The sequence below is a fragment of the Lontra canadensis genome, unplaced genomic scaffold, assembly GCF_010015895.1.
Source record: "Lontra canadensis isolate GAN:19392208 unplaced genomic scaffold, GSC_riverotter_1.0 scaffold1, whole genome shotgun sequence".
In the NCBI taxonomy this organism is placed as follows: domain Eukaryota; kingdom Metazoa; phylum Chordata; class Mammalia; order Carnivora; family Mustelidae; genus Lontra; species Lontra canadensis.
The window spans coordinates 17,637,526-18,509,669 of NW_022630995.1; the positions used below are offsets into that span (position 1 = coordinate 17,637,526).

An 872,144-nucleotide genomic window follows, 5' to 3' on the forward strand; every position below is an offset into this window, starting at 1 on the left:
AAAGAAAGAAAGAAAGAAAGAAAGAAAGAAAGAAAGAAAGAAAGAAATGCTATGTTAGAGGGGCCCCTAGGTCATTCAATTGGTTAAGCGTTCAACTCTTGATTCTGTCTCAGGTCATGATCTCATTGTCATGAGACTGAGCCCCATGTCCAGCTCTGCTTGAGATTCTCTCTCCCTCTGCCTCCACACATGCTCTCTCTCTCTTAAGATAAATAAACAAAATCTTTAAAAAAAAGAAAAGAAATGCTATGTTAGAAGAAGAGTTAATAATCAGAAATAATATTTTTCCCTAAGTCTATCTTAGTTCAGTATGCATTAGTTTTCTGAGCAGCAAATGAGCATAGTAATATATGCCATGTTATAGGTATTGAATGGGACATTTCTTATCAACTTGAAAAATTTGGCTAAATCACCAAAATGCAGATTGTAGGTGATATATTACTCCCACATTCAAAGAGATCTACAGAGATATTTCCATAGAACTTACTAATATGTGATTAAATTGGTCCTTGACTATTAACTACTATCATCCATTTCCTGTCTCTGTTAAAAATGAAGGTTCATAGAGGAAATTACTCAAAGGAAATACGTAAGAGGAAACAGTGCTGAGGCTTCTCTCTTTCTTTTCTATGTGGGGGAGAGGAAGTGTGTATCCCACTGTCCCACCACCATCATGTGAAGAAAGGTGACTGAAAGAATCATTCATAGAGATAAGAGTTATCTGTAAGAAAGACTACCACTCTCTCACTATCTGGCTCTTAGGCTTGCTGAGCTATGAATCTCCTAATGATATAGGACATCAGAGAATTCTGAGGAAAAACTGACAGAGGTCCCCAGGATTTGGGAGCATATGTGATAAGACTGATACAACTTTCTCTTGAGAAATTCAGAGGATAGGATGCAAGCCTTGGAAATCCTTAATGACAAAGTTAAGGGAGTGGACAGTACAGAAAGAAAACAGCCCTGCACCTTAGTTTGCCTGGGCAGCAAATGAACATAATAAGATATGTCATGTTTTAGGATGTTGAATGGAATAATTCCTATCCATTAGAAAAATTTGGATACAGGAAGCAGGAGTTTTCTTAGGCCACTTGATTTGGAGCTGTGGAGTAGAGGACAGAACCATGGAGGGACAGAACCAAGAAAAGAGTGAAATGAGGTCAGCCTAAAAGTATTTTGTGCTGTGTACAAGTTCACATAAACTCATGGATACCTAACATGTCAAACTATATTGATAATCAGATTACAGGTGCTCAACCAATAAAATATTTCCTCTATTTCTCTGTTGCATTCAAATCCTACCTTGGTAGTACCAGAAGGACTGGAGCAAGAGAGAGAGAGGAAAAAAAACAAGAGACTAGACCTCAACCCTACTGTAGGTACTAGGCACAGATCTGGAGTGAAGAGAGGGAGAGAAAAAGCTTTAAAATTTATTTAAGATCAAATAAGACCATTTTTTATTTTATTTTTTTAAGATTTTACTTTTATTTATTTGACAGAGAGAGAGAGAGAGAGAAATGACATGTAGGCAGAGAAGCAGGCAGAGAGAGGGGGAAGCAGATTCCCCACTGAGCAGAGATGTGGGGCTCCATCCCAGGACCCTGAAATCATGACCTGAGCCGAAGGTAGAGGCTTAACCCACTGAGCCACCCAGGGGCCCCAAATAAGACCATTTTTTAAAAAACATTTTATTTATTTGTCAGGGAGAGAGAGAGCACAAGCAGAGGGAGCAGCAGGCAGAGGGAGAAGCAGGCGCCCCACTGAGCAAGGAGTCTCACATGGGACTCAATCTCAGGACCTCAGGATGCTAACCCTAACTGATTGAGCCACCCAGGCATACCCATAATGAGACAATTTTTATAATTAGACAGTGACTGTATATAGCTATAGGATTTGCCAGAGATATTTTCCTCAGGTGAGAGAAAAGATACCTATATCAGAAGACAGTAATAGGTAAAGAATAAAGAATAAAGCTTTTCTTTTATTGAACTTTACTAATTTAAACCCATTAAAAAAAAAAAAAACTAGTCTCCTGGGCCTCTGGAAAGTAATCTATGGCTTTGTTTAGGATTGGGGGCTGGCCATACTGGGTCTCACTGTGGGAATGAGCATCCTAGAAAGACCAACCATGAAGTTTCTTCCTTGGGCTGTTTTTTTTTTTTTTTTTAATGTATTATTCCCTTGCAATTATTCATAAGCCTGAGTATATTAGCTTTCTGTGAATATTTCTACCAAATTATTGAAATTGATAGTTTGGTTACTCCCAAAACTTGCTTTGATGTCAAAAGTCTTGGCCAGAGTTAGCCTTCTAGAGGCCTGTGTTCTCAAAACTTACAGTTTGGCTAACTCTGATAGCATCTTATTTCATCTGTAAGAATTAGTATTTTTTAAGCCTAATGGAATTCACATAAATTAAGCCACGTGGTCTATACAAGTGACCAAATTAACACATTAATAATGTATATTTTTCTGATATACAAAACAAAAAGTAATACATGTAATTGTAGAAAATTTTAGGTAATGGAATGTAAGAAGGAAAATGAAAATCATGAGTAATCATATCATCCAAAATATGCAATGTGAGTATGCTAACAAATTAGTGTATTCATGTATATATTTTAGGTCACAGGAATTAATAAATATTTTTCTGCAGAAAGGTTGCAATTTTTCCTAGACACAGCTGGATTTCTAGGCTCAAATAAGGTCATCTTCTAGTCTATTTGTTTACTAGCTATGCTTTCCTGTAGGTAAGCTTTATTCTTAAGCTTCACACAGTGACAAGACGGCTGCAGGAGCTCTAACTTCATATATTCTCAGGTTCAAGTTCAGGAGGAAAGCCTCTTTACTAGTAAACACCAGAAATATCCTAAGATCCGAATGCATCCTCACAGGACACATGCCCAGCCATGCAGTACTGATTAACTTGAGCCTAGATGACATGTTTCACCACTGGGGTGTGGGTGGAGTCTCTAAATACATTTCAGGCCTGTCGTCAGAAGAAGGGGCAATAATTGCTAGAAAGTTCAAGCAAAAACAAATGCTCATCACATTATACCTTTAAGCTGTTGGTATTTCCCTATGAGCTATTACCTGAATTCACCAAAAATTTTTAGTTTCCTTTGTGAATTTGTTTTTTAAAAGACAAGACATTAAGGTAATAATTTTTATCTGTTTTCTATTTCCTAAACATAATTACTTCCCGATTTTTCACATATATTCAATTTGAATAATTTTTTTGTGTATAGAAATTTTTCTAAGGAACCAAAACTGTCCATCCTTTGTGACTTCTTTCATTTGTGTGTGCTCTTCTTTTGTTTTGTTTTTTTCTTAAAGTCCTCCCTGTAATAAAAATTCACCTATTGGAGCACCTGGCTGGTTCCATCCATACAGCATGCATATCTCAGGGTTGTGAGTTCACACCCCACAATGGGCATGGAGGCAAATTAAAAAATAATAATAATAATAATTCCCATATGATTTATTGTCTTGTTTTTGCATTGCATTTCATGTTACATTTATTTTTTAAAGCTTTATTTATTTATTTATTTGAGAGAGATGAGCACAAGCGAGGAGAGGGGCAAGAGGAGAGGTAAAATCAGACTCCCTGCTGACATGGGGCTTGATTCCAGGACTCTGGGATCATGACCCAAGCCAAAGGCAGCCACTCAACTGACTGAGCCACCCAGGCACCACTGTGTTTTATATTTTTGAATAGTAATTTCATACTTGTTTATCATCCTCTGTATAACATACATCCTCTATATAACATACAAAGAATATCACATCCTCTGTATAACATACAAAGAATATCACATTGACATGCTGAAAGTATACTTAGTATCTTCCTGAAATTTGACCTGCTTGGTTTTCTCTAACTGTTTGAAAATGCAGACAACTGTGTAAACTGTTCAGATCCTTTAATAAAAAATTAAAGAATTCTGTCACACTCCAGAAACCTAAGAACTGTGCTGCTTCTATGCTGTTTGCAAAGATCAGCTGTCTACAGAGCCTTGCAACCACAGATCTTACCAATTCCTGTCATAACAGGGAATGAATTCCTAATGATAGTGTAGTGTGGGTTTTGGTTATGTTTGCTATGATTTGACAGTCTAAGGTCAAATCAGAAGAGAGAGGAAGGAATCCATTGAATAAAGATTTTGTTTTATACCCTAGTTATGAAAGCTTTTATTCTGCCTTTTTCTTGTTTGGATATACTCATAATTCAGCAGCTTGCAACATTCCAGAATCACACCAGGAAAGAACCCTGAAAATAGTTGAAGACAGGAGCAGAGTAGGAAAACCTCGCTTCATTGTCTGTAACAAGACCATTGCCTCCGATGCCTCCTGAATAGCAGGAGGAAACTGTCAAGAGCCTCTCAGCTAAAAGATTCCCAGGGGCTTTACCAAAATGCTTTAGTTTTCTAAATAACATGACTTTCTGACTAATTGTAGCCATATGTTTCCTATCTTTTTCTTGATTTGTGGGGCCTTGAGAATTAGTACCATCTAATTCTATGAGAGGGCTGGAGAAACAAATTGCAGTGCAATGGTTAAAGAATGATTATAATGGGGCACCTCGGTGGCTCAGTCATCTAAAACGTCTGCCTTCAGCTCAGTTCATGATCCCAACGTCCTGGGTTCGAGCCCCACATCAGGCTCTCTGCTTGGCAGGGAGCCTGCGTCTTCCTCTCCCTCTGCCTGCCTCTCTGCCTACTTGTTCTCTCTCTCTCTCTCTGTCAAATAAAAACAAAATCTAAAAAATATATATATTATAATAAAAATACATGTGCATTAAGGACTTCATTGAGGGGCCAAATCTGTTAGTCTACTGAATTTTCTCGTTCTTTTCTTTTTTATTTATTTTTTTTAAGATTTTATGTATTCATTTTGAGAGAGAGAGAGCATGCACACACACAAGTGGGAAGGGGCAGGATGGTAGGGAGTGGGAGCAAGACTCTGAAGCAGACTCTGCACTGAGTTCGGAGCCCCACACCAGACAATCCCATAACCACAAGATAACCTGATCCGAAACCAAGAATCAGAGGCTCAACCGACTGAGCCACCCAGGCGCCCCTCTATCAGTTATTTTAATGCAAAAGTGAAAAGTCTTCTTAGAAAAAAGTGGTAAAGGACCTAAATTCTGACAGTTAACCTCAGAACCACCCAAAAATCTATACAGGAAAGGCACCAGGAAGCTCCTTCCCGCATTTCACCCCAATGTCTACATTCAAACAAGCTTCAAACACCATGAGAATTACTTCTTAGCTCTTGAACTTGCTCACTTTGTCATAATTGCCATTTTAGAAAGAAGCCACCGTCATGCCCCAGATGCATCACGAACGAGGAGCCACGCTGCGTCACCCAATCTGTCTTAGATCCTGTCGTTGTCCTTTCCATCGCAACATGAGTGAAGGAGGGATCGTCTCCAACTCCAATCTTAAAATAGCTTTGCCCTTCCGGGACTCCTCTTTGCTCCTTCTATGAAATCTAACCTTCTTAAAATGACCCTCAAGGTCTTCAGGATCTGGCTAACCTCTCCAGTTTTCTCTCTTTTCATTCTCCTGACATACTCAACGCTCCCACCATACTGAAGTTCACTCACGACAGTACACTTGCTCTTACTCTCCAAGTCTTGCTTCAGGCTTTTCTAGTATCTTTGAAAGTCATATTTTTCTTGCAGCCATACGTCTTATCTTACATTTTGTTAGTTTAAGGAGAGGTGATTCTTTAAGTCTCATCCTACAGAACATTTTCTTCAGGAATCCTCCTCAGACGCTCCAAATCGGGCTTCGTTGCCTCTCCGATGTGTGCCTCTATGACCCTGAATATCTAATATTCTTGAGCCCACTCTGTATTATAATTACCTGTTTTCACTGTTGTTTTTTTATGTTGGGGGTCATACTTACCATAAACTTCTTAGGCAGAGAACAGGGCTTTTGTGTTCATCAATGCAGTCCTGACATAAGCTCAGTTTTTAATCATTATTCACATTCTGACTCAACAGACACCTCACCCTGTGTTTGGCAAAAGGAAAGGTATCTTCTTGAATATCTTCCACCAAGAAGGCAGCTGATGGTCAGGTCCTCCATTTACCCTAGGAAAATCTGCCTGAAGTGCCTTCTGTGAGAAGACTATAAGAGACATATAGATGCCAATTAATAAAGGAGTGTGCAATACTGAAGTTGGTACAAAGAAAAAAAATAGAAACCTAGGGGAGAAGAAACCAAAAATGGGGTCAAATTATCAGAGGAATGAAGAGGTGGAAAAGAAATTGTTTTAGAAGTGCCGTAGAGTGCAAAGGGGACTACTTAAGATAGTGTAAGGAAAAGGAAGAGATTTCAGGTGTGCTTGGAAGTCCAGTAATTCCACCAGGTGATGTTCAGAGACAAAATAATTTTTACCTTTATTGCTCTTGGCATCCACATTCTTTGAATAACATGTCACACAGTGGTGTGACTTTGAGCAAAGCAAGTAAAATCTATCTGCAGAATTAAAAACTGGCCATGTTTCATAATAATAACATAATTGCTGGCATTCATTAAGCATTCACTTAGAGCCAGACGAGGTGTAAAATGTTTCGTATGCATCATTGCAATTATGGTAGGCTCCTAAATTTATCTACATCCTAGTCCCCAGAACCTGTGAATATTTCATTATCTAGTAAAAGGGACTTTGAAGATGTGATTAAATTGAGTATCTTGAAATGGGAAAATGATCCTGGATTATCCATGTGGGTCTTAAATGTAGTCACAAGGAATGCAGGTAGCCACTAGATATTGAAAAAAGCAGGAAACAAATCTCCCTTCAGAGACTCCAGAAGGAACCCACCTCGCCCATACCTGGATTTTAACCCAGTGAAACTAATTGAGGACTTCTGAGTCTAGAATTGTAAGAGAAAAATCTTGTGTGTTTACATCACTAAGTTTGTGGTAAATTGTTACAGCAGCAACAGGAAACTAATATACCTTTGTTCTCAAAACGAAACTATTATTGAAAGCCCAAGGAAGGTAAATAAATTGACAGAAGCAGGATTCAACTCAAGTAGTCTGATTCCAAATCTGCTGTCCTCAACTACTACACTCCTTCCACTGCGGGAAAAGTATCTGAGTATGTATTTGTGGTAGATCCAATCACATGTGGTGTTTTTGATTAACCAATGTAATAAGAATACAAAAATGGAAATGTACTTTTTGGGGAAATTTGTTTGGAAATGGTTTTAGCTATTTTTAACTTTCAGTTTCTGGACTGTTTCCCACAATAAAATAAGGGCTCCTTCTATTGTATTAAAGTTTTTTTTAAAAAACTATCCTAAGACCTAATACATATTAATTCATTAGTGATTATAATCACATTGTTGTTAGATTCTCATAAATAACATGTCCAATTATAACTATTGAATGATTCTGTTTCAAAGAAGAAAAGTATAAAAATGTTCTGGATGTGCATAGTTGAGTAATAGAGACTTGAACTTAGAAGTTAGCAGACATGAATTTCAGCTGCAGATTTGCTCCTTAGAGTTTAACCTTGAACAAGCAATTTAACCTCTCTTGATTCTCTTATCTATAAAATGTGGAGTTTGCCCTATCAGCCACCTTTCTTTTCTAAGATTCTATGAGTCTGTGATTCAATTTGTTCCTCAAGCTTGTCGGTGACACTGGATTTTTTCCCTATAAAAAGTTGTATTTTGCCCTGTCCTGAACATACTGCTTATAGTTTGATTCTAAACAGAAATCCATCCTTTGTCCTATTAACAACTGCTTTGGTCTGCTGGGAACTCTGATTTAGTAACAGGCAGAGACATTTTTAGTGACCCTGTAGAGCCAAAATTTGGTAGAGGCAGTGGTGAAGCATTTATTGGGTCCTTAGCATCTATTAGGTTCTTTTGCATATTATCTATTTAATGCTTGCAATAACCCTCCCAAAAAGGTATATCCTCCTAATTTAATAGATGAAGAATCTTTAAATAATTTGTCAGGATTTTTAAGTTAATAAGTGGCAAATATCGTTATCCCGAATCTTTGCCTTTTCCACAATTCCATATTATACGATATAAAAGTAATAATAGCTTCTGTATGCCAAACACTGTAGAAGCTTTTATTTTCTAAAGATGGTTACTCAATATACCTACCCCCACCCATATGTTCTTGAAATGTGACTCAAGATCTTCCTACCAAAATGTGGGGTTCCATTGTATCTGGGCAGTGGATTGTGGGTGCTTTAAATCTTTAAATAACAAAGTATGGTGGGATGATTTTATGTTACTTCTGAGGCTAGGTTTCCTAAGAGATGCAGCTGACCCTGGACACCCTCTCAGGACACTTGTTCTCGCAACCCACTCACCACACTGTGAGGAAGCTCAAACTCGTCCACACACACAAGGAGGCTCATGTCAGGAGGTATTGCGGGCCCCTGAGAGCAGTTAGCATCAAATCTAGATGTATAAATTGATGATTTCCTCGATAATTTCAGTTTCCATCTTCATCAGAGACTAAGAATATTGCAGAAGAGATACACACCATCCCTAATGTACTTCTAGACCCACAGAACCCACAAACATGACGGTTTTGCCCCAATAAGTTTTGGAATAATTTATTTGGAAGCCCCAGCAACTGGAGTAAGTATGTATCATGTACAGAAGAGCTTAAAACTTTTCCACTTTACACAAGTGAAAACAGAGCCGGAGATTATACGACTCACTGTGAATCACATGGTTAGTATATAAAGATAGTGAAATTAAAAATCAGGCTGACCCCCCACCCCAACACTCATGCCCTAGTTGTTATATTGTATTATCTCCTGACAGAATCCCAATTTAGAAGTTGTTGAACTTTATGCATATTCACCAGCCTAGAGTATAAGCCAGATTTTAATATGACTTTACGTTTGTGATATTTGAAAAATTCAAGGCCATTCTGTATATGTAATCTGGTACATCAAGAAACAAACAAAAGCAAATAATAAGATTTTAGGAAACCACATTATTTCTAGGTCATTTATATTCTGTATCCATTGTATCAGTTTCATTGACTTTAAGGTATATTTTTACTTTGGGAAGCATAGAATTTTGTTTTGGTTTGGTTTTTGAGAGCTTTAACTCTCACAAGCAATACAGCAATTAATACATTAAGGTAGCAATGCAATGTTATACTTCAAGTATGCAGAATAATTTGACTACATCAAAATTGATTTCAAGTAAGACCTTGGAAGCGGTTGTGGTTGGTTTCCTATCCAAAAACCATTTTATCTTCAATTTGTTCTCAGAAATCTGATTTTATTTGGCATTCACAGCCCCCTTCTTGCTGTTTTTAAAAGTAAGTATAATGAACTTTGCTAAAGGTTTCTGTTTTCAGGAAAAAGATTCTTTAAAAGAAGTAATATGACAGGAAGAGGAATGTCTCAAGTAATACTCTAAAGTAAAACTTAAAATTCCATGAAAAAATGTATAATGTATAAATGTATAATGTCCTGTATTTATTTCATTCTAACCCAAAGAACTATTACAAAAAAGTCCTTAATCTTTTTTTATTGCTGTCACTTGTTACTATCTTCCCTGTACTTTAACGGTGGTTTATCATGAGCAGTTTTCCTTTTTAAAATAGTCTTTGAAAAACTAAAAATAGTACTTTGTTTTGATTATTTCTTTTTAAATATTCACCCATAATATGTCTTTTGCATTTCCTCTCTGAAATCAGACAGTTTTTCAGTTGTTGTTTTTTTTTTTTAACCATCAGTGGAAATAGGTCAACAATTTCAATGTGAGATTAAATGTTGACCTTCCTGTCTTTAAATGTAAAAAAATATAAATTCTGTAGACTCTCTAAATCCTCTCTGTGTCTTTACGAGTATAATACACAGTTCTATTTTTTTAAGAGGAGAATATTTTCAGAGCAAATTAAGTATTTTGATTGGTGCAAGATATTCGAGACAAGTTTTAAGATGCTATGCCTTTTAGTAGTAATTTAATAAATTCAAGTGCCAGCTAACTTCCCGAGAAATTTTTGTCACTGATAGAATCTGGCTCACAATGAATGAAATGGCAGGCGTTTTTAAACCAAACATATGTTTCTAATAACACTCTCATGTATACAGTGCAGTATTTTCAATGTAGATGAGGTACTCTGGTGACATCATCCTTTAAATTCTCTTTAGGTAAACCAGATGGTTGAATGTGTATGCAGTAAGAATGCTGTTAAACTGTCCAGAGAGAATAGTTTAATAATCTCAAAGAATGTCACTAATACCCAACATGTGTATTTTTAAATGGGTATTTATATTGAAAAAAACTGATGTCCCAAATCTGTTTCAGACAATTCTCCGTTAAACTAAATGATAAACCTTGCAGGATTTTTTAAAGAGAAGAAACAAACAAAAAAATCTTAAAATCCTTAAGATATAAGATTTCTGTATAGCGGCTAGCAATTTTGTTACCATACTATAAAACTAATAACGTTAAAATTTGTGCCATACTACAAATGAATAGCTGTAATTTTTTCATGTCTAAAAGTGGAAAGAGGGTTCCATGGGTGGCTTAGTGGGTTAAGCCTCTGCCTTCTGCTCAGGTCATGATCTCAGGGTCCTGGGATCAAGCGCCGCATCGGGTTCTCTGCTCAGCAGGGGACCTGCTTCCCCCCCCCCACTTTCTGCATGCCTCTCTGCCTACTTGTGATCTCTCTCTCTCTGTGTCAAATAAATAAAATCTTTAAAAAAAAATGAAAATGAAAAGAAAAGAGAATCCTGAAGAAGTTTGGAATTGAAACAAACAAGAAAAGAGAAAATAGGGAAGGAGAAGCAGAACTCAATATTCTCTTTCCACAAGAAAGTTAGAGCCTAGATATTTGACAAATAAATCTTGTCTCCATGGTTTTTTTTTATCCATTTCACATACAATATGTCGTGGGATGAGATTTGAGTCTTATGATGATAGAATAAGTCTACTTGAGGTTGGAACTCAAGGAATCAACATAAATTGAGTTGATCCAATGAGAAAGAAAAGTAAAAGTAAATTCTGAATTTGATACTTGAGATTTTTGTCAATGCAATTACATTGTACTTAATCGTTTACCCTTAATACCCTACCCAATGAGCTTCCTCCTACCCTGAAAGTTGAAATACTGAAAGGAATTTAAGCAGAGGGAAATAGATGAAGTTAGAAGAATTTTAGTAAAGAAAGCGCATCCTTTCATTGTAAATGGTAAGAGGAAATTAACAGCATTTTAATTACACAGTCAAAGTTAAAATAAGTTTGAATTCTTAATTCCAAAATTTGGGCTACACTTTACTTCCATGAGGATGTCATAAATCACTACTTAATCTTACATAAAATATATAATGTGACAATTAAAATTTCACGTGAACAGTATATGCTTAGATTCTGAAAACTACCCAGTATATTAGAATGCCATTATTTACCAGTCATTAATTGTCTTCAATTCCATAATAACATAAAATTTTGTGGAATCTCACTGCATTACCTTGAGGGAAGAAAAAAAAAATACAGTGAAGCTCGAATTACCTTGATCTTAGAAGGAGAAATGACTTTCCTGACGGCGATTCTGGAAGAAAAAAACTGAACATGTCTCTTGACAACTTCTGTGCTTTTATCTTTGCTGTAGGAGGCACATATTCTGGTCTGTTTGCTGTCTTATTCATAAGGGCTGGGGAGGAGCTCTACTTTGTCCACTCTGTGATAGTGCAATTCTCCCAATAATGGGTGAGTTAGTCTAATATAGAGATTAAATATTGACAGGACAGCTTATGCTTATATCTAAATTCACCTTCTCCAATTAGTCATGAGAGAAATGAGTGTGACCTTTTGCCCCTTGTCTGACATCTATCTCCCAGTTGGTTCCAAACGTGAGAATAGAATAAAACTTGAGAAAAGAATAAAGAATTCAATGTGTTTTATGCAAGCTACACTCTACCTCAGTTTTTCATCTTATGAAATATATGAGAAAAAAGAATCAAAATATTGAATCAGAGTAATATTCCACCTAACCCCATGTCTTACAGAGATATTAAAGGATATTTGCAAAGTTCTTTAAAATCAATTTTTATGAGATCAAGAATTGCCTTTATGATTATAGGAAGGCATAAATTTACCACAAAACTTCTAACCTGGATGTTCTGACATCTAAAATGTTACATGAATTATCTGTGGCAAATCTAATATTGAATCAGGAAATCAGGAAGCTACAGTTCTATTTATGGAAGGAAGTGTTGCAAAAAATATATAAACATCATCAAACAATGCCTTCCATGTTTTTCTCTTTTCTCTGCTTACCTGTTTCTGACTAGTACATATACAAGGGTATATGATTACATGAAGTCAAACTAAACAAAGGTTCAAGTTAAAACTCCAAGTGGAATTTATAATCAAATAGAAACAATATGCACTATTCTGATGTTCCCATTCAAGAAAGAGACCTAATGGCAATAAATATCTAACCTAAACCAGCCATACTTGGCTCAGTAAAAACAGACTTACTAAAGAAGAAAACTTCTTTTTGTAAGATGATAGACACAGTAAAACTATTTCCAAAACTGACATGAGAAAACTTGCTGTCATGAACCAAATAAAATTAAGTAAGGGTGAGCATATAATATGGGAAATAATTTTGATAATAATTAATCCTTACTGATGTTAACCTCATGCCAGGATATTTACATTTTCTCTTTTAATCCGCAAAGCTCAATAAAGGTATTGTAATTATTATGTCCACTTTACAGACAGAGAGGTGAGGCTTAGGGAGTTGATGTAAGTAGTCCAAACATATGCACCTAGTAAAACGTTGAATCCAAATTCAAATCCAAGGCAGTCCAACTTCATATCCCAACTCAAGTTAAAATGTATACCATGGTGACAAAAATAAAGAAGAAAGAAAAAGGGGAAGGAAGGAAGGAAGGAAAGAAGTAAGGCAGGCAAGCAAGCCTAACTAAAAACAATTATATTTACAAAAGCTCCATTATGGTAGGCCATAATTTTAGCATAGCCAAATACAAACCAGAAAATCTGTGTAAATTATTTAGAAGAGTTCCTGGCATGTAAAAAGCCTGGCTACTAATGTTTTACTCTGTAAAATATGCTTACATAAAAATTTAGGTGTATTTTACCTAAAAGCTGAGGATTTCCATTATCCTAGTTTCATCAGGATTACCTGGATTACTTGTTTCCATTTGAGTTGTCCAATCAGCTATTATTTTTTGTTAGTTAATATAAATGTGTCATATTAATAAAATTTAGAAATACATTGTCAATGAATATATTATGCTATTGTTCATACATAAAATTGGAAATATTGACCCAAATTATTAAGATCTGAACTTTAAATTGTTTGATTTTTCCACTAGTAGGAATGAATTTATAGTGATCTACAATTCTCAAGATTCCCTTTATATCATAATTAAATAATATATAAAAATTATATACAAAAACAGTTCGTAGGGATTCTGCTTGGATATGAAGGGTTAACTCAAGAAACTAAAAGATTATTTCTGGTTAGGAGTAAAATGTAGCTTGAAATGAAACCAATTTTCATGTACCTGGTCCTGACTTTTTAACAGACTAGAATCATGTTTTTAATTTTTAATGTGCAGACAAATCACCTGAGAATCTATTAAATGCAAATCCTGATTCATAAGGGATAGGACAGGTGTGAGATCCTAATTTCTAACAATTTCCCTGGTCATACCAGGGTTGTTGTTCTATTGACCCCATTTTGAATGGCAAGGAATTAGAGAATGTAGCCATTGAACACATACGAGAGCCCCTTAATAAATTGTCTTCCAGTATGTCTTTTCCGGGAACATTTCCCTTCCATTCCCTCAATACTGGTACACTGGCAGTCATCAAGATCATACTCCGATTGTCATTCACACCTGGGGGGTATGCCCGGAACTTGATCAGTCAAGTCAAGTCAAGTCAGTTGCTTTCAGATGGTGAAACCTGACACCTGGAGAAAGTCAATTTAGTAATTCTCAATGACCTCGTGACTTGACATACATTTTAGACCAAGCGCTTGTGGTCATTTTCTACCTAGGGGACAAGGAAAGAGAAAAACAGTTTTGTAATGAAGGAGAAAAATAAAACACAATATACAGAGAGAAAAAGACATGAGAGGCACGAGGGGGGTAATTTAATGGATTTTTTAGTGTGTTCACATTCAAATTCTATTCCCGAGGCCCAAGTATATTGCTGCCCTAATAAATTACCTTTTTGCTCAACCTGAGTGGGTTTCTATTTCATACAACCTAAGGAGTGCTAACTTTACACTCTAAAGTGTAATGTACTTTATCTTTCTACATCTAAAAGCACATGAGCTTGGGATCCATAATCACAGTCTCATTGATGTGAAGTGCTAGGCATCGGCACTAAGCAGGCACAAGTACGTATATAATAATATATATTATACACTTGGACATTATTGCAATGAATTTTTGCATCAAATATTTTATTTCACTACATCTGTTACTTTAGAATTTGGTTCGAAATAAATAAACATAGCACTCATTAAACTTACAGATGTGCAGTGATAGAAAAATCTATTAAATGATATATATGGGTGACTATTATATTCCGTAAGCTAAACAAACTGCCTTTTAAAAATGTATGCAATTCTCCTTTCAAAAGCTCAGTAGTTAATTACAAGGATGAAAAATTGTACATTAAATACATATGTTGATTGCTAACAAAGGCACCAGAATGGTAGTTTCCTTTAGATAAAGGTATTTTAAATTACTCTAGTGCTTACATATTATTCACAGTATCTATTCATATTTAACTGCTTAGAAGTTTGGCCTGATTAAGCAAAATGTTTACAAATAAGCAATGACATAAAAATATCTCCAGTTCGGGGCTTTGACCAAATCAACTTCCTGTAAGCTTTTAATGATGAATTCTGTTACTGAATAGCCAATAAACCCATCTAACCTTAGATCATACACTGAATCCACACATTTGTAGCAATCAGATCATTTCAGTAACACAGGTGTTATAAAGCTATCACAGAAACTAGGATCAAAAGGAAATATAAGACTTGTTTTTCCCCAAATATTTATATTCAATGCTACGTAAGCTCAAACTATGGTTGTTAATCCTAAGCATGACCAATTACATTGTTTGAATAAATCACCAACATTAAATTCCAGGAGCAAATCTATAGAATTATCTTTGTGAAACAGTAGCTCAGACTGGTCCTCTGGTCAATTTACAGCCAAAATTCACACTGTACAGTTAACACATAAAAACTTGTCATAAATTTACAGTAAAGTTTTTGGAGATTGCTAGGACTTCCAGGGATCTGGAAGAGGCAAAGAAAATCTTCTCTAGAAGAGCAAAGCTTTATCCTGGACTCAAATAACCCCCACGAATAAATTCCCTTCAAAATATGAGCAGCACTAATAAAAATAAATCAAAAAGTACTCAAAAAATTATGTGTAAGAACAATATACAAATATATATACCTACATATATATGTATATAGTGCAGATATCAGACAGTGGATTTATATAACAGGTAGCAGAAATAGATCATAAATTCATCATATAGTCACATTATTAGAATAACAAGTAATTATGCTGGCTATAATTAAGGAAACAAAACACTAGTTTGAATCCATCTTCAAGGAACTGGAAATAATAAAAACCAAGCAGTTATGAAAGAAAACATACTTAAAATTCATACTTTAATTTTCAAAAGTATATGAAAATTGAAATTAAAAACTCAGTGAACGGTTATAACATCAGATTAGACACAACAAAGAGAGTTAGTAGAGTGAAAGATAGAAGAAGCTATACATAGTGCAGCAGAGAGAAGAAACGTAGAGTCTATGAAGAAGCTGGAGATGAAATTAACTGAGAAAGTCTAATATAGTTCTATTTGGTGATCTAGCTAGACAGAAGGACATTAATTGGTAAAAATTTTCACAGCTAAAAATATTCTATAACTAGTGTACAATGTCAAAAAAAGATTCAAGAAATATTAGGTCACGTTTGTAGAACAAATTTTAAAAATCCATACACGGAAACAACTTAATGAAACCATAAAACATCAAATAAAAAGAATATTAAAATGAGATAGAGAAAAGGACAGGTTATTTTCTAAGGAATAAAAGATAGTTAACTTTTTTAAAAAGATTTTTATTTATAAATTTGACAGAGAGAAACACAGCAAGAGAGGGAACACAAGCAGTGGGAGTGGGAGAGGGAGAAGCAGGCTCTTTGCTAAGCAGGGAGCCCAATGTGGGCCTTGATCCCAGGACTCTGGGATCATGACCTGAGCCAAAGGCAGGTGCTTAACAACTGATCCAACCAGGGACCTGATAGTTAACTTTTTAACATTAAAAATTGAATCCAGAAGATAGGAGAATTGTCTCAAATTTTCAAAGAAAAAATCATGCCAAATATTACAATCGAAAAGAGGAAATCCTCTAAACTCATCCTAATACTCCTGGATATATCTGACATTAAAATCAGAAAAAATTGCTGTAAGGAAGTAAAATTACAGAAGCTCTTCACTTAATGTAGAAGCAATATCCTAAACAAAATAGCACATTGAATCCAAGCGTATTTTTCAAAATAATGTATCTTGGCCAAAATAGTATCCCGGTTATAGAAGAATAGGTGAATATCTTTCAATTCATACATGTAATTTAACCCATTAACAAATTAAGAAGGGGGAAAAAGTAATCATCTATGTAAGGTTAAAAAAAATGTTTAATAAAATCCAATACCCATATTAGGAAATAGGAATAGAATAGAATGTCTTTAATCTTATGAAGAGGTTAAACCTAAAGTAAATATCATCCTGAAAAGGGAAACATAGGAATTCTCTTATAATCTAGTACTTTTATGCAACATTGTATTAGTAATCTTTGCAAATATAAAACAAGACAAAATTGAATATAAAGATGCAAAGTAGAAATTATATCATGATTTATATAGAAAATCAAAAAATTGACAACATGTAAAATTAATATTTAATTAAATAGTAATATGAAATTTATATCAGTTGGATTTCTAACTACTAGTAAGAAACAACCTTAAAAGGTAATTAAACAGTTTATCACAATTTACAATATTATCAAAGACTATCAAGAATCTTTAAAAATATTCAAGACTGCTTAGGGGAAATTTTTAAGGTTTTATTAAAAGACAATCTAAATATATGGAGTGGTGTACCATGCTCTTGGCTGGAAAAACTGATATTTAGAAATAGTGTATTTCCTGATCATGACCATGTCTATTACAATTTCAATATGTAACAAGGTAAGATGACTCTAAAATTTTATATGGAAGAGTAAAGGGCCAATAGTAGCCAGAGAATGGAAGAAATGAATTGCCCACCAGGTCACCAGTAATTATTACAGTGTAAACTGGCACAAGGAAAAGAAAATGACAACCGAAATAGAAAACTCAAAAACTTACTCACACGTGTTGATATATGACAGAGGTGACATTTCAGATCGGTTGGGAAAGGAAGAATGTTTGGGGGAAAAAATGGCTATCCATATGGAAAAAAGATTAAATTGAAGCCACTTCACCCCATATAGAAAGTGCAAAGAAATAAAGATGTAAATGTCAGAAATGCAATGTTTTAAATGTCTAGTAGAAAAACCTATCTGAAATTTTTTTTTTGATTTAGGGATATGGAAAAGTTTCTTAAAAGTACATTAAAAAAAAAAAAACTTGACCATAAATAAGAAGATGCAAAATTTGACTAGATCACAATTGAGAACTTGTTATTAAAGCAAAAGATGTATTAAAGTAAGTGAGAAATATAAGATGGAAAAATATTTATGACATACATAAACAACACAATACTGAGATGCCTAAAAAACATTCCACAAATCAATACGAAACCTTTTAAATGATAAAAGAAATGATCAAAGGGGGATAAAGAGACTTTTCCAAGAAAAATTCATGTGGCTAAATAAGAACATGAGTAGTGACCAGGGAAACGCAAAATAAGACCACAGTGAAATACCATTTTACACACACTTAATAACAAAGATTGAAATAAATGACTCTTTCAAGAGGCAGAGATAGAAACAAATCCAGGTTTGGTAAAAGGCCAGATGTTTATTTAATTTCTCTAAGAAAAAGAAATAAAGAATGATATCAAAGTAGGTGCAAAATTTAATATTTATTTAGAATGAGAAAAGAAATCATAACAAATTACAAGTTTTAAAAAGCTGATAAATACCATAAACACCAGAAACCAAAACAAATCTTTTTAAAAATTTCCTTTTGGACACACCCACATAATAGTATTTCCCTAAATCTTGAAGCTGCATACTTTTTTAGGGCTCTCCATAATAATAATTTTGGAAACTTTTCAGTAAAGAGAAAAGAAAGATATTTCCAATATTTTAAGTGTGATTGAGATTTGTTTTTAATATCTGGAGTGTAGGAAATGTTTCAGCTTTACGAGTTATTGTTAGTAATATGTCAATTTATTGAGGATTTCTATCAAAATCAGGAAAACTTCTAAGTTTGGTTCATATGTGAGCTATAAAATTTCAGGGAATTTAAAATTTTCTTGTGCAGAGAAATATATTAAAGACTTATGTATTCATTAGCCAAATTATTATTGATAGACTCACTGTATGGTATATTTATCAGTGTTAGTATTGTGGGTGACATTAGCAGGGAAATTTTTTTTTTTTTTTTTTAATAAACCATGCCATTTGGAACTTACAGGACAAGATAGATCAGATATTCTAAGATGTGTTCCCTTATGTTGAGAAACATACAGCAGGAGACTGAACACAATGATGGGCTTCTTTGTAGCATGCCTGCAGGTTTGTGCCCTACAAAACTTGGGAGGTCTCATCAATTCTACTGTGTAAGACAATATTTTTTGAAGTGCATATTTATAATTGTACATGTGCATTACAGAGTCTACACCTGACAATAGAGAGCTTCTATTCTGACTGAGCATCAAGAAGAACAACAACAAAGACAAAAGAGTGGGAGAACCAAATTCTTGGCTGACAATTTTAAACCCCTTTGATTAGAAGAATTTTCCACAGACAAGTTCTTGCATTCATACTTTTCAAAATTTCTTTCTCGTCCATGTCCCACACGTCTGCGGTGCCAGATGCCGTAGGAAAAGTTCGTATGACAGCTTAGGTTCAGGGGCTGAAGTTGTGTCCCCTGATGCCAGGCGAGTCAGCGCTCCTCATGCTCGGAGGGCTTCTGGGAGGCATCCCTACACCGATATGGCAAACAAGAATTAAATATTGAGGAAAGTGACTCCATAAATCCTGTAAACATATCTCTCTACACCTGAAGTAGTTATCCTCTCCTCCAAACCCCCAGTGTTCCATGGTCATTCTATTGCCATCCATCAGGGGAGCAAACACAATCCGTAGTCAAAAGAGGGAACGCGGTGATACATAACCTCCTTTCAATAGATGTTCACTTAATAAAGTAACTTGAATGACTAATTGAAGATTCACAGTCACAGCACAGAAAACAGACTGGCTTGGTGGTCAGGAAGTTCCCTTGGACAGGCAAAGAAGCCTGAGTACTGGGTTAAACTGTTTAGGTTATTTATTTTTTTAAGATTTTAATTTTTTGATACCTTTGAGAGAGAGAGTGAAAGAGAGAATATGAGAGCAGGGTGAGGGGCAGAGGGAGAAGCAGACCCCCCATGGAGCAGGGAGTCTGACGTGGGGCTTGGTTCTGGGACTCGGAATCAGGAGCTGAGCCAAAGGCAGATGCTTTACCAATGGAGAAACCCAAGTACCCTGAACTCTTTAGTTTTATTAGGTAAATTTGTTTCCAATAAAACAGTTTAAAGTTTTGGTTTTTTTTTTTTTTCATCTCATTACTCAATGAATGCAAAAGTAACCTGCAGCAACAGATCTGCTTGTGGCACGTTTTATTCCTCCTCAGAGTTAAAAGACTGGGTTATCTAGGAGATGCCTGACAGAAACAGGAATTAGCACCAAAGTTGCACAGAGAGCTTCATTATGGAGCTACTTTCCACCATCTAATCTCTTTTACCTGTCGCTAGGCTGCGTGCAAGAGATCATCTGAAACCATTTTAAAAAAATTATTTTATTTTAATTAAGGCTGGTCCCTTAGCGAAGTGGGTATGTCCTTCCTGCTGCAAAGTGACCTCCTGCCAAAAGCACTTCATTCAACCGAGAATAAGGACATCTGACAAGTCTTCCTCCTGAAGGTAGAGCTCATGTAGCCTGGCATGAGCACCACAAATTCAGTTCTATTAAAAGTAATGAAGTAGGAATGTCAGTACAATTATTTGCAAATGGCTTGTGTCTGTTCGGGTTTTTTCACAGTTCAGGGTAATAGCTGCTGCAGGCTTATAAAATTCTTGTGCAGCAAAGCCTCACTGCATCATGCTTTGGCTTTTTTTCTTTTCTTTTCTTTCCTTTTTTTAAGACACTGAAAAGTCTTACCTGGAAGATAATTTTATCTCAAATTAGTCATTAGTAATGAAATAGAGAACATCCTGTTCACAAGATTGAAAAAGAGACTAAAAAAAAAAAAAATCAGAATGTTTTGTTTACAACCTAGTGGTGACAGTCATGGAGTTGGAGTTAGGCCAGCTGGTTTTTACTAGTTGTATGACTTGGGGCAAGTTACTGAGATTCTCAAATACAACACAAGGAAAAAAGAATCACGTAACTCTTAAGATTCTGCTAGTACCCTTATGTGAATACTGAGCTAAAACATGGACCGCATTTAGTCTGGCATCAGCCCTATTGGAGTTTAGTAAATGTTAACTATTATCAGTAATCATAACAATATTACTAAAAATAGTAAAAAGAAAATAGTAAAAAATATTACTAAAAATAGTTGGCAGAATTGTATTCCATGCATATCTAGATTTAATTTTATTGATAATGATTTACAAATGTTTCTTTTCATCTATGACTCTGTGTTATCTAGATGAGCCAAGGTTGCAGAATCAGTACAGAGAGTTGTGGTAAGACTTCTCAGATGATCTATAATGATTCCTCCCTCCTGTTATTCATGTCCTTTTATGATCCCCTCTACCTGTGTGTGGGATGAACCAAGTGATCTGTTTCTAATTGAGTGTAGCAAAGGGGACGGTACTACCATGACTAGATTAAAATCTGACTGCCATTGCTAGCACACCTTCTACTTTTCTTCTTCCTTGTTTGCTCTCATGAAGCAAGCGACCCGTGTTGTGAATTGTACTAGAGAGAGTCCCAAGTGGCAAGGAATTGAGGACAGCCTCTGATCAACAGCCAGTGAAAAACTGAGCAACAACTTGGTGAGCAAACTTGGAAGTGAAACCTTACTCAGTTGAACCTTGCGATGACTATGGTCTTGGCTGACATCTTGATTGATTGCAACTTGAAACGGAACACCTAGCCTAGCCTCACTTGGAGAGCTGACCGACTGAAACAGCAAGATAATAAATATTGTTATTTTAAGCCACTGAATTTCAGAGTAGTATTTTATGTAGCTATAAATAACATAAGGAGGAAGGACTTAAAAACTGAGCGATGTTTTCCAATAATTCAAATAATCTTTAAAAGAGAATTGGGGAACACGAGTTAAGAGTTTTAACGTATAAACTCCAAAAACAACTGTTTTGTAAAAGAGATTACACCTACACTGTTTTTTTTTTTAATATATAAACTTTGTTTCTATTCCTTGTTAAGTATTTTTCTTCCAAAAAAATGAATCCAAACAAAAATTATTTCCGAAGCTGTCTCTGTGCTCAACTGATGTATTTATGATATTAAAAATGACTACTTCTATGGGTTTAAAAGGCTTTATAAAGATTTATATATGATATTCTGGAGGAAAATTGGCAATAAAAAGGGATAACCATAGGATATTAGGCTATAAGCTCTCAAGTCCAGAAACAAAGTAATTTATCCTTGTAGCCATAGCAGTTAGCACAGAATCTGGCACACAGAACATAGTGCACATTTGTTTTTCTTGCTGAATGAAAACAACTGGATTTTTTTAAAAGAACTATGTAAATAGAACATAAATTTTGGAGCCAGCAGATTTTATTCCAAATGCTGCCTCTGTTCACCCCATTATTTGACCTCAGGCAAGTCAGTTTTTTCCTTAGAAAGTGGTAATTACACCTAAATTTCATCTGAGAGAAGGAAAAAATTAAGAAAATGTGTCAAGGGAGACATAGTTCTTATAGATATTAAAATATATTATAAAGATAATCATTATAAATGGATGTTAACAGAAAAAAGTAATCTCTTTTCTTAACAGGTTAAAATAATAAATGAATACAAACAACCTGTTATAAAGATGTTCAAAGGATAGAAAACATTATTTCATAGGAAAACATAGATGATTTGCCTAATACAACCATGAAAAGAGTTTAAATTACCTCTTCCTTCTCAAATTCATCCGTGAAAAGCAACATAAAACAGTGTTGTACAGCTGTTCATTCTTGGACTGCCAAAGATCAAAGCTAATGATGATATCTAATGTTAGCCATGTTGTCAGAAAGTGAACTCTCATAAACTGTATGTAAGAAAATGATGAAGTAGACTTTATTAAGGGAAATTTGCCATTGTCTATTGAAATTAAAAATCAACACACCCACTATTCTAGAAAATACTGAAAAGATGGTTGTGGTGCCATAATGTTAGATCTTAAAAAGTAAGATGGCAAAACCTAGACCTCCCAAGATCTTTTACTATAGGCAACTAGAGTAAAACTGATGACAAAGTATCTCCATGGGCTCCAAAATACAAGAAGATGGAGATAAACCACCAACAACCATAAAATTGCATTGTATAGCATTTATAGGAGAAATAGGAATGAAGGAAATGGGCATCTGAATCTAAAAGAAATCTAAAAGAAATCTAAAAGAAAAACCCCAAAATTCCAACACAGTCTCACCAGAAGGCACAGCAGTGGAACGTAGAAAAGCTTTTTGTACAACCTAATCCTGGTACATGAGTTTCATGGCAAGGTCTCATAGGATGACCAGTCTGGTTCTGTGAGCACTCAAAACCCATCAGTAAAAACTTCCATCCTGGACAAAGTTCCGTGAGAGAAAGTTATTGGGAATAGGATCCAAGGTGAGCAAGACAGAGATAATTTAGGTAGAAAAAGAAGGTCCAGATAAGGATGTGACCAGGAGAGTTAAGAAAGTATAAAATCATATATTTTAGGACTTCAGTAAAACAAGAAGGAGCCCCAGAGCTATGAAGCTAGAAAAGATGTGCGGGTGCCTGGGTGGCTCAATTGGTTAAGCTGTCAACTCTCGATTTCAGCTCAGGTTGTGACCTCGGAGTTCTAGGATCAAGACCCACCTGTGACTCTGCACTCAGCAGGGAGTCTGCTTGAAGATTCTCTCTCTCCCTCTCCCTCTGCCCCTCCCCCTGCTTTCTCTGTCTTTAAGATAAATAAATAAATATTTTTTTAAAAATGCTAGGAAAAGAGAAAAGAAAAGATGTTCTGACCTACCTCTCCTTTCTAACAGTTCAGGAAAACTAAAATTTCACATAGGAAACAGACTACAGAAGGTCACTGGTTTGAAACCCATGCAAAGTTTTTGGAAGTAACAAAAGAATGTGGAGCAGAAACTCTCTTACAGATAGGAAACCAGGCCAGAAATGGTCAAAAGAGATGAGAATTATTAACTAAAAGTTTCAAATGAATTAAGGAAATAATAAATTTAAAAAGTTACAAAATAACAATATAGATGAGAATTTTAAAAGTTCAAACAAGATGAGTGAACTCAGAAAAAATTATAAATAAAAGAAAAAAAAATTCTGTAATAAAAAATAACTATAAAAAACAGGTAAGCTAATAAACTCGGACAATCTTAAAAGAAATACAAAGAAAAGGACAATTGTAAAAACAGAAAAAGCGAGGAAAGCAATAAGAAATTTTGAGGGGAAGATAGATTTAAAAAATGCAAAAATAAGCTCCAGTATAATATATCTTTAACAGTAATCTCTGAAGGAAAAAAACCACTAAAATGAAATAGAGGGAAAATTAACTCCAATATATATATTTATGTCCCCAAACAAGAATACCAATGCCAAGAAACAGAAAAAGCATTAAAAATTATAGTTCAGGAAAACCATCACTAAATGCAAACAATATTGAGAAGGTATGGATACTGGAAAACATGACCCAGAATTGCCAACATTGAGGGCATATTTTAATAATTCTATAGATATTTGAAGAAAAAGAGGGAAAAAATTAAGTCAAAAAATACGAAGTTATTTATGAGGAAAAGAAAATCAGAATGTCATCAGATTTTCAATAACTGTATTTTATACCGAAACACACAGGGATAGTGTATTTATCATATTTTACACATTCAAAAAGCCTATGTGAGTCAATGATTTCTTTTAGCCAAACTCTTTCAAGAATTTCTGACTTTGGTCATAAACTTTTTTTTTTCAGTGTTCCAAAATTCATTGTTTATGCACCATACCCAGTGCTCCATGCAATACGTGCCCTCCATAATACTCACCACCAGGCTCACCCAACCCCCCACCACTCCTCCAAAACCCTCAGTTTTTTTCTCAGAGTCCGCAGTCTATTATGGTTCATCTTCCCCTCCAATTTTGCCCAATTCACTTTTTCTTTCCTTCTCCTAATTCCTCCATGTTATTCCTTATGCTCCATAAGTATTTTAATTTTAAGGAGTGCAAATGGTATCCCAGTTATGTTTAAGTTAAAATAGTCATGATCTCCTAGAAATACATACTGAAATTTGTATGGACAAAATGACATGATTTGTTTCGTAAAAAGGAATGTAAATCATAAAGATGATTTCCTCCAAAATGAAATTGGAAGGGAGGAGATGGATAATTATATAAATGAAACAACACCAACAGTTTTCCATAATGTTTGCTTCAAGCATTATGTGGATGGTAAGTATACGGCAGGGTTATATTTATCCACTTCGGTATATGTTAAAAATGTTCCATAGTAACTTAAAAATGCATGTAATTTTAACTTGGTAATTATACTTCTAGAAGTTTATCTACAGATATGCTAACATAAGTGTAAAGAACATATGTAGCAAGGACATCAGAAAGCTAGAATTAACTTAAATTGGAGGTTGAACCTGGTTGAAAAGCCTACTGGTATTAAAAAAAAAAAAATATATATATATATATATACACACATATGTATATATATGTATGTATGTATGTGTATATATATATATATATGCACATATGTATATATATGTATGTATGTATGTGTATATATATATATATATATATATAGCATTAAAAGCTGTCTATGGACTACTTATGTTAAAAAAAGTTATTTGCAGAAAATTATTCCTCATAAGTAACATATTCAATCTGTATATATAAATGTGAGTCAGTGAAAATATATAATTATATAAAATGTGTATGTATGTGTTTATATATATATATACATATACACACACATATATATATATGCATGAAAACATATGAGTACATGTCTGTGAATATACACAGGTTGGCATATCCCCAGAAAGTTTTTAGAATAGTAAGTATCAAATTGACACCAGTGACAAATTTTATAAAGTGCTAGTTTTTTTTAAAGATTTTATTTATTTGACAGAGATCACAAGTAGGCAGAGAGGCAGGCAGAGAGAGAGGGGAAGCAGGCTCCCTGCAGAGCAGAGAACCAGACGTGGGGCTCCATCCCAGGACCCTGAGATCACGACCTGAGCCGAGGGCAGAGGCATAACCCACTGAGCCACCCAGGCGCCCCAGCTCTTTTTAAATTTTTGATTATTGCTTCTCCACTCATCCACGCATTCATTCAACATGTATCTATTTTGTGCTTGCTTTGTGGCATGTGCTATTCCAGATACTGGGAATAATGAATAACACAGACATCAACCACTATCCTCTTGAAAATAGAACCCAGAGAGACAGAGAAGATGCCAGATAAATAAGAGAAAATGTTATGTGATAAGGAAAGTTAAACAAAGAGAGTGTGTGGGGGGATTGCTGGATCTGTGGACTGGCTAGCACCAAGCCTCACCCAGGTAGAGTGTGAAGAGGCCCCAGGGCTTTGCAGGGAAGGAGCATTGCAACAGAGGCAGCAGCCGTCGCAAGGTCCATTGGCAGGAGCACAGAGAAGTGGGGCTGAAAGGACAGGGTGAGGGGAAAGTAGCAGTCGCTGAACACAAAGGGAACCGCATGCAGTTCAGTATGTGTGGCCTCGTGGGTCTTAGCAGAGACTTACTTTTGGATGCTGAGTGAGAGGGAAGAGGCCATCAGATGTCTTTCATGTTTTTGCAACACTAGCTTTGGGGATTTTTCTTATGTAGTCATGTGGTGATGATTTAAGCTTGTATTGTTTCCACATGAAAATATTTATAACAAAGACATCTGCAGTTGTCTTTACATAATTTGGAAGTCTAACCATTTTCTACTAAAGGAAAGCATTAGCCTGCCTGCCAATTGGCAGTCATCTCTTTAAGAACCGATCAAATCAAACCTTAAGTCATTTTTAAATATTATGTGTTTACCTTTAACAATTGTCACCATTTTTTCCTTGGAACCACTTGCTAAAACTAGTTTCACCTGCCACAACATCTAATTATACTCTCCCTGTTTGCTCCTTTAAATCTAAGTAACAGAGGTGTGTGCATGTGACAAAAAAAAATGGAGAATGTGGAGACATCAAAAATGTCTCTCTAAGCAATGTGATTTTGCCAATTTTACCACGTGATTTTACCAATAAATATTTATCACCTATTAGTGATATGTCGTGTGTCCTGTGTTACTTGAAGAGAGAGCTATGCTTTACTAAAGTCTTACAGCAAATGACATGGCCTTATCAAGAGAGAAGTTAAGTAACAGATGTAGCCATCCACCCCCTCATAGGGTACTACAGCATTTTTAAATGCCTCCTCATGGTGTGTCACCATTATGGCTTTTGCTAAGCCTTGTCTAGAACTGGTTTCTAGCTGACTTTGCTTAAGTGTGTGGTACGGACAGATTTTCTACGCGAGTCAAGAAAGAAAAGAAAGATTTGTGTTGCTATCAGGTTTTAATTGAAGCACACTTTAGTATCTTTTGACTAACTACTTCATTGCCATTTTCCTAATGATTACAACCTTGAGAGGAAACTCTTCTGATAACTGTGGGCTAGTAATGAAAAATCATGCTGTGCTCCCAAAATGATAGCTGAGACTTCCCCACAATAATACATAATCCATGAGGGGTTTAAAATTAAATGAAATTGTCTATCTATGGTAGTCTACGATGAGACCTTGGTGCAAAGCTGCAGTTTAATGTTGAAATGTAAAGCCCTGTTGCTTTTATGTTTAAAAAATATATATGGATGACTGGCTTGTACCTGGGGTGTCTGCCATCCTCTCTATCATCATCTTCGGAAGTACCCCACGTTATTTTCAAACATTTCTTGAATGGGCAAGCACCAAAATGCCAAAACAAAAACCAAAAACCAAAACCAAAAACAAAAACAAAACAACAACAACAAAAAACAACCAACCTCAGCTAATTTTATTAATCTGCCTGCTTTTGCCTTTTAAAAAATGGCATTACTATTACCTCTTCCCACTTGGGTCAAAATTTCAATGGACTTACTGCCCTATCAGTTAGGAATTATGGCTAGCTACAAGTACAGAGGAGTCGAAATAAGAATGACTAAAACAAGATTGTGATTTATTTTTGCTCAGGTTAAAAACATGGGTCTGAAGATAGGCAATTCAGGGTTGTACAGAAGCCCATAGAAGCAGGGACTTATCCTCTGGCAGCCTCTCTGCTTTTCCATTTGTAGCATGTTGCTTTCTTTTTCAAGGTGACCCAGTGGTCCAAGGTGCCTGCTAGAGGTCTAACCATTATAGTTAAATTCCAACAAGAATGAAGAGGTAAGGCAAGAAGGGTAAAATACACACTGAACAGGTAAGGCAACCCCTTTAAAGAAACTTCCTAGAAGCAGTATCACTGATTTCTGCCTGTCTCTCACTGATGATGTCTAGTTATTAGAATGGGTGGGTAATAGAGACTTTTAGCTGGGCACATTGCAACTTTACTAGACTATCAAGGTTTTATGAGTAATAGTTATAGTACTTTAATTATAAACATTGCATGCATGTCAGGCACAAACTTGTATCATGAGTCCTAAGTGCTTTTCATAGATTAACTTGTTTAGTTTTCATGACAACCCCACGAAGTAGATAAAGTTATTGCTCAATGTTGCAGATGTGGAAACTGAGGCACTGAGGGATTAAGTAACTTGCTTACAGTCAGATGTGAGCTAAGATTTGAAGCTTGGCTTTCTGGTTCTGAAGTGTGTCCTCTTAACCACAAAGGCAGAGGATGCTAACCCCTTTTTTTTTTTTTTAAAGGGCTAGATGCTAAATATGTTAGGCTTGTCAGCCCTAAGGTCTTTCTGCAGCTAGTCAACTCCCCCCCCCCCCTTGTAATTTAAAAACAGCCACGGATGCCACAAAAGGAGTGGTTGTGTCTGTGTTCCAGTAAGAGCTGCTGGCCATACTGTGTGCATCCCCGGTAAATATCCATCCTGCCTCTCCAAGAAGGACGATGACGGAGTAGGTACCACGCAATTGTTTGTTCACCAAAAAGCGAGTGTACTCTGTCTCCAACATCTGACATATAAAATAGAGCATGATTTAAATCCTGCTGATCGAGAACGAAGTTTAGAAATCACTGGTTCATGGACTTGGTGATGGATGTCTAATATACATTCTAACTTGATTTCCTTCTTTATAGCCTATCATTTATCCTCCTAATAAATATTCAGTTTATGCTTTCTTTGAGGAGATCACAATGAAGGTTAGTATATTAAAGCGTTTGTGAATTTTGTGGTTAAGAAACATGTTCAAATTTGTTGAATCTAGTCTTCCTGAATTTACCGGCCTGCAGAGAGCCCCCTACCCACCCCTACTTCCCCCTCCTGACACACACACACACACATACACACAAATATAAAAATATGTCTCAAAAGGGAAGTTTATCAGAGTACCGTGGGAAACATTGACCTAAATCTTGGTAACTTCCTTATTTTTCGTTGCTGTGGAAATGTCATCATGATAGAGATCATTTTTTGAAGGCTCGATAACTTCTTCTAAACTCTTTAAATAAGAGGTATAATATAAACATCAATTTACTGGGGAACCACTAACCTTTGACAACAGTAGATTATTTTTTTTCCTTTTCTTTTGAAGAACTACAAAATGGAAGTAGTTATCCGAATGCTTTATCTCTAGTCCTTTGTGTCTCAGTTTTCAACACAGTAAACACTCTTGCCAAGCTATGGTAGATTTGGGGAGAGAAAATAACCTTAGCAGGATGTGTTAAAAACAAAACAAAACAAAAAACACACCTATTATTTGCTAGCAACCTTCCATATTCTTCTATTTTTCTATGTTACTTTTCTTCCCCAAACCTGCTTATTGTAGCTTGGGGTTCAAGTTAAAGTACTAAGTGGATCACTAACAGGTGTATTACAAAGGAGATCGGATAATAGCAGCTGAATTAAATGCAGGTCAGATCATCTATCCTGTCCTTTGAAAATACAAAAAAACAAACACGTACTGGATGCCTACTATTGGCAAGACATTGTTCGGGGCATAAGGTTAAATGTTCATAAAATAATTGGAAATAATTGTTTGGCTAAGCTGTTTCCATCTAGCAGCAGTTATGTATTTATTAGTCCACTGACTCTAATGGTAGACTGTAACTTAATATGGAGTAGTAAATAAATATCTAATGGGATTATTAAATCTCAATAGGGGCATAATTGCTGAATAGCATACGAAAACTCTGGAGCTATCAGAGTTTCAGCTCACTGAATCAAAAAGGTTTTATTATGTGGATAGACAGCTTATATTCTCTCTCTAAAGAATGGTCTTTGGAGCACCTATTTTCTGGAACAGTCACATCAGGATTTATTTGTAGCACAACATGTTTAGTTACAATAGTCTTTTGAGAGTTATAATCCTTTTAAGTGCTCCCTTCTTTTAAAAGCATTTTCAGACACTTTGGGCATGAGACTATGTATATAAGCCCCAAATGTGATTGAATCCTCTGTATTTTGGGTTATTCTTGAAGTTGATATATCTCTAAGAAGAGTGAAAGTATATGTTGTATTTTGTATGTTGTTAGCATTTATGTAGGATGATGAGAAAGGGTTGATCATCCAATTGCCTTAAAAACTTTAGTGTCCTTAAATTATGCAACTGTTCCAACAAAAACCCTCTACACACAGACAAAAGAATAGCCCTTTTTTAGCAACCGAGTTTCACAATTCCAAAATCCAGGCTTTTAAATCTAGCAAACCTTCAACAAAGCATTACCATTCAACTGAATTTTGTTTTTAAGCTTGGCAAAATTTAATTGTATCTGTAATTAAATCACCATTAGTCTTTAATTATTCTAATTAAAGATTTGTATCATTTCCTTATGATGGTCTCCCCTGTAGCTTGTTTTAAGTTAAATCTACTGGAAATAATAAGTAATTTCTTCTGATGTATGTCCAAGTCTCTGCATCTCAGATTTGGAACACTTCAAGCTACATTTTGAATGAGACCACTCAATTAGTTTTCATTTTTGTCTACGGAAATGCTGGAAATGCTTCAAAAGAAAATTCAAAATTTAGTGCACTTCTACTTTGTTTATTCACAAAAATCTTAACCATTTCCACTTAGAATAAAACTGAGGATATTAATAAATAAAACACAACTCTACATACATATGGCTTATTGAGCAAAAGAGGTAGAACTGTAATTAGTTTTCACTTCTGACATTCTTTGGGTAGAGCTGAAAACTCTATGGCATTACGTGAAAGGTTGGAGATTATCCTTGACTCAAGAAGGTGGAGGACCCCAGAATACATTGCACAAATATTCCTCCTCAAATTTTTGTGAAATTGGGGAGATGAAATGCTTAGACTTGTTTCTGTTTGCTAGAAATACACACACACACATACATATATATATGTATATATAATAATATATATAATTATCTATTTTTAAAAATTTTTTATTAACATATAATGTATTGTTTGCCCCAGGGGTATGTGTGTGTATGTGTGTGTGTGTATTTTGGAAAATAAGACTAGCAATCCATATTAAAAAAAAATGCTTGGGTACAAAGTGTACCTTTGGAAAAAATCCCCACAATGTTATCTGAAAGATAACTGGTGGCAGCACTATTTTAAAGGAACTGTTCTTTTATTTAGATGTATGTATTGTGGTGGGGTGTATCCCTCAGCTCTAAGCCTTCCGGCTTGGTGAGAATAACAGCTTTTCTGGCTATCTCTTGCTAATCCTGGATTAAACCTAATAACATTTTCATTTCTACCCTTTTTTCAGGAAGGTTTTTCATCAAAACGAATTTAATTAGCTTTTCAAGGACACATAAGTATTTATGTGTAAAAGTAGTATTTCTCTACTTGAAATTTTCAAACTTACAGAGTAAAATTCAGGACGCTGGTAAAAGAGAAGAGTCCACAGAAAAACTAAACATTCAGTTCTGCTTTTCAGATGTTTATAATTAAATCTTACTAAGGAGAAGATAGAACTTAATTGTAAATGATAGAAATGTGCAGCTTTGTAAATATGACTGAATTGTGAGATTAATAGTTGATTTTGATTAACAAGACACCGATGAGATAGAAATGGAATTAGGTAAAGATAGATGGAGGTCATTTGGATATGTAGCATGAAAGAGAGATGTTTACAAGGCTCACGTCTCAGATGGACCCAGCAAGCTACAGCATTGTAAGGACTGATACTAACACGGGTGTGTTTGCCCAGCTTCCCCCTCACATCCATTTCTGGTTGGACTTTGCTGCCCTCGTTAGAGATGTAAACAGCAATTTAGGCTGTGCAAATCATAGGTACTTAATCCCCCAGGCCAAAAGAGGCCCAGAGTAAGAAACAAGAATCAGTCTTGGTGAATCTGAATCCTTCCTTGGATAATTCTAATCAGAGCCGTTTTATATTTCCAAGGCGCTATTTGACTGAAAATCTGAAGCTGCAACCAAACATGACTCTGTCCACAAGAGACTGGGCTGTTATTACAATAAGAACAGGGAATGATTCTTAAGCATTTACTATATGTCAAGCACTGTTCTAAGCACTCTAGTAACTTATGATTTCAACTCCATTATTCCAATAGCCCTATTCAGTAGACTTTATTATTATCTGTATTTTATAGAGAAGGGAATTGAGATACAGACCGGAACTTGCTCCAGATCACAAAACTAGAAAATGGCGGAAGGAAGCTTTCAGCTCAGGCAGTCTACGTTCAAAGTCTGGGCACTCAACCACCATAAGATACTAACTTTCCCTGGGGTGGGGTGGGGGGAAATCAAGCTGGCACATAAGGAAAACAAGGAAAAACAGAAAAATAAGAAATAGAAAGTCTTTGTTTTGTTTTGTTTAAAGATTTTATTTATTTGGCAAAGAGAGAGAGAGAAAGAGCACACAAGCAAGGGGAGCTGCAGAGGGAGAGGGAGAAGTAGCCTCTCCATTACACAGGGAGCTGGATGTGGGGCTCGATCCCCCTCATCCCAGGATGCTGGGATCACCACCTGGGCGGAAGGCAACTGATTAACTGACTGAGCCACCCAGATGCCCCAGGGAAAGTCTTTGTGTTCATTGTCCTGTCCAGTTGTGTTTAGTGTCACTGTCCAGTCAGCGCTTGCCTCACCTTTTCCCTCTCTGATTGGGTGAATCAGTAAATAGCATTAAAGGTAGTCTGTATTTTTGTTTGTTTAGCTTAAGTAAATGTGAATTATATTTCTTTACTTAAAACCAAAGGATCTTTAAAAATACTCTAGTAAGGACATCTGAGTGGCTCAATTGCTTGAGTGTCCAACTCTTAGGTTCAGCTCCGGTCATGATCTCAGGGTCCTGAGATCCAGTGGAGTCAGGCCCCGCACTCAGTGGATTCTCACTCTCTATCCCTCTGTCACTCCTCCTTCTTGAGCTGTGTCTTTCTCTCTCTCTCTCTCTCTCTCTCTCTCAAATAAATAAGTAAATAAAGCTTTAAAAAAATACTCGTAGCAGAAGAGAAATTATATCACATGTGAGGCAGATATATTGCAACAGGAGGACTCAGCCAGTACAATATGAAAAAAAAAAATGTAGTAAAATGAGCTCTTTGGGATATTCTGATCTAAGAATTAGCTCATAGTGTGAATGATCTATGATACTGAACAATTGAATCACATGTTCCCTTTTGTCCTCAGTTTACTTACCTGTGAAGTAAAGGGATTGAACTAAATGATTTCAAAGGAAGTTTCAGATCCGTAATTCTGTGCATGTACACTGCACAGAAAGAAACAAATGAAAAAAAAAATAAAAAAAAACAAAAGAAAGAAATGGCTTAGAAAGAAGGGAAACCGAAGAGAGGACTGACTGATGAATAAATCTCAAGGCTGAATAGGAGAAGATGGTGATTGATGGAGCAGAGAAATATCGGTTAATATGTAAACGACCTTTGCAAAACACAGAAGCAAGAGGGGTTAGGAAAGGTTAAGATTCAGTATACGAGGAAGGCTAAGACTGACGTTGCTATGTAAGAAAGATTATAAAAGAGAAAAGAGATTCCATATTTCAATGAGATTGGATGGAATTTAGCCTGAATCTGAGGGAGACCAGTCAGGGATTGGTTGGCTGGAGGCGATGATTGGCCAGAGCTGAGGAGAGTTTAGGTATAGCTTTGTGAAAAATAACGGGAAGGAAAATCATTCTAAACTTGGCCCAGTAGGTTATACAAAGCAAACGTGTGAAAGGAGTGGAATGAATGATATAAATAATTTTTCTGCTTCCCTTGTAAACTATTTTTATCATTGCATAACTGAAACAGCTGTCTTTAAAAAGGAGGTGGGGTGGGAGATGGGCAAAATAGGCAAAAGGGTTTAAGAAGTACAAATTTTCAGGGGCACCTGGGTGGCTCAGTGTGTTAGGCCTCTGCCTTCAGCGTAGGTCATGATAGCAGGGTCCTGGGATCGAGTCCCGAATCAGGCTCTCTGCTCAGTGGGGAGCCTGCTTCCCCCTCTCTCTCTGCCTGCCTCTCTGCTTGCTTGTGATCTCTCTCTGTCAAATAAATAAATAAAGTCTTAAAAAAAAAAAAAGAAGTACAAAGTTCGAGTTATAAAACAAATATATCATAGCGATGAAAAGTACACCATAGGGAATATAGTCAATAATATTGTACTAGTGTTGTGTGCTGACAACATTTACCCTGGTGAGCAATGAGAAATGTATTGAATTGTCAAATCACTATGTTGCACACCTGAAACCAATATAACATTGTATGCCAGCTATACTTCAATAATAACATTTTTTAAAAGATTTTATTTAATTTATTTGACAGAGAGAGATCACAAGTAGGCAGAGAGGCAGGCGGGGGTGGGGGGAGAAAAACAGGCTCCCTGCTGAGCGGAGAGCCCTATGTGGGGTTCAATCCCAGGCCTCTGAGATCTCGACCTGAGCCGAAGGCAGAAGCTTAACCCACTGAGCCACCCAGGTGCCCCAATAATAACCTTTTTTTTTTTTTTTAAGTAGTTAGGGCTCTAGATTCTTCTAAAATATGAGTCTTAGATATTTAAATTTAAAACTTCTGAAGCAGGGGTGAAATATAAATTGCACATGAATTGATCATTCATTTCCTTCTGTGGTCTTTTTCTGTGATTGTAACAGACTTACATGATCCATCATGGAATTTTTTTTTTACTAATTTTCGGTAAAGCCTACTGAAGACAGCGCTCCAAACCTATTACCATTTGATCCGTTGTCACTAGAGTAACTTATATGGCACTCCATCACTCTTCCCATGAAAGTTATGTGTTAAGTGGCTAGGTAATTAAGATGTATTAATTCTGTGTATGACTGCTAACCATTGAAGAAGACTAGAGGGTATGACAGCCAACAAGGGTGGTTATTCTCTCTAATGAATTGTTTCAAGTTTCTCTTTTACCTTTCATGGAGTCCTCCATGTTCTTCCTATTTAGAGAAACTTTTTAGGTATTGAGGTTAATTTTTTATTAAAATTTGAAAAGAACAATGTGAATTGGGTAGCCTATACAAGTTAAAGTTAAGCTGGGAATCATATTGAAGTAACTCGAGTTATTATTTATTATTCATTTTGAATAATAATTAAAAAAAATCTTTCATCAACTTATAACTGTGCTCTCTGGAATTATAGGCAGTTCACTTTAACAAGAAGTAGACTTCCAGATAGCTGTGACATTGCCAAAAACCATGTACATATATGGCCTGATGATAGTCAAATGCCCAGAGAAAACTTGAAGAAGATTTGTTCCTATAAATAATTCCTAATACATGTCTGTGAATTTTGCCTGATGTAAAATTAATAAGTGACTTTTTAATACGATGATAACATTTATGGACTCTGAAATTGATGATAGGAACCACAAATTTTGAATAATATTTTTCCATGAGTTAAGTAATGAAACATATTGTTAATCTAGTTGAATTTTACATGAACAGTACACTATCCATCTTTATAAATTGGGAGGAAAACCATAATTAGGTGATTAACTAGACTCAACCAAGGTAAAGAAGTTTTTCTATTTTGGTCTCTCCCATACATCTCCTGCTGAAAAACAAAGTTGTATAATATTTAAACATGATTAATGCAAATACTTTTCCAATATTTTTTAAATGGTTAACTCTGCAATTTTTTGCTCAAACTACACATTAAACCTCCTGTGGGCTTTTTGGGTTTTTTTTTTTAAAGATTTTATTCATTTATTTGACAGAGATCACAAGTAGGCAGAGAGGCAGGCAGAGAGAGAGGGGGAAGCAGGATCCCTGCGGAACAGAGAGCCCGATGTGGGGCTCGATTCAAGGACCCTGGGATCATGACCTGAGCCGAAGGCAGTGGCTTAACCCACTGAGCCACCCAGGCGCCCCTCCTCCTGTGGGTTTTTAAAATTAACTTATACTTGGGCCTCATCCCCCAAGAGATTTTGATTTAACTGGTGTAGAGTGAGGCATGGGCTATTTTTTTTTTTTTTTTAATATGCTCTAGGTGCTTCTAATTGAAGCCAAGCCCCAAACGCTGAACTGTTTTGTTGACTTTCATAGTAACACATAAAAACAGCAGGATAAGTTAATATTCTCTCTTTAAAATAAGTGGCTGGGCATCGGGGTGGCTCAGCCGGTTGAGCATCTGCCTCGGCTCAGGTCGTGATCCCAGGGTCCTGGTCAGTGATGGGGGCCTGCTTCTCTCTCTCTCTCTGCCATTCTCCCGGCTTGTGCACATGTGAGCGTGTGTGCACACACGTACACACACTCATGCACACACACATGCACGGTTTCTCTGTCAAATAAATAAAATCTTTTAGAAATAAAAAGTGACTAAAATGTTACATTGAATTAGTGTGTAATTCAAATCACAGGGATTTGAATTAGTTTTGACTCCTCAATGTTAGCTACTACTGCAATTTGAAATTTTCTTTTTGCAACTTGAATTTTTAAAACCAAACATTATTAGCTATTATTTTTAACCTTTTAAGCAATTTATAAACTACATAAACTATGTGTTTAGGTTATAACTGTAAAACAATTACATTAGAAATTTTAGATTATAGAAAAATAGCATGAAACACTTAAAATTTAAAACAAAGAGCTTAAAAGGAAGGTTCATATTCTTTATTCAGTTTCTCTTTCTTTTTTTTTTTTAAGATTGTATTTGTTATTTGACAGAGAGACACAGTGAGAGGGAACACAAGCAGGGGGAGTAGGAGAGGGAGAAGCAGGCTTCCCGTTGAACGGGAAGCCCGATGTGGGGCTAGATCCTAGGACCCTGGGATCATGACCTGAGCTGAAAGCAGATGCTTAATAACTGAGCCACCCAAGTACCCCTAGTTAGTGTATCTTCTTAGTGTCTTTTTCAGCATTAACAGAATCAATGGAACTCTGTTTTCCTCAGTTACAATGAAATGGTGGCAATTACCACGATGCTAGAAAGTTTCTAAGAATGTGAGAAATTATTAGCTTTAAGACATATCAAGTGCAAGACAAGAGGCTTATAATTTAATTCACTTTAACTTTCTTCCCCCCAATTTAAAAACAACTGTTAATTTCTGGAATATGACTTCACTGGTAGGATTAACAGTATATATACAAAATATAAAATGCTTATTTTCATATCTTATATAAGCAAAGCATGAAAATCAAAATAAAAGTAATAGGTTTAGTGAGATGATTTTACCATTTGGATATACAAAGAAAATTATCTCAGAGATTCAGACATAAGTCTTGTTTTTAGAGAATTGTGATTATGCAAAAGATCATGTTCATTGTAAGGATTTATCTAATAAAAGTATGCAGGCATTTGTGCTTAATACCATGGTGTGTTTTTACTTTAACACACTTAACACACAATCACCAGTATAGACAAGATCTTTTATTTCTATTTTATATAAAATCTTCGGAGCCTGTTAACATTCTTGATACTTTTGGATCAGATGTTAATATTTTCTGATGCCATGACTGGGAATAAATCCTGGATGAATCATTTTAGGTTTTAGTAGAGAAAAGTGAGCTGACTTCCGTCTCATTAAATAGTATACTGAGACAAGATTCTTCACTGTCAACAAACTTTTTAGTATTGCAATGAAACAAATAATTATAACAGTTATATTTAGAAATAGATTTATCTATAAAATTCAAAATAATATAACTTTCTGGGCATTCTTTAATTTTTCACTTTTTGTCATATCTACCTATGTGATTATATCCCATTTTACATACAAATAGAAGACTGGCAAGTATCTCTAATTGCAATAATTAGATTTTTTACATACTCAAAAATTATTTTAAATTTCTCTAATAAATATTTCTAATGTGTTACATATAAATATTAGTGAGGCAAACTCCACTTTCTTAAAATCTTTCATATAGGCAATTACTACATACATATATGTTTTTTACATACACATGCAATTACACATAGACACCAACACAGAAACACATAGTCTCCCCCTTTCCCATGTTGTTTTAGACTTAAAATGATGGAGTAAAACGGTCACGCATCAGCTTCAGATCTACCCTATTCATCCCAAACTTGAGAATAGACTCTGTATATATTTTCCAAAATGTTAATAGATTTATTTTTTGTAAAATCGAGGACTTTCTGGGTTGTCCTGAGGCAAAGAGAACCTCTGTTAATGCTTTCCTATAATATAGTCCCGCTGTGCCCCAAAATAACCAGCTAGAGGCAAAAGACCCTAAGTAAGGCATAATGTGTTTCTGAGGAAGAGACAGAGGCAGTGTAAAAGGCTTGGTACTGGGAGCGGCCATGCAGACAGGTGTGAACTTGTTTGAAATTGAGACCCCAGACCTACTTCCAGGCTAACACAAATCAAAATTTGCCTCTTAACAAAATTCTCGTGTTATTCATAGCCACTTTATAAATGAGAAACGCAGTTGTTGAGAATAGATTCTTTGTCTCCGGTTGCTGTAGCCAAATAGACAGTTGAGATTAGAACATAGAAAGCTATACTAACATGAAGGGATTCAATAGTTAGGGCAGAATTCTTAAAGCAGTATTCATTTCATTAATTGTTCTTCTTCCACCTACGGATTGGAAACAGACATTTAGCAGAAATACTGTTACAGTCATTATTACTTTATCATGAGCTATACAGTTATAAATTAATATTGGAGGAGTCACACCTCCACCATTTCACAGACATAAAATACTCGGGAAAAAAGCCCAAACTCAATTGTGAGAAAAATGTTTTGGGTAGTGTTTCACAAACTGAGTTCCATGGGTTGGTAGTGTTCAATGTTTTCTCCTTATGTTCCTTGAGAATTTCAGGACCAGATAAATTTTTTAAAAGATTTATCTATTTATTTTAGAGAGAGAGAAAGAGCACATGTGTGCACGACTAGGGTAGTGGGTAGGGAGATGGAGAGATAGACAGAGAGAGAGATTGAGAATCAAACTCCCCACTGAGGAGCCCAACACAGGGCTCGATTCCACAACCAGGAAATTATGATCTGATCCAAAACCAAGAATTAGCCGCTCAACCAAATGAGGCACCCAAGCACCCCAGAGCCAGATAATTTTAAGAAACGGTACAATATATACTACTCTTGGAGTTTTGCAGTGTATTCTCTGAAATTCCACAATAAAAAAAAACAAAAACGAAACAAAAACCCATGTGACTTTGTTTAATCTGGCATCTCTCAGATATAATTAAACTTAGAGCCATTTTTTTCCATCAAATGAGACCTGTTCAAGGCAGGTTATAAAATGCTGTACTTAATTGCTAGACGTTCAGTTGGTAAAACTGTTGTGTAAAGATTAAATATTGAGAAATTGCATACATAAACACCAAGAAACTTGCGGTTATTATGCTGCTTTGATAATGGGATGAAATAGTCCTATAGATCGGAGAGGAACTTTAACTGGAATTTGATTTAGAAGTATACTACTATCCTCTGTCCATTATGTGTTTTGGTGGGGGTGGAGGAGTAATAATACAAACAAGACACACACACACACACACACACACACACACACCATCTATTTAATACTAAGTCAGAATCTGTTTCCAAATTTTCTAAATAAGGGTTTCATGTGTGCCAAGTATATCATATATATATATATAATACATTATATATATAATATACTTTTATATATATTTCACATACAAAATAGATATTATATTTACTTTAGAGTTGAGGAACCTATTCTTAGAAAAATAATTTGTTCAAAGATGTAAATTGGTGAAACCTCAATCTCTCAACTGCCTTGTTAAATGGATTTTAAATACTTTGAGTGTCTTAAAAGTGGGTGCCATATTTTTTCAACATTCACTTGGCTGTCTGTTAACCAACCCTCTTCTTATTTAAATGAAAAGGGGTGGGTTAATTGTTTTTTTTTACTAGTCATTTGGTTGATGCAATATAACATTGTTAATAATAAGAATGGACTCTAGACTGTGAGATTTTAGTTCAAAATTCACCAGCTCTATTACGTAAAATCTGAATTTAAATTTCCTCAGTGAAGTGAGCATGAAAAAAATCCATTTCACCATATTATTAGAAAGACTAAATGAGGCTATTCAAAGTGCCAGGTAAATCCTGAGCAGTCAGAATGTACGATTCTTCTTGATGTCCTTTGCAAATAATTCCTATGAAAATGTGTTTTCAATATTACAAAGGAGAAGTATCTGAATTGGATTATTCCAGCTGATATATGTGTTCGTTTTTGTGATGCTAAGAGTTAGTAAATAAAATAATTGGAGTCCTTGACACTACAAAATGGTGATTCTATAATGTCTATCATTGTGATCCCCACTGTATACTAATATTGATTGTGTCCTTTATTCAAAAGAAGAAAGACATGTCCCAGCACAAAACTCCATAATCTCCTTCGCACCAGAAGTTCACCAGTGACCGACCGTCCTTACCTCTAATCCACCAGTCCCCCATTTTGAGATGGGGGAGAAATAAGATTAGGTGACAGCTAAGGCTACATTTGATTATATCTCAGTATTAGCAAACTTTAAGAGAAAATGGTAAGTTCTTATTTTAACTTCTTATCCTTCTGGAAAGAGCAAATCACCTTCTGGTTACCTTGGATGGCAGCAGTTCTCTGAAGACATTAAAAAAATAAAAAGCCCTTGCATTTTACTTATAATGTGTGAAGAAAAGGTGGGTAGAGTATGGGGATAACAAGGAAATCTATTAGCAGTGTATGTGTCATTTATCCTGTAGTACGAAAAACTGTCCCCAAACCAAAGTTCTAGCACTCCCATATAAGAAAAGTGACTACATCACTTATTGTTTACTGACATTTTTTATTGAGGTTTGTAGCTCATGATTTTACATGTGATTGTACAGAGCATTTAAGAAAAAAAAAAAGGTTGGAAAGGTTTTACAAGGGAAAAAAATCCAATAGATAGAAATCTGGAAGGTGTATATGAGAAGATTAATTCCACGTGTAAATATATGAGAATGGTAAGAGACCAGAGCCTGCAATAGCTATATTCTTGTTCCTAAAAAGAGAAATTGTTCCTATCGATGAGAAATAACTTAATTAGTTATTTTTTAAAATAAACTATCATTTTTAAAAAAGGTTTATCTTGAATGAGATTTAATGCTTGGCAAGTGGGAAAACAGTATGGAAAAACTTCCCAGATTATCCTTCTACTTCCAATACATCCACAGAAGCCAAATGAAAGGAAATCAAGCTGACTCTACTGCTATTGATTTTGTAGTTCATAGGCAAAGATTATTGTGAGAATATACAAAGAAGACTTGTTTATAAATGAACACATTCTGATTGTCTACAGCTGTTTCAAGACATATCATCTTTTATTACTTAGGATGGTAAAGGAAATCTTTATTCTGAAATGAGGCATGGAAACAAACTTTAAGTGTTTTTCCTCATCTCTCTTGATTCATGATGTTATCCAAAACATAAGACATTGTGACGGCTTGAAATTCAGGGCATTAAAAATGCTCTAGAAGACTAGGCAGTGATCAGCCTAAGAAGACACTGGGTTCTAGTCACTGTATCCTGAGTTCCATCCCCAAAAACCTCTGCCTACTGTTTAAGAGTTGATGACGTTCATGAGTTTTGCCAAAGGTTTTTCGAAGTCAACCAAGCCATTTCATTTTGAAGCCAGGATCATTTTGCCAGTTTTGCCTTCAGAAGAATCAGGGAATTTTTAACCTTTAAAAAGCTACTTTAGGTAGGGAACTTAAACACATTTCCTTGCCAATGTAGTGTGAAATTCTGCATTCTTGGGCCATTGAGAAAAACTTAACTCTTTTAAAATTCAAAATCCTCCAATATTGGACCAACTGTAAATCTTTAATAACCTTAGATAACAGAGTGGAACATTCTCATTTCAAAATTATTCATTCTGAATGGCAATGTTAATCTAAATTAGATCCTTAGAAGTCGGCTTTCCTTTCCTCTTCTTTCAAGTTCTTTCCTTTAGCATTCTAGAATGAAAGAAGCAGTGGGAATACTTTTAGACACATTTGGATTATGGAGTACTTTGATAACATGTCATACAACTGTCGGCAGAATTTTACGAATTGACTATAATAATTGAAGAGAGAGAGGACTTGAGTGTAATATTTTCAGCTGTGTAATTATTTGTTCAGTCTCAATGTAATATTCATAGATATAATAAATTATCCTGTAATATGAATATTGCTTGGTTATGAATTATCTTGCACAATGTACATAATTCCAATTTAATATTAATTTTATGTTTATTAGAAAGATTCATAATAAAGCTCCAAAAGGTACAAAGCTACTAGTAGCATTAACTGTGTTGGCATACAAGAGTAAGCAGATTGGAGAGTGAAAGTGAATTGAGGCAAAAATACTTATATTTAAGAAACATTTATAAAATATTGATGTTTCCTTGAGACAAGGTGTGGCTAGACAAGGAATACCTAAAGAGTGTGAAAAGTATTTAGAGTTTCCTGTGGAATCAGCAGGATAAAATTATAATATGGTACTTCAATTTTTGCTTTAATACATCAATTGCATTTGGTACACTGTTTAAGATTTTTACCACTCTGAATGACTTCATGATTTTTTCCTGGAATTTTTTTCTCTGTAACTCTAATTTAGGTCCTGCTACCTCACCGTAAGTCTACCAACTTGGTTCTCCCCTTTTTCTAGTCATACTGTGATTAAAAAGACCTGGTTATCCCAATAGAGGTTTTTTTCCCCATGCATAGTCTTCCTTGACTTCTTCATATAAGTTAAAGTTCTTCTTTCACATGCCTTCTTAAAAAATCATAGTTTGCATTTACCTTTGAAATGCTCTAATGGGACATAAATGAGAAAAATTTGTGTGACATACTACTAAAGGAAAGGAAGAAAAATCAAAACATAGCTGAAATGAAGACATTAGAATAATAACTTAAGGGTCCTGGATGTTAAAGACATGTTGACTTCTAAGTTTTTTGAAAGAGGGTATAGCAATAACTTTATTGAAAATGAAATAGGCAAAACCATAATAACTACCTGTTTCATTGCAAAAATCACAAAGTTATTTCCTCTGCAAGCTGTAAATAAAAGGAGTCAAAATATGTAAGTGTGTGTATAGGTGAAAGTTAGATTGATTTCACTTTTGAAGCAAAGGGTAAGTAGAAGTAATGAGGTTAATTAGCAAATCGGAGAGATTCTTCTGATGGCCTAAGCAGGAAAGAAGCAGCTACCATCACTTTTTAATTAGAAATGAAAATTTAGATTATTTATCAATATTTTTCAGATGGTTTAAAAAGGATGTATTTGCTAATTCCAAAACTGAATTTATGGTAGGGATTCACATCAAATCTATTTTATGATCTCCAGGAAGGTTTCCACGTAGAATTCTTTTGCACCAAAATGCTTCCATAAGCTAATTTGTAATGTTGCTGCTTCATTCTTGTGCTTCCATGTTCCTAATTTATTAATGTGCAGAAATATAACATAAGATACACTTAAAGTATTTTTAGAAATGCATAGTAATTATTTATGCAGTAAGTTATAATCATGAATTACTAAACATGAGCTATTAAATCTTAATATGTTGGTACTACAGTATACTAGGAAGATCATACATACTGTTATTTTATCTCATGTACTTCTGTTAGAGAAGAAAAGACATTAATGTCACCATTTTTAGAATTGCTCAAAATTAAATTAGGGTTTGAGTTTGTATAGCTCTTTCTCTCTAATCTGAATTGACACAGTAGTCCTATAGTGTTTTGTTTTGTTTATTTTTTTCCAAAAATATCTCAAGCAGTAGCACCTTGGTACAGTACCAATGAACAGCTTCTAAAAACAAATTATTCTTTCACTAATAGGAGATGATTACTGATTAGTTTGGAGTTGACCTTTAGACAATGCAGAAATTATTTTTCCATTCCCTTTTTTGGTCTCTATAATGCAGAAAGTAAATTTTTAAGTTTTTAATGTCATTTTTTTTGAAGTGAGCAAACCAGTCACTCGATTTGAACATGTGTGGGGGAAAAAGCTGAAGATAGTGCCTAAAATTACGTCTATGGGTTCTATATGAATATTACTAATTCTCTTATATGTTTATCTCCATTACCATGAAAAGTTTCATCATACCAACTAAGTTAAAACAAATTAAAAAAAAACACTTAATTTTAAAATCCTTTATCAATATGTTGACATTTTTAGGTTAATGGGGATTTTAAAAATATAGATCATAAACTACACTTTTAATTTAGAGTCTTTTGTAAATTTGTTTGACAGGAAGTTAAGGGTATTTCCATTATCTGCACTTGATCAATACAGTTTCCTGATTATTTTCATTTCAACGTAATTGTTATCACACAAATTTATTTTTGTCATTGTAATTATTTTAGCATAGCAATTTATTAGTTTTAGTATTTTTGACTTTAGTAGAGTGGAACCAAAGGGACACTCAAAAAAAACTAAGGGAAATCAAATCTATTTCTCCTTCACAAAATTTAGATTTCTCCATAAATATCATCAGTTAAGAACATGGGCTGTGCAACAATCCAACAGTCTGTGAATCAGCTAAACATGAGGTCTATTAGCTAGTGTCCTGATAAAGTAACAAGAAATAGACCTCAAAAAGAAAAGAAAAAAAAAGTTCAAGAGTAAAATATTATGAAAACATTATTTTACTAGGAAATAATTATTGTTTTGTTTCATTGGCATAACTTTTACTTGCAGCTACCGAAATAATGTGCTATGTATGTACAGGATGTCTGTTTGGTGAAAATTTACTTTACAGAAAATCAGATAAACATCAGAAATATTCGGATAAGGAGGTCATGGATGGCACAGGTTGTTAAAATAGAGTCAACCAAAGGTGCTAAAAAAAACAAGAAAAACTTTAAAATTATTAATTTATCAATAGCTACACAAGGGAATACATGGGGGGAAAAGTCAAGTTCAGGAATTCAACCCTTGCTAGTGTAAGATGGACTAAATGAATACATGTTAGATTATACACACATTTCTTTTGAAATGTATACATAATTAGTTCCTTTACCATTTTGTTTTATTATAGTCACATAAAACTTGGGGAACAATCTCTTTCTGTAAAAGTCTTTGGGATCTTAAGTTTTTCTGAAAGCACATCAATTATGATGTATTCAAATTCGAGAATCTCATCCTTTCATCTTGATGCAAGAGTGTGGTAGTAACTGACAGTACGTAATGGCCTTCTGCACCAGTTTGTGTATTCAAGTGATTTTCTTCAGCTTGGTCTATGTAAAGCTGGGGAGGCTACCTGTTTCAAATTTCCCTGTAATGAAACATAAAAGATAATGGGCAGGGAGGTAGCGATATCTGAAAATCAGAACTGGCAGCATCAGCAAGCTGAGTTGAGGTAGTTTCCCCATTGTTCTGTGAAACTAGTTTCTTACTGACAGAGCTGCCTTCGCATAGATTTCTGTCAAACTGGCAAAACAAGCATAAATGTTCATAATCCACAGACCGACCTCTGTGTTTCTGAAATTACCTTAAACTTGTGTAAAAACGGTTCTTTCATTACCAAACATATTCTATGCAACAGATAGGCTAACCACCTGTCAGGTGCTAATATTGCCAATAGTGTGGTCTGAAAAAACCTAATTACCATTAAAGCTTGAGGTTCTCCTGCAACTTAGGAAAAATCTGGAGACTTAAAAAATACTTATGTTAAGTGACCAAAAAAGTATGATGAATAAGATATTCTGAGGTGATATCAAGGTTATAATGTACTCTGGCCCAGCCCAGAATTTTGTTTTTTTGTCATTTATTTTTAAACTGGATATAGATTACTGGCTACTTTGTAAACTACTTCTTCTCATCTTAATTTAAAAAATTAATTTATACATGGGTGTTGCTTAGATTTGGAGGAAAAAAAGAAAAAAAAAAAAGAAATCACCAAAATATACTCCAGGAAATTATGATTTGGCAAATTCATTCTGGCTTTGCTCTAGAAGGGACTCCATGCTTAGACACTGCTGGAAAATGTTCTTCAGTTACTGAAGATCTAGAAAGTTTCTTTGAAAGGACTTTTTTCCATATATGGAACAAAAAATTAGCATAAAAATATCTTATCTTTATAAAATGGATAATCATTTTGCCGTTATTCTGGCATTTTTAAGCCAATTGAGTGGCTTTGAATTTCAAACATTGAAGTGGGACTTACAAGGAAGGAAAATACATGATGCACCCTCTCCTCTAATTCAGTACTTAAATCTCTGATTGAAGCTGGTTTTTATAGTAGGCATGGTGACTCCAGCTGACATAGTAACATATATTAACCTGCTTTAAAGTAATTTATACATCTTATTTCATCCAACATAAACATGCCTATCCCATTTTTCTGGTTTACTTTGTCTGAAAAAATGGTATAATTTTGTGCTTAGGTTATCCGTCTAGGCAGATTTGATTTCTTTTCATGGCTCATTTGGGCCGTAGAGGATTAGCAAAGTATATATAATGAAAACAGAAGGAAAGACGAGAAAAATGAAAAGAGTAGTTAATCATATAGTACATACAGCAAAACAGTATCTTCTAAATCTCAATCAGTTGTTTATTGGTTGGCAAACAAGTTTCACTTTTACAACAAATATTAGTAATGAGGTCATCCAACTTTGAGACCATACAAAATGGATCATAAATTTAAAAAAAAATTATATGTGCTGCTAATTTACCTCTTGTATTCCTACATTACTTAAAATCCTGTCAAATAAATAAATCTTCCTGTTAATAAACAGAAGAGCTTTAAAAAAATCACTTCAAAATAACTTGACCTTTTGATTCTTACTACAAGGGAGTGAATTTCCTTTAAAAATTGATAGTGCAGGTGCCCACTTGGGGATCGGACTGAGCATTCAGCATTTAAACGCCTATGGGATACTGTTTTAGTTTTTTTTTTTTTTTTTTTTTTCACATGCAGAAGCCCCACTAGTTCTATTGACACCTCTTGACTTCTAGAATCATAGCTACTGTCTTGGTGATGAACTGCTTGCCAAATATGCTTTGCATTACAACAAATGTGCACTGTAAACAGAAAAGTTCGTCCTGCTCTAATTTGCAAAAATGCTCTTGGAAATACTCTGACTGAATAAAGATATATAGTGAGGGAAGGAAGTCTAATTTTATTTATTTTATTTTTTTTGTAAAAAATAATTTGTTTGTATTACTAGAAAATGATTCTTATAAAGTGATAGTTTCATTTATTTATTTATTTATTTTTTTGCCAGGTGAAATTTTAAAGGAAAAAATAAAGCAAAAAGCAATAAAAAAGGAAAGAGAAATAAAGAAAGAAAGAAAAAGAAGCAAGAAAAGAAGAAGAGAGAACAAAAGGAAAAGAAAATGAAGGAAGGAAGAAAAGAAAGAAGAAAGGAAGGAAACTTTGCTCTCTTACTGGTAGACAAACTTGCAAGACCAGCACAAAAGAAAAAGAAAATATCTTTTTTTTCCACTACATTAACAGGACTCAAATTCTGGAGGAACAGAAAGCTGACTATATGTGCAATGCTAGTATCTGTACATTACATAGAAATTGTTCATTTTTTTTTCTGCCATTAGTTTTATCATCAGTTAATACAGCAAATCATAAAATATGCATTTAGCATATAATTCTAGAATTCCCCTCCATTTCATTATTTTGTTGTTTTATTTTGTATTCCACAGCTATTCCTGCTGTGGTGAATTCAGGTTGTGAGTGACTAAAAACCACTACGTGATACAGTTTTCCTTTGTTTTTATGTTTGTGCAGCACTCCAATCTAGATGCAGCATTGTTACTAATTTCAAACAACCATTCTGGCCTTTTAAAAATCAGGTCCTTGTTATTATCGTAACAGAGCATCAGAGATGCTAGAACAAACACAACAGAATTCAACAAGGCCACAATGAGCGCCATCTTCTTCATATCTCGTTCATTAACATAATGAAGTCTCCATCTGAGGGGGAAAGACAGGAAAGGAGAGGGCACAGGGGAATTTCAGCAGTTATCTTTCTCCCCTGGGCTGACCTATAAATCCCAGTTTAAAAAAAAAAAAAAAAGTCTGAAAGTCTGTGTTTGTCTTTCAAGAACAGCATAAAGATTTAGGAGTACACACATTATTACCACTGCTTATATCAACTCGGAACAGTCCACCAGGTGTTAGCAGTTTTGTTGGTTTCGATTTCTGTGTCATCTTCTATAGACTAGTGACCAAATGAGCTGGTCCTTTTGAACTGCCCTCTGGAGGGGTCCCATCTTTGTTTGGAGGAACTATAAATCCATCACTGCTACCACGCCCTAGCTGGTAGTAGGTGTGCAGCTGATGGACGTGGTTTCTGGAGCCTAGGTTTGGCATGCTTTTGTAGTAAACATCTTCGGCATCACCACATTTGGCCGGAGGGGGTTCGGTCTGGGTGCTGGTGGTAACACTCTCCGCGGCAGGCACACCAGCCAGTGCCGGCATGCTGGTGTACAGAGAGTCCCTATGGGGTGACTGGAGATCTTCTGTGTGCTCGTTGGTTAGCAAAGGGAAAAAGCTCTCACTGTGGTCTTGGGGGAGCCGCCTTCTGGTGTAATGGTGTGGCTGGTGGTTCTCTGCAGAGTAAACTCTTGGGGGAAGCAAAGGAGCATCGGATTCCTCATGAATGAGTTCCAGGCCCAAACTCTCCTCATGGTTAAAGGAGGTGGCGTCATCCAGGACAATGGCATCATCTTCACTCCCGCTGCGAAGGTTATTCACCAGCTTGTTCATCAGATTCCTGTTTTGTTCACTGGAGCGCTCGTGGTTGTTCAGGTAAGACGGGATATAGTTGGAAGTGAGTTCCTTCAGAATCTTTTTCTCTAGGGCGGTCTCGTTGTGGTTATAGCCACGGTCTATGATTTGCACACAGTTGCTCAGGTACTCACCACTGGCAATGCTGTAACTATTGCCATGGTTACCATTCAGTGGTAGAGTATCCATGACACTTGTATCCCTGGCATTGTTCAGAAGCCCCTCTGAAAAAGATTACAGAACACTATGACATTTACATCCAACTGGCCGTAGAACACACACACACAAACACAAAAGAAAAACATTCGACTATGAAGTATGTATAAATTGCTAGCATGTTTAAATAAGTAATAAAATGTTTGGAAGTAAACAAGAAATACTATTAAGTCTATATGTACATATTATATATACACTTGGACAATCGATAGAAACCTTAGAAATGGATAGTTATCTAAAATAAATCTTTAAAATAATATTTAAAAACCTATCAATTTGCAATTTCCACACAAACATTGCCTGATATTATCTGAAGCATATCTGGTTATAACTTAGGAAAAAAAAAAAACCCACAAAATTTTGGTGTAATCACTCGTTGCTTTCAATTTATACACATCAAAGTCAATTCAATAATTCATTACCTTTAATTTTACATGTCTTAACATTAAAAATAGGTATAATATTAACATAATTCATGTGTGGTGCTTTGAATATACTGTCAAAAGTAAAAGAATCAAGCACTTTCTAACAATTTGATATATAATTTTGTGATATTCAAATTAATTCCTACACACAAAACCACAAAAGGATTATGTTAAATTTGTCAGTATGATGTAGTCATGAAATAATACTTAGTCAGGTAAGTGGCACATCAAAATAATTTGCACATAGAAACTTTCAAAACAAAACTAGTTGGATTTACTTTCTAAATTTTTTTCTACCTATAAACCCATTAGTGATTGTTTAGGGTCAGTAGGTAAGACTACAAGAAAATGTGTAAAGACACAGGGATATGATTCCTAAAAACATAGTGTTGGTATTAAAGATCCCATGCCATAATGAATGATGACTTTGTGTGCATATACTAAACTTTGAATTTAAAGGAGATTAAACATTTTATTCTGGGAAGAAATAGTTGCAGTGAAATAAAATTTAACCACATGCTTCTTCAAGGTTTTTGCATTCTCTTGAATAAACAGAAATCCAAGAATCTATAATAGTTCCAAAGTCAGTTCAAATGCAACCACGAAAGAAAATAAAACACAAACATTTAACCAATACTCGTAAATAAGAAAGGATATTTCTTTACAGAACAATTAATAGAAGAATTCTATTAAACTTCTCAATACACTACTAACTTGTGAAAATATAGCATTCATTCTATATCTGTGATGCAGTTATGTTTATCAAAACTGAACTCGTTCATGGCTGGTTTAAATAAAGTGTGGACTCTATTTTATATGAACTTCTGATGCATACTCCGTACTCAAGTAACAGTTCCCCAAAACAGGAATGCATAAAATATTCATTAAAAAGCAGCCATCACAGACATAGGGTGAAGCGATTTATTTTCATGTTATAAGATATCTTGTAGACAAATCCACAATGTTAAGAAAAATAAAAGTAAATGCTCTTTAAAGGGCCATATGTGATGGGTGATTGCTGCTGTGGAGGGCGCTATGGTATGCTGGATGGTTATGGTTGAGTGACCGATGCATTGAAACGTGCGTATTATTTCTGTTGTCAATGCATTTGGTACAGGTTGGAAACAGCCATAGTAAAATAAAGTGGGTATGCTGCATGGGACATACAATTGTATGATGGAATGTACTAATAAAAATTAAAAGTTTATGCATTACTTAGCAAAAATAAATGCTTAATTTAAAAACAATTTAACTCACACAAACATTACATGAGACTTAAAAACTATGTTGATCATGTGACACAGTAAAAGAATCAGACAACAAAAGCGTCTAATCTCTATTAACATAAATTTATTTAAGTCGATTCATAGGCTCTTTAGTTTTTAAATTGTGAGATGAACTGTTTTTAATAACTACATCATCTATATGTGATGCAATAAAAGTGAACTAAAAAAAATTACATTTGATATGCAATGTTTAGCTTTACTCCCATACTTGTCTCTCTGTAGGGCTCTAAACGACAGCATGAAGAAAAGGAAAGAAAAAACAACAAGTAAGCTTACAGCGACAGTAGAAGAAACATGAGTAAAAAGCAAATTGATGATATGCAGAAAAAAGAGTCAAAGGAAATAATTTCCACTGCCCCAAAATTTATGAGTCTGTGTTACATGGTTTATCATAATTAAAAATACTGAAATGTTAGTCAGAAAATAAGAAACCCCTCTTAACACATGCTAATAAAATGAGACTTTAATAATCGTTCGTACAGTTTATAAATGTCAAACAAAAACACATTTATTTTAAAGTTAAGATTATTACACCAACCGAGGAGAGTAAAGATTTGAGTGCAAGCCATGACAATTCCCACAACTGTATTTCAATAATCCGTATATTATGTGTATGTTTATCTGAACATACCTGATTCTAAGGAATGTTATTTAACTTTAAAATTTTTCAGTGAAATTATATCAAATCTTTAGCTTGTATACAGAGAAAAAAAAACAGTTGTAGGTTTCCATAATTGTGTATTTTTCCTTTATGTATCTTTTCTCTTCATGTAAGGTATCTTTCCCCCACTGTACCTATACAAATGCTTCTTATCATTTGTGAATAATACTGATCAGAACTGTCATTTCTGGAACTCTTATTCAAAAGTTGTGTAACTATGGAGAAAGAAAAAGGTTAAATCCAACCATTATTCGGTATCAAGACAACGTGAGGGGAAGAAAAATACCACCATCAATACCAGATTTTCTTCTGGATTGTTGCATAATCATTTGCAATCAAACAATTTTAGAGTTAATCCTTTAAAAAACAATCCTAGCAAAATTATTTTGAAAAAAAAAAAAAAAACACTCATATTTTAATCAGGTCCTAAAGGACAGCTCTTGCTGAATTTGTTTACAGGAAGGTTAAATCATCACAAACATAAAAACCAGGAAGCTCATTGGGCTAGCTCATCTCAGGAGATCCCGGCTGATCATACATTAACCATTGCTTTAGAGATATGGTTTTTGGACTTAGAAGTTGATTTGTTTCTCAGAAAAGACCAACAATATTTCAAAATGGAGAGGAAAGTTCTTTTAAAGTTTCCAAATAACTTTAGAAACATAATTTGAATTGAAGAGCCAAACCAGTATATTAACAGATGGAAATCATTTGTAAGCTCATCATGGCTCCTTCCCTAAATGACAGAATTTTAGAACTGGAAAGCCCATGAGAGATGACTGAAGTTCAGCTCCTGCTTTTCAGGGATGAAGAAACTGCAGCCAAGACAGGCTGAGCCCCATCTAACCCCAACCTGCTAATAGTGGCAGAACTGAGATCGGAAAGGAAATCTCAAAGATTTCCTCTGTGCACCGCCATCTATGTCCTCTTCGTATCCGCCGTAGGCTTTGAAGCCATAACAGAATATTTATTTATATATTTTATAATATAATCTTGTAATCTTACCGACTATAACATATTCTTCATTATATCCTGTCCTAAGGGTATGTCTTTCTTTAAGTTGGAGGATAGAATTAAATTACTTTAAAATGTAAATTATTTTGTAAAATCATGGCTTCCTCTCTATTTTATGTCTTGTTGACAGGTTAATCTATAGCAAGATTTATCTTACAAAAATTGAATTCTCTAGCACTGACAAGATGATAATGGTCCAGAAATACTATGCATGAAGTTTTAAATATTTCCACAGACAGACTCTGAATCCAATATAATAAAAGTATATTAGTCATCTTTATTCCTAACTCCATATGCTTCAGTAACTCTATAAACACATCTCTACATATTTTAAGTAAAGGTATTACAAACAAATATGGATACTTTAAATCTGAATGCTTCTTTGCTTGGATGGCACTGGTGCAACTGAATTAAGAGAACCCACAAAACAGAACCAAGTGGTAATTCAACATAAACCACTCCAGTACATACCGAGCCACCTATATTTCATGTAAGATTTCCCCTTGCCAGTAAGAATATTAAGTGCATTCATCTGAAAGCATAAGATTAGTAGCAACATGACAATCACTAAGATATATTTTTGGTCAGTGGTAAAAAGAATTACGTTAAGCACTACTATAGTTTAACATCTTAACAAATTTTACACATAAAACAATTAAACAATTTCACTTCTGACTGAAAAACATGAATAAAATTATTTACTTTCGTTTTTAAGAAAAGTCAGTAGACTTAATTTACTGACAAACACAATAAATCCATTCAGAAGAATCCTTTGTGTATTTATTGATAATCTTAAGAGCAGTATTCAGTAATAAATTTCACAGGAATAAAACTCTATACCTATATGGTATTATTTTAAATGTTGTGTTGAGAAAACTTCACTTTCATAGTGTTTATAGTAGTGTTCCATCCTTAGAAAAATCCCCTAATTTATGATACCAGTAAAAATAAAATACGAAGGCAGATATTGAATTAGGGAAAACATAGATTAATAATTATTAGTTGTTCATTACACAAGGCATTAGAAATTATATCTGATTAAAAAGCTGAAGAAAAGGTTATTTAAATTTTTTTTTGTTTTATAACAATATTAAATAAATTAAACAATTTTTATGGTTTTTTAACAACTCTTTGCATAAAGTGAATGTAGAATAGATTTAATTTGCAGATACGATGCAAATCTTCACCTAACATTACTGAAAACTTACTGATATGTCAGTACATTGTAAAATGTTTATAATGACACAATTATCTGTCACTTAGCCTAATTTAAAAAAAAAAACACAAGCGTTCAAAGGTCTGCAAAATTGTTCCGTCCAGCCACATTTATTGTGTTGTGAAATGTACAGTTCATTGAGTGCCACAGTGAAACAGGGACATCGACAAAGGAGAGACGACTCCGAAGGGGAACCATGAAGAAGGACCCAGAAGCTATCTCATACTGATGGCACTAGGGAAATGGAGGACCGGAAGAAGCCAGATGAGCTGCTTTCAAAGTATTTAAAAGGACTGACACTGAGAGCAGAAGAATATTTTGCTCTTCTTTGCTCTAGAGGGCAAATCAAAGCGTCCTGCCCAGAGGCAAATTTCAGCTCACTGGAAGGAAAAAATATATGTAACAAATGCAGCATTTCAACCATTGCAAGTCTGAAATCCTGAGGTCAGAAAGGTCCCATCAGAGAGGCACACAGGCTCACAGAACGTCAGCACCATGGTGAAGAGGATCCACGAGCTCTGTTCCTTCTTTTGATTCTAAGACAGGCAGGCCTTATGGAATTGATAAATCAAAAGTTCCCTTAATTACTTCATCTTAGTGAGAAACAGTTTGACCATATTTCTGAAGTCACTTCTGTGTTACTGACTTCAGTATTTTTGAGATAATTTAACATCATCCTACGTATCTGACAAGGTGTCACGTAGGAAACTCAGGTTTTAGACACCCAATGGCAGTGCTGTAACACACACACTTGTATGGAACAGCCATCCACACCGAGTTTTACTCACTCGCGACACTCATATTTCACCTCTGACTGAGAAGGAAAAGAAAGCACAAAGATGCCCACTGAGAATAACAGGAATTTTATTCAAAATTGCCTTGGAAAGCTAAATTCGGCTAATCTATCACATCCAACTTCAAAGAACCACTTAAGCCTCTTTGTTACAGTGAATTTTCTTTCAAATATAATATTACATAATTGGATCCCTAACTAGGGCTTTTCCTTTAGGAAACGTTTATTTGAATAGTTCCTTCCTGTGGTCTCTTCCATAGGATATGGATATTTTAAATTTCTTGCGCTTCAATACATTTTTTTATTCTTAGAAAAGGTAGAGTCATGTCCAAACACTTAGAACAGAAGTGGTTTTAAAGAGATTTATGGTTATTTATTTGACATGCGATTAAATTTCTTTATCCTTTAAAGCTGGAGGATATTCAGAAGAACTATATCCCAAAGCCTTGTTTTTCACACATAGCCACAGTAGGGGGGGAAAAAAAATCATGACCTTCCTAAGCCAGCTCACCTTGGTAATGGCAAGCTAGTGTGGAACCTGACTTGCTATTGTTCAGTTCAGTAGCAAACTGAATGGCTCCTTTCTCCATGGCTTAGTTCCATGTAATTTTCCATGGAGTTGGCCTAAGTGCTTTCACCAATACTGATGCCTCACGCCTAGAGTGTGCGTCATGGCTTAATAACGTAAGCTCATTTTCTTGGTCTTATAACACTGAGACTCTTGAATCAAGTCCTCCTTTATCTTACTTACCTTAAGCAAATGTCTCATTTCTCAAAATAAATACATAGGTATTTAATATAGAAATTAATCAACAACAAGAAAAGCACTGACACATCACAATACATTTTATAACGTTACAAACACAGATTGATGAATCAAGCATTTGTTTATCAGAAGGAAGGGATCCAGCTGTTACTAAGGAAAACCTAAGGAAAATGGAAAATAAAAGCACCAAGAGGGGTGGAAGACGAAAGGAGTCTGTGTGTCTGCTTCCAAAAGAAAGAAAGGCAGGTGGAAGGAAAGAAAAATAGAATGTGGCCATAAAAGCTACATAAAATGGGACTCTCACTTGAAAAAATTAAGATAAACTCCAGCACACCTTGTGCGTTGTACATGCTGACAGAAGGGTTGTTACAGACCGCCGGTTCCCCAAGCAATGTATTATAGGGATTGTTAGTACCATGCGGACGAAGCAGAGCATTGCTTATAAGATGATTAGCCATGGCTCCTGGAGCAGCCCCATAGAAAGACAGAGAAAAAAAAAAAGGTCAATCAGGCAAATGTGTTTGAAAAAAAGAAAGGAAACATTTAGAATGACAACAGTTGATACAGTCCTGATTACAGGCAGGCAGCTAATTAGACTCAAAAATATATGCCACTAAAGCACACATGTTTCCAATAATGCACATATCCGAGAGTCAGTGGGAAAGAAAATGGTTTACAATGTTGATTAAGCCACATTTAGGGTGTTCTCTTTCCCAAAGTGTAAGCAAGAATTTATTCCCATGCTTGCTAAAAATTAAAAAGAAAAATTAAAATTAAAAAAAAAGCAAAATACAGTCTTCCATACAAACAAAACAAAACAAAACAAAACAAAAGCTGGAAAAAAAATTAAAGCACAGAAAGAAAAGCCGAAATAAACAAAACATTCCCTCATTCACAGAAACCACTGGGTTGTTCTCAATGAAAATTAAAAAAAGAATAAAAGGCAACATTTACGATAAAACACTTATTTGGAGAGCAGTTGTTGACACAACAGAAGAATTTGACATTTCTTAAAATTCTACGGAAAGGATTTCCTTAAGGTGAAATAAAATAATACATAATCACTCTTATTAGTACACTGTAGTAAGCATACTAATTAGGTGAATTTACAAATCTGATAAAATAATCATATGGATGTTATTTTAAAATATTTTTAAAAATATGCACTCTGTAACATCCAGCACATATATAATTCCATTTTCCATTTTCCAACTGGTTGTTTGATCTTTGGCACAGCAAAGTCGCAGAGTAAAATTATTTCATCTCTTTGTGAATAGAGGTACTTAGTTCCAAACATATCATCGGTATGAGTTGCAACCTCCCACTTTCCAAAACTGTTTAACCAAAAAAACCCAAAAGATCACAGTAACAGTTTTATTAAATATAATTAGGTCATGTATAAAATGAAGGCAGAATGCATCTTTATGTTAACTGATAAAGAAAATGTGACTGAGGACAGGAAAAGGTAAATTGTATGGGGATAGTCGGGTTGAACACAAATAAATGGTTACTTTAATATATACATTAGAGAATGAAAATATGATCTATAGACCAGAAGAAAATATTTGCTAACAAATGCACACATATTTGCAATTCAACAGAAGATGAGTATCTGGAATATTGAAAGAACTCTCAAAAGTCAACAGTAAAACAACAACAACAAAAAACCCCAAAACAGAAAACAAACAAACAAACAAAAAAACCCAATCCAATTAGAGAATGGGCCAAAGACATAAACAGACATTTCACAGCAGAGGATATACAGGTGACAAACAAGCCCATGAAAAGAATTGCTATTATCTATAGGGGAAATACAGTTTAAAACAGCAATATGATGTCACTAGACACTGGAAATTTCAGTGGTGACAAAATTAAATGCTGGCGAGGATGAAAAGAAAGTGATCATTCACACTTCGCTGGGGGAATGTAAGAGAGTACAGCTACTCTGGAAAATAGTTTGGCAGTTACTTATAGAACTAACCATGCAGTTACGGTACCACCCGGCGATTGTACTCTTGGACACTCATCCCAGATGAAATGGAAACTTATGTCCCCATAAAAACCTATTCGTGGATGTTCACGCAGCTCTATTTATAATAGTCTATAACAGGAAACAGCCCATAATTTCAGCTGGTGAATGGTTTAACAATCTGTGGCACGTCCTTACAATGGAATACTACTCAGCAATAAAAAGGAACGGGTACTGATACACATAACAAACTGGATGAATTGCTGGATAAGGAAAGAGAGTAAAAAGACAATCCAAAAGGTTATGTACTAAATGATTCCATATATATGGAGATTATTTATTTATAGTATATATTTATGATTTATTAATATATACAAATTTTATTAAATATTAAGTATTTTTAATATAGATACCATTCTTGAAATGACAAAATTATAGAAACGGGGAAGAGATTAGTGGTTGACAGAGTTAAAGATGCAAGGGGGAGGGAAGCGGATGTGGTCATATGGTTATAAACAGGCAACTTGAGGCTTCCTTGTGGTTATGGAGCTACTCTGTGTCTGGACTACGGTGCTGTAACCACCACCTACTCTTGTGATAGAATTGCATTGAACTAAACACACACACACGCACACACAAATACAACTAAGTATAAGTAATATTGAAGACATCTGAACAAGATTGCTAGATATTGGTCAATATCTTCGCCATGATTTTGTAGTACAGTTTTACAAAGATAGTATTGAGGAACACTGGGCACAAGGTACACAATTGCTTCATTATTTCATATAACAGCAAACGGATCCAGGATTATCTCAAAATAATAAGTAATCTATATTGAATGAAGGAAACAAAAACGTTTAGTAACTTGTAGAAAATGTAAAGGGCGCCTGGGTGGCTCAGTTCCTGCCTTTGGCTCAGGTCACGATCCCAGAGCCCTGGAAAGGAGTCCCGCATCGGGCTCTCTGCTCAGCGGGGAGCCTGCTTCCTCCTCTCTCTCTGCCTGCCTCTCTGCCTACTTGTGATCTCTTTCTCTCTCTCTCTCTCACTGTGTCAAATAAATAAATAAAATCTTTTAAAAAATGTAAAAAAAAAAAAAAGGAGAAAAAGCTTGGCTATGATAGTTTTTTATTTTTATTTTTTTCAAAAATCAAAGCTCTTTGTGATACAGTAAATTATCAGTCAAATAATGCATACTTTATCTCATTTTTAAATTTTTTAAAACTAGGTTCTATGCCCAACACAGTGCTTGAAATGATGACCCCGAGATCAAGAGCTGCGTGCTCTACTGGGCCAGCCACGTGGCCCAAATAACACATACTGTAACCTCTAGATTTACAGGACAATATAGCTTCTCAGATCTCTAGAGCCGTATTGATTCCTTTAGGAAATAAGCCATGTGCCTGTATTCTATATAACCTGCAAAGAATTAGCACAGAATTTTTCACTTATTAAATGAGAATTTGCTGAAATTGTACAACATATACATTCAAATGGTTTTAACACAGTTGAGATGGCAGAACTTTAATTTATCATACAGTGGGTCATTCAGGCTATTACTTTCCACAGATAAATACATAGAATACTAGCAGAAAAACTACCAAGAGTTGGCTACAGTGCCTTTCAGGTAAGAAATGGAATACTGTAAATCTTAAGCATGTGTATCATTGATGTTACACAAATTTAAAATTGTTAGAGACTACGCTGGGTCTGTACAACATTTTTAAAAAGCAAATTACCTGTAAATTGTACCTGCTACCTAAATATTTATTATTATAGCTTCTTTCAAGTAAAAAGGAAAGTGAGTCTTCCAAAACAAATAATTACTCTCTAAAATTATTCTAAGAATTTCAATAGAAAGTGAAAGGTGCAAACAACTTAAAATGAACTAGGGTAAAAACCTTAGAGATAAAAAATTGCTCAAAATTATTACATTCCTTCATAGATCAAATAAGGGTTAGACCTTTGTGGCTGGGGCTTATATCTGTATTTCTCTACATTTTCTTTCATGACTACATATGACTTAATTTGAACTAAATAAAAAACAAGTAAGCTACAAAGATTGCCTGCTACTCCCCTCCTTGCTTCATATAGATTACAAAAGAAAATATTCTTTTGTCATATCTGTCTATATATGTATTCTTTTCTATACCAGTGTAAAAGAATATACTCTGTAGTGCTTTAGGATAAGGAAATAGGGGAGTTGGGAAGAACCAATCACAAGCAAAAAGCAGGTGAATCAATATTCTGTGTTCTCTTTATCACTATTTATTAAAAAATTAAAAATATAAGGACATAAAATTTAATCATACAAAAATGGAGTTCTGTAATTGAATTCTAACGAAGCTATCAAAATTGTGATAGAAAATCCATCTGGTTCTAGCTTTCCTACCATAAAGTTCTCTTTTGTTTTTTTAATAGTATTTTCTCGTTTTCGATTGTACTTGAAGAAACCTTTATTAATCAAACTACTAACGTAGGAAGACTGAGTTTTTTAATCAATTCCTGCTAATCTGGAAAGGCCGGCAACCATCACAGAAATGCGATTGGTACACAGCCACGCTGTGACACAATCTTGATTAAACGGAACAACGTTCAGTCCCAGCCACATGGCTTTGGTAGGTGGCTTCCTCAAATCGGGGCACAATCCAGATCAGACAGTGATCTTACAGCCAAATGTGTGACATGCAGTCATAATTAGAGATCCACCTGCCTTTAAATTTACAACCACACAAATGCTTATAAAAACAGTCTAAAACTTTCCAACAAAATACACCTGTTTATCATTGGTATTAAGGGCCTTTTTCCTGATAGAAAGGGAATCAGTTATGCATCAGGTTTATGGATTTGCTACTTTGAAAGAAGAAGGGATATGTCTGAGTAACCAATCAGTTATCTATCATTTGATTCCCCTAGTGTAAGAAGGCGATCCTTTTTCCATGGACATTCAAAGCTTCTTGCAAGAGCTCATTTTTCCTGTTGCCATTCCAAACAAGAGCAACAAGGCATTATCACATGGTTCCTACAGTCCCCACTCACAGTTAGTCACATCAATGGTATCACCTTTGAAAGGTGGCCCTTACTGTGTCAGAAACACGAGCTTTTTGCCAATGTCTAGAACTCTGAAGTGAAAACTTGTATAGACCTGTCTTCTTGGGTCTTTAGTGTGCCAAGTTACTTTTGTCCTTTCCTATAGCCGCACTGTGTTTCACTTGTCTGTGCTGAAGCCTATGCTGTTTGCTTCTGGCTGTTTCCCCGATTTACTCAGGTCACTTTGAATTCTGATACTATTTTCCAAGGTTCTGTCCATCCTGTCTCTTCCTCTTCCCTCCGACTAACTCCTGATTTGTAAACTTCCTTTCTAATAGCTGTGAAATTGCGGCAGACTTCCAAGAAGATAAGTGTTTACAGACCATCTGTCACTGTTTCTCAGCTGAAAGTTAAGCTTACTGGTTAGTCAGGCTGAAGACACAAATAGGCTGATGTTGCGGGGTTGAGGAAAAGATAGTTACAACACTGCATATGGGAAAAGAACGTTTATGTGCAAATTTCACTGGAATGTAAGCCCCAGGAAAGCAAGCAACACATGGGGTTTAATTACTACCCTTATACCAAGTGTCTAGAATAGTTCCTGGGGCTCAGCAATATTTGTTATTTAATGAAAAAAAAAATGTGAACTTGGGGCACCTGGGTGGATCAGTGGGTTAAAGCCTCTGCCTTCGGCTCAGGTCATGATCCCAGAGTCCTGGGATCGAGCCCCACATCGGGCTCTCTGCTCAGCAGGGACCCTGCTTCCTCCTTTCTCTCTGCCTACTTGTGATCTCTGTCTGTCAAATAAATAAATAAAATCTTTAAAAAAAATGTGAACTCTATGGCAACCTTCATGTATCAAACTAAAGCAAGTAATTTTATCAATTATGAGCAGTCTTATAATTTGAACAAATTTCTTAGGAGCATCAATCGTCCAATCCCCATGTAATTTCTTCCTTTCCTTCTAACACTGTACCAGGTACTATACTATTGAAATTTTAAAGCAGAAATAGACACTCATATAATTATTTGGAAATTCAAAATGTTACCTGAATGCTAACTGCAGATAATATGATAAGAGGGGGAAAATAGCTTGGCACAGTGTGCTGAAAAGAGCTCAAAGTAAAAAATCTCCAAGTGACTATGTAAGAATAACTACTCCTTCATTATCTGATTCACTAAATCCTGGCTACATTCTAGTCAAAACTGCTCCTTTACCATCACAAACAAGGGTTAGCTCTTTAAGAAAACCATGGAAAAGGAATTAAGTTAAATTTCAATATGCGCGAATCATCAATAAAGCTGTCCACAGAGAGCCTAACACGAGATCTTTTCTGGCAAAAATGGGACACAAAGCATAAAGGGCTTTCATATTCCATCCTGAAAAACTCTGGGAAGTTTTTCTGATGATTATTTGAAAGTCGGATCCTAAAGCCACTAAAAAACACTAAATGTAAAATCACAGATCTTTTAAGAAGAGTCTTTCTTCTTTTTTACTTAGTTTCTATCTGAAGATGGAAAAGTTTTTGAACGAGTGCAATTTGAATGGAATAATAACGAGTACACTCTTTTCAAATCCATAGTTTTACCACGAAACTGTTGTATTTCTTTCCTTATGAAAATAAAATAGGTGTTTTGACACGGGGAGGCCTTGAACAACAGGATTGTCTAGGTTGGTTCAGTGTGATACGTGTAATTGAGGCCTGGAAATTGAACGTAGAGCGGCAGGCTCTGAAACTGTGAAGTAAAAAAATAGATCTGAAAAAGAGATGACAGTTGAATCCCACTTGAATCCATATTATATCATTCAGAAACCTAATTCAAACAACGTTTCTTCTTGACAGCAGGCTAACAAAAGTACACTGAAAAGCTCTTAAAATAACTTGAGTTGTCACCCTGCTCTGCCCCTCACACTTTTTTTTTTTTTTAAATGTGCTTTCATTCTTATTTCTTCTTATGGGGGAAAGCCAAGTTGTCTAGTTCTAGACCTTGGTGTTTTAATGAACCAGCTGAATACACCATTCTTGAGAGTTGCACACCAACATTACTAATTTTTAAATTCTTGTTATTTATGAATATCTAGGATGGTAAATATTCGTTTCATTCCAATAGAACAGTTTTACCTGGATAGGTCTTTCTTCTTTAATAGACCTTGTCCTCCATTCTGTTCCCTCATGGTTCTCTCTCCCTTGACATGACATATTTTGCTTTTATGAAGTCGTTTCCAAAACATATATTGACTAATGCATATAAATCAGAGCTCTGTGGAAAGCAGAGTTACTACTGGATGACACCGCTCTGCTTCGGTCTTCAGAACTTGACTTTGGCCCATAATGGAGACTTTTCATACAAGTAAAGACTAGTTTCACTGAAGATGGCATTTTTCATGGAATTATAATACTAACTTTGGTATTAAGCAAGGGATCTTTTACCAAAAGATGGTATATATTGAGCGTGAGACTCTTAAAATTGAACGTAAAACTGTATGTTTGTGTCGTTAGTTATATGTGCACACATGACTGCATTTCTTTCTTGTGAAAGTGTCCCATGACTCTGATTTCCTTTACAAACAGCTAAGAACACTGGTATAGAGAAAAAAAAGAAAGAAAAAGAAAAAGATAAGTCTTTTTCTTTAGCGCGTGAACTATATTATAAACAAGAAAACTGGAAAAAGTGAATCAAAAGTACCCCCCAATACATCTTATGACTATAAGAATCATCTGATGAGCTGCTGTATAATGTAATAGAGAAAGGTTATAACTTAGAATTTAGAAGTGAGTAAGATTTTAGTATTGTTTAATCTATTATCATCATTTACTACATAAAGAAACATTTATAAGCCCAGAGACATTGATAATTTATTCAAGGTCACACCTGACTCTGGTAATTTTATTCAAACACATTTCAATCAGTGATTTTCAAACGTTTTTTAGCATCCTCTCCCAAAAATATGTTTCAGTGAAATTTTATCAGGAGCCTTATAGGAGTGCATTACTTGTCTCTCATCTGCTTTTCTGTAATGCTCAATTATTTAATTTCCATATTCATGTATTCACTAATATTACATAAACAAACAAAAATGAAAGCTAATCAACAAAGAGACTTCCAGAACTCTGGAGAACAGATTCAATAGATATTATCTATTGTAAGCATTTTTTCCTATTTTTTCTTTGTCTGCATAACAATACAATATCAACATCACACACAATCTATAGAAAGAGTGCAAAAATGACCACGTTCAATTTTAAAGGGCTACTTTATAAACTAGCAACAGCCATTTGAATCAAGACTAAGTTGTTTATAATAATGAACAAAACTAAAAGAATCTACGTGCTATCCTTAAAAATATAAAAATTGCAGAAAATATAATTTTATAATTTGTACTATTTTTATTCAAATAATTAATGAAGTTATGAAGTGTCAAAGAAGAAATACTTCATTGAAAGCCAAGAACCCTTTCAGCATTTTTTTCTAAAGTCATAAATTGAAGAGCTGACATCTTGATTTATCACACTGTGCACTTTTAATAGCCAACAAGTTTGCTATTAAATTTTAATCAACCTGCCCTATTAAATTTCTTTCAAATGGTTCAGAGATTCTTCAGCTTTTTTAATAGCAAATTCATTCACTGGGAATCTATTAATATGGACTTCAACGACATGTTTTCTTCAAAGTACAGATTGGGTTATTGTTCAAAATGAAATTAAATGTTTTGAATGCAGAGGTGTTGTCTCTGTTTCAATAGATAAGCTCAGAGTTTTAGATACGGGAACCCTATAAATTATCTCTATTCCCCTTTATTTTGCACTAATTGGCTTAATATTGTCTTCTTGTTCAGACACATGAGTTTTTCTTCAATAAATACTTAGAAGTCAAATTACTGGGCCATACATTCTACATTTCAATTCAGAATATATTGCCAAAATTCTGTCAAATGTATTTGCACAAATTCACACTTCTACGAGCAGTATAAATCTCTCAGATTCTTACCAGGACTTAGTATTGTAAGCTTCACATTTTTGTCAATCTGATCAGAGTATACAATGATATCTCATATTACTGTCAAACTTTGTATTTCCCTGGTTATCAAAAAGATGCGGTAATTTTTCATGTCTATTATCCATAAGGGCTTCCTATTTTGTGAATTGCCTGTTCTTATCTTTTGCTGATATATATATTGATTTGTAGACATTCTTTATACAACATGGCATAACATTTTGTTTGTGCTATGTTGTTTACACCTTCCCCCAATATCTTACTGTTATGAGTACTGTTTACATTTTGAGGCAAGAAATTTACCTTTTTCTTATAATTTATAATCTGTGTTTTGTTTTTAAGAACTCCTCCTTTAACCTAAAGTCTAAAGTTTATCTATATCTATATATATATATATATGCTCTAAAGTTTTATTTTTTGTATTATATATTTTATGTACTTTATATTATATCATATATTACATTATATAGTATAATTATATCTAATAATTTTACATAATTAACTGAAAGCAAAACTGCTTGGAGATCTTTGGCTTTCTGACTGCTCAAGCCAACAGCGGCAAAATTAAAACTCAGAATTCTTGGTGAATTTTCACTGCACAATGGTGTAAGTGGTTAATCGGCAGTTGACATGATGAACATATACCATTTAGACATTCATCTCTAAAACTCATGCTTTGTGGCCAAAGGCATGTATTTCTGTGTGCTATTAACTTGGGACTTGTTGAATGCATCTGGACACTTTTGAATACATTTCGTAGTACTACAAACAAAAAATACTAGGCCTAAAGATTACGAGCCAAGTTTGCTCAACCACAGGCAAAACAGCAGTGAATTACAGTTCTTTTTAGTAAATCAAAGGCATTTCGCAAAAGAATATTTGTCTTTGCCATTCACACTATAGCTACTTAATTAATTTTCTCTACGTTGGATTATCTCTTGATATGTTAATGGTACGTAGTCAGTCCCACAGCTACATGTATTTGTAAATCACACATTCCGTGTGCATTTTCACTTAATAAAACACAACTCAGAAAAAAGGAAGGGAAGGAAAGCATAATATAATTACTTAACAATATGAAATGCTTTCCCATCGTGAAGGAAACACGACTTTTTGTATAACGCTCTGCCCTACATTGGCATATTTCCTATATTGAGCAAATTACACAGCTTACATGCAGGCCTATCCTGGCTAAAACTTGAATATTAAATTTGGAACTGATATTTAAAAAGATATGTCTGAGAAAAATAAAGTAAAACCAAGTGTCTATGAATAAAGAGATTCTTGATAACATTCAGAGAAGGCCTGTTTTATCATATAATCATGATCACTTCTGTTCTGTTTAGCCTGAGTCTCTTTCAGGAAACTTAAATTGTTTCTACTTTTCTACAATAAGATTAACCGTCTTCCTTCAATCTGTGTGTCCTCTCCAATCTTTCTTAATTCTCCAGTGGTTTTTCTGGGGCTGTAAATTATGTTCTATGAAGGTGATGAGTTACTTGTCTTAGTTTTTGAAGCACCCGCATTCCTTATAATGATAAATTATGAAGAAAGTCTATTATGAAAATCATAGGAGAACCTATCACATAAACACTTTTAAATGGCATGCAGTATATAAGGTTGAGCTATATAAAGTGCATGCTTCTGTATGCAATGTAATTCAATAAACTAGGAGCTATTTTAATTGGATACTGCACAATTATTGGTAATGACAATTCAAGTATCTTTTTTATAATGAGGACTCTTTTGCCTAACCATATATCCCTCTTCTGTGATTTAATTTTTCATGTAATTAATTCCTATTTATTTTCAAAGTAGCAGATACAAATTAATACAATTTATTTCTTAGAAAAAAATAATTTGAACAAGTAATGACTTTGTTAACTTTGGATGCTGTGTACTACATTTATATCATCACAAGCTTTATGTTTACAGTATAGTAGGAACATTTTTCCAGATGAGAGATATAGTCAGGCTTGTTTTTAAATTTTAATTATAAGACATTTCGTACTTTTTGTTAAAACTGGAATTAGCACATAAAAATAGTAAATTTAATTTATAGCATTATCAGTGTTTATTTGAAGTTAATGCAAACAGATTTTCTACTTGTTCTAGGCACTTTTATGTTGTTCTGACAGAGGACAATATCAAATTCAAAAGTACAACTATCTGGGCAAAGTTTTACCTTTGGTTGGTGCTATGCTGAATTATTATAGGCAGAAGCTATTTACCTGATTTTTAAACACAATCTTTGCTCTGACCAAAATGTTCATCCTTTCACTGAAACATAAGAAATTAAAGATAAAAGATTCTAACAATAAAATACCTTGAGAACTTCCAGCAAAGAAAAGAAGAATGATTATAAATATCTTACAACCTAAGTCCTAAAATCGGGCAATAATGTATAGCAAATCAGCATATTCTGTATCAAATCGTTCTGAAAAATATTACCAATCCATCTTTCTCTATATTCACAGTGTTTTAAAGCTTTTCTTTCCCTAAATGAGTAGGATGAATCCACACTAAAGAAAAAAGCACAAAATAAAGTAGAAGGAAATGAATAGTATGTGAAGGAAATTAAGAAATAAAGATGTTAATGCTTGTGGGGTTAAGTATATCATATTTCCCTGGGAAGGGAGAAAAATACCTTTATTCTAATCTTAGCCAGGTTCATGAAAAACTGTCCTCATAAGAAAAGAATGAACATTTTTGTTTTCCTGAGTAGGGCTGTGCAGTCAGAAAGATCTTGTTTGGAATCTAGACTTCATCCTTTATTAGCCATTCCACTTGGACAAGTAACCAAAAAACCTAGCTTCTTCATGGATATAAGATAATGGATGAATAATGAATAGTGTACAATAGATAAAATCATAAGTATACCCACTAAAGGAGAAATCCCAAAGCATTCAAAAACTATAAAGAGCCACATTGTGTTCTAGTAGAGAAAAGAATACCAGGGATTTCTGAAGAGAAGTTGAGTATGTATATTTAATTCTTAAAAATAGATTTTTTTTTTAAATTACATCCTCAGCAACTTATATGAATATTTCAAAAATAAGTGGGAATGTTTTATAGCACTATATTTAGAAATTAGTAAGGTAACACACTTCAGCTTGTTTGATTTATAATAAGGAGATAAGAGATACCGCTAACTATATATAAAGCAGTAAGATCATAAACTATAATAATAAGGAATCTACATAGAGAATTCTCTTTGTGAAGGTATCTATAAAAGCTATAATAATAGTAATAGTAATAATAGTAAAGTACAAACCATTTTTACTATTGTGTAGTTGGCTGTGAGAGGTTGGATGATTTAAAGGAGTCATATCAAAAAGACAAAGTTAAAAGCAAAGCATAAGAAGGACTCACTGGGCAAGCATTTTGGAAGTTTTATTTTTCAATTCCTGCCAGCAATTTATAGCAAGAACATTTGCCCCTGATTGCCTAGAAATCAATATTTAATATATTTCATTTTGTAATAGAGAATTCATTCTGAAAATTATTTGATCTCCTTGAGTTAGGAATCAAGATATTAATAGCATTGTTTAATTATCTATTTGGCATAGCATTTTGCTTTTAAAATCTGTACCTATTTTGCTTTTGTGTTATTAAACTGATTTTCCTAACACAGAAGATATCCTTATTTCATTGTACATGCAAATTTCACAAATAGATGTCAGATTATAGTAGGATTTGGTTAATATTTATAAACAACTTTATAACCCTTCAGAACAGCAAGATTCTTCAGAAATATGACATATTTTATGCATATAAAGCCATATTTAATGAGATTAATAAAGTACAGCGAATGAGTATGAAGGTTTCACCCTTTTAAGCTTTAATTTAGGGGCGCCTGGGTGGCTCAGTGGGTTAAAGCCTCTGCCTTCGGCTCAGGTCATGGTCCCAGGGACCTGGGATCGAGCCCCACATCGGGCTCTCTGCTCAGCAGGGAGCCTGCTTCCTCCTCTCTCTCTCTCTGCCTGCATCTCTGCCTACTTGTGATCTCTATCTGTCAAATAAATAAATAAAATCTTAAAAAAAAAATTTAAGCTTTAATTTATAGAAGTCATTACTTGCAGCAAAACATCACTTACAATTTTTCATTTGCATTTTTCTTTAAAAACACAAAAGCAAAATATGTTGAGAAGCCTGAATATTAATGAGATCACAGGTGATTTATTGCAAAGTTTCTTCTGCCTTGGTGACCAACCTTCTGGGAAAGACAACCTTCTGAGAAGACATGAGTTTAAAATGGGTATGAGTCACATCCTTGCTCTGCTATGTAACTGGTTATTTAGCAGGGCTGTCTGAATTGCACTAGTGTTCTCTGAGCTTCTAAAGGGCAGGATAGGGCTTGGAGGGAAGAGAAGGCAGTGTTTGCTTATGTCATTATCTAAGGTAAGGAGAAGAAATATTTTACCTGTATTTCTTCAATGCTAAAATACGGTTACAAATCAAAGGTGGAATGTACAACTAGGCAGATATAATGCGCATTTAGTTTCTAATTTAGAAGAGACAATTCAGTTTTATTAGTTTATCTCTTTTTGTTAGCCTCAAGGGTAGCAGCATTTTAGGTAAATTATTTTTTCTTTTACTTGGCATTCAGGTAACTACTTTATTCCTCCCACCTATTACTAGAAAATAAAAAAGAAAGAAAACCTTCAGTAGTAAATGATGAATTTTAATATCTAATTATCTGAGAGCACTGGCAAGGATCAGTTTTCATTTGTTAGAAGATGTAAGGTAACTTTTGAGCAAAATAATGATAAGAGGACGTATCATTTGCAGGCACTGTAGTAAGGAATTAACATATATAAACTCAATCAGTCCTCTCAAGGTCCCTGTGAAGTGCTCTCTGTATCCCCATTGCATATACACTGAGCATATAGAAAACTTACCAAAAGTCACAGAGTTAAAATTCCATTCTCAAAACTACTATGAGTAAATCACCAATTTGCAAAGTTTATTTGGTGATGCCTTTCCCCTTTTTATCAACAATGTTCCTAATGGGGGAGGCCATCTTTTGGTACATTATTGTGCCAGTGAGAACCAAGATTTACCCTTAAAATTATGAAAAGATTGCCATAAGTCATCATAATTGTACTGATTACATAAATTTACGGAGAATGCATGTGCAGACTAATACGAATGTGAACCTTGAAAGGAGAACCCATCCACTTTAATGAATATGACTGCACATCTACAGAAGATACAGTCTTCATGCACACAACACTTAGATTTGGCTTAAATAAATATAGCTTTACTGGTCAGATCCCCTTGTATAAAAATGTAAATCTCATTAACTTCTGTGGGAGGTTGATGAGACGGAGAATGGGAGATAGATAAAAATCCATTACGCTAGCCAAGCTATTGTTTTAGAAGAAGAAATGCCTTTTTGCTAATTCTGCTGCTAAGATGGGTCACATTTTTGTAATGACGCTACAGTTGGGGAGGGGTTGGGTGGAACAATTTTCATAATTCATACATCGTATTGGCAGTAGCTACCTAGCAAAACTTGATTTTAAACTGAAATTTCTGGTGTCAATTCAGCTAATTAAATAAAAAGAAAATGAGCAATGCATTTACATTAGTCACGATGAGATAAAGCCTAATAAAATCCAATTTCAGAAAATATCCCGATTTCTATATAGATCTATAAAAGGAACAGAAATGTTTAACCATTAACTGAACTACCAGAAAAATTTCTCAGCAAATGCTTCACTTCGGGATCAAATGCAAGTTTTAGAGCCATCGTCAATCTAAATTGTTCAGGATGAGGTTTGGGCAGTAGAGGTTGTGAGCTGGAGATAAGAGCGGTAAAGATTATGTTAGTTGCAAATTGTTCCTACCACTACTGGGAAGTTAGAGCTACTAGAAATTTGGGTAAAGTTTCTAAAAGTCTGGGAGAAGCTTGGGGGAATTGAGGACTGACTTCAAGTTATGAGCAAATAGTAAATATTTAAATGAGCCAATGAATAAACCCTACTGTGGGGTTTGTAAAAACTTGAGTTTGGATAAGAGTTAATCCTTCTTATAACTTCCTATAATTGACTATCACATTAATGCTCTTGAAAATCTCCTTCTGGTTATGAAAGTGGCATCAGGGAAGTTAACGTGATCATAGTCCTCGGGTACTGGCCTCAAAGAATTCTTAATTTACTTGAGTGAGTAGAGTTGTAGTAAATAAGTCAGAAGGGGAAAAATTATCTTACAATGTATAGGGAACATTTGGAAAACATCTTCATGAATATAGATATTCAAAGGACAAATGGAATGGAATGTGTAATGGAACATTTTAAAGAGATGAGGTGACCAAATAACAAAATCCCAAAGAGAATATATAAGAATGATTACACGAATTAATAATTATCCATAAATCTTCCAAGGTTTTGCGTGATTCCAAGGAATAAAATCCCAACAGTAATCAAGTTTGCCACAGCGGGAAATCTAGATAGGTAATCTGATACGTAGGTTGTAACAAGTTGGTTCTAGGATAGAATATTAAAGATGGTTTGAAAAAATAAAAACCATTGAGAAGGAGTTCTGTACTGTATGGTAGATGCTTTCTTCTTAATGGATCCCAAAGATGAGAATGATGAATTTTTGTTTGGAAGAATAGATGTTAAGACATACAAAATTGTAAAATAATTATTCTTTTGATGAACTAAGCAGTGGTATGAGTAGGAAAGAAAACCTAAAGTAGACTTAAGACTAATTTTTAGACAACTTCTTATAGTTTTTGAAGGCCAAAACTAAAGACAAAAATAAGAGATTTAATAGATCTTAGAGAGAAAGGAAAATGGGGTTTAAATGAACAAAAAAATTGCTAGCTGTGAGAAACTGAGAATGAATGGGAAGTTAGAATATATGAAGATGAAAAGATGTAGTGCCTAGAATTTTTAGTTTAATAATAGGGAATATAGTCTTTCGACTAAACAGAGGTGAATAATTATGTTGCCAAGGTGACTGAAGTGTTTATCCGGAAAGGTGAATCTTGGATTTCACCTACCTAAATATGATACACACGCCTGAATGCAGGGAAGATAGGACCCTGGGAAATAAGACAAGATTAAAGAAGGAGGTTAAAGACTATCTTCAGAGATATAATATGAAGAAATAAATTTTTAAAGTACTCCACACATCTGAGATAAAAAATAATGAGATGAGAATAAAATGAGGAGTTTCTGACTTGGGGAACAGGGAATTAATATGGGAAATCAAGAAGATCACTGTGATGTCTACCACCATTAAAGTCACTGAGAGAAAGGAAGAATCCCTATCCTAAAGGAAAAGATCACTGCTGGACACACTTCAAATCACAAATTTAATTTAACCCCCTCCCCAAAGTCGACATTAGAGTAACTTATTGGATGTCAAGAAATTTTATACCCTTCTTCAAGAGTAACTTTAAGAAATACTTTCAAAACTAAAGGCTTGAAAACCAGATTTAAACAGATGATCAGTCAATATAAATATTATTATTTTCTTTAAATATATTTCAAATTGACCAGTCATCCACATATCACATATTCTAAGTTGATGAAATTCTTGAGAAGGAACTAAAAAGGGCACTGAGATGTTACATGTGATTGACCTCAAAATCAAGGTCACAAAAATGTGTCCATTTAAAACAATTTTTAGTAAAATCACATACCTTACAATCTTCACATAAATTTACATCATAATGCTAGACAACATAATAATTTTACATGTTTTAAGGAATAATAATTTTACATATTTTAACTATCTTCACAGTAGGCTAATAAACAGTGCATCATTAAAATCACATGATCTCATCTTTTCTTTAAGCAACAATTGTTCTATGGTTGCTGTGTTTATTAGGTACGATATACTCCTAATAATAAATCTTATTCATAAGGGTAGTTTTCTATCTAGGAACATACTGTAAACTTTCCATCTGTGGGATTAGACAATAAACAAAATCTGTCACTATGAAAGCAAACAAGTTCCTGAACTTTGGAGGCATTTTTAAGTAATTCGTTCTCAATGACTAGGAAAGTATGTCCAAAGTTAGAGTATTCATATTTAAAAAAATTTTCACAGACTAACCATTCAAACTAAACTTGAAAAAGAGAAGGATATTTCAATGGCCATATGTAAATAAAAATCTAGAAAATAATAAGACTGATACTGAAACAAAATATAAAAATGTGGGTGTTTTGAAGTATTTTCTTCATATTTGGAGGAATATTTGCACTCACTGTTCCTATATTGGGCAAAAGTGATATAGGAAATTTAATATTATCACTAGGTTATAGTTATTATATCACTGTCCCAAATAACATGAAAATCAATTAAGATTATATATAACATGGGTCCCTATATCAAATTCAGCTTGGACACTATCTGTCCTAATTTGTTTTATGTAAATAAGATGCAAATCACTTGAGTAAAAGTAATTAACAGCACCAGCACCTGAATTTTTCTGAATCATAAGCTGTGATTGTTAAATTATTTGTTTTAAGTAGTATTTAATGTAACAAAAAGCTGACAGAAACAGGTTTAAGTGGAACTAATAATCTTAGTTTGGGGATAGGAAAAAAAACAATGTTGATCATAAAAATCACTACTGAATATATGCATCAAAAATATTTTTTTTAGGACAGTGTGATTGGAATAAGCTCATGCAAACATCATCTTCACAGATAAAATGGTATCGTAAGTATTCCTCAGCAACATCTCTAGGGTACCCTAACTCTATACAAATATAGCATCTACCCATTTTTACTGTAATCAACCTAATTCTAATTTCCCCACTCCCCCCTCAACACCCCACACACATACACTAAAAAAGAGGGAGGGAAGTGGAGGGTAGGAAGGAGAAAGAGAAACAGAAGAATTAAAAAAACAAAAAAATTAACCACAAACAAAACAGTAGATTAAAGGAACTTCATTTTAAAAATTGAAACGATGCCCTGGGAACATGATAACCAGAAACATAATCACACAAAAATCATGATATATATGTATATATATCCTTTTTCCTCCTAGATCTTTAAATATGCTGGATAAGTTTTGTAGATACTAAGATTAGATGTGATTTTTACCCCAAATATACAGGGTGCCTCAAGTACGTATTAGACAGTATATTTTTACTTTCACAAAGACTACGAAATTGCTCTATGCCTGGGACAATGTGCAACTCTATGATACTTAGCAGACTATATAACCACGTAATTGCCCATTTTCACTGCTTCCAATGAGGCCTGACAGCTCACCAGTTTATTACAGTGGCAGATGACTAGAAAAAGAAAGTTCTCGTTTTCTAACTTTTTTCAGAAAAGATTTCCTGAAAACTCGGAATTGGAAAAAAAAAAAAGGCTTATGAATAATGGAACACATTGCTACAGTCAACCAAGTTTTATAACCTTATGATATTCCTATCACATGGAACAAGGTCCAGAAGTTGCAAAAAAAGCAATGCATTTAAGAAGTTCTTAATCACCAAAGTAATAAATATGAAAAATCATTTCTAATTACCTCTGTTGAGTGACGCTGAACTGTTTATATCTCCAGTAATGAAGGAAGACTCTGACTGCTTTCGGACCGTGTCATTCCACATTCTACGAATTCGGCTCTGGATGGGGAAAAGGGAAAAAGGGAAATGAACTCACCAGGCAGTAAATTTTCACACAAATCATTCTTTCTCTTTCTGTCATAGTTATATGAAACCTTTGTTTCTGGCATCTGGCAACTATATAACTTCTACATGCCTGCAGTACAGTAGCACGAGAACATCTAAAACTAAATTAGTGATAATAATTGGTTCTCATTAAGTGTATTCCTAAATGCTTATACCAAAAATAACTGTAACTATGAAAAAGCAATAAATGTAATGTACTATACCAATTTAAACATGTTGAAGATATATAGACGTGTACTCTAGATGGTTAGAGTTTAATAATTTTAGTTGCCAAAGTGAAACAAATTGTTTTCATTGTAACTTTTATGAGAATGGGGTATTTAAATATGTATTAAATTGTCAGTTTTATTAACAAAAGATTTACTTTAAGAATTCAAAAACTTGCCAAAAAGAAAAAGTTTGGTAAGAAAAGAACAGAGTATTATTAAAATGCTACTAAACTTAACATCTTCCATATATTTTGTGAGACCAGTGTAATTTTACAGGTTACGTAAGATTTTGACTTTTCTTTCTTTTGAAGGAAATAAAGGAAGACCATTCACCCTTATTCATTTCTTCACAGTAGGTAGTTTTATCAAGAACCAAAAATTCTTACATCATTATTTATATTCTCACAGTTTCCTAAGAGATAACTGAAGAAAGTGGTATATAATATTTTTCCATTTGGGAGAAGGAGATTTTTTTTTTTTTCTGGCTTATAGTTCTGCCATTTTATTGTGTTAGGGAACAAAAAAGTATTAAGAATCCTGTGAGGAGGAAAACAACCTATCTTCAGCTTTTCCAAGGATGAGATAATTTTAAGAACTATTACTACTAGTAATGGTACTGGCAAAACCAAGCTCACAAATGGATTATGTTCCAAATATATTTGAACTCCCTCAATAATAGGAGTATTTAATATTAAAATACTAGGCAATTTGTTTTCTAAATCTTGGGGCATGTTTATTCTTCAGAAATATTGTCTATATTGTTTTTTTAGGTTAGCAACTATTCACAGAGACACACTCCCTCACACACACAGAATAAAACTAATAAAAGAATTAGAGGAGCTCCTGGCTGGGCGCCTTCTCAGTGAGGAGAACATGTGACTCCTGATCTCCTGGTCATGAATTCAAGCCCCACGGTGGGTGTGGAGCCTATTTAAAATACAGAAATAAAATAAAAGAGATTAAAATTTTTAAAAAAATTAAAACAATAAGAAATTATAAATTCTGAGCACTTGAGAAATGTTTCTATCAAAAAATACTTCAAAGCTTCAAACTGAAATACTGGAAACAATTCTCTCACATTTGTTTAATTAATTAATCAATCAACTAGTGAATTAATTAAAAATATTAAATGCTCTCTACTGCATGTCAGAAGCTACTCTAGGAGATACAAAAAGAAAAGACAAAAAAATATCTTTGTCTTCATGGAGTTATTAGATTAGTTAAGTGATAGATGCAACAAATTATCACAAAAACAAATGCCAAAGTAAACGATATGCGTACAAAGCTCCATAGAACCATTAATTATTATAACCGAAAACTATGAACGCAAGTGATGTCAACGGTAGGATGGATATATAGAACAATATATAACAATAATAATAAAAAAGCAAATAGCCCCCTGCAGCAACACAGATGTCTGAGGAAAGAAAGAAAATCGAAGAGAATAGGTACTGGGTGATTTCATGTGAATTAGTATCAAACACAAGCCAAACAAAATGTACTGTTAAAACTTAAGATGGCGGTTACTTTAGAGGTGGATGATGGAGAAAGGTTCAAAGGGTTTCTAAGGTCCTCCCAACATTCTAATATTTGACCCAGGGAGGGGTAATGAATCAATGTGCATGCACCTGTATTTTGTGTACTTTGGTTAATGTTTGTTATATTACATAATTTAAAAAAAGTTTAAGTGCACATAATGAGGGGAAATATCCTTGACTAGGAATTCTGTGAGACTACTCTGAAGAAGTGACATCTTAACAGATTTGATGGAATTATGATTGTTGTTAGGTGACATTTACATGAGCTTCCCCCTACCTCCTCTTCTATTAGTCTCCCCAACTTGAGCTAGACACACTGGTTCTCTTGCCACTCCTTTCCAAGTCAACCATATTTCTGCCTCAGGCTTGGTACAATTGTTTCTTCTGCCTGAAGTGTTCTTCCCCCTAGATACATGTATGAATAACTCCATCTCTTTAAATTTTTACTGAAATATTTTCTCCTTAAAGAGACCTAACTCAGGGCACCTGGGTGGCTCAGAGTAAGCTGCTGCCTTCGGCTCAGGTCACGATCTCAGGGTCCTGGGATCGAGTCCCACATCGGGCTCTCTGCTCAGCAGGGAGCCTGCTTCCTTCTCCCTCTCTCTCTGCCTGCCTCTCTGCCTACTTGTGATCTCTGTCAAATAAATAAATAAAACCTTTAAAAAAAAAAAGAGAGACCTAACTCATTCTGCTGTTCCACCCACCTAACCCTGCTGTTTTCCTCCCGTAGTCATTATTATCTTATACAACCAGACTTAAAATTATAATGCATTTATTTCTTATATTTATATATAATATCCAGTATTTAATATCTAATGTCTGTATTAAATTTGAGGCTCCAGAAAAAAAGAAATTTTGTCTCTTTTGTTTATTGATGTATCACACACTGAAATAATACCTGGTATAAGATAAATATGTATGTATACATAAAATATATATTTTATGTGTAAAACATGCATGTTACATGTAAAATTTTAATACTTCAATTAATTCTTTCTATGTTCTAGGCTCTATACTATGTAATTTTTCATGTATTCACTCACTGAAATCTCACAAGAACTCCTTGAGGCAAGTAATCTTATTCATTAGAAAACTGATGTTCAGAAGTTAATTAGCATATTCAATGTCACAGACTTAATAAGTGACAAAACCAACATTTGAATCCACTCAGCTGGCTCCTGATCTAGGAGCTTAACAATTCACTAAACTATATCAAATAATAGTTGAATAGAAAAAGGAGAAAAAGAAAAAATATTGCAGCAGAGAAAAAGTATACATTATGCAGCTCAGAGTCAATCCTTAAATGTTCATGGGATGAACTGGGATGATGTGGGGGTAAAAAAAGGAAGTCATAGAAGACTAAATACAATAATATAACACTTCAAAAAATATTTTAAAAAGTGATAGTAAAAAACAAAGTGATAGTAAACATCTTTTTTGGAGGTGGGAAACTATTAGAATGTGTCAAAGAAATGAAAAGCAGAAGTTTTCTGGTTGCAGGCACAGGAATTGATTAGGGAGAGGTTTCAGGAAGGAAAAATATATGGAAAATGTCCAATTCGTGAGTTCGATGTTCACTTCACAGGTGTTCGTTTTACTACCCTACTTCATAACTTAATGGATGTTACATGTATTGTTTTATGTTTCAAATATCATATGACAAATGTAAATACATCTACAGAGTCAATAAAACAAGTAAAAAATAGGTTAAAGAAAGGTTGAAGTGGAAATACTTTAGTTCATAGTTTTTATAAACACACATAAACACAAACCAATCCTACACATGTCTGTGAATATCTCTTTGTGTGATTATGATTATGACCAAGTTTAATAAGTGATTATTAGCACCAGGAAGTAGGTATGGGGGAGCCACTGGTGGAGAGGATTTTCACGTGTCAGTCTTCCCAATCACGCTCCTCCACTGTCTACATGGAAGCCGCATGATCTTTATTGAACATGGATGATCTGAGGCCACTTCCTTTTCTAAATCATCCCATTGGCTTTCTAAAGTAATCAAAGTAAACTCTGAATTTGCGTGCTCTTACAAACCATTATTGATCCATCTCTAGCCTTCTCCTTCGACTTCCTCTTCAATTCACTATCACCTAATTTAACCAATGACACTCTTTCCACTCCTGAGTTTGCAAGTCCTCCTTTATCTTAAGGGCTTTGCATTACAGTTCTCTCACCTGGAATTCTCTTCTCCTGAATATCCTTCCTGTCATTCATTCCCAAAAGAGTCTTTTTCTAGCACTTAATCCAGGTAACCAGCTACCTTGGCCTTCTGTATCAAATCACTACGTTTAGATTTCTACCAACTTTCATAATTTGATATTTTCTGTTGGCTTGCTGATAAATTTTCTGTCTTCTACCTTTAGAATGAAAGCTCCAGATCACAGGGGAAGTTGTCTTTTAAGAACTGTACCTCCAGAGTTTAGAAGCCTGCTGTTCTTATATAAAGGATATTCAATATTTCTTAGTAAAAAATAAAGAATATAGAGATTGTTATTTTACAAGTTCTCTGATTGGAAAAGGCATTCACAATCCCAAAATTTTACCTTAATATCAGTGAGTATTTTGGACTATGTAAGGTCATAGTTAATATGAAACACATTGATTATTTTGACCTAAATAGACCGGATTTAAGTAACTGTTAACTTTACATAGGATTGGATTTTCATAGTTAATCAGAATTGGTACTATATTAACCATAAGAAAACAATGTAAGGGTTTTTCTTTGGAAGTCTAGAATTGTAATATGAGAACTATAAAAGTGAAGAAAAAATATGATACAGCTTTAAGATATATATCTGAAATTATATTCGGTAATAATGACACTATTAAGTGATGGCTGCTTCAATTTACTGAGTACTTATAATTTGTCTTCAGTGTAAGTATATTATCTCAATCTTCCTAACAACATAAGAAATAAGTATCATTACCATCACTTTACAGGTGAAAAAACTGAGGGTCAACAATATAGGTAAATTGTTTTGTTTCCCGGCTGGTACATGCCGAGGCTAGAATTCAAACCAAGAGCTATCCACACAGCAGGCTTGTGATTATTCTATTAACTTGCATTGCCCTATCTTTTAGCTTAGCAGTATTGCTAAATATTACACAAGTTTGTTGTAACATAATCCATAAACTTCCAAATAGTATAGTTTCACTAATGGCATTTGTCAAATGACTATGGGATGGTGGTTGATGAGCTCAGCTATGTGAAAAGCATATAGAAACTAATCAAGCTGGAGGACATACAAGATCTCAGAAATTTCAATTTAAAAGCTGTGGAAAAGATTATAGGGGCGCCTTGGTGGCTCAGTCGGTTAAGCGTCTGCCTTCGGCTCAGGTCATGATCCCAGGGTCCTGGGATCGAGCCCCGCATCGGTCTCCCTGACCCATGGGAAGCCTGCTTCTCCTTCTCCCACTGCCCCTGCTTGTGCTCCCTGTCTCACTCTGGCTTGAGCGCTCTCTCTCTCTCTGTGTCACATAAATAAATAAATATAGTCATAAAAAAAAAAAAAAGTTGTGGAAAAGATTATTACAAAAAAGAAGTAAGGATTATCAGTCTGAAAATAAAGGTGTGGAATCTAAAGGCCTCACACTAGAAATGTCATCTGGGCATACCCTACAATTACGTGAGACTTCAAATTTCTAATTGGCCAATTTAGGAGTCCTACACTCAGAAAACTCAACCCACCTAAACTGGTACATCTGTTCCCCCTCATTTGCAACTCTGTAACTCAGTCAGTTATAGAAATAATAAATAAAATTCAACTATTAATAATTGTCCATTATATGTAGGTATAAGTTTCATTTTCAGTATGTGATAGAGAGTTACTACATCGGGTATAAGAGGTAATTCCCTTAAAAATCATATATATGAAATACTACTTTCTTCGAATTTTTGGGTAAAATGCCCAATTCCTTTTGTCACTTTCTGTATTCATTCAACTAGGAATAATCTGAAATCATTAATTATTATGCAAACCAAGACCTCAAATTTCATAATTTTGTTGCAATGTAGTTTTTGGACTATTTGTCATAATCATTCCTATTTGAGACACTGAGAGAACAACAACAAATGTGATGGGTTAAACACTTGGGATACAAACTATTTCTGATCAAGGAAGGACAGCAACTCATGACAGAATACAAGTAAGAGATATTTCATTTTAACGAACAAATATTTACCTGTGAGCCTGTGGAGTAGCGTCCAGGAGTTCGAGAACCAGATGTTTTCCCTGAGCCAATGGAACTCTCTGTACTTTTGCCACTACAACAATGCGTTCGCAGGCATTTCCCATACTCTTTTCGTACCTAGCCAATTAAATATTAACTTCTGTTAGCACGTAATTCATTTCCCCTGGGAACTATGGTATAAAAATGTATGTGAGTTTCATTTTTAGATCATTAATATAATTATTTCCTTGCCCTACAGATATAAGAAAGTCTGTTCAGCATATATTTTACAATATAAAAGGATATCCAAGCCACCATCTTAAATTTCACATAAATGGAACCTTTTAAAATAGGCACACATGCACACACACATGCAATTATGCTATAACACTACTACCTCTTAGTTCAAAAAACAAAAAGTTAAGACTCTTTAAGACACTATTATTAGCCTTATAAATTTGGTCTGAAGTGGCCCCTTGGTCCAATTATTCTTTGAATTGAGGTATAGTGAGAAACCACAGAGAGAAGAGGGGATGGAGAAAGGGAGAGGACAGGGGGAGAGAGAGGAAGAGAAAAGAGAAAAAGAATGTTTAAACACAGAAAAAAGGAATGTGTTGGGTTAAATTTCCTTTAAATCTATATTTCTCTGAAGTTTATTTCCTCTAAAAGAGATCAAATTTATAACTTCAGAATATAAAATCCAAAATATTTTTAAATTTATTCCATCATAATAATTCTATTCAATAATCACAGATTGCTTTTCTTTATTAAATTCTTAATCCTGCTGGGAGTATAAAATCATGGGAAAAAAGGAGATAAACATTTTTTTTTTTTAGTTGATGTTTCCAAGCAGGGTAACATATCAACAATGTCTGGGAAAACTTTTATCATGTTTAAAATTTTTATTACTATCTCTTTAACCAAACAAGACATACAAAAATAAACAGTAACTGCCCTAAATCATACTTCCACTATGTACAACAACAAAAATAATCTCCAACTATGTCTTCCTCAATATATAAACACATTTTGGGACATTTTATTGGTTATTCATTCCAAATTTATGTTCATTATGAAATAACACTGTATATATTATTATATATAAATATCATATATAATGCATATTATATGCAAATATTATACATAAATATTATAATATAATATAAATATATAATATATAATATAAATATTATATATATTATTATATAAATAAAACTGTATATATTATTCTTGGGGCGCCTGGGTGGCTCATTGGGTTAAAGCCTCTGTCTTCCGCTCAGGTCACAGTCTCAGGGTCCTGGGATCAAGCCCCTCATTGGGCTCTCTGCTCAGCAGGAAGCCTGCTTTCCCCCCTCTCTCTCTCCCTGCCTCTCTGCCTACTTGTGATCTCTCTCTCTGTCAAATATATAAATAAAATCTTAAAAAAAAAAAAACTTTATAATCATTCTTAGCTCTTTACGTATTGAATTCACATGAGTTCATCCTTTCCACAATTTGGGACAATGTAATATCCCAATGTAATTTTATTTAAAGCATAGTTATAGATGCATGCTTTTTTGGGAGACATATTTAGAATCAAAAGCAAAAAAGTTAGTGTGAATGATACATTAATATTAGCATTCAGAACTAAACTACCATATCTTAATATTAGAGAGTTCGTTCTACCAAAGGTATAGCAGAATTGGAGACAGAATACATTCAAGTTTGCTTGAAGAATTCACATATACGAAATACAGAATACATTCACGTTTGCTTGAAGAATTCACATATATGAAATGCTTATTCTGTGATCAGAACAGCAATCTACCAAAGTATGAAGGAGGCATGCCTGCTGGCAATAAGGAGGGGGGCCCGGGAAGGCTTCTCAGAGAAGAGGATTTCTGAGAGAATCTTCAAAAGATAGGTTAGAATCTGTCAGGTTAGAATATGAAGTTGAAAGTAAGGCTAGATGAGAGAGACAAAGGCATTCTAGGTATTGCGCACAGGGTGAGCAGCTTTTGAGGACTTCCTCTGATCTGGAACACTACATTACAATCATTAATATATTTTAAATTAGAGTGCTATGTTTTCCAACCAATCTCTTCTATGGGCACATTTATGAATAATTAGAAATACTAGTTTTATTCAGTGTTTAAAAGCCAATTCACATTTTGTTTATATTTTAAAAGAAATAAGTTGATACCCACTTGTGTGTGTGTCTAATAGATATGTGAGATTGGGAGTATGGAGTGAAAAAGCTTCTAATTTTTAATTGCTATTTCCTAGGAATTATGCTAGGTCCCTCCCTCAAAATGACTTTAGGAAATAATCGTTACCTCCATTTTACAGATAAGAACACTGAAAAGCTTAAGCAATGAAAATAAACTGAAAGATTGAAAAGATTAGGCAATATGCCCTATGTGAAAAAAATCCACATCTTATAGGTGCTCTATGGTCAGAAAGCTCTTTATAAGAGGTCGCATTTCTAAAATTAATATGTTAACATTATTGTTAAAGTAATCTATTAAGTTATCCCTTTCTCTGTATCTAGAAAAAATAGGGACAAATGCTTTAATTAGAGTTTGAGAAAGCTAAAAATTATCTCTACCCAAAGGTAAGCACTATCAATTACAGTTTATTAGTTCTGAATTAATGAAGTATTTCCAAGAACCAAAATGCTGATTATAACTTATGTCCCACTTTGTTTTCCCTAATGTACTCAAGAGCATATTTTCTTCTAAAAAAGAAAGTGTTTTTTAATGAAGTGATTTAAACTTAAACAAATATTTTAAGAGGGGGAGATAGAGAAAGAGAAAAAGAGAACCACTCTCATTCCTGTCACAAAGGCAGCTGTACTATATAAGCCACAGGAATTCATCATGGATTATTTTCATTTTCCAACAAAGGTTAAATGTTCTGAACTGGTTATATATAAGACCAGCAAACCAAGACAAATATGCCAAATTCCATATTTAGGTGTATTACTTTCTGAATCTTAACTGAGTTGATTTTCCTGTGATTAGTTTTGAAATGCTAAGCATGTGTCTTAAAAAGAAAAAAGGTAAATAACATGGACTGTATCTCTGAATATATTAAATAAAAGTTATTTGATCAATCAGTCATTTACATATTCTAATCCACTTTTTCGCACGATAATCCATCCTACCACAACCAGATATGGTATCTTATTGTTTTAGTATTGTTCTAGAATATAGAAGATGGGAAAGAAACTCTACCTTATCAATGGAATATTTCTTTTATACTCTCAGATCAGAAATAATTATGATATCCTGTGAGGTTTATAATTGAGTGCATAACAAAAGAAAAGGTGATAAAATTGAATGTCACCAGTAGAAATACTGGTATTGGTCATATCATGCAATCGACACTCAGAATAGGACTGATAACACAGAGTTGGATTTTTATTAATGAGCTGAATCAATCAACAAATACCCCCATAAGGCAACATATCTCAAAATGGAGTATTTCATATTTCTCTAATCAAAACATATGAGCAACTACGTCAGCATGGGCACATTACGGAAATTCAATCAGATGGCTTAAGAAAAACTTGTTAAGAGAATTAAGATTGTTAAAATGTGCATACTACCCAAAATCATCTGTAGATTCAATGCAGTTTCTCAAAATTTCAATGGTATTTTTCACATATACAGAAAAAAGAACATTTGTACAGAACTACACACACACACACACACACACACACACACCAAAGGCCAAAGTAATCCTGAGAAAACAAAGCTGTAGGCATTACACTTCTTGCTTTCAAACTATACTACAAAGCTGCAGTAATTAAAACGGTATGGTGCTGTTATACAAATAGACACACAGACCAAGAGAACAGAATCAGCCCCAAAATAAATGCTTACATTTACTGTCAACTAATATTTGACGAGGGAGCCAAGAATACTTGATAGGAAAAGGACAATCTCTCCAATAAATAGTTTTAGGAAAACCAGATAACTACATGCAAAAGGATGAAATTGAACCCTGTCTTACACTACTCACAAAACTTGACTCAAAATGAATTAAGGACAGAAACATTTGATCAGAAAGGATAAAACTCCTAAAAGAAAATATAAGGGAAAAGTTCCTAGACACTGGTCTTAGCAATGATTTTTGAACATAACATCAAAAACAAAAGCAACAGAAGCAAAAATTAATAAGTCAGATTACATCAAAATAAAAAGCTTGTGCATAGCAAAATAAATAACGGAATGAAAAGGCAATCTACAGAAAGGAAGAAAACATTTGCAAATCATATTTCTGTAAGGGGTTCACATCCAAAATATATAAAGAACTCATATAACTCAATAGCAAAAAACAAAACAATGTAATTACGAAAGGACAGAGAAAATGAATAGATCTGTTTCTTAAGAAAACATAAAAATGACCATTATAAAAAGACGCTCAACAGCACAGAGCAGGGAAATACAAACCAGTACCACGATGAGATACCACTTCACATCTGACAGAATGGCTATCATCAAGAAGACGAGAAAAAATTAAAGAAAACAAGAGATAACAAGTATTGGTAAGGATGTGGAGAGAAGGGAGCCCTTGTGCACTGTTGAGGGGAATGGAAATTGGTAGAGCTATTATGTGAAACAGTATGGAATTTCCTCATAAAATTAAAAACAGAACTGCCATATGATCCAGAAATCTCCCTTCTGGGTATACATCCCCAGGAAATGAAATCAGAATCTCAAAGATCTATCTGCACTCCCATGTTGACTGCAGCATTATTCACAATAGCCAAGACATGGAAACAACCCATGTGTCCATCAACGGGTGAATAGAATAAGAAGATGTGGTACATACATACAATGGAATATTGTTCAGCCATGAAAGGAGGAAATCCAGCCCTTTTCGACAACATGGATGAAATGAGGGCATTATGCTAAGTGAAATAAGTCAGATAGAAAAAGACAAATACTGTATGATACCACTCATTCGGCAAAGAGCTGAACTCATAGAACCAGAATTGAATGGTGGTTACCCAAGACTGGGAGTAAAGGAATTGGGAGGATACTGGCTAAAGGGTACAAACTTCCAGCTATAAGAAGAGTAAGTTCTAAGGCACTAATGTACAGGAGGATAATTATAGTAAACAAACCTGTATTACATACTTGAAAGTTGCTAAGAGAGATCTTAAATGTTCTCACCACAAAAAAAGAAATGGTAACCATGTGTTGATGGAAGTATTAGCTAATATTATGGTAGTAATCATTTTATAATAAATGTGTACCAAATTAACACACTGTAGGCCTTAAACTTATACAATATTATATGTCACTTATATCTCAATTTAAATAAAGGAATAAAAGAAAAATCTCCTAAGACATTTCTGCAATTTAAAAAAAAAATCATCTGTTTGTTTTGTAAGGATAAAGGTAAACAATTCCATGTTTTCTATATTTCCTAACGTTGGCCATGTTCTTGACACCCAATAAAAATGCCACCAAAATTAGAAAATTCAAAACATAAGATGAATGAAAGAATAATATGCTTATTATTCATTATTATAAATCATAAAAGTAAGCTTCTAAAGCAGGGATTGGTAAATTTTTTCATGAAGGGGCAGATAGTCAATATTCAGGCTCTGTCAACCAAGAGGCAACTAAGGATGTTATTTATGTACTTAATTTTATATTTTAAATGTAACCACTTAAAAATATAAAAACCATTCTTGGCTGCATGACTGTAAAAATCAAAGGCAGCTAGATATATTTGACCCATGACCTGTTGTTTGCTGACGTCTGTTCTAATGAATCACAAAATTGAGCTTGATGACATGTATTTAAAAAAAATTTTTCACGTATGTTAAATATACTAAAAACTCAAGACTTGGTTTTAGATCCTGAGGTTTAATATCTTTTCCTGTATATCAAAAGGAATCCCTAGTTATACTAGCCATGTATGTTTGTAAGATAAGAAAAATAAAAATAATTATTGGGAAAACCTAAAAGATATTGGCTAATAGAAATACTCAAAATCAAAATAATTAACACATAAAATACAAAAAGTATTTTCTGCTTTAAAGAAAATTTCTATATAACATTAAAATTTAAAATTTTGTTAGCCCAAATTTCTAGTTAATGATTAAAATAAAAATAATAGGTAAATCTGGTTCACTATACTTGAAGTCGTTAAAATTGCTTAATGGCCCAATAGTCCCTTATTTATACAGACAAATGCTACTTTTTCCCTTAATCTTCAATTTCGCTCTCATCTTTTTATATATATTTCTTTTGACAACGAGTTATGTCTTTCTTCTATCAAAATACGGAAGATTTTTTTCCCCAAAGGCGTAGTCTCCCTCACTTCTCTGAAAAGTTTTACGATATTGGCTGCTCACTACTTTTGGACATTTTCTCCTATCTTTAATTCAGTATATCATCTTGATCCTGATTTTGTTCCTTGGACACTTCTTTTTCCATCTCTATTCCTAGTCATTATTCACATGTCCTACTCTTTACATCCCTCAAGTGTGGTAGACTGCTAGCTGTTTATAACACCTAATTCCTCATCTTCCCAAGGTAAAAAAGCTAGACTATGTTTTCTAGTCTTCCTTGCAGTTTAGGTGGTACCATTGATAGTGTCCTATCTGATGGAAGGTGAGTAGAAGTGATGGAAGCCTCTTTCAGACCTTGTACACAAGATCCCCTCTTTCTCAGACTGCCTGCTCGGTGTCAATACTCAAGATGACTATGGAAATCATATACCAAGGTTGGCTAAGACTTCATCAGTCTGTGTCCTTCCATGAGATACCACCATCAGTTGGGACATAAGTAAAAAAATAATAATAATAAGTATTTTGTGGTTAAGCAACTGCAATTTTAGGGGAGGTGTGCACTAAATATTTGGGAAGATTCATCCATTGTAAATATAACCTCTTTTCTAAATTAATTCTCATTCAATAGGTTAGAATACATCCATTCCCTTACAACCTCTTTACTTTTCTGTAACCTACATTTATAGGCCTCAGTCATCGTTACTATTCTAGCCTTATTTATGATTATGTCAACACATTTTTTATATCTACCACCACATACAACTGAAACGGAACATGACTGACTCATCTGGACAAGTGGATACCCGTCTCAAGTATTGTTTTAGATCCTATGAGTCTCTCAAATCAAAAATCACAGACACAGATATTTTACTCTTTTTTTTTTTTTTTTTTGGTTTCCCAAAGAAAACTTTTAAGTGTTGTTTCTCTCTTAGAAGAAATTTTCACATTTTGACATTTCACTTTCAGAGCCACCTCTCAATATCTCATAATTATTTTTATTACCTCCATGTTACACATGAAGAAACTGGGGCATGAGCAGGTTAATTAACTTGCCCAAAGTCATATAAGCTTTTAAACAGAGAAGCTAGGATTTAGACCCAGACAGTCTTGGCTCAGGAGTCTATGTGATTGGAACTCTAATGGCCACATTTTTAATAGAGTTAAAAATTATAAGATGAGAAAATCAATCTTGAAATTTCTAAAAAATGCAATGAAAGTATTTAGTGGCTAAGATTAACTTTGAAAATGAATATTTTAGGTCCTTGTAAATGTGAAAAATCACAAAAATAGACCAGCATGAAAAATTAAATATTGCATCCTAGTCATCGAACTCATAGATTTTATAAAAGATGCTTTTAAAGATAAGTACAGAGACCCTTACTAAGTATGTCATCATTCATTTAAAAACCATAAATGTTATCATTAAATGATAAACATTCATATTTTCCAGTACATATGAACTTTTTTTAAAGAAAAAGAGAAAAAATATATATTTTCTATGCATATATATATATACATATATATATATCCACCCCACAGCTCCATAACATCTTAGAAATGCTATTTCTAATACATAAATTCCATGTGTCTGTCAATAAAATTTTAAAGACTATAAGGTCAAGCCGATAAGATTATAATTTTTGTTTATTATCCAAATCAGAAAATACTCTGATTTTTTTTTTTTGCTGCTAAACACATTCACCAACTATTATGCTTCTGTTTTGTGTGTTTTGTCTTGCTATTGTAAAGATAAAATTAATGAAGTGATATATTTATTTCTTAGAGACAAAAACATCAGGAATGATTTATGTTATGGTTGCTTTCCTATTTTGAATAGAGAATTTTTGCTTACCTTCTTTTGTAGGACACAATGGAAAATGAATATAAACATTCCCTGTAGAGAATTGAATATAGTGAAGAGATACGCCATGATGACTGTGCTTTCATTAATATACATGAGTCCGAAGGCCCAGGTCAATCCTAATAGGCAGAGAAGAGCTATTGCACCTATAACCCATGACCTGTAGAGAGAAAAGAAAATTAAGGGTTATCAAATGATTGGTCTTTAATTAGCACAATCATATCATATCAACAATACTGACACTGAAAAAAATGTTACGGTAAGTTTTATTGACAGAAAATGTAGGACAGGTGGTATAAGTAACTTTAAGATTTTAATGGGGACTACAAGTTTTCAAACTTGAGGAGATATACATGAATGAGAATGTTATGAACACAGAAATTCATTTAAGCAAAAGCAGATTTGTACTATTAAATTATTCATGTATTTGCAGCACATATGCAAATGATATGGAGATGTAATTATGGTGAATGGCAAGGGGGAAAAGTCTATAAAACTATGTTAGTTTCCACTGGCTTCATTGTTATGATAACATTTGTTTGATTGGACTCTCTCCATTAGTACTTCATCTGATACACTTTTACCCCATTTTTCCAAATTTCCTCTTTTTCCATACAAATTTTAGTGCTTACTGACAAAAAAAGAGCTTGGATTCGAAGGAACAAGTATATGGAATATATGTATGAATTTTTAAAAGTTCTATTTGTCTGATTCTATAGTTATGTAAAACAAGTGTGATACAGTGGATGGAAAAAAATGTTCCACTCTAGATCACAATCTGTGTTGTTTTGGCCTTCGGATTGTTGTCTTCTAGGTTAAGTTGGACTAGACTTTGAAAATCAGGCAACTGGCAGCTTTGCTGAAAAGAGGCTTAAAAGCTCAGGGCACCTTCATCACTTGGAAGGGTCTGTAAACTTGAGGGAGAGAATGAAGCTGAGGATGGGATGGAGTGGTATGAACAAAGTAGGCTAGAATGGAAGACAATTCTCACTCTCCATTCCCTTCATTTCCTCCAGCTGCCATTCGCAATAGTAATCAACGGGTGACAAAAGTCCATATATTTGTGGCTGTGTGTTCTGTATTGACTATCAACATAAAGTGAATCTTTCCAATAAATGGGAATCCAGTAAGTGAAAATGGAATCCTTCTAAGTATATAGGAGAATAGGACCAAACCAGGCTAGATCTCTATATAGTCATGAACCCACCCTTTCCTTTCCCAGCACACCTTCCTTGAAAGAGTAAATATTTCTTTTCAGCAGACCATACTCCGCCACTTGCATTGTCTAAGGAAGAAATATTTATGGGGATTGAAACTTCGCAAAATGAAGGGGTTAGAAGAAACCACACACGTATTCACCAAATCCAAAGCTGGGTCGTGTAAAGTTTTCAGAGAGCACTATGTCTTAAGAAAGATATGGTCCCAAAGTAGTCAATTAGTATTAAATTCTTATTAAAATTCATCATGACTATTTACTGTTTTTCTTCTATAACCATCAGCTATTATGTTGCCTATTCGAATATCCCCTAAATTTAACATGTTCAATTTAAAAACGTTAATGTTGTTGAACAAAGAATCCCTAAAGGAAGCTTGCCATTGTATGTGGCATGTTTGCTTATATGAATCAGAAAATATCTTAGATATTAATATTTTTTCTATAACTTAACTGAAAAATATGGGAACTCTCAAGATAAAGCTCTCAGATTCTTACAGGCATCGGAAAAAGGAAAAATGGAAAGAATACCATTAAATCAAGGCAAAATTGCTATTTGAATTTAGAAATAAAATGATAGAATAAAATACTCAAGTCAGCTAGTATCCACTGGAAAGCACGTGATGGGCCAAAGAGTTAATGATATAAAAACTACAATGAGCCCAATTTCTAAAGAAAAAATATATAAGCAAGAGCATGAAGAAGTAAGTGAAATGTCATTGGAGAAAATGAAAACAAAGGACTCTTCACCAGAAGAACAAACTGAAAGTCTAGAGTAAGGTCACCTATAGGTTGCCCCAATCTTAAGTTTATTGTGGCAGGACACATAATTTTAAAACGTATAAAAGAAAAAAGCTCAAATATCAACATTTGAGTGTATTCTTATTAGATTAGTACAGACTTGTAGCTTTGTTTTAGAAATTTAAAAGATGTATTCATAAACAGGTCATTAATCAAGTGATGTGTCAAAATTGAAAGGTAATTTTCCATACGTCGAATTGAATTTGTGAAGGAGACTTTTTTTTTCCCTTTTTGAATATTTAAAATAGAAATTCATTAATATCCACTGCAATTGGGTAGCTTCGTACTCCTAGGATCATTCAGAAGATACACGGCTAAGTCACAAAATAATTTTGGATGAGCGATGTCCAAACAAACAACAGAAATGACGACATATGAGGCACAGAGGAACGCATCACAATGAAAGGAGAAGGCTATTCAAAGCGAAGCAAGTCTGTACCACATGAGGTTGCTACGAGTGTGGCACTGATTTCAGGTGATACCCAATTAAAAGAGGTGAAGCACAATTTGTTTTTGGCAATACACCTGCAGCATATTTATTCTGCATACGAGTTGTATGCCTGATTATTTTCCTGCACAGTTTGCTCTTCTGCCTCAATGTGAATGACAGAAGCTCTAATGATTTTTCAGTACTGATCTGACAGCTGGTTCGTGGGACCACACTGATAAATGGAATTTATCAGCCATTCAGGTCATTCTTACTTGATGAAGGGTCTGTTATCCTCATAGCTAAAGAATGCATAGACATAAAGACAAGAACACCAACATTAGCATTTTATGACAAAGATTTCATATGAAAAATATTCTCCTGGTCCCCAAAGGCCTCTGTACCCCACCTCCCTAAAAGGCATCATAACCTTCCCTTTTTATTCAGAAGGTAAATCCTAAAATGACCATGAGAACTCACATAACAAGAAATAAAATCAATTTTACAATACTGCAATATCCCTTATGAGACTAAAAAATTCCATTTTTTCATCATGAGCTCATATTACTTGCGACATGACAGAGACATTTATTTCTTAGAGATCGCATTTCTCCAGAGAATGAGAAATCTTATGAGCAATCTGGAAAAGGCTTGGGGGCATACTTAAAATGACAGATTTCATGTCACCTAAAGGTATCCTTATTCTGTAATATTAGTGGGTAAGATTACTTAATTATGGACAGTTCGTTTCTAAGTAATTTTAACTTGCAGATGATTGACCTGCGTTAAATCTGAACACTATAGCCCTTTGAAAATAATCGATCCTGACTACTTTAAAATTCCTTCTGTTAGTGTACTATGAACAAAATCTGAATAATATTTTGTAGTAATAGAAGCAAACATACAGCATCTGTTCATTATCCCTTACATTAACTAATTTATTTTGTAGAACAGAAAGGAAGGGAAACTGTTCTTTTCTCTTCCTTCTTGCTAGGGGCAATAGTTTCTAATATTACACATACACAAATAGAGCTCTTCGACCCCAAATATGATGTATTTTTGAATAAAGAGAACTACTGAAGAGAAACCTCACTCTACAAAATGACGAAAGAGTAAAGAATGGAGGGAGAGCCTGGGATTTAAAACAGTTGGCCTGGAATTCACATCCTCGATCAGTCACTTAACTAGCTAAAGGCAACAAATTAGTTAACCCATGGATGCGTCAGTTCGCACAACTATGAAGTGGTGATAATTATACATAGGTTCCTTGTCATAATGAAATTATATATTATGTATAAAGTGCTTAGAACAGTGCCTGACATGTTTTATGTCCAGTAAAGATTATATTGTTATTGTTAGACTATTTAAAGCACGAGTAAAGTTGAGCTGAAAAGATAGAATCTGTCACCCAAAGAATAAACCACTAAATAATAGATGTTGAGTAGTTAAATTCATTTGAGGACACTTCAGGAGCCATATTATGCAGCAAAATAAATGTGGCAGACATGGGCTTGTAAAGGGAGCAGGGAATGACTAACTGTGCCGTCTAATATGGTGGCTACTGGCCCGTGGGCTTATTTCAATTTAAATTCTTTAAAATGCAATAAAGTTTAAAATTCAGTTCCTTAGTCACACCAGTCACATTACAAGCACTCAAAAGCTTCAGTAGCTGTCATATTGGACAGTGTAGTTCTAGAACATTTCTGTGTTCACAGAAAGTTCTACTGGACGTCGCTAGACTAGGACATTCAAAGAGGGTTTTGAGCCAGAAAATGGAATTTCAAGTGATATTTAAATAATGCCATGGATGTGTGAAAGGTAAACAGAGGAGAATTTCTAAGAATTGCTCATATATAACAGTTGTGAAGTGTTCCTAGAAAGAAAATCTTTTTTTTTTTTTAAATTTTATTTATTTATTTGACAGACAGAGATCACAAGTAGGCAGAGAGGCAGGCAGAGAGAGAGGGGGAAGCAGGCTCCCCACTGAGCACAGAGCCCGATGCGGGGCTTGATCCCAGGACCCTGAGATCATGACCTGAGCCGAAGGCAGAGGCTTAACCCACTGAGCCACCCAGGTGCCCCCCTAGAAAGAAAATCTTGTACTTACATCAATATTGAAAAGTTATAGAACGTCATAGAATGATATTGATTTCAGCATCTGCATTCCCATGGCATCAGTCTACTCCATCTGTTACTCCAAGTTCATGACTGAATAACTATTTCTACCTTAATTTGTATATAGTAGGATATTGAGTAAAGAAAGTTCCAAAGGTTAGCCTATAGGAACATGTCCAAACATGCTGTACAAAATTGTACTGAGCTATCTAAATGTTTCAAAAAAAAAAAAAATACAAAACTTGTACTGTAATTGCTGGAGTGAGATGTTTTGCCATTAATGTGAAATAGCAAAAAAAGGGTACAATTCAGCAGTTTTTGTGAGCAGTTGTGGGAAAACGCCAGTTGTTCCACTCAAGAACAAAGACTGTAATTCCTGCCTCACTTACAGTTAACTATAGTCATGCGTTTAAGTAGTGTCCACTGGGATGTGAACAGAAGTGAATTGTGACATTTTCTGGGTCTTGCCAATTAAAGGACTGGAATAGGGCTCCTCTTGACCATTTTTTTCCTTCCCCTTTGTTAGGAGAAAATGACAACAGAGCCTCAGACCCAGAAATGCAAGCTGCTTTTGATGTGGAGCCATGGTATTAGATTAAAACCAAGTTTATATAACCAATTTAAGCTACTATATTTTAGAGTATTTTCTTTTACAGCTGCTTAGCCCATGCAATAATTAGGAAAGCATGTAATACGTCTCTTTTAGCTATAAGAATCACCAGTTCATGTTTAATATAGAAATCCATGACAAAGAACCACTCATTAATTTTGTTCCCAGAATATCATAAATAATATATAATAATTCAGAATCTAAGGATCACTGAAGATTACCTATAATATGGCAGTGACTTCCATCATTTTGTCAGATCTTCTGTTGGCTTAGAGAATCTAGTTTTATAAAGTCTCTCCACTAAATTCAAGTTAAATTGATAGTAATGTTGCCAGCAGTTATGGTGGCAAAGTTATTTGTTATTGATTCACTTAAAAAATATATCTATAGAACTAGTCTCAAAGCTGAATAATTTTCATTCTGATTTACTGAAGAAAATCTATTGAAACAAAATCTCATCCTAGGTTGTATGACTAAAATGATTTCACTGCAGTTATTTTAAGATTTTATAAAAATTTGGACACAAAGGTCTAAGATGCTCTGGGCAGATGTTAATGGGAAGTTTCAGGTTATCTTGTAAGTGGTGATGCTCTGAAAATGAAGTAAAATACCCTATAAGTACAATTTTTTTAAGGAACAAATTAAAAAAAGGAACCTTATTTCTTTAGCAAATATTTTCCTTTGGTCAAACATTTTATCTTATTTTATTCAACTAACATAAAATTGAAAGCTTTAAATATTAATGTCAAAATTATCTTAAAAAGTGATCTTTAGAATCAAGATAAGAATTTTAGGGGTCTCTGCTTAGATTGAAAATAATTATGCATATATTTATATATTCTATAACAGTTTCAAAGCACACAAAAGGACTATTAAAATCCCGCTCCATGGAAACTTAGCTCAAAATACATCTTCAAGAGGATAGGTTTGTTAGCCAAACCATTAACTTATACATACTAATAATACTGTGATATAAAGATTCATAATTCATAATAAGTACATCAGTATAGACAGATGATGAATGGATAGAAACAACATGAATGAATCAAGTTAGCTATAGGATATTCTTTCTCTGTTTCAAGAGTTCAAAATAGAATTGTTTTGGGGCATAATTTTTGATGGAAATATCTAAAATTCAAGATATAAAGAAGATAAGTTGAATAATGTAAAACTTTCCCTTCTATTATATTTACATATAGAATTTTTTTAAAGCAGGGGGATAGGTAAGGTTTGGTGTGAAGGAAGATGGGGCAATGCAAGGCATATATATTTAATATCTAAGCCAAAAGATACAGTCATTATGTCGCAGCATGTTCAGGAAAATGAATGGCTTAGGCAGAATTGAAGATCCCATCAACATTTATCCCATTCATCCTACCAATATGAATGTATTCTATGATCCTCTGGAATTGTTGGGTAGTTAATTAATTGTTGGTAATTGAACCATATGTCTAACAGTGAGAAAGAGCTATCACGGTGTACGTGGATATACTGATTAGTACCCCAATATTTCCAGGTTCAGTATGTAGCTGAATTTACTTTCCCTGGTATAAAACTAATTCTAACAAAGGAATAAAGACATTTCCCCTTGAATTTGGTATAAAACTAATTCTAACAAAGGAATAAAGACATTTCCCCTTGAATTTGGTTTGGGCTACCATAGGAATGATAAGGTTAATGTCAGTGAATTTCTGAAGTTAAAATGTATTCTTCATTCTTCATAGAAGAAAAAAAAACAGTAATAATAAATACTTCAGCATCTGTAGTGAGGCTTTCCTTATTGTCGCTTAATCAGTTCTCAACTGAGGATGGACAGGTTGTAGTTCCTCATGTTCTACAAGAAGCTGACGGCAACGCAAACTAACGGACTTCACCTAGAAGTGATCTTTGAGATGATACTTTGCCAAACTCCCAATCCAGGGAGCCCAGTCTTTAAAAGCAGAATTGGAAGGACAAGGCCTTTTAAGACTACAATGTTCACAGAATAAATGAAATAGTGGAGAGAGAAAGAAAAGTAACACCTCTACTTGCACTAATTCCCCAGCAGCAAATGTTAGCAGGCAATGGGGGAAGAATGTTTTAAATGTCATATGTTATTCACGTTTTTAAATGGATCAGACACTTAAAAACCACAATAACCTGGCCAAGTAGCAACACCTAAGACAACATTAAAAGATCTGCTACCCAATGGTTAAAGAATATTTAAGACAGCATAACTCAGAGTAGTGATCAGAGAAAGATCTAAGTATTTCCTATTTATACCTTACTGTGTTAAAAATGCTTAATCGATTTGTAACACTCAGGATAAAAATCATGACTGTTTTATATTTCATTCAAATGTATTTTATATTAGTGGGACTATACTATCCAAGAATTACATTCAATTCTCTCTCTTAACTCCTTTAGGAAAATTAAAGAAAAGTCATCTAGAATATAATGCAACATTTCTGAGTAAAATATGAATAATGTTTCATTATGGTCATACGTTTAAGTCACTAAGTATTAAAGATATAAAAATTCTTACAAAAATATGAACATCATATAACATAAATGTAGAAATTATCAACAGTAGAGAAGATGATTATATTTCAACTGTGGATTTTATTGCTATTAAAGTATTACTACTAAAAGCTATATTGGTGCATTTTGTTCATATAATATTTATTAGGAAAAGAATGAAATGAACCAAATAAATAAAATAAGTAGCTCCGAATATGTCATGAACATTTTCATTCCCATGCCTCAATGTCCCTATAATAATATTGCAGATTTGAGAGCATCCACCAATATTAAATTTTTAACCACAGATTTCACACTGCTGATGAATTGGGTAAGTCTGAAATTAAATAGAATTGAGTATAATAAATCAGGATCAATAAATATGATATCAATGACTGATAAAACTTTAATTATATTATCTTCACAACTCAATGTTATGCAAATTTTTATAACTCAATATAATATGGTCAAAAATTAATTTATATATGAAAGAAATTAAGGATATCAATTATGAGAATGAAAAATGAACTATTATATTATACATAGACAGCTACAGTCTTATTACAACTTAGTATCTCCATCTACCAGATTTGTAAAAATGACTTGGTAGGTTACTTGCAAATAAGATCTCAAATTTTGGAATCCTACAGTGAAAGCAATTAATATCACCCTATGATAATTTATTAATTTTAATGTCTGAAAGATAGTATAGGTTTTCCCCACAATCCAAGAGTAGAGTGCTCCTATGAATAGGTGTTATGCAATAAAGCAGTTACATTAATTAATATGTAAAATTTTTTTAGCATTTCTAGATCCCTAAAATAATCTCTCTTGGGCTATTTTTTTTTTAGGTTTACTTATATTTTTTTTGCAATCTCTGCACCCATTGTGGGATCTGAACTCACAATCCTGAGATCAAGAGTTGCATTCTTTTCTAACTGAGCCAGCCAGGAACCCCTCTTTTAGGCTATTCTAATATCTTAAGACACATCTTGCTAACAGATGCACAAAATAAATTGAGATAAAGCACAGATGCTCACAGACACAAGGCAAACTTATGGTGACTTGATGCTGAGATGCTGAGTATAGTTCCCAAGGAAAGAGCCTGACAGCACTACTCCTGTTGCTCAGGATGTGCACTGCTTCCATAACAGCTCCCTGCAAAACAAATGCTGAATGCTACTTTCGCTTTTTGCCTTTTTTTTTTCCCCCATAAAGGCAAAAATCCTCTTCAGGTTTTTTTTTTTTTTTTTTCAGTTAACGAAAACAGTTACCAGCATAGGCCTTTTGTAAAAGTGAAGTGGCTTAGTGAAAACTTCTGAAAAGTGAGGTATATCTATATATCATAGTAACTGAAAGCCTGGACTTGTGAATCAGCTTACCTGAGTTTGAAAGCCAGCTGAGTCTTTTACTAACTCAGCAACCTTCAGCTAATTATTTAACCTCACTTATCCTCACATTCCTTATCTGTGAAATGGGGATACACACAGAACTTTTTTTCATAGGGCTGCTGTGTATATTAAATAAAAGGGTTTGGCACTAGTTAACACAAACAAAAATGCAAATATACAAATTTTTAATATACAAACCTATTACAAATACCTGCTGCTATAATTACTATTGTATACTGACCTTCTGCCCTCAAAAAATGGGCCAAAGAGAAAAAATTACAAATACAGTGCTACGTTAGGGCTCCTTTTAAGTATTTTGGAAATTCATATTTGAGTAGAAATCCAAAGGGGATGAGGGAGTCACTGACTCTCTTGAACTGACCCTTAATTTTACCTTTAAAAAAGCCTCAGTTTTTACAACATTTTATTTAAATATTTCTTTGGGCTTAGTAAATACTATGAATTTTTACATTTTCAATTGAAATGGAATGTATCTGGATTCCCAATGAACATTAATGTAGAAACCCAGAGTTCTCTGAATTACATGAGAAAGTTAAATTTAGTTTGTAAGTATGTTGTATCCTCAGTATCAAAAAGTGCACTAAGGAATGGCAGCCTCACTAAATGAAATCATTTGTATTAAAAGACATAAAATCATATGTGAGGTGTTCATGAAAAGTCATAAGAGATATATGTTCTAAAATTGGACTTCATTAATACTTATGATTTTTTGAAAAATTTTAAACCTTGAATAGGAAAGAGGAAATAAATGGTATCTATATAAAAAGAAATTTTTCTTTCATTTCTTTTTTCATTTTTTTTTAATATGGAATGTTTCATGAATTTGTATGTCATACTTGTGCAGGAATCCTGTTAATCTTCTCTGTATCTTTCCAATTTTAGTATATGTGCTGCTGAAGTGAGCACTGTATTTCTTTTCAAAAATTTTTTTCTTAAAAAAATAATTTTTTTCTTGTAATCAATGAAAACTGTGACTCTCATAAGTAATATCTCAAGATCCGTAAAATATGAGCAACAAGTTAAAATCTGTTCTTTATTGATACTTATAATGAAAGCCACAATGTTTCCTGCTTTACTATCCGAGGGCCAGTGTTTTTTAGATTCACACAGAATCTTAGAATTTATTGATTCTTTAGAACATGTGACTACTGGGCTGACCAAATTTGGTCACTGCAGTGCAAGGAGATGAAATTCTTTAAAGAGTATATTACATACTTTCAGGATTTCTTTTTTTAACTTAGAAGATGCACAAATATTTAAGTAAAATAACTTGGGGAATTAATAACTTTTCTGTATTCTTCCCAAATGTGTTTTGACAGGTTGAATTGCTGTTATACTCTTTCTCATGCCATATGGTATCATCACCTCTTGTTTCAACAACTTGTAATAGAAACATTCATCATACCCCTTCTGTGAATAAACACCTTATTATAAACTGCTTGTAAGAACAACTAAAACATAAAAAAAAAAAAGCACAACCGAGTATTTAAAACATGTCTGTACTTACTAAAGATTCCAATAAATGGAACCAAGGGAGGGACTGAAATACAATAAAGAGCAGACCAGTTGCATTTAATTGTGGACAAGTAAGGTAACCTTCATAAGCTTTGGTTTACTCACCACCACAATGAGTAAAATAACCCTACTAGGATCTTTACAGAGTTAAAAGGAACCAAGTATAGAATAGTCTATAGTTCTTATGTTATCGGTTAGAAAGAATTGCTATTGAAAAGCACTCTGAATTCTTGAATTTTTCATTCATACGGAACAGTGAAAGCCCACTGGTAAAGAATTTGAAGAAGCTGGCCCAAAGTGCACAAGAGCTAGTTACTTCCACAGTGAGCAAGGCTAATTAATGATCCAAGATCTCTACCACATTCTACTTTTAATCAGATGTTATTGTTTCCAATTAAATTTGTTACTAGGAATCTAATCTTCTTAAAATTATGTGAATGAGAAAAAAATTAAGCAATAAAACAAATAAATCTAATTTTGCAGATTTATAAAAAGCTGCAAATAGCAAAGTAAGAAATCTTAACTTGATCACATTTTAGGCCAAAGGGCAGCCTCAGTAAAGTACTAAGAATCAACATCAATCAGAATGTATTCTCTGATGATAATGAAATTAAGTTAGAAATCAATAACTAATACAAAACCCATACATACAATTATCCATCTGTTGCTACATCCAAAATAGCTTTAAGGCCCCCAAAACATTTTACAAACAAGTTCTATCTAATAGTCAAATAACAAATAATTCTTTTCTCGTCCAGGTTAGGCCTGAACAGAGAAGAAGGAAAACTTTGAGACTACTATAACTTAGCAGGTAAGGAGAGTTTAAGTGAGTAAAAAATTATAAGACATTTTACTCAAGAACTTACATAAAAATCCTAAAGAAGCTATTAAATAGAAACATCTGATTTGTGCATCAACATCATGATCTACTAAGACTTACTTCAGGATTATAAGGAATGTATTAAAAGAATTTTAAAACACAATTCTGAAAAAAATATGTGAAAGTACTAAAAGCCTATGAGTCGCTAAGGCAATTTTGAAAGATACAATCAAAATGGGAAGACTCACTCTACCAGATATTACACAAGTTCTGGTAATGACATGGTATGGTAGAGTAACAAAGTATATGTCCACAGAATAGAAGAGAGAGTACAGAAACAGCATTTGATACAGTTTAGTGTGGCAGCACAAATCTGGTGGAAAAATGGAATATTTAGCAACTGATGTTGGAAATCTGACTCATTAGATAAAGAATTCAAAATGTCCTCCAAAAACCTCAAACGTACACACTATAGAGTAAAAAGTTAATGGTTTAAATATATGTATTTCTTTGTAACAAAGGCAAAATTAATAGAAAAATGACAGATTGAGTGGAGACATATACAATGGTGGAAGAATACAAATTGTGTATCACCAAGTAAAGGATAAAGTGTACAGGAAAACTAATTGGAAAAATAGGAAAACATTAAACTTTTTGTGAAAAATAGAAAATCTAGTAGGAACAAATGGGCATAAGTAATTTACTAATAGGGTTCCTCTGAATATTATTGAAGAGGTTGACTATGTGCTATTTCATTATATTGCACTAATGAAAGTTACTGGATGGAAGGTCTGGCAATTTTAGACACCTTTATATAGTTAATTGAACAGAATGTGGTAAATTCAAAGAAGGCAGAAAAATCAGGACTAGAAAGACAATGATTGTTACAAAGAAAATATGCCATTTTTAACTTACATTTTGGTATAAGTAATATATTATGATCCAATAATGTCAATATTTTGCTGATAAATCATTACTTTCTATGCTCATGGCTTGTTTTGTCAATCTCATAATTAAGCAGTTTTAAATTATAACCTTAGACTACCCATCTCAGTTCTGGAATAGAGAGGACTTTTCTATTAGTACATTGAAAGATCTGATTGAAAATACCAACTTCCACAGAAAACATTGCATAGTATTCTAAAATGCATACTCAGTGCATAAAAAGCACATTTATAAACATTTCAAGGACTCTGATGACAGACCTTATTTAAAATATCTAATTGTATGTAGTGGAAAAATCCAACAACAATTGGGACTCAGCCAAGAGAAAATTAGATTAGGAAATTTTCATGTGTGGACTGAGCAGCTCAAGACACAGCATTCTACTATACTGTCTGCACATTTTAATTACAAATTCAATGATTTAATGCATAATCCTTTATTTAAAGTAACTATGACTTATAAGCTTTCACCACTTTTTAAAATGAGCTAAAGGGGGAAAAAAAGGTTTAAAATACGGTAACACTCCTGTAAGAAAGCACTCCTGGAAAATAAGAAAATGAAAAAAGTTGAAGTCTGAAAGAGTGTTGTTATCTTCTTCCCTCACTGTTGTTTTTACTTGAATGAGAGGTTTACCCCTGGAATGAGGGGATACTGAAATGCATCCAGAGTACACTGATAAGATTTTCAGTCAAACTTTGTTGTGTATAACCTCTGTGGTGAGTAATTTGCCAATCAGTGGCCACCTATTTATTACCTTTAATCATAGAGCATTTTAGTCTCCTTTTATTAATTGGAATATATTTCAGTATATGTATCTCAGTATTTTCTAGAATTTGTCTCAGTATTTTCTAGAATTTGGGGAGAATATGAGTTTATCTAGGGCGAGTGTAAGTAGTATTGTCACCCATCAAGGGGACAATATTGTTTAAGATGGTAAGTGATGGCAAAAAGATTAAGTAGTGAATTTGTATAACAAAAAATTGGTTACAGGCTTATTCTTTCTGTTCATTTTGACTTTTTTTGGGGGGGGGTTAAATCTCTTAATTTAATCCAACTTTCCACCATTTCCCTTCCTCTCGCAAAATTCCATATCCTGTCCCTTGAAGGTCACAGTCAAATAACCACAAATTCTCCTTTACAGTAAACTTCATCTCTGGGTGTTTCTTGTCATCTTCATGCTTTAAAAGAAATTCTCCCCATTAGCAGTACTTTCCACGCAAACTTAAATATTGGTTCTCTCACAACCCACAGGCAGTAGAAGTGCTATGGCCAGACCATGATTTCTCCTGTCAAAATCCCCAGCTTCTTTGAGGTTCTTGCCATCAGCTGTTTACTATCACTCCAGACCTCCAATTTTTCTGTCTTTACAGTTTTACTATACATCTCTCTATTCATGATCATTCTTCTCTGCAACCAACCAGGATCTTATGACTTCTTATTTTCTTATATCCCCGTTTACCTTTAATGATTCTAACAAAACAAAACAAACAAATAAACAAACAAAAACCAACGCTTGATAGGTGGGCATTGCTAGAAAAAACAAAATGGAAAACAGAACACCAAACAAAAATCAATACACAACCATGATTACTTAAGATATGCTAAATTTGTGACAAATTTCTTTCTTTTCCTTTCTTTCTTCCCCCCTCCCTCCCTCCCTTCAGTCCTTCCTTCTTCTTTCTTTCTTTTTTTTTTTCCTATCTTTCTTGCCTTCTTTCATTCTTTTTTAGAAATAGAGAGCAAGCGTGGGATGGGGGTGGGGTGGGATGGGAGGGGTTTGGGGCAGAGGTAGAGAATCTCAAGCCGGCTCAATGCCCAGAGCCAAGGCCTACTTGGAGCTTGATCTCAAGACCCTGAAATCATGACATAAGCCAAAAGCAAGAGCCAGATGCTTAACCGACTGAGTCACCCAGGTGCCTTGACAACAAATTTCTAATGGCACTTAACAATGTCTGACAAGCCAATGATACTTCCCTAGCACATGTGCTTTTTTATTCACCAAAAGGAATAGTTCACATATTCCTTCAACCTCAACGTTGCCTCTCATCCTAACCTCTTAGCTGCACGATGTCACCTATTTCCTTGAAAAAACAGAAGCAATCTGACAGTTGCAAATACATGGGGCGCTGTCCAGACCTCGCAATCTCTTGCACAGCTCCTGAATTCATCCTTCAGCTGCTGCATGCTTAGCTGCTAAAGGCTTACCCCCTGTGACCTACAGATGACTGTCCTTGGGCACCAGAGATATTATACCCACACAGCCAGCAGTGCCTGGGAGCTTGCATTCCATTCTCACCCCACAGCAAGCCTGTAGTCAGTTACTAACAGGTGTGAAGTTATGCAATCCCAGCTCCTTTGCCTCAAGGTTGGAAAGTTCGAAAGTGTAACTTACACTCCAGAGCTCCCTTTGGGATCAGGGTCAGTCAGACTTCACCCAAAATGACAACCTTGCATGCTTCTTCCTCTTACCTACTCCGCTTCTGCTTACTTTCTTACTGATCTCTTCTGAAAGCACTTCCTTAATAAATTGCTTGGGCTGAATCCTTGCCTTAGAATCCACCCCTGGGAGAACTCTACCAAGAATACCAACAGAAATGTTCTCATCTTTCCCAAACCAAATCTATCAGCTATCTTCAACAGTCTACACACATTTCTTCCCTCCTATTATAATGAAAGAATTGCCTTTGTTCGTACAGAGCCAACATATCTGCTCATCCTGATACTTCTCAAAAACTGTGTTCCTGTTCATTATTGTTCTCTCTGGTGCTTCATCAATGTCTCCTTCTCTATTTGCTTATTCCCATCAGGAAACACCCTTTAGTATTCCTTACTTTTAAGAAACAAAAAAACCTTCTTCCTAGATCTCAGAGATTCTCCAAGAATCTTGTGTTAACATTTACTGAAAAATTCATCAAGAATTTTCTATACTAGTAATCCATACTTTCTCACTTCTCATTTTCTTTTCTTTCTTTTTTTTTTAATTAAGATTTTATTTACTTATTTGACAGACAGAGAGATCACAAGTAGGCAGAGAGGCAGGCAGAGAGGGAGGGGGAAGCAGGCTCTCCGCTGAGCAGAGAGCCCCAGAGGGGCTCGATCCCAGGACCCTGAGATCATGACCTGAGCTGACGGCAGAGGCTTAACCCATTGAACCACCCAGGTGCCCCTCACTTCTCATTTTCTTAAAAGCTACTCTACTTAGGCATTCTTTCCCCGTAACTCCACAGTGCCCCTGTCATTGACAAATCCATTGTTAACTTTTTTCCCTCTTATCATACTTGACCACTCAGAAATATTCTGTGATTGACTACTCCCTTCTAGTCTTGGTTTCTATGACATAATGTTATTACATTTATTTACCTGGTTGACTAAACTTTCTGAGTCACCTTTACCAGAACAACATTCTTCTTGGGTGGTTTTATTCAGAAATTCACCTTAAATTCCAGTAACTCTGAAAACTCTATCCCGGATCCTGACAAGACTGTGGTGCCATTAAAACTTCTGACAAGTACATTTTGCTAGCATGATTTTATAGTTCATAGCTTATAATATGAAAATCACAGGTTTTTAAAGATGGTGCCCTTGGTGATAATGTAATCCAATCAATATCTAGATTTAAAGTTTCAAGAGTACATCCTCAACCAAAAAAATGTTTACTGCAAAGAAAATAATCTCTTTTGAAATTAAACACCGTTTATTTATAAATGTATAATGTGATATGACAAAGGCTGTATGGTTAAGGAAATGGACCCTCAAGTCAGAGAGTCTGCTGAAATCCTGGTTTTGGCACTAACTAGCTGTGAGGTCTTGAGCTGAATTAATTGCCTTCTTAGAAACTTAGAAGGTTTAATGCAAAGATTTAATGGATGCATGAAAAGGATTTAGAATTGTGTTTACCACATAGTAAAATGTCAACAAATTAACTATTTTTCTTATTATTTTGCACATAATTTCAAATAGACTCAACACATAAAATCTCAAAATGCTATTTAACCACGTGTAACAATTACAGTGGACTTAGGAGCAGAACCAGGGAGTACTGGTTTTTATTTCAGAATCCATGACTAAATTTTTAGAGTATGTGACTCAAAATACAATACAGTATTTAACTTAATATCACCCACAACATTTTAGTATAAACATTTCCAGGAAGCCTTTGAAACTTGGGTTGATTCAGATTTGGAGGCTAAAAGTCTTTCAGCCCAATATTATTTATTCAGTTTCCCACAACAGATTTTCAAAATCAGTAAGTTTTGGTCAAGTTTCATACAAATTTATATCCATATATATAATCACTATATAAATAAAATTATAATTTAAAATAATTTGTGTCATTTTAAAGAAATCTCTATTAGAAAAAAATGTATTTCCAGTTGGTTCTGATAACAGTAACCAGGCAAACTCTTAAAAGCCCAAAGATTATGATACCAGTGAGATTTCTTGTGTGCTTTGTTCAGCCTTTGGAAGTATTTGTATCTTCCATGTAATACCTCAAAGAATTATGACTTAAATAATCACTGGGTAAAAATTGGCTTATGTATTGAAAAAAAAAAAAGATCTACTTGGAAGTGATCAAAAAGTGATTCAAATGCTTTTATTTACATTTGGAATGTACAATTCCTTGTATACTTTTTATTATCTGAAACTACATTAAAATAAATATATTAAGAGTGAATGAACTCATGTTTGTGAGTTTTACCCATAATATATGAGTTAATTTTGCAACATAAAATTCAACAAGATATTGCTGAATGTATGTACTGGTTTTTAAACCTTTATTCAGATGTTTAAAATTCAAGGAAAAGAAATAGCAATTACATTTTTAAATTAACAAAAAATAAAAAACAGAATAGGTTTAAAATTTTTTATCCCCAAATTTTAACTAGAGTCTCACATTAATTTTTAAATGATATATGTAAAACAATTTACAACACTAGAATGAGCTCTTCCTCACAATTTGGAGACAAATGAATTACAGTAATTAAAGGTTCTCATTTTCATAAGATTTGATTAAATTTTCATTTTGTATCTATATACACAGTAGCATATTAATAATAGAAAATTAGACTTGATTTTTTGAAACTTTTCCAGAGGTTAGAAATATAGGATGACTCTCAAAGATGACATTCTTAGACTGTTCTGTCACTAATATGTCTATGGACATAATGTAGGGCAAGCCACTTTCAAGTAAAATTTTTTATAAGGTACTATAATATTCATCATACTAACTCCAAAAACTCAGAGATTGCTGTGGCATAACAAAAAGCAAATATTTTTTCTTTGTTCCTGTGGCCGAGTTTCAAAAACCCTTCAAATCTCTTGAGTGATATCAGCGTCTTTGGGATGCTAATGAATGATGCTGGCAGGTAGAGGGTATAGGGAAGGGAGATGGTGAGCAAAATGGAGAAGTCTGGAGAAAAGGCCATGATTACAGCGTTGGGACCCTCATCCCTTCTCCCACCTACAAGTCCACCCCCACTAAGGGGCAGGGCCCACAGATCGAGTTCTATCACTATTGGCCAATGATTTAATCAATCACACTTTTGAAATGAAACCTCCCCTAAGACCCTCACGGATGCTGCCCTTCAAGGAGCTTCTGGGCTGGTGAACCCTTTGAAGGGCAGAGGGTAGAACTCAGAGAGGCCATGGAAGCTCTGCACTACTGCCACCTCAGCCCCTCACCTTTCCCCATCTCTTCCATTTGGTTTTTCCCGAGTTGTATCCTTTACAGTAAAGCTACAACTTTAAGTAGAGCACTTCCCTGAGTTCTGTGAGTTCTTCTGGTGAATCACGGAATCTGAGGGGCGATTGTAGGAACCCCTGAATTTGCAGTCGATTGGACAAAATTGTGGGTAGCCTGGGCAACCCACTTGCAGCTGGCATCTGAGTGGGAAGCAGGGTCATGAAACTGAGCCCTTAACCTGTAGAGTTTATTCCAACTGGAGGACTTAGTGTCAGAATTGAATTTAATTGCTAGACACTTAGTTGGTGTTGGAGAATGGGTTGGGGCGTGGAAAAAAACATGTAACTAGTGTCAGAAGTGCTGTCTGAAAATAACATACGAGTGCACAAAAAAGAACATTTTCAATGTTCTTTAATTTTGCCACTAAAAGGTGACCATTATTCATTTTTTAGTATATTTCCATTTAGCCTTTTTTCCTGCATACATAACCAGTTATTTCTGAGAAATAAGAATGTTCATCTTATATCCCAGGAGGTATATTAGCACTCAGCTCTCCTATAAAGTATGCTTAATAAATTTTATGATATATAGCTTTGTATTTTATTTCCAGGAAGAAATAGCTAAAGAGAGGATTGTTTCTAAGGTATCAAAATGCCCACCTTGCTATTACTTAGAGGAAAAAGAATTTTGTTGCTTAGGTAATTTGTATTGATGATTAATTCTTCTCTAAACTATATAACCTATTTATTTTGCTTCTTAGATCCATGAAATTACACATAAAATTTACTAAATATGTATAAAATGTGAAATATTGTAACTTATTAATAAAGTATTTGAACATTTACATTTTATAGAAAGTATATATACTGTAAATCTTATACATACATGTAGGTATGGAAAGATTTTATAATTAGAATATTAAGTTTATAACTAGTATATATTAATACTTATATTAATTATATATTAATACATCAATGCATAAAGTATATATTTATAAATATAAATTAATAAAATATATAATCATATATTAATCTTCATATTAATATATAAAGGGGCAAGTGGAGGATTAAAATAATCTTATAATAATGTTATATTTTTCAGGGCGCCTGGGTGGCTCAGTGGGTTAAGCCTCTGCCTTTGGCTCAGGTCATGATCTCACGGTCCTGGGATCGAGCCCAGGCTCTCTGCTCAGCAGGGAGCCTGCTTCCCCATCTCTCTCTGCCTGCTTCTCTGCCTGCTTGTGATCTCTCTCTCTCTGTCGAATAAATAAATAAAGTTAAAAAAAATAATGTTCTATTTTTCGAAGTTATATAACTTTCTTTCCAGGTAGATGAATGCTTCTAAGCACAATGAATACTCGCTACTTATGAGTCATGATAATTTATCCCACTACTTTAAAAGAAAACATCTGCTGGTCAATAAATTGACAGACTCAGTCATAATTTCATCATATAAAGGAAAAAATTTTTTCTATACTCCTTTTTTTTTTTTAAAGATTTTGTTTATTTATTTGATAGAGACACAGCAAGAGAGGGAACACAAGCAGGGGGACTGGGAGAGGGAGAAGCAGGCTTCCTGCTGAGCAGGGAGCCCCATGCGGGGCTCAATGCAGGGCTTGACTCCAGGACCCTGGGATCATGACCTGAGTGAAAGGCAGATGCTTAACGGCTGAGCCACCCAGGCGCCTCTGTATACATCTTCTTACATAAAACCAACCTTCACTTGTATACTAGATCCCATCCTCCCTTGCCTACTCAAATGTAGAAACCACCCAATTTTCCCCACTTGCCAGCATCAACTACTTTTCCATTCTTACCAGATTAAAAAAAAGAGGTTATAATTTCTGTCATCCTTAAATTAACCAATCAATAAAACAAAATCCAGTGGTCAAGTTTAAGTTCCCATCTAAACTGAAAGGCTTGATTCACCTCGTTTCCAGGATCTCTAGCCTTCTTCCTATCTCACTGTCTGCTCTTTCTAAATCTATTTTGTAGGTTCTGCATTTCTAATACGTCTAAAAGTTCAAGTGACCCAGGGTTACAGCCACTGGTCTTCTTATTGTATGTTTTTACTCTCGATCTTTTTATTTTACCCAGCATCATGGATTTAAACTATAATCCCTCTTTCATTGACTTTCCTATGATTACAGCTGGTACCACACTCCTAGGTTCAAGGAGTGGCCAAGGAGCAGCTGTTTCTGAAAGGCACAAATGGAACTTAAGTCTTTAGGGATATCATGGAGCTACTGAAACAACTCTGGAACCACATACCTCTGGATTTTTTGTCTCTTGGGTCATGATTTAGGCCACCATATTGGTCAGTATTTGATAGTCACACCAGGAGCTATCCTAACAAACATATATTCTGGTGACGAGTAAGGGAAACCAGTCTGTCTGAAATATCACTATCTCGTTTTTTTTGTCCTATCTACATACTACTTTCACTATTTTACTATTGTTATTTTTCCTAATCATCTCACTCTGCTTAATATTTAAAGGAAATGTATCACTGTGACAAAAAACGGGATTATTTGACATTATGGAAAGTAATACATATATATATAATGAAATCAATACAAAGAGAAAATAAAATATAGGGATGCCTGGGCGGCTCAGTTAGTTAAGTAAGTGTCTGCCTTTGGCTCAGGTCATGATCTTGGGATCCTGGGATCGAGGCCCCCTGCTCAGTGGGGAGTCTGCTTTTCTCTCTTCCTCTGCCCCTTCCTGCCGCTTATGCTTTCTCTCTCAAGTGAATAAGTAAAATCTCTAAAAATACACATTAAAAATAAAATATAAAAACATTGCATGCAAAAATAAAATAAAACAAACGTATACACTGATGACTCCACTATTCATCGTTCTGCCTACTCAATATCTACATTAAGGTATTTACTAAGTCTCTCAAAGTTATGTTGTCAAAAAAGTGTTTTTTATACAGTTTTCTACATCTTAGTAATAACAACTCACATTTCCAGTAACTTAAGCCAAAAAATTTGAAATCACAATCCACTCCTTCTTCTGGTACTCTATATAAAATAAATTCGCAAATTCTACATAAGTTCTATCTTCAAAATAAATCCAAAATTTTAGTACTTCTCACTTATCAAATACATTAATGAATAATTAAAGAATAAAAATCAAATCAAAGTTCACATATTAAAAATTAAATATGTGAATAATATGGAACATAAATATTATTTGCTTATAATTATTCTCAGATTTCTACCACTCTTTTGAAAACCTGCACCTAAGCATTTTTAGGGAAGAATGATTCTAGTGACCAGAAATGTTGGTTTCATAAAATAAATCCCACTTACCAAGCTTTCTTGAAGTCTGACTGCACATTACACATTGCATATAACGGAAATGTGAGTCCGAGTCATACATTAAAAAACAAAGGAGCTGTTAATTTTTATGTTTTTATTATAAAGAAGAATTATTTTTCCCTTAGATAGTCTTTCAAGGCTTTCTCATCCTTAGACTGTACTGCAATGGACTCTCCTAAATTTGATATAAAACTAATTATAGCAGGGAAAAATGAAACTATTATTTAATCTCAAGTTATAATGCAGAACAGTTCCAGTGCGCCTATAACAGTCATGCTTCAAACTGTTTTTCTCAAATGTCAGTTCCCAGTGTATAAACTATGCTAAATACAGTGATGCATAAAACTCCTGGCTCCTGGAAAATCATACGGGGATTTAAATGCATTTTAATGAAAAACCTATGAAAAAAAAGGGCCAACACTTTTACATTTCAGAAAACTTCAGAGTATAGCCTAAAATGCATGATACAATGAGACTGGCAACAACATTTGCAGAATGCACATCTTTATGAATCCGTGGCTGAGATTAATTTTCCAAATAAGTAACTGTTAAATGCTTTTACTGTTGAAATTAAGTCAATCAGTAAGGAACTACCTACTACCTGCTTCCTTAAATTGTCTGAAGCAAATCTTGTGATCTTATAGCATCACACAGAACTCCAAACAGCATTGTTTAGTCTTCAAATACACCTGGATGATTTATGATAATGTCACTGTACATTTCCAGTGATCTTTAACTATAGACCAAGGAAACAGAGGAAGACAGAAAACTGAAATAACAGACAGATGACATTCCTTTCAAAAATTTCTCGAACATGGGGTGCCTGGGTGTCTCAGTGGGTTAAGCCTCTGCCTTCAGCTCAGGTCATGGTCTCAGGGTCCTGGGATCGAGCCCCACATCAGGCACTCTGCTCAGCTGGGAGCCACCTTTCCCCTCTCTCTCTCTGCCTGCCTCTGCCTACTTGTGATCTCTCTCTCTCTCTCTGTCAAATAAATAAACAAAATCTTTAAACATTTTTTTTTCTCGAACATTACTTTTATTTTAGTGAATAAATAAATCAGTTACTAGCTCTACTCTTTCTACTGCTAGAGTGTTTCTGGTATATATGAGCATTAAGAAGTTTATATGATAAAGAAAGATTTAGTAAAACACATCTTTAGTATAATATGTTGACCCAGTAATCTTTTTACAAGAGAGGTGACAGTTTTTAAATACAACATCACTAAATATTTAATATAATTAGAAATGTGTAAAATTTAAATTTGAACTTAGTAGTTTTGGTGGTGAAAGGTAAACTATGAGTGAAATCAATTGCTTGGAGATATAAGCTATTCTTTTTTAAGTCTGCATGGACTATTGTACTATATTGACCTTCCATTTAAACCACTTAAATCAATATTTCAAAATTTTTATAGTGCCAGCTAATATTTTGAGAAAAATGAGAAAGTATATTTTCCTAAAAACTCATCCAGAAACTTTGAAGTGGATCAATATTTTTACTATGTACAACTCAGAACTAGATTAACTATTCTCATAAAGGTTCAAACTCTTTTTAGGATACGGCTCTGACTACAGAATAAAGACGATACCATTTGAAAAGGAGGTTCTCTCCTGCTTGTGCCCTTTCTTCCTAGCTACAGATATATAGATATATATACACAGATATATATCCATCTTAATATACTAATATAAAGGACAAAAATTAAAGGTTAAAATATTCTTGTGATATTGCTGCATTTTTCCAAGATTATTTCAATTTGGTCTTCTGCTTTCAATCTTTAGAACCTTACCACCTTTAATCCATAAATAATGTAATAATAGTAATAATGTAATAAGCTAACATCAAACTGATCGTAATTTTGACTTATTTGTTTCTACCAATATCTAGAAACATAGTTCTCAAAGTAAAAGTTACCTTTAAGAACAGAGTAAGTTATTGTGGATGTTGGTAAAGTACAGCATTTTTCTATTCATCCCTAAACTTTTTTAGATTTCTTTATGTACGGCAGGTGCCCAAACTCACTAAGCATACTTCTTTTTCTTTTCTTCAGAACTAACTACAGAATTTGTTACTTATTAATTAAATGAGCCTTTCCCTCCTAGAGCCAATTCTTTCATAACAGAATAAGCTTGGCTTAAAGATATATATATACATATATATATGTATATATAAAATTTGTATACTTATAAATATACATATATATATTCTTAACAACACCCCATGGTAAACAAAGCCAGTCAAATTCTAATGGGATTTTGATATGAGATTGAGCAAATTTCACCATAGGAAGCACAAAGAACTAAAGGCAGCAGTGTATTTTCACATAGTAGCTGAAAATAATCAAACCATCCTGTATGGGCACAAATTTTGTGATGTATGTATTACACATATATTTAATTATTTCAAACCTCTACAAAGTAGATACAATTATCCCCAATTCCATGGAGACAGACTGAGAGCCATTATGAAACTTGCAAGGTAATATAACAATTATTAGATGGAATAGAAATTCAAACCCAAGTTTCTGGCACTGAAATCATTACTCCTCTCTACTGCTATGCCTTCTCTTAGCAATTAGAGCACTGGGAAGAATGAAGCAAAGTGAAACTCTTTCTTTAAACCACCTGACAATACGTTTGCCATCCCATCACTCATGCCAAACCGAAGTTAAAAGGAGAGACCAGAAGTCAGAAAACATGTCTAAGCCAAAATCAGAAGTCCAGATGCAGAATTCTGTACATGGGAAAGGAGCTAAAGGAGAGACACAGGGAAGGGAAGCCTAAGCAGATTTCCTGTCTCTCCATATAGACATCAATTTTCTTTCTTAGCCCTAAAAGTCTATACCATTACTTTTCACTCTTTTAAGTACCTGTGATGCTATTAAACCAGTAATAGAAGAAATAGTTGATAACTATGCAAGCAGTAGTACACTTTTATTGTGAAAGTAAGTCAAGAGTGTTCTAAATGCACCTCAAGAATTAAAGTTTTACATGTCATAATACCTCAGCAATAATATACATTGATTTAATAACTGCTTTATTCCTATTAATCCATATATGTATATATTTAAAATTAGTTTCGATTTTTGTTATGATTACTGTAAGCTCTAATTTCAACTCGTCAGAAACTCAACCAGAAAATTCAAATGAGTGGAATTACTTTTTTTTCCACATAAAATTACGTATTTTGATGAAAAAGAGACAAAGACAAGTAAGGAAAGAGCAAACAGAATTGTACTTTTAAAATTTAATTACGTTTTTGGGAATCTGAGAATGGCATACCTCATTTCCTTGGTAATCATGTTACCTATACTAATTCACTCTATTATTATTTGTTCTGAAATATATCATTAATATAGTAATGAGCCAGAAAAATGAAAGTTCTAAACTAAAACACACACACACACAATGTTTATTTTAATGATCATGAAGCAAATTTTAAATTAAAACATAATTAAATTATCTTTAAAATAATAATTAAATTGATTAGGGTAAATTGGGAGCCAGCCAGGCATAGTGTTTGAGAAAACAAAGTCAGTAGAGAAACAGGAGAGAGAAAAACTGAAGCAAGTGAACCCATCTAGAATGGCCAGAGGGGCAAATGGCTTGACAAGAGGCCAAGGAAAGAAACAGCAACTAGGCCTGAAAGGGTTAGTAGGGTGGGGTAGAAGGTCTGGACTTCCTGTGTGAGTGTAGCAGGAAACCACTGAAGAGTTTTACCCAAGGGAGTTGCACGATGGGATTTACATGGTTTAAGAGCTCACTCTAGCTGATGGAGGTAAGGGCAAGAATCAATAATGAGGAAAGACGTTACAAGACCACTGCAGTCTTTCTGCAGAAGTTGATGGTGGCTTAAAAAAATGGTGGCAATGAATATGGGGAGAAGGAAACACATTTTAGAAAAAGGAGAGATCTTTGTGTGAAAGAACCTGTATAATAGAGGCAGTAAATATTTGATAAATGAGAGAATGAATTGTTTTAGAAAGACATTGACTTCCAAAAGTCCTTGTATGCTGGACTTTTTCCTCAATAAACTGAACAAGGTGGCCCATTTTATTCAGCATTTTACAAAAATGGAAAAAACAAAAACAGGAAAACATTAACTTTTATGCCCTTTCCCATGCTAAAAAAAGATTTTCCAGATAAATGATGCTTACGTCTTCAAATAAATATCCTCACACCACCCGTAACATTTAAAAATACATATAAAAAGATCCTTGTTTTTTTAGATAAAAAGGATGCCGGATTTTGTGTGTTTTCCCTTATATTCAAAATCATTATTATCTTTCTTAAATTCTTCTTTCCTCACCAATTAAGCCCTGCTGATTTCTTTACAAGTACTTCCTAAATAGTTAATATGTTTTCCATAAAATGAAATGTCCTTCAGCTTCTAGGAACTTTTAAGGAATATTTTCTTGAGATTTCTTTCTTATTTTCACTCTTCAACATGTCCCTATATCCCGCAGATGACCACCTTTCCTACTGCACAGAGGATAGCAGGCAGAAATTCCTCAGTTTACTGCCCTGCCCCGGTTCCTCCAACATAATCTACATCACACCTACTATTTATTTCACCTAGTCTCAGTGGAAAAGAGTCCTCCTACCCAGTTTCTCTTACCTTGGTAGAAAAGTGTCCTTCATGTACTTTAATAGAGTGGAATGGTTGACCACAGTTCTGGATCTCTACAATCTCCACCCTACAATTCCTCAGTTCACAGTTACAACAACCATTCCCTTTCCTGTGCTTCTAATCTCTCTATAACCGGTTCTTCCTCACCAGCATGTCCATATTCATGTTTCTTTCATTTCAAAACCACCCTTTCCAACAACTACTTAATTTCTCTTAAAAAAAATCATCAAAGGCTGTATATATTCTTTTACTTATTTGATGGTTGGGTATTTCATTATTATACCCATTTTATTTCATTGTTATTTTTAAAGAACAGTTAATACTTTTATTTATTTTTAAGTAAGCTCTGCACCCAGTGTGGGGCCTGAACTCACAACTCTGAGGTCAAGAGTCACATTCTACTGACTGAGCCAGCCAGGTGCCCCATTATTGTACCCATTTTAAAGAGGACAGAAAGGCTCAGCAAGTTTAAATAAACGTCCCAAAAGCTATATAAACTATAAAGCAGTTTGGACAGAATTTAAATTAAGATATTCTCAAAGGCTTTACTTTACTTTGTAATGTAAAGCTTAATGCCATCAATGTCATTACCTCTAGTTACAGTAACTATTGCTTTTTATGTGTTTGTTTTTTTAAACAATAACAATAAAGATTCGAACCATACCACTTAAAGAAATATATATGAATAAATACAGAACGAGCTGATCTTTTAAGATGTGTGACTGTACTAGTACAAGAACTTTCCCCCCTGATTTTTAACATTATAAAAGCTGTTATTAAATATCAAAGTGTTTACTTCTGATAGTACTTTAAAAACAGTATAAATGGTAATAAAGTATTACTTGCATTTTGCTTTATACTATAAAACAATAGATACAAAGATGTAATTTACATCAAAAGGGAGTACATTTTAGGCAAAATGTATTTTATATGCCTATTTATTTATTTATTTATTTATCCAAATTCAGTTTCATCAGGAAAAGATAGTCCAAGGAACTAATATTAGAAGGACAGTCTAATTATACATAATTCAACAAAATAATGACTATCACCTCAACTAATAACATCGAGAACTACAGAAGTCTACTACTACTCATAGTAGATAATTCTTAGTTTGCTCCATTACATTTTTTTTTCTAATTTCTTAGCTATCCTTTTCAATTAAGTTAGACAGATGATTCCTTCAACAAAATTAACTACTTCGTGTCAGTACACTTTCGTCACTAAAGTCTTTAATTGTATTGCTTTATTTTATAAACATTCATTAAGGGCCTGCTATCGGCAAGGAACTTTGTCAGGAGCTAAATGTAGAAAGATGGAAAATGGGTGACATAGCTGTTATCTGACGTAGTTCAGGAAGAATGTTCAAAAGTCACAGGTGACCTCATGAAACTTCTGAAAGTACATTCATTTAAATAAAAACATTTAACCAAATTAATACATAGCATAGGCAAATTATATACAAATTACAATTTAATATATATTAATAACTGATGTACATCTCCACAGGACTATCTTTCTCAAATGTCACAGCCTCTGAAGGAACACGATAAAATCTTTGGTTATACTGAGGAACTATTTTTCTTTTCAGAAAATGTAAATTAGCTTCTTTTTTGTGTATGTACAGAAGTGCCACTAGTGTGGAAAGGAATGTGAATATTTTCATATCTGTGCATGGCCAGGGCTTTCTGAGCATAGAAAAACAGAATTTGGGTTAAAGGACAAACCTTGGAAATTGAAAGATGGCTGAATAGATAGTGAGAGACTTCTGGAGTGATTTGCCTCCCAGGAGGGAAACGTTAACATTTCAAAGGGGACTAAAGCCTGGAGCCACATATTTATATACCGTAGGATTTTTCAACAGGGAGTTGTGTTTTCTCTTCCTCTCTCAGAAGGAGAGGAGGGAAGCTGTATATGAGCTTCTCTACAAATGCCTAGATCAATAATCTCGGGGTTCCTCTCCTGTGGTGGAAAATCTCCCTTTTAGTACTTGCAGGTGCCACGGTCTCTCTTCACAGTGCTCCTGGTGTGGAGGGGGATGGAGCGTTGGGAACAGATATGGTTATTGCTCCAAGAAACAACAGTCTGCCCAGATACAGAAACCATGTATTTGCTTTCAGGACAAAATACGTGAAGTGTACATATTAAGAATTTATCGTGTTGCACATCAGAGTTTAGGGGAAAAAAAGTTTTTTTGGAAGATACAGCTTCATTATACTGATTTTCAGGCAGATCAAGTCATCTCAACAGTCAATAAATGATCTTATTCAGCAAAGACAACACATTGATCCTCTTCATTTTGTCACAAGATTTCAGTGGAATTAAAAGTCAGGATGATTTAGAGCACCAAAGTTAGGCTGGCTAAAGGAAACAAAAAGAAAAATCACTTACTTGATATTATCAAGGCAGCCCGATTCAGGTTTCAGAATGGCAGTATGATGGAACATTTTATATAGAGCAATCCCAAGGAAGATGACATTAAGCTGGAATGTAAAAAGTACGATCATGTAGCATAACCGGAACATAAGAAAAAAAGGAAGTCTATTCTCCATACGGATGAGTTGTTCTGGGAAATTAGCTCTCACTATACTTAAAAAGGAACTTGATCATAGATGATTGCCTGGTATTTTAGTGAAGGCAAAAAGCCACTGTAGGGAATTGGGATACCAATGAGTTACAAAGCACTATTATGCCAAAATACATACAAATACAAAATCAGCAGCAGTTGGAATGATGCTGTGGAAATCATAAAGCAACTCAAAGCCAAGTGTATGTTTAAAAAAATATACACAGGTGTGTTACTATTTCTACCATCTGAACATGGCCCCCAATTTGTTGTTCAGGGATATGTTTTGAAATGCTATGTTACAAATTATAAATACTAAATCAATATAGTTTTGAATAGCTACATCAAAAGGATTACAAAATGCTGGTTAATTATAATGCTATAACAAACTAGGATTAAAACACTGTTTTTGATGTATGTCCCACAGCCAGTGATACTGTTTTGTCAGTGATACTGTTTTGTCACTGGAAGCAGAGAGGGCACAGGACTTAAAACAAAAAGGTCCAGTGTGAATTCCATATATCACGTATATGTAAACTGTATAGAAAACCGCATATTCAATTGCACTTGTGACCTGGTTTGTTTATACGTTCCAAAATTTATGATTGGTGGAGACTAGGAAAATCCAATTATAAGCCCTCCTCAATAATAAAGTTCTACAATCCTTTAATTCCAAAAGTCTGAAAAGTCAAAGTTTTAAAAAATTCATTGAGTGGCCAAAAAGCCTAACCTTAACTAAACCCATTTGATGGGAAAACCTGATTTGTACTGACATAAGACTCTTCTGTCTTTATTCTGCTTGCTCCTACTTTTCCAATTTTTTTTCTGTTGAATTACTACTGTGTTTGGTTTCAGAGTCCTGCCTAGTCCCTACTCTGAGTATTGGTATATGTGTTTGATTTTGGGCAACTGCTTATTCTCTACAAGGAATATTATATAATATGCAATACATGTACCATATTACTTTTCTAAAGTCTGAAAACTTTCTGAATTCTAAAATATACCTGCTTCAAGGGATTTCAGATAGTGAATTGAAAATCTATATTTTATTCAAAATCAAGAGGCCATTTAATTTTATAAAAAATGGAGAACAATTTTATATTGTAAAATCATGAGTACATAAATAATAATACTAAACATAGAATCTAAATTAGGATAAGTAATTCATATGTGAAATCAAGACATTACGCATCTAAAAATTCAAAAGAAAGTATGATTCCAGAATGCTTGCTTAACCATTTTTGCCATTCTCAAGTGAAATTCTTTTGGATTTCAAAGTTTTTGAGATGTTTATAAAAAACAAAACTGGAAGGAATAGTAAGGTAGAGGACCGCATTTCCAATTTCCAATTCCATTCATAACTCAAAAATTATCCAAATGAAAAAGAAAGGAAATATATCGTTGTGAAACTTGAAGTCACTGCTGTTCAAAAACCTACAAAACCACGTAGCTTATGTGAGGTCGGGCTCTTTTCCTCTCCAACATTTTTGAGTAAGTATTTTATAATATAAAAGTAGACTATATTGAGTGTCTAACTGCTTGAGTTATAGAAGGTCAGAGAAGTAGACGATTTCCCCCAAAATAATCTATGTAAATCAAGCATAGTCAGTGCAAGCATCGTGGAATTTTTAGTTCTTGACCTGGGAAACACATAGTTAATGAGGAGTTCTTACCATTATTATCAAGGTCGCTGGTCCTATAAAGCTCCAAATGAAGTAGGTGTCAAGTCGGAGCCAACATCTGCAATGAAACACAAGGGAGAGGAGGCATTCAAAGACTGGCTGTGGGACATACATCAAGAGTGAGCGAGTGACAGAGAAGAATGTGAACTACAAAGCATTCCACTGGGAGACAGGAAATATTACATTGCTTGTTCATTTAAATGCTGAATTATGTGCCCAATTTCTGACAGCACTATTGATGGAGTAAGATAATTACCCCGGGAGGAAGCAGGGGAAAAATGGCACTAGGCCTATTTGCTAAGGCCTTTTGTGTCTGTCATAGAAACCTTAGGAAAAAAAAAAAGGAAAAGAAAGAGAAAAAGCCATACACATAGCCATTAAATCGAGTAGCTTTAAGCTATCCTTTTCTCTCCAATTATGGTGCTACATAACCTGTCTATCAGCTGTCAGGCAAAGTGACATTTTCCTGTCAAGATCTTTGGAAATTCAGTCCAAAGAAGAAATAAATTTGGTATCAGAAGACTTGGGTTTAATTAGGTTGGGCAGCCAACCTTTGAGAGCTCTTGTCTTAAAAAAGTGCATTGTTACTGCCAGTGCTCCCGGGGTTGCAAATGGTCCTTAGCATCCCGCGAAGTTGATTCATGACCCAAAAGTAAATTATTAATCACTTAATTTCGGTTACATTTAATACTCCCCCAATTCTTAAAGCCTCTGGGAAATTACATTTTCATTCTTCAGGATGACAGGAAGACAAAATGGAAGTGACTAGTTATGAGAAAGATTAATGTAAATTTTGAACAAATTACATTTGATGTTAAAAATCGTGTCTTGAATTGTTTGCCATTTTGCTAGATTTGAGGGATAATTAAAAAAAAAAGAAAAAGAAAAAGAAAACATCTCCAATGGACAATATTCAAGAGTGGTTTGCTAAGTGCTACTGCTTGATTATTATGAAAATGTTATTCAAACCTCAGGATTAATGGAATACCAGAGAAACCATGAAGAAAAACACTTATCAATGTCCATCAGTAGAGGAACGGGTCAATAAAGTGTTTTCTCTTCATATGATAAAATGTTGTAAAACAGTTAAAAGGAAAGAGGTGGATCTTTATGTGTCAATGAGTAGACCATGATAACGAATTTTAGCGAAAAAATAACATGAAGAAGCTATGCCATATACCATGTGCAATATACCTTTGAACACATAGTTGACCCTTGAACCACATGGGTTTGAATGGTGTGGGCCCACTTGTATGTGGATTTTTTTCCCAATAAATACAGTCCAGTACTGTAAGTATATTTTCTCTTCATTAGGATTTTCTTTTCTTTTCTTTCTTTCTTTTTTTTTTTTTTTTTTTAAGATTTGGGGCACCTGGGTGGCTCAGTCAGTTACGCACAGGACTCTTGATTTCAACTCAGGTCATGATCCCAGGGTTTTGAATCGAGCCCTGCATCAGGCTCCCTACTCAGTGGGAAGTCTTCTCCCACTCCCACTCCTCCAGCTCTGTTCCCTCTCTCGCTGTCTCTCTCTCTGTCAAATAAATAAAATCTTAAAAGAAAAAGAAAGATTTGATTTTCTTATTTGAGAGAGAGAGCAGAGAGAGAGAGAGAGCACAAGGATGTGGGCAGAGGGAGAGGGAGAAGCAGGGCTCCATCTCAAAACCCTGGGATTACTACTTAAGCCAAAGGCAAATGCTTAACGGACTGAGCCACTTAGGTGCCCCAGGTTTCCTTAATAATATTTTGTCCTCTCTAGCTTACTTTATTGTAAGGACATGGTATATATTACATATAATGTACAAAATATATGTTAATCGACTGCTGATATTACTGATGAGGCTTCTGTCTGATCAGTTGTAAGCTATTAGTAGTCAAGTTTTGGGGGGCATCAAAAGTTAAATGCAGATGGTGGATGGCATGGGGTTCAGGATTCACAGCTGTTCAAGCTGTATATTTAAAATAATACTCATATTTTTAACAGATATACATATGTAATTTTTTTAATTGAAAGGGAAAACAAAATCAAACTCATGTTAATGGTTGCCTCTCTCATGAGAGTAGGACAATAAGTGGACCAAAGGGCTTAACCATATGTTTTATTTTAATAATTACTGAAAGCAACATGCCAAAATGACAATAGCCTAACATCTGAGCGATAGAGGCAGTGATGTTTATTACGTTTTTCTTTTTATTTTCCCAAGACTTATTTTTTTTTTAAAGTTAAAACCTGGATTCCTAGGCAAAACAAAAATAACCATATACCAAAGAAAACAATTTTAAAACAACAAAATCTGACTTTCTTCTACTAAGGTAAGTACATGTAAACTAATTTCAATAGAAATATAGTATTTGTACTCCAAAAAGTAACTGATTACTAGTTCACATTTTTTACATAGATAATTTCTCTTTATTCAAGATACACATAATAATCCTATTTGAAAAAATCCATACTTGAAGAAATCCATACTTAAACTATTAGCTATTAGTTTAAGGACTTATCTTCTTATTGGTCAGTTTTTCTAAAAATGTGGTCATGGAAAATGGAAGTGTGGTACTGTCAATAAGTAGAAACAAATTAGAAAATTCAAGTTTGAAATATGAACATTAAGTTCATGCTGACATAGGCTAGTTTGTTATCACCCTAATAAAGGTGTGTGCATGTGTGGAGGGGGAAGACCAGAGCCGGGGAAATATTCTTAAGTCTCTCTTATTAAACAAAGATGATATTTTCCCTCAAGATAAGAACAATAAAAGACAAAGCCTGAACATTTTACCAGATTAAACACACATGCACACATGTTCCAGCACACACACATACACATTCACACACATTCCAAGAATGTTGCTGAAATTATAACATGATACAATAATAATAATAAATTTTAAAATGACTGTTACCAGTATAGCTCCTGTTCCTTGTAGGTCAAACAAGTTTTTGAGAGCTAATCTGAGACGTAAAACACATTTTCAGCAAATTCTTTTAAAAAAAAAATGTGCCTCAAGAATTTCTGACAAATGTTATTCTACAGGTTAAGGGGTTCTTATACAACTAATTTAAATTATATTATTACAGAGTGCCTTAGACTAGGTAGGGGATTTTAAAATGTTAAAAAATCTCACCAAATGTGTTGTTAAAATAAAATAACGTTATTAAATTTTATCCTTACAAAGCTTTACTTTTTTGAAAACAGTTTCAGCAAATGCTTAGTTGGAAATAAACATGCTTTTGGCACTGTGATCTTTAAATGTGAAACTGAAATTACTTTAGAAGTTATTATTTTTTTATTTTTAAGAAAACACTTCAATATCTATTTGGTATAATAGATTTAAGTTCCCTTTGGGACTGAATGGTGTAAGAGGCAATATGAAACACTTAAAATGTACTGAGTAAATCATCCCTTCATGAGAGCTGCCTGGGCTTGACTACCTTCTGGAAGGCAGTGTGGCAAAAATCCCTTTTCTAATTCGATTGCCATATGGCCATACCTGCTGTTGTTTTTGGCCACATGCTGGCTTTCTCAGAGCTTTCTATAGTTTCTCTCTTTCCCAGTAACTACCTTAAAAGTTTGTGTGATTCCTGCCCTGGGTTCCCTGTGCCAGTAAAACAGAGAGTTATGTGGGGTATTTATCACATGCACAGGCCTATGTATCCCACGACATGGTATTCTAGAAGTCTAGGCCGTTCAATGTCACTTGGATATAGTGAAAATGTGCTGGTTAAGAGGAGACAAATGTTAGAGGAACAACTTATCACACTAAGTTCAATAAAGTCCAGCTTGCAAATGGCCAAGTAGAGTTGCTATTGAGAATATAATTTATCTGAAAATTGCCTTTATCCACTAAGCAACATTTAATTCGTGAAATCATTAATTTTAATAGACCATTCATGTTAATTTTTAAGATATGTCAATTTCTTTTTTTTAATGAAATTCAGTCATATGAATATAATTTATGAAGTATGTTTATAGCTGTACTGTAACAAAAGAGATGACTTGCTACTGAAAAACAAGTATATCCTAGGGTTACTACATGCTTATTTGAAATAATACTGAAAAATCTTAAAAGACCAGATGTATTTTGGAATCTAAAGGAGTACTTGTCACATATCATACACCTTGACCTTTTTTTTCTCACTTGCCTAAACACAAAGATGTCACAAAAATTATTTCTGTAGCATTTTCTTTTTCAGATTGTAAAAGCAGCATATATTGTTACATAGTTGATGAAGCCTTACGACATTAATATAAGCTTATTGATTTAATATGCAAAAGAAATGGTGCTACTCCATAAGGATTCCAAAGTTATTGTCTTCCAAAATCTAGGAAACATTATTGCAAATTAAATAATAACATGCTGATATCTGGATCAGTCTTTCTCAAAAATGTCTGTTACCAATCCTGTAAGGACCACTTTCATGTTTACTCAGAAAAGAAAAAATAAAATAATGAAACAACTTAATTTCTCAAAACAGGACAACCGAAAACCATACTTCCAAATCTTATTCTCTCCTACTCTTAAACTACTCACCACTTTATTTTCATCATTCATTTTAAAAATGTATGATTCTGTATTTAGAAAAATGGTAAAGCCAGTTACCCAACATATATAAATGTCACCTAAAACCTGTGTTTTACAATGATTTTAGATAACAGTAACATTACCAGAGTGTAGTTTCTTATTCCAATTAGCATGTTAAATATAGTGCAATTAAAATGCTTTGGGACATTGTGTTTTTGTCGCCTGTTTAATTCACTCTTATCAAAGTAGACATCTGACTACTCACCAGTTTTGTGAAATAACATAAACTAACAATGGTGTTTGCTTATTTTCTACAGGACCCTACATTGCAGGCTGAACCATCCTTGGTGACTATTAAATGTAGTCAGTAAACAATCTTTGGCTACTATTAGACCATAAAATTTACAAGGCTTAATTATATCAGGTTGTTTATGAGAGTTTGTATAATACATAATCTTTTTTTCTCTGTAACATATGCTGATCTCTTTATATTTCTACTACATATATCTGGGAAGATGGAGAGAGAAAAGAAGGAATAAAGAATTGGGGCAAAAAAAAAAAAAAAGGAGTGGGGCACCTGGGTGGCTCAGGGGGTTAAAGCCCCTGCCTTTGGCTCAGGTCATGATCCCAGGGTCCTGGGATTGAGCCCCGCATCAGGCTCTCTTCTCAGCAGGGAGCCTGGTTCCCTTCCCCTCTCTCTGCCTGCCTCTCCGCCTATTTGTAATCTCTGTATGTCAAATAAATAAATAAAATCTTAAAAAAAAAAAGGGGGAGAGAAGAGGAAAGGGGACAAGTATATACTTCAAGCCTAGTAATCCAGTTCTAAGCTTACTGCGCAATATGTCTGTTAGGTCCTTTTAGTTCCATATTCATCACAGCACACTCATGCATCTAATCTTGAAATACTTTGCGAGCAAGTACATGAACTGGAAAAATATTGGCAGAGCGATGCAAGAATGGAGTGTGACCAGTGGTAGTTAAGACTAGCATTTGTGGTTCAGCTACAGTTTGGATCTTAGAATTCAAAACAAGATCTCATACATAAAATGCAGGTTATGTTGTCTTCATGTCCCTAATATGTTATTTTTTAAAAGTTTTTCCTTATTTCTTTAGCAAAATACACCTTACATTTTTATAATGAACTACAAAGGTTAGAAAAGCACTATCTCTTTTAATTTATTAGTACTATTTGGAGTAACTCCCACATTGCTTAAAATTAATAGGGGCAGCAGCATAAGAATTGTAATCACTACTCTATAAATGGATGCTTTTAATACAATTTATTTTACAACTAATGTTGCTAATCATAAAGTTTGTATTCCCTCATTTGGATCAGCCAAATAAGATTAACCAGTAATAATAATAGTTCTAATTTAATATATGCATATATATACCAGATACTTTACATATATGCTTTCTTAAATATATACACATATATATGCACACACAGGTACATGTGAGTATGTATTTACTCATATATACAAAAACACATATTCTCAAACTTTGTAATAGTTTTGTTAGGTGTTTACATAATAACTGCCACATTATAGATTGGAAAATGAAACTCAGGAATACTAAGTAACTTGCCCATAGCCATATGACTAATAATTAGTTGAGCCAAATTTTATCCTAGTTTACCTGACTCCAAAGTCCCTGGCGCTATTATGTGTCTCTCAAAGAAAACAAAGATATGAGCTATAGAATAAATAAAAGTTCTATTTTTGTTGACACTCATAAATTCTCAATGAGTAGATGAGAAATTTATATGCTGTACAGAAAGCACACATTGTTGAAACATGTCTCAAGTAAAAATATTTGATCTTTTAAAATATAAAGTCATCTCTTCCTGTTAGTAAAAATTTTAGTATTTTTAAGCAGCTTTATTGCAATATAATTTATGTATTATAAATCATCCATTTAAATATACAATTCCATGTTTTTTAGTCTATTTAAACATTGTAAAATTATCACTCTAACCTAATTTTAGAATATTTTCATGGTGCCGAAACAAAACCTTGTATCCACCAAAAGTCACTCCTCACTGTGTCTATCAAATTCACTCCCAATGGCTTCCCTAACCCCTTCCCAGTCCTAACAACAGCTATAATTTTCTCTCTAAAGGTTTGCCTGTTCTGGATGTTTTATATAAATGGGATCATATAATGCACAGTCTTTTATGACTGGATTCTTTCATTTAACAGGATGTTTTTATGATGTGATCATCTTGTAGCATGCACCAATACTTCATTTTCATTTCTAAATATTCTATCATATAGACTGCATTTTGTTTATATCTTTTCATCAAATGTTGGACATAATAACATGCATATACAAGTTTTTGAACAAACCTAGATTTTCATTTTTCTTGGGTAAATACCTAGAAGTGGAATTACTGGGTCATGTAATAACTATGGTTAGCATCTTGAAGATCTGTCAAACTGTTTCCCAAAGTAGCTAGCTACAAAATTTTACATTGCCAGTAGCAATATGTGCATATTCTAATTCATACACATCTTCATCAACATATGTTAGTATCTGTCTTTTTTTATTACAATCTTCTAGTGGGTGGAGTTATGATACAACTTGATACAACTCTATATGTGGAAGTTATCATATTTCTAAGAACTTAAGACCAACATCCAACTTCAGGGCCAAAATTTAATCACATTCTGTACATAACAGGACAGCAATCCAGATGTTCTCTTCAACAGTTCTTGTATAGCCAACTCCTCAAAAGAAAAGATTATGCTCAACCCCCAATTCTTATGTATTATGATAATTTTACACGAATCATAGGGTTCCCAGGTGATGAAATGAAGACACAGCAAGCCATCAATCTCTAATACACATGCACATAAATCATGCTCTTGGCCTTCAATAAAATAACATATAGACACACAGCATTCACCCCACACATGGTGAATAATCTTCTTGATATATGTTAATGAAAAATACTTCTTCATTATCTATTCTATTTCCCGCTGGCCAATCCAAAATCAAGTTAATAATATGTTCAGTAAGGTGGATGCTTCATGTCAATGAAATGTTACAAGTGGGAATATTTTACAACATATAATAATATGCTTGGAGAACTACTCCAAATTAATATATAATCTCCTGTGAGTGGGTTGAAGTGCTCTGAAATTGTGAAACATATTAAGTAGACATGCTGTGCATATAACTTGCAGATATTACTAAGTTCAATGTGTTTGTTTAGTAAACTCTACCCACCCATGTGGGGCTTGAACTCATGGCCCCCAAATCAAGAATCCCATGCTCTACTGACTGAGCCAGCCAGGTGCCCCCATCAAGTTCAATGTTCTTTGGCTAGGTTCCTTCTTGAATAATACTATAAGCTGACATTTAAAAAAAAACCAATAATCACTTTTCTACTCAAATAATTATACTGGTTGAATAATGAAATGAAAGTAAGAAATGGGGGGGTTGCTTTTAACTAGCACAGGAGACACTACCTCTTTTAGAGTTGTTCTTAAACTAGTGAGCTAGGGAGATAAATATAAGATTTAATAGATGATTTATAATTATTTTCAGATCATAAAATTTTATTTCAATTATTTTTAAGACCTCGGTTATGCTTCTAGTACTCAAGGATGTTCTGATTCATTATAAATGTTTATGACCTAATTGACATCTTTTGGAAACCTCTTACAAAGTTTCAAGCCTGTATTTTAAGTCTTGGGCTATCCCTGGGCTTCATTCCTTTCCAGAGCCCTCCCTTCTCCTGGAACTGGCTCCTAATCTTTTTAATTTACCCATCACATTAACCACTCTTTTTTCCATTGTATACTTGGATTGTAAGGGAAGTGGTATAAACTATAAATGTGATTTTCTCTTTAAATAAAAATTAACTGTTAAAATGGTTTGCATTTTTTTTTGGAATAGTAAGGTAATTAAAGTTTACATGAACTAATTAGTTTCAGGTCATAAAATAAAAGTACCTAGCATAGAATTTGTAAATCAGCCATGTTTAAATTTTGTTAAGCCAATGCCAGCTTTTATCTTCTGACAGTATCATTTACTGAATGGCTTCACTGAATGTGCATGTGAATAAGAGTATAAGAGAGACTAAGGGTATATACAAAAACAGAGGTAAAATTGAATAAATGCCCATTGTTAACAGTGCAATTTAGAACTGTGGTCCACTAGCTGAAAGCTTTTTCTTTTTCTTTTTCTTTTATTAAATGATTGAACTGGTCTTCTAATCTAATTTTTTAAATGTCCAATTATTGTGACTAAATGTAATTCTAAATACATTCTCGAGATAATGTCAGTACAGATAAAAAGATTTGATTAAACAACATCAGAAAATAATAATAAATTCTCTTACAAGCATTGCAAATTGATGGCAAACTAAGCAACTTCTCAAAATCAAATTATGTGTGCTTTGTGTGTATGTGTTTTCTACATAATAATCAGTTCAACAACCCTAAAACTTCATAGAAAAACACATCATAATCCATCAGCCAGATGGAATATGATAGTTACCACTATCTGTATCAAAATAAGTTATTTAACCTATAAAACTAATTTTATCTCATACTACCACTGATATGATTCTCTACTTTTTAGAATTGTAAGCTACTATTATCACTATTGTTAAAGGTTTCAGCAATAAGACCTCATTGTCGGTAAAATAAAATAAAATTAAATACATTAAGAGGAGAGAAAAGGGAAGAATGTTTATTATTATTTGGAGTACTATAATATATATTCAATGGCTTTATTCTAGATGTACTCTTAAGTGGTTGAAACTGAAGTAAAAATTGAATAATGATAAAGTTCCAAATATAAGTGAAATAGATTTCTAAGACATAAAAATTCATTGTGTTGAGATTAATAATTTACAGAAAAGAGCTGAAAATATGTGTCTGCATTCTGGTTAGTTCCAGTTTATTTAAGATTGTGGACTTTATATATTTGTATTTAAAAAGATGAATGTAGGGGTGCCTCTGCCTTTGGCTCAGGTCATGATCCCAGGGTCCTGGGATCGAGCCCCACATGGGGCTCCCCGCTCGGCAGGGAGCCTGCTTCCTCCTCTCTCTCTGCTTTCCTCTCTGCCTACTTGCGATCTCTGTCAAATAAATAAATAAAATCTTAAAAAAAAAAAAAAGACTTACATATCTGTTTAAAAAAAAAGAAGAAGAAGGTAACACTGGCAAACAAAAAACAATTTGAGATAGATTTACATGAGAAAAAGTCATGAGATGAACAGGGAGTCAGGAATGTCATCTGAAGGTCAAATAAAAGCAGTCGACAATACTAATAGAAACTGGACCAACAAAGATTTGATAATAAGGAACAAGATATATAATTCTATATGCAGAGATCCTTCGAGTTGTGGAAAAATTCACTGTTTATATTTTTCTTTGAGAAGCTATCTTGATTAAACTCCTGATAGAAAACATGATCTGTTCATTTCAGCTTCTCAAGTAAATGCAAATGCCTGAGTAATGTTTCTTTTTCCACACCTGCTTCTTCAATGGGCAAAATAGACCCTGGATTGGATGCATTCCCAACTGGTAGAAGTTAAACATTTTTTCCATGTATTCTGGAAGGTTTCTCTGCAGACGATTTATTTAAAATGTACAAATGAGACACTAAACACTTTGTGCCTGCCTGAGATGGAATTTTAAAGCAATTTTCCATATTCTTTTCTCTCCCTCTTTCATCTATCCTCCCTTTTCTTTATATCGGCTTTGCTGTTCTTTGTGTTGGGAAAAATCATAATTGTGGAACTGAACTATTATGAAGGCTTATTTTAAATCAGTGCTTGGGAAGTAAATTAGCCTCTATTCCCACACAGTAATAATGTCAGTAAATGAGAGTTTCCAGTTATGGTGCAGGAAATTAAAGCAAGGATGGCCAAAGCTTGAACAGTCACAAGAGACTTACATATTATTGATTCTAAGGCAAGATAGATTCGTACTACCAAGGAAATGACATCTGTTTCAAAATAAAGGATTAAAACACAAAGCAAACAAATTTGAGTCAGTTTAGTGACAGGAAAATTTGCAAATATCTAAAAAGAAATGAAACACATAAAAGTAGATGCAATTCAGGGGCTTCAAGAGAGCAAAATGAAATTACTTAAGAACAGTATTTGAATACTAGTAGGTCACAAATAACTGTACCACTCAATTTTAATATCTTAGAGGGGATATACTAATTAAAACGTAAAATCCTATGACCTAAGGAGAATGATGGCTAGTGGGTTTCTGTTTAAGGGATAAAAATGTTTTAAAATGAGATGGTGGTGATGTGTGCAGAACACTGTGTACTAAAAACTACAGCAGCATATACTTTAAAAGAGTGAATTTTATGGTACGTGAATTGTATTAATACAGGTGTTATTTAAAAAAAAAAATCTGATCTACCTAATTTCCCTTCACCTAAGAGATCTTTGGAGGCAAGCTCTTTTAATGCTTTTATCTAATCCTAATTTGTTCCATAGTTGTCACTGGGATCCACAAAATGAACTCCGATTTGACCACATTTCATAAAGGTTGGATTAAAAAACAATTACTATTAGTTACGTTTAGACAAATAGCCTTTTACAGCCTTTCTTGCACTCAAGAGAGAAAAATTCAACAGAAGTGAGATGGTCTTCTTTCAACTGTATTGTCGGTGCCTTTGAACCGACACGTATTCTACTTTATGCTCCCAATAATGCTTCTGCTTGTCTTCCTTCCTCATGAATCCTCTCTCAGGGGAAGTGAGCTGCTTGACTGCCAGCATATTCAGGCTGCTGATGGCTGGTGGAAAGTCATGAAATTTGGCTTATTAACTTCTGTACAAATTGATGTTATCTAACCTCATCTGAGACTTCAGTGCTGCTTGGAAATCTTTTTATTAATGTCTAATTGGCTCCTTAGCCCATTTTCCATAGACTCATTTCAAGACTTTTCAAATGTCCTGTCCTCTCAACGTGACCTCACCTGTTCACTCAGCAAGTCCGCTTCTTCGACTTGATGGGAAAGTCGTTCCACGTTGAAATTCATCTTATCTGTTCTTCACACTCATCTTAGAAGAAAGGGGTCATTGTACTTTTCCAAAAACATTCCTATCTAGTGGAAATGAATCTGATCTTTTTTATCACACATCTGCCACTATTTAGCTCTATAACCATGGGCAAGGCAATTAATTTACCTGGTCCTTGATTATTTTCATTTGTAAAATTAATGTCTTGGACGAGGTGTATTGCAAAGCCAACTCCTGTATTAAATCAAGGTTTTCTTAATCTTATGTATAATCTTGTGCTTTTCTATCCCTCTAGGACCTTCCCTTTCATTCAGCCTCTCTATATATTAAATACAAATAAGGCATACACATGTTCCCTCTATTAATCTCCTCCTATGAAATGCATTCTTCCCACCCCTAGACATTCTTTGGACTTCATTTTGAAAAATTCTTCTTCATTTCTGTAACCACAAGTTAATCTTTTCACTATTTCTCAAACATTTTCAGGCTACAGGTAATACTCTAAGACTCTACTTTCTTGCTATTGACATATCTCTTCAAACCTTGCAGTCTGGCTTCTGCTTCCAGCATTGTCAAAATAATTGTTGCAAAGGACAAATAATTTTTCCTCAGTGCTTATTCTCTTGAATTATCTTTGCTATAGAACACCCCAGGTGGTGTTCTGAAACACCATCCTGAAATGATCTTCTCATTCTCTTTTAAGGCTTTTCACTCTCTTTTAAGGTTCTTTTAAAGGCTCTCATTCTCGTTTAAGGCTTTTGTCTTTATTTTTATTTTCCCACTTCAAACTATGTCCTAAATGAGGGTATTCATTGGAGCTCTCTCTTGGTCTTCTTTCTGATCTTTTTCTTTTGAAACTTTCATTCATTCTCAGGATGCCAACTGTTACACTGATGTCGATTACAAACATATTTTTCACTGAATTCCTTTCCAGGACATGTATGTCTCACCAATTTGAGTGTCTACTGAAAATAACATTCATCACTACAACCCAATACCCACCTAGGGAAAAAAAAGGGGGGCGGATAACAAGCTGCCCCTGTTCCTTTTGTTTCTCTTTCTGTTAATGACCTAAATTTCTATCCAGTGACTAGAACTGACAGGTCAGGAAGAAGAGAAGCCATTAATATCAGGGACTATGCTGTCCTCTGAATACACATCTTCTGACATAGGTAGTTCTTCATTTGACAAATGTCCCAGTGCTCTGAAAGACATTAAAGCGTTCATCTTTGTATAATTACTCAAGGCTCTGATGTAGCTGTGGGAAAATTAAGCTGTTTTAAACAGCATCCTACTGAATCTCAGGATTTTTTTTTTCTCTTTCTGTATCATAACAAAAGTACAACCTTGAATTGAATTACCCCCATTTGCTTCTCCAGTTCTATCATTTATTGCTGTGAGGTGATATAGAGACGTTAGCTTTCAAGAAAATCCAAAGCATGTATTTCAACTAGATTTCCAAAGAGAGGGGGGGAAAAAGGAAAGAAATGATAAACTCACACTTTATCTGTTCCGTAACTCCTATAGTCCACCGCTGCTGACACAGCCACGATGAGCGCCGGCATCCCGTAGCCGACCAGGTAGAAATATTTCCTCCGCGAGTGCTCACTCTCGAAAACCTCCACCAGCATGATGTAGAGCTGCACTCCCTCCAGGAACATCCAGGTGAAGGCGGCCAGGAAGAAGAAATGTAAGAGGGCAGCGAAAACGGCACAGGCAATCTAGGGAAGGGAACAAAGCACTCGAGTAAGGACGGAAAGGAATCTACCATAACATCAAAATAAACATTTAGCAACACTGCGGTAACACAAGAGGTCTGCAAAAGAATAATCTAGACAAGATTCTGAAAATTCCGCTGTTAAAACCTAAATATACTCGCCTGCGTCTCTACTTGTGATCTCTCTCAAATAAATAAATAAAATCTTTAAAAAAAAAAAAACCTAAATATAACTGATCCTTCATAACCACATTTAACATTTTTTGTAATAATGGCTTACGGATGACAGCACAGGATGATATTAAGGAAACAGTATTAAATAATTTAGGAAAAACATCTAATAAGAGCCTATTATTGATAATTATTACTGAGATTAGTCTAAAGTTTTAAAAACAACATCTCATGCATTATTTTTCTTGGCCATGATCATGTGTGTTCTATCACTAAGTTCTCCAACTGTAAATGAAAAAGAAACATTAAAACCAAGGAGAATAAAATCTCTTAAAGTTAAAAATTATAATAATTACAGTATTTTGTGATGGGATCATTACTTTGCTATTATTATTTGCTGGTTTATTTCTTCTCTGCGTGGTTTCAGGAAGGATTTAAAGTGACATTGGGAAGTTGATGCTGCAAAGTGTAAAAGCAGGTCTGGCTAAAATAAAATAAAATAAAATGTTCCAGAGTGCTTGCTTTCTCTCATTTTCCTCTATTGTAAGAAATGTTGGGCTAGACAAGCTTGGTCAAAAAAGACAGCTAGTCCTTATTTTGGCATATTCTCTAAGGCACTACAAGTTTCATCTGAACATGTACTGATTTTCTTATGTCAGTTCTGAAATTTTCACTCCTTGGGGAAGTGGAGGTCTTTATATTTTATTTAAGAAATCCTAAGGGTGCATGGGTGGAGCAGTCAGTTAGGCCTCTAGCTCTTGGTTTCGGCTCAGGTCGTGGTCTTGGGGGTCATGGGATCAATCTGGTGGGGCTCCACGCTAACCATGGAGTCTACTTGGGATTTTCTTTCCCTCTCCCTCTTCCTCAACCTGCCCCCCTCTTTCTCTTTCTCTCTCTCAAATAAATAAATACATCTTAAGAAAGAAAGAAATCCTAACTAAAATATATATCTCCTACTAGAAAAGGGCAAAAAATTTATAGACATTATCAGATTATAATGGATTCAATGATGAGTATACGATCTTTGAGAAAGAGACAAAGGGCAGGTCAGTTTCATTGAGTCAGAGAGATGACATTGAAGGGAGATGAGGACATCCCATATCAGCAGGCTAGAGAGAAAGCACAACCTAATCACCACCTAAGAGTCAGGAAGAGGACACCTATTCAGGAACAAGAAGACAAACTGAGCTAAGACCCGCTCTACTCCAACTTTTCATATCAATCTTTGCTTTCTATGCTACTTGTCGTAAGTTAGTTCTGTACAGTATACAACATGTGGTGAAGTTTATCATACCATATGTATATCAGGAAACAAAAGAATAAGGTTTCTAAATGAAAAGAAATCACACAACATTTGAATTTCAGGTTAACAAGAGAATGAAATGATTTCTTCTTGGAAAATAACACCGTTTCCATTCCTTGCTTTTTAGAGTTAGAACCTCAACTATTAATTTTTGTTATCAGAAGACTTTACTTTTTTGGGAAAAGAAATGTACTCTTTGATTGCTTATTCATATGTATGCATTTATGGGAAAAGCTGTCACATTTGTACATGATAACCAATTAAAAGTATAATCACCATAATTGTACCCTTTATAGCCATTAATCATGAATGTGTAATCACCAACATGAATCTAACTGCATTTTTATTGTAAAGTACTCCATACTTATGGACACATAACAGAGAACAGCATTAACTGAATGAATTATTTATTATGCCTACACATCTTCTAAAAAACGTAAGTTTTCTTTTCAATTACAGTTTTGATCATGAGACCAAACATGTACTGTGAATCGTAAGTAAATAGAATGGGCCTCACAAAAAGTGTAAGTAGGCATAGTCTGTTGAGTAATTAGATACTGTTATTTGTATTTTCTGTTTGGTTTTACCAAAAGTTGGCTAGTGCTACTCCTTTTCCCCCCTTTCTTTCCCTACTTCCTTCCTTTCCTCCTCTTCCTTATTTTCTCACATGACTAAATATAGTTTGTAATAAATTACAAAGCTGACATTAAAGATGTCAATAGAACTTGTGCAAATACAATGTGTCAAACAAAATTTGGGAAGAGTTCATAAATTCTGAAATGTCTTATAGTCTGAACTATTTTCCAAATATGTCCATTAGAAAAACTCATTTTAGGCATGAAGTTTTAAATATGATATAAACCTTTTTTGTTTTGTTTTGTTTTGTTTTAAAGTATATGATAGGGCTGCCTACCTTGCTAAGTCAGAAAAGCCTGCAACTCTTGATCTTGGGGCCGTGGGTTTGAGCCCCACTTTGGGTATAGAGATTACTAAAAAATATATAAACTTTAAAAAAAGTTTATGATAAAGTTTGAAAAGTAACAATTATATCTATTAGGAAAGATACTCTTCTATTCCCCAAATGATTTTACTGAAATTTCCCCCATATTCTACTCTGATAAGAACAAAGCAAAACATGGGACACCTGGGTGGCTCAGTTGGTTAAGTATCTGCCTTTGGCTCAGTCATGATCACAGGCTTCTGCGATAGAGCCCTGAATTAGGTTCTCAGCTTAGTGGGGAGCCTGCTTCTCCCGTTCCCTATGCCGTGTGCTCTCTCTCTCTCTCTCTCTCAAATAAATAAGTAAAATCTTAAAAAATAAAGAAGCAAAACAAAACAAAAACACACACACACAAGCTAGTGAGGAGACATAATTCTTGAGAAAGGCAAGGTTATAAACAGAATTTCTCAAGATATGTACAGCCATATGTCCTAACATTTGTTGCTTCTTTACAACAATGGAGTAAAAAAAAGCGGGGGGAGGGGGAGTGGGGAACTGAACCAGATCTGAAAATTTATAACTATCGCAGACAACTGGAAGAGAGGTTCCATTCAAACAAGAATATTTTGAGTACTGGAAAGCTGGAAAAATGGAGACATTCTTTCCTAATATCAGTGTAGGTTGCTTACGGGTTGGTCAGTTCGGTTGATCCCGATCAGGAAGAGAAGTTCAGCTACAAAAAGGCTGATGCAGAGGTTCTTGTGGATGGTATTGCGGTCACTCTGGAGCCCGCGGAAAAAGCAAAATGTGAAGATGCAAATCAGGAGACAAACAAGGGACAGCAAAATTCCAACCCACGTGATCACATCCAGAAGAAGGTCATGGACCGCATCACTGTGCTGGAAAGACAACAGAAAAGCCGTAAGTTGCAATTATGCATAAAAGATCATTAAGTCGTACGAGGACCTGGATTCATGATGCACGGTTTCATAATGTACTAGGCACATGCAGTGAATAAGATAACTTCATTATTTGGGTTTTCTAGTCCACAGGTAAAGCATTTAATATTCTCTGTGAGGTGTCAGTCAGTGTGATACTCAGAGATGACAATGGTGTTTGCACTCCTCTTGGTTATATGTATTTTGAGGATACAAATAGTTGAAGCAAGTCAACATAATTCTGGCCTATGATTTCAGGGAAAAGCTGTATTTTTTCAACTCGTATCACTTCTATAGTTTTTGTTTGTTTATTTGTTTGTTTTTAACACCCCCACTACGGAATACTATTTAAAAAACTAAGTTATACACTTAGGGAAGTGGTGTTTCAACTGAAATGCTTTCTAAATCACCAAGGGACTTTTTTAAAAAAAAAAAAAAAAAAAAAAAAAAAAACCCACCAATTCTTCTGTCATTTAAGCTCTTTATCAAGATTTCCAAGTTTGAGTTCATAAAAGTATGCATTTTTGTAAAGATTCTCAGTTAATTCTGGTGAACAGCCACATGCACATATCATTTATTTAGTGGAAGATCTAAAAGAATGAGGATATTCACTGGATTTATATTCATATTGAATGGCTTAAGGAGATCAAGAAGTTTGATCCTTAAAGGGTTTTGCATGAAAAGAGCCTGTTATATATAGATGGAAAATAAGCATTCAGTATTACTATCTCCAGTAGCAGCATAAAACAGGGCTAAGAAAAAGAAGTTCATAAAAAGCTTCTGTACTAAAACTACATTTTTTGGGGGGGGGGGGGCTCTATTAAAATAGTCCTGTGGGATCCATTCCTTTCATTTTCCTTGTTCTGTGTACTATCTCATTTCTGTCCTTCTTCTAAGATTCCAAACTCTATTCCCTCTCCGTGGTAGTTTGCCTCCACCCAAACCCACTTCTGTGAAGCATTAGAATTTAGGGTGGCCCAACATATCAGTATGCCAAGATATTGGAGCAGAGTGGAGAAATTGTCTATGACCATCAGCGCTTCTTTTCTTTGTAGTTGCTTAAAAAGCCCTGAAGACCTAATTTCCATAAGTAGGGGAACAAATAAATAATAGTTGATTTATAGAAATGATATTTTGAAGAGTAATAGAAAATCAGTTTTCTAAATTTATAGTCACAAACATGGATACTTCTCAAAACCTAAGGCCCGCATTGGGCTCTCTGCCTGCCTCTCTGCCTGCCTCTCTGCCTACTTGTGATCTCCCTCTCTCTGTCAAATAAATTAAAAAAATAAAATTTAAAAAAAATAAAAAAATAAAAATAAAATAAAAATTTAAGTGACAAAAGAATCTATACGGTATAATGCCACTTATACAAAATTTTTAAAAAACAAAAAAATGACATTGATATTTATGGATATATACTGAAGTAGTTAAAGTGTGGTATCAGCATGGGGAATTTTTTGTTGAAAACAAAGCAATACATTTCTAATTGACATCTTTTTCAACTGTGTAGATCATACACACCAATTTTTATTTTAAGATGGAAGTCACTACATTTAATTGTCTTCCACACTGCTAGCTCACTTCAAAAATACTAAATAACCAGATTTTCTGGTGTTGTTTGTTTTTATTCAAACTTCATACTTTTCTGTTATTTACAAACCTCATACAAAGATTATTTTGAATATGGAAATTCTCCCAAGCCAGTCACTATGCTATAACCTAAATCACAGCTCTTCTCGGGTCACCAGATAAGACTTCACAGTTATTTGATAAAGAACTCTGCTAGAACACTGTCAGTGAAACAGTTCTGAAATATTCCTGCATAACTCTAGATATATTTCCCGGAAGGAGCTCAAATCATGAAAGAAAACTACATGAAATTTTGCTGTAACTGCTTTGTTCTCCAGGGGACACTACTAAGTAGTGTTGGGTCTCAGATAGCTTAAATTACTTTTACTGTTTGAGAGTGGAGAGTGGTTAGTGCTACCTAGCTCCCTGAACAGAGGGTTATTTGCTCTCTTCTTTGACTCAAAGGAAAGATGCTGTGATTGAGTAACAAGCACCAATGTTCAGCACAGCAGTCTTCCGTAATGGGAAAAATGGCAGGTATAATACATTCTCAAATGTATCCTAAAGACCTAAAACACTAACAAAAAAAAAAAAAAGAGAGAGAGAGAGAGAGAGAATGAGAAAAGAAAAGAAGGAAGAAACCAAAAAACTCCTGCCTTTGTCTGGGTAGTTACATTATTAGGAATGTATTTACTTTTACTCAGTGCCTTCCTAAGTCCTTCAAAAACCCCATGCAGAGTCATTAAGAGAAGAATGCCAGATGTCAAAACATCAATACAAAAAGTACATTACACTCAAAGACAGAATAAAAAAGTCTAGTGATTAATTCACTTTTCAGGTATCATTGTCTAGCTCAGAAAACATCAACACCAACCACCTTGTGTATACTATACTGAGATAGCGGCACCCTTCAAATACAACTCACCACTTGAATTTCAGAAATAAGATGAAAGAAAAAGAACAATGGATATTAAATCTCAATAAGAGCTTTGAGAATAGCCCTCTTTATAACAGTGTGCCATAACAGAACTTCCAGGAGGCCAAGCCATGAAAAAAAACAAACCAAACCAAACCAACAAACAAATGCCTTCAAGAGGATGGTCAGTTGAATCAAACTCTTAGGTACTATTGTAACAATGTGATAAATATTTTTATTTCCAAAGTTCTACATTTCTAAGTACTATATTACTCAATCACCTATAATATGTACTATATACCATTATGTGCCTTATTAATTTGATATATTATTACTGTTATATCCCAGCACCTAGTACTGGGCTTGACACACAAAAATGCTTAAGAAATACTTGCTTTTGAGTGATGGTACTAATCCCCTCTGCCTAGAACTTAGCCTTAGAGCTGAATCCTCTACGTCAATAGAGCTCTGCATCCATTTAATCTCCACTGGATGTTTAAAAAGTTCTCAAATATTACATATCCAAAACTGAGCCCCTTATCATATCCTATTTCTCTCTCCACCATCCAAAAAAAACTTCTCTTCCCTCTGTTTTCCCATTTCGGTAAACAACAACTTCATTCTTTGAAGTGTTCTTGCCCCAAACTTAGGAGTCATATTGATTCTTCTGTCTCACCAAAATCCATCAGGAAATCTTGGAGGCCCTGTCTTCTAAATCTGGCAGTTGCTCATTACCTCAACTACACCAAATTGGTTGGAGCCGGCCCTTTTTAAAATACCCTCCTAACTGATCTTCCCATTTTGATCCTCGTCCCCTGTCCCTCTATATTCAACAAGCTAGAGAAATTCTTTTTAAATATAATTCAGATTATATGACTCATTGATGAAAGACGTCCAATGTTTTCCACTTCAATGAAAGTAAAAAAACACTCTTCCCCTATGATCCTCTGCCTTGTTTTTTAAATTCTACACATCAGTGAGATAATATGGTAATTGTCTTTCTCTGATTGACTTAGGATCATAGGGGAAGAGAGGAAAAAAGAAACAAGAGGAAACCGAAGAGGGAGACAAACCCTAAGAGACTGTTAATATTGGGAAACAAACTGAGGGTTGATTGAGGTTGATTGAGGATGGGGGAGGGTGGATAGGGTTGCTGGATGATGGACATTGAGGAGGGTATGTGTTTTAACTAGCACTGGGTATTACATAAGACTGATGAATCACAGATCTGTATCCCTGAAACAAATAATACATTATATGTTAATAAAAAAAGAAAAAGAAAGTAAAAACCAAAATCTTTCAAGGGTCTACAAGGCATTATAGCTTCTGCATATCTGTGACAACATTTCCTATTCTCCCCTTCATTCAGTTCTTCCCACCTAGTTGGCCTGCTCCATTCTTTGAATATGCCAAAGATGTTCCAGTCTCAAAGGATTTGTCTTTGATGTTCCTTTGGCCTAGAATACTCTTCCAAAAGATAGCTGCATGGCTTACCTGCTACCTTCCTTCAGTCCCTCAATCAAATGTCACCTTTTCACAGAGGGTCCTTCTGAGTCACCAGATTTAAAATTTCATACACCTTTTCCCTATTCTTTTTTTTTTTCCCTATTATTTTCCCTGCATTATTTTTCTCATCAGTACTTGTCTACTCTATATATTTTGTTAATATTGCTTTTTGATTGTCTGTATCCCCAACTAGAAAATACATTCCAAGAGAATGAGTTGTTTTATCTCTTCTGATCACCAATGTATCTGCAGGTCCTACAAAACTGTCTACCACAGACTGGATGCACAATCAATGTGTTGACTAAATAAAGGAATCTCTCTTAAATTATCTCTACATTCTCGAATGGATTTAAATTATAAGCTAAAAGTTACAGCATGCTGTCCATTACACAATTTTGGGGACTCTTGGGTTCTTAAACTACCTGCTCTAAAATCTTATGTAAAAGATAAAATTAGAGTTGGAGAATAAGAAGGTTGTAACACCATAATATCTTAAGATATGTTGAAATGTCAAGGTATTAAGCAACTATGACAATGGAGACCAAACTGTGCATGGAAGAAGACTGTAGGAGTCAATTACAGAGTCTGAAGGTAAGGATTTAACCTTATCAGACCAACTTCACAATTGTTATCTTGCATAAACTACTTAACCTTTTGAATATCAAAAGCATCATACACATAGAGATAAAATAAGGCTTCAGATCTTGTGATAATTAAAATAATATATATGAAAGCAAAAAAAAAAGATAACATATATGAAAGTGAGAAAGTTTATGTTCTTTTTTGTTTGTTTGTTTTGAGAAATGTGGGATCTTTTACATAATTCTTACACAAGGTCAACATTTCTTATTTCTGTTTGTAATCTGAAAACAGGGGTGCCTGGATGGCTCAGTTGGTTAAACGTCTGCCTTTGGTCAGGTCATGATCTCAGGGTCCTGGGATGGAGCCCCATGTTAGATTCCTTGCTCAGCAGGGAGTCTGTTTCTACCTCTCCTTCCGCCCCTCCCCATTGTGCTCTCTCTCTCTCTCTCTCTCTCTGTGTCAAATAAATAAAATCTTAAGGAAAAATCTGAAAACAGTCTTGATTATTTTCTTGTTTGGCAGCAACTTTCATATAAATAATCAAAAGTCTGTATGAATGATATAGATCAGAAAAATAAGAACTGTAACAAAAATAAATGTTAATGTTATGTTAACTAAAGACACAAAACATTATTCCAACCAACTAATGAATTACCTAAATTCACTTTGTAACATTGCCAATTTAGTTTATGTTATTAATAAGATGTGTGTTACTGATGAATTAAGGTCACAAAATTCCTACATCATTCAAAGGGAGAAGATTTTTAACTTTAGAATTTGAATTCTACATTCATTACTGTACAAATATGTTTATGACTTCTGAATAATAAAAGACAAAGGGGATCAATTTCACCTTTATATTCTTCTTCAAGTTATAATGAAAAGATAACGTAGCAACATAAGATACATACCTAATATTTTCCCCCATAGTCTGTACCAGTCATAGACTAGTATAATTTGTTGGAAAGAATGTTTACAAACTCATAATTTTTTTTTTAATACAAAAAATCAAAACCTTCAAGGAGATTAACTTCTAAAGAAAAGATGGTGAGGCAGGAGAGAAAATTTTCAGGCAGAAAGACAGAGTGATTCCCAGAATGATATTCCAGAAATGAGACATTTTTGGGAAATGGAATGATTCTATCCTCTCTACAAAGACATTTTTATTAAAACAATACTTGTTTTTCAGGCTTTCTATGAGGTTTCTATTCATACTGGAAATGCCATATATTTTGTAAAACCTGTGGAAAATTTCTGATTTTCCCTTTTACATTTGTCTTTGTGAATTTGCTTTGTCCTACTACTATGGAGAGCTTGCTAAGTAACTCAAATACCACAACAGGGTGCGTGTCACATTTGGGAAAGAAAAATGCCTTAGACAATGATGTTTTGTGAAAGCTACTCTGTCAATGTAAAATAACCAAATATACAAGTAGGTACATTTAATACCCAAATTTACAGAAAAGGGAAATGTGATTTTTGTCTTATGATTTTAAAATAATTCAATCTGAATACACTAAGACCTTCTGTGGAAATCCTGATGTTTCTAACATTATTGTCCAAAAGATATGTCAACAAACAAGATGGAGAAGTAGATTTTGAAATGGTTTTCACTTTAACTGCTAAGTGTTTCCAGATAGGATGCAAACTATATGAATTAATTTTGAAACTTTCTGGATGATTTATCTTTTTTCAGAATTTTAGAAAGTTGCGTTTTCCAAACATTATTTGAAAATCACCCTACAGTACTTATTAACTGAGGGCTAGTAATTATCAATAACCTGTTTTACTTTCTGCATAATAATGTGTACATTTAAATGTTCAGATTTGTTAAAGCATAATAACATGATTTTTAAATTGCCTCTTAAACAGATCTCGTTCCAAAATATTTGTAACATAGCTAAAATAAGTTTTCTTTCTTTCTTTTTTTGCAAACATATGAGCACTTGTCTTCCTACTTATGTATCACATAATTCGGTAGGATTACAAAAGACTATTTTCTGATAAAAGTTGTATAAACTCTGTAAATCAGTTCCTAGCACAGCTCTAACTCTTGGACACAAAGTTCACTCTGCAAATGCTTGAGAAAATAAATGGCTCAATGGATTCAGGAAATCAGGATTTTCTTTATAGAACAGGATGAAGGTCAAAGTTGAGTAACCCAGTGAGAAGAGCAATATAACTGCGTTTCATAGAATTTTTACAGTAAATTAACCAAAAAACTCAACAACAATTTTCAAGTTTGTATTACATTGAACAAAATCAATCTAAACATTCTCAGGCTCTTAATCGCTAAGAGAGAAGCACTAGCAAGTAGGAGGACACAAAAATCCATAACGAACTGTCCTTTGGATTTAATAGAACTTATTCAGCACATCTTGGTTTCAAAAACATAGTATAGCACACTCTAAGTTATTTGAAAGTTTCTTGCTTTGAGTTAAAAAAACAAAATATGGGGTGCCTGAGTGGCTCAGTCAGTTAAGTGCCTGACTCTTTTTTTTTTTTTTAAGATTTTATTTATTTATTTGACAGAGAGAGATCACAAGTAGGCAGAGAGGCAAGCAGAGAGAGAGGAGGAAGCAGGCTCCCTGCTGAGCACAGAGCCGGATGCGGGGCTCCATCCCAGGACTCTGGGATCATGACCTGAGCTGAAGGCAGAGGCCTAACCCACTGAGCACCCAGGAGCCCCAAGTGCCTGACTCTTGATTTTGGCTCAGGTCATAATCTCAGGACTATGGGATCAAGCCCCCCAACCCCTTCCCTGTAGGACTGTGTGCTGGGCATGGAGCCTGATTAAGATTCTCTCTCCCACTGTCCCTCTCCCTTTCTCTCTCCCTTTTATAAAAATAAAAATTAATAATGATAATAAATAAAATCTCACCATATTTAGTGAGCCAAACTTACAGCTATCATAAAGAAGGAAACAGAAGAGTAAATAGTAGAGAATGTAGGAACTCAGTAACTTACTGGAGCTGAGTGTTAAGCAGAGAAACAGGTTAAAAAGGGTAGATTAAAGCTGATAAACCAAAAATTGATTAGTGGTCAGTTAGAACGTTTTAAAGGGAATTAAATGATTGAGCAGTAAATAAGAAGATTTTAGAAGCATCTGGGGTGAGGGTACAGAACAAGGCCAAGCAGAGAGAAAATTCCATCCTTAGTGTTTCTGTGTTAAGTAAGGTGATGATGATGATAATAGCTAAAATATCACTTAAAGGTTTCGTATTCTGTTGGAAGTGCTTATTTACTTTATTAGGACACCTCATCATACAAAACATTATGATGTGACGCTATTATTATCTCTAGTTTATAGACGAAGAAACTGAAACACAGAAAGTAAGTAATCGACCCCCACATGATTCAACTAGTATGCAGTATGGATAAGCTTGGTGGGAGGGTGACTGTCTAGGTTTGCTCAGGACGACCCTAATTTTAGTACTACATTTTTGAATCCTTGGAAAGCCCTCCCCAAGACATAAAAGGGTCCCAGCCATCAGACACGTTTCAGAAGTTTGGAAGAAAAGCACAAATCTGTATGACAGCCTAAAAATCAGAGGTCAGAAGCTGTACTATCTGCAGTGTTGACTGGACGCAGTACTGATCACCTACTTTCTTTAGTGACTCTTGCTGTTTTCACCCTGACTCTTGACGTTGGCATCCATGATTTGCACTTCCCACTGTTGGGTCATCCATTGCTGCGTCCCCCGGAGTGATACAGTGTTAGTGCTTGTGATTGTGTCTTCCTCTATGACTTTAGGTTAACTTTTTGCTTTGTATCAAGATAGCACTACTTCAATTTTGAACATTGTAAATATTGTGACCATGTTTCTAACAATTCATTGGTGAAACTGAGAACGACCGTAATATAATAGTATGACAATACCAAAAAAGATAGCATAATAAAGACACATGGAAGAATACATAAACCCAGATTAGAGAGGTAACCAAGGCAAGGCATATGCAGCAATGGATTTGGGACCACACAGACACAGGAAAGAGAACGTTTATGAATGTGCATAAGGAGTTTGAATCTCACAAATTCAGGAAGAGACAGGCAAGTTTTTATAAAATCCAAAGGTTTTTTAAAAATCTCCCCCTCCCATTACACCTGCCTCAGAAAAGACACCATTACTCAGTTGAAATTAACAGTCATTGAAGGCTCTGGCATATACCATAAGAATAAGCATTCATTGTTGTTTTGTTCCCTTAATAACTTTATGTACCTAAGGAAAGTTACTCTCCTATACGCATATTCAACAAACGGTGCAAATGTAAATTTTGGGAAATTCCATTCAGCCTATAAACTTTTTAGAAAAGAAAATAAACAATTTTTACGTACTAAATGTCCTGTATACCTTGTACACAAGGCAGCTAAAAGGAGACATAGTTTGCTCGCCTGTGATAATGAAGTTTTATAATGAAACTTTTTGGTCACTTTTCAGTTTCCACAAAATGGGCATTTTTAAAATAAGTTTCTAAAGGTAAGGAGACAGTCTCCTGAGACATATCTTACAAGATAGATAGCACTGCTCCTGGTCATAGAGATGTTAGAATACTGGTCTTATATGAAATTCTATTTTCAAAGTGTGGGATAAAAAGAATGTCTTTCCCTAATTTTGAAATATGTGACAGGTGAGAATGAAGAAAAAATTTATAGCAAAACAAATTTTTATGATGTTTCTCCAAAACTGATGAACTCTGAAAAACTATAAGGAACCTAGAAAAGGTAAACTGATTTCATCTGAGTTGCATGAAGTTCTGTGTGGATTAGGACAAAATCTCATACAGAAAAAAACCATGACTTATTCTGGGGGGGATTTAAGACTATTTTCAGAGAAAATGTCACCACTGAAGGGCAATCAAGTTAAATAGGACTTTCTCACTCCTTGATTAAAAAGGTAACTTATTTGGAATCCAATCTCGAAATCATAAAGTGAAATTACCTCAGTGCTTTAAAACCATTATCTTTGATAGTGTTTTACCTTATGTTAACAACCAGTGTGCTTGGAAATGTTTAAAAATGATGAATATCTTGGACACGGACAGCCTGTATGATGAATTCACAGAGCGAAGGAGCTGACTAATGAACAGTTAGTCCACCAGTGAAGCTTCTAGATACCAAGTGGAGGGAAATAGCTGGAGAAATGGAAACTAATTCCTACAAGTCTAAGAACCTAGTAGGTGATGCCATTAAGTAAAATCCTTTGTATTCTATGCTCAACATTATTTTAAGGTTTTATTTTTATGTAATCTCCACACCCAGTGTGGGGCTTGAACTCACAACCATGAGATCACAAGAGTTTCATGCTCTACTGATTCAGCCAGCGAGGCAGCCCTCTGCTCAACATTTTTGTTGAGAAGATATTTCTTTTGAGTTGGATTGACGCTAGAAATCTATGTAATGTAGGCTTTGTAAGAGCGGAACGATAGGGCAAAGAGAATTTTACTTTTGACTACTTTTAATTCTCTATAAAAGATTAGAAAAAGACAGAAAGAAACATGTCATAGCTATTTCTATTAAATATGAATCATATGTTTAATTATTGTACTTTTTGAAGTCTCACATTTATATATCTTAAAACTATGCAATGATATAGCTCCTAAATTAAATATCTAGTAAAAAATTTGTGGTATCAGAGGACAGAAAGACACATTTAGAAAATATTTTTATAGTTTTTCACACTATAGCCCTACTACTAATTAGTACTAAACACTACTAATTGTCACAGTTAAGTAGTAATATACATATGCATATAATTAATTATTAAACATTAAGTATATTTTTGATCTGGTAGTGCTGTATCTCAGTAAGCTCTCTAAAAAGTTGATCACTTTAACTTGTGGCCAAATATTCTGTGTTCTTCACAACCTCACCAACAGTAGAGAGAACCACAGATTCTTTCCTGTGTCTCCTTTTATGAACCAATTACACTAAGCTCTTTAGAAATGGACAGAACCAGGCTTGCCTGGGTAAAAATTTCTTAAAAATATCCTTTGACTCTAATGATTAAATCCAGCAGTTTTGTTAAAAGAAAGTTTGCTGGCAATTATTCAGAAAACTTCCTAAATCTCATACAAAAGGGGTAACTTCTCCTAAGATTATTTCCGTTAAAACACACACACATACACACACACACATATACGCATATGCACACACTTTTTGAAAGTACTTCTTAAAGGGGTTAGGTGATTTGGAAAGGCGTAGCAAAGCTGAAGTTTAGTGAAATGAAATATTGGAATTGCCAGGCTTGAATCACCCAGATATGTTTATATCTATCGATATATATATATATCGATAGATATCATAAATCATATACATATATATATATACACACACAGACACACATAAGGAAATTACTTTATGAGAATAATATATATATTATTCTCTCCCTATGTATATATCTATATATCATATAGAGATATATGCCCAAATATTTAATATGTATAATATATTATATATATACACACACATATATATAATGAAAATTACTCTATGAGAATAATATATATATTATATAATTATTATATTACATATGTATTATTCTCATAGAGTAATTTCCTTTGTCATGTAAGCAAAGATAAATTCTCCACAATAAGGAAAGTTTTAAAATAGAAACAAATGAAGATTTAAAAGAGAAAATAATTTTGTATAGCTAGGTCATCAAAACCATAAAACTAGCAATTGCATCTAGCCCAAAGTATTTAGCAAATGTCTGGTAGATTCATTCTAAGAATTTTCACTTGATGTCTATTCTGCTTCAGGTACTAAATAAAACAATGTAAATATAAACAGACACACACACACACACACACACACATATCTCATTTTTATTTCATTATTCCATTTCCTTTGATTTTCTTAACTAAAGCAATTTCAAGAAAAAGAAAAAGGGGATGGTTAGTGGGCTCTCTTTTTTCCATTTTCATGAATAAATTTATTGCATTTTAAACAGAATAGGGGTCTTCCAGATAATAACCGTGGGGACAATTACCTCACATGTCTAGAGAAAATAACTTGAGCTAACATTAAATTTTATAAAATTAACATCATATAAGTTCTATGAATTGGTTATTTAAATCAGCAAACAACCAACCAGAGAAAACCTTTAAATAGTGATGCTGACACCGTAAGGATACACACAGTAAATTGGCAATCCTTTGAATTGCAGAGACAGGAAGATGGTTTAGTTCAGCCATATTTTTGTTCAAATGCTTTTAAAATCTTATTTATACAAGTAGGCTTTGCGGGCTACCTTAGAAAGTTATATAAATAACTATTCTGAAAATCTAGCCTAATTCCTCAAGAGTGCAGTAGCTCTTCAGGCGTATCAATTTACTAGACACCATGGAATGAAACAGTCTAGGAAAAAAAGAATCACTAAATAGCCTTGTTGTTAAAACAAAAACAAAAACAAAAAACCCAAAACACCACACACACAAATTTTGTGATCTGGAGCAAGTAGAGTACACTTAGTAAACGTATCAACTAGTTCTTACTAAGAACAGTATGAGCAATTAAGGATATTTTTTGAACATTAAAATGGAAAATGCCTGTTTTCTTTTGTTTGGTTGGTTGATAACACTTTCTGAAGCATGGGTAAATTGGGTAAGTAGAGCTATTATACTTAAATTAATGGAAAAAAATCATTCCTTCAGTTAGTCAAGGCTAAAAATTACTCTCACTAATGAAGAAGAAATGCAGTCAATAAAAAAGTTATGTATTGATTGTATTTGTGTTGATATATGATTGTACTTAAAATTGAATTGGGTAGTGCTGATACTGTAGGAATTTAATGTCCTTATAACCAACATTTTGAAGGGCTGGAAAATTACATGTAGGTATGATAATATCTTGCAGCAAAACTATTACTTTGGCAATTTCATTGTGGGAAAAATCTCTGTCACTTCAAAAAGTAAGACAAAGCTCTAACCTAAACTCTCCTCCTTTTTAGGGAAAACTTAGCTGCATAGAAGTAGATAAAAATCATTACAATTTATTAGAAACAAAATTAAATATTTGGGTCTTAATAGTTAACTACCTCCAGAACTAAGAGCTCGAGGGCTTTAAGGACAGGTAAGCATATTCTGAATTTAAAGAATATATTTTCAGAAAACTTTATAATTCTCAAAATGATTTTAATACATTTTGTTATTCAATCCCAGAAGTGAGTCTGCGATGATGTTAGAAAAAAATTATTAGTCTTATTTTACTGATGTAATAATAAGAACTGGGAAATCTGATGATTTGCCTGAGAACAAGAAGTAATTTTCCCAAGAATTGGAATCAGGACCCTAAGTGTCCTGATTTTTAGTTCTTATTGCAACCTCTCTTCAGATTAGCAATGGGCAAATAAATTATGATAATAATATGTATTGTGGTGTTGTGGATTAAATGAGATACTGTATGTACACATTAAAGACATGACATTCATTCTTACTATTATGGGACAAGCCAGGCCCTTCTGGGAGGTGAAGTTCTCACTTAATCTCCACTCCTTGGAATCTCCATATAAACTTGATTACTTATTCCTTACAAAATATTTCAAACTAGAATTGTAGATGAAACTCTAGCTGCTATTTTTAGCCAAGCTTATTTACTGAAGATGATAATGAACCTAAAAATTCTAAGTGTAAGGATCCAAGCTGTGTATGAGAAGATCGCAGGTTTCTTTTTGCTTGAAAATTTCACTACAACCCAGAAATAAAAACAATCAGAGGGTATTATTAATACTCTTCAAAACATAAAATTTACTGAAAAAGTGTATTGTAAAACCATAAAAACCCAGCCTTATTTCATGCTACTTTAACCCTGTCACTCTCATTTTGCTTAAACTGTTATGTGCCTTCATCTAGAGCATATTCCTTGACCCTGCAAGGTTAAGACTCGTTCCTGTGTGTTTCCACAGCATCCCCTACCACAATGGTAAGACATTTCTCACAAAGTACTGGTTTTGCTGACTACCTATCTGTGCTATTAATTAAACCATGAGCTTTACTTATTACAAAGACAACAGTCAACTATTTGAGAAACAAAGGGTAGACTAATAAATTTCAATTTTTAAAATGAGATGAATAAAACTAAGTTTCCAGATATGTTTCCACAGATTCCTTTTAATTACAAAAAGTTCAATGTCCTGTCCAATATTCCAATAAGGGGCCTCTTGATCCAATGGGAAGGATACAGTATCTCCTACATAGATTTCTTGCCAAAAGTGTTTAATTTGAATCTAAATATGAGAAAACAATCAGAAAGGTTGAAATTGTGGAATATTCTAACAAGACAAATGGCCTGGACTATAACAAATGTCATTTTCATGAAAGACAGAAATGAGTAAGAAAACTTCCACATTAAAGAAGGCTAAAGAGATGCAGCAACTAAAGGCAATGTGTGGTTCTTGACTGGGTACTGCATGGAAAATCAAAGACTATAAAGGACATTATTTGAATTATTGGAAAAATTTGTGTATGGATTCTGTACTAGAGGATAGTACTTAATCAATGTTAAATTTCCTGTGTGTGCTAATAGTAGGGAGAGAATGTCTGTGTTCTTAAAACATGTTTGCTGAAAGATTTAGGAATTAAATATTATAAAGTTAGCAAGTTATTTTTGGAAAATCAAACAATACAGCTAAATATATATGCACATACACAGAAAAGTGACAGTCAAATGTGTCAAAAATTCAAATGTAAATTCAGAAAAATGGACATATGAGTGTTTACTGTACTGTTCTTTCAATTTTTTAATAAAAGTTCTGTAAAAAGAGTAGAGGAAATAAGTGCTAAAAGAATTTTTAATGGCTTATTTTTTTCTTCAGATCCCTAATTTCAGCTGTTCTCTCTCTATAAATAGCTAATTTTGGATATATCTTCCCCTTTCACAAACTTAAGAGTTCTGACCAGAACTAGCTGCCAATTCCTCTCAAATGCATATGCAAAAAGTATCCTCTTTGCTATCCCTAGGTAAGCTACCTTTCCCCTCTTCCTCCCTGTCCTGTACAGAGATAGAGGGAAGATAGATAGAACTTTCTCTTTCTTCTTCTATAATAATTTCCCCATATTACAGCAACTTGATCAGAAGTCAAACAAAAAACACTGTAGGTAATTGGTGATTCAGTATAGTTTAGGAGGAAGTGATATGGAGTCAGCATTCTTCATTTCTTGTTATTTATTCAAAAGAGCATTAGAGTTGAGGTCATGTGCTGTTCCAAGAACCATGGTGTTGGGAAGAAAATTCTCCTTTCACACTCACTCATATTTTCAAATATCTCCTCAGCTTACTTCTCACAAGCAACATGAAATAGGAAATATTCTCCCTGACTTAGGAAATTAAAAGTTGTGTGTTTGCAACCTTTTAATACAGGGGGAGGGGTGTGGATCAGTGAGGAAGGTAGTGTTATCATTCTTTTATTAACCAAAAGAGTTATGTTGCTTCTTGGTAGCCTGGACAAAAATGTAACCAACTCTAGAAAATCACAACATGTTATAGGCTTAGATCTAGGTATGCTGGACTCCAGAATAAATACAGTAACTGATTTCAAAGAATTTAAAATTCAAAGGAACTAAAAGAGACATAGAGATAAGCTATCTTGAAAAATATATATTTCTCAGTATAAAAACGAATCCACACTTAAAGACATATACATATCATTTAGGGTCTAGGCATGGCTGAAATTTCCCTCTTAATAAATATATTTCGAACTGGTAGATGTAAAACACTTAATATAGTACATATGTAACACATGCTCAAAGCTCTGCTGTGGTTTTCCACTGTACTTTGAGTAAAACCCACACCCAAAGTCATTCTGATGGCCTACAGTCCCTCTACTCTAGACCCTTCGACTTTTTCCACTAATGCACTTTCTCTCTAATGCTTTCCACTCCAACTATACTGTCCTTGAAGTTCCTCAGACACATCAGAATCTCCCTGGTTTTAACAAAATCTGACATGTTTGACCATTTTTGGAACCATTTTCTTTTTGTGGAATATTCCATATTTGGAGGGTATTCAATTTGCCAGTTTCTATTATCTTTCCCTAAATAAGTACTTAAAGTACTATACACTAGTTACAGTTTTTAATCTCTAGCTCTCCCTCAATCCCAACACGCTATATATGGTAAAATTAAAAAAAATAATAAGCATAAAAATTTGACAATGGAAGTGTATAACCTTAAGCATCATACACTAAACATATTATTTTTTACTAATAAAATCACTGCTTAAACTCAAAATGACTTTTTGGAATTTAAAGAATAAAAATATTATTTTTTTAAAAATAAGTACTTTCCTTCACGAGCAACTACAGAATCTTGCAACATGAAACTACTTATTTTCGTCCAGCCTAGAAAAAGTTTAGCTATAAAATATTTGACACACAGAATCTATGGTATGACATTAAAATTTTCTAAATTGTCACTGTCTGGAATCAATACTAAATAAAGAAATAAACACAATGATTTCAAACAGCAAAATCAATGTTTATACCTGGACTGGAGTGAATTTGGGGTGGGGACAATAAGATAAATTAAATTAAAAAAAAAAAACTCAGAAAGAGAGAGATGCAAGCATCAAACTAAGGAAGTGAAGCCTTTTAAATATAATAAAGGGGCACCTGGGTGAGTCAGTCAGAAAGGATAAGCCCTCAGCCTTCCCCAGCTCGTGGTGCTCTCTCAAATAAACAAATAAATCTTAAAAAAAAAAAAAAAAAAGGCACCTGGGTGGCTCAGTGGGCTAAAGCCTCTGCCTTCAGCTCAGGTCATGATCCCAGGGTCCTGGGATCCAGCCCTGCATCTGGCTCTCTGCTCAGCAGGGAGCCTACTTCCCTTCCTCTCTCTGCCTGCCTCTCTGCCTGCTTGTGATCTGTCTGCCAAACAAATAAATACAATCTTAAAAAAAAAAAAAAATCAACGTCAAGTTGAACTAACAGGAGAAAGTTATTATTTTTTAATTATCTCTCAAAGAATTACAATTTGAGTAGAGGAAAGAGATAGAAACTGTCAACTCTTTTCTAAAGCATTTGTTATAATGCTTTACAAAATCACAGTAGAAATGTTAATCAGTTGGTTTGAAACTTACACTCCTGTAAACTAAAATACTCCTCCCACAAAGGATGTTCACAAAAACAATCACTAGTAAGAGAAGAGATAGATGATTGAATTTGATGTATTTAATATTCTGCTGAACAACAGACAAATCAACCTGTAGCTGATTCACAAAGGAAAGGTTTTAAAATACCATAGATACTATATCAGTTTAGTATAAATTACCTAAATTTCTATAATGATTACTTTAAAAATATATGTTTTATTTGTTTATTTGTGAGAGAGAGAGTACAGGGTCCTGAGCAGGGGGAGGGGCAGAGGGAGATGGGGAGAGAGAAATCCCAAGTAGACTCCCTGCTTGGTGTGGAGTCCAAGGTGGGGCTCAATCTCAGGACTCTAGATCATGACCTGAGTGGAAATCAAGAGTCCGATGTTTGAGCTACCCAGATACCTCTGGAATGATTACTTTTGTGTCTAAAAGAGAAGACAATCAGATTTTTCTTTAGACAACATAAGTACAGCAAAGTCAGAAATAGTTAACCAGCAAAATTGCCACTTTAGGTAGAAGCAATCCCTTTCTTCTTTAACCTCCCTAAGAGGACTTAGTTATTGTTGGAAAGTAAACCATAGGCCCAAAATGGCATTACTCAGGCCAAGTCACCAAAGGTATCAAGCCCCTATATTGGGCTTAATACCTAACCTAATTGCAGTTTCAACCTCCCTTAGAAATGTAAGTCTTACCTAACCAGTCAGGAATTTTCTGATAAACACCAATGAGGTAATCTGTCACATGGGTCCTCTCCATTACCCCAAAGATGAGGTAATTCCACCTAACAAGACCTCCTATATTTCCCACAAGGGAAGATGACCTTAACTGAAACAATCCTTTCCTTAATTTTGCTAATAGATTACTTCCTTGTCCTACCCTCTCCTATAAAAACCTTCCATATTGTACAAATCGGTGGAGTTCCCCTCTACTTGTTAGATGGGACACTGCCTGATTCATGAATCCCTTAATAAAGCTAATCAGATCTTCAAACTTACTCAGTTCAATTTTTCTTCTTTAAAATTATGAAATCTCTCTTACCATCCCATTCAAAAATCAGTCTTCACCCTTCTCTCCCTTGATAAATTATGAATTCCCCAAGGTCAGGAAACGGTCTTGCCTTATTTATTCCTCACAGTATGTTGTGGGGGTGCGGTAATCTGAAATTTTAAATAAAGTGGGCAGGGTGAAATTTTAAATAAAGTGGGCACCTTCTCTTTGAGAAGGTGACAGTGAAGCAGAGACTTAAAGGGGATGAAGACGTTGGCTGTGGTGGCTGTTTGGCGGGGGTAGGAGGAAGGGCACTCTCAGGTCTAATACCTGATGTGTTTGTGGAAAGGCAAGGTGGCCTGTCACGGCTGAAGCCAGGTGTGCTAGAGGAAGAGTACTAGGGAAGGACGTGGAAAGATGTGAAGAGGCCAAGATCTGGTCCCTTTCTTGTCTCTTATTGAGACAAGGAGTCAGTTCAAACTGGATCAAACTGGTGAGAAGGTCTGACTCACAGTTGAAGAGCAGCCCTCTGGCAACTCTACTCAGTATAAATTTAGGAGGGACATGGAGAGAAGCAGAGAGACCAACTAAGGGGCTGTAACTCGAAAGTGAAGACCAGATGACAGGGGCCGGAACCTAGATGGTAGTGATGAAGATGCTGAGAATTTGTCAGATCCTGGATCTTGCAGTATATGCTCCTGGGACTGGGTGAGCAGTATGAGCAAAAAGAAACAAATAAAAAATGGTGCGGGGCTTGGGGCCTGCTGGAAGGGCAGAGCAGCCCTTTAGTGAGAAGTTTCAGATGGGAGAAGACCAGAAGTGTAGTTCTAGAATTGAGGCTTTTATTAGAAGTCTATGAGGATATGACCACTCAGCAGTTGACTCTGTGATTCTGGAGTTTAAAAATGGAGACAGGGGCGCCTGGGTGGCTCAGCGGGTTAAAGCCTCTGCCTTCGGCTCAGGTCATGATCCCAGGGTCCTGGGATCGAGCCCCGCATCAGGCTCTCTGTTCCGGGGGGAGCCTGCCTCCTCCTCTCTCTCTGCTTCCCTCTCTGCCTACTTGTGATCTCTGTCTGTCAAATAAAAAAATAAAATAAAATAAAATAAAATAAAATAAAATAAAATGGAGACAGAAAATCTGGGAATCATGAGATGCTAAGAGCCACATGGCCATAGGAGATCACGTAGGGGCAAAGAACAGATAATGCCTATCGTAGATCTAATTACACTTGGGTCCAGAGCAACAATGAGAGGTCATGGCGATGAGGAGGAAGAGGAAGCTAAGAGGGATCGGAGCCCAGGAAGGAAAGAAACAGGAGGGAGGGGTACACCCAAGGCAAAGTGAAGAAAGTGTTGCAAGAATGCGGTCAGTGCAAATTCTGCACACGTTGCCTTCCTAAGTACATTCTGCCTGTCCTTCAGAATGAGACATTCTTTTGATAAGCCCTTTCTGACCAACCCTGCCTTCTTAGATGATCCTTCCCTGTATTGCAGAATCACTGTGTAGGTCTCAATGTCAACACACAAAAATGCTGATGAAAGAACGAAGGAAGTACTCAATGAACGGCAGAGAAGCACAGATGACCAGTGAGGACGGCGCATACAGGGCACAGACAGAGCCTGGAACGAAGACCGACACATCAGGGTACCACATCTTAATGGCAACAGCCGTGAGGTTATTCAGCTAACTCCTCTCGCTCTCCTTCCAGGCTTATCAAGCCCAACTATCCAATATAATCTCGTTTCCTTCATACATCTTCCTGCGCAGTTAGAAAGCGACAACAAGCAAACAATAAATATCTATTCCAACCAGTGGCTGGATTTCTCACTGTGCACAAATAGATTGGTGTTCTGTTTTAGGAATTAGTCTCATGCAAGTTTGGTTAGTGTGTTTCTCTCTGGACTGGTGGTGGTGTTCAGTCTGTTTGTTTTCTGTTTCTCAAGTGCCAAAACCATGCTGTGAAATCTAAATGCGGCTGATTGGCACCTGCAGATGTCTACGGTACAGAAAACCAGGACATCCATGCTGTGTGACTGACCGCTACAGGGAAATACTGATTTGCATTTGTTTTGTCTCTTGTCGACATGTAATAATGGTCATAGCCAGAATTCTTATATAATGGATCGAGGAGAGGGTGCTATACCATGCCTTCATCAAAAAAGGATATTTTGTTGTTTCAAATATGGCCCATTTTTCTGACTTTGAATTTATTCCCTAAATGGAAAAATAGAATCCTAGAAGCCACACTAATACATTCCAGGTTGAAACCCAACATTTGTTAGTATAGCTAGTCTTGCTAAACTACATCAATTTGTAATGCTCTGACAAAATAGGGTATGTAGTCCTTCAAAAACCAAAACGTAAACTATGCTGACACAGCTAAGGTAATTTACTTGTAAGGTGCTACCAGGGTTTGGATTGGGTATCCCTCTGGGATACGCATACCATATCCAAATTCATGTGTCAAGGAAAATTTTGGATGAAATTATTTGGAAAAATAACACCAAGTAGATAAAACCTGTGCCACAGTTTTCACTTTTGAAAACATGTTGGAGAGTAATCCTTCCTCTCTTTTTACTGACATCAGGGAGATGAGAACAGAATTTACAAGTGTATAATTTCTTGTTACTAATCCATCAGTCTCTATAAACAAGCTAATAAGCTCTTTGTATTTTTTTATACCTTTTGTATTTTGTTTTTTATTTTTAAGATTTTTTTTTTTTTAATTTATTTGACAGAGAGATCACAGGTAGGCAGAGAGACAGGCAGAGAGAGAGGAGGAAGCAGGCTCCCCACTGAGCAGAGAGCCCGATGCGGGGCTTGATAGAAGGACACTGGGATCATGACCTGAGCCGTAAGGCAGAGGCTTTAACCCACTGAGCCACCCAGGCGCCCCTACCTTTTGTATTTTTATGTCCTAAATATATCTGAAATCTAAATCCCCTTCATGCCCTCCCCTACCCTTGGCAGCCAGAGAGTCATGCCAGGAGGACACTGATGAAGCCAAATGAGCTGTGTGTCTGACTTTGGAAACCCTATCACCTGGATTTTTCCTTAGAATGGGTTTTCGTGAATGGAGAAAACCCATTACATTATATTAGAATTTGCTACACCCTTTGCATTACAGGCATTGTTAATCGTGTTAATTAATAGCTGCTTTTCCAAGAGTCAGTTTGACAGTATTTAATGTCAGACCTGGTTCTTGACCCCACTGCACTGGCCTCTAGTCCTGGTGTCCTACTTTGATTTGTTCACATAGTCTCCTTTAGTCATATGAACTAAAAACAATGGAGACTAAGGGAAATTTTTATAAGTACACTTTTATTTTATAAGTGAACTGCAATTTTATAAACTATGTTGATAATAGAACAAAAATAAAAACAAAAACAAAAAACAAACAAAAAAACTTTCTTTGAATCATCCAGGAAGATATGGGTTGAACTCCAGAGAATTTTTGAACAAAATTAATAAGAAAGTGGAAAACCTTTGAAATAAGACTGGCCTGTGGGTTTAGGACTTCTTACAGTGATATCCTGACCATATGCTTAGATATCTTTACTTTATGGCATATATCTTACCTTAACTTCCACGTGTGCCATCAGTACTGCAAAATTGGTTAGGTGATTACAAGAGCATGTAGTATGTGTCTTATTTGTTGTTAGAAGCCGGCAGCCTTGTGTTGACCAATAACCTGTCATTGTGCGCTTGGAATAGCTCCAAAATGAACAGTTAGGGTTGAAATTCTCCTCGGACTGCTACAGAGGGGGAAAAAAAAACCCATAAAGCCAATAACTACTTTACGATCACGTACATCAGATAGGCATTTTCTTTACATCTAACACACCTCATACTCTGTTCCAACTTCTGTGGAGACGTACACCACTCTTTTCAGATTAAGTAGGCTTCATTAAGCCTAGGCAAATATGAATATATATTGTTCCTTATTTCCTCTAATTAGAGGTAAGTTTGGCTTTTAAAAAATTAATATTATTGGAATACTATATCAATGTCTCAGAATGACTTTAACTAATTTCAAAGTAACATACATTATAAAGAATTTAATTACTCTAAACAATTTCTGAAAAGATGGTCTTTAGAAATCTTTGTTCACTTTATAATACAATCTTTGTACATACCTAAAAATATATTCAAGCACAAAGACATAATTACTTGTGACATCATATGTGAAGCCATGTCCAATTCCACTAAACATGTTGTTAACTCTTTTTAATTATGGAGATACATTTAGAAATCCATCTACAAATATTTTTATCAGAAGCACTTATATATTCAAGAGTTATTCTCCTCCCTCATCTTAGAAAAGAAAAATCACCACTATCATTTTATAGATAATGAATTGTTATCTGTCAAATAATGGGAAAATTTAAAGGAAAATTAAATTAGTTCATGTTCATGCTGTAACAGATACAGACAATGTGGAAACTAAACTTACCATGGCATGTTCTTACCTTAATATGTTTAACAGTGAACACCACAGGATCAGCTAAATAAACCTTATTGCTGAACTCTTTGTTTATTGCTGCTGTAATAACAGGGGAATTGACAATAACAGAATGATTGGTGGACATAGCCTCTGTTCCCAACTTCATACTGGCATTCTCCGTGGACAAATAAGGACCCAAGTTGTTGTATAGGACAAAGGCCACTCTGATCTCTCCTGAAAAAAATGTAAATGTGAATTATAAGTTGGGAAGAAACTCTGATTACTTTGTACATTCCACCAAATTTAGATACTTCTAATTAAATTATAATCAAATCCATACAGTATACATTCACAACAAAATTAAGCATTCATTTTAACCAAAGTGTCAAGGTATTCATGAGAAAAGGAATGTCAAATGATGCTGAAAAACAATCTATCAGTATTTTAAAAAGTGAATGAATCGCTCTGTACTCAAAACTTAAAGACTTAGGGGCACCTGGGTGGCTCAGTGGGTTAGAGCCTATCTTCAGCTCAGGTCATGATCCCAGGGTCCTGGGATCCTATCCTGCTTCTGGCTCTCTGCTCAGCAGGGAGCCTGCCCCCGCCCCCACCATCTGCCTCTCTAGCTACTTATAATCTCTGTCTGTCAAATAAATAAAATCTTAAAAACAAACAAACAAACAAACTTAAAGACTTAAAGGCAGATTATAGACCTAAACATAAAAACCAGAACCATAAAATTTCTAGAACAAAATAGAGGATTTTTGTGATCTTGGAGTAGGCAAGGATGACTTGGATAGGATCCAAAAGACATTAACCATAAAAGAAAGAAAGAAAAGTAAACTATACTTTATCAAAATTTAAAATGTGTCTATCAAAATATTATATCAACGATATTATTTGTTAATAATATATCATACTTTATATATTATGTATATTTTATGATATAAAATTATAATATAAATATTATATTAACAATAATATATATTAGACTCCTGCCTATATATAGGGTTTCTGCTATTCAACAAAAAAATGAATAAATAAGACATGAAAATCGCAAAAGACATAAACATATACTTCAGAAAAAAAGATACATGAAAGGCTAATAAAAACATGAAAAATTATCACCATCATTAGTATTTCTGGAAAAAAAAATGAAAAATCACACCAAGATACCATCTCATAACCACTAGAATTTCTAAAATCAAAAGGACTGGTCACGCTAATATTATAGAGATGGGGAACAGCTATAGCTCCTGCGCACTGCAGGTGGAAATGAGAAGTAGTTCAACTATGTGGAGAAATGGTGATTTTTTTTCTGTGAAGTCGAACATATCTACCCTTCCTAGATAAGCAAAAATATAAATCTATAAAGAAAAAAAAACTTGTATAAGATGAACAGCAACCTTATAATATCTGCCAAAGGGAAACAAGTAAAAAAATCTATCAACAGACAAGTGAATTATGGCATACGATATAATGGAATAGACCGTGCATCAATGAAGAACAACTGATAGAACAAAGAAGAAACTACCATTAGAGCATGATGACAGAATCCCCAAAATACTGTGTTTGGTTAAAGAACACAGACAGAAAAGAGCTCATACTATATGATTCCACTTGTGTGAAGTCTAAGAACAGGTGATATTTGTCTATAGGGATCGTAATGAGAGTAGTTGCATCAGATGAGGAGAGGTGGTAAGAAGACTGGAAACCGGTAACAATTTCCGAGTAATAGAAGAGATTTATATCTTATTTTAGGTAATATTACAGAGGAATGTACAACTGTCAGGTTCATCAAGCTACATTCTTAAGCGATATGCATTTTATTTTATGTGAATTATATTTCAATTGCAGTGAAAACAACCATAAGAAGGACTCAAAATCCTTATCTGTTTTTGAACACAATTACCATGTTCTTTGAAAGTCACTTTCTCCATATATCCTTCCACCTTATTTTTTTCTCTTATGACTATCTCCCACCAGCAATCTTCTGTAGAATCAACCTTCTTTTAACAAGGGGAGGAAGGGCAGAGGGAGAGGGAGGAGCAGAACCCTGCTGAGCAGGGAGTCCAATGCGGGGCTCCATCCCTGGTCCTGGGATCATGACCTGAGCTGAAGGCGGATGCTTAAGTGACTGAGCCACGCAGGTGACATGTTTCTGATCATATCATTTTCTTTCTTAAAATACATCAAGCCCGGGGCGCCTGGGTGGCTCAGTGGGTTAAAGCCTCTGCCTTCGGCTCAGGTCATGATCCCAGGGTCCTGGGATTGAGACCCACATCGGGCTCTCTGCTCAGCAGGGAGCCTGCTTCCTCCTCTCTCTCTGCCTGCCTCTCTGCCTACTTGTGACCTCTGTCTGTCAAATAAATAAATAAAATCTTTAAAAAAATAAAAAAAAAAATACATCAAGCCCTATGTCTTACTTCCAGTATGAATTTATATTGGCTCAGTCCTGATAGCTGCTGTCCAGATAGGCACTGTCCTGACTATCACAGAAGTCTCAATCCTTATCCCTGAATCTTAGAGTCAAGTGGGAATAAGAACAAGGAAATTTTAATAGACTTCTTTTGAGGAGGGAGGGGACTGTCCAACATCTAAACTGTGCTCCCATGTTTGGAAAATTCCCAATTATTGGGGATTTATAGACACAAAATGGATGCACATTGGCTTTCCCAGCCTGTTTTGCAAAGAGGTTGCTCTGGACACCAGAGCTCGATGCCTCCCATCATCTGCACTTGTCTCTGACTTCAGATGAGGAGCTGGTGACACAAGGAAGCGGGAGGTGATGCAGCAGCAGCCGCCTTCACTTACGCCTCATTTGTGGCAGCCGTGACATTGCAAGCAATAACTCCGTGTGATGCTATGGGCTGCTGTCAGCCTCCTAGCTCTTGCTGGTTTTCTGGACCCAGTTCTCCAGCCTTCTCATTGATCCTATGAGATACCCATAGCCCTTCAGTAATTTAGCAACGAGATTATAAGAGCTACACAAAGGAAAGAGCCGTTTTTAAATTTCCAATCCACATCTGTTAACATGTACTCAGGAAAGAGCAGTAATTCACTAAATATTTCTTGTCTGTTATAACACAGCATTTAATTTTAGTGCTTTTCTCTAGATTTAATATGAAAATACTAAGTTTTGGAAGGTTACACTTCAGAAGAACATCTTTCTCCCCCCATCCCCCTTGTTGACAGTAACAACTTTTATTTTAAGTGGTTGATAGCCAGTTGATAATTCCTACCAATTTCCACCTACAGGACATTGTCATGTTGATACCCCCCCTTGTTTTATCAATGCATTTAGTTATGTATAATTGTTACAGATTCTGCACTCCAAAATTAATGCTTAAATGTGACCTAACACACACACTCACACACACTACTTTAGAAAATAAAATAAATGAGTATAAAACAAAATATGACTAATATAACCATATTTTGATTGCCAATAGCTTTATATCTGCAAGTTCATACACTTATTTGAGAAATTCTTAGAGAGTTTATCCATGTGCCAGGCACAAGGGTTACATATAACAGATGACAAGTAAGAAGAGATCCCTGTTCTCATGAGCTTACCACTTAGAAGGAAAGTCAGATAATAAGCAGGCAACTTAAAAATAATAATAATAATATTTCATATGATGTTAAGTGAATAATCACCATGAGGAAGCAATAATATAAAGTGGCTAATGGGAAAAGAGCAATTAGGAAAGAATGGTGTACCTTCAGGGAGACAGAGAAAAACTTCCCTTCCTAAAGAGGTAAGATTTATACTGAACAGTAAATGATAGAAAAGCTTCTATGTAAAGAAATGTAAAAACTACATTCCAGGAAGAAAACAAAATGCAAAAATCTGACACAGAAACACTCTTGGTGTATTCAAGACTAGATCAGAGAGAATCCTTGTGCACTGTTGGTGGGAATGTAAACTGGTACACCACTGTGGAAAACACTGTGGAGGTGCCCCCAAAAATTAAAAATAAAACTACCATATGATCCAGTAATTCCACTTCTGGGTTTTTATCTGAAGTAAACAAACACACTAACACAAAAAGATCTCTGTACCCCATGTTCATTGTAGCATTATTCAAAAGAGTTAAGATATGTAAACACACTTAGTGTCCACTGATAAGGGAATGGATGAAAAAAATGGAATATTACTCAGCCATTAACAAAGAATGATATCTTATTATTTATGATAACATGAATCGACCTTGAGGGCATTATGCTAAGTGAAATATGTCAAACAGGGAAAGATAAGTATTATATATTCTCACTTATATATGGAATCCTAAAAAAATAAATAAAATAAACTAAATTCATAGATACAGAGAACAGACTGGTTGGTGGCTGCCACTGCAGGGGGCGGTGGATAGGCAAAATGGGTGAAAAAGGTCAATAAGTACAAACTTCCAGTTATAAATAAATGTCATGGGGATGTAACATGTGGCATAGTGACTGTAAGTTAATAATACTGTATTATATATTTTGAAAGTTGCTGAGGAGTTCAATCTTAAAAGGTCTCATCACAAGAAAAAAAATAAAACTATGTGGTGATAAGTGTGAACTAAACTTACTGTGGTGATGATTTTACAATATATACAAATATCGAATCATTATATTGTACTCCTGAAACGAATATAAAGTCCCATGTCACTTCTAGCTCAATAAAAAAGAAAAAGGATCAAGACTAGACTGTCTGAGTCATAGATAGCAGGTTAAAGACAGACAGGAAGTAGGGCAGATGAGGCAGGAAAGAAGCGGACAAGCACTTGGTGGCCTAGTGAAATCCTCTGATTTTGTTCTGAACGCAATTGGAAGCAAACTGGTCAGATTTACATTTCCAGAAGATCCTTGTCAACAGGATAGTCTGTCGGGAGGCAGGAAAAGTAGAGAGAGGGAAGCCAGCTGGAAAGCTAATACAGAAATCTGATTTTGCTTCGTAGAAAATCTTACTGTAGCCTCAAAATTCATATAGTCAAATTAGCAATATAATGACTTAGAAGGTCACTTATACGATTTCCAACCTTAAAAGAATTCTGTTCTGTTGACAACAGCCATAATTTGTTTTGTCTTGGTATTATTCAACAGGCTTTTCTTTCTTTAAAACTATGCACCCTGCACCATGAAATGCCACCTCTGAGTTGGTTGCTACAGCCTGAGGTCATCTTCCCATCATCTAACAGGTCAAAGGTCTCATTTAGTTGGCAAAAAGTATGTTTTTAAAAATTTAATACTAGGGACACCTGGGTGGCTCAGTCGGTTAAGTGTTTGCCTTTAGTTCAGGTCATGATCCTAGGGTCCTGGGATGGAGTCCCACATGGGGCTCCTTACTCGATAGAGAACCTGGTTCTCCCTCTGCCTACTGCCCCCCTGCTTGTGCTCTCTCTCTCTCTCTCTCTCTGACAAATAAATAAATAAAATCTTTAAAGAAAATTAACACAGTGACAACTTGAGACATATTTTCTCTATGATTTTAATTCTCATTATATTCAGTGAATTTAATCTAGTATCAAACTGACCTATATTGACCAGTACCTTTCCCCCAACTCATCTTCTCACATTTTAAATTTTCTGCATGCTTTTCAAAAGAAACTACAGAAACACTTTCAAAACTAGTGAATAAGGAAAACAATACAACTTTAAAATTAGAAGTAAAATTTCCATTAAAAATTTTAGAAACAAAATCTGTCAACTCAGTAAGAGTTACTCCTTTCAAGAATAAAAGTCAGATATCTGGATTTTGTCGTTCATTAATTCCTCTCAGATTCAAGTTTCTGACATTGTACTGCAACTGAAAATGCACAGAACAATTTCCAAATCTGAGAATTTTATAGAGCAAATACATTGCAATGTTGTTGGTGCATAAGATAGGAAAGAGGAGGGAGAGGAAAGAGAGAATAGTGGAGTGAGAGTAAGAGAGCTTTTGGATAGCAGATCTAAACCCCCAAGCCAAGAAACAAAGCATTGATGATGAGTTCAATCTCACCATGCTTAACAAATAAACTCTAACCTACCGTTTCGACCATTTTGTTTTAAAGTATTTGCGGAGAGCTGGATAGTGCTTCCGTGACCCATGTTTTCTGGAAATTTTAGGTCTTCTAAATTTCCTTCCGTGCTCAGCCTTGCAACTTCCAACTCTGTTAATGGCAAAGAGTTATCAGTGCTCATTGAGAAATACACCAAAGCTAAGATGACTTCCTAAATTACTGAAGTATTTCTGAAATCAAAATACCAGAATTAATGTTCTACTAATTTATAGTAGTCAAAATGAATAGTGGTTCAATGTTTCATTTCAAAAGTATTTCTTTAGTACTTTATTTTTAAAATAAGACAAAAACTATTAAATAGGTAAATAGAACACAAATATATCAATTATAAAGCCTAAAATCAAGCTCAAATCCTTATGCTTTGTCAACTTTGTTACTATATCTTCAAAATATTGTTACTATATCTTCAAAATATTATCTTTCTTTTGTGAATTAAGTAAAAGTCTCTTTATAATCTAGAGCTGCACTATTATATCAATATTGATCGATCTTTAAATCTAATAAGTTTGAAATAGCTTTATCAAATCTTCTGAAATAAAACTGTTAGCTACATCCTTATGCACAATAAAAATAGATTTATACTCCTTATGAGCCAATAACACAATTACAAAAAAGCACTGCTTTATCACCTTCACTTAAATGAGTGATTTTTTATAATACATAATTCAGAGATATTCTTACCATAACTGACATGACCCATAGGCACTGTTAGGAGGATAAATTTTAAATAGTACAATGCAGACATTGATACACACGGACATAAAAGACTAATTAGCTAACTAAAGGACCTAACTGTGAGTGATCTCAGGCTAATATATCCAATATTGGGATACCCTAAGGAGGGTAACACACATGCTTATGAGGAATGACTCTTTTAAGCCAATGGCAGGTGATATCCTTCTAATTATAGAAAAAAAAAATCACTTATCTCCACTGAAATAAAAGTCATTCATAATACCTGCACTACCACAGAAATTTTTTTCTTTCTCTCTTCTGCTGTCCAAGGGTCTCTGGTCCTTCTGTATAACAAAGGCCACTTACGAATATTGTCTGTGTTCTCCCTGACAATGTCAGTCTTCAAAAGGTTATCGGCCAGGACAAAAGCACTTTCCTCCACAGTGTCAAGCAACATGGTCGCTGCCCGTAGCTGATCGCTTGTAGTCAGGTCTCTCCACGCATTTGAGGCTTGTGGCTGGAGAAGGTTGTTAACTGTCTCGACCATCGCCTACAAGAGGATGAACAAAATGACAGAGGTCTCTAGTGAACTCACAGAGCTGTCAGAAATCCAGGTGTACATGTTGCTCAGCAAGCAAGGATCAGCAGTGTGCATGAGTTCAGTATTGTCCTAGCCTCCCCTGTGACTTGCTGCAGCAGAAGCATTCATTATTGTGCTCTGTTAAAGCCCTAGCTGAGACTGCAAGGCAAGAGAAAAACCAGCTTTTGTTTTGAAGGACAACAAATAGATCCATGCTTGCTTCTTAGAATCAATAGCAAAGGCTTCAATAAGACTATAATCACATAATTAAATTATTTGGCTGTGGAACTGCTGGCAAGTAATTTAAGCCAACACTTTTATCATATCACCCACAAAAAATCATTTTTCCCCCTACATATCACCATAAAACTAAATGCTGAATGCAGCAGAGGTTAAAGGGATGACAACAGACAGGACAATACAAGAATTTGTTGCCTAAGGGAAGCAAGGGCAAAAATGAACTATTGGGACTTCATCAAGATCAAAAGCTTTTGCACAGCAAAGGAAACAGTTAACAAAACCAAAAGACAACTGACAGAATGGGAGAAGATATTTGCAAACGACATATCAGATAAAGGGCTAGTGTCCAGAATCTATAAAGAACTTAGCAAACTCCACACCCAAAGAACAAATAATCCAATCAAGAAATGGGCAGAAGACATGAACAGACATTTCTGCAAAGAAGACATCCAGATGGCCAACAGACACATGAAAAAGTGCTCCATATCACTCAGCATCAGGGAAATACAAATCAAAACCACAATGAGATACCACCTCACACCAGTCAGAATGGCTAAAATGAACAAGTCAGGAAATGACAGATGCTGGCGAGGATGCAGAGAAAGGGGAACCCTCCTACACTGTTGGTGGGAATGCAAGCTGGTGCAACCACTCTGGAAAACAGCATGGAGGTTCCTCAAAATGTTGAAAATAGAGCTACCCTAGACCCAGCAATTGCACTGCTGGGTATTTACCCTAAAGATACAAACGTAGTGATCCGAAGGGGCACATGCACCCGAATGTTTATAGCAGCAATGTCTACAATAGCCAAACTATGGAAAGAACCTAGATGTCCATCAACAGACGAATGGATAAAGAAGATGTGGTATATATACACAATGGAATACTATGCAGCCATTAAAAGAAATGAAATCTTGCCATTTGCGACGACGTGGATGGAACTAGAGGGTATCATGCTTAGCGAAATAAGTCAATCGGAGAAAGACAACTATCATATGATCTCCCTGATATGAGGAAGTGGAGATGCAACATGGGGGGTTAAGGGGGTAGGAGAAGAGTAAATGAAGCAAGATGGGATTGGGAGGGAGATAAACCATAAGTGACTCTTAATCTCACAAAACAACCTGAAGGTTGCAGGGGGGGGGGGGGTTGGGAGAGGGGGGGTGGGGTTATGGACATTGGGGAGGGTATGTGCTATGGTGAGTGCTGTGAAGTGTGTAAACCTGGTGATTCACAGACCTGTACCCCTGGGGAAAAAGATATATGTTTATAAAAAATAAAATTAAAAAAAAACAAAAAACAAAAAAACAAAAACGAAAAAAAAAGAATTTGTTGCCTATAAGTTGAGGACTCACTGAACAAACCAACTTTTTTTCTTAGCCAGCTGGGAAAATGTCAGAATGGGAAAAATATCAAAGCATACATACTTCCAGGGGCTTGGGATATGTTATGTGTGAAGAAAAACCTTCTTCATGCTGTCTAGTATTAGGGAAGGGAATAAACAGTTGGAACTTGCTACCTGTGGCCCTCAGGTGTTTTCCTTTAAAAAAAAAAATCAGCAGTAGGTACACATAGAGATAAAAAGCCACAGTTCTCATTGCTTCCTCCAAAAGAATCATCTCCCTAGTTACAATTTATATATTTCCTGTGGTTAGGTTTATGCTCTAGGTTACAAAGGAAAACAAAACAAAACAAAACAAAAAAACGGTTCTCCCAATAAGGTCTTCTTAAGGTTTCATTCAAACACAGAATTGCAAAATAGAAAAAATATAACACCTGCAGTTTGAAAGTGATCATCCCTGAATCCATTGATTATGAAATATACATCCAATCAAGAAAAAATTTGAATAAAACAGCCAACACAGGCAATTTCTAGGCAGTGCATGGGTGTTTTAAAACAAGCCTTGTCTTATTGACACATTGGCAGAAGGATTAGGAGAGTTTGAAGAAATACCCATCGCACTGCCGTGTTTTCTTCTGGCTGGTGTTTTCATAGTAACCGACTCACAACTGTTAAAAATTCAGCTTCATAATGAAACACCTTGGCTGCCAATTAACACCAGCTTCAAAAACTAATTTGCCTTTTGATAAGAGTTGTTTTTTCTTGATATTTTTCCCAGCTACTCCAAGTTCTGGCCAAAAATCAACATCACTGGACTTTCATGTAAACTAGTCCTACTTGCAACTTGAGTACTTTGCATCATTTAAAAACAAGCAACAAACAAAAAAACACCAAAAAAAAAAAATTCTCATGAGTTTAATAACTGGGCGTTCTCACATAGTCTGCTTAGTTCTGCCATGTGTTCTGAGTTTAAAGCATGACCTGGAAGCCAGACAAAAGCATTTCCATTCACAACAAAATGATTTGCTTTCCAGGAAGTTCTCTATAGGGATAATGCCAAGAGGATATGCCAAAATGGAGGTGCCACATAAGAAACAAATGAACAAAAACAAGTTTAGGTATTTTTAGAAGCCAGAGAACATCGACCTCCAGGGTGCGAAGAAGTATTCTTTCCGTGATTAGATGATGCTCTGAATTCATTAGAAATGCTCTGAAAATCCCACACACAACAGAAATTATGCCGGTTCTTTAAGGAGCAGCCATTGTAAGATTAGTGAAGAATCTTACACCGAGTAAGTCTTATCCCAGGGAAAGTTTTATTGGGGATAATGCAATATTTCTGCTCTGCCTTTTATGGTTTTCAATTTTTTTTTTAATTTAAGAAATGCAAAAGGAGGAAAAAAGGGGAAAAAAAACACAAGAAAAATAAACAACTGGGGTGCCTGGGTGGCTCAGTTGGTTAAGCAACTGCCTTGGGCTCAGGTCATGATCCTGGAGTTCCGGGATAGAGTTCCGCATCAGGCTTCCTGCTTGGCAGGGAGTCTGCTTCTCCCTCTGACCCTCCCCCTTCTCATGCTCCTTCTTTCTCTCATTTTCTCTCTCTCTCTTTCAAATAAATAAAATCTAAAAAAAAGAAAAAAAAAAGAAAAAGAAATAACTATGGTCAACTCTGAGAATGTTCTAAACAGCCACCTGTTTACAATAGATTGCATTAGGTAAAATACCATGTTTGAATTGGTAACTAACGAATCAAAGGCACCTCTAATTAAATTATCTTAGTTTTGTCTACGAAAATGTATGTAGTACAATATTTTCATAGTTACAAATTTTAAGTACATTTATGACAATTCCATCTTCCCAAATAAATCAGGATCTTTAAAGAAGCTTTCTATTAAAGCCCAAATGATTTCAAAGTTTATTATAGAAATGACAGACATAATATATGGTCCTAAAACCTTGGATAGGTTAGGCACAAATCTTATATTTACTTACTCTTCTTTAAAAAGCACGTGTTGTGGGGTGCCTGGATGGCTCAGTCATTGAGCGTCTGCCTTCAGCTCAGGTCATAATCTCAGGATCTCAGGATCAAGCCCCGCAACAGGCTCCCTGCTCATCGGGGAAGGCTACTTCTCCCTCCCCCTCTGCCTGCTGTTCTCCCTACTTGTGTGCTCTCTCTGTGTCAAATAACTAAATAAAATCTTAAAAAAAAAAAAAAAAAGCATGTGGTGTGATTGCTTAAGTATCAACATAAGGAAATTTCAACACATGGAATTCTGTAGTGCGAAAACCAGAATATGGAATTGGGAATCCCATCTGCTGAGCTTGTACCTGGACTGTGCCACTTACTAGCTGTATGATGTTGTGCAAGTCACTTAACTTGTCTGCAGTTGATCCACAAATCAGAGACGATAGGATAACCATTTTGTACTGCATGGCGATACAAATGCATTTATGTTGGCTGGTTCATAACACATGTTCAAGGTGTAACCTTACATAGACTTTCATTGGATATCTAAGTCCACCTTAGGAGGACGAGAGGTCTTCACTGATGGAAGCATAGGTTATACCTGATAATTACAAAATATCTGTTCTGAAGTGAGATCCCAAAGGATTAACTTCTACAATGTAACCTTCATGAATCAACCTGTTTCACAACTTAACTACTAAAGACTATATCACCTGAAGCTTTGAGGAATAGGACAGGACAGGAACATGTGTATTAAATAATTCATAATGTGTATTTTAGAAGTTTGAACAACATGGTTAAGTCAGTCTAATAGCTTTATCATTAATGCAGTTTGTTTAAACTTTCCAGTGTTTGTTGACATGTCCCTGTTACCAGCTTAATGAAGGCCAATTACTCACACCCTTCAATGACAAAAGACTGTATTTTGTTTTCCTTGTACATTTTTGCATTTGTAAGTTTACCCACAAATGATAACACTGTATCATCGTATGTATGATATGTGTGGTTTTGTTTTTGTTTTGTCAAACTAGTTATTTGCATTGCTCTCATTAGTTCAACATCTCTTTAAAACAGGGTCATGGGGGAGAGGAAAAAATAAAACAAGATGAAACTAGAGAGGGAAACAAACCATAAGAGACTCAATCATAGGAAACAAACTTAGGGTTTGCTGGAGGGATGGGATGTGGGGGGCTGGAGTAACTGGGTGATAGACATTAAGGAAGGAATGCGATGTAATGAGCACTGGGTGTTATATAAAACTGATAAGTCACTCACCTCTACCTCTGAAACCAACAGTGCATTATATGTGAATTAATTGAATTTAAATTAAAAAAAAAGAAAGAAATCCAAGGACAGAAGTTTGAGAAGTACCTAACTTTAAGGAATTTAAGGAATGTACTGAGGAGGAAAATATCTAAAGCCAGAGTAAGTGATCTAAGACAAAGCAGAAAATCTGGGAGAGTATAGGGTCTAAGGCAAGGATTGATTGATTGATTGATTTTAAGCCAAGGATTTATTATGAGATTTGTATCCATACAGATTTTTAAAAACCACTGTAATTGTCCAAAGAAATAGAAATGAATGAGTAACAGGGATCGGTGCTATAGCAAGGAAAAACATAAATGGGACTTAAAAAAGCTTAATGGCTATTTAATTTACAGATTAATCCCCAAGGCAACTTCTTCAAGTAGTTAGTGGTTTCCTATGTTGTGTTCCCATAGCTTTTGGTGCATATTCCTTTATTATGGCACTTACATGCCATATTCTAATTTGTCTGTTTTATACACTAAAATGTAAGTACTCTAAGAATAAAAAAAAAAAACCTGGTTGATTTTCATTTTATTTGGTTACAAGGGCATTAGCTTAACTATGCTTAGAACCAAAGCTGAACAGGGAATGTACAACGAATTTGATTAAAGTGAGGCATGGAGACATCATTTAGTGTCCAACAGGTCTCACTGACTTCTCTTTTTCTGCTATAAATAATTTTCTGATTTAAAATTTACATGATAAAGTTGAAAAAAAAAATACACTTGACCCAGCATTTATCATAAAGACAAGACTTGATCTACGAGAACAAAAAAAGAAAAGAAAAAAAAAATCATCTAATGGTTTTGATGTATACAGACTGAAATAATCTAAAATTCTGAAAATAAATTTAATCAACAATGTCCTTGTCAGAAACTAAATGTTAACTCACTTTATTTTCTTTTCCAAATCACTAGAAACTGAATAGGAGATGGCACTGGAAATTTGCATTCTAGTTGTCACTATATTTCAGTGTGTCTTTGGACATATTTATGTTTTTTAACCAATCAACAAAGTGGGAGCTACATGAGAAAATAAGGTTCATTATGTTTCAAATTAAGAGAGTTAGGGGTTTTCTGCTATTACATATCACTCTTCTCATTATATAGTTTATGGCTAGACTTTAAAGTGACTTTTGACTTTCTAAAAATCAAATATAAGTTAGAAAGTGTAAAATTCACTTAGATTCCTACCATGATCATGAGCATACTATATCATTCTGGACATATATTTGCAGGACACAATATTATTGGATCTTCTCATAAAACTCAGATCTTAGGCAAATTCATTTGACTAGTTTTACTTGTAGCATTTAATTATAGTATGTTTGTTAAAGGATGTTACGAAGTGTATTCTCATACTATTTCAAAAGGGAGGATTTACTTATTTGTTATGACTACTGTGAAAATCTGTGGGGGGGCAGCTATATATCTCTCTAGGATCAACTTTTGTTGTATTTCACATATTTCACAAAGCACATATCCAGGATCAGCAATGACAGTCCTATCAATGGCACTTCTTACCCAGGTGAGCAGTAAATCTTAAACTAAGTAGGCAAAGTCATCTGGAGAACTTAGTTACCCCTCTTTCCTCACTTGAAAACCTCCAAACTAAAGACTCAAATAGAATGAATGCTTGTGAAAAGATATGTAACGTTAAGGGGTACAGGGGTGGCTCAGTTGGTTAAGTGTGTCTTGGGCTCAGGTCATGATATCAAGGTTTTGAGATCGAGTCCCATATGACAATGGGCTCCTTGCTCAGCAGGGAGCCTGCTTCTCCCATTCCCTCTGTCTGTTCCCTCTGCTTGTGCTCTCTGTCAAATAAATAAATTGATTAAAAATAAAGATACATAACTTTACCGCCATTGCATTTTTCTGAAAATAGGCTAATCATAAGCTCATTCAGGTTTTAGCTCAGGTACAAAGAAGTCCTCAATTATCAGTAAAGCTAGGGAGAATCCCCCCACCCTTAAATCTGTTAACTGTTCTGTTTTCTTTGTAAACAAAACAATCCAAAAAACAAACAAACAAAAACCTAGTAACTGGTCAATATTATCTGAATCTTTATCATTTAGAGATTCAGTGCCATAATGGGTTCCCATTTTAGTACTTAGTCACCTTGAAAAGAACTATCCATACTCGTGGTCTGGCTTTCTAATGAGATTATGATGTTCTTAGGGGAAAGACCATGTTCACTGGTGTTTTCTGAGGATAAATTTTAGTGTCTTTGAGACATTTTAGACACTCAAAAAACGCTCAGTAAGCAAAGATAACCTACTTTTACTAACAAATCATTAATGATCTTATATGTAATAAGAAAATGAAAACAACTTTTAGTTTTACAGCTTTTTGCCATGTCTCCCAAGAGGGCCTCTAAGAGAATGAAGTGCTCAGATATCACAGGGTTTGGAGGGAAGACAGGCTGAATGAGAGGGAATTAAGAAGACAATCAGAGTTCAAAAGGAGAAAAGCAGAACCACAGGCTATTGTAGTAAATGCAAACCACAAGGCATAACAACAATATATTCTACAAAAAGCTTTCCAAAATGTTTTTAAGTGTACCAAAGCTCACTTTCTCACTTTCAGTGTAATTCAATGAGGTCCTATTAAGAATGTATGATATGCAAAAAAGTAGGGAAGTCACTGTTGGAGGAGGTTAGGAAAGAGAGGAAAACATAGAGTCAGCTTTCAATTTGTCTACACTCCAAGGCAGAAGGTAAGCACAGAATAGAGCTAAGGACTCACAGCATATGGGACAAAAAGTAATGAGGAAGGAAGATCAAGAAAAGATCCCAGAAGGTGCGTGATTTTGAGTTAGACACTAAAAAGATGAATAAACTTGCCTCGACTATGATGAGGAGACTTGAGGCTAAAGGGCATAGTAAGCAAGTTAAGGACTAAAACAAAACAAAGCCGGTACTAAGGCGAGGAATGTTCTGGGTTTGGGATGAGAGGAGTGTGTGGTGCATGGAAAAAGAATGTTAAAAGATGGTATAGTGGGAGAAATGGTAAGGAGCAGTTAGATCTTTAGGATGAGAGAAGTTTGGGCTTTACTGCATAGAAAATATTCAGCCAGTAAATATTTTTAAACAAAGGAGTTATGTATTTAGATATGTTTAGAGTAGGAGTGTGAAGATGCCCCCCTAAACAAAACACATTGGAAAGTGAATCCTATATTAAGCTCATTCAGTATTTTTTAAAAGTTCTTTTGTGTTACAATAAAGCAGATATTTATAAATTCGCAAATTATCATTAGGCAGCCCATTAGAAAGTCAAGAGCAATTATTTCCTCTTAGTGGATGAATTCATGGTAATAAATTGCTGACATTCTTTTGGAAAACTCTCCAGTGATATAAAATTTTATTTTACTCTTTACTTCTACATTATTTTTTCTTTTGATGTGTTCTCCCGAATGCAATATTTCTTCATCAATACATACTGTAATCATTATGCTGAACATGGCTATTTAATACTTACTATATATGCAATTATGTTTAAATATTTTTTCTTCATGTGTAAACCTCAAGATATGCAAAGAGAAGTAAGTCTTCTGTTCTCTGCTCCCATCCCCTGCTTTCTGATTATATACATATGTTGTGTGTGTGTGTGTGAGTGTGTGTGTGTGTGTGCGCGTGCGTGCACAATATTATAACACATAATTACATATATAGTATAGTTGCTATTAATTTATAATTTGAAAAATAAAGCTTAAATTCTTCATTTTTGACTTCTTGATATGAAGATTATCATTTGAGAATAAAAGAAAATGGAGTGAAAGTTTAAAATCATTTCTAAATAGGGCACATTGTACTCTAATCTACGCTTATATATTGATTCAAATGAAAATTTTATAGGTCAAATGTTAGAGGAGTCTTCAAAATAGTTTTGAACTTGCAGGTTTTTTATTAGAAGTCAAGTTGAGTGACTGATATTTACACATCTGATCAATAACCTAAGGTTCTTTCTATAATCACTGTCATTTAATATTACTAAAAATATAAAAACTACTAATCTCTGAACTCCCTTTTCTATTAGAGTGAAGTGTTGGCATTTTCAAATCTTAATTAAAATTAGATTATATAACACAACTGACCTTCATATAGTGATAAGAGCCTTTAACAGTAGAACAAGATGAACCTTAAATTTCACAGAAAAGATTCTTTCTGCCTCTTTAAGAGATCCCTTGTTGCTTAAAAATGTACTGCTTTTAGCAAACTGTAATTTATTGTACTATTTTAAAAATCTCATTTAGGATTAAATGATTGAATGCTGTCAAATAAATCTATATTGTGTTACAGGAATTAAACAGAGCTATAAACTTGACTCAAACTTCTGGCTAACTCAATATTTATTCAACAAATATTAACGAAGTACTTTCAACTGGGATGCTGCGAGAAAGACAGATGTTCCCCGTCCTTGAGAGTAATGACAATATAGCGACGCCAGACTATTAAACAAGTAGAAACATGGCAAGTGTTCTAATAGTGGAAACACAGGGTTCAAGCACCGTATCGAAGAGGCTCCATGAAGTAGAATTCCAAGCTTAAATTCGACTTTGGCCAAAGAGGCAAAAGGTAGAGCATGTGCATGTAGATGTGGACGGGAAACAGAACAAACACCCCCCAGAAACTGAAAAGGATTCCTACGGCAAAGCAGAGTACAATGGGTTCAGTGGCAAGATAGTGAGTGAAGACTAGCTTCCAAAGAAGTTCGCAAACCATGTTTGATATGTACGATTCTTCTTAAGAACCATAAGAAGTCACTGAAAAACTTAAAGAAGAGGAGTGATATACATTGCAATGGTTAATATGCATGGAATACTGGAGCCCAATAACTGGGTGGTGCAGTCAGGTAAGCATCCGATTCTTGGTTCTGGCTCAGGTCATGACCTCAGGGTTGTGAGATCGAGCCCCACAGCAGGCTCTGCCCTGAAATGGAGTCTGCTTAAGATTCTCTCTTCCTTTACCTCTGCCCCTCCTGCTCGTACTCTCTCTCTCTCAAATAAATAAATAAACATTTAAAAATATATGTATTGACTATGTTCTCAATTCTCATCTGAATGCTTTATTCGTCAACTCCTTTAATTTTGACAGTAACTAAATGAGGTGGAAATGAGTATCTTCATCTTGCAGGGGGAAAACTAAGAAAAAGTGAAGCAACGTGCTCAAGGTTAATTAACTAACTTAGGGCAGAACCAGGGTTCAAATCTGTACAGACTTTGGGGATGAAGAAAAGTTGGGATTCCACAGGCAATTTTAAAAATTTGTTGATTAATTAAGGTCAGTTGGTAGGGAAAATAAATGCAGTGCACAGAATTTGAGTGCTGGCAACGAGGTGGCACTCATTTAAAGTGGAAATAAAGAGAAGCAAATTTTTGTTCATTAAAAGATAGAGGATGCCTATTTTGAGTGCAAGGTACTTGAATGGAATCAATTTAAAAGGTCTACAGAAGCCTGGTAAGGAACCTTCCCTCTACTCTACCCTCTTAGGGAATATACTGATTTAATGCCCGGACCTGAGAATTAAACCATCAGATAAACATAAAAAAAGCATTACACTTTTATTTAATATTTTTATGTGCATATAGGAACTTACAGAGGAAAAACAAAGGCTTAAAGAAGCAGTTAGGGCTGCACGCTTATATAATTTTTTTTTAAAGATTTCATTTATTTATTTGACAGACAGAGATCACAAGTAGGCAGAGAGGCAGGCAGAGAGAGAGAGGAGGAAGCAGGCTCCCCGCTGAGCAGAGAGCCCGAGGCTCTGTCCCAGGACCCTGAGATCACGACCCGAGCTGAAGGCAGAGGCTTTAACCCACTGAGCCATCCAGGCGCCCCTATGTAATTTTTTAAACAAAAGAACAACACATTTGGGAAGAAATGACAAGATAAAGGAAAAGGATTTAAGCTTTCAGGAACGGTAAACTGTAGGAAAGTAACTGGGAGATCTATAGGGGAAACTAATGGAAGATAAGGGTTAATTTCATATGTCCGTTGCTTTTAGCTTAAAATAATGAATATGGCCAAGTGGCATAATTGGAGCATGTTCTTACCCCCTCAGCTTCAGCTTACTCAAACATCTGTTCTTGACATAGGTTTAGGCACAATGAGGGTAAGTAAGAAGCAAGCTATTGGTATGTCTGAAATTACCCAGATAAACTTGTAGAAGAACCCAGAAACACTAATGATAGGGGAGGAAATGTAGAAAGAATAGTCAACAACTGAGATGAAGAAAACAGACCCAGAAGAGTGTGGTATCACACAGGGTTAGGGACGAGAGGTACCACTGGTTTCAAAATAAACTCGAACTTAAAAATATCCAAAATGCCCTTCTTCTTGAAATAATAATGACTCTAGATAATTTTTTTCTGAGAATTGGCAGAATGGTTGTGAAACAAAGAGAAAACAAAACAAAACACAGAGAAGCTGTTCTTGAGGGACCATTGGTTCAGCTTTATGAATTTTTACTTTGAAGTAGGATATATAAATATATAAAATTATGTATATTAGTAAAAAAAAACCCTAAAAAAGTATATGCTTGTAAACAGTATTGTTTAGAAGTATATAAATTAAAACCTGAGAGTCTGTTTATGGGACAACAGCAGCAACCTCACCCAAAGAAGAAATCACTTCAAGAGTTTGTTGTGGATCCCTCTAGACTTGGAAATATTCATACATACATGCCAACAAATGTGACCATATATATAATCATATCATATAAGATCATATAAGATTATATATAATATATAATCTTATCATGATATATGTAATCATGCTGTTATCTGTTGGTTTTTGCTTGCCTGTTTGTTTTCTCCTCTAACCCAGCACACCAGCCTTTCTAAACCAACACAACATCTACCTCATTGCTTCTGCGACTGAGGGAGTACTCCATTATTTCGTATGGCAGTTGATTCAGCCCATGTCCTACTAAAAGAGTTAAGTTGTTTTGTTGATGTAAACCATGATACAAGGCTACCTTGTGATTCTTGCATATTTATTTATTTATTCCTTTCTGAGGAGGAATGCTGCCCCACTGTGTGGGTCTACCACAAGCTACTCCCAAAGTCCTCATTGGAAGCAAAGAGAACCATACAGAGAACAATACCGTTCTATGGTTTATAATAAGATCCATGAAAAAAATATTGTAAAACCATGGATAAGGATAAACATAGTCTTCTCTGGTAGGATATTTAAGAGGCTGATAATAGTGTTTGCTTTGAAGGAGAGCTGAACGCCTGGGGAGAAAGAGGGGCGGCAAGATTGCGCTCTACAACTCTAGGAGGCATCTTCAACTAGATCTCACTGTGAGGGGCACGCCCCCGTTGCAAGGCACGGCCATGGCAAGTGGCCAAGACATTTTTATTATTCTTACGTTTTGAATTTTAAACGATGTGTCTATATTAGCTATTAAAAAGCAACAACAACTACTACTACTTAAAAAGAAGAAAAACGCTATCTAAAAATGGTTTGAAATAACCTTTTTTTAAAAAAAGATTTTATTTATTTATTTGACAGACAGAGATCACAAGTAGGCAGAGAGGCAGGCAGAGAGAGAGGAGGAAGCAGACTCCCTGCTGAGCAGAGAGCCTGATACAGGGATCGATCCCAGGACCCTGAGATCATGACCTGAGCGGAAGGCAGGGGCTTTAACCCACTGAGCACCCCTTGAAATAACCTTTTTAACAAAACAATTGCCCAAGACCATAACTAACAGAATCATCAAAAGAGAATTTTATTTGGTAGTTAGGGTTCAAAAGTAACCCTATATGGTTTTAAATCTATGGTAGGTTATTATATCAAAACTGGATGAAGATATCAATATGTACCATCACATAAGAAAAAGAAGTATTTTTGGTTGCCTCTAAAAATGCTAGCTGCCCAACAACACTCCCTGACTTGGACACAGAATCACTGGACACTGCCCACCTATGCATCTTCTGGAACATTCTAAAAAGAGATGAATCTTTTAGTTACTTGTCCTTCTCCTTCTTCAGTGTAGAGATTAGCATGAAGAGATGACTGGAGCCTAAGCCATCATCTCATGTTGAGGATGGAAGTCCATGTGTTAAAGATAACAGAATAGAAAAACAGAGGAAGCCTTGGTTTCTGAAGTGGAATTTTCATGCTAATCCTGAACTAACTACATTGTCTGCATTTCTTTTTCATGCATGTGAATAAAGCCCTGGTTTGTTTAAGCTACCAATTAAGTTTTTGTTACTACTAGCTGTATAAAATTCGTACATTAGATAAAGGAAAATATGAAAATTATAACTCTGTTGGGAGCAGTACTAAAAAAATCATTTGTTTGGTTCCAAGTCATCAGGCAACTGCTTTGCTGTAAATTACACCTTAAAACTTTCATTTCTTTTCTGACCTGCACCAGAAAAGATAATGATAACTTCAGAAAGTAGGATTTTAAATCTGCAATGCTATTTTTAATATCCTTTTCCTTCTGGTTTGCTTATGTGATCATAAAGATACTAAAGAAATAAAGTAAATTGATGTGTATTCTTTTTGTGTTTGCACAGATATCATATCCATTTATATTCCATGTACTCAAAAACCTTTCTGTAGGTAAACCCTTCAGAAAGCAGGGATGCATTAGAAATGATTTTAAATTAACAATTTTAAAGTTAGGTAATGACCCAGGCTCTGATTAAAAAATAACAAGCGAGAATGCAGCTTGGTGAAGAGAAGTGGGAAAATATTTTTGTTTTAGATGAAAATATTTTATTTAAAAACAGAAGGGTTTTTTTTTTTAACCCTCATAAGAATTACTTCCTGAAGCAGTCATAAACCATGTATATACAAAGAACGGCTAGAACATGTTGTTTATTTATAGGAAACGTGCAAAATGGAAGAGTTGGAAATGACTCTGGAAAGCAGCCCTCACCGCTTGACCTGACACATTCACCACAGGAATTCTGAGATTCCCAGAATGATGTTCTTTGCACGTCAGAGTAGGATCTCCATCATCAACATCTGCCATCGTCCTGTAGAGGTTTTTTAATTATTAGGGTTCTAATAGAGAACTGACCTGTCCAAGTTAAATAATGACCTGTATAAGTTACCCTGCATACGTGACCTTCGGTTTTACTGTCTTTTGATTCAATGATGGCTTTATAACAGCATTTCAGGACTACAACTCACCGGACAGAATTCTTAGGACTTCTTTATGTAAAGAAAACTACTCTGGTTTGGTAGATGGAAGTCACTCTCTTTGATCTCAATGTCTTTTAGCAACAGGTTCAGGGCACCCGAAACACACAGGGTGCAGATTTATATTTTCTCTCTTACTGACACAAATCAAGTGCAGATTTATCAAGCTGTGAAATATATTAAGTTCACAGGGTCTTAACAAAGGGTTACCAAACCTCAAGAACCTGCTGTGATTCAAACTACTTTCAGATGTCCTTTTAATTATATTAAATGAAAGTTTGGGTTGGCTTTGATGCTTATGGGCAAACATCGAAATCTCTTGAAAGAGCTGCTAAAAGTACTCCCTGTTGCTGTAGTTAATATACTACATTGTATGCACACCACTACCCAATTTATTCTAGCCACTTTAACAAGGATATCCAGCCTGACAGGCCACACAGAATAGTATCACAAGTCAGGCAAAGCACAAATCATTAGAGGACTCCGAAAGTTGTTAGACAAGCACCACGGAGCTCTTTGTCACACAGCCAATTAAGTGACCAAACAAGGAACTTGAAAATACTCATTAATTTCTTCCTAGCAGTATAAATGGAGGTTAGAATCCTTCTTGTCTTATGCACCAAAGGCAGACAAGTAAAACGGGCATAATTCAATTTGCGCTTTGTCAAAGGTGCAAGTAGGAACTTGGGTTCACAGAAAGTCTGCATTAAAGGCCCAAAAATGAAAGGAAGAGGTAAAATGTTTTGACAGTCCATACCATAACATAGCTATGTGGGCTCTGGGATTTTTTTTTCTTTTTTTTTTTTTTAATTAAGCAAAAGTTGACATTCCTTCTCATCATCGAAAAGCTGCGTCAGCATTTTTGAGCAGAGCCAGCAGCCCCCCGCACGACTTCCTCGTCTGTGAAACACGACCCTCGGCGGACCCTCGAAGGCCACGCTCGGCAGGTCTTCCTTGCTCCTTGAGGCTGCTCTTTGGCTTTTCCTTGCTTTCTCGTCTCCCTGACCCCTTCGAGTCGGATTGTGTCCTGGGGCTCAGGCCTAGATTCTTCTCTCTCCTTTCCCTACAAGCATTCCCCTGTCATCAAGCACGTCGGCTGCCAATGCCACTGGGAGTCCACGGTTGCCAAACAGCTCTTTCTAGCCTGACCTCTGAGCTGAACTTGATGCTTGTTACATGACTGCAGACGTAACATCCGCGTTGCCCAGGGATAGGGATCTCAAAGCGGACAAGCCCTGGAGTTGAAGCCCTTGGTGTGCGTGTCCCAACTTGGTCGGAGACGGACCACCCCAATGGTGACTTCATCCTTCCGGCTGCTCCTGTAAAACACTTTCTGTCATGTTTGACTCCCCTTCCTCTGACATTTCACATCCATCCCCTAGCAAGTCCTGTTTGTTACACTTACAAGAAAAGAAAAAAAAAAAAAATTCTGAACCTGAGTAATTATGTCAGCATCTCACACTCCTATTCTGTTTGTCCATTATTGTCCTTGGTCACCCTGGGTTTCAGCCCTTAGTTTTCCTGCAATCACCTACGCTTCACTTTTTAAAACAGATTAGTTCATGTCATCACTCTGCTCAGAAACCTGGAGTGGCTTACGGTGTCTCTGGGAATAAACGCCAGTGTCCTTGCAACGCTCTCTCAGATCTGGGCCCTTGCCATCCCACAGATGCATGCCCTGTGACCCTCTTCTCTTTTATACCACACCAGCTGCACTGGGCTTCTGGAACACCACCATGGGCTTATTTCTACCTCAGGAACTGTCTCTCTGCTAGAGTGTTTTTTCCTGCCTAGGGGCATACTTCACTCCTTCCTCCTTCAGGGTTTTGCTCAAATATCACCTCAGTGATGCATATCTTGCTTTCTTTTTCTCAGTATTTATGGGAATCTCATAGGCGATATTTTTTGGATACTGACGGTCTTCTTTATATTCTGTCCCTAGAGCATTTACCCTAGGAGGGAGAGCAGGGTTTGCCTATTATGTGCATTATTGTATTCCCAGTGCCCATAAGGCTATTGGGCCCCTGTGCTCAACTATTAATTCCTGAATGTTTCTGTTGTTAACTACTACGTGGTGTTCTTTCATAGTTGAAGAGAGATACTGTTTTTTCAGGCTGATGCCTAGGATAGAGATCTCTAGTGGATAATTAAGGTAAAACAAACAAACTAAATTAGTAAAGAAGCCGTGCAGAAATCACAGTTCCAAACTGAAATAAACAGATGGCTTGTTTCAACTACTTTGTAAGCTTTTAAAAAAAAAATTTTTTTTAAGATTTTTAAAATATATTTGAGAACGAGAGAGGGGAGGGGCAGAGGGAGAAACACACTCCCTGTTGAGCCTGGAGCTAGACCCAGGGCTTAATCCCAGGACCCTGAGATTTCGACCTGAGCTGAAAGCAGACGCTTAACTGGCTGAGCCACCCAGGTGCCTCCAGATACTTTGTAAGCTTTGGAGAACACAGACCATGTGCCTCTGAAGAAGAAGGAGAAGAAGAAGGCAGAGGAGGAGAAGGTGAAGGAGGAGGAGAGGAAGGAAGAAGGAGACCAGGGATGTGTGTGTGTGTGTGTGTGTGTGTGTGTTCATTCATTTGCATCTATTTACCATTTTTTTCTGATCAGTTCTCCACCTGATGGTGTAGGTAATAGCAGATTCCAAAGAATGACTCAAAAGATTCATATGGGTAACTCTACGTACTTACAGCTTTCATTAAGAAAGTCTGACTACAGACTCTCCGGTGAGCATATACTGCCTCTGAGATCTGGAGAACAAAAGGAATGGCTGATAAAAATTTAAAAACATATATTTCTTTAATAGGAAAACATCCTGCTTTTAAAGCCATGAAGAGTGAATGCCAGTAATTCTTAATATTTCTTGATAACGAGGAGAACTACTTAAAAAATGAGGGAAAAAGTGTAAATCTAAGTTCTGGTAACATTTATAGAACATGAAAGCAGTTGTTCTTAAGCGGTTTGAGGTCGTACTGTCCTCCCAGAGTCTCATGAAAACCATACATCTCTTTTTGGAGCCATAGGACTTTGCACTGGTTCCTGGACTCTGCTCCCTGCCCCCTGCCCCCACTCCATGACTGGGGCTAAGGACTTGACAATTCACCTGTACTAGAATGGCTATTATCAAAAAAGACAGAGCATAACAAGTGTTACCGAGGATGGGAAGGAACTTAAACCCTTCACGCACTGTTGGTTGGAAATGCAAAATGATGCAGTCACTCTGGAAAATATTTTGATAGATCTCCTTTAACAGAGAGTTACAGTATTTTCTAATTGCTTTTTTCCCCACTCTGTTAATAAGATAATTTTTTGATCACAGAGTTCTCTGAAAGGCCCTCAAAGCAAATTATGTGTGTATTTGCGCTTAATCAACAGTACAAAAATGATTACTCTACAGTCATTTGAACTCAGTCTCAAACAAAAAGGAAAGGAAAAAACTAGTTTATACTATCCCTGATATATAATAAAATAAATCAATAAACGTAAACCAGAAGATATATCCCAACTCCTAACTCTAAATAATGAATCGGTTCTGTAACGGTGGTATCCTAGGAATTTGCAGCATGAGATTCTGAGTCAGGAAGTCCTAGCTTTGAATTCAGGACCCCCTCAATTTCTGTTGTATGATCTTGTGAAAGTCATTTAATTCCCCCAGGCTCCATTTTCTCTATTTTAAGTTAAAAATAGCAATAATTATATCATAGGACTGTTGTGGGTATTAAATAATAATTTATGCAAACTGCCTCCTACAGTGATGGCTACATTATTACTGCCTAATAACTGCATTTATTCTTAATAATAAATCATTGTGGAGGTTGGGAAAGCACTGGAGGCACATTAGAATAGCAGTATTAGTGCCATGGGTGCTCATGTGTGACCTTGGGCCAGTCATCTCATCTCTCCAGCTAACTCATGTTCATCTTTAAAGTATCTTCTATTTATACGTGACATCACGGTAGTTATTTAATATACCTATGTAACACAAACCTTACGTGTCTTCTCTGGCATAAAACCTAACACTCTCTTCTTAAATGAAGGTATTTGTTTTGCTTGACATGGTAATGATTTTTTTTTTTTACTATGACTCTTATCAGTTTCTATCTTTTGATAGTAAACTAAGATTTTAGTGTAACCTAAATTAAAACTAAATGAAAAAAAAATATTGGACCCAATTGTTTGTTTTTTTGTTACAATTTTGGAGGTGCAGGCATAATGGGTAATGAGTATTAGGGCATTCACATATTATTTAAAAAATCAAAGCAACCACCTCTTGTTCACCTATATAGATCAGTTAACAATTACCATGGCTGGTAGATGCTGGTCCAGATTTTACTATGCTTCTTTGGTGAAAGAAACAAATGTAGGAAGTAAGAAATAAACAAATGTAGGAAAGATGGATCTAGACAATTCATAGAATAGACAGTGTACCTCTATATCATTAAAAGCTAAGTGAATTTGATGGTCAAAAATCAAACCTCTAAGAATCATTATGTGTACCAATGGAAAGGCCACATTTTTTTTTTTTTAGAATCTCATGATTCCTACATAATTATATTTTTTTTAATTTAATACATAAAGCACTTCCAGTATATCTTAGACCTATTTCATAAATAGCTGAGAATGTGCTCCAAACATAGAAAACACTAGGGACATTAGGCAAGTCTTTAAAATTCTAATAGACTAAAGTTTAAAGTATTATTCACCTTAGAATTTCATAGAGTAATAATCTACATTACAACAAATAGAAGTAATGCCATGTCTTAGTGAGCAGATATTTCTACTTCACAAATATTCTGTTTGTATCTGGTCTTTTTTTTTTTTTTTAAAGATTTTATTTATTTATTTGACAGACAGAAATCACAAGCAGCCAGAGAGGCAGGCAGAGAGAGAGAAGGGGAAGCAGGCTCCCCACCGAGCAGAGAGCCCGATGCGGGACTCGATCCCAGGACCCTGAGATCACGACCTGAGCCGAAAGCAGAGGCTTAACCCACTGAGCCACCCAGGTGTCCCTGTTTGTATCTGGTCTTATCAGATGTTTAGTCAATAAAACATTTATTCACAGACAATCACTTATAACACCAGGAAATCAGCCATTGAATAAACTGTGCTATTAATTTTCCATCAGAGATTCATGTTTGAATGACCATGCATTTCATAGATTTAAATACCGAAAGGCTAATTATCTCCAAGGCCCCATTAAGGGGATAGCATAGATTGTAATAAAAAAAAACCCACATATTGCTCAAAAATGATCTTTAGTCTTCATTGTTGAAGAATACTTCAACTTCTGTACCTACTGCACATACCGAGAGGATAGGTTTTCATATATATATATATATATATATATATATTTATGTATATATATACATAAATATGTAATTCCCAAAGACTTAGGAGAAAACAAAACAAAAACAATGGAATGTTTCTTACACACAAAGATCCATTAATTTATAAAGTAAAATGTATATTAGCTAATATCTGATGTAAATTATTCTCCCTCTTCTTTTTTGAAACCCCAGGCCCCTCTCTCATTTCTTAGCTCAGGATGATATTTAAGCCTCAACTGCCTGGCTGCCCTTGAGTCTCGTATCTTTTGGGGATTCCTGTACATATGGAATTAAATTTGTTTTCCTCCTGTTAATCTGTCTTATGTCAATTTAATCACTAGACCAGCCAAAGAACCGAGTGGGGAAAAAGGAAAATTTTTTCCACCTCTACAGTGCCTTCCTGCATTTCTGCCTTATAAAAAAACTATAAAGGTTGTTTCTGGAATTCTTTTCACACAGAACCCATAAACATAGGAATGATTTCTACCCTGCTTAGAAACAAATTGCAACATGTTAACTGGAGAAAAATTACATTTGTATCAGGACTAAAATGTTTACAGTGAGTGGGAAAGTAAGAGAGTCCCAGCATGGGTTGAACATTTTGGTACAGAAGCATGATATTCCAAGTATCCTGGACTATTCTTTGACTTACAGGATTTTCATTCAATGTCATTTCTGAATGGTTTGCTATTCACTATTAACTGACCCAATGTATTAACAAAATGTTTTCCTACACACCTCTATGAAGAAATGAGAGATTTACATATTACACCCAACTCACCTTTTAGTTGTGATCAAAACTGTCACATGCCAAGTTGCCCCTCCTTGTTGGTCTGTGTTCGGTTTGCATGACAGAGCGTGCGCGCTGCCAAATTTATTTTCAGCACATACCCTTGCAACATGTCTCTCTCTTCCCACCCTCCATGCCCTCCCTGAAATCCCTTTAGCTCAACAGGGTACATTATCATTGATCTATCTGATGCCCATACATGGTACCACCAACAGAGACAATTCAACAACTTAACACATTTATAAAAACGCAGAAAGTACCTGGACATAGGCTCTGCAAGAGCGCTCTCTTTTCTGAAGCTGAATCCATTAAGACAGCAGATTAAACACAGAATAGAAAAAACAAGTTAGTGACAGAAGAAAACAAGAAAAATAAAAGAACACATCTACACAAAACACCTTATTTTGTTGTGCACTACTTTCTAAAAGAGAATGAAAGCTAAAGCAGCAGCAAAATGTGAGCAACGGCTTGAAAACTAGTTGCCAGCACCCTTTCGGAGCAACCCAAGTGAAAACTGGATGGTATAAAGTTGTTAATGATGGGAGGAAATCGTGGAATAAATTTGGTAGAAATTAGTAAATACCATTATCCTTCAGTCGTTTGAAATGATTCATTGCACATCAGGTTAGTTGTTAATTCATGAGCCACAAATGAAGACATAAGAAGTTAAGTAAACTATATCAAAAATTTGGAACCCACATTGTTTGTGGTTTCAAGATTATATAGATGGTTAATATGCACCACAAACCATATGTTCAAACACGAGAAATTTTGTTTATCGGAAAAATAGAAGTGCCCATTGATTATGATTATTTGGTTCCAAGGGAAAAATACCAACAGATAAGTAACTTCTGATTAGAAGAATGTGATTAATCTTTTGAATTATCACTGCTTTTATGTCTTGAATAATTCCTTTTCACAGTTTTGACCAAAAAAACACAAAAACAACAACAACAAAACCCCTTGTACATTTTAGAAACTTCTTTGGGATAAGAAGCCTGTTTTTGTTTATTTGTTTGCAAACAGCATGATGTTTTTGTGGGCAAAACAACTCATATTCCATCCCAAACATTTTTTTTTTCTGGCGATAAAATAAATAAGTAATAAGTTTAATTGCCCTGTTTGAATAAATGACACAAAATTTCATGGGTTGTGATTTTCTTCCTCTTCCCTATTTTTTTTTCCTTCAGTAGCCTTGATTGTTGAAGGAGAAAATTACCCAGGTTTAAGAAGCAGTTACTCTGATGCCTTTTGTGTGGCTAATACTCTCCCAACTTTAATTCATGCAGTCTTCAAAGAGCATAGAGCAGTTACTCCTCTAAAGAATTAAGTGAGGAATGAGTGCAAGTAAATTGGCAACTCTGTCATTTGGATCACTGACTCGCATCTTGGTTTTGCAGGACTCTAAACCCTTCAGAATTTCAATGTGGAGTTCAATTGATTTGTACCAAGTTGACTTCTGCAAATCTGATGGGTTATAACTGCTTTAGGAAACAGTGGGAACCGCAGGAAATGAGAGCAAGCCAGCGAGCATGTGAATAACCTTTGACCTCCCATCTCCTTACCCCATCATGCAAATTAACATATGACAAACCACATTATATAAACAATTGAAAAGAGCCAAATGGAAAACAAAAGAAAGCATTAAAAAGCTTCACAAATGGAAAATTTGCCCATTATGTAGTTATTTGATATTCAGAGTAGGCAAGCTGATTAGCTGTAGCCAGTTAGAATGTGACATTAATCGCCAGCTTTACCTGATATTGTCAGACATCAACACCATTTTTAAATAAAGATACAAAGTATTGCTATAACAAGTTATGCTATGGATATGTAACATTAATAGAAATTATTACTTCCAGTACATTAGGATAACAGTAGCTGGTGGTAATATTCGTTAATAGCATCCAGTCAGCCTGGGTAATAACACATTAAAATCACAGCATGTCCAGATTACATAGGCAGCTGTGGATTATATTTTATCAGGGACTTGGTTGTGATTCTATCAGGGGCATAAGTGACAAAAATAACTCCCTTTACACTCAGCATGAAAAAAAAAACTTTAGTAATAATTTAGATCTACTAGATAAAACTGAATCTGTTTTCTGAGGATGAAATTGCAGGAAAAGCTGTATTTGGCAGATAAAATGTCAGGCTTTCCTGCATCAAACCATCATTATTTGAAAAATTTCTTCCGTCTTGCTCAGTGAGACTCTTAGTCTAATGAGACACAAAGAAAACCTTAACATCCTAAAAGACCACTCTCAAAAGTTATTTTTCATTCTAAAGGGGAACGTTCATTTAGTGAATTCCTTAGAGGACTTGTCTGTTACTGCCAAATTCTTGCTTTTTAAAGTAGGAGGACTATTATGACATTCAAGGCCTTAAAATTCAGTTTCAGAAACTGGTCACTTCTGCTACACAAATACCTTTCAAGGAACACATGCCATTTGATGTAGCAACCCTAGTATCGTTTCATCGTGGAGTCAATTTGCCATGTGATCTTATAAGGAATAAATTATATTCCTTAAAAATATGAAAAATATACTTTACATATTTATGTAAATAAATTGCTTTTATAGTGGATAGGTTATATACAGTAAACATAAAATGGTTATGTATGTTTATGTCATATATAAGTATGTATTGTATACTTGTAAGTATAAATAAGAATATAAAAATGTATCTTCTCTGAAATTGAAAAAATGAATTATTTTCATTATTTACAATTCAAATTTGCTGCCATACAATTAAACCTATGTTAACATAGTGAAGTAAAATCTAAGTAACTTAAATATCAAAAGGAAATATAAATTAAAACCTAATTACTTGTCCTATGAGTTTTTAAGGGTAATATAATTAGATTAAATTATTTCACTTTTAAACATCTTTAATGAATTGCTAATATTCTTTCTCGTTGTTGCCATTTTATAAACTTCTACTTATTGATTAGACATTTATTTTATTATAATTATTTTGATATAAAAGTTCAAAAGGAAAAAAAAGAAACAAAATAAATCTAATTTACTCATATTGACCTTGCCAGAATTGAGCATTCAAAACAGTAAACACCAAAGAAAATAGAATTGTAAATTCAAAAAATATAAGGACAGAGATTATCCCTTATTGTGTCTTTAGATTAGAAGCCAAATACGGTCACCATTATAATAAAAGAATGAAGCAGATTGAATATAATTAGTGATGCTCTTTAGACTGATCTGATTTTATAGAAGGAGAAAAATTAACCAGCGCAGTTCCCTTGATTTTACTACAACTTTGAAGATTTATATATGCAAAGTCCTTACCTTGTTCAAACTCCGTGCCGCACTGTCTTTTCCACCTGGGGTCAAGTTCCGGAGTTGGACATCTAGGAGGCCTACCAGCTGGTCCATGGCACGGACTGAGTAGGTGATGTCTCCAGCATTCAAATGATTTCTTATTTGTTCAGCCAGCTCTCTAGCAATGTTGGCAGCTGTCTCTCCAGATTTCAACTGCAGATTTGAAAATGGAATAAAAAGGAAAGAGATCTTCATTAAGTGACTTCATTGGTCTCTGTGAACAATTGATTTTGCATATGAATTACAATCACCAAGCCAAGAAATAGTTATTAAACTCTATCTTCACCTGGAGTATGTTCCCTGAGTTTTCCTATTAATCCATTTTTTTCCTACAATACCTAACTTGAAACTTACAGCTTTAAGAAGCCCCTCCCTGAGGAATCTTACTTCTGAAAATTGTTCTCACTTTAATTATCCATGTGAGTGGTCAAATCTAAGGTTTGGCGTATGATTTCTCTGTTTTTTTTTTTTTTAAGATTATTCATTTATTTATTTGACAGAGATCACAAGTAGGCAGAGAGGCAGGCAGAGAAGGCGGGGGGCGGGGGGGGGCAGGCTCCCTGCTGAGCAGGGAGCCCAATGCAGGGCTCCATCCCAGGACCCTGGAATCACGTCCTGAGCAAAAGGCAGAGGCTTTAACCCACTGGGCCACCCAGGTGCCCCTCTTTGTGAGTTTTTAAATCCAATACTGGTGAATTTGTGTTGTGACTCTGTAGCTATATTCTAAGTTCTCAGAGGCAAGCACAGATTTTCCATTGTGTTTAAATGAGTATTTAGTACGCAAAGGACACTGACTGCTAAGCTCTGTGAAAATTTTACCCTAAATACAATCCCTGGTTTTCAAAGGGTCTTCATTTCCTTATTAAGCAAGTAAGAGAGTTTGATCCCATTGAACTAGGTAGCAAATAATTGCTGTTTCTAGCATCTTCCTTTTTAGAAGCTACATGCTGATTTTTCAAGTATGCTCTATAAGAACATATCAAATTGGGGTGCCTGGGTGCCTCAGTCGTTAGGCGTCTGCCTTCTGCTCAGGCCACGATCCCAGGGTCCTGAGATGGAGCCCTGCATTGGGCTGCCTCCTCTGAGGGAAGCCTGCTTCTCCCTCTCTCACTTCCCCTGCTTGTGTTCCCTTCTCTGGCTGTGTTTCTCTCTGTCAAATAAATAAATAAAATCTTAAAAAAAAAAAAAAAGATATCAAATTGTCAACACTCCAAAGATATTAAAAAAGACAAAGACTAATAATAGCCCATGCTCATGTGAATAAATTTGACAGCTTTGGGTAATGAGAGGATAGGGATATTTTACCCTATAATAACATAAATATATAACAGTGTTATCTTTAGGAAACTTTTTTTTTCCTTCCTTTTTTTTTTTTTCTTTTTTTAAAGCATAGTCCAGTATAAAATTTAGGGTCACACAGAGAAAAGTCCGCTATCTTCCTAACGTGTTTGAGCATGACTAAGACTCTTAGTCACAAAGGTTATCAGTATCTTCTAACGGATACTTAATAAATGTTTTTAGTGGAATTGAATGCTAAAGAAACAAATAAATTAGGGCTAGCAGAAAGCTAAATCATTAATAATCTCATCCTCAAGTATACAGAAAATCCAAAATAAGAGCAAAAAAAAAATTGTAGTAAGAAAATGTTGGCAAGGATTTGTGGAAATGTCTCTCACCGTCAGAAACTACTATCGGGCATATACCTGTATAACCCTCTGGAACAAATTACGAGTGTCCATTAAATTTTGAAATGTGAAGACTATAAAATTGAGTGATTTTTGTTATCAATTTCAACCATAAAAAATAAAATAATCCCACAGATGTAAAAAAGAAATGTTCAAACATGTTCATTCTAGCTTGGCTATAATAGAAAACAAAATGGATTATGAATTAAAGAAAACTGCTCATATATATACATACCATGTATTGTACAACAGCTTAAATGTATAAAGGAGATCAATTGTTAACATCAATTTTCAACATGCTCTGTTGAGTTAAAATAAATGCAAGTATAAAAATTATTTATATATGCTAATATATATTGGCATGGTATTCATGAAATAAAAATGCAAAGCAATAGTAGCATATGAAAAAGAAGTACAATACATAAAGCATGATATTTTATGTGTTTATTTTATATATATTTAAGCACACAGAACGAAGTTTGAAAGATGGGAATTAAAGGAAAAATCTTTTCTATAATGTTTAGATATTACAAGAAGAATATGGTAAAGTATTTACTATACAATCAGTACTTTTTAGAAATCCTTAGAATAGAAAACATCCGCACTAACTTTAATAAATTTGTAAAATATGGTCAGGGATTACATACCTAAGATACCTACAAACCAAATGGAATACATTATAGGGCTCAAGGATAAGTACGTAACAAAGTCAATGTAGATCAAAGGAGCATTCATGGTCCACTGACAGGTCAGGAGTACTTTTTTTTTTTTTAAAGAGGTGCTATGGAAAAGCACACTTTTTTTTTTTTTTAAGATTTTATTTATTTATTTGAGAGAGAGAGAGAATGATAGAGAGAGAAAGAGCATGAGAAGGGGGAGGGTCAGAGGGGGAAGCAGACTCCCAGCCAAGCAGGGAGCCTGTTGTGGGACTCAATCCTGGGACTCCAGGATCACGACCTGAACTGAAGGCATTTGCTTAACCAACTGAGCCATCTAGGCGCCCTCATGAAAGTACTTTTAAGTGGTCACCAAGTGAGCGACACAAATATGATTATAACCCATACATTTTAATTTTACATACAGTTTAAGGCTGCTTACTGGCCATCTAATAACCAGTGAATGATTTATAAAATTTGGTATTCATTAATTAAATTAGTGAGATGCTAGTATTCACTAAGTATTTAAATTCAGTACTCCATTCAGTAAGTCTAAACACATGATAGAAGTGCTTGGTAAGTTCGAAAAACTCTTCCCTGTGTGTATGAATATCCATTAGCTGGAATGCCTATAATTTTCCAAGGGGATATTCTTTTAATCAATTCATGATTTTAGTGTGCTGACATTTGTTGTAGTTTCCATCTATGCTATTTTTTTTTTAAGATTATTTATTTATTTATTTATTTGATAGAGAGAGAGACAGCAAGAGAGGGGACACAAGCAGGGTAAGTGGGAGAGGGAGAAGCAGGCTTCCTGAGGAGCAGGGAGCCCGAATGTGGGGCTTGTACCGGGGACTCCAGGATCATGACCTGAGCCGAAGGCAGACGCTTAATGACTGAGCCACCCAGGAGCCCTCCCTCTATGTTATTCTTATAATAATGAATATATTTATAGAATTTTATGGTTTTACTCTGTCAATAATTGTTCTATAACCTTCATTTTTTTTGTTATATTGTTTTCTTCTATGTCTTTATTACCATGTATTTTTTCTTTACTTTTTTAGAATTTTTTTAAAAGATTTTATTTATTTATTTATTATTTTAAAGATTTTATTTATTTATTTGACAGAGATCACAAGTAGGCAGAGAGGCAGGCAGAGAGAGAGGGGGAAGCAAGCTCCCTGCTGAGCAGAGAGCCTGATGTGGGGCTCGATCCCAGGAACCTGGGATCATGACCTGAGCCAAAGGCAGAAGCTTAACAAACTGAGCCACCCAGGCACCCTTAACACGTGAATTTCTAATAGCACTGGGCTAAAGTCTGAGACTCCAATACTGAATAAAAAGGTTCCCCCTCCAAAGGAGCTTACATACTAGCAATAGAAAGGGTTTTTAATAAATTAACTAAAGAATTATTTAATTTTAATTTTGTTGAGTGCAATACAGAACCCAAGCTTAAGGGCATTTTACCCTAGTGTCTGAAGTTAGGGAATAATTTAGGAAGGGCTTTTCCAGGGAATAATGTTGAATATGAAATGGAATGGAAAGGGAATTGGGTTGGGAGGTAGGGGAAGGCCCCTAGGCAGAGAGGACACTTTTAGGAGGGAAGGGCACAGGTCCTAGGGGAACTGCACAAAGGGGGCTTTAAGTGGGGTTTAGGCTGCTGGAGAAGTGAGTAAGGGGCAGATTAAGCAGTCCCCTTCAGAAGTCATGATGAAGATTTTGGGGACGTGCTAAGAGCAAGGGAAGGTGCTAAGAGCCCAAACAGGAGTGGTCTAATCAGAGTTGTATTTGAAATCAACTCAGGAGAATGGACTGGAAAGTTCCAGAGTGGATGAAAGGGACCTTGCTAAGAGACTCCAGCAGCAGAAGCTGCGTTGGATTAGGGTAGCAGCGGTGAAAAGTGGCCCGATTTGGGAGAGGTTTATAAGTACAGCGACAGGCCTACTGTCTGATTGGCTGTGGGAGGGGAAGGAGAGAGAGGGACTCGAAGGTGTTGGGTACCATTAACTATTTCTCCAATAGCCATTGTGACCTCAACATCCTAGCTCAAAGTTTGCCTTTCCAGACCAGGCTTTCTCTGACCGTATTTTTTCCAGTGGCATCCAGAGGCTGCTCTATTGCCTTTCTAATTGCTCTTTTTCTCTCACCACAGCAGTCGGACCACAGTTATCTTACTTCTATACAACAGATACACTTGAATCTGTGTTGAAATAATGTTACTCTGCATATCCTTGCTTATAGACCTAATGAACATGTCTGTTCTTTAACATTTCTTGCACTAAATTCTACTAACCTTCTTTCTTAGAAATAAGCACATGCACACTGAGAAATCTTACGAGTTCTATGAGGATTAGTAAATTAATGCCTGTATTGAAATAGCAGGATTATTTCCAGGACTTGAAGGGGGGCAGGGGAACCCTGCAGCTTTAAAGATAATAATTATGACAGAGATGGATACTATTTACATTTCAAATTTTGACACATGTGAAAACAATTTTCTCTGAAATGTTTTGACATTATATGAGATTATTGCATCAAACATTAATTGGATGCCAAAACAATTCATGAAGGAGTTTTTCATAGTGTTTAAGTATATAGCTATCATTTCTTTGAAAGATCTACTTACGTTATTTTGCTATAAATCAGAGTCAAGAAGGAATATAAACAATTAAATGGTTCTATCTCGCAATTGAAAGTCAGTTAAATAAGCCTGGAGTCCTAGAAAGCCTACCAATCTCTGAAAAATTAAGAAGCAATTTGCTTTCATTCCATATTAGCTCTGCGGAGATTAAAAGAAGGGAGAAATTAAAATCTGGGTGATAGGATTCAACCTAGTCTTCCCTAGCAGAAAATGGACTTATTTTATACTGTAAAACCCCAACAATTCTGGATCTTCACGTCTTTAGAAAATGCAGGAAGACCTCTACTTATCTCAAACTCTGTCAGTAGCTTGTGAACAAACAAAAGACAAGACTCTTCAGTTTGCTAGAAATAGAAACTGTTTTCCAGTGACAGTTCACGCATTTCTTTTCCATATAACAGTTGAACCAGGTAATGAAGTAGGAAGCATAACTCACTTCATATGCAAAGAAATATGGAAGCTATTCAAAACTGTAATTTCAAAGATTTTTAAATTGCAAAAGACTGGAGGGATTTTAAAGTGCAATAAGCTCTTTAAAAGTATGCAACATAGAAAATATAAACTCCTTTTTGAAAATCTGGCGTAATCTAGAGATCAAGCGAAAGCTGGAGACTATATTTTAGTAAGCAGTAATTAAGGTGAGAAAATAGGATATTTTGCTGTATATGATTGAGGGGCCCAAGCTCTAAACTAAATTCGCTGGCTTTTTCAAGAAGACCAATCTGTCTTTCTACCCATCCATTTATCTTTGAACCTGCCTTTCCTTCTAACCATCCACCCATCCATCCACCCATCCATCCATCCACCCATCCATCCATGCAACTACCTACCAATTTTTCTCTCTACCTCCTCCCTCTCTATTGTTACTGGGACAAAGTTCCCTTTGTGTATAACTTTTGCCTTTTTCTTTTCTGTTCAAATTATGCTTTTTATTAAATCTCATCCTTATCAAACTATTCTGGCTAGTTTGTAATAAAATTTCTTCGTGAAATTCTGACTTTAGAGGCTTACATTTTCTCTAATAAAATGTAACCCGCTCTTCATCACCACACAAAATTTAATCTATAATCTCACCAGTATGTAAGTGGCCTGAATTCATTTGTGAATCAGAAGCCATCAAGATTCTGTGCCTGTTTTCTTCTTCCCTCCTGGCCTGATGGCAGGGATGGGAGTAGGAAAGCATTACTCGTTTCTTATTAACAAACATGAAAATGTAATTTGCTTCTTCAAACTAAAGTAAGCATCCCGATCCATTTATATGTGTATACTTGCTGTCTACTGGTGCCAAACACGCAGTGGGTGGACAGTATTATTGATAATGAAAAGAATGACCCTCCCCATGGTAGATCGATGCAGAGACTATGATCAGGGATATTCTTTATCCTCGAAAGATAATCAAAAGCCCTCAGCAATTCCCCAGGAAAACTATGAAGTCATAAAGGAGGCACCTCCCATCCCAGGATGCATTCACTCATTGAACTCTTGAGGAGGGGAAACTGAATACACTGTTTACAGAAAATCACTCCCTCTTTTCTTTTCTCGCCTATGCTTTCAGAGGGCGTAAAAAGTGTTCTTTCATTTTAAAATTTTAAGTTCACAGGACAATGGAAGGGGAAAGACAGAAGGAATGAATTGTGAAAGATAGCCATTTTATTTTAATTTTTCAACATGACCATAAACAATCTATCAGAAAAAGAGGGGAAGTTCAGAGCAGAGCAGAGGGGATGGGGCATGGAAAAGGAAGAAGGGGGCGTGGCAGTGCAAGGAGAAAGAATAGGATGGGAAAAGGAGGAGGAATGAGAGAAGGGGAGTGCAAAGCTGAGAATTATACTTTCCAGTTCTTGGTTCAAGGCCACTTTCCATCCTCCTCCATCCTGCTCTCTGCTCTACATGGTGAACTCGGGATGTTATCATGAGCACCCCCTCTTCTCTGGCTTCCACTGGGTTTGTTCAATGGAGAGGGTGGGCAAGTGAACGGAAGGAGGAGGGAGAGTGAGGTCAGGGTATTTAATCCTTTACATCTCTGCGAAAAGTTGCCTGGGGCTAGGCTGAATCTCTCCTCTGTAGGTCAACTTTCTTCTCAAAGACATTCCCTTCCAATTTTAAGTCACTCCTTTGATCCAGCAACCACAGACTTGGGCTTGGGAACAGTTTCACCGGTTACTGGCACTGGGTTGCTGCTCCATCCTTCCCAGTTCAGCTTTGCTCCCCCAAGAACACTGTAAACAAACCCTTTTCTTCGAATGTTCCATCCGTTTATCGTTGGGACTCTGGTACTGACAGAGGAAATGAGCAAAGGTATGGATTCTATGAAAGATGCTTTGGAGAGAAGGGAGATGGCTTGGAAAAATTGTTCTGTGAATACTGCATACAAATTATCTCTTGGAGATTTACAATGTTACTATTTCAAGGTTTTGGAGTTTTGTAGTAAAGAAACCTATTCAACTACCATTTCTATTCAATGAATAGCATTTGGAGGTATGAAGGACACACCAGGTGAAAGGGTGAACAAAAGTAAAGAGAGACTAAGGAAGTAAGTAAAAAGTCAGTCAGTCAAAATCTGGGCACAGTTTAACCAGTCTTGTGGCCACGCATGATGTCTTGATAAAGGTAGACCCAGCCAAAACCCCAGCTCCAACCCTGACCTTGGTGTAGTTAAATAATCTGATTGAGGGTGCTCTAAAGCCTCCTGTTATAATTTTGAAGATTTTCTTAACTTATAAGAAATGAAACTAAGGCATTATTATACATTCCAATTGCCTAAATGCTATAATCTTAAAATAATTATAATATTACAGACACTATAGGATTAAACAAAAATGCTCTGGAATAATGGAACGTATTTGTTATATTAAAAAAAAAAAAACCCATCCATCAATCAAATGGGCAACAGCTGTCTGGTCTTTGCAAAGAATTATCCCTTTTGTCATAAGATTAGGAGGTCTGCAGAGGAAAGAAAAAGAATTAAGCATCATTATCAGTTAAAGTCACCCAGTAATTCCTGCAATAAAATAGCCTAACTATATTCAGGAATTATCATGAAAACACTCAGCTTTCTAGGTGAATTATTACTGAATTAATATTACCCCCCTGGGCTAAGTATGCAGGGAGTATTTTTTAAAAGTTGCTAATGTAAGAAGATACACTACTGATCTCTTAATCTGATCACATCCAGTAAGAGTTATTTGCCCTGGGGTCTGAGCTACATTGTAATAAAATCAAAGGACATAAAAACTGTGGCAGGAACAGGGCTGAAATTGGAGAAGCATCATTATGAATAGCAACAAGTATGGAGATGCATATGTAAGAGGGTAACTTGAGTCAATATAACCACTGTTCTTCCATGATTTAGGGTAAATAGATAGTTATGGCTCATCTGCTAAATGATCTACTGGGTAGATATTTATGGATTATTATACAGTATATTATTGAGGATCAGCCCAGTTAAAAACAAATAGAGAAAAGAGCAAATGGCACAGACAGGCTTTTAGTAAGGCCATCATTTGTAATATTTCTCAGGAAAAATCTCTTTCAGAAATTCCTCAGTCTAGCTAATGTGCCTTAGAAGGACTCTTCATTTTAGGAGTACATAAATCCACACAAATTGCTATAATAAGGATTCATCCCATAGCCCTTTTGGCATAAATGCACATCTGGTCTCTGTCTGTAATGAAATCAATTCAAAGCCCCACAGTGCATTAATAATAAAAATGCTCAACATATTGCAACAGAATAAGCCCTGAAAATTTGAGTCTGCAAGATTCTGTCACACATATGTATACTTTTAACACTGATAAACGATTAGGTTACAGAACATTTATCAAATAGCCTAAGATTCCAAAGGTAGACTTTTTCTGCTAATTATTATTTCTAAAGGAAAATCCGTGTGCATGTATGCTAGAAGCTCTTGCTAGCTTGATTTATAATGGCTCTTGGACTTTTATATCTGGAGTTCACAATATCATAAAAATTTTATTAATAATAAAATTATTATAAGGAATACTGCTTAGCTTGAGGAAGTTCACAGATTTGCCCTTTAAGAACAACAAAATTCTAAATTAGCATATAGCATATCAAAGGTTGTCACTAAATCTTAAAGAGAATTAAAAAGGGAGAGTATTAAATAAATAAAATCTTTAAAAAAAAAAGGGAGAGTATTTCTACATTAATTAAAAAAAAACTTAACTGTTTTATTTGCCAACAGCTATAATCCATAACAGAAGATCTAGGTTTGGGAAAACCTTCCTGGTCAGTCACTTGATTTACCTTTTGTGTTATATGGTTGACCCAAGGAGAAGAACAGTTGCTAAGATCTGGTCCTTGGGGATCCCAGATTCCATCAGGAGCCAGACAGAGATAAGTTGATACTCCTAAAATAATGAGAAAAATAGGTCTGCTTTAAAAATTCAAACCATCTTGCTTACAAAGACTTTATATCCTTGTTATGTTTAAATATGAACAAAGACAAAATTGAAATCATTAAACTACGATGATGTTTATTAAAACACCACACACAGCGTCTGGCAAACAACAGACATCAGAGAAATGCAACAGAACAAACAAAATCATTCAGTATTTTTAAAGCACTTGCTGGCAACTACACCAGATACAGAAAACAGTTGCATAAATTCCCGAGATGTGGTATCTGGCTCTGTGGGGCCGATTGTGTGAGTTTTCAGAGGCAAGGTAGCAGCTGGTTCTTAAAGGAATCAAGTTTGCAGGTTTTCTGGGAAAACAAGGTAGGAAAGGGCATTCTAGGTGCAGAAAAAAAATATGTTGTCCTTGGGAAACTTCGAATGTTTTAAATTGAGGTCTACTGTATAGGGGAGTTGTGTTTAATGGACTTGGAAAGGCAGGCAAAGTCAGATCATAAACTCCCTTGTCTGCCACCTGTGGGTTCTGGAAAAAATCAATGAACATTAAGCAGAGGAGAGAAATGAGCTGATTAAGGTTTTAGAAAGATAACTGTGGCAGCAGCATGGAGGGTGAATCTGAGGGGAGATGGGAAGCTTTGGGGGAAGCTATTACAATAATTCAAGTGACAGCCTGTGTGTGTCTGAACAGGACTGCCTCGAGGAGACAGAGAAAAGGTGAAAAAGGAGGTTGTAGCATAGGGACGTTCACCTGGGAGGGCTCCAGAAGGTTTGGTTTCCTTTAAAGCTCTCTCCCAACGATAATGACATATTTCTGTAGTGCTGCTCTGTAGCTTTCAAACTGCTTTCAAATAAAGTGTTTCATTCACCTACACAACAAACATCTGAAGTGGGGGTGGGGGTGTTATCATTTCTCTCTTAGAAATGAAGGAACTGAGACCCAGAATGAAGGGGACAGTGCTAAGAGACAAGGTTTCAAACTGTTGGAATCAAACTGATTTCAGCACCAAGGAAAACTTTAGAACTAAGCATTGCACCCTTTCATAAAGGGAAGAAAGATTTCAGAATATTTTTAAACACGTTGCTGAAAAAAGAAATTAAATGTGCACTTTTATAAAAGCCAATATTCTTTTGGGTCTTTCTACCACTTCACATACTACCGGATTCAGAATAGGTCCACATTGGAACTGTTCTAAGACAAACCTATTTAAAGTAACCAGATCAATAACACCCAAAGACATAATGCCGATTGCCTGTATAGTGACATCTCTCGTACATTTGATTTACATATTTTACGGAATAAGGCAAATTTTATTTAGTGTACCAAATACTAGTTTTATGAAGGTAAGTATAGTAACAATAAGAAAACTAGGTTATTTCTGGCATAAAAATTGTAAATAATAATGTGGTTAACACTTGGGGATATCATGAATCATCACATCAGTAAAAAAAAAAAGGGTGGGGGAGAAGGAAGAACTATTTAGTTCTGAGCCATCTCCTAGAGAAAACAATGGATCTTGCTCTCTCCAGGGGATGTTGAGTAATGGGAGATCAGCTCCTTCCTATGTGAAGAGTCCTTGACTATTAAAGGACAGCTACACTGGTTTATCAAAAGTATAGTCAAACTTTCTCTTTTGTGACGTTTGAGGTAGTTTTGATGATCATCTTCTAATGGAGACGTCCTCCACCTCCTTTTCTGCTCTCAGCATTTGCCAGTTGGTAACAAGCATGAGAATTGGCTCCCAACAATCCAGTGATTTGCTTGGAGCTGCTGCAGAGACGGGCTGGCCTGTTGGAGCAGCTGGGACATCCACAGCCTAATTGTAACTTCCCCCATGGCCCTCACACCAAGGGCAAAAACTATTGGCCTCATGTGTATCTACACCAGATCCTCACTGGTGACTTCTCCAGAATGTATTTTCAAACTCTGAAAATATACTGCTTTAACTTGTAACTCGACTGAGTTCAGAATTCAATCAAGTGAAGTTGCAAAAATATGCAGTAACAAGCAAACAAAAAAATAAAGGAAAAAAACTGCAAGAAAAGCAAGCTAACCTAACAGGAGACCTTCAGCTTAGCTCTGCAAAACAGACTTACCAATCGTTCCTGCAGGGCAAGGCTGCTTGGCCATCTGTCCTTGACGGGTCTTAAACCACATGATTTCTCGAGCTTCCACAGCTTCACAGCTCTCTTCCAGAGCTGGGATTTGGGACGAGGCTGATGGCAGATGTGTGGTCATGTCATCAAGCACCTCCACAGCTGGAGATGGGGTGCTGGTACTCCGGTTTCGTCTTCCGGACACGGATGGGGTGGTACTCCTGCCTGGGCTCCAAGTTGTGGTCCGCAGGGTGGTGCTGGTGGTGGTGCTTCCCATGCCAAGAGGTCCTGTGGTAGACATTTCTGAAATAAAATTCAAAAGAAAACACCTACATTGCTTGTCATCACCTCAGGGTGTCCTAATACTTTAGAAACCATTTTTATTTGACAGTTCAAAGAGCCTTCAACTTGGAAAAAAATAAGCAGGTACCAAGATATACGAATGCCACCTCAGTGTCATGACAGCCAACTGACCAAGGCCAAATATTGGCTTGTTCATGGTTCTGTTCAACTCAAATCACAGAAAACAAAATTATAGCACAGCCCAACTCTTCAGTAAGCTTCCTCATGCTTCAGGCCTTCTTAACAGTAAAAGGACTGATACCTGGAGCCCTCACTTTGAATATTCAAACTTATGTAGACTGGGAGAGCGCTAATGTAACAGTATTTTCACATTAAGTATCACAAGAATTTCTAAAGATGAAGCAGTTAGGGGAGAGGGATCAGAAAAAAAAAAGGGGGGGCATCAAGATTTAAAGTGCCCTCAAGCTAAAAAGTAAAGAACAATTCTGAGTATGGACTCTTTAACATAAAGTAAAGTAGATTGATGATCTACCTGACGCTCTTAGAATTGATTCATTTTAACAACTTTCAAACGTGACATTTAGTAGTATAAAGTATAAGTGGTTGTCAATTTAGTTGTCTCTTAAATTATTTTCTAACTAGATTTCTTAAAATGGGGAAATGTATTCCAAATTCCATATAAAACTGATAAGGTGACTTGGCCAGATATTAATAGGTTATTAAGCCTAGAACGTATCAAAAGGAATGTTCTAACAATACCATGGAAAGTACCACCGCAGAGAAGCATCTTCCTGGGGAAAATATATTTATATTTCCATCATAGGAAGGCAAGAGTATGCCAGTCCTCCACATACATACGTTCATTCCTAACTGTAAGTTTAGAAACTCCTCTTAACCTCATTTATTGGCCAGTAACCCCAGGGACACTGGCTCTAGCCAGATTCGAAGTAGCTTGGTTTTATGGAGCTCAGGGAGTCCTGTACTGAGCCTCCAGCTGTCTGTCATACATTGTAGATTTTCTTTAACATGTCATCAACTTGATTCTGCTGCCCCAGAAGGAGTGCCGCATCCATCTTCTGTGGTGCGCATGTATAAAGCTTTCAAAAACAAGAGAGATGGCAGTAGGAAAGAGGTATATATTTTCTGAACATTCAATCACTGAACTTGTAGCATTTTCTGAAATGCTATTTTTCTAGCTGTGTTTTTACTTGTTCTCTTTCCTCTTCCTTTCTCCTAAGCTTTCCTCCTTCCTCTTCCATTCTCTATGTGAATGTGATGTTCATAACCTCATTGATGCCAAGTTCATGAAGGAAGAAACAATATATATTTTTTTGCCCTTCTTCCATTAATACCACATCTCCCCAAATCTCATTGATTCTGCCTCATTTCTCTATTTTTCTCTCTTCCCAATCTTCACTAGATGCACTCCCTCCCCCCACCACCCCCAGCATCAATGGATGAGTACGGCAGCCTTCTAACATTTTTGCCAGGAGAAACAATACCCGAACAAAATGGTACTGGGATTTCAATATCGAAGTTTGCAAAAATCAAAATTCAGAATTCATAAAAATTGACACTAACATTTAACACAACTCAGATATAAAATTTAGCAACAAGTGTAAAGTTGAATTTCTAAAATTATAAACAGTAGAAATGCTTCTAATATCGTCATTTTTGCATTTGAATTTGCTGAATTCTCTCAAAAAGAAAAAACACAATGAAGAAATACTAATAACTTGAAATTAAATATTATTTAATATTAAATTAATTAAAAATAAGGTAATATCAAAATTAAACACTCTTGTTCTTATTAATATTAAGTATCAGCCTTAAAAACATGTGTCAGTGGTGTCATTGCTGGGATTCAAGCACATTTTTTGTGTGAAGTTTTCTGGCTGATGGAAAAATTCTTCTCCACTTTATACCGCTTGATAGACTAGTAAGGCAATAGTTAAAAGCTGACTCCAAGCATTTTCTCTGGCTCCTTCAATTTAAATAATGCCATCTCTCATTTGTAGTTTCTTCAGAATTATATAGATACTGAAGAATGCTTTCTAAATGAATGCACTTTTCTTCATTTAGATATTTTAATTAGCATACAATGCTCTGGGAGGGAAGAGACTTGTTTTGCAAACATTTTTGCTCTGATAAACTGCGTAATCCCACATGCAGTGAGAAGACTGACTGGCCTATTGTCTCAATCACACAAATCATACACAAGAAGCAAAGACACACTGTCACAAGAGGCTTGTTTGCTGTGACTCTGGCCTTGCCAACTTTGAATAAATTTGTCTTTTAGCATAGATTTAATGTATTTATTTTTGTGCTCTATAATGATCCAGATTTCAGATTTTTAAAGACTACAGTATCACACCAAAATGTATTTAACAATACTACCACATAATGGAAATCAATTTTCATTATTTTTCTCTAAAATTACCCTATTGAAACAATTCTCTACCTTTTGCCAGAAGCATCTTGTAGGATATAAATTGGAATGTGTTACTCTACAGATTAAAATCCCTTAAATCACTTCTGTCTGCCTTCCAAACAAAGACTGGACTCCTTTTCTTTGTGCCTAAAGCCCTTCACAAGTTTATTTCTCTAGCTCATTTGTAATGCTTCTTCATCTTTCAGCTCTACTATTAAACCATACAAAATTACCAGTAATTTCCCAACAGTACCCTGTTCTTTCTGCCCCAGGGCTTTTGCACATGCTTCAGTGTTCCTGATCCTATTTCCACCTGGCTAATTTCTGTTTAGCCTTTGGGGATTGCTTGGATGCCCTCTCCACCAAGGAACCTTTTCAAATTTACCAAGATGAGGTTACATACTAATGTGTTTTGTTTATGATTATTTCCTCAGCTTTTAGCCTTGTATCTGACTTACAGTCAAAATAGATGAACACCAGGGGTAGGTCAAGGGAGCAAGGGAGGGTCCAGTTGTGAAGTATCACAAAAAAAGGGAAAAGAGAAATAGAGGGAAATAGCAAATGACATAGTTAAGGCTCCTTATAGTTGACAGGCTAACAAAGTTATTTTATAAATTCATTCTCCATTTTTACAAGACCAGTGCTCTAACCCCTGAGCTATGGAGCCTCATTCTCCATTTTTTTTTTAAAGATTTTATTTATCCATCTGACAGAGAGAGACACAGTGAGAGAGGGGAACACAAGCGGGGGAGTGGGAGAGGGAGAAGCAGGCCTCCGGCAGAACAGGGAGCTCAATACAGGACTCTCGATCCCAGGACCCTGGATCATGACCTGAGCCGAAGGCAGATCTTTAACCAACTGAGCCACCCAGGCATTCCCATTTTACACTACTGTTAAGAAAACTACCAGATAACTCAACACAAAAAGAAGCAGGGAGAACACAAAGTCTCCTCTTCCCCAAAATAATCCTATGGCAGAACATTCATGTTTAAACTGAATATGCTCTTGTGAGCAATGATACTGATAAAAGAGATTTTTTTTTTAAAGATTTTATTTATTTATTTGACAGACAGAGATCACAAGGAGGCAGAGAGGCAGGCGGAGAGAGAGGGGGAAGCAGGCTCTCCATTGAGCAGAGAGCCCGATGCGGGGCTCGATCCCAGGACCCTGAGATCATGACCTGAGCCGAAGGCAGAGACTTAACCCACTGAGCCACCCAGGCGTCCGATAAAAGAGACTTTTTTTTGAAGTTTGCATTGTTACGTATTACACTGCAAGGACTTAGTTTAATACAGACATACTAATGTTAAGGATCAGAACTTATTTCTTTAGAATTGTGCTGTGGAGAGGTGTCTACAAGCAGGGCAATTTCATTCCATTTGACCTTTAGCAAAATAAAAGTCAAATTTATCCTCCATCCCTTCTATGCCATACACCGACCGCTATGTAAGACTCCCAAGAGTTCTGCTCAATGCCAGCTTTTGGCAGAATAAGTACTAGTGATATATACATGTTGTTGCCAGTGCCCAGGAAAGAACTTGCCTTATTGATAGATACTGGTAAAGAAGATGTAGATTCACTGAAGAGTCATAGCAACACACTTTGGCTAAGTTCCAGCCCATATCACACACCATAGGAGTTGGCTTTCTCTATCTTTCAGGAAGGGAGAAATGATATGACACTTTTTTCAGTGTATTCTCTTATTGAGTCTAACCATGATACAGCTAGTTTAATAAAACTTATGTTATTAAGGGCCTCATGTGGTTGTGGTTGTGTATCAGGGAAAGGTTAAAAGAATGTTAAAGAAAATACATTTGAGTGACTTTACATAACACTTTATCAAAATTGTGTAATTTTCCTTACTATTCTGTCATTGTTACTAGCTCACTGTGCTTAGTATTTTCATAAAAGCAACTAAACAAAACTCCATATTAATATTTTCCCTCATAATTAACTTATTTCTAGAGGAAAATTTCAATTCTTCTGTCCCCTGGCTTATTTCATTCTTGTATTTTGGTTTATTTTGTTGAATCTATTTTTCCTTCAATCTGCCTTAAGAAGAATAAATATTATTTTGAATATTACTACAAGTTATAGTTTGTGAACTATACTAATGGAAAAGAATAAATATTTTTATATTAATGGAAACTAATGGAAAAGAATAAATATTATTTTGAATATTACTACAAGTTATAGTTTGTGGACTATACTAATGGGAAACAGTGAAAATAACCAATATTTGTATAATGCTTTCCTTTTTTCAATGTCTTTATCTTTATTATTGAACTGAATTCACTGTCGAGTAATTGTAACTACGAATTTCTAATTTCACAAATGAGAAAACATAGGCTCAAATGGTAAGTGAATCCTAATCATACATACAGAAAGTAAATCAGTGTCCCCCAATTCCATATTCCAGTTTCTATAATAAGCTATCAAAAATGACATTCTGAATTACCTCATGCATTCTACAACTGAGTCTTCCACATGCTTTAAGAAGGGACTGAAGAATACAATTCTAAGAAAACATTACTAGGTTTGATCACAAAACATATGTATTTTGGGGGCAGGACATTGTTAATCCTCCCCCCCCCCCCCAAGGTCATATGTTGAAGCCCTAACCCACCTATAACTCTCTTTGGAGTTGGAACCTTTATAAAGATAATTAAGGTTCAATGAGGTCCTAAGGTAGGGCCCTGATCCAATAGCACTGTTGTCCATAAATGTAGAGGGAGAGTTGGCAGGGACGCATGCTCAGACAGTAAAGGCCATGTGAGGACATAGCGAGAAGGCGGCCATCTCTACGCCAAGGAGTGAGACCTCAGGAGAAACCAACCTTACCAGCACCTTGGTCTTGGATTTTTAGTTGCCCAAACGGAGGAAATGATTTTCTGTTGTTTAAGTCACCTCGTCTATGGTATTTTATTGTGGCAGCCCTAGCAGACTAATACAGGCATCTTCTAAAAAACTGTGAAATTTAAAACAGAATATAAAACTTCACAACAGAACAACTGTTTACCTTCTACTCATAAACTGCATGAACTTTCTTCTTGATTCTCCTTCATTTTTTTTTTCCCCTTTCTTCTCTAAAGTATGTATCTCCCCTCATGGTTTTCCCTTTACTAAACTTCTGTGTTATCTTCATTCCAACATATGGTATTTGGGCTAACTACAGAAACATTTCCTTCTCCCCACTTGCTAAGTATTTATTTAAATCCAAGGTCAGTTACTGAAGAAATCTTCCCAAGGGCTTGATAGAGGAAATAAGAAACCTACAACTGTACCAATTCTGCAAGTGGCTTTTGGTATTTGTGCAGTGCTCTGGGTAGAAGAGAAAAATTCTGCCTGATCCCCATGGATATCAGCTGGTCAGAGCAGATTCGATTTCACCTACTTTTTAAAAGGAAACATTAATTTTACCTGTCAGGAAATTATCCAGTTCTTTCAGAATTCATTCATAATATTTGGCTTTATGGCTTCTTAAGATAGTCAGATTGTGGAATCTGACTATCTTAAGAAGCCATGTGAAGGCATATTTATTTTTGTAACTTAATCCATTTATACTTTCTGATCTTCTCATAGCATATCATGCTTATTGCAAGTAGAGAAAAACATCTGTTCTAATTAAACATGAATTTGTAATGACCTTATTATATAAAATAATGAGCTAAAATAGAGAATTTGGGGACATCTTATTAAAATTACCTGCTACATATTTAGTCCTACCATGCCAGGAACTGTGCTGCATGTTTCATATTTGCTCTAATTTAGTGCTCCTAACAATATTTAAGCAGATATATTTACCTTCACTTCAGAGATGAAAAAAGTCAAATCAAATAATTCTCCAAAGCTTACATAACTGCTGAGTGATAGAAGCAGGATTTCCAACCAAGTTCATTAAAATCCCTCCCGTTCCATTAGGACTATGGGTGGTGGTAAAACTTCAGACAAAACTGAAGGATGGAAACACATACGTAAAAAGTCTTCATGCATTTGGAAATTAATTTGTCCCAAACACAGCTCACATGTACCTTTACTGGTATTGCTGTGGTTTACTGAACACTTTTATGGGTCCGGCACTATTCTGACCACTTACAGGTGCTCAGGAATCGGCCTATTTAATTCTGACAAAAAATCTGTTAGGAGGTACTATTAATTACTTTCATCTTATGGATGGTGAAGCTGAAGCAACAAGGGATTCAGTAATTTTACAAAGGTTAAATGTTTACAGGTAGAAGAACAGAAAAATAACCGAGGCACGGTTACAGAGACCTCACTCTTAAGCATACTAACTGGAAGGGGACTCTGAGAACCTCATCTTGATCCACAAGAAAGCAGCCTGCCCACTGCTGTTAAGAATGGAAGAAGTAATTGTCTTTGAGCTAATTTTGCTTATGACATTTCTAATTCTCCTAAAATAAAAACTTTAGAATCCACAAAACTTAATACATTGTTCAGCATCTAAGTGGATAATAAACAAGCAGCAAACAATAATGTGAGATATTAGTTGGCTTTCTTTGAGCATATATCATATACCAGGCAGTGTGGTAATGCTTTACATGCATAATTGAGGTACAGAGAAGTTACATAAATTTCCTAGCTTCACACAGTCCATAAGTGGTAAAGTCAGCATTTATATATAGATAGTCTGGGGCGCCTGGGTGGTTTAATCAGTTAAGCGTCTGCCTTCGGCTCAGGTCATGATCCCAGGGCCCTGGGATCTTGCCCCATATCAGGGTCCTTGCTCAGTGGGGCATCTACTTCTCCCTCTCCCTCTGCCTGCTGCTCCCCCTACTTGTGTGCTCTGTCAAATAAGTAAATAAAATCTTTTAAAAAAATAAATAAAAATACAGAGAGTTTGACTCTAAAACCCATGTGTACCCATATTATCGCACAGAGGTTTGAAATCTTTTTTTTTTTTTTTTTTTTAGCTGTAAAGTACGGCATATATTTTGTGCCTATAAGAGAGTTCGGTTCTAGGAATTACAAGATTAATTTATTCTACCCATATTTATTAATCAACTATCATGTAACAGGAGTTGTATTGGGAATAAAATGTTGGGTATAGTTATCATGTTCCTTGCTGTCATGAAGCCCTCTCTAACAAGCTTTATAGAAAAACCTAATGAAGAAGATAGGAAATAGAAAGAAGAAAATACACTAACTATATTTTTCATTCATTATACATTTATTGGTGTTTGTCTTACACATTGTACTGGGTATCAAGGATTCAGAAGTGAAGCAGAGTACCGACCTCAACAAGGTTTTAATAACACTGCTTTGTTGAATGTACAATATCATCGATTATCCTTTGTGCCGCTAACAAAGAAAAATGAAATACCTGCTAACTAAACTCTGCCATGTCTTTAATTATTAGGTGCATTCTAACTTCTGAAATGTTAAAAGGTGAGACAATAAGAATCTTAGAGTTGGTAAAACACTATAACAGCAGAAAAGTCTTCTTCTAACACAATGAGGTAAATAATCACTTAAAAGGGATCTGACTTTGGGACACTTTGGTGGCTCAGTGGGGTAAACATCTGACTCTCGATTTTTGGCTTAGGCCATGATCTCAGGGTCATGAGATCGAACCCCATGTCTGGCTCCCTGCTGTGTAGAGCCTGCTTACGATTCTCTCTCACCCTCTCCCTTTGCCCCTCCCCCATTTATAAACAAACGAACAAACAAATTAATGAATTAAATAAGATGTAAGAGATGTGACTTTGAACAAATTATGATACCTCTCTGTGCCTTAGTTTTGTTTTTTTTTTTAAACTATATGGGGATAATAACATATATACTTATTTGAGGAAAAAAAAAAGGCCGTATGGATTTAAAGTACTTAGCAAAGCAAGTGACAGAAAGTAATACATTAATAAGTGTTTATTATCAGTGACAATATTGTTATTTATTTCTTGCTTTAACCAAAAATTACTGATTGCTTACTATGTGCCAATGGCTATTCTAAATGCTGGGGATGCAGAAGTGAACAATAAAAACGACAAAAATTAAAAATCTCTGCCCTCATAAAGTTTACATTTTAGCAAGAGAGATAATAAATAGGACAAAAATTAAAATATACAGAATATTAGGTACTAAGAAGTGCTAAGGATAAAAAGAACAAGGAAAGCAGGAGAAAGTAACAGAAAGTGCTGGGTGAGGGCCATTGAAGGGGTGTCAGGCATGGCCTTGCTGTCAGAGTGAGAAGTGGCAGAGGGAGTGATGGGGATAACTGGGAGCCTCTCAGATAGAGGAGCCAGCGTCCACAAAGGCCCTGGCACAGTGAGGTGGCCAGGGTAGCTGGAGCAATGTGTGTGAGGGAAAACCACTGTGAAATGAGATTAGAAAGACGGCAGAGACTGTAGCACACGGGACTTTACAGCTACAGTGAGACTTCGGTATTTATCTGGTGTGGGAAGTCACTGGAAGGCTCTGAGCAGAGCAGTGACATTATCTAATTCAGGTTTCCTTGGGTTGTGGTTAACAGTGGCTGAATGGGGGCGCCTGGGTGGCCCAGTCAGCTGAGCGTCTGCCTTTGGGTCAGATCACGATCCCGGACTTCCAAGATCCAGTCCCGTGTCAGGCTCCCTGCTCAGTGGGGCATCTGCTTCTCCCTCTGACCCTTTTCCCCTCTCGTGCTCTCTCTCTCTCAAATAAATAAATAAAAACTTGAAAAAAACAAAAAACAAAAAAACAAAAAGTGTGGCTGAGTGGGCGAGGAGCAGAAGGAGGAAGAACAAATGCCTAATTGGCCAGATATCAGAGGTGTTGGCGGTGATGAGAACAACTAGGATGCTGTGGGATATACATAGAACCACAAGAGCGTGGGTTTTGAGAGAGGAGGTGATGACTTTTCTCGCTGACACAGAGTAGGCCTTCGATAATCTTCGACTGAATTGAAGTGTTTGTCCCTCCACTTAAACAAAGGGAGACTTGGTCCTTCTCACATAAATTCTCGTCCAACTCCATTCAATTATTATTATTTATTTAGATTTGAAACAACCACAGAAATATATTGATTTAAAACTGTATGAAAATATTCCTGAGGACTTCTATAATCAACAGAAGCATGTTGGTCTGCTTATTACTGTAAAATTTCTAGACGTTTTAATTTATGAGAATATTAAGTAAACTCTGGTCATGAGGAAACCATGCAAACCAACAAAGTAGGAAGGTAGGTTCAAGTGGATTTGAGTTTTCTGATTTCTCAAGAACCAGTAATACATTCAAGGAGGGGAAGGAGTTGAATTGGTGTTAGGAATCAGAATAATTCCTTACTTCTGGTCTCAATATTGTGTTTTATCCCCTTAGATTTGACATCATTGTTATCCAGTTACTGGAGTTATTGCCTAAGATTTGCTGTGACATATGTTTTATTATTAACTTGTGAATTGTAGTTTACCTATGAAGATAAAGTGATACTGAAATATAAGGGTTATACAAGATTTATTTCTAAGTAGAAAGTTAAAATAAATTCAAGAAAAATAAAATTATCCTCCATTTGGAAATGAAACACTCAAGTGAAGAGTGAAGAATGAAGAAGAGTTCATCATTTAAGCTTCAAGTTCTTTTTTAAAGAAACACAATTTTAGTAACTTTGATCTATTGCAGGTGCTTGAAAAATATATATGTGCTTGTCCTTGTTACATTTGCACAAGTTTCTAAGAATCTGATAAAATGTAAGGCTTTATTTTAGGACAGCTACTGGTATTGGTTATTTGCTTTGTTGTTTATGTTCAGAGTCTGGAAAAAAAGGGTATTATATGACTTTTTAAGTACTTCAAAATATTTCTTTCAAACCAGCCCCCTACCCCCCAAAAAATCTTTAGCATTGATTTTTCATCTAATAAATCTAAGAGTGACATGAACTGGAGCTCCAATTAGCTGCTAGAATGGGACTACTGGGTTGTATAAAACATGGTCCCTTTCTCCAGAAAGGAGTTTATAGGATGGGCAGTCTAATTTTACCCAAGGTTGTAGAAAGTTAAAGAGTGTCTCTTCATGGCATCTGGGTGGCTCAGTGGGTTAAGCCTCTGCCTTCGGCTCAGGTCATGATCCCAGGCTCCTGGGATCGAGCCCCAAATGGGGCTCCCTGCTCTGCAGGGAGCATGCTTCCCCCTCTCTGCCTGCCTCTTTGCTTACTTGTGATCTCTCTCTCTCTGTCAAAGAAAGAAAGAAAGAAAGAAATCTTAAAAAAAAAAAAAAAAAAAAAAAAGAGTGGCTCTTTACTGTGCCCATCAACTCTCATACTGGTGAGTCACTAAACATTTCATTTATTCAGGTAATTTAAATAATAAAAAGGAAAACAGCTGTAAAATTGGCATATAAGTGATTCTTAATTTCAAACCCATCCACAACAATATTGTATGGTCTTCTAAAGGACTTAACGATAAAGATTATAGACTTGAAACATAAATTAAGTCTGTCTGCCAAAATCACACTTAAACTCTACAACTGTTTCCAAGTACAGGGAAATTTGACATTCCACTTTGTTTCCCTATAAATATACTTCTTGGGCTACATTAAGTACTTAACCTTGCATGTTGGGTGAGTGAGAATAAATATGCTTTATTTTGAAAAGTATTTTCAGAAGATCTATGTATACTACTGTATCTCAATTAACATTGACATTTTGGATTAAATAATTTAATCACCTACTCCAGATGACATTTTGTAAGATTTGACACACAACATTTTCAAATTTTTACTTACACAATATTCAAAAGTCAAAATACAAGTATCAGAAATTATAGACCTAGACTCTCAAGACATTTAAATATTTAAATAGAGGCAATTAATATATGATTACTTCCCTTTAAAATAATTTAAAAAAAAGGAAATAGACCCACAATAAAGTCACTTGGGGTTAAGCTCCCCCATCAGCAAACCAACACGTAATACTTAACTCAACTGTAGTTTCAGCCTCTTCCAGGAATGTAACCTTTAACCAGTTACCTGGTCAACATTAGCGAGTAATCTGCCTGATGGATCCTTCTTTTCCCCATAGGAAGGTGACCTTGCCAAAAATAATCCACTTTTTGCTAGAAATTTCCTTTTCTTGCCCCCTTCTAGCTACAAAAATTTTCCATTTTCTATAGCTCCTAGCAGTCCCTTTCAACTTGCTAATAGGATGCTGCCTGACTTATGAACCGTTGAATAAAACCAGTTAGGTCTTCAAATTAACTCAGTAGAATTTTGGTTTTTTACAAAGGAAAGGGTAGAAATAGTTTCTGTTGAACTGAGGATTAGGTGATTGAGTGATTAGGCCAAGGTATTTTCCATTACAGACTCAGGAATAGAATTCAAGGCATCTAAGGCAAATGTTTTCAGCTAGTCCTTATGCTGAGAATTTGGTAGCTTCTTCTCACTCATTTATGCACAAAACAACTTGTTTTCTCTGACCTATCGTGCCAACCATGCCTACCCATCACATTCCAAATTACTGGAGTAATATATAAAAACCTCACCCATTTTGTTTTCTCCTGGCTACTATTACGATCATTTTTAAAAAACTTTTTTTTTTAAGATTTTATTTATTTATTTGTCAGAGAGAGAGAGAGAGCACAGCCAGGGGAACAGCAGGCAGAGGGAGAAGCAGGGTCCTCACTGAACAAGGAGCCCCATGTGGGGCTCCATCCCATGATCTCCAACCCTGGGATCATGACCTGAGCTGAAGGCAGCTGTTTAACTGACTGAGCCACCCAGGCTTCCCTTATTATTATTTTTTAGAGGATGAAGTCATGTACTCCATAGGTAGTGATAAGTACATCAGAGAAGCAAATTTCTTGGGGACAATCTTCCCAGAGGATAATGATTTCCAGGTTTCTCTACTATAAACAAAAAGAAAACACACACATATACACATCTATATGTACAAATACACGCACATCACACATACATTCCAAACTGGGGAAAATAAGTAAATAAAATGGATACTGATATCTGTTGTGCTCCTCTACTTCAAAAGAATTATGTTCATTTTCAGAGACTTATAAAGAAACCTCAAAAGCTTCATAGAAGTACATTTACTGTATTATTAATAAAATAAAAGGCAGTGAGGTATCCTGGGGAAAGTATTGATTTTAGTTTCAAATATTAGATTATCATCTACTAGCTATTTGGCTTTGGGCAAATTAATCTTCCAGAAATTCAAAATTTTCTTATCTTTAATAATGTGGATTCCTATTATTTACTTCAGTAATACTGACATACAATAGACATTCAGTAATAATATAACATTATTATAATCAAATTCAGGTTATTCCAAGATGCCCTCAACTTTCTTTCAGGAGAATTATAAACAGCCATCTAACTTACAAAGGTGAAGTAGTTTTTGCATTTCTATAACAAGAACAGAAGGTAGGCCGGCCTGAAATAAAATTATAAAGTGTATCTTTTTCACCTCAATCTCTGAAGGACATTTAAAACTCCAGTAGTACTTTACCACCCACTTTATCCAAACCAGTTTTGGAAAAGAAAGTGATATTGTTAGTTGCAGTCTCATGGGAAATAATATTTTTAAGGAAAAATAATGTGAATAAGGAAAAAAAAATATTTTTTCAAAATCATTTGCCTGCTCTGTGGTATTTCAAATTTTGAGATGATAGGATTAAGAGCATACAGGATATTTCAAAACTTTTTTCAAAAAAGTATTCCATATTTATTTATTTATTTATTTATTTTTAAAGATTTTATTCATTTACTTGACAGGCAGAGATCACAAGTAGGCAGAGAGGCAGGCAGAGAGAGGGGGGAAGCAGGCTCCCTGCTGAGCAGAAACCCCGATGCGGGGCTCGATCCCAGGACCCTGGGACCACGACCCGAGCCCAAGGCAGAGGCTTTAACCCACTGAGCCATCCAGGCGCCTAGTATTCCATATTTAGCTTTGAAATTAAAATGGGGGGCAGATAGGAAAGATAAGGGCCATTTTAAATCAGTATTGAAATATATAATATGAATAAAATCAAGCTATTATGGATTCAAAATTGTAGATGGTCCACATAATTTAGGAGTCCATAAGTGATTCTGCCTGTAGCCTGATCTCTTGGAAGCACAACCTGATCTTCACGTAGAAAAGTGTCAAAACTTTGTATAACACTTGTAGGCCAAGCTTTAGACTCATTTTGGTAGCCCAAAGGTCCCATGAAGACAAATTATTGCTGTTTTGCTCAGCAATAATCCTCAGTGACTTGAGCAGCATGTGACACAGAGGAGGGGCTCAATTAATAGTTATTCAGTAAATGAACTCACATCAACTGCCTCGATTCACTGCAAAAATATTCATAAAGGACTTGCAAATTTGATCACTGATGCACTGAGAATATTGCTTTCCTTATTCTTCACCACTGTTCCCATTCTTTAAAAAGCCTGTTCTATTATCATAGCCTTAAAAAATAAACTTTTCATGTTAAAATAAGTATAGACTCACAGGAAGTTGCAAAAATAGTAGAAAGAGCCCCTCCCTCAGCTTCCCTCAATGGAGAGATCTTATATAACTCCAGTAGACTATTGAGCCAGGAAATGGGCATTGGTACATGACTGCATCAGTTTGACGACAGACTTTATTTCCTTTCCGCTCATATTCATTTACAGGTGCGTGCTTATGTTCTATGAGATTTTATCTCAGGTATAGATTTGTATAACCACTGCCACATTCAAGATGCAGAACTGTTCCATCACACAACAGAACTGCCTTGTGCCTCCTCTTGTGTTCATGCCTTCCCACCCCCCTATAGCTGTCTCCGGCAACCGCTTATCTATTATCCGTCTCTAGAGTTTCATCCTTTCAAGAATGTTATATAAATAGAATCACAGGCATGACATCCTTTGAGATGGACTTTTTTCACTAAGCATAATGCTCTTGTGGACCACCCAGGTAGTTGTAGCCATCAGTAGTTAAGTCATCTCCCTGCATCACCAAATGAGTATCTATAATCTATCTTTCACTTTGTACCTTCGGGGATCGTTGAGAACTGCAAATCTGATGTTGTTGCTCTGTAAAAGCTCCCAACTGATTTACTATAAAGTCAAAATCCTTAAACACGGCATAAAAAAGCCCACTAACCTTCATCCTGCTTACCCCTCCAGTCACCACTTAAGCCTCCCTGCCTTTGCTTTCTATCTTCTCACCATCCTGGATTCTTTCCTGCATGCCCAGAAAGGCCCCTTCTCATCTTCGAGGATGTGAGTGTGTCTTTCTGGAACGTTCTTCTCAATCTCAACTATTCTTCCCCCTTGTGTCCCATTCCCTGTACTTGGCTAAATCCCTAATCCCTTTGATACCTGGTATTTATAGAGATTGTAAGCAGAGATGGGAACCAATTAATGAAATTGTTATTTTGGATTACTCGTACTTGTGCTCAATATATGTTTATTATTTTTAGGATATAAGTTCAGAAAAAGAATTTAGGAATCCATTCTTTCTGGGACCGGCCATTTATTACATCCCTAGTTAGACAGAGCCACATGAAGGGACATCTGCCTATGAGTACTAGCTCCTGCACATTCTAGTTGTGAAACTTTGGACAAATCTCTAAACCAGATGAACATTAGGTCTCTTTGAAAAAATTGGGTAAAGTAGACTTATGAATGATAATGCAGTATTTCACACCAGTAAAGCTCCTGGCACATAATAGGTGCTTAATAAATATTTTGTGTATTTGTGAATATCCATATAAGATATGCAAATGGTGAAAACATACAAGGAAATTATATGAAGAAAACAAAAAATCTGTTTGACTGTATATTTTCCATGTCCTCTAAAGTCACACATTACAAATACAAATGACATAAAATAGAAATTCTGAATTCTATGAAAGTGAAAAATTCACTTGGTATCTACCATAACGCAACTTTAACAGTCATCACATATGTATTAAAAATCACAGACTATGTCTTACAGTATATCTAATAGATCAAACGGTATCTGAAAAGAATTATAGTTATTTGTACTTTTTAAGAGGACACAAATGGAAAAAAAGATACAATGTGATCATAAAACCTTAATTCATTAATATTCTGCTTTACTGCTTAATAATGAATCTCTTTAATATTATAGCCTTTGTGGTATTACACTCTCACTGCTAAAATTTATCTCCAACAATGTGAAAATTAATCTGTCTTATATTAAAGGCAAAGGGAAACATAGTTGCATATCAAAGAATATGGATTCAGCACACACTTAAACAGAAAAAGTTCCCCAGCAAGTATCTAGTAAATAAAATTTATTATATAACAAGAAAAATTTATTATAACAAGCAAATTTAATTTATGGTAACAGAGATTCAATGCCTATTTTTGTGTTGTATAACTCACAGTACTTTCAGTTATTAGTCATTCAATTTATCCTACTTACAATTATATATACACATATATATTTTTTTAAAAGATTTAATTAATTAATTTATTTGACAGAGAGATCACAAGTAGGCAGAGGCAGGCAGAGAGAGAGGCAGGCAGAGAGAGAGGAGGAAGCAGACTCCCTGCTGAGCAGAGAGCCCGATGCGGGGCTCGATCCCAGGACCCTGAGATCATGACCTGAGTCGAAGGCAGGGGCTTTAACCCACTGTGTCACCCAGGCGCCCCACAATTATATATTTTAAATGTAGAAGAATCGTCACCTATCACTAGCAGTGATGGACCCAAGATAGCCTTTCTGCTCCACAAGCCTCCTACCACCGACCACTAAATAATGTGAAAATTCTTAATACAGAGAAAAAAAATGAAACAGGTGAGGAAGCTAACAGTGTCAAAATATAGGTCTTCGGAAAGAGAGGACCAAATAAAGCTACATAATTCTGTGGGTTGACTATAGACAGAGCACTTTGATGTTATTGCAAATATTCTACACATATGAAAAAGAAGTCACTAGATGATAGTCACTACATGACAGTCTTCTGCAATCTCCCTTCTATTTCTCTAAGAGGTATATTTTACCAGCAAGTATTTTATATTTAGCTAGTTAACTTTTAATGAATAGCAACATCTTTAAGATGCAAAAATAAATAGAAGGTAACTTCCCTTTGGCAGACAGACTCCTAGTCGGCCCCCATGACCCCTAACTACTGGTGTTCACACTTTTGTGCAATTCCTTACTCTTGAGTGTGGGTGAGATCTGTACTTGGTTCTACCATGTAGAACACGGCAAAGGTGGTGGAACGTATGTCATCACGTGCATGATCTACATTACATATTTTGTCTGTCTTATGGAAAGATTTATCATTCTGGCTCTGAAGAAGTAAGCTGCCATGTTGTGAGCTGACTACAGAGAGGTCACAGGCCAAGGAGCTGAGAACAAAAGTTAGCAAGAAATGGAGGCCCAAAGAATATAATGTTGCCCACGACCACATGAGTTTGGGAATGGATTCCACCAGTCCAGCATTCAAATGAGAACTAATCCCTGGCGGAACTATAATTGCAGTCTTATAGAAGAACCACCCAGGGTAGGCCTGGACTCCTCACCACAGAATATTTGAGATAATACACGTGCGTGTTTTAGATTACTAAGTTTATAGGAGCATTGTTACGTACCAGCAGATAATACAAGTCCTAACTCTTTTCTCAGTGTTTGTGAGTTAGAATGCAAACTTTAGGATATGATTTGGCTTTGTATCTTTATTTATAGCAGTTATTCCCAATCTTGGTACTATTGACATTTGAGGACACACAATTCTTTGTTGTATGGCTTTATGGGGTGTCGTCCTGTGCACTGTAGAATGTTTAGCAACACCTCTGGCCGTTAGATGCACTAGATGCTAGTAGTACTCACTACCCACAGTTGCAACAACCAAAAATATCTCTAGAAGTTGCCGAATGTCCCTTTGGGACGAAGTTACCTTTGAGAACTCCTGGTGTGGAGGAGTTTCTTCAGTTACCTCTAAGCTGTGTTTATTCAATAAGAGGGCTACTGCATGCTGATAGTGGCTTTAGGGTATTTTAAATATATATTAATCTGAACATGAAATGGCTCCATGATTGCTTTTCAACTTGTAAAATGGCTCAAAGGCTGTAAATAAAAGAATATTGGATGACTTTTAAAAACACAGATTCTGCTTTTTCAACTTCTAGTAATTCCATGCTTCTAAGACACACTTCTACAAATCACACATTAGTATTTTAAAATTGCTTTTATTCTATGCTTTTACTTAATGAGAACATGCACACAGCCACATAACAGGAATCCAACGCGAAACACAAAACACGAAGCATCCCCACGGTGTGCTTGAATGTGGTCCAGAATGGGTGTAGTTAATGAGAGAAAGAGAAATCATGGCAGCTTCACGTTTTCTGATTTCAGAGAGGACATGGCAAAGACTGAATTCTGCCAGCCTCTTGTTTGTTACATTACATCTGCCTTCCAAAGATGTTCAAATGCCTCCAGAGTCCAGTGGCTTTCTGAGTGAGAAACCTGAGAATGGAACTACTTGCTTCATTGCCACTCCAGTCAATGATCACAAATGATTAGCTCTCACATAAGCATGCCTCATAGATGTGTTCTCAAGTTAAACATTTAAGGAAGAAATAAAAAAACAAACAAACAAACCTGCTCTCTGAAACGAGTTTCTATCTTCCCCTTTCCATTTATTATACAGTTGGATTCACATCATTAACATGCAAATCATACTGCACTACAGTGCATTTTAAACAAAGAACTGAAAGCAGGGCTTGTAATTTCCTTATGGGTTGATAAATAGATTTTGCTTTAAGAGTGTATAATAAACTGTGATCATTTTGCTTACGTTTTCTGGGGCTGAATAATAATTTCAAAACTAAGCCAAGAGAATTACTACTTTTCTCACCTTGCTTAGGGTCACTGTTTAAGTAACCCCAATTTTAGTGTGAAAATCTAAAGACTGTGTTAACCAAGTTAAATTGGAAAAATACTGTTTGTTTGTTTTTTTCCCCCCCGGAAGACGAAATGTTTTATCTTATCTGAATTTCTATTCTTCTTTTTAAAATAAAGTTAACTTTTAAAAAAATAAAGTTAAAAGACTAGAAACCGACTTGCAAATGGATTACATGAATGTCTGATTTAAGCCATAGGGAAAGAAGTCCAAATTAAAATAATAAATAAACAAGTGTAAATCATTCTACACGCTATCTATCTTTAGTGTTACCTGTACTTCTAAGTACATAATAATATAAACTATTATGGATAGGCTGGGGGGGAATTTTCAGAGACACCCTCTTACTTGAAAGAAAGACAGGGATTGAGGGAGAGAAGGACAAAGGTGGGGAGGCGTGTAGGGTAGAGAGAGAGAGAGAGAAAGAAATTTTTAAACAGCAAACCAGAGCACACTTAGTTCAAACTCACACACAAAAAAACCAGAATGAAACAAAACAAAACAAAAAAGGCCCACAACAGCCTGCCTCTAAGAACGCGATACAGCTAACAATGATAATCACATTCCCCTTCTCACCTCCCTTCCCTGGTTCTCTCCTGTTTATAGCATGTAAGATTAAATTCCTTAATGTGTCTGTAATAGATCTTTTGTAGCAATGGCTTCGCCTTCCTTCTACAGCCTTATTTATCACCACACCCCATTAGCTATCCTCCAATCCATCTATTTAAGAACTATTTGTCGTATCCAAACACACAGGCTGTCTGAGATCTGGGTATATCCGTCATTTCCTTGATGTGAAATATATACTGAATATCTACTACGCGTCAGGCATTTTCTAGGGACTAGAGATAAAGCAACAAAATCAACAAGCAAAAATTCTTCCATTCATGAGGAGGCAAATAATAAACAAGGTATGTAAGTAAAATATGTGTATGTTAGACAATAATACATGCAAAGGAGAAAATTTTGAAATTTAGGTTGGTGATCAAAACAGGCCTAACTGAAAGGTGACATTGGAAGGCAATGGAGCAGTGAGTCACAGAGAGAACAAGGAAAGACTATTTGATACCGAGAGAATAGCAAGTAAAAGGATTTGCCTCTCTGCATCCTTCTTTCTTTAAATTAAAAAAATAATAATAGCTTTATTGAGATACCATCCATGTACCACGTAACTCAGCCACTTAAACCTTTCAACAACTGAATGGTTTTTAGTATATTCGTTGAAGTGTGTATCTGTTACCATAATCTACTTGAGAACAATTTCATTGCTTGAAAAAGAAACCCCATACCCATTAGAAGTCACTCCCCATTTTTCCCCATGCCACAGCTTTAGAAACAACTCATCTGCATTCAGTCTATATAGATGTGCCTGTTCCAGACATTTCATAGAAATGGAGTCACACGATATATGTCCTTTTGTGATTGGCTTACTTCATTTAGCATGTTTTCAAGGTCCATCCATGTTGTAGCATAAATCGGTACTTCATTGTTTCCATTGGTTAGTGAATAATATTCTGTTTATGAATAGATACCACATTTTATTCATCCACTCATCTGTTGGTGGACATTTGGGTTGTTTCTACTTTTTTTGATTATAAATAAATGCTGCCACGAACACTTCTGTACACTTTCTCACGTGGATATATGTTATAATTTTTCTTGGTTATATACCTAAAAGTGGAATTGTTGGAGCATACGGTAGCTCTGTTTAATCATTTGAAGAACTGTCAGACTGTTTTCCAAAATGGATATACCATTTTATAATCCCACCAGAAGTACATGAGTGCTCCAACTTCTCCATATCCTTGCCAACACTTAGAGTTATCTTTTTGAATATAGTCTATCAAATGGTTTAAACTGGTATTTCATTATAATTTTGATTTGTATTTCCTTGATGGCTAATGATGTTGACCATCTTTATGTATTCTTGGACATTTGTATTTCGTTTTTACAGAATGTCTCTTTAGATTCTTTACCTAATTTTTAATTGGGCTAATTGTCTTTTATTACAGAGTGATATGGATTCTTTATATATTCTGAATACAAATCTCTTATCAGTCATATAATTTGCAAATAATTTCTCCAATTCTGTGGGTTATCTTTTCACTTTCTTGACAGTACCCTTTGAACAACAATTGTTTTTCATTTTGGTGAAGCCCAATTGATCTATTTTTCTGTGCTGTTTGTGCTTTTCTTGTCATAGCTAAGAAATCATTGCCTAATTCAAGTTTATGAAGACTTATTCTTATGTTTTCTTTAACAGTTTCATAGTGTTAGCTCTTAAAAAAAATATTCTGCCAAATTCTGTTCTTTACATTTTGGTTCTTCATTGCATACAGTTTGCTCCTAGTTAATGAATTTGTGGTTGTCATACATGTTTTATCTAGACAGACCATACTGAAATTAATTTGGTTTATGTTTACTGGATTAAAACTGTCACTTACATAGGTCCTGGAAATTATTCCTAAATTATTTTAGTTGGAATTAAGAGTGATCCCACCTCTTAGTTTCTTTAAATAGAAAGTTAATTATTTTTAAATGATATGAATTTTACTAGCTAATTCAAATTGGTCAGTTTATTTTATATACCTACATGTTCCTCAGGGAATTTCACTGTTGTTCCCTCATACTTTCAACAAAATGAATTGTTACGGGGACTAAATGTCATGGTATATATGAGCAACTACATCTAGCATATCAACTGACATGACTACCTTGCATACAGTAGACATTCAGTAAATGTGAGATACTACTATTATTTTATTTTAAAAAATAATAATCACAACACCTATCTCTTGGTGTTATTATAATTAAAATGTGGGTCTTTTCTTCCTCCCTCCCTTTCTTCCTTTCTTTACGCCATCCTTTCTTCTTCTTCTTCTCCTTCTTCTTTTTTTCCCCCTTTCTTTTCAGACTGTGGAGCTACACAAAGTTGCTCCAGTCATCAAAATAGCATGACATGTCACAAGACTGTGGTGACTGAATTGGCTTGGACCAAAGCCCACATGCCACCAACACACCAGACACAATATCTCCGTACTTTGCAAAGCAAGACAATAGCTTGTTCCCAACACTAGCTGGGCTGAAGCTTCTGATTTGCCCTGTGCCCATCTCTTCTTCAGGTCACGTGTTATCTTCTCAGTGAGGGCTTTTCTGGGCACAGTATCTATAACTGTCACACAACCCATCTCTCTTCCTTTCTGGCATTTCCCTATAGCTGTTATCATCACTTAACATGTTTTAAGATCCATTTTGAGTTCATTTTTGTGACGAGTAAGGTATGAGTCCAACTTCATTCACTGGCATATGGATATCCAATTGTCCTTCCATGGTTTGTTGAGAAGACTATTCTCTTTTTCCAGCTGAATTGCCTTATCCTTAAATTCTTATATCTGGTGCACACCGACTCATCATTCAAAGCAACTCAAGTTCCATTCATGCTGTCAACAATTATAGAATTGTGCAATTTTAAATCTCAAATCAGTGCAATTAGTTTCCCAAGAACAGGAACTATGGGGTTTTTGGTTTGTTTTTCTTTCCTTTTTGAATGTCTCAGTGCCTGCTACATAACTGGCTCTTCATAATGCTGGGTAAGTTAAAGAAGGACATTTCAGATGGATCCCAAATGTTGGTAGTATTCTGATGACTAATGGTCCCAATGAAAGGCATTTAAATTTAGGTGCAAAGTTACAAAAGTGGGTTGAAGTGATACTTTCCAGTATCTTGAAGGATTTTAATTGCCTGCTAAATTAGAAAGATTCTGTTGAGGCTTATGAGCAGAGAATGAAGTTCTGTTTTAAGAAAATTAACTTGGCTACAGAATGTAGGATATGAGGGGGAAAAAAAGAAAGAAGAGGTAGAAACAAGAATAAGGAGGTGATTATAATCAACAGTAGAGTTAAATGTAGACAGGTCACAATGGCACTGGTAATGAAAAAGGTAATACACATTTTAAAATGTATTCCTATGATTAGTTCATTATTGAAACAAAGATATCAAACAGGGAATTGGAAATTCACAACTAGAGCTCAGAATAAGTTTGTGTTAGATGTGCAGATCTGGTAATTCTCTATTCAAACATGCTAGCGATACATGTAAGGACACATGAAGCTAATGAGGAGAGAAGAAGAGAAGGAGGGAGGGACAAAGAAATCTCTTGGTGTTTAAAAGAGAACTGGAATTTAAGTTTTCCTGAAACCTAAAGGAAAGAAAAAGCCAGAAAAAAGTGAGAAGAGCTAGAGAACCTTATTGAAAGTCTTAATCACTGAATTGCTTTCATATTTCTAGGACATTTACAAATCAAAGACATATTTGATTTGTTTGTAAATAAAAGAAAACATATACATGTTTCCCTGGGAACATATATGTTTCTTTCTTTCTTTTTTCCTTTTTTATAAGATTTTATTTATTTATTTTAGAGAAAGAGAGAGGATGAACACAAGTGGAGGGGGGATGGGTGACAAGAGAGAGGGAGAGGGACAAGCAGACTCAGCATGAGTGTGGAGCCTGACACGGGTCCTGAAACCCTCATCCTGATATTATGGCCTGAGCCGAAACCAACTCAGATATTCCACCAACTGAGCCACCCAGGGGTTCCAACATACATGTTTCAATTCACAGTTGTTACTTGTGCCTATTTCATACATTAGCTAAGATGGATTTTCTCTAAGTAAATAGGATTAAAATAGGATATTAAAACATTTGAAGCAAAGAAGAATCAGGGCTATATAATAAACGACAACATACACAGAATGGAAAAAAATTATAATCCTTTCTCTTTATAGTTCCACTTATGGGAATATGTTATAAAAGAATTTTATGAAAGATATCCATATATTGATATAAAGTGCTGTATATTTGTGCTGCATATTATGGGGAGCAGATGAAAAGAATACAAATACGTAGTTTGAAAGTGGCTGAAGTGGCCTATTGATTATTGCCTCTTTCAAAAACGCAAAATATGCGGTGATAAATATAGAAGCTATACAGATACATCTGAGAGTTCATTTAAAATCTAAGAGGAAAAAGAAAAAAAAGTACAAGACCCAACAGTATACGCCATAGTATTGTAAACATGTAAATACATGTTAAAAGGTATAATTTGCATTTCTGGATTGAATTATATTGATATGCTAAATAGGCAACAGACCAAAAAACTCTGCATAGGCTATCTCATATTCTTTGATTTTATCTCCAACTCTTCTATTGGGAACAAAATATGTGGATATATTTATGGATATAACTTTATATAGCAATGTTATCAGGGATATTGCATATATCACACCAATTCTGTAACTTACTTATAGCATGTCAATTATTACTTAATATCCTATATAGTGAATCAGAAAATCATACAGCAACAAAAATGTCAATCTTACTCCTACATATTATACTGAACTAAATAAAGGATTGTCATTTCATGTAAACCTACATTTACCAAAGTCACTTGAGATGTAAAAATAATTTTACAAGGTTCTCTGCTGCATCCGCTTATAAAATAAGTTCAGTTACATTCTTTTTTGGTAATATGGTACATATTCATATGAATAAATAATTGTCATTAAAAATGCACAATGGCACCTTTCAATTAAGTGATATTTCCCATAAACAAGAAAAGGTATAAATTCATCTTTATCACCAAAGCAAAAATCATTACCTCTCATCAAGTACTCCAAATGTGCTTAGTAAAACTCTACCATAAGAGTTAAAGAACTTAAGCAAGAAAAAAAAAAGCAAAAAACCAAAAACACTGCTCTTTCTCACTAGAACTTCAAGTAACAAACCCAAACTCTTTTCTCATCTGTTATTATAAACATGTAGTAGTTCAATGTGCTGCTTGAAAGAGTCTGTATTAGGGCGCCGGGGTGGCTGGCTTAGTTGCTCCGACTCTTGATTTCAGCTCAGGTCATGATCTCAGGGTCATGATCTCAGGGTCCTGAGATCACATTCAGCCCAGAATCTGCTGGAGATTCTCTGTCCCTCTCCTTCTGCCACGACCCCTATGCATGGGTGCACACTCTCTCTCTCTACATAAAATCTTTTTAAAAAAAGACTCTACATCATTAACGCATGAATCAAGTTGCATTTTATAGCACCTACTTTAAAGAATATAGACACTATTTGATCTTAGACTCCACTGTCTCCTCCTTAAAATCAACTTCACTTAAATTCATTTGTTTGATAATGTTGGGGGGGGGAAATAATTACTGCATTCTTTCGAAAGGCAATACTAGTAACTAGCAAAAACGACTACCTAGGAATATTGCAGGGAATCGAAACAAAGTCTGTCTGATTCCTAAGGTGGCTCTTCTCCACTCAACTGGGTGAAATTTGCTCTTGTTTTATCCCTTACTACCTTTCTAAATTCCTGCTCAAATTTTCTCTGCCGGAATATCTTCTCGCAGGCTTACCTTCTCTACCTCCTGTCTCTCTGCTGTTCAAAAGTCTTCCTCCTCTTTCCCTTTTAAGGCTAATTCTTCAACTTACTATTGAGTGTTAATAGTAAGTTCCATTTAGATGTAGGTTTCTGTTTGGTTTAATCTAACCAGTAAAAACGCAAATATTCCTTAGCATATCTATTAAAGAAAATAGATATGGGCTAATATATTCCCTTTTCTAGTTTTTTTTTTTTTTTTATTAAGATTTTATTTATTTATTTGACAGAGAGAGATCACAAGTAGGCAGAGAGGCAGGCAGAGAGAGAGGCGGGAAGCAGGCTCCCAATGCGATGTGAGGCGGAGTTAAATCCCAGGACCCTGAGATAATGACCTGAGTTGAAAGGCAGAGACTTAACCCACTGAGTCACCCAGGCACCCCCAGTTTTTTTTAATCTCAAAAAAACAAAAACAAAAACAAAAGCTAACAAACAAAAAAACATAAAAAGGCCACCTGCATAAGACTGTTCAATGTTGTGATCAAAAGAAGCTTGCAACAAAGTCGGTGTGATCTCAGAGTCTGTCCGTAAGCTCTGCTGTGCCTATAGTTGACTCTCAAGAGCACAGACAGCTAAATGCCTTCAGCTACAAAAGAGCAGGAGTTTTTCTTTTGTTTAACTTTGTTATTTAACAACTACTCAGGAGGATTGACCAATGTGACACTACCTTTAATCCCTAAAATAGAATTACAACAGAATTGAGAAAATAATCTTCCCTCAAAGAGGGCTTGAGGGCACGCTCAGGGGAGACAGCAGTTTAGTTCATGACAGAATGGGAAAGGAGAATTCAGGGAAAAGGACTGAGTATAGGGAGTTCCTTAATTAGGAAGCTTCGGAAGGCATTCTGAAATCTGAGTGCTTTCCTGACTCACAGTTGATAAGAAGAGAATGGAGTAGCTTTGAGCTGATACCAAAGGCCTCTGACTGACCTTACACGGAGCACAGGCATGCTGGCTGGGTCAGGACGGGCTGCCCAGCCCCAGGGCAGACAATTGGGATGTCATTAAAGACCATGGGCAATCCTGAGAAGTTCAGCATAGTGCTGGTAGCTCGTACCCATGGTGTGAGCGAGAAGAACACAGTGCAGCAACAACGTGAAACACGCTGCTATCAAGACAAGGGAATCAGAGGGTTCTGACACTGGTCTCCCCGTGGTTTAAACCTAATGAGAGAGGGTTCATGGGAGCTCTGCATATATGCTTCAGAGTTTGGGGACAAAACAGAGAAAGAAAGGCCAAGATGCACCAAGAATCAGCTATAATTCTACTCTAAAGATGAAAACCAGTCTCCACGAGTTTCTCAGGGACCAAAAGGGGAAGAGGCTGTCCTGGAAGTAAAGGGTGACTTTTCAGAGGCGAAAAGTGCTATCTAGATTCCCAGGCGCATAAAGAGGAAGTGTAAGTGGTCATCCAGCTGGAATGGGCATCATTCCTTTTCACAGGAAGTACAGTCAGATATTTTCCACTGGGACCATTTGGCTTTCAAAAATCTGCTCAAACCAGAGATTCACTTTATGAGAGACCTATTTTGGTAAGACCTTTCCTGGGCCTTAGCTCTCCTCTCCTCCTTCCTTCCCACACTTAAGCATCTAGGAACCAATGGTGGGGGTGGGGGAGATAAGTGGAAGCATTAAGTGAACAAAATGGAGAGAAAGCCTCCAAGCGCCATTTTACATGGCAAGCTGCCCAGCTGAGGCACTGAGGAGAGGGGCACATTTTGAAGAAATTCTTACTGCAAATGAAGTTCAGAAATGTTGCTACATATGAAACTATACATTAAAATTAAAAAAAAAAACTGTATTATTCTTGGAACTGAAAGTTATGATCAGGGAGCAAAGGTAGCTATAAGGACAGGGAAAGCATATGGCAGGATTAAAATAAAGGTGTTGTATGACTGAACTTGGGATCCTGATTTAATGTGGTGATTACAGGCCATTTGATTATTCTGGTAGAATGAAATGCTGAGCCACAGCCTTTCAGACACCCATGGTGTTTTAAAAATCCTGTCCCAGGGGCGCCCGGGTGGCTCAGTGGGTTAAGCCTCTGCTTTCGGCTCAGGTCATGATCCCAGAGCCCTGGGATCGAGCCCCACATAGGGCTCTCTGCTTGGCAGGGGGTCTGCTTCCTCCTCTCTCTCTGCCTGCCTCTATGCCTACTTGTGATCTCTGTCAAATAAATAAATAAAATCTTTAAAAAAAAAAAATCCTGTCCCAGGTACTACTGGCTATGAGTTGATAGGAGATGAATGCCTAATAATTTTTTGAAGCTACTGAGACCTGATATTTACGTGTTTCTTTCTTCTTTCTTTCTTTCTTCTCTCTTTTTCTTTCTTTCTTTCTTTCTTTCTTTCTTTCTTTCTTTCTTTCTTTCTTTCTTTCTTTCTTTTTCCTTCCTTCCTTCCTTCCTTCCTTCCTTCCTTCCTTCCTTCCTTAACGTAGCTTGGGTTGTAGGATGGGGATGGGAAGCAATTGTTAATTTCTTATACTTATTAGTCAACCAACATATCTCAGATACTCTGGTCCAGAGAAAACTAACTATAAAAATAAAGATCCATAGTATCAATTATATGTCAAAAAGCAAAACAGAACAAAAATCACATCAAGAAATAATCACTATAAAAAGAAATGTTAATATTAGTGCCTTGACCAATCTTCCTCTATGTGAAAATTTTTTTTTAAATAGCTAAAATGTGTTAGCGAATTTATTATTTATTTTCATTAAGAAAAAAAAAATAGAGAGAGGTTCTTCTTAATATATGGTCTAGTTCAGCTGGTCTCAGTAGGAACAATGGTGTCTCTTAAGGGATATTTGGCAATGTTTAGAGATATTTTTGGTTCTAAGAACTGGGAGGGAGGGATGATATCCAGCGGATAGAGGGCAAGGCTATCCCACAATATTCAAGATTACCCCTTAGAAAAAAGAATTATCCTGCCTCATAAGTTAAAATGCCCAGTGGGTGCCTACCTAGAGCACTGAGATTGAGAAATCCATGTGTACACATGTGTGTGTGTTCTTTCAAGGATATTTGACAAGCTGAAATGGAAAAATGTCATATCACTACAAAAATTATCCTACATTAGTACAACTAATAAAAACTAATTCCCACTTTCTTCTCTGTATTGAGTATGTGTCATCTTTGCTTTTCTCTTCTTGGGTAATTATCGCAATTTTGCTTTGAGAAACTATCCAGTCTCATGGGCCTACAAACGTACAGGATGCCATGGAAGATGCCCTCTCCTTCCCTGGTCCAGAGATGGGTCTGCGAGTCAAGCTAGACCCAACTAGATGTTCTGGAAATCTAAATCTTGGGTGAAGCAGTATAAGGGTACAAGGTACACTAAGGCCTTGAAGAAAAAAAAAAAAAATTCAATTATATATTGTTTTGTTTTCCCTTGGATGGTTTCAAGTTTCTCATCCAAAATATTCACTTAATTCTTTTTTTTTTTTTTAAGATTTTATTTATTTGACAGACAGAGATCACAAGTAGGCAAAGAGGCAGGCAGAGAGAGAGGGGCAAGCAGGCTCCCCGCTGAGCAGAGAGCCGGTGGGGCTTGATTCCAGGATCCTGGAATCATGACCTGAGCCAAAGGCAGAGGCTTTAACCCACTGAGCCACCCAGGCGCCCCTCACTTAATTCTTAAGACCAGAAATTGTTTTCATAGTTTCTGCCTTGTTTAAATCAACCCCATTCAGTGAAAAAAGGTAAAATGCTTAGCAAATTACAAACATTTATACATAAATAATATCTCCTATATTCTTTTTTTTCTTTTTAAATACCTTCTATATTCTATCCTAACAATCTAAAAATCACTAATTTCTGCATCGTTTTTTAGATATTTGGGCCATTCTCGATCAAAGTAACAATCACGTGACAGTGGATGTCTGCTAAACAAAACCACAAAAAACAATTAAATGACACATTATATTCTATGCTTCTGATTACTGCATTTTAGTTCAACATTTTCACAATTTTATGCTTTTCCAATCTGTTCTTTTTATATGTCTTTGTGACATTATTCACAAAACCCTCTCAGTTCATTAAATGGAATACACTTTTTTTCCCAGTCAGTTCAACATCAGATTCAAAAGAATCTTACTTAAAGATTTTATTTTTTGTTCCAGGTTCTGCTAGTGACCTTAGCTTTATTTGGTGTCTCATCAGTATAATGTTATTCTAACCACAAAGAAAGGGAAACGTAGACCAGAATTCCTAGGTAGGGACTGATGGTCACAATAACATCTAAAAGCTTGGCTTTCTGGTAAGCTCGGTTTAACGTAAGTATCTGATACTCTGATTTGAAAATGTTCAAATCAAGCAAGGTAAAGAAGAACCAGGAATTTATGATGGACATGCCAATATTTACTGAGACTCATGAAAGCCCTTTTGCACTAAAGAGAAAACTAGTTAGTTTGCCCTCTTGCCCTGATAGCTTGAATTTAGTGGGGAAATCATTACCGGCTTAGAGAAGTTATCTGTATAGATCAATTTCTAATACCTCGTGCCAATTTACTGATGAATTAGAATACATGACAATTACTCATGAGTAAATTGATTTGAAAACAAGATCTAAGCACAGATTTTTAAAAACTGTTAAGTTTTTAAAATTAAGGACTCTAACTCAGTAAGTGAATTTTCAAGAATAAAATACATAGATAAAGCTCCTTCCTATAACAGCTTACTGTTGACCGTCTTTCAGTTAAATATACAGATACTATTTTCAAGGTTTTGATGACAACCTATCATTTATATGAAATAGACTTGGTAATAAAGTATGACTATATGCCAACACTCCTTTTGCTCTCTTGAAGAGCTAGAAGTTCAGAAAAATATATGCTGACCAAACCTTCATAGTGATAATTACAATATAGTGTTTCATTCCTAACACCTGTTAGAGCATAATTAAAATAATTTAGAGGTAAAAACTAGTCTTTTCTAAAACGATGCCACATAAAAAATTGATGTTTTTGAAATGCTGCATGTATGATTTCAGGGTTTCAAACTGTGTCCTCATGCTGTCAGTGAAGTTTTGTGTCTTTGTTGCAAATAATAAATTACTGCCCTGAAGTTACAAAGTCTCTTCTTTCCTCCTCCAACTAATGTGCAACTTGCATTAAGTAATGTTTGAAAACAAAGTAATTTTCTGTGTACTACTTATGTGTGTGCTTGTGTGTATGTTGCTACTGACATAAAATATCTACCTTACCTCACTTCCCTAAAAAGGGGGTGGGTGGAATTACTGAGAATGGATATATCCAGACACTGTGTAGTAGAATGGTTCCTTGTCAATAACGTATTGGTCTGTGTTAGTGAGTTCAGGATATGATGTATACTGCAGGATGCCAGAATGGGAAAGGGTCATAGTGTTCATCTAGTTCAATTTGCCCTTCTCAGAGAGGAGTTCACAATACTTAAGGGTCAAAGCTGGACTGAAAAATACCAGTTTCTGAAATCCAAGTCCTGTGTTTTTTGTTTTGTTTTGATTTGCCAATGCCACTGTTTCCCCAATCTACTGAAACAGGATCATTTTGGTGATGAAATCTACGAAGCTGAATTCGCCTGATATAAACCCACCACCACCCCCACAAAATGGTTTGGATATATACTCCTGGGATGAGGACTGCTAACCCAGTAGTTGTGTTGCAGCAGTGTCTCTTAAACTTTAGCCAACATAAGAACTGCCTGGAGAGCTTGTTTAAACAGTTTCCTGGGTCACCAACCAATGCTTCTGATGTAGTCAGTCTGGCATACAGTATGTGAGTTTGTAGTTCTAACAAGCTCCCAGGGGAGCCTACTGCTACTGGTCCGGGGGTCACACTCTGGAATCACACTGCTGTGAAGAGCAAGGCTGTTAGTAGGGGCAAAGACTTGGAGCAATGCTTTCTCCAAGGTAGTGCTGGCAGGGTGATACGCATGACACCGAGGACCATGGGTGAGGGGACATCAGTAGGCTTTGTTTTTACCCACGGCCATATTCCTCGACATCCTATCATAGGCCAGTCTCCTTCTTTTTTAACCCACATCTGACAATGCCAACAACTGTAGTAAAAAGTGGGTCAGGCCAGCTGAAACATGCAAACGCCTGTGGGTTGGCCAATCCAGACTCTGGCCTGACATAGTTACAGCTCTGCTCCATGGTTTCCAACTTTGGTGCAGATTGTATTTTGAGCAGCAGTATTTTCTTCCCAGGACTCTTTTGAATATGATCTTGCCATAGAGAAGATACATAGAGAAGATAAAACTGGGGTTTCCCAGTTTTAAAACTGACAGGGTTTTATCACGATAACTCCCAAGGTCCTGGGGAAACCAAGAGGGTTGGCCACTCTATTATGCCATTTCCCCATCAAAAGTCTAATTCAGTTCAAGTCTAATTCAGTTCCCTTGAATCTTAGCTGTCTGCCCTTAGTGACTGCCTTGCACCAACAAAATGTTCCTGAAGTCATGTTATACCACTTGCAAGCCAAGGTCAGGAAAGTGTATCTGGCTTCTATTTTCTCTTGGCACACCTGTTGTCTAGAGGCTTTATGTGGGGCATCTCTTTCACAAAGCAAAACCATGCTGAGAGAAGTCAGTTCCACAAAGAAACACTACATGTGGATAGATGCTCCACCTGTCAGCTTTCAGTGGGTTTGGCCTGCAAGTAACCAAGCTCCAGCAGTAGACAAGTGACTGAAGAAGCTTCCAGATAGCCCCACCCCAGTCATTCAAGCCATCTCTATGCTTCAAGTCTTCTCAGTCAAGACCACAAATGCTGTAGAGGCACACGCAAACCTATTCTACCATGCCCTGGGTAAGGCGCTGACCCCAGAATTCATGAGCAGATAAAACAATAGTCTGTGCTACTTTATTTGGGGTAGTTTATTATGTACCAGTAGGTGACCACAATCCCATCCAGTCCAAAAGGTATCATCCTTGTTTCTATTTAGACTTGATTCTGTGAAGACTGTTGTCCAAGCCTGTAGCCTCTCTGTTGCATTTAATCTTCCATCCTTTTGATTCCTTGATTTAATGGAATTCAGTGCTCTAGTCTTTCAGAAGTCTGTTCTAAACATTAAAAGCACTAACTATTCGCTAGACAATACCCTAAATCAATAAAGTATATTATTTTCTGTCATTCCCCCAACACCCGTTGATGCCACTAGCCCCATTTCACAGACACCCAAGCGAAGATCTTATAGGCACTGGATTCTGAATTTAAATATGTGCCTCATTCCAAAGTTTGCTTTTAATAATCACCTTTCCCCAGTTCTTTCTAGTTACCCTGAAACTGATTTTCTTAATTGGACCTATGATTTTTTGAAACAAGCAGACATAATTGCCCTTCTGCACTTCCTATTTCAAAACTGTGTCTTCTGGTACAAAGCGGCACCCCACATGCTCACTACACTAGGAAATAGATTTTAATATTTCAGATGTAGAAATGCTTTCCAATTGGAAACAATGTGATGAATGATTTAACACAGTAATATTTGGCAGCTTGGCTCAGGGAAGAAAGCGAAGGCTAGACCAAACAAAGTTCTCACCTTGGTTCTGTCACTTTCTATTGTGGGATAAGTTACTTTACACCTGGTGAGACTCAGTTTTCTTCTATGTAATAGAAGGATGATGATGATGATGATGATGACCTTGTAATTTTGTGATGATCATCAAATGAGAAGACACATAGTGTCCCAAAGAGTCGTGTTGCCACATGTCATGGGCTCTCCTGGCAGTTATTATATTACAAGAAGGAGCTCTGAGAGACGACTGCACTGGGATGAAGCCCTGCGGTGGCAATTCTCAGCCCTACACCCTGGGGAAGCACCGGAGATGGAGCAGAGTGGCTGAGGAGATTTGTATGATGCCGGCATCGACAAAGGGGCCCAGATATTGGCACCAGCGCACTGTACGGACGCCAGCGTCATAAAAGTCTCTGCTCCACCCAGATTCAGAGAGATAAAAGGATTAGTTGACAGCTGCTGTTACCCTGTCTCTGCTTGTGGGCAAATTTTTTCATTTTCCGATCAGTAAAGCAAATAATTCCACATTGCATTCCAACTCCGATAATTTGATTCTGGACAATGCCAGTAAGTAAAGGGGTCTAAGTGTATCTCCATATTGTTCAGGAGAAAGAAAAAAGAAAGGAGGATAGAATGGGACTGTTCTTCCAGTTAGCTGTCCCAAACTAGATGCAGAGAAGGAAGGGCACACACACACCACACACACACACACACACAATATGCACACATACCAGACCACATCACACACATACCACAACACACACACACACCACATCCACTACACCAGCCCATCTACCCCACTACCATGTTTCTTAACTTTGAGCCACATGTTAGAAGGTACCTGGTTTTACAAATTAAATGCCCTGCCACCCCCATCCTACTGATTCAAAACTCTCTGCAAGTAATTCTGAAGTATACCCAATAGCTACAAAAGCCGGGAACAGAGATATGCATCTTTATTTCTATTTTTTAAAGTAATTATAAGGATTTCCACTTTGAAAAATATCCATTAGCTTTTAGGATAGTGTTATTAACATAAAAGCAAATAAGACCATATTTCTCTAACTCAGACGAGCATCAGAAAAAGATAATGTCATTTATTTCTTTAACATAAATAATCAGGCACTAACTTGCCTCCCTTAATATTGGTTTCAGTGATAAGATAACTGGCTATCTTTAGGGGATACCTCTTTACTGAAAATAATGCCACTTTCATACTACATACTGTAGAAACAGATGATTATCACAGATCACTAGTCACAGTTATGTCCCAGCATTCAATCAGAACTAAATTATAATATTTTCTAATAGTGTTTTTAAGTTTTTTGACCTTGAATTTCTTCTCTGTCTTACAAAACTGCATTAGGTTACTGGTGTTTCTGTCATGCTTTTCAACAACTTAAACTTTGAAAAGAGAAAAATAGTATTGAGAAAATATAGAGTTTGGTTTACTAAAACTTTATGATTGGAGACTTAATAACTTTGAAACATCAAAAAACTATGAAAAACAAAAACATTTAACACTATCACAGATTTGATCTGCACGTTATTGCAAAGATTATAAGAACTGTATTTTGTTTCCTTTTTCCTGCTTATCTAGTAGGTAGAAGAACAAAAACAAAACAAAATAGCTCACAACTTCAGGTGTTAAATCCAACAATTCTAACCACTCACAATCCATCCCTTAGACATCTTTCAAATGTCTCTGTTGCAGATGGTACACAAAGCACTGATAAATGCATGAAAGAATGAACCCAGAAGTGCTGACAGTACATTTTTATATAGTTAATATATAAATATATATTAATATTTATATATAATATTATATATAGTTATATATATATATAGTTAATATATTTATACAGTAATGATTGTGGGATTATCCATTACAAAATAGATTTTCTTTTTCTTCCCAAATCTCTTTTATTGATTCTTACCCCTTAAAGTCTGGGGATTCCTTAGCCATATCCCAGAGAGACTGGTTTCCTCATCAATCCATGGTGAGATGGTATTCACAACCATCACTGAGATGTGTCTGTAAATGCTGATAACAAAACTGTTCCTTTTTTAAGCCACACTTCTTTGTTGTTTTTTAAGATTTTATTTATTCGAGAGAGAGAGACTGAGAGAGCATGAGTGGGGAGGAGAGGGAGAAGCAGGCTCCCAGATGAGCAGGGAGCCCGATGCAGGGCTTGATCCCAAAACCCTGAGATCATGACCTGAGCCGAAGGTAGATGTTTAACGGATTGAGCCCCCCAGGTCTCCCTAGACCATACTTCTTTGTTGCTTGAGGGTCAGCCAATGAAGGACCCTCGGTCAAATCTGCCACTCTGCCTGTTTTTGTACAGTCCATGAATGCAGAATACGTTTTGTTTTGTTTTCATATTTTAATAACTGGGAAAAAAAGAACACTTCAAGACATGTGAAAATGATGTAAAATTCAAATTTTAGTGTTCATAAAGTTATAGTGGAATGTGGCCCAACTCATTTGTTTACATATTTCCAGGGCTGCTTCCCAGCTATAAAAACAGAACTGAGTAACTGTGATAGAGACCTTATATATAGCCTTCAATGACTAAAATATTTACCATCTGGTTCTTTACAGTAAAAGTTTGCCAACTGCTGCTCTAGATCATTTTATTTACTGCCCTTTGGGCATGTTACCCCTGCATCCCATAGGAAGCTCAAATTCAATATGCTGAAGCTTTTTTTCTCTTTTTTTTTACTGCATTATGTTAGTCACCATACAGTACATCATTAGTTTTTGATGTAGTGCTGTAACTTAGTTATCTTCCCTCACAAACCAAAGTCTGTACCTTTCAATAATGAAGTCATTTATGACATCTATCCTCTTACCATTTACCATGGACCAAGTTCCAAGTGATTCTGTCTCATCGAACTGTCTCACATTTGCCTTCCTCTCTATCATTATTTCTAACACCTTAATTCAGACTTCTCAAGAGGACTATTAAAACAGTCATTTAACACTTTCTCAGCTGTCTACAATCTTATCCCCCTCTAAGATTTTTTTCAATCTTCCTGTCCCATCACACTTAAGGGCTGTTGTAACGATACTACTAGATATATTATTCCATCATAGTGGAGGAAATTAGTAGTGTTTGGGTGGTAGGGAAATAAAATATAGCCCCAAGACATTCTGATAGGCAAGTGACCCTCATTGTCCTTGATAAACAGCTGCGAGGATGACTTGATCACATTATTACTTTATTTAAAACTCTAGCCAGGTATATAATCTCCATTGTATGTTGGCGTATGTATTTCCAGGATTCATTCTTTCTCTCTCTCTCTCCTTTTTAAAGATTTCATTTATTTATTTGACATGGAAAGAAATCACAAGTACACAGAGAGGCAGGAGGGGCGGGTGGGGGTGGGAGGGAAGCAGACTCCCTGCTGAGCAGAAAGCCAGATGCGGGGCTCAATCCCAGGACCCTGGAATCATGACCTGAACTGAAGGCAGAGGCTTAACCCACTGAGCCACCCAGGCACCCCTCCAGGATTTTCTCTTATAGAACCTTTTCTCTTAGAGAATCTCTACTTTCAGCATGATTGAGAAATCTCAAACACTAGCAGTTGCCTAAATTTGACATACAGCTTTAAAACTCTGTCTACCCAACTCTATTGGCAAATATACCTACCCATTGGAAAAACCTGTTCGCAAAGCCATTTCCAGTTTCCCTCTCCTCTGGAACTGATGACTCCCTTCAATGCTCTCAATGGACCTAGAAAGTATTTTACTTAATTGCTCTTATTGATTATATGCTCATTGCCCTTTACTAGATTCTAACCTTCTTGACATCAGGGACTAACTTTGTATACCCAGAACCTAGCAATTGGTAGGCATCTGAGAGATGTTGGCTGAGAAAATAAAGGAATTACCTTTACCATCTTTCAGATGACAATTTCTTCATTGATAGCTCATAACCCTCATAGAACTTCTTCAAATTATTTAAAATGTGTTATTAAATGTGGACCAGTCATGCATTTTATTGGTAACAAGTTGCTGATATCTAAATCTGTCACGATATTTTCAGTAATCCCGGGAAATTTTTTAAAAGTGAAAAATAATCTTTATCAATATTCCCTACCGATAGTTCTATATTCTTTGTTCATGGACCGTTCACTCACTGAACAGTGTCTTTTAAATCAGGACGCTTATTTATTGGAAGCCAGCAAATACCATATGCTTTTCAGTTTTTTTCTGGATTTCAATGGTTCCAGAAAATATTCTTCCATACAAAAATTGAGTCAGTTCTATAAATCTGAGACTTTGGTTTTGTAATTTTACTTATTTTCTTTTTAATTACCTTTTTACTTTACAATTAAAAAAAAACTGGGATCTAGTTTATTACATAAAAGTTGTAAAGATAACTTTGCAACTGGATTCCTTTATGCATAGCACTCAGTTTCCCTATTTTTTAACATCTTACACTACTATTGTACATTTGTACCAACCAATAAACCATGTATGCTGGAGATGTTAACTAGACTGTGGTATCAGTGGTATACAGATACTTATCCTTATGTGGTGCACCTGAAACTGATATAATGTAATACATCAATTATACTTTAAAAACTCCTATCAATATTAATAAATTATTATTAAATAAACTCCACTGTTTATTCAAATTTCATTAGTTTTTCTCTAATGTCTTTTTTCTATTTGAGGATCCCATCCAGGAAATCACATTACATTACTTGTCGTATCTCCTTAGCTTCCTCTGGATTGTGGCACTTTTTTACCCTTTATTTTTAAAGATGTTAACAACGATCAATGTTAACGTCATTGATAATCATTTCATAGTAAGTGTCTATACTATTAATGTGTCCTATCGATGATAATGTTAAGATTGATCATCTGACTGAGGTAGAGTTTCCCAAGTTTTTCCTCTGTAAACTTACTTCTTGGTTGTTTTTCCCCCCTTCTTACATTTTGTGTTCTTTGGTAGCAAGTTATTAGGTGTAAACACACTAGAGGTGTGACAAGCCCCATCTCATTGAAGAGGTAGTATCCATCATTAATTTATTTCTTCAGTGGTTTATCTGTATCAGTATGGATATATAGATATTTATTTTATACTCTATGATGTGATCTAATGCTACATTACTTAATCTGTTGCACAAATTGTTTCTATTTGGCCATGGAAGCTGTTTTGGGTTGGTTGCTCTCCTCTCTTTGACATATTCCCATTATTTTCTTTTTTGAGCACTTCCTTACTTTCGGGTGTTACAAGATTCTCCAGGCTCATTTTCATATTCCCTGCTGCAGCCCCAGACTCAGACATTTTTCCAAGGAGCCTAGTTTCCTTTTCTGGAGAATTCTATTAGAAACCAAGACTTGGGTGCTGGACGGTTTCTTTTATTTTTGATTTTGGCTTCAATTTTGTGAAGAGGGTATTGGTCAGTCAAATTTCAGGATGCCCTCCATTACAATTCCATCACTTCTAATGAATAGGAATACAATATGCACACAAATACGTATCTCTACAAATGAAGAGACATAAAGTGCCCAGATATGCTGGCTTATACATATGCAAGTGTAGAAGATTTCTCAGAAAATAAACCAAGCCATATCTAAAAATGATAACTATATTGCATCAACATCCATAACTACTCAAAAAGTTAGATACACTTTCGTTGTTAAGCAATAGATCTCTTAAGTACAGGCTACAGAAGAGGCTATAAATAAAGCCAATTATGTTCATTATAGGTCATACTTTCCACATCTGGCTCTACTTTGTTGAGCTTTACAAGTAAACTTGCCCCTTATGACTATGACTGAGAATCCTGGAAAATAAGAATAAATCTCAAATATTAGGAAGTGTATATAAACATTAATTTAAGGAATGCAAATCATGTGAAGAGGAACTGACCCAGTAGGCAGGTCGGAGGCAAGGGACACAAACATGGTTCTTTCGTGTTTCTAGGAAAGAAATGTTTACTAACATAATTAAAGTAATATCCTTATTCTGAGATTATGAACTTTATTCTCCCCAAAGGGTCTAATATAGGGTTTAATAGATTCTTTCTTCTTATGAAATGATGCTAGTAATGGTTTTATATAAATACATATATAATGAAATAATATAATATAATATAATATAATATAATATAATATAATATAATTAATATGATATAATGATGTATATATTTCATGTCCTTACTTGGCAAAAGTAGAAAGTCTCTATCTTGTGTTTCTCATCCATTTTTTAGGTATTCTTTTTTCTTTTCTTTAAGTAGGGGCATGGAGACCAATGTGGGACTTGAACTAATTGATGACCCTGAGATCAAGAGTAAGGACGCTTAACCAACTGAGCCACCCAGGTGTCCCTACATACTCATGTTTTTATTTGGTTAAGTTTTACTAGTACAAGAAGTCTCCGTTAGGGACACTAGGGCAAGCAATGAATAGGATAGTTCAGGTGAGTTGTGCCAAGGATAATAACAGATTAAGAAACAAGGCTGGAGCATAGAGTTGGATAAAAAAAAAAAAACTGGCAATATTTATCACTGAAAAGCAGAGCATTTATCCCATTTCTTGAAGTCAGTTAAAAACAGGCAAATCTCAGTGAGGACTGTTGATGCCTGTGCTCTTGCCAGACGGAGAAGAACCAACCGCTCACCACCACAAGAAGGTGCAATTGTGACTTTAGTGAGGGTGGGGACCTAACAGGAAAGCTGTGAAGGTGGTTAAGAAGATTTTTGTTCAATTTTTGCATTAAAAATCATTGCCATTGGGGCACCTGGGTGGTTCAGTGGGTTAAAGCCTCTGCCTTCGGCTCAGGTCATGATCCCAGGGTCCCGGGATCAAGCCCCGCATCAGGCTCTCTGCTCAGCAGGGAGCTTGCTTCTCCCCGTCTCTCTGCCTGCCTCTCTGCCTACTTGTGATCTCTGTCTGTCAAGTAAATAAATAAAATCTTAAAAATCACTATCACAAACCTAAAAAGTCAGAATCTCTGAGATGGGCCCTGGAATCTGTATATCCGGTAATTCTTCTGCACATTAAAACATGAAAACCACCAAGTCCTTGAATAGATACTGGTTTACATTTATTCTACATGTTTACATTTCTTTAAAAAAATATTAATTGTTTGAGGCAGTCCGTGAGAACTACATTATCACATTTTGCCCCTGAGAATCCAGACTATAGACACTGCGCTCGTTAAGAACAGGAGTGCAGAGAAGGATAAGGTGCTGACAGTGACATACTTCTCAGGCGCAAAGTATGCTTCTCCTACAGCCAATAGCTGGTGATGATTATGAGAGGGGAGTGAGACATGTTTTTAAAAAAAAAGTAAGGAGGGGCGCCTGGGTGGCTCAGCGGGTTAAAGCCTCTGCCTTCGGCTCAGGTCATGATCCCAGGGTCCTGGGATCGAGCCCCACATTGGGCTCTCTCCTTGGCGGGGAGCCTGCTTCCTCCTCTCTCTCTCTCTGCTTACTTGTGATCTCTCTCTGTTGAATAAATAAATAAAATCTTAAAAAAAAAAAAGTAAGGAGTTGAGTTCTAAAACTAGAATCTTTTGTGGAAAAAAACAAAAACAAAAACAAAACAAAACAAAACAAAAAAAACCTACCTGGTAATTCCAAACATTTTGAGACTTGGCTCAAAGATTTTCCATATTTAATTTTACATATTGTAACTCAATGCACTAAACAGACTAAATAAACTATGACATCTGTATGCCAAAAAGAGTTTTTTTTTTTAATGATACTAAAGGACACATCAATTCAGTGTCTATGCTAACTAAGCACAGTTTAGAGAAGCAGAGTTTAGAAAGACAAACTTCCATTTCTTTTTCATCTCAAAAAAAGAAAAAAAAGTTCTAACAAGTAAATGAAAACAATAATATGGCCACCCTCAAATTTGTTATTTTCCATCCTGGAAGCCTGCCAGTATGTAAACTTTAAGATCTAAACTTCAAATTGCTTTGGAAAAACTTAAACGCTAACAACATATATTTTAGCTATGACCTTCTTTTCTACATAAACACATACATAACTACATAATCAGTTCTGGGCAAACTAAAAGCTATGCTCATCTTTTTTTCTAGGTATATGGCAAAACAAGTCTTTACTATATTGTATGTTGACAATGTTACTGGAGATTTAAAAGGTAAATCTATCACATCCCTTATTTTCTGTCAAAAACACATAAATTGTTTCACATGTCATTGAAGAGATTTATTCTGTATCTCAAAAACAATAGCAAAAAATGTTTGAAATATAATTTCAGGGAACACCAGTCTAGAATGATATTCTTTTTTTTTTTTTTAGATGTATTTTTTTATTTGAGACGGGGAGAGAGAGAGAGAGAGACCTAGCATGAGCAGGGATAGGGGTAGAGAGAGTAAAGACTCCCCATGGAGTAGGAAGCCCTATGTGGGGCTTGATCTCAGAAACCTGAGATCATGACCTGAGAGCCAGCATCAAGAGTCAGATGCTTAATCTAGAGCCACCCAGGTGCCCCTAGAGTGATATTCTTATGACAATTTCTACCAGAGTTACTCTGTATAACTGTCCCCTAGAAATGACACTCAGATGCATTGAATCAAGAACCTGAGTTTGTTATTCACATTGTAAGTACTTAATAAATGCTCTTGAAATGAATATATATCCCTTTCTGAGTTATACATCTCTCTTAAGTTACTACTAAAGATTTCCATAATTTCTCTGCATAATATGACTTTTAGATAAATCACCATATTTAAAAAGAAACAGATAAAAGACTTGGATATTAAAGTAATATATGTGATAAAAATAGCAGATAAAGAAGAAAGAGTTACATCTTTTGGAATAATAGATATGAAATATTTAATTCAAATTTCCTTTTTTATGTTGAATGATTAAAAGTGTCATTGACTCCCTTTTTAATTCACTTTCATTATTAAGAAATGTGCCTTTTCTTTTCAGTAAGGTAATGCCATTGGGGATGATGATTCCATTTGAGGATGGAATTTTCAATAATACCATGTCTTGATAGTAAGTGATTATAATTTTGTTTTATCTGAAGTTATTTTTTGTCTTTTCTGCTTTGTTGTACTATATTTAAATTTCTACTTAACTACAACCCTTTGTAAAATGGAAGAATTTTAATGCTGCTATAAAGAAGTAAGAGTCCTGCCCAAATAGATTATCCATTTTAAGTATAAAATGCTGAAAAAGAAAAAAAAAATGTGTCCAGAGAGTTTCTAGAGAAATAGTGTTGTAACATTGACATCTCCTCTGTCACTAACAATATGATCTTCCTTCATAGTCTGAAATTCTTTGGCCTTGAACAAAATTAAGCAAAAGGGATCTAACATGGATCAGGGCTCTTTACCTAGTTACTGAAGTTACTTAAGTTTATGAAGCCTGATAACAACCCATTCTAGTCTTTTTATTTCACTGACGGTAAGTATATATGAAGTGAAATAATAGTATTTAAATTAGAACAAGGAAAAAAAAATAAATAAAACTAGAACAAGAAACTTGATTATTAAAATTTTCTAGGATTCAGTGTCTATACATGTAAAATGGAAGAAAAAAGATAGCTCCGGACTATTGTGAGTATAAAAGGAAATAACGAACATAAGTGCCTGGCAGAGTGCATGTCCTTAATAAATATTAGCAAATGTGAACTGACCGTCACAATGTTCTGAGTTGAAGAATTCCTCTACTCATAGTTTTCATCAAGGCCTGTATCAGATGACAGTACGTATATCTACTAGGAGTTACAGATTCTCATGTCCACAACAGGAGAAAGCAGGAAAACAAAATAATGCTGAAAATCTGCCCTAATATGCTATTATGCCATACGACTCAAGGGAATATTTTTAAGCCAGTCTGTTTTGCAAAAGCATTGTTTACATATGATGTGTTTATACTTAAAATACCCAAGGCAATGTTTACTGGATATGAAAATATTTTAAGCAGTCCTCAAATTAGGAATAAACTAAATGTGTTTGGTTATGTTGATTGCATTTTCTCTTTGTAAGAAATGAAGTCACAGCTGGCACTTAGATATTAAATGAATGTAATATCTATAAGACAGAATTGGAAATTTAACCTAAAGAGAATTAAAATCAGAGACAAGAAACAGAAAATACAGAACTATCTCTACAAGCTACATACAACTTCCATATAAAATGGATAAAAAGATCCTCCAAGAGTGAGGCAGGGAGACTGTTTCATAGGGTTACAGAAGAGTTGATAAGCCAGCTTGTGCCCAGTGAATGAAGAGGGAGGAAGTTTGAACCACATCCCACAAAAATTATATAAAACATCACTGTCATCACAGAAAAGTACAAAGCACATCGGAATCCATCTTAATGACACCGAGAGCTTCAGCACTCAGTGAAGCCGGGTAATAAAGGGAACAGACAGCATTTAGAAGTTTGTGCCCTAAAGAAGAAATTCATTGGTAATGAAATAAAAAAAAAAAAAATCATTAGATTTAAAGTGAAATTCGAGCATCTCTATGAACAGACTGGGGCTTTTACAAATTGCAACAAGGGTCCTGATAAAGAAACTGACATCCCACGATAGGTTATTATGAGAGATGAAAAAATATTAAAAAGAGAAAATAATCAATAGAATGTATAGCAGACCAAAAAAAAAAAAAAAAATCCAGACTGGTTTAAATTGAATAATTCTTTTAAAAACAGTGGCTAAGGGGCGCCTGGGTGGCTCAGTGGGTTAAAGCCTCTGCCTTTGGCTCAGGTCATGATCCCAGGGTCCTGGGATCGAGCCCCACATCGGGCTCTCTGCTCAGCAGGGAGCCTGCTTCCTCCTCTCTCTCTGTCTGCCTCTCTGCCTACTTGTGATCTCTCTCTGTCAAATAAATAAATAAAATCTTTAAAAAAAAATTAAAAAAAATAAAAAATAAATAAAAACAGTGGCTAAGACATTTCACTAGAAGAAAACCGGTTATTACTATCATTAACTTCACTGTGTATTGCCAAAAGCATAACTTATTAAAATGCTTGTACTGTACTTCCTCTTTACGCAAGCTGATTCAGTAATTATGAACTCCTTAGTTCCGTAAGTTTGTTTCATTCCAAAGTTTTAGTTCCATAAAGCATGTCTTTAAAAAGTGGTATGGACAGAGGTGTGAATAGGCTGGGGGTCTCTTCACTGCCTTCTGGCATGATTCAGATACCTGTGACATCAGTAGCATGACTCAGAAATTCCTCAGGGTATTTTAACTTTACTAGTATTTGTTTATAGGAGGATTGCTAGAACAGATCGTAGCCAAAGGATGCTAGATTAAGCCTTCCAGCAAGTTTGGTCATTTAATTAATTTCTCCTTGCATGAGGTAATACTATTGAAATTATCAACTTAGAAGTAAGAACTACTATTATCTCATTACCAAAACTAGATTGTAATTTACAGGTTTGAATTTAAGATAGATGGTGCTATGGGTTGAAATATGTCTTCCAAAAAGAGTTCGGTTAAAGTCATAAAGCTGGTACCTGTGAGTGTTGCCTTCATTGAAAATAGCACCCTGTCAGATACAATCAAGTTAAGATGAGGTCAGGTCATACTGGGGTTGGGTGGACTCTAAATCCAGTATGAGTAGGTCCAGAGACAGAGACAAAGGTTGGATGCTGACACAAGTCATGGAACTCCTGAGGCTACCAGAAGCTTGACGAAGCTAGGAAGGATCTTTCCCTAAAGACTCTGGAGAGATCATAGTCCAGCTGACATCTTGATTTTGAACTTCTAGCCTCCAGAGCTATGGAGAGAATACATTTCTATTGTTTTAAGCCATTAAAATATGTACTGATTTGTGATAGCAGCCCTAAGAAACTAATACACATGGTTTCAGAATTAGAAAAGTCAGTATAACTCAATACCAAAAGTAAGACTGTTTTATATGATAAAATTTTAGATACACGATTTAATGAAAACATTTTATCTTTCATTCATATATATAGATACATAGACATATATGCATCTATCTATATATATCTACATATAAAAAGATAAATATATACATATACATCTTTATATATATCTTTTTCATTTAATGAAAATTCCCACTTGGGGACTTTTTTTTTAAAGATTTTATTTTTAAGTAATCTCTATATCTAATGTGGGACTTAAACCCACAACTCTGAAAGCAAGAGTTACATGCTTCACAGACTGAGCCAGCCAAGCACCTCCTGACTTGGGACTTTAAACAATAGAGTTCGATGGTAAAAATTTAATGATTCTTCTCAAAAAAAAGTGTAACATCTACTTTCATGTCATACACACACAAGTTCCCCTTAAAGTGGCAAACATTTTCAAAGATTTTATTTATTTATTTCCTTTTAAAAAAATTTTTATATATTAGACGGTGGGGGGGCAAGCAGGGGGAGTGGGAGAGGCAGAAGCAGGCTTCCCGTGGAGCAGGGAGTCTGATGCAGGGCTCGATCCCAGGACCCCAGGACCATGACCCGAGTTGGAGGCAGACACTTAACAACTGAGCCACCCAGGTGCCCCTCAAAGATTTTTTTTTTTTTTTTAGTGGCTCTACAGAGTTGGTAACATTGTGGGGAAAGCCCTGCTCTCCAATATACTGCTGCTTACACTGGTATAATATTTCTACAAGACAACTGTCCGTGAATATTTAAAAAGATATTATCGCATTTTGTTATCTTTTAGCTATTTCATTACTTAAGATTTTAGTTTAAGGACACAATCGCAGATACTCACAAAAAATATAACCATGCAGTTGGCAAGAATATTCATGGCAGTGCTGTTTAGAATATGAACTAATTGCTGTTATACCAAGTGTCTGCTAATATTAGATTGGTGGAATACATATCTTACACCCATACAAATGAAATATTACACCAGCATTAATAATACTGTAGAAAAATGTTTATTGATATGGACAGTTTTTTCATGACCTATTTTGAAATGAATAAAATAGGTTGCAAAACAAAATGTACACCAGTTTTCCTTGTATAAATAGAACAGGTGGTTAGGTTATGAAATAAGATGATAATATCATCTGGGAAGTGGGTAGATTAGTAATTTTTATTTTATTCTTTTTTGTTTTTTAAATATGCTCTACATGAGCATGTGTACATTTTTCAATGAAAAATTAAGACTATGTAAATCTAAAATTTCATAACAAAAGAAAAAAGGATTAAAAAAATGTTAGGTTGTTTAATCCTATGAAAACCTACTGAGCAGTATACGTAAACAGAATCGTTTTGGTGGAGTTAAGTGCTGGCAAGAATTGGTCAAAAGGCCATGATGTAGACATCTACATTGTCCCAGCTTAAATATGTTACTAGATCCCCCTAATCTCTTCTGATCGTCCCCTAAATTGCGATAATGAGAGATCTGACCAGTGGTCATGAAGAATGTCTATTTCCCGATATAAGAGACTGCCCGAAAAAGAAGAGCTTGCGAAGGGTCATTCCAAGAGATTTAATTTTATGCCTCAAAGAAAATTAAAATGGAAAGAAATAAATGATCAAAATGCAAAATTAAAATAAAACATTTATCGTACATATGAGAATGTATTTGATAATTCCAACTACCCACATAAAACTTTAAAAATGAAAATAAACAGGAAACCTGGCTTGCTTAAAGAAAAATGCCTTCCTTCATTGCTACTCTCCATCACTCCTGTTTTCTCTCCTAATATTTAGTGGGTTGCTACTCTATGACCATTAGTCTAGACACACAAGTGCCCGGCAGGAACAAACAGTTCAGTTGTTTTTGGCTGAGTTGGAAACTATAACCGCTCAGTGTGTGGTTAAGTGTTAAAGAGAGATAAATACACGGTAGTGTAGCAGAAGGGAAAGAGGAAGCTGGTCAGAGAAGGGAAAGAAAACTGTCCCAAAGCAGTGAATGCAGTTTGAGTCTGTCGAAAAAACACAAACAAGAGAAGGGGGGTTGCAAAAAGGCAAAGACAGTTGGAATAGGAAGGAAGGGTACCCCGATGGCAATATTTACAACAGCAGTTCAAACTATGAAACAGTGAGTTTATTGCCAGCATTCACTTATAGCCAGCCTTTTCTAATTTATAGAGGAAAAAAATAAATGCACAGACTTATTATTTTTTTTTCTCAAACATCTGTTGACTGCTAACTTTTGTTTTATTGACAACGATTGCAATCAGTAAAACTAGCACAGGAAAATGAAACAAAGATGAAACAGAAAACACAAAATCTAATTCTCACATTTTGTATGCATTTTGAGAGGCAGAGATCCTCATAAATGTGACATAGGTACCGTCTATTAGTGAAACTATTATTGTATCTTATGCTAGAATAGAAAAGATGAAGTTTAGCTGTTAGTAACAGAAAATCCAGCATAACAAATGGCTAATTCAAGAGGTTATTTTATTTCTCTCTTAACTGGAAACAGGTTTCTGGGCTTGTATGGAAGCAGACATCTTCTATCCTGTTCTTTGCTTTCTTTGATACATAAGGGTCTACTTTGTGATCTATAATGGCTCCCCTAGTACACAGCAACCAGCCCACAGGAAGAATAAAGAAGGGAAGGAGAATGAGACACTTTTATTCAAGAACACTTCCAGGAAGTTGCACACATCATCTCCATTTATGTATTATTGGTTCAGACATATTTTAGCTGCAAGAGAAAATCTCTTTATTCCCAGTAGTCAGTAGTCCAGCTACAAATGAAGGCTCCATTATCACAGAAGAAAGGGCAAACGGATACTGTGGGCATCTAGGTGTCTCAGCTATACAGATTTTGCATATCTATAACTTTATATCATCTATAAATTAAGAAATGACATCAACTTGACCCACTTTCTAAAACTGAAGGAAACTAAACAATTTTATGGCATGAAAAGTGAATGTGTCTCTCTGTCTCTATCCTATCACACCCTCCCACCTAGACCCACACTTTGAAAGATTTACTCCCCTGGTTCTCTTTATGCCCCTTTTCCATTTAAACCACTCAATACTTGTAGAGAGGAGGTAATAATTATAAGAATTATAAGCTGCTCTTTTTCTTTTCTTGCACGTATTTCCTCATAGCCTACTACTGAAAGCTGTGTATAATAGTCCTTACAAAACCAGTGCTGGAACACCTGTTTCCAATTTCCAATGTATCAACTAAATGTTCAGGCCCGACTACATGCATGCCTGACGAGAAGCCTCCACTTAACCGATCTTTTCAAGAAAATTATACTGAAGTCATCAGCTACTGAAAACAACAAATGATGCATCCTCATACAAAACACAAGCGGCTTTCAAGTGGAGTTTATATGGATTCATCCTCTAGCCTCAAGATTATGATAAAATTGATGGATTTTATTCATCTGAAATCAATACATTAATAAGGTTTTGGTTTTCTAAATGATATGGTAGATTTTTTTTAAAACCACGAACACCTGAGAAGGTGTCTCTTTGGCTGGATGCTTGTTTCTCCCACGGGAGGATGACTCAGAATCACAACTGTCTTTGTGTCTATGTAACCAAGAGCAAAACAACACCCAGCTCACTGGCCATTTCTTTCTTTTCTTTTCTTTCCTTCCTTCCTTCCTTCCTTCCTTCCTTCCTTCCTTCCTTCCTTCTTTCCTTCCTTCCTTTCTTTCTTTTTGTAAAGATTTTATTTTTTTCACAGAGAGAGAGAGAGATCACAAGTAGGCAGAGAGGCAGGCAGAGAGAGAGGAGGAAGCAGGCTCCCCACCAAGCAGAGAGTCTGATGCGGGTCTCAATCCCAGGACCCTGGATCATGACCTGAGCTGAAGGCAGAGGGTTTAACCCACTGAGCCACCCAGGCACCCCATCAATGGCCATTTTGATAACCTAGTCACCTAAGCCTAACCTCTGAACCCACCAGGGCAGAATGAAGGCTTTATAGCCTTTAATCATAGGCCTTTATTTTTCTAAACAGTAGATATCTGTAGATCAAAAAAATCCATTAGACAAGAACAGAATATAAACTTGATTACACACTTAACTAGGTAGAAAAATCCACAGGAAACAAAAGAAGGGGGCGGGGGAGGGATGGAGGAAATAAAAATTTAAAAAAATCCCCCAGCTAAAATATGATTTTCTTAGCCATCTACAAACATTTACCTCAGCTCTCTCCCATGAATAATATTTTAATGTATATAATTTATTTTCACATTTCTCTCTAAGATATTGCTTTTGGTATTTAAAGTTCTCAACCGTACAGTGTTTTATTCACTAGTACCTTTTTTACATCTCTGTATTATGAAATTCTGTCATACATAGAAAAACAGATTTAAATTTGGCTTTGGGAGTTTGCCATTTCATAAAATTTTCCCTTAGGAGTTTCAGCTAATTAAACAAATGATTGCAAAATACCCACAGTGTCAACTTTGCTGGCTCTTACAATGGGCTAAAGCCAAATTTCAGTCATCTATCTCTACGCATGCTGGCCTCTTCCACTATAGTGGCCACCCCCACTATAAGTACTTACTATGGTAAAAACATGTGCTAAGAGTAAAGTTTAGGCAGCAAGGAATTCAAAAATTTTAAGAAAACATCAGACAGGTACACATGATTTCATCATTCATATAGGCATTCAGCAATGGAAACCATTTTCTCTTCCTGATAATTTATTTTACTCTGTGCAACAAACATTTTTCTCCCATTCTACAATTTTGAAATTATCTCATGGGTTAAATTATTGCATGGATGTGTTCCTTCTCCTCGAAGACACTGTGTCCTTCTTGTATGTCATATTCTTTGAAACAGATCTGTTTTGCCTTTAAAGGGAGGCAAAATGTGCCACCCCAAATGTGCCACTTTGGCATTTGCATTATTTTGAGCTTAAGTCAATCAAGACCTAGCAGACTCAAGAAAAAATTTGCCTCCCTTTAACTATCTAAAAGAATTTTTAATTTTTTTAAAGTTTGTTTATTTATTTGAGAGAGAGAGAGCATAAATCCGTAAGCACAAGTAGGGGGAGGGGAAGAGGCAGAGGGAGAAGCAGACTCCATGCAGAGCAGGACCCCATGATCATGACCTGAGCCCAACGTAGATGCTAAACCACTGAACCACCCAGGCACCCCTAAAAGAATTTAGATAGGAGGTCTGCCCAGAAGGTAGGCTAATACCAGAGATAACGTCTTATCTGAAAGACCTTCCTGTTCCACAAGACAAACATCTGATTACCAAACATCAGCTCTTCTCATCACCTTTGAATTACCCCCTGCCCTTTGAAGCTCCAGGTCCCTATCTTTTCCATAGCTCAGGATGGCATCCAAGCCTCAACTGACTGACTTGCCATTGAGTTACCTATCTTTGGGGGTCTCTATATATATAAAATTAAATCTGTTTTTTCTTTTGTCAATCTGTTTTACATCAAGTTAATGATTAAACCATCCAATAAATACAGAAGGGAAGGGAAGAAAGGAAAATGTTTCTGCCCCTATACCTTCTTTAATTTCTTTTTCTCATTTCCATTCTCAAAATTTCAATCGACTCTGTGGTGCTGACATCATGTTTTGGGTCAATTATAATAAGCAGTTAGCTGAAAAGGTATGGAAAATAGACACTTCAAAAAGAAATTTCTTTAATGGCACAGGCTCCTGTGATCTTGACTTGAAAATCACCTGAGTATATTTGTAAGGCCTAAGGATGTATATGGAAATTTAAGAAACTACATAATTTATATGCAAATACATAAGTGAGCTTCCAGCTTACTGGAAAGTCCTGGTGGAGACCAACAATTTTTAGATACGCCTAAGGATTTTCATACTTGAATTTTCAAACGTTTAAGGTTTGAACTGGTATTTTTATTGTTGTCATGGTTGTTTTTGTTTAGGCAAAATGAGAGAGGAAAAAAAGAAAAGTCTTAGAGGAGGCAAGGTAAGAGGTGAAGAGAGATGTGGGGTGGGGCAGGAGGCTGGCTAATGGCTTGCCTTTCAGGAGAGTGTTAGGTATTTAAAATCTATCCAATGTAAATTTTTAGTTTACACTGATGAAGTACATCTGGCATTTAGTTATTACTCTATCTACTGTGAGATTAGAGGAAGTTCAAGGAGGAAATCTTATTAGACTTGGAATAGAAAAAGGGAAGGAGAAAGGGAGGGAAGCAATTCTAAAAAACAAAATCTTTTAGAGCAGCAGCAATTCTTTGAACGCTTTCCTTTCAAATTCAGATGCAAGTTCATGAACATGGACTGTTTTCCAAATTAAATGACTCATTCTTTTAGGGAAACATTCTCATTTCAGGAGGGGACAGCAGGTAAATTTAAGCAAACAACAGCAAACACCTTTATTATAACCTCCCAAAGGCCCTAGCACAGTAACTAGTAAGTTAACACTAGAAAAGTGAAAATACAGGTCAGTCATATTTGGTTGGATAAAGGAAGGCCATACATAGAGATGTTGATTGATCTAGAAGAGTGAGCTCACACTTCGACTCCCAAAAGGGTATGCTCAAAATGTGTTATTACCAGTCACAACTGTTAGAGCTTCCCTTTCCCTAATTTGTTAAAAAGCAAGACAGCAGGTCCCAAATAGATTTGCTTTTGCTAAGCCCTCCATCACTAAATCAAGACTTAATTACGGTTTTGGCTCTCCCAGAAGTGAAATCTTAAACCAGTGAAGCAGGAATTGCCTGGTCAGTACTAGGTAGGTAATCGGTCTGATAGACCCTTGTCATACCCTGCAAAGGAAAGTCACTTTGCGATAATCGATCTACTTTTTTGCCAAATAGAGTCGTACCCTCCCCTTATCTGTGGTTTCTGTTTGTGCAGGGTTGGTTACTCGCCCTCCCACACCGGTCAGCTGTGGGAAGCAGATGATCCTCCTTCTGACACAATTATCTGAAAGTTGGCAGCAGCCTAACGCTATGTCATCATGCCCATGTCATTCACCTCACTTTACCTTATCACTTAGGTATTTTATCATCTCACACCATCACAAGTGGGGTGCGTAAAGTACAGTAAGATATTTTGAAAGAGAGACCACATATAAACAACTTATTACAGTATGTTGTGATTGTTCTATTGTATTATTAGTTGCTGTTAATCTCTTACTGTGTCTAATTTATAAATTAAAGTTTATCACAGGTATGTATAGATAGGAAAAAAATAGTGTATGCAGTGTTTAGCACCATCCACCATTTTAGGTATCTACTGGGAGAACTACAGTTTCATTTCCTTGTTCCTTCTCCCTTCTGTTTGTAGAAGTCTGTCATTTTGTACAGCCCCTTGACGCTCCGTTCTATCTGCTAGATTAGATGCTGTCTGATTTAAACTGGATAAACTTGAATAAACTCGATTTTTTAAATAGTGCCTCAGTTTATCTTTTAACATATGTAAACAGAATTTTACATCACTTCATGTGTATTTGTGAAAATTCAATGACATAAACTAGTTAAAGGTTAATTCCTTCCAATAAAAAAGGTAACAACATTCTATGGCATTACATGAAAACCTAGATTTGCTATTCTCTTGCAGATTGTAATTTTTCATGTTTTATCTTCAGAACCTATACTAAGTCAAAAGCAACCATCCATTTAAAAAAACCTGACAAACTATGGCAATTAAAAAGAAAAAACATTACCACGAGAATAATTTTTCTCATTATTTAATTCAATAATCACAATTTAACTACAAACTTTATAGTTATATAAAAACAAAAATACTATGGATACCAAGACACATTTTAAAGCTACCACCCAAAGTATAATAATTTTAAATACTCTAGCACACACTCTTCCTGCTCCATTCCCCTACTACATCCTACCTACCACATTTCTTTAACAGAAGATCACTCTCTCAATACAACTCCTTATGTTAAGTGATAGTGAAGGTTACTTTTGTGTTAATCTCATTGGGATTCAACTCAGATATTTTAAAAGACTGTAACCATGTGCTTTAGGCACTTAGACATAGAAATGAATGCTAGTTAATTTATAGACAGAGCCATTTATTTTTCATTAGATTGAACCAACCCTCTTATCTCTTCTATAATAAAATATAACAAAGGGAAAAGTTAAATGAATCAGCATCTTCAGACTTATTCTTAAAGATGAAGGACGGAAACCTTTTTTCACTTTCAACCAGAGAAGTCATAGTTTTTCTCGTGATAAAATTTCATTCCTTAATATAATAGAGCTGATGATTCTTCAACTTTTATACTGAGAGATGTTAGATATGTACTTACGTATTAGATATCTTTACCTAGAGTTAACCAAATTAAGTAAATTCTACATGTCCAAATGCAGTTCTAATTTACTTCATAGAAACAAAATTCAAAGTTACAACAAATAGAAGAATGGTCTTGAGTTTACCTGCTTGACAAGCTTACATTAAACAGAATCCTCAGTAAGACCTATGCTGAACTGCCATGAAAAAGCCTATAAAAATTTCCTGTTTATTTCTAAGTTTCCTTTTTTATAGAGCTAGGTTCGTATTGCTCCTGGTAAGTAATTTTAAACCACTGTAAACACACACTTAAAATAGCTCTGCATTTTTCAGAAACTGTTCACAAGGTTCCTTGATTTTAAATTTGATATTTATCTTTATATATAATCAGATGGTCAAAGTGGTTTACGAACACTTCTTTCCCCCTGTGATGAAATCCAGAAAGTGTAATTATTACTAAATATCATTGCAATGTGGTTCACATTTAGCTCCAGCTTGGGATCTGGGTAATGTGACCCACAGTTATGAGAGTTTGATGGGAAACAATCTCTATCAACAACAATAAACAACACAGCCCTAAAGCTTACTCCCAAGTGCATATAAGAACATCACGACAAATGGACTTCAATTCACGTCATTTAACCTTGAATAACAATGCAATGCCATCCCCCCAAACCCACCTCTGAGAATTAAGGCCTATTGTGGTGATCTTTGCTGTCTAGAAGCCTATCATGATTTTTATTTTGTAAGTTGTTTCCTAAGAGATACTAGTATTTTGCTGCTTTTGTCCTTTTACTCACTATAAAAACAGTATTACTGTTTAGAATTTTTTTCAGAATCCTAGATCTAGCACTTAATAGCTACATAAACCTGGATGAGCAACCTCATCTTCTCTAAGTCTCTGCTTCTTATTTCTATAATGAAGATAATGATACCTCCCTTCCCAAGTGTTCATGAGAATTAGAAATAACCAAATGAAGTACCAAACAGTGTACTAGACTTAAAATTGGCATTCAGTCAGTGGTGACCTTTCTTGTTCTTATTTTATTCACTAATGACATTTCTAATGATATTTCCTAAGTCTCGGATTTCAATTTTTCTTTTATTATTCAGCATTACTCCTATAGTTACTGTTGGATAGGAGCTGAGTAAAAGTCATATTTTAAATTGCATGTTTATAAAGGCAAAGATTTCACATGACAGAATAAATGGAAATCACTACCAATTTTTTATCTTAATCGAGAACATATTAAAAAGTTCCACAGAAGTAAATTTATTTCTTGATAAATACAGCCATTTAAAAATGAAATGTTAATAAGTGCTATAATAAGCATTCATGAATAACATTGTTATTCAAGGGAAAATATTAGCATAAGGAAGACATTTGGGTTTTACATTTCTCTTGACTTGAATTATTGGTACTTCAGATTCATATAGTCTTAGAAATGATCAATGTTTTGAATATCGCACATTCAGATCTGTTTGGTAAAAGGAACAAGAGACTAAGTTTCATTTAATCATGTAACACTGTCTACTCTAAATCACACACAAAAAAGAAAAACTCCAGTGGATTTTATAAAGGAAAGAATGCACTTAGATTGTTTCCACTTCTACTTGGCTCTATGACTTTGATGATGCTAAAGTCAAAATTATTTGTGTAGCAGATATGATTTGAACAGTACATACAATAATGAGTTTACATAGCTTGATAGGAATCCTACTACAGAACATTTTTCTCAGAGATCATAGGATTTTGAAACCTTAATGTAATGAATAGTTTTTCTACTGTAGAAGATGAACAGAGATTAAGTCATTTAATCTATATGAAACTTAAAAAAGGGAACAAATAGAAACAGTGAAAATTCTCAAAAAAATTATGACATTTTTCTTTAGATTAGATATTCTTCAATTTCTGCATATAAATGTACTATTCCCAAATTCCCAGCAGTTAAATGGATCTGATTTAATAATGGTTCTAATTACACCCAAGAGGAAAAAGAAAGCTGCTTACATTTTGGAATTATTCCATTTCTGAGCCACCCAGGCACCCTCAAAAAACATTTTTTTAAAGATTTTTTTCTCTTATTGACATTTTCTCTTTTCTTATTAAACAGTTAAAATATTAAAAAATATCTGTGCTTTTGGGGCGCCTGGGTGGCTCAGTGGGTTAAAGCCTCTGCCTTCGGCTCAGGTCATGATCCCAGGGTCCTGGGATCGAGCCCCGTGTCCGGCTCTCTGCTCAGCGGGGAGCCTGCTTCCTCCTCTCTCTCTGCCTGCCCCCCCCTGCCTACTTGTGATCTCTATCTGTCAAATAAATAAATAAAATCTTTAAAAAAAAAATCTGTGCTTTGTCCCTTAGCAGGGGTGAACCCCAGTTTCAGCCTCTTTGATAACCGATACTACTACATGGTTTTTTAAGACAATAAATATAGGTAGAAAAAAAAAGATAGTGTTCACCATTGCACATTTTTGGGATGAACCAAGTGCCCTTGCAAGAATTATGCTAGTTTTAAACATAAAGTATCAGTGTAGCCCATAATTTCCCTACAACTTTTTCCACATGATATATGCTTCTATTCTCAATTCAGCCTTGGCATAACCAGTAAAAATAAAATGAATTTGAGGATAAGGGTACAAATAAATGCATATTTTTTCTTTTAATTTCTAGATGGTAATATTCCTTAATAGTTTTTACCTTGCACACCAGAACGCTCAAGATCTTGCCTACAGACACTGCAGAAGCTACATGTGGCTCTGCATCAAGCTGATGATCAGAAAGGTCAGAAAAACAATGATTCTGGACCAGCCAAGTGACTTAAAAACAGGCTCTCCAATAAGGTTCTCGATGATCAAGCTAGATATTCGACACGGCAGATCCAATGAAGCCATGAGATATAAATAATGGGAGAAAGGAGAGTAAATTACCAGAAATCCTTCCTTGCCAAGTATCAGACTGGTAGTTTAGTAAAGGCACTGAGGTCTAGTCAGTGTCTAGGGCTTGAATTGGCTCAGGGCTCTCCTACGTGAGGCTTGCTCTGCAGGTTGTGGAATATTTTGCTAGCCAAATGAGACTTGCTGCCAGCTCCCCTCTGATTCTGGTTACCCTGCCCAAGGTTTCAGATCTCTGAAAGAGGCAGTCTTGATCAGTTCATCTCGGGAGCTTGAATCCCTAAAGAGTCTCAGCCAGAGTCACTTGAAGTCACCTTAGTCTGACTTTTCACCAAATAAATCTGGACAATATTTTTGGGGTTGTCATTAAAAGATCATCTGCTCCAACCTGAGCATCCTAATGAGACCTCCAGTCATTCAAGTCAATGGGATAGTCTATAAACTAATGTGTCTCTTGACCACTGGTTTCTACAGAGAAGAAATCTGAGGCCGTCAGGTCCATGCCAATTACAAATTTATTAGTGCAGTGAGACTTTGCAATTGAATTCTTCCACAGTACTAGAGCTTTTAAATTCTTTAAGGTATTAGGAATACACTCACTGTTATCTCCCACCTAGCATCTTTCCCTTATTTCTCCTTGATAACATTTTTTTCAGTTGTATAAGACAAACATTCCAAAATGCATGACTTCCTTAAACTTCTAACTCCAAGAAAGAAGTCAGTCTTCTGCCATGTTGTTTCCAGTGCAAGTGGCACCATTTATCACACTGAACACCAGAACTGAGTGGCAGACAACCAGGTCAGTAATATCATGATACAGGCACAACCTTCTTTTTGGTAGCTCTAGCCTTTCAGATGGTAAAAAACAATCCTACTATGGTGTTGGTAGTAATGTAGATTCACTTTCATGCCACGTAAATCTATTATTAGTCCATTAATATTCCCTTGCCTATAACATACAGTTTCTTTCTAATCTGGCAGGTCCAATACTTTTATTGATTATTCAAGAGTCTTTGAGAGTCCCCTCCCCCCAACAATAGTTGGTCTCACCACCACTCTCGTGCTAATATCATTACATAGCACTTGAAACATCTCTAAATGGAACTTTTTCATAGATAATAATTTCAGTCAGAAATCTTCACAAAAACAGCTTTGAAGCTCTAAGAGTGATCTTGAAAACAGACATGGTGAAGTCCTGACTGTATGTTCTCAAGTTAAAAAAAAAAGGACCAGAAGATTCTGAAGATGACAGCAGAGAACACTGGCTTTAAAATCCTACAAAGTGGGGTGCCTGGGTGGCTCAGTGGTTAAAGCCTCTGCCTTTGGCTCAGGTCATGATCTCAGGGTCCTGGGATCAAGTCCCACATCGGGCTCTCTGCTCAGCGGGGAGCCTGCCTCCTTCTCCTCTATCTGCCTGCCTCTCTGCCTACTTGTGATCTGTCAAATTAAAAAAAAAAAAAAATCCTACAAAGTAGTAGTTCCTTGGTACTCTTTTTATTTCCCTCAGCTTCCCTCTCATAAATCTCAGCTTTTCTTTTCTATTCACTTTCTCTCCTGTACATATCACCCTGTTGACAGTGCCACGGTTGAACATACACTTGTTTATGCTGTCCAATGAAGACGTATTTTTAGATTGTGGTAAAGAACACATATGAAATTTACTCTAAACCAAATTTTAAATATACAGTACAAATTGTCACTATATGCACATTGTTGTACAACAGATCTCTGGGGAGAAGTCTTGTTTTGTTTCTCCACCCCCCCCCAAAAGCATTTTCACTTTACCAATATCGAACTAGAGTTCCTTGGTAAAGGAAACAAAAAAAAAATTGCACTGTTATTTTGGACAGATGTGTGCATTAACATGTGAAATTTTATGCCATACGTGGTTCACATTTATCCTTTTTCCAAATTTGATAAATATAAACAAAATGTTTTTATATTTATATTTATATTTTATATTTATATTTTAAAGTCCCAAAAGGATATCAAATTATTTAAACGTGTTGGAAAAAGAGGCCAGTATTAGGAGAAGGCAATTTACAGTAAAAGTGACATGAATGGACCATTTATTTGTATGGCCACTAATTCCATAGGGCAACTGATCATAAATTAAGTGCCTGACATTCAGTAATAGATGATTATATCTGACATAATGAAGTTATAATGGAAGGTGTTCGCACACTGCTTGACTATTAAGTGCCCATTTATTGTCCCTGCACCAGGTGTGATACTGATAGGTTATACAAATCATCCAGAAGAAATGTCAAAATAGGCTCCTTTGCTGATAAAGCACCACACATGTTTATTAATATAGCAGCTTGTCTTAGAACTGGCCCATCTGCTCATTTAAAACAAATCTTTTTCCTACAAATATTTCAAAGTTAAGAGCATGACCACTCATAATAGTTTCAGAATAGTAGGGATGGAAAGGGAAGGGAAGAGAAAGGAAAACAGTCGGACCTTTAATAAAATATTGTGCTCTTCCTTTTGCCTTAGGTACGTTTAAACAGAAAAAGGGGTAGGGAGGTAGCTTTTCAAGTGGCATTTGCTTTAGATTAGTGCTGCATGAGTGTAGGCCATTGAAAATGGTCCAGGCTCCAGCTGCTGCTGGTGCCAGGTGGGAAATGGCAAATTTCACCAATGTTTTCAAAGTACACATTTCAATAAAGTGCAAAATGAAGTACTCAATTAAGAAATTCTCCAGAGCAGTAGTTCATATGCATTTAAACTCATCAGAAAATATTTTAGCTGGGTAGATTTTATAAAGAAAAATAATACCATAAATTTTTCTTGGGGGCAGTGATTTTACAACTCTGAGGATTCGCTTCTAAATCCATTTTCTCGAAGATACCCTGTCACATTTTTATATAACAGGAAAAAAAAAAAAAAAACGGAAGCAAAATTTCAATGTTTACCTCCCGTTCTCCTTTTTTAACTTTAAGAAATCACAAGTACAAGGCTACAATATTCTCCATCTGGTATTCTTGGTATTCTCCATACGCTTGCCGAGCAGCCTGTATGTTCTGTGTTCTATCTTCAAGAATGGTTTTATCTAACCAACAACGAAGTATGCCCTGAGGCGCCCCTCTCAAATGAACACACATTTGAAATGAAGAACTACAATTGTTCAAAATAGTGAAACGCAGGAAAGGCATGGACCATTTGGTAACCACAGGTGGTTTTCACTCTATAGCCTTGGCTTCATTTATTCATTCATTAAAACCTAAATAAAGTCTGGCAGGCATGCCTTTCAGGTTCCAGGAAAGAACTTTATCAGACTCAGTATCACATAAATCCACTAGTCATACTTTTCTAAATAAATTACATCTTGTGATAACTAACCACCTGGTGACCAAAGGGCCAATTCAATTACTTGTAAAAGGCTAAAGGTCTCAGATACCCTTGAAATTATTATTTTTTTACATCTCCCATAGACTGAAAGGAAACAATTTCCAATCATATTTCATGTTACACATATTTTCCAAAAGTTAGTAATAGGTGATCTTTAGTTCAGACATGAACTACCCTTGCTTACAGAACACTATCAACATCCACCCAGTTATCCAAATTAGTAATCGAATAATTACCTCTTATTGCTCTCTCATATCCAGTCACCAATCTCATGTTTTACCTACAATATCTATGGTTCCATCATATTTCTTTTACTCCTCTTGCTATTGTCTTTTAGTTTATACTTTCAAGAAACCTTTCTAACCTACTAATTCTCTGCTCCCAATCCATCCTAAGCATTTCAATCCACATTTCGATGCAAAATAGTTGCATTAATGCCTTCTATGCCTGAATTCCTTTGTAGTTCCCCGATGTCCATAGGAAGGACACTTAGAATGGCTTAGGCTTAGTCCACAGAGGTCTATTACAATCTGAGCTACAAGCCCTTTCCCAGTTTCTTTTTTCTCAGTTCCTGCCATATCAATGGCGGACAGACACTGAAGCCTCGTCCAGTTCCAAAGGCAGTACAGACTAAGCTCACCAAAAGATGAACAGCCTCACAATCACCAGACAAGAATCTCAAACGATGACTATTTTAACAGAATCAATATTCTGCCTGTAGCTTGAGAATTTGATCCTTAAGGGTTGAGCAAATGCAGTCTTTTCACTGGTTACCTGTTAGGAAATGCTCTTCCTCCCTGCAGGCACTGTAACCCCCCCCCCCAGCGGCACCTAGTGGAGTCTAGGCATGTGTTCCCTCAGCTCCTGCTTCCAAAAGGCTCAGCACTCGTTCCCACAGCAGTCTGAATTTGCCTGTTTCCAAATCCGTCAGCTACTTCTGAATCAGAGATGAGAAGTCACACATTACCCAGGAGCTAGTAATGTGGAAAATAGAAGAGACAGAGGGAAGAGAATTTACAGAGAATTTAAGTAGCAAGAGAGAATTCTGTAAATGAAATTTTAAGGAAAGGCCATACCTAGATGATTGGATTTACCTCTCTCTAAGCCATTCTCCACCTTGAGTCATCTTTTAAAAATCGAAATCAGATTAAGTAGTATTCTGTTGTAAAAACCCTTCAGGGGCTTTTAAACCTTCATATCTCTTAAATCCCAACTCCTTTCATGGCCTACTAGGATAACAAAGACTCTTTGCTTGACCAAACTTTGATTAGGTTCCTGAAACTTCCCTTAGGACTATCTGTACACTTGTGTAAAAGCCAGTTATAGCAAGGAGCCCTACCTACCAAGTTATTTTATTTTATTATTATTTTTTAAATTTTATTTATTTATTTGACAGAAAGAGATCACAGAGAGGCAGGCAGAGAGAGAGGAAGGGAAGCAGGCTCCCCACTGAGCAGAGAGCCCGATGTGGGGCTCGATCCCAGGACTCTGGGATCATGACCTGAGTCAAAGGCAGAGGCTTTAACCCACTGAGCCACCGAGGTGCCCCTACTAAGTTATTTTAGCCAGAACCCCCCACTCTCCATATCTGGTTGCCCTCTGTAGCTGATCAGGTTTCTTATCCTCTACCACCCCCCTCAGTGATGTCTGATCACTCTGGCTTGTCCTTAGCAAGAATCCCATCAAGTTAATTCCAGAATCCCCCTGACATTGCCTCTTAGTAACTTTCCATCCGGTGACCTTCCACCCTGCTCCTTGGCTATCCAGTCTCACTTATCCATGCTATGCTTGGAGTTGATGCCCATTCTGTACTGAGGTCTCTTTTCCCCTATTGCAAAGGCTCTGGGGCAAAAATAAATAAATAAATAAATAAATAAATAAATAAATAAAATAAATCTGTTTTTACTGTTTTAACACTTGCCCATCTCTGTTTTTAACTTGAAAAAAAAAAAACAGGGTGCATGATCTGAATCTTATTTAAGTACTCTGCCTATATCCTTAGTTCCTATCTCAGTTTGTTCCAGAAAGTATCATGTCCATTTATGTGATTTTAAAATCATTTTATCATTTTTTTTGTATTTTATTTTATTCATCATGATAAGTCTATCTTTCTTCCTCATCCCTTATTTCACACATCCCCTCACCGACCTCCCATCTGGTGACTATCATTTTGTTTTCTATACTTAAGAGTCTGTTTCTTGGGGTGCCTGGGTGGCTCAGTCAGTTAAGTGGCTGCTTTCAGCTTAGGTCATGATCTCCAGATCCTAGAATGGAACCCAACATTGGGCTTCTCAGCAAGGAGTCCACTTCTCTCTCTCTCTCCCTCTGCCCTTCCCCATCACTCATTCTCTCTCTCTCTCTCTCAAATAAATAAAATCTAAGAAAAAAAAAATATATATGTTTCTTGGCTTGTCTTTCTCTTCTTTTTCTCCTTTGCTCACTTGATTTGTTTCTTAAGTTCCATGAAGATTGAGATCATACAGTACTTGTCTTTTTCTGACTGATTTATTCCCTTAGGACTATACTCTAGTTCTATCCATTTTACTGCAAATGGAAAATTTTTATTCTTTTTTATGACTGAATAATATTCCCATAATATATATATAAAAATATAATGGGAATAATAAAAATAAAAAGGGAATATATATATATATTCTCACCAAAAGTGCAAGAGAGTTCCTTTTTCTCCACATCCTTGCCAATATTCGTTTCTTGTGTTTTTTATTTTAGTCAATCTGACAGGTGTGAGGTGATACATCATTGTAGTTTTGATTTGCATTTCCCTGATGTTAAGTGATGTTGAACATCTTTTCATGTACCTGTTGGATATCTGCATGTCTTCTTTGGAGAAATGTCTATTCATGTCTTCTGCCCATTTTTTAATTGAATTATTTGAAAAGAGAGAGGAACAAAATAAACAAAATCACTAACGAAAGAGGAAAAATAACAACCAAGATCACAGAAATAGAAACAATTGTAACAGAATGCTATGAAAACCTACATGCCAACAAATTGTAAAATATAGATGAAATGGTTAAATTCCTAGAAACATAAACTACCAAAATGAATGCAGGAAGGATAGAAAATATGCACAGACTGATTATGAACAATGAAATTGAATCAGTAATCCAAAAATTCCCCAAAAACAACAGTCTAGGAATGGATAGATTTATAGGCAAATGCTACCAAACATCTGAAGAAGAGTTAAAGATTATATTTATTTATTTATTTATTTATTTATTTATTTATTTATTTGAGAGAGCATTAGCAGGGCAGGAAGGAGCAAAGGGAGAGGGAGAAGCAGGCTCCTTGTTGAACAGGGAGCCTGATGTGGGGCTCAATCCCACATCAGGGACCTGAGCCTGCTTCTCCCTCTGAGCCTAAGACAGATGCTTAACTGAGCCACTCTTTTTGTTTTTTTTTTTAAAGATTTAAAAAAAAGGGTTTTTTTGTATTTAAAGAAGAGTTAATATTTATTTCCTCAAACTATTCAAAAAAAAAAGACAAGAGGAAAGAAAACTTCCAAATTCATTTGTTTTATGAAGTCACATCACCTTGATACAAAGCCAGATAAAGACGATACAAAAAAAGAGAACTATAGGCCAATATTTCTCATGAACATAGATGCAAAATTCCTCAACAAAGTATTAGCAAAATGAATCCAGCAATACGTTAAAAAAAAAAAAATACACCATGATCAATGGGGATTTATTCTGAGGATGCAAAGGTGGTTTAATATTCACAAAATAGTCAACATGATTATGTAACATCAGTAAGAAAAAGGACAAAAACCATGTGATCATTGTCAAAAAACATTTGACAAAGTACAGCATCTATTCATGATAAAAACCCTTTGCAAAGTAGGTCTAGAGGGAACATACCTCAACATAATAATGGCCTTATATGAAAAACCCTCAGCCAACATCATAGCCAATGGTAAAAAAAAAAAAGTGAGAGATTTCCCCCTACTATCAGGAGCAAAACAAGGATGTCCACTCTTACCACATTTAGTCAACATAGTACTAGAAGGCCTAACAACAGCAATTAGATAATATTAAAAAAAAAAAAAGAAGCATCCAAATTAATAAGGAAGAAGTAAAACTCTCACTATTTGCAGATGACATAATACTATACATGGACAATCCTGAGATGCCACCAAAAAAGTACTAGAGCTGATAAATAAATTCAGTAAAGTCATGGGATGTAAAATTATGTACAGGAATCTGTTGGATTTCCTATACGCTAATAATGAAGCAGCATAAATTGAAATTAAGGAAAGAATCCCAGGGGTGCCTGGGTGGCTCAGCAGGTTAAGCATCCAACTCTTGCTTTCAGCTCAGGTCATGATCTCAGGGTTGTGAGATCAAGCCCCACATCAGGCTCCATACTCTGCACCGCGTCTGTTTGGGATTCTCTCTCCCTCTTCTTTTGCCCCTCCCCTACCTCAAAATACCTAAATAAATCTTAAGAAAAAAAGAAAGAAAGAAAGAAAGAAAGAAAGAAAGAAAGAAAGAAAACAATCCCATTTACAATTGTACCAAATCAATAAAATACTAGGAATGAACTTAACCAACAGTGTAAAGGACCTATATTCTGAAAACTATAAAACACTGATGAAAAATTTCAAGACAGTACAAAGAAATGGAAAGACATTCCATGCTCATGGGATAGAAGAACGAATATTGTTAAAATGTATATATTACTCAAAGCAATCTACAGATTTATTCTAATCCTTATCACAATACCAAAAGCATTTTTCACAGAACTAGAACAAATAATCCTAAAATTTGTATGGAACCACAGAAGACCTTAAATAGCCAAAGCAATCTTGAAAAAGAAAAACAAAACTGGAGGAATCACAATTCCAGATATTCAGTTATACTACAAGGTGGTAGTAAAATTAAAACAATATGATAATGACATGAAAACAGACACATAGATCAATGAAGTTGAATAGAAAACCCAGAAATAAACCTATGATTATATGGTCGATTAATCTTTGACAAGGGAGGAATAAATGTACGATGGGAAAAAGACAGTCTCTTCAACAAATGATGTTGGGAAAACTGGACAGCCACATGTAAATAATGAAATTGGATCAACTTCTTTCACCATACACAAAAATAAACTCAAAAGGGATTAAAGACCTAAATGTGAGACCTGAAACCGTAAAAATCCTTGAAGAGAGCACAGACAGTAATCTTTTTGACATATGCAGTAGCAACATTTTTCTAGATAGGTCTGCTGAGGCAAAGGCAACAAAAGCAAAAATAAACTACTGGAACTATATCAAAATAAAAAGTTCCTGCACAGTGAAAGAAACAATCAATAAAACTAAAAGGCAACCTACTGAATGAGAGAAGATTTTTCAAATGACATATCTCATAAAGGGTTAGTATCCAGAATATATAAAGAACAGATACAACTCAGTATGCGACTCACCTTCATTCTTCAGAGTTCAGCTCAAAAGAGAAAGAAAAACCATATAATATAATCATATTCCTAGAGTGATTTTTCTTTCTCTTTCTCTTCTCTTTTTTTTTTTTTTTAAAGATTTTTATCTATTGGGGTGCCTGGGTGGCTCAGTGGGTTAAAGCCTCTGCCTTCGGCTCGGGTCATGATCCCAGGGTCTTGGGATCGAGACCCACGTTGGGCTCTCTGCTCAGCAAGGAGCCTGCTTCCTCCTCTCTCTCTCTGTCTGCTTCTCTGCCTACTTGTGATTTCTGTCAAATAAATAAATAAAATCTTTAAAACAATAAAAAGATTTTTATCTATTTATTTGAGAGGGAGATAGCAAGAGAGAGCACAAGCAGGGAAGAGAGAGAGAAGTAGCTTTCCTGAAAGCAGAAATGCCAGCATGGGGCTCAATCCCAGGACCCTAAGATCATCACCTGAGCCAAAGGCACATGCTTACCTGGCTGAGACATCAAGGTTCCCCTAGAGTGGTTATTTTTGACCATCCACCTTATATCTCTCCTTTACCTCTAACCATAACCCATTCGTAATCTTATTTCTGTAATATATAATTGATCTATTGTTGACTTTCTCCAATACAAGGTAAAGCCCATGAGGACAAACATCTTTCCTTTCTTGTGTATCACTGCATTGCCAGTCCCCTGTAAAGTATGTGGCAAATAGTTGGCATTCAGTATAGTACTATCACAGCAAGATTAATTTTACTTAAATTCAACTATATACATTTATAAAGCATTTGGGAAAAAATTTCATTTGGCATTTTAATCAATGAGCACTTGGCCATGAGTGAAAGGAGGATAGGGAGAGTTTCTTCAGTTCTATGTTTCCCTATGCTGTTCATCAAATAGGTATCACCATAGTCAAAAAGGGCTTTAGGTATTAAACTCACTGTTGGGTATACTGTATTTTGTGGATAGTTTAGAGGATTTCTGAAGGTGGGCTTTGTTTTTATTTTTGCTTTTTGACCTTGTTCACTAACTTCAGAATCTAACCCATGCATAAGATGCAATCACTTAGAAAATACTTGTTGAACACTGACTGAAAGTTAGTCTTTGGGAAGAGCACTGAAAAAAAGCTGATCTATAGATTTTTGTTTGATACATGTTTGAAATTAAATGCATAGACACTCACAGAAAAAAGAACTGGTTATTTGTAACACAATACTGTATTATAATTAAGCTGGTAAGATTTAAGGAGGATAAGAACATTGTAAACTCTCTTGAGGACTTACTGATCTTACCATGTATGAGCTACACTGAGTCTTAGACTGGAACAGTAAAGATTGCTGCTATATTATACAAAGCAATATTTACATAGCATTTTATACGGTAAGAAAGCACTTTCACATATAATATCATATTTAGTATTTGATACTTAAACAAATTTGGGAAATAGGTTGTTGTTGTGGTGGTGATGAGATTTTTTCGTGATTATATAGTTAGCCACCTGGGATGGAGTTAGCAGATTAAAAGCAAGCATTAGTATTTAAACCGTATACTTTCGTGTGATTCCATCTCGGAGAATGTGATGACAAATTTAACAGGAGCACTTGCTCCAGTGAGGGAAACTGTTTTTTTCCTGGATTCTTAAGAACTGGAAGTAACTGGGGTGCCTGGGTGGCTGTCAGTTAGAGTGGCTGTTTTCAGCTCAGGTCGTGGTCTCGGGATCCTGGGATCGAGTCCTGAATCGAGCTCCTCATTCAGTGGGGAGCCTGCTAACTAACCCTGGTTGTGTTCTCTCCCACTAACCCTGGTTGTGTTCTCTCTGTCAAATAAATGGGTAAAATCTTAAAAAAAAAAAAAAAAAAAAGAACTGGAAGTAATTGCTAGACCCAGAGATACAGCTAACAAAGAAAAAAGTGCTTCTCAGTACACATTGAGGGAGCTGAGTGCCTCTTAGTGTGAAGGTAATACCATTTGGGGTGTTATAGGATGAATAATTGCCAAAGTCAATACTTCCCATAGAGAAGAATACACTTTTTAGGAGCTGAGGAAACAAGATCCTCATTCACCAATAGTGATGTGTAAGGGAATGTTATGTTGGTAATAGTCCCAACACTTACTGTCCTTACTGTCAGGCATATAAATGTATCTTTAGAGAAAAGAGATCTTGGGCGCTTGGGTGGCTCAGTAGGTTAAAGCCTCTGCCTTCGGCTCAGGTCATGATCCCAGGGTCCTGGGATGGAGCCCCACATTGGGCTCTCTGCTCTGCAGGGAGCCTGCTTCCTCCTCTCTCTCTGCCTGCCTCTCTGCCTACTTGTGATCTCTCTGTCAAATAAATAAATAAAATCTTAAAAAAAAAAGAGATCATTATCTTATCTTAGGCAATTGACTTTAAGAGTAAAAGATACTCTAAAATTTAAGGATTTATCCTACATAAATTTTATCATGCTGTCTTTTAAATCGATTGGGAAGTAAGAATAATTACATTAAAGATACTCCTGAGAGGCATGGGCATGTGTGTGAGTGCACATGTGTGTGAGTACACGGAAGAATTAGAACTTTGCAGCTGTGACTATTCCGTAGGTAGGGATAAGGGTGATTATTCCATTTGGAAGTCAAAATCTCCTCTGTCACCCCACCCCAGGCTTTGGTAGTAGCAGTCAACACATTTATCAGCTAGCTGTCTCCTCCAGGCAATAAGTTAATTGATTTTTAGTATACTGGTATAAAATTATTTTCTGGTGATTACACAAATAATAACCATTTGTGGGAGAGAATATTGAAAACTAGAGAAATGGGATATTTTATCACAATGCCTGACTTCTTTTTTTATGGTATGATTTTCCATACTTCTTTTGAGAGGAACAATAAGATATTTTATGAAAAGAGTAAAAAGTAATAGTGTAACAGTACAACGAAGGTATTCTATTTTATGGAAGAAGACAATGGACACACAAAAAACTTATTGGTCACTGTGTAGTAAATAGTAAAGTGTTCACACTTGTGCCCTATTGTTTTCTTAAGATGACTAATAGAGATGGTGAGGAATTTTCTTTAAAATACTATACTATAAAAAAATAAAATAAGATACTATACTATGTATAGTTAGATCTCCCAATCCCTTGTTGATAATATGTTTCATTAATAATTACATGCTATAGTATATTGTTTTAGAAACTAAATCATGATTTCTACTGTATAAATGAAAAAATGACAAAGTAGAATTTTTACAGATTTCTGGGTTTGAATCCTGGGTCCACTGTGTAATAGTTAATCTGACCTTTATGAAGTTAAAGAAACTTTCTATGGCTCAATTTTTTCATTCACAAAATTATAATAATACTACCTGCTTCATGGGATTCAGGAAATTAATAAAATTAATAATCCATATCATGTACTTCAAATAGAACCAGGCACAAATGTTAATTATAAATACTGAATGTTCATACCATGTCCACTCAAAAGTAATGTGTTTATTGGAATATTCCAAGAATATTATGATTGGTTTTCTACCATAATTGGGAGAAAGAGGATCATGTGGGTAAATTTCAGTTTGAATGTCTGATTTAAAGATAAATGTTAACTGTTATAATTTTTATTACTATTATTATTATTAACTACCAATAGCTCGCTATAAGAAGTTGTGGCATTCAAAAAATGCTAAATATTTTCTCTCTGAACAAGATAAAGCAGATACACTCCCATCTTTCCAATACAAATAAAAGCCAAGAAAAACAAAGAACAATCAGTCCTGGAACTTAAAGAAGCAATCTTAGGAGAGCTGGGCCAGTGAGCAATCTCTGGAGGGCAGAGAGTTCTGGGAATGGGGGGTGCGTGGGAAGGTGTGAAGTTCAAAGAACTGAACCCTGGTCAAAGCTGCTTAAACCCATCCTACTTCCAGAGATTTTCCTTTGCCTTGAGCAACAGGCTCCACGGAGGAAATGTCATACTCAAGTCAAGGATCATTATCACTGGATCTACCATTAGCCCCCCTGAACCTGAAAGAGGTTGTTCAGATCAAAACAGTATCAATTCTCTATTTAATGTCTTCTAAGTACTAAGAATATAACTTCCGTGAGCCAGAGTGGAAGTAGAATTCAAACAAACTCTATCTTCCTTCTCATTCAGGTTCATTGAGAGGCTACCAGGACAAGATGACCAAGAACCTACTGTAAAAAACTACCGGGACATGCTACTTTCTGGAATAATTCTTCTCAACATATGAATTATATACCACAAGGGACCTGCAGGATTGTGCTACATTGTTTCAAATGATAAACGTTGGCTTTTAAACAATGACTTTTATTTGTAAATCATATTATAATTTACAAAGCCTTCATACTTATCCCTAAAAATACTGAAAAAAAAAATATATTTTACCATTAAGTTTAGAATTTAATTCCAATTAAATCCAACCCAATTTCATGTATTACTATAGAGAAGTATGCCTGATGCTAGAAATACAATGATGATGACCAGTAAGTCTAAATGAAAAAGTGGTAGGATCCTTGTAAACTGAAATGAGACAATGCATATAAAATAGTTTTTCCTGTGTCTGACACAAGATATGTACTTAATGAATGGGAATGATATTTACCATTAATATTAACAAGTTCTATCTTGCAGGTGTTCTCAGTATACTTTAAACAGTAAAAAAATGTTTGGCACTTAAAAGTGTAGAAAAAGCATGTTTATTTAACATGGTCAAAGCAATCTGTTATAGGCAAGTTTCATTTTTATTCCCTTGGGTTGAGGGTGGATAAAACTAGGAAATTATGTTCTACCATATAATGTCTGCTAATAAGATAAGTTAGAAAAATACTGCCATAGATTACTAAAAAATAGGCCCAGAGACATTCAAAAAGAATGCCAGATGTCTTGTTCTTATTTTATTTTAATCAATTTCAAATGTTTTTACATTCCACTCTAGTGTCATGTGCTAATGTCTCTAATTTGTGATGCTAAATCTTTGGCTACAGCCTATTTTTAATATAGACTCACCAGGCAGGACCATCTGTTTATTTTGAACTTTAAAAAATATTTTCAATGTGGATTTGCTGAATGTAATTCAATTTGCACATGAAACTTAATGCCTGGCATTATTCTAGTTCATTGATTATGTGCCAATGGAACCATATTTATATTACTCAGTTTATTATAGCAAATAAAAAAAGACCTAAAAAAATAGATGTAATTTTTCAAATGTGCCCAAATATTTTAGCTTTTCCCCCCCTGAGTATACATTGTAACTGTTAACAAATTAGCAAATGCTATAAATTTGTATTTAGTATTAGACTTCTAATTAAATGTAAGATCTTACCTAAAGAAAGACTGTACAAAATAAATACAAACTGTTTTCACCAGCATTATTACTAGTTGTTTACTACATTGGAAGGTGGAGAGTATTGGTAACTGTGAAACATTTTATACAGCAGAACATCATAAATATCATTCTTAGTAATATAAATGGAGGACAGTCTTCAGAAGAGAATGTTTTTTTCTGGGTTATTGACAGGAATTTGTTTAACTTGAATTACTAGTGATGTTATGAAGGATTCCTAGGTTGGGTTCTATAATTGCTAAGGCTGTCACAAAATTATACAGAAAAAGAATGAAGCAAAACAACATCAAAAACAAAACTATAAAGTCTCAACTCAAGGGTATGCCTCAACTGATACATTGGAGTCTCAAATAATATATACTTCTGCTTAGGATTCTGATTCAGCTCCCAACGCAAATTCCCACCCAACCACCTTCATCATTGAGTCAGTCTGCCTGTAATACAGACATAACACTGCGGGGAGGGGTTTTGCATCTGAGTAGTTAGGAAGCAAAATAAAGGTCAGGGAGAAAATATAGTTGGTGAGAACACATGACCTTCAGAACTGCAACTCTTAATGAGTCCTGCTAAGAACTCCAATGTGCTTACTTACAAATCCGCTACAAAACTACCAAAAACTAGTTTTTCGTTTCCCAATTATAATATAAAAAATGGGAAATATGTCTCAAAAGCATGTAACATATTTGCATACAGAAATATATAATCAATCCCATTAAGCTAACTAGAAAATGATAACAAACTTGTTTTTTAATGAAAGGTTTAAAAATAATGGCGGTTCTAGATGAGGGTTTTTTTTTTAAAGTTCTGATTAATGAGACATATGGCAAGAAAAATTACTATAATGGTGAATGCTGATTCAGGATCTTATTTTTATTAAGTAGTTTATAGTGAGGGCTGTGACTATTTTTCTATTTATAGTGGCAGCTCTGGTTAATTACCTTGTAATGTATTGTGACATTAATGCACCAGTAAACTATTAGAATTTATACTCCTATTCAGTAATAAAATCTGTAAATTGAAGAATGCATATAAAGCTATCACAGGCATGAATTATGTAACCAAATGCCATGTATGATCACATTAGATTTAAAGAATAGAATCACTCAAATTTACTCATCAGTGGGTAAGTTCCACAGAATTTATAAACTGCTGCTACTTTGAAATGCAGATTACAAATTTTATTCAAGGCTATTTGGTAAACTGCTACTACATTTTCTATGTGGTTACTAAGAGCATGTTGGTGTAGAATTAAAATGCACACTACTAAAGAGGAAACATGTTATGACAAATGAATGCATCAGTGTCATATGTTTTCCCTAAGAAAAGGATAGAAAATGAAAGAAGTCAAGACAGTTGAAAGGAGGGAGAATAGCGACATGTGGATTAAAATCAAAATGATTAATATGTGATAAAGAATTTGAGGGGGCAAAAAAAAAAGAGAAAATGTGACAAAAATATGATTTTTTGGAAATATGCTTGCTTAATTGTTTTTCAGAATTGAGTTTTACAACACAATTCCAAAGTTACCAATAATTAGTTCAGTATCTCAAATACTCAAAGGATAATCACTGTATCTATATGTATATATATATGTGTGTGTGTGTGTGTATGTTTAAATATATATAAAAGTACCAACTTTTAATCCAAAATATTTCAGATTAGAACAGAATAAAATGGCAAAATATCTGAAGCAATCTGATGTGTTACTATATGTTAGTTAATATTTTCTATTGATAGGTTCCCTGTGCTAATATTGGTAACCATTGATAACATTTTAAATGTCGTTGTTTTGTATTACTACTTGGATTAATGTCAAAAAATTAAATATGATTTTCCTATTAAAGTATAGGTCTATAAAATGAATAAGGAATTAATGTGTAAAGCAATAATTCCTAAAACATTAACACACATGGAGACTAGTAGAAATTGGTACAGAAAGAGAAAGTAAGAAAATACATATATAGAGACATAGTAATATCTAGACAAATGTTTCATATTCTCAATATGTATATAATTACAAGAGAAAAAGAAAAAGGAAAGCTGAAATGGTTAGCTAATGTTAATTTTTAGGGAGTTCAAAGTATATCATTCTATATCTCACAAAAAAGCAATAATTGGAGCTAGAATTCCATTTTATTTAAAGAACTTGATGTATTATTTTATAAATTCATAGAAAAATATAACATACATGAGAAATTCTCTCTCTGTTTATAGATATAGACATATGTGGAGTTTGTTTATACAATTTGACTGCGTGTAAGTATAAGCAGCAGTATTCAGTATAATTATAAATAGCAAATGAAGATCGAGGGTGACGGTTGAAAGTTGAAAGGAAATACTCAGTGGTTGCAAAATAATGCTATTATTATGCCAACTCTATCCCATTTCCAATATTTGATTTTAATGAAATATTAAATAGTTCTAAGAAAAAAGAAAGCAAAAATTTTTTTTCAATATTATGGTGATTTATATAAACCTCTTTACCTTTATTTAACTGTTCTCTGAATATTTCAGAATTGTGGCACATGAGCTAGTAACTATAAATGTAATTGCATTAATCACAGAGCAGTTAAAGAAGAGTTCCGGGTCAATGTATGCAGAGGAACGCTGTGAGAACTAGAAGTTACCAAGACAATCACTCTAAAGTAGAGAGTACTATCTGAAGCTGATATCAGGCAGAGATGACTGCTGGATTCTAGTAATTCATTCTTTACCAGGTCAATACCATCACTATTTTGACCAAGATAATATTATTTTACAGTGGAGCTCTTAATAATGCCTCTTACCTTCTAACTCTTCGGGGTCTTGTTATGGTACATATTTGCCAGGAACTTGGCACTTATTGTTTTAATTATCCTAATAAAGTTATTGGGGTGACATTATTATCCTTGATTTACAGAGGACAGAGAGAAGCTGCCCAAGGTCATACAGGTCCGCCTGGCTTCAAAGTCCAATTTCCTTCCCTGTGGCACAACGGTGAGCCCAAAAGTAGGGAGGATAGCCACACTGTATATAGGGCCTGCCAGATGCGGGATTCTACTCTGTATTACTCTTAATAATCACAAAGACACTGTGAAGTTCTTATTTCTGATCTTCTGTGTACTGGTTGGGGAAACTCATGATAAATAGGTCTGGAACACCCAAGTTTAAGTTAATTGGCTCTAAATTCCTTTATTATTTTTGTCTCACTTCATTTTACCCTTTTCCTGACTTGCTATGATAGTTTGAAATGACCCAATTCCTCTTTTTTTCTGTATCCATGGTCCTTTGGATTGTGGTCCCTCAGTCTAACATTAAGAATCATTTTCTCCCTTTTTAAGTCTGGGATTGGCTATGTGACTTGCTTTGATCAATGAGACATAGCAAACAGGATATAAGCAGTCTTGAAAAATATTTGAGCTCTGGGACTTGTCTACCTATTGTTGGGAATCCTGTCACAATAGGAATGAGCCTATGCTAGACTGCTGGATGTGCCTCATACGACCATCATCCCAGATGACATTAAGGTGGCTACTAAGCATGTGGACTGAGTTTCCTCCCCTGCAAAATCAACCAGCTTGCTAGCTACTAAACATCTAACTTCAGCCAAGTCAGCACACGTACAACTCAACCAACTCTAAAAGTTATAATAAATGATTTTTGTTATAAGCCACTAACTTTCGAAGTATATTGTTACACTACCCTACTACCCATGACCTGACAGGACTCTTCTCAAATCAGTCCAAGATGATGTCAGAAAAAATGAATTATATTAAAGTCACCTATGTGCATAAACAGACATCCATCTTGGATAAGAACAATGTTGTACCAAGGATTAAATGTCTTAAAAAAAAAACCCCAATTTAAAATTCATCTGTTCCTCATGATGAGGGATTATGTCATAAGCATCTAAGCAGCTGATAGATACAGAAATCTTAGAGACATTTCTGTTCCTTCTCCCTATTATCGGTTCAGTCAAATGCCATGTCTCTTTAAATATTTCTTAGACCTAGAGGCCTGGGTGGCTCAGAGGGTTGGGACCCAACTTTGATTGTGGCCCAGGTCATGATCTTGGGCTTGAGGGATTGAGCCCCAGGTCAAGCTCAATGAGCTCAGTGCATAGTCTGCTTGAGAGTCTCTCTCCCTCTCCCTCTGCCTGCCCCCATGCTCATACGCAATCTCTAAATAAATAAATTAATTAAAAAAATATTCCTCAGATCCTGCCATTGTAGTGGACATACTTCAAACTTAACTAATTAAACAAATAAACTCTTAAAAAAAAAATTCTCAGACCTTGCCATTTTAGTGGACATACTTTCTGCTAATTTCCCAGTCATCTTTTACCTAGATTATTGAAACAGCCTCCTTCTGTTAATCTCTCCTCATCTATACTGACATCAGAGATATTTTTTTCTTACATCAAGAACATAATGTTATAATGAAAAACCTCACTAACTTAGAAAAACATTTTTTTTAAAGATTTATTTATTTATTTGAGAGAGAGAGAGAGGTGGGGGAGGGGCAGCACAAGAGGAAGAGAGAAATTAATCAGACTTCATGCTGAATGCAGAGCCCCACCTAGGGCTCCATCTGAGGACCCTGAGATCACAACCTGAGCCAAAATCAAAAGCTGGTCACTTAACCAACTGTGCCACCCACGTGCCCCTAGAAAAACAATTTTTAAAAAATTAAAATATTTCATGACCTTTTTCCCCCCCCAGGGTAAAATGCAAACGTCTTTCCAGGTGATAGAGAATCCTTCCCAATCTGCCTCATAAGGTCTTGTCAGTCTCTTCCTCTAGAACTGCTCTCACTTTCCTGTGCACCCAACACATTTCCTTAAAAATGTCACAACGTTCACAGATCCGTTTTGGTTCATTCTGCTTCCATTTCGTGGATTTCACTGTCCTCCCTGCTTCCTTTTTGTCTTGAAAAAGGAGGTTGCATCCTTCAGAGCGTAGGTTGTCACCTTTACTTTTTGTTGCTTAGAAACCACTGTATGAGTTCCTACTATGTGCCAAGCATAGACCAGTGGCTGGAGGAGAAAGGGAAATATGCAGATAGTGTCTCACAGGTAATACCCGAGGCAAGCACAGGGGCCATTTGGAGAACAGACACATGTTCTCTCCTCCTCCACAGTGCATAGACAGGGAACTGAAAATAAAGCTGAACCTTCAAACATTGGTAGTAACCCACCGGAGGAGGAAATAGCATCTATAGAAAACATGCTTATAGAAGGCAGGCTAATGACTTCTATTGTATCAAGTGATTAATACTACTGGAGGTATTAGAAAATATCCTGCATCACTTAACTCTTAAAAAAATAACCTTAGAATATTTGGTATTTATAAAAATAAAAAAGAAAACATGTCTATGTCACATCAGCTTTGAACATTAAAATACATTTTGAAAATAGTATTTCTTTAAAAGTGGAAAGACAAATTCTGTAGATTACAGAAAAATAAATGTTACTTTTAATTTTTGTTTTGTATGACTAGTTATTTTAAAAGAATCTTTAAACAGATGGCATCAATTTAAAGTAATTTTAATTTATATATTTTTAAAACCAAATGACCATATTAATGCTAAAAAGACTTTAAAAATGAAATATAAAATATCACTTTGAAAGGAAATAAATCTGTCACTATGCCTTAGGTTAAGATAAATTAATTTATTTTTAAAAAGATAGGAGAAGAAGAAAATTATAATTAAAAAGTAATGGTTATCTGCTAATCTCTGAATCTAAGTTGGCTTTCAATTAGTCCTCCACTAGTTGAATCATTATCTATCCCTATTTCTTATTTTGTTTACAAATATTTCTCAGAACAGTATTTCATATTTTAGGTTATAAATAAGATTTCCCCTTTCTGTTATCAGATTCCTTGTACACTATGCCCCCTCCCCACTTTTTAAATAGGAACTGCCTTATAAAATATATATTTATAACTATCTGTAATTGAATTGTCTTCATCAAAAATAATGAATAGGATTTCTTTTCCTTTAAAATAATAATGATGATCATTGTAATAATAATCAACTCACCTCTAACAGGAGGTCTTTCTAGCTCAGAGTCAAGGTGAATTGGCGGAGAGATGTAGGACACCTGGCCATGATGCGCCTGCCCTGTGGACCCAAAAATAAATGTTAAACAGACATTACAGTTATGTCTCTTTACACTTTTTTGTTTGTTTTTAATGATGCAATATTATCTGTCTTCACACTGAATTAATTTTCATTATATCACGTCGACAAATCTATTCAAACACAGGAGCATTATGCATCATCCAAACATCAAGCAATTAAATCAGTCCTTCTTAAACTATTTTTTATTATTAAATTACACATTTATTGTGGAATGACACTTTTAAAAATACAGTGGAAATGATTTACAAGAAAGATAAAATGGAAACAAAAAAGACATAAACAACACAAGTCCACATTTTTTACTGTCAGATTAAACCGAAAAGTAATCTCTCAATTTACAGTGTTTCTAAACACTTATTCTCAATTTATACACTGATTTCATTATACACTTATTTATACACTTATCTCAATTTATACACTTATACACTCAATTTATACACATATGACCAGTAATTTGCAGTCTGCAGACTGTCATCAATGTCAAATAACACACAAGTAGCAGTTACTTAGATAACTTTATAACTCTGGGTAATTTTTTTTTTAGTTTTTAGAATTTATTTCTATTATTTGAATAGAAAGCTACTCCTACCTGCTTAGTGTATTTTATGGAAGAACAATAACTAGCCAGGATATAAAAAGTAGGTAGATGAATTCATTTTCTATTCCTTGCAAACCATGCTACCAGCTCACACACTATTTGTAACAGAATTTCTGTTTTATGAATTAAGGTGTTGATTTGGAGGCCAAGACGCTGCTTGGAAAAACTGCTAGGTTAGGAACAAACAAAAAAAATTTCTTATGTTCAAAGTAGCTGTGCTTTGTATACTGATGATTCAGTAAGCAATTAGAATTTTGAGACAAGAAGGCATAGTCACAGAGTCAGTTCAATTTCTAAAGCTACTTTTTAAAACTATTTCTTAAAAAAAGGTTTGGGTAGAAGCAGAGGACTCACCAATTTCTTTCTACAATGGGAATATGCAGTTATATTTTACACATTTACTATAGCAATTTACAGGGTTGTTAATCTCTTTTCCTAAACAAGGAAAGTTAATGATACATAGATTATGATAACAGCTAGAGTAACCTTCCCGTTTCAAGTAATATTTGACTTGTAATAAACTCTGCTGATTTCTCTTATGAGGCACATTTCAAATAATTAATATGGCTCCCTGTTGATAGTAGCTGCTGTTGCTCCCAGCATTTTTCTAGCTAACAGCAGACACAGTGGAGACGTTGTAATATACAGAGCCCCTCATAATGGTAACTAAGAATATTGTGCATTCACTGGCCATGTTTCAATGGAACACCAAAAGCACTATTATAAAAGAAGTAAGACAGTGAGTGTGCACTTATAGCAGTCCAGTGTAATGCAGCTTATTAAAAACTTTAGATTATCTTAATTATGAAAATGCCCAATGTTTATCTATGTTACAAACTTGATTGCAAAATCATTTTTTTGTTTTCAAGGTCCTGTATTATTACCAATGGACTGGTTTGAAATGCTACCGATTACATAAATGAAAATAAAAATCTTCGACTTTATATTAGTTCAGAATAATCTTGGCATAATAAAGTAATATCGAGTTCATGTCTAATCAAGGATCATGACTTTTACCACATATAATAATTAACATGCATTTGTGCATACATGATCTCCATTTAGACAACCATGTCACTATGGGGATTGAAAGGTAGGTACTATGCCAATATACTCATATTTTTAAATCAAAGAAACAAGCAGAGGAGACTGTAACTTGCTCAAGCACGTGCAGCTAGTAAAGGCCAGGGGCATTTTGACTCCAAATGTGAAGTGTTTTTAAGTATATCAGAATATTTTTCTCAAAGAAGATCTCCATATACTAACCCTGGGAGGGGGGGAAGGGTATGGATTTTAGTGATTAAACTCTGACAAGTAACTGCTTGTGGAACTGTCACCCCTACATTTGGCTTGAAGTAAAAAGAACCTTTAAATGTCACATTTGCCTCTGTTCTTGGGATAATCACGTAACTTCAAGAGTGCTCAGTAGGGATACTTCAGGGAGCATGAGATCACAGTATGTATGTCCCTAAGGGGGACTGGAGATGATCAAAGAGACAGCAGAGTGGGATGAGGATATTGACAGTCAAGTCCTGAACTTGGTTTGTCAAAATGTCCATTCTCCCTCCAGTGAGAACTCCAGCAAACTGCAGGATGAGGGGTGGCCGGGAGAGCTCCTGTAACAGGAGTTGACAGACTCTCAGCCTTAGAGAATGGCAGAAATGCAGTGAGAGATTTCAGTTTGCTGAGATTTCCGATCCACAGAATAAAAACTAGAAATCATGGAGGCTGCTGTTGATTAACTACATTAATCAAATACATTAAAAAAAAAAGTCAGCTTCACTTTAGATCAGTGGTACTCACACATTTGTCTCCACAAAAACACATAAGATATAATAAAACCTATTCTAATCTGTGGTTAACTAAGGCAATGAATCTCAGGGAGATAATTGTTCTTCATCAGGGAGAGCATTATAGAACATAGAGAGTTATAGTTTGAAGAAAACCCCAGTGACTATCAAATATCCACCCCCCTCATTAAGAATTACTGCAAGATAATAGTAATAATAACAAGCTGTGGCTAAAACCATAAATAACTTCCATGTATAATTCCTCTAGACATTATGATGTATAATATGCATCCCAAAATGCGATCAGTTCAAAAAGAGCTTAGGAAGATACAAAGTGTGGCAAATGCATACGTTTTTATTTTATTTTTAAATTTTTATATATTTTTAAAGCTTCTTGAGAAAGAGAGTTGGTGGGGGGAGGGGCAGAGAGAGAAGGAGAGAAAGAATTTCCAGCTGACTCCTCACTGAGCGTGAAGCCTTAAGCAGGGCCCTTATCTTACTTATCTCATGACCCTGAGATTGTTACGTGAGCCAAAATACAAGAGACTAAAGCTCAATGGACTAAACCGCCAAACACATACTGTTTTCAAAGATTTGACTAGAATACTTTTAGATAGGGAACATACCTGCTCTCTCATTTATCACTTTCTTTACCTTGCTCTCCTGTCTTACACTAGCCTTTCCTGGTCCTTATAACAGAAGTTTTATATACCGAAGTGTGAAATGTGCTGCTCCATTTTTCCCCTTACTTTTCCAAGTTAAAAAGATACAGATTTGTTTATTTATTTCTCTTGAATTTTATTTTCTTTCTTTACTGGATTTTCTTTTTTTTTTCTTTTTTTTTTAAGATTTTATTTATTTATTTGAGAGAGAGAGCAAGAAAGAGAACAGAGTGAGAGAGAGAAAGTATGAGGTCGGGGGAAGGACAGAGGGAGAAGCAGACTCTCCGCTGAGCAGGGAGCCTGATGTGGGGCTCGATCCCAGGACCCTGGGGTCACGACCAAGCTAAACACAGGCACTTAACTGACTGAGCCACCCAGATGCCAAATGTCATACTGACATTTTGATTAGAATCACATTAATTCTTTAAATTAATTTGGAAGATAAGCATTTAAAATATTTTGTCTTCATTTTCTTTTAAATGGATCTCTATTGTTTGTTGTTAAATAAGTTGGAATAAATTAATTTTTTAAATTGTTTATATTTTGGTTATAAGAATATTTCATTATTTATGTATTCTATTTTCCCTATTTAAATGAAATTTTAAAACTCTCTTGATAACTTTCATTGAACTTTTTTGATGGTTATTGTTGGAATTATTAGTTACTGACTTTATCTCTCTTAGGTCCTTAGAGCTAAATACAATGACTGATACTGAAGTTTAGTTATTTTCTGTGATCTTTCTTTTTTTTTTTTTTTTAAAGATTTTATTTATTTATTTGACAGAGAGAGACACAGCAAGAGCGGGAACACAAGCAGGAGGAGTGGGAGAGGGATAAGTGGGCTTCCCCACAGAGCAGGGAGCCTGATGTGGGACTCGATCCTAGGACCCTGGGATCATGACCTGGGCCGAAGGCAGACAGATGCTTAACAACTGAGACACCCAAGCACCCCTGTGATGTTTATTTCTTATATGAAATATATTCCCAAGTTAAGAGTCATCTATATGCTCTTTTATTTAATGATTTTGTGCTGTAGAATTTAAATTTTAAAAATTGATTTTATAGAACATGAAATTTAGAGGACAGAATTTCCTACTGATGTTATTCACCTGTCAATTTACCTTGAGTTCCTACAAAGTATTTACCAGAGGAATAAACAACACTGAATGACGGGTTTCATAAAAGAATTAAAAGAGAGAAAGAAAAAACGCTTCATGGTTTATTGTTAAAGGTTTATTGTTAAGGAGTCAAGGAAAACAATGGTAGTTGGGTAGCTTACAAGATTTCATTCATTTTAGTCTAGGGAAAATGATAACATTGTGTGAAGATGTATTTAACTGATAAATTTATGTAACAAATCTATATTAATATATAATTCACCCATTTAAAAGAGAGTGTTTTCAATATATTCACAGAGTTGTACAACCAGCATCATCATCAATTTGAGACCATTTTCATTGCTACAAAAAGAAAGCCCAAGCCCGTTATCAGCCTCTCTTCATTTCCTCCCAACTCATCCCTGTCTTAGGCAACCACTCATTCACTCTCCATCTCTATATATCTGCCTATTCTGAACATTTCATATAAATGAATTACACAAATATGTGGTCTTTTGCGATCAGCATTCTTCATTCAATATGGGTTTTCAAGGTTCACCCATGTGGTAGAATAAATCAGCCCTTCATTTCTTTTTGTCGTCAAATAATATTCCATTGTATAGACATTCTATGTTTTATTTAATCACTCAGCAGGTCATGGACATTTGGGATCATTTCCACTTTTCCATTGTTCCAAATAATACTGTTATGAACCTATGTGCACAAATTTTTGTGTGGGTATGTTTGCGTTTTTCTTGAATATATATATACCGAGGAGTGGAATTGGTGGGTCATATAGTAAATCTGTATGTAAATTTTTTAAGTCCCATTTCTGAAGGGGCTGTACTCTTCTACTTCTCATTAGTAATGCATGAGGGTTCCAATAGCAAGGAAATGTTTTTCAGGGTTTTTTTTCTATTTTTTTTAATGTATTTGTTTGTTTATTTGTTTATAGGTGGCAATGTAGTTAAGTCGGAGCTGATTGTACTTAATATTAAGATAATTGTAAAACCTGGGAAGACAATAATCTCCCCAAGTGGATATAGAAAGATAAAACAGTATTTGAATCAGAAGTTGTATAGTTCACACACATCGTGAAAGTAAGGGAAAAAATGACCCAGCCCCAAAAAAAAAAAAAAAAAAAAAAAAAGAGAGCAGCTTACATCAAACACTGAAACATTGTAAAATGAAAATGTGTGGACTATCCAGCGTCAGGTATGCCAAAGATATAGAAATTTTAAGGGTAGTCAATAGAATTCTGCCCTACAGCAAAAAACCAAAGACTACTTCGTATTCTGGAAAATACATTATGAAATGTATTATGTATTATATAATAATTATGTGTTATATGTATTATAAATGTATTACGAAATGTATTATGAAATGAAAATACATTACTTCCATCTCTTCTTCAACTTTCATCTAATTTCTATTTTATTGAAGAACCCTGCACAGTTTCTATTAAAGGTAAAATACAGGAAAGACTTGACTAGCATTAGATACAAGAACTTTTTTTTTTCTTTCTACTGTCAATACTTTACCTGCACAACAGAGCACAGAAATACTTTGGAGGGAGAAAGGCATTTGATAGCATATAGTCCCCAATCCACATTTTAGAATGAGGAAACACATCTTGAGAAATTTGTGACTGTCAAAAGTCAAATCAAGGTGGTAGTTGTCAAGTTGGATATCAGGGACAGTAAGAAAGGGGATGCTTTACAACTGGCCTGCAGAAAACGAACGCATCCTCATTCTCTCTTAACTCTGAAGACTTCTTTTGTAGGCCATAATTTTCAAGGTGTGTGGGACCTAATCTTTCAGGTGTGTTGAGAGGTTAAAAAGCTTGAGAACTATTTATTTATGAAATACACACGTTTTTCCCCCATAAGGCTATGCCTAAAAACTAAAGTCAGTTTGTCATAACAGATAATATCATGCCCTGGGAACAGAACTATATGTGTTGATATCTGGACCCCGCCACTTTCTAACCATACAAACATTAGTCATATAGCTAATTAGCCAGTAGCCATCAAGTTGTTTAACTTCTATGTGCTTCAATTTCCTCATTTGTATAATGGAGATTATAGTAACACTTATCTCATAGGGGTGTATTGAAGGTTAAATGAACTTACGCATATATAGTAATTAGAACTGTACTTGTTACACAGTAAAGTACTTAGAATTTTTAGTTATTATTATTATTATTGCAAGTTCATTATTTAATTCACTGATTCATCAACCAGTATTAGTTGAGTACCTAATACTCGACAAGTACCTTTCAAGCTACTTGGCATATATCACACAATAAAATAAATAATAATGTGCAATCTTATGTAAGGGGAGACAGACTGTAAGAAATTAACAAAATCAATAGGTCAATAATATTGCATGTACAAGATGAGAAGGGCAACGGAAATAAATTAAAACAGGCTAAAGGGGATCGAGAGTGGAAGGGCAGGTTGCAATTTTAAACAGGATGATCAAGGAAAGCCTCATATCATTTCCATGAATAGCATTTGAAGATTCAAGAGAAGACAAGAGATAATATCTGACTTTGATAGGAAACTAAAAAGATTAAAGTACAGATAAGAGCACAAATCTATTTTTAATAATTAAGAATGAAAGAACTGAATGTGCTGTATCAGATGCTTTTTCTTCATGCATTTATTTCACATTTTACATATATTCATAGACATATGAATGCCATTACCAATGACCAATGAGTAAAAGAAGACAGAAATAAAATGAGATAATTGGGAAATGAACACAACTTTCCTCCTAAAGCAAAAACACATTTACTACTCTAAAGTCCCCATTGGTTTCTCCAGTTACACCATCTTTCAGTTCAAATTTCTCTCATTTTCTATATAGTGGTGTAAACAAGTTTAATAGTTTATGGCCCTCTAGGCAGATTTCATGACTTTCTTTTGTTTGTTTGCTTTAAACTTTCAACTGCTGATCTTGATTATTTCCTCTGGAGGTATGACATTTCTCTTCCTTAAAAACAATAAAATGGATTTCATATTTTTGCTCCTGGGGTTTTAAATAATTTTATCATTTTCCTTTTACAACGTTTAGGATGATAGTAAATTACATCTCTGAACCTCATTTTCCTACTTCAATAATGATTTCAAGTAGAATGTGGGAACCTATACTAAACTACATACAAGAATGGCATATGGGGGGTGCCTGGGTGGCTCAGAGGGTTAAAGCCTCTGCCTTCGGCTCAGGTCATGATCCCGGGGTCCTGGAATCGAGCCCCGCATCGGGCTCTCTCCTTGGTGGGGAGCCTGCTTCCTCCTCTCTCTCTCTGCCTGCCTCTCTGCCTACTTGTGATCTCTCTCTGTCGAATAAATAAATAAAATCTTAAAAAAAAAAAAAAGAATGGCATATGGAATTTTTCTAAGTTTTTCAAATACTCTGAAAGCAGCTAAGCCTCCTTTCTCAGAGGGAAAAAAATTAAAGTTTAATTTCTTGTTGAAAATAATCTCAGCTACTGATAAAAAAAATATCAGAGGTCAATATGTTGTTTGTGCTGTTGGAAAACTGGGTGTGCCTAGTATTATAACATCTTTCTTTTTTCTCTTCAAATCCCAGTCTGGCTATAACCATCTGGCATTTATAAAGTCAGCTTTCAGGTAAAGATGTAAACACCAATTGAAAGTAATCATCAAAGAAAAGAGCTGTAAAGTTGCCAATTTGATACTTATCTTTTCACTCTGGCTTCCTTTTCCCCTTTCATATTATTACTCATACTAATTTTCAGTGAATTTAGTCAAATATGAGGTAGCAAAGAAACAACTACATGCTTGACTTATTGAAGATAAAAGTCATTGATGGAGGCACAAAGGTCACTGATGGCCTTTTCTCCAGTGGATATTACTAGCACGCAGAAAACGGAGTAATTTGAAGCAGAAGTAACTTTCCTGTTTGTGTGTATATGTGTCCATTTCATTCAGCAAATAATTTTTCAGTATTCACTCCCTTTAGTGGCCAATCTTCACAATACCAAATAAACAAGATAAGATGCTCCCTCCACAAAGAGATTCCAGTTTAGATGCAAGATTAAACAACCACAGTGAAGAATAATATATATTTTGACAGCGATGAGAGAGAAAAGAATGACAATAGCATCTAACTAAACTGAGGGAAGAAAAGTACCTAGAGAAAACAAGTGGTAGTCTAGGAAAAGCCAATGGCGGCGATGGGGAAACAGAAGGAACATTACAAGTGGATGTTTATAGGTCATATGACTTAAAGGGATAGGAGACAGGGAACCAAAGGTAGAAGGCAGACAAAGAAAAGGATGATTAAAAAAATAAAAAAAACTTTCAGAAATGTAACCCCCCCTCAAAGGGGCACCTCAGTAGCCCAGTAGGTTAAGTGTGGACTCCTGGTTTTGGCTCAGTTCATGATCTCAGCCTCATGAGACTGAGTCCCGTGTCAGGCTCTGAGCTCAGTGTGGAGCCTGCTTGAGATTCTCTTTCCTTCTCCCTATTCCCCTCCCACTCATTCTCTCCCGCTCTCAAATAAATAAGAAAATGAAAAGAAAAGAAATGTGCTCCCCCCCAAAAGAATAAATAATTCACGCCTATTACCCAGCTTTAACAACGGTCAAGTCAGGGCCTATATTGTCTCATCTCTCTCCTTCAGTGTCCTCTAAGTCTAAACCCAGAATGTTTTGAAGCAAATTCTAGACAATATAATTTCACTTGTACATTATTGGAGTGTGTATCGATGAAATATAAGGGCTTTAAAAAAATCTGTAATATCATTATGATACCTAAATATTAAGAAGCTATATCATAAAAAAAAAACAATTTAATGTCAAATTCAGAAAAGCAATTGTCTGCAAGAAATCAACAAGTCTTAAAGAAATGAATTCTGTTAGCTTGCAAAACATCCCATTTGTTCTGGTGTGGAAATTGTGTGGGACTGAGGACTGCTTTATACTTATGATGAATTTCAGGTACTCACAGATATAAAGGGGAATGTATTTTATAAAGCCAGACAAATACACTTGTCTCTTGCCCAAGCATGAAAAAACGATTTGGTAGTTAAATGACAAACACTGAATTCTGGAGGCACCACTTCAAAAATTATTCCATGAAGTCTCAAAAACCTATTGTAACAAGCATTACAACAACAAACTAAAAAAAGAAAAAGAAAAAGAAATCAGGGCATTTATCTTCTCTTAATTTCTACTTTTTTATAATCCTCTAAAAATAAACAGGAATGAACATGCTAAAAAAAAAGATCATGTTAGTAAATAGTTATTTTCTAAGAGCCTAATACTAAGAAGCACTACGTGAGGTAAATATTGATTCCTATTTTTAAAATGTGAAATCTAAAGCTCAGTAAGGTTAAATGTATTTTCAAAGGTTACACAATAGTGTGTGTGGGAATCAGGTTTCAAAGCCGGAGACCATGTTCTTACTCTATAGCTTACTACCTTCACATCCTATAAATATACCAACGGGGGTGGAGAGAGAAGGCAAATATACTATAATTTCTGAAACATTAGAAAATTTTAGTTCCCTATTTTCAGACTACCTAAAATTAAGTGTTTATATTACTAAAGGGCTAAATCATAGAATAGTCAGGATTATAAAATTACTTTTCTCAGACAATGAGTAAAACATTACATTCTACTTAACAGGAGGGACTTAACATTCTACTTAACAAATAGCCCTCTCCTGGCTTTTTTTTTTTTTTTTTTTAATGGATGCCTTAAAAAAGGGTTAGGGTTCAGTAAAACATATCTCTTTGAATCACTGTGATTTCCAAAACCTGGAAAAAAGATTTGAAGCAGACTTCAACCCCCTTCCCTCCAAAATACTTACACACAACTTTCCTATCCTTTCCTGATTTTTATCACCATTGTACTGAGCTCATATTCAAATATAGTAGAGTAAGAAGAAAATCTTTTACTATCCAAGCACTTAATATTCAGGTCTACAAAATTAAGGGTATGAGTGTTCAGGGTGGGGAGCTGTGACAAGCTAGATTAGAAAAGTCAGATTTTGAGTAATATAGGCAAACCTCATCAGTAGAACTGTGATGTTAGCAGGAACTCAGGGATCAATAATTCCAGCTGGTTGAGTAATGAAGGACATACAAAAGGCTATCTGTTCCTAAGCCTGCTTCTCTGCCAGAACAATTCTGATTTAATTGAGTATCTGAATTAAAGTCACCTCCGATATGTTGCTTACAACCTGTATTGGGTAGAGTAATGGTCCCCCAAAGATGCCCACTTCCTAAATCTCAGAATCTACAACCGTTACATTATGTGCCAGAAGTGATTTTGCAGATATGATTAAGGTTGAGATGGGAGATTATCCTAGCTAACTGTGTTAATTCTAGAAAGTAGAAAAGGGAGGCAGAGGATTAAGAGTGATAAAATGCAAGAAAGACAGGTCAAGCCATGGAAGACTTAGAAGAGGATGTGGACCAGAACAAAGGAATGATGGTTTCTTCTAGAAGCTTAAGCAGACAAGGATGTTTCCCAGAGTCTACAGAAAGAACTGATTTTAGCCTGGTGAGACCTGTGTTTAAATTTGTTCTAGAAAAATGTTAAGATAATAAATTTGTTGAAGATTCAAAGTTTGTAGTAATTTGTTCCAATGTACAACTTAAGAACTGGTATTTAACTCTAAAAAATCCTATTATTCAATGTACTAATTATTTGAATAGATATTATATGTACATGATACATATTCAACAAAATGGTAGCATCTAACCTACCTAACTACTCCCCATAGGCAAAATCTCTTTACAGCACTTTGTATATCTTTCTGGAGTTATTCTCCACCTTTATCACACACACACACTCACACACACAATGATCATATATATACTTATTTGTATCATTGCCCCTGTTAAAGCACACTGATGTTCTACATTTTTGTCAAGCTTGATCTAAAACGTATTTTAAAGGTTCAACTGTTTAACCACAATTTGCTAATGCATATAGAGCCCTACACTGCATTAAGAATGCACCAATGGCATAGAGTACATGACATTTTTTTAATAAGAAATAGAACATTTCATAAGGCAATATAGTAACTTGATGACTGCAACTAAATGATAAGCGTAAAACACAACTGATAATGATGAGATGGTTAATCAGACAAAGCAAAAAAATCAAAGTGATGGAATGGCTTCTTTAGAAATTACCTAACCTAACTGCTGTAATTTACAGAGAAGGAAACAGGCCGCCATAAGATACAGGACACAACTAAGATCACTCTCTATTTAAGGGTGAGGTTGATATAGGATAATAGTCATACAACTCAGCTATGGGTTCTGTCCTCTATACTATACTGTCTCTTTATCCATTTTTTTTTTAATTAATACTTTTTTTTTTAACACTACAGTTTAAAATTCACAGCAAAATTAAGAGGAAGGTACAGTGATTTGGCATATATCCCCAGCCTCCCTGTACACATAGCCATCATCAGCAACCCCCTTAAGATTGATATATTTGTTACACCGATGAACTCACACTGACAGGTCATCACTGCCCAAAGTCCATAGCTTACATTAGAGTTCACTTTTAGTGTTGTACATCCTCTGGGTTTGCACGAATGAGTAATGACATATGTCCATCAATATGGTCTCTTTCAGAGTATTTTCACTGCCCTAAAAATGCTCTGTGCTACACCCATTCATCCCTCCTCCTCCTCCTTCCTTCATCTTTTTGCTTTTACAATAGTAAAGAGTGAAAGTGTAGAAACTTGCTGGGCTAACAAAATGGGGCTAGGAATGCTGCAAATAGGAAAATAGAATTTTATATAAAATAAGTCAATCCACTATTTTGAAATTATCTAGGTCATAGATTTACTATGAGAATCTTATAAATATCGGTGTGACCGAGACTAGATATTCAATAAATGCTTATTATTTCTTTTTTGTCTCTAAGGAAGACAAAAGTAACCTTGATAACCAAGAAATAAAATCTTGTTGGGTCACTCAGGAAAGGCTGGTGAAGGGATAAGGGATAAGCAGAAGGAGGATGTTGGCACTTGGTAAGACTGAAGTCGTTTGTTATGTTTACTCTCCTAATTCTCTTGTAATATTTAGAAATATGATTCACCGTATTACAAAGTGTTACTGAAGAGAGAAAAAAAGATGAGGTGTTTCTGTGGTATTTTACATATGGTAAAATTTATATTAAAGGGCACAGTCTACGAATTTCTCGAACCTATATTTTTATTTATATTCAATTTACCTATCAAACCATTTCAAAAGAAGATACCAATCATTTTCTCTTTTTCAATATGCAGTCTAGATATCAAATTCCGGGAAAACAAAAAAAGTGAAATAGGTTACAGATTCATTTTCTTTGTTATGAAAATTTATATGATGGTTAAAATGTGTGTTCTCCAGAAATTGTATCCTACATGGAGAAATGTAAATGGCAAGCATGTGTGTACACATATAATTGTATTTATATTCACATACATATGCACAAATGCCTTGGCCATGATCAAACTATTCTGGGATTTCTTAAACTTGTTTTAACATCTGCTATAATTTTGTGAAACTGAAACATCCTTTCAGTTTTCTGATCTGCTTTAAGTGGAAGAGTCATCTAAATGTACACATTTAGTGAAGACTTTGTAGAGGACAATTCAGGTATAAAATTCTATGACATGGCCACCTGGGAGGTTCAGTCAGTTAAGTAACTGGCTCTTGATTTCAGCTCTGGTCATGATGTCTGGGTCCTGAGACTGAGCCCTGAGTTCGGATGTGCTCTCAGTGGAGACTGCTTGAGATTCTCTCCTTCCCTCTCCCTCCGCCCCTTCCTCTGCTCATGCTCTCTTTCTCTCTAAAAATAAATAAATAAGTACAATCTTAAAAACAAACAAAACAACAACAACAAAAACCTCTATGAGGATTGGAGGCATATGAGGTACAGTTTCTATGTCTTCTCTGTCACCCTGGGACCCACTCAAATGTTTTGGACATTGTAAGAATCCAGTGTATTCCCGGTGAAATGTCACATTAATGATATGAAAGAAATTAAGATGACTATTAAAGTTGCTATACTTCAAATCACACACAAAGCAAAGAGTAAATCTCTGGGAAATTTTCTTTCAAAACTGGAGACAAATTCACAGTGCAACCAATTTTGTTTAATTGAGAAATGTTACAAGTTTGATAAATACATTAACTCTCTCAGCCAGTTTATTTATTTATTTATTTATTTATTTAATTTTTAAAAGATTATTTATTTATTTATTTATTTGAGAGAAAGAGAGAGAGAGAGAGAGAGATCACAAGCAGGCAGAGAGGCGGGAAGCAGGCTCCCCACTGAGCACAGAGCCGACATGGGGCTTGATCCCAGGACCCTGAGACCATAACCCAAGCCGAAGGCAGAGACTCAACCCACTGAGCCACTCAGGCGCCCCAGCTGGTTCGTTCCTAACAGAAAACATTCATGGCAGTTTTTGAAAAGATCTTTGCCAAAGAAGACGCACACCGATTCCCCAAATATAGATTTTGGTTCAGGGTATTTACGTAAAGTAGATCTTTTAGGAAATACTCTTTTATCAAGCATTTAAAGAAGAGTTGATATCTATTCTACAAAACATCCACTAATGTACTTTCATTGATTTTATTTTCCCCACAAAATTATTAAGTAGTTGGCAATGATGTCATTATGATAAACTGGGGAAAACATGGATAAACTGACACCATATTTCAATTATTTATCTGTATTTAAGAGAACTGAAAATAGTTGATGCTATTAAAGGAAAGACTGAATTTCTGTATTCAGGAGGAAGGGTTATGGTGCCTGAAAAGTGATATTAAAATTACTTCAAAGGAAAACTAGCAGGTGAAAATTTGCTTCTAGAACCACTGAAGCAAGCAGCAAGAGAAAAAGTATAGACCAGGGTATTTACAACAAAGAAATTTTTTCCCTAGAGTACAGAGCTGGGAAGCTGGCCTGCTGTGTTTATGTTTTTAAAGTTCTGCTTCAAAGACTATCCCAGCATGCTAAGAAAAACATAAAATGTTAAATTTTCTTGTCCTCCCTGCTGATAGATCAGAAAACATCAAGTAACACTAACTCAAAAAGAGGAATGGTAACACATGCTAAAGGTACGTGAAACAAGACTCATAGGTGGATAGCAACAAAATGGTAACACTTCCTCTGTAGACACCCACCCCCCCCACCGACCCCACCCCCGCCCCCTATCCAAGGAAGGGTCCGAGATAGAGTAGCAGCAGCCTGGATTTGACGGAATAACTGTTATAAATGGAGACGTATGATGATACAGATCTCAGATGAAAGCTGCTCACCAAAGGCTATTCTCAAATGATGCCCATCAGGCATTTTTTCTCTTCGTTCCTAAGTCAGTAAAACTTAGAGAAGGCAAATTTATGGGAGGATTAGAATGAGTTGGGGGAAATGGGAGTGGGAGACAAACCATGAGAGACTGTGGACTCTGAGAAACAAACTGAGGGTTTTGGAGGGGAGGGGGGTGGGGGTTTGGTGAGCCTGGTGGTGGGTATTAAGAAGGGCACGTATTGCATGGAGCACTGGGTGTGGTGCAGAAACAATGAATTTTGGAATACTGAAAAAAAAAATAAAACATTAAAAAAAATGATACCTGTGAGTACCAGTCATAGCAAATTGAATGTGCCTCAACTTACTTCAGAGAAGACTAGAAAAACTCAAATATATTCATTATAGGTTCAGTGTTCAAATTTCTTTATATGTATAATGATATAATGAGGCAAGATAATGAAAGACTTGAGAAGGTTTTTACAAGAATATATGTAAGGTTTGTGAAATTAACTGTTGTAAAGAAAAGAGACAGGGATACACTTATTTTCCCCACAATGAGGTCAGAATCTGTCCTTTTTTTATCAATCCATGAGATCTGGGAGAAAATCTCTCAAAAGACAGCCCAGCAGGACGTGCTAGCATGCTCAGTTAGCTGATTGAGATCAATATGGCCCCAAACACCTGAGTTCAGAAAACTCTACACTAAAGTATTGCATGCGTATGTTCACAAACATGAGGTAAGAATGACCCAAGCATAATAAGACCAGATTGGCACACAGAGAAATAAAAGGATATGGACATTCTCTTAGGATGATGACAGTAAAATTTACCACCTAATTCTTTTCAATAAAGTCAAAAATACATCATTGTATAGAACGAAACTGCCTGTAGTGAAATTTTGACAACTCCCCTCTGTGTGCTAAAACGCTGTCAGCTGAAAAATCTGAACTCTTTGTGAAAATTGTTCATTTTTGACAGATTTATCCGACTTTTATGTTTGCAGTCTTAATCGTAGGAATTTGAAAAATTAGAATTTAGCTTCACACTCAAAGAACTGGAAGCTCTATTAGCATAATTTAGAGGTACTGAGTATTTATATTACAGTTATCTATAAAAGCCAAAAACTTGTGAAAATATTTATTAAGCAAAGTACTGAGTTTGATTGATTTTAAGATGCTGTATATGTATATTTATACACAGACACACAGGCTGTTTCATTCCTTGGCTCACTATTAGTAAGTGGATAAGAAGGTTGGTCTTCGTTGGACCGGACAAGGTTTAGCTGAGATAGACACGTTTCGCTAACTGTAATCAAAGTCATATATTCCAGGACACATGGGTGTCAGTGGTGGAGCCGTGTCATGTCATAGTTAAGAACACAGGTTTTAGGGGCGCCTGGGTGGCTCAGTGGGTTAAAGCCTCTGCCTTCGGCTCAGGTCATGATCCCAGGGTCCTAGGATCAAGCCCCGCATCGGGCTCTCTGCTCACTGGGGAGCCTGCTTCCTCCTTTCTCTCCCTCTGCCTGCCTCTCTGCCTACTTGTGATCTCTGTCTGTCAAATAAATAAATAAAATCTTAAAAAAAAAAAATACAGGTTTTAGAGACACAAGACCTGTGTGTCCTCATTGCGGTTGTTCCATCGCTTACAGTGACGCCCTTCGTCATGTTCATCTAACACTGTCAGTTCCTTCATCTCTAAAATGCAAACAATAACAACCCTATTTCACAGCATTCTGATAAGGGTTTTCCCAAAAATAAATAAATAAAAGCCATACGCATGAAGCAGAGTGCCTGCCACATAAACACCTAATTGTTGAACTACCGTCATTGCCCTTGCTTATATCATCACTATCTCACACTTGCTCCTTCTGACACAAACAAGACAATGCCAGCACAACTAATCAAATCCCTCTCAACACAGGGTTCCTTGGGTTGGTGGTGAGGAGATGGTATTTGGAGATGATATTCTTAGCTGAGGATCAAAGCACTGTTTTTAACTGGAGCTGGTTGGTTAATCTCTTGGAGGTCCCATTTCTCCATCCCTAACCTAGGAACCATAAAAGGGATTTCACAGAGCAAGGGCACAGTCAAACTGGTTCATAGGCCAAATTCGGCTCCCGCTGGATTTTGGATGAGCTGCGTTCTAAAACTGTTTCTCAATTTTTAAAAGATTAGAAGAAGAAACATGAGCAGAAGGAGGAGAAACAGAGGAGGCAGAGGAGAAGGAGGAGGAAGATCACTAGCCGTAGCAGCAGCACCAGAGACCAGGTGTAAACTGCAAAATCCGAAATATTTACTATCCGGGCCTTTACAGAAAATGTTTGCTAATCCCGGTCTTTGAATTACTGTGAATCCTAAAGGAGCCAATATATGAAATATACCAAGTGGAGGACTTGTATTCTCTTGCTGGTAACATTCTAAAACTTCACCTGAGCAGTAAATGAAGCAGTAATCCTTCTTGTGCCACCTTTAACTGCTACTGCGGAAACATCTGATATTCTAAACTCGTTAGAAGGAACCTCTCAACAGGATCCCTTCTCTGGTTAAAGAAGTACGCTAAATAAGGCAGAGGCAGATGCACCATATTATCTTTGGCAGGAATTATTTGGCAAAGATAGTTTAGACCATTTTGTTTCACGCAGCTGCATTTAATGGAAATGAGTCCTACGTCAAAGATCTCCATTCTGAGACACACACACACACACACACACACACACACACACACACGAAGTATTATGGGTGCTGCTTTGTGTGTACCTATTGTTTACTCAGTGCTATCATAAAGGAAGGTCACATACTACAGGACTCAGAAATGAGAAAAATTTCCAATGTGATTTGGTATGATTTTAGCTCTGAGAAATTTTTAAACCTACTAATAGTTGACTGTCTCTGTTCTTATTTTATTATTGATCAGTATAACATAACTAACAAGTGGGGGTTAGTTGCTTCAGAAAATGCATGCTCCAGATTTTGTCCATAAGATACAAGGGTAGAAATGAAACAGAGTGTGCAGAATAGAGATTGAGATATATTTTCTATTCATTGTTTGATCTTCTTAACCCTCCCATTTACCAAATGTGATGGAAGAATATGCCTTCTTGTATTAATATAGAGGGGTGATCCACTGACTTCTCTAAAGTCACAAAGATGTCCACAAGAGGTAGGCATAAAAATAAAACAGCTAACAAGAATAACAACACATTAATTACTTAACTAATGATGACATGGCTCCTGATAAGGCAAGTTGAACATGAAAGAGAAGATTAATCCACCTGTTAAAGAATTGAGAATTCAAGTACATGGTAGTAAAAAGTCATCTAAAAAGGAATATGTGTTTATGTTTTTTTAACAGCATGAACATTTGGTTAAACATGGAGACGTTTTCTTCATTTATCAATTGGTTTATGTAAGGATAAAACTATTTTAAGATTACATGAAAATGAGGAGAATGATAATGTTGAGGATATTTGTTGAATATTTAACTCTGCTAAATTCTGTTAAGTATTTTGTAATCTCATCTTGATCCTCACAATAAATCAGAGGTAGTTGCTATTATTATCCCTGTTTAGCCAATGAGGAAACAAAGTCTCAGTTTAAACTATGTTTGTTTGCCCCACATACTCTACCTCAAATCTGTGGCAATTTCAGAGAAAATAAGATCCCTCAAATTAATGCTAAGGACTTTGATTTAAAAATAGCCTTTGAAGGCTACTTAATTTCCATATTCATCTAAAATTAAATAATTATTTTGAAACATTAGTCATGTGTCATAAAGTCTGAATATCCTTCTTAGATGCCAGAGTTTTAACACAAATTCTGATTTTCTTATGTTATAAATTTACATTGCTTAACTTCTCTGTGGATGTAAAGCTATCAGAGAACTGAAAGAAGGAAAGTTTCACCAAATTTTGTTTGAATTGGTCATGTAAAGAAAAAAAAAAAAAACACAAGGGCAGCTCGGTGGCTCAGTTGGTTGAGAGTCTGCCTTTGGCTCAGGTCATGGTCTTCGAGTCCCTGGATGGCACCTCCTGTCAGCCCAGTGCTCAGCAAGGAGCCTGCTTCTCCCTCTGCCCCTCACCCTGCTCATGCTCTCTCTCTCTCTACCCCCCCCAAATAAATAAATAAAAACTTAAAAAAAAAAAAAAAGGCAAAAGCTTCCGAGGTCTCTTTAATTCTTTGGAGAAGCAAAGAGGTGTTATGCTTGAGAAGGGAAGGCAGAACCAGCTTAAGAGAAGAAAAAACAAAAATGAAGGCTGTAAATGATGAACTTGAAAAAGTCTAAAGAAAAGGGAAAAACAGCTCTACCACGAAATCATATTGTTTAATTACAAAACCTAAAACATAAAAGAGGCAAAAACTGCTCTTTTTTTTTTTTCTGTTTTGTGTTAGACATCTGTTCCTATTTGTTAGAATGAGACCCATTAATTTTAAACTATTCTAAGGAAAAATTTAAAATCATATGTGGCAAATAACTAACAAAACTAAACCACAACAAAACTAAACTAACACAGCTAACTTAAACAACAATACTAAATACAACCACAAATACAAAAAAGGGAGAGACATTTAGATCTAGCATGGAAAAACTGAGGTAAAGGAAATCGGTACTGTGCCGCAATTAATTTTATTATTAGAATCGGTAACTCTTATTAATTCATCAGCAAATATTTATTAAAGGCATGTAATATGCTAAGCTAATGACTGTATAGCCTCATCTCCCTCAGAATCACCTTCAGGGCATTTTCAAATTTTATGGCCTCTGACTTCAGTTTCTGATTCTATCCCTTTATCTTTAATCCAGGTAGAGACAACCTTTCCATCTCCACCAAGAATTATTCTGGTAATGAGGCACAGACACTGATGAGAGGAGGAAGTCCTTCAAATATGTCGGGGTGGAAAAAAACTGTGAAGAAAGTATGATGAGGATTCAGCATGATTATGGCATAAGAACCTGCCTTAAAAGATCCCTTCTGATGGGAGAAACAGGCAGGTATCCAGACAGTACATTTACAATGTGTTAAGTGCCAGAAGAGGTAAAACAGCAACAAAAATAGGAAACAAACATCTCTGTTTTGGGAGAAATCATCACGGAAGAGATAAGGCTCCAGATGGCTGTGAAGAAATGTGACCATATGATTCTCCCGACACCTACATTCAGACTTCCTGCTTGATAGCTTCCCTTTTCCTTCTCAAGTGTCCCAACTTGGATGCTAAATCTTCACTGCAATCTTTTTTTTTTTTTTTTTTTGGGAGAGACCCCGTGCGGGCTCGGGGGGGGGGGGGGGGGGGAGGGGGCAGAGGGAGAGGGAGAGTATCTTAAGCAAGCTCCATGCCCAGCACAGAGTCGAATATGGGCCTCGGATCCCAGAACCCTGAGATCATGACTTGAGTTGAAATCAAGAGTCAGGCTCTTTACCGACTGAACCACCCAGGTGCCAGTTGTCACTCAAATCTCAAAAGGTCCAGAGGAGTTTGTTTCCTGAGTGAGGAGAGGCAGCAACAAGGTAGCATCCTGTGGGGAGGTTCATTTGCATGAAAACCCAGAGGGACCCCAACAGTTGAATGTGTTGGAGTGCAAACTGCTAGGAGTAAGGAGTGGGATAGGAGATAAGAGATGCAAGCAGGATAAGGTTATCTTTGTATTTTCCAACATAGTTGCAGAATAATTGTTTGGGGGTATGAAATAAAAAAATAAATAAATAACCACTTTTCAAAAACGAGTAGTTCCTTTGGGTTGCTCTCTGAATCTTCTAAGAGACAATGGAAGCTCCCATGAATAGTTGAAAAGTGCTCCTTTGAAGAGGGTAGTTGATCAATTGGACATGTGACTTGTCCTGTTCTTTACATATTTTGTTTTCAAAATTTGCATAATATATGTGCTCTCCAGCCATCATTAAACAGAGATGAGTTCAAATGAGTTCCTCAAGGTCACATATGAACCAGATGGATGAAACTCAAGAATTCTAGTCAGTAGCCACTCCCTAATCATTCTTGATCTGTTCTTTTTTAAATCTAGTGTGAACTCTGATTTTTTTTCCTTTTTTTAGAGAATAGTTATTATTGTTTCTATTTGATACAGAGAAAAACCCAATGAATAGCTCTTTGATTTCTCCTCAGTATCCTGAGATAAAACTATTCATGTAAAATGCATTTATTGCACAGGAATTTTTTGAGCTGCTTAGGCATGTAAAGAGGTTAAGGGAAAAGAAGTTATTTATGTGGAAGTAATTGTGAAAGCAGCAGCAATAAGTGACTTTCTTAGAATAATTTGCAGTTAAGATCTATGCTCAAAATGGTCATTAGCTCACAAGCAAACATGACAGAAAACTGAAGGAGCACCTAATGTTTACCTCATTTGGGCTCTGCGATTTACAAATGAGCAAGTGCCTCTTACAATTCTGCTACCTTATTCTTTAAGTCAGTCAATCATTGCGAAGCATATTTGAGCTCCTCTTCACGAAGAATATCTCCACAGGCAAAGTGAACAATCACTTGTCTTTCCTTTCCAGGAACCTCAATAACAGGAAGCTTTTATTTGTTGCAAATTGGGAGAAATAGACAACCAGAAATGAATCATGGCTACTCAGATTAGCATTATCTCTTAAACCGAATCCATGGGAAAACATCAAAGTCATTATTTAAGAAGAGACAGGTGTTCTCTTTTTAGAATAATTGGTTTAAAAACCAACCAATTTGGTCTTTTCAGAAAGTATTACAAGCAGAAATTTCCTTCCTGTTTTGAATACATTAGTAAAGGACATCACAAAGGTATAAACTCCTACAGTAGAAAAAACACTAAGGACATAATAGTGCAATAATTCATCCACTTACGTCCTTACCTTGTGAAGAGAAAATTATCCCCTGACTAATGTTCAGGTATCAGTGACCTCCCTTTCCCCCAAAATTTATAAGTAAAGGAAATGGTGAAATGACATTTTGTGTGAGTATCATCAACTGAACTAGGTCACATGTTCAAGACTCTTTTAACTACAAAAATCAATATGATCTTGCTGGTTCTCTTAAGGCAATATAACCTTATCAAGTATGACTGTATCTGTAAGTTATGACATCATGAAATGACACCGAGCATCCGTTTTTGCAAAACAGATTTCCTATGATTCAGCATGCAGATCATTATATATATTAGGAATTTATTCTACCTTCTCAAGCTCTTTAATGTATTTAAAATCTATTTTTAAATTTAAACAATGTTGTTCTTTTTAGACATTAGATAAATAGAATGCTTTCTCATTTATAGTATAAAACTAGGTGAAATTGTGACTGCACATATTTATGGTGTAGACTGTGTATTAAGGTCATATTTCTCATGATAGATTCTTAGAGTTTATCATAAAACAATAGAGAGTCAAGAAAATAAACGATACTATTTAAATTATTGTTCTGAGTTTAGGAACTATCTGGTAGCTGTAGGCAGGACAAACTGAGAGCGGAAAGGACGGTGGAGAAGACTGAGATTAGAAGGAGTTAAATAAATTGTTGCAAGAGGATAGGGAGTGATGCTAGGAGCCTCAAACAGCTCTCCTGCTCTTTAGCCTCCAAATACTTAAAGGAAACACCTTTCCATTGGAAACAGTGACACATAACAGTCATTCTCAACAAGTGAAACTCTGGATACGTATTCAGGAAATTACAATAACTTAATCCCTCCCCCACCCCACCTGAACAGAGAATCAGCCGGTGGAACTAATGGGAGTAGAAAAGGAGAGTCCAAGATTAAGTCACTAAAAATAAATAAATCTTGTTTACTAGAATTTGAAGTGAATGGATCCAAGTGAGGTGTTATGACTGTGTCAACACTGTTCTACTTCTTGTTTTTGATTATTTTAAATGATGTGACAAATGCATTATTTCAGAGTAATCAGAGTACAATGATTACATAAATAGATGTACAGCCAACTATTGTCATAGGAGCTGTGTGATAGTCCCAAAGTTTAATTTGAATTGTAAATGTTTATAATGAATATATGTTCTTAAGTCATGGGCACTTAATTTTCCACAAAGTCACAGCAAACAAAACAAAACAAAACAAAAAACCTATTTGTTTTATAATGGAGAATTTAAATATGAAAAATGTACGACAGGTCCAAACCTACAATCATAATGACCTGGAGTGACTAAGAAAAAGTTAAAAGTTAAATTAAGTCAGCTTTGCCAAAGAAAAAAAGTGTCATATAAAGATTTTAGAGAGGATCGTTACAAAATGATTAAAATGTGTCTTAAATGTGTTAGTGCTTAAACATTCTCATTTAGATGGAAAATTCAGCTATTCAGGATGACTCATTTTCTGAGGGATTCAAATAGGAAAACTTTCATTCTATTTTTAATAATAGGTGCTGAGAAAAGGGCATGGTTCATTCATGCATTTGCGATTTACATTGTACATTCCGGTGTTAATTATGCAACACTTTTTCAGTATCTTTTTGAAACCTTCAGCAATTGAGTTACATAATATATGTTCTAGTGTATGAACATACTTTGGAAAAATGAAGCTAATTAAAAATTAATCACATCTTGCTGGTAATGAAGACTTATTTCATTCCTTAGAGAATTCTTTGAAAGTGGACTATCAGTCATTTTTATTATGAAGTGCCAATTAAATACTTAAAGTTCAAACTTGTCAATTAAAAAGAAGCTTAGTATGCTATTATTTAGCAACTATATCTCATGCATAATTAGAAAAGTTAAACAAACAATAATACATTTTAAATTATGAAGAAGTAAATACAGTTTTAAATGAGTAAAATTCTTGTATATAATTGCCTACATATTTGATAAACCTTAGAAAAGAATCTGAGATCCTCCTTTAGCAAACCACAAAGCAATTGCTTTCTTCAGCAAACTTGAAAATTAATTGATCTGTTTTTAAGTATGTCATATAAAGCCCACATAGGACATTTCTAATCTCTGAATTTCTTCTTTTGTTAATAAAGACCAACTTATATCTATATTTTACCTGTATTATTTAGCACAAATTGTGCCCAGAAAATATATATTTTTCATTCCAATAATAGATCTGTTCTGAAGTTTAAGGCATAATTATTTTAACAAAAAATATTCTGAAAATAAGTAAAAAAGTGAACAATATAAATAGCATAGCTTCAATTCATGTGTTTATGCCATAAATGCATACATTTCTAATATTATGGCTCCTATATTAATTTATTCAAATGTTTCTTATTCTCTACTTAAATTTTCAAAGTGAAGAACTGACTTCATATAAGATCCCATATTTAGAATGGAATTTAAGTTTTAAAATATGGAACAAGTATTATTTGTGTGTGTGTATATATCACACACACTTATATATGGAGGAAACATAGTTTGATATTTCATATAAAGAAATCACAGTTTGGAAAATTCTAGTTGGTTTTCTTTTCCTTTTTTTTTTTTTTAAGATTTATTTATTTTGAGAAGTGGGGAGAGAGGGAGAGAAACTCAAGCAGACTCCATGCTGAGCATGGAACCCAATGTGGGGCTTGATCCCATGACCCTCAGATCATGATCTGAGCCAAAATCAAGAATAAGATGCTCAAGTGACTGAGCCACCCAGGCATCCCTCTAGTTGGTTTTCTTAACCTTAAACTCATCATGAATCAATAGAAGGATGCAGATGCTTAAACTTTAATTTATTCTTTTTCTATATTAAAATAGTTTCGTATTCTATTCAAAGTCAGATGTAGATTAAAATCTTGGCTCCTAGACTTATTAGCTATGTGATCATGGAGATATAGTTAAACCTTTGCAACTCCCATTTTATTTATAAAATGAGAAAAATAAACAGTTTAATTATAAAATGAGAAAAATAAAAACTCACAGTTAATTGAAAGGCTCAATAAATTTTACTGGTTACTGTTGATAATAGTCAAACCACCTTTATTATGATTACATTATATCTCTATGTTCTGCCTAGTATGAGAATGGAAAGAAAAGAAAAAGGAGATAAGAAGTCTCTGGAACCGTGTCATAGAGATACATGGTTGAATAGGAAGGATGTTCAAACTGGAAAGGAAAAGACGAAAAAGGGACAATTATTAAATTTGTGATAGGCTATTATATATTTTTTTAAACTGTTGATTTACTGCATCCTGGTCCAAAGGGAGGTGGGGTGGGAAGAACTTACTATGTTGGAAGAGTAAAATCAATTCTCAACAGCAGAATCCAATCTCAAAAAGAGAACCCATGTCATACAAAGAAGAAAGAGGATAACCACAGAAATTACACAGGTATTTCAGTATAGAGAGAAAAGACGGATACAATAACATCTCATTATTTTTTCAACTTAAGCAATATACATATATATATATCTTCAATTATATATATAATTACATATAAATTTTATTTGTTTATTTATAACACACACATAGTTTTTAAAAATCCTGTTCTCATTTATAGAAACAGATCCTTACTGTCATGATTATGACCAGATATCAGGTTATATAGTATATATTTTCAGTGTCATTACTTACTTCCCTTTATTTTCTTAGTTTTCTTAGTCTTTTTCAGTTCTAACTTAAGTGCTCTCATTCCTGTTTTATGTATCAATATAAGCCATCTTAATTTTTTCTGAATTTTTTTGAAATTATTCTATGTCTTGATTGTGGTGAATTTATGACTGCATTTTCCAAAATTGGCAGGAACCTACGCTTTTTTTTTACTATATATATTCTTCAATTAAAAAAATATTTTTGAAATAAGGTACAGTCCTAATAAAAGTAAAGAAAATAATATATCTCATTAGAAATTTTGGCAATTTGTAATTTTAGAATTCTTGTAAACTGTAAGAAAAATAGAATTATTTTTAACGGGTTTGTTTTGGATGTTAAATTCCACTGGATTGTTATTTCCCTTCACAGGTATAAACTAATACTGAGATTACCCCTGAACACTATTTATGGTGTTACTTCATAATATTATAAAGAACATACGATAAGATTTTCAAAAAACACAGTGTTAGATATGATCTGGCGAATAATTATTTAATTCAAATTCAGTCATATATTTTTTTAACCCATGAGTATACTTCTACATTTATTAAATGTTGGAATATTTGAAAAATAATGTACGGGTAACTGGAAATTTTTACAAAATTCTAGGATGTCCAGTAATGCCTGGATAGCATATATAATTAGTGGAAAACAATAATTTATTTTATATGACATATTAATTAAAGAGAAATGATACTTTTCATTGTGATGTTAATGAGTTATTCACAAATTTTGTCATGTATGGCATATAGCAGCGACTCCTCCTGTGTCTTTTTCCCTTGCCTCTCACAACCTCCTAGGGCACACCTAGTACAGGAAATTAAGAACTGTTAATAAATTTATTTTAATTAATGACTGTTCCAGATTGCTCTTTATCTTTTGTATATTGGTGAATGCCATCAGTATTAGCATCACTCTCTGTAGCATTTCTTTTTTTAATAATAAAGAATCTCTTAGGTAATCAGGATAAGATTTCATGAAAATATAATTTTTATTATTGTTACTGTAAAATGAGAGTATTTGAATGTAGAATATTTGCTTTTATTAATAAATTAATCAGCCTATTTTGGATGTATATCTTATTAGAATCATGATATAAGAATTATTTTGGGGTACCATATGATGAATACCATTGTATTTTTTCAAAAAGGGGAATGGCTCTCAAAAATCTAACTATCAACTAAGAAATTATATTACAATAAATATGTGAAAGCATAATGGGCAAACATTAGAATATTTCTTTTTTTTTTTTTTTTCTGATCAAAAACTCATTTAGGGGCACCTGGGTGGCTCAGTGGGTTAAGCTTCTGCCTTCGGCTCAGGTCATCTCAGGGTCCCCGGATCGACCCCCGCATCGGGCTCTCTGCTCAGCAGGGAGCCTGCTTCCTCCCCTCTCTCTGCCTGCCTCTCTGCCTGTCAAATTAAAAAATAAAATCTTAAAAAAAAAAAAAAAAACACCTCATTTAGGGTAAAACAAAATATCCTATTGGTTTATAAGGTCATCTGTGGGAAAACAAACAAAAAAATTACAGTTTTTTAAATTTATTCTTTATACTATCCATTATGATGATGTCCTTTTCAGGTAGGTGATTGGTTAAAAAGTAAAAACAAACAAAAGCTATGGGGGATGTAGTACGTTGTTGGCTAATGGCAATAATAACTAAAATAGGGTGCCTTACCACATACCTTACATCTTTTTTTTTTATTTCCCTTGGTCTCTCACAATTTTTTTTTTTTTTACCATTTTGAGTATTATTTCATCATTTTATGAATGCTTTTCTTATTCTTTCTCCATTTGGTTTATTCATTTAAAGTCTGTGCCCTGGGGCACCTGGGTGGCTCAGTCAGTTACCCGGTTAAGCATCTACCTCAGGTCCTGAACCCAGGGTCTGGGATTGAGCTCTAGGTGCATTTGGGCTGCCTGCTCAGCAGTAGCCTACAATCCTACTTCTCACTCTCCCTCTGCCCCCTGATTATGCTCTCTCTTCTCAAAACATATAACAAAAAGCTCAAAAAAAAAAAAAAAAAGTCTGTGTCCTGAAGTAGACTACGTCCATTTTTGGCTAAGAATCGCACTTCTATATATGCTAAATCCAGACACAGCACCCACCAAATAACCTCACTCAAAACAGAATGAACTAATCCATGAATGAATGTTTGAACTTCAGGAAAAAGAATAAGAGAACTATTTACTGAATGCTAAAAACTATTGACTGATTACATTCCAAACATTACATATTTCTAATAAGGAGGAAGAGGTGTTTTTGAAAACAGCAACCGAAACAAAAATGGATGACTTTCTCTTAGCATTAATGCAGATATGTATCAACGGAGACACCAAACCAACAATTCTACAGAGGAAGCTATAAATATTATCCAGCTAGTATATCTAACTATGTAACTATCCTAGGTATATAGCCTTCAAGTTTATGATGGAAAACTTCCATTGCCCAATTACATAACACTACACAGCTAATATCACTGAGCCACAGTGTCAGCAGATATGCCAACACTCTTATTTTTCTGGATTATTTATGGATGGCCTAAGAATATTATAGCTATAGCATACTGGGGTAGGGTCGGGGAGAGGGGGACAACTCCCTTTTAAGGAAGTATTTTTTTAAAATACCATTTCAAAATCTCCAGTGTTTCTTCAGGACCAGATTTTATTCTGAAAATGCTACATTAAATTAATGTTAGCAAGAGAAGTTTCACTAAAATCATTAAAAATAATCAAGCACTATGAGAAGGATAAGTCACCGCAGTATGACAGTAACCGTAAGAAACCTCTGATCGTGTTAGTAGTAGCACTGCTACTACTGGGATTTTATTTGGTTGAGAGAAAGAGAGAAAAAGAGAGACCAGGAAAATTACTTGAATTTATTCTGAAAATCTCTGGCAGAAGAGTTCCTGGAACAGATGCCATGACTTCTGGTTCCCACTGTAAGTCAGCTATGTTATCAGTCAACAGGAAGTCATGACTCAACATGGCATGGACTCCGATTTCAAAGCGTTATTAAGAATATAATTTGTTTCCATGTTAGGAGTTGTTAATACTTCTGAAATGTATTTAGAGCTTAAAAACACTGTCACCTACTTCATGTGAAATATGTCAAGCTGCGGAGTTTTTGAGGCTGTGAACATTCTGCATCATTTTGGAAATGACCAACATGTAGGAAGGAGGAGAGCATCGTAGAACTAGAACTGGATGAATTATTTTAAAAAATTAAAATATATTTTATACTAGAATTTGATTTGTCCTCACCCTATGGTTTCTAACCACTTGCTAATGCTCCCTGTAGGAAGAATGAAGTATGATTTTTTTTCTCAAGCACAGACTTCTCTTCCGATACTTGAAGATACCTCTTTCTTTTCCTCCTAAACCCTCTTATTCATCCATAATCTTATTCTCCATCTACTCATCTCTCTAGCCAGTTGCAGTTAAGACTTGTATGTCACCATGTTCCATTCATTGTTTTAAGTATTTTAGAACCACTAACTAACTAACTCTGCTTAACAAGCCTGAGATGAAGGTATTATTACAATTCCCATTTTACACATGAGGGTGCTAAGGCAAGACAGGTCAAGTAACTTGGCCAGAGTCCCACAGTTAGTAAGTGAAGAAGCCATTTTCAAACCCAGCCAATCAGATTTCATAGACTTTAGCTAAATATCCTATTCCTTCTACCTTTCATCAAATGAATCATAGTCCCCAGAATACACAATAATGGAAGTGTCCTCTGTCAGACAAACTCTCACGTGTTGGCATTGCTCTTAAAATCTGGTGCCCAAAAGTCCTAAAACAAATTCTTAGAAAATGGTTTGACCAAATGGGAAAAGCATGAAATTCTATCTTTTATTCTAGATGCATTATTATTATCATCATTGTCATCCATATCATCAACACAGCTGAAGATTGCATTCATGTTCCCCACCTCATAAACAAACTACTGATACAAATTCAGTCTGTGATTCCCCAAATCCCATAAGCTTGTTGACTGACTGACTGACTGACTGCGGGGCCTGACCATATGAGTCATTGCATCCCCAGTATATTATGCAGTGACTGGCAAAGAGTGAGCCAACCAATATGGATTTACTGGCTGAAAATGATTAAAGTTCTCCTCCCCCACCCCATAAACAACTGTCTAGCAGAATCTTCTTATTTGGGAATTATATAGTAAACAAACCTAAACAGAGGACTTTATATTTATCTGTGTTAGATTTCATCTTTTTCACTTTAGGTCCTTGGTAATGTCTGTCCATACCCATTTGATTCCTGATTTTATAATCTGGTCTATTAGTAAATTGTTCCCCTGTAACCTGTCATCCAGCAACACAAATTGTCACATCTTCTATATCTTCATCAACGTTATTGGTTTAAAACACTCAGCAGGAGGGTCAGTGACAAAGCTTGTCAACATGCCCAGAAGACCACCTTCTAGGCGGACTGGCCAATCTTATAAGATTTATTATTTTTTATTAAGGTTTAGTTATATTAATTTGGTACGTTTTATTAAAAAATAATATTACACAATTTGGTTACATGCCGTGACTGGACTTTGTTCCAGTGTGTTGGCTCCCTAACTTAATTATAAGTTTCTCACCTATGGGGCTGGGGCTCTTGCTTTATCTCCCACAGCACTCAGGGAAGCATTTTGCACATTTAGACACTCACTGAATGATGAACAAATGAAATAAAATATTTTGAGCATGGTCATGACTCATCTAACAAGGAATCCTCATTGACAGGCTTTATATACAATTTCCTGGAACCATCGATTTTTAAAATATCACCTATGGCCAATCGAATTTCTCTTGGCTTTAATAACTTTTGGTACTTCTCATTCATATTAGACTCATATATATATAAGACATTTATAAATAAGAAAAAACGCCTTTCTCTGATTAAAAGGAACCTCTTCAGTCTATGGGAGTACTTAATCACCCATTCAGCTTGGCCTGGAGAGGAGACTTGGCTGATGGTGGCAGATAAAATAAATGAATGAATGAATGAATGAATGAATAAATAAAGTAAAGCAACATCACCTGCCTCAATCATAATAAATTCACAAAATAAATCCATAGTGTTGGCTAAGTGACTAATGACAAGCAATATAAGTTAACCTCTACTTGGCCCTCAGGCAAAATTGATGCTGTATTAACATACTCCAATATTAGCATTTTCATATCATTATATCAAATACTACATGACACTCTAATGCCTAACATTAGTGAATTTCTGATAATACCAGGTCTAGTCAACGGAGCCTGGGAATACTTCTCTTATCAAAATCCAGAGTTCTTAAGTGGGCTTATGATGCATCAAAGTCACTTATAATTAGAAGAAAATATCAGCAGTAACTATGGGATTCTTTCCAATTATGGATTTCCTGGTGCTTGAATTAAGATTTTTTTGGCTCTGAAATGAAGCAGACTAACGCACTCAGACTATGTCTATCAATATTTCTGGACTAGAGACTCATATAATTCTAGGATTCTTGGTAAGCTGTCTGACTTCTTTACTGGCAGAGTGTTCTATCAGAGTGAATTTGTTATTAAAAGATAATCGCTTATTTTTTTGTTAAAGTAATCTTCCATTTTCCGCCCATGTAGTAGCTTTGTGTTATGGGAAAAGTAAAACAACAGAGGAATTACAGTCACTGTCCTCAGTAGGTGAATGAGTATATTTTATCTGCACTATTCTTTTGAAACTGAAAGCAAAGGAGTCTAATGTGATTTTTCTTATAATCTGACCATTTTTCTCATTTGTCTGAGGCTTATTATGTTTATCTGTGGATGACTATTGTAATATTTTTAGCACTACTTATTAAAACTCATCTCTTGAAGTCTCTTGCTCAATATTGCTAATTAACTTCTTCATTACCATAAGCATGCTGCTAAGCCACACTACTGTCATAAAATGTTTTAAATGAATAAACAAAATCATGTAATATAAACAATGATACAGCTGCTCATTGTTTATACAGCTCAGCAAATAATAGCCAAGTGCTACAGACTGAATCAGTGAATATTACTCCTTCTCATTAATGGAAGAAGAAAGGAATTTAGTATAAGCTGCGCATGTCATATAATAGCGTTCTTACAAATTTAGGAGGCAGTCAGCATTACATTTCTGCCTATAGTACTCATTTTCATCGGTACTCTGCCAAAGAGTAACTCTGCCCTCCTCGTCCCATTTCAAGCAGTATATAATCAGTCCACTTGAAGGCTAAAAAGAATTGCTTCAGAATTTAAAAGGATCAATTCCATCTCATAGTCCCTCTAATTCGTTTAAGATCTTGAGTACAGAGCTCGATAGATACAAAATTAAGAATTTGGTATTTGTTAACAGTGAATTATGTAAAATTTTTGTAGCCTTATTATGTAAATTAAGGAAATCTAAAAGGCCTCCAAATTATCTTAGAGAGAATATATTTAGAATCTCAAATAAGTAATCAGGATCGTTATTAGTGAAACAAGAAACCGATCGGTCTTTTAGATTTTCCTTTTTCTGATAGCTTAGAAATGCCAAAAAAACTTGAAAGGTTTGTGTGAGGCTTTACATCGTTTTATTACTTTTACTATTTCATACTCTTTTATCAGCAGAAATACCTTACATTGCAATCAGAATACAGTCTAAACAAATAAGTCAAGCTTCATTCAATGAGAACGAATGACTGCATTTTCAGGTCTAAATGGGGGGCAAGAGTTGGTGTAAAATTAATAGAACTAAAGGAAATGAAAAAAAAAAAAAGATCTTTAAAAAAACAACTACCACAGTTGCTAAGCCAAATATTTCTAGGTTAACTCTAGTGATACATACAAAACATGGGTGAAAGAAAATTTGACATAAAGAAAGTTTCTCTTAAAAATGGTTACTTCGGGCGCCTGGGTGGCTCAGTGGGTTAAGCCTCTGCCTTCGGCTCAGGTCATGATCTCAGGGTCCTGGGATCGAGGCCCGCAGAGGGCTCTCTGCTCAGCGGGGAGTCTGCTTCTCCCTCTCTCTCTCTGCCTGCCTCTCTGCCTACTTGTGATCTCTGTCTATTTCAAATAAATAAATAAAATCTTTTAAAAAAATGGTTACTTCGTTAAGTGAGACAGCACGTCCATGCACAATTTCAATTTAAAAATGAAAAAAAAAAGATATAAAATTTTGAGTCTCCTTTAAGCATGTCAGAACATTTAATTCAATGGATCCACATTTGAAAACATGCTTTTGAATTTTACAATCCTATTGGGTCAAGGCTTCTAGATGTTTCTGCCTTAAAGCACAACGCAAAGAGCAGCAGGGGGCTGGACCAAACAAAGTTTACACATCAGCCTGATTTAGGATGGGAAGGTTCTCAGCACTCGCCCAGATCTCAGCTGGCAAAGTTGAGTGCGGTCTGTGTTCAGGAAAGCCAGTGGGAATGGGCAGAAGAAACCATCATGTGCCACAGACTAAGTATCAGTACATGCGGCAACTTACAAACATAAATGAAAGATTCAGAATTCTACCTACCCCTACTTTTGAGTATGAAAGAAGCCTTCGCCCTAAATTAAAATCTGAGGTTCTGTTCATGGCGAGGATGGGATTCTCCTGGTTATTACATTCCTTCAAGTGTAGTGACAGGTCTAATTTGTTTTCCTACTCATTTTCCACCTTTTCTGTTTTGTTTTGTTTTCCCAACACAGGAACAGACCATGAGCGGTGGCAAAGCACGGCAAGATTCCCTAGTCTTATTTCTCTTCTCACTGTACTAATTTATTCCAGCTATTCAAGGTGAAGATGAATGGCACCTTGCTTTGCCAGGAGAAGCCTGCGAGGGGACATGTCCATCCTGCGCCAGACTGCTGTTCTTTTCTGTCAACCACACAGGTAGTAATTCTATGAGGACACAAGACAGGGTCATTTAATATAACAAAGTGATACATTTTGCTTCCAGAGCAGCCTTAGCCCAGAGAGGGGACAGTTAGTATATACTGCTTCCCAGATTCTTAATGCATTAAGACAATATTTGAGCTAAGATATAAATCTTATTTAAACATTAGAGAATCTAGAGGGGTGATTCTTTTCCAAACCCAAAATCAACTCTAAAAAATACTATCCCTGGGCCTCACTTCATATACTGAAAACATCTTAGGGATGACCAGATGGGAAACAGACAGGAAATCTGTATTTTAACATATTTCCTCAGTAGTGAGTTATAGAAGCTTTTTTGCAGTAGTTGTTAAATAGGAGAGGGGAAACATTTATTTAAAGGTGGTCAATAAAATAGTGACAGAATTTCTAAAAACAAAACAAAGAAAAACAGTTTAATGTTTTTATTATATTCTATAGTACATATACTAGTGTTGTAGGGGTTATGGATTATACAGCAATTCTCAAATTTAGCAGGTTATTAAAAATAATTAGTAGTATCCATCCCCAGAGATTCTGATTTAATCTGGGATGGAACCTGGGAATTTGCATCTGTACCAAGTTCCTTAGACTACACTTCGAGCTCCATTATCCCATAGAACTTAGGCATAAGTTATTTGCAGTCAATCTGCATACACTGAAGTTATATTACATGAAGAAATATAAAAAGAGGGTTCCAAAATATTTAAACTCACTGATCACTAAAACAAAGTTATTTGCTCCAAAATAATTACACAAAATTGTGATAAAGCATTCTAATACGTCCTGCATGAATGATTTTTAATATTTACCATGAATATAAACATCAGTGCTTCTCTCTCATCAAAAATATTCATCGAATATCTTGTTTTAAAGGCTAATCATCAATGGTCAATGACCATACTTAACTACTCCTTCCTAAGCAATATAAACATGAACATAAAAAGGGTATGTGTGTAAATAAAAAATAATATTAACTGTTTTATTGTCAAAAGTTCTAAGTTTCATTTCTGATTAGAATAGTTGACTCTCTTTTCATTCATGTTCAATGTTGTCATATTTAAGCTATTAAAAAGAAACAACAGACTCAAATTAGAGTTACTTGTGCTAAACCCACATTACCAAACCAAGGTTTAATACTTAACCTACTTCCAGTTCCAATTTTTTTAAGGAATATGTTGTCTTAATTAGTTAGTCTGGAATTTTCTAGCCAGCACCAATGAGGTAATCTACCACATAGACCCTCTCCAGCTCCCAAAAGAGGATGAGGTAATCTGTGCTTTCCTTAACCACCCCCGCTTCCTGCCTACAAAGTCTTCCATTTTTTCTTAAAAATTTTATTGACTTATTTAATTGGGGGGGGGGGAGAATGGGAGGAAGAGGGACAAGCAGACTCTCACTGAGTGCAGAGTCCAAGGTGGGGCTCGATTCCAGGACCCTGAGATCATGACCTGAACTGAAATCAAGAGTTGGAAGCTCAGTCCTCTAGGCCACCCAGGTGCCTCTACAGCCTTACACTTCGTACAGCCCCTTAGAGCTCCTTTCTACTTGATAGATGGCTAGAGGCCTGATTCATGAATTGTTCAATAAAACCAAATAGATCCTAAAATTTTACTTGATGGAACTTTTGTTATTGAACAAAACTTACGGTTTTCTTTTTATGTTTTTACCTTCTCAGTGTTCACCTTTATAAGCAACTGGTGAAAACTTATGGTTTGAACCGTTTAAGTCAAAGTCGATAGAGTACCACTAGACCAAATAATGTAATGAAACACTGGCACTATTTCTAAGTTCTCTGGAGTGAGACACCAATCTATTCAGTTATTCCACATTTCTGTATGAGAATAGATTCAGTCTGTGTTACACACTTTTGCAGGGTTCTGTAACCAAGGAGTACAAGCAAAGTCTCTAGGAACACCCAATACTTTTAAGAACCACACATTTTTCTTTCCTAACAATGAAAAACACAAAAAAGTAAAAAAACTAAAAATAGAGTAAGTCTCCTCTCATACTTTTATTCTCAGTAAGACTTTGGCATGTTCTTCTTTGTGGGTCCTAGTGCTAATTAACTAGTTAGTTATTGTCCTGACACAATGAGAAGGCCTTCTCCTATTCCATCATAGAATTCTACCTAGATTATTGTTACTCTATCCATGTGGAGTATTAGCTCAATTTTTAGAAATGTATTTCACGACTTCAAAGACTGTACAGATACACTAAAGAAATTTGGTAAAATCCCCCAAAGCTCAAATCTGAACAATTAAGAGCTTAACTTCCATTAAAATTTTGAATTATCTGCCTGTTAAAATATAGACTACTACTATCACTACTAAAATACTTTATTTATTTTTTTAAATAAACATATAACGTATTTTTATCCCCAGGGGTAGAGGTCTGTGAATCGCCAGGTTTACACATTTCACAGCACTCACCATAGCACATACCCTCCCCAATGTCCATATCCCCACCACCCTCTCCTGTCCCCCCTCCCCCCAGCAACCCTCAGTCTGTTTTTTGAGATTGAGTCTTTTATGGTTTGTCTCACTACTAAAATACTTATCCTCATAAATTTTTAAAAGCTTTTTATAGAAATCTTCAAATATAAATAAAAGTAGATAAAATGTATAATGGTCTAAATTTCATTTAAACCTGCTTAAAAAAAACACAAAACTTTTTAGCAATACATAATGAACATTTCTCATATCATTAAATATTCTTATACCCTATGACTTTTTTAGTTGTACTACTGAAACATTTAATAAATGATCTAAAAGAATATATTCATTGCTTGGGGGGAAAAGTTCTCACAGAAAGATTTATCCACACAGAAGTAACTATGCAACTCTCTTTGTTAATAGAAAAATGTTATATATCACAGATACATTTACTTGACATGAATTCAAATAGTTGTGTAATTAAAACACTATAAAATTATACTTTGTAAATGTACTTTTTGGGATATAGAATATACATTGCACATAATATATCCTACTATCTCAGCACTCTATAGGGATATGTATTTTAAAAATTCACTATATTTTATAAACTATTAAAGGAGTTTCAAAAATCATTTGATTATGTTTTAATTTTTACTTTGATACTTGAGATTCTGACCCCAATATACAATACACTTCCACTAGATGAACATTTTTTATATTCCTTATGTGAAGTTTGTCCTGAAATTCAAATTTTAAGGCATATATCTCTTCTGATTGGCTTATCTTTTTCATTAAATCTGAGAACTAAAACCCCCACCTTCATTTATATATAAATCTTCTTGTTCACCATTAGGTTTAGACAATTATAGCTTTCCCTGCTTACAAAACTGGGTACTTGAACTTTGTTGTGGTATGTTAAATTTGTAAGTCTGGAACATGATCTGCCAAGTCAGTAGTCCCGTTCGTGGACGGACGTACTCTGCCATGTTCCCAAAAGCTTAAAAAGTATGAGTATACTAAAAACTATCATAAGAATCCAGAATACATGGCAAGTTAATGGATTCACATTCAGGAGAAAATTCAGTTAAGGTGGTATAAAAATAATTTTTGAGCAATTAAATTCTCAAGAATTGTTTAATATGTTCAATAGCTGAAACACATGGTAGTTACTATGGGTCACACTCAATTAAAATTCCAGAGTAACATTTTAATTTTCTGACAAGAGAGGGCTTCTTTTACTTAAAACATAATGATTTCCTGGAAAGAGGTAAAGGTTGTTGGTGCTCTGGGAAGCTGTAGTCCTGGCTTCTCTGAGTTTTAAAGAAATGTGGGGCTATATTCTTAGAAAGGGGGAATGCCACTTCAAGATTTTTTCTGATTTACCTTTTCACAGGTACCAATAGTTGATTTGATATATTACTTTCTTTCTTTCTTTTTTTTTTTTTAAGATTTTATTTATACATTTGAGAGAGAGACAAAGAGAGCACAAGCAGAAGGAGGGACAGAGTGAGAGGGAAGAGCAGACTCCCCACAGAGCTGGGAGCCCGACGTGGGGCTCGATCCCAGGACACTGAGGTCATGATCTGGGCTGAAGTCAGACGCTTAACCGCCTGAGCCATCCAGGCGCCCCTGGTATATTACTTTCTTAGGGATAATGATCACACACTGTTTCTCTCTACCATCCACACTGACCGGGGCTTTTAAAATCTCTGGTGCCAGCCAGAGGGTTGTCTCGTTCGTATCTTCTCTTCCAGCTGCTTCTTATTCACCTGTGCAACCGCACACAAGCTGCTCCGTCTTCCTTTCCTACCACCCTGCAATCTTCCACCCGCTGAGGGACAGTCCGGGATACTCCACTTGTATGTTATCTTACACATGACATAATAACGCCCTTGTACAAGCCTCTCTGCATATAAACGTGAGTTTCTCTAGGGAGGAAACCTAGAAGTACATACGCTAGTTCACAAAATAGGTCCATCACGTAGAGAAGGCTATTCTCAGCTATTGCCAAGATGTTTAGGATAATTTGCATTCACACCATCAAGGTATAAGTGTTCCACACTGTGCCCTTAATTTTATCTTTACCCACTTAAGGCAATTAAATCAATCTGGGAAAATGACTTTTTAACATTTTTAAATGCATGCTCTTTTATCACTTTCCCTTGAAAAAAGAGAACTCATTCATTTCTTGTCCATTTATTTTTACGAAACAAAACATATCAAAAACATATTTATTTCCCTTTTATTTCTCTCATCCCTAACTCCTTTCTTCCCTCATTTTGCTTTTCCAACATGTTGCCAATCTTGCCCATAGACTTGAACATAGAGGTTGTGCTAGCAAAACATCTGAATTACAAAAAAAATAAAAAGAAATAATAATATAGGTTAACTAGAATTAAATTTTAATAAAGAGCCCCACACCATATCCATGCACCGTAACATCAAATTCTACTGTATGCTTGTGTGCATTATAATTTTTCGTATTGTAAATAGAAAATATTGTGACTTCATGATTCAGTCAAATATAGTCAAATACACCTGAGTTTCGTTGAAACTCACATTGACATCACGGATTTCTGTGGGCAAGCGACTGAGTTTCTCGGTCTTAGTTTCCTCATCTGTCCTCATAGCGTTTTTTTAAGGGTGAAAGTGTGTGTGTGTGTCAAACCTGGTGCCATTGGGAGGAGAAGGGGGTGCTCTACAGTACCAGGTGCTGTTTGCTTGTCCTTACTCTAACTCAAGGTTGATGCGTCCTTGCTGCCTTTCATTTCTACTTCAGTTTAGCGGCCTTACTTATGTTCTAGTACATCTACATTGACTTCCTGCCTTCCCTGCTCCTTGGCTGTGGTAACTGTATTCCTTTCATTCACCGACGAATGTCAACCGACGAATTCCTTTTAATCACTGACGAATCAGAAAGCCCAACAGACTAGGATTCTAAGTGCAACTCTGGACTGTTGGCACTCTTTACCTTCTCTGACTCTTGATTTCTTCATCTGGAGGATAACATTTTCTTTGCATGATATTTGTAAGGGTTAAATTTGATAATCTTTGTAAATGGCAAGAAAAGAGAAAATTCAGTAAGTAGTAGGTGATACTACTATTTTTTGGCAACCTCCTTTCTGTTTCTTTTTTATTTATTCTCACTATTCTTTTTTTTTTTAAGATTTATTTATTTATTTGAGAGAGAGAGATAGAGCGAGAGCACGTGCACCAGTGGGAAGGGCAGAGGGAGAAGGAGAGAGACTCTCAAGCAGACTATACACTGAGCATGGAGACCAGCTTGGGGCTCAATCTCATGACCCTGAGATCACGACCTGGGTGAAAACCTAGAGTCAGGGCTAAACCAACTAGGCCATTCATGGTGCCCCGGTTTTCACTATTCTGTAAGCTCGGTGAGGATAGGGTCAATACCCGCTCTGCTCATAATTATAGCCATAGAGCATCCCACAGTGCCTGGCCTTAGCTATACTTAAAAGAGAGGGTTACAAGGCACCTGGGTGGTTCTGTAGGTTAAGCCTCTGCCTCTGGCTCAGTTCATGGTCCCAGGGTCCTGGGATTGAGCCCCGCATTAGACTTCCTGCTCAGCAGGGAGTCTGTTTCTCCCTCTCCCTCCTGCTCCCCCTGTTTGTGCTTGCTCTCCCCTCACTCCTGTGTCAAATAAATAAATAAAATCTTAAAAAATAAATAAATAAAAGACAAGGTTACTGAGGGGAGGAAGGGAGGAAAAGGGGAGCAGAGAAGAGAGGTGGGAGAAAAGGAAGGAAGGAGGGAGGGAGGGAAGGAAGAACTGGGGTGGGAGGGAGGTGGGACCAATCAATTACTGGGCTTCTGACTTAAAGCCAATTTGACTTTCTGCTTCTGCTTTCTACAGTAATTTTGATTATGTGCCTGAATGTCACTTTTAATCTTTGGCTTTTTCTTAGTATTTTGAATTCCACTTTTAAGCTTCCTCTCACTAAACCATTACCACTTACATCTCTTGGTGGACTCCTCTATAACACAGAACGGTCTAAGTTTTTAGTTTAATATGTGAATTTGTAGCTATATAGCAATATTAGCATAGATTTCGGGAAAGTTTACTGTTTTTTAAAAACATAGTCCATTTTATATTTTTTATTGAATAGGATATTTCTAAGTAAAATGCCATTTTCTTTTTTTTTCAAAGGCAAAAGTTTCTTCAAAGACATTTCTTATATTTAAAAAATTATTGTAAGAGATCATTCTAAATCATGAAATCAACAAATACCAATCAATTCACTCCTGTTGGTATATTTTTGGTAGAATCATTTTTTCTAACATTATTTTTAAAAATCTAAATTTTAAAGCTAAAATATTTCAGTCATTAGACGTTTCAGAAACAAAGGAATGGATAATTTTAATTTGTATCTTAACTGGGGTAAGCGGATGCGAAAAGTTTGAACATGAATTGTACTATTGAAGGGCATAAAGAGAAACAGGCAGAGTTCTTATTTAAGCAAATAAAAAGGAAATGTTCTCCACTTGTTTTTAAGGAAATCTAATAGGTCTCTCCCCAAAAACTGTCTAACACAGATTTTACCTGTCATTTATGTATCTGAAATTATTTGGTCATGAATCATTGCAATTTGAGAGTTTAGCTTCCTGATGGAAAAGTACTTAAGAGGGAAATACCTTTGTCCTTAAAGTCATACTTTTGATTGCCAACCCTATTCTAAGCTACTTGACCACTACCTAAAACTTGAAGGGGAAAAACAAACAAACAAACAAACAAAAAAGCAAAACAAAACAAAAAAACACAAAGAAAGCAAGCAAATGTCGGGTTTTGCTGTATAATAAAATCAATTCTCATTTATCCGTGCTAATGTGGACAGACACAGAGTATTCCGAAGTGGAACCTTTTAGATAATCTGAAATCTCATTTTAGTCATTTTAGCCACTATTGCCGACCCTGAAGAGAGACGCTAATAATGAGCAGCAAAACCATTTCAGTTCCACCTGCCTGCCCTCTGGTGGACGTGCTAATGAGCAGGGAAATGGCTATGGAAAGGACAGCTGGTGTGAGTGGGAAGCTTATTCACAAGTAAGTCATCTTTTTGTGACTCTGTGTTGCATGTAGAAACGATTTTGATTACATTTCTAATAATTGCACATTTATCAGGGACATCACTGTGTAGGAAAAAAAAAATAGCAAGTTAAATCATTTGTGAACCTCTTTATCCTTTGCATCTTGTCTCCTACATGTCAGATGAATGGCTAACACTGGGCTTGGCTCTAAAAGGGCGGGTTGAGCTTTGCTCTGTCCAGGACTGTAATTTGATATTCAGAGCCTGAAGAGCAGAAGGTGTCATTCTGAAGAGGTTTAACCTTCAATTAATGATGAAAGGAAAATACAAGAAAGGTAAAAACAAACAGAGGAGACTTCAGCTGATGTTGAGCGGCCGTGGACTATCGAGGGCACATTTCGCAAATTTTGGCTGGGCTCCCTGAAAAGTCACCAGCAGCAACGCCCCTCCGGTGGCATGGGAGGAAGACAGGGGCTCCTCTGCACACACGGAAACAGCTGATGCACAAAAATACAGACCGGGATGAAATTAGCAACAAGTAGCTGACTATTTTTTTCTCTTTGTAAAGTTCACTCAGTTACTAAGACGGATGTAAATTAAACCCTAGAGACAGTGTGGCCTCTCACGTGGAACTGAGAAGCAATCTTAACCCATAGGCTCAGGGACAACCCTGATTTAAGATCCCGTTCCTTGAAGGCTCTATCCTGCGAGTGGGGCGCACCATCTTTAACTCAACCGTTCGGGAAGCAGATTCAGCTACCTATTAAACACGTGACAGTTTCAAAATGTTCAGGATTCTCTGCCCAGCACTCACATTACTCAGCTGTCAAAGTAAAGGGCTCAGATATATGATGTGAAAATTACATTTTAACGAGGTGTCATGTGTGTTTAAAGTTCTTATTCATCACTACATAGTCACAGCCTGTACTGGAGACACAAATGCACTTAATTAGCATATTATAAGGACAGAAGGTTCACCTTATCTGCATTGTTAAACTGTTATGTGTAGGCTTTTTGTTGTAGTTTTTAGGTTCTGTTATCTTCAGCATATAAGGAAGGATACATTTACATAATCTCAAACAGCTTTCAAGAAAATATGGATTGTGTTCAAGAAGCAGAAAAACCGTCATAAGAGACAGTAACTGCTTGTCTTCATTGTTTTGTTGTTCATCCTGATTGCTTGATGTGTTTCATTAAATCGCAACCCATAGATTTTTAGATCTGTTAGACATGATAACTTTAAGAAATTTTTGGAAATGGGCTTCTCTGACTATTCTTATCACCAACCTAAATCTACTTCCTCCTCCTTCAGTAGCAAATACTGGAAAACTTTGTATATTTGAAAAGGAAAGTTTAGATTGTTCTATAGACAGTGGAGAAGCAAACTACAAGAGTCCAAGAAAATACCTCACATGTCAGTGCCATTTATTAATGAATAACCTACTCAGCATAAGGCAGTTTGAGACAAAGAACTAAAGGGTGAGGGTCAGTCCGTCACTAGTAATAGCTAAGGGGAGGTGAGGCAACTGATTGGCTAACACCAGATGTAGCGGATATAAGGTAGTTCTAGAATTACAATGCCAACCTGAGAATCACTCAAATAACATGTGAAATAGCCAAGTATTATTTGGAGGGTTTTAACATCTATCTTACAAGAGCCAGCTAATGGCAATGATGAAAATATAGTTCATGGGGCACAGGGGTGGCTCAGTTGGTTAAGCATCTGCCGTTGGCTCAGGTTATGGCTCCAGAGTCCTGGGATCAAGCTCCGCATCGGGCTCCCTGCTCAGTGGGGAGCCTGCTTCTCCTTCTCCCTCTGCTGCTCCCCCTGCTGGTGCTCACCCTCTCTCCCGCTATCTCTGTCAAATAAATGAATAAAATCTTTAAAAAAAATACAGTTCATATCATATTTTATAAGATAGGATAAAGGCTCAGTTAAAAGTACATTTGAAAAAAAAATTCTAGATCTGGTAGCTCTAGGTATGGTTTTCTGGTCAGAAAAAAAGAGAAGAAGCGCTTTTACATTTACTTTATACTAAGATGCTAACACTTGCAAGCATTTTGGATACAGGTGTCGCAAACTGAATCCGCTGTTCTGCAGACAAAATGTGTTTTCTTTTTCTTTTTTTTTTAAGATTTTATTTATTTATATGACAGATCACAAGTAGGCAAAGAGGCAGGCAGAGAGAGAAGAGGAAGCAGGCTCCCCGCTGAGCAGAGAGCCCGATGTGGGGCTCGATCCCAGGACCCTGGGATCATGACCTGAGCCGAAGGCAGAGGCCTTAACCCACTGAGCCACCCAGGCGCCCCGCAAAATGTGTTTTCAACAGAATACGATTATTACTCATTTCTGATTATTACTCATTTTAGAACGTATTCTGAAAATACGTTCCGTTTTTTCAGACTTGAAGAAAATCCTAAAATTTGTCAACTGAAAAATTTAAGAATATGTTCTGAATATAAAATTCATCGAACAGGGCTGCCTGGGTGGCTCAGTGGGTTGAGCCTCTGCCTTCGGCTCAAGTCATGATCTCAGGGTCGTGGGATCGAGTCCCGCATCGGGCTCTCTGCTAGGCAGGGAGCCTGCTTCCTCCTTCCCCCTCCCCCCTGCTTGCCTCTCTGCCTACTTGTGATCTCTCTCTGTCAAATAAATAAAAAATCTTATTAAAAAAATTCATTGAGCAGTTGCTCACTTTCTTCCCTATTTTAAGACTACCAACTCCAGTGTCTTCTAATTACTTCTGAAAGCAAGCTCATTAGGTGTTAATGTTCTTGGGTCCTTCTCCCTAACACCTGCTAAACTTGCTTAAAGTTACCGAAGCTCTTTACAATCTGAGTGAAGAGGAGAAGAAGCTGGATGTAGGGGTTGGGGGTGGGAAACAGCTGGCATGAATCCTAAAGCTTCCAGAGTAGGGAGTGTGAGGTCCACCGTGACGGGGACTACCTGAGAGGCATATGTGTCATCTTCATAAAAGAAATTTTAGGACTAATACTCTTATTTTCATAACATTCTGAATATTGATATATATGATAATTCATTCTTTGATGTATTAAATCGTCCAACAAATCTTGAAGAGCACCCATTACATATTGGGCACTGCACAGGGACCTGTAAGCAAAAATGACTGAAACAATATCAACAAGATTATTTCTATGTGAATCAAAATCTCACTTAGCTCCGGAGCAAAAGCTTTTCATAAATTGTGAATTCCATGCATTGGTATGTGCTTTACCATGTGAGATAGAACTATATTATTAAAAACTGTTTTTGCACAATGTGCAAACATAAATTATTATGTGACTAGCAATGCTGCATAAATACAGATTCATTTTCCATTACTTTCATGCTGGAAAACTACAGAAAATGCTGGCAAACTTCCATTTAATGTAATGCAAAATATATGATGACAGTTCTGAAAATGTTTTTAGACAAAAATGAGAACAAATTTTAAGCTTTTTAAAACTTGGCCCAGAAGCGCAGGCCCATTAAAAGCACTTTTCAAGGAGAAACTTCACTTAAAATTAACAATGAACATTTGGAAAACAAATTAAAAAAATCATATTAATATTAATTGATTTATACGGCTATTGTTGAAAACAACCTGTTTCACAGACTGTACCATTCCCAGGAAGATTTCCTTTGAAAAAGAATATAAACCAATGTCCTGTAGCTGAGCCAACCCAACAAAGGCAGGGCAATTAGCAGTTTGAAGATGGGTGTTGGGAAGAGTAAAGGACTGAAGTTAAATGATTTCTGAAACTACTTTTAGGAGACACTGTTTTCCTTGTTATTCTTCTTAAAGTTCACCATTTCAAAAGTTAAAATGGACTCTTGTTAAGAAGAGAAAATACGTCTGATTTCACGGTTGAAGAACAGACACAACTTTTTAGAGCACAGATCTACGGTAATCTTATCATGAGAACTACAGATTAGATTAGCATCTAGAGAGGGCCTGGCATATGGGGAGACTGAGATCACTTCCAGCAAATGAACGAATCGAGAGGCACAGCCTCCGTAAACACTTGCTGTGACGAGTGCCATAGGAGGGTACATGAATCTGGAGTTGGGATGCCCGTCAGTAGCTGTGGGGTATTTGAGTCATACAAACTATGGTGTCTTAGGTTCCTCATTTAGAAACTGTGGATGAGAACAACTTTTGCAGGGATGGTGTGTAGCTATTTGGTTAAATTTGCTATCCCTCCTGCAAATATCATCTCATTAAAATTTAACAAAATTTTCGGAGATCAGGGTTATTTTTTCCATTTTGTAGTTGAGAAAACCAAGACCAAGCAATGGAGGCAGGATTCAAACCCAAGCCCTACGGATTCCCAAGCTCACATCAGAGCAGCATACTACCTGTGTGTACGCTTCCCCAAAGGATTTTTACGTGTACGAGAGAAACATATTTGCCCCCTAACTTCCAGCTCCCAGATCCTTTAATGGGTCGAAAAGTGATATTCAGTACAAGTATGACACAGATACCCCTTTGCGTAAGAACTTCAGAAGTGTGAGTTTTCATTGATTAGAACTCAGTTAAAATCAGAGCAAAAAAGCTTGCTTCCAACAGATGGCAACAGCAAACACACTTTAGATCTACAGACTCAGAATTAGCCTTTTTGACCCTAACATATTTATAGTAAGTTGTTTCTGTACATTAACACATGAGAAGATCCATAATAAGAATTCACTAAAGGCAATTTCTTTGAAAAATGTCAACCTAATTTACTAAAGAAAAACATACAGCTGAAGCTGTTTGCAAGGAATAAGATGAACAGCCTCTATTAATGCTAATTGGAATTCTCATATCCACACGTACAATGCAGAAAATTTACGTCTACACTTACTCTTCCTGCCTCGAAACTGCAGGAAGTCCACACCAAAATGCTGGCTTTTAAATCTGAGCACTAATGCATGAAAATTGATCATTTTTCTTATGATTATATTTACAAATTTACAAATTACAGATGGAATCTTACTCTTTACAAAGCAGACAAGGTCTTCATTGTTATTTAAAGGAGGAAAACCTGAATGTCCTGGCAAAGTTAGGAATTTGTTTCAAAAGCTGAACTTTCCCATTTCTCAGTGTTTGCCACTTTAATAACATCCTTTCGACAAATACGAATGCTAGTATATTTGGGCAAGATGGTTTAATATTTTAACTTCCATAAATAAACAAACACACAAAATTAAATGAGTGGTGTACTTTTCCTTATGTCCACAATGACCGGTCATATAAATATATTCACATATGTAAGTTTACTAATATCTACTGGAAATATCTTTGTATTAAGTCTCTAAATACTTGGGACCATGGTATTGTCTTGTTCTTTCAGGATAATTCAAAAAACCAAACTCAGAATTTGCATCAATTCATCAAGGCAAGCCCTGGAATGCTAATTAACCTTAACCTATTTATTATTAGAGATAAAAATAATGTATAATATTTTCAATAAATAAAACTTGAAGCATGTTACTCTCTCTTCTTCACCGATTAACAACAAAAGATGAGTTGTCACCTGCAGGCAATTAGAAATTATGTCCTATTGCAATTTAAAAGTCAGAAGAGGTGTGAGGGGTTGGGAGGGCCTGGTGGTGGGTATTAAGGAGGGCACTATTGCATGGAGCGCTGGGTGTGGTGCATAAGCAATGAATCTTGGAACACTGAAAAAATAAAACTAAATTAAAAAAAATAAAAGTCAGAAGAGGCTAAGAATCACACATAAACAGAGTTTTCATGGAAAAAATACAAATTTTAGTTTAGGAATATCACAGTTATGAAAAAAAAAAAAAAGTCTTCCCAGAATACTCCAGATGGTTAATTCTTGCTTAGGTTTTCAACTGAAGGGTGTATCAAATTGAAAGAGCTTACCTGTACAGTGGTGAGTCAGGTACTGTACTTGAGCTAGGAGAGTTTTTGAAGATTTAGTAAGGAGAAGTAGCTCTTGATGCTGTAGCATACTTGGGCCTAATATTAGCATCGCTGGCCATGGAAAGAATTGTTGACACTCTGACTAAGGCCTCTTGGAGATTAGAGAAAATGCCAACTAATTTCTCATTCTATCAGAGTAAGAAGTGGAAAGCTATTTCCTCATTCATTCAACAAAAAGTTACTGAGCCTTTATTTTATATATGCCATATATTATACTGGTGTCCATCTGGAACTTAGAATCTAGTTGTGTAAGAAGACATGTGTGTAATGAACTAAGTTAGGAATCAGAACGGCATGGTAGTACATGTAGGGTAAGAGCAGGGCAGAAAACAAGTGATACTAACATGTGAGTACTGAGAGACACACAGTGTAATCTCTGAATTGCTATATTACTATCAAAATTCAAACACCTGTATCTTAGTTTTCCATTACACTTTATCATGAAGAACAGCATTATTGCTAGTTAAAATAATTGAACCTCTAAACTTAGAGACTTCTATTCAGTTATGTAAACAAAAATTTAAAATAGTAAAGCAATTTATGACTATCTGTAAATAACATTAAAAGGAAATGGTATGTCCTAGAGAGGAAAAAGACAATTATAACGAATTGAGGCGGGGGGCACCTGGGTGGCTCAGTGGGTTAAGAGTCTGCCTTCAGCTCAGGCCATGATTCCAGGTTGCTAGGAATCAAGCTCCACGTCGGGCTAGGAAGTCTGCTTCTCCCTCTGCTCCCCCTCCCCTACTTGTGCTCGCTCTCTCTCTCAAATAAATAAATTAAATATTTTTTAAAAAAGAATTGGAATTAAAGATGATCTCTGGTTTACTTAAAGCACTGTTTTGCATTGTTTTTTCTTATAAAATTGAGGTCTATTTTTTGGTTGTTGTTTATTGGTTACAAACATTTTTCTGTATGTCTCAATTAGGTATACTCATATATACGCTCAAACCGACAAGGTTCCCAATAGGGATGATCATTCACTCTCTGCAAAGTGAACATATTGCCTCAGGGGTCCTGAAGTATTATATCAAGGTAGCCCTTGACATTTTTCCAAGTGGAGAGCACTTCTGAGGGCATGTCACAATTAATTAGACAGGATGGCATTCTATTTTAGTAAAGGTTTTGCGTACTTCACTACACAAAGAACTAACCAGCTGATAATAAAAATGCCCTTCAGAGAAGGGCTTAAGATGGGAGACGAGCCGCACACGGGAGAAAGAGTTTCTTACACGTTTTTTGTTCTTATAGCTTAAAGTGCTTAATGACAACATTTTGTACATGAAAAGATAATGAACAGTTTTCAGCTACACGGGCCAGAAGGAAGACAACAAAGGAAGTCTGATCATATAATTAAAAAAGTTATCAAAAACAAACCGCAAACATCTCCCCCTCCAGTATCATCAAAAAGCCGAACTTACCTGATCTACCATCCAGAGGTCCAAAATCCAAGGAATATTTCACGACGTGATAGTTATTCCATACGTAAAGAAGGTTGTCCCTGGGGTTGTAATCCACAGCTGCTATGTACTGGTACGAGTTGGGAAAGGGGACATCCACCAAACTATCCTTACTTTGGTCGGTGTTGTAAATGTAGTCAATCTTATTCCCTGTGGCCTCATTGTCATCATCCTCGTAGACAGATTTGACCACATACAGAATCCCGCAGATCATAAATGCGTTGGAAGCGGATCTTTTATCGTACGCAGTATCCCAGGTCCCTTCAATCCGTAGGGTGTAAGGGTTCAACTGACTGATGACAATTTTACCATTATTTTGTTCTGTTGCATAGATCACCCAGAGCCCATTTTCATCCACTGCCAGGTCTATGTCAGATTTGCCTCCCCATCGGTAAGGGGAGGTATCATGGTAATTGGCGTTTGCTATGATCGCCTCTCCGCTCTTTATCCTAGTCCGCAGATCGAACTTTACTATGTTCCTGGTGCGCTCTTTGTTGAAAAACAGAGCTCCGTCGTACACTACAAACCCTGTGCCATCCACCCTGTGAGGGAGCTTGTAGGTCGTAGTAGGTCTTCCGGCGATGAAGTCGTCCTTGGAGGAGTACTCAGTGAGGGTGTCGGTTCTGTAGGGCGTCCAGGGCATATAATAAATCTTGTCAGAAGCCTGCAGAGGGTCTTTGCACCACGCCCCAGATTGGTGGTCGGATTCAAACAAGTGCTCACTCTGGTATACTCCTTTCAGTAGTCCAGGACAAAGAAAAACTGTTGAAAGGGAAAGAGTTAAAATAATAAACATATTAATTTTAAAATTTTGTTAGAGATTTTTCTTTTTCATCAAATGGAATGTAACTCGAACAAGATATACCCGCCACCACTTAATTCTTTCGTTGCGTTCTTCTGAGTACACATATTAATTCTGACTTTTGCTCAAAATCATTTTGATTTCATTTGCTGAAAAATGTGGCCTCTCTAGGAGTACTTGTGTTTTCCTTTGATTTTTACCTTTGTAAACATGTGATACTATATTTTACCTTTGTAAACATGTGATACTATATGATACTATATATAGTACATACTATACAGGTGTGATGTATGTCTCTGTATTCTACAGACATAAAATAAATACAAATGTTCTTACACAATATTTTATGTATCTTATTTGAAATTAAATAAATATATTGTTTTCACTCTGATGTTAGCCCCTCAATAACTTATCATTAAGACATAAATAGAAATCCAATACTAATTAAGTATAATAATAAAGGAAAAGAAAAGCCCTATAATACAGGCCACTGAATCTTCTAGCAAAAAAATAAAACAAAACCAGAAAACCTCTTAAAGCTACTATAGCACACACGGAGCATGCAACCCACGCAATTAAAAATGGTTGATGGATGGATACTGGGAGGAAAAAGAGAAAGGAAGAAAAAGAAAGGAAAGAAGGAATAAGGAAAGAAGAAAGGTGAAAGGTTACAGAGAAAAGAACCCAAGATCTAGATTTTAATCAGTTAAAAATGTCCTGTTAAATACAGTAGTATTGGAACTTAAAAACATGTACCTTTTACTGTTACATGAGAAGAACATTAAAAAACAAGATTACTTGCTACAATATTTTGCTGCTCGTACTTCAGATTGAAAATGGGCAGGAATTATCTGATTCACTTCATTTTCAGTATGATTCAGTAGCACACTGTGTGAATGAATAGTGGTAAGCAGCCCTGGCCGGCGTGTAATGCAGGGGCTATAAAGCAATGTTTCCCAAAGAGTGGTCCTTGCAGCACCTGTTTCAAGTGGTATAACTAGATGTTACACAGAAAGAAAATAGGGATCCTCAGCCGTGTTTAAGAAATAGTATATTAAATAGAATTGTGGCAGAGATTCTAATAGCTTTGGCATATCGGTGAATCTCCCAGGCAGGAGTGAGGAAGATGAACAAATTTCACAATCTAATTTAATCATGGAACCTTTTCTACAGAGCCTGTTTAAAGTGTAGTGTTCTGTTGAACCTGCTATGGGAAACACTGCTCTAGTATTTTTGCCAAGCAAATACACTGAAAAATAATCATGCAGTCCAATGTTATATTTGAAATGATTAGAAGGGTACTGGGTGGAGAAATTAAGAAATCATAAGGAATTCGGATGTTGAACCATATTTTAATGATTAAAGTATTATTCTCTTAATATTAGTCATTAGCTCTTTAACTGCAACTATAAGCCTAGATCCAATGGAAAATGAGCTAAGATAAAACTCAGCTAGGATGTGCAGGTTATTAAAAAGGAGAGTGCACTATTAAAATGTCCGAAGTTTTACTTTTGTAGAAATGAAAAGTTCAAGGGCCAAGCTGACCACCAAAATCTTCCATAGCAAGGATAGAGGGCTTTCATCAATTTGTACTCAATAATAAAATTGATGATTAGAAGAATTTCTAATACGATGCCTATAATTATAAAGAATGGAGAGGCATTGTTGTCAAAATTGCATATAAACTTTAAGTTGGTTAATAATGAGCCCATCATTACTAAAGTAATTTATTAGAAGGTATTTCAGAAAACTGTCTCCCCTTTTCCCCCAACAGTTAAGAATTAATAAAACGGGGAGACCACACCAGAGCTATGGAAAATTATCTAGTATAGAAATAAAAGCAAATTTAAAGCAGTCATATCCACCACCATTTACTGGATTTTCTAACTACTTATTTAAAAGTAAAGAGGAAGAAAATGCACGGTTGAAAATTTTACATGATTAAACTGTTTTAGGATAAACTGGTCATCACAACAGATTAAAGTGAAGTTGAGCAGCAGAAGTAGTAAATAAATTTTCATAAAATAGATAAGAATTAATACAAAATTATTTTAACTAAATGTTAAACTGTTAAATAACTTAGCCTATAAATAGTATATAATTTATGAAAGGTATTTAATTACCTTTTTGTTCCACTTCTATTGGAGAGAGAGAAGTACAGAGAGAAAGGAGAAAAGAGAATAGATTAATGGTACGGTATTGGCCAAGCACTTTTTATTCACCTCTTCCAAACTGAAAGTAAATCATTTATTTCACTCATACTTGCTTTTTGAACATAGGTTTTTTTTCTTAAACATGCCCCTAGTAAAATTATTTTTTTTAAAAAAGCAATCATATTATAAACTTAAAAACACAGTACAGACTTAGAAAACATAAGGCAAAAGTTATTCAAGCTAAGACTGAAAAAAAACATACAATTTCGAACTATAGGCATAGGACATACAATATTCATAATAAGAACACCAATATTTCCTTCAAAAGTTAGGAAGGTAATTATACACATAAAGCTTTCAAATAGCTTGACTAGTCTCATTTATAAAATATTATAGTTTATAACACTATTTAACGTAATAGTCTTGATTTTTACCCATCTCAAGGATTCAGAAGAAATTACTCTGAACTCTTTTCCTAAGCCCAAGATTTTCCATGTCAGTCTTAATGGGAAATAAACCTCATGAGGCCACACATTAACAGGAAATGCTCTCATCCTAAGTAAATGGATTCAGAATCTTTATAGAAGAAACTTCTCTCCCTCCCACTTTCCAATATCTGATATTGTGGAAAAATATCTTTCAGAAAAATCTGTTATCAGAAGGTTGATATAAATAATGAATCACCTATTCTGGCCTTTTCTGAAATTCTTAACAGAGTCAACATACCTTTGTAAGAATAAATTGAAATCCTCAGCCGTGTTATGGCTATGCATGTCTCAAATTAGATCCCATTTTTATTTTTAAGGTACTGATTAATACAAGTCAGGAAAAATTCTGGGAAATTGTAACATATCCATGTATCTCACCAAGCAGCATCTTGTTTCTCTTACAAGCATTTGTCTCATCAGAGACAATTTGCCTAAATCATAAAAATGAACAGGGACCAACAAAAAACAAGGGGAAGAGCTGGGGAAAATGGGTTCATAACACAAACTTAATAATTACATATTGTAGTTGATATAAATCTAAAAAAAATTCAATGGAATAGATGAACTGAAATATTACTGCACAATAAATAAAATTCTAGGGAAGTTTCAAAATAAGGGAGGAAGACTGTTTTGGTAATTATATTTGGGTGAGATTTTTTGGTGCTTTGATCTAAGCTCTTGCGTCCTCTGTTGTCAAATCACACTCATTTTTCTCCACTGACTTTTTGAAAGCCCAGTATTACATGTGTTCGAAGATCAAACTAGCCTACATCAGATGTTATGCTTGGGGCGCTGGGGCGGGGCGGGGGGAGCTCAGTCAGTTGAGCCTCCGACTCTTGATTTCAGCTTGGGTCATGATCCCAGCTTCCTGAGGCCCATGTCCTCAGGCTCCATGCTCAGTGGGAAGTCTGCTTGAGATTCTCTCGCTCTCCCACTGCCCCTCCCTCTCACTCAATCTCTCTCTCTCTCTAAAATAAATAAATCTGAAAAAAAAAAGAAGTTATGCTCAAGAAGTTGCAAATGGGTTATTTTTTTAAAGATGTCTCATCTCATTAATATACAAATCTTATTTTAATAGTATTTCTAGGATTCTTAACAACTCTGTTTATACTATTGTAATCGATCATCTTTTTCAGTCTTTATCGAGCGACTGCCGTATTCACTGGATTATATGCCTCATTACAGGTCAGTTAAATGCTTTACTTAGGAGGTGCACTTCATTTTGTGACTAGAATACTCACGATCTGAATACCCACAGTCTGAGTTCAGACTGACAACTAAAGGAAGCAGAAGAAACAACCTTAAGAAATTATTTAATTGGGGTGTCTTGGTGGCTCAATGGGTTAAAGCCTCTGCCTTCAGCTCAGGTCATGATCCCAGGATCCTGGAATCGAGCCCCGCATCGGGCTCTCTGCTCAGCAGGGAGCCTGCCTCCTCCCCATCCCCTCCACCCCCCCACTCACCCCACCCCGCGCCTGCCTCTCTGCCTACTTGAGATCTGTCAAATAAATAAATAAAATCTTTAAAATATATATATTTAATCAATGGTCTCAAAAGATTGGACTCCAGTCACATTACAGTGAAAGTGGAGATTGAGAGTGGGAAGTCATAGGGAAGCTGACATTTTTCACAACTAGACTATAAAAATATAGATAGAACTAATTTTGTTCCTTGAAATACTTCTAAATATATATACTTTTGAGAATTGTACGCAGAGGATTTGTACTCTTTTTTTTTTTTTAATTATTTATTTATTTGTTTGACAGAGAGAGAGAGAGAGAGAGAGAGAGAGAAAGCACAAGCAGGAGAAGTGGCAGGAAGAGAGAGAGGGAAAGGAAGAAGCAGGCTTTCTGCTGACTGGGGACCCTGAACCAGGGCTTGATCCCAGGGCCCTGGGGTCATGACCTGAGCCGAAGGTAGATGCTTAACTGAACTACCCAGGCGCCCCTTATATTCTGAAGCATAAAGTGTATACACACACCACTTAAGTTTTATTTCACATAATACTCATTGTCTTATTCCTTTTTTTTTTTTTTTAAGATTTTATTTATTTATTTGACAGAGAGAGATCACAGGTAGACAGGCTGGCAGAGAGAGAGAGAGAAGTAGGCTCCCCGCTGAGCAGAGGAGCCTGATGCGGGGCTCGATCCCAGGACCCTGAGATCATGACCTGAGCTGAAGGCAGAGGCTTAACCCACTGAGCCACCCAGGCGCCCTTCATTGTCTTATTCTAAAGCACAGTTATCCTAACTTCTTGGGGACTCGTATTTCTTCAACAAACAATGAGGAAGACGGGATATGTGATACAAAACATTGATAATGATATTTATTATTCTGTAAATATCATCTTACTATTTAATCGATATTGTTTTTTAAAAGAACTTTTCCATCCGTTTTCTCAATCATCATTAGGTAAGATTTTACTTTTAATTCTCTGGTCTTGGTCTAATTTGAGATAAACTGGCATCAGTCATAGCGTAAGTAAAGTTTGCTTCTCTTACTTGTAGGTTATTCAAAATTAAGATTTATTAGGCAGTTTCACTATGGAGAAAATTATTATGTTCTTGCCTATGTCATGACTGGCTGTAGCTCATTTATCATTTATTTGCTATTTTCAAGACTCAAATAAAACAATCCTATAATTTAAGTGGAAACAAGCACACACAAATCATATTCCTGTAACAAAAACTGGCAAGGCAAACATAATTTGTCACTGAAAAGCTTAGTAATATTTAGGATTAGCCAGTCACTGTCATCATCTAATTCTGATTCTAGAAGCTTCTTTCCCCTGGGGGAAAAAAAAATACTCACACAAACAAATTGTATGGATACAAGTTAACACCATTGCCACTAAATGCTTCATAACCTCATAGTGCCCAGCACATAATAAATACTCAGTGAACAGCTCCTGAATTAATACATAATCCAACTCGAGGTGATTACTATTTTAAGCATGTAGCAAAAAGAAAAGATGGTGAAGGGAATCTGGATTTGCTCTACACAGTCATACATACATGATATTTCTGTACAATGTCTTTGTATATTTTAATGGATGTGGTAGAAAGTACAATTTATGAGCCGTATGTAACTCCACCCTATTAAGTATAAAACTGGAGGGAAAAAAAGGAAAATAAGAAAAACTGTATGGATAGTCTTGAGGATTATATTGGCAAGAAGAAAGTGTTGCTATAAAACAGTCTGCAATCATCTAAAAACACAGACCAAAAATACTCCCTTTTCTCCTCTCTGTAATGAGATCATAAATAAATGAATAGTACGATGACATCTGTGCTCAGCCTTCTTCAGTACTCCTGTCTTTTGATCTGGTCCAATATCCTGAATTCTGGCATTATAGCTGTCATTGTTCATTTCCAATTCTCTCTGGAACTAGTTACTCTCTTTTTCGCTCTTCACTTTTAATCCCCGAACTATTTTTATTGTCCATTCAGCCTCTGCAAATACGTTTATATATTTCCTTAAAGTGATTTCATTGTTGTCCTTTGTCAAACTTAATGTCATAAGCTATATCCTGTGGTTAGAGTAAATGACAAATTCAAACTAAGGGTAATTTTATTCTGTATAAAAGGCAGAAACAGAAAAAAAAAAAAAGACTGGTAAAATTTCCCTTCATTTCCCAACAGTTCATAAAAGAGATATAATATATAGCCAACAGCCATATTATTGTTTAGAAAAATAAGATGTTATTAGTTCTATCCATATCTGTACCATATGCAGCACTTTTGAATTGCATTTTTTAATTAGAAAAGGTATGGATGAGAGAGCGTATGCATGCATTGCCAAGCTCTTCCAAATTACGTTGCAAATTACAGAGAAATAAAATTGTTGTGTGCTAAAAACTGTTAGAACTAAATTGTCATAACTAAGAACTATAAAATTGTGTCGAATTCTAATGTAGCTTAAATTTTCTTTTCTTTTAAACTGTAAGTCATACCATACATTTTCCATGTTATATAACCCAATGATGCCTCTGAAATATAAATAAAAAGCACAGGGAACACAAGATGGTTATAGAACATTAAATAATGTATAAATAGCTATTTTTATCATTGAAATTTGATAGTATTTTGAAGAGTATTATTTTCTTGGTTACATCTGGCTTGGACTATTAAAATACATTTGGACCACACTTGTCACTAGCCAGCTGGGCGGTGAAGGAGACAACAAAAAGGCAAACTAATTAAGCAGTAAAAAATCAGTCTTGGATGAAAATTTGCTGGTGTATCATCCATAAAAATAGCCATCTATAAGTGGATAATCAAAAGTTTACAATAATAATGTCACTTGTATAGCACTTTGTAACTTAACAAAATGTTTTCACATGAATCACTCGATTTAATTCTTCAAACACTGTGATGTGGTATTTATTATTTCCATACCAGAGATGAGTCAACCAAAACCCAAAAGGTTAAGGGATTTGACCAAGCACAATACTGGTAGAGTCTGTCATTTATCTAACATACACCGGCTCTTACAACATGCAAACTCAGTGAAACTGTTGCATTCTTGCTGTCCACTTCCTTTCTGTCAACAAATCCAGTGTACTTTAGAGAGACAAAAAACACAAATGGAATCTTCCTGAAGGCAGCCACTCTGTTACAAGAATGAACAGTCACTAGGCATGCGTTAAGCATGTACGGTGTGCTACAAAGTGCACTGAACTTTTGCATACAATCTAACTTAATCATCTCACCGCAACCTTATGAAGTAGATATTCTCCTTGTCTTTTCAAGTGATGAAATAGGTACAAAGAAGCATTGCTCTTTTGGTTAGTGAGTGGTAGAGTTGGAATTCAAATACAAGTTTTGATCTTATTCATTATTGCATCTCCAGTGCTCAGCACATAGAAAAAGCTCAATTAATATTTCTTATGCCTCCATGCAATGATGAACTGCACTACAGTATTTTCAAAGAATGAGCCTGGATGCCATATTCTTCAGTGCTATTAATCCTGAGACTAGTGATACAGAGCATCTCTCCAGAGAAGATAAAATAATAATAATAAAAAAAACCGGTTCCTCATTTCTTGGCCAAGGAAACAAGACATTTCTTATCACCAGAAACAAACCTGTGCTGCATACCTCATATCCTGTTAATTCTCATTATTCTGATACAGAGAACATTCTCTTTTTCTACTTCACATACACCAAGAAAATACAGAAGCACTTAAGTAAATAGAAATGAAAAGATCTGTGAAGTTCATTAATTTTTTTGGTATACTGCATATCAAAAATTCTGACAGACATCTGTCTCTTTCTGTAAATAAGGTGCTAATCCTTTATTTAATGAAAGACAGGGGTAATCTCTGCAGCTCAGTTTCTAAATTACATTTTTCAAATAATACCTGTGCATCAGTGAATAAAAGTGCTGCTCAAGCACCTTGTGTTACAATGGCTTTATATATTGTGCTTCTAAAATTACTGCCGTCTAATGAATTTCATTCTGGAGTGTGTAGATTGAAAATGTCAATAATTCAGAAGATGCTTTCACTAGCCACATTCTAATTTAAACATTTAAATACAGTGTCTATAGGTGATGCAGAAACTGAGGCTACCTTTCCATCCTTCTGGTGGATCTGTAGAATCTTTTGATTAGTTTAACCTTTAAAAGAAAATGGTGTTATTAGTAGACTCTGGGGATACATGAGATCATGATCCCAGGGTTCTGGGATGAAACCAGAAGTTAGGCTCCTTGTTCAGTGGGGTTGCCTGGTGCTCTCCCTGTTTGTGCTCTCTCTCTCTCTCTTTCTCTTTGACAAAAAAAAAAAAAAAAGTTCTGAACAACAACAACAAAAAACTAAACAAAAGGAGAGTTCCTTCAGAGGGTATAAGACTGCTTTATACATAAAAATACACATATAGTATATTAGGCCCATGGAATGTATTTGTTATTTACAAGGTCCTTAGATCTATGAATACAGAGAAGTAATAGTAATCATAATAACTAACAATTCCTGAACATGTACTCTGTGAATGGTTATGTGGATAATTTTATTTAATCCTCAAAGAAACTATGAATTTGGCGGTACTATCATGAGCATGGTATAGAGGAGGGACTGAGCTCTGCCTTCGGGAAACTTACAGTCTAATAATTAGCAATTTTCAGTATAATTATTTACCAATAACAAGCTATTTTTAAATGCTTTCAGAGGACCTGTGTAAAGAGATTAAAAATAGACAAGAAGTGATTGGCAGAGAGAGGGAATCATGAAGAGAAGTCAAAGTTAAAAACACCAGCTACAGCACTTTGACTAAAATCAAATTTTTATGGAAAATGTCACCCATTTGTTCCTGAGAAATTAATTTTTTACTGATCCCAATTACCAGATTCTATACATCCACTGCTTATGCAATAAATAAGATACTCAAAATTAATCTAATCTAATCCTAGATTCAGTAAATATGCTATAATTACTGCAGTTTGGGGGATTGAATTTTATTTTAGATGTCATTTAGTTTCAGCCAATATTTTACAAATTAAAAAAAATGAAGGCAAAGAACTAGATATTAGCCCCAAATCACAATTTGCTTTTCAATTCTTAATAGTACTAAAAACAAATTATGAAAAATATACTATTTTTTATTCATTTAACAATTTTATATATTGTGAGCACAGGAATGGATGTTCTAATTTTCTGATGAGAAACATCAAAAGCTACAAGAAATCAAGTTACTTTTTTTTTTTTTTTTTTACCAAACATTGTTCCTTCAATCTTTTAAGAGCTCTTGCGATCTTGTGAATTAATTAAACATGGAATTGGAAGTTTCTATCATCATATGGTGCAAGAGAATGAGATGACAAAATGCACAGAGTCATTGTAAGGGTGAAAAAAGCCCAATGCACACAAAACACATCTTGAGTAAATAGAAATGAAAAGATCTGTGAAGTGAGGGGTAATTTAAGAATCTGGAGCTATCACATACTTCGGTACTTTGTAGAGGTACTCCAAATACCCCACCCAATTTGAGACTGGATTCACTAGCCAAAAAGCAGAAAAGATTTTGTATTACATAATATCATGGTTAATAAAAAACAAGATAAATAATGCAAATAGGATTCCTAGAACTATAAACAAAACTAAAAAACTTAATCTCGGAATTCATCAGCAAAAACGTACACACCACGTATGTCCTATACACGTTAATTGAACCTCTTGAAAAGTAGATTTAAGATTCTTACCCATTTGTTTTTTTGGTGTTTGATAAAATCAAGATGCTAATATTAATTCATCTGAATAAATTCCAAGTTTCCAGATTCATTACTATAAATTTCCCTAAGTGTGTTTCTTATAATATTTTTCCAATTTCATGTCTTATTAATCCTATGGGCTAATCATATTCTTCATAATGGTTTATTTATTTTTACTTCATATAGTCCACACTTACATTTAGTTTTCAACTTTTCTCACTCTGTTGCCCCTGTTAAGAATGTCTCATACCTCCTACTATTTTTAGTTAAGCCAAACCATCTCTCGGTTCTAAATTCTTCCACCATAAATCCTGCTTTACTTACCAGTCCCATATTGAATAAACATATAATTTCAACCTGATTTGTGTGTGTGTGGGGGGGGTGGTTTCAGTAATGTTCTAGGGTGGGGACTAGCAAACTTTTCTACAAAGGGCCAAAAACTAAGTAAATTAAGATTTGTGAGCCACATACAAGCTGCGTTGCATAGCTGTTGTCCTCATAGTCTTCTTCTTCTTTTTTTAACATCCCTTAAAACATGTAAAAGATACTCTTAACTCATGGGCTAGTAGAAAAACAACCCACTGGATGTTTATCCCATGGCCATTGTTTGCCAATTACCTATTCTAGTTTACTCCACTTATACTGTCTCACTATTCTGTTTGGCACTTGATATTTTTACCTTCTCTTTATCTTTCTTCTGGAAATATATGAAGGTTTTTGAAGGCAGAGAACACGAGATCATTCGCCCAGGCATTACTGGGTTCTATCTCATTTTCTTGTTTTTACTGCTGGTCAGTAAATGTTGGCACTGACACGTTTTCAAAATCACAGGCAAATGGATCCAAATATAAACTTGGTGTGGTTTGTTCAATGATATGAACAGAGGAGAAGAGGACAAATCTTACAGACGGTAAAGAATGTAGCTCATTTCTGCTAAGCAGGAACACAAAATCTTCCTGAGATAGTACATCTTATCTCTCGATAGTGGAGTCCATTATCTTTCTGACTATCTACTCCTAGAATGGCACATTGCAAAATATTTATTTTACAATCAATTGCTAATGAAAATTCTGTCATCTCTGTGAAATTTCTCCTGAACACTGAAACAGGCTATTTTTAGTCTAGTTTACTTAACTTTTATAGTATATCAGGGTTTTTTTGTCTTTTTTTTTTTTTTTTGGCCAAATACTTGATCTATTTCATCTTATTTAATCCTCAGAACAACCCTGTTGAGATTGTTGTCACCATCATAACAGATGGGAAGAATGAATATAGAGGTCATTAGCATTTAGTAGAGCTGATATTTGAACTTCTGAGCCTACAGTTTTAGCCTCTATGCTTTGCTCTCTGGCAAACAAGAAAAGTGATTATGACAAAAATACTGAGGATAACTAATAATAATTGAGTACTTACTAATGACCAGTTTATGGTTTTAAATAATTTATAGATATTATCCACTTAACAATTATATTACCGCTATAAAGTAGGTAGCATTATTAGTTCAATATTAGAAAGAAAGAAACTATGATACAGATAGGTTCAATAAATAGTAAGTGATAAACCAGGATCCAAAGTCAGCACCAAGTGCCACCCCAATGTTTATAGCAGCCATGTCCACAATAGTCAAACTATGGAAAGAGTCTGGATGTCCATCGGCAGATGAAGGGATAAAGGAGATGTGGTATGGACGTACAATAGAATATACAATGTGAGGCAAAAGTGATAACCACTACACTACGGAAACTGAACATACAATGGATATACAATGGAATACTACTCAGCCAACAAAAAATGAAATCTCACCATTGGCTATGGATGGAACTAGAGGGTATTATGCTAAGCAAAATAAGTCACTCAGGGAAAGACAATTATCATATGATCTCTCTGATATGTGGAATTTAAGAAACAAAATAGAGGATCATAGGGGAAAGGAGGGAAAAATAAAAGAAAACGAAACCAGAGAGGGAGATAAACCATAAAAGACTCTTTTTTTTTTTAAATTTTATTTATTTATTTGACAGACAGAGATCACAAGTAGGCAGAGAGGCAGGCAGAGAGAGAGGAGGAGGCAGGTTCCCCCCTAAGCAGAGAGCCTGAAGCGGGTCTTGATCCCAGGACCTTGGGATCACGACCTGAGCCGAAGGCAGAGGCTTTAACCCACTGAGCCACCCAGGCACCCCCATAAGAGACTCTTTATCATAGGAAATAAACTGAGGGTTGCTGGAGGGGGAGGGGGTGGTAGGGTTGGGGTAACTGGATGATGTAATGAGCACTGGGTGTTATATAAGACTGATAAATCACCGACCTCTACCTCTGAAACCAATAATACATTATATGTTAATTTAACTTAAATAAAAATAAACAACAACAAAAGAATGCAAGTGCTAAACCACTATCTTTCAAGTGCAAGTTACTTGTACTATTGTTGCTGAGTACTTTCATTGACTAAGGGAGGAGGCAGTTCTTGGCTACCTCGTTCTAAATGACAGCCCTACTTTATCCTCTAAGTTACATTTAACCGGTATAGAAAATGATTTGATGGCCTGCTGTTAGTGACAATATCTGATTTTGATTTCAACAAAGAAACAAAAAGTCTTTTAAAGCTAGTGTTAATACCAATAATAACTCATATTGAAAAAACGTATTACGCTGATTTTTTTTTTTTTGCTAAAGAACCTCTTTTCAGAACCATCTATTTAAGACCTGTTTTCTGACAGGAGACTTTCTTGGGACACCCCTCAGGGCAGGATCAGATTCCAGACACACTAGGCACACGGTAGTCTCCTTTAAGGCCAGGAGCCAGCATCCGACTGAAATCTGTAATGTCTGCAGAAGGGTAAGAAATGCAGGGGTAGAAGGGTTAAATGTGCCCCCCAAAGAAGGTGGCATACAGAAAACTATTTGCTACTTTTTTTTTTTCCTAATGAAGGAAGAAAACATGTTATATGAATTATGGAGTTTAGAGCAAACTGCAGAAGTAGCAGTTTTTTCCTGAGAGTTTCCTGTTTCTTCTTTAACTCTCCAGGGTCCATTGCAGTGTGTCTTCGACAATCCTGTATCAAGACACCCCTGGCCCAGCCCAATATAGTTTCTACTTACTTCCCACTTCCAGTTGAAAGCATTTATAACGGGGTCTAGTTCTGCAACGTTATAATCTTTGACACAGGAATTGCGTGCTCTTAAGAAAGGGAGCTTACGCTTCACGGTCATCTGTTTTCCTGATGGATTTATGCTCTTCATTGGAGAGACAGTGACAGAAGGAATAAATACTCAAGTGACCGTTGTGCATTAGCTAGGTCAAAGTTGAGAAAAGAAATGAGCAGAGAGTCCTTCAAATGTATGTAAAGTGGTGTAACACCCAAAGCTCACACATTAAATCTAAAATTAAATTAAAACAAATAAACAACAAAGTATGCTTTCCCGCCTGTTCTTTATAACACTCAACCAACATCTGTTCAGTAATTCACTGAATGCATTTTTTGTTTATTTTAGTGAAATGTGTGAAATTAGAGGAAAAGCAAGTTTGAGGGAATGAAACAAGTGATTACATTATTCTTTTCTCGATTGCACTAGTGGCAACATACCTTACTGTCTATTTAAACTAACTAGCCCCCAATGGTTTGTTTTCCCTTGAAAGCTTTCTGTAGAGGAATCATAAAAATGAATTTGCGGGGGTTAGAGCACCGAGGAACGAAATATCATGGCATAATATTATTGTATTATGTATCTTTTTTTTTTTTTTACTTTTTAATGAAATAAACTTCCTTGTAGACAAAGCAAAACAAAACAAAAAGTTGATAGCTACTCAAGTATGGTTGGTATTTATTAAACTTTTAATTTGTTATGTATAGCTGCAACACTATTTTTTTTTTTTTTAAGATTTTATTTATTTGACAGAGAGAGATCACCAGTAGGCAGAGAAGCAGGCAGAGAGAGGGGGAAGCAGGCTCCTGCTGAGCACAGAGCCTGATGCTGGGCTCGATCCCAGGACCCTGAGATCATGACCCGAGCTGAAGGCAGAGGCTTAACCCACTGAGCCACCCAGGTGGCCCAACACTAATTATTAAATAAGTATTATTATTACATCTACCACATTAGGTGATTATTTTTTAAAATACAACATTAAACACCAGATAAATTTCAAATGGAAACTCTATCTCCTCAGGAAACCTCATCCCGTGACACACTCTGTTAATATATTAGAATAAAATGGAGAGAGCGTTCAAGCGCTCTCTCCATTTTATTCACTGCTGTGTCCCACCATTTGGGATAGTACCTGGAATAGAGAAACTACTCAATAAGTAGTTTAAATTTATTACATCAGGACAAGGGGCCTCTTCCCTTTAATGCTCTTGAATAACTGGTATAAGTTTACTCATATTACCAAAGGCAAAATAAAAGGAAACACAATTAAAACAAAATGTAGATATGGGTTGCATAATTGTTGTGCTGCAGGAAATATTTTCTAAATATGTGGTTTAATTAATAAATCCATTTGAGTTTTGGCTTAATATCTAATTACTAAAACAAAACAAAACTACTCTACTCTGTTCCATCATGTTACATTGTACAATAGTGAACACTGAAAATAAAATAGCTTGTAGTTTGGGGCATTTTCAGATATGACCAAATAAATGCATAATTTGAACCAACAAGCAGTTACAGCAACAACAGCCAACAGTTTTTGAACGTTTACTGTGTGGAAATACTATTAACTCAATGAACTACCAAAACCTCTCCTTAAGGTAAGTATATTATCACCGTTTTACAGATGAAGAGAGTGTGGGGCAGAAAAATCCAGTTTACAAATCTTAAGGTCACAAATCCAATAAGAAATGTAATAAGGATTTGAAAAAAGACAATCTGGCTGCAAGGTTTATGCTCATTGGATGGTCTCTGCATCACCTCCCAAGAAATTATGGACAATTTTTCTCATCCAGAAAATGAAGTAACACAACAGTCTGATGCCTGATTGCAAATGTCAATAAAGTGTAAAATATACATTTGATGTATGATATTTTGAATGAAATCTCAACTTGTGAGTTTTGGCTGATTTGTCACTTATCTACAAACTATATGAGCTCAGAATCTGGTATCTACTTTTAAATAAGTGACACATACAGTTGGACAGAGAGTGAGGAGGTAAGTTTTAGATTTCTAGATTCCTCAGATTGTTATTTTTAAATTCCAAACAACGGGATGGTAACCTCCACGTCTTCTCACTCGTTACATGTGTAACAAGGATTCATCAGATTACGGTGAGGCTCTACTGTGCCTACCAGTTTTAAAGAGGAGAGATTTGTAATGGAACATTATAAACTCTACACAACGAAAGTAAGAATCAAATGCTTATACTGCCAAAGGAAGAACAGAGTACAAAATTCTGCTGTGTAGCATCCTGTGGGAATGTGTTTTCCTTTTTCTTGAAATCAAATGTAATTTCTTCTGCCACTGAAGAACTGTTGTCTTCATCTCATGTCTCAGTTAAGTTTATGCATTTGAAGGAGTCAGCAGTCTAATGAATCTTCCCCCTCAGCTTTGTAAACTACGTACTGTCTACTTGAATCCAGGCCCATTAAATTCTTGCAAAGTATTTGCTGCATTATACATATTATTGGTCCTGTCACTAAACAGTGCCCTCTTTCTGTGTTACAGCTAATGTAGCATTTCTCCATGGCATCAATAGATTAAAACATTTACTACCAGAAAAAGTATGTGAAAATGGGGCAAGCTCATTTTGCTACAAGCTAACTCAATAAATCTGTCTAGTTTACTGATGTTCACGTTCATTTAAAATGGGTACGTATTTATCTTGCAAACTTCAAGAAGGCAGAGAGATAAATTATTTTTCTGTTTTCGCTTCTGGCAACAGTGTTACTTGGTTAATGTTAATAAATGGTGGTTTAATAGGACCAGATCTCTATTTCTAATATGTATTTGGGAATATTTAGAAAAGGCCCAATCAAGGGTATATTAAGACTTCAAAAGCTATCGTCTATCATTTTGACAGCCATATGACTGCTTCACTATAGAAAGAAGCAAGATAGCTTAAGTTAATTGTTTTAGTTTAATGATGTTAGTTTCATGGCTTTCTTAAAGTTACCACCAGAAAAATAAGTCATTAACAAACTTAGTTTATTTGCATTTGGACAAATAAAAATTAAAGGAAATTTAGTCATCATTTTTAAACAGATAATGGAGGAATAAACAAAGTATTTGGAATAGTCAGTACTTCTCCCGGCAGTATTGTAGAGGGAAAGATTTTTTTTTTTTTTTTTTTACTTTGAGAACAAACAAACTCTTGCTTTTTCAGTCTCTTACCTCTCACGGAAGACGGTTATACATAAGGCTTCTGTAACCGGTCCTCTACAGCCCTTTTGACCAATTAGTCAAGCATGCAACAGCTAGACTAGGTACATGGGATAACTACAACCTATCCTCTCCCATTTCTATGTGACAATCATTTTATCCTTGGTTACGAAAATACAATCAAAGGAACATACTGATATTTAGTAAGTCAGATCATGTACACAAATGTAAAATAGCTATAATACATCTTTTACACACTTATGTCAAATCCAAAATATCTCAGTAAATATATGCCAGAATTTTTATTTATGACACATTTTATTTTCCCTCTGAAAAGCTGTGTGTGAATGAATGACTTGCTTTCATTTTTATATATATTTTTTGCACATAAACTTCCATTGTTACACAAGAAAAAGCAAGGTGGTTATAGGACCACTCTCTCCCTACCCATCTCTTTTGGATGAAACATGATGATTCTCTTCTCTCCGTGCCCTCGTACATACCACTAATTTAATACGAACTTTCATAGGGTATCTGGGTGGCTCAGTTGATTAAGTGTCTGCTTTTAGCTCAGGTCATGATCCCAGGGTCCTGGGATCGAGCCCTGCATGGGGCCTCCTGCTCAGCAGGGAGCCTGCTTTGCCCTCTTCCTCGGCTCCTCTCTGCCTTGATCATGGATCATGCGACCTCTCTCTTTCTTTCTCAAATAAATAAATAAAATCTTACAAAAAATTTTGACTTTCACAGTCTCCAATACATTCATCTAAAATCGGGTAAAATCCCTCCTCCTCTATGAAGTTTTTCACAGCTTTCAGGAAAGTCTGCTTTTTTTTTTTTTTAAAGGAAAGTCTGCTTTTGAAAGATAAGATTTCGGAAGAAAGGTTTGCTGAAGTTGATCACCTTGTGAGATCTGGAGTAAGACATCACTCTAATTAGTAAGCAAACAAGAAACGCAGTAATCAGTAAAATGCCAGAAAGGAGCAGATTCTCATAATATCAGCCAACTGTTTCAAACATGTAAATGTTACTTCACCAACAAGATGACAGTTGCTTTCCAAGAAGGTAGATGATATGTTAAATGTTAAAAGAGGTGATAAGATGATTACCATTTTGTCAAATCAGATTTACAAAAGGCTGTGTGACATTTTCTTTTCTTTCTTTTTTTTTTTTTTTTGGTTGTGTGATATTATTTTCATAATAACACTAAATAATTAAATGGTTGGTAAATACTCATTGATTTGTCTACATGTCTTGAGTTATTCAAACATAATAAATTCAAATGTTCCTATATGGTATAGCATTCTAATTTGGGCTCCCCAGAAAGCAGAGGCCAAGATAGGGACTTTGATGCAGGTAGTTTATTTGGGAGGTGATCCTAGAAAACAAGTGTTAATAATGGAACAGGAAGAGAGATACAGAAAAGGAAGAAAAGCTACAATATGTGCTATTATTGAAGTTGTCACTGATGGCAAGGAGGACCAAATTCTGTTAAGAACTCTGCGAAATATACAGCTGGGGTAATGATGCACAGACCTTTCTTCCCCCGTGAACTCCCCAGTACACAAGCAGATGGCTGGTTGCCAGCCGAGCAGACTATTGGCCTTGGGGAAGTCTTATGGGAGAATGCTAAAAGACAAATAGGAGGCATTTGAGATGAGAATTAGGTAGCGGAGGTACGCCTGAGTGCCAGCAAAATAGCTCAGTTTGGGTCGGGGTGAAATCATAGTTGAGTCAAGGGTATACTATGTATGCTAGAGGCGTCTACTAAGTGTGTGTGCGTGTGTGTGCGCGCGCACGTGCGCACGTGTGTACACATGTATGCACAGATATGCAAACAAAACAGCACCTACCTTAATGTTGAACTTCTATTTTTTTCATGGTGCCTAGTTTTATATTTATTTAATATCACTTCCATTTGGGATACCACAAAAATGTTATTAATCTCATTTTTTAACAGAGCAGTTTTTCTTCACTTTTCCTCCCATTAAAAAAAAAAAAATACTATTGCAATACTACTAGCTTATTTTTCTAACATCCTTTCCAGTTACCTGCAGTTCAGAAGGTAAAGTTCAGAAAAGGACTGTTGCTAAAGGTCTACAATGTACACATCCCACAGAACTACTGTTGCAGGCAGAGAGAGAGGAAAAACAGAACTTGTGGCTGATTCTGTCTATTCTTGCATCAAACTTGGGAATGGAGAAAGAGGAAGATAAATCACTTGGGTCATGAGTCTTGAGTTCACAAGCAGCTAAGGCTCCACTGACGAGTGGGCTTCAGCAGAAGTAATAATTCTTTCCTACTACTTTATGCTATGATGGCATTCAGCTAAATTTAGCCCTGAGATAGCCCTTCTTATGTTGGTAAGAGAAGATGTGTTTAAATAGACCTCTATCATAAGAAATTTTCACTTCCTACATAAAAACCATTGCTCTTTTTCTAGGGTCTTGCTTCTTGCCCTTTTAAAATACAGAACAGTCCAGCTAGTTAACATACAGTGCAGCACTAGCAGAATTCTTGAATAAAGAGTATGAGGGTGCCTGGGTGGCTCAGTTGATTAAGCAACTGCCTTTGGCTCAGGTCATGATCCTGGAGTCATGGGATCAAGTCCCACATCAGACTGCTTCTCCCACTGACCTCTCCCCTTTCATTCTCTCTCTCTCTTTCTCAAATAAATAAATAAAATCTTAAAAAAAATAATAAAGAGTATGAAAGAGATAGGAATGTTTGCAATTTTAGCTCATATATTTTCATTTACTAACTTATGTATGGAAAAGTGAGCCCTTGTAACTTTTAAGATTCCAAGAGAACATAATTTAAACCTAGAAGTAGATCAAGGTCAATTAATATACACAGTAAATTAGCAAGCAACCTGAAATATTTATAAGCAATTCAAAGGCAACAGAATACATGCTTTGGTGAACATCGGGTACACAAAAAATACTTGCTGATTTATTGACTTAATGAACGTAATGATAAGTTAATACAAACTAATTTTTAGATGGATGAAGAACATACAAAAAAAAAAAGTACACTCAGTCCTCATCCTAGAAGCATAATTAGCTCCATAATATTTCCTCTTTGGAGGGAATAACCAAAAATAACAATTAAGTACTGATATAATTAATATAAAATGACACTAGGTATAGGAGTGTAAAAGCAGTCTTCTGAATCAAGTTAGTGATATAATAATATGCATTCATATTTACATACTTAAATAATAATAAAATCTTATCATTACATGTATACATAATTACTTTTTAATGTTGAGGGTACTTAGAAATAGTTGTAATATCAGTCCTCATAATTTTCCATGTAATCTGGGTGTTAGACAACTCAGATACCCAGGTTTAACTGATAGACAATCTTCAAAGCATGTAACAGTCATTTTGGTCACAAAGGACGATTTTAATTTTAAAAACAACGCATTTCAACGCAGAAATGTGAACATACGTGTACACAGAGTGCTATATCAAGAGACAATAAGAACTAAAAACACAGAAAAGAACGAGACATCATTTGCTTTCATGCAGATGGCAGCTGTCTCTTGAATTTAAATAGGAGACAAGTATGCTCACATAATGTTATCAGCTATGTAACAGTATGGACCATGAAGGAGATGAGAATATCCCTTACCTATGGCACCTTGGCATAGTAAATATTTTAAGCTGAAGGACTGCGAGAAACAGTAAGTATAAGAAAGACTCTCTAACCTTCCCCCTCCTACCTAAAGCCAGTCATAAGACTCTTTTGCCAAGAGGTGACCTCCTTGTACCCAGAAGAAAGGAACATCCTTATTTTTTAAGAAAGAGGGATGCTGAGAAGAATCCAAAACAATACACCTAAATTTCCCACAGTTTATTACCCTTCACTCATACCCTTTTATCCTATCCTTTTTTCCCACAACTTTCTGCTCTTTGTCAAAACTAGAATAAAAGCTCTCAGGTTTAATAGTTCATAAGGTCTTCATTTCCTTATAAAGATTCCTATGCCATATAGAACTTATATTAAGTTCACAAGCTTTTTCTCTTTTTAATCTAACCTGCTAATGCAGCATGTAGGGCGTCAGACAGGAAAACTAAGAGGATAGTAGGAAAAATAATTTCTTCCTCTCCCTAGAAAACTACAAGTAAAAACTTGTGAGATTTTAGGTATACTGTAGTGAATTACACATTTTAATTTTTTTAAATTCCATTTCCTTATGTGATTGATTATATACTTGGCACTGTGTTAAACATTTTACATAGAGCTTCTCATTTATTCATCTTGCAGTTATCCTCATGTTAGCCGATGAGGGATCTGAGGCTCGTGAACAGAATGGTCGAAAGACACATAGCTCAAATTGACACGCTTGGAATTTCAACCCAGATTTGTAAGGTTTCAAAACCTCTAACTAAAACCGATATACTGCTATTTATGGATGTAACACAGTAAGGAATCAAATGAAAATGTTTGATACAATTTTATCTGCAAGGATTCCTCAAACTGTCAAAAATGTTTTTCCCTGATACCGATCAAAGCCAGTGGTAGTCTAACTGACTTACTTAAACAGTGGTATCTATTGGTTTTACAACTGTATTGTTATAGCAAACTATCCAAAGCATATGTTTCGAGGCGGCACTGTTACGTTCACAAGATGCCCTGTTGCCCAGTGGATCCTGACTTTAGCAACGCACAAAAAGAACTGAAAGAAGCACCAGCAAACGTTGCATACTCTTCAGGCAGAAGGAACTCGACATTGCAAACAAAGTATCCGTAACTGATACAGTGAAATACCATCTCCCAATAAAATGACAACAGACAAGCAATATTTGGTTGCACTGCGAATACTGACAATCATGCTGCAATATGTGTTTTAGGAAAAAGCAATCTGTGATGGATGAGGCTGTATTAAGAAAAGTATATGCCTAATTAGGTCATTAAAGTATTGGGATTGGGCTTTTCCTAGGAATAATGTCCACCTTTTGGTAACATTTCTAGAGAGTTTATAGAAGCCTGTTTAATTCATGATATACCACAACTCCTTCATATATTGTGCTGTCAGATTTTGATCAATATGCAGAATTTATCATTAATACAACTACAAAGCATAATGTCTCCTGCACAGAGTGTTAAATTAAGTGGAACCACATGGTAACATGTGGGGCACAACTTACTCAAAGGATAGCCACTGTCCAAACAAAACAAGATAAAATAAACAAAAACCCACATCAGTAACACTTACTTGAAATATATGAACCTTGACAATCATGTAAATGTAGTAGGTCAGCAAATAGTTATGTTGAGAAGGCAACACACTAAGTGAGTTATACATACAGTGCTATATTTGTGAATGATCTTTAAGGTATTCAAGAGAACCACCAAGATTCTGGTATTTGGATGTGTTTTAAATGCACATGGATACATACAAGTTCACAACCATTGATGTATAGTGTAAGCATAATCTACAATGCCCTCACTCAGTATCACCCTTTTGGAATTAGACCTCTTGGCTTTCCACCTGGGCAGACAAATCGATGGGTCAACCATCCAGGACAAAGGCAAGAGCTCCTGTGGGCAGGTACCTGGAATACTGCAGGTTACAGTCTCCAGAAAAGTAAAGGGACATTGTGAAGAGACCAAAGAAGGGTAGGGCAGACCCATCAATAAATTTAAGGTTATTTTGAAGTTCAAGATTGGATCAATGGCCACTTCCCACCACTGACCCATTGGCTTTTCTTTCTGTAAATATCATCTATTGCTTCTGAACAAAGTCATTGAAAATATTTTTTTTTGTAAATATAGGATTTCACAAAAGCTTTAACTCCAAAACCTACCTAGGGAAACCTACCACACAACCACTTCAGAACGGCACTCATTCATTCATTCATTCATTCATTGAGGAGGGAGAGAAAAAGAGACAGAATATGATGGAGGAGGGGCAGAGGGAGAGACAGAATCTCAAAGAGGTTCCACGCTCAGTGTGGTTCTCAAGAGGGGCTTGATCCCAGGACTCTGAGATCATGACCTGAGCGGGTATCGAGAGTCTGATGCTCAACCAACTGAGCCCCCCAGGCGCCCCAGAACTTCTTTCAATGTCATTGCTCTGATACGTGGATAAGATGAAGAACCCATCTCATTTGTAAATATCTAGAAGAGTAGCTTCTACTAACCAAGTTCAGTTTAGGAAGTAAAAAGCATGTTTTCTAGGTTAATTATTTCAAAGCTTCAACCACAGCAAAACCCACTTGACTATCGTAAAGTCTTATGCTTCTTTCAGTAATTTTCGCCTAGGAGATAGCATGCCCACATCCTGATAAAAGTCACTGGGACTCAGAAGTCACTCTAGGAAGTTTGATGCATTCACCTACTTAAATTCTATACTATCATGTGTAACCCTCTCTGCCCAAGTATTAGTAGCTTGAATAAAGCAGTAATTTGATTGCAATCATTAACAATGCCTATATTAATCATTACTGGGAGAATTAAGATTGGTCTATGAAAAATAATTTATTCAACAAATAGTTCATTGGACGGTATATTTTACTTGGCTGAATAGTGTAGTAGTTGAGAGAACAGGTTTGAGTCACATCATTTCAAATGAGTTCAAATCCTGGTGCTACCACGGCACAGCTATATATCATTGTGTGAGGTGCATAAGGTTTCTGTGCTTGGTTTCCTTGTTGTTAAAAAAAGATAAAGTAAAATAAATTTCTTTACCTGTCCAGCTTATTTTCATAATAAACAGGGCCTAACACAGAGTAAACACTTTGTAACTGCAAGTATTACTTTACTATTATTGGGGGTTTTTTTAATAAATATATGATTTCTGCATTGCATAAGCAGAAAATTAAATACATGGGCCAATTAGATAACATTTAAATATGAAATCAAGTACCATGTTAAAGATGAATTGGGTTAAAATGAGCTAAAAATAACAGACTAAATTTAAGAATGTGCTACAAAAGGTAAGAAGGATGTATATCAAGATCAATTATAACTCTTTGAAATGGTCTATGGATAAAGTAGGGCTTAAACTGAATATTTAAGAGTTGTTAAAAATGGAATAGTAATTCTTTAAATTTGATCAATTTTAATTTGTAACTGAAAAAATGTAAGTAAAAAAAAAATCATCATGTATTTCTTTCACACCTTACTGAATTTTTCTATTTCTACTTAAAAATACATCTAAGAAATTCTGAATTTTCAACTTGGAAATTTTGCATTAAAAAAATCTGAGAGCTTAAGGGTTTAAATAAGCAGTAACTTAAAAACAAAACAAAACAAAAACAGTATCCTTAAAACTGTTTTAAGCCTCCCTTAAAAATAAGAATAATCAAAGCTTTCTTGCTAGTGATATAGAAAAAAACACAAAAACAACAAACGTCCAGCAACTGCAATTAAAGAAAAGCAATTGAAAGGTAAGATTTATGACTTTGATACATTACTTTACCTAGAATGAGACAATTTATTATAGCTCTAAATCCCTCTACATCCCAAATGACACTTATTGTTGGCAAAGAGGCCACCCTATCCCAGTGCCAGTGTAAACTCACATGATATTTTTTATGAATAAACATGAAAATGTGAGCAATACTAAACAAAAGGGAAATGGCAAATTTGGAAATAAGCCAGTAACTGTGCCAAATGACCCATGAAACTTGAATTTCAGAAGGGAGTGTCTGAAATTTGGGTAAACAGAAAGCCGCATTCTGAAGAAAAATTACACATTATGGCCACAAAAGAAGGGAAAGAAGAAAAGACAGGGTGACTGACCCACACTGAGTTTGAAACAGAGTAATACACGCAGTGACACTGTGAGTTAAGCCCTCCACAGTGCCTCTAACAGGGTCCTGGGAGGCTTAAAGCAGGTATGTGGGCACATATGGGCCTCTCCTCAGGGGGTCTCAGAACAGTGGCTGATCCTACATACCACGGTACATGCCAGGATGCATATGAAGAGAGAGAAGCACGTGAAACTCTGGGGTTTTCGTTTCCTTTCCATAATTATTTTCTATTTGCTTAAAAAGATTCTCACACACTACAAAGAATTTCGAAGATCTGATCAGACAACTAAAAACGTCTGTGTACTTGAGCAAAGTGAAATGAATATAGCCTGAAGAAAATCAAGGTCAAGCAAATACCTTTAAAATAAGTTGAAAAGATAGTAAAATTAATACCTTAAAAGAAATGAACAAACTGCCACTTATTATTATTATTATTTTTTAATCAAAACTCTCCCTTTGTATTTCACCTTTCTTGACAAGTATGAGCACTCACAGAAGGGTACATCCTATAGAAATGTTTACTGAGTGGCAAGGAAAGAGACTGATACTTTATTTTTTTCAATCAATCTTCGATTCGCTGTGATATCAAATAACAAAGCCTGGGCTAACTTGACCTTCTTTAGCAATTACAATTTTTATGTTCCCATTAAAATCCTTCAGCCAGTGATAGTGTTGTCCCGTGAAGCATTGTTAATTAGATTTTAAAGAGTGTTACACACTAGGTCTTCTACAGGGCATAGGAGCTACCCCAAAGAAAGAGTATCCTGCTCTGCACTTTCACAGCAAGGCATGATGGGACTGTGATGACAGACCATCTCTGAGGGCATAGATACTAGTCCTCATCTCTTCTCCGTCCTGGCTTCCAAACACACATTTTTTATAAAAGGGAAAATGGTTAAAATAAACATCAAAGCAAACAATAGAAGAAATATATCATAAAGGAGCATCATATGGCTTGGTGGAGGAAAGGGACGGAGATTCTCTGGTGACAGGGTTTGGTCTTTATTGGTGCCCATTTTCTCTTTCATCTGCCTCTTTGAGTCAGTGCCCAGCAAGACCATCCTAATTTGCTCTCCGTAACAATAGAAATTGCAGTCTTGACGCCTACCTCTTTTATAAATTGATCCATTCTTCCTAATACTAAATGCTATCTTTTTATACTTAGCACTTTAACTTCAAATTCATATTGTTTTTGTTTTCAGATGTTGGATGGACATATTTTGCCTGGGTTGGCATCTCCCACACACTGGGTATACAGAAATAATTAAATACTAAGATCCCAGCGTACCCTTTCACTTCTTAAGCTTAGTAACTGAAAGGAACTTTTGTATTGTTTTTGCATTTATTCAACAATGTACAGTTCCCCAGAGCATTTTCACACTAGGGTTGTAAATGGATCATGTTTCTTAGTCAAGATCAGTGTACTGAAAAAAGAAAACCAACGTTTGTTGAGCATTTACTTCGTATAAGGTACGTTCTGAGCATTTCTTTGTTTCTTTTTTTCTTTCTTTTTTTTTTTTAAGATTTTTATTTATTTACTTGACAGAGAAAGAGAGAGAACAAGTAGGAAGAGTGGCAGGCAGAGAGAGAGGGGGAAACAGGCTCCCCGCCCAACAGAGAGCCTGATGCGGGACTTGATCCCAGGACCCTGAGACCATGACCTGAGCTGAAGGCAGAGGCTTAATCCGCTGAGCCAGCCAGGCGCCCCTGAGCATTTCAATTTATCTAGTTCTTCAACAATTATATAAGGTAGATACTATCATTATCCCCAAGCTACAAATCAGGAAACTGAGGCACAGGGGATTTGAGTAAATTACTCAAAGTATCTCAGCCACTAGGTAAAACTACTTCATGAAATAATAAAACACAAAGGAAAGTTGTGGGTAACAAGACAAATGACTTTTGTACAAAGGGAGGAAATATACGTCTAGAGAAATATATTAGTGATTTTGAGTTAAGGCACAAACAAGATTCTGGCATGAATGCAGAGATGGCTTCTAAGTACCTAAAAATGAAAATGGAATCATTTACAAACTGCCTCTCATTAGTACCACTTTCTTTATGGATAGAAAATCAGAAAACTCAGGAATAAATAGTTTACTGGATTCCAAACATCTTTGGCAAAGTTCATCCTGATATATAAGTGGAAAGAATGTAGGAATAAAAGCAAACAAACAACAGATGAACAGGGTGATTCATTTAAGAGGACTCAAAGCTATCCCCAAAGATCTGGACACAATCAGAATAGTCAAACAGATTCCTGGGTAAGTTAAGGTTGCACAGTTTGTTCTTGTGGCTTTCAGCAAACCTCTGTCCTTCATACTGATCACTTTAATATTAATATTCAGTTAATGAAATCAAAGGCATAAAAGTAAAATCTGTTCACACAAAGCTAGGAGCTCTAATAAAAAGGAATTCAGAATGAATATTTGAAAAAGGTCTTGGGACGCCTGGGTGGCTCAGCTGGTTAGGCGGCTGCCTTCGGCTCAGGTCATGATCCAGTGTCCTGGGATCGAGTCCCACATCGGGCTCCTTGCTCGGCAGGGAGCCTGCTTCTCCCTCTGCCTCTGCCTGCCACTCTGCCTGTGCTCGCTCGCTCTCTCTCCCTCTCTCTCTCTGACAAATAAATAAATAAAATCTTAAAAAAAAAAAGAAAAAGTTCTTTAAATAACAGGCAAGAATAAAGGGCTGATAGTAATAAGATGTAAATGCAAATTTTACTTAAAAATATTTCGTTCATGTTTAAAAGTTGTATAATTACTGGGAGAATTTTAAAAATTCATATAAATTGAATACAATTGACTGAAATTCAAAGGGAACATGCCCTCTGATCATGTTGTCAAAAGAAAGAAAACAAATAGTGCCCTAGAAAAGGCAACTGAAGTACTGTTTTCAATTCTGAGCAAAATATTTTGAGCACTATCCATCAAGGAGGACTAGTCCAAAGATTGAGACTGGAAAGGTGGGGTCCAGAAACTATGAACAAATAAACCAGAGCAATGAGCAGGAAAAATCAGTCAGGGCCTGGTTGTCCTGCCACCCTTTATATACCCCATGTCTCCTCTACTCAGTGGGCTCTGTAACTGATCTGGCTCTGAGTGATGGAACACACAGTCAATAAACTACTGGCCTTACCCTTTGGTTCTAAGGCTGCAATTCCTGTGGCATGAGTTTTCTTCATTTGTTTATTCCCAATCCTCATGCTCAGATTTAAACTCTTCTTTTCTCTCCTATCACCCCCCTTTTAACATTCCTCACATCTTAATAACTCAAGAGCTTCTCTCTTTTACAATCCTTATCTTATCACGAAACACGATTCTTTTGTTAAAAATATGTTCAAATCATATTCTCTAGGTTAATTTTTTTTTTAAGATCACTCTAAGCTACCGTGAAGTTAATAACTTCCTTTAATTATTTCCCCATGCTAATTTGTGCTAAATGTACTAATTTGTATTGTGGTTCCAGAAGATGAGGGAAAAGAGGGTAGGGATAGCTTATTATTTTGTGTCTTACAAACGTATTTAATGATGGATACAATCTTCTCCCAGGGCCCCTCAAATATATTGCACAGCAGATATTCCGCAGAAAGTACTTTGAGAAATGCTGCTCTACAGAATTCTGTAAGGTAATTTGCTTCTTTCTCTTTCAATTTCTTTCCCCTAGAATCTAGGTTCTTCCCTAGATTCTGGGTTAACTGCTTTCAACTTTGACATACCTTCTCCACATACATCTCCAGCGTGTTTTCCTTCACCAGCCCTTTAGCTCATTGTCTACCATTGTTTCTTCTTTGTTTAGTTTCAGGTATTCCTAACACTCTCAGAATTTCACTTGTACCTTTATACCAATGATTCCTGAATGTCCACTTCTTCCTCAGGGGCAGCATAGTGATGTGGTTCAGCATATGGATTCTGAAGAAGTGCAAATCTCAAGTCTACTCAGTAGCGGTAAGACCTTGGGTTTTAGTAGTATTTGTTCAACCGGTTTTGAAAATTAAATTAGGTTTCAGGTAAAAAATGGATCAAATACTTATTATTAGCCATTATTTTTCTTTCTATTCTGACCGTTTAGGATGTCATCCTTGTTGAGCCCTGCAGACTCCACTGGCACCTCAAACTTAAAGTATTTAAGACTTACTTTCAACTCCAAATCACTGAACTCTACAAATCAACATTTCTTGATTTTTCTATTGTAAATAATGGTATGCCCACTTCACTACGCAATCACTACAGCTCAAAACTCAGTTCTTGACTTTTACCTCACTCAAGATTGTTAGTTTCTGCAAAATTTTCTTTACCGCCTCATCCCAATCTCATTCCTTTTTGTGACTAGCATTGGCCCCTTGTTTCAGGTGGAATTATGCAGCAACTAGACTGTGGCACTTACCTAACTCATTTACTTATGATTCTTTCCTCAATCTAAGGCATCTGAATGCAACTGTCATTGTCTTCTCTAAAATTATTCTGTAATACTTTTGTGTCCTTTAAACTGATATTTAAGGGAAGATTTGTCCTCTCTTCAATCAAAACTTGATATTTTATTTTAGACTATTCTGTAATGTAAAATCTACTTGGGTTCTCTAGTCATATTAGGTTTCCTCTTTCATATTCCCATTTGGAGGCACTTGTGGCATTATGTGTAATATTTCAGTGTTTTATGCAATTATTTATTCTTCCCATAGACCACGAGCACTCTGAATATAGAAACAATGTCTTATTCATATCCATATCCTCTTTTTTCCCCTTAAATTTCAGTGTAGTTAACACAGAGTGATATATTAGTTTCTGGTGTACAATACAGTGATTCAACAACTCCATATATTAGTTAGTGCTCATCAAGATAACTGTACTTTTAATTTTTTTTTAAAGATTTTATTTATTTATTTGTCTCATGAGAGAGACAGAGCACAAGCAAGGGAAGCGGCAGGCAGAGGGAGGCAGGCTCCCTGCTGAGGAAGTACCCTGATGATTCAGGATTCGATCCCAGGACCCTGGGATCATGACCTGAGCTGAAGGCAGAGGCTTAACTGACTGAGCTACCTAGGCGTCCCAAGACAAGTGTACTTCTATGCCTCATCACCTACTTCCCCTTTTATTTTTAAATATTTTTTTATTTATTTAAGAGAGAGAGCAAGAACGAGCCAGGGCAGGGGCCAATGGAGGGGCAGAGAGAGAATCCTCATGCCAGCTCTCCACTGTGTGTGGAGCCTGCTTCCAGACTTGATCTCATGACCTGAGCCAAAATCAAGAGTCAAATGCCTGACCAGCGGAGCAACTCAGGCACCCCACCTATTTCCTCCTAAGTCACTTTCCACCATGTTTGGGAAATACCTGACACAATATTTGTGAATTTATCTATATACATTTCATGAATTGGCTCATATATAACCCCTTTCTCTTTCAATGGCCATTTCCCCCTCAAGTATTGGTTTTCTTTTCAGAACTCCTACAATTTTGTATCAAGCCATCATGCCATAATCTGAGCACTTTCCTATCAGATTGTAAGTTCTTGTAAACATGATTTATTCATAATACTTTCAAATTAAGCAATTTTCAAGTAGCTCCTGAATGAAACAGCATATTTTATTAGAAAAGTCAATATATTCAACATTACTTATTCCTATATAATTGAGTTGCTTTCTAGAAGGGATTATTATCTGTTTAGGACCCATTTAGCATGAAAGCAAAAACAACCAATTTACAATGTTAAAAATAAAAGTCTTCATGGGTGTTCTCTGTTCATACTCTTAAATCCTCTATTTCACAATTCTACTGAGAATAACTTTTTTTTAAACCCCAAACCATCTTTAAGCCCTTCAATAAACTGATACTAAGTCTAAAACCCATTTTCTGGCCCACAGGCCCTGTAGGATCTGAATCAATCCTGTGTCTTCCTCTCTAACCTCACCTGGTTCTATTTTGTTTCCTGCCGCACTCAGTGCATAACATACCACAGGACACAGAGTAACCAGTTAATGAATAATTCCTAAAAAATAATAAAACAAATTAATTACTAGAGTTGATTAGGAAAAAATTCTAAAAAATCATATATTCATTTGCACCACGTCTGATACTCAATTTACTCCTTCCAGTTTTTTCCTCATATTTAAATGTTCATTACAGCATATCAGAGTGCCCTTTTAAAATCACTTTTGGAAAACTCAGCTTTTCTCCTCTGGCCCATTTTTTCCATCTGTAAAAGTGAAGGAATCCTTCTCAGCTCATGGCTACCTCGTAAGGAGGTAATGCTGCAAACATTAACAAGCTCGCATTCGGAGTGCTCAAGACTTCCTCAGATAAAAGACGTTACCAAGTATAAAGTATTATTACCATTTCTGATAGGATTACATTCTGATTGGGAAAGTAGAAATGGGAGTCCCTGGAGGAAGAAGCACACTAATGGTTTAAGTGAGATGCTGAAGCCTCTAGATAAACTAATTTAAGTCAAAGCTCCAGAGTTAAAAAGAAAGTAATTTTAACTGGATTAAATAATGCCACCCATCGCGCAAGAACACTCTGCCATTTACATAAAACATAATTTTAAAGTGGATTTTCTGGAAGTCTATGCAATATGCAATTACCTCAGTTTATAAGCGGGGTCTGGAATCAAAGATCGAAATATACTGAGAGCGAATGAGGAATCACTCACGAGAATGATTCCATCATACTTGATCATACATTTTTCCCAAGATAAACTCACATACTACAAAAACTTATATAAATGATGTATTTAATGTATAATTAGTAAAAACTTAAAAATAAGTATTTGAGAATGTCACAAGTTCTCTTTTCCACTCAGTAAGGTCAGCGACCTATTTTTTCGCCTTTGGGCCTCAGCTTTTCACCCAATGCCTAGCATATAGCACTGGAGCTCAATAAGTTTTTTTTTTTTTTTAATAAATCATATAGTTCACAATCATTAATACTATATAACAACATAGAGCAAGTCAGTTTGGGTACTAATGCATCAAAGGAAGAGTCAGAAACCCAACAGAGGAAACTAAGGTGAGTAATATTCTTTTCTATGAATCCCAATTTTTTTTTAAGATTTTATTTATTTATTTGACAGAGAGAGATCACAAGTAGGCGCAGAGAGGCAGGTAGAGAGAGAGAGGAAGAAGCAGGCTCCCCACTGAGCAGAGAGCCCGATGAGGGACTTGATCCCAGGTCCCTGAGATCATGACATGAGCCAAAGGCAGAGGCTTAAGGCACCGAGTCACCCAGGTGCCCCACGAATCCCAACTTTTAATTGCGGGAAGCATCTTGAACAGCATTTACTTATTTTAAGCATTCCTCCATACCTAAGAGATCATGATACAGATCAGAATGATCTGCTACAGTCCAGGGACCTCTCCTGGGCAGCATGTGACAGAAATGTCTGTGTGGATAAGCAGTAAATGTAACAAGCTAATTTCAGACGAGTAAGTGGGATTCCATGCTAACAGCATAGGCCCTCTGAAGAAGAAGTAGTACAGAACCTTTGTACCTACCTTGTGGGTTTCCAAAGAGGGCAATGGCTCAAGTTCAAAGATACAACAAAGTCCTCTAAGGATAACCAAACTATGCTACAATTATTAAGCCAGCTCCTGGAGAACTGAGAAACGGACAGAAATCCAGGTGATACAGTTTCTTGAAAACACCTTTGCCTCTTCTACAGGGTTCACTGAACTTTTGGATGTTACCCTTTATTCTTATCCATTTTCAAATAATGTCAAATATGTCTAATTTGTAACCTTATTGAGGCCCATCTTTAAAATCCACTTCATTGTATTATTTCTATCTTAAATCTTCACTGATTTTCAGTTTTGAAGATTTCTTTCTCCTCATATAGAATCTGGAAATATATATACATTTTATGTAGATATAGATATAGATTTTATATATCAAACACTGTCATAGTTACTTGTGAATTTGCATTACCTCACCTATTTGATGATAAGTTTTTAAGGATATTGAACTTATGTTTGTACTTAACCTTCAGTTGGTCATTTAATCAATAGTACTAAGTATCTACTATGGATTGAGCAATGTGATACATAATGGGATATGAACATGGACAAGAAATATGTAGTTCCTAGAAACATGGGACTTGGGGGATATATCACTTGTCACTCATATAGAAGGCATTTAATAAATATTTATAGATGGTATAGAAGAAAACTTTTCTTCTGTCGTAGGTGGAATTTTAAAATATAGCATCTGTTACAATTACAATTAAAATATAACCTAACTGGACACATATCCTACATAATTAACTTAATAAGTCATCACTTGAATCCATGGTAATAATGGTTAAAAAGAAATAAAATAGATAATTAAAACCACAGTTAACCTACTATTTTCGTATGGAAAGAAAATTACTATGAAGGTAAAGTATCACCTGTAGGTGATTTGTAAAATTCACAGAGTCAAAACCTTGTGGTAGGAAGCAAACTGCTTTCTGGAATAGTATATTCCCTCTGACTCTGTGGATTCAAATCAGATTTGATTAGAAATAAGTTTAATCAAGAAATTCAACCCTTGGGGCACCTGGGTGGCTCAGTCATTAAGCGTCTGACTTCGGCTCAGGTCATAATCCCAGGATCCTGGGATCGAGCCCGGCATCGGGCTCTCTGATTGGTGGGAAGCCTGCTACTCCCTCTCCCACTCCCTCTGCTTGTGTTCCCTCTCTTGCTGTGTCTCTCTCTGTCAAATAGATAAATAAAATCTTAAAAAAAAAAAAGAGATTCAACCCTCAAAAATTTATCACCAAACATTTTGCTAGGGGTTTCCTCTATCATAGTTATTTGTTATAAATGTAGTTAATGACTGTATTCAGTGACTATTTGCTACACTAGAAAGAAAACATCTTAAGAACAAGACAAGAATCTCTTCCATCTTATTCATTTTTCCATGAAGACTCCTTTGCATGCTATTTATATTAATTTTATACAAGATTCAACTGTTGTGAAAATTTTGTAATTTTTGGAGTAAACAAAAAAAATCTTGTTGAGTAAATAAAATATTCACACCTCAAATGTGGCCAAGTTTTTCATTAATTAAATTTGTTTGTTTCCTCTTTGTACATGTAGTCAGCACCTTAAGAAAGCGATTGCAAATTTTTCAGTAAGGAAGGGCAGAAAAATGAGATGATTATATGATAGGTGCCTGGATTACAAATAAAATGCTGTTTTGAAGTCATTTTCATTTGCTTGCTTCAGAAATAGTCTTGAGAATCACATTATATATATTGCTCCGTATTAGAAGAAACAGAGTACTACAGATTTCCATAAGCCAGTTAGAAAATGAATATCATATGCAAAGCCTGAAGATATATTTCAAACTTTTAGCATTAGAAGATGACTAGAAATTATTAACTACCTTGACAAAGAACTTGGACTCCCTGATACTCTCCTAAATAGACTCACAGTATATCTGTTCCATTTTACTGTACATAGTCTTTACCAAATTTCACAAGATGCTATTTAATATCAAGCTGAAGAAAGCTGACACGACCAGTCTTTTCTTGCCAAATATTGGAAAATTTAATTAAATAGACATTTGACTTCAAGAAGGCAATGTTGAAAACTAAATAAACTTTATCCTTTTAACCTTATTGACTGGCCAGAGTAACATGAAAACATCAATACCTCATCTGCAATGAGAACTCATATTGGATGAACTTTGTCTCTGTCAGGGATGTGATTACTAATGGAGGTGGTGGAGCCGGACTTAAAATCAAATTACTCTGGTGTGACAGCTTAATCTCAGACTTAACATAATCTTTATTCTACCACTTTGAAATTTCTTGGTGATTTAATAATACTGAATTTAAGGCTCGAGCATCATAAGCTTTAGGTATGCCAGACAGAATTCAAGGGTGCTAAATTTTTTGTTTGTCTAAAACACACAATAAAAAAATAGAATAAATTTCGGTTGGACAAAAGTTATCTACTTGCTTTGTAGCTTTAGAAGCGTGAACATGACAGCTTAAAGTTTCATCTGGTTACTTTACGTAGGAAACTTAAATAAATGGTGTTTAATAGTGAGTGAAAGCGCGATAATAGAATGGCATAAAACAGAAGGATACACTTTCTATTATTAACAATTATTGCTTTTCTTTTCACAGAAGTGGAGATCCTACAAAGCCAGGAAGAAAACAACAACAAAAACCGTCCTTAACTTTAAGTAATTCAGATCATGGATTTCGGCATTTTCCCCTGAGTTCTAAATTCCACACAGGGAAGCTTTATGAACAATGAAATTATACGATAGTTTATGGACATGAAGGGATTGCTATGAAGCAATAATATTTTTTAAGATAAAAATTCACATTTTTTTCCATGACTAGTCAAGAACACACCAGAACTACCTACTGCATATTTACTGAAGGAATAGAATCACTGGATTCTTCAAAGTATAAAAATTCAACAAAGTATAATAATTATAATATGAGACTGGACTGGAGAAAGTCTCTTTAAAATTTAAAGACATATTGACATGATCAGTGAGAGAGTCAGAAAGAAAGACTGAATGACTCATGGACAGGTGGAAGGTATATAAAACTCCAACAACCAGTAGTGTGATTGTATAGCTGTTCATATGGAATTTGAAAAATAGAGAGGAATGAAAGAAAGTACAGAAAGGAGGGAAAGAAATTAGTGCCAAAAAGAAATAAGAAAGAAAAATGAGAGAATGCAATTTGATTATTAGGTAGAAGATAATTTCACGCAAGTCAGAGGAAGTGTTTAGTAAAGGAGGAGCGATAAATGGTCACAATTACTGCAGAGATATTAAGATGACTTCTGTGAAAATCAAGCTTGACTCAAAAGGAAGTTTCAGATGATTTTTTTGAAAAAAATATTACCAGTAAAATCATGGAGGAAAAAGATTGTGAAGAGGTGATCATTAAAGTAGATCATTAAGGTAAAAAATAGAAACAAAATTTCCAGCTTTGCGGCCAGCACAGAAATTAGTGTAACAGTCCCTCCTTTTTGGAGTAGTTCGATATTACTTTTTTTCTCCTCTAATAGGTAATTTCATTAAGTTAGCTGCACTGCCTGTGACAGATGTCATTCAAGACATTCCCACAGTTTACTTAATGAATATTTTCCCAATCAACTGACTGTACAGATACATAAAACACATCCCTCAAACATCAGCAAAGGCTAAAAACAGTCAATGGTATTGGGTCAGTCACTTTGCTGGAGAATGAAAGGTCACAGTCTCTATCCCTCTCAGATTTTCTCCGGAGCTTGCACCATTAACTCTGCTCAGCAGAAAAGTTCTCTTGTGTCAAGTTGCAAGTGCCTCACTGCTGTTGAAGATAAAGCAGATGATTCTAGCAGATCAAGCAAGATAATCTTACCAGTAAAGACAAAGATTTCAACATCATTCACCTTCTGACATAATGAAGAAAAAAAAAAAAAATCCACCAGTAGGGGAATGACTGAATACATTTGTCACTACATCAAACCATGAACTACTTTAAAGCCCTTAAAAAGAATTAAATAAAATTATGCCTGCTGACTTACGGGAAACTTCGTAAGACATTGTATAGTGTAGACATATAGTGAGAAAAGCAAGATGTGTATAATATGATCCTGTTTTTGTAAATACACATATAGAGACATATTTAAATCAATATTCATGTAAAAGTCTCCAAAGGACATCTGAGTACACAGAGGACTGTGAAGAATGCACACTACACACACATACCCCCCTCTACACATGTATATATACATACATACACACAAGTATGTGTGTGTCTGTGTGTGTGTGTGTATATATGTATATACATATACATACATATATTTTTTCATTTATTTATTTTATCCACATAAAATCATATGTGTGCATGTATACACACTTGAAGCAATACCTAAGAGAATGGTCATGGCAATGTTAGTTGAATTTATCTCCAGTGGTAGAAACTCAAGTATTTACTTTCATCTTCATTTTATTATTAGCTTACTTATTATCTATGTAACCAGGAAAAAAAAGACATTTTATTGTACAGGAAAAAGGCAAGTGGCTGGGTTTCAATTTAATTTATAGTCTGAAATCAGCCATGGATGGCCCATATACTCCTAGATATTATATGAGCATTCTGTGATCACTGATACTTGATAATCAGTTATACTTGATCATTAAGAAACAGAAAACAGACATTTCTCCAAATACAACATACAGATGGCCAACAGACACAGGAAAAGATGTCCAACATCATTTATCATCAGGAAAATACAAACCAAAACCAGAATGAAATATTACCTCACATCTATTACAGTGACTAAAATCAACAACACAAGAAACAACAAGTGTTGGCAAGGATGTGGAGAAAAAGAACACTCATGCACTATCAATGAGAATGAAAACTGGTGCAGCCACCAAAGAAAACCATAGGGAGGTTCCTCAAAAAATTAAAAATCAAGCTACCCTACAAGCCAATGATCACACTACTGGGTATTTATCCAAAGAATTAAAAAAAAAAAAAAAAAAAAAAACACTAATTCAAAGGGATACATACATCCCTATGTTGATAGCAGCATTATTTGCAAGAGCCAAGATACGGAAGCAGCTCAAGTGTTCATTGATTGATGAATGAATAAAGAAAAAGTGATATATCAAAAAAAAAAAAGAAATTTTGTCATTTACAATGAAATTGATGGAGCTAGAAAGTATTAGGCTAAGTGAAACAAGCCGGTCAGAGAAAGACAAATACCATCTGATTTCACTCATATGTGGAATTTAAGAAACAAAACAAAGGAACAAAGTGAAAAGAGAGAGAAATCAAGAAACAGACTCTTAACTATAGAGAAAAAACAGATGTTATGCGGGGGGGACAGGGATGGGTGAAATAGAAAATGGGGATTAAGGAGAGCACCTGTTGTGATGAGCACCAGGAATCGCTGAATCACTATATTATACACCTGAATCTAATAAAACACTGTACGTTAAAAAATAAGTAGTTTCACGTGTGTTCTGTATGGAATTAAACTTTTTAAAAATAAACATCTGTACTTAATTAAGAAAAACCTGAAAAATGTCCTCCCCTGAGATGTCCAAGCCCTAATCCTCGGAATCTGTTAATATTTTACCTTTCATGGCAAAAAACAAAACAAAACAAAACAAAAAACAAACCAAAAAAACCCCAGTAACAAAAACAAAACACACACACACACACACACACACACACACACACACACACACCACAAAATGGAAAACAACACTTTTTTCCTCCAACTGTGATTAATTTAAATATTTTGAGATGAGATGATCCCGAATCAGCCTGGTGGACCCAATCTAATCCCAAGGGTCCTTATGAAAAGGAGGCAAGAGGGTGGACGACAGAGATATGAGGACAGAAGCAGAGGTGGGATGCTGTGCTTTGAGGTCGGAAGAGGCCACACGCCATTGAATGCCAGTGGCTTTTGAAGATGGAACGGACAAAGCAACAGATTCTCCCCTGACATCTTCAAAAGGGAAGAAGCCCTGTCAGGACCCTGATTTTAGACAACTGGCCTCGGTACCTGTAAGAGAACACACTTGTACGGTTTCAAGCCACCATGTTTATGGGAATTCAGTACAGTAGCAGTAGAAAACTAATATAAAAGCTCAACTATTAACAGCGACAGAATATTATAAGTAATACTCAATTCCAAACAATTACAGAATAAGCGATACGGAACATTCCACTCACCCACTGCAGTTTCTCTCCCTCCTTTTAACACTAGGTTCCTCACAATGATTCCTACCTCTTAATGAAAAATCCTTTAAAGTCAAGTGAACTTCACGCCTGATTCTACTTTTGAGACATCAGGATAAAGGGCAGTAAAATACTTTAAAAGAGAGCTAGTTAGTCCTGTCAATTCTCAGACAGGAAGTTATTTTTAATGCCTTCTTTAGTATAATGAGAAGAAGAAGAACATAGGAATCAAAGGGAAATCCTTGTTTTCAAATTCCCACTCTACCACTTCCGGTCCACCTTGGACAAACTAAGCTACTTAATTTATATTCCTAGGTTCCCTATTTTTAAAATGGGAATTGTATCATGTAAATAAATTGCTATGCAAATAAAATAATACTTTACACAAAGTATTTAGTGAAGTATTGGCACTTGGTACTTGCTTAGTGGACAATATCTACTGTCAGGAAAAAGCTCTTCTTTTTTTCTAGCAATTTTTCTTTCATTTTTGATTATGACAAAGAGGAAGAAAATCAAGTTGAGGAGTTACTGTCTATTTTTATTAAACACCTCAAGATTTTCTTTTTCAATCAGTTGTTTGCTGGGCCGTCGGCTTCGAAGTCACTCCTGTTTCCACTCCAATCAGAGAATGAGCTGCTAAATGTTTAATGATTAATTTGAATCAAAGAGTTACCTAGCAACTGCCACTAATATAAAATTAGATCAGAGTCTTTGTAAAAGTCTATAATCTACTAAAAGAATTCAAACATAGATGAATTTGAGTCTATGCCAGAATTTTAACTCTTAAAAACACATCCAGATAGAATATCTCAAAAGCTTAAATGGGGAATATACAGTATGTTTTATATCTTGGTATTCAGTTTTATGTTATAGTGTTTTCAACAATAAGCTAAATACTCTATCCATTAAAATAGAGGACATTAAAAGAAGACATTAAAGTAATAGCAAACTTATTAAGAACTAATTATGTGCTAGAAATTATTTTAATTCTGTTGTGTATATCATTCCAGTCAAAGTAATCTTCTTACATTGAAGAAATAAATCATATTTCAAAAGCAGTAGATTAATTTGGAAATTTCTAGTAAATAATTAGACTCTTCATCCCTAATATCCGACACGGAATTAAAAATAGGTCCTGACCTTCCACTATGTAGGTAAAATAAGATGGCAACCATGGTCTCCCTATGTTGTTGTTGTTGTTTTTCTTCTTCTTTTTCACTTATTTTTTGAGAGACAGAGAGACAGAGATAGGGGCAGAGATAGCGAGAGAGAGCAGGAGCAGAGAGCCCTGGCAGAGATCCACCCTCGGACCCCAGGATTATGACCTGAGCCAAAGGCAGACACATAACCCATTGAGCCACCCATGTGCTCTTCTACCTTGGTTCTTATCAACTCTGGATCTTCAACAATTTTGGAACCTATGATAAATGGAGTTTTTAGTGAACAGCTCCTACTGGTGTTCAAGATACTGCCTGGGGATAAAAATAAGGTATTTCAACATTTTAGAAAATATCATCTGATTCTCACAAGAAGCAGCAGCTGGTAAGATTCAATCAAGTAATATAACTCATCATAAACTCTTGAATTTTGTATTAGAATCAGTGCTAATCAAAAACTGAGGGGCAAGTATTAATAAATGACTAAGGACTGCTGAGCCCTAAAGAAAGTGAATAGCATATGTTTCTTGCTTTACTCTTATCACTCATTCCTAAAAAGAGTAATACACACCATTTGTTGCAGGGCAGACGGTCATAATTGATGATACCCGACCTTGGTATTTGAACCCATTTAATAAGAGCATTAGAAAGTGCATGATAAAGTAGGAATGAAGAATTCTTAGAGGTTTGCCTGTTAATATCCCCAATAATATTCCTTTACTCAGCAGGCTTTTGTTTTTGTTTTTATTTCTGTTTTGGGTGGGGTTTTTTTGTTGTTGGTTTGGGTTTTTTTTTTTTTTTTTTTTAATTACACTTGATTAGTTCTCTCTTGGCAAGTACTAGATCAGGAAAGGACCAAAATACTGCCATAAAAAGTTTCTATTAGACTCTGATACACATAAGCAGCCAGTTATCAGTTTTCTTGGCACTTGAACAATCAGAATGAATCCAAAAGAAAAAAAATAGAAGCTTTGTTGTAGGAATGAATGCATTTTTGTTTCCAACAAATTTGAATATGAACTTCCTTCTGAGCATTTCCTCTTATCTTGATGAACTTAACATCAGTGAGTTCTCTAAGAGGTCAGGAGAATAGGAAGGGAAACAAGTCAAGGAAAATCATAGTAAAGGAAATTTTATGTTAGGCTTTTTGGGAGAGATTAATTTTTCTCTCTAGAATCCCATTAGTTGTGTGTATGTGTGTGTCTTTTAACTACAGTTTTTGGCATCTATGAAATTTCAATGTTATCGAGCACTGAACTTATTTCAAGCTGTTCTCAAAACCGAGACAAGAAAAGATTTGTCACAGAAATTTGGATGTCTATTTGAAGGATTCCAAAAAGCAAAATTGTTAGCGTGTGGTGATTTACTATATAGTGAACATAAAAGCAAATTGCATAGACCACTTTCTCTAAAAATGTTCACTTATGGAATTTCTTGAGGCGATTTTGAAATAAATTTATGAAAAAGGACTTATAGCTTGAAATTTAGCACTATGCACAAAAAGACTGATCTCTCATATATGGAGAAAGCTGGGTTTTTTGATATCTCCATATGCCATCATTAATTGTGTTAATTATGGGCCATACTGAAGGCAAAGACCAAATAATCAAACTGTCCCCTTATGACCATTTTGAATTCTAAAATTTTTCTGAAAGAATTTGAATTAAAATGAGGCACTGGGTTAGAATGCCAAATTTCAGTTAAAGAGGGTATATTTAGATCTTTTATATTTTTGAGTGTATGTTTTAATCACTCCTTACATCTCTAAGCTATAAAAAGACTACTCTGAAATTAAAAAAAAAAAAGAGAGAGAGTAGCATGATAAGAGAATTTGATTGACAATTACGAGTCAGTAAGTTCTAACTACGTAATTATTGACTATTTTACTTATTCTGAGTCTTAATTTGTTCACCTATTAAAAAATTAAAGATGGATTTAGGTTGCTTTAAATTTAAATTCCACCATTATTTCCTAGAAACAGTGTGTGAAGACTCATATAATAGAGGCTTAACCAATATTTGTTGAATGGAATAGAACGTGGTCAGGGTCCACCTGGAGACATTTGAGTAATTGATACCTCTTTACCTCTTGCTGCCTATGAGAAGAAATAGGACTGGAAATAAACTAATTGGTAGTAAAAAAGCTAACACCAGTGAGAAAAGCATGAAAATAAAAGATACAATGCCCAACCTCCATGGCAAGCTTGGTGTGATTCATGCAATTTCCAGTACCAGCAGTGAAATCCAAAGGAGTGAAGAACCTGAAATTCAGGTGACAAAAGAACTCACAGAAACCAGTGGGCTGAGTGTGGACTCAGGAAAAAGTTGTCTGACGTGGCTTAGTCATCACATTGGGATTAAAAAGAGTAACCCCACAAGAAAGAATTGGTTTAAGAGCTAAGTCACATAGCAGATGCCCTTGTATCTACGAAGGACTCACATTTCAGATGTAATCTGAAATGAAAGATGGAGAACTGAGATAGAAGTCTTGTAAAATTGCACCAGTAGTCAAAAGAACTAGAGAAAGTTCTTAACTCTAGGATGTCAGGGGTCTCCCCAAATCCTGGGATAAGTTACCAGCATTACATAATTCCAAGCCCCAGTGGATAATGGCACTGAAAACAGGTGAGAGGCAATATGTAGATTCAGTCAAACAGCAATGATATACAGAGCATTTCCAATGTGGTCATCACTGTACTAGGTTTTTAGCATACATTTCTTTTTAATTTTCACAGAAAGTCTGTGAGTTGATTATCATCCTTATTTTCTATATGAAGAGACTCATTCACAGAGTAGTATACAACTTCATGAGAACTTAGCTAGTAATTGGCAAAGTCGGAATGTCAATTCCCAGGCTCTCACTCTTAACCACTCCTACATTCTCCAATGCTTGAGAGAACTAGGAGACATGAGTACAGGGAAAATGTGGTCAGAACTGACAAAGAGCATAGGAAATACGTCTTTGCCATAGAAGATGTACGCAGGAACAGCCACTTCTTTCTCCGTATCACGTACTATTCTATTCCGCATTGATTTCTGTTCTAATTGAAGTTGAAAAGCAATTAGCATAGAGAGAAAATACATTTATAAAATATATTAATAAAAACTAAATGGTACTGAGTCTCCTTCTAGGTTTTGATTCTAACTTGATGTGATTACTTGAAGGATAATAAATGATGAGGAGATTATGGGTTCTTAGAAGGTAAGAGCTAGTCATATTTATATTATTGGGGGTATCTGAACGCTGCAATATTTTAAAGACAACTAGATTTTCACTAAATGTTGGTAAAAGAAAATTCAATTAATACATACAGCGCAGATTGGGAAGTCCATACATATGGAATAATTCAGGTAATATAAGTCAGTTATTGTGAGAAATTCCTGCATAAAGATACAAGAAAATTTACAGGGAAACTAAATACATTTATTCATGCTATTTATGTAGCTCATATATTCACAATCAACTCCTTATTTACCCATCATTTTTTTTTCTTTTGCTGTCTCACATAAATAGTAGGTAAGTGTAATACAGTAAAATTAATTTTACTAAATCCTAACTTGCCTTGGGATTGCCTACAGTAGGATACATTTTAAAGAGAATTGACATGACTTTAGACTATAATGACATGCTGCACTCCCTACATCTCGCCTGTCCATTACAGAAGGTTTATATGTTTATGTTTTTAAAATATGATAAGAAAAATATGATAACCTAAAACTAGAAAATTAGAAAATTACCTCACTTTCAAATGTTTTCACTAGTTTGCTTTCCATATACAGTGTATTTTATTTTTTAATTTTTAAAAAAATTTAATTTTTCTTTAGTGAATGTGCATGCACAAGCCCAGAGTTGAGGGAGGGACGGAGAGGGATTAACTTAAGCAGACTGTGTGCTGAGTGTGGAGCCCAATGTGGGGCTCAATTCCACAGCTCTGAGATCATGACCTGAGCAGGAATCAAACAGTCAGAAGCTTAAGCAACTGAGCCATCCAGGGCCCCCCTTACATGCAGCGTATTTTAAAAACAAAACATTATATTCTATGTCTTTTTAAATCTTGCATGTTTATGCTTTTCAGTTAGAGCACATTGTAAAAATTTCTTTGAATTAAGTTTAAGTGCCCAAGCTCTTTAATTTTATTATTTCAAATAAATGAATGAACATAGTTAAGTTAACCTCTCAAACTTTATTTATGTCTATAACAACACTGTACTTCCTAAACCAAATCTTTTCTTAACACTGGTAATTCAGTTAATTTGTTTAATACTCTCAATTCATCTTGTTCCCTTACAATTAGCATCTACGCATACATTTACATATTATTCATATACCAGAAGTATATACAGAGCTTATCTAAATATTTTTTTAAAGATTTTATTTATTTATTTGACAGACAGAGATCACAAGTAGGCAGAGAGGCAGGCAGAGAGAGAGGAGGAAGCAGGCTCCCTGCTGAGCAGAGAGCCCGATGCGGGGCTCGATTCCAGGACCCTGAGATCATGACCTGAGCTGAAGGCAGAGGCTTTAACCCACTGAGCCACCCAGGCACCCCCAGAGCTTATCTAAATATTGATGCCACCTGATGTTTGACTTATTTGATGCAAGTTTACCTTTATATTACTGTAGAATCATGCAGTATTTTTTAATACTACATATTTTAAAAAGAATGTCAGTTTATTCAATTTCATTTGCAAACATATTCTGATTTTTTTTTTTTTTTTTTGAGAGAGAGAGAGAGCACTAGCAGGTGGAGCAGCAGGCGGAGAAAGAGGGAGAAGCAGGCTCTCCAAGCAGTGAGCCCAATGTGGGGCTCAATCCCAGGACCCCGGGATTATGACCTGTGCTGAAGGCAGACGCTTAACCAACTAAGCCACCCAGATGCCCCTGTGTTTTGATTCTTAATAAATCTTAGAACCTTCAAAGAAATCATTGCTTCATTAACAAGGGTATTAGCAGTACTAGTCGCTGGCTTGTTTCTCTCCAAGTCACTCCCCTCATCTTGACTGTAGTCACATTAACTTTCAATCAGGTCTGAGAACAGGCTGACCTCTTCCCCACCTGGGGGTCTTCGTTGCTACTCTTCTATTTGCCTTGGAAGTTTTTTTCCCCAGACTCTTTGCCTACTGTATTCTTCATGTCTTTCACAACATCTTAGGTGAGCTGGCCCTTTCACTGTTCTCTATCATGCAATTGTGCTTATTTTCTTCTTGCATTTTATTGCAATCTTTAATGATTATATGATCTATATTATATATGATATAATGATTTTATTATATGATATAATGATTATTATATGATATAATGATTTTAATGATTATATGTTTTGGTTCATGTGATATTGCCTTATCTCCCAAGTCTGCCAGCTTTATAAGGCCCATATCTATTTTTCCCCAGCACCTAACATAGGGACTGACCCATAATAGGCACCAAAAAACTTCTTTAGGTAGAATTTGTGTTAGTATACTAGCTCTCTATCTTTTAAAAATTAAGAAATATAGTAACAATTTAGGAGTGTTTTTACATCTGTTAGCATTGATTAGATCCAAACTCTAGAACAAGAGTTGCAAAGTAAAGTATCTTCAGAAGCCATTTTAAATGATTATAGTGAACCCGGTACAATATGATAAGTCCCGGATAATATAGCTATTTGAGAAGAACAGATCCTATTTAAAGGAAGCACACCACCCCCGCCCCCCCAGTTCTAGTCTATCATTGATGAAGGAAATGTAGGCTCCAGATTTTATGTTAAATTTGTCTTTCCAGTTTTTTATTGTCTTTCTGTGCCCCTCACTGGGATAGAGGAATCACAGTCTACAGGGAGGTCACAATTTCTACCTGCCAATGGGCATGTCCATCTCCCCGTCACTCTTATGTTCTGTATTTTATGGAAACATCAGTCTGTTTGGTTTCACATTCACCATACAGTTTCTTTTTTCTTTTTTTTTTTTTAAGATTTTATTTATTTATTTGACAGACAGAGATCACAAGTAGGCAGAGAGGCAGTCACAGAGAGAGAGGAGGAAGCAGGCTCCCTGCGGAGCAGAGAGCCCGATGTGGGGCTCAATCCCAGGACCCTGGGATCATGACCTGAGCTGAAGGCAGAGGCTTTAACCCACTGAGCCACCCAGGTGCCCCCACCATACAGTTTCTTATCTTACACTGTCTCATCTGTTACAAATGATTGTCCTTCTCACTGGAGTCTATTCATTCTTTAAGACGCCGCTCAAGAGTCATTTCCTTTAGAAAACAGTCCCTGAAAATACCCATCCTCAACCCCATACTAGCCACTATGGGGTGGGTGGGCATTCTCTGTACACCGCTAATATGAAATGTTCCATTGCTTTGCTGAACTAAAAGCACTATAACTTCAGGGACCGAGCCCCATTTGATTAATTTCTTGGAGGGCAGAATCTTTTCGCATAGTTTTACATGCTAACATGTGTAGCAGTCCCTGGTATATAATAGATGTTGAGTGATGACAGATAAGTGGGATGTCTTGAAAGCAAATGGCATCATTTAGTTGAAAATAATTTCCATAAACATATGAGCAGCTAGAAAAAGGTATGAGAGAGTTTAGGATTATGACCTCCAAGAAAGTATGGTCCATCTATTCTTCTCGTTTTCTAATAACTTTTATAAATATATGATATTTTGGGCATATTATCAAACTTTATTAGGTAATCACTGATTCATTTATAAAATATTTATGGATTATCTGTCACGTATAAAGTACTGTGAAATAGAGAAAAAATGTTTGAGAGAGAAAGAAAGAAACTGCAGTGGGAGAGCAAAAGGAGAAAAGAAAGGGGCACGTGGGTGGCTCAGTCGGTTAAGCATTGGACTCTCGGTCATGGCTCAGGACCCTGAGATCCTGAGACTGACCCTCGTGTCAGACTCGACACTGAGTGTGGAACCTGCTAAAGATTCTCTCTCTACCCTGCTCTCTTTCTCTTGAAAGAAAGAAAGAAAGACGAAGAATCGGATTGCTTTTTTTTTATAAATATTATTCTAAAAGATAATTTTTTTTTCTAAAAGAGAATTTAAATAACTGATCCTGCTCTTAGAAAGGTACCAATATTTAAGGGATAATACTTGCTACATTACTTGGAGGCTCAGGGAAGAATAATAGGAAAAACTGGTTGCTGGTAGCATACTTGAGGAATAAAATTACCAAACAACTTGAAGAACTAAAATTCATATACTCTATATTTTTACCATAGATCTTCCATCTGAATTAATAAGGTCTTGTTTGTAGACTAGAATTTCTTGAGTTTAATCATTCTAGCTGTGAACAGAATACTTTGGGAGGAGCCATTTTGACTATTTTTTTTTTCTCTAACCATCTAATACATGTTTCTCAAATGTCTCCTACATGTCAGAAACTGAAAAATGTACTGAGGCAGTAGCAATCAACCTATACCTTGACATTTCTGTGCCATCTTAAAAAGTAAACCTATGGGCTAATTTTGGCATTTGCGTTTTAAAATATGTAAGTATTTTTTACATAATAAGAACCAAAGAATACATATATTAAAATATGCACTCATTTGAATATTACTAGCAAAAATATATTTAGTTATTTATAACTAAATAAACACTTGTCTGTTTTAAATGTTGAAGTGTAATGCTTATTCTTAGAGTAAAAAAAAGACAAAAACTAATAGAATATGTAATTGTTTATAAATATTAATTTTCCAGTAATACTCATTTTGCATGTTTTTCCATAGACAATCGCACGTAACTTCAGATGGCTGATGTGAATGGTGAGAAAATCTGTAAGTGGTGTAACATAAGATCGGTTAAACCACTCATTTCTAGTAGCTCTCCAAATAGCGTGCTCCCTCTCTCCATTTCTTAAGAAAATCCACCCCAAGAAAAGGTTGCTAGAAGAAGTAATATGTGGTTTGTATTTCTAAAAGGAACAAACAAAGAACTGAAGAGAAAAGCAGGATTGTGAGAAAAGACAAGCACTTTCTGAGTGTAATGTGCGTGAAATTGTATGCCTTGGAAGAAAGACAAATTGTCAGCAGGATACAAAGTAAAGATTCTTTGCTCAGAAATACTCTGCATTGGTGGTTAGTTGTTTTATTGTTTTCCTCCTGACACAAATCTTCCCTGTAAACCAGCTAAATGAGGGAAACTCTACCTGAAGATGCCACGATTTCAATCCCCAATCAGGCTAGAAGGAATTGGAAATGGGACACGAAAAAGTAAGGTAGGGAGCCAAAGTGTGGCATTGATAAACGCTGAGGTTTAACCTCTGAATATCTGGGTCATCTCCCAGGAGGAAAAAAACAACAACAACAAAACACTCAGGAGGAAAATCAAACTCAAAAGTAAATGTGAAGGCTATAAAAGTCACACTGCAGCTAAGGTGTGACAGGAACAGAGAAACGTATTGATTCATCTGTCCCAAATATGGTCACAAACAGGATATCTGTGAACACAAACAAGAAAATACAGGCAGGAGGGAGAAGCTGAGATTTAGGAAAAATTAAATGTAACTTTAGCAATTCAGAGAAGTGTGTTATTAGAAGGTAAACTTCAGACTTAGGATTCACTCAAAGAAAGTGGCCTCACAAAATTGTTTTTAATCACTATTTTTATAAACTTTCTTTCCTATGAACATCTTAAAAAAAAAAGAAAGAAAGAAAAAAGTCATACCATTTGATTCAGGTTAAGGTTCTTCTAAAACTGTCATTGTTTAACCATGTACCTATTTACTGACGCCAAAACCTCTGCAAAAAATTATTGCAAGCTTAAAAAATATATTGTAAGCTTATCTTGGATATTTTAACTCCACATTTCTGATGTGAAACAAAGAATTTTGCTGAATTTTTATGTCTATGCTAACATATTATTAATATTAATATGTTTCCCGCATATTTTATCTATATTTTGATATTCTCATTTTTCTATATTTTTCCATGGGAAAGTATCACTTTAAAAATATTACCAAGGGAACACACACACAGTCTATATAAAGAAAGAAAATATTAATAATAGTATTTTTCCCACATCTCAATATTAAGAAGAAAACATAAAGATCAAATATATCACTTACATATAATGAAGTTTGTCTTAAATTAAAAATGAATATGGGTATTACTGAACTGTATAACAAATAGAACCTAACATAATTTGTTTATTGAGGTGTTCAATTAGAAAAATTTAAAATACTAACAAGGAATCCTAAGTCTGAAGTTTACCTTCTAATAACACATTAGGGATATTTCAATAAATATATTACATACAAGGATTTCTCTTATAATATGGGTGATTTAAGTAACTTCTTAAGTTACCACTTAGCTAAGAGTCTCATTCCAAACTGTGGGCACAAGTTTTATAGCTGAACTCCTTTTTGTCATTATGCTTTCTTGGGTGATTGGGAAAATAAAAGTTTGCAGTGAACCAGATGTTTTAAGAAAGGCATAAAAACCTCTTTAAAGTTAAGTAGCAAAAGAACTAACAAAAAGAGTCCAGCTGGATGTCTGCCTGGCTCAGATGGTTACACGACTGCCTTAGGCTCAGGTTATGATCCCGGGGTCCTGGGATCGAGTCCTACATCAGGCTCCTTGCTCAGCAGGGAGCCTGTTTCTCTCTCCCTCTCCCTCTGACAAATAAATAAATAAAACCTTAAAAAAAAAAAAAAAAGATTCAGGCCCTTGACGCATTTGCTTCTACCATGTGCCATAACTACAGTGATGAAAATTTTAAGAGTTAAACAAGATTGGATAACTCATGAAAATACAGAGGAGAAAATCTCTGGGGAGAATTATCGCTGTGTCCTTAACAGGTATCAGAGACAGGCTCAAATCTTGGCTATGTCATTATCCAGCTACTCTGTATTTTACATGAAACTTTAACTTATCCTACTGAGTTTCAGTTAGAATAGTGATACTCATACCTAACAGGAAGGATTTAATGAAAATTAAATAAAATAATATATGCAAATACTTAACCCATGTGGTAAGTAAGATGTAGCAAGTGCCAATAAATGGTGGCCAATTTTAAGTAATTGATTCTTTTTTTTTTTTTTTTTTTTAACAGCATTGGAAAAGTCTGTATTTTATGCTAGGGATAAGAAAAAGAACTTAGTGTTGATCTAAATCAACTTACTACAGATCAGGGAATGTCTATAAAGTGAGATCAAGAAAAATTTAATAGTTTACCTTTGTTTAAGGACCTATGCTTTTCTGTTAAGTAACCAGACCATATTCTGAACCCAGGCTTCCTGATCTCTAGCGGTTTTTTCCCACTAAACAAATCTACCTTTCAAATAAGTCACTATACTTTACTTCATGGTTTATACTTCCTTGTGTATTTTTTTTTCTTTTAAAATCATGTTAAATTTACTAAATGAATTCCCAATTACACATTACACTTTCAACTGAAACATACTAAAGATATTCAAACAAGGGCAATTATACTAACCCATGTAACTTAAACCAGTATGTTAACAGGCAAGTGGCTGCACTTTAATATTTAATAAAATAATCAGATGAATATTTTAACATAATGGATATATATCTAAGGTGATCCATAGATTTTAAGGATTACCAGAAACCTGTATATAGAGGATACGCAGAAATAAAATAATTCGTCTCTGAAAATTTGTAAAAGAGAAAGGAAATAATGTGGTAAACCATACTCCTTTTATGCCAAAGGGTATGCACAAATTCTTATTTATATTGAAATGATTTAAGTAGACGATTTTTCAAAATAAGTTGGCCTGAGGATTTTGGAGTAGCTGTCCTCAAAGAAATTCTGAAGAAATACAGAAAATTGAAGAGACAGCTGTGAAATTCTTTAATATTTAAAAATTGTGAAAAAATCTAGCTTGACATTTTCTACTTCGGCCTTCATGTTTCAAAAATATGACTGAAAGTTTCCTCAAACTGTCTTTAAAAATGAGGTATTCCTTATGGTGGATTTTTATAAAATGCCTTTGGAAACAGCTATTCTACATAATTCACAAAGATCTTATTATATAATCTAAATAAAATTGACAAAGTTCCAAATGGCAAATATTATTACCTTAAAATATCACTAATGAATAATAACTGGCCAGTAAGAGCTTTATCTTTCCATAGAAGGATCCCTAGAGGTAACAGTGTACCAGAAGCATAACTTCAGTGGAGATTTCAATAGAACCAATACGCTTATGATTTCTGTTATAACAAGGAAAATTAGCTTCTAAGACTGCACCAGATAAACTTTCTCTAATGAATCACACAATAAATAAAACAAAAATGAAATTTTCTCTCAACTGCTTTCATTATTACTTTAAAATTTCAATTCATTTCTTGCTGGTCAAATTGCTCTCTATTATTAGATTATGCACACTTACAGTTTATGAATAATGTGCTGCTTCTTAAATAAGCAGAAATGAGGCGAGCTTCGAACTATCTCTTGGCACAGCTACACTGGCGGACCCCCAGATACTTCTCTTCAGAGATGTCAAAGGAAGTTGGAACCTGGGATTTATGGGTGATCCCCAGTGTCTTCTACTCTTGGGATGAACTGAATATGTAATGTGAGAATACAGGATTTCCTGAGTGATCTTCACTAAGTAATCCCATGAATAATAAATAGTCAGATCAAAAATATTTCTATGAAATGGTGATTCTTCCTTTGGGTAGAAAAGTCAGAAAAATGCTCCAGTTTTGATGGTTTGATTTTTCATTATTCCTGAAGAAAAAATATGTGGTTGGCATATGCCATATCTGACTGAAAAGTTGCAAAGAAAACTTCTTGAGGCTGTAAGAGGTAAATTCTGAAGAATGCTTTAGTTCATGTAATTTTTGTGTTTTCTTTTCAGTTTGTTCCTTCTGGGTGAATATATTTCTCATCCTTAAAATGTTGACAGCACTTACAGATTAGACATAACTGCTTCTGTTAAACTTAAAGTTTATCAATTTCTATGCCACTATCGTTATATAACATTAACATTATATAATGTTATATACAGCCATATATATTATATATAATATTTACATAATATAATAATATGTAAGTATATTATTCATTTTCACTTTCTATTTGCTTGGACCTAGAAGGATGCAGTATTGGCATGTCATTCATTTCAACTTTCTTCTACAAATTTTATATTCTTGCATTAAGAAAACTTTTAGAATGAGTCTTGATATACAGAAATGTATAGTCAAAATGGATGCTGCAGAATCCTGCAGGCAACGTCTAATTATTCCAGTGGTGGGCGGATATATGATCCTGAAAAATTCAAATTAGCCAGTCTTTGAAAAAAACATGTAAAAAATATGATACTTCTTATGCTTTCATAGAGAAGACTTTGTCAATGCATGCAAAATAATGCTTAGTATCTTTTCACAAGAACAGAACAGGAGTATACATACTGTAAGGGACACATTCGTACTGCACTTCCAGGTATTTATAGGTTCCTGGACACGGGTCTGGAAAAACATCAGGACCTGCCACCACGGCACACTGCGTTCTGTTATTGCACCTGAAGCCAAGAGAAAAGAAATAATAAATTCATGGGAAGTTAACTCATTACTAACACCAGTGCTAATTTTATTTTGGTTCTTGTTACAAAGATTTTTACATAAGGTTTTGGTCAATTTAGAATTTTAGACCTTTGAAGGAAATATCTGTGGTACACTTAAAAAACTAGAAATAAAAATCAGTTCATCCAGTTGACTCCTACTAACAAATTTAGCATTTCAGGGAAAATGGTACGATTTTGAGTTAGAAGTTAAATCCTGTTTAAACAACACTAACTGGTCCGTAGAATACTGCCAATGTGAACACAGGTAAGGACTCTGGTAGGAATCACAAACTGCTGTTATTTTTAAAAAATTGAGAAAATAGGACTACAGAATTTTATTAGAAATTGTAAAATAAATTCACCAATTATCATGACATCCATTTTAACGGCAGTGAAAATACGATGTGGAAAAGCTTTTAGCCAAACTTTTAAAAAAAATCAATAAAAATTTAATATTTGAATATTAAAATATATGTAAATTTTAATATATATGAATATATTACTAACACTGTAAGTAAAACTATTTTTTAAGAATTGATGCTCATGTTCCTTTGTTCAGATAAATAATTACACTAACCTCACAGATTGCTGTTCACCAATGCCAATCTCCTATAATTTAAAATAATTTTAAATCTCCAAAGAGAATAATCAAAAACCACTGCTGAAGTAGAAATATAAACTATGCATTTTTTGTGGCAATTGGGTTAAACAAATCTGGGCTGTGCAGACTTAATCACGGGTAAATATACATATAATGAAACGGATTCTTATTTTGAAAAAGACACCCAAGTTCAGAATGGGTTTGCTAGGGTCAATTTTACTCAGAAATTGTCTAGATTTGATCATTTATTGATAGGTAGATATTTCTATAGAAAAAATAATGGTTTTTTCCAACTATAATATTGCCACTAATTGTATAGGATGAGACATTCTAGTTATCCTTTTAATGTGTTTGTTTATTCATCTCAGAAATACAGTCCCTCGTGGCTGGTATTTGCCATTATACCTTCTTGAAGAAATGCTTCACTCTCTGATATGACCATATACTTCTGCATCCTTCTTTGATACTGGCAGGATAAGGAGCATTGAGGGCAGACTTTAGCTTGATTTACTGTGAAAATGCTTTGTATTTACTGGAGGCTACCATTTGTTGGCCTTAATGAAGATTTTATTTAGTCCCTAAATTAAAATTGATTCATTAGTGAATGTTGTAAGCTGAAGAATATATTCTGTGCAATCAGTGGAAGATTAAGAAAAGTCAATATTCCATACTTATTAGGCAATTTAGCATAACAGTTAATGTTGAGGATCAACATGTCCCCAAAGTTCTTTTGTGTGGATTTAATGTCTGAGGGTGATTGTCAGACAGCCGTGTAATAACATCAGCGTCTATGTGGCCGTTCTCACGCATATGCTGCAAGGAGGCCTTGCATGTTAGTATATTCAGACTTTCAAAAAATAGCAGCACTTCCCTTTTACAAAGAAAACTTTTTCAAGGTGATGTCTCAAAATAAGATACATGTTTCTTTGCAGTTAAGGCATACGATTTTCACATCATGCCTTGGAAAAAAAAAAAACCTCATAAATCAATCTCAGGTATTTATAAAATGAGAAGATATAAAAACCTAGAGTTATTTCTTCCTCATCTTTTCTTCATCAAAGAAAAATATCAGGAATACTTTTGAAGTAGAAATAATTAACAATAAAAGAAGTATACATCATGAAATTGAGTAAAATGTGCATATTTTGTAAAAGGAGTATTTCTGATCTGCAGTCATTAAGTCAGGGCAAATTTGAAACATATATATTACATATATATGTGTGTGTTGCTTTCTTTCTTCGTCAACTTGTTTTATACCCTATTATCAACACTTTATTTTAATCGCTACAGCTCAGATAATAAAATTCATTTAGAAGTTATGTGAATTCTTATAATATTCTGATATGGAAAAGCAACTAACACATCTTTTATTATTTAAACAATCAATGTTTTATATCAACAGACAGATCACTAGCAATTAATGAGTTGAGTTGTAAAGGTTAAAATTTACAATTTATTGGGGCACCTGGGTGGCTCAGCCTCTGCCTTTGGCTCAGGTCATGATCCCAGGGTCCTGGGATTCAGCCCTGCATTGGACTCTCTGCTCAGCAGGAAGCCTGCTTCCCGCCCCTCTCTCTGCCTGCCTCTCTGCCTACTTGTGATCTCTGTCTGTCAAATAAATAAATAAAATCTTTAAAAAAAATTTACAATTATCAAAGTACACAGAAAGTGGTCTTGAATCAGAGATTTCAAATGGTTATGTCCATATAGACTAGATTAAAAAATATATGAACACTATACTAATTCACCTCTTTGCTTATCTACCTAGATATGTGCACCAACCAGTTTACATATTACATATTATTTTTTACAAAAATATTAATTATTTTTGCATATATAAGAAAATTAGCTGATCATTTGCTGTAAACATTATACACCTTTGTGAGTCCCAAATATCTTACTCAATGTTAACCAAAAATAACTCAAAAAAGCCTTTCACTTAGTGGGATAATATATGTGAGAAGGTATATAAACCAAAACATGCTATACCAATAATATATTTGCAGTCATTATCATCATTGTTCTGCAGTGAACAGCAAGACTTTAAAACTTTAACTTTTCAAAGTAATTTTACATGTTACAAATGATTATATTAAATGTTCTTTATAAGTTAAGATTCTTAAAAATCAGGGAGAAAGGTAGATAATCTCTAGAATATTATTCTTGCATACGATACATTCTAATATTGTTTAAAGACTACATTCCAAAAACAGAAGTTTAATGGTTCTGTCTTCTTTTTTTAATTTCAATCACTGTAAATAAAAATAAAATGAACTATACTTCTGATGAAAGCTTATTGAACAATGAACAATATACACAAGTAAGAGTACTTTTATATACTTTTATAGAGATGTCAAAATCGTTAAAGTAAATTCATTCTAAAATACTATAGATGATAAATGTGAAATAAAATAATCAAATGTTTTCAGGTGCCTTAAACTCAGAATTTTTCATTGTTTACTTTTAATATAAATATAAATTTGAAAATGATTTTCAGTATCCTTGTTATTAAAGATACTTTTAGAACACATAATAAAGGATGAGAAAAGACTGCAATAATATGGTCAAATGCATCCTAATCCACTAATATTCAAAGAGAAAACCTCATAATCTTATGAAAGTATTAAGGCTTATTTACAGTGATAGAAGTTGCAATATTTTTTCAACAGTAAGTTGATGCAATAAAAAAGAAATCCACTCCAACAACAGTTTTGAGGAGAAATGGCTGATGGGGGTCAAAAGTTACCACTTCCAGTTATAAAATAATAAAGTCATGGGATGCAATGTACAGCTTGGTGATTATGGTCAATAATACTATATTGCACATTTGAAAGTTGCTAAGGGTAGACAGTAATGTATGTAGACAGGTGGCACTCACAAATACCAAACACTATTCTCAGTGAAATCTCTTGGAATTTGAATTTTCACTTATATAACATGGGAACCAGTTATTTTATTCCTTTAAACCAGTTACTTTATCCCTTCACAAGGTTAATGTGCTTATAAAAATGCATTAGAAAAAATGTAAAATATCATATATATGCACAAAGTACACTATTGGTTGTTATAGTTAGCATGGTTACCAGTATGAACATTTGTTTCAGGAGAGGTTAAAAATACTTCATTTCAAAAGACTGTTCCTTTTGAGAGGAACTTTCAATACAAAAGAAGTAGCAGCCAGGAAGGCACTCTTGGGGTTTAGGCTAGATAATAAAATAAATAATCATAAATTAAAGATAAATAAAATAATAAATAAAATTAAATAATAAACAATAAAAGAAAGTAGTTTCACATTAAAACAAACGAACAAACGGTGGGCACCTAGGTGGCTCAGTGGGTTAAAGCCTCTGCCAGAGTCCTGGGATCAAGCCGCATCCGGCTGTCTGCTCAGCAGGGAGCCTGCTACCTCCTCTCTCTCTCTCTGCCTGCTTCTCTGCCTAGTTGTGATCTCTGTCTCTCTCAAATAAATAAATAAAATCTTAAAAAAACAAGCAGAAAAAACCCCCACAAAACTGTAAGCCAAGCCATCAGCTATATGCAAACTGCTTTACCTGGGGCACCCCAAGTGCAAAATTTATAGTTACAAAGTCCTAGATCTGTGTAACTCTTCACACTTAGAAAGCATATTCATATATATCCTACTTGTCACTTCTTTTATGAGATGAATATTACTACCTCCAATTTCACAGAAGAGGGAATAGGTGTGAAGATGTTAAATGACTTTTCAGACTCTCACAAATCAAATGGTAGTCACTGGATTCCAGAACAGTGACCTAAAAACCATTTTACTGCTATCTTCTGAAATGTACGAATATCTAAATGTATGAATGTCTTCATACATTTCACGGTCACTCTGGAGAACTGATTTAATTCACTCTGATAGGTTCTTAGGGGTACTATGATGATCTGATGGGGCAGAGATTAGGTGTAAAATATCCAAGTGGCCCAGGATTCCTTCAGTCACGATGTGGATCAGCCATTCCAAAGAGATTCTGAATTTAAATTAATATTACACGACCAGGCCCCCTCAATCCAAACGGGTATGTAACAACTGGAAAGATCAGTGTCTGAGCATAAAGGAGGAAAGGAACAATGAATATTTATGCAGACGTTTCCAAAAGAAACAAACCAAAAACATGTCCTTTTAACTCAACCCATATATAAGCCTTCAACTCACATCTAGTTGCCCTCCACTGATCGGGTTTATTTAATGAATGTTACTTAGTATGTTGAATGCTATTGATTATGAGCACTAATTTTAAAGCAAAATTATTCATTTTTTTAATGTCTTATGATGATTGCCAGGGAAGATACACATAATCACAGGATTAGTAATATGATACAGAATCATTTACTGCTTACTAATTCATTTCAATATGGTTCAGAGCAGCATAGGAACAATTAAGTGTGATAATGAAAAAATCACCTTTGGACAAAAAAGCGCCACTATTTGCCACAACACAGAGCAACATACAGTGAAAATGATATTTCTACATTTATGTGTGTATCAGCTATTCATTTAAGTTCTTCTTATATATAAAATAACCAGCCACTTTTCTGCTCAATACAATAAACTGATCTTTGTTTTAACTTCCATTATCCAGATAAAAATCATCAGCTATTATCTCATGTTTGGTTACAAATATTTATAGGTTAAGCATATAAACATGACCCTCAATTACATTTTTAAAACTTCTCATATGATAGATATATAAGGATGGTATTCGTTTGCTTCCACGGTCTAGTAATTTAATATGGTACCCTTAAATTAATTTAAGTTTATTATTGTTTTATTTATGTGCCGGGAGTCTAATCCACAGGGGTTCTCCATCAATAAAGACTTCCACCACATATTCTTATTACACTCTAAAATCAGTGCGTACAAACAAGCATTCCCAGGAATGTTAAGAAATTTTCACATGATGCTGCAGCCATGTAAGTGTTAAATGTGTAAAACTCCATTGAAAATCATTGCAATGACAAGATAGAAGAGTGTGAAAACAAAACAAAAAAAGGCTCTATGAGTGTCTTTTTGTTAGCAAATTAATCATCGCATTATCGCTTTTCACATGGCATGTACGTGAAGAAACACATATATACTTAGTATAGCCAAGTATTTCACAGCATCTAATGTACGACAAATTAGTGTTTGAATCATATACAATACTATTCTCTGAGAGGAAAATGTTTCAAAGGTATCTGTTTATGCAAAAACAAACAAAAAAACGAAAATGACCATCATAATACTTTGCTATTTAAATCTGAAAGCAGTTTAGGTAATCAGAGTAACTGATTTTCATGATAAAATATAGCCATATTTAAAAAAAAAAAAAAGGCAGCATTTTAGGACTCCTGGGTGTGTCAGTCAGTTAAGCACCCAACTCTTGATTTTGGCTCAGATCATGATCTCAGGGTCCTGGAACCTGCTTAAGATTCTCTCCTTCCCTCTCCTCTACCCTGCCCTCCTCCCCTCCGTCTCTCTATTTAAAAAAAAAAAAGAAAAAAAAAAAAAAGAAGACAGCTATTTGTTATTTGTTCAGGGTCAATCAACAGAACAACTTTTTTATACTTTCCTTATTTTTCCCTGCCTGTCATTCAGAGACCTGCTGCTCTGGAGTTCATTTCAGACTTAGAAGCCTGGGAAGGAGAAGGCAACTATTTCATGGCACATATATATGTGGCATATATTTCATGGCATATTTCATGGTGTATATATACATACATATACATATATGTATGTATATATACATATATATAAAATATGTGTATATGTGTGTATAAATATATATAATACACACACATATATACACACATATACAATATATAGTCATACATACATATATATGACATATATGTCATAAATCATCTAGATCTTATTCAAATGGTAAGAGAACTAAGTAATCAGAGAAAAAAAAATCAATCATTATCATTAAAAAAAAAAAAAAATTCAGGGTGCCTGGTTGGCTTACTCTTAAATTCCTGACTCTTAATTTCAGCTCAGGTTCTAATCTTAGGCTTGTGAGATGGGCCCTGCCCCAGGCTCCCGGCTGGATACGGAGCCTTCTTAAGATTCTGCCTCCCTCTGCCCCTCTTCTCCACTCTCTCTCCCTCTATGAAAAAGAAACAACATCATTTTTATATTGTAGCTATACATCTAAGTATTCACAAAGGAGTTTGCCGATGTTGCCTACTTTTAATTTAAGTGGCAATTTAGTAAGAGTAACAGAAGTGATAAAGTGTTTTTGTTTTTGAAAAAAATTATTCTATATCAAACTAAAATTAATGTGAGACTTTACAGAACACATTGTGACACGTATGAAAACTACACTCTATGTTTCACAAGGTAATTGTCTAACCACGAGTCTCTTTTTTTCTACATTCTTTTTTTTAAAGATTTTATTTATTTATTTGTCAGTCAGAGAGAGAGCACACAACCAGGGGGAGTGGCAGGCAGAGGGAGAAGCTCCCTGCTCAATGGGGAGCCTGATGTGGGACTTGATACCAGGACCCTGGGATGATGCCCTGAGCTGAAGGTAGATGCTTAAGTGACTGAGCCACCCAGGCATCCCTTTTCTACATTCTTTTACATGTAATTTCACAAACATTTCTTTATATTAGAAAAATGTAATTTGACAGAAGCGAGTAAAAACATGACCAAAGTGATTAGTGAGGAGTGCAGAAACTAAGATGCTGTTCTACTTCTCTTGCTGCTTCTGGGACAAATTTAGCAACTTAAAATTATGCAAATCTATTCTCTTACAGGTCTGGACATCAGAAATCCAAAGTGAGTCTTACATGGCTAAAACCAAGGTGTGGGCAACGTTGGTGCCATGTGGAGAGTCTGCACAGAATCTGTTTCCTTGCATTTTTCCAATTTCTGGAGGTTATCCCCTCATTCTTTGGCTTGGGTCCCACATCACAGTAACCTTTTCTCACTTTGACATGACATCACTTTCTTCTTTGATCTGTTCACTTCCCTATAAAGACCCTTGTGATTATATTTAAGGTCACCTCCGTAATCCAGGATAATCTGCCCATCTCAAGAGCCTTAATTTCAGCACTTATGTAAAGTTCCTTTAACCATAGAAAGTAACATTCTTAAATTATAAGGATTAGATGTGAGAAACTGAGCTATATTTACCCAACAAATAAAGGTAAACTTTTAAAGTATTTTACAGAAACTGGAATATAGTTTCACTTTGGACCTACATAAACCTTATAAAATATGAAATATCAAACATTAAGAAATTATTAATGAAACCCAGTGATACATATTAAATTGAATTTATGTTTCTGTGTTATTAATATCACTATAAATAAATTAAAAATGACTATTTCATGTTTATGGACTGAAATAATTTTATTTTGACAAAACCCAATTTAAAAGAGTAATTCTCTAATGCACTAAAAAGATATTACTTCCTCATGATTTAAACATTTCCAGTGGCAACTTAAAAAAATTAGAAACCTTTTCAGATTCCCTTACTGCAATATAAATTTACAAATTTATGAAACTTTGAATTTTTCAAATCAATTTAATAATACTCTAAAATATAGAAATATATTACAAAATGTGATAATCTTGCAAGGAAGTCCAATTTCCCAAAAGTCCAAATATCTCTGGGTAATATTTGATAGAACAAATTATCATAATCAGCAGTCAACATCCATAGAATATTTATGGAGCCCATTCCAAAAATAAAATGATTAGCTATGTCAGACACATGAGTACAATTCATAGAAGCATACGTCCAAAATAAATGGAAATGTGGTTTTAAAATTAACATATTCATAAACACTGCTTGGAAAAACATTTCAGTCCTGAGTTCTGTACCAATGATTTCTAAGCTGCAATCTTCTAGTAGTTGAATGTTGTAACAATGGGAATGCTATAACAACGTAAAATTATAAAGAAACTTCTCATTTAAAAATAATTAGCGTTGTATCTTTACTGGTTTATTACCTCCTACGTATGGCAGCATTTCAGAGCTGAACATTCTTTACCTGCAATGTATGGTTAACAAAATAAATCAGTATGTGTCTGCATTAGTTACCTGAAAGTACAGCAGATAGAGGCATTGTTCGTTTTCTCCTAAATAAGAAGGAGCAATATTTTATATGCATATATATTATATGCATGCTTTTCTGAAATGAAAACAATGTCCACTTACTGAGAGCTAGTGAGGATATTGATATATCCATTTTCCAGGATGACTTATGTTATTCTCTTCTTTTTTTTTTTTTTTTCTTTTTAAGTCAGAGACAGACTTACTTCATTATCCTCCCTCAAATTTTTGCAAGGCATTCTTTTCTTCCATGAGCTACAAAAATGTCTTGTCTGCATGACTGGTTGGTCTAAGATGAGGAATGTTACACTGAGCCATTTAGTTAAATCTTTTTTTTTTTTCCCCCTTTTCAATATGTGGCATTTCCAAATCAACCTATTTATACATGAAAAATCAAAATAAAATAAAAGCTTCAGAAAGAATTCAAAGAAAAAGGAATTTTTCTAACATTGGATACTGAAGTCAGTTAACATGAAAGCCTGTAAAAGGAACAACAAGATGAGCAGGGAAAAATGCCTTTGGCTTCCTCACATGTGCTTTTAATAAAGTCCTAAACGAAAGCAAATGAAAACCTGTGTGTGTAAGTATGCACACATACATGCATGCATACAGTATACCCAAAGTTATTATATATTAAAAATAAGATTTCCAAAGCAGGAACGCATAGCAGAGGTAAATGATGTTTTCTGTCTAACTGTGCCCTTATACATATTTTTTCATAGTGCAGTTGTGAGGTTTTTTTATATATTACATAAAAATAATTTTAGTTGTCTTCATACTTTGTAAGTAAAGTATAACAGACATGGTACACAATAACTAGGAAAGGAAGTCCACATATGCCAGTGACTAAAGACCAATAATTTTCATGTGTTCCTCTCCTCTTCTTTGATGTTTCATCTCTCATTCCTGGTACCAGGGCTTATTAGACTGACTCTGTTATACTAATTCTAGTTATGACCTCAGATGAAGACACATGTCAAGCATATACCCTACTTGCTTTGATTTATAGTGTCACCAGAAAGCAATAAATGTAAGAGAAAAGCTATGACATTTCTTTGTATCAGAATGCTTTATCTGGGGGAAAAAAAAAAAAACAGCAAACATAAACAAAAGTGGTTTAAAAATAAGGATTGCAATGTCTCACATATTAAAAATGGGAAGTTTGGTTTGTTACAAGTTGATTAATTCAGAGATTTTAAAAAGTCATGATCGTGGCTTGAATATTATGAATTTCTCTTGGATTTTGTCATATGGTCCTAAGACGGCCACTGTATCTGTAAGTTATTACACAGAGATGATACAAACCAGAAAAAGCAAAGTCCTATCTTGTGTATCATTTCAATAGTAAGGATGTTCTACATATAAGCCATTCAGCAGAAAATCCTTAGAGAACATTAGCCAAAAGAAGCCAATGTCTATGCCTATGTCAACTTGCCTATGCTTAAAACAATTGTGCAAGGGACATGGTACCCACATGACTGATTTTGCCCAGTGAAAGTTCACCACCATAGGTACAGAGAGATACCCAGTCTTCTCTGAAGGACCTCACTCCTTACAGGAAAATGAACAAATCAGAATTTTGTTGGTGAAAAAGAAGGGAAGAGTGGTTAGAGAATGGATCTCACAGGCGAACAATAGTATCCATCATATCATTCTCTTAAGTTTCCTTCTCTAGGGCAAAACACCTCATATTTAAGACATTATAAAGTTTGTAGCACAATTACTAAAAATAGAGATAAAAAAGTACTTTCTCTTTCAAATTTAAACACAGGATTTTACTTTGAAAGTATATCATATAAGCATTTTAATGTAGAGTCCGGTTAAATACATTAAAATGCATCCTTACTATGGGATGCTAGACAGTAACTAAAAATGATGAGGCCAGCATTACCCTGATACCAAAACCAGATAAAGACACCACCAAAAAAAAAAAAAAAAAGAACTATAGGCCAATATTTCTGATGAACATAGATGCAAAAATCCTCAACAATGTACTATCAAACCAAATCCCACAAAATATTTTAAAAAATTATTCAAGTGGGATTTATTACTGGGTTGCAAAGGCGGTTCAATATTCTCAAATCAATGTGGTACCATACTAATTAAAGAAAGGATAAGACCATATGATCCTTTTAATAGATGCAGAAAAAGCATCTGACAAAGTACAACATCCATGCATGATAAAAACCCTCCAAAAAGAAGGTTTTGAGGGAACATACAAGATAATAAAGACCTTATATGAAAAACCCACAGCTAATATCATCCTCAATGAGGGAAAAACTGAGAGCTTTTCCTCTTTAGTCAAGAAAAAGATAAGGATGCCCACTCTCACCACATTTAATTGACATAGTACTAGAAGTCTTAGCCAAAGCAATCAGAAAACAAAAAGAAATAAAAGACATCCAAATTGGCAAGGAAGACATCAAACTTTCACTATTCACCAATAACACAATACTATATATAGAAAACCTGAAATATTCTACCAAAAAGCTGTTAGAACTGATAAACAAATTCAGTAAAGTCACAGGATATAAAATCAATGTACAGAATTGTGTTGCATTTCTATACACCAATAATGAAGCAGTAGAAAGATAATTTAAGGAATCTATCCCAATTTACAATTGCTTCACAAACAAGGTACCTAGGAATCAACAAAACAAAAGAAGTGAAAAACTTGTACTCTGAAAACTGTAAAATACTGATGAAAGAAATTAAAGATAACACAAAGAAATGGAAAGACATTCCATGCTAATGGATTAGAAGAAAAATACTGTTAAAATGTCTGTATTACCCAAAGCTATCTACACATAATGTAACCAGTATCAAAATACCAATAGCATTTTTCACAGACCTAGAACAAACAATCTTGAAATGTGCATGGAACCAAAAAAGATCCCAAATGGCCAAAGCAATCTTGAAAAAGAAAAACAAAGCTTGACACATCACAATTCTGGACTTCAAGTTATATTACAAAGCTGTAGTAATCAAAACAGTATGGTACAGGCAAAAAAATAGACATAGATCCAAAAAATAGACATAGACATAGATCAATGGACCAGAATAGAAAGCCCATAAATAAGTCCACAATTACATGGTCAATTAACCTTTGACAATGGAGGGGAAAATATCCAATATTTTGGGGGAAAAAGAATGTCTCTTCATCAAATGGTGTCGGGAAAACTGGACAACAACAGGCAAAAGAATGAAACTGGATGACTTTTTACACAACTGACAAAAATAAATTCAAAATGGATTTAAGACCTAAATGTGAGAACTGAAACCATAAAAACCTTAGAAGAGAGTACAGGCAGAACTTCTCTGACCTCAGACCTAACGACTTCTTTCCAGATAGGTCTTCTGAGGCAAGGGGAAAAGCATAATAAACTATTGGGACTACATCAAAATAAAAAGGTCCTCTGAGAGAAGGAAATAATCAACAAAACTAAAAAGGAACCTATGGAATGGGAGAAGACAATTGCAAATGACATATCTGTTAAAGAATTAGTATGCAAAATATAAAAAGAACCTATAAAACTCAACACCAAAAAAACAAATAATCCAATTAAAAAATGGGCAAAAGACATGAATAGCCATTTTTCCAAAGATACAAAGATGGCTAGCAGACCTATAAAAATATGCTCAACATCGCTCATCCTCAGGGAAATGCAAATCAAAACGACGATAAGATATCAGTTCATACCTCTCAGAATGGCTAAAACCAACGACACAAGGAACAACAGGTGTTGGTGAGGATGTGGAGAAGAAAGAACACTCTTGCACTGTTGGTGGGAATGTAAACTGGTGCAGCCACTCTGGAAAACAGTATGGTTTCCTCAAAAAGCTAAAAACAGAAATACCCTACATTCCAGGAATTGCACTATTAAGTATTTACCCAAAGAATACAAAAATACTAATCCAAAGGGTACATGCACCCTGATGTTTACAGCAGCATTATCTACAAAAGCCAAGATATGGAAACAGCCCAAGTGTCCATCAACCGATGAGTGGATAAAGAAGATGTGCATATTTATATATTTATACATCCATACACACACACGCACACACACACACACACACACACACACATATAATGGGATATTACTTAGCCAAATACCATATGATTTTACTCATTTAAGAAACTCATTTAAGAAACAAAATAAATCGGCAAAGGTAAAAAAGAGAGAGAGGCAAACCAAGAAACAGACTCTTAATAACAGAAAACAAACTGATGGTTACCAGAGGGGAGGCAGGGTAGGATAGATTAAACAGGTGATGGGGATTAAAGAGTGCACTTTTGATGAGCACCAGGTGATGGATGGAAGTGATGAATCACTGTATTGTACACGTGAAACTAATATAACATTGTATCTTAACTAACCGGACTTTAAATAAATACTTTAAAAAAAAGAAAAAAATATGAAGTAACTCTTCCTTTATTAGCCTGAGAAAAATCTGCATAGTAAAATTTAAAATGAAAAATATTTTAAAAACACTTTTATAACTGTATGCATGTATTAATGTAGAGAATAGCTCTGAAGGATTTGCAGCAACAGTGATAATCACTGAAATATAGGATAATTGTGACTTTTCAGTCCTTAATATTTTTTCTCCTTTTTATTTTTATTTATTTATTTTTTAAGTAGGCTCCACACCTAGCATGGAGCCCAACAGGGGCTCAAGCTCATTACCCTGAGATCAAAACCTGAGCTGAGATCAAAAGTCAGACACAACCAATTGGGCTACCCAGGTGCTCCATTACCTTTTTAAAATAGAGTGAACATTTGTAATTTCATGGTCATTCCAAAGAATATTTAAAATTTAAAGAGAATGAAAACTCTTTCCGGATTATCCATATTGACTACTTTATATTTTGATAGCCTTTTAACTCTTCTAAAATTTTACATAGTAACATCTACACTATGCAGCTTTCATACATGTCATTATTTTTTTTTGTAAATTTCCCCCAAAGTTTCTCTATATATTTACTGCACATCTCTCTGTCTTTAAAACACTATAATTATTTTTGGCATTGAGGTGAGATATAGCCATTTTCTAGAGGAAATGAGCAGGTTTAAGTGCACCACACAATTCTGGCACGATAGAAACCAACCTGCCAAATACCCGGAGAGCTAGTACGTATCACCCACACCTGGATAAACTCTGCTACAGTTTGCTAACGGCCTGAAAATGATGACAGTGTTAGCTGATCCGTCTTAGAATAACTGACGACAACTTACGACATTTTATCATGAAGATAGATAATGTCTGCAGGAGGGTTTTACATTTGTCTTTGTCAGAGCTGTGGTCCTATTCCATAACTTAGAGAAATATATTCAAGGAGGTTATCATACTCAACCCAACACCGTGAATTATCTGGGACATACCACTCATAATTTATGCATGGTTGAGAAAGCCACCAACAATTTAAGGTTTGTGGTGAAAGAGAAAAGGGGGGAAAATCTGTTATCACAACTATTTTTAAAGCAAATAAGCAACAGTTAGGTAAATATAATTGTACTTATTTTCTTGGTTGCCATTTCCAATGATTGACAATTGGCAGCTGAAACAGATTCAGATGAGATTATAAACTGGTTTTGGGAATTATCAACAGCAGAAATAATAAAATATAGAAGCAGATTTTTTATAGGCTGTCTATATTAAATGCAAAAACGCAGATCTGCATCTTGCTTAGGGATATGGACACAAATAGGATTGGGATCCCCCCCAAGCAGAGATAGTAAGGAGAAGGAGCACACCGTAGGTACCCAGGCTCAAGAGTACCTAGAAGCCTTCGACTCCATAGATACATTTTATTTTATTTTATTTCTTAAGATTTTATTTATTTATTTGTCAGAGAGAGAGGCAGGCGGAGGGAGAAGCAGGCTCCCCACTGAGCAAGGAGCTCGATATGAGACTCCATCCCAGGACTCTCAGATCATGACCTGAGCCGACGGCAGACACTTAACTGACTGAGCCTCCCAGGCATCCCTGATAGATTTTATTTTTAAGTTGGGTAACATGTACCCATCTGTTTATTACATTATTTATATTTTGTAATATCATTGATATTTTCAATGTAGTTTGAAAAAATGAAAAAAATAGAATAGATATTTAATGAATATTTCATAGTTTGAACTTTAAGTGAAAGAACTTTGCATTACTGAACCAAAACAAGATGAAACAATTTTATGTTTTATTAGTTTCCTTTATGATTATGGAGCCACAAATATGAAATATAAATAAAATATGTAATGGAATGCCTAATGCCCCAGTCTAGAAAAGTTTATAATGAAATACACATAATCATTACTTTCTGCCTTAAACTTGAGAGCTAAAATCAATACCAATATTATTCAATAGTCATTACATTGTTCGTTAAGGATTGTTTCCTTGAGAGAAACAAAGATTCATAAATATTTCTGATAACTAACAAACACACAATAAAAACTAAAGGGGTGCCTGGGTGGCTCCGTTAGTTCAGCAAACAACTCTTGGTTTCCGATCAGGTCATGATGTTAGGATGGGGATGGGGTGGGGGTGAGGGGTTGTGAGACCCGGCCGGGTCAGGCTCCATGCTCAGCAGGGAATCTGCTGGAAATTCTCTCTCTCCCTCTCCCTCTGCCTCTCCTGCCACTGGAGCACTTGCTCTCCTCTCTCTCTCTCTGTCTCTCTCTCTCTCTCTGTGTCTCAAAATAAATAAATAAATATTTAAAAAAGAAAAGAAAGAAAAAGTCTGTAAGGAAAGCGACCATTTTATTCTTACTATTGTTAAATAGATTTATATTGTATTATTCACAATGGATTATACACACATTTTGGAAAAGACGCAAAATATACGAAGTATCTAGGTTATTGACGATGCGAAATAATTTTGAAATGCGAAATAATTTTAAGATACTTAAAAGGGTAAGATACCACTAGTGATAAAGGAAGTACCTTAGGATTAAACTCAGAACCTACATTTGAGCAATACTATTATGAAAAACAACACAAGATACATAATCTCTCAGGACCTCAATTTCCATATCTCTAAGTATGATCTGTGATAATTTTAAAGCTTAAAAGCAATAACATATAGGACAACACAGTATAAAACCTGAGATGGTGTAGGTACTCAGTAAATGTTGGGTTACTGAACTGAGGATATATGACAATTAATTATTAAAAATAGTAAGAATTAAATAATTCAAAAAAGTAAAAAGTAAAATAAGTTTTCTACAAAAAAAAAAAAAGAAAAGAAAAGAAAAGAAAAGAAAGACTCTCTTAGGTCATTCATTTGGGATTCCAAGTAAAGTAAAACCTCACAGGAGTAAGTACTCTCTTAGGTCATTCATTTGGGATTCCAAGTAAAGTAAAACCTCACAGGAGTAAGTAAAGCATTCTACCTCCAAACTTCATGGTTTCACTTTTGACCAACTGGATTCAATTTAGAAATGTTAGTTCAGGAGAAAGAAGCCGCTTTGCACTCGGCACCTCAGTTTTCTTCCTTCACACCAGATTGCCATTAACTAAAATTATTAATATATGGTGATCTTTACATCTCTATGCTATTAGATTTTATTCATGAATGGCTTCACTAAAATACTCCTGATTAACAGAGACAAAAATAGAAAACCATTTAGTTTGCGAGAACTGTGCTCCACTTTAAAACCATGTTCATTTAAAAAAATACACAGTTATTTTTTACTTTCCAGGACTGCAGATCTATCCCTGAAGATAGATAAGAATTAAGAAGTAGCTGTTGATTTTTAGTAGTTAAGGAAATGGAATATATGCAGGTATAGTCAGAGAAAGTAAGATTAAAATTACACATAAATATGCTTTACTTTAAGATTCTGAATCAGAAGTCCATTTCTAATGTAATAAGCATGCACGCAAAGCACTTATCCTTTTGAGTTGTAGTCTAATCATGTGTAAAACAGCTGTAACAGGACCTCATCTCCCTACATCAAAGGTACAATAAGGTGGTCAACAGTGAGGGAAATGCAAATATTTTATAATTACAAAGTATAGTACCTTCAACAGAGGTTTCACTGATGCACACTTACACAGAGAAAGACATGTAAAGCCTCTTGTATTTATCCAGAATATCATTCTACTGGTCTGAAATTTTAGATGCCAGCAACTACAGCATAATATCTGGCATTTGATAAGGTGTTTGACAGATTCATTCAACAATGCTTCCTGAATCTTTCTTCCTCCTCCCTCGCAACATCCAATCAACCCTGAGCTCTGTGAGTGCCTCCCCACCTCATCTCCAGGCTCCCCTCCTAACCAGCTTCAATATTGCTTCTGTAGTTAGCCTTTTCTCATAATTTTCACTTGATCTTCACGACCCTCCGTTCATCTCCTCCAGGTTAAAAACCAAACATGACCTATCAGGCTTTCCGTAAGTAGCCTCTACTTTCTGATTAAATTAGGTCTCTGGTGATTCTAGAACGGAAAATGCAAAATAAAAATACCTGAAAGTGAATCCGTAAGCTATAACTTCTTTCACTTGTATTTTATAGATAAGCAAGAAGAAATTAAGTAATTTCCCCAAGGCTGCATGAACAGTGAGGACCCGGGAAAAGAACTAAATTCTCTTTGTTCCTGAGTTAAGGTATTCCTGCTTCCTTTCTCCTTGTAGCTATGGGAATATAAAAATCAGATTGTTGAGCATCATGTGACATTATCAATCTTCGTAATCTTTTGTATTACAAGACTTGCTTTATTAAATAGTGAACAATGATTCGTTCATCTAACTGACATGTAGTAAAAGCCTACTATGTGCCGTGGCCTAGAGGAGACATGATACCTGCTCTAAAGAGATAGAAATCTATTAGAAGAGATACACACCCCAACAGATTATTAACCTATGATGCATTAAGTGCGATGACAGATATATGTATGCACAGGTATATCACAGTGACATAGGGTGACATAAAGTCACTGTTATGGGTTGATTTGTGTCCCCCAAAAGGACATGTTTTGGGGTGCCTGGGTGGCTCAGCAAGTTAAGAGCCCAACTCTTGATTTCTGCTCAGATCACGACCTCAGAGGCATGAGACTGAGCCCCCTTTTGGGCTCCACACTGGGAGTGGAGCCTGCATGGGATTCTCTCTCTCCCTTTCCCTCTGTGCCCGCCACCTCCCAGCACTCTCACACTCTACCTCTCTCTGAAAAAAAGAAGAGATATATTTAAGCGCTCACCCCCAGTATCTCACAACCTGACCTTATTTAGAATCAGCCTTGTCGCAGATGTAATTTGGGGAGGTGAGGTCAGGATGATGTAGGTGGGTCTTGAATCCAATAGGATAGTGTCATTCTAGGAAGAGGGAAATGTGGAGACAGGTAGAGACACGCAGGAGAACACAAAATTACAACAGAGGCAGAGATTAGATAACGGAACTGCAAGCCAAGGAGAACCAAAGACTGACGACCACCACCAGAAGAAGCCAGGAAGAGACAAGCAATGATTCTATCGAGTCTCAAAGGCAGCATATCCTACTGCTCTCTCAGTACTGCTGGCTTTCAGAACTGTGAGAGAATATATTGTCATTTTAAGCAGCCTGGTTTACGGTTCTTTGTTTCAGCAGCCCTAGAAAACTAACACAGAGTCCTGACCTGGACAGAAGATAGGGTATTACAGCAGGTTTCCTGGAGGAGGAAACATCAGAATTGAGAGTTAAAAGATGAATAACAGTCACCTTGGGGCAATTAATAAGAGACTAGAAAAGGCTCTTCAGATAAATGAAAAGAGAATGGGAATTGAAACAGCATGGCAGCGTAAAGATCTGGAAGATATTTGGGGCTCTTGGATTAGAAGGCACAGGCGGACAAAAGAAAGGTTAGAGAAAGGACCAGAGGCTCAAATACAGAGATCTTGTAGAAAGATGTTCGCAAACGAGAGTGGCTGACATGCATTCATGGCTTCCCTGTGCTCAGCACTGTGCAAAGTGTGTTACATACGCTATTGCCTGTAATCTTTGCGATGCCTCTACATGTGTAAGTGAGAAAACCGAGGCTTTGAAACATTATGTGATTGATGCAAAGGCTGTCCAGCTGGTTATTAAGTGAGCCTAGACTTGATCTATTCGGTTAAGCGGAATCATGGAATGTGTTATACGCAAGAAAGTAATAAGCTCTCATTGCTTTTGGTATAGGTTAATCTGTCATTTCCATCGAAAACGAATCTGTGGACTGTAGGATCTACAGGGATCATCACACACAGGGATCTCATAACAGAGGGAGAGGAAATGGGCGAATTAAAGAAATATTTAAGGCAATGAAGTCGGAAGGTCTTGATAATTGGTGGGCATGTTAGGAACTGGAAGGAGGCAGGAGCCAAGGAAAGCTCTGGAAATTGAATGGCTAGTGGGGTGACCCATAAAGACAGAGAATACACAAGGGGGCAGAAGGTACAGTAGAGGTGCATGAGGAAAAAAACAAAGGAAATACTGGTTCCGTGTGGATATGTACACAACAGGGGCTCTCAATGGCTGTGGATAAACTTCCAGGGTCCCTCAGCAAGAATTTCTCCTTGGCTAGACTGTGCTATAATGTGACAGAGTGGCAGATGGCAGCACTTCTTCAACAGACTCCTGTCCCTTCCTCTTCAATGTTTACTGTTGTCCCCACAGAGATTAAGATAGAAACCTAAGTCTCAGATGTCAAAACAAATAACAGGTCTTTTGGTTTAATAGGAGATAGACTGAAATACTTAACACTTTCCAATGCACCACACACATCTATATAATCGGATTTTGTTGGTGGTGGTGTTTTTCCAAAGAAAGAAACATTTCCAAATTAGCCAGAAAGACTCAAATTTCTGAGAAAAGCAATTAGGAGAAATGGTTTAAGTAGTCAGCTACAGAATAAGGAAAAAAAAAAGAGAGAGAGAGAGTGAGAGAGATAACCTTGAGTCTTGGTGCTAAATGGGAATTTTTATACTACATGTTAAAGAACTGAATCTCTAGGGAGAACAATACCTATGTGAATAAAATTCCCATACTGTCAGTTATTGATTTGAGTTACCATCAGTTAGCAATATATTTTTGAACAAATGCAATTATGAACAAACATTTATTTACCTAAGGTGTATATAAATGTCTGTAGATTTAGCTCTTGAGGGTTGTGAAGTTTGAGTGTTTTGCAGAGAGGACAGACAGTCCCTAAAGGCAGAGAAGAAGGTGGCTGTTTCTTTCTGCAGCACTCCCTACTGTCTAATTATAGAGCCACACGATACCTGCGTCAGCTTGAGGGAAAGCCACTCTTTTGGTTTCTTAGCTGGAAGCAAGTTACATAAAAATGATGGAGAGAAAATGGAGAAGCCTAAAAGGAAAGTAGAAGAATGGACAGGAGCAAAGGAGAAAAAAAAACAACCACATATGCTTTTTATTGGTTACCACATTTCAAGCATTTTATTTTATTATTTTTAAAAAATTTTTAATTTTTTATTTGACAGAGAGAGACAGCGAGAGAGAACACAAGCAGAGGAAGCAGGAGAGGGAGAAGCAGAATCCCCACTGACCAGGGAGCCCAGTGTGGGGCTTGATCCCAGAACCCTGGGATCCTGACCTGAGCCGGAGGCAGATGCTTAACCGACTAAGCCACCCAGATGCCCTCATATCAAGCATTTTAAACCACGTGATACATAAATTTTACAAATAAAAAGTATCAAAAGGACAGACATTTGGCAAGTGTGTGCAAACTACAGGATTTGTTTTCTGTTTTTACAAAGGAAAAAGAATACTGGAAGACTGCCATTAATAGTACGCCAACTCAGAAACCCAGTGGAAGTTGGGCAAAGATAGAAAATAGATGGGGATAAAAATTTTGTAGCAGCAATGGCTAACTGGATCTGAAATATCTGAATGCTCACGAACGAGTGGTCAACCAGCACGTGTGACAGTTCACACTGGGTGAGAAGGTGGATAAAACTAGGAAATTTATTGTTTCAACTCTCTATGTAGTACAGTGACTTTTCTTGACATCAGTGTAGAACTACTCTGGAAAAGTCGCATACAACTACTATAGCTCAACTTGACAAAATCTACAAAATGGTAAGGCAAAGCTGTGAAAACCCTTTACCTGACTGGCATTTTACCTGGCAGCTAAAGAACTCACTTATAAGTCATTTCTAACAGGCAGATTACAAATGTGGATTCCAAAATTAAAGGATATAAGTTCCAGTGAATGTTTATCCTAGATTCAAGGTCTTATTGAGTTGTTTTCATGCACCAAATGAAAAAAAGTGTACCAGAGTGCATTTTTTGTATGCTTCATCCAATTCATACTATTGAAAGTTTTTTTTTTCCAGCTTGCAAATGGTCACAATATAAGTTTAATTTCATATAGAAAACTATACTAATGATGCGTGCTAACCTTTTTCTTTAAGATTTTATTTATTTGACACAGAAAGAGAGATCACAAGTAGGGAGAGAAGCAAGCAGAGAGGGGGAAGCAGGCTTCCTGCTGAGCAGACAGTCTGATGTAGGACTTGATTCCAGGACCTGAGTTCATGACCTGAGCTGAAGGCAGAGGCTTAAACCACTGAGCCACCCAGGTGCCCCCATACTAACCTTTTAAGAACATTTTAAGATGCTGTCTTACGGTTATATGTATGAGTGATGGCACCAAAGAAAGCATTAAGGAACATTCATAAAATTTTATCATTGTCGGCCAAAAGATGAAAAGTGTGCTTCACTAAAATAATGAATGCCCCTATGACAATAAAGTGAACATTAAATGCTATGTTTATTTATAATAACATTAAATGATTTTAAAAATGCATTGGGGTGCACGGGTGGTACAGTCCATTAAACAAGTCAACGCTAGGTTTCAGCTCAGGTCCTGATCTCAGGGTAGTGAAATCAAGTACTGCATCAGGTTCTGTGTTGAGCGCGGAGTCCCCTTCAGATTTTCTTTCCCTCTGTCCCTCTCACTTGCAAACACACACACTCTATTTATCTATCTCTTTCTTCCTAAAAAAAACAAATAAATATTTTTTAAAAATGCATCAGGGGCGCCTGGGTGGCTCAGTGGGTTAAAGCCTCTGCCTTCGGCTCAGCTCATGATCTCAGAGTCCTGGGATGGAGCCCCACATCGGGCTCTCTGCTCAGCAGGGAGCCTGCTTCCTCCTCTCTCTCTGCCTGCCTCTCTGCCTACTTCTGATCTCTGTCTGTCAAATAAATAAATAAAACCTTTTAAAAAATGCATCAAAGCCACTGGAGAAAACCAAACAGATGGGTCTAAGTGAAATACTGATCTTGAATTTCAACTTCGACAAAAAAGCAGGTAGCTTTTTTTTTTTTCTTTAATATCGGTGTTCAAAATATATTCCAAATATATCTAGAATATCTAGTAAACCATAGGAAATACCTGTTTTTGCTAAAAGTCTAAAACTATGATAATGTTATTTTTTTTAATTCAAATCAACTACATATTTAGATTTCCATAAGAAGTAAAGTAAATGTTATTTAGGAACTTGACTCATTTGGAGCTCTAATTTTCCATTTTATACCACAATTTACCTTAATAGTCAGCATATAGAAATCACTGATTAAGAAAGTTTTTGAATGAATCTGTCAATCTAGAGAAAAATGAAGGCCTCAGTTGCTACTAACCACAACCACAATCTTGAGTCAAAAATGCTAATTAGGAAAGACAGGCATTTGCATAAAAGCAACACAAACTTTAGGTTAATTTCTTCCTAATGTAAAGGCATTTTTTAAAGATGTTTTCCTATTTTTTAAATTTTATTTAATTTTATTTATCTTAGTTAATACTGACTTGATTAAGAGTAAGCACAAGGAAACATACTACTATTACATGCAATTATAAAGGACTTGCTAATGAAGATTTTATGTATATACAATTGCTTTTTTAAAATTACATGACAGAGGTAAGAAGGTATCCTTGCATAAGTTAAAAACATTTGCTTAAAAGTTAGGCAAACCTGAAAAAGAACACCGGGTCAACCAACATCAGCTTTTATGGTTTATACAAGTTACTTAATGTCTCTAAGCCTCAAACTCCTCATCCGTGTTATGGAGATTGTACCCACACTTCAGAGGGTTCCTGTGTGAATTAAAAGAGGCAAGGCACTTTGTATGTATAAGTACAATACTGCTCACTTTTAAAAAGACACTTTCTTTTAGGTATCAATGGTGTTGATGACACGAGCCACACAACAAATTATAGTGAAAGCCAGCTCATTTAGAAAGATCATGTTCCTTGAAGAACTATATCCTTAAAACACTGTTACCTTTCAATTAGTCTCTATATACTTATATATACAACAATTAAAGAATAAAGTTTTCTTCAAAGTAAGCTCAGGTCTTATTCCATATCATGCAAATTTGATAATCCTTTCTATTTCAGGAAATAATAGAACATGACATGGAACAGAATTCTAAGAAGTACAAAGGTGTTAAAATCATTTTAATATTTAATTTGCAAGTCACTAATTTATCCTATAGCATATTAACAATTTTATATATTCATCTGAAAATATATAAAACTCAGCTCATAGATAATAATGAATGAGAGAATCAAACTGAATACACAAATCATGTAATATTAGTGTTTAGACAAATTTTATAGTGATTTTGAGAAATTTCTGTTGCTAAGAAACAGTTCAAATATAAATTATTTTCTGATAAAAAAGTCACATTGGTTACAAAATTTTTCATTTTCAAAGATTTTTTTAAAAAAGTCTATTGAATGTTTCAATTTTTTTTTTTTAAGATTTTATTTATTTATTTGACAGAGATCACAAGTAGGCAGAGAAGCAGGCAGAGAGATAGGAGGAAGCAGGCTCTCTGCTGAGCAGAGAGCCCGATGCGGGGCTCGATCCCAGACCCTGGGATCATGACCTGAGCCGAAGGCAGAGGCTTTAACCCACTGAGCCACCCAGGTGCCCCGAATGGTTCAAATTTCTAAATTAACTAATTACCAAGATGTACTTAATAGGAGAAAATTCAAAATTTTACCATTGCTTCAGGAAATCCTAAGTGTATGGAATTAGCACATTATTGAAGTCTCCCCCGCACAACTTTCCATCGTAATTGAATGTAGCTCACATCTATTTGTTCACCCAGCACCTACCCCTGCAAGAGCTTCTAGGTTTTGCTCTGTAAGAATCACTTGCTCTTATTCTCAACCCATCTGCACATGCCAACCGCACCTAATTCAACTCCCTGGTCACAGTAATTGGTCAATTATGTCCAAACTTGGAATTTTTGCTGAAAACCTGGAAAGGAAGATTGCTGGTAAGCTAAAACTCAGATTAAAAGGTTGAGCAACATCAGCGTGGTGCTGCTGCCTGCTAGTATAATACACTAATGCCTTAAGATGATGCCCAGCACAAAGGACAAGAGAAGTGGAGAAAGAGACTTCTGGTGCCTCACCAGAGCACCTGGATGGAGACAGACCAGGGGTCAATTAAACCAGGGGCTTCTGAGTTAAAGGAGTATTGTCTTGGTGAGCCATTTTAAGTCAGGCTTGAGCTTCTTGCAATTGAGTCTTCTACAGCTGAGTTTTCTTCAGGCCTGATTACATCTTATGATTGCACAAAGAAAGCCTTCACAGACAAACAAATAAATGTGGCATTGCAGCAGGCCTGATTTAGAATGAGGGCCTTTTCTTGCTGTCCCCTGCCTTATTTAATCAGTCAATCCAAAGAACCCTCTATTTTGATTTCAACAACAAAAGCTACCTTTAACTTTCAGACTGGGTTAAAAAAAAATAAATAAGGTGAAATTTGATAATTATTAAAATCTTGTGCACTCAATTGTTAAAAAACACAAAAAACATCCCCAATTTAATTATATTGTTGTGCATTCCATGCATATGTTGGTGTTTAAAAGAAAAAAACAAAAACAAAAACCAAACACACAAAAGAACAAAAAACAAGACAAAACAAACAACAACAAAAAAACAGCTCCCAAATTTTGCAATATTCTGATGGGCCATCCCATAGATGCTTGGCAAAACATAGAAAATAAATTGTTTTCTCATATAAATTTTCCAGTTTTGTTAGAAGATATTAAAGAAATTATTAATTAATATGCATATACCAACTTTGTTAGAAAGGTTGGTTAAAATAAATAAGTATATATGTACTTAATCCAATTACTTCATCTTTGGCTTAATAAACATTTCAAAAAGTTTTTTAAATAAAATTTTATTTTTAATAGTCAAAAATATCTTAAAAAGTAATTTACTTTAAAAATATCACTCAGTGAATGCTTTAGCACTTCCCACAAGAAATACTAGTCTCTCTATGAAGAGTTTTCGTTCCAAATCTTAAAAGCATTACCACTTGAAATGTATTTTCAAAAGTGCCATTGTTGGATAAGGCTTTTGTATAGAAGAAGTGCTCCCATAAAGCAACTAAAAACACAGAAATGTAAGTAATTTAGTGATTTTTTTTACTGATTTACAAAAACACTATAAATATATTTAGTGATATTTTAGTATTTAGGAAACAGTATAAAGGCTTTGTATTCACTATGCACATTTATCAGTTTTCATCACTCCATTTGCATTGTTTGGGGATTGCAATTACCCTTGCAATACGATCCAAAAAAGATCTGCTTTCTAATGGACCATTAATGATTTGCTAAGATTTCTAACCTCATTCTCATATGGAAAGTGCCTCCATAAGCTAAACCCTTTCCTCCCAACATTTTAAAACTATCAAATTAGTAGAGAAAAAAAATTCACTTTGTCCAAGAATCATAGTGATGTGTTGATCATATTATTTAAATCTCTTTGTCCTTCCATTGATCCCTGGCTGTATTTTTCTATCACTCCCTTTTGTTTTTCTTAAGCAGGCAATCAAGAAGATATTTAAAAGATAACTTTTCTAAAATTATTTATTATTCATTGTCCAAAATAAGCATGGATTTTGCCAGCTCACTCTTACCTCATATGTAAATGTAGAAACCATATCAACTTTCATTATTTTAATACTTTATTTTAATCATTTTATGCAGTATGATTAAGGTAAAAGATGATCTCTGTCGTGACCTTATAGTCAAACAGTCAAGCTTTCTTTTTCAATTCATAATGACCTAGGTCACAGTATTAAAAAACATGTTAAAAAAAAATAAACAGAAAAATCTGAAAACATATTAAAAAGAAAATACAAAAAAATTACCAAAACATGAAGATTAGTATTCACAGCTTTTTAAACAAAAACTGTGGCAAAAACATAAAATTAAAATTTAAGTTTTAGCAATATATCATTACAAAAAATATAAAATGGGAAAACTTCAGCCAGTATGAGTGCTAATAATATGATTACGTACTGAACGAGATAAAACCCTTGGAAACCTTATATATGCTTCTTTTTTTAAAATTATTTTTTAAAAAGATTTTATTTATTTATTTGAAGAGTTGGGGAGAGAGAGAGAGAGAGAATGAACTGATGGAGAGAGAGGGGGAGACTCCCTTCCAAGCAGGGAGCCCAATGCAAGGCCTGATCCCAGGAATCTGGGATCATGACCTAAGCTCAAGTCAGACACTTAACCAACTGAGCCACCCAGGTGTCCCCTTACATATGCTTCTATTCAATCCATTTTTTTTTTCTAATGTCACAAAGTATGTATTGACAATAATTACAATCTACTTCTTAAAAAGTAATAAGTATTCGAGAGAGAATTAATCAAAGTTTAATTTTGATTATACTTCATATAATAGTATTTTATTTTATTGATTATCCTGCTTGATAAATCACTGCACATCCTAACAACATAAGACATAAGACAACATTTACTGTTGTGCAAGACTAACATTAAAAGCCGATATTTCTCTTGGTAGATTTAGTTGTCCTAAATTGCTTCTCTGCTTTCACACTGTTAGCTGATTACAATATATACAAGTGTTAACTGAGTAATAATACTCTTGTAATCAGACAGCAGATTACAGTTCTAACTCCAAGTCCCCACCCCGGGAAAACGGTCATGGTGAAGCCTGGACAAGACTAGATCAGTAAATCTTCTTCACTTCCAGTGGTACGAGAATCACAATTCCCTCCTAAAATATGAAGGGCCACTGTAACAGGAAAGCAAACTGAGTTATAAACTCAGATCCATAAATACACACACACACACGCACACACACACACACGATCAATATTTTGCCACACTAATAATTTGCATAGAAGCTACACCATAGGTGCTTGGTTCTGGTCCCGACATAGCTCCTCATAGGTTAAAGAACAGCGTGATTGATACATAAAAAATTTCTCTTCTACAAAAACAGAATAGGATTCTTTCAAAAACTCTCATATTAAACAACTAAGGATGTAAAATGTTAAGATAATCAATCTTTAGGATTACCCCAGAAAATGTTCTGTGTTTTTCTAAGTGCTAAAAAATATAAATTAAAAAAGCATAGATCTTTAAAATAAAGAGATGTGACAAAAGGCTAAATCCTTCCACAAAGTACATAAATGAACTATAAATCTAGCAAAAGAAATAAAAGACCTCTAGAAAATAAAGGATAATATAAAAAGGCAAAGCAAGGTTCAACCTATAAATTTACTGGGGACCGAAGGCATAAAAGTTAAAGATAAACATATTCTGAAAATAAAGAGAAAACTACAGCCCTAAATTTTTTATTTGGCAAATTTAGATGTTGCTGCTACTAAGGATGAATTAATTATAGACTTGCATCTTATTAATAAAATACTGAATACTAGAGGGATACATATCTTGTTACTATATTATAAAAATTCATGAACTCATTTTTTTTTCATTAATAAATGATGGTACATCCACATATAACTATTAAAAAGAATAAAATAGCACTATATTTATTAGCATGCACTTCCAAAATGTATTTTAGCATCAAATATTTAATTGCAGAGCAATATATACAGTAAGAGCCCCTTTTCTTATACATAGTAAATATATGTAGCATTAAAATATGAATGTTAAAGTGGTTACTTTTAAGGAGTAGGATTTGGTGTTGGGAAACATTATTTCTGTCATTTACAGAAGCACTTAAAAGAGGCAAAGACAGCATGTAGAATACTGGAAAGGGAAGACTGAAGTCATAGATAACTGTTCTTACTATGTCCCTAGTATTTTAAGGTGTAAAACTATTTAAAAAACTACCATATCCATTAAGCCTCAATTTTCTCATTAGTAAACCTGGAACAATATCTAAATGACTAGATTAGATGAGAAGTAATTGAAATGATATATGTTAGGTGCTTAACAGCATCTGACACATCACAGCTATGAAATGAATGCCAGTTTGCTCATTGTCCTCCCTTTTTCATTAGTGGAAGGCAATAAGGTTTCATACTGTAGACTGTTCTTTCTACCATAATTAGAAAATAGAAACATAGCTTATTAGACATTCAGATTCACAGACTTGGAAGATTATACAATACAGGAACATATACTTTTTTAAAACCTTAAACAAAAAACAAAAAAATTCTAATACAAAACAACTATCTGTGACTGATAAGAATGACAATGGAGACAAATCCTTGATTAATGTAGTGACTTAAGAAAGGAATGTGTGTGATTTCAACATAGCTGAACAGAAAAGCACTCATTAAGGGTTGTTTTCAACTGAAAAATATATTCAGATTTCATTCCTCAAGTATTAAAAGCCATTAATCCTAGATTAAATATAATAGATTTAAAACTTCTGCTCTGCAAAAAACGATGTCAAGAGAATGAGAAGACAGTCTACAGACTTGAAGAAAATTTGCAAACGGCACATCTGATAAGAACTATTATCCAAAATATACAAAGAACTATTAAAATGAAATGACAGGAAAAACAACACAATTAAAGAAAAGATCCACAAAGACCTCTGGTGTGACACCTCAGCAGAGAAGATCTACAGATGGCAAATAAGCATATGAGAAGATGTTCTCCATCATATATTATGGAGGAAACGCATATTAAAAGAAGATACTACCACACAGCTACTGGAATGCCCAAAATGTGCATGCTGACAACACTAAATGGTAACAGGGATCTGGAGCAACAGGAACTCTCATACATTGCTGGTGGGAATGTAAAATAGTACACCTACTTTGGAAGACAGTTTGATGGCTTCTTAAAAAATTAAATATCGTCTTACCATAAAATTCAGCAATCATATTCCCTTGTATTTACTCAAAGGAGCTAAAAACTCATACAACAGGAAAGTCTGTAAACAGATCTGTATATCAGCTTTATTCATAACTGCTAAGACATAGAAGTAACCAAGGTGGCCTTCAATAGGTGAATGGTTAAATAAATCATGTACATTCAGACAACAGATGTTATTCAGCTCTTAAACAACAACAACAACAAAAAAAAAACTATCAAGCAAGGAGAAGACATGGAAAAACTTCACATTTGAAAGAAGACAATCAAAAAAGATTATACACTGTATGATTCCAACTAGCTAGCATTTTGGCAAAGGTAAAACTATGGATATAATTTTTTAAAAAAGATCAGTAATTGTGAAGTTGGGGGCATGTGGGGCAGTTGCAGGGCTGAACAGGCAGCACACAGTGGATTTTCAGGGAGGTGAAAATATTTGTATGATATGTCATTCTGATTTTAGTATGTGTGCTGTCAGTGCAAGCACCATTCTGTATAATATTATAATGATGGATATATTTCCTTATGCTTTTTGTACAAATCCATGTAACACCAAAAGTGAACACTTAAGTATACTGTGGATTTGGGGTGACTGTGATGGGTCAAAGTTTTGTAGTAAAAAAATATATGATTCTGGTGAATAACTGGAAAGGCTATACATGTGTAGGGACAGGGAATATAGGCAAATATATATCTTCTTTTCAATTTCATTATAAACCTAAAACTTTTAAAACATAATCTCAAAAATTTTGAAAGATGTATCATTTAATTCAAAACATTGAGTACTTGAAGAAAATTAAACAGAATCCCATTCTCTCAAATTCTACTTAATTCACAAAGGAAAATAAATTTATCATAGAAAAACAAAGCATTTTTTTTTGTTTAAAAGAAAATAAAGAGCCCATCCAAGAAAAACTCAAGAATAACAATTTATTCTATTGATTAGTACGTGTAAAGAATGTTTAAAAATGGTCTTTTTTTCCTAAGTATGAAGTGGTAGAAATCAATAAAGCTTTCTAAATAAAGTTTTCCCCACAAATGCCTGAGTGCTAAATATGTAGGAAGTCCTGAGCCAGAACCACTGTAACTGATAGACAGACAGACAGACAGATACATCAATAGATAGCGGTTTTCACACTCATAGAATTATTCCACAGAGAAAGGATGGATACGGAGAAGTCAATCAAAAAGGATGATGGAAACATGTCACCAATATAAGGTCACATGGAGAATAAACAGCTGTTTGCTCGCAAATTCCCACACAATGCCCTAAAAAGGCTATTGTGGCTAACTATGTATACAGGAACCTTCTTGAGTCGGGGCAAGGCATGTATACGTTTTCACTTCAGTCTATGGGAGGCAAAAGTCGCCTCCACTGGAGGCTGTCAGTGGCAGAATCATCTGTTAAAAAACTTACTCTCAAAAGATGACATCTGCTAAAAACATCATGTTAGTATTTAACTCATTAACTATTTAATTAACTATCTAACTAATTAACTAGTTAACTATTTAACTACTTTTTTTCTTGCTTTGTTCTATTAAAAATAAAGGTATATTCAATCATTTCCTCTTGCCATATTCTGCTGCTGGGCAGCTCTGGCTCCCAGCAGCATGATCTAATCTGATTATTTGGTCACAGAGCTTTAAATGATTCTGAGTAGTTAGTCTGCTAAAAGCAAAAAGAGGTGTTAACTATTCTAACCCCTGTTGCTCGGGGAGGTAAGGATATTATTCTCTGAATCAATCCCTAGATTCCATCTGTCAGCAGGAAAGTCAGAAGTCCTTTCTTCAGACGAATTCCATTCTCCTTTAACGAGTCTGAGTATTGGCTAGACTTTGAGATACAGATGGTCTCCACTGTTTTTCCATGTAATCTGTAACATGAAGGACTAAGGAGAAATCTAGATAGACATGAAAATTATTTGAAAAGATGGTCAATATTAATTAGAATTTAATACGGGCTACAGCACTGAAGTTTAAAAATTAGGGTTATGAATGCATAATTCTGAATGAGAAATATGTGTGGACTCATTCTCTTTAATTTTACCCACTACTGAGACTACAATTTTAAAATCCTTTTTAATGAGATTTTATGACCTCTCTGCTACTTCGGTTTATACTTGCTTCGGTAGAGTCTTCAGCAGGAGATTATAATATATTTTATTAATTGAGTAAAATAAATTCCCCTAATGAATCAGTCCTATTTTAGATGATAAACCTACTTTCCAGAGAGAGATTTTAATTTATATTCACCCTTTCCTATGTTGAGTTGCAAATGTAACTCTTGGATGTCCTTTTTGAAATCTCACCAGGATGTAAGTTTTGATAACCAATTACAGAACATAGCAGTAATGTTTAATTCTATTTTGGGAGATAGTTTTTCTAATTAAAAAAAAAGTGCATGATCATTTTATTATTAGGATATTAAATTATTCACATAATACATTAAACTTCATTCCAAAGTCTTATCCTTCTCTTAGAATCTCTTAATAATCATCCCAACACATCTATCTGATAGCCTTGTCAAGGTAGGTCAAGGGGGATGGCAAAAATAAAGTTTAAACATGGGTTTTCTACTTTAGAGTATAAAGATACTTTGAGTTGGGATTCTGTCTACTTCTGAACCTAGTGCATATACACAGGAAAAAGGCTCAGTCTTGTCTTTGGTCTCTTGGCTGCTTTCATTGAAGGGCATGTAAATGCAGTGGGACCGGCTTAGGCCAAACGGTCAGTTCAACAGGTCACTGAGCCTTATGCCCCCGGATGCCTAAAGAGAACCACTTTAAATAAATGAGACAGAAAAGCACGCAAATTCAGTGAAGATGAGGGGGGGAGGAAATAAATTTACATACTACTGAGCATTTATTTAGTAGAAGAAATTTACTGAAGCGAGTCAGAATCGAAATACTGTTACTTAAGATTTGTCTTGGCCAATGATCACCTCACTGATTCTGGATAAAGGAACATATGAGTAGTATCATTCCCTTTATAAATTAGAGATAATCATGCTGGGCCTTTCCTGTTTAAGTCAGAGTAATTTTGAAGTCTGAATAAAATACTTTATGTGTAGAATACTTTGTAAACTAAAACTCAGAGTATAAACATTAATACTATTTATAGGAGTAGGATACTACTAGACTAAAACATAGTACATCTCAGTCACTAATGATAAACAAACAAAAAAAAAACCCAAAAAGATTGTATTCCAGAATAAGAAATGTGAGTGCATTTTTTAATTCCAATTTATTTTCCAAGTTGCATAAATAAAATGAAAAGATCTTAAACATATTTCAGTTTTGACAGATGCCTAGGTTCATCTAACCCAAACCACTACATCATTACACCAGTTCCCTCACATGCCTTCCCACGGAATCTCCACTTGGCTGGCACCAAAAACAAAACAAAACATAAAAGAAAAACAAACAAACAAAAAAAATCATCTGATTTCCATTACCAAGAAATCATAAAATACATACATTGTGGTGTCTGGTTTATTTCACTCGACTATGATTTTAAGAGTGTTCATTTTGTGGCATGTATCAAAAGTTTGTTCTTTATTTGTGAGTATCTCATATTGTAGGAACAGGCCACAGTTTATCCCTTCTCCAAGAGATGAACATCTATAGGCCATTTCCTGTTTGGGGCTATTATCAGTAAAGCTAGTTAAATATCTTGTGAAGTACTTTTGTGGATATCTGTTTTCATTTTTCATAAATATTTAAGATTGGAATTACTGGGTCATTAAGTCAATGTATACTAATTTTTACAAGAAAATGGCAAAAGGGTTATCCTGTCTGACAATTTCTGTCTTTTAATGGGACTATTTGGTCCCTCTATTATTAATATATATTCCATGCATTCATCATAATATTTGGATTTAATACTCTCTAGGTGTTTGAGTTCATGTCATCCAATCCATATTTTGCTTCCCCGTTCTTCTTTTCTGCCTTGTCGTGGGCATGGGTAAATGTAGTATTTTCAGTATTCCCTGTTATCTTCTACTGACTTTTTATTTGCACCTGGGTTAGTTTTCTAGGACTGCTGTAACAAAATACTACAAACTGGGTGGCTTAACCAGAAATGAACGGTCTTACAGATCTACAGGCTAGAAGTCTGAGAGGAAGGTGTCCATAAAATTGGTTTCTTCTGACTGTTGTGAAAGAGTTATCTGTTCTGAGCCTTTTGCCTGGCTTCTGGTGATTTGCTGACAATCACTGGTGTTCCCTGGCTTGGTGAAACATCCTCTTGCTCTCTGCCATCTCTACACATGGCATTTTCCCTGTGTTTGTGTTCCAATTTCTCCTTCACATAAGGATACCAGTCACACTGAATTAGGGTCCCACCGTACCCCAACATGACCTCGCCTTAATTAATCACATCTGCAATGTGCTATTTCCAAACAAAGTCACCTTCTGAGATGTTGGAGTTAGGACTTAAACATATGAATTCGGGGGGAAGGGACAGAATTCAACTTAGAATAATGCCTCTCTGTGTTGACTATAGCTATTGCTTAAAACATTACTATATGCATTTTTAACTTATTGCATCCTACTTTCAAGAAATATTTAATTAATGTCATAAGAAACATAAAGGTCTTACAATAGTATATTCCTAATTATCTCTCACCCATCCTTTGTGTTCTTATTAACATGTTTTTTTTTTTAATATTTTATTTATTTATTTGACAGGCAGAGATCACAAGGGAGAGAGGCAGGCAGAGAGAGATGGGGAAGCAGGCTCCCTGCTGAGCAGAGAGCCCGATACGAGACTCGATTCCAGGACCCTGGGATCATGACCTAAACCGAAGACAGAGGCTTTTAACCCACTGAGCCACCCAGGTGCCCTTATTACATGTTTTACTTCTATATGTGCTATAAATATATCATGTTGCTATTATTTTTCCTTAATCAGAGGATGCCTTTAAAAAGATTAATAATATGTATGTATATTTATTATGTAAACATATATGAGTACACATTATATAGAAATATTCCTACATAGGCTTCTCTATAATTTCATATATCCATCTATAAGAATAAGTTCCTCTTTATATTTATTGACATGAGTTTTTGAGCTGTTCTTCACCTGAAACATTACCAGATACAGAGATGGTGTTATTCGCTGAATACTGAAGAATTTTTTTTTTTTTTAAGCATATCTTGTAATGGAGAACTGTTAGAGACAAATTTGTTTTTTCTTTTTTTTAATTTAGGAAAATGTCTTCATTTCACTTTCTTTTTTGAGAAATGTTTTTTGTGGAATATTAATGTAAGGTTGACAGACTTATCTATTCTATATTCTCGTGGCTTCTATTGCATCTTATAAAAAACCAATGACCATTCATATCACTTGTTGTATTTCATGTGTCCTTTTTCTCTGGTTGCACTCCCAAGTTTTCTTTATATTTGATTTTAGAGTTTCATTAAGACAGGCCAATGTATGTTTTTCTTTGTATTTATACTGTTTTAAGTTCTTTGGCTTTTTGATCTGTGGGTTAATGTTTTTCATGAATTTTGGAAAATTATTAGTTATTCAAGTATTTTTCTTCCATTCCCTTTATCTACTCCTCTTGGGAGTCCAATTAAAAATAGTCCCATAGAAATCAGTCACTCTGTTATTTTTCTCCCTGTGTTTCAAGTTAGAAAATTTCTATGGCCTTGTGTTTGTCCAGGTTCACTGACATTTCCTTTCAAGTGTTAGATTACTGGTAAACCCATGAAAATAATTATTCATGTCCAATGCAGGATTTTTCATTTTTGGTATTTACATTTGATTCTTTTTCACAGTTTCTATATCTCTGCTGAAGTTCCCCATCTTTTCATATACGCTGTCCATCTTCCTAAAATAAGTCCTTAATACATTTATTATAGGTATCTTAAAAATCCTATCTAGTAACTGCAACATCGTGACCATGTCTTGACTTGGTTCTAAAGACTCTTCTGTCTGTGGGCCATGCATCACATTTTCTTTTGTGTGTGTGTGTTGCAATTTTCTTCTTATAACATTGTATGTTAAAGAACAATATGGACTGAAGTAAACAACATTTAGACAGAAAAGGGCACATCTCTTGTTTGGACTGGTTGTTAGTATAGCTGGTTGAGTCAACCTAGCGTATAGCTTAGATAGATGTTATGAGCTCAACTGTGTCACCTCAAAGTTCATATGTTGAAGTCCTAACCCCTAGTATTGAAAATAGGGTCTTTACCTTTAAAGAGGTAATCAAGATTATATGATATATTAGGGTGTGGACCCTAATCCAGTACGACTACTGTCCTTATGGAAAAGGAAATCTAAACACATAAACACACAAAAGGAAGACCATGTGAAGACAGAGAGTGAACACGGCCATTTACAAGCCAAGGCAAAAGGCCTCAGAAGGAATCAGCTCTCAGGATGCCTGGGTGGCTCAGTTAGTGACGCGTCTGCCTTTGGCTCAGGTCATGATCCCAGGGTCCTGGGATGGAGCTCTGCCTGGGCTCCCTGCTCAGGGGGAGCCTGCTTCTCCCTCTCCCCCTCTAATTAAATAAATAATATCTTAAAATAAGGAGGAGGAGGAGGCAGCGGAGGAGGAGGAGACGACAACAATTCAACTCTGCTGACATCCTAAAATCATGAGAAATAAATTTCTGTTATTTAAGCCACTCAGTTTCTAGTTGTTTGTTATGGCATAGCTCAGACTAATACAATGGGTTTGGGCTCTGTTATCATCTTAATTAAATTCAGTTCACCACTGGCTTAAATGATGACAGCAAAATTAGAACATTTTCTTTGGCAGGACTTGGAGTCTAAGTGCCTATTTTCTTAGTTGTTGTACTTTTTCTTCAGATGCCTCAGAGATGTATCTCAGCTCTGTATCTCTGATACAGAGATGTATCTCTGGCCCACCCCTGGGGATCCAGGGCCACTTCTGGTACTTGAACAAGGGCCCAGAGTGCCCGTGGGGGTTTCCGCAGTTCTCATCTCTGCCTTCAGTGCACGGGTAGGCACTTTGGCTCCATCTTGAATTTCAACAGACTCTCTGCATCTGCGACTTCTTCTCTCACCAGGTCTACTCCCTCCCCTAATGGAAGACTCACACAGTGGAGACCCCTGTGGGTCCTCTCCCAGCTTTCGCATTGTCCTCAGCTACTACCAGGCTGCGGGGGAAGTCTTAGCTCTTCTAGTCCTTCCCTACCACATGTCCTCCCCAGCTGAAGCTCCAACCTTGTGTGTCTCTGAGCCTCAGATGGGAGCCACCTCTCCGCCACTTGTTCAAAGCAAGACCCAGGCTGCAGAGCACTCGTTCTCCACACTCGGGCCACTTACTGTGGCTACCCAGATGCACTTCTGGGTTTTCTTGCTCTCTCCGATCTCTTTCGTGAGCTCTCGGTGACGACGACGGATGGAGAAGAGCAAGTCAAGATTCTCCTTGCATCTTCGACTCCTAGGAATTCTAAACTCCTAAACCAGCCCACATTCAGCATTTAAAATGTTCAAAGTTCAGCCGTGTGTGTATGTGTGTGTGTGTGTGTGTGTTTCTTTCTTTTTCTTCTTAAACTGCATCTATAGTGACTTTCCCCTCCCACATCTCAAAAATGAAAGCAGCCATGGGTACTGTATATCCTAGGAGAGGTTCGTCAAATCTTAGGTTTTAATTTATTCCACTGCTTTGGGCCTGACTCTTTGATGGGCTAAAATAGATGATCTTGTTGTTTATTCAGCTTGTTTTTGTGGCTAGGTTGGGAAGGGCATTCTCTTGCAACATTCTCCATCCTAAATAGAAACAGCAGCCTCACCACATTCATTTTTAATTACCCTTTCTCACTTCCCCATTTCTCTCTCTTTTCATTTTTCTCTGTGTGTTTTGATGTTCCAGTGGTCTCATAGTGTTTGGAATTTACATCCCATTATTTTCTTTTTCACAGATCAAATGACCAAGTGTTCAGTAAGTAAACATACTGTATTGAGGGCATTACACATATTATGCCATTTAATTTTCAAAACAGCTCTACAGGGAAAATACTTACTGCTGTCCCCTTTACAGGTAAGAAAAATGGGTTTTCAGTAACTTGAGCAAGGTTACAGAGCTTAAAATGGGTGCATTTAAACCCAGGTGGTCGGACATTATAAGGAACTCTTGACTGGTACACCGTTTTTACTTCTCAGAACACTAGGATCTGTTTTTATTGTGTGTCATTAGAAGATGTGAAGTCCTATGCTAATAGAATATTGCAACTTAGATGTTATTTGTAATTAGCATTAATATTGAGTTTCTGTTCATTTTATTTTTTCCACTTTATTCATTATAAAGAGACACACAAAAGATAAACTTAGAACTGTGCATGAAACAGATGTTAAGCTTGAGTTTGTATGTCAAACGATACCCATCCTATAAAACTCAAAACCGCGGTATCAATCCAGTTTTATTAAGTTACTACTTCAGGAATAAGAACTTTGGAGTCCTAGCTCCAAAAGTTACTATGTGTATGAGAACACAATATAATTGACTCTTCAATATGCAATTTGTTCCTTCCTTATATGGAATAATAATGTCTATAATCTTAACTGGTTCCTGCAAGGACTAAATAAAATAATACGTGCGAAGGTACATCTGAAAACCTGTAAGTCCCTTTTCAAATGTAAGATGTGAACATCACTGTTATTACTGAGAAGCTCCAAACTTTAAAAGTTATCAATGTTATTTCCTTAAAAAAGGTAATGAGCCTTTTAAATTGTCAATATGGTACATCAAGGACACCCAATAAATGGTAGGTCAACTAAGGTGAAAAACATTCTGGAAAACCACAAAGGTCATTTACCTCAGCCAATAATAACAATGTATTGATAATTTATATTTACACCTTAAAGGAAAGTAATAAGAACTATGTGCAATTATCCTCGGCAAGAGAAATAAAACAAGCATGAGAACAGAGAAGTTGTTTGGGGGTAATGAGGCTCTGAAAAGGGAGACAATAATTAGCTTCCGGATATAAAACATCAAGGACCAGTATCTAGATCATTTTTATCATGGACTTAACAGGCATGACACCACACTGTACATCTAAAGGCTGAACAAAGACTCTTTCTAAGCTTCTGGGCAAAGAGAGAAAAAAAAAAAAATTAAAGTGGAAAGAGCAACACAGAGGGCAGTTCCCTCATTGATTTTTAAACAATATATGCTTTGATGATGACTACTGCTTCCTTTCATTAACTTAAAAGAACAAGCTAATACTCATGGAGATTTAAAGACTCAATAACATATTCTCACTCTTCATGTGACTTTCATAATATTTATGTAGACATTTTATTTAATGTATAAAAATTATTATAGCCTTAAAATTTCTAGCACACAAAAATAAATGTTTTTTCTGGGCAGGAATTTAAAAGTGGGAAACATTTCCTAGTATTATCATTTTAAATAAAATAATATATATAGATATAGGCAAATAAAAATTAAGGAATCCAAGCTCAAAATTAATATGGTTTGATTTATCTTAACTATTAGCAATTATTATGTGTGGCTTTATATGTGTTTTAAGAAGCTGTCTAGATGTTTTGCTTCATAGTTCCCTCCTAGAGACCTCTGTAGCACATGTATACATAATAGGTTTTAGTTTATTCTTTTCACAATGAACTTAAGCTTATTTTAAAAGTAACTAGCAAATGTTCTAGATTTTAATTAAACTCAGTTTTTCTTCCTCCAGGTAGTTATTCTAGTTCACAGAAGTTAAGTAACCCTTTCTTTATGCCTACTACATACTGCTAATTCATAATTATTATTTCAATGCAACATGCAGAATGTAGAAACTCAGACAATAAACAAAGAGAAAGCAGTAAAGAATCCCTTCTAATGGTCTACCTCAGCGTTTTCCAAACATTGATCGGCAGAATAAGAGTCTCATGAGATACTAATAGATATTCCATGATAAAAGGATTCATTGGTGAAATTCTTTAAAGAAATGCTGGGATAATCAACATTAAGCAGGTTTCTTTATTATAGAACTTCTCTAAGCACTAACGTACACCCTTAATCTCCAAGGGGTGATATAGTATGTAGCATTATCAAATTTATTTGACCTTAGAAATTTTTTTTTTCCCCAGAACACTCATTAATATCTCAGTGGATATGACAATTCCACAAAGCCGAATTTAGAAAGTGCTGAGGCAGATGAAATCAGAATTAGGGAGAGACCAATGGAAATAGTGAGAAGAATGCAAATTCATTAAGCATGGTAAAGCAACAACAAGATAAACCTCCGAGAGTGTTGTAAAAAAGAAAAAAAAAAAAATGAGAGAAAATGACTAGTCAAAGAAAACTGTCACACAATGTAGTTGGGAGTTGGAAAAAAAAAAGGAATTATTCATTTAAACTGTGATTCTCATAGCTATGCCTGATATCCATTACTTCAACTATTTAATCATGCAATAAATATTTATTTAGTAATCAGAATTATGTAGACTAGGAAGGGGCCTTGTGAAGGAAAAGGCTGTCATCCTTTCTCAGTAACCCATAGCTTAATGATCAAACTACAAAGTCCTGTAAACAATAATGTGAGTAGACGTCTTTCAGGGTGTCTGCCTACATCATCTTTGAGAACTACTGTCTACGTCCTGTTCATAAAAAGGCTGCATAATTAAATATGCACTTCACATGTATTCATGTATCTACTTTGTGGCTAAGATTTGCAATTTAACTCAAATGTTCTTTCCTGGGTATTTGGCTAGTTATCCTTGAATGGTTTCTTAAACTACAGACATGTAGACATGATTTCTATGTGACTTTTTAGCTATGTACAGGCAGTGGCTGTAAAAAACACGTAACAGTGAAAAAGTAGAGTGGAGAAAGAGAGAGAGAGAGAGAGAAAGTACAAGGAGAAAAGAGAAACAGAAAGTGGAGAGAATAGGAAAGACATGTAGCTCTTGGGTCCCTCATGTCTTTTATAATTCGTTGTTATAAACAATGTGAAGTCGGTTGACAACACAGTATACTTCAATTTTTTTTCTTTTTTGTCAATACATTCTTTACTGAGATCCTATTATCTGCAATAAAAAGACCTATGATTAAAACAATGTCATGCATAAGAGTACATTACTTTACATTTAGGCAACATTATATTAGGAAGGTTAAGGTATCCCTGAAATATTACATGTTTATAAACATATTATAATAATTTAATAGTCAATTCAGTTCAGAAAACTGTTTCAATCTGTATAGTACATGAAAAGTACAATACCCTTGAAGTATTGATTTCACAGGAGTAGCATTTCACATTTAAACAAGGTTGGTATGCAAAATACATAGATGAAGAGATCTGTCATGTTGCTCTCACTCTGGGGTTCAAATGGCAGTACTTACTGGGAGGCAAACACCTAAAGATTGGCAGGAATTCTGTCAACAAGTTAGTATAGTAATTGATGGGAAATCCGGACTGTTTAGACAGGATTGATTAGAATTAGTCTCTACAGAATATCATGCCAACACATGGATACAATTAGGACACATGTTCAGTGCAAGTGACTCTGATTCTAGAAGTCTGTATTGTGATTTTTTTTATATAAATACAAATTATTTGGACTTTTTTTAAAAAATGGAAGAAAAACATGTAGTACAACTTCAGATACTAAAAATGGAAGGTTCTGAATAAAGATGAAACATGTGTGTGTTAAAATTCAAATACAAGTCCATAAAGTAAGACGGGGGGGCAGAAATAACTAATCTCATTACATTGGCACGGAGACATATGTTTATCCCTACCAGTTTCTAATCATTTCAGCATCCATTGTTTATGAATGTTACAAGTTGTCCCTTCAGAAAATGAAAAATGAATCTTTTTGTTTTTTTTCTCCATAGTAGTTTTAAGGCAAAAAGGTTCCTAAAGAGAGTCTCCACTGTATATGGTAAGTTGCACTCATTCTCACCTTGTTGATCTGCAAATCATATCATTCTCACCATAGTCTCACTCATCTTCTCAGCATTGATTTGTTAGTTGAGTGAGGTCCCAAGATCTCACATTCCAGAGACTCAGAGGCTCTCAAGCAGGCAAGGCTGTATTTGCTTTGTAGGAAGAGGTGCTATGTAAACAGAAAGTATCACTACCATGTCATGGCAGCACTTATTCTCCAGGGGTTTTATATGCCATCCAAAAGAGCAACAACTAATTTTCTTTTCTTTAATACCAAATTTCTTAAACAGAACTGTCCCTAAACTACATTTTGAAGTAGGAAACGTTGAGTTTAGGCAAAACACTTCCCAAGTTTTTTATAGACATCTCTTTGAGAAACAAATACTGCCCGCAAAACTTCAACAACAAGAACAACAAAATGGAAAGGATGCTCTGGGAGAGAAAAAAAACAACAGTCTCTAAGGCTTGGAGCCATAGCCAAACTTTCCAATTAGGCAGGATAAGATGTCAAACTGTGATTTAAACTCTTACCCTTCATTTATAATTAACGTTATCATCAGTGAGATGTACAATGTTAAATGAAATTGCTTAATGAACTCAGTTGTGAGTAAAACACATTATAAATACTCAATAGTCCCCCAAGAACTCCTCTACTTTTTCAAAGAATCTGAAATAATGCATTATCTCCATCCTACTAATCATTGCCTTAGCAGTAGTAGCTTGGGACAGGAAGCCTCATCTGATCAGCAGTGCAGGGTCCTAGCTAAGAGCAGAGAGAATGTGGGATCACCTCTGCTTAGACTAGTATCAGGGGGCACCCGGGTGGCTCAGTGGGTTAAGCCTCTGCCTTCAGCTCAGGTCATGATCTCAGGGTCCTGGGATCGAGCCCCGCATCGGGCTCTCTGCTCTGCAGGGAGCTTGCTTCCCTCTCTGTCTCTGCCTGCCTCTCTACCTGTTTGTGATCTCTCTCTGTGTCAAATAAATACATAAAATCTAAAAAGAAAAAGAAAAAAAATTAAAAAAAAAAAGATTGGTATTCGGTTTTCAGTACTTGACGGGTGTGTGATTACGGAGTTTTTTAACCCCTCTATGCTAGTGTTCTCATAATGTAATAGGAGACAATAATAGTACTCAAATTTAAGAACTGCTATAGAATTAAGTAAATTGATAGCAAGCCTCACACAAGTCATGTTATGTAGTATTAGCTACAATTCTTGCCATTATTATTATTATAATGCATACCTCTTCCTACCATATTATCAAGTTAACTCCAAGAAGAACTACTATGTAATATGCAGCAGTTTGATCCAAAAGTCAGTTACTCAGGTTTGCTCCCAACATCATATCCTTGTTTCCACATTTCCTTTCTTCTCTTTAATCCTTATCCCACCCAATCACAAAATATATGACAGTGACACAAAGATAATCATCAAAATAATGTGTTCATGTTTTAAAACACACTTTAATGCAAAAAAGGTGTAAATGCATGTGGCTGTCCATGGTATATATATATATATATACAATGGAATACTATGCAGCCATCCAAAGAAATGAAATCTTGCCATTTCCAATGACGTGGATGGAACCAGAGGGTATTACTCTGAGCAAAATAAGTCAATCGGAGAAAGACAATTATCATATGATCTCCCTGATATGAAGAATTTGAGAGACAATGTGGAGGGTTTGAGGGTAGGGAAGGAAAAAATGAAACAAGATGGGATCAGGAGGGAGAAAAACCGTAAGAGACTCTTAATCTCACAAAACAAACTGAAGGTTGCTGGAGGGAGGGGGGTCGGGAAGAGGGTGGTTGGGTTATGGATATTGGGGAGGGTATGTGTTATGGTGAGTGCTGTGAAATGTGTAATCCTGATGATTTACACACCTGTACCCTGGAGCTAATAATACTATATGTTAATAAAAAATAAAAAAATAAATTAAAAAAAATAGGTGTAAATGATTGGAAAATTAAGGCACTATAAGCAGGCAGGGTGGGCTAAGAAAGAAATTGTCCCCTTTGCAGCATGACTTACTTGACTTTTTCAAATGCAGTCTGTTATTGTAATCCAAAATACTGAGAGGTAGTATTTGTTATTAATAGTTACCAATTTATCAGCTCTGAAGGAAAATATGTGAACATTTCAGAAAAGAGGGTTTTTATTTTTCACAAGCTGTAAGTAGAGAATAAGGCAATAAGATCACGTAAAGATGGAAAATTCTACAGAATAGCAGAATTGTAATACCTCTTGATATGTGAAAGAGAGGATAAAAAAATTATAAAAATTAATCAGAAGAAACACAGAGTAGAAGTTTTCTCTAATTTATTTGAGAAAGAGCAATATCTGGATTAAAATCATGAACTGATACAGCATATTATAATTTTAGGTGGTCAACTATAATGTACACATTTATTTTAAGAAAGGGCAAGATATCAAAAGGAAATACAGTTGTGCACTATCTCTGTCAGATACATGGCAAGGTAGATATGATATTTCATTTAATTTGTATTCCAAATACATATTTGATATTATTATTTCCATTTTAGAGATTAAGATAGTAAAAATTGGAAAGATTAGAATAAAGTAATTTCACTGATAAAAATTCTTATATAACTTAGGTGTGTATCACTTTAAAGCCTGGGTTCTTTCATCAGACCAAACTACTTCTAGCATTTTCTTTCATAGAAGTGTAATAGAAAGTGGAATTTTAAAAGTAGGTGATTCATAAGCATAAATAAGAAAACATGTCTTTAGCCATAAAATATAATTTTTAATTAATGATTAATTATATTGTTGTTACTCTTGATCCCTCTTGAGGAAGAAGAAATTTTACCACTTCAGCCTTGCCAGAGGGTAGAAAATACTAACAGGATAATAAAACAGAGATCAAAAGAGGAAAAAAAAAAAAACCTTCTTAAAAGTTTGAAGAGAATTTAAGTAGCATATAGTCAATGACTCCAATCTGTTTCTTACCAAGCTTTTATGTTTGAAGAAATATGCTGAATTATGAATTATATATAAATATAAACCAAACTGATTGATAAGTGGTTTAATCCAAATATGTAGATATTTAGAGAAAAGAAAAGGGAGCTCAAGACACATAGAGAAGAATTTACTCCGCATAAAGCATTCATTTAATCACTCTCATAGTAATATTTCTGAATAAAATAAATCATTAAATCATATAAAAATAAATCAGTTTTTTGATTATAACAGACTTTAGGGTGAGAAATAACTATCTCTATCCATAGTTTTCTTATTAGATATAAAGATCAAATAAAAGACCCTGTAAACATATACTCTAAACTGTAAAATTCTGGGAAAATATAATTTAATGGACTTTAACTACAAATACTTAGATTTCTACTTAAATAATTAACACACTTTCAGAACCAATTGATCCTTGTTTGATGGTATATAGCAAAAATAATAGAGCATGGAGCCAAAGAAAATACTGCCAATCAAAGCAGTATCTTTCCTTTATGTGTTCAGTGTTAAAAAGAAATAGTTTTAATGATATACCTTGGAGTGCCCATAGCCACACTCTGATTTAGCTTTATTCTGCTTTCTAGTAGCTTATACCTTCTCTGTGAAGTCTCCCTCACCACACCCACATTAAACTTCATGATTTACCAGTGTGCTCTCCTACAACCTGTGTTGATCCCACCCAAGTTCTTAGCTTTGTATTATGCAGCTTTCTATACTTGCTTGACTTCCCGCTGAGACTACAAGGTCTGCGAGAAAATATATTCAAATTAAAGAGTAGAAAACATCTAGGTTAGGATTGATATATATAGATATAGCATTTTTTAATAAAAAATTTCAGTTAATATTGTAACTTAATATATAGAAGCCTATATATTAATTTATCTACATAGAGACTTTATTCCATTTAGCACGTAAGATTACTATCCAAAAAGAGCAAAAAATTAGCATAAAAGTACATGAAGTTTGTAAACTAAGTAAATGTACTTTTTGTAACAAATACTATCAATCCTGCTTATGATTTTTTAACAAGGACTTTTTCAAACACTTTATATATATAGCAACCTGGCCTACCCCACCCAAAACATATTTTATACAGTTTGTTTATTGATTTATCTCAGCACATGAACACTACTTGGCACATATCATGCACTAAATAAATACTTGTTGAATGAATGGATGAGAAACAATACTTTATATCTTAATGTAATTACATCCAGGTTCAAAATTCTGGTGGCACTGTTTCATTTTCTACATATCATTTTCAACATTTAAGTCTCTCTTGGGATCTTTATCAGCATCTAAGAAATTTTCCACGATAATTTCTACTTTTCTATTTCAAAAATAATAAGCTGTGCATACTTCAAAAAGGATTCCAAATATGTCCCATTTGCATTTTTTAGAAGACAAAAATTTATCTCTAAAGTATCTGAAAAGGGGTACATTAATGATACATATTATCTAATACTATAGTGTAATTTTAAAAAGATGTCTTAAAAGTTTTTAAAATGTATTTCTTAACTACATATAATAAAATATGTAAGCTGCTTTTGAGGTACCTTAACTCTTAGATAAAATTAAGTTGTTCTAGTTAATCTTGTCATGATAATGATTTTTCTTCATGTCAAATGCTTAAAGACATCTCATATCCATTATATTCAGAGCATAGGTAGAATGTCATCTGGCATGGATTAAGTCAGTCTTTCTCAACTAGAGTTTGTTTTTTTTTTTTTTTAAGATTTTATTCATTTATTTGACAGACAGAGATCACAAGTAGGCAGAGAGGCAGGCAGAGAGAGAGAGGAGGAAGCAGGCTCCCTGCCGAGCAGAGAGCCCGATGCGGGGCTCGATCCCAGGACCTGGGATCATGACCTGAGCTGAAGGCAGAGGCTTTAACGCACTGAGCCACCCTGGTGCCCCTCAACTAGAGTTTTGCAAGATAATTAAACCTTCTGTAAAATGACTTGATTGGCTATCTTCTTAAATTTTTCCAAGGAATTTACAAAGTTTCAGTATAGACACACAGCAAAATAGTAATTCATTATACACAACAAATGCCTTAAGAGGCATTCAGGATTTAATTTTTCCAAGGAACCCAGGATGGGAAGAACTTGAGTAGGCACTCAATAAATATTTGCTGAATACATCTTCTGTCCAAACCTAATCTATTTTTTTTTTGTTGTTCTTTACTAATATATATTGAGCAATATAAGCCAAAATAACAACAAATCAACAACAACAAAACAGGAGTTACCCTGAACATATCTCACAGCCTCATATCCTATATCCTGTCCATTCCTACTTTCCAATTCTTATCACTCTTCCCTCAGATTCTAATAATCAAGAAGAGCTGTTTTCTAACTTTAATCTGGATATCCACTCTGGATAGGTTCCCATCTAACTCTGCTCTGAAGCCAGACCTTTCTAAAATGCAACTACCCAACAGATTATTTTGCACCATTGCTTGGATCCAGTCAACAGATCTTTAAGACTTTAGGTTTATACCAAAATGCTATAATGTGGCCAGTAAGACCTTGCATGATCTGATACATTGCTGTATCTCTAATCTCACTGGGTGGTCATTCACCACCATGCATTCTGAGCTCCAATCACATACTGTAAAAGGAGTCTTTAAGTTCCTCCAAAGAGCCTTTGGTCATACTGTTTCCTCTTCTTCAAACACTATACCAATGTGACCTCCACACATCTCCTGATCCTTCTCCTGTAATTTCAGCTCATGACTCTTTAACGGTGGTTTCCCATACATGACCCCACCCCCCAGACTAGCTACGATTCCTTTGTTAAACACAGAACAGTGCTCACGCCCTTTAAGCACTTATATCAGACAAATAATATACTTGTCGGAGTTATTATTTGACTGTTTGTCTTCTTCAGTAGAGACTATGTTCCATCAGCAAGTGTAGTGCCTAACACATATCAGGAGCACAGTAAATATCTGCTAAAAGGATTAAGATGAGGGACAAGATGAATAGCCATTAAGGGCAAACACAGGTAAGATGAGAGACTATCAGTTCCTGAAAGATGAATGTGTATTATTTTTGAAGAACTCCCTTAAGTATTTCTAAAAGGATTACATCCTAAAATTCAAATCTCATAAAAGAAGATAATACAGTATTTTGTGTTGCTGATTCATTTAGACTAAAAGTTTCTTAAAATGAGGGCTTATGACCACACAGATCTGCTTGAACACAGTCCCTTTTCTTTTTTCTTTTTTAAAGTTACCTTTTGTCTTCTGTTTGGTCCACTTTTGAAAGAGCCAAAGCACACTGATTAGAATGGTCTTTTGGAAAATCAGGACATCACTGCGTTTAGACTGGTTTTATCAAGAAGATGTGAAAGGATGGATGCACTGAGTCAGGGAAGAACAACTTGGGACCTTAGGTTGGAGAGGAAGATATGTGGCAAAGACAAAATGGAACTGCGGACTAGGGTCCTAGGTTTGAAGAGCGTGAGACTAGGTCATTGTTTCAAACTGCAAATGCTACTCTAGGCCACTGTGTGGAAAAGAGCATTGTTTTGTTAAACAGGCAAAGAATTTCAAGTTAGTTTTTAAAATCCTTACCTGCTTACCAGCCTATAAATATAATCATGGTAAGATCTAAACATTTTTTTTTCAATCTTTTGTTGTTGTTGTTGTTGTTGTTGTTCTTCCGAGATAAAAGAACTAGAGACTAAACAATGGGTTTTCCCAACTTTTGCTTAAGTCTTCTTGAGAAGAACGGCATCATCATAGCTACTTTATATGACTAAACTTGCCATTGTGGAAGAGTAAAAAGACTTCTACAATTAGAGTCAGTTCCTGCAAATGACCAGGTAGATTTCAGTGCACTGTTTCCAAGCTATATGACTCTGGGAAGTGTTTTAAATTCTCTTTGGTCCAGTTTTTTTGTTTTTTTAATGCAAGCAGAAATTTTATCTACCTAATTGTTCTGAGGATTAAATGAGATAATCCACGTAAAGTGCACACCAGAATGCCTGATGCACAAGAGACTTAACAAATGTTAACTATTCCTTTTCTTCTCCACCATTACCACCACGACCATCAGATCATCACCATCATCTAACACCATCAGATCATGATGATGATGATGGTGTTATTTTCATTATCATTACCCCACAACATGTATAAAATGATACCTTAACAGATCAGCCTGAATTTGTGAGAAGAGCTTTGGGGAAATGGAAGGCAATGGTGAGAATGTTAAGATAGGAATTCTCTGTAACGTGAAAACATTTATACTTTTACTACTTTCTTTCTTTTTTAATCTAACAGCCATAATACCAGTATCAATTTCAGTTTGGATTAATATTAACTTATTTTAACAGTATATCTCCAATCTGAATATAGAAGGATGGATAGAATGTTTTCAAATAAAATGAAGATGCGGCTCGCTGATGTCAGGTCAACAATTGTATATAATTTTCCTTTAAAAGCCATCTTTTTATTTTGCAAAGTCTAAAGAGAGACACAGTCCCAAAGTCGTCTTTATTTTGCAAACATGCCTCAAACTTGGTTCTGTAAACTCTCAGAAAGCAACATCATTTTGATTTAAATTATACCAACAGAGGCCACAGACATGTAGGGAGCCTCTTGATGAATAAGTACTGTGATCTAATTGTTTGACTAAATTTTGCTTACAATTATAGACATAGATGAAAACAGCAATTTCTTCTACCCTTAGTCTTCACTTAATGAATTCTGGAGGTAAAGATTAATTGGCCTTTTCCCCTTGTAAGATGAAAAAGGAAGGTTTTTGTTTTTGTTTTTGTTTTTAATTTTAAATTTCACAGTAAAAATTAAAACAACAAACAAAACCCTAAGAACTGCCTTGTTGTACTCAGATTAATTAGTTCTGCTATCCTGGTGACAGTAAGTAAGAGGAAAATTAGCTGTTTCAAAGAATTAACTAAGCACCACTAAGCAAAAAGGGTAATAATGGTTATACTGGGAATGGTTAATACACTTACACAGATTTTTATTAGTGTTTAGAGTGTAATTTTTTTTTAAACTTGAAGGAACAGGAACAAAGTATTAATGCAAATGATAAAATCCCAACATTAAAAAAATTCAATGAAAAATAAATCAAAATTAGTAATTTTTTTCCACTAAGATTTTACTACTTTATCATGAAAGTACTTTCAAAATTATAAACACTAACATTTCTAGAGATCCTCCTGCATCTTGAAGTCCACAGGGGAAAAAGGGGAGGAGTGTAACATCTTTCTTAGGAAATTGTCAGTTATTATTCTGTGTTTATCATCATTGCTATTGTTTAATACCAGACAAGAATTTAATCTGTGATAATTTCATTATAACCTTCAGGTTTCAACTGATCCCTGTTATTAAAATAAATTATATAATAGAGAAGGGATACAGGTAAAGAAGCAGCAAGAAAAAAGTAAGAAAACGTGGGAAAAGATAAAAGAGCATTAATCAAAATTAAATCAAGCCATAAGAGTATTCATTATACTACATGACTCTGTTCTACTCTTCCTATTGATAAAACTCCACCAGAAACTTGAGACAGACAGAATTTTAACTATTTTTTCTTACTAGGATGGGTAGGAACACGTTTGCTTCATAAGCAGTAACCTCCAAAAATTAGATTTGCCTTCTCCCAAATGTAAAGTCCTTTGGTAGGATATGTTTCTACTGAAACAGCTGGTATAGTCTGAGCAAAGAAAGAAAATTGTGAGCTAAGCTTCTGCCCCTAGAATTTCCAGGTGTGAACCGTAGTGGCTATAGGCGGCTCTGCTCCCAAGGTCACCCTGGAGGCCATAAGCCACGGTGAGCAACCTTGTGAGTTTCAATCACTAGCTAGGAGTACCTCAGACACTAGGGAAAAACTGGATCAAAAATATTGTAAAAGCTGCTCTCAATCAAAAAGCATGACAAAAAAATAAATTGATAACGCATTCTACAAAAGCCTAGTTATAAAGCTATCAAACAAAAACAGAATATTTCAAAACATGTGTATGGAGTAGCACAGAAACGTGTTTTAAAAAATCATTTCCAGGGGTGCCTGGGTGGCTCAGTGGTTAAGCTTCTGTCTTTGGCTCAGGGCACCAGCCCTGGGTCCTGAGAAGGAGCCCTGCATCTGCAGGGAGTCTGCTTCTCCCTCTCCAACGCCCCCTGCTTGTGTTCCCTCTCCCTCCCTGTGTCTCTCTCTGTCAAATAAATAAATAAAAAATTTAAAAAAAAAATGATTTCCAGGGCGCCTGGGTGGCTCAGTGGATTAAAGCCTCTGCCTTTGGCTCAGGTCATGATCCCAGGGTCCTGGGATGGAGCCCCACATCGAGAGCCTGATTCCCTTCCTCTCTCTCTGCCTGCCTCTCTGCTTACTTGTGATCTCTGTCTGTCAAATAAATGAATGGAATCTTTAAAAAAAAAAAAAAAAAAAGATTTCCAGATTTCCTTTCAAAGAAAATTATTTTCTTACCTGTATTTTTTTTTTTTAACAGAAAAAGAGTACTTGGGGTCATTTGTTTATGGAAGATTGTAATAAGAAGGCTAAGTAGAAAGAATAAAGTGGATCTGAGAGGAAGTTAATGCATTCAATTAGTAGTAACAAAAACAAACAAGTAGATAGACTGTTCCTTCTTGTTGTAATTTATAACTAATAATTGGCTCCAAGGAAAACTGGCATGTGCCTTTCAAGGTGAAAGCAATACAAGAAAGAAAGAAAAATGAAGAAACATCATAAAACTTCATAAAGCCTACTGGGTTCCTGATAGATTATAAAGATGGCCAGAGACTTTTCCTATCCGTATGTACGTGAGCTTTCTGCCAGTTGGATTGTAACTATTACCTTAAGAAGGTGGAGCTTCCCACCTCTGCCTGCCTCTCTGCCTGCTTGTGTGCTTTCTCTCTCTCTGACCAAAAAAAAAAAAAAAAAAAAAAAGGTGGAGCTTCTTTCTCCATAAATTGTCTCTGGAATTGGCAATACAAGTTGCTTTGGCTAATGATTCATTTAAAAAACAAGACATGTGACTCAGGCAGAGATTTGACAAGTGCTTGTACACTGGGCTTTGCTCTGGCCTGCAGTTCTTTGGAGCTTTAAAACCACTGTATAAAGAAGCCTGGAAATCAGAGATTAAGGAAAGCTCCGGCAAGAAACCCTATGTGATCCCTCCAGTAACCAAACTAATCACTCCACCAACCACTAGATACATGGGTGAGGCCACTCTAGGCAATCAAGCCCCGGCCTACCAGGCCCAGATCAGACCAGAAGAGCCACACAGCTGATCAACAGAACTGTGAGTCTGATAAATGTTCATTGTTTTAAGACCCCACGTTTTGGGGTGATTAGTTAAGTAGGAGCAACGGACATGGTAATTGTATCCACTATCTTAGTTTGATTAAAATTCAGAAGGATAAAAAAGTATTTTGAAACAAGTATTAAAAATAATACAACTTGGGGTGCCTGGGTGGCTCAGTGGGTTAAAGCCTCTGCCTTCGGTTCGGGTCATGATCCCAGAGTCCTGGGATCAAGCCATGCATCAGGCTCTCTGCTCAGCAGGGAGCCTGCTTCCCTATCTTTCTCTGCCTGTCTGTCTACTTGTGATCTGTCTGCCAAGTAAATAAATAAACTCTTTAAAAATAATAATAATAATACAACAGTTTTTATTAAACAAACGTATAAAACTTAACAGTAATTCTCATATCCATTCTTCATACCTCTGGGATTCTACTATTAGAAATATCTTCCTATTTTGCTTACCTTTCCAAGATAGAATTTTCTCAGAAAGATATGCTTCACTTTAAATTGGTCCAATAATTTCTTAATGGATTCCAGTAGAACCCTGAACACGTCTCATTTCCAGAGCTTACAATATTGACATTATCTATTAATAGGACTTGCTCCCTCCCTAGATTTTAGGTGCTTGAAAGGCACGAAGATGTCTTATTGCCATTGAAGCTCTGATATGCTTGCATCTGATAGTCTGGCATTAAATATTTTTAAATAGTAGATATTCAATCTATGTTATTGAGTTGAATTTACTTAGCACAGGTTCTCTGATTTGGCTGATACAGAGCAGTCAGAGAGAGCCTAGGTAGGTCACAGAAGTTAAGTCGATACTCAGAATTGATTTTAAAAAAGTTAACACAGAGCAGGTTGAAGTTTTTGCTGTGGGAAGAAGATACTCTCTTCAGAATTCAAGTTAAGTCAAAAAGATTCACAGCTCAAGAAGTAAAAAAAAGTAGGGCTGGTTATTAAGACACATGGAAGTGAGATGAGTTGAGGCACATGTTGTTTGAAGTATTTGCTGCCTCTTACCTGCTCTACACAGAGACCAGCAGCTTTGCTCAAGTTTCTTTCTGTTTGAGCAGCAGAGGTGCTAGCCTCACAGGAAGCCTTCACAGTTATTTTGCAAAACAAACAAACAAAACCCAAAAAACAAGAGTTGGAAGAACCGGCCAGTAATAACCAAGAAGAATAATGGGAGACACTAAAGATCTTGAAAGAAAGTGCTCAAGAAATGGCTTAGCGAAAGTAAGTGCTTTGGGTTTTGAGGCTTAAGAACATGTAAATGGTGTAACAGAAAGAAAGGTTAAAATGAAGAGAAAAGGGAAAAAAATGAAAATATGAATGTATTTAATATCTCAGAATTTATCACAAATTACATATACATCAAAACTAATAAGCATCAAATTAAATAAAAATGCGATACTAATAATTTTTTTTAGATTTATTTATTTATTTGAGAGAGAGAGTGTGTGTGGGAGCCCCATGCAGGGCTTGATCTCATGATCCAGAGATCATAACCTACACCAAAATCCAGAGGTGCTTGCTTGACCAACTGAGTGACCCAGGTGTCGCAAAAATGCTCTACTGTTTAAATATAAGGTTATATTTTCACATATTCCAAGTATTTTTTAAAAACCCATCTTAATAAACAATAGGGACCATCTACATTTTGTTGTCAAAACCCTTAGGAATCAAAATTAATTGATTCCATGTACATAAAAGTGGCTCTACAACTCTAGATTTTCGTGACATGTACATAAGAAATATTTCATGTGTCTTAAAGATTTTATTTTAGGAAGGAATCAGAAACTATAGGATCATGTTTAAATATTGAAAATCCATCCAAATTAATATTTTTTTCTAATTTTAGATACCAACATAAATGAATACAGTTTATTTACAATACAAAAGCTTATTCTTTACATCAGTCACATTGTATAGTATGGCGAACAGAATAGAAAATCACAAATTAGTATGAGAAATCCAGCCTTCCCTAATTCCAGAAATCAATTAAATTTATAAAGGAAATCTTGTCAGTGTGGGACACTGGAGTCAATAGTTGGAAAGAGACAATTTATCCAACTGGTAAAATAGCACTGTTTTTAAAAGAGAAAGAAATCTACCAATCAAGCTGTTTCTGAAAAACAAGACTTCTCTTGTGGTTTCTGTATTGTTTATAATTCTACACGACATCTTTTAAGGACAGCAAAATTTAAATTCCTTTCTCTTGATTACTGAACTGAAAATCAATCTCCAGTAGTGATGAAATTGTTTTGCTCACTGCACTATTCAATAGCTTTCACTCTCAAAATAAAAATATAAATGGCCTCAAATTATACGTTAAAATGTTAATTGTGTGAGTTTTAGGCATCTACAAGGCACATTTCATATTTTCAGTAACATACTGCTTTTAAAAACTTTTATTTCTAATAACGTTTTAGTATTCGATGCATCCCTAAGTCACAATTATTATGTAACTACCAATCATTCTGATCAAATAACTTATTCAAGTCCACGTTTGCTTTTCCTACCACTTATATCGTCAACCTCTTAAAATAATTATCTTTTGGAGCGTTTTTCTCTCAGTGTCTAATTCCCTCGTACTTTTCAATGTGATCTTTACTCTATTTCCAATGTCCTTCCTATGAGTCAATAAAATAGCCAGTTTTATTGAAACATATATCCTCAGACTCTCTGAGCTGCAAATTTCTCCCACCCATTACTTCCTATAAAAAAAAGTCAGTTCCATATATTAAGGTGTCTTTAAAAAGTTTTGAATAAACTCTGCCTTGATTTCATAGAATTATGAAGAAAAAACAGTAGACTGATAAATTGAAATATATATGTATTTGAGGATCTTTTTAATGTGTTTATGTATTTTCAATAAAGAAAACCTATGAAAACAGGAGTTATACATTCACAACAGCAACAAAGTGAGTCACTAAATTGTATGACACTCTTTATTAATACTACCATTGCTCTTAGCTCCAGCCCTCGTAATTTATTATCTCCCATCATTTCTCTCATGTTAGGGGCATTCACTGTATGTAAGTAATTAGCTTCTCTCCTGTGCATCTAGAATGGTATTCCTATGGGTCACACTCAGGAGAATTGCCAAGATGTACTCAAATAATTTTCTACAGGGCTTAATTTTCCCAGAGAAACCCAGTTGAGAAATTTGGCCTAAACATGAGTCCTACTAAAAATTCAAAAGAATGCCATATAAAATTTGGCAGGTGACAGTGGGCAGGAGGGAGGAATATAGATGGCCCATGGTCATGATATTTGTAAAATACCATATAATATGTCTCCCATTTTCTAGATGCTCAATGCACATTAACATACTGTATTTGCTAGTAAGTTCTATGATAGTAATTACTATAAGAGTATAAGAGTAACAATAGTACAATGATAAACCTGTTTATCTTTACTAAACGTAGTATTTCCAAAACATGGCCGATCATGCGTCCTTTTTCACACACTCTTCATGGACATCCCCTAAAACCAATGTTTGATTGAACAGACTTTGGAAACTACTGGAGGGCTAAAATATCAATCTTCTACCTTGCCACATTGTCTCTCTCCATCTTCTGGCCATAGAAATCATTTTTAAAAACCCAAGCCTATTCAAGTTATATTCCCTTGCTTAAAATTCTTTGGCAGCTTCTTATCATCTAGAGAATAAAATAAAAATGTATTCTCTAATCTGGAATTCAGAACCATAATTTGCTCCCTTTTTCTTTTCCCATCACAGTCTTCTGCTATTCTGTCACATAACACATACATGACTCCAACCAGAATATACAAATTCTTTCTCACATCTTTGCTCCTTTTTCCTCTCTGTCTAACCAACCAGCACATCCCTATTCATATTTCAAATTCAGTTTAAATAGTACCTCTTACTCAAAGCTTTCCCTTAACATCGCAAGGCTATCCCCTCTTTGTTCCCACAGAGCCATGTACTAACTTCCACATTCATATACACATTACTGATTTAAGTGTTTTTTAGCTGCTTTCAACTCCCTCTAGCTTGCATACCCCTGAAAGGCAGGACATATGCTCTAATTAATCTTTTTATGCCTGATACCTAGCACCATGTCAGACACATTAAAGATAATTTAATAATTATTACAAGCTTATAGCAGTCATAATTCAAGATAACAATAGATTTCTTAAAACTTCATGCATATGCATATATCATATTAATTTTTGTTCCCTTTAAACTGCATCTTTTTTCTTATCATTCCCCTATAAATGAATGGCTTCCTTTTCATAATAAAACTTTTATAATATTCTTTTTCTATATTTTTCTATATTCTGACATGGCTTATAGAAAGTTGCCTACTTTGGTTCCAGTGAGGAAAGAAGAACAACATTGTACATTCCTTCTTATCCACATAATTCAAAAATTTTTTTTTAAATGGGCAGCAAGACAAGGTCCCTACCTTCACAGAGCTGATATTCTAGATGAGTGAGATGAAATTAACCAAAAAAAAAAAAAAAAATTATTTAAATAGATTATACTGAGTGGTAGTCATGTCTAAATTAGACCAGGAGAAGGAGACGGGAGGAAAAGTATGTCTGATGATGTATTTGGGGTGGAGGGATTGCTATTTCAGACACAGAAGTTAAAGAAGAATTCTTTTATGAATTGAGTTTAAGCAGAGACTAAATTAAGTGAGCATTATGCCGTGTATGGTATATCCGTTCTTGGCACCCTGGATTTGCTTTCTCTACTAGACTTAACAAATTTACCTTAATTCTCTTAGCAATAGGGCAATTACTATGCCAAAAGGTGCTTCGAATCCAGTGTGGCTTGTTGAAACCATTAGAAACTCGCCTTTATAGTTTAGTCATCGGGATCCCAATTGATTGCTCACATCCTGCAGAGAAAGTTTCGCAGTAGGGAGATGAAGGGCACACAGAGAAGTAGTGACCTTAAGCATCAGCTGGCTCATAGCAGACAACAGCGGTTGCTTAATAAGATCAATCACTTTCTGAACTGCATGCTACAAAGTTTGGAAAGAGATCCTCCTGAGGTTTGCCACTTGGGATAAATTCAATTTTTTCGAGATCGCTCTCAGTGTAAGCACGCATAATGCTATTAGTGAGAGTAGTGTATTAGGTAGCACCCTGGCAGCCACAGAGTTCTCTAGCGACAACTTTCAACTTCTGTGCTGGTTGGTGACTGAATATTGCAAACAAAGACAGCAGTAGTACCTTTTCACTTTGAAATATTGTCTTGAGCTCTAGGGATTTTATTCCCTTTGAAAAAATACTACTTTTTTTCAACTTTATTATAGAGTAATCATTTTCCATATAACAGCCTTACTAATTTTGGACGAATCCACACTGATGCTTTTGTTACATACCATTTAGGAATTTAACGCACGCCTCCTTCTTCACAGCTGGAATCTTGTACACTACAATCTCAACAGTACCTATCACCTTGTTCATTTTATCCATGATATATACATTTGCATCTCAGTTTATCTATTTCATTTAACACGGTAGTGTTGTTATTGCCATTAGATCTACGACTGCAACTTGTAAATAGGAACTTCTCTTGACCAATTTTTAAAAATAACCAACAGTTCTTGGAAAACATCAGGGACAATTTTCAGATGAACACAGAACAGCCTTAAATATATCATTCTTTGTAGCAAAATAATCAAAACAAGAAACATAGAAAAATAAAAATTATCTTCTCATTTACATTTTCTTCAAACTTTCCTCCAAGCAACATAAAGAACAAATAATGAAGGAACATAACTAGCACCATAAACAACATGTGGCTGTTATTTGGTAAAAATGGGGAACACAGTAAGAGATGAAGTCAGACAGGGGTTGGGGGTTCACATCTATTGAGTCTTAAAGCCCATGCTAAGGCACAAAATATGATAATTTAATTTTTTTAAGAGTTTGTTTATTTATTTGACAGAGATCACAAGTAGGCAGAGGGGCAGGCAGAGAGAGAGAGGGGGAAGCAGTTTCCCCGCCGAGCAAAGAGCCCGATGCGGGGGCTCGATCCTAGGACCCTAGGATCATGACCCCAGCGGAAGGCAGAGGCTTTAACCCACTCAGCCACCCAGGCGCCCGTGATTATTTAATTTTAAGAGGTAATCTCCTTTAACATTTTTTTGTTAAGTTACTTCAGCTCTATTATGATAGGGATCATCTCAGCACATCATTTCATATTCATATCCTATACAATGATTTAGAATGATTGAGGGAAAAAAAGAAAGAAAAGAAACAAATAAATACATTCTAAGATTTAAAGAAGCTTTAAACTTTCCTCTTCTCTTTCTCCCTTGAAGTAGGACAACAGCTCCTAGTCGGGCCCTGGGGTTTACACCTACAAAAACCTAAGGTGGGGCCAATCTTACGTTCAGACTGCCTAAAGTGACCCCCACACCACCTCACACTTCAGACGTCCATGTAGAACAATAAATAATTTAGCAGAACTCAGAGTATTGAAGTCTATAAACGGCCTGTTACTTTGGATACTAGGTTGCAAAAGCCTAAATCCGTAACCTATTTGTAGAGAGCAACATAATCCATTTTCCCAATCATAAAAAAGAAACAGGTGTTTGTAGCTAAGGGCTTTTTAAAAGTACTGTTATTTTTTAATTCTCTCTCAAGGTGTATTGCAGTGTCTACCGAAGTATATTGAAAATAACAAGATGATCAGTGTCATAGGTGAACTCTTTAGAAACTAGTTAAAAAACTTCACAACTTTGATTGATCCAACCATATAAATAAAGGTATATATTTTCAGGACAAAACACAGATAATTCTTTTCACTACCAGAGACTGGGGTGACTTTGCCTATTGTTCCTGGTTAGCAATGACTCTTCTAGCAGACTGTATCACTTGGAGAGTTCTCAGACGGGAAGAGAGAAAGATTCTTACCAGGAAATGCTTTATTTGATAAAATTCTCAATAACCTCATGGCTAAAATACAAAACAATATCAAAATCATGCCAAGCAATATGCTTTATTTGCTTTTGTTTCTGAAGTTTCTAAGTACCATCATGTGCTTAAAATGAACACATTTCAATCTGAAGAGAATAAAGGGGCTTTTTTCTTTCCACTTGTAAATTAGTATGAACATTTTCCAACAGAAAAATTAAGTAAACCTGTTTTCATGTTTTCGACTTTTACTCTTTTTAAATGATCAAATTTCCATTTTTTAATGTGCTAAGTGAATAGGAAATGTATATGTTTATACTAAAACACTAAGATAGATGAGATATTGGTTACTAAAACTCTATTCCATTAAATTTACACATACAAATTAAAAAATATAGTATCTAATCATGCGCATATGGTATTAACTCTAAATGTAAAAAAAGGTATTCACTGAAGATATTTTTCCCTTCAGCAGCCCAGCTCACCTCCCTAGAAGTACTGATGGCTTGTTAATACTCATCTTTTAAAAGGACTTTCACTATCAAATTAAATTTACCATAGTTACTATGATAGAGACACCAGTTGCTCAACAAAAGTTTGTATTCTTTGCTCCAGAGTGTGGGAAGTGGCCACCCAAAGAAAATGTAGACCTGTAGAGAACCTTTAGCAGGTGTGGCTACATGACCAGTTCTTGCCAGACAATTGTGATTGGAAGCGATGGGTGACCTTTCCAAGGTCAGGGTTTGCAAGAGCTGTAAGTGATCCTCTGACTCTAGTCCATGTCCTCTGTCTCTCTGCCAATAGGCAGGGGACTCCCAGGGCCTTGGGAAAATGGGAATCCCAAGTTAGAAGAATCTTAGTCACCCTGATAACCATATGAAAGAAAATGACCTGCCAAAGCATCAATGTAAAGTCTTCTAAGGACAAGAAATACACTTCTGTGTGTTAAGCCACTAAAATTTCAGGGTTTATTTATAAAAGTATCTTGTCTCTCCCTGATAAAGAATGGTTCTGCATATATTGGTATTTTAACGTAACAAGCTTGAAGGGAACAAAAACAAAAAAAGTATAATTTCCCTTTGCATACAAATATTAGAAGATTTTGATAAATAGTTGTCACTTTTTAGTCAAATTGCTAATGCCAATTATATGCAGATATTCTTTACCTCACTATCTTTTTAGTATTTATTTATACTTTTTATGGATGTATAATTAATATACAGTGTTATTTTAGTTTCAGGTGTACAACATAATGATCCAATAATTCTATGCATTACTCTATACATTACTCATTATGTGTTTTTTTTACCTCTAGGAAATGAATTTTTAATCTAGAAGAATTTTAAAAAAGACTTACTCTTTCAATGTATTAACATAAACATAATCTTTGGTTTACCAGGTTAAAAACATCTCCCCACACCTTTTCTTGCCACCAACAAGCAGATAACATTGCTAGAAGAATAAACAGAACATGTGCGTGTTTGCCTGTATCCTTGCTAAAAATCAATGAAAAGTATAATATGCTCTAGTAACTTGACCACCTCACTATAATCTCTGTGAAGTTATTTTGAAAGGACTTCCCTTTAACAAATATTTAGACCAGGATTATTCTTTCAATCTGCTAGATCATTTGTATTACCAAAAGATTAGGCTCTATGTACCCGAAGTTGGAAGTAATTTCTTTCTGTCCATCATGTCCTTTAGAGATCAGTCCCATATAAGAAGGTGACCTATCATGTCTAAATTTGAAATTACACATCTTCTAAACTGTAGTTCGCTGACTTACCCTGGGGCAAACTTTGGCAATAGAACCCATTAGAGATGAAGAAACAATGCATTACTCACATAAGATTAGAATTAAGAATGGCTTTCAGGAATGTGCCGCCTGTCTCAAAGAAAAGTACTAAATTAGTCAATAAATCTGTATATTAAATGTTTGTGTCATAGATTCATTTACATTAAAAATGGAATAGTTTTCCTTTATGACAGAGGCTTATGTATCACTTCTTTTATTTTAACATGAAATGCTCATAAAGATATAATGAATTCTGGTAGCTAGAATTCATACAATGTTTTAGTTAGTCCAGGACTCTCCTGGGACACTGTGATCTTAACCTTACTGCTAACTAACACTGCCCACCCTCACTTTCAAAAGCATCTCCGTTTAGACAAAAATACGTATCATCCTACATAGGACACATCTTTGGTAACTATTATATATTTGTTTCATTTCAATTTCTTTTTTGGGGGGAAAAGTTTATTGAAAGTAGCAAAAGAAATCATGGGTAATTTATGCCCATTTTACTCTGTATGTAAAAACCAACTACTCACAGGCCATTTTTTAAAATTCAGATCAGAAACTAGAGGGTCCTAATTTGATAAATTTGTTATCACAATGTTACACATTTGACAATAACATGGGGCATGCCCAAGGGAAGAAAGGATTAAGGCATAACAATATTAGGTGAAGCTAGGTTGCATAATCAGGATTGTACATATAAATAGAGGAAAGAAATTCCGGAGAAGAATTCTAAAATATTCAAATACTTCTAGAGAAATTGAACTAAATGAAACAATTCTTTAAAACTGAATTCCAAGTATTTTGTGTCTTTTCCCCACGAACCACGTTTACTTCTTTAATTTTAAGAGCTCAGCTATTAAATATTAATAACCATGAAAATTAATCAGGCACATTCTAACTCATAAATGACTTTATGAAACCTAATAAAGGCTTCAAAATCGTCTTTAGGGTGTAGTCCAAAATAGTATATACAGCATATTGTACCTTGCTTATTAATTATGTATTTGCACATGTCTACAGAGACAGAATTTATTATTTCAGAAGGTGAGGAATAAACGTGAGTCTAGATTTCTCTGGGAATACTGATGAGTAAATTTTAATTAATCTCAACATTAAACAATTTGGAACTCAGATATCTTTTTCCATGTAAAATTGGCAAATGGACTAACCAGTATGAAAATGTTGGCAATGATCTCCCTGCCTTATCCCTGCTGTGACTTCCTCTATACAGTTAATAGCTTCACAGTTGATAAGGCTTATCTACATAAACACAAACAAATAAGCATTATCATACACTCCAAGAGAATGCTTAAACTGTAAAACACCAAAAAAAACAATTTTAACAGACACACACAAATGCATGCGTACACACACACACACACACACACACACACACACACACAAGTATTTGCTTTACTTTACTCTTAAGCAAGAAATTCCAAGTAAGTTCACAGATAGACAGTGAAATATTAATTTTCCCAAAAAGATAATAACCTTGTTTCAAGAACACTGCCACATGATTGAGCTGACTGGATGCCACTAGCAATATCCTCACTTGTATTTCTAATCTAAGTCATACCTTTATGCTGTTGTATGTATCAATCATTTAGACCATTCTCAATTAATAGTACAAATAAAAGGCACAATAAATTCCATACATCTATGACCTTATAGTGCTTCCCATAAAAGACTTACGCCTATAAAAATAAAGCAGACACATGTTTAAAAGATGAAACTAACGGTTGAAAAGTTCACCTTTCTCACTCATATAGTCTTCTTGTTCACATGAGGTAAAGTATGTGAAAGATCCAGCAAAAGAGTCCAATAAAGAAAAGAATAGCTAAGTAACAAATCTGAGGCTTTTGGTGCCTGAGTAATTTCATTATATTTCGAAATTTACAGTTATATTTCTATGTTTCTCAACTATGAAAATCAAAGAAAATTTGTCTTGCTTCATGTGATCTACTTAAGCAGTGTCTTCTCAAATTACAAATAAGTGAAGGCATACCATTTCTAATGACATCATGTCTAAGCAAAAAAATGCCTAATAGGCCTATAATAATTTATTATTTTACTATCTGGCACCGACCAAATGGAATAATGAGAACCTCGTTTCGACCTGACTCCAGCATGTGCTACACGGTTATACCCCGATGCTCCTTAGTTCCCCCTTTCACAAACACGACCGCAAATGACCTTGGATCTGAACAGCAGGCTATGATTTTCAAAGCTAACTGAAACAAACTCTGATATTGTCTGTCAAACTTGAGAGATCATTTATACTAATTAAGATGCCTGAATGGCAGACCTGCAACTCTAAGTAAAAATTTCAGTAAAGCTCCATTCACTGACATCTTAAAGTAATAATCATTCAAAAATAATTCATATTTTTACCCCCAGATTCAGATAGAGAGCAATAAAATACAAGATCAATCTCTTCTTCAAATATAATTTGTTTGAACTACAGTGTATTTTTTAAATGATGCAAATTTGGGGAGCTCCTGCGGGGGTGCAATGGGATAAGCCTCCCACTCTTGCTTTTGGCTTAAGTCATGAATTCAGGGTCCTGAGATGGAGCCTCGTATTGGGCTCTGCACTCCACGCAGAGTCTGCTTGAGATTCTCTCTCTCTCCACCCCTCCTCCTATCCCACTCACGCTCTCTCTCTAAAATAAATAAATAAATCTTTAAAAAAAAATAAATGATGCAAATTTAGAAATTTGGAAGATTTTCATAAAAACCCTATTTCTGGCTGCTTGTTAATAATAACAATAATAATAATAATAATAAATCTAACTGCATATAGGTTGCATCGCAACACAGCAAACTTTCTAGATAGTGCACTTATCTTCAGTTTAACAGAGTTCTTATCATTATTCCCCCTAAACCATCAGAATTTATCTTTATACCTCAATATGTAAATAAACATCAATTACATGAACTTCAAAATGCTATTTTTTTTCCCTTCTGCATTTCTAATATTTGCCTCAGTTTTTTATTGTTTTGGGATTTTGGTGTTTTCTTTTTCAGTTTATTTATAATACAGGCTGAACCTACAAGTTTTTCTATTTCTCTCTACAACATTTCACATGAAGTTAATAGGAACAATGTGGTGTTAAAAGGAACAACGAAAGAACCAATAGCGTCTTTAAGTGGTTTGTGTTTGTCGAGCTCAAGAACGCCATGATGGCTGGATCAGAAGGAGCAAGACTCGGAGTACGAAGTGACAAGATCAAAAAGGCAAAGCTGTGTACATTGTGGGAGGTGGGCAATGGAGGCAGACTGATCCAACTGCAGGCTATCTAGGTATTTGATACTTTTCCACATAGGCTTAGTCTCCGGTGACAGAACCACCATCTGTTCTCCTAAGACAGAAGCTTGGGATTGACCTTTTCCTTTATTCTTTCTCTCACCCTGGGCTTCCAATTAATGATGGATTTCTCTCAACTCAGCCTACCTTTCTCCATTCATTCCACAACTTCCTCAGATGAATCTCTCTTCTGGACAACTTGCTACATGTTCTAACTGGTCTTCAGGCCTCCATTCTTTTTCCCCTTCAAATCTATCCTCATTATACACTTAGATGCAAATTTTCCTAACGCAGGATTTTATTTTACTTCTTCACTTAAAATCCCTTCAGTGGGCCCTCTTCATGGTTATTGTTATGGATGGATCTGTATTCATCCAAGTTCATGCTGAGGCCTAACCTCCAATGTGTCTGGATTTGGATATAGAGCCTTTGAAGAAGTAATTAAGATCAAACGATGTTATAGAGTACAGCCCTAATCCAATAGCACTAGTGTCCTTATAAGAAGAGGAAGAGACACCCGGGATGCTCGTGCAAAGTTATAAGGACATGTGAGGACACACAGAAGCCTTAGGAGAAAGCAAAACTCCCAACGCTTTGACCTTCTCACGTCCAAAACCTTGAGAAAATAATTTTTTGTCCTTTAAGCCACCTAGTCATGGTATTTTGCTATGGCAGCCCTACCCAGTGATTACAGTCATTATGAAATCCAATATTCTGAACAGGATAGTCAAGGCCATTATTTTGCCTCTACACTCCTCATCTTTTACTACCCTCTGATTTCTCCTTTAATTTCCCATGTCACTGATCTACATGTGTGCAATCCCATACTTCTCCCCATGTCCACACTAACCCCTTGGGCTCTGATGCCTTTCTGATGCCTTCCTCCTATGCACTTTAAGACTTAGCATAGATTTCATCCCCTGTGTTTCCCAGCCCACCTCAGGCTACATTAGGACCCCTGCCTTTTAGGCCTCCAGCTATCCACCTCACTCTCACTGCAGACCTGTTTATACAACTTCCCCATTAAGCATCCTTTTAGGGAGGAACTCTTAGTCATGTTTAAGTTCCTGCCTTTAGCCTGATTCCTTGCCCAGCAGCATACGTGGAAGCTTCTCTAGTAAGAGCTTATCTCTGTGGTTAATTTGAGTCTATTGGTGCTATCAAACCTGGACTTGCTTGGCATCAGCTTTCAATGCTCACTTCACATACATAAACTTTTAATAAAAGCTTACTGCAATACAGAAACCCTGGGTATTTGGGAGGTGTTTGACAAGTGAAAACTGAACTTCTTTTATCAAAGTGATTTTATGGACAAAACAAAACAGAGAGGCTTTTGTGTTTTCTTACACTTTTAGTTTGAAATCAAGGGTCTTAAACTACTCATAATTTAACTGTACCTCTGGACTACAACTAGAACTATTTGTACATCATACTGTCTCCCTAGAATGTGGAATTATTAATGAGAGTGCACTTTCTTGTACTTATAATGACCGATTCAAGTGGAGTTGCCCAGTGCGTCTAAGAAGTATGCCTCACCACGCAATCAGTATTGTTGCAGACACTTACTTGCTATTAGAATTTCGTTTTTTTTTAAAGATTTTATTTATTTATTTGACAGAGACAGAGATCACAAGTAGGCAGAGAGAGAGGAGGAAGCAGTCTTCCTGCTGAGCAGAGAGCCCGATGCAGTGCTCAATCCCAAACCTGAGATGCAGTGCTCAATCCCAAACCAAAATGAGATCATGACCTGAGTCGAAGGCAGAGGCTTCAACCCACTGAGCCACCCAGGTGCCCCTTGCTATTGGTATTCCTGATGAAATGTCAAGTTCTCTCTCACAAAATAAATCAATGGTCTTCTTTACTCAAATGCTTATCCATAAAAAGTTAAAAAAGATTTTTCAAAGATCCAAATTCTGCAAAAAAGTACTCCCTCTTTTTCTTGTCTTTTCTTTTTTTCCCCCTCCACTTTGAAGGATACTTCATTCCTAATTATGTTTTACAATCAAAGCAAGTTGCCGTAGAGAGCAAAAGCAAGAGTCAGGGGGCACCTGCATGGCTCAGTGGGTTAAGCCTCGACCTTCAGCTCAGGTCATCATCTCAGGGTCCTGGGATCCAGCCCCGCATCAGGCTCTCTGCTCGGCGGGGAGCCTGCTACCCCCTCTCTCTCTGCCTGCCTCTCTGCCTACTTGTGATCTCTCTCTATCAAATAAATAATTGGGAAAAAAAAAAAAAAAAGAGCAAGCGTCACAAAGTTAAGGCAAAAAATAAGAGGAAAGTCAGGACAAAATTCCATTCCAGTGGTAGAAGGAACTGAATTGCGCCCCTCCCCCCCCCAAACTGTAGTTTCTTGTCCCAATCTTCTGTGACCATCTGATTACTCAAGTAACAGATGATCCAAGTAATTTGTGTTTGGTTTGGCATGGGTCGCTTTACCTTTTTGGTAACATATACACACACCCTACAGGTTGTTTACTTCAGCCTGACATCAAAGTGAATTAAAATTTCTTGTAGAGGAAATGGCAAATGGTGAAGGATGACAAGGCACAGGCCAAAGACTAGCTCTTGTGAACACGCATTCCAGGCCAGCTGCACACAGGCAAAAGGAAGTTGCCCATCTGGCCTCACCCTATACACACCAACCTTTTCTTTCCTTTCATCAGGGTGAAGAAGACTCCATTACCCTTCTACCGTTCTAGCTTCTAAGTAACAAGGCTAACAACTTGGGTCTACTATCTAACTCTCTCCTTCCTTGTCTTTTCACAGTAAGACAAGTTTAAAGACTTCCTAAAAAATGGAATAATTAATTTCCATTTTGGTGCATGGTCGTTACTTCTGACAATGAGTATTTTCTAATTCTTTTGTAGATTCATAGAGCTCATGTGTTTCTAATATACTTTTTTATTTTTTTATTCATACTGAAATGGAAAATAGTTTTAAAGTGTTTGGTTACTGCTAAAAGCAATATGTACTTTTTTTTTTTTTTTGTTTGAAATGAATCATACCATGTTCTGTGTGATATCTAACAATGGTTCATTTACTATGTGTAAACAAACAAAAGATGTTAGGACTCTGTAAAATTGCAGCCATTACTTTTATAGTAGAACATATGGAATTGTTTTATCGAGTTTCAAAGTTCAATTTGAGCTAGAGGAAAGGGAAAAAAGGATCATTTGAGATTTTACATTGCTTTAAGACTTTTTTGTGTGCTCCCACATAATACACAATATTAAAAGAGCTGGAAAAAATCAGCATCGAATTCATGGTTATTTCCTTCCATGGGCAAACTGTGATGGTGCTTCTCTTTTTACCTTTTGAACATTTTATTCAAAGAGAAAATACTATTGATTAAAAAATTAATTTTAAAAGCCGTGTTGTTACAAAGGCTGGTCCAGGATCACAGATCCAACTTCTTTCATTAGCTTGACCTCGACCACCTGGAGTGGACGGCAGGTGCAATGTCAGGGAGGCATCTGGGTCTGGGATCAGATGTGCCTGAGCACACTCAGCGGGGAGCACCAGCCAACCCTTCCAGGTGAGTTTCCACAGCCCAGTTCTGGAAAGACAGGGAGAATTTGCAAAGGACTGAGACTCAAAGCTTGTAACAAAATTAAAATTTGAATTCAAATTTAAGTAGTGCCAAACACCACTTCTTTCATGCAGAATCTCTGTCAGATCCCGTGGCATCAGGTGTTCGAGCTCTACTCGCCCAAAAATTGAAACTGAGGCACCGGTTTTCTTTCTTTCGAAATTGAAGCACCGCCATGTGGGAAAAATGTTTGTCTTCTCTGGTTTGGTTTGGTTTTTGTCAGGGCTTTGGCTACAGAGACTTCAAAAATTCTGAGATTCTGGAAAGAACCTAGATGCCCATCAACAGATGAATGGATAAAAAAGTGGTATATATACAATGGAATACTATGCAGCCATCAAAAGAAATGAAATCTTGTCATTGCGACGACGTGGATGGAACTAGAGGGTATCATGCTAGCGAAAGAAGTCAATCGGAGAAAGACAACTATCATATGATCTCCCTGATATGAGGAAGTGGAGATGCAACATGGGGGGTTTGGGGGGTAGGAAGAGGATAAATGAAACAAGATGGGATTGGGAGGGAGACAAACCATAAGAGACTCTTAATCTCACAAAACAAACTGAGGTTTGCCGGGGGGAGGGGGGTAGAAAGAGGGTGGTGGGGTTATGGACACTGGGGAGGGTATGTGCTATGGTGAGTGCTGCAAAGTGTATAAATCTGGCGATTCATAGACCTGTACCCCTGGGGCTAACAATATATTATATGTTTATTAAAAAATTTAAAAAATTTAAAAAAAATTCTCAGACTCTGAGTCTTCAATTGGCATTGTTATTTGTAGTAAAAGGCAAACCATTTTGTGATATTCAGCATGAACAGTAGGGGATGGAGAGATTTCACTATCTCCCCAGCATCTCTTTATCTCTTTTTCTGTCAGGAATATACAGATTTACTTTTGGTAAGCATTCTTCTCGCATTTTTAGGAATGTACTTTAACTGGGATTGGAATCATTCTTAGCCATTAGTGCCATTAAACTAACTGAATGCCAGAAGGGAAAAAAGGCAAAAATAAATGAACAAACAAATAAGTGAGAGGAAAGGGAGTTAGTAAGCTTAGAGTTCCAAAGAGCTGCTGTTCCTGCTATTTTGTTTTTTTTCTTTCCGAAAATATTCTGAATGCTGACAGATGAGTACATTATTCCAAAATCAATAAGTACATGTAAAAGAATATATTTAAATAATTTGTGTTCTAGTCTTATGGAGGAGGGTCTTCCCAAGGCAAGAAGAATCCTGATCCTACTGAGGTTTTGTGGCTTCTTAGCCTACACAGTGTCCAGCTGTGCTAGAAAATGTGTGGTAACGTATACTTGGAAATAATCCTGAAATTTTCTAAACTCCGAGATTGGATTATCCAAGAAGCATTTCCTATTAAGAGTACTTCTTATCATTTTCACTGGTGGCAAACTCTGTATTCAAACACTTCTCCCTCTGACACTTAATAGTTTCTTTTCCACAGTTTCCCCTGCTGGGTTTAAAAATGCAGCTGGCTTCCCACTGTGCTGGTTATTTCATTAAGAGGAAAATGTTGAAGTGGTGACATTGCCTATAATCTCTCTTAAAATTCTCTGTTAATTACTAATGTAAACAGTATGTGGGTGACTGTTCCTTATGTGGTCTATCAAGATGTTTTCAACATCGGCAGAGTGAAATGACACTGGAGACAAAATTCATAAGGATGAGACCCTTTCCTCTAAAAATCTAAGAAGATTATCATTTGACCTTTCCTACTCAAAATCTTTTCTCTATAGAATAGAGAAAATCTACAAAATTTGATTATTCAATACCAAATCTAAAGGAATGATCTGTGGAAACATTCCTAAGCCACATTCTTAAGTGACATTTTCATAGCTCAAAATTCAGCCTTTTGCTTCGGTGTAGATGAACTCCTAAGCAGAAAGCAAACACTTTGAAGAAATGGCAATAGCACTGGTTATATGTGTAATATACAGTATTATGCCTAGCATGGTAATTTCTATTGATGGGTAAACCCTTTTCTGATCTTTCACATAAAATACCACATTAACTTTGGATGAGGGAATGGAGAGTTTTGATTATCTTCCCAGCAACTATTTCTTTCATTTTATCAAGAACATACAGCAGTACCTTTGGTGAGCATTCTTTCTTCATTTTTAGGCATGTGCTTTGCCTGAGATCAGAATCATTCTTAGGTCCAAAGATAATTTTAAAATAAGAAAGTGATGGCATTCTTACTTAGGGCTATGAAGCCCAAGGAGTTGGGTAGAAAAAAGAGGCTGTACATACTACAGAAATGAGACTTAAGGTTCTAGAAGTTAAAGAAATGAAAGCTCCCCAACCCCAGCCAAAAAAAAAAGAAAAAAAACAAAAAACAAAAAACACACTCCAAGTTTCAAAGGTAACCTTGATGTGCATTAAAGTTTTTCCCAGAACCAGAGCTCTTTACCCAGAAATAAAATCTCTCATGTGGGGTAAGGAGCAGAAGGAGAAGGAGAGAAAATCTCAAGCAGAGTCCCTGCTGAGCATGGAGTCTGACACAGGGCTCGATCCCATGACCCCGAGATCACACCCTGAGCTCAAGTCAAGAGTGGGACTCTTGGGGCGCCTGAGTGGCTCAGTGGGTTAAAGCTTCTGCCTTCGGCTCAGGTCATGATCCCAGGGTCCTGGGATCGAGCCACACATCGGGCTCTTTGCTCAGCAGGGAGCCTGCTTCCCCCTCTCTCTCTGCCTACTTGTGATCTCTGTAAAATTAAAAAAATCTTAAAAAAAAAAAAAGTGGAACTTTTAACCAACAGAACCACCGAGGTACCCCACAAATAAAAATATTTTTAAATAAAAGAATAACATAAATGGATAATAAACATATCCCTTTATTTCTTAACAAATGAGAGAAAAAGTAAAACTGAAAACTTGAACCATCAGATAATATTTAACTATCAGATTCCTGGGTAAATATATACAGTATTTTCCTTGAAATTAATCTGCATCCTAGAAATACACATCATAAGTACCATATACACTTACATCTCAAAAGTTAAGTTTCTTCTATTTGTCTGTGTGCGCGTGTGTGCGCGTGTGTGTGTACACAAGTATGTCAGCAGTGTTGACATACTACTTGCAGAGCTGCCCCTCTAAGGATATGTTGAGTTCATGTTATCACCATCAAAACAACATTTCCTTCAGTCACTTTCTGTAAGAAATTGTGATACAGCCGACTAAAAAATCTAGGAGTGAAGATTTATGGTGCAGCTTCTTTTTATCATTTGCTGCTGACATGCTTTTATAATGCAATTACAGCTATCCCATACGCATCCAGCTGCATCACTTCAAGAATGATCTTTTCCTTTGTGTGCACTAATGTGTAACATTGTAGATATGTGTTTCTACTTCACAACTTGCACTGAGACACATTTTCTGCTAGTTTGCAAGAGGCTCATAGCCCACTCTAATATCCATGTGGGCTTGCCATGCTTTTATTAATATATTCCTTTCCACTTCTATAACTTTCAGTGAAATATTGTAATACACATAATGTTTGTTGTTATCGTTGTAGAATTTTTTTTTTATTATGTCACAGCAGGGAAATGCTATTGGAGGAAATAATTAAATGTAAAGTCATTTGAAGGACTCTACAATTTCTTTTGAACTCAAGTTGGAAAGTAATTCAGAATTATATCTCCTCAGGCAAGGATGATCTACTTGAATTCCTTGGAAAGGTGAAGGGCCTTTTATTATGATAAATTTTGCAGAGACTAATTTGTGAAAAAGAAGTACATTTTTTCTGACTCTAATTTCTAAAATACCTGCAGAGAAATAAGTCCCACATTCTAGAAGTTTGTCAGTGATCAAACTGGTCATAGGTATTGTTATACCGTAATGAGAAGAAAAAAATATTTCTGGTTTGTTTAGAGAAAAACAGAAAAATTTTTTATATAAGCTAAAAATGTATAGATATAACATATATCAGAAACACATAGGTCATATATATCACATTCAGTGATGTTGCCTATAGCCAGGCTTTGGTGGGCTTCATGGGTATAATTCTGAAAATAAAGCAAAAACACCTATTATCATGAAACAAATAAGTAAATGTTACTAAATTAGGAGATAATATTGGAATACTACTTTTAATAATAAGATGCTCATATTGGTAGAGGACTGTCATGAACCTTTTACATATCATGAGTATAGTATATTTGAGAAATGAATTCAAGTCTTCAGAAGTATATTAATTAAATGTAAAATGTCCTGAGTTGTTTAGGTGATTGGTGGTAAAGGTTTGGGAACATCAAAGTGTTTCTGAATAAATCGACAATGTAAATAATTCTAGCTGAAAAGATTCTCTTCAGTTAAATATCATCTCACATTCAAACCTATAGTTATCCAGTTTCTTCCTTTTGTAACACCCCTGTCTTCTTATTTTTTTACAGCTTCTAAAGTATATGTTCTTTTATACTGTGGTATTCCTGCAGACTTCTTTTCTTCACCAAGCATTTACTTTCTCAATACACTAATACGTCCAAGAAACAGCTCCAAATGTTTATTTCCGTAAGGTTGATAGAACCAACAGTTACGGGTACTAGTATTTTGGAAAGACTTCAAGTCTTTTCAAGCCAAAACACACATACATATATTTATCTATTGAAATCAGCCCATACGCAGAAAAACATATTTTGCTTTTGCTACTTAGTAAACCTAATTACAAATAAATATGATTTACATATCTTCCTGATGTACATGTGATAAAGTAAATATCGAATTTTATGGAAACCAGCACCAATTAGGGCTCTTTTTCATTTGACAAATATTAGGATAATAGTTATTCCCCAACAACTTGGGAAATAACATTTCTCACAGAGTTAAAGTACTTTCATATCAGCACATAATGGGAAGATTCAAAATGTATTACACAGAATGATTTTCTAACTATACTTGGTATACTTGGTAGCATTTTTTTTCATATTTGGCTATATTGGGTAATATTTTAAAATAACAAAGAAAAAATGAATCAACTAAAGCTTATGGCTAGTAGAATATTCATGGAGAAAAAATTAGCAATGCTTTTAGTACAATTGAATTTTTACAAGATATGAAAAATTTAAAAAATCCCAAATAAGAATAGACTCATACAATAAAACAAAGTTACTATAATGCAGTACAAATAAAGATCCACTTTCATCTATATAACTTATTAGCAAAAGCTTTCTGAACATTTACGCCATCTAAAATCTCATTATATAAACATTAGAAATTTTAAAGCATTCTTTACTTATATTCAAGTTTAATTAAGAAAGTCTGGCATGATACATTTTCTCATTTACAATTATTTCAAAGTACTCACGTGATGTATTTAGTTTCTAACTCATGAGCCTTCCCTGTTCCATAATTTACATATTGACATCCATTTTATTTTATTTTCATATTCCATGTAAATTTCAACTTATTCCCCATCATAACCAAGGTTTGTTTTTATTTTTACTGAAGTATTGCTATAGATAACTGTGTTGCCACAAAGTCCAAAATGTTAAAAGCAAAATCTTATTTCATAGTTTTTTTTTAAATTAAATATTTCTTCACAAGTACTCAAGTGTTTTTGCCTGAAAATTTAACCTAAGGCAGAAAATAAATAAATGTCATATCATTTAATAAGCTCCATGACATGTTTTCATTATTTGTATGCAAAAAAGATAGGCAACGACTAATAGCGCATGTGTGTGGGGGATGAACCTGTACACACACACAGACATATAGACACATGTATATTTTCTTTTCAGTAACAGGGACTGGTTCACACTTGTTTTATAGCTCAGTCTCTTTTATAAAAAAAAATAGTGCACATTTTAGACAGAGCACACAAGGCAATGGATTGCAATAGTTATCATGGATTTTAGAGCAGGACTGCCTAGGTTAACATTTCAGCTTTGGAGATACCATGTAACTTTTGAATGTTAATTAAACTCTGTGCGCCTTAATTCCACCATTACTGAAGAATGACAACAGCATCCATTACACAGGAGTAAGGGAAGAATTAAATGTGTTAATTCATATAAAGTGCTTAGAACATTGTCTGGCTTATGGGAAGTTCTCAAAAAAATCTTGCTCATAAAATAGAGTTGAAATATTTAGTATTAGTTATACAATCAGCTCTGTCCTGGCAATGCTTGTTTTTCCAAGAAGCATTAAATTACCTAAAGCACTTCATAAACACAATTGATTCAAATAAAAAAGAAGCTGAGAGTCTCGAGACCTTCAGATTCACAATAATTAAATTATTTCTACCAAAAACTTCAATAATAAAAATTTTCATCTGGCTGTAATTGGATATGGATAAAACCTGAGCCAAACCAATCCAATATTTGGTTGAATGTTTTCATGAGAAAAAAATGAGTTTCTTTTCTCACCTTCATGATCATGATCAAGAGCATAATTCTTAAGCATTTTAAATACCTTATCATTTTATCACCCTTGCTATAATGAACAAAGTCTTAAAACTCTCAAATAAGACAGTGTACTGACTTAAATTCTTCAGCAAGTAAATTCCTATGTGTTTTAACTACCACATTGGTACAATGGGAATGATAACAACAGGTATTGCTTAGTGTTATGGGGAGGAATTAATGAACTAATGAAAGGTGAATTCTTTACCAGAGTTTATGGCAAATAAGAAGCACACAACAAATGTAAATAGGTATTATTATTACCAATAACAACAATATATTTCCTATTTATACAAGCATATTATACCCTGAATATTAAAACTACAGCTAGAGGTAAAATGCCTAAATAATCAGAAGGCAAGGAAAGGATATTTTCCTAAAAATGTAACTCAGTGGCTATATTGATCAATTTTATAAGGTTGGTTTCTTATTAAAACTTTACTCTTCTTTAACCAACAAATGATTAGTTGAACTATATATATTTTATGTATGGATTTGAATCTTACTTTTTATAATGTACTAAGAAATGAAAAGAATCTTTCTGATAACAAAAATTATTTTTAAATATTTTTAAATATTTTTAAAATGTGTCTGAGAAGGAAAAAAAAAAGGCTAAAAAAAAAAAAAATCATGGGCTTTGTAGCCAAAAGGAGCAGTCACATTTATACCATCATATAGCAAGTAATTTTAAGTGAATTTCTTAAACACCATGTACCTCAGCCTCCTCATCAGTAAAATGAAACATAAAAGGCAGTAAAAATATTTTGAGATCCACACCCTGGTAGCCTTAGCAATCTTTAAAATCACTGTAATGTCAGAGCAACTGAGGTATTATTCTGAATGTCTGTTAAATCTCATCAGAATTTATACTCTTCCAGAGTCCTGTGGTATCCAATTTAACCAGTGACAGAATTGATGTTCATAACCTGCTTTGTCCTTTTCCATATGAATTTAAGCTATACTGAAGTTGATTACTACAGTGTTTTTATCCTGTATAGATAAAGAGAAAATTTTACCTCCCCTTTTCAGAAAACTATCTTTCTTTCCTTGGTGATATCTTTTAAACATTTTCCACAAGATGTCAAGCTCTACAGACTGACCACAAAGTGTAAAAGTACCTAAAAAACTGGAGATGGGGAAACAGCTAATGTGATCATTCACTATAAATGAAAAAAAAAAAAAAAAGTGATTCTTAGATTTTATAAATCAAATGAGCTTAGGGGATACAGTCAACAATACTGTGATGACTTTGAATGGTGACAGATGGTAAGTATGCTTACCGTGGTGAGCATTTCATAACATATATAATTGTTGAGTCACCCTGTTGTATACCTGAAACTAATACAATATTGTATGTCAACTATACTTCAATAAAAATAATAATTCACTCATGAAAAAAACTCCAGATGATTTTAAAACTCAGTATTATGCAACATAAAAGAATGAAGACAAACATAACTAATGCTCAGCCATAAGCAGAAATGAAAAAAATATATTTGCTAAAACATCAATTCTTCTACCCTTTTGTCTCGTGACCTCTTTAACTCTTAATATAAATAAGATTCTCAAAGATTATCAGTTTATGTAAGTTATGTTATTATGCACCATGTCAGAACTTAAAACTGAGAAATTTTTAAAAGTACATTATTTCTACTGTCTTGGTCTCTGCTAAGATGGCATCAGATTTACCTACCATTGCTTTTGCACAATCAGTGGCTATATCTAATACAATGAAAAAGGCAAACAATAAGTTAGAATTATTATGAAAATAGTTTTGACCTTGTGGAATCCCTGGAAAGAACTCAGGAATTTCAAATTTCCAAGAACCGTACTTTGAGAACGGCTGCATGAAGAGTTAATATTCCCCAAGGTCTGGAAGAGACAGCCAACACAATTCCCTTTAGCTTTTATCCCAACCTATCCTGAAATAGTTTAATCACTTACTAAATTCTTAAGTTTCAAAGCACACATACGTAACATAATTTCATTCAAACTTAAATGAATAGCAAGCAATACTGCAAGCATTTCAGTAAGACATTACCAAATATGTTCTCAGAATTGAAATGGCTGATATATTAACAAAGAGGTAAATGTCTTCCAGACAGGAAATTCCCAGCTTCTCCATATTCTCTACATTTCAGATTTGATAATGGGATTTATCTTCCTTCCTTCTTTCATTTCGTTTCCTTTTTTCCTTAATAAACATGCACACAAAGGGTAATTCTTAAGGCAAAGAGTTATATATTATAGTTTCTATGCCCATCTGTTCTTTTTACTGCATAGAACAAGCATTCAATGGAAAATCCCTGATATGAGGGATTATTTTTGATCTGTTATAATTCATGAGAAACACAAGACACAATGTAATAATTCTATTAAAGGAATGAAGGAGAATACTCAAATTGAAAAACTCATATATATATATATATATATATATATATATATATGCGCACAGTTATTGCAGCACATTTATTCAGTTATGTACACACAGAAACTGCCACTGACATTTCTTCTTTGACAGCTGTTGTAAGAATTCTTAACCTCACTGGGATTGAATACAACAAAAACCAAGATCTTTTTGTCAGCTGTAAAATCCCCTGTAGTGGTACCGATATAAACTGAAATCTAACTTTTCCAGAAGAGTGAGAAACAACTTTCTTTCTGCTTTCTTCCCTTCCTCACTCCTTCCCCCACTCTCTTTTTTTGCATGTTCCCACTGTGACTAAGGACATATGACAATGTAACCTTGATAAAATGCTGGTAGAAGTTAAAAGTAAAACTCAGATCACTCATTTAAATAGAAAAAAATCATCTTACTTTACATATTTAACATCTCTACTTGACAGAAAACTCTAAAGAGTGCATTTGTTAAATGTCTAGATTATGATCTTTGATTCCAAAAGAATTCAAGACGCAAGAAACATATTTATATCCATGTTTCCAGAAATAACTGCTATTTCTTTGATACTGTACCCACTGAAATCCCCACTAAATCTAATCTGATTTTAAAAATTCACTTTTGGGGGGCGCCTGGGTGGCTCAGTGGGTTAAGCCTCTGCCTTTGGCTCAGGTCATGATCCCAGAGTCCTGGGATCGAGCCCTGCATCGGGGTCTCTGCTCGGCAGAGAGCCTGCTTCCTCCTCTCTCTCTGCCTGCCTCTCTGCCTACTTGTGATCTCTATCAAATAAATAAATAAAACCTTTAAAAAAAAAAATTCACTTTTGGGCGCCTGGGTAGCTCAGTAGGTTAAAGCCTTTGCCTTGGGCTCAGGTCATGATCCCAGGGTCCTGGGATCAAGCCCCACATCGGGCTTTCTGCTCAGCAGGAAGCCTGATTCCCGCCCCCCCAACCTCTCTGCCTACTTGTGATCTCTGCCTGTCAAATAAATAAATAAAATCTTTTTAAAACATTCAATTGTTAGCTTAAAACAATGCATTAAGAATAGACATATACACAGAAAATGTATTTATCATTGTGTAGTGTGGGAAGGAGATGGGGTGTTACCAGTAATGGGCATCAGGATCTTAATGTGGTGATGGAAATATTCTAAAACTGATTTATGGTGATGTTGCATCACTTGGTAAACTGGCAAATTTACTTAAAATATCATTATACTTCAAGTGAGTGGATTATACGATATATATGTTATATGACATATAAAATATGATATATGATACATGATATATAAATGTCTCAACAATATTATATATATAAATGAATGTAATGAATGAGAGAAGCCAGACACCAAAAAACATATGCTATATGAATTCATATATTTAAATTGTAAAATGGGCAAAACAAGGTATTAGAAGCTCAACAGCAATAAAACTTGGGGCGGGGTGGAGTATGGCTGGTGCAGAGTTTAATGGAATACCTCTGAGATGCTGTTAATGTTCTATGTATTAACCAGAGCTTGGTTTGTGAAAATCCACTGAGTTGTAGATATTTATGATATGTGCAATTTTCCGAATGTGTATTATACCTCAATAAATGTATACTATATACACATACATATATACCTGTTCACAAATGCCTTTTCAATTTGAATAATAGAAGCAATTCCACATAAAGTAATACTATTACACCACATATTTAAAATATGTGTCCAAAAAGATGGTATGAGGAAATCATACGATACTCAAACTTCCCACATGTAGATGGAGTTTTTGTCCAACTACTAAGAAGAACTCCAACAGGACTTTGTACTGACAACAGGGAGAGCATGAAGCTAGTTTATCATCAATTTATAGAGGTTTCTTAAGAGCATGTGAACTCAGTCTGTGTGGAGGTTGGTGGGGTGCTGGCCTCAGGAAGTGGCACATTTCAAAGAGGCTTTGGAGAGACTAGATAGTGCAGAGCAGGCACCAATAAGCTTTGGAAGCCATGGCAGAAGAGGTTGGGTGAGGGGTCATTGAAGGGAATCTGTCCCCTCATGCTCTTTTGGGTGCCTTATAAGCCAAATATATCTTATATATCTAATATATTATAAATCTAGTATCACTTTTTTCTCTTCTGGTTCCACCAATGTTGCCATCCTTCAAGGAAGGACCAGCTGAACCTTCCCTTCCAGGGAAGACTCTTTAATATTATCTGGCCAAAAGAGCTTTCCTCCTTTTTTTCAACTCCTCAATAAACATAAATGATGTAAAAATAAAACACTGAGCAAATAATCTAGCTGTTTGTGTATTATCTGCCAAAAAGCTATAGGTGTGTGGGCAGGAACCATGCCTGGCTTATTCATCCACCAAACTCCAAAGTTGTCACGGGGCACTGCACGTTGCGGAATTTCAAGTGTTGGTGGAGTTAAAAATGGAAATATTTCCATTAATAGCTGAAGATAACGCAAAACCTCAGCTGCATTCAAAATGTAAAATTTTTGCAGTTATCAGTTGCCAACAGTCATTTTTCACATTTAGGTTCTAAAGCTCTATGTACCATTTTTCAAATCTCTGAAACGTGTCAATGTAAAATAGAAAAAGAGCAAAAATCACTCAGATACTAGAATTAAGATTTTAAGTGGCATGACACCATCAGAGAGCACATTTAGTTATTTATTCACACACCATTAAACATCAGAAAGTAGTTTTAGGTAAAATCAACAGAAGGTCTGCCCTCTAGAAGCCGACAATTTACTTTAGACAAGACGTCTCTGGGGTGTGATAATGCGGGTGCAGTAATGTTTAGGGGCAATAAAGAAGGATGCAGACGATAACAAGGGAGTGAAAACAGAAGTTCTGAGAAGGATAAGGAAATGTGTTCTGACATTTTAATAAGTCTTCTAGTAGGATAACGAAAGAAGAAAAGCACAGAACTTCCAGAGGGGATGCGGGCAAAATGGCAACAGAATACACTTGGATTTGAGAAAACGAGGTGTCATCCACCAGACAGTGAAGGGTCTGGTTCCTCTAGAGAAGGTTTCAGACGGCAAAGTTCTACTGGGGAAAAATATGGACATTACGTGCCATCCCCTTTTGATGCAAGTCCCCAGTTTTTCATACAAAACTAACATTTTATTATACAGTTTTATTTATGTATTTGTTCAATGTGTATTCAAACATCTACATGAAAACTATTTCATGTCTGTCCTTGCCTATGACACATCTAATTTATGAGGGTGAAGTGAGTTACAAAGGCTGTTTAACAAGGTTATACAAGGATACACGAAAACATTTTGTATTTTGTAATATAATTCTCCGATCCAGAGACACACTTAAAAATGTGTAGACACTGATACAATGTATTTCTAGAACTTTAAATGAGTGAAAACAGTAACTATCTAAATATCTCTTAGAAAAGTTTCCCCATTATAATCTAAATTCAAATGGATCATTGAAGCTCTCCGTATTGTTATTATTATGATACATCCACATCATAATTAGAAATTATTAGCATTATTTAATATGCTGTCACTGGCAAAACAGTGAAAGTTCATTAATTATAAAGCAGCTGAAGCAGACGTGGCCATCTCATCTCTTGGGAATTTACAAGATGGAACCTGATTTCTTCTAAGAGTCAAAAGCATTTAATTTGGGCAAGTATAAATGTAGTATATTTAGCAGTCCAAATACAACCAAGGAATTCGCCTCCATGCAGAATTAACCACAGTTATTTGAGCTGACAATTCTTACTTGAGAAACCACCAGGGGGCTTCCACAAATGATTCACTCAGGGTGCTTAAAGCAATTTTACTCTTCAGATTTGTCACTTTACAGACACATCCCATATAATTCAGCAGCTTGAGAGGATCCATTGTAACTATTTTTTGCAATAATTATAAGATTAAGGGCTTATTTTGGGAGCCATTAATAATATCAATAAGAGGATTAAAACAATTTCAATGAAAATCATAAAGAGATCAAAGAGCTACTAAAGTTAATGGTTCTGCCACATTTAAAATGAAAAGCTAATCACAGAAAAGCAGAATTTCCTCCTCAGCTCACACCTCAAATGGATTCAAAGAATCTATTTTTTTATCTGTTGGGTCTGGCAGAAATAAATAAAATAAAATAACCATTTAGTCTTAATGCTCATTCATACTCCACATGGAAAACCACTCAGGACAGACACCATTATAACACCTACAGATCATGAATTAATTAGATTTTTTTTGGCATAACATCAGAGAATTTAACCATAGTTGGAGGCATGTCAAATGTGTAACAAGAAGAGACACAAAATGAGATGTAACAATGAAAGAGACATACAAGAAGAACCAAATGCTACCAAACTTCTATCACATGGAATCCCCAATATAAAAACCTTATTTCTCATTAATATTCACCATAGCATGAGTTAGCATTTTAGAAATAGACAAACAAAAGCTCTCAGATTTGCCCAGAGAGACCATCATCCTTCAAGTATACTACAGATGTTTTGATCATCAAAAACTGGGCATGTTATAATTTCTAGTAATAATTTATACAATTATTTATAAAAAGAAGATACTATCAATATATTAATCATGCACAAAGATATATATCAGCATTTTAGTCATCAGAATTTTAGACAAAAAGCTAAAAATAATGCAGGCTTTCTCAAGCACTAGAAAGATAAGCCTTGAGAACTATGGTTCTTGTTTTATATACTTGACTTTGTTGATTTTTACATATGCCATGATTTCCCCTATATTTTAAGGACTCCTTAAATAATAGAAGAAAATAACTGGCTAAATAGAAATCCTACTGAAAAAAATAATTTACTAAATAAGTAATTTATTCATTATTTTAAAATTACTTTGTGAGCATATTTAGTCAGAAAATATGAAGGCTTATAGTAAATGAATGACTTTACTAATTTCTAAGAAATCATAGTAATATTGAACAAATATTTAAGAGAGATATACATATAAAATATTTAGCTAATTTATCAAGAAATCTTAGTATAATTTAAACCTTCCATAGTATGGATTCCCATTGACCAGTTTTGTTAGAATTGAAGAACTTCTTTTCTTTATCCAGTGATATTATATGATAACTTATGTTATATTATTTGAATATAGTAATATTTTGAATAGCTTAAATGAATTACATTATATACTAGATAACAAAATAATAGTTTTTCATTGTTTTTCAAGGCCAAATAATCATTAATCAATAGTCTTTTATTACACTTTGATTAATGGTTATAAAAATTATCTATTAACTTTTATTTTTTTCATACACTGACAGAAAATATTTATTAGCAGTAAAATAATTTTTCTGCAATTTGTGGAGAAAATTACAAAAGTCTGTTTTGGAAACTGTGAAAAATAAATTTAGTTTTTTAGCTATTGAGCCCAGTTCTAGAGAAGTCAGAGTACATCATCAAACTTAATAATAATCTAATAAATTTTAATAATTTCCAAATGCCATTTGCAATCTCTAATGCTAGCATTTTAGTGATATGGGAAACCAGTTAAATTGAAAAAGTAGCTCAAATTATTCTAAAATATATAATGCTATTTGTGTTCTTACCTATGCTCAGTATGCCACACAGACTCATGGTTAAGAATTTATACGAAATGTACACACAAAAAAGAATATTAGAAGTATCATACCTTTGAGACATAATCTTATAGGCATCTGGCAGATAGCATCGTATGTTCTCCATCTGAGCAGGGTCAGAGTCACAAATTTTGTCATCAGTCCTTCCATAGTTGGCACTTTCTATCATGATGACATCTGTTCCTGGACAGCGGAGCTCTATGGGGTAGCTCTCACAGGAGAGCTCTCTGCGGACCACAGCCATCGGAATTGGGGCACGGCTGAAAGCTACCGGAAGGAGGAGGAAGAACTATTAAGTCATCTTTATTACATACGAAGGAAAAGTACATGTGTTTGCTTTTCCAGTGTTTGGGATAAACTAATACCAAAAAACAAACTAGTTGCAATTAACAATTTTAATTAAAATAGAATATTTTTCACTTTAGTAAATTTACAAGATCTTTAAAAATCTCAGAGTAATAGCTATTTCATAAAACCTTACCTAACACAGTTTTCTTATAAATAAAAGAAAAAGAACACTCAGATTTTCTAAAACTTTGGCTGGTATATGAGGTAAAGTCTATGTAGAAATATTATTGAGTGCGTAGAGATTCTCAGGAAAACCGCAGGGGTACTGTGTGTGCCTTGTTTCATTTTGTTTTATAGAAACTATTACCAAAAATTGCATTTTTAAAAAAGATTTTATTTATTTATTTGACAGAGGAAGAGGGAGACAGAGAGAAAGCACAAGCAGGGGAACACCAGAGGGATAGGGAGACACAGCCTCCCCACTGAGCAGGGAGCCCCAGGCAGGGTGCCATCCCAGGACACTGGGATCATGACAAGAGCCAAAGGTTAACCACTGAGTCATCCAACAAAATCACATTTTTGTTGAATTTATATAATCTTAAGGATTCTATTTTCATTTTAAAACATGGTTTCATTTTTCAGTATTAATTAACATAATCAGTATACTTTATAATGTAATTATACTGATAATAAGTGTTCTTTAGGAAAATAGAGATTTATATGGAGAAAAATTAAATTTTCCTTCAGCTCTCTCCATACACTCTCCCCCACCGTCAAGAGATAACCAGTTAGCATTGTGGTGACCCTCCTATTAGAATTGTCTATAGAAAAACAAATAGACATTTTATGTTTCCTCCTACCCTTCTTTATAGTTCATTCAGTTAGTATTACACTACACATGTTGTTTGATACCTTGATTTATTTTATTTATTCCTTTAATGAACATGTCTTTTCATTTCTGTATTGTAGTCCTCATTTTTAATGGCTGCCTTTTATATACCTATAAACCTTATATAATATATCTTACGTTGATGAGCATTTGGGAATGTCCATGTGTTTTTGTCATAGTACTGTAAGGAAGTATAAAAATATTTGTGTACCATAGCTAAAATATTTTAGAAAACCAAATATATTTTATAGTATATTTTTATAAATGAAACTGATGGACCAAAGGGAAAATATATTTCAAGCTTGGCAAAAATCAACAACTAGATATCTAAAAAACTTAAATAGGTATAGCTCTACCAATAGCACCTTTCATTTCAAAACAACGTATTACCAATTCCCTTAAATTTTGCTAATGTAGTAGACAAATAGTGATACAATATCCTTCTTACAAATTTTTCAGTGTTCTATTTGTACAATGGAATATATTTTCATGTTCATCAGCCTTTCACATTTGTTTTATTTATGAATTGCTTGCTTACATTTATACATGGTTCACTATTGTAAAAGTTCTTTGTTTAATAAGAAAATTTTTTTAAAACTGGTACTTTATATTTGTGGCAAATATGTTCTTTTAGTTTGTTGATTTTAGATGTTTGCTGAACATCCATATATATCTCATTTTTACACAGGGAATTACCCATCATTTCATGTCAAATTTATGTTTCCCACTCCAAGAGTGTGAACATAATCAGTAGGAAGAAAGTCAAATGTTTAACTGTAAAAACTCAAGTTTTCTTTTAAAAGCATAAAACTAAAATTCTAAATTATGTTTACCAATCATCTACTAAGTTGATTTCCACAAATAGGAATAATTATAGAGATACACACATGAAAGCTATAAATATGTATTAATATTTAACTCACTAATGTGTAGATATATAAAATATGAATTTAAATAAATATATGCAACTTTTCTTGTGACTTTTTTACAAAGCATAAAATGTGAAAATAAAAGAAGGGAGGAGAAACAATGAAGTGAAAATAGAGAGGAGGTAGAGAAAGAAATTTTGTTGCTATAAATATTTTCACTTGAAACTTAACATAAATATTGATTTGGGGGGCGCCGGGGTGCCTCAGTTGGTTAAGCATCACCTTGGGCTCAGCTCACTATACTTGAGTCCTGGAATCGAGCCCCACCTTGGGTCTCTTCTCAGTAGGGAGTCTGCTTCTCCCTCTCCCTCTGCCCCTGCTCATGCTCTCTAGCTCACTTTCTGTCTCAAAAAATAGATAACCTTTAAAAAGATAAATTGATTTGGTTTGTGAAACCATACGATTATTTCAAAAATTAAGAATGATACTAGTTTTCACCTCATTTCTACAATGTTTCGGAAAAGCTACAACTGAACCATACACTGCATGCACAACTTCCGAGCAGGTCCCGTAAGAGTCCACGAACAGCACATTCAAGTATTCCATGCTGGATGTTATTCAACATCTTGTTTGCTCTGTCTCTCTCCCACACACACATATACACACAGAAGAATCTAGCGCATCCATATCATTCATCAGAGAGTTAACATAATTAGAGGTTGGTTGTAACATGATTTTTAGTTTGCTCTTGAGTCAACATTTTGACAGGGTATTCCCACAATAGAGAGACACTGAATTTCTGAAATATTCATTTATATTTTTCGTAAAATAAAATATCCTTATTTATCTATCATTCTGAAATTAGGTGGTTGTTTAAACATGAAGTTCTTTTTTTTTTTTTTTTAAAGATTTTATTTATTTATTTGACAGACAGAGATCACAAGTAGGCAGAGAAGCAGGCAGAGAGAGAGGAGGAAACAGACTCTCTGCTGAGCAGAGAGCCCGATGCGGGGCTCAATCCCAGGACCTGGGACCATGACCTGAGCCGAAGGCAGAGGCTTTCACCCACTGAGCCACCCAGGTGCCCCTAAACATGAAGTTCTTTTTAATAATGAGACTTCTAGGGGCGCCTGGGTGGCTCAGTGGGTTAAAGCCTCTGCCTTCGGCTCAGGTCATGGTCCCAGGTCCTGGGATTGAGCCCCGCATCGGGCTCTCTGCTCAGCACGGAGCCTGCTTCCTCCTCTCTCTCTACCTGCCTCTCTGCCTACTTGTGATCTCTACCTGTCAAATAAATAAATAAAATCTTTAAAAAAAAATGAGGTTTCTAAAAAAAAAAAGTGAGATTTCAGTTTTCATTTTCAAGGATAAAGATATTTTCATAATGTATTTAGTATTTTAAGTAATGGAATCGCTGAATAATAAAAGTATTCCAATTTGGGGATCCAGTTTCATGACCTAGGTATGGAATTACAGAGGTTGTTTTTGTTGATTTGGTTTTTATTTTCGGTTTTAATAAAAGGTTTTCCAAATCAGAATTTTCCAGGACATTTTTTAACATTTGCTAAAAGGCAATTTGTTTCTTAACTTTGGTATAACTATTTTTAAAAATAACATTGAAAGTGCTTCCAAACATTGAATTGATCTGGCTATATTTTAACTTAAACAATTAAGTTAAATTACGTTAAAAAATGAGTTAATTTAAGAAGAAAACAAAACAAATAAGCAAATCATACACTTACAGCATTTGTTTGACTAAGTGGACAATTTGCTTAATTAAATGCATCAGTCAAGTTTTGTCAAAAGGTATACACAGGGAAAGCTTTATTCTGGTTCTTAACTGTCAAAAATATGATTTAGAACCAGACACTAGACAGTTTCAAAGCCAACTAAAATGTGGAGGCCAAAATTTTCCATGTATCTCTTTGACCCTGTAAGAATTACACAAAAGTTATGTATTTGGCAATTTTTACAGAGAGCCTGAGTTGATTTGTGGATGCTTTCTTCCATTTAACATATAATTGCATTTGTATCAGTAACCCAGTGATAAATTGCACTCCTAAATGATGGATGTTTTGTTTAAAGGAATGTATTACTGGAAACTATAACATTATCTAATTAGCTATTTAAATTACTTTTAATTATATTGCTAAATGCTTTAATCAGCGACCAAAGTCCAATGGAAAAAAATATGCTTAAGTTAAAAGTTTTTGTTTTGTTTTGTTTTAACCATTCCGTTATCCTGCTAACAATGGAGAGATTTTGCTTAGTAGAGAAAAAAACCAAGACATGGGAAATGTTAACAATACAAATGCAGGATAGTCCATAGAATTGTCTATTACATATTGTACTTGGGGAATATTGCCTTGGGCTTTGGGAAGCAGCTGTGGGAAAATAATTTGGGGCAAAGAAGGCATATTCTTGAATTCACTTTTTTTTTTTTTTTTAAGATTTTATTCATTCATTTGACAGACAGAGATCACAAACAGGCAGAGAGGCAGGCAAAGAGACAGGAGGAAGCAGGCTCCCTGCCAAGCAGAGAGCCTGACGTGGGGCTGGATCCCAGGATCCTGGGATCATGATCTGAGCTGAAGGCAGAGGCTTTAACCCAGTGAGCCACCCAGTGGCCCTTGAACTCACTCTTATACCATGAGTTAATCTGCTATAACCAGGAACAGAGTATAACATTAGATGTGTAATGGGTATTAGCTGAATAAATTGGAAAAACCTTCAGATGTAAAATCTGATAACCGGGTAGGATGCCACACTAGGGAACTACCCACTGTCCATGGGACCGAGGAGGCTTTGATGAAATGAAGCTTCACTACTACGGATAGGCCAAACCTCCACAAATGCCCAGTTCCACGGCAAGCACACACCTAACGAAAAGTGTTCCTGACCAGGGATTAAATAACACTGTTCTCACGCACTTGTGTCAGCACAAATCACTTTCATGTTTTCTTTTCTGAGGCCTCAGCCAGTCGGTTGTTAAAACTTCTTCTCGACCTTCTTGGGGCTCTCTGCTCTACTGTTTTAAGCTGCTTGGTGACAATTGACTCAAAATGCCTAAAGTCCTTGGTGAATTATGGATGATAACAACAAAGATACCAGCCTAGGGATGTGAGGTGGGGGTGGAGGCAGGGGCTAAACGCTGGTGACCAAACACAAGCCACATGATTCTTTGTGGACCCCAAGGACAGGGCTCAGAGAATTGCTAGGATAACCTTAGGGCACTGAAGGGAGCTTTCAACGAAGGGAGTGGCGGTTGGGATACTGATTTTAAAACAATGGATATCAATAAGAATAACAATAAACACAGACACAGAGGCAAGCAGCTACACTCAGTGGGTTGAGAGCATAACACAGTATAATGTATTACATTTTGATCATGTTGAGTTTAAGGAGTCAGGATAGACATTGAACATTTAAAAATGTTCAACTGTTGGGGCACCTGGGGGGCCCAGCTGGTTAAGCTTGGGACTCTTGTTTTGAGCTCAGGTTGTGATCTCAGAGTGGTGACATGGAGCCTTGAGTGTGGCTCCTGGCTCTGCATAGAGTCTGCTTGAGATTCTCTCTCCCTTTGCCTCTGCCCCTCCTGCAGAGTGCCTGCGCTCTCTTTCCATCGCTCCCCCGCCACATTCTCTCCCTTTCTCTCAAATAAATAAATAAGTCTTCAACTCTCAGTTGGACTCAAGAGCAGAATACAGACTAAAACCATGCGGAGGGCATGAAGTAGTGCAGGGAGCATCTGTAGAGAGAATGAATGCAGAAGTCGGAATATCAGTGGCCACTGAAGAAATGTTGGAGAAGCGCGCCGTGGAGTCACACAGAGAGGGGCTCTGGGCATCTCTTCAAGGAATAATAAACTGACTAACCTGACTACCACTTATCACTGCTTTGAGGGTAAGGAAACTTAACTACAGGACAGAGGAATCAAGCAGGTGTGTGCACGCACGTGTGTACCTGTGCACCTATCTCCTTGGGCCAAGCCTTCAATGCCCTGTTCAAACCTCATTTTTCCAAGAGTTACTCCACATATTCAAAAATACACTCAAAAAATAAAGCCTGTAGCCTAATCTCCATTTAGCAGAGACTGAAATCTTCAGCCTGCTCTATACGTTTATTTGTTGTGAATACAAAAATATTAGCAAAATGGCTTATATTTGTGTTTATTTTCCATTCCCTTAACCTTTGTACTTTAACCCAAAGCCTGTCTATTTAAGTAAAATTAAATCCACTAAAGGATTTTTTTTTTAAAGAATGTAAAATAGAAGACAAATTTAGCAGTAAGGACAAAATAATTGCTTTAAATGAACAGTGACAGGGAACATTTTTGATCTATATTTAGGAACAAAAAAAAATTGCATGACTTGGTGATTGGCTGAACTTGAAAGGTAAAAGGGAGGGTAGTAAAAATAAGCATAAGCAACTGGCTATACTTTCATGAAAAAAATCTGGTAAGAAGTTGAATACAGGTTAATGACTCAGAAAAGAAATCTTTATAAATTTGGGAAGTAGAGCAATAAATAAGATAGTAGGTAAGTAGATAAGATAACCTGGGGAGGGAGTATAGGTTTTATTAAAGAGCTTCATATGGCAGTTCTCAAGTACACTCACTATTCTTTGTATGTCCTCCATTTTGCTTTCCCCTTGAATGTGGGCTTTACTTAGGTCCTCACTTCTAATGGACATAATGTGATAGTAATGAGTGTACATGATTTCCAAGAGTTGTTCATTAACAAGATGTTGGAGCTTCAGTGTCCCTCTTGAAAACTCATTCTATTCAAAGCCAATGGCCAGAGAACACTGGACCAGCCCAATAGAGAGATCCAGGTAAAGAACTGAGCCCTCTTCTGACAGACAAGTAAGGAACTTTGGCAGCTCATGCTCCAAACACCAGAAAGCCTTCCTTTTAGTAACCACAAAACTATGAGATCCTGAGCCAGAATCAACTACTTAAACTACTCCCAAATTCTTAACCTAAAAGAAACCATGGGAGATAATAAACACATACTTCGTCAAACCACTGGAGAAATGTGCAAAGGGTGGACCCTGAAACTTGTACACAGATACTAAAGAATTACCAAATCAATAAAAGAAAAATATTATACATAACCCACACAGAAATTCTAATATTACCATCCCTTTGCTCAAATATCACTTAAGCCACCAGATTTTATATATATACACATATGTGTACATATATATAATTTTATTATATTATATATCATTTAATTCATATATAAATATGTATAAATACAGTCTTCAGCACTGAAAAACGATTACTAATAGATACTAGAAACATTTTTTTCTGCATGCAAATAATCATAAGAGAAGAAAAAAAGGCTTTTTTGAAAACTTTAAAATGAAAAGGAAAGAGATTGGGTTTCCTATAAGAAAGAAGTAAAATTATTTGTGAGTCAAAGCCAACGATTTTATTTTTTATTTTTTAAAAATATTTTCAGTAGACTTTTTTCCTTTTTTTTTGGTTAAGATTTTTGTTTATTTACTTGACAGAAAGAGAGACAGTGAGAGAGGGAACACAAGCAGAGGTGGGGGGCTGGGAGAGGGAAAAGCAGGCTTCCCTCTGAACAAGGAGTCCCACACAAGGATCCATCCCAGGAACCTGGGATCATGCCTGGAGCAGAAGGTAGACGCCTAATGACTGAGCCACCCAGGTGCTCCAAAGGCAATGATTTTAAAGGCATTTCTTAATTACAGAGAGGGACACAACTATCTGGAAGTGGGCTAGGTTTTACTTATTGCTAATGACTTTAAAAAATACTTCATTATTTTAATGTTGCCAAAAAGCATATATTCCCAGTTTTGAATTTCAGCAGAGCCTATGACATAATTTTCTTAAATATGTGTTTTTTCTGTGTCATTTTACATGTCAGCACATTTATCCAAGTTTTAAAAAATGTGCTCTGAAAATCGAGTCCAAAGTATTTGGCAGGAAAAATAACATTTAAAACCTAATGAAATATCAACCTACCATCTACTTTCTTTAAAAGTATATCTGCTACCAGTAAACCTCTAATACACTGAATTTCAACATCTCTATTTCAGCGAAAAAGAAATATAATTTAAATATGATAGTACTGAATAAAGTGTAACACAGTGATAGATAAAACTGATACCTTAAATGAATAACCAAAGGCAATTATGTTCTGAGGGCAAGAGCAAAGCAAAATAAAATAAAACAAAAAAAAAATTTTTTTAAAACCCTAAAAAACATGAAATTTAAAATTTCTGAAATTAGAGAACAAAAAGTACTAATGAATGGAATATTATAAAACAATTAATGCTGAGCTATACTTTTGACTGACAGAGATTCAGCATAAAGGTAACATTAATCTTACTTTTGAAGTTATCGATACAAAAATGGTGGCCTTCAAGGGAAACTGTCCACTCAGAGAATGTATAAAAAATGTAGCAAGTATTTGAATAAATGAATTTCTATCTCCTTGTTATAACTTTTCAACATTCAATAAAATTATATTCTACAGTATCTTTCAATGATGTTCATGAGGGATAAAATTTCTAAAACTGTCAATTTTCACTTTTCACAATTATCTGGTTTGTTTTCTATATGTCAAAAACTCAAACCTGGCTGTTCAAAAAATTCTTAGGAGTAATATTTATAACTTCAAGATAAACAAAAATTCAGTAAATACAATCATAAAATGCAAAGAAATAAAGAAGATATGCTAATATAATTTTCAATATATATTGATCACCTACAGTGTGGCCACTGGGAGTTATTAAACATAAGCCATGGGTGTTGTTTGAATTTTCCCACCACACTGGAGATTGTCTCAGACCTAGGTATCATTCTATTCAGAATGAGATTTCAAAATCTGGCAGAAGGATCTTCAATGTTATCACATAAATCAAGAAGATGGTAAAAATTCATACATGTGATGATCAATTTTAAGTGTCAACTTGACTGGGTTAAGGGATGCCCAAGTAACTGGTAAAATATTTCTGGGTATGTCTGTGAGGGTGTTTCTGGAAAAGAGCATTTGATTCAGTACACTAATAAAGAAGATCGCCCTCACCAATTTAGGTGGGTATCATCCAATCTTTTGAGCGCTCAAAGAGAACAAAGAGGCAGAAGAAGTATGAATTTGCTCTGAGCTTGAACTGGTATATCCACCTTCCGTAGCCCTCTGATATTGGTGCTTCTGGTTCTCAAGAAGCTGGACGTGGACTAAGATTGACAACAGTGGCTCTCCAGACCTCAAGCCTCTTAACTCAGACTGAGACTAATACCACTGCCTCCCCAGATTATCAGGCCTTCGAATTTGGACTGGAACTATGTCATTGGCTTTTCTATGCCTCCAGCTTGCAAACAGCAAATCATTGGACTTCTCAGCCTCCATAGTTACATGAGTCAATCCCTCATAATAAAATCTCTTCATGTTAATATACAAATATAACTTTTTACATATAAATATAAAAATATATATGTCTCTATATATGGATCCATATGTATATCCAAAAAAATAGATATTTGATACATAAAATTTCATAGTTTTAGAAATTATATTCCTCATCAATATAGCTCAGCCAACAATCTGGAGAACACTGATTAAGAATGTGACTGTTGCTAAGTCCCCAAAACCCAAGTAATGGTATCCATCATTACTAAAAACAAATGGTTATAGGACACTGACAACAAGATCAGAGGAGTGAAAGTCTGGAGCAGGGTAAGGCAGATGGGCCGATGATTCAGAGCAAAAGTACTGAGAATCTTCCTAAGTGTCTCCATGGAACTTCAGAAGCTTGTAGTTAGAGAATGTGCATACTATGCAAGGCTTAAAACGTTATGAAGCACAGTGAATTATATAGAACAGATGAAAAATTATGGAGTGATAAACATGTGCTTGGGTGCTTAAAGAAGATTTTTTGAAGGTAGCAAACTTGAGCTGGCTATTAAGCGTGAAACAAAATGTGAATATGGGAGAAAAAAATGGTAAAATATTCCAGGCAAAAATTCTGAGCAAACAAAGATACATTTAGAGTTCAGAGGGAGGATCCTAAAGAAATATCTGCATTTCCACGTTCATTGCAGCATTAATTTTAATAACCAACACATGGAAACTATCTACACATTTATTGATGGGTAAATGGATAAAGAAGATGTGGTATATATGTACACACATATATATATATATACATATATACCACATCTTCTTTATCCATTTACATTTATATATGTATATACATATACATATATATACACACACACATACACATGCATACACACGCATATATATAATATATATGTATTTCATTATATATATTATATATTTCATTATATATTACATATTCATATATATATTTCATTATATATATAATGAAATATTATTCAGTCATGTGAAAGAAGGAAATTCTGCCATTTATGACAACATGGGTGGATCTTGAATGTATTGTGCTAAGTGAAATGAGACAGGAAAGAAAAAAGACAAATACTGTATGATATCACTTATATGTAGAATCTAAAAGAGCCAAACTCAGAAACCAGGAGAATAGTGGTTGCTAGGAGATGGGGTGAAAAATGGCAGGATGTTGGTCAAAGGATATAAACATTCAATCATAAGATGAGTAACTTCTGGGGATCTGGGCATCTAGTGTACAAAAGAGTGATTATAGTTAACAATACTATATTATATACTTAAAAGTTGCTAAGAGAGTAGATCTTAAATGTCCTTACCACAAAAATAAGTGGCAATTATGTGAGGTGATGATGGAGATGTTAAACCCTACTGTAGTAATAATTTTATAATGCATAAATGCATCAAATCATCACACTGTACACCTTAAACTTACACAATATTATATGTCAATTAAATATCAATAAAGCTGGGGAAAAAAAGATATATTCACAAGAGAATCAGGAGCAGATGGCAGACAGAACTAAGCAGTAGTCAAATCAGAAATATCATTATAATCAGATTCAGAATATAGTCCAAATTATATAGGACAATATAAGATTATAATATAATAACATAATAATATTAATAAAAGTAATCTTAAAAAGCATTAGCCAATAGATTGTTTGAACAGTGAAAGATATTAGACAGTAGAAAGAAAGATAAAAGAGCCTGGAATTAATGAGGAAGATACTGTAGTAAGCTGTTTAGGGTGAGATGATGATGATAATTGCTAACATTTATGGAATGCTTTCCACGTGCTAGTGCTTTAAAAGTACCATTTTATTTCAAACCCAAACAATAAAAGCTTAGCAATATTATCATTCCCATCTAGAATACCAGGAAACTGCAGCTGAGCCAAAAATGAATGGGAAGCAAGAACAAGAAAGTTATGTAGGTAAGAAATGCAATGACCCTTCTTATGTGTCACACAGAGAAAACAAAGAAAGGGTGCTTGTCTTGGGAAATGAATAAGGTATTATTAGACTATCACACTAACAATAATATAATCTTATAGATTGTCATTCCATTGTGACATTAAGTCTAATTCCTGAATATGAAATGTAAGTTAAATATTCCATTTATTATGCCTGGCAAGGTCATTTTGTTTTGTTATGTTTTCAAATAGCATAAAATATTATTACCATTCTGACAATTTTAAGAAGTTCTTTCCTAACACTTTGATACTATATCACAAAAATTAATATGAAAATTTTCTTTGTGTAAAAATCCACTGCAATAAGAGGGAAAATCACTAATTTTAAAATGTGGCATTAACTTTCAAATGTAGTAATTTTACTTATATTGCAGTGTATAAATATGTAATGTTCTTTATTTCAAATCAACAAATTTAAAGTTTATGTTATTCTTATGGTACAACCAAGAAAACCTATAGTCCTACAGATACTTTTCTTTTCTCTCTCTCTCTTTTATTTTTTTGGATTTTATTTTTACTTATTTGTCAGAGAGAGAGAGTACACAAGCAGGGGGAGGCAGGCAGAGGGCACAGCATCTCCCCACTGAGCAAGGAGCCAGATGTGGGTCTTGATCACAAAACCCTGGGATTATGACCTGAGCCAAAGGTAGAGACTTAACTGACTTGAGCTACACAGCGGTCCCTATAGTCCTACATATTCTAATAGAAGAAACACATGGGAAATTTAGTGAAGGATAAACATAAGTTTTGAATAAACAGTGGTGTCACAGATTAAAACTAAACAAAATTTAATTTTGAAGGAACTAAATTGTTAAACAGTGAATAAATGCTCTACTGCACAGCACACACCACTCAGAAATATAGGAGCAGCCCTCACTCACATCCCTTTCCTCCTCCCCACCCCACCACACCACACACAATATTCACTGGAAAGGATAAAGAGCTTTCAGTAGCTTATCATTTTTGTTTGTTTGTTTTATCCTAAAGAGGAGACATTTCTTTCTAACTCAGTAGCACAAATCCTCTGCAGAAGAGACCTTGTAATAACCTCTTCGGTAATCTTCAACTCTGAAGACACATACAGCAGTGTTTATAAATCCTTTATCCACAAGCTCTACAACAGCGTTAACATATATACTAACCTGATCAGTGCGGGACTGATGTATTTTCGATGTATTTCACTGACAAATAGAACAATACATGAAGCCATAAGGAGCAGGACCAAATCCATCATCTCCACATTGTTACATTTTCTAGGCAAAGTTCCCTCTCTGTTCAACATTCATTCCACTGGAATGTATTTGTTAGGAATATTTGTAAGTTGACTATGCTGCTTACAAAATGAAATGCTTATCCTTTATTTTATTCCAAGTGAAAACTTTTATTAGCCATGTTTTCAATCAAATACATTTTCATTAAGAAATTGACTAACACTAAATACTAACAGTAAATCCTGGCTTGAAGACTGGGGATCTTTAAATATTTAGTCATATAAGTAAATGAGAAAATGTACTAACCAACCAAATCCCTCAACCTATGAAAGCCCAGATATTTGCCAAATACTTGAAATGTGGGATAGGAAGAGTACCCTGCTATTTTTTTTTCCCGTAAAACACTGATGACAATTTTCCATCCAAAGCAGAAAAAAATAATGAGAATGAGAAAAAGGCTAGCCAAATGAAAATATAAATGCTAGGCAAAACAAAAAACAGCACCCATTGGATAATTCTGGACACTAACAAGATCCACTGAGTCACACAAAGTGAAATCTGTTGGGTTAGTTCAAAAATGAACTCTCACCTACCACCCTTAGCTTTGAGATGAAGCCACCAGAATTCTGAATACACACATTTTTACCTTCTTTTTGACAACAATAAGAAACAATACAAATAGGGGCACCTGGGTGGCTCAGTTGGTTAAGCGACTACCTTCAGCTCAGGTCATGATCCTGGAGTCCCAGGATGGAGTCCCACATCAGGCTCTCTGCTCACCAGGGAGTCTGTTTCTCCCGCGGACCTCTCTCCTCTCATGCTCTCTCTCTCATTTTTTCTCTCTCTCTCAAATAAATAAATAAAATCTTCAAACAAACAAACAAACAAACAAATACAAATATACTGAGAGGCAGAAAAGCAGCTCACACACTTAACATCCTAAAACCTTATAAACTGAATTCCAAACCACATAAAAAAAAAAAAATCACAGAAAATAGGTGATAAAATCTAGACCAAGGATTTTTTGTATATGTTATAAAACGGTCATGAAATGCCATAGGGCACATAGAGCACTCTAGTGTGTTTGTCCACCTCGAGCACAAAATAAACCAGTGAGGTTTGTAAAACACACTTTCCCACTTCCAAAAAAAATTAATAGAAAGTATTTATAGAATTCATTTTCAGGGACAGAAGGCAAGTTTCTTGAAATCGGTTAAAATCAAAGTTACAATCAATAATCTACTCCAATGCTTCCTCAAATAATTAAGCAAATAAATTGTGAAATAAACAGGAATTTTCAATGCGGTGGTTGAGAGACACATCTTTTGTCATGCTTCAATGGTCAGTATCAATTCTCCACATCACTTCATTTATTCATTCAACAAATATATATTTACAAATAAAATTGAAGTGCCAGACATTGGTCTAGGTTGTGGCTATTCAATTGTCAATAAAATATTGATTCATGACCTCATGGAATTTACAGTACAGATGGGGGCAAGGGATAAACATTAAAAACAAATGCACACATAATTAAATAATCCCCCAATAACCATGAGAAGTATTAAGGGGGGGGGACCAAAAAAGGATACATTGAGAGAAAATAGCAGTTTCACCATCTTGAGCAACATGTCTATCTCTGGTGTACCCAAGAAAGTTGAGATGGTCCAAAATGATATTAACAAGAGTATTTTTAAAATTACTAAAGCATAAATTTAAAATCTTATAATGTTCTATGTAGCTGAAAATGAATTATCTCAATAAGTCTTGTTCAAATTCTTCTCTTCTTTCCTTTTCATTCTTTATTTTATGTTTGTTCATTATGAGAAATGTACTCTTTAATTCCCATCCCCTATTTCCTCCATCCCTCTACCCATTTCCCCTCTGGTAACCATCAGTTTCTTGTCTATAGTTAAGAGTCTGTTTGCTGGTTTATTTCTCCCTCTCTCTCTCTCTCTCTTTCCTTGCTTGCTTGTTTGTTTTTAATGTCACATGACTGAGATCATATGGTATTTGTTTTTGTCTTAGTTTGCTCAGCATTATACTCTCTAACTCTATCTATATTGATAAAAATTACTAATGCCTAAATAATATTCCATCACATATATATTTATATATATTATGTGTATCATGTATCAAGAAGTGATATATATCATATACCAAGATACATATACAGATATCTATATATGTATATCATGTATCATGTATCAAGAAGTGATATATATTTATATATCACTTCTTCTTTATCCATTCCATCTATAGAGCGACACTTAGGCTACTTCCATAGTCTGGCTATTGTAAATAATGCTTCAATAAACATAGGGGTGAATGTATACCTTTGAATTAGTGTTTTTATATAATCTGGGTAAATATCCAATAGTTTGATTCCTGGATTGTATTTTCCACAGTGGCTACCTGAGTCTGCACTGTCTTTATTCCTTTCTCTTTATTCTTTGCATATCTATCATTGGTTTTTGATTTGTGGTTACCATTAGGTTTTTACAACATCTTTTGTATATAGCAATGTATGTGAAGTTGATGATTTCTTAATTTTAAAACCATTCTTTCCTCCTCTCCCCTGCAACATTTTAGGTATATGGTGTTATATTTTACATCCTTTTATTTTATGAATCTCTTGGCTGATTTTTGTAGAAATATTTATTTTTACTCCTTCTGCGTTTTTTTGTTTTTGTTTTTGTTTTTTTACTTTTCATACTCTCTCTATGGTCTTTCCTTTCCACTCAGGGAGTCCCCTTTAATATTTCTTGCAGGGCTTGTTTATGGGTTATGAACTCCTTTTGGTTTTTTGTTTGAGAAACTCTTTCTCTCTCCTTCTATCCTGAATGAAAGTCTTGCTGAATAGAGTATTTTTAGATGGAAGATTTTTTTCCCTTTCAGAACTTTGAATATATCATGCCACTGCCTTCTGGCATGCAGAGTTTCTCCTGAAAAATCTGTTGATAACCTTATGTGGTTTCCCTTGTATGTTTCTTGCTGTTTTAATTTTTTTCTTTATCACTACTTTTTGCCATTTTGTTTACCATGTGCCTTGGTGTGGACCTCCTTAGATAAATTTTTTTAGAGATCTCCGTGCTTCCTGGATGTGGATATCTATTTCCTTCCCCAGTTCAGCTATTATGTCTTCAAATGAATATTCTGCCCTCTTACCTCTCCTTCAGAGATCTCTATGATGTGAATATTATTATGCTTGCTCAAACTCTAAGTAAAAGAAGTTGAAAATGTACTATCACCAAAAGATATTGACTTGAATCAATACATAGTTGAAGGAGAGATGATGATTACATTAAAAATGGCTTTCTGCAAGTCATACCAAAAAAGGATGAATGAAGAGATAAATTTGCATTTATTTTCCTACTTCAAAGCATCACTTTGTAAGAACATTTAAACAAACGTTATGAAAAGAATATGCTCATTTGTGGGGCACCTGGGTGGCTCAGTGGGTTAAAGCCTCTGCCTTTGGTTCCGGTCATGATCCCAGGGTACTGGGTTCGAGCCCCACGTTGGGCTCTCTGCTCAGCGGGGAGCCTGCTTCCTCCATCTCTCTCTCTGCCTGCCTCTCTGCCTACTTGTGATCTCTGTCTGTTAAATAAATAAATTAAAAAAAAAAAAAAGGCAATTCTAAATAAAAAAAAAAAAAGAATATGCTCATTTGTAACCAGAAGATTTTCAGATATTTGATTTAATTGGCATAGAATATAATAAATATTCTTGAGAAAGTAGATATAAAAGATGTAGCCTTTAATAAATAACATAGAAGTTTTCTAATATTAATAATAAATTTTACTGAGGTAGTCTAATACAAATTTACCACTCTTTCTATTTCTAAAAGAGTTTATGTGAGCAAATATATTTTGTAGATTTTAATAAGTCTTAAATTATTATTTTGGGATTATAAGATAAAATGTAAGTTATACTTAATGAATCATTTTAATGCCTAGAAATTTGCCTAACTCCATGAAATAAATCCATCATTAGAAATACATAAATCTAAAATTATTTAAGTTGACACATCTTCCTGTCAACCATATTGGAGTCACTAAACTGAATTTTAATTATATCCTGTTAATCAACTATTTTTATATTCATTTATCACTTGGATATCCTCTACTATTGCCAAAATCCTCGTTTAATGTTGACTGCTGTTGATATATTTCCTTAATCTTTAAATAGGATACTGATCTTAATATTTGTTCTTAATATATAATTATTAATTTTTATATTACATCTTTATACTATTTCTATATTATGTATACTATATATTATGTATTATATATGTAATACAATATCTAATATATCCTATTTCTATTATATTTATAATAAGAATTATATTAATTGATTGTATTAACTGATTAATTACATTAATTGATTTATTAATTAATTACATCAATTGATTAATTGATTTATAATATAATTGATAATTATATTAATTGATATAAATCAATTAGTATAATTAAAAACAGATCCATGTTTAAAGAATAAGGAAATATATCAATAATAGTATACATTAAACAAAGATCATTATTTATTTATTTACTGTGTAGGATTATTTTTTTCAAATGTGAGACCAGATTCTGGTGGATCCCAATACCTATCACTATGCTTAGCATGCAGTTGGTGCTCAATTTTTACTGAGTAAGCAAACATTTTTGCATCTGTAATGTTTAGTACTAATAAATAACTGTAACATTGGTCCTGTGATTTCACTCAAAAGACCCATAAATCTTACTTCAGAGATGCACTAAGAATTTGGCATACTAAAAAGTCCAAATTTTGGCAAAAGATGATCATTTACATAAAGATGCTTGGAGATTCTGATTACCAAAAGCATTTCTTTATTTGGGTGGTCTCAAAGATGAGATCTTACCACAGAACGGGACCTTGAAAACACATGGAAATTTCACATTGGTAATAATTATAAATCTTTGTAGTAATTGTCCATGATATAAATTAATGCTGTGCCATTTATGGGGAAAATGGATTGTGACATAAGTAAGGTTTTTATTAATCACAAGTTGCTGGTATATTACCCAATTTATAGTATTTTGAGATACCATGTTGTCATAAATACCACCAGTTAAATGGTTTAAATTTCCTAAGATTATATATATTTGTGTTTATCAAAATATGTATTAAAGATATGCTAATCTGTAGTCTGTAAGATAATTCATACTGTCTCATAAATTGCTCTTTTAAAAAATACATGCACATTTAAAATCATGTTTCTTTTCTTACATTACAACATCTGAATAAACAAAGAATTTTAACTTCTAAGTTTAAGGTCAGACTGAGCTATAAATTGATTCACAGAACAAAATAGAAGACCATGAGAAGATGAATAAATTGTGGTTTTCAGTGAAGCAAAAAGTGACTCAAGGAAGAACAACTGCACAGACAGGATTTACTAAGAACGAAAGTTTCTTCTTTACTTAACGGTCCTACGAGCAGTTTTTAGTATGGAAACTGTAAGCCCACTGGAATTATGTTTACACTTTTTTAAAAAAGTGATGAATTGCGTGATTACAGTGTTTTGTATGGTTTATGGTCTTGTTTACCATAACATTAAATCTCTTAAAACAAATTTTGCCAAGAAAAGGGATTTAAAAGAAGCCAATACAATTTCCGCAAACTCTAACAAATATTATTAAAATCGTCAAAAACACTCAAACAGTTCATTTTGGGAAAAATCATCTGATGTGAACCTCTTATTATTTGTAAGTTAATACTATTTATTTATCTATCTACTCAGCCATTCATTCAACAAACAGCTGTTGAGTTTTATTATATGCCAAGAAATAAGCTTTATTCTCTGGGAGATGAATATGAATATAATGAATATTAATGTTATGGTTCTTATCCAAAAGCTATTTATTCATGAGTAACTTTCTCAAACTTTTTAAGTAGTAGCTTTCTTCTGTATTAAATGAGGATAATAATTTGAAACTCCTTCACAGGAATTAAATCAATTGTCAAGCAGTGTCAGGCGCATAATAAGTGCTCGATCAAAGTTGCATATCCAGTGTGTTTTGATCCTGCTAGGGTTTTAAATGTATATAAGAAATACATACAAAATCATAATGGTGTAAAGGCAGGAAGAGACATCTGGGGTTCCTAACAGCATCTAATAAAACAACTCTCTGTCTCCATGTTGCCCAAAACATCCAGGTTCCTTTGGTCAGAGCTGTCTAATTGCCTTGATGTCTGCCAATGGAGTTTCTTATCTATGTGTTCTCCAGTTTAAAATTTTCAATGATAAAGACTAAAAAAGACCACTAATTTTAGAGCTCTAGAGTGTATGTTTGTGTCCCCCCCCCCAAAATACTTGGGTTGAAATGTAATCCCCAATGTGATGGTATTTGGAGCAAGAGCCTCTGGAAGGTGATTAGGTTATGAGGACAGAACCTTCATGAATGGGATTAGTGTCCTAATAAAAAAGAGCCCAGAAAGATTCCTTCCCATTTCACCATGTAAGAATATAGTAAAAAGATGACTATCTGTGAACCAGAAAGCAGCCCTCCTCGTCAGTCAACAAACCTGTCAGCATCTTGAGCTTGGACTTGCCAGCTTACACATTGTGAGAAATAAATTTCTGTTGTTTATAAATTGCCCAGTCTATGGCATATCTGTTATAGCAGCCCGAGGGGTCTAAGACATTTAATTAATGCCTTTGCTTTACATTATAGTGGGACTGATATAGACTATGAGAATTTCTTTGTTATAGAATTTTGACTTCTTTTTCAGTATATAATCATTGTATAATTTCTCTCTCTCTCTCTCTCTCTCTCTTTTTTAAAATTTTATGTATTTATTTGACAGAGATCACAAGTAGACAGAGAGGCAGGCAGGCAGGGGGCGGGGGGCGGGTAACAGGCTCCCTGCCAAGCAGATAGCCCGATGGAGGGCTCGATCCCAGGACCCCGAGATCATGACCTGAGCCGAAGGCAGAGGCTTAATCCACTGAGCCACCCAGGTGCCCCTTATTATATAATTTCTTACTTCCTTATAGCCTCACATATGAATATAAAGACTTATTTCACAATGCCTTCCATCTACTGATCAAGAACTGATTCTGTACCACAGGGGTGAAGGAAAACGTGAATTTGGATCTGCTAAAGACAAAGAATACATTTAGTTACAAATTAACAGCATAATTTGAAGAAAATGTAGGAGAGGATAGGTTAGAGAGTATATGGTGTATACTTTTAGAAATTAACACCATTATTATTTTACTTCATTTATTCGCCTGTTTGTTAGAGTATGTCTTGCTAGAGAAGTCTTACAATGTTTATAGGTATTTGGTGTGGGGCCATGCCAAAAGATTAAAAATGAAAGGAGATAAGATTATGCACTGAAAGAAAAGAAAGATTTCAAATAAAGTCAGATAATACACTAATGATATAATTGGGTAGATTAAAAGATAAGCGAAAGTTGAATAAGGGAAAACATAAGATGCCATAATAAGTGGGAAAACCACAATAAAACAAATTAATAATCAGACTTAATTGACTTCCTGCCCTGACAAGAATGGTATACAGAAGACATCAATGTATTCCATAGAAAGCCCAAGAAGGGGCTAAGGAGAAGCAATCTAGCTGGATATTTAGATGACATTAGACAGGGGCCCCTATCCTTAAATTTTAATATATTTTTTCTTCCTAATAACTAGCTACTTGCTCCAGTAGTACTACAAATTAAATTATGACTTCAACAGTCTGAAAATTGTGGATACTGTCTATTTTTCCCATTTATATATATATTTGCTGAAATATTTTTGGTAGTTATATATATCTAGGGTTATTTGGGGGATGGGATGATGAAGCTTAGGTTTTCTAAGGCCCCTAAAACATCCCTTGACACTAAACTTGCTAAATTGATTTGAAAACAAGCACACCAGTTACATGTGGATTTTAATATTTACTCTACCACTGAACTAACTGTATGACCTTGACAGATTATTTAACATCTCTAAGCCTTAGTTCCCTCATCTGGAAAATTAGAGAGTGGATGAACTCAAAGGTCATTTAAAGTTGTAAAATTAGTTGAATTTTTATTCTATAATTTTTGGGTTCTTGTCCTACATTTTTTACTAATTGCATAGCATCTGGCAAGCCCCTTCTCTGCTTCAGGCATCTATTTCCTTATCATTAAACATGGGAAATAAAGTAAATGATTAATAATGTCCTTTAAGCTTAGAGTCCAAGTTGAATAGGTGATTGATAATACCATACGGGCAGGTCCATGTTATATAAATTATGATGTTATATTTTTGTTGAGCAAGTAGATCAGCTTTCATCAGAGGAAAAAAATAACCTTGTTCAAAAAAATTATAACAACCAAAGGAAATAAAATGGGCACACCTGCATTGCTAATGACACTAAAATTGTACAAATTTTACACTAAATTTTCAAAAAATATCCTTTAAGTAAAGTTAAATTTCCTTGCATAAACTATCAAAATTGCATGTTACATTTAACACTTAATTTTATTAATTGTACCTATCTTATCTTCACCAGACACATTAAAACTACTGAGTCCTATGCCAAAACATATCTTGTAAATCCCCTCTTATATACCACAGATACCAAGAGAAAAGTACATTCAAATAGCAAGTATAGCGCTACTAGAAGAAAAGAAAATCATATATATTTTTTTCCTCAAATTCCACTTTTCTTTTCTGTTATGTGCTGAATTGTGAGTCCGGATAAAATTCCGGTATTAACGTACTAACCCCCAGGATCTCAGAGTGTGACCTTTTATGGAGACAGAATCTTTACAAAGATAACCAAGTTGAAATGAGATTATTAGGATGGGGCCTAATCTAATATGGCTGATGTCCTTAGGAGAGGAAATCTGGACACAGAGACACGCATAGAGGGAAGAGTACATAAAGAAACAGGGAGGGGTACCTGGGTGGTGCAGTGGGTTAAGCCTCTGCCTTTGGCTAATGTCATGATCCCAGGGTCCTAGGATCGAGCCCTGCATCAGGCTCTCTGCTCAGTGGGGAGCCTGCATCCCTCTCTCTCTCTCTGTCTGCCTCTCTGCCTACTTGCTATCTCTCTCTGTCAAATAAATAAATAAAATATTAAAAAAAAAAAAAAAAAGAAACAGGGAGAAGAGAACCATCTATAAGCCAAGAGGAAAGGACTAGAACAGCTCCTCTAGTAACAGACATTAGAAGAAATCATCCCTGTGAACACCCTGATCTCAGCCTTGTGGCCTCTGCAACTGTGGGAAAATAAATTGGTGTTGTTTAAGCCACCAGTCTGCTATGCCTTGTTACAGCAGCCCTAACAAACTAATACAATGTTCTTTGGCAAATCCTCTCATCTTCCTTTTCCTAGAATCAATACACTTTTAGACTTCTCCCCACAAAACTATGAATTGGAAATCATAAATCTCAAGAAAACAGTTTATAATTCCATATAAACAAATAGGGGAAAAACAGTTTCATTCTAGCAGTATTACAGCTAATATTAATAGATCTCCTATCAAAGTACACTGAAGAAATGACATTAATGAACTGATATATCCAATTTCCATTGATTTGGCCTTATGTTTTAGTTCCAACTTATTGTCAGTCCAGAAAGATTTATTATCCCCTATCATCATCAATAGTGCCAAAATAATATGTGATTCAATATAAATTAAAAATAAACTTTAAGTCTACTTAAAATACTAATACAGAGCTATAGTCAGCTTATGAGTAATAAATTTACTCAGGCAAACCTGAGTTTAGAATTAGGCAAACCATAGGATAGATAGCATGATAAGAATTAACACTATGCCATATATATGGCATAGTGCATATATATTTATATATACACATATATACATGTATATATGTATATATGCATATATAGATATATATCCCACTAAATGAGATCTTTTAGCTAAAAATAATTTCTAAAGTCGACCTCAGAATTAAAATAATAATTCACATATATGGAATTTTAATGAAATTTACAAGTTATAATTTGTAAGTCTCCCTGAAATAGAACAACAGTGTGTTTCATAATAGAGAGAAACATGTGCAGAGAGTATTTGCATTCTCTACAAAAGCCTGAGCAATATTTATTTAGCCGAAGGCTATGGAAATTTCAGGTATTCAAAAATTCATCTAGAGTTAAGTCAAATATCCTGAAAAGACTTCTGTCTTTCCTCCATCCCCAGCCTCCTGAATCATCTGGTTTTTGTTCGTTTGGGTTTTTTAAAAGATTTTATTTATTTGACATAGAGAGAGATCACAAGGAGGAAGAGAGGCAGGCAGAGAGAGATGGGAAGCAGGTTCCCCGCTGAACAAAGGGCTTCGTGTGGGGCTTGATCCCAGGACCCTGAGATCATGACCTGAGCCGAAGGCAGAGGCTTAACTCTCTGAGCCACCCAGGCGCCCACTGAAGTGTCTGTTTTTTAAAAAGCAGTAAATTACTCATTTTTCTTCCTGGAGAAGAGGTGTTAGGAAATGCAATGTACCTAGAGTTAAATGAGATTACAAATGAGATACAGGTAGAAATAATTGCAACTCGATAATTAGAAGGTCTAACATCTTCCAAACATGCTTTACTTTCTCAACAATTTTCCCAAACCAACAATTGGAAATGGAATGGAATATGTTCTTCCAAAATTATGTTCAAATGACATTGTTAAATAATGGAAAATAAGCAGAATTAGTTTCTCTTTTATTTACTTCCATTTAAGTTATTCAATATACATCTTAATAGGAATGAGTCTTGAATGGCAGAATTAATTTTCCCTGGATGGGAAAAAATTTGATGTAAGAGCTTACAGTAAGTACTTGTCAGTATTAATAATAAAGCACACTTATACTCTTTAAGCACCTTGAGGGAAAGTTAAAATAAAAGGTACTGTGTTTATTTATCTCTATGAGAGTGTATCTTTCTCCACAGTCCAGATACTTTTCGCAAGTTATCAGAAATCCAAGTTACCATGACATTTTGCCTTGAAGAAAACTGCCCCAACCTTAAATAAACCTTAATTAAATCTTGATTCTAGTGACAATGAAAACGGACCTATGACTTATCTCTTTCCCATTGTCTTATTACCACAGTAAGGAAATCCATATAATCCATATATCCATAATATAGTAGCCCCTACGCAGTGTGGGAGATGGTATGGAATCAGCCAGATGGAGATAAAAAACGTCTGTAGGTTGCTATATAGGGGCAGATTATTTCTCATGTCTTTAAATTACAGCAAAAAAATAATAGTAAACAAATTCAATGGAATTTGGAGTACTGAGTAAATTCATCAGTACTGTGTTTCTCTAATGACCTCCAAAGGCAGGAATCCACCAAAGTTTCTTTAGGTACTCAGACTATCCCAATATTTCCCAAAAGACAAACCCAATCATCACAACAGTTTTAGGAAAAAATAATCTGACTCTTGGAAATTTGGATTCCTTTGGTGATTGAGAGGTCAAATACAGTCCGATTACTGTTAGTTTTTACAATTTCTACCTTGAAGTTTGGGGAAGGATGTTATATTCCAAGTGATTTCTAGAGAGATAAAAGATAATAACTATTATATTTAATATTCATTATCTCATGAAACAAACAAGTATTTATTGCAAATGACAAGCCAGTCACCATGCTAAGCACCTGATATTTGAAATAACAACACGAAGACACATCCAGCATTTCTCCCCAGTTTGGAGTTCTATTTTGCTTCCAGACAAATAGGCTCAGTGCTATACTAGAACTGTGCACCACAGTAGGTCACAGGAGCAGCAATGCTGTCTAGCCAGGGAAGGAGTCATAGCACAGGGGGGCTTCTTTAGGAAGTAATGAGTCTTGAAGCTGAATCTTTAAAGATAATTAAAAATTTGTCATGTGAATCAGAGGGGGATGGTTAAGGATCAAAGAGAGAGAAGAAAATTCCATGTTGAGTGCGTAGGCATGAATGAATATGGCATGCCCAGGGAGCAGTAAGTGCACTAAGAATCATATTCTATTCCTTCAAAACTAATTTTTGTTCTATAAAACATGCATAACGCCAGACTAAAAAAAAAAAAAAAGATACCACAATTGTGCTTGTGCATAAATACCTTATTATTTCCTCTTTAGGTCACCAAATTATGCGCACGAATATGGACATAAGCAAATTGAGAAGAAAGGCACAAATATTTTACTCATGCTTTCCTTGTTTCCTACATTTTTAGTCACACTTTCATCCCCTTATGGTACTGCCAGAAAAAAAAAGTAACACATAACAAATATGTCCACACACTAAGTACAAAATATTATAAAGCATGAACATTTGTGCTGGAAAAACCTACTGCCAATGTGTCAGACGTACTGACTATTAGTGTACAAGTAAGAGCCAAATCCAGCCTAATCATACCGAATGCCATGGTGGGTGCGATCCAACCTTCTATGTTTAAACTTTTTCATTTTCTGATTTTTATTTAAGTATCTAGCCAGGCCATAAACAAAAGCAGCTTATATTGGCAAAGGGAGGGCAACTGACAGAAGACATTCAAGTCATCACGCAAAAATTGAGGGGGACTGAAAAAGATTTCATAGCCATGGATTCATGGACTACAAGGAGATTGCTTATTATTCAGGAATAACATTTGGAATTTTATGGGGTGACAAAGTGACAGCGGTTAGAGATGGTGATGGTGGTAATGACAGTGATCATGAAGGAGTGTTCACTGCAGAGAGCTTCCTCTGTGCCAAACACAGCACGAACACACTGTACGACCTACCTCATTCTTTCTTTAAATAGCACAATTATGTGATGATACTATAATGGCTAAATACGACTAAGCCCTTATTTTTCACCAGTACCCGTACTAAGTACTGTTCTTGTTTACTCCTCAATGCAATCATCATTGACACATAGTATGCTTCTTTCATTCTTAAGATAACTTAAAGGGTATATTATAATCTACATTTACCAATGGGAAAAGAAGACCCAGAAAGTTTCAAGTCAGACACTACAAAACTTTAAAAAAGATTTGGATACGTCAAACACGTTCTTTGTGGCCTAGAAAAAGGTACCCATTTCTGACAGAAGCTTAATAGGATGGATCCCCCTTTAAAAGAAAATGGTCCCATGATAGGAATCCTATAACATTTTTTGAAAAACAGGGAGCTCTCTATCTTAGCCCCTTATTTATCATAATCACCACTATCACCATCCCTGAAAGACAGAACCAAGAGCAATATTATAGGTTACAGGTCTACCAAAGGGATAAATGTCAATTTCAAGGTACTATCATATCTTACTCAACTTCTAAAATCAGCATCCAATGTACACTAGAAACGTCCACAAGGAAAGGAGCCAGAAACACATAAGAAAAATGATTAAAAAGTGTTTCAATTCTCCTAAAACCTCCATTCAACTATACTGTTCTCAGATTTTGAAGCCAGAAAAGTCAAGATATTGTTATGTGATAGAATATAAATCAATAACCCAGAATTTTGAACTAATTCAAAAAGGGTACTAAAATGCAAGATATACATTCTGACATTCCCCAAACTTGCAATGCTTCTTAAATCATATTTCACAAGCCACCATATAAAGATTGCTGTTTTTAGGGGCACCTGGGTGGCTCAGAGGGTTAAGCCTCTGCCTTCAGCTCAGGTCATGATCTCGGGGTCCTGGGATAGAGCTCTGAACCTGGCTGGCTCTCTGCTCAGCAGGGAGCCAGTTTCCCCCTCTCTCTCTGCCTACTTCTGATCTCTCTCTCTGTGTCAAATAAATAAATAAAATCTTAAAAAAAAAAAAAGAAAGAAAGAAAAAGACTGCTGTTTTTACCCATAAGCCCCACATGAGGTTTTGAGATAAAGATCTCTATTATATCAACTGTTTTATAAATATTCTTATCAAGACAACCTGTAATTCCCCCTCATAAAAAAATGCTGGAATTTATCATAGTTCCTTAATAAATTTTGTATAATAATGAAAATTTAAAAACCTAGAAATTGAAACAAAACAAAACAACAACAACAACAAAACCTGAAAACCTGATCAATCATTTAAGGTAAAACAGCCGAAATATATACTTTTATATTAAATAAACCACACCCTTTGAGAAATTCCTAAGGTTAGATTTTGAGTGCTCTTACGAAATCCAACTCTAGTGACCTAAAGCACTTTAGCATTACAGAGTGAAAGTCAGGCAGTCAGCTTGCTGGAGAATTTTACATTAGTGATGACTTATAAATGCTACTGTAAAGCAACTCCACCTATTGGAACAGTCATTGCCATCACTAAAATGCCCAGTTCTGTGGAGGGTACACATTGATAGTAAATGGATTATCGACTTTTACAGCCTTATTTTCAACAAAACCACATAGTGAGTCTACGGACCCCAGCAATTCCTGGTGCCTGACATCTGTGACTCAATGACATTTTTGTAATAAAAACAACTGTACCATGCATCCACTAAGGACACATAATGAAAATTTGTTTTAGATTATATATGGGTATGAGTATCCAGGCTATTTAAGAGTGAAATATTCTAGCGTGTTTCTGTGTTAGGCGTCATTTTAATCTGATAGCAAATTAAAAATCACTAAGGCAAAATGCTTTAATTTAGGTCATACTCACTATTGGATTATGACTAATGATTGATATTTATTTAACAGAGAGAGAGAGAGAGACAGAGAAAGAGAAAGTGAACAGAAGCAAGGGGAGGGGCAGAGCAAGAGGGAGAAGCAGACTCCCTGCTGATCAAGAAGGCCAACACAGGGCTATGATCCCAGGATCCCAGGATCATGACCTGAAGCAAAGGCAGACACTTAACCAACTAAGCAATGCAGGTGCCCCATGACTAATGATTTTTAAGAACAAAATGTTGATAAGCCTTTCACCAGAAAATATCTGAATTTAGGGACTGATCTCTTTCTCCTCCTCTTTTTTTTTTTTTTTTTCAAGATTTTATTTATTTATTTGACAGACAGAGATGATAAGTAGGCAGAAAGACAGGTGCGGAGAGGCTACAGGGCGTGGGGAGTGGGCAGGCTCCCTGCTGAGCAGAGAACCTGATGCAGGGCTTGATCCCAGAACCCCAAGATCGTGACCTGAGCTGAAGGCAGAGGCTTTAACCCACTGAGCCACCCAGGTCCCCTTAGAAATGCCTTAATCACCCCAACAGTAATGGACTATAGAGTGCTTTAAATACCAGTTATTGGACATACTTCTAAAACTCAAGGGATTCAACAAAAAAATTCCTATTTTGGCCTCTCTTAAAAAACATAAAGACCTAGCAATACTTGGGCCCAAGTTACTACACTGTAAAAACTGAAGGTGAGCAATGACTGCCCTCAAACTGGCATGGTGGGCCTTCACCCCAGCCTGAAACCCTCTTCACTGAGTCTCACTTACCTATTGTCCTTTATATCATCTTAACCCCCAGCCACTTTCAACACTTAGTTTTACTCCTTTATATTATCTCCTGGGTCTGTAGGAATCTGTTAAGTCCGGCTTTGTTTAGCAAAATCTTTTATTTCAAAATAAGGAAGGCCCTTCCCCACTGCAGTAGATGCTCTATATAGAAGGCAGGGGGATCCTTAGAAACAGGAAAGTTGAAAGTCCTCCCATTGTCCTCAGACCCAAAGCCCTTACTCAACCTCACTAACCCCACAACACACAACCGCTCCTACCTCCAAAAATCTCCCATTCGCTAGTGCCCAGCTCATTGCTCAGTCTGTGTTAGTTACACCAATCTCCCTGTTGTTCCCCCAGTACACTTCCGTCTCACAGTCTTTTTGCACTTCCTGTTTCTTTTGCCTAGAATGTTCTTTTCCAAGACGTCATGACTCAGAAGTCACTCTTTCACCGAGATATCCTCTGAATATATGCTATATACTTGCAACATCCCCACATACCAGCAATCCCTCTCTCCTTCCATATTTTTCTCCATAGTACTTAGGGAGATAGGATTACTGTATTTTAAAACCATATTTTCAATTTCCCCTCCTCTCTCTGCTGAGCACTCCCCAAGAACACCTTCTCCTGTGAGCAGAATACTCTCTCTGTTGCTTGCCCCACCCCAACTCCTGTGATCTCAGCATCTAGAACACCACCTGGAGCACAGTGGTACTCAGTATTTACCGAAAAAAAGGTAGAATGTATAGTCTTGACTTTATTACCTTTTTAATCACTTCATATGTCTTTTGCATTCACCAAGAAAAAGATGCCTCCTACCTTTAAGCTGGGAAATAAAGAGGTAAAATTTATTAAAATTAATACAAATCGGTAGACATTTCTCCTACTGGACATTTAATGCCATTCTAAAGTAAATGAAGGACATTCAGATATGTCACCCCAAAATATGCCACATTGGCATAAGAATTATTCGGAGTTGAAGGTAATTAAGAAACAGCAAACACAGGAGGAGCTCTCTGCCCTCCTACTTTCTACATAAAAGCAGGGAATAAATTTCTCTTTTGTAAAGGAAATTTACATCTGTAAAGGAAATTTCCATTTGTAAAGCTGTCCTCCTCTCCCTTACCAGGAATAAGAGAACTACTCTGGAAACAACTCTTATCACCTGAGAAGACAGGAATCTGCATAATAAACCTTATAAAGGACCCTCCTTACCTACATTCCCAGTCACTTCTCCCAACTTACTCCCTGCTGCAGAATCCTGAATGTCCTTTTTTTCTAAGGTTTCTTTCCATAGTTTTTCATGCTTTGTTAAAATGGTATATAGGCCCCCAGTCTAATTCATTCCTTGAGATTTTCACTTCATTTCTGTTATACACCCACATGCATATGAAATAAAACTTTTCTCCCGCTAATCTGTCTTTTGTGGGTTGAATTCAGAGGCTCCAACCTTTGAATCTAAGAGAGCAGAGCAAAGTTTTGTCTTCCCTATACTGAAATTTAAGTCAGCGTGGCCACTAACACTTTTTTAAACATTTAGATATAAAATCAATTTTTATCTCTTTCCCTTTGTGTCTCCCCTGGCCCTCTCTCTGTCTCTCTTACACACACACACACACACACACACACACACAAATGGTGGTTAGGAAATAGGTTGTAGAAAATATCAATATAAATGAGAAAAACCAAACAGCTAAATTTAGGGGAGAGATTTTATAAGTTGAAATGGAGCATAATTTGTCACCCCAATATACGTTTCTATGGCATAAGGATTATTTTAAGCTCATTATTTTTAAGAAACTACAGATTTAGAAAAAGCTCTTAACCTCCCCCTCAATTGCCTAAATTTACATTGGAAAGGGGGCCTGTACTAGAGAGCTATTACCAGAAATACCTTCCATCCTAAGACTTGAAAGGCATAACAGGGTAACCTTTGTTTTCAAACATCTTGTTCCCCTTTCCTGTTAATGACCTTCCACCCCTTGGTGTCCCTAGACCCTTACCCTTTCCTTAGCTAGGCATATTATTTAAGCTTCAATTACCTAGCTACACTTTGGGTCCCTTATGTGTATGGGGCTTCTGCATGTGTAAAATTTGTTTTTCCCTTGTTCGCCTGTCTTATATCAAATTAATTAGACCAGCCAATGACCCTGAAAGGGAAGAAAGGAACATTTTTCAGCCTCTACAGTAGGTGACCATGAAGGGACTGTGAGGCTGCTGCAGCTGTGACAGCCTTGGACTTAGGACACAAAGCTGACAGATGGTAAGAATTTTTACCAGAGCAATCTCCCGGATCTCCGCCTGCAGGGTCCAGTGAAGTGAGAGTCCTATACACCCGCCCCCCCAACCTTTTTTTCTTTTCTAACTGAGGTTAGTAGGAAAAAAAAAAATTGGGAAGTAGTTTCTTTTTCATTTCTTTTTTCTTTTCTTTTCATTCTTTCTCTTTTTTTTTTTTTTTAAAGATTTTAGTTTTTCATTTGACAGAGAGACAGCAACAGAAGGAACACAGCAGGGGGAGTAGGACAAGGAGAGACAGGCTCCCCACTGAGCAGGGAGCCCCATGCAGGACTTGATCCCAGGACCCTGGCATCATGACCGGAGCCTCAGAAAGACTCTTAAGGACCGGGCCACCCAGGTGCCCTGGGAAGTTGTTTCTTGGGTATAGCAACTCTGATAAAAGATTTATTTTGAAGACTCTTGTTTTTATTGATCCTTCTCATCCCTGAGATGGTCAGTGTTTGCTTTGTCTGTTTGTTGTTTTGTGTGTCCTAAGAAGGAAAGTCACAGGGTAGACCTCAGGCAAAAGTGTCCCTATATGCTTGTTGTGGGAGTTGTGCTCACCAGACCAGCACCTGTGTAGATAAACATGGCTGGGGGTTACTATGCAAATGACATAAAGGCTGTTGCTGAGGGACATCTTAGAAGCCAAAGACACAGAACTGGTAGGCGCAGGTTGAGCCCTTAGAAGCTATAGGGCAGTAGCCACCTAATTCAGACTCTCATGTTAAGATAACTTGGTCATGAAATGAGTTAGACTGACATTAGGTTATCCACCAGCCTCAAGAAAATGGTCCATGCAGTGAGGTACTCTGTAAGACACTGCACAATCCCCCACCCAGCAGAGTTATTAGTTTGGCTCCAAGAGACCCAAACCTTAGCTAAAGCTCTTCATGTGCATAAATAAATAAGAATGGATGAGGTTTTCCTTTTTATCTTGTTCTATAGAGAGAGAGCTTGGCTTTGTGCCCAGTACGAATATTCTCACTGGTCTCCACTAGCCTGAAGGTGCATGCCCTTGGCTTGCATCTTGGGGACCCGTTAAGTAGACTGAGTTCCTGAGATAAGAAGTCACAAGTAACACCCTCTCTCTTTATCCAATGGTGCCAGGTCTTGGGGGAATCTGTCATCAAGGATCCCAGTACATAAGGGCCTTCTGTCATTTCAACCTTTGTTGTTTGTTTCTGTTGGAATCCACTAGCACCTGCCTGGTCTTCCAGATCTGTGATTAGAGGCATCTCACATTCTCACTGGAGACCAGAGACATCATTTTCATTATACAATTCTTAATGCCCGAGGACAATGAAGGTCTTTGCTTTCTTAAGCTAATTCTGAGAGTGAACTTTCTGGATCTTGTTGTCAACTGCATCTATTGCACTCTCCTTTAAGGATACCTCTGACATGCATGGTCAAGCCATAAAAAGGTTTATTGGTTTGAGTCACTCCTGAGATTAATGTAAGACCCTTCTCATCAATGTCCAGATAATGGATACTTTGAATTGACTGCATTTAAAAGAAAACGATTTCTACTGGTACCTACATAAAGACCCAATTAAAAAGAAAACACAGGGATATAACTGCAAGCCTCTGGGACTCCCTTAACAAGATGAAAAAACAGAAATTAGACTTGAAACAAAAATTAATGTTGACATCCAATGTATAAAATCCCCTTTCTCAAAATCCAGCCTCATCTGCCTGTTCTAGCTTCCTTTATCCTATAAGATTTACAAAGAGTACTCCAGCCTGATATCCAAGCCTAGGATAAACAGGCTACTCAAATAAATGCTGACTGCCAGGAAGTGAATTCAACAGACACACCTGGGATAGGCAGTAAAGTTCACCTTGTTATTTCTTATGACTCCGGCTCTCCAGCAGGACTCTATAATCACGCTCTACCAACTTCAGTTTTCCTTCCTATGTAATGTCTTTTGCAGATATACCCTAGATGCCCCACCCGAAAACTCATGTCAACCTGGACAACAGCAAAGTTTTTATATTATAAAGCCAGTTAGCCTCAACATTCAGAAGATCCTACCAATTTAGAGAGGAATTAGCATCAGATGGAAAACTGGGTTAATAAAAAACTTAATGTCTTCCCCAGAATCATTACTAAAAATTTTAGCTATCTAAATAGGTAACCTTAATTTATTCCATCTGCCAGAAACACAATTTGGATCAAACTGTTCTTTTATAAAGTAGTGAGTTCTGCATTATTATAACTGTCTCAAGGCTAAAATTTTACAATAGAAGCTATAAGGTCTGTTGGCATCTCTTTGTAAATTTATGTGTGTCTATATATGTATGTTACAGATCTGTGATATTTCACTACCTCTGGACGGTATTGCCAAAATTAATTTCTAAAGAGCTCTATTTAATTGACTTAAAATTAAGCACTTAAAAATTCATTATTTCTGGAGTTCTCAAACATATAACAGAAATTAATCCAAATGTTTTTCAGGTTCATGTGGTCTGGAGAAATATTTGGTATTAAAGCTAGTTCAAGTCCATTGGTTTAATTAAAACAAATAAGCCTCTAGAGTTATCAACATTGAACATAATACACACATACAACTTTTATTCTGTTTGGGTTTACTAGTCAAATAAGTTCACGTTTTATCTCCTACAAAATTTGTCAGCAAGAAAAACAGCTTAGGATGATAGCTGACTTTGTCTAATGTCTCACGAAGGTTTTGTGAGTCATTGAAACAGTTCTTGGGTGTAAGTAATTTGGAAAGATATAAGTAGGAGAAGAGTTTTGTGAACTTTTTAGTACAATTATATTTTATGAGATGCATACTTAAAAAGAGCTTCCAAACTAGTTTTTGGTAACTTAAAATGTTTGAGTTTTGCTAAATGAAATGAGAGAAATACATCAAATATGTAGATTATTTGTAAATAAGATAAAAGTGAAATATCAATTAGTGAACATAAATATATCTACTTCAGGCTTTCTTTTCACAGAAAAATGAAAAACATTTGCGCATATTAGTAAACATACCTTATTCCACATTAAAAGATTATACTATGATAAAATACATGTTTCTAGAAATTGTGAAATATATTAATGAATTTGCCAATCAAAAGAAGCTGGTATAATGGTCTATAATTGCTCACTTTTTAGTTTTGTTAGAAATTAAGGTTTCTGAGTGTTAATATTCTAATTAATGCAACTAATTAAAACTACTGGAAATAATAAGGGAAACAACTCTGTATGCAAGGAAACTAGGATGTCTTTGAGTTAAAAAAAAAAAAAGATATGGGATAAGGAAATGTATTTTTGTTAAAAGAAAAGGAACTAAATTTGTCCTAAAGTAAAACTGGTTATTTCAAAATGGAAAAGGGAAGAATGAAGGACAAAATAAGATAGAAAGTTGGGAAAAGAAAAACAGGGAGAGAATCTTACCTTGTATAGTCAAGCTGGCTATAATTGAATGAGTTTATTTTAAGGGTTAAATAAAATTCAGCTTTAAAAATTAGTAGTATATTTATGAAAAACTAAAACAATTTTCTTTTAACTGCTAAAAGGATAAAGATTTCCTGTACTGTTGATCTGCTCTTGATATTAAGATATTGCGAGAGGTTTTCCTTTACTTCTTAAGTAATCTTTCTAGAAAGCAATGATTGTTTCTTACAAAAATAATTTCCTATTGTCTTAATCAGGTCTCTGATTATTTAAGAAATAATATTTCTTATTATTCTTTCTTGAGTCTCCTCAGTATCAAGAGAGCTAAGTATCGCTTACTACCATGTAACTTTTTGTATTTGCTATTGAGATCTTTTATAATCACTTTGGTTAATTACATAATTAATCATGGTCTCATAATGATCTGTGAACTTTATTTAGTCAAGAGCCCCAACCTTTTGATATTTTTGATGTGCTTCCCCCAAATTAAATTCTAAATAAAGTCTTTTGGACCTGGAACTAATGTTAGGATTTAACAGAGCATCCCTGAAAGATGTCAAAAGATTTGTTCTCTCTGTTTATAAGAAGATATGGTATTCTAATCAGGCTTACTCGATATATTAAATTATGGGGGAGACATTGTCAGATAAGTGATGCTCAGCCTTTTTAGGTTATATTTGTATGACTATTTGTTACCAATACAAGGCTTTTAAAAGATTTATGAAAGTTCTGGAAATCTGATGAGTCTTGGTTTAATGTTATTGGTTGTAATTCAAGTTATTACTTTAAAATGTTGTATGTCACAGAAATAAGCAAAGTTCATTGTCAAATGTATTAAAATGAACATTCATCAGTTCTTTAATCATGACCACTCTTAAGTCTTTTGTCATTTCCAGTTGTTGTTTTACTCTGATGCTTTTGCAAAACTGTTTTATCTTTTCATGGAAAAAAATTTGAGTAAAGGTTTTTGATAAACTAAGATCATAGCATTGAACTGGGTAGGAATTTAAAAATTTTCTAATGTAAAAACTGGATTCATAAATCTGCTAACACTAGATCAAGATCAGGAAGAATTAATTACATGGGACTGAATAAACTAATGATTATAATTTTTTATGACTTTATATTTGAAACATTGCTGATTCTTTCATGTTTATTTTCCAGATTTAAGGAAAATTTAAGTTATCTATAACTTTAGAGCAAATATTTGTGAGCAAGAATGAAACTGACTGGTGACTCAGTCAGTCGATTATCCAACTCTTGATTTCAGCTCAGATTCTGTTCTCAAAGGTCCTAGGATCAAACCAAAGTCAGGTTCTGAGCTCAGCAGGGAGTCTGCTTTAAATGTTCTCACCCTCTGCCCCTTCTCCTACTCCTGCTCTCTCTCTAAAATAAATGAATGAATCTTAAAAGAAAGAAAGAAAGAAAGAAAGAAAGAAAGAAAGAAAGAAAGAAAGAAAGAAAGAAAGAAAGAAAGAAAGAAAAGAAACAATTTTTCTCCTTACCGGATCCCACCAGAATTTGAAAACCTATAGCTCAATAGCTCAAAGGTGGACAACCTCTGGGCCTTGTGCTGTGTGGCCACTCAGAAAGTTCACCAGGAGAATTCAAACTGCAAACCAGGAAAATCTATCATATTACCACTGCCTGCTGTCATTCCATCTTAAGATACTTTGAGCCTGACATTTATAAATATTCTTGACAGGCAACTCTCAGGATTCAGACTCTGGATTTATAATTGGCTCCCACCATTAAACCTTTGTTGTTCTTTTGTTTCCATTGAAATGTCTTATATTAATTGCTTGACTATATAAGCCTAATTTTGGAAGCCCACCTGCAAGGCCAGCTCCCAAAATGAGAAACAAAATGTTTCATTGTACTGACCTATTCTCAAGACCAAAATTAGTTCAGTGGGATATGGAGCAATCTACCAATTTAGCTTCTGGATTATGAAACTTCTTATTTGACGTTTGAAAGGTGGGACCAAAGGAAAGTGAATTTTTTAATCCCAATATATGTCTCTTTGGCATACAAATTATTTCAGACTCATTACTTTTAAGGAACTACAGATATAGAAAAAGCTCTTTACCACCCCCTCAACTGCCTAAATTTATATTGGAAAGGGGGACTGAACCAGGAAGAGAGCTATTTATTACCAGAGGTATCCTGTCAACCTTTGTTTTCCAAACATCTCCTCTTGTCTTCCTATGAATGGCCTTTTTCGCTTTTGTATCCCTAGACTCCTACCCCTTCTTTTAGCTCAAGATCTTATATAAGTTTCAATTATTTGACTCTTCACTTTGGGTATCATAATTTTACAAGGTTCTTTTTTTTTTTAATTTTATTTATTTATTTTGACAGAGAGATCACAAGTAGGCAGAGAGGTAGGCAGAGAGAGGGGTAAGCAGGCTCTCCGCTGAGCAGAGAGCCCGATGAGGGGCTCAATCCTGGGACGGCGAGACCATGACCTGAGCCGAAGGCAGAAGCTCTAACCCACTGAGCCATCCAGGCACCCATACAAGGTTCTTTTATATACAAATTTGTTATTCTCCTATTAATCTGTTTTATTTTAATTTCACTAGCCAAAGAACCTAGAAGGGAAGAAGGGAAATTTTTTCTGCCCCTTGGAAGCAAATAGGATCAAACTTTTAAAATGTAAAAAAAAAGGAAGTCTAATTTACAATTAAAATCTATAGCTAATAGGACTTTGAGATTCTTATTAAAGACCTATCGTTCTAAACTGGGGAAGGCTAAAAGTATATCTTAATAATCTTATGAATTAATGAGGATTACAATGAATTCCTAAAACAAAGATTGACAAAATCGACTTTTTCTTTCCTTTGAACAGCTTTCACTCAAGAACATTCTCCTCAGTCCTCCATCAAGTAGAGGCATTGCCCTAGCACTAATTTAAAGAAAATTCTGCATAGCATTGATATGCAAATTCTGATTGCTTCAGCTCAAATACTCTTCATTTGCATAAGCTAATTTAAAAATGGGCTGTTAACTCTACTTTGAGCTTGAAAATCTGAAAACCCAAAGATGTCAATTGTAAAAGTTAATTGAGAAGTTTAGAAAAATTTTCCCAAGTCTACAAAACATCCTGTTGTCTAGCCACTGATGAAGGAAGTACTTCCCCTGGTGAGATGTTTAGAACAATAAGCTAAGCACTTGAACGAAAAATGTCCAGTGAATTAGAATTATTGCAATTTCCTTTTATGTCCACAATTGTTCTTCATACCTAAATAATCACTCCTTTCATTATACTGTGAGGTCGGCCAATAACCAGTAAGTCCATATGGGGAGAAAAAAAGGTAAATAGTGGTTTAAAATCACAGTACCAATCAGTTGGTACAATCAATTGGAGAGGATAAATCTATTTTAATGCTAAATAAATTATACTGTTTAGTTTACTTTATTTAGCATTCTGGGAAGTATTGTATGCTTATGGGAGTATAATTAATAGTTGTGTTATTTTATCCAGCTAAAAAATCTCTTCTTTCTCCTCTGCCTAAAAATCCGTTGTTCCATTTCTTCCTATTGCATTGAAAACTAAGTTATGTTTATTTTTATTATTCTTTTTGATCTGGGTCATATATTTCAAGTAGAGAAATTCTTATGTTCATAGACATGATTTCTTTGGGTACAGAATTTCAAAATAAAGGAGAATGGAAACACAGGAGCAACAGCTGTTTTGCCTTTGTTTTAAAACATTAATGTTAATTTTGATTAAGAGAAACCTGTCCAGGCAACATGGTAACATACACAAATATTAAATATGCACCCATAACCTATGCCAATTTCTAAATTGGGTGCAGCTTATAATTTAAATGGCACAGGTGCAATAAACCAAAGACCTTAAACCTGCATTATAATTGTCGCCAGCAAGACCCCACTAACCCTATTCCATCTCCAAAGGAAGGTTAACAATAGGAAGATCTCCCACTGGTCTAGACCAGTTTGAGCTTGACCACGAACTCACACCTCATAGATGGACCAAGGACTGTCCCATGGTTACCTCTAACTCATTATAATGTTAAAAATCTCCAACTATGTGGGAACAAAAACCTCATTAACATAACACACTATGCATGTATAGATATGTTTCCTGAGTACACATAGGCAACCTTATGCCCACCCTCTATATACTATGACCAAACTCCCCTTTCTGAATATTCATCCTAATTCTAAACATAAGGAGCCCACTTACTTCTTCTCAGAGACTTTGGAAATTATTCCCCACGATCTCCTTATTTGCTTCAAAGTTTCTTTTGTGTGACTACTCCACCTAGTATAGTCTCTACCTGTAACTCACCAAGGAGTGAATTCACCTTAGTTAAATTACAAAATTAGTTAACAGCATGCTTCCCCCTACTAGGCAAAGATTGATATAAATAGATGATAGATTGATCGATCGATCTATCTATCAATATAAATAGAGATAGTGATATATCTATTTCTATATCTTTGTTTCCCAGAGCTTGGCATGGCTTTGGGCACCCTGTAGGCTTGAAGGGCTCAGAATGAGCTTCCCCAAAATGTGCCAGTTTGGCATGTGGATTATTTTGAGCTGAAAATAATCAAGTACCAAGAGACTCAGAAAGAGTTTTTTTACCTGCCCCTTAACTGTCTCTAAGATTTAAGTAGAAGGCCTGGTCCAGGAAGAGAGCTATCACCAGAGATAGCTACAGAGTTTGGGCTACATGTGTTCAACTGCAGGAAGCTGAGAAACATATTTTTATTCAAATTCCACTCTGTGTCCCATTGTGTCTGCATGGCATGACAAATATTTGTTAACCAAACATTTGTTCTTCCCATCTACCTGTGAATTGTCTTCCCTTCCTTTGAAACCCTACTCCTAACTAACTCTTTCTCCTTAGTGCAGGGTGGTATATAAGCCTCAATTGTCTGACTGTCTTAGTCTCTCATGTCTTTGTAGAATGTCTATATGTAGACAAGTAAATTTGCTTTTCTCTTGTTAATCTGTTTTAGGTCAAATTAATTAATAAACCAGACAAAAGAAACTAGAAGGGTAAAATGTTTTCCTTTCCTATAGACTCTTCATAAACATATATGGAAATAGATAGGGTTTGAAGATAGGACACAATATAAAGAAGAAATGAAAAAGTGGAAGAAGCTTGACAGAGAAATTATCTGGGGAGGAATGAAAACAAGGTTTAATATTATATTTCTGGTCTTGATGTAACAGAGACACAGGCCTTTTACAGATAAAAAAGGAAAATATGATTCAGTTTGGTAGTACTACCCTGTGATGCAAAGTTTAGCAATCTTTTAAGGATTTCCTTTTTTTAAAATTTTGTTTGTTTTTGTTTTCTTTTCTTTTTTAATAAAGAATATATTTAGATTAAAAAGTCTGAATCAAATATTTATAACTGGTTACCTAAAATATAGATTAGAAAGTTAAAAAAAAAAAAAGCAATATGTAATAACTCTGAGAGACAAGATTATAATGAATCTTTGTTACCATAGTAGCTGCTCAACCATTTTGACTGAATGGACTAACGAGTGAATGATGTATATGAGCCTTTTAATGTTACTAAGCTGCTGCTCCTGTCTTTATTGTGTCTATTGCCTAGATAACCACTTATTCCATATGTATAACTAATATGTATCTTAAACATTTAAAATAATTACCTCCAAAATTTATGGTGTTAAATAAATTTAATCCATCTAACAAAGGTGGTGGTCTCATTTCTCCCTTAGAGGACTGGTAACTTTCAAAATATTGTACCCCCAAATATGTCCCTTTGGCATAATGGTTGTTTTGAGTGGATTATTTTGAGAAATAGAAGATACAGAAGAAGCTCTTAGAGCAGAAAAGTTTTTCTTTTGTAAGGGGTATTTATATTTGTAAAGAATATCTTCATTTACCAGGATGAAATGGATGATTAAATAACAAGAGAATCTTAATTTAAATCTTCATAACAAATTTTACCTTTGTTTATCTTGTTTTTCTTGGTAAACTCCTACAACTTTCACACTTTATTTTGTATTTAGCTGAGAATGGTATTTTAGGTGGTGGTTTAGGCCACCACAAAGAGCTGCTCATTTTTCCCTGTGATCTCCCATGTGTATATGTGACAAACATGTTAATAAATTTCTTTTTGTCTTTCCCTTGTTAATCTGTCTTTTATTATTGGGGGGTGGTCTCAGCCAATCACTCAGAAGGGTAGAAGGAAAATTTTTTCAATTGTACATTTATATGTATAATTAGATTAATTTCAAAGTTATATAATAATTTATAATATGTGGGTGAATAACTATGTATACCTATATAAGTGTATATACAATGTATATCTAGCATATATGCAAAAGGTATAGACCACACATTTATAATATGTAGGTCCACGTAATATTTTTATAAATTCAGCATTTTCAGAATATTATAAACTCTGTTCTTTCTGTGATGGCCAACACAGGTTTTAAAAGAAAAAAAACCACATGTCCTGGGGCGCCTGGGTGGCTCAGCGGGTTAAGCTTCCATCTTCAGCTCAGGTCATGATCTCGAGGTCCTAGGATCAGGCTCCGCATCGGGCTCTCTGCTCAGCGGGGAGCCTGCTTTCCTCCTCTCTCTCTGCCTGCCTCTCTGCCTGTTTGTGCTCTCTCTCTCTCAAATAAATGAATAAATAAAATCTTTAAAAACAAACAAAAAAATGTCCTGAAATGTTACTTACTCGTTTAATTATATCATTGTTCCTCTCAGTGATTCCTTACAGTAATTCAGACATGAGCGTATTTGTTTGAGATGAATACATAGTATAAATCATACAATACATAATCTGTACATATTCCCCCAAAATTAGAAATTACCAACTCCAAAGGGTGAGAAAAGATCTTGTTTATTTTAGCAAAAGGAGTCACATCCAATTCTTTATATAACAAATTTTATATAATGCACTCACCTCTTGTGTAAATGCTAACCTCCCCTGAACACAATGCTATGGCTTTTCTCAGTTATCACAATGTCTTCAGTCTCCTCTTGAACTATAACTCCTAATTTTGATATATGATGAAAGTAAAATCAAGAAAAGAGAAATGACCAAAACACTTAATATTAAGATATCCATAGTGTCCATATAAACACTAATTTTGAACAACTATTGTATAGTTGCAGTTACACTTGTCTCAAGGTCTGGCACTGGAGAAATATAGCCTCAGGATCCCGAGTTTAATGGAAAAGGATTATGTATAGTGGATCAGGTGTTTTAGCTGTAAACCAGTAACAGTTAAGTTCATATGAGAAAAGGACAGCATGGCTACAAAGTGATTACTATCTTCCAAGTAAAAATTCACAAGTATCTTAGTCACTCACACACACACACAAGCTGACAAGAGAACTGAAAATCCTGTGGCTAGCTCAATTTATAATGTAAATAGTGAAATATTTAGGAATTACCTGGATTTATAGTCTCATTATTTAACAGGGTAACTACTTAGTTGGCCAGCTCCCTAGATTAATGGCCTATAAATTAATAAATATATCATGGCTCTAAAACTAAGCATTAGCCAACCTCTCAAAATCAATTAGCCTCACAAGTAGGAATACATCTGGAAACACATTTATATTCCTTCCTTTGTTATCCCTTGACTACTGAAAGTATCACTGATTTACCACTCACTATAGCAAAGCATCTAAAAAATGTTGTCTGTTGCTCCATAAAATGAATCAACAAAGATTATAGGACAGTGAAGTAATCTGTATTCTCATAATATTTTATTGTTATATCCAAACAGAACTTATACACATGCAAGCATACATCCGTGAATTACTGTATAATAAGGGCATGGCTCCTTGTAAGAAGCTACACAAATTTCAAAATTATCTTTTCTAAGAAAGGTGAATTAATTTATTATGCTGACTCTGTCACTATTACAATAGTCTTTATCAGCACCCACCTTTTTGATCTCATCCTAGAAACCACAAAAGGAAAAAAAAAATCTACTTCCATGAATCTACCTAACTTCTGGACCTCAACTGAATCCCATAGGAAAATTATTTTGATCAAAAAATGTTGTTTGCAAAAATGAAGATACTGTGTAAATAAAAGAAAATATTCATATACTTAAAGTCCAGGAATAGTTTCTAGTGCAATGGATTTCTTCCACAACAGATACACTAGTTTCTGCAGACCAAGTCAGGATAAACCTTCAAATGGTTTATTTCATGGTCTTTCTGTATTTTGCCAGAAAGGTAAATGATTTTATTTCTTCCTGTGCTACTTTGATATGATGAAATTATACTCTACAATTACTCTCAAAACAATATTAATTTTTACACAGATTGCCCTATTTGGGTATTTTAAATGTAATTTGAAAAGCAAAGAGCAATCTTTAAATGTAAACTTCTATGATTAAAAAAGAGGGAAAAAGACCACAAATAACTGCATTTAAATATAAGAATTTATTGCCAAGTTTAAATTTTTACCACTATATTGCTGGAAAAAAATATAATTTAGCAACTTCTTAAATATATGTATTAATAATAATTAACAATGTATATACAAATAATTAACAATAAATATATGTATTAATAATCCAATTCAGAATCTATCTAGTTTCAATTATATTAATTAGTTAAAATATTTCTTAGTGTTTAACAAATGCTAAATATCATTTAAAGTCCTATAAAAACATCAGTGATTAAGCCAGACAACACATAATCCCAAATCTCATAGTCTCTTACATTTTAGAGGGATAGGGGTAAAATCTGGGAGCCAGATAACAAATAACAACAATAAATTATAATACTACTAATAACTATTTCTGGTCTCCTGTAATGAATTAAAATAGAAGGATATGATAAAGAGTGACTAGTTTATTTTTTGTCAGTAAAGGTCTCTAAAAAGGTAACAATTAAACTGAGGAATATAGAGGAAATGCCATTAGATATGCCCTCTGCCCAGACTGTTCTTCCTCAGCACTTTTGAATGATACCCATGGGTATCTCATGAGGAAGAACAATCTGGGCAGACGGCGTATCTAATGCAAAGGCCCTAAAGTGAGAATAAACTTTGCTAAAAACAGAAAAAACAAAACAAAACAAAACAAAAAGAGTGTGGCTGGAGCTTAAAAAAGGGCAGGATAGTGGTGTGCTAATAAATGTTTAGCAGTTGCTTTCTAGTAATATACATCTGTCTATATAAAAACGTACATTTAGATTATTATAAATTTTACTGATAAAAAGATGTCCAGCACACAATTTGCAAACAATAAAAAATATGCAATACCCTATGCTGTCAATTCTGCATCGCTAAATGGTTCTCACAGCATTGCTGTCATTGACTTCTGCTGCACTCTTGTATCTGTAGCCAAACTAAAGTTGTAACTGATGAATGAGTATAGTTCCAGAGCAATATTGATTGATATTTGTTTATTTTAATAAGAAAGATGAAAATAAAACAACAAAGGCATATGTTAGAACTTCCCTAGTAGGTCAGTGATGTAACCTCTTTCCTCTATTGCACAATGGTCTCCAAATACTAGAAGATATCCTCAATTCTTATGCTCTTCAAAATGTAACAGGCTAGACACAACACACTATTAAGTTTACCCTGTGTTGGTAAAGTTTTCTCCAACACTCTTATATCCAGACAATCATCAGAACATGAAATAAACCCTGACTTATACTGTTTATCAATGTCCATGTCATAAATACTCTTGCAGAGTTAATTTCAAGCTGTCAATATGACTTCACTATACATGAAGTTGGGGGGAGATGTGTAAGAGCAAGTCATTATACAGTATTTCCATCACACACATTCAATATACATGAAAAAAAAAACCACACAAGAGCACAGATAGTAGAAAAATATAGTGAAAAGATTAGGAAATCATGTGCTTTGAGAATTTACTGCACATGCTTGTAATGCAATTTATATAATTGTAGGATTACATACTTGCAGTAGTAGGTTTTAACAACTGGCATGCAAAATATCCAAAAATTTAACAATTGGTTCTCACAAGTAATTGCAAATTGACTCTAGCAAACGGGCTCAGCATGGATATAGTGATATAAATGAGGCTACATATGTAAACAGGGACATAGCTGGTAAGGGCTTTATAAACCAATATTGGGAGTTTTTATTTCATTGAAAGAATTTTTAAAAATCATTGGAAGGTTAAAATCAAGGGAGATATATGACTTAATTTGTGTTTTAAAATGTTTACTTTTGGGGTACCTAGGTGGCTCAGTCCATTAGGCACCAACTCTTGGTTTCACCTCAAGTCATGATCTCAAGGTCCTGGGATGCTGCCCCGCATGGGGCTCCACACTCAGTACAGAGTCTGCTTGTCCCAATCCCTCCAACTTTTCCCCTCTTCCTCTGCACAAACCCCCCCACCCCGGCCCCGGTCAAGCACATGTTCAATCTTTCTCTCTCTCTCTCTCAAATAAATAAATAAATAAATACCTTAAAATAAATGTTTGTATTCAGTGCTCTGGAGAATTGACTTCAGGAGTCTGAGAATAGGGACGGAGAACACAGAAAGATCAAAGTCACTGTACAAAGACTAAATGAGAGATAAGAAGGGCTTCAAAAAGAATATACTCATTGCCATGATGTTTTGAAGGTAGATGGGCAGGAAACTGATGGGTTGAGGTGCAGCCAGAACCAACTTTAGACCAGATTAAGAAGATCCACATATCACGTTCATAGTCACTCTTGTACTCTTTTTTAGGTCATAAAAAGTTTTTTGAAATCTCCATAACCAAGGATAATTACAGAGAGAGACATAGGTGGCAGTGAGCTGTTCCACACAGCACAAGAAGAGAGTCTGAGAACTAGCTGTTGGGGTGGGGTTGAGGGGTAGAAGGTGAAGATGGATTAAACATTCATAGACTCTACAGCAGAAAATCGGAGGACAGAGTGGCTGTTTTTGTTTAATTAAAGTCATCTTTCTCCAATCACCTGGAGTCAATGTCTAAGCAGACTTCCCTCTCTCCCCAAACTGCTTGGAAAAGCCTAGAACTGCCTGGAAATCCTGACTTGGAAAAATGAGATATGGAGGAGAAGCAACATCCACCCTTTCTCCCTAGAGTTTGATTATTTCAGTCCTGCCCCAGGGTGGATCCTGAGCTGAATCCAGCCAGCTTCCTGCATTTTCCTGCCAGGCAGAACAGTACTACCTTCAGGTTTATCATGGTTGGCCCTACAAGGAGGGGAAGTCCTTTAGCCTCTAGATTTCAGGTTAATTACTTCAGAAATCACAGTGGTAAGTCCGATTTACAACTTTTAACTATGACATATGATATGCAGGATTCCATTTAAACTCTTATTCTAGGACCCACAAATGTTCAAGCCCATGTGAAAAAAAAAAGGTAAAAGAAATAGAAAAATTCAATATGACTTCTTGGTTTTTAAAGGAATATTAGTATGATTCCCTTATGGATTTCACACAAACCTATCTCAATTCAATAAATTTCCAGTCAATATCCAATCGTAAATTTTGGGAAGAATTTCACATTCTGCTTTAATTTTTTTGTTGTTGTTAGAGAAAGAGATCGCCCATGAGCTGGTGGAGAGGGGCAGAGGGAGAGCAATAGAATCTTAAGCAGGCTCCATGCCAAGGATGGAGTACAATGTAGGGCTCGATCTGGAAACCCTGAGATCCTGACCTGAGCAGAAATCAAGAGTTGGTCGTTTAACCGACTGAGCCACCCAGGTGCCCCTATTTTAAGATATTTTAAGCCAATTGTGAAAAAGAAGAATAAAAAGAACTTGTCCCTGCAGGTATGAAGCAATACTGCAGAGTCATAGCGGTATACTGGATTAGATACTGGCTAATGAACCAGTCAGTGAAGCAGAACAAAAAGTCTATTAGTATATGGGAATTTGTCACCGAAGAGTAACAGCACAAACCACTCGAGAGAGCTTACATTATCTGATAATGTGTATTCCAAAAAATGACTCACTTCATCTAAAGAGTGTTCTTTCTAACTTACATAAAAAACTTCAAGCAAATTTATTTGAATTCCAAGTATAATTCTAAGTGTGAAAGGTAAACTATTGATGATACTAGGTGAGGAATGGTTTCTGAAAGGCCTACAAATCATAAACCAAAGGGGGAAAATGGAATATTTTGACCATACCTGATTGAAAGATTTCTGTCCAAACATATCTAAAGGCTCAAGAGAGAGGAAGAAAATATTTGTAGGACTGAAAAAAAGCAAAGGCTGACTATCAACCGTTCTTACAACCTAGGGGGGAGGAAAGAAGCTGAAAGCAAAGTAGGTAATGACTGTAAAGCATCATTTTATGGAAGAAACTATCCAAATTTTGAAACATACTCCTTCAGTATGTTTAAGGAGTATGTTCAATCTCACTACCAAACAGAGAAATGCAAACTAAAACTAATATCTATCAGGGAGACAAAACCCAGAAAGCTGGCTTCTGCTATCAGGCTTCAGAATAGGAAAGGAAGCTCTCCTGACCTCTTTGTTTGGAGAGAAAATTGTTACATCCACCCTGAAGAGCAATCTCTCAGTGTGCAGTGAAATTACCTATGTGTGTAAACTTTTACATCTCCCTTAACGGCCTAAAATAACTTAGATGGAGAGTCTGGCCCAGAAGGAAAGATATTACCAGAGATTTTTTTTTTTTTTTAATCTGAAAGACTTATCTGCATATCACTGCAAACATCTGATTACCAAATATCTGCTCTTCTTATATTTTTTTTTCAAAGATTTTATTTATTTATTTGACAGACAGAGATCACAAGTAGACAGAGAGGCAGGCAGAGAGAGAGAGAGAGGGAAGCAGGCTCCCCGCCGAGCAGAGAGCCCGACGCGGGACTCGATCCCAGGACCCCGAGATCATGACCCAAGCCGAAGGCAGCGGCTCAACCCACTGAGCCACCCAGGCGCCCCTGCTCTTCTTATCTTGTTGTGAATTTCCCTCCTCCCTTTGGAAGCCCAGGCCAATATCCTATCCGTAACCTCAGGATGGTATATAACCCTCAATTGCCTGAATGCCTTTGGGTCTCATATTTTTATTGGCCTCTCACAGATATAAAATTAAATTTTTTCTCTTATTAATCATTTTACTCATTTAATTATTAGATGCCAAAGAACCTAGAAGGGAAAAAGGGAAAATTTTTCCAACCCTACCACCAGCAATATTGATAGAGTTCAATAGCACTGAGTAAAAGAATAAACAGAAAAGATGAAGAACACAGTACTGTCTAGAAAACATTTTCTTTCCTTTTCTTTCTAAGGATACATGCATATTTAAGTAAACTTTGAAAGTATGACTGGAAGGATACACATGAAATACACTAGAGTGGGGAAGGAAAAGATCCTTGGAACGTACGTATTATTTTTCTATGGCTGCATTAACAAATTACCATTTATTAACTGGCTTACAACACCACAAATTGTATTATCTTATGGTTCTGTGAATGAGAAGTCTGGTGTGCTTCTCACTGGGCTTCTTTCTGGCATTTCTGGGGTAAAATTCTAGTTTCTAAAGGATCCCTTCCTTCATCTTCAAAGCCAGCAAAGGTTGTACCTCTTTGTGCTTCCTTCCCTATACCTCTGACTTCTTCTACCTTCTACTTCCACTTTTTGTTGTTGTTGAAATATAATGAATGTACACTGTTAAAGATCAGTTTCTGGTGTACATGATTCAAGCCTTCTGTGCATTACTCAGTGCTCCTCATGGTAAGCATAGTCACTATGTGTCACCGTACAGTGTAATTACAATCTTATTAACTATATTTCCTATGCTGTATTTTTCATCTCTGTGACTTATTTTATAATGGCAAGTCTGCACCCTTAATTCCCTTCATCTGTTTTGCCCATCCCTCCTACCCCACCCCTCTAGCAACTACTAGTTTGTTGTCCGCATGTATGAGTCTGTTCATTTGTATCTTTGTTACATTTTTTTTAGATTCCACATATAAGTGAAATCATATGGTATTTGTCTTTCTCTGTCTGACTTATTTCACTTAGCATTATACCCAACCAATCTACCCATGTTGTTGCAAATGGCAAGATCTCATTTTTTTTTAATGGCTGAGTAATAATCCATTGTGTGTGCATGTGTTCATGCGCACACGTACGTCACTCTTTTATCCATATATCGACTGAGGGACACTTAGTTGTTTCCATAGTTTGGCTTTTACAAATAATGATGCAATAAGCACAGGGAAGCATCTCTCTTTTCAAATTTGTATTTTTTGTTTTGGGGGGCAAATATCCAGTAGTGAAATTATTAGATCATATGATAGTTCTACTTTTAATTTTTTGAGGAACTTCATACTGTTTTCCACAGTGGCTGCACCAGTTCACAGTCCTACCAACACTGTACAAGGATTCCCATTTCCCTGCATCCTTACCAACACTTATTTCTTATCTTTTAGATTCTATCCTGATAGATGTAAAGTGATATCTCATTGTGGTTTTGATTTGCAGTTCCCTAATGATGAGTGATGTTGAGTATTGTTTCACATATCTATTGGCTATCCATATATCTTCTTTGGAATGAATGCACATTTTAATCACATTATTATTGAGTTTCTTTGCTGTTGAGTTATGTACATTCTTTACCTATTTTGTTTTTTTTGTTTGGTTGATTGGTTGGTTTTTTTAAAGATTTTATTTATTTATTTGACAGAGATCACAAGTAGGCAGAGAGGCAGGCAGAGAGAGGAGGAAGCAGGCTCCCCACCTAGCAGAGAGCCCGACGTGGGGCTCTATCCCAGGACCCTGAGATCATGACCTGAGCCGAAGGCAGAGGCTTTAACCCACTGAGCCACCCAGGCGCCCCCATTCTTTACCTATTTTGAGTATTAACTTCTTATTTGACATATAATTGTAAATATCTTCTCCCATTCAGTAGGTTGCTTTTTATTTTGTTAATGATCTCCTTCACTGTACAAAAGTTTGTTTGTTTGTTTATTTTGGGGTAGTCCCAATAGTTAATTTATGCTTTTGTTTCCCTTGCTGGAGGAGACATATCTAGAAAAACGTAAATGTGCATCTCATTGGCCTTTCTTCCATTACTTCTGACTCTTTTTGCCTCCTCCTACTTCTACTTTTAAGGATCCTTGAGATTCCATTAAACCCCCTGAATTATAATTCAGAATACTCTTTCTACCTTTAGGATCTTAACTTAATCAATACCTGCAAACTCTTTTTGTCATGTAAGGGAAAATAGTCACAGGTTTCAAAAGTAGAATATGGACCTCTTTGGGTGGCCATTATCCTGCGTACCACAGGGAAAGATAAAAATAAGTAAAAATAAAGACTAAACAAATTAGGAAGAGTGATGATAATAAATATGACACCCAATGAAGAATGAAATAAACTGAATCCTGTGTGCTTGGGGTGCTACATAGAGGAAAGAGGAAAAAGGGGAGGGGAGATGGGGAATTGTCAGCTGTGCTAAATGATGCTGAGAAGTCAATTAAGATAAGGACAGAGGAAACTATCACTGGATCTGGCAAAATGAAAACATTTGGTGAACTTAATAAAAGCAGTCTTAGTGTAGTGGTAGCAAAGAATGCAGGATTAAAATGGATTGAGGGGAGAAGATGAAATGAAGAAATGATGAGAAAACACAATGTCACTTCTATAATATGTGGTTTTATTACACAAAAATCTCCTAGTAAAAATGAAATGCCACAAAATAAAAAGCATATGAAAGTAAATTATTCTGTTCCTTAACGGAGTATCATGAAAGGCAACTACTGTAAGCACTTTCAAAGAGTATGTTTTTGAAATTTTAGTTGAAAAAAAGAAAAATAAACCTCATAGTATAATCACAAATGCATCAAAATAGATGCAAAGAAAAAAGCCTAAAAAATAAGTAAAAAGTCTTCTTGGTGGTTGTCTTTAGCAGGATGATAGATGATTTGTTTAAATTTTTCCCTGTTTTTCTAGTATTCCATTATGAACATGATTTTCTTCACTTTCCAGAAATAATGTAAATTCTTAGACATACTAAGATTCTTCAAAATTGTTTTTGTTTGGACTAAAAAGAAACCATAAATATTGCACTTCGAACCGTGTGTGTGTTCACAATAACCAAACTATAAAACTTGATTGGAAATGCACCTAGCATTCATAACTGGGGTCAGCCCATTAACTATAGAGAAGTTAACTGAAACTTATGGGCCACAATTTCCTCATTTGTAAGTGGATAGTAGATATCTCAAGTGCTCCTACTAGCTTAAACATTTATGAGAATATTCATATACAAATGACAGTATTTTCATGTAGTCATCTTTTATATATATATATTTTATATATCATTCACATAAAAATCTATATAATTTACTTGTATCAAAAATTATCAGAAGATGGGGCTCCTGGGTGGCTCAGTGGGTTAAAGCCTCTGCCTTCAGCTCAGGTCATGATCCCAGAGTTCTGGGATCAAGCCCCACATCGAGCTCTGTGCTCAGCAGGGAGCCTGTTTCCCCCTCTCTCTCTGCCTGCCTCTCTGCCTACTTCTGATCTCTGTCTGTCAAATAAATAAATAAAATCTTAAAAAAAAAAACCATATTCTTAAAAAACAATTATCAGAAGAAAAAAGGTGAACTCTCTTGGACTGCTTCTAGTTATCAGAGTTGTCAAAGTTTGGATGACCATGTCAACAAATACAGTCACAGGTATGGCCAGACTAAAACATTTAATGTAATTTCAGAAACTCAACCACCTCTGCTACTGAACTACTGGTGTATATACATGAAGGCTCAACATATCCATGTGCCCAGTTTGTTGTCTTTCTTCAAAGACTGTCTGCTTTGATGGAGAGAGAAAGGAAAGCCACACTTGTAGCCACAAGGGAACTTGGATAATCACCTAGTTCTCTTAGCAGAGTTCTCCCTGGAAATGTACAGAACTGCTCTCCAGATAATCCAGCTGAAGAACACTCATATTTCATAACTTCTGGCTTCCCAATGACAGTTTTCCTGTCATGATGACTTTGGAGTTTAGCTATGAGATGAGAGCAAATCAACTTTAAGAATTGAAGAGTATCAATACTTCATTTCCAATCCTTTCTCAAATTATATTTCCTGAGACACATGAGCTTTGAAGGATATAAAAATGGCAGCCTTGTGGGCATGGGATTATAGAAAGAACCAGTAGAAAGTCTGGCTAAAAGAGTAAACTACATGTGACTTGCCAAGCTGTCAGGGGGGAAAAAAAATAGCATCTATCAGAAAACAGCATCTGCTCTACCCCTGCCCTCACTAACAGCCAGCTGTTTTCAGTTCTTCTCACCTGCTGGCCAGGTTCTCTCAGGATGAACTCTTGCCAGGGGTGAAACAAATCCAGACAGTCGAGACTGAGCAATCAAGCTACATCAGTCCTTTCTGTGTTTCTGAGGCCATGAACTCCTTCTGCCCATCTTGCCCTGGACCTTTGGTTTCCTATGGCTCGCCAGGATGCCAGCAGTTTCTGTGAACTGTAGAATGCCCCGCTTACTCTGTCTCCAATAATAACATCCTCCTGGTTTCTGCTTATCAAGCCTTTGGGTCATTATCTCCCCAGCTCAGTCCATGTGATCCTAATTACATTATGACTAAAGGTATGTGGCAATTTTTATTCGTTTGTTTGTTTTCTTTTTGGAAACAATTCCTATATCAAATTTAGCCTTTGATAAAAGTCTAGTGAAATTAACGTTGTATATTTTAACTTCTTTTCTACATCCACGGATGCCCCTTACTGTCAGTAATTAGCAATGGTAGATTTCCAGTATGCACACGTTTCATCTTTTTTAAAGTTTTCCTTGAAAATATCAAACCTTTAAGCTCTAATGAATCTTTAGGCACAATGAATTCAACTTGACTACTGTGCTGTATTCGTCAATCTTTTCTCTTGAGAGTCTGCTATATTTAATCCAGTTTTAAGAATGTGTTTAATAATTCGAATGTCTGAAACATATGGAAATCTTAGATTCCTTGAAGAAAGTCTGTTGTATTTCACTCAGTATTGGTGCTTTAAAATGTGGTAGAGAAATAAAGATTTCAGACTTTGTGGCACATTGCCTGAGTTCAAATCTCAATTCCGCCATGACTTTGGACAAGTCATTTAATTTCTTTCTGCCTCAATTTCAATGTAATTGTGCCTACACTATAGGTTGGTTACAAAGATAAAATAAGTTAATACACGTACATGGTTTAGAAAAATACCTGGCATGCAGTATATTTTTAATAAGTGAGCTACTACTATTGTTGATGTTGCCATTCATCTGTATCTTTATTTCTTTGATGAAAGTATCAACAATAGTTTCAAATTCATCGTTAACTATTTTTTCAGGAAACTTATTGCACAGTTGAATGCAAAGCAATTCTTTAGAAATCACAGTATTAAAAAATTCATGCATATGGACATTGCAAAATATACAAAATAGATAATCTAACCATGTAACATTAGACATGGCAAACAAATAAATAATAGCATTGTGGCAGAGATGCTAACCCCGGAGACAAAGGAAGAGCCCTCCAAAATCTATTTAGATATTCAACAGTTCTTTTGGTCCCTGAAGCTAGTAAGAGTGAAACTAGCGGAGACAGATAAAATGAAGACAGAGGATACAGAAGCTCTTAGAGAGATTACAGTCCCAGTAATTGTAGTTTCCCAAGAAATTTACATATCATCCAGTCTAACCTAGTCCCATCATGGCACAGATGAGAACTCAGAAACACACAGGGCACAGGTGCTATTTGGATCATACGGTTTTGAAGAAAATGAGTTAGAACCATGTCTTATCTAGAGATCCTATTTGCCATGTCACGGTAACTGCTTATGTCTGAGATCTCAGATTGAAACTACTACGGCCGCATGTTTGAAAGTAAGCTTCATCATATATGCATTTTACCGACAAGACTCCCCAAAGACTACTAAATTTAACTCTGAGTCTTAATTGGCCAGAAAAGTCCTTATCGATAACAAATTCTATCAACCTTCCTGGAGGTTTGCTTAGTCTTTGTTTTATGACAGATGGCTTTTCCCTAATTAAGACTCCTTTCAGAATACAGAGATTATGCACTACACCTTGAGAAAGCAAATCCCTATTCTCCTAAGAGCCCCATGTTCTTAATATCCAAAGGAACCGAGGCAAAGAAGCTGAACATAATCCAGTCCTCCTTTTCCAGCTGAGCTTTCATTTCATACTTCACTACAGTTTCTCTAATCCCCACTTTCTCTTTGGGTTGCAGGGTATGGCGAGCCCACAACACGTTTAAAATCCCTGCTGATCTGTTGAGACGCTACACGGTGCATGACAGGGCTTGGCAAGCATGTGCATTGAGACCTTTTTTGTTAAATTTTTTTTAAACATCTAAATAAAACAGAGCCTGTGTTACCATCAGTTTTACTCTGTTTTGGAGGCCACTAACTCTTCTTGTTACTCCCAGGAGCGCCCCTTCATAGAACAGACATCGTCCCAATTGGGATGCGACCAAACAGCTGGATTACAGTGGAGCATTACCCAACTGGCAGAATTCCTTAGCCACACACATCCACATGCACACAGCATCCTGCAGAAACAAGACTTACAAATGAATGCTTGAAGACTCATTTCTCACTCTGACCCCTGGGGTCAATGATGTCAGAGAAACTATTTCTGAAAAGAGCTCTAGAGTGGGAGTGAACGGTCGGGACCAACAGTAATGAGCAGCTCTTGAAGGTCACAGCTGTTGAGCATCTAATTGGAACTTGAAAAGCTGAGTCCCAAGTTATTAATGATCTCGCTGATAAACTTTTTTTTTTTCTTTTTCCCCACTCCAAGTCATAGAAGCTCTTCCTCTAACTTGGAAGATAAAGCAAAGAGCTGCTCTAGCTATAAATGCAAGACTTTTCCTGTCTAGATGCAGCTGTGCGTACTCGACTGCCTTCCTTCCTCACACACTCCGTGTACACCGGTGACCTTCATACAAATTGAGGCACGCCTCCTGATTCTAAGATCTCTCCTAAGGGAAGAGACCATCAACTCTGCCAAATATTTTGTTTTAGCTTGTTAGCTACTCAGTATTATAAAACAGACTGAATGAAATCAAATAAGTGATTTACTCAGAGAGCCAAAATGATCCTTTCCTTACTTTAGATATGCATGTGGCAGAAAGCACAACACCTTCATTTGGGACACATATGCTATATTACGTGTTTTTACGTTGCGTTATGAGAGGTGGAAATAATACTTCCACAGACCAGGAAAAATTATACTAGAGGATAAAAAGAACTGTCTGCTTTTCTCAAAAAAATCACTAAGGACAAAGTAATGCAGACATGAGGGCATAGAAGGTGTACGATTAAAAAATAAGGAAACACATCACACACGAGAATTCTATGCCAGAAAGCATCCCATATCCCTCAAGGATGATTTAAATCAGATTTGCTCCCCTTCCTGCTTCATTTGGCCTATTGATTTATAATTTCTTCCCAGGCAGGGGTTAAATCTTCACATTTCTCCTATTCATCCAGACATTTATTTATACACAGTAGGTTCACAGTAAATGCTCGCTGAATGAAGGAAATGAAATGCTTTAATTATAATGTCTTTCCAACTGGAGGGCTCTCAGAACAGCACTGCTCTCAGAACAGCAAGCCACTAAGGTTCTTTTTTTTTTTTTTTAAAGATTTTATTTATTTATTTGGCAGACAGAGATCACAAGTAGACAGAGAGGCAGGCAGAGAGAGAGAGAGGAGGAAGCAGGCTCCCTGGTAAGCAGAGAGCCCGATGTGGGGCTCTATCCCAGGACCCTGGGATCATGACCTGAGCCCAAGGCAGAGGCTTTAACCCACTGAGCCACCCAGGCGCCCCACCACTAAAGTTCTTGAATGAACCCCTGAGGCTGTCACAGAATGATGCAAGGCACTCACCTTTCCTCCCTCACCTCCCCGCAACCCCCCAGCAACCCTAAGGGAATTACTGAGCAGCTTCCACCAAGCCCAGAAGCAAACAACTGAAATCGGAACTGCAGCCTGTTAGTAAGACCTAAGTTAGACTAGGGGAGAAACTTGGCTCCTGTAGGGTAGAGACCGGGGCAGAGTATCTCATGAGATTTTACTGAGATTCAGGTCTGTGAAAGAACATGTGTGCAAACACACATCCTCCTTGTCTATTCTTTTTCCTTCCTTTTTTTGCTTAATAAGCTCATCAGTGATATGTCATATAAGCATAACAATATATTGTCAGCTGCCCCCTGCTTTCATAGGTGGTGGTCTACAGATCACAAGTATTTTGCATTTGAATTTTAATTCATATATCATTAAAGAAACATTTATTGAGCAAATATCATGAGCCACAGATAATAATATTAAGAACCCTAGCAAATACATGGTGAATAAAAAACAGTGCCATATCTCAAGACTCTTATGATCACGGAGGAAAGTTGTATATATGCATAACTATATATGATAGTGTAATAAGTTCCTTAATACATTTTATTGTCAAATGTTGCCTTCTACACTTATACAAGAATGCACAGATCAGTACATCTCCATCATTCTTGCTTCTCCATACAACAACAAAAATAAGAAGTTTCCACCAAACCCAAGTCATTTAATCATCTATCAAATCTCTTGATATTTTCCCATTATCACAGCAGTGTGATGGTACCTTTTTCTTCAGTAGTGTCAGATCACCTAAGCAGCGGTGCAGGGAGACTTGAATAATGAATGGAGAGATCCCCATTCCCTTCAAACTATAATAACAACCTACATGCAAAATCCCAAAAGGCAAAATCTATATCTCCACCATCTCTGTTCACCAAACTCAATGCCAAGGAATGGAATTTTCTAGCCATGACAAATACTGAAATAAATAGTGCCTTATTAAAATGAGGGGCGCCAGGTTGGCTCAGTGGGTTAAGCCTCTGCCTTCGGTTCAGGTCACAAACCCAGAGTCCTGGGATCAAGCCTTGCATCTGTCTCACTGCTCAGCAGGGGGTCTGCTTCCCCACCCCACCCCCTTCTGCCTGCCTCTCTGCCTACTTGTGATCTCTGTCTGTCAAATAAATAAATTAAATCTTTAAAATGAAACTATTCATATATCCATGTAATCTGAGAAGACTGTTTTGTTTTGTTTTGTTTTGTTTTGTCTTGTTTTTTGAGGATGGGGCAAAACTAGTTACTATATGGTAAGATTTTTACAGTTAATCTTGAAAGGCCCAGGGAACAGCTAATCAGCAAAAACAGTCAGAAATGCTATCCAAATTCTCTTCACTTCCTTTCTACATTTATACTAACCCTTCTGGAACAATTCATACATTTATGTGATTTTTTCTCTCTGTAGGTGATACCCAAATCTGCTGCTAAAGATCTAATCTACTTTAATTCCCATTATTCTCAAAATTCCTACAGAATGGGCTCATGAACACCTAGAAATTTATCATATTGAAAACTAAAATCATTACTTTCCTCAGAAACCAGTATTCCTTGCCAACTATTTAATTCAATGTGCAGATAAGGAATATAAGCACAGGTTGAACTCACAGCCATAAAATATTCTTAAAACCACATGTAATGATTTCAAAGCCTTTTATTTAATATACTCCCTTTTTAAAGAAATAATGAAAGTGCTTTTAGTTTTTCAATTTTAAAGTCCATGGTCACAATGTCTCAAATATTTTGCCCCAAGTATAAATTAAAAGTGTAATTTTGCACATTTCAAAGTAGTTAATGCCTGCATTTATATTCAACTTGCATTTAGATCCATTTGTAAATGGGAAAATGCACTTGTCTTCAGGGTTGTAGTAGACTCAAGAAGGAAAAAGCTTCATACTTCTTTTCCATAATATCAAAGAATTTTAGATTTGGCAAGGACTTTACAAATAGTAGCCAACCCATTAATTTTATGGATGGGATATTATACAAATTACTTCAATTTACATAGTTCTACAAGTAGCAGATGGTAGATTAATACTAAGGTGACTATATACATTATCACCCAAATCAGGACACTTTTGAGAATGAAAGAGGACACTGTTAGAGATTCCTGCAGGATAACAGGTCTCTCTGGGAAAACCAGGACATATGGTCAGCCTAACTGTAACACATGCACCCTGTATTTGCCATTTTAATTGAGACTAGTCAGTCTGCCATAGAGACAAGAAACAAACAGGACAGATAAAACTTATGTGTTACATATACATAATGTATAGGCAGGTAATTTGGGAGGCAGAGGCAGAATCATAAAATGTATTAAGAATAGACAGTAAGTTAGTAAATCACAGACATAGGATTAGTGGAACAGAGGTCTATTAAACATCAGTAACAAGGACAGAACAAAGAAGAGTGTTACTTAGAATAGGAAGTGAAGACCGTAAGCCTTAAATATTCATAAATCCCAGATCATGTCACCTCCAGAGTAACATTTACTCATCCCTAAATCTTCCTCCCTTAAGGACATCCATTATGGCCCCTCTCTGACCTACGGAGTCTCTGCTTAAAAAACAGATATAAGCCATAGCAGCACAACACATTAAACCGTGAACTACGGCTGTGATCAGGTATACACATACCTGCGTCTCTGCAACAAAGGAAGCCAGTGTTACCTTCAGGCCCCTCCAACTACTGAGTTTCCTTGCTTATCTGATCTTTGTAACCACACAATCAGGAAAAGTCACTGATGAGGCAGAAAGGAAATTCGGATATTGCAACACTGTATAAAACAGAATTAATATGTGATCCTGCTCCAGTCCATCCCATGGAACTCCGTGCTAATTGTGTGTACATCTATACTACAGCTTTCTCCTTGCCTTCCCACTACAGAAAAAAAACCACAGGATTCCAGAATCTTGTCATCTTCGTCTGTGAGCCCTTCACTCCCATGACCTTAGTTATAACTTCTCTAGTAGTTTATGTAAGTTCCTACACAACAGAACATATCTCAAAAATCTCATTAATTCATTTACTCATTCAACAAACATGAGTACCTTTCACAGAGAATGCTCAATTTTGGGGTACTTAGAATATAAAGATGAAAGGGACAGTGTCTGCTATTAAACAGAGTCCAAGGTAGAAAACAGATAAGTCAACAGACGAGGTATAATAGTGCTGTCATACCTTAGCTGCCAGGGATCAAGGAAGCCTTCCCATAGGAAGTGACACCAGACAATATAGAACAGATTAAAAGAGAGAAGAGAAAAATACACTCACTGACACATTACCCACTGATGCTATGACATTTTTAAGTACATGATACAGATTAACTCATTTAATACCATAAGTCTATCAATTATTATGGTTATTACTCCTATTTGAAAGATACAGAGAGGCTTGGAGAGGTCAGACATTTGGGAAGTAATGGAGTCTGGATTGAACACCCGACATTCTGGCCCAAGAAACAGTCCTCTTTATCACTAAATTACACTGCCTCTTACCCCAAATACCAAGAACTAAAATATGACTGGGATTCAGAAAGGCAAAAAAGGGAGAGAAGGGCATGGCCACGAGAGAACCCAAAGCAACAGAGTTAGACGTGGCATGGGTATAAGGAGTAACTGTAAGAGATGAAGACATTAAATTGGGAATGGCCCAGAAAATTAGATTACTAAAGCTCTTACCAAAATACTTATAATGTCCCATGTCATGTGGCCGCATAATTCAAAGTTTGTATCACAATCTTGTACGAGGAAAACAAGTAAATACTTTATGTAGCATGGAAAACAAAAACCAAAACAAGTCTTGTCGTTTTCAATTAATGATAACTTACTTTAGATTTATAGTTACATCTTATAAACATTTTACATCCTCTGAACTACAACACAACACCTATAAAGATTTTAACAGAGTGTATATATAATCTAAAGTAGAGTTCTATCCATGGGTTACTTAACCATTTCTACTTTGTTTAAATTTCACACATGTAATTATTATCTACAACCCTATAGACAGGCACTTGTGTATATGTGTATGACAATACTATGTTGTAGTAGACGTTTATTTTAAAATAGTAAACAGATTTGTTTAACAGGAGAAATAAAATATAGGTAAGAAATAAACCAGCAAAATACATATTTTCATAAGCTGTTCAAATAATTCTGCTAGACTCTCTTCCCATTATAAATAATCAAATTATTTTTCATTTTCTATAAGTAATTACATTATTTAATATGGGCAAAACCAAATTTATAAATATCAAATGAACAAAATAGTCTATCTATTTTTCCAGATGTGAAAGTGTGGGATTAAATTACTTTTACAAGATCAACAGTTTCGAAGAAAATTAAGAAGTCAATCATTTTGAATTCCTAAGATTTTTAAAAAGTAAAAGTCTTAATGCATTTACTTTTTAACATAGAAATAAAGGTGTATATAAATATTTTTCTGTCTAAGCAAATGCATTGGAAATAATGTTAATTTTTTATATTTAAGCCTAGTTTTGATAAACATGACAATTTTAACATTATGATTCTTTTTTTTTTTTAAGGTTTTATTTATTTATCTGACAGACAGATCACAAGTAGGCAGAGAGGCAGGCAGAGAGAGAGAGAGGGGAGGAAGCAGGCTCCATCCTAGGACCCTGAGATCATGACCTGAGCCAAAGGCATAGGCTTTAACCCACTGAGCCACCCAGGCGCCCCCATAGTATAATTCTTAAATTCTAAAATGATTTCAGTATTTCAACAAGTCTTCACCTTCTTTTTTTGGCTACAAACTACATATAAATATAGTATAACATATACATATGCATATACATATACATATTTAAATTCATTCAGTTAAAACTCATTACAATATATAATCTTTAGTTTAATTATTAATTCATAAGCCTGATCCAAAAATATTTTAGTGTTTTTCTTTTAATCTCCAGCAGTATTAAACATCCCAGAAATAAAAATTTTAAATTTGTACTACATACTTTTAAAATGGTTCACTCCAGCACTGCTTTAGCCTGATGTATTATAATTAACTATTGATCAAAAAGGAACAGGGAAAAGCCATCCCCAAATAGGAGAAAATTACTAAACTTAGTCATACTTCCTTGATTCCATCGTATATACTCATAAACCTCATCCCCTATTATTTGCTCTATTTATACATAGGGCATTTAAGAAAGATCATGGCATCAATAATTTATCACTGAGAATCAAAAACACTTTCATTTTCTCATCCATTTAGCTCATGCTCTGTCATCCTTTTGTATATATGAACTTTCTGTGGATTAGCATTAGTAAAGGCTGCCAGAGGGGCAAAGCATAAAAAAGGTTTGGGACTTCCTCTACCTCACCAACATGTCGAGCCATGATTTGATCACCTTCAACAGCTTATAATTTTCTCTTCCCCAAATGTAGGTGTATCCCCAGGATCTCTCATTGCCTATTATCTTCTATGCTTTGGGTAATCTCATAACCCCCCACGGCCTTAATTATCACCTTTACGTTGAAAACTCCTAACTTTATCACTAGCAATAACTTTTCCCTTGATATTTAGATTCATATCGTAGAGTTTGCCTAACCTTTACACTTCTAACCCAGTATTTTGAAGACCAAACTCTCCATTTTTCCCTGAAAACCAAAGCTTCCTCTTGACATCCTAATTCTGTGAATGGTACCAACCCAGCCACCGAGGCATCTTTGATTCCCTCGTCCTCACTTCCTACATCCAATTAACCGGTAACCAGGTTCTGCTGATTCATGTGCTTCTCTCACACAGTTCATCTTCTCTCCATCCCCATTGCTAGCTCCCCAGTTCAGACACTCATTACCTTCTGCCCTACGGCAACAACCTAACTGATCTACTTTCAAGTCCCGCTCTACCCTCAAGTTCCCCACATCATCCTGACAGTTTCTAAACTGCAACTCTGATCAAGAGCTTCTAAAGAATTTCAGCGGCAGACGAAATTATGTACAAAGTCTCACCCGGACATTTAAGACCCCCCTACAAGATGGTTACAACCTACCCTTCCCCTTCAAACTTCCTGCCTCACTATTTCTTCCCTCATGTCCATATTGCTGGTTAAACTACTCTTCACTGTTTGATGAAAATGACAGAATTCTTTCCAACTAAAATTTTGTTCACATAATTCAATACTTTGGAGAACCCCCATCCTCCAGCACCTCCCAACTGCTTGCAAAGGATCCTAGGGATTTTCAAGAGTTAGTTAAAATACCACATTATCTAAGAATGCTTTACCCACTCTCCCTTCTATCCTACCTATTCTCCCTTCTATCCTACCCCCCATGCCACACCAGGAATGCCATCTCTTCCTTCTTTAAAATACTACAGCACTTGTGGGACACCGCATTTCACCAAATCATAGCCAAACGCTTACTGGTATACTTCGGTCTCCGACAACAGACTACAAATTCTGAGGAAAGGAAATGCCTTACAGAGTCTTCTATGTACATTACAGGCACAAAGTATGTGAATTAAATTAACGAGTTATTTTCTCTTTTAAACATTTGAGTTTAGTTACCCAAGCTATCAACTCATAATGGGCCCAAAGTATAAAGACAGTATTTTAGAATATTACTTTGTCTTTTCTTCAACCCTAACAGAAATATGAACAAGGACTAAATAAATTCACTGAAAATTCTCCGTGGATCTTTCATTTCATATCTCTGGTATAATTATTCAAAAAAAAAAAAAAAAGCCAATAAAAAAAGGGGTAGGGGTAAATAGTGGTAGATATCACTTACTGGTCTCAAGGACTATATGCTTATCATATTTAATATATTTATATATGATACCTAATCATTACAACAATGTAAGTACTTTTAGCATCACACTATACAGAAGAGATAATTTTTTTTCAAGCATAAGTCCTTGAACCTGGTTAAGACTGCTAATATAAAGTGAAGCTGGGAATAGACCTAAATATTTCTGACCCCAGAGCTCAGATAATAATGGTGATTCATGGTACTATTCTCTCTGTAACATTCAAAGCAAAATGGTGAAAATTGAATGATATGTCTAATAACCAAGAAAAAGAAATTGCTTCTCAGGTAGTCAATAGTGAGGGAAAGTAATCATAGCAAGGGAAAAGTCATCAATTTAATGAACTATATATATAAAAGAGAAAAAGAATAGTGTCTTGACCAAGTTTCTATATTTCTGGACTGGAGACTGTATGACAAATGCAGAATCTAAAAGCACAGACATAAGCCAATCTATGAGAGTACAATGTTTTATACACCGCACCTGTCCTGTCCTCCCCTTTCATCTTAATTTAGGGTCAAGGCTCCGCTAAATATAGTGGAAGTTTCATTTGTATCTGGGATACACTGCAGATCTCTTTTGCTACATCCATTAAGTTGAAAGGAAACAGAAGAAAAAGGAAAGGATTTACTAATAATTGACTAATTTATTCTAAGAAGTATCTGTCATTGATAGTGTCAAATATGCTCCTTTGGGACATATGTACAATTATTAACACATGGCAGATACTCAAGTAATGAGTTAATGAAACAACTTGCAATACATTCCTAACTAAATCAAAGGAGCGTATTTTTTTTTTTGCCTAAATGTTAGTTTAGCTTCTAGTTCCCATCATTCATATTGTTTGTAATAAGAAATATATAATATATATAATTTATAATTTATAAAAATATATAAAATATAATTTCCATAAGCCTTTTGAGAACCTATTCATACCCTTCTCAGATGAAAAAGGGAAAATAATTTACAGTTTATGCCAAAAGAAACAAAAGAATTTATCATATTTCCCTATTAATTCTTTAAGGCCAAACTCACCAACACATTTATTTTCAACTGGATTCATCATGTTGGTATTTATACCATTCGGGAAAGAAAAAGCTCCTACAGAAATGCTTTGAAATCATGTTCAGGGCTGCAAGGTTTATTATTATTCTTTTAACCTCTGTGTTTTACCTATTTCTGTAGAGACCTATTACCCTTTTCCCACATCAAAGTATAATATGGCCCGAGATGTATATAAGAATTCTAAAGAGTAATGAGCAAATAATGTGTTTTGAATATTAATTAGACCTAACTTTTTGTCTACCTTAGCAAACCTCACTGTAAGACAAAAGTGAACAGGGTCTTTCTTCTGAAATAATACTACAGTAATATAAAACAAGAAGCTAACACAGCACTTTGAAGACCACATTATACTGTTCTCTTGCAGTAACAATTACATCCAGAAGACTGAGCTTGTAAAGCAGAGGTTTTTCCATTGCTATAGCAATATTAATCTGTCCTTCTGTGACAAGTTCCTTCAACTCCATATCGCCCTATGAACGCCTAGTCTTTACCTACATATGCCAGACTATAATGTAATAACAAAATTAGAATGAGCTTTTCCAAAAAATTTGGGAGTAGGGGGAGTAAAAATATGAGAACACGCCAGAAGGATAACTTATCAAAGTCAATATAAGTAACACTAACAAAAACAGTAAGAGTAACAGTCTCAGATTTTGCAATGATCACCAGTTATAGCAAAGGCAAATAAAAAACCAGACAGAAATGAAGAGAAATTGTTCACTATATGCCCATGCTTAACTTTCAGGACATTCTAGTTGAGAATCAAGAGAAAGGTAACTGTTCTGTCAAGAATAGGGCTTGGGGGGGCGCCTGGGTGGCTCAGTGGGTTAAAGCCCCTGCCTTCGGCTCAGGTCATGATCCAGGGTCCTGGGATCGAGCCCCACATTGGGCTCTCTGCTCAGCAGGGAGCCTGCTTCCCCTTCTCTCTCTCTGCCTGCCTCTCTGCCTACTTGTGATCTCTGTCAAATAAATAAAATCTTAAAAAAAAAAAAAATAGTGCTTGGGATGGGTGAATATGAAGGAAAATCAATACAATTCAACCCTACATCAAATTTTTAGCTAAGCTGAAGAGGACTCAGGTGGCATAGGACATTCCAACCGGCAAAGATAATATCATTCGCAAAGATACAGGAAGCTGACAGAACTTCCATGAGACTGAAGAGTAAGACATACGTGGCAATGTCGTCTGAGATAAGAGAAAATGTGTTGCCTACTAATCATATTTACTAGATGTATATGCTCTGGCCTGTAGGTTTTAAAGCATCTCACACTTACCACTCCCTGTTCCTCATTTATTCCAGTGGCCATTGATTTACCCTATCATGTTGGCTGAGTTCATGGTATATAAAAGAATTGACTCCATTCCCAAATCATTTTGTTCAACAAGTAACCCAGCAAGAGTTTTTGCCACCCTTTCCCTGCCTCTATCAGTTTGTTACAATACTGTCACCTGTACAATGAGGTGAGCTCTTCAGCTATGGTCTTAGACTCATGACTTTAAAAATGCTTATTTTTTTAGTACAGTTTTGATTTTTTAGACTCTTACCCACTGAGAATATTAGACATCTCTTTAAGAAATAGTATCCCTCTACAATGTCATCAAAGGATAGGCTAGTCTCATAATCAGTTTTAATTAGGCAAGAGTATAAATCAAGGATCATTTTTGAGGTAGTCTCAAAAGATACATGGAGATTATCTTTTGTTATTATTTTATTAAATGATGTGTCATGTTATGCTGTTAATGAGTACAAATATGAGCAAATTAGTGTCCTGTATTCTTCCAAATTTTGACATGGAACATTGTACTAAGAACTGAATGAATGTCAAATATATCTAAACTGCAGATCAACTGTCCGAATTGTTCAACCTGTTTCCCTGCCACAGTACTGAGAAGTATCTATAATAAGAATTCTGTTTCTTGCCTCATGGGAACACAAGAGAGCTCAAAGTCAGATCTAATCTTGGCTCCACTCTAACCCTGCTAGGTATCACTGGGAGGTAGAAGGAAGGATTGAATAAAAATCCTAGGAGATGCTCTTTTGTTACAGAGTATCTTATCATACCTAAGACAAAACAGAATGCTTCACAAAGAATGGTAATTTTTTTTTCTTTTTGATGAGCATCACTTATGATCAACAAATGGCATTTTTAATTATCTTTTTTTTATTCTTTTTTTTCAGATTTGTATATTGTATTTAAGTTACGAGCTTTTAATTAGGGGCCCAAAAGTTACGTTTCTATTCAAAGGAATGTGTTGAAGAAGTTACTTATAACACCATCATTCCACACCATCATTCTCTGTTTCATCTTGTCTTTCTTACCTCAGTAAGTGGTACAGTCACTCATCATGCTTTCTTTTAAGCTAGAAACCTCTTTGTCCTCTGAGTTTTCTTTTGGTCTAGTCACATATCCCATGAATCTCTAACTCCTGTCCATTGATCCTCATTATTACTGATGTCACTCACACTTTGAGTCAGGGCTAGCATCATTTCTTACTTGACTCAATAGAATAACCTTCCTATCTCCAGTCTTGAAGTCTCTAGTTCATTGTTAATACAGGCAGCAGGTCAGTCTTTGCTTAATGCCTGTAAGATTAATTTAATTGTTCCCTCACTCCCATCAGCAAAAGTCTCAACTCTACATAACGTTGTATCATGCCATCCTGATCAGATCTTTAACCACTTCTGCATATAATTTCTGCTCCTACATTTAGAACTCCCTCTCGAACATGCACAGACCAAATCTTGTTTATCATACTTTTACAAACAAGGTTCTTGGCCTCTTTGGTTATAGGGTAGAGATATCCCCTAGCAAGCACCTGCCACACTGTACTCTATTGTGTCCCTGTGCTCACTGAGAGATCAGAGTTTGAGTTTCCTGTCTGTGTCTTCCTAGCACTTAGCCCAGTATCCAGTAGGCATTTATGCTCAATCCAGTGTCATTGAAAAAAATAAAAAAGGGCAAGAGTGAACTATGGAACATCCGGTATTTTATAATTTAGATCAATTTTACTTTTGTTTAAAGTAACAAAACAAATCAAATGGAGTTTTCTACTTACAATTATCATAAAAGCATTCCCATTTATAAACATAAAAACCCAAGAACGGGAAAAATGAGAAAAAAAAAAAAAATGTTGGCAGAGTTTGATTTGATTCTCCCAAAGGACAGAATACACAAGTTCCTTGTAAAAGCATTTTGGCTCTTCCAAAGGTAAGCTCTAAAATGAGCACAGGGTAGCATTTTTTATAACTTGTCAAGATTTAAATGCTTTCGCTGCATTCTGAGAGAACACACTTATGAACTCTGCACACTCCATGTGTGGCTTGCAGGAGGGTTATTTGTAGATCATCTCAATGAACTTATGCATCTGCAGGAGAATCACAATTAAACCAAGGAAAATCCTGATAAAAAACACATTTACATTCCTTTGGTTTCAAGGAAAAGTCTTGATATCTAGTCATTAACTGGGCAATCTGACCTCAGACTTCCTTCTGCCTTAATGTGCTAAAGAGAAACATGTCTTCTGAGAACAATGTTTTTAAACTCTTTATGCTTTGCTGCTCTACTGTGAAGTCCTAATTCCTGTGAATCCAAACACTCATTAACTCTTAAGAACGGTTATTAGCTATCCTGAGTCAAATAAATATAAAATTTTAAAAAGGACAAAGTTTAATTTCAAGCCAATAAAAAGATTTTTTTTTTAATGTTGTTAGGATTGCTTTTGTTGGCTTTCTCCTCAGTTTTCTGGCTATCTATAGGACAGAGGTTAACATTTTTAAAAGGAGCATCAATTTGATTTTTCAATTAAAAATTACATTAATATGTCTTTATATTGATTTCTGAGTTTTCTGTATCTTAAATTATCTTGCTTCTGTAGCAAACAGTTGTTTTTATTTTAAGAAATGTGGAGGAAAGGAGAAGGGGAGGGAGCCAGAGTTCACTGGACATCTGCTTGTTTGCATTCCTTCCTGTCTTTTCAACTTGAAGAGCTCAAAGTAATGTGGTATTTTTCCTTTCACTTTCATTTTTAATACGTGTCTAAGCATTCCAGCTGTATGTATCATCTTGTGTATCAGAAAAGATAATGCCCCTGTAATATTTACTTTTTTTTCTTCTTTATTTTTTCTTTAGGGAGTACTAGAAGATGACCTTCAGATGCTCTTTACCTAATAAAATTACTTTTGCACCAAAGCAACTTTCAAAAAATATTGTCTCCTTATAACAGATTAACATGATTCTGCAGGCTCCTTTTAAAATCACATGACGTTTACCTCAGTCTCCACTTATGAGATCACATACTTATGCTTTCTTTACTGTCTAAAGCAAAATATAATGAAAATTTCCTATTTGTAAGTTGAGAGAAAAGCATGATTTAGAACCCATTACTGTACTGAAAGTTGTCACATACATGGCAAAAAGTAAAAGCTAGTAACATAGAAAAATCTTATTAAACTATAAATGTTGGGGAGCATTTAAATTCAGCCAACTACTTAGCAAAAGTTCTATAGGAAAAAGTATTCTGACTGATATTCTGATTCTTTTCCCCTCAAAATTGAGTTGCCAGCAGACGTGTGTGTGTGTGTGTGTGTGTGTGTGTGTGTGTAAATGTTAGCTGCTGGCTTGAACATTTATAACATTTACTCAAAAATTAAACTTCGTTTTTGGATTCCTTCCTCAGGAGTACTAGAAACTGTGATGAATGTACATGCATTGAAAGAACTTAAATAATATTAATTTTGTATTATTATTTTAAAATATAAATCAAAAGCCAACATCATAAGGAAAATTTTGCAACTGTTGAAGCATATTTTGTGAAAAATATGACTGCATCCAATATAGACACTTCAGGTTTGAAATGATAAAACAAAGAGCAGAAGAAAAAAAAATAAAAAAGAATTTCTTGAAGAATGTTTACTATACATTTTCCCTGAATTTGCTGAACACACTAGAAACAATTGCACACACTTCTGTGGAAGTACATGCACTCCCCATCACTAATCATCAACACCAAGGAAGGAATGCGAATCTGGATGGAAAGATTCTAGGCCATTGACTGAACTAGGTGACTGAGCAGACAGAGCCACCATGAAGGCCAAGTCACTCTCACACTTACTCTTTCTATGTAGCTGCAGTAATTGAAGAGGTTTAACTCTTACATGTCAGAATTGAAAAATCCATCTCAGATGGGTTTACGATATTTTTCTCTTGGTCCCTGAGCTGAAAACCAAGTTTTCCAGCTTATTTTACCAGGGAATACGGTTATGGGGTCAAGAAGATAAGCTCAGTGCTATTTTGTGTTCCTTTGCCAGTATTTCTTGTGTGAATATCCCCTTGAAGAAATTATGGAGTAGGAGAGGTGACACTGTTTTAGGAAAAGACTCGATTAATTATGGTTCCCCTAGCCAAATGCTTCCCAGCCTTTTTCATGTAGTTTACAAATAAAACTGTTAATATGGTATATAATATAATGTAATATAATATAAATGTATTTCATATATACAATATATATGAAAAATATATATGAAATATATACATATTGCATTCATATAAGTTTATCAATTGTTTAAATATTATCAAAGAACATTAACATAAAAATATATCATGTATATAAATAAAATGTATATTACATATCACATTATACTTATTATATTATATTATATTCCCTATAGGAAATAAGAGGGATAAGGAGTATGGAGTTTAGTGAGAAAAATTACATTGCCTAAGTATTGGATAAATTATTGGGGAAAAGAACAGTATTGAATTTTTGCAAGTATTCTATTTCTCACTAGAGCTTCAAGAGATGGATGTCAGGGGCGCCTGGGTGGCTCAGTGGGTTAAAGCCTCTGTCTTCGGCTCAGGTCATGATCCCAGAGTCCTGGGATCGAGCCCCACATTGGGCTCTCTGCTGAGCAGAGAGCTTTCTCCTCTCTCTCTGCCTGCCTCTCTGCCTACTTGTGATCTCTCTTCTCTTAAAAAAAAAAAGAAAAGAAAAAAAAAAGAGAGATGGATGTCATTCACTGCATTTGCCAGGTGCAAAGACAATATTATAAAGCACTGTCAACATTTTCATAAGAAAATTATGTTGCTTTTATAACTATCACTTTTCTATCAGATTTTATGCTTTAAATGACTATACACAATTCCCAACCAAGATGTGTTCATCCTACTCTCCTCAAAAACTTGGTAGTTTCCATTGATGAGATTTTTTTCTTTCCCCAAACACGCAGATGATCAGAAATGTTAAAATTTGTCTTTTACAAGCATCACATTTTACAATAGTTGAAATGGTCACTAAAAGTAATTTGAAATTTCCTGCGATACTGCAGAGATATTTCAAACCCATTCAGAAATTAAAGTCAAACACTTTGGCATAATGAGGAGGCTCTAACACAGAACAAGCATGCAGGGTTCAACGACTTGCTGGGAGACCGCTAGATGCAGACAGACATCAGCCTCATTGAGCGGATGCTGACGAGAACAAATGAGAAGACACATTTGGGGCACTGCCTGGGGCGGAGCCTTCCAGGAGTCCCTGCCCAGCCTCCCCCAACCCCCTCTCCCCACCGCTGGCCGCACCTTGGGCTGCACTCTGGGCTCCTTGGGCACCTGGACCACGACCTCCTCTGGCAGCTCCACGGGGCCCTTGTCCACGATGAGTAGTGGCCCGCTCTGCGGCTGGTTGCTGAAGGAGATGTCTGGGTGGGAGAGCGCCTCCGGGGCTGCGCTCAGCATGTCGCAGTGGAGCAGGAAGGGCTGGATGTCGCTCACTGTGCTTGCCACCTGCGGGGACCGCAGGGCGCACCATCAGACTCCGCTCAGCTCAGGCCCGCTGCAGAGGAGCCCAGCTAGAGGCTATTCCCGAGGCTGCTCTCTGCCGCAGGCCCTAGTCCCTGGACTCCAGCCACCCCAGGCCCCACTCAGATAACCTGGAGCTGAGGAGAACACATCCCCCGTCCCCGAGTGTCGTGCGGATTGTGTATTTCTGTCCTAGCTAAACACTACCTCAACCTAATCCTTAGCAGTAATTGGAAAATTAGACATAATTATTGAAAGCAGAGAAAGCTACTTGAAAAAAATATAAATTTTATATTTTATAGATTCATAGCATTCTGCTGTAAAATTATAGCCATTAAATTCTCTAAGCATAAATAAAAATGTTACTGAACTAAGTATTTACACACAAAAAGCTTGATAAGGTAATGGGTGCCGACAGTTTCAGAGAGGTGTTTATTTATTTATTTATTTTATTAGTCTCATTTTGTTTGTTATGTTGTTACATTTACATGGATTGTTTTATATTTATATGTTTCAGGTAATTTAACATTTTTTGAAAGATACTGTATTAAGATCTGTGATGAACATCAGGGTGAAAAAGATATACATACATTTTTGCCATTTAAATACACAGTGATTTTACTGACAAATGGTACATATTACATAAATGAATAAATATGGAAGACCAAGACAATAATGAAAAAATAAAATTGTACACATATGATTTTTTTAATAATTCACAAAACGGTCATACATTATATGCCATGAAAAACAGAGCCATTTAAGTACAGGTTTGTTTTTGTTTTGTTTTGTTTTTTTAATTTTCTGGTGCACTGATACCCGAGATACACATTTTTCTACACTAACTGCAGCTAGTCTTATAAACAGGAACGGTAATGAAAATGTTCCTACTACCAGAAAGAAACAGACTTTACAAGGAAAAAGACTTTGCTTTACACAATTATCTTTAACATACTATAACATGCATAGTTAAAAACATATTAAAAATGCTATCTGACTACCATTCAGAACTCAGGAGAGAAACTAGGAAATTCAATAAAACAAGAGAATTTTATGATCATCTTTCTAACACTCTAAGTTTATACAGTGGTGCTATAATTTCTTGACATATAAAATTTGCAAATTAAGACTGAAATACGTGTTCTCTCCCAAATCACAAGAAACTAACCCTTATAGAAAACAAAAATATTGGGGCGCCTGGGTGGCTCAGTGGGTTAAGCTGCTGCCTTCGGCTCAGGTCATGATCTCAGGGTCCTGGGATCAAGTCCCGCATCGGGCTCCCTGCTCAGCGGGGAGCCTGCTTCCTCCTTTCTCTGCCTGCCTCTCTGCCTACTTGTGATCTCTCTCTGTCAAATAAATAAATAAAATCTTAAAAAAAAAGAAAACAAAAATATTAAGAAATTTGTCCAACAACCCATCTTCCATGAAAAAAAAAAAAAGTTTAGACTAGAACTAGCCAGTCTGCAACATAACTAAGTTCAAAATTGTTCTGAAACATCATTTTTATTTCTACTCACTATAATGAGTGAATATTAAAATATCCGGGCAAAAAGTAATCTCTGCAATTTTGCTAGATTGTGTAAATGAAAAAGGTGTGAAAGAAGAAAACAAGTTTTAAGACCAAAATGTTGTGAAAATCAAAGTATCTAAAAAAATCATCTCCTTTGTTTAACTCCAATGCTGTCTTTTCTGAACTTCTGACTTCTAAAATATCCCTCTCGTCATTGCCGAAAATATGACTACTTTTTAATTATTTTTTACATGATATATACAGGTATGTTTCCCCTAACATCTTTATAAACTATACTATGGTAAGAAATTAGCAAAAGATGATAAAGCTGTATTTTCCTGCAAGCTTCAGTTATAATAGAGTTGAAAGTTTTCACCCTCAACCAAGTTAATGTCTACGGACATTTGGAGTGATGGAGCATGCACTTATTTGTTCATTCGACAAATATTTATTGAGTTTAGATTGCGTGCTAGGTCTTTTTCTTGGTGGTGGAGATTCTGGTGAGCAAAAGAGAGCACATGTCTACTTGAATGAATCATCTATTCTGGTGTAGAAGACAGAATATACTAACAGGTAAGCAATTTTTTAAAAAGTTTAGAAATATAAGTAATCTACAGAAAGTTTAAATAGAATAATATGTAAGGAAACCCTGTTTCAGGTTTTATGGAAGACTTATTTATGTTTGGGAGTAAAAATTTAAACTGCGATCTCAATGAGATTGGAAGTTGCTAGCCATAAAAAAAAAAAAAAAAAGAAAGAAAGAAAGAAAATGAAAAGAAAAGAAAAGTCAGGAGTAAAGAGCATTCCAGGCTGCTGCAATTTCTCAGGTTGGAACTACCTCAGGTCTAGTCAAGAAATAGCCCAATGGTGGCACCTGGGGCTGTCATTAAGAATCCACCTTCGGCTCAGGTCAAGATCCCAGGGTCCTGGAATCAAGCTCCACATCGGGCTTCCTGCTCAGCAGGAAGCTTGCTTCTCCCTCTCCCTTGTGTTCCCTCTCAAGTTTCTCCCCCTGTCAAATAAATAATAAACAAATCTTAAAAAAAAAAAAAAAAAAAGAAAGAAAGAAAGAAAGAAACAGCACAATGGCCAATGAATCTATAAGTAGTAGGCTGGGAGAAGAATGTTCTGGAATGAGATCAAAGAGCTAAGCTACAGCCAGAGCATGGGCTCATACTGAATGAAGTTTCTGAGAAGGAAGCACAGGGCAGGACAGGGAAATAGACTTGGGAATAGTGACCTCTCCTAAACTAGAGATTATTTTGGGAAAGGTCAATTTCTAGAGTAAGCAGAGAATGACAAAGGATTTTAAATGCATACAAGGAGGAATCGCCATGAGCTGCAAAGTGTAATAATACTTTCTGTATTAAAAGAAAGAATCTATGCTTACCCAAGAAGTAAGAACAAACTCACAAGAAAGCAAGATCCAGAGACCTAGAAGAAACAGGTTTGGATTGGAGAATAGAATGATTTCACAGCAAGACGGAGGAATACAATAGATCAGAAAAGTTTAGTAGACTTTGTTAAACTGAAGGAAATTAGACTTTGATTTGTTCCATGAAACTGGAGACTCTTACACGTCTATAGATTGGAGGCTCCTTTAACTTCTCTACAAAAGGAACCCAGTGTCGGCAATCCGTGGCAGCCGCGGTGGACTGGCTATTACACGGCCCACATGGACAAGGGCTATCAGAATAGACCCCGAATCCGGACTTCTGTTTTTAAAATACTGGATATGTTACACTTAAAATACTGTATGACTTCGGGAGAAATATTTATTTGAGCTATAAATATAAATCTCATTTGTCTTCCTGAAGTTATTACGAAAAAAAGTTTTCAAGATAAACATCACGGTTTTAAGTCTGGTATTCCATTAGAGGCTCAGAATCTGAGGTCTGGAAAGAATCATGAGACTCACACGCTAGCTAATAGCCCCGAGGGCATGACCGCTAAAAAACTTGGAAACAAAATTTGCATGTAAGAGGCACTGATCAGAAGCTCAGTCTGTCCTTGGGCAGCCAATTCCATCTGAGGCAGTAAGTTCTTCCTCCCGTGGAGAAAGGCGGTATCTATACCCAGGCATTCTCCAACCCACTTGTCTGAAATCTACACAAATAGGCTGCGCAAAATAAATTCTGTTCCCAGAAGGTACTTATCATCCAGTATATTTGAGGAGAGCCTTCACATCCTAAATGTCTCTTTTCCTCTTCAGATTAATAAGGAGAAAGATAATTTAGAAGCACACACACAACCTCCCTCCCACCTTACTCCTCTCCCTTCTCCATTTGAGGTCGCGTTTTCAAACTCTATTGTATGGATTCGAAGATATCTCAAAGGTAATTCTGGTTTGGGGGCAGGAGGTAATGATAAGGCCACCATATCTTGTCTTTCTTTCTAACCTTCTTCAGAAAGAGAGACATTTCATCTTATTTGCTTTAAGAAGTACACATCTCATTAAGACTTTATATTTCTAAAAAAGAGAGATTCGCTAATAGTTTACAAATTCAAATTGCTTTCATCATAAATAATATTCAACACTCATCATAAGTAATATGAGTCATTGCCATATCCAAACTGTCTACATAATCAGTGCATACTCGGTTTTTTCACTATGTATACACTTTGATTCTGCTTTCCCTAGTGGGAAGCATGAAATATGAAAATTAATATTTCACAATCTACTGAAATGATCAAAATATTTCCCCATGTTTATGTTAGTCTCCAAACATCAAAAGCCATCAGAGCACCAAAGTTCCTGAATAATAGTCTGGGGTGAACTTAAGGCAAGAATTAAGAACAGGAAAAATAATGAGCACATAAGATGTAAAGTCCGTAAGATGTAAAGTCCGTATGATGCCAGTACCAGAGTTTTCATCTTGTCTGTGGAGCTTAAAATTGAAATAAATATCAAAAAAATCATATTTTTAATGATATATAGTTTCTGAGATCAAGATTTGTAAATAATAAAAATACTAAGTAAACATTATTTTTCTAACCAATTTTAACTGTTACTCTTTTCTTGTTCTCCTTTGATTAATAGCTATGTAATTCAGTCAATTATTCAGCTTCTTCCTCCAAATATCTATTGATCATAATATTAAGCATGGGATCTCCACAAAACCATGGGTTGTCATGCTATTTATGAGGTGAGACAAAGGCCAACAATAATGCACCACCAAAGAGTATTTATCAGAACTACAAGTGATTTAAGTTTCAAACACTAAGGATGTTCCTCACAAGTCATTTGTTTCTGTGGTTGGGAGCAATATTTTAACATATTTTTAAGATCAGTAGCTAATTACGAACCTTTATTGAGTTTGAAATGTACTACAATTACAATGATGTAGTTCATCTTTGTACTAACCCTAACCCACTCCTGAATTTCATCTTTTACCATTACCTCTAGGTTAACATAAACACAATACTTTTTTTTTCCTTTAAATGAAACTTTAAAAATTTTACTTGTTTTGTCTTGTAATATTCTAGCTCATTCTTCTATATGTTGTTTAGGTGGGTTTATTTATCATTTAAATCATAGGTCTGCGAAATAAGGCAAATGCTCGGAAGTCATTAAAATGCCTTTGGAAGAAGCCACCATAAGATGTTTATGAGATTTTTGAGTTTCTCTTCTATGAACTATTTCAAATGTCACTGCATCATTAGATTGACGGCTCTAAATCTATTTTTTTTCACCTTAATATTGCTGATATTATTATCTATGACTCACTGGATATGAGTATTCATAGAGTTATTGTGTTCAGCTAACTGTAAGGTGCTGTATAAATGCTAGAAATTATCCTGAAATACTTATATGGATAATTGATAGGGGATGTCTAATCCCACTTCAGTGTAATATACATATTACCAGGAGAGAAAGAGGTAGAGAGAAGGAGGAATAAGAAAGTGGGGGAGGGAGGGATCAGTGAAGAGAGGGAAAGAGAGAGAAAAGTAGAAACAGACAAGCAGACTCTTGCTTCTGCTTCTTTTCTTGTCAGTAAAGGCATTTTTCCAATTCCACTTCCTTATGCATATTGAAAGGCGCTACCTGTCCCCCACCACCTTCATTTTGGCCTTATAAGAAGATTACTTCTTTCCTGATTTCTCCCTAAGGTGTAGGTGGCAGGTGTATAATTTCTTTACCAGCTGGGTAGTAAGCTCTAACAATAGTCATAGAGTTTCAATCCAAGCACCTGACAAGGAATCCACCAGGTAGAAATTACAAAATGGAAGTTCTAACACAGAAAAATCTGTTTCATTCTGGTTCTCAAAAGAAAACGGTTCTGTAGTGATAAATGCCCACTTGTGTCTGATGAAGCAACTTTCACAGCATACATGGATATTATTCAATTTAACTCAAAGTACTTCCTGTCCAGACTGAATTGTTTCCTGAAGCATTGGTATGCCCTATGTGGGTAAGCAATTTCCCTTCAAACTGGGTTCCTTATTCTTCTTCTCTACAACACAGCTTGTTACAGTAAAATAAAACATATTATGGCTAAACTGTTACCACGAGACTGAACAATCAAGATATAAAAACTGTATGATATTCTGAGACTAGTGGAAGAGTCAAACATTGGTTATGAATAAAGCTAAAGGGGAACTTAATCCCTATTTGTTAAAAAATAAAAGAAAGAGCACTTAAAGAATACTTTTTAATTGGCTTTCAAGTCTGGCATCTTTCATGTCCTAAAAGTAGAGGGGAAAATTGTGGTTCATTCATTGTAATAGTTGCCTAGATTGTAATACTGAGATGTAAATATTTTATTTTATTTTTTTATTTTTTTTAAAGATTTTATTTATTGATTTGACAGAGAGAGATCACAAGTAGACAGAGAGGCAGGCAGAGAGAGAGAGAGGGAAGCAGGCTCCCTGCTGAGCAGAGAGCCCGATGCGGGACTCGATCCCAGGACCCTGAGATCATGACCTGAGCCGAAGGCAGCAGCTTAACCCACTGAGCCACCCAGTCGCCCGAGATGTAAATATTTTAAACATTTGTTAAAATGAGTAAAGTTTCTGTTGTTATAAATTTATTTTTAAAAATTTAGCTTCTGACAAGAAGACATTATTTTCACTCAAATTCAATAAAATGTATATTACACACCTTATTTATCAGAATAATGTTTTTTTCTTTTCTAATCAAAAATATCTGCTTTTTTTTAAATAAACATAAGGTAAACAGATTTTTTTTTGAAGATTTTATTTACTTGAGAGGGAGAGAGCATGAGGTGGGGAGGGTCAGAGGGAAAAGCAGACTCTCTGCTGAGCGCGGAACCCGATGTGGGACTCAAACCTGGGACTCCAGAATCATGACCTGAACTGAAGTCAGTCGCTTAACCAACTGAGACACCCAGGTGCCCTAAATTAAACAGATTTAAATTCATGGTAACAAGAATAAAGCTCTGGAATTTATTATTTGGAAAATACTGATTTCTTTTAATTTCCTTCCCTCTACTTTCTTGTAAAGTATACTAAAATGTTAATGGCATGGAAGCTATGCTTTTAGAGTGCTATAAAGTAAATAATTCTTTAAGAATCTTTACAACAATAGTAATGATGCCCTTTTCCTTAATCACAGGGTCAATTATACCTGATATGTGGGGAAAACCCTATATATTTTGACAGAAATCTATCTCGTTAGTTAGTTCTATCTTAAGTTAATCATAACTGGCATCACTGAAGATGGTTGAGAAGAATGAAAAGTTTTTATCTACTTTTTTCTGGAAGGAAGGGAATTTTACCTCCACCACCACCTCCTCAAAACACGCACAAAATGAATGTCTAAATGCTGATTAAGAAGAAAGCAGATACATTAATAAGCGAACATGTTAAAATGATCTATTATATTATGCTGCTTGTGTGTACATAGAGTATGGTTATTACTGGACACCCACTTTTAAAAATCGACGTGGTGGTTTTTATCTGGGTGCAGAAGCATGAGATCTAACCTGTCTCCTAACAATAACCGGTAACCTATAAGACATGTAGGCTATCACAGCTATTCCCACTGTCCTGAGCTACTGTAACTAATCTAAAAGACTTCCTTTTAAGCAAATGTGCAGCATTTTCCGGAGAAACAACATCATACTAGCCTATTGCTTTGAATTTTACATACTATCTGTCTTGATTATTAAATATGGTGCCCTTAGGTTTGCATGGTTCCACCAACTTCTCCATCAAAAAGGAAAAGGAAGGATCATTGCTAAACAGTCTCCACCATTGTTGATTTGTAACAAGAGCTCCAGAAAAGAATAGTCTTGATCTAATTCAGGTCCTGTCTATGATTACTACTTTCATGTTATCTCCAACAGCTTGGAGAGAAGCAGTAATGTGTGAAAGCCAACTGTTCATTCTTTTTATAAATACAGAGGGCTGTTTTTGTTTTTTGTTTGGGGGGACTTTTTGGGGGGGTCATCTACATGATCTAATCATATCTGGATCTTTTTCCTCATGTCATCTGTTATTCTCTACTGCAACCATAAAAATAATGTGTAACGTCATCTGAGTGCAGGGGAGAAAAAATGAATCACTGTGAAATGCTATTTTGGTTTTGCCTATTATTTTTACCTTTGCATTTAATCAAAATAATGATTTCTCTGATTTAGTTCAATATATTTATCCCTTTTAACTTAATATTAAACCAATAATACCAAAGTGAGAGTATATCTGTCACTCACTATTCAATTTCTTTAAGCCTTCAATGAATAGTGAAGACAGGAAATTTTATTGGGTTTATAGTCTAATTAAAAAACAACAGGCCTACCCTCTGAATAGCTTTTCAACAGTCTTCAACATTTTTTTAAATGCTGATCTAAGCTTAAGATGTTCATTAGTAACTCGTTAAAGACTTAGTTACAGTCCAGTGGGTGAGTTCTGAATATAATGATAGAATGTGTGTATAAATGTGTAGGCTCATAATTAGAGAAACTGTCACATTTGGGGATTAAGAACACACAATGCGGTCTTTGAAAACCACTATGGAAAGTAAGTGACCCCAAGATGGTGTTGTACTTCAAATTTTGCTTACTATCCAGGTCATTTGTGTTTTTAGTTCTAATTCCAAAAGGTATGTTTTAATGACCACATTCTCTCAGGATTAAATGTGTGAGGCTTTGTGTTAAGGCCTTTCTATACATTATTTTATTTGATCCTCATACTATAACAAAGTAGGCCTAATTAGCCCTTTAACAAGTAAGGAAACTGTGAATCAAATTAGTTAAGGTCATGTTCCTTGAAGTAACAGAAGTGGAATTAGACTCTGAGGTCTGACATCTCTCACTTCATTCAATAGGGGCATGCAAATTAAGATTCTAAAAGCAGCTTAGATTGGGGGATACTGTAAACTTCAGTTTCTGGTCTTCCTGTAAATATTACTTTCTAAATATATTGACATCTTCCTCCATTTATGGTTCCTTAAAGCTGTAGGAACTGTTCAATATCAGCATTTATGAATCATGTATTATCTTTATTTAGCATTCTCCTAGTCTTTTCTGCTCAAATAGTAATACTCAGATAAGCATAGTGTGCTGAAATAATTCAAAGTTGCTAGGATTCTTGCCATATGAAACCTCAGGTTTTCTTCTGTTTCTCATCTTTCCTTGTTTGCTTGTTTGTTTGTTTGTTTGTTTGTTTAAAACAATGAGTGGATTCAGGGAGTGCCATGTTGGCTCAGTCAGTAGAGCATCTGACTCTTGATCTTGGGGTTGTGAGTTCCAGCCCACACTGTGTATAAGACTACTTTAAAAAAAAATAAAGCTTTAAAAAAATACTAAACCTGTGATGTGAGTCCAAAGGTCACTATTATATACTATATAGATTTTTTTTAAAAGATTTTATTTATTTATTTATTTATTTATTTGACAGAGAGAGAGAGAGAGAGAGAGAGAGGAGCACAAGCAGGCAGAGGGGCAGGCAGAGGCAGAGAGAGAAGCAGGCTCCCCACTGAGCAAGGAGCCCGATGCGGGGCTCGATCCCAGGACCCTGAGATCATGACCTGAGCCGAAGGCAGCGGCTTAACCCACTGAGCCACCCAGGTGCCCCACTATATAGATTTGATAGACATAATGAATCATATAACTTTCTTGAGATGAAGTAAAAGAGGCAACCAGTAGATTGGAGAACATATTAGAGAAAACTAATCTATGGAAATAAAATGAAAGACTCAATATTTATAGTATAATTTGAGCAAAGCCACAAAAATATATAAATAAGAGGAGTTCCAAAATCTGCAAGGACAAGAATTTGGACTAGAACAAAAATAGAAATACTTTTGGTCATCATGATTAAAGCTTAATGTTCTTTATCATGTTCTTAGGGAAGAGTAATTGGATACAACCAGAAGAATCCAATTAATTACCCTGATGTTTTTATATAAGTCACTACTATACAATTCACATATCAGAGGAAATTTCAATCACTTTCAATTACTAGTTTTTGTCATAATAAAAGCCTGATCTAATGACCTACTGAAATTAAATATGGTAAGTAAAAGGGAAGGAGGCATGAGGCTGGATAAATGGCATAAGATTTCAAAGTGAATGTAAAGCAGATGAGATTTAAGTGGGTAAATCCAGGCAAAAAGCTTTTCTTAGAAAATGCAGTTGAAAAAACTCTTAACTCTATTTATATTCTAACATTCTCTGGCCTTTTCTAATAAGAGATAGTCCTATAAAGAGCACTCAGAACTTAATAATAAGCAACTTTTAATTATTAAGAAATGATTGAGTATTTCTCCAGTAAGGTCTACAAATGCCCAAGGAACACATGAAAAGAAGCTCGATATCATTAAGCATTAAGGAAATGCAAACCCAAACCACAATGAGATACTACTTCACCTCCACTAGGATGACAAAGTGAAAAAGACAGGAAATAGTAAGTGTGGGCGAGGATGTGGAGAAATGAGAAGCTTCACATTTCTGTCTGGAATGTTTCACTGTGAAACCACTTTGGAAAACAGTTTAGTAGTTCTTCAAAATGCAAAACATACAATTATGTGACTCAACAATTTCATTTCTATGTGTACACCCAAGAGAAATAAAATCCCGTCCGTGCAAAAACTTGTACATGAATTTTCACAACCGCATTATGCAGAATAGCCAAAAAGTAGGAATAAGCCAAATCTCTACCAATGGATAAACACAACGTAGTATGTTCAGACAAAGGAATATTATTTGGCAATTTAAAAAGTACCAAGTACTATTACATGCTATGATGAGGGTAAATTTTAAAATATTCTGTTAAGTGAAATAATTGCGTCACAAAATATCAAAAATTGTATGATTCTATGGATCCAAAAGGTCCAGAATAGGCAAATCCAGAGAAACATAAAGTAGATTAGTGATTTTCAGGGACTGGAGAAAGGGGAAATCAGGTGTGACCACCAACTGGTATGAGGTTTCTTTATGGAGGACTGATAATAGACTAAAATTGATTATGTTGATGGTTGCACAACTATGCAAACACTCAAATCCCATGAACTATATACTTTATTTTTTTTTTAAAGATTTTATTTATTTATTTGACAGACAGAGATCACAAGTAGGCAGAGCAACAGGCAGAGAGAGAGGGGGAAGCAGGCTCCCCACTGAGCAGAGAGCCCGATGTGGGGCTCGATCCCAGGACCCTGGGACCACGACCTGAGCCGAAGGCAGAGGCTCAACCCACTGAGCCACCCAGGCGCCCCTGAACTATATACTTTAAATGAGTGCCTTGTTGGTATGTTAAATATATCTCAATAAAGTTGTAAAAAAAAATCCCTCCATTTATATATTTAAATATATATATTAGTGCTTTAAATCCAGTTTTATTTAAAAGCTACATGGTATCTTTTATAAATATCTTCTTTATCACATGAGGAGGACTATACCTTTCAGACCCCTTTATATAGATATAGTTATGAGGCAGAGTTTTAATTAATGGAAATGGCAGCAGAAATAATTTGAATTACTTCCAAACATATCCATAAAAATTTCCCACTAGAGTCTCCACAGTGATCATTCTCCCTTCCTGCAGACTGAAATGGCAATGACCCTCAAAATGACTTTGGAAGTTTCATGCCATTAGACTAGATCTACGTATAACCGTGATAGCAAAAGGATGACATCCATCACTATTTCCCACCATACACAAATACCCTGATCAGAAACACCCACCTGCCTTGGCATGCTTGGTGATCAAGGAAACGTTGTCTGGAAGCCATTATCAATTTAGGAATATACTATGATTGCAGCTTACTTTACACTTTATTTGATATACTACTCAAAAAATGGACATTAGAGTAAATAACACAAAGAGGTCTTCCTCCAGAATTTTTATAGTATATAATTTGAAATACACACACACACACACACACACACACACGCTGTTGATCTGATCTCTACTTAACTACTTCTGAGGTATCATTCATATCACAGTGCAACACAGACATATAACCTGCAGTGCTACTTCACGGATCTCATTTTTACAGTTGCCCAATTTGCCTAATTTTGAGATTTTTATCTTTAATTATCTTATATATGTATAATTTATGATTTATGATCAGTTGGGTAAGTCACTTCCTATCACTTTTTTCATTTATACTATTTTTTTCTTATTGAATATCCAATACATATATTTAAAATAATTCTGTTGAATTTCTACATAAAAAAGCTCATGTGGATACTCTGAATTCAGTTGTGTAAAAATCTAGAAAAAATAATTTGGAAATATTTGTCCATGTTGCTGTACTCAGTCTTTTCATCTATGAACACAGTATATTGCATTGTCTTCTTTTATAACTCCCAGGAAAAAGTTTTAGACTTTTTCCTCATAAAAGTTCTATATATTTCCTCCTATGATATTTCTTAAGTAACTCATACATTTCATTGCTATTTTGATTCAGATCATGTGTATGTGTGAATCGTACATCAGAACACAAAATATTCTTAATTCTGAGAAAGTTTATCTTTCTTGAATTTTCTGAATACATCATTATGCCCTTGCAAATAATACCTCAATATATGAATAATTGTTCGTTATTATAGTAGCCTAAACTTGCAGAATTTCAAACAACTGTATTAATAGCAAGCAAGCAAGGGTGCATTGATAATTTATTAATATTCATTTAAGATAGTTACTAACTAATCTAAAACAATTTTTTTAACTTTCTATTTCTTAAGAGATTTTCTTCTAGAGGTACAAAAATAAACTCAAATTTTATATGTAACTATGTTCCTTTACAGTTCTATTGGTAATGGCAATATATCAATGACTTTCTCTGTTGAGCTATCAATATATGGGTTAGGTAAACAATAGTTCTTCATATGATACAATGCTATAATTTTTAAAAACTTTAAATAGAGTACACAAATGTCTACATTTTAAGGTTAAGTCAAAATGAAAGACAAATTTTATTTCTAACATTATTCCATTTTTTAAAAAAATATACATATACATGACTGCAAGAAAAATCTAATAAGCATTAATATTAATTATGTCATTGGGTCATGGGATTATTGGATTTTTCCTTTCTGATTTAAGTTTGTATGAGGAGAGTTACTTTGAGAATAAAGTAGGTGACACTGATAATGACAAACAAAGAGATATATGAGACTATGTACTTGTATCTTACCAGTAAGATACAACCTTGACTTTAGGACATCCAAATCACCACAAACTATGTGTAGATTAAATAAACATAGAAAGTTTACCAAATGTCATTATGAGACCCTATTTTGTACAAGGATGTGTATCCATTACTTATGTAAATAAAGCTAGCATATTTTTCTGGCAAATCCCTAAGTAGTCTAGCTTACTTGATCAAATCCTTCATTTAAGACAGATTTTGTTGATAGGAAGACAACTTTCTGTATTTAAAAAAACTAATTCTGCCAAGATGACAATAAAAGGGAAATATAGAAATAAAGCAAAAATGTAATTATTGATAAAATGTAAGGTATTTGTTTTCAATTTATCAATTAAAAACTCAAAAAAAGTAGAGAATGAATGAACCCTATTTTTCAACAGGGTCTTATTCTGAACTGTCAAAATAGATCATAATACAATATATTGTCTCCTATTTACATAACAAATCAATGAGACTTTCAACTGTTGCATTTCAATGTTTTGAGTGGTCATTTAAGAACCATTTAGCAATGAGAATGGAGGAAATAAATACATGAAAAACATATTATGGCAGCTTATATGAAATTATCCGTGTGAGAAAACTTATTCTTACATTGAGAATGAATGTAAATAGTGATGCAAAGAAGAGGAAAATAAATAACTAGATACTTATATGTTATGTAATCCAGTTTTTTTTTAATTCACTCTACATCAAGCATACAATTACCCTATTGCAGTCCTAGTCTATTCCAAGGCAAAGAAATAGAAACAATAAGATATGATCCTAAAATAGATATAAAATCTGAAAATAAGAAAAAGCTATTTTGCTCTCAAAGTATATACATGTTACTCATAAAGTATCAGTACAATAAAATTCACCTATAACACATTTTGCAAGTGCAAAAGAAAGTTATTTTCCAATTGCTAACCTGCATACTGAGTGTGTAAGGGAATGTTTCTCAACATATTCTTACAAAGGAAAAGCTATCAGCCATGCATATTTGTGGTTTATATTGTGATATTAGAGATTATGGTTAACTTACAAAATAATGTATTTTGAAATTCAGTACCAGGTGGGTAATGCTGTTGGATGTGTTCACCGTAGCCTCATATATCATGACCATGACAAAGATTTTTTTTGTATAACATATCTGACCATAAACATAGTGATATTACTGGGAGTATTACAAATTATCTAGGCTGACAAACATGAACATTCCAAAGATGATTAATTTCTAAAACTAGTGAAGTTAAGCAGAGCTTAGAAGTCAAGCTGACTTTTTCACAATCAATAAAACATGACTTCATAAAGAGAATTATATAGTAAGATGCCATGTGGTGAAATGCACTTTTCTATTTTCTCAAGCTTCACATTTTATTAGAAGTTTAAAAAATGTGTATTATTTTAAATCACTGATACATTAAATGGTATTATAACTGTGAAAATTAAGATTAATAATAAAATGCAAATTACACAAAAACATATAATACTAAATATATATGGATATGATTAGCTGTTTTGTCCCTGCTAATGGCTGTTTATTATAATCAACTCTTAAACATAATAAAAAGCAGGTTAGCCTATAAAGTCCACAAATATATAAATACACATGCAACTTTAAAAAATAAACTTGCAGGGAAAAAAGTATGCATATGGTAGTTATAGAAGAAGTTTTTAAAACCCCACTTTTTAATCCAAAAGTATCATAAAATATATTGTTCCCCTTTACCCACAGTAAGTTCTAATTATCCTCTGTTTTCTATCTCTTCAACTGTGACACATTTCATAAGTACAATTTAAATAAGAGGAGATATAGTTAAGATATCTGAGCACCCCAACCACCTTTTCAACTCCCAACTCATTGTGGCTTGGGTACTAGATCTCCTAGCCCATATATCACACTGGACATTGGTATTCCTTTACTAACAATCACAATGAGCCCAAGTGCCCAGGTTATTATTGGATTATTGTTCTCCAATTCCCTTCTTTTCCCTTGGTCCCAACCATATCAACAGAACAAAAAAATCCTTTATCTTCGTGCAACATTACATTAGTTAACAGCAAAAACCTGGCCATCTGCTTTAGTGGTTTCTTTTTACTTCTGCCAGTTCTCATTGCTTTACAGATAAGGGTTTTATGGCTGTACAGGAAGGGGGCACAGTCATGGAAAACAGAAAAAGAGAAATACGGAGGTACACAGAGACATAAAATATGGACAGATAAACATAGAACCAGAGACATTTCCAAATTTAAAAGTTGTGTATATATACATATATGGTGTGGACGTACTGATTAAGTTTGTTTTCCTAGATCAAACACTGGCCAGACTTTCTAGGAAAATATGGAGATTATCCAACTAACGTAAACATGATTCAATATTAATTCTTTAGCTTAGTTTCTAATTTTGCCCATGTGAAATCATGAACAAAATCCATCTCTGATAATTATATTACCAGCTATATACTACTATCACTGTTAACTGTATACTTGCATCACCGACAGTTATAACTCTATTATTATATAGAGAGAATTATGCACTAAGCCTTCATACATACTGGCTTGATAATAATTTTGAACAGAAACTAGTGTCAAGAATTTACTGGAAAAAATCTTAAATGCTGAGGTTCAAGTAGAAAAAAATTTATTTCAATTCTCACAGTAAGAATCCAGGGAAGTAGCCATTTTCCCTATCTAATGCTCAGAGGGTTAGCTCCATTTCCAGGTAATTAGGGGTGGGCAAATAAAATATAAGGAATATTTACAAAATGCCAAACACTATGTTAGAAGTTATGCATATATATTATTCTATCTACTTCTTCAAATAACTTTGCATGGAATAATTGTTCATTCTTGCAGATAAAAAGTAGGCTTACAAAATTTTAAGTTACCCTTAGTTCCTTGAGGGATGAATTAAAATCTTTTGTTTATTACCATATCTTGAGCAGCTAGCACAGTTTTCTGGCTCACACTGGGTGATAATGAATATCTGTTAACTAGTTTACCAAGTAACATGGTTACAGAACTAGTAGGTGACAGAGCTGAAATTTTATCTCAAGTCTGTAAGACATCAAAACCTCATCTGTCTGTGCTCAGAATACAGGAGAAAAGCAGGTGATCTGCATTTCTGTTTCACCTTCTCCCAAACAGCCAGAAGCATTGAAATGGGATTCTCTGCAATGAAGAAAGGCTTTGATAGTCATTGCTTATCTATGGGCAGTAAGACCAGAGCTCAAGAAGCCAGGCTCTTCATTTAAATCTCCTCTGGGTCTCTGTGTTACTTCGGTCAAGTTCCTTTACCGCTCATTATCTCAGTGTTTTTATAATAAAAAGTGATAACAATAGTAATAGTAAATAATATTAAACCCATGAGAACTTGTAGGGATTAATTATACCAATACATCTGAAGTTTATGGCCACAAAAATCAGTGGTCATCATTATTATTTGCTCTGGAGAAAAGAGCAATTCAAGTCATTCCCAGGTAAGTTAATTCTCTATGGTCAGGGGTGCAAACAAAGAGGGACATCTCAACAACAGAAGTGAAGGAGATGCTACCGGGGATGTGTTTTGGAAAGAGCATGTCCTTCTGTAACCGTGACATCATTTTAACTCAGTTACCTATAAAGTTTCAAGTTATGTGGTATGCCTTTAAGACAGGATTGTTAGGGACTCTAAAAAAAAAAGTCTATCCTGTAAGATCAGCACTGATCAGAGGTACATACATTCCTTTAGTTATGAGCAAGCTGGGTCCCCAAAGGCTGTTCATATGAAGCCTTCTATTTATAAGTCCAAAGTGGTATCACAAAGGCAGTGGAGAAGGCCTTCTATAGAAGGCAGACAAAATGGACTTGTAATTTTTTGGTGCGAAGTTTTAAAATTCCTATTCAAGGTAAGAAGGATAAAGTTTATAAATAGAAAGCTGCTATATTGTATAGCATAATATGGTTCAAAGTCAAGATAAGATAAAGGAGCTCACATACAACAGAAAAGATTACTCTAGCCAAAATATTTTTTTATGCCAAATTTCTAGTTGTTCTAAGAGGAGTTTTTAAATGCTTCTCAGAATTCCTTGGAGAGAGAGGATGTGTGTGTGTGTGTGTGTGTGTGTGCGCGCGCGCGCGCACGTGTGTGTGTGCGTGTGTGTGTGTAGGGGGGTTTCTGATTATCAAAAACAAACAAAACAGCTCTCATGATTAGCTAATTTCTGGTTGTTATAATTTATTAGAACAAAAATAAACTAGAGAAGCAGATAGTACAATGAAGGAAATTAGCTTGTTCAAACACTGACTCTTTGTCATGTACTGTGCTAGATTCTCAAAGTATGCTATTTATTTAATCCTCAAAACAACCTTATGAGTGAGGCATCTTTATAACATCAAAACCTAATTAGAATAATCTTTAGATATACAGATAATTAGAAAAACACTTGTTTAAAGGGACATAATTTTTTTTATTGTCTCTTACCACAAAATGCTACATGTACTCAAGTACATGGAAGTAAGTGCTCCATCACTATATGAATTAAGGAAACACTCTGAATTCTTTTTTTTTTTTTTTTTACAAATTTACATCATTTAAAACTGGATGGTTAAATTGTTTTACTTTAATTTCTTTAAAAAAGAAGTACCTTATATTGTAAATACTTAGAAAAAATGTGTTAAATCAGGAAAACTTTAGAAGAAAACATCAAAAGACACAGAAGGTAGTTTATCCAGTTTTTATAATGACAGCAAAATGTAATTCACATTGAAATAAGTGTATGGGCCAAATTCGGAATTGTATCAGTGATAAACTATAGTAGATTTTTGTAGTCAATTAAAAAAACCAAAAGTGAGCTAAAAGAGCCTAAAATCTGGTCTCAGGTACTTGCTACATCCTAATATTCTGAGACCTCCAAAGCAGTGCCAAAGAGAGCTGTGTCCCTTTCTTTGGCATCATTACCATTAATGTATGAGGTAGTGACTATATTATACCATTTTCATCTAAGTGCAAAATCAATGATGATTAGTAGAAAACTTTAAATTGTCAGTAAGAAATATAAATGTAGACTTTGCCAGTTGTTAGAAAGATTCAGTGAATATTATACTAAGTTGTACATAATTTATTAATTATTTTTTATAAAATTTGCAAAGATCTAGCATTTAACTATCATATTTGTGTTATCAATACTGAAATGTCTAAATGAACAAAGTATATGGTTTTTTATGAGTTGATTAGCATGTTTCAGTAAAATTACCTTTCAGCATACGTTCATATCACTTTGGCCTTTTTTTTTTCTTGCACTAAAATGCATATATATGAAAAAAAATTCTTATTTAAATGAGCAGTTTACTTTGTATTCTGTGTATTAAAGATGGAAAAGAGTAGCCAACACTGAAAGCTCTTAAAAATAACAAAGAATTGGCTATGCACACATTTCAAAATCTACTTTCAGAAAACAAACTCAAGGTTGTATTTATTGCAGCTGATGGTACATATTATGGCCTTTTAAATTTAACTTACTTTTATGAATATATCATAGGCAAAAGCTGCTAAGGCACTGAGCAGATTTAGAAGAAAGGACCTAGTGCAAATAGTGACAACATAAAGCTTCACACAAAAATCTAATTAAAGGTCTTACCTTGAATGATTGGTGCAGTAAGCACCATGAAGACTAGTAGCTGTGATGGCCACATGGTTGTGTATCAGGGCGTGAGAGTGCCTCAAAAGTGAGTGTTCCCAGCGTGAAATGAAATAAGTGTCTTTCTGGTTCCTCTTCTGTATTCCACGACCGATGATTAAAAAAAAAAAAAAAAAAAAAAAAAAATCCCACAAAAAAATTTCTCAAAAACAAACACCAATATCCCAAATTTGAATCCTGCAAACAAGGAAAAAAGAATGGGTTATCAAATACAAGTTTTCTCATCTGAATTCCTTGACGATGACGATTTATTTGCTGACTAGAACATCTGTATAACCTTCCTCCCTTGTTCACATTAATTTACACAGGCATCATATAGAAAAATGATTAAGTAACCTAAAGGACAATATTTATGCACGTACCACATAGAGTTTATTTCTCAACCCACAAACAGAATGAAATAAATAATTCAGTCTCACTGAAAATATTAATATAAATATGCCATACCAATTTAGATAATAATAAATTAGTAATTGATTTGTATAATTTGTAAATCTGTATAAATAGAGTTGGGCCTTCCTTTGTATACACACTTCTCACAAATACAATTTTTATAAATATTAGAACAGTAAAAATAAAAAATTCATTCATTACCATTATTCTAAATTTAAAACAAAATTATATGATTCTTACTTTCATCCCAACCCCTAATATTCAATTCAGAAATTATTCTATGTAATTTGACATATTACTTTTCAAAGCATCCTTGTAAGTTAATCTATGAAGATCCTAGATTTATGTTAATTAAATATGCTCAAACAAGGCCAATTCATTCAAAAGGGGTTTATTGAGTGCCTAGTGAAATAGGGCTAGGAACACAAGAACTGAATAAAATATGCAAACTATTCTCCAAGACATTACAATTTAAGATGAGGAATGTTGCTCAAATTTTAAAAAATACATATAAGACATTAAAAAATATAGCCTAAGAAACTTACTTTCCTGAACCTAGATGTCCATCAACAGATGAACGGATAAAGAGGAGGTGATACAGACACACACACACACACACACACACACACAGGAATACTATGCAGCTATCAAAAGAAATGAAATTTTGACATTTGCAACAATGTGGATGGAACTAGAGGGTATTACGCTGAGCAAAATAAGTCCATCAGAGAAAGACAAATAGACAATCCCCCTGATATGAGGAATTTGAGAGGCAGAGTGGAGGGTTTGGTGGGTAGGGAAGGAAAAAATGAAACAAGATGGGATCAGGAGAGAGACAAACCTTAAGAGACTCTTAATCTCACAAAACAAACTGAGGGTTGCTGGGGGGAGGGGGAGTATGGAGAGGGGGGTTGGGGTTATGGACATTGGGGAGGGTATGTGCTATGGTGAGTGCTGTGAAGTGTGTAAGACTGATGATTCACACACCTGTATACTTGGGGCAAATAATACATTATATGTTAATGGAAATAATTTTTTAAAAAAGAAAGAAAGAAACGTACTTTCCTGAATCAAACTTACATGGCTGCCTTCTCTTAAAGACTGCACAGATTTATCTTAAGAAGCAGAACTACTGAAGGAGTATGACCCAAATTTTGAGGATGTCTTTTATAGTCAGCACCTTTAAAACAGATCAATCAGTACAAACTGGGTTGTTCTCCTTCCCTTTTCCCATTCCCTCTCTGTCTCTGTCTCTTTCTCTCTCCTGGTGATATTAAAAACAATTTCATATTTTGAGTATAAATTTTAAAAATTTCTGGAAAGGGTTATACAAAATAGTGATAGCTTACTTTAGAATCCATTAATAAACCTCATTCTGATAAAATAAATGCCAAACATTTCTGAAATACGTGCCTTAGTTATAAGGCAAAATTACACAGATTTATGTGAATTTCTGGCATTGTTATTTATTGCATGCTAATTAAAAAGACAGATTCTGGAGCAAGACCTCCCAATATCAATTACTAGCTCTACAGTATTGTGACCTTGAGCAACTCATTTAAGCATTCAGTGCCTCAGTTCCCTCTGTTAGTGGAGGGAGTAATATTACTTGATATGACTATATGACATTAAGTGAGTTAAAATTTGGAATGTTGAATTCTATAAAATACCTAAAAATGTGTACTTCCCTGAAGGGTGTCTAGCACATTAAGTGTTATTATATCTTAACAAGTATTATACATCTCATTAGTTTTTTATTTTACCCTACTGATTCTTTTAACATGTATGTGTAAGGAGCAAGATCATTCAATAATTTAGCTTAAAAATATTTTTGAGTCACTATTGTATAAACCGGCTCCAAGAACACTATATCTGAATACAACAGATTGAAAAAAGTTTTAGTCTCACAGGCACATTGTAAGAAAATGAAGTTTATAACAGACAATCTCATAATATTTTACTTTCACAAATAGGAAAAGTTTTGATGAGGGAAAAAAAGTGGTTGAGATAAAAGAGAAACTATGTGGAAAGGAATCTTGTGAAATAGTTTCATCTCACTTTTTTCTTATGCACACTCTGACTTACAAGAAATTAATCAGAACTTCTTCTTAATTGCCATAAGTTTGTAACTCTTTCCAAGAAATAACTTTTGAAAAAAAAAAAAACGCTAATTTAAAATAGCATTAACATACATGTAATAATTAATGGACATTTTAAAAAGGATACTAAAAAGATTGATACATCATCCAGTAAACAATGCCTCCATACTCTCAACATTCAGATACCGTGTCTTTTCCTACCTCTATGCCCATTGAACAGGAGGGTCAAAAATAAGCATTAGATGTGTGTATGCACGTAGACACACACAAACATGTACATAAACATACATAAATATATACAGAACTACTTTGCCACTGGAAATAATTCTGGGCAGCTAATAGGTGAATTATTTATTTGTTACCTAAAAAATATATACTAAAGATTAACCATAGTAGATATTGAGAATGCAGATGATGTAGAACAATTTTTTCACAACTCACACTGGAGTGGGAAAAACAGAACATAGGAAATGAAGTCACAAGATAAAGAGAAGAATAAACATAATTTGAGTACCTATCATATGCCGAGCAGTGTTCTATATATTATACAATCATCTGATTTAATTCTCCATACAAATCTATAAAGCAGATAATATCATCTCATGTTTACTGAGGAGGAAAATCAGAAATGTTATGCAGCAAGAATTTCAAACCAAATGTCTGATTCTAAACCAATGTTCTTTGCTCCTTCTATAGTAGACATAATTAAGAAAATATAAGAGGATAATCAAGGGTATCAATTGTGCAAAAGAAGGGGACAATGTAGCAAGTTTTCAAAATAATACTTAGGTGTTTCTTAAAAATGTTACTAGATTTTGAGGAGTGGAGGACATGGAACCGTATGGATATATTAGGTAGGAAGAGAGGGACAAAGAGAAAAGAGAAGACATGTTTAAAAGGAAACCAGGCTCATTATAACATTGTATCCTTTGGAGGAAGAGAGAAAGTTATTTCCATAGTGAAATGTGAGTATTGCTATCATGAAGTCTGGTTTTGGTGAAATCCAGAAGAGATTATTTCATATGATATGTATTTCCACAGTGATGAGACAGTGAGAAAAAGCTACTTTATAGTAAGGGTAAGAAAAATGAAAGGAGAAGAAAATGCATATTATTCATAATAATGATTTAAGATACCACAATAGGACATAAAACCATTTTCATATCGAAGTTGGGCATAGGAATTTGTTTTCTTGATTATTGTGTAAACAGAGCTGGGGAAAGGAAATGAAAAAGGTAGAAGCTATTATTTAAAGATGGTAACATGTTCTTACATTCCAGCATCACCGTCTGGCTACCATTCATACACAGCCCCCAAATAATGTGTTAATTTGGGAGTACATTTAAGAAAATTGCAATAGGGGCGCCTGGGTGGCTCAGTGGGCTAAGCCTCTGCCTTCAGCTCAGGTCATGATCCCAGGGTCCTGGGATCGAGCCCCGCATCGGGCTCTCTGCTCCGCAGGGAGCCTGCCTCCACCTCTCTCTCTGCCTGCCTCTCTGCCTACTTGTGATCTCTGTCTGTCAAATAAATAAATAAAAATCTTAAAAAAAAAAAAAAAAGAAAATTGCAATAATTAAACTACATAAATTTTAATGGAAAATTTCAAAGATAAGATTGCTCATAATACATGGAAAGATAAACCATTAATGTTTGAATGCTAACATTAAAAAAATACCAGAGAACTTTCTGGGATTTTTTTTCCTAATTTATATGTTATTAACCACCAAAACAATCAGTTTTACATAAAAGGGATTTCCACTGAAGACATTTATGAAACAGAGTTCAAAAACACATAGAAAAGAAAAACCAAGAGAAAGCATTAGACTGATTAAGTCACATAAACAAGAAAAATACTCATAAAAAGATTTCCTAATGACATGAAGCATTTAACAAGTCAACTTCAAAATACATTTCCATCTCCAATAAAATTTCTTTCACCGTCTCTATGAACTACGCACTGGGCTCACACTATGAGATCAAGGAGGAGAGTGACAAGAATTCTAAAATGTAACAGCCCTTTTAAAACCCCTTGCAGTAAAATATAAATGCTAAAAGGTATATTCACCAATAATGACAGTGCTGTGCAAAATGTGGTATGTGTTACATGAGATGCTCTAGGAACAGAAAATGAAAAGCTGTCAGATTTTCCTTGCTAAATGCAAGGGATTCAAAATTACACCTGACACAAATTGATGATTGCCACAAGGGAGGGAAGTAGGTGGGTAATGGGCACAATGGGCAAAAGGGAGTGGGAGATACAGGCCTCCAGTGATGAAATGAGTTAAGTCACAGGGATAAAAGGTACAGTACAGGGAATATAGTCAAGGGTACTGTAATAGTACCCTTGTATGGTATAGCGTTGTATGGTGACAGATGGTGGCTGCACCTGTGGTCCGCATAGCCTAACATAGAGACTTATCCAAGCCCAGGTCTAGGTATACGCACTCTCCTTGAGAATTCTATAGCTGAACAATGCACACTAAAATAATGTGAGGTTTCATAAAGAAGAATTTTCAGTTTCTCATGTTTCAAATGTATGACTCATGACACTAATTTCCAATAATAAATCAACACACTAATGTTTTAAAAATCATTCTTGAAAGATGGCATTTCTAATTTTTATCAAAGATTACCACAATATGGCGAAAGTTTTGCCTGTTACCCTGTTAAACTTGCAAGGAATATATTCTAGTGCAGTCCTTGATTAGGTACTCAGGTTTAGACTTCCTCAAACAAAACTACCAAACTTCATTGCTCTTCAATTATTCAAATTTAAAAAGTGAGGTTGATTAAAGTATCCTAATTTACATTATTAATATTTAAGATTATAATTATGAAAGTGTGTGATTTGACTGAAGATTCACTAGAAGTTAAAAAAAAAACACAACATGGAAAGATATCTACAAGTATTTTACGTAACTAAAGCCTTTTCTCATAAACTACACAGAAAATCCCTTATTTGTTAGATTTAGACCAACCTGCACTCACATCTAATACATTATACTGTGAAAATATTTGAACTTTTGTTATTGCTGAAACAAAAGTTCTATTAAATTTAGGGGTACCTGGGTGGTTGTAGTTGGTTAAGCAACTGCCTTTGGCTCAATGATCCCAGGTCCTGGGATCAAGCCCCACATCAAGCTCCATATTGAGCCCCATATAGGGCTCTTGGCTCAGCGGAGAGCCTGCTTCTCCCTCTCCCTCTGCCTGCTGCTCCCCTTGTGTGTGCTCACTCTCTTTTTCTCTCTCTCTCAAATAAATAAATAAAATATTAGAAAAAATAAACTTAAAACACTGATTTTATTTTGGGGAAACTCTCACCTTAAATTTTAGTGTCATAATTTGTATTTCCAGTTTAAGTTTTTGATATACACATTTTAAATCATATTTAAAAGATTTCACTTTTATTGTATATTTGCTTCCTTTCTACACTCCAAATAGATATTAGTATTGCAATCTGAATCCTATTCATCTTGGAATTATTACTTTCAGTTGAGCTACTATTAGTCACATTTCTGTAAAATAATTTACTCTCAATCTATTTCCAAGGAAAATGGCATTTTATTATTATACCTTTCACCTCATAATAATCTAGACAAGATACTAAATCCTTTTTGTAATATTTGTACATTTTCCCAAGTAACATATGTTCACTTATCACAAATTTTGTTAAGTACAAACTTTATTCCATATGAACTTTATAAATTTCAATTAATCTATGTTTTATTTTGCCTATTCACTTCTTTCTGTCATACAGGACTCTGAGAGGTTAATTTTTATATGTGTTTGGCACATACCAGATGTGTCAAATGCCATGTGACTATTTAATAATTAATTGGTTTATGCTCCTACAACCCCACTGCTAATTATAATACAGGAGTTTCCTATTTAACATAATGTTCTCCCTTCATTCCATATAGGGAAATCATAGCTATTAAATCAAGGGAAAAAATAAAAAGAACAAAACAACCTTATATAAAAATGTTTATAAATGTCACTGGAGTGTTATCTGTATTCTTCCACAGTTAGTACATGGATTTGGACATTTGAATTATTTAAAGTTATATTCACTAACAAATCAAATATTTATCATGATCATTCTCCAGAAATTATCTTTTTATTGATATAAAAATCACATATGGAAACTTATGAAAAGTAATATAAATATAAAGAAGATTAATCTAGCTATTTTATCATCTGTCACTACCTTAACAAGTAACTATCTGTCACAGAGCATCTGCGTAATCTGATTTACATACACATAGCTCACTATGTTTATAAATAAGAGCCATCCACTGTTGCAGAGAACGGGGGATCCTCCTACACAGCTGGTGGGAATGCAAGCTGATGCAGCCACTCTGGAAAACAGTGTGGAGGTTCCTCAACAAGTTGAAACCAGAGCTACCTATGACCCAGCAATTGCACTACTAGGTATTTTCCCTAAAGATACAAATGTAGTGATCAGAAGGGGCACATACACCCCAAAGTTTACAGCAGCAATGTCCATAATCGCCAAATTATGAAAAGAGCCTAGATGTCCATCGACAGATGAATGGATAAAGAAGATGTTATAAATATACAATGGAATATGATTCAGCCATCAAAAATTGCAATCTTGGGGCACTTGGGTGGCTCAGTCATTAAGTGTCTGCCGTTGGCTTGGGTCATGCCAGGATCCTGGGATCCAACCCTGCATTGGGCTTCCTGTTTAGAGGGAAGCCTGCTTCTCCCTTTCCCACTCCTGCTGCTTGTGTTCCCTCTCTGCTATGTCATTCTCTGTCAAATAAATAAATAAAATCTTTTAAAAAAATGAAATCTTTGGACGCCTGGGTGGCTCAGTGGGTTAGGCCTCTGCCTCTGGCTCGGGTCATGATCTCAGGGTCCTGGGATCGAGCCCCGCATCGGGCTCTCTGCTCGGCGGTGAGCCTGCTTCCCCCTCTCTCTGCCTGCCTCTCTGCCTACTTGTGATCTCTCTCTGTCAAGTAAATAAATAAAATCTTTAAAAAAAAAAATGAAATCTTGCCATTTGCAATGACGTGCATGGAACTAGAGGGTATAATGCTAAGCAAAATAAGTCAATCAGAGAAAGACAATTATCATATGATCTCACTGATAGGTGGAATTTAAGAAATAAGGCAGAGGATCATAGGGGAAGAGAGGAATGAATGAAACAAGATGAAACCAGAGAGGGAGATAAACCATAAGAGACTCTTAATCTCTGGAAACAAACTGAGGGTTGCTGGAATGGAGCTGGGTGGGAGGGATGGGGTGGCTGGGGGATGGACACTGCGGAGGGTATGTGCTATGGAGGGTGCTGTGAATTTTGTGAGTCTGATGAATTGCAGACCCGAACCCCTGAAACTAATAATACATTACGTGTTAATAAAAAAAGAGCCATCCATTGTAACCAAAAAGAGCCAAGTGTTTTTGATAAATATTAATTTAATAAGATTGGAAATTATATTTCACCTAAAGCATTTAGTCATGCATAGATGCTTAGATGAGAGGCTTTAACACTCATTATTCAAATTTAAAATTGTAAGATTTCAATGATTTACTTGTATTGCATAATCATAGCAGATATACAGCAATGCTTCATAGTGTATGTCCTATGAAATGACAGATGACCTTTTCTCTCAAAAGTGCCTTTCCAAAAGCAGTTCTACATGGAAGACTCTTTCTGATATGGATGGAAACTCTGTGAAACAGTTAACTCTTAAGGAAAAGAAGCAGGGCAGCAAGATGAGAGAGCAGACTATAAGACGGCTTCCCCCATCACAATCCTATAATATATTGAAATATTTGGTGTGATCATCACTGGGTAGATGCAAAAAGAATTTTATAGGAGTTTAGACTGAGTATAATACATAATTTAAAAAAAATGTCAGGTATAATTGACAGTTTCTGAAACCTCTACGTATTGTGTTTCTTTTCAAGTTTTCTTGGTGTTTGCTGAAAGGATCGCCTACTATCTTTTAACCAAGAGAGTACATGTGAGCATACTATTAGCTTTGGTCCTATTGATCATATTTTTATTTATTTACTTACTTTTAAAGATTTTATTTATTTGACAGAGATCACAAGAGGCAGAGATGCAGGCAGAGAGAGAGGAGGGGAAGCAGGCTCCCTGCTGAGCCACCCAGGCACCCCCATATTAGTTTTTTTTTTTTTTTAATTAAACACTTTGTCTTAACATTTTGACTCAGAAAGCAAAAGCACTGCTATAAAGTTAAGGATTTTTCTGTCTTTATTTATGAACTCAAAAGCCATTATACTACAACATTACTAATAAAAAAGTACTTAACCAGCAAGTGGGTTGGGGGTTGGGTTAAATAGGATATGGGATTAAGGAACACACTGGTTGTGATGAGCACTGGGTGACATACAGAAGTGTTACGTTAACTACACTGTACACCTGAAACTAATGTAACACTATAAACTAACTGGAATTTAAATACATACTTAATAAACTGAGGTACTTTGGTGGCTCAGTCAGTTAAGCGTCTTACTTTTAATTTAGGCTCAGGTCATGAACTCAGGGTCCGAGGATCCAACCCTACGTTGGGCTTTCCCCTTAGCAAGGAGTCTGCTTATCTCCCTCTCCCTCTGACCCTCCTCCTGCTCTTTCTCTCTCTCCCACACTCAAATTTCAAAAAAACTTAAAAAAAAAATTTAAAGGGGCACCTGGGTGGCTCAGTCGTTAAGTGTCTGTCTTCAGCTCAGGTCATGACCACAGGGTTCTGGGATCGAGTCCTACATCGGGTTCCCTGCTCAGTGGAGACTGCTTCTCTCTCTCCCACTCCCCCTGCTTGTTTTCCCTCTCTTGCTATCTTTCTTTCTGTGTCGAATAAATAAATAAATTTTTTTTAATTTAAAAAGAAAAACAAAATAAAAAGTTTACATAGATTAAAACCAAAACAGAACAAAAGAAAAGACTCGGAAATACTCAAAAAGAAAACGTGATAGCTATGTGGATGAATTACATATCCTACTGATATTTGACTGGTCCTACTATGTTTCATAGAGGGTCCTGTGTTTTTAGCCACCCTACGGCATGTGCAGAATCTTGAATGTGTTCTTTTCTCATCTTTGAGCCTCCTTTCTCTTTCTTATAACTTTACTCATTCTTCAAACTGCAATTAAACATCTTTTCCTGGAAAACTTCCCTTTCTTCTTCCTTATACTCTGACTGCCTAACACTGGGCCAAGCACTAGGTATCCAATAAATTTTAAAACAACCGATAAATGATATAGGGATCAATGCTAGTGTTGAGAAAATTCTCTTCTTTTCCATTGGAGAAAGGCATTGGGAGGAGACATAGTTTCACAGATGAGGAAAAAAGGGAATACATGAAGAATATAAAATTCTTATACATGAATTCACTTTTAGAATCACATAAAAATTGAGTTTCTGATAAAAAAAAGCTGGAACAAGGTGAATATTCAACTACATATCTACAATTGTGTGTGAGGTACTAAATTATTTGCATCAAAATTTTTTTACAAAAGTATTTAACTATAGAGTAGCAATAAGGAGCTGAATAATTTAGTAATAATACTTTCTTAAATAGTGCTAGATCCCTTTGGAGACTCAGGAGACAGATACATAATCATCTTATGCAATATTTTCTTAAAAATATTGAATTCAATCTACCTACACATGTATTTCTTTGGCAATGTGTACCAAGAGATCTTCAGTGAATGCAAACAATATAAACTATTTTTGGTCGTAGAAGATATGCCATATATATAACATACACATATGTTATATATATGGCATGATTTTTGCATTATAGAAAGGAGAAGAAAAGAACAGGAAGAGAACAGTGCAGAGGAAGGACAGAGAAGGAGAAGAGATAACACGGGAAATACAAATAATAAAATATAAATCTAAATATCATAAAGAAGAGAGTTTAAAAAAATAGAGGAAATAATCAAGCTTGGAAGATCCGGAAGACCTCTGAGAAGAAAATGGTAATTGTGCTAGAATGTGAAGAAATGAGTAAAATGAGTAAGATTTCACTAAGTAGTGACTGAAGGATGAACGTTCTGGGTTAAGAGTTGGTATGAAAAAAGTTAAATATGATTTTTTAATACTTAAAGGCAAAAATCAAGTTAATACATAAAATTCACTGCACGCACTGTCTTTTAAGAAAGAGTAAATATTTGGGGGCGCCCAGGTGGTTCAGTTGGTTGATCATCTGCCTTCAGTTCAGGCCACGATCCCAGGGTCCTGGGATCAAGTGCCACATCAGGCTTCCTGCTCAGAAGTGAGTTTGTTTCTTCCTCTCCCTCTGCTTATTTATGCTTGCTCATTCTCTCTCAAATAAATACAATCTTTAAAAAAAAGAATCAGTAAATATTTTTTTTTTAATTTTTAAGATTTTATTTATTATTTGACAGACAGAGATCACAAGTAGGCAGAGAGGCAGGCAGAGAGAGAGGAGGAAGCAGGCTCCCGGCTGAGCAGAGAGCCCGATGCGGGGCTCGATCCCAAGACCCTGGGAACATGACCTGAGCTGAAGGCAGAGGCTTTAACTCACTGAGCCACCCAGGCGCCCCCAGAATCAGTAAATATTTATAGTGAATATGTTCCCCAAATTTTTATAATCCTCTATATTGCTCCTAAACACTCGAACATTTTGTTCTGAATTTAATTTGTGTAAATGATCTCTGGTTTGAAATAAAGAGGTTGAGTTAATAGAGGTATTAACTGAAATGGAGATATTACATGAATCATTAAATTAATGAACTACTACTTAGATAGTACCTAAGATGATACCACACAAAGATAATGCAGTCTCCACTTTTCAAACTTGCCTAGGACTGCTTAGTGGCTATCATGCTATTTGAGATCAAATGCTGATTCCAGAGAATCACTACACTTTTAGATACAATGGTACTCTCATACATTTGGCAATGCATTACTACCAAATAACAAACTATAACTGTATTATTTATCTTTATAGATGTTTATTTTATACCATTGAAGTCAAATGCAACCTGGAAGAAACTTCACACACACTCTGTATGTATATGGCTTGACTTAGAACTGGACGTGGCTGTATTTTTCTTAATCCTTTACTACTGCATAAAAAAAAAAAATGTAAGCTCCTGTCTTCAAGTATTAAATACTACCTAAGTCAGAGCCATAAGATGCAAAAAGAATAGAAGGTACAACATCAACTTTGGAGTGGGAAAAATGCTAAGTCTTCCCTCTTCAAACTATGAGCTCTATGGCCACAGGCAGATTACTTCAAACTTCTATACCCTAATGTTCACATCTGAAATTAATCCATATTCCACCAGGTGGTTACAAGGCTTAAATAAAGGAAATTTTATTTTATATACATATATACATATGTATGTATATATGTATATATAATCTATAAAGATTCTTGGCAAGAGTCAACATTCAATAAGTGGAAAAAATCTTTCTTTTCATTTAATAAAAGGTTTTAAATGCAAAAGCAGGGTTATAAATGGTAAATGAGATTATATTTGGAGGTGAGTAGTACAGAACATTTGATACAAGTTTGTGAGTGCTTAAGCAGGAAAGTGGTAGGATGAGAAGGTACACTAGAAACACTGCTTTTACATTAAATGGGTAGGGGTATATAGAAGAAAATGGAGGGGAAAGAAAAAATACCTTAGGTTAATGGTGTCCATGACAATGTTTGCCAGAGTTAGTATGGTGGGAGTTTGCAGTGACCTACAAGTCAAGAATTGTGATTTAAAATATAGATTATTTGAAGAAAGTTAAGACAATAATTTTTCAAGTTGTAGAAATACCACGGTTACGTGTTTTTCAAGGCAGGGAGGAAAAATAAGTCAGGATGGGAAATAGAAGGAAAAAACAGAGAAGGGGCAGAGAAGATACAGGAAAAAAGTTAATACAACTGGAAGCAGGAATTGTAGTTTAGAAATAAAACTGCATTTTCCTACTACTTTTAGTCAAGCCATTCCTCCCTCATTTCTTCCCCATCTCCTCCACAAGTTTCAAAGAGGTCAGAGCACAGAAAGACTTGCTTGTATTCAATTATTTTTTTTCTTAAGTGTTACATGCTTTTACTACACTTTTCAAGCAAGGAAATGCTAAATCTCAAAACTCAAAAACTAGCAAATGACTTTTCTCACTGCTTAAGGAAAACACCTCCTTATAATTATATTTCAAACACAGTTTGATGCTATGTTAGAAAACAAGTAATCTAGGAAGGTGATTTTAATAAGAAAGTTCTCTAGAGTAAAAGTCTCATGTAATTGTCTTTCAGATAATGTTATAATCTAATAAGTGTCTATTAATGTTTAGGAACAAATTTGGATTTAATGAACATGGCTATTTTTGGCTTTAGGGCAGCATATCATTTAACCATGAAACAGATTGATGTTTTACACAGAATCATTTTCTTGAGAAGTGTCCTTGAGTTAACCTCTTCCCTGAGATCCTACAAAGAATTTGACTGAAGTCTGTTTCCAACAGGCTCCGAATACGAGAATATTTGTTTCCAGTGATGTGTGCAATTGGAAATAAAATAAGTTTGAAAATAAGGTAAGTAAAAATAATGACATTAAAGCAACTGGTTTGGAAAACAACTGCTTTAAGTTAGATCAAATTAAAAAGTAGATCTTATACTCTTTCCATGTATCTGATTTGTAAAATAGATCCTTTACTTCACTTTTCAAGAATAAAATTACAGTTGACTCTTGCACAAAGCAGGGGTTGGGGGCAATGATTCTGTGCAATCAGAAATCCAGATATAACTGTGGATCCCTCAAAACTTCACTACTAGTATCCTTACCAATAACATAAACAGTTAACTTATTTTTGCATGCTGTATGTATCATACACTGTATATTCTTATAATAAAGCTAGAAAAAAGAAAATATTAAGAAAATCATAAGGAAGAGAAAATATATTTACAGTATTAAATTGTATTTATTGGGGAAAAAAAAAAATCCATGCTTAAGTGGACCCAGGGCAGTTCAAGCCCATGTTGTTAAAAGTCATCTATACTCCTAAAAATCTCAACTTTTTATTATCAATATTAGCTGTTAAATGAATGAAAAAAAAAAAAAGTCTGAATGAACATGGCTATTATTTAAAAGAAAATCAACAATTCCTTTACAATATGTCATTTATGATTAGAATCAAGGATTGATTTTTATGTTTCTAAGAGAAGCTGAAACCAGGAAGGGCACACAAACTATACTTAAAACATTCAGAATATAAAAAATATCTACTTCAAGGTAAATAATTCCATTTCTAATAGGAGCATGGGAATCTATTCCAAATCCTACAGTGCAGCAGGCAAAACAGTCCTGCTCATAACAATAAACACATACTGAGCCCTTATATATTAGGCACTGTCCTAAGAGCTCTCCACATATTAACTCATTTCACTGATTTTAAATATAAACATTATTGTTATTCTTATAGAAACTCTAAAGAAGGGGCCTATTATCATACCTACTTAACCAATGAGGAAACTGAGGGACCAAGAAGTTAAAGAGCTGGCTGAGGTCATATAGCTAAAAATGAACAAGCCCAGATTTACATCTGAACAGTCTAGACCTGTGGCTTGTGGCTCATTCATGTGATCCTGCCATGTCTCGTCATGTTCACTCATCACGGATTCCACAGCAGACCTACTAGGAGCCCGCTGTTGGTGTCCCCCCAGAGTTCACATGCTCAATCCTAATGTCCAATGTGATAGTATTTGTAGGGGGAGACTCTGGTAAATAATTAGGTCACAAGAATGGAAGCCTTAGGAATGGGCTTAGTACCTTTATAAAAGAAACCCCAGAGAGGTTTCCAGGCCCCTCCATGATGTAAGGTTACAGAGAGAACCCAGCTGTCAATAACCCAGAAAGTGAGCTATCACCATGCTGGCACCCTGATCTTGGGCTTCCACTCTCCAGAACTGTGAGAAATAAACTTCTGTCCTTTGTTAGACTATGGTATTTTTGCTATAGATTCCTGTGCTAACACAACCCTGTATGTAAATGTAAGGTACTTTTAGTTATGCAAGATTAGTGTTTAATTTCATTCACCTCATTCATTTTATTCATCTCATTCATGAGATGGAGAGCTAGGATACATCCAAACTTCAGATTGAGAGAATCATGCAAGCAACAGAAACCCTTCATTATCTTCACTGTTAAATAATTCCTACCTAGCATCATGTATGTCTTTGGTACATTTGAATAGATACCAATGACCATTTCATTCATGCTTTTTTTAGGATGACTGAGGGGTTGAGACCACAGACTATATTATATATTAGGTGACTAACCCAGAAATGATGATCCGGGAGGTTCTTAGGTGCCAAGCAAGTGCTTCTTAAATTATACAGAAAGCTGAAAATAATCAGGGAAAAATAAATAAATAAAAAGATATCTCCCAAATAAAATGTTGAAGACTTCAAAAACTATCAATCTCATTCCAGTCAGCATGACTATTAAATTCATTTAATTAAATTTTTCCCAAAAAGGGAACTGAATGTTACTGAGGGCCGGGGGTGGGGGGTGGGGAGGAGGAATACCACCACCAACAAAACACCAGATGTATCTTCAAATTGTTTGTGACTTTGTTAGAATTGTTTGTGACTTTGTCATACTTATTTTAATGTCCAGAATCAAATCAACAGGGGCACCTGGGCTGTTGGTTAAGCTTGACTCTTGATTTTGGCTCAGGTCATGATCTCAGTGTCCTGGGATCTAGCCCCACATTGGGCTTCATGCTCAGTGGGGAGTCGGCTTAGGATTCCCTTTCTGTCTCACTTTGACCCACCACCCTCAGATAAATAATAAATCTTAAAAGTAAAAAATCAAATCAACAAAAGAACAATCAAGTTAATCTTAAATGTTTCTAATATTTGTTGGATTTTTATTATCTACAGAGGCTTTATGATTGGGCTAGATTAGTATTGTCTTATGTTATTTTCTTTTTGGCAATTTTATAACTGAAATCACCTGAGTACAAGATAGAAAACCATGATAATATACTCTATCTAGTGTAAATCTGTGTTATAATTAAAGTTCCAGGGTTTGATTTAAACTAACAAAATCACATTTTCTCCTATAACAATCTAAAACATATCATCAGTGCAAATAGCACTACAGTTGAGATTGGTTAAAAAGTTATATCCATAGCTGAGAATAATGAACTTTATTATTTATTATTATTTATTATTATTATTACTTTATTCATTTGACAGAAAGAGACACAGCAAAAGAGGGAACACAAGCAGGGGAGTGGGAGAGAAAGAAGCAGGCTTCCAACCAAGCAGGGAGCCGGACGTGGGGCTGAATCCCAGGACCCTGGGATCATGACCTGAGCTGAAGGCGGATACTTAAGACTGAGCCACTCAGGTTCCCACAACAATAACTTTAAACATCAAATCTGATGACCTGAATCATATCAAGCCACATTAATGAATTCAGGGGCCTGAACTAAAAAACATCTCATTTCTTAACACCATCTCTCTAAAAACAATGCCCTTTACAAAGAAACTGACTTTAAAAATAAAGTCTAGAATAGAGAAGCTACAAGAAATGAGGTAGTAATGTCAAATTCATTCTGTTCCAATTCATGCAGACAGATAAGGAAAAATACACATCTACTTACACTTTGTTTGAAGATTTTCCAAAACCAAGAGGAATGTAGGGGGGAGTTAAATCTCATTATGAGCTAGATGACTGTATCAGAGTTTCACTGTGGCTTAGTTATCACAACTGGTCATTTCCATTCATCTCCTTCATACAAACATTTTGACTGTGAGCCCAATATTCACATTGTTAAAAATTTCTATATGTCTCGGGGTGCCTGGGTGGCTCAGTGGGTTAAACCCTCTGCCTTCGGCTCAGGTCATGATCTCAAGGTCCTGGGACTGAGCCCCACATCAGGCTCTCTGCTTAGCGGGGAGCCTGCTTCCTCCTCTCTCCCTCTCTGCCTGCCTCTCGGCTTACTTGTGATCTCTGTCTGCCAGGTAAATGAATAAAATCTTTTTTTTTAAAAATGTGTATCAGATAAGGTCTAAAAAGAATTCTTTTAGAACCTTCTTAAATAAAAAAGATATATATGTTTTAAATAATTTTCTTGAGATTATGAAAGGAATGTATTGACTTTTGTGATCCATAAAGTATTCCAAAAAGCTTTTCCGTATTTCATTCCTTGTAGTTAGTATATCAGTAGCAACCAAGCAGGAGAAAAAAATACACATGTTTTGAAATTATCTCATCTCAGTGGGGTACACCTGGATAGTTCTCAAATTAAACGTTTTCCTTAATGACCCATTAAAAGGAGTATCAGTGCCTAAAATACTCAAAGGGAGTCAGGGACCATTATTGTCAAGGGAGAGTTTCTAAGGTTGTAGTATATGATGCAATATTTCTGCTGTAACTTTAGCCTGACTGGAAGTTTATTTAAACATATATTTATTGTTTTAAAATCAGTAAGATTCAGCATGACCCCAAGACACAGATTAAAAATATGACTGCATCAATACATTTTTATAGTAATGCTTTGATAATTAGCATTTATAGGTAGCTACCAGCTTGTGAAATGGGCCCTTTTATGAAAGTTAACTTTAAGATTGCTACTTGAATCCCAAAATGTATTCTTTGTGGGGAAGAAAAAAAAAACTAAAGTAAATAGAATATTTATAGTATAATGCATATAATTTAGTAGAAATAATCGTAACAACTATTCTTTGGGGGTTCGTAGTAGGTGTTAATCCACTGACATCATTTTACATGTATTATTTCATTCTAAGCATTTTATCCTAATAATATAAAACAATTATGAGATGGAGATATTGGCATTCTAGCTTTCAGGATAAAAAAGCTTATTTTCCCAAAAAAAAAAAAAAAAAAAAAAAAAAAAGCCTATTTCCCATCAAGAATACCCCTCCTCAACTTCCAGAGCTTTAATTGTTTGGCAAAATAGCAAACAGGGTGTAAAAAGAAATCAGAATGAAACTATTCCTTTTTCCATTCATCTTCTGTTTGTTCTATCACTGTAGAATTTGACATGGAATGGAATAAGGAAAAACTAAAAAACATCAAATTAGGTGTGGGGAAAGTAAGTAAAAGATGCTGTGGAAAGAAAAAAAGAGAAAGAAAAAGAGAAAGAGGTCTTACTTAGATTCCCATAATTAAAGAATTTAATAACAGAATATGTATTTATTAATATACATATTTGCTCAATTGTATATATGAAATAGATGTTATATAAACATATATATAATTATACAAAATAGCATATACTTCTTATTAAACCATTTATTCATATTTTTATCCAATACATATTGCAACTCAAAATTATGGTGATTTTAATAAACTAGCAAAAGAGAATGCCTATGAATACATTAAAAGCAGTCATTAGTCAACTGTTCTATCTCAGTGAACCATCTGTTTATCTGCTATATTTAATAATGGTGAAAATAAATGGCACCTCAAATTAAATAATGTCCAGCACTCATCATTTAGAAAATTACACTAGCTCTTAAAAATATCTACACAAATATTTTCTGATATAGCAAGATAGTGAAACTCATCAAATATAGTGACTTAACTAAGACAATTATTGTTATTCTTTTTTATATTTACTGTGCAAATAAAACCTGGTTATTACTAGGTCATTTTAGTAAAAATGAAAAAAGCATGAAATTCTTTAATTTGATTAAATCACATCATTAAGTTTATCATTATGTATTACTTAGATCACTGACAATTTTATAACTTGAGACCCTAGGTGTCTAAAATAAATGACTGCTCATTACCATAGCCAGTATAATACTAGAGGTGTGTTAGGCGCATTTTCATTCTATACTCAAATAAAAATTGGTATATGTAAAAAAATTTGGTAAAAAACAAAAAGCCTTGGTTAAACTGAAGAACGATACAGAAGAACTGAAGAAATGTGAAAGCAAATAAAGAGCTAACCACAAAAACTGGCATACTTAGAATACCTACCTAGACTTCTTAATGCTGCATCCTCTGACTTTCTGTACTTTCAAAGTGTTCAAAACCTACAACTTCAATGAAATCATCTCACTGATTTAAGCAAGATAGTATTTTATAGGATGACTTTTTAAAAAATTTCCCATTAGGTAATAAGATATGTTATATAATTATCCCCAAGTTATATTTAAATAAATTTAGGCCACATAGCAACCCACTCTAAATAAAGACTTTACACTGAAATGCAGAAGGAATGAAAACTTGAAAAAGAGATGCATAAAAGTGACTGTCCAAAATCATTTTAATAAAGACTGTTTCAGATAAAAGCCTGTGAGACACTTTTTTTCACAAAATTTTATTCTCTTAATTAAGACATCTAAAATGACTGACTTCTATTTATTTAAAGATACCACTGTTTTGACCCCCACAAAAAGGCATTTTTTTTTTCCTCTTTGGTAAAAATATCTTTGAGTTATGCGATTTAAAATCACATTGAAGTTTCAGTACATGAATCATTTCTTTGTTCAGTCCTTTCTCTGCAGAAAGGTGATTTCACAAGGACAATTCAGGAGCACCTAGGTTCTAAAGTAACAAACATTGGCAAATTGTACAAAAAAGATATATAGTGTCATTGTTTAACACTTGGTTTTAGCTAGAAATAAAGTAGGGAACACAGATTGACTATGCTGGAAAATCCATCAAAAACAGCAAAGCTGGAAGCATATTATACATATGATATCTGGATCACTTTTAACTAAAATTTTATTTAAATATTGTCATCAATTATATTACAGTGATAGGAGATAAAGAGCCAAAGTAGATAACTACCTATCATGAAAAATGTTGAAACATCCTTAGGTCAAAAACATTTCTTCAGGGGACGCCTGGGTGGCTCAGTGGGCTAAAGCCTCTGCCTTCGGCTCGGGTCATGATCCCAGGGACTTGGGATCGAGCCCTGCATCGGGCTCTCTGCTCAGTGGGGAGCCTGCTTCCTCCTCTCTCTCTCTGCCTACTTGTGATCTGTCAAATAAATAAATAAAATCTTTAAAAAAAAATTTCTTCATTGGATAATTGTATTTTGTACAATTTTTTTAAGAATTAAAAATTATGTGAATTAGAATAATCAAAAGTCTTTCTTTAACCTGCTTTAGAATCAGTGCATATCTGCTTTCTGGTTTTGTTTCTTCTAGCATGTCTATGATTCTATTCTAACTATGAACAAGACATAGTTCAAAGCGACCTTCAGATTATTTTCACTTTGCATTTCAGACATTGATTTTTTAGCGATTTAAAGAAATAAGGTGATCCCTGAAATATGCCAGAACAGCTGCATTCAAGAAGAAAACACAGCCTTGTCTTAGCATAGAAATTTTTTTAATGCTATGCATGAGGATGACAGATTTTAAACACAGAGTGTAACTCCTATAGTTCTTATACTCTAAAAATGTTTGAAAAAAGGAAAGACCATTACTTTTCTTTGTGAAAGCATAAGCTATTTAGTCACTAAAATAGTGATCTTCTGATAAGTGTCCTTCTTTCTCTTTCCTCTATATTTAGTTTTTAATCTTTAATAAAAACGTGTATTTCAATATGTGGCATTCAAATAAAAACCGGATAAATACAATGTATCTCACACTTGCCCATGGTATTAATAAGAGTACCTAATTAATGTATAAAGTCCCAATCATTGCTAACATAAAGTTTTCCATGAATTAATTTTATTTAATGGCCTTTCATTATCTTGTCATGACTTTTTATTTTTTTTTAATCCTAACAAATTTTATCAGTTTTGTCCACATGAAGAACATGTATATTTTTGGTGAGTCTTATTGGTTTTTTAAAGTTGGATCTTTTAAAGTCATCTAAAGTTCCAAGTACCCAGGTGCCTGGGTGGTTCAGTCGATAAGCGTCTGTCTTCAGCTCAGGTCATGATCCCAGAGTCCTGGGATCAAGCCCCACATTAGGCTACCTGCTCAGTGGGAAGTCTGCTTTCCCTCTCCCACTCCCCCTGCTTGTGTTGCTGCTCTCGCTGTCTCTCTCTCTCTCTCTCTCTCTATCAAATAAATAAATAAAATCTTTTAAAAAATAAAAATGAAGTTCCAAGTTCCATCTTCCTCAAGCTCCTCATTAGACCTACAGAGGCTGAGAAAACCAAGGTTTATATCCTAGCATCATTCATCAAGACGTGACACTATTATAGAGAGTCACCATGCCTTTCTCTTGCCTCCGTCTTGTTATATTCTTTATTGTATTCATTGCACAAATAAGACCTTGTTACTACTACGTCATTTTAGTCAAAATGAAAAAATGCACAAAATTCTTTAATTTGATTAATCACATCATTGAGCTTATCATTACATATTAATTAGGTCATCGACAATTCTATAATTTGAGACCTATGTGTCTAGAATAAATAAGTGTTCATAACCACAGCCAGGATAATACTAGAGGTGTGTTGGGCACATTTTCATTTTATAATTATATAAAAATATCAATATTCACCATTATAAACTGTTCAGTAATTAAGTCAATGTGTTTCATTCATTATGATTTAAAATTAAGAATTCTGTATACCTCAAGGAACTAGAAAAAAGACCAAATGAAGCCCAAAGTTAACAGAAGTAAGAAAATAACAAAGATCAGAGCAGAAATAAATAAGAGACTAAAAAGAAAGTAGAAAAGACCAATGAAACCAAGAGCTGGTTCTCTGAAAAGACAAACAAATTTGACAATCCTTTACCTAGACTCACCACAAAGAAAAGAAGGCTTGAATAAATAAAATCAGAAATGAAAGTGGAGATATTATAACATACCACAGAAATACAAATGATCATAAAAGACCCTAGGGACAATTATATGCAAACAAATCTGACAACCTAAGAAGAAGTGAATAAATTTCTAGAAATATACAACCTTCCAATACTGAATCATGAAAAAATAGAAATTAGAAAAGGCCAATTTCTACTCAAGAGACAGAATTGATAATTTTAACTCCCTACAAATGAAAGACCACAAGCAGTTTTCACTGAAGAATCATACCACACAAAGAAGATTGATACCAACACTTTTCAAACTCTTTCAAAAATTAGACAAGGAGGGAATACATGTAAACTCATTTTATGAGGCCAACATTACCCTGATACCAAAACTAGACATCACAAGAAAGGAAAATTGCAGGCCATTATCCCTGATGAACACAGATGTAAAAATTCTCAATGAAATATTAGGAAACCGAAGTCAACAATACATTAAAAGGATCATATGCCATGGTCAAGTGGAGTTTATCCCAGGGGTAAAAGAGGGATAAAACAAGATGGCTCAACATATGCATATCAATCAACATGACACACCACACTAATAAAATGATGATCATATTTTCATCTCATTAGATACAGAAAAAGCATTTGACAAAAATCAGCATCCATTTATGATAAAAAAAAAATCTCAATAAAGTGAGTTTACTAGGAACGTATACCAACATAATAAAGGCTGTACATGGCAAGCCCACAGTTAACATCATACTCAATGGTAAAAAGCTGAAAGCTTTTCTCCTAAGATCAGGAACAACACAAGATGTCCATTCTCACTACTTTTATTCAGCATAGTATTGGAAGCCCTAGCCAGAGCAATTAAGCAAGAAAAATAGAGACAGATGTTAGACAGACAGATAGATAGATGCCATCCAAATTAGAAAGGAATAAGTAAAACTGTCACTATTTGCAAATGGTATCACACACTATATAGAAAACCCTAAACATTCCATCAAAAAAATGTTAGAACAAATGTCTTCAGTAAAGTTGCAGAAAACAAAACTGATAAACAAAAATATTTTGCATTACTGTACACTAGTAATGAACTATCAGAAAGAGAAATTAGGAAAGCAGTCCCATTTACAACTCCATGAAAAAAAACAACACAAAACAAAACACCTAGGAATAAATTTAACCAAGGAGGCAAAAGGCCTGTAAACTGAAAACTGCAAGACAGTGATGAAAGTAATTAGAGAAGACACAAATAAATGTGAAGATCTGTGCTCATGGATCAGGAGAATTAATTTTGTTAAAATGTCCATATTACCCAAAGCAATCGACATATTCAATGCAATTTCCATAAACATCCCTATGGCATTTTTCACAGAGCTAGAACACACAATTCTAAAACTTGTATGGCACCGTAAAAGGTTTCAAATAGCCAAAGCAATCTTTTTTTTTTTAATATTTTATTTATTTATTTGACAGAGAGAGATCACAGGTAGGCAGAGAAGCAGGCAAGCAGGCTCCCTGCTGAGCAGAGAACCTGATGCGGGGCTCGATCCCAGGACCCTGAGATCATGACCTGAGCTGAAGACAGAGGCTTAATCCAATGAGCCACCCAGGCACCCCTAGCCAAAGCAATCTGGAGAAAGAAGACAAAGGCTGAAGCCATCACTCTCCCTGATAGCAACCTATATTTCAAAGCTATAATACTCAAAATAGTATAGTATTGGCATAAAAGGAACACATATATTAAAGAACAGAATAGACAGCCCATGCATATATGATAAGCCCATGCATATATGGCCCATTAATTTGTGACAAAGAAGCCCAAAATATACAATGGAAAAGGGACAGTCTCTTTAATAAGTGGTATTGGGAAAACAGATGTCAGCATGCAAATGAATGAAACTGGACCACTATCTTATAGCATATGCAGAATTCAACTCAATGATTTAAATAAAGACTTGAATGCAAAAACTGTAACCATAAAAATCCTAGAAGAAACCAAAGGTGGTAAGCTCCTTGGCATCAATCTTCATGATGATTACTTCAGATCTGACACCAAAAGCAAAAATAAACAAGTAGGACTACATCATACTGAAAACCTGCAAAACAAAGAAAACTATCAAGAAACGAAAGGGCAACATACTGAGTGGGAAAACATATTTACAAATCATATATCTGATAAGGAGTTAGTATCCAAAATACAAAAAACCCAGAAGATCTGAATAGACATTACCCCCCTTCCCAGGAAACTTACCAACGGTCAACAAGTACATGGAAAGATGCATGACATCACTAACCATCAGGGAAATGCAAATCAAAACCACAATGAGATATCACCTCACACCTATCAGAATGGCGGTTACCAAAGGACAAGAAACAAGTGTGGAGAATACGGAACCTTTGTGTACTACCGGTGGGAAAGTAAATAGGTATAAACACTATGGAAGTTCTTCAAAAAATTAAAAATAGAACTACCATATGATCCAGCAATTTTACTTCTAGGCATTTATTCAAAGAGAATTAAAACACTATCTCAAAAACATATACGTACCCCCATGATCATTGTGGTATTTACAACATTCAAGGTATGGAAACAACTTAAGTATCCATGGATAGATGAATGGATAAAGAAAATTTGACATATATAATGGACTACGATTCAGCCATAAAAAAAGAACAAATTTCTTGTTATTTCCAACAACACAGATAAACTTCGAGGGCATCATTGCTAAGTAAAATTAGTTAGACAGAGAAAGACAAATACTGTATGATCTAACTTATATATGGAATTAAAAAAAATTCAAAGACACAATAAATAAATCAGTTGTTTCCAAAGGCAGGGGGAAGGGGTAGACAAAACAGACACAGCAAATAGAAAGGTACAAACTTCCAGTTATAAAATAAATAAGTCTGGGGATGTAATGTACAGGATGGCCACTACAGTTAGTAATAATCACACTGTGTCTTTCATCATAAGAAAAAAAATCTGTAAGTACATATGGTAATGATTACTAACCAGACTGAACTGTGGTGAGCATTTCACAATAAAATGCAAATATCAAATCATTATGTTCTACACCTAAAACTGACACAATTATATGTCAATTATACCTCAATAAAAAAATTCTGCATCCTCGCAATGTAACAATGTTAATTTGAAAAACAGAAGGGTGACTGACGGGCTCAGGTGAAAGAGCATGCACCTCTTGATCTCGAGGTTGTTAAGTTCAAGCCCTACATTGGTCATAGGAATTACATAAATAAAGGGAACTTTAAAAAATAAATTTAAAAAGAAATAATATCATTAAAAACATGATTATGGATTACACATTTTAAAATATCATGTAAATACTGTATGTTCATTACAACTTTGGTGTACATTGGTCCAGTGAATTTACAATATATTTTTACCCCTCAACTGTCCTTTATCACCTGAATGTAGACTTGTGTCATGGTGTTAAACCTCTTTACATTTACTTATAGTAAAAAATATTTTTAGAAATGTTTTCAAAGAACAGTTCCCTTTATGAATCACTCCTATCAGAGAGGGTGATACCCTACATCTTATATTGTTACAAATTCAAGAAATGTCCTATGGCCTAAATGTATTGGACTCCAATGAAGTCCACAGGAAGTTAGGTAGGTAATATAGCTAAGTATTTTTTAGTATATGCCCTTCCACTTTGGAGTATGTATGCATGTATTCCACATACATAAAGTTTATATGCATCCAAATATCTTACCACAAAATCCTCATCAAATATGTTAATTTTCTACCATGGGTAGTTGATTTATACTCAGGGATTGTTGCTTATTAATATTAATTTTCTTTTTTTTTAAAGATTTTATTTATTTGACAGATAGAGATCACAAGTAGGCAGAGAGGCAGGCAGAGACAGAGGGGGAAGGGAAGCAGGTTCCCTGCTGAGCAGAGAGCCCGATGTGGGGCTCGATCCCAGACCCTGAGATCATGACCTGAGCCACAGGCAGAGGCTTAACCCACTAAGTCATCCAGGCACACCAATATTAATTTTCTTCTAACAGAAAGGAAAACTTGGATCTGGTTGGGAACTTAGTGTGAAAAAAAAAAAAGGACTGGGAAATAAAATGCTAAAAAGGCCCCTCCTTGACAATTCCATCTAGAGTTGACCAGCTAATAAGAAAAATCTAAAGTAAAAGAAAGAGAAAAACAGAAAATCTGTCAGTTCAGATGTCTATAAATCAAACAACAAAAATATGTTCCAAATTTCTTATATGACCTATGCTACATAAAGAAAAGTTTTTTAGAGTCTATCTACATATATTTTTCTTCACCATGGAAACATATTATCTGAAATAAAATGTGCTTTTATTTCACATAAACACAAATAAAACATGCACATACACATGCACATTTAAAATTTTGATAGTAAGGGATATATTATTACAAATCAATAGTTAAGGGCAAATTTGCTGAATACTGCCAGGAAATATCAAACTATAAAATATCTTCCTCTAGATCCAAGAAATAGGTTTAACATGACGATTTTTACCTGAAAGAGAAAGAGTCAAGTTGTCCCATACTGGATTCCCAATTTTTAAATTCAGATATGAAAGCCTATAGCAGAGGCCAAAAAGAAATGTGCCTGGCAGTCTGGAGAACATCATTGTTCCCAGCGATTAAAACAGTTAATGTAATGAAAAAGTTTCTTTGAATTCTAAGGAGCTTTAAAAAATACATTTCAGACATCATTAAACTGAAAACATCCATTAGCTACTCTCAGACATGACCCCACTATGTTTCCTTTTCTTTTTTCCTTTCTCTTTGTTCTGTTGACTCACAGTGCTCAGCCAAGAAAGCAAAGGTTCACTAACACTATTACCAGAATCACCCTGTTATCAATGCAGATGCTTTTATACAAACACATATCTCAAAGCGGGCTTGTGTATTTTAAAATTAAACAGAAGATACACAATAGCCTAAAAAGAAATGTAGCATTAATCCTTGTAGCACAGAGTTCATCCTAGATACCCATAAAAATTACTCTGACACAGATCAACTTTTTATTGGATTTGGGAGATTCTGTTCCAAATGAAGTGATTATTATTTTATGTCCTATTCTTCAAGCAAATTTATAAGGAAATAAAAATGAAACATGTGACTCTTGAGATATTTTATGGAGAAATTAACTAAAATAGTTTAATATACATAAAAAGTACAGAGTCCATATTTGGGTAGTTATAGTGTACCCCACTATATACGTATAGGAAAACTGTTAAAATCATCCACTTCAAGGTTTTGTTTTGTTTTTTTAATGGAGAAATATAATCCATTAAACTTCAAAAATTATTTTTTTTCATGAATTCTCTAGTAAAAATATATTTTATGCCAAAATAATTAAAACTTCTTAAAATAATAAAGATAAGGAAGGGTCATAATATTATGGCAGAATTCACTGACTCCAAACCCAAAACACACTCCAAGACATATTTTCAATTATACACAGCCTCTCAAATTTTTAAAACAAGTAAGGAGGAGAAAATGTTATGTCCTACTTCCCTAAACTCGCTGTATCCTTTCCCTACTCACATTTCTTACTACTGGGATACATTGTCAAACATCCTAAACTGAAGAAAGTGTAAACTACAGGTGGGAAATAACTTTATGTTTACAAGGAACTAAAGGGTTGAGTTCAAAAATTCTTGATTCCACACATTGTTTTACCTAGCACTTTCACCCAGAGAATTTATTGTGTCATGAAATATTAATAGCTATACTAAAAAAAAAAAAAAAAAAGCTCTTTTAATGACTCTTCTTTTTTTATAATTTTTGATGTGAATCATTTCTTTTTTAAGTATCACTATTTTTAAAAAGTAAATATTACTAAGGCTTAATAATAAAACAGAAATGATCACTACACCAAAGCTTGACCATATTGCCAGATAAAAAATGCTGGTCGTGAATATCTCATTAATTTCTTCAATGTAGTTGACTTTTATGGTTTTACGGTATTTATATGAGGCCCAAACTATAGTTGAAATTAGATATCCTGAACAAAAAACTATTAAAAAGCAACAAAATATAGATGTTTAAAAGTTACATATCAGGCATAGTTGTGTCTAAATAATGTTTTTTCAAATCAGAAAGAGTAAAAGATGGTCAATATATTTTCATTTATTTCTGTATATTTCTTTAGTGTTTTTACATGAAGTACGTTCAAGTTCTTTGTTTACGTGGGAGGTAGGAGGTGGGATGGAAAAGCCCTACCAGTAACAGTCACCCTTATAAACTACTGATGTGCAAGAACAGTTATTGAATAATCAATTATGTTAACAAAGTATAGAAAGAATACTTAATTTAGGAAGTTATTAGCCATAACATAGAGTAAAATGGCTACCGTGCAACAGAAAATGTTACTCATAAATACAATGATAAATATGACGAGTCTTATGAATCACACTAAGCACAACCCAAGAAAGGGCTCAAGGGACATGGATTATAACACTTCTAATTCACCCACATTTTTTAACTAAAATACTTGTGTACTATCATGAACTTCTTGAAATTAAATGTCATCATTATTTTTAATCAGTATGTGATCTGTAGATTTGTTTCACAATGAATAAGATGATGTCTATAGATTTCAACACCAAATGCACATAGTCTATAAATCTACTCAATAGCATTTAGAAGTTTCATTTATCCCTGATTTAATATTCTTGAATTGAAGTTTAAATCATTGAAATAATATCAAAGCTCCTGAGGAATCTCTATAGTTGTAGCATTTAACACAAGATCTTGGCAGGTATTTTGACAAAACAAAGAAAATGTAAGATATATTTTATGAATATTAATCAAGACCTATTCTTGGTAGTCATGATTCATCACCATTTCAAAAAATCAGAGTGGCTTTGCTAACATTTCCCAAATCTCCCTTTACAATATACCTTTACAGAAAATATCTTACCATTAGCACTAACTGTTCCTTATATACTTCAAGAAAGATGTAGTACCACGGGGACTAAGTGGGACTGACAGAAAAGAAACTATAAATCTTTGTCACTTTCAGGAATGGGCTCTGAATTCAACCACAATGAAGCATTTTTGTTCTCTGTCAGCTGGAGTAATAGTAGTTTTGTCAATGGTATTCCAAATTGTTTCATCTTCTTCAGGTTCTCATCAAATATGCTTAAAATTTCATGACTGAAACAAATACATTTTTTTTTCATTACACAGAGAATGAAGGTATGCTATGACATGGGGAATGTAATCAAGACTACTACAGAACAGAAAGTGATAATCTAGAATTTTCAGAAAATTCCCTAGCTTGTGAAAACTCTGCTCAGAATGTTCATTTAGAGCACAGTGTGAAGATAGTTATTTTACATTTTCCCTACACATTCTAAAATAGTTTGTTAGATTAGTCTAAAATAGTTTAATTGATTGTTATGAGGGGTACACGTTCCTTAGTGAGAGATTAATCATTTTAAATTAAAAACATAACTTTATGTAATTGGGCAATAGTGATTTAATGAGAGTTGGGCAGTAATTTATATTAATTGAAGCACAACCAAATCTTGTGGGAGAAATGATTTATCTTCGGAAGAGATACACTACATTTGGATAAATAGGTAAAATATAAAATAACACTAAGGAGAAATGCATTTATGCCTTTGATACTAAAGAGGTAATTCCTTAGGGCTAAAGCTTTGAGATATGGAGGTCTTTTCCTTATTAATAAAGTCTATCATGGTACTGATGAAATTAACATATTCATTCTTGTTTAGGGTGAAAAAAAATCATGAAAAGGAACACAACAAGTACACTTCTCATTGTGGGGGTGTATTTTGCTATTTGAACTGTTCTCACTGTTCCTTCGTGTTAGACAAATGAATATTTTAACAGTTCCCCCTCAAAAAAGAAAAAAAAAAAACAAGATTTTAAGGAAACAATGGTGTGCCACTTTGGTTCAATGAATTTAGCAACTAATAATACTCTATAAACACCTGTACTCAACAAATAATGTAAATAAATTATCTCAGTGTCTTAAAAAGGCTATTTATCATAAAACCCAGTGAAACTTGTTTGTTTACACATACTTACCTCTGAGAAACTCATATGTATGGTAGGGAGGCGGAGGAAAGCCTCCCTCACAAAAGACTCAAACTGAGTTTGTTAACTATACTGAAATAAAAATTCTAAAAAAATTCAAACTGAATTTTTTTCACCATCATTCACAAAAGGTGACAGGACCTTTTTCACTTCTTTTGTTTTCCTTATTTAGAAGTTATTCATATAAGACACTTGTAACTAAATGCCAAGACAACATTTCAAGTATTTCTGTGTTCTTTTGCACACTACATTCTTATTATATACCAAAACTCCTTTTTTAAAATATTCTGTCAGCTGACTCTTTGGTAAAAGTAGATTTGGCCATAAACTCACTGATCATCTATATTAATCCATTTGTTAAGTTCTTCTGATCAGAAAATAAACCCTAATCCATGAATTTTTTCACTACAAAGGTTTTTCCTCAGAATTCCTCAAAATGCCTAATCAAAATTCTATCACAGGCTCAAGAATACTTTATTACTCTCATTTGTTCACATGGGTATATCTCCTTCTGGACAATAAGGCCCAAAAGCACAAGGTCATGTTTTATTCATTTTTATGATCCCATCAAACAAGCACAAGGCTTCACATCTAATTGAAGGTCAATAAATGTCTGCCTCACTAAACTGTAACAAAACAAGCCCATGATTAATGTTCCAGATAACAGAGAAATTAGAGATGGTTAGATCCAAGAGAAAATGCCTGAAAATCTTTTTTTCCTAAATAAAACCAGTTAATAATAAGGGATCATGGGCATTAAGCTCTAAGCATGTCTTAAGCCGTTATAATCGATAGATAACGTTTTGGTTTGTCTTTATTGTTCTTGTTTTTCTTCATTTATTTTTTGTGCAGTCTGGAATTATACCACTTTACATATGGAAAAGCTGAGCCACAAAAACTTTCAGAAACTTCAGCAAGTACATGCCACCAAACAGATAAATTGTGCTGGAGGTGGGGATTCAGTCCAGGCAGACTCCGTCTAAAGAGGGCTGTAAACCCATACTCTCTGCCTCCAATGACAAAAGGAGGAAATCTGCTTCCACTTACCAGAGCCTTGCCCTGTTTCCCTGGCTTTAGGCACTATACAAAGCACCCAGGGTACAAAGATGAATGAAATCATGGCTTATTTAATATCCCTGCTCACTCTCTTTCTCAGAAATATATGAAAGTCTCTCAGGCTTAAAAAAAATAAAAAATAAAACATACACACACACCCTCAAACACACATGAAGAGGTGTCTTTTTCCTCTCACTGCCCAAATTCTCACCTCAGCAACCAAAAATGTTGGCTCCCATTACCTCACAGCCACTTCAATCTCTAATTACTTTCAGTCCAGCTTCTGTCTCCTTCACTCACGGAAAATTCTCTCAAAAAATCCCCTATTGGCCTTGTTATAATTGTCAGATCCAATGGCCTCTAAATCGTTTTCAATCAACTTAATTCAATTATATCACTTATGACAGTTATACCCGATCAGATTCCTTGGCTCTTAAAATACAATCAGATACAAGGAATATAATGACATAAACACCAAATAATAAAGAAATCTAGGTATAATTTGAGCCCAGTACCTCTATGGACAAATGGGAAACCTATGGCCTAAAGTATAAGATAAATAAGTTCTCTCAAGGTCTTGAGTTAGCCATGGTTAAAATTTAGAGAAATCTCCCCAAAATCTATCAATACTTACCTGAATATAGATTTTTCTTTCTACTTCTACCAAATCTACATCTGAGGCTTTAATATCTGTAGTAAGGAGCCTGAAAGGGAGTCCCAGTGATGCTTACCTTGTAGGTATTCATAAGCTTGTGTAATCCATTCCCCTTGAGGGTGGAGTGGACTTATTCTCTCACCTCTAACAAAAAGTATATGGCAGAAATAATAGGATGTCACTTCTGAGATTAGATGACAAAACGCTTGTGGCTTCCAACTAAGGTTGTATTTTTTTGTAAGGCTCACTTTGGAGCTATTCAGCCGCCATGTCATGACGCAGCCCCATACAGTGGCCCACAGAGGTAAGCCTAGAAATGGATTCTCCTCCAGCTGAGCCTTCAGCTAAGATTACAGACCTGGCCCACAGCCTGAAACCTCATTAGAAATTCAGAATTAGAGGCACTCTGTTTAACACCTAACACTAAGATTCATGACTCAGATAAATTACGAGATGACACTGGTTTTATGATGATAGTTTTAGGGATGCTTGGTTGGCTTAGTCGGTTGGGTATCTGCCCAACCAGTATCCCAGGTTCCTGAGATCGAGTCCCACATCAGGTCGCTGCTCAGTGGAGAGTCTGCTTCTCCCTCTCTCTGCCTGCTTCTCCTCTTGCTTATACTCTCTCTGTCAAACAAAGAAATAAAATCTTAAAAAAAAAAAAAAGATGATAGTTTTAAAGTATTTTTCCCTGCGATATTTTTTTTTCCATTTTATCCTGAAGGCAACTAATATATCTTATCCTGAAATTACTGCAATAGCTTAAGGACCTTCCTCAGCGCAAAGCATTTTACATTGTTCTACTCCTTCATCCATCCAAAACCATCATAGGGACCATATGTTTCTATTAATCAGCATCCCATAAGCAACGTCTTAAACGTAACAGCAAGCCAAGGATATGCAAAAAACACTGAAGCTAGTACTCAAAGTCAACCACAATCTTCTACTTTGTGCTCACATGTTTACTGCTTCTCAAATAAATCTAGTGATTTCCTTTGGTTGTTTGTGATCCTAACGTTTGAAACCTTAACATAGGAATCAAAATCTTACAAAAATGTCCAGCATTACAAAAACGCTATCATTAAGGCTTATATTCACTACTTCCACAATTCCAAAAGTCACTGTTAATCTAAATGTGTTTGTCAATCAGATAAGAACTGCCCAGTTTTATTGGTTCTACTGTCACTTTCAATTATTTCTTAAGTGTTTTAATACAGTGCTCTTTAAACTGAAGTGTGCCTAGTCTGGGAATATAGAAAGACCCTCTAAAGGCATGGGATCCCAGACAACGTGAAGGTAATCAGTTTCAGGATCCAAAAATTCAACATATTCTTTTAAAAAATGAATCTGCCTAAGAAACTATCTGGTACAAAGATTTTCCTCCCAGTCCCTTTTTAAAAATCACTTTTTTCCTAATTATATGAAAGACAGACTTTCCTCTTAACTGTGTAGAATCTTACTATGACATATTGTCTAAAAAGTAAAAAAGAAACAACATGACTAGAAGGGAAAGCTGAATTTAAATTAGCCATATCTGATTAGTATATATAATCAATAATGAAAAATAAAGCATTCAGCTGTTAGAAAGCATACCCATTGTTATGGTTTTTGTATATTTTTGTTTTTGTTTTTGTCTTTTACAAAAAGACAGAATAAATTAAAGCTTATTAGGGGTACAATGATGATAAAAACATACTGTCTCCTTTTCCTTGCTAGGCACACACAGTTAGGAGCACTGGAATTATACTTGACTTTCAAACAAATCATCCATAACCATACCTTAAATGAATTTCTATAATACATATTCTCTTGGCCCTTGATTTCTGTCTAATATTCCCGTGCTGTAAACCATAAATGGTCGAAAATAGATAACACACAGAACTTAGAAGATTCACACGATCAAATCTATTTATCTCTTTTTTCTATCCTAGTCAACCTCAAAAGAGTCAGTAAGAATATTTTACAAGTGATAAAACATTACCACAAAGTTAAAACTGCAACTCCGACGTTGGTTCAAAAGAGAAATCTAAGAGGCTGTGAGAGCTGTTTATAAGAAGCCATTACTGAGTCAGCAAAATCTTCCCCATACTAAACACCTACTATGTGCAAAGGGTAATTTATTTAATCCTCATAATAATTCTTACTAACATCTCTTTTACCAATACAGAAAGTTAATTACAGAACAATTAAATAATTTCCCGAGAGGGCATCACTGTTCACAAAGTCACACAGAGGCAAAAAAAGAGATTCAACCCAGGCAAGGTGACTCCAGGGTCTGAACACTAAACCACAAAGCAATACTCCCCTTCTAAGATCTGAAAGTTGAGTAGGAGTCCATTAGGTGTAATGGCAGCCAGACCTCCCATTAAGGACATAAAAAATTCCAACACTCTAATGCTTCCTAGAGTTAGTACAGAGTAATATGACATAGCCCAGCCAAGTTCAGCATCTAGTCCAGAACTCTGAGTCTGGCTCAAGAGATACAAAGTAGAAAGAGTTTAATTAGCAACCTGCATTTTTTTTTTTTTTAATTTTACTTCTTACTTGAGAAATGGGAACAATATCAATACAAAAAGGTAGTTGTGTTGATAGTCAATGACTCAAGTAGGGAAGTTTGCCCTTTTTTTCACGGGTTGAGTCTGCAGTGTAGGCTCTGTTAAATAACATTCACTCTATGCCAGTAACAAAGCCTTTATTACTAAGTCCATTAACTAAGAAACAATGACTTCTCACAATTGCTAATAATGATCCTAGTCCCACTTCCAGCCTCTCCTGCACATTTCTCACTGTTCTTTCCACTATTTGCAACATGTAGATTCGTAAGACCCTATTGTTTTGGACAAAGGGAAGGAATTTTAAACTCAGTGGAGGTTAAAGTTTTGATAAAGCGAAATTTTATCTAAAACGCTAATCATCTTGCAAATCAATGAATATTTAGGACACTCTGAAAAAGACTTAGAGAAAAATGGTTCCTTTCAGGGTGACTTGTCAAAAGCAGACCTGTTGAAAAGCAATCCCTCACTAGCCACCCAGCGCTGGTTTTCCAGCTGCACCTCGTAATGCTTCACCAGAGCCAAAAAGTCAGAAAAACAACTGCTGAAGCCGAGCTACCTGGTGTTTATAAGCCTGGCAATAAAACACAGACATGGTTTCACAAAAAGTTACCTGACCCCTGCTTAAGGGATGGTGGCAGCTACATGGGTAAGGGGTTCAGGAGAAGAAGGGATGGAAGAAATTATGCCAGTGGTAACTGTGTTTCAACAATGGTTTTTACTTTGTTTTACTTCCTTTTACATTTAATTCCTTTGCAGCACCTGTTGCAATAGGCACTGCAATGATTTAGAGAGCTCTTAGCCTAAAGTGATTTTTCTAACTGTAAAGACTTCAGAGGAAAGCCTGTTAGAGCCTGGCTATTTATTGCGTCCCTAGAACACAAGCAAAGGAAAGCAATGCAGAACTTAAGTTCATATATGTCGAATTCCTTAAAATGAAATTATTGTACATCACACATAGCAGAGGACTATTACATGTGGCCTTTTACAAAGCATTATTTTATAGGGATGACAAAAGATGTTCAAAGGAAAAAAAGGCAGGCATAATTTGATAGAGTAGGGGCTTTTGCATCAATATTCAATGCTGTCACTTTAAAGTTTCCTCAAGACCTTAACCAATCATCATTAAAATCTGAAAATATTTTGAAGGGCATACAAAATTATAATGAAACTGTCAAAATATTTACAAGGAAAAATATCAGCTATTAATGAAAAACATCATTAATGAGGAGAAAAATCAATGTGATTCTCATTTTAATCATTTGCCAAGAAAGAATCCGAGTCCCACTAAAACTCCTAAATCAGTTTCTCTAATAAGGAATTACAGTTGACCCCTGACAAAATATAGGTCTGAAATGCATAGGTCCACTCAAATACAATTTTCTTCAATAAATACTGTACAGTACTGTAAATGTATTTTCTCTTCCTTTTGATTTTCTTAATATTTCTTTTCTGCAGCTTACTTTAAGAATATATGACATTGTAAGAGTATTTCTTACAAGAAGTATTTCTTACTTTATTCTAGGAATATATAATATATAATACACAGAACACACAAAATATGTGTTACTCAACTCTTTGTTATCAGTAAGGCTTTTGGTCAACAGTAGACTCTTTGTCATTAAGTTTCTGGGGAGTCAAAAGTTATACTTAGATTTTTGTGCAGGGGATTGGTTACATTAACCCCATGTTACTGAAGAGTCAACTGTACTTAGAAATATTTCCATCACACCTAATATTTAATAGAAGCATAAAAAATCAAGGGATTGCTATTCTTCAACAATAAGGGATTAAATTTTATTTTTTTTTATTTCAGTTGTTTAGTTCAGTTGAAATAGGAAATCAAATGTCTTGGAAACGAGTCTTTCCAAAGGACACTTGTGTAAGTTCTCAGAACTATAATAAAATGACAAACTTACTTGTATCCATATCAAGACTTGTAAACTAGACAAAAGAATTAGAAATCAAGTGTTCACTAACATTTAGTACCACAAAAAGCTGGAAGATAAAAAAGTCAATACTTTCAGTAATATTACTTTTATTCTTGATATCAGCAAGTCTTGATTCTCAGACAAAAATTTACACAAGATCATATAATAATATTCTGAAAACCAGAGTATATTTTTTATTTCATAAAAAATTCTTAAGTGATAATTTTTGAAATAACTAAATATGTCATCTTGAAACAAATATTCAATGGGATTGATTTTAGATATTTCAAAAATTAAAAAGGTAATCAGATCAAGAGAAGTTAATGTTAAAAACTTTAATAAAAAGGTTTTAAATATGTCAGCAGGTCCCTAAATTTGGGTAATCTCAATGCCCTAAGAAGGTCTACTTCTTCACTCCCACCCCAAAACTCTTGGTTAAGAACTGTACAGAATTTCAACTTTTATATAGAAGTGCCATCTGTCAGATAAAAAAATCAATAAATAAAAAGTGTATTTATGTAGTTCATAACTTCACTTAGGAGACTGACACACTAATATAAATGCAGAGTCTAATTTTTCCCAAACTTTAATATATTCAGAAGACCTATGGTTCAGTAAAACAAGAGGATATAGATTAACAATAAATATTACAGAATGTGTCACTTTTAGAGGAATATTTGTACTCCTTATTGTGATTATTACAAAAATTATGCTGTTTATCCTATCAAAGAATTTAGAATGTGTCTTCACTGTTTACATTATGTTTAGCAAATATATTGAAGTAAATAATTACTAGAATTTAGAGGACAAAATGACTCCAATCATATCTGCACAACTGAATAGCTCTGTAATGGGTTTTTTGTTCCTTTGTTTCTAAAGCTCTAGCTTCTTCCCATAAAAGAGGTATTTTGACCACTTAAATTATTCCAAAGTTCTCTATTCCAAATATTATCATTTGCTTCATACTAGTTTATTGACTAATATTTGTAAATCACACCTAAGGTAGCCACCTCTCCTTTCTCCAATTCATCCCCACAACGCAGAATAACAAGCAGTCTCTTTTCTGGACACCCAGGTCTTCTCCATGTCCCCTTTAAGATATTATCTGAGATATCATGGTATACTTGCCTTAACCAGTGTCTAATCCATTCTTTCTTTGACAAAACACTATTAGGTAATAAGAAAAATTTTCTGCAATGATTAAAATATTCTTCCCTCTTGTACATATCAACTAAGTGATTGAAAAGAAAAAACAGACAGGCAGCCATAGTCATGAATGGAGAAGAGCATATATGTGGGTGGAGATATACATATATATTTTTTTCAAAGCCTTGAAAATTAAAAATATACATGAGAGAGAGAACATGAGAGAATAAGAATTAATCAAAGTGGGGTTTTTTGATGGAAAAGGGAAACTGTTGAAGGAAAACAGGATCTGCAAAGTGTACAAATGGGATAATGAGGTGTCAAATAATTAGGAAGTGATTTAGCTATATTAACACAAACTGTGATGAGGAAGCTAGAGATCACTTCCACTCCACAAAGTGTTTCAACTTTAAATAAGAGTTTCTTTCACTGACACAGGTTTTAAAAGAAACTGTTCTCCAGCTACATCTGCTTCAATCCTCATTTACTTTACATAGCTATGTGTCCACACCTGAAATCAAATATCTCATTAATTTGGTTACTCATTCATTTGGTAGCAAGCACTGGATTTCTTTAACGATATGTATGTTAAGCACCAAAATGCTTTATTTTTTAATTAATTTATTTATTTTTAAAGATTTTATTTTTAAGTAATCCCCAGCATGGGGATTACTTAAGTAAGTCCCCAACATGAAACTCGAACTCACAACCCTGAGATCAAAAGTCACATGCTCTACTGACTGAGCCAGACAGGTGCCTCTGAAATTCTTTAAATGTATGGTCTACAGTACTATAAAAATAACTTCAAGAGTAGAGAATGGAAGTGAAATCTAACAGTAATATATTCAAAGATTTGCAGCAGCTATGGAAGCTTTGACACTGATAGATGAGAGATTAAAACAAAATATACCTAAGATAAAATACATGGCTCCATTAACAATTTCATGTTTGCACCTCTATTATAAGCATTAAAAATTTACTATTATAATTATTTATTTTTATAACTTCCTTCTCCTTGACTTGGAACCCCTCCAGACTGTGTCTTTTTCATTTCTGCATCCCCAGGACCTAAACCAAAGCTTGGTATACTGGGTAACTATCATAAGTTTGATGAATAAATCAATTCATACATACAGTTTTAAAATAGTTTCTTTTAATATGTGTGCTTTCTTTTTTTTATGCATCACGTTATGTTCCTTAAACATACTTTTTTTTTTTTCATTCTGTCATTACATTAGTTTTACAATTTAAATACTGGCACCCATTTTTTATTAAAGTGAACACCAAGGATCAGAAAGACACAAGGAGCTTGTCTAAAAGCCCCAAAGCTGACACTCAAGCTGGGATATGGTTGATTTAAAATTTGTTTTCTTAAATAATAATTTTTTCCAAACTATTATTGGTTTAATCAGACTCTTATTGGTTTAATAAACCCAGGAAGGCATCATTCATTCCACAAATACCTATTCAATGTCTGCTTTGTACAAGACACTCTAAGTCTGGGAGAGAGCAGAGAACAAAACACATCTTTTGAAACTCACCATCTCTTGAGGATATTTAATCTCTAAGTAGTACTGAGCCCAATCTTTGGCAATTTAATAGCATGAATAATATAATGTAAAATGCACTCCTACATAATCTGATTTATGTATCCCCCTGCTCCACCAAACTACATCAACTATATAGACCAACTCTAACTTCACAATGGAAATTTATACAGTAGACCTTTTGTCATTAATACCCATATGAAATACCAATGATATAAGATGTTAAGGGATTTTTAAAAATTATCTTTCAAATAAAAAATAATACATTTGAGTTGAAATACATCAATTTTAGAGATGACAAATTTCCCTAAAGCTTTGTTTTCTAATACTGGTTAATGTATGAAATGACCTAGAAATAAGACTAAAATGCATCGGCTAATAGAAATTACTTTAACTGTTACTATCAACTTAAAAATCCTTCAGGTTTCCACATGAAAAATGACCTTGCATATTTTATTATATTTTGATTATATAACAAAAGCATGTATCTCATGTAAAATTCATGTATATTATTTTATCATTCTAGAGCCAGCCCAAGAAACTGAAATAAGGTACACTGTGATTTTAGTAAATGGACAAACTTACTAATAGAAAAAACAAATTTTAGGCAAAATCATTTAGAAGTTAGAAATAATTCATATTGAAATAATTATTGGTTTTTTTGAACATTTAATTTTAAAATTATAAGAAATATAAATAGAGGGGTACCTGGCTAGCTCAGCCGATAGACTATGTGACTCTTGATCTCAAGGTTGTGAATTCAAGCCCCACACTGGGACTAGAGCTTACTTAATAAAAAAAAAAAAAAAGAAAGAAAGAAAGAAAGAGAGAAAGAAAGAAAGAAAGAAATGTAGAAAGCATAATATTTGCTTTTCTTTTAATAAAATACAATAAAAATTTGTCTAGGTTATTTATAAAATGGACAGCCATATGTCTTTACAATTGTATTTCAATTCTATTTAAACATAATTCTATGTATTGTGTTAGATCCGAGCAGTTTGCTTATGAAAAAAAGTGGCTATTTGTACACTGTATTTAGACTATTGAAGAACGTCTCAAAATTATTTTTTAAGCTTTTATTTATTTTATTTGAGAGAGAGAGAGGGCACAAGCAGGGAGGAAGGACAGAGGGAGAGGGAGAAGCAGGCTCCCTAGTGAGCAGGGAGCCCCTCATAGGACTCAATTCCTGGCCTCTGAGATCCTGACCTGAGCCAAAGGCAGATGCTTAACCAACTGAGTCACCAAGATGCCCCTTGAACATTTCAAAATTAAATCAGACAAATATTACTATTAAATAAAATATATCTGAAATCTTGGCAAATTCTTGTATTTTTTATTGGCATATGCCAATGCTTATAAAGTAAGATATATTTACAGATACTTTTAAATTGATAATTTATTGATATAAAAAACTTTAAAATGTAGCATTAAATTGTTATAATGTCTTCTTGTGTCTTCTAAAGTAATCCAAATATTTAAAATTTATATAGATGTATTTTCCCAAATCGGTTGACCACAACAATTTATAAAGGATATTTCTGAAGGACACCCCAGAGTCTTTTCATTCAGCTTAAGATTTAAAACATAAGGATATCAGAGGAACAGTTACATTTTTCTGTAGACTAATATGCCAATGGTACTTCCTGAAACATTCACCAGTTATATACAAATAAACTGGTGTCTGCATTAGAGAAGATAGTAAAGCATGTATGTGCTTCAAACATGAAAGTTTTCTAGAGGACACATAAATAATAAATGTTCTATCTAAAATGTAAGGCCATTTTAAATCAAGGAGTCAAAAAAGACTACCTTCCATATCAGTTACATGCAATACATATTCCTGGTCCTAATATTAAAATGTATATTCAATAATATAGACTCTTTAGGAATTATATTATCAGTTATATGTTACTTTAAAAGTAATAGAAATAGATTTTAAATGTTCTGATTTTACAACTTTAGTTAACATATTTCCAAAAGTCTAAAATAAATGTAAAAGGTACTACAGAGATTCCTAAAATAAATGGATATTTTTAAATATCAAATAAAGAGTGAAAACTAAAGGTTAAATGTAAGGAATTAAATTTAAAAATGAGAATATGAAAGTGTCTTGGCAGAAAAAGTGAACCTGATTGAGCTTGTTCCAACTAACAGTTTTGCTGACTTAAATTCCCAGGACAAGCGTTAATGACTCATCTCAGTTTTACCCTTTTGCTATATGTCCATGCATTCCTTATCCTAACATGCCAAACTTAAGAATAAACTATAAAACTTGTTTTGAAAACACACATTTGTTCCAATACAATCGATGTCTTTGGAAAACTATTAGAGCATAATGCAACTTCTGCATTTGCTTATATGAGATTTTGTAGGCAAGAAACGTTAAGCCATGGGTCTGCAAACCTGTGCAGAATCGGCAGGTCGCCTGTTTTTATAAACAAAGCTTTATTGGAAGACGGCCATGCCATTTCTTTTATGTATTGTCCAAGACTGCGTCATGCTTCAAAATTAGAGGTAACTAAACCAGACCATCTCCTGGCCCTTTAGGAAAATGGCTGTACTCAACTGACCCAAGCTGCAGAGGGATACACAAGGTGCCCACATATCTTCCAATGTCTAGCTGTGCCTTCAGTTCACTAGGTATGAGTGCGGACCATCTACAGCAGGTGCTGGGACTTTCCTTCCAATTTTAGACAACTCTCAGACCCCCTCCTTCCTCACAGAACTCACAAGCTGACACCCACCTCCACAATAAATTGGAAGTCTTTTTCAAGGTAAAGTCCTATATTTATTATATTTATCATGTTCCTATCTTTTCTTTTTTTCTTTTCAAAATGAAGTTTTTGACTGTTGTGCCCCTGAACTAGAATCTGTCAGATTAAATCAAAACATGCAGGATGCTGGTTAAATGTGAATTTCAGATGAACAATACACACTTCTTCAGTATGAGTTGTCCCGAATATGACAGGCCACTGTACACTCCTTTTCTCCTCCCCTTTAACCATACCTAGGAACAAGGGAAATTAAGAGGGGCTGTAACTATTCCTTTGTCATATCTTTTCTGCATTCACTTTACTTTTAACCTGTTTCACCTTTGTAAGAATATGAGCTCTGTAATAACAAGCTTTTTTTTTTTTCCTACTGAACACCCTAAAAGAGGGAAAAAGCAATCATTTGAGCAGTAGACCATTTAAACGACTCTGATTAGACCCGAATGTGACTAATTTTTCAACCCCTTGGTGTAGGAATTGTGCCCTTGAGCTTTGGTACAAGAAACAAGTACTGTATAATGATTATTATACTCTTTGAAAAATGGCGGTTTCTTCTGGGCGAACACTGGCTAGGCTGACTGGCCCTATAAACTCAGCCAAGTCTAAAATAAAACTCTCAACATTATCTTCTTGTGTGTGTGTGTGTGTGTGTGTGTGTGTTTTCTCTAAAATACTCAGCTCTCTTACTTCCTTCTATTAAGTAGCATTTAAGGAATAGTTTATTAAGGGACAGTAACACTGTCATCATATCCCTTGCTAATTATGTTTTAGCCCTATGAAAAGGGCTACACAAGCCCAAAGCATGGAGGGGAATTATCGCTCAGTCTCCTCTAGTTTGGAGTTAGTGCTTCCACCCTAACACTTCCTTTTCCTTTCAGAGGCCCCCTTTTCTCAAAGCCTCACTCCTCCTTATCCACCTCACTCAGAAAACATTATGATAAGCTCGCTAACATAAAACATAAGTTCTGTAGGTTTCGTGTTGTTATCCTTCTCATGAAATCTGCGTTGAAACAAAGCCAAGAAATGATCTTACTGGAGACTTCACTCATCAGCAAGGTATGTGGTTAGAGGATCCAAGGGCTTTCTGGTACCCTTAAGATCACAACAGGTAAACAGTAACTCACTGTCTTATTTTTAAGTTCAGCCCAAATTAGAAACACTTGATGACAGCATATTTCTTCCTATCTCCACGTATGCATTCAGTGGAGATAAACTGTTTCCTAAAAGGGCTATTAAAACAAAAGGTCAAGTATGAGTTTTATAAGAAGATGCCATTTAATCTATGAATACTATATTTTTTAATGTATCTCAGTCAAAAAAAAATACTTAGGCATTTATGGTGTTCTTGTCTGATTTTTTAATTACTTTTTTGATTTAAATTGGGAAAAGGCATTTCTTTCTTTTCTTAAGATTTTATTTATTTATTTGACAGACAGAGATCACAAATAGGTAGAGAAGCAGGCAAAGACAGAGGAGGAAGCAGGCTCCCTGCTGAGCAGAGAGCCAGATGCAGGGCTCGATGTAGGGCTCGATCCCAGGACCCTGGGATCATGACCCGAACTGAAGGCAGAGGCTTTAACCCACTGAGCCACCCAGGTGCCCCTGGAAAAGGCAGTTTCAGTGAGAAGATGAGTAACAAAAAAATACAGGATGCAACTAGGAGTTAACTCACAACAGAAAAAAAGGCAAAGAACTAGAACTAGTTGTAATTTTGAGGTTTATCATTGATCCAGCTGGGTCTCATTTATTACAGCACAGTGTTTATATATATATCCATTCAATAAGGTAGCTACTAAGATTTGTGCTAGCATTTTAGGAAAATGAAATATTTCAGGTTCTCATCACTTTTTAAACCACTACTGGCTCTTAAGATAAGTGCCTAAAAATTTAGTGTCATGAATAACAATGGATTTAAAATTTAAGAATAAAATGAATACTTAACACTGAACATGACAAATTTATAAAGATAATTCATATACACTAGAACATGAGCTATGGTGAACTAAAATTCATTTTTGGCTGTGATTTATATAATTTCTAGAATGTGAAGAAAATAATCTACACTTTAAATTTTGGTGTTAAATATTCAAAAGAACTCCTATATCACCATCAATTATGTTATAAAACAGAAACATGTTTTTGAAAAAACTGCTTTATTGGTGATATTTTAAATGTATTAAATCCCGTAAAATAAAATGTGATAAATAGGAATTAGAAAGAATAAATAGATTTGAAATTACAAAATTCTGGTGTCATGTAAATCACATTGCAATTTCACTATTTCTTTTTTTTATTAAGATTTTATTTATTTGACAGAGACACAGTGAGAGAGGGAACACAAGCCGGGGGAGTGGGAATGGGAGTGGGAGAGGCAGGCTTCCGGCTGAGCAGAGAGCCCAATATGGGGCTCGATCCCAGGACCCTGAGATCATGACCTGAGCCAAAGGCAGATGCTTAACGACTGAGCCACCCAGGCACCCCACAATTTCACTATTTCAAAAACAAAATATCTAGAGAATGTTTAGGGATAACAAACTTCTAAAAAGGAAATAAACAAGGCCCTCATAATTTAAAATATATTTCCAATATAATTTAAAAATAATTTCAGTCAGTAATATTCAGTAACCTAAACAATTTGTTCTGCATAATTTGATGAGGTAAATTCACTTTCTTGGCAAGAAGGCACTGGATTGTCTTATTTAAAAGTTGGAATAAATTGGTATCCAAGATCAAATTTCACGAATTTTCCTGTTTCTATTCCTATTACATTCCCTAATTCATTTCTTTTAAGACAAATCACTATCTGGATTTGTTAGACAGGAGTATTATTAGATTGTGCTCTAATCTTAAACAGATTCATAAATCATGCATCTAGTACATATTTAGTATATAAAGAATTGTCACTGGAAGTGGTATTTCTAGTCTTAAAATTATATTAATTCTTCTGAACAAAAATTACTAATAAAGGTTTTATTCATTACTTCATAAATAAATCTCCTTGATTATCAAGCAAAATAATTCTTTCAGCTCAGAAAAAAATAAGGAAAAACTGAATTATTATAAGTAAACAAAATTGTTTCATCATATTTTTATGAATTAAACACTTTTATGTCTATGTACATATCTAGTTAGCTCTTTTCACTTTCACTTCCAAAGAAGAAGATGCAAACCAAAAGGAAGTAGTCCAAAACTGTAGTGCAAAGTAGACTATTATGATAAAAACAAGACTACTCTCACATGCTCTCTTTTTTTAGAGAATTACTGTCTACAAACATATTAAACTCAATGACAAAGCCATCTTGACACATTTTTGACAAAAAAGCTCTTCATTATATCTTAAGACTTTGGAAGAGACTAAATTCTATATTTCAAGAGACCTTAAAAATCAGTGGTTGTAGGGGCGCCTGGGTGGCTCAGTGGGTTAAAGCCTCAGCCAATGGCTCAGGTCATGATCCCAGGGTCCTGGGATGGAGCCCTGCATCGGGCTCTCTGCTCAGCAGGAGCCTGCTTCCTCCTCTTCCTGCCTGTCTCTCTGCCTACTTGTGATCTCTGCATGTCAAACAAATAAAATCTTAAAAAAAAAAAAAACAAAAAAAAAACAGCAGTTGCTTATTTATTTTTGGAGATTAGAAATTAGAGGAAAAATATCTGCATGTGCGCACACACACACACACACACACATTTTATATATATGTATATATACACACACACACACACACAGGATTTTTTGTTTGTTTGTTTTAGATTTTATTTATTTATTTGAGAGAGAAAGAGAGCACAAGTGAGGTGGAAGGGCAGAGGAAGAGGGAGAAGCAGACCCCCCCCACTGAGCAGGGAGCCCAGGACCCTAGAGATAATGACCTGAGCCAAACACAGACACTTAACTGACTGAGATACCCAGGCATTCCTATATACAAATGATTTTATACAGAAACTCAAGGCATTCAGGAGTAGCTAAGAAATTCCAACCTTGTCCAACTTCATCATTTTATAAGTCAGTAAAGTAAGAAATGTTAAATGACTTTCCTATAATTCACACATATAGTAGCAGACCTTAAAAGGGAACACACATGAAACTTAATTGTCAGTTTAGGACTTATTCTAGAATAATATACTGAATCTGATCAGCCACAAAGAACAAGAAACAAGTCAGAAGGGATTAAAAATGTAAATTAAAACCCCATTAATTTGATTAAATTCCTATTATGCAACACTATGTAATTTGCATTTTAACAGAGGTGTTCAAACTAATCTACTGCAGAACATGACTGTTACATGATTTCAACTGAAAATTCTGCTACCAAAGTTGTATTCACAGGAAAGAATCTAATGGATATAATTTTCTGAATTTCAAAAAATCTGTCAAATTTTCCCTTAATTTTGGAGATGATATGTGATTTAATAAAAATCAGTTTTATTATTTCATGTTTAATGATCAATTTCCCATAATCTTCCAAGCAGAGTAAATACCAAGAGAAAAATATAAATATTTGAGAATGACTACATACAACCCTGTGAAGTAACTTTTTCAACTACTAAATTGGGACGCCTGGGTGGCTCAGTTGGTTAAGTGTCTGCCTTCAGCTCAGGTCATGATCCCAGGGTCCTGGGATGGATCCCACATCAGGCTTCCTGCTCAGCGAGAAGCCTGCTTCTCCCTCCACCTGCCACTCCCTGTGCTTGTGCTCTGTCTCTCAATCTCTCTCCATCTCAAATAAAAATAAAATATTTAAAATAATAAACTACTAAATTACTCTAAATCTGAAAAAATATTAAGTTGGGAAATTTTATATTTTCAAACTGCGATTTAATCAAGGAGCATTGTTTTTGCTTATTTTTTTTAAACATTGGAAACAGCCACTGAATCACATCCTAAAAATAGTTAAGAGTAAGAAGAGGACTTCATGATATATTAATTTAAGTAAAAGACACAAACTGCACATGTATTCTAGTCCACAAAGACTGCAATCAGAAAGCAAACCATAGGTACATATTTTTTTACAAAAGACTAAAAAGAAGTATATATCAAAATAGTAAATGATATTTATTGATAGGAAAACATCACAAAGAAATTCAGAAGAGAGACTGAGTTATAGAACACCCTGAATATAATCATATAATTAATTTCTATGACTAAAGTTTAACCAATAACTGGAAAGTCATTTCCCATCTTCTCCTTCTGATCACTTCTTATGCATACTTCCAGACCTATCTCAACACACCTCATTTCAAAACTCTAATTTACCTCTTCTAAAAACCAAAGGTATCCCTACATAATTTCATCTGAACCACATATCATTTTGATTGTCCTTACTTGTTCCCAAAACTTCAGGGGCTGAGTTTTACTTTACATCTGACCTACCTAAATTACACAGCCAAGACAGAGCAGGTAAGGAATAAAGCCTGTTTAAACAACTCAGTCATTAAGCACCATTCATGATTGTTTTATAATACTTCATTCAACTATCTCCTTTATTATTAATAATATGAATAATTAATAGACAATTTGGTAGAGACCAAATGAAACATGTATATCTCCTTGTACCTATATGAAAATGGTTTTTTGTTGTTGTTGTTTTTGTGGAACAAATAACTAAACATATATCTCTAACTTGTTAGAAATCAATAGTATTTTATATCTAATTTTGAAATAACAGGTTTATTTCATTTCAATTATCTCAATGATACAAAAGAATATGTTTCTTTAAGTAGTTTAGGGTATTATCTGGAATTCTTTTTTTCTTAAATTCAGAATCAAGTGAAGAATAGAATGAAGTAGGACGGAATAGAATACAATAAAATGGGATGGGATGGGATGGGAGGGGATGGGATGGAATGGAAAAGGGTAGGGCAAAGTAGAGTAGAATAGCTGTAGACTATTAACATATAAAAATGTGATTTATTATACTTATAAATATTTAATCATCTACTTCTCACCATTCAAATATAAATTCTAGGAGAACAATGTCGTCTGTTTTGTTTTGTTTTGTTTTCCACACCTACAATTTCAGGACCTGGCACATGGCTGATGATCAGGAAATGTGGTGAATAAATGGATGAATTATTTAGAACTTAGACCCTCAGGATCCAGCCTCAAGATACAGCGAAACGCTCACATATTCTTTCTCTAGTTATAAGTTTCCAAATCAATAACGATTGTCATAGGAAAATATTTTCAACTATGGAAATATTCCAAAATTATGATTAACATTCTTTTTTCACTTGTAGTAATGCTGCTTAGTTGCTTTCCCCACTGCTCTGTCTACTCCTCCAGCCTTCGTGAGATCTTCTTTCTGCTTCAGGAGTCATCATTAATTAGGAAATAATCTCTTTGAGGTGTTTCAAAGCTAAAAATCATCTTCCCCATGCCACCTTTATTTTTTATTATATTTAGGTACACAAAAAGGAGAACCCACTAAAAATTTAGTTTAAGATTATAGAGTGGGGAGCACCTGGCTGGCTCAGTTCGTAGAGTATAAAGCTCTTGATCTTGGGGTTGTGAGTTGGAGGCCCATTTAGGATATAGAGATTACTTAAAAATGAATTCTTAAAACGAAATTATAAAGTGGTTTTTTTGAGAGTTTGTTTTTGGGGTTTTTGTTAGTTCTTTGCTTTTGCTTTAACAGGTAAAATATATATGATTGGCCACATAATGAAATTTTTCATCTTTAATCTGTAATGCAACTGTTACTGAGAAAGGATTTCTAATGTGAAAGGCATTCATGCATCCTGATAAAGTCAACTCTAAACAAAAGAAATTCCAAAGACAAATACTCCTCTCATTTTCAGATTAAGAAAAAAATATCTTTCATTCTGTCAGATCCTATATTTGTAGGATTGTCTAGTATGTGTTTTTTAAAAAAGTATCTGTATATGAGTTATATACACAAGTTAAAGATTATGTATGCATATGTATATGACACAAACACACATATACTTGCCCAGAAACAAAAAGCTACGACTTTGTTCAGCCAAATTCATTCTGACTACATGCAAAATAAGGTATTCTAAATCTCTGAATAAGCTCAGTATTGTAATGTTTGATTTATTCATATTAACTATCTAGGGTTATAAATCGTGCTCTTCACACTCCAGTACACTATATTAATATATCATATTTTTCACCAAAAAAACTCATCCTATTTGCATATATTCTCAATGTTTTTTTAAAAAATAAATCTTTATTTTGAAGTAAATTTAAAATGCACTTGTAAGTTATCTGAATATTATCCTAAAAAAAAAAAAGGTACAAATGAAAACTCAAGCAAAAGGAAAGGAAGGAAGAAAGGACAAAAGCACTTATTTTTGCTAAAGGTATCTTTTCTCTCTCTCTCTCTCAGTGAAACTAGTATTCAGAAAGCATAAATACAGATTTTCCTAACTTCCTGTCCAAGGCTGCTAAGTTAAGGTAAACCCTAGTCACAGCAGCTGTTTAATTAAAATGTCATGCTTTTCAGAGCTTCAGGAACAACTGTAATCAAGGACAGGCAACCATGATATCTGAAGCTTTCCTTCCTGGCAGGCCCTTTGTTAAGCACTTTACATACATGTTAACTGATTCAATATTCACAACAACCTTACAATGTAAGAACTCTTAGTATCCCTAATCTGTTTGTAAGTAAACTGAGGAATAGAGACTATAAGTGACTTGCCCAAGGCCACTCCGCAAACAGCTGGTAGAACCAGAATCTAAAACCTGCCTGGTCCATGTGCATTCTCTTTAGTAACGCTACATTTATTTCTCTATTATAAATGTTTCTTACAAACTGAATGTGAGTTTAAACTACATTGTCTTGCATATTCATGTCCTTTTCAGGAATATCTTATTTAATTGTTCTTTACAGCAAATTGCTATTTAAATTATTATGTCTAGACATGGATTTTGAGGTCTTTTCATGCCCAAGTACTTTCTTCTCCTGAAAAAAATATTGTAATAATGTATTTTTCACTAATCCAAGCTTCAGAATGTTTTAAGGTGTACATATGAGCTGCTATTCTAAAATGATCTATAAATTGCAAGAAGAAAGCTATTATCATCTTAAGAGCATTTTTAAATCCCAGAAGTAACTTTCTCAAGAATTCTTTATTAACGCCAAATCACAAAATTGTTGATTAAAACATTCTACTAAAAACTGTGAGCAATAACAACTTTGTATTCCCCCATCAAAATGCGAGCTAGCATGGTGTTATATATACAAAATTAAAGAAGACGGACAGCTCAGAAAAAAAACGCAGTAGCAAATGTATTCCTTTGTTTTCAGGTGAAGCAATGGACAAAAGCAAGCCATTATAAAGACATACGGTGCCCGACAGTTGCCTTTCTGCCTACAGCACTAGCTCAAGAGGCTGCCATTCACGACCACAACTGGGTGAACATGGAGAGCCCAAGAGGAATAAAGCTACCTAAATATGATCCCCCAAACAGGTCAGTTTATTTATGTTTTAGAATCAAATTTTAAAATATACTTTCTATTTTTGCTATTTTATCAGAATGATCATTCTAGAAATTAGAATTTATGATCACTCAGAGAAAAAAGCCTTTGTCTTTATCTAGTCTGAAACTCCCCTCCAAAGAAATCTGATAATACTACTACTCCAATCACAAATATTTTCTTTATATCTAGCAACATTTCTGCCCTGCAGGTGAAGAACAGGGGAAGAAAAGATTAAAGATAAAAATCTACAAGTAAATATCATTTATCTCTATTCACAGTAAAATATGTGGTACACACCTATTTTGTAATTTAAATGACAAATATAAATAAATATTACATCCTAAATCTTAAAGAATTTTGGGAAAGTTTATTTCAGAAAACAACATTAATAAATAAGCAATTAAACAGAAATCTAATTTACAGATTATAGAATAAAATGATTTAATTTTATCTGGTCTTGAAAATTTAGGAAATGTGCAAGGTCTTATCACTTACATTTAAAATTATCTGGTTTGCATAACAAATTCACACTTGAATATAATACAACATTCATGTAAATATTTAAATATGTGGGTATAATTGGTAAAAATTTAATTTAGGAGGAAGATGTTATATACAGAGACCTTACCCCACACATGTATATAAAGGTTAACTCTATACTATTAGTATATCACACACTCTTTAGATTTAAATTTACAATAATGAAAATTAACATTGTTCATTTTTTTAAAAATTCATTAGCCAAACATATAGTGATAGCCTACCACACGTTCAGTACAGAGAAAATAAATATTCATATTGCAGAAACTGTATCCATATAATTTTTAAAGATAAAAAAACTACCATAAATTTGAAAATAAAAATAAATCCAAGATAAATAAAAACAAAAGTCTGTATATATAACAGTCACTACCTATCTGCAGAAAAAATTCTTGTACTTTGTTTTAGTCTTTCCTCTACGAGTTCTACATAAGAATCTTATTACTCATTAATAACTAATTTTATAGTAATTTCTACCAAGATCACCTAGGCAATTTTTTCTTATCTAAAACTAACAATACAGCAATGGCCCTAAAGAATATTGCCAGAAAAAAGAATAAGAACATGAAAAAAGGTAGGAAAACTGAGACAATAAAAAAATTTAAAAATGATGATATACAATTAAAGGGTATTGCAATTCACAATATGGAGAGAACATGGAAAAGGCACTGGTATTAATAGAATGAATAGGAAAGTTTTAAAAGCACATTTATTTATAATTATAGATACAGATATAAATGACACAGACATAAATCTTTCAAAGTTTTGCTACATCTTTGGAAAAATCCTAACCAGTATTCAATATAACAGAAGTCAAAAAAAAAATCTAAAAATAAAATAATACAAGGGCATCTGGGTGGCTCAGTTGGTTTAGCATCCAAATCTTGGTTTCTGCTCAGGTCATGGTTTCAGGGTCATGGGATCCAGTCCCACATCAGGCTCTGCGCTCACCACGGAATCTCTCCGGTGTGCCTCTCCCTCTGTTCCTCCCTCTGCTTGCATTCTCTCCACCCCCATCTCTCTCTCAAATAAATAAGTAAAATCTTTAAAAAAATAAAATGATTACAATCAACTTGACTGTATTTTTAGTTCTGTTAACTTTACACTTCAAGTTTTTACTTTTTAGTTACCTCATAAACCTCTATCAACATAAACTGATCTTCACTTACATAAATCACTTAGCTCTTAAAATTTTTCAATTTACAATTAAGTGAAATCGCTAGGAATGAGGAAGATACAAGTCTGGTTTGGAATCACACTTATGTTAGTTTGAAAGGTGATACTACTTACTTCCATCAACCACATGGGAAATAGGGAACGTTCTTAGCAAATGTGAAGTTCATTGAGTCTAAAATGAGTAAAATATAAATGTAGACACCAAACAATTTATGTAATTTTGAAATATTGCCTATCTGGATTACCCATGCTATTTCAATTAAAACTAACAAATAAACAATGACAGTGATTTGAAAATAATTTAAGTAAATATAGATATAAATATATAGATATTTTGAAATACATATATTGACATCTATACATTCATATCTATTTTTACTTGTATCTATACTATATCTACATGTATATACAGTGTATATGTGTAGGTACTTATGCAAATTTTAGATATTATTCCTAGTGTTACTACCTTTTACAATGTTTTTTAAATAAAATGAAGCATTTAGTGGAGGCTAACAGAAGTCCCTCAATCAGTACAGTAGCTGTAAAACTATGTCCTTATATAAAAGAAGTGGACAATAATTATAAAATAAAAATTGACGTGTACTTGTGAGTTCAAATCAATTTTCAATTATCTGCACAAACATGAGGTATTAGATAAAACCAACATGGCTTTGTGAAGTATAAATACTTCAAATCAATTTAATTTCCCCTTATGATAAACTTAGAGTCAATGTAGCTAAGAGGAAAGGAATATATTTAATCTGTGCATTTCAGCAAAATTTATGATTTTTGTCAATATGGCATCCACTACGAACTAAAATGGTAATTCTGAGACTTAACAGGCCAATATTCAACTGTCTAAAAGTCGTATGACAATATGAAATAATTCAAGTCGATAGTTACCCATAGGAATCAATCTAAGGGCTCTAAAACATAAACATACATATAAACTTCTTGAATAATGGGATTGAGAATATGATAATCTAGTAGACCTCTGTCCTACATTGAGACTCCCCAAATGGCTCTTCCCCCATTCTTTTTCTGTACAAATTTATCTTACACATCGCTTTTTAACCTGCGATATATTTTCATTTAATCTACCCTTTCAATCCTTTTAAACTCATACTACCTACAAAATCGATGTAGGTACCACCTACGATGTCCTCAGACTATTATTCAAAACTTTTCACAACCTACATCCATCTTAACCTGATCTTACTCGGAAGGTTCTGACATTGCTCTTCCCAGATCGTTCACTATTGACCTAGTCTCTTCTTTTCTACAGATCCTTCTCATACTTTGAACTACAACAGCACTATAGTCTTTATCACTTAATTATAGCTTAGTATATAATTTCTAATGTATGCATGTCTCTCTGTTGGAGCTATCAAAAAATTAATAGGAAAGTTAGAATGAATATCTCCTATGTCATCTATACAACAGAATTTTAAAACTAAGGAAAATAATAATAATAAATCCCTTATAAATTGCCATGCTATTTTACATGCTGACATTTTTGCTTCAGGTATTTTGTGAAGTAAGAGCGGTCTCGCTTGCCTATTCCATTTCTAAAGACAGCACATGATGAAATTTCTCATGCCACAAATGCTACAAATCTCAAAACGGACTGTGGACGTATCACATTCATTAGACCCACGCCTACAATGACAATACAGGATTAGATTTACATGTATTGTGCCTTAAAACCCCGTCACTGGTTTATAAGATGTCAAGGATGTTCAAACACTAAGCAAGATACTCAAACATTACCTGCACAGGTTCAAAAAGGAAAACAGTTTGTTCCTCTCTTCTAGAAAGCAACAAAAACTGAAATAATCTCTGCAAAATTTGGAATATTGTCCTAACTGTGACCAATGTTGTAGGTCAGATTCCCTGGAAAGCAGACTCTGAGTCTGAGATATATTTGCATGAAGGTTCCTGGGAACAACACACAAACGGGAGTAAGCAAAGTAGCTGTGGGAAGGAAAGGCTGAACTATGATAAGTATACAGAGGCCTCTGCCTATTTCCCAGGAGACTGCAAGGCAAGATGGCTCTTTAGGGCTGTCATAGAAGTGAGCCATTAGAGAAGGTCTGGGTACCATAGTAATGACCACTCATTGAAGGAAAACTTCCCTAGGACAGAGATACATCCTTGAGTAAGGCACCTCCTTGCCTGAGAGAAATTCCTACAGAGAGATTCAACTATTAGCCTAAAGCAGCCACACCCCAGACAAATGGAGTAACCAGTACTAGAGAGGGAACATCTGGACAATGTATACAACATCCATTACTACTAGTGACTTGTGTAGGCAGAAGGCAAGGGCTTTGAAAATAAAGTAATATAAAATCAGAGTTCAGTATATATTAACCTTAGTCTATTGGAGGTCTTTAGCCGGTGTGCTTGCTACCATAACTTCCCAGTGACTTCTGGGAAACGGAGCCCTATTCTTGTTTCACTGAGATCAGAAAAGACTGAGGAAGGCTGCTAATTGATGTGTCCAGAATATTTCCAGATTAGGCGATGTTTTGGACTACACCAAACACATAAACTATGGATACATTCAGAGAGAGTCTGAAGATTACATTTGGGCTTCCAGAAGACATAATATAAGCCTCAATCAATCAGATGTTATTTTCTGAAACTTTCTCTCCATTGGTGAGGAACTCGAGCTCAAAGTTTGACTATCCATTTATACTAGAAAATACTGCTCATCCTTTCACTGTGTAAGCAAATGGCTCTGAGTTCTTCTTTTAGGTTTTAATCTACTAGTAAGTAAACTCTTTTATTTACCTTAGTAGTATTTGAACTAGTCTATCCATCAATCTGGCAATTGTTGAATCTACTGACATTCAACAAAGTGTTTGTACATCCTTGGTGATATTTTTTCATTATGTGTAAGCTTATAAAATCCTTCACCATTCAGAGGTAAGTAATATTTGGCCCATTTTTTATTAAAATATACTTTTTATACTTAAATCTTTAAGCCATTTATAATTTATTAGTCATATGGTCTGAAAAAGGTTGAATACACTTTTATAGAAATACCTAACAAATCAACAGAGGAACAGTTCTTAAATACTCCAATCTCCTTTTTATATATTTGAGTCAACTATTTTATCATATGTTCATTCAGATCATGTAAAAATCTACTAGGGCCCCCTTCTGACCTACCTATCCTATTCTATTTTCTTGTACTCAACTTACTCCTTTAAAAGGACTGAAACTTATTAAATTAGATAATGAATGTGACAGTCAACAAACAATAAGTGCTCACTAAGTTTTGCACTAAATTTCTTTTCAACTATTTATATTTCCAGATAAAATTTTCAATAATCTGTCAAACTTTTACACTATTATAATTGTACAGCACTATAAGTATAGCTATGTAAGCTTGTTAACACTTTTTTTTTTTACCAGCTCACTTTATTAACCTAGATTTCAATAACAAACAAATGTATTTAAAACAAGCTGAGAGAACAAAAAATAGTAAGGGAAAATAGAAATCATTGCCAAATAGCTTAAACCAAAATGTATACCTAATTGTATTATGTAAATGGACTGTATGTCAATTACAAAACTATTTATTTGAAGAATAAGTAGACCCAAAAAAGTAATATGTTTTGCCCCAAATCACACAACTTCTTAGATGACCAGTATGGACAATGAACTCTGTTTTTTGTTTGTTTGTTTGTTTATTTTTCATAACACTCTGTTGGATGTAACATTATCTAATTTTGCTTTAGTTCCTTACTCACATTATAAATTATCACCATGTAGAGAATAGGACCATGTATTTCTTTACTTAATTTGGGGGGGGGGGTTACCTAATTTTTAGCTGACTAAATAAGGACTCCAGAAACCGACCAAAAGTAAAATGTTCATATTCAACACCTTCACTGAATACAATTAATACCAGTCCATGGCAACCCCCCAATATACTTAATAATTGTATTAGAAAATGTAAAGTCTTAGAAGAAAAAGGACACAATAGTGTTTTTCTAGGCAAGTCTGTTAGAAAAAGCAATGTGATATCCTACTAACCTGAAATAATTAACAATTATCTTATTTAGATTTTTGTTTTTATAGCTTTAGTCAGTAATAAAGTCTGTTGGGCTTAGGAAGAAAAGTCCAAAGGCTTAAATGTAAAACTAAACTTATGTCTGTAGTCTTGCCTGTGGAATATGTGATATGTACTTAATCAAAGGTTACACTGAATAGAATATTTATGTTTTTAATATGCTATAATATAATTTTAGACAATCTTTAATTGATTGATTCAAATTAATTAATTACTATATATATTTAAAAATATTCATTTTGATATAGCTTTACAAAATATCTGAAAATATAAGACCACAAAACAGTCTTGCACTGATAAAATATACATCATTTTAAATTACTAATTGATGATGGTGAAGATAATGATAATGCAATAATTTCCTCTGAAAGAATGAATCCCTGGGGCAGTTTCTTGTCACACATTAATCCATTTGTTATCTAAAACTGTCAAAACTCCCAAATTAAATATAACATTATAACTGAAAAATATACATATTGCTCTCATATTACTATAGGAAATGGAAATAAAATGTTAAAATAAGCACTGATTTGAATTTAGAGATGAAAGACTAAATAGCTTATGAAAGAAATAATTAAAAATAATTATAAGAACAAATACAATATAATATATATAACAATATACAATGTATATAAAATATACAATAGTTCACATTTTGCCAGCATCATTCTTATTTCTTCATGTGCTTTATGATATTTAAACTTCACAAAAATATATATGGTACCCACAATTATCACCCTTGTTTTGACTTAAGGAAACTAAGGCACAAAGTAAATACATGACCACCAAGTAGTGAGTCGGAATAAGAACTTCAGCAATGGTATATAAAAAGGCTGGAATATCAATATATTTACAACTAGGGTAAAGAAAGCTATGGGATTGCTACACTTTCTAGAAAGTTTGAACTTAAAAAAAAAATCATTCCTTCATGTTTTTCATATTTAACTAAATTCATTTTGTTATATATTTTGTTGCCTCTACTTTTATTTTGTTATATATAAAGCAACTATATATGAATTATTTCTATTTTCTAACAAATACAGTATCACTCATTAACCCCTTATAATCTTTTTCTTTTAACACTCTACCCAGAGCTTTATCATCATTTGTGTGAATATCTTATTAATCTAAAGCAATACAGAGAAATAGGTGATCTTAGCCTTCAACTCTAGGTTTAAGTTACAACAGTGAATTCTAGTCATGATTAAAATTGCACAGTCCATCTTTATTTGTTTAATAAAAAGAAAATAATGAAATGCATAGGAAGAGTTTGTTCTGAATAATTAAAAGATGAGTGTGAGGGTGGGCAGTACTCTTTTGTAAAAGTGTTTCTGTAGAATAATTGTAACTACCACTGAATAACTCTAGGACATAATACAACTGTGATAGAGAATTCACTTATATTATCTAATGCTTATTGTCACTTTTACACTAGATGAATGTCAGACCCAGATATTTAGGGCTACTATTAGCCCATAGGTTAACTTTATGCAAATTTATTCAAAAAAGACTCCCTATCATGAACATTCATCCCCATATTAGAGTGCATGGGAAGTGAAAGCAGAGTCTAGATTTCAGGTTTCATTGTCTCCTTGACTTGTACAGTAAACAACCTTCACATCTGTATATGACAACCTTGTAAATATTAGAAAGCAATGCACATGAAAATGTCCAAAAATATCATGTGATTAAATATTTTGTTTATAAGTTTTAAAATTATACTATTATGAGAAAAATCAAATAGAACACCAGTAGAGAAAAAGAGAAAAGCTCAAAAGTAATATTATTCTAAGGGCCCCTAGGTGGCTCAGTCAGTTAAGCATCTGCCTTTAGCCCAGGTCATGATGCCAGGGTCCTGGGATCAAGCCCTGCATCAGACTCCCTGCTCAGCAGAGTCTGCTTCTCCCTCTCCCTCTGCTGTTCCCCCTGCTTGTGCTCTCTCTCTCTCTGTGTCAAATAAATAAATAAAATCTTTTTAAAAAATAATATTCTTCCACAAACTTTCAAATCTTTATTTTCTGTTTCATTTTAGGGAAAGTAGAGGCAACATATCCATCCATACTTCATCATTCTTAGCAAACTCTATACTCTACAGATTGTACATGCCTGTAGCAAAAACTTCAAAAGACTTAAAGCATATTATTTTTTCCCTAATGTAAATATAAATGTACATTATTTTCTGGTCTGAAATATTCAAACAATATCACCCCAAATTCTCAAAGTGATTTATTAAGATCTCTTACTACATATTTATCAAGATGAGCTAAAAATCTAACTCTAATTTAAAAAAAAACTGAGTGACAAAGTGAATACTTCAATTTATTATGTGATCAGTTAGCTCATAAACCCCAACTATGCTCAGCAATTAGCAAAAGAGAGGTACTGCCCAATTTCAACTTCCCTACATACAACCTCCACTGCCATTTTTGTCCTTTAAGACAGCTAATGATATATATTTGAATCAAATTTCAACCTAATTACTTAAAGTCCGCAGGATGTAATGAGCAACACTAACCAAATGATTCATATGCTGAGAAGTGCACTAAGCACTTTAGATACATTTGTCATTCAAACCTCACAAGAATCTATGAAGTACTCTTAATGTCTTCATTCTACAAACAAGGACAGAAATTGAGGCACTTCAGGGAGTAAAATAACTTGCCCTAAATTTCCCTGACAGGCTCACAGTTACCAACTGTCTACTTAGAATTATTTCACCAAGTATTTTCTCTCTCATCATTGTTCCTATGTCTACTTCTCCTCAGTAGTTATTTCAGTCTTGAAATAGCAAATACTTTGCTAGCAAATACATTTTCTTGTTGTTGTTCTTCTAGCCTAGGCTTACAAGAAGTTAAATCCACACCTAGCTGTTTACAACTGAGAAAGAAGCAGGGGAAGATTTTATCAGCACGCCATTACTGATTTCAACCGATATATATTGCAGCTCCATGCATGTCACTAAGCGAAATTCTGGGGATTTAACAAAAACAAGATTGCCCCTGCCTATATAGACAATAAATCTTCTCCGACTTTCAATGTGCTCATCTGTATTTCAACTATCCTAGACAGGACATGCAGAATACATCTCTGCCTATGGGCTGCTGTGCCGGCATCAAGCATGGGGGGCCAGGGCCTACGTTTCTTTCCAAGATGCAGAACCTAAAACATGAAAGGAAATCCAACATGGAAGTATCATGTTTTAAAAATTTGTCAGTTCTCAATCCTCTCTCTCAGGTTCAAGAAACCTAATAAAAAATGTTTGTTGTAAGAATCCAGGGGCTACAAAGGAAAGAAAATGATAAGACCAGGTTCATGACTAGCTTATAACCACCATATATAGACTATGACAATACAGGTCACACTGCGGTTGGTTGAAAGTGAGTAATGGATTATAAAAAACAAGGTGCAGGTTGAGGGAACTGAGAAATAGTGACACAAAAGGATATCTATATTATAAGATCAAATGATAAAAGTAAATGATAAAAAGAATGCAAGAATCCCCAGAAAGTAAGATCTAATGCCAAGAACGACCTCTCTAGAATTTACTAGAAGATTAGGGAAGAGATAAACATCAAAGATCCAGGCACACGCAAACTGCAGTGTGTGAACAAAATGCAGGTTGAAGCGAAGAGAACTCAGGTCAGAGGCTGGGTCCACATAATGAGACAAATACCGTTCATCGAATCTGGTGTCTGCTGGGGTTGGAAGAGGTACCATTGGCCAATCCAAGAGTCTGAACAAGGAGACAAAGTTAGAAATTCAAGAAGTGATAGGTTTGGAGGATGGTATCAAAGGCCTATGACCACAGACAAAGCTCCATTATTTCTAAAAGCTGCTCATCTGAAGGAATTAATCACATTAAACTAATACATCAAATAAGGAACAGTACAAATATACCCTCATAAATTGGATGACATTGCATGCTAAATGTTTTGATATTAAATGCATAAGAACTGATTTGATATTGTGAACAAGGACTGCTTTTTTATGTCAGCAAACTTGGTCTTTGCTGATACTACACAGTAAGAATTCCTGGCATTTTCATCTAATAGCACACGCTGATTCAGGCATCAGAATCAAATATATTTGCAGTATATTTAAAGTGATAACTGCGGAAAATGAAACCATCTAAAATCCTGTGTTAGTGAATTAATGAGATTTTCATATAAATCTCACATAACTTACAGTGAACTTTGTCCCTAAACCCACCATCACTCTCATTGAATAACAATAAAAAGTTCTGATATTTGAAGTTAGTTATGGTTTATCTCCATCCTGGTTTTGGTTTTTTGTTTTTTTTTTAAGATTTTTATTTATTTATTTGACAGACAGGGGTCATAAGTACGCAGAGAGGCAGGCAGAGAGAGAGAGAGGAGGAAGCAGGCTCCCCGCTGAGCAGAGAACCCGATGCGGGGCTCGATCCCAGGACCCTGAGATCATGACCTGAGCCGAAGGCAGAGGCTTTAACCCACTGAGCCACCCAGGCGCCCCCTCCACCCTGTTCTTCCGTTGAAAAACCAATATATGATTTTTCAATGAGACATAGAGTATAGGAGGAAAAAAGAGAATATAGTCAGTCAAATTTGTTATAAATTTGTATATTACTCCCACGCCACTGGTCTAGAGCAAAGGACAACCATGATCACAAGTGTATGTAACATACGATCAGTAACATCTTCAAATTTAGTGAAACATAAAAAGAAATTAAATGTTGGCTATTTTATATATGAACTTTATTTGGACATTCATAAGGGTTTCTTATATAATAAACATTAAAAAATGAGTAGTGATAATAAATAATGTCTTTGTTAATAATAAAGTGACGGGGCTCAACTTGCTCTGAAAAAAACAAACCCATTAAATTTTAATAAGATTAAAAAACAAGTACTGAAATATTCTTTAGAGCATGAGTTCCTGGAAATCCTCATTGAACATTTAAAAATAGAGCATTTATAAAGAATGCAGCTATGTATGCTGCAAGGGGATTTGGAAAATTACTTCATTTGCTAGTAAACAGATGTGTTGCAAAAAACAAAGACGGAGTGGCCTTTGGTTGAGGAAGCCATATGACTTCATGGATACAACACTGGGTGACTTTGGCCAGAAAAGGGTCAGCACCAGTACACTAGAGTTAGAACAAAATGGTTTTGTATCTGAGTCTTTGAACTTCTTTTTAAAAATCCTATACAGTCAGTCCATTTTATCTTTTCAAGACACATTATGTGAAACATAATTTAGGACAAAAATGAATTCAAATAAAAAACTGTCCCACACCAGTGAGTGTCTTGAACAAGAATCTTCTACATTTCCTCTTTTTCTAGAAATTAAAGTCACAAACAAACAAAAAATTTCCATGCTTGGCATTGGAGAGCTGAAATAGATGGTTATGTTGTGTTCGTTAAGTATAAATTATCAAGATGCATAATCGTGTTTTGACTTCAAGGAACCTAGATATAAGCCCAAGAATTTAATAAACTTGAGAACAATTTATTATGCTTGTTTCCTCTCCCAAATTCTCCGGCTTTCTTCATTTTTTAAAGATTTATTTATGGGGCACTTGGGTGGCTGGGTCATTAAGCATCTGCCTTCAGCTCACATCATGATCCCAGAGTCCTGGGATCAAGTCCCACATCGGGCTCCCTGCTCAGTGGAGAGCCTACTTCTCCCTCTCCCTCTGTTGCTCCCCCTGCTTGTGCTGTCTCTCTCTCTGTGTCAAATAAATAAACAAAATCTTTAAAACAACAACAAAAAACTAAAATAAAAAAATAAAAATAAAAATAAAAATAATAAATAAAGATTTATTTACTTATTTTAGAGAAGGGGTGGGGCAGGGGGAGACCAGGTCTTGAGTTCAGCATGGAGTCCGGCACAGGGCTCAATCTTATGACCCTAAGGATCAAGACCTGAGCCAAAACCAAGAATCAGCCCCCTGTCTGTCTGTGCCACCCAGGAGCCCCACACCCTGCTTTCTTTATTAAATGAGCATTATCAGCCACCCAGTGTTTGAGACAAACATCTAAGTCACTCTTACCTTTAAACCCACATTTGAGGGGCGCCTGGGTGGCTCAGTGGGTTAAAGCCTCTGCCTTCAGCTCAGGTCATGATCCCAGGGCCCTGAGATCGAGCCCCACATCGGGCTCTCTGCTCAGCAGGGAGCCTGCTTCCCTTCCTCTCTCTCTCTCTCTGCCTGCCTCTCTGCCTACTTGTGATCTCTGTCAAATAAATAAATTAAAAAAAATCTTAAACCCACATTTGATTAAGTATGATTTTCTTGTCCTTCTCACACATAGCTCCTTCCATTACTATTCCCTCCCTGACTCCAAGCATGATATTCTCTCCTAGGTTACTGAATATAGTTCCTCAATGATTTCTCTGCCAGTTCTGCCTCTCCATTCTAAGATTTACAGTGCCATAAATACAATCGTGTCATCTCTCTGCTTAAATCGCTCTCTTTCACCTATTCCAGACTACTTTTAAGCCTGACCTTTCATCATTTTCTCCCAAGCATCTGATACTCCAGCCTCCACCTACTCTTCCCCTAGCACAACACAGAGTCATTTCTCCAAAAATCATCTAACACTCTGCCCTTTACTTGTAATATATTCCCTAAACCCAGATTTATGCTTTAAGATTCCACTCAGATGTAACTTGCTCATGCAAATAACCAACTCTCCTATTTCCCAAATGTTGAATTGGAACTAATGTTATAGTTACCATCAAAGTGTTTTTGCTTGTTAATGCCTGGGGTTCTATTTTAAGTACAACCAGGGGCCTTATTTATCTCTCAGGCATGCAATATAATATACATACTAATGCTCCAAATATTGTCTCAAACTCAAAATAATTGAATTAATATGTTTTCCTGAATTGAGTAATATTTGATAAGGAATAAAATAGTGTATTTGTAGTTTTAATGAAGACAGCTATATGATCCCTAGAATTCAAATTATACCCTTACTTGAATCTATTATTCATAATTTTCAATGGGTAACATAAAAATCTTCTCAATTTTTAAACAAGAGTATTATGAACAACAGCTTGAACCATACTATCTAGCCAAAAGTGGTAACTATAGAAAAAGCATACTCAACCAGTATAATCAGAATCAGAATCACTATGATTCCAGCAAATACAGTACTTCATGTGAACTAGGAGCTTTAAGATTATAACTTAGTAGCCAAGATTCGAATATAGATGAAGCTTGTTGAGTTCAGTAAGTATTTATTGAACATCTATGATGGGAAAGAGAAAGCTGAATCAAGTATGGTCCAATCATTCATGGAAGGGATTATTTTCTACAGGGAAAAGCTATCTAAACAGAATGAGGGACAGGTTGAATTCAGAAAGGCAGTTAGAAAGACTGGTAGGGAGGATAGGACATTCGAGGGAGAGAAAAGAACCATGAGCAAGGACTTGGACATATTAAAAAGTAATGAAAAGTTGTCTAGCTGATTTAAATTTATGATTTGTGAAGGAGATTGCCGGATGTAACCAATATTTGTTGGCATGCAATTATGGTGACAGTGAATGCCAAGATGGCAAGTGTGCCCTCTAATTCTTTTTGTAAAATGTGTAGGCAATGAAGATTGTTAGAGTATAAAAAAAATCTTTACGATAATTTCAGAAAGATTATTCAGCAGTAACATGTAAGAATAATTTGTAGGGCTATTTGCAGGCTTTAGAATATGCTGAATAGTAATGCTATATAAAAGAAATTTATGTATCTGAGGGATACTTTAGACATAGAAAAATGAAGGAAACCAGGAAACAGGATAAAAATCAACATCATGTGCCTCCTGTTTGTAGATAACAATTGAAAGAGAGAATAGGGATAAAAGGAATGTTGTAAATCCAGATATTTTAGAAGGAATGAGAAGAAGAATATGAGGTAAATATTGGTGGGAAGACAGTGAAATTTCTAGGTATTTTCAGGCAGAGGTATTGATCCGGCATTTGGAGATACAGAATGAAAGTCAGAAGAAAGGGATGGGATCACAGATATCAATTTAAGAATTATCTGTAAAAAGAAAACAACAGGTGTCGGCGAGGATATGGAGAAAAGGGAACCCTCTTGCACTGCTGGTGGAAATGTAAACTAGTGCAGCCACCCTGGAAAACAGTATGGAGGTTCCTCAAAAAGTTAAAAATAGAGCTACCCTACAACCCAACAACTGCACTACTAGGTATTTATCCAAAGGATACATAGTGATTGGAACGGACACATGCACCCCAATGTTTACAGCAGCAGTGTCCACAACAGCCAAATATGGAAAAAGCCCAAATGTCCATCAACACATGAATGGATAAAAAAGATATACACAACAGAATATTACTCAGCCATCAAAAATGAAATCTTAACATTTACAACAACATAGATGGAACTAGAAGGTATTATACTAAGGAAAATAAGTCCGTCAAATACCAGGATTTCACTCACATGTGGAATTTAAGAAACAAAACAAAGGAACATAAGGGAAGGGAAAGAAAAAAAAAATAAGACAAAATCAGAGAGGGAGGCAAATCATAAGAAACTCAACTCTAGGAAACAAACTGAGGGTTGCTGGAGGGGAGTTAGGTGGGGAGGCGGGGTAATTGGGTGATAAGCATTAGGAGGGCATTGAAAGTAATGAGTACTGGGTATTGTATGCAAATGAAGTATTAAAAAAAAATCTAAGTTCAAGAACCGTAGACTTTATATTGAAAAAAGTAAAGGACAGATACATCATGGATGGGAATAGCTGAACGGACAGTAATTTTACTGCATATGACAGAAAGACAAGTTAAATATGTGTGTATGTCTGTGTGCGTGTATCCATGTATGTTATGCAAGGGTAGAAGAGGTGACAAAATAAGAAAGGGGTCAAGGGTAAAGGATGAGTGTAGGAGAAAGGGTAAAGGCAGAATAATTTTCTGAAATTTATACTTCTAAGGGTCATTTATTTTCAAGATAAATAAGAAAGCTGTTTAAAATTTAAAAAATCATCCAATTTATTTATATCTGTTTCCTTAGCAAGAAAAATGTCACCTGCGATTTATAAGGGTCATTCTCAAATGTTACTTGAAACTAGAACTTGACAGAAGTAGAAGCTAAGAATACATCGTTGCTTTTATCAAACACTGTCTCTCAACCTCCTAAGGACTATTTTACTCTTTCAATAATTTCTAAGTATAGTGACCTCAGAGTTAATACATATCAGTCAGATTTACAGAGAAACTTCCTTATCACAGATGCAGTCCAGGTCAGAAAATTTTAATTGAACAGAATATTACAAATTTTTCGCAAGCACTTTGATTTTGCTATGTAATTTTTAGCTCAGTATCATTCCTTGGATTTAAAATCCAGTGACTGAGAGTTACTAACTCTAACCCCATCTTGGGGTATTAACATTCCATGTTTTGCTTAGTTAATTAATTCAACTAATATTTGCTATGTTCCCGGTACTATGCTGAGGACATAGTTGTGAAGACAAAGAAGTGCGCTATGGAGCCTAGCCTATGTATCAAATAGACAAAAATGAACATAATAGAGAGAGAGATAGACAGACAGATAATAGACTCCTTTCTAATAATACTTAGTACTATGAAGGAAATTAAATAGATTAATGTGAAAGTGACAGAGTGATTCCAATACCTACAGACAGTTTTATATTTTTATATGCATTTTAGCATGCAAATTTCTAAAAGGGATATTAAAATATTCATAACTTCTTTCCACTCTGTCATATTCCTATTTATCACCTCACTGGGAGCATATTAGCCTTATCATTCCATCAAAAAATGCCTGCAGAAAGACAATGGGTAACACAATGTTGGGTATAAGGACTTTTCAGAAGTACAAAATATTTTTGCCAGTCCCTGTGGAGTTTTCCAGGTAGCTAGGGAAAACAAGTTACATAGGCCTAAGAAGTCAATCTTGGAAATCTGTTAACAATGTTAACAATTCCATATAAAAATGCATGTTACAGAAATTCCAAGAAAAGTGTCCTTAATATCCAGCGGAGAAGAGTGGGATACGAGGTGGACCCTGAATGAGGGCAAGTGCTGGCAAGGGAGGGAGGAGGATGAAGGAAGTCCCAGGCAGTCTGCAGTTTAAAAGTGGAAGAGAGGGACACCTGGGTATCTCAGTCACTTAAGCATCTGCCTTTGGCTCAAGTCATGTTCCCAGGACCCTGGGATCGAGACCTGCATCGGGATCCTTGCTTGGCGGAGAGCCCGCTGATGCCCATGCTTGTGCACTCTCTCTTCTCTCTCTCAGACAAGTAAATAAATGAAATTATTTTTTTAAAAAAAGTGGAAGAGAAAATTTACAACAATTAGAAGGTAACAGCTTTAACAGAAGCTCAAATAGCAGTGGCAATAGGAAAGCACACATATAAAACAGTTACCAATTTAATAGATAAGAACATGTCTGATGAGAAGAGTAGGTTAGAGTACAGGAAAAAGGAGCTGTCAAATGTATTACCAGCAATAGAAAAACACTTATGGCTTTATTGCCAATAAGACTTTGCTATATTAAAGACTACTATTGAGTAAACTAAGCAACACAAAGAGACAATGGATATTTTTTAGGATGTCTTCACACTTTCAACTTGACCCATTTTTTAAAACATTTAATATGTTGAATGTTTTATATGAGAGTATACTCACCTTTTCAGATCTTTGGGAAAATATTAATTATAACGTACTGAAATTTTAGTTTGGGATCAGTGATGTACTGGCCATTAATTTCTTTACCTCTACCATGTTGTTTCTATATTTATATGTAACAGTATTTTTATGAAACCATCTGTTTTCTGATTTTTACATTCCTATCAAAATTATTTGGTCCAGTATTACTTGTGATCTTCAGATATTTATAGGTTTAAAAGAAATGAACAGGAAGGGGCTTAAGAGGATGGGTGAAATAGGAAATTTAAAGAATCATACATTTTTTTTCTATTATCCATATATGCTAATCAATTCCTGTCTCCAGCCTACATCTCTCTCCTCAGTGCCAAGTATTACATATTTAAATACTTTTTTACTAACAGTCTCTGTAGATGGACAATGGCTAGGGATTCCAACCTGTATTTCATAGAAGGTATTAATTTTCTCATCTATAAATCTTACCACTAGAGTTTTCAAAAAAAAAAAAATGACCTCAACAGTTATTGGGAAATTGCTCTATTTCTATATTTTAACTTTGGGGAACATGATACTGTTTCACACCACTGGGTCTTTAAACATATTCACTCTACCAGGAATGAACAGCCACCAAACCCAGGTCCCATCATCCCCTACAACCTGATTCTTTGTGAACACTGGGAGAGTTCATTGTTCTCCTATATATTCAGCAATATCCCTTGTAAATACTATTTTATAAGTAGGTATTTAGGAAGTTTTAAGAAACTTAGTACATTTTCTCATAACTATCTATAAGTCACTCTTCCCAAATCAACCATGATCAGCTGAACTATGTGCTCATTGAAAGAAGACACTGCCCAGTTAGATGTGCATCGCAAGTATGAATACAGGAAACAGAGTGACATCATTAACGGGTTCATGGACTGCATAAGCAAATGAACACGAATCAGAATAGGTTTATCCATACGAGAAGTAATCTTGGACACATCATGGCCCATTTAGGGTGGGCTGCTGATCAAATTCCATGTCTATAAACTTTTATTCCATAAATAAAATTTGGAAATACTTTAAAGAGAAGCAAAAAATGATTTAGAGTTGTCACCTTTAATTCTTCCAACAAACAAATTCTAAAGCTGCTAAGACCAAGAAGCTAAAGAAGATCTACTAACCAGTATTGACAAGAGTATTACACTAAACTGGAGCAACTCACTTTTGAAATCATAAAATTAACACAGTACCCATCATCTCTTAATCTTGATCACATGGCAAAATGAAATTCATTCTTTTTGTCCTTTCATATTAATGGAGTTATTCAGAGTACCCCAGGTCTCTAAACATTTAAATACTAATTTAGTTTTTAAAATAAATACCAAATTTATAAAAAAGTATTTATATATTATGCAAGCTTCAAATGTATGTATATCTTAATTTAATTTTCTTAATTTACATATATCTTGTATTAGGAACTAGTTTATTTTTTCTACATATTTTTAAATATGCTAGAATATATAAAATTGTTTTTGTATTTTAAGAAAAGTAAGATTAAAAATCACTCGAGAATAGAGACAGAAGAAAGGTGATTAGTAGAGACAAGAAAACGCACTAGGACAAGAAAGGATGAAAATGATCATAAAATGAGACACTCCCTTATTTTGTCTCAAACTGACAGACTGTATGTATTTTAAGTTTCTAAAAAAATAACTGCAGCTCTCTCACCTGACTTACCACCAACATGCAATTATTAAAACAGTATGTATATTCATCAATATATATGGAAAACCTTGGAATATAAGTTTACATATTTATTACCAGAAAAGCAAATGCACATGAACAAATGCACACAAAACACATATATGTACACAACACTCAGTTATCTTGTCCTTATTAAAACTGAGGCACTTGGGGATGCCTGGGTGGCTCAGTCAGGTAAGTGTCTGCCTTTGGTTCAGGTCATGATCCCAGGTCGTGGGATGGAGACCTGCATCAGGCTCCCTGCTCAGCTGGGAGCCTGCTTCTCCCTCTCCCTGCCACTCCCCTGCTGATGCTCTCTTTCACTCCGTGAAATAAATAAATAAAATATTAAAAAAAAATTGAGGCACTCATAAAGAAGAACAAACACTATGAAGCTGGTATAGATCCCTATCCATGTGTAAACTGACACAAAGTACATTTTTTTAATATGAGAATATCATAAATGCAAATGAGAATATTTTCAAATACTTCTTGAACTTATCTCCCATCTAATCTTGCCTAAGATTGAATTTTTTTGATCTAGCAAAGATATTTCCTATATTCTATGTAAGCAACAATGTTTTACAACCTCTTTAAAAAGTAAATGACCCAAGAATAAACTCAACATTTTACAATATACAAACTGCTGACAGACATGTAAGACAACAGTTTAGACATAAGAATAGCCCGCAAAGGGAAATCTCTAATACACAAGCAATGCTCTTGGTTGGGTAAGCATGGACAGGAATATTAAATGGCCCAGTGTTCCTAAGGATTTTAATATGAATCCTGAAATATTCCTAGAACTATCTGACAAAGTCTAATATTAAAAGTTACTATCTTGAGGAGTGCCTGGGTGGCTCAGTGGGTTAAAGCCTCTGCCTTCAGCTCAGGTCATGATCCCAGGGTCCTGGGATCGAGCCCCACATCGGGCTCTCTGCTCAGCAGGGAGCCTGCTTCCCCCCCTCTCTCTGCCTGCCTCTCTGCCTACTTGTGATCTCTGTTAAATAAATAAATAAAATCTTTAAATAAAAAGTTACTATCTTGAGATCTTTAAGATTTTGTAATGATGACTGGTATAAAAGTGACTACTAATAAATAAAACTGACACAATGAAGATTCATATCCCAGTGATAACATTAATTTGGATGCCCCAAAATGATTAGCCATTCTTCTTATTCCCCCCAATTAGCTATTTCTAATTCAAAAGCTCCAAGCACAGAAGTGATTAGATTTGTTTTACCTTTTGGGACTATGTCACAGGTTATTTCATAGAGAATGGGCTCGCAGGGGACAACAGAGGCAGTGGAACTCTGGACAAGAGACTAAAACAACTGTCCAGGTGAGGGATAAACATTGTGGATTATACATTGATCACAGGAGATGGTCAGAAGAAATGAAACTAATACATACTTTAGAATGGGACAGCATACAAACAATAGAATACGACAAAATAACTTGTCCAGTCTATACGTAGAAACCTGAACCAACCTATTTTCACATTGGAAATGGGCACATATACATTCATCAAGAAATATACCAGTGTGGAAAATTTAAGATATTTATGAAGAATTCATAAATGTCGGAGTTGAAATTTAAGCAGAGGATTACAATGGGACCTCTACTTTTTACTCTCTATATTTACTATTATCTTTCCTTCTTATTAGTGAGCCTGAACTCCTTTTGAAATGATGAGAAATACTTCAATCATGAAAGAAAACTAAATAAATGGCAAAGTCAAAGATTCAATATTAATTTTATGGACTATAACCTCCATAAGAAAACAACAGTTCTATTTGTACAAAGTATACCAAATTTAAATGGTCAAATCCTAAAAATAAACCAAAATATGATAATAATCATATATAACTATAGTATTGCTGATAAAATATTTTCAAGATATATAGCAAAGCAAAATGGTTCTGACATTCAAAAATGTGGGTTAGCAGTACCAGGTGGCTCAGCCGGTTGAGGCTCAGATTCTTGATTTTGACTCAGGTTGTAATCTCAGGGTCATGGGATCAAACCCTGTATTGTCAGCCTCCACAATCAGTCTGCTTGAGATTCTTTCCCTCTGCCCCTCCCCCTGCTTGCATATGCTCTCTCTCTCTCAAGCAAAGAAAACAACTTTAAAAACAATTAAACAGGGCACCTGGGTGGCTCAGTGGGTTAAAACCTCTGCCTTTGGCTCAGGTCATGATCCGAGGGTCCTGGGATCAAACCCTGCATAGGGCTCTCTGCTCAGCAGGGAACCTGCTTCCCTTCCTCTCTCTCTGCTTGCCTCTTTGCCTAATTATGATCTCTGTTTGTCAAATAAATAAATAAAATCTTCTTAAAAATTAAAATTAAATAAAAAATAAAAATAAAAACAATGAAACAATTTTTAAAACTAAAACTAAAAATGTTGCTCACTTTTTTACTTCAACATCATCTGTAATAAATGGAATTACAAATTCTATGTGCTACAATTTAATGTTTGAAAACTATCTCATGATATTTTTAAAGCTCAGTGGCCATACTACCATATGAATCAGTCTTATAAGTGTGAATTATAATTCATTAATATTTGAAAATATTTGCAAAGCCTATTTGGTTCCAAAAATTAGTGTGATGATATGTATCTCTTTTATAAGTCTCAATTTTTACAATTTTTACCAGTTAAATCAAGCTGAATGTTTTAAAATCAGCTCTAACCAAAAACTCTGAAACTGGCATAGCTGAAGAACTTTAGTTAATGTTGAACTTAATGAATAAAAGGCTAAATATTCATTAAATGCAGTAGTATAAAGTACTCTTCTTGATCTGAAATTATTATATCCCAAATTTGAAAACTGTTTTAAATAGCAGGATTCAGGATAATCATTAAGCTTTCATTGACAGTTTTATAGAAAAAAACTATGCTATATGTGTCCATTATCTATTCTGACTTCAGAAACAAAGGATTAAAATCAAAATACCATTTCATTACTATTAGAATACATGTAATTTCATAGTTGGATAACATATATTTGGAATTAAAGAAATATATACACATTGTACTTGCAACACTGCTTTGATATAAGTCATGACTCTCTCTGTCAAAACGTATCATAGTGTCAAAGTTCCAGAAAGATTTCAATAAAAAATGTCATTTGAATTTACCACAAATAATCTTAGGGTCAATCAGTACAGGATTTGCCAGCAAATCTTCGAAATTTTGCTGTAGCCGACATCATTATCAAGGTATCGTTTATCAGTGATTATTATCAGGACACTCCAATCAACCCATTCATTTCGCAAATATCTTCTGTTACCTACTGTGAGCCAGATACTGATCTATCACTTGAAAAATGACAAGAATCCTAACTTATCTAATCCCTGCCCTTAAGAAGCTGACCTTCTAGTAAGGTGACTGAATCAGAAAACTAAGTGGCATGTACAAGGTCAATGGTATTTAGGAATAAAATGAACATTGGATCCAGCTGAGACATATTTGGGAGGGGGGGATATGATTAATAGGACCTGATGAAGGAGTAGCTTCTGGGGGAAGACAGAGATATCAAGAATAATTCAAAAGTTGTTGCCATGATGAAAGCCTTATTTAATGATATACGGCAGTCCGGTAAATAGAACAACAATGGAGGGCAGAGACATATTTTTAAAATTCTTTTTAAAATATTAACTTTGAGAAGCCTAGGAGATATCCAAGTTGAGACGTCAAATAGGCAGCTGGATATAGGAGTCTGGGGCTATGAAGAAAAGTCCGTGAATTTGTGAGTTAGTCACATAAAGTCGGTATTTACAGAACAAGAATGTTAAGAGGTGAAGTACGATAGAAAACCAAAAGAGTGAGCTCAGTATTTACTAACAGGTAAAGGAGGGAAATCACATAGCTTTGCCTTTAACTGAAAAATAAATATAAGAGACATAATTTGGTTCATTACATTAAAAAAGGGAGGAGAATTCAATATTTTGAATACTACTGAAACTTAAGGAAGATGAGACTGGAAATTATCCATCTTACTTTGCAACATAGAGAGAAGAAGTGACCTGATAGAGTAATTAAAAAATATGCAACATCATGAAACTACAAATTATCAAAAGTCAGGCATGCTTCTGTAAACATTTCACCACCTAATACAATATTGAAACATCTTATACGACATGTATATATTGATATATTTAACAAACTTTTATTAAATTCCTCCCTAAGTGATGAGAAATCTATTGTGGGCTGTGAACTGGAAGGGGAATAATGCACGTAATGCAGTCTTTGTAAACAACAAGCCCAGATCAAAATGATACAAATACACATGAGACACTGACTAGCAGTATAGATGAAATACAGGAGTCATTAGAATGCAGAAAAATAATCATTTCACTTCTCTGTTCCACAATTTTCTTGAGGACTTCTACTTCTAAATGTTAAAATAGACCTTATAAGAGTACTGGTTTATAGTGTATCCTTATGCTGAACTTTAAGAAACTAGTAACTGTATGCCTATACCAGAAACAACAAAAACACCAAGTTTAAGTAAGAAAAGTATCATAATTAATGAGACACTTGCAACACTAATTTAGGATTAAGAAGAGTCCAACCTACTTGTTACTTACCAGGTTTCTCTTGCCTTCTAAAAGTTAAAGCCTCCCTTACACTCTTATTTGCATAGTATATATGAAATCCATTAAAAATGAATGAGCACAGAAGAAATATTTCATGGCAAAATAGTCACAACTAAGTTAGTATGAAATAATGACTTAAAAGAGTCAAAGTTTTTGTCTTTAGAGTTATGACAAATAAAACTGTACGATACTGGGGCGCCTGGGTGGCTCAGTGGGCTAAAGCCTCTGCCTTCAGCTCAGGTCATGATCCCACTGTCTGGGATCAAGCCCCGCATCAGGCTCTCTGCTCAACAGGGAGCATGCTTCCCTTCCTCTCTCTCTCTGCCTGCCTCTCTGCCTACTTGTGATCTCTATCTGCCAAATAAATTAATAAAATCTTAAAAAAAAAAAAAGTATGATACAGAATCATAAATGTGGCAGCACAATTTCAATTATATCTTGAAATAATCCAGTATCAAGAACTCAGACTGACACTAATTCTTCAGTGGAAAAATTGATTGATTTACATACATCAAACAAAGCAACTGATTCTACAAAAGGCTCCAAAGAAAGCCCAGTAGGTTCACTTTCCTATTACTAATGATTAAAAAATAATAGCAAATACTTAACTTACTCTGTGCTAGAACCTTTCTGAACACTCAACCTATATTTACTCAATCACAACAACAAAACTATGAAGTAGTAACTATTACCTTTTTTTTACTTACAAGGAAACTAAAGCAGAAAAAAATTAACTTATCCATAGTCACTTAGACAGAAAGTATTATTGAGATTATTATATTTTATTAAGGGCTTAAATTATTTTTTTAAACATTGTAAGACTCTATTAGACAAGTATATTATAAGGTATTACTGACATCAATATTGTAACTTCAAATGCCTTCCGGCCTGAGGAAGATTTAATATTACTCTGTCTTTTCAGATTTTCTGGCTTTCGTTTTATTCCAATCATTTTTGATACGATGATTTTACAACAGGAATCTGTCATATTCCAGCTCATTCTGTTGGTATTTAGGCTTGCTCTCTGTGTAATACACAAAACTTAAGAACAGTTTGATGTCGACGGAACTTGTTAGAACTGGTAGCAAACCGGTCCAGTTAGCTAAGACAAAGCACTCATGAAAAACAGCTGTCCTTTATCTCAGTAGGCCATCTTCTGTTGAGTGTTTGGTCTCTGAAGAGACAACCACTTCCCCTAACAAAGAAAGGGGCACCTACTATCCAGTGAGAGCAGCCAGTGTGGGGAATCGGGACAGATGCTGATGCCAGATGGCCCTCATGTCTCTTGGTCTTATTTCATACAGGGATTGTTTAAAGCAACTTAAAGATCCTATTTCACGGTCCAAACAATTTTACCTCAGATTCCTCACCAAGACAGACTGTTTAAAATTAAATGGACACAAACTATACAGAAGCTACATCCCAATCCACCTCTTTTCTTTGGTTACTAGTGATGATGATAATGATTACGAAGATAAATAATTTAAAATTAGAGAGCCAGTTTATCTTACACAGACATCTCCAACTTTGGGAAAAGGCCAGGACTTATGGGAGGAGAATGGATACAAGTAATCAATGATTATTTGAACACGAAAGACACTGAGTTTGAGACAACTATTTAAGACTCATTATTATTTTTACAGCACCTGGAGGCTTTCCTGAGCTCCTGGTTTTAATGTTGTCCCTAAAGCTCTGCTATCCTTAGTATCAAAATCCTCAGTGAAATACGTTCTGATCCCAAGATATCAGATATGGAGTGCATTCACAAGAAAAATCTAAATATGCAAAGTGAATTAGTGTTAGGTACAATTGCTTAATTCTGTATTATCTAAGGGACACTGAGAAATACCACCTTTATAAGGAAGCAACAAAGAACGAAATTAAGTATATAAATTTCTCAAGCTGTATTTATTTTCATATCTCAGTTTTATGGACTGCTGGTTTTAAGTACAAGCAATGTTAAAATGTACATTTCAGTAGGAATAAAATAACTTGGCTAAAAGAATGAGAAATACGAATAAATTTTCATTTGAATTCAATATTGTTAATGCAAGTTACATGTACAAAGTCTTAGTCTCCCTACAGAGGTTGTACTCTAAATTGAAATGTCATTGGTATACTTTTATAAATCAGAAGTGCTAGTTCATATATATTTTATTCTCTGTACCAATCCTTTTAGGACATAATTAAATGCAAACAAACAGAAAAGAACTAACCCGAATCAATGTGTCCTTCTGAATGACATATCCTTCATACCTGTGAATCCATCTCATCAACAAGACTATTGCACTCATGCTCATAAATCTGAAAAGGTTGGTTGATTCCCTTCCAATCCCATTTACATTTAGAAATATGTAGCCATATAACTTATTTTTCTATTAATTTATAAAATGCTTCAGTTATGATGAAAGGCAAAATTACCTGTTTGTTTCCAAAGATAAGTTAATATTTTGATTATCTTTCTATCTCACTGCTGAGATAGCTTTTGAATATAAACTGAAATGGCAGACAGATTCTGTTGTGTTTCAAAAGACAAAGCGTTCAGTTAGGATACTCCAAAGCTGTCAATGGGATCATCTTTCACTAAAGCCACTTACGCCAATATATGGATAAAATGATTCATCACTTCAGCTCTACAAGCCATTATTTCTAATTAAAAACTGACCCATAAATACCTATTTTATTGTGACGTCTGTGTGGTAAATAAATTCAAGTGATCAGTAAAACACTCACCAAGGAAATTACCTTAAAAAAAATTACTTCATTTCCAAGTGTATCTTCCTAATTAAAATGAATATTTCCAATTCATATTTCTGAATTGTAAATTATGATAACGTGAGTCTCTGAATATCCAATACTTAGGAAAGGTTATTGCCCTAATTTCTTAAATTATACTGCCTACGAAATAGTAGCTGCTTTTAACCATTTACTGGCCTTTTATAAGCTTGTGCATGAGAATTTACAGAGCTAACTCTTATGTTTAAAAATAAAAGCAATAAGCTGATGAAACTCCAAAATCACTTTCCCCAACTTCAAACAGTAGTGGTGAGGATAAAATCCACCTAAATTACATTTACTATAAAATTATCTGGGAATACACTAAAAGATATATGATACACAAACCCACATAATGATTACCACTACAGTCCCCAAGGCAACCTCTCCCCACCAGTTTACTTAATGTATGCTTCATTCATCTTCCCCTTTAATTTTTGGTTTGTTTTCTACCCATACTTCCTTTTTTTTGGAGAGACAACATGACACAATGGAAAACAAAAATTAGGATTGTGTTTCTTTAGATACAGATGTGTCTTTACACCGCCATTTACTAGAAGTACCTCATGGGCAACACAATTTCCTTCGCTAAGTCTCAATTTAAAATTGTCAAGGTCCAATTCCCTTTATTTCCTATGCTCCCAAATAAATTCCTAGCCAATATGTTGTATATTACCACATCTCCATATGCAAATAGGAACCACATGTTCATAGAGCTGTGCCTTTTCAGATCTAACTTCTATAACTTATGGCATTAATGTCCCCCCCCCCTTTTTTTTCTTAAAGATTTACTTATTTATTTGAGAAAGAGAGAGCAAGATGAGAGGGAGGGGCAGTGGGAGAGAGAGAACCCTGAAGCAGACTCCTCGTTAGGATGGAGCCTGACCCGGGGCTCCATCCCAGGATCCCAAAATCTTGACCTGAGAGGAAATCAAGAGTTGGCTGCTTAACTGACTGAGACACCCAGGTGCCCTTGTTGTTTCTCTTAAAATTCTCTTCAGTACTATCTTTCTGCACCATTGTCCTCCCCTTCTGCGTCCACTTCTTTTTGTCTGTCTGTTTTTAAGATTTTATTTATTTATTTGACAGACAGAGATCACAAGTAGGCAGAGAGAGAGGAGGAAGCAGGCTCCCCACCGAGCAAAGAGCCCAATGCAGGGCTCGATCCCAAGACCCTGGGATCACGATTTTAGCCAAAGTCAGAGGCTTTAAGTCACTGAGCCACCCAGGCGCCCCCCGTGTCCCCTTCTAAATCCCTATTTGATATTAATTCTTCTCAGCTTCCTTCACTGACACCTCATCCTCTATTACATCTTTAAATGGAAGTGTTCGTCAGAGTCCCATTTTTAAACATGTTCTTACTCTACAATTCTTTTTTGGCTTATGGCTACTGTATACATGTTATGCCCAACTCTCATCTCAAGTTAACCTTGGCGTTGCTTCTAAGTTCCAAAACAATGCATTATCAATTGCATAAGGAACAACAAATACAACCAAGATTTTCAGGAAAACTGAAACATCCTACAACCATTAATTGCCCTTTCCTAGTAACCCCAACTCTTACATCCCCTGTGATTTCAATCTATTAAAATTGTATCACTGGTCTTCTAGTCTGCCATGTTATAAATTCTGTTATAATGCTGGAGACCTCCTTCTACTACATTCTTCACCCTCACCTAATTACATGAATACTTTTAAACCAATTCCAAAATACCCCTTAATGCCATCCCCTTCCTTTTATTTCTATCATTCCATCAGTTGAAAGTTCTCATGAATTCATTTGGCTCTTATCTTCCACACCAATGCTGGACAGGACTATTTGAAATGGTCTCTCCCTATACTTTTATCAAGTCTCATATAACTTCACATTAGTACAGCATTCAATAACTCCCAAAATTCAACCTCAATCTATCTTCCAGATAATCTCTCACTAATCTTCTCCAAACTGGATTCACATTCCCTGAAATGTCATGAACGTTCATGACCTCCTACTTTGCCCATGCTATTCCAAGTCTCATCCCCAATTATTCTCTCTCTACTCAACAGAATTTAGCATTCTGTTTCTTGACTGAAAAGATCATTGTCTTTCTGGTTGCTTCTCAAGTCCAACATCCATCTCCTTAGAACACTCAACGCCACAGAAATACTATGTAAGCCAAATAAGTAAAATTGTAAAATTTAGGGAGTAACCAACTCAGACAAGCTATAGGTTGCGTTATCTCAAAACTCCACCCAGTTCTCAATTTTAAAAAGTTTTAACCCCTCACACCAAAATTAATGACAAAACTCATATAATGTTGTCCCCTTAGAAATATCTCTTCAGGGGCACCTGGGTGGCTCAGTGGGTTAAAGCCTCTGCCTTCGGCTCAGGTCATGATCCCAGAGTCCTGGGACCGAGCCCCGCATCGGACTCTCTACTCAGCGGGGAGACTGCTTCCTCCTCTCTCTCTGCCTGCCTCTTTGCCTACTTATGATTTCTGTCTGTCAAATAAATTAAAAAAAAAAAGTCAAAAAAAAAAAAAAGAAATATCTCTTCATAATATTAAGGATAAAAATTTGTTTCACCTATATTTTTCTTAAAATTTCTGAAAAGTGTTAGTTTTTCTGTTATCTGGTAAACTTACGTTTTATGGGCAAACTAAGATAGCAACTTATAATTTCTATTTATCTGTTCTTAGATATATATATACACACACACACATACACTTTTATGCATAATTCATATATTAAGAATATATAAACTCCTAAAACAATTCATGAATATCACATTACCAAAATTTTATGCAAGTGAAAAGTGTGTTGACAGATTGCTATTAATTAATAAGACAGCAGGATATCCCCACCACACCTTATTAAACTTAACAATAACAATGAATTAGATATTCTAAAGCATTTAAGTTGGCATCAAGTATTTATTTGCATATGCTACCTAAAAATAACTTGGACTAATTTTGTTTTCTTCTTTTTCATGTTTACAGAAAATATCTTGGAAACCTTAGTATACACTATAACCAAATATAAAAATAAGATGCTCCATAATACTTCCATTTTGTCTTATCTGTGTTTATGCATAAACATGATATGTTTGAGAATATGTTAGTATGTGTTGATAAGCATAGTAATGACATATGTTTGTCACAATCTTTGCTGAAAATACATGATGAAGAATCAAATAAACTAGAAATAAAATTTTTTTATTTAGAAAAAGCCAAATATCTAAAATGTTTTAAGGAGACATTTTGAAGATTTTCTAGTATATCCTTGTATAAGTTATCAAAGTTATATAAATTAAGGGATGTGTGAAATAGGTGAAGGGCATTAAGAGTACATTTATCTTGATGAGCACTGAGTACTATATGGTATTGTTGTATCACTGTATTAAACACCTGAAACTGTTATAACATTGTAAGTTAACACTGTAAGTTAACTACACTGGAATTAAAATTTTTAAAGAGTTACACAAATTAAAAGATAAGTCAGGAAAAGATTCTCAAACGTGGTAGTACCTCATTGGGACCTTGAAGGATAAATAGATATTTTGAAGACCAAGAAAGATGATGGAAGAAGTAATGATGATTTGAAAAAAATTCACATCTAATTATAAAACTGTGAATGGTATTTAGCTACGAATATACAAGAGATACCTACCTCAGCAAAAAATTATGTTTTTGTTTTCTGGAAAATAGACACTAAAGTCAGTACCATGAAGGTACTCTGACTCACGAGTATCAAACATATTTGTGGAACTATCTAGCATCAAATGACATTACTAAAATTCCTAATATTTAGTTATTTCATACTGAAGATAATAATATCTGTATAAATTAATTTTAATCAATTTGTAAAGTTAATAAAGTCATAAATTAAATCATGCTAAAATCGTAAGGTAAATTTTCCTACTTGTATTCAGCATCATGACGTAAAGAAATATTTTTCATGAGTTCTCTGTATACAATATAGGAAAAATAAGCAGGTCAAATAAGGAAGGCACTAGAACAATAATAAAATGCCATAGAAATATAATGATTCTTCTTGTTGATACTATTATTAGACTCTAGTGTTTTTCACATGCATTTCATTTGATCCTCACAGCAATTGTGTTAATTTGTTAGTTACCCGGCATTTGCCAGTTTTACAGAAAACTGATAACATACAAGTACTTTGCCCCAGGTTATTCAGTACTTAAGAGATAAAGCTAAAACCTGAATATAGGTCTTCCAATAGCATTCTAAAATAACTAGAGTGGGACTTCTATGTGGTGTGCAAATTTCTTTGAGACGGCGATTAAAAAAAGGAAAGATTTAAAGAATGAAGTTCTAATCCACCTTACCAAATAAGGGGCTTTATTGACCTAGGATAAGATTAATCTGTGCTTTTGTTTCGTTTTCTATAAAAATGAGACTCTGAACTAATCGCTAAACTTTTGTCCAGTGAAAATATTTTATTATTCTAGGATTTGCCATGATATCTATAAAGAAACACTAACCAATGTTATTAGAGAAGCCAAAATGTTTTAAGAGTACTAGTTAGGGGGCGCCTGGGTGGCTCAGTGGGTTAAAGCCTTTGCCTTCGTCTCCTGTCATGATCCCAGGGTCCTGGGATCGAGCCCCGCATCAGGCTCTCTGCTCAGCAGGGAGCCTGCTTCCTCCTCTCTCTCTGCCTGCCTCTCTGCCTACCTGTGATCTCTGTCTGTCAAATAAATAAATAAAATCTTTAAAAAAAAAAAAAAAGAGTACTAGTTAGTAAATCTAATGCACATTCATATAGTAAAGCTCCCTAATGTAAAAGATATCATGGAAGAAAAAAATGAAGAGAATAGAAATGTGGTCCTTAAAGTTTTTGACTGTGTAGTCACACCAAACCATATCTAAAGTTGTAAAAACAAAGAAAATATTGTTTAAAATATTTAAATATATCTTACTTCTTTGAAAATACAAAATAAATACAGTCATAATAACTCTAAAAATCTATAAGCATATATTATAAATGAATTGTACCTACACTTAACACAATAATTATCTAACCTATGAATTTTGAGAATATAAAGCCAAGGAAAACCATAATATCACATCTTGAATCAAGGAAACTACTGAAATGTATGACATAGGATTTCTATTCATAGTCACTAAAATGTAATAATATCTGAATTAAATTAATATACTTTTGCCTCCTATAAATTATAGCGCCTTTAAAGCTTACTATATACTACGTATATATCCAGTTGAGTATCTGTGCCTAAACTCCCCTCAGAAGCAGGACTATTCACCACAGTTAATAAAATTAAGGACTGAGCCATATTACTTTCATTAACAGATATTAATGTGAATGAATAGAACATTTTACTGGAAAAGGAACCAAACAAAGATTGGGCCTTATTAATTTTCTGAACAGAATGTTGTTTCTCTATTCAAATGGTCTGTTTTAATTCAAAGTGTTTCTTTCACAGAATTTTTCAATCTGTATCATTTTATCAAAGAATAAAGCACTTAGCAAGACCCCCCCCCCAAAAAAAAAAGTGTCAATAAGAACACTGTCAGAAGAATAAAGCCCTGGAAGACCATAAGGATCAAACACAGATGACTCCAAACGAAATTTGATCTAAATTTGCTGCCTTTTTGGAAACAAAAGAAGTTCCGACGTTCAGAGCTCCAACCGTGTTCAGCTGCAGAATATCAACAACCGCTATGGCAGAGACTGCCCAATATCCGTTCTCTATTTCCTCCCGACTGACATAACTCCACGTCCTCTAGCACAGGCCTGTTCTCAGCTTAAAAAGAAATTACACTGGGGTACCTGGGTGGCTCAGTTGCTTGAGCGCCTGCCTTCTGCTCAGGTCCTGACCCCAGGGTCCCAGAATGGAGTCCTGCATGGGGTTCCCAGCTCTGCAAGGAGTGTGCTCCTCCCTTTGACCCTTTCCCCTCTCATGCTCTTACTCTCTCTCTCTCTCTCAAATAAATAAATCGAATCTTTAAAAAAAAATTACGCTTCCATTATTTCAGATATGGAAGAATACAAAGCATTATTTTTTCTAATGAATTATGAGTAAGTTCTTGAGTGTAATGGCTCAATAATCTCCAAAAGGAATGGCAGTCCTCGACGAAAGGTGCCTTTTGCCTTGTCCTTCGCCTTTTCCAGCCAGAATATGCGGACTGGCACTACAGTGACCATTAGCAAGTATGAGAATGAAGGTCACATATAAGGACAAAAGAAAAACTGAGTCCTATGAAACCATACCAGCCTACATACCCTGTATCTGGATGACTCATTTTAGGATAATAAAAAAATCTTTAAGCAATTTGGACCAAACTCCATAGCTAATTGAAACACTTGCCTAAAATGTGTCTCTCATTTAAAAAAACAATTAATAAATGTTCTTGAAAGCCTTCACCGCACTACCATCAACATACAATCAACCTGATCCTGTTTGACCTGTTACTTCAGCAGTCAAAAGTCTCCCCCAAAACAATCTCCCTCATCAAAGTTCATAATCCATATGCTTCATTTAGGGAGTACACCCAACTTAAGCACAAAATTGGATGCTCCTTTTTTTTTTTTTAAAGATTTTATTTATGTGACAGAGATCACAAGCAGGCAGAGAGGCAGGCGGGGGTGGGGGAAGCAGGCCCCCCGCTCAGCAGAGAGCCTGATGAGGGGCTCGATTCCAGGGCCCTGAGACCATGACCCAAGCCGAAGGCAGAAGCTTAACCCACTGAGCCACCCAGGCGCTCCTGGATCCTCCATTATATTTATATACACTTTCTCTAAAGTGGAAAAAAAAAAATGGAATTTGGCTTAACTATTTTTTTTTATTTTTAAAAAACTATTTTTAATTTTTTTTAATTTTAATTTTTTTTATTTTTTTATTTTTATTTATTTATTTTCAATTTTAATTTTTAATTTTAATTTTAACTTAACTATATTTAAATTTATTTTAATAGCTTTAACTATTTTTTAATCTTGAGAGAGAGAGCATGAGCCGGGGTCGGGGGGAATTCTCCCCACTGAACAAGGAGCCCAGTGTAGGGCCAATCCCAAAACCCTGGGATCATGACCTAAGTTGAAAGCAGAAGCTTAACCAACTAAAACACCCAGGTGTCCCTGGCTTAACTATTTTTAAATATCTATTATCCTTTTAATTAACCTTAAAGGACACTTTTCTAAACTTTCTTAAATATAACCATACAGAAAACAATTAAGCCAAACAAGAGGATTATTTTATTTGTTTTTATAAAGATTTTATTTATTTATTTGAAAGAGAGCACCTGCATGTTAGGGAAGGGGCAGAGGGAGAGGAGGGACTGAGCTATCCAGGTCCTCAAGAGGATTATTTTTTAAAGTAGCACTTTACAGACTATCTGTACTGAAAGACATCTTTTAATGTAATCTATCATAAACCAATTATTTCATAAAATATACCCCGCTTAGCAAAACAAGTCCACTGATCATATATCTGGATGTTAAAACAAGTAAGTTGCTATAAAAGTTTTTCCAACAAAGTTCACCTGGAAACCAGCAGTTAGCACATTGGTATAGATCCATAGCCCATACATTGTTAGCACTTTTCTAATTCATTTATATTAAGCTTCAAACATGTAGGTAAAAGTATTTTTCTAAATATTATCAGTACACCCTCTGACCCAAATTTAGGGTCCAATCATCCTCTTTTCTTTACCACAAATTGGAACTGAATTAAATAACATCAATTTGATTAATCTGGGTAAGTTTTTGATGTACTTATTCCTTATTTTTGGAAATAAAAAAGGTTCAATGGCTTTTTGAAAGACATTTAAATGTTATTTAGTTTATCCTAATAGAAAAAGAAATAATAAAAACACTCAAAGTTTTAGCTTTTACTAAAAATCAACTCAATTTTAATTTCTTCTCATATATTTTCAACCAAGATTGATACAGACTCATCACTATGATGGTTGTAAAATTATACTAACAATAATTTCAAGTTAACACTTTATAATATTTCACAGTTTTTACCTATTCTAAAATTGAGCACACAGAAAAAATGACTGAAAAATATTCTTTTTAATAATCTCAAATTATATTCTGTAGTAACCTAAACTTCTTAACAATGGGCTTTGATGAATTCTGATGGGTTTTTAAACCACAGGAAACAGATAAAGGAAAGAAAGAGCCTTCACAGGCAAGACTACCAATAAATTCTACAATGCTTTATTGGAAGAATAGTTCAAAGGCAAGAATGATGGGTTGGTGTCAGAACCTGGCAAACATGTCCTCATCTAGATTCTCTACTTTAGGCAACATCATGCCATATTATTAAAATGTATTTCCCTGGCTCTCTTGGGGTTCCTGGGTTGCTCAATTGGTTAAACATCTGCCTTTGGCTCAGGTCATGATCCCAGAGTCCCAGGATTGAACCCCATGTTTGGCTCCCTGCTCAGAGAGGAGTCTGCTTCTCCTTTTACGTCTGCCACTTCGCCCTGCTCCATTTCTCTCTCACTCACTTACTCTCTCAAATAAATAAAATCTTTAAAAATAAAATAAAAAATAAAATATATTTTCCTGGATCTCTCAAGTGATTATCTGGAAAGCTAAAGATATATGTTATATTGAAAAGGAAACAAGGCACTTTAGTTTACATAAATTGTTTGTTTTTTTTCTTTTTTTATGAGAAGAAAGAAGAGAAAAGGAGAGGAATAAGTTGTTGTTGGTAAAAAGAAAAAAATGACAAAGAATATAAGAAAATGAGATAGACAAGGGCGCCTGGGTGGCTCAGTGGGTTAAAGCCTCGGCCTTCGGCTCAGGTCATGATCCCAGGGTCCTGGGATCGAGCCCCGCATCGGCTCTCTGTTCAGCCGGGAGTCTGCTTCTCTCTCTCTCTCTCTCTCTCTCTCTCTCTCTCTCTCTCTGCCTGCCTCTCTGCCTACTTGTGATCTCTCGCTGCCAAATAAATAAATACATAAAATCTTTAAAAAAAAAATCTTAAAATCTTAAAAAAAATCTTAAAAAAAAAAAGAAAAGAAAAAATGAGATAGACAAATAATGGTCAAATTTATTTGTTACTGTTATTTATTAGAAGAGTATTATCTTTCTAAAACTAGCATCTCAGCCTTAGGGAAACAACGATGTGCACGATGATATAACCTTAACATTATTGTGAACTTCATGTAATAAATTTCTAAAATTGGAGTTTCCATGACTATTAAATGTTCTGCAAAAATTGTTTGGGATACACTACATTGGACAAAAATGTTGTCTATTCTCAGTTACTCTCTAGATCTTTATTAAAATAAAGAAAAACAAAATCCTCCTAAAATAAAGAAGATTCAAGGAAATAAGGCATTTATTTATAAATAAATATGTTCAATAATGAATTATCAATATATGAAAGGCAAGCTACCATGATTGTGAATTTCTTGGTGTATGACTTTTATTAAATCAATTTCTCCAGTTTTATTGAAATATAATTCACATAATTTTGTATTAGAGTGTGCAATATAATGTTTTGATATATGAATGTTTTGGAAAATTAGTACAGTAAGTTTAGTTTTAATAAGCCTAGTTTTAAAGTTTCTTGTCCTTTTTTTAAAGATTTACTTTATTTATTAGGAACAGAGAAGAGAACAGGCGGTAGGTACAGAGGAAGGAGGAGAAAGAAACAGAAGCCGACTCTGTGTGGAGCACGGAGCCCAACGTGGGGCTCAATCCCAGGACCCGGAGATCAGAGATGAGCAGAAACCAAGAGCTGAAAGCTTAATTGCACCATCCAGGTGCCCCAGTTTCTTGTCTTAATTTAGTCAACACTATTCCTATTAAAAATACATAAAATATTTTCTAACATCAAATGAAAAACTAGGAAATATCTGTAAATAAAAATATAGCACCTTTCCATTCAGATACAATTTGGAAGCCAGCTTAGAATATTGGTCTGTAAATTTCAATTTTTAGAACAACCAAAAAGCTATAATATAAATTAAGTAATTAATGTCTTTACTTAGGATTGCCATAAAAGGTTGGAAGATTTAAGAGGAGATTATAATGTCAACATAAAAACTTTATTATCATTCATTTGATGACAAAAACTGGAAAACCTTATCAAATTTTTAATCATAATTTAACAAAATTTTGTGTTTTACAAAAAACTAAGTGAAAAATTATTTTTATAATATATGAAAAATATCAATTCCTATCACAACCAGAGAAAAAACAGCCAAAAAAGTAAGAAATATAACTCTTTCATTTAATGTGTCCTTGCAAGAGACAAAGTAACAGCCATATTTTGTTTCCTCTCCTGTCTTTTCCTTCGTTTAACTGCAAAAATACTGGTTAATAACCAAAGAATTAAGCAAAATAACAAGCATAATAATACAATAGTTGGAAATATTCATTTGGATCATGTAACTTTAAATAACTCTTACCTCTTTACCAGAGGAGAAAAGATTCAAGCAAATAAAGTTCTTCTATGGGAATAAGAGTGGTATATACTTAAAATATAAAACAATAAAGAAAACTGATGATCAGCTCCAATGCTCAAAATAACGAGCATGCATCGAATAGGAGAAAGAATATCCTTGGCAGTTTCTGTTTAAATTACATGCAAGGGACAATGTATCTTATATTTGTGAAGCATTTTTTCACTGAAGAGTTTAGGTAACTTCACAGATTTTAACTAGGCCCAACCCAGAGGCAGGTGGAAGCCTCTGTTATACTATTATTCCCCCTTTTCCAGGTAAGTTAGCTCCTGGGCACCTGTCTCTATGCAACGCTTTCTGCCCTTCAGAATGATCCATGACAGCTGAAGAATGACATCGGATACAATTTCCTGACTTGTTTCCCACGGAGGTGATGAATTCAAGTCACAACAATAGGGTTTAACCTAATATTGAAAACAGGAATTCTGGACGTAACCATTCATAATAACTGCAGGAAAATCACACACAGCTACCAATTATGTAGAAATTATTTGAAAATGCATAAGTTTAATAAACTGGTCCCAAATCAGTAAGATCCAGGATATACCCTGTCAATGTTTGACTCCAGTTTGGCTTACTATTCTAAGGTACCAAGACCTAATACAAGGAAAAGAATAAAGTAAAAGAAGGAAAGGAAGGTTACATATAGTCTCATATTAAAAAAAAAAGGAAAAACCACAGTTAATTTCTCACTCTTCAACATACTCATCATTATTAAACTTGAATAAATAAAGGGAGAATATGTTTTCTTTTCATTTGCCATGAAAACTCTAAAGAGTTAACTTGTCAAATGAATTAATTAGTCTGGATCATTAAAGAAGAGAAAATACTCCCAATTCAGAAAAGGAATGACATAATGAAGATTAAAATTAAAACCACATAAAGTTTATGTAAAAGTTAATGCAAAAATAATGGCAAAGTTATGGGTTGGTAATATGGAAGTACCTATTAAGTATAAAATTCCATACTTATCTAGCTTTCATATATAAATACTTCTTATCAATGGAGCATATAACTTTAATAATTTTTCATTAATAGTAAGAATTAGTAATAACCCATTTTCTTTCCTTAATCCTGATTAAGGATATTAGTATATTATATTAGTAAACATACTCAAATTGATATTTTCTGAGGTCATAATGGTATCTGGAATTGCCCTTGTCAAAAACAAGGTAAAGAGAACACTGATCTAAGAAAGAAGGTATATATGTATTTTTTTTTTCTATTTCTCTAGCTAAGTAAAACTAAAAATCCTGGACATTATACATAAAACAAACGCAAGAACACTATAAAGAGTGGAGAGTATAAGTTAGACAGTCTAGAGACTTCAAGATTCAAGGAACAAAGAGGTGGTGAGTTCCCTGTGTTTTGTTTGTTTGCTTGCTTGTTTGGACTTCTATAACCCAGACTTGGAACACTAGAAGCTGACAACCTCAAAACACAAACAAGTATAGACCAAAAAATAGTCCAACTAAAGCCTGCTCTAGAAAAAGGGCGGCACAGTAATTCAGAAACTACTCTACCACAGGCAAACAGCACAAAAGACAGTGTAGCCTACCTGCATCCATGCCATCCAAGGCCAAAGAAAGCCTATAGCTGTACTTCCACTAGGTTATGATAACGCACCACAATGCCCCCCACCCAACAATGGTGGTATCATCCTCTCTAGGCAATAACAATTCTCCAACTAACTCCATGTTATTTGTAAGATTACATGGAGAACCTGGATACACCCTGTAACAACAGTAATGAAGCACCCCTTAACAGGGTAGTTTGAGCAGACGCCAAGAACAGACAGACCTTTACCACTGCCCACAAGTAAAGAGACTCCCCTGCCCTGTGATGTCACTATAGGCCACACAGAGGGTAATAACAAAACATCATAAACCCTCCTACAATCAGGGAGTTATTGGTAGAGGACAAGTGAGAACTAGAAGTCCCAGTCGCGTCCAACAGTAACAAGGAACTCCCTTTCAGGTTTTAAAGTAGTTAAATATGGAATCTGGACTTCTATTTCTACAGCAGCATGACAAAGCAGTACACAACTTCCCCAGTTGAGGCAGTGACCTCCCCCCCCCCAAAAAAAAAAAACTCAGCTAAAACAGAAGTTTTAAATAAAATCCACAGGGTCACAACATAATACACAAGAAGTCCAAGTTTCATAAAAATTCATCTGTCACTTGAATAACCAGTAAGATCACAAACTGAATTAAAAAAAGAATAATGTCAATACTGAGGTGACAGAGATGTTGGAATTATCTGATTTTAAAACAACTGTCATGAAAATGTTCCAATGAATAAAAGAAATAAGCAAGGATACAGAGAAACTCAACAATGTCATCAATCGACATACTGACATTGTAGAAAACTCCACTCCAAAACAGCAGAAAATACTTTCTAACAGAAGACAATATCCTGGAATATAAAATAAATGCCAGCAAATTAAAACAACTGAAATCATGCACTGTGTGCTTTCTGACTTAATGGAATCACTAATGGAAAACTTACAGGAAAATATTTGAATACTTTGGAGACTAAACAACACACTTCTAAGTAATCTAAAGGGAAAATAGGAAGTCTCAATTTAAAAAAAAGAATATATCAAAATTTATTGGACACACCTAAAACAGTACTAAGAGGGAAATTTAGAATATTGAATGCATATTAGAAAAAAGGAAGAATGTCAATGGGTAACCTAACCTCTGCCCTCAGCAACATAGGGGGGAAAAAAAAGGACAAAATAAACCCAAAATAAGCAGAGGAAGATATAATATAAATAAGAGCAGCAACCAATGAAATTAAAGACAAACAAGCATAATACAGAAAAATCAATGAAAGAAAAAGCTTCTTCTTTGATAGGACCAATATAATTGAAACCTTTAACAAGACAGAAAAAGAAAAAACAAAGGCATAAATGACCAATATTAAGAATCAAACAGGGCATATCATTAAAGACTCTACATACCTTCATAGCATAATAAAGATATGCTACAAATAACTCTTAACCACTTAGATGAAGTAGACCAATCCCTCAAAAAACAAATTAACACAACTCAACCAATACACTTTGAATAGCTCTGTAACTTCTAAATAAATTGAATTTGTAAGTTAAAACCTACCAAAATATGAATCTCCAATCCTGAATGGTTTTGTTGGAGAAATCTACCAATGATTAGAGAAGAATTAACATTAATTCTATACAATCTCTTCCAAGAAATATAAGAGGAGGAAACATGTCCTAATTCATCTTATAAAGCAAATACTACCATGTTAGGAAAACCAAATACACATAACGCCACTCATGAACATGTACATGAAAATCCTCAGCAAAATATTACTAAACACTAGAGAGGTAGATAGATATATAGATAAATAATACATGGGGGACCAGGAGGGTTTCATTCCATAGGTGCAACATGGGTTCAATATTCAAAAGTAATCAATCAACTAAGGCAGACTAAAGAAAGAAAATCACATGATCAGGTTGATCAAAGCAGAAAAAGGATTTTACACAGTCCACCACCCGTTCTTGATAAAAACTGACAGAAAAAAAAAATAGGCATTAAGAGATAGTCGCAATTCAATAAGAGGCATCTAAACAAAATGACAGCTAAAATACTTAGTGGTGAAAGAATAAATGATTTCCTCCCAAGATCAGGAATGAGGCATGGATGCCCCCTCTCATTAGTCTTGTATTGTTATAATAATAAAGCCTGGGTGCTATTGGGACAGGGATAGCCACAGTGCAGAAGCTCTTTATTATGATGAATTCCCAATAGTTAAGTTTTGCTTTTGTTTCCCTCGCCTCAGGAGACATATCTAGTAAGAAGTTGCTGTGGCCAATGTCAAAGAGGTTACCGCCTGTGTCCTCCTCCAGGATCTTAGTGGTTACCTGTCTCATATTTAGGTCTTCCATATATTTTGAATCTATTGTTGTGTGTGGTGTAAGAAAGTGATCCAGTTTCAATCTTTTGCATGTTGCTGTCTAGTTTTCCCCACACCATTTGTTGAAGAGACTGTCTTTTCTCCACTGGATATTATTTCCTGTTTTGTTGAAGATTAATTGACCATAAAGGTGTCTTTTAAAAGACATAAAAACCACAGTAAGAAAAACCTTACACCAATCAGAATGGTAAGAATTAACAAGGCAAGAAACAACAAATGCTGGAGAGGATGTGGAGGAAGGGAAACCCTTTTACACTGGGTTTTCTATTCTATTCCATTGATCTATTATCTACTTTTGTGCCAGTCCCATGATGTCTTGATCAACACAGCTTTGTAATATCACTTGAAGACCAGAATTGTGACATCTCCATCTTCACTTCCCCTTTTCAAAGTTTCTCTAGTTATTTGGGGTCTTTAGTGGTTCCGTACAAATTTTAGGATTTTTTGTTCTAGCTTTGTGAGAAATGCTGGTGGCCTTTTGAAAGGGATCACATTAAATGTGTAGATTGTTGTGGGTAGTACAGACATTTTAACAATATTTGTTCTTCCAACCCATGAGCATGGAATGTTTTTCCATTTCTTTGTATCCTCTTAATCTCTATCCTAAGTGTTCTATAGTATTTAGGGTACAGATCTTTTACCTCTTTGGTTAGGTTTATTCGCAAGTACCTTACAGTTTTGGATGCAATTGTAAATGGGCTCAATTCCTTGATTTCTCTTTCTCCTGCTTCTTTATCGGTGTATGGAAATATAATAGATTTCTGTACACTGATTTTACCTCTAGAAATTTTACTAAATTCATCATCAGGGAAATATAAAAAGAAACTACAATGAGATATCACCTCAAACCTCTCAGAATGGCTAAAATCAACAACACAAGAAACAACAGGTGCTGGCAAAAATGTGGAGAAAGGGGAAACCCTCTTAACATTACTATTGATGGGAATGCAAACTGGTGCAGTAACTCTGAAAAACAGTATGGAGGTTCCTTAAAAAGGTAAAAAGAGAACTACTCTATGATCCAGCAATTCTACTGCTAGGTATTTGCGCAAAGGGTACAAAAGTACAAATTCAAAGGGATACACACACCCCAATGTTTGTAGCAGCATTATCTTCAACAGCTATATTACAGAAACATCACAATCACCCATTAACTTGATAATTCAATCAAGAAATGAGCAGAAGACATGAATAGACACTTCTCCAATGAAGACATACAAATAGCTAATAGACACATGAAAAAATGTTCATCATCATTAGCCATCAGGGAAATTCAAATCAAAACCAAAGTAAGATACCACCTTACACCAATCAGAATGGCAAGAATTACAAGGCAAGAAACAACAAATGTTGGAGAGGATGTGGAGAAAGGGGAACCCTTTTACACTGTTGGGAATGCAAGCTGGTGCAGCCACTTTGGAAAACATTGTGGAGGTTCCTCAAAAAATTAAAAATAGAGCTACACTATGACTTCGCAATTGCACTACTGGGTATTTACCCCAAATACTCAGATTTAGTGAAAAGAAGGGACATATGCACCTCAATGTTCATAGCAGCAATGTCCACAATAGCCAAACTGTGGAAAGTGCTGAGATGCCCTTCAACAGATTAATGGATAAAGAAGAAGTGACCCAAATATACAATGGAATATTACTCAGCCATCAGAAAGATGAATATCCAACTGTTGCATCAACATGGATGGGACTGGAAAAGATTATGCTGAGTGAAATAAATCAAGCAGAGAAAGTCAATTATCATATGGTTTCACTTACTTGTAGAACATAAGGAATGGCATGGAGGACATTAGGAGAAGGAAGGGAAAAATGTGTGTGGGGGGGCAGGAATCAGATGGGGAGATGAACCATGAGAGACTGTGGACTCTGAGAAACAAACTGAGGCTTTTAGAGGGGAGGGTTTTGCGGGGGGTGGGTTGGCCTGGTGATGGGTATTAAGGAGGGCACATATTGCGTGAAGCACTGGGTGTTATACGTAAGCAATGAATCTTGGAACACTACATCAAAAACTAACAATGTACTGTATGGTGACTAACATACATAATAAAAATTAAATAATAATATATGAGAATATTTTACTTAGGAATACTATACGATATTTCATTGTTTTACTACTTTACAAAAGATTATCAGACCTCAGGCTCATATCAAGTTTGCAATTTATAACATAATTTAATAGAATATTTTTCAAATGAATCTCTTTGATAAATATTTTACGTACCCCTTAAACTGTATAGAAAATTTTTCCCAAGATACTAAAGAAAAACTGGTTTGAAATACCACAAAGCTGGTTATCAAAGCTTAGCTGCAACAATGTATATAATAACTATATATAATAATACAATAAAATAAATATTATATATATATATATTTAGTTTTTGATGTAGTGTTCAATGATTCATTAGTTGTGTATAACACCCAGTGCTCATCACATCAGGTGCCCTCCTTAATCCTTGTCATCCAATTACCCCAGCCCCCCAGCCACCCCCCCTTCTGCAATCCTCAATTTATTTCCCCAGAGTCCTTTTAAATCATTTTCCTTAAAAATTCATTTGGAAGACTTCATTTGAGATTAACAAACAAATAAACAGACCACCTTAAAGAACATCTAACTTTCACCTTAATATCTTTAGAATGAAATAAGAATATAAAAGCCCACCAATCATCAGGGAAATGCAAATCAAAACAACAATGAGGTCTCACTTCAATAGTCCAAAAGACTATTAACAAAAAGATAAGAAGTGTTGGTGAGGATGTGGAGAAAAGGGAGTCTTCTGCTTGGTTAGTGGAAAAGCCAATTAATCCCAGCCACTAAGAAAAGTAGAATGGAGTTTCCGCAAGAAAATTAAAAATAGAACTACTATATGATCCAGCAATTCTACTTCTGGGTATTAAGAAAATGAAAATGTCAATTCAAAAATCTATATGTACCCCCATGTTCAAATGGAACATTATTTACAGATTCAATTTAGTTAAACAATTATTCGTTCTGGTCTTAAGTACTGGATTTGAATATCCTCTCCAGTTCATTCTACGTTTAATGCTGTTTCAATTCCTGTTTGAGGTAGGTGTAAAGGAGAGTACTTTCAGGGAGCATGCAACCTCTTTTGGGGAATCAAAACAAGTCAATCAAATTTACTAAAAATGTATTATAAATTGATAAATCATTAAAGATGATATAAGCACAAGCTCTCCAATTTATAAAGGTAATGAATTATTCCCTCTGTTTAGAATGTTATCACGGGACACCTGGGTGGCTCAGTGGATTAAGAGTCTGCCTTTGACTCAGGTCATGATCCCAGAGTGCTGGGATCCCTGCTCAGCAGAGAGCCTACTTCTCCCCCTGCCTGCTGCTCTCCCTGCTTGTGCTCTGTCTCTCTCTCTCTCTCTCTCTGACAAGTAAATAAATGAAATCTTAAAATCATCATAATAAAAAAGAATGTCATCCCGAGCCTTCAAGCACCTTTTAAAATTTATTCAACGGTAGGCAAGCTTTTCAAGAGATATAACACTTCACTAAATTTCTAAGCTGAGTCAGATATCCACAATGGTGTTTCCAGAAACACCCCTCTTTTCCTGGGCCTTACACCACTGAACTGAAACTACTGGGCTACTTGTCTGGGTCTCTGACCAAACACTGAGCTTTTTGAGACAAGAGACCACATTACCTAATCTAGATTTGAGATTTGAAGGTGACATATTACCCAGAACTCAACTCATATTTATTAAAATGAATGAATAAGGCTTCACAGATGCTGAACATTTAATCTAAAAATAAGAAAAGTTTAAATGTCTTAATTATACTTAATCCTTTTAAAAACTGATTTTCATCTTAGAAGAGAATTATCATTTCATTAGTTGATTTTTTTAAATGATTTTCTTGGTATTATCACTAATTTTAGAAGTGTTTAGTAAATCTCTCAAATCTCCCAAGTATTTCCTAACATCTAGTAAGTAAAATATAAGCAGTCATCCCAACAGCTCAGTTTAAGATGTGCTTGAAATTTCTGACAGGTCACAGATATGCAGAAAACAAAATTTAATGATAAGGTAAAGAGAATTGATCATTTTTCCATCAAAAGATAAAGATGGAAATATTAGCCAAAATTCAATGTTAAAGTACAACAATATCATTAATGATTCGAACCTAGAAGTTAAATATTGCTCTAAGGTATTAGCACAGATCATATATCACATTTGAAATAGCCAGTTATCCATATAAAAGGCAACAAAAATTTGGCAGGCTAAGAGAAAATCCTGCTTATTCTGTTACAGCATAATCTCTACTCAGAAAGGAGGGCTGGCAAATTATTGGTACTTGTCTCCTGATAGGATGTCCTGAGAAGACCACCACATCACTTCTGTAATCCTGCCAAAATAATGCATGACATAAATCTAATTATGAGAAAACAGAAAACTCAAATTGAGGGACATTCTGTAAAATAACTGTCCTATATAATTCACAAGTGTCAATGTGATGAGAGGCAAAGAAAGATTGAGAAATCATTTTTTAAAAAACCAAAGAGGCATGATTACTGAATGTAATGCATGATTAGGGATTTTCTTTTGTATGATGGACATTAGTGGGACAATTGACAACATCAGAATAGGCTTATTAGCATAACCAGTTTAAAAGGCATGTAACCAGCACAGCTACATCAGTTCTATGCTCAAAAGAACCAACGTTCAGGGTGAAATGTTCTTCTGTAATCACCTTGAAATTATTTTTATTTGTTTGTTTATTTGACAGAGAGAGAGAGAGCACAACCAGGAGGAGTGGCAGGCAGAGGGAGAAGAGGAAGCAGGCTCCCTACCGAGCAGGAGCCCAGATGCCGGACTCGATCCCAGGACCCTGGGATCATGACCTGAGCCGAAGGCAGAGGCTTTAACCCACCGAGCCATCCAGGCGCACCCCTATCTTGAAATTCTTAATAAATTATCTTTGCATTTGTGTTCTGTAAGTGAAACATGATATAACAACACAGTATGCATATCCACTGTGCTAAAAAACTTTGGTCTTTTTTTAGCAACTTTTTAGCTACAGGTAAAATGTTAATACTTGGAGGAATGTAACTTAAAAATATACAGGAATTCTTTGTATAATTCTTGCAATACGTCCAATAAAAAGAAGGAAAAAATCCTATTCTATCTAGCCCACCTCTCAATGCTGCTTATTTTTTAACCTGTGCTTACAGAAGTACAAATACAAACCTATGAAGGGACCCTGGGTGGCTCCCATCCATTGAGCATCTGCCTTTGGCTCAAGTCCTGATTCCAGATGTCCCAGGATAGAATCCCAAATTAGGCTCCCTTCTCAGCAGAGAGCCTGCTTCTCCCTCTGCCCCTTACCCAGTTCATGCTCTCTCTCCCTCTCTGAAATAAAATCTTTTAAAAAAATATATAAAGTTATGAAAAGATGTTATTTTGAAACTTCCAACAACAATTCTTTTAAAGTAATGAATAACTGGAAACAAAAAACTACAGACTTCCAATTTTTCGTCCCTTACATTTGCCAGAATGCTGATTTAAGCTGTTTTGTTTCTCAAAAAGGACATTAAAAATTTTGCATATCTGTCTTCATGTATAAAAATGTAAGTAGATGCTTTCTCTACCTACATCTTTCATTCTGTGATCCTAAATTAAGCCCTGAACTAAGTTTTAATTTTATAAAAGGCTGATTTTAAATAGTTTCTTTAAAATATAAAGTTTACACTTTTTAAAAAGACATTATTAACTTTAAAGATCAAATCAATTTTTATTTTAATAATAAAAAACATAAAAATCAGTGCAATTGTTTTTAAAGCTCCAGTTAAAATATGAATCCATACCTATAAATCATTTAAAAAAGAAAAGATAACCTTGGATTTTCTGGTTCAAATTTTGGTTGAAAGGGGCTTATAGCATATATATATATTATATATATATATATATATATATGCTATTACTAAGAAGAATAAAAATTGAAATAATTTTGTTTATAACTGAAACATTTAGACCTCTACACATTTTTTTTAGGATGGCTTTCTTTCTTTTTGTTCATTTGGACTAGAGTTTTGGGGTTGTGAGTTAATTAAGCCTATAACAATGTCTTATCTTTATACATACTTGAAAAGAAAATATGTGTTATGTATCCAGCATGATAAATATGAAAAGGAAAAGCCTGGGATGAGACAGATACAGTTATAAAAGTTTTTAACAAAATGGTAATTTTTAGTGCCTTCTTTTTTCTCAAAAGCATATCTTTGCTTTTATTAAAAGATAACAGGAAAAGCAATTAATAAATCAGGCACAGCCAGGCTATGGCAGAAAATGTCAGTATCAGAATTCCACAGCTGAAATCATTATGCTTATGACACGTTAAAAGTCAAGAAGACAAATACAGGAAACTGCGTTATTTAGACTTTAGGTCGATATATGTAAGCTGAGAGATCCACACATTTTATTACTGATTCTTTTAAATTAATCTATAATAATAACTTCAGAAGTCTCATAAATAAGCTTAATAGCATGTTAGATTTAGCAAGAGGCAATACACTTTGGCATCATCGAAAATTGGTGTTTTCTTAAAGAGCTAAAAAAAATCACACTATCACAAAATTTAGATTACATACTAGTTTTAAGAATTGTAAAATGCATCATTACTGAACCTTTTGTACTTTATTATATAAATAAAATAACACTAAAATCAATTTCCAATTTAAATACTGGTAAGTAAAGGAATTTTCACAAGGCTTAAAACCAAAACCAGGCTTCAGTCCAAAGTCAGTCCTCCATACCAGCAAAAGCTGGAAAATAGATGTGGGACTTCTGGTAACCTACTCTCATAAGCAAGGAATGATCAAATTAATCTCTGCACAGTCTGCAACCAGGCAAGTCTTTACAAGCAGCAGAGCAAGGGGGGAAATGGACAGCAGCTAATACCCCCATGGGTTGCAAATATCCAGGTGCAGGGTCAGTAGTTTAACACAGCCTTGTCCTTGGCCAACAGGGGCCCGATAATAGAAGTAAGGGACAAGCTAGTAAGCTTGGCACATTTGGAATTCATTGAAGGCAAAGAGAAGGGAAAACCTCCACAAAAAGAAAGCATACGGGATAATGTAATAGTCAATTTAATGTGCTCTTTTAAGAAACCCTTGCTAGACATTATATTTTGTAAAATGTCTCTGAGAATCATAGATCTGTTTTACAAAGAGTGCTGGCCCCTTCCTTGTACCCTGGTAATACCTTATTCTCCTTTCCTTCTCCCTTCTTCCCTTGTCCTATCAACTTTTTCAAAATATGATGGCAATTCACTATCATGTGCATTTCATGGTTATTTTTCCAGGTACATTCCTTATAAATATAGTCTATAAAATGTATGTTATGGGAAACTAATGCATAATTTTGAGTCTGTGATTAACAAAAAAATCCCTTTATTTTTTCACTCATTCTCTAATGAATTCATTCATTCAGTTATAGTGTTTAACATTTATACTTGAGAATGAAAGTCAAAGCCAAAAGAATTTTTATAGCTTTAAAATAGGCATTCGTGAAATTAATGGTAAAATAAGTACATTACATATGAGCTAATCCAGCCTCCTTCATCTCTTGGGATGTGAATCTCTATTGCCTTTTCCCAATCCTTCAAGGTGTTCTATAATGATGACAGAGAAACTGTTGTAATAGAGTTTGGAAGGTAAAACAAGATACAGTGTAAACTAAAAACTGGTTTACACAGCTGCCAGTTTCTTTTGTTTCTTATGGACAACTCTATGACACCATCAAAATGTTATGAATAAAGAAAAACTGTGAGAACCTCAAAGGAAGTTTCAGGGCTTCATAAGATACAAAGAAAGGAAATAAAAGGATTAATTACTATATTTATTGCATTATACTTTCAGACTTTGTCCAAATCTTAAAGGGCTGGGATTATTCTCTCATTATGGATCTGAGCAAAGAAAAATTAATATGTGTAAAACTAATGACATATCTACTTCTCCAATATCAAAGCAAGTTATTTTTTAAGGATATTATTATTATATAATTTTTAACGCAAGTTTTTCCATGTGGCTCTAATCTTGGCTTCTAATTGGAAAAAATATTACCTCAAATTATTTACATCATGAACAATGCAAAATTATAACAAAGTAATATAAGGTTTTATTTTATCAGATTTAGGTACTGAATATAAACTTTGTCACTGAAACCAAAGTAGAGAGTCCTGCTGAATTACCTATATAATTACTTGCCTAGCAATGTACTGCCATAGGAAGAAAATAAAACCTGTACAAATCAGACTAACATAATCACATCCATAACATTCTATTTTGTTATTTTAAATCTGAGTCGTAATATGAAACCTTGTGCTCTATTCTATGACAGCTGGTTCCATGAAATGATTTGTGGCATACAGCATACTGTTATTAGCTAAAGGAAATACCAATGACATCATTTAGCCATTATAGGAGATAAGCTCACCTATTAAAGAACAATACTAACAGTGTTTTATATTTTTATTAACCTGGCATGTCAAATAAATTGCACAGAATATTTTCTTCTATGAACACATTGTGTATAGTTAAAATACCTGAACTACACTTGCCTCTCCAAATATGAATGTGTAATATTGCAAAGGTTTGATAATTCCAGTGACCTACTATAGCCACATTATCTATCCTGTTGAATTTTAGTAAATAAGAAAATCTAAATGAGAAAGGAAAAAAAGTAATAAAAGTCTGGAAATAACTTTTTTTTTAGTGAAGAATGTTATCTATCAACACAGACATATTAGAATTTAAAGTAAAGTAAAAAACAACAACAACAACAACAAAAACCCGCATGTTCAACAGAGAAAGTCATCTTAATAAAATGTTGCCTCATTTATTTCCCTTATAATATATATCATCTTTAAAATGAACTAGTCATTCACAGGAGCAACATGCAGTCCTTCATTAAATACCACAAGAATCAAGTCGTTGGACCAAAATATGAAACTTAGCCAGTCAAGTTATTCTCACAGGGTCAAAAATTACACGACCATAGCAGCACAGGTGGAGGCTATATTGTGCAATGTCTGTTCTCAGCCTTGCATTCAAAGCTTGGCTCTCCCGCATGGTAGCTGTGTGGCCATCCATAAATTATTCCTACTCAGTTTTCTCACCTATACTGTGAAGAACAAATAGGATTTGTTCTCACAGAGTTAGTATGAAAATTAAACAAGGTAATATAGATGTAAATAACAGGTGTCCAGGGCCTTCTCAATAAATGTTACCTATTTTCATTATGAATGTTTTTACCATTTCGGTGAATTAATGGATAAACTGTTTGAGGTTTGTCTGTTCCTGGTAATATTCTTAATTCTTCTCAAATACATTTTGCTGAACTAAAAATACAATATAATGTAACCTAAGTCACATCTGGCAAGAGTATTTCTGGTAGGCTTAGCATTATAGTGACAACCAGATGTTGAATTATACAGATCAAAATGCATTCTTTTTCTCCTGTGGTTGACCACTACACTGAGCAATGTTAATTATTTAGAAAGCTTAGCATTTGCAATGTGAAAAATATGGTTTGCATTTAATACAAAGAAGCCTCTAAACACAAGAATTTAGCCAAGTTAGGGTCAAATTTAAATTTTATTTTGCATTTCTAAATAAAAAAAATCTCTCTTATAGTATTAATATTTACCCATAATTTTAAGTTACATATATATATATGTTTTTATTTCAAGATTATGGGAGATCGGTATCAACCAAAATGAATGATATGTACTGGATTGCAATCCGTTATTCAATTCAACTTAATGGAATGTCCTCACGCCATAGGAATGCTTCAGTCACTCTTAACAAAAGTTTCTATTGTCATCACAAATCTCAAATTAAAGCATTCCTTTGGATATTATTATAGAAATTTACCTATGCTACATTCTAACTAATACAATTATGACTCAGTGCTTCACAGATAGTACCTCCTATAGAACTGTGCCCTTTACGTAAGAAACATGAATTGTTACTATTATATCGAGTACAATTAAGACTGAGTTCGTAACACACATGGAAAAGTTTGTCAAAGCCCATGAAATTCTACGTTTCTTTTCCTAAACGAATCATTTATTCTCTATAAAATCATGATTGTTTTTTAATCTGCCAATATTTTTGTATTCTCCAAAATAAGCAAGAGGCAGTAGTTCCAAAGACCCCTGACATTTAGGTTGCCTCTTCAGTTAATTCCATTTCTTTTTGAAGAGATAGTAGCTACTATGAAAACTTCCCAAGATCAGGTCTAGGAAAGGGCTTAGTAAAGACCTTCTGGTCAAGTAGAGGGCATGGTAAGTGCACTCACCACAACTTTACTTACATTTCAATTGTCTCTATACATCCCATCATTTTCTATGGTACTGTCATTAATATTGCAAATACTTTTAGACATTCTTTTGAATATGAGGATACTAGTAACATACGAGAGTTCTAAAAAGATAAAAAAGTTTATTTAATCCATTCTTTTATCATGATTCTGATACTTTTGAGTTATTAAAAACATGAGATTTTCCCCTTTGATATTAACAGTTCTTATACAAAGGACAAAGTAAACATGGCATTGATATGAACTAAAATACTTACATACAGTATGAAGATTGTTATTTTTCATTCAGAGTGGCAATACAAAATTGATAGATTGAAAAATGTTTCCACTTCTTAACAACAACACTCCATTGAGGCATCCTCAATATTAATAAATATTAAAGCTATTTTTAATGTCTTAAAAAGATTTTATTTTTTTGAGAGAGAGAGAGAGTCGTGGGGGTGGGGTGCGCCGAGGCAGAGTGAGACTATGGACTGAGCAGGGAGCCCTATGCAGGGAGCCCTGTGTGGGGCTCGATCCCAGGAAGCCGGGATCATGATCTGAGCTGAAGGCAGACACTTAACTGAGCCACCCAGGCACCCCTGAAGTCATTTTTGATTTTTTGAGGAACCTCCATATTGCTTTCCAGAGTAATTGTACCAATTTATATTCCCTTCAATAGTGCATGAGGATTCCTTTTTCTCTACATCCTTACCAACTCTTGCTATTTGTTTCTTTTTTATTCTTTTTCCTTTTTAAAGTAATCTCTTTGCCCAATGTGAGATTCAAACTTATGACCCCAATATCAAGTGTTGCATTCTCTACCAACAAAGCCAGCCAGGTGCCCCTATTTCTTGTCTTTTTGAGTCTAACCATTCTCACAGGTGTGAGGTGATAGCTCACTGTGGTTTTGGTTTGTATTTCCCTGATGATGAGTGACGCTGAGCATCCTTTCGGGTATTTATTGACCATCTGGAGGTGTTCTTCCGGAAAATATCTATTTAGGTCCTCAGCCCAGTTTTTAGTCATATTTTTTGAGGGGTTGGATTGTATAAATTCTTAATATTTTTGGATATTAACTCCTGATTGGATATAACATTTGCAAATATTTTCTCCCATTCAGTAAGTTGCCTACTCACTTTGTTATGGTTTCTTTCACAGTGTAGAAGGTTTTTATTTTGATGTAGCCCCAACAGTTTACTTTTGCTCTTGTTTCTCTTGATTTGAGACATATTTAGAGAATAGTTGCTACAGCCAGTGTCTAAGAAATTACTGCCTATTTCCTCTGACAGGAGTTCTATGGTTTCAGATCTCACATTCAGGTCCTTAATCCATTTTGAGTTTATTTTTGTGTAAGGTGAGAGACCGTGGTCTACTTTCATTCTTTTGCATGTAGCTGTCTAGTTTCCTACAACCTTTGTCATTACCTTGAAATCTGAAATTGTGATACATCTAGCTTTGCTCTTTTTAAGATTGCTTTGACTATTTGGGGTCTTTTGTGATTCCATATAATTATCAGTATTATTTGTTCTAGTTCTATCAAAAATGCTATTGGTATTATCACAGGGATTGCTCTGAATCTGTAGATTGCTTTGGGCAGTATGGACATTTTAACAATATTAATTTTTCTAATCTATGAGCATGGAATATCTTTCTATTTGTTTGTATTATCTTCAATTTCTTCTGTCAGTGTTTTATAGTTTCCAGAGTACTTTCAGTTCTTTCACTATATCATTCAGTAATTCCACTACTATGGAAGGTACCCAAAGAAAATGAAAACACTAATTTGAAAAGATATATGAACCCTTATGTTTACTGCAACATTATTAATAATAGCCAACAAATGGAGGTTTCCACCAGTAGATGAATAGATAAATAGATAAAGAAGATGTGGGGTATGTTAGTATGTAAATGGACTATTACTCAGCCATTAAAAAGAAAAAAAAATGAGATCTTACAATTTGTGGCAGCCTAAATGGACCTACAGGGTATTATGCTAAGTGAAGTAAGACACAGAGAGACAAATACCATATAATTTTACTAATATGTGGAATCTAAAAAACAAAAACAGGGTGCCTGGGGGGCTCAGTCATTAAGCGTCTGCCTTCAGCTCAGGTCCTGGGATCGAGCTCCATATCCGGCTGCCTGCTCCTTGGAAAGCCTGCTTCTCCCTCTCCCACTCCCCTGGTTGTGTTCCCTCTCTCGCTGTCTCTCTCTCTGTGTCAAATAAATAAATAAAATCTTAAAAAATAAAATAAAATAAAATAAAACAAAAAAACAAAAACAAATAAGTAGAATCAGACCTATAAACATAGAGAACAAATTAATGATTAGTGGGGTGAGGCGGATGGGCAAAATGGGTGAAGAGGAGTGGGAGACAGAGGCGTCCAGTTATGGAATGAGTAGGTTACCAGAATAAAAAGTACAGCACAGAAAATATAGTCAATGATACTGTGATAGTGCTGTATGGTGAGAGATGATAGCTATACTGGTCATGAGCATAGCATAACATATACCATTTTTAAATCCCTGTGTTGTATACATGAAAGTAATATAACATCATATGTCAATTAGACTCAAATTTTTAAAAGATAAATAAAAAATATTCTTCCAATCTTCCAATCTTTTCCAAAAAGATTGGTGGTTTCAAGAGGTGGGTGGGGGGGGTGAGATGAGTAGTGGCACTCAGAGAATTTTTTGGGATAGTGAAATTATCTGTATGATATTATAATAATGAATATATGTCATTGTACTTTTGTTCAAACCCACATAATGTACAGCACCAAGAGTGAACCCTAAGATAAGCTATGGACTTTGGGTAATTATAATGTGTCAATATAAGTTCATCCTTGTATTAGGTAAAAGCTAGACATGAGCAGTGGAATGAATACCCAGAGGCAGAGTCCCAAGTCCTTGAATGGGAAGTTAAAACACAAGCTGGGGGGCACCTGGGTGGCTCAGTGGGTTAACCCTTGGGCTCAGGTCATGATCTCAGGGTCCTGGGATCAAGCCCCACATCGGGCTCTCTGCTCAGCAAGGAGCCTGCTTCAACCTCTCTCTGCCTGCCTCTCTGCCTACTTGTGATCTCTCTCTCTGTGTCAAATAAATAACTAAAATATTTTTAAAAATTAAAAATAAAAGAAACACAAGCTGGAAGCAAGGACGGTGATAAATAAGTTACCTATTAAAAGCCCAGGGGCACGACAACCTGACCTTATGGCTCCTAAGACCTTGGGGCTGACAGATCAAGAGCAACAGGTGCAGAACATACACTCTCCTCTTCCACATCTGCTTCAAGGTAACCTCTAGACTCATTATTATGTGTATGCATTGTGGGTAGCTACCCCTCACCTCCTTAGAGAAAGGCTGCCATGACAGTTATAGTAGAAACCTTGGAGGGTCAAAAACTCCCCTTCCCAAGCTGTGGGAGGAATCTCCCAAAGGACTGGAAATAGCAACCATTAGAGACCACCCCATTACAGAGCCCTGCTCTTCCCGGGCCAAAGATACCCAATAATACCCCGTTCCAAAACAACCTAGGGCCAACTGCATCTCAAGGAACCTGCCAGCTCTCCCACCTTTAGAACATACTTTCACTTTAATAAACTGTTTTGTGCTTGTTTAAAGACAACTCTGATTGTCTTTATTTCAGTGCAGGTCCCCCACAAAAATCTTCTCATGGGAAATCCAAAGACCCAGACCTCCATTCACACAAGGCAGACTCTCCCACTAGTAACACTTGGTTAAAAATATGTATATACCACTCCGGCGGTGGCCTATTTGCAACAGGGAGACTACTATGTATGTGGCAGGGATTGGGATATATGGGAAATCTCTGTCTTCCTTTCAATTTTGTTGTAAACCTAAAACAGCTCTGAAAAAAATGAAGTCTTCAATAAAAAGTAAAGGGGATATCTATCTATCTATCTATCTATATAGATATCGCAGAATAAAGAAGTATTAAACATGGTTCTAAACTTTCTCAGGTAAGCTTTTTCAAATTCAACTAAATAAAGTTTATAGACTGTGGACTCATTCCTATATTTCTGCAGACCTAAAAGAAAGTAAGTTGCAATTGTAAAAGTGCAAGGTACCATTCCCCTTCACAGTAACGGAACTGTTGGGAGGACTACGGAACATGCTCCCTATAATGACAGGGGATTTTTTTTTTTACAAACTGCTTCTTCTTTATAGGACACTTCTAGTCTCCAGAGAGGACTTCTATGAATGTATCAGGCTAAGTTAGTATTTTTTTAATGCATTATATATATATTCTTTATTACTACAATGTTCTCAAAAATATTATTCCTTTCCTCAAAGAACTTATTTCAGTTTGCAGTTACACATTAATTCATGTCTCTGTCAATACAGTATAAACAGCAAAATAGCAGAAACTTTCTGATTAATAAATATATCTATATAGTAACTAGAACAAAACCTGGTAGAGAGTAGGTATTATGGACTGAATTGTGTTCTTCTAAAATTCACACATGGAAGCCCTAACCCCCCATGTGATTGTATTTGGAGATGGGGCCTTTACAGAAGTAAATAACATTAAATAGGGCCATAGGGATAAAGCCCCAATCCAACAAGATTAGTGTCCATATAAAAGAAAAACCAGAGAGCTCACTCCCTCTATTACTCTCTCCATACACATGTATGGAGGAGAGGCCGTGTGAGGACATAGTAAGAAGGCAGTCATCTGCAAGCCAGGAAGAGAGATGTCACCAGCAACCAAACAAGCACCTTGAGATGGGAATTCTAGCCTCTAGGACTGTGAGAAAATAAATTTTTCTTTGTTTCAGCAACCCAGAGTGTTCTTTTGTTATGGCAGCCTAACCAAGCTAATACAGTAGGCAACCAAAAGGATGTGAATGAATGAATAAAAGAAAGGAGGGGGCCTCTTTCCCCTCAATTCACTTTTCATAACAAAGAACAGTAGCATTTAATATAACTTTCTGGCATTTGCCAGCCTTTATTCATTCTGCTAACGGGAAAAAAATGACTTCTGTAACCAATGAGTTCTAGGAAAGGAACATGACATAGCCAGCTCTTTCCTTTTCCCTCTCTCATCTGTGGGCAGCTGGATGCACACAAGAGACACAGATACTGTTGTGTTATACTAGACCATAAATCTGACACTGGCATCGCCCTACATGGAGAGGAATATATGTATCCTGATGAGTGTGAAACTGCTTAATGCTGGGATGCAACATTAGGGAGCATGGCAGCCATCTGTGTAAGCTACATTCTCCAACCACTTTATTAACATTTCGACCTCTTTCTAAATTCCTGTCTAGCTTTCAATTTGCTTAAAACTCACATGCAAAAAAAAAAAAAAATGCTGTTAATTGGACCTCTGAAATCTGCATAAAGTTACAATTGTTTCAAAATAAAATGGATCATCAAATATTCAAATGATCAATGGAAACTGTATAGAATTTTAAAATGTAATTTTGAATGCATAATGTTTATATTTAAATATAATTTTTATCATGCAGGTAGACAACATACTTTGAATGCTGATAAATAACTTCATCTCCAAAAATACACAGAAAGATAAAAATTTAAAAAAAAACAGGGTTTAAGAAATGACAACCCAAGAGACTAATCTGCCACTCTATTTTTATATGTCCCACAAGCTAAGAATATTCTTTTTTACATTTTATAATAGTTGGAAAAAACCAAAACAAGAATATTTTATGACATTTACAAGTTATGTGAACTTTACTCAAGATTTTGAGTGGCCACTGAACTTTTATTTTTCAAGATTTTTTTTTTTTTTAATTTATTTCTTTGACAGAGAGAGAGATGAGAACAAGAGCACAAGCAGGGGGAGCAGCAGGGAGAAGCAGGTTTCCTGTTGAGCAAGGAGCCCTACATGGGGCTTGATCCCAAGACCTAGGGATCATGACCTGTGCTGAAGGCATATGCTTAACTGACTGAGCCACCCAGGCGCCCCTCCACTGAACTTTTATTGGAACACAACTAAGTTCATTTTTTAGCATTCTTCCTACAGCTGCCTTTGTACTACAACAGCAGAGTTCAACAGTTAGCATGGAAATGGCATGTCCTGCAAAGCCTAAAATGTTTACTACCTGGCCCTTCATAGAGATAGTTCACTAACCTCTGCAACAGACAAATGGTCTATAAAATTATGCTTGATTTTAAAGTCTGACCCACTAGCATTCATCCATGATTAAGTATTAACAGAGAATACTTCATCTATGTTATCTTATTTGAATATATGTTACAAGTTACTGAACTATTTCAGAAGAAACATTAGTCTGATCAGCATTTTCTATACTTAGAGAAATGAAAATGTAGAATAATCTTTGTCCTTACTTTTACTAACTCTCAGCAAAAATGTCACTAGCTCATACACTCCTTGAAACATATAAACTCACATAATGACAAACCTAGCATAACTAAGCCCTTAATAGATGCTCAATAAAGCGCCAATATAATATGTGAAAAATTTCTTATCTCAGAGGCCTCTTCTATTCCTACGGCACAAGTATTCCTCCCTCAACATGAGTCTGTGTGTGTGCGTGCGTGTGTGTGTGTGTGTGTGTGATTCTATGCAACATTGGTTTTCCAATACATACTAAATATTACATTTCTAGCAAAAGTGAGACAGGAATGTATTATCCCCATTCTTGAGTAAAATGTATTCTTCAAAAAATGTTCTCCACATACATTTTTATCTTTAGTGATCTGAGTCTTCAACTACGTTTTACTATTACAATCATTTTATGTTCCAGTGTACTACATGCCTTGAATTAGTCTCATTTCTTGCTGTGATTCTTTTCATGATGATAAAAATGAACTTAATAAAAACGAAGCTTTAAACAACTGTCTTAACCCAAATATTCAAAATGAAAGATTATAACAAAAACCCAGAACTACAACTCTACATATTTAAAAAGTTTTTCAGTTAAAAAAAAAAAAAACAAAAACCTCTCCCACATGAATTACCATGAGTTTCCTGAAGTCAGGTTCTGCAGATCTTTTAAAAATGAAAATAAATTGAATACATTAAAAAATGCAAAAGGTGCTATAAAAATAATCATTCAAAACCTAATGAAAATACATCAGCCACATGAGAGTTACAACAGACCTTTCAGTGTACTGCACAAGCACGTGACATACTATTAAGCAAATATAATTAAGGACAAGGGAGCTGGACTTTTTTTTTTTTTTTTTTTGGGGTAACTTTAGCTGCACATATGGAGCATTTTGTTTCACTTCTGGTTTACTTTCTATTAATCAAAGACCCCCACTGTAATGCCTTCACACAGGGTTCAGTGTTGTAGTTACCATGGAAACCATAATTCTGAATGTCCTAACTTGTGTGATTAAAATTTAACACAAAGTAACATTGATAGTCTCCCTCATTTCCACTACCACCAATATCCAATTCTAATTAGCAGCACAATAACTGGTTTGGAGGGAATAAAGAGCTCTGACTACTATAGCCTCACATTGCCAGTCATTCACAGGGAATCTCATGGACATTATATAGTGATGGTTCTCTTTTACAAAATGCTAGCTTTAAACAGAGGAATTATTTCTACTTGACGTTCCACACTCCTCTAAAAAATAAAATATATCATTTTCTCCTGACATATTATAAGAATTTTTAAAATTTATATTTAACGTGCCTGTTCAACTGCAACAAAAGCTTTTTATAACAGTCTAATATACTAAGACAATAAAAAATGATATGACATTTTAATCCCCAAATCTACTTGGAATAATTATACTCATTTCTATAATTGTTACAATGGTCTCCTCAACATGGAATTAACCCTTCTAAATATATTAATCAATCAGCTTCGACATATGCAAAACCTTTCTATTTAACTGACACTTAAAAATCCAACGGGATCTTTTCCCTTTTCATTCTTTTTTTTATGAGTACGCTAATAGGAGCTGATAAACTCAGTACTCCATTAAAAAAAATATATGCTCTCTTGTTGATTATTTTGATTTGCAGAAAATTATATTGTCTCAGGGGCACCCTTGCTCTGATCATGTCTTCTGGTTCTCATCACCTATGCTTATAACTAAGCATTAATTTATTGCATTAGTCAACACAACAGCTTAAATTTGGAAATTATACTCTGTCATTATGACCAAGCTTCTTATCTCACTTATCATATATAAGAGCAAACATGAATGACATTCCTCCCCACTCCTAAAATCCCAAAGGGAAGATTTAAGTTTACACAGCAAGAGGGAAGATTTTAAACATTAAACATTCAGAGTCTGGAGGGTATCTTAGTCATTAAGCCCAATGCTCTCAAATTTTAAAGTAGAAATTGAGGGCTAATGAAGTTAAATGATATCCTTAATATATCCAGTAATAGAGCCAATACTAGTTGGGTTGAAGTACTCATTTAGCGTTTTTATTCATTCACTACACAAAAGGGACATTTCTATTATTAGTTGGCAGCCTTTTTCTACTTTTAATGATAAACGTAAATACCTTAAAAATATAAACATATATAGTATTTATAAAATAGTTATTGAAAATTAATGAAATTAACCCAAACAAATGAACTAGGGATATATTAATAATTTTGTTATACATTATTGTCTAATATTGATATATGTCACTTAAATATTTAATTTTATATTGGAAATAAGCTGCTTTTACAATTACATCATAAGCCACGTAATACACTTTCAAAGTCATTGTTAAACTAGTCAGCAGTGCCATAATATTAGTTCCTAATATGAAAAATATCTTAAAAATCATATCTATTCATTAGTCTTACATAGTCCATTTAATGCTATTTATTTATTAGTAAAGATCTGGCTATTAAGTAAGCAATTTTTACTTCAAATATCATTTTCACATTTGAATAAATAATAATTTTAGTAATGTCTGAATATGGACAATTTCTATCTCCGTATACTTTCTATGTACAAGTAAAGGATTGTCCTCTCCTATAAATGGTCCATTCAGAACTTTTATTTCTCATTAGAATATGTGAATAACATCAAGTTGCCCTAGTATAAGTTATTCTTTCCTTTTCCACAAAAAAGAATGAAGGCGAGAAAAGGACTGGTGCAGGGAATGTGCAGAGGGGGACAGGATTCGGGAGACAGTTATGGAAGGTAAAAAAGAACATGCAAAAGAGAAGAGGAGAAAAGAGCTTTCCTTTCTTTATATGTTCTCTACATCAAATCTGATACAGTTATTTAAATAAGTACTTTAAAGATCCCTTGAATATGTTCAGTTCATATTTCAGGAGAATACCAAGTAAGGCAAACATGTAAAATTTACTAAAAAAAAAAAAAAAAAAAAAAAAGGCATTCTGTATTAGGGGCTCCCTAAATGGAGCTGGAGAATAAGAGTGTACATAGTAAGCCAAAAAGATAGAGTGATCAGTCAGAAAAGGCATAGTAAAGATTTTATTTTTCTATGTAATCGTGAATCACATTAATATTGATAGACAGGATTATCATAAATTAAACTTGCTAAACAAGTCTGGATGAAGACTTTAAATACGAAATTCTTTACTGTGCTTGAAATATTAAAATATGAGAAAAAAGATAAAGTAATCTCAATTTAAAAATTACATTATTCAGTTGAACTATGGTGCAATTTACTGTCAATATATTTATTGGCTAATAATTCTCACTCCATGATCATTTAATAAAAGGTCTACTAAAATGGGTATTTTCAATCAATCAAAATCCAAAATTCAAAGCTAAAATCCTCACTGTTTATATCTTTAGAGTTTCAAAGGCTGTTTCTGCATTAATAAACTACATCAACTATTCCTTGATTTTAATTGCTAGACACATCAACAAAGGGCACTGACAAATTTTCAGAACTGTAGTTTCTGTAAAACATTGTTCAATGATTTTTTTTTCTCAAGGTAAAATACATCAAAACTAATAGCGTGCTGTTATTTCATCAGTCAGGCTACTGGATGTGACAAAGACTTCTACAATATTATGAAGAGTGGTTTACTCCAGAAATTTCAAGAGAGCATCTATTTACAAAGTCCAGATTTTCTTCCCTATTCAAAACATGGTGTGGTAATGGTGCTCTATTGACTAATTCATTAATCCTATATTCCATTTCTACAACTACACACTCAAAACACCTGTGCAGTAAATTACAGACAAGAAGCAGAATCGTTAATATAAACTTAAAAGTTTCTTCTTTGAAAAAATAGGATTTTTAAAGAGATTCAATATACCACTGTGGAGCCTACAAAGATCAATTACTATTTTCAAATTTTTTATGGGCGATTTAGCAGCTCCTATGGTTATTCAAATTTTCCCAAGATAGGTACTTATATGTAGCACTAAGAAAATACAAGAAACAAGACAGGACTCATCTCAACCAGCATCAGAAACACTGCCCTTCTAGCTCTGTACTACAAAAGAGGGAGGAAAAGTTGGTGAGGATATAGATATGAGCTAACTAGAAATTGAGAGGGAGAAAGATGTTGTGAAAAACACAGTTCTCTGGAGCATTGAGGTGGTCTCTAGGGGTTTTAAAAATCAGGACCTCCAGAGATCATGTGCTTTCACATTTTCATATCCTCACATTTGCCCCACTGCCCTTTTGGATATCTTTTTGACTATGGGTATCTAATGCCAGCCAGACCACAGCAATGGAGGGTAACTCTGCATTAGTTACATCTGTCCTGTTCCTTAATGTCTTGCAATTTTTTTTGAAATTCAAAAACTTTTGTGAAAAGACAGCAAAAGTATTACAGGTGGGAAAAAAAACAGAGGCTATGTTAATATGCAACAAAGAAAAGCCTGTAATTAAAAGTCCTAACTTTATCTAATTTTGTAATCATTGCTACATGATGATGTAACGATTCCATGACATCTCCTATAAAAACGAACTAAAGGGTCGCCTGGGTGATTCAGTCAGTTAAGCGTCTGCCTTGGGCTCAGTTCATGATCCCAGGGTCCTGGGATTAAGTCCCACATTGGGCTCCTGGCTCAGCGGGGAGCCTGCTTCTCCCTCTGACTACTGCTCCTCCTGCATGTGTGCATATGAACATGCACTCTCTCTCTCTCTGTCAAATAAATAAATAAAATCTTTAAAAAATAAAAAAATAATAAAAATTAAAAGACTAGAAACTGTAATATTATCATGTATTATTTTAGAATTCTAACATTATATTGAAAATTAACAATGAAATGTAAATCTTTATTCTACTAAATCGATTTTCCATTCCTCTCAATAGTAACAGTAATAATATCTTCCTTATATATTAATAAATGATTAAATAAATTACATGAACATTCGTTCCATAGTGCATAGGACATAATAGATATCTAATGATACGACTTTGAATGTGATGAGTATCCAAAAAAACAAAGTACTATCCAAATATATGTTATTGGGTCAACTTATACATTAATTTATTAATGGGAAAATATGGGGGGTTATAGTAGATTTATAATAAGTTCATTATACGTTAATATAACAACAATAAAGGTTTCCCTCTTAGATGAGTGATTTGCATGTGACAGAAAAGGCAGTGACTGGGAAAGCCCAAAGTGTGCTGGTGACTCTGGTATTTACCCAACTACATGTTGTCAGAGATCAAAGTGCTTCAAATGATAAAATACTCAAAAACTCAATTCAAATCCGTCAAGTCGGCAATAATTTTCCAATGTAAGTCAAAATAGGAATTTCTCCTTCCAGAGTAACATAACAAATGTGTTCAGTGTGACCTGATATATTTATATTCCCATAAAAGCTTTAACATACTAAATTTTGGTTGATGTAGGACATTATCAAGGATAGTAAATTAAAATCTTTAATATCATTAATGACAGAAATAGGCCAACATTAAAATTGTATTTGTATTCTAAATATATTAAACATGAAGAGACATAAATGACATTATAAGTAAACTTATGAAAAATCTAATGTTATTTTATTAATTTTAAACCTGGTTAAAATTTCACTTTCTGCTACAGCTAAAGTTAAAAGAATTTTGTTACCGGATATCATATATGTACAGGAAATGTGTCAAGTATTTGGGTGAAATGCACAATGTAGATAACACTTGACCAATAAACCTTTTCCCTTTTTAGCTAAACAGGCTACAATAAATGCAATTTGAAATACGTATCTCAATTCAGATGTGGTCTTCAATCTATGGTGAAGAATTTGGTTCTTTATTAGAAAGAACTCCATTAGTTCATTATCCCTTGTTTGTATATTAACATAAGCAAAGTGTGTGCTCTCAGAAACTGGAATAAAAAATCCTATTATGGTTATTCTTCCTAAACAGTTGAATTATTCTCCTACATATCAATATTTTCCCAATTTTATTCAGTATTAAATTTTTGCTTTGTATTCTAACTAAAGTCCACACCAGTCAAAACAGCTTCAGGTTTTTACCATTCTTTATCTATTTCAAATGGGTTGTATTGATACTTTTTAAACCAAAACGTTAATGTGTTGTGGTATTTTGCTGAATGGATTTAACAACCTGTTGTAATCTTCATATTTTTTTCTACTTATTGTATATGATTAGCGTAAAAGTATGTTTTACCTGTGGCCAAGAAATAGTCCAGTACAGCGGAGCAAACTTACCAGAAATGATCTGTACAGCCTTTTGACCAAGGATAATTTTTCAGAAGTTTTATCTCAAGCAAAGGTTTTATAATACACTTCTTCTGCTCTTTTATTATTAGCAATTCTTTTCAAAGGCAGTAGCAGAGAGAATTACTGCTACAATATTTACTAATAAATCTATAGTGATAAGAAGCATTATTTTCTTTGGATATTTATATAAGCTGAGAATAAATGTCAAACTCTCATTTTCAAATATTTGTCACTAGATTATCCATAAGCAGATAACTGAAAAATATTGCTAAGTCATTGCATTTAATCAGGAATGAAATTAAATTGAAATGAAAAAGAAATCTATTGGGACGCCTGGGTGGCTCAGTGGGTTAAGCCTCTGCCTTCGGCTCCGGTCGTGGTCCCAGGGTCCTGGGATTGAGCCCCGCATCAGGCTCTCTGCTCGGCGGGGAGCCTGCTTCCCCCTCTCTCTCTGCCTACTTGTGATCTCTCTCTGTCAATAAAATAAATAAAATCTTAAAAAAAAAAAAAAGAAATCTATTAAAGCCTTTATGTGTGAAAGAGTTAATAACACCAACGATTTCTCTACTCATGGCTGAGAACTCTGTGACACAATATAACAAAAAGTGTCTACAAAATTCAGTTTCTTCAAATTTACAATGGAGAGTTTATATGATTATACATGCATCACCACCAAGTTTTATAAAAATCTAGCCATTCACAATTTTTGGCAACAAAGCCAGCAAACAACTGCTTGCTTCCATTACACTTGTAAGAGGCAATTTAAGAAGTTACTCCCCAGGAATTAAATTTTGTGGATAAACACTTTTAGCTAATTGCATTATTGTCCTCAGAACATTGAAGACAGCACTAAGCCAAACCAAGAAATCCAATTTATTTGTTTCTTTTTTTTTTCTTTAAGCAATTAAATTCTCTCCCACTAACACATTTTAGGACTCAAGAAAAAAATGTATATACTATATATTACATGGATTGGAAAGATACAAAAGAAAGTTTCATTTAAGTATAAAATGTATGTTTTAAAGAGGGAAAAAAATGTGGTCCCCCTAGACTGAATAAATATATATGTATATATTTCAAAGGTTTATACGAAAGTGCAGTGAAGAGAGTTCATCATTTGAACTTTCATCAGTGCTGAGACCTCCACTATTTGCCAACAGTTTACAGAATACTGTTAACTGTCAGTTGTAGCCTCCATGCAATGTTTTTTTTTTATCTGATTGTTTTACTTCACCTTTAAAGCATCTTCCACACTTTCAAAACCTATTGCTCTTTAAAACAACAGTATCCCAATAATACTTTACAATTAGGTCTCTACAAAATACATAATACTGTAAAAAGGATCTCTTCCTATATCCTTCGATTCCCTCTTAAGTATCTTTACCTAATATTCTATTAACTCTGGAAAATTGTAATCCTCCCAAACAGAAGATTCCTCAGTGTCTAATGAGTACTCTGGCATTGTCATGACCATTCTCTCAGAATGCCCATCCTCTGTTTTCAGTAATAAAATCCTCTCATATGCAACCAGTTCTGCAAAGCTTTCCCAAGGCCTTTTAGAATTACTTCCTCTTCTCATGCTTTACTATAGTACTTAGCATATCGTGATACAGCTAGTTGTACACGTTTCTGTATCCCCAGCTAGACTTCTGATTTTCTTTAGGTTAGGACAGCATTATCACTCAAGAACACAACAGAGTCTTATACATGCCAGATACTAATATAATACATACTAAATGACTTTAAAAAGATAATAAAATTAATGTGTTTTAATCTTCATTCTTCTTAAAGATTTATGACATTCCTTAGCCTTGGAAATATGTTACCTCATGAAGTAGTAGTTATTCTGCACTAAGCATATGCAACCAAGGATGGTATTTTTAATATCAGCCTCCCCTTCTTTTGAGTATTTAAGCTTTATTTCAGAAAATACATATTTACTGAAAACTGAGAATTTATTATGAAACTTATGTTTCATAATTAAGCGAGGCAATAATGAAATTTCCATTGACTTTTTTTAGAAATTCGAAAAATAAATTTCAAACGTAATTCTCAGCATGGTCATGTAATTCTAAAAAATAAGAATATGAATTACATTTACTCGTATTTACATAATATAAAACAAAATCCAGAATTTTTCAAATTATTAAAATTTTGAAAAACAGGAAGATTAATAGCTCCATAATATTCAAGCTTTCTAGAACACTTACTGGAATTTTTTTCAAAACACCAAATCTAGGGGCACCTGGGTGTCTCAATCAGTTAAACAACTGCTTTCAGCTCAGGTTATGATCCCAGGATCCTGGGATCAAGCTCTGTGTCCAGCTCCCCACTCAGCTTGGAATCCGATTCTCCCTCTCCCTCTGCCTCTCCCCCTGCTCATGCTCTCTATCTATCTCTCTCAAATAAATAAATAAAATCTTTAAACACAAACATACACACATATACTGTAACTGTTTTTTTTTAATTGCACATACTTTTTAAGGTTTTTAAAAATGTATTGTACTTATCCTTGCCTCCTGACAAATTATATTAAACATACAAACTTTTTCTTCTCAATGATCCAAGAGCATCACAGAATTGCAGCATCCTATTTTTTTAAAGCAAGAAGGTCCTTTATGGATAATCCAGTGCTGCCCTCACTAATTGGACAAATGAGAATACTACAATCCAGAGAGATTATATGACGTTCCCTGGGTCTCACAGCAAGTTAATGGCAAGACCAGGCCTAGAATAAAGGTAACCGGATCCAGAGATCTTCCTAATAGGAACCACATTTGTAAAATGTATGTAACTCAAAGGCTCTAGATACATACAGAAACTATGATCTGGCATATACTAATCCAGCCTGCTATATTTACTAAAATTTTTATAAATGACTTTTAGCGGTTATGTGGTCCCTATCCTTAATATATAATATATAATGTCAAAAATCATAGTTAGTCTTTAGTATTTCTATTCTTGTATAATTTGGTACTACTAATCTGCTGGGTCTTCAATGCAGGATGACCAAATTTGTTATTATTTACTATAAACTATTTTCTCATGAGGCTCATTTCTTTCTTCTTCTTTTTTTTTTTTTTTTTAAGGATTGTATTTATTTATTTGACAGAGAGAGAGAGAGAGGTCACAAGTAGGTAGAGAGGCAGGCAGAGAGAAAGGGGGAAGCAGGCTCCCCGCTGAGCAGAGAGCCCAACACGGGACTAGAACCCAGGACCCTAAGACCGTGACCTGAGCCAAAGGCAGAGGCCCAACCCACTGAGCAACCCAGGCGCTCCAAGGGTCATTTCTATGTAAGAAGCACATAAGCTTTAGTTAGAATAAAACAGCTGAATATTGCATCCAGTGCAGAAACAGTTAAGCTTTAGTATTTTTGTGGTTAGTTGCTTTAGGGTAATTTACTAAAGAAAAAAGACCCACTCCTAAAGAAAAGTGTAAAATATCATGGAAAGAAAAGTCTTAAAAGCAGCATTTTCCACTTAGATGATATAATTTTCCCTATGCAAATTCAGACCAGCAAAAACAGGTCCTGACATAGACTAGTATTAAAAAAATTAATAACTTAGCACTTGAAGAAGACAGATTTCTGCACAACATCAATTTAAGTAATAACGGTAGCACTTAAAATAGAAATAAGATAGAAACAGGAACAAATTCCAATACAACAAAATAAAACACAGGAATAATTTTAAAATCATGTGTATGCACTTAACCAGGTGACCCAGCAATCCAACCCTTAGGTATTTACCTCAGAGAAACAAAAATTTCTGTACACACATACACATACAACTTATGAATGTTTATAGTAACATTATTTTCATCAAAAACTAGAAACAATCCAAATGTGGATAAATGAACTGTGAGACATCCATACAGCAGAATACTGCCCAGCCATAAAGAAGAAATAAATTATTGATACACTCAAAAAACGAGGATGAATCTCAAAGACATTATGAAAAGTGAAAGAAGTCAGTCTTAAAAGACTACTCACTGTATGACTCATTTACATAACATTCTAAAAAAGCTAAAAATATGGACTGAAGTATTACAGAATAAAGAACAGATTAGCAATTGCTAGGACTTATGGACAGAAGCAGGGAACGACTACAAAGGGAGAGCACAAGAAAATTTTGAGGTTATAAAACTATTTTGTACCCGACTTATAGTGATGAAAACACAATTCTATACAAGTCTTAACTCTCAAAGAGTTACACACAGAATACAAAACAAACAAAAACCTATAAGCATAAATGGCTAGAAAAATATATAGGCAGATAAACAGTAGACATGGCTGCATATGTATCTACATTCATTAAAATTCCTCAAATATTTGCAGTGGCTAATATTAAATATATGTACTCAGTAAAAAGTTTTAACTGCATATGCCTAATTTAAAAAGTCACGAACAAATCATTCTCCGGAAAGAAAAAAAAGGAAATAGCCAATAATGAGATTTTTTTTAGCTTTTGGCCATGGCACAAAATCCCAATCTATAAATATATAGAGCGTAGAGCTGATTTCTCTCTTTCAATACAGCATCCCTGATTCGGGCAGAAATGAGCAATCTTTTTTGAACCCCCATACTATTTTTTTCACCACCATGTATTAAAGGCAGCAGTGAACAGATTTAAATGAAAATCTGGTAAAGTACAAGGATCAGGACACAAGATTCTGTCCAGGCCACTCCTAATTCAGGGTTTATTCAACAGAACATAAACATGAACATCACAGCCTTCTTAGAGATCTGACTGGACTAGTACTTTTCACATATCAATGGTATTCAAGGTTAACTACAGAAGTAAAAAGCTATATATTCATCCACACCGTTCATTCTCACCTCGTCTTTTTGTTTTATCATGAAAGCACCAAATTAAAGAACATGTTCAGGTATTTTCAAGATGAAAAAACTGAAGAGCTCTGTTTCCAAAATGATGGTGGTCACTACCTTGTTTGCCACAGCAAGAAAAGGAAAGGTATTTGACAAACACAGAGGCTACCAAAAAAGGACAGGAGATGAAGAAGGAACTTGTGTTTTTCTGATCACCGGTCTCTCGTATCACGCAATTTATGTATAATTATTTTAAATGCTCAAAGTTTGAAAATTTTGTTTGTATTACTTTTTCTTTCATTTAAGGTATTCAGCACTGTCCTGAAATGTAAATGTTTTAGGTTTAGGTTGATGGGTGAGGCACGTGATAACATGTTACTTTATACAGAAATTGAAATGTGTAACAATAATCAAAGAAAAATAATTTTTAATTCATTATTATTTTTCTGCCTTACATAGGTTTTAATTTCCTAAATGGCAAGCATTTATCAGACATTTAAAATACAACATTTATGGGGTGCTCGGGTGGCTCAATGGGTTAAGCCTCAGCCTTTGGCTCAGGTCATGATCCCAAGGTCCTGGGACCGAGCCCCGCATCGGGATCTCTGTTCAGCGGGGAGACTGCTTTCCCCCCTCTCTCTGCCTCTCTGCCTACTTGTGATCTCTCTCTCTGTCAAATAAATAAATAAAATCTTTAAAAAAATAAAATATAACATTTAAAAATGATTAAAGGAAGAAGATCAGGACACAAGTAAACTGACAGCTCATAAAAGTAGAAATCGAAAGTAAATTTTAACAAAACATCAAAAACCTTTAAAAAAAAGTAATAAACTAGTACTTAGTAATTCTACTACTAAAAATCTATTCGAGGGAATAATCACATATACAAAAAATGTATAAAAATATGTATCTCAGTAGAATTTATGATAGGCAAAATGTAGTAAGATGACAGTAAAAAGGTAGTTAAATACGTTTTTATCCTCATATACGTGTATATCTGTTTATTTAAAAGATAACTATGAATATACACTAAAATGCTGACCTTGGTTTCCCCTGGGTATGGGACTATGGGTAATATTAATACTCTCTCCGCAAAACTTTCTAAATTTTCTATAATGAGTACGCATCACTTTTACAATATAAAATCTAATTAACATTTTTAAATTATTAAAATTTGAATACTTTTAAGATATAAAAATTTTAACAAAAATGTTTAGTGAATAAAGCTATGTTTACCAAAAATATGAATCCAAAGATATTCCTGTTATAACTCATTTAGTCTTTGTAAAACTCTATTAAAAAAGGTTTGGAGCCCCTGGGTGGTTCAGTCAATTAAGTGTGTGCCTTTGGCTCAGGTCATGATCCCAGAGTCCTGGGATCAAGCCCCACATCTGCCCCTCACCCCGCCCATGCTCACTCTCTCTCTCTCACTCTCACTCTTAAATAAATAAATAAAATTTCTTTTAAAAAGTTTTTATTTTCATTTTTGGTGAAAAAATACTACCTATTTTTTTGTATATACTCCATTTTGTGTTTACTGCTTCATGGCCCATTCTGTAGTTTAAGTAGTGGCTGACAACTTTTGCTTTGCTCAACTGACTGGCAGCTATCATTTGAATGCCAGACTTATCTTTATGCAAATTTCCAAAGGTCACCATTTATGCATGTAAATTCTGAAGGGCACTAACTCTACAGCTGACAGATTCTGACAGCCACTATATCTCCAAGAATGGAATAAGCAGGGATGACTGTCTGAATAATTAATGTGCTTTTACTCTGCCCATGGCCAGTTTTTACATCCTACACTTTCTGACTGGTTTTGAAATTAATTAGAAAATTTAATTTCATAGCAAACCAAAACTTTCTTTCTAATTTCTATAAATAAATGGAAAAATGAGACAATTATTGACCCTCGGTTCAAGGTGTTACATGAGTAGCAATCACTCTTATCTAGAGATAAAAATTAATATCTAGCTATGAATGTTATTCCTGTAAAAAAAAATTAATTATTATTATTGTTTAAAAAACACACAAAGAAAGAACACTGCTGTGTAAAGCTTAGTAAATGGTGCCACCAGTCACTGGGTTGTCACTTCCACCCTGAGTCTCATCTCACTGAGACTTGAACCCTCACTACCAAAATGCAGTCACTAAGACCTGTCAATTTACCTTCTAAATAGTCTCAAAGGTATTACTACCATTCAGTCCCCAGGATTGCTGCCTTAAACCAAGTCTTCGTCACCTGACCTAAGCTATTGCAAATATTTCCCAGATAATCCTCATGCCTGTAGCTGTGGGTACCCACATTGTCTCTCCACCTTTCTAATACCCAAACCTTTCTAATATCAAGGTCTGTTGTCCAATATAAAGACACTTAAAAATAGAAACTAAAAGGATGTTATAAAGAGAAAATATTTAGAATCTATTTACTAATGAGAAGAGACAATGAACAAAATTGTGTGTACTATGATAATATTTCCGGAGAAAAATAAAGCAGGAGGGGCATGCAGAGGGGTACCCCCAGGCAATTTCAATTTTAAATAGGATGTTGAGGGAAGGCTGCCATGAGAAGAGGATATTTAAAGCCTAGGAACTAAGTATGGGGAGAATAGTGATTGGGTGAGGAACCAATATGCTTAAGGATCCCAAGTAGAATGACCCAGCGTGTTCAGCAAATGGCAATGAAGTCAGATAGTTGGAGTGCAGAGGACACTGAAACTGGAACAGGGTTCTGAGCGCTCTGCATAAAATGATGCAGTGATGAAAAGTGATGGCTGTTGTAGTTCCTTAGGCAAGAGGGGATTGTGACCTGGACCCAGGTAACAGATAAGAAGGTGTTCGTAAGTGGTCAGATGGTATATGCTGATGGATGTGCGATGTGTACAAAAGAAAATTCAAGATTCACTCCAAGGATTATGTCCAAGGAATTGGAAGAATGAAGCTATTAAGCAAAAGTTTTCTGAAAGTGATGCTTCTTTTTTTTAAAGATTTTATTCATTTATTTGACAGATCACAACTAGGCAGAGAGCCAGGCAGAGAGAGAGGGAGAAGCAGGCTCCCTGCTGAGCAGAGAGCCTGATGCGGGGCTCAATCTCAGGACCCGGGGATCATGACCTGAGCCGAAAGCAGAGGCTTTAACCCAATGAGCCACCCAGGTGCCCCTGAAAATGATGCTTCTGAAAAGTCGTATTATTACATATTACTTTACATATTTTTAATTATTTTGAAAACTTTGATTTGACATTTTGTGGTGAAATCCTTTCAAAGAGGTGCACCTGAGTGGCTCAGTCAGTTAAGCATCCAATTCTTGATTACAATTCAGGTCATGATCTCAGGGTGGTGAGATCGAGCCCTACATGGGGCACCATGCTCAGCATAGAGTCTGCTTGAGATTTTCTCCTTTTCCCCTCTACCCCTCCCCCAGCTTGTGCATTCTCTTTCTCTCTCTGTGTCAAATAAATAAATAAATAAATAAATTTTTATTGGACGGATAAAATATTTTTTATTGGATGAATATTTCAATGGATAAAAATCCATTCAGAGATAATTTACTATGGAAATTATATTTTCTCCAGTACATCCTTCCTTTGAGTTTCAAAAAATTACAGTTTAAGCACTTAGTATTTTTAAGTGTTTAGATATACCTAACTCTATTTTAAATGATATACAGTATATTCTGTTATTAACCCCATATTAAAAATAAGGAAATTGAAGTCCAGAGAGGATAAGCAACACCTCCAAGGTCATATATAGTGTCTGTCTCTAAAATTTATTCCTTTGCTCTGCTTTCTCTCAGGACTGGTTTTTTATTTCATTACTAAAATAGAATGAAGCTAGAGATTCTTCCAGCTGTAATGGTAGGAAGTGGAAACTACGGAAGGGCACAGAGAAATTTCAGGGTGACAGATATATTCTCTATCTTGACTTAGGTGGTCCTTACACAGCCTTATGTGTTTGTCAAGACAGAATTGTACATTTAAAAGAGTGATTTTACTATATATAAATTATTCATTAATAATCTTGATTTAATGGGGCGCCTGGGTGGCTCCGTTGGTTGAACGACTGCCTACGGCTCAGGTCACGATCCTGGAGCCCCAGGATGGAGTCCTACGTCAGGCTCCCAGCTCCATGGGGAGTCTGCTTCTCCCTCTGACCTTCTCCCCTCTCATGCTCTCTCTTTCTCTCAAATAAATAAATAAATATTTTTTAAAAATCTTGATTTAAGAAAATCTAGCAAATATAAATTTACATAAAGTGATCAAAAATTGATACGGAAATACAAAAACTTCGAAGTGAATCTTTCAGGGGTACCTGGGTGGCTCAGTTGGTTAAGCATCTGCCTTCAGCTCAGGTCATTAACCCAGTGTCCTGGGATCCAGCCCCACATCAGGCTCCCTGCTGAGAATGGAGTCTGTTTCTCCCTTTCCCACTCCCCCCCGCTTGTGCTCTCTCTCTGTCAAATAAATAAATAAAATCTTAAAAAAAAAAAAAAAGTAAAACATTTAGTTGCCATATGTTTTACCACCAGTATATATCCAAGAGAAATGAATATATATGCTTACTTAAAAACTTGTATACAAATGTTCATAGCAGCCATTATTCATAATAGACAAAAAGCATTAAAAAAAAGACGTCCATCAATTAATAAATGGATAAACAAAACATGGTATGTCCATCTAACAGAATATTATTCAGACACAAAAAGAAATTACGTCTGATTTACAGAACAAGGGTAAAACTTGACAACATTATGAAGAGGGTAGGTACAAAAGGCCACATATTGTATGATTCCATTTTTTATGATAAATCCATAGAAGCTGAAAGTATATTAGCTGTAGCCAGAGAATTGGGCAAAGAGGCCAAAGTGAGTAACTGCTCATGGGTACAATCTAGATTAAAATATTCCAGATTAGACAGTATTGATAGTTACACAACTTTGTGAATATGCTAAAAAATACTTAATTGTATAATGTTTAAAAGAGTGAATTAATGGTATATAAATTATATCACAATTAAAAAACAATGAAACAAACACTGTTAATCATTTAACACTGTAAAACCGCCCATGAATCCTCTAGAAACTTCATAGTTGGGTGCCTGTAGTTGTTATGTTAATTATAAGGTCTTAGTTCTTTCTTATAGTTTGCAATGAAAATGAGCATCAAGGAAAGGTTCTGAAATGTTCTTCTCACAACCCTATAAATACCCTGAAGCACTCTGGAGATGTCTTGGCTGGAAAATTAAGCTCTAGTCCGGCAAACATGATACTTACATTGGCGGCTCCAAACCTACTTTTCCAGACTCATCTCCTAACACTGTCTCACTGCATGAGTAATCCTTTAGCAACATTAGAAATATCAGTCTTTCGATGGCCATTCCTTGTTCCTTTGTGTACTCTTTCATAAGCTCTTCTGTTGTCTTTGAATGCATGACCTCACCTTCTCTACCTCAACAACCCCTCAGTGAATTTCATAACTTCTATGAAGATTTCAAGAGCCTCCAACTAAAGTGATTTGCTCCCACTTTTGTTTCCTTAATAGTTTGCCAGTAACTCTTATAAAATGTATATAGAAATTTCTATAGAGTTTCAGATCTTTCCTACCAGCATTTAACTTCTGCAGAGTAAGCATACGTAAGAATGCACAGCTGAATTTTTTGAAAAAGATTATTGAATCAGCCTTTTGTTAAATTTGTTAATTTAACTAATTTGTATCACTAAGTACCAAAAACCCATTTCACATTCAACACTGTAAAAGAATATCTGTAAAGTTTATATGTTCATGTATAGATATATTAGTAAACACAAAGTAGATTCAATCATATCTGCTGTGGGAAATAGGAAATAATGCTTGCCCATGTAAATGAATGTGCTGAAGAAAGCAGTGGCAAAGAAATTAAGGCAAAAATATCTAAAAGAAGAATATCAACTGGAAATTTTAGTGCCTACAAAGGTGAGTGCAATATTTTATAGTCTTTTTATATTCTTAAATCACTCGGTACTGTTCGAGTAAAAGGTACAGAATCTTTGAAAATAGACATAATAATTTATAATACATACCATTATATAAACAATTCAAAATCAATGAACATGATTTAATGTGGGTAAGAAAACTGGTATTTCTGCTTTTAAGCTGTATATTTATAATAATTTGTATCCTAGATAGTACTAGATACTATAATAATTTGTATTCTAGATAGTACAAAGTCACTTTACAAAAATTAACATGGTAACTTCAAGAATAAAGGAATAAAGGCCTACATGCCTTCAAATGATTTGCTGAAAAAGATGCAAATAATTTATGTTATTAATATATGTAATATAAATTATTTTTCATAACACATTTATTGTTCATCTAGCTAAAGTATACCTCCTTAAGTGGAATTTTGTATATTTTTTAGAAAATAAAATTGATAATTCTTGGGGACAAATAAATCTAAATATGTAAATTTATTTGTCCCAAGAAATGTCAAATTTGTTTTCCCCAAAATATACAAAATTCCATTTAAGTAACTCATTAAACAATTTTCAATATGATCCTTGTAAAAACATACATTAACTTCAATGAAAACATATTAAATACACTTTGAAATTACTAACAATTATGATTGGCAAAAATTATCTAAAAAAGTTACCTTAATTTGCTCTTCAGTTGCTAAAAGTCCATGTTCTTTTCCTCTGATTTACTGAACATTTAAACATTTCTGTAAAAAAAAAAAAATACATCAGATGATGAGAAAAAATAATACTTTATGGTTATACTTTTAGGACTATTTGCGTATACTTAACGTATGTTTTATTATTGGTCAAGTGCCTTTTTTCTCACAATGCTTGAGGTATAGCAGCAGAACCATGGTATAAAAAATGAAATTCTATTTACTTCAGAAACATTTTCTTCAACTATCTAATTTACTGTATCATTTACTGAAAATAATTAATGAATTTGATAGATGTGGGAATTTAAATAATTTCCTAATTTAAAAAAGATTCAAGGGACACCTGGGTGGTTCATCCAGTTAAGCAACTGACTCTTAATTTCATTTCAGGTCATGATCTCAGGTCCTGGGATCGAGCTGCAGGGCAGGCTCCGTCTCAGTGGAGACTGCTTGAGACTGTCTCCCTCTCCCTCTGCTCTTCCCGCTCATGCTCTCTCTCATATAAATAAATCTTAAAAAAAGAAAGAAAAGAAAAGGTAAGTGTCTATTGCAAGAAACAAGAGAATTCCTTAGAACTCATAGAACTTATTTTTTTTTTAAGATTTTATTTATTTCTCTCAGAGAGAGAGAGTGAGAGAGAGCATGAGAGAGGAGAAGGTGAGAGGGAGAAGACGACTCCTGGTGGAGCTGGGAGCCCGATGCGGGACCCCATCCAGGACTCCGGGATCATGACCCAAACCAAAAGCAGTCGCTCGACCAACTTAGCCATCCAGGCACCCTCATAGAACTTATTTTTAAAACTTACATCTTCCTTTATTTATTTTTTAAAATATCTATTTATTTATTTTGGAGAGAGAGTGAGGGAGAAAGAGAGCACGCACATGGGGGGGGAGGGGCAGAGGGTGAGGGAGAGTATCCTCAAGCAGACTCCTCGCTGAGGGTGAGGCAGGCCTCCTGACTCCGGGCTCAATCCCAGAACCCTGAGATCATGCCCTGGCCCAAAACCAAGAGTCCAACACTCAATGGACTCTGCCACCCAGGCACCCCCACAACAGATACTTCTAGAAAGATCCTGGGATGTCTTTAATCTACTTTTACCATCAGAGCTGCTATGGGGGAAAAAAAAAAAAACTGAGGAACACCTTAATATATATCTTGCCACTTGATCCTATATACAAATAGGTGCTTTGTGAACTCATGTGCATAGAGGCCATGATTACAATAATTTAAACAAATTCAGATAATAGGAAAAAAATAGGAAGGAATAAACAAAAAAGAGTTTACTTAAGGCATATTTATAGGGGTGATGTTAGTCTTCATTTCCTTTAAATTACCATATATTTCCTATTTCTTTTCTTATTAATATCAACATGACAGACATTTTACCAAAAAGGTAAACAAAACAAAACCAAAAAAAAGAGTAATGTCCTTCAAAGAATTTTCTTTGGGATTTCAACATCTTCTGTTGGTTCTGCACTTGTCATATCAAGTTTTGAACTTTGTAGTGTGTCCATTTAAGTGCTTTTTATGAGCATCGGCTTCATTAATTACTATGCTACTTAGCATTTATTATTAGTAGTAGTAAGCTATTAGCAAAAGGTAAAGTAATCATATATGTGCCAAAACAATGACTAAATCCAGTGTCTATTCTATAATCTTGTCCCCAAATGGATAAGGAATTAGATATATGCAAAACTTCATTAACATAAAATTAAAATTAAATTTGCCTTTAATAGAATCCCTATTGATTACCATCAGATATATATGAAAACATTAGTATAAAAATATTCACTAATAAAAGCATTATATTTGGGGGCACGTGGGTGGCTCAGTGGGTTAATGCCTCTGCCTTCAGCTCAGGTCATGGTCTCAGGGTCCTGGGATTGAGCCCCGCATCAGGCTCTCTACTCCACACTGAGCCTGCTTCTTCCTCTTCTCTCTCTCTGCCTGCCTCTTTGCCTACTTGTGATCTCTGTCTGTCAAATAAATAAATAAAATCTTTAAATAAAAAAAAGGGCACTATATTTTGTTTGAGGATTTTAAACCATATTTTTCCCAGCGAGTAACCACCCATGTTTGCCCAGTTAGTGAGGTTTTGTACGATAAGAGCAATCCATTCTATATTCGAATGGTATGCTTGACAACATGAACAGGCAACTGAGCACAAATTTTTAGGCAATTTCTTGGCTGTACGCATAAGGTATTGTTTCCTGGTTTTTGAAGAACAAGCCCATTCGATCTTACGAATATTTTACTTGTCTGAACAATCTCAGGTAATGATAGCACACGCTCTCCTAGAATTATCCTCACCCGGTAGATTTTGTTTCTCCCAATTAGGAAATAAATTCTGAAATCCAAGCATGATATAGTCCACAAAGTTCTCCCTAACAGCACCAAAGTGACTCCACCACAGAGAGAACCAATCCTAGATTCCCTGATGCTCACCTACCCCGTGTATATTCTTCTATTTGGCTGATCCCGTACACTCTAATGTGAACTGCTTCAGAACAGGGACTGTGACTACTTCCGTTGGTATTACCACTCCCTAAAGAACCAAGCACTTAACATGGCCTCAAAAACGCTGACTGGGTAAACAAAACATTTTCTTTTTAGTTTAAAAAAAAATTACAAGAAATTATTGGAAACTGTATTGGCATCACATAAATTGAGACAAGGAACAAAAATGCACCATTATATGTCTTGGAGTTTGTTTGCATAACCATCTTTCTAGGTCCGTTTTCTCTTTGTTCAGATCACAGAATCCCCCATTTACAATCTGGCTATTCAGTGTCTCAGTGATTTACCCAATTACTGCCCCTCCAGGCACATCAGAGCTAGTAGACAACTCAGCAGAACAAGTTTACGCAGGGTCACAGCTTCCTAAGGGGAAGGAGACCAGGTCAGAGATAAATCACAGAAAAGGAAAGAGGGGATGAACACATGGATAAAGAGAACTGAAAACCAAACAGAAGGGAAGAAAAGGTCATCATATCAAGTGATGCTCTTCTATCAGCATAAGTGTTAGCCTGAATTTCTAGTCCAATTAGTAAACTTGCTCTAAAAGGGATTCTTAAAAGGAGCTACTAGAATAGTTACTTGAACAATTTGACCACTTCAAAGGAAGCACTAAGAATAACAGAAAATTTAGTGTGTTTGTATCTTCATATTTTTAGCACCATTCAAAAGTGACACAAAAAGAAATTCACTAGCAGTTATTGCAATTCCCTCTACACTTTACAAATCAGATGGAAATACCTGATACTAGATTACTTTAATTAAAAATTAAAAGCTAAATTAATCCATCCTTTAGAAAAAACCTTGTAAATAAGCAGATATATAAGACAGCAAAAATGGAAAATAAAATTATAAGATTTCATTGACCAACTTAAAAAGAAGGAATACATAATAAAGATAAATGTTCAAAACAAATTTTCTAATCACGAGACAGCAAGTTTAAAAAGTAAAGCAATAGGGGCACCTGGGTGACTCACTGGGTTAAAAGCCTCTGCCTTCCGCTCAGGTCATGATCCCAGGATCCTGGGATCAAGTCCCATATCGGGCTCTCTGCTCAGTGGGGAGCCTGCTTCCCCCCTGTCTGCCTGCCTCTCTGCTTGCTTATGATCACTCTCTCTCTGCCAAATAAATAAATAAAATCTTTAAAAAAAAAAAAGTAGAGCAACATTCATTCATTCATTCATTCATTCATCAAATATTTACTCTGTGCCCAGGCACAGTTCTAGGTGCTATGGATTCGGAAGTGAACTAAACAGAAAAAATCACATTCACAGGGAGTTTATCTTTTACCTTATGGTTGAGGGGTGAGAAGAGAATGAAAGCAAAAGAAACTGACTATATTCTTCAGACACTTTTTGTATTATTTTTAAATTTTAAATACTTCATATTTTTGAACATTTTATATTCCCATTTAACCTTATTTTTTTAAGGTTTTAAGGACTTTATATTCTCACTTTGCCTTTGTAAAATTCCTCGGAGATTAGTATGAACGTTACCTTGTTCATCTTACAAATAAATATTCTGGGACATTGGGTGGCAAAGTCAGAATGTGAATAGGAGTAATCCAAACTCAGTCTATACCATCCAGCTTCTGAAACAGCATTATATTGGCGATCACTGTCTATATTTGAAAACAGGATGTTTATTATGAAAAACATTATGCTTCTATAAATGAATTCTTTTGGAAATAATCATCTCAGAATTTCATAACTCTGATTACTATTTAAAGGTACCTTGGTATTCTAATATTTAAATGAGATTCCAAGAAATTAAAGTAAAAATTAATCTGGAATTACAATGAAAAATATATTTTATTTTCTTGGTCTGTAAGGCATTAATTATATTTACGTTACATCTCCTCCTGAACTTTCCAGTAAAGGTTCAAGAAGCAATGAAGAATTCATGTGTACAAACATACTTTAAAATGATCATTCTAAGGGCACCTGGGTAGCTCAGTCAGTTAAGTGTCTCCTTTCAGCTCAGGTTGTGATACCAAGAGTCTCGCACAGGGCCCCTTGGTCACCCAGGAGCCTGCTGCTCCCCCTACTTGTGTGTTGTCTCTGACAAATACATAAAAATCTTTAAAAAAATAAATAAAAATAAAATAAGAGGTGCCTGGGTGGCTCAGTGGTTAAGTGTCTGCCTTCGGCTCAGGTCATGATCCCAGAGTCCTGGGATCAAGCCCCACAGTAGGCTCCCTGCTCAGCCTCTCTCACTCCCCCTGCTTGTGTTCCCTCTCTCACTGTGTCTATCTCTGTCAAATAAATAAATAAAAATCTTCTAGAAAAAATAAAACAAAATAAAGATCATTTCAATGTCAGTTAAAAGATGTTTCTCAGCCTAAGATGACTGTTACGTTTTCTTAAAAGATAAGTGAAAACTGAGATTTTTAAAAACTACAGTAAATTAGTGAACTATTTCTAAGGTAATACAATTTTTTGGTCTATGAGAGTCTTTAAATCATTTTTAGAACTAAACAGTTAAATACTAGGTGCCAAAATTTTATTGCTGTAAAAAGAAGTATATAGCCTTCCGTCTATCATTTCCAATTACTTGGAAGTTAAATAAGAAAATATGAGTCAAAACACAGTAAGTAAACACAATAACTGCATTTATGACATTCCACCTCCATATCTTCAACTAGATCTTCCAATGCTGTCTCTTTAGTTATGATGTTCACATCCTTTTTCCAACCACCCATTCTCAGTTTCTCAATCCACCAGTTATCTTCAAATACCTTCTACTTTCACTCCCTATCAATAACCATCATCGTGGCTCAGTGGGTTAAAGCCTCTGCCTTCGGCTCAGGTCATGATCCCGGGGTCCTGGGATCAAGCCCCACATCGGGCTCTGCTCAGCAGGGAGCCTGCTTTCTCCTCTCTCTCAGCCTACTTGTGATCTCTGTCTGTCAAATGAATAAATAAAATCTTAAAAAAAATAAATAAAAAGGAGATTTAACAGACCAATATTTCGGGGCACCTGGGTGGCTCAGTGGATTACGCTGCCTTCGGCTCAGGTCATGATCTCAGGGTTCTGGGATCAAGTCCCACATCGGGCTCTCTGCTCAGCAGGGAACCTGCTTCCCTCTCTCTCTCTGCCTGCCTCTCTGTCTACTTGTGATCTCTCTCTGTCAAATAAATAAAAATAAAATCTTTAAAAAAAAATAAATAGCCATCATCATGTACCACCAAAATTATATTCTTAGTAGACTGCTCAATTTTGTGTTTCATCTCTATTTCCAATAATTGTACAGGTAAGACAGGTGCAACTGATAAAGATTATCAGTTATCAGGCAATGGCACTAAGACAAGATCCCAAGGCATTTTACACTTAGTCTGGCTTCCTGTCACTTCCAGTTGTCACCATTGGCCCCCACACTTGGAATACTACAAGCTGTAGGAATAGCACCTTCTTATTCATGTAGCACCATTTTATCCCCACTCCTGTCTACCTTGCAAACAGCTGCCAGAACAATCAGAGACTTCTTTTTCCCCATGATGATTTCTTTTTTTTTTTTTTTAAAGATTTTATTTATTTATTTGACAGAGAGAGATCACAGTAGGCAGACAGGCAGGCAGAAAGAGAGAAGGAAGCAGGCTCCCTGCCGAGCAGAGAGCCCGATGTGGGACTCGATTTCAGGACCCTGAGATCATGACCTGAACCGAAGGCAGAATCTTAACCTACTGAGCCACCCAGGCGCCCTCCCCATGATGATTTCTGCTCATTAATCCACAAAACAGCATTTTTAGGGGGTCTGGCTTTTCAAGATCCTCTATAGGATGAATACATTATTTCCTATTATGAACACTTTTTGACACTACTCCACCAGAAAGAATTTCCACATCAGCCAGTCTAGGTTGTTGACTGGCTCCTGAGACAGATTATTCTAGATAGAGTGGCTTGTTAGTGCATCAAGAACTATTCTGTGCAGTTCTCTACACTTATACGTTGAATATTATTCTTATATTATGCTAAGGTCTTATTCTCCAGTGAAATTAGCCTCAACACTTTAGGTACAAACAGGTCTATAAACTTCTGGTGCATTTTAAAGATTTTATTTATTTATTTATTTGTCAGAGACAGAGGGAGAGAGAGAGCGAGCGAGCACAGGCAGACAGAGGCAGAGGGAGAAGCAGGCTCCCCGCCGAGCAAGGAGCCCGATGTGGGACTCGATCCCAGGACGCTGGGATCATGACCCGAGCCGAAGGCAGCCGCTCAACCAACTGAGCCACCCAGGCGTCCCACTTCTGGTGCATTTTAAATGAAGAGTACAAAGTTTAGTCCTCAATGTGCCACATTTCCCCATGTGATCATTTTCAGCCCCCAAGAATGTAAGCCATTGTATAAAAAAGGGTATCTCAGGTGCAATTTTATATCAATGTAAAACTGGACAAAATTGACAATAACAACTGTTTCAGGACTATGGAAACTGACCAGTCATCCAATAAATTAAGTGTTTACGCCAAAAAATTCTTTCTGCCTGGAAATTCTACTATCTCTCCCCACAACCTCCAGCTAGACTCTTAGGTCATAATATAAACCTTAATGAATTTAAAAGAAGCAAAATCATAAAAGTAGATTATATGACCAAAACAGAATGAAATTTATTTTTTTAAATCCCCACATATTTGGAAATTAAAAAAAAAAACCTTTATAAATATCTCATATATCAAAGATATCGAAGATATCAGAAGATTCAACTGAGGAAAACTAAAGCAGAGCATATCATGATTTATGCAGCTAAAGCAGTGCTTAAAAGTAAATTTATAGCCTTAAACACTTAAGAAGAAAAGTAAGAAAGAAGAGCAAACTAAGCAAAAAGAAGGGAAGAATGAAAGGAAAAAAATGTGTGACCAGAAAATCAATTGTAAAATGAAAACATTCCCACTACTTATTCTGTTATTAAAAATCCCTTATCTTTTCTATCCCTTAGTATCTTTATCTTTAACATGATTATTAGAATAAACAAGTCATAACCTTCCTTCACTGAAAAATATAATTGGTATTCTTTGGACTAGCCTACAGATCGATAAATGATATTAAAAATATATACTACATAGACTATATATATATATATATATATTACATAGTTTATTAACAGGGGGAAAAGACTTTAGATAATCCAAAACACAACATAATCTTGAAAACTTAATCAATATATTATACACAACATTTTCACTTACGAAAGACTGAACCTCTTACATTTTGTTTTGAAGAAGTCATAATTAATGGAAGATAGGGAAAAAATTATTATGGTGACAGTTTGCCTGCTTGCATACAGAGGAGAGCAGAAGATAGCATAGAATATATTGGGCAGGACAGGATAAAGTAGGGTAAGACAGGAAAGGAAAGCAAAGGGAAGGGGAAAAGAAGAACCCTTAATTAGTGTCTACCATATATCATCTACTGGGTAATATCAAGCATTAGAGCAATATATGCAAAGACCTTGCCTTCACAGAGAAGAGTTTGTATTTACTAAAATCAAAATAAAAGATTAGGCCTTTTACTTATTTCCTTTCATTTGTAATTCAATTACACAGAGATTGTTCCTTCCTCACAGAAAGGAAAATGTCCTAATGAATCAGTTGATCAGAGGTCCATGGCATACATAACCCTAAAACTCTCATCCCAGCAGATATGTGCTAAGGTTGTACATTGGAATGATATTTCTTCCATGAATTTGTTTCTGCTATATGCCTTCAAGGTATAAACATCTTGAAAGGCAAAGACATTATTCTCTCCCAGGTATCCAAAACTAACACAAAACGTTCATACCCACAAACACCTCTTTTTCTAGTTTAGCCTAGGACTGAATCAACCAACACTTTAGCTTATTCTTGGGTAAGGACTATGCAGCCTGATGCTCTAACCCAAAGGGTTTCCAGGAAGGTTTATTTCCTCAGCAATGTACCTTTTTTCTTTCTCTGCTTCAGAAACAGCTTTCAAGTTATCAATATAAAAAGCAATCGTTCAATTTAATCTGTGCATTTACCCCCTCAAAAGTGCCTATAATTACATATATTTGCATCCTAATTATAGTTTCCAAATTCTACAATAATAGAAGTTATCAAGCTATTTATAATAAAATATGCCTATATTCTATACTTTTAAATAATCATTTATTGTTAGAACACACTGAAAACTACCCCATTACTTATATCTTGTTCTGTTTCATTTTATTTTCAAAATTTAAACAAGGAACTTTAAAAATGCTTAGAAACAAAAGTTCTGATATATGAAAAGATCTTTTTCTTTAAACATTATCCTCTCCTTAATTATCAGATTTTTTAGTTCACAAAAACATACTTTAACTTTATGGCCATTCTAGTCAACAATGTAATCTCAAACTATTATACACAGTGAAAATAGCCTAAGAATAAGTTGTTGTGCCAATGCATACTACCAAGTATTTTCTAAAGACTCATGATTGGATATTTATATGTTTATGCAGTTTCTGTCAGTTCTAGAAAAATGATTTTTATATCCCATGTTGATGAGGCCAAATTGTCAGCTGATATCAATTTCATGGAAAATCCAGTAGGCCGGAATCCTAAGTTTTACTAAGGATGAGAACCGGGTGTCTAATGAAGTATTCTCAAAGGTTTAAAAGAGTTTGGATTGCTCAGCCAGATGCTGAATCTCAGATAAGCTTCTTCCAAAAATCCTCATTCCTCTGGTCATTAAAAAAAAAAAAAAAAAAAATCAATAAATGCATTCTAACCAAAGTTTAAAAAGCTTCTGACAAATTGCCTCTGCCAAAGTCCTCTGGACTTTTCAACTGTGCAGGGTGCAGGGTGTGGGATCAAAAAGCAGAAAGAAGGAAGTAAAGAAAGGCTTCTGAGCAAGTGAAAAAAAAAATTTAGGTGGAGAACTAGAAGTGATTCAGCTTACATATCAAATATCAGATTTCTACTATATCGCTACTCTGCTTTCTCCTTTTTTCTGTCCCATTCTTACATTGCCTGTAGTTCATTACATGAAGCTTTATTTCCCCACTTTGTATAAGATTTCAAGCAGAAAATCTTCAATACTGACATCTTTAAAATGGTATGCTTTACATTACACAGTAATAAGTACCTCACCTGAGACTCCACCATCTGGGAATCAGAGCAATTTAACATACAGTCCTAAATCAGAAAATATATTTAAAAGAAAAAAAAATCTCACACTACACTAAAACCCAATGAACTTGACTGACAGAGAGACCTTCTTCATTCAAGACTTGTTCTTTACGTACTCCAGGATTCTAACAATAAGAAATCAGAAGCGGAGGCACCATTCAGACAAACACCCACCACAATTACCGAAAGCTCTGAGGAAAACTGAAAACTACATCGAAGGAACTATAGAAAGAGTTTTTATTCAAACTATCAAACATCTGGAGTTTTGCCACTTTTAACTGGGTGGATATTTCCCTCAATTTTTCAGAAATGTTTCTGTACCCAAAGAACCCTCCCCACCGAAGCAAGACTCACTATAAATGAAGTTTTAGTCATGTACAATTCAAAATAATCATAAATCAGTAAGGTCAAATTTATGGGTATTATATAGACAATTAAAAGTTAGCCTTAAAAAAAAAAGTTAACAGCCTTGGTTAAGTATAAAGGATATATGTCTGTCTGCATGTATTTTACCCACCCCTTTTGAGGACATTACTTTTAAGTATTTATTTTATTTATATATTATATGTATAAAAACATGAGAATAAAAATACAAATTTTAAGTTATTTAGAGATCACATACCCATGAGGGGGAAAATCCATATCACTCCTTCCAAACAGTGTCCACTAGAATTTTTTTAATTATTTGTTTCTTTTCGGGGGGGTGGAGGAGGATATTTCTTCATTGGCCTTTTAAAAATAATAAATACTGGGGCGCCTGGGTGGCTCAGTCAGTTGAGCATCCAATTTTTGTTTTTGGCTCAAGTTATGATCTCAGGGTCATGGGATCCAGCCCCAGTCAGGCTTCAAAGACCAAAGAGGTTTAAAAACTTGGCTGAAATAATTTTTCAGGCCCCCAAATCGATTTTTTTCTTCTGATGTTTGGTAAAATCCTTACTAATAGGCAACAGCTTTTTTTTTTTTTTCTTAAGATTTTATTTATTTAACAGAGAGAGACACGGTGAAAGAGGGAACACAAGCAGGGGGAGTGGGAGAAGGAGAACCAGGCTTCTGAATCCCGCTGAGCAGGGAGCCAGACAGGGAGTTTGATCCCACAACCCTGGGATCATGACCTGAGCTGAACACAGACACTTAAAGACTGAGCCACCCAGGAGCCCCAGGCAACAGCTTTTAAATTCTGTACTTCAACTTTAACATTTATTTGATAAAATGTATGAAAATTTAAAATACATTTATATGTATTAAGATCCCAACTTAAAAAAAAAAAAAAACTATTTATAGCTATTTTCATTCAATAATCAATCCAGCAAAGAAAGCCACAGTAAACCTGGAACTGGGCTAGCTAACAGCCACCAAATTGAATTAAACATTATTCCTGCTCCCAGAACACTCACAGCCAATTGTACAAATTCTTAATAATGTACAGCACTCTTGGTTTGAAAATATTTAATTATCAACATTAGGGATAAGAATAATAATAGCAACAATAACAACACAACAGCAATAAGCTTAAGAGGTCAACTAATGTAATCAAAAGCACAATTTAGATTACAATCTGGACAAACTGTGTTAATAGCACAATGGAGTACAAAGGCAAATATACTGAAAATATTACCTAAATATTAAATAGCAAATAAAAATAAAATCTTTCTCTACTTCACTGCAGGCAAAGAAAGTCAAATGCCACTTGATCCAATTAAGCCAATTTAGGATACACAACTACTTAAAAGCCTGAGCCATACTAAGTGATGAAGGCAAAATGGATTGAGTCCAAATCTGCTTTATTTGTTTAGATGCTATTTATTATGGCTATATTTTATTATAGGGTAGTAAAAAAAAAAATTACAAGGCAACATCCTGTTATTTTCCACTGGGAAAAATGATACAGATGCACTATTAAAACTCAGCTCAGACAGCAACATGTCAGGATGCGCAAAGCTTGAGCCTTCACAATGTGTCAATACACATTGGTGTTTATGTGGCTGATGGTAAAAACTAGCCTAATTATTGCCAGTTAAATGTTCCATAAAATTGTAACTTCATACAAATCTAGAAACTTTGACTCTATACATATTGGAAGGGAAAGTGTTGTTTAAAAAAAAAAAAAACCACACAACTAAACCCTGTTCTTTCTTTGTAAAGCATAAAATGTCTTATTTCTCCTCCTAAAACTACTACTCTATTTCCAGGGTAGCTAGCATATCACAAAATCACTGTCATCAAATTGTAAACTGTGAGCCCTATTTCAAATCAGTTATCTAATAAGTAGCCTAATTTGTTGAGAACATGAATGAGCTTCACAAAAGAATTAAGAACAAAGGAGAGAGGGAGAGGGGGAGAGAAGACGTGGGGGGGTAGGAGGAGGAGACACATGGAGAGAGGGAGACAGAGAGGAGTAACCAAGATACAGTCTCTTAACTATTAAGAACAAATTGTTGATTACCAGAGGGGAGCGTGAAATGGATGGATGAAACAGGTGATGGGGATTAAGGAGTGCACTTGTCCTGATAAGCACCCGGTGTTGTATGGAAGTGTTGGATCCCTCTATTGTATACCTGAAACTAAAATAACACTGTATGCTAACTATACTGGAATTTAAAAGAAATCTTCAAAAAGAAAGAAACTTAGATTATCATCAATTTCAAAAAGATTAATTGCTTTTCTTTTTGAAGATTTTATTTGAGAGAGAGGAAGAGTGAGAGAAGAGCCAAAGAGAGAGAGAGAATAAGCACAAGCTGGGCTGGGGGAGGGGGGTGGGGGGGCAGGGAGTGAGAGAAGCAGGGAGCCCAACAAGGACGATGTAGGGCTCAATCCTAAGATGCTGGGATCATGACCTGAGGTGAAAGCAGACGCTTAAGCGGCTGAGCCACCCAGGTGCCTCAAGATAATTGCTTTTCTAATAAGCTCTATAAATATTATCTTTCCTCCTTTCATCATTATTCTCATCAATCTACCTTCATTGTCTTGTGAAAATGTTGCATTATATAAAATTCTAACTATACAAAATAGAAATACTCATATTTTTCTCTGTTACTTGAGAGCGAGAGATAAGGAAAAATAGTTTTTTGGTTAGTATTTGCCACTTCAAAGGACACCAACTGGCATTCCACAGTTCTACCCATTTTAGGCAGGAAAATACCATGCTGCATAGCTTGAGTGCTCGGAACTACTTTTAGTTTTGAAGCAGAAGCAGCTTTAGATTAATTGCTATAAAGCATCTTCTCAAAACTCCTGTTGATCCAAAAGCTGAGAGTTCCTGACGTAAAAGGCATCCCTGCAAAGTACTGCTGGACCATGTGAAAATGTAAAGCACAGACGACACCGAGGAGGGTACACTTTCCTTGTCTCCAATATGTGGATATGATTCTTTTTGAGGTATTTTAGCTCAAATGATCTTGAACCATTAAACAGCCTGTGTTTGTGGAGTCTCCTCTATGCCTGTTCATTTCCCAAAGTATTAGTTCCTTCGGCAGCTCTGCAGAGCTAAAGCAAATTAGATTTTAGAGTTAAAAGTCAGTTATATTTGTGAGTGGTAGATGGCATTAAAGATTTCTCAGGGCGCCTGGGTGGCTCAGTGGGTTAAAGCCTCTGCCTTCGGCTCAGGTCATGATCCCAGGATCCTGGGATCAAGCCCCGCATCGGGCTCTCTGCTGAGCAGGGAGCCTGCTTCCCCCCGCACCCCTCTCTCGGCCTCTCTGCCTACTTGTGATCTCTGTCAAATAAATAAATAAAATCTTTAAAAAAAAAAAAAAAAGATTTCCTTTGGTATGGTGATCTCCAAAGTCCAGTAGTCAAGTAAATTCAATATCAGAATCTGTGTTTTTTGTTTTTTGTTTTGTTTCTTTTCATTTTCATTTCTGTTCAGAACAGCCAACTTCGCTTCAGAAGATGCCTGGGCAGTACCATCTGCATGACAGTCACAATGTCATAACCGCTGTTTTATGGCTTGAGCATAATGATATTAGCCAATAATCCCCATCTCAGCTTTCATTCCCTTTACCAGAGAAGCACTGGGGGTTTGGGGGAGGACTATTTAGAGATTTCCTAGTGCTTAATATTCCCTCTAGAAATTCAACCTAAAGCTAAAAGTAAGATTTCTCATAATTACTATAACAGTTTTAAAAACATGGATGCAGGATTATTCTTTATTTCATCTGTTTTAATACCATGAACAATACTGCTATTCAAATCTTGATGATGGCATTAAGATATGGTTACTGTTGAAGAGAAAAGACCACTGCAAGTCACATTACACTAACTTTATGGTTATTACTGAATTTTGGTGATCTCTCCAATGCCCTGTCCTCACCTGTAAATCTAACCCGTTTGTATACAAGGTCACCCACATTTAGAACATCCTTCTCCAATTCTCCATCTGTGTTACTGGCTTCATGCGTTCATTCATTCATTCCACAACATTGATCTGAAATCTCCTCTGCTCTAGACACTGCAATATTCTGTGTTATAAAAATCTACAACAGGAGAATCCTGCTTCCTATGAAACTTAATACCCTGTGGAAACAGAGTTGCATAAATAAATCGTCAAAAAACATGAGGTATACACTATTTAAAAAAAAAACTGATAGCTGTAGAGATGCACAACAGGATTTTATGCAAAACAAACAACATTAATCTTGCCTTGTATATTCATTATTTCACATTCGTGTATGAGCCACCACAGGAGAATCCCTTGGGAGGCAGGAAATACAATTATGGAGCGGTTTGACCAGTAGCCAAATTAATTTTATCACCGATTATCCACATAATATATAAAGTATATATGTAATAACAATAACTAACCCATAAAGCCTGGCTATGCTGACTACACACTCTACCTCTGACACTGCAGCTTGAACCTGGAGTGTTTGTGCCTCAATTTGCTCATGTATAAAATCGAGACTATGAGCTATTTGAAAGTATTACTAAGATTAAAAGAAGTCATCCATGTGAAAACCTAGAACTGTATTTAGCACATCATAGGCACAATTTTTTTTTAATGTATTAAGGCCATAAAAGTTACAATTGACATTTTACATGCATGTACTTTAAAAATATTTATTTATAAATTATATGACATGACTACCATTCCACAGGTGATGAATCTGTTGCACAAAAAATGTAAAACATTCTCAACACAAGAGAGCTATAAAATGACAGAGTCGTAAGAAAAAATATATCTACAATGTTCACAAAGGACAGAATAAATGACACACGTATTGGGCATCATAACTGATAGGTTCACAATTCTAGCCATTTTAAGAGATAAGTGAGTACCACTGCCGGAAAAATACCTGGCAAACAGCAAAATTTTTTCAAATATTAAAAAAATCCTAAATAGCTAAATATTATTAGCTTTTGATTCAACTGATTTTTTTTTTAAGATTTTATTTATTTGACAGAGATAGATCACAAGTAGGCAGGGAAGCAGGCTCCCTGCTGAGCAGAGAGCCCAATGTGGGACTGGATCCCAGGACCCCGAGATCATGACCTGAGCTGAAGGCAGCGGCTTAACCCACTGAGCCACCCAAGTGCCCCCGATTCAATTGATTTTTTTAAAAAATTGAGGTCCTTGTCTCAGGAATCCTGACAAAAGGAAGTGCAGGCATCAGTGCATTTTTTTTAGTAATAAACCAAAAAGAGTATGTAACCACTTCTGATGGTATTTTGTACTACACCCATCATAAAATTGTTTCAAGGAAGTTTAATCCTTACATTTTTTTGGAGTAAATATACGACTTAGATGTAAATTTTAGATATTTAAAATTTATATGTAAAAATTCATGGCATTTTCGATGAAATTATATACTTGTTTTTGTTTCTTACCAAGTTTATAATAATAAATTAATTAACTTTGGTAGTTATGTTAATGCTAATAACTTTCTCCTATAGCCTTAAGAAGCATAATTACAATAGTTTTTAACAATACAACTTCAAGGGGTGCCTAGGTGGCTCAGTCAGTTAACATATGCCTTCAGCTCAGGTCATGATCCCAGGGTCCTGGGATCTAGCCCCTGCATTGGTGGCATTTGGCTCCCTGCTCAGAAGGGAGCCTGCTTCTCCCTCTCCTTCTGCCTGCTCCTCCCTCTGCTTATGCTCTCTTTTCTGTCAAATAAATAAAAATAAAATCTTTAAACAAAAATAAAATTTCAAAAACACAGTCCTTGTTTCCACAATTGAAACAGAAAATTCTTCTCACAGGAGTAGGAAGCCAGGACATCTCTAAGCGACCACTAGACTTATATGATGATTATTATCACAGTAATCTCCTCTAAAACTAATGTTAGGTAGGACAAATGCTACTCACACCAACAAACTCTTACACAGAAAAGCTACTATCCTAGTAATACAGGCACTCAAAATAAAATTCTAAATGAGATCTATCAAATTCCTCAAGCTAGACAGTTCTATCAATAATACAGAATTTAAATTCAGGGGAAAAGGTGGTTAAGGGCTCTTCACAAGGTATTGGTGTCAAATATTATGCTCTGAATTAAAATATACAAGGATACAAGGATGAGGTTTTCATCAGTAAATGGCTATCCAAAGCTTTGGGGAATAGATAGTACAGTAGATACTGAGATATCTTATAACAGAAGTATCTAGGAAATAATCGGTTTTGTACATAGATTTATCTCATATACTGACATAACTATATATCTTTTCAAATAGCCACTTGTATCATAAAAGAAAATACAACATTCCTCAGAGAGGGTTTCTACTTCAGCTCATACACAGTTAAGTTTGTGATTCCTTAAACTGTTTCTGGATATCTTCCTTCAATTTTATGACTGATTATGTAGGTTTCATAACTATGCTATCTCTAACAAAAAAGAAACCACTCCGTGGTATTCTTAATTACATTTACACACACACACACACACACACACACACACACTTTTTTTTTTTTTTTTGGCTAATTTTCAATTTACAGAAATCTATCATGATTTCCTATATACCCATGCTTCTCTTTCTGCCAACCCATACTGGTCACCGCTCCCAGAGTATCTGTCCTAAAGTAAAGGTACATTCACAATAAAAACAGCTGGTTTTACTGTGTGCTAGGCCCGGTTGTAAGCCCTTTTACGTACAGAGACTCATCTCATCTGCACAACATTGTGAGAGTAGCTACCATTACTGCCCTGATTTTAAGATGTAGCAACACAAAAGCCTAGAAATGTACTCATAATTGGCAGGGCCTACCATGGAAATCAAGCCTGTTTTACCCCAAAGCCCATACTCTTAACCACTTCATTTTGCACTCTACTTTCTTCAACTATTTTAATGCTGTTTACATTTCAAGCCTCAAACCAAAAGCAAATATTTCAATAAAGCTCTTTAAATTCATGCCGTCAGTCAGAACAAAGCTTCCCTCTCTCCTCTCAGAATCTGTATTCTTCTCCAACCCCTTACATGTACTAAACAGTTGCTATATGCTAGGCGCTGCTTCCTGCACGAATGACGTCACAAATGATGTAGGTCATAGAATCTTCTCCACTCCGAAATGTAAAAAATGAAGAAATTTAAGAAATCACAGGGCTGGTGAGGATTCAACCGGAGCGGCTGTGCTCTCCACACCATGCATAGCTTCCAGCATCCTACTGCCTCCTGCAGATAACAGAAGAGGGTCACATCCAGCGTCTCCTTATTAGAGCCTTAGGTACTTAGATGCATGGCCTTTGGTGCGTTGTGGTGTCTCTTAGCCTCAGTGTCTTAACTGGTAACATAAGTATAAAAAGTGTTTACCTCACAGTATTGTTTGGAAAACTACATAACACGAGGGTGCTCACTAAACATAAATTTTAGCAACGATGATTGTTACTACTTTAAGATCTTGTCATCCTCTAGGGGAAGAGCTTTGAAAGTAACCACATACTCAAAAATGTTGCATCTCTAGTATTTAATTATGTATCAAAAAAATGTTCATTAAATGTCTGAAGGGTTTTAGCCTTCGCTATTTGAAACTCTAAGAGAAAAAAGTCCATTGGAATATGTTACATCCAGTAGCTATTTTTCCACATCTAATACCCAAATCCCTCTTAGAGTTTAGTTTATAGAGCCTTCACAACAAAGTTTTCTTTTTTTAAAAACTACCATGTGAAGAAAATTTAATAATTTTAAGACTTTGTTTGATTGAGAGAGAGAGAGAAAGAGTGAGATCGTGAGCAGGGGGGAAGGGTAGAAGGAAAAGCAGACTCCCTGCTGGGCTGGGAACATGGCTGGGGACTTTATCTCAGGACCCCAGGATCATGACCCAAGCCGAAAGTAGACATATAAATCACTGAGCTACCCAGGCATCCGGAGATAATTTTGTTAATATCACATCCTCAGATTTAGTAACTCTTCACTTGTAGGACATTTTTACAATTTGGGTCAAGGGCCATTTAATTTCTTTTGTTCTGTTTTTGGCAGGTATAAAAACTATTTGGTCCAAGCCCTCTATCATATACTTAGAGTTTGCCATTTCCCTTCTTTCTTCAAGATAAATAACCTCAGTTTCTTTAGGAATTTCACATATATCATCTTTTCTAATAATTTTGATCACTTTTAAGATGCCTACCTCTAATAAGTAGCATTTATATTGGATTAAATATTACGAACGATGCTCCAAGTTATGGTAGAGCTATTTGTATCTTTAAAATCACAATCTGAAACTATCTAGCTCCCAAATCCACCTTGGGCGTAGATTATCTACTTCTGGCATCCCTCTCAGGCATCTCCACTGCATCCTACCTCTCAGACATTTTGTCAAAAGACTGAAAGAAATACCTTCCCTCTTATGCCTCTCTCCACTGACAGGAGGGCACAAGTAGATCATTTTTTAAGATATTTCTCCCACAGAAGAGCAATCAAGATAGAAAAACAATACTACAGATGAGGACTAATCTGTACTATATATAACACTACATATAGTGATGAAAATAATAACAGGACAACAGTGAATACTAAGAACTGAATATGTACGGATTTAAAATTCATTCATTCAATAAATATTTAATTAATTAAACAAATGTAAGCTTCTCCTTTGTGTTTGGCATCTTTTTCCAGGTGCTGGGAATAAAGTAATAGAAGAAAACAAATATTCCTAACTTCGAGGGACTGAAACAACAAAACATGCTAAGTAAAATATATAGTATGTTTCAGTGTGTAGGGGTAACAAATGTGTAAGGATTTAAAGTTTTTAGAAAGTGTAAAGAAAGAATGCTTCACTGAGAAGGTGACACTTCAATAAAAACCTGAAGGAACTGAGGTAGCAAGCTATGTGGCTATCTCTAGCAAGAATGTTCCAGACAATGGGGAACAAATGCAAAGACCATCAGGCAAGAGGTGAAAAGGATTTTAAATACCAGCAAGGAGGCTAACAGGCTATAGAAGAGAGAGGAGGGAAATGATAGAAGGTATCAGACAGCTAACAAGAGGCTAAATCCTTATTTTGGTACAACTTTGTAGACTATCATTCATACTATCTTTAATTACATGGGATAGAAAGCCACTGGAAAATCCTGGGCAGAGTAAAATTTATGACATATTCTAAAATGGTGACTCTGGTTGTAATGTTGGGAACAGATTATGGGGAGAGATGGACCAGTCAGAAAGACAGGATAATAATCCAGGTGAGTGAGGAAGAATTTCTGTTGGAAGGTGGTGGTAAGAAGTGACAAGTGTTGAAATTTTCAGAGTATGCAAGGTACATCCAACAGGATTTATTTTCGAACTGGACAAGAGGTGTGAGAAAGAAGTTAATGTTTTCTACATTTACAACTGAAAGGAGTTGCCATTTTCGAGGCTATAAAAGCTTTGGAAAACATGTTAGGTGTGTGAGGGGGGCAGTAGAAGATTGGTTTTGGACATAGTAAGTTGGAGGTTTCTATTACAAAACCTAGTGGAGATGTTTGAGAAAGTAGCTACATACATGAGCCTGGAGTTGTTGTAAATGTTTGGGCTAGAGATAAAAATTTGGGAATAATGAACATTTGGATAATACTTAATGCAAAGTAAGAAGGTATCACCAAGGGAAAGAATATAGGTAGTAAAGAGAAAAGTAGCAAAGATGGAGTTCTGAGCATCTCTGAGATGGGGGATGATAGAGAGAAACTACTGAGGAAAATGAAGGGAGATACCAGAAAAATAAATGAAAATGAGGAAAGTGGGGAGCCCAAAAGAACACTGTAAAAAAGGATTTCAAGGAGGAGAGACGACCTGTATCAAAGGCTACTGAAAAGATCAAGTAAAGATGAGAAGACTAAGATCTGATCTCTTGATTTCACAGCATGAACACTGAAAAGAACAATTTTGATAGGATGATCGGGATTAAAGCTTGATGGTTAAAAGAAGATGGAAGGGGGAAAATTTGGTCAGAACTTTTCATCCTCATACCTCTGTATAAGCTGAGTGAATTGCCCTTACTTAAACACCCCAGTTCTAAGGTCTGCACCTTAACCACTGGCAATACTGTAGTCTTCTTTACCTGTCATACATAAGCGATTGCTTCTGACTTAGGTTAGAGCAGAGTTTTTTCATAGAAATGCTCCAATTTGTGGGGTGCCTGGGTGGCTCAGTGGATTGGAGCCTCTACCTTCGGCTCAGGTCATGATCCCAGGGTCCTGGGATCGAGTCCCACATGGGGCTTTCTGCTCAGTGGGGAGCCTGCTTCCTCCTCTCTCTGCCTGTCTCTCTGCCTACTCGTGATCTCTGTCAAATAAATAAATAAAATCTTTAAAAAAAAAAAAAAGAAAGAAATGCTCCAATTTGTATATATTGAACATTTTCTCCTTGAGTTCTTGATTTTTGCCTTTCTTCCCAAACAGATCAAGGTGTTTGTTGTTTTAGATAACTTCCATGGATCTGAAAACTGTCATATTTATGTATTTTTTATCAAGTTATTTTATCAGTTATTAAAGCCAAATAGCTACCAAAAAATGTGGCCTGTGACGCCTAAAGGAAACCATCCCCAATATAAAAAGTGTAAAATAGTCTTAAAAATACTTACAATACAATGTAAACTAAAGAAAGCAGGAAGCCAAGGTAGGTATATATAACATTATAGTTGTTTTAAAACTATATAAAAATGGCAAAATAAAATATATTAAATATTTTTAAAATTTGGTGACCTCATAAGTAAAAAGTTCTTATTCTCTTCTTTTCTGTATTCCTTAACAGACAAACATTAATATTATAATGGGAAAATACCAACATGCTATCCTATGTTATCATTTAATATAACAAAGAATTCTACTGCATTATTTAATGCTAATTATACAGAAATTTATGCCCTTAAAAAAGTTTTCTTATTCCATATTTTAATGAACCTCATATACAAACTAAATTACATAATGATCTTTAATAAGCAGTTTAATTTAATATATCTATATTATAAAATCAGAAAATGTAATTATTTAGTAAAAAAAGACTATGGGTCACTACTTTTCCCAGATCAATATGATAAAATAAGCTTTAAAATTTGCTAATGCCAATGGATATAATGAACTGAATTCATAATGACAACATTTAAAATTAATGTCACTTGATTAACAAATTCAATCATCTTTGCACATAAAATGACCAACATTTTACTGACAAAAAAAAAAAAAATCCAAAACACGGTATTTTGTCAGTATATTATATCACTAAATTATCAAATACCAGGGAGTAAGTTGAGATATAACCTGAAAGTGTTCATTGAGAAAAAAATACAAGATATCTCAACTGGTTATGTCAAACAGAAAAAAACAACCTTTTCAGAGCAGGATTTAGCAGCCATGATATTTTAACTGGTTATTCTTTTACACTTATCTTTTTCCTGCTTATGATAATAAGATGCATTTGCAGGAAGTTTTGTTTATGAAAAGAAACTGTAAGGAAAATTTTAATGTTTGTTTTTAATTTAAAATGAGACCAAGCAAAGAAAATTAAGAAGCAAAAACTGAAGAAGCTATTTAATATAATGACCTTGTCGAATATTCCATGGAATGAACTGTGTTTGCTTCACTAGAGTATTACAAAATGCTTACAGAAATGAAATAAAAACCATGATCAGTATTACGGAAATGAAAAAAGCTATTGTCAATGGTCATTAGTTACATAACTATTTTTTTTCCTCTTTAAGGAAAAATAATTTTTGGATGCTTCCTCTTAATATGTGGAATCATTTTTATTGCATTAACAGAAACAATGTTCCATTTCACTAATGAAGTACCAAAAGACAGTGCATAGCCTGAGTGTTCTGAAAAGAATTCTATGTAATGTATTTCTTAAGGCTTAGATGCACGTTCTTCTAATATCATTTTTTTTGAAATGCAGAAATCTATAACCTTAACTAGACACCAATGAGAATACCAGTAGGTAAGTATTATGAGTAGAGGCAAAGCTTTTGTATTCTTAAATTTTTAGAAAATGGAAAAGGAATTTCTCATGAATAAAAGCAACAAAATTGTGGCCAAATTTATATAATTTCCTCTATCCACTGGTCATAAATATCACATTCCATATGTAAGGAACTAGTGTTTTAAGTTTTCCTGTAAGAATAGCATCCACATATATATTTGTATGGACTAAATAATTAATAAATTATTGCATAATCATTACTACTAAATCTTAATAAAAGAAACCAAATTAACTAATACAATAGTTATTATTCCTACTAAATCTTAAATTAATAAAAGGAACCAAGTTAACTATTGGATTCAAGGTTACACTTCGGAACCTGAATGTTATCATAAACGTTGTATCTGCAGCCAAAAGACCATCCTTGAAACAATTCATTCTTCAAACATCTAACCAACATTTACTGAAAAACTGCCTTTTCTTCTCTGCTAGATACACAACTCCCACAGGAAGGCTGACATGGCTGTGCTGGGAAGTGAAATGGTCAGCAACTACAAACTACATACGCATATGTATCGTGAGGAAAAAGTGGAGTCAGTGTCTGCTGGGACTACCAAGGTAGATTCTGTCGAAATAGACAGGGCCACAAAAGGTTGTCACAGACTCTCCACAGATTAAAAATACCCAATTTAATTTTCAAATCACCAGTATTAGATAAGTGAGTAAAGTGGAGGTTTTCGTATTTTGATAGGTACCTTCACCTGAGAACTTAGAAAATGCTTTTAAACTAAGTACATATAACAGGAACCAGCTCACTATCTGTGGTGTGAATAATGCATTAATGTAATTTAAGGATTGAAAAATTATTTTAAAAGATAGGCTATGAGAGTTTTGAGAGTAAAATACATGTTTCTGAGAGGAAGAGTTTTTAGAAGAGGTTTAAAGTAAAATTAGCAGAAGAATACTAACAACAATCAATTATAATAATAATTCAATGCTCACAGTTGTGGCATCTGCTTACAGCTGATGAAACTATTTTACCTTACTTGACCCTTACAGCATTTCTGAGCAGTAAAAAGATTTCATTCGACCGAAGTTTAAGATGAGAATGTCAGAACTTAGTTCCATCTCGACGAATATCATCCATCAGGCAATTAAAGAATTGGTATTAGAAAAAAGGTCTCTATACTCTTATTTTCAAAAAATAAATCTAGTCTTTATATTTCTACTTGTAAGTTAAAGAGCCAAGGGCAAATTATTCTGATCCACTGACCTTAAACATTCCGATCAATTCAGATTGTGGCTGAAGGAAAAGTTGAAACCAGAGACTGACCTGCTCTAGTAAGTATAAGCTGAAAGGAGGAAAGAGGCCACTGTTCCAACAGGCCACTGTTCCAACCAAGGCAGGACAGACTCAAGGTGAACACTAGAAGCTTTTTAAAGAGTCTTAGCAAGGTCATGCTGATAAATTGAAATGAATAAGACTTGGAAGTACTAATAAATCATGCTAATTTCTTCCAAACCCACTGTCTTGGCCTCTCTGAACCCAGAGGTAATGGGCAGATCATTCACATTCCTGATTAATAATTTTGAAAATTTTATATATCTTACAATAGCTTCTTGAGTCAGAGTTCAAAGTCTGTATTCTATTTGGGTCACTACAGCATTAAAAAGAAAAGTGTCTTCTCATCTCTGGGTAATAGAGGACTTGATAGGAAGTACATAATACATGCTACTGTGTTCCATTTCCCAAATAAACAACCTCAACCATTAAAATTTCTTCTCAAATAAACCCTTCCTCTATTCCTATAATTATTTGTATTGCTCTGAATATAATTTTGCATTAAATAATTTTGTTCCCGTAAGTCCATTTTATATTATAATGTAATAGACTTAGACTTCCAGGTATTGGAAATAAACTGTTTGACAGAAGAAACACAGTTGAGTGATTAAGAGCAGGAGCAATGCAGCTGGACCGCCAAGGATTCAGTCCCTGATCCTCCAGTCACTGGTTGTGAGACCTAAGGGAAGCCACTTAACTTCTCTATACCTCAAGGTGTTCCCCTATGAAAAGGGAATGTATCATTGTCTCTAGGACAGGGTGTTTGAGAGGATTAAGAGGTAACACTTGTCAGTCACTTAGCAAAACCACCACCACCTAAGATCTTCTACTCGCTCCTCTCTCTGCTTTGGCTAGTTCGTCAATATAACACAGCCACTGATTAGCACATTGGAACTACGCATTTTATTCAGACTTCTTTGCTGATCTAATCAGAAATATTTTTCAATGTTTTCCTCAAGTTTTCACTTCTTGCAATACAACTACAACATCTCAAATCAGTACCACCACAGTTTGACATTTCTTTCTTTTTTTTTTTCCCCAAAGATTTTATTTATTTATTTGACACAAAGAGATCACAAGTAGGCAGAGAGGCAGGCAGAGCGAGAGGGGGAAGCAGTCTCCCTGCTGAGCAGAGAGCCCGATGTGGGGCTCGATCCCAGGACCCTGGGATCATGACCTGAGCCGAAGGCAGAGGCTTAACCCACTGAGCCATCCAGGCGCCCCCAGTTTGACATTTCTACCTATAACTTAAATTTTGTAACTTTCACTAATTATATCCAGTGATGTTGCCTATCTATTCCTTCTTTGCCTATTATCTTTCTATAAATTTGATTTCACAACCTAAATAAAAACATTAAGATGATGTGTGGGAAAACAAAATAGGCTGCTTCCCTTTTTTGTCCTCAAATTATGACAATCAAGAAAATTATACACAATTCATTAGAAAATGTATAGGTAAATAATATAGACATGTAAATGAAAATAGTTTGAAAAACAAGGCTACCTATTAAAATAAAAGGAATAAAAATTGAGAACAAAGTACTGGCCACTTCACATATTTTATCCATATGCATACAAATATCTAAATAACTAAATAGGCTTTTTACCACATTTTCCATGGAAACAATTCATAACATAAACTTAAAATGCATTAAAAATAGAAATGATGTAAAATGGCAGAGTATAATATATTTATATTATATTTATTTATACACACATACATTTACATATATATGTGTATATAACTACAAACACATATCATATACACGTAGGTATATATGTACACATATAAGGTATAAATATATATACACAGACTTATTTACTTCCTTATTCATTACAGCACACAACTAAATAGTAACTTGGACCATCTGGACCACTTTGCACAGAACAGCAGCAACGTCTCCTTCTGGCAAGTCTTACGGCTTATCTCCCTTAGCTAATAGCAACTAAACCTAAAAGATTCCTCTCGGGATTTTTGAACTAGAGGTCAAAATAATGGAGAGACTCAGTTCTTTTCCTTTCACGTTGAGCTACAAGTCTGGGAACTAACAAGCACTCAAAACTTTCAATTCATACATATCACTCAAATCATTAAGTGCCTGAATGCACAAAAGTAGTAATTAGGAATAACAGAAAGAGCACTGCATCATTGCTCTTAATTTTATAATTTTGACAGGACAGTTATTATAAAGATCCAGATTTGCCTAAGCGAAAAAAAATTCCTCCATCAGAATATTTTGGAAGAAGCATACCTTTTTATAAAAATTATACCCTCTACTACATAATTACTCTTCAGTATAGAATTCAAAATCCTAAAAGAACCATGATAGTCTATTAACTTAACTGAAAACATAACACATATGGGTTCATGCTCCATGGTTGTCAGCCCCTCAGATAATTTTCTCGTAATTGATATCAGCATTGTGCTTGAACTTGTTTCCCTGCTTCCAACCTGAACCCCTCGTGAAACATTCTCTACAACACCTGGCCCATATATCTATAGTACTCAATATGTATCTGTCAAACTAATAAACTTTCAAAATAACTAAATATATCCTAACCTATTGACAACGCCAGAAACTGTCCTGGTTCTGAGTGATTACTCAAAAAATATTTATAGAATAAAATGTTAAGAAGTAGTGAATGTTAACATTTTCAATGGCCAACTCACAGATAAATAGAATCAAGGTGTAGTGTGAAAATACCATCTATGAAATATTGGTTCATTCATTTACTGATTCATTTAACAAATATTGACTATAGATAAGGTACAATTTTATGAGCTGCGGAGAAATATCACAAAAACCAAAGCACTACTGACCCCACAGTTTAATGGAAAATAACAATATCTGACATTTTTTGAGTGCTTACTTCATATAAAGGTACTAGTATTTGGTAAGCATCATTTCCTTTGATCTTCATTACAATCTATAAATCAAGTACTAATATTATGCCATTTAACAGATGTTAAAAGAAGTAAGCAGTTACACCCTTTGTGCGATCCAGCTAGGAGTATAGGCTTGATCAAAATTGATAAAGGGACATTATATTTTATGGTATGGTGAGCCTTATACAGAGAAAAAATAGAGAACTGTGGTGTATCATTTTAGGAAGATGAGATTTGTGGTTAAAATAACCATATATTGTTATTCTGTTACATTTTCTTTTTTTCTTTTTTAAATTTTATTTATTTTATTTGACAGAGAGAGAGAGAGAGTGAGAGCACAAGTAGGCAGAGAGGCAAGCGGGGCAGGGGGGAGGCGGGGGAGAAGCAGGCTTCCTGCTGAGCAGAGAGCCTGATGGGGGGATCCATCCCAGGACCCTGGAATCATGACCTGAGCCAAAGGCAGAGGCTTTAACCCACTGAGCCACCCAGGTGCCCCTATTACATTTTCTATAATCACTGAAAGAAAGACAATAACCATTACTTAACTACCTTTAAAGTAGAAATATATCATAAATAGTTCTCAGCCAAATGAGAACATTTTAAAATTGCTATTGTTTTCTGTTATTCAGAGAATAATTTTTTTTTTAAGATTTTATTTACTTGACAGAGAGAGACACAGTGAGAAAAGGAACACAAACAGGGGGAGTGCGAGAAGGAAAAGCAGGCTCTCCATTGAGCAGGGAGCCCCATGTAGGAGTCCCAAGTGGGACTCGATCCCAAGACCCTGGGATCATGACCTGAGCTGAAGGCAGACACTTAATGACTGAGCCACCCAGGTGCCCCAGAAAATACTTTTTGAGTGTTAAAAATTGTGCAGGAAAGGAATCCACATATTGATGGACCACATATTGAAATATCAAGATAAAAGTTTATTATCAAGTTTTACTACTTCATAAGATTCAAATTTTCTGTTATATTTAAAGATGGCACTGCTATTTTACATGGTCACTAGGAATATCATAAAAATTATATTTACTTATCATTCAACCATAACCAGTCCTTATAGAAATAAGATAAATACTTCAAGATACTTAAATGTTTATGTCTTAAATAGACATACTCCCAACCCCTTCACCTTCCCTTCAAAATTCTTTTCTGAAATTATACTAAATAAAAACTTGGTTAAAATAATTGGGGGGCTTGGGGTTTCTTTTTATTTATTTTTTTTACTTTTTATGTCCAGAAATCTTTACTTTCATTTGTAGTATTACTTTGCCACAACTGCAGATTTCCACATTTCTTAAGACAAATTTAGCTAGCTGGTGCAGTAGGAGACAAAGGAATAATTTATTTAAAAAATTAACCACTGAATATTAAAAGGGAGATTTATCAGATTGTCAGGTCTTCCAGTTTATGAAACAAAGTCTAATAAAATGGCAGTCGTGATTTACTAAGGTTTTAAAATTCATTATTATATCTAACATATTTTATAACTTTGACTAGTCCTTTTCTCACATTTAAGCTTTCTGTATCATAGAAATTTATTTTCGCTCATTAAATAACCTTAATTCTGTCTTGTAAAAGTTTAATTTGAGAATTATGTGTCCACGTTCCAAAGAATGTAAGTTTTGTTAATGTATTTTAAGAATATACATTTATTCTAGCAGTACTATCAGGATACTCATTTGAATATGCCATGTTTTTTTTTTCCCCACAGCTCTGCTTTGTAATAATAAAGAATATTTATTACATGGTCTCACTAAAGTACTCAGGGAAGAATAATTACAGAATGTTAAAAGAGCAAGCTGTGACTTTTTTAAATAAAAAAGAAAAAGATTAACAAATATTTTCTTTTTTTTTCTTTTTTTTAAAGGAGACAAAGCTTCTTCTTTTTTTTTTTTAATCTTATTTATTTATTTGACAGAGATCACAAGTAGGCAGATAGGCGGGTGGGGGGCGGGAAGCAGGCTCCCTTCTGAGCAGAGAGCCTGATGTGGGGATCCATCCCAGGACCCTGGGATCATGACCTGGGCTGAAGACAGAGGCTCTAACCTTCTGAGCCACCCAGACTCCCCTTAACAAATATTTTCAAACACATTCAAAAATTACCCTCCTGGTAATTTCAATTTATGTGACAAACATATGCAAAATGAAGAATCAGCTAATAGGAAAATAACCATATTACAATCATTTTGATTAAAAACATTAAAATGTGAATATGGGAATAAAAGGTGTCTTATCTCTGGGTTTTCAGGTTTGATTCGATTTGATTTCTTCTTGGTAACCATGTTTTCTATTTTTTAAGTATTTGCTTGTATTACATATTTAGAAAAAGTGCTAAAGTTATCTAAAAGTGTTCTCTGGTAGTTTTATGTATTTTTGCTAAGGATTTATTTATTTATTTTAGTGACAGATAAAGTGGGGGGGGCGGGGCAGAGGGAGAGAGAATCTCAAGGGGGCTCCCCACAGCCCCACACAGGGCTCCATCTCAGGTCTCTCAGATCATGACCTGAGCCGAACTCAAGAGTCAGAAGCTGAACCAACTGAGCTACCAGGTAGCCCTTCTCTGATGGTTTTAGATGATGAGGAATCATTAACAGGTCAGCTTGTCTATCATTAAAAAATGATGGACAAGAAAAAATCTACTAGGGTAGAATAATTCACTGACGAAATCTGTTTTGAGAAAGGAGAATTAAAGATCTGAATCTAAGCTGTTTTGATAGTCATAGAATAAAGAAATAAATTTTCTAACAGTATTTGTAACAAGTCCCTGAATCTGACTTTTCACCACGGCAAAATAAATGCAATTTCATCATACACAAGATGAACAAAATAAAGGTTCATTTAGGGGGGAAAAAAAAAAGTTTCCATTGATCAAACTGGTAAATTCCTTCTCTTTTGATTCTGGTTTTGAGCACAGTACAACATTTCAACATTTTCTTCTCACAGAATATGCAAGATCTTTGCGTATCTAACTTAATAAAAAGCAAACGCCTGTGATAGGTCCTTTTAGTTGAATGAAGTCATTACTTTCACTAGGACTTTAAGTATGAATCAAGAGGTTTAAACACAAGCATACTTTGCATTGGCTTTCTTTATTTTTGGTGAAGTCAGGCACCATACTGCAGGACTTTCGGTGCAAAACACCATTCTGAGTGTTGAGTTATACACTGAAAAAGAGAATGGTGTATTAATAACACAATGGGCTCTACTATTTTGATAATGCCTTAAGTGATACCTGCTGGCCTGAAAGAGCTAATGTACCTTCTTCCTATAGCTATAGGAAATGACACAGTTACCAGAGGGGTTCAAATACAATATACCTTCCTATTTGGTGGCAGGAAAAAAAAAAAAAAACTATACCTCTTTTTTTTTTTTTACAAAACCGGAAGTTTTCACTTAGATATAATGAAAGTCATATGAAGAATTTATAAACAATTTTCCTCATTATCAACTAGAGAAGTTTCACAGATCACTGGAAAGGCTAAGAGTTTCTAGTACACTCACATATGTAATTTTAGGTGCTCTGAATGTTGCATTAACTCTCACAAACATCCTGGACAATTATAGGAGGACACATAATAGTAACAGCATGGATTGTGGCATCTATGGACACATATACAACGTTGCCATGCCCCCAAGTATTTCTTCTCTTCCTTAGGTTAAACAGTCTTTCAATATTTCTTAATATAACATGGTCTGGAACTTGGTTGCCATCATAATTTTTTCTAATTAGGACCTCTAAGAATGGCTGTTTTTCTTAAATTTCTCTTCAATACTAAGCATAACTGCTTTATTCTGGATAAGATTAATTTTCATTAATGACACCACCACAATGTCAAACTGTGGTAAGGTAACTGAAACCTCAAATTGCAAAGTGATGCCCAGGGTTAAAATGACTTTGGTTGTTTCCTTATGCAAACCTGCCATTTCTGACAGAGCATCTATACAATTGAACTTCACTCATTTGTAAATATCTATATCAGCTGCTACTGTAAGTTCCTGGCTGGTACAGGAGCACCTGAGCCTCACATGCAGTAAACCCTCCATCAGGTTTGCCAAATGAATACCACCCCCGACCCCCGCGCCGAGTCTTTTCTACACGAGCAGCTCCTAACCCACTTCATCCCAATGTAGTAATTCCTCAGATGATCTCTTGATTTGAAGAAATCAGACGCCATAAACCTCTTCTTCAACCCATGCAAATTTTATAGCCTGAAAAGAACAATTTTGGAATTTATTTCTGAAATGTAATATTTTGCTACCAAGTCAGTGTCCTCAGCAAATAAGGAGAAATTACATTTGATGTCGTTCTTCAAATCAATAAAACATGATGAACTATTTATAGGAGGACAAAAGAGACAGAAAAGTATAATATGTCACAGAAAACTTCCTGTCAGAAAGCATCAATAATGACAATCCTCTAGGTAGTTCTTGACTCTATTAATATACACAATCGCCCTTGTCTTCAGACCACAGTTTTTATCCCTGCTCATGTAATAAACAGAGAGAGATTTTTGCCATGCTATCAACATGGGTTTTTTGTTTTACATAGAAAATGTTTCCTATAAAACAAAAATCAATAAATTAAATGATAACTCAATCAACATCACAGTCAATAAAACAATTAATTTTTAGAAATAACAAAATATGTAATTATTTAATCATAACAGTTATCAAAATTAAACATAATTTAATTGCTTACTCAGAGTCATTAATTATGTAGAGTTGAAAAATTACACTATTGAAGCAATCATTTAATCATTAGAGCTAGAAAAATGTCTAAGTACTAATTCATTATTTCTGCTATGCTCTTGGGAAATTATATCCCATATTTATAATAAAACTAACATAATTATTTTAAAATGCATAACTAATAACATTGGCATGAATCTTTAATATGCTAACTTAATATATGAAAAAAGGTCAAATTTATAAACATTTTCTCAAAAAATAAATTTAAGACCATTAAGGAAGCAAATAAAAGAAAGGATGTATACAATTTATAGAGCTCTGACTCAAATGTAGTACACTTGGTTAACTTAATTAAAAGCTAAATCTCTTTATTCCTTAATGACCAGAAAAGGCTCAACTATTATTCTCACCAATTTCATGTTGCTTTAACTTGTAAAAGAAACTTTAAAAAAAAACTTTATAGCTCTGACTTTTATGATGCCAGGAAAGACCTAAATTTGAAAACTCTCTTCAAGGGAACAGTAGACAGAAGTGGGACTTTTGGCTGACCTTTTAGGGGACATTATTCAAGGAATCGTATGCTGCAGAATTACAATTAGTCTCTGAGAGTGACTTTTGTTAATCAAGTTTGCATTTCCTTTGAACTTTACAATCCTGTTCTTGCGTGCATCTGTTTAACTTGTACTCACTCAAGCAACCTATCAGAATCACTAAATTATGCAAAGCAACTATTGGCAATTCTTACATAAACATGCATTTCCCAAAAAAAAAAAAAAAAGTAGCTACTTTTTCATTTAAGTGACTTTGAAGGAAGGTCTTAAAGAAACCTTCATTTTCCCTGAGTGATGACTATGGAATAAGGGATTACTTACCATGCTGTAGTTAATAAATCATAGAAATTGTTTTCTCTCTCTCTGATATAGCATATAAAATACTGCTGATCTCAAAAGAATACTTCTTAAAGAAGGACCACTGTCAAGGCACTATTTTATTTGTGGGTGATATGTAGCATAAATCTATCTCATTGAATTATGGAGATACTGAAATGTATCTATCCCAGATATTCTCAGTGAATGAACAAGCACATAAAGTGAATTACATACCAAATCATGAAATTAAAGATCAAAAATAAATAATGACAAAGATAATTTGGCCTGGAATTTTTCAAAGTGTGTTTGACTGAACCCAAAGTTCCACAGATATGAATTAAGTGTATGATGCTCCGGAGTCAAACAGGTTGAGAAATGCTAGAATAAACAAAGGTACGTTGTTTTTTCTCCCTGTAGGAATTCTCAGACTTTAAGATGTTATTATGCACTGTAAAAGCGTAAGAGAAAATAATATGCTGTGTTTGCCAAACTCATTTGACTGTGGGATTCTTTTTTTATGTAACAACTGGGTCTAGCATCTATTATATTTTAGAAAATGATGATCTAGTCCATATATTACAATTTATATCACCTAGATTTATGAAGCAACTTGACAAGGTTGTATTACTAGTCAGCACAAGAGCAAGGACCAGAACCTGAGCTGGCCAGGGTGCTTCCAACACATCACGTTTGACACATGGTAAGACATCTTATTGGGCTGGTGTGATGGAGGGAGAAGGAACAAAGCTTTTGAGCTTATTTGTAAGATTATAATGAAAATTATGACCTGAGATCTAACATGGATAAGAAAAAAAATTGGTGCATTAAAAGTATACTATGAGGGTTTCTGAGAAAGCTGGAAGCATAGAAGACCGTAAGCAGAAAGGTACGTCTGAAGTATGTGGTTTTGAAAGCTGAAGTATCTGGTGATGATAAGATACAGGATATTCATGGCAGAGGGGTAAAGTAGTAAGAAATGGTTAAGCCTTAAAACTGAGAGGTGTTAAAACCACAGCTGTTGGAAGTCACTGGAAGTACGGCTAAGGATTTGGTGAGACTGACCCTTGAACGTTCCCTGAGTGAAAAAATAACAAGGAGATCAGTCTTGTCAGCTCTAAGAGAGGGAAAAGGTGGGAAAGCCCAGCAATAAGAATCTCAAAGAGCACTGCTTGTGAAAAAAAAGAAGAAGAAGAAGAAGAAGAAGGAGGAGGAGGAGGAGGAGGAGGAGGAGGAGGAGGAGGAGGAGGAGGAGAAAGAGAAGGAGAAGGAGAAGGAGAAGGAGAAGAAGGAGAAAAGAAAGAAAGAGAAAATGGCAGCCAAAGAGGACAGTGACCACTTTTTCCCACCCTGAGCTATGGCAGGTGTGTGAGGAATGGATGTGCAAAGCAACATATTCTCCTCATGGATCACCCAGAAATAAACAAATGAGAAAGGATATTATATGTCTATATGACATTTCTCTGGAGAGAGAGCCTAAGTTTTCATTATCACCAGTAAATATTTATATAATTCAATAGTTTATCCTTGGTTATCCTGACAATGCAAGTAAAACTACACAGTAAGTAAAAGAGTCATGAACTAATAAATTTGATCAACTGACCAGCTCTTCAAGTTTGGCCCAAATTTTAACTTTAAGTCAAAACTATAAAGTTCCTATAGCAAATAAGAAATAATACTCTGGGACTTGAAAAAGTGAAATGCATTGTAGCCCTTCAAGCATAATAAAAACCCTTCACTTGGGGTCCCTGGGTGGCTCAATCATTAGGAGTCTGCCTTCAACTCAGTTCACAATCCCAGGGTCTGGGATTAAGCCCAAAATTGGGTTCCTTGCTCAGCAGGAAGCCTGCTTCTTCCTCTCCCACTCATGCTGCTTGTGTTCCCTCTCTTGCTATCTCTTGGTCAAATAAGTATATAAAATCTTAAAAACAAAAAAAAACACACACAAAAAAAAACAAAAAAACCTTCAGCAGCAGCAGCAGTGTGGCAATGTTGCAGTAGGCACATTTAATTCTACAGTAGGGAATGCAACTGGTACAATCTATGTGGGAAATAATTTGGCAAAGGGCATCAATCCATTATAATATGGATTAACCCAATATTTATTTAACTTCTATTTATGCCCAATATTTATGTCCTAGGAGACTACAGGGAAAGCTTGATATGAAAGATGCTTCTTACTTTATTATTTATGATTGCCAAAAATGGATACATATAAAGTATCAAAATAAAGACATATAGTTAAAATATCATAGTAGGACTATATATTAAGCAGATAATACAGAATGTATTTAGTATACAGAAAATATACTAATGTATACAGAATATACCTTGACAGTATACTGGGGATTTGAAAAAAGAATAAAGTTGTACAGAAAGAAGAATGACAATGCCCATCCCATTCTCTCTGCCCTCTAAAAGTGAGACAAAGCAATTAGAAATCACTAACTGCTGTAACAAAGAGAAGCATGGAAAATGTGGTAGGAAAGAGGAGTTGAGAAAGGAGTCACTGAGAAGGTGAGGTTTCGGACTGGACTTCCAAATGAGGATTAATTGAGCTCGTCAGGCTACCCTCTGGTGAACAGCAAGCAAGCAGTCAGATGTGAGTAGAACAGAATTATTCCCTAGAGCAGAATGTCCAGTTTAGTCTGAATCTGAGTGATGATGGCTCCGATGCATGTCCTGTTCAAAATACAAGCCTAATCACCACATCACAGGTGTCAAAATAAAGCACTGTGTCCTCAGATGGAGCAGGTTTTGAAGTCCAGGACAGGCGGAGTTAGATATCCCGCCCAATCTCACACTCCTCTTTCTGCGGCAGCCAGGGCCAGTTGAAAAAAAAAAAGTATCCTAAACAGGGATTCCAATAATGTCACTTTTCAGTTATTTTGACCAAACTGTCTTCCTCTATCTCCTCTAAGAGTTACTGCCAGAGTACTTCCTCTGAGAAGAAGCCAGCTGGCAGAAACTGGCTCCAAAAAACCCTGAGCTTCACAAATCCAAGGACCAAGAAATCTGAGATTGTCCCCCCTGGGCTCCATCATCATGCAGAACCAATTCCAAACTATAGAACCATCTCTGCCAATGTATACTAACATACAAAGGGAAAGACACGTTTAGTTACAAGACTATTTAAATATCTGTGTAGCTACATGTCATTACTAAAACAAATCCAAAAGAAAAAAAAATTTTTTTTAATGTAGTGTAAAAAGAATTTCATATTCCCACTAATATTTAAAATACATACAAAACATCTTCCATGGTATAAATGATTATCAAATGGGTGCAAGTTAGTAATAATGAACTCAACCTCTGGGAGTTAAGGTGCCATAACTAATTATCAAAAGTAAAGGGGGGCTAGAAGCTGTGTATTCTATGTCCGGATCAAATAAACCAAGTCCATTGCTAGCCCACTCATTATTCTGTATACATGTTCCTCAGTTGTTGAAACACAAGATGGTGGCATGGGCGTTTACTTAAATATCCCTCAGATCTCCTTTCGTATAAAAGAAAAACCTAAATGTGTTGCTGAGTCTAACAAACATCTAAATAAAACTGTGCTGATACCCACAATCAACACATCCATAGACTGTCCACATTTCTTTGACACTCCAGATCACCTAATTAAACATTTATGGAAGGTTTAGTACATATGAGGGATTGTTCTAAGGGCTTGTGTGCATGTGTTTTCATCAAGTCTCAAAATAAATATCTATGAGTTAGGACTACTCTTGTAATTGTTCAATAAGAAGTGCCGAGAAGTGAAGTATCCTGAGCAAAAACTAGGAAAGAGTGATTTTGGATCAGTCACTGTTAGAGTCAGTCTCATGGGAAAGCATTTAAATACTATATTGATGTGCCTATGAAGAGAATTTTACAGTCTCCACCAGTACTCATTAATGAGAGCAATGTCATGGATTAGGAATTATTGCGTATGTGTGAAACATGGAGTGATCATGAGTCAAGTTTGCTGGCATGTAGAAAGTGTTACTTGATAAGATCAAACATAAACTACACTTTTATAATACTTACATTCTCTGGGTTTACCTAAAATTCCTAAGACAACAATAATGCACATTCATACAAAATGTTCATTTATAATTTACACACTGACTTCGACTTAATAGTTACTCAATGTGTTTTGACGGAGGGAAAATATACAGTGCTATCTGCATAATTTTTTAGAATGCAGACAAAAATTGAATCTGTTAAAGTGTTCTTCTGGTGATCAAATTTCAGAAATACATAATTAAATCAGCTCAGTTGATGAGCAGAGCCATATAGAGAATGATACATTGACAGCATTAGAGGCCACACTTGATGACCTTCCTCTATGATTCTCACTATGGTTTCTGAGCTTCTTTATGAAAATCAAAATGCCTACTTCATGTACATATCTTTGTGCCACAAGCATACTTGATAAATGCAATCAATCTCTTTTCTGTCTCGCACACATATACACACACAGTGAATCGAAGGCACACTAAATTTTAAGAACCACCTACAAACATAAGGAACAGAAAGACAAGTTTCTTTCATTCTGCGTTTTTATGGAAGTCCCTGAAGTACTCAAAAGATGTAATAAAACTCAATATTAGGGGACAGCTGGCTGGCTCAGTCAGTGGGGCATATGACTCTTGATCTGGGGCTTGTGAGTTCAAGCCCCATGTTGGGCATAGAGCTTACAAAAAAAATTAAATATTAGATCGTGGTAGAACAAGTATTTTTTTTTCTTTTAATTATAGTAGCTAAAAGACCTAGGATCTATCCGCCTTGGATCCAACTACATTTATGAGACTATCAGCAGATATCGTTATCACGCATGCACGCGCGCGTGTGTGCGTGTGTGTGTGTATGTTTATATAAGGGTGTGTATAGGAGTTTACACAGGCCAATGCTCTGCATCAACGACCAAGGTACAATAATATAAACTTACGTGTCTCAGAAAGCCAAAGAATCGCCAAGAAAGCACTGACTCTCGTGGTCACACATTAAGTCCATCAGTTAAATGAGAAAACACATGCGAAGCAAAGAACCAAGCAAGTGCTCAATACTTAAACGTGATAATTTAAATACGTTTATATTGATTTTTCACAAAAAGAATGAATGTATCATTTCTATCTAAGTCAAAATTTCAACAAAACTAAACAGAAAAGAGGAAAGAAGAGAGTACCAAGACCTTCTCAAAGCCTCTGTGAATTCCCTGGTATGGGCTGGGAAAGACAAAAGGTAGAGGCACAGCATTTCCTTAGTTTGTTGTATTGTCCTGATCGCTGTTCTTCATAACTCAGGGGTTTTTTTTGTTTTTTGGCTTTAGGTTTTTTTTTTTTAAAGATTTTATTTACTTATTTGACAGACAGAGATCACAAGCAGGCAGAGAGGCAGGCAGAGAGAGAGGGGGAGGCAGGCTCCCTGTTGAGCAGAGAGACCGATGTGGGGCTCAACCCTAGGACCCTGGGATCATGACCTGAGCCAAAGGCAGAGGCTTTAACCCACTGAGCCACCCAGGCACCCCCCATAACTCAGGGTTTTAATTCTGTCTCCAAACTAAGGGGTGAGGGTGTGGAGGGAAAGAAAACAAACTCCTGTTTGATTTGTGATTGTCACTTATCAGCTGAAGATTCTTTCTTTTTTTTTTCTTTTATTTTGTTCTCAAAAGCACTTCATACACCCACAGATGAGAGAGAGAGAGAGAGAGAGAGAATAAACCAGAGACTCAAAGGAGGTAAGCATAAAAAGGTAAAAGGCGCATCTTTCTTTGAGAAGACAGTTCCAGGTTAGGAATTCTACAGGACTGCTATGGACAAAGCAGGAGCTTACAAGGATCAGAGAGGCACTTCTAAAGCACAAGCCAAGAATAATCAATGTGGCCACCTGCCAGGTAAGGTAACAGCAAGAAAACAAAAGCCAATTCACCCACACCTCCACAGGTAGAAAATTAGCCTCAAATGTAGCCCACTTTAGCCTAAGAAATGAATCAGGTTTTAAAACTAGAAACTTCCCTCCTCCTCAAACACACCACATTATGTAAGTATGGAACAGAGTGGTAACTGCAAGGATCTGCCTCCCCATTTCCAGAAAATCCCGTCTTCAAAGCTGGTTGGTTTTTTGTTTTGTTTTGGTTTGGTTTTTTTGCTTTTTTTTTTTTTTTAAGGGATTATAAGAAGACTAAGAAATACAAAGGATGTCTTTGTGGCTCAGCACACTGTTTATACCCAGATATCATGAAGCTTTGCATTCAAACCCCAGTCGTAATGGAGTTCCACAGTAGAATGGGTACAGTGAATGCAACCACCATGAATGTTGGCAGATTATTATACAAAGGGCAGTTATCCCACAGAGAGGGCTGGCAGGTTGACAGGGGACCAACAAACGAATAAACTGAAAGGCATAATGAGTCCGATTTCCACCCTAATACACACACTCACACTCACACACACATACACACACACACACTCTCTCTCTCTCTCTCTCTCTCCCTCTCTCCCTCCCTCCCTTCCTCTTTCTTTCACTGAGGAAAACAAGCCACCAAAATAACCTGCTACCCTCCATATTCCTTACACTGCTTTTAGAGGGGAAAACTGCAAACAGACAGACCTTCTAAAGCAGCGCAGTCCTATCTGGAGAACGAAAATAAAAGAAAGGAACAGAAGCTCAGCTTCACAGACCTTGCAGGGCTGCAGACTCCCCTGGATCCCACAACATGGGCATGTTGGAAAGTATTTTCAATCCATATGGAGTACGGATAACAAACGAATCATTCCTCAGATCCAACTCATGTTTAAAATGGAAAAGGAAAACAGCCATCCCAAAGCATTTGCTCACAAAAGAATTTTCAGAAAGATTTGAGGGGGAGCTTATTTTTTGGATTTGACTGCCCATAAGAAAACTGTAGCTTGTGGAGTCTCACACTGATCTAAATACTATTTACATTATTTTTATTTTATTTTTATTTTTAAGGTATACAATGTGATATATACATTGTGGAATGATTTTCACAGTTAATTAACACATTCATTTGCAGTATTTTAAAAGTAAGTTCAGTGTTGTCTATATTATGCATTTTATATATTACAATTAAGTTCTATCTCTTATATACTCTATTTTTATTAATCTATATGATCTTTGTTCTCTATCCAACATGTTTTCCATATACATACACACACACACACACACACACATATAATATCCTTGATTTCCTTATTAATAATCTTACAATAAATAAAATTCTAATTATCAGTAAAAAGCATTTAATCACAGTTTATGTTAGATATTTAGATGTTAGCAATAGTTAATCGAAAACTTCTTTACTTTCACGCAATCACAGTAATACACCAGTTGCAGTACAAAAATCACTTGAGAGTTTGAAATAGAGTTTACAGGAATGAAGAAATAGTTCTCAAATCCTGAAATCTGGGAATCGGATGTAGTTATATACACATGAGTGGATCTTTTTGATTTGTGGTTCATGCACAATTTTGCCTCACGCATTGTCCTAGAAATATGTAAACTGTAGGAACTCTGATTCATATTTGAATATTCACTCCTATCAGCTAATCTTTGCCCCAATGGCTGCAACTGTCAAATCTCTTACTTTTTTGCTGGGTAAATTGCTCTAAGTAAAAAAGAAACTGACATCCCACTCTTAAAAAATGAAGCTTTTGACATTTCAGGATGTTAATATATGGGTAAACTGTATAACAGGAACATCAGTCCTGAAAGAGAATTTGACCTGAAAACCCATACATTGCACTCATGCATTTATAATTTGCACCAGGAGATGAACGAGCAAAGATGAAGTAGAACCATTTTTCAAGATTCATGCTGTTATTTCTTATTATAGGGATAATCTTAAATAGTAAGGATATTTCTTTAAAGGCTGAATAATTTCAAGAATAAAACAGAATAAAAGGGTATAATGCATTAAGCACTGCTTTTTAGATATCCCCGAGCTACATGAGACAAGCCCATCCTCATAATCCGGATACAATTTCTCCATGAAGCTGCTGAAATGTCTTTTCTTCAAACAAAAAATAGGTAACTGATTATTAACTCAACATTTTATTGATTTTTAATAAACTAGTTCTACTTTAACCAAACTTTTCTAAGTAAAAAGAATGATATATTTTTCATAAAAAACTTGCAAATGTGTTTTCAAAAGGAAGCCTTATTAAATTCATGTGGATTATAGTCATTCTTTTTTGTTTAATGAGGAAGCAAATATTTTGCCTTCCATATAAATTTAGGAAATTTTATTCAATATCATGATAGAATACAACTCAAGACGAGATTTTGTCCCCATTTAACCTATTAGGATGACAAATCTCTTTCTAAATCCAATTTGATGAACAGAAAAATCCTACAAAAGCTGTCTCACAAATCTAACTCAACTGAATTAAAAAAGACATATTTTATGGCCTTGTTAAGGAGTTTTTTAAAAATATGTAGAGGATAAAATTGTAGTCATGTTTACTCTTCTTAACCAAAATAGATTAATATGGTCAAACCCATAGAGACATCTGCAGAAGGTTTCCCAGAATCCCAAAATATGGCTAGAGAAACCCTGCTTCTAAGATACATTTTCTAGATCTGTTTGAGGAAGAGGACATTTAGTGACAGTGACCACCATTTTTTTCCTTTGAAAGTGTTACGTTAGTTTTAAAATGCTTCCTTTTACTTTCACTTTATGCCAAAATGTACCCTTTTAAACTTTGCTACACATAATTAATATCCTTCAACACGGAATATTTTTCTCAGAGTATCTTTACTGATTACACCAGAGAGTGGCAAGCAATTTACAGAAAGTTCTAAGGGTAGACCTTCCCTCCCTCCTTCCCAATGTTCCAGAAAATCTGTTCTAACCCTCAGATGAAAAAATACATTTAAGTTATCTGCAAACAATGCAAAATATATCTTATGTACTTTTTGCAAATGTAACTTTATATTGTTTTGGCAATACTAAGACCAGTAAATTCAATAAAATTGAAAGTTTAAATAAGAACATATCCAGAATAAACAACATATAAGTGATAGTTTCAAATAAAATTGAGGCAGCTTCTAAAGCAGTACATTCCCAGGATATTATATTGTATATTTTATGATGTTTTTCCTATAACCTGAACAACAGAACACTAAATAAAGTAGAATCCCATTAGTTCATAATTAAAACAATTGAAAAGTTCGAGTTGGAACCATGTCCCCTGAGTCATTACAGTGCTATGTGGTAAAGCCCTACAGAACAGAGATAATTTATCACAACGATAGAGTTCTCTTAGCAATATTAGTATGTTTACACCAAAGTTAAAATTTCCCAATGTATTCTTTTTCCTTTACAAAAAAGTCCAAAGTTAAAGAAGTTTCAGTAAGTATGTTCATGTGCTTAGGACTTGGATTCAAACAAGCCACTATTATCTGTGGTTTATTGGTAAGGAGACAGCTTTTTAAGTCAAGATAGCCAGGTGCATTTGCCTCATTTCCCCACAACAGAGGAAATAAATCTCATCACTTTACTTCTTTGTAAAGTATACCATTTATCACACAGGTGAGAAGTTCACTCGTTAATGGAATACGGATTCTCACCATGCCAGCAACCTAATTGTCAAAGCCATCAAAGACAATAAATTCCTTAACCTTGATCTAACATATAATAGTGAGTTTTTTCCAAGAAAAAATCCACAAAATGTGAAGTGACAGCTTTATTTTCATTGAGGTTTAGTTTATGCATTTTTCAATTAAAATTAACTACATAGAAGTAGACTATTTTAATAGAATTATGGAATAATTCCATTTCCCTTACTACCATTTATGAATATATATGTTTATTTATAAGCTAAAAGCAAGCTCAGATACATATCATAACAGCAAAGAGCATTTCACTAATTTAAGTGTTATTTCCACTTTTTCTTTCAACCTCTAACCATTTACTTATTTGAACTAATGTTCCGTAGTTCATTTTGGTCATTAACATTGATCAGCAAAGGAGCCTATATTTCACAGACACATTAAAACCTTAATTATCGACAAACCCCAACTAATTTAAACTCTATTTTTATTGTACACAGTTTTTAAGAGAAAGAGATAAATCACAAGAAAACACATTTTAAATTATTGTTCTTAAAACACTGTCACCCAGAGTAGGTCCTGGACTCAGGAGATATGTCACATAATTTCATTCATAACCCACAATTATAATTAGAAACTCCATATTTCAAAAAATGATCCTGAGGCACTGTAAGATCTCCTATCAAGGAGGATATATCATTTCTATAATGCCCTATTTAAAGATTAATGTGCTAAAGTATTTTAGAAATATTTGTAATACAAATGAAAAATTGAGGTAACTAGTTCACACTTCATAAATTTGAAGCTCCTTTAAATCAGAATACTTAATTATCCAAAAATTCCATTTGTCCGTGATTTCTTATATTTTTGAATTTTAACTATTTGCGTTCTTAATAGAGTCACAGACCCACTAAAGCTTTTCTGTTTGAGGCTTAATCCATACATAGTTTGTTTGCTTTTTCTTTTTTTTTTTTTCCCTTTCCAAGTTTTAAATTAAATCCCAGTTAGTTAACATACAGTATAATATTAGTTTCAGGTATAGAATTTAGTGACTCTTCACTTACATATAATACTTGGTGCTGTTTCTTGTTAAGTCAATTATGATAATAGTTCAAAATAGAAACAGAAGTCACTAATAAATATCCAAGTGTTCACAACTATTCGTGGGTATTAATTTGTATTCCTACTTTACTTGCAAAGTATACGTGATTATCTTCTACTTTGATTAAATTGCTTATTCAAAGCAAATGGCTTTTTTAATGAAGCCTTTGCAAAGAGTAAATTTCAACAAAAATTTAGCCTTATTAAGCTAAAAAATGTGTCCACTCCAAATCTGACCATAGATTTAGCAATCCATGATAGATTTATCTCTTCTGTGAAAAATACATATACTAAGATTTTGCAAGTTTCATTCCAATGAAAAGAATGCCAAGACATACTCCAATGTCTGGATACTTAGAACTGGTGCAAGGACAGCTTGCTCCAAAATCACTCTCAAGGTTTTTACCTTGGTGAATATTCATCAACAATAGTTCAAACATTCGCTAACCTCCAGTTACAGGGAAAATATATATATATTTTTTTATCTACTGAAATAAACATAGTCCCTTATCTTTAGGAAGCTTACAGACTAGAGGGGAAACAAGAACAGAAAACTGAAATAGGATACACTAGTAAATGTCTTAAAAAGCAAAATGAACAGGGTATTCTGGAATCGCAGAGGAAGAACGCTTACCCCTACACCTCTGGCTTCAGGGAAGGCTTCCAGGAGGAGAATGCACCTGAACCGAATAATAAAAGTAGGTTAGATCTACAAGAGGTTTAAAAAAAAAAAAAAAAAAAGGGAGAAAGGAATGAGCCCCAAGAGAGTAGCAGAAAAGAGCGTAAAACAGGGTTCTTTTGGTAGCTCACTGTTCACAGAATGTAAGTGTGAGGAAGAAAGTAATCAATTAAATATTCTGACAGAAAAAAACAGATCACAGGAGCAGATTATGACGTTCAATCTATAACACCATGAAGACTTTGGATAGTCTCTTAGCAAACATGTGCCTAGTATTGAAACTGTGGGTTAGATGGTAAATGGTGGTAAAAGCTACTGTCCCAATGAAATGTCTGCTTTTTTGTCGCTTTGATTCTAGGAAGGTTTCAGTAGATGAAATGAGAGACTAAAACTTAAAGGCATTGTATATTTTTCTAGACAGCAGTATAACACAGTAAGAAGAAATGTCCCTCTACCCTCATGTATATCACAAGGAAAAACAGTGTTTCTCATTGGTGGCACCTGTGGAAAATGTGGGAGAAAACTATTAGTTCTAGGAGCCTGAAGTAGGCAGTGCAAAATGTTTTAACATTCCTGTGTTCCAATCACTAAATGCCAGTGGCAACACTCAGTCAATGTGACAAATAAAAATGTTCTTGCATGTTTTCAAATGCTCCAAGGGTGGTACCATTCTAGTTAAGAATCACTGGCCTGGATGGCAAATACCCATTATATATGTCTTTTCCCAATTAGAAACCATGTTTACAGAGCACAGGGTCTGTATGACTTTAATATAAATATATAATATAATGAGGGAAGTGATAGATTTTAAATTTTGACAGAACTAAATGCACATTTCAGTTCTAGCCTATACTAACAGCAGCATGATTATAAGAAACTTCAGTCCATTTTGCTGAACTTCAGATTCTCCATACATAAAAACAGACAATACCTACCTCATATGGTTGAAATGATGAATAAATAAAGAGCACTATAATTTCCTAATAAATAATAGATGCTCAATACGCAATTGTAGAAATTACAGTTCCAACTGCCTTCTTTCACAGCAGATGAAACGAAACCACATTTTCTAAGAGACTTGGCCCAATCCCATAGAACAGTGAATGTGCCCACCTTTTTATAACAATGCCATGAAAGACACTTAAAGTTCATGTTCCTGTTCTCCAAGTCAGGAAAGAAAAGACTGATTTGAAATTATATGCTTTCAAGTTAGAAAAACGACTAAACTCTGTGAGAAATTATATACATTTTTGTATATTTACTTGCAGTTTATAGCTAGTGATGTTAAATACTTATTTATAGTTAAAGTTAGTCTTAGCCTTATTTAGAATGTATATTCCTCAAACCTAAAATTTAATAATGTTTAATAATGAGTTCAATAAAAAATTTGTTTTTTTTTAAAGCTTAAGTTCTTTTTTTTTTTTAAGATTTTATTTATTTATTTGACAGGCAGAGATCACAAGTAGGCAGAGAGGCAGGCAGAGAGAGAGGAGGAAGCAGGCTCCCCGCTGAGCAGAGAGCCTGATGTGGGGCTCGATCCCAGGACCCTGGGATCATGACCTGAGCCGAAGGCAGAGGCTTTAACCCACTGAGCCACCCAGGCGCCCCTCAATAAAAAATTTTAATGTCTGTATAGTGGTACCATCATAAACAAGACATGGTAAAATAATTCATAATCAATGACAGACAAAGTATTAATAATCCAAATATTGAGAAAAAATTCCTACAAATTGAGCCAAAGTGACCATAGAAAAATTTGTCTATGAAAATTTAAATAGGGGAACCTGACTGGCTAAGTCTGTAGAGGATGAAACTTTTGATCTTGGTGTCATGAGTTCAAACCCCACTCTGGACCTAGAACTCATTTTTAAAAAAAGGAATTAAAGGAAACTTAAATAGAAAAACAAAAAACAAAACAACAACAAAAAAAAAACCACCCTGGGAAGTATATATAAAAAACATTCTTAACTTCTCTTTTAAATAAATTTTATGGAAACATAATTTTTTCTGGGTATGATATAGGTTCAAAGCTGAAAAACCGACCACCAAGTACTATTGGTGTAAACATTACAGGTGCTATCAGAAAGAGTGTCTACTGGATAACTTTTCCAATAATTGTATCAGTAGGACATGTTAAAATTTACAATATGAACTTTCTATCTTGAAATTTTACATATAGGTATTTATCCCAGAATTGTAATCAGACAAGCACAAAAATATATGCAGAAGTACTCTCCCCATCATCGTTCTCTCTCTTTAGAAAGCCCACACACATACCACCTGCACTCTTCCTGCTAAGTGCTCAAGCTATGGTCCTTCTCCCCTCCTCAAACCTAGCTGATTAGAAAAGCAGGAGCCACTTGACCCATGCTAACTACATACTGTTTCTCTCTTTGGAATTTGGAAATAGAAGAGAAAACTTTAATCAACCTCAAATTGTGAGAACATGTAATAGTGGAACAGTCATTTTCCACTAAATAACACTGATGAAAGACTGCCAGCAGGTGCCAGAGAAGCTAAAACAATGAAAAGTGCCCAAAAATGACCCCAATTTATTTCTTGTTGATTCCAGGCCCTAAAGGAGGTCCAACTTCCCTACATATTTCTTAGGTGCATCTAGACCTTGATAAGATATCCCTATGTACACAGCTTAAATCACTATCTCGTGACAAAAAACAATGAGTAAGTCATAATTGTTCCTCTACTTTTGTTTATGACATTAGAAAACTGTAAACAACTCTGTTTGCCCACCATTAGAAAATCAGTTAAATACCTGAATCTTGTACAGTCATAAAAAGAGAGCCAGACACATACATATTTGTCTTAGAAAATGGTCATGACTTACTGCTGAGAAAAGAAAAGCAGTTTACAGAACGCCATCAATTCAGTATCTGTGCACAGAGAGATATCCGGAAGAATAGTGACCTAAATTTAACAAAATTCATTTTTGTAGAAATGTCAAATGACTTTATTCTTTTCTAGAATTTTCTGTATTGTTGGCTTTTCACTGAACATCTATCCTCTTTTATAGAAATCAGGAAAAAAATCAAATGTCTACTTTTAAAACAAATTGGAATAGAAGCAAGAAAAAAAGAAAGAAAAGAACAAGTAAAAGCTCAGTGAAACATCAAAGGACCGGCTTTTCATTTCAAACAAAGGATGGTTTGATCCCTATAGGAAGGAAACTCTGACATTACTATCAGCTTTCAAGACTAGGTAGGAGCAATGATCATATGGTTAAAGATTTGAGTTTCCATTAGCCAGCTCAACAGGTATTTTTTTTTCAAGCATGTAACTTGTTTTATTTTATAAAGTTATTTGAAACCACAACAGGAAGACATGCAAGAGGAGTTATTTTACTTAAATGCTAAGGGGTTTTTAAATTTGAATCCTGTCCTGTAGCTTTTAAATTTGAATCCTGTCCTGTAGCTGTTCAGAACCAAGGGGGAAAAAGTAATCAATACACACCAGTCCTTCATCTCTACTCAATTTAGCTCTTTTGGTGAGCAAAGAAGTCTTTATGGCAAACATCCAAAGCATCCCAATTTCAGGCAGCTTGACAGCCCTTTCAACCAGATCAGTCCTAACAGAGATAGTAATCAAACCCCCACTATGAATTTCATTCATACCATCAGAGCGGGACTGATCAGGGAGCAGGTCAAATCACTGCACCCTATTGGCTGGAGATCAATTTTCAGCTTGAGGGACTATGGAGAACAGTACACAATAAAGCAGGAAGAGGACCCGGAGATTTCTGGAGTGTAAGAAACCAAACCAAGAAAGACCCTCTTAATATAAAGAGAGGTTGAAAACACTTACAATCACAGCAAAACTTAGGATGTTTCTTACTTGGACCCTGCTAACCAGAAAGTATTAAACAAGAAGTGCAATATCATCATTCTTAAATGATCAAAAAATTGTTTTTAGTTGGCGTTTTTTTTTTAAGTTTATTTACTTTTTTTTTTTTAAAGATTTTACTTATTTATTTGACACACAGAGAGAGAGAGAGAGAGAGAGAGATCACAAGCTGGCAGAGAGGCAGGCAGAGAGAGAGGAAGAAGTAGTCTCCCTGCTGAGCAGACAGCCCAATGCAAGGCTCCATCCCAGGACCCTGAGATCATGAGCTGAGCCAAAGGCAGAGGCTTTAACCCACTGAGCTACCCAGGTGCCCCTTGATTGGCTTTTATAGTCACAAGATTCTATAACTAAAAAACACTATACAAAAACAATATATAATTGTAGCCAATATCTAACAAATTAGCTTTATAGTAAGTTTGAACTTCTCTAAATCCAGCTTTTAAAAAGATGCAGTCTGGGCGCCTGGGTGGCTCAGTGGGTTAAGCCTCTGCCTTCAGCTCAGGTCATGATCTCAGGGTCCCGGGATCGAGCCCCCAAAGCGGGCTCCTGCTCAGCAGGGAGCCTGCTTCCCGGCTCCTCTCTGCCTGCCTCTCTGCCTACTTATGATCTATCTCTCTCTGTCAAATAAATAAATAAAATAAAAAAATAAAAAGATGCAGTAAAAAAGCACTTGAATGAGAAAACATGTACTTGTATTTAAAACAGAAAAAGAAAATAAGCTAGGAGTTATCTCACAAGATACATTTTATGTTCTTTGCCTCAACCAGCTAAATGAAGAAAAAAGATAAGTAAAACTCAATGTGTAGCTTAGGCTAGATAGAATGTTATTGAAGACCTGGATATACTTAGTTTAAAAATAAGGACAATGGAGATAAAGAGGGAAACTCTAAGAATATTCCTAACATATGGTATTACATTAATGAATCCATTGGGTGCTCTCATTTTGTCCTGCAGTGACTTCTTTTCAGAATCACAGAAAGGAGTAAAATGAAGTCAAAATAAAGCACAGCATCCCTGTCTTGTTTGAAGTAAAATGTATAGTTTAGTTCATCGAACACCACTATTTTCAATATTAAGAGGTAATGTATTAGATTTAAGCTCTGTATAACAACTCACATAACCCTATATCAAATAAATGTGCTTACAACTATCTAACTATATATTTATACTGTGGACAATAAAAACTTTATTTTAGCATCTATGATAGCCAAAACAGCTCAAACATTATTTCAGCACGGCATGAGCTGATTTAGCCAAGTGATTCCCATTAACGCCAAAGAGAGATACACCATCCAATCTTAACACACACAGCGTTGAAAACTTACCAAAGTATCAGAGCAAAAGTTCCCCAAAAGAGAGGAAATTTTAAATTTTCCAACACAAATCTAATTTTTTTCAGTATAACGTTCACTCACCATTCTTAAACTTGTAATATAAACTGGTTTCTTTCCCTTAACACTAGTTGCTTTATCTTCAAAGCAAAAATGAAATAGTTTAGTGGCAAATTTTAATACAGCTCTCTCCCCCATTAACCTCATAGAGAAAGAGAAACCCTTTAAAATATTTTTTTATTTTATTTTTTATTTATGTTTTTACCCCTTAAAATATTTTAAAGATTTCATTGAAATTGGGGAATGAATGAAATTGGGGAATGATACAGATATAATTGTCAAGGCTACCCTCACATAATGGATGCACTGAATTTTCAGCTGCATGACATTGAATATCTGAAGTATAAAACTCAAAAAAAAAAAATTGGTGAATGAATGAAAAAGATTTCATTGAAAAGGTACACCTGAGTGGCTCAGTCGGTTAAGCATCTGCCTTTGGCTCAGGTCATGATCCCAGAGTCCTGGGATAGAATCCTGCATTGGGCTCCCTGCTCAGCAGGGAGGCTCCTTCTCCCTCTGTGTGCCGCTTCTTGTGCTCTCTCTCTGTGTCTCTCTTTGACAAATAAATAAATAAATAAAATCTTTTTCTTAAAAAAAGGATTTCATTGAAAAATTTTGATGTTAAATGGCTTAATAAGTCCTTTGTTTACCAAAATATGCTATTTTAACTATATAGCTGTTTACTCTGAATAACCTTTAGTGCAAGAAGAGTATTAAATGTTTTTGCATCTTCTTTCTTCAACTTTCTGTTTTACATATTTTCCAAAATTTGAGCTTATATAAACTTAAATTACTCTTTAAATTTAGATCTTACTGTATAAAATATGAAAGTAGTTTGGCAAAAAATTACCATTCTGGGGCAATACCAATACTCATAAAATTTTCAGACTAGATATAGCCTAATAGCAAACTTGGAATTCATATATATAGATATATACATGTATATATATATATATATATATATATATATTTTATAATAGTTTTACAATTGCTTAAATAGTAGTAAGTACTTTATTGAAAATATCTAATAAAACACAGCAAATGACCAGATACCTCCTTCTGTGTCTCAGACAACATTTAAACAAAGTGAATGTATCACTAAATAATTAGCTCCTTACTAAAGAGACTGGCAAATATATTCTCTTAAACCCAAGGCATGGCAAATGGTCACTACTCAAAAAATGCTTATTGTAAGATCTCATTATATATGTAACATTTTTTAGATTAACAAAATATACTTCTTTCAATGATAAAAATTTTCCATGTACATGAAAATTAAGGAAAGAGGTACAAGTAAATTGTAACTGCAAAAACTGACTTCATGCTTATAAAGACTCAAAATTAATTTTCTTGATTAAAAAAACAATTTATAGAGGTCTATTTTCTATATTAATTAAACAAGAAACAAATGTTTTTTTTTTCTTAAACTAGCTTCAAATATTTAAGTGCTCATTTGAAACCTCAATATAAATCACAGATTTCCTAGACTCGCCACTGAGATGCAGACAAAGGAATCTGTCTTATTACTTCTGTGTGGATTCCAATAGGTTATAATGGGTATGATGTCAGAGAACTCCTTCTGTGTGATAATGTATACAATGTGGCAAAAAGACTTCAAATTCCTCTTAAAATAGCACATATTAACAGCATACAAACACCAGAAACATCTCACTCAAGACAGTGAGTAACCTACAAACCAAGATGACAGGTTTCATTTGGATTAAGAGTATTTATGTTGGAATGAACCACGCTTGGTTTCTTGTCCCAGCTGAGGCTCCTGCTTTCTCTTCACTTGTACAACCATAAGCAAACAATTTAACTCTCTAGGTTCTAGTTTCTTATTCCTCTATGGAAGTTATATTTTATCTTAATTTCCTATAGGGAAGATATACTTTTCAATGTAATAGGTTCTAGCATTCCTAAAGGGACAAAATTCTCTGCAATATGGAAGTAATCAATATTTTTTTTCACTCACTGCCCCCTTCTCTTCCTATATCACAGTAGTTCAAAATTAACTTTTTATATAAGTAACTTATTAAATACAATTTTACTCCTCTAATTTATTTCACATACCTACTAACAACAACAAAAAAAACCTACCATAAATTTACCAAGAAAAATAACGAAATACACTAGCAAAAAAAAGGAAAAAGTCCAGAATATAAAATGTATAAGGGCAGGATTTTTTTCCATTTTACCTTGTCTTCCGAACCTAAAACTAGTATTGGAACATGGTAATCAAATACCTATTTAAAAAATGAATAAATAAATAAATAAATAAATAGGAAAAGTCAGTTAAGTAAATGAGAATTCACATACTACTTTCAAAGTGATATTTTCTATTGAGTTACTAAAAAACTTCTTTCTGCTCACATTTCAATAGTACTTCTGCCTTAGTATACAAGCATATGTTAATACCAAAACATTGCTCTACAACATAAACAAAAACAGTACAAAATCTGTTACAAATTTTGTATACACTATTTTTAAGGAATGCATTCAGTGAAATCATCTGTAAAGTCAGAGCTCCACACAATAAAAACTCTATTATAACTATGGTAATAAGGTTAATTTTTGAAACTTTCAGAATTTAACATTCTATTTCATGTATGATTTAGTGGATTACATTACCCAGGTGCTTGGTTAAAATATAGCTTCTCCCTAACTATGCCAATGAAAGTACTAAATTCACAGTATTTGTCATATACAGGTATTGTGAGAGTTAAGATAGAAAAATGCAAACATGTTTAATATGCAGCCATTGCTGTCAAAAATCTTAAATCTCAAAACATGCATATCAAAGTGTTTTACAAATATTTTCAAATTCAATATAAAGAAGACATGATCTGTGCTGCTTCCATACTTGCCTGTTGAATTGCCAGTTCCTAATTGGTGAATTATTTGGCAGATTACTCTCATTTCCAACAATAAAAATTACAAACACAAATCTATGTCTGAAGTTGATTTTATAATCTAATCTGCGTTTGATTCTGATTCTCTACTGAGATGATTTAATGTTTAATTATAGAGCTATATATTCTTAGAAATAATAAGCCTAACTCTCTATGTCTTTTTCTAAAACTCGCCTCCTCTTTCAAAGCAGGGGAAAGTCGAGACACAATCAACTCCTCCTTCAAACACTCTTATTTTAATATACTCATTAACCTTTCTGGTAATGGTTTATCTATTCCCATTTGCAGGCATGAAGTATCTTTTATTTAGCAGGTACATGTGTATATATAGAATATGTTGCAATGCTTCCAAATTGCAAGGTAATATAAAATAAACAAAGTAAGTTATCCTGGGTTGCACAAAACCTTAAAGGAAAGTTGTGTAACAAACTGATTGTTATTAGATCTATCTCCTTCCCTGTGACCAATTTACATTACTTTTAATTCTCTTAAACAACATCAGTTGAAACCTGTAATCAAAAAGTAAGAGACAAATGAGTAGAATTCTTGATATGTGCTAATCACTCTTCTAGGTGCTTTACAAGTATCAACTCAGTCTTCTCAAAACGACTAGTTCAATTTATAGATGAGAACCTGGGGCAAAATGAAGTCACCTACCAGAGGAGCTCAGTTAATAGGGGAAAGGGCTGGGCTGCCAACTCTGGTGGTTTCACTTAAAGGTCTCCTCACAATAATTACCATATGCTTCTTTGACCACAAAGATCAGTTAATGAGGTAGGCAGAAGAATCTACGTCCCTTCCCCACTGCCCACCCAAGATGTCCCATGTCCTAAACCCCAGAGCTTGTGAATATCTCATGTTACATGGCAAAGAGAAATTAAGGTTGCAAATGGATTTAAGGATGCTAATCTGCAGATCTTTACATGAAGAGATTAGGAGGATTATCTCAGTGGACCTGTGTAATCACAAGAGACCCTACAAAAGGAAGATACTGGTAGAAGAGAGGGAATTAGGAAAAAAGAAGAAATTAGCTTTGAAGACAGAGGAATGAAACCATGAGCCAAGGAATGCAAACAGACTAGAAACTGAAAAACAGAGGAAAGAGATTTTCTCCTAGAACCTCCAAAAGGAGGTCAGTCAGTCCCGCCAACATCTTGGCTTTCGGCCAGTTAAAACCATTTCAAACTTCTGATCTCCAGACTTTAAGGTAATAAGTATGTTATTTTAAGCCACTAAATTTGTAGAAAATTGTTGCAGCAGTGTAATGGTTAATTTTGTTAGCTCAGTAGACTACGATGACCAGTTGCTTGCCAAACACTGTTCTAAATGTTGCTGCAAAGGTGTTTCAGTTTTGGGGGGTTTGGTTTTGTTTTGTTTTGTTTGGGATGTGATTAACATTTATAATCCGTTGACTTTATTTCAGTGGATTACCCTTCAGAATATGGTTGGGCCTCGTCCAATAAATTGAAGGCCCACAGAACGAAAAGACCAAGGTTTCACAAGGAATAACGAATTGTACCGTTAGGCTGCAACACAGAAATTCTACTGAGTAATGAGCCTTCAGACTCAAGACATCAGCATCAACTCTTACTTGACTCTCCAGCTTGAGTGCATTCCTTAGTATCAACCTCCCTTTCTCTTTGTGTATGTGTATGACTTATTACTAGTAACTTATTACTAGTTCTATTCGTTACTACTATCCTTAGCTATATCAGTACGCTGGAAAACGTGTCTTGGGCTGCCATAATAAAATACCACACACTGGGTGGCTTAAACAGAAATGTATTTCTCACAATGCCAGAAGCTGGGAAATCAAAGATCGAGGTCCTGGCCAATTTAGTACCTGCCTTGCAAACAGCTGCCTTCTCACTATATCGTCACATGGACAAGAGAGCCCTGGTGTCTAGTCTCACTTCTTATGAGGGCATTTGTCCTACTGGATGAGGGCCCAACACTTAGGACCTCATTAACCTTTATTTCTGCTTCACAGAACCTATCTCCAAATGCAATCACATTGAGATTAGGACTTCAACATAGGAGCTGAAGAGGGGGGACCAAATTCAGTGTATAGTAAAGGAGAAACAGTTCGCCAAAGCACATGCACATATTTTAGTTCTTTTATATTTAAAATTTAAGAAAGTTATACTGACGTGAGCCCCTTACACTATGCAACTGCTCAGGATCTGCAGTTTATCACTTAATGATATCGCTTAACGATCTTTAATTTAATTATTTATATAGCATTCGATAGTTCACAAAGCACTTTCAAGCACATTGCAAAAGCTTTTTAATAGTTACTCCCATTTTATGTATGACCAAATTTGAACTCGGTGGAATACACAAATTATCAATATAGGAGTCTCACTAATAGCGAACTGGGATTGGGTCTACATTCTTTGATGCTAAATGTTATAGACTGCATACTCAGGACTGCTCATCAACCACAACACGAGGTGAGAAGGGGAAGAATTTCTAAACCAACAAAATACAATAAAGTCGATTTTCAAGAATTAGTCAGACATTCCCATCCTTTTCTTAGCTCTGTAAGTATAAACATGTAAATATACCCAAGATTCTGAACAGAATAAAAGACAAAGGAAAAATTTAATATCTTGGAAATATAGGACAGAAAGTACTACTGATGTCTAGATTTTTGTCAAATTACTCCGTGATTTTTTTTTCCAAGTTGTTGTAGAAAGGACCAAAATTTTCTTTCCCAATAGTGAAAGATTGTGTTTTTCTTGACTGGTGTTTTTGAGTTTCCAAAAATACCACGTTTCAATATAAAATTTTGTTTACATTTTTCACAAAAAAATAACCTTGAAAGGAAGTTTAAGTTAGTACTTCAGGGCTTGTTTTAAAACCAGGTAGCCTGGTTCTTAATTATACCACATACCAGATGGCATCTGGACAAATTATTTAATATCTTCAAGTTTCCATTTTAACTAAAGTGATCATAATATGCAAGACTGTTATAAGAATCAAATTAGAGAATTATTTTATAGGACTTGCCAAATATCTGATAGCGAAAAATTGCTAAATAAATATGAGATTTCACTAGCCTTGTGACTGTCGACATAATAATCCTATTTAAAACATTTTAAATTCTCTGGGTATTAAATTTGCCAAGGAAAAAAACAGAAAATTTAACTGAAGGAGTTTTCACATTTGCACAATCTTAGAGCTGTTGTAACTGGGCTAACGTGGTGCATACTACAATCATAGCGTATTCGGTGGTGCAAAGCTATTATCCTGATGAGGGTCCCTGATGACACTTATCTGAAAACTATGCAGAGTGTCTTTGTCACTCTGTGAACTAGCATGAGCTAGCTCCCCAGAACAGTGACAAGACCGCAGCAGACACTGTGTGTGTTGTGAATTCTTCTGAAAAGGAGTGATGACTCAAATCATGAGAACTACAATGATGCGACACTACTTCATGAGTCACAAACTTTTCCAAGCATTACCTCATTTGATCCTCTAAACAATCTTGACCTCACAGCAAAGCAAATACTATGGCCCTTTGGCTGCCAGGTAACTGGAATTCTGAAATGGTAAGTTTGGTCCATTAGCAAAACCAGAGCCAAAATCTTCATCTTGAGTCTCTTTGTCTAGTGTTGCTTATAATAATCTTCTTTCAAAGTTAAGCAGATTGACATTGAAAAAAATTCATTTATTTTCAACAATATCCTATTTATTTTCTTTCTATAATGCACAAAAATAATAGCTCTCCCTTTGAGTTTTTACATCAGGGTGGAGAAGAGTAAAAAAGATTTTCAGAAGATATTTTGCTATTAAAACTTAGTGTGACAGGCTGGAAACCTAATACAGTCCCTGGATACTGTATCTATAAGAAGAAAAGCTGCAATCTTCACTTTGCCTTTCTTTCTCCAATCAAAAAATATAACTGGGAAACAAGCTACTTCGCTCTCCACTAATCTGCATTCACATTTCACAATTCATACTGACTGTGCCCTTCAAAAAAAGTATGAAACCCAGTGCATAAAAAAAGCCTACTAATGTCTCCCTTATGTAAGAAGAAAAAAACAAGTTAATAGCTTTTGATGTAGAGAGATCCATTTCCAGCCCTCCTATAAACCCCTTAAGGATCCTGGCAGTACATAATGAATGTACTCTAACCGCTCTTTGAATAATGACATGGCAAAAGCCTTTGCGAGGTTCCTATTAATCTCTGGGTCAAAAGTGCCTTCAATCTACCAGGGTACCTGCAAATGGTTCCACCACAAATCTGCTATATATTTTAAAAAGTTAAAATAATCGCTACTTCTTTAGCAGTACCAGCAGGTTAGATAGAAGTCAGCCTATCCTCTCCTGGATTTAGTTCTAAGAACTATACTAACGTGCTTCAAAACCTGCATTACCGTTCCAGCCTCACAGTTGATAACAAAGCAATCACACCACCAAAAAGTGACCACCGTTTTCAGAGCTGTAAGGGAACTGAGAACAGAGCTCTCATTTCATTAAGTTTCAGGGTTTATTTTACACCTTTCCAGATAATAAAATACCCCCAAAAGTTAAGTCCGAGTGGAAGTTTAAAAGGTAAACCCTTACGAAAAAACTTATAACAAATCAATTTACACTGTTAAATTTTTGTAGTATCGGGAATTTAACTACTAAATTGTCTTTAACAAAATTCATCTTGAGTAAGAGGCATTAGGAAAATGGCCTAAAATTGTTTATTTCCCTTTCCATAGTTCAAAAGGAGGGAAGGAAAGGGGGCAAGGGGGGCGGGCACCACATTATATATTAGACACTTGATATATTCACAAAAAATGTACTCAAATATTTAAAATCCCAAGGTAAACAGTCTTAAAAACATCAAAATGAATAGAACTGAATGGAATAATTCCAAATCATTTCCCGAATCAAACCAGTTTTTTTTTATAGCTCACTACTACAATTCTAGAAACTTACCATTATCTTTCACCTGAAAACCTGAAAAAGCCTTGTAACTGATCCCCTACCTTTTACTATTACCTCCAACTCACCCCCAGCTCATTACCCATCTACTAACCAGAATGATCTTTTACAAGGTAAATGAGATCTATCATTCTTCCTTCTTGTAACTATCTAAACTGATTTACAAGTAGAAGAAAATCTAAATTTCTTACTGTGGCATTTTAGGATCCTACATAATTCAGACCTAGCATATCTTTCTAACTTTATGTTTTATCCCACTTGGCCTGCCATACTAAATGCCAACCAAACTGGCCTTTTCTGCCTTTGAAATAAGCCACATTTGTTTCAAGGCTCTTGCATTTGCTATTCCCCCAGCAGCTCAAGAGGCTTCCTCTTTGTTATCATTTGGGTCTCATCCCAAATCTTACTCCCTAAAGGAGCCTATGCCAGCATCCCAAGATCGCTCTACATTTCTTTACCTTGTACTATTTTAATTATATTTAGCATTATCTGAAATCGTTCTATTCAATAAGTTATTTATAATTTTTCTCATAGTCTATCCCCTTACCCACATAAAATTAAATTTCATGAGAACAGGAATAAATTTTCATTTTCTTTTTTTTTTTTTTAAGATTTTATTTATTTATTTGACAAAGAGACACAACACAGCAAGAGAGGGAACACAAGCAGGAAGAGTGGGAGAGGGAGAAGCAGGCTTCCCAAGGAGCAGGGAGCCCGATGCGGAGCTCGATCCCAGGACCCTGGGATCATGACCTGAGCTGAAGGCAGACCTTAATGACTGAGCCACACAGGCGCCTAAATTTTCATTTTTTGTTATATCTCAGTACCTCAGTTCTGGTGCATAATAGATACTCTCAATAGATATCTACAAAAGAAAGACTATAAAGCATGTGAATTCAGAAGTATATTTTTATACATGATACATAACTAGAAAATAGGGAGAAATTAGACAAACTTTTTCTAGAAGTTCATTTCATGTTTAACTTTCTAAGAAGTGATGTCATCTTGAGAACTCATTACTAAGACTGAGAGCAATTTGAAAATGGTTTTATGGCATTTTAGAAAACAACAGTCAAAGCCCCATAAAAGCCAATCAAGTCTGGCTCTCGCTGTATCTCTTGGTCCCTAGTCTTCTTTCATAATTTCCAGAAGTTGCTGCTAAGAGGAAGAGTCCTATTAAATTTATGTAGCCAAGACTTAAAAGCAAGCCCATCCTGGTTCCCTGTCTCTGCAGTCCCTCCTTTGGGATTACTTGTACTTTTTTTTTTTTTTTTTTTTAAGGCTTATACTGAATTACTTTCTTTGACTTATCTTTACTCTTTTAATTCCAGTACAGTTAATAGGGTATTATATTAGTTTCAGGTTTGCAATAAAATGATTCAACAATTACACACATTACTTGGTATGTATCATGATTGAACTACACTTTTACCACTGCCTTTGGACAATGCTTAGTTTCCTTAATACCATGGAAAAAGGTTTATACAGAGCCCTGGCCTAATATCCTGAGGCTCCCCACAGGGGAATTTGTGGCTAGTTTAGGTTGTACGTCAGACCTTTCACTCAATTCCTGTGGGTGGTTTGGGATGACCTATAAAGCAGTTATGAATTCTGTGTCTTGGAATTGATGTAAAGAATCAAAGACTGTCCACAGTCAACCATGGACCAGATATCAAATCAGAAGTAAGGGTGTGGGACAAGACACCAGTGAGTTATCTTAGGTAAGAACTGAGCAATTCCTCCTCTGGAGAAGGCAGGTTTGATTCTTACCAGTCTCAGAAAGTGTTATCTCTGCTTTGAACACTTTTCCCTGTCCATAGCATTCTCCAGGCCTCTCTCACAACTTTCACTATCCCTTACTCTTCAAATCTCAGCTTCAAGATCCCTTCCTTGATACCCCAGGTTGTATCAAGCTCCCATGTACGTGTTCGTACTTAAAAACATCAATTACAAGTTCTTATTGCAGTAGTTACCTCATTAGTATCCAATGACTGAATTAATGAGTGATGAAGATAACTAGATAAGGCATTCCATTTCCAACAAAGTGTGAAAAACGGGGAGGCTAAGCAGAATTTAACCATCATACTATTGACATTTGAGAATGGGTATTTCTTGGCCATGGGAGGCTGTCCTGTGCATTACAGAATGTGTAGAATCATCCCTGAGCTCTTCTCACTGGGTTCCAATAGTACACATTGACCGTCCCCCACCTCAATGGTAACAACCAAGAAATGTTTCCAGACATTGTCAAATGTCTCCTGGAAAGCAAAATTACCCCCCAGTTGAGAACCACTGGGCTTGAATAAACTGACTGGAATCTGCAGCAAAATTAATAGTTTCCAAGGAGCTAACAGTATGGGAAAGTGCTCACCTCCAGCAAGTGGGAAAGGTAAAGTGCCCAAGAGATTACTATATGGCAAAAGGTGGGCACACTCAGAAATGTACGAGGTAGGTTCCTGCTCAATAAAGAAAAAGACAAGTTTGTCTGTTACAGTAAGGTGAAATAACAGATGTATTTAAATTATGTTTAATAATCCACTCTATTTTTAGAGAAATTTCAGGGCCACAAAAAAAATTAAGCAGAAAGTATAGAGTTCCCTTATAAACTACTTTACTCTATCTCCCTGAACATACAGTTTTCCCTATTAGCACATCTTATATTAGTGTGATGTATTTGTTACAGTCAACAAATATTAACTAAAGGCCATAGTTCACAGGAGGGTTCACTCTGTGTATTGTGTATTCTATGAGTTTTAACAAATTTATGGAGAGATACATCAATATTATAGTGTACTACAAGATAGTTCCACCGCCCTAAAATCTGTCTGTGTTCCTACTGTCCATCCTTCTCCCATTCTCATGAGTCCCTGGCAACCACTTATCTTTTTACTATATCTCAAGTTTTCCCTTTCCAAAATTATTGCAGAGTTGGACTCTTTCTGTCTCCAAGTACTATAGCAAGAGGAGGTGCTGCCATCTCCACCCACCTGCAAGGGATAGTCTTGTGCAACAGCTCCAGCTTCCTGATCAAGAGGAACAAGCAGATATACAGCACTGAACCCAAGAAACTGAAGGTTCGCAGCTCCTCCTCTACAATGAGCTGATTCACTGCACAACTATGTGCGTGGCACCAGTAACCAGAAAGCAAAAGCGTAGTGGTAGTCATGAAGCAGACAACAGGCCAGCGGAAACCTGTCACCTCCCACCAGTGGACTACCATCAATAAGAATGTCTGGGCTACACTTCGCAGAATCAGGCACATGATCCACAAGAACAAGTACCACCCAGATCTGCGTATGGCTGCCATTCACAGGACCAACACCATCCTGAGCAGTCAGAAGCCTATGATTGTGAAGAGGAAACTACTGACGCACCAAGAGCTCCTGAACACTTGCCCCCTACCTCCAAGACAAAAAAAAGACAAAAAAGACAAAAAAGACACCCCCCCAAATTACATATTTGAAATTATAGCATGTGGAATCAGACTAGCTTTTTCACCAAGAAATATGCATGTAAGATTCTTCCATGTCTTTTAATGTGCTGATAGCTCCTTTCTTTTTATCTGAAATAATATACCATTGTCTGGATATAATAATTTATTCATCCATGAACCTATCTTCCAAGTTTTGGCAATTATGAATGAAGCTTCTATAAACTTTCATGTGCAGATTTTTGTGTAGACGTATGTTTTCAACATTTGGACAAATACCAAAGAGCATGACTTCTAAATCATATGTAAGAGTATTACTTTTTTAAAGATTTTATTTATTTATTTGACAGAGAGAGAGATCACAAATAGGCAGAGAGGCAGACACAGAGAGAGGAGGAAGCAGGCTCCCCGCTGAGCAGAGAGCCCAATGCAGGGCTCAATCCCAGGACCTTGAGATCATGACCTGAGCCAAAGGTAGAGGCCCAACCCACTGAGCCACCCAGGTGCCCCCATATGTAAAAGTATTATTAAAAACAAAATAAAAGAAACAAAAACAAAAACAAAAACCTGCCATACTAGAGCACCTGGCTGGCTTAGTTGGAAGAGCATACAATTCTTAATCTTGGTGTCATGAGTTTGAGCCCCAGGTTGGGTGCAGAGATTATTAAAAATAAATAAATAAAACTTCTAGAAAAATAAACACCTTAAAAACAGAAAGAAAAACTGCCACGCTGTCTTCCAAAGTGGTTGTATCATTATGCATTCTCATCACCAATGAATGAGAGTTCCTGTGGCTCCGTATCCTCACCAACACTGGATGGTGTCAGTGTTTTGGATTTTAGCCATTCTAATAAGTGTGTAGCGGAAACTCATTGCTGTGTTAATTTACCATTTTCTAATGACCAATGGTGCTGTGCATATTTCCATATGCTTCTTTGCCATCTCCATCGTCTTTCTTAGTAAGTTACCTGCTTGCCAAAACTTTATCCTATATTGTCTTCTAGTTTTATAGTTTTGAGCTACATTAGGTCTTTCATTTATTTATTAATTTTTGTGAAAAAATTAAGGTGTGTTCCTAGCTTCATATGTTTTACATGTGGATATCCAGGTATTGCAATATCATCTGTTGAAAAGACTCTTTTCTTCACTGAGTTGCCTTTGCTCCTTAGTGTACTCTGAGTTGATCATATTTGTGAGGGTCTACTTCTGAACTCTTTCCCTGTTCCATTTTCTTTTAAAAAAAAAAATTATCTATCCTTTCACCAGTACCATACTGCCTTAATTACTATTGCTTTATAGTGAATCTCGAAGTCTAATGGTGTCATTCTTTCAACTTTGCCCTCCTCTAAATTTTTAAATAATGGCTTATGAACACTAAGACACCTGAAGTATCTAGGTGTGTATAACATGATTTGAAAGTTACCTGAAGGCAAAAACATAGGTTTTGTTAAATGAGTTAAATGATAGGAGCACTAACTATGGGTAGAGACAATAGAGCTCATACCCCACATTATAAAATGTGGGCAGACCTGGCCCTCAAACGAAGCTCTGGTCGTCTAGCTCCTTTCATACTACCACAACATTAAAAGCCATATATTCTGGAAGGAATAATAATAAAATGGAAGTAACCTCGGTCTACAAATCATGATTTAGAAAAGAACCCAAGAAAATCACCTGACATGCACTGAATATAAGCAAGAAACAAATCTTTACTGTGTTAAAACTTTTATTTGTAACTGCAATACAGCCTATATTATCCTGAATTTCACCCTAGGAATAGTAGGTTGTTTTCTGGGTTTTGTTTTGTTTTGTCGGCATCATTCAACAGTCAGGATAAGAAGCTCAGAAAGCACAAGACATATCTAAAGCTAAAATTTGGCACAAAAGAGAATGTCCTTGCTTAAGATCTCGATATCCTTTCTGCTTCCTCTATCAGAATAATATAAGACATCTAAGCTATTAACTATTCATCTGAAGTCACAACCTAGACCAGAATATACCCATTCCACTCTTTCTAACTCCTGTAGAACATGCATAATTTATTTACAGGCATTAAATTTGTAGGGTCCACAAGCACTCAGCCTGAGGTGATTCAATTATCTTCCCCTGAAGTGGGACAAGTAAAAAGCAGCAGATGAAAGAAAAGGGAACAAAGGAAATCTAAAAAAAAAAAATAAGCTGATCTTAGAGGGCATGGAAAAAGCGTTTCTTAGAAAGTAGTAATTGTAATGAGGATGCTCACTATTTTCACATGCTATCTTTATTCCAAAAAAGCTCAAAGGATTTTGGATTTGATCTTGCAATTTCAATACATGGGTGACTGCTTGAGAAAACTAATAATTCTCACAAGATACTCTCTTTGAAGGCACCAAAGTGGAGGATATAATTATATGTCCTGATGGATTGATCTCTTGACTACGCCCTGGAATAACCCATGCCCTTGGCTAAGAATGGAAAATCGGTATTCGTCACAGAGGGAGAACAGATTCTTCATTTGAGCAGCCATTGTATAAAGTCAGGAGAGACAGCAAAACCATTTGAACGTATATCCGAACCCAGTACTCTAAGTATGGTTTGCTAAGAGCCTAAGCTCTCTATTCTTCCAGAAACCTGGATATTTAATAAATAATCTCTGAAGGGTTAATCAAAATCAGAGTTGGTCCAATTTATATATGTATATTTATTAGGTTTTATCCAGAAGAAAGTAAGTCCCTACTTCTTTTTTCCAGAAGAAAGTAAGTCCAGAAAGAAAGTAAGTCTAAGAGCTCTCATAATCTGCAAATGATCTTAGAAACTGGGCAGTGAGACTACCCAGAATGTTTTCGAGACCTTAACGTTCCCATGACTTTTTGAAATTCGACAAGAAGAAGACCCTTTGACAGTATATGGCGTTCATATCTAATGTTTAAAGGTTAAACAGCATATATCCATTCAGCAGACAATTTGTGCCAATGCCAAAAAATAATAACTCAGATCCTAAAACGAGTTCTTGATATATGTAAAGTTGCTCGCAAAGGAGAAAAACAGATAAATTAGCATAATTCCTTCTTTCCTCAATATCCTTGGCAGCAAAGAACAAAACCCCCCACTGGTAAAAAGCTGCTCCATCTGCCATCATATTGCAAGAACAGCTTGCTTTCTTGGAAAGATGATTTATGGGACAACCAAATCATATCTTTCATTTTGGGGGGTTGAAGACTGTTCTGTGGAGAACATACATCTATTGTAGGACCATTGGCAAATATACCGAAAAAGCTATACTCTGAACTAATGAAATTACCAGCAATCGACCTTCCCCTTCCTTTGAACCTCTTTAAAACATGAGGTTGTTATTCTTATCTAAAGACACTGATATGTATACATGATGTATTGAGAAAGTTGTATACATAAGGACAAGATGTTTTTAGTATGATAAATGATCACTGCTACAGAGCAATATGGAAGTATTATGGTGGAAGGATCTTGCTAATTTTCACATATAGACAATGAGTACATAAGATGCTAGCAACAGTCCCCAGTAGTGATTCTTCTGTATTTTAAATTGTAGATACAAAAAAAAAAAAGGAGGGAGAGTTAAATGATTTGACTCCTGTGCCCAGTATAAAACTGTGGCAGAGCCAAATTGGGGTATGAGATGTGACCTGAGATACTGAACCACGTGGTAGACCAAACTGTCTCTTAATTCACTGAATTCAAGTAGGACTCCAGAAAAGTAACTGACAGATATGAGTTCCTTTCTGCCTCCACATTTTCTCCCCTCCGGAAAATCAATTAGAAATGAGCAACATTTGAAGCTTTACATTCTCATGACTCAAAATAAATTCTGATCTCCTAAATTTACTTTGGAGCCACATAATTTGAAGTATTCTTTTGTGGAAATGCAGTAAAAGTACGAGCATTTTACCTTTTTATAAAGAAAAGAAACATAAAATATAAAGTCAAAATAATATTCTCTTCCATTACATTATCTTTTTAAATAAGATAGTAAACTGTAATACTCTTATCATCCACTCAGTAATGTTCATTGTGCAAATTCCCCCTTCCCTGGCTTCAGACCTTCAGAATTATAATTTAATGATGAAAGGAAGGTTTCAGAGACCCTTTTAAGACAAGGCAAATCTTCAGAACTATTATTCCATTTGGTTTTACATATGCATTTTAATTATTCTACTTTATGACTCCATTAATCTCTCATTTTCAACAGCCTCCATTTTTAATTAAAGTACACGTTTTTCAGACCCTATTTTTATTGCTGACTGATGCCTTCACTAATGGTTTTTATTTTATTGTGAATCTCAAATGCAGTTATGGTGCCAGGCTGAATTAACACACGAGCAGCAGTCTTAAGCGAATGAACAGGTTAAGCATAGTAAGTATCCACTATGGAAGTGTTAAAAACCCTAAAATATGGGGGGGGACGCCTGGGTGGCGTTAAAGCCTCTGCCTTCGGCTTGGGTCCTGATCCCAGGGTCCTGGGATCGAGCCCTGCATCGGGCTCTCTGCTCAGCGGGGAGCCTGCTTCCCTTCCTCTCTCTCTGCCTGCTGCTCTGCCTACTTGTGATCTCTGTCTGTCAGATAAATGAATAAAATCTTAAAAAAAAAAAAAAAACCTAAAATATAAATACACAAACACCTTTAGGTCACTCAAACTGAAACCTCAAGATACATGAAAGCCATGAGCAGCAATGAACATAGACGGGCCCCTTTCTCTCTCCTTCCGCTCACAACACCTTCCCAGGAAGTGCTCTTGCTCCGCCACAACCCTTCACATTTAGAACAGTGTCAGAGAGGAGATCCTGTTCATTCTACCTCGAAGGACTGGACAAATTGGTACAAGGCTAGTTTTCAGTGAATCATCAATCAAAGCAGCATGCGTATGCCAGGGTCCTCTCCCTTTTTCTGGATCCTTTCCTTTTTTCACAGACTGCATGCTCGTAGCATCCTTTTCTTCCTACTACAAATTCATTAGAACAAGTCTTATGCTTGCTTTCTTCATGCGAGATCTAAATTCTCCAACTTCTCTCTCCACAAAGAGGTAGGTGAGAGTATTTGAGGAGGATGGATTGGAAACCTTGCTTTCTCGTTGAAGCTCCGTTCTTCAAATTAGCTTTGATAATTCTAAAAATAAGAGTTTGATCTTAATTTCCAGTTGATTCAGGAATGAAACAGAAGGGTGTGATTAATTTGTACTAAACACCCAACCCATGGGAAAAAAAATTACATGGTTAATCATCCGGTGTCTGGACTATAGAACTCACTTTTCAGTAAAACATGCTATATACCTTAATTGTACTCTAAATTTTTAAAAATATGATGTTTATACACAAAACATATCCTTTCATTCATATTGTTTCCATATTTTGGGAAACACCTATATTGTATGCATTCTTTCATATTTCGTAACATTAACTGATATCTATAATTCATGGACTTACTTGTCACAGAATGAGTAACTCATCAAGAATAGTTTTCAGTCAAAATAAAAATCAGTAACATTTAAACATTAAAATAAAACAAGTGAAATAGTTTTATAACAAGCACAGTCTTTTTTTTTTTTCAAATTTTACTTATTTATTTATGAAGAAGAGCACACAGGTGCATGAGTGGAGGGAAGAGCAAAGGGAAACTCGGGGCGGGGGGGATCTCAAACTCCATACCAAGCATGGAGCTGAGTGCAGGGCTGATCCCACGCCCCAAAGATCATGACCTGAGCTGAAACCAAGATGGGATGCTCAACCAACTGAGTCACCACGGTACCCCTAAAAAGAATAGCCTTTAAAGTTGAAGACCCCTGTTTAAATTCCAGTTCCAAGATTCACTTGATAGATGAATTTGTGTAAGGTTCTTAATATCTCTAATCCCTAGTTTCCTGATCTGTGAAATATGAATGACAATATTACCTCATAAATTTGAAGGTAGGTTGGAAAAAATATCTCAGAATGGTGTCAGGAAATTAATAAATGATCAAGACAGTTTAGACACTGTCATCATCCTGTGGTAATCTTATCATAAATAATCAGTTTTCATTCTTTCATTTCATTCTTTCATTCATATTCATCTTCAAAAAGTACAGTCCCAGGCTTATAGAAAAATAATCTTTAACTCCATGATTCTGGTTTTTCATTCTCACCGAGCCTACTAATTATATGACATTGGGAAACCTGCCTTTTAATTATGAACCTCAGTCCCTGCATCCAGAAAATGGTGTTTTAGAAATGGTAGAATTTTTGCACACACGGATTCAATACTGGGTATGTAGTGGTTAGCACAGAATAAGCGTTAAACAAATATGATTTACTTTCCCTCCCTCACTTGACCAAAAGAATGAGTTCATTTTTTCTTCCTTATAGAAAGATATCACCAAAGGTTGCTGTAGCCTTTGGGCTTCATCTGCTGAAAAGCAAGAATTCCTATGCCCTTTCAAATAAAGTTTTAGAAAATGGTTAGACAAGGGAAGTATGTGGAACTGACTGGAAAGGGGCACTTAGGGAACTTTCTGGAGTGATGAAAATGTTCTAAATCTTGTTTTAGGGGGTGGCTACCCAGTCGTATATAACTCTCAAAAATGACTGAGGGGCACCTGGGTGGCTCAGTGGGTTAAGCCTCTGCCTTCAGCTCAGGTCATGATCTCAGGGTCCTGGGATCAAGCCCCACATCGGGCTCTCTGCTCAGCGGAGAGCCTGCTTCCCCCCGCCCTTTGCCTCTCTGCCTATTTGTGATCTCTCTCTCTGTCAAATAAATAAATAAAATCTTTAAAAAAAAAAATGACTGAGGAGAACTCTTATGAGGTGTACATATTAGTTTACATCAATTGAGTCTCAATGTTTTTAAGCCCAGGCTAATCTGAGAGTTAGAAAAACAAAAGCCTTTAAGGAAAGATACTATCTTCTTTTTATGAATCATTATTATTAAATAATTATAGAAAAAAAGAAGTTTGAGGGGTGTCTGGGTGGCTCAGTAGGTTAAGCATCTTCCTTCAGCTCAGGTGATGATCTCAGGGTCGGGGGATCCAGCCCCACACTGGGCTTCTGCTCAGTGGGGAGCCTGCTTCCCTCTCACCCTCTGCCACTTCCACTACTTGTGTGCTTGCTCTTTCTCTCTCTCTCTTTCTCTCTCTCTCTCTCTCTGTTAAATAAATAAATAAAATCTTGTAAAAAAAAAAAAAAGAAAGTTTGAAATAGTAGAGTAACATTTAAAAACTAGTAAAGATCACATGGAAACCTACATGCCCTACTTCTCTTTAAAAATCAGAAGATCTAGTAAGAATGAATCCTCATTTCCTCAAGTAACAGTTGGTAAAAATGAATAAAACCTAATAATTTAGAAAGAGTTTGCCACAGACCCTACCAACTCTAGGGTTTCCTACAGCAACTGCCCATACTTATAAAAACAGAAGCCTCACTGATATTGTAATCCATTTTACAATACCATATATAACATAGTTTTTGGTACTTCAAACTGAAACTCTCCTCAGAAGAGGTACAAATTGCTTACGTAACTTTTAGACCAATACAATAATGTAGAAATTCTAATGTGTCCTACTAATATGTCTAATTCTAGTATGTCCTACTGCCCAAAGCCCAGATGTAGACTAAAACTCACTTTTCAAAGGAAGATACTCACAATTGTAGTATTATAACAAAATCATATCTTGCTTATTACAGACTTAAGGTAGTTGAAAAAATCATGTACAAAATCTTTTGTTTCAAAGAATTAAGTGCTTTAAATTATTCCTGAAAATGGATTATTCAAGGTACATGGCTTAAAATTGGTAAGAAACACTGTTTTGTTTTGTTTTGTTTTTTGTTTTGAACAATACAGTCTTGTCTTCATAATTTAATAACCTGATCTTATTTCATAATTTAATGAGTTATAAATATGACCCAGAACTCTTTCTTTGCCTAAACTTGCGCAATAGTATCCAGAGACTCAGGATTCTAAAACAGGAAACACCAGTGTTTGCACTGTCAAAAGCGATTTACTCCTAGAACTGGTAGATCACTTGAGGTGATGTTTATCTTAAGAGGAGAAAAACCTCGCTGTCAAAGGTCCATAATGCTCTGGGATCTCAGTAAGCACTCACTATATTAGTAATACTCATTTATGAGATTTAAATCAATGAGAAGACACCCAGGAGAAATTACACCAAGGACTTTTGGAGCTAGCACAAACAGACACAACCAGAACCACAGAAACATGTTATCATTATTATAAGAACACCACACATATACACACAACACACACAATTAACTTTTAAAATAAAAACCTGAAAATTATAATAAGCAAAATAATAAAGGAATAGTAAGCATACAGATGCTAAAAAATATTCATATTCTATAAAATAGAATGAGAATGCACAAAGTAAAAAACCTCAGACAATAAGCTTAAAAAAGACTATTTTTTTGTTAAGGGCCTCCTCACTGCTTATTGCCATTCAAGGGTTGGTTTTTCAATGGCACAACCCAAAGGCAGAGTGCGGGATTCGGTCACTTTATTCGATAATACAAACACGTTGGAAGCCTCATGACCTGAGGGGAACAGAGAGAATTCTGTCTCAGTAGTACGGTGGGTATTCTCATGAGAGCTGCACAACTATTGGATTAAAATCAAATGCATTTCCCTACAAAATGAGAAATAAGGATTGAATCAATTACCTGAAGGCAAACCCAATCCCACAATGAAGTCTTTCCACTCTGAATGCAGCAGAAGAACAAGGCAGGCGGGCCACGGCCTAGATATTCGACAGTTATCAGCAGTGGCTACACAAATAACACTGTAGCGCTCATTTACTTGGAGAGACTGTCACATCTGTGCACAGCAGCCACAGCTGCTTCCCAAGGCAGAGAAGGAACCTGTTCACACCCGTGAAGAAACAACCTATCTATTATAATTGGCTGGTACGGAACCTGATGACTTGTGAATAGAGCAAAGATTTCATGTTGTGTTTAAGTACATTTCTTCAAATTGTGATTTCCTCAAGGTTTAATATATCTTTATTTTTTTTTTTTTTTGGTCAGATGCGTATTTTATGAAACCATCCCAAGCCGGTGTGCATTCTTTGGTATTTATTAAATGAAATGGGGAAATCAAACTAGACGAGGTGGTCTGTACAACCGTTCATAAAATTCACCACTCGGTGTAAGAACATGGAATCACTTACTTTAAGCCCCTGATAAAGAAAACTGTACTAAGTTTAAAAATCCCACTTTTCAGACTCATTGCTGCCACCTGAAATGTAAAATGAATATACATCGAATCAATTCGTTTTTATTATAAAAGCATAAAACTCCAAGCAATCAATCAAAGAAAATGACAGATTTAGTCCTCGAACAGTTCTTTCCCAGAAACAGTTATCTGCCATAACTACTTTCAGGTGAAAACCAGAGATAGGACCTTTAATATTAAATTTGCTAGTGAGGCAAAAAAGACTGGATCAATTCAAAGCTATCAGTATCACCTTATTAATCGTCAATATTTAGGTTACGTCTTCATGAGCAGGACATCATTCTAAGCACTTCACATGCTCTAAATTATTAATCTCTAAAACAAACTATAAGGGAGACACTTACTATCCCCAATTTACAGATGAGGAAACTGAGTAACAGGAAGACAAGGTGACTTTTTCTCCTAAGACTACACAGAGAGTAAAGGCTGAAACTGGGCTTTCAGAGAAAGCATTCCCTCTCTCAGGCTCGGACAATCTACTACACAGTTAGTATCTAAGCTATTCTCCCAAAAAAGCAAATATTTAGTGTGTGAACTCCATAATGAAAAGTAAAAATTTGGATAGTCACATGAGTTGATATTATAAATTAACTTAATTTTAAAAGTTTATAAGGATTTAGAGGCGCCTGGGTGGCTCAGTGGGTTGGGCCTCTGCCTTCAGCTCAGGTCATGATCCCGGGTTCCTGGGATCGAGCCCCACATCAGGCTTTCTGCTCAGTGGGGAGCCTGCTTCCCCCTCTCTCTCTCTGCCTGCCTCTCTGCCTACTTGTGATCTCTCTCTCTCTCTCTCTGTGTCAAATAAATAAATAAAATCTTAAAAAAAAAAAGAATTTATACATACTAAGGAATGCAATTCCTTTTACAAATCACCTTAAAAACATGGATGCAACATAGCAAATTTTCCATTACCTTAAAAAGAGATATACTGGAAACCCCTCCTTGAATTTAGCACTTCTATTAGAATTCATTCCCATATTCATTAATCATTAATGTTTGGGAGGTACCAATGAGAGCCACAGCATATTTCATAGTATATTGTTATCCTTGGGGAGTGGATTTCATTTTTTTGAAAAGTCAAAATATATTTTGAGCCAAGCCATGTGAGTAAAGTGATAGAGAGAGATAGTTCATATAGTTTTTGGCAAAACAGTAGTATTTACATTCCTATCCATTACTGTTTATAAAGACAGATCCAGACAGAAGTTTCAAAAATGATTCAGCAACATCCTCACCACTAGAATGTGTATAGTTTCCCAAAATGACTACTTTAAAAGATTGCCTTATTTGCATTAAGTGCACTAATTCTGGAAGTTCGGTTTTTAAAATCATATTACTTTGTTGTTATATCTCGTAATCTAAAATAAATAACCAGGATTTAGTTTTATGGTATTTAAAAAATATGAATATGCATGATGATATATTTGAACAGTTTTCAACCTGAATAACAAAAAATTCACAAAATTTTAGAGGTAACATTAAATCTTGTATCTGTGACTGAAGGAATTCTTTTCAGGACGTAACAAAAATTTTAAAAAAAGAAGAAAAAAGAGAGAAAGTGAAAGGTTGTCCAAAAAGAAGCAAACAAAGATCAGTTCCACAAATTGTTCCAATGTTTAAAAAAATCCCCAGTACCTATTTGTTAGATAAAAACACCCAAGGACAAGAAAGATCTTGAAACACCTACTTGGAAGTAGCCTTCACGTTATTATTTTTGGCATTGGGCAAATTCTCACTCTCCTAACAAATGAGTGGCTCTTACACACTCCCCTCATCTTACTGTACCTTCAATTTCTTCCCTATCAGCACCCTTATAATAAAATCCTCCTATTTTAGGAAACAAAGATTCATCCAATCTGGTCTCAGGCACAATCTTCTGCCAATTGTTTCCTCTCAATTTACATCTCCAGTAATACCATGCACTGTTGATTCTCAAGTACCTCAGAGAAAATTCCTTTAGGCTACAGATTATGATATAATTTTTATGATGTAATCTAGAACTCAAGCAGTTAATTATTCTCCAGTGTTTAATAAATACCTTCAAACTAATTTCTAGGCATTTATTTCTTGCCTTTGTCAATCTCGATCTGTATGTTTCTGAAAGTCAAATTCTGGACTTCTCTTTTAAACAAAACAAAACTCATATACACACAAACACACACCCAACCTCTAGCGATAAGCATGAAATAAATTTATTACAGGACTAGCTGCTGAACTAGTCATAGGTAACTTTTTAAAATATTTTCCTTATTGTTTTTAATTTTTATATTATTTCAGGTTTGTCCTCATCAATGGACAAATTGAGATTTGTTCTTACTCCTAATATTCAAAGAAATCTCGCCTTCTCTACTAATATTGCTTATTTAGCTATTTCACCACTAGGGGAGTAAAATGAGATGAAGCAACAAAAAGAGTTATCTGTTGGCCCTTTTGGGGGGAAAGAGAAATTTTTACACCAGTTAAGATGGTTGTAAGTGAATTTAAAATATTGACACAAGATTGGCAGCTGCTCACATTCTGCCTGAAAGGTTTACTACTGGCAGGAACTCCCAGCAGCTGCTTGTTTGAAACGTGAGAAAACATTTGGACAGTTAGGATAGCCTGATTTTCCCCTTAAAATCTGTTTGGCAAAACTTCCTGGCAGTTAATATGGTCCTGTGAAAGGCTTTAAAAAAAAAAAAAAAGAAGTGTTCACATCTCATCACAAAACTTGCTTCGCGAGTGTAGACGATATTTTAAAAAGCCGTATTTGAAACTTAAAATCTTTTCATTGCTAGCTAATATTTTTCCTGCAGCCAATACTAACGTAAAATGGATGGCAGGACCTGTTTTTATAATAAAATGATTAGATGATCCATAATGGAAATCGTTAAGAGATTACCAGTATCCTCCAGGAAAGTTAATTCTCTTGTACCAACTTGAGATTAGAACAGAGACCACGATGTATAGATTCATCAACGAATACAAAATCTTTATTAAGAAACTCTTCTAACAATGCCATTGATTTAGAGAACTCGCTCTGGAGCATTAAGGCAAGAATGGTCCAAATAGCTTAACTTCATTCTGCCACAGTCACATGGTAAAAACCAGCTTGTACTCTGCATAAAATAACCACCACGCAGGGATGTGTAATCTGTGTGCTCAACTTTTATAATAATTTTCTGAGCATTTCCTTTCCTTAATGGGTGTTCCTCTCTCACTTTAACTGGTTTCCTCTCATCCACTTTCAAGTATGTCTTGGCCTCTGCAATGCTACCCCTTATCTAAGGCAGGGCAATCTGTGGATATTGATTTATGATGGCTATGTAATTTACACACTCTGCAATTTTCCTGTGTGATTTATTCAAAAAATGGATTGTACATTAAGCTTGGCATTCATTAAGCTCGCTCATTCCAGTTTCATATTAATCCTGTATCAGATATGTTTAGAAGTTTTGTGCATTTAGAGCATCTTCGGTTATTTTGGCAGATTTTAAATTACATGCAAAAAACACAATAACCCTTTAGAAACATTCGCACTGAAACACTGTATGACGGCCAGGACACCAGTAAGATGGAATTACATGAAGATAAAATACTGGCATTGTATGTGGGTATGAATTACTCAGTGAAGATGATTCTTAGGAAATTGATAAATTTCAACTACGTTTTTTCTTTCATTAACATAAACAGAAGAACTTTGTATGGTCTATCCATTATTAATAAATACAAGGTAAACATATTCTTAAATCTATAAAAAAATTCACTTTTCAGCATTCTGCTATGTTTGTCTGAAAAAAGAAACCTGGATCACAATATCTGATGATAAAAAAGACAACTGAAAATTTGAAAGTTAATAATAACAATAAAGGATACTGTACACATTTTCTACTTTAAGTGTAATATTATTGGTAACCTTCTAAGAAACCATCTCTATTATTTTGGATTATATTTCAATTATAATGAACAGTGAACTGTTCATTATTAAGCCTTTGCCAATAATTGAGAAAATACCAAACATAAACCTTTATGAGAGTTATCCAGATTCCTAACAATAGTCTTCATGTACATCAAAGAAAAAGAAAAATGATCTTCAGGTTACCTCACACATGCATCTTTTTTCATCTAACCAAAACTGAATTTAAATTCCTATAAAGCTCCTCATTTGTTCAAGTCCACACTCCAAAAGTAAAGATATTTTCAAAGATGTAAAGTGTTCAGCAGAAGGTGGCATCATTGTGCACAGATTGATGCCTCTAATTCCATATGTGACTTAAAAGCAAATTGCCAGCAAATTCACAAACTGAGTCAGCATTTCATCTCATTTCCTTCATTTTTAGAATGAGAAAGAAATTAAGTGAAGATGCAGACAAAAACATGGTCTTTCATTTAGGGCATCAGTAGAAAAGAACATGATCAAGGACACTTAAAATAATGAGAACCTGACAGACCACAAATGAGTTCTATGAAAGTGTCCCTGACACAGCCTCACGATGACACTGTACAAGTTAATATTTATATTTATGCCTTGACTGCAATACATACATAGAATGATATTCCATGTTCTGTACACCATGGAACACCAAGAGAAAGGGAGAAAAAAAGGAGAAAGTGCGTCATGTGGGAGATGGATGGAGGGGAACACTCAAGTTGTAATTTAGAATTTAATCACAAATATATTGTATCACATTCAAAATCACATTCAAAAATCACATTCAAAAGCAGGTTATATGTTCAATATGGTAATGTACTTACTGTCTCTAATGCAAAAAAATGGCCTTGTGCTCTTTCTGTGCATTAAAATTATTTCAAAATTTATAATTATTCAAATTGTCACAGATTTTTGATTGCCCACTCAGTGAACTACAGAAACAAAAGCCAACATCTGATTAAGTTATGGTAGCCTGCAATAAATCATTTGAAGTCATTTATTTTGAAATGGAACCCTTTATAACCTTTTCTATTTTTAAAACATATCAATCTAATCAGTTTAATTTAATTTTCAACGCAGATACTGCTTTGCCCTCCCTGTCAAAATATACAATGGGATTTCTACTAAATATAAGTTATTAATTTTTAACTACAGAAGCAAAGAACTCTGCTATTTAAGGATTTAATTTTATTATTATTTTTAATGTAGCAATGTCCTGATGGTTATTATTTGGCTGAATGAATTGAAGCGAGGCTCCCTGGACAGCTGCTGACATAATGACTGATTGTGTGCAGAGCTGAGAATGTGAATGATAAATTTTGAAAGGCTCTGGAATTTGTGAATAACAAAAGTAGCTACAGTTCCTAAAATCTAACCATTTGTTCTTGGCAACAAAAGAAGACTCAAAGGCTTTTGTTTAATGAAATGATTCAAAAACAGGATACACTGGAATTAAGGGTTATCTGTCCCAGCACAATTCAGCAAGCAGCTTGTGTGCCCAAGTAGATGGATCACAAATGTAGGCTGGTTAACATGATATAAATGAAATTAATCTGATTCTATTCCCTCTTAATATTATTATGGTAGTCTCACGACAGCTTTCTTAATATCTTCACACTTTTTGCAAGGAAAAAAAATAGCACATAGAAATAGGAACCATTAAATAACTTTTGCGTGGACAGGTAAGTGATTAATTCAAGAATATTCAATAATTAAATCATACACTCGAATTAGTTTTGAACCAAAGTGTCATAAATTGTTAAAAAGATTTTTTAGAAAGAACTGAAGTCCTTGCCTATAATCACATACTAGCTACGTAATCTTAAGGTGCTGATTCTTCTTAGACATCAGTATCCCTGCATGTAAAATGATGATTTGGAGAATTCTACAAGATTCTCCAAGTAAAACACAAAACGGAAGGCCTGGCAAATGATAAGTATATTAATATTGGTTTCTGGTGTTGGAGGTGATGGAGGTCATAACGGTGAAAGCGCCATGCCAGAGCGTATCTTCTTTAACCCTCCTAAGACTCTCCTGAGATAATTAAAGCAAACCCTGGGAGGCACCTGGGTGGCTCAGTGGGTTAAGCCTCTGCCTTCAGCTCAGGTCATGATCTCAGGGTCCTGGGATCCAGCCAGCATTTGGCTCTCTGCTCCATGGGGAGGATGCTTCCCCCTCTCTCTCTGCCTGCTGCTCTGCCTACTTGTGATCTCTCTCTCTGTGTCAAATAAATAAATAAAATCTTTGGGGAAAAAACAAAAACCCTGGAAGGGTAGCAGAACACGCCACCGTAAAACATGATTGTAGGAGTTTACGACATTTTACTCCAAAACACACTGCTTTGGAATACTGATTATTTGGAGCTGTAGGCACATGACAAACAGAGAGAGGATTCCTCTGAACGGCAGTTATCTACCTCAACACAGATTCTCCAGAAGGAACTCATTGTCCACCACCCCCCGCCAAGAGAGTTGCATCAGCTGGGGAAGACTGACCATGAACATTATCGTAAGACAAACTTTGTCACAAACTATCACACCTTCCATCTATTCTTCTACCAACGGCCCATTCATCTGTCTTAAAAATCATTTACTCTCCTCTGTCAGGGAGGAAGATTTTCCTCTACCTAGTGTCCTTCTAGCTGGATTTAGAATTAAACTGACATGAGACAGATTAACAGGAGAAAATCAAATAATAGATATACGTAAGGGGGAGATTCCAAAGACAAGGAGACAACATGAAGCTTATATGAGCTAAGCAGAGGGGCAGAGTCTGAGAATACAAAGGAGAGAAACACAATTAGCAAAAAAGTAAAAAGAGATGTTTAAAAAAATAAGGTTGCCCTCTTGCTCAGGTAAGGTTCCTAGGTAAAGAGGAGTGGTTAATAGCTCTCTTCCTGGCACAGGCTCTCCTTCCCAATGCAAATTTAGACAGTTGAGGGGGAGGCAGAGAGCTTTTCTTGAATTTGCTGGGTTTTGATTACTTTTAACTCAAAATAATCTTTACGTCAAAGTGGCCCATTTTAGGGCAATCTGCCCCAGACCCCTACACCTTAAGAGGCCTGCATCCCTCTAACCTCTACTCAGATGGTATTAAAGACTGAATTGACCCCTCAGAAAGGTTCTTTTTTCCCTGCATATCCCCCACGTATAAATGAAGTATACGTCTTAATAAACGTCTGTTTTTCTCTTCTTGTTCTGTCTTTTATTACATGAGTGTCAGCTAAGAACTCAGAAGGGTAGAGGAAAAAGTATTTTCCCTCCCTTATACCCCACATCAGAAATGAGATAATGGGGTAATCCAAGGTAAATAATAATCATAATAATAATAATGTGGAAATTTAGTGAGTTTTGTGATACTCAAAAGCCCACCTTTTCCTTCCCCCTGGATACCCTGTATCTTCAATTAAAGGGATATGACACAAGTGAAAAGTAGAAGGGAAAAAAAATCTTCTGTTTTGAATAAAACCTTAACCTTAAAGCTTTATAAAAATTCAAGGTAAAAATGAATAATGTGCCAAATTTTTATCATCATTATGAATAAATTAGAAATTAACTTAAGTATTTCTGTTTTTCCCACAGTTTTTCAAAGTACATATAGAATTTCCATTCCAGGGACAAAGGCTTAAAATATGCAATTTAGCATATATTATATAAGGCACAGAGCCAAACTGATAAATTGATTAGGTGGAAGCATAGGCAATTCAACTAAAGGAACACCAAAAAAAGCACTCCCTTTTGCAAAAAGCATCGCTGGGATATCTTCAGTAATGGTTTTCAAGGTAGCTACTCAGAGATCAAAATTATCCATTTTATCTAGGAAATAAAATAGCTTTAAAAAATAAACTGTTAGCTATGCAATCAAAAAGTACAACAGATAACATCAGATTCAAAAAGAGGGTCAATAATTATGAATAAGAAACTAATAATAATTTGGATAATAGTGCAATTCTCAATTACAGTGTAACACACTGATCTACTGTTTTGATGTTGCTTACAGTACGTAGGGAGAACGCCAACTACTATAAAAGCGATATCACCTTTTTGAAATACCTTGGTGATAGTTTTCAAATAGTATGAGTACGCTAAATATGCCATAGTAATGTGTATGTAATTGCATATATATAATTAAAGTAACTTTAAAGTAATGAGTCAAAGAACAGACGTATAAATTATATATTTGAGCACGGCTACTTTCATAAAGTAATATTTTATAGACATAATTCAACAAGTTTTGCTTTGTGAAAAGCAAGCTACTTACTTTCAAAAATAAAGGTACACAAAATGATTATCTTATAATGATAATATATTTTGGAAATATGAGAGTCTTCGTTTCCAAATGAAGTGTCCAATAAAGACTTCTGCTATTTGTACTTTTTCAAAGGCACTATTTTGATATGAAGTCATCTTGGTTTTCTGGTAAAAGAAGACCAAATAAATCCCTTAATTCTAATCCAGTATGCATCATCTTTACTGAGGGTGGATTTTAAATCCTTAAGCAATTTATCTATCAAAATATAAAGCAAGGCACTTACTTCCAACTGCTGATTTTTATTTCATATATCTGCTGAATTTACAAATTTGCTGAAAGGCACACCAGGGCATCAAAAACTCCCTCAAGGCTAGGTCTGCAGGCATTTACCAGGAAAGAGCAGTTGAGTTTGTCTTTGTTCCCAGCCCCAGCCTGAACAGTTAACCTGAGAGATTTGTAAAGGAAGTAAAGAGTCTCTTTACCTCCTGTTTCATTTCCTGTGACTCTCAACCTGTCGTGTTCTGGTTCTGATCTTCCACTGCTGCACTCTGACAAAAGTATACATCATCACATAGTTTGCAGAAGTAACAGAAAAACAAATCACACAGTATTAAAGTAACTCTGCTTTCGAAACTTGCTGAGGTATGAAAATAAGGAGTTAGCAGAATCATAACAATTATTAACTTGATGTTCGGTTACAAAAATTTCAGTACTTTTATTATTGACTATGTGTTTATGAAGTCTGTATTTTATTAATAAAAAATTAATCAAATATATATGAGTGTATATATGTGCACTCTTACATATGTTTATTATTTATTTAATTTAATTTGAAAACCACAGAAAGGGCCTGGATTGAGACTTAAGTAGCAATAATATTAGACACTGCCTGAGTACACCAAATACTAGCTCCACAGAAAAGGAAAGATGACTAAGAGAGTTAATGGCATACATCGTCCCATAGTCATAAGATCTTAAGGCACCTTTCATTAAAGGGCAGAATACTATTTTATATGCAATTTTATGAACCATATTTCAACAAATATAAGATCCCCCTGATTATAAGGTAGAACATCTTATGCATCATCAAGGGAAACAGTATGTTGACAATTAAACTGATAGCCAATTTATTATGATGCATCCAATATCAGATATGCTAAAATACAAATATAATATAGGTCTTGAAATGGATAAATTAGAGTATGTTCCAGGCACTGTGCAAACCTCTTAAGCTCATTACCTATTTTATTCTTAAAAACCACAATAGAGCTTTTCATACCTACAAAGTGTAGAAACTGGGAGAAAGAAGTTTGGTTACTTGCTCTAGTAACCTGACTAGGAAGGTCAGAGCTAGGAGTTAAAATTAATCCTACATTGGGTGACCCCTCCCCAGTGCTTACTGCTGCTTGTTAGATCTGAACTTCTTAGGGCACGTGGGTGGCTCAGTGGGTTAAAGACTCTGCTTTTAGCTCAGGTCAGATCCCAGGGTCCTGGGATCGAGCCCCGCATCAGGCTCTCTGCTCAGTGGGGAGCCTGCTTCCCTACCTCTCTCCTGCCTACCTCTCCGCCTACTTGTAATCTCCGTCAAATAAATAAATAAAATCTTAAAAAAAAAAAAAAATCTGAACTTTTTTTCTTTCTTTTTTTTTTTTAAGTTTTTATTTATTTATTTGACACAGAGAGAGAGAGAGAACAAGCAGGGGAAGACATAGGCAGAGGGACAAGGAGAAGCAGGCTCCCTGCTGAGCAGACAGCCAATTCAGGGCTGGATCCCAGGGTCCTGAGCCAAAGGCAGATGCTTAACCACATAACAGACAGAGCCACCCAGTTGCCCCTAGATCTAAATTATTAACAGATTTGAAATTAGATCCACTTATTAAAATTTAGTAATATTTGGGATGAATAAAATGTTTCTCTATTCACTTTCTTCAAGGATTATCGATCAATATAACATTAATCAGAACATTCTTATTAGAATCTAATAATTACTAATTAACAAAAAATTGGGATATGGAACACATAGGTAAGGTGTATAATATTAACATATTATATATTATTAACATCTATAATGTATAATACTATATTCAGCACAACCGTGTATATCCTAATAAGTGAAATAACTCAGTACGTCTGGATTCTGAGTACCTCAGCTCTTTATATACTTCATTTACAGGAAAAGTTAGGGTTTTAACATTCCTGTGAAGAAATGGAAATAAATCCATTTTAGAAATGTCTGAGCAACTGCTTTAAATCATATGCTTTGCAGGTGAAATCAAGAAGGCTTTTATTCAACATATTTAATACACACCTAACAGAAATTATGTTTTATGCAGACCCCTTTCACAGTGCTATGGTACTAATGGTTTAAAGGACAAAAGAGAAAAGGGAACACAACTATTCTCTCCACTCTAGTTATCTGAGTCTTCCTTCTGATGAGTCTGCTCCATGGCTCTTTTCCCCTCAATATAACCAGCACTTGGGCTTGACTTTGGTCTCTTCTACTTCTCCAAACCTCCAGCTGCTACACAATGCGTCTCAGCAGCTCCTCAACTCTGTTTCCTGTTCACGGCTGCTCTGCTGAGGCAAGTGTTCAGCTTCTGATAACGAGCTATGTAGACGGGATTGAGACAGAGGAAGCCAAGAAAGTGGCTCACCCAACTAGCCTGTGAAGTCCTGTGTACCGTTCTACAGGAGCCTCAAGTTAGAAGGGTGATCTTAGGAAATTACAGGTCAGAAGATACAGTCAGGCCATTTAGGTACATATTTTGTTAAAATGCTTCTTGGTTTGTTGGTTAAGAAGGTTCTATTTGCCTTCCCAGTGGTGCCATCTGAAGACAGTGGACCTTTTTGAGAACAGGCATTAAAGAGAATAGGCAAAAGCCTTCAAAACTCTCCACCTCTGTAAACTAGATGTTGTCCTGCCTTCCAGCTACGTTCCAGGTTTCAGGACTTTCTCTTTGACTTGATCTCTTACTTTGGTGCCCACAAAGGGAAGCCCCCAGGTGGACCCTCTGTCATTTGTGCTACTCACTCCAACACCACCACGCATTGGATGTACAGCATACTCATGAATGGACTACGTTGCAGGCAACCTTAAAATTCACAGTTTATAGTTTTTAATGTTCAAATTATGGATACACATTGACACAAACACACAGAGGCACGTTTTTATATAAACAAAAGATAATTGCAAACATGTGTATGCCTGCTATCTAGTTAAACAATAATCTGATTCCCAAGTATTAGTGGTTAGTGGTGCCTTCCAGATAAGCCACAGCGAAATGCCACTAGTCTTATAACTACAGCCCCAAACTCCCAGAGACTGTTTTACATTATTGTATTTTTTGTCATCAAATTTAGAAGACTTTTTCACGAAATAAACAAATGACTTTTCTTCCCAGGATGATACTGTGTACTTTGGCATAATGAAAATTGAGTGTATTTCAGTAAGCTTTAAGGTTATTTTAACTATAAAGAGATTTTGGCCTCTATGTAAATTATACCGGTTTATTTACTGAGTTCATGCTATCGTCAGTACTAACTATGCCTCTATTCTTCTCACCCGACCAAAGTTTATACCAGTCAACAGACACTAAAGAAAACCGTCCCCATGTCATCTACTCTTCTCTGACAGGTGCAATATTTGCTCCTCCCCTTTGAGTTGCAGGATTTAAAAATTAATGGTAATTAGAACTCCCTCTTTTTTCCTCCACATCAGAGCTTAAAATTGATGCTTTCAACAAGGAAAAGCAGTGTATTTTCTTTCTTTTTTTTTTTTTAAAGATTTTATTTATTTATTTTTTATTTATTTGAGAGGGGGGAGAAGGGCAGCGTGGGAGGGAGAAGGACAAGCAGACTAAGCCTGGAGCCCAAGCGGGCTTGATCTCAGGACCCTGAGATCATGACTTGAGCCAAAATTGAGTTGGCTGCCTAACCAACTGTGCCACCCAGGTACCCTCGTCTATTTTCACTAGCAAAAGCTATCATAGTCCGAAACATAAAAAACTACCATAAAAAATGCAGATTTGATGTGAAAGAAACAAAGTCTTCTCCTAAATAATTTGAAAATGGTCATAATATTATTCTCATTATGTCTCCATTTTCAATTCCTGTCTCAATAGTAGTCATTTTTTTTTTACATATACTGAAAATGGTGAAATGATGAAATTCTAGGTCTTTCAAATTCAAAATAAATAAAGCACAGTTCCTATTTACAAAGAAATAAAATGGTATGGGCAATGATCTTTATTTCACCAACTTCTAACTTCTTTCATCAAGATCAGTATTTTCCCTAGTGACCTTAAGTGACTTAAAGGAAAAGTAGCAGTCCATTCTTAAAAAATCAAGCATTCATATTTTTTAAAGCTCATTCATTTATTAAACTTTTCATTTATAATATGTTGTGTTTATAATATGTTCTATTATTTCTATATAGAAACATAACTTCTGGAGCTAAAACCATAATTACATCCCACAGAGTTACAAGGAGCGAAACATGAAATTAATCAATGGTCAACCTGGTCAAGGCCCAGCTCACTGTAAATAAAATCACATACAAGGATTAAAAATAACATAAATACAGTCTTATATTCCCTAACATTGTGTATGTGTGTGTGAATAAACAGATAAAGACATAAAGAAGGAAAGAGACAAAATATATCAATACATTAAACTTTCAATTATGACAATGCTCTATAACTAGAATCCTGAATTATATAATTAACTATTTAAATTTGTATTAGCCAAACTAACTGTGTGTTCTAATAACATATGAATGACAACTCCTAGAGGTCACTTATGCTAATTTAATATCAGATAAACTTTGTAAAATTACAAAAGTTGTGGCTGATCAGGTTGGGTACATAGAAACGTGGTAATAATCAGGGGTACCTGGGTGGCTCAGTCAGTTAAGTGACTGGCTTGATTTCAGCTCAGGTCATGATCTCAGGCTCATGGGATCAAGACCCATGTCAGGCTCCACACTCGTTGGGGAGTCTGCTTGAGATTATCTTTCTCATCTGCCCTTCCCCCAACGTGTGCACATTCTCTCACTCTGTCAAATTTAAATAAATATTTTTTAAAATGTGGTAATAATCAATATAATTTGATGATCATATACAATTATGAAGCCTAATGAGTACTCAAATCTTTTTATAAGTAGATCTACTACTTAATGGACATGTGAAGACCCACAATACTTTGGTAACTACAAGGGAGGTATATTTTGTTTATTTTCCATGTATCAAAATATAATTTTAAGTATCACTTCTATAAGTTTTACAAATTAAGCAATAATGACAGGAGGTAACAGTTACTAAGTGCTTATAATATTTTAAGTACTATGCTAAGTGCTTACATGGATAATTTCATTTAATCTTCATAACGGCCATTTTAGAGAAAAGTAACCTAAGGAACAAAGAGCTAAAGTAAGTGAACCAGGGTCACGAGCTCATAAGTGGTTAGCTGAGTTATTAGCCCAGACATTCTGGCTTCAGTACCCTATTACTATCTCCTAACATTATATTGAGATTATGTAATTTGCCTTTATTCTTTTTTTTTCTTTTTAATTCATCTAATTTGAACAAAAACAATAGTCATGGAGAGAATCTTGGTATATCATTATCTAAATATTTACCTTATTTGAAAAAACTGATTTAGAAGTTCTGATTCTAATAGCATGAGAAAAAAAAATATTATGTTAAAACTTATCTCTAAATGGATACCTTACTATAATATAAATTTTGGCTATACCATAAAGATAATTATTGCCATAATTCCCTATATCCCTATAATTTACTATCCAGTGTGTTAAGTCTTCTAATGTTCAAAGCAACCAACAAAACAAAATTATCTATGTCATAATTACTTAAGTCTGACACAATGCTAAGTTATCTTAATAGACACAAAGTGAGAAAAAAAGAAATGTGGTGTGAAATGTTAAGTAAACATTTCTTTGAGAAGATGTTAATATTTCTATGGGTGAAAATATATCTGTAGTATTTCTTGCTAATAGACTACACCAATCATGTAATTTGAATAAAGACAGGGGTGCCCATTTAAGCCCATGAAAGGAAAAAAGCTTGAAAAATAGGAAATGAAAGAAAAATATGATGAGGTCATTTTAAATCACTAGAATTCCTCAGTTGGGCTAATCATAGAAATTTATATTTCCATAATAAGTGAGAGTATGTACACATCTCTAGGTATATATAATATTCTAGGAGTGTATGTATAGATATATAAGTATAATTTTACTTTAATTTTTGCATTATTTATTAATTTTGACCCAGCCTGTTTTCACTATCAGTGAACTGGTTGAAGAAACATGCAAGTATAACAATTTTAACATAATCAGCTTTTATTACATAAAATATTTTTATTAAAATGGCACTCTCCTAAAAATTCAGAACCATTGGAAAAGTACAAGATCTAAACTTGAAAAGGTGGATCTCAATACTAAGTCTTCAGTACAGGCCCAGACGCTTGCTTCCATGCCTCTAACCAAACAAAAGGAGCTATATCTTACTTACTTGCAGCGCTAGCTGGAGAGACTGGCCACCCAGCTATTCTCCATCACATTCTACAGGGCACAGTCCCTACAATAGGTATTGGAATCCTGATATTTATTTACTTGTCTATCCTACAGATAGGAATCATTACATATCTTCATTCTAGCTAATGATATAGAAAGGGAGCTTGCTGGGTGAATTCAGAAGAATATTTGTTCAATCCACCATATTCTTGTCCTTTTTTTAAAAGATTTTATTTATTTATTTGACAGAGAAATCGCAAGTAGGCAGAGAGGCAGGCAGAGGGAGAGGGGGAAGCAGGCTTCTCTGCTGAGCAGAGAGCCCAATGCGGGGCTGGATCCCAGGACCCTGAGATCATGACCTGAGTGGAAGGCAGAGGCTTAACCCACTGAGCCACCCAGGCACCCCCATATTCTTGTCTTTGAATGCTGTTATGTCAGGACCTGATGCCAAGTATCCGAAAACCATCTTACGACCTAGAGTTAACAAAACTACACACCAAAAACGTTGAAAAGAGAATAGACCTTTGATGATCAGTTCCAAGGCCAAACCATCATAGTAACCCCTTATTTCAGAATTCTTAATAAGTAAGCAGGTGTTCTTTTCTTTCTGGCCACTGCTAGCTTGGTCTCCTGGTGTGTAGAGCAAACCTCCTAAATGTGTCAATCAAAGAGAAGTATTTATTTGGTGAAATAAGGGTAACTTTGGGACCAAGATAAAAAATGTCCTTTGGTGAGGGGAGGAACATTGCAGCTAAAAAGCATAGGGCAAGGTTTTCTCCCAGCATGCATTATCTTTTCTAAATAGTACCCCAAATTTCCTACCAGTGGGAAATTAGTCTCACACTCATCTAGACATCCGACAATTAATATGTGTCACCCTCACTGTCATACAAATGGATTAGAGTAGGTATACTATCCAAATCAAGCCAGGCTGAGCAAATGGAATTAATCCTGAGATATTTATAAAACACTGTGGAAAGCCGACTTTTCTCTTTCCTATCAGAATTTTAAAGAAAAAGCATATGATGAACTTACATAAGAATTTACGACCATCCACAAAGTTTATCCGGATATACAAAAGAGGGAGAAATTCATGTCAGACTGAATTATTATATTTAACTATTTGCATAGTTTCCCAATTCACTGAGTGATCATATATAGTTCACCAATTTGCCTTAATTATATGGATAACATCTTGAAGTATCAGACTGCATTTATCTTCTCTCATTTAATGACTTCTGTCACCATCCAAATGTTCTAAGATATTCTAGAAAAGAACTTTTAAATTTTACTTCCAAAAGAAAAAGACTGTCACAAACATTCTTTAAAAATCTCACTGCCAATGCCAACCAGCTTTCATGACAAAGTGAAAATGTTAATTGTTGGGGGGAAAAAAAAAACCACACTAAACAAGTGACTCCATACTCTAACCAAAAAACAAACCTCATTGTTTTCAGAGGATGACATGAATTTGGCATTACAATCCATATGAAATATTCTATGGGTTCAAATATCTATGCCAAAAAGATAAATCAAGTTTCAAATAATGGTATTTTAAAAAATAAACTATATATCCCCATGCCAAGAAACTGTGAAATGGTTGACCACAAAGAGGATTAATTTTACAGCAGAATAAATCAAAGTATTCTAATATATTTAAGATCTCATTTCATTTTTTAAAGGGTTCTGAGGGAATTGAACACTCTTCTGCAGTTCTCCTACGCATGAGTTGGAGAAAAAAAGAAACGGGACAAAGGAAAATAAAGCGAAAGCCTAAGTCAAAGCTGTCAAGTAAAAGCAAGTGAATTTTTTTAAATTTCCTAAGAGGGACTAGCCTCCTCTCTATTCTTCTTCGCTACTATATTAAATGAATCCGAGTTAACTGGAATGCAGAGAGAGCACCAAAAGAACAAAGCATTTCACAAAATCCTTAATAATTTTTCACATAATGCCAGGTTCCCAACTGGGTTCCTTTAAGGCCCTAACTAAAGCAATAGGTTAAAAGTGAGGTTAGAAAACGCACAGGTTTCCTTTGTTTACAATAATGAATGACTGATCTGCTTCACCACCCCTAGACCACAGAGTTTATTTACCAAGTGGCACAGAACAGCACTGAAGAAGACACTAACATTGGAATTTGCAAAGAGTGGCTGTGGAACAATGCTGCTTAGGGAAAACATAAATGCATGAGGATTAAGTCAATGGATCCATCAGTAACCTGAATGCAGAGTCAAGAAAACTGAGAAAAAGTACAGATAAACATTATATATTCTAGAAAATACGTTTCCTCAAGATTAAGAAAATAATGCTCTGACCAACAAGAAACAAATTATAAGATACAGACAGATCTACCCCTTAGTCTATATACATATGACTTAAAAACTCAGCAGGATCTCTGAGATGAGAACTAAAACCATATATATCTTCTTTCCCTTTTGTTGACAAACATTCTATATTTTTACTTAGATAAATCAACAATTTTTTTTTTTAAAGAAAAGGTTGATTTTATCAGTGTGGGTGCTAAAACCTTCTGTTATAATGTGGTCTTTTTATGTGTGGCATCCAGTTGGATAAAGCATTTTACCAAAGCCAGGGTCATATTTCTTTCTTTCTCTATAAGATTAACTAATTCTTCTTCATTGCCAGAAACAATACCCAACTCCCTATCGTCAAACATCTCACAAATACATATTTTGGATAGTAATATCACTAAGTTATTATAGAAAGATTAAATAAAGGATAAAGTACACAAAAAAATAAAGAGAAGAGGGGAAGGATAGTTTAAATGAGATGAAAAGGGGGAGTAAGAGAGGAAAGGAAGGAAAAGGAAGCATGAGCAATATCTTCGCTAATTCACATATGCTAATACTTTTTCCCATTTGATATCCCACCCCACCCCACTGTAATATAACACAATTTCACCATCTGTTTCTATGCTTCAAGGAAAATGCAATTCTTTTAAGGCGAATTCTTCCATTGCACAATACAATAAATGTATGTACCAATGCTAAAACTGTAGTTACATCTCTCCCAGTTATTTAGACAGCCAAACTTTAATTAAGAGTAACCAGTAATGGATTTCTAAAATTTCTAAAATTAATTCCATAGCAATTAAACCAAAATATTTTTTTAAATATAAACTTCCAATTTCTTTAGTAGTCAAAAACTGATGAATAACTCTTTAAATTCTGCATACTTTTAGACAGATAAAAGATACATCTCTGGATCCGTCATTCCCACATAGCTCAAAAATGGTATGCAGTGAGATGCCTTGGAAAAGAGTAGGCATTAAGCTTTCATTTAAATTTGCCATACAATTTTCTGTACTTATGGGTGTAGACTTCGGCCCTTTTAGGTTAGGTGAGATTAATAAAGAGCAAGCAACTGTCCATCCTTCCTTGTGGAAGACTTACAAGCAGTGGAATAACCTCATGCAGACACATCAGAAGGGAAGTAAATAGTCTCGGTGATTAAGGACTTTGGTTATACCTTTTAAATGAGTTAGTACTCTGTACATGTGTTATAATGTTATGGTGAGTTGATCATTCTGGATAACGCTCTGTGACAGAAAAATATTGCTTGTTCAAGCAGGTGCTTGCAGGAGATGTGGAGTTTAAGTCTGTAAGCATTATCTCACAGTAACTGAGAGGCCACAGAAAGAGACACTGAAATACACAGGTTGTTTTATCGATGATAAACAGCCCACAATGTATTGGGTTCAATTATATACTGGGGACAATACCCCAGTCTCGTGACTGTGGATGCAAACAGGTATGGTTACAGAGCTGGGAGACTAAAGGGAGGGAGATGCTCTGGAGGACAGACCTGAACCCTATCAATCACTTCAACGTCAGGAGATATTCAGGACTCTGAGCATGTCCCTCTCAAAAGCCAACCAGAATTTAGAGGCAGTGAGGTGCTAGAAGTACTCCAGTTGGTAGAGAGTAAGGTGTCCCAGGTATTTAGAAAGAGGGAAGACTCTAGAAGTCCCTGAGGACAAATGCAAGCCTTTGAGATTGAAGATTTCTTTAACATTGGTAAATTACCAGGTGTTTCTTTTTCCTTTTGTTTTTGTTGTTGTTTTTTCTTTACCTTACCAGTAAAGTCTGAACCATTAGGGTCTGATCTCTATTGCACTTGGGAGAATTGAAGAATCACTACCATTTTTGGAAGTTAGTTGCAAACAGACAGGGCAGCAACTCTCATTTCCTAGGCCAGGGAGTGACAGTATTTGTGATCAGCAGAGCTGAGGGTACAAGCCAGAGCAAATCTCACAAAAGGCATTAGTGCCTGAGGCAGCTGATGCAAAAAAGGAAAAAAAAAAGGAAAAAAAAGTAAAGAAAGAAAAGTTGGAATTGAAGAACCTGAAAATTTTTCAGTTCTTCTGGGCAATTTCTGTGAAAGTTAAGTTTTAGCTATCAGGTCAATGGTAGCTGCGGTTATCATAGGTGCAAAAGTCAATCAGTTTCAATATGTTCAAGTGACAGTTTGTCACTTGACTTGGAAGAAAACATGAAAGCAAAGGTAACAGAAAAGAATAAATTTTAAAATTATATTAGGTGTCATGTGATGTAATTACTGGTGGCCTCACTGAAGACCCTTACCAACTGCGATCAGCTCCTTAGCTAAATAACCTTCTACTGTGATTCCTTAATACTTGTTCCTTTGACGCAATAACACATTACTAAGGAAGAACTGTGTAAATTTTAAAAAGTAGTTGGACCATGATTAAAAAAGACTTGACCTCAAGTACGTAAATTTATGTTTTAGAGGAAGAGGAAGTTCTTCATATTTGAAATCTTTTAATGAGTAGCAATCACTCTGGCTCTGCCAAGTAATCATGAATAAATGAGATAACTACTAGTGCTCAAGTCTGGGCAACAGGTTTCAATTATTTGTTACATTTAAATTTTGTGTCTAATGATTAATATCAAATCTCAATTACTACTGAATTTCAGATTATTTGTATCAATGTTATTTATTATAAATCTGTTACCAATACTCACCCATAATAAACAGTCCAAGGCAATGTAAGTTAGATAAAAAGATTATAAGTACAGGAACTAAAAAAGAATTTATTATGTAAATATAAAAAAGTGTCGGAATCTCTGTCATGTAGCCACAAACTACCAAAAAGTTATTCAAAAAACTCACGGTGTTAGGAATTCAAAAGCATTATGAATCTAACGTCCTGATTCCCAAAGCCAACAGTCCACTACACTATACTATCATGTGCAAAAGACCTTGCTGTAAAACTATCTTACCTGACTATTAAAATGATTACCAATCAATTTAATAACCAAATGCGGATTTTAAATGTGATGTAAAACCTCATTATACAGTCCAGATTTCGATCTTGTGAAAGTAGCCATTAAACACAGTGTTTAAAATTATGAGACTTACTTTTTTTAATCCTCTTTAACTGAAAAATTCTATTACCAGCTGCCAGTACTTCAGAGACATCATAAAGGCAGATAAATGGCATTCTTTACAGAATACTCAAGAAGCCTGCTACTTATAACTTTAAGATATGCAAATTATTCCCAAGCCTTATCTCAATGAATAAGGGAGACTTTATTTTGTGATACTTTATTTTTTTTATAAAATTCCATATTCTTAAGGCAAGCAAAAGCATCAGCTGCCCACCCTAAAGTCTAGATAACAAAATGAAAAGTTTATATTTTTCAATGAATGTGGAAAGTTAGAAGACATAGGATCTAAGGGCAAAATGCTTTACCAGCATGGACAAACAAAATGAGTAATCTGGAAGACATGGTCACATAGGTTATTCTACAAAGATGATATTAACAATAACTGAAGAGATTTTCTAAGCCTTGGGGGAAAAAGCACTTTTCTGTTCTAATACTTTCTTTAAGTTTTTTCCCCCAAATCAATGTTACGGTTTTGTCATTTAAAAGAAAGGAATGTTGTACAAAAGAACTGTAACCAGACAAAGAACCAAGGTTTAGTCAAAGTCAGCCAAGGTGCCCAGATCTAAAAATGAAATTACTTTGCACATTCTCTCTTGCCTTTGCTTCCCTGGCCTTAAGGCATTTAGAAGGAATTAAAGGGAAGGAGTACTTTAATCTAAAGACACTGAAGTCTAAATTCTGCCTTCTTTTCCACACCTGTATGTAACTTAATGCTTCAACCAGGAATCAAGTCCCCATAGATAAGCTTGATGATTAACATTTTTTACTGCATGTATATCCTCTTAAAATATTTTAGATATTATTTAGCTCTTCATTAGAATAACAATTTTGTGGGCAAGAAACACTATTTTTGAGGTGTCAAAAGGTTAGGTCAGAGAAATGTTGTCAGATTTATTAAAAAAATGGAAGTTTATAGGTGAAAAGCTTAAAAATAGCAGAAATGGATATAGCTAAAAACCTAGCCTTGAATATCATTATCTTACGGGTCTTTGGAATAGTAACTCCATTTAGGCAACGTAACTCAAATTACCTTATCTGATTTGTACAAAAACTGAAAATAGCTTTATTGCTTTGTCAGATAAAAAAAAGTAGTATTTGTTAATTTTTAAAATTCTAGACATAAAGATACTTAAAAATGAAAAAATATCAAAAATTACTAGAAGACTGAACTAAATATAAGTTTATATACAATATTCCAGACCTTTCTACCTTATATCTATCAGTATGTTTTATTATAAAAGTAGGTCATGTTGTGTGACTCATCTTTCTTATTCAGTAAAATATTACAGCTATTTTCCAGGTCAATAAATGTAAAGTTTATATCAATGTTTCAAATGTTGCAAAGCATTCCACTAAGTGGATATATCATAGTACATTTAAATTAATCTCTTTTTGTGAGTCATATAAATTGATTCTGCTATCTTGCTATTAAAATATATATCTCTTTATATGGACTTCTGTGGTTAGCTATTTCCTTTTAAAAAGGTATAGGGTATCATTCTGATCATTACACAGTGACAACTTTTTAATTTAGAAATCCGATCTACTCTGAAATAATTTTCTCAGGAAAAATAATCTCAGATAATAAAAAACTGTAACCTGGAGGGGGATTTTCATTTAACGCTATCCCATATTTAATCCCTGTTAATGTTCCCAAAATGACAAGGTATATTTCAGGGCAACACCATGTATTAGGGACAGTAAACAACACCTTATACAAAAACATCTATTACTCCCATTAATTTATTCATTTCCCTAAAAAAAAAAAAATACTTTAAACTGATTTTAGAGAGCAATATATCCACTGGGTTTATATCTCCTCTAATAGTGTCAGCCTGTCCTGGGGTGATTATACCACAACGTATTGTATTTCCAATATATTTTGTACTTTTCAGAGGCCCCTTACATGTATTACTACATTTAATGCTGAAACATTCATCACCTTCTAGTGATTACAATGCACAACTATCCTTCTTTTCCAGATAAGGAAACTTGGCTGAAACAGGTTAAGTGCCTAGCCATAATCACATGTTTATTAAGAACCAATATAAGTACAACACATTTGACATTAATCTCCTAAATCCAACTGCTTTTGTCATGGAGTGAGGATGGAGAGTAGGAGTGGGAGTACTAAAATAAAAAACAGAAGGAAAAAGTGGGGGGAAAAATACCCAGCAGAGAAAACCTATAAAATCCTCAAACTGAAAAATTAAGCCCACAAACAAACATGGTAGAGCCAAATATAGGAGATTATTACTAATGTACACACAGAATTGTAGATGTGACCTTAGATACCATACATCCAGCCTCACACAGATGAGAAGCTATCTCTAATGTTTCAGTCGTGAACTTTAATGTCTTTTACTTAAAGATGCTTTCCTTGATCTCCCACTCAACATTCTCTCCTGTTAATTTTTTTTTTGCATAAGATGCTCAGTAAATGTATTATGAATGGATGAATGGGAAGACAGTCAGCTGGCCGCTATGAGAAAATGAATCTTGTGCAGGGAAATAAACATTTTCACGTAATAAACACAAAACAAAATACCATTCAGAAGGGCGCCTGGGTGGCTCAGTGGGTTAAAGCCTCTGACTTCGGCTCAGGTCATGATCTCAGGGTCCTGGGATCGAGCCTGGCATCAGGCTCTCTGCTCAGCGGGGAGCTTGCTTCCCCCTCTCTCTCTGCCTGCTTATGATCTCTCTTTCTCTATCAAATAAATAAATAAAATCTTTAAAAAAAAATACCATTCAGAAATATCAACGAAAACCTGGTTTTTGGTATAGCAGTTTAGTTACATACACGTAAACTAAATTTCAGAACTGATACCTTTTTTACTTCAAGACCCAGTGCAAATAGATCTCTATTTTAAAAGGAGCTGCCCCTAAGTTGATATATTATAACTTCAATTATCAAATAATGCAATATCCTTTTTGAAACCAGTCTAGACAGACACAATCTGCTGGAGTCTGAAATATTTTCCTTTTATGATCATGAACAGACTTGGAGCAATAACATGTTTAAGGCACTAAATTGTAGGCACATAAGAACTTTATTATTAAAGGAGTTTTGTTCAGTGTGAATTAAGAATTGGCATGTCTATGTGCAAAACATACAAAACCTGTGGAATAAACCAGGCTTTGATACAACAATGTGCTCTTATTTGCTCCTTCTTATATATGTGCTCAAAACCATTTCCTACTAATAAAATGTTTCTTTTTTTTCCCTTTGAAATATCACAGCAATGTATCCTAGGATATTCTGTAACTGATATCATTTTTTATTTTCAACCCTTAAGACTACCAGAAATTCCGTAAGTTATGTTTAATAATCTTAGAAAAGCCAAAATTCCATTTGTTACTAGCTCATTAATTATCTTTGCTTAGAACTCCAGAGTTTTGATCTGAGGAAAAAATTCCCTTGGGGGTAAAAAAAATACTTTGAATTTTAGCTCCATGTTGGAGGGTAAGAAAAAGGGCAGATTCAAGAGACCATCTTTTCAGAATATAATCATTATTCATGCCATAATAAGCAGCCAAACCTGGCTACAAAAGTTGGGGAAAAAAAAAAAAGTGAAAGGATCAGCTATGTCTCAGTGGAACAATTTCAAGTATAAAGATCCAGGGGAAACATTACCCAATTTTGCTTTAATCTGTTCTCTTAATTTCCTGACCAGCCCTTTGGAAATTGTTGACTGCTCACAGTCACAGAGCCTTACTACTGAGAATTTACCCAGCAGGTAGAAATACTTGGCCGGCTTCCTCAGGGATTAGGTCTTTACTGCTTCCTCTATATGTATGAAGATGTATCTTTCTTCTACTAAAGTGTCCCCTCCTAGTATCTGCATTGCCTGGCCTAATGTGAACAATAGCATCGCTTATTTTTATAGTGCAGTAGAACTTATAATACATTTTGACATGTATAAATGTCTTTGATCTTCACAACAGACTTTGCTGGTACAAAGGATAGATATGATTATCCCATTTTTATAAATGAGAGAGGTGGATTTCACAAAGGTGAAGTAAACTGTTCTGAAAAACACAGCTGTCAAGGTGCGGCTATGGGACTGGGATTAAGATTTTGAGACTCCTCGTCAAACATTCTCTCCACTAAATCCCTATGATTTTAGATTCTGGGTTCTTGTCAGTTCTATGCCAGTGTTAACTCTTTATCTAAGTAACTGAAACTTTGACCAAATAATTGTATTTAAAGTAAATAAATGTACCACAATTTAATGAGAAGGGAAAACCAGCACATGTTAACATGGGTATTTGGCTACCTGGATCATACCCTATCCTAGGTACCGTATATGTTACCTGCATTCATCAAAATAAAGTCATAGCAACCACTTAACTAAAGTCCTTTAAACCATGTGCTATTCTAGGATTCATATACATGACTATAGTGCGTGTAATTGGGTCAGGCCTATACTATCATACACAAATGTGGAACTAGAGGCTCAAGAGCTCAAATGACTTATTTTCCTAAGTAGGAGGCATTGAAATCAAGTCACTGGCCCTTGTAATATTTAAGGGAATATAACACATGTAATATAAACTCCACCCACAGGTACCCATAAACCATCCAAAAACACTTGCTGCAAGTCCAGTCATTATTTCTAAAAGTAAATACATAAAACCTGGAGGATTTATTTTTCTAATAACTACGTAAGAAAGAAATGAAAATTTAAACTTGTTTAATACTTCAGTTTCCACTTTCTTTCACAATCATTAATTATCTGATTCTCACAAAATATCTATTATGTATACTGGGTATTTTCTTAATTTTATAGATGAAGTTTATAATAATTTAAGAAAGCTATATAATAGGCCTAAGATTTCACAGTTAAAATCTTTTAGAAAAAAAGCATCAAAATGTATTTTTTTTCCCTTACATTTTGGCTGTGTTCTTGAAAATATACCATCTTGCAAAAAAAATAGAGGGGGGGGGGCATCTAAATATAGAAAACAGGCAAACCAGCATAAAATGAAGCTCAGTTATACATTACCAACTAAGATGACTAGAATGAATTAGAAATGAACAGCAGGGATACCAAAATCTGTAATACAAAATGATTCTTTAAACAAATCTGTGTAAACCCCACTAGAGAACAAAATACTTTACAGCCCAGAAAGCTAGAAAGGAAGAATAAATACAATCAAAATCTGTAATACAATCATGACTACTCGGAATTGACATTCACTAACTCCACATATAGCAGAACTGAGTGTTGTCCTTTTAAGTTAGAAAGAGGTAAATGTATAGCACATGAAAAAGATAATTCTCTGTACTATAAGCATTACACGTATGAACCCAAGGGTTGTATAGACCAAAAACATAAATGGCTTAAAAACATGGATGACATGCCTTTAATGGGGTTAAGTCAGGGTTAAGCTGTAGAGTTATGGTAGGGAAAGAGCCCTCTCTATTATGGACAGCAACATTTTGAAGATGTTGAAAAAATATATATATCCTTTCTGCCCAGCAGCATGACCTTTATTTAAATGGATTGCTTTGCTGAATAGGATAATCAACTTCTTTTGTCTAACAGTCTTTGCCCCCAGGTAACTACTCCTCATTTTGCCAGGATAATTCTCCCATCTTTCTGTTTCTGGCCCACACTCTTATTATCATGAACTCTGATGCCAGCTTATTGTCTTTTCCTTAACATCTGTCTTTGACTTGCCATACAGTCTCGGATCTAATGCTTTAAAAAATAAAGGGTCACAAACGCCTACTTCTTTAATCTTTATTTAGTGTTCTGCTTCCATTTTTAAGAGAATAAATGGACTCAGCATGGTCTTCCCTGAGGCCAACAGACATCAATTTTATTTTAGATATATAAGCAACCAAAGGCCCAGTCTGATCTGTCTAGACGTGGTTAACACTCAAGGGCCTGTAGGAACCAGGCAGGTTATGTAAATGAGTCAAGTGGGTTGGGCAGAAACAATGTGAAGTAGTGAGAACTCTGGTACACTAAAAAAAATGCATGCTCCTTCTAAAACAATCTACCTCAGGTTTCTAAAGAACATTGAAGAGACACACTTTGCAGATTGGTTAGATCATGCAGGACGTTCTGAGATTCCTAGAGAAAAGAGAACCAGAGACCCAGTGCTTTCCTTAGGATAACACAGTGACCGGGTAGGATGACACCTACCAACATGAAATCCCATATGCATTTGAAATAGAAGCAAATATCCTTCAGCTACCATATTAACTAGCTGCTCCTGAGGGCATAGTGATTACTAAAAGATATTTTTCTGTTGTTACTGAAGAAGGCATTAGGGCAGGTATAAAAATGCACAAGACAGGCACTGCTCAAAGTTGATAAAAAGTTCAGATTCCTCCCCTCAGATAAACCTTAATAGCATAATGGTGGAGAGAGTTAATCAGATAGTACAAAGGACTGAAGTGCAGTACGGCAGGCAATAGCGACAGCAAAGACTAACTACTTTGTCCCAGCTATCCAGACAAGATTTATGATCTGGGAACAGTACAGAGGTTTGACTCTACCCTCTTTATAAAGTCTGAAGGCTGTAGCTGCCCTCAGTAGCCATTCTAGACCAATGCTCTCCAGGAAGGAGAGTAAAGCCTAGAAAAAGAAAGCAACTTGCCCAAAATCACAAAACTAGTTAGCACAAAGCCAGGAACAGATTCCTAACCTGTTCTTGATTGACCAGCACTCTAATTCTGATGGCCAAAGAAACATTTATAGAAGACATGCTATATATCCTAAGCATGCTATTTTTAAAACATTCATTCAACCCATTTACTGAAGAGTTCTAGGCTAGATACCAGGGGGAATAAGTTGTTAAACACAGCATAAACTGCCCTGCCCTCACAGAAATCCAGTGTCATGGGGAATTAGACATTGGCAACATGGGGCCAACATAGTTTCAAGCTCATGACATATTCTTCTTTTCTTGTCTTCCACTAATGGGATACAATTTGGAACTCCTCAATTTCATACTGGAGATGGCAGTCTCTCCCATGGTTTATATAATAATGTTAACATTTATCATTTTTATATTTGCTCATTAAAGTGTTAGGGATTCTTCATGTTGAAAGGTAGGAAAAAACCACTCATGCCAGGACTTTGTCATCAAATATTTCTCAGACTTCCACACTTCAGCTAACTTTTTCTTGCCAAAGCTTTTCAAATTGCAGCAGCTTCTTCCTCTAATACTGCTACATCTGCACTTAATATTTCTTGACTCTTTGCTCATTTATTATGTTGCAATGTAGATTCACCTACAAGATGAAGGTCATTTTAGCCTCCTTTATTATAACCAAGATGGCAGAAGATGATAGATTATTTATCGAAAAAGTCAGAATTCTTGCAATTATTCTAATCATTCACATTTACTATAACAATTTCTTTTAAAATGACATTCGTTATGCCTATGAGCAGATATCTTTGTGGGGATCAGGATCTCTTTAAATGCTTATTCATATGTTTATTAAGTAAAAAACAAAGTGCCATTAAGAGTTACAACACAAATTCCATGGGGAGGGGGCAGATGTTAGTTAAAATGTTAAAATGTGCCTTAAAACCTCTAAATGTTTTTATAATACATAGAATTAGTAAATTTGAACTAGTGTAGCAGCCATTCCCTTCTCATATGCCACACACTGGAGGGTGGAGCCTGGGTCACAAACAAAAATTTTACCAGTTTTGGTAAAACTACACTTCCATTCTCTAGGGCAATTCTCTCTCTTTTTCCTTTTGTCTTTTAACACTAGCTAAAATACAGATGGAAACAATTTAATGGCACAAAATATGTCACAAGGCCTTTCTATACAAGCCTATATTTTTCAGCAAGCACAGGATCTCTGTAGAACTCTGAAGAAATGACTCGTCCCTGGGCATATCCCCAGTAAGACCAGCAGCTATGCCACACTCACACGGAATCCAAACCAGTCGGCTAGCTTGCCCCATATTCAGGACAGGGCATCTTAGCAGTGATGTGTCTCCACCAATTGTAAAAAGGCAATATTCCGAACATTCTCCTTCAAATACTCAGGAAAAGAGAGCTTCAGACTCATGATAATCATCTTAAAAACATTTATTTTCCTTTCAAATCAAATAAATTCAACACAGTAAACTAAAATCTGGTCCTGAGTGAGTCAACATTTGCCTTTACTCCCTTAAGAACAACAGCAACAATGAAAATAATAACTAAACCAACATTCATGCCAGAAATTGTATTAAGCATTCACATGCACCGTCTAATTCTAACCCAGAGCAACATAAAACAACAGTAACAACAAAGTAGGTGTAATCATTACTCCTTGTTTACTGAGGAGAATACCAAGACTTAAAAGAATATAAGTAACTTAGCCAAAGTCATATAGCTAGCAAGTAGAAGGAAGCAAATCCAGGTAGTCTGACATTAGAAGCTCCAGGATAATATACATCACTCCAGAATAGCACATAATAGTTTAAAGGAGATTTTATTTATCCTCAACTTACTATCTAGGTGGAAAATACTTTACCCACCAATCTGAATGCTCTTCAATGGTCACACAGAATCTTGATAACTTTTATTTTAGGTCAAGATTCCTTTTCATAAATATCAAAACAAATTCAATATTATTGAAAATCAAAATCATTCAGCACTTACTTTTCATCCTAAATATTTCAGACATCAATGAAACAGCAGAACTAGTGCTACTTTTAGTTGGCCTCATGTCATGGAATCCTTGCAGAGGCCACGACAATATTCTTACTAGCAGTATGCCCCGCTCTATCTGAGGAAATGTTAGAATAGAGCATTTCCATTTAATAAAAACCATGACTGCATTTTTTTCCTTTAAAAATCATGCTCAAAAAGTAAAACCCTATAGTCTTCATTACATAGAAAATACAAGGCTTGCAGATACTTGATTTTAAACTACCTTTAATTTCATTTGAAAAATGCAAGAGTTTACCCTCTCTCCACCTTTTTTAGATTCACTTCCTATGCTTCTTTTTAAAACATAGTTTCGGAACACACTTTGTGTTTCTGAATGTAAATTGTTTTCGTCAAAATTTTAAGTTTGTCACTAAAATCCAACACAAAGACACACACAAATTTAAAACTCAGTATCTCAAAACACAGCTTGTTATAAATTCTATAAAAGCTCTGCTTTAGCAAAACACAAATTTATATGAGAAAGTAAAATGTTTCCGCATCCTATGAGACACCATCACTTAGAGAAATCAGATGTTCTAAATAATTCCCAAGTATTCAAATTACACTGAATTGACTATGAATTCATTCTGTTATCTGAATAACTCACAAAGATCAAGCACTTAAAAAGAAATGTATTTTCACCTCTAATGGTAAATTTAATACATACTGAAGGGCTCTTTGTTAAACGGACACACCATTTTCTTCTCTCTCGGTTTGCATTAAACAACACACAGATGAACAACAAGAATCTAGAATTAGAACTATATATCACCCATTCATTCTCTAATGAGAATGAACATCTATGAAAAGGAAACCCTTCTACCGTTTAGCTCAAACAGAAGAGAGGTTCATGACATCTAAAAATCTACCTCTTCCAATGATAAGTGACGTTTTCCTCTGTCCCAGTTCTGAGAAAGGTCACTTACACATTAATTCTGGGCTGGCCATGAATGCTGCTTCTGAATAATGTGAAGCCCAAAAGCAGTGAATACTCTTCCGTAAATTAGTGAGCTCTGGGATGCAGCTGCCTTCTGCAGAGATCAGAAAAGAAGTAGGCTTCTCTGTTTCCTTATCCATTTCAGCCTTCAGTGATTTATTTTTTTTCCTTAAATCCCACAAAATCAATCTTATAAACACTTACTTCACACTGATGTGTACATAAAAGCTCTATATACATAACGTAGATTTCATTTTGCAAATTCTTCCCATTTATTTTAAGATCTGAAATACTAAAGAAACTTAACACTACTCTTATTCCAAGCCACCAAAAGCTCTAGAGTAATTATACTTCCTGACGCCACTGTATAAACTCATGTGAGATGAGATGTTTGAAAAACGGTAGCATTTGATTCTGTCAAATCGTGAAGGGCAAGGGCTTTAGACATTCAATGCAATACAGTCGTGAAGATTTACAACAAATAGAAATTTCACATTTAATTTGACCTTCTTCCTAAGGGCATTTGAGTTTATAGTCCTAACTTACACTTTGAAGACCTGGATTTGAATTCTGGTTCTACTACTTCTTAGTTGTACTCCCTGAGCCTTAATTGTAGAGAAAGAGAACACTAATACATATTTTTGGCATTTTCTAAGAGAAGGTCTCTTACATTCCTCTCATGTAAGAGACATTCAATTACTGCTTTTCTGTTGTTTCCTTTAGCCACAGATTTCCTCCATTTATTATGAGACGGAGTTTTCTAGGAATGAATGTACCAGACAAATATTACCATTTCCCATATTCATAGTGTAAAAAGAATTAGGAAACCACAAGCATCAGGTCTTTCAAAATTAAGTGTTGACATAACTATGATCAATGAAGGAACTGATGAGGAAAGTTGTAAAAAGAAAATCAGGTATTTCTGACAAAGCATGGACTGCATATTTAAGGAAACACTTTCTTACTATATTAGCTGCTATGAAAAGCAGGTGTTTTGGACATTCTGCATTCTTGGCAATTCTTAACATTTCATGTGCTTATTGGCAGCAGTAATAAAAACATGCTTCTGGTAACATTAATTTCCTGACAACCTCTCCAACCACCTTTGGGCTGTGTACTTCTTTCCCCTGATGCAGTGTTACATGCAACATCTAACCCACTATAATTACCACTCCACTAAGATGCTTACTTAAGACCTTCATGCTTAGCCAGATATACGCTTCCCAGAATATCTAATCTCAGATAAACGGATTTTTTTTCCTTATTAAGAACATTAACTGAAAAGTAATACAAATAATATGATTCCGGTATGGGAAATATTGGTGCTGAGCATGTAAAATTCTCTCAAATTCCCACCATCTATAGAATTGAATCAGTCATGCAACATTCTGTGAGTACTTGAACCTTTAAGGTTCCCCTTCATGAAAACAAAGAAGAAGTAAGTAGGGTCCCTGCACTCAGGAGCCTACAATTTTAAGTTTAGGCTTAGAGCTGAAACTATTGTTTCTGGGCCTCTAACATTTAATCTTTAGATATTCTGACCTTTAAATGTGATTGTTGTTGCAAGCTCCAGAGGTCTAAAATTATTGGCACTCTTAACAGTTCTCAGCAAATTAGGATCTGAAAACAAATTGCTTTATGTAAACAAACTTTAAACAATTATTGTGTCTTATAAACAGTAACCAATCTCTTTGACATGATATTTTGAAAAGAAACCTGCAAGCTGGAGAAACTGGTTTTTCTGGCAACAATTTGATACGTAACTTGGGCATGCAACTCTAATTTCTTTGGGTCTCAGTTTCTCCATCTGTAAAACAAGGGAGTAGAGCTAAATGATTTGCAAAAGTTCTTGCCAGCTCTCAAATCGATGATCTCATTTAAATCTTTTACTCAGATGAATTACATGGCAAGTTAATAAATCATCTATTATACCAAATGGGATGATCTGAGTCAGGCTTTGCCGAAGAATGGCAAAGACTTGCATTTTGGTTTCATTTTTAAAAGAATTTGGCTCTAGCCAAATTTAGAGCTAGTCAAATCTGACAGCTTGTTCTGCAAATGACATTATTACTTGAATAGAGCATTAGGCCATATTTGGAAAGTGCTTGAAGTAGCAAAGCAAAATAGATTTTATTATGGCTTTATTTAATGCCATGCTTCAGAAAAATCACAAATCGGTTTCATTAAATTTAAACACAGATACATTTAAAACTTGGCAAAGGTGACTATGATAATGAAGAATGATTATTTCTCTACCTATCTAGTACAACCAGTCTGTACACTACCACGATAAGATTTAATCTATTCAAGCTGGAAACAAATGGGCTCTGTACAGAGTTCAAGTACATGTAGTTAAATTTCTCAAAATCAGACCTATTGTTCTCAAATTCTTTCAGAAATCTCTTCTTAAAAGAGCACACACAAGAGAACCAGGAGGTCAATGTAAAATGCACTAATAAAGAGTATGTGCCATTAAAAAGGGAGAAAAAGAAAAGAATGTCTGAATTCTCATTCCACCTTGATGTTCTAATTAATATTAGTCATACAACAGACACTGCATCTACCAGCCAAACGTTTATAATGAACAGAGAGACTCACTGCAGAGTCTCTTATCAGTGTAGCTCCCTTAGGGCCACAAATATTGATCCTTTTCATTGAATAAATACTAAAGTAACAACAGGAATCCATTATGTCTGACCTAACGAGAATTTTTAATTGAACACGTTACTCTCTGAATGCCCAGGAAACAGTGGATATACTATCACTTACCATTCACTTCTTAAAGCTCTAACTATAAAGGGCAAATAATTAATGAGTTGACAAAATTATTCGTTTTCCCAAGGGTATTCTCCAATCTCTAAGTAAATGTCCTTAGTCTTAGAGAATTAATACAATTTTTGCCATCTAAAAAACTAAATCATGTATTTCCTATAGTGTAGTAGCAGTGTTTCTCGAAAAATTATCTTGCCCAATTAATAAATGATATATTAGAGGTTTAACATTTAATTTTACATAAGGTCTTTTTTCCAAATATGTGTCATATTTAAATATGTCACACACAACAGGAATAAAATGAAAAGAAAGGACATTTCTTTCTTTTAAGAGTATATTACTGGCACTAAAAAGATACGCTAGCAACTCAATGTTAAATTTTCCATAGGGCATTTCCGTATGAAATTAACATACATGAGTATTTTCCTCAAACCTTCCTCAAAATATGACTGAGTTGAATACATTCTTAGACACTTTATTAGACCCTAGAATAAAACCCAACTGATAGGGCACCTGGGTGGCTCAGTGGGTTAAGCCTCTGCCTTCAGCTCAGGTCCTGGGATGGAGCCCAGCATCAGGCTCTCTGCTCAGCAGGGAGCCTGCTTCCCCTCTTTCTCTCTCCCTGCCTCTCTGCCTACTTGTGTTCTCTCTATATGTGTCAGATAAATGAACAAAATCTAAAAAAAAAAAACAAAAAAAAAAACAAAAAAAAAAACTGATAGTAAGAAGATGTAGATTTAGTAAGATTAGTCAGCAAGTAAGAGGGATAACTATTCTTTATTTTTTTAAAGATTTTATTTATTTATTTGACAGACTGAGATCACAAGTAGGCAGAGAGGCAGGCGGGGGGGGGGGGAAGCAGGCTCCCTGCTGAGCAGAGAGCCGATGTGGGTCTCAATCCCAGGACCCTGGGATCATGACCTGAGCTGAAGGCAGAGACTTTAACCCACTGAGCCACCCAGGTGCCCCAGGATAACTATTCTTAAGATGAAGTTCTACATTCTGAATCTTTATCAAGGGAAAAAATGAATTCATGAGAGAAAAGCTACAATTATACCAAATTATAATATCAGGCCTGTGTCTTTTACATTAAGAAGTTGACCTTGCCCACTCAAAATACAAATAACTTTCAAAAGAACTGAAGCAACATTAATCAAGATATACTTTTCCCCCCTAAACTACTTATACTTATTTTTTTTTTCATTTTGATCAGTCAATAAGCTGGATTCATAACAAAAGCAAAATAAATTTTATGGACTATCTGAAAACGGAATCCAAATGTTTTAGAAAATCAATCATATATTTACATGGGATAATTAAAAATGGCATGTTGGCCAATCTGATAATTATATATATTTAAGAATTTTAAAGTCAGTTATCAAATTTTCCTTGCCAAGATTTTGGACTAAGATTATATTCATATACTTCCACAAAACTTACTTGATTAAGATTTTATATCTTCAAAACATCTTGACATTCCTTTGGAGGTGCATGTGTACTACATACTTCATAATTACAATACTTCAATCAAATTGTTGGAATAAAAACGTGAAAGTAACAAAAATAGTCCATAGCCTATTCCGATCTGAGACAGATAACAGCTTCTCTGAAATAGATACAGAGACTCAGCCCATCCATGAACTCACAGATTTTGTGTGCCCGTACACAGAGAGACAGAGAAAAGAAGGTACTTTTTTCTTTTTTTTTTTTTTCCCTGAAGTATAGTTGACACACAATGTTAGTTACAGGTACACAGGTTCTTCTTATAAAACCATGATATTAAGGGAGGGATGGCATCTTTACTTACCAAGTTAGCAACAACTCACTGTGATCTTTCTAGTTTGTGCTGAAATGTGGATGATAGCTTTTAGGCAAGCTAAAACCAAAAAAAGGATAAGGAAATGGATACTCTGGTTGAAAATGAATCCAGCTTGGGCCTCCTCAACTCTCCAGAGCTAATGTGGCAATGGAAAATGGGATGAGGGTACCTGCAGGTTGGCCGATCTCTGAAATCAATGATGGTATAGTGGTGTTACAAGTACTCTCTCCGTGTAGCTCTTATAAATGAGTAAGCCTGATGATTCACAGACCTGTATCCCTGGGGCAAATAATACATTATATGTTAATAAAAATAATTTTTTTAAAAATTTTTAAAAAACCATATAAATCATTTTGGGGGAGGGGACAGAGACTTTTATTCCTGCTAAATTGCAGCTGTGACCCTTGTGGAAAATAAGAAAATGCTGATTGATGCCTCATAAATATCACATGCCAGTAATTTATTATATGAGATATTTACTTTGCTTTTACAAAAGTTATTATAAATACATTCCAGAGTTGAAAGCTTAGTTTTCCAACTAGAACTATAGCTGCTTTCATTTATGCAATTTATTTATGTCTGCTTAAATCTTTCAAACATACTTTAAAATACAGCATTTAATGCACCAAAATTACTACTAGGCTCAGTATTATAATACTTACAGAAAATATAACACATCAAAATTAGAATATTTGTGAACCTATTAAATACTAAATTAAATACTAAATACCACTACTAATACTAAACTACTAACTACTAAAATACTAATATTATATACTAAATACTACTACTAATACTAAAAAAATTAATTCATTTATTAGCAATAATTCTGCACTTTTCCATTACTGAAAATACAATGCTAAACACTAGCTCTCCACTACCTTACTATCATAATGTCCTTGTGAATTTATTGTCAAAGTACAAAGGCACCAAAATTAATTCATGGTTTACTTTATTTACTGGACTATCACAATTTGGATCCAAATGATTTTGAGTCAGGCATAACATTTTTTGGAATGATTAGATTTTTGTTACATATAAACTATTTTCATTCTATAAGGATATGTATTAAATTCTAAATAACTATATTAGAAAAAGTACTTCCTGAAAATTCTTATCCCTATATATTTATAATAGTCTGTAAAAACATATGTATATACCATAAATCTCAATATGGGATCCAATAGAGAACACTCCTCATCCACAAATTCTTTCAAAAAATATGAAATGCGGGGCACCTGGGTGGCTCAGTGGGTTAAAGCCTCTGCCTTCAGCTCAGGTCATGATCCCAGGGTCCTGGGATCCAGCCCCACATCGGGCTCTCTGCTCAGCGGGGAGCCTGCTTCCTCTTCTCTCTCTCGCTGCCTGCCTCTCTGCCTACTTGTGATCTCTGTCAAATAAATAAATAAAATCTTTAAAAAAAAAAAAATGAAATGCTTAGTGAATCAAACCAATATATGAAAAATCTATTTTTCCAAGAGAAATAATGTTAAAATTGAACGGCATGTTTGATTCTAGAATCCCTACTCTCTAAAAGTCTCCCCAAATAAAAGACTCAGCTCTTCATTCTGCCTTATGAATATGTATGAGCACAATTTAATCTTTCTAAAGTATCCCTAAATGCATTTAAAAGGTAACATAGTAGTGACACACGGTAAAAGCCTAGAAAATGGAGCTCTGTCTTAAGTAGTCCCAAGCCTGGAAGATCCTGAGGGTCTTCAGAGATAGTTGTGCAGGATGGCTAGAAGAAGCCTGAGGAGGTGGCCCAGAGGACCACTCTGAAAATAAAATTACTGTTAGAATCACTACAAAAATAAAAATAAAAACTAACCTGATATGGTACAAGTTACTGTTGAGTTTATCAAATTGTAACTGCCTGAATAAATTCTATAACTACATCAGATTTAAAGATGTTAAATCTAAAAGTTAATATATTAGAATTCCTCCTTAATTGTACACCACTGCAGATAATTTTTCCAAAATATTCATGTGCATTGATGTGTGTGTTTTTTCCTAAGGACTAAGGAAAAGATGAATTCCAAAATGCAAACTTTGAAGATCATTTTTTTTTTCTTGAAGATCATTATTTTTTTAAGTTAATCTCTTAACTTGGAATGAAATTGTACTGAAGGTCAAAAATCTTAGATTGAAGCTAATTTTTCACATTATCTTACTGTGTGTGCCAGGACCTCCCACTTACTGGAACTGACTGACCTCCACGGTGTTATATTGCTTTTATCCAAAAGCCAGTTTGATTCAGCACTTTTCATCATGTTCAAGGCTAGTAAATTTCAAAACCTGTCCATTTTAGCCAATTATCTCACTTTTTCCTCCCCTAACAAAACTCCTTATGTTACACTTTTTATCTTATATTACTTAGAGCTTTTGCCCACAGACATTAGAAGTTGTTTCCAATACAAGGTATATCTGCTACATTCTTCTGCCACTATTCAAAGACAACTTATTAACTGGTCCCCTTTCGTTTAAGCCTTGAGAGGGAAGACAGGCAACAACTAATGCTATCATGGGGTAGACACAAAACCTAGAAGATACAGTCTAGAATGGTCAAATGCATGCCAGCCCTGCCATGGAACCACAGAAAAGTCAATCAACCAAAAGGACCTGGGAAATAACCTTTTGAATAGTGAACATGATGAAGAAAGATCATCAGCAGATGATGAAGCTTCACTTGTTAAAACTCAGTATCTGGGGCGCCTGGGTAGCTCGCTCAGTGGGTTAAGCTCGGCTCAGGTCATCATCTCAGGGTTGTGAGACCTTGTCCCATGTAGGAATCCTAAGTCAGCATCAAGTCTGCTGGAGATTTCTCTGTCTCCCCCTCCTCCGACTTGCACTAAATAAATAAATAGATCTTTAGGGGGAAAAAATAGTATTTGTAGCCATGCCACAAATGGTTTTTATCAAGTTGTTCTTTGTTAGATTCTAAGTTCCCAGAAAGGCAAAAGTATTATTCAAGTTGATGTAATTAATAAAAACATGCTCAAATGTTCTGTATGTAAAGATAATACCGACTACTGATCATTCAAATGAGCTTGCTTTGAAGAGATTATCATTTTTCTTCCCACCTTTCCCCAGTAGAGAGAGATGGTTGTGAAATCCCACTAATACTTTTATGCCTCTTACTAGCATGATCAGTAATACAAAATTACCGATGACTTGGCTGTAGTCATAAAACATAAGATGCCCTTTTTTGACATGTTTACTGGGACCTATGACCTTGGCCTTCCTAACTTGTATTGGTACTTAACTCAAAGGCTCTGTGTTTTCTTTTGTTTTGTTTTGTTTTGTTTTTAAGAAACTTTTTGTTTCCTCCAGACACAGTATACACTTTCAGTACAATGAATTCTTTTCCTCCCCCATTCTGGAGGACACAAAAGATAAACAACAAAATTTCAGTACTGGCAGCACTGGTCATAGGTCAATTATATTGCTCTGATAATTCTCCATTTCATTAGGTAAAAGGATGTTTAACCAAGTTTCCAATGTCTTCCAATCACAACATTTATCATTATGGATTTATAATTTGACATAGAGGAAAGCAATCTTTGTGTTAATTCACACTGGTTTTGCTTTTGTTGAATACATACAACAGTGATTTTTTTTTTTTTAAGAAAGGAAGAAAGGGAAGGAGAGAGGATCAAAATTTTAATGTGATTTAGAAAGACAGAGCATACTCGTATTATGTGTCCCAAACATATTTTATAGTGTCTTTCCAAGTTGATAATCATTCTGAGCAAAATCTGAATCCAGATAACATGGTCATTTGCTACATTTGCCCATTTGGAGTTCTCTGTGTAGACGGTAGTTTAAGGAAAAGGTTAATTAACGCAGCTGTGGCCTACATGGAACATTTTCTAGGTTAAGACAATTTCAATTCAGTTCCTTTAGACATCAGTTGACTGGAATTCTTGGCTTTCTCCCAGGCAGTTTCTTAAAAAGGTTACCAGCTTAATTGAATGAAATCAGTGTCTGCAACCATGAACAATTATCTATAGAGCAATACTTGTTATTAGACTGAGTAAAATCAAAGTTAGAAACCAACCACAATTATTTATGGAGCAGTAATTCTCAATCTCGGCCACTTTGATTGCATCTGTAACTATTATGGAAACTTCCTGAAATCTAATTGTTTATTCTTCCATGCAGACACCACGCAGATAATCCAAGATGCCCACCAACAGGTCTATCTCAAAATAATTTTCATGTATTTCAAAGAAAGTCAAATTAACCTGGATCGAATGAGAAAAGCCTACATTAAATGGTTAAATAAACACAGCCTATTTTATCCACAACTGTGAAGCTCTCTACATTACGCCTGCTGTTAGCCAGTTACTTCCACTTTATGGGATGTTTTCTCCTCGCTGCTTCTGTAGTTATGTCTCCCTGGCCCTGGGAACTTTTTTGATTCATTTGAGAAAATGATGCCCACAGTTTTGATGGACAGAACTTGAAATGGCCAAGTAGCATAGTTATAATCACGTTGCATTGAATGCCTCATTAGATGACTAGCAGCACCTCACACATCATTTAAGGCTTTTTCCGGCACCTCACAGTAGACAGACACTCCACCCAAATGGGAGAAACTTACAAGTATTTACTCTTCTTGCAAAATCAAGAGCTAGAATTAAACTTAAAAATTCACAGAGATCAGACTTTTTTCATGGTTTTTTTTAAATGTATCAGATATAAAGACAACTGCATTGTCATTTATATTCAACTACAGCTAATATTAAAAGGACTAAACCCCAATCACTAGTTCACTATTCCTTAGGAATACCCTGATTTTTTTTTTTTTAATGCCAAAGTGAATTAATACATTATTTTAAATTCCTTCTTTCTGGGAAAATTAGGGGTAGATTAACTACAAAACTCAATCTCTATTAAAAAGCATTTTACAAGGGTGCTTGGGTGGCTCAGTGGGTTAATGCCTCTGCCTTCAGCTCAGGTCATGACCCAGGGTCCTGGGATAGAGCCCGGAATCAGACTTCCTGCTCAGCAGGGAGCCTGCTTCTCCCCCCTCCCCCACCTGCCTCTCTGCCTACTTGTGATCTCTGTCAAATAAAAAAATAAAAATAAAAAATAAAGTGTTTTACATATTGTAAATCTCATTCCAAGTATTACATTTAATAATCTTAACAGAAGTTTATTTTATGTTTAGGAAATAATACAGCATAAAGGAAACAGAATGTACTGTTTCTGCAATGATTTTACATTTGCCTTATTAATTTAGCTATTAATTATCTTCCTAATGACTAAATATACTAAGATTACATTAGACATTTTTCAGATATCTCAAACGTGAAAATTTCTCCTGTGTACTGGAGTCTAAACTCATCTAAATCTGCACAGTTCCTAATACACCTGATCTCCATTTTGTAAATCTTCTCTGGCACAATCACTGAGATGGGAGGTGCTAGTACTTTGTCAAGCAATATTTTAAAAGACATATCCTGGGGTGTCTGCCTTCAGCTCAGATCATGATTCCGGGGTCCTGGACCCACATCGAGCCCCACATTGGGCTCTCTGCTCAGCGGGGAGCCTGCTTCTCCCTCTCCCACTCCCCCTGCTTGTGGTCCCTCTCTTGCTATCTCTCTGTCAAATAAATAAAATCTTAAAAAAAAAAAAAAAAAGTGGTGGCAGTCAGTGCATTACAGGACAAAATAATGAACTAGTTCCTCATTATTCAAAATAAAGAAGGTAAGGTGTCTGTGGTTCCTGGTGAATAGGAGGCATTGTATAAAGTAGGACAAAACTAAGGGAGACAGAAGTCCTCAACTTCTATTTCCTTCTCTTTTCTCAATCAAGGTAAATGCTCTTAATATTGACTATGAGAGAACAAATAGGATTAAGAGGAAACTAGGGCCCAAAATAAAGGTCATGGGAGGACACCAAGGAAGAGATTTTTAAATAAGTTCAGGATGCCGGTTAGTTAAAGATCTGAGAGCAGTGATTACTAATACTCTCTGTTCAGAGAATGTGAAAGCAAAATTTGCCCAAATTTTTTCAAGACAGTGGAGTCTAGAAATAACGCCATTGTGAGGTTAACATTTCTTCCTGGTAAAACTGAAGCAGCTATAAAATAGAATTAGCACTTAGGAAAGGGGTGATTCCTGAGAAGGTGACCCCAAACTGAATTTACTTTCTAATTTTGAAAGAGTTACTGTTATCAGGCAGAATTTAGATACTCAGCGTATAGAATTTCATAAAGGTTTTTATTAAAAAAGAAGACACATAATACATAGATATGAAAAATGTATAATTATGTAGTCATAGATGGCTAAATGACCATACAACATAGGTGGTTATGAAATGACCATAGATTTCCCAGAATCTATGGTACCATTAAAAAATAAAGCAATTTTGATAAGTGTTACATATTAAAGATGACCCTTATAGAGAAGTCTTCAACATGCAATAATATTGAAAGCAGAAACTTGTAACCATGGCTTACCTCGCCTTTCCCAGATCTCCGTTTTTCCTCTTCAATCTCCACTTTCCTTCTCTGTCTCCCTTCAAAGTCTAACATCTAACCCCACAGAATTCAGTTGCTTAAAAGAACAATCTTCTCTTAGCTTTGGACCCTGATATATGTTGTTTCCTTCTGCCTCAAAGACTTTCCTCCTCACATTTGCATGGCAAATCATAGAGCCTTGCAGAACTCAATTTATATGTTTCTTCTTTTCAAAGGAGATACTCTCTTTGACCTTCCTGGTTGGTTCCAAAGTCCTTGTAAATACTACACTGAAACACTGTATTATGCTTTGTATCATATTTTACTGTGATTCTTTAATCACAATTACATGTCTCTTCTATTCAGCACTATGCTCTAAACTACCTCTTGAAAAAACAAATATGACTGATTTGTAGTCCCCCCCCCCACATACACACACAGTGGTTGACTTCAAAATAGCAATCATCTAGGGGTGCCTGGGGGGCTCAGTTGGTTAAAGCCTCTGCCTTCGGCTCAGGTCATGATCTCAGGGTTCTGGGATCGAGCCCCACATCGGGTTCTCTGCTCGGTGGGGAGCCTGCTTCCTCCTCTCTCTCTCTGCCTGCTTCTCTGCTTACTTGTGATCTCTCTCTGTCAAATAAATAAATAAAATCTTAAAAAAAAAAATAGCAATCGTCTAAATTCTTGGAAACACCTTGGCAAATCAACTTTTTTCTCTTAATACAGACGAAGAAACTAGATTTAGTTGCATATGACGACAAAGGTCATAAAACACATCTCTCAAAACAAGTCATAGTTCAATCTTGCGGTGTCGAGGTCTAGTCTATGACAGAAACTATGAAGCACTTTTCATTTACCTTATTTAATTCTCATAGTCACCCTGAAAACACAATTGTGGATGAAAAAAAAATGAGACTTGGTGATACTAAATAATGTTTCCAAAATCAGAAAGGCAGTAAATATCAAAAATAAGAGTCAAAGCTACATTATCTACACCAAAACCTTTGTTCTTACCATTACACTCTACTCCTGACATAAATTATACTACACTACACTGTCTCTAGTCATTTCATTATTTATTAACACATAGATAAAGCAATGCCCAAGGGAAAAAAACAAGACAGAAATGTACACTTGTGGTTCTTCCTATAAACAGCTGTTGGCTAAATGCTTTGGTAGGAGATATCAAAATCAGTTCATTTGGGCTTTCATCTATCTCTCATCCATATAGTATAAAAGAACCAAACCATTATTAGGTTCCAAATACTAATCAAATATTTCACATGTTCACAGGTTTAATATTCAATGAAACCATCTTCAAATATTTGAGTCATTCTCTCTTAGGACTGTAACCTCATTAATATCTATTAATATCTAATATCTAGTGGGAACATATCTAGTATGTTCATCATGTGTTTTAACATTTAATCATACCCATCCCATAAAGACCAATGACATATGAAGTTCCTTGATTGTAAGACCCATTTTCTACTTCTTTAGGAATCCTTGAAGCCTCTAGCACAGTGTTAGATACCAAGTACTTATTCAAATGTTTCCTAAATTGAGTCATACAGTAATGATTTTTGAAATCATAGAAAAGAGAGAATCTAATATGTCACCGGCATAGATCTTGGTAACCTTTTTGCGTCTGCATTGATTTGCATCACTTTCTAATAGAATCACATAGATTTCCAATGAAAGTGAGTATTTTAGAATATAAACATGTTCAAAGGGAAAAAAAGTACAGGAGTAAGATATAAAAAGCCAACACAGCCGTTTTCCTCCTTTCTCTCACATGTCAGTGAGAGATGAGGACTACCTCGCAGCTAGTGAGACTTCATGCAATACGAACATTGTGAGGGTAAACCTGTAAAGACCCGAGGCTGTGAGAAAAATTGCTTTGGTTGCTTACATTTAGGAAAAAGACTGAACAATTCTGAGTAGTGATGGTCTTCTATTAAATTGTCATGCCATTTGTCTTAGTTAAAGAATAATTAAATACGGGGGCGCCTGGGTGGCTCAGTGGGTTGAGCATCTGACGTGGGTTTTTTTGGTTTGTTTGTTTGATTGGTTGGTTGGTTTTGTTTTGTTTTTTAAGATCTTATTTATTTGAGCGTGAGAGAGCACAAGCAGGGGGAGAGGCAGAGGGAGAGAGAGAAGCAGGTTTCAGTGAGCTCGACACAGGCCTTGATTCCAGGAGCCTAGGATCATGACCTGAGCTGAAGGCAGACACTTAACCTGACTGAGCCACCCAAGTGCCCAAGCACCTGGCTCTTGATTTCAGATCTGGTCAATGGTATTAAACCCTCCTTTGGGCTCCACACTGGGTGGAGAGTCGGGCTTCCCTCTCTTTTTCTCTCCCTCTTCCTCTGCCCCTCTTCCCATTCAGGTTTGCTCGCTTTCTCTTTCTGTCTCAGATAAACAAATGAATCTTAAAAAAATAACTAAATATGATGACAAGGAAAAGAATGCTCGTCAAAGATTTTTTGAAATAGCTCATGAATTAGTTTTGAGATAATCTCGATTGATGGAGAGGCATGCCTGATCCAGACCTAAGCACTGTGCAGGAGGTTATTTAATATAACATAATCAGAAGACAGTACTATTTGCATGGTCCTTGTATACAGGCATGGAGATCAGGGAGATAAAGTAACATCCTCAAAGTCACACATCCTAGAGAAATAGATCAAAAACTTGACCCCAAGTCCCTATGAACTACTTAATGAACTATATACGCCATGTGCTTACACAACCCAGAAGGTCCTGATAGGTCCTAAACATTTCAAAAGCTAAATGTAGACAGGATTCTGATATAGATGGAAAAGTCATCTTCAGTACCAAAACCATGGTGTCTTATAGAGCTAAGTGTATCTTCATTTGGGGATTTTCTGATGTTGTAATATGGAGGAGTTCTCTTTTTTTTTTTTTTTAAGATTTTATTTATTTATTTGAGAGACAGTGAGAGAGAGCATGAGCGAGGAGAAGGTCAGAGAGAGCAGACTCCCTGTGGAGCCGGGAGCCCGATGCAGGACTCGATCCCAGGACTCCAGGATCATGACCTGAGCCGAAGGCAGTCGTCCAACCAACTGAGCCATCCAGGCGTCCCAGAGGAGGTCTTTTTTTACTGAGATCCAGACTATAATTTATCAAGGGATCTGATCCATGGGTCCATTCAACACTAAGAAGTAAGATCCCCTGGATTACTAAGATCCCCTGGACAAGGTAGAAATGTTAATCCCCAGGCTAAAGTTTATAAAAATGCAGTAGTCCTGGGGGGATGAGGGGAGCTGGTAACTAAAATAAACACTTTGGGGGACTCTAACTTGCTCCTACCCACACACTTTTTCTTACTCTCAGAGAAAGAACAAGCAGCTGAGACAACATGCACCTTTCCCCACAAATTGCTGTGCCTTCTGCCCAAAAGTGCATGTGTACATGTGTATGTACACACACACACACACACACACCCTCTACCTTGATTAAGCAAAATGGACTCTAAAACAGCATCAAGTAAAATAATCTTTTATAAGTTCATATGAACTAACTATAGAAAACAGTGATAACATTATAAGTATTGATTTTTGCTTCAAGACTATTAACTGTATCTCATATATACCAAAATATTATCAATAGTGTGATTTTTTAGTTGATTTTTAATACTTGGCTCCATCTTTCAAAAATGGAACCGAGAATATACATTTAAAGTGTTCCTGAACTACCTTATTTAATGGTCTAATTTAAGTTCAAAGAACTGTAACTTTTTTTAATTCATACCTCATCTATAAATGTAAGCCCACATAATATAAACTTGTTACCAAAGGATTATAATGGCTTTTAAAATAACAATATAAGCAGTACTAATTAGAAACCATGAATAAATACTAAAACTATGTTTCGAGTAACTGTCTTTTTTCTTCTTTCCAAAATTTGGAAGCAAATAGAATTCTTTTATTTCTTCCAGCAGAGTTAAAAATTGGACCAAGATCAGTTTCTTGACATTGTGATCTATCACAGACTACAGTGATATTATTCATAGGAGGGCAAATGTGTCAGGGATAGACTTGGGAATATGGATCTAATAGAAATACTACATTTCAATTCTGAGAAATTCAAGATATTGGAAAGGGAAGTAAAAGCACTGAATACATTTTACAATGAAACTGACTCTAAGAGCTATGGGCAAGATTTGTCACAGGTTTGTAGAAAGTACATTAAGCATTTTTCAGTATGCTTTTTGTTCAGCTGAGAAATACTGTTCTAAAATTTTCATGTTTAAATTCTTGCTAAAGTTTGGTTTTATATGTGTGTATGTGTGTGTATAAAAAACCTCAAGCATAAAAAATTAAGTGAATCCCAAAAATGTTGATTTTTTTTATTTTTTTTTTAAGATTTTATTTATTTATTTGACAGACAGAGATCACAAGTAGGCAGAGAGGCAGGCAGAGAGAGAAGAAGGGAAGCAGGCTCCCTGCCGATCAGAGAGCCCGATGTGGGGCTCGATCCCAGGACCCTGGGATCAGGACCCAAGCCGAAGGCAGAGGCTTTAACCCACTGAGCCACCCAGGCGCCCAATGTTAAGATTTTTAATAAGAAAAATATTAAATTTAGTTTTTCAAAGGCACAGGTTCTTTTTCCATAAATACAAATGACAGAATATGACTACAGATCATCAAATGCACCATAAATTTAACTAGCTTTGCACTTCAAAAATGTGATTCTATCCTGGATGTCCTTAGTCATCCTCAGGGGTTATAAACCCAGTTTGTTCCCAGAATTATACTTGATGGAAGGTAAAAATTAACATAAAGTGAATCACTGGCAAAATAAGAATGTGCTTCCAGTGTTTGATTTGGTCTTCATTAACTCACAGTACTTCTTCCCACAAAACAAATAAACAAACAAACGAAGCTAACCTTTGGAGATTTTTATTGAGAGATAAATATGATGTTCCTGAAAAATGTCAAGTCCTTTTACCAGGCTCACGCCCAGAAAGAAAAACATGTTGGTAATTTTTGGTATCGCCAGCCCAGAGAAAACTCGGGAGTTTTTGTGAAATCTACTCCACTGTGTAGAAAAGATAACTTCCAATTTACTTTTAAATTCTCTCCCAGCTAAATTCCAAACAAGCGATGCAATAATTTAAAGCAATACACAAATAATCATGAGCAAGGAAGGAAAAGGCATACATTTTGAGATTAATGGCATAAAAAGTAACAGATAATTAAAAGGATGATCAGAAGATAGCCAAACAGTTAGTGTTCATTGTGTCTCGAATTCTGTCAAAGAGAATTGCCACTTAACTGAAAAGAGCAGATGAAACACTGGTCAGAAGGAAAAGGGAAGCTGGAGAAAATGTTGAGAAACACTCACTTGCTGGAAAAGTATTCCAATCTCCTGAACCACCTGATCAAGGACCAGATTTTTTTTTTTTTTTTTTTTTTTTTTTGGATAGAACTTGCAAAATATATCCAACAACTGCAGTAATCTTTGAAGGAACTTAAAAGATTGGAGCAGGGCCAGAAAACTACAGGTTGACCGACAAATGCATTTTCGCTTTGCAAGAGAGAATAGTAAATTCTTCAAAATATCGATAGAAGAGTTTTACATTATTCTTTAAAATGGCTCCATAACAACTTATTAGGAATTGATTTGTGTAGTGCTAGAAAATGATTATTGCGTATCAGGGCCTACTGGGGCTATACTAACCATGAGCGATCTGGTATGAAGTAATGAGAAACAGACAACAGAGTATAGGGGTTACAAGTGAGAGCTTTGTGTTCAACCTCCCAGGACAAATTGACCCCCCGTGTGATCTGGGCAAGAAATTTCCACTCCCTAAATCGTGCCTTCTCCTCTGTAAAACAGTAATAACAGCCCCTCTTCATAACATCGTTGTGAAGAAATAAATGCATTTAATAGATCCCCAGGACCACATAAGACAAAAATGTGCATCTCCCTCCGAGTAAATAATCAAAAATGGCATGTCTCACTATAACATCATCCTTTCAGAACCTATCAGACATGTAGAGCAGGGAAATGCCACAGAGAGAGTTTAACCGGTTCCAACAAGGCGTCAGGCAAGATCACTCATGGCAGTCGTGTCTACACATTGGAAAATAGACAAAATCAAACTGACATTCGAAAGAGGAGCCCAAAAACCATTTCATAAAAGTACCGGCTGAATCATCTGAGGGTCTCTAGAGCACCAGTCTACGCAGACTGTAACTTCTGTGCCATAAGAGCTCCTTCAGAACAGAAGCTCTTTTCTTGAGATTTTTCCACTTTAAAATTTCACAGAAGGGAGCAAGTCTGTGTTCAAGAACCACAGGCTGAATCCATTACCTGGAGTCAGCAGTCAGGTAATGTCACCCTAATACCAGCCCACAGCACTGTTCTTTAACCTAACATGTGGTCACTGTATTTATGTTACACTTTTAATTACTTTGTGTACATTATCCACCCCATTCTTCACATGAACGTAAGACGCGCAAGAGTGTTAAAAGCAATAAGAAGGGGTACGTTAGGACAGTAGCGAAAAAATAATAAGAAGGGAATTACTGGGTGCCTGGGGGGCTCAGCAGGTTAAGTGTCTACCTTCAGCTCATGATTCTGGAGTCCCAGGATGGAGTCCCACATCAGGTCCTCTGCTCAGCAGGGAGCCTGCTTCTCCCTCTGACCCTCCCCATCTCATGCTATCTCTCCCCCAAATAAATAAATAAAATCTTAAAAAGTGTATAAAAATATTAAAAAGAAGGGAACTACCAGTGCTGAAATGTGCACTGAGTCAAGCACAGTGATGACTCTGAAAGATAATGAATAAATCAGAAAACAGGTAAAACACTCTGGGCTGATACATGAGAAAGAAAAGTGACGGGCAGAAAGGAAGAAATGTGAGTCTGGATAAGCAGAGGGTCAGCCTCTATCTCTCATGGATGCCTGTGAACCTGATGTTGGTTCAGGAGACAGAGAGTCGTTCGTTCTGAAATACAATAAGCAAGGTAACTACCTCTGAGGAACTTTTGTCAAAATCCAGGGATAATTATAGTTGCCAGGCAAGTTCACATGGGTACAACATAGCAGTGAGGAGTGGAGATCCCCGAGGGGAGGACTCTGTTTGGAGAGTGATTCAGAGCACAGTATCCATCAGTATGAAGCTGAAGAGAATGCCAGGCTGTAAAGTGATGGTTGTAGGAACTAGGAGACTTGGCCTTACAGAGTTGCATCACTTTTACTCCTTTCTTCTTCTTCTTCAAGTTTTAAAATAATTTTAAGCAACACTTAAAAAAAAAAAAAAGAGTAACAATAAATCCTGGGTTTCTGGTTTCTCGAAAACTAATCTGAAAATCTGGCCACATTTAAGCAATATATACCTGACTTATTAAGGATTTCTACTTGGCCCTTGGAAGCTTCCGAATTTAAGATCCCAGATTTCAAACTTTTAAAGAACTGGACCACATTTCTACATGATGGGAGGGAACCCTTCTTACACACTCAGACTAAACACAAAGATTCTGAATGGGAATAGAAATGTAACTGGGCAGAAAAAAGGCACCATGAGGTTGAGAAGTGGCTAAAATAGGAAAAGGTAACAGCAGAAAGCTTCCCTTTCTCAACCATTAATACTGATAATGCTACTTGACTGTGCAGCACTTTGATCAGCTTAAAACATGTTTACACTTGGAATTAAGCAAAGGTAAAAAATAAAACTGGAGGCTTTCCTTTAGAAAAACAATCAGGATCGTAAGGACTGAGAGCTACAAAAGCTTTCAGAGATCATCTGGTTTAATTTAAGAATGAACTAATTTACAGGTAAAATTTCAAAGCATTATGAAGATATATGAAGAAATACTTATAATGAAGAAACACTTCATTATTAAGTACATAGTTATTCTAGCTGTGAACTCAGTAATTTATAAGTTTACAAAAAGACTGTGACTATATTCTAAGTCATGCATATATACGTATATGAGTGAAACTGAACATATAAACAAAGTTGTGTACGTGTCACAAACTAGGCCCCTCTCAGCTCCCTCAGCTCTCACCCCTGTGACCCAGGCAGGATGTTTTAATGAATACCCAAGGGAAACCAGCAGCCCAACATATTCCCTGGACTATCTGGAAACCAGACAACAGTCCCTCTTGGAGTTCAGTCTTTGGCTCAAAGATTTTCCTCTTTTTTCCCAGCAAAGAGAATAATGTTCATCACTAGAGTAAGAAAACACTGGTTACTTGCCTCCAATAAATACACAAGCCAACACCCTAGAGACAATCAAGGAGGCTGGTAATGAATGTCCTATTTATAGTGCAAATACAAAAGTAAATTACCGAATAATAAATGCTGAATCTTTGGAATTTGGAGTAGCCAGCTTAAAGAAAAAAGAAAAAAAAAAAAGTCTTGTGCATGAGTCAGAATAATTAACATAATGTTGCCGTGTCTGCAAATTTCTGGCAGGTTAATTTTTGATAGCTAGGGAACAGCAAAGCTTCCAACCAATTTTCTAAATCATCTTTAGGCAAACATCCAGGAGCAATCACCTGTAGACTCATGCCTAAAGGCCCAGGTATGTTTTGAGAAAACAGTCAGATTCCTGAATGATTTACAAAGTTAACTGTCAGGGCTCCTCACATAACTAGCTTACACTGAGAATAAATAACTAAAAAAATAATCATGACACACTTCAAACTCTTGTGTCCTCACTTCACTCAGAGAAGAAAAGAAGCAAGAAAAGGTGTATTTACCCTGGCTATTCAAGTAATTTTTAGACTCCTACATTTAATGCAAGTGGCTCCTGATATGAGGTCACTATATATAAAAATGAAAGCAGGCTTGATAATAAGCAGAAGAGAGTATGGTCATTAATGTTTCCTTCTTGCTTTTAATAAGTTTAGGGTAGTATCATTAATCACTGGGTGCTATAATCCCAGGTTTTGAAATAAGCTTTTAGGACCCCATTTAATTTGAGACAACTGAAATACAAATGAGATGTGATTCAAAACATAACAATCTGAACAAGTGAGCTATTAAAACTAAGTCTTATGCTATGCTGTTGCTTCCAAATAGGTAGCAGATCAGTTTGGAAAATTAATGAGATATTCACAGCTGAAATGTAAATGCAAGTACAGACCTTGGGAAAAATAATGTTCATTCACTGTCATTAAAAAATTTGAGTCACTAATTTGTTGACAATGGATTTTGACCTTTAAAACAAATTCATCAGTCACGGGATGCCTGGGTGGCTAGGTCAGTTGAGTGTCTGCGTTCATCTCCCGTCATGATCCAAGGGTCCCAGAGTCCCACGTCCGGCTCCCTGCTCAGCAGGAAACCTGCTTCTCCTTCTGATCCTGCTCTCGCTCTCTCCCTCTCTGAGAGATAAATAAATAAAATCTTTAAAAAAAAAAATTCATCAGTCACTTGTTTTTCAAATCTTTTGACAAAATATTATAGTAATAATCTTTTTTTTTTTTTTTAGATTTTATTTATTTACCTGACAGACAGAGACCACAAGTAGGCATAGAGAGAGAGTGGAGGAAGCAGGCTTCCTGCCGAGCAGAGAGCCCAATGTGGGGCTCGATCCCAGGACCCTGAGATCATGACCTGAGCCGAAGGCAGAGGATTTAACCACTGAGCCACCAAGGCGCCCCATAGTAATAATATTAATGGTACTCTATCTTGATATGAATTATTTAATTCCCATTATTCCCATGGCATTTTAAAAGGGCTTTACAAGCTTTATTTTTCTAATTTAATGAACATTTATATTGGACTTGTGGTATACTTGGTACTTGTTATAAGTATTTTAGTATTAAGCAATTCAATCTTCATAAAATCTCAGAAAAACTTCTATAAGAAAAGTAACATATGTCAGCCAGAGAACTACAATGACTTAAACTTTTTAAAAGGAATATTTATCCTTGTGTTGAGAGTGTAAAGGTCCAAGATTAAAAGCTAAGATTACATTTAGAGTGATTTTAGGCCTTTGATGAAACATTTAACTGCTTATTAGAGGGTGATAGATTAGAGTTACATTACTTTTGAGAATAATTTACAGAAAAACTATTTTTAAACAAAATCATATTTATTGGGGCGCCTGGGTGGCTCAGTGGGTTAAAGCCTCTGTCTTCGGCTCAGGTCATGATCTCAGGGTCCTGGGATGGAGCCCCGCATCGGGCTCTCTGCTCAGCAGGGAGCCTGCTTCCCGGTGTCTCTCTCTGCCTGCCTCTCTGCCTACTTGTGATCTCTGTCTGTCAAATAAATAAATAAAATCTTTTAAAAAAAATCATATTTATTCCTTGTCACCTTTCATTCTTCTACAAGGAACTGTAAGGCACTGGAGATGGCCCCGAACTCTTTGACACTCCCTCCACTGACACATAGAGTTTATGTCCCCTTCCCTCGAATCTGGGAGGGCTCGTGAACGCCTCAACCAATAGAATGCGGCAGGAGTGACACTATGTGCCTGCTGAAGGGAGGTCATAAAACGCCATGCAGCTTCCCCGTGGTTGCTTAGAACACTCCAACTCTGGATGTTCCCCCTCCAAACACAGCTGTCATGCTGGGAGAAGTCCAAGCCACCTGGAGAGAGAGGCCATGTATAGGTTCTCTAGTCAAGAGTCCAGCTGGACACAGCCTTCTAGTCACCGCAGCCCAGAAAGCGGACTTGTGAGCGAAGGAGCCTCCAGATGATCAACACCTCAGAACTCGGACACCCAAGGCCTCAGAATCTTCCCCACTGAGGCCTTAGACAACTGTGAAGCAGAGATAATGCTGTCACCTTCATGCCCTGTCAGAATCCCGACCACAAAATTTGTGACCATAATAAAACGGTTGCTGTTTTATGACATTTAGATTTGGGGTAGTTCGTTAGGTAGCGATAGATAAATGGGCTATTAGCCTAGTTAAATTAGCTGGCTATCTAAGCCTATTTCCAGAAGATTAAAAGTAGTAGTGCAAATAGTAGTACAAACAGTAGTACAAAACAGTACAAAGAGTAGTACAAAGTCTACCTCACAGACCTATAAAACAAGTATAATAAGCATTCCCATGTCTACAGATGAGGAAACTGAATCTTTGAGAGTATAAGTAATCTCCCCAAAGACCCAGAACTAACAAATACCAGAACAAGTAGGTACCTGGAGTTATTGGGAGAGCCCAGTTTTTAGTAAAGCCCTGCTCATTTGAGAGACATAAAAGGGCTGTTCCTTTCATAAAAGTTCATATCCAGGGTGCCTGGGTGGCTCAGTGGGTTAAGCCACTGCCTTCGGCTCAGGTCATGATCTCAGGGTCCTGGGATCGATTCCCGCGTCGGGCTCTCTGCTCAGCGGGGAGCCTGTTTCCCTCTCTCTCTCTGCCTGCCTCTTTGCCTACTTGTGATCTCTGTCTGTCAAATAAATAAATGAATAAATCTTTAAAAAAAAAGTTCATATCAAAAATGCATTAATGTAAAGGACAATAATGTATAATCTCACAGTCCTTTTACAACAATGAAAAGAAGGTATTAATGTAAGTATCACTAACCTACTTCATTTTGAGTATTTACTTGGAGTAGCTCAAATTTGAATAATCTGCAATTCTTAGAATTCAAGAAAGGAAAACAAAGAAGTTAGCATCTCAGTCTTGCAGAAGTCATCAGTATAAAATTTTAAGGGTTCCTTAAAGCCTGTCAGCTAGGGTCCTTGCTATACTTCTTCATATAAAAGGCAGCAAGCACCATAAGAACATAATTTCCTTTAAAGATCTAGAGAGAATAAAATTCTCACAATCATAGTATCTAAAAAGTAAGGAGGATCTCAGAGATCAGCCAATCCAATCCTTCCTTTGAAAAGGAGAACAGGCAGGTGACTTGTCCAAGGCTGTCCTTTTCTGAGCCCCACATGGAGCCCTTTACTAAAGAGTTTCTGCTCTTCCTTAGGTAGATCGTTTCCGTGAACTCAGTAGTTTCCAAAATTTCAGAATAATCACTGCTGTGGCTAATCCTTTTCCACTTCAGAGTGACTAATCCCCAGTTCTCACACACATAGAGCATGAAGACAGAAGTGCCCATGTTGTATACGGCATTATAGAATAGAGACAACACAAGGAGACACCAATTGCAAACAAAGCACATATTAGTCTCAAAAGTGAAATAATTCACAACTTAATGTGGACATCCTATCGTAAGTGTCCATAAAGCCTCGAGACCTCCTACTGGTTTAATGTTACAATAATGATAAGGGGAATGAGAGTTAGAAAAGCAACCACGGTGTTATTTACTGTGCTTCCGGACAAAGTATCATTCATACAGTTGCCCCTTAACCCTCATACAAACACCAGGGAGCACTCAGTTTTTCTCATTTACAGATGAGGAGACTGAAAATTGGAGAGGTAACCATCACGTGTATGAGGCTACATTATGTACAGCTGCACATAATGTCCATTTTCTTCTTTTCCCTTCATTTTATTGAATGGGGCAATGCTCCCTATTAAAGACTTGGGCTTCCCAACCACCCTTTCAGCTATGTGCAGCCATGTTATTAAGTTCAGGCTAATGATACATGTAAGTATTATATGGCATTCCCTGGAAGGCTGCAGATTCAGCTGGAAAAATGCATTCCTTTTGTCTTCCCTGCTTGGCTTCCTTCCGTCCTGCAACATTCCACGTAGATGAGATGGCTAGGGCTCCAGAAGCCATCTTGTAACATGTGGTGATCCTGAGAATAAAAGCCAGAGCCAAAATGTTGAAGGAGGCAGGCGCCTTGCTCTCCAAAGATTATGAAGGCAACATAGAGCCATGCATTGCCTACGGATAAACTTCTTTTCCAATACAGAGAAATAAACTTCCTAATGTGTTGAATATTTTGATAAATGCCATGAGACACAGCTAATCCTTACTAATATATTACCTTTACAGAAAAAATGCTGCCGAACAAAATGGAGAAAACTCCTTAAAAAAAAAAAAAAATCTATGTACACCTAATAGTCTACTTTACTATAATTTCTATTTCATCTTGCAGAGGACTTATACTTCAAGACCCAATGTACAAATTTAAAGATAGACACTGAAGACCATAATTGTCTAAACTGCATAATTCTGTTTGGATCATATTGCAGGCAGGGAGTTGGGATGAGGAAAGGAGCTTAGCAAGAAAAAGATAGCTTAAGGAAGAATCAGAAATGCTAAAGTTAGTTGACTCTAAGCCTTATGCTGTGCACGTAGAATACAACCAACCAAGAAATTCTACCTATTATTTACTCAGTGACAGATAAAGGAAAATGAGGTGTAGCTCGATAAACAAGCTCTCTCCTAAAGCAGATTTAGACACTACTCATTCTCTTCTTTTCAGTCTAGAAGCCTGTTTAACTGGAACTGTAAAATAAATTCCAGCACTCAGAACATTTCAAGGAGGAATAATTTTCAAAACCAGCTCAGGCTTTATTTTTCTTCACTTTGAAATTGATTAGATGTGCTGGTAAAAGAAAAATCGTCAGTGTCGCAAAGAAAAGAGAGTATTTTAGACCAATATAAGATAACTAATTTTAGAAGGTCTAGCTATTAACCATTTCAGCATATCTGTCATCAACTCACAAACAAACCATGTCAGATTAGGTTTTACTGCAAATCACATTATACCGAAAGATAAAACAATCAATATTTCAATATTAACCCAGTATTTGCTGTGTAGTAAACGGATTATAAAATAGCAGTGAAATGTGTTTTTTAGAGGACTTTAAATAAACAATAAATGGACTAAGACAGTAGAAATAAAACCACTGATGAGCTGCTTAGTAAGTAATGGAAATCAAACTCAATACTTGGAAAGAAATGTTACATGAATAGTAATTTAATTTAACTTTTCAATTTAGAGCAAGCCTAGTCATATGTAACTTTATGAAATGAAGCATTTCAACAACTCACCATGGGTCTGCTTTAGAAGATGATCTGAAAATCTAGAAGAATGACAAAAAAAATTTACTCTACAGTAGCACTTGCTCTAACTGCTAAAGGAGCAAAGATAAGTAAATGAGAATGTTTCGATTCAGTGAGTCAACACTGCCTTTCACCGGTACAGCATTTTGCCCCTTTAAAACTTTAAGTGGCATTCAAACTAAGTCACTGTATTCTTCTTGCGGTGGGAGCATGTCTGGAGTAAACAGAATAGCCCTAAAACATAAACTAACTTTGTTATCAATGGTTTCATGTTTCTTTAAAGCATTACTAATAAACTATATTCAAATCAGTTTCTTTGTTATTAACTGTGTGAGCAGGGACACATAATCATGGGAACAGGGTCAGCATGCAATACATAATTTTCCAATGAATCATGAGTCAGTGAATGATGCACTGGTTTATGTTCCACAAGATCTGGATATTGCAGCACTGCTCATAATTGGCTGAATGGCATCGGTTAATTCATTTAAGAAGAATACAATGGTATGGCAAGACGATATGCCAAGAAGTTTTACAGGCAGTTCTGGGTTCATATCTTGAGCAGCCCGGCAGTATTGGAAAGGCATTTTTTTTTTAATGTCTGAACTTCAATTTTGTTAACTGTAAAAATAAGTTAATAATGTATAACATATAACTTCCAGGGTCACTATATTCCATAGTTCCTCATTTTGCTACTGACAAACACTTGTTCCTGATCTATCAAAGGACAGTTTTCATTATTATTATTAATTGACATCTTTGAGTATCATTTTATTATGTAAGAAACTGCAAGGAAGTTGGGAGAATGCAATCAGCTTTTTAATGCAAAAATATATTAAAATACAAAACTTCACAGAATGTAAATGATAGCAGAATTACTATTCTGTTATTCAACTGGAAGCACCTGCAACGGACTGAAATTTGCCAGAAAAGAGTCAATACTTAAAAATACCATTCTGAGGCAGGGAAACAGACAACTGTGGGTCATGGCAGTAGTTGGGAACTATGGTTGAAAATAAGCCCTTTGAAATATTTCTAACTCCCATCACAAACTACAGATAAGGTATTTAAAACCTACCCAAGTTTTACAATTTGTATTATAAGAAAGTGAATGCCCATGAACTTTCCAGAATACAGCTAAACATTTTATGGAGTTTACAGCACACAAACTGTCATATACATTTTGGTTTGCCTATGGGATACAGTATATAGGTAAGATTTCTACTGAGGAAAGTACCCCTTCAACTAAATAGAATACAGTGACTTTGTGTGTATTCACCTCTATCCCCAGGATGTAGCTCAGTGTCAGGAACTCAATAAATACATGTTAACTTATTAGCCAAATAAATTCAGGTGAAATTAGAAGTGATTACTTTTCACCATGCTTTGAAATGCAAAGTGTTCATAATAGAGATGCCTGAAACTAAATCACATAGTAGAAAATGTTTTTAAAATCTCAATCTCACATTGTTATGTTAGCATATATGGTATTTGCATGAAAGATAACCTATTAGTAGCAGCATTCGTCTTGTCTTGTCTTAAATATTGTAAATTGCGTACCTTTCCAATAAGCACATGATAAAATTTGATACCACACAATAGGTTATCCTAGTCAAATGCACTCGTCCCAATTCTGATCCATTACCACATATAAGTAAAAATAATAAATTTAAAACTAAAAAATAATTAAAACCTCATTTTGGTTAAAATGTGATATAGGAAAAAGGTATTGGCATATGTCTATTCTTCTGAGTGTGGTGCAGCTTCATTTGTCCTGTACAAAACAAAATTAAAATAATTACATGAAAAAAATAAGACACATGAAAACAAGTGACATTTTTAGCAGACCAGGACATCCTCAAAGCCAATACTGTTAAGTTCCAATGTACACACATATTTAAGTGTATGGCAAAACTAAACAACTTTGGTTGGGTCCTGATTAGGTTTGCAGATTTTTCATAAAACAATACTCTTCAAGACTCCCAAATGTGCAGCAATATAGCAGTGACTAAACTCACCCCTGATGCTTGATATAAGTTCTGTGAGGCACCATCTAGCTTCCCCCAGACTAGTCCCACTATTAATCATCTTACAGAAAACTCTTCCCTGATCACCTGTTAGAAGATAGATAGCAGCTGGGCTACTTTATGTAATAAGGGACTTGGGTTTTCAAGGTGGTGAGGGAAAAGAACCAGAAGCTTGGCAGCTGTGAACCAATGGCCCCACCCACCCTTTCACCATGTAACAAAAATCAGCTGTTGCTTCAACAGCTGGCAGGTGGCTGAAGAAAATGAGATCTGAAAAGAGTTGTAGATTTTATGTAGAATGGATCCCTGGTTAGGAGGTAACAGAGTAGCAAAGAGAAGAGGTGGAGAAGAATCACAGACATAAAAGTTAATTAAGTAAAATTTTAACAAAAAAGAACCAGAGAAATCTAATACATCTGGTAGCATATCTCCGCTAACAAACTGTGGCAGAGACTACTCACAGATATCATGGGAGCCTAGAACCTGAGAAACTGCTTACCAAAAAAGGGGGGCCCGTGGGGGACTCAGTCCGCTAAGCATGGACTCGGTTTTGGCTCAGGTGGTGATCTCCACATGGAAAGAAGAAGCCCCACTTTGGGCTCCAAGCTGAGGAGAAAGTCTTCTTCCCCTCCCTCTCCCTTTGTCCCTCCCCAACTCACACACACTTGTGCGTGCCTGCTCTCTCTAAAATAATCAATCAATCAATCAATAATCAATCCATCAATCACCAACTGGTAAATGCCTAACAGTATTTTATTGCCCTAGCTGAAAGTAGGAAAACTAGATTATCTTTTGAACTATTTTTTCACCTTTCAAGCTGTTTATCACTTAATGCTATTACTATGTAGTGATGCTTTTTTTTTTAAGATTTTATTTACTTATTTGACAAAGAGAGACACAGAGAGAAAGGGAACATAAACAGGGGGAGTAGGAGAGGGAAAAGCAGGCTTCCCGCTGAGCAAGGAGCCCGATGTGGGGTTTGACCCCCGAATCCCGGGATCATGACCGGGTCAAAGGCAGATGCTTAACGACTGAGCCACCCAGGCGCCCCACTTTACAAATTTTTTTTTTAAATATTTTTATTTACTTATTTGACAGAGAGAGAAAGTGCCCGGCAGCGAGAGCGGCTGGCAGAGGGAGAGGGAGAAGCAAGCTCCCTGCTGAGCAAGGAGCCGATGTGAGACTCAATCCCAGGACCCTGAGATCATGACCTGAGCCGAAGGAAGACGCTCAACCGATGGAGCCACCCAGCTGCCCCCATGGTGATGGGGTGCATTTAAAATAAAGTATGATTTACTTTAAATATACATTTAAAGTTATATCTAAAAATATTAATTTAAGATTATACTTAAAAAATATTAAACCAACTGGGTGGCTCCATCGGTTGAGCGCCCGACTTGATTTGGTGTAGGGTCCTGATCTCTGGACTGCGATCTCCAGGGCCATAGGATCTGCCCGCTGGGGTTCAGGGCCCAGTGTGGAGTCTGCTTGAGGTTCTCTCTTGGTCTCCCTCTGCCTCTCCCCCTGTTCACACACATGCTCCCTCAAAAATAAATAAAATCTAAAAATTAATTCAAGTATGATAACTATCAACAGAAAGATATTTGTGACAAATCTTAAGCTACCAACTCTGCCTTCTCCAGCAGACTGAATTTTGAGACCGATCACAAGCTCTTAGGCATTTATTTACCGAGCAAATCTACACTGGTAATATGACCCCAGTACGTGGCACATGGTTGACAACAATTAATGAGGCATGGACACGGCCTCTATTAAATGCATGTGGGAGAGAAAGGCATAAACACCAACAACAACACTACTTGTGATATGCTGAAAAGTGAACAAAAACAAAGAAACTTGCTCTGCTGGCAACTAGATATGGGAAGACGGGCAGGAGGAAGTGGCAGGAGGAAGATGGGCTTCATAAACTGAGCTAACATTCCCGCTGGTCTTGAAGGATGACTAGGGTTTATCTGAGAAGGAAATTTTTACAAAGGTATTTCTGAAAAGAATAGCGCATGCAAATACAAGAGCATGATAGATGGAGAGGGAGCTGGCTGGGAGACGGTGAAAGGATTTGCTGAGCAGTACTCAAGCTTCTGCTGAGGCTAAAAACCTTACATGTGTAATAGCACTGATCCACAAGTCTATTTGATTTTCTTCAGCTGTCCTTGAGTCTGGCAAGGGAAGCAGAAGTAAGGACATCAAAACTAAATATGCTTCAGACAGAAGAGGATGAGAAGGAAAGAACGTCCAGGATGCTGTCCCTGCTATAACCCGCTTACTGGTCTGCAGCCCAATTCACACCAGTATCTGGGGAAAATGGGGGTGGGGTGAGGGGAAGATTATGGAGAGTACCCTCTTTTACTAAACCCTTCACGTCTCTCTACACAGAAGATCTTTCATTAAAAAAAAAAAAAAAAAAAAGAATACTGAGTATATGGAATAAGCAAAGATGAGTGGTGGAAATAAAAGTCATCCAGTGAAGCCATTAACAGTGTTAAGTGCAAACATTTAGGTGAACATTAATCTGGCCGCCTACTTCTCCAACCACTGTACAATATTCCTAGTATCACTCCATGTCCACCAGAGTCCATACGTTCTACCAAGTTCCAGACTGTGTTTTTATGGAGGCTGATTCCATCTGTGTGATTCCAATTATCGACTCAGGATACATCCGTTCCATAGCAAGAAAACCAAGAATGGGTTTTATTTGGCTCTATTTTATGAGTTTATTTTGTTATTGCACAATAACCCTAAAAGATGAAATGCTATTTTGTTTTCCCACTTTTAGAGATTTAAACTCACATAATATAAGAGAACATCCTGTTCATATTCTTACCTATGCATACATCTATTTAAAAAGAGAAAGAGAAATGTCAGTTTTATGTTTATTTATTACCTGTATAGTTATTTAGGCCTCATGAAGAAAGAAAAACAGGTTCTGCAACTCTTCCATAATACTAAGAGACTTTTATTTCTATTCTATCAAATGAGCATTTATACCAAGAAAACATTTTTATAAGGAAAATATTCCCCAGAGAGAGGACGACCTGAAATGCAAGTCTAATTCCCCATATGTTTGCCGATCAGTAACACAGAATCCCCCCCTTTCGTCATATTTACTACTGCATAAATCAGTATAACTGGAGTCAGCTAATAAACTTCCACAGCCAAAGGTCTCACACTGAAATCCATAACCCACAAATATCTGTTCTATAAAATATGACAGATGGGGAAATTTAGGTAGATCTGGATAGCAACAAACAATCCTAACCTTTGTGTTCTATCAATGATCTGTACTTAAAGTTGCCAATTCAAATTTACCTTCGCTACAGGAAAAAAAAAAAAAAAAAAAAGTCCAAGGCTAGTATTTTATTAAAATATTTTAGTAGTAAAGTAAAACCGAATTTAAATCAATCTTAATAGTGTGGTTAGCTTTATTAGATTGCACAGTGAAATAATGTCCTTTAACTTATTTTATGATAATGTTATTAAAATCAACCTTGGGTTTCGTTCACAAATCAGACATAATAGCCTTTTAATATTATATGCCAAAGATTTCTACTAATACAAACATGATTTCTTTTTAAAGATCCTTGAAAGAAGAGGAACTAGAATGGAAATTTAATACTTTTCCTTCAAAACTAAATGATGCCTTTCCACAAAAGCCAATATTAGAAGTAAAAAGACCTTTTTAAAATATTGTAAACATGTATCATTTAAAACTTAAGCCAGTTTCGATTAAGATATATACTGTTAGGAGGCACCCCGATGCTCTCTCGTGCAGAAAATTCTACTCCCAAGAGAAAAACACATTAGACAATCTCTTCATTACTCAGTCACTGTTGCCCATGAGAGAAGCACAAATGACATGTAGGGTAGACCTCAAGGTGTCAATGCATCTACTTACTTCAACTTAGCAAGAGAAAGGTGTAAAGAGCCACTCACTATCTGTCCATGATCTGGGTCTCTTTTCTCTCTCAGTGTGGGCAAGCTTAATTCTAGGGGGAAAGTATTTGGAAAACCATCTGTTGCAGATCCAAACTACGGTTTCTAATTGAGATCCACCGATAATAAGGTAAATAGTTGCATCTCTACCTGACGCTTGTGTTCATTTCCCACTTGGTTTGAAATTCAACTCCTACACCAAACACACAGTGGGGTCACGGTGTTCTTACCAATTGAGTTTCTGCAATTATAATCATCTTTAAATGTTCATTTCTTATATCATCTATTTCAGGGATCATTTAACGGATTCCCTTGTTGAAATGACATGTTTCTCCTCAATGTTCTCATGGCACCTTGCATTTCATTATAGCACTTGCCCCATTTCCTCACTAGCTTACAAATAAACTCCTTAAACCCCAAGACAATTCATTATTGGTAGGCCCTTTAAATAGTACCTTGCACAGAGCTGTTTGATAATTGTCTGTTAAATTAAATTCCAAAAGTCATATATTCCTTAACGTTAAAATATTAAAATTAAACAATGTGTCTATGAAGAATGAAGAGAATGACAGTCTTCAAAAATGAAATCATCACATGCATTCTATTTACCCAACAAATAAGAATACATTCCTAAACAGTTCAGGGGAAACTGTTAGCCAACAGCCTTCAGGCAATGATAACTTGTGCACTGGGAATTTGTATGTATTTTCTGCACTGCTAGTTCTAATGTTCATGAAAAATGCATGCGACTGTTTCATTGGAAACCTCCTCACTGATAAACCCAGGTCCTGGTTATTCTTAGGATTTCACATTAATCCCAATTTTATGCCTACATATAGATAAGAGATTTAATGTTTAAAATAATGCAAATGCCCTTTGTTTCAAATATAAATCAACATATGAGATAATGGAATAAAGGAAAATTGCACAGGCAGTCTCATAGCTATGTGCAGGCTTCCTTCTGGCAATTAACAATCCTATTTGTTCAAAAAACACTGAAGCAAAAATTCATCAGTTTGGAGAACAGTCATTTACTTCATTTAACAAATATTTAGTGAACACCAACGACATGCCTGGTCCTCTGAGGGACTGGAGGTGTAGCAGTGCAACATAAGAGACACAATCCTCATCCTCACTGAGGTTGTAACTGCTGCAAAGAGTTAGATATTAAACAGGTAATCAAGCAAATAAAATCATGACTGAATGTTGCTCAGGAAAAGTGGGGGTGAGATAAGACAGATGAGCAAGGAGTTACATGATCAGATATATTATGAACTATAAAACCTACTTCTAATAGCACACTGCTAAGCAAAATAAGACAATACAAAATTCACACTACGCTAAGAGTAAATGGAATATATAATTTGTATTTTTGCATTCGCAATTTTAAATAGTCTATACATTATGCAACAACGCTGTGATAAATACATTGATGCTTACTAAAATCTCAGAAATGTCCAGGTTAAAAATGAACAGGAATGGAAGACAGGACAGTCAGGTTAACTCTATAGATTCTGTTGATAAATAACTGACAAATTTTATGAAAAACATAATTAAACATATTTTTCTTTATAATACCCTTCCTAAAAATTAGAAAAGCAATCTCTTCTAAAAGTATTTCTAAGCCACTTGTAGATTAATCTGGCTAAAATAGGTATTGATAAAAGTAGTTTTAATATATTGATACCTAATTCAGGAATCTACCTGATGTCCAATGTCCAGACAATGTACTAATGCTACACCTGTCATTCAGGATCTCCTGGAATCTATTTTAAACCACACAGCCTCTTCCAAAACCTTTACCCTAAACATCTATAAAACTATCATAAACGTCTTGGTCATCTCTATCGAACCAGTCTACCTCTTTATTCATCTCATCCCTAAATTATTTCTATCATTTAAGGCCCAACACAAGCTATATGAGCTCCATTAACAATTTATCAGACTATTCCTAGAAATTATTAAAGATTTATACTCTCATGATAAATCTTACCATATATGATCGTTATGGGTGTGTGTGTCTAAAGATACAGTTTTTTTTCGTTTAAATATAACAATGTAACTTGTATGATTTAAATAAAATTATGAACATAAAGACCAAATAGTTAAGTTCTCAATAAGTATTATATATTATGCATAAGTATTAATACTTATCATACCTATCGTTAGTTTCAACAAAACCTTTCACTAATTCATTCAACAAATATTTGTCAAGCAGGTACTATGCATAAAGCTGTAATGAACAAGATAAATTGGATTTATCTCTCATGAAACTTACATTAAACAAGTAAAAGCACAAACCAAAAAAAAAAAAAAAAAATCTTTTGGAATACATTAAGAAGAAATGAGCATTTATGGAAATGCTGCTGGTAGCTCAGGATTATATCCCGATCAAAATATCTGTATATAGCTCCATAGATCTATTGAACATTCCTAAAATTTACTAATAAGATATGTAGTAAACACAGAAAACTGCCACCTATTCAACAAAATTTTCTTTCAGCACTAAATGAATTTTAAAAATTTATAAAGACATTTATATCTATTTTAAATATGTTCAAGTAAACTCTATTTGAGAGATGAACTTTTCTTTATATTCAACTTTTGGAACAGAAGGTCCTGCTTGGAGATAAGAAAAGGAAATCTTGGAAGATCAGTTGGGGAAACACCCAAATTAATTAGGTCTGAAAACTAAAACTAAAGTGATTGTCAAATATTGAGGATAGCCTTGCCCTCTTCTGATGTTCAGCTAAAAACCTAAGAAAGGAAACAGACAGTTTATACACGTAAAGATTCGTTCTCAAGAATGAATCTCTTCAGTATTTTCTAATTTTAAAGGAACACCTATCCTACTTGAATGTCATATTTTGTTTTACCTATTTTCAATAGAAGTGATACCCTGAAACTCCTACTTTTTCTTCATGTTAAAATTTCATTACCTTCAAGCACCACTTAAACTCTCATAAAGTATTATATCTTGCTGCTGCTGCTTCTTCCTCTTTTGCTTCCTTTTTTTCCTGTAAATCTACTTTAACTTGTTTGTTACTCCTCTATGTTAGTATTTAAGTGAGGAGGCAGCAAACAGTGGGGATAGAGATACAGACCATCAATTATTCTGCTCACTTAGAGTTTAAGTGTTCTGTTTGATGTCTCCTGGGAGAGAGTAACATCCATAGTAACAAATGTAAATGCACTTACTGTAGGGCTATTTTAAATGCCTCCACTAGTTGAAAGAAAGGAAGAAAGAAAGAGAAAGAGACGGAGAAAAGAAGGCAGGAAGGGAGAGAGAGAGAGAGAAAGAGAGAGGAAGGAAGGAACGAACGAAGGATGGATCTGTAAAGGACCGTATTTCTCTAGGCACTAGAATCAGCAATAATTTTCTCTTCAAATGCCACTGGCTAAAGTTTCATCATGTTGAAGATTGACATATATTAAGCTGTCAGCCACATGTTTACATTGCTTTAAAATATCACTACATTCTCTACTTTCAACCTAAAAATGTAGCCCAAGATTGTATATGCAGACAGTCTGCCTTGAATTTATATGAATGTTTCAACATTCATGCTTCGACGTTTCCCCTCCTACCATTTGTTGTTGAAACCATTTATACCAAAAACCAGAACAACAACAACAAAAAAGCTACTCCTTGGTAGAAGTTGTAAAAAGAACACCTCAATCTATCCACAAGAATGCCTAAGTAAAGAGGAGCTAGAATAGATACAGGTAACAGGACAGGGCTTTCTGGAGAGGAAGTAGAGGCCAACATGCTGGTCACAGATAGTACAAAAAGCCTGCCTGTCTGGAATAAGAGGACATATTTATTTTAAGGGGATTTAGTTACTCTATAGGTCTTTATTTTCTTTGCTAAGCTTAACTAAGCTAAAGTAAATCATTGTTCTATATTTTAAAGGTAGGTCATAATGAGAATGAATATTACTTAATATACATAGTAGGTTTTTAAAAACAGTGATAGTTACTCATTATTAACATGCCCTATGTGCTTTATATAAAATACCAGTATTAATCTTCATGATAATTCTATTACAGTTCTCATATTATAGGTAAGGACACTGAGAAATGAACTGTCAAATAATATGCCCTACGAAGTGGCTTAGAAAGAATTTGAATCTAGGTTTGCTTGAACCCAAACCCTAATTCTTAACCCCTTCGACTCTCTGTCTACAGTTGGGGCTCATTCCATTTTAAGCTGATTCTTAAAGTAGCTCTGAAAATAGAATGGGTGTTACTGAAATAAGTACAATCTGGAAACCAAGACTGGAGACTTTCACTGATACCTATACATGTGCGTATGTACGTACATACAATATAAATAAGAATTTACCTTTTCACAAAATTGTGTTTAAGTTCTGCTATAAAATAATTAGATAAACCTTGAAAACAATCCTAGTATACACAGATAGTATAAAGGAATTGGAAATATTTTGCTCTTACGTGAATCTTCAATTTGTTGGAATGTTTTTGATGACATAGTGATTAAGTATATCAATAATTTGTAGCCTCTCTCATAAAGAAGATCTAAAGAGGCAATGTAAAGAAAACATGGGAGCCCTGTTTGCTGCAGGACTCGGTCTGTGCTCTTGTAGTATAAGAACAAATGCTAATTACTGTTCAGCCCTAATGCTAATCTCAGCATCTGCTAATTAAAAGATCACATCTTCTGCAAAGTCAGCATTACCATTCAAATGAAAACATTAATCAGTTTGAAAAATTCAAAATCAATCAGCTGAAAGGAGAAAGTTGTAGGCCTTCAGCACAAACTCAGGGTGCAAAAGAGCTGGTATCCATTTCCACGCCTCGGCAATAGATTAACATTGTTACAAAAGTTATTCAGAAATGTATTTCATTGTGTTTCCTTACTTCACCCTAACCTTTCCACTACATAATTGTTTTCATAAGCAATATCATAGTATTATCAGGCTCTTAAAGAGATCTTGTTTTACATTTAATGCACTAGAGATATGATTACTGACCAGATTTTTAAAATAGATGTTGCAGAGTTTTCAAAAAGCTAATGTAACTTAGTAAGATATTTCCAGAATACTAATAACTGCAGAAAAGCTCAGCTGCTTTAATTATTTTACAGCTGTTTTTTCAAGCTAACCTCAGGGTCTTTTTTATGATCTTTACCAATATTCAGAACATCTAAAGGGCAGACTGAGGTTATACTTCAGGTCAAAACAAACAAACAAACAAAAAAAAAAACAGCATGTTTCTCAGCTTCACTCACGAAGTTGTCATACACAAAAAAAAAACTTCTAGATTTCATGGATGGTGATCTCTTTCATCCCATTAGGTGTTTTTCCCCATGTCAAAGGATAGAGACTGCTAGGGAATATTTTATTTCAGCAGAGCAAAATGCAGCTAACCTAGCTCAGTTAAGCCAAAGAATATTTAAACAGCTCATCCCGCAGAACTAAAACTTGTGATATATGTACAGATAAGAAATGGCAATTAGGGGCGCCTGGGTGGCTCAGTGGGTTAAAGCCTCTGCCTTCGGCTCAGGTCATGATCCCAGGGTCCTGGGATAGAGCCCCACGTCTGGCTATCTGCTCAGCGGGGAGCCTGCTTCCCTTCCTCTCTCTCTGCCTGCCTCTCTGCCTACTTGTGATCTCTGTCTGTCACATAAATAAATAAAATCTTTAAAAAAAAAAAGGCAATATATATAAAACATTTAAGTAATGCCTTCAATTTTTTTTTAATTTGAAAAATTTAATATACATAAAATTCCCAGCAGCCCAAATGAATATATACTTGGAAAATGGAAAGACTCCTAATATTTTCAGAATCTTATTGTTCATGAATTAAGAGAAAACACTTTAAGGTGATATCTTATTAAGTCATGAACACAATAAAATAAATGTAAAATTATTTAATGAAATCTAAAACTTAGATGGCATACGTTAATGAGTGAAGTTTCTTTTTCATTTTGAAAAATAAATGAGTAAAGAATTATATGTAAATTCACATGTAGAGCCAAAGATATTAATGTCATAATATCTGACATAGAAAGCCAAATTCATAGTCTTGTTTATCTAAAAAGATAGGATGAACACAGTCTTGGACAGATTTACAATAATGATTTCATCAAGCAGACAAAGAGTTTTGATATATACCACACTAAGGAAACTGAGCTCTAATTCACTTTATTGAATTATGAAATAAATAATACTTTTTCCATAGCAACTCCACGTGACAACTGTAATTCAAAGGAATTATTACTGGAATTTATCATGTTTTTCTTAAACTTAATAAGACAGACAACATGAACCTATATATCTTACACTGATCTCTACTAGCAAAGACTAAAAATCACTAAAAATAGTTACCATAATATTGATAGATCCTGATAAAAACTTTTTCATATGTATAACCTCTAAAAATCTTTATTAGAATAACATTCAGGGGGTGCCTGGTGGTTCAGTCGGTTAAATGTCTGCCTTTGGCTCAGGTCATGATCCCTGAGTCGTGGGATCCAGCCCTGCGTCGGCTTCCTGCTCCATGGGGTGTCTGCTTTTCCCTCTCCCTCTGCCTGCCGGTTCCCTTTGCTTGTGCTCTCTCTCTCTCTCTCTCTCTACCCCTCACCCCCTGCTCTCTCCCCCCACCCCCTGCTCTCTCCAATAAACAAACTAAATCTTTAAAAAAAATAAAAAAACAGAATAACATTGATATGTAGTAAAGACTGTTTGTTTTCATATAACACCAAAAAAACAAATAAGTACAGCTTTGAATGTGTAAATTTTTATCTCCATGATGCAGAGAGTAGAAAAATGGCTGATGGGTTCATCAAAGTAAAAGCTTCAGGGTGTCTCCTCATTGACGCATGCTAGAGAGGATTCACTCTCACAAGCATAGACGCACTGATGAAGGCTGCACAACCAGGGAAAAAAAATCTCTCAAGAGCGGAATCACTATTTCCAAGCCCATAGAGACAGATAATACATAAATGAAAGGTCAACTTATTAATTTACAAGGAGAAATAACCTTCTTGGGGATCAGGATACTAGAGGTCTCATCCATCAGTCCCTAAAGGGAGACTTCAGGGCAAGTCAAACAAGGAATCAGAGCAAGAGGAATCAATTGGCTCAAGTATTTAAAGACCTCCAAAGATAGTCAAGTTCTCTATCTCACAAAAGTGACAGTCTTAGCAGTGGGAGCAGAATTCCTTTTCTATATATTCATGATTAACCAGCAATTCTCCCAAGTGACACACTATTTTATCAGATCTAGTAAAACTTCAACCCAGTCCTAGCAAAGAGCTTCAAGCCAGAGAGCAATTCAGTCACTTTGAGATGGCTTTATACACCTAAACTTCATTCATTCTGTGCTCATCTCACTATCTGAGGAATTTCATTTGCTTCTTTCTAAATTCTGTGAGCAACACTTGGTCCATACGCTCTAACACACCGCACTATCATTCAGAACTATAAGCACTATACTTGTAAAGCTTTATACAATCTGACATTGCCAGAAAAGATTTGGTCATTTAAAAATTAGCCAAACCATAGGCTTGGATTGCCAATTAAGATACAGAGATCAACTACTTCAATACTTTTTCAATATCATAAACAAAAGTTGAATACTTTCATTTAATGCGTATCTACTGAGTGCAAACTTCAAGTCAGAAAGACACATTTTGGGATTTGGAGGCTGAACGGACCTAACATCTATTCCGTGCTTATTGCCACCAGGCACTTGACTAAATAAATGAGGACACAGTGTCTCATGTTCCCCTACAGCCATAAGGTAAGTACTGTTACCTCCACATGAAGAGGAGCGAGCTGAGCACCGCACCCCCCCATCTCTTCTGGGACTTTGTTTTATTGTTAATTCTTCTTTTGCTCACATTTCCACTTTTGACTTCTGAACTCATTCTAGCCTCTTAAATCTTCACAGTGCAAGTGAGCAAGACAGCAAACAAGTAAAAACCAACCCTCACGAATGTCTATAATTCTCCTTTGGACACTGCCGAAATTCTCTCTTTTCTTTCCCAACCAATGGAGAAGTACTTTAAACTTGCTGTCTGTTCTTACTCAACCCTCATTCAGTCACCAACCCACGGCAATCATTTTGCAGACATCACGACCTTTCACGAAAACTGCTCTGGGAAAGGCACTAATTACATCTGAACAAGAACTTCTAAAACATTCCTCCCTTTGCTTCCATTTTTAAAGAATTTATTTACTTATTTGACAGAGAGACAGCGAGAGAGGGAACACGAGCAGGGGGAAAGGGAAAAGCAGGCTTCCTGCAGAGCCAGAAGCCCAATGCAGGGCTTGATCCCAGGACCCTGGGATCATGACCTGAGCCAAAGGCAGACACTTAACTGAGCCACCCTTTGCTTCCATTTTTAAACTGAGCTCTTTCTCCTTCCAGCTCTTTTGACCATTCCCTCTTGTTTCCCTTTGCTACTTTCTATCCTGCAATGTTAGAATTCCCCATGGCTTTATCCTTGGCCATATTCTATGTCCACGCTTTATGTATTAAATTCTTCTGAGTAATTTAATCCACAATCTTGACCTCAACCTCCACTCAAAGATGCCAAAATCTGTATCTTTAGCGCAAATTCTCCTCTTAGCTTCAGAACTTTATATCCAGCCCATACTGAAGTGTAAGGGAAAGAAATGTCTTACACTGAATACAATACCTTCCCACTAATTTTTCATAAAATGACACCACCCTTCTCTTTATCCCTCAAGTAGTCAATATGTAAATGAACCCTGTCTTCTGCTTTACTGTCCGCCTCTAATTCAATCATCAATTCCCAAATAATTTACTTCCTTAGGTCATCCTACAACAGTACCCTTTCTCACCATTCCCATAGCTCTGGCTTCCTTAAATCCCTAGTATTTTTCCAAGAAGGATCTAACTAGCCTCCCTTCTGGGATGAAAGCTCTCCACCCATATTCTACCCCCACTAAATGCAGGAAAATCCAAACTTCTTATCAGAGCCTCAAGGTCCAGGATTAGGCCCATACCTACTACTTCTCTAGCTTTAGCCCTCAGAATTCTTTCTGACTCCCCCAACAAAACCACACCAAAACATACTTACACCAAATATTCAGAAGTTCATACTCTTTCTGCCATAGCATACGGCACAATATTCGCGTCAGTGCCACATGGACCCAACACCTAATGCAGTCTTAGGAAACCAAATCCAGGTACCTTCATTGTTGACAGTCCTGACCCCAGTATGTTTTAAAGCCAGAGTATAATTACTGATATTGCCGAGTTATCTTCCCAGTTGAATGTCAACAGATAATTCTCACTTTGGCAGTTTAGAATGGGCCAAACCACAATTTCCACAATAAGAATTTCGAGCAAAGTGTATTAAACTATTCTTCCCTGTCACAAATTAAGAAGCTTTTCTATCTACATCCACTATTAACAGGACTCATACTTCGCCATACTGGGATTTTTGAATTACTTAGTAGTTTGGGCTCACCAAAATAATAAATCACTACACTAACAACAGAATGGTAGTGTAACTTAGGCTGGAATGCTGAATATGTGGCTATTTAGCTCAGAGTTATTAGCAAACAGTTCTGACATTCTATAACTTCCAGTATCTTTCTTAAAGAAGAAATTTAAACCTGACGCTGAACCTTGAAGGCAAGCCTTTGAATTCACTCAGATAACATTGTACTTTTGTATGCAACTAGAGACTAAAACTAGTACAAATGCATTTTAAAAATTTTTGGTAACTAATATACGAACAGATTTTAAGATATAATAAACTAAAATAAGATGTAATACTACAAAACTAAAATAACATATAATAAAACTAAGGAAACTTTAATTTTCAAAAGGAAAAATCTTTTCTTCTCAAAGAGATCGTTCTCCTTGTGTAAAGGGGATGATAAAATTCTTAACCCAAGTAGGTCATTTATATCTATCATCCTCATTCTATCAGTAAAAGTTGAATGTTCCTTATTAGTAAATTAAGGTTTCCCTAACAGAGGTCCTTGAAATTCAACTATTTACCTACAAAGCTGGGTTCCTCTCTATAGCTATGGACTATATGCCACAATGCCCAAAAAGTAGATTATGAGTGATAAGTTTTCATTTCCTTATTCACTTTTTTTTTTTTTTTTTTTAAAGAGGGAGGAAAGGCAGGAGTGGGTGGGGCAGAGGGAAACGGAGAAAGAGAATCTTACACAGGCTCCAGGTCCAGCATGCAGCCTGACACAGGGCTTGATCTCACAATTCAGAGATCGTAACCTGAGCCAAAATCAAGAGTCCAATGCTTAATCAACTAAGCTACCCAGGCGCCTCCATTTTCTAATTTCTATACAATTAAAAGCTATACAGAAATCTGGATTAAACTTTCTTCTACATTTTGACATCCTTCAAGCCTTTGTTCAAATGTCACCTTCGCCATGAAGACTACAGTGACCTTCTATTTAGTGTGATAACCTGCTATCCACTCCCCCCATCTGTCATGCCAAAGCCCTCATCCTGCTCCGCTTCTTTTTTCTATAGTACCTATTACTTTCTAAGGGCAATATAATCTACTCACGTATTAAGTTCACTATGCATTTTATATATTTATTCAAATAGAAATAGACATATTCTCTCCTCTACAAAAGTGTTTCATGAGGATAAGGATCTTTGTCTGTTGCCCATTGATGATCCCAAGTAACCAGACCAATGCCTGGTTCTGAATAGGTACTCGAAGGCGTAATTGTTGAACGCTGAATACATAATTTAAAGTCTCCTATTTTTCTCTTCTTCACTGGTTAATAAGCATTATTTCTCTTCTTCACTGGTTAATAAGCATTACAGAGGTCTCCGATGAAAGCAAGACTTGTAACCTTGGAACATTCCCATGGTCAGCACCATGGGAACGACCCTCATATATCTTCTCATATATTGTTGGGACTACCCCCAGAACTCTCAATATCCTTTCTGCAGGGATCATGAGCTCTATTTCCATAGCTTCCTGCCTGCCACAACAGACAGATCGCTGCCATGGAGGCTACGCGACCGAGTCAGAGATAGTGGTTTTCATGTTGACTTCATTATTGTAGTTTGTCCCTCTGTGAGTATGCTGGTAAGCATTTTAATCTTTCAACAACGTCAACTTCTTAGTCTATAAAATGAAGTATTTGAATGATAAATGTAGTATTTTGTCTGGGTCAAATACATTGTATTGTTTTAGCAATATAGCCTGGGAAGAACAGCTAGCACATTGTGCAACTAAAGGAAAGAAAGAAGAGAAACATGTAAAACTAGTATATAGTATAAAGGAAGGGGAGCACTTGCATACAACCTAACCATTTCAGGGCATCTGGGTGGCTCAGTCAATTAAGCATCTCCCTTCAGCTTAGGTCATGATCCTGGGGTCCTGGGATGGAGCCCCTCGTCAGGCTCCCTGCTCAGCTGGGGGTGTGCTTCTCCCTGTCCCTCTACACCTGCCCCCCCCCACTGCTCATGTGTTCTCTCTAATAAATAAATAAAATCTTTTAAAAATAAAACCCTAACCATTTAAATGGAAGCATTTAAATGTGTTGAATAACTTAAAAACTAAGCTTAGTACCTTCAATATAAGGTATTATTATCATTATTATTATATTATTGGGGAATATCTATTTTTCATTAATATATTGAAATAAACAGAATAATGGCTTTCTAATGATAATTTTAATACTAGTTGCAAAATAAGTAAATCTGTTTTTAAAGTCTATAATAATAAATACTCAAGCACATAATTCTATAATAAAGCAACATGCAGAAGTATTGAGGCATCATCACTACCGACATTCAAGCTGACACCGAGGCAACATCATCATCTTGACTACAGCTTTGGGTAAATCACAGAGCTGATGACAGTCCCACACAGCACAGCCTCCTTTGGCTATATTCTTCTAAAAGCCCTGATGAAAGCTTAGGGTCAGTCTCTTAACACAATATTTTGTATTTTTACCTATAAAAATAACTAAGTACCTTAAAGCAGATTTTTCAAGAGCCAGGCACAGTTCCAAACACTTTACGTGTCATAAGCCGCATAATCCTTGTAACAGCCCTGTGAGGCAGGTGCTATCATCAGCCCAATTTAAAGATGAATAAATTTCATTTTCCAAAGTGACACTGCTAGTAACTGGTAGGACTGGAATTCAAACCCAAGCAAACAGAATCGATGTTCTCTCGCTCTAAATCTAGATTAAGAATACCTAATGCAGTGTAATCATGGATACAAAATAATTGATCACTTACTCTATTACAAGCCTGATTCCTAAGCTTCATCCACAGCATCACGTTGAATTCTGACGCCAGTCCTGGGTGGAAGAGACCACCATTCTATCCTCTGCTTTCGGGTGAGCCAACTGGGGTTCTGGGCGGGTAAGCACTTAAACGAGGTCGTATCTTTACAATCTTCCTCACCTATCTGTCTAGCACTGCTTCTCTCAAACACTGTTTCCTTCATTTCCTTATTCCAAGCTAGTGACCTCACTCCGGCGTTGTAATAGTATGGCACAGTCGTGTTGATATCTCCTCAGTGTTACCTGTTCGAATACACTCCAGACAGGTACTAAAAATCACAACGCGATGTCTCGCGCTACAGATGTCTTTGATTAATTTATATTTATCAGTCACCATGGGCCAGGCAGTGAGATAGAGCCAGAGAAGAAAATGAAGAACACAGATACTATCTCCGGGGAAAAAGCAAGTAGGAAGTTACAGAAAGCCCTGAGAAGTGGCCATGGCCAAGGAAGTGCAGTTGGGAAAAAAAGGTGGAGAAGGACAACCTTATTCAGATTTGGGGAGGCAATGTCTCATCGGAGCCCTAAATGATAAGGCTACAATAGCCAGAGGAAGAGGGAAGGAGGGGAGATGAGTGCAAAGTTCCTGAAGAAAGAAAAGGATAAAGGCCTTCCACTGTGAGACTGGATCATCTGGGTTTTTTGTTTCAACCACCTCCCAACAGCCGCCACAGATTATTTCCCTGTTGTGATTCATTCAGCTGGTGGCCTCTTCCTTCTTCAAACCCTCTCACCTGGAATCTCGGAATGTCTTCCAACTTCAGTTTCTGCCCCACCCTATTTACAGACAAGCCGGCAAGCAGAACAACAGCTTCCATCCACCCACCGGAGTCTCGCAGATTCTGTTTTATTGCCACAAACTGCTTATGCGGCGTGTCTGGCTCCAACCCTATACACTGCTGTGACCAGCTCCTCACAGTTATCTACCAGATGTCACTGTGTCAGGCCACTCCACGAAGCTGGGCTTCTGCCTCAGCCACTCGGTTCTTATCAGCACTTCTCCCCAGGAGGCTACCTGCACTCTTTTACCTAAGACTAAAATATTTGAGACTGATCTGCAAGTTTGATAAGCCTCCATTTATTACTAGGCCTATCAAGATACAAACTTCTAATTCGTACCCAGGAAATATTTTGTTGAATGGTTAAGTAAATCTGTACTACCATAAAACTCCCACATGACAGGTGGTTGGAACAAACAGTCATATGCATTTTTGATAAACATAACATGCAAATAAAAGAAACACACTACGGATGAAAAGGCTTAAATGGATTGGAAAAAAATATCTCTTATTACAGTCTCTTAATAACTTAGGCAATAAACCCCACCTTACAAATTCAGAAATGATAGAAAAAGGCTGCAACATTAGTAATACATACAATATTTGAGAGTTCTACTAAGGACTGTTTCAGCCTAATCAACGTGGGATTAATCTTAACGATCTAAAAGAACTCAGATCCAATATAGTAACAATGCTAACAATAGTAGAATGGCTACACATGGAAAACTCACTGTAGACAGGACAGGTTATTTACCATTCATCCCCCTTTTCCTAAGTAGCAGGATCTTCATTTTATTCAGGGTAGGAAAGTGCTTGTTTAAAAACCACTTGCTTCCCCAGACATTCTTCAGGGGAGGTGGCCCTTGACACTCCACTGATGAAAGACAGATAAGCAGACTGAATACTTTCCAGGAAAGTCTTCCTTTCCCAATATGGTTCCAAACCCTCCCAACCACGTTGTGTCCTCCCTCCCAGGGCTGATAGGAATGCCTGGAATGTGAGCGGATGAAACTGAAGCATCCGAGGTGGGACCACGAGGACACATGTGATCCAAGAGCGACATTATGAGGCTCATGGACCAGGCGGAAATAAAGTTTCGAGTCCCACCATCATCATGAACCTGCTACACTCGTTTTGGACTGCTCACCTCCAGATTTATGGTGGCATGAAAAAATAAATAAATAAGGCTCTATTTGGCTAAATCTCTTTAAGCATATTCGCATGCATTTTTTCACTTGGGTTTTTTTTTTCTTGGTAGGATTTAGCAGTATTTTTATTCCAGGAGCTTCACAAAATAGAAATTTCTTTGGTAGTACTTTTACTACTACAGCAATAAGGGGAACATTTATCAAAGTCAACATTGTATAGCTTCCCTCTTGTCTCACTGTCATAACACCCCTAAGGCATTCTCATCTCTCTTACTTTTCCTTATTCATATGGTTGCCTGATTATCTGCCCATACTTGCCCGTATTTTGATAAAGCATTTACATATATGATAATCTCTAAATTCATTTAAAAGTAAACTAATCTTTTCTATATCTAAAATGAAAACATCAGGGGAGCCTGGGTGGCTAAGTGGGTTAAGCCTCTGCCTTCGGCTCAGGTCATGATCTCAGGGTTCTGGGATCAAGCCTCGCATTGGGCTCTCTGCTCAGCAGGGAACCTGCTTCCCCCGATCTCTCTGCCTGCCTCTCTGCCTACTTGTAATCTCTCTCTGTGTCAAATAATAAATAAAATCTTTAAAAAATAAAATAAAATGAAAACAGCAAATACACACCAAAACTGAATGATGCAAGTTTTAATAATGTAACTTCTAATTACCCAGCAATGATACTTCTACTAATTCATCTTTAATACTCAAAATATCATCATATAGTATACTGTAATTTAAATCCTAAAATGATGCCTTCTTTAAAGATTATAATAATAGGGGCGCCTCGGTGGCTCGGTGGGTTAAGCCTCCACCTTTGGTTCGGGTCCTGATCTCGGGGTCCTGGGATCGAGCCCCACATCGGGCTCTCTGCTCGGCGAGGAGCCTGCTTCCCCCTCTCTTTCTCTGCCTTCCTCTCTGCCTACTTGTGATCTCTGTCAAATAAATAAATAAAATCTTTAAAAAAATTAAAAATTTAAAATTAAAAAAAATTATAATAATGAATATTAAATCCTTATCATGGACCAAATACTGTACTGTATGCTTTAGATACATTATCACATTAACATTGTTGATGGAAGTACTATTTAGCATTCTGATTTTCACCAGATTCTGGAACATGCCATTGTCACATGGCTAGTAATTACTAATGTCAAGTCCTAAATTCAGGGTATTCTAACATCCAGACATTATTAAGTCCTTATAGCTAGAAACATTTGAAGATCAGACACTGAAAGTGCATTTTAGATTCTGGTTTATAAAGTCATTTGATGTTAGCCTGGCTTTTATTCATGCACTTACAAAATTAAAATTATTCCATATATGGTTGAAAGAAAAAAAGTTATTTTATTTATTTATTTATATTTACTTTTTTTTTTAAGATTTTATCCATCTATTGGACAGAGAGAGAGAGAGCACAAGCAGGGTGCAGCAGGCAGAGGGAGAGGGAGAAGCAGGCTCCCAGCCAAGCAGGGTGACCGATGTGCCACTCAATCCCAGGATCCTGGGATCATGACCTCCCAGGAGCCCTGACAAAAGTCATTTTAAAAAGCAGCATTTCCAGTGTTAATCTGAAGACCAAGAAGTATATCAAAATACAAATTGAACAAATCTCTGATTAGCCAACATTTGAAGTTTTCTTGAAACAATCTTGTGAAGCCTAGACATGGCTACCAGAGAAATTACTTTCATTGCCTTGTTATTTGAAAGATTTACTTCAATACAATTCACGTGGCACAAGCCATTTTATAACTATGCGTTATTCATAAACAGATAAACAAGGCTTCAATAAGCACAAAAGCAAAGACACAAACACATGAAATGCTGAGCATACTGGGCAGACAGCTGGGGGTATAATATGACCCGGTGAGAGTGAGGCATGTACGGATCACGTCGCATGGGAATATGATGTCTGGGGCCAAGGCCTACAGGCTAGAAGAGAACAGGAAAAGTTTCTAAATCCCTTGCTTTTCCTTTTAGTCACAATCTCCCTCAAGTCCTGTTTTAGTCTAGAACATTTACATTTTACCACTTACAGTCTTCTTCTATAAGAACGGTGGTTATTACAACTGAGGAGACTGACAAAGTATATACCTTTTATAGTATTATAGTTCTAAACATCAAACTAGAATATTTAACTTGATTCTATATCCACAACCACTTGGAAATACAGAATTCATCGTACTTTGGGAAAAACCATCTAAATGGGATACAAACAAATGCCAATATCATTAATATTTAACAATTTCCTAAAATAGTAATGATATGGGCTTCCCTGTTATCAGAAACGTCACTTTAGGCCACTTTTTAATGTAGGGAAGACCTACATTAGCATGGCCTTCCTTTTCTCATTTGCTAGCATCCAAATATGTACTTCAGGACAAGACAAAAGGAATGCCATTCTCAGAGCACCAAGGATTAAATGAGGCTGGTGGAAGCCCTGTCATTACTCTCTGAAAAAAAGTAAATAAAGACAAAAACTGCCAATCATACACAGCTCCAACTATAAGCTACTCCACACTTAAATACATCCCTGGTACACTGGTGGAAAAACTGGTGAAATCTGAACAAGATCTGCATCTCAGAATTTAGCTAATGGTATTGTACTAATGTTCATTTCTTGGGTCTGTTGGGGCTGCTGCACCAAAATACCAGAGACTGGGAAAGAGATAAGCAATGAACACGTATGTCTCACAGTTCTGGAGGCTGAAAGTCTGAGATCATGGCACTGCAGGTTCGGTGTCTGGTCAGCCTTCCTGGTTCACAGTCCTCACGTGGCAGAAGATTCTAGGAAGCTTTGTGGGGCCTCTGTGATAAGCACACTAAACCCATTCATGAGGGACACCTTCACATCCAAACCACCTTCCAAAGACTCCACCTCCTAAGACCATCACTTTGGGCATTAGTTTTTCAACATATGAATTTTCGGGGGTCACATTCAGACCATAGCAGTTATGTAAATTTTAACATTAAGGATAGCCGATTAAGGGGTATGTGGGAACTCTTTGTACTATTTTTACAACTTTTCTCTATGTTGCAAATTGATCTAAACAAAATGTTTAAGAAGCCCTCATTTCTTTTAACATAAAATTTTGGAGTAGCTTGCTGAGCAGTCCAGATGTCACAGAACATCAAATGATGACCATTTCGAGCATTCAAAGCTTTAGAATATCAGCGTATCAGAGCTTCTACGGACTGTGTTTAACAATTACAGCTTATTAACCTTTGATTTTGACAAAAGAATGGTTTTTACAGAGATGGATCCATGAATAAAAAATGAAATGCTAAGTGCTACATTTGAACTTGAGGAGAAAAACACTGTATTTCGTAAGTTATAAAATTCCAAGGCTCAGCTAAGGAAAGAATGGAAAAACTGATCATTCTTTTCCAGTCTGATTATAATATTCTTAGAGATAAGAAACACTTTATGGAAAATGTGTTGCCAGAAGAAAAGGCAAACATTCTTCAAGTCATGTTTTGCAGACATCTTTGGGAAGGCAAAACAAAACTTAACTCCTTCATTCATCAGTCTTCATTAATAAAGCACATATTCTATGCTAGATACTGTAATTAATGTTAAGCTCCAGAAAACAAAATTTAAAATAAAAAGATTTTATGATCATTTAGATATGGAACTTACTCCCAAAGCACAGGTGAGTAAAAATAATCTAGTTCTAAATATCTAAAAAAGGTCAAATATGATTTCCCAGTAGGATATCTCTTCTGTTTCTCCTTCAAGGAGAGTTTAAGTATCTTGATTTATGAAGATAATGAGGTTCCACTTTCATATACCTTTTTTTTTTCTTTTATTCTAGGTTTAGTAGAGAAAAGAGTTGGATTTTGTAGAGTATTCATTTTCTAGCAGGTTTTTTGTTTGTTTGTTTTAGTTTGGGTTTTGTTTTTCTTTTAAGATTTTATTTATTTGGGGTGCCTGGGTGGCTCAGTGGGTTAAAGCCTCTGCCTTCGGCTCAGGTCATGATCCCAGAATCCTGGGATCGAGCCCCGCATTGGGCTCTCTGGTCAGCGGGGAGCTTGCTTCCCTTCCTCTCTCTGCCTGCCTCTCTGCCTGCTTGTGATCTACCTGTCAAATAAATACATAAAATCTTAAAAAAAAAAAAAAGATTTTATTTATTTATCTGACGGGGGTGGAGAGCAGATCACAAGTAGGCAGAGAGGCAGGCAGAGAAAGAGGGAGAAGCAGGCTCCCTGCTGAGCAGAGAGCCCGATGTGGGGCTCGATCCCAGGACCCTGAGATCATGACCTGAGCCGAAGGCAGAGGCTTAACCCACTGAGCCACCCAGGTGCCCCTGGGTTTTGTTTTTCTAAGCTAACACTTAAACATCTCCAGAGTGGGGAGAAAGTACAACTTTATGCCACATTCTGCCCTGAGCTGCCCCCCTCAAGTAGTCTGCCCCACAATCTAAAGTTGAAGCAGAAAACCTCATAGGGTTTTCACATCTCCATCCTTCCATAAAGTAAGGCCAATACACAAAGGTCAAACGCACTCTACTTTCTATTCGAGAGATTATTCACCTCAGGAGTGGCATTTGTATGTCTCCTAAGGTCCAAGACCTAAAAAGAGTCTCATAAAATGAACATTGTTCTGCTATACACTTCACATCAAAATCTCAGTTCTGCTATAAAAGACCCTAAAGTTAAAATAATCATGCATGCAAGGAAAACAGGAGAGTTCAGACATTGCGGGAAAGCAATGAGACATGTCAACGACAACAAAAAGAAAAAGGTCTTTCTCCTCTCCACCACTTCAAAATCAAATGATTTATTTGCTATTACAAATTCTAAAGACTGTCGAGTTACAGCGAAAATGAACTCATGGTGTTTTCTTTTAAAGAAGTAGTCATTAATCTCAGCCAATTGGATAACTATAGATTCTCAGACAGTCCTCACAAAGCTAGGAGAAAGGCTTGTGCTAATGTCTGATGGGAAGCATGATAATTGTAATTGGGTTTAGAAATGTTAATGTTTATGGTAATATTTAAGCTGAAAAGAAACAATAGAGAACTAAATCTAAACTTGGCAAAAGTGACTAACCTGTAATGCCAAGATGAGTCATCATAAATTCTAAATGGTAATTCTTGGCGAGACAAGGATTAGGGATAGAGAGCGCTGGGAGTGCCTATTACTGCAAAATGAGAACATGAGAGTTTGTATAAAAGGAATTCAGAGAACAAGAAGGTAGAAAGCAGTGATGGAAAAAATATTGAGGGAGACTCGGGAAATATTCACTGGAATATTCCCGGTGACCATGGGCCAGGAAAGAAAACAGATATAAAAACAAATCCAAAGAACATGATGAGCTAGGTTTGTCCCTGAAAGATCAGTCTGGCTGTTGGTAAGGCTCAGAGGAAAACACCTTGCTTCTCTAAGAATGAAGCAAGCTTAGCTCCAGAATTAAACTGGGGATCACTAAAAGAGCAGATGGAAGTAAAAACAGAAATGCCTACTCAACAGATGCCTGTCAAAATATAATAATAATCTATAGCCTACTAAGGCAAATAACAAGGTGACGTTTGTAATTACCTATAAAGACAAATCTTTACTAGGGTGTTGTGACTGATTTTCACACATCTTGCAAAGTGACTCATATTACTTGATAGTTAAAGGACCTTAAGTTAAGCCTCCAGGACAGCACTGAGGTTGAAGAGGATGAGGCAGAAAGGACACTGTCCCTGTTAGTATAAAGATATGAAAGGGAGACATGGCAAGGCTATACACCGACCCAATAGCTATATAAAACTGGACATGTTTCTAAAATTCTCAGTCTTGGGGTGCCTAGATGGCTCATTTGGTTAAGCATCTGCCTTGGCTCAGGTCATGATCCCAAGGTCGTAAGGCTCTCTACTCAGCGCCTGCTTCTCCCTCTCCATCTGCCTGCCACTCTCCCTGATGCGCACTCTCTCACTCTCTCTCGCTCTTTCTCTCTGTCAATTAATTAAATCTTTTTTTAAAAAAAATTAAAAATGAATAAAATTCTCAGTCTTACATAAGCCCTTAACTATGGGCCCACAAACTCTAGGAAGGTGGGTTTGGTTGAGAGCTAATTAGTCCAAAGTACCATCCAGTTAATAGTAATAGCATGTGTCCCAAGTCCATACCAACGCAACATGGTTATTCCCACTCCCCGGGATCGGTGGAGTACCCTTCCACTCCACCAGGCAGCTGCACTGAGAGCAACAGAGTGCAAATTGTTAAATTCCAGGGAGGGGCTCAAACCTTGGGATCAAATGATAAAATGGATTCTTTTCTCCCCTCCCTTTGTCAACGGCTAAAATACAAAGCAGATTGTGGCTTAGAAGTGACAGGACCAGAGAACATGGAAGGGGGCACTCTTCCCTCTGTTCTCCAACACGTTTGGGAGATCATGCAGGAAAGCGTGGTTGGTGTTAATATTCAGAAGGTGAAGTTTAATGAAAAGGAGGACCCTCCCCTGTTGTATATGGATGGTTTGAAGGCATCGGAAATCATTACGTGTCACTATCTAATCAGAGAAGGCAGCGAGATGGTGCTCCCAGGTCCCCAGAGCCCACCATTCCCTACTCAGGTATCCTACCAAAGGATCCCTAAATGACTATGAGCCTAGGACAGCCCAGAAGTTGGCCAGACTGCTGATCCTGGACCAGGTCTGTAGAGGATTCAAGGATGTTCCCTCAAACGAGTAGCTGCATGTTCATTTCTGCACGTCTAAGTGACCACTATGAATTGTTAACCTCTATCCATGCATTTTAAACACCACCACTCCCTAGACATACACTTCTTTTCTGGCCTTAAAAAAAAAAAAAAAAAAAAACACTAAAGTTTGGGGCGCCTGGCTGGCTCAGTCACTAGAGCATGCAACTCTTGATCTCAGGGTCATGAATTCAGGGCCCATGTTGGGCATAGTGCTTACTTTTTTAAAAATAAGGTTTATAACACAACTTTTCTTTGTTCCCTCCAGAGAAAATCTGGAAGGCCCAGTCCATTTTTTTCCTCCTTCAGCTAAAGAAAGTATGAACACACAATGTTTTAATAAGAAACAATAAACCTGGGGCGCCTGGGTGGCTCAGTGGGTTAAAGCCTCTGCCTTCGGCTCAGGTCATGATCTCAGGGTCCTGGGATAGATCCCCAAGTCAGGCTCTCTGCTCAGCAGGGAGCCTGCTTCCTCCTCTCTCTCTCCCTCTCTCTCTCTCTGCCTACTTGTGATCTGTCCATCAAATAAATAAATAAAAATCTTAAAAAAAAAAAAAAAAAAGGAAGAAAGAAAGAAACAATAAACCTATGCATTGGAAACTTTCAATTTACAGACCAAAGTCAACCCACACATTTAAAGTTTCTGACCACTCCTGTATCAAAATTGTAATTTTCTTCTGAGAGCTTATATATTTATTTGAGAGAGGCAGAAAATATTGAGGGAAAGCATGAGTGGGGAGGAGAGAGAGAAGCAGACTTGCGCCGAGCAGGGAGTCCAACAGGGGACTGAAACCCAGGACTCTGAGATCACAACCTGAGCCAAAGGCAGACACGTAACTGACTGAGCCACCCAGGTGTCCCTGTAAGAAGTTTTAAAAGAATAAAAAAGTGGCTCCCACATTCATGTAACATACATTTGAATATCAACAAACACCCAAATAAAAGCATATAAACACCTTTTAGATATTTTAAAGTGCACCCCAAAAATTATAGCTATGGAAAATAAACAATAAAGTTTTCTAAAAACTAGAAGAAAGAGTAATAATAAACTTATTAGTATGATCTTCTCATCAACTCTGACTTTGAGACCCTACTTAGGTATACACAAAGATTGTTTCTGGAAATAAAAATTAAAGTATGATTTTTAAAAATTATCCCCAAAATAAGTTTCCATTTACCAATATAGAAATTTTGTGAGTACAAAGGGTATTGACTCATTAAGCAATACATCAAGAAATTAAAATGAGAGGTTAACAAGTATAGAGACACTTACCTAGTACTCTGTGAACTTGGATTTCTGAATGTAATTATCTGGCAACCCCCCACAAATCACACATTTAAAGTCTAGAATCTACTAGTACTTTGCCCTTGGAAGCTGATGACTTGCTTTCTAAATTATGGTTTCTATTATGCTTCACAAGTCAAAGGGGAGGCAGACAGAAACTGGCCAAGGTAAGAACGACAAGTTAACTCCAAATGACTTGCCTCTTTTGCCCAGACAATCACTAAGTCACAAACACTCAGACACACACCCTCAACACCATAGGAAGAAAATTAAAATCAAATATGGGCTGTTACCCCATAGTGTGTGGGCAAAACACCCACAATGTTGACATATAAATCTTAAACACAAGTAGGCATTTGACTGACACCACCACTCACCAATCTGGTTCTACACCTACATTCAAAACCACCCTGTTCCAGGAGAAGAGTATTGTTTTATTTCTCATGCAAGACACTGAAGCAAGAAGACTAATGAGAAGTCCATAAAAGGACAATTTCACATCACTGTCTTTTCACTCACACTGTAGGTAGTATCTACAGCTGTGGAGAGAGCCCATCAAATATGCTTTCTACTCTTTTCTCAAACTTCCATAATAAAAGCAAGAGGAGATAAAACCATACCTATGATTCCCCCCTCCTTCCTTAGCATTTTAATTTCTCTCTAAAAACAATTTTGTGAGATACCTCCAACCAACTTTCTATCTACCGATGAAGAAGAATGTTTTCAAAACTTGCTCTCTGAAGAGGACATGAATAAAACAGAGATGAGGGAGAGAAGATAACTTTACAAATTTAAAAAATTTTGAGACTCGTCCTTCAGAATTATTCTTAGAGGTGGAAATAAAATTCCAAATTCGATCTTCATTTTCTGTATTTCCTCAATAAATGGCCTGGACAAACATCCACATAAGCTGGAACAATCAATTAGCTCTGGTAATTATTACAGTTCATAGTGGTTTTCTAGTATACCAGCAATTTTCTCTACAAGCTTTCCAGACATATGACAGAAATCAACAATTGGGACCATAATATCAAACATCTTACTACAGCCCCTTGTATACAGGCCCTTAAGATAGAATATAAATTTCAATTTAAAACTTTCATTAGTATAGAAAAGTGATGTTGTTGAGATTATCTTAAGAGACAAATTATTCACTTTCTGGTCTGCTTTCCTTTCCACCTTTCTTGACTACACAACAAGAAGACTAGAATATGTAAACTCATTTCTTATCACTTTGGTCCCCGTACCTATCATGGTATCTTGCCATTCTTCTCCCTGGCATTTCTAATGGAGCTTGAAATTAACTTTTTTTTTTTTTTTGGCTTTCTGCCTTATTTTATTTTGTTTTGTTAGTCTGTGTTTTGTTTTCCTTTAAGTACTTTACTTTATGCTCCATTTTCTAAGAAGTCAGCACAGCTCTGAAAGCAGTTTGTCTTAACTAATGGTATAGAACAAACAAGGAAATATATAAAATATTAATATTTAAATTTCTCCCATGTATTATATCAGACGTTTTTAAAAAGTGAAGACAGAGGTGTAGGTTTGGGAGAAGGGGGGAAAAAAAAAAACGTTGACAATATGGCAGGATTATGTTTGGAGAATAAATTACATAATAGTGTCTTAACAAGTAGCCTCAAAATGACACAAGATTAACACAAACCTACGTGGACATATAATCTAAATGAAAAGTAGAATCTAACTCAATGCATCCAGAAGGATAAAAAGAAGTAAAATTTATAAAAATAAAAAACCGAAAAGGCTTCTCTGCAATCATAGTTATGATGGAATTGGCACAGCATGGTTTTAACCACATAGAAGATTAATATTTATATTCAACAAATGTAGCTAGAAAAATGTTATTATATCGCCTCCTTTTCTCGCTAGGAGCATGCTGATTGAAATGGATTCATTTATCTTAGCTGACAGCCAGACAAAACTATATTGTGAATATCTTTTATCTCTGATTAAATAAGAACTTAGCAACATCTGGTTTGCTACAATTACCTTATATTATTCAAAATATGTTTTTTTTAAATATGTTTAGCTATGTCACACTGTGTTTAACAGTTCTTTTTAATACAGCATTCAGAAAAAACTGAAACAATTTAATTATGGAAGAAAGTATTAAGTCAAAAAACTCACAGAAAAATTACATATTCACTTTTAGAGCAGTTAGGATTATAACTAAAATCGGGTATTTGATTACCCAGAACAAGAACTTAAGGGTTTTTATGTTCTTGCAAAAAGTCCTTTCAGCTGTCAACAGAGGTTTAAAATTATATCTCCTCTAGATAGTATAATTAGAGAACAGGGAATATCCTATATTGAAAGAGCAGTTGTTCAAGACAACGCAAATATTGACATCATATTACAAGCCTACCTGTGAGGAGCAGGTTCTCACAGGCCAAGGGATAAAGGGCACCAACTCCCAGTTCATGCACATCTGTAAATGCTTTCAGAATACCTGCTTTCAGAATATTTTTGAAAACTATATTGTTTTAATTATGCATGGCAATTGTATACTTTTTTCTTAAAGGTGCCAATAAAGTTGCTGAGCGCTATTTAATTATAATCCTTCATTGTTTTATGTGTTTCTAAAACTATTCCAGTCAACATGACAGTTTGTTCCACCTAAAGGACTCTGAGCACATACCCTATCCTTTGAAATAGTTCTTTCTTTGCAACAATAATACTGTTTTCTTCGATCGTCGCTTTTAAAATGAGCAATCTTCTTCAAATTGTAAATATAGTTGATTTAGGGGGAAATGTACAGTGGGGAAAATTTGTCTGCCCTGAAACACTATGTAGACAAACTACATTTTATAGTCTCTCTATATTAAGTATATATGCCCACAGAAAGTATAGAAGTAAGTAATAAAGGCATTTCTGGCATTCTTATATGACAGAGCCTACAAGTGTTCGGGCTTCTGTTTGTATCTCATACATTGCTAAATAATCATTATCTTCAGAATAACTCAGAGATAGAAAAAGATAATATAGTATACATGAAGTAACATGACAAAATGATTCCAAATGGAAAGCCATGAAAATTGCAGTCAATAGATAAGAAATACGATGTAAATCTCACAAAAAGTTTGTGAGCAGAGGAAAATAAGAGATGGCTTGACTCGGGTCCTCCACTCTTCTTGCTAAGTAAGGCAAGGGTGATGATAGGACTTATTTTTTCCATCTGACTCTCACATACAATAACCAAACCTCATGACAGTGATCTATATTATATGAACTACTTTAATTCTCACAATCCCGCTATAAAATAGATATCATTAGCCCAATGAGTCGGAGAGGAAACCAAGGCACAGAAAAGGACCCTAAGTCACACTGCTGTTATACAGTAATTCCAAGGTTTAGGATGACGTTAATCTGCCTCTAACACCCATGTTCTAATCACTAAATCTCACAGACACAGCCAAGTTTTTAGAGTCTATGCTATTTTTTTTTAAGTTACACAAGATGCATTTCACGTATGATGCTTTATCTAACACACTACACCACCACCTTTAAAACACAAACCTCATTTACATACTCAAGTACTCCAGATTATGAAAACCTAAAAGCAGCCCCAGCCTTCAGTGAATTTATATTTTTAGCAAGAGGTAAAGCAAGAAGAGGAATAATGAAAAGCCATGGCACAGTATGTCCTAAATGTCATAAAAGAGATATAACAAAAGGGCTACAGAGAATTAGAAGACAGGACTCAGGGAAAAATAAAATATTTAAATTATTAATGAAAAAGTCATAAAAGCTAAAGTGCCTGAGAAGTTCTTAAATAATATACAATTAACGTTTTTGCCTTTGTCACTAAGATTAGCATACCACTGCGGTGTTGCAGGAAACATGTACATACTGTTAAAATGGGAATTCCTTTGGGGGCACCTCAGTGGCTCAGTGGGTTAGGCATTTAGGTGTCTGCCTTTGGCTCGGGTCATGATCCGGGACTCCCAGGATCAAGTTCTGAATTAAGCTCTTTGCTCAGTGGGAAATCTGCTTCTCCCTCCCACTCCCCCTACAACTCCTCTCTCTCTCTCTCTTACTCTCTCAAATAAATAAAATCTTTCAAAGAAAGAAATAGGAACTTCTTTGAATGACTTCAATAATGAGGATTTATAAACACTGTTATGACAAAAATGTAAGAAACTTTGTGGTTTAAATCCTTATAACTAAACTAAATGTAGTTCCAACATATGACTTTTACTTAGCATTTGAAATCCAAACATATAGGGGCACCTGGGGGGCTCAGTGGGTTAAAGCCTCTGTCTTCAGCTCACGTCATGATCCCAGGGTCCTGGGATCGAGCCCCACATCAGGCTCTTTGCTCAACGAGGGAGCCTGCTTCCTCCTCTCTCTGCCGGCTTCTCTCTGTCTACTTGTGTTCTTTGTCTGTCAAATAAATAAAATCTTAAAAAAAAAAAATACAAACATATAAAAATTCTAATTATATGTCTCTAAAGAAGAAATTTTAAAATTCAGGTAAAAATACATCTGACTTAACAAATGGATAGAGTACTATAACCACATAACAGTACATCAACAAGTAGATCAGTAAAAATGAGTAGGGAGTTCAGATAAGGTCATTTAACCAATGATTACCATCACTTAGATCCCCTATCTCCTTACAATCAAATTAAAGTACAGAATATTAGAGACAAAAGGGATATTATTTAATGTAAACCTCTTCTTTATATATGACTGACACCAGAAAGAGACAGGCCCTGTCCTACACCTCCCAGCTGCACAGAAGAAGCATGGATTCTCCTATAACTTCTCTCCACATCCGCTTCTTGATCCCTCCTCCAATTGTGTCTACACAGAGGAGCCAACATGATCTTTGTAAGATGAAAATCCGATATTGTTATTGCCCTGCTTAAAATCTTTAACGTCTTCCCATTGCTCCTAAGATGAAGTCCAAAATACTTAACCTCAAACAAACAAACAAAAACCACCACCACTACAAATGCAGGGTTCCTACTTCTAGCCAGATTTCATGCCACTTCCTCTCTCAATCCTTATGTTCTTGCTATTAGATCTTCTCTGAATCCCTCAAAAGAACCACTATCTTTCTTCTTCTAGGGACTGAAACAGCAGGTTCTCTTCTTAGGGAAGTCTATTAGGTTGGTCAGCTCTTATATACACCCCAGGGCTCAGCAGAAAAGAAAACCTCTCATCTAAAGTGCCTGAGATCCCTGAGCCTAATATCCTCATAATATTCAGTATTTTCCTTCTTTTTCATCTCTATCAAAGCTGTATTTCATTTTATCACACAGGAAGCACTCAACAAACACTGATAAATGGAGGAAAAAGATTAATGACTCTGAATTTCCTATCTTCTTATTATAGTACTTCTCCTCTGTTAAAAATTTTATTCACCTAACATAATTTTCTTAAACCACACTTATCATTTTGCTCAGACTCGTAAACTAATATCATCTATTTTTTAAAACATGCTTTACCATCACTTTATTAATATTAAATGATTTGTTCTAAATAACAAGAAAATCAGCTTTCTCTTCAAACACTGTTGGAAGTCTCCAAAATTTACATAATAGCTGACTTTTAGAAATGAAGAGATGATACACAAAGTCTACCATCGTTACGAAATGATAATACCGCATTTCCCTTAACAAATGTTTGCCAGATTGATATTTTACTGCTCTTCTTTGACAAAGAAATAGTGATAACCACAGAACTGCCAAACTTTGGTACTGGTATTCCTAAAGCTAGTTCCTTCACTTCTACAGAGTTCCTCAGGAACAAAAGATACTGGACATTTCATAGGCCAGTGGGGATGGGGAACACTGAATGAGGATGAACAGAAACCAACCTTCTAGAGTAAAACAACCTAGCAGTCACAAAGACACAGATCTACATTTCCAAAACTAAAGAGTCTTGGTTTCAGTATTTGTATAGCTCTCAAGTATTCTCCTCATCTCAAATCTATAGTGCCTGAGCATTCTTTATGGTCAACAGATAGTTTATTGTCCTGAAATTTAATATTACAGGCAGACAACTGATACTAAAATGTTCTCTATATTGACTTACTTTCTCTGAAAAGTGAAAAATTCCAGTGTGTTGTCCCTATTGCCAAGTCGAAGCAACTATGCTCAGTTTTCTTCCCTTTATTCAGCTCTATTAACCTCCTACACTGGAACATGCTTGGGTTTTTGATGAGCTCTTATGATGACAGAATGTGAAGGGAGCAGTGAACCAGCATATTCTCTCGGGTGCCTGGTCAACCTTCCTACCTCAGTTCAAATGTCAATTGCTCTGGGAAGTCTTTCCAGATCCCACTCACCTTCCAACACAGACAAGGTCTGAACGTGTTGCCATAGCTCTCTCTCTTACCATCCTGGACTTGACCTTTGTAGCACTTACCACAATTTCAACTAAATAATTAATGATAATAGATGCACTGCTTAATGCCTCTTTATTTCTACGATTTTGCAAGTGCTATGAAGTCAGAGGCTCCTTCTGCCACATTATGCTCCATATATATTATATACCAGGAGCCTGCGGACATTTGGTGTTGACAATTACATATAGTGAATAAACAAAATTAATGCCTTAATGAAGCTGGTCCTTTGAAAACTGCAGAAAACATCAGAACAATTTAGAGACCCACTTAGAAGATCCCAACCTCAACGACAAATGAAAAAATTAACACAAACAATAAAAGCCATCCATGGGCTAAACGTTTTATATATATATCATCTTATTTATCCTTCACAATAACTCTTAAAGGTAAGTGTGTTTATCCCCATTTTAAACCTGAGGAAACCAAGGTATGGAGAACTTAAGTGACTTTTACAAGGTTCTAAAGAGAGGGGCTTGGAAATCTTCTGACTCTCAAGCTTATTCTCTCTTTGTTTCTCATTAACATATGTTTTATTACTATATTTTGTATTCTCCTACATGTGTATTTATTACTTTCAGTAAAGATCATTTGTTTAATATAGAACGTAATTACATTAATGCTTAAATCCTAAATGATATGTAATAATTTTATGTAAATAAATTCGGTTAAAAAAATAAATTCAGTTTAAAAAAAGGAGAGAAAGGGGAACATTGATTATTCAAAATTCAATGTATACACTTCTGCTTTATAAATGAAGAGCTGTTGAAATTGCCTTAGTAGTAAAATCTTAAAAAAAAAAAAAAATTAAAAAAAAAAAAAAAAAAGAAATTGCCTTAGTAGAAGATAATAGTGCCTTGGGCCCTGAACTCTGGATGTGGAATGTATCTGATATATAAACATAAGGGGAAGAAAGCTGATATAAGAAACTGTCTTGAATCCCATATATCAAATCTTAATATGATTCATTGCTAATAATTACTATCCTTAATATAGAGAAATATAAAAAGAGAAATATGAGAGAAACATATTAGAGTCCTTAATATTTTTAAAGAATGTAAAATACCTTCATTATGTCCATTTCTTATTAAGCATTCACAAATAGAATGTCTAACCTATTTTATGGTTTCAAAATATACTATTACCACATGTAATCTTGTGCCTTAGCACTTTAAGAAGAATGTAACTTGAAAATTCTTTTTAAAAATACCTATTAAGTTTTCTTGAAATACCAACTTGCTAGTACAAGTATTCTATACTAATGAGCTCTACCATTTTATTTTACCTCACGGATGCTTTTAGAGAAAGAACCCCCAGTCCTATCCACAATTTACAAATGAAACAGACCTAAAGAAGTTATAAGACCGGTGTGATCAGCTACACAGTGACACCACCATGCCTAAAATCAAAAATGAGAACACTCAAGTACAAGACTGAGAAATTCCTTAATAAAAGGCACATATGCTATGCTATATGCTGTAAACCAGCCGTGTCACTTTGGACATGTCACTTCAGTTCTTGAGAACTTAATTTTTACTTTATTGTGGTAAGAATACTGAACATGAGATCTACCCTCTTAACAGGTTTTTAATTGTACAGTACGATATTGTCACTACGGTTAACAATATCACACAGCAGATGGCTAGAAATTCCTCATATAACTAAAATCTTATACCTGCTAATTAGCAAACAGGGAGCTGTTAATCAACAACAATTTAATATTTATTTTGAGGAAACAAAGTGTGCTAGAGTGTGCCTTTTAAGATTGCTTCTATGCCTTTATTATTTCATATGCAGGTCCAGAGCAATTTTCAATGGTACTTGAACTTATCTTGCAATAGTAACTTCAAACACTGCTTTCATGTTCAATTGTTTCTTCTAAGTCCATAAAGCACACTTATGCAGTTATATATTCATTTATTAATCAAGCTTTAAACTCTGTCCTATAAATATGTTCTAGTGTAGATTTAAAGAAAATATAGAAAGTAAAGTAAGAACTGGTTACCAATCTGACTGCTAGGAATGTACCTTACGTTTCTACCTTTATGACTGGAACCAGAAGTTACAAAATTATACTTAAAGTACACGTTGTTTTTTAAAGATTTTATTTATTTATCTGACAGAGAGAGAAACAGAAAGAGAGGGACTACAAGCAGAAGGAGTGGCAGGCTCCCCAGGACCCTGGGATCATGACCAGAGCTAAAAGTGAAAGGCAGATGCTTAAGGACTGAGCCACAGGTGCCCCAGAGCTGTTAGTCCTTTTGACCAAAAAAAGGACTACTGAAATCAAACTCAATAGGTATTGCCATCACTCTAAAAATTATAAAAAGTTGCAATATACACCTGCTGTTTTCTTCTTCCATTCTAAGTAGAGCTACTGAACACCTCATAATTTATCACTCACTTTTGTTCTTACGGGCACATCTTTAATTGAACTTAATAACAAAACTTGAGTTCATGTTCATGTTCGCTAATTATGAGCCACAATGTGCTGGTTAGTTACTTTTCTTTACTGACCTCTTTCTCCTCTTATAAACAAACTTCATTTACTTTAAATATGTTTCCTGATTAAATTTACCTCTACTTTTCATACTTAAATTTTTAAGAAGCCCAAACCAAGCCTTCCATTGTTCCTGTTCCATATGGGTTTGGTAGAGAAGATCTTTGTTAAGCTGATGCTTTAGATGAACTTGTGAGAGAAGAGACCTATTCAGAGCAGAGAACAAAACTAAGAAAGTTTATGGGAACATAAACTGGATGGTGAACTTTTCAATTCTTCATAAATCAGTTTCATTGTATGGTTTTGTTTTAATATTACATTAAATCCAAAGACATCAGGCACAGTCCCTTATTTAAATGTTAATAGCCAGTAAATTTCATTTTTTATTACTATTTTACTGACCTCAGCTTTTACACATTGATATATATGAGTTAGTAATTCCTAAAAACTACCGAACAGTGAGTTACTAACTTTACTAAGAATATAATAACCTAGAGTTAGTAATAACTAATTATCCATAACCAAGAGTTAAAAATTCTCATGAAAGAATTTCCAGCAAGTTAGGGGGACCACTTACGCTCAGACAAAAACGATGCATGTGGATCATGGTAACCAAGCAGTAAAAGTCAAATGGTATTTTTTACTCTGTCATAGTAATTGTACTTCAATGAATCTGTGCTACAGAAATCACCAGAAAGGAGTGCCTGGGTGGCTCAGTGGGTTAAAGGCTCTGCTTTCGGCTCAGGTCATGATCCCAAGGTCCTGGGATCGAGCCCCACATCGGGCTCTCTGCTCAGCAGGGAGCCTGCTTCCCCCCCACCCCGCCTGCCCTCTCTGCCTGCCTCTCTGCCTACTTGTGATCTCTCTCTGTCAAATAAATAAATAAAATCTTTAAAAAAAAAAAAAAGAAAGAAAGAAATCACCAGAAAATGAAACAAACTTAACATTACTTATCCTAGAAAAACATGACAATCCACATAGATAAGGAAATGTTTAAGTAAATCATAATGTGTCACTCTACAAAACATTGTACAATATTTAAAATGATGCTTTCAAAAAATTGAATGGCATTGGGAAATTTAGGGAGAATTACACCAACTGTATATATGGTTTAACCTTAATTCTACTAAAACAAACACACGTACACATAAAATACATATAATATATAGAATATGTGGATTATCAAGTTAAAATATGTGTGAAATAACACCTGTGAACACTGAAATGTACCACTATGATATATAGGGTGATTTCTATTTTGACTCTATGCATCTCTATATTTCACAAGTATTCAACATGAGCAAGTACTATAATCAGAAAGAAAAAAAAAAACAACTTTTTAAAATATGTTTGTTCAGAATTTAGAATGAGCTGCATTGGGAGGGATGAGTGGAAATCAAAATGCAGATACTAAGGGCACCCAAGTAGGATTAAAAGAGCTTACATACATGATGAACACTGGGATAAGAGCAACAATTCCAGAATAACATCTACCAAGCTAAGAGAGAGTAAGCAGGAAGGAAGTTAACACAGTGAGATTACTAAACCAAGGGAGACAGACCACCACACCATCCTCTGATAAAGATACATAGTCCCTCATACAAATCATTCATTCATTTTTAATAAAGTAGGTTAATTTCTCATTTACAAACCTAAAGCTTTCTTTCATACCTCATTACTTTTGTGTTGTTGCTCTATCTCAACACTCCTTATATTCAAGGAAAAAAACACACATACACACCACTGCAATCTCACTATCATCCAATATTCAAAAAAGGTCTCACTGAAAAATGTCTGTTCAGAGGCTCTAAGCAAATTTCATTTTGAACCTTACTGTCTGCAGCCCAGCAGGCTATTTCACCAAGATACGATCACACATTTAATAAAATGCACCAAAGAAAGAAATACTCACAAAGTTTGCTTAATAATGTCAATTCAGAAAAACACAATGTTGACAGACTACTAATTTTTAGTGCTCTTTCTTCTTCAAGGATATGCAACAATGAGGAAGGTACATGGGAGTTCTTCTAATTAAGTTTTATACTAACCTTTAAAAATCTCCCAAATTATCTTCGTATGTTACTACTTATATTCAGTTGGTACTAAAAAAATGAAGTCAATACTTCCCATTTTGAATAAAAAAATAAATAAACAACAGTACATTAAGGTTTCCCAAAGTCTACAAAAAATACTTCTAAAGCATCATTTTATTTGAGCTGGTCAAGTGTCAGCATTAAACACTACCCATACTCTACTTTTAATAATAATGGATCCATTATTTTGAATAATGCCTGTCATATGGATAACATTATTATTGGACAGGTTGAAGTATATTTTCATTGGATCCTTTAGACAGTTAATAAATTATATGAAATGTCCTATTTGATGTGCTTTTGAATATTCTGCCTCTAAACATAAGGTTTACTTGAATAAATATAATAGCATGCCATAATGAGTATACTAACAAGTGTAAAACAATTAGATGTCTCTAATGGATGGATTCACATCTGCAAACCCACCTTTCTGCTTTTATATATATTTGCATTTATTTTACAATGTATTTATTCGCATGCCGTAAGTTTTTGTTTCTTCAGTTCCTTCCGGGATAATTTTTTTCTCGTGCAACCTCTACATGTGGTTTAGAAACTTTGTTCCTTTTCAGTAAGAACCCTCATAATGTGACTGGTGGAGCTAATTCATAAGTTAATTTAACCATTAACTCTTGTGTCTAATGGCACATCTTGGGAGCTCTGTTCACCTGGTTATGTTCAATGTCTAAATAATTTACATTTAAACCTACACTTACATTTAAGATCAGTGTTCCTCTACATTTTTAAGCATATGCAAAAATTCAGCACTCTATCTGCCACCAAACCTATGTCCAGTCCCCTATTTGGAACTGTACAATGACAACTCTACCATCATATGAAGGAACGGCATACGTTGCTTAAGTAAAGTAACATCTTTCAAATGTTTGGTGGCTCTACAGATATGCATTGCCTTGACAACTCAGGCAGTTTCACAGGTGTTCTTGAACCTAAAGATTTGAATCCCTTGATTTGCATGTGTTTGTTGGGCCAAGTAAGTAGGGAAGCATTTTCCAAAATCACCTTGGTCACATACAGGAAGAGAATAAAACCCATTTTTAATGGTTTTCCTAGCCAATTCTCCTAATGTCTGATCTGTCTCAGCTAACAAAGGATCACCACAGTGAACTTTCAGGTTTTAACTGCCTTTTTAATTGAGTCTTTCCTTCTTCAAGTTAACCAGGTGTCTGTCCACAAAGGATCTACAATTTCACTACTGACTCCACTAAGCTGAAGAGAGTAGACTGATACCGGGTACCAAAAATTCAGACCATGGTCAAAGGGAAAGGATCCAGTAGGCAAAGAGAAGGAAAGGTGGTAACAAAGAGAAGGAAATGGGGCATTCATCTGGAGAGAATCCTAGTGGTATTCAGGGTGCTATTTTTTTTTTTTTTCCAATGCCTAAGATTCTTTAGGTAAGAAACGTAATAACCTCCCAATAAATTAATCATTTTAGCCTAAAGCTAGTTGGAGGTGTCTGTGCAATTAAAAGAGATAATGAATACATTCATTTTACTAAATCTTGTAAGTTGAATTTAGGTCCATAAGATAATTGAAATGTTATAAAATATGCAGAATTTTGGAATGACTTAAATAATATTTAACTGTCACACATAAAAATTCTTGAAAATTAAAATGAAATTTCACTGAAAATACCTGTAACTCAAATGACTGTGCATTATTTTAAAAGAAAACGGTTGCCTAAACTGTTCTTCCGAAGTCAACTACAGTTAATAATATGATTAAAACTCAACAGACAAATTCAGCTGAACAAGTAAAGCCAATATGAAGAAGAAAGCCTATAGATGTACATGTTAACAGAAAACTATGTCTCAATAGACTCTCTGTCCACTCCTTGAAGTCATGATCAGTATTCTGAGTCAAGGTTCAAACAGCCACCATCAGCCATTGACAGACAAATCAAGAACACTGAAAATTGGAAAAAACAGAAGACATAAATATAAACCAGTTGAGCCTTCCATTCTTGCCAGAAATAAAATCTCATACAAAAAGATGACCATCAGTCAGGACCATTTACTCTCATCCAAAAGTATTTGGAAGAGTTTTGAGGAGAGGAAAAGGGGGAAAAAATACCAAAGCAAAACAAAACAAAATAAGAGACTGTTGAAAAACGTCTTACAGGGTCAGCTGTCAATGGAATGCATTTTAGTATTCAGGTTACCCACCCATGCAGAACATCAAAAACTGGGCTTGAGTCTCTCCCCTATTCTCACTGGCTCAGGCTACTGTGGAGCCACTGGGGCTGTCTTGAATAGTAACACACTCTGCCTCTGCGGGATGCATAAACACCAACACAAGCTGATCAAACAGAAGGGGGTGTCCTTTCTACTTGGCTTTCATTTTCTTGAGTCATACTTTAAAACACTTAATTCTGGTACAATTTAGCAACTCAGCTGTCCAAGGTGCAGCTTATTTTTTCATTCATCTTTACCACCTACTTTGTTGTTGTACAGTCTTTCTGCTTTAACATAAATGCTGGATAATTATAGGTATAAGTCACCCATCTTAATAACTTCTTTTATGGGCAATCATCCTTGACATACAGATGCTAATTCTAAAATTTGGGCTTATTTATGACCCTTTCAATACTTCAGGTCTTTAAAGCAATTTGGGGATTTGAATTTTAAGGGTTCGACTACATTTATCGCAATCTTACAAGGACTTGAACTTTAGGATTATAAATCTTTTAAAAGCATAGAAATCCTTAAATCGTGAACCTTTATGATGACTTGATTTGGTTACAACACCGCAGGAAATTCTGATGCAGTTAAAGCTTAAACAGCTGCTGATGCCATGTGAAAAGATGATCAGGAGTTTAATTTAAAATGTCTTAAGTTAAATTGCTACTTTTATACGTGATTTAAAGGCAATCTTCAGACACAGCACTTGGTGGCTGTCAAAAATATTTTCCTGTCAGGATTATATGATTTTTGGTGGGGAATTAGTAGCAGAGCATAACATTTTAAGATTAGGATGAAAAACTCAAAAATAGGTACTTAACAAGAGGTTAAAAAAGAAGAGAGGAAAAGAACACGGGAAAGACAAAAAGACACATGAAACCTTTCTCAACTGCTTATGAAAATGCTATTGATTTTCATAGCTCATCAAGACCTCTTCAATTAAGAAAATGATCTTTGATTTAGCTAAATTTTCTTACTAATGGTACTTAAGGACATTTCTAATAATACTGTAACTAATAGTAATAGGGACCATTCATGCTCACTCTATCAGGCATTTTTCTATTTACTTCCTATTCCCCTTCCCAAACCAGCCATGTAGCTTTTATTACTTTTATTTTACAGCTTGAGAAGACAGTTAGGAGGTTGTGGAGGTGGGACTGTATTCAAGTGCCTCCCGTTCCAAAGGCCATTTCTGAGAAGTTCATAATAAGGGACAGTGCCCATAGATGGAGTATAATTTAGTTTCTACAATACTTGATCAGTATTAACCACAGTAGAGATGAGAAGTACTGCAACACTAATTTCATAGTGGTAGGTCTAGGTCAGAAATTATACTAGCCATGGAGTATCTTCCCCCAAGATGTATATAATTTATAAATAATATCTCTCTGAAGTTTTCACATAGATGTCAAAGCGCCATTTAGAAGTATTACCGTTCATCAGTGAAACTTGAGCATCTAGTAAAACTAATCTCTCTGTGGAGCCTCCCTAACTCATTGGGCATATTACCACTCACAAACAAACTGAACTACACTGTATAATTACCCCAAAGATCCTTTTCACTGAAAACAGCCTGTTGTGGTGCTTGGATAGTGATTAATAGACTAAGAGTGCAATGAGTCGTCTTGATATCACTTCAGAAAAGTGATTTCCTCCCTAATAATTCCCAAGATACATAAATATTCAATTAGGGTCTTTGAAATCTAGTTTTAATTGGGCATTCACTCTCTACACAACTTTAAACTTAGCCCAAGCTAAGAAAGGTATTTTCTTAGTTCTTGCAATTTAAAAAAAAAAAAAAATCCCACAACTCTCGATGGGTTTTTTAAAGTGGGAGGGTAAAATAAAGCCACGATTATCTTTTATATGAAATTTTTAAATTTAACAGCATTTTAAGACATACTGTAAGGCAATGAGGTGAAACATAATTGAATCACATGGGAAGTTGATTAAAGTTTCCTGGGACCCTCCTGAGACTTAGTAAAAATAATAATAATGACAGTAGCAAATAGTTCATCTCAATTATTATGTGCCCAGAACTGTTTTAAGGACTTTGCATGTCCTTTCCCTTTAAATCTTTACAAAAATCTATGAATTAAGAACAACTGTATGTCCATTAAAATACATCAGGAAATTGAGGCATTAAGAAATCCAGTGTCTTACCCAAAGTCAAATAATTTATCAAACCTAGGCAAACACACCACAAAATCTCTTCTCTTCATCACCACACCATTCTGTCTCTCCAGATATGAGACTATCAAGACCTGGGGCCCAGATTTTAAATATTTCCAGTAGCTCCTCTGCTATTGTCAGCAAATCAGGCTGGAGACCTGCATTTTTAAAGTTTCTATTTCAGTAACTGGGAACCAACAAAAAACTAAAAACAAGCTTTCTACATTGGAAAAAGAAAACTGAAAATGTCAAGTAATAAAATATCCAACCTACTTGTGTCTTTTTAAAGTGTGAGCAGTCTTATTTTCTTATCCTAGATGACTCCTTATATGGTCAGATGGGGTACAAGGAGTAAGTACAAGAGACAGATCTTGGAAAAGTCAATACCAGTGGTTCTCAGACTTTCTGGTCCCAGGACCCTTTCACATGCTTAAAAAAATGATGACATAAAGCAACTTTTTAATATGTTGGTTATAGCTATCAATATTTATGAACTAATAGTTAAACTGGGAAAATTTTAAAATACAAGAATATACAAGCACACATGCCATATGCCGTCAGGGCAATGATGTCATCATAGTCACATGCCTTCTGGAAAACTCCAAGGTACACTTCTATAGGTATGAAAGTAAAAGACAAATAACAACATAACATTGCTACAAAATTTTTTTCCTTTCACACGTTCTCTGAAAGGGTCTCAGGGACCCACACATATCCCCTGAACTCATTTTGAGAAGAGAGAACTACCTGCTTCACAAAATAACTGGCCCACAAGTTTTACCAAAAAGAAATACTCGATTGGGGGATTTAATTTTCCATCTCAGAAATAATTTTCACAATAAACAGAATTATCACCAACATCATTCCATTTAGATTCTTGAATAATAGGGACCAAATGTTAACTTCTTCTGGTATGTATACGTAATCACTCTTATGAAGAAATTCATTAATATTCAACTAAATTTTTGTTTTCTCTGTCAATAAGACATAAGCAAGACATAAATTATTAAGATCTCTAGACTGTTACGATCAAATAAAAGAAGTCTCCCTCTTCACCCACTCCCTAAAACAAATGGAGAATTCCAATTAATTCTGAGTACGATGGTTAACTCTTTTACATATTTGTTAGTACATAAGCACACGTCACAATTCTAAGAAAAATGTCATACCTGGTTACTTATGCAGTTGTAGAATTAATTTTATTGGGCCACAAAAATACTCAGACAGAATGACATCAAAAGGTTTTGGGAGGGTATACGCACATCTTAGGACTCATCGATGCTACCTAGACGCACGCTCGCATTACTTTCTCACACCGGCCCATAAAATCACAATGAATGAAAAATGAGGATTCTTCTCCCCACTTATCAACGACAACACATATACACAACACACACAAATGGAGATAACAAAGGGAAAATGTCAGGGGGATCCTACTCATGGTTGACTCTTTTAACTTATATTTTATTATAAAATAGTCTATAAAGAAATTCATTTGCATAAAAAATAAGACATAAATGCAATAATAGTCTAAGTGTAAATATGTCCTTGAAAGCAAACAAAGGCTAAACTACAATATAGCCTCTGTCCTTAGGGTTTCTCCCTAGGTGAACAAATCCATATTTGAATGTAATGCAAATCTAAGAAATCCAAGGGAAAATAGCCATTTGCAAAACTTAAGGAAAGATCACCTCCCTCTAATTCCAACTGTTCTAGCCATCCACACCATGCTAAATTTAGGTTGCACAGTATTTCTCAAAAATTGCTCTTTGTTCTTAAATATAAAAATCAATCAGTTTTCCTTGCTGATTTCTGGGCAAAAATGCCCCACTTGTAATGAACTGTCACTCCTACTTGGCAGTCCTTTTCAGAGTTTCAACCAGTGGTTAAAGTGGTCCAAATGAAATCTGAAATAGAACTGAGTTTAGCATTATATTATTTGACGATCTTCAATCCGTTTGCTTTTATAACATTTTTAAATCTCTTGCTTAGGATTTGCTAGGCTGTATCTCACCAAAGAATTAAAGGTAAATCAAGACCATAAAAAAAATTTGTCTTTCTTAATTACTAGAAACAATGCCAGCCACAGTAGCTGGAGCCAGCACATTTCATACTTGCTATTATTCCCCGTGGAAAGGAATATTTAAATCTCCAAACTCTAAGAATACCATTAAGAAAACCTTCCATTCATATTTTTGAGGAGAGCTCTCAATCTGAAGGATAATCACACCAAGCCACTTAAAATGAGACATCAAAAGCATTTACCCATCAGGCAAATCACATGCTGATTTATCACTCTTCAGGCCAGGGATGCCCGACTCAGCCTATCAGGTCTAAGAAATATTTGCATATTTCACATAAACCTTTATACTAATCACTCCTCCCCTCCGAGTTTATAGAAATAGTCCAGACAACCATATACACCAATGGAGCAGGTTATTGAATATTTAGAGATATGGAAGTGCTAATGGCATGGCATTCAAGCACTCTGACACATTCACCTTCAGCTAAAGACAGCACAATACGCTAACAGACACAGTTCTAATGACACCAGGACCTGTGGAATGTATGACTGCTAGGAAACACATGCTGCTAGGAAACAAAGAACAGATCTGATCAAATCTTCTATTGTAAGGACTGGGAATCATTGTGGTTATGTCTTCTAAAATGAGAGGACGCGTGTTCTTTAATCTTCAGAAATATTTACAAATGTAGAGATTGTAACACATACCCTCTAGAAATGAGACAAATATATGAAGCTAGATTCTCATAAATTAAATCACAGTTCTCTAAGTTTTCTATTAAGATGACAGCCACTACCAATAGTGCATAAAAATATAACAAAGTCAAGCATCAACGATTCTGTATTCTTTTTTTATCAGCTTAAGCTCTTTCAAGAAGTCAAGATCTTAAAAAAGATCTAGAAATTATATTACCTAGAAAATAAGTACCATTTTACATTACAGTGCGATACTTTTAAAAACAAAATAGAACACAGTCATTTGCACCAAACACCGAAGCAGTCAGAGATAATCCACAACTAAGGAATTCAGTAGCTTTTAATTATTGAAACTGAAAAGCAGTTTAGCTTTTTAACTTTTTAAAAACTGTTTATCTTCGCACATTATTTAACCCATGCTTTGATTACAAAACAAAAACAAAAAAAAAGAGTGAAACAAAGTTGAGAGGTATTTCAACACAAATATCCTTTTAGCTCCTACACAAATTACTCGAAAACCTCTTGGTGCTGCTATAAAAGAACGGACAATTCTATCTATAATCCACATACGGACAAACTGGGCACCAGAACTCCAGGTCACTCAGTACCATTACAGACTGAAAAACGTATCAGGGAAATCTGGCTAAATTCTGTTTAATCTCATAGGGAAATGAAGAACACTTTCCAAGTGAAAAATTACTAAAGAAGTGTTTCTTTGTAGATTCTACAATGACATTCTTTAACTAGTGTCCATAGCCCAGATGACACTAAATTAGCAGACCGCCTATTTACTCCAGAGCAAAACACAGAAGGCATTTTTTCCTTCCTGCCAGAGTCTATGCGTCTCCTCATTTCCCCAGCAGCTGGCTGGAAGGATGTAAAATCAGACGTGCAAGAAGGCTTATACTTCCTAGTGAGTAATCCACCCAGGAAAGTAAACACAAGACACACCACCAGGTTGGGCTCTAAAGGAGAGTGTGGCAGGGATGCTTACACCGTTATTTACAATGTGCTCCAACTACCGCAGGCAGGATCACACACAGGGAGGAGACACCCAGAGGTGGCTCTCACACCTAGAGTTCGCCCAATTGCTATGATATCTCTGGGCCATAAATAAGGCAGCCCACGTTTCTATCAGAGCGAGGGAAGTGACCGGAGAATTCCAGAGACCAGGGGTTGTGATGGCTTGACTCGGTTAGTGCAATCTGGTCTAGAGATGACTGTTCTATCCCTTGGTCCTCATCAGGGCCAATCTGGGGTGCGTCGAGCGCTGCACCAGAGACACGCGCCGCACTCATCTCGCGGAAGTGCTCCTCACTGGGGAGAGGTGACACTGTGAGGCTGCCTCGCAGCCCTTATGGGGCCCCGCGGCCTCCTCAAACCAGATTTTCTAGTTAAGCGGATCCCAGGCGATTTCGATAAGCAAGCTCTCAGCTCAAGTAGCATCAGCTCTACCATCTCCACAAATATCTCCTGGCCATCCCCGGAGCGCGCAGGAACGCGCACACACTGTCACGCACACGCCGACCGCACAGCCAACTGACCCTGGTAGCAGAGGTCGCCCCCACCCCTACATCTACACCCACCCACCTATAGCTGGGGGGCTGGCACGCTTAGCCCCTGAGCTCCGACCGGGGCCCAGTGGCGGAGGCGCGGTGGCACTGACGCTCCGCTGCAGCCCGAGCGTCCCCTTCTCCCGTTGGAAGCTCCGGGGCGCCTGCCCTCCTACCTGTAACCCAGTCGACCGCGGACACCAACGCTCTTCCTACCCCGCCCTGGCATCCCAGCTGCCCGGATTCGTGCAACACCGTCCCCCGCCCCGTGCCCACTCCCAACACCGCGCCGCCCCGGGCCACCCACGAAAGTAGCAGCATCCTCCAACCAAAACCGCCTAACAAAGCCTGGGGAAGCAGCTCTTAACCAAACTGCCGTGAAGGGGACACCACAGGCGGGGTGCGGAGAGGCAGCACGGCTACACGACTCCGGGGCGCGACCGGGGCAAATGCGGCCCCTACGGATGCTCCAGGCAGGCGTCTGGGAAGGATCGCGGTGAGCTCGCCGCCCCTCAGTCCCCATCAGCCAGAGCCCAGCTCTCACCCGGTCCCTGTCGGCTATTCAGCCCGCTCCCGCCTCCAGCGGCACCAGCTCGGGCCGATGGAGAGAAGGCGCCCCCTGGTCTGTTTTCAGCCCCCGCCAAGCGATGACACTGGGGTGAGAGAGGAGGGAAAATTCCCGGGGTGGAAATTCCAGTTTCTATTCCCAGCGTGTTGGACTGTGAATGCGCCGGCTCTGCTCTCCCCTCCATCCCTCTCGGCCGCCAAATCGCCCAGTTGCTGGAAAAACCTCGAACCCGTGCCAAACCCCAGTGCCCACCAGCCAGGAGGCTCCCTTCCCACCCCGCATCACGATCGGATGAGTGTGTGTGCAGGCGAGTGTGTGAGGGCGAGTGTGAGTGGGTAGGTAAGTGCGCGTGAAGCCCGCACCCCCGGAGCTGCCCGCCCCGCGGACGCCACCGCCTGCGCGGGGCCAGGGCCACCACTATTAGCAAGAGTGAGAAGAAGAAATTACCTTTCGTAACCGCCGGTGCCTGAGATCGTCCCATCAGTTGCTCAACAACCTGCAGCCGGGGGCAGCGTCCACAATCCAGCCATGGAGCCCGGGGCAAGAGACCGGCCGGCCCCGGAGAAGGCACCCCGCCACACGCGGCCAAGAAGGATACCAAAGCGCAGAGAAGGCAGCAGGAGGGTGGAGAAACAACAACAAAAAGTCTCTCCTTCCCCCTTTCTCCCACTACACAGCCATGGAGAAAGGGCAAGGGGGAAACAAGAAGAAAAGACCCAAATGCGTGTCTTCCTTGACGTTTCGCTCGCTCCAAACACACCGAGGGGGTCGAAACCGAGCAAAGAGAGAGGAGGGTTCAAATGTCTCTCCCAGTCCACAGTTGCACAACTTCGGAGTCAGGCTCCGTCTCCAGCAGCAGCCGAGAGACCCGAGCGGCAGCTATTAACATGCGGCAGTCATAACTGAGGCTGCTTCTCCTGCTGCTGCTGCTGCTGCCGCCGCCGCCGCCGCCGCTGCCGCCGCCGCCGCTTAAGAAAAGACGCTGCTGAAGAGACCAAAAATCTTCCACCATCCCCCAGCCGATCTTTATATCCAGTTCTCCCACCCCACCCCCTTCTCTTTCTTTTTCTTCTTCTTCCTCGTCCTCCCCTTTCCGCTTGGGAAAGGGAGCGATGGAATAGGAAGGGGGAGCCGCGAGAGCCTGGGGTGGCTGCTTCTCCGTCAAACCCGCCTCCTCCTCCCGAGGTTTTCCCCCGGCGCAGGGTCTCCTCTCGCGCCCGCAACCCGCGCCGAGAGCCGGAGCGAGGGCCACGCAAACTCCTTCCCGGGTGCACAGTGGGGGCGCGCGGGTGGAGCGGGCGCCCGGCCGCTGAGGGCTGCGTCCCGAGGGTCGCGGAGCCCGGAGCCCGCGGGGTGGCCGATTAGCTGGCCGGCCGGGCCGGGCAGCCGAGGGCATGTGGGAGCTTCATCGCGCGGCCCCGAGCTCCGCGCCGCCGCCGCCGCCTCTTCGGTTCTTTCTCTTCTTCGACTCTCCGAGAGCGAGCAAGGCTCTGGCGCTCTCCACACACGCACACTCACACACGCGCACACACGAGCGAGCTCCTGCCAAAGCAAACCGTGCAATCAGCGCGCGCGCACACCCGGAGAAAGAGGACGGAGGCAAAAAAGAGAAGAAAGAAAGGGGAGGGGGCGAGTCACAGGCGGCGGCGGCGGCAGCTGTCGAAGCGGAGGCAGCGAGCAGTCCGGGGAAAAGCAGCAGCGGCGGCGGCGCCCACCCGGACCAGCGGCAGCATCTGCATCCCCGCTCTTGGGAACTGGGGCGAGAGGTGCTGGGCGAGCAGGCGGCCCGGCGACGCGCCGAGAGCCGGTCGGAGCGCGGGCGCGCGGGGGCCGTGCAGCCTGCGCGCGGAAGACGCAGCCGGGGCCCGAGCCGAGGCCAGAATGAGCCGCGGCTTGGCGAGCGCCAGGAGCGCCGAGAGCCGGGGAGGGGGCTCGCGCGGGGGGGCGGGGAGGGGGGATGAGGGTGGCAGGTAAAACCCGGATCTGGAGTGCACGCGGGCTCCGCCGCGCGGACTCCACCTAGCTGCTCGGCGAAAGCTTGGAGGTGGGAATGAGAGAGGGCTGCTACGGGAGGCTTCCCTTTCAGGGTTTGTTGAACAAAGGGTACCTCTCCTCCCGGCTTTGAGGCACGCTTCTCCCTCAGTCTCTCTCTCTCTCTTCGTCTCTCTGTCTCTCTTCCTTCTCCTCCCTTCCTCTCTCCCTTTCTCTTTTCCTCCACGCCACCCCAGGTAAGTAAGTAAACGTCAGACTGAGAGTCCTGCCAGTGTCTCTTTTTCTAGGTGCAGATTAGTCCATATTTTCATTATGCAGGTACCGAGTCCCGGTGTGTTTTCTGCCTTTGGTCCATTTTACGTTCCTTCAAACTTAGCTCAACGTGCAAGTTCATGAAGACTTTAAAGTATCCTGTTATACAGACATAGGGATTTCATGAATTTATTTCATAATCAGTAAAAATTACCATAATGGATATAGAACGGTGCCAGTTCCAAAGCCATGCCTTCTGATGGAGGGGAAAGTCTGCTCAAGTTAACGGAGTGACCTTGGTCCATTACTGAGCCCCTTTGTGCTTTCTTTGTAAATGAGAGAGAGGGTTAAGCATATAATTTATAAGGTCTCTTCCTGCTCTAAAATTTCATGATCTGAAAAGACTAAGGTTTTATTTTCTGTATCAGTAAATTCGAGTTAAAATTATGAGAGAAACTAAGATTTATTATATGCCTTCAACAAGCACATTATATCCAAATTGTATTTGGATGCATATATTCAGGATGATCTAATGCCCTTCCAGAGCTCTTTGGGAGGTGTAATCAATCCCAACACATCTGAAAAACCTAAAACCTCATTAGAATTAACAGACCCTACCCAATACAAGGGATTATCAATATCTCATTCGTTCTTCAATGCTCAGTTCTAGTGCCAAATGCTCCAGAAAGCCTTTTCTCACCAACCCCAATCAAAATAATCACCCCTTTTATTATAGTCCCATAATACTTTGATGGTATATCTACAATAACGCCTATTTCGTTCTTTTTTTCTTATTCTTTTAAAATAAGGAGTTGCTTGTCTTTATATCTCCTCAGATTATAGGATCTTTCTTAAATGCAAATTCCAAATTTTAATCATCTGTATAACATAAGATTACTATGTATCCACAGTACACTGTAGTTTAAAAAAAAAAAAAAGTAGGAGGGGGATTTCCTGATATTTCTGAATTCTGACCAACCAGACGTTCACACACTTAAATTAGGCTACTCAAAGTTGCCTAATATAAGACATCCATAAACTCCCCTGATTACATAAAGAAAATGTAAACTGACATCTGAAATCATTTGTTACTTAAAGAATTTTAGAAATAGATTCTAGCTAATTTGACAAAAGGAGGTAAAATTGAAACTACCCAATTCATCTCCCAAATGGATATATGTAGAAAAGAAATAAAATAATAAAATGTGGAATGAATGATGCTGTATAGATATTAAATGTTATTAGGGATAACAGCAGACATAAATAAATAGTACCTACAGCCCAATTTTTAGAATCAGTCTTATCATATCTTGACAGGTCTGGAAGGATATGGGAGAGGAATTCAAATTAATTTCAAAATGGAAATTAATGTATCAAAATATAAAATATACTAACTGAATATGCATATTAATTTAAACAAGTAATTAAATATGAGACACAGTAACTGAAAAGTAAGCATATTAAGTTAAATAATTAATTGAAAGTAAAGTATTCACCAAAGAATTGACTACAAATAAAGTTACAAACAGAAAAATGAGAAGAACCAAAAAGAGGGAAAAGTAAGTAAAAAATAACTCGTAGCTATTTAAGAAAAGCAGGGAAAGGAAGAGAATAGGTTAATTATTTACACAATTAAATCAAGTGTCAATGTAGCAGCTTTTATAGCAGCAACTGTATTTTGGGCTCAAACTCCATGCTTCCAAATCCTTTTTAATCTGATAGGCATAGTCTTTTATATTTAAGATATAAAGCATCCTATTCTATTGCCAGGAAATCCATGAGTCTTGCCAATATTTTCCTAAGATGAACCTTCTAGAAAAATAAAATCAAGGAAATCTTGTGCCTTTTTTGCTATACAACTATACTTAACACCTTCTCAGGGACAAGATAGAATCACGGATGATGTTTGAGCAATGATGCTATTATACAAGGTAGAGCTGTGTGCGAGAGTGGTTTTTGAAAATGATGGCATGGTTGGCTTTAGTTCTATTAAGCTTAAACAAATCAGTATTTACCATGTGGAAAAGAAACCCCCAGATAAGCTGAATATCCAATTAAACAGGACAATTAATTTGAAAATATTTTAACAGCTAATAAAATTCTGTGACCAAATGACCCTTTCAAATTATTAAATACACTAAGATCTCCAACAGCATGAAAGTTAGGAAAAGAACATGGATAAAATGTTCACAGAATAGGTAAATACAAATAACCAATAAATGTAAGCAAGGATGCTCTGCTTTTACACACACACACACACACACACACACACAAATCACACGCACATAAAAATATACCCAATTACAAGATCTATCATCTTTCATGTTCTGCCCAGGAGATTAGCTGAAAAGTAACAGTGCCCTACTACTAAACTCTTTAAAAAAAGTACATTGAGACAGGATTACTGCTGGGCTAATAACATACATTGACACATTTTTCTGGAAAGAAAGTTGAAGATATGTGTCAACTGACTTATAAAATATATATGTCATTAATCCAGTATTTCTATTTACAGATCCCACTTCTGCAGAAATAAACAGAGGTATGGACAAGGACTTTATATAATGTTATACATCTCAGTCATAACTGTTATGTAAGGGGAGTGAGTATGTAAAGTATGTATGTATTCAGCGGGATCGTGTTTCTTCATGCTCAGTAAAAGACCCCTTATCTGATTGGCCTGGTAGTTATTTAGTTGGTGGGAAAAAATGTTGGTTAAAGCAAAAAATACTTTATAAAATGATCCATATATTTTATTTTAGTGAGGATTCATTTTTGCTGCAAGCAACAGAAACACAAAATAACAGCAACCTAAACAAAATAGAGGGTTTTTTTTACTTTTTCTAGTGAAACATCTAGCATTTGGTGACCCAGGGCTGTTATGGCCCCCCAAAGCACCTTCGATGTAAAAGACACCTGTATCTTCTTGCTTGGCCACCTATGATCCTTATTCACAATTTCAGTTTTAGCAATCATGCTACGTTGTGGAAGCAAAGAAGAAAAGGAGGAAGGTAAAGACATACACCCAAGGACATTTTCCTAAAGTTGCACACACCATTCTCCCTTCACTTCATCCTCAGAAATGATGAGATGGTAACACGTCGCTGCAAGGCTAGTGGGAAACACGGACTCTTCCAGGCAATCCTGTGTCCTGCTAAAAATCAGATTCTTTCATTATTTAACGTTTCCTTGGCCTATAATTTAACAGTGTGCTCCACCGTGAACTGAGCTTTGCATACATTAGGTTTTCAGTAACCAAAGGAGGATCTAATGCGGACACTAGACAATGGCACCCTCACGTGAAATGACCTTTCAGTTCAACCAGAGGTAAACTTTCAAAAAATTTCAAAATTACTGAGCTTTTGCCATCAAGAAAAATACTCTCTAGTACCTGATCAAATATCAGCAGACAGTTAATATCTTAAACGCTACTGGGCCTAGACAGACTGACAAATCAAGGTAATCAGGGTTAAATTACATCTGCAAAGCAGGTAGCAAATCATAGAACTCAGATTCCTAGCATGCCATGGCGTGATTAGAATTCTAAAGGGTCTTAGTTTCACTAGAATAATGATTCAAATTTATAATATATAGACCATCAACATATTTGATTGCCCTATGGGATAGCTTAAATCTATGAAGTGCCTGGAGATACTCTCTATTCCCCGGAATATACATCAGAGGCCCATTTTAAAGGGCTGTAAAATCTTACCCAGATTATATTGCCCTGCTAATATGATATCTATTCCTGCCTCAAGCAATTCACCCTTATACTTTTTCACTCCAAAAGAGGATCTGTGTATTTTCTACATTCTAAATGACGTGGAAGCTTATCTATACATAAAGATAAGGTAAATCTAGCTCTAGATATTTTTTAAAACAACTTCTCCTAATTAAGTGGTTAACTTTTTCCACATCCTGACTTATTTTCTTCCCAATGGAAGAGACTCCTTAAAACTCTGTGTCATGGGTGCCTGGGTGGCTCAGTGGGTTAAAGCCTCTGCCTTCAGCTCAGGTCATGATCCCTGGGATTGAGTCCTGCATTAGGCTCTCTGCTCAGCAGGGAGCCTACTTCTCTGTCTTTCTCTACCTGCCTCTCTGCCTACTTGTGATCTCTGTCAAATAAATAAATAAAATCTTAAAAAAAAAACTTTGTGTCATAATTTCTCTAATGCTTACATACATGCATTTCAGTTCTGGAGGACTCTGAAAGAAACAAGCTGCTGCTTCTTCTTCTTCTTCTTCTTCTTCTTCTTCTTCTTCTTCTTTCTTCTTCTTCTTCTTCTCTTTATTTATTTATATTTTGTAACTTTCCCCACTACCTTGCCTTAGACCCAACAATTAAATTATCTTTCATAACTGCAAATTAATTTCAACACCAAATGCTTTCAGCCACTTACTACAAATGTTAGTGATAGAACACTGGCTCTTAGAGAAGTATTCAGCACTCACACAAATATAGTTACCTTAAAATCATCACATCACAGTCTCTGGATTCTAGTTTCTAGATTATAGAAATATGAGAGTATTCAAAAACCCAGTACTGCTTTCTTATAAAGACAAATATGCTTGTGCTTTATAAATGAAAATATCATGGTCAACCAGAGATAGTAATGACTGTCATGTTCTGAAAAGGAAGGAAATAGATTTTTGGTTCCTTTGTAAAACATGGCCACTCCACTGAGTTCTGCTCATCATCTCTCTCCTATAAGACTGTAGGAGACACCAAGAGCAGATATAAACCTTACTCATAATTACTCCCCTTTCTCTGAGAATGGTTCTTACAGATGTGGAAAGTGGTTTTGTACCTACCCCTTCACCATGGTGGATTGGTCCAGGCAAGGGCAACTAACCCGAGCTTGGCTAATCAGCATCATTCTCCAGGATTTTTTAAGACTGTATGATGCAAAGAGTTTCAATAAATTCCTCTTGATGGAGGAGGCTCAGTAGTTATCCATGGCCACATTTTCTGCTATGCGGTGCTACCTAAATCTGACTTAGAGCAATAATTTCCTGAAGAATGTAGACAGATTTATAAAAAAATAGTTAGCCTTAATCAGAAGTTCTTTTTTCTTTTGCATCGATTTATAAATTCCCAAATAAGATGTACACAAAGGGAAAATTCTGCATGGGCATGTTGTTGTAGTGCTAATATGCAATTTGTGTTATGGTGATACCTAGGAAATTAGGTTCCCCCTTAATATTGTCTACTGGATTTTCCGGAAAGCTGAGCTTACAGAAGGCATATTGCATTTTTCTTCTGGGAATGTTGGTCACATTATTTTTGCAGTACTCCCAGTTAGATGATTTTCTCATTTCTGGTATCTGCTTCAATCATATACCTCACCTCTTCTCGTATTAAAGCAAAATGAAAAGTGGTAGGAAAAATAATGGTCATTGCCTACTTGGAAATATAGTGCTCAGGCCCATAGTAGATATTCAATAAATGTTTGGCAAATGAAATAATTCAAAACGAGTGTTATATAATCTATATCATCAAATATATAAGGTATATCTATTAAATTATGTCAGATCAATATATCTCTTATTCAATTGAGATTATGTATTAATAGAATTTATACATCTAGATGAGAGCCATCAAATTCAAATTAGTCACTTTGACTGGGGTAGGCAGCCATTGCTCAAAAGAAATTGAACTCTTGAGATCATTTTATACTATAGCATGCTTTGGAATAGCCTTACGATATTAGCAAATCTCTTGCTTTTAAAGTACATTTGATATTTTTGTTGTTGCTGGGCTAATGATTTAGGTCAAATGAAAAAAAATCACTGGCATTAAAGACCTATAATAGAGCTTGGAAATCAACTAATTAGTTATCAAGCCAGGGGATAACATTTTTTTGTTCAGAATAAATAAAGTATGACTAGTTTTTTCTGTGGATTAATTCTTGACTATAACTTCTTTAAAGCAATGATCATCATATTCTATGGCCTGAGTAATCCTCCGAAGAAACCAGCAACAGGGGTATTATGCCCACTTTATTAAGAATGATACTAAGATTCAGACAGTATAGTAACTTTCTCAAGGCTGAACATTCAGTAGAGTATACCATTTAGACAGATTTATCTTACTAACCCTCTGCCTACATTGGAAAAGACCCTAAAAGCAAGTTTCCACAAAGAGAACCTTCCTCCTCAGCTACAGTTCATTGGATGAGGGAGGGAAGGAGGTAAGTTGCTTGGTTCGCTAATCAAGTCTTCTTCCTAGGGAAACTGGAATTGGGATTGAGAGGGTCATTGTTCTCTGAGGGTTTTGGAGGGGAGGGGAGTGGGGGGGCATAGGTGAGCCTGGTGGTACATATTAAGGACGGCATGTATTGCATGGAGCACTGGATGTGGTGCATAAACAATGAATTTTGGAACACTGAAAAATTAAATTAAATTAAAGGGGTGTCTGGGTGGATCAGGGGGTTAAAGCCTCTGCCTTCTGCTGGGGTCATGATCCCAGGGTCCTGGGATCGAACCCCGCATCGGGCTCTCTGCTCAGCAGGGAGCCTGCTTCCCTCGCTTTCTCTCTGCCTGCCTCTCTGCCTACTTGTGATCTCTGTCTGTCAAATAAATAAATAAAAATCTTTAATAAAAAAATTAGATTAAAAAAGAGAGAGAGAGTGAGTCATTGTTTCTTTCTCTCTGAATAGGCCATGTGGGTGACCATGCTGTGGTGTGGCCCTTTCTCCCTGCCAAATTAATTCAAGAATCAGAGGTGGTTCACTCTTGAGGAGAGACATGGACTGTTCCATCACCAGTTAAGCTTGCTTTTAGCCACCCAGCAGAAGTGAGGAGAAGACTAAGTTGCACAAAGCAGCATAAAACACGTGCACAGAAAGGAGTGTAGATAAACTGCAGCGAGACATTTTGAACGGCTTTCTGGAACCTGGTGCTATTTCTTTCCTGATACCCAGCTGCATTTCTGTACTTAATTGGAAAACAGTCCTTGTGGTGTTATAATACATTCTTCTTTTTGATGAAGCCCACACAACTTTGTGGTAGTTATCAGTGGGTTTTGTCTGGTCATTTCTCTCTTCGCACTTCTGGAAATAGTGTACCTCTTCCTTGGGTGTCCTTTACCCCTTCACTTTATATAGTGGTAATGATCTGCCCATTTTGGTACCCAGCTCACACAGGGAAGGCACATGATCCAGGCCAAATCAAACACTGTAACTGGCTCTCCCGGAGTGATTTGTTACAGATGGCCACATGACTTAAGCCTGGCTAGTCAGAATACTTCCCTGCGATTTTTTTTTTTTAATATGAACAGGGGAATAGAGAAATTTTCCCTCCTTCTCTGGTGTGTTTTTAAATTGGAATGGTATAAATCTGAAGCTTGCTTTTATTTAGTTGTTTATTTACTTATCTATTTATACTATCCAGAGCTCTCTTTCTCTCTCTCAGGGTTTTAACAATTATAAAAATAGAATAATAATTTTCTTCTAATTTATCTCACAAATAAAGAGATGGAATGTATACATGCCAACAACTTGGCATATTCTTACCTTAAGTTATTTAATATTAGATTTAAATAAGATAGATTAGTTATACTATGTGACCCATTATGAAATAAAGTTCCAAATCTATACTGTGCATCTTACACTACAATGTGCCTACTGTGTCTCTGATTCTCTAGTAGTTAAGGTAATCCTGGAACAGGACTATAACGTGGAGAGTGGGGAGGCTGGTGATATATAAGCCTTTAACACAAGGCTTTTGAAGTTGTACTGGGCAGACCATGGGTAACAAAGAAGGGTAACAAAGAACAAACAGGCAACTTATTTATGGGCTTCCATGATCTTCATCATGTCCACTCCGATTCTCTTCAAAGAACTCAGTCATATGGCCACACCCAACTATAAAGGAGTTGGCAAATATGCTCGAGAAGAAAATGATGTAACTTTACAAACAACTATGCAGTTCATGCCATATACTATTTGTGATCTGAAAAAAAAAAAAAAACTATGGAAGAATATACAGAATTATGTAGCTCAATCACTGCCACATAATTGAAGTAATATTTAGGCCATATGACATAATAGAAAGAGCCCAACACATGGATTCAGAAGACTTTTTGCTCAGTCTTGTCCTTACCACTGACACACTCTGTGTTCGGCAAAGTCTCTTGATAGTTCTAGCCTTTATTTTCCCCTATCAGTAAAACTGGCATGTTTAAATATCTGTATATCTGTCCTACCTATACTAGTTTATTGTGGCTACCAAATTAAGTGTATTATAAACTTAGAGTCCTGTCAAATGGAAGATCCTTGCTAGGACACACACACACACACACACACACACACACCCTCACACACCTACACTATTTACACAACCAGAATTCCATGTGTTATACTCTAATTCCTATGTTTTCCCATGCTATTTGAATCTTTCCTCTATAATGTAATAACCTCTTTCAGGGATGCTATGAAACACCTTGTATTTTTCTTCTCCCTAGGACGAAAATACTTGTTTCCACAGCTGGAGAAATGTAGACTGCTCATAAATGAGTCCCTCAAGTATTTTCCTCCCTGCTGAAGGGAGATGTCTTATTCCTGATCACATTCCCTCCCCAGAGATCAATCCATATTTAGTACCTTCATAGGGATACTTACAGTAGGCCCATTTCCTCCTGATTCCAAAGAATCATCCCAAGTTCAGTGAGCCTCACTGGACTGCCTGATGGCGCTACTGCTGTTCCACTTTTCCCTCTACCCAATTCTGAGTTTCTCATTCCCCCCACCTCCACGTGCCCACACTGCATTGTTCCTGAGAGCGCTCTGGACACATCTGTTGTTTGCAGTCTTCTGTCTACACAGTCTGCTTCCCAGGACACTGGACAGGCTCCTCATTCCTACCCTTGACCTTGCCATGTTCATTCTCCACACTCAGCCAGAGAGAGGCTGCGAGAACTAAGTGATCATACCAGGTTCCTAGAGTTACTGCAATAAAGTACCACAAAATGGGTGGCTTAAAACAACAGAAATCGGTAGTATTACAGTTCTGCTAAGAGTTAGTGGGAACTCAAGGTGTCAGCAGAGCTGTGCTCCCTTCGAGTCTCCGGATCGAGCCCTTCGTTGCCTCTTCAGAGCTTCGGATGGTGGCTGTCCATCCTTGTCATTCCTCAGTGTGCAGCTACATAACTCCAAATGCAGCCTCTGCCCTCATATGACGTTCTCCTTGTCCGCTGTCTTCCTATCATTTTTTCCTTTTCTTGTAAGAACTCTGATCATACTAGATCAGGGCCCACCCTAGTGACCTCACCTTAATTTGATCACATCTTCAAAGACCTCATTTCCAAATAAGATGATATTCACCGGTACCTGGGGTTATAACACCAACATAACTTTTGAGGATACACAATTCAGCTCATAACAGTGACCCTGCCCCAGATCCTCCTCTGGCGCTCTCTATCATTCAGAGTCACCCGGAAGTGGCTGGCAAAGCAGTGTCTGTACATTCTGGCCTCTGAAGCCTGCACAGCCTGATCTTCCACTCCTCTACCCAGAGATCACTTTGCTGCAGCCATAATAGCCTCTTTATTGCTTCCTCACTTGCCAGACACACCCCCATCTCAGGGCTCTCCATCTGCTTATCTTTTTACTTAGAATGTTCTTCACCTAGACATCTCTGCATAGATGTCTTTACCCAACTTACTTCTAATTTGTGCACATATTCTCAGTGATGCTTTCTCTCTATATTTAAAATTATATACAGCCTTATGTGATTTTTTTTAAAGATTTTTATTTATTTACATGACAGACAGAGATTACAAGTAGGCAAAGAGGCAGGTAAAGAGAGAGGGTGGAGAAGCAGGCTCCCTGCCAAGCAGAGAGCCCAATGCAGGGCTCAATCCCAGGACTTTGAGATCATGACCTGAGCTGAAGGCAGAGACTTAACCCGCTGAGCCACCCAGGCACCCCGTGATTTTTATTATTACATACAACTCTATCACCTCCCTTTTTTCCCCGCCATAGAACTACTCACTTTCTAATATACCATGTAATTTACTTATTCATTGCATTTATTAGTCTGCAGCATGACTTCAGTGGTCTCAAGGCACTTTGGCCTCAATGAGCCCCTTCCACCACACAAAAAATTTTTTTTTTAATTATATTTTATGGCTGCATTGTTATAAAGAAAAATATAACCTAGGATGAATGCATTGTTATAATATTCACATTTATTTCTGATTTTAATGATTTTATTTTTATTATTTATTTGGCAGAGAGAGAGAGAGCAAGAGGGAACAGGAGCAGGGACAGTGGAAGAGGGAGAATCAGGCTTCTCACTGAGCAGGAAGCCTGATGCAGACCTCAATCCCAGGACCCTGGGATCATGACTTGAGCAGAAGACAGATGCTTAATGACCAAGCCACTGAGGCACCCTTTTTTTTTCTGGTTTAAAAGAAATTAAAATTCAAACATTTTTATGAGCCCTTAGGAGAACTGTGGGTCTTAGGCCCCATGTGTAATGGATAACATGGCCCTGACCTTATAACTGTCTCCCCATCAGAATGTAGACTCTTTGAGAATGAGGACTTTTGTCTGTTTCACTCATTGATATTTCCCCAAACAAGTAAAACAGGGCCTGGCATGTAGCAATGCTCAATAAATATTTGCTGAATATATGAGTAGCTAAAAATATCATTTTGATTTTCCATTAGAATTAGTTTTCCATTCCCTCAGTGAAATAGGTTTGTGTGGCCTAACCTAGAATGTACTGTTATTTCCACTTCGATACTGAAAACTTTAAGAATAATTCTTTAAGAGGCCAACCAATCTTTGAATTCACCATAGGACTCCAACCTTACACAGCTCTTGGGAGGCATGGGAAGCTGCAGGAATTACTCCCGTGTTTCCCTTCTGGGTGTGTTGTAAAGCTCTGTGCTCTATCAGGAAGTTATTACAAATATTATGAGAAACATTTTTTTGAACTTAAAAAAAAAAACTTTCTTAAACAATTATAAGAAAAAATTGTGCTAGTACCTTGAAATAAACCATAATATTGAAATAGCTTCTAAGTAACAAAATAAGTCAGGAAAATGCTTAAAATAATTTTATAAAACTAAACTAGTGTGGTTGCCGTATTACAGAGATTTGTTTCAATGAAAAAAAAAAAAACTCCACGAAAACTGGTGGGTCTCAGGTGGTAGAGCAAAGATAAGAGAATGACTAAATTTGATTTGTATTTATTAGAAAAGGAGAGATCAGACCTTCAATTTGATTTGGGAAAACCAAAGTTAAACTTGCAGGGGTATAAATATTGCTTATTTTGTACTGAAGAATCTTGGTACTTATGAATTTCTTAGGATAAAATGTGACCATTAACACCCTTTTGAGAGGAAATGTTATTTCATGGGAGGCAAAAATCATTACGGAGCTGCATACATTTATTAATATGCAGAATATTCAAATTTATAGCTGATGAGGAACTTTCATGGTTATTTCCTTACCCTTTTTGGAACTACTGTGAAATTTCCCATTTGTTCTACTTTCAGCAGTCTCATGTGTTTTTCTTAGAACTTGACTAATACTCAATATTTGGTTATATATGTCTGTCTGCCCTTAAACTGTTGGGGAAGTATGTACAATTTATTTTAGTACACCTATCACCCAGCATGATGTTTTTCATATTGAATAGATATTCAATGAATGAACTGTTGAATGTGAAACAATTTAAAAACTATAGACTCAGGGTGATTTTCTTAAGGTTGTTTTCACATATAAATATTTAGAAAATTCTTTCCTTTGAAGGTTTCTTTTTTTACTACCTGACATCTGTGTATTTCATTTACCTGTTCAAAAATGGATTCCCAGCCCTGTCAGAGTATAGCAGAGGACAGACCCATTATTTATTTATCTAATTACTTGCCTAGGAATTTGCTGGGGACATGATCTCAATAATAACAACAACTTAGAGATACAGGAATTATTTACTTCATATTATAAATTAAAAGGCCAAGGCTGAATAATTGGCTCAAGGTCAAACAGCCAATAAGTTAAGAGTGAAATTCGGTCCTAATCCTGACTAATGCCAAAACTTACATTCTTTCTCACATGAACAGGAGATCAACTCTAGAAAGTAATATGACATTTAGGAATGGAGCCAGATATTGAGAGGTAACAATCAATTTTTATAAAGTAGATTAAATTTGAATTCAGTAGCCACTACATTAAAATAAGAAACTTAGGGGTGCCTGGGTGGCTCAGTCAGTCAAGTGTCTGACTTTGGTTCAGGTCATGATCCTAGGGTCCTGGGATCCAGTCCAACATTGGGCTCCCTGTCACTGTGGAGTCTGCTTCTTCTTCTGTCTCTACCTCTACCCCTACTCATGATCTCTCTCACACAGGAGTTCTCTCTCTCTCTCTCTCAAGTAAATACTTAAAGTCTTTAAAAAAAAAATTTTAGGGGCGCCTGGGTGGCTCAGTCGTTAAGTGTCTGCCTTCAGCTCAGGTCATGATCCCAGGGTCCCGGGATCAAACCCTGCATCAGACTCCCTACTCAGCGGGGAGCATGCTTCTCCCTCTCCTTCTTTTCCTGCTTGTGTTCTCTCTCTCGTAGTCGCTCTCTCTGTCAAATAAATAAAATCTTGAAAAAATAAAAAATAGGAATTTTAAATAATAATGATCTTTCAGGGAGACCTATATGAAAATAATGAATACATTGCCAGGGAAAATGGAGACATTTATAACAATAATATTGGTCCATGGAATTTTAGATCATTTTTACATCAGTGTTTTGTCACGTCCAGGTCAATTATGAAAAAGATTCTACCACTTTTATATTCTTTGTGCTTCTTTACCTTTTGTGATTATTTATTTCTGCCTGTCTCCTTTAGTCTTATAAGTCTCATCTTCTCTTGCATTGCTGATTTTTTTCTACCTTATTCCTGTGAATTCATTACTCATCCAAAGTTTCTTTTTATCTTCATTTTTTGTCCTTCTGAAAGAACTTATTACAATACTATCTGTGTGACTCAATGTCCCAATGTAGACCCATGCAATGTTTCTTCTCAGATTTCAGAGCTAGGAAAATATCTCCTTCCCGATAATTTGCTTTTCTACTTTATTAGCTATTGAGAGTGATGTATCCTATTATATTTCCTTTTTGCTTTGAATGCCTGAAAGATAAGCATTTGGTTTTGTGCACAATAGCAGTAGTTTCCCTAGACTTCGTTGCCTGGGATGATTATTGTTCCCGTCATTACTTCTCTGTTGTCATTGTTCAAATGGTGTTACGGTTTTGTCATGTGTGACCTTAGTTTGTAAGAGACCCGCTCTTTCTTTTTGAAGGTAGGTAATAAAAAAAAGAAAGAAAGAAAAAGATGAGAAAGAGACTAAAAGAGAAAGAGAAGGGACAAAATTAAACATTTCATCAATTTAGCATCAAGTCTGGTTCTGCCTTGTTTTCTTCAGTTTAAATTAGTAATTCCTGTCTTGCTTCGTGTGCAACTAGAAATAGCTGAGACAACTGATATACTCTTTTGTGCTTGACACGTGTTCATATCTTGTTTCCTCTAGGAATGGAGCATGTCTTTATTTGGACAAAGTTTTTCTACAGCCTGTCTTTTTCCCAGATTGGATCCTTCCTTCTTTATGCCAGATCTACACAGGGGGTCTTGTTACCCCTGGCCAGAGAACCCCAGTTCTGAATACGAGCCTCTCTGTCCATCTGTCTGTTGCTATGTGTATGTATGCACACACACCTATATGTACACACATATAATGTACACACACATGCATGTTAATGGTATTAAGGAAGTCTAGCAGAAGGTGCTGGTGTGTATTTATATTAATGCTAAATTTATATTAATGCTAACCACTCGTCTGGGCTGTTTCTGTTATCTGTCCCATTAGTTGGTTTCCTTTTCTCCTACTATTTGCCTTTCAAGACACCTTTTACAACACAGCATCTATGTCTGCTTTAAGACTCATGCCCATCACAGCCAGCTTTAACACATAGCAGGTATTTCTTTTGTTGTTGTATAATCTGGTTTCATTTTAAATTCTTTTATCTCTCTAAAAAGTTAGGAAGAAATTTTGCTTTATAGCTCTTTAGTTTGATTTTTAATTTGATGCTATGTTGATAACAGATTAGGTCAGCCTATATGCATGTACATACATATGTTTATGTGTATATATTTATATTCTACTTATCAAATAAAAAGGACATTCATTTCTACAAATTAGCTATGCCCCTAACACATCATCCTTCTCCAATTCAATTCATCAGAACTTTTCCTGGGTCTCTACTATGTACAAGGCACTATACTACCTACGTAATAACAAATAGGAATAAGACATGAAGTCTATTCTTAATGGAGTCACAGTCTATGCTGGAGACAAAAATACCCATAATATAAGTAGAGAGAGATATAGATCTGGACAGTGATTCAAATTTTGCTGGTAAAATGTTTCCTGGTGGCACGCTTCAGGGGTAGACCTAGGATTCATGTGAGTTTCAGACCACAAGTTGTCACTGTGACCTTTTTTTCCCTTCTTCGTGGTAGTGGTAGTAGTGAATTTTTTTAGGCATAATCTTGAATTCAAACACATGTATGCTGCTGTGGTGGATATGAACCTGAGTAAGCTACTTAACCTCTCTATAGCTTATTTACTTATTAATAGTATGTAGTCATATGTATTCCTTAAATGAATGTATACCTATAATGTATGTGTCTGGCACAAAGCTATTCTAGGGGATAGAGTGTTGTAGAAGACAGACAAGTTTCTGTTTCATGAAGATTAAATTTTGAAAAACAACCATGCTGGCCAAACTATAGTAATATAGAATCGCATATATAATATATAGCATATTTTAGCAATATTTTATGTAAATATTTTTTCATATTTGAAAGATTATTTAATTCAGTATATTCTATATATTTATTTTTATTTATAGGTAATAAAAAGTGAGTTTTTTCTTACATTGACCAGAAATCAAGGTGGCAAAGATCTTATGGTCACAAAGTGTTACAGGTATTATATGTATTTAATGTTTTATCTCAAGGTACAGAATATAATGTATTAAGTGTATTTGGCAACGTTCATTCAATGCAAAGATGTCACAGTTATTATAAATGCTGCTTGGTTTGACATTCACTGATTCTGCGTCTGGCAGTTGAGATGAATACCAGAGTTCCTAATATGTTATGTCCTAGGTTTTAAATCACCTTCTGGCTCCTCTGTTCTCTGAACTTAATAAAGACATTATGCCCATGTGTTTTCCAGATCTCATAAAGCATAAAGAGCTGTAACCTAAGGTGCTGGAGGAAGGAGTCAGTAGATACCTTAGAAGGGCACCTTTCATCCTGACCACACAGCATGGGATGTTAACACAGATCTGTGCTCTTCTCCAGCAGCTGGACCCAGGGTAACTTCTGAGAAATGCTGACCTCTGGACTGACTTTATGCAGAGATGAAAGAAATGTGTGTACATTTTAAAAGCAGTGATTAAAGATTTGTCAGACTTTCTACTATTCCTTCATCATTTATCCAAATCCATGAGTGTGACAGGGTGTGTCATTAGAAGGTTTTTGTTAAAAAGTAATCACGTGAAATATGCATAATGATGTATTAAGAAGTTTCCCAAAAAGGTGTAATGAAGTTTCAGACTAGTAACTTTTAGATCATTTTGCTCAGTGAGAAAACAGGTGTTTCTGAATGTAGATACCTTGGACCTCAGTTTGCTTCTCTGTAACACATGGACCATAATAGAGGATCCTGTGAAAATTAAGTTAATATATATGGAGGGCTTAGAAAAATACTCAATAATAAAAAGTGCCCTCTCTCTTTCTCTCTCTCTCTCTGTATCTATCTGCTATTATTCCTAAATTATTTAAAACTAGAGTACCCAAATAATAATAAAATGCTCATGATAGGTCTCAGGGTTATATTACTGCAGGTGATTTTTATATTTTTTTCTTACCATCCTGTATTTTCTAAATTTTCTATGATCTATGTGAATTCTACTGATATAATAGCAATATTATTAAAAAGTATTTTAAAAAGTTAATGGAGAAGATGATCCCATTAGAAATATCAGATGTATTATCATGGAGAGGTCTAGGGATAGCCAAGCGCAATTTATATAATCTATGAACTAAAACGTGAAATAAATGAAAAGGAAAATTCCTGATTTACCAGTTTTGTGCTTTTGGCGGTAGGAGGCAGGAACTGAGCCTACCCAAAGGGAAAGTACAAGAAGAAATCCAAGTAAGCCTGTGTTACTTCTTCTTTTTTCACCAGTGAGGTAGTCTACATCAGAATCTTAGTTTTGGAAAGAATGTTGTCCTTACTGTTTATCAATCAGATATTTCATTTTTTATCTATTACTGTATAACAAATTACCCCAAAACACAGAGACTAAAAACAACACATATGTATTATGTCGCAGTTCCTGTTGGTCAGGAATCTGGGCCCAGGTTCTCCAGGTCCTCCGTCTCACACTCTGTCATGGGGGAGCAATAATGGTATTGAGCGGAGTAGAGGTCATCCCAAGGCTTGAGTGAAGTAGGATCTTCCTCCAAGCTTACTCATGTGTCTGGGCAGGACTTAGGTCCTTGCCAGCTGTTGACTAGAAGTTATCACTTCCTTACCATTAGGGTCTCTCCATAAAACCCTTACAGGACAGCCACTTTTCCCCCTCTTGAGTAAAGGATCATGGACATGCACAAAAAGCAAAGGAAGACAGGAAGAGAGAGAGAAAAATGTAGTCTTAGTCTATTGGTAACCTAATTTCAGAAGTGATATCCTTTCGCTTTTTCCATACTTTTTATTAGAAGAAAGTCACTATTTCTAGCCCTACACTCAGAGGGGATTATGCAAGGATATGAATACCAAAAAGAGGGATCACTGGGGACATTTTAGAGACTGCCACCACAGATGTCCTGAAGGATGCTTGTTAAGCTACATTTATTGATTCTAAACATACATTCTTCTTATCCTCTTGATTTCTGTGATAGTTATATATATACATATATATATATATATATATATATACACAGATATGAAGTTAAGTAATCAAATTATAGAGTTGAATGAAAGCATCTTAGAGAGTGTTCATTCCATGACCTCGCTCCTTATTTTGCAGATATAAAATCTCAGAGAGGAAAAAGGTAAATAACTTCATCCGAGTCATACTGCTGGTTACTAGTTACCTACAATACAAGAACAAATATATGTTTCTTGATTTATGGTTTTTCAAGAAATTGAGAAAGATACTATACAAATAATGTTAATTTTATATGGTCACTGTGTTAGGTCACTGAAATTTTGACATTTTTCTCTTAGGCAGCTTATGTGACTAGTACTAATACACAAATTACCATTAGAAGTGAATAGGAGTGGGGTATATGCGTGTCTCAGTCAGTGAAGCATCTGCCTTTGGCTCAGCTCATCATCCTAGGGTCCTGGGATCCGGCCCTGAATTGGGCTCTCTGCTCAGTGCAGAGCTTGCTTCTCTTCTCCTTCCGCCTGCCACTCTGCCTGCTTGTGCTCTTTCCCTCCCTCTCTGTCAAATAAATAAATAAAATCTTTAAAAAAAAATCAGAGAGGGAGACAACCATGAGAGACTGTGGACTCTGAGAAACAAACTGAGGGTTTTGGAGGGGTGAGGAGGTGGGTTGAGCCTGGTGGTGGGTATTAAGGAGGGCACGTATTGCATGGAGCACTGGGTGTGGTGTATAAACAATGAATTTTGGAACACTGAAAAAAAAATTAAATAAATAAAAAAAAAAGTGATTTGGAGCTGTAAGAGCAACAACAAAAGCCTAAAAGACATATCTTACCTTAGTAAGAAATCAGTGGATGGCAAGAAAATTTGTGTCAGAGGCTGGAAAGATTGAGACCCAAGATATACAGTGACAAAATATTTGGCAATACCAGTTGCAAATCCTGGAAGGCAAATTATGCATACCAAATTTGCATAAGTGAATGAATGGGCAAAGCCTCTGCCTTACCTATTTTATGTTGAGTGGAAAATGAAATTCCATTTTGGTAAGCCTTAAAAAAATTTAGGTTCATTTGTTATTGCAGGTAGTGCCACCTAAACTAATATAGTCTTTTGTGTAAACATCAATCTGTTGCTTTGGTCTTAATTTTTTTATTTGCCAAACACTTTCTTCCTGCTAATTACCTGAATTTTACAGTGTTTTTATCCAAAATCATTTCAAATACACTAGAGGTTAGAAATAAAGGGTAGTATTTAGCACTTGGTTTTTGTCAGGTACTGTGCTAAAATATTTAAATTATTTGACTGACACTTTACAATGCGACCCATGACAGACGTACAACCCTTATTCCCATTTTACAAATGGGAAAATTAAGGTTGCGAGAATTGGTTCAAAATATAGCTATTATATGAAAATGGTTAGTAACTTAGGACTGTAGCACAGGATTAAAGATGAGTTTGATGATATTCAAACTAGTGAATATGGGTGATACTGTTTAGAGAAAGTATGTTGTATGGGAGAGAAATAAAACAAAAAATAAAGAAGAGAAAAGAGAAAAGAGCCTGGTACAGTACTAGAGAAATAGTTAACTTTAAAGCATGGGTGGGGTAAAAAGAAGCTGTCAAATGAGAGTGATCAGGGAGTCTGAAAGGCAGAAGGAAAAATAGAAGAGTATGCTTTCATGAAAACAAGGAAAGTGAATGTTTCAAAGAGGGAATGAGTAATCAAGAGTGTTAAATGTTGCAGAAAGGGGGCGCCTGCATGGCTCAGTGGGTTAAAGCCTCTGCCTTTGGCTGGGGTCATGATCCCAGGGTTCTGAGATCGAGCCCCACATCAGGCTCTCTGCTTAGCGGCCAGCCTGCTCCCCCACCCCTCCCCTCCGCTTGTGATCTCTGTCTGTCAAATAAATAAATAAAATCTTTAAAACAAAAAAGGAATTATTGGTGAAAACCTTACCTTGGCAAGAGCAGCATAAATAATTGGAGGTGAGTCACACCTGTGCAATGAGCTGTAAGTGGAGGTGAAGAAATGAAGACGGTAAGTAGACGGGGGAAGAAGGGGAGTATGTTGGGAAAAGTTGGGAAATAATAGTATGGAAGGAGAGGCTGATGATATAGCATAAATAATTTGTACATAAGTGAGCAAACATGAGGGTCTTCTGAGAAACCCAAAAGAATAGAATCTAATATGTGGGGCAAAGGCTTATATTTTAATTTGAGGAAAGGTGAAAAGGATAAAAAGTAATGCAAGGAAGTAAGTAGAATTATTTTAGGTAGGGAGGTTAAGACAATTTTTCACTGGTGTGTTCCATTTTCTCTCCAAAGAAGGCTGTCTTTAGCAGGCTGAGAATGAAGATAGCTCAAGTTTGGAGAGAGTGGTCATGATTTTGATGATAGTCAAAAACTGGAAAGAAAGCTGCTAGTAAAATACAGACATAATAATACATCATGCAGCTTGGAGGACCCAAATGAGGTTGAAAGCCAAATACACAGAGATCAAAAGCACTAGAATTTTGCATACTCTTTGATCTAATGTGTTTGGATTAGAAATTTATCCTAAATAATTAAGTATTGATGTACCCAAGATATAACCATGAGGATATCCATGGCAGAATTTAGGATAGTGAAAAACTGAAACTAACTTAAATGCTTATTGGTAAAATTATGGTACATTTGTAAGTAGAATCTCATGAAACCATTAAGAATTGTGTTTTAGAATACTTAACCACCTAGAAATATGTTTATGTCTAATGAATAATAGAGGCTGTAGAAAAGAACATGCAGTATGATTCCTTTTTTAATAAAAGTGAAAGTATTAATTAATGCATATAAAAATGACACAAAGTCTTAAATGTGGTGACTCCTACATGATGGGATTACAAGTGACATATTTCCATTTGTTCTTGCTTATATTTATACTTCCATTATAAGTATTATAATATTTATCATTAAAAGTACCTTATTTTTTAGAGGATTTATTAAATGTTTACTGAGGACCCAAAATATGATTCCTGACATAGTACAGATACCCTAAACTATTGTTCTGAGGAATATAATTCCATGTGCTGTTAATAGGTATCTATAGGGGGGAAATGCTTACATGGGTTTGGAAAATTTTGTTTTAATTAAAATTTCACATGTATAACATAATGGTAAGAGCACAAAGATCTTTTAATATACTAATTTTCATTGAGAATCTTCTTTCCTAATTTTAATTAACACTGAATCCTTTTTACATGAAATACATATCAACAGTCCTTAAAACTGGCATTTCTTCTACCACTTCGATAAATATTCTGTTAGCATAAATGTCCCTACAGCCACAGATGGTCTCTATATTGTGTGCCTTATAGTCAGGACACTGATGAACAAGCTCAGGTACATGAAATTTTACAGGCTGATAAAGATTGTCAGTTTTTAGAAATCTATCTTTAAGAATGCACTATTCAATGTATAGAGTTTGTTTTTTCTCATTTCAGAGATATCATTTTTTAGGTGACAAAACATTTACACTGCTTCAGAAATGCAACCGTTCTGACTTTTAACCAATTTAAATCAATGAAACTATGTGACTGAACAGTGCTCATAAAAATAGTTTCTAGGAGATAGGCTAACCAGTGCAATAGAAAAAAAAAATACATAAAATGTGCTGACAAAGAACTTTATAATCAAAGTTTTTCTTAAATGGCTCTGTCTTCATAGCATTAATAAGAACAAAATGAAGCCTTAATTATAAGTTTTATTTTTTAAATTTATTTAAGATACTTTACCTTGAACCTGTGTAGGTATATTTATTCTCTTTCAATTTATTCAAGTGTATTTACCCTCCTACTCCTTATTCAAGTATTCTAGTTGCAACCTACTTCTTATATTTTAAATGAACACATGCCAAAAATCTATATAATCACTAAGTAATGAGGGAACCAGTAAGAGGTTACTACTGGTTTGCACAAGAATCCAAAGATCAGTAAGTAACCTATATAGGCCTACGGCGAATGTTCAAATAAATTTACTTAATACATGCACAACTGGCAAAACTGATCAATATCTACAGAGCGATAATCCACTAAACATAATTTGCACTTCTGTGGTCAAGTGTCATTCACATTACAGTTGACTCTTGAACAACACAGGAGTTAAGGATACTGACCTTTCAGGCAGTCGAAAATCCCTATGTAACTTTTGGCTCTCCCCAGATTTAACTATTAATAGCCCACTATAGACCAGAAGACTTACTGATAACATAAAGAGTAGATCAGCACATTTTTTTTAATGTTAGATATATGCTCCATTTTTACAATAAAGCTAGAAAAAAAAAAAGAAAATCTTATTCAAATCATTAGGAAGAGAAAATACATTTATAATACTGTATTATATTTATTGAAAAAAATCTTTATGTAATTAGACCCATGCAGTTCAAACCCATGTTGTTCAAGGGTCAACTGTATTTTGATACTCTACAATTTACAAAATTATGAAATAGGTCAAAGACAATGAAAAGTGTAAACTGCATATAGAGTCTGATAACTGAGAAGGGTATGCTCTACACAATATATAGTTTTCTGTTAAAGACAGTAATCTTTCTGGTGCATTCCAAAGTCTTTCATAATTTTCCCTGACAGTCTCTCTTTACCTTAAAATTGTGGTAATCACAAAGAAAGATTTTATTGATTACAAAATAAGGCTGGTCTCACCAGGTTTGACCTTATTATTTATATATGTGCAGTAAAAGTTTAATATACCATATAACCCTTCTTAAACTTTTTACAAATCAAGAGCCATATAATATTTAACAATAACAAACACCACAAGGTTAACTTCTTTTTGGAAGTTTTCATAAGTAAACTCAGGTTTGACTTACAAAAGCTTTTATTATTTACTATCCCAAGGTGAGGAAATGAAGCCCAAGATATTCCCTCCACTATATTTCACTTGAAGTAGCTCTAAATTTGGTTGATTTTTTTTCTCACTTCTCACAGTACTCCAAATATTCTAATTTTCTTGATCTACTGGGAAGTAGCCTTCCTTACAACCTGTGAGGCCGGACCCTGCGAACCAGGTATCCTACAGGTATCCTGCCAGAAGGTTTTGTATGCCTTGTCCTCATAATAAAACTAGGCTTGGTTTCTCAAAAGCAGCTGGTCTGTCTGATTCTTCTAAAGTCTGGTTAAAAGAAAGACTTTCTTATCAAACCTATGTAAATAACTCTATTGCCATAAAAAGTACAGAGAAGTAGTAAGAGTTTGTGAATTTAGTGACCAAAGAGAATTAGGTATCACTGAAAATATTTCATTTCAATTTACAAAATAGGATTTTACTCAGTCGTTCTGGGTTTCTGGTAGCTTAGCAAGCAGAAAAAGAACTTTTTTATATATTCATGAAATAGAACAATATCCCCCACTTAAAATTACATTAAAATTCCCCTCATCAGTTCATACAGTCCTAGAAATTCTGACTTAGTCGACTGGTAGAGTCTAACAGTGGTCTGAATAATGGTGGGTCAGAAGCGTATACCCAACATTCTCTTCATTGAAGTGCCAGTAGTTTGAAGTACCTAGTATAGTCCTTTTCCACAAGGTTTTGAGACTGTCCTTTATTGTTGAAGGAGACGGATCTTTCCTTTGTTTTTTGTTTTTGTTTTTGTTTTTTAGATTTTTAAAATTCATTTATTTGACAGAGAGAGAGGTCACAAGGAGGCAGAGAGGCAGGCGGGGGGGGGGGGGGGGGCAAGGAACAGGCTCCCGCTGAGCAGAGAGCCCATGCTAGGGCTTGATCCCAGGACCCTGAGATCATGACCTGAGCTGAAGGCAGAGACTTAACCCACTGAGCCACCCAGGCACCCCTCCTTTATTTTTTAAAGAAGTCACTGACTGTTTTAAAAAATGGTCTATTTTTTATAGAAGAAAAGAATCTTGAGGCCTAGCATATAATGGGAGTGAAACATAGCATATGTAACAAAAATATACAAAAAATATCAAACTCTGGAGTAAGGCTTATGACATCTACCTTTTTATAAATCCGATGGGTATCACTGTTTGAGAACTACTGGCCTAGAAGATGGTAGAGTCAAATGAAAGAAGTAAGATGGTGGCTACGAACATTTCAAGTAATAACTGAAATTATGAGTGATAACATGTTATTCTTATTGACTAATATTATTAGATAAAGCACTACCAGCGCTCGAGAAAAAATATATAGAAATAAAGGAAACCTTGAAAATACTGTTTTACAAGAATTTTGATCAAGATTTTCCCTAAGGTATAAACATTAGTGAAAGAAAGGGTATTAATAAACACTCAAAGACTTCCCATCAAGTGTGAAATTTCTGGGATATTTACATTAATAACATTTTATCACTATCAATTTAACCCGAGGAAGGCTGAGTGTCTCTTCTGATTTGACAATTCTTCCCTAACTATCAAACAAATATAATTAGATACTTCTAACATCTTTTTTTAAGAAATGAAAGAAAAAATATTTATGATTTTCCAGGAACCCTCTGATATAGTCTGATAGTTTTAGATATAACCTGAAATTTTAATCTTATTTTTTATATAAGATCTAATTTTTGACAGGTAGAATTCAAAAAAGTTTTCTGGAGAGATTTGGGCATTTGGTTTAGGTAGGATCATAGGTACCTGAGAAACAGTACTTTGGTTAAGCATTTAATTAAAGTGATCATAAAGCACTTAAAAAAATTACATAATAGGATTGTTAAGAACCTTAGTTCTTTGTTAAGTGATGACTTTATTTTTTGTTCTTTTAAAAATTTATTTTTATTATATTTTTAGGGGGAGAGGGGCATAGGGAGAAGGAGAGAGAGAATCTTAAGCAGGCTCCATGCCCAGTGTAGAACCCTATAGGGGGCTTGATCTCATGACCTTGAGATCATGACCTGATCTCAGAGTGGATGTCTAACTGACTGGGCCACGTGGCCTTTTAGTTTTCTGGTTTTTTCCCCCCTTTAAATAATCAGGGCTATAATAAAGTTAATATAAAGCGCAGAAATTATTCTGACATAACACAGAATTTTACAATGTAGGCAGTTTTTTTTTTTTTTTAAGATTTTATTTGTTTATGTGACAGAGAGAGAGATCACAAGTAGGCAGAGAGCCAGGCAGAGAGAGAGAAGGAAGCTCAGAGGAAGCTCTCTCTGAGCAGAGAGCCCGATGTGGGGCTTGATCCCAGGACCCTGAGATCATGACCCGAGCAGAAGGCAGAGGCCCAACCCACTGAGCCACCTAGGCGCCCCACGATGTAGGCAGATTATGCAGAGGGTGAAGAATTACTTTTCGTATCGTAGGTGAAGGTATTAATAAGTAAACCAAGGAAATAAGCCAATCAGGATTGAACAAACTGCTAACACTTTAATATATTTCATAGTTTCTCTTCAGACTCAAGTATTAAAATCCAAGATAAATTCACATACAAGTTTTGTTCTTTATTATCCTTTTCAGATTTTAGAAGTGACCCCTTACTTTAGGATAGCACTTAGGGAATCCACCAGGTAAAAACAAATTTCATAATTATTTTAAGGTATTATTACTGTCAACATGCAAATGTATTCATCATTATTCTCTCTCTCTCTTTTTTTTAAAGATTTATTTATTTTTATTTTAAAGAGAGAGAGAGAATACCTAGGGGTGGGGCAGAGGGAGAGGGAGAGAGAGTCCTAAGCAGAGTCTGCCCTGAACTTGAAGTCAGACGCAGGGCTTGATCTCGGGACCCTGAGATCATGACCTGAGCCAAAAAGCAAGAGTCAGATGCCCAACTGACTGTGCTACCCAGATAACCCTCATCATTACTCACTTCGGATAAATTTAAAAAATCATCATGTTTTTGGAGTGCCTGGGTGGCTCAGTCAGTTAGGTGTCTGACTTCGGCTCAGGTCGTGATTCCAGGGTCCCTGGATTGAGCCTGTATCCAGTTCCACATGGGGGGGGGGGAGTCCCTGCTCAGCAGGGAGTCTGCCTCTCCCCCTCCATTTGCCTCTCCCCCAGCTTCTGCTCTCCTTCATTCTCTCTCTCTCAAATAAATAAAATCTTTTTTAAAAATCCACTTTTATTTCTAATATAGTAAATATTGCTAACTACACACAAATACAAGTTCCTGGGGATCGCCAATAATTCCTAAAAATGTGAAGGCATGCACAGACCCAAATGTTTGAGAACTCCTGGTTTGGACAAATTATTTTTCCTTAAAAAAAAAAGAAAAAGTTGTGTTCTTATTATATTTTGTGATCTCAACTACTCATATAAATTATAACTTTTAACAAAAGTAACTAACATCTATTTCACAGAGAAAACCAGGTGGGTTGGAAAGTGAATAATAACTGTCTTACACAAGTATTTTAACAGATCAGCAAAATTTGTGAAAATAAATATATAATAAAGTTTTTGATCATCATACTTCCCTTTTACACTTTCTTGAAGTGGCAAAAATGAACGTTCATTAACATCACCCCAAGATATGGCCTCTGTATAGAACAGAAAATTAAGTAAAATATATAAACTCTAAGTTTTGAGTAATAATCAATGGTTTCGATGTTTCAATATTCTATTTTACATATTAATTAAGTATCTAATGGTTATTCATTAATTCATTCAATTTACTATTAGTCCAAAGTTTTAAGATTTTGGAAACTATCTTCAAATTGACATACTACAAAATATAACTACTTTTGAAATCAAAAGTTTCAGAACAACGATTCAATTTAATTGAATACAAATTTATATTTTAATAAGTTAAACATTATGTAGGAATAAAGTTAACTTCATCAGTAAAAAAGTAAAATTTGATTAAGAAAAGCAAGTCCTGGGGCGTCTCGGTGGCTCAGTTGTTAAGTGTCTGCCTTTGGCTCCTGTCATGATCCCAGGATCCTGGGATCAAGCCCTCACCAGGCTTGTGCTCAGTGAAAAGCCTGCTTCTCCCTCTCCTACTTCCCCTGCTTGTGTGCCCTCTCTCTCTCTCAAATAAATAAATAAGACATCTTAAAAAAAAAAAAAAAGAAAAAGAAAAGAAAAGCAAGCCCAAGTAGAATAAAATGTATGCTTGCATTATACTTAAAATAGAGAAAACTTGAAAAACATGTCAGGGAAAAGGCATAGTTTGTTTTTATTAAGCCAAAATTATTAAACTGATCTTGCTTGCCAAAGATTTACATTAAGTTTACCAACACATACTTTAGGCACACAAGTATATGAACTTGGATTCTTAAAAGATTTCTGAGTTACTTTTTGTAAGAAGACTTTTTTTTTAAGTCAAGTACATTTAACATATTAGAAGTTAAATCTTCTTACTTTCTAGGATTTTTAGGAATAATGTGTATATTTGCTTCTATCTATTAACCAATTAGAGCATATGAAAATTAAAACTTGAGAGTTTAATAATAAAGATACTTTAATATAATTGTAGCTAATATTAGATTAATCACTAATTTAAGATTAGTTGCTAATATTAAAATTAATATTCTAGGGGCGCCTCGGTGGCTCAGTGGGTTACAGCCTCTGCCTTCAGCTCAGGTCACGATCTCAGGGTCCTGGGATTGAGCCCCACATCAGGCTCTCTGCTCAAGCAGGGAGCCTGCTTCCTCCTCTCTCTCTCTGCCTGCCTCTCTGCTGACTTGTGATCTCTATAAATAAATAAATAAAATCTTAAAAAAATATTAATATTCTAATCACATATGAAATATCTGATTTATTTATCAGAACACTAGTATAGTAACATATATATATATATATAGATATATATATATATATATATATCTATATATATATATATAGTTATCTTCATTTCATAGGTGAGGACACCAGGACACATAGAAATTAAGTGTCACACAGTAAGTAAGCAATTGAGCCAAGATTAAGGTAGCTATTTTAAGGTCACACATTCAGTAATTGTGAAGCTGGAATTTCACCTTGGGTTTGTGTGATATCCAAAGTTCATGCTCTTTCTTCTTCCTCCTGTTGTTTCCTAATGCTTTAAAAGACAAACAACCCAAGTCATGTACTTACAAAACTATAATAGGAAGCCAAGTATGATAGGACCCGAAAGTGTTATAAGTTGCTATTGGATAGAGTTCAGAGGAGGACCGGGCTGATTTGGCTAACTTTAATGGTGGCATTGACCTTTTAACTCAATCTCAGTGAGCCCAATTTAGCACAGTAACACATGTCTTACATTATTTCAATAAGTGCATTCATGATGTTCTCTAGAAGTTCTGTAATTCTTTTGTAAGGATCCTAAGTCTGGAAAATGAACTCTAAATAGGAGATAAAGACCCAGAGAAAAATACAGGTATCCCCCACCTCTTGAAAATTTGTGCTATACCCTTACACGTGTACAAAAGACCTGCATTATTAGTACCTGTTTCCATGAAATGAAGAAGTTGAAGAGAATTTTCACTTTTACAAAATAAGGTGAAAAGGGAAAATAATATTCAGTGTTTGCTTTGCAGTGAGCTGTTATCAAGGCTGCATGAACCGCAAGCATCAAGAATGGCCCTGCCAAGCTCCTTCCCTGGGAACTACACTCTGCATCTCAGCATCAAGCCCCATAGCTTTGAGCTGTTTCTGTGAGCATCTGTGCTTTATCTTGATTGATTTTGTTTATCCAGTCTTAAGATATCAGAAAAGCCTAAGAGAGGTTATTTTTTGGCTCTAGGAATCCTCAAAAAATTTCCATGTAAATTAACGGTAATTGCTTCTTTGCTTTATGCCATTTTGGTCTATAAAAGATTTCATAGGAACGTTCTACTTTTAGATGGCCAGGAAGCCTGTAATGTCACATACCTCAAATTACGCAAAAAAAAAAAAAAAAAAAAAAGAAAAAAAAAAAAAAAAAGAGGAAAATGATGTTTTGCCATGAAAGGCAAAAGGAAGACAGGCATTTGTGATGGAAGAGGCTGGAAAAGGTAAGTATGCTTACATGTGCAACACATTATCTAATTTTCATGAGCAAGGGGAGGAAACAAAATACCTACCAACGTTATAAGAAAATACAGAGGCTTCCTTCATCTAAGACTAAAATGTGTTCCAGGTAAAAGTGTTTTGAGTGCCTAAGCTAAAGTCATATCCAGGACAAGACCTGGCAGGTCTCACCATGAAAGCCACTGCTGAAACACTCATCATGACACTTGGGTATCAGCAAGATGAGAAATGTTCACTGTGGGATTTGATTCCGAGAGGGAGAGCGTGCCTGAATTTTAGTTTTAGTCATTTTGCCCATACTTCAGATCTACTGTTTGCTAATATTGTTTTCTCTTAATTAACTCCTTTGAACTTAGACACTTGCCAGTGAAGGGTCAGGCCACCTAGGAATACCTGTCACCAACTGAATGACTACTAAGGACCAAGAGCTTTAAGGAAAGAAAAGTATGTGTGTGTGTGTGTTTGTGTGTGTGTGTGTACAGGATTACCTACATGGATACAAATTCATGGATAAAGAAACTCAGATTAAAATTAATTAATTAGCATTTAATTTCCAAAAGCTAAAAAGGGGCAGGAGTAGGATTGGAACAAAGATCTGTCAATTCCAAAGCTCATTCTCTGTGTAAAACTGAATGCAAGGAAATAACTTTTTTCTCTGCAAGTGTTAAACAGGGGCTCAGGCCAACCAAAATGTCATTTCTTTCTTCGCCTTGCCAACTGCAAAGTAAAGTAGACTGCAAGCCCCAGGCACCTCAGACATGAGTTACATAAACCATAAACCAAATTTAATCATGATAAATGTGGTTAATATATTTCTTGGATATATTTCTTGGATATTCTTGGATATTCTTAATATATTTCTTGGATATTTATTTAGTGTTTATTAGTCATTCTTCAATCTAACAATTAGAATCTGGGAAGCTAGAAAGCTCAATACAATTTGCTTTGCTAAGTCATTTTTAGCCTCCACCTGTAGTACACAGTTTAAGATCTAGTTCAGAAATAAAAACCATTCACATACCAATATGAAATTTTATACTGACCAACCTTGAAATAAATACATGTGTGGAATTATTGAAAGGGTCCAAAATTTAGAAAAGGTAATTCACATTGACGTCTAAAGCTCAGATCTTAAATGTTTTACAGGTTTGTTTCATTTTAATGACTACTAAAAAAGGAAGCATTGGCAGAAAGTGTTCATTTTACTCCATTTCAGGATACTTGTCTGTAATATTCAGTAATAGGTGTAAAATGAGAAAAATATTGGCTTGTTTTAAGTAAGGGCTTATACTTCATATATATGAACAAATCTGTAATCTATTTCATAATAATTTACTATAACCCTACATGTTACTAGCTTATATTTGTTGTTATAATTTCCAAAATGATTTTATATTTGATTTCAACTTTATTATTGTGATAGCTTTTACTATCTTATGTAAAATAGGTTTGAAAACCTTGTGGGATATAGTTAACTATAATTGCAGAAAATACTTAAATACTTTGTTTTTTGAGAAAAATAAAATTATGTTCTTCTGATAGCTAAGTGTTAATTTTTCTTAAACATTAAAAGGAATTTTGATTAATATTTTATTTTTATTTGAGCTTTAATAAATTTGTATCTGCAGTAATCATATTAGCTAATATCTATTATTAGTGTAAATCTCAAAAATTGTGCTTTTACTCATAAAAACAATTTTTCAGAAGAAAGTCGATACCATTTTACATAAATAAAATATTCTGAAGTACAAATGATAAAAAAGGAAAGGTTTAGTGTATGCTTGTTCTAGTATTCCTAAACATTTTAGCTAGCTCACATGTTTAGAAAAAAAAGCCTCACTCTTGTATTTAAGAAAAAAAACAAAAACAATTAGTATATGAGTGGAATCAATAACTCACGGTAAATGAATATCAGAGTTTCTCTGGATCAAGTAGAGTATGACTTTTATGGAACTGCTTATTTACGTGTTAAGCATTTTCTGAGTTCCCTTATCACCAGATTATGACAATCTTTTCAGCTTCTCACATTTCTGAGGGAAATCACATTAAAGAGATTTCATATAGGACACTAGTGACAAGGTCTTATGAATTTGAAGTGCAGGAATTAAGAGTGTCTTTCAGAATAACTTTTGAATTTCTTTTTATCACTGGATGTCCTCAGAGACATTAGTTTTTGACTTACAGGACTTCCTCCTAAACTTTAGCAATCTGTGAGTTCCCGTGCCTCCAGAATCCCCAGTACTTCAGTGTTAAAGGTTGGCTATTCTCTTGGTTAATTTATATTTTATTTTATTCTTCATAGTTGAAGAACAAAAATTTAAACTCTTTTCAAATGTATAGCTGGACACGAATAATCTAAATAACAACCTGCTGTTAACTGTGGATCCTCTTGCCATGAGGAATTTGGAAATTGGTTCTTAAGTGTCATTTTGTAATGTCCATGTTACACTTTTTAGCTAAAAATGACAGTCAAGCTGAGTAATGATTATTTGGTTTCTTTATTTCATTTCAGATAACTGACATGAATATCCTCATCAATAACAGAAGACTTTAATGCTTTAATTATTGCATATTTTCAGTTTATAACATCTATATGCTAATATTTTATCAAATCTCTAATGAAATTCTTCACTTTATTTTTTGTTACTATTTTCATTTATTTTCTAGAACATTTTCATAACAGTTACTTTGAAGCTTTCTGCTAAGTAACATTTGGGTTACTAGAGGACCTTTTTTTCTATTGTTTACTGCTTTTCTGTTGTTTTTAACCACAAGTTCCTGACTTGGCATGGCCAGTTATGTTTGACTGAATGACAGATATTGTGGAGATTCCAGATGATGGTGTCATCATTCTCTGGTGAAGGTCTACCCTTTCCATTAGTTACAGACAGTGGCTCATTAATCCATCAGAGATTTTACTGCATAGAGCCTGATTGTAGCCCTGGTAAAAACAGTTTTCTCTTCTCTTCTCTTCTCTTCCCTTCCCTTCCCTTCCCTTCCCTTCCCTTCCCTTCCCTTCCCT

General features: G+C 35.3%; 1 protein-coding gene and 1 non-coding gene across 2 annotated transcripts; both read right to left on the reverse strand.

Annotated features, from left to right (window-relative positions):
* Positions 1-47,699: 47,699 nt before the first annotated feature.
* On the reverse strand, positions 47,700-839,926 carry ADGRL3 (adhesion G protein-coupled receptor L3). Its single transcript, XM_032849431.1, has 27 exons — positions 839,439-839,926; positions 667,103-667,171; positions 543,321-543,557; positions 524,375-524,578; positions 455,475-455,688; positions 374,364-374,473; positions 325,357-325,371; positions 322,393-323,193; positions 274,630-274,710; positions 199,001-199,303; positions 196,797-196,900; positions 187,516-187,701; positions 184,471-184,509; positions 163,858-164,041; positions 162,784-162,906; positions 156,792-157,000; positions 155,901-156,077; positions 134,425-134,634; positions 131,105-131,325; positions 118,079-118,145; positions 116,231-116,322; positions 90,561-90,587; positions 87,836-88,004; positions 79,704-79,829; positions 73,597-73,693; positions 50,856-50,873; positions 47,700-48,944 (listed from the first exon to the last, which is right to left on the reverse strand). Exons 3-27 carry the CDS (start codon positions 543,373-543,375, stop codon positions 48,145-48,147), a joined length of 4,632 nt encoding a protein of 1,543 aa, XP_032705322.1. The 5' UTR covers positions 543,376-543,557; positions 667,103-667,171; positions 839,439-839,926; the 3' UTR covers positions 47,700-48,144.
* LOC116871643 lies at positions 97,721-97,827 on the reverse strand. Its single transcript, XR_004383460.1, has one exon. It is a non-coding gene; the product is annotated as a U6 spliceosomal RNA (small nuclear RNA).
* Positions 839,927-872,144: the final 32,218 nt, after the last annotated feature.

What these genes read in the sequence shown, in the direction of transcription:
- ADGRL3 (XM_032849431.1), bottom strand. Translation starts at nt 543,375, where the DNA reads ATGTGGCCATCACAGCTACTAGTCTTCATGGTGCTTACTGCACCAATC. An exon ending in CGGCACGGAGTTTGAACAAG is followed by an intron (nt 184,510 to 187,515) that starts GTAAGGACTTTG and finishes TAATGGATTCAG; the next exon opens with CTTCAGAAAAGAGAGCGCTC. An exon ending in AGTTACGGAACAGATAAAGT is followed by an intron (nt 118,146 to 131,104) that starts GTGAGTTTATCA and finishes GTTTCATTGCAG; the next exon opens with ATGTTGGCTCCGACTTGACA.